Consider the following 1045627-nt stretch of genomic DNA (forward strand, 5'->3'; position numbering starts at 1 on the left):
AAGTACTCTGCAGTTACTAAGAGGAACTTGGAGGAATTCTTCTTGTCCTATAAAGTCTTAAGTAGTTGGAAGAGTGGGACATCTGTAAGTTTAAGACTGAGTTCTTTATGGACAAAACTTTTTTTTATCACAGTCTGGCTATAGGACAAGGATGTCAAATATCATTAAAGTATTGGATCAGCCTTTACCTGCTGGATCATTGTACCCATTGTTGTACTCAAACTTGAATGTACATTCGAATCCCCAGGGATCTTGTTAAAAAGCAGATTCTGATTCTGTGTGTCTCGGGGGAAGCCTCAGATTCTCAATTTCTAACAAGTTTTCCAGTGATGTGGATGCTGGTGGTCCACAAACACACCAAGAAACAATTTTCTAGACCGGTGGTTCTCAAATGAGAATCATTGGTTACATATGAGAATTATTTGGGGAGCTTTAAAAATTCTTGATGCTTCCGACCTTTTCTATGGGTGGGAAATTCCCCCACCACACCCCCCACATGAATTGGGGAGCTTTACCCCTCTTCAGCCTTCCTTACTTCAGTCAGTCAGGGTCAAGAGAGCCCCCACATGCTTACAGTAAGACTGCTCTTATCTGGGCTTGGGGGTTTTACATGTTGTCTATAAACATGATGAAAAGTAAAGAATATGAAAAACAAGAACCCATGTGTCATCAGCATACTCCAGCTACTATAAATGTGTTCCAGGTATCTCTCCAAATCACAATAGACTAAGGTTCTGTGGTGTTCCCTAAGTATTTCTGAAGTACAGCTTAAAAGAAATAGCATTTGTCTGAGTTTTCCATATAGGGCCATTATATCTATTTATAGTGGTTTCTTCCTGGTACATTGGTAGGTCTTAATTAATGTTAGAGATAAATAGCAATGTGGGAACATATGAAAATGAAGCATTTCAATGACTTGTATGTTAGCTACTAAGACACAAGTCTGTAATCACATTTCTTCTCTTAAATTTTTATTTTGAAAAATAATAATCCTTCAGAAAAGTTGAAAATTAGTATAATAGAAGCCATACACCCCTCATGTAGAGTCACCACTCTTATTTTGCTATATTTTACCCCCCTTTGTTACTGTTAAGCCACTTAAAAGTAGTAGAACTCATGGACTTCACCCCAAAATACTTTAGTATGTGTCATCTAAGAATAAAGACATTCTCCTAAATAACTATGATAACATTATCACAATAAAAATATACAAGCCATATTCAAATTTTCCCTATTGATACCAAAATATATTTTAAAATTCTCTTTTCTATAATGACAGATTTTTAAAGAGGCTCTTATTTAGTTGGAAGGACAGGTTTCTTTATTCAAACTAGTTAAATATCAATAGATCATGTAAAGTTGACAATTTTTAAAGTGTTGTATTTCTTCCATTTGCTCTGTGGAATTAAAATCTCTGTGCCTTTTCCCCAAATTTATCAAAACTAATACCACAGTTAAGATGTAGTAATACTGTCTAGGATCAAGTGGTATTTATTTAGGGATTCTTACCTTGGGCCAGTTTATCATACCCAGGGAAGACAAAAAATTACATATTTGGAAGAGAGAGTAGTTGATATACAGTGTTGTCTTTTCTAGTATTAATAGATTCTAACTTTACCTAAAGATGCTAAAATTATGTGAGGGTATAACTGATGAGGTCAGATAAGATTGATGTCTCTGTTGTGTTAAGTGGCATTTTCCTTATGAGTAATTGATTCCTTTATCTTCCTGATTAGATGTGGAATGTTTTAATGGTACTCTATCAAGACTTTTCAACAGCTTCTTTTAACCTGGTTAATGACCTTTCAATGATAGTAAAACTATATGTAAACATGTAATCTTTGGAAATTTTTTTCTTTTTTTACTCTCATTAGGAAATATTTTAAGGTGATAAAAAAATGTTGCTGCTTACCAGGACATTTCTTTGAGAATACTGTCATGAAACACTCTTTCACCAACTACTGCCCTCCCAAATCCTTCCACTGTGCCTTTGGAACGTGCAGACCATCATGTTTTGTTGAAAGATGGACTTATAATATCTACCTCATAGGACTTAATGAGATAATGCATGTAACATTGTTAGCACAGTGCTCGGAACATATCACTCAATGGATGGCAGCCATTACCTTAAAAATAACTTTTATTGTGGTTACCACTACTATTATTATTTTGGTTAAGTGTTCTAGGCAAAAATAATAGCATATACAGTGATAGGATGAGAAGGCCCAGCAGAATAGGTTTAGGAAAAGCGTACACAGAGTGGTTCTAGATTGGGTTCTCATCAGGATTCAAATCCTGGCTGTGCCACTTCCATGCTGTATGACCTGGAAAGTCTATTTCTCCATCTTCAAAATGTGAATAATAATAGTACCTACCTTATGGGGATATTGAAAGTAAATGAGAAAATAATGCAGAAATGCTTAGTCCAGTGCCTGACACAGTGAAGTGTTGTTTAAGTTTTAGCTAAGAAAATAATAGGTCAAGAAGCCTTTACAGGAGTTGAACTTACCTAGTGATAACTGCCATCTTCTGAACAAGATTTGGCTTCCTCATTTCATCTTAGAAACTTGGTCTAGTACTCATACAGGTAATGGTCTCTGGGTTGGACCCAGGGATATCCTACCCAGACACTGTGGAGTGCTCCTGCCTGATTTGTCTCAGTACCTTGGAGCAATTAGAGAGCCAGAATCTTGATTTTTAATATATTTGTTGCAAAGAAATAGTTCCCATGAATCCTTTCTATAGGTGAAGTTTATTTTTCAATAACTATACCTATGGTTTGTACTTACCAGATTTTAAGGTTTAAGGGAGTTTGTACATTTTTTTGTGGCTTGGTATAGCACACAAAACCGTATGTATTACCTGTTTTTAAGGATTAAATAGAACCTAATTATAAAACTATCTTGTCTTGATACATGCTTCTGTGGCATAACTTTTTTTTTTCTAATGGAGGTCTTTAATTATCTTTCCAATCTAGGATACAGTTATGGGTCTGTTCAGGAGGGTTTTTTTTTTCTAACTTTTCTTGGATCAGTTTTGTTACTTTATACTTTTACAGAAAAATCATATAGTTCTTTCAGGCTTCTTTTTTTTTTTTTTAATGTTTACTTATTTTTGAGAGAGAGAGACAGAGACAGAGTGTGAGCAGGGAAGGGGCAAAGAGAGAGGGAGACACAGAATCTGAAGCAAGCTCCAGGCTCTGAGCTGTCAGCACAGAGCCGGACCCAGGGCTCAAACCCATGAACCGTGAGATCATGACCTGAGCCAAAGTTGGATGCTTAACTGACTGACCCACCCAAGCACCCCTTTCAGTCTTTCAAACTGATTTGTCTTATAATCACATATAATATTCTATTCATTATCTATGATATCTTTCTCATTACTAGTCTCATCTGTTTTGTTTTCTCTTTCTTTTCCTTTTAATGAGACTTAGTGAGCCTTTTCAGTTTGTAACTCTTTTTGTTGGTTTTTATTTTATTATTTTAATCTTTTATCTTTATTAATTCATATCTCCTGCTTTGTGTTGATTTATTTTGGTATTATTTTCTAATATTTAATATCAGAAATATTACATTTAATATTAAAACATTTAATTTGAATATTCATATTTTAGTAATAGAAGTATCGAAGGAGCATTTTCATTTGAATTTAGCCTTAGCTATATTTCATATATTTTAATATGAAGTGGTATGTTATTACTTTCTAAATAGTTTGCTTTTACTTTGGTTTAGGGTTTATTTAGAGTGTTTCTTGGGGTGCCTGGGTGGCTCAGTTAGTTGAGTGTCCAATTCTTGATTTTGGCTGAGGTCATGATCCCAGGGTCATGGGATCGAGCCCTGTGTCTGGCTCTGTGCTGAGTGTGGAGCCTGCTTAAGGTTCTTTCTCTCTGTCTAAAAAAAAACAAAAACAAAAACAGGGTGTTTCTTTTTTTATTGTTGATTTCTAATTTTATTGGATTACAATCAGAAAATAAGTCCTGGAAAAATTTCTTTTTTCTATAATTTATTAAGGTTATTTATAGCCAAATATACAATCAAATATCATACTTGAAAGAATGTATATTCTTTGATGTAAATTACATATTGCTATGTGTATATCTATCATTCATTATGTGTTTCTAAAGTGTTTATTTTCAATATTATAATTGGATTCACTCTTGGTTTATGTGGCACTAATGTTGCTTGGCACAAAAATATTATATCCTCTTTGTGAAGGATACCTTTTGTCATTTCATAGTACAGTTTTTTATTCTTGAATTCTTGTTTAGTCTACTATTACTGTAGGTATGGGTTTTTTTGATATGTATTTTCCTGGTATATTATTAATAATCACTTATGTTTGCCTTTTCTTTGTCCTTTCCCTTTAGGTGTGTTTCTTATTAATAACATTTAGCAGTTAGGGAGCAGGTCTGGCTCTCCAGGGAAACTTGCAAGTGACCACTGGTACCTAGTATTTGCACTGAGCCATCACAGTCATAGTGATAGTCATAGTCTTAGGCTTTAAGCAAGGGCAAGCCTTCCCTATGGCCTGTTATTTTCTCACCTGAATCTATAGAGAATAAATGGAACCTCTTCAGTTCCTGGAGATGTCTGGGAAATGCAAAGTCTTACAACCACTCTCCAGGAAATGCCAGAAGGTTCTGGAGGTTTTCTTTGATGCATTGCTACAAGGACCAAAGTAGGGTCATGAAATATGAGTCGTCAGTGTCTTCTCCTAGATTTAATAAATATTCACATTCAGGTATACCTTCTTTTTAATAGTAGGTTCTTAAGTATATGATAAAAAATGTCTACCAGGATGCCCAGCTGGTTCAGTCGGTAGAGCATGCAACTCTTGATCTTGGGGTTGTGAGTTCAAGCCCCACACTGGGTATAGAGATTACTTAAAAATAAAATCTAAAAACAAAAATCTACCAAATTAAATAAAGGAGGTTTCATCTTGGAAAGTCGCATGATGTTTTGTAAGGAGCCAGGCTTTACTTAAATTGAGACTCTGCCACTAATTTAACTAGCTGTGTAACTTTGGTCAGGTTAATTAATGTCTCTCAGATTGAGATTCCTCATCTGCAAAAGAGATAATGGTACTTCACAAGGTTGCTGTGAGGTTTAGATAATACATATAATGGTGCCCAGAGTTTAATAGTCATCCACTGTTTTCTTTTCACTCTTCAGGAAAATTTGATTAAACAATGGTAGGAACCCTCTTTCTAGGGAAATAGGGTCTTCAGAAGTCTTCTAGATCAGGAAGCTAATCACAGAAATATAGTGTAAATTCATTCTAATACTGTATTAGAATACTGTATAATACCCTAATGTTTATACAAACTATCTAATGGCTTGAAAAGGAAGAAAACATGGCAAAGATTATTACTTTCAGAAGCCTATAGCCATCCAGCCAAAGGATGTTACTACTGGTGGTCAGAATGCCTGGCTTATGAGATTTCTTATTTCCTGAAGTCTTGTCAGTCTGGTATGGCTCTTGTCTTTCCTTTGAGCTGAATTCACTTTCACAAGCTCCTGAGTCCTGCGCATCTGACAATTACTTCAGACCTCAGACATGCTAGAAACCTGAATTATTTTATGAAAGTCATTTGAAGAAGCAGAGCAGCAATTGTTTTTTCTTGGGTTTCTTTGTATATCTGTTTCTAATTTATTCACTACTTTCCCTCTATCCGACTGGTGCTTAGATCCCACTATAGATTGTTTGGATATAAACACATAAAAGGCTTATATGTAGTTATTTGGTTAAAATGAGCATTTAAAAATATTGTAAAAGAAAATTTCTTTGTTCTCTCAGAATTTTAGTTCATAAAAATCATTCTCTAACAATTATTCTATTGAACGTCATTATTTAATTGTATCTAATCTTTTTATTTATTTTATTTTTAAAAAAATTTTTTACATTTATTTATTTTTGAGAAACAGAGTGAGACAGAGTGTGAGTGGGGGAGGGGCAGAGAGAGAAGGAGACACAGAATCTGAAGCAGGCTCAGGCTCTGAGCAAGCAGTCAGCACAGAGCCTGATGCGGGGCTCGAACCCACGAACTGTGAGATCATGACCTGAGCCTAAGTCGGATGCTTAACCGACTGAGCCACCCAGGTGCCCCGTAATCTTTTTATTTTTTATTAAGTTTTTTTTTTTTTCAACGTTTTTTAAATTTATTTTTGGGACACAGAGAGACAGAGCATGAACGGGAGAGGGGCAGAGAGAGAGGGAGACACAGAATCGGAAACAGGCTCCAGGCTCCGAGCCATCAGCCCAGAGCCTGACGCGGGGCTCGAACTCACGGACCGGACCACGAGATCGTGACCTGGCTGAAGTGGGACGCTTAACCGACTGCGCCACCCAGGCGCCCCTATTAAGTTTTTTTTTAATGTTTATTTTTGAGACAGAGGAAGACACACAGAGTATGAGCGGGAGAGGGGCAGAGAGAGAGGGAGACACAGAATCCAAAGCAGACTCCAACCTCTGAGCTATCAGCTCAGAGCCTGATCTGGGCTCCAACTCACGAACAGTGAAATCATGACCTCAGCCGAAGTCTGAAGCTTAAGCAACTGAGCTACCCAGGCGCCCCTAATGATATCTAATCTTAAAACAACAGAAAATTTTTGCTTAGGGATAACTGCATTTATACACGTGAGATAAAATAGGAATCTTCCCTAACCTGCAATCCCTTAAATAGAATACAATTTCTCTCTCCTTTCCTTTTTTCTTCCTTCCTTCCTTCCTTCCTTCCTTCCTTCCTTCGTCCCTCCCTCCCTCTCTCCCTCTTTCTTTCTTTCTTTCTTTCTTTCTTTCTTTCTTTCTTTCTTTCTTTCTTTCTTTCTTTCTTTCTTTCTTTCTTTTCTCTCTCTCTCTCTCATCTTTTGGTTAAAATGTTTAATGAGTTGTCATTGAGTTTTGTTTTATTTTATTTTTCTTTCATGGAATTATTAAGACCTTGCATCAAAGTTATCATTTCTAATAAATTTTTTGTTTTATTTTTAACTGAACCACATTGAAAGAACGAACGTGAATTAAGGCAGGTGGCATTATACTAAATTAAAAGTACACTAGATTACTGACTCTATTGGAACATTTTCTAAACTGCGTGATTTAGTCAAAATTATTAGCTCTCTTTTTTCAAAGTAAACAATCTCTACATATAAATTACACTCAGTATCGTATGTGATTATGAAGTATAAATAGAATTTTGATGGTATATACAGTGGCACTTACAAATACCCATATACAAATGTAGGGTGGTACTCAATGCCCTTTCATTTAACAGTTGGAAATTGAGACCTGGCAGGAGTGATAAATATTGGAATTAGGATCTTGATAGCAGACATGCAGAACATTTACTCTTCTATTTAGGATCTAAAATGCAATCAAACTGAGCCACGTTTCACTGTCCAAGTCGATGCTCACTCTCTGCTATTACATGTTGTGCCACCAAAGGGGAAGCAGCCTCATGGCTACCCTCAGGAGAAAGACAACATTTTATGGCAGTTTCAGGCTGGCAAGGGGCAATTCATCAAAGCTGTTGGCTTGGCCCTGGGAATTGCAGTCCTGGTGTGATGTCTCACATTCGTGGGCAACACCAAAAAGGAGCTGGGTTTCTGCATGAAAATACCTTCTATCAAAGTACCTTTTAAGAACAACATATTCTAATGAGTGTTTGGATTCTGATTTCAGCCTCTTTCATTCACTTCAAAGAATCTTTTTAAGTGTGTCTGGAGTTTGTACTTACGATAGTACCCAGAGGCAGACAAGCCACAAAGACCAGATCTACAAGACACAAGCCTGGTGCCAGGCTTGATTATTGATCACATAGAGGTGATCAATAATAGTAGCCATTAAATCATGGGAGAAAAAGTCAGCTGTAGAAATGTCCTCTAAACTGTGTGCCAAGCTAAGGTTTTCCACTTCATACTAGAATTAATTTTACTAACTGAATTCTCAAGGATAGAGGTAAAATTTGCAGTTGCCTGGATTCCATAATCAAGTCTATCAGAAGTAACAGCCATTCACCTTTCTGGGCTTCAGTCTCCCCAGCATTTATTAAAACTTCCCCCATAATGGTCCTCTCTGAATCTTTTTCTGTTTTCCACGGCTCTAGCATTCATTGTTTCCATTCCTCACCATTCAGTCTGGCCTCTGCTCCACTCCTTGACCTTGTGCTGTATCTAACTAGTTGTCAAATCCTTATCTTCCTTGATCTCTTTGCAGCAGTTTACACAGGGGATACTCCTCCAGCTTGAAACTCTTTCTGTCTTGGTTTCCATGACAGCACATGGCTCCTTCTCAAACTTCCCTAAAGGTTCCTCCTTCTCCTCTTGACCCTGAAATGTCTGTCGTCACCTCTCTCCCCATTCTGCACTCTCTCTCTCTTAGTCTCATCTATTTCCATGACTTCAGCTACCACACACATGCTGATAATTCACAAGTCTGTTTCTTTGGCAACTGGAGAACTCCAAATCTTTACATTCAGACTCGTACTCAATATCTCCATTTGACACCTCAAGTTTACATGTTCACTCTTCCACCCAGTTGCCCACACCCCATAGCACCTTGCATATAACTCTATTAAAACATTTCTTACAATTATATTGTAATTGTGGGTTTTTTTTTATCTGTCTTACTCATGTCTTTTATCATTGTTTCCCTAAGATTAAGCACAATGCTTATTACAGAAGAAATCATTAAATGACTTAAAAATACAGGAATACTGGAGAATGTTCCAAACTACCTGGGTTGTATTCAGTTTAAGTTGAAATACCGCAAATACTCACCTGAAATATAAGGTAATATTTAAGTTAATGATTGTAACTTTAAGGATTGAGTTATCTGATTTAGCTCTCCACATGGGTAATGGATTTCTTTGTATTTGGTGCCTCTTAAGTAATAAACATTGGCTATTTTTATTTCTTAAAAAATTCAACTTTGTTGGGGTGCCTGGGTGGCTTGGTCGGTTAAGCGTCCGACTTCGGCTCAGGTCATGATCTCATTCACGGTCGGTGAGTTCGAGCCCCACATCGGGCTTTGTGCTGACAGCTCAGAGCCTGGAGCCCGTTTCGGATTCTGTGTCTCCCTCTCTCTGCCCCTGCCCCGTTCATGCTCTGTCTCTCTCTGTCTCAAAAATAAATAAACGTTAAAAAAAAAAATTCAACTTTGTTGAAGTATAATTTAAATCCAATAAAATGTACCCATTTTGGGCACTTGGGTGGCTCAGTTGATCAGGCAGGCGTCTGACTTAGGCGCAGGTCATGATATAGCAGTTTGTGTGTTCAAGTCCCACATCAGGCTCTGAGCTGACAGTGCAGAGCCTGCTTTGGATCTTCTGTCTCCCTCTCTCTCTTCCCCTCTCACCAGCTTGCACTCTCTCTCTCTCAACAATTAATAAACATTAAAACATTTTTAAAAATGTACACATTTTATTTTATTGACTTTTTTGCCTTTGTTTTTTATTTTATTTTTTAATATGAAATTTATTGTCAAATTGGTTTCCATACAACATCCAGTGCTCATCCCAACAGGTGCCCTCCTCAATACCCATCACCCACCCACCCCACCCTCCCACCCCTCATAAACCCTCAGTTTGTTCTCAGTTTTTAGGACTCTCTTGTGTTTTGGCTCCCTCCCTCTCTAACCATTTTTTTTTCCTTCCCCTCCCCCATGGTCTTCTGTTAAGTTTCTCAGGATCCATATGGGAGTGAAAACGTATGGAATCAGTCCTCTGTATGACTTATTTCACTTAGCATCACACTCTCCAGTTCCATCCACATTGCTACAAAAGGCCATATTTCATTCTTTCTCATTGCCACATAGTATTCCATTGTGTATATAAACCACAATTTTTTTATCCATTCCTCAGTTGATGGACAAAAAATGTACCCATTTTAAGTGTGAAAATATGCATACCCATCACCCCTGTCAAGATATAGAATATTTTCATTGCTCCAAATAGTTCCTTCTCTGTAGTCCATTCTGCTCCCTCCCTCCCTTGCAGAGTTGACCTTGGGTAACTACTGGTCTGCTTTCTAGTCCTATAAATTAGTTTTGCCTAGTCTGGAATAGATAAATGGAGCTAGATAGTATATATTTATTGCTAATCTGACTTTTTTTGGCTCAACATAATTTTTCAACATTCAGCCATGTTGACACATGTATCAGCTGATTCATCCCTTTGTATCACTGAATAATACTCTTTTGTAGGGATACCAAAATCTATCCATTCACCTTTTGACAGACACGTGGATTGTTTCCAGTTTTGCACTGTTATGAATAAAGCTACCATGAACATTAATGTAAATTAATGTACAAATCTTTACATATATGGACATATGTTTTTTTCTTCTATTTAGTAATCTAATAGTGGAATTTTAGGGCTATGTGGTGAGTGCCTGTTTAACTTTATAAAAAGCTACCAAACTATTATCCAAAGTGGCTGAACCATGTACCTTCCCAGTAGCAATTGTGTGAGAATTCCAAGTGCTCCACATCTTCTCCAACATTTAGTATTATCAGTCTTTCTAATTTTATTATCTGTGTCTTCACTTTTAGAATATAAACTTCAGGAAAGTTAGTACCTACCCTGTCTGGCTCATTGCTATGTCTTTGTCAGTCAGTAAATTGTTGGTGCTGAGACCACAGATGTGTGTAGGTGTTCAATAAATATATGATGAACAAATAATAAATCAGTTAATGAAAAACAACAGGCACTGAGTTGCTGAGCTATGAAACGTCATAGGATATTTCAGGAACTGCAAGTTATTCCGTGTAAGGGTTGTGGGCTGAGAGCTATGGGCATTGGTAACAGCTTTCATTTAGCACTTCTTCTGTATCTGGCACTAAGACTTTTTACTTATCTCACTGAACCCCTATGACAACCTTGTGAGGTCAGTACTATTATTATCCTCATTGATGGGTGAGAAAGCTGAGACTCAGAAAGATTAAGGGCAAACACCAGTCAGTGACAGAACCCAGATAGATTCCCAGACCATCAAAGGCTCTTGGAAGGAGTTTGAACTGTATTCTGTGGTCAATGACAGAACATTGGAATTTGTTGGGCAGAGCTGATTTGTGTTTTGGGAGGATCATTGTGAGGCAGTATTGAAAATAGAATGGCAGAAGACAAAGGGGAAGTCAGGGAGCCCAGTGAAGAGGCTGTCAAATACTGCTAGCAAGAGCCAGGGAAGTAATTCCAAGGATGGCAAGCAGGGTCATATTTAAAGGATTTCCTAACAGGCAGATAGAATTCAGCATCCAATTGGTCATGGGTGTAAAGGAGGAAGGCACTCAGCATGACTCAGGGTGATTCAGATGTCTGTTATCTTGTATCTTTCATATACTCCCAAACACAATGTCTGTCATAGGGTTTCCAAAGCCGTGTCACTGATGCCTCGTTTCCTCTGTGAACTGGGAAGGCCTGAGAATCAGTGCACGAAGTGTTTGGGCTGTTGGTAGTTACCAAGATCATGGATAGGAAGCAGTAACATAGAAACAAATCAGGGACAAAGAGCTTCCTTCCGTTATAGTTCTACCTTGTAAACTTCCTTCCGTTATAGTTTTACCTTGTAAACATCATGTATTCACTGATGTTGCAGAAGTAGTATATCAAGTCTTATTCCTCTTCTATAAAACCTAAACCAAGGCAGAGGTTAGGTTTGGGGTGTGTTGTGCATCCGTGTTTGTGTGTGTGTCTTGTTTTATTTTCAGAGTTTTTTGGTACATTTTTTAAAAGCTGCACTAAATGTTCCACTAGTTCAGTGTTCCTTAGGGACTATTCTACACAGCCCGTATTTCATACAGTCAGCCCTCTGAGAAGGAACTGAGCCCTTCTAAGGGTCTGTGTTGTGGTAGGCTCAACAATGTGCTTCTGGCAGCTACATGATAGGAGTCAAAGCTCAACTCCTCACAGCTGTGGCCTCCCTTTCGCTCCACATAAAGCAGCCCTGCCTTGTTGCCCCCAAAGCATTCTTGAAAGATACATCTGAGTCTCTGCCCAACCCCAGAGATGTTCCCAGTTCTTAAGCACGAATCAAGGCAGTCTCCTACCAGCAAACCAAACTACCCTACAGCAGACAGCTCGCAATACAAATTCTGGGCAAGTAGACCTTGAAATTGAACTCTTTGCTCTTTAAGTTGTTTTTATTGTCTGTAGCCAGTTAGATAGTTGAAGGGAAATGCTACCCAACAAATAATGGTGTACAAAGGAAACCTCCCAGTTCAATGAAAGAGTGTGTCTGCCTTATTATGGGAGATGCCGTGTCATAAGTGGGTGTTTTGTACTCAGTTGAATAAAAAAAAAAATAGGTTGGTCTTAAAAACTGTTAATGATAGAACACATGGCATAAATTACACTGTAAACTCCAAACAACTCTGAAATTATAAACATTGCTTAGTCAAGGCTTTTCTTTTAACGATGCCCTGATGTCGCTGGCATAGCCTGGTGATTTCAGTCAGTGTTATTTTACTTGAAAGGAGAAATTTCTTTTCCAAAAAAAAAGTCTCTCTAAGAAAAGCTATCTTCCTGGCCAAGTTAATGAGACATCTGGTTCCAATGGCCTGTGTCATGTCTTCCCTGGGGCCAGGGCCAGGTAGTATGGGCTAGAGAAGGTTAGAGAAAAGAGTTGTGTGATGAGGAGAAACTGCAGGCTTGGTCCTGTCCTGTCCTGACATGGGCTGAATCAAGTCAGCAGGTGTTGTGACTAAATAGAGACTGTCAGGATTCTCAGCCCACATCCTTGAGACCTGGTGCAGAGTAAGCATTTGATTCAAAGGTCTTCCTTCATTTGCCTATCAGAACAGCTCTCTGTGGGTGGGGAAGCAGAAAGTGTCTTCAAAAGGGTAAGAATGATATTTTCATCATTTACAACTACCTTTTTAAAGCACTTTCTATAGGCCATGCACTTGGCCAAATCATTTAGGTACATTACCTTGTTTAAACTTAATCCTTGAGAAAGTTACTGTTATTATCTGTTCATTACAGATGGTAACTGGGGCTCAGAGAGGTTAAACTTTGCCCAAGGTCCTAACGAAAGCCAGGATTCTAACCAAGGTCAGTCTGACTGAAAAACCTATACAATAAACTGTTAACAGCTATGTGATAGTTCCTCCATGAGGATTAATAAAGAAAACATGTGCTTCATAGAAGCAGCAATGCTTTCTATAGAAGTGCTGGTGAAAGGCTCTAGAGTCAGAAGAGCAGCCCCATTCCATCTCTTCATGGCTCTGAGGGTAAGTTTTTTCAACTTGTGAGTTTGCTCACAACACTGGAGAAGCAAGTTGGAGACCAAAGATCAAAGACCAAACACCCGTTTGTCTTTGGTCATCATGGTGTGAGAGCCTTTTTGTTCAGTGCTAATCTGTAACAGGCGTTCCACTTTCCTTGACCCTGATTTAGCTACATCTCCCTTCAGCTTGTCTTTTCTTGCAAGCTGACCCCAGATTACACTTTGACTGCAGGCTTGTCAACCTGTACATATGTAGTTGGTTAGCAGGGGAAAGGTGAGAGAGTGTGAATGGTTTCATCTAGCACATCTCCACTGTTGGAACGGGGATATGTGCCTGCCCTCTAGTTTATGGAAAGGTAGCACCATATCCATAAACAGAGACTCTCTGTGTTTTTCTTCTTCATGAAAAAGAAAAGTTAAGATGAACAGGAGTATTATTTTTCTAACTCTACAACATTTCCTTCTGGCCAGAAATGGATCAGGCAATTGATATAGCCAATACACCTCTGCCATGGGGACGCTTTTGTGCAAATGTGCCATGAGTCTCTTTCATTCATATGGCAGACCTCCTTATGTCACACTCATTCATTCAATGAGTGTTTGTTAAGCCTGTCCTCTGTGCCAGGTGCTGTGCTTTTTAGATGACAAACAGTCCCAGCTTCAGAAAGGGTCGCAGCATAGTGGGGAATTGTAGTATAAACAAAAAAAAAATCATAATCTAACATGGAATATGCTATGAGAAAATGGTGAAAAAAGTGCTGTGCAGGAAAAGAAGCCTGTAACTGCCTCTAATTCAGGGACAACAGGGTATAATCAGGGTGGCTCCTCTCCCTATTGGCCCAACAGCAGGCCTCAGAGAAGTAAGAGGTAGACAACTTTGGTTCCTAATTTCGGATTCATTTCTCATTCTTAGCAGCAGGCTGGGTCATATTGAAAGACCAGAGAAATAGGTGTCCTTTTGCATTTTAGTGAATGGTAAGCTGGCAGAGAGCCCCTCCCAGGGGTGGTGGCACAAAGGGAAATGTCTGCATTTCACCTTAAAGGTGGTACCAAATGCAGCATTGAGCAAATTCAAAAGCTTTGTTTCCACATGGCACTGGGAGTTCACATAACTATTTAGAGGCTTTTTAGTTTCTTTTTTCTTTTTTTTTTTTTAATTTTTTTTTTTTTTTTAGCATTTATTTATTTTTGAAACAGAGAGAGACAAAGCATGAACAGGGGAGGGTCAGAGAGAGAGGGAGACACAGAATCTGAAACAGGCTCCAGGCTCTGAGCTGTCAGCACAGAGCCCGACGCGGGGCTCGAACTCACGGACCGCGAGATCATGACCTGGGCCCAAGTCGGTCGCTTAACCGACTGAGCCACCCAGGCGCCCCTCTTTTTTAAAAGAAAACACTTGTTTATTTTGAGAGAGAGAGAGCACAAGCAAGGGAGGGGCAGAGAGAAAGGGAGAGAGAGAATCTCAGGCTCTGTGCCGTCAGCATGGAGCCCCACGTGGGGCTCAAACTCACAAGTCGTGAGATCATGACCTGAGCTGAAATCAAGAGTCAGATGCTTGACTGGCCGAGCCACCCAGGCACCCTTAAAGTCTTTTTATTTTCTTTTTTTAGTAAACTTCTTTTAATGTTTATTATTCTGAGAGAGAGAGAGAGAGAGAGAGAGAGCACAAGTTGGGGAGGGGCAGAGAGACAGGGAGACACAGAATCCCAAGTAGGCTCCAGACTCCGAACTGTCAGCACAGAACCTGACATGGGGCTCGAACTCACAAACCATGAGATCAAGACCCGAGCCAAAGTCTGACATTTAACTGAGTGAGCCACTCAGGCGTGCCTATTTTCTAAAGAATTGTTTGTGAGGAGCATTGACATGTCCTGACTGTAGCTCATACTTCTGAGTCCGTTGCATCCCTCAACAGCTAGGTGAGAAGCTGAGCAAGGTTTTCAGTCCCTCCTCTCATGTGTAACAGAACGTAGAAGCCGCCTAAGAAGTTTAAATGTGTCAGAGGTAGGAAAGCATTTTTCAAACTGTAAACCTCACACAAGCAATAATATTTAATTTTCTTTTAGTTTGTTATCACTATGTTCCCAAGAGGCTTTTGTACACAAAAATCCCACTAAGGAGACTGATGGTGGACAAGATTGCTCTCTAGAAGGTATTTTGGAAAACTACAACATCAGATGTTCTGAAATGTGAACTTCTCTTTTGTCTGTATGACATTTTCAACAGTTTCCAGAATAGCAGTTCCTGATGACATTCCAGTAGTCAATCTGTGCTGTGTAGAACAACAATATTTGGTGGGGGGGGGGGGGGGGTGGAGATGCTGATGATCATCACCAGAAATAACTTCTAATAATTTGGACTTGTCACTTTTTTCTCTTTGTACTTGAAACTTAAAAAATCCTTTGTGGAGAAGATTTTTCTTCCCCATTTGAATATGAGAATCGTGGCCCAAAGTTCAATCCAAACCAAATTTCAATGTGGAATTGTAACCCCTACCTCTGAATGGAAACCATGGGGCCCCTTAGCCAGAATGGCAATTGGCAGTTGGTCTCCTAGGACACATGCCACAGGATACCAACCAAGAAAAAGAACAGGGAAGGAACATGAGGGGGAAATGCTAAAACCATCTGTCCAGAGTTGGGTTTTATATGCTGCTGGTACAACAGGGTCCTTCTTATTATCTTAACAAGTCTAGTCTTCCCCTCATGACTACATTGAAAAGAAGAAACAGTAAACCTGTCTTGCAGTGTTGATTTCAGAGAGTCAGTGTTTTTCACTGGAGGGAATGTCAGGATGGGGGTGGGAAGACAGGGGTCTAGCTTGGCTCTGTCATCAATGCACGAAACACTTTATAGTAGGCCCATTGCTCTCTCTCTAACTAGGGGCATCACCTGTAAATGTGGGTATTCACATTCGTACCCACCTAAGAGATCATGGGGAAGAAGGCACACTGCAGTGTATACAGTATTACTTTTGAGACTAGAAGGAGAGATCCAACACTAGCCCTTCTGTATCCTCAGACTCTGGGGTGCTGGTGAGGAGTGAACACACTTGTCTTGGAGTCCACATTATGACCTATCCTGTATTCCTCTTTCCCTGAGCCATGTCCAAGGTAAGGGAGAACTATCTTGCATTGTGGGCACTAACATAACTCTTCTCCTGGGATCCGTGCCCACCATCCTTGCCTTCAGATGGACTGACCAGACAATGCTAGTGAGACAAGCCTGTCACTGGCTCAGTCTTGTCCCTGCTAGTGCAGGAGCTGTGGTGCTGGGGGCATGGTCCTGTGCCTGCAGGCTGAATGCCCTTTGCCGCTGACAACCTGTGGTCTTAGTCATGGACCAACGCCTATTCCTCTGGCCCACAGTCTCAGTGGTTACTTTTATTTTCTAACAACAGTTGAGCTTGTTCCCTTTTAGCTTCCCATTCTCTGAAACAGGGAAACTGGTTTGAACCTGTAGACAAATACCTGGGTTCAAAAGTTGGCTATAATGAGCTTTAGGTAAAAACAGATAAATGGCAAAACGGATAAATGGAAAATCACCTGATAACTAAGGAATTCTCTGATAAAGCTAAATTTAAAAAATTAAATTAAAATTTAATAAATGAAAGATAATTGAAGCATGATTGAACAGGTACCTCTTCTGTCTGAATATAGAAGCTGGGTCTCTGGTTGCAATTGTGCTACAGCAACAGTGTGTTGATTTATTGGTTTATTGTTCCATTAAGTGGTCATAGATATGCTCTTTTATGGGGCATGGTTCACCACATGGTGGTCCTAGCTGACAGTATGCTTTAGCAACAACTGTGCAGTAAAATGGGTTATATTTTTTATACCATCCTCTGGTCATAGCTTCTTTCTTCTTACCTTTCTTCCAAAATACATTTATGCATAACATATGTGTGTAGCCTTCAACAGAGCCTAACTTATAACCAGCGTAGGCATAGGGACAAATAGAAACTGCTCTAGTATTTACTTGTGGATTATTTTCTACATTTTTTCCATTTCTAAATCCTCCCAATAGACCAATTTTCTTTGGTAACAGAGAATATATTTCTCTTTAAGTTTGTAAAAGGAGCTACATAAAATTCTCCAGACACATGTTTAAAATGTGTGGTCAAACTGGCATCTGTACTTGGAAATGGCCAGTGGTGGAGAATTTTTAAGTTTGTCTGATGATACCTCAAAGAGATTTTTTAAAAATGGAAAATTAGGCCCTCAATTATGAATTGTTCCCACATTTCAGATCTACCCAGTGGACCTTTCAGCTTTATGCTGTTTTTTGTTATTAATGAAAAAGTCCACTATCCATTTATGAAGCCTGGTTCTTCTGAGTGTTGTGACTTTAGACAAGGATTTAATTTAGAAAATTAACCTGTGGGATAAACTGTGTCTCATGTGAAACCATTTAGAGACAAGTGGGTTTTTATAATATGCACTATGTGATCAATTTATACTTCTCCAAAGAGTTGCCAGATTCAATGGACTCAAAAGGCCTACTGTTAATGCAAAATTTAAGCTATGGAAAACTTGCTTTTCCAAGCACTAAGAATTTCCCTTCATAGCCTGGAGTCCTCTGCTTTGTTGATCCAAGATGTCAAGCACTGCAGCAGTTACCTGATGCAAGTGAAGATTAAAACACAGTTGAAACACAGCTGAAGATTAAAAAAACACGGAAGCACAGTAATTGATGAGAAAGTGAATGACCCAGGTAGGAAGGAGGAAAATAAACTCACATGTCTGTCAAGATATTTAAGGAAGAAATTGTAGGAAACTAGGTAGTCTATTTCACATATCAGACAAAGCCAAAATTAATTTGCTAAGAAGTCTGCAGACAGATACTAAGGTGTAGTGAGTAATAGCCTGGGCCTTGCTACCAGAGAAATACAGGTTCAAATCCCTACTCTTTAACTGGGTGTTGTATGGAAACCAATTTGACAATAAATTTCATACACTGAAAAAAAAATTAAAAAAAAATTAAAAAAATTAAAAAAACAAATCCCTGCTCTTCAGATTACTAGCCAAATGGGCCTGATTTTTGTTTATTTTCTCTGTGGCCGTATCCACTTATGTATAATGGGAAAATAATTTTGACCTTAGAGAGTAATTATGATAATTAAATAAAAACAATCTTCATAAAACTCTTAACAATACCTGACACTTGTTTAGTGCTCAATAAATAGGATGAAGCTCAGAAAATTTCAGTTTTATTCAAATCGCTCTGAAGTATAGAACAATTTACCCTTTACTCTTTTTTTTAAACAGTGTTATTGAGACCTTATTTACATACCATAAAATTCACCTACTGTTGAAGTATATCACTGAGTGATTTTTTTGGTAAATTTATGGAGTTGCCAAACCATTACTGCAATCTGAATCGAGTTTTAGAACATTTTCATCACTCCCCCCAAAATTCCCTCCTATCTCTTTGAGGTTGATCTCTGCCTAGGCAACCACTGATCTGCTTCCTATCTCCGTATATTTATTTGCCTTTGCTGAACATGCTCTACAAATGCAGTCACAAAATGTCATCATTTGCATCTGGTTCTTTCATTTAGCATAATATTTTTGAGATTCATTCATGTTGTAGCATTTATCAGTTCCTCATTCCTTTTTGTTGCTGAAAAGGATTCTGTTCTATGGATATATCACATTTTGTGCATCCATTTACCAGTTGTTGGGTTGTTTTCAGTCACTTTGGATTGTTACTAGTTTTGGGCTGTTATGAATAATGCTTCTAAATACATTCACATACATGTGTTGACATACAGTATCATTTCTTATGGATAGATTCTTAGAAGTGGAATTTTGGGGTTGTATGATAAGTTTACATTTAACATTTTCACAAACTGCCAAACTGTTTTCCAGGTTTCTGTACCATTTTACATTCCCACCAACTATGTAAGAGGGTTCTAGTTTCTCTATATCCTCACCAATGCTTGGAATTGTTTTTTCTTTTTGATTATGTTCATTCTGGTAGGTGTGTAAAAGTATCTCATTGTGGTTTTACATTGCATTTCTCTAATGAATAATGTGTACAGCATCTTTTCATGTATTTCTTAGCAGTCTATATCTTTGTTGGTAAAATATCTTTTTAATTATTTTGCCCATTTCTTTGCCCATTTTATTGTTCATATTATTGAGTTGTAAGAATTCTTTATATATGCTGAATATACATCCTTTTAAAAAAAATTTTTTTTAAGTTTATTCATTTTTGAGAGAGAGAGACAGAGTATGAGCAGGGGAGGGGCAGAGAGAGAGAGGTAGACACAGAATCCAAAGCAGGCTCCAGGCTCCAAGCTGTAAGCACAGAGCCTGACGCAGGGCTCAAACTTACAAACCACGAGATCATGACCTGAGCTGAAGTTGGACACTCAACTAGCTGAGCCACCCAGGTGCCCCAGAATATACATTCTTTATCAGATGTGTGACTTGCAAATATTTTCTCCCAGTTTGTGACTTACCTTTTGCACTTAAAAAGAAGATGCCAGTAAGAAAATAAAAAGTTTTAAATTTTGAAATAAAAATTTAAACTTTTCATAATTTTATCACTTTTTAGTAGATAATGGATTATACTTTTGGTGTCATATCTAAGAACCCTGTCTAATCCAAGACCACAAAGATTTTCTTCTACTGTTTTTCCCAGAAATTTTTTAGAGTTAGCTCTTAAATTTATTCTGTGATCTATTTTGAGTTAATTTTTGCATCAGGTTTGAAGTGATGATCTAAGTTCATAGTTTTGTATGTCACCATCCAGTTTTTCCTATACTATTTGTTGAAAAGACTACCTTTCCCCCAATGAATTATCATGGCACCTTTGCCAAAAATCAAATGACCATACATGTGAGGTCATTTTCTTTAATTTCTCTTAACAATGTTTTGTAGTTTTCAGTGCACAAGTTCATCATTCATTTTGTTAAACTTAATTCTAAGTACTTTATTCTTTTTTATGCTATTGTGAATATAATTGTTCCTTTAGTTTCATTTTTAGATGATTGATAGTATAGATATAGAACTAATTTTTATATACTGATCTTGCATTATATGAGCTTGCTAACTAGTTTATGAATTCTAATAGGTTTTTGGTTGATTCCTTGGTATTTTCTACATATAGGGACATGTTTTCTGCAAATAATGACACTACTATATACTATATCTTCTTCTTCAACATAGAAACTTATTTTTTCCCCTTATTTCAGTCACTAGAACTTCCAACACAATGTTGAGAAGAAGTAGTGAAAGGAGAACCTTGTCTTGTTTCTGATCTTAGGGGGAAAGTGTTTTGTCTTTCAACATTAAGTATGATGTTAGCTGTGAATTTTTTTGTAGATGCCCTTTATCAAGTTGTGGATATGTCCTTATAGTCTTAGTTCGTTGAGAATTTTTATCATGATAGTGTATTGGATTTTTTCAAATGCTTTTTCTTTTTTACATTCTGCTAAGACTTTCATGTTTTGTTTTGTTTTTTCCTTTATTCTATCAATCAGACTCATTACATTGATATATTAAACCAATGTTGTATTTCTGGCTTTAATCCTGTGTGGTCATGGTGTATAATCCTTTTTATATGTTGCTGATTCCATTTGATAAATTGTTCATGTGGAACATTTGTCTGTAGTTTTAATTTCTTCACCTGTCTCTTTCTGGCTTTGGTATTAAAGTAATACTGGCCTCCTAGAATTAATTGGGAAGTATTCTTTCCATTTTCTGAGACATTATAAGTGATCGATATTATATTTTCTTTAAATATTTGATACAATTCACCAATGTAGCCAGAGGGACTAGGGATTTTATTTGTGAGGGGATTATTAATTGCTAATTAATTTATTTTCTTATTATAGGTCTATTCATATTTTCTGTTTTTCTTGAGTCAGTTTCGTAATGTGTGGCTTTCTGGGAATTTGTCCATTTCATCTAAATTGTCTAATTTGTTGGCACAAAGTGATTATTTTTAATTTCTGTAGAGTTAGTAGTGATGTACCCTCTTTCATCCCTAATTCTGTTAATTTCTTTCTTCTCTTTCTTTTACTAGGTCACATCAGCTAAAGGCTTGTCAATTTTGTTGATCTTTTCAAAGACCCAACTGCCAGCTTCATTGATTGTCTCTCTTAGTTTTGTGTTTTCTGTTTCATTCATTTATACTTAAATCCCTCAGAAACCAACATAATATTCCACAGTCTCACCTTTCCGTTTAGACTTATAAACTGCAACTCAGATCCATTCAGAAGATTTTTAAAAATTATTTTTAATATTTATTTATTTTTGAAGGAGAGAGAGACAGGGCGTGAGTAGGGGAGGGGCAGAGAGCGAGGGAGACACAGAATCCAAAGCAGGCTCCAGGCTCTGAGCTATCAGCAGAGAGCCCAATGCCGGGCTCGAACTCACGACCTGGGAGATCATGACCTGAGCTGAACTCGAACGCTTAACAGACTGAACCACCTAGGTTCCCCAGAAGATATTTTTAAACCAAATTAAACCAAAGAAAATCTTGGAATATGGTGTTGGTCTTTTAGGATATGAAAGTGCCTTCAGGCTTTCTCCAAAGGGCTTTTTAAGTCCCCGAACCTCCAAATCACTCTCCTGCCATATGCAAAACTTTCAAGTTATTTAACCTCTATATTCAATCCAGTTCCTCAGACAACCTCTCCAAAACCTATTTTTCATAAATAGCCCATTCATGTGTCCTCTTACAATTCTGTTTGGGGGGAAGTCCTTTCTTTAGCAAGACAGTATATAAAAAAAATAATAATTGGCAAAAGTAAACATGAGATATAATCTGTGAAAAAAAAATTTTTATCTTCAGCTTCTTTTTCTACCACCTCATAAGTACGCTCAAAACAGAAAAAGATTAGATGAAAGTCATTTTATCCGTCAGTTTACAGACTTCTGGAGAAAGCCAGTGTTTTGCTCTTTTACTGCTATTTTGAGGGTCTTTTGAGAGCTGCTAATGAAGTCAGTTTCCATCAAGGCTTCCGCTTAAGGTTGGAAAAGGTAGAGAGGAACTGGTACTTTTCAAAGCATAATAACTTGACAACTGGTACCAGAAATGTGGCAAGATAAATAGCGTGATTACATGTCTGCAGGTTATGAGCATAGTTTTTTCAGGAAGCTCTCCAAATGGTCAAGTTTTTCCAAGGAAAACACCAAAGAAAGGGAGCAAACCAAGATTACTTAGGAAAGTTTCAGCATAATAGACCTAGACTGCCCCCTGGAAAAATGGCTTCTTGTAAACTGAAACATTTTAGTCAAGCCAGTGAAATGCTGGATGACCACTTTGGCTACTTTCTCCATCCTTCTTTAGACTCAGGAAGAATTTCTTAATGATCTTGATGTATTTCGCAATTTTATCAACGATGCAGAAATAGTGATCAAACCCTGCCTGCCCCAATCCCATCCCATGTTGGTGATAAAAGACCTGCATGCTGTGAACCAAGCGTGGCAGGTCACAAGGAACAATTTTTGGACCTGAAGAAGGGTTCTAGAATTAGTGTATGAATCCACAGGTTCTTGGGAGCCTGCTGAGCTGTACTCCATCATCCACATGTTCCTGCGTTTCTACTCAGCTTCCTGCTTTACATTCCACATCTTACCTACCTCACTCCTTCCAGCCCCCCTCCCCTAGGAGTTGGCTTAAGCTTCTGGCTTCAAGCTGGACACACTGCTTCGTGCCAAGCCTCACATGAAGATGAGCCCCACCCCAGTGCAGAGAGCTCTGCGATATCATTACCAGACTGAATCAGATAGGTCAACCTCCTTATATGATCTGGACTGCAAGTGTCCCATTTCTGTCCCCTAACTATCAGTAGTTCCTCCCATCTTCCTAAGCAGCCCACAATTTAGTGTGGAACTCCTTGCTGAGGCCACACAGAATATGACTACATCCAGAGAGAGAGTTTTAAGAGGCTGTAGAGCAGGGGTGCCTGGATGGCTCAGTCAGTTAAGTGTCCAACTCTCGATTTTGGCTCAGGTTATGATCCCATGGTCCTCGCTGAGTGTGGAGCCTGCTTGAGATTGTCTCTCTTCCTCTCTCTCCCTCTGCCCCTCCCCCACTTACATGAGTGTGTGTTCTCTTTCTCCATCTCTTTCTCTCAAAAAACACCCCAAAAAACTGTAAAGCAGAGATCTTCTGACTCTGGAGGGGGGGCGGAGCAAGATTTGCTGGGTTTTGGGAACGTCAGTGGGTTCAGCAGTCCTTGTTTTTTTCCCTTCAGGTTTTAGGAGCAAGTCAGAGAAGCCCTTCAGGCTGTAATAGAATACACAAGATTTTAGTGGAGAGGCAGTTATCTTCTTTGCCTAGTCAGCCCATAGAAGAGAAAGCCAATTCAACATCCAGTATTCTGTTGTGCAGTATTAGGTTTCAATAGTAGCTACACATGTGTAACCAAGCTAGGCCCAGGCCCAGCAAATGAATCCCAGAATATAATCAGGGAAGCAGGATCTGCTTGGAGTAGAAGCTGGAAGGAATTAATGACAACTCATGGTGAAGGGGGTAATGCCAGGAAGATTGGAATATAGTGTAGGAACAGGGCATCAGGCGCCAGGATGCCTACCTCCCTGCTGCTCTTCAACCCTGCCCTGTCCAGTGCTTTACTGCAGAAGCCTGGCATGTGATAGAGTCTCTCAGTAGCTTTCAAAATGAGAGAGGCATGGCAGTCTGAACTGAAATGTCCATGACAGCAATCATAAAAGGCAAGCACTTAAGAAAAATTTGTGGTGAATTTTCCGAAGAGGAATTTGTGTGTCTGCCTGTCTCTTAATGAATCTGTCTGCTTCTTTCTTGAGTGCTAACCAAGTGAACATCTGCATGACAGAAGACTGAACAAGATGCTCAGTGGAGGCCCTCAAGGCAATGCTAATAGTTGAAAGTGTTTTTGCCCATTTAAAAAATGTGTGGGTTAACAAAGGGTTCATTTGATGGTAGTAAAAGACTCAGCTATATAGCCAACAGTTCTCTTCCATTAAAGATAATTTACTTTCTTGGTGTGGAATTCCAAAAGCCATTTTCTTCTAGTTTCTGTCCGGGTATCGCAAATACGCCGTGTCCTGCCTTTCACACAGGCTGTCCCTCTGCTCATTCTTCCATGAGCTATTGTGTATTTTGTTCTTATTTACATTCACATGCAGTTGTGTGAGACAGGTATGGTGCCTCTCAGAGTTTATTACTTTAAGCTACTAATGAAGGGCTCATTTGAAATTAAACAAGTGAATAGCAAATTCTACCCATTTCACAAGGCAAACACTAAGCAAATGCATGTTATAAATTTTCATCACACAGCAGACAGGAATGGACAGTTCTGTGTCATTGTAGAACCATACACCTTTAGAAACTGGAAGGGACCTTGTAGGCCATGTAATCCAGCCCTCACCATGGCAACCCATTCTGCCTGGGTAGACTACCTCCAGTTTAAGTTCATAAGGAAAATGTGCTTTGTAGGATTTGGGGTGTTTCAAATATGCTGTTTGCTTTAAGGAAGGAAAATGTAAGTTTCTCCTCTTCTTTTCCTTGGGAGATTACCAAACTTCAGGTTTCCATCCTAACAGTGAAAAGTGCTGTCTCTCTCTGTACTCTATGCCTGCTGTGTTCAGTGTATTTAATTCTTACCTGGAATTTCTTATATATGGTCTTGATGATAGGATTTTACATGTGGATATATGGTCCTCCTAATTAATTTGAAAATATAAGTACATTAACTCTGGCCACATTGGTGCCCCTCACCCCTTTCATTTGGTCAGCTGATCTGTGGAAAGTTCTTAAATCTAATTTTTTACTCCTTGAACAGATCATATTTTTTTCCAGATACTTCCAAAGGTGTAGGCCTTTAGGATACCTCGAAAAGAGTTACCCACCATCTAACTCTGACCTCAAATAAACCTGGTAAACAGTCTGGGTCTGAGTTTCTTTACCTGCAACATGATGACGCATTTAGATTCATTTAGTGCTTCTCAAACCTCTTCACTTTGGAACCGCTGATAACAGACGAAAATGAGTACCTACTCCCTTATCTCGAGACTAGCTGCTACAAGCCTGAATTTTCCTTTAAATCTCACATTTTGTTCTTTAAAATACAGCACTGTATTTTGCCACATATGTATTTGTATGGCAGAATAACTTTTGCACCCATCTTTAAGTCAAATTAAAACTCAAAAATGCTGTATGTTTATTGAATGGCTTTATGTACCCCTGGTGTTGACAGATGTTCTTCAGGTTGAGATGCATGAGTCATTACTCTATGATCTTACACTTTATATAGCCATTTCTTATAATCCAGCCAACAGAAAACCTACTATAAGCAAGGCATATATGGCCGGACTCTATCTTGAACTAAGGCATTAGATACCATCACTACCCTAAGGCTGACTTCTAGCCATGTTCATGAGACAACTGTCACATAGAGCAGTAGGGTGTCAATAACTGTTTGTTGATGACCTGGTTCCATGGGTCCCCATACCACATAGTAGTGATTTTCAAATCATGACTCTGGACCCTGAGAGACAAGTGGCATTGCCCTAGGCTCCACAGGAAAGGTGGGATGGGGATGGGGATTTGAACTTTCCCTAGTCAAAATAGCTTTGCTTTTGTCTGTTTTTATATAGCAGATTTTTACTAAAAACTTTTGGTTTATTTGTAGATGTCCTTTATCCAGTGAAAAAGTTCCTATATTCCTAGATTTCTGAGAGTTTGGGGCCAATAACTGATGTTGGATTTTGTAAAATGCTCTTTTTTTTTTTTTTGCAACTACTGAGATTATCACATAGTTTTTATTTTTTATTTTGTTAATCTGGTTATTTACATTGATTTTTAAAATATTAAACCAGTGTTGTATTCCTGGGACATATGTATTGTTCCCTGTACATATTATTGGATTCAGTTTGCTGAGTTTTGTTGTTGTTTATGTAGTTTTCTAATAATGTCTTTATCTCTCTTTTTTTTATTTTTTATTTTTTTAACGTTTATTTATTTTTGAGACAGAGAGAGACAGAGCATGAAGTGGGGAGGGTCAGAGAGAGAGGGAGACACAGAATCTGAGACAGGCTCCAGGCTCCGAGCTGTCAGCACAGAGCCTGACGCGGGGCTCGAACTCACGGACCGTGAGATCATGACCTGAGCCGAAGTCAGACGCTTAACCGACTGAGCCACCCAGGCGCCCCATCTCTCTCTTTTTTTTAATCAGAGTATGACTGACATCTTATAATGTGCTGGCATATATTCCTTCCTTTTCAATTTTCTGGAAGAGTTGGTACACAATTGGTATTATTTCTTACATAAACATTTACCAATGAAGCTCTCTGGGCTTGGTGTTTATTTTGCGGAATGGTTTTTAACTACAGAATCAACTTGAGTAAGCTTTGGTAGGTTGTATCTTTGAAGAAATGTATCCATTTCATCTAAATTGGCAGCTTTATTGGCATGAAGGTGTCATAACACTCTCTTATAGTTTTAACACTGAGAAATCTGTAATGATGTCATTTCTCTACTTCTTGCTGTTGGTAGTTGGTATTTTATGTCTTCTTTTCCTCATCAGCCTTGCTAGCAGCTTACCCATTTTATTGATCTCAAAGAACCAGTGCTTGGTTTAATTGATTTTTCGCCATTGTTTGCTGTTTTCTATTCTAATGACTTCTGTGTTTATTTGTATTATTTTCTTTCTCCTGAAATTACCCTAGGCTTCATTTGTCCTTCTTTTCTTAGTTTACTTATGTAGAAGCTAAGGTCATTGATTTGAGACTTTTCTTCTTTTCTAATATACTATAAATTTATTACTATAAATTTAATACTATAAATACTATACTATACTATAATTTAATACTATAAATTTAATACTATACTATAAATACTATAAATTTAATACTATGAATTTAATACTATAAATTTAATTAATACTATACTATACTATAATACTATAAATTTAATACTATAATACTATAAATTTAATACTATAAATTTCCCCTTTAGTATATTTATATATTTTCTCCCTTAGTATATATATATATATTTTTTCTAATATAAGCATTTAATGCTATAAATTTCTCCCTTAACAGCATCCTATAAATTTTGATATGTAGTATTTCTAGTTTTATTCAGTTCAAACTATGTTTTCATTTCTTTTTTGAGTTATTCTTTGACCCCTAGGTTATTTCAAAGTATGTTTTTTAGTTTTCAAATATTTGGGGATTTTCCAGTTATCTTCTTGTTATTGATATCTTTACACACAAGCACTGATCATTATTCAATTGAATACTCAAGGAGACCCCCCCATGCAGATTTCCAGAATTTTCTCTATGTAGCTGTCTCCTCTCTAATATTCTGCCCTATCAAATCACTGCCTTACTCTCCCCAGGCTTTTAGCTACATCTCCTTAATTCAGGATGTCCTTTGGGTGCCTCCTACTTTCCCCTTCCTGCACCACACCCAGGAAATTCTCTCAAAGTATAAATCTGGGATAATTATAGGGTTCATTTTCTTTTTTTCCATCTTTCAGAGACCACTATACTTCATTGCCTGATGCCTAGTGTCTTGAAAACTGTTATTTTATACATTCTGTCTGTTTTCTGGATGTTTTAGGTAGGAGGGAAGGTCTAGTTCCTGTGACTTCATCTTGTCTTGAAGTAGAAGTCTGGACTGTATATATTTTTTTCTTTTTTAACATTTATTTTCATCCCTTGCTGCATCTAGTACAGTTCCATTTACATGAAGAAATACTCCATGTGTACAGATGAAATATACAAGAGGCAGAGGCAGAAGGCCTGGGTTTTGGTCCCCTGTGTTTAGAATAACAGATTATGTGCCCTCGAGCAATCATTTACCATCTCTGAATGTGGTCATCTACCCTGCCCAGTCTAATAATAGTAAGAATTACCATTTAATGAGCAGATGCTATATGACAGGCACTATGCTAAGAGCTTTGCATAATTATCTCATGTAATACTCATAAGACAATTTAGGAGGTCATCTAATTTAATCTTCACAGATTCCTATGACTTAAATTTTATTAACCCACATTTCACAATGAGGAAACTGAGCCTTTGGCAAAGTTAGATATCTTGCCTCAGGTAACTCATCTGGTAAGTTCTGTAGCAGGGTTCAAACAGATCCGCGACCTATTTCATACTGCCACACTCTTGACAGGTTTGTGAAAATTATGAATGATAATGGATGGAAACACGACTTACTAAACGTAAAACTTAGTGAGAAATAGTAACTATTTGTTAATAATAATTCACTGTCAAGGAATTAATCATTGAATTAATCTCAATGAATTAATCTCATTTCTGACTATTTCTGCATATACCTCTAAAGCAAAGCAAACCAAAGCAAAGCAAAACAAAACACACCAGTATTCCCAGGTTTGAGAAGACAGCTTCAAGGACTTTGTGATAGTTTATTATTCAGCATGTTTATAACTGATGAGTTATAAGCAAGATGAATTTGAAGGCTGCTTCACAGATTTGCTAAAAAATGAAGAATATTTCCCCTTATTGCTTTGAATCAAGACTGCACAGATACAGGGCTCAGTCCATTGTGGCCTTTGATTTTCCCCACTGTGCTAGTTAGTAAAGGACTCAAATGAATATAATGTTTTATCTTGTCATCTGCTTATCAGACACAGCTGGAGCAACAAGTCCACTCTGTCTGCCAAGCAAACTTCAGGCCAAATGGGGGCCTCTGCTCCACGGGGGAAAGGATATGACTTGACATAATCCAGGCAACATACATTTGGACTGGCTTGCAGGCCATTTCACATTTTGTTGTAAACAGTTTAGGAATCCGCATCCTCATCTGAGGTTACATATGGAAAAGGTATGTTGTGTTGTTGTTGTTGCTGTTGTTGAATGAACTGTGCAAATAAGAGCAGGGGGTAGTTGGCTCACTCCTTTCTCTCTATGCAAGAATGCTGACTTTCCAGTTTCTAAAAAAGGGATCTCAGACTTCTCCTTCAGTGGCCCAAGACACAGCTGGGGTCACTAGAGGGAGAAAAGAAGACTTTATAGGGAGTAAACAAATAGAAAAGTCTTAGAGGATGGTTACTCTTTAAGGGCACGTTCTCTGGTCAAATTGCTGATGGCACAAATCAATGTTGTATGTCCAATGTTTTTATGTAGGAAGCTGCTGAAATTCTGAATTCTGCTCCTCTGAAAAAGACTGTAGTGACAAACTGGAATGTTATTTATTTTTTTACTTTGGAAATGAGAACCTGTTTGTTTTCAGGTTGATTTTCCCTTAAACTTCTAATCCTGTCTGGCAGAAGAGACTGTGCATAGAATGGATTCCTATCCACCACTTACTTCTGGTCCTACAAGCTGTCTCATGCTAAGAATTTGTCTCAGGACAAAAAAGTAAGGCAAGCTGAATTATATTTTTCAACCAGAAAATGCCAGCCTGCAGATTAAGAGGTCAGTGCTGCCACAGTTGGCCAACCAACTAAAACTGTTTCTGTTGAAATAATCTTCATTCATTCATTTCACTATTTTATAAATAATTTGGAGGGCACCTGGGTGACCCAGTTGATTAACCATTGAACTCTGGATTTCAGCTCAGGTCATGATCTCATGGTCATGAGATTGAGCCCCACATGGGGCTCTGTGCTGAGCATGGAGGCTGCTTGATAGTCTCTCTTGCCTTCTTTGCCCCTCCCCATGTGCTTGCATGTGAATGCACACTTGCTCTCTCTCAAAATAAATATTTTTAATTTTTTTTTCTTTTCTGCTGAAATGATACAATTCTTTAAGTAAGTAGCCACTAGAAATTATGGCCCAACCTCAGTCTTTTCTCAGTGAGAAATACTTTCAGATTTCTGATTTCTGTTTTGAAAGTTTTGGTAGGCACACTAAGTTCAGGGAGTGGATGGCTACAGCAATGTGTCTCTTGGGTCATCTGTGAATCAATAAAAGAGAGATATTTCATTCATCTTTGTATCCCAGGTATTCAGTTCAGTTCTTTGCATAGAGCAAGTACTCAGTAAAGTTTATTGTGTGAATAAATGATGAAAATGTTCCTTTTTCATCTTCGGTGGAAGATGACAAAAGAATTTGGGAAATTATTTGCATGCTTCTTGAGGGAAACAGATCTTTTGGGGATTCAGCAGTGATTCGGGTTGGATTTCTAAGGTCCTTCTCAGATTTGAATGATTCCATAATTCTTTTCAACATTGGGTGTTCAATATTTTGTTGGATGTAGGTTGGAACATTTCTACGCCTTTCCATTAAACTGCTTATGAGCTAGATCCAGAAAGTTACATAGAGGTCTTCTCACATGTTAGGCTCTCTTCAGCTCAACATTAGCAGAGGCCAACTGTCTGAAACCAAAAAAGAAATATAATGTAATACTATATAAAGACAATGTGAAATCATTATTCATCACCAGTACACCTAACTTTATCCTTGATGCTTTGTCTAGTGGGACTTCCATCTTGTCAGGTTTTATGAGCTTAATGGGAATGCTTTAAAAAGGTGCTGCTGTGAAAGATAGTATTAATTAATTAAGCCGCATATTTTTCTTTTGCATCTTTCCACAGTTCTTTAAAGAAACATCAAAGATGACGATTGACACAGAATATTGTAAAAGTCACATGAGTAGGATATTTATAGATAATAAGAACAGAGAAATAAAACCTGAGATCTCAGCCTAGCCTTGCAAATGGTTCCCAGCTACATCTGTTCTGTGGGCTGGCTGTGCTTCTTTCGTGCTCACCAATGTGCCCTTCTCTCTTCATTGCTACTCTGTTTCTGTCTTTTCGTTTTTATATGATTAGGTCAGTGGACTAGAAGCAACTGCCCCTGCCAGTTACAAACGTTTAAAAAAGCACAAAGCACAAGTGGGGGAGAGGCAGAGAGACACAGAATCCAAAGCAGGCTCCAGGCCCTAAGCTGTCAGCACAGAGCTCAACATGCGCTCAAACTCACACTGTGAGATCATGACCTGAGCCGAAGTCAGATGCTTAACTGACTGAGCCACCCAGGTGCCCTGCCTGTTACAAATGTTTTATACTAGTACTTCACAAACTTTATTGTGTCTATGTTGTTAAAGTGCAAATTCCAATTTAATAGCCCAGGGGTCACGGGGTGTGGTGAGATTCTACATTTCTAACATGCTCCAAACAATGCCAGTACTGAGGTCTGCACTGTGAGTGCTGGTCTTTAGACTAGAGCAGCTATGCTTAGTTGTATGTTCGAATCACCTGGAGTTTTAAAACTCCTGATGCCCAGACTGTACCCCAGACCAATTAAATCAGAATCTTTGAGGTTAGACCCAGGCAGTAGTGTACTGGTGAATGTTAGCAACAGGCTCTCCCAGGAAAAGACACCTTGATTTGTAGCATTTGCCAATTTCCGTGGTGTAAGTACTTACATAAATACAAGCAACAAACGTGATGCCATTGAAAATTGAGTTGGAAAGATTTGCTAGTGTTCAGCCTGCAAGTGAATATAAAGCTGGCTTAAGCATACCACTGGTCCCGGGCATCTGCCTTTTTAAACAGTTCTCCAAGAGAGTGAACTATAAATGTGATTCCAATCTGATGTCAAAATGGAGAACTGCTGTTCTAAAGTGAAAACTACTTCTGTTATTTAAAGATACAAATGCTTCTGTTTCTTTACTCAACCTTGGTGCCTGGACTACAGTATTTGGTGCCTGGACTGTAGTCTTTGCCTTCTAATATCCTACCTCATTAGCCAACTTTCACTCTCAAAACCATCTTAGAATCTGCCCAATGTCACACTACCTGTAGCACAATATTTAGCAAAGTACCTCTGAACTCCAATTTAACCTTACTTGTAGAACCTAATTCTCCTTCTACTCAGTCCCAGCCCACCAGCCTGAATGTCATTCCTCTCAACCCTATTTGCTGTTGCGTAAAACAGTAGAATGACAGCAGCCATGTTGTTTTGAAATCCAAATTGAAATTTTTTCCAGTTAGAGTCATGTCATCAGGGAGAGTGGCAGCAATGACCTGCCAAGTTGAACATTCAGCAGCTCCATTCAGTTCACTCAAGTAACCTGTAGATCAGAGAACGGATATCCTAAGGATTCAGATTCTGGCTCTGCTATTGATTGTTCAATGACCCTGGGCAAGTAACTTCTTTCTGAGTCTTGGTTTGTTCATTAGCGAAATACAGACTTATGTAGATTATTGTAAGAATTACATTAGGTATATAAAGACATAGCTACAGTTCCTGGCACAGAGTAAGCACCCAATAAGTGTTAATTATTACTACAACTGTTACTACTAGTATACTTCTATGGCTGATGATAACTTCATGTTCTAAGAACACAGAAAGCACAGGTATGCATCAGTAGAGACAGCCCGGGTCCAAAACTGCCTAAGAGTTCACCAGCTCAGAGCCTAACCAAGCCCTGGAAATACCAACACCCTCCACAGCACAGCACCACAGAGTTTTGTCTTATCTAACCCTTTTATCTAATCATAGCTTCAACTTTACCTTTTAAACTTCCTCACTCCCTTTTATAGATTGAAACAAAATAGAATCTGACTTGCTTCTGTTAGCCTTACCAATACAGAAGCATTTTATATGGTCCTTTGTGTGTGTGTGGCAGGGCGGGGGGTGGGGGGCTGGGGAAAAGTAGGGAGGTGAATGAGAACAAGGGAGTAAGAACCAATAATTTAATTCCTTTGTTAGGATCAGAAAGAAGTCTTGGTTTCAGTGTCCACTGGTGGCTCTCAGGGTTCCTCAGGATACTGTGAGGACTATTTATTTATTTATCTATTTTTTTCAACGTTTTTTAATTTATTTTTGGGACAGAGAGAGACAGAGCATGAACGGGGGAGGGGCAGAGAGAGAGGGAGACACAGAATCGGAAACAGGCTCCAGGCTCTGAGCCATCAGCCCAGAGCCTGACGCGGGGCTGGAACTCACAGACCGTGAGATCGTGACCTGGCTGAAGTCGGACGCTTAACCGACTGCGCCACCCAGGCGCCCCTGTGAGGACTATTTAAAGAACAGACAAATTCACTCAGGAAGAAGAAGTGAATAAATGAAGAACTGATGTTTTAGCAGGAAGGAAGTGTGGACAAATAGCAACCTCCCGCATGGAAACTTTCCCCCTAACTTCTCCCTCACTTTTAATGGGAAGCCACTTCCTTTGAATTATAGGCAGTCACTTTTCTTTTGAAATACATCCTTGCTTCATGATTTATGACTGTTATGCATGAGAAAAGGTTTGTTCCGCAGAAAAACACGGCATGTTTATCATAAGTGATATAATGCGTTGGTCATGTAAGTTCAGTGTTGTGAGGGGTTACATATTTCATTTTGCAAAGAAGCAAAATTCAACCTTTGGCAAATGGCACCTGTTTTATCACAGAAAAATATAAAAAATTTCTTAGGCATAGGGATTTTCTCTTTCAAGGCCAGCTTAAATTTCACCTTATCCAGACCAATTCCCTGACCCTTACCCTCCACCAAAACAACCAAAATGCAAAAATCCTCAAATATATTTTGGAAATCTGTTTTGTGCCAGTGATGATGCTGGATTCTCTCACATAAATCATCTCGAGTCAGAACTAATTGCTCTCCTTCATTCTCCTATTAAGTTTCCCCCTGTTTGGTGTGGTGATAACATAGGGAAAGGGAGATTGAAAAGAGACTCTGTCTCCATCCAGGTGAAATACTATCATCTGAGCTAAGACTATGGGAATGGAGAGAAGGGGTTTTAAGTTTGAGTGGATGTGGAGGGAAAAACGAGGGTGGAATCAAGGGTGAACTCTAGCTTTCAGCCTGGGTGATTCAAAATTGAGAAGGTAGAGCAGATTGAGGAGTCTATGAAACTATTGACTTCAGGTAAAAATAAAAGAAGCTGATTATTCACTAAAATTATAAAAATCACTACTTCAGAGAGGATTTGAAAACACTGATGTTTGGTTAATAATGCTCTTTAGTGCCTTCTAATTAAACCATCAACCATCTAATTGACTAAGGATGGAGAATTAGGTGTAGCCAAGTTTGTTCAGAAAGAACATACCTTTAATGCCTTAGCCTTAACCTGACAGGTTCATTCACTACATATTTCTTGAGCACTTACTATATGGCAAGGCCCTTTGCTAGGTGCTGAGTCCTCACAGATGAATAGGACTCACTGACTGTCCTGGCGAAGGTCCTCAATCTGGAGAGACAGAAGTACGAATGATTATGTAACCAAACTCTTGGGATCTTCTCTCCTGTCACCATCCTGGGATACTTTGCCCCTCACACTTATGATGGATTGTCTGTTTTCTGGATTCCATATCTCTTCTCTACTTGTTTTACTCCTTCTTTTTGTTGAAATATGTTCTCCAGTAGTGTTTTCTGAAAAGAGAAGAATGGCTTTTGTTTTTGAGACCTTGCATATCTGAAAATATATTTGTTCTGCTCTTACAATTGATTGATAGTTTTACCTTGTATAAGATTACAGGTCAGAAATATTTTCCCGAGATTTTAAAACATTATGCCATTATCTTCCAGCTTCCAGTGATGCTGTTATAGTCAAGTGTTATTCAGTAATTCCTAGGTGAGCTGTTTTTTGTTTGTGGTCATTGTATATTTTAAACACGTTCTTCTTAACTCTACTGTCTTGAAATTTCACAATTATATGTTTTGATGTAGGTCTAGTTTTGTTTATCGTGCTTGATTGTCAGTGGACCTTTCAAACTGGAAACTTATCTTTCTATTCCTAAATAGTTAAAATGATTTTATTTAAATAAATAATATGTTCTATAGCCACAAGTTCACAAGTCACTTTCAAATTTACTTTATTTCTTATTATAATTACTGTTTGATATCACTTTAGATAAAGAGGCTGGATTTAGGACAATAGGAAAGGCATTTCTCAATAAATATTGAGACACTGAATTTTCTGTGACAAGTTTCTTTAACCTGTTATAAAACAATGTCAACCAAGTATAATAGATAAAGAAACTAACATTCCCTGGTTTAGATTGTGTAATGAATAAGGTCTATCCCATTTTCTAACATAGATGCATACACAGGAAATCCCTTTTCAACCAAACAAAATGGAGGACATGCATGAATAGCTGAAATGTTTCCCAAATGAGAACAGTATGTCCAGCCACAGAGTATCATGGGATTTATTTCTCAGTTCCTTGGAACAGTATTCCATTTTAGCAATGAATAGGCATCATTCACTCTAAGATAGAGGAATGATTAGATTTGCATTTGGAATTGTGGTAAATGTAATTTGGCTGGGGTGTACATTAACATAACCCTTGGAAAAAATGTTGATATTTACTTTACAGATCACTAATGCCAGTTTTCATCATTGTTTCTGTGTGGAACTGTAAAAGAAAAAAGTCCTTCTAACAGTAAAAAAATGAGTTAAAGATTAGTATATCTAGTACATACTCACTGATTATGTTTATGAGGTCAGTGTTTCTATGGAAATACAACCTCATTTATGCACACACCCTTATTTTCATTTTACCTATTTTTAATTAAAATCTTCTTCAAAGATATTGTTTATGTGGCTAACTTAACCCAGGACCACACTTTTAATATATTCTGTTGAATGTTTATTTATTTCTTCCTTTAATGCTGAGCCAACAGGTATGATATAAATTGTTCTCAGTCAGTCAGGATCATCATTCCACATTACTGATTATATTAGTCTTTAAGACAGTTTTGCCCTCTGGCATTGTTAAGTTGTATATATAGTGCAGCTGTCCTTAAATTTAAGACTCTGAGGGGCGCCAGGGTGGCTCAGTCGGTTGAGTGTCCAACTTTGGCCCAGGTCATGATCTCATGGTTCGTGGGTTCAAGCCCCACGTCAGGCTCTACGCTGAATGCTCAGAGCCTGAAGCCTGCTTTGGATTCTGTGTCCCGCTCTTTCTCTGCCCCTCCCCCACTCATGCTCGCTCTGTCTCTGTCTCTCAAAAAGTGAATAAAGATTTTAAAAAAAAATTAAGACTTTGAGAAAATTATGCTTTTTGAAAAAAAAAAAAAAAAGCTTCTATGACCCAGTAAGAAAAAGCAAAACAATCCAGTAGGAAAACAAAACAAAACAAAACAAATGAACAGGCATTTCACAGAAAAGGAATCACAAATGGCTCATAAACATATGAAAAGATTCTCAATTTCTTGGTGATCAGAAAAATGCAGATTAAAACCACAATGAGTTACCACTATCCATCACCACTATAAGAAATCTTACAGAACCAAATGTTACTAAGGATACGGAGCTATAGAATAGAACTCTTATCCTGCTAGTGGACATATCAATTTGTGTAACCCTATAAAAAGACAATTTGTTATTATCCAATAAAGCTGAATATGTACAATTTTTACAACCCAGGAACTCCACTCCTTGGTACAAATCCTAGAGAAAATCTTACACTATGTAGAAGATGTATATGGAGTGTTCCTGACAGCATGGTTCATAATAAAAAACTGAAACAACCTAAATACGTACGTTGTAGAAAATATAGATGAATTCTAGTGTATTGTACACTGCAATACTATCCTGCAATGAAAATTAATATAACTATATACATTAATATGAATGTGTTATAAACAATGTTGAGGGGAAGAAAAGAAGTTTCAAAAGGATACATACAACAATTACTCAATTTATAAAGTTACAAAGCTGGCTAGACTAAACATATGTTTTATAGGGATATATATATAGGTTTGGTCCACTTATAAAGAAAAGCAAAGAAATGAATAAAAAATTATTCAAAGTGTATTTACATAAAAGGAGGGCAGGTAGGAGTGTGATTACAGAAGGACACATAGAGGGATTCGGAGGAATGGTAATGTTCTATTTCTTCAGTATCATTTCATTCAACCAGTATTTATTAAATGCCTACTATGTGCCAAGCACTGCTACAAGTACATGGGGTACAAGAGCCCCTCATGGAGAATATGTTCCATAAGGAGAGACAAAAAAGTAAACAGTGTATGTAATACATTATTAGATTATTATCACGTTAAAAGGTGATAAGTTCTATGGAAAAAATAAGAAAGTGTGGGGGTTAAGACAGATCAGAGTGGGTAAAGAAGGTTGAAAGTTAAGTGGAGTGGTAAGGGTACACTTCATTGAGAAGGTGATGATTCAGCCAAGATTTAAAACAGTTAAGAGAATAAGCCACATTAATATCTGGGGGAGTTGCGTATTAAGGAAAGGGAATCAACAGTGCAGTGGTCTTAATATGGCAATATGCCTGGTATCTTTGGGGAGAAGTGGTGAGTACATTGCAGCTGAAATAGAATAAACAATATAGTCAGAGAGGTAGAGCTGTCAGCAGTGCTGTGCAGAGTATTTTGTGCTAGGTCAGGAATCGGCAAACTTTCTATAAAGGGTCAAATAGTAAATATTTTAGGCTTTATCGACCATAGGGTCTCCATTGCAAATACTCAACTCTGCTCTTTTAACATGAAAGCAGTCATAGACAATATGTAGTGAACAGACATGGTTATATTCCAATAAAACTTTAAAGAAATTGATGGTGAGTAGATTTAACCTCCAGGCTCTGGTTTGCCAAACTCTATGCCAGGTGATATGGGGAGCCATTGTAGGTTTTAAGCAGAATAGCTAGCAGCAAGTTCTGACTTAGTCATATGCAAGGATCATTCTGGTCATTGTGTTTGAAAATAGATTGTAGGGGTGCTTGGGTGTCTCAGTCAGTTAAGCATCTGACTTTGGCTCAGGTCATGATTGCACAGTTTGTGGGTTCAAACCCCACCTTGGGTTCTGTGCTGACATCTCAGAGCCTGGAGCCTGCTTTGGATTCTGTGTCTCCTTCTCTCTCTGCCTTTTACCAGCTCATGCTCTGTCTCTATCTCTGTCTCTCTCTCTCAAAAATAAACATTTAAAAAATTAAAAAAAAATAGATTGTAAAGAATGCCAAGGGTGGAAGCAGGGATATCTTATCTCGCAGGCAAGAAATGATAGTGGCACATCTCAACTGATGGCACAGTTGAGGTAAGGAGAAGGTATCCATGTTTCTGCTTTTGAAAGTAGAAGTAACTATATTTGCTAATTGATTGGATATGTGTGTGAGTTAAAAGTCAAGGATGAGGGGCGCCTGGGTGGTGCAGTCGGTTAAGCGTCCGACTTCAGCCAGGTCACGATCTCGCGGTCCGTGAGTTCGAGCCCCGCGTCAGGCTCTGGGCTGATGGCTCGGAGCCTGGAGCCTGTTTCCGATTCTGTGTCTCCCTCTCTCTCTGCCCCTCCCCCGTTCATGCTCTGTCTCTCTCTGTCCCAAAAATAAATAAAAAACGTTGAAAAAAAAAATTAAAAAAAAAAAGTCAAGGATGAATGTAAAATTTTTGGCTTAAGCATCATTTAAGGAGAGAAATACCCTTTGTGGTAGCACATTATTTTTAAAATTGTATATTGTGTTTTATCTACTTTTGTGTCTGATATACTTAACAGTCTTTTTGCTTTTTTTTTTTTTTTTTTTTTTTTAAGAAAACATGTTCCATCAAAGGTCTGGTGTTTTATTAAGGAGACTGACTAACCAAATTTTACTTTCTTATCCTATTTTACTAAGCAGAAAATTCTGTTTTCCTTCTCTTCTGTGTACATTTTCCCCCAAGCATATGAACTGCCAGAAATAGCACAAAATGACTAGACTGACCTGGGAGAGGAAGAAGTAAAATGTCTAGAATAAATGGAAGCTTAAGAATCAAGAAAAGAGTCTTTCCTAAGCATTGTGATCTTTTTCACCCACCATTCTCTTGAAACCATTTGCATGTAAGGGGACATCAACAGCACTACAAAAAAGGAGGGAAGGGAAGGAAAGTGGCAGGAAGGTAAGTGTGGAGAGAGAAAGGGAAGGAGAGAAGGAAAGAAGGAAAATCCAAAGGACTCCTGGCCCTGTGGAGATGTCATGAAAACAATATCTATAGTTGATGAGAAGAAATTTTCTGTTAGATAAATTTCATTTCTCCCAACGTTACTTAAAGGACAAAAAAGAAGCTCAGGAAAGGGAAAAAAAAAAAACAAGATCCATTTCTGGGACCCTATAATGAAGTTCCTGCCGTGAATTCAGTAATGCTTTGATGACAGTGGTGAATCCATTTACAGTGAAATTATATCATAGAGAGAGGCAAAGAATTGGGGTTTTCAGTATCATTCAAAAGAAGCAGAACAATGTGCTTTATAGAAGTTCAAAAGATTTGTGTAGATTTTGGAATTTTGATGAAAGGAAATATGGTTAGAATTGAAAGTGATTCTTGCTCCCACAGGAATTTATCATTTAGAGGGAAAAGACTAATTCATACAAAAGCAAAGTGAAGGAGGTGGGTGGGAATACGGAACTACCCCAGCAGTTCATTCGCATTGGAGCACTGGTGCTCTGGTGTGGGTTGTTTCTAAATTCCGGCACCTCCTGAGGCTCCTGAGGCAGAGGGTAGAAAGAATGTTTACGAACTATTTCTGGTCTAGAGCAGGCCTTCCAGCCCCATCCCACATTTCATCTGATCAGTCAACACCATCCAATCTTAACATCCATAACATTCTGAGAATCAGGGTTCACCCTCCACTAAGATTCCAGTCCAGACCCAGGTTTGAGAGCAAATAAAGGTGTCTTTCCCTGACATATCTGAGACAAAGAGAGGTACCCCAGTGAAAGATTCAAACTAAGCCAGAAGGTGTGCTGGGGAACCAAGACAAGAAAGACTTCAGAGTTCAGCACTGGATTGATGAGAATGAGCACAGTTTAGGCCAGGATAAGAAGGGAGGTGAGAGTGGGAGCTGAGAGACTGTTGAACATCTGCTAGTGTTTGCAGCTGATTTTATGGTTTTGTGTGGGTGTGTTAGCCTGTTAGCCTGGCTTTAAAGTATCAGGGGTGGGGCAGCCACTTGGCACAGACTGGAACCACATGGACCTCCACTGTGGAGTGGAGAGACAAGGCTGGGAAAAGACTCGTGGGACCACTCACTTTTTGGGACTGTGCACCAGAAGCAGGTGAAGACATTTTAAAATAAGAAATGTGAGAGGGAAAAAAAAGGGAGAAAAGGAGTATTTGGTATAACTACATGAATATGGGCCTTGATGTTTCATTCCACCTTCTCCACTTACTAGATGTATGCCTTTGTACAAATAATGTAAAATTCCTGAGCCTAAATTGCCTCATCCTTAAGATTGAGAATACAATACCCAACTCACAGTTATTGACATGATTACTTATAATAATAATATTACATATAAATATATATGAATTATATATATGTAAATTGACTTGCATAATGCTTGCTATATAATTGGTGCTCAATTATTGGTAGTTCCCTTCTTCCTTTCTTTTCATTGTCATGTCTCTTGACAAATGATCACATTAGTTGGTAAGTGATTATTTGTTGAGAGATATTTGTATAAAAATGTAATATGAACTATGGACTTCAGTTAACGATAATATATTAATGTTAGTTTATCAGTTATAACAAATGCACCACTAATGCAAGATGTCAATAATCAGAGAAATTGTGTGTAAGGGGAAGAGGTATATGGGAACTCTTTGTACTTTCCACTCAATTTTTCTGTAAACCTAAATCTGCTGTAAAAAATAAAGCTTATTAATATTTTTTAATGTATGAGGCAGTATAAGTGAAGACACAGAAGTTAAAGACATGGTCTGTGTTCTCTAGAATTTTATAGTTTAGTTGAAAACACCTGTACAAAAAGGGGAAAGCTAGTTTGTGGGGCAAGGCTTACCTTTTTAAGAGGTTAAACAAAATTTTCTCAACAGCAGCTTTGTTGACATTTGGGCCAGAAAATGCCTTATATTCAGAGGTGTCAGTGCCTTTTAGGAGGTTTATCAACATGTCTCCAGATCTTGCCATATGTCCCCTAAAAAATTGCTCCTGGATGAGAATCACTTAGCTATACAAGAACCTCTCTTCTTTCATCCTCACCTCCCACTGATCTATCAGCACGTCCTAGATTATCTCACCCTTGCTTGTCTTGGATCTTATTTTGTACCACGAGATTTGCCATTGTAGGGTCAGCATCATCTCTTGTCTAGATCACCCCAATCAAGAGCTGGATCACCCTACCTGATCTCCCTGCTTCTACATTATCTCCTTCGATTTATTTTCCTTACTATTTTCCAATAGTCATTAAAAAACATAAGCCCAAAGCATATCACCACCCCTCCCCACCCCCCGTTTAAAACTCTCTTGGACAGAGATTCTTGACAGGCTGTGCACAGGATTCGTAAGGGAACCATACGAGCATTACTGATGCCTGGTTCCCATTCCTTAAAATTCTGATATAATTGGGCATCAGGATGTTCTTCTGAATTTTAATCTTGGTATTTTACACTGCCCTATCTTTCAGTTCATTAATTCTCTATTCATCCATGTCCAATCTCTGTTGAATCTATGTGTTGAAATTTTAATTTCAGTTACAGTATCTCAGTCCTAGAATTTCCATTTAATTCTTCACTATCTTTTTATGTATTGAACATACTAATCATAGATATTAGAGGTATTAGATGGGTACTTTAAAATAACTGAATTACCTATAGGTTTATTTTCTTTTGATTTTTATTAATTTGGTTTTTAAAACTAAGTGCAGGCAAACTGCATTAAAAGTTATAGTCTCTTAATGATGTCATTTCCTCTGAAGAGAGTTAATACGTCTTCTGGCCAATATATACAGAGTCAGAAGATCATAGTGATGCTGTTAAGGGCTGGTTTTGGACTTTGTTGGGGCTGGTCTATTTTAATTTTGCCCTCATCCCTGAGTGTGTCCCCTCTTCCTAAAGGGTAGCTCTTCTCTGGCTTATGAAACTGCAAGGTATTTATCTAGGACTCAGCACCTTGGTGGGGGATTCCAACCTGGATCTCCCTAGCACTGTGTGGACACTGAAGTCTGCTCAGCAATATAGCCTTCATTTGTTGCTTTTTGCTGAGTGTCTTGGAGCCTTGCCCTGTACATGCACAGCTTAGCAATGATCCAATACTTTAAGGGGGAATTGCACAACACTTTAAGGTTTTTTACAGTTCTTACCTCTCTGGGATTTCGCCTTTCAAGGAAAAATGCCAATGTGAATATGAAGCCATATTTCCCTTCTCTCAGGAATTAGTCCCTCAAGTCCTACCAGAGTTGGTTTCTTTCCAATGACTTCACACAGTTGTGTACTTTGTTTAGCTTTTAAAGTTATTTTCAGTAGAAAGATCACTTTAATTCAAGCTACTCTATCATGTCTGGTACCAGAAGTCCTGGCATTAAGATGTTTTAAAGCTTTCCAGGAGATTCTAAAGTATAGCCAAGATTGAAAACCACGGATGATGGTTTAACGTTGTGTTTAGATTTAACAATTTGCAACAGTTTGCCTTGGCCTATAAATTCCACAAACACCAGGGACTTCTCTGCCTTATTTACTGTTATATCTGTATCATCTAGAACACTATCTGGCACATAGTCAGTTGGGTTGGCTAATAAACAGTAGAAACATTAATATAACGCCTATTACAAAAATAATATACTGAACTATACATTTAAAAAATGGTTAAATATTTTATGTGTATTTTAACCAAGAAATAAAGGGAGAAGACTCTAAAACAAAGTTATCACAAAGAAATGCTCCATTTTAAGGACAAATGAGGAGTCTACACAAGGCAAAGTGTAATGGTTTGGAAAAACTGAACAGACTATGGCCTATTCATAAAAATATCTCCAAATAAAAAGTAACTTAATGTCTCATCTCTCTATACAAGTCTAAGTTTGGGGTATTTCTCTAACTGAACTGAGGTCAACAGAGTATGAAGGATGGCTTTTTAATGATGCCATAAAATGTGTAGGTCAGTGTTAAACATTTCACTTCTGTGGGCCAGTAATCTCAGAGAGACATTGCAAAAAAAATGGCTTTAGCTAATGTGAAATAATAGAAAATATATGTTGGTTTCTACTAGAAAGTATTTGGTTTCTACTAGAAGTTCCTGGTGCAGAGCTCCTAAAACCCTTGTAATTTCCTAAGTGATAAGAACACTAGGAGCATCTTTTGTTCTAATATTTGGCCTTTGACCCCAGTTCATGACACAGACCTTGTCTGACATCCTTGTCATTTCCTGGTTGATAAGAGTGTCTTTAGTTCTAATGAGGTGACTCTGGGTAGGCTCCTGAAATCAGGGCTTGTCACCAAAAGACCAGGCCATGATTTGAAGCTTGGAACTTTCAGATCTATCCTCCTTCTCTTGAAAAGGGGGAAGGGCTTAAAATGGAGTTAATGATGGCTTATGTGATAAAGCCTCCATAGAGGGTTTGGAGAGTTTCCAGGTGGATGAACACATCCATCGGGGAGAATAACACACCCTAGTCCATGGGGAGGGAAAATCCTGCACTTGAAATCCTCCCAGATCTAGCCCTATTCATCTCTTCACCCAACTGTCATTTCTGTCCTTTATCACATCCTGGAATAAACTGGTAGAAGGCATAAGTATTTCCATGAGTCCCATTAGCCCCTCTAGCAAATTAATCAATTCTGAGGAGGGGGTCATGGGAACCCCCAATTTGTAGCCAGGTCAGGTGGAAGTTGTGTGTAACCTGGGGACTGTCATCTGAGATGGGGTGGGTACAGTCTTGTGGGACTGGGCTCTTAATCTGTGGGATCTGGCACTGTCTCCACGTAGAGGGTTAGAATTGAGTTAAATTATAGGAATCCATCTGATGTCATGAAGAATGGCTCGGTGTGGGAAAAAACCTGCACACATTTGGTGACCAGAAGTGTCAGAAGTGAAGTGTCCTATGTGAAAGTAAAATTAGAGAAAGAAAGGAGGTAGCTGGACTGATTTTTTTTTTTTCTTTTAGAGCTAAGAAGAGTCAGCAAACTCCAAGAACATGGTTGGCAGTTAGAAAAATTGCAGATTAGAGGAACCAGCTGGTTTAGCATTTGAATTTGCTAAAGTGTGAACCCAAATCAAAGCCAGCTGAAATGGTCAAAACTAAACTAAACTAAACTAAATGTGCAGTCAGGATCTCAGAGCTTAACGAGATTAAGAGAAGGTGGGGCAGCATTCTGCTCTTAATGTAGGTCCTACAACTTGAATTGACATTGACGTAAGAAAAAGAGGGACAGCATATATATGCTACCTGAGGCCTGCTCTAGCCCCATGTACTTTTACATCTTGTGTTGGGCTCTTGCAATTTGTCAGCTGGAGGTTTTTTCAGGTTGCTTCAGAACCTCAGAGTGACTAGTAACAGGTGAGGTGCTGAAATGCCTTGGTGGCACTTACTATTCTAAGTTATTCTGTAGTATAAAATCCTCTTCCTTCTTCCTCCTTGAAATTTTTAGTCTGTTATGATCACAAACATACGCATGCAAAACAATCTTAAAAGTCAGGGTGGGGCTGCCTAGCCCTTTGTGGAGCTTGTTATCAATAGCTCAAAGGTTAAACATCACAAACAGGAGTAAAGACATCTGGTAGGTAGCCTAGAACTGATAGTTTTAAAATTTCAACTGTATATGTAGGGATTTAGTAAAATGAACAGTGGGATTAATTTATGTGGAAATGTGTTTTCTTGGGGTCCTTGGAGGGAGGTGAGGTTTGGGAAAGGAGGGAGGGGGTTTCTGGTTGAAGCCCAGGGATGACCAGCTCCGTATTACCCTCCTCTTTTTATGGTGCTGACACTTCAGGGCTTCCATCATGGCTGTAATCTATATTGGGCATATGTCATTAAAATGAGAGCTATAGCTTCGAGAAACCATGATACTGACAGGCTGAATCCATTGCCTCTGACTGAATCCAAAGACCTTTGTATTAGTTTCCTAGGGCTACCATAACAAAATACCATAAGACATCAGAAATGTATAGTCTATCAGTTCTGGAGGGTAGAATTCTTACATAAGTTGTAGGTAAGTCCATGTTTCTTCTGAAACCTGTGGGAGAATCCTTCCTTGCCTCCTCCTAGCTTCTGGTAGTTTGGCAGCACCTTTTGCATTTTTTGGCTTGTAGCTGCATAATTCCAGTATCTTGCTTTATCATCACATGACATTCTCCCTGTATTCCTGTGACCATCCTCTTAAAAGAACATCAATCATATTGGATTAGGGGCCTACCCGACTCAAAAGAATGACCTCATCTTAACTAATTGCATCTGCAGTGACCCTATTTCCAAATAGGGTCACATTCTGAAGTACTTCAAAGATATGTTAGGACTTCAACATATATTTTTTGGAGGGACACAATTCAACCCATGACGACCCTAATGTGGGCAACCAGAGATGAGAAGAAAGAAACTATTTCCTTAGTGATGGAACCTAGTTCTGTATTAATAACATTCCACTGGGATAGAGACATGTGTCTGCATGAAACATAGCTCATTTTCTCTGCAGGGCTCCCTCCTCCTTTCCCCATATTTGACCCCTCTCTGTTTAATGATGTGCAAAGGAGACATACTACCCAATGATGATAGTGCAAAGCTTTTCTTGACTGAAAGAAAGCCTGTATTGATATTTATAGGGAGTTATTGACCCAGACTTAATGTTTTCTACCACTTCCAAGGACTCAGGCTTCAGAATGAAAATCTACTATTCTGAGTGAGCCCAACGGTGGAAATGAGAAAGTAATCTTTTTTTATCTGCCTTTCCAATTTGTTTGCCAAGGTCACGTCTCCCTGTGATAGAAGCCATTCACACTTCACATACCAGCCAGTTGACTATGACTCTGAGGTTATTAGAAAGAGAGATGGGAGAGAAACTGCCAGATATATTATTTTTCTGACTGTCTGGAAGAAAAGACCACTAAGATCTTTCTTAGGAAAGAGGGTTTATTCCCAGAACTCTCTCACACACCTCCTTGTTGGTGAATATTTGAAATTTGATGAGTTGAAAAACAAACATCCAATTTACAGCACTGCTTTTAACCTGGATTTCTCCAAGGGCAATAAATAGCCAGCTGTGTATGAAATTGTTAGGGACAGCAGAGGAGGATATTTACATAACAGTAGAGCTTAATTTGCATATGTCTACTCCAATTATGTTGGCTGTTCTAAGGCAGCTTTCAAAGTTAAAACTGCCCTTATTTCTTCCCTGATTTCTTTCTTCCCTGAAGCTTGGCAAGCAACGCAATGCAATGGCAAGAGCATAGGTTCGGGAGTCAGAAAGACGTATGTTTGAATCCAGATCCCTTGAATTCTGGTTGTCAACTTGGGCAACTCCTAAGTCTCAATTTCCATATTTGTAAAATGTGTAAGTCAAGTTTCTCAGGCATCAAAGGCTGTGCTGTGGACTTGTCAGAAGAGTATGCTCATAAAGCCCACAGTTCCTAATTCAAATCCCCTAGTCATTTTCCTTAAGCTCACTGAGCCTCAGTTCCTTCATCTTTAAAATGAGGGAGGATAATAGGATCTATCTGTAGAGTGGAAGAGGTTGGTAAAGAAGGTAGTTTAGACCCTCTCTTAGTTATGAAGTAGAAAGCATCCTCTTGTTGATATTTGTGCATTAACTAAATGAATTTATTGAAATGATTTTGGGCTGAGTGATATCTATGGGTCTAAATATGAATATTGTTTCATTCATACATGTAGAGGCATGTGTGCTATTCTAAATAGAGAATTATCCCTCGGCTTGAAACGTGCTGTAGAATCATTACATTCCAGGGAGAGAATAGGTGTTTGTTTTCTCTCTGCCTCTCTGCTTTTTGTTTCCATTGTCCTGTGTCCCAGAGATTTTGAATACAGGGCATGTCCTTGGTGGAGAGAGCATAATGACATTTGGAGTCTGTTAAACTCTGTATCCTGGGTAGGATTTTCTGGACTCTAACCAAATGTCAAACATGGAATAAATGCTTTATCAGACATCAGCAGTCCTTCCACCTCTCCTTCGCTCACCCCAACTTCACTCCACTCCATGACTAACCCAAGCTCAGCGTGGAAGAACATGGGATGGATAAAGACTAATCTGGTACTAGGGGGACTGTTCCAGGATCACCTCACCTGAAGCACATCCTTGTCCATTCAGAGGGTACTTAGGGAATGGAATGAAGTTTTCAAACCCCAGAGTGCCTTCTGTGAGGTAGAGATGAACCCCTTCAGGAAACTGCGGACCAAGACAATCCCACCCTGAATCATGATAATAAACCATACGGCAGAGTCCTCTTAGCCTCTGGACTCTGCCTCCGTGTTGGCCTTCCAGGCTTCCTAACCTGCATCTTCCTGTACTGCCTGCCCTGTATTTTCAGCCCTTGTGCTTAGAGGCACAGATGCCTTTTGTATAGTAAGCTGTAAAAGGGCAGCTCGGATGTCACTTGTCATTATTTTCACAAGGAGAATTCTGGCTTTCATAGAAGCTGTGGGTTTGACAGTTTCCCAGCATTCCTGGCAGTAACTTTTTCTTTTTCTTCCACAGCTTAAAGCTACTCTGCTCTCTTTTCTGCCTCACTGTTACATTCATTAAGAACTATGTTGTCACAGTTGCTTTCTCTATTTTTGATATTCACTTAAGTTAAAACATCAGACTTGTTCTGGCATGGAGTTGTCCCAAATTAGAGAGAAAAGCAACAGAGTGGTCAGGAGTAAAATCCCAAATCTTCAAAACTCTGTTAATCTGCCAAATTTAACTATTCTATGGCAGTGAATGGGCAGGTTTTCCACTTGTGAATTTGGGAAGAAAGTTAATTTCCACCTCTGGATCTATGATCAGATTTCATTTGTCTGGTGTGTTTAATTTAACTAATGGTTACTGAGCACCTACTGTGTGCTAGGTCTAAGGATTTCAGTTGAATAAAGTATCAACCTTATTCTCAGGGCTTATTGCCTTTCAGACATTGAGTCGAGATATGCCAGTTCAACCATGCAAAGTCACAGTCCCCATGCTGTTTGATAAACTGAATCCTGAACATATGTAACTGAGAATATGATCCATGTTCAGTCCTCCAAAATGAACAGCTAAGCCTCGCGAGGCAGGAGCAAGACCTCCTGGGATTGCGGAGCATCTAGGATCATATGGGTAGTGGTAACTCCATTTGACAACTGTGTGGCACTTTAGAGTTTGTAAATATTCTAATAACTAACCTCTGTAATGTGATCAGGATAGATGCTATTGCCTTACCCATTTTATTGATAACAGAATTGAGGCTCAGATATGTCACAGGGCTCTCTCAAGGGCAGGCAGCAAGGAAAGAAGTGACAAAGCTAGGACTAGAGCTAAGGTTCTGACAATTTTCTCTCCTGTTTTTCTTGCTACAATTTATTTAAACCCAATAAGCTGATAGCAATAATCTAAAACAATATTCTCATAAATGTTTATGATAGAGAGGGGAAAATGCTACTTTAATAAATAACTTGCAACTGGACACTGAAAATAATATCTCTACATCAAACTCTCTTTTTAGAACAAGGCAAGAAATAAAATTAAAAGAAAAAAGAAAAAAAGGAAATGTGAGATGATATAAGTTGTGGTTAAGAATCCACTTTGGGCAAGTTGGTGAATTTAGTAAACTTCCATTTGTTCACCTATGAAATAAGAATGATATTAATACCTATTTCATACATAGTAAATATTCAACAAATAGTAGCTATAAGTATTGCTATCATCATTATAAGTGTAATTATACTAAAGAAAATAAAATCTTAAGCAACTCTGACTGAGCCTTCTGGAGGACACTAAAAGTCAACCCCGGAGTTTCTCAACCAGGACCTGTCCTTGGTCCTTTTTGCTTTGGAAAGACATTTGCCCAGAAAGGTACTGCTCATGAGGCATTTAGGAAAGGAGAGTGGAGGTAAGAAAATTAAAATTAGCCACAGTTTTGCTCGATGAGGCTAATTTTCTTTTAAAGTCGCAATCATCTCTAGTGATGTGTCAGCGCAATTACATGTTTGGGTATTTGGAAATTGAGTACCTTTCTACATAAGTGGATTCTGAGGTAGAGGCTGCCATCTGCCTCAACTGGGACCTGTGATTTGATAGTGTCAGGACTGAGGAAGGGAGTTCACCCTCCATCTGCTTCGGGATCTCTCTCCCAGGAGATGCACTGTGAGTGAGTGACTCACTACCTTAAACAGAGATGCTGAACAACAGCATCAGCAATGACAGTGAACACAGCTCGTGGACTTCCATGGAACCTGTAGCTTAACAAGTCACATGCATGCGGCTCCTGGGTGGCTCAGTCGGTTAAGCCTCCATTTCTTGGTTTTGGCTCAGGTCATCATCTCACGGTTTTGTGAGTTTGAGCACCAGGTCAAGCTCTGTGCTGGCAGGGCAGAGCCTGCTTGGGGTTCTCTCTCTCCCCCACTCTCCCTGCCTCAGTTGCGCTGTCTCTGTCTCTCTCGGAATAAATAAATACACTTAAAATAAAAAAGTCACATGTGTATACCCTAAAGGAAGATAAAGCTAAACGGAAGAGGATCTAAGTTAACTGTCCTCTGAAATTATTTTGAATTGTGTAACTGAAATGTCAAAAGGCCATAGGCCTTTTAAAAGGCAGTTGCTAATTGTTTATGATGGAGTCTGGATAAGTTATTTTGCATGGTTTTTCCTAATTAAGAGATCCAAACAAAGTGGAAAGATTTTGATTCTTCTGATAGCTATTTTTGACCTGCACTGCGCAGGAGGGGAAGGGATACTGTGGTTTTGAAAGGGCCTGGCCAGGAGCATTCGTTTACATGCCACAACTATGTGCTGGTTTGCTCCCGAAGCCCTTCCCCAAGGAGCCACCTACAGTATCAGAGGGTCAAAGTTTATTTTGGATTGAATAAAAATGAGGCATGTGAGCTAACACATATAACCATTTTTGTGTGTGCGGGAACCACAGTCTTTTCCATTTCCTCTTTAAAACTGAGGACTGGGAAATTCATCAAGGAGACAAATTCATTCATTTTAAACATGTTATATAACTCAGGATTGTGAGATCAGGAAATGAAATGGAAAAGCCATTTCTGCCATCAGGCTTGTAGCAATCTGTGGTGGGGTTTTACTATTTACTCTGTGTTGTTGGGAATCCTCGTGTGCCTTTACATTCACAAACTTTAATGTGATCACGTGAACTTGCTGTATTATATCTGGATATTTACAAGCTTACTTGACAATCATTTATAGAAATTCTAAGCCTTTATCAAATTATGAAAATGGCCTAATCACTGGCATACATTATTCGGTACTTACAAAGCTATATACTTTTAATTAAGCTAAAATATTTTCCAAAGGGATCAAACATATCTGTTTTCCTATTTCCTTTTCACACCCATTAGTTACAGAATGGAGAAAATTCCAGAAGTACTTTGATTCCCTACAGGAGATTATTTATGTGAAGAGGCATCTAGTCCAATTAGCTCTAATCCCATTAAATTAGACAGTTATTTCTCTGGTGCCTTGTTATACATACACTGTGGTGTAATGACAGATGCTTCATTGTGTAACTTGATGTATTCATTATTTTGGTTTCGATTACACTTTCCCAACTAAAGTCATGCTCTTTCCACTTTAGTTTCTCATGTTTCCTATTGACCTTTCTCCTCCAGCCCCCTTTGTAAGAGATGAAAGTCAAAATGCATACATGTAGAATATGACATTGTTTCAATTTGTTTGAATTCTTAAGTGAAAACATTCACTCTAGAATTCACCATAAAGTGAAGCAAAATCCCAAAATAAGCTTTGGCAATGTTGTCATCAGGAAATTCCTATGGAACAAAGTCTAATATCTGTGCCTATGAATGGGACACAGGCCTTTTCAGAGAGGCTAAAGCAGGATTCCTGGAATACAGTAAGTGGTCAATATATGGTTTTTTAATATTAAAAAAATATTTTTGTGGCAAGAACATTTAATATGAGGTCTACCCTCTTAAATGTTTAAGTGCATGATTTAATAATGTTAACCATAGGCACAATGTTGTAGAGTAGATCTCTAGAACTTATTCATCTTACATAACTGAAATTTGTGGAGCTAAACCCTAGCGTCACCTGGGAGATCTGCCTGACTACAACAAAAAAGCAAGTTTGGGGAAATGAAGTGCCTAAAAAAGAAATGTGGTACATGATAGCCTGAGGATGTTGGCATCATCCCATGAGTTCACTTTTTTTTTTTTTTTTAATTTTTTTTCAACGTTTTTTCTTTATTTTTGGGACAGAGAGAGACAGAGCATGAACGGGGGAGGGGCAGAGAGAGAGGGAGACACAGAATCGGAAACAGGCTCCAGGCTCCGAGCCATCAGCCCAGAGCCCGACGCGGGGCTCGAACTCACGGACCGCGAGATCGTGACCTGGCTGAAGTCGGACGCTTAACCGACTGCGCCACCCAGGCGCCCCCCATGAGTTCACTTTAAATAAAGGAAAACGACAATTGAAAGAGAGAATTTGAAGAAATTTTCTATTGGATTGTGAATGTGTGCAAATCATACTACAGAGATTTGGGTTTTAAGTATCTATCATCTTTCCTTTAAAATATTACATCCTTTCAGGAGTTAGCACTCACCACTCCACTCTGAAGAAGGTAAGTAAATACTATCTCAGCTCCAACAAGATGTGCTATTCCCCAGAGTCAAACAGGAACAACCAATATGATAAAAGCACAAGTTTTACTGCTACATTTCCCTTACCTTTCTCCAGGAAATTTGTATTTGCGTGGGTCAATTTTCTAATTTCTCTTGGTCACTATCTATTACGTTTTGCGTATGAAGAATTAGGCAGTGCTAATTAGGAAGAAAAGAACTATATCATCACATCAAAAAATATAAAAGTTAACATAGTAATGGTAGAAGCACTAATTGGTAATGGTATTAGCATTAATTAGCCAGATTCTTCCTGAGTCTTACTTGGTCCCTCCCCTGAAACCAACGAAGAAAACGTCTAGAAGCTAATACAGTATGTTCTAGTTTACATCTAGTGAAGTGAGCAAAATGTAAATGTAGACCTCAGGATGATCACAAAACAATCATGTAATTAACATTTCATTCAAGAAACAGTATCTCCAGCTTCCCATAAACTCATCTTGTGCTCATTCCCAACCACTGGCCCTTCTTTCTTCCTCTAAGGTAACCACTATCCCAAATACTTGCATGATAGTGTTTAAACTTTATGTAAGTGGAAACACGGTCTCTACTATTTTGTGACAAGATTTTTCATTCAGTTGAAGATATAAGATTCATCCATGCTGTTTTCTGTATTTGCATTTTGTTCATTTCCCTTCCTATGTCATACTCTACTGTGTGAATATAGCAAATTTATTTATTCTTTCTACTAATGATGGACACTTGGGTTGTTTCTTAGTTTTGGTTATTATGAAGAGTGTTGCTAATGAACACTTACAAACATGTTTCATGGTACACATGTGCATGCCTTTCGTTTGGTATACACCTAGAGTTGCAGGTGTATATAAGGTATGCATTCATTCAACTTCAGTAAAGAATGTTGTAAGTTTTTTAAGTGGTCGTACCAATTTTTACTTCCGCTAGTGGTGGTAAGTGTTCCCATTGTTCCACATTATGCCCAAACTTTGTAGTATCAATCTTTTACACTTTACTGATTCTTCTGGGTAGAGATATTTCATTATAGCTTTAATTTGCATTTTCCTGGTGAATAATGAAATTGAGTATTTTTTCATTTGTTTATCAACCATATGGATATCCTCTTTTGTAAAGCGCCTGTTCAAGTCTCTTGCCATTATTCTATTGAATATTTTGACTGTATTGTGTAAGGTCTTAAGTTTCGCTATTTTTCATATTAATATCAATAGACCCAACAAATGTTATTGATAAGATCATTGTTTAACCACTGCTCCATTCGTGCTGCTTCATCATAATCAAGTGCCCATATATGTGTGGGTCCGTTTGTCCTTTTTCTATCCTGTCCACTGGTAATTTCTCTATCCTTGAGCTATTACTATTACTACATTGTCTCAATTGCTATAGTTTTATAATAACTCTTTATATCAGGAAGAATAAGTTTTTTTCACACTTTGTGATGTTCCCAGAGTGTCTTAACCAATCTTAGTTATTTGCATCTCTATATACATGTTAGAATTAGCTTGTTTATTTCTACCATACATACACACACAGACAGGCACGCGCGCGCACACACACACACACACACACACACACAAAGTCCTAAGATTTTGTAAGAGATAGTATTGATTCCATTAGTTTCATATGGGAAAATGTCTTTAAATATCTTTAAAGTAGGTAATCTTCTAATTCATGAACATGGTAAATTCCTCTACTTATTTAGATCTTTTAAAAAAATTTTTCAGTTGTGTGTGTGTGTGTGTGTGTGTGTGTGTGTGTGGTCTGCACGTGCACGTGTGTATGTGTGTATATAGAGGTCACGCACAAGTTTTCTTAGATTTCTTCCCGGGTATTTGATTTTTTATGTTTGCTATTGTGCATAGAAATTTTAAAATTTCCATTTTCCATTTGTTGCTGAAATGTAAAAGTCAATTAATTTAAATATTTTTACTTTGTATCCAATGACATTGCTAAGCTTCATTATTTATAATAATTTATCTGAGGGTTTTTATTTATTTGTATTTTTTTAAGTTTACTTATTTATTTTGAGACAGAGAGTGTGAGCAGGGGAGGAGCAGAGAGAGAGAGAGAGGGAGAGAGAGAGAATTGCAAGCAGTCTCCACGCTGTCAGTGCAGAGCCTGATGGGGGGCTTAATCTCAGGAACCATGAGATCATGACCTGACCTGAAATCAAGAGTTGAATGCTTAACCAACGGAGGCATCCAGGTGCCCCTACTTTTATTTTTTTTTTAATTAATTTATTTATTTTGAGACAGAGAGAGAGCATGTGCATGTGCACAAGTGGGGGAAGAGCAGAGAAAGAGAGAGAGAGGATCCCAATGAGGCTCTATGCTGTCAATGAAGTTTTGCAGTTGCATAAATCTAGCTTGACCATGACGTATTATCCTTTTTATATACTGTTGGATCTGTTTACTAGCATTTTGCTTAGGATTTTTATTCCTAAGTTATGAGGGGGATTGGCCTGTAATTTTTTCTTGTAATACACTGTCAGGTTTTGGTGGTAATTTATATTAACCTCCTAGTGGACACATCTCGTGCTTTTTCTCACTTGAAAAAGTAAGTGATCCAATATCAAGGAATGACAGGAAGCCTCTAGGAATAATGTCACACTCAAGAAAATGAGGTGTAAAGAAATGAATTCTAACAAACTATAGGAGCTTGTGAGTGCATCTTTCCCCAGTCAAAAATCCAGGTGAAAACACAAGCCAGATGATACCTTGATTGTAGCCTTCTAAGGCTCTGAGGAGAGAACTCAGATAAAACGGTCCCCAGACATTTATCCCACAGAAACTATGAGATAATAAACATGTATTGTTTTAAGCTTCTAAGTCTGTGGTAATTTCTTATGTACCAATAGGAAACTAATACACTTTCTGTCTCTTTTGACATGTCCCTTCATTATTTGAACACTTCTTTATTTTATGACCTAACGAGATATTCCAGGCTTGGCTTATCCATTCTCTGAATAAACCAGGAATTAACCATTTTTCCAAGAAGTTCTAATTTCTTTTAGTAGCGAATGGAATTTACAAAACAAGACCTTCATGCTAGGGGTACTCAATATTATTGGGGTGTCTTGTTCTTAGGCCTTCCCATTGGACAGAACTAGGGAATGTGTGTGGATGTGGGTACATTCACATTTATATTTATATTCATTCCTAGTTCAATCTATACATATTGAATCACACAAATTCACACCAAAACCCCACTTCTAATCTAGTACCAAAGGATTTATTCTAGTTTTCCTTCCTTATTTGTAACTGCCTTCTCTGACAGGAGAAACCTGGTTCTGTTCTTCTTCAATATGTTTCCTTATTGGATAAACCTCTTATGTCTGTAACCAGTCTCCCATCATCTTTATCATCCTCCATTTCTTGGATGCCTTCATCACCATGCTCAGTCCCCATTACCCAATTGGTTGAACTAGTGCCCTATCACCCTCAAAACACCTATTTTACTAATGGATTATGAACTGAGTTATCTAAGAAGAAAGAGATCTAGTTATTTTTGATTGAGCACCAGACATTGTATATGAAAAATTCTAGAGAGAATGTGAAGCCCAGGGTGATTTTCTGTCCCCCAGAGAGTATTTACATGGTTGTAGGCAACTAGGGACCCCATAAATGCCCATTCACCTTAATAAAAACTTGTGATTGAGATGATTTGAAACTAGACTTTCATCGGTACCAGGACCTGTTTCAAGCTGACCCTTACTTCTACTATCTAATGCAAAGCCTCTCCCTTTGGAAGTCCTTGAACTCCAGTTTTTGTCCCCTAACTCCATGATGCTGATAAGAGGTCTACTTGGCTTCTCAGATTTTCAGCTATGTTTTCCAGAATTGGAAGAAATCCCAAGGGAGAAAAGGGCTCTAATACCATGCTATCTAAATCTATTTCTTCTAGATATTACCCCCATAATTCCTTACTAACTTGTTAGCTCTTTGGTGTATTAAAGCAATTTTTTAAAGTATGTTTTGTCTATTCTACTAGTTATTATCACTAGGAGATTGTCCCAAGTTACCTGGTATGCCATTTTTTGGTGGCTTCTTATTTTTAAGCTAACATATAGTCAATATTTACTATGTTCTTAGCACCACTTAAGTATGAAGTGCTTTAAGTATGAAGATATGCTTTATCTCATTTAATTTTACAACTACTTATGAGATAGATGCTATTATTATCCCATTTTACAATTGGGGATCCAGAGCTTGGTGGTATTCAGCGGCTGGCCCAAGGTCATACAGCAATATATAGAGGTCAACTCAGGTCTATCTGACTCCAAAGCCTAAAATTTAAAACACGGAGCTGAGCTATTTCCTACCATCAATCTTCATAACCCAGAAACAAAACACCCTATAGAGGGAGTATTAGATATTAGTCTATCAAGACAATTTTGAAAGGGAGGACAAGAACAGAGACATTTTCTTTATTGCTTAAATGACTCTGACAGGACCAAAAATAAGCTTTCAAGTTTGGACCCAAGGTACACATTTATTTTTTTTTATCCAAACAAGAACTGTGATGGATATAAAGTTAAATTAAAAGAGTTAACTGGGGGAAAATACCATCCTAACTACTTCTGTGGCATCAATTAACTTACAGTTCAGAAGCTTGAGTTCCCTTCTCCTCTGGTAGGAATCTGTCAGTTCACATAAAATTGTGCACTGTGACCGGATGTTAGGATGTTATAGAGGCAGACAAGCAAGATGTGTCTGACTGATGCATCTGGACAGGAAACCTTAAATATGGTTTTCTTTTCTTAAAAAAAGAAATCCCAGCCACATATGTTTTTATTTTTCTTCTCAGCCTTTGGTGTATGAAAGCATAGGGCATGTTATTGTAGGTAGTATTTCTCAGGAGAGCAGTAGCACTTTTTAAAGATTTGAGGGGCCCTAAAATTCTTTCAGACATTTACTCAGATATTTTGATCCCAGCTACTTTTCTAAAATATATTTATTTGTACTCCTTTGTGTACAAACTAGAACAAGTTGGCTAAATTTTCTTAAAAATTTTGGAAAGATATTCTTTCAGAAATAGTTCATATTTTCCTATCAGCAGAATTTTATTAGCGAGGCCATGAAGCTAGTCTCCCGGACTCCCAATCTTTCTGTGGACAGTTAGTTTTCACTGTACCACCTTGAAATTTTAAGTATAACATCTAGTCTTTCTTCAAAGAAGTCATAACTCTTTCTAAGATGATAACCATCCTTCTTTATGAGGTGTTTGTGAAGTTTGCAAAGGATAAAGGGCTGATGAATGTTGACTGATTCTTCCTCATGGAGTGAGGCATTAAATATTGACCCCAATTACTTAACCAAATGTGAAGTAATAAAAACTGTTGGTATTATAGGCTTTCTTTGCATTGCTGTTTTATCTATTTTGTCTGTTTTATTTCTGTTTTTGGTTTTTTTATTAGCTCTAACCAGCTGTTAATAACTTTCTAAAGTAACTTCCCATTTAGTTGATAATATTTGATCATACTCAAGTTATATTCTACCTAGATTTCAGCACTAGTAAATAAGTGGGTACAGAGGCACTTACCCACAGAGTTGGAATCTCTTTTCTTTTTGCTCCACTAGCTTCTTCTGGTAGAAGCAACACATTAAGTCATCAGTACTCATGTAGGGATGCTTTTATTGAATTGAGCATTGGTGTAATCAGGTCTGGACTGAGACAGATGGAAGCCCTAGACAAGACAGTAATGGGATACCTCATCAAACCAATATCTTTATTTAAAGTATTTTTTCAAGGGGTTCCAGGGGAGCATCAGTCAGTTAAGTGTCCGACTTCAGCTCAGGTCATGATCCCATGGTTCGTGAGTTTGAGCCCCACACTGGGCCCTGTGCTGACAGCTCAGAGCCTGGAGCCCACTTCGGATTCTGTGTCTCGTCCTCTCTCTTTGCCCCTCCCCTGCTCACACTCTGTCTCTCAAAAATAAATAAGCATTAAAAATAATAATAATAAAATAAATAAAATATTTTTTTCAATAGTTACTTAGTGGCGATGGTGAAAAAATGGTTTCTAATAATGGAAATAGAGTACAAATGCCTTCATGTTTAAAATAAGGAGCTAATTGGGGGTGCCTGAGTGGCTCAGTCGGTTAAGCATCTGACTCTTGATTTCAACTCAGGTCATGATCTCATGGTTGTGAGATCGAGCCCCAAGTCGGGCTCCACACTGGGTGGAGCTTAAGATTCTCTCTTTCTGTCTCCCTCTGCCCCTCCCCGACTCACACTCTCTCTCTCAAAAAAAAAAAAAATTAAGTAAAATAATGAATTTATGGGGGTGTCTGGGTGGCTTAGTTGGTTATGCATCTGACTCTTGATTTCAGCTCAGATCATGATCTTGTGGTAGTGAAATTGAGTCCCACGTCAGGCTCCACACATAGTGGAGCTTAAGATTCTCTCTCTATTTCTCTCTCTCTCTCTCTCTCCCTCTGCCCCTCCCCTGCTCATGCTCACTCTCTCTCTCTCTGTCTCAAAAATAATAAAATAAAATAAAATAAAATAAAATAAAATAAGGAGTTTATTACATGCAATTATTACTTGCAATATTCGGAATTAGACAACTTCTTGGGAGACATGTTAAATTATTTAAAATGTGAATAAATTATTCCTTCCCAGTAAATGCATCAAGCCCATGAATTATGCATATTCAGAATTTCAGCCTCAGGTGCCTGAGACATGGCTGATCTTAGCTGTAGTTGCACAAAAAAACTTACTCATAGGTACCACAAAAGACTAAATTGAGTTAGCGATGTGCCCATTTTGATCCAAGGACACAATTTTCTTCAGCAGAATCCCATGTGGTAAGTTCAATTTATGTTTTACCAGATACATATAAAGTCATGTGTGAAAATTTTAGTCAACTGGCCTTAGGTTTCCGATTTATCAAAGATAACATTTTAATGATTCTTGTGAACTAGCAACCCTGGGAAATGCCTAGCAGGCTGACCCCTTACTTCAGCTCTGAGTGTGATATTATCAGCCCTACTGAGGCCCGAATAAACTTATCTTTGTGAGGACATTTTTAAATAATGTTAGGCTGTGTCATCTTTATAGGGACGTAAGAGCAATTCTATTTTAGTCTTAATTCCAAGAATTAGTTCTTTGCAGTTGGTCTCTTTTTACCTTTTGGACACTATGAATTGGGCAACTAATTAGATTTCTTTTTTTGTGCTTGTTACTTAAACATTGAGCCAAATTATATTCGTAGAAAACTCATAGGCCTTTATGTTGTAGAAAGAAATCTTTTTAAAATTAACCTTATTCCTGGCTTCATATTATGTTCCTACCATTGTTTTTCTTTCCTACTTTTACTTAAGATATCTTGCTTTATTTTAAGTATCCTCATAAGCTGCCCTTAATCCTTTTTGGAATGAGAAGAGGTATATATAAATAAGTCACTGCAGTTGCTAACTTAGTAAAGACCTTGTTCATTAGATTTGCAGAGAGAGAAAATAGTTTTGAGGGAATGGAACCTTATTTTGTGAAAGTTTGAGAAAAGCTTCCAGCGGAAGGGGGACACAGTTTGGGCTTCTGCTCAGTAGGGAGAAAGGGGGCTAACTTAGCAGAGGGAGGGGGACTCTGAAATTGAAGCTGGAACAGAACAAATGACAAATTTGACCTGTTTCACAGTGATGCAGAGGGTGGGCCCTTAGAAACATACAGCCATCAGGTAAGTTATTGCTGGAAATGTTTGTGGAAAATTGTTGTATGCCTCTGTTCTGGTAACATCTATTCTTCATTTTCATTTCTACTGCTCTCCAAGACATACATCTGAGGTAATTAACCTCAGATAATTAACCTCAGGTAATTAACCTCAATGTAATTAACATTGAATCACCTCTAACCTCACTGGCTCATGAGCCTCCTTCTTGACATTTCCCTTCCCGCTGACATGAGTCATTATTACACGTTCTGTCTCCCAGTTAACAACAGACAATGTGGACCGCTGACCCAGATTCTCTATCTTTTGAGGGTGAAGATGGGACCCAGAGACGCTACTTGTGCTCTGTTCATTACTTGAACAGAAATATGTGAGCTGAAAGTCTGGTTCTGTTAGCTCTGCTTGTCCACAGAGCAGAGAGCTGATTTACAGGGAGTGACCAGAATAGAGCAGGGCACGCAGAGGAGTGGGCGAGGGTAGCAGTGGAATTACAGACCTGGGGCTTCCCAATTCTCGTGCCTCAGGAGGTCCAGCTGTGGCTCCTGACTCTTGTTTCTTATCACCATTCTCCTCTTTTTGTGGTTGAGGTAGCTCAGGTAGCTAGCCACCACTTAGAGGTGAATAATCCCTCACTGAGACTTTAGACCTGAAAAAAATGTATCCAGTGGGAACCAACAAGGGTGTGCTTAGAGATCTAGATACAACACTCATCCATTCAACGGGTGTTTATGGAGGGCTACTATGTTCATCCTCACTCAGAATAAGCCATTGAACCAGATTTATCGAGTTGCTTATTGTCTAGTAGAGGATAAATCCATAAAGTAGGTTAAATCGCAAGGTGGAAAAGTGTTTACTGATACAAAAATGTGTTTATAATAATTGTTAAGTGAATAAGAGTATTATAAGGCAGCATGTATTATACATTCGTAAAACCATATATATGTGTATATGTTCAAATATGTGTGTATGTATATGTACATATATGTAAATATATATTTTCTCTCTCAATCTGTACATGTATGTTTGATATACAGATCACACATATCACACATATATCACATATGTGTACAAACTGAGAGAGAAAATGAAAATAATGTGAAGTCTTGAAGGACACCAAAATGTTAAAAGTGGTTATCACTCTGGTGAGATGATCATTGATGGTTTTTATTGCCCCACTTTTTCCTATCTGCATGTATTATATATTTTTAATTTTATTTTTATTATTATTTGTTTAGTGTTTATTTTTTGAGAGAGAAACAGAGAGCACATGTGCATATGTGCGCGAGTCGGGAGGGACAGAGAAAGACAGGGCCGGAGGATCCAAAGCAGGCTCAGCACTGACAGCACAGAGCCTGGATCAGGGGCTCAAACTCACAAACCATGAGATCATGACCTGAGCCAAAGATGGACACTTAACTGACCCAGGCACCCCTGCATGTATTATTTTGAATCAGAATTATAGATAACCTAGAATATGTTTCAAGAAGTTTTTCAAAAATATAAAATAATATGTATTTTACAAACTCTGCTTGCATCTTTATAAATCACAGTCAAAAATAAAATCAATAATTGACATTGAAATATATATCTAATAAAAGGATGGGCATTGGGAAACTTTAGAGAAACAATAATATAAAAAAGCTTTTCAGTCTAATATTTTTCAAAGTAAATGACATCATTAACAAGTGTAGATGTTTTGTTTTGTTGTGTCACTCAACAAATATATATTGAGGTTTTTCTAAGGTACCAGGCCCTGTTGTAGTCTCTAGAGGTACATCAGTGAATAAATCTGACAAACTTCTCAGCTCTTGTGAAACGTACATTCTTTTAGTGACAATCTTTTTAGGAAAATAGAAACTATCCCCTGGAGTGGGGGGAGACCTCACCTTTAAGTGTCAGGTTTCCTGCTCCATCCTGTGTACATTTCTATGTATAAACCATGATGCTTAGCACATGGGACATAGGCCATCATGACAGCATTCTTGCATTCAAGGAGCTTTCTGTCCCAGGGAATATGCAAATAAATAAAGGGACAGGGGAATGGGAATGCATAAAAGACAGACTTATCGTGGTCTCTCTATTTTGGCCATAGGTGATAGCAGGGAAGACTTGCTGCCAGTTGGAGATACTATCTGAGCAGAGATCTGAAAGGTATGTGGGAGTTAACCAGGTGAGAAGGCTGGAAGAAGGGCATTTCAGCAAGGAGAAATGGGGGGAAAGAGAACATGTGTCAGGGAATGCAAGTGGCTCGGGATAGCTGGATCTTTTGCAGAGCTAGAAGTGGCAAGGAATGAGATAAAAAAGGTAAGCAGAGATCGTTTGTTGTTTAAGAGGCAATATTGTGTTGCAGGCAAGGGTATGGCCAATAAAATGGCCCATATAAAGTGCTTAGAATAATAAGAGTTCAACAAATGTTAACTATTGATTATGTTATGGGGCTTCGTTTGCCATGATAGGAAACTTAATGTTTCTGTGCCATCTACAGTTTCTCTTCAAATTGATAGCTAAACAGTAGTGTCCAAACAGAAGCAACTCTGGAGCTAGCAAAGCCCTAAGAGCCAATTCTATATATAAAATACTCCAACGCTGATTACTGTGGTTTTGTTCTGAGAGATGAAGTAAACTAAGGATTCTATTCATGACTGAAATCTGATTGGTGGAAATTACTCATGGTCCAGTGGATCTAGGAGTTAATCAGTAATGCCCTTTGATAAGAATACAAGTTGCAATCATTTGTTTTGCAATGAAGTAACGTGCATTTTAGATTTCATGTGGCCAAAATAACTTTTTTGTTATTGTTCTAAATAAATGTTTGACAATGGTCAATGTGTTTTGCTGAAATATCCTCCAAACATAAGTAACTCTTCTTTTAATAAAAGCTGAAAATGCCCTATTATATCATTTATACAAATAGCACATGTATGAATGATGCAGGAACATGTTCATATATAACAGTGGAGTCCTCCTCATCCATGGTCTAGTGAGGCTCCTGTATCTCTGAGGTTCTCACTGGTTGGCTAGTATCCTTCACCAGAGTGCCACCTCTCTGTTTGCAGAAGATACCAAGAGTTGACCTTCAATATCCACTTTCCCTTTGAGTTTTAGCTGGTCATGTGGTTTCCCAGTTAGGGACTAATCTCCTTTTCAGCTATATGACCATATGATTGAGTTCTGGTTCACAGGATGGGAAGGAAGGGTATATATGCAATTCCTAAGTCATGCCCTTAAAAAGACACTGCTTGTCCCCCACTTTCTCTGGTAGTGGATGTGGTTGTAAAACCCAGCTTTGACCAATAGATGAAGACTACAGCCTAGGGGATGTGGAAGCAATGAAATAAAGGCAACCTTGATCCCTAGACAACTCAAGTAGCAGAATTATGACCCCATCCCACTGCCAAACCACCTAATAGCTTAGACTTCCACATGAAAGGGGAAAAAAACCAAAGAAACAAAATTCTGTTTTGCTTAAGCTAGTGTTATTTTGATTTTGTTAAATCAGACAGAATGAATACTCCAAAATAATAGCATTCAAAATACCTTTTTTTTTTTTTTACTGAAATGTGAACATGAGGTAGATGTCACACCTGTCATGTTGAAAGCAGAATGTTGTCAGAGTAGAGTTATCAGAGAGCCTCCATCAGTGAGCAGTCACATGAAAGAAGATTCTAAAGCAAAGATCTGCGTCTGCCTTCTTATTGCAGCCTCATTATTAGGAGCAGTTCCAGGCACATCCTAGACCCTTATAAACGAACGACAGATCCAAACAAGCCAGGCAAGACATACCAAGAAGGGGTGGAAACTAAGTATCTAATATAAAACAAATATAGTGTGGAAACTTTAAGTAGTGTAAGCAAAAGAAAGAGCATGTGAATAATAATATTAGCATTAATGAGAATTAATGTCTGGCACTACACTAAAAGTTTTCTGTGAGCCTTACATTTAACGGCCACAAACCTCCACAAGGTAAATATTACTACTCTCATTTTACAAAAGAGGAAATTGAGACTCAGAGAGGTTGCAGCTACTATAGAGTTTAGCTCAGGTCACCAGATTATGCTGCATGTGAATGCACTAAAATGTATTCACTAGCCCATCATGGAACTGGTAGAGATAACCAGCAAAACACCTTCCTTAGAGCATTTAAGGATGAGGTGGTTTGTCTGGGGCAAAAGCGTGGCTATAACCTGTAAATATAGTTGAGAGGAAGAATAGTGCCCTTATAAATGTGGTGCTTTATAGAAAAATCATTTTTTATATAAACCTCTTAGCTTTGTTTTGTAAAAATATTGAGACAGCATTGTGTATAGATAGCCTAGAATGAGATTTAGGGCTTCGATGTGACCTTGAGTAATTTCTTAAGTTCTTTGACATTGGATTTCTTGTCTTTTCCCAAAAGGACTGGATTAGCTGTCAGCTCAGGTTGCAGGCAGTCCTAACTCCCTGTGGTGCCGTGATTCCCAATCGTTTTAGGAAGGAGGACATAATGGGAGTAGGCACACTCAGACTTTTAAAAGTCATATGCCCACTTCTCTGACTGGTGACCAGTTTAGAGGGCATAGGCATATGGTAAGCAAGGCCACAGCTAGAGAAAATCTGACAAGTCAAGCCAAGCTGGTCTAGGTATTTCTCAGTGTTCAGTTTTTATCTTTTCTAGTCTGGCCTTCTTCCTAGGCACCTCCAGACTCCTAATACCTTTCTCACACTTCTGTGCATTGCAGAATTTTCCCGTTAGAGTTTCTCAGAACACCTTTCTATGATGTCTTCTTTCCCAGAACTTTCAGGCATTTTCAAATCTATTCCCCAAGCATCATTCCCCCACTGCTGGCTAACTAGTCAGTTAAAGAAAATAATCAGGGCCGTGGGGATAATGGTTAGTAATAACCTAATCTTTTTCATATAATAGGGACTCTTCAGGGACTTCACCCCAAGAATCTGTTGGGGCCAGAGGTAAAGGAGCTTCTGGGGTTTGTGTAAGAATGTTATATTTAAGACCAGATCTGGATGAAGAACTTAATTTGACATATGTCAGAGTTTTCTTCAGTTCAAGCCAATGTAGTAAATATTAATTAAATGTGACTCCATGACAGAGGTTGAAGTTTTTTTCACTCTCCTATAAGTGCCAGTTCAGTTCTCAGGACAGTTCAAACAAATATAGGATTCATTACTGGGAAAGGTTTCTGCACTCAACTGCTGCTTCTTTTCCAAGTCTGGTAACCTGGGGAATATAATCTAAATAGAAACCCAAGGTCTGGGGCGCCTGGGTGGCTTGGTCGGTTAAGCGTCTGACTTCGGCTCAGGTCATGATCTCACGGTCCGTGGGTTCGAGCCCCGCATCGGGCTCTGTGCTGACGGCTCAGAGCCTGGAGCCTGTATCGGATTCTGTGTCTCCCTCTCTCTGCCCCTCCCCTGTTCATGCTCTGTCTCTCTCTGTCTCAAAAAATAAATAAACGTTAAAAAAATTAAAAAAAAAAAAAAGAAACCCAAGGTCTTCATTACTTCTCTCTGCCTTAAACCCACAGCAAATCCCCAGACATCAATCTCCTGCTTCTCATCCTCCAGACTCCACATGGCCCCTCTTAGAGCTCCAGATTCGCAAGTGCCTTCTAAAGGAAAGTGACCCTGATGTCAAACAAGAGAGAAAAGGAGAGAACACGGAGATGAGAAAGTAGTACAGTTACTCATATCAGTGTGTGTAATAAAGATTTGTTTGGAAGTAAGGAAATTATAACATCATCATAAATGCCATACTATGTTTACATATTAATTGCTACTGAGTACAAGGTTTGGAAGTTTTTCACAGAGGTGACTATTTTGAACTGGGCTATTGAAGGATGAATAGGAATTTGCCATTTGAAGCAGTAGGGAAATTCCATGCCCAGGAAAGTGTATGAGCAACAGTCTACAGGTGTGATCATGCATGGAGTGTTCAGAAAACAGCAAGGAGTAAGGTGGGGCTGGAAAATAGGGTATGTAGGAATAGGGTTGGGAGGTGAAGCAGAAATGTAGAATGACTAAGTGTAGAACCTGTGTACTTGGCCTGAAGAAATTGAATAAATGAGAATAAATGGGAGTGAGTCTTGACATCTTCTGGGACTTGGGAAGCACATAATACTATATGGGAGCTTGGTGGGAGTATCTTGGAGTAGTTGGGAAATACCAACTCTTCTATTTTTGTCTAAACCAAGATTATTTGGTGGCAGGTTCCTCATGAATGATGTAGCAACTGGACCAGGTGACTCGTTTCCTCTTTGCCTTACTCTTGTTTTAGGAATGTCAGATATAATGTAACACCAGCTATAATGGTGCCACCTACCCATGGCCCCAGGATGTGGTGAGTGGGACTGTTATTGGTATTAGTCTCTGCCTGAAGCACTTTTGTAGTAGTGACTTACTTTATTGTCTTTAACTCTCTAGGCAACATTGGCCAAGTCAGAGTCCTAGGCTTCTTTACTAGAAAGCACTGGCTGTTTTATTGAAGTATATGACCTCAATCCAAATGCTTTGAGGGAGGCATGAGTGTATATATGTGTGTATGGGTGTGTATAAAACTACCATTATGCTTTGGAGTCATTCAGAGATTTGAACTGAAAGTCCTGGGGACGTCTGGGTGGCTCAGTCAGTTAAGCATTGGACTTCGGCTCAGGTCATGATCTCAGTTTGTGGCCCCGAGCCCCGTGTCAGGCTCTGTGCTGACAGCTCAGAGCCTGAAGCCTTCTTTGGATTCTGTGTCTCCTTCTCTCTCTGCCCCTCCCCCTGCTCATGCTCTTTCTCCCTCTCTCAAAAATAAATAAACATTAAAAAAAAAAAAAAAGAAAATCCTTCTATAGTCTGGCAACAAGTGTGCAACCATATTGGGTAGGCAGTGTGGGAAAGAGGTGCAATTCGTGTTGCCATTATCAGACACAAGGCAACTAGAGCCCTAAGATGTTTATACAGACCATTCTCCTACCCTGTTAGAGCCTCATCTCTGGCTGGTAAGCAAATCCATCTGTGAATAGGAAACTTTGTAGAGAAGTCACTGCCCTGTAGGGAAACACTGTGGCAGTCAGGCTGACTTGGAAGAGAATCTCAGCTCTGTCCATATCAGCTGTGTGATTTGAGTAGACTGCTTAACTTTTGAGAGCCTCAGTTTCCTCATCCATAAGATGATTTTTCACTGGGTTACTACTAAGATAAAATGGCAGTCAAGTATGTGAAAATGCTTGGCTTGTTGCATAATGACTCAGTCAACTGTAGAATTATTTCTTCCTACTGAGTCGTAAGTAGCCCACGATACATCTTTTTCAGCTTCCCTTCTTTAGAATAAATTATCCCAGTTCTCTAAACCTTTTGACTGAGTCTTGTTTCCCAGCCTCTTATTATATCTGTGGTTGTTCACAGACCTTGCCTTTGGTTCTCCTTTGGTGACACTTGAGAAGATCCCAACTTTGGGGGAGCTGACAGCCACAGCTACATGCCAGGTTTTCTCATTTTCACCAGTGACACTCCTTCGGCTTCCAGTATGCTTCCTCCTCCTGGGATGTCGGCCAAGCTGAGACTCTTAGCCACCTCCCCCACCACTTCCCAAGTGGGAGTGATGATTAGTCCTCACAGCCGCTACCCCTGAGACAGGCTTTTGGCAAGGCTTCAGCCGCTACTAAGTTGCAAATCCTGCCCCTGCAGTTTCCTCATTTCTTACATAAAAAGAGAGGGAGGGGTCTCTCTGTTGCAGATTCATCTGTGGCATTGTAAATTCAGGAATGAATAGAGTGCCTCTGTATAAATGATTTGAAGGTCCAGAGTCAACAGTATTGCCAAACAATCCCCCATTACTGCGTAACTAATGCAAAACCAATGTATGACTGGGACTCCAATACTGGACAGTTACTTCAATTGGAACTGAACTGAAATATCAATTTTTGTGCTAAGTGCCACCAACAACTGCTGAATAATGAGGGAATCTGAGAAAGTTTTCTCCATTACATAAGAACAGTCACATGCTTCTTTAGTATTTTTTAGCAAACATTCAAGTGCTTATCATGTATCCATATGCTATCTTCAATATGTCAAGATGTTCTTCTTAGGGACTTAATTAATATATGTTATTCTAGTAAATGAAAATATTTTTTATATTTAAAATATAACTAAGTCTTTTTCATTATTTTTGTTTTTTCTCACGTAGTACTTATTTTCCACAATTGTAAAAACTGACGCAACATTATTTATGGCTTTGTCTGGAGGAGAATCCGATCCCATGACTGGAGACTTGACATAAGCCTATTCTTTATATGTAGCACCATAACCTTCATGATAACTGAATTTTAGGTTAGGGTAATGATCTAATGCCCCTACCAAAAACACTTTAGAATTCCCACCACCATCCAAATTTCATTAATTCTTACTTATTCTTTCAGCTTAAAAAAAAATGTTTGAGTGCTAAGGCAGTGATTGACAACTTATTTTCCTAGCCCCTTGTGCCTTTCCAGAATGTCTGTAACATTAACATTGTGGTGTTGTGGTGGTAATGTTAAGATGAGACTCAGAAATGGAACTTTCCACAATAGAAACAAGACAAATTCCTGGCTTTTGTGTAGATTCTGACTTTTATAATCATACACCACTAAAATTTGTCATAAAGACTAACAGGGGACCTACAAACTGGGTTAGTTGGCAAATTTCGATCTTGAAGAAAAAGGTCAAGTCAAATCTTACTTGAAAACTTAAAAAAAAAAACACCCTGAATTTGTATGGCGCTTTTTGAGACAGTGTTATTAATATCTTTAAATCCCACCCCCAAATTTTCAGTTCTCCATTGTTATATTATTATGGTGTTCTTGAGCTTACTTTGTGATTTCCCAATGGGGTTCAGTTGATAATTGGGCTACATTTCAGGTTATGCATTCTAAAATTATTTTAATGCCCATTCTAAGTGCAAGGAGCTGTTATGAAGCTAAAAATCCAAGTCATACAACATTAGACTCTTGAAGTTTTTTTAATCCACTTGTTTAATTTAGAACTGACATGTCTCTGCTCAAGACAATAGATCTTTTAAAACAATCCCTGTGCTTCTTTTCCTTATCTCTATCCTGAAAGTGAAGAGAAAAAAAAAGTCTCTAAAATATTTGTTTGACAAATGAACAAAGAAGAGAATCTTCTGAGCTCTTTTCAGGCACTGTGAGGTTAGCATGAGTCAAAGCATCATTTGCAGGGATCATTGGTTCTGCTAAATTTTTTCTTGAGTAAAGAGCACATACTTGGGGATGCTTCCTCAGTATAGATATGACATAACATCTCAGGATGGGGAGTTGTTATAAAAAGAGACTTCACTGCATTTGCAAAAATGTTAATAATCACTGAACTAATTCAGATAATCTCTGGAGGGAAATTTGATTCAAGAATGTCGCCTTCAGAAATCAAAGAAAGACATCTTATCAAGTACCCTGCTGGTAGCTGATCCCCACTACTGTCCATAATGATAATCAGGGTTCACCTTTATAATAAACAATTGTCACGGGAAAAATAAAATGAATGTCCCCTCCAGATCACTAGATACTTTGGACACTACAAATGGGTTCTCCTGCCTGCTGCAGATGCTAACTTGACCTTTTCGTTGTACTAGTTCTCAACACCAGAAATTAAATGAAATGTGCCAACAAGGTACTTCTCACTGCCTCCTTGCTCCCACAGCTTCTTTGTTTAAACAACAAAAAACCAGAGAAGTTATTAAGACAGTAGCCAAAAATGGAATTTAGTTCTTGACTTCTTTGCATCTATGTGTTGAACTAGTTAGTTTTTTCTTTTTCTATCCAAAGGAGTAATTAATTACTAATCTTTGCTAAAGCTGTCAGGCCGGTTAATTTACTGATAATCAAACTGGTTTTCTCCTGACATATTTTGTTTTTTGTCTTCTCTCATAGCCAAAAATTCCAACAAAGTATATTTCTAACTGCTAAAAAGTACAGTTCTTATCACAATGCCACATGACTTCATACATGGAATATGAAAAACATGATTTTTGGTTTTCATATCTTGTGATTTAGCTGAATGTAGGGAAATTGCAGAGTCTGAAACTCTGAGATAAACCCATCTGTGGTCTTGGCCATCAAGTATTTAAGTAGGCCAAGTGAAGGAATTTTACAGATGTATCAGGGTTCACAAAAGAAACAGAAGAAATAGGAGATAGATGTGCATGTGTGTATGTATGTATGATATTTATAATATATAAATATAAGTAAATAAAGATATATATGCATGTACATATATTTTTTTAAGGAATTGGCTCATGCAGTTATTGGGGCTCGCAAGCCTGAGATTTGTAGGGTAGGCCAGCAGGTTGGAAACTCAGGCATGAGTTAATGTTGTAATCTTGAGGAAGAATTTCTTTTTCTCCAGGAAACCTCAGTTTGTGCTCTTCAGGCCCTCAACTGATTGAAGAAGGCCCACCTATACAACCAAAGGTAATCCACTTAAAGTCAGCTAGTTGTATATGTTAACCACATGTGCAAAATACCTTCACAGAAACATGTTTTTTACCATATTGCAGGTATGGCAAAGAACAACATGAACTCAGATCATACTGCTTCATGTCTCCATGCTCTTGTACAAGCTGTAACCACCCTCTGCAATGCACCCTCTCATGTTGTCCACTTCTTCCTTGAATATATTTCCTATTCACTTAGATTATACCCTTTTAGTAAGGCATGGGTCATGGCACTGAAAGAAATTGGAAGATTCAAGAGCTATTCAGGAGGGAGATCAATGGGACTTTGTGACTGATGGCTTTTGAAAATGAGAAAGGGAAAGACAATGTGAAACAACAGCCAGGTGCCTACCTTGAACAAGGTGACTGGTGGAGTTATTCACAGATGAATGGGATCAATAGATTAATAGATCTGGCAGAGAAGCTGTTCATTTCTGTTTGGACGCACTGAGTTTGAGTTGTCTATGAGTCATGGTGAAAATATATACAGGAAAGATAGTGCTCAGGACAGAGATCTGAACAAAGTGTACAGATCTGGGATGCGTCCTATATAAACAACAGTTGAAGCCATGGGAATGGAAGGAGTCACATGGAATTACATGGAGAAGACCAGGGGCAGAATCCTGGAAAAACATCATAATTTGAAGAAAGAGGCAGAAAGAAGTTCCTCGGAAGGAGATGAGAATAAATTATCAAAGAAGTTAGAAGGAGAATCAGGAGAATGTTGTGTCACAAAATAAAAGCAACCAGTCAGTATTAGATGGAGCAGAGAAGTCAAAAAAGATGAGGTTCAAAATGCCATCCATTGACATTAACAATAAGATCATTGGTCATCCTGAAATGAATATTTTCAGTAAATGGGGTAGAAGCCAGAGCCTGGGTGGCTCAGTCAGTTAAGCATCCAACTTCAGCTCAGGTCATGATCTCACGGTTCGTGGGTTCAAGCCCCACGTCAGGTTCTGTGCTGACAGCTCAGAGCCTGGAGCCTGCTTCTGATTCTGTGTCTCCCTCTTTCTTTTCCCTTCCCCCCGTCTCAAAAATAAACAAACATTTAAAAAATTCAAAAAAAAAAAGAAGACTGGATAGGACTTCAAGTGGAAGCAGCAAGTGAAGATAAATCTTGCACTGACTGTTTTCATCTTTTCTGAGTAAGTAATGAGAGAGATTATTAGATTCTAACAGTCTGGATCCAGTCATAAGACTGAGACCACACGAGATTTAAACTGGGGAAGTTTAATACAAGGAATTATTAAACTATAATAAAAGAGTAACTTTAGGGTATAAGATTACTCTTTATGGAATCCTAGGACAGAAGGAGATGGACAAACTTGGAAGGCAGCCCTCTCCCCAAGGCCATGGTTCAAATCTCATTGGAGAAATATGTATTTGAACCTAGTGAATGGCAGAGAAGTTTGCTGATTTGCTGGCCAGAGCTGATCTGCAGTCACAGGAGAAACAGGAATGAACCCTCTGGCATGCAGTGATGGCTGGTGAGCCACAGCTGGTGGCCAGTGCATGGGTGTTCAGTAGCAGTGGGACACCAGGCCTCCTGAAGCCCAGGTAGAGGCCTGATGTCCCTGTGGGGGGGAATGTGAGGTTGGGAGGAGCACAGCATGGGGAGGACAATGGGCATCACACCTAAGGAGGGGGTTGAGTGCAAACAATCAGAGAGCCAATACCAACAAGAGCCTCCTGTATAGCCTGTACAGGATATCTGTATAGAGGGGGCAGTAGGAAGATGATCATTGGGCTGTGCTGGGGCTGCAATGTCCCTGAGGGCCAGTGCCTGCTGGGTGAGTGCCTAGGGCCAAATACCACCAGATGTCCTCACACCCACACTGCTCATCCACCGCTCTACAGCCAGAAACCTCAAGAGAGCCCCTTCCTCCTGCAGTGTCCCTCCAGCGTGCTCTACCGAGAAAGCTTAACATCATGCTCACTTAACAGAGAAATGCTTAAAGCAATTCCATCCATTATCACAGAGTATATATTTGAAGGGTGGATTTGGAACTACGAGACAATTGATAGTGGCACAGACTCCATGCACCTTGCTACTTTGTTGACCAAAGACCTTTCTTTCCATCTGTGACAAAGATGAATGAGATAGGATTGAGGAAGCACCGCTGAGAAATCACAAATTTGTAGCAGAGTTATTTGCTTTTCAGCAGTTTTTAGCCACTCCAGTATAAGAGTAGAGAATGCAGATATAGGATTAATCCAGACTTGCATTTTGTTTGTGGGGGTAAAGAGGGGGATGGTGAGCAACATGCCAAAGTCTTCAGTGAAAGACAGGAAGTAACCAAGAGACAGTAAACAACATTACCACAGAAGGATAGAAGTGGGACAATGGAATAACAGGAGCCTCAAGAAGGATAAGATTTTAGCAGAGTGGGGAGGATCAGTAGTTTTGGATGCAATTGAGAGAAACACGGAAGCCAAGTTTTTCTCTCCATCCAAGGGTTCACAGAGGTTGAAGACATAAGGAAGTGAGTCAGCAATGGAGTAAAGGATCTAGAAACCTGGTAAAAGGAAGGGATGATCAGTAGTAGATTGTAGCTGAGGTGAGACATTCTATAGCAGTAACAATGTGGCAAGGAAGGATGCCTGGCCTTTTCCTGGGGGAGCTGAGAAAACAGCATGAGCCTCAGTTGTCCTCACTTTGCCCCACATCTTTTAGTTTTTGGATGGCATTTCTGGTCTGAGAGTTGTGATGACGGCTGCCTTGAGTCTTGCACATGCACAGCAAGGGTCTTATTTGGGGCAAGCGGGTTCTCGTGTTAAGAGTGGTCAAGATCTTGGTTAGGGATCCAGGTTGCTTTTGAATTTATTATTTGTTTTTAGCTTAGATATTCTTTTAGTATAAGAATAACATTACCACATTATAGAAACTTTGGGAGGTGAGAAAAAAGGAAAAAAAATAATTCCCACCCTAATGTAACAATTTAGGAGTGTCTTGTAGGGCTTTTTTACTATGCACGTTTTAAAACATTGTTAAACTATTAATGATAGACAACTTTTTATCTTCTTACCCTAAGAAGACTTACCTGGTCTTCATAACTATAATTTTAAAGGTTTGCATAAAAGTTTGTTAGATGCATTCTTGTTTATTTCTCTGCCGTTGGACTGATTTTCTCTGAATTGTTAACAGGTTAATCAGTGAATTACAATTTGTGATCATGACTGTGTATACTGTTCATTAATTTTTGTACCAGAGACCATATTTTTTTAATTTCTGGTTTCAAAATGATACCTATTCATGAAGAGTTTCCGAGGCTACGTTTTGAATTCAGTATATCTTTGATGATATCATAGTGGAATGTCTTTTGTTTGGGGTGGGGGGGGGGGGTTACATAATTCTGATGTTTCTTTGACTCAGCAGCAAAGGCTTTTGTGAATTTTTGGTCTTTTACAAGTCAAAAGCGAAAGAAAATAAAGGAGCCTGGTGTCTTTAGAAATAACAGGCTATAGATCTGGAAGCTCATGCATTATGAGCATTTCTCACACCGCCTTGATGCCTCTTTTCCACAATTTATCTATGGCTGCTGCTCTCAGTGTTTCAGTTCTCACCTACACACCTAGATAAAATATTAAAGTACAGTAAAATAAACTCATGAATGTGTCTGGGGATGGATTTTAGTTACTGTCTATGGAAACCCAAGTCTTGAGGTGAGTGGGTTCTTTGGCAGCCCAGCCAGTCCCTGAGGAGACTGGATATCCTCACAGTAGAACCAAAGAACAAGGCAGGGAACAGGGGTGTGAGGAACCTGAAGAAGTCAGTGCTTAACAAATTACTGCCTTAGGGGGCCTTATGTTCCCTGAGTCTAGGGGTAGCATTAGTGTCAGAATCTGGAATGGTGCTATGCCCTCAGCTTGGGGGTTAAGTGATCTTACCTGTAAAGATTAGAGAAATGCAGGGCAAACAGAAGCAACTAAGTGATCCTTCCATTATCACTATCAAATAAGAACATTTCAGGGGATGTACTGGAACTGACTGGTACCAGATCTCAAGAGCTAACGGTTTAGTTATAAGTAATTTTGTAGCTTGTTGACTCATGTTGGTAGTTTGAAATCAACCATCATGGGAGTAATTACACCATAGAAATCAGCACTAGAATTACACCACAGAAATGCTATAAATCAGGACTTTTTTCTTTCCCACCCTTGAGATCTGGTTGTTAAGCATCTATCAGCACATCTCTGATGGTCCCTCTACCTTTATCAGTAGGCAACTTCGTATTTTTCTCTTTTTATTGAAGAGTCAACCTCACTAAGTCTCAGTTTTCTCATCTATGAAATGTGAAATCCATAATTTAGATCTGAAAGAGATTTTAGAACTTACCTAGTCCAAACTTTTTACTTCACTGATGCTAGTATGTCCGACTGGAAGGTGGTATATTGTTTCCTCAGACACAGAAGCCAAGAGGGCATCTGTCACTTAGAAGGATAATCAGCACGCCCACTCAGTCTGGAGCAGGATTCTTGGCACTTGAAGCCCGAGGTCTTGCAGAGTTTGTCAGGCAGCAAGACCCAGAGGGAAGAAATCAAGACCCTGAGGGAAGACCTAGACTGGGAGCCCAGGTAGGCCAATGGGGTCAGAGGAGGCTCGGTCATTCTGTGAAGAAATAGGTGGGCTCTCGTGGTTTGATGGGTTAGTTAGGGTGTTCTCTGATAGACTGAAGTGGGGAAAAAATAAAGTCCAAATCCAGGCCAAATCAGGACTTTTATTCCAACAGATGGGACAATCATCTGACATGGTCCAGGGGGTAGGATGGTAGAAAAAAAAAAAAAACATGTTTAGAAGTTGATGCTTACATTCAGAGAAAAGTATAATCATTGATAGCATTGGAGACTCCAAGGTCTGTTTCAAATTGCCCGTACACATACTACATGTACAATATCAGAGCTGGGCATTTGCCAATAAAACCTGGGGTGGAAAATCCATGCCCTTTGCTTTAAGAATATAGAGCCTTTGCAACCAGGAAATGGTCTTCATCCTTAGTCCAAGAAGATCCTTGAAACACATCTTAAGACAAATAAGTGGGGAGATGTACTTTCCCCCTAGGTTCTTCTGTTCTTTTTATGACACGTTAACCTCTACTTCCATGCTTTCTCTTCATTCCAGTTGATATTACAGGTAATTTTGATTGCAGAAACTTATCTCAGGATTGGCGTGCTGCCCCACGTTCAGACTGTAACTAAGTTCAGTAGCTTTTTTGTACATGCTAACAATCAGAGGAACAATAAAATCATGTTTGGACTGAGCAATTGAAAACAATAAACATTTTTAAGTACAGGTATGCAGGTGAGGGACTAGAACTCATTAGGCACCATGATCAGATTAGGACTGGCATCGAGACAGCAATCTGGTATGGTACTGATGGAGACCGTTCACATGAACTTGATCAGGAGATAGAGCCATTTAGGGGCCCAAACCAGAGCCCAATTAGTAGAACTAGAGTTTTTCATTCAGAGGAAGATTCTAAGATTACCTCGGTCAGCAGCAGTGTTACTCCAAGAAAACACAGTGAAAGTGAATCTTCAGGTGTTACAAATTTGGGGAAACACCATGCACATTATTACAGAGGAATTGGCTTAGATTTATCTCATTTTTCTAGTAACTGAGTAATGGAAGAAAGATATCATGTCCATAAGTATCACGAGTAATAGCTAATGAATATTATTCTCCCATTAAACAGCGGTCATTAGCCATAGTTGGGTCATTTTCTAAGTTCTCCAGTACTGAACTTTCCACCTTACAAGTCTGACACAAGGAGGCACACTTAAGTTTATTTGACATATAGCTTGCATATGGTTTCTGCAGTGTTGGAAGATTGCTTCATCTCAGTTGTTTCTCTTTGTACTTTAATATATGCTAATTTTGTCAGTGTCACCTTTATTCCTCCCTCCTTGCCAAATTCATAGATCATACATTTATTTGGAATTCCATTAATTTCTGTTGCAGGATGAAATTACCCAAACCATGCCATATTAACTGCTATTAGGAAAATGAATACCTAAAATAGTTTCTTTTTCTTAAGTTTAGTTTGTATTAAAGGGAATTTGGCTCACTGTAATTTAAATGGTATCTGATAAATATTTATTAGGTATTTTTACTATGTAAGCCATACACTAACTGCAGTGGGTTTTGTTGTTGTTGGTGGTGGTGGTGGTTTGTTTATAAAAAAACTGTTAAGAGTTTCTCACAATGTTTTACCTTTCTGCATTAGGAGATGCATTTTGCAAATTGATGCATTTTGCATGTTGATGAGATATAAAATGCATTTGAGAATATTGATATTGTGGATTTATATGGTCACATTTCTTCCCCCCTGTTCCCATGTATCCACTCACATATCTAAATGATGGAAGATGTTTTTCAGCTTGTTTGATAATGGAAACAAATTTTTGATGAGTGGGGATCCCAGAGTGAAGGGCATAGAAGAGAGAGGACTTGGGCCATTGGACGCAAATTTTATCCTCCCATCCACTAAACAATACTAAATCTGTATGACCAACGTGCTAATTATAAAAGATGCCATCTGTGATGGTCACTCACAGAAATGGATTTGGATAAACTAATAAAGTTGAGATGAGGACAGCACACAGCCTGAAAGTAGGCAGGGTATTATTAGTCATGGGTGCTAAGGGCAAAGGAAAATAATATATTCGTGGGGAAGAGGAAGAAAGTGCATGACTAGTGTAAAATGCTGCTGGTTTCAGAGTTGAAACCGTTTTGTCTTAAGAAAGCATATCTTATCTGGCCTTGTGGTTGTTGAAAAATTGGGGAATTGATTGATTGCACTTCAAATTGATGGACTATGTGGAATGTACCAAATGAGCATTGATGCAAAACAGCTGTTTGTGTGTTCTAACGCCAGCATCAAGAAGGCCAAATAAAATTAAGATGCTCAGGCATAAAACAAAGACATCATTGTAATCATCAGCATGCTTTTTACACATTGTCCTAAGACCGTTGTGTAATTGTCTGACCCTCTCGATAAATTCTCTGCCACAGAGCCAGTTCTTTGGAGAAATTAAACGTCCATAATTTAATCTTGAAAGACTGAATGAGTTTTACAAATTAATAGCTGTGCAAGGCAGGCACTGGTGGTGGAGGAAGGGGTACTTCTCTCTCTCTGTTCTGTTCAGTAGATTCTCAGCGCCCCCTTCTTTCATCCAGTGGTGTCACATAACCCATAACAGGGCCCCCTGACACCGTAGTTCGATTCCTGAGGATGTTAGATAAATTCTAAACTGTTTGTTATTGTCATTGTTTATGTTTCTAAAATGTTTCTATAACAGCTAATCAATAAATAACTAGCTTATTTATACTAAGCTATGATTATTGTTCACAGCCAATTGAATATAAGCCCTTTTTGGGAACAGAGATTCTGGAATAAATTAGGAATAATTGGATTTTAAAACGTTTGGGTCAGATCAACCTTGGTCAAACCAATCCAGTCAAATTTTCCTTGCTTTGAAGTTTGAATTCTTCATTAATTAGAATTAGGGTGGAAATTTAAACTGCACACCAGATGAATTTGTGTAAGTGCCATATTCTGTAGCAAATAAAATATATTTGAACCCTTTATCTTTAATTCAGTTCTCCACCTTTATGAGGTTCTGGTTGCTTAATGTTACAAGAAACTTCCATAGATGTTATTTACAAAAGTACACATACTAGTTCAAGACTAGTCAATGATAATTAAGTTCTTAATATTGTTATACCAATATGGCAACAGATGGTAACTAGACTTATGGGGATCATTTCATAATGTATAAAAATATCAAATCACTTTTATGTACACCTGAAACTAATATTGTTTGTCAATTATACTTTAATTAAAAAAAAAGACTTCTGCAGGTCGCCTTTCAATCATCTACCATAATAAATAGGAATGCTGAAACTCAAGTGATTCCTACTGCTCTCTGGATGTGTTTGAGATGGACAGATGAAGCCAACTTCTGTAACCAGGAACTAAGAAATAGAGAGTCACTGCTTGGAGAATAGGAAAAAAAGTTTATCGGGTTGAAAGCAGAGAAGTAGAGGGAAGTGAAGGTTGAACTGTGCAGCTTTATCTTCAAAGTTAAAGATTCAGAGTTGGGTTTTGATTCAAGAGAAAGCTGCATAGTTTTGTTCCCCAACTTTGGATTAATTGCAATGATGGGCAGGCCTATGGAGATTTCACCAGCAATTCCAAGGTTGTACCAGGAAATATGGAATTGGGGAAATATTGGTAAGATGGTCTGACTTACTTCCAGAGTAAAGAAGTGCCCTACAGATGTAGGGAAAAGCTCTCCACCTACTCATATTTTTAATCAAAATAATACCGTCTTTATGCTGTATAGTCTGACCTATGCAATACCATGGTTAGAGGACATTTCTTTTCAAACTCTTGTTTGTACCCTTACTAATTTAGCAGTCCAATTTCCTAAAATATATGTGTGTTCACCTTTTTTGCACCCATAACTGCCTCAGGCCATTTTCATTGCTTTCAACTCCATCTGTTTCAACTTGAACTTAGCTACTATTTTTTAACCCTAGTGTTCATTGTCTTATTAACACTACAAGGCTTCTTCCACAGCAATCCATTACTCCCTAGCAGCAGCTAGTTTATCCTGGCCTAAGTGATTCCTCTGGCCCCATTGTACTGTCCAGTGTTGTCTGAACCACCTTTTAAAAGGAAAGCCTGTATCTAGCCCAGCTGCTTTTAATTCGTTCACACATGGCTCTTCCCGCCTGAGTGAGGGCTACAGTTCAGCTTAAAGGACCGAGATTCTTAGGCAACCATTTTTAAAGGACTAAGTAAAGACAGATTACTTTACAAGGTCTTATTACAGAGTTCAAAAAATGGCGGGGGTAGGGGGTATAGCTCAGGGGAAGAGCATTTGACTGCAAAAAAAATGGCAAGGGTAATGGGGGTGGGAGACAAAATTGTAACATTTGCGGAGTCCTCACATGCATCAGGAGTTATGCAAAATATCTGTATGCTCTCAGATTTAATATTCGCAATACCCACATTAGTCAATTATCCCATTTTGGCAAAGAGGAAATAGAGACCCAGGCTTACGAGTTCTAAAAAAAAAAAAAAAAACGTACGAACCTAACAGAGATCTGCCCTACTCTAAGACTGTTGCCCTGTTAGGAGGTAAAAGACACTCGTGGCTAAGTAAGAGCCAGATGACAGTCAAGATGATGGAAAAGAGGGTGGAGCTGACTGATACTGTGTTCATGTCGCGAGTAAGCGTCTGTAGTTCATCATTTGTGTGCTCGGCGCTTCAAATTCAAAGATTATTAGAAGGCAAAGTTCTACAAACAAAACAGCCCTGTGATAGAACCCGAAGAGAACTTATTTTCCAAGACTTTTTTGGACAGCCTCAGACTCAGAACAAACAACTCAGGACAGAAAATTAAACTTGACCACAAAGATTCCTTCGGACGATATGCCGGACTGTTTTTTAATTTAAAGGACCTTTCATCTCCTTCCCATTTCAGAAAAGACTTTAAGGCTCCACATAGGAGTGCTGGAAAGAACAGATTTGTCTAAATCTGCCCTATTAATTTCGTCATTAGTTCTAATGAATCATCCCCATAAAAATGCAATTTTGTCTCTTTGCTTTTGATAATTATTAGAGATAACAATATTTGTGATAAAATATTTTAAACTAGAGTAAGTGGCTATATTGCTATTATAAACATACAATGAATACACTTTATGATTTCACGTACCAGTTAAAAAGCTTGAAGAACCTGGAAAGGGAAAATGTGGTTCTGAGAACAGAGTACTCTGAATGTGCTTTTCCCCTTAATAATAATAATAGTAATGCCTAACACTGATGGCTTTCTATATGTAAGGGAATTTTCTAAGTACTTCAAGTGTATAACTCCCTTTAGTCCTCATAATAACCCTATGTGATGAGTACTGTTAATATTACTATTTAACCTATAAGAAGTGAAATAACTTATTCAAAGTTTGGGTTCAAAACCAAGAAACATCTTAGCAGCTACACTGTGCAAGGATATAATTATATTTCCATGGATTCAGTTAAATAAGTCTTCAGGCTCACAGAGATTATGTTTTCCAATATTTGGGAAGATATCTAGGCCTCCTGACAGGAAATGCATTTTAAACAAATTGTCAGAGCCCTAAAACTCCTTAGGAAGAATACCACATGATAGCCTACAGCAGGTCTGCTAACTTTTCTGTAAAGGGCCAGATAATAAATATTTTAGGCTTTGTGGGCTATATAGTCTCCGTTGTAAGTGCTCAACTCTGCTGTTACAGGAGAAAAGCAGCTAGGGACAATATGTAAACCAGTGGGCATGTATGTGTTCCAATAAAACTTAATTTACAAAAGGAAGCAACGGGCCAAATTGAACCCAAGGGTTGTACTTTGCCAACTCCTGATGCAGAGCATTGTTTTTCAACACCTGATCAGGAGCATCACCTGGGCAGTCACTAGAAATGCAAAGTTTGGGGCTCCTACTCCTACTCCAGATGGACTGACTCAGAAATTCTGGAGGCTTTACCTCTTTTTTTTTTTTCACATCCTTCCGGGTGATGCTGATTCATGCTATATTTGAGAAATACTCCTCTGGTAAAAGGGAGCTACTGTTTATTGAGTATCTGCTTTGTGCCAGGTGCTTATAATACTTTTCTCATTGAATCCTTACAACAATCCTTTCAGTTATGTATTATTGGCTATTTTACAGTAGGGGCAGCTAAGGCTCCAAGAGGTTAAATGACTTGGCAAAAATTGAACAATTAAGTAGTTGAGCCAAGATTCAAACCAATGGCCATCTGAGTCCAAAATATACCTTAGCTAATATATCCCCCAAGTAATCTTGGAGATCAATCTATTCTGACCTGCTGAATTTACAGTTGTAGGAATTAGGGACTAAATAGATTAGAGATATGTACCCCAACCTATTTCTCATTGCTCCCAATTCAGTATATTCTTTTCCTTGTGCCATACTGGAATTGCGAAGTAAGCAGAAATCAGGCTCTGAGACAGAATGTGATTACACCTGAACGAGCAATTCCATGCATTGCCCGGTATGATGGAAAGCTTCTGCTCTTTCCAGGGGAAATCTAACAGGTTCCATGCTGCCAAGGCAGATGCTGGAATTTTCTAGTCATTGCACTATCACTTGGGTCTATGAAAATAGTGTTGGCATTTCATCCAGCCTCTCTTCAATTCCCGGATGTAAAGACAGTGAGGTCATCTCAAAGGTATGTTAAAGATTCAGTGGAGAAGAAGGAGAAAATATATTTGAGCTTCTTCTGTAAGTGCTAGAAATTATTGTATCCATTTTGTGTATATTAGTTCAGTTAATCCTTCAACAACCAATGGTGTATAAGAATTATTCCATTATAGGAGCGCCTGGGTGGCTCAGTGGGAATGAGCGTACTACTTCCTCTCAGGTCATGATCTTGCAGTTCATGAGTTCAAGCCCTGCAACAGGCTCTGTGCTGACTGCTCAGAGCCTGGAGCCTGCTTCAGATTCTTTGTCACCCTCTGTCTCTGCCCCTCCTCCATTCATGCTCTGTCTCTCTCTTTCTCAAAAATAAATAAACATTTAAAAAATTTTAAAAAAAGAATCATTCCATTATATAGGTGTGAAAACTAAAAGGTAAGATAACTGAAATGACCATTGTCCTACAACTATCTGGACTCTGTGTAACTTCAAAGCTCTTTCTTCTCACCCATGCTGCCCACTGCCCAAATCCTGGATACCCACTAGTACTTAATGACCTCAATTGTTTGTTGATAATTTAGATAGCTGTGGTGTGTTCTCTAATCTAACTAGAACTGTGATTTCTCAGAAAGTATTGTGTGGTTGGTTGAAAGGCTTTGTGTTTAAATTTTGATTTTACTTCCAAAGGAGATTTTTTTTTTTTAACACAAGTAAAATCAACTCCAGAAATGTGAACAAAAGCAATTGACTAAGGATGAATTTGAAAGATGCTTATTAACACTCCTCAGAATTTGGTATTTTGAAACATAATAAAGATCACTTTGTTATAACATCTTTCTCTTCCCCCAGTTTCAATGTTTTCTCATACATAACACTTAAAAATCCCAGCCGGAGACCCATAAAGCAATATTTTCCCCCAAAGTAATGGTTTCCTGCACATAGAGTTCAAAACCCCGTCTCCTGGAAAACATTATAAAGAACTTCCACATTATTAGAATGTAACTAACACTCCTTAAAGATCAGTAACATTACTTAAACATATCCCCATGTTTAAAATACCTCTTCCTGCGGTTGTCTTTCCATAGTTTATATCATTCCCCTCCAAAAAATTTAAAAAGGAAAATGAAGTGTGAAGTTCCTGCCTACAAACCATATATTTTAAACAAAATTCAACTAAAGATATTTTTAAAGCTTTGTTTCACAATGAAATCTAAAAATGGAGAAAAAAATTGCCCCCCGCCCCCGCTCTGCCGTAAGTTATTGTATTGATTTCCTAGGGCTGCCATAACAAAGTACCAACAACTTTGTGGCTTTAAACAACAGAAATTTATTCTCTCACAGTTCTGCAGCCTTAAAGTCCCCAATCAAGTTGTCAACAGGACCATGCTCTCTGTGAAGGACTAGGAAAGAATCCTTCAGTGCCCCTTCCTGGCTTCTAGTGGTTGCCGGTGTTCCTTGGCTCATGGCTTCATCACTCTGTTCCCTGCCGGCGTCTTCACATGACCTTCTTCCCTGTGTATCTGTGTCTCTGTTTCTGATAGCCCTCTCCTTCCTCATATACAGGCACCAGTCATTGGATGTAGGGCCCCCTCTAATATGCTTGGTTGTAACTCAATTATATCTGCAAAGACCCCCATTTCCAAAGAAGATCACATTCACAGGTTCTGGGAATTAGGGCTTCAACATAACTTTTGGAGGGACACAATTCAGACAACTATAGTTATTGAGTAAATAAATATACCTGTACATTACTTCAGGCATGAGAATAGGCTACAAGTATTTAATAATCTTTGCTTGTACAAGAACTAATTTATTATTTTCTACTTGGTCTGTAGTCATATTTTGGTTGATTACCAAAGTATGTGTATTTGTTACTTCTGGTTAGCATTTATGAACCTACTAGTTGGCATTTATTTATAGCATTCTTATTAATTTATCTCCTTAAAGGTATTTCATAACAACAATTATAATAATAACCATATATTAAGATCTTATTGTGACCAATATATGTACAATGCTATTTATTTTTTAATCTTTACAAGAATGCTATGAAGTCAGTACAATTATTACCTGCATCTTACAGATGAGAAAACTGAGGACCAGAGATGTTAAAGTAGCTTGTCTATTGCCACACAGCTAAGCAGTAATTAATGAGACTAGGATTCAGATGTCAAAGTTGATCAGCATCTATTTTTTTGTTTTGTTTTGTTTTTTGGTGAAAAACAATTTATTCCACTATGTCAGGAAAGCACCTGAGGGCAGTTTGGACTGAAGATGACGAAATACCAATATACTACCTTTCTGTAAAGTGTCCTATGCCAAAGTAACTGCAACAGGTGTCTTTTCCTGTCATTCATTCAAGAGCAAAGATTTGTCAAGCACACTTTCCATGGGTTAGGCACTGAGTTAGGCACCAAGAATTTAAACAAAGTAAATAAAATACAGCCTGTCCTCGAATGATCACCAATCTAGCTAATGGATACTAAATCATTACGGATTATTTTGACTTCTGCCATAACACTCAAAGCAAACTGTAACACTTTCTGTTTGTCTTCATGCAACCAAAATTAGTTCAAATTCATACACATCCATATACCACCAAGAGCAGAACCTGAGATAGTGAGAAACAGGCCATAGAGGGGAGGGGGAGGAGGGAGAAGGGGAGTAAAATTGATAAATTTGCAGCATCCAAATGTTCCCTGTGATGAGACCCAGCATTTATCATGTTTAGAAGGGAAGACAAAGGATACAAATCCCTGTGGACCTTTGGTTCGAGGTTGCAGTCCCCTTAGCTGTTGACCATGTATGAGGAAGGCCACAGACTGGATGCAAGTGGGAAGCTGACCTGCACAGTTATGCAAAAATGGATGTGGTATAAATTCTACTCAACAGTGGCTGCCCTTGAATGACTGCCAAGAGAATTTTACAGTCTAATCCCCAATCGCCCTTATTACTACAACTGGTAAAACTGAAATGTCTAGTGGAATAGTGATGGCTTAGAGTTGTATGAGAGTGTTTTTCACTTTCATTCCTGCCTTAGCCCACAGGAACACCCAAATATATTCATCACTATTGCTCATGTTCTTCCAGTTGTGTCAGCACCTTTGTTTCATATTTGTGGTTGGTACATTCAGAACACATGTGTGTGGCATCGAGTTATATCTAGTCTACAAGAGCTGAATGGTAATACTCATGCAACATGGAAGAAAAAGAGAGGCACAGTTTTATCAATAAGATTAAATAGATGCTCTTTCCACCTTAAAAAAAACCTTCAAGTTTTTAACAAGTTACTTTGAAAACAAGCCTTTTCTTTACTATGACGTTGGTTCTAGTTTAAAGTCACTCAAGGAAGAGTCCAAATCAATGTTATTTTTATTTCTTAAAGTTTAAAGAAGGTATTTAAAGGTAACATAATAGGAAAGAATAGTTTGTGTATGCATAAATGGTGATCAACTTTAAGTATAAGTATTAATGAATGAACTCTATCTCTACCAGCCTCTCTCACACTTCCTATGCAACGGAACAAAACCTAAGTCACCACCATTCATCCTAAACTTGCTCCTGATCCCAGATTTTCTATGGCATTTAATGGGGCCATCACCACCTAGTCATTCAAACAGGAAAGCAAAGTCATTTTATACCTGGGAAGGGCTTCTGCTACTGGCATGGAACTATCCTCCTGCCATAAATAATTATAAGCTAAGTAGAATGTACAAAGCAACTGTTTGCAGGCATTTGATCACAGGCAGCAGAAAAGTAATCCCTGAGAGGAGGAAAGCTCATGTGATGAGCCTCACCGTTGCCCTCTGTCTGGGGACAATTTCTTGACCCTGCTACAGAAAGCTGGAGTCCAGGCAGTGCAGGAAAACATTAGAACTCCAGCCCAGTCAGAATAGAGAGACTGAGTTAGTATCTCATCAACATCCCAGCCCTTCAGCTGAAATATTAGTAAGGTAATACTTTATGAGGAAGAACCACACTATAGAATAAAACCTACTTTAGATCCACTGTAACAAAATTCAAACTTCCAACCTCTTCCCCAACCCCCAGAGATAAACATAACCTAGTAAAAGGAATGGGGGAAACACATTGGAATTCCCACAGAACCAAGCTAGAAAAGTGTAAGACCACAGTTACCCAAGTTCAAGTTGATCAGCAGTTAAACTACTTCTAGAACAAAAATCAACCCTCTTCAAAATGAGGGCACAAAATCCAGTGTCTCTGCACGGAATCATCTACACAGTTTTATATACAAACAAAAATTATTAGCCATGCAAACAAATCTCATAGTCAAGAAAAAAGCAGTAAATATTAACCAATTTCAAGAGTTCCCACATATTAGTTTTAGCAATAAAGGCTTTAAAGTAACCATTATAAATATGTTTAAAAGAATCGAAGAAAAAAATGTGTTCAAGTAAGTAAAGGAATGTGTGATCTTGATGGGGAAACAGAGCATCTCAGCAGAGTACAAAAACTTAAAGAAGAAATGGAAATTCTACAGTGGAAAATTCTAACTAAAATAAAAAATTCACCAGATGAACTTAACAGCAAAGTGTAGATGGCAGAAGAATCAACGAATCAGGGATTTTCTAATCTGAAGAACAGAGAGAAACATTGAAAAATTAACAGTGCCTCAGGGCCCATGGAACAATATCAAATAGATTAACATACATGTAGCAGAGTCCCCAAAGTGAAGAGACTGAGTATAGAGAATAAAATATATTTGAAGACATAATGACTACAATTTCCTAAATTTGATTAAAAATATTGATTTATATCTGAGAAATAAGCAGTAATAAATAAAGGAAAAAAACATTAAATTGGTGAAAACCCAAGAGAGAGAAAATCTGGAAGGCAGAAGGGAAAGAGACATATTAATTGCAATATAGTAATGATACAATGAATAGCTAACTTATCAGAAGACAGTGGAATAATTTCCTTAAATTGCTGAAAGAAAAAAAAAACTATCAATTCAATTTTAGAAGAATTCCAGAAACAGTTTCCAAAAGTTCTTCTAATAAAGACTTGCATTATAAGAAATGGTAAAGGATATTCTTCAGGCCTAAGGGAAGTAATGCTTTATGGAACTCCAATCTATAGCAAGGAATGGAGAGTGCTGGAAATAAGTAAATAGGTAACTATAAAAGTCATTTATCATTTAAATGGAAAATAACAACATTGTAAAGTGAGGTTGACAGCTCTGAAGGAGTAACAGATATGACAACACAAAGGTAGGGCAGGTGAATGGGGTTATATTCTTGTAAATTATTGCATTTGTAACATGGGAGTAGCATATAGGAAGTGTGAAGAGTCTGGTATAAGGAGTAAGTGGTAAAATATTGGACTATAAATAGCCTTTGATCAATTCAATATGCATATCATTAGTGCTAGAGCAACCACTTAAAAATTAAAAACAAAAGTTACAGTAAAGAAGCCAATAGAGAAAATAAGATGAAAACTAAAAATATATTTGGTTAACCAAATAGAGGCAGGAAAGAAGAAACAGAGGAACAAAAACTCTGAAGAGACAAATGGAAAACAAATAGTATGATGATAGATTATCCATGGAAGTTTTTTTTTAAGTTTATTTATTTATTTTGAGAAAGAAAGCATAAGAGAGGGAAGAGGCAGAGAGAGAGAGGGAGAGAGAGAGAGAGAGAATCCCAAGCAGGCTCCATACTATCGGTGCAGAGCCTGATGTGGGGCTCAAGCAAACAAAATGTGAGATTATAACCTGAGCTTAACTTGGACGCCTAACCAACTGAACCACCTAGGTGCCCCCATAGCAGTTTTATTTAAAATGATCCCAAGCTGGAAACAACCCAAATGTCCACCGATAAGGGAATGGATAAATAAATTGTAGATTTATACGATGAGATATACTCTGCAGCAGAAAGGAAAACTAACACACATGACAACATAGATGAGTCTTGAAAACAACTGGACAGGAAAAGTCAGACAGGAGAATATATATAATATGGTTCCATTTACATGAAGTTCTAGAAAAGGTAAAACTAATTTATAGTGGTAGAAATAACATCAGTAGCTGTCTGGAGCAGGGATGGGGGAGGAGATTGATGGCATTTGAGAACTAGAGAACTTTCTAGGGTGAGGGAAACATGCCATGTCTTGTTTGGGCTGATGGTTTCACAAGTATATACATTTGTCACTCTCTTCTGCTTTGTAAGTGGCAAATCCAGGCATCTTGATCCCAGTCCAGATTCTTTCTAGAATATCATACGGATCTCATATAACCACTTGCTGCTGGTTTCCAGGTTTTTTTGTTTATTTTGTTTCTTAGTAGACATTGATTATTATCTCATCATCTTTCATCAAGAAGAAAACTTCTAGGAATTTCATAGTGGTACTTAGTACCAAAGAGTTACTAAAGTTTCCCTGTATTTCTGCATTTTCCCCAAGTAAAATTCCATGTGTTAGAATTATCTGACTTATTTCTTTGCAAGGAAAATACTGGAGTGATTGTTTTTAAAGTGAAGCTTCCTTCCTGGGAAAATAACTTATTCTTTAAATAAGGTAGGGAACTTGGGATATTTATACATTTTTAGAAATATGATTTCAAAGTGTTGTCTAGGTACCTTATATTTAATGCAATTGTTTTGGCTATTCTTAATTTTTTTTAATGTTTATTTATTTTTGAGAGAGAGAGACAAAGCACGAAGAGGAGAGAGAGACACAGAATCCGAAGCAGGCTCCAGTCTCTGAGCTGTCAGCACAAAGCCAGATGTGGGGCTCGAACTCACAAATTGTGAGATCATGACTTGAGCCAAAGTTGGTCACTCAACCAACTGAATCACCAACTGAATCACCAGGGCACCCCTGCTTTGGCTATTCTTTTTTTTTTTTAATTTTTTTAAACATTTTATTTATTTTTGAGACAGAGAGAGACAGAGCATCAATGGGGGAGGGAGCATCAATGGGGGAGGGGCAGAGAAAGAGGGAGTCACAGAATCTGAAGCAGGCTCCAGGCTCTGAGCCATCAGCCCAGAGCCCGATGCGGGGCTGGAACTCACGGACCGCGAGACCGTGATCTGAGCTGAAGTCGGACGTTTAACCGACTGAGCCACCCAGGCGCCCCTGCTTTGGCTATTCTTAAACAAACATTTGAAGATTCCTAGGAAATGGAACATACATATTTTTTTCCTAATCATTTTTCTCCTAATCATTTTGGGCTGATGATTTTGTATTTGATTTGAAAATTCCCCAGTTTATCCAAGTTTAGTTAATAATGCCCAGGCGTTTGATATTAATCTATTTTCTTATCATTCATTTGGTAGACTTTAATACTTATTTTAAAATTCACGCACACGAATTCACACTTGTATGGTTAAAAGACATTTAATAGTAACATTGTGACAATTTTGTTGTTTGGAAAACTTTTCACTTAAAAGTCACATATTGAGCTATATTTGGAAAATGTCAAAATTTAACATAAAAAATAAAACCTATTGTGAAATATGTCTTAAGAGGATGGATTAGGAAAAGGCTTTGTTGAGGAACAGCTAAAGTGGGATACTGAGAAGGGAATAGGTGAATAATCTCTAAAATGCATTTGAATATTTAAAAAAAATCCATGAGAGAGGATAATAGTAAGCATAGAGAAAATAAGACATATGGCAGAGAGAGGGAGGCTCTAAGGCCATCACATTTAAGTTCTTCCTTCTAAGTTCTGAAAAAGACTGTCATGGGAACACCCATCATACTGAGGGACGGAATCAGATTTGACATAAGGAAGAATCGCAATTCTGCTTTCTTGGGATAAATTTTGAGCACACAATGTTATTTCCTTCAAAGCCTAGTGTCATTTTCATCTCCCCCAGTGGCCCCATCCCTTGGCAAGCTCTCCGTCTTTTTAAACCCCTTGGTACTGTACTGTCTGCAGCACTCATATAACATGCAATGTGATGGTTTTTACTATATTTGTGATAAGCTTTACAGCCTTTGGAAGGTAATAGTTGTGCCGTTGTATATTTATATCCCTAAAGCCTTAGATAATGTTACCCAAAGTAAGTCCTACTCAATGATGATGAGTTGTTTTCAGGAGATTTTAACATGCCCTTCTAGTATCTTTCCACCCAACAAGCACTTAATATTTTACCATTAAAACATAGTACCCATCTACTTGGTATAAATCTCCTCTAGACTATACGATGCTTGAGGGAGACTGTTTACCTCCTTACTCTCAATATCTTGCACATCAGAATAATCTAAGAAATAGTTGTTGGATAAAAGTATGAATGAAGGAACTGAACCAGGAGGGGTGAATTTTAGTTCTTTACCACTAATTTGTTAAAAAATATTGAGCAAATGACTTAGCATTTCTGCCTCTCTCTCTCTCTCTCTCTCTCACACACACACACACACACGATTGGATCTGATAATAATAATCATAGGTCCCTTCCGGCTGTAAAGTTCTGTGATTTGGTGATAATGGTGATAGCTTAAAATAGAAAGGTACTTTAGTTCAAAAACTCAATCGATGAGCTAGATGATATCAGCTCTTAGCAATTGTTTTTTTCCTGCCTCCAAACCTCTTCTCACCTGGAACTCTAATGACCCTACACAGGTCAGAATGCTGAAGATTTGGAGGATGTCATTATACGAGAAATAACTTCTCATCAGGAAGAGATTGGAGACCCTAGACCCTGAAGAATAGGTGTGAAAAGGTGATTTAAACCAATAGCTCAGCGAGTGAAGCAATCTATATTGACTTTGAACCAAAGGTTAATTTTCTAACCATCCTTGGCCCTCTTCCCTTGCTCGTTCAGGAGGAACATCAGTTGATTTGATGAGTCCTCTAAATCGATGGGTACAGAAACCCTGCATATCCTGCATGAGTATTGAGTACTATGTATCCATGCTGTTATAAACTCTTTTTAACATTTTTGTTTTAATGTTTATTCATTTTTTTTAATTTTTAAAAATGTTTATTTATTTTTGAGAGAGAAGGAGAGACAGAGCATGAGCAGGGAAGGGGCAGAGAGGGAGACACAGAATCCAAAGCATGCTCCAGGCTCTGAGCTGTCTGCACAGAGTCCGATGCAGGGCTTGAACTCATGGACCATGAGATCATGACCTGAGCCAAAGTCGGATGCTTAATCGACTGAGCCACCCAGGCGCCCATAATGTTTATTCATTTTTGAGAGAGAGAGAGAGAGAGAGAGAGCACAAGTGGGGGAGTGTCAGAGAGAGAGGGAGACACGGAATCCGAAGTAGGCTCCAGGCTCTGAGCTGTCAGCACAGAGCCCGATGTGGTGCTCACACCTACAAACCATGAGTTCATGACATGAACCGAAGTTGGACACTTAACCAACTGAGCCACTCAGGCGCCCCCATAAGCTCTTAATGTGTTATAACTCATTTGACAGATAAGGAAACCAAGGCAAGAAAGCTGAGGTTACATAGCTAATAAATGATTGAGGCAGGGTTCAAATCATCACTGACACTGAAAGGATATTAGAATGGTGCAGTTTTTATAGAAATCTCACTTTCTTAGAGGTGGGAATGCCAGGGCTGACAAAAAAAATGAATAATTCAGGCTTTGACACAAAAAGGACTTATTGCCTTCATTTCCAAATAGCTTTGCCTATGTGTAGACTATAGAGATAATTCCCAGACTGTTCGTATTTGTTTGGAAAGTCAGTTACCATTCCTCGGAGACCAGTAATGAGTTTGCATTAACTGGTGATCTGAACTTCATCCAGGTCTGGTGGGTTCTGGGAGCAGGCCTTGCCTGACAGAATGCAGCTGTGCTGTCAGTCAGCATGTTGAGGCAGGTGGGCCTCGTTGTAAGTTACAGGATGAAATGAAGGACTCAGAAGCAAAGGTTGCTGCTCTTTCCTTCCAGCCAGAAGATGGAATATTTATCAAGTGGCTCTTTGGAGAGATTTTACTCTGTTGCTTTCCATTTCCCAGGGATTTTGTAAACTGCGTGATTTGGGACAGAGAACAAGCATAATTCTGGTTTATTTCTTATTCATATTTCCTTTATTTATTATGTTCCAATATTCATAATTAAAAACTGTAAATAAAACTGTAACACACACAGAGCCTTCTTTTGACACAGGGGGAGATGTCTTCCAAAGAGCTGGCAAGTTCTCTTACTGGAACCAAAGTGTTTTGGCCAGTATGTCTGAGTCTTTCAGCAAGCATTATTTATAAGAGAATCACAGTTATTATTTTGGCTTATATTCCAAAAATATTTGTAGCAGTTTCTGAGGGGGATATGCCTAGCTCTTGATTTGGAAGACTGAAAAAGCCTCATGTATTTCTTCTTTTTCAATCAGTCCTGGGAACTTCAAGTCTTAAACAAGTAAAGATCTCTCAGGGTTTTGTTAATTCATTGTTTTCTGATGAAAGAGTATGTTTTTCTAGTCATTAAAAAGTATATTCTTTTTTTTTTTTTAATTTTTTTTTCAACGTTTTTTATTTTTTATTTTTGGGACAGAGAGAGACAGAGCATGAACGGGGGAGGGGCAGAGAGAGAGGGAGACACAGAATCGGAAACAGGCTCCAGGCTCCGAGCCATCAGCCCAGAGCCTGACGCGGGGCTCGAACTCACGGACCGGACCACGAGATCGTGACCTGGCTGAAGTCGGACGCTTAACTGACTGCGCCACCCAGGCGCCCCTAAAAAGTATATTCTTAACGCGAAAACCAAATCCTCACCAGGGACTGAATCCTTCCTGTGACATCCCGGCAAGTGGTAGTCTTAGTAGTTGGGAACTCACTTTCACCAAAAGGATTTTCCCCCATTTTGGGGGCAACTCTAACTTTTTGAACATCCTTACACTGAGCTGAAGTTGTATCCATATAAATTTCACCTTCATGGATATTTATTTTTGCTCTTCTCTGTGGACTTCTCTTGCTCTGCCCAGCCCATAAATTTTGGTGTTTCTCAGAAATCAATATGCTTTTCTTACTTTACACACTGTCCTTGGACAATATATGGTTTCCGGGTTCACCTACACAGTGACAAGTCTATCTCAAGCCCAGATTGTGAACTGAGTTCCAATGAGGCATATCCATGTAGCTGCCTCACAGGTACCTCATATTCAATTTATCTGAAACTGACTTTACCTTTCCTTCGACTCCTGAGCTTGGTGAATGATGCTACCATCCACCTGATCTCCTAAGTAACAAACCGGGAAATCATTTTGGATTTCTCCCACTCATCAGTCATCCAGCCCTTTTGATATTGCCCTGTTAAAATCTCTTGTATATCTCTTCCTCCTCAACTCTACTACCAAAGGTCTTCACTATTGCTTGACTGATAATGAGAAGAGCTTCTGTATTGTCACCCTGCTGCAGGCTTTCCTCCCCTTTCATCATTCTTCAGACTAAACCGCCTAAATTTAAATCTCTTCATACTGTCTGTTCGAAATTCTTAAATAATTTCATCTTGTGAGAGGATATTCCTCAATGCATTTGATGGCATTAAAAGTCTGTGGACACACCCCATAGGATGGCTATTTATAACATATAAAGAATTAAAACTCAACAAACAACCCAATTTTTAAAATGGGCAAAGACTCGAATAGACATTTCTCCAAAGAAAATATACAAATAACAAATAAACACATGAAAAGATGACCAACATCATTAATTATTAAGGAAATGAAAAACCACAATAAGGTACCATTTCACATCCATTAAGATGGCTACTATATGAAAAAATAAAGAAACAGAAAGTATGTTTTTGGCAGGGATGTGGAGAAACTGGGGCTCTTGTGCACTCCTGATGGAAATGTAAAATAGTGTCACTGCTATGGAAAACAGTATGGAGGTTCCTCCAAAAATTAAAAATGGAATTATCATATGATCCAGCAATTCCACTTCTAGGCATGTACCCAAAATAATTGAAATAGAGACTCAAACATATTTGTATACCCATGTTTATAGTGGCATTTTTCACAAGTCAAAAGGTGGAAGCAACCCAAGTGTCCCTCAATGAATGAATGGGATGAATGGATAAACAAATATATATATATATACGCACACACATAAGTTAGCCTTAAGAAGGAACGAAATTCTGAACTTAAAGCCACTATGCACTTACACATGGTTAAAATGGTCAATTTTATGGAGGTACCTGGGTGGCTCAGTTGGTTAAGAGTCCAACTTTAGCTCAGGTCATGATCTTGCGGTTCGTGGGGTTCGAGCCCCACATCAGGCTCTGTGCTGACACTCAGAGCCTGGAGCCTGCTTCAGATGCTATGCCTTACCCTCTCCCTCTGCTCCTCCCTGCTTCCGTGCTCTCTCTCTCTCTCTCTCTGAAAAATAAATAAGCATTAAAAAATTTTTTTTAAGATTGTCAATTTTATGCCTATTTCCCCACAATTTAAAAAAATCCTATAGAAGCTTATTCTTAGTTATCTGTTCTTGTGTACCAGTATTTGCTTCCTGCTTCCAACCCTGAACCACTTATCGCTCCTCAAACATACTAGGGTTCTGTCATGAATCAGACAGAACTGGTCATTTGCTGCCTGGTCATTTGTAACTCATAGTCGCTGCTCAAATCTAGGGTGACTAACCATCACACTGGTTTGCCTGGGACTAAGGAGTTTCCTAGGATTTGGGACATTCAGTGCTCAAAGTAGGAAAGTCTGAGGCAAATTGGGAAAAGTTGGTCACCCCACTCAAATCCCAGTGATAAATGGTTTCCATATTTGATCAGTATCCTCAAATGTCCTCAATGTCCTTATTTAAGAACTGAAAACTTCAACTTGGGAAGAGCTTACATCAGAACTTTATGATATACTGGAAGATATTTATGCCAGTTCATATCTATTTATTAATTAGCATCCCTTGAGTAATTATATATTATTTGGCTTGTTATCATCTAAAACATATTTCTCTTTTTTTCTCCATAAGAGTATCATAAAAATCTAGTCAAATGTCTTGCCAAGATTCAGATACACTGTATTGATATGCATTCCTTTGATCCCTCAGTTTTGCCAATCTATCCAAAAAGGAAATTAGATTAGTCTGTCAGATCTTGTTGTTTGTGAATTCATACTGGCTTCACATGGTCACAGCTTGTGTGTGTGCAATGCACGTACACACATACGTCTGAGCAGTTTTTTCAGTTAACCCCTTTGGAACCTTACCTAGGATCAACATTGATTCACTTATAAGGAATTATACCCTGTACACACATGGCCACAGATTTCCTAGGTTTTCAGAGATATTGAAGCCAATAAGGGGAAAAAAGGATTTTCTTCTCCTGATTATACTAGATTCACTAGCCAGTATTAAGCTGTCTGTGTTAGTGAAACATATCTTTTGTGGCACTGACATGGGCTCTGGCCTGCTAATATCTGGTGAGCAAACTGGCTAAGAGTCTAAAGCAAACACTCTAGGCTTCATAGGGATGTTTATGTCACATGTAAACTAGCTGTGAATACACACTCTTTTATGGGATATAAATGTAGGTCTTGAGTGGTGGCGAATCATCAACATTAAAACCAGTAACCGCGGGGCGCCTGGTGGCTCAGTCAGCTGAGCGTCTGACTTAGGCTCAGGTCATGATCTCACAGCTCGTGAGTTCGGGCCCCGCGTTGGGCTCTGGGCTGACAGCTCAGAGCTTGGAGCCTGCTTGGGATTCTGTGTCTCCCTCTGTCTCTGCCCCTAACCCACTCACATTCTGTCTCTCTCTCAAAAATAAATAAACACTTAAAAAATTTAAAGAAAACAACAGTAATCGTTACCATTTGTAGAGGGTTGGAGGCAGATGCATCCCAGTTTGAACTGATAGCTAAAGTAATTTCAGCATTTGTTTTGTTTTGTTTCCAAGTGAAACAGGACTGTTTCTGGTTGTGCTGGGCTTGTACCATGCAGCTAGGAAAGACAACCTTATCCCTCTGTGAGAGGATACTTCTTGTCTATAAAGCTTTGTAGGAGTCGCAAATAAGAAGTAAAATGCCAATCAATCAACCAGCACGAAAGTCATTAACAATAGTAAAAATAATAATAATGTTACTACTGTTATTATCCTTATCATCAGAAAGTGTTTACCTCTGTTATTATCATTTTCATTATCATCAGAAAGACCTGTATTCCTAATGTGACTCTGCTACTCATTAGCTCTGTGACTTCAGCTTTGTCTTCAAGTCTGTTTTATGATTTGTAAAGTTGGGATAAACAATACCAGGACTGCAGACCTTAGAGGGTGGTTGGGAGGCCGTAACATTTATTGAGCATGTGCTATGTGTCAGAGATTGGCACCTTACATGGATTATTTCATTTAATTTTCACAGCACCCTCATGAACATGAATAGTATTACCCTTACTTTGCAAACAGGGAAACTGAAAAGGAGAGAAATTAAATAATCTACCTTAGATCCCATGGTTTTTAAGGGGCAAAGCTAGGATTTGATCCCATACTGGTTTACGTCTACTCTACCCTATCGCATACAAACGTACATGGACTTATTCCAGCTGTAGGCTACAGACCTGCCTATAGAAATGTACGTACATAAGAAGAGCATTGATTTTCTCATCCAGAGTGAGGGGAATTTTATACATTCCTGTGGATTTCCTTAAAAACCTATATGATTTCACTGATTTCTCAAGCCAAAAGTAACAGGGTCAGCAGAATCTTTTAGAGGTATCATGTAACAAAGGTGATGTTTATATAATATTAAAACCATCACCCATTATTTACATAAATGTGCTTAATGTTACAGCGCATTTAAAAGAAGGATTCTACACAAAGCAGATATTCATTCATGACATTCAAAAGCTACTTAACTTTCATATAATGGAAACAATCCTTTATGCAATCTGATCCATGAATTTAAAAATCCTTCCTTTCATATTCCTTCTTTTATAAAATGCTGATCCAGGGGAAAAAATTCATCTTAGCTAATGTAGTCCAACACTATTTCTCTTGCATTTTATTTAAACCAAAGATTTTTAGGAAGAACATCCATCTCTCCTAGAATTAGTCTGGTTACCCTTGAAGGCACATTCTAATTCTTTCCATTTCTTATATTTCCTAAATATTTTTTATCCACATTTAGTATTTCTTTAACCAAAGTAATGCCCCATACTTTTGGGCTGGCGCTAATGGAATTCTAAATAGTTTCCCCTTGAATATATATTCCAAAATACATTGTTCTTGTCCTAGGCTACAAATATTTTGTTAAAACACACTTTGGGGATAGTGGCTATATAGATGGGTAAATGAAAAAAAAAACTAAACTAAATGCTTCCTCTGAGAAGAAAATGATCAGTGATTATTGTGGGCAGATACTATCTTAAATCCCTAATTTTGAGACAGTCTAAACAGCAAAGTGGTTTTGCATTTCTTTAAGTTTTATTCAATATTAACAAAACTATTCATTTAAAGAACTGTTAGAACTGTTATAGAGTCTTTAAACATGACTAAAATTTCCTTTGAGGAGAGAAATGATTAATCTGTTATCCAAGTAAAACCTAGTCAATTTACTTCCTAAATTGAAATGTGGAAATATGAGCTAAATAGATAGACTTAAAGAGAAAGAAATTGGTTCTTGAGTCTTGTCTGTCTCTTTCTGTCTCTGTCTCTCTGTCTCTCTCTCAACATGTGCACAGGGAAAGAATTTTGATTTAACATTTGTGTACAAACACTAAACAAAATAGAAGGAAAATTATGTGATTAGTTCGTATGGTTAGTATAAGCTCTAGTGTTTGCTGGAACAAAATGGGAGGCATGTACTATATCATAGTAAATATTAAAGCCTAAGAATTTTGTCAGAAAAAATAATTTTAGAATGTGCAATTCAAAGGGCAAATTTAGAAAACTTCATGTTGGAATTCTTGCCAATCTGAAATCTTTGAGACCTTGGTATAAATAAAAGTGTGACTATATTGGAATTCTTATTTTACAGCACAAGAGGGTCCCAAGTAATCATTTGGATTCATTTTCTCCATTGGATGAGGGCCAACAGAATCAAGACTAGTTATATTGAGTCCTGGTATTAATCATACACTCTTCTTTTTTTCGGGGCTGCTGGGAAACAACTGTGGCATGCAGAGAGATTAGAAATGGGAGAGTTCTTTCCAGCCAAAGGTCTAGATGAGTCTCATAGATACAGCCATGGACACACTGGACAAATGTAGAAGTGTTTGAAGCTAAAAACCAAAGGATTTATTTTCGGTGGAGAAAGAAATATTATAACCCCGAGCATCATCTTTCACAAAGCCATTGAGTATAAATAGTAATTCTTCATATACTTGAAAACAAAATTGTTTCAACCTAAACCTTCTTATAAAATGTTTTCTAAAATGTTAGAAGATGTGACTGGGGTGACAGTGGGGGTAGAGGGAGGGGAGTGAAGAACAGAGAGGCGTAAAGGTACTAATATTGTGACATCTCCCATTTGGTATTGTGTTTTATTCTTCTCTAAATTTTCTATTCACATGTGATGTACCCTTTCAATGGCATTTTTCTTTTTCTTTTTTTAAGCAGGCTCTGTGTTCAACATGAGGCTTGAACTCACGACCCTGAGATAAGAGTCACATGCTCTACTGACTGAGCCAGCCAGGCACCTCCCATGATATATTTCTTGATAAAATTTTTTTTAATATTACGAGATGCTGTTTAGTATGCTATTATGATTCTGTGCACCACAATTACCTGTTAACATAGCTGCAAGCTATTATTTAAAAACTATTTTATTTGTGTACATCTCGAAAAATGTCATACTCTAATTATAAAAGATGTTAACATTAAACTTTTTTTCCACAAGTTTTAGACTAGAATTTTGTACTATGAAAACTGAGGGGAATTGCCAGAGGAGAGTCAGGAAAAGTAAATCTGAGTAGAAATTCCTCTCACTCCTGAAATACCTATTATTCCCATAAAATAGCTCCATTATAACAATTCTGCAAAGGAATTTGGGTGGAGATACACTAAAAAGTTTAGAAAAATATGTATCTCTATAGAGAATTCTCTTTCAATCGGTCTCTCCTGTCTCTACATTGCTACTGTATCTGGTATCAGGAGCACATTGTTTACAGCAAGTAATTTTTAATGGGAAGAGAGAGTCAGGGGAGAAATCTTTAAGGTTTCAAAGGCACACTCCAAAGTACTAGTTTTAACTTAACTTTAAATATACATTTGAAAATTCACAGGTTCTCTAGTAATACTGTAGCTTTTGGAATTCATTCGGAAGGGGTTTAAAACAGAAATGCTGGCATAGGGCACCTGGTGGCTCATTCCATTAAGCTTCCAACTCTTGATTTGGGCTCAGGTCATGATCTTGTGGTTTGTGAGTTCAAGCCCCACATCGGACTCTGTGCTGACATTGTGAACCTGCTTGGGGTTCTCTCTCTCCCTCTCTCTCTGTCCCTCCCCTGTTTGTACTCCCCCTTTCAAAATGAATAAACAAACATTCAGTATATATTAAAAAATGGAAATGCTAACAATCATGAACTTCAGTGGTATGAATGGTGTCACTGTAACACTTTGCTTCATTGGCATGATGCCCATTGTAACGAACATCCCTGAAGCTATATTTTAATTTTGTGCAAACTTTATATACCACACACACACACGTTTGAATGGCAGACCAAAATAAAATATCAGAGGGACAATCTACTGCACATATGTGTCCCTTTTTTTTCTTTATCTTGTCTGATATTTGGACTCAGACTATCCTAGTCCATTGGTTAAGGCCCTAAAACTGATTAAGTTTCCTTGCCAGAGAAAAGCGAGTTGCCTTCAAATAAATAGGTAGCTTCCATTTAGTTTACTGCACAAATGAATGATAAAGAATCTGTGCTAACTGGCTAGAACGGTGAGACTTTACACAGAAGGAATGAGAAACAGGCAGCTGGGATGTCAGAGATAAGTAATTAGTAGTCAATGGGTGTATCTTCGTTCTTGGTACTTCCGGGTTTTATTTGAACAGGTAAGCTAGGCTATAGTTTGTGTGAATTAAGGGAACTGATCCTGCTCAAAGGGAATGTAGTTGGGTCAGATTGGAATGGTGGACTCTGTATTATGCAAACTGTATCAAGACTGTCTGTGTTTCTGTCTGGTTTTCAGATCTAGTCTCAAGAAACATGCTGCACCTCCCAATAAAAGTCAGAATAAAACACACTTCCAGCACCACATAGCCCAAAGCGTCTCAAAGAACACGGGCACCTACATGGAAGAACACATTATGTAGTGCTCACCAGCTACTGGACCAGCAAACTAAAAAAGGAACATCATTTTAGATGTACATTTGAAATAATTCATGAGACTGAGAAGAAAGGAAAGAAGAAAGGAAGAAAGATCCCAGCATAAACAGACTTGGGAAGGAAATAGCGACAGCAAAGATAAAAAAAAAGTTTGAGTAATAAAAGATGAGAAATTCACATTGGTTCAGACCTAGAAAAATGTCCTCAACATCCAAGCTAAGAATTTTCATCAATTTCTCCAGTGAGGAGGTACTCAATATTTTATCATTTGTAATACATTGTATAGAAACATGCCTTCATTAGCTATTTGACAAATGTATTTGTTCTCTTCCCAAAGTGAATAAGTCCTTTATATGAACATTTTTGTCATCTTCTCAAAGCCTCCAGTTAAAGAATCCTTCCAACTATTGGCCTGGGGCCCCCACCTAATTATTGTAGCCAGAATAAGTATCCCTTATCACTTTGACAAATTCTGTTTCTCTAACTTAGGTGCATCATGTACTAAACACAAAATGAAATCTTAATTTCCAGGGCCCATATTTTAAAATGAGTAATGTTTAAACACATATGTCTCAGATGTCAATGAAGGCACTCCATGATCTTTCCATACTCATCTCTATATTATAGCCATTCCAATCACAGGTCACTAATAATGGTGCTAGGACCTTTAATACCTCCATGCTATTTCCTGTGCCATCACCTTCACCCAGACTGGCTTAAATTTTCTTGTCTACTTGGCAAACACCTACTCATTCTTCTTCTTCTTATTTTTAATGTTTATTTAGTTTTGAGAGAGTGCAAACAGGGGAGAGGCGGGTAGCGGAGGACAGAGGATCCAAAGTGGGCTCTGCACTGACAGGCTGACAGCAGCGAGCCCGATGTGGGGCTTGAACTCACAAACTGGGATCATGACCTGAGCTGAAATCAGACACTCAACCCACTGAGCCACCCAGGTGCCCCATAACACCTACTCATTTTTAAAAATTTTTTAATGTTTTTATTCATTTTTGAAGGAGAGAGAGAGACAGAGCACAAATGGGGCAGGGGCAGGGGCAGAGAGAGAGGGAGACACAGGGTTCGAAGCAGGCTCCAGGCTCAGACCTGTCAACACAGAGCCCGATGCGGGGCTCGAACCTACAAACTCTGAGATCATGACCTGAGCCGAAGCCAGCCGCTCAATCGACTGAGCCACCAAGGCGCCCCTTCACCTACTTATTTTTAAAGACCCAAGCTTCAAGTGCTTCCACTCACTCTTAATAGAATTGAGTATTATCTCCTTTGTGCCCCAACTGCCCTATATCACTAGTTGGTTTTTCTTATAATCATTTATACCAGTTGATTTTTCTTACTAGATTCTGTCTCTAGCAGGTTATAAGCTCCTTAAGAGTAGTAATTATGCCACATCTCTTCATAACCCCAAGTCTTATGACATTGCCTAATACATAGTAGGCATGACACTCTTTATTTAGTTATTCATTAATTCAGTAAATATTTAAGCATGGAATTTTTTTTTTTTTAATTTTTTTTTTTCAACGTTTTTTATTTATTTTTGGGACAGAGAGAGACAGAGCATGAACGGGGGAGGGGCAGAGAGAGAGGGAGACACAGAATCGGAAACAGGCTCCAGGCTCCGAGCCATCAGCCCAGAGCCTGACGCGGGGCTCGAACTCACGGACCGCGAGATCGTGACCTGGCTGAAGTCGGACGCTTAACCGACTGCGCCACCCAGGCGCCCCTTAAGCATGGAATTTTAATTAAGTCACAGTGATTCCTCCCAGGTACATATGAATGAGAGTACTTACTCATTAAGAGATTTCACAGGCAGTCAATAAGCATTGTGTTCAATAACTAAGTCAAGAATGGATTGACATGTTAACATATGATCACTAGTTAATCTGTATCACAATTACTTATAGTACTTTTAACAATTACTTGTTTAAAATGCGGATTCTTGAGTCCTACCTCAGACATGCTCAATCAGAATCTCTAAGCATAAGACTCAGGAATCCATAATTGTAGAAAGCAGCTCATGAGCAATATTCTTACAATAAATTAAGCTGGAGGAAAGAAAATGTTAAGAAAATCCTAAGAAGACAAAATACATTTATAGTATTTATTGAACAAAATCCATATATAAGAGGACCCACACTGTTCAAATCCATGTTCTTCAAGGGTCAATTATAGTTAATTTGCCTGATCAAAAAACTGGTGATCAAGATTTAAACCCACGCAGACTGACTCTTGATAAAGTTGATGCTGTCAATAATTCTCCCCTTCCTTCCATCTTCCCTCCCTCCCTTCCTCCCTTCCTTCCTTCCTTCCTTCCTTCCTTCCTTCCTTCCTTCCCTCGCTCCCTCCCTTCCTTCCTTCTTTCCTTCCTTTCCTTCCTCACACTAACCCCTTGAGTTGATCAAGATTCACCTGTAATCTTTTTCTGCCTTAATTTCCTCCTCTGTATAATGAGGATAATAAAAAGTGTCTACTTAATAGGATTCATTAAGACGATGAGTTAATATATTTTAAAAATATACTTAAAACAAGGGTGCCTGGTGGTTCAGTCAGTTAGGCGACTGACTTCAGCTTAGGTCATGATTTCATGGTTCATGGTTCAAGCCCCACGTCGGGCTCTGTGCTGACGGCTCAGAGCCTGGAGCCTGCTTCGGATTCTGTGTCTCCCTCTCTCTCTGCCCCTCCCCCACTCACTCTGTTTCTCTCTCTCAAAAATAAATAAATATTAAAAAGATTAAAAAGTACTTAAAATAATACTCATGCATAGTAAACATTATGTCATGCATAGTAAATATTATGAAGTATTTACTATATTATTATTTTTTGAACTCCTGTACTATTAGTTAATAATGTTGCATACTTTTGGTTCTGTGTCTTTTAATTCTGCATTGTTTCCCCCCACTTTCTGTAACCTAAGTTTATATCCTTGATTCTCTATTCTCCATTTTGATATTCACTTCTTTGAAAATAGACTCCACTGTTAAAATCTCAAATACCACTTGAAGATAATGAAGATATCTAAAATGGTAGCTTTGGCCTCTCTCCTGAACTCTAGCTTTCAACTCCAACAGACCTTTGGATGGTTCCAGTAGAATTTCCTACCAAGATGTCAAGCTAAATATGTCTCAAACTGAATTAGTTGTCTTCTCTGACCATTGGCCAATGGCATAATGTTTTGGTCATTCAGACTTGAAATTTCATCTCTATTTTCTCCCTTCCCCATGTAACCAGTTATCAGGCCTTCCTAATTTCTTTTAATAATGATTCTCTTATTTAGCTTTTCTATCATTTCTCCCACAGTTCAAGATACTAGCATATTTCAACACTTACATCTAACTTATCCTCCAACCTTCTCTCTTTTCAATCTTGACATCTGGTACTGATCAGTCTTCTTAAAATGGTAATTTGGAACATGATCTTTCATCAGTTTGAAGTTCTTTAATTAGTTTCCTATTGCTCATAGACCAAATATTAAATGGTAGAATATAAACTCCATGAAGGGAATAATTTTCACACATTTTTTTCACCAGTGTAACTCAGTGCCTAGAAGAGTTCCTGGCACATAGTAGGTATATTGAATGACTGAATGAACCCTTATTCTGGCATTCAGAGACTTCCATATTTTGCTCTCAATCTCCCTTCTGATGCACAAACTTCTTTTTTTTTTTAATTTTTTTAAATGTTTATTTATTTTTGAGAGAGAGAGAGAGACAGAGCATGAGCAGGAGAGTGACAGAGAGAGAGGGAGACACAGAATCTGAAGCAGGCTCCAGGCTCTGAGCCATCAGCCCAGAGCCGACGCGGGGCTCGAACCCACGAACTGCAAGATCATGACCTCAGCTGAAGTTGGACGCTTAACCCACTGAGCCACCCAGGCTCCCCGTGATGCACAAACTTCTAATCCAAACTGATGAATCTGTTTCTTTTCCTCTGAATATAATTAAGATATCCTCCTCTTGCCCATTTTTGTGAGTCCCCTGTTCTCCATTTCCAAACACATTATCTTTCTCTGTTCAAGCTATAAAAATCATCTTCACTTTTCAAGGCCCAGCTAAGTCCCAGGGTCTTTGGTTAATCTGTCTTGATAAATTTGATCTATATGAATCTCTACCATCCTAAAAAATCTATAGCATTTAAGCTTTACATTGTTTATTTTTTACTAGGCAAATGCCTCTGCTCCCACAAACAAATATACTCTATTTGAAGCTATGTGTATGGACCCTTTGGCATCTTGATAAGACCTCTAGCAACTGTTCTCTTCTTGTAGTCAAAGAACCTGAGATACATTTTAATAATACTCACACGGCATTCAAATATCCACACTCAACATTATGAACAGAAAAAAAGTTGAAACATTGAGGGAAAGAAAGATGAATTAAATTCTGTATTCCTGGACAAAAACAAACAAACAAACAAACAAACAAAAACTCCCCAAATTTTTCCTGGAAAGAAAATTCCTAAAATTGCAAGGGTTGCATCAATCATTTCCATTCATCAATATGCTCTCTTTAATTTTTATAATATGTGTGTAGTGTGGGATGGTTTTCAGCATGTGGAGGGATCATTAGCTGTGGATGGCACCCAGAATAGACCAGGAAAACTTGTTGGAGAAATGATATTCTATGGTATACAGCAGTCACTCATTAAACAGACATGCTAAGTAGTATTTTAAGTGCTGAAAATACAGTGATGAGTAAGATAATAGATCCCTGGCCTCCTGTAATTTCCAGTCTTATTAATAAAATGATAAAATCAGAAAGTTAATTTCCCCCCCAAAATTTGGAAGGTAGACTTCTCTCTCAGGCTGTGAAAGGGCTGTGAGGGGATCGAAGCTTATGTTAAAAAAAAAAAAATGTGTTACAAAAATTGGAGAAGGTATTCAAATTGGAAAGACTGTAGTCTCTTAGCCTGTTCTAGATGCATAAACACAAATCATTAATCCATGCTCATAAGCTGGAGGAGGGCAGAAAGCAGAAATTGTGGTACAGGGGGCAGACTGAAAGTCAAGAGTGAAGGGGAGGAAAGATAGAAAGGAGACCGTCACAGTCCGTTTATAATATGGCTTAGGCCACAAGCATCACTGCAAAAACACAAGAAAGTCGGAGGAGAATGAAGGGTCCCGCTAATTCCAGACAGTGTGTGTGAAGAGGACGGAGATGAAAAATTGGGGATGGGAGACATGCAAGCGGAAAACATCAAACTGGGGACTGCCGGAAAAAAAGGACGAAGGAAGGATACTAGTCACCTACAAGTTTCGGGGACGACGAGGGAGGGTGGCGTGGGAAGCTGGAGCGTCGGGGCGTGGCCGGGGCGGCTGCGGGCCCAGGGGCTTGCGGACCGGGCGCGGGAGCCGGGCTCGGGTCGGGGGGTAGGTTGCGGGGCGGAGGGGGAGGTGTGCACTGTGTTTGGTGATGTCATTGCAAGTCAGTGAGCGGTGAAATTTAACACCGGCCGGATTTGCTGCGCTCCTCTTCTTCCAGGGGAAGCAGCCGGCGGCAGTCAAAGCTGAGCGCCTGCAGTTGCCGCCAGCCCCCTCGCACCAACTAGATCTCCGAAGTGGGTGTGTGAGCTTGTCTGACAAATGTTCCGGCGCGGGTTGTTTCCAAGGACTTCCCCCATCCTTCACCCCCTTCATCTCCTTCCCTCCCCCAACCCTTCTCTCCTCCCAGGCCCAAAGCTGAGGGCTCCACTGGAGTCGCAGAGTCGCCTTTGAACCGCAAGTGAACTCGAGGGCTGCACTCGCGGCCGAGCTCCAGCTGCTGCCGGCGCCCCGCCGCCTGCCAGTGAGGTCTCGCCTCTCGCCCGCCCTCCCAGAGGAGCGCTCCCCCCCCCCCGGGCTTGTCCGTTACCGAGCTAGGGAACTAGAAAGCCTAGCTCGCGTAGATCTACCCTTTGCGTGCTATTTCTCCCCCCACCCCTTCCTATTTCCCTCCTCCCTGGTTGTTGTTGTTGTTGTTGAGGTTTTTGGAGCATCGTTTACATGTGAGTTTTTTGTTTTTATTTTTTTCCTTTTTCATGGCCAGTACCTGCACCCTTAGCAGTTCGGAGTTGCCTTCTGTTTTCCGTTAGTGCTTCGCTGCAGGGACAAATGCATACAAATGCATTTAGGGGCCCACAGGACAAGGCGTGGAAAGGTCTCCCACACGGCAAAAACGTAAGTAGCCCAATCGCCAGGATGCAAGGGCTAGACTCACCCCTCTCCCCAATCCCTGGACCCACTGGGCGGGTCGGAGATCTGCGCTCCCGCTCCTTGGCACTTTTTAAAGCTGGGAGCCGGCGAGCAGCCGTGGCATCCTCCCCTTGTCTCCTCAATTTGTAAAACGCCGTGTTTGAAAGGAAGCCTCCTGCCAGCGGATCTCTCAGTTTATGCTAAAGAGGTCCTGCGGCTGGTAAGGAAAAGCTCGCTGGCGCGCGTCCCGGTTCCGGCGGCAGAGGCTCCCGCGGCTCCCGCGACTCCCGCGACTCCCGAGCTGAGCTCGCAAGCCCGCCGGGGCTCCAGCTCCCGCCGCCCTCGCGCCCTCCTTCCTTCTTTCTCAGGGCCCTGGCTGAGGTTCTGCTTTCTCGCGGTGCTTGTTCCGGCGTTCAGCCTGGGAATTGATGGGGTGCTGGCGGTCCTCTGGGCTCTGTGGCCGCAGCCTGGACCGCGGGGAACAGACATGGGGCAGGGGGGCCGGAGCTGGGGAGAGGGTACCGGCAAAACCTCGGGCATCAGGGCGCGACTGCACTCAGAGGCAATCTCCTCTTGTTGTTAGGAGGCCAACACACGTGCTGCCCATCTGGGGCCGAGGCTGCGTCCTGCTCCACCGGCCTGTCACTGGGGAAGGGGCTGGACGCGGAGGCGGGGCTGCTCCTCCCGCGGAGGGTTAGCGCAGGCCCCGACTGGCACCCCATCTCCTCTTTGGGCGCTGGTACCTGCTCCTACTCCCTCACTGGGATCAGAGAGTGGAGGGGGGTGCGTGCCTGGGCTGGCTACCCTGCTTCCCCGGGAAGAGGTCAGTGGGTTATGCAACTTTGTTTCTGGCCCTGGGGCGGGCGGGACCAAAGTGGCTGTGGTCGTTCTCTCCCCCAAGCTGCCCCTTGGGAGAGTAGGTGGCAGGTGGGCAGGGGGCAGAACTGACCGTGCCCGCTGAGGGCAGGCGGAGGGAGGCGGGGCGCGGAGAAAGACCGCCTTGTGGCAGTGTTTGTGTGCACATGTGCTTCCCAGCCGCGTGCAGCCGTGCGTGGCTGGGGCTCGCCCTCTCTCTCCTCTGACCCCTTGGAGCCTGGGCGGCTGGGCTTCCGTGCTACCGAGGACGCACCTTCCCACGCTCCCGCAGTCGGACGAATCAGTGGGGAGGAAGGCTTGCAACGCTGGGCGTGGGCCCAGGTGCCCGCGACCAGGGAGGTCCCGGTCCCAGAAGAGGTCAGGCAATGCTGGTCACCTTCCCCAGGGCGGCTCACGTGGGTCGCACCAGCTTCCCAGGCAGGTTTCCCGCCACATTTCTGAAGAGCCCCTCAGCATGGACCCTCTTGGAAAGCCAGGCTCCAGGCGCCGCGGATCCTGCGGGACCACTCGCATCTTCCTGCTGATACGGGCGGGTGGAATGGTGGAATGAGCTTCAGGTCCCCGAGGGGAGGCTCCAACGGGAGAAGCTGGGTGAGGCCCTCCACCTCCTGTCCGGCCGACGCCTCCGCGTTCATCCCTGTGCCCTTCTTGCGCTCCCGGCCAGCTCCCAACCGGAGGGCTTTCCCTTGGACACTGAGTAAGACCTGCGTCGCTGCCCAGCCATCCGCGGGGTTGGTAGCTTTGCTCCATCTCGAAGATTAAAGCAGATCTTCTGCTCCTGGCCTCTGTCTTGTCTGGTTTACGCTTCCCTTCCAGACGCTCCCAGAAAAGGCCCTGCATAAATTTTTGGGCAGTTTGGGGTTTGTAAATTGGGTCCAGATGATTGGGGGGAGGGAGGCAGAGAAACGAAACAGAATGGATTACACCAAGGAACTGAGGAAAAATTAGACTACGTGGAATGGGAAAAGAACCCTGTCAGAGAGACGCTGGGTTGGTTGATAGAGGATTGTGGGAGAACACACGGGGCTAGAAGGCCTCTCTGCCAGGGGGTACCTTGCAGCTTCCTTGACATCCAGCTTATTCCACTACAGTTGTCAGTGAGGGTGGGCTGCAGACAATTAAGAAGTAATTCAAAGAGGGGCGCCTGGGTGGCTCAGTCGGTTGAGCATCCGACTCCGGCTCAGGTCATGATCTCACAGTTGCATGAGTTTGAGCCCCGCATCCGGCTCTGTGCTGACAGATTAGAGCCTGGAGCCTGCTTGAATTCTGTGTCTCCCTCTCTCTCTGTTCCTCCCCACTCATGCTCTGTCTCTATCTCTCCTTCAAAAATAAATAAAAACATTTAAAAAATTTTAAAAAAAAGAAGCAATTCAAAGTTACATCAGATTGCAGCCCCTTATACCTCCAACTATACACATGCCAAGTAGGGAAAAGGTAGTTACTGATTGATCTGAGAAAACTGTTTCTCAAAAAAAAAAAAAAAAATCCAACTTCCTTAAAGAATTATGCGTTCTTCAATTTGAAAAAACAAAAACTGCTACCAACCCTGTAGGGGAGGGGACTTGGCAGAAGCAGCTGATTAACTGATGATAATGTCAAGCCACTGAATTAAACCTTAGAGTTTCTAATGAAATCCTTGAGGTTTTAATTTTCCACCATCCTCTTGTGGTGAAGTTTTTGTAAGAGCAGGAGCAGTTTTTTAAAAATCACAATTCTGATTAGTCATCCAAAAACATTTACAGTTTTAAAACTGGATCCTTTGTTTCATGGGGCTGCTTTTTTTTTTTTTTAATGTTTATGTATTTTTGAGAGAGAGAGTGATCTCAGGCACAAGTGCATGAGTGGGGGATGGGTAGAGAGAGGGAGACACAGAATCTGAAGCAGGCTCCAGGCTCTGAGCTATCAGCACAGAGCCCCATGTGGGGCTCAAACCCACAAATTGTGAGATCATGACCTGAGCCCAAGTTGGACACTTAACCAACTGAGCCACCCAGCTGCCCCGCATGGTCCTGCTTTTAGGTGAGTTGCTTAATGTGAATTTGTGGAAGTAATAAAGGGAGATTAAAACCAAAAGTCAGGGTTAGATACTATTGTTGTAATCACAGGGTTTCCATAACCAAGGTGGGGGGCGGGGAGGAGTTTTGAATATAAACATCTATTTCCTAGTTGGCATGAAATTCTATTCTTTAAAGTTGCTTAGTTATCTTTGCTATGAAGTAGATGTTTAAAATAAAACTGATGTCTCAAGGACAGGTATTGTAAATTATGGAAAGTAATTTTGAGTGTTGCTTAGACATTCTGCTTGGTAATCTGTGAAGTGACAGGAGAAAAATAAATTTTATCCTGGGAGTTAAAATAGCTGTGCTACTTTCCTTGCCATGCTTTGCAACTGTGACTTATTTTAGAACTTGTAACTCTGAATGAGAAGTGAAGACCATTTCCTTTTCATTCTCGTAAAGGGCTAACATTATTCTGTCATTCATTCACTCAATCATGCACTCATATATTCAACAAATGTTTTCTGAGCACCAGCTATGTGCCCAGCATTGTTCTAAGCAGAAGGGATACAGTGGTGGAGCAAGACAGAAACACAAATGCTGTCCTCCCTACGTGCCCAATCTGGTATTGGAAAAAGAAAATGAACAACCAAGTATAACAAAATGAGATAAAGGTATAGGCAGGAGGACACCTAGCAGTCCTGGGAAGGTGGGGTGTATATGGAAGGGTAATCCTGGAAAGAAAGGCTCACCAAAGGAAATGAAATCCACACAGAGACCTAACTGGAAAAGGCATGGAACTTTCCAGACAGAACATTAAAAGGCTGAACGGTGAGACAGCACAGTTCATCTGAGGGCCTGGAAGAAATGAAGTTGGTTGAAGCACACATACTTGAGAAGGTATGACCAGAGCTGAATCTGGAGACCAGAGACCAGATTGTGACAGGCCTTTAAACCAGGTTACTTTCTTAGCTAAACATATGGAGGTTAGGATGACCTCACTCCTTGGTCTTGGAATCAGTGTGCATGTAGAAGACACTAGAGAAGTTGTATGTTTATTGAAACTCAAGACCACCTGATAGTCTTACTAACTGAAGATTGACTCATTCATTTAACAATCTTTATTTAACAGTGCTGTGTGTCAGGAACTTCGCTAAGGCTAGGTAGCAATCATTTTAACAATCTCTTTGATATTACAAGGACAGACTAGTTGAGGTATTTTTCTTCCCTGCTACTGATTGGACTCTAGACATTTTGATCCCTTGAAGTCCTTAGGCATTTATCTTCCCCGTACCTCATAAATTCCCTCTACGCTTGGAAATTAACCAAAAGTTCTAATGCTTCACACTGCATTAGTTATACAAGTACCTACTGAGTTGAACTGATTGAGAAAGTCATTGTATGTAAGCTAGTGACTACTCCCCGAATCACCCAGCTTTATCCCCACTGCTGGGATGAGAAATGATTTTCAGGTATTTGAAGAATAAAGGACAGAAATTTTACTATTTCTGGATCTTTGCAACAAGTAAAGTTGTCATAACAAAGTTTTTGACTTGTAAATGTAGTGTAATGGAAATTGTTGAAATTATCTATGTATATCACATGTGAGTGGTTTTCAGATTATTTTGCCTTTCCAACTGGTTTAAATTTAAATCACCAACTCACAAAACAAATTCCCTATTCCTGAGATTTCACAAGTCCTTCCTACTATTCTAACTTGAATCTATGTAGGAATGAGCTTTAGTAGCCTGAAGACATAATACCTGAGAGTCTCATGGGCAGCCTAAACAAAAAGATGCCTGGGATTCCCCTAAAGTAACTAAAACCCTTCAGAAAAGGAGAAAGTTGAATAGCTCTAAGAATTATTTAGGGAAGATGCCTGGGATGGATATTAGTTCCTTAAATATTCTGAGTATGGTCTTTGGATATCTATTTCCTGTCTGATCCCCTCCAGGCCTTCACCTCTCACATGTCTGGTTATGTTTTGATTGTGGCTTCTGTCACACTGAAAATGTGGCTAGCAGACCAGACACACAGAGTATTTCATATTTTGTTAGAAATCCTCAGATATTAAGATCATGGGTTATATTTTCTGAACTTTTATTGACTATTACCATATTGTTGACTTCTTTTAGATCCCGTCTGTTTTTGTGTAATGCCTGAGTATATGTTCTGGTTAGTTTATATTAGTGACTTATAGTCCAGACATACAGAAAAGTGAACAAAAACAGACATGCTTCAAATATTTGAAAAGTATTCATATTTAATATAACAACTAGAGTTTTTGTTGAAGTAAATATGTGAACAAATGAGCAAACTTAGTAGACTATTTTAGGTTACATAATTAAGAGAGTATTGCATGGAACTGTAGGAAGACGTTTCCAGACTTGTTAAATATCATGTCTATTATATATGGTGATTTATGGAATATCTTGCTAAATAATTTGATCTTTGTCATCTAATGCTAGTATACTAACAGGAGCCCACCACACACAGAGATTTTGAGGTTTTATATTTGGAATGTAAAATATGAAATTTATGTCATACCATCACATAATAGAGAAGTTGCCAAGACTCGGGAAATTGAAATGACCCACCCAAGGTCACAGCGTAAGTTACAAATAGAAGCAGGTTTAGTATTTTGACTCCAGTGTAGTTTTATTTTCTTATTAACCATGTGGTTTTCTCTCCAGCTTAATACGGGTTTAATTTTTAACTTATTCAAGGACTCCAGCAAGACTTAGCACTAAATGCATGCATAGTACAATGGGACAAGCACAAAGTACAGCTGATGCCCCTGAGAACTCTATTATCGGCTCATGTGGAAATGTGTATTTTTTCTTAATTAAGTGAATGTATAGTAAGTGTGATATCATGGGGGAGGAGGGCAAAACCAAAGAAATAAACAAGCCCAACCCAACCATTTTCCAGAAAGCTTGGATTTATTAGACATCCATTTCATACAGTGATGGAGTTTGGCTCTTTAACTGAGTGTGTCAATTAAGCTTGATGTCTTCTCTGTGTTCCCACTTCAAAGATGAGAAAAACAGTTAAAATGAAAAAAAGGAGAAGAGGAAGCCTTTCCACTTAACCTATCATAACAGATATTTTTAAGTTCTTTTTTCTCTTCTTTCTCTCTTTGGACAACCAACTAAAAGTACCCTTATTTTACTTTCCTTTTCTCAAGTGTTAAAAGAATTAGGTCCATAGGGAAGAATTGAATTCCTCATTCATTGGGAGATGTTACTGTTTCTCCTTTCCTTTTTAAAAATGTTTACTAATTGTCAATTTCATGTAAGAAATAGATAAAAGGTGAAAACTTGTTGCTTGTTCAGATATTTACTTACTAATTAATCCTAAAAGGTACAATATATATGGGATATAATAAATTTACAATTATAGCATTAAGAGTACAGAATCCAGCCCTCTTTAGGGATGATGGAAACTTCACGGAGCAGATGTTATTCAAATTAGGCTTTGATGATATTTAGGATTCTGACAGGTGAAGACTGAGAGGGCATTTCAGACACTTACAAGGTCTCTCCAGGGAATACAGTATAATGCGATATGGCTGGAGCTTCAGGGGAGTGTGGGGGGTGGTGGTTAGGCATAATGGAATCCATATTGCTATGGATATGGATATCCATATGTTCTTCCTTAGTTGGCTGTTAGTTTGGGGCATACTTAGAAAAAGAGAAAGAAAATCTCTATTTCAGTCATCAACCTCTACCTCTCTATTAGTCATCAGTTTTAATACATAGGTACACTTACATAATGTATGGCTCAACTGATTTGTCATAATCCCCTAAGATCACCTGGCTAAGGGATGTTTGATGTGTTCAGGTTTTCCTGCCTTACACCAGGAATGGACTTGTTAGCATGTCTAGAAAGAACTTTATTTTTCATTTTTCTCCCCTGAGGTCATTGGGGAAGTCTATGAGTTGGCTGAATTGCTAAATGAATAGTGCCGGTTGCTGTACTCTTCATTAGTTAGCTTGCTCTGAACGAAAAAGTGCCCGTTGGGTTGTTTCTAAACTCTAAGTGAGCCAGATTACCTTGGGAAGTACAGCTGATGCCCCTAAGTGTTTCCTTTCACGTTCCATTTTCTGCTAAGACAGCATAATGCTGATGTACTCTCCTTCGGTGATTATAATCCTTACTTTTTAGTCTCACTGATATATATCCTGTCAGTTATTTTGTTGAAATATAAATTTGAAAGGGAAAGAGCTTCTTTCTACTCAAAGTCTAGATCACACTGGGATCTATCCTGGAGAACCTAGAGATAGCATTTTTATCTCACACAGAGGTCCTCAACTTGTTTGCACAGTAGAACCAGGTGGGGAGTGTTTAAAAATCTCTGTACCACACACAAATTAAAATCAGAATCTGTGGGACAGGAGGTAGGGAGGGCAGGACCCGAGTATTAGCAGTTTTTAAAACTCCCCAGCTGATTCCACTGTGTGGTGAAGATAAAAAACAGATCCCAAACAGGCTTTTCATCATCTCTTGAGCATCATCTGTTCCAGAACAGTGGTCCTCAGAGTGTAAACCCCAGACATACAGCACCAGCATTGCCTAGGAACTCTTTATAAATGCAAATTCTCACCCCCCACCCCAGACCTAGTGAGTCAGAAGCTCTCTGGGTGGAGCCCAGCAATCTTTAACAAGCCCTTCAGGTGATTCTGATGCATAGCAAAGTTTGAAACCACTGATCTAGAGCAGGAGAAAAGGATAAAACAAAACACAAGGGTTGGATAACCTAATGTTGTGTCATAAAATTAGATATATGTGATTGTAACAAAATAATATTTGTGTTTTAAGTACAATGTAACTATAAATAGAAAATGTTCTAAATTCTTTTTTTCTCAGAGTTTGGTATACGCACAATCTATATTAGAATCTCCTACTTAAAAATGTATCCAAACTGAGGATTCACTCCAAATTTATGATTCATAATCTCTGAGACAAGCCCAGAATTTACATTTTTCACAAGTTCCTCAGGGGGTTCTTTTAGCAAACTAAGCATTGTTTTACATGGATGACACCATACATAAGAGTCTGTTATATGCTTCATTAAAATGTTATGGTTCAGCCATTTGCCCATATCAGTTGAGATTTCTGTAATTATTCAGTTAATTAGTTTATAGAGTTGGCGACAGTTTTAAGTATTCTATCAAAACTGTCTTATCAAAGCTGTGCTCTGTACTGAGCATGACCGTAGACTGTACATTTTTCACTTACTAAGATATGGTTAAGACCATTTTAATACAAATGATAGTTCCATTATACCAAAGAGAATAGTATAATTATATATTGTTGGCCCACTTTGTAAAAGATTATCTTTGTTATGTTAACATGCTCCTTATATGAGTTGATAAAGATAAAAACATTTATTATTGGTAATAAATAGGAAATGTACCAACTGCTCTTAGTATACCAGGAACTTTTAAGAAAAAGTGATTTTCAGATGGCTTTGTAATCACTCCTTACAGAACTACATTTTGCATAAATGTCATTTGAGGAGTCCCTGGTTTAGAATAGAAAACAGAATCGGGTAATAAAATACTGTTTTCAGCAAGCTTATCATTCCTTTTTGAATTTATCTCTGTGAATTTCACTTGGGTGGTGGATATAGCCAATTATGAAGACCCTTAACAAAATCTATCAAAAGTTTGGTTATACTAAAAAAAAAAAAATCACAAAATATTTTTTCTTAGCTATCAATATGAATGAACATTTTGATCTGCGGTGATTGAGTACAATGCTCAAAATTACTGCAAATCAGAATGTTTGATGTTGACATCTACAGGCCATTGCTGTTTTCAGAACTGAATGGAGTATCATGAATTTAGTGCAAGTGACATTCAAATGGCTTCAATATGATAACCAAAAGGATTTTACATATAAACATTTATTTAAACATATCACTGTTGGGGCACATGGGTGGCTCAGTGGATTGAGCATGCAGCTCTTGATTTCAGCTCTGGTCTTGATCTCATGGTCATGAGATCTATCCCTGCTTCCAGCTCTGCACTGGGTGTGGAGCCTACTTGAGTGAGATATCCTCTCTCTCTCTCTTTCTCTCTCTCTTTCTCTTTCTCTCTTCCTCTTTCCCTCTCTCCCCCCTTTCTCTTTCCCTCCCTCCCCCCTCTCTCTTTCCCTCCCTCTGCCCCACCTCTACTCATCCTCTGCTCTTTCTCTCATTCTCAAAAATAAATTACTGTTTCCATCAATTTGGAAACACTGTGGTTAAGTGACTATAAGTTATGTGGCTTTGTGTAAACATATTACTTTGTATAAAATTGCATGTATGATAATTTGACATAATATGTGATAATAATAATTAATAATATTATTTATACTTGTTCACATTTATGGAGTGCTTCCTGTGTGCCAGGTACTGTTTTGTGTGCTTTACATGAAAATTTTTAATTTACAAAAACCTTATGAGATAGATCTAACAGATGAAGAAACACCAAGGCAATAGAAAGTACTCCTGAGTCATACAGTAAGTGGCAAAGGTGGAATTAAATTTGGAGCCCTTGCTCTTAACCAATATGACTATTAAAATACTGTGTTAATTAAAATAATAGCTTACTTCTTAATCATGCACTACAGTTAATTTTGGATTTTATATGATTTATAGGTTGTAAATATCCTCTCAAATCCACCCCCTTTGTTTTTAGGAAACTGCTTCTTCATTTTATTGTGCTATGTGTGGCAGACAGTGCTGTTCATGCACAAGAACAAGGTAAGAAAGCTACCTTGCTACGTATTTGCTTATATAAAAATTCTGCTTCCAAACAGCAAAGTATATGACTGTAAAATCGTCGTAACCTTAAATTCAACATGCAACAATAAAAAATTCTACCCAGTACAATGAGAATGTAAGGGTGAAGAAACCAATTTTGGGGGGAAATATGACCTTTAAGAAATTACTCAGATCTTCCGTCTGTGAAATTGCTTACATTTTTAAGCAAACTCTCTATAAAAGGGAAGTTGTGTACAGTGAAAAGGCTTTGCTTGTGACTTCATTTTAAGTGGGAGTTCTTGGGGGTGGTAAGCTGTGACTGAATTACCTTTGCACTTCTTGAAACAACACAAGCATATACTAAATGTTCCATCTAGATTTACATCATTAAGAAACAAAATAAAATTTGCATACCAGTGGGTTTGGGATATGATTTAAATGGAGAGGTTTAGAAAATAATTCAATGTTTTCTTTTTGCTTGCTAGCTAGTTGTTCTGGTAGTATGGTGATAGAGTTTCAGGAATCTGTGTATACTCTATTTATTAAGCAACATTTTAAAAAGTATCTTGTATTTGACACATAATATCTTAATTGCCAGCGATTGAAATTTAAGTAAGATAGTGTCTCTGGCCTCAAAGTGTAAAAACAAGTGTCTTGTCAAAGGTTAAAAACTAAAACGCCAAAGTCAAAGAGAAAAACTATGAAACTATGCTGGATCTACAGACATACTACAGACATCACCATGTCCCCATTATTATTATTATTATTATTATTATTATTATTATTATTTTACTCTGTCTTACATTAGCAGGGCTGCCAAATTATTCATTCTTACAAAACCAACATTTCAATTCAGTGACCAATTCAACAAACCACTTGGCAATTTGTTCAATCAACTAAATATCAGTAAGAAAGAGACAAGAAAGGGAAATATGTATAGGTAGCAAGAGGTTGCACAAAGGAAGGGGCACTGCTGTATCTGATTGACCAAAGTGATAAGTAGGTAAGTATTCTCGGCCAAGTAGCATGTAGAGGAATTAAAATGTATCTTGGAAGGCATTTTCTAATTCTGTTTTATGGGGAAATGGTTAAAATAGGTCACATGTCACATATAACTTCATGAAATGCTATTCTTACCAAGTCATTTCTGTTACTTTATTTTGCTTTAATTAACCATGAAGAGGAGAGAAACTATATCTTCTGGTTCATTGTTATTACTTAAACCTTCTGAGAACTTATCATGTACCAATCCCATGCTTGTAGAATATATATTCGCCGCTATCCCATCACAGGGTTTTTTTGTAATTATGCCTGTGATAGAATTGCTGGAAATAAGGTTAAGAAGAATAAGTAACGACTCCAAGAGTTACAGGATAATAAATGGACTAAGATTTGAGCTCAAGTATTTTGATTGTGAAGTCTACAAATTCTTTACAAGTAAGCCTCCAGGACCACAGAGAAGATCAGAAAGAAAGAAAATTGCCATTATTAGTTACGTATATATTTTGCCGGCACTTATATACATTATTCTAATCTTCATAATGAACCTGCAGGATAGAGATTATAGATAAAGAAACTAAGGCTCAAAGAAGGGGCTTGCTCAGGCTCATGCAGTAGTACTTGAATCTAGGCTATCTCTGACAACAACAAAAAACTCTTTTTTCACTACACATCTTCTTGCTTCATAATTGCCATCTGCTGGAGTCATGAGTTTAATACTTTACAAAAGGTAGCATTATCAAGATATTAAAAACTGAGGCAAAGAAAGATATAAGGAAAACAATATTTTTGAATAGATTTTTTAAAAAAATTTGGAACCAATGAAAGAAATATCTTTCAACCTTAAGATTTCATTTATAGAATACAAAATAATGCTCCTTTATTTCAGGGTGTACTTCACAATTTTTAGTCTCTCTATAACCATAACATTTTATTGTGAGTTCTTAATAAAAAGAAAAATCTTGTTAAAACCTCTTTAACATCCAAAAATTGGATACTTCTGAGTTAAAGAAAAAACGAAATGAAATGAAAACAATAGTGTGTTATCAGAAACTTAGAAGTACTTTTTTCCTAAAGTAGATTTTTTGTTAAATTGGCATGACACAATAATGTAACATTTAATCAGGAGTTGTCACTATCACTAATTCTTCTCAGATACTCCAAAAGAATTTTAAACCTTCTTTGAAAAAGATTTTCCAAAAAAATACCAAATATTCCAACCATTTGATTTGGGTGGGGGATGATTCCTTCTAGGAGCTAAAATTCTCCTGTTCTTCTGTGGATTGGTAATTCTCTAAGCTTCCTGTAGAGTTAATGCCTCGCATCTGTGTTAAATCCAGTGTCCTAGAACTCGTGTTTCGTTTTCATCATCCATTTCCTTAGTTGAATGTAGTGTATCATCCAGTGGCCTCCTGAAAATGTGTACATTACATTTCCAAAAATGTGTTTATTTCACACATGAGCATGAGGGTAATCTGGGTGGGTACAGAATTTTGGGCTGTAAATAGTTTTCTCTGTTTTAAAGACATTGCCTTCTGCCTTGCAGTTCAAGAAATCTTTTATACTAATTCTTTATAGGTGACCGTTTTATTTTCTTTCTTAAATATTTCAGATCATCTGTTTATCTTTGCTGTTTTGAAATTTTGCAATAATGTGCCTTGGTACAGGTCTTTTTTCAACTTAATGTGCTGGGCATTCAGTAGGCTCTTTCAATGTAGAAACATCTTTCATTTTCTGGGAATTCTCTTGTGTTAGTGTTTTCTTTCTATTTATTTTATTAGAGAATTGAGTAGGATGTATTTGTCATTAATATATAACAAAACAACAACAAACCAAAATTATACTGAAAGCTTAAAAAGGAGGTAATTTAAAGAGTAAATTTAGCATGCAGGGATATACTTAGCAAGGATCTGAAAGAATGGGATTTAAAAAAACACACACATTCATCTTGATATGGCAAGAAACTTAAGAAAGGTTAAAAAAAAATTGAGATTGAAGAATGCCATGGAGTGAGCAGATATCATCGAAGGAAAAATATGTGAGGGGGCATTGCACCGACAGCAAGTTTAAGGGTCCTCAAGATGACTTTCAGTCTCAATAATGCTCTAGAAGACTCATAGAACCGAGTGAAATCTGTTATACTCACTGTTATGGTTTATTGCACCAGGGATATAGACTAAAATCAACCCAGGGAAGTGACACTTGAGTTAGGGTCTAGGAAAGTTCTGCATATGGAGCTTCCAGTTTGTCTTCTCTCAGTGGAGTCAGTGTCAACTTTCCCAGCAATGACATGTGACAATATGCCCAGGATATTGCCAACCAGTGAAACTCACCTGAGCCCTTATGTCCAGAGTCTTTATTGGGGCACCATCATGTAGACGTGGTGGACTGACCATGTAGCTGACCTCAGTCTCCAGGCCCTCTTGAGCCACATGACCAAATCTCTTACTATAAATCACATTATGGGACTATCTTATGTGGTCCAAAACCCTCAGATAAACAAAAATATTTTTATCAGGCAAGATATTCAAGAGCTTAAGAGAGTACCTCCCAGGAGCGAAGAACAAACATGCCTGTTCTTTGGGCAAGGTTAAATTTTTTACTGCACAAGTAGCCTATAGGCTTTGGGTGCCATAGTGGAAAGGGTGGGAGGACTTGAAAAAGTGAAATCAAGATGGGGGGTCCCAATGATTCACTTGTATAACTTGACAGTTTGCAATAAAACCACCATACCACTCACAGTTATGAGGATATTCTTAAATGTGCCAATTTACTCAGCCTCATCAACTGTGTCACAGACTCACCATTTCATATGAATACCAGTGAGAAACTTATTTTAAAATGAAGTCCTAAAACATTAACAAAAGAAGGGGTGTGCCTGGATGGCTCAGTCGGTTAAGCATCAGACTTTGGCTCAGGTCATGATCTCGCAGTTCATGAGTTCAAGCCCTGCATTGGGCTCTGAGCTTCCAGCTTAAAGCCTAGAGCCTGTTTCAGATTCTGTGTTTCCCTCTCTTTCTGCCCCTCCCCTGCTCTCTCAAAACTAAACAAACATTAGAAAAAATGAAGCCATAATCCTTTAATGAAAGATTGAGGAGATGGAGAATGGTAAAAAGGTTTTTTAAACAGGATATCCACAAGGCTGAAAGACCATGGATACTTCATTCCTTGTGTAATGATTCCCTTTTATTTCTAGTATACTAGCTTGCTGAGAGTGATCCTTTTTTCCTACATTCTAAACTTTCCTGTTTTGATCTTTTAGGTTTGATCACCTTTGACATGTAGCAGAAATTAAAAAAAAGAAAGCTTGTTAGGAAGGCATGAGATGTGAGACTAGAAATGCAGGCAGGGATTAGATCACTAAGAGTCTGAGGGTTGAAATAAGAAATTTGACTTTTGTACTAAAAGCTGTGAGAACCACTGAGGTGTTATAGGAAGCAGTGTCATGAACTAAATGTTCATTTTGTTCTGTATTTTAGAAAGGTTTTTCTGGCAGCAGTGTGGATGACAGATTGGATAAGGGTGTCTTACAAGAGGCAGAGAAATCTATTAGGAGCCTAATATGATAATCTAAGAGTAAAGAGAGCTTAACTAAGGCTTGTATTGGACTTGATGACTAAATAGCTATGGAGAATGGGTGGAAAGGAAGTATCAGTGGTGATTGCCAGGTTTCTGCGTTAGATGGTTGATTGATTCATTCATTCTTTCAAACAATACTTTGGACCCACTTTGTTTTAGTCATTATTCTATATGTTGGAATATAACAGTAAAACAAGATGAAGTACTACCCTCATGGACCATGTATACATATATAGTGTGGTATATAATGTATATGCATATGAAATGTGATATATATGATTTTATATATATATATATATATATATATATATATATATATATATATATATATAATATATTTATTAATTATGTCTCCCTAAATTTTTAGTGCTGTGAAGGAAAAATAAAGCATAGTAAGTAAGATGTTGGAGAATCACTGGGGCCAGATGGATGACTATTTTATCTTTTAGATATTATTGTCAGGGAAAACCTCTTTGAAAAGGTCACATCTGAGCCTAGATCTGAATGAACTAAAGGTTTGGAGCATTCTAAACAGAAAGAATAATAAGTGCAAATACCACGAATTCAAAATGAGGTTAGTGATTTTAAGGAATAAGAAAAGACCGGTGTGGCTGGTACTAAGTAAGGTGGGATGAAATGAAAAGAGAGGAGATCAAGAAAAGTAAGAAGGGAGCGGATGGCATAGGTTTCATAACACCATGGAAAGGGTTTGGATTGTATTTTTACTGCAACGGGAAGCCATTGGAGGATTTTGTTCAGGAGAGTGGCATGATATAATTCACACTATAAAAATATTACTCTGGCTAGTGGTTTGATAGTGGGGCTCTTCAGTGAGAGAGGCACTAAAGTAAGAGGAACAGATTTGGGGGAAAATATGTTGAGTTAGAAGTGCTTGCAGGACATCTAATCTCTATTGCATAAATTCAGTAGGCAATTGGATATGCAAGTCCAGAAGAGAAGTTTGTGAGTCAGCATGTGTGGTTATTGAAATCATGTTTTGGATGAAGTCATTAGGCTTGGTGTTTACAGTAAAAAGAGTAAAGTGTTGTCTTGGTGACACCATGATTTATTCTCTGTTTGAGAATCAGTTCTGCTGTTAGAGGACATATGCATTCCTTAAAGTTGCCATGCTGAGAATTTGGGTCCAGAGGACTGTCTGCTTTCAAATTCTGCCTCTATATCCTACTTGGGTGACCTTGGGAAAGTTATTTAAATTCTCTGTGACCTAGTTTTTATAACTGTCAGAGTTAACAATAGTACCTACCTCGTAGGGCTATTGTGAGAATTATGTGGCTTAATAAAGTTGTGAGACCAGTGCTTGGTATGTAGAATTAATAAATGCTGCTGTTATTTTTATTCCTTAAAAAAATGCAAAGCACAAGTGAAATAAGTCAGACTGAGAAAGACAAATACCATATGATTTCACTCATGTGGAATCTAAAAACAAAAAACAAATGAATAAACAAACTAAACTCAGAATCAGACTGATAAATATAGAGAACAAATTGATAGTTGCCAGAGGGAAGAGGGGTGGGGGGGATGGGTAAAACGGATGAAGGGGAGTGGCAGGTACAGGCTTCCCGTTATGGAAAAGAAGTCATGGGGATGAAAGGCACAGCATAAGGAATATAATGGTATTGTAACAGCACTGCATGGTGACAGATGGTACCTACACATATGGTGAGCAGAGCATAACATGCAGACTTGTTGAATCGTTATGCTGAACACTGGAGACTAATGGAACGTTGTGTGCCAACTGTACTCAAATAAAAAAAATAAATTAAAATTAAAAAAAATTCTTAATGAAAAAAATGCAAAGCACTTAATAAAGTGCCTGGTTGGTAATCAATATTCTTTAAAAAGTAACTGATTTCCTGTATGACTCAAACTGGATTGATTATGTGGTTAGGGCCACTCATGAAACAAGTAATTTATTATAGACAAGTACGTTTTTTGTTTATTTGTTTTGCTATATTCACTGGTACCAATTACCTAAATTTAACCTCCAAATTGCAATTTGGTGATATCAAGGGCCAGACCTAAATTAACAATGAAGAGTCTGTTCTCTGACAGAAGTCTTTCTCCTATTCTCCCCACCCCCTCTCATCTGTGCCTTTTATCCTTAAGAGTCCTCTGTTCTCCCATCAATATCTGCTCAAAGCATTTGTTAAACATATTCACACTAAGATTTGAAAGTGAAAAACTGGATTAGCATTTAGAAATGTACTCAGATACCAACTCTGGTGGCCACTTACAGAATATTCCCCACTGTGAGATTCTGTGGGAATAATGATTAATTCCTGAGGCTTGCCAAAGGAAATATGAGGTGATGTGGAGAACACATTGCCTGTAAGGCAGTGTGATGAGGCAAAGATTAGAGACTTTGAAGCTACACTGACTGGATTCATACCCATTTCTACTATTTATCAGCTGTGTGATGTTGACCAGGTTATTTAATCTTTCTGGGCCTCAGATTCTTCATCTGTGAAATAGGTATATACTTGAAGTGTATAAACTTGAAACCATGAGATATTATCTTCTTACTTCCATTTCTAGATATCATAAACAAATTAATGAAATAATAACCCTGAAAACTCCATTTTCAGCAAAACTAGGGGACTGATAATATTTGCAAACTCAAAATATGCTGACAAAAGCATCTAAGTGCCAGCATAACCACACTTCCTAAAGATGAGGAGCATACCCTGAAATATTTCACCTTTAGCCCTTGTACGAAACAAGTGCTACAGGAACTGGGGTGGACAGAAGCTGCCCGGGGTCAAGAAGCACACATAGTAGCTAAATGGCCAGTGGGGACAGATCCCAAAACATGCACAAATCTACTTCCTAAGGTGAAGGATTCATTCTGAAGCATATACCAATGAGAATGGATAGAGAGGAGGGAGAGTAAAGTGTTGCCAGCTAGGCTGGCTATAGAAGTTCTGCTAGAAGGTTCAGAGAAAAAGGCTAGGTATATCAAAAAGCCATTTGAGAAGGAAACTCTGGTAATGCTGAAAGAGCCCTTTGGGTTTTGAGATTTGGAAGGCATGGCCCTCTGTCTTCTCCCCAGCATCCTTCTATAAATTGTTGGGCTATGAAATAATAAGTAACTAAAAATAACTATAGCAGACTAAATAGAAGGGTACAATAAGGAAGATATAGGAGAAAGAAGCAAAATGAGAATGTACACATAAAAAAAATCACCTCTATGAAGGAAGATCATAAAACAGAAATATAAGAACTCAGGAGAAGGAAGAGATGGCAAGACATTAAAAGGATATGAATTGTGAGCTTGTAGAACTCAGAAAAAGATGTCGTAGGAAAACAATTTTATAAATCAAGATGAAATTGGAAGGAGCACAAAGAGAGATTAGACATTATAGGAAACATGGTAAAGACAGAAGTGAGAAAATCAAACAGAACTGAAGATAAAGAACATATTTTAAGAGATTACAAAGAATAACAGACACAGAAGACAGCAGTGGAGATTAAACATTATTATAATAGGAATTTTTGAAGAAGAAAACCAAAACTATAAAATAGAATATTCAAGGATGTAATTCATGAAAACTTTGCTGAAGCAAGCAACAACAACTAAACTTGAATCTAAACAACAAATGGGCATCTATATGCCTGGAAACATTTATCCAGAATGGTCAATATGAAGCCATATCCTAATAAAATCTGCACTTTACTTCAAAGATAAAGAACAGCTCTTTGGGGCATGTTGGTTAAAAAAAAAAATGAGTCATTTAGAGAGAGAAAATTAGCCGACTTCAGACTTTTCTTTCCTAACACTCCACACCAATAGACAGTGGAATCATATCTCTAAGATATTCAAAGAAAGTATCAGCAAAGAATTTTATATCCAGTGAAACTTGAGATACGAGGCTACCAACAAACAATTCTAAAAAGTCAAATATCCAGGAAATTTTCCATGAACGCTTCTTGAGGAGACTAATAGAGGATAAACTTCATCAAAAAGGAAATAACTGTGGGGCGCCTGGGTGGCGCAGTCGGTTAAGCGTCCGACTTCAGCCAGGTCACGATCTCGCGGTCTGTGAGTTCGAGCCCCGCGTCAGGCTCTGGGCTGATGGCTCGGAGCCTGGAGCCTGTTTCCGATTCTGTGTGTCCCTCTCTCTCTGCCCCTCCCCCGTTCATGCTCTGTCTCTCTCTGTCCCAAAAATAAATTAAAAAAAAAAAAAAAAAAAAAAACGTTGAAAAAAAAAAAAAAAAAGGAAATAACTGAGATAACGATTACAAAGACTGGCTGTATAAGAAGAAAATTTGGGAACAGAACTGAATATAAATGCCATACAAATGTAGGAATGGTCCAATCACTGATAAATGGGAAGGGAAGAGGGAAAAAAGACAGGAAGTGTATTAAGTTTGCTGATTGGCTCATATGTAGAAGCTGGCTGGGAATTAATATTATCCAAAGCTGATAAATCAAATAAAAAGTACTATAAAGATATTTAACAATAAAAAAGTCAATACTAGGAAGCTAATTCTGATAGTAAGAGAAAGGGAGGAAGGGAGAAAAAAGGAAAAGGAAACACTATCCATAGGAAAGAAATAATAGATATGTCTAAATAAAGAGGACTAGGGTAATTTTATATTTTTATCATTTTAAAGATAACAGAACAAAAATACAAATCTATCTAAAATATAATTCTTAAGCTATATCCCATAGATTTTGGTATGTAGTATTTTAATTTTTGTTATTTTTCTAAAAACTGTGTAATTTTTATTTGTATTTTCCCAATGACCCCAATAATTTAGGAGAAAATCTTTAAATTTTCCAGTTAAAGGTTTTGTTTTTTTTTTTTCTGATTTTGTTATTAAAATCTAACTTGTTAGCATTGTGATTAGAGAATGGTGTCTAATTTGTACTTTCTGTTTTTAAAACTTAGCCTAATAAATTCTACTTAAATTAGGTCACAGAAAATAATGAATCAATACTATAGTTGATAAAGGTAGTACAATATGAGAAAAAACAGACCAGTCTTAACTTGTAAATATTGATGTAATGATTCTACATACGTTGTTCTTCAAGAATCCAGCAAGGTATCAAAAGAGTAACATATAACCATCAAGTAGCTTTTATTTCAGGAATGGAAAGATGGTTTGATAACAAGAAACTTATGAATAGCAAATTCTCAAACACTTTTGACTTTTTAAAAATCTCAGCTATTTGTTATAAAAACTCTAAATTAGAATTGAAGGAAAATATATGAAATATTAAACACACACACATGTATATATAATACAGATTTCAAATAATATCCTTTCCAGTGATATTTCCTTTAATGGAATCAGAAATTTGAGGCAGTATATAGCAGGGGTTATTTCTTTGGGTAAGAAGCCCTTGATATCATGCCACATAAATATGGTACTTCCTTTGTGTAAGGATAGCCTATTTGGCATATTATAATGATAACTTTCACAAAATATATGATTATATACACTTTAAGTGTCGTGATTTTCAAAGGAGCAGTGTTTCTAACATAGATTACTTCTCAGATTGAGATATGCACCTTCTAAGAGGCAGAAACCATTGTGCAAGAATACTCAGAGTCACCGACTAAGCAGACAGTTGTTTCAGGAATATAAATTTTCAATGAAGATTGAGGATGGGGATAGTTAATTGATTTCACTGGTAATTCATGTTATATATTAAAACAAATATAGCCATATTATAGAGAAAAATTAAAGTTTTTCCTAAATTATAATTGTAAAACATGAGAAGTCAAAGATTTTTTGTTTTATTTTTATGGGGCCTCTTTAAAATATTCCTCCAAATTCCTGGAGACACATATAATTCTAAACTGATGTTAGGAATGTTTTGGTGGAAAAGTTTAAGAGACACTGTCATACTGTTTTAGATACAAACACTTATAACATTTGAAACTATTATAAAACTATGACTGCTTTATAAATAAAATGATGGTTGTTATAACCATAAAATAAAACACCTGAGTATTTTATAAAGCTCTCTGGTGAGAAAACATTTTAATTGTATTGCTAGATTATGCATGAGTGATATTTGCTATTATTTTTGCTATTTGCAATAAACATGAATTATCGAATATCTACTAATTTCCTATAAAGGAAAAACTAAGATAATTCACATTTTTTTTGGCTAATCTACAAAAGCTTTTTTCTTACTTATCACAGTTATGAATTCATATTCTTTGACATTTCTTGTTAGAAATGATTACATATATACAAAGTTACAGGTAGGAGATTTATAACACCCAAAATAATAATGATCCTGTGCCTGACTAAACTGTTCTATATCTCTAATACAGGATTCATCATTCTTCACAAATTGTATTTAATTTTATAAGACTATAGAAAGAAATGCGACATCTGATAAGATCCTGGTGGGGCAAATTCATTCATTTAGAAATTATAGAACTATTTGCAAGGCAAGAATAGTAGATATCCAATAATTAATTAGACACAGAATCTGTCTTCCAAGAGTTTATAATTGGATAGGGGAGATAAACAGTATACTCTTAGTAACATTGCAATAAAAACAAACCAGAAAAAAGCCATTATTATATAAAGTTTATATTATGTACAACCTATATATAAAGTTTATGTTATATACGACCTATATTTCATATTATATAATAAATATTGGAAAGGGTCTAAAAATTGCTTTGATAAAAATTACCTTGGAGGACTGAGAAAATAACAGAAGCAAGAGAAACTTGGAAGGGAAAGAAAAAGTATGGTAATCATCAACAATAGGAATTTAAGTTTGCTTGTCCAGGAGATATCAGGGTGACTGGATACTTTATGTGTAGCACACCCTTACAGTATCAGGCACAGGGAGAACTCTTGCGTAACTTGTAAATTTCCAGAAGGCTATCAGGGAAAAAAACCTGAAAAATTATAGTTTAAAAGATTATGTGAACTTAATTTGTACAGTGGTTTTCAAGTTATAAATTTCTTTTTGTAACTGTGTCCCCAGTTTCTCTTTAACTTAGAAGTCATAAAATTTTAAGTTCCAAATTAAAGAAGTAATATTCATTGGAGTAACAAATATGATTCCTCAATTGATTGAGAAAAATGAGAGAGCATTTACTAAATTTTAGGTTTAGGAATATAGGTTGTGTGTGTGTGTGTGTGTGTGTGTGTGTGTGTGTGTGTGTGCATGTATGCACGCATTAGTATGTGCTTACGTGTGACGTGTGTGTGTGTTCCAAATTACTGAGTATAACATTTTACTCTTCCTCCCCATGTTTCTCATGAACTGGAAATTGATAGAGCGTGCTTATTTTAGGGATTACTGTTGGTACAGACAAGGAATATTTTCTCATACTCAAACATTCATATGAACACCTGAATGCATGAGAGTAAGATTCTTTCTCTTTCTCTTTCTCTCTCTGTTTTTAATTTCCAGGCATAGATATTCTTCATCAACTAGGCCTTGGAGACAAAGATGTAAGACACTCATCATCAGTGACTGCTGTACCATCATCATCTACACCATTACCTCAGGGGGTCCATTTAACAGAATCAGGTGTCATTTTAACAAATGATGCTTATATTGAGTCACCTCTCCTGAAAATTTTACCATTCAACTTAGAACACCCATTTACAATATTAATTGGGTTACAGTCACATAGAGTAAACAATGCATTTCTCTTCAGCATTAGAAATAAAAATAGACTGCAATTAGGAGTGCAATTATTACCTAAAAAATTAGTAGTATACCTTGGAGGAAAGCAGTCTGTGTTTTTCAACTACAGTGTTCATGATGAGCGATGGCACTTCTTTGCCATTACTATTAGAAACCAAGTTGTTTCAATGTCTGTTGAGTGTGGAAAGAAATATTTTAGCAGAGAGACTCTTTTGGAAGTCCAGACTTTTGATTCTAACAGTGTGTTTACACTAGGAAGTATGAATAATAATTCTGTCCATTTTGAAGGAATAGTATGTCAGTTGGATATTATTCCTTCTGCAGAAGCATCTGCAAACTATTGTAGATATGTGAAACATCGTTGTCACCCTGAGACAAACCATCTTCATACAACCATCGTACCAGCTGAGATACTGGAAAACTCTCCCTTGCCCAAACAATTTGGTGAAAAAGTGCTGTCTGAGGACACATTTACCAAAGGCAAAAACATTCCAAATATCATAAATAATGATTCTGCAACAGTCCATAAGCAACAAGAACACCAAATATCAAAATCTCAATTCATTTCTCTTCATTCAAGGAATGTTTCTGCTGTGGATCTTGTAAACCATGGAATTCAAGACAAAGAAATGATCAATGAGGAACATACTCAGACAAATTTAAGTCTGTCAATGACCCATCATCTCAAAAAGGCGAAAACAAATAGCAAGGAGAAATTTAGTTCTTTTTCAAATGTATCCAACAATGTCACACAACATAATGATAAACTAACTGGTCTGTCACCATTTAAGAAGATATCATCTATTCTTCCACATATAAAACAAGAAACAATTACTAATCTCAAGAAGGCTATCACAGCAAATCTACACACTAATGAACTAACGGAACTGCAACAGATTTTAAACACAACCTTATACAGAGTGACAGATGAGCCATCTGTGGACAATCACCTTGACCTAAGGAAGGAAGGTGAAATTGATCCTGATGCTACCTATCCCATCGAAAATAGCTATGAGACTGACCTTTATGATTATTATTATTATTATGAGGATCTTAATACAATGCTCGAAATGGAGAATCTGAGAGGGCCAAAAGGGGACACTGGACCTCCCGTAAGTTGTTGTTGTTGTTGTTTAAATCTGTCTTAATGCATTAACTTATCAAAAATCACTAGACTGAAGAATACAGAATAGATCAGATCTGTTTCAGACATGTATCCTGGCTATAGTGATGAATTTACGGTTACTATAATGCATCCAGCCAGAATGCAGTGTTGGCTTAAATATTATATTTTTTGTTGTTTATATTGGCAGGCTGAAAGGTTACTTAATTCTGATAAAATGGTGAGTAAGCTATATGTTTTTCTTGTTCAGTTGAAGTTCAACCAAGAATTCAACTGCTAAATTTGGATTAGCATTCTTTATAGAAAAACCATAGACTTATACACAGTCATGTTAAGAGAAGGATATAAAAGTTATAGTACACTAAAGAAAAACATGTTAAATACATCAATTAAATTAACTGATAATCATTAAACCCTTCTTTCAGCAAAATAATATCAAATGAACTAAAATAATAAAATTTACTTTAGAGATAATTTTGTAGTGAATCACTGCCTGGTAAAAAGCAAAACCTTACATTATTGTTCTAAATGTAACATATTTCATTACATCTTTAATGGTATAGTTAATTTAGATTTACAGATTAATAAAAGCTCCATCTACCTAATACAAAAAGTAACTAAGAGGTCATTGGCCTATTCAATGAAAAAAACAAGCAAACAGCCAAATCACTTATTTGATAATGTATGAACAAAACTATATGATAATAGATTGATGTTTTTAGCTCTGAAATTCTTTCGTTGTGTAGGTGCAATTACAGATGAACATATGAAAAATTTATAAATCATTTAAAACCCATTTTAAGCTATTTAAAATTACATTGGGGGGAGCTGGGTGGCTCGGTTGGTTAAGTGTCTGACTTCAGCTCAAGTTATGATCTCATGGTCTGTGAGTTCGAGCCCTATGTCAGGCTCTGTGCTGACACCTTAGACCCTGGAGTCTGCTTGGGATTCTGTGTCTCCTTCTTTCTCTGCCCCTGCCCCACTCACACTCTGTTTCTCTCTGTGTCTCAAAAATGAATAAACGTTAAAAAAATCACATTAGAAACATTATGTTTTTGCCTTTTATATTTGTATATGTTAAGTAATCAACTTTTATGTGTTTAGAAAATAATATTTTTAATTACAAGCAGACTAAAATATATATTAAAGCATTTATTTATTTTATGAAAATAAAATTTGAGTCATTGTTTTAGTTCAGAAGCCATTGGATGGGAGAAGATGATGTCACTTGCTTAGCTTATGTTTCCTTTGTGGTTCTTGCTTGAAATGACTTGATAGGTATTGAACAACTCTTAGAGTGAATGTTTAAATGTCTTAAAGTATGAATAACATTATTATAGAGAAATTCTTTTCAGTGATAGCAACTAATTATCAACATATTAGTAATAAAATTGAGCCACTGGGCAGGTCATATTAAGCAAATAGTTACGGAAGCCATTTACTTTCTTCAGTATGATGAGATGAGCATAAATCTCTTCTATAAATCCCAAACTAGTCATTTCAATATTGGTGGATGAAGCAGTAATATTTAACAGATATTTACTTAGTTTCTGTTATGGGAAAAGCAGGAACACAAAGTATGGATGACACAGTCACTTCTCAGAAGGAGCTTACAAACTAAGTGCATAAGGTACAAATGTTCAAAAGCAAGAGAAGTGTTTTCTGAGGTGATCCCTATGAAAGATCGCTTAAGGCTGAGCTGTTCGGAATAGCTTGGAATAGTTCGGAATAATTTGGAATTGTCTTGTGGACAAACTAGTTATAATGTAGGCCCAAAGAATGGATATATTTTGATAGGTGAAAGGAACGAACCTATTTTTTTAATAGGAAAAGCAGCATAATAGCTATCATTTACTGAGTTTTTACTTTGCGACAGATGCTTGACCATGCCCTTTAAATTCATTATCTTAAAATAACTTGGTGAGGTTGGAATTATTATCCCCATTTTTTCAGGTGAAGAAACTGAAACCCAGAAAAGTCAGTTTACTTGCTCATAACCACATTGCTAATAAATGACAGAGCCAGGATTCATGTTTTTTGCCTCTAAAGCTTAAACTCTCTCATGATGTTAGACTGAATATTGTTGGACAAAGATAAGACCCAAGATAGATGTTGTCAGATTGTAGAGAGTCTTAATTGTCAAACTGATAGTTCTTACTTTATCTCATTCTCATGGGGAATTTTGTAGGTTTCTGAGCAGAGATATTAATGGAGAAGTCAGTCTGTTAGTAGTGCCCAGCACAGACAGGAAGTTCCCACTATCATCTGGATGTTACAAAACTAAGACATTAGGAAAGTGTGAAAATGCAAAGGAAAGGTAGAATTCAGGAGATATTTTGAAGAAATATATGGGAAATTAATTGGACCGAGGGACCAAACGAAAAGGAAGAGAAAGATGACTTTAAAGTTTCAAGTCTATGGATTGGGAGAATGGTAATACCATTACTAAAATTAGTAACTAAGAGAGGAAGTCGATTTTAGGAGAGGAAGTTAAGTTAAAACATTTCAGGTACTATTGAAAATTCAGTCAGCCTTTGGAAAAGTTGAAGAAGCTGAAATGAAAAAGAGAGATTATGATAAGAATGTAGATTCAGGAGTCTTCCTATCAATATTATAGTTGAAGGTGTAGGGTTGGATAATTTTCAAAGAAAGGAGTTTGGCATAGAGTCAAGAGTCAAATCATGGGGAATGTTTGCTTTGGGATTATGGAAGAAAAAAAAGCAGAAGTGTGAATGAACAGTCAGATGGGAGAGAAGTATATAGTGCACTGTCACAGAAGCCCAAGAAGAGAGTTTTGAGAAAAAATTGATCAGCAGTGCCAAAAGCTACATAGAAGTCAAAAAGGATGAGGACTGAGAAAAAGTGGAAGAAATGCATTAGCTCTTCTGATGCGAAAGTCAACTTTGTGAGTCCAACTTCAGGATAATGTAGAAGACTAAAGGTAGATTTTTTAGGAAGCTAATGAAAGTGTGAATGATGAAGAAATAATGAACTTTGTAGGGATTGTTGCACCATTTCTTGAAGTAGATGTTACCATGTGAAATCTCAGGCCAGCCTGATTTTTCCTACCTGTAGGTGACCATTTCTTCTTTCATATGCCCGTACAGTTCTTTCATCATCTCTGAAGTTTATTAAACCTATATTAGTCTGTATCAGTTTTTTTTTCTGGTATGCCTTTGATATGAAGGTCATTTTTATTTGATTATAGAAACATCTCCCCTTATATCCTCAAATATTTTTCTTTTCCATTTTTCCACATTCTTCTTCAGGATGTCCTTTGTGATGATAGACATTATCATTTTCTCTCCAAGCATGTATGTGTGATTGCTTTTTCTATTTTGTTTCATGTGAATTCAGTTATTCTGCACTCACATTCCTTCATTGATTTTTAAATTGTATCTAATCAGTTTTTATGGTATCAGACATGGCTTTCATCTATAATGGTTTCTTTTTTCTCTTTCATGTATTTCTTAAACTCTTCTGGTTCACATTTCATTACCTTCATTGTTATTTTTATTTCTTATAACTCTTCTTTGACCTCTCTTTTTATAGAAACATGGCATCTTGAAATCCTTTGCATCTATAGTGAACTATATGACTGGACTTTTTCTCTGTTGCATGAAGTAATTCCTCTTCTCGTAAACAATTTTCATCTACTTTTATGTTTCTGTCCTCATACTTTCCCCTCCCCTCAATAAGTATGTAAAGGCCCCTGGCTGGCTTCTTTCTGGTTATTAGCCATTTTTAAAATAAAGGCAGCTCTGGGGCACCTGAGTGACTCATTTAGTTAAACATCTGACTCTTGATTTCGGCTGGGGTTACGATTTCATGGTTCGTGAGTTTGAGCCCCACCTCTGGTTCCGTGCTGATAGCATGGAGCCTGCTCAGGATTCTTTGTTTCTCCTTCTTTCTCTGTCCCTCCCCTGCTCATGCTCTCTCTCTGAAAATAAACAAACTTAAAAAATAAATAAAATAAAGGCAACTCTAACTGGGGCACTACTTGTTTTAGAATAGCATAGGGAGAAGCAGAGGGAAATAAGGTGGAGTGGTACACAGTGTCAACTTTAGGTTGCTGCCTTTAAACACCATCTTATTATATTTATTTTGTCCTCTATCCAGAGACATATCTCCTCTTACTTTCATGTACAATTTGTTATGAAATCTTTTATTTCATAGGCCCTCTAAGAACTAATATGATGATTTATGCTCATGTCTTTCACCCCCTGTCCCCACCAGACATCTTCTGAGGTTAGAAGGTTTGGTTGTAGATCATAACAATGATGGGTTCCTCCTCTTCAGTTCCACCTTTCTTACTCTTGGCTGTTTGAAGCTGGGTCTTCACTGGATCATTAATCATATCTACTGTGGCTTTCTCATTCCCTTAAGACTCATCGTTGTGTAATCAAAGGATTTTTGAGATGAACATTCAAGACTGATAGTTTTAGATATCTGTAGCCTGTTCAAGATTTGAAATCTGAGGAGGTTTTTCTTTCTGGTCATCTCTCAACATCTTTCCTTACCGCAAAGTTTCTCAGTATTTGGAAAATAATCTTCATATTTTGTGGTTTGTGGTTGTGGTCCTTTCCTTGTTTCATTGGAGATGATTTTTTTTTTCTTTCAGTGTTTTTGTTGTTCTCAGTGGGTTTTGAGGGATGGAGGGTAGTTTTAAAAATGTTTTCATTCTGCCATGTTTTATGTAAATTCTCTAGTGATCTTTTTAAAAACACAAACCAGATCACCTCAGTTAGCTGCTTAAACTCTTCAGTGGCAGAAGAATAAAGCACTTAGAATAAATGAAAGACTTTTTATCATAACCTGCGCAGTGGTGTGTGATCTGGCCCCTGCTTACCTCTGCAGCCTCCTTTTGTGCCACTTTCTCTTACTCTCCCTGAGTTTTCTTTTTCTTCTTCAATAAGACTATGCTTTTTGTTTGTTTTCTTTTACTCATGCCCTCGTTCATTTTATTCCTATTTTCTGGAATTTTACTTTCTCCTCTTTTCTAACTCTTATTCATCTTTTCAGTCTGAGCACTTACTTCCTCAGAGAAGCCTCCTCTGATACCACAAATAAATTAGGTGCACTAGCTATGTTAATCTCTCTGTTGCTTGCTTGTTCTCTTCCTTCATATCACTAAGTAAAATGTTTACTTATGTGCTTATCTGTTAACGTGTGTCTTTTTTCTAGACTCAAAGCTGTCGGAGGGCTTGATGCTTACTAATGCTTATCGAATGAGTGAATGAATGAATGAGTGAATGAATTTTTAAAAGGAATTTTAGATGCAGGACTTCCAAGATTAATTGACCAGGCATTACTATCTTTTAGAAGTTTTGGTCTAGTGAATATATTTAAGGCAATTATATATTTGATAATATATAATAATTACCTTAGTAGCCTGGGTGGCTCAGTTGGTTGAGTACCTGACTCTTGATTTTGGCTCAGGTTGAGATCCCATAGTCATGGGATCAAGGCCCATGCTGAGCCCCACATCAGGTTCAGCTGGAGCCTGATTAAGATTTTTCTGCCCTCTACCCCACTCATGCGCACTCTATCTAAAACAAACAAAAAACCCCTAGTAATTATAATATTATAACTAACATTAATTGAGTGCTTACTGTGCACCATGTATACCTTTAAAAAAATCATTATTCTATAGTTTACTGGTTAACTACTATTTCTCAGCCGTAGTGGTAGTTATTCTATATACAGTATCTTTAATGATCACAATAACTGAAAGGTAGATCTTTATCATCAATATTTTAAAGATGAGGAAACTAAGGCTTAGAAAGAGTAACTGACTTGTCCAAGGTCATTCAGCTAGTAAATCACTGAGGCCTGATTTGAACCTAGATTAGACAATTGCAAAACCATTACTCTTTTCATGGAATTATGCTCCTTTTTTTTTTTTAACTTTTTTAAAAGTTTATTTATTCTTGAGAGTGGGCGTGTGTGAAAGGGGGAAGGGCAGAGAGAGAGGGAGAGAGAATCTGAAGAAGGGCTAGATCACATGAACCATGAGATCATAACCTAAGCCAAAATCAAGATGGTCAGCAACTGAGCCCAGGCATCCCTTTCTCTTAATAACCAATAACCGCAAAGTTAAAGTGCCATTTTTAGTACTTAACTTTATTTATAGAAAATCACTTATTTTCATCAAACAAGTCATGCCATATAAAATCAAATTTCTTCCCTGGTTTGTAGAAATCCCTATTAATCTATTCTCAGTGATTTGAAAATGCAAATTTGTGAAGAAGTTAAAATTGATTTTTATACAGTGCTTATTAAATAACTCAAATATTTCAATCATGACATAAAATAGACTTTCTTTCTTGCCCAGTATCTAATAATAATTACCTTTTCTATGTAATTGGAATACTGTTTTCTTTTGTTGTAATATAGTGTCATGGGGTAATAAACCAAACTAGACATTCTGTTTTAATTTTCCATTTAGTTTTTCATTTTTCTTATTTTTGGGGACTTCAAATAAATAGCTGTTAACTTCCGATTATAACAACAGAACCAGAATTGTGAAAAGGATTTCAGTTTTTAAAAAAAATAAGTGAAAGTCAATTTTTGATGGTTAGTGATATAATGTTATATATAATATATATATAAAGTTAGCGATATAATGATAGCTGTTAAAATATTTGAACAGTTCAGGAAGGAGGATGCCCTCAGTTTGAGGTTGAATGGAAATAGTACTTCTGTCTCAATGTTAGGAGATATATGAAAGGTTTTATTGGGGTGCCTGGGTGGCTCAGTCAGTTAAGCATCTGACTTCAGCTCAGGTATTGATCTCACAGCTTGTTGAGTTCAAGCCCCGCGTTGGGCTTTGCAATGACAGTGCAGAACCTACTTGGGATTCTCTCTCTGTCCTTCCATCTCTGCCCCTCTCCCACTTGCACTATCTTTCTCTCTATATATAAATAAATAAATAAATAAATAGTTTTTTTTTTTTTTTTAAATCAAGTTAGGGCATGGGAGAAGAAAAAATACAATCAAAGGAAAATGGTCAGCTTGAAAAATATAAAGAGGATTAGAAAACTTCAAAACAGCTGTAATATTAAAAAAAAAAGGAGAAAGTTTTGAAGAGTAGATAATATCAGAATGAGGAATGAGAAAAAAATGCTGCATAAAATCAAGGCTCTTAGGCCATGCTATCTGTTAATGCTAAGGCTAGCACTTTAACCTTGATATGCCGAATTTCAACATTCATGCTATTTTTAATGCAACTTTGAATGAATATTTGTAAAGTGGAATATGTGTATGCTCTAGAGACACCAAGAATAATTCCATATCAGCAGAGTGCTCTGCAACAATTAAGTGAATGCAACATGAATGAATGCATATGTTAACCATGTCTCAAATGAACATTTGTTCTGCCCCAGTTGATTGTTAAAGTAAAAAAAGACGACATAAGTCATCACGTGAGGAAGTAAAAAAGGAAACTACTTCTTCCTATTCAATATTACTTAACATATTTAATATTTATTTAATATTATTTAATATATTTAATATTATTTAATATATTTAATCAGAATGCTTTAAAAATTGATCAATGTTTGCTTTCCTACTTTGTTTTGCAAACCATTTAAGTCTCTGACTGAACTCCTGGTATGCTATACTTGGTGCAAGGCAGATTTATTACTGAATATACAAGAAGGATCTCATAACAGTTTAACACATTATACAGATCCTTGCTGTAAGCCTTTTAAGAGAACATAACATAGTCAGTGCTTTAATTTTTCCAGGCAAGTCTTTTGAAATGTGTCTGAAACGACCTGTAGTTGTTGGTCTCCCAACCCTAAATTGAATTCTGCCTTCAGTAGTAAAAGTAAATTTAGGTAAAAGTTACCCACAAAACTACTAGTTATGGTTCCTGTAAAAGCCAGATACAGTGGCGGTAACCATAAGTCACAGACTTCCTACGGCCATTTCTGGCCAGATTAAAGAGGACACTTGAGTTTCAACTCTCACCCCTGCTGATTAGGGTGAGGGGATTCATATTACTTTAAAATCATCATCAGCTGGGAACTGGGGACTGAAAACAAAGCCCTAAAGTGGGAATCTTAATAAGTCTTGTGAGAAAAGATGTGTCTATAATTGTGCCTAACATCTTGGCATTTGTTTTCCAAGGGTCCGCCTGGTCCAGCAGGCATCCCAGGCCCATCAGGAAGGAGAGGTCCACGGGTGAGTAAATGGGCTCTGTGTCCCACTGCTGTTAGAATTAGTAACACTGCAGTATGTTTTTTTTTCCCCAGCATCGTACAGTATGTACTTCCTTTGGAAACCTGCCTGGGTCTTCAAACTTAGTCTACCTTTGCCAATTCAAGAGAAACTCAGGAACACGTGCAGCTTGTTTATTTGACCGTAAACACCCAGCCAAGGCACTCTCTGTGAACCTGCCTGAGAAGGATTATCAAATTTATAAATTAGTGCTACTTGTAACATTATTCTTAGTTATAAAGCGATCTCATGGGTGGTTGATAGTTCGAGGTGGGGTTCATTTGCTTTGGGAAATGAAGAGGAGTGGGTTGCCTTAAAATAGTACATTCCTGGATTACATAGTGGAAAATGCTGGAGCTACTGACTAGAAAAATAATTAACCTGAGGAAAAAGCTGCCTTAAGGATCAGCAGTGGTTTCTCACATTACACATGTCCAACAAAAGATTTACTGCTGTGTTAAAATTTGTTTCTTTCAAACCTAAAAAATAAATGTGGACTTTTACTGACAGAAATTCTTCCAAGAGCCAGAAAAGGAACTGCAACCGTGTGTTATAAAGACAGATGCACATGCCGTGTATAATCCACTTTCTGTCCCGATTTTTGTCTATCTTACACACAATATAGTGAAAAAGCATCCTGAAATATTACTTTAAGTCGTCCATATTCACATTCAACTCCTGTCCTCATACTGACAAGAAGGCTCAGACGAACGCTCACTGGCTGTAGCCGCGGTTAAACATTTGTTTCACTTCTCTATACTTGACCTATCACATTCCTCCTACAGTCTCTCATCCACGCGCCCACTCTCCCATAGCCGGCAGACCGTTTCCATCCTTCTGGCTCTCTGTCTGGATCCCACCTTTCTGGGGACTGGATCTCTCTCTGTACCAATCCCATTCCCTATCCACTACTGAGGCTGTTCTCCTACAGCAAGACCTTCAGTCTGAGTCTCCATCTATTCTCTTAGTACACCAGTTTCCTTCCCTCATTTCTGTCTATTTTTTTCACTTATTTGTCTAATCCTTTCTTTAAGGAAGGAACAGTATTCCTCTTCTCCAGGCTAATTATTACATTTGTGTTCCTAATTTTATCTCCATTCCATTATTTAACTTAAAACTTGCAACTTCACATTTTTTTCTCTCCCTAGATTTTAGCTCATGTGGCAACAACCAAACCATTATCCCTTTTCAAAAAAAAACCCTCAAACTTTCACTGTTATTAATTTTTCCTAGTTATTGTCCTAGCTCACTGTTGTTGCACTATTGAACTTTATAAAATAATAGTTTATGCCGTGGCCCTACATCAATGCTTATGTGTAAAGGCCCATAAATTTTTCCATCTATTTTATTAAAATTTATTTTAATAATAATTTAATCTAATAATTTTTGAAGGTTGCAAATGACATATCATAAAATCGAATCTTTTTTCCTTAGTTTTAGTCTTGCTAGATATACTTCCAATATTGCCATTGCTGACACCCCTTTCCTTTCTGAAACACGATGCTCTATTACTTCAGAATTGAAAAGACAGAAAAATAAGTAATTACTAGCTATATATTATATGTTAAGAGAGAGGTATGGCTGAAGAGCTGAGACAAGGGTACCAAATCCAAATGATTGTAGGGGACCTGGAGACCTGGAAGGTTTTCTAGAGGTGGATCTTAGTTCCTCCACTTGATGGTTCCATAAGCTTAAGTTTCTTCACTTGTAAAGGGGAGTAAAAATAGCCACCTTGCAGGATTGTTATAAGGATTAGTAATAAGAAATGTAAAGCATTAACACAGTTATTTACATATAGTAGGCACTCAGTAAATAGAAGCAGTTATTAAATTCAAACCAACAAATATTTATTGAGTGTCTAATATGTTCCAAGCGCTATACTGGTAATACTAAAAACAGTCCGTTTTCAAAAAATTTTTAATCCTAGAACTAAATGGCACATGTCATAAAGTAGTTAAAAGGGCAATAAAATAGTTAAGTAACAGATTAGAACAGTCTAATAAATGTCCTAAAGCGATATACAGTTAAGTACAAATTAACTTTACATGTAGCAATTTCTATGAAAGCTAGTAAGAAAGAGAAATCACTTTATCATGGTGTATCTAGGATTTAAAAAAGAGGTGGGGGGGGCACCTGGGTGGCCCAGTTGGTTAAGTGTCAGACTCTTGGTCTCAGTTCAGGTCTCGATCTCAGGGTTGTGAGCTCAAGCCCCACATAATATTTATTTATCTAAAAGAATAAATTAAATAAAACTGAGGTGGGATCTAGCTGACACTTGAAGAATGATTTGGGCAGCTGTAGGGGGTAAAGTTAAATGAGTCTTTAAGAGATACATAATGGCATAAGTAAAAACTCAAGTACAAGAAAGGGTTAACACATGTTGACAGAAGAGTAAACATTTGCACTTCCTTATTTTTAGGCTTCTTACTCTGCACAGGTTCTAGAAGTAGCACTATGTGTATAGCTGGAGATAGGGGTGAAAAATAAAGGAGGTAAAACACCTCAAGACAGTGTTTTGAATCAAAAGACAGAAACTGCAGTACTGCTCTAGTGTAGCTCTCCTTTCCAAGACTGAACAATCCAACATCTCAGAAAAAATTAAAAAAAGCTTTGTGGAAAAAAAAAAAAGAGGTAACATTCATTTTAATTAAATTATGCTATGAAATATTTATACTGACTGTTATTTGTATCTAAAACTGTTCTAAGAACGATCTGACCTTTTTTACTATTTGCAGGGCATACCAGGGCCACATGGAAATCCTGGGTTACCTGGATTACCAGGTCCAAAGGTGAGTGATGACTAGTGAGTATCATGTTATTTTCCTGACATTACTAAAGAAGGTCTTTAACTCTTTTTAAAATTGAAACATAGTTGACATAAATATTATATTATCTTGAGTGTACAACATGATGAGTCGACACCTGTACACACAGCAAATGATCACCACAGTAAGTCCAGCCGCCATCTGTCACCATAAGTTACCAAAAGTATTTTTTCTTCTTATGATGAAAACTTTCATGATCTATTCTCCTGGCAACCTTCGAATATGCACTACAGTACCATTGACTGTGTCCCCATGCCACACATCACATCCCCATGACCTATTTATTTCACAGCTGGAAGTGTGTACCTCCCAACACCCTTTACTCATTTTGGACATTTGGCAACACCCCCTTCTACCCTGCCACCACCACTCTGTTCTCTGAATCCATAAATTTTGTTTTGTTTCTTCACCTGTTTTGTTTTTTGGATTCCACGTATAAGTGAGATCATATAATATTTGTATTTCTCTGTCTGACTTATTTCATTTAGCATAATGCCCTCAAGGTCCATCCATGTTAACACAAATGGTAGTATTCCATTTATTTTTATGGCTGAGTAGTATTCCATTTTGCGTGTGTGTGTGTGTGTGTGTGTGTGTGTGTTTATACCATATCTTCTTTATCCATTCATCCATTGTTAGACACTTAGGTTCTTTTCATATCTTGGCTATTATAAATAATGTTCCAATTAACATAGGGGTGCATTTATCTTTTTGAATTAGTGTTATTATTTTTTTTTCTGATGAAATGCTCAGAGGTAGAACTGTTGGATCATATGGTAGTTCTTTTTTTTAGGTTTTTTTTTTTTTTTAATTTTTTGGAATTTATTTAGAAAGAGAGAGAAGGGGAGAGGCAAAGAAAGAGGAGACAGAGAATCCATCCCAAACAGGCTCTGTGCTGTTAGCACAGAGCCTGATCTGGGGCTTGAACTCACAAACCATGAGATCATGACCTGAGCCGAAACCAAGAGCTGGACTCAACCAACTGAGCCACCCAGGTGCCCTGATCATATGGTAGTTCTATTTTTACTTTTACTTTATATTAGTACTATATTCCCTAAGCTGTATTTTTCACCTCCATAACTTATTTATTTTTAATTTCTTTATGAAACTCCATACTGTTTTCCATAATGCCTGCACCAGTTTACCTTCCTTCCAACAGTGCATGTGAGTTCCCATCTTCACATCTTCATGAACACTAGTTATTTCTTGTCTTTTTGATAATAGCCATTCCAACAGGTGTGAAGTGATAAGTCATTGTGGTCTTGATTTGTATTTCCCTGATGACTAGTGATGTTAAACACCTTTTCATGTGCCTGTTGGTCATCTGTATATCTTTATGGGGAAAAAAAGTGCCTATTTAGATCCTATGTCCATTTTTTTTTTAATTTTTTTTTTTAACGTTTATTTATTTTTGAGACAGAGCATGAACAGGGGAGGGGCAGAGAGAGAGAGGGAGACACAGAATCTGAAGCAGGCTCCAGGCTCTGAGCCATCAGCCCAGAGCCTGACGCGGGGCTCAAACTCACGGACCGTGAGATCGTGACCTGAGTTGAAGTCTGACGCTTAACCCACTGAGCCACCCAGGCGCCCCTCCTATGTCCATTTTTTAATTGACTGTTTTGTTTCACTGTTGAGTTGTATGGGTGTTTTTTTCCCACTTTCTACCCCTCTTATTTTTTTTAACTTAAATTTTAGTTAACGTGTAGTGCGATATTGTTTTCTGGAGTAGAATTCAGGGATTCATCTCTATATACAGCACCCAGTGCTTATCACAAGTGCCCTCCTTAATATCCATCACCCATCTAAACAATCTCCCACCCATCTCGCTTCATCAATCCCCAGTTTGTTCTCTATCATTAAGAGTCTCTTGTGGTTTGTTTCCCTCTCTCCTCTTTTCCCCCCTTCCCATATGTTCATCTGTTTTGTTTCTTAAATTCCATATATGACTGAAATCTTATGGCATTTGTCTTTTTCTGATTGACTTATCTCACTTAAAATAATGCATTCTAACTCCATCCATGTTGCAAATGGCAAGATTTCATTCATTTTGATCGCTAAGTAATATTCCATTATGTATGTATACCATATCTTTATTCATCAGTCGATGGGCAGTTGGACCCTCTCCATAGTTTGGCTATTGTTGATAATGCTGCTACAAACATTGGGGTGCATGTACCCCTTTGAATCTGTATTTTTGTATCCTTTGGGTAGGTATCTAATAGTGAAAATGCTGGGTCACAGGGTAATTCTAATTTTAGTTTTTTAAGGAACCTCTTCTCCAGAGTGGCTGTACCAGTTTGCATTCCCACCAACAGGGCAAGAGGGTTTCCCTTTCTCTACATCCTTGTGAGTTTTTAAAATATATTTTGGATATTAACCTCTTATAGGATATATAAATTGGAAATGTTTTCTCCAATTCAGTAACTTGTCTTTTAATTTTTATGATGATTTACTTTGCTGAAGGTTTTCAATTGGATGTATTTCCACTTGTTTATTTTTGCTTTTGTTGCCTTCACTTTTGGAGTCAGATCTAAAAAAAAATTTCCAAGAATAATGTCAAGGAACTTATTGCCTATATTTTCTACTAGGAGTTTTATGGTTTCAGGTCTTAAATCAAAATCTTTAATTCATTTTGAGTTTATTTTTGTGTATAGTATTAGAGAGTAGTCTAATGTCATTCTTTTGCATATGGCTGTCCACTTTTCCCAAGGCCATTTATTAAAGAGACTATCTTTTACCCATTGTGTACTCTTGCCTCTTTTGTTATAAGTTAATTAACCATATGTGCATGGGTTTATTTCTTGGCTATTTATTCCATTCCATTGATCTATGTGACTTTTTTTATGTCAATACCATATTGTTTTCATTATCATACTTTTTTAATATAGTTTGAAATCAGGGAGCATGATACCTTCAGCTTGGTTGTTCTTATCAAGATTGTTTTGGCTATTCGTGGTCTTTTGAGGTCCCATACAAATTTTAGGATTCATTCTATTTATGTGAATGTGTCATTGGAATTTTGATAGGGATTGCATTGAGTCTATAGATTGCTTTGGGTATGGACATTTTATTTATTTATTTATTTATTTATTTATTTATTTATTTATGTGTGCTTACTTATTTTGAAAGAGAAGGAGAGAAGGAGGGAAAGCAGGCAAGAAGTAGAGAGAGTAAGAGAAAGAGAATCCCAAGCAAGCTCCCCACTGTCAGCACAGAGTCCAACACAGGGCTCGATCTCACAAACTGTGAGATCATAACCTGAGCCAAAATCAAGAGTCAGGTGCATAACTGACTGAGCCACCCAGGTGCCCCTATGGGCATTTTAATATTAATGTTAATAATATTAATTCTTTCACTCCATTTGTACAGAATATATTACATTATTTGTTCTTCAATTTCTTTTGTTAATATCTTACACTTTTCAGCATACAGTTCTCTCACCTCCTTGGTTAAATTTATTCCTAGATATTTTATTCCTTTTGATGTAATTATACATGGGATTGCTTTTTAAATTTCTCTAATAGTTCTTTGTTAGTGTATAGAAATACAACAGATTTTGGTATATTGATTTTTACCCTGCATCTTTACTAATTTATTAGTTCTTACAGTTTTCCAGTTGAGTCTTTCAGGTTTTCTATATATAATATATTATCTTCAAATAGTGATAGTTTTACTTCTTACCTTTCTTCTTTTTTTCATGTTTATTTATTTATTTATTTATTTATTTATTTATTTATTTATTTATTTTGAGAGAGAGAGAGAGAGAGAGCATGAGTAGGGAAGGGGCAGCCAGAGAGAGAGAGAGAGAGAATCCTACGCAGGCTCTACACTGTCAGTGCAGAGCCCAGTGCAGGGCTCAAATCCACAAACTGTGAGATCATGACCTGAGCCAAAATCAAGAGTTTGGACACTCAACCCACTGAGCCAACCTGGCTCCCCATTCCCTTTCTGTTTGGATGCATTTTATTTCTATTTCTTGCTTAACTGCCATGGCTAGAACTTCTAATACTATGTTGAGCTAAACGTAGTAGTAGTGGGCATCCTTGTCTTGTTCCTGATCTTAGAGGAAAGACTTTCAGCCTTTCACCCTTTAATATGATGTTAGCTTAGGTTTGTTATATATGGCTTTATTATGTTGAGGTACATTACCTCTATACCCACTTTGTTGAAAGTTATTATCATAAATGGATGTTGAAATTTGTCAAATGTTTTTCCTGTATCTACTGAGATGATCTTTGATTTTTAGCCTTCATTTTGTTAATATGATATATCACATTGATTGATTGGCAGATGTTGAATCATCCTTGCATCCATGGAATAAATCCCACTTGATGATCCCTTTAATTTATTGTTGAATTTAGTTTGCTAGTATTTTGTTGAGGATTTTGCATCTATGTTCATCAGAGATATTTTTCTGTAGTTTTCTTTTTTTATAGTATCCTTGTAAAATGCGTTAGGAAGCATTGTCTCCTCTTTGTTTTGGAAGAATTTGACAAGCATTGGTATTAACTCTTCTTTACATATTTGGTAATATTCACCAATGAATCTGTCTTGTCTTAGACTCTTGTTTGTTGGGAGGGTTTTGATTACTGCTTTAATATTACTGGTAATCAACATATTCAAAAGTTTATTTCTTCATTATTCAGGCTTGGAAGATTGTATTTTTCTAGGAATTTATCCGTTTCTTTTTGGTTGGCCAATTTGCTTGTATATAATTGTTCATAGTAGTCTCTTATGATCCTTTGTATTTCTGTGGTATCAGTTGTAAATCTCCTTTTTAAAAAAATTTATTTGAGCCCTCTTTTTTCCTGAGTTAGTCTAGCTAAAGGTTTGCCAATTTTATTTATGTTTTCAAAGAGCCAGCTCTTAGTTCATTGATCTTTTTTTTTCTAGTTCCTTGAAATGTAAAGTTAGATAGTTGGAGATTTTTCTTGTTTCTTGAAGTAGGCCTGTATCACTATGCACTTTCCTCTTAGAACAGATTTTGCTGCATCCCATAGATTTTGGTAAGTTGTATTTGTATTTTAATGGCATTTTTAAATTTCCCCTTTGGTTTCTTCATTGACACGTTGGTTATTCAGTAGCATGTTGTTTAATCTTCATATATTTGTGACTTTTCCATTTTCTTCTTCTAATTGATTTTTAGTTTCATATCTTTGTGGTCAGAAAAGATGTTTCATATGATTTCAGTCTGAAACTTATTGAGACTTGATTAGTGACCTAATGTATGATTTATCCTCGAGAATGTTCCATGTGCACTGAGAAGGATATATATTCTGCTGCTTTTGGATAGAATGTTTTGTATATATCTATTTAGTCCATCTGATCTAATGTGTCATTAAAGGCCAGTGATTCCATATTGGTTTTTTATCTGGATAATTTATCCATTGATGTAAATGGGGTATTAAAGTCTATTGTATTAATGTGAACTCCTTCCTTTAAATCTATTAGAATTTGTTTTATATCTTTGGGTGCTCCTATGTTGGATGCATAAAAATTTACAAATGGTATATCCTCCTATTGGATTGACTCCTTTATCATTATGTAATATCTTTGTCTTTTACTATAGCCTTTGTTTTAGTCCATTTTGTCTGATGTAAGCATAGCTCCTCCAGCTTTCTTTTGGTTTCCATCTGCATGGAAATTTTTTTTCCGTCCCTTCACCTTCATTCTTTGTGTGTTTTTATATCTGAAGTGAGTCTCTTATAGGCAGCAAGCATATAGATGGTTCTTGTTTATATGTCCATTCAGCTACTTTATGTCTTTTAATTGGAGTATTTAATCCACTTACACTTAAAGTAACTATTGATAGGTATGTACTTGTTGCCTATTGTTTTTTGACTGTTTTGTAGTTTCTTTCTGTTTCTTCTTCTCTTGCTCTATTCTGTGTTTTTATGACTTTATTTAGTATTGTGCCTATATTTCTTTCTTATTGTTTTTTGTATGTCTACTATAGGATTTTGCTTTTTGGTTAACATGAGGCTCAAATATAACAAATATATATATACAAATATATATATACATATATACAAATATATATATACATATATACATATATTTGTTATGTATATATATGTTGTGTATATAACATATATACATATATATATTTGCTACATGTTGTATACAACATACGTATACATATATATATAACATACATACATACATATATGTATATGTATATATATATGTATATATAATGGCTTATTTTAAGTTGATTAGCAACTTAAATTTTGTCAAATTCTGAAAGTCTACATTTTTACTCCCTCCCAAATTTTATTTATTTATTTGAAGTCACATTTTACATTTCTTTATACTGTGTGTCCCTTAACTAAGTATTAAGGTTATTTTTACTACTTTTGTCTTTTAACATTCATAGCAGTTTTATAATAATCCTCTACCTTGCTGTAAACTTACTTACCTTTACCAATGAGATTTTTACTTTCATATGTTTTTGTGCTATTAATTAATGCTCTTTCTTTTCAACTTAAAGAAGTACTTTTAACATTTCTTGTGAGGCCACTTTGGTAGTGATGAACTCCTTTAGCTTTTGCTTGTCTGGAAAACTCTTTATCTCTCCTTCAGTTCTGAATGATAATCTTACCAGTAGAGTATTCTTGGTTGGTTTTTTGCCTTTCAGCAGTTTGGATATATTGTGCCTCTTCCTTTTGGCCTGCAAAGCTTCTGCTGATAGTCTTAGGGGAGTTTCCTTGTAGATAACAAGCTGTATAAAGTCATCTTGTTCCTTGCACAAGAAATAAGCTGTACATTCAAAAGGAAGTTACCTGAATTATGGCAAGGACAAGTTAAGGCAATCGCAAGTTCAGAAAGGTTTAACTGAAATAGGAAATTCAACACACAATGGAATCTCTATACAAGCATATTTGGATTGATGTGCTTCATAAAAAATCATTAGAACCTAGAGCTTCCTTATATAAGTTACATGTTTTGAAGCACACAAAGCATCTGGTAGAATACTTGTACAGGGCTGACATTTAAGAAATATTATTTGTCTTTTCTTGAAGGAGCTACTTATAAGGCAACTAAGCAAATTAGAAATGTGACTTACTGAAAATACCAGACTTCTTATTTGGTAAATTAAACAAAAAGAGGGGCACCTGGGTGGCTCAGTCTGTTAAGCATCTGACTCTTGATTTCAGTACAGGTCATGATTTCAAGGTCACTTAGCATGGAGCCTGCTTAAGATTGTCTCTCCCTCTTTCTCCCTCCACCCCTCTCCAACTCATGTAGTCGCATTCTCTCTCTCTCTCTCTCTCTCTCTCTCAAGTAAAATAAAAAAGAATAAGAAAATACCTTAAGACAGTATGTAAATATATTCTATTTATAAGGCTAGGTTAACATTTATAAAAATAAAGCTGGGGTGCCCAGGTGGCTCAGTCAGTTGAGCGTCGACTTCAGTTCAGGTCATGGTCTTGCAGTTCGTGAGTTTGAGCCCCGTGTCGGGCTCTGTGCTGACAGCTCAGAGCCTGGAGCCTGCTTCAGATTCTGTGTCTCCCTCTCTCTCTGCCCCATCCCCGTCTTGTACTCTGTCTCTCTCTCAAAAATAAAAAAACATTAAAAAAAATTATAAGAATAAAGCATATTTAGCTAAAATATTCTAGATTTATGCAAAAGTGAATCCAATTTATTTTCTGTTATGCTTTTACAATAAAATTAGTATTTATCATAAAGGACAAGAAATGTAAACTGATCTTGGTAGTTCTTATCTCTGTTCAGATGATATGAGTTCTCACGCATGTGCTGGTCTCTTCGTGATAGGCTCTTAGTTGTTTGAGGGCAGGGGCCAGAACTTACACATCTTTGCATTTGTGTCTATCCCAGTGCCCAGCATGTGTTGGGCACTCAATAAATGTTAAACTGAATCAAAAATCTGAGTTAACATTAGTACCAAGGCACTGGTATCATAAGGGAAAGAGCTTCTCATATCTGACAATTATTATGTGTGTGGCATGTCATTCAGTTTCATTTCAATTAATAGTACCATTCAGAGTAGGTTTTATTACCTTTTCCTTTGCCCAGAAGAAAACACACTTAGAGAGCTAAGTACTTAACCAAAGTAACACAATTTATAACTGGCAGAGTTGCATTCAGAACTGAATCTGTCTTACTCTCTTCCTAATACCAGGTTGTCCTTCAAAACAGGAGTTATAAAACACTACCTGAAGGAGGAAGGGTAGAGTGGGGTAACCTAATGGAATTTTAAGACTTTATGAATTCATTTAACAATAGTAATGAAACATGTCTATTCCAATAGTCTAGCTTATTCTGTGGATACTGATAATAACATATAAAGATAAACTGCACAAAGAGTGACACTGATCTCTGGTCCCTGAGACCTATGTTCTTAAATTGTTAAATAATAGCATAAGTACCATACAAAATTTTAGTGGTTATATAGAAACTTTTTTTCAGCATTAGTGAGACTAGTATTATTTAAAATAAAGACAACTGAGCTCATTAACTAAAATCATTAGCTGAAATCAGGGGACTAACATCAGAAATGATGTCATTCTAAAAAAATTATGAGAATGTAAATTCCATTTCCTATTTACTGGAGAGAATGGCTTTTTTTTTTCTTGTCAGCAAATGCCATCTGAGTTTACAGTTTACCATATTTATCTATTTAATGAACTTTATTTGCAGGGCGATGAATAGTTTTATTACTATTAATTAAACACATGATTAATTATACAATAGATCTTTAAACATAAGTAATGAATACAGAGTCTATATGTTCAGCCTACCATATACTTATAATTCTAGTCCAGGCAGTCTTTCTGTGGTCAAGATATTTCCTTTCCCAGAAACACTTCTTAAAGGAAACTTAAAATCTTCCCATAAACGTTCGCAGTTTATATTACTTTAATCAAGGTCAATAGTTCCTTCAAATTTAATCCAGTTATTGAGAAAGACAAATACCATATGATTTTACTCATATGTGGAATCTAAAAACAAAACAAAACAAAGCAATGAATAAACAAACAAAAAGAATCAGACAAATAAATACAGAGAAAAACTAATGGTTGCCAAAGGGAAGGGGAGAGAGATGGGTAAAATGGGTGAAGGGGATTGGGAGATACAGGCTTCCAGTTATGGAATGAATAAGTCACAGGAATAAAAGACACAGCATAGGGAATATAGTCAATGATATTATAATATTGTATAGCAATAGGTGGTAGTTACACTTGTGGTAAACATAGCATGATGTATAAAGATGTTGAATCACTGTGCTGTACATCCAAAGCTAATGTAACATTATGTGTCAACTATACTCAGTTAAAAATGTTTCAAAATTAAATTAAATTTAAAAAAATCTTTGCCAGTAAAAAAAACCCAAAAAAACTCAAGTTTAATCGAGTAAATGAAACATCTAACCTTAATAAGCTACAACAGTGTCCTATTAGTAGTATTAAATTAAATGTTATTAATAATACTTAATATTGAATCACAAAGAATAATCGTAGTGTTATCTCTATTCCTGGTTTCAACCCTCTGTCCCCATGTCTTCTAAACAAGAAGTCCTATTTTATTTATATGTGAATAAATAAATGCATTGAATATAGATGCGGACCCATTCTGAGAATTTTTGTTAAACCAAATTGCTATGAAAAATTTTCAGTCCTGCATTTTGAAAATATAAAGTATGTTAAGATGCTAAAGACTGAGGTGCTTCTGTTTTTCTGGTCAACATAGGGACCCTCTTAAAAGGACCAGACAAAATAGTACGGTCCTTTCCTTTGATTCCATGCTTGTTATTTCAGTTAAAATATGACTTAAATATATTAAAAATGCTTCCTTCTGGGTATCAAAGACTATTAGGGTCATGTCAAAAGGATTCTGGAGCCAATTTGTAAGACTTCTACCAGCCAAAGAATGATGTGATTTGAACATCATTAAGGATAATAACTGCAGTGGTTTGAATCACATCAAGTATCTCTAAATCCTTGAGTGATAATGATGCTAAATGCAAGCAAACCCTCACCCGTCACCTTTAGATGATGCTGAGGAATGACATCTCTGAAATTGTCACATCCTCTCATACAAACTAGATATTCAACTCTGAGTTAGTGTCAAACTCCACAGGTTTAAGGGCTCAGTCCCACAGGACTATCTATACTTGAGATGCCAGCCACAGAGGGCTTGTCCAGGCTATTCATGCTACTGTTTGGCTAACTACCAATTCAGTGGCTCCCACAATCCTGCACTCCCCCAGGTTTGATACTGGGTTAGAACAGCTCACAATTTCAGGAAAACAGGTTTCCCAGTTTATTATAAAGAATTCAACTCAGGAATAGCTAAATGGAAGAGATGCATATAGGGCAAGGTATGGAAGGTGGGGGACTCAGAACTTCCATGCCCTGTCTGGGTATGCCACCTTCCTGGCATATCACTGTGTTCATCAACTGGGAATCTCTTGGAATCTCTTTGTTCAAAAGTTTATGTAACTCAGACTCTGGCACCCCCTCCTCTCTCTTAAATTCCCACCCTCTAGCCACTTTTTTGCCCTTCTGGTGACTAGTCCCCATCCTGAAGCTATCTATGGGCACCACCCTGAGTCACCTCATTAGCATAAACTCAGATGTGGTTAAAGGGGATTGTTATGAATAACAAAAGACACTTGTATGACTCAGGAAATTCCAAGGTTTTTAGGAACTGTGTGCCAGAAGCCAGGAACAAAGACCAAATATATATTTTTATTATACCACAATATCATTATTTTGAAAAAAGACAAATAAAAGAAAAATAAGGGGAAAGAATAAAAGTTTTCTTTAAAAAGCATCTTGCTTTTTTATCTTTTTTTTTTTTTTATAGAATTTAACATCAGGATAACTAAATAGTTGATGAAAGAAGGATAGTTTCTCTTCATAGAAAAAGCTAGGCAATGAGGAAAGCATGTTAGAATTTTAAATTACCATTTTTGTAATCCTGGTGAGGAAAGGCTTGAAAAACAACAAAAATAACCCAGGAAGTCCAAAGGCCTTGAGGCAGGAGGCTGTTTTGCAGTCTTTGAGGATAAGCTGAATAAAATAAATCCTGGAAGATAGATCAGAGAGAAAGCCAGAGCTAGATTACGTAGGACTTTGTAGGTAAGGATTTTGGTTGGATTTTATTCTGTGTTGGATATTTATTGGAAAGTTCTAGCTAGGTAAGTCATATCATCCAATTTATTTGTAGGAGGATAGTTCTGGCTGTCATGTGGAGAATAGATTGCAGGAGGGAAAAGGTGGAAATAGGGACACCAGTTGGAGGACGGCTTCACTGGTCTACCCAAGTCCATGTCACTGGTGATGATGGCAGGGAGTAGAGTGTAACAGTGGAGATAATGTGAGGTGGTCAAAATGTAGGTATATTTTGCAGTACAGTCAACATGATTTGCCAATGGATTACATATGCGGCATGAGAGAGAAGAGTCAAAGATAATCTTTGTCTTAACCAGTTGAACGCTGGTATCGTGGGAGCTACCACCTATTGGAATGAGAAGGAACGTGATGTCAGATTTTTGTTTGGTTTCTTTTGTTTATGTCTGGAAAGAAATCAAGAATTCATTTCCATTAATATTTTCAAAGAAGTAACTTTTGGTTCCCCCCCCCATGGACTATTTAATATTTGTTTTTAGCTCTATTCTAATAGAAGCATTTAGAGTTAATAGATTTTTCTCTAAGGACTGATATAACTGTATCTCACAAAATTTGATATGTTGCATATTCATTATCATTCAAATTGAAATGTGTGCTTTCTTCTTTGACTCATGGGTCATTTAGAAGTATTTTGTTTTGGGGGTGCCTGGGTGGCTCAGTCAGTTACACATCCAACTCTTGATTTCAGCTCAGGTCATGATCTCGGTTCGTGAGATCAAGTCCCGCGTTGGGCTCTGCACTGACAGATGGAGCCTGCTTGGGATTCTCTCTGTTCCTCTTTCTCTGCCCCTCCTCCTCTCTTTCTCTCTCTCTCTCAAAAATTAAAAAAAAAAAGTAAACATTTAAAAAAAGAAGTATGTTGTTTTGTTTAATGTCTAGTTATCTTATTGCTGTTGGTTTCTAGTTTAGTTGCATTGTGGTCAGAGAGCTCACAATGGAAGAGTTCAATATTTTAAAATGTATTTAGGTATTTTAAGGCCAAACAAGTGATCTATCTTGATGAATATTTTACATGTACTTTAAAAGATTTGTGTATTTTGTTTGTCTGTTTATCAATCTTCTACTTTTAATTCCAGTATGGTTAACAGCGTTATGTTAGTTTTAGGTGTACCATATACTGATTCAACTCCCTGCTCATCATGAAAAGTGTACTCTTCAATCCCCATCACCTATTTCACCCATTCCCCCCACCCACCTCCCACTGGTAACCATCAGTTTGTTCTCTATAATTAATATTCTGATTATTGCTTTGTTTCTCTTTTTTTTTTGTTGCTCATTTGTTTTGATTCTTAAATTCCACATATGAGTGAGATCATATGGTATTTGTCTTTCTCTGACTTTCTCTGACTTATTTTGCTTAGCATTATACTGTAGCTTTATCCATGTTGTTGCAAATGGCAAGATTTCATTCTTTTCATAACTGAATAATATTCCATTACACATATTACATATGTTCAAACACATACACACACCACATCTTCTTTATCCATTCATCTATTGATGGACACTTGGGCTGCTGGCTGTTGTAAATAATGTTGTAATAAACATTGGGATGCATGTATCCCTTTGAATTAGTATTTCTGTATTTTGGGTCTAAATACCTTGTAGTGTGATTACTAGATTGTAGAGTAGTTCTATTTTTAACTTTCTGAGGAGGCACCATATTGTTTCCCAGAATAGCTGCACCAGTTTGCATTCCCAGCAACAGTGCAAGAGGGTTCCTTTCTCTCCACATCCTTGCCAACGCTTGTTTCTTGTGTTTTTAATTTTAGCCATTCTGACAGATGTGAGGTAATATTAGTAGTTTTGGTTTGCATTTCCCTGATTATGAGTGATGTTGTGCATCTTTTCGTGTATCTGCTGGCCATTTGTATGTCCCTTTGGTGACATGTCTGTTCATGTCTTCTGCCCATTTTCTAATTGGATTATTTGGTTTTGGGGTGTCGAGTTTTATAAGTTCTTTATATATTTTGGATACTAACCCTTTATCAGATCTGTCATTTGCAAATATCTTCTCCCATTCAGAAAGTTATTGTTTGGTTTTGTTGGTTGTTTCCTTCTTTGTGCAGAAGCTCTTTCTTTTGATGTAGTCTCAATAATGTATTTTTACTTTTGTTTCCCTTGCCTCAGGAAGCATATCTTGAAAAATATTGCTATGGCCAATGTCAGAGAAATTACTGTCTGTGCTATTTTCTAGGACTTTTATGGTTTCATGCCTCACATTCAATCCATTTTGAATTTATTCTTGTGTATAGTGTAAGAAGATGGTCCAGTTTCTTTCTTTATCATGGTCCTTTCCTGTTTTCCCAACACCATTTGATGAAGAGACTACTATCTTTTTCCTATTGGATATTCTTTCCTGATCTGTTGAAGATTAATTGACCATATAATTGTGCTTTCATTTCTGGATTTTCTATTCTGTTCCATTGATCCATGTGTCTATTTTTGTGCCAGTACCATACTGTTTTGATTACTATTCCTTTGTAATATAACTTGAAGTCTGGAATTGTGATGCCTCCAGTTTTGTTTTGTTTTGTTTTGTTTTTTACAAGATTGCTTTGGCTATTTGGGGTCTTTTGTGGTTCCATACAAATTTTAGGATTGTTTGTTTTAGTTCTGTGAAAAACGCAGTTCGTATTTTGATAGGGATTACATTAAATCTGTAGATTGCTTTGGATAGTATAGACATTTTAACAATATTTGTTCTGTCAATCCGTGAGCATGGGATGTCTTTCCATTTGTTTGTGTCGTCTTCAATTTCTTTCATGAATGTTTTAAAATATAAGTCTTTCATGTCTTTTGTTAACTTTATTCTTAGGCATCTTATTATTTTTGTTGCGATCATAAATGGGATTTATTTCTTTATTTATCTCTCTGCTGCTTCATTATTAGTGTATAGAAACACAACCAATTTCTGTATGTTAATTTTGTATTCTGCAACTTTACTAAATTACCAGTTCTGGTAGTTTTTTGGAGGGGTCTTTAGAGTTGTCTATGTATACTATCATGTCATCTGTAAATAGTGCAGGTTTTATGTCTTCGTTATCAGTTGATACCTTTTCATTCTTTTTGTTGTCTGATTGCTGTGGCTAAGACTTCCAATACTGTGTTGAGTAAAAGTGGTGAGGGTGGACATCCTTGTCTTATCTTGATCATAGAGAAAAGGTCTCAGTTTTTCCCCATTGAGTATGATGTTCACTGTGGGATTTTCATATAAGGCTGTTATTATGTTATGTTCCCTCTAAACCTAGTTTGTTGAGACTTTTTATCATGAATGGATGTCGTACTTTGTAATTCTTTTTCTGCATCTATTGAAATGATCAGATTCTTCTTTTCCTTTCTCTTGTTGATATGATGTATCATGTTGATTGATTTGCAGATATTGAACTACCCTTGTATCCCAGGAATAAATCCTACTTGATCGTGGTATTTTTTAAAAATATACTGTTGGATTCAGTTTGGTAATATTTTGTTGAGGATTTTTGCATCTATGTGCATCAGAGATATTGGCATGTAGTTCTCCCCTCCGTCCCATCTCTCTCTCTCTCTCTCTGTTTTGTTTTTTTGTTTTTTTTGTTTTTTGTGATGCCTTTATCTGGTTTTGGTATCAAAGTCATGCTGGCCTCATAGAATGAATTTGGAAGTTTTCCTTACCCCACCCCCTTTTTTTTTGAAATAGTTTGAGAAGAATAAGTATTAACCCTTTAAATGTTTGGTAGAATATGCCTGTGTAGCCACCTAGTTCTGGACTGTAATTGGTTGGGAGTTTTTTGATTACTTATTCAATTTCATTGCTGGTAATCAGTCTGTTCAAATTTTCTATTTCTTCCCACCTTGGGGAACTTTTGGTAAGTTATATATTTCTAGTAATTTATCCATTTCTTTTAGACTGTCCAATTTGTTGACCTATAATTTATCATAACGTAACATTCTCTTACAATTCTTTGTATTTCTGTGTGTCGCTGTTATCTCTGCTCTTTCATTCATTTGTGTCCTCTCTCTCTCTCTCTCTCTCCTTTTTTTTTTTTTTTTTTTTGAGTCTGGCAAGAGGTTTGTCAACTTTATTGATCTTATAAAGAATCAGCTCCTGGTTTCATTGATGTGTTCTACTGGTTTTTTTAGTTCCTATATCATTTATATCTGCTCTAATCTTTGTTTCCTTCCTTCTGCTCATTTTGCATTTTGTTTGTGTTCTTTTTCTAGCTCTATGAGATGTAAATTTAGGTCGTTTATTTGAGATTTTTCTTCTTTCTTGAGGTAGGTCTGTATTGTTATAAACTTCTGTCTTAAAACTTCTTTTGCTACATCCTCAATATTTTTGCACCTGTATGTTTTCAATTCCATTTGTTTCCTTGTAAGTTTTTATTTCTTCTTTGATTTCTTGGTTGACCTACTCATTTTTCAGTAGCATGTTATTTAGTTTCCATATATTTTGCTTTTTCCATATTTTTTCTTATGGTTGATTTATAGTTTCATAACATTGTGGTCAGAAAAGATGTATAGGTATGTCTTTCTCTTTTTTAATTTGTTGAGACTTGTTTTGTGATCTAATATGTGATCTATTCTGGAGAATGTGCCATGTGCACTTGAAAAGAATGTGTATGCTGATATTTTAGGGTGGAATGCTTTGAATATATCTGTTAAATCCATCTGATCCAGTGTGTTATTGAAAGTCACTCTTTCCTTATTGATTTTCTTTGGATGATTTGTCAGTTGATATAGGTGGGGTATTAGAATCCCCTACTGTTGTTGTATTACTATTGATTAGTTCCTTTATGTTTATTATTAACTGTTTTATGTATTGGATGCTTCCACGTTGGGTGCATACATATTTACAGTTGTTATATCTCCCTGTTGGATTGTTCCCTTTATGTTTATATAGGTCCTTCTTTGTCTCTTGTTACAGTCTTTGTTTTAAAATCTATTTTGTCTTACATACGTATTGCTAATTCAGATTTCTTATGACATGTATTTACGTGATAAATGTTTCTCCGTCCTCTCACTTTCAATCTGCTGGTGTCTAGGTCTGAAAGGAGTCTCCTGTAGGTAGTATATAGATGGGTCTTTTTTTTTATCCACTCTGTCACTCTGTGTCTTTTGATTGGAGCATTTAGTCCATTCCCATTTAAAGTAGTTATTGATAAGGACACCTGGGTGGTTCAGTTGGTTAAGCGACCCACTTCAGCTCAGGTCATAACCTCACAGCTTGTGAGTTTGAGCCCCGCATCGGGGGCTCTGTGCTGACAGCTCAGAGCCTAGAGCCTGCTTCAGATTCTGTGTGTCCTGCTCTCTTTGTCCCTCCCCCACTAGTACTGTCTCTCTCTCCTCTCTCTCTCTCTCTCTCTCATATACATTAAAAAATTAAAATAAAATAAAGCAGTTATTGTTAGATTCATATTTATTGCCATTTTGTTGCTTTTTTGGGGTTGTTTTTGTAGTTTTTGCTCTGATTCTTTTATCTGGCTCTCTTTCATGGTTTGCTCATTTTCTTTAGTGATGTACTTGCTTCCTTTCTATTTATTCTTTGCATATCTACTACTGGTTTTTGATTTGGGGTTACCATTAGGTTTGTATATAACATTTTATGCATATAACAGTCTCTATTAAGTTGATGGTTCAGTTTGAACCCATTCTTTACTCCTCTCCCCTTTTACATCCTTTAATTTTTGAATTCCTTTACTGATTTTTACAGATGTGCTTATTTTCATACTCTCATTTATGGTCTTTCCTTTCCATCCAAAGAGTCCCCTTTAACATTTTTTAGGGTTGATTTAGTGGTCATGAACTCCTTTAGTTTTTCTTTGTCTAAGAAACTCTTTATCCCTCCTTCTAGTCTGAATGACAGCCTTGCTGTATAGAATTTTCTTAGCTGCAGATTTTTTTCTTTCAGTGCTTTCAATATATCATGCCACTCCATTCTGAGCTGCAGTTTAAAAGATTGGGTATTTTGTATTTTTGGTTGTAGTGTTCAATAAATGCCAATTAGGTTAAGGTGGTTGAGGATGGTGATCAAGTTTTCTCTGTCCTTACTGGGTTTTATTTTTTTTTAATGTTTATTTTTTGAGAGAGAAAGAGAGACAGAGTATGACCAGGGAAAGGGTAGAGAGAGAGGAAGACATAATCTGAAGCAGGCTCCAGGCTCTGAGCTGTCAGCACAGACCTGTTGTGGGGCTTGAACTCATAAACCGTGAGATCATGACCTGAGCTAAAGTCGAATGCTTAACTGACTGAGCCACCCAGGCACCCCATCCTTACTGGGTTTTAATATAGTTGTTCCATTCATTACTGAGAGAGGTGTGTTAAAATATCCAGCTATGATTTTGGATTTGTCTAGTTCTCTGTTTAGTGTTTAGGAAGTATTTAGTCAGTGTTTGTTTCATTTATTTTGTAACTCTGTGTTCTGCCTACATGTTTAAGGATTGTTGTATCTTTTTAATGAACTGATACTTTTTATCATTGTCAAATATCTCTTCTTATCTCCAGTAACACTTCTTTTCTTGAAGTCTAGTTTGTCTGATAGTAACAGAGCCACATCAGCTTTTTTATGCTTATTGTTTGCCTGGTATATATTTTTCTTTTCCTTTGCCTATCTGTATTTAAAATTCATCTCTTATAGACAATACATATTATATCTTACTTGTTTATCCAGTCTGATAATTTCTGATATTTAACTGGAATGTTAAGTCCATTTATATTTCTGTAATTACTGGTATGATTGGGTCACAGCCCGCATTGTCATTTCTTTTCCATTTATCCCATATGTTCTTTGTTCCTTATTCCTCCTTTACTGCCTTCTTTTGGGTTAATCACATATTTTTTTAATATTCCGTATAGTTTCTCTGATTGATTGATTAATTTAGTGGTTGCTCTAGAGATTATAATATGAATCCTTAACTCATTCTAGTTTACTAGAATTAATATGGTAGCCATTTATGTAAAATATAAGACCCATATGACATCATGATTCAATTTACCCACTCTTCTTATCCTTTGTGTTTTGTTGTCATTTATTTTACATCTATATCATTATAAACCGCAAAGTACAATGTAGTAATTTTCATACTAAGTAATCAGTCTTTAAACAAATTAAGAAAGGAAACAAAAAAGGGAGTCATTTATATTTCCTTATTTGTTTTCATTTCCAGGGGTCTTCATTTCTTCCTGGAGATCTGAGTTTCTAGTTTGGTGTCACTTCCCTTTAGCTAGAAAAAGTTCCTTCACTATGTCTTGGAATGCAGTTCTGCTGGTGATGGATTCTCTTGGTTTTTATTTACTTGAAATTTATTTTATCTATGTTCTTTGGAAGATATTTTTATGGAGTATAAAAATCTGCTTTGACAGTGTTTTTCTTCCAGCACTTTAAAGATGCTTGTGGTTCTTGTCTTGTGATCTCTACTGTTTCTGATGAGCAGTTAGTTGTAATTCCCCTCAGTGTAATGTATTATTTTTCAATGGCTACTTTTGAGATATTTCTCTGTCTAGATTTTAGCAGTTTGACTATGATGTTCACAGGGGTGGTTTTCTGTTAGATATTTCTTGTTTGGAGCTCACTGAATGTCTTGAATCAGTAAGGTTTAAATTTTTTTGTAATGAATCTGGGTTATTTGGGGCCATTGTTTTTTTCTTTTTTAAAATTTTTTTCTATTTTGTTATTACCTAAAAACAATTTTTTAATGTTTATTTTTGAGAGAGAGAGACAGAGCATGAGTAGGGGAGGGGCAGAGAGAGAGGGAGACACAGAATCCGAAGCAGGCTCCATGCTCTGAGCTATTAGCACAGAGCCCGTCACAGGGCTGAAGCTGAGGAACCATGAGATCATGACCTGAGCTGAAGTCGGGTGCTTAACCGACTGAGCCACCCAGGTGCCCCTGGCCATTATGTTTTCAAATAATCTTTCTGTCCCATTCTTTCTCTCCTTCTGGAACTCCATTTACATGTATGTTAAACTACCTAATGTTGTCCCACAGGTCACTAGAGCTTTGCTCCTTTTTTTCATTTTTTACTCTTTACTTCAGATTAGTTAACTTCTATGGATCTCTCCTCAAATTCACTAAACTTAATTTCTGCCTTCTCTAATATACTGTTAATCTCATCCAGACAGTTTTTCATTTCAGATACTGTATAATCAGTTCTAGGGTTCTATTGTTCCTTTTTGCATAGTTTTCACTTGTCTGCTGATATTTCTGTGTTCGGTAATTATGATGATCATTTACTTTATGTCCTTGAACATATTTATAATAATTGAAAATCCTTAACTACAAATTTCAATATCTGGGTCCTTCTGAGGTCTGTTTGTATTGACCACTTTTTTTCTTTAACTCAGGTCAGATTTTACTTTTCTTTGTATGTCTAGAAAACTTTGATTATAACTGGATGTTACAGATGATATGTTGAAGAACTTTAGATTCTGTTGTCTTCCTTTGAAATCCTTTGATGACTGTGATTTTTTTGTTTGTTTGTTCGTTTGTTCTGTAGGGAGTTAAATAACTGGCTAATAAACTTATACAGATTTGGTAAATTTTTTAAGGGACAGATTTGTTTCAGTTTTGTTGACAGTGTTAATGTCAGTCTTTTTAATTCAAGGATATAGTATTTGCTTCTAAAGTATAGCCCTTCCTGAATTTCTTTTTTTTTTAATGTTTTTAATTATTATTTATTTTTGAGAGAGAGAGAGAGATGGAGTGTGAGTGGGGGAGGGGCAGAGAGAGAGGGAGACAAAGAATCTGAAGCAGGCTCCAGGCTCCGAGCTGTCAGCACAGAGCTGGACACGGGGCTCAAACCCATGAACTGTGAGATCATGATCTGAGCTAAAGTCGGATGCTTAACTGACTGAGCCACCCAGGTACCCTTCCTGAATTTCAATGGAAAGGTGATTACCAAGGCATTTACCATGTCCCTTTAAAGTGATGTGGCTCAAACCCCAAACTATTTCTCCTGTGGTGGCCAGCAGCTGAAATTTATATTCCATTATAAATATTGCTTGTTGCTTTTTGGTGAACTCTTTGGAATCGGTCTCATGCAACCATATTCGGTATCAGCCAAGAACTGAAGAGAGTCTTTATCCAGATCTGGGGGGAAGCTGTCTTCTTACTTTCTTCCTAGGATTTTTCTCCCTCAATTTAAAGTTATTCAGGTAGTCTCACATTCTGTCCTCTGACACCATTAGCTAAAATGTCTATGGTTTTATGCTTGACTTCTAGCCATTCCATGAAGACTGGGGAGGGTTTTTAGAAGAAAAGCTGTATAAATGTGTACTGTACCAATTGTGGTTCTTCTTTTTAGAGTTGAATCTCCTCCAGTGTGTCCTAGTTTTTGATTGCTCTTCTGTGCATTCAAATAGTTTTATACATATATGTTTACTTATATGTATAGATAAATATAGACAGAAGTGTCCAAGGACCAAGTCTTAGGGCACCCCAGAGTTTAGTATATTAGGAAGAAGAAGAGGGACTAGCAAAGGAGACTGGGAAAGAATGACCAATGTGGTAGGGTAGGGACAGCAGCCTGAATGGATTAAGTCCAGGAGAGAATGAAGTCTCCTCATTAACAGAGACAAGTTTCTAAGAGTTTTTCTCAAACAGCGAGTAGTGTAATGGAGCAGAAGGGAGATGCGGGTGCAAGGAAAGTTGTTTTTAAAATGGGAGAAATTACAGTGTGTTTACTTGGTGATGTCAATTGTCCTGGAAAAAAGTAAAAATTAAAATAATGCAGGGAGGAAAGTATCAATGATGTACTGATGAGAGAGAATGGTGGGTTTGGTTATGAAGGCAGAGTATTTTGGAACAGATTTAGGTGAGGTAGTGGATTTGTTTGTGACAGGTTGTGAATGTTGAAAGCAAGATCACCCACTCAGAGTGAAGAGAGAGGTTATGAAACAGAATTATCTATGAAAATGGGAAAAGTGAATTGACTAAGGTAATTTATTAGACACACCCAAAAAACAAAACAAATTAATGTAAAAAGTCATGAATTTAAAATAAAATTTGTCAGCATGATTGTTTCCTTTTAATCACATTCAACTGCTAGGGCATGGGACAGAGTAGATGGTGAGTTTAGATTTAAGAATTGCAAGCACCTAGGTGGCTCAGTCAGTTAGGCATTTGACTTCAGCTCTGGTCATGGTCTCAGGGTTGGAGAGTTCAGTTTGTGAATTCAAGCTCACAGCACAGAGTCTGCTTCTGATCCTCTATCTCCCTCTCTCTCTGCCCTTCCCCTCCCTCTCAAAAATAAACATTAATTAAAATATTTAAAATAAACGTTACAAAAAAGAATTTTCAGGTAAGCTTGTTGTCATTTATGTATGTCACACCTTGGTATTTAGGCTGCTTAAGGATTGAAAGTGAGGCCACATGGGGGATAAATTTTCACCACAGTGAAAATGTGGGACCACATATTAGCAGTTCCAGTAGGTCAAATAGTTGTTAAAGTTGTAGAGACTTAGAGAGTGAGCTAAAAAGATAGGAAGTGTTGGTTAGAGAATGCAATGCTTAAAATTCAGATTATGGATCTTGTATAGTTATTAGTAATGTTAAAGTGAAGAATATTCAAGTAATGTTACCCCAAGATGATTTTACTTAGTATTTCTTTTATGGGACTCTCTCAGTTTAGCTCATCCAGATTTGAATTTTTAATTCCAAATTCTTTTCATTTAAATTCTGCTGCTCCATCAATGATTCGTTCAAGAATTGTGTTCTCTGCTTTTTAAGTTAGCAATAATTCTAAAATTGATTTCAATTATTGTCTTTAATCTTGTTATTTTTAATACTTACATTTTTATACTCTATAGAGAATTTGACCCTATATGACCCTATATTTTATAAGCTAATCTAGGTAGGTTTTATTATTATTGCTACTCCCATTTTACAGTGGAGGAATCTCAAGTTCAGAGAGATTAAATGATTTGTTCAGTCTTTTCACTCCAAAGCCCAGTGCTCTTTCCATTATATTGAATGGACTAATACCGTAAATCTAATCTAACATTTTAATGGATCTAGTAATTGGGTAGTGTCCCTCCCTAGAAAGAGGTCCCTCTGGAGATCCAATAATAGTCTAAAAGAGCTGCTCTGCTAATGAGGATTTTAGACTACACAGCAGAACAGTGGAATAGGTGGGACTTTGAGAATTCTTTGAGTGATAAAGTAATAAAGGATAGGCAACTTCCTTTTCCTCTTACACTCAAAAGGACACAGAGCTCCTTTAACAAAAGTTATGTAAGAGTAAGTACAAGTCAATATTGAAAGTCGAAGTCAATTATGATTAATTTATAAACATTTTTAATAACAAAGGATTTGAAAAGCCATCAAGTATGACTAAAAGCATGTTGGGAGTCATGAAATTAATACAAAATGAGGGAGAAAGTAAGATATTTTGGAGTATTCTTCAATACAGAGAAATATACCCTACTTCTTTGACATTTTAGGTAAAGTTGGCATGTTCGATAATCTCTACTCATTCATTTTATACTAGGGAGGATCAACCCACAACTGGCCAGGTTAAGAGCATTTCCTTCATGTTGACTTAGAATTATGGTTGTAGAATAAGTTGATCAATTAACTCAAGCACATTTGTGGGAGAATAAAATAGATTTGGCATATATTTCTTTAAAGATATGTTGCCCAGATAATAAAGCTTATGAATAAGAGAAAGCTCTATCTTTAAATATGATTTTTATTGATCAGTTGATTACTTTTATCCCATTTCTTAGATATTTCTTTTTTAATGAGGATGAAATGTTAAATTAGTTGACAGTATTAAGAAAGCAGATAGATAATATTAAATTCAGATAGAACCTAAAAATAAGAATTTTTAATATGATATTTATAAGTAAAAACATTAGCCACAAAGAACTTTATTATATTTAAAATTCTCAAGGGCCATCATTTCTTAACTTCTTTTAAAATTCTTTGTAAATATTGCCTCAAATCCGTTGGCTAGGTTTTTTAATAAAAGACGACAATTTATTAAAACAAGATTTTTATTTACTAGATAATGTGATATGAGAAAAAAATATTGACCTGGTTTGCCAGTACTTTTCTAGCAATTTTAATCAATTCATTTAACCTTTCTGGAGGTTTCTTTTTCTATAAAATGTGTTTTAGTAGATAAGCTCTAATATCTCTTATAAATTCTAAGTATGTCACCTTTGTTGTTGTTGTTGTTGTCAGTGGATTGAGTTCTTAAATTTTGAGATATCATATTACTAATGCTGTGTCTTGCATCCCATAATTTTATAATCAGTGGTCTAACATTGTAGCCTTGGAGCACTTAGGTGGCTCAGTTGGTTAAGGGTCTGACTCTTGATTTCAGTTCAGGTCATGATCTTTCATTCGTGAGATCAAGCCCCACATTGGGCTCCATTCTGACAGCACAGAGCCTACTTGGCTCTCTGTCTCTCTCTCTGTCCCTCCCCTGCTCCTAAGCTCTCCCTCCTTCAAAATAAATACGTAAACTTAAAAATAAATAAATAATACATACATACATACATACATACATACATACATACATACATACATTGTAGCCTTAGTGATAGAAGTGGTGATAGCTATGAAAGGGAAGAGGTGAACCTGGAAAACCACCTTTCCTTAAAAATTTTCTTTGACTCTAGAACATAGACCTTTTTTCCAGTGAAGATTTATTTCTAAATTTGTAAAATGAAAAGACTTACTGGGGAACATGAAGGACTTTTCTTTTGGTCTTCCTTCTTCCATCAGTTTGAGTAGTATTTGAAAGGTATGTGAAAGAAATGTGATTATGTGAGAGAAAACATGACTATTTCTCATAGAGTGAAAACGGCATTGAGAACTCTTTAGGAATGGAAATAATTACTAGTTGAGAATGGCCATGAAATCAGAATTGGAATTATAAAGTCTCAATTGTGGCTCTTCATTTCATGAGATGGGTAGAAAAAGAGATACTTTGCCAGTATGCATAGTAAGAAAGGTTACTTTAATATTGTGCAAAAAAATTTGGCTGAGACCTACTGTCATATTTCTCTTGAAATGTAAAACATGATTCCCAGAGTATGAAAAGAATTTATTTTTATATCTATGTGGGGAATTAGAGCTATATTTTTGGGGTTTTTTCTTTATTACATAAGTAATGTATGTACACTGAAAAAATTTGGAAAGTGTTTAAACTTGGTATGATACCTTAAAATTATAAGAATTATAAGCAGATTTCTTTTACTAAAAGTAACCAGTTTTCCAATCCTAACATAGGAATTATAACTGAATGTGTCACAAAAGTGGATAAGTTAATAAAGCCTGTCTGTGGGTCCCTTAAAGAAAGATCTTTCAATGCTAGTATAACTTTATTAGCTTTTAAAAATCATCTATGTCTGACAATCTCAGCACTTAAAAATATACATTAAAAAAGTAAATAATCCATGCCCACCTCAATTTAAAATAATTTTATTTAATATCATATATATAACATCTAATGAAACATACAGCTGAAGAAGTGTGATATGCTATACATAATTTATGCTTCACCAAGTGTTTTATAATTGTTTTATCTAGGGCCCCAAAGGAGATCCAGGACTTTCCCCTGGTCAAGCTGTTCCTGGAAAAAAGGTAATTAGTTGCCCGTGGACTAAAATCATGGAGATATATTTCAGGCATTAAAAAAAATCATTTTTATCTTTCTTAAACATTTTTTAATGTTTATTTATTTATTTTGAGGGGTGGGGAGGACAGAGAGAGAAGGAGAGAGAATCCCCTTAACAGACCGAGCCATGCAGGCATTCCCAAAAATGTAGATTTTACTTGATATTAGACAGAGAAGAGAGAAAACTAGCAGATTTTAATGAAGGAAGAAATATTTAAAAAATAGATTATATCAGATTAATTTATCAGTTGAAATCCTAACATTAATTTTATTGAGTGTCTACTGTGATTACCATTTTGCTACCTTCCAGTTAGGGTAGGGTGGGGCGAAAAATTAGAGCAAGATATGGCCCTAATCTCAAAAACTTGCTGTTAAAAGGCATACACACAATAATACATAAATTACAATGCTATTTTGTACCTTTTTGAGAATAGTTCCATGTACTTTACCATTTTTAAGTACCACAGTAACTGCAAGAGAGGCAGTCATCATTATCTTGTTTACCAGAATACAGAATTCATGGAAAGCCTGAGTGGCTGTCAGTTAAGTGTCTAACTCTTGGTTTTGGCTCAGGTCATGTTCTCACGGTTCCTGAGTTCAAGCCTCACATCAGCCTCCGCAGTAACCAGCACAGTGCAGAGCCTGCTTGGGATTCTCTCTCTCTCCCTTTCACTGTGCCCTTCCCCTGCTCATTCCCTCTCTCTCTCTCTCTCTCTCTCTCTTTTCCGATAAGTAAATAAACTTAAAAAAAAAAAGGAAAACAGAATTCATTGAATTTAAATGAGTCATGAATAGTAAGTGGCGGAGTTAATGATATATTTGTCTGACTTTTAATCTAATATGCATTTCATTTTGTCATAATGCTGTCAAACACATATACATTGAAGTAAAAATAAACTAGTATTTTAAAGTAAAGATAGCAACAAAATCTTTATTAGGAGAAAGGTACTGTTTTCCAGTGAGGATGAATGCAAATAGAGCCTTAGGAATACATCTGGGAAGCTTTGTTTAGACAAGCACTTGATGAATGTGATACAATTATGGGATGTTTTTGTTTGTGTGGTATACATTCACAAACTTTTAAAATCCCTGAATAATTTTGATGGTTCCTGTGTTGAAATCTGATCTTTTAACTGGCTTACAGAAAACTTTGTAAACTTAAAAAAAAAACCCATACCATTTTAATGAACTTTGCAGATGTTATACTGACAAGTAAATCCTCAAAAAAAAAAAATTTAATCTAGAATTTTGAGAATTTTATTCCTGTGATGGAACTGAATTCTCTGAATATAAATATTTTAGAAAAAGAATTGAAATTTATTATTAGAAACATATTTTCATTGGTCCCTTACTTATTGCAAGGAAGAATATCCTGCAGTCTGAGAAACAAAATGCCATCTTTTAAAATATCTAAATATAGGACATTTGATTTCTTACTTAAAATTTAGAAATTAGAGTTCCATTCCGTTATGATGTCTGCTTTAAATAACCCTCCCCAAATTAAGCATTCCCATTTATATCAAATTCTTGGTTTTATCTTTACTCATGGCTTCCCTGTCCAAAATATAGGGTGGTTCAGTATGTATACAGTTTCTGTATGAAATATAGGATGGTTCAGCATTAGAATTGAGTCTTAGAAGTATGTCAGTCTTTTTTCACTTTTTGAATTACTCATTTACTAATTGTGGTTATTGCTAGATGGGAGAAATGTAGTAAGATACAGGATTTAATGATATGTTGCCATTGAGCTTTAAGTGAAATATACCTTTTAAAATTGAAAGATGTATTTCTAGAATGGCAAAATTTAAAAACATTTATTAAACATTATATTTATATTAAATTGGGTTCACATATACTGAGGAGGCAGGATATTAGTTATATACATATATTATGAATACATATATAAACATTAAAAGGTGAGAGTTGAGGGGGTGGATAACAATAGTGTTTTGGTTTTAATCACTTAGCCATTTTTATAATAAACATATGGTCAGCGACATAACAACAAAAGAAATGCAGGGGCTGGTCTTTCAGCATAGAACATTCACTAAAGAACATCTCTCATAGAGCATTTAATTGAAGTGTTTAAGCCCTTTTGGGACCTTAACTCTTAAGGAGTGGTAATTTTCCTTTTCCATAAGGCAAGTGAGATATTCTCATTTTTCAGATGGAGGAACTTTTATTTTTTTGTTAATGTTTTTTAATGTTTATTTATTTTTGAGAGATACAGAGACAGAATGCAAGTGGGTTAGGGGCAGAGAGAGAGGGAGACACAGAATCCAAAGCATGCTCCAGGCTCCAAGCTGTCTGCACAGAGCCCCATGAGGGGCTCGAACTCACAAGCTGTGAGATCATGACCTGAACTAAAGTTGGACGCTCAACTGACTGAGCCACCCAGGTGCCCCAGATGGAGGAACTTTTAAAAGAAGTAAAGTGATCCACCCACGATTAGAGCTAGTAGAAGGAGACAAGCCTCCAATAACCTGTTTCCTAGTGCAGCTTTCTTTTCCCTCTATTAATTGTAAAATATATATATATATATATATACATATATATATATGTATATATATACATATGTGTGTGTGTGTGTGTATATATATATATATATATTACCTGTATAAACTTTCACCCCATCACAAATGGAAGCCATCCTAATAAAATGTCAAGAAGAGGTATTAAAATGAAATTAGTACAAATGGAAAGGTATTCAATTGGTAATCATTAGAAACATTCTTTCCTCTTCTGATTGTTTAACTTGATGACACATTAAAGTACATAGTGCACTAAATATTAAACAGAACACAGTCACTTAGTTTACTTAGGATTATTGCTTAAGTACTCTTTTTTCTTTCACAACATTGTTTTTTCATGCATAATATATTTGTTGCAGCAGAAAGAAAGAGAGGAAGGAAAGTAAAACTGCATTTGGTGCAAAGTGTCTCAAGATTGTTACCATTCCTTTTTCTTTTCCTTTTCTTTTTTTTTTTAAGTTTATTTGTTTTGAAAGAGAGAGCACACACGCATGCATGAGCAGCGGAAGGGTAGAGAGGGAGAGACAGAGAATCCCCAGCAGTCTCCACACTCATACCTGCACCTGCCAGCACAGGGCTCAACTGGAGGGGAGAGAGGCTCAGTCCCACTACTGTGAGATCATGACCTGAGCGGAAATCAAGAGGTGGTCACTTAGCCAACTGAGCCACCCCGGTGCCCCTTTCTCATTCCTTTCTGACATGTTTTTTCCAACCCAATTCACACAGCTTCCTCTTTGTCTCTCACTGTCACTTCTGCCCACCAGATAGTCCTTCCCCCTCACATCAGTATACTTTCTCCCTCCCACCCCAAGATGGACTTGCAGGCCCTCATCAAAGTTGGGGGATCAGGAGAATGGACGGCCCTAATAGGTGAAGTCCCATCTGCGGGAGCCAAACACACATCCTCCCAATAAGTTTTCTCAGCAGTTACTTCCCAGTGGTACAGCAGGCAACACCAGCACAGCCCCGGAAGCAAAAGTGTCCCTTTCTCTGCTGTGCCATGTGAGCCCAGCCCTGCTCGCCACAGCCCTGCCTGGAGGCTCCTCGTGGAAATCCCACCAGATGCCAGCCTGAGCCCTCCACAGCTGCCACACAGCATGCTCATAGAACTATTTTTTCATGTTTATTCATTTTTGAGAGAGAGGGAGCAAAGGGAAAGAAGGGCAGAGAGGTGAACAGAGGATCTGAAGTAGGTGCCACACCAACAGCAGAAAGCCTGATGCGGGGCTCAAACTCACAAACCCTGAGATCATGACCTGAGCAGGTGTCTGTAGCTTAACCAACTGAGCCACTCAGGTGCCCCACTTATAGATTTTTTTTAGTAAACTTTAGATTTTTAAAACACAGTAAATCTTGGAATGACAGGAATTTAGGGAGTGAGGGCATTCCTAGAGAAAAGAATATCAGGAAAAAAGGGGGCAGAGGCATGGAGTAGGAAGTAAGGTGCAGGTATTCAGCATGGGAAGAGAGAAATGTGGGGAGCCTCAGAAAAAGTCTCAAAAAGGCCCTGAACTTAAGCCTACTTGCAAAGATCAGGAATGAATGCAATAAGATTTTGATGATGGAGATGAAATCCTGCAGCAAGGGAATTCTAATTTTCAATTCCCATTCATAACATTAAACCTCTCTTTGTGTTTTGTTCTTAGGGCAGTCAAGGCCTTTCTGGATTAATGGGCCCCCCTGGTATGCAAGGTGATAAGGTAAGATGTAGTTTTACTTTGACATAATCCTTGTCATCTGGGTCTGGGAGCTCTTCAAGTCTTAAAATCTCATTTTGAAGTGGAGCCCAAAGTCAATGTTTTAAATTCCTTTTCTCAGCAAAAAGAATTAGGATGCTCTCCTAATCCAGGAGAGTGTTGCCCACAAAAGGCAATGCCCTATGAAAACTAAAACCCTTCAGTTAATGAAGGGAACAAAATTCGCATGCAGGGATAAGTCAAAGTCACCGACAGAATGTTGAAGCTTTTCTTTTCTTCTTCTTTTTTATAAAAGGGCAATAACCTACTTCCGAAAGTTTGAAATCATTTTTTAACTTTTATTTGTTCAAAGTGAGGTATACTTGGTTATAGGTAATACTTTTGACTTTTTTTAAAGGGTTCTCATTGTATTAAGAAATATTAATCACTGCCATGATATATATATATATATATATATATATATATATATATATATGTATATATACACACACACACACACACACACACAAATATATACACACATGTGTGTGTATACACACACACACACACACATACATACATATGAGGCCTGAAGAGTAGGGCAGAAGTGAGGATTGGGAATAGCAGGTAAAAAACAATAGCGATATGTATTTGGCAACACATATTTTTCTGAGTTGAAAAGGAATCTAATACAGCTGCTCCTCTATACGTTCAGCTTATTTTTCTTTTTCACCCAAACACTGAGTTGTTGACTTTCTACAGGGAAAAGGAAGATACAAAATATCTAAGTATTAAAGGCCCCAAAATATTAAAGAGCAGTATTTGACTTGATATGGATATCTAAATACATATAATAATGAGCTGTGTCGATGTCTCTGTATGTCTTATAACCTTTCTCTTGGGACATTTTGGGTGGAAGTGGTTTTCGGGTTCTGGTTACTTGATTCAAATCCCATCTGCCATTTTCTAGGTCCCAGTGACTTTGGGTAGGGTATTTAACCTCTCTATGTTTCAGTTCCCTCATTTGTAAAAATGTGAGGATAATACTACCCACTTTATAGGTAGTCATTGGGAACAAGAAGTGAGAGAATCCATGCAATAGAGTGTCAGACAAATTGCAAGCCCTAACAAATATTAACCATCAGCTGTTTATCTGGTTTCGTAAATATAACCTTGTTTGCTTTCCCTTATAACTCCTGCTAAAGAGCTGAATTTTAAAATGATGAAAAAGATTTTGATCTCATGGAGTATTTTCCCTCCCATGCCCACACTACCATTATTTTTATGGCCTTCAAACTAATTTTCATCTGAAACAGTACTTAAAATCTGATCAGTACTTAATCTGATCAGTACTTAAAAATCAGTACTTAAAAATCTGATCAGTACTTAAAATCTTCTTTGATTATAGTTGCTCCCATGGAGACAGAGACTGGAGAGTGATCATTTCTAACATAATTGGTCTTGATATATAGTCACAAACCTGTTCAATTAATGCCACTCAGTGTACCTCTAACCACTAAATATACCTCTGAAGAAACTGTACTGACGAATAGCATCAAAGATCTCATAATATGGAAATTATTTTAATTATTTTATCTGATATTAAATATACAATATTTCACCCTAAAGAATGATACTACATATGACGAAAAACCGAATCATTACTTTCTGAAGTTAAATGATGCCTGTGGTTTGGGAAATTAATTAGCAGTCCAGGAAAGGGAACTCTAAGTAATATTGGAGTGGTTATTGTGTAGAGGACTATGCATAGAAATATCTATAGAGACAAATTTTAAAAAGTTGATTGTAACCATTATACCACATTATCATTTTAACTTTGGAATTGTGCTTACTTAAAGCAGAAGATACTGGCTTTCAAAGACCTGTGCATATATTATATATGTCTTGGCTTACCAGCATTTTAAAATCTTAAGATTAATATATTCTTTTTGATCTGTATAGGTCTAGTAAAGTGAAATACAGCATTATTTTAAACAAACTGGGCTACAGATTATCTTTCAGAGACTTCCTTTTCTCTTATATGATTTTTTAAACTTTTAAAATCTGCCTTTTTTTTGGTTAAAGCTGATCATATAGAAGCCAGTGGTCAGATAGCTGCGGTAGCTGAATTTTCTCTAGAGAAAGTTTTGTTGAAAATATTAGAAACAGTGGTGCTGGGTGGCTCAGTTAGTGAAGCATCTGAGTATGGCTCACGTCATGATCTCATGGGTTCGTGAGTTCGAACCCCACGTCAGGCTTTGTGCTGACAGGTGGGAGGCTGGAGCCAGCTTCCGATTCTGTGTCTCCATCTCTCTCTGCCCTCCCCTGCCCACCCTCTGTCTCTCTGTCTCTCTCTCTCTCAAAAATAAACAAACATTAAAAAAAATAAATTTATTTCTGAAAAATGAAATATTCATGGTTCACTATGATTTGACAGTAGTTTAGAAAAGTGTTAAAACAGGGGCGCCTGGGTGGCTCAGTCGGTTAGGCGTCTGACTTCAGCTCGGGTCACGATCTCGTGGTCCGTGAGTTCGAGCCCCGCACCGGGCTCTGTGCTGATGGCTCAGAGTCTGGAGCCTGCTTCCGATTCTGTGTCTTCCTCTCTCTCTGGCCCTCCCCCGTTCATGCTGTCTCTCTCTGTCCCAAAAATAAATAAACGTTAAAAAAAATTAAAAAATAAAAAAAAAGTGTTAAAACATTTGAGATGATTTTGTAGTTTTTCTGAGAATTTTTGAGTGTGGCTATTAATAGAAACTATATACAAATTAAAAAAAAAAAAAAGTATTGCTAGGGAAAGGACATAAGGATTCAATCTAAACCTAAATTGATTCTTCACATATCAGGCTTGGGACAAGTTTCTATCACACTATGTGCATGTCTTGTTTTAATATGAATATACAGTAGAAGTATATTCAAAATGAGCTTGATAGACTGTTCCTGTGGCCTGTATAGAAGGGAGAAGGGCAAGACCAATTAGTGGATAAAATGCTCAGTTAATTATGAGTTGCTTTTATGGAATTTACTAGTTTTGGTTCATGTTTTGAACCACCTAGGTCACTCTAGGTTACTTTCTTGCAAACTGGATCCATGCTAGGACAACCTAGAAAAGTAGCTCGTGTTAGCTCTAACCTGGGACTCCTGTTTCTTTCATCCTTGCAATTCCACCCGTGATGTTAGTGCTAGGTGAATTCTTAAGGTCCAGGTAAGAACTTAAATTATTCACTTTGTAAGTGAGAAATCTAAGGTAAGCCCAGAGAGGTTAAGGGAATTGTTCATGGTCACTCAGAATTATGGCCGGATGGAGAGATAAAACTTACTGCTACAGGATCAACTGTGCTTTTAAGTATTCTTTGCATATCATGAGAGATGAACGAAGTATTTGGGTTTTGTTTACTATAAAGTTTATTACATCCTTTTATCTTTAAACTATTTTATAAAGTATCATTATAACTGTAACTACTGATATATTATGTGCCATATCCCAGTCACTCTGCTGAGCCCTATTTCTTTTCATTTTAAAAACAACTCATTGAGGGGTGCCTGTGTGGCCAGTTGGTTAAGCATCTGACTCGTGATTTTGGCTCAGGTTATGATCTCATGGTCATGAGATGGAGCCCCACGTCAGTCTCTGCACTGAGCATGAAGCCTGCTTAAGATTCTCTCTATTTCTGGGGCGCCTGGGTGGCGCAGTCGGTTAAGCGTCCGACTTCAGCCAGGTCACGATCTCGCGGTCCGTGAGTTCGAGCCCCGCGTCAGGCTCTGGGCTGATGGCTCGGAGCCTGGAGCCTGTTTCCGATTCTGTGTCTCCCTCTCTCTCTGCCCCTCCCCCGTTCATGCTCTGTCTCTCTCTGTCCCAAAAATAAAAATAAAAAAAAAAATTTAAAAAAAAAAAAAAAAAAGATTCTCTCTATTTCTCCCTCTGCCCCTCTCCTGAGCTCTCACTCCAAAGTAAACAAACCAACAAACAAAAACAACTCATTAAGCCAGACAGTATGTTCACTATGTCATAAATAAGTTAATTGAAGTATAAAAGGGTTAAATCACTTACCCAAGACCACACTACGATTAATTGGCTGAGTTAGGACTCAAATCCAGGCCTGTTTGACACATGACTGCTCTTAATAGCTTCAAATACTGCTTCTCCATTAATTAATTAGTTTGTTAAATCAGTATTTGTAGGATGTGTATTTCAGTACTGCTGACTGTCCCTGGCATGTGTGCAAGAGGAAGTAAAATTTTGCTTTTCATGAAAGCCAAGGGAACAGATATAGTTTTGGATGACAGATAATAATGACTTCATTATTCCTTTTCTCTGAAAGTATCTGGAAATATTAAAATTCTTCTAATATAAGTCGTACTCAAGTAATTTTGAAAATGGCTGCAAGAAAGTTGTGTTGAGAACACTCAACAGCTCATGAAAACTGTTGAGATTAATAAACAGAAGGTTGCTGTTAAAAACATTCTGAACATAAGTAATATTGAGAGAAATAACAAAGTGAATAAATTAGCAGCATTGCTGTCTTTTTCCACCTTTCAGTAGATTTTTTAGTTTGCTTCTTTCTTTTTCTTTTTTTATCTCTCTCCTCCCAATTTTTTTTAACCAGTATCAACATCTTAACAAGCAATGTGTTTCCCCAAATTGACTGGTTACATTGCCTCAACTTAGCCACCTTCATGTAATTTTTATTTTCCTAGGAACTAAAGTATGTTTTTACTTCCCACTCAGTGTCTAAATTTGTGCCAAAAGGCAGATAAGTTGGATCCAGAGTGTATGCTGTGTTGGATGGAAGACAAGAGTCATAATTCTGAGCTTGGACTCCAGATGGATTTAAAATTGTTTTTTAATATAGCAATCAGTTGCTATATTAATATTGGAAGTCTGCTATTTAAAATTGTAAGAACATTGACAGTGATTTCAATTGGAACACTTTTTGTAGGATCGAGAGGATGAACCAGATGGGAGCAGTTAAGCACATCTTAGCATAAAGGCATATAGCTCACAGCAATGGTGAAATATGAACACACATTTTAATACAGATTTTTATGAACCGTGTTTGGCAGTATTTTTCTGAATATCAAAAATACTAATTATGGTTTTTTAGTGATAATTGTAAATCAGTGCAAATCCTTAATTGTGTTTTGATGGAATTATTTCAATTACTTAAAAAGTTTTCCATTACATATGAGGAATACAGTAAATATCTTTACAAAGTTGGAAAGGAAAAAAGAAGTGAAGCATCAAGTGGAATGCATTGTGATTTATTAGTCACTCAAAAACTAGACAGCTTTTCATAATCTATTTAAAGCAAGGACAGTACTAAGGAGCTACAATAATGCTGAATGTCCATGAGAATGACAATAAAAAATCAGGATTGGCATAAAAAATCTGTGCCTGGAGAGAGAAATAAGGAGAGTTCTGCTGCTCCACAGTTGACTCTATAGATTATTTTCTCCCTTGCCCACTATCCTTGTAAAAATCAGCAAAGCTACATTGTGCTTTGGGTTGGTTCCCAGTCCAAGTATTGTACTGGACGTTTAATACAAAGGCTGTGCATAAGGTCTGTGCTGTCTCCACTCTTGCCATCTCCTTTCTCTGCAATCCTCCGTTCCCACTAATGGTAGGGGACATTGGGACCAAAGCAGTGCAGTACTGAACTCCCCCACAGGCAAGCCAGTGGTTACCAGAGTGGTGTAATTTGCGGGACTTGGAAAGTTCCCTGTGTCCAAAGATATTTTCCTCAGTCTGGCTCTTGTGATTGACGTTTTAACATTAAGGATGAGTTCATTTGGCTAAAAGTATTTCGGTTTCCAGAAATTAAAAAAAAAAATCTGTGTTCTCAGAAAAAGCTGTTATCTGTCATATAACACCTTTCTGAAAATTAGTTTATCATATTCTTTTTCTCTGAGAACTAGTTGAGAAGGACTATTACTAGGGTGGATGGGGCCACAGTAGAAACCGGGTACTGATTAAAGGAGGTTTGTGGGTCAGTATTGTGAGGAGGTTGGGACAAAGGTTGGCACAAGTGTGTTGTGTGCGTGAGGGAGGTATGTTCCAAGAAGAAGGGGAAGCGGGTAGAATAGAGAGGTTTGTGTGGTGTTTAATCCTGTAATGTGAGTCCCCTCAAGCTCTCCAGTTATCTGGGATCCTCCTTCAATTTATTAGTTTTTTAAAAAAATTAAACTTCTTATTCTCTTCTTATTCTTATTTATTGCCTTGCCCCAAGAAGTGCTGCCATTCTCATAGCTATTGGTTTTCATCTTTTTTTATGGTCACATTATCACTGTTTCTCAATTTTGCCATGCTTTTCTCTGGTTATTTTGGCCAAAACATGAATATAGGCCTTTGTTTGTATCCCTCAAGGCATTGTCACTATGGTTCCTGTAGTGATTGACAAGTTTCATTAGAAACTTGCAACTAGCTAATCTGTAAACCAATGCTCTTACATTACAGAAAAATGAAATTTACTACTGCCTTCAAACAACACTGAAGTAGCAGTGGCTAAAGGGAAATACATGAGTGACTTAGGAGTGCTTATGTAGTATCTCAGCCTAGTGTCCAGCACATATTATTAGTGAGTGACTGAAGGTTGCTGCCCTTACATTTCATTGATTGTGCCCTTTCACCCAGTCCTAGTGGTCATCTTTCTTCTCTTCTCTGCTTCCCAAATCAGTGTCTCTTCCTGTCTTATTTTCCCTGAGGCCTCTTATCAGGATTTCATCCCATTTTAGGTAGGCTGAGTAGAACCAGTTAACCTGTTTACTGATCTCTCAGTGGTGTTGCCTTTCACACGATTATATACATGGTCATCCCACCTTCGCCTTAACTTCCCGAGACTAGACAGAAGCAAAAGATCCAGGGAGGTTGCTTCAAACAAAAGAGCAGCTTCCTTCCAGAGATAAAATCTGTCAGTAACTCTCTCAAATGCTACATTTGTTTTAGTCACATCCTTTTGCCCTGCAGTTCATTCAGAAAACCAGTATTATGTAAATAAGGTATAGTCCCTGTCTTCCAGTAGCTTATGGTCTAAAGAAAGGAAACACACTAAAGTAAATTACAAAAGTGTATTATGCCATGACAAGGGCAATAATGAAGATATGAAAAGGTTATTGTAGGATGTAGTTGAGGGCAGTGGGAGAGTGTTTAGGGAACAGAAAAGGAGGCAACATTTGACCTGCATCTTGAGGATGAGCAGCCGTTATGCTGAGGATATGGTAGTTAGTGGAGATGTATGCTAGCTACACAGAGGAGACGGCAGAAACAGAGGCTCTCAGGCAAAGAGCAGTTCCTTGTTCCTGGGTTATGAAGTGTGAGACAGGAGGTGTCAGGAGATAAGGCTTGAGGGCTATTCAGGGGCAAACTTATAAAGGAACTTACATCACGTATCACTCGCGTCTATTAATTTATCATGTAATAGGGAACTACCTGATGGGTTTTAAGAAGGGGAGTGCCAAAGGCAAATCATCTACTCTCCAGTTTCTTTGGCACTTCTGTGGGCTCTGGAGGGGAATGCTTCTACCTTTCTGAAACCTAAAGTCTATAGAAGGAGGCCCCAGATAGAAAGGTAAGGTGACAGTACAGAAGTGGTCTTATGCCATAGGAGAAAAGTCCTTATCTGAGTGAATATGTGTCTTTTCCATCTAGTGAGGGAAAAAGACTGTTAAAAGGAGAACACTAATAATATATAAAGTTGACAACATTGAGATTTTATCATAAGGTCATTGAGAATTTTTCTTAATATATATATACAGGCATTCCTCACTTTGGATGGTTCAAATATACACAAATTTCAGTTACTATGTTTAATGAAAATAACACCAGTCTCCCAACAACATGGTTCAAACTTCACTTACCACAGTTATTAACCACAATTATTAACTGCGATTAATTGCATAAAGTACAAACTCTGCTATAGTCTCTTCAGTCTACAAAACAACATAAACTACAAAAACTATGTAAATAACAGCTATGCATCAAGATCAATGACCAGTCACATCATTTCATCCAGTCAGTTGGTGATTGTTCACTGTGCATCTGTTATTCAGTTCATGCAGACAGCAAAGTATGTAGTATGTTGCTTCCTTGTCTCTCAGTGATAAACCTATGTGATATGTTATACAAATGGATAATCAAAAGAGGTAACTGACCAGTAAAGATGAAAGTACAACAAAATAAAGGAATCATGATAACACAGGACTTAAAATTAGAACTGAACATAAATGGAATTATAGAAAAAATAGCTGACCCTAGGACCCTGCTCCCAGTTGAGAGACCCTAGATAATGCAGCCAGAGGAACACAGGGAAGGTTAACTTTTGGACATAAATGAGGAAAGGGTTGTGATGAATAGGAGAGAGATGTCCCAGAAGAGTAACACCAGCAAAACACCCTTCACATTAGAAGAACTTTTGGAACTATTTCATGGCATTGAAAGTACTAAGGATAAAATGTTCAAAGTTGATCCAGAGTTAGAAAGGAGTGTGATAATTTGCCAAAGCACAGAAAATATGCTTGCTCAGTATGGTAATTTATACAAGAAGGCAAGCACTATTCAAACTACTCTTTATAAATTGTTTCAAAGAAATACTTTAGTTCTTAATGTTTTTAATCTTTTAAATTATGTTGCACCAAATATTAGTTGAACATTTTTTCATTTCCCTACACAATTTTAACTGTCAGAATTTTTAACATTTTGACAAATATTTTTAAAAGTCACAGAACATTTGTAATTTTTCCCATTATTAATATTGCTTTGCATGGTTTCAGCTTGGATGGTCAGTTTTATGGGCCTGTAGTACCATATGTCCAGTGAGGATGGCCTGTATATAAGTGGTACCACCAACTTTCTTATGGATAAACATTTTATATATGCATCCAAAATTTTAATTACTTGGGCAAAGTTCAGTATGTACTTGAAATTTCTTTCTTTCCCATCTCAATATTTATGGTTTTAATTCTTTAATTGTATCTCCCCCTTCCCCTATCTCTCTTTCTCTCTTTCTCCCTCCCTCCTTCCCTCTCTCTCTTTGGTCATGTGTGGTTACCTATTGACAACATATTTGTTAGGGGTCAAATTTTTGTTAAAGTAAGTATTAACATGAAAGTCTCTGTTAAAATTAGATCCTAAGTCCCATTTGTTATTGTAATTCTTGGTAAGGCAGCTTTCTATCACAACAAATATTTAGACAATTCTATGATTTATTATAATGGGTCTTTAATCTATTTTAAAACAGAGTTTGTAAATTTTCCTATTGGCATTCCTTAAGGACTGTGTTCACATTGTTGTTTTTTTTTTTTTTTCAATATATTCATCCAAGAAAAATTGTATGTTGTTATTTACTGGACTTTTTTGTTATTCTTCCTATGTGAGTTAGAAAACAGTGACTCAAATAATATTTTCAAAAGAGTATACTATAAGCTATTTTTTTAAATAAAATGTTAGGTCCCTAGATTGGAGCTATGTCAAAATTTGAATGTAGGCATTTTTTCCAGGAATTTATTCCCTTTGCTTTTTAAAACTTTACAGACTAGTGTTTAAGTAGAATATAAATAAGGAATATAGTCACCAATATAGGGAATAGAAGGAGGCCTTTCTACAATTTGTTTTAATATTAAGAGAATTGAGATGTCATATTAGATACTTAGAATCTAATTTGTACTCAGGTTACTCTCAAATCCATTCACGTCTTTCCATCAGTTCATTCATTCATCCATCCAAGTCCCTTCATTGAGTAATTAATGAGCACTTCCTATGAGCCAGGCACTATTCTAGGCACTGGGGATACCACACTGAATAGAATAGGTAAGGAACTTCAGTTTAAACTCTATAAGGAGCTCTACACTGTCTCTTATTCCTTCACTCAAATCTGATTTACAATTATCTTTTACTAGACTATAAAAGCCTCCGACCTGACCCATTCTTTTCCATTTACATATCTCAGAGTCCTCATCTTTGATTTAGATCTTATGCTTAAATCTGCTTTTTCTCTGATATATACATCAGTCTTACTTAAATTCTTCCTATGCCTGGATGGCCAAATTAAGTAATAAATATGCCTTTGTTTTTCATTCAATGAAGCTAAATTAAAAACAAAAAAAAAGCAGTGGCTTTCTTACAGATCCAAGTAATCATAGAATGCTAGCAATAAAAGGAAATTTCAAATAATTTTACTCACTGCCATCATTTTTACAAATATAGACTTCAAAGCTCATGATGTAGCTAGTTAGTGGCAAAACTGGAACTAGAACTCAGCCTACTTGGTCTGTTCTTTATTGTTAGCAGTGAAAAGACAACCAGAACATTTTGTTTAACTCGGGCTCTTCTGGTTGCAAAGAATGGAGAATTAGGCTATCTCAAGGAAGAGAAAATTCTTTCAGTCCTCTCTGTAGTATTAAGGGAAGCAGGGACCCACGGAATCTGAAAATAGGTGCTGTAATGTAACTTGGTCTTATGGAGACAAGCACTGATTCAAAGCAGCTCTGAGTGGTGTAGCTGCCTTAGTCTGTGGATCTTTTACTGTACTTTTCTAGTACTGCTACTCTCTGTTCTTCCCACATCTGCCCTTTTGTGTTATCTCTGAGAACAACTTTCTTAACATAGTTTCTGCTTATTCTAAATTCTGTGTTTATACTTTGGCTTTCTTGTAACATCTCAATTCCCCTTAACCTTTGTGAATCTTTCCCGCTTCAGCCCCCTACTGCTTAGTACCTGAATTTTTCTTTCTTTCTTTTTTAAAAAATAGTTTCAGTTAATTAAAAAAAGAATTTGACTGACCCAGCTTGTTCCTAGTTAGGCAAAACTCTTTATTCCGAGTGACTTCATTGCCTTCTGGCCAGACTTTGTATTGGCCTCCTTTAGATCAAGTGTTGTTTCCTGTGGCTGAGATGAGCAGGAGTGAGTTCATGAAGCAAAGATCATGACTGTTGCTGCCCCTTTATTAGAGTCTCTGGATGAGAAACAATCCCTTCAAAGGAAATTGTACATACAGAAGATACCATGTTTAACATGCCTAGTTCACTGTTATAAACTGCTTCAGGAAATGTAAATTAAAGAAGTTATACTTTTTTCATCATGGGCTAGGGGAGGGAGGAATCTCTGGTCAGAAAAACAGGTGGTAGCCAAAGAAAGGGAAGCATGTAGTTAGACTCAAGCATTCACAGAAATAAAAATAAATAGGTAAATAAATAAACACATACTTTTTCAAAAAAGGTAAAAGAGATAAGCCTATGGCAGAGGTTTCTCTACCTATGTGCCTCTTACCTTGGCTTCTCGTTCGTTACTCACCATCCTGACACTTTCTCAGGAGCTGCTTAGCTCCCACCTTCCTAGAGCTGCTGTCTCATCGTAGGGAGCCACCACCACCTTGTTACTGCTGAGGACATTTTTTATGTCCTATTATAAAAAGTGAAGAGGAGCACCTGGGTGGCTCAGTTAGTTGATCTTCTGACTCTTGAGTTCAGCTCAGGTCATGATCCCAGGGTTGTGGGATCAAGTCCTGTATTGGGCTCTGCGCTGAGCATGGAACCTACTTGGGATTCTCTCTCTCTCTTTCTCTCTCTCTCTCTCTCTCTTCATCTTCTGCCCCAACTTTCTCTCTCAAAAAAAAGTGACTTAGCTTTGACGATATTTTTATTTATGGAATCTCAGGTGACATTTGGACGACTGAGAACAATATATCTCATATTTTGTAATTAGGCTGGTCTTTAACTATCTTAAAAAAATGTAAACTCAGAGCAAACTTGAGCTAAAAGATTGGGTATATTAGATGCTGTAGGTAAATGAGTAACTTTAATAATGCCATGATTTATGAAATATTTAATTTCTTTGGTTGATCTATCTTGGTGATCTATAATTAAGGTTTGTGCATATCGATGAGAATGTTTCTTTCTTCCTGTCCCTTCTTTTAGCCTTATTTTGCTCACAGATCTTTCTAGAAGAAAAAGGATATTATCTATTTTATATCTTTGGGTATTAATAATGGAGATTAAATACTTGATTTTGGTTATAGTATATGGAAAATTTTTTTGTTACTGATTTTTTAGCTCAATAAAGTCCCTTTTGTCATAGGACCTGTGAGTGGCCTCTTTGATTTGTCTTAGCTCATTCATGGAGTGTGATTACAATGATTTGGATTAGAGAAACTGCCTGGATGTGGTCCAGTTTTTCAATAATTACAAATAGATTTTGTCTGAGAGCATTTTGCTTCAGCATTAATAAACTAAAACCAACTGTTAAAAAGCATCAGTAAGATTTAGCAGATCCATTGCTGGATACCAGCTTTATATAAAAGATGCTGTTCTGTATTCTTTTTTCAACACTATGCTACCATTTCAGTTGATAGTAACAAATAATTCAAATAACGCTCAAATTGAAGATTAGTAAGTAATAAATTAGTAAGAATTAACATTCATTTGTGAGAAAACCAAAAATTGGGGGGGGGGAACCAACTTGGCACCTTTGTTTAGTTTTTTTGCTTGTACGAATTTACTGTTCATAACATGTTTTCACCTTTACCATTGCAGGGTCTCAAAGGCCATCCGGGGCTCCCAGGTCTCCGAGGTGAACCAGTAAGTACTTCGTAAAACTTATATCTTCTACAGTAAAAAAGATACACATTAGGGACTCCTTGAGAGATTCTTTTTCCCCACTTTTTAAGATTTTCTTCTCAATTATTTTCAATTTTTAGTGCAGGACAGACTTTTTAAATTAATCACGTTATAGTTTTGTTTTTGTTTTTCCCAAACCCCTGATTGACTTTAACTATCTGCCTAACATATTCCAGCACAGCAGTTCTTAAACTTAAAAAAAAATTTTTTTTTAAGGGGCACCTGGGTGGCTCAGTCGGTTGAGCATCTGACTTCAGCTCAGGTCATGATCTCATGGTCCATGAGTTGGGGCCCCGCATCGGGCTCTGTGCTGACAGCTCAGAGCCTGGAGCCTGTTTCGGATTCTGTTTCCCTCTCTCCCTACCCCTCCCCCACTCGTGCTCTGTCTCTCTCTCTCTCTCTCTCTCTCTCTCTGCCTCTCAAAAATAAAGAAAACTAATAAAAAAATTTTTTAAATAAATGAATAAAAATTTTTTAAGTTTGTTTATTTTGAGAGAGAGAAAGCACAAGTGGAGAAGGGGCAGAGAGAGAGGGAGAGAGAGAGAATCCCAAGCAGGCTCTGCAGAGTGAACCCATGAACCATGAGGTCATGACCTGAGGCGAACTTGGATGCTTAGCCAACTGAGCAACTAGTTCTTAAACTTTTGAGGTTCAAAAGCCCCTCTGAGAATGTCATAAGTGCTATGAGCTCTTTCCCCAGAAAACACACATATTCATGCACATGCATGTACCTGCACATGTGCATACACACAACTGATTAATTTGTATTTTTTTGTTTTTATATATTTTCTTTCACACATTTGATTTTTTATACAATTTCAGGGGCTTGCCTATTTGCAAAAGCCTGTCCATAGCTGTTAGTTTCCTGACCCTTGCATGAGGGAATTTATTAAAATAAATTTTAATAAAAATCCAAATTAGAATAGCACATATGCTGTTGTCCATTACACACATATTTAAAAGCCAAAATAGTTTGGGAGCCTTGTAGTTTTTATCATATAATTCTTTGTCTTCCCCACCAGAAAACAATATATATCATAGGGAGAAAAATAAAGCCATTTCTTTTGTTTTCAACACAATGTGTACTAGGTCAGTATGAATAAAGCAATGAAAACTAACTAATTAGAAACTAACTAAGGTGAGGGACACCATTACTGGAGATTCAGCAGAGAGTGTCCCTTACAGTACACTCTGTTCAGTCCCTGAGGCACAATTTTTCAAAATTACTAATTACTGATTACTAAATATAACAGGTGATGCATGTACCTGTAATAGGTGTAATCTCAGTTTCTTGAATCAAACAAGGGCTGGAAAACATTTATGGGGAAAAAATCAGAAAGGCAAGAGGGATTAGTCCCCAGGGAGAAAAAAAAAATTCTAGAAAACTGCTTTGGCACAAATGTATGAATTCTAATGAAGAAAACCTAATGATTTCACAAGTAAGTGAAAAATTGACCCGTCAGTACTAACAGGTGTTCTCACAACTATATAACCTATATAACCTCATAGCCCTTTAACCTAGTTCTTAGTATATTTGTCATTCTGAGGGAAGTATGTGTTTTAGAAGTGTCTAAAATCAATTTTAAAAGTTGGCAAATGTATTTTGGAATCAGTTATTGCTTTTCATTCTATTTATTTCCAGAAAAAAGGGCAAAATTGGTGTTAACTGTGAAATACAATTAAAACTCTTGTGCATTTTAACTGTGAAAACACTGTAGAAACTAAGAGGATCATAACTAATTTGGTAGGAGATGTTTACTTCTGGAAAATTTATAAATATCTACAAATCGGTGGACAAACTTTTGGAAAATAATTGTATCATCTGTGCAAGCTCTAGTAATAGGAACTGCCATTTATTGAATCTTTATTAGCTACTAAACTGTACCTACTATTAACTACAACTTCTAGTACTATAATTATTTATTGAATATTTCCACATGTTAACTAATTTAATACACACCAACACTAAGAATTATTGCAGTTTACCCACTTTTAAATATATTTCTACACATTGTTCTGTCTTCTTACACAATAATCCTGTGATCCCGAAATTATTATTCTACTTTACTAATTCTACTTGGTAGCAGTGCTGGGATTCTCGATGAAGTCTGATAGTCTCAGAGTGTTTGCTTTTAATGCTTGAAGTTAGAAGTAGGATTGGGGCAGGTTTCCTATTCCTTATTTCTGCAGGGTCTAAAGATACAACTTTGCGTCTAAACTGCTCCATTCAATCTATAGATTTAAGTGGGCCACGTTTTGTTTTTAACACGTTTAAGTGCATAGTGAATTGAGTTGTAGTGTTTGTTTTGAATTTCTTTTGAGCTTCTGTGGTTGTCACAGTGATTTTAGGGTGTGGTTGGCTTAGACATGTTTATGCCATGTAGGATTATGCTGAAGGCTTACTTGTTTACTTTGTTTACTGCTATTCCAGGATAGCAGAATTTAGGCATCCAGCAGAATTCTTTTGTGTATTTCTCTTTGCAGCTGGAATGTCTTAAATCTCTACATGTTGCCTTAATACCCGCTATGAAAATCCATTCAAAGTCAGATTTCCTTTATGTCTTAAAACAGATTGCTTTTTAATAGAGAGCTCAATTTGCCTAATTTGGCTAGGAGAGGAATGAAAGGGATGATGGTTGGTCTTAGCCAGACAGTGACCTACAGAATAAAAGCAGTCTTTTAAATCTGTTTCACTTCTCTCTATTGGCATAACCAAATAGAAGGTTTTGTGAATGTCTGGATATAGGTCTGTGTATTTTAGAATTGGATGAGGGATAAAGGAAGCTGTTGTAAATAGACTGGAGCAAATCTCGTAATTAAAGATTTAATTTCCTAATTAAATTAGAATTTCCTTAGAGTAATATTGGAAGTTATGTGCACTTTAGCACTATACCAGGAAAGCAGCCTGGGATGGTGGTCTCTGGAATTAGACTTGCTGACTCAAATCTTGGCTTCCCACTTATTGTCTGAGTGACTTTCCACTGGTGACAAATGCTCTATGTTTCATTTTTTAATCTGTAAAATAAATAATGGTACCTACTTTCTAGGGTCTAGGCAGATTAACTAAGATATTGCATATAAAATACTTGAAATTGTGCCTGGCATAAGATAGGTGCTAAATGAATGTTATTATAGGAATATAATATTATATATATTGTAGGAAGGTAATATTTAGTATGTAAATATGGTTTTGGAAATTCATAGGCTAAATCTCTCCAAATGTAGATAAGAATTTTATTCTGCAGGGGCACCTGGGTGGCCTATCACCCAGGGTGATCACCTGGGTGGTTAAGTGTCAGACTTCAGCTCAGGTCATGATCTCACAGCTGGTGAGTTCGAGCCCCGCATCAGGCTCTGTGCTGATAGCTTAGAGCCTGGAGCCTGCTTCGGATTCTGTGTCTCCTCTCTCTCTGCTTCTCCCCCATTCATGCTCTGCTGCCTCTCTGTCTCTCTCAAAAATAAATAAGGATTCAAAAAAAAACAAACAAAAAAAAAAAGAGGGGCACCTGGGCGGCTCAGTCGGTTGAGCGTCTAACTTCGGCTCAGGTCATGATCTCATGGCTGGTGAGTTCGAGCCCCGCATCAGGCTCTGTGCTGACAGCTCAGAGCCTGGAGCCTGCTTCAGATTCTGTGTCTCCCTCTCTCTCTGCCCCTAACCCACTTGCATTCTGTCTCTGTCTCTCTCAAAAATAAACAAACACTAAAAAAAAAAAAAAAAGAATTTTATTCTGCAATTCTCAGAAATCCACTTGTTCACTCACTTTCTGTTAAATTGTCCATTGCCATGTGTGTGTATATATATATATGTATATACATATACATATGTATATGATGTGTGTATATATATGTATATATACATATACATATATACATATATACATATATACATATATACATATATATACATCCATATATCTATGGATGAATGTCTATATGTACATGTACATATATATGTGTATGTATGATATGTGTATGTATGTGTGTGTGCATGACACAACTTTTGTCACATTGTCTCAGTTCATATCCAGGCTCTGCTGCTTACTCACTGTGGCATCTTGGGCAATTTTCATAACTTCTCTGTATCTTATGCCAAATGGAGGATGGAGAAAATAGCATCTATCTCATAGATGTAGGATATATGTAAAGTGCTTGGCATAGTGATTGACACATAAAAAGTGCTCAATAAGTGGTAATTGTTGGAGGAAGAGGAAAGGAGGGAGAAAAATGAGAACAAAATTGAGAGAGATTCTGAAGAAAGGGGAGATAAAGACATATAAGAAGCCTTCATATCTAATAGAATGGGAGGGCCAAAACTTTACCTATGATCCTCCATTTGTCTTTTCCTTGCTCTTCTCTTTCTATAGATTTTCCAAATTTGGGAGCGTTTTATAGTATTTTTCTACTTAAACTCGAGGTAATACTCTTCTGTGTGCTTCGGAGCAGAGGGACAAAGGGCTAGTGTCTTTTATCTGTTTTACAAACAATAAGAAGGAAATGAATTTTACATAATAAATGAGTAATTCATGAAATTTACCTTTGCTGTCACCATTTGAGGTTAGGTAAAGGCAGTTCAACATGTATGCTTCTGGCATTTCCTTGGCTCAAGAATTATTTAACAGATCTAGACTCTGAATAAACTAATGAATGAATGAATAAATAGTGTATCAATGAAAGTAAAAACAAATGGAGATATTTCTTCTCTCTTGATGGTCTAGGCCTGTAGAAGCTTCCTTTCTTATGCCTTTGATTCTCTATATATCAGCCTGCCTTCAGCAAACCTTGTTTGAAAATAAAAAATACAAAGTTGTCAATGTAAAATGAATTTACTAGGTTTGTTTGTTAGTGTGTTATTTGGATAAAGATTGCATTAAATGTGTAGATTGCTTTGGGTAGTATTATGGTGTTATTTTGTTAGGGATTGCTGGTGTTATTTGGATAGGGATTGCATTGAATGTGTAGGTTGCTTTGGGTACTATAGACATTTTAATAATATTTGTTCTTTCAATCCATGAGAATAGAATGTTTTTCCATTTCTTTGCGTCGTCTTCAATTTCTTTCATAAGCTTTCTATAATTTTCAGCATACAGATCTTTTACCTCTGGTTTGGTTTATTCCTAGGTATCTTCCAATTTTTGGTGCAATTGTAAATGGGATCAAATCCTTGATTTATTTTTCTGCTGCTTCGGTATTGGTGTATAGAAATGCAACCGATTTCTGTACATTGATTTTATATCCTGCGACTTTGCTAAATTCGCATATCCGTTCTAGCGGTTTTTTGGTGGAGTGTTTCAGGTTTTCCACATAGAGTATCATGTCATCTGCAAAGAGTAAAAGTTTTATATCTTTTTGTTGTCTGATTGCTGAGGCTAGGACTTCCAGTACTATGCTGAACAACAGTGGTGAGAGTGGACATCCCTGTCATGTTCCTGACCTTAGGGGGAAAGTCTCAGTATTTTTCCCATTGAGGATGATATTAGCTGTGGGTCTTTCATATATGCCTTTTATGATGTTGAGGTATGTTCCTCCTATCCCTACTTTCTTTAGGGTTTTTATCAAGAAAGAATGCTTTATTTTGTCAAGTGCTTTTTCTGCATCTGTTGAAAGGATTATATGGTTCTTATCCTTTCTTTTATTAATGAGGTATATCACACTGATTGATTTGTAAATATTAAACTAGCCCTCCAGCCCAGGAATAAATCTCACTTGATCATGGTGAATAATTCTTTTCATGTACTGTTGAATTTGATTGTCTAGTATCTTGTTGAGAATTTTTGCATCCAGATTCATGTATGTGTGTGTGTGCGCGCATATATATATATATATATGCGCACACATGATAAAATATTACTCAGTGGTCAAAAAAGAGTGAAATCTTGCCATTTGCAACAACATAGATGGAACTGGAGTGTGTTATGCTAAGCAAGTGAAATAAGTCAGTCAGAGGAAGACAAACATCATATGATTTAACTCATATGTGGAATTTAAGAAACAAAACAAATGAATATAGGATAAAGGAAGGAAGAATAAGATAAAATCGGAGAGGGAGGCAAACCATAATGGGTGTTGGGCATTAAGGAGGGCATTTGTTGGGATGAGCACTGGGTGTTATATGTAAATGATGAATCACTGGGTTACACTCCTGAAACCAATGCCACATGGTATTTTAACTATCTTGAATTCAAATACATAATTTTTTAAAAAATAAATAAAAAATGAGTTTACTTGGGTGCCTGGGTGACTCAATCAGTTGAGCATCCGACTCTTGGTTTCAGCTTAGATCATGATATCAGGTTCATGGGATTGAGCCCTGTGTTGGCTCTGCACTGAGCATGGAGCCTGCTTAAGATTCTCTCTTTATCTCTCTCTCTCTGCCCCTTTCCCCTGTTTGCACATGCTGTCTCTCTCTCTCTAAAACAAAAAAGAAAAATTTAGATGAATTTACAATTCCAGTGTTACTGTTTGAATTTTTAGATAGAGATATATCATGATTGAGGTAATTACCACTCAATATCCATTTCTTAATCAGACTTGCTATAAAAAAAAGTTTATCTCAGGAAGGAAGAAGAGATTGGTTCTGAAGTTCACTGCCCCTTTTAGTCTTCTGGGGCTCATGCTCAGACATTAAGGACATCATGCTTAACATGCAAGATGTTGAGGTAAGAAAATGATTGAGACACGAGACAATATAAAAAGACACTGGTTATTAAGAAGTGTACCAACTCTTGGGGCATCTGGGTGGTTCAGTTGGTTGAGCATCTACTTTGGGTCAGGTCATGTTCTCACGATTCATGAATTCAAGCCCCACATCAGGCTTATTGTTGTAAGTGCAGAGCCTGCTTCAGTTCTCTGTCCCCCTCTCCTTACCCTCCCTTGCTTGTGCTCTCTCAAATAAATAAACATTTATTAAAAAAATAAAAGAAAGAAATTAATGTACCAACTCTTTCTAGAATAGGTGTCTTATTTATGTAGTGCTGGAATTTTCCATCCTGGATTTATCATTAATAATCAATGTCTCATTTAGAGCCCTAATCTAACAGTTTTATTTACATTTATTTAGTCATTTTGGCTCATTTTAATTTCAAGTAGGTGATTTCAGCCAGATAAACAATGTGTAGGATCCTTGGTCCTTCTGTGGCGAAAAAAATTCTTTCTGAACTTGAATATTATAATTGTGCCAAATTTGTTTCCTTGGGCTTCTTTTGGTTTTGTTGTATTGTTTTATTTATTTTGTTTTTTATTTCAGGGAATTCCAGGATTCACTGGTAATATTGGTTCACGTGGTTACCCTGGCAGGCAGGTGAGGTAACTATATTTATACTTTTCCTTTTATGTTCCTTTGTATTAATGCATTGCACTTTCTGATTTTCAGAGTTAGTGTTCAAATAATAATTGGTTTACTTTTATTAAATAATGAATTACTCATGGCAAAATAATTCAAAATCAAAATTATAAAAATCCTCCAGAATTTTACTGTAGAAAGTTATGTGTAAAATTGGAGTAGAGTTTTTAAACATGTATGATGTGATACAGTGGAACCTTCAAAATTAAAATGCCCAAGGGTCTAATAAGATTTTAAAACAATCCTGTGGCTGATTTTACAATACTGCCACTGACTAAAATGAAGTAATGGTAAGAGTTAAGATTGGATAACAAGTATTATTTTTTAATAGCAGAGTTATAAAAACTTGAGAGTTTGATAGTGCTGTATACACCACTACCAAACACTTTTATCTGAAATGAATTCAAGTCTTTGTATATGGTTTTGAAAATTCATTCTAATTATTTCATATTTATTTCCCTCTAATTTATAACTTTATTTCTTGTAGACTACTAACAGAATAAATTTTCTTTCATAGGTTTTCATGAAGGCTTACTCTTGAAATTGATTATTCATTTAGCATACTAAAAAAACTATAGTTATAATATCTTTTTTATTCTCAAGAATAAGGGAAATGGAAATGCCAAAAAGTAATCTATAGTTAACAAAATTCCACATTTTGGGCCTTTAAAAATACATGGAAGGTATTGTATATTACAGTCTTACCACCAAGTGATGATTTATGTTATCTGAAACACAAAATATAAATGCTCAAGCATATGGACATTGATCTGAAGTTAAAATGTATTTTTTTTAATTATGGGAATATATTTTAGATATTTTAACTAGAAGTGTTTTAAAAGAATACAATTTTCCAATGAGAAATAATTTAATTAAAATTTTTATATCTTATAATGTGTGTTAATCTACCTTGTTTGGCTGTCTAAAAACATATATATATATATATATATGTATATATATATAACTATATATATATATATATATATATATATATATATATATAGTTCCTCTTTTGGTTCTAAAATGCTAAAACTTCTTGAACATATATAGTCTTCATTAAGTATACCTAGTTCTGAATTTTATACTTGTGAAAAATGATACCTCTTTATGTACCCATTTCATTTTATTTATCAACAATGCTTTCAAAATACTGTAGTGTGATGATGATGTCTTTTGTTCACACTAGGGTGTAGCTGGACCAGAAGGTAATCCAGGTCCTAAAGGTATACGAGTAAGTAAGCATTTTCATCATTTTGTAAGCATGCTTGCATACAAGTAGGATGAAATATATAAAATAGTTAGCAGTTTCACACTTGTGTAGGAGCTTTGAATATAATGCCAGTTTAGCCTAAAAAGAAGTTCATTTGTTTAATAGATACATTCACTGTTAATGGCAACAGAAAGCACTCTTATAGTAGTTTTACATCATTCTTTTCTATATATACTTTCTGGCTCCTAGCATGTCTGGTGTGTTAGAATATACTCTATAGTATAATTTATATATGAAGTCTATAGACCTAAGAAATCATGATAAAAAATATGAAGAGGAAACAGAATTCATATTAATTTCAAGGCTGAGATAATATGATGCAAAAACTATCTGGAGTAAAAAATATATATATCTGAAAAGAAGAAAATAAGCTTATCATATCGAGAATATACCACTGTACTTCTGAACCATTAAGGAGTTTTGTTAGTCACTTTAAATCATTAAGGGAGTAAAAATAATTACCGTGATATCTTATATAGTGTCCTACACATTAAAATCAAAGGTAGTCTAAGAAAAATTAAAAAGTAAACTAAAATTTTTGTTTTTTAAAATTTTCTATTTTTAATGGCAAGTTATTTTCCAGAATCTACCTGCATGCCTTATATTATCTAAAATGCCTTTTTGAAATAAAGCATAATGTATTTACACAGTATGTGCTATAATGATGTCTTTAATTCCTAAATATTTTCAAATACTTTCATATGTATTTTCTTCTCTTATTTTGCTGTCAATCCTGTGAAGGAATTTTACAGATGAGAAAAGAGTAAGCTAAGGAATTTACATGACTTGGCAAAGTCATAGCTAGCTATAAGTAGACCCAAAGTCTTTTCACCTTTATTCTGTACTCTTACCTCTATTTCATACTGTTTCTACTCTTGCATTAAGTGAAAATATAGCGGGGACAAGTCATATATTTTTTTAATTAGAAACTGTACCAAAAGCACATATTGACTTGGATCCAGGAAGAAGATATTTTAGTGGTCAAGAACATAGCTTTGGAGTTAGAAGGACCTGCTTTTTTTTTTTTTTCCTTCATGTAAAAATCCTATTAGATAATGATAATAAAACTTGCAATTAAGGTAGTTATGATAACCACCTGACCATAACATTCTTTTTTTGTTTGTTTATTTATTTATTTATTTTGAGAGAGAAAGAGAGAGCACGAGCAGGGGATGGGCAGAGAGAGAGAGAATTCTAAGCAGACTCTGTGCTGTCAACCCAACGTGGGGCTTAATCTCACAAACTGTGAGACCATGACCGGAACTGAAATCAAGAGTCAGATGCTTAACCGACTGAGCCACTCAGGTGTCCCCTTGAGCTTAACATTCTTTTTTTTTTTTAAATATGAAATTTTTTGTCAAATTGGTTTCCATACAACACCCAGTGCTCATCCCAAAAGGGTGCCCTCCTCAGTGCCCATCACCCACCCTCCCCTTTCTCCCACTCATCAACCCTCAGTTTATTCTCAGTTGTTAAGAGTCTCTTATGGTTTGGCTCTCTCCCTCTCTAACTTTTTTTTTCTCCTTCCCCTCCCCCATGGTCTTCTTTTAAGTTTCTCAGGATCCACATAAGAGTGGAAATATATGGTATCTGTCTTTCTCTATATGACTTATTTCACTTAGCATCACACTCTCCAGTTCCATCCACGTTGCTACAAAGGGCCATATTTCATTCTTTCTCATTGCCACGTAGTTTTCCATTGTGTATATAAACCGCAATTTCTTTATCCATTCATCAGTTGATGGACATTTAGGCTCTTTCCATAATTTGGCTATTGTTGAGCTTAACATTCTTAAACCACAGTGCCCAGCATATAGCATGCATTTTCTTTGCAGACTCTTTCATTTTATTGGAATTTGAGAGTCTCTTCTGTGCATTAGCTAGTACCACCAAGACACGTTATTTGGCACCTTGCAGTTTTCTCTTACTGTATTTTCTCATCTTGCTTCAATGATTCCTCTATTTCGAAGTTCTTCTTTATGCCACTGTATGTTATACATCCTTTTGCATTATGTTAGACATCCTTTTGTTGTTTTTTTCTTTTTCATTTGTATGGAAACTATAGTCTGGGTCGTAACCCTTTTTAAGTTGTATTTTTAGGTTTTGACAGCAGCTTCATAAAAACATTATTTTAGGGGCAGCTGGGTGACTCAGTCGGTTAAGTGTCCAACAAGCTCCGGTCATGATCTCATGGTCTGTGAGTTCAAGCCCCGTGTCGGGCTCTGTGCTGTCAGTTCAGAGCCAGGAGCCTGCTTCAGATTCTGTGTCCCTCTCTCTCTGCTCCTCCCCCACTCACGCTCTGTCTCTATCAAAAAAAAAAAAAAAAAAAAAGAATAAACATTAAAAAACATTTTTCAAAATAACAAATATAATTTCTTTTCTGATTGATTTAATTGATTTGGTTCCTTAATTTTCCTTTGTGAATACAGGAAGAATCAAGAAGTCCATTTCTCTAGGCTTCCTATTCACAGAGGTTCTCAAATGTAGACTTTTAACATTAACTTCAAATCCACATTTGGTTAAAAAGACAAAAATCACAAAAACATGCTGACAGGATTATAAGAGGTTTTTTTATTTGGTTTGTATCTTGTTATTGCACTATACCACATACTATGTACTGTAAATCAATATTTTTATAAATCATGTGATAAATGATCTTTTGACTGGCAGCATTATTTAATTTCATTTTGTGGTGTTATGATAATTACTTTTACATTAAGTGCATATGTTTAAAATAGACCATCACTTTGTAATCCTCTTTTGGCAATGCTTTGTATAATAATATGCAAGGTGCCTCAAACAATAGAAGTATGTAGGGCCTCTCCTGACCTTTTAGTGGCACACTGGTGACACAAAATTGCCTCTAACTGGATATAAAACCTTCAATCTAAAACAAAAAAGCATATATATTATATTTTTTTAAATGTTCTTTGTTTCATTACACACTAAACTGTAGTTTAGGGACAGAGTCTTGAGAATGATCACAACCCCGTGTGACTTTTTTGGTGGGTGCTGCTGACATTTTATATTCTGTTAGAATCAGCATAATAATTCTCAGGAAACCTTTATGAAATACCTATGTAATTATTCATTAAAATCTTTAAAATGTTTTTGCACCTTATTCAGGCTATATCGAATAGAGGTCTAACTTTCTCTTGAGTTTTCAGTTGATTTCTTAGTTCAGTGATAAGTGTATACCAGTTAGGGTGCCTGTTCTTTTTATTTATAAGAGAAAATTCAGTTGTATGTATTAAAATAAAAGTTAAGTCTTTTTAAACTTGAGGCTATCTGTAGCTGGTGATTCTGAAAATAATGTTTTGGAATTATAATCCAAGCTCATAAGCCTTCAAATTTGGACCATTGAAAGAGCCTTCTAATAGATTTTCCTACATTCACTGTTTCTTGCCTCAGACATATTCTATATCCTGCCAACAGATTAATATTTTACAAGTACAACCTAACCTAAGGTCACTATCACAATCCTTTAAAGGCAGTAGCTTCCAGTTGTCTAAAATATAAAGTCTAAAACTCTTAGCTTGAAATTTAAGTCTTGCCTTAATGTACTCTCCAAACTATCATACACTTTACCTTTTAAATTGGTAAAGAGATTATTTACCTCTTTATTTACCTTTAGGTTATAACTAAAGTATGTTAGGATAAAGTACCTTGCATTGTTATATATAAATACCCCTTGGTTGTCTGACCAATTGGAATCTTCTTTAAGGTACAGTGGGTTTTTGCTCTTCTCCAAAGCATCTTACAAGTATAATGCTATCTGTTACCATTTACAGACACTCCATGAAATTCTCTGATTCTGCTGGCAGTGTTCTTTCTCCATCCTGTGCTTATCAGGATTTTAGCTACGCTGTAGTCCTATCTCAGGTGTCAGTATCTTTTGAAAACTTTTTTGACTTTACCTTCTGCCACATTGGAATGGATCTCTTCTTCCTTCATGCTACTTAATATCTTTTGATACTTCCATTCTGCCTTAAATTTTAATTAATTATATATTTTTCTGCCCACTATAAAATTCAACGAAAGGATTTGGTCTTGATTTTCATTGGCCGCTGTGTCTTAAGTTATGTTCCCTACTTTTTTTTTTTTTTTTAATGTAAAGATTGATCTGTAACTTCTGGCTATTAGGCTTTATTCTGTTAAGCCTAATAGTTTCACACTATTATGGAATAATTTTATTATCTCTATTTGAAATTCCTTACAGGGTAAGTATTCAAATGAAAAGATTATTTGCTTACTTTAAGGGTTTTATTGGCTCTCCTGGAGAAGTAGGACAACTGGGACCTGAAGGAGAAAGAGTAAGTCCATTTCCTTCAAATATTATTTCTAAAGTGATATGCTTATGATAGGACAACAGAGGTCATAAGAATTTATCAGATAGGTAATCTTATTGTGTGAAGCAAACCACCTTTTAAGAAAAACCACCTACCAGATATATAATTAGATTCTCTTGAATTTTACTGAATTTGTTTTAAGGAAATAAGGTGATACAAATATATATGGTTAGATTTATTTGTTTTTATCTATCTATTTGTAAGAGAACATGCACAAGTTGGGGGCAAGAGAGGGGTAGAGGTAGGGGCACCTGGGTGGCTCAGTCAGTCGCACATCCGACTTCGGCTCAGGTCATGATCTCACAGCTTGTGAGTTCGAGCCCCATGTCGGGCTCTGTGCTGACAGCTCAGAGCCTGGAGGCTGCTTCGGATTCTGTGTCTCCCTCTTTCTCTGCCCCTAACTCACTAGCATTCTGTCTCTGTCTCTCTCAAAAATAAATAAACATTAAAAAAGAGAGAGAGGGGTAGAGGGAGAGAGAATCTTAAGCAGGCTCCATGCCCACTGTGGAGCCCATCATGGGACTGGATCTCATGATTGTGAGATCATCACTTGAGCCAAAATCAAGAGTCGACACTTAACCATCTGAGCCACCTAGGCATCCATGGTTTGCTTTTTTAAATTTAATTTTTAAAAAATGCAAATTGAAATATTAAAATATCTACTTATGAAAATTGTATCTTGTAATTCATTAGTATTTAAGTACAAACTCTTGACAGGTCTTGTACTTTACAATACAATGTATAGTAAATAATTCAGCTTCAGAAGATATATTTTTGTTTAATTTAATAATGGAAGATAGCTGTTCATAAATATAGGCTCTTGTGAATAAAGATAGAATCTTTGCAAAATGGTTGTTACCTTGGAACAATTAAGTACAGCATTTTGGTATTCCAACTTCATCATGTCTACTTTTCAGTACTGTTCAGTGATTTCTGTTGCATTACTTCATTTGTACTGTCGGTATTCACAAAAGATAGAATTGCATAATATTAGTATATTATCATAAGGTTTGAAAATATATTCAGGATTTAGCATTTGACTCTATTATTTGTAGGCATGGTGGTTAGGCCAGAGTTTTCATTTCTGGAAACTGGTTTTTGCAAATGAAAGTAAACCAAATTATTCTTTGCTAGATGACTTTTTCAAACATACAGTCAGTTTGAGTGAATTATATTACATTTTCTTGTAATGACTTGTGAATTTCCTGACAGAGAAGAAATAATCAGAATTTAAATGTGCTGTTGTGGCAATCAAAGTGTTCATTCTTCTTTGGTGAGATGAGGTGAATATTTTCCCTTGATGAATATGCAAGTCATTTCTTTCACTTGCAGAAATATCTTCAGTGTAATCCCACAACTAAGCTACCTAATTGTCATGTGATACAGCAGACTTAGAGTTCATGTTTCCAATCTATCATGCAAAGAATTGAATGCTTCTCATTCACCCAAAGGAGTATATACAGTTTACATTTTTATTACTCTGTTGCACATGATGCAATCCTTTCTTGGCCTTTAGACATGAACTTATTTCTAGTTAATGATGTAATAAATAAAGCAAAATTATATGTCCTCGCAAAATGTTATTATCTTGAATCTGAGGATCCTATCACTGACCATCATTAGGCACACTGCCTGTAATCATACTCACTAGTTTTGACCAGTCTATATGAAAATATTAAGACCTGTCTCAAGTCATAAATGTAAGACCATTTTGTGATATTATGGCTATCATGGGTGCCATGTCCTAATATTATTTGGCTACTTCAAAATTTTCATTAAACTATGAATGATATAGCTAACTGGGTATTGTTATTGTGTTATAAAATGTGTACGTGTAGAGAAGAAGTGTAGAGAAGGGCAGGAAAAAAAAAAAAGAGTATAATGTTAATCCCTTCCAAAAACAAATAGAAAGAATTCCTTCCTGAAAGTCAGTAACGAGTGTATGTGTGTATATATATGACAAAGTGTTTATATAATTTTGTCTGTACAATCCTTAGGTTTCCTGCTGAGATTTAGTGGCCCTACTAAAGTTGTAAAAAATAATTACCTTATCTCTTAAAAAAAAAGGTTGGCTATATTATGTAAAGATGTATAAAGTCTTAATGAAATGAGTCCTATCACTCACCCGAGCTTTTTTTTTTTTAATTTTTTTTTTTAACGTTTATTTTATTTTTGAGACAGAGAGAGACAGAGCATGAACGGGGGAGGGGCAGAGAGAGAGGGAGACACAGAATCGGAAACAGGCTCCAGGCTCTGAGCCATCAGCCCAGAGCCCGATGTGGGGCTCGAACTCACAGACCGTGAGATCGTGACCTGAGCTGAAGTCGGATGCTTAACCGACTGAGCCACCCAGGCGCCCCTCACCCGTGCTTTTTGATAAGACATTAGATGAGTTTTATCAAACACTGTTGAACTGAAAGTCGATGGATTACTGCCACCAATGATATCCTCTAAGTTAACTCTATGTGCCCTATAAATCCCATGCTACATGCTTTTGGCAGATTTCTTAGTCTCTAAGGCTTATAGGTAAGTCTGAGTCTCAAGGTGATTATATAAGTGAGGGTATTTTAGAATGCAAGTTACAGAAAATCCCAACTCAAACTGGCTTAAAAATGAGGAAATTTTTAATAATGATGGTAACGATGATAGCAAATGATTTACTGGGTCGTTGTATATATGCAAGGCACAGGTAATAAGAGCAGAGCCAGGATTTGAACACAGATGTTCTGGCTCCAGTGCTTGAGCATTTAAGTATTATGCCCTACTACTTCTTACATAACCAGAAATCTATAGGTTAGGTGGGATGTAGGCACAATATAATCTTTAGCACAGTAATACCATCCTCTCCACTTTGCTTCACCTAATGTTGGCTTTATGCTAAGGCAGGTTTCCCACCCAGTTGCAGAATTGTCAGTGCAAGGGCTAAATGTGCTTTCATTTATGTCCAGTCGAAGAGGTAGGGAGACAGAGAGGAGGTTAATTGTCCCTTAGGTTTTGGAAAATAAGACCTTCCCGTTTATGTGGTTGTGTGCCTGCCTCTGGACAAAGAACTATCACCGGAGGAATGGTAGGATCCCATTTGGAAGTACAGATAGGATGCATTCCAGAATAAAATCAGGATTCTGTTATGAAGGAGAAAAAGAGCTGCTTCAATTAAATTAATATATTGAAGCTTTTCTGAATGTCATACCAGTTTAGAGAATAATTCAGTTTTCTCTTTGTGATACTTCATTAATTGATGTTTGAGAAAGAAAAGATCTGTAATATCTTATTCATTTATTCAACAAGTGTTTACTTTTGACATCTGTATATTCTAGGGTGTTCCTGGGATCCGGGGAAAGAAGGGACTTAAGGGAAGACAGGTAATTCAATTTTTATTTTTTGAGGTTCCGTTCAGAGTGATATAATCTAATTATATGCATATCTCTCACCTATATAAATATAAATGTAGTTGTTCTTGTTATCCACAATATATCTCATTCAATAGCATTTAATTTTTGCCACCTTAACAGTTTATCAAATACTATCTGAGATTATGAAGGAAAATTTAGATTAAAAAATAATGAAATATAACACTTCTCTAACCATTTAATAGACCAGTGGAAGGGACTTTTATCCCTATTACAAGAAACGAAATGTCACAGAAAATACATGAACAATTTAAAATATTAATGATATCACTATTAACCTTCATATTTTACAGGTTTTAAGAATGCCTGCTTCAGACATTAGTTTAGAAACTAGTTCCCTGCAGCTTCTTATATTTTCAGATTTTAAAAAATCAAGGAAAGTGAATTTTGCCAGATATAATAATTTCAGAGATGGGAGGAAATTTTGACATCATCCAACATCCCCATCATTTAACAAAGGAGAAGACTGTGGTTCAGGGAAGCATCCTTATGTTATCCTGGCTGAGTTAGTTTAGCTAACTAGCCACCTCCTTTTCACTTGTGTTGTTTTACTGCTATCCAGAGGTATTTATTAGGGTAACACTTTCTGTGCTACACTGTGTTCTCTAGTCTATTAGGAAGGAAATTGGGTTTTTCATAACAGCTTTTCTAAAATTTTGGTATGTATAAAAAAAAGGCTTGATAATAATTGTAAAAGAGAACAAATCTCACCAGAATATTCATATCCTTTTAAAGCATTTTATTCTTGAGTTTTGCAGTATTTCTTGACAGTAGATTAGAATCGGTATTAACGTCACCGTTATATAGGTGAGGAGAGTGAGGCTCAGTGATGTTCAAAGACTTGCTCAGCATCACGTAGATAATGGTGGTAAAACCAGGAATTTATCTCAGCTTCTCTGAATATAAACCCAGGATCCTTTTCCTTCCTCCTTAGGTATTTCTGCTGTCTGCTACTCACACTGCTTAGAAGAACATGATTAATTTTTTTCATGATATTTGGCCAAAATGTGATAAAATTGTTTTAAAGTTCCACTTTAAAGATTTCAATTTATTGGGGTCCCAGGTGGCTCAGTCGGTTGAACATCCAACTTCAGCTCAGGTCGTGACCTCAGTTCGTGGGTTCAAGCCCCACATCGGGCTGGGCTCTGTGCTGACAGCTCAGAGCCTGGAGCGTGCTTCACATTCTGTATCTCCCTCTCTCTCTGCCCCTCCCCTGCTCAGGCTCCATCTCTCAAAATGAATAAACTTAAAACAAAAATTCAATTTAATAAGAAAAGCTTACCAAACTGTCAAGAAATTAAAAATAAGCCAGCCATTTTGTTTTCTTACGTCTATATTCAACTTTAAAGCTAATCTTCCAGCATTTATTGTTACCATCACTATTTTTAGTTCTTAAGAACTCTGATAAATATTCTGTATACCATCTCATTTAATTACACTCCATTATACTGCAAAATGTTATTTCTTTTTGTTTAAGTCCTCGTATATACCCCAACAGAAATACCTCTCTAATTATCATGTGCAAATATCTATCTAACTGCAGATTTAGGCTCTCAAAATTGACAGTAGGTGAAATTTATCTTCCTTATTCTTGTCTTCTCCATTCTTCATCTTTATTTTTTTCCTTTTTTCTCCTATCAAAGTATGACATTAGTGAAAGAATGAATAAAGTTATTTATGGTTATTATGTAAATTACTTCTAATGCTTCCACTGTTACCTTACCCATTGGTAATTATATTCTAAGTGTAGTTTAAGACAAATTAAGTAATCTGCAATGGTGGAATTTTAGGCATTGTTGAGAAAATAGAGTATTTTCCCAAAGCCCTTGTAATATGCCACTTACATAGCTACCAACTTCATTTATTAATATGGCTGGATTTCTGTGGATATTAACTTTATCTTGAAAATGTATTGGTAATTTTTAGTTTCCTACTCTATCATGAACTATAAAATTATCCATGGAAATTTATAGATAGCTTCTGGTTTTTTACTCTCTAAAGAATTATAAAATTATCCCACAGATGCTATTGAATTCAAAAGAGAAGTTCAAGAAAACAGTGGAAAAATAATGAATGGAGTGATTGCTGGGTTGATCTCACTGTTCTTTACATTATAAAATTTGTAAAATTTTATTCCTTTAAAAACATATGCCCTTGTCACAGATTTAGATCCTTGGGAAAATTATATTTGAAAAGCATATGTATCCCATTTTTCCTAAACAGTGTTTATAGTAGAAAATCTGTCTGGTGCTGTAGTATGTCATGTATGCTATATGTACTTTTTCTTGGTTTTACCACTAAATTATTTGACCATGTTTCTGAGGAAATCACAGTACTTTAAGATACAGTTACAGCCGCAAGTCAAATTATGCCAATGCTGACCTCAGACACTGTGTAGAATAGTATCTTATGTATAAATGCTCCCCTATGTTCTGCTTATTACAAGTAAAATCATCTTCAAATAGCTTTGACATTAAATAAGGGCAAATGTATTAGCATGGGATATTATGCATCATGGGAAACTTGTATTTCAATTTAGATTATTAATGTTCCATGAGAAGAATGGTTACTTATTACTGTTTTAATAGCAGTGAAGGAAAATACCTTTTGATGATGTGTCCACTTTCTGGTGTGGAAAATATTAGGTGTGTGGAATATAAATATGGCCATTTTTTCTTGGTAATTGATTAAATTATGTATATTATTTGTTATTATTTATGAAGTTGATATTCAAACACAGCTGAAGAACTAAAGCATCCCAGGCCACCATAAAGATGATGACAGAAATCTTTATGTCTGGAAGAATATAATAGAAGTCGTAGAAATACTGAAATCTAAAAGTACCTGTATCTAAGAAACTTTTGGCTATGCATATGTCAAGGATTGTTAATTCAAAATTTCTGCTGACTTCAGAGCTATTTAGAAGTGTGGGTTCATGCTTTGCTAGGGTACTGCTATGTGGATCCCATGTCATTTCGTTTATGATCATTAGTATTAATATTAGAAGATGTACTTTATTATAATTATCACTCTCCTTTAATTAATCTGATTATTCTTTCTCTGTGTTAAATTTTCTCATTTCCTTAAATTTTAGGTAGATAGAAGTATGCAGTCTTACAAACATAGAACACGATTCAGTTTGAAGTAATTTTACAATGTAATTTGTAGAAAACTAGTAACCCTTTTTAGATAACTCCATAACGTTTATGGGATATTTTACACAGGTTTTTAAAGTCTCTGAAATTAAGGCCAGAAGCTGATCAAATGAATTACTTCACTTTCTGTACTATGTATGGTATGAAACACTTTGACAGTCAAAATAGGCATAGAAAACTTCAAAATCCAAGTTTAGGCCTTTGTAAATATTAACATGACCTTCTTTGCACAACTGAGTCAGTTTCTAACTTATATACCAAAGCTGTGTGTTTGATATAAATAGTTTAACAAAATATTAATATGTATATCTCTCTCTTATATAGAGAAATCATATGCTATATACATGTAGCACAGAAACATAGAGAAGTAGTAAAAATCCTGTCCAAAATATTTCAGTGATGTAGTAACATTACTGAACTTAGGCTCAGAAGACTTGCTATTCTGCTACTGTACCTTGTTCTGCTAGCCAAATCATCACTTCTTTTCCTGAGTAAACACTGACTATGGAATTAAGTTGTTATGAATCAGCTTCCTTAGTGACATCTGTATTTTTTTAATGAAATGATAGACTTACAAGTAAGAGATATCTTCTCCTAAATAGTATAAATATTATATTAGAGCTATTGAAAATGGACACATTTCAAAATAACATATTATTTTGGTTGTCCAAGAGTTATTTGGTATTTAGCTTCATACTGCTATTTTTAAATTTAGTGTTTGGGTTAAACGTTATCTCATTTTAAATCTTACTTCCCAGAAAATTTCTCCCCAAGTAAAACGTTGTCTTTATTCAGTATTTATAGATTGAGTTGAAATTTATAACTCAATGTGTTTTTGTTTTTTCAACCAGAAAATGTATGAAAACTGATTTTGCTGGAAATTGGGTATATTTTAGGACTAGAGTATATAAAAGTTGTTATATTAACACATTTCAAGATCCTAGTAAAAGGTACTTACTAATAATCATTACAATTATTTTTAAAGACCCCATGTAATCAGTTACATATTAGTCAATATTTGGGTACTCATACTTTTGGCTATTGAGATATTATAGCTCTTACCACTTTCCTTCCTCTTACAATCCCTACATATTACAAATCAAAAAAGTTAGATCAAAATCCTTATTGTCAGTTATGTTAGAGGACAGCTATGGGACTGTAAGTGCTATTCATCCATTCTTTTTGCTATCTGTGGGTATAACTTGAATTCATCTCAAGTTCTTTCGGAAGAGATCTCCACAGGTAGTACCACAATCTACAAGGTAGTAGATGATCTTTATTGGTCAAGACTCTTTTAAATACCATAGAACTACCATTCTATTTTATATGCTTTGCTATCTATTTGAAAAGCTTCTTAGAACATATCTGATGAGCCAGATTCTTTAAAAGCATCAGTTATTCACTGATTTATAATAGAAAAAAAGAACACTGTTAAAAAGGGAAGGCAGGGAGAGGTTTCATATATATTTGTCAACATCAAATTTTATATGTACTACCCAGTTGTAAGCAGCTTCCTTTTTAATTCAAAGTTTTCAGACTTCGTTCTGTAGTACCACAATCAGGAAATTCTATAGTTGCTTTTAAAAAAGCATTTTAGGGGCGCCTGGGTGGCGCAGTCGGTTAAGCGTCCGACTTCAGCCAGGTCACGATCTCGCGGTCTGTGAGTTCGAGCCCCGCGTCAGGCTCTGGGCTGATGGCTCGGAGCCTGGAGCCTGTTTCCGATTCTGTGTCTCCCTCTCTCTCTGCCCCTCCCCCGTTCATGCTCTGTCTCTCTCTGTCCCAAAAATAAATAAAAAACGTTGAAAAAAAAAAAAAAATTTAAAAAAGCATTTTACATGGCTCCCGGACCGATTTAATCAGTAGTTTCTTTGTTGTACTAAGTTGGTTATGCAAATTTACATTACTCCACAGAGCTAAAATATTTATGCTAGAACTGACTTGTCGGGATTGAAGATAAACATGAAATTGAAGCTGGAATTTACTCTCAACAACGCCTAGAAAATTGTTGTCAAAATATAGAGACTTTTCAAAGGAGTTTTGCAGGCCTGATTGGAATAGATTATAAATAATCAAATCATATTACATTAGAGTTTGACAAAGAAAAAGCGTACTTAGTTTTCTTCCTATGAAAATCAAAATATCATAGTCTTAGAATAGTAGACAAAATAACACCCGTAAGCTACCTGGACTTCAGAGATGTTTACTTTTCTAACTATAGAAAGAACTGCCTCCTCCTCTTTTCTCATACATCATCTTGTTAGAAGAGTCTATTTAAAGTAAACTGTATTTTGGCTTCTAACTCTAGTGTTAGAATTTCAGAATATAAAATCCTTCTGTTAGACATCTGTTATTAGTTTCTATCCTTAGCCCAGGATAGTCTTAAATACGTATTGCACAGTAGTGTCTCAGATACATACATTTTATCAAGAATTTGGAGACAGTATTTTGTCTGAGGAAAAGGTTGTAGTTAATTTGATCCTAGAGAAAGTATTACTGTTGCTAGAGCATTCTGAAAAATTGTTATTAATTTTTAAGTGATTCTGTCTCTTTTAAGAAAAATGTTTTTTTCTGATTTTTACCTACTGGTTGTAGTCTATAGTGACTATATTTGGCTAACTATAGCTTGACAAGATGTATGGAAGAGAGAGGACTTTGAATTAAACCCACCATTCAGGTTGGGATAGGTACAGAGAAGAGAGACACTCAAAGAACTATAGCTGGTAATTTGGGGGACGTCCAGGCAGAGCATGATTTCATAGAGATATAACACTAACAGGTGAAAATTCAGGCAGGCAGTTATTTTCAGTGCAGATAACATAAGGGAAAACTCAGTCTTGTAGGTTATCAAAGTCAGGAATGTGAGTGCAAATATGCCCACAGGGGTTGGCTTGGGTTCAGGGACTGTGTTCTTGGTGTTGGAAAATGGCAAGAATAAGGTGGGGTCCTTATGAACAAGGGATAGAACATAATGTATACCAAAAGTGCTTTGTGGACACAAGAATAAGGCAGATTGCAATTCCCACAACTGGAGTACAGATGATAACCAATCTTTAAGAACAACAAAACAGATGGGGCTCCTGGGTGGTCCAGTTGGTTGGTTAGGTATCTGACCACTGATTTTGGCTCAGGTCATGATCTCATGGTCATGGCATTGAGCCCTGCATTGGGCACCACGCTGACTGCAAGGGCCTGCTTGGAATTCTCTCTCCTTCTCTCTCTGCCCCTCCCCCACTCATGCTGGCATGAGTGCACTCTCTCTCTCTGTCTCAAAAATAAATAAACTTAAAAATTTTTTTCATGTTTTTAATTTTATTTTTGAGAGAGAGAGAGAGAGAGAGCAGGGGAGGGGCAGAGAGAGAGAAGGAGGCACAGAATCCAAAGCAGGCTCTAGGCTCTGAGCGGTCACCACAGAGCCTGACCTGGGGTTCAAACCCACTGACTGTGAGATCATGACCTGAGCCAAAGTTGGATGCTTAACTGACTGAGCCACCCAGGCACCCCTTAAAATAAATAAATAAACTTTAAAAAAAAAAGAACAACAAAACAGATGACAGAGGGAGAAGAGAAGAGAGGGAAAAAAACCACAAGAGACTCTTAATGATAGAGAAAAAAACAAGAGTTGACAGTGGGAGGTGGGTGGGAGAAGGACTGGATACGTGATGGGTGCTAAGGAGGACACTTGTGATAAGCACTGGGTATTGTATATAAGTGATGGATCACTGAATTCTACTCCTGAACCCAATATTGCACTGTATGTTAACTAAGTAAAATTTAAATTAAAAAAAAACAACGGGGAAAACAAAAGAACAAAGTAGGAACATGAATGAGAATTGAGGCCCAGATCATCACTAGGATAACCATAAGCCTGACTTGATGTTCAGTTTCTGAGAATTGGGCTAGAACTCCTTAAATTCCTACCAAAGTTTAAAATTAGTTTTAGCCAACAAGACATGGTCAACCCTTGAAATGTGGATCAAATTGTCCTACCTGTGATGAAAAGGAAGGTGAAAAGAAAGGGGAAAAGACTGTATCTTCACAGAGTACTTAACATTCTAGCCTTTTCCTATAGTAATTGTGCTTTATTTGTGAACGATTTAAAAATATCATGATTTCATGGTAATAATTATTCATGTGTAGACTGTGTAGAATTAACTACCAGGTTTTATTTTATTGTTTCTAATCCTAGACAAATGAGTTTGATCTTCTCTTTTCAATGCTTAGTCTTGGGAAAAGTTGAATTTCTGTTTTTGTTGGTAATGTCTATTTAGTGTATATGTCTTTATAATATTTCTTATTTATCTCTACTTTAGATTGAATATGTTGTTTCTGAACCATTGTTTTCTGAAAAGAACAAAGTATGTTCATAGTTAACTGTGGCCTTTAACAAAAAAATTTTGCATTGCTTATATTTTTTTTTAAATTCCATAAATATGGTCATTAGTATTTTATGGTTATTTTGGTTCCCATATTTTCCTAATTATTTTGTATGCAGTATTTTTCCAATTTCTTTGTAGAACTAGGGAAATAATCATTTTACTAGATTGTGTAAGCTGTAAGTTTCCCACTGTTTTAAGATATTTAGATATACTATCAAGTATAGTACCTACACTCTAAAATATTAACACCAAACATATATGCAAGCATACTAAGTCTAGAATAGTTCTTAGTGTTTGATCACTACCATGTTTGATAACAATACCATTGTTAGACCCAGGCAAGAGAGAAACTTGATCTGGGCTCTGCACTTTTGAGGACCCTGTACATCACAAAGAAAGTAAATGTATTAAAAACAAAACAAAACAAAACACATGAGTGGCTCTGTCACTCAGCACCCAGCAGTTAGCATTGGAGCAATATGACCGATCATCCTAGACCATCACTCTTGTTACTATGTATTATCTATTACTATATAACATGTTACTCCAAATTAGTGGTTTGAAATAACAATTATATATATATATATATATATATATATATATATATATATATATATATGTATATACATATATTTAAATATGTATTATTTTTCAGAGTTTCTGTAGACTGGGAATTTGGGAATGCTTTATTTGAGTGGGTCTAGCTTAGGGTTTCCCATGAGGTTACAGTCAAGATTTGGGACAAGACTACTGTCATCTGAAGGCTTGACTGGGGCTGGGGGATCTGCTTTTAAGGTGGCTTACTTGCTGGCCAGCCACATAGTGCTAGTTGCTGGAAGATCTCATTTCCTCTCCATAGGGACATCTCCACATGGCAACTTGAGTGTCCTCAGGACATGGTTGTTGGCTTGCACCAAAATAAAGTGGTCCATGAGAGCAAGGTGGAATGTGTAGTGCCTTTTATGACCTAACCTCAGAAGTCACACTGTACATCTATATTCTGTTGGCCATGTGGGCCAGCCATGATTCCAAATGGGAGGGGCCTACACAAAGGCATTAATATCAGGAAGTGAGAATCATGGTGGTCCATCTTTGAAGCTGTTTAGTGTCTTTAGGCCTCAGAGAAAATTCTTCTCCATTTCTGTGGCCTATAATCTCATGTGTGAATGCCATGAAATTAGTAGGTGGTCCACTGCCAAAATTAGAGACAGAAAATTCTCAAGATTGTGGAGAGGATTTGAGCCAGCCATTGAAGCACCTTGGTAAAAGGAAAGATGAGGGGTGCCTGGGTAGCTCAGTCAGTTAAGCGTCCGACTTCAGCTCAGGTCATGATCGCACTGTTCGTGAGTTTGAGCCCCATGTTGGGCTCTGTGCTGACAGCTCAGAGCCTGGAATCTGCTTTGGATTCTATGTCTCCCTCTCTCTGTGCCCCTCCTCTGCTTGTGCTCTGTCTCTCTCAAAAACAAATAAACATTAAAAAGAATTTTTTTAAAAAGGAAAGATGAATTAATTAGCTTAGCTAATTCCCCTTTCAGTATGAATGCAATAGAATCCTGTATAATGAAGTACTGTTTCCTGATAATGCAGACTTCTGTTTTCTTCTTTCTTTTTATGTTATGATTTATGGTTTCAGAGGTAATAACGTTGTGCAGTATTTGCAACAGCTACACTTAGAGACTGAAATATTTTAAATTATTAAGCAATTCATATTACTCTTAAATTTGCATTTCATAACTATAGACACAAATTTCATGAAACATAATAAAAATTCTTTACATTAGCAAGTAGATGAATATGAAATGCTAGAATGAAGTTTTTAAAATATAGATATTTAATTAGATTAAATTTTTAAAATGTTAAGTGAATATAAAATTTTAATTTAACTAATATTGATAGTAATTATAATTTGCAATAGAAAATAAAAAGCCATAGAAAGTCTTCAGAGATGTGATCTATTTAAGTTTTTAAAATCTAGAAACAATGCAAATAGTCTTATATTGAACAATACCATTTAGTAAAATTTGCAAATTGGACTTTATACATTCTCTATTTAAAGATTTAATTACCAATTTTATTAGCTTTCTATTGCTGCATAACAAATATCACAAGCTTGGTGGCTTAAAACAGCACCCATTTATTTCCTCACAGTTCTCTGGGGTAGGGAGTCCAGGTACTACTTAACCCAGTCTTCTGCTCAGGGTCTCAAGGCTGTAATCAAAGTGTCAGCTGGCTGCAAGATCATCTGGAGACTTGTCTTGGGGAGAGTTCACTTCCAGCCTCATTCAGGTTGTGAGAAGACTTCATTTCTTTAAGGATGTGGAATTGAATGCCCTGGATTTTTGCTGGCTCTTGGGTATAGGCCACCCTCAGGTCCTATGGAGTGTCCACGGTTCCTAGAGTTCACTCACAATTCCCTGCCATGTGGGCATCTCCAACACAGCTGCTTACTCTATCAAGCTCACAAGGGAAGTTTTTAGTTCCGGGCTGCTAAGATGGAGTCTTATATAGTAGAACATAATCACATCCGTGACATCCCACCAGCGGTGCTGCACTCTATTGGTTAGAGTAAGCAAATCATAGTCCGACCCACACTCAGAGAGTGGGTATCACATAAAGCATTGGAATCATTGGATGTCACCTTAAAGTCTGTCCACTATATTGACCAAACTGGAAATAAGCAAGAAAATTTTTCACAACTTGAAGAAATCAAATGAATTTCCTGGAATGTCATATTCTTTATAAAATAAAATTTTATAACTGATGAAAACAATGAAAATGGAAAAAATGGAAAAAAAAAGAGAATTATACACAACACAGAAGGAGCAGTGCAACTCTGGCTTGCCCATTAGTAGACAGTTATTACGTTGATGAAATTGGCAAATGGGACAAGAAAGGGAAAAACTCAAGCTTCCCTACGGACAATAATCCTGGAAAATGGTTATTAAATCCTTTGGCAGTGTGAATATATTTCTAGGGAAGCACAATTTGATTTAAATTAATGGTTATAATTTTCCACTAGGTAAATATGAAAGAAAATCTAGTATTGCATTTTATAACAAATTCTTTCCAGTGGAGAAAGAAACTGTAGAAACTATCTTTTGTATTTTAAGTTCAAAGACAAAGTGTTTTGTCACTATTGTTCCATGTTTCACTATGAGTCTTTTAAGATAGGTTTTTGACAATGAAGATTTGTGGCTGCAAACTTTTAGGTTCCTAATTTAAGGAATACAGAACCTCTCCTGGATTAAAAAAAAAAATCATGCATGTAATTGATAAATTCCATGCAAAATACAACTGATAAAAAGGAAACAATGGCATTTTTAACAACATAAAACATTGGCATGATGTTTTTTAAAATAAAATGTCCAGTACATAGCCAAATATAATTATGGTTTGTTTTTTTTTGTGGTATTAGCTGTGCTGTATTTCATTAAACAGGAAAGTGTGTCTAGATTTAATAGGAATTATTTCGGAAATTGATGACACAATGGTCAACATGTACAAAGGACTAAAAATAATAAAACAAATGATCTCTGTCTAGACTAGAGAATTAAGAATGAAGTGATACATTTAATGGGTAGTGAAGTGAGAGGAGAAATGGTACATAAAAATTTTAAAAGTAGATATTACGCAGTTTAATTAAATTGTTTCAGGGGCAAAGTCAAGTTGAACACCTAATATTTATTATATATTTTGTTGAACTACCAGGAGAATAGGTAGTTGAAATTAATAAGTAATTTATTATTTATTATGTTAGTGCAGGTTTTGTTCTAAGTGAAGAATTGATCTCCCTCCTTTCCCCTCCTGGGGCGTAAAAATCACTAGTTTTATGGAAACCTGAACTGGAGAGCAGCTCCTCCTACTGGATGAGGATGGGCCAATCAGTCCCAGAGAGCAATCCTGAGTGAGTCCCCAAGGATGGTTTCTCTCTGCTCCTTGTTCAGACTGATTGTGTCTTCATTTTTTGTGAAAAACTGTTGAGATCTAATTCACATGCCATAATATTCACCTTTTTTTAAAATGTACAATTCATGACCTCAGCCCTAGCAATCTCTTACTCGGCACATCCCCAAAGGCAAGGGAATTAAAAGCAAAAGTGAATTACTGGGACCTTATGAAAATAAAAAGCTTCTGCACAGCAAAGGAAACAACCAACAAAACTAAAAGGCAACCAACGGAATGGGAAAAGATATTTGCAAATGACACATCGGACAAAGGGCTAGTATCCAAAATCTATAAAGAGCTCATCAAACTCCACACCCGAAAAACAAATAACCCAGTGAAGAAATGGGCAGAAAACATGAATAGACACTTCTCTAAAGAAGACATCTGGATGGCCAACAGGCACATGAAAAGATGTTCAACGTCGCTCCTCATCAGGGAAATACAAATCAAAACCACACTCAGATACCACCTCACACCAGTCAGAGTGGCCAAAATGAAGAAATCAGGAGACTATAGATGCTGGAGAGGATGTGGAGAGACGGGAACCCTCTTGCACTGTTGGTGGGAATGCAAATTGGTGCAGCCGCTCTGGAAAGCAGTGTGGAGGTTCCTCAGAAAATTAAAAATAGACCTACCCTATGACCCAGCAATAGCACTGCTAGGAATTTATCCAAGGGATACAGGAGTACTGATGCATAGGGGCACTTGTACCCCAATGTTTATAGCAGCACTCTCAACAATCGCCAAATTATGGAAAGAGCCTAAATGTCCATCAACTGATGAATGGATAAAGAAATTGTGGTTTATATACACAATGGAATACTACGTGGCAATGAGAAAGAATGAAATATGGCCTTTTGTAGCAACGTGGATGGAACTGGAGAGTGTGATGCTAAGTGAAATAAGCCATACAGAGAAAGACAGATACCATATGGTTTCACTCTTATGTGGATCCTGAGAAACGTAACAGAAACCCATGGGGGAGGGGAAGGAAAAAAAAAAAAAAAAAAAGAGGTTAGAGTGGGAGAGAGCCAAAGCATAAGAGACTGTTAAAAACTGAGAACAAACTGAGGGTTGATGGGGGGTGGGAGGGAGGGCAGGGTGGGTGATGGGTATTGAGGAGGGCACCTTTTGGGATGAGCACTGGGTGTTGTATGGAAACCAATTTGACAGTAAATTTCATATATTAAAAAAAATAAATAAATAAATAAATAAAATAAAAATAAAAATAAAAATAAAATGTACAATTCAGTGCTTGTTGTTATATTGACAGAGTAATGTAGCTGTCAGACTAGTTTTAGAATCTTTTCTTCACCCAGAGAGAAACCCTGTACTTGCTAGGAGTCACTGCCCAATTCTCCCTGCACCACCAGCCTTAGGCAACCACTAATCTGTTTTCTATGTCTGTGGATTTGCCTGTTCTGGACGCTTCACATTCATGGAATCATGCAAAATGTGCCCCAGTCTTTATTATTTCACTGAGCTTTCTGAAAAACCTACTTATGATCTATCTAAAAAATCAATCATCTCTTCTGTTTCAGATTCATTACAGAATTTTTCCTCTACTTTTTCCATTACCTGTACATCATAAATACTTTGAAATGTCATTATTAGCTCATACCGAATAGTATGATGTATTGCCGATATGTGAGCTTGTTGACAACAGAATCTGACTTCCAAGGACAAGGAAAGCAAAATGCCTGCCTGAACTTCAACTGACTTTGAAGAGGTTATGGCTACACTATGTTTGACTGTGCAGATGGTTTTTGCATTATCCTCTGATTACAGAATAAGAAAAACTGCTTCTAGTATGAGTTAATTATGTTTTAGATATATCATACTTTTTTTTCCATTGCTAAACTGTCTTTTAAATTTTGTGCATTCATGTGTGTACTAGTGAACCAGTGATTTTGGCAATCTATTAAATAGATATTTAATAAGTGGCTTGCCTAATAAAGAGATTATAAGACTTTAATAATGTACTTCAATTTTTGTTAGGCTTATAACAAATTTAAAAATGAATGTTATTAAAATGTTGATTATAATAAATCCTACAAATCATTTTGCAAAGTAGTCTTCAAACAGAGAGCTTTAAAGTTGATGAGTATAGTGGCAAATCTTTACAGAAAAATTTTAGTATCAAAGTAAAAGTAACCGAGTGATTGAGTTATTTTACAAAAGACTATGTAATAAGAAAGTGTGTCACTTTACTATCCTTCATAGTTTTACAACGTAGAATCCTTCCTCAGCAGGCATTGAGGAAGTTTGATTTTCAGTGGCACCGCATTTTATGGTTGCAGTATGTATGTGCAGTATGGCTTTCCCCAATAATACAGTACTGAGATGGTATTTTTTTACCTGTTTATCATATCTTGAAATGATGAGCTAAAGTATTCAGTATAGAAGAAAAAACATGACTCTGCGTTCAGACTTTCTCCATTCAAATCTCAGTCCTGCTCATCACTAGCAAGTACAAGTGACTTAAGCTCTTTGTGCTCCAGTTTTCTCAAATGCAAAATGAGGATATTAATGTTCATTAATTTGATCTGTTATGAAGATAAAATGAAGTAGTGTGTGTATATTAAACTGTTTAAAGCCCTTAGCACATGGTAAATGTGCTATGTACATACTTAAATAACATTAGTCATTTTATTCTTTATGGTGTGCGTGTAGGACCAGCATGAAATAGTGGAGAGAACTAATGGATTGGTCAGGAAGAAATCTTTTTTTTTTTTTTTTTTAAATATGGAAGTTCTTGATGTTTTTATTTTTATTTATTTTTATTTATTTTTATTTTTTTTCAGGAAGAAATCTTTATGTTCCCTCTCATTCAGTGATTCTTTATATAATAATGAACAAATGTATATTTTCTCAAATTAGTTTTCTGTATATATTACATGACATCTAAAATAATTTTTGCAAATCATAGAAATAGTATACTTAACAAAATCAGTGAAGTATTATGCAAAACAAATGTAAGATTTTTGCACTACAATTTAAAAGTTAGGAAATAAATATTTCCTATTAGCAAATTTCTTAGCAGTAAACAGAACAAAAATGAATTCTTTATCTATGTTGGCTTTAATGGCATTTCTTCTTTTTTCCCTGGTCCAGGGTTTTCCAGGTGACTTTGGAGACAGAGGCCCTGCTGGCCCTGATGGCAGTCCTGTGAGTACACTGTGATGGTCCAGCCTTGCAATCTGACATCACTCAGATGCCCCAGCACCTACATTTGCCATCCTCACTATGACATTCACATAAGCAGCATTGGCCAGAAAGCTTTGATACCTCTGTGCACATTACAGTTTGTAATTTTTCATTGTGGGAAATAAAATAAAAATGTTCTGAGTAAGTTCTGTCTTGGGATATAATCATCAAAATTAATTATTGTGGCCATGTTAAATGTAACTGCTTAAGTAAAATATTAGAAATATATGAACATAAGACATATTTTGGGGGTGACGAGAAGTCTTTCATGTACATGAATGTACCAACAAGCCTCACGTAAAAATTGTGCTCTCAGTGATTGCTTTTTGACTCAAATCTGTCATTGATCTACCTGACTTTTATGTATCTATTTATAGAGAAATCTTCTCCTTTGGGATTTTTCAGCTATTATTTTCAGGTTAGGGGGTTACCATTCTATAATTAATTATATTGTCAAAGAATGGTGATGGGCCGTCGTTTTTTTGATGCTAGGTAGAAAAATCTAAACTTTTTTGCTCTCAAAGAGCATCTAGCAAATACCTCCCAATCTATTCCATGAACATACTCTTTTAATAAGATTTTAAGGTGAATAAGAGTCAACCACTAAGCCCGTTTAGCCTAAATTGAGAATAGTTCCTATATTTAGGTATTTATACTTAAAGTGTTAGAAAATATTTCTTTTTAATTTGCTTTTCTAAATTATGACTTTATTAGCTTATTCAGTTAATTTAGTCAAAGTTTTAGTTGTTGTGAGGCTTGGCAGGTAAGAGTAGAACTGATCTCCAAAGAAATTGCTAAAAACCTGAATGATATTTTAAGTAGAATGTTTACCATCTTTTTCTTGCCCTTGATTCTGGGGAACTTTTCATTTCAAGAGTAATAAAGTAAGCATTATTGGGGCACCTAGGTGGCTCAGTTATTTAAGCATTCGACTCTCTATTTCAGCTTAGGTCATGATCTCACGGTTTTGTGAGTTCAAGCCCCATGTCAGGCTCTGCTCTGACAGCACAGAGCCTGCTTGGGATTCTCTCTCTTTCTCTCTCTCTATCTCTCTGCCCCTCTCCCACTCACACTGTCTCTGTCTATAAATAAATAAATAAATAAATAAATAAATAAATAAATAAATAAATAAAATAGAAAATAAAGTAAGCATTATTTACTTTTCTCTTTAATACCATTTATGTACTTGCATAACTACTGTGAAGCCATCTTATTTAATTTTTTTGTCAGTCCATTCAGTATACATGAAGTTTGTTAGGGTTGGACTTCTACCATATATAAAATGTGTCTTTTTGAAATCTACTCTTTATTTAAATATAATGCTTCTTGAAGAGCATTTTCAGGCTTTAATATCTTTAACATAGGATTTTTTGTTTATTCGTTCATAATTCTTTATATTTTATACTGTGCCTTAATTTCAAAACAACTTACAAAGGCAGGTGCTGTTCTTGTACTTTGTATCATCATTACTTTGTAAATGATGTGACACTGACATGGAGTGGGTTAGGAATTACCATAAGGACTGTAATGACAAGTCCAAAAGACCATCACAAATCAACTGGAAAAATTAATATTGATTTAAAATCTCATTTGTTATATGCATAATTAATGGTATTGGTAACTTCTTATATTTGTGAGAAATTTTTCAAAACCTTTTATGCATTATGACAGTTTTCATTGTGATTTAAAACAGTGAGAGCAAATGTTATTTTCCTATTTTGTAAATGAGAAAACTGAAGTGTAGAGAATCTAAATATTGTACTTCAAGAGTAGAGAGTGTTTTAAACTATCTGAAAATGTTCTTCTAACTCTATATGCTGACCACCTATCCTTTTATACAATATACAGGCTGGTTATGTCTATAATGCTGACTATTTATGGGTTTTACTTCCTTTATTAGCGACATAAAAGACATCAAACAATCTATATCCTAGGCTAGGTCATAGTCCTGGCATCCAAAAGCATGGAGCCAAGGGCATTTTTGAAGAACGTAAACGTCCACCAGAGATTTGCACTTCTTAGAAGGATACAGAAGAGTAGGGAAGAATCAGAAGTTAGCTGTAGAAGAGGGTAAAATTTTATTTTTTTTCCTAAAAGTTTTTGTCTTTAGAAAACACTCGTCATAGTCTGGAATCATATTTAACCAACTTTGCACATTTCTTTTATATAGGGACTTGTAGGTAGCATTGGCCCTCCAGGATTTCCTGGGCTTAGAGTGAGTATCAACTATTATCATTCTTATAAAATATTGTGTTTATATTTGTTAGATGCATTTTAAAATCTTTAGAAAAATGAGATGCTTTGGTGTCATTGCTGGATATGAGACTTGCGCAAATGTGTTTTCCCACCTGATGTGCAAATTAGACCAGTAGTATGAATCAAAAAATTAAACATTATCATAACCTACAATAACAAATTTCTACAGATTTATGTGTACACATGTACATTAATAGGTAACTTAAGACTCAGTTTCTTCAAATGCATGACATAGAACAGCCACTTCTCTCCTTTGAAATAGTCTTTCATACCATCTGGTCTGGATAGATACAGATGGGTCTAAATACCATACCACACCACATCACAGCACATGGTAACTATAGACTTTATTTCTGGAATAAAATTGAATAAATGGTTAGGAAACGTCCTGAACAAAAGGTAGTAGTTGTACTTTATTAATGCTGCTAAACATATTAATGCCCAATTTATTTATTATACTAATAATATAAGTGACTATATTATTTGTCCATGTAATCAGTTTAATTCAGTGAATTTAACTCTGAGTTTCACTGGAGTTTCTGATGTAGGCAAAGTACAGTTTAGTAAAAGCAATTCTATGAAGGCCAAAGCAATGTACTCCAGATAGTTACCTGATAAAGTTTATTCACTGAAGCAAACAGACTGCTATTAGACTGCTATTTCTGCTGTGTCTTCATAAATATATTTCTGTCAGTCAAACTTATGGTTCATGACAGCGATATAAATTGCAGATATTTTATATAAATTTAGAACCATGTAGCTTAACATCCAGCTGAGCTAAAGGCATGTTTGACACACTTTTATGAACTGTAAGTAGCCTAATGAAAATAGAATCTTAAAAGTAAACTATGTATCCATATAAAAATAGGAAATAACCATGAGCAGAGGTAAGATTTTCCCTAAAAATCAACTTAGAGCTTGCTTTAACACGTGAAGTAGGTAATTAAGACTCCAGAGTTTTATGCCATAATTAACAGCCACATTATTTTTAGCTTGAACTTGAACACAGGTCTTCTGACTCTACATTTAAATTCCCACACACACCCCACCCCTGACCAACCTAACTACCCAAAGGCAGAAGGTGACAACTTGACCAAAGGAATAAATCAGGAATTCAGTTATTGGAACTATAGAAAAAATCAGCATAATAAGTTTTAACTTGCCATTTGGGGCTGGCAACAGTAGAGAATTAAGAGTCAGAGAACCTGAGTTAAGTCTATAACATTTAAACTTTTCTTTTACATGATACTATTAGTATAATAATAAAATCAGCAATAATATCTCACTTTTATTTAGTATTTTCCATGTGCTAGTCTTAATGTTAGGTCATTTAACTCTCAGAACAAGCCAAGACTACTCAGGTTCTGAGTGTTAGGCCTAGATTTGAAGCCAGGTGATCCAAATCCAGAGTCCAAAATCCTACCCATGTGCTACACCGCCTCCTTAAAACTTATATCACCTTAAAATGAATGCCATTTATCTTAAGAGTTTTCTTTAGGCTTCATGAGAAGCTCTATGTGAAGGTAAAATCCAAAGGACTAATTTTTATTCCTCAGAACTTAGAATAGGATCAAACCCCTAGGTGGTAGTCAGTGGCCTTCCCAATGGGGAGAGAAAGGAAGCTGGGGAAGGGAGTTGGATTCCAAAGATACTCTTTCTGCATTCTTCCTTTAACCTATCAGTTGGTTAGCTCACATGCTTCTGCTATTTTGCTGAAGTTTAAGACCAAAATTCTTAGCATGTCCAGACTATCTTGGTTCTCATCTGCACCCTGAGAACATACTTTGTACACTAGCAAAATTGTTTATTCTCAGATGCCATGCAGCCTTCCTATGATATGGCCTTTGCACTTGTTTGTCTGCCGGAAACACTTTCCTCTCCTTTTGCATCTAACACTGAACTCTTACTCATTTTTCAGTTCCAGGACTTAGCACAGTTCTAACACATAATAGTGCTTAGTAAAAATGACTGTGTTTTTTTGTTTTTGTTTTTGTTTTGTCCTTTCTCTTTCTCAATTTACCCTGTGGTAGATGGGAAGAGGTCCTAGAGAAGAGAAAATGGCTGATGATACTAACAGTCATCTTTGTAATCCTCATCTCTACATTGATATGGATAGTACTTTATACTTTTCACACACATATCTCATTTGTTCTTCCATGAGATGTAAAGTAGATAAAGCAGGTATTTCTACCTCCATTTTAAATTTATTAAATTTTTTAATCCACATAATGTGAGCATCTTCTATGTATCAAATGCTGAACTAGATTTTTGCTAGGCCTAAAACTACAAACAAGATTTCCATTTTTAGCAACATTATAATATAGTGGAATAGAAGGAAAAATAAGCAATGTCATATAATGTGATCACTGCCATCATGGACTAAAAACCAGTGAGAAAGGAGCAATTTATGTTATCTTGAGAGAGGAGTCTTCGCAAAAGAGATGTGTTTTAACCGTATCTTGAAATTTGTGCATGAGTGGAATGGAGTAGAAACAGGAAAAGGGCTCTTTAGGCAGAAGAATCCTTAAATGCACAAAAGAAGTGGAAAAAATGAAATGTTTGGGAAATGCAAAGAGGAGTTGGAGGATTGCAGCCTAAGAAGTATGGAGGGATAGGAGCAGAATGGAAGGAGCTGAGGTTTTGGAGATAATTGGGAAAGATGATACAGAACCTTTATATTTCAGAATAAACAGTTTGCTCACCCAGTTTATCTGCAAGCCTACATCTGCTTGTTTTCATACAGGAAGTATAGTTTCCGACAAGAGATAATATAGCTTTCTCTAAGTGATTTTTTCCATGCAACTTGTTGTCATTGTCATTTGCTTTCTTAACCTGTGAGTGTGGGTGGGTGTGGTTGCACAGTCTTCCCTACACTGTGCTCACTCATATGAGCTCTAATTGGCTAGAGGCTGCTGGTTTTATTCGAAGAGCCTATCCTTAAGCTCTCTTTCTTTGACTCACTTTGACTCGAAAGTTCTTTATTATTTCTGGCTCTGTGGGAGGCTCTTCTCCCTTTGGTGCTATATCCCAGACAGCTAAGCTGCCATACGTGGAAGTATTTCTCCTGTCTGCTCCATCTTCTCATGGAAAAGGAGTATGGTAGGGAGAGGGTGCTGAAGGCCTTCAGATTTTCCTTGTGGAACTGAAAACTGCTCTTAGCCTGTCATGGTTGCTTTCAGAAAGCCATCGTTTTTCAGGACTAGGATTTTCCACACAACTTGTAACATACCACAAAATGTTTGATGTCTCTTGGAGGTTTCTACATCCATACCATTTTACTTTTTAATTCTCTATTTTGCTAAATCTTCTATAACATGTATGTACTTTGATATTTTTCAACACTTACTATTTTGTGATTTCTCTTTTAGAGTCACTAAAAAGTAAAATAGTAGATTATGCATACAAAGTACATTCATCTGAAGATACTAGACTCCACACAGTGATATATTTACTGAAACAAAGTTAATAATATTATTGCCTATAAAAAAACCCAGCAGGATGAAAAAGAAGTATTTGTTTATTTGCTTATATTTTTCCATACCTGCATAGATTATTGCCACATAATTTCCAAACAGAAATGTTTATTGTATTTTTTGAAACTCTCATAATTTTTAAAGCTATGAACTTTGCATAAACTAGCCACTGTAATTATAAGAACAATTGTTCCTACTGACAGAATTTGTCAGGGATGTATTAATATTGCATATCTGTTTATTAAGTTGGAAAGTATTACTCCTTACTTCTCACAGTCTCATATATTTCAGGATTAAACATGTTGGAAATAATTTATCTTAGTTATATTTCACAGACTTTCGGAGTCACTTAGAAGTAAAGATGTCATATTTTCCATTCTGAAATTTGTATTCTATAAATGTAGACTATTAGAAATGCTCTTTGGTGTTGGGAGATAGAGCTCTAGAATCACTGTTTTAGTTTTTTTTTTTTACTCAAGTATAATTGACATAGAGTTTTATATTAGTTTCAAGCATACAATATAATGATTCAGCAATTCTATACATTATTCAGTGCTCATCATAAATGTACTCTTAATCCCTTTTATCTATTTCAGCCATCCCCCCACCCACCTCCCCTCTAGCAACCACCAGTTTGTTATCTGTATTTATGAGTCTGTTTTTTGTTTGTCTCTTTTTTTTCTGTGTTCATTTGTTTTGTTTTTTAAATCCCATGTATGAGTGAAATCATATGGCATTTGACTTTCTTTATTTTACTTAGGATTTTACCCTAGGGTAAAAGGTCCATCCATGGGTGTTACAAGTAGCAAGATCTCAGTCTTGAGACGGGGGGGAAGTATATAGTGCAGTATATTGCTAGTTCACTAGTGAAGTGCAGTAGAAGGCCATTTCAGTATTGGTCACTGTATCTTCAAAGGCTTGGAGCATGTGAAAAGAGAGAGCAGAGAGCATGTTCAGACAATGGAAAACAGTCCATTGTGGTTAGAATGTAGGATTTGGAGGAGGGAGACGTAAAGGAGGAGTAAGGACAAATGGAAATAGAGAAAACTAGGAGAGTTGGTGGAAACCTAATAGCGAGGGTCTGGGATGCTTTCCTGAGAAATTTGAATTATAACTAAAAGGAGCACCATTTTTTAGCACTGTGATACATATACCTTTAAGAGTTTCTTAGCATTTGGGAACCATAAAAGGGAGGTTTAAAGCAACTTGTTCTTTGAAGCCAGGCACAGGGAGGTAGTAAGAGAAAGAAGGAAAATGAAGGTGTCATTGACACAAAACTTATAAGTGATCCCCAAGCCATTTTTTTAAAATTTTACTTTCAAATACCCTTATTGTGGCTACTGTCCTTTGTCTTCTAAGATGAAGTATTTGAGGAGTTTTTCTAAGGCACTTACCTACAGGAGATGATAGTGGTAGTTATGTTTTTGAGAGATCTTGCATTGGAGCACTAAACTGAGAACCTTGGCATTGCTGACCATGTCTCTTTCATCTGTTTCCTCAACACTTCTACAGTGTCTGTGTACATGTTATGCCCAACAAATGTTAAATGGTGAATGAATGAGAGAAGCCCAGAAGAGTAGTCTCATTCAGTACTCAGCTTATCCCTGAGATTATGGTATTTTATCATTCTGCAAATTTCAGATCATGAAATAAAATCATTAGAATGCCTGGAACATAATAACTGCCCAAAAAGTATTTCCTGAATAAATGGGTGAAATAAAAATATAAGATGATCAAATGAAGTATTTATCAAATACATCCCGAGAACATGGCACTAAAATATTTCCCTTGTCTTCAAGATTTTAGCTAGTTGGAGAAATATTTCAAGATGAATGTTATGGACAGTTGAGCATTTTAGGGGCTAAAGGAAAGGGAGGATCCTTGTGGCCTTGACCAGTATGAATAGGCTTCCGGGAGTAGAATGACCTCACTGAGGTTTCAAAGATTGGTATGATTTATACATGTGGAGAGAAAAAGAAATTGTGGAAGAACAAGGCACATGTAGGAACTTAGTGAGACAAACTGTTCTGGGTTAATTAATCAAGTTTACATTATTCTCTTTCTAATCCTCGTGTATGCTTAATGATGCCTTTCTGTCTTACTGCATTTCAGGGCAGTGTTGGCCCTATTGGACCATTTGGACCTTCTGGAATTCCTGGCCCTGTGGTATGTCTGTGTCTACATAATGGATATCTCTCTTTAATTTCTCTACAATGTCACAAAACATCTCCTCTTTTTTTCAGGGTCTTTCCGGGAATAAGGGCCTACCTGGAATCAAAGGTGATAAGGTGATTTAAATATTTACATTATCATAGAGTTAATTTCTTATCACATTTATTTTTTTTCTTTTCAGTCAACACAACTTATAAAATATTTTGTTTTTATATATGGGATCCAATCTGTACTGTCAGTTATACAATTTTTCTCAGAAGTAGGAAAAATAAAGAAGCTGTTCTTCCATAAACATTTGTACTTTCGTATAATATTGCCATGTTTGTGTTGCTTAAATGTCTTTGTATAAAATTGTGCCCTCTAGGGTGAGCAAGGCATTGCAGGAGAGCCAGGAGAACCAGGGTATCCTGGAGACAAGGTAACTTTTTTTTACCATTAAGTTTATAGAAGTACAAAAAAAAGTCCGTGCAAAAGTATAAATTCTTTGAAAAGAAAGGAATAATCATTACTTTAACCATGTAGTTTATTAGGATATGGTATCAATATGGTTTTACATGTCTTGTTTCTCAGTTTTCTTGGATTAATTCCATGAATTTTTTAAGTAATTCGTACATAGAGGCACATCTGCCTTTTTTGGTGTAAGAGTTTCTATCTTTCCTCTAATATTCTCTTCTTTTAGGGTGCTGTTGGTGTTCCAGGACCACCAGGGATGAGAGGAAAGCCAGGACCTTCAGTAGGTTTGAACTTTTGCTTTGTTCTTTATGATTCACAAAGTGCACAGCATGGCAGGAGTCTTGACAATTGTTGGTATTAGTGGAATATAAGAAGATATAAGCCTACCAGGCTGGCATTGTTTTCTCTTCAGTTTTTAGGGTACAGCTAATCCTTGAAGTTTTCAGCTCACATTCCACAGAGTATTGGACCTCATCCTCCTGCCCCCTCCCCCCATCCCAGGCCAAGCCAAATTTCTGAGAACCCTAAAGATCTTGGTTGATCTATCATGGATAGTATTTCAAGTAAACATGGGATGTTTAAAACAGAAAATATAAAACACCTTAAATACTATTTTAATTTTTCCAAATATCTTTCATTCCAATGTATTTCATTAAAAAAAAAGTATTGTGAAGAAAAGATAGCATGTCACACTCTGTGAGCAAAAATATTCTAGTTCTTTGTCTTTTTTTTTAATCTTTGGGCATCAATTAGTTGAAAAGAAAGGATACCTTATACTGTAGTTAACACAAAACCCAACAAAGTATACAACTAAAATTACTGAGTAATTAAAATCACTTAAACAATGATTAAAACATGAGTTAAAAGTATGTCTCTATATATTAAAAATCATAAAAATTATTATATTTAAGATTTACTGAGTGTTTACAAAGTTCCAGTCACTTCGAAAGTCTATGCCTCTAATTTAATCTTTACATAAATCACATAAAGTTGGTACTATTATTATTCTTATTTTACAGATTAGGGGAACTGAGACATAAAGTTGAACAACTTGCCCAAGTTTTCGTAGTTAGTTGGTGGCCACCTGGGAAAACCCAGGTAATCACCTATGTCAGAGCTCATGCACTTAGCCACTGTGCCATACTGTCTGAGAATTTAACATTTTAAGATTGTTTTAGGATTTTAATATTGTTTACAACTCTATGAAGGTGAAGGTGATCGTAGATAGAAAAAGTTAGACGGAAAATTATAATTTATTAAAAAACATTAAAATGTACATTTTAAAAAAGATTATTGTTTTCCTGAGCAAATCATCGTGTTCCCTCTAACTCTACCCTCCTATGTCAGGCTTGTTTGTTTTTTTGTCAGATGCAAGCAGCTTTAAGTTACAGTACTTTATATACCCCATTCTGTCTGGCTTCTAACAGTGCAAGCATTTCATGTACATCTCTCAGGAATTATTTATTCCACAGAACCGTTTTCAGCATCTGTTTGTCTAATGACATCTGTTTGTCTAATGGTAAGCTTTGCTCTTCTTAGTTTTTTGCCTCAGACTCAGGGTATACCTGGTCAGTCATGTACCCAGACTTGTGCTCAGCAGTTGAATATTAGAAGTTACAAAGTGCATAAATAAGGGACATGAGAGTAGGTCATGAAGCTAGCAGAAAGCCTTTACTCAAGGATGATTCTAAACCACGTAACAGGAACTTACCGTATCTGCAATGGTTGGCAAAGTAAGACCCTAACTTCTTGTATTTTCATTGTTCATTGTGTGAGGGTTTTCTGACTTCTGATAATAATAAAAGGAGCTGGTACAAGACATTTTCTAAGGACAATACTAAGTAATAAATGATACCAATATTCTGTTATGCTTCACATACTTATACAAAGTAAACCTTTTTAATGTCTCCCCCTCCCCTTACTTTTTGACAGTTTGTATTGATAACATGTTTATTGCTGGGCAGGGAGGGATATACTGGTCTGAGAAACAGAGACTTAGATTTTAGTCCCAGCCCTGACTTGCTATCACCCAGGGCATTTAACCACTGTGATATCCAATTTCTTGTTTAAACTGAGAGACTATATCATATTTAAGGTTCCTTGCAAATCTGTGACTCTTTAGTTGCCTCTCTCAGGGATAGTGTTTGCCAGCATTTCTCTAGTCTCAGCTACAGAAAAGGCAGAGAACCTGTCTCATCTTTAACACATGGTCTTAAAAACCTTAATTTTTTTTTTCCTGGAATAAATCACCAGAACCAACTCTAATGTGTGTTTTAGGGCAGTGATTCAGGGAGCATAAGATGATAAGAATGAGGCTTTTTGCTTGTTCATTTTGTACCTTTCTATATTATTCTGGTAAAAAAAAAAACCACATTTTTTAATGTCGGCAGGGACTTTGGTAGGAGATACTTGACCATTTTTTTGTTTTATCAAATCTTTGAAAAAAATTATATATCAGACCAAAGATAGGATAAAAACTTAAGAATTAATATTTGTGAGAATCTTTAGTTTCTAACTTTATTTATTACTTGTTTATATCTTATGAGTAGACAAAACTTGTAGAGGTTTGACCTGGAAACTTTTCCCAGTTATGGAAGGAGACAGTTGTTGGATGAAAAATTGCTTGCACTCAATCTATTAAAAAGAAACTATACAAGTTAGTGCCTATCTAAATCATTTGTTTACTAGCATGAAAAGAATGCCATAGTCATAAGGATGTCTTTCTTATTTTATATCTCCTACTTTGGGTTTTCTATTATCTAAGATGATGACATTAGTGACTTTTTTTTCCCCAAATGAATCTAAGTTGTAACGTGAAAGAGTATTTACAAGCTAAAAGAAGGAATGTCCTGATTTGGAAGGCTTTTTATATTTGCAATAAGGAAGCTTTTGCTCTACAAGCATTTAAAAACTAGAGAAAACTACCAATCAGAAGTTAAGAAATATTCTTTCCTTAGAACAAAGACATTATTGGGGTAAGCTCTGTGCTGACAGCTCACAGCTTGGAGCCGCTTTGGATTCTGTGTCTCCCTCTCTCTCTCTGTTCCTCCCCCATTCATGCTCTGTCTCTCTCTGTCAAAAATAAATAAATGTTAAATTAAAAAAAAACAAAGACAATTATTATGTTCTTTCCATAGATTTGACTAGAAGTTGCTGTCAATTATACAGGTGTATGTAATCATCACTCCCTTGTCTAAAACTTACTTGAAAGCTCAGTTTTTATAAAAGAGACTTGACATTTAAGGAAACTTCCAGCTGAAGTTTTTCAAAGTGAAGATTTATTCTGAAGAATGAACGAAATTATTCCAAAATGTGTGTTTTTAAGTATCTGGTTGTCGATTAGTGTTTCTGAAAACAAAGACCTCGTAGGTATTTTTCCTTCACAGCTTGTAAATTTAGCTTCTGGTTTGCTTTTTGCCACCAGAGGTCTCCAGTGAGAGCTCTATCTTTATCTCTTTAAGAGAGGTACTTGCCATTTTAATAATGTAAGCCTCCTCTAGATATTGATTATGACAGATGATGATTTTGTTTACTTAGGAGAACTTAAATGAAGTTTTATGTAATACTATTAATTTTCTCTAAATTTGATTGCAGTAGTTTCATTGTGTACTGTTTTATGTCCTGAAACTCAGATATCTAAGCAATGTATGAGAATGAATTTAGTGCTTATGGAAAATGGTGCTTTACTTCTTAAGATGTGAATAAATGCATACTATATCTTGTATTTCTATGTAATCTGAGGCCTATTAAGTCAAATCTGAAACTTGAATAGAAATCTCATGTGACAGAAATAATGAATTCAACAGTTTCTCTTAAGAAAACAAGGGTATTAGACTACTGGTCCCCCCCTGTTCTATACTTCAATCTCTTGAGAACATTGCCAGCCCTTTCTAGTTTCAGGCTTTATGACCACTTGTCTCTCCTCTGAATCTTCTCTCTGGCCCTGATTTCACTTCGTTAATCCAAATGAAAGTCAGAAAATGAAGTCAGAAAATGAAGTCAGAAAATGGCTTCAGAGATATTGAAAAGAAATCCTCAGCATTTTAATATAATGATCAAACAATCTAGGAATTATAGGTATCATCCAGGAAAGGATAGAGGACATGAAGGGAATAATTAATGGTTATAGAATTGGTTAACATTTAGTGAGTACTTTCTATGTGCCAGGCACTGTGCTAAGAACCTTGCATGTATTGTCTCTAATCCTCACAATGACTCTGTAACAATGCTAATACTGTTAGCATTATTTTCCTATTTTATTAGTGAGGAAACTGAGGCTAATAGAGATTAAGCAACAAGGACTTAAATCCACATAATTCTTGATTGCTAAATCGGGCCCCTTGTAGTATCAACGGAAAGAGGAATTTTCAGGGATAGTCCCAGGACTCTGGTTATTTATAAAAGTAACTCCTCATCTAGAGTCCTCTACCTTGTTGAGTCAAACTTTATTATCTCTGGATAACACACACACACACACACACACACACACACACACACACACACACACTTTTCTTCTTGATTTGAGCGCTTAACTCAGTAATTTGTTTGTATCTCCAGCACTTAGGAGTAAATATATATTACACCCATACATGTTTTAAAAGTAAGTTTTCCACAGAGATGATGGTTACAAATTAAGTCTTTCTGAATGGTAGTTACAACCTTGTTTGACATAATATATTGAGTGCTGTTTGCTAAAAAGTCATTATAATTTTGTGTGGTATAATACATTGATTTGTTTGCTTACCATATGTCTGTCTCCATTTTAACTTGTATTTATTAGGTTAATGCTTATACACTGACTCTCACCCCCATTTTAGGGCCAAATGGGTGACCCAGGACCCCAAGGACCATGTGGCCCTCCAGGACCAGAGGTAAAATGTTGGTTGGAAGATAACAAATTTGAAATAAAAGTTGAAAAAAATTAAACTTGCTTGTAAAGCATGTTTTTACATAATAGGCTTAAGAAAGATTCTCTTTAAAGTTTATATCTTTGTAAATAGTTTGTATTAAATTTTTTCTCCTCTATCAGAAAGTATGCAACAGTGATCCCAAGGAACTAGAAGGGTATTAACCACATTATTGTCTTTATTAGATCACAGCTGATTTATTTATTCTGAACAATAACTATAATAACACATACTTGGGGTTTAAAATCAAATTTCAGGATAAGCTCCACTGAATTTTTAATGCAAAATGCTTCCAATTTTTGTTATATGCATATATCATTTGGATCTCATATTCTAGAATAAATACAATTAAGTCTGTAGTACATATATCAAATTTACTTGTTTATTCTTTGAAATTTTGACTTTGGCTGAATGCTTGATCTGGAGTGTCTTTTTTTTTTTTTCCTGCAAGTTCACATAGAACACAAGGTTCTTAGATGAAACATTTTAGTTTTTTAAAAATCATTTTATGAGTTGGGGTGCCTGGGTGGCTCAGTCGTTTAAGTGTCCGACTTCAGCTCAGGTCACGATCTCATGTTCTGTGAGTTTAAGCCCTACGTCAGGCTCTGTGCTGTCAGTTCAGAGCCTGGAACTTGCTTCGGATTCTGTGTCTCCCTCTCTCTCTGCCCTTCCCCCACTCTATCTCTGTCTCTCAAAAAATGAATAAACATTAAAAAAATTTTTTAAAATCATTTTATGAGTCAGAGATATATACCACATGGAGATAACTTCTGAAGTTCACTCTAATTCAGAAATATAAGCCAAAAATACATATATTCAGAAATATAAGCCAAAAATACATATATACACCTATACATACACATACACATCTAATTCAGAGTCATAGATGCAGCAATAAAGCTGAGAAAATGAATTTGGCTTCAGAATAAATAAATCAGAGCAATTAAATCCCCTCGGTGTCAGAGTAGTAGGCAGAATTTCTAGAAATAGCATTCTACTGATGCTTTCTCCCTCTCTTTGTAAACCATAAAATCTACTTCTTACCCTGCAGCTGTCTTTCAGCGTTGGTTGATTTCTTCAGTCAATGCCTATTACTACTTATTGTCTAATTTAAAAACACATTGCATATTGGTAGTTCAAAAATCTAAAAATCTACATTGTACCTAGTTTTATTAATAGGGATATAGTAGGAGATAAAATACAGTACTATATTGATGTCACCATTCTGGAAAGAAAGAAATTGTTTTGAGTAATTGAAGTAATTATTAACAGATAATTAAAATAGTAATTAACACATTAATATAACTTTATATATTTTATGAGCCTGTTTGCTTTTAATAATTTTTCATGAAAACCTGCCTGGAATGAATTCTATTTACCTGTCTTCTCATACTGAGGATACAGACCTAATTTATCTTTTACTAGCCTTAAAGATGATTTATTATGAACATGGGTTGTTCTTTTTAAAAAAAATTTTTTAATGTTCATTTTGAGAGAGACACACACAGAGTGCAAGCAGGGAGAGGCAGAGAGAGAGAGACGCACACACAGAATCTGAAGCAGGCTCCAGACTCTGAGCCATCAACACAGAGTTCGATGTGAGGCTTGAATTCACGAACCATGAGCTCATAATGGAGCTGAAGTTGGACACTTAACTTACCGAGCCACCCAGGTGCCTTTGAACGTGGGTTGTTCTATTGTAACAGTTACAGATAGGTTGCATGCTAAGAAGGACTGTGTCACTGCCTTATAATCAGTATGGTTTGGGATCATTTTCTTCTTTTTCCTAAAGCTAGGTTAAAGGATGGATGCATGGGCCATGTTTTTACTTATTACTTGGTCTTCCAAAGATGTTTCTTTTCTTTTTCTGTTGCCTTAGAGATTTAATGATTTGCAATCATCATTCAAAACATTGTCTCATTGTCTTGATTTTTGCACTACTAATACAAAGTCCTGAGCTCTAACCTTGTCAGACTGTACCCATTCCTCCTGCTCAGCTGCATTAAATGTTTTCATTGAGCCAAAGATGTAACCTGTATTCTCATAATTGGCCAAGGTTTTTTTGGGAAAGGGGCCTAATCTAAAGATCATACTTTTTTAAATGTAAGAATATAATGTATAGGCAGTTATATGAGGCAACACTTTTATCCAAATCCCTCTCAACATTAGGCTTTTGATAGAATTGCAGATCTAAGAGTTTACAATAGTATGTTTAATATTGTATCAAGACTCAAAAGTTTCTACCTGTATAGTACATGACTTTTCTCAGATAAGGGGTTTTATATGTAGTGCTAAATTTAGACTTTATACTATAGGCAATGATCAAAGATTTTTAAGCAAGGGGAATGAAATCATCAGACTTGTGTTTTCAACAGATGCATGGTAGCAGGAGCACAAAGGTAAAAAAGAAAGAAGGGAGAGGTGAGAAGACTAATTGGAGGCTATTTAGGAGGATAAGTAAGGCAAGACCAGGCTATAAATAATGAGAGCCTGTTAAAACAGAGAAGAGAGGATGGCTTCCAGAAATAATTAGGATATACAATTCACAGCACTTGAACCACTCAGTTCTGTTCATTTAGTTTGTGTAAGAGAGCAATAAGAGACAATTTTAATGTTTCTTGCTTGAAAAGTTGGGTAGAAAGTGGGATCACCATTCTAAAAAAAATTTTTTTTAATGTTTATTTATTTTTGAGAGAGGGACAGAGCACAAGTGGAGGAGGGGCAGAGAGAGAGGGAGACAGAGAATCCGAAGCACGCTCCAGGCTCTGGGCTGTCAGCACAGAGCCCAACACAGGGCTTGAACCCACGAACAGTGAGATCATGACCTAAGCCAAAGCCAGACGCTTAACCGACTAGGCCACCCAGGTGCCCCTGGGATTACCAGTCTAAAAATAGTAAAAAGGGAGAAGGAGGAAGATATTCAGAGGGGTAGAGATAATGCTTTGGTTTTGAGATTGTTAGGATTGCAGAGCCTGTTGGACATATAGGAAATTAGTCTCATAAGTGTACAGAAAACTATAGACCTGAAACTCAGAAGAGAATAGGACTAGAGATAATTATTTGTTGTCATCCACATAGTGGTATTAGATGAAGCAGCTGTTAACAGATGAAATCATTTAGGGAGAATATATGAAACAAGGTTTGAAAATACTACACCTGGACATTCACCCCGAAGGCTACATTCTCTGTCTACAGTGCAATCGGTTTTAAATTAACAATTTAAAGGCAATAAGATAAACTTTGGTACCTTAAAAGCACAGAGAAAAGAAAAAAAACCACTTTGGAAATTAAAAAATATTTAGTACTGGGTGAGAACCAATCACTATAAAACTTGAATGTTGCACCCAAATTCACATTTCTCTAAAAAGCAAGGAAGAACAAGAATAAATGTATTATGCCTAGCACAAGTGTAGGGATTTGGTTTAAAAGGAGAAAGACGTTGAAAGAGATCAAATAGGATAGATTCTGTTTTCTTTATAAATATGAGACAATCCCAAGACTAAGAGGACTGGGTGCATCCAGAAAGAGGGTGCTTGAGTAGATTTGTGAAGAGTAAGTGGGGAAGTAACTAGAGACTTATAAAATAATTCCTGAGCTGTATTAAGAACTCAGCTGAGGTTGAAAAAACCATCTTCCCAAAATATAGCCACAAAGTCCAATACTTTTTATTGGAACTGTATTGTAAATTTGAGTCTGAATGTCCTACTGGCCAAAACAGTGAAATATTCACTTATGTGAATCTCTTCTTCCTTAGATTAAAAATATGATTGTATATACTTAAAGTATATAATGTAATGATTTGATATGTAGAATACATTGTGAAATGATTACCAAGATGAATATAATCAGCATATACATCACCTTCCATAGTTCACTCTTTAATTTCTTTCTGGTGAAAATGCTTAAGATCTACTCTCAGCAACTTTCAAATATACCATATTTGTTTGCTTGTTTTTCAGTTTTTTTAATATGAAGTTTATTGTCAAATTGGTTTCCATACAACACCCAGTGCTCATCCTAACAGGTGCCCTCCTCAATGCCCATCACCCATTTCCCCTCCCTCCCATCCCCCATCAACCCTCAGTTTGTTCTCATTTTTTAAGAGTCTCTTATGGTTTGCCTCCTTCCCTCTCTGTAACTTTTTTTTTCCTCTCCCCTCCCCCATGGTCTTCTGTTAAGTTTCTCAGGATCCACATAAGAGTGAAAACATATGGTATCTGTCTTTCTCTGTATGACTTATTTCACTTAGCATAACACTCTCCAGTTCCATCCACATTGCTACAAAAGGCCATATTTCATTCTTTCTCATTGCCAAGCAGTATTCCATTGTGTATATAAACCACAACTTCTGTATCCATTCATCAGTTGATGGAAATTTAGGCTCTTTCCATAATTTGGCTATTGTTAAAAGTGCTGCTATAAACATTGGGGTACAAGTTCCCTAAGCATCAGCACTCCTGTATCCTTTGGGTAAATTCCTAGCAGTGTTATTTCTGGGTCATAGGGTAAATCTATTTTTAATTTTTCGAGGAACCTCCACACTGTTTTCCAGAGCGGCTGCACCAGTTTGCATTCCTACCAACAGTGCAAGAGGGTTCCCGTTTCTCCACATCTTCTCCAGCATCTATAGTCTCCTGATTTGTTTATTTTAGCCACTCTGACTGGCATGAGGTGATATCTCAGTGTGGTTTTGATTTATATTTCCCTGATGAGGAGTGATATTGAGCATCCTCTCATGTGCCTGTTGGCCATCTGGATGTCTTCTTTAGAAAAGTGTCTATTCATGTCTTCTGCCCATTTCTTCACTGGATTATTTGTTTTTCGGGTGTGGAGTTTGGTGAGTTCTGTGTAGATTTTGGATACTAGCCCTTTGTCTGATATGTCATTTGCAAATATCTTTTCCCATTCTGTCAGTTGCCTTTTAGTTTCGTTGATTGTTTCCTTTGCAGTGCAGAAGCTTTTTATCTTCATGAGGTCACAATAGTTCATTTTTGCTTTTAATTACCTTGCCTTTAGAGATGTGTCGAGTAAGAAATTGCTGCGGCTGAGGTCAGAGAGGTCTTTTCCTGCTTTCTCCTCTAGGGTTTTGATGGTTTCCTGCCTCACATTCAGGTCCTTCATCCATTTTGAGTTTATTTTTGTGAGTGGTGTGAGAAAGTGGTCTAGTTTCATTCTTCTGCATGTTGCTGTTCAGTTCTCCCAGCACCATTTGTTAAAGAGACTATTTTCCATTGGATATTCTTTCCTGCTTTGTCAAAGATTAGTTGACCATACTTTTGTGGGTCTAATTCTGGAGTCTCTATTCTATTCCATTGGTCTATGTGTCTGTTTTTGTGCCAATACCATGCTGTCTTGATGATGACAGCTTTGTAGTAGAGGCTAAAGTCTGGGATTGTGATGCCTCCCGCTTTGGTCTTCTTCAAAATTACTTTGGCTATTCGGGGTCGTTTGTGTTCCATATAAATTTTAGGATTGCTTGTTCTAGCTTCGAGAAGAATGCTGGTGTGATTTTGATTGGGATTGCATTGAATGTGTAGATTGCTTTGGGTAGTATTGACATTTTAGCAATATTTATTCTTCCAATCCATGAGCATGGAATGTTTTTCCATTCCTTTGTATCTTCTTCAATTTCCTTCATCAGCTTTCTATAGTTTTCAGCATACAGATCTTTTACATCTTTGGTTAGGTTTATTCCTAGGTATTTTATGCTTCTTGGTGCAATTGTGAATGGGATCAGTTTCTTTATTTGTCTTTCTCTTGCTTCACTATTAGTGTATAAGAATGCAACTGATTTCTGTACGTTAATTTTGTATCCTGTGACTTTGCTAACTTCATGTATCAGTTCTAGCAGACTTTTGGTGGAGTCTATTGGGTTTTCCATGTATAATATCATGTTATCTGCAAAAAGTGAAAGCTTGACTTCATCTTTGCCAATTTTGATGGCTTTAATTTCCTTTTGTTGTCTGATTGCTGATGCTAGAACTTCCAACGCTGTTTTTTGTTTTTAATTTTTTTGATGTTTGTTTATTTTTGACAGAGAGAGAGACAGAGCATGAGTGGGGGAGGGGCAGAGAGAGAGGGAGACACAGAATCCGAAGCAGCCTCCAGGCTCTGAGCTGTCAGCACAGAGCCTGATGCAGGGCTTGAACTCACAGACCTCAGGATCATGACCTGAGCCAAAGTCAGATGCTCAACCAACTGAGCCACCCAGGTGCCCCACAGAACTTCCAACACTATGTTAAACAACAGCGGTGAGAGTGACATCCCTGTCGTGTTCCTGATCTCAGGGGGAAAGCTCTCAGTTTTTCCTCATTGAAGATGATATTAGCTGTGGGCTTTTCATAAATGCCTTTGATAATGTTTAAGTATGTTCCTTCTCTCCTGACTTCCTCAAGGGTTTTTATTAAGAAAGGATGCTGAATTTTGTCAAATGCTTTTTCTGCATCGATTGACGGGATCATATGGTTCTTATCTTTTCTTTTATTAATGTGATGTATCACATTGATTGATTTGCGAATGTTGAACCAGCCCTGCAGCCCAGGAATGAATCCCACTTGATCATGGTGAATAATTCTTTTTATATGCTGTTGAATTCGATTTGCTAGTATCTTGTTGAGAATTTTTGCATCCACATGCATCAGAGATATTGGCCTGTAGTTCTCTTTTTTTGCTGGGTCTCTGTCTGGTTTGGGAATCAAAGTAATGCTGGCTTCATAGAATGAGTCTGGAAATTTTTCTTCCCTTTCTGTTGTTTGGAACAGCTAGAGAAGGATAGGTATTATCTCTGCTTAAACGGGTGGTAGAATTCCCCAGGGAAGCCATCTGGTCCTGGACTCTTATTTGTTGGGAGATTTTTGATAACTGATTCCATTTCTTCACTGGTTATGGGTCTGTTCAAGTTTTCTGTTTTTTTCTGTTTGAATTTTGGAAGTGTGTGGGTGCTTAGGAATTTGTCCATTTCTTCCAGGTTGTCCAGTTTGTTGGCATATAATTTTTCATAGTATTCCCTGATAATTGCTTGTATTTCTGAGGGATTGGTTGTAATAATTCCATTTTCATTCCTGATTTTATCTATTTGGGTCATCTCCCTTTTCTTTTTGAGAAGCGTGGCTAGAAGTTTATCAATTTTGTTTATTTTTTCAAAAAACCAACTCTTGGTTTCATTGATCTGCTCTACAGTTTTTTTTAGATTCTATATTGTTTATTTCTGCTCTGATCTTTATTATTTCTCTTCTTCTGCCGGGTTTGGGGTGTCTTTGCTGTTCTGCTTCTATTTCCCTTAGGTGTGCTATTAGATTTTGTATTTGGGATTTTTCTTGTTTCTTGAGATAGGCCTGGATTGCAATGTATTTTCCTCTCAGGACTGCCTTCACTGCATCCCAAAGCATTTGGATTGTTGTATTTTCATTTTCATTTGTTTCCATATATTTTTTAATTTCTTCCGTAATTGCCTGGTTGACCCATTGATTCTTTAATAGGGTGTTCTTTAACCTCCATGCTTTTGGAGGTTTTCCAGATTTTTCCTGTGGTTGATTTCAAGTTTCATAGCATTGTGGTCTGAAAGTGTGCATGGTATGATCTCAGTTCTTTTATACTTATTAAGGGATGTTTTGTGACCCAGTATGTGATCTGTATTGGAGAATGTTCCATGTGCACTCGAGAAGAAAGTATATTCTGTTGCTTTGGGATGCAGAGTTCTAAATATATCTGTCAAGTCCATCTGATTCAATGTATCATTCAGTGCCCTGTTTCTTTATTGATCCTGTGTCTAGATGATCTATCCATTGTTGTAAATGAGGTATTAAAGTCCCCTTCAGTTACCACATTGTTATCAACAAGGTTGCTTATGTTTTTGATTAATTGTTTTATATATTTGGGGGCTCCCGTATTCGGTGCATAGAGATTTGTAATTGTTAGCTCTTCCTGATGGATAGACCCTGTAATAATTATATAATTCCCTTCTTTATCTCTTGTTACAGCCCTTAATTTAAAGTCTAGTTTGTCTGATATAAGTATGGCTACTCCAGCTTTCTTTTGACTTCCAGTAGCATGATAGATAGTTCTCCATCCCTTCACTTTCAATCTGAAGGTGTCATCAGGTCTAAATGTGTCTCTTGTAGGCAGCAAATAGATGGGTCTTGGCTTTTTATCTATTTTGATACCCTGTGTCTTTTCATTAGAGCATTTAGTCCATTTACATTCAGTGTTAGTATAGAAAGATATGGGTTTAGAGTCATTGTGATGTCTGTAGGTTTCATGCTTGTAGTGATGTCTCTGGTACTTTGTGGTCCTTGCAACGTTTCACTCACAGAATCCCCCTTAGGATCTCTTGTAGGGCTGCTTTAGTGGTGATGAGTTCCTTCAGTTTTTGTTTGTTTGGGAAAACCTTTATCTCTCCTTCTATTCTAAATGACAGACTTGCTGGATAAAGGAATCTTGGCTGCATATTTTTTATGTTCATCACATTAAAGATTTCCTGTCGTTCCTTTCTGGCCTGCCAAGTTTCTGTAGATACGTCTGTTACTACCCTTATATGTCTACCTTTGTAAGTTAGGGCCTGCTTATCCCTAGCTGCTTTCAGAATTCTCTCTTTATCCTTGTATTTTGCAAATTTCACTATGATATGTCGTACAGAAGATCGATCCAAGTTACGTCTGAAAGGAGCTCTCTGTGCCTCTTGGATTTCAATACCTGTTTCCTTCCCCAGATAGGGAAGTTCTCAGCTATGATTTGTTCAAGTGTACCTTCAGCCCCTTTCTCTCTTCTTCTTCTTCTTCTTCTTCTTCTTCTTCTTCTTCTTCTTCTTCTTCTTCTTCTTCCTCCTCCTCCTCCTCCTCCTCCTCCTCCTCCTCCTCCTCCTCCTCCTCCTCTGGAATACCTATGATACAGATATTGTTCCATTTGATTGCATTACTTAGTTCTCCACTTCTCCCCTCATACTCCTGGATTTTTTTATCTCTCTTTTTCTCAGCTTCCTCTTTTTCCATAATTTTATCTTCTAATTCACCTATTCTCTCCTCTGCCTCTTTAATCCATGCTATGGCCGCCTCCATTTTATTTTGCACCTCATTTATAGTATTTTTTAATTCCTCGTGACTATTTTTTAGCCCTTGATCCCTGTAGCAATAGATTCTCTGCTGTCCTCTATGCTTTTTTCAAGCCCAGCAATTAATTTTATGACTATTATTCTAAATTCTTGTTGCATTATATTGCTTAAATCGGTTTTGATCAATTTGTTAGCTGGAGTTCTTTTGAGGAGAATTCTTCCGTCTTGTCATTTTGGGTAGTCCCTGAGGTAGCTCCAAACTGCAGGGCACTTCCCCTGTGCTGTCCAGAGAAACTTGTGTTGGTGGGTGGGGCCGCAGTCATACCCGATGTCTGCCCCCAGCCCACTGCTGGGGCCATAGTCAGACTGGTGTGTACCTTATCTTCCCCTCTCCCAGGGGCAGGACTCACTGTGAAGTGGTGTGGCCCCTGTCTGGGCTGCTTGCACACTGCCAGGCTTGTGGTGCTGCTTCCATGGGATCTGGCCAAGGATGTATTAGCAGGGGTGGATCAGCAAGGTGCACAGGGGCGGGAGGGGTAGGCTTAGCTCACTTTGACTTAGGTGGTCCCCTGTGGGAGGGGCCCTGCCGCACCTGGAGGGAGGCAGGCCTGTCGGAGGGATGGATCCACAGAAGCACAGCGTTGGGTGTTTGCGTGGTACAAGCAAGTTTGGTGATGGGAACTGGTTCCTTTGGAATTTCAGTTGGGAGATGGGAGAGGGAAATGTTGCTTGCCAGTGCCTTTGTTCCCCTGCAGAGCTGAGCTCTGTGTCCGGAGCTCAACAATTCTCCCTCCCAGCGTCCTTTCACCCTCCCTGCTCTCTGAGAACAGAGCTGTTGACTTCTAACATTCCAGATGTTAAGTCCCTCTGGCTGTCAGAACTCACACAGTCCAGCCCCTCCGCTTTTGCAAGCCAAACTTCGGGGGCTCTGCCTTGCCTGGCGGGCTGCCCCTCCACTGCCCTCAGCTCCCTTCTGCCAGTCCCTGTAGCACACACTGCCTCTCCTCCCTTCCTACCCTCTTCCGTGGGCCTCTTCTCTATGCTTGGCTCCAGAGAGTCCGTTCTGCTAGTCTTCTGGCAGTTTTCTAGGTTAGTTAGGCCAATGTGGGTGGAATCTAAGTGATCAGCAGGACGAGGTGAGCCCAGCATCCTCCTATGCTTCCACCTTCCCACAACCTAAATCTCAAATATACCATATTTTTAACTATAGTCACCATGCTGTACATTAGATTGTCAGAACTTATTCTTCTTCTAACTGTACATCTCTATTCATGTTATTGTATTCTTATAACTGAACCTATACACCCTGTTTTGCCTCCCCCCAGTCACTCTCAATCACCATTCTAATCTCTGTTCCTATGAAATCAGCTATTTTTTTAAGATTCTACATAGAAGTGATAAAGTACAGTATTTTTCTTTTTCTTCTGGCTTATTTCATGTAGCATAATGCACTCCAGGTTCATTTGTGTTGTCTCAAATGTCAAGATTTCATTCTTTCTTTTCTGGTTTAGTATATTCCTGTGTGTGTGTGTGTGTGTGTGTGTGTGTGTGTGTGCACGCATCACGTTAGGTTTTTTAAGTTTAATTTTAATTCCAGTTAGTTAACATACAAATATTATATTAGTTTCAGATATACAATATAGTGATTCAACAATTCAGTACATCACCTAGTGCTCATCATCACAAGTGCACTCCTCAATCCCCTCACCTTTTTAACCCTTCCCCCTAACCCCTTCCCCTCTGGTACCCATCAGTTTGTTCTCTACAATTAAGAGTCTGCTTCTTGATTTCTCTCTCTCTATGTTTTACACTTTGCTTGTCTGTTTTGTTTCTTAAATGCCACATATGAGTGAAATCATATGGTATTTGTCTTTCTCTGACTTATTTTGCTTGGCATTATATTCTCTAACTCTGTTGTTTGCAAATGTCAAGATTTCATTATTTTTTATGGCTGAATAGTATTTCATTGTGTACATATATACCACATCTTCTTTATCCATTCATCAATCAGTAGACACTTGGGCTGCTTCCATATCTTGGCTATTGTAGATAATGCTGCTATAAACATCAGGGTGCATGTATCTCTTTGAATTAGTGTTTTTTTTTTGTAATTTTTGGGGTAACTACCCAGTAGGGTGATTGCTGGATCAAAGTATATTTGTATTTTTAACTTTTTGAAGAAGCTCCATACTGTTTTTCATAGTGGCTGCACAGGTTTGCATTCCCACCAATGGTGCATGAAGTTTCCTTTTCCCCAGTATCCTTTCCAGCAACTGTTGTTTGTTGTCTTACTGACTTTAGCCATTCTGACAGATGTGAGGTGATACAATTAAACTCATTGTAGTTTTCATTTGCATTTCCCTGATGGTAAGTGATGATGAACATCTTTTCATGTGTCTATTGGCCATCTCAGTGTCTTTGGAGAAATGTGTGTTCATGTCTTCTGCCAGTTTTTAATTGGATTATTTGTTTTTTGGTGTTGAATTTTATGATTTCTTTGTATATTTTGGATACTAACCCTTTGTTAGATATGTCATTTGCAAATATCTTCTCTCATTCTGTAGATTGCCCTTTAGTTTTGTTGATTATTTCCTTCACTGTGCAGGAGCTTTTTATTTTGATGCAGTCCCAATAGTTTATTATTACTCTTATTTCCCTTGCCTCAGGAGACCTAGCTAGAAAAATATTGCTACAGTCCATGTCAGATAAGTTACTGCCTGTGTCTTCTTCTAGGAGTTTTATGGTTTTAGGTCTCACATTTAGGTCTTTAGTCCATTTTGACTTTATTTTTGTGTATGTTATAAGAAAATGGTCCAGTTTCATTCTTTTGCGTGTAGCTGTCCAGTTTTCCCAACACCATTTGTTGAAGAGACTCTCTTTTTCTCATTGGATAGTCTTTCCTGCTTTGTCAAAGATTAATTCACCATACAGTTGTGGGTTTATTTCTGGGTTTTCTGTTATGTTCTATTGATCTATGTGTCTGTTTTTATACTAATACCATACTGTTTTCATTGGTATAGCTCTGTAATAAAATTTGAAGTCCAGAGTTGTGGTGCCTCCAGCTTTGCCTTTCTTTATCAAGATTGCTTTGGCTCTTTGAGGTCTTTTGTGGTTCCTTATAAATTTTAGGATTGTTTATTCTAGCTCTGTGGAAAATGCTGTTAGTACTTTGATAGGGATTACATTAAATGTGTAGATTGCTTTGGATAGTATAGACATTTTACCAATATTTGTTCTTTTGATCCATGACCATGGAATATCTTTCCATTGCTTTGTGTCATCTGGAATTTCATCAGTGTTTTAAGTTTTCTGAGTACACGTCTTTCACCTCTTTGGTTAGGTTTCTTCCTAGGTACCTTGTTGTTTTAGGTGGAATTGTAGATGAGATTTATTCCTTAATTTCTCTTTCTGCTGTTTCATTATTGGTGTGTAGAAATGCAACCGATTTCTGTACATTGATTTTGTATTATGCAATTTTATTGAATACATTTTTCACTTCTAGCAATTTTTTGGTGGAGTCTTCAGGTTTTCTGTATAGAGTATCATGTCATCTGCAAATAGTGCAAATTACTTCTTCCCTGCCAATTGGGGCACTTTTCATCTCTTTTTATTGTCTGAATGCTGTGGCCAGGACTTCTAATACTATGTTAAATAACACTGGTCAGAGTGAACATCCCTGCCTTGTTTTTGACCACAGAGAAAAAGATCTCAGTTTTTCCCCATTGAAGATGATATTAACTGTGGGTTTTTCATATGTTGTCTTAATTGTGTTGAGGTATGTTCCCTCTAAACTACTTTGTTGAGGGTTTTTTTTCATGAATGGGTGTTGTACTTTGCCAAATGCTTTTTCTGCATCTATTGAAATGATCATGTAGTTTTTATCCTTTCCCTTATTGATGTGATGTATCATGTTGATTGCTTTGTGAATATTGAACTACCCTTGCAGCCCAGGAATAAATCTCACTTGATTGTGGTGAATAATTTTTTTAATGTATTGTTTGGTTTGATTTGATTTGCTAATATTTTAAGGATTTTTGCATCTATGTTCTTTAGAGATGCTGGCTTGTAGTTTTCTTTTTTTGTAGTGTCTTCATCTGATTTTCATATCAGAGTAATGCTGGTCTCACACAATGAATTTGAAAGTTTTCCTTCATTTTCTATTTTTTGAAATGGTTTGAGAAGAAGAGGTATTAACTCTTTTTTAAGTATTTGGTAGAATTTGCCCGTGAAGCCATCTGATCCTGGACTTTTGTTTGTTTGGAGTTTTTTTTTTTATTATTATTACTGATTCAATTTAATTGTTGTATTCAGTCTATTCAAATTTACTGTTTCTTCCTGCTTCACTTTTGGTAGGCTATATGTTTTTAGGAATTTATCCATTTCTGTTACGTTTGTCCAGTTTGTTGGTGTATAGTTTTTCATAATTTTCTCTTATAATTGCTTGTATTTCTGTTGTGCTGGTAGTTATTTCTCCTCCCTTATTTGAGATTTTATTTATTTGAGTCCTTTCTCTTTATTTCTTGATACGTCTGGCTAGAGGTTTAACAATTTTATTGATTGTTTTCAAAGAAACATCTCTGTTCTCATTGATCTATTGTGTTTTTAGTTTCTGTATCATCTATTTCTACTCTGATCTTTATTATTTCCTTCCTTCTGCTGATTTTAGGCTTTGTTTGTTTTTCTTTTTCTGGCTCCTTTACGTGTATGGTTAGGTTGCTTATTTGAGATTTTTCTTGCTTCTTGAGTTAGGCCTGTATTGGTATAAACTTCCCTTTTAGAGCTGTTTTTCCTGCATCCCAACAGGTTTTGATGATTCTGTTTTCATTTTTATTTGTTTCCATGTACTTTTTAATTTCTTCTTTTGTTTACTGATTGATCCATTCATTGTTTAGTAGCATATTATTTAACCTCCATGTATTTATGTTCTTTCTATATTTTTTCTTGTGGTTGACTTCTAGTTTCAAAACATTGTGGTCAAAAAGGTATATGGTATGGCTCTCATTTTCTTGAATTTGTTGAGACTTATTTTGTGGGCTAATATGTTATCTGTTCTAGAGAATGCTTAAAGTGTACTTGAAAAAAATGTGTATTCTGCTGTTTTAGGATGGAATGTTCTAAACATATCTGTTAAATTCATCTGTTCCAGTGTGTCATTTAAAGCCATTGTTCCCTTTTTGATTTTTCTGTTTAGATGATCTTTCCATTGTTGTAAGTAGGGTATTAAAGTCCCCTACTATTATTGTATTACTATTGATTAGTCCTTTATGTTTATTATTAACTGTTTTATATATTTGTGTCCTCCTATATTGGGTGCATAAGTATTTAAAATTATTATATCTTCTTGTTGGATTGTCCCCTTTACTATAATATAGTATCCTTCTTTGTCTATTGTAATAGTCTTTGTTTTAAAGTCTGTTTTCTCTGATATAAGTATTGCTACTCTGGTCTTTTTTTAAATCATCCATTTGCATGATAACATTTTCTCTGTCCCCTCACTTTCAGTCTGCTGGTGTCTTTAGGTCTAAAATGAGTCTCTTAAAGGCAGTATATAAACGAGGTTTGATTTTTTTTCCATTCTGTCACTCTATGCCTTTTGATTGGAATGTTTAGTACATTTACATTGAAAGTAATTATTGATAGGTATGTATTTATAGTCATCTTATTATTTGTTTTCTGGTTGTTTCTGAAGATTTTTCCTGATCCTTTCTTGTCTTTTTTTTCACAATTTGCTGATATTCTTAGTGATACATTTGGATTCTTTTCCCTTTATTCTTTGCATATTTATTTGTGGTTTTTGACATATGATTGCTATTAGGTTTGTATATGGCCTCTTTTGCATATAGCAGCCTATGTTGATAGTCATTTAAGTTTGAACCCATTCTTTACTCCTTTCCTCTCCACATTTTAGGTATATGTTGTTTATTTTACATCCTTTTATTTTGTGATTTCCTTGACTGGCTTTTTACAGACTAATTCATTTTTACTGTTGTTGTGTTTTCTACCTTTCTATTATCACCTTTGTTCTCTCCTGTTTACTCAAATTGTCCCCTTTAATATTTCTTACAGGGCTGCTTTAGTAGTCATGTACACTTTTGGCTTTTGTTTGGGAAACTCTTTATCTCTACTTCTATTCTGAATGATAGCCTTGCTGCATAGAGTATTCTTGACTTCAGATTTTGTGCATTCAACACTGAATATATTATGCCACTCCCTTCTGACTTGCCAAGTTTCTGTTGAGAAATCTTCCATCAGCCTCATGAATTTTCCCTTGTATGTTGCTATCTTCTTTTGTTTTTCTGCTTTAAAATTTTTTTTCTTTATCACTATATTTTGCCAACTTGATTACAATATAACCCGGTATGGATCTGCTTTTGTCAATTTTGATGAGGGTTCTCTGTGCCTCCTGGATCTGGTTATCTGTTTCCTTCCCCAGATTAGGAAAGTTTTCAACTATTCTTTCTTCAAATAAATTTTATGTCCCCTTTCCTTTCTCTTCATCTTCTGAGATTCCTGTAATATGAATGTTATTGTTTGATGGAGTTACTGATTTCCCTAAGCCTATTCTTATTTTGCATAATTCCTTTTTCTCTCTTTCGTTCAGCTTGATTATTTTCCATTATTTTGTCTTCTAGGTCATTAAGTCATTCCTCTGCTTCTTCCAGCTTGCTGTTCATTCCTTCATGTGTGTTTCTCCTTTGGTTTACTGAGCCCTTTCCTCTGCTATGTTATTCCTTATTTCTATGGTAAGGGTATCACTCCTGTCTTTGACTCTTTTCTCAAGTCTAGTGAATACCTTTATGATCATTACTCTAAATTCTCCATCAGACATATTACTTACATCTGCTTCACTTGATCTCTGGCTGTGGCTTTGTCCTGTTCTTTCATTTGGGATAAATGTCTCTGTCTTCTCATTTTTTTTCTAAGTCTCTGCGCCTATTTCTATGTTAGGAAAGTCAACTATATCTCCTGTTTTTGAGGGTAATGGACTTACAAAGAAGAGGTCCTTTGGTGCCCTGCTGTGTAGTGTTCCCTCATTCCCCAGGGTCTTATACTTCCAGGAGTGTCTCCAGCATGTGCTGTGTGTACTGTGCTGTCTTGCCCTGGGCGCTTTATCCATTAGGCCAGTCATCTACAGAGGTTCTCTTTGCCTGTTGTGGGCAGTGTTTGATCCCCAGCCTGAATGTGGCATATTTTAACTACGTGTACTCTGATCTGTTTGTGAAATGAGACCTGTTGCCACTTCTATTGGAACTGATGCTCAGCAAACCCCTTCATGAGAAGATGCAATGTGAGCAGGGATTTGGGCTGGTCTTGTGGGAGAGCAGGCCCACTGGGACTGAGGCAAGCATGGCTGGGTGGGGAGTGAGGAGGAGGGGAGTTATTCCACCAGAGCATGGGCGGAGGTGGGACTTGGCATAAGCAAGTTAGGTAGTGAATATTGGACTGTGTTTGTTCCTGCAGGTGGCCCTGTGCTTTTGGTGCGGTGCAGGGCAGGGAAATGGTGTCAGCCAGTTCTTTTGTTCCCAAGAGGTCTGTCTGTGAATGCTGTCTCTATGGGACAAGCTCCAAAATGAGCAAATAACCTCTCCACTGTGTACCCCAGGAGCTCTTCAAATCACTGTTTCCATGCTGTATGTCTGCAGGTTGTTTGCCTGCCTTCTCTCTAAGATAAAGCAATGCCTTCCAGGCTTTATCTCAGCCATGCCAGATGACCTTTAAAACTCCAGGCTTTAAGCCCTGCTGGTTTCAAGAACTCACAAAATAGGGCCCCTCTGGCTTTCCAAGCCAATTGCTATGGAGATTCATTTTCCACATGTACTCCCCTGTGTGCTAGCCTGTCTCTCACCCTTCTCTGCAACTCCCTCCCCACCAGAGCAGCCACATCCATTTCTTTCCCAAACTGCATCTCTCCACTTCTTACCTTCTTCAGTGTGTTCTCTTCTCTATCTTTAGTTGTGGAGTTTGTTCTGCCTTTCTGCAGGTCAATTTCTGGGGTATTTAGGATGATTTAATAGTTATCTAGTTGTATTTTCAGGACAAGGCGATCCTTGGGTCCTACTACTCCATTGCCATCTTCCCTCCTTCGCATCACATCATCTTTATCCATTTACCCATAAATGTATGTTTTTAGATTTTTTCCATATCTCACATATTGTGAATAATGCTGCAATGAACATAGGGGTGGATATATCTTTTTAAGTTAGTGTTTTCTGTTTCTTTAGATCAATACCCAGAAATAGAATTGCTTGATCATATGGAGTTTTATTTTTTATTTTTTTTGAGAATCTTCATACTGTTTTCCATAGTGGCTGCACCAATTTACATTCTTACAAAGAGTGCACAAGGATTCTATTCTCTACATCTTGCCAACACTTGTTATTTCTGATCTTTTTGATAATAGTAATTTTAACAGGTGTGAGGTGATATCTCATTATGGTTTTGATTTGCATTTCTCTGATGTTTAGCAATGTTGAGCCCCCTTTCAAGTACATATTGGCCATTGTATGTCTTATTTGGAAAAATGTCTATGCAGATCCTCTGCTCATTTTTAATTGGATTGTTTTTTAGTTATTGAATTACATGAGTTGCCTTTTCAGGTTTTTTTTTTTTTATTGTTTCCCACTTGTTTATTTTAGCTTTTGTTGCCTGTGCTTTTGGTGTCTTATCCAAGGAATCATTGCCAAGACCAATGTCAAGGAGGTTTATGCCTGTTTTCTTCTAGCAGTTTTATGGTTTCTGGTTTCATATTTAAGTCTTTGATCCATTTTTTTTTTTGATCCATTTAATTTTTTGTGAGTGGTGTAAGGTAGGTTCCAGTTTCATTCTGTTATTTGTGGATATTCAATTTTCCCAACACAATTTATTGAAAAGACTGTCTTTCACCTATTCCACATTCTTGCCACCCTTGTCAAAAATTAGTTGACCGTATATGCATGGGTTTATGTCTGGGCTATTCTGTTTACTAGTCTATAACCAAAGCAATCCTGAAAGAAGAAACAAAGACGAACAAAGCTGGAGACATCACATTTTCTGATTATAAGCTATATTACAAAGCTATACGTAATCAGAACAAATGAAGTCTTGGTACTTTAAAACTTACTCCTTATGGTACTATTACTTAATAGTAGTTTATAGTATGTTTTAATGCCTGAAAAGGCTATATAAGTTCTCTTCACTTTTCTTTATCAGTGTTTTCCTGCCTATACTTACATACTTGTATTTTGCATGTATACTTCAGCATCAACATGTCTAGCTTCACTAAAAAATATTATTTCTATTGATTTGCATTTAATAATAATTATTATTTTATTAGACATATTTATAGATTAATTTAGGGAGCAGTGACATTTTTATGATATTGGGTCATCCAGTCCAAGAATAATGAATATCTTTTATTTGTTCAAGTCTGCTTTTGTGTTTTTTAGGAAATGTTTTAAAGTTTTCCTCATAGAGGTTTGTACATATAGGTTTATTTTATTAAATTTTTTCCCTGGTATTTCATCTTTTTTGTTGCTATTGTAAATGGGATTTTCTCTACTATTCTAGTTTCTAACAGGTTTTGTATGGGTATGGAAATTACTGATTTCTGAATGCTAATTTCATATCCTGCTACCTTAATGGTTTCTTATCTTTGAGTTAGTTTTATCATTGATTTTCTAAAGTTTTCTAGGCATGCTCTCATGTAATTTGCAAATAGAGATCCTTTTAGTTCTTCTTTCTCAGTTCTCTTCAATTCATTTTTTTATGTGTAATGGCATTGTAATACCTCTGGTAAAATGTTGAAGAATTGGAAGTAGTATTCCTCCTTGCCTTGTTCCTGATCTTAATGGAAATACTATAGTGATTCCTCATGAAGTAAATTCTGAGTTAAAATTAAAATATGCATGTATTTTATCATGTTAAGAAATATTCACCAATTCCTATTTTTGAGTGATATTTTTTAGAGATGATTGTTATACTTTGTCAAATATTTGTTATATTTTCAAACTCTATGAAGATAATTATATACTTTTACTTTTGAGATCTATTTATATGGTATATTATAGTAATGGATTTTCTATTAACTATTTTCTATATAATGACTATTTCTATATAATTTCTATGAATTGACTATTTCTATATAATCACTAGTTTCTGTTGCATTTTTAAAAATAATTCTATTTGATCATGGTATATTTTCTTAATAGAATGCTAATTCTACTGATAGTTATTTGTACTTTTGCATCAATATTTATAAGTGATCTTTATCTATAATATTCAATCCTTTTTGTACTTCTCTATCAAGTTTAGGTATTAATGTTATACTTATTTCATCAAAATAATTAGGAAATCTTCAGTTTTAGTACTCTGGAGTAATATATGGAATATTGGGACTATCTTATCTATGAGGCTTTGGTGGAATTCCTCTGTGAAACCATCTGGAATCGATGCTTTTTAAGGGGTAGTTTCTGAATTTTCCTATTGCTTCTGCAGAAAGTAGCCTTTTTAAGCTCTCTAATGGGGTTAGCTTTGTTAAATTGTCCTTAGGAAATTATGTTTCATCTAGGTTTTCAAATTTACTTCCATATAAATCCACAAAATAGTCTCTTTATGATTTTTAATTTTTTTGTTTTAATGGTTATTTCCAATGTACCATTAAAATTTTTTTTAAATATTTATATATGTGCTTCTCCTTTTATTTCTTGGCTAGGTTTGATTGAGTTTGTCCAGTTATTTTTTTCTCAAAAACATTTTTGAAATTGTTTCTATTGTCTTCTGTTTTTCTTTTCTTTACATAATTAGTTTCCTCTTTTATCTTTATTATATATAATTTTGAGATACTTATGGTTTATGTTGTTTTTTTTTTAGTTGGGGATTTAATTTTATTTATTTTCATTATTTTATTTTCATTCCTGAAACTGTTAACGACTATGAATTTCTCTCTGATTACTGCTTCAAATGTATCTCAAAGATTCTGGTATGGAGTACTTTTATCACTATTATCTTTTAGATATTTTGTAATTTCAGTTATTTCCCTTTTCACCCAAGAGTTATTTAAAAAGGAGATTTAGAATTTCCAGGTGGGAGTGCCAATGGTTTTGATTTTGTTAATAATTCTTATTTTTGTTGCATTGTTATCAGAGGCTGCTGTTCTATTTTGTGGAGCTTATCAGTCTTTTTCTTGTTGTGATCATTTTTTGTGAATGTTCAATATATACTTGCCAAGGAGGTATGTTTTTATTATCAAATGTGAATTTGAGTATATAGTGACTTACTCTTCTTTATTATATTCTTTAGGTTTTACTATGTCTTCATTATTTTTGGTCTAATTCATCTATGTAAGTCAAATGTCATATGGCTGCTGATGGTCTAATTTCTCTTGGGGTCACAGCTGGTACTCATTGTTCCCTCCTTCACTCTCCATTTTAAATTCCTTTCACCCTCAGCTATCACCTCAGTAGGTCTTGGTGGCTTACCTGGTGGTATAACCTTAATATTCATTACTGAAGAATATGAACTCTTGATAACACTTCTAAGAGATGTCCAGTGTATCACCTGAGTTCCATGTGTATTCTTTTCTGCCCTTTTTGTGTAAAAGCAGTCTTGCCTCTTCGTTTTTCAGAGTCAATTAACCATGCCAATATGGTGACTCCTCTTTTTGTTTGCCCATACCTCATCATAAAAAGTCCAAAGTGCCCTGTGGGCAGCCATATGTTTAGCTTAGTGGGATGTTTGCTCTGTCTCCTGTCAAGAGAGAGCCCCTTTGGGTAACAAGACATCTAACCCTGAAAAGTCCAAGGTTGTGGGGAAAGAAAGTACAAAATCTAGATGTCACTGGGAGTGATGGTAAATAGGATGACATCCACTTCTATTCCTTGGTTTCCAAAGTCACGTATCCTTCCTATTGTGGACAAAAGCACCATATACAGGTCTCTGACTTAAAAAATACTCTATATCCCAAAGGGTGGTACTCCTTTTATATTGTTTCCTTTAAGTTAGCCCTTCAATTATAACTTTAGAAGGCAGTTCCAATGTTTTGTAAGACTAGCTACCTCTAGATGGTACAGATTAGGTGAAGGTCAATGAATCACTGATACACTATCAGTGTATCAAATCACTGTATCCTTTGATACAGAGAGGGTATCTTGTTCAGATACTATTCTCTGTGGGGTTCCATGCCTGTGGATTAGGCAATCCATAATTTTCTAGATACTGGGCTAGTTGAGGCTCTAAAGGAAGGAAAGTAAACTCTTATAAAATACTTATCTGTCTCTGTGAAGATGGACTGCTGAGAACTTCTAGATTGGAAGGGCCCCACTTGAATGCAGACTCTTTTTTTTAACTTTCTTTTGATTATGAAGGGAAAGAATGCATTTATCAAATCAGTGATTACATACCAAATACAGAAGGCATTAGTCATCTGTGTTAGTAATAATATTATGTCTGATACAGCAGCTGCAAGTGGGATTGTGGTAGTCTATAGTCATTCTCCACAATCCAACTGATTTTTGTAGGCACCAGTCTCGTGAATTAAACAATACTCTGACAGAGACCACCACATATACATATTTTATATTTTTAATGGTGGCAGTAATCTCTGACATTCTCTCCATACAATATGATTGGCAGTCATGTAGATGTGAATGACTGTCTGATCCTTAGAACCCAAAAGTCTACCTAACTATAGGAATATCTCTTCCTTTTAGGCTTTTCTTTAGACAGTCCAATTATAATTCTTCCTTTCCAACAGATCATCTCTCAATATGTTCACTAAAAAAATGCTGAGGTCAATTTTATTTGGTCTTGATTTAAAGGAATTTATATGCAAGAAATCAATATTCAATTCAAACTGTGTCAAAACTTCCACTGTCTCTATCTGTCTTTTTTCCTGGACATCAAGATTAATTTGGTTTGATAAAATGAAAAATTAAAAATCAATTATTTTCTTAAAATAATCAGAATAATAATAAAACAATCTAGAATCAGTTTAGTCCCCAGAGAAAATTATAAAATAGCCAAAAACTTAATTCCTATGACCTCTGGTTTCTCCTATGTTCTTTCCCTTGAGCATGAGTTCTTGTCCATCTCAAATAACCAGTGTCTCTTTTCCTTTCCATAATTTACCTTTCCCATCAAAGCTTGTTTATGGAAGAAAGACCTGATAAATATCATTTCAAGCAGTAAATGGTTAGCAGAACAGCTAACTTCAACATAATCTCCTTTCAAGGATATTTACATTTTAACACTAAACAGAAACCTGGAACCAATGTAATGAGTCTTGAATTGTAGAATTTGAGGTGTCATTTAGTGAGCAGAAAAAAATCTGTGGGTGATTAGAAACTTTGATACTCCTCAAATTAATCATACCATACAAGTTGTCATCTGTACTGCCAATACGACAGGACAAGACTGGCCAATATTTCTTTTTTTTTTTTTTTTTTTTTTTTTAAAAACGTTTTTTTATTTATTTTTGGGACAGAGAGAGACAAAGCATGAACCGGGGAGGGGCAGAGAGAAAGGGAGAGACAGAATCGGAAACAGGCTCCAGGCTCCGAGCCATCAGCCCAGAGCCTGACGCGGGGCTCGAACTCATGGACCGCGAGATCGTGACCTGGCTGAAGTCGGACGCTTAACCGACTGCGCCACCCAGGCGCCCCTGGCCAATATTTCTTGCTAGTACAATATTTCTTGCTAGTTCAGAAGCTCAGATCTTCATAAAAGTCAGTGAAAGCAAAGTGCTCTTAAGTTTTTGTTGTAAATGCCAAGTTATTTGCCATTGACATTGAAGAGACTGTTCATCATTAAAGATCATCTCAATAAATGTCACTTCAAACCTCTTCAAAGCTTTTTTCTCATTAATGTTGTGCTTATTCTAGGCAAATTGTTAAAGTGACAGAGAAGTAAATATATCTGCATTTACCTATTCACTGAATTGTAAATATTAGTGATGGCCCAAGATAAAATTTCATGTACTTTAAAACATAAGGTTAAATTTTTTTCTATGCTAGTTGTTTGCTTTTAACAAAACATATGGAAAGTGCTACACAGGAATCTTCACTCTTTCGGCATAGCAGCATCAGTTTTGAGCACTAATCCCATGTTTCCTCCCAGTTCTGGCAGCAAACCACCTTCAAATGTGGTAGCTTGGTAGTGAGAATGTTTGTTGATTCAGCTGTTAACCTCCATGGACTACTGAGATTGCCAAATAGTTGAATTTTGGACGATGTTCTTGGTAAGTGGAGCCAATTGTTTTACTAGAAAAATGAGCTGAGACCACTAATCACAGAGATATTAGAAGTGGCCAACCAGTGGGTCCTCTTTTTCCACTAGGGCGGTCTTCCCTAGAGTCAAATGCTGAAGTTTATTTGGAGAGTCTGCTCATATCAAGTAAAGTCATGCTTCTAAATGTACATTTTAGCACCTCAGTGGACTTAACTTGAATAAGCCAGCCTATGGCCAGTTGGGTCGATCTTAGTCCAAATGAATTCGCTTTAATTAAACTAGTTACTTCTTTGTTATCTTTTACCACTTGGGTTTAGTTGAGTAATTTTATGTTTTTAGTTGTTACTCAAAAACTTGTGCTGAAAGAAATATGTGATGAAATCAGTTGAATTAGTCAATAACAAATCATTTCTCATATTCCTACTGTGTACAAAGCTATGCATAGTAAACACTATAGGATGCACACAAAAATAATATATTGTTCATAATTTGTGTCAATTTACAGTCTACTTGGGATAAATAAGATATATACAAATACTTTTAGATAACAGTAAAGGCATCATGTAAGAATTAAATAAGTAGCATTATAGTACAGTGTTAGTAGAGAGAGATTAACATGAGATGGAAGGATCAGGGACAGGTTCATGGAAAAGATGGATCTTGAATTAGATTGTTGATGAGTAAATGGCAGGAAAAGAGGAGGGCATTCCAGGCAGGGTAAATCACATAAACAGATCCTAGGTAATATGCATTGTGGATTTACAGAATAATGAATGAAACTGGCTAGCTGATGCAGATTCCATGTGTTGGTATAGAGTAATAGATAAGGTTGTAAAACTGGGTTGGTGCCAAATTGCATAAGTCCTTCGATTCAAAGTGGTATCAAGGCAGAGACTTCTAGTAGCTAGATAGTCAAGTTTATTATCACAATTCTTGTATTGTATATGGAACCCGTCCCCTCATCTCTCAAGTGAGCCAGCCAAAGTTTTATTGATTTTCCTGGTTGCTTCCAGTAATGGTCACAAATTTCTGTCCTTTCAAATTCAGGTGGGAGTTTCCATAACTGCTGTCTGAAAGGGGACAGAATCTTCTGCCTACCCAGGTTGAATCTTAGTACTGTTAGTTGCTGTCACTAATAGTACTTACTACTGTAGTTACATTGAGGTGGGCCTGAGGCTGTTTACTAGGTTGATGAGGAAGTCTTTCCACTCCAAGGAGAATTAGCAACAACTAAGGCAACTGTCTGAAAATACTTCTGGTTCCCAGTACTTGGCCTACACCCATCTCCCCAAGTTGCTCCTTTTAGCAGGCAATAAAGTGGAGACCCATTTATTACCTGGTTCACTATAAAATTTGGTTAACATGCTCACTGCCTATTCTCAGGGACTTTCCTCAAATCCCATTAATCACCTGGTAAGGCCCTCACACTTCCTCTTCCAGAAAGCTGTGTCTCCATTTGTATCCCATTCTCATCATCAGAACTGTCAGAGACTGTGAAGAATCTGAAATTTTATCCTATATCCAAGCCAACAAATTAGCCTGAGAGTTTCACAGATTCTATTAGAAGACACGAAACTCATGGGACAGAGACAAAGGACTGTTTATTATTCTTAGCAATAGCAATGTCCAGAGTATCAGTATTTTTGCTCTGATTTTCTGAGCCTTCTCGCAGGGTGATGCAAAGAGGGCTAGATGACATTTGCATAAGCAGTGGTTATATTACATAAGAGGAACTTTGAACTTAGAGAAACTGAATATTTTATAATGGTCAGTTATTTAAAAAAATAAATGTATTCCAGAAAGATTATTATTATATGGAAGTTGATATTCCTGCCTTTTGCTACAGAGGGAGATTCTATAGCCATCTTTGCTATACAAAAATCCCTGAAAATATAGATTGGAACAATGAATAATTAACATCTCATTTGTATAATGTGCAAAAATACAAGAGACCATGGAGAATTGTCGCTAGCAACATGTTAAATTAAATATTAGAGATATAGAGATGAGTAAGATACATTTATTTTCCTCCATGAGCTCACATTTTATTGGAATAAAGAAACAACCCCTTAATTACAGTATAGTGTGATTACTATTAAATAGCCATATTAACAGAGCTGTAGGAATATAAAGGAACAAGCTACTGATTCTGGCTAAGGGAAACCATGAAAAGCTTCACAGATCATGTTATGTTTGAGTTGGCAACCAATTATATGATGAAGGAACCTGGGGCAGTGAGTTAAAGGAGACTTCCAAGAAGTATGGTTGCTTGAGCAAAGACTTGAAATAGTTCTGACTTATCAAATAGAAACAGAGGGCAAGGGTATTACAGCAGAGGTATAAAAGGAAGCTATGTGTATTTTAAAACTACAAATAATTCAGTTTTTTAGTCAATTCTACTCCCATTAAAAATGACAAAACATAATTCAAACAGTTTTTTTTAAGTTTATTTATTATTTGAGGGAAAAAGAGAGTGAGTGGGGAAGGGCAGAGAGAGGGCAAGAGAGAGAATCCCAAGCAAGCTCCACGCTGTCAGTGCAGAGCCTAATTTGGGTCTCTAACTCATGAACGATGTGATGATGACCTGAGTTGAAATCAGACATTTAACTAACTGAGCCACCCAGGTGCTCCCCTACCTCAAACAGTTTTAAGCAAAATTCAGGATTGGCTAATGTAATCAGGAAATCCAGCAGTATCTATGCCTAGATATTTGGCCAAACACAGGAATTTGATGAATATAATCAAGACACTCTCCATTTATTAGCTTTACTTATGTCTGTTAGCTTCATTCACAGGAACACATTGTGGAAAATATGGCCCTTGGCAACTCTAGGCTTATATTTCCCTCACAGGTAGCAATCTTAGCAAAAAGAAAGCATTCTTCTTTCTTTATAGCTCCAGCAAATATTCTAAGGTAGATTCCAGCCAATCTCACTTGGAGTACATGATCATCTTTAAATCAATCACAGTACTCATGGGGATGGAATACTGTAATTGGCAAGATTTGGGCTATTTACTTACCCCTGGAAACTGGGATGGGGACCAGAAGCACATGGACTGCAAATTGGGGAAGAGTATTTTCTTAAAGAGACGGTGAACAGATAAAAAAGAAGATGCCCTCTACATGTTACATCTTTGATGCCCGGTATCTACATGTACCATTGCACCCACTTATACAGTTTTCAAAATGCCTCTAGTAACATAGTACAGTCACCCACACAGTTGAAAATATACTCTCCATTCTCCAAAGGAAGATAAACTAATATATTGATCAAGTATTGCTTATAGCTCCAAGGCCAGGTTTTTGGAGTAAAGTGCATTCTTTAACCTGAGGCCTAAATATAGGTGTGAGTGTCAAATAATCAGATTAATTTTAGAAAGAAACAAAGTAGCCACAATATTCATTCCACTTGGAGACATGAAAGAACAGGAAACAAAATAGAGTGGCCCAGGACTATAGCTGTGCATTTGGAACAAAAGTAGGAAATTAATATATACCAGTTCCTTATAACAATATAAATCAGCTTTTAAATCACCTAACTTCCCACCCCTTGCCACAAACTTACACACACTGAAAAAGGGAGAATCTGAGATAAAGAGTCTCCAGAATATACATTCTATGATACCAAGGAATATTTTTGTTCTCTAGTATATGTTCAATGCCAAGAACAATGGCTGATACATAGTAACATGTTGAATGAATAAATTGATATTCTTTAATTAATAAAGACACTCATAATAATTCTACATGAATCAAATATATAGAAATGGAGTACCTAAAATGATACTTATCCAAAGGTAAGTCATGTTATTCATAGTCATAGTCATGTTATTACCTCCAAAACAATTTGAAATCTGAGCTTACCTGATTTTTATCTGGGGACAAGTTTTCTAAAGGTCTTCAAATAATTGCAGAGTGTTGTCTACCAAAGGGCAGTGATTATCTAAAAATACCCAGTATCAATTAACTTTTTGCTTTACAGTTTTATTGAGGTGTAATTGACATATAGCAAACTATATTTATTTAAATTGTACAATTTGATAATTTCTGACATATGTATAACTCATGAAACCATCACCGCAATCAAAATAGTGAACACATCCATCAAAACCCAAAATTTCTTTGTTCACCTTCGTGACTTCCTTTCTGTTTCTCATGATCCTCCCTTCCCTGACCTGCTTTTTGTCACCATAGGTTATCCAAACCTAAGGATCAAACAATGGTCGGAATTGTTTATCTTAAAATTGTAAGTTTGGTATGGTTTTGTGTGGATTTCAGTAAAATAAAAATGGACTTTGCAATTGACTTTGTAGGTTCTTTTAAGAGTGACTTCAAACATACTGCTAATATTTAAAGTCTTATTTAAAAAGTCATTCAGAGAGTATATAAGGAATTCCTTGTGTTATAAGGAATTTTCATTGTCTTTGTTTCTGGATTTTCTCTGCTGAGTTTTTAGAATGCTACATATATATGGAATTCAGCTGTGCTATATTTACTACTCAAAAATATAGAATGGCTAAAGCGAAAATATACGAATAGCAGTAATCATTTGCAAAGATTTTCAATGATATCATAATGAAAAAAGACTGTTTTTGACAGTATTTTAACTCTAAAACAGCAAAAGAGAGTGAAAGAAAGCCATATACCTAGATGAATTTCTTATTTTGCCTTTATTTTTCCAGAAGTGCATATTTTCTGTTTGTGGTTTTCCCAGAAGACAGAACAGTTCCTCAATCTGCAGTTACATGCTGCCCTGTGCTAAAGTTTAGTTTCTATAGTTTACTGGGAAAGTGAATTTATTACTTCTGCCCTGTCAAATATTTTTTTTGGCATTAACTTTTGCATGGATTATTCTCACTCAGCAAAGGCCATTTTAATCCTTTTTTTTTATTACTTTTTTACTTGGACTCACCATATTACTGACATGACATGTACATCCACAAATGTTAAAGAATAAAACCTTATGATTGTTTTTTGGATCCATGTCTCAAATGAAATGCTCCCCTACAGAACCTCTCTCCCTCTGGCTGCATTCTTTCTTGCTTGCATATGCAAAATTGCAATCCTATCCATAGAGGCTATGATAGTTGGGTTTTGGGGAGGGTAGTTTTTTGTTTGTTTTTAAACAAAAAATAACTTTGAAATTGCAAAATTAAAAATATAAGTATTCAAACAATTCATTGTTAATTTAGTCATTAATTTAAGCTATTGACTTTTTATTGAATATACAGTACGCTGACAGCAGACTAGGCTTTGAGTAACTTTGCCCTTTAGGAATCCATAACTTATGTGTTGCCCTATCTTTAATGATTTATTAATTGCATCTTGTTTTAATATGACTGTTTTTCTAAGAATGTGTTCATTTCTACTTTGTTCAGACTTATAAACTACTAAGAAGATAAATTTAAGTCAACTGTATTGTGTTATTGTATATTTAAAGCACAATGGGTATAAAAATCAATGAAAATTTGAAAATTTTATGAGAGTTAAGTGCCCTAAGTGATGCTATTGTCTATATCAAGAGTATTTTAAAGCTACTTTATAAAATATCAGGAAAGTATAAACTTCTCAAAACATATACTTTATTTTCAACCAGTTATTATAATTGAATATGCTATTACTTTCAAAACAATCCAAAATCTGAACTTCACTGATTTGATCTGGGGACAAGTTCAATGAATAAATTATATTTTCTCTCTAGAGTTCTTCAAATCATTACAGACTGTTTCCTGCCAAAACACAATTACCTTTTATGTTGTTGTTACAGCTTTATTGAGGTATATTTGACATAAGTAAGCTGCATATATTTAAATTGCATGATTTAATCACATTTTTTGTGTGTATGTATAACACAAAATCATCACCAAGATCAAGATAGCCAACATATCTGTCAAACTCAACAATTTCCTTATTTACATTTTGTAATCCCTCTCTCTGACCTTCCTGCCCCTACCCTTTCTAGGCTACCAGTGATCCGCTTTTTGTCACTATAGATAAATTTGCATTTTTCTAAAGTTTTTGTATAAATGAACTCATATAGTGTATACTTTCTTTTGGTCTGGCTTCTTTTACTTAGTATAACACATTGGAGTTACATCCAGGTTGCCACATCCAGGTTGTTTCATTTTCTGATATACCATAATTAACTTACCCTTTGGATTTATTTATTCGTGTATTGTTTATCCATTTACCATTTTTAACTGGGAAGACTATATATTTCAGTAGAAAACAGAGACTTCATAACTCTTATCAAATAAATACTGAAGTGCTCACTATATGCCATAGATCATGATGTACTTAACTATATTAGGACACTCTAGCTTCTAAACTTCTAACTACTGCCAAAATAAGAATGACCATATTTTACCCTTATGATTTCCCAGGATACTAATTGAATCTGCTAGTACTTTAGTTACCAGGTTTTGCTGTAAAAAATGCATGCGAATTTGTCTCCAGCCTTTAGTGGTTAGAGAGTAATAAAACATTGGTTTTACTGGAGAGAATGCTGAGTCACTCTTCTCAGTACAGTAAACAGATGTGAGAAGTCTGAAAATAGAGGACATGTTTTCACTTATTATTTTTAAAGCCAATTCAGTTTCTGCTTTTTGATAAAAATTGATTAGACTATTTCTATTAAGAAAGTATACAAAATTGATATACAAAAATTGGTGATGTTTCTGTACACTAATAATGAGCTATGAGAAAGAGAAAATTAAGAAAACAATCCCATTTATAGTTACATCAAACACAACCACAAGCCTTTCTCTCCTCCCAAAAGTTAGCAGTTCTTTTTTCTTTTATGGTTTATCACTCAAGTATGCATCTTTTAAAACTATAGTTTAAGCTTATTTTATGGCTATGTCTTTCAGCTTACAAGCTCTCTTTTCATTTCCCTTTTCCCCCTTACAATTTAGCTGTTGAAGATCCCCAGTCATGTGACCTGGGTAGTCACATAGAGAGGCCTGACCATATTCAGTTTTGCTTATTTATTTTTGGTGGGACTACAGGTGATACTGTGTTCTTTCATCAGAAAGTACATAATGTCTAGTTACCTCTTTGTTTTAATGATGTTAGTACCAGTTGATGACTCAAATGCCCAGATGTATTAAATCATTAGAAGATTGCAAAATACAGATATTTTTGCTGTATCATTTCTTTTTTATTTGTTGGCTGAATAGATCCCCTTGTCTACTGTTTGGTTAGTAGTGGCACAGTATACATGGGAAAAGTAGAGTAAATGCTTGATTCTTCACCTTTCTTTACCAGTTTTCAAAATAATGAGTTGGCTTCCTTTAATCCTCTAAAAGAGGGCAGTTCTTTAATTGTTGTATCATTATGAACTTATGAATAGCAAAAATATTTGATATGTTTCAATCCATTGCAATTCTTATCCTTATTGAAGTTCGTATTATCCCATATCTGCCCAGTGGGATCCTCTTCAAGCTCCCTCAGAGCTCTTCACATAACTCTAGATTTGATACCTTTTATAGTCTTTTTGCTTCCTGGAATGAGAAGATGTTTCAGACTCATCTGGAGGATGGACAGGAACTATGAATTATCCATAGGGATATTCTGAACCAGTGGTTGTAAGCCAGTGCCCAGGGGCCAGAAGTAGCCATCAGACATGTCTTTTTTTTTCCCCAAAAGAAGCAAATCAGTCACTCAACAATGACAACAACAACAAAATAACTTTTTTTAGCACTTACTATGTGGCAGGTTGTCAAGAATATAATAGTTGCTGAGAATATAATAGTTCTTAAGACATAAAACTGCTTCAAGGAAGTTTACAGTCTGATGAGGAAAATAATAGAAGTCAAAACACTACATTAAGTGACCTTGCAGGACTCCAAGATGGCGTGAGAGTTCTTAGAAGGGACGTAACACTTTGTCAGTTCTGTATTCCAGTGTTAAACAACTGTGCAATAATTAACCTTTAATATTAACTTTTTGAGCAGTATAAATTAACTGGGCATGAAAGAATGGCAAAGGAAATTTTCAAATGCTTACTAGAATTACAGTAATGGCGATTGAGTAAACTCTCTATATTTTTTATGTTCCCTAGGGTTTTCCAGGAGATATTGGGATTCCCGGACAAAATGGCCCTGAAGGATCTAAGGTAAAAAAAAAACAAACACAACAAATATATATATATATATATATATATATATATATATATATATATATGGAACGTAAGAAAAAACAAAACTAGATAAACATAAGGGAAGGGAAGGGAAGGAAAAATAAGATAGAAAGGGAATCAGAGAGCTTAGTATCTCTAGCTTTGTTCTTCTTTCTCAAGACGGTTTGGATATTCACCATCTTTTGTGGTTCCATACAAATTATGGGATTCTTCCTTCTAGTTCTGTGAAATATGCCATTGGTATTTTGATAGGGATTGCAGTGAATCTGTGGGTTGCTTTGGATAGCATGGAAATTTTAACAATATTAAATCTTCCAATCCATGAGCAGAAAAATCTTTTCTATTATATGGGTTGTCTTTAATTTCTTTCAACAATGTCTTATGCTTTTCAGAGGACAGGCCATTCACTTCTTGGTTAAGTATATTTCTAGGTATTTTATTCTTTTTGATGCAATTATAAATGGGAGTGTTTTCTTAATTTTTCTGATAGCTTGTCATTAGTTTATATAAATGCAATAGATTTCTGTACCTTAATTTTGTATCCTGCGACTTTATTGAATCCATTTATTAGTTCTAATAGATTTTTGGTAGCATCTGTAGGGTTTGCTGTATACAGTATCATGTCATATTCAAATAGTGACAGTTTTACTTCTTCCTTCCCATTGTGGATACTTTTATTTCTTTTTCTTACCTGACTCTTCTGACCAGAATTTCTAGTACTGTTTTGAATAAAAGTGGTATGAATGGGCATCCCTGCCTTATTCGTGATCTTAAAGGAAAATCTTGCAGCTTTTTACATGGAGTATGATGTTAGCTATGGGTTTGTCATAAATGGCCTTTGTTATATTGGCCATTATATATATATATATATATATATATATATATATATATATATTTTCCTTCTATACTCACTTTGTTGAGAGTTTTTATCATAAATAGATGCTGAATTTTGTTAAACGATTTTCTGCATCCATTGAGATGATCATATTATTTTTATTCTTTGTTTTGGTGACATAGTGTATTACATAATTGATTTATGGATGTTGACCATCCTTGCATTCCTTGAATAAATTCTACTGATCATGGTGTATGATTCTTTTAATGTATTGTTGAATTCAGTTTGCTAATACTTTGTTGAGGATTTTTGCAATGCTATTCATCAGGTTTATTGGCCTATAAGTTTCTCTTTTGTGTTGTTTCTGTCTAGTTTTGGTATCAGAGTACTGCAGGCCTTGTAAAATGGATTTGGAAGTATTCCTTCCTCTTTATTTTTTTGGAATAATTTGAGAAGGATAGGTACTAACTTTTATTTAAATGTTTGGTCAAATTCACCTATGTAACCACTTAGTCCTAGACTTTTGTTAGTTGGGGAGTTTTTAAATTACTGATTTAATTTTATCACTTTTAATTCAGTCTATTAACATTTTTTTATTTCTTGGAAGGTTGTGTGTTCCTAGGAATATCTATTTCTTCTAAGTTTTCCGATTTGTTGGTGTATAATTGTGGTAGTCTCTTATGATTCTTCGTATTTTTGTATTGTCAGTTGTAACTTCTCCTCTTTTATTCTGATTTCATTTGGGCCCTCCCTCTCTCTCTCTCTCTCTCTCTCTCTTTATGATTAGTCTTACTAGAGATTTATCAATTTTTTTTTACCTTTTCAAAGAACCAGCTTTTAGTTTCATTGATCTTTTTATTGTTTTCTCTACTTCATTTATTTCCACTCTGATCTTTAATGTTTCTTTCCTTCTGTTAGCTTTGGACTTTCATTGTTTATTTTCTAGTTCTGTCAGGTATAAATGTAGATTGTTTATTTGGGATTTTTCCTGTTTCTTGTGGTAATCCTGTATTGCTATGGACTTCCCTCTCAGAACTGCTCTTGCTGTGCTCCATAGATTTTGGAGAGTTATTTCAAAGATTTCTGTTTTCATTTGTCTCAAGGTATTATTTTATTTCCTCTTTGATTTATTTGTTGACCCATTGGTGGTCTAGTATCATGTTGTTTAGTCTCTATGTGTTTGTGTTTTTCTCATTTCCTTGTGATTGATTTCTAATTTCATGTTGTTATAGTCAGAAAAGAAGTTTGACATGATTTCAATCTTCTTGAATTTATGAAACCTATTTTATAGTCTAATTAGTGACCTGTCCTGGGGAATGTTCCGCATGCACTTGAAAAGAATATGTAGTTCACATTTTTTGGATGAAATGTTCTGTATACATCTATTAAGTCCCTGTGATCTAATGTGTTTTTTAAGGCCAATGTTTCCTTATTAATTTTCTGTCTGAATGATATATCCATTGATGTAAGTGGTATATTAAAGTTTCCTGCTATTATTGCATTACTATCAATTGCTCCCTTTTTGTCTGTTAATATTTGCTTTATAAATTCAGGTGCTTCTATATTAGGTGCATAAATATTTATGAATGTTATATACTCTTCTTGGATTGACCCTTTTATCACTACCTAATGCTATTCTTTTGTTACAGTCTTTGTTTTAATTTTTAAATTTTGTTAATGTTTATTTTTGAGAGAGAGAGAGAGAAAGCATGAGAGGGAGGAGGCCAGAAAGAGACAGAACTTCCAATACAGGTTCTGCACTGTGAGTGCAGAGCCCAATGCATAGCTCAAACTCATGAACCATGAGATCATGACCTGAGCTGAAATCAAGAGTTGGCCACTTAACCAACTGAGCCACCCAGGTACACCTACAGTCTTTGTTTTAAAGTCTGTTTTGTCTTATATAGGTATTACTATTCCAACTTTCTTTTCATTTGCATTTGCATTCCTTTTACTTTCAACCCATGTGCAACTTTAGACCTGAGGTGAATCTCTTATAGGCAGCACATAGATTGGTCTTGTTTATTTATCCATTCAACTGCTCTGTGTCTTTTGATTGGAATATTTAGTCCATTTACATTGAAAATAATTATTGATAGGTATGTATTTGTTGCCTATTGTTCATTGTTTTCTGGATGTTTTGTAGGTCTTCTCCCTTTCTCTTGCTCTCTTACCCTGTGTTTTTATAACTTTATTTAGTATTGTGCTTAGATTCCTTTCTTATTGTCTTTTGTATGTCTAGTATAGGATTTTGCTTTTTGGTTAACATAAGGCTCACATTTAACATCATATACGTATACACATAATGGTTTAAGTTGACAGCAACTTAAATTTGGTCAAATTCTAAAAGTCTACATTTTTACTACCTCCCACATTTTATTTTATTTTTCTGACATCACATTTTACATCTCTTTATATTGTGTGTCCCTTAACTATTATGGTTAGTTTTACTACTTTTGTCTTTTAACCTTCATAGTAGTTTTATAATAATCTACTACCTTGCTGTATATTGACCTTTACTAGTGAGATTTATACTTTCATATGTTTTTGTGCTATTAATTAATGCTCTTTCTTTTCAACTTAAAGAAGTACTTTTCACATTTCTTGTAAGGCTACTTTAGTAGTAATGAACTCCTTTAGCTTTTGCTTGTCTGGAAAACTCTTTATCTTTGCTTTGATTCTGAATGATAATCTTACTAGTAGAGTATTCTTGGTTGGTTTTTTGCCTTTCAGCAGTTTGGATATATTATGTCTCTGCCTTTTGGCTTGGAAAGTTTCTGCTGAAAAATCTGCTGATAGTCTTAGGCGAGTTTCCTTGTATATAACAAGCTGTTTCTCTCTTGCTGCTTTTGTAATTCTGTCAACTAGATGTGTAACAACGAGAGAAAAAGACCACTTCTAAAGAAATTAGGTTTGTTTTTAAATTTGTGATTTCCTAGCCTTCCAAGCTTTATTTGGAAACTTTAGGAATATTTAGACTAGTAAAAGGTTAAAGGAGCTAAAAGGGCCCAGCTTACATTTCTTCATAAGGCTGAAGTTCCAGGGAGCTTTCAGTCCTGCTAACAGCCTCATCTGTACAATATGAAAGAAGATAGAGAACATGGGAGGGGGATTTCCACTTGGCTTTATTCTCCTCCTCCTTTCCCTAACTTAGTCAGTAGTAATTCAGTACTCAAACAAATAACCAATATGGAAGAGGGATAAAGATAGAGATAGTGTAAAGCATTTGATTTAATTGACTTGTTAAAGTATACATGTATAGAGAGGAGAAATATTTGAGAAAATGAAAAACTTTGTATTAAATAGAAATTATCATTGTCTCAAGGTTAAAAACAGTGTATTTTTTAGTATTGACACATGAATATGTGTTTTGGTAAAATGATCTAGGATAGATAAGAAATTTGAATCTCAAGTTTTCTTATATTTGGTAGTGTGGATATAATTTTGACTATTCATAACTATTCACCAATAAAATATTTTATGTAGCCATATATGAGGGAATTTTAAAAAGCCCTACTTTAATTTGCAAGCAACTAATTAAGCCTCTTGAGGACTTAATATTATAAACTGGAATACTACTCTTTAATTCATATTTAATTTAATAATTTAATAACTATGTCCAAAATATCCCATACTGACCATGATCTGTTTTAACTGCACATATTTGTGGAGGACATTGTATTTGTGACAGGTGTTAAAAACTACCACTGAGGCTTAAATGCATTAAATAAGATTTGTTGGGTGTGGTTTTATTATAAAATTTCCTAGATATTTACCATGAATTTTAGATTAATCAAGATCAATAGAGCATTCAAACTTTATAATCCTCCTATAATTTTTTTAAGATAATGAAAAAAATGCAGAATGCATGGTCTTGACAATAAATTTTGACATGCAGTCATAGGATTTATTTTCCTTTAGGAATAAAGATTTCTTTTCAATTAAGACACTTTAAAGTATATAGACAAACCTAAATATTTTTCTTTTCTCAGTTATTATTTAGCAAGAATAACATAGGTAGAATTGTTGGCCTCTAAGAAAGTTATATAAAAAGTCATCTTGTTTCTTGCACAAGAAATGATCTGTCCATTTCAAAAGGATGTTAATAATAGCTGTATTTGTTAGTGTACTAGAGTGTCAAGTACTACAGTACTATGTATAGTAAATGTCTTACACATATCTCACTTTATCTTCACAATAGCATTATAAGCTAAGGATTATCTCCATTTTACAGATGGTTTGGTTATTGCTGTCACATAACTATCAAGTGACTTTGCCAGGATTCTAACCCAGTTCTTAACCACTTAGCTTTGGGACGAAATTGTGGAAAACATTCAACACCATGCTAAAGTGTTTCTACTTTATTCATGGGCATCATGAAGCAATCAAAGATATTTAAGTAGTAAAGTGTCCTAGGTGATTTATGTTTTAAAAATATATCAGTCAGCATGGAGGAGGGCTTAAATAGGAGGGAAACTGAAGGCAAGGAGATGAACTCGTTAAAGCTAGAAAAGAATTATAAAGATCTGAAATAGAGCATTCAATCAATCAGCCAATATTTATTGATTGCCTTTCATATGAGCCATTGTGCTAGACTGTCCGCAAAGATGAAAAGTATTGATCCTTACTTTCAAAAGACTTACAATCTAGAGAAAGATATGCAAGAAAACTTTTTTTTTCCTATCTCTTTTTGTAGCTAATTTGGGTATTTAATAATTTATATTAAAATGTCCATTTTAGCTGGCTTTCCAAGTAAAGGATTCTCTTTAATTTTAATTAATTTTTAGTGTATATTTTCCCTTTCTTTTTTTTTTTAATATATGAATTTTATTGTCAACTTGGTTTCCATACAACACCCAGTGCTCATCCCAAAAGGTGCCCTCCTCAATACCCATCACCCACCCTCCCCTCCCTCCCACCCCCCATCAACCCTCAGTTTGTTCTCAGTTTTTAAGAGTCTCTTATGCTTTGGCTCTCTCCCACTCTAACCTCTTTTTTTTTTTTCCTTCCCCTCCCCCATGGGTTTCTGTTACGTTTCTCAGGATCCACATAAGAGTGAAACCATATGGTATCTGTCTTTCTCTGTATGGCTTATTTCACTTAACATCACACTCTCCAGTTCCATCCACGTTGCTACAAAGGGCCATATTTCATTCTTTCTCATTGCCACGCAGTACTCCATTGTGTATATAAACCACAATTTCTTTATCCATTCATCAGTTGATGGACATTTAGGCTCTTTCCACAATTTGGCTATTGTTGAGAGTGCTGCTATAAACATTGGGGTACAAGTGCCCCTATGCATCAGTACTCCTGTATCCCTTGGGTAAATTCCTAGCAGTGCTACTGCTGGGTCATAGGGTAGGTCTATTTTTAATTTTCTGAGGAACCTCCACACTGCTTTCCAGAGCGGCTGCACCAGTTTGCATTCCCACCAACAGTGCAAGAGGGTTCCCGTTTCTCCACATCCTCTCCAGCATCTATAGTCTCCTGATTTGTTCATTTTGGCCACTCTGACTGGCGTGAGGTGATATCTGAGTGTGGTTTTGATTTGTATGCAAGAAAACTTTTATAATAACCATATGAATAATATTCAATTTGTAATACCAGCCTCCAGTCTGACAAGTAATGGAATAGGGAACTGTGCGGAGAAGGTAGCACTTGAGCTGACATGATGAATGAGTAGGATTTGCATCCAGACAAGGGAGATGTATGGCATTCAGGAAAAGGAAGCTTGTGAGAGGATGGAAGTGTAATATGTGGAACACTCTTACACTAAAAGCTATTCGTTGTTTGCATGAAATTCAAACTTAACTGGGCATCCTGTATTTTATCTGGCAACCCTATTGGCCACCTACAAAGTTTCCATATATACAGCAATGTTTCTCCCTTTTTTTCTGTCTCTATGGAAGAAATATTCCTCCTCTTTCTCCGTATTCAAGTCCCACACACGTTTTGCAGCAAAACCTCTCCTCAACTACTGAACAACCTCATGCCATCAGTTATCACCTACCTTTACACTGATCTCTCTCTTGAATCAAAATTTCCCCTTTGCACTTAAAACCATTTTCACTGCCAATGTTGTAGCTCAGGCCCTTTTTACTTTTCACCAGCATTAGTAATAATACTTCATTTGTTCTTCCAGCCTCCAGTCTGGCATTTCTTCAAATCTGCTTCTGAGTAGATGGAATTATTCCAAACATGGAATAATGTTTGTAAAGTATAGATCTTATCATGTCATCCTTGTGCTTATTACTTCAATGATCTCCACACTTCCAGGTTAAGGCTCACACTTCTTTACTTTTTATGCAAGGTTCTTTATAACCTACCCTGTCTCTCTAACTCTATTGTCTATAATCATACAGACATACGTAGTCATATAGTGATGGAATCATCACTCTTCCGAAAACCTTATTCCAGCTAAACTGTTTAGAAGACCAAACCGTACTATACTTGTTCAAATCTCAAGCTTCTTACCTTCATATATTACAACTGATGATTTATCTCTCTATTAGACTATAAGCTTTTGAGAGAAGAGCCTAACTGATTTTATGAACATCACAATAATCATAATAATGTCCATAACATGTAACAGGAATGCAATAGATATTGGCTGAATGCATGATTGATTGAATGACTGTGTTTAAAAACTATTTGGGAAATAGAAACAATACAACTTGGAATTTATTAAATGAAAGAATTCGAGGATAAAGCTGAGACTATTACTTGGGTTACTGTTGTCATTGATTTAAATAGGAAACTTAGGAGGAGCAGGTTTAGAGGATGGGAAATACAAGAAGTTTCATTCTGGGTATAGTTAGTTTGAAGTTCCTCTTTGACATCAAGGTAGAAACAATCAAGAAATCACAGTAAACCAAACTTAGAAATAGTAGCATGAGGGGATGTTGAGAGAGAAAGGTAGTATAGAGAATGGAATTGATAACTTCTATAATGTTTAACACTTCACCTGCTACAAAACTGAACTTGATGCATATATACACACATGCATTTATCCATTCACTCAGTATTTCATTTATTTAACATCTATTGAATTTCTTTTATGTGTTAGACCAAGGAGTAAATGTGAGATTATAAAGATGTCTTTTTGTTGTTGTTAATTTTTTTTAACATTTGTTTTTTTGTTTTTTTGTTTTTTTTTTTTTTTTTTTTGAGAGGCAGAGAGAGACAGAGCACAAGTAGGGGAATGGCAGAGAGAGAGGGAGACACAGAATCCGAAGCAGGCTCCAGGCTCCGAGCTGTCAGCACAGAGCCTGATGCGGGGCTTGAACCCATGAACCACGAGATCATAACCTGAGCCAAAGTTGGCCGCCCAACTGACTGAGCCACCCAGGTGCCCCTTATATAGATTATAAAGATTATAGATTTCTAAACCATGGTTCCGCCTCTGGATGAGGTAACAGTTTGGTGACAGATACCATAAAAATAGCACAAAATGTTGTAAGAAATGCTGTATTAAAGAGTTGGTGAAGTGCTATGAGAGCCTAGATAAATGAGAAACAGATTCTGCTCTAGGAAATTAAGAATTACTTTAAAAGGAAGTGATAATGGAACTTAATGTTTTCAAGTATGCATTTCATGTTAGGTGAAGAACCAGGTAGCTTTCTAAATTCAGTTTGGAAAATTTGTTTCTCTTGAAGTTTTGTAAAGAAAAATGTCATAGAACTGAAGAAAACCAACTGATAAAACTAACCAATATTACAATAGTGATATTTAAAATTTCCTTCTCATTACTTCTTTTAGTCTTAGAATTACATTGTTTAAAAGTGGGACAAAAAACCCTGAAAACCAGACATTTTAATGAATACAAATGGTTGAATTTTCAATGAGTAATAATTACTTTGTGGCTTACTTTATCTAAATGTATTCGATAAACAGGAACTTTAAGCTTCATCAGGAACATCACTAGACTAATAGGTTGTTTAAAATTACTGAATTTTAAAATAACATTTCAGAAGAGATGATTTTATCAAAAGGACCAGAAAATTTTAAAAGAAGAAGGACTTTGTTTTGTAGGTTAAGAAGCGTCTGCTTATGTTTTTCTTCTTGGTGCTTCATTATTTTTATTGAAGTCGTTTCTAGAAACAGAAGGGAAGAACAGAGTCAAACATGCTGACCCCATTAGCGTGATCTTTAGTTCTGTACACAATATCACGGAAGCATCTTAAAACTTCATTTATTTTAATATACATATCTTGTTTGGAAACTAGGGACAATATCAATTACTAAAGCCCTGTTGAGGCTATTCAAGGAGGTCATCAAGACAATTATGTGCACTCTATGTGAAATACATGGTTACCCTATTTGTAAGCCAGTTGGGTTCTTTCCAGAGCAATTTGGCACAGCTCTAAAGAAGCCTTTTATTTTCTCTTCATTTTCTGCCAGTTGACTAAAAACCTCAAACTAGGATTGGAAACTTATGTTGATTATGGTTCTATTCATTATGGGTATGTGGGTGTATATATATATGTGTGTATATAGATACAAAACATACTCACATGAGCCTTTTTAAGAACCACCCGATTTGGCCATCTGCTTTCAAGTATCTCATAACATTAGAAAAACCATCCTTTGCTGCTTACTTCAGAAAGTAAGTGCCCAATAAATATTCTCTGTTCTCCAGTAAATAGAATAATTTATTTATTCCTATAATGGTTTGTGTTGTTACTTTGGCTGTGGAATTAGGGGTGGTAAAATAGGCTGTCATTTTCTGTTGTATGACATCTCTGATAAGTTTTTGGAGAAAGCCTACTATTAGAAATAGAAAGCCTGTTTTAATTTGTAAAATTACGTTACAGAATATGTGGAAATAACCTTCACACTGAATTATGAAAATGTCATGTGATCATATGTATAGAGGTGAGCTAACTTGGTAAGAGAAAAATGCATACCTCTGAATAGTTTTCTAAGAGCACCTCAGCTCAGCCCTGAGCACATTTCATGTGCTAAATCAAGATTTCTTACACTAGCCATTTTATTCTCCAGACATCATTTAGTCAGCTGAAAAATACTTATGAGTTTGTACAATGCGTGAGGTATTGTGTTAAGAAGTTACTTGGAAATAAGATTAAAACATGGTCTTCTGTCTGCTAGGAACTTGTAATTTTCCAGAAGTGTGAGATTTCCACATGGGAAAAGCTAAAAAAGCATAACTAGGCAACATATAAATGAACAATAAGGAGCTCAGGGAATGACTATTATGGCCATTTTTCTGAAAAACTTTACAGTAGGATTTTGAGATGGATGGATTGGATTTGGCCAGGTAGAGTCAAGGAATGAAAGTCTTTATACAATAAATACAAAAATGAACTAGAGATGGAGGGCAAAAGTAAACCTATCAGTCTTAAAAAAAAAAAGTTAGGAGTCAGATTGTGACATATCTTAAATATAAAGCTGAAAAATTTAAATGCTAATAAGCCCAAAGATTTTTTGTTGTAATGATAAAAACATAACATAAAGTCTACTTTCTTAACAAATTTTTAAGTGTACAGTACAATAATGTTAACTATATCCATATGTTGTACAGCAAATCGCTAGACCATTTTTATCTTGCATGATGAAAGGCTATGCCTGTTGAGCAGCAACTTTGAATTTCTACCTCCAACCTGTAGCAGCCACCATTCTACTTTCTGCTTTTATGACTATCACTACTTTAGATACCTCATATATCTAGAATTATACGGTATTTGTTCTTCTGTGATGGGCTTATTTCACTTCACATAAGGTCTTCAAGTTTCATGCATGATGTAGCATATGTTAGAATTTACTTCCGTTTAAAGGCTGAATAACAGTCCATTGCCAATATCCACATTTTCTTTATCCATTCACCCACTGATGTGCATCTAAGTTGTTTCCACCTATAGACTATTGTGTAATGCTGCATTGAACATGGGAATGCACTTAACTCTTTGAGATTCTGTTTTCAATTCTTTTAGGTAAATACCCAGGAGTGGGGTGGCTGTATCATATGGTAGTTCTATTTTTTAATTTTTGGAGGCACTCCACACAGTTTTCCATAATGGCTGCACTTTTTTTTTTTTTTTACATTCCCACCAACAGTGCACACGGGTTTTAATTTCTCTACATCCTTGTCAACATTTATTTCCTTTTTTGTTTGTAATAGTCATTCTAACAGTTATGAGGTGATGTCTCTTTGTGGCTTTGATTTGCATTCCCCTAATGGTTAGTGATGTTGAACATTTTACATATACTCAATCATTTGTGTGTTTTACTTGGAGAAATTTCTGTTATAGTCCTTTGGCCATTATTTTAATTGGCTTATTTGGTTTTTGCTGTTGGGTTGTAGGAGTTCCTTATTATGTTATATATTAAACACTCATATTTATGGATTATGCATATTTTCTCTCATTCTATAAGTGGCTTGTTCCCTGTGTTGGTTGTTTTCTTTCTGTGCAGAAGTATTTACTAGTCTATTTTTGTTTTTGTTGCCTTTGTTTTTGTGTCAAATACAAAAAGTCATTATCAAGACCAATATAATGGAGGTTTCTCCTATGTTTTCTTCTAGGACTTTTATGGTTTCAAGTCTTATGTCTAAATGTTTAATCCATTTTGAGTTGATTTGTATGCACGGTGTAATTTAAGCATCCAATTTCTTTCCTTTGCATATCCAGTTTTCCTAACACTGTTTGTTAAAAAGACTATCTTTTCCCCATTGTAGTCATAGCACCCTTGTCAAAGACTATTTGACTATGTGTGTGTAGTTTTATTTCTGGGTACTCTATTCTGTTTCATTGATCTATATATCTGTCTTTATGCCAGTACCAAACTGTTTTGATTATTATAGCATTTTTTAAAAATTGTTTTAATGTTTATTTATTCTTGAGAGAGAGACAGACAGAGACAGAGTGTGAGTGGGGGAGGGTCAGAGAGAGAGGGAGTCAGAATCTGAAGCAGGCTCCAGGCTCTGAGCTGTCAGCACAGAGCCCAATGCGGGGCTCAAACTCAACAAACCGTGAGATCATGACCCGAGCCAATATATTTTGAAGTCAAGAAATTGAGACCTCTAGCTTTCTTCTTTCTCAAGATTGTTTTGACTATTGAGGGTTCTTTGTGGTTCCATATGAATGATAGAATTGTTTTTTCTATATCTGCAAAAAATGCCATTGAGTTCTCACCAGGGATTCCATTGAATCTGTAGATTACTTTTCATAGTGTAAATGTTTTAACAGTATTAAGTCTTCCAGCCCATGAACATGATGTATCTTTCACTGTGTCATCTTTATTTTTTTTCACTGTGTCATCTTTAATTTCTGTCAACAATGTTTTATAATTTTCAGTGTACAAATCTTTCACCTCCCTAGTTAAAATTATTCATAAATATTTTATGGTTTTTGATGCTGTGGTAAATGGGATTGTTTTCTTAATTTCCTTTCTGAATTGTTTGTTGTTAACGTATAGAAATGTAGCTTATTTTTGTGTATTGATTTTGTAATTCTGCAACTATGTTGAATTCATTTATTAATTCTAACAATATGTTGCTAACATCCTTAGCATTTTTTACATACATGCTCTCTCTTGTCATCTGTGAACAGAAATTTTACCTTTTCTTTCCTACTTCAATGCATTTTTTTCTTTCTTGACTAATTGCTCTATCTAGGACTTCTAGTACTATGTTGGATAGAAGCAATGAGAATGAGCATCCGTGCCTCATTCCTAATATTAGAGGAAAGCTTGCAGTTTTCCACTGTTGAGCACAATATTAACTGTGGACTTCTCATATATGACCTTTATAAGGTTGAGGTAATTTCCTTCTATTTTTAGTTGGTTGAGTGTTTTATCATGAAAGAATATTAAATTCTGTCGGATGCTTTTTCTGCCTCCATAGAGATAATCATGTTATTTTTATCTTTTGTTTTGTTAATGTGGTACATCATATGATTGATTTTCATATGTAAACAATTCTTATATCCCAGGAGTAAATCTCATTTGGTCATGATGTATGGTCCTTTAATGTCCTCTTGAATTCATTTTGCTAGTTTTTTTTTTTTTTGGAGGGTTTTTACACCTATATTCATTGGAGAATTTGGCCTGTAATTTTCTTTTCTTGTAGTGTCTTTGTCTGGCTTTGGTATCAGGGTAATGCTGTCCTCATAAAGTGAGTTTGGAAGTGTTCCCTCCTCTTGTCATCTGTGAACAGAAATTTTGCGTTACCCAACTTTTTGAAAGAGTTTGAAATGATTTGCATTAATTCTTTCTTAAATGTTTTATGGAATTCCCCAGTGAAGTCATTTGGTTCTATGCTTCTCCTGGATGGGATATATTTTATTACTGATTCAATCTCCTTACTACTCAGAGATCTATTGGATTTTGTATTTCTTCATGTTTAGTTTTAGTAGGATATATGTTTCTAGGAATTTTATGTGTGTCTTCTAGGTTATCCAAAATGTTGGTATATAATTGTTCATACTAGCATCTTATGATCCTCTTTCATTTTTTATTTTATTTGAGTATTATCTCTCTTTTTGTTAGTCTAGCTAAAGGTTTGTCAATTTTGTTTTCATTAACAAAAGTTTTATTAATTGTTACCAAGTTTTATTCATTTTTTCTATTGTTTTCCTATTTTCTATTCACTTATTTCTGCTCTAATCTTTATTATTTCTTTCTGTCTCTTAACTATGGGCTTAATTTGTTCTTTTTTCTTTTTTTTTTTTTCTAGTTTCTTGAGGTGTAAAGCTAGGTGGCTTATTTGAGATCTTTTTTAATGTAGGTGTGTACCATTTTAAAATTCTCTCCTAGGGGGCCTGTGGGTTGCAGGTTGCTCACTCAGTTAAGTGTCTGACTCTTGATTTCAGCTCAGGTCATTATCTCACAATGGTGAGATCTAGCCCTGAGTCTGGCTCTAAGCTAAGCACAGATTAGCTCTCTCTTGCCCTTTCTCTGCCTCTCCCCACTTGCACGTGTGCTCTTGCACTCTCTAAATCAATAAATAAATAAATACACTTTTTAAAATAAATAAATGAATAATAAATAAAATCCCCTCTTGGTACTGCTTTTAAACATCCCATAAACTTTAGTATATTGTGTTTTCATTTTTATTTGTCCCAAGATATTTTCTAATTTACCTTTTGATTTCTTCTTTGACCCATGGGTTCTTCAAGAGTGTGTTGTTTAATTTCTTCCTATTTGTGACTTTTTCAGCTTTCCTTCTGTTGATTTCTATTTTCATACCATTAAGGTTAGAAAGGATAGTTGGCATAATTTAAATTTTATTATATGTGTTAAGATTTGTTTTGTGACCTAATATGTGATCTATGTGATCTATGCCGGCGAATGTTCCATATATGCTTGAAAAGAAAATACATCCTGCTGCTTTGTGTGGAATGTTCTTTATCTATTGGGACCATTTAGATTTTAGTGTTATTCAAGTCCTCTGTTTCCCTTATTGAACTTCTGTCTGGTTGTTCTATTAAGTATTGAAAATAGGGCATTGGAATCTCTTGCACTGATTGTGTTGCTGTCTGTTTCTTCCTTCGGTTCTGTTAATGATTGCTTCGTGTATTTGGGTATCTGATATTGGGTGCTAATTTATTTATAATTGCATATCTTCCTGGTGAATTGACCCTTTTGTCATTAGTTAATATCCTTCTTTGTTTCTTATGACAGTTTTTGACTTAAAGTCTATTTTGTTTCATGTAAGTAGGGCCACACCTGTTCTCTTTAGACTATCATTTGCATGGGATATCTTTTTCCAAGTTTCACTTTCATTTTATATATGTTGTCTACAGTGTGTTTCTTGTAGATATCATATAATTGGATTTTTAAAAAATCCATTCAGGTACTCTAAGTCTTTTGATTGCAGACTTTAATCCATTTACATTTAAAGTAATTACTGGAGTGCCTGGGTAGCTCAGTTGGTTAAGCATCTGACTCTTGACTTCAGCTCAGGTCAGGATCTCATGGTTGTGAGTTTGAGCCCCACAGCCAGGCTCTGTGATAAGTGTGGAGCCTGCCTGGGATTCTCTCTCTCCCTCTCTCTCTGCTCCTCCCCCACTTGTACATGCTCTCTCTCAAAATAAATAAATAAACATTTAAAAAAAGTAATTACTAATAAAGAAAAACTTACCATTGCCATTTTGTTCATTGTAATTGTTTTGTGTCCTATAGCTTCTTTGTTCCTGTTTTCCTCTCTTGCTGTCTTCCATTATGTTTTGTTGAATTTTTGCTGTGACATGCTTCAAAACCTTTCTTGTTTTCTTTTGTGTATCTTTTACAGATACTTGGTGGTTCCCATGGGGTTTATATGAAACCTCTTATGTTATAGCAATCTATTTTAAGCTGATAACGACTTCAGTTGCATTTGAAACTCCACTCTTTTACTCTATGGAAGATTTTGAGAGTAAAATGATGAAAGAGTTGTTTTCAGAAGAAGAATAATAGCAAATTTAAATATGAATGTAGTGAATATATGGGGTAGATAAGTGCAATATCAGTTTAAAGACTTGTAAACACTAATCAACGTGCAATGTATAAGAAGAAAACTAATATTTATTGAGTCTCTGTTATATTCAAGGTACCCTTTTATTTATTGTAACAACCTCATGATGATGATGGTAACATTATTCTACAGATAAGGAAACTCAAGTTATAGCCCTAGTAAGCTTCAGAGCTGAAATCCATATCCAGACTTGACTTCAGATTCTATTTTAAATTAAAAAAAAAAAGAATTTGTTTGTTTAACATGATAAATATGAGACGTGCACAATTTAAACAATGACAATAACACAAACTGTATTAATGTTAAGAATTAGACCATTGTAAGTTTCTCAAGTATCCCTCACTTCCCTTCTTGCATTTATAGATAACAACTCCCTTGTGTTTGCCATACTTTTACCATACTTTGCCACACTTTACCAATGTGTTGTTTTGCTTGTTTTGGCAATTAATATAAATAGAACCATAGTACATTAAACCTTCAGTGATTTGCCCCTGCCACTCAGTTTTTTCTTTCCCATATATTCTAGGCTGATGCATGTAATTACAGCTTATTTATTTTTACTGCTATATAGTAACACACTATGTAGATGTACTACAATTTTGTGATTGATGCAACTGTTGATACACATTTATGGCCTTATTTCTTTCTTGAGATTACTTTTCACAAATCTTCCACGTGTGCTTGTAAGGACTTTGTAAACTCCAACTTGGGGATTTGGTGTTTTACATATGGCCATTAGATCAAGATTGGTCACTTTGCTCTATCAGTCTTCTCTATTCCTGATTTTTATCTGCCAAGATCTAGTAATTTCTGAGAAATGTGTTAAAATTTCCCTGTGTAACATTAGATTACTCAATTTATCTTTATTTATCTATCAATTTTTACTTCATGTATATAGAATTTATTAGTTGCATAAAAATTGAGAGCTTTTCATCTCCTCCTGGTGAACATAGCGTTTTATCATTATTTAGTGACCCTCTTAACTCTAATAATCTGTCTTACCTTGAAGTCTATCATATGTAACACTAATATGATTATTTCAGCTTTTTTGAGCTGGTGAATCTCTTGCATATCTTTTTCTACTTTTTTGAACTTTAAATCTCCCCGTATTTTTGTTTTAGTTGTGTTTCTAATAAACAGCATATAACTAGTATTTTTTTTAATTCTGCCTTTATAATTTTTTTAAGATTGTAAATTGGTCTTGGAAGAGAAAGGAAAAAAGACTCTGGATTTATCTGCTTCCCTGAGAGAGTTACTTTTTGTTTCTTGGTCAGTAATACCACCTATGCAGGGTAAAAAGCTGCAATGAGAGAATAAGGGAACTTAGTTTTCTTTTATTGCTCAGCCATCAGCTAGTTACACCCTGGATATGGAGCTGAGTCCATTTCTTACACATACACACTAATCTAAACTTGTATATTCATCAATGTCTTTTGAGCCCCAGGAGTTGGTAACAGATTCTTAGTGTCTGCTTTTTTTATGCCATAAAAAAAAAATGATCGGCTTTGTTAGCCTATCATAACTCGGCAAAAAATTATTTGCAAATATTACAAACTTTCTGACTCTCCCAGAGAAGATGTTTCTCTTTCATCTAAGTTCCCATTATACTTTACTTCTACTTCAATTACAATTCTTATGTACTATTTTTTATTTTAAAGTGCCATCATCAATAATAAATTAGGAATTCATTGAGAATAGGAGCTGTGTTTCATTTGTATTTGTATACTCAGGGTCTAATGTGCTATTTATTATACCTTACACATAGAAAATTAATAAATGTTGGATGAAAAATGAATGAAGAATTAATTAAATAGTTAAGCATTAGCTGTCCTGTGTTGGAACTTAAATATCATAGCATTGATTCCATACCTTCTGTCAGTCTAAATACTTAAAACCTATCACTTAGAGATCTTGAAGAATATTTTGGATACTAAAGAGTTAGACATCATTGTATCAGTCAGAATTCTTTCAGTTGTAAGTAATGAAAATGCAACTTAAACATGATTATATAAATATGAGCAAAGTTTAGGAATTCAAACAACTAAATCCAGGACCCCAAACAATATCATTAGAATCCAATTACTCCTGCTCTCTTCATGTGTTAATTTATGGATTTCATTCTCAGGCTCTCTCTCCTTCATGATTTCCCATCATCCTTAATGCTATTCCCAACTGTTCCAATGTAGTCCAGAATTTCCTTTAGTTAGGCTGAGGTGGGTTTCTGGCTCATTACTGAACCAATCACTGTTTCTGGGGGTGTAGAATATGCTGGCTGACTTAGGTACATGTCACATGTCCACCCTCAAATTTAGTCAGGGATGGACTCACCTCCCTTCAAATCGTGTGGGCTGAGTGGGGAGAAAGTGTTTCCCTAAGTAAAATTAGGATACTTTTGCCTGAAAAAAAAAAAAAAAAAAGCAAATGTATGTTGGACTTGCATACAACAACATACACCCATTTCAATAATCTAATCCATCTCTTCCAATGAAAAATAAGAGAGCTGCACAAAAATGTTAAGTTATTGCCTGAGGTCATGCAGTTTCTCCAATGGCGCCATGTACATAATAAGCCTGTGATAATATTTTGTAGACTTTTAAACTGACCGAGAGTTTTTCACCTTTTGATTGTGTTGCAATTTAGCAAAGATAGAGCAAGGCATAATGTGAAGACAAGATTTTAGTGCAGTTTGTCACTTTGCTGCATTCCAGAACAAATGATTAAAGCTACCTGGATAGATTTGCTATTTGGCATAGTTATTTACTACATTTAAAAATTAGATAAAATCTTTGAATGGTTATAGAATCACTAAAAGCAATAATGCAGAAGGTAGTTTTTAAAAGAGATTTACTTAAAACTTTGCTGACACATTGAATAGAGGAACAGAACTGAATAAGAAAAATGTCACCATGTTAAATAGATAGTATAGGATGTTTTCTGAAGTAGAAAGATTTTTTAAGTGATTTTGCTGAATTTTTATTCAGCGCATTTGATTTTTAATAGCATGCATTTTGAGTAACAACAGATTTCTTTTAATCGTGAAATTGCTAATCACATTCAGATTGTTACTTTCTTCTGCAAATTCCTCTTTTTGCCAGCTTGTATTAAGAAGGGAAATAAACTGAAGAACATTTAGTGCAAATAATGTGTTCTAGATTCTGCTAGTCTCTTAACGGATATTAAAACAGCATATATCTCTTCCATCTGTTTTTAGACATTGTGGATACTGTATTATGTATTTGTTGTACTATTATCAAATTAACAATTGGACCCATTGCTTTTTTTTTAATGTTTATTTTTTATTTTATTTTTGAGAGTGAGAGAGAGAGAGAGAGCAAGAACAGGGGAGGGGCAGAGAGAGGGAGACACAGAATCTAAAGCAGGCTCCAGACTCTGAGCTGTCAGCACAGAGCCTATCGCGGGGGCTCAAACCCGTGAACTGCGAGATCATGACCTGAGCTGAAGTCAGAAGCTCAACCGACTGGGCCACCCAGGTGCCCCAGGACCCATTGCTTTAAATTTAGAAGTACTTTTTCTGAGTGTCTGGTTGTGTCTGGTTGAAGAGAAACATACTGAGCAGATTATTTGAATGATAACATATTTTTAAAGAATAAGTTTACTACATTTCCCAATTTTTTAGATACTCTATACTTTTTGGTCACTTACCCTCTGACCCAATTTGATAACTTCATAATGGGAAAAGAATGGTACCAAATTGTATTGCCCATATCCAGATTAATGCTGATTGGAAAATATTAATTGAGCTGAAGTTTTTCTTGCTTGTGCCTATGTTTCTTTTATAGGGACTCCTTGGAAATAGGGGACCTCCAGGACCTCCTGGTCTCAAAGGACCACAGGTATGGAAAAAATAAATACCCCAGTCAGCAATTGTTTTAGTTCAAGTATTCCCGTTTTATTTTTCCTTGGACTTTATTTTTTGCTTAAAGGAAACATTGCTTTAGTGTGGACAATTTTTGCCGTACAGGATTTTTTAAGTTACCATTTCACACTGGCAGTTATGAAATGGGATTTGGAATCATTTTCAGTGTTGTGAATTCATTAAGTAATTTATGCCAGTGATCTCCATGGAATGTCTGAGGAATCTGAGCTAGAATCTCCCTCATATGTACTTGAATGTATATTTACTATTTGTGTCTATTTTATATTTGTGACCCAAGAAATTTTATTTTAATTGAATTGTGAATTGAGAAAAATGTTCATTGATCAAATAAATAAAGTAGATTGTATGAAGCTAGATAGGTCTGTGTATGCTATTCAGATATGGTAATATCAACTTTTTATTTAAAGGTGAAAAGTCAGTATATTTAGAAAATATGTCAATAAATATAATAAAAACATTTATTGCTTTTTAATTTTCTTTAAGAATAATGTATAAAAATTATTTTTTGATGTTACTCTATACATTTTTTGATCCTAGAAGAATACACAAGATTTTATATTTTATGACATTGTAACTGGTTTGATCCCAAGGACATTGGACTTATAAGTTAGTCTAAAGAAAGCTCTAGACATTAAGCTCCATTTGAGTAGGATCTGATATACCTTTATATCTCTATGCCTTAAAACAGAACTAAGAATCAAAACTATATTTATTAAATGAATGAAGTATTAAAATGTACCAAGAGCAAGCATTCTTTGCCAATAATATTTTAATATACCAATGGATATTAATTTCCATCTATTCAGAACTTAATTGAGTGGGAGAGATACTGAGCCCAAGAAGGTAAAGGTTATCCTTAATTTATGATCTCAGTGATTAATCTTCGCTGTGATTTTTATTTGCATTTTCCTCATGACCAGGGATGATGAGCATCTTTTCATATGTCTCCAGGCCATCTGTATGTCTTCTTTGGAAAAATGTCTATTCAGGTCCTCTGCCCATTTTTTAATTGGATTTTTTTGGCTTTTAGTATGGAGTCGTATAAGTTCCTTATATGTTTTGGATATTAGCCCCTTGTCAGATATCCTGATTTTGTGATGGATACCCTAATCACTTTTACTCTTATTCGTTCTCAATTTTCTATATGTTACTTTTATCATCTACCAATTTAAAAACAGTCAAATAGTACAGGTATCCCTTAGAGTAGATGTGGTGTTGTAACTGAAAAAATTAAAACGTTATGGGATGATACAGTTCTAAAATACAAACAAGCCACAGCTTTATTTTCGTCACATCTCAGAGTGAGTTTCAGGTTTCAGAATAAATAGAATAAGTGTTTACATTTTTAAGTACTTATTTCAGGCCATGAAATGTTCTGATTTTTATCTAAGGGAGAAGAAGGACCAGTTGGACTCTTTGGAGAACTGGGACCAAGAGTAAGTATCATATAAATACTCTTCACAAAGTGCTTCTCTTAAAACAACTGTTATGTGAATGTCTTTTAATAGCACCAAATTTTAAGTTGTAACAAAGGAAAAAAACATACTATAAGCATACAATCCCTCCAAATAATATAAGCCTATACCTGGAATTTTCCAGGGATATTTTAAATGATATTATGCGTACTGCATATTTACTTGTTCTGACAGTGGTTTTATGGTCTTAGTAATTTGAGCTAATTATTTATAAATTTTCTCAAAATGTAATAGACAGCTAAATGCCTTAGCCATTTTAATGATGTTCTGGAAATTTCTGTTGTCTAAGTGTGCCAGTAAAATTATGGAAAGCTAAATAAGATGCATTTTCTGTCAACTTTTTCTTCAGTTAATATTGTGTAGTAATATACGAATGGCCTGTTTTCAAGTTCTGAAAATAAGTTATTTAAGAATTTGGGCATTCATGGCCAAAACTTACATTATCATGAGATACTTAAGGTGTGTCTATCACATTTATTTTAAGAGGAATCATTAGACTCACATGAACTACATCTCTTTCTTATGAGAAACGTCATAACATACAGGTTCTTAAAACATTTTTATATTTAAGGAGACAGTAATTTTTTCTTTTGCACCTTTTAAAATGTACTCATTTAAAATTTACTTCTCTAGAACTCAGGAGAGCCATGATTGCATCTTATCTACTGAGTCTTAATATTTATTACTATTGTCGCTTCCATTGGTTTCAGATCAATTTAAGCCTAGTATTGCTCTAAGTATGTTACATGAATCATCTCTAATCTGGAAAACAACCCTGCAAGACATTGTCCACATTTTTTTTAAATATTAAAATAAGTCTTTAATTTACTATTACATGCTCAAGCATTACATGCTCAAGAGAAAGCTGATATGACAAAATTTAAATAGGACCCAAAGTGATGACTCCAGCCCTGATGCTCTGAATTTCTTGAATTCAAAGAGATTATAAATGGGCTGATACAGATTCCAGTGAGATTCCTTCTGTAATGTAGAGATGATGTATAACTACTTCTTAATTACTATAATGTCTGAGTATTACATTACTAAAGATGAAAGAAATATTCTTGCTAAGGCTTTTTCCAAAACAATGTGAATGAAGTGTATTACTCAAAATTCTTTCTGTAAATATCATAGACTAATCTAATAATTTAGACTCTTAATTACATTTCTTCTCCTATATCTGCAAATTGATTACAGAGCAATTGACACTTAAGAGTAATAAGATGTTTTTTATTCTTTACTTTGTGCTTGGTAGGAAAGCACTAGACAATTTCAAGCAAGGTAGAGGTAAAAATTAGAACAACTTTTTGCATAGAAGTCCTAAATATAATTTTAAAGTTACTAAAGTTTTTGTATGTAGTCAAAATACAATGAAAACTGGAGAATTGTTTGTTTTAAGAAAGAACAATAGGGAAGTATTTGTTAATGGATAGGAATAACAAAATGCAAATCTATAATCCCTGGCAAGTATTATAAATTAGTATTATATTTAACAATCTCCCCACACACTTTTCCATCAAATTTTGTATAATCAGATATCAGTTGTTAAGTACTAGAAACCACATACTGTAGATCGATCTACCCAATATCTAGGACTTGACATCCTCTCCTGCAGTGATCTTATTCTCTGTTCTCTTTAGGTACTAACTGCTGTGGTCATAACCTTTACCTTGTCATTACCAATAATACCAGCTTCTCCTTATTTTCAGTTTCAAACTTCTCACTCTCCAACCATAATCTTCTTTCTTTCTAGTACATTTTCTCTTATAACCAGTCCCACAGTCCCAATAAGAATTTTAACCCATCGATCCTATTGCCTTTCCATTATTCCTACTTCCCTCATAACCTCACATCCTTCCTCATCATGCCTAAAACACCACATTATCCCTTTGATTGCATTCTGAATTCTATTTCCATACTCTTTTTCTAGTTTCTAGTATTGCTTCTACCCACCTCTCTGTATCTATGCCATTGACTCTGCCTTCTCTCCTGTTATTGTGAATGAACAGCCATTTTTCTAGCTAAGGTCAAACTTATACTTGTTTGCTACATATCTTATTCTCTTGCCTACTTATTCCCACTTTCTCCTGCATCATAACTTTGTTCTCTCTAATGGATCAGTTCCATCAGAAAATAAAGATGTTATTATTTCTTCCAGCTTAAAAACAAAACGCAAAACTTATATTGATCCCAGGTTTTCTTCCAGGTGTTACCTTTTTCACCTTCCCTCTTCAGTAAAAATACTCAATTTTATTGTCGGGGCCCTGGGGTGGCTCGATCGGTTAAGCGTCTAACTCTTGGTTTTGGCTCAGGTCATTGTCTCATGGTTCATGGTTTTGAGCCCCACATTGGGCTCTGCACTGACAGCATGGAGCCTGCTTGAGATTTTCTGTCTTTCCCTTTCTCTCTACCTTTCCCCTGCACTCTCAGTCTCTCTCTCTTTCTCTCTCTTTCAAAATAAATAAACTTTAAAAAAATTATTGTTTATACATGCTCTTTCCATTTTTTTTCCTCACGCTGTCTGCTGAAACCATTCTGGTCCCCACTACTCCAAAACAAATCATCTCATTAAGGTCATCAGTGACTTCTATATTGTGGAATTCAATGGTCATTTTTTAGTCATCATGTTACTCAATAATCTTCAGAATTGGACAAGATCACACTCTCCTCCTGGAAGCACTTTCTTCACTTGCATGGTCTTCCTCCTAACTCTCTGGTAGGAAATTTGCATATTTTCCTCATTTCTTCAAATTCTAAAATTTTGGAGTGGTTTGATTTGTGGACTTATTCTCTTTTCTGTTTACACTGGACCAGACAAGCTGGTCAAGTCTTATGGCTTTAAATACCATCAAAATGCTGGTGAGTTCCAAAATCATATGTTTAGATCAGAATTTTTCTACCCTCTGAACCTCTGGGCATGTAAAACTATCAGACGATCTCTGCACTTAGGTATCTGACAAGACTATCAAATAGCAGTGTCCAATACTGAGCTCCCAATTTACCCTCCAAACCTTTCTTCTTACAGTCTTCTCCATTTCATTTAGTCCCTTACTCAGATTAACATCTTGAATTTATTCTTGACTCTTCTCTTTCTCCCACATTTTACACACGGTCTGTGAGCAAATCCTGTAATCCCTGCCTTCAAACTGTATACACAGTTTTACCACTTCTCACAACCTTCTCTCTTACTACCTATGCCACTGTCATCTTTTGCTCAGGTTATTTCAGCCCTCTTTGGACTGCCTGCTTCTGCTCTTGCATCCAAGTGATCTTGTTAAAGCATAGATAATGACACTTCTTTCCTCAAAGCTTTTCTAAGGCTTCATGCTTCATTCAGAGTAAAAGGCAAAGCCCTTACTATAACCTACCAGGCCCTACATGACCTGGCTTCCCATTCCCCATTCCTTTCTTTGACCTCATCTTCTACTGATCTTTTCCTCTTACTCTGTTCCAGCTTCATTGACTTTTCATGGTTTCATGGTTTCTTCAACACACCAGTCACATTCTTGCCTCAGGGCCTTTGCACATGCTCTTTTCCTCTGCTTGGAATACACTTTCTTCAGATAGCCAAATAACTTGTCCCTTTAAGTCTTTACTCAATTACCACCTTCTCAGAGAACTCCTATTAAAAATTTGAACAAAACCCCCACAGCAGTTGATATCTCCCTCCCTTGCTTTACTTTGTGTCCTTCACTTTACCACTACCTAAGATACTATATGTTTTACTTATTTTTTTTTAATATTATATCATCCTTATTAGAATGTAAGCTCTATGTAGGAGAGGTATGCTTCGTGCACTCTTCCAGCCCCCACCCCTAGAACTGTGCTGGGCATATCGTAAACTGTTAAACACTGTAGCCATACCCATGTCTAATGCGTATGATAAAATACACTTATCAAATAATTTTGAAGTATTTCATCTCATAGAATGGTCTGAATTACATAAATGTTTGGAAACTTCTAAAAATGAAAATGATTAAATGTTAACTCCTTTTTTTTTCTGTTCTCTTCTAGGGAAAACCAGGTCAAAAGGGGTATGCAGGTGAACCAGGACCAGAAGGCTTAAAGGTAAAGTGGCTGACTTATTACCAGTTGTAAAGTATAGTTTTCAAAAATTTTAAATGATGACTTTAATAAAAATATAATATGAACACCTGTCAAAGATTCTATTCAACTTATTAATGAGGAAACCAGTAACATGTTAAAACTGGCTCAAATAGCGTTTGAGAAGCCATATAGCTTTATATCAATATCTATATATCTATCTATAAATATTTATGACTGTGACTGTGTTTATATATGTATCTTTATTTGAATAGATATGCAATTGAAAAAAGAGATGTTAAAGTTTGTGGGTAGATACAGAAGAATAAACCACAATTTGGGGGCCCCAACTGTTCATTTCACTGGACAGAAATCTACAAGTTAATATAACTTCACTAAACATATATATGTGTGTGTGTGTGTGTGTGTGTGTGTGTGTGTGTGTGTGTGTGTGTTTATTCTGTTTACTTATTTTTGACAGAGAGAGAGAGAGAAAGCAGGGAAGAGGCAGAAGAGAGGGAGGCAGAGAATCTCAAGCAGGCTCCACACTGTCAGCACAGAGCTTGACTGAAGGGCTCAAACCCATGAACCATGAGGTCATGACCTGAGCCAAAATCAAGAGTCAGACCCTTAACCAACTGAGCCACCAGGAACCCTTACCTATATATTATATAGATGTATAATTTACATATATATATAATATATAATTTACATATACATAATATATAATTTACATTGCATAAAGTCTGGGTCCTTTAAGCAATTACAGTGATTCTAAGTACATTGCCTAGATAGTCACTGGGGTGGCCTTCACCACTTACTGTCACTGAAAGGATGGGTCACCTACTTTTTTGCCTTGTTTCCAAGTTTTGAATGACTTGAACACCAACAAATATAAAGCCATGCAGCAGGTTATATGTATAATACTAAGAACTAAAAGAAACTAGCTCATAAGAACTGGTGATTTATACAATTGTTTTCATGTTTATTTATTTATTTATTTTTGAGACACAGAGAGAGAGAGAGCGAGAGAGAGAGAGCATGTATGATCAGGGGAGGGGGAGAGAGAGAATCCCAAGTAGGCTCCATGCTCAGCATGGAGCTCGACACTGGGTTCAGTCCCACGACCGTGAGATCACTACCTGAGCTGATATCAAGAGTTGGACGCATAACTGACTGAGCAACCCAGGCACCCCAATTTATACAAATTTAAAACTTAAGGAAAAATTTGGGGCACCTGGGTGGCTCAGTTGGTTAAGCGTCCAACTTCAGCTCAGGTCATTATCTTGCGGTTCGTGAGTTAAAGCCTCGCATCGGGCTCTGTGCTGACAGCCTGGAACCTGCTTCAGATTCTGTGTCTCCCTCGCTCTGCCCCTCCCCCACTCGTTCTCTCTCTCTCTCTCTCTCTCTCTCTCTCTCAAAAATAAACATTAAAAAATTAAAACTTAAGGAAAAATTAAAAAACTTTACAGCACTATAGCTAAATTTCTTAAAGTTAGAATTCACCATTTATATGAAACTAGTTATTTTCGTGATACTAGAATCTAAGGAAAAGCCAAACAATATTTTTTTAGGTTACTTAATAAAGAAATATGAGCTAAAATATTTTCTAATGTACCAGCTATTGTAATATAGCTATTGACCAGAACCTGGCATTCCCTTGAGGGATGCTGACACTCCTGGAGGGAGCACTTGGGAGTTGGTTAAGGGTCATACCACCTTTTACAGAACCCTAGGATCTCTGTTCTCTCCCTAGGCCTGGGGAAATATTCCTCTCTCTCTTGTTGCCCTCAAAGACAACTCACCTCCTAACTTCCGGCTCTCTGAAAACTAAAGCAGGTATGCAGGTAATCTGCAACCGACTTCTGCTTTCTACCTGTTAACACAAACCTCCCCTAAGACTAAAGGGCATAAACTGTCCATCTCCCTTACAATTTGAGAGGGGTATTGGATAAGGAGGGGGAAATACAAGGAAATCAATAATCTATATATTATTCTGCCACAAATGTTTTATAAAAGCCATCTAGTGAATTGTCAGTCAAAACTAGGGTTTACAAACTACTACAGTGCTCCAGTGTTTACTGTTTAATGTATGCATATAGAAATGAAATGAAAATTTGCATAGTCTTTAAAAAATTATTTCAAATTGGTTACTCATGTGAATACTAGGTTTTAGTGCTTATCAAATAGAGTATATAAGATGAATCACACATGTGAGCCACAATATAAAAGTAAAAAGAGACAAGTGAGATTAATTTTAGTAATATATTTTAGTTAATCCAAGATATGAAAATATTATCATTTCAACATGGGATCAATATTAAAATTATTAACGAGATATATTATTTTTTGGTACAAAGTGCTTAATATCTAGGGTGTATTTTATATTTACATTACTTTTCAGTTCCCACCAGCCAATTTCAATGCTTAGTAGCTCTCTGTATGTCATTAGTGGCTACAATATTGTTTAGTGCAGTTTAACATTTTACTATTCCACACTGAATTGTAATTACCAATTTTTAAACAGAAACTGATGGTTTAATTTCCTATTTCTATAAATAAGATTACATTCCTGTCAGATTATATGTGGCACCCTGAATTTAATCTTCTGCCTTTCATACCAAAAATGGACCTTTCTTATCACTGGTGAAGTATCACCTGTTCTTCAGGGCCCAACTCAAACACAGTTTTATGATCTATTATCTGAAATCATTGCTATTTGAAATATCAAAAGATAACATGGTGCGTATACTATATTTTACTTAACGTTGCCAGCAGGGTATGGGAAGCACACCATAGTTAGAAACACTAATATTTCTGTGGTGAAACATAAGGATGTTCACATTAATTAAAATAAACAAGACTATGAGTAGCCGCACTCAGATCAGATCGAGCTTTGCTACAAAATAAATTCAGGTTAGGTCAAGTTTGCGACCAAACGATTGGTGAAAAGCTTAGAGTTTTCAGAGTGTTAGAGACTATAGACTCTAATTAAGGTTATGAATGAATGTACACTCCTTCCCCAGTGAAGCTAGTGCCAGCTTTCCCAGCCCACAGTGTGCAAGCCCCTATGAACTCTCTTACCACTTAATTGTTGCCTGTATTCTGCCTCGCATTGTGAGATCCTTTCCCCTGAAACAAATAGCACTTTCCTGTGGGCAAAGGCTTTATTTTTATTCTTCTTAATATCTTCTACAGCCCTTATCACTCTGCGCCTTACAGGGTACACCTTAACAAATATTTCATTTTAAAACTTATTTGCGGGGGCGCCTGGGTGGCTCAGTCGGTTAAGCGGCCAACTTCAGCTCAGGTCATGATCTCACGGTCTGTGAGTTAGAGCCCCACGTCGGGCTCTGTGCTGACAGCTCAGAGCCTGGAGCCTATTTCAGATTCTGTGTCTCCCTCTCTCTGACCCTCCCCTGTTCATGCTCTGTCTCTCTCTGTCTCAAAAATAAAATAAACGTTAAAAAAAAAATTTAAAACTTATTTGCGTGTTTTAAAAGTTATTAAAAGTCATAAATCGAAGCATGTAATTTAAGAAAATAGGTAAATACCATTTGAACAGAAGGAGTGGAAAGATGACATTCCCCAGGTATACCATCACAGAGTTTTGATGAACTAAGTTTTACCTTTTTTTTTTTTTTTACCTTTTGACTAATTACATTAAAAATGAAAATGGAAGCAATGTCATGAGTGATCTTGTTTGAAAAATAATTATTTTTACAGCTTTACATGATTTATCAACAGGGAGAAGTAGGAGATCAAGGAAACGTTGGAAAGATTGGTGAAACAGTAAGCTTATTTTGTGCTCTTTTATTTTTTTTTTTCGTCATCTGTAAGCATGTTTACGAGTCACATTAACCACCACCTATGGTTATAAAATTCAGATTATAAAATTCATAGTTCCTACAAATTTAAACTCACTTGTGATATGACAGACAAAATCTACTATACAAGAGAAATGAGGGGAAATGCAGTTACTGTTATTTCTGTCCAATATACTTATAATCTCAGAAGCATTCTTATTTCTAATTGATCTTTAATTTTAGTTCTGATCATTTCAATCTAAATTTGACCTTAACATTTTTCATTATTAAAAAGCTACAACTTCTCAAACCATAAAATAGTTAATAAAGTTACTAAATTTAAAAATATTTTTCTTGAGATTTGAAAGATTAAATTAAGAGGTAATATACTGGAAAGCGTATTATAATCTCTTTCCTCAAAAAAAGTTTGACTTGTTTAAATTTACATTTAAATTTGCAGGAGTAGGAGGCTTTGTGTTATATTTGAATCAGTTATGTTAGCAGTAATTTTATTATCTGCACTAGGAAAAGCCAGCTAAAACATTTTCTAACAAGTGAACCTGTGTAACATATATAAAATGGTAAATTGATACAAGCAAGTGAGTTTATTCACAAAGTGTGCTGGTTATCAAAAAGCAAGTGGTACCATTTAATAGGTTAAATGAGCAAATTCTATTCTCTCTAACCTATCTTACGACTTAGATAAAAATAAAATTTTCTTAAAAGTTATTTTGCAATCTTAAGTAACTAAACAATTATATTTTCTGGTCTTGTAGTAAAACAGCAATATGTTTCTCATATTCTTATCTATTGTTATTCTTCTTTTTAAATGTATTTATTTTGAGAGAGAGAGAAGGAGGAAGGGGGGAGAGAGAGAGAGAGAGAGAGAGAGAGAGAGAGAGAGAGAGAGAGATTGAGAGAGAATGAGAGAGAACGTGCAGGGGAGGGGCAGAGAGGGGAGACAGAGAATCCCAGGCAGGCTCCTGGCTGTCAGTACAGAACCTTACATGCAGCTCTAAGTTGTGAATGGTGAGATCATGACCTGAGCTGAAACCAAGGCTCAGACGACCAACTGAGCCACCCAGGCACCCTCCTTGTTATTTTTAGTCATTATTCTTAATAAAAATAAGAAAGCTCCGTTTAATCTTAAAAGATCATTGCCATACCAATTAATCCTGAATCACTAGAAGGAGAATTTCTTGTTTTTGTTTTTACTGAGAAGGAAAATTTCAATGGAGTATTTATTTATATCAATTAGATCATTCAAGGCTTCTCAAATATAATTGTAACTCATATTTTTCTAAGGTCACTCAAAGAAATTAAATTCTGCCACTTCAGAGTGATAAATCGCTTAAGAAATATATACAAACTAGAATTAATAGCCAAAGTTAAAATACCAATGAAGAGCATCTTTTCTTAATATAATATCTTATATTAAACTTCTAAGTGTAATTTACCTGGTAATGTTGGACTAGTTCCACATAGCATAAGAACCCGTTGCTAGTGTTACCCAAAGAGGAAATGGAGTGCTTTGGCAGAGAGTGGATTTCTGTTATTGGAGAGAAATTAACATTTATTGATCATTTTCTATATCCCAGGCATAACATTAGGTGATTTTTAATACTGTGGTATTTCATTCAGTTCTCAAACAATTTGACAAGACACATTTTGTTATTCTGGTTTTTGAAATGAGGAAACTGAAGCACAGTAAGAAACCTGTTCAGAGTTACATAGCTAATAAATTGCTGAGCTGAGATTAAAACCTAGAGCTCCAAACTCAAAATCTACATCTCAAAATCCAAAGTGTATTGAGGTAGAGTTGACAAAGTTATAAGATATTTAAAGTGTACTTGATGATTTGATATGCATATACTTTGTGGAAGGATCCCCCCATCATCAAGTCATTTACCATAGCTAGGGATGTTTCGTGTTGGTTTAACAGCCACTTGGTCTACAAGTTGTCTAAAGGTTTTAAGTGTCAAATATATTGTCAAACAAAAGGGCCTTTTCATATTTGAGGCTCCATCTTTCTCATTCAAGATAAGAGATGAAGACTTAAAAAAGAACTTTAGTGGCTCTATTGAGTTAAAAATATGTAATGCCTAAAGAATATTTTATTTTTGCCTCTTGGTAATCCCCAGCTTTTATTTTATCTTCTTAATTTCAAAATATTAGAAATATAGTTCATCTAATCCAGAGTTCTGTTAAAACAGAACTCACAAGAGTTATGGGAAGATATGGTCACACTTCCTGACATCAGTCTTGTAATTTTGAGACATCTGAGGTTAGTGGTAATTGAATAGCTAGTTTTTACTTTTCCCAATCTTTCTGTAAGTCTTTTAATTGTCTTTAATTGGACATCCTCCAGTTTTGTTTCTTTCTTGATCTATACACATCAGAACACAGTTTATGATAGCATGCCAACAGCAGCAGCCCCATCAATATCTCAGGTCTGTGTTCTTCTTACATTCATATAGTGTAGGCAAATAATGAATTGCTGTGAATGTGCCCTAAATATATCTGGAATTCCAAAAGATACCCTTTCGTCCTCTTCACTCTAGCATTCTATTTTTTATGAATAAATCTGAAATTATCCCACCTTAATTGCCAGTCTTCTCTGCCTTTAACTTTCTAGACTGAAAATATTTAAAGCGGTATAAAAGAGAAAAGAATCCAGTTTTTCAGTATGGGTCAAGAGACCAGAATTAGGATCAGTGAATAGACATTATAAGGGAACAGCTTTTTTTGTAGACAAAAATATTTTAATAGAATTTCTAACACTTAGACTCTCCCAAGGAGTGATTCAACACCATTCTTAGAATGTTTGGATGACTTTCTTCAATCATGTATTCAGCAGCTTTTTATATTTATATTCATTCACATTTATTGGACCTATGATCCTTGCCTTCATGAAACTTAAAGTCTGTTGGAGGTTTGACGATATTAAATAAATAACAACTATATAAAGAAATACATAATGACAAACTGTGATACATTCTATAGAGGAAAAGTTTAAGAGACTATGACACAGGTGCCAAATTTAGACCAGAAAATGACAGAAGACTGTTTTGAGGAAATGACACATGACTTGTGACCATAAAGCATGGTATGATCTAGCTAGGGAAGGGTAGAGAGAAAGAACCTTACTGGAATATGCAATATAGCATACTTTTCACCTTTGGACTTACCTTGCTTTAGAGAAATACCTTGATTTCTCTGAATATTGTTTTCTCAACAGTAAAAGGATGAAAAAACCACCTCATGGAGTTTCTTGTGAGGATTAAATATGATAATGCACTTAAAGCACTTCTCACAGAGCCAATCACATACTAAAAATTTGATAAATGTTAGCTGTAATGGTAGTGGTGGTGGTTATTGTTATATGGGATGGTCCTATGTGGGAAAGCATTTAGCTTTATAGGAACTGAAAGGAAGCCAATGTGGACAGACCTTGGTGAGCCAAGGAAAAAGCAAAGTTAAGGGCTGTTAGTAAAGGAGGCAGGAGCCAAATCATTCAGGACCATGTTTATTACTTTGGACTTGATCCTGAAGTAGATGGAAAATCATTGAAGTATTCTAAGTAAGCCAATGACATGATTTAATTTGCGTTTTACAATCACTCTGGTTGCAATGGATTGGGAAGTTGGAACATGGTTATGAGGAGCAGAGAAGAGGATAACCAGTTACAATGCTATTGTAGCAGCCGAAATGAGAAAGAAAGATGACTTAGGCCGGCATGATGGCAGTGGATATCAGAGAAGTGAATGCACTTGAGATATATTTGATGTGATCATTTGGACATAGGCTGCAAAAAAAAGGGAAGGATTCTAGTCAGTCCCCAGCATATCATAGGCCTCTGATAACTAAACTATTTATGATTCATCAGGAATATTCTGGAAGCATAAGGAATTGGTATATTTGATGTCTAAGAATAGTTCCAATTCTAAGAATCTAGGACTCTTTTTTTCTAAGAACTTAAATGCTTCTAGTCTTCCTCTTACCTGCCAATTTGGCTTCTTTTCTCTGGCTCTCCTCCAGTTTCATTATGTCTTTCTGTCACTGGAGCATACAGAACAGGGCTAAGTATTTTAGAGGCACCAGCTCCACAGCCTTCTTCATGAAGGGGATAATAACTTCTATTTCCTTTATCGCTGAGCTACTCAAAACCATGTAGGCTTTTTCCTGTAGGAGGAAATTGACATGTCAGTGGAAAATGGTTAGCACTAACCCCCAGGATTCTCTTCTGGTTCATTATTTTGAATATAAAAAAATTTTTTTTAACATTTATTCATCTTTGAGAGACAGAGAGAGACAGAGCATGAGCGGGGAAGGGGCAGAGAGAGGGAGACACAGAATCCGAAGCAGGCATCAGGCTCTGAACTGTCAGCACAGGGCACGACGTGGGGCTGAAACTCTCAAACTGCGAGATCATGATCTGAGCCGAAGTCAGACGCTCTACCAACTGAGCCACCAGGTGCCTCTGTTATTTTGAATATAAAATTTGGATTTTTTTTTTCCATGAAGTGACTACATAAAGTTTCAGTTGCTACTTTTCTGTCCACTTGAAGGAATTATTAGGATCGTCCTATAGTCTACTCATATTGATTTATCTCTTAAAATATAACTAAACTACTTGACTTGACATCATTTATTCCTTAATTTATCAACTTAGCAAGATTTCATAAGCAATCTACTGTGTCCTCTCTGGTCTCTGGTTTTCTGCCTGCCCTCTGGTATGCTAGTGTATAGTAAATGACTGATGAGGAGAAAGGAAGAGGAAGAGGCCATGGATAATCCTCAAAATCAGGTATTCCACTTCTCATTACAAAACTGTTAGAATCATAGAGCTTCTGATGGCTGATTCTAAATTGGATTCTAACCAATTCCTTCAAGAACAATAGAGGTGGAGTCAGAAGCAAAAATGAAAGGAAAGAATTGTATTTATTTAAAAATTTTTTTAATTTTTTTCTATTTGTAATGATTTTATTTTATTTATTTATTTTTATTTTTATTTTTTTTCAATATATGAAATTTATTGTCAAATTGGTTTCCATACAACACCCAGTGCTCATCCCAAAAGGTGCCCTCCTCAATATCCATCACCCACCCTCCCCTCCCTCCCACCCCCCATCAACCCTCAGTTTGTTCTCAGTTTTTAACAGTCTCTTATGCTTTGGCTCTCTCCCACTCTAACCTCTTTTTTTTTTTTCCTTCCCCTCCCCCATGGGTTTCTGTTAAGTTTCTCAGGATCCACATAAGAGTGAAACCATATGGTATCTGTCTTTCTCTGTATGGCTTATTTCACTTAACATCACACTCTCCAGTTCCATCCACGTTGCTACAAAAGGCCATATTTCATTCTTTCTCATTGCCACGTAGTATTCCATTGTGTATATAAACCACAATTTCTTTATCCATTCATCAGTTGATGGACATTTAGGCTCTTTCCATAATTTGGCGATTGTTGAGAGTGCTGCTATAAACATTGGGGTACAAGTGCCCCTATGCATCAGTACTCCTGTTTTAATTTTTTTTTAAAGTTTATTTATTTTTGAGACAGAGAGAGACAGAGCATGAACGGGGGAGGGGCAGACAGAGAGGGAGACACAGAATCGGAGCAGGCTCCAGGCTCTGAGCCATCAGCCCAGAGCCTGACTCAGGGCTTGAACTCACGGACCTCGAGATCATGACCTGAGCTGAAGTCGGACGCTTAACTGACTGAGCCACCCAGGCACCCCTTTAAAAATTTTTTTTAATGTTTACTTATTTTTTGAGAGAGACAGAGACAGAATGTGAGTGGGTTAGGGGCAGAGAGAGAGGGAGACACAGAATCCAAAGCAGCCTCCAGGCTCTGAGCTGTCAGCACAGAGCCCGACGCGGGGTTCGAACTCAGGAGCTGTGAGATCGTGACCTCAGCCAAAGTAGGGCTCAACTGACTGAGCCACGCAGGAGCCCCAAGAATTGTATTTATTGAAGAACTATTATCTCATTTAATCTCAAAGCAACCCTAGTAAGATAAATCTTATTGACACTCTGTAAGAGAGGAAATTGAAATTTATTGAAGTTATATGTGTTCCAATTCATATTAGTTAGTAAGCAGTAAGTCTGGCTTTCATATCTGTCTTTTCTACTTCCTGTTCCAAGCATTTTTATCTGCACCAAGCAACCATCAGTTATCCTGTCTTTAACTTTTATTTATTTTTATCAATTGGCCTGTTATCTTATTCTCTCTTTTATTTTTTATTTTATTTACAATTTTTTTAATGTTTATTTTTGAGAAAGAGAGAGAGACAGAGTGTGAGTGGGAGAAGGTCAGAGAGAGAGAGGGACACACAGAATCTGAAGCGGGCTCCAGGCTCTGAGCTGTTACCATAGAGCCCAATGTGGGGCTCTAACCCACAAACAGCGAGATCAGACCTAAACTGAAGTTGGGAGCTTAACTGACTGAGCTACCCAGGGGCCCCTTTTTTATTTTATTTTATTTTATTTTATTTTATTTTATTTTATTTTATTTATTTATTTATTAATTTTTTTTATTTTTCTAAGAGAGCGCGCAAACAGGGGAGGGGCAAAGGGAGAGGGAGAGAGAGGATCTTAAGCAGCTCCATGCCCAATGCAGAGCCCAATGTGGGGCTCAATCTCATGACACTGAGATCACGACCTGAGCCAAAATCAATAGTTGGGCCCTTAACCGACTGAGCCACCCAGGGTGCCCCATCTTATTCTGTCTTTTATTTATTTTTTATTTTAATTCCAGTGTAGTTAACATACAGTGGTATATTAGTTTCAGGTGTACAATATAGTGATTCAGCATTTCCATATATTACTGAATACTTATCAAGATAAGTGTACTCCTAATCCCTTCTGCTCATTTCACCCATTCCCCCACTGACCTCCCCTTCGGTAACCATCTGATTTTCTCTATAGTTAAGAGTCTGTTTCTTGGTTTGTCTCTTTTTTTTTCCCCCTTTAGTCATTTGTTTCTTCAGTTCCACATATGAGTGAAATCATATAGTATTTGTCTTTCTCTGACTGGCTTATTTCACTTGGCATTACACTCTCTAACTCCATCCATGTTGTTGCAAATGACAAGATGTCATTCTTTTTATGGCTTTATAAATTCCATTATGTATATATATATATATATCACCTCTTCTTTATCCATTCATCTATTGGTGGACATATGGGTGGCTTCCATAATTTCGTTATCGTAGAGAATGCTGCAATAAACATATGATGCATATATCCATTCAAATTAGTGTTTGTTTTTGTAGTTTTTGGATAAATAGTAGTGTGATTACTGGGTCATAGGGTAGTTCTATTTTTAATTTTTTTTTTTTTTTGAGGAACTTCCACACTATTTTACACAGTGGCTCTACCAGTTGCAATCTCACCAACAGTACACAAGGGTTCTTTTTCTCTACATTCTCTCCAACACTTGTTTCTTGTGTTTTTGATTTTAGCCATTCTCCCATGTGTGAGGTGATGTCTCATTGTAGTTTTCATTTGCATTTCCCTCATGATGAGTGATGCTGAGCATCTTTTCATGTCTCTTGACCATCAGTATGTATTCTTTGGAGAAATGTCTGTTCATGTCTTCTGCCCATTTTTTAATTGGATTATTTGTTTTTTTGGTGTTGAGTTGTATAAGTTCTTTTTATGTTTTTGGACCCTTTATCAGATATGTCATTTGCAAATCTTCTCTCATTCAGTAGCTTGTCATTTAGATTTGTTGGTTGTTTCTTTGCTGTGTAGAGGTTTTTATTTTGATGTAGTCCCAATAGTTTATTTTTGCTTTTGTTGCCCTTGCCTCAGAGACATATCTAGAAAAAAGTTGCTACAGCCAATATCAGAAATTATTGCCTATATTCTCCTCTAGGACTTTTATGACTTCAGGTCTCACATTTAGGTCTTTAATCCATTTTGAGTTTATTTTTGTATATGGTATAAGAAAGTGGTCCAGTTTTATTCTTTTGCAAGTAGCTGTCCTGTTTTCCAAACACCATTTGTCGAAGAGACTGTCTTTTTCATATTGCATATTCTTGCCTCCTTTGTCAAAGATTAATTGACCATATAATTGTGGGCTCATTTCTGGGTTTTCTATTCTGTTCTATTGATCTGTGTCTCTGTTTTGTGCTAGTATCATACTATTTTGATTACTACTGCTTTGTAATATAACTTGAAATCCAAAAGTGTGATACCTCCAGTTTTGTTTTTCTTTCTCAAGATTGCTTGGGTTCTTTGGGGTCTTTTGTGGATCCATACAAATTTTCAGTTGTTTGTTTTTGTTGTGTGAAAATGCTGTTGGTATTTTGAGAGTGTCTGCATTAAATCTGTAGATTGCTGTTGGTAGTATAGACATTTTAACAATGTTTATTCTTCCAATCCATGAACATGGAATGTCTTTCCATTTGTGTTGTCTTTAGTTTCTTTCATCACTGTTTTATACTTTTTAGAGTACAGATCTTTCACCTCTTTGGTTAAGTTTATTCCTAGTTATTTTATTATTTTGGGACTAATTGTAAATTGAATTGTTTTCTTAATTTTTCCTTCTGCTGATTCCTTATTAGTGTGTAGAAATGCAATGGATTTCTGTACATTGATTTTGTATCCTGCAGCCTCATTGAATTCATTTATTAGTTCTAGCAGTTTTTCTGTGAAGCCTTTCAGGTTTTCTATATATGTAGTATAATGTCATCTACAAATAGTGAAAGTTTTACTCATTCCTTACCAATTTGGATGCATTTTATTTCTTTTTGTTGTTTGTTTGCTGTAGCCAGGACTTCCAATTCTATGTTGAATAAAAATGATGAGATTAGACATCTTGTTCCTGATTTGAGGAAAAACACTCTGTTTTTCTTCACTATGATGTTCACTCTGTGTTTTTCATATAAGGCTTTTATTATGTTGAGGTATGTTCCCTCTAAATCTACTCTTTTGAGGCTTTATATCATGAATGGATGTACTTTGTCAACTGCTTTTTCTGCAGCTATTAAAATGATAATATGCTTCTTTTTTGTTTTGTTGATGTGATGTATCACATTGATTGATATGTAATTATTGAACCACACTTGCAGCCTAGGAATAAATCCCACCTGATTGTGGTAAATGATTTTTTAAATGTGTTGTTGGGTTTGGTTTGCTAATATTTTTTTGAAGACCTTTGCATCTATGTTTATCAGAGATATTGACCTGTATTCTCTTTTTTTCTAATGTCTTTTTGATATCAGGGTAATGCTGGCCTCATAGAATGAATTTGAAGTTTTTCTTCCTCTTATATTTTTTGGAAAAGTTTGAGAATAGGTATGAACTCTTCTTTTAATGTTTGATAGAATTTGCCTGTGAAGCCATCTGGTCCTGGACTTTTGTTTGTTGGGAGTTGTTTTGATTACCAGTTCAATTTCACTGCTCGTAATTAATTTTTCTCTTTAAATTTACTATTTCTTCCTGCTTCAGTTTTGGTAGGTTATACGTTTCTATGAATTTACCCATTTCTTCTAGGTTGTCCAATTTGTTGACATGTAATTTTTTATAATATTCTTTTACAATTTTCTGTATTTCTCTGGTGTTTATTGCTATTTCTCCTGTTTCATTTCTAATTTTGTTTGACTCCTCTTTCTTTCTTTTTCTCCTTTTCTCTTTTTTTTTTTTGAATCTGGCTAGAGGTTTATCAATTTCTTTCATCTTTTAAAAGAACCTATTCCCGGTTTCATTGATATGTTCTATTGTTTTTTGTGTTTTGGGTTTTTTTTTAGATTTTATATCTTTTATTTTTCCTCTAAACTTTATTATTTCATTCCTTCTATGGTTTTGCATTTTGTTTGTTCTCCTTTGTCTAGTTCCTTTAGGTGTAAGGGTGGGTTGTTTATTTGAGGTGTTTCTTGCTCCTTGAAGTAGGCTTAATTGCTATAAACTTCCTTCTTAGAACTGCTTTTTGTGGTATTCCAAAGATTTTGAACCACTGTGTTTTCATTTTCATTTCTCTCCATGTAAATTTTTATTTTGTCTTTGGTGTTTTGGTTGGCTCATTCATTTGAGCATCTTGTTTAACCTTCATGCTCTTTCCAGATTTTTTCTTATGGTTACTTCCTAGTGTCGGGGTCAGAAAAGATGCATAGTATGACTTAAGTCTTTTTGAATTTGTTGACTTGTTTTATGTGATCTATTCTGGAGAATATGTGATCTATTCTGGAAAATGTCCTCTGTGTGATCTTGAAATGAATGTGTATTCTGTTGTTTTAGGATAGAATGTTCTGAATACATCTGTTAAATCCATCTGGTCTAGTGTATAGTTATCTACCACACCTTCTGGGGCAGTAGTCACTTTGAAATGGTGCTGGCCCCTGAGGGAGCTCTTTGCACACTGCCAGGCTTACGGCACTACTTCGGGGACATGCTGCCTCTGCTGGGACTGTGCTCGTGTGAGGCACACAGTTTTAGCATAGTACACGCCAGTCTGCTTGCAAAATGAGACCTGCTATGGCTGCTGGGACTGGGGCTGGCCTGGGTGGATCCACTAAGTGCACTGCTTAGGAGACTCGGTGTCAGCAAGGTTTGCACTGGTCTTTAGGGGAGGGGAACTGCTGTGGGGGTACTTGGGCAGGTGTGAAAGGGGCAGATCTGCTGAAGCCCAGTGGAGCAGGGCTTAGTGTAAGCAAGTTAGGTGGTGTATTCTGGCTTTGCGCTGGGTTCTCACAGGTGGTTGTGTATTTATGCTGAGGGGCAAGGAAGGGAAATGGTGCCTGCCAGCTCATTTGTTCCTGGAGGGGTCTTCCTGTGATCCCTGTCCCTCCTGGACACTCACCCACCCATCTGTGCCAGGTGTTTTTCCAACTGCTGCTTCTAGGTATATCTGTGGGGGTGTTTGTCATGTTGTCTCTTTAAGTATGGGGACTCCACTTCCTCCTGACCTCTGGGCTCTCTCAGAGCTGAGCCCACTGAAATTTAAGATTCCAGGTTTTAAATCCTGCTGGTTGTAAGAACTCATGGAAATTTGGCCCTTTTCACGTTCCTTATATTTTAAAGTTTATGTATTTATTTTTGGAGAGAGAGAGAGGCAGTGCAAAAGCAAGTGGGGCAGGGGCAGAGTGAATGATGGAGACAGAATCCCAAGCAGTCTCCAGGCTGTCAGCACAGAGCCCGAGGCTACTCAATCAATCAATCAATCAATCAGTCTTGACCTGAGCCGAGATGGAAAGCTGGATGCTTAATCAACTGAGCTACCCAGGCACCAGGCCCCTTTCACTTTCAAAGCCAAATGTTATGGGAATTCATCTTCCCCATGAGGGCTTCCTGGTGTGATAGTCTGTTTCTCCCACTTCTCTGTGCCTTCAGCTCCCTCCCCCACTCTGTTAACTGCTGGTTTGTTTGTTCCCCACTGAATCTCTGTCCCTCCTACTCTCTTCACTGTGGCCTCTTCTCTACCTTTAGTTGTGAAGTCTGATCTGCCAGTCTTTGGGTCAGTTTCTGGGTTATTTAACTGATGTGAGTGTTCTCTAATTGTATCCATGGGAGGAGGTGAGCTTAGCCTCTGCCATCTTCCCAATCTACTTTAGTTGTCCTGTCTTTAAATGGAAACTGCCTTTAAATGGAAACTTAGATTTGGAAATGAGCAAAACATAATTTTACTTTGTAATCTCTTAGGTCATGCTGGCAATTAAATTCTAAAATATTGTCAAATGTTATTAATTTCTGAGAAGTATTGAAATATAATTCAATGTATATATACAATGGAATCAGGAAAGATTTTGAAAGGTCTGGAAGAAAATATTTTAGAATTGCTTATCACAAAACCTCATTTATTGCAGTGGTTAGTTTTGTTGCTCTCTGGTAGCATTACCATGAAATTATCAAACTTGATACAAACTGATTTTATTTAGGAAGTTGCTTTTCTCCTTTCATTAAAAGGAGGACGCTAGCTTTAGATGGACTTACCTAAATCATAAAAAAGTAACTCATAGTTTCTTGAGGAAAAGTCCCAGGAGCAGACAGCACCATTTAGCCAAACAATAAGAACAAAGTAAGACTCTATCAAATTGCCCTTATAAGGCCTCTGGAGTCACAGGGCCTTTATCTTGAAAAGGTCATCCCTCCCCTCCTGTTTCCAACCTCACATACCTGTAAGACAGCTACAAAGCTCTTGTATGTCTCCTATATGACAGGGAGAGGTAATTTTTTTCAGAATAGAAAGTTATACAAAATTTATATCCATCCTACATACAATCATGAGAAGAATGTTTACGGGAATATAATAAAATAGCTACTATTTATTGAAAATCTGTGATATGTCAGATACTTTGTGTATGTTATATCCTCACAAAGTATATTTAATCCTCACAAAGACTCTGGGAAATAAAAGTTACTTCTATTTTATACAGAAGAAAACATGTTTCAGAGAATCAAGTAATTTAGCACCCTGTTTCCTTTTAACCATGAGATGAAGATTTCCAATTGTCTTTCTAACGAATACATATTGTCTTGTTGTTATTGTATAAAGTTAGAGACTATGGCACCCCAAATACCACATTATGGTTTGAGGAAGCGTCTCAAAAACATAGATGTGCCAAATTATTATGTTTTAGGATCATGTATTTGACATTTATCGTCTTTGAAATGTGTAAGTCGCATACTTATTCAATTTAAGAAGCCAGGGTGAATTGATTTCACTATAGTATTAAGCCCATGGAGGTGTAGAAAATTAGAAGGAAGTATATATCAGTGAAATCAGAAGGGAATGCACACAGTGTGTGGACATATCAGTGGATATGAACAGAGAAAACATATGGCATTACAATTCAGGTAAATTGAAGAGAAGTGAATTAAAGATGGTTCTACCAAACCTACCATTCTCTGAAAACCAGGTGCAGGTAACTCCAAGGTGAACTATTCATAAATTAGATGCCAATAGTTTTTCAATGACAAACGCAAGAGATTTCTCAAGGGACAGGGAGTCAACAAATTTCTGGGAATAGTGGAAGGATTTCTGAGTCCTTTGGGCCATAAAATATACTATTTTTTTTAGACATTTATGACATCTCTCTGTAAACAGTGAAGTAAATTACTAAGAAAATAACAAATACTGTATCAAAGTGGCCCTAATTTTTTTTTACACCTATGAAAGTTAAAGTATATGGGAAAATGAAGATTACAGAAAATTGTTCATATCACAAAAGCAAATGTCAGAAGAGGTAGACCAAGATTAAATCACATATGAGTGGTTATTAAGGGGAAACCAACAAAAATGAAAACAAAATTCACATGATTATAAAAGACAAAATTTCTCCCTATGGGGAAAATGAATGATACACATGATACTGTGCTACAAGCTAAAAACACAGAAGTGATTGAAAGCCAAGCATATCTTAGAAATGTAAAGGCTTATAAACTTTGTTTTACATTAAGTATATATTTTTTATTTTACCCTTACCAAGTACACATTGAGTGACTATAAAAAAGTAAAATATTCTGGGGAAAGGAATAAGTTCCAACATTTGTGGCATAATACAGGGAACAAGGTATTTATCATACATATGATATTGTGGAGTAATAAGCAAGAGTACACTTCTTAGTCTAATAAATTCCAGATTGCCCAAATTAAAATAGCAATAAACTGCTTCAAAGTAATCAAATAAAAGAGAAATTAAAATGGAACTTGGTGCTTCCAAATATAAACAATAACATTAGTCTTTTTCAAATGTAAGCGTTTAGTGTGCTTACTGCCTAGGGTGCTAAGCCTATTAGCATTCTAAGGAAACACAAACTTGATCACTTTACTTATTTTAGAATTGATAGAAATAATTATTATTTTTTGTTCCCTTTGGTTTTTCAGGATTCACTTCTAAGGATTTTTTAAATTACATTTAATATAATTCTATATTTCAGCCTGGGACATTAAGATTCAGAATCTAAATGAGTTTAAATATTATCCTATGATTCGACACTAGAAAACTTATTTCTTTCACTTATTTATTCTATCATTCAAAAGATACTTATTGAACATTTACCATGTGCTAGATATACAACCAAATAAAGCTTGATCCTTAAGTGATTTGTCATCTAGAAAGTGAGTAAAGAATTATACACATAGTTTCATCAAAACATGAATCCTATTATAGAAGATAGTCTCTAAAAAAAAAGAAGCAAAAATTATTTTGATGCCTATCATAAGATTATATATGTTGATAGAGAACCCCCAGCTTTGACTAAAAACATGTTACTGGTTTCTTAACTAGAAATACTACAATGTGGTAATCATAGCTTTTGAGGGAATGGGGGTTCTAAATTTCTATATACAGGGGTCTGGGGTGGCACTTTGATTGGAAGGGAGTGCTAGGGGACTTCCCTTGAAGCTGTTTGCATAAAAGCTACACTATTTTCATTTATTAGTAATGCACTATTTTATTTAAATATTTGCACATCACTGAAAATGGCAGATTTCTAATGACGTTTTTATGCTCAGAATTTATAAGATGGAGACTACATTTCTTGTTCATATCAGAGAATGGGATGAACTGATGGAAGTACATGTAGGGATCAGGGTAAAGGGGTTGCCTTGGGCTACCTGTTGGCACGACTACTTTTGCAGAAGGCAAATGCAGTTTTGACTGAGAGTAAGGCTAGTGAAAAAATTCTTATGGTCCTGATGGTTTTAAAAAATACATAAGGTCTATGTAACCAATGTACTGGATTTGGAACCTAAGGAGCTATATTCATTCTAGAACATGGGTCAGCAAATTTTTCTGTAAAAGACCAGGTGTTATATATTCTAGACTTTCATGCCATATCATCTCTGTCATAACTACTCAACTCTGCTACTGTAGTACAAAAACAGTCCTAGACAATATGTAAATGAATGACTCTGGCTGTGTTCCCAGTAAAACTTTATTTATAAAAATAGTGGGGGAAAAAAAGAAATAGACAGCAGACAGGATTTGGCCTACAGGCTATAGTTTGCCTTTTCCTTTCATAAAAAGTTACACTTTATTTGGGATACACCAACCCTTACTAAATTAATCTGCCATATGCGCTTCTGCATCATTGCTCTTTTATTATTAACAAAGAAAGCACTAAGTGCGAATGTGATTTCTTCAAATAAAAAACCAGATTAAACTTGTAGACATATTGTGTTGCCACCATACATTGATTTTGTGTACTAAGCATTAACATAATGAGTTAATTTGCATTTATATGTAGGCCACATGTACATCCAAAGTACTCTACTGCAGTGTATCTTTTTTTTTTCCTTAACAAACACTTAAGAATATTACCAGGAGGTATTTTCCAAGAACAAAGAAATCTGCTCTATATGTACACAAGTTCACTAGAAACATTCTTCTGAACATTATACACTTTTTTTGAAGTTCTGTTCTAAGAGTCAAAGGATTTCCATATATTGAGTTTTAGTGAGTTATTCTTTCATTACTTTGGGGAAGGTTCTAAGGATGTCATTAGACTTTATTTCACATTAAGTTGAGATATTTTGCAATTGCATTCTATCTTATGTTTATGAAGTCTCTTTTTTTCATCAACTTGACAAAACAGCCTGAGGGGGAACATCACAACATTTTTGTTTAAAAAGATGCATGTTTCTCTTGACCACAGAAAAAATAATTATGTGAAATCAGGATTTTACTTTAACCATAAATACAGCCAGCTGTGTGTCTTATAGAAACTTTTTATAACTATGTAACCTTTTTATTTCTTCAGTGCCAGATGGAAATATTGTAGCTGCTGAGGTACAAGGATTATATGCTTGCTTTTTTGTGGATTTTCTTTCTGATTAAAGAGTTTTGGAAAAATTATCTGTCAAAATCTACGTTTCTCTATGTGTTGAGTATGCCATTAAAAGTAAAATCAATTTACTCACTAAAATCTGGAAAGACCTAGATGATACAAGTTCCTCCAAAAATGCTAGGTGGATAGGATATAGTAAGTGGAATAAATCTGTAGAGGCCTTAAGAATATAGATTATAAGAATTTTCAGCCTGACTTTTAAGGCTGCCTACAATACATCCCTCACCTATCTTTATACTTACTTGTTTTTCTCACACTTCCCCAATCCATTCAATGTTCCTTAAATGCAACCCACTTTTTATGCCTTTGTTTTGGATTGTTGCTACCACCTCCAAAGGTCTTCATTTCCCCACTCCTATTATCTGCCTAACATCAACTCTCAAGACCCCTCTCAAATCATCTGCTCTACCATGAAGTCCTTTCTGGTGTCTCTGCCCAAAATTAGATTCAGTCTCTTTTCTTGTTAAGCCTTTCATTACTTTATCTCCATTATCATGGTCCTTAGCTTATTTTGACTTATGTCACAGTTGCTTTTTTATTTGAATTATCTATACAGAAAACTGCCTCCCATAGCAATGAACATATGCCTAATATATTTAACATTGACAATAAATATATGTTCTATATGATGGAACTGAAATAAATTAAGAAATGGAAGGTAGTTTTTCTAATTTTTTTGCTACTGGCTGTATCTTAAGAGGACTTCAGTGTACTTGAACAGAGTCTGAAAATATGACATTCTCTCATGAGACAATCTGAATAAGGAAAGACATTTCAAAGGGAACAGCAGCATGAGAATAAAACATATGGAAACACAAAATATCTGGAGTGTTTGCAAAACTGTATTGTAAGCAGTTCAGAGTAGCTGGAGGGAGTTAAGTAAGGCACAAGTGGTCACACCTCACCTGGGTTTTATTACTTTTTATTTGGTAATGTCCTTCTCATCTTTTCTGGTTCACAAATACCTGTTGGTCTCCCACAGGTTGGCTCAAGCATCACTTCCTCTAAGCCTTGATTGTTTTATTCTCTATACCTTATACGTGCTTCTATCATCATTCATTGGTTGCCCTTACTTATTTACATGTCTTTTTTTTTAAGTTTACTTATTTATTTTGAGGGAGAGAGAGAGAATGTGCACGCATGGGAGGGTCCCAGAGAGAGGAAAAGAAAGAGGGAGAGAGAGAGAGAATCCCAAGCAGGCTCCACACTGTCAGCATAGAGCCTGATGTGGGGCTCGAACTCACGAACTGTGAGATCATGACCTGAGCCAAAATCGAGAGTCGGATACTTAACCAACTGAACCACCCAGGCACCTCTACATGTCTTTCCAGTACTAGATCAAGTCCTGTAAGGATCAGGGTTTGTGAAGCAAAACCTAAATGCGAAGTGTAACATATTTGAGAAATAAATGAAGTAAATAATAAATGAAGGTAAATCCAAAAGACTACTCTGATCCGTAGTTTTCTTTAAAGTTAAAAATTGTTCCTCAGACTCATTGGATTCACAATGCAGAGTACTAACCACTCTATGATCACAGCCTCATTGGATTCAAATCTGTACTCATCACCCCTTCTCCCAAACCCATTACATACAACTCCTCCTCTCAGCATTTTCTTTTTCTTTTTCTTGAGGTTTTCTACTTCTGTATATTATCAAAGATCATTTAAAATGTCCACTAATAAAATTTTCTATTTTATCAGTCCATTTTGTCAGCTTAACTGAGGTGTAATTGACAAATAACATCGTAAGATATTTAAAATGTAAAATGTTTAATATACGTACACATTGCAAAAGAATTCCCCCAAAGAGTTAACTAATATATCCATCACCCTACTATTTACCTTTATGTCTATGTGAAAACATATAAATTCTACTTTCTTAGAAATTTTCAATTATATGATACATTGTTATCAACTGTAATCACAGTGATATACATTAGGTCCTCAGACCTTATTCAGTCTTATAACTGTGAGATATATATATAGATATAGATATAGATGTAGATATAGATATAGATATATAGATATATATAGATATATATAGATATATAGATATATATATAGATATCTATATATATATCACATTTTCTTCATTCATACATCAACAGACATTTATGTGGTTTCTATACACTGGCTTTTGTAAATAATGCTGTTATGAACATGAGAGCACAGATATCTCTTCAAGGTAATAATTCATTTCCTCTGGATATATACCCAGAAGTAGAATTGCTAGGTCATATGGTAGTTCTATCTTCAATTTCTTGAAGAACCTCCATGCTGTTTCCCAGAGTGGCTGTGCAAGTTTATATTCCCACTAACAGTGTAAAAGAGTTCCCTTTTCTCTATATCCTTGCTAACATTTATTACCTCTTGTCTCTTTAATAGTAGCCATTCTAACGGGGGAGGTGGTATTTCATTGTGGTTGAGATTTGCATTTCCCTGATGACTAGTGCTGCTGAACATCTTTATGTACCAGAGGCTACTTGTAGATCTTCTTTGGCAAAATTATCTATTCAGATTCTTTGCCCATTTTAAAATTGGATTATTCCTTTTTACCATTGACTTGTATGAGTTCCTTGTATGTTTTGGATATTAATCCCTTATCAGATATGTGTTAGCAAATATTTTCTCCCATTCTGCTTTTCATTTTGTTGATGCTTTCCTTTGCTATGCAGAAGATTTTTAGTTTCATGTGGTCCTGTTTGTTTATTTTTGTTTTCCTGGCTTTGCTTTTGATGTGAAGTATAAAAAAATATTGCCAAGACCAATGTCAAGGAGCTATCCCCTCTCTATATTTTCTTCCAGGAGTTGCTCCTATGTCATTAATAGACTATATATGCATGAGTTTATTTCTAGACTCTCTATGCTGATCCATTGATCTGTGTGACTCTTTTTATTCCAATACATTGTTGTTGTTGTTATCATTATTATTATTTTTTTGTATCTCATCAGGTTTTTTTATAATTTAACTTTATTTTTTATTTCTTAAAATTTACATCCAAATTAGTTAGTATATAGTGAATCAATAATTTCAGGAGTAGATTCCTTAATGCCCCTTACCCATTTAGCCCATCCACCCTCCCACAACCCCTCCAGCAACCCTCAGTTTGTTCTCCATATTTATGAGTCTCTTTTGTTTTGTCCCACTCCATGTTTTTATATTCTTTTTGTTTCCCTTCCCTTATGTTCATCTGTTTTGTCTCTTAAAGTCCTCATATGAGTGAAGTTATATGATTTTTGTCTTTCTCTGACTAATTTCACTTAGCATAATACCCTCCAGTTCCATCCATATAGTTGCAAATGGCAAGATTTCATTATTTTTGGTTGCCGAGTGATACTCCATTGTATATATATACCACATCTTCTTTATCCATTCATCCATCGAGGGACATTTGGGCTCTTTCCATACCTTGGCTATTGTTGATAGTGCTGCTACAAACATGGGGGTGCATGTATCCCTTCAAAACAGCACACCTGTATCCCTTGGATAAATGCCTAGTAGTACAATTGCTGGGTCGTAGGGTAGTTCTATTTTTAGTTTTTTGAGAAACCTCCATACTGCTTTTCCAGAGTGGCTGCACCAGCTTGCATTGCCACCAACAATGCAAAAGAGATCCTCTTTCTCTGCATCCTCACCAACATCTGTTGTTGCCTGAGTTGTTCATGTTAGCCATTCTGACAGGTGTAAGGTGGTATCTCATTGTGGTTTTGATTTGTATTTCCCTGATGATGAGTGATGTTGAGCATTTTTTCATGTGTCTGTTGGCCATGTGGTGTCTTCTTTGGAGAAGTGTCTATTCATGTCTTTTGCCCATTTCTTCACTGGATTATTTGTTTTTTGGGTGTTGAGTTTGATAAGTTCTTTGTAGATTTTGGATACTAACCCTTTATCTGATATGTCATTTGCAAATATCTTCTCCCATTCTGTCGGTTGCCTTTTAGTTTTGCTGATTGTTTCCTTCGCTGTGCAGAAGCTTATTTTGATGAGGTCCCAGTAATTCATTTTTGCTTTTGTTTCCCTTGCCTCCAGAGACGTGCTGAGTAAGAAATTGCTGTGGGCAATATCAGAGGTTTTTGCCTGCTTTCTCCTCGAGGATTGTGATGGCTTCCTGTCTTACATTGAGGTCTTTCATCCACTTAGAGTTTATTTTTGTGTATGGTGTAAGAAAGTGGTCCAGGTTCATTCTTCTGCATGTCGCTGTCCAGTTTTCCTAGCACCACTTGCTGAAGAGACTGTCTTTATTCCATTGGATATTCTTTCCTGCTTTGTCAAAGATTAGTTGGCCATATGTTTGTGGGTCCATTTCTGGGTTTCTATTGTATTCCATTGATCTGAGTGTCTGTTCTTGTGCCAGTACCATACTGTCTTGATGATTACAGCTTTGTAGTATAGCTTGAAGTCTGGGATTATGATGCCTCCTGCTTTGGTTTTCTTTTTCAAGATTGCTTTGGCTCTTCGGGGTCTTTTCTGTTTCCATACAAATTTTAGCATTATTTGTTCTCGCTCTGTGAAGAATGCTGGTGTTACTTTGATAGGGATTGCATTGAATATGTAGGTTGCCTTGGGTAGTATCGACATTTTAACAATACGTGTTCTTCCTATCCAGGAGCATGAAATCTTTTTCCATTTCTTTGTGTCTTCTTCAATTTCTTTCATAAGCTTTCTATAGTTTTCAGTGTATAGATTTTTCACCTCTTTGGTTAGATTTATTCCTAGGTATTTTATGGTTTTAGGTGCAACTGTAAATGGGATTGATTTTTTGATTTCTCTTTCTGTCGCTTCATTGTTGGTGTATAGGAATGCAACCGATTTCTGTGCATTGATTTTATATCCTACAACTTTGCTGAATTCATGAGTCAGTCCTAGCAGTTTTTTGGTGGAATCTTTTGGGTTTTCCATATAGAGTATCATGTCATCTGGAAAGAGTGAAAGTTTGACCTCCTCCTGGCTGATTTGGATGTCTTTTATTTCTTTGTGTTGTCTGATTGCAGAGGCTAAGACTTCCAATACTATGTTGAATAACACTGGCGAGAGTGGACATCCCTGTCTTGTTCCTGACCTTAGGGGGAAAGCTCTCAGTTTTTCCCCATTGAGGATGATATTAGCATTGGGTCGCTCGTATATGGCTTTTATCATCTCAAGGTATGATCCTTCTATCCCTACTTTCTTGAGGGTTTTTATCAAGAAGGATGCTGTATTTTGTCAAATGCTTTCTCTGCATCTATTGAGAGGATCACATGGTTCTTGTCCTTTCTTTTATTGATGTGATGAATCACATTAATTATTTTGCAGATATTGAACCAGCCCTGCATCCCAGGTATAAATCCCACTTGGTCATGGTGAATAATTTTTTTAATGTATTGTTGGAGCCAGTTGGCTAATATCTTGTTGAGGATTTTTGCATCCATGTTCATCAGGGAAATTGGTCTACAGTTCTCCTTTTTAGTGGGGTCTCTGTGTGGTTTTGGAATCAGGGTAATGCTGGCTTCACAGAAAGAGTTTGGAAGTTTTCCTTCCTTTTCTATTTTTTGGAATAGTTTCAAGAGAATAGGTGTTAACTCTTCCTTAAATGTTTGGTAGAATTCCCCTGGAAAGCCATCTGGCCCTGGACTCTTGTTTTTTGGCAGATTTTTTATTACTAATTCAATTTCCTTACTGGTTATGGGTCTGTTCAAATTTTCTATTTCTTCCTGTTTCAGTTTTGGTAGTGTATATGTTTCTAGGAATTTGTCCATTTCTTCCACATTGCCCATTTTATTGGCATATAATTGCTCACAACATTTTCTTGTTTTTATTTCTGTTGCATTGGTTGTGATTTCTCCTCTTTCATTCTTGATTTTACTTATTTAGGTCCTTTCCTTTTTCTTCTTGATCAAACTGGCTAATGGTTTATCAATTTTGTTCATTCTTTCAAAGAACCAGCTTCTGGTTTCATTGATCTGTTCTACTTTTGTTTTGTTTTTTGGTTTTGATAGCATTAATTTCTGCTCTAATCTTTATTATTTCCTGTCTTCTGCTGGTTATGGGTTTTATTTGCTGTTCTTTCTCCAGCTCCTTAAGGCGTAAGGTTAGGTTGTGTATCTGAGATCGTTCTTCCTTCTTTAGGACGGCCTGGATTGCTATATAATTTCCTCTTATGACTGCCTTTGCTGCGTCCCAGAGGTTTTGGGTTGTGGTGCAATCATTTTCATTGACTTCCATATACTTTTTATTTTCTTCTTTAACTGCTTGGTTAGCCCATTCATTCTTTAGTAGGAGATTCTTTAGTCTCCAAGTATTTGTTACCTTTCCAAATTTTTTCTTGTGGTTGATTTTGAGTTTCATAGCATTGTGGTCTGAAAATATGCATGGTATGATCTCAATCTTTTTGTACTTACTTAGGGCTGATTTGTGTCCCAGTATATGGTCTATTCTGGAGAACGTTCCATGTGCACTGGAGAAGAATGTATATTCTGCTGCTTTAGGATGAAATGTTCTGAATGGATTTGTTAAGTCCATCTGGTCCAATGTGTCATTCAAAGCCATTGTTTCCTTATTGATTTTTTGATTAGATGATCTGTCCATTGCTCTGAGTGGGGTGTTGAAGTCTCCTACTATTATGGTATTGCTATAATTAGTATTATTACAACTTTTAATATAGTTTGAAATCTAGGAAGTGTGCTACCTCCAGCTTCATTCTTTCTCAAGATTTCTTTAGCTATTTAGGGTCTTCTGTGGGTCTATACAAATTTTAGGATTATTTTTTCTATTTCTGTGAAGAATGCTATTATAATTAAATAGGGATTGCATTGAATCTGTAGATTGTTTTAGGTAGTATGGACATTTTAACATTAGTAATTCTTCCAATCCATCAACATAGGATATTTTATTTATGTCTTCTTCAATTTCTTTCATCAATGTCTTTAGTTTTCAGTATACAGATCTTTTATCTTCAGTTTATTCCTAAGTATCTTATTATTTTTGATGCTATGGTATATGACATTGTTTCACATATTTGTGAATTTTCCAGTTTTCTTCTTGTTACTGATTTCTGTTGTAGAAAAGATATTTGATATGATTTCAATCTTATTAAACTTATTAAGACTTATTTTTTGTCTTAACACATGATCTATCCTGGAAAATGGTCCATGTGTATGATCTATTCTGGAGAATGACCCTTGTGTATGATGTATCCTAGAGAATGATCCACATGTGTGATGTGTCCTGGAGAATGGTCTATGTGTACTTGAGAAGATGTGTGTTCTATTGTTGTTGGATGGAATGTTCTGTATACATCTGTTAGGTCCATCTGGTCTAACATATAATTTAAATTCACTATTTCTTTATTGATATTCAGTCTGGATGGTTTATCCATTGTTGAGGGTGAGGTATTGAAGTCCTCTGCCATTATTATAGTTGTGCCTTCAGATCTGTTAATATATATTTAGGTACAGCTATATATTTAGGTACAGTTGAATGCATAAATATGTACAAATATTATATTCTCTTGATCAAATTCCTTTATCATTACACAATAACTTTCTTTGTCTCTTGTTTTAGTCTTTGGTTTAAAGTCTATTTTATGTGATATAAATGTAGCTACCTCTCTTTTCTGTTAGTTTCCATTTGCATGGAATATCTTTTTCCATGATTTCACTATGTGTGTCCTTAAAACTGAGATGAGTCTCTTATAGGCAGTGCCTAGTTGTATCTTCTTTTGTTATCCATTCAGCTATTCTGTGTCTTTTGTTTAGGAGATTTTAGTCCATTTACACTTAAAGTAATTATTGATGGTATGAACTTACTGTTGCCATTTTGTTAATTCTTTCTTGATTGTTTTTAATTCCTTTGTTCCTTTCTTCCTCTTTTGCTCTCTTCCTTTGTGATTTGGTGATTCTCTGTACTGGTATGATTTTATTTCTTTTTCTGTATCTTTTGGATATCTCTGATAGCCTTTTGCCTTGTGGTTGCCATGAAACTTACATAAAATGTATTATTTCAATCTAACTTTAGCTGATGGTAACTTAATTTTGAACACATACAATGGCCCCCCATTTTCTGTTTTTGATGTCATAATTTGTTTCCTTTTACATTGTGTAGCCATTAGCAAATTATTGTAGCCATAATTATATTTAATAATTTTTAAATTTTCATGCTAGAGTTATAAGTAATTTATTCACCACCAAAACCTTAAACTATTTTGAATTTAACTATATATTTACCTTAACGAGTGAGATTTATACTTTTTAAGATGTTTTCCAGTTACTAAACATCATCCTTTCATATCAGCTTGAAGAACTTCCTTTAATATTTTGTGTAAATTTAGTCTAGTTGTGAAGAACTTCTTTAGCTTTTACTTGTCTGGAAAACTTTATCTGTTCTTCAATTCTGAAGGAAAACTTTACCAGGTAGAGTATTCTTTGTTGGCAATTTCTTCTTTTACCACTTTGCATATATCACCCCACTCCCTTCTGGCCTACAAAGTTTTTGCTGAAAAAATCTTCTCATACTGTTATTGAGGTTCCCTTGTATGTACAAGTTGAATTTTTTCTTGCTACTTTTAAGATTCTCTCCTTGTCTTTAACTTTTGATAATTTAACTATAAATATCTTGCTGTGTTCTCTTTAGATTAATCATATTTGTAACTCTCTAGGCTTCCTGGATCTAGATGTCTGTTTATTTCTCCAGGTTAGGAAAATTTCCAGATATTATTTTTTTGAATAAGCTTTCTACCTCTTTCTTATCTTTCTGAGGCTCTCTTGGTTCCTTTGGTAATGTCCCATAAGTCTCTTAGTACATCTTCACCGTTTTTTATTCTTTTTCTTTTTGTTCCTCTGAATGGACCTTTGAGTTCACTTATTTTTTTCTTCCACATGATCTAGTCTGTTGTTGAGTCCCTCTAATGAATTTAATGAATTTTTAATTCAGTCATTGTATTCTCCAGTTCTATGATTTTTCTACTTGGTACTTTTTAATATTTTCTATCTTTGTTGAAATTGACTTTGTTCATACATTGTTCTGTCCTCATTGAACATCTTTATGGCCATTATTTTGAACTCTCTGTAAGGTAAATCATTTACTTCTATTTCATTAAGACCTTTCTGGAGATTTATCTTGTTCTTTTATTTGGAACACAATCCTCTGGGTTTTGTTTTGTTTTTTTGTTTTTTTTTTTTCATTTTATTTGACTCTCTGCATTGGTTTTTGTACATTAGATAAAACCACCACCTTTCCCAGTCTTGAGAGAATGATCTCCTCTAAGAGATGAGCCACACCTGATCTGAGCACCTAGATGTCTCTCAAATTTGTGAGTGTCCAAGCCTCTTTCTTTTTCCTTAGTGGCTCCCAATAGTTGAGGGTATGCTGATACCTGTCAGTGTTCCACAGGGAAAGATCATAGTCAGCACCTATATGCAGGCTGATTCAAAGCTGGACCTTGGGTAGAACTAAGTACATAGTTAAGCCCCTTCCAGGAAGAAACTGGGAGATGTCATTCTTGCCTGTTCCGTTGTGATGGCCTGGGTATACTGCCATAGGAGAATGCTCCTATACTTGCTAAGAACTATATCTTTGTTTACTCCAGTCCTGTGGAACTTGTAAATGCAAGCTCTGTTGACTGTTAAGGCAATCTGCAGACCTGTCCCTTGGGCAACAGCTTCAAAAGCTGGGGTGCCAGATGCCTTCCAGGGAGATACTGGCAATTTGGTTTTATTATTGTAGTGGGCAGGAGGGAGAATGTGGGAGAGGTATCTGTTGGCTTTCCCAGTCTCTGGGGAAGGATTGCAGCCAGCCCTTAAATGCCAGTTAAATTAGAAGCCTGACACTCAGGTGGCAGCTTTTGAAATATGCAAATAAATCCCTTCCAGGGAAAGAATGAAATATGGACATTGCTTTTGGCTGCTCCTAACAGGCTGAGCCTTGGATGGATAGCTGGTTAAGAACTGCATCTTTGCTTGCTGCAGTCCCATGGGACTTGTGAGTGTGAGCGGTATTGGCTATCCAAGCCATACAATCCAGCTAAGAGACCCATCCCTTGGGTAGCAGCTGTAGAAACTGGAGTATAGTACATATACAAACTAGTGACCTGGAGCATACTGGAGGGAGAAGGCAGGGGAGGTGTCCAGCAGCTTTCCTGATCTCTGAGGAAGACCACAGCCAGCCCTTAGGTTCCTGCTAGATAAGGAACTTGGCCCTCAGGTAGCAGCTTTAAAGTATGCAGTAAGTCTCATTCAGGCAAAGACTGAGAGATAGATGATATTACCTGCTCTTTCTACACTGAGATCTGGGGGAGTAGCCATAGCAAGTGTTCATTTATTCATTAAGAATTGCTTAATGAATTCTCATTTACTATAGTCTAATGGGTCTTGTGGAATAAGCCCTGTTGACTCCCAGAACTAGGTTTTGAGGAGCCCATCCCTCTGGTGGGAGTCTTAAAAACTGGGGTGCCAGATATGGGGTTTAAACCCTTTTCTCTTTAGGAAGAAGCTGGGAGATTGGGAGTACCCCGCTGTTTGTATAGTGCTATGCCAGGAGTGGAGTTTGTGGTAAGAGTATGTCTTAGCCTTTCCAACCTGTTTTGCTGTGGGCATTTTTTTCATTTGCCACATATGTAGAAGTCATTCAGCTAATTTCTGGATCTCTTGAGCAGGGAATTTCTCCATATGTATAGCTATACATTTGGTGTGTCTGTGGGGGGATGTGCATTCAGGAGCTTCCTATCTTGGTTGACTCTTACTTCTTTCAGCATTTTCCATAATCAGCACCACTACCCTTCAGTTACCCAGCATTCAAAGCTCAGCATTTTGTTTGTATGCCCTCTTTTCCTTCACACTTACCTTTGGTAAATGCCTAACCTTGTAAGTTCTACATTTACATTATATCTTGCATTCATCATTTATTCTACAACCTTACTCCACTGGCTTTTGAGGCTCTCACTATTTCACAAATATTAATTGTATACCAATTATTTATTAAATATTCCACCATATGCTACAGATAAAAGGTAAAAAAATGGTTCTTACTTTTGATTCATTAGTGGGGAATCATGTAGAAAACAGTTATAATACAATAATCATATATCTGCAAGAAAAGAGCACTATATTCTATATGGGGGAACCAGGAGAAGGCTCTGGAACGGAATCAGTGCTTGAGCAGGATATTGAATAATGTCAGAGTTTTCCTAGAAATAGAGCAGGCTCTCAGGCAGCACTCCAGGTAACAGGTCAGACCTGTACAAAGGTTGATAATCATGAGAGAATCTAGCATATACTGAATTGCTGTAAGTTTCATACTGTGAGAAGGGAAGAGAGTGAAGAAAGAGTCTCAACAGGTAAACAATGATTAATCAAATAATGAAAAGCCCTATAAATATGCCATCCATATTTTATCCTGTGCATGGTTCACATTTTATCCTGTAGGCAGTAAGGATGTGCTGAATTTATAGTAACATTATAAACAAATCAAATTAGCCAGTTGGAAATGTCATGCTAGCCGTAAGATTAATAAAAGTTGGGCAGCCAGAGTGGCTCAGTCAGTTAAGCGTCCAACTTCAGCTCAGGTCATGAACTTGCTATTCCTGAGTTCGAGCTCCATGTCAGGCTCTGTGCTGACAGCTCGGAGCCTGGAGCCTGCTTCGGATTCTATGCCTCCCTCTCTCTCTGTTCTTCCCCTGCTTGCACTCTAACTCTCTCTCTCTCTCTCTCACTCTCACTCTCGCTCTCTCTCAAACATAAAAAAAAATTTTTTTAATTTTAAACAAAAGGAAATAAAGGGACACCAGTAAAGAAGTAATTGCAGTAGTGTTAGGGAGAGGTGATAGTCAAGTACTTTAACTAGGACAGAGGCAAAAGGGCAAGTTATGAAAGATATTTAGGAGATAAAGTAAAAGCCCCCTGAACTCATGGACTATATCTCATATACAGTGCCTGCTAGATAATGTGTGTTAAATAAATACTTGTTCAAAGATTAATGATTGCAGGGTGCCTGGGTGGTTCAGTTGGTTAAGCAACCAACTCTATATCTGCTCAGGTCATGATCTCATGGTTCATGAGTTCAAGTCCTGAATTGCTGTTAGTGCAGAGCCTGCTTGGGATTCTGTCTCTCCTTCTCTCTGCCCTTACCTGCTTGTGCGCTCACTTTCTCTCTCTCTCTCTCTCTCTCTCTCTCTCTCTCTCTCTCAAAGTTAACAAATAAACTTAAAAAAGATTAATGATTGAGATGATTCTTAGTTCTATTTTGAAATGTCCTACCCTTCTATCTCTTTATATCCAAATCTTATCTGTTTTTTTTTTCTTTTTTTAATCTGTTCTTTAAAAGCCCAGCTCAAATGGTACATGTGGGAAATTTTTCCTAAATCCCTCAGTTGAAAACAAACTTCCATCCTGTTAAGTATTATAAAATATAGACTTTTATCACATTTAACACTTTAATTTTTGTGTCTTAGATATCAATATATATCCCTTGGCTCTCTTTTTGAGAGACAGAGCCAATCAATGGTTGATTATTAGCATCTTGGGGGATGTTTATATTCCTATTTAAATCCTTTATAGGGGCGCCTGGGTGGCGCAGTCAGTTAAGCGGCCGACTTCAGCCAGGTCACGATCTCGCGGCCCGTGAGTTCGAGCCCCGCGTCGGGCTCTGTGCTGACAGCTCGGAGCCTGGAGCCTGTTTCCGATTCTGTGTCTCCCTCTCTCTCTGCCCCTCCCCCGTTCATGCTCTGTCTCTCTCTGTCCCAAAAATAAATAAAAAACGTTGAAAAAATAAATAAATAAATAAATCCTTTATATTATCTAGCACAAGAATCTTTCACTTGCTATGTGTTTTGTAAATACTGGTTGAATGAAATAGTGAGGACCATATACAACTATGACTATGAAAACAAAATACTTTAGGTCAGTATAATAAAGTGGCAAAAGTAAAGACTCTGGAACCAGACTGCTTTTCCAGTCTAGTAGAAGATACTGATATTAAATAAAAACCCAAATAGAAATGAAGATTCTGAAAAGATAAAAAGTTGTCAGAAGTGTCAGCATAGAATGCCAAGCAAAAATTTCAGAAAACCCCATAAAGACTAAATAATTGTCAATCTTTGTATTTTTAATGTTGTATCTCTCATTAAATAAGGTATTTTGACCACTTAGTATTGTAGCATATTGTGGAAATACAGAAAGATATGATTACCAACCCCCTTAAGGATCATAGAATCCCATAAAGTAATAAATTTATAATAGAAGAAACAGGATAGTAGTGAATGGCTTATTATTAGCTACCAAAAATTTAATTTTTGAGGAACCTCTTATTTTCCATAGTGGCTGCACCAAATTATGTTCCCATCAGTAGTGCACTAGGATTACCTTTTCTCTACATCCTCACCAATACTTGTTATTTCTTGTCTTTTTGGTAATAGTCATTCTAACAGGTGTAAGGTGATATACCATGTGGTTCTGATTTGCATTCCCTGATGATGAGTGATGTTGAGTATCTTTTCATGTACCTGTTGGCCATCTGTATATCTTCCTTGCAAAAATGTCTATTCAGATCCTTTGTCTTTTTTAATCAGGCTATTTGAATCAGGTTTTTTTGCTGTTGAGTTATATTAGTTCTTTATATATTTTGGATATTAACTCCTTATCAGATAGATAATTTTCAAATATTTTTCCCATTCAGTAGGTTGTCTTTTAATTTTGGTGATGATTTCCTTTGTTGTGTGGAAGCTTTTAGTTTAATGTAGTCCCATTTGTTTATTTTTGCTTTTGTTGCCTTTGCTTTTGGAGTCTAATCCAAAAAAATAATCACCAAGACAGATGTCGAGCAATTGATATTTAACCCTACAAAAAGTGATGAGAAAGGAACAGACTATTTCGAAAACATCAATTTACATCAATGGCCTGAGGGAAACAAAGTGGAATAAGTTCTTATAGCATATTTTTTAAATTGCATGACTATGAATTTCATTTTGCCTAGAAATATCTTAGACAGGCATAGCATGCATGCCTGTCAAGTTCCAGGAAGCTTCTATGATGAAGAGTTTCCAAAAAAAACTTTATATAATGTACTATTGATATAAATGAAGTTCTCTTAAATAATTCTCTTTTTAAAAATATGAGATAAAACTTAGTGTTTGTTATCCTGGATTTGAATTTGTATATTTCAGGGGCATCTGGGTGGCTCAGTTGGTTAAGTGTTCGATTTCAACTCAGGTCATGATCTCATGTTTTGTGAGTTTGAGACTCGCATTCAACTCTGTGCTGACAACTCAGAGCCTAGACCCTGCTTCAGATTCTGTGTCTCCCTCTCTCTCTGCCCCTCCTCTGCTCATGCTCTCTCTCAAAAATAAACATTAAAAAAAATTTTTAATAGAGTTTTTATATTTCAGAAGGCATTATAGCTTAATGTCTTTTTAAGGAGCTATCCATCTGGCATGCCAACTGAAGTTCAATCAATTACATTTATTTTAAAACAAAGTAAGCTCTCTAAAACAATGATTTTGTTTCCTGTAGTAGAATTGCCAGAGGTTATTTATTGTTAAAGAATCAGTTGTGTTTTTTTTCCATTGGTGTCAGTAGACACACAAATATGGCATGCCCAGCATGAAAACCTGTCCAATGGTCATTTATTTTATTTTCATTAAGCTTCTAGTTAATATAACTTAGATAAAACTGAAAGACTGTGTATATTTTGAATAAGGCAATTTTGCTGGTAATTTTTCCTCTCTCCATGCCAACTATACTAACTTGCATTTATTCCTCTGTATTGGGGCTCTAGATTGTAAGCAGGGGGCTTCATCTTGGTTTCCTAATTATCTAGCACATGCCTGGTGTTTGGCAGAAATTCAGTAAATATGTTTTGGATTGAAATGCTTGCCAACCTAATGACAACTAGAGTCAGCTCAGTTCCACATGTATTTGCCAACTTCTGTGTGCTCATCTACTTATGGTAGGCAAATCTAAAACACTTCAGTGTCACATAGGAATAGGTACAAGGATGTTAAGGAATTGGTCCAAACACCAAAGCAGTTCCTCACCTATGAGGAAATAAGGACTAATAGTTATTAAAGCATTTGTTGATGCCAGGTACTAACTATTTTACATTTTTTAAAGGGGGATAACAATACTATCTCCCTCACAGTATTTGATTTTTTATTATTATTTTATTTATTTAGAGAGAGAGAGAGCAAGCATGAGCAGGGGAGGGCCAAAGAGAGAGAGGGAAAGAGAATCCCAAGCATGGAACCCAACACAGGGCTTGAGGCCACACATGGTGAGATCATAACCCGAGCTGAAGTCAGACACTTAACCAACTGAGTCATTCAGGCGCTCCACTATTTTACATTTAATATCTCATTTATTCCTAAGGTTTTAGAACCCAAGATTATCCCTTTTTCTCTGTGGGACAAGCATAAATACACACTAACTGGTTTTCTTTCTTTCTGTGGTCACTATTTTACTATTTTGGCCAGGCACTATGCATATAACATAGAGAAAAATAAGAATTTCAAATTTCAGTTTGAATATTGAAAAGCGAAGATAAACTACCATATAAAAATGTGGTTCTGTTAGTTAAATAATTGTTACATTTGAAGGAGAAGGAATGGATATGATGTCTTAGAAACAGCATGAGTTTTGAAGTAATATAGATTTAAATTCTAAACTGAATTTTGTCTTCCTCATTTGTAAAACTTATAGTGAAAATATCTTTTTACATGTTGATTTAAATGTTTACATTTATATGTGTATATATACACATTTATATATATTTATACATTTATTATATATATCTTTATTACATGTTTATTGTTGACATGTTTATCTTTTTATATATGTATTTATCTTTACATATTTATCAGAAAATAAGAACTGCTTCAGATACAGCCTGTGCACAGATGATGCTTAAAAAAGTCAGTGGTTGTATCTGTTGCTGCTGCTGCTGCTCTTGCATAAAGAAAAGAATAACAAGAAAATTCTGCTTCTCTTTTTTGTTCAAGTTTCTCATGGAAATAGTATTAACACAGGTACTCTAAGACATTGTGTTGGAAGGTCCCCAAGTCCACTCCCAGATACGATGATTTCTTAGAAGGACTCATCAAACTCAGCATATAATTATACTCTTGACTATGATTTATTACAGTGAAAGGATACAGAGCAAAGTCAGCAAAGGGAAAAAGTGCATGGAGTGAAGTCTAGGAGAATCCAATGCAGCTTCCCAGAATCTTCTCTCAGTAGACTCACACAGGACTAACTCATGAGTTGTGACAATGTATGTGAAATGTTCTCTACCAAGGAAGCTCATCAAAGACTCAATACCCAAGGTATTGCTCATACAGGTACCCTTGGCCTAGTGCATACCAAAATTCCAGACTCCCGGAAGAAAAGCACGTGCTCAACATAAACTAAATTATTTGCACAGTTTAGGCACTCTGAAAAGAAGCATTCTTATTGGTTCCAGAAATGGTGGGAACCATCCCCAAATCCAAGGTCCCAGATGCCAGTAAAGGGCCTCTGTAAGGATAGCAATCCTGATAAGCAGGCCATTGTAAGGATTGTAATCTCAGGCCTGCTATGTCAAGTCTTTTCTGCACAGATGTGCAGATACAGTGTTCACATGAGGCAGTATTGGAGGCATATACCATAATATCTTCCAAGTAACTGGTGATTTATCAACACAAATAAGTCATGAAAAAGCATTACTATTCCTCTAGAGAGCATTTTACAGTTGCAGATAGTCTTTCAAACTGTCTATAGGAAGTCTGAAGATGGGTTCATTCACCTCACTATTAAAATTCAGAACCACCTAAAATTGGAACTGCACTCTGCCCTCCCTCTATGCAAGATCTAGCTTAGTATGTAACAGGTTGCCACATAATTAGGCCAACCTGTGTAACATCTGTGCCATGGATAGCAGATCAGTTGGTGATGGTCTTGAGATTCCAGTCATTCATCCGGATGGCCAACAGGCACATGAAAAGATGTTCAACGTCGCTCCTTATCAGGGAAATACAAATCAAAACCACACTCAGATATCACCTCACGCCAGTCAGAGTGGCCAAAATGAACAAATCAGGAGACTATAGATGCTGGCGAGGATGTGGAGAAACGGGAACCCTCTTGCACTGTTGGTGGGAATGCAAACTGGTGCAGCCGCTCTGGAAAGCAGTGTGGAGGTTCCTCAGAAAATTAAAAATAGACCTACCCTATGACCCAGCAATAGCACTGCTAGGAATTTACCCAAGGGATACAGGAGTACTGATGCATAGGGGCACTTGTACCCCAATGTTTATAGCAGCACTCTCAACAATAGCCAAATTATGGAAAAAGCCTAAATGTCCATCAACTGATGAATGGATAAAGAAATTGTGGTTTATATACACAATGGAATACTACGTGGCAATGAGAAAGAATGAAATATGGCCTTTTGTAGCAACGTGGATGGAATTGGAGAGTGTGATGCTAAGTGAAATAAGCCATACAGAGAAAGACAGATACCATATGGTTTCACTCTTATGTGGATCCTGAGAAACTTAACAGAAACCCATGGGGGAGGGGAAGGAAAAAAAAAAAAAAAGAGGTTAGAGTGGGAGAGAGCCAAAGCACAAGAGACTGTTAAAAACTGAGAACAAACTGAGGGTTGATGGGGGGTGGGAGGGAGGGGAGGGTGGGTGATGGGTATTGAGGAGGGCACCTTTTGGGATGAGCACTGGGTGTTGTATGGAAACCAATTTGACAATAAATTTCATATATTAAAAAAAAGAGAGAGAGATTCCAGTCATTAAAGAATGAGAAAATTGCTTCTCGTTTTTTTTGCCCCCCTATGTATATTGCTGGGCTTCAAAGCAAAAGAAGGATCATACAAAATCATATGCAAGGTTTTTCTTTAGAAACTTCCAATGGGTTTGTATCTTGAATAATAACAAACGGTAAGCCTATTTGGCTAGATGTGGTACCCCAGGTAGCTAAGAGGTAGTTGAGTTGTAGTCTTGTCCTCTTATTGGATAATCTTCTAGAATTTAACTTTCTTTGGTGGAACTGTCCCATCATTGTTCACTTTTTAAGTAAGGAGTCTGAATATTTATATCCATATGAATTAAGGGTTTATATGTTGTCCTTGGCTATGTTGACATATAGTTTGATTGGCATTTGTACATTTTTAAGGACTCCAAAGGAGTGCCAGTGCTCTGGCATAAAAACTTCATGTTACTCAATGAGAAGAATCCATATATATATTTATACAGGCCTACCACATTTCTACATGCCCTGAGTTGAGTAATGGGGAAGATGATATGACCAGCATGGTGGTAGGCAAGGCCACCTTGCTAACATTTTTGGAGAAATTCAGTAGTATGAAGAACCTAAGAACTCACATGGGGATTTTGAGAAATTGCTTTACCTTCTCAAACAGGTATCATTAAGCTTCAGTATTTTCAGCACCGTATTATGCTATGCTATTACGTTTATCATCAGCACAGGAAATGTTCAAGGATCTGTTCTCTGCCTAGAGGGAGCTTTCTACCAGTAATGTACTCTTGAGATTACTGATTTACCCAATATATTCTACAATGTCACAAAACCAAACCAAGTTTGGTAAAAGTCAATTCTAGAGAATTAGTGAGCATACATCATACACGTTCATATACAAAATGAGCCAAGAATAAGCCAATCACTTAAAATGGTCAAAATGAAGTGGGGTAGATATTCAAAACTAGCAGGAATAACTTAGGCAAGAGGAGATCAAAGTGCAATAATTGAAGGACAAATGTGACCCAGTATGATATCATTCTGGCAAATGATACCTTCACCTTTCAGGAGAGATTTTCAGGTTTTTCTGCAGTGTATCTTAAGGATGTTCTCCTACACCTGAGCCCAGAAGTGTCACATGTATCAGTCAAGTGGGCTTGCAAAGAACCATCATCCAAACAGTTGGCATACAAGTTCAAAAATATTTGTCATTGCCAAAAGAGAGAAGGCCATATCTTGATGACATTTTCTTCCTCTCTGTTCTCCACTTTCCTTCCTTATTTTTAATAACTTAAACAGGGAAGTAAAGATCATCACATTTTTATATATAAGTAAACTGTGGGAACTTCCACAGTTTTAACATTTTAATTAAGAATACAGCATCCAAGATTTCTGGGGAAGACAGTGGAGTAGGAGTATCCTAAGTTCATGTTGCCCCATGGGTACAACTACACAACGCCCACATCATATAAATAACCCAGAAAATGACCTGAAGATAGGCAAAGCAGACTCTACACAGGTCTATATCATGCCACTCCGTCTGTCCTGCAAAATTTCTGCTGAAAAATCAGGTGATAGCCTTATAGGATTTCCCATGTATATAACTTTTTTTTTTTTTGCTGCTCCTAAAATTCTCTTTATCTCTACTTTTGGCCCTTTTAATTATGGTGTCTTGGTGTGGACCTCCTTGGGTTGATTTTGTTGGGGACTCTCTGTACCTTCTGGATCTGTATTGCTGTTTCCTAGATTCAGGAAGTTTTCAGCTATTATTTCTTCAAATAAATTTTCTCCTACCTTTTCTCTCTCTTCTCCTCATGGGATCACTATGATGCACATGTTATCATGCTTGATGGTATTTCTGAGTTTCCTAAGTCTATTTTCTTTTTTTATTATTATTATTTGTTTCTCCCTCACATTCAGCTTGATTGCTTTCCCTTACACTGTCCCATTCCTCTAGTCTATTATTTATTCCATCTAGTATATTTTTTTTTAATTTTTTTAATGTTCATTTATTTTTGAAGGAGGGAGAGACAGAGTGTGAGTGGGGGAGGGGCAGAGAGAGAGGGAGACACAGAATCTGAAGCAGGCTCCAGGATCTGAGCTGTCAGCACAGAGCCCGCCACGGGGCTCGAACTCACAAACCACTTGATCATGACCTGAGCCGAAGTCGTAGGCTTAACCGACTGAGCCACCCAGGCACCCCTCCATCTAGTATATTTTTAATTTCAGTTATTGAGTTAATGTCTGGTTGGTTCTTTTTTATATTTTCTATGTCTGTTGAGGATCTCACTGAGGTCCTCTACTCTTTTCTTAAGTCCAATGAATATCTTTATGACCATTACTTTAAATTCTCTATCAGGCCTATTACTTATTTTGTTTAGCTCTCTTGCTGTGATTTTCTCCTGTTCTTTCATTTGGGACATATTCCTCTGTCTTCCCATTTTGTCTAATTTTCTGTGTCTGTTTCTGTGTTAGGAAAGCCAGCTGTTTCCTGTTCTTGAAAGTAGTATCCTTATGAGGAAGAGATCCTGTAGTGCCCTGCAGTGCAATGTTCCTTGTTCACCAGAACCTACCTGGCACTTCAGAGGTGTCTCCTATGTATGCCTTACTGTTGTGGCTGAGCTGGATTGTCTTCAACTAATCAAGAGGAAATTTTAAAAAATATGTGGAGACAAATTAAAATGAGAATGGTCTAACATCTTTGAGATGCACCAGATGGTGTTCCAAAAGGGAAGTTTATAGCAATAGAGGCCTACATAAATAAGCAAGGCAAATCTGAAATGAACAACTAACCTTAAACCTAAAGTAGCTAGAAGAAAAAGAACAAACAAAATCCAAAAACAGTACAAAGAAGGAAATAATAAAGATTAAAGCAGAAATAAATTATATAGAAACTAAAAAAGCAATAGAATAGATCGATGAAAACAGGAGCTTGTTCTTTGAAAAGATCAACAAAATTGATAAACCTTTAGCTAGACTTATTTAAAAAAAAAAAGAAAATTGGAGTCAAATAAACAAAATCAGAAATTAAAGAGAAGAAATAACAACTGACACCACAGAAAAGCGTTATAACAGAATATTATGAAAATTATAAGCCAACAAAATTGGACAACCTACCAAAACTGAAGCATGAAGAAATAGTAAATTTGGACAGATGGATTACCAGCAATGAAATTGAATCAGTAATCAAAAACTCCAAACAAAAGTCCAGGACCAAATGGCCTGGCAGGCAGATTCTACCAAACATTTAAAGAAGAGTTAATGCCCGTTCTTCTCAAACTTTTCCAAAAAATAGAAACAGAAGGAAAGCTTCCAAATTCATTCTATGAGACCAGCATTACCCTGATACCAAAACCAGATAAAGACACTACAAAAAAAGAAAAAAGAGAGAGAATCACAAGCCAATATCTCTGATGAACATAGATGCAAAAATCCTCAACAAAATATTAGCAAATCAAATCCAAAAATTACCACATTAAATTAAAAATTACCACAATCATTTAAAAAATTACCACAATTGAGATGTCTGGGTGGCTCAGTTGGTTGAGTGTCTTACTTTTGGTTTTGGCTCAGGGTGTTATCTCACAGTTCGTGAATTCAAGCCCTGTGTTGGGTTCTGTGCTGACAGTGAGAAGCCTGCTTGGGATTCTGTCTCTCCCTCTCTCTGCCTCTCTCTCTCTCTCTCTCTCTCAAAATAAGTAAATGAACTTAAGAAAAAATCACCACAATCAAGTGGGATTTATTCCCGAGATGCAAGGTCGTTCAATATCTGCATATTAATTATTGCGATATATCATCTCAAGAGAAAGGATAGAAACCATATGATTATTTCAATAGATGCAGAAAAAAACATTTCACAAAGTACAACATCGATTCATGAAAAAAAAAAAACCTCAATGAAGTAGGTTTAAAGGGAACATACCTCAACATAATAAAGGTCATATATGAAAAACCCACAGCAAACCTCATACTCAGTGAGGAAAAACTGAGAACTTTTTTCTAAGGTCAGGAACAAGACAAGGATGTCCACTTTCACCACTTTTATTTGACATAGTTTTGGAAGTCCTAGCCACAGCAATCAGATAACAAAGAAATAAAAGGTATCCAAATCACTAAGGAAGAAGTCAAACTTTCACTATCTACAGATGATATAATGCTACATAGAGAAAACTCTAAAGACTCCACCAAAAACTACTAAAACTGACAAAGGAATTCAGTAAAGTTGCAGGACACAAACTTAATGTATAGAAATCTGTTGCACTTCTATGCACTAGTAATGATATAGAAGAAAGAGAAATTAAGAAAACAATCTCATTTATAATTGCACCAAAAATAATAAAATCCCTAGGAATACAGAAGTTTTTTTTTTAATTTTTTTTTTTACATTTATTCATTTTTGAAAGACAGAGAGAGACATAGCACAAGCAAGGGAGTGGCAGAGAGAGAGGAAGACACAGGATGAGAAGCAGGCTCCAGGCTCTGAGCTGTCAGCACAGAGCCCAACACGGGGCTTGAACTCCCGAGCTGTGACATCATGACCTGAGCCGAAGTCGGACGCCTAACCGACTGAGCCACCCAGGCGCCCCCAGAAGTTTTTAACCAATGAGTTGGAAGACTTGTACTGTCAAAATTATAAAACATTGATAAAAGTAATTGAAGGCAACACAAACAAGTGGAAAAATATTCCATGTTTATGGATTGGAAGGACAAATATTAAAATGTATGTATTACCCAAAGCAGCCTACAGATTTAATGCAATCCCTATCAAAATACCAACAGCATTTTTCACAGAACTAGAATGAATAAGACTAAAATTTGTATAGAACTACAAAAGACCTCAAATAGCCAAAGCAACCCTGAAAAGAAGAACAAAACTGGAGGTGTCATAATTCTAGACTTCTAGTATGCTACAAAGCTGTAGTAATCAAAGCAGTATGGTACTGGCACAAAAACAGACATATAGGTTAATGGAACAGAATTGAGTCCAGAAATAAACCCACCATTTTATGGTCAATTAAAAATTGGACAGCTACTTGCAGAAAATGAAACTGGACAACTTTTCTTGCACTATATATAAAAATAAATTTAAAATGGATTGATGACCTAAATGTGAGACCTGACCTGAAACCATAAAAATCCTGGAAGAAAGCATAGGCAGTAATTTCTCTGAAATTGGCCATAGCAATATCTTTCTAGATATGTCTCCTGAAGCAAGGGAAACAAAAGCAAAAATAAACTATTGACAGTACATCAAAATAAAAACCTTCTGCACGGCAAAAGAAATAATCAGCAAAATTAAAAGACAACCTACAGAATGGGAGAATATATTTGCAAATGACATATCTGGTAAAGTGTTAGTACAGAAAATAAAGGACTTATATAACCCAACACCAAAAAAACAAATAATCCAATTTAAAAATGGGCAGAAGACCTGAACAGATATTTCTCCAAAGAAAATACACATATGGTGGACAGACACATGAAAAAACGCTCAACATCATTCATAATCAAGGAAATTCAAATTAAAACCACAATAATATATCACCTCACACCTGTCAGAATAACTAAAGTTAAAAACACAAGAAAAAACAAGTGTTGGTGAGGATGTGGAGAAAAAGGAACCCTGTTTCACTGTTGGTAGTAATGCAATCTGATGCAGCCACTGGAGGTTCCTAAAAAAGTTAAAAATAGCATTACCATATGATCCAGTTATCACATGACTGGTTATTTATCTAAAGAATACTGGGGCGCCTGGGTGGCTCAGTCGGTTAAGCATCCGACTTTGGCTCAGGTCATGATCTCACGGTCCGTGAGTTCGAGCCCCGCGTCGGGCTCTGGGCTGATGGCTCAGAGCCTGGAGCCTGCTTCCGATTCTGTGTCTCCTTCTCTCTCTGCCCCTCCCCCCTTCATGCTCTGTCTCTCTCTGTCTCAAAAATAAATAAACGTTAAAAAAAAAAAAGAATACAAAAACACTAAATTGAAAGGATATATACACTTTATGTTTATTACAGCATTATTTATAATAACCAAATTATGGAAGCCTCCCACATGTCTATCAATAGACAAATGAATAAAGAAGAGGTGGTATATATATGTGTGTGTATCTACACACATAGTATATGTGTGTAGACATACAATGAAATATTATTCAGCCATAAAAAAGAATGAAATCTTGCCATTTGCAACATCGATGGTAAGTGAAATAGGTCAGAGAATGATAAATATCATATGATTTCACTCATATGTGGAATTTAAGAAACACACAAAGAACAAAAGGGAGAAACTAGAAAACAGACTTTTAACTATAGAGGGCAAATTGATGTTTACCAGAGGGGAGATGGGTGGGCAGATGGGTGAAATAGGTGAAGAGAATCAAGAGTACACTTGTCATGATGAGCGCTGAGTGATGTATAGAATTATTGAATCACCATATTGTACACATGAAACTAATATAACACTATATGTTAGCTATAATTGAATTTTAAAAAGTAATCAAATATCCAGTTTATGCCATGCATTCATTCTATAGATATTTACTGAGCAACTGCACTGTGCCAAGTAAGGTGCTAGGCAATGAGATTAGCTGAAATGCTCCTCAAGACGAACAGAACATAGTCTACTCTCAAAGAGCTTATACAAGTTTAGACATTTTTTTTAAAGTAATAATGAGTTTAAAGAAAACAATAAAGATCTATGAGAGTTCATAAAATCTGCCTTCTGTCGAATGTTGTCAGTAAGTAGTTTCTTTAGTGATGCTGAAAAATCCAGAATGCCAGATACACCTTTCTCCCTATGAAATAAAAGTACTCCAATTAAAAAAAAAAAAAAAAAAAAAAAAAAGATCTCGGGGCACCTGGGTGACTCAGTCGGTTGAGTCCGATTTCGATTCAGGTCATGGGTCTCACAGAGTTTAAGAGTTTGAGCCCTGAATCAGGCTCTGTGCTGACAGCTCAGAGCCTGGAGCCTGCTTTGGATTCTGTGTCTCCCTCTCTCTCTGCCCCTCCCTTGCTCTCTCTCTCTCTCTCTCTCTCTCTCACACACACACACACACACACACACACACACACACACACACACACATAAGTAAATATTTTTAAAAAATAGATCTCTTTATCACCTGCTCAAAAGATTTCAAATATCTTTAAGTGCCCGGGTGCTTTTCATCTTCCTTATAGAATCTTATTGATGGAAGCTTTGAGAGAGATTATGGAATTTTAGTACTGGAATGTATGAGAGGGATTATCTAGTCTATCCTCTGTTTTTTAGAATTGGGAAGATGAGACCCAAACTGGTTCCATGACTTGCTTCATGAATGAATAAACTAGAACTTAAATCTTTAGTAATCTATAAATACCATGCTGTTATTTTCCTCAGTTTTAGGTACAGAGATTTTGGTGCAAGAAGGGTTTGATGGGAGGCATCAAACAACAGATTTTCTGACTTTAATTTTGTTTTCATATAGAATCCATGCAAAAAACAAAAACAAAAAACTCAAGACATGAGATCTGCATGAAAGAATGCAGAACTAATTCAATGCCTTATATGTGGGGAAAAATGTGCTGTGATTATAAGCATATACTCTTTTCTGTGAATGATCTTGCTAGTTTATTAGAGTTTTAGGGAGAGCTTACAGTTCAAATGTTTTGCATCACAAGTGTCATAGCAGGAGAATTTCTCTCATTTCTCATCCAACTTATATCTTTAATTAATAATTTAAGAAGTTCAGCCAAGACTAGGTGTTAGCCCTATGTTGATACTTACTTTATCACCTTTGATTTATTGTCATGAGACTCATTCAAAAGAGTGAGATAATGTAAACAACAGATGCCAGGCAGTTTAGTGCAGAGAGGACAGTATCACTTGCCTTTCTATTCTCAAGCTTCTCATAACATAAGTGTGAGTAAAAGCATCTGTTGAGGAGACATTCCAGGCATGTTCTTTTAATTATTGCCAGACGATCCTGAGGCAGAACTTCATTCTGACCTTTTATTTCATGACTCCATGTATGATCCAAGGAAGTAAGAATCAGGTAGTTGTTAGGGAAATGTCAGAGACTGAAATCCCTTTTTGAATACTGAGAAGACCATTGAGTTATATATTTTAGAAAACCTGTATATCCAAATGCCAAGAGTCTGAAATGGAGGAACTGATGTCACAATAAACTATTGTCCAATCAGGAGCCTCTAAAACAATGAAATGTTTGTCTATATTCTAAATTTAACTGACTATATAAAATATTCCACATTATTTATTAATGTCAGGCATGTATTATATTCTCAAATAATGTTTGTTGACTATATGAATGAATGAATTTATTTTAGGGCATGTCTATACTTTTTAAAGTGTTAATGAATACAGGCTTTCTGTATAATTGGCTTTTCTTTAGTAAGTCACCAGTGTTTATAGATAGTTTATCTTCACTTTTCAGAAAATTTAAATTAATAAAGCTAATTAGGCACAGTCTTAGCTTCAAAGACAATAGATAACACAGATGAGTAATCATTTTTTTTATTTACTTGTACATCATTCCAAAAAAAATTGAGAGCTATCTATCTCCTGTATTCAGTAACAGGTATGATTTAGCATAAGTGCTGTGCTATATGGTTTATTCATTTGGTTTATTTGAATTCTTGGGCACTAGATATTGATGTAGTGATTATGTCTGCATGTGTTCCATATATATATATATATATATATATATATATATATATATATATGGTATAAGTGTACCTTACTTAAAAAAATATGCTTAAAGAATGTTTTGTAAAGCGAGTCAAATACTCTGGAAAACAAATTATAATAAGCTATAAATTTTTTGCTGGCAAAGTGTCCTCAGTTTTTGGTGAGCTTGAAAACTTTCATCCCCTATCTATCAAGACAAGATTTATCACTCAGCACAAAGGGAAAGGGATGAACATCTCACTCCAGTTACTGTCTCAGAGTGTCTCCCTCAGTTGCATATGGGATACATTCCAAATACTGTTTTCTTATTCTTTGGACTTGCAAGCCAATCCCCAGAAACCATATATATGTAAAGAACAATTTCCTCCCTTTTATTTAAACAACATTAAGCATTCAGTTTATCGTAAGGATGATAACAGTCATTACCCAAGCATTAAAAGTAGGCTCAACATCACTCATCACGCATCATCAGGGAAATACAAATCAAAACCATGATGAAATATCACCTCACACCTGTCAGAATGGCTAAAATTAACAGCACAAGAAACAACAGGTGTTGGCAAGAATGTAGAGAAAGGGGAAGCCCTCTTGCACAGTTGTGGAATGCAAACCGGTACAGCCACTCTGGAGAACAGTATGGAGTTTCCTCAAAAAACTTAAAATAAAAGTACCTAATGACTCAGCAGTTGCACTATTAGGTATTTACCCAAAGAATACAAAAATAGAGATTTGAAGGGGTACATGCACCTCAATGTTTATAGCAGCATTATCAACAATAGCCAAACTATGGTGAGAACCCAAATGTCCATTGACCGATGAATGAGTAAAGAAGATGTGGCATATATGTACAATGGAATATTACTTGACCATCAAAAAAGAATGAAATCTTCCCATTTGCAATGATGTGAATAGAGCTAAAGTGTATTATGCTAAGGGAAATAAGTCAGTCAGAAAAAGACAGACACCATAAAATTTCACTCATATGTGGGAGAGAAATGAGTGGAAGGAAGATGGGCTAGATGGGTGATGGTTATTAAGGAGGATGCTTGTTGTGATGAACACTGGGTATTGTATGTAAGTGACGAATCATTGAATTCTACTCTTGAAACCAGAATTGCACTGTATGTTAACTAACTAAAACTTAAAGTTAAAAAAATTATGAAACAATAAAAGTAGGCTTAAGGTGTGTACCTTATAGCTACACTACTAACACATATCTTGTCAAAGGAAAGATTTAAAAAGGAAATCTGCCTTTACTGATTCAGACATACTCTTAGTTATTTCTAATCTTTTCATGAATAAAGGTCAGTATTATAGACCAACAATAGTCATGTATTTAGCATACTTTCAGTGCCTATGTGTGGACTCACTGATACTTTGCAGTAATTCCATGGCCCTCAGTGGATTGAGACTTATATTTAGGGAAACCTGTGAGCACGAGTCGGATATTCCACAAGCAGACTGCTGCAATGACATTTTGCTGCAGGGTATTTATTAGTAACACTTGAGGAAAGAGGAAGAGGATGTAAGACTGAATAGATGGAGAAGTCAAATTGATGGGGTCCTACTTAAATTTCAGCCATCCCTACAGAAAACTCTGGATCTTTCATAACCTATCATGTTGGGCTGAATGGCTGGGCTTTTGTACTCTAACTCAAGTACTCTAACTCATAGTATAAGGGCCACCATGGGACGGGTGTGTGGTCAAGAAGGCCCTCTGAAGCTGATGACAGCTTGAGCAGTACCTTCTTCCTTGATGGAGTATCTGGGTGGCCCATATTGGTGTTCACCACAGTGCACTCCTTGTGTTACTTGGATTGATTTCATATCCTTTCAGGTAGATGCTCCTCTAGGATTCTGCTGAGTTATCTTCCTGAAGGAAAACTTAGAAAAGGAGTGAGAGGTACAAATTATAGCCCCTACTGCATCTAGTATTAGGACCACAAATGATATCAATCTTCCCCCTCTTTCTGATGATCAGGGTAAATTAACTATACCACAATGGTGACTTTTCCTTGCTTTCTGGTGCTCAGATACAGAGAACTTGAAGTGCTCAAGGGGCAGACAAACCTTGCAGTTCAATGGAGGTTTTACTGTATCATCTGATAAAAATATGTCCTCTTTGGGCACTAGGACCTCTATTCCAGCAGAGCTTACATTTTGTGGGATGGAAAGTACAGGCAGAGATGTTGGGCATGGTAGTAAGTAGGATTAATTCTGCTTTCACCCCTTGGTTCCAAGACCAATGAATATTTCCTGTTTGAGACCCAGTACCACATAACTGTCTTTGATTCAGTGTATATACTTTTTCATCCTTTGAGTGATGCTTTATCATTAAAAGGTGTCACCTCCTAGTTGGCACTTTAACTGCTCCTTTAGCAGGCTATTCCAATGCTCTGTCAGATTGGAAGCTTCTTGTAGTCATGTGATATAACTATTAAATCCCATGAACATAGGCCCACTGTCAGAACTTTTTTGCTGTAAAGTGGGTGTCGTGCTCTGACACAATTTTGGCGGGGGTCTTGTAAGACAGATATTTTGTAAGATATCAGATACCGCTGCTACTTGAGGCCTGAGGGTAGGAAAGCAACCTACTCCCAGAGTATGTCATTTCTGTTAGAATAAATCGTTGACCTTTCCCGAGTGAACTTGCCCCCAAAGTAGCTGATTGTTCTCCTCAAAGAATGGCATCATTTCATAGACACAGTGTTGTTCTTTGTTGTTTGCAGTGCGACTATTCAGTGGCAGCAGTAATTAATTTAGCCTTGTTAAATGGGAACCCATGATGTCAGGCTCATGCATACACTTTCCATCTCTCCCACCATGCCCATTTCATTCATATGCCCATTATCCAGCACTGTGATGACTAATGACCAAGACTTGCTGATGTCAACTTTCCAAATCATTCTGTATCCTTCCAGTAATTCTTCCATGTTTGACCTTCTCTAGTAGGCATTAACATTTGATACAAATATTTTGTCTAATGTGCCCATCTAAATACCTCATTCTCAAATCTTATTCCCAGTGTTAGTCTCCTTCCTTTCAAGTGCCTAACCCACCAGCTGGGTCACTCACAAATACCCACTAGTCTGTATATATTCTAACCTGAAGCCACTTCTCCTTCCCACAAGGTGGATGGTCTGGGGCACTCCCAGAAATTCTGCTCATTACAAATATTCCATTGTCATTGCCTTTTAAGACACTTTCAACTGAAGCTATAGTGCATCTTCTATCTGTTTTTGGTTCTCAACTACATAGTATCTTAGTTCAGACTGCTATAAGGAAATACCACAGTCTGGGTGGCTTAAACAACAAACGTGTTTCTCACACTTCTGGAGGTTGGGAAGTCCAACATCAAGGCACTGACCAGATCCAGTGATTGGTAAAGGCCCTCTTCCTGGTTTGCAGATGGCTGTCTTTTCAGTATGTCCACACATGGTATAGAGAAAAAGGGCTAGTTCTCTTCTTCTTATAAGGACTTTCATCCCATCCCAGTAGCTCCACTATCATCACCTAATTACCTCCCAAGAGCCCTACCTCCAAATACCATCCCAATGGAGCTTTAACATATGAATTTTGAGGGGACACAAGCATTAATTCCATAGCATTAAGATTACCCATCCATAAACCAAGTTTGGACTTTTTCCTTCTCAAGCAGCTGGACATAGGGGTTCTCCTAGATAGCCAAAGGTGTCTGCTGAAAAGGAGTTTGGGGATCTAGACCACTTCTTCATTCAGTTTGCCTGTACCTCTGTTGTGCTCATGTTCCATCCCACAATGCACTGGAACCATTTATCTTCTGTCTGATACGACAGCTTAAGACAGATCCAGATGCATGGTCATTTGGGCCCATGGTTAGGTGCTCAGTCTCTACCCCAGCCTAGTAGCACGCTAGAATTTGATTTTCAAAACACAAATAATTCTCTGTTGCAAATGGCATGGCCTTGCCTCAAAACCCAAGGAGCCTGTTATGTCCTTCCTATCACAGCTTGCTGTGAGCTCTACATGGCTTCCTTTCCCACCTCTAATGTTTCTAAAACCATAGGGTCTGCCCAGTCATATGGCCCAAGTGGCAAAGCTGCTTACCTCAAAGCTTAGACCCACTACAGGACTTTTTACAATCTCTTGAGGTACGTGCAAGGGTATTAAATCCTATATCGTTGAAGAGTGCTCTCAAACTAATAAAGTCTTTCATACCTATTTTTTGTTATATTTATGCTTTTTTGTATTATGTCATGGCTCCCTTGATTAAGTACCTCTAAAATTGGGTTCCCACATACTCTCCCAGCTCCTACCAGTATACATTGGCTGGATCTTTCATTTCTTTGGCGTATGGTCTGTTCCTCCTATATCAGACATGGCAAGCTCCAGATGGATTATACTGTGATTTACCCCTAGTTATTGGCATAATGGCCAAAAGAGGATGTATAGACAAAGCCTAATTGGGGTACACATTTTCCATAGGAGAGACCACTAGCATTAAGAAGTAGGCCACTTCTGTAAGCTCATAGAGTTCGAAGGAGTCTGGTGATTCAAAATCTTCAGGGACCTCTATACAGGTGTCCCTATGACAAGTGTCAGGATCCCATTTTTTTTCCCCAGCCAAGGCCCTGACCTTGTTCTAATAGGCTTGTCTTGGTTAGAGATTTTACTTTCCCTAGAGTTTGATCATCCTGTTAAATCCTAGGCTTTTACTCAGTTTCTCTGTCCTTCCACTGGAGGAAATAAGAGTCCAAACAACCCTTTAGGGAGCTCTGGGGCATATATGGCCCATCAGAGTAATCCCATATTAGGCAAAAATGGACATGCCTTCATACTCTCACTTTAGTCTTTGGATGTAGGCCTCTCTGCTGAGGACTAGACTTTGAAGAAGTTGATTACAGCAGCAAGATCTTCTTAAAGGGCTGTGTGGGCAGCTCATCTCTATTTGCATCACTACTGCTCTATCTAATTTGTTTAGTCATTCACTCAATACATATTTATTAATTATCTTCTATATTCCAAGGAGTGTGCTAGGTATAAGGGACACAGTATTAGATAAGGCATTATCCTTGCCTTGTAGAGCAATGCAGACTAATGAACGTATAGAGCACACAGACAAATGAACCTGAGGTTACAGACAGCTTCCTGAATGGTAAAGGATGAGGCAAATGAGCTAAAGTAGCTTACTCCAAGTCACAGTGTCAAATAACTATCTCCTTAGCTTATAGATTTCATTTGAAAATAGGGGTGAAGTGATCCAAAGGTTAGTTAGTTTTTTAGGAACAGTGATGTGTTTCCAAACAAACAGAAAAGGTTCATTCATGTTTCTCAGGTCATAAAATTACTCCTAAATGAAACGTCCTGAAGAAACATTATAGAGAAAAAAAATAGACAATATCCTCCTTTTGACCATATACTTTCATGTATAATCAACTCCATAAGTTTTCTGTTTTTCATCCTGTTTTCTAAATGTTATTGTTCTTGGCCTTTCCTTTTCTCAGTCCACGTACTCACTTTGGTGACTTATCTACTCTCCAGGTCTTTACTGTCTATTTGCTGATTATTCACAAATAATAATAATAAATAAATAAATAAATAAAAATAATAATGATCCTTAGCTCTAGACTTACATACTTCATTGTGCAGTGAATATTCCTATCAGAATGTCCAGTATATATCTCCTATTCATCGTATCTGAAAAGGAATTCCTCTTTCTTATCCAGATAGATTACACACACTTTATTTCCACTTTTCTATAAATTCCCCATATCTGTCCAGGCTGACGACAGTCTGTATTTTCATTGTTTTGGACAAATATGTGAAGGTATGAGAATTTAAAATGGAGAAATAAATATTAGATATAGAAGTACATTTTCCCATGTAGTGCTTAAAGTTGTCATTTTCATATCTGACCAGTCTTCAGTTTCTCCTACCCTGGAAATTTTGTACTAGAGTGCATCATGTAAGATTACCAATTTTTAAGGTAAAAATAAAATATCAGCAATTTCATATAGTACAACTGAGTACTACTTTTTTGTGGTACAATGACTTTTAAAATTTTTATTTTTAAACAGAGAGTACACACCAATGCAAACATTGAAGCTAATATGTTTCTAAGATGAAACAGAGCTATATCATAGAGAATTTGTCTTATATATAACATTTTCAAGTGAATTTAAAGAGCTTTGGGGCTGAGATTTTTTTTTTATCTTGCAAATGCAATCCTTTCCACATTGAAAATTTGAAACAATGAAGACAAGTTCTAAACCACTGTTAAGGCGCAATTATTAAGTCTAAGAACTTCGTACAAAATTTTTTTTAACATTTTAGTTTCAACTAGGAAATACTCTAATTTTATATGTCTTTAGTGAACAAGTAGGATGTGGTTACTTTAAAAAATGGCACTAGTGTATTTTAGAGTTTCTACTGACTTTTGGAAAAAAATAATAACTTATTTTCAGTTCGAACAAGTGATTTATTGCACACAAGGCTTTTTGGCCTTTTGAATTTCCGCTTTAGCTAACAAAATTTTTAAATAGACTATTATGTATCCTATTTTATAAGAAGTGAAATGTTTTCAGTTTGTATAGAGTTGTCCAGCTCTTGACACGCAGAGTGTTTTGGTTCTAGGCTTTGTCATTTTCTTTAATGTGTGTAAGATGTAGAATCAGTGTTTTGAAACTTTTTAATGAAAATTCTTGGCCAAAAAGGTATAAATTGCTGATAATTCTTATAAATGAAGGCTATGGCTTCAGTTACTTGTTTGTAGTTCCCTTAAATATCCAAGAGAAATTATTTGGGCTCTGTGGGCTATACAGTATCTGTCACAACTACTCTGCCTTCGCAGAGCAAATGTGGCCATAGAACATAGGTTAATAATGGACATTGCTGTGTTTCAGTAAAACTTATTTACAAAAAGAGGTAGCCAGTCTTTGGAGTCACTTTGCTGACTACTACTTTATCTGAAATTCTATATACTTTATCTTCTTGTAATATTTTTTACTATATACTTTGTATTTTAGTTATTAACCCTTTCTAAATTGACTAGTATAGTGTCTTATATTTGGTAGATAATAAATAACTAATGAAATAAGAATGAAATTTTATACATTTCATCTTTGGGAAAATGTACATCATTCCGACAACACTAATTTAGAATTTTTTTTCTCCAGAAGTGTATAGCTTGAAAATAGATACAAGAAACTAAAGAGGGAATCCTGGGTGGCTTAGTCAGTTAAGCATCCTATTCTTGATTTCGGCTCAGGCCGTGATCTCAGTGTTGTGAGATGGAGCCCCAAGTCAGGCTCCGTGTGGAGCATGGAGCCTGCTTAAGATTCTCTGTCTTTGTGTGGAGGTTCCTCAAAAAATTCAAAATAGCACTACCCTGTGACCCAGCAACAGCACTACTAGGAGTTTACCCAAGCAATACAGGAGTGCCGGTGCATAGGGACACGTGTACTCCAATGTTTATAGCAGTGCTTTCAACAATAGCCAAATTATGGAAAGAGCCTAAGCATCCATCAGCTGACGAATGGATAGAGAAGATGTGGCTTATATATAAGGGAATGCTACTTGCCAATGAGAAAGAATGAAATCATGCCATTTGCAGCAATGTGGATAGAACTGGAGGGTATTATGCTAAGTGAAATAAGTCTGTCAGAGAAAGATGTCATATGTTTTCACTCATATTTGGATCTTGAGAAATTTAACAGAAGACCATGGGGGAAGGGAAGGGGAAAAGAAGAGTTACAAACAGAGAGGGAGGGAGGCAAACCATAAGAGACTCTTAAATACAGAGAACAAACTGAGGGATGATGCGGGGTGGGGGAAAGGGAAAAATGGGTGATGGACATTGAGGAGGGCACTGTTGGGATGAACACTGGGTGTTGTATGTAAGACAATTTGACAATAAATTATATCAAAAAAATTCTCTCTCTCTTTCTCCCTCTGCCACTACCCTACTCATTCTCTCTCTCTGTCTCTCTCTCATACTCTCAAAATAAATAAACATTTATTTAAAAAAAAAAACTAAAGAAAACTAGTGGGAAGAATCAGAGTTTTTTTTTTAAATTTTTTAAAAGTTTATTTATTTATTTTGGAAGAGAGTGAGAGAGAAAGGTAACTGGGGAGGGGAAGAGAGAAAGGGAGAGAGAATCCCAAGCAGGCTCCACACTGTCAGCACAGAGCCTGACACAGCGCAGAGCCACGAAATGCGAGATCATGACCTGAGTTGAGATCAAGAGTTGGATGCTTAACTGAGTGAGCCACCCAGGCACGTCAAGACTCAAAGTCTTAATAAATTATTTATGTTCTCCTAATGTACGTTTCATTAAAGATTCCCTGTGGACAAGGATGTAAGTCTGTGAACTGCCTATTTTCCAGTGAGAACCTATCTCTTCCAAGTATGCCCTTTTGATGGACTGCAACTTCTAATACTTAAATCAGGAGTTACAAACTCAAATGCCCTACTGGGAGCAGACAGGTAGTATAAGTAAGTAAAATGCATCAGGTATAAGAGATAAGAGCAATTGGTATGGACTGTGGTGAACTAAAGAGAGCATCTAAGTAGCAACTGCTACTTAGATCTGTCTAGTATTTGCCTTTGAGAATGCTTGCCTACAAGCAAGCTAGGTCATCTGAAACTAGGAATCTTATAAATCTTTATATATAAAATCTTTTTTATAAAAAATCTCTGGATTTTTAAATCTTAGCACCTAATTCAGTTTCTGTTAATTAATAAGTAAGTGCTGTGAGCTAACCAGAATAGTTCTGTAGGTGATATCTTTCTGGTATACATAGTCAATATTGGGATATGTCAAATGGGCCTACTCCATTCACTCACCTGGGTTATATATATATGTGTGTTAGGAAAAGGTTTTTTTTTTCCCAGAATCAATACTAGTCTGTGTTCAGGTTCTGCTAGTTTGTTTACTCTCTCACTAATAGTTATATTTCACTGTTGTGCTCAGATGTGATTAACTGCCCATTGATCTCTGATTATCTCAGAGTGAAAGTGTCAATGCTCTTAAAATTAATAACCATAGAAATAAATTATTAGATCACTTCCAACTGGATATAACCGCTAATATTAGTGTAGTGTTTAAGAATGTAGATCTGTACTGTCCAATAGGTATATGCCAGTCACAAATGTCACTTAACATTTTTCAGTAGCCATATTTAAAAAGATAAAAAGAAGCAGATGAAATTGATTTTAGTAATATTTTATTTAAGCCGGTATCTCTGAAGCATTATCATTTCAATATGTAACCAACTTAAACAATGATTTGAATTTTTCTTTCTTTTTGTAGTAAATCTTCAAAATCTGATATCTTTACATTTACAGCACATGTCAGTTTTGACCAGCTACATTTCAAGTGCTCAGTAACCACTTAAACTCATCTTTACTATTTAAACTCATTGACCTCAGCAAGCTATTTAACTCATTGTCTTTTCTGTAGGGGCATCAGGATAATACTATCAAATATGATTGTTGTGAGGATTAAATCAGGCACATAAAAAGTGCTTAACATATGTTAGTATATCCTTGATCACCAGATACATTGACAGGTAGGTAGGTAGGTAGGTAGGTCGGTATACACAGGTAAGTGGATAGTTATGTAGGTAGAGAGAGAGAAGAGATTGATATGGATAATGATACAAATATATGTGGATAAAATTATGCCTCATGTATTAATTTCAGTTAGCTTCGACACATCAAATTGTTTTTTCATGATTTAGGTGCCTTCTATATACTAATGCATATTATTGTACAATAATCTATTTAAGCAGGGTCTTTGCTTGGTAGCTATTGAAAAAGAAAATGCTTCATACATCTTTAAATAATAGTAGAAAATAACTTCATAACTGAAAACAGGAGAAGGATTATGCTGTTGTTGTAAAACTTGTCCTGTTATTCTTTGTGTTTTCTATCCTGCTTGAAGTAGAATCCATAAAGACGAGGTGGATGAACACGGAGCCTTGTTCACTCTGAAACAGTATTATGATTGCTTTCTTTCATCTCTTTCAGCACACTAATTCATTCTTCACTCAAGCGGTTTACTCTGTCTTCTCTTGCCTACTGACCTCTTCTTATTCTTCAGCTTTCAGATTAGATGTCAAACTTGAGGTTTACCCTGACCATCTTTCCATAGGTCTTCTCTTTCACTCTCTGCCTGGGCATCATAGTTGTTTCCTTTATGAGCCAATATGATGATTTGTAATTATTCATTTTTTAATTTAATTGTTTTTGTCTCTGTATAAGACTCTTTTGCCTTATGAGGGCAGGGCCTAGGTCTGCTAATGAAATTTCAGCAAAGCAATGTAGTACCTGGCACAGAGCAGGCACAAAATATTTCTTGAGTGACAGTGAATTAATGAATGGGCATGTCGTGGTATTAGAAGCTTTCAAAGAAGTCACAGAAAGGATTTCTTCAGCTGATATACTCACATCAAGAAGCCTTGGAAAAACCGCGACTTTTTATAACATCCACTGGATTATAAACTCCACAAGGGCAGGAATTGTGTTTGGATTTGAAACAGTGCCTCCCAGCACAGGCCTGCCACCCCTTAGACATTCATATATATTTGTTGATTGAGTGAATAGATTAATTTTGGATGTGAAGTCATAGGTTGGACATCTATACTAGGAAGAATTTCATTCTAATATAAAATTTAGGATAAGTTAGAAGGAAACATATTGATTACAGGTGATTTAAAACCAAGATGCTGTAATAGCAATGCAATAAATGTGTATTTTCTGTTATATTTTTTTCCTAAAAGGGACCTGTCGGTTTACCTGGAGAAGTTGGGGTTACTGGAAGCATTGGTGAAAAGGTAATTTCATTCATTTTTTTTAAGTAGTAAGAATGCCAGGCTAAACTAAAAGGAGGTATTTGGTATTTTATGTTATTAATTAGAAATCACTCATAACTTAAAATACATCACCTGTCCTGAATATCTTAAGTATATTGAATATAGCTCATAGCATATATGTTTCTAATTTTTAAAGGGCAGAGTACTCTTTAGGTTGTGATACTGTGCTCCGAAGAGAAAAGATGAAACTGATGGTCTAGATTTATGATTAGACCATATTTAAATCTACTTTATCAGAGCAAGCCCCCTAAAGGAAGCCGTTTTGAAAGAGAATAAATAATTACTACCTGCTCCAAGTCTCAGTCACAATCTCTTGCTGTTCACTTGGAATGCAGTATGCATTTATTCATGGATATTCCTGGCTATTGGAATGGAAATTGTAATTTGCTTAAAGATTACCTAAAATCATTACTTGGGAGTGATTTTCCATGTTGAGTTTCAAATTTAGGGAACCTTTTTTTTTTTTTAAATAAAAAGTAATTCTTTACTTGAAACCTCCAAGGGCATTTAAAATTTCTTTTATGGAATCTTATAATGGACTAGTAGATAATAACCCAAAAACTTTTTGACTCTTTGACTAAAACCTAACTTGCTGAATATAATTTGTAAACGTGATGGTCTAGTGCAATTACTACATGAGGCTACTTTGTGAACAATTAAGTGGAACCAGGACTAGAAGTAAATTAAATAATATTCCAGTTATTTCCATCTGAATTTTTTTAGGTTCAACAAAGAGTATATTTTCACCCTATCCACTGAATATTTCTTATATATTAGCTTACAAGTAAGTAAGTAGTTTATCTGGCACAACATTTAAGGCAGACAGTATCATAGATACAGAAACAATAGCAGTTCCTTAGCTTTCCTTTCGTAGAAGTATTTGAAACCAGTGGCTACTCCTTCCTTTTTTTTTTTTTTTCTTTTCAAGTTTTTATTTCAATTCTAGTTAGTTAACATACAGTGCAGTATTGGTTTCAGGAATAGAATTCAGTGATTCATCACTCACATACAACACCTAATGCTCCTCACAAGTGCCCTCCTTAATAACCATTACCCATCTAGCTCATCTTCTACCCACCTCTGTCCATCAACCCTCAGTTTGTTCTCTATTGTTGAGTCTCTTATAGTTTGTTTCCCTCTCTCTTTTATTTTCCCTTCCCATATGTTCATCAGTTTTATTTCTTTAATTACACATGTAAGTGAAATCGTATGGCATTTTTCTTTCTCTGACTTACTTCACTTAGCAAAATACACTCTAGTTCCATCCACATTGCTGCAAATGGAAAGATTTCATTCTTTTTGATGTTCTTTATTCGTCAGTCATTGGGTGGATGGACATTTAGGCTTTTTCCATAGTTTGACTATTGTTGATAATGCTGCTGTAAACATCGATGTGCATGTATCCCTTCCAATCTGTATCTTTATATCCTTTGGGTAAATGCCTAATAATGCAATTGCTGAGTCCTCAGGTAGTTCTATTTTTAGTTTTTTAAGGAACCTCCATGCTGTTCTCCAGAGTGGCTGCACCAGTTTGCATTCCACCAGCTGTGCAAGAGGGTCCCCCTTTCTCTACATCCTCACCAACATCTCTTGTTTCTTGTTAATTTTATCCATTCGAGAGATGTGAGATGGTATCTCATTGTGGTTTTGATTTGCATTTCCCTGATGATAAGTGATTGTTGAGCATCTTTTCATATGTCTGTTAGCCATCTGGACATCTACTTTGGAAAAATATCTATTCTTATCTTCTGCCCATTTCTTAACTGGATTATTTGTTTTTTGGGCATTAAGTTTGATAAGTTCTTTATAGATTTTTGGAAACTAATCCTTTATCAGATATGTCAGTTGCAAATATCTTCTCCCATTCTGTAGGCTGCCTTTTAGTTTTGTTGATTGTTTCCCTTGCTGTACAGAAGCTTTTGTATATTGATGAAGTCCCAATAGTTCATGTTTGCTTTTGTTTCCCTTGCCTCCAGCAACACGTCTACTAAGAAGTCACTGTGGCTGAGGTCAAAGAGGTTTCTGTCTGTGTTCTTCTCTAGGATTTTGATTGTTTCCAGTCTCACATTTAGGTCTTTCATCCATTTTGAATTTATTTTTGCGTATGGTGTAAGAAAGTGGTCCAGTTTTATTCTTCTGCATGTTGCTGTTCAGTTTTCCCAACACCATTTGTTGAAGAGACTTTTTTCCATTGGATATTCATTCCTGCTTTGTTAAAGACTGGTTACTTATGTAGTTGTGGGTCCATTTCTGGCTTTTCTATTGTGTTCCATTGATCTATGTGTCTATTTTTGTGACAGTACCATACTGTCTTGATCACTACAGCTTTGTAATACAGCTCGAAGTCTGGAATGGTGATGCTTCCAGCTTTGCTTTTCTCTTTCAGGGTTGCTTTAGCAATTTGAGGTCTTTTGTGGTACCATACAAATTTTCAGATTGTTTGTTCTAGCTCTGTGAAAAATGCTATTAGTGTTTTGATTAGGATTGCATTAAATGTATAGATTGCTTTGGGTAGTGTAGACATTTTAACATTGTTTGTTCTTCCAGTCCATGAGCATGGAATGTCTTTCCATATCTTTGTGTCATCTTCATTTTTTTTCATAAGTGTTCTATAGTTTTCATAGTACTATCTTTTACCTCTTTGGTTAGGTTTATTCCTACGTATCTTATTGTTTTTTGGTGTAATTGTAAATGGGATCAATTCCTTGATTTCTTTTTCTGCTGCTTTATTAAGGTGTACAGAAATACAACAGATTTCTTTTTTAATTTTATTTTTATTTATTTTGAGAGAGAGAATACATGCATGCATGCAAGTTGGGGAGGGGCAGAGAGAGGGGGAGAAAGAGAATCCCAAGCAGGCTCTGTGTTGTCAGCACTGAGCCTGACATGGGGCTCGATCTCAACAACCATAAAATCAAAACCTGAGCCTAAATCAAGCAGACACTTAACTGAGTGAAACACCCAGACGCCCCAGGAAATGCAACAGATTTCTGTATGTTGATTTTATATCCTGTGACTTTGCTGAATTTATGTATTAGTTCTAGCGATTTTTTGGTGGAGTCTTTTGGGTTTTCTACAAGAGTATCATGTCTGAAAATAGGGAAAGTTTGACTTCTTCCTTGCAGATTTGGATGCCTTTTATTTCTTTTGTTGTCTGATTACTACGGCTAAGACTTCTGGTACTGAAATTTTTAAATTAAGTCACAGTCAACATATCTAAAATGTATCAATTTTCCCCCCACATTCAAATTGTCCTCTTCCCAATTATCTCATTTCTATTAGTGTGCCTTATACCTATCTCAATTCTTCCAGTCTTCTGGAATAAAAAGAGTGAAATCCATATTTACTTTCCCTTTTCCTTCATTCTCTATGCCTAATCTTTTAGCATGACTTAGAGTTTTTTCTATATAAGCTTTCTTTTTTTTATATATGTAAGCTTTCTTTTCTAACAGTCATTCCAAAGCTATCCCCTCAGACATACTCTTACCATTTTATCTTAAATTTACCTCCTGTCATATTTACCCTGCCCTTCCCTTTAAATCCTCTAATCCATCGCAGGTACTACAAGAGGACTAATTTTGATGGGCATGATGAAACATTTTTAAAAACCATCATTGGCCCCCTATTCCTGACCCTGTTTACTCCTCTACTTTACTGTCAAGGTACTACATAATCTTGGCTCAATCAGTTCATCCAACAAATTTTCTAATATTCTCCAATATAAAGCTTTCTCTCTCCCATCTCATATATTACATACCTGTTCCAATTCCTATTCTCACTATTTTGTTGCTTTAGAATATCCTCTCCTCTTCCCTCTATTTATTCAAAGCCAAACTATAGGACTGAAATTCTTATCTCCTCTATAAAGTCTTCCCAGATTCCTCTAATCCTTCCTGATTTCTTCTCTTCCTGGACTTAGAATAAGCACCACACAATTTACAATTTAATTGTCCTCTAATTGATCACCTTTGTTAATGTCACGTCTCCAAATACTTGAGAGTAGACTCTAAGTCAAATTTCTGTTAGATCTCTCCAACTCTTGTACATTGAAAGTGCTTAATATATATTTATTGATTTTTGACAATCAATAATAATATGACAAATACAAAATGAGCTAATTTCAAAAAATAAATATTTGTAATATTTTCATTCTGAGTTAGTTTCTTCTGTGCAAAGTCAAATCTTCTGCACTAAGATTATGCCAATCTTGGGAATTTTAATGTGAATCAGTTTAATTACTTTAATCTGCTATGGCATGTTTGATTATCCTGATCATACTTAATTGCTCAGGTAGGTTGACAGAACAGAAATAAAATTTTATTCAGTGGTTATAGAGATTAGTTAATTTTGACAATATTTTTGATACTTTTACTACTATTTTATATCTTAAAATGGTAAGCATTTCTCCTTACAAAGCAACAATACTTTTAGTATTTTATCCCTTGAAATATACCTTAGGGGGATTTTTATTGTATTAAAAGTCTAGCAACTTGAAGGTAAAGTGCAAAATTTGTAAATTAAAAAGTATTGGCAATTAAGGTAAGATATACATGTAAGGTATGATTCTGACAATTTCACTTAGCTCAATCATGACTGGTTAGCTTGCCTCAGTGTTTTTTTTTTTTTTCTTTGTTTTAAAAGGGAGAACGTGGAAGTCCAGGTCCACAAGGTCCCCAGGGGGAAAAGGGTGTCATGGTAAGAGCTTAGTGATTTGAAATATATATTTCCAAAGAACATAGTAATTCCAGAGGTGGGATTGCCTTGAATGGAATTTAAGTAAGTGAAAATTTCTATTTTATAGTATATTTCCATTAGAATTTTCTTTTCACTTAAACAGTTTACCTTTCAAATGCTGATTGGCACTAACAAGCATGCAAATCAGATGGCTTGGTCAAGTGAGTCTATCGCTTTAAGAGAAGAATTAAACTGCCATAAATTAGCTGAAATGGATGAAAAAGAAAATTCAATTAGGATTCTACTTTTCTTTCATTACTTATAGTTTATATGACACATATCATCACTGCCACTCGTCTATGAGTTTGTGGTCCTGAAGTAATTCTTTGATATATAAAAGATCAGAATCTGAATTCATCTTACTTTCTTGCACCTTTAAGGTAGTAATAGCTGACAGATGTTATATATAGATTGTTTTTTTTTTAGTTTATTAAATAGTTTCTAAACATGACAGGAACTAGAACAAAAAAAATTTATAAAAGAATCTTGCTTTCCCAAAATATATCATAATGGATCTGGTGGCACATAATACTGTTTACAAATTTATTTTACCCAAGCTACTCTTTTTAAAAAATATTTTTTTTAATGTTTATTTATTTCTGAGGCAATGCGAGAGACAGAGAGCAAGCAGCGGAGGGGCAGATAGACGGAGACACAGAATCTGAAGCTGGCTCCAGGCTCTGAGCTATCAGCCCAGAGCCAGAGAAGGCACTTGAACTCACAAACCGTGAGGTCATGACCTGAGCTGAAGTCGAAGTCGAACGCTTAACCAACAGAGCCACTCAGGCACCCCCCTAAGCTATTCTTTAGTTTTAAATTCTGTATTGTCAGCAAAATACTATAAGATTATTTTCTTACCTATGTCCAATTGCTGTCAAGCAAAATATTTAACATACCCATTAGGTTAATCAATTTCAGGGATTATTGCCTACTAAGAAATTCTCTGAATTAGTATTAATATCATAAAAGGTGTGGTACTTCTAAAATTTGACAGGCTACACTATTTCTACACATTCACATTCCTTAATTATAGAATTCCCTGACCTCTGACACTGAAATGGTTTCGTGGTCTATATAACATAACATATATCCATTCATAGCATAACAAAACCTACAGAATATAAGATGAATATTCTATTCTCAGTAAGTCATAATATATGATTCTGGTTTGAAAATTTCTTTCCTAGCCAAAGTGTTACTAATAAAAGGTCCACAGCTTCCCTGTAAACATTATTTATTTATTTATTTATTTATTTATTTATTTTTTAACGTTTATTTATTTTTGAGAGACAGAGAGAGACAGAACACAAGCAGGGGAGGGTCAGAGAGAGAAACACAGAATCCAAAGCAGGCTCCAGGCTCTGAGCTGTCAGCACAGAGCTTGATGCAGGTCTCGAACCCACAAACTGCAGGATCATGACCTGAGCCAAAGTTGGCCACTTAACCGACTGAGCCACCCAGGCGCCCAACATTATTTATTTCTATTATCTAACTGTGGAATATTTCCTATGGCCTTTTATATCTTTGATAGGAAAGAGATTTTATTACATTAACACCTTTTATTACTGTTTATAATTTACTGGTTTGTCTTCAATGAAAATGATCAGATAGAACAGTGACTTTATGTTTTTCATATTTTTACTCAAATTTTAGGGATATCCAGGTCCTCCTGGGGATCCAGGACCCATTGGTGCCCTGGGATTACCTGTAAGTACAGAAAAGACTTTATATTCCCTTCTAGGGCATCTATTTAAATTTAATTGTATGATTTTAGTTATACTATATTTTTTTGCTTTTATGCAAAATAAGTAATGTATAAATTGATGGAGGCTACTTCTCTCCCCAGTCAAGGCAAAACACCCCAGAATATGTCATGGTATCTCAAACTCCCTTGACTCTACTTGCTATATATTATTTATCGCTCAATTTTAATAATTAGGACAATTCTGTAGTCTAAAACAAAAAGAAATTTAAACTTTCTTTTGAATAGCCATGTATAAGAAGACAGCGTCAATTATCAAGCTTAGAAGTGAGCTTAAATAAACAAATCACAAACAAGTTCCAACATATTTTCCTTAGAAATCTGCAGATATTTTCAAATGACCAGATAAAAGTCGAAGAAAATATACCTTCATTGAACAAATATTGAGTTTTGAAAATACTCCATTTGTGATATAGAGAAAGGTAATAAAATCATATCTGTAAAGAAATAAAGTTTGGCTTATCAAAATTTGACCCTTATCATCAACTTAAATATGAAAAAGATAAGGCTTAATAATCACCTCAACGGAGCTATTATCAGAAACGATTTATGCTGTTTTGTGAAGCTCCTGTTTTAAAGAGAGGCCTGATTTTCCAGTACACTGAGAGACATGTTATTGACTTCTAAAATTAGGAAGATTGGTGTTGATCGGTACAGTTGCCAATCTTTTTACTCACATAAGATAATAAATAAACCTAAGATTCTATAAAAGATCACTGTTTTTACCTACCTAATTTTATATAGATAAATAAATTTTGTTTTCTAATTGAGTCTTTATTGAAGACTATAAAAAATTCATTGTAATTGACTTAGTAATAAGTAACAACTTAATCTTCATTACAGTCTATTTGTGGCATATTAATTTGGTGCATTTTGTGACTTTTCACGGTAACAGGAAAAATATATTTTTATGTGATAGATTATCATAAATGTCTAGAATCATGAGAAAAAAAATCCTGCAACAATAGCCATTGCTTTTTTGATGTACCAGCTGACTTCACTGGCTAAATGGGTGTCTCTTTCCACTGTCACTCTATATGTGTTCCTCCTGAAAACAACTTAGAATACTGGGAGAGTGGAGAATATTGGGGAGGAAAGTATGGCATTTATTTCAGGAATAAAGCATATTTTTAAGGAGACTAACCAATTTTATTTTAAGAATTCCCAAGGTCATAACTACTATTTTGATAACATTCCTATGAATTCTATAACTGATTTTTAAATGTTCAACATGTAGGGTCATGTGGGAGCAAGAGGACCACCTGGAAGTCAAGGTCCTAAAGGACAAAGAGTAAGTTATCTAATGCAGGAAGTACATTAACCTCAAAAAAATGGCTTCATAATTGTGATGTGTTCAGCAAAAATAGCTCCATGTCTTCTAGATTGTGCTTATTGTTTTTTTTCCTTATTTTTGTTAACTTAGATGAACTACCTACATTAATTTAAGTGTGACTCATAATCATTTGTACTGATAAAACCACACTTTTCCAGTTTATGTTTTACAAATTTTACTAATTTATATAGAATTCTTCTTTCTTATTCTCAATTTCCAGCTCCACTCTTTGGGAAAATTATAAATGTGAAGATGTTTAAATAAATTATTTTTCTTCTCACAAGAGACTTACATAGTAACATCCTGACAAAATAAGAATGATAGAAAATGGAATGAAGACACACACAGGATAACTAAGAGTTTGTTCATTGTAAATCAGAAGTGATATAATCGTCATTGTTTAGTAATTAGAAATCTTTCAATCTTTGAGTCTTTTAAACATTAAATCCTTTTTTTAAGAAATCAGAACCACAGTATATTGCATGCTTGTCACATGCCAGCCACCTTTACATATATTATTTTACTTAATACTTAAAACTACCCAGAGAAGACGTATAGTCTCAGATATTCTAGCCGAGGAAAACAGAGCTCAGAGACTTTTAAGTATATGGTCTATAGGCACACAGAGAGAAATGACAAAACCAGGATTCAAATCTTAGTGTGTTTACTCCCAAGCAAATGCTTATTAAGGAGTTTTTCTCCCTTGATAAATTTGAATATGTGGGCTTTAAGAATTCTCTTTCTCCCTTGGCTTTACCTTGAATTTTAGAGCTAGTGAAGAAAATATTTATAAATTCTAAAAACATGCTGTCCAACTAACAAATTTTGTTAAAAACAAAACAAAAATTGCATTTTCCAGTTGGCAAATGGGAGAAAAGTATTATGAATGCCCAGTTGGAACAGCTTTAGCTTCATGCCCTGTGTTTTAGGTGAAGATTGACGAAAGAGAGCAAATTTATCTTTATTATTATTTCTTTTCTGAAAAACTATTTTTCTTATTGGGTTATAGATTTACAATCTCTATATAATCTTGATGGCCACATCTACTTTAGTCTAAATGGTGTTTAAAATAATAGAATAAAAAATGACAGTAGATGATCTGTACCCACACTGTCATGTAGTGGTCTGCACCCTGCCACCATTCAATACTTGGTCGGGTCCAATGTGTTTATTCGGCTTTGTATTAGTCAGAGTGAGAAAGTTCAACCAGCTTTGTGAGAGTTGAAACGAAGCAGAATACTTTGCTGTGTTTTGCCCTTTGTTAATTAAGTAATTGAGGTCTTATTGATTGTCCAAGTAGAAGCCTGAGCAAGATCTCCTCTGAACCACTTGTGTTATCTGCTAATTCGTACGGAAAGTTCATTTGCTCTGTGGTTTTCTGACCTCCCCATGACCCTTGGGTAGATAGTTACCCTTTTCTAGTTTGCCACTTTGTCCTCAACTCTTACCTCCTCAATGGCCTATTTTCTTCTTATCCTCCACATACATTTACTGATTCTCTCCCAAAATGGCTTCTCACAATTATTTAAAGTTCATTCATTACTTACTAAACAAGGAAATCTTATTTAGAAATAAAGGCTTTGTTGAATAAACACACTTCCTTTGCAGGAGAATATTTCAGGCAATTCATGAACATTGAGAATACAAAAAAAAGAACTGAAGACCAGAATATTTGAAAAAGAATGTATTATTAGAAAGTTCCATTCTAGATGTCACCTAGTATCTTCCCGTTTCCACTCTTTTCTTCTTATCAAACTCTTCTCCACTATGGATGTGATCTCAATATTCTAGGTCCATCTTTCCCAATGTTTTCCATTAGCAAAAAAAAAAAAGTGTTATGCCCAGAATTCGTGATCCCCAAAGACCACCAAGGAGCCGAGTCCAATGCAAAAGCAAAAGAGCCTTTATTCGAGCTAGCTCGATTCAATCCCCTACCTGCACCGACGCAGCGGTGAGATACCGGGGAGAGAGAGAGAGTTTCAAAAGCACAAAGGTTTTATTGGGGTTTAGGGGCAGTTGGTGAGGTAATGGCTATGGCCTCAGCCGATTGGCTGGGAAAGGGTCGTGGCCTCGGCCGATTGGCTGGGGAAGGGTCGGAGTCCTGTTGGGTCGCCGGGGCGTGTTTTGATCGGGAAGTTTGAACGGGTGAGCGGGAGGTTACTCAAGGGGAGGAGGCGTGGTCAAGGTGGAGGACACAGAACAAGATGGAATTGGCAAGCGTAGGTCTGCCCTTTCAAAAGAAGAAGAAGGAAAAAAGAAAGGAAGGAAGGGAGGGAGGGAGGGAGGGAGGGAGGGAGGAAGGAAGGAAGGAAGGAAGGAAGGAAGGAAGGAAGGAAGGAAGGAAGGAAGGAAAAGAAAGAAAAAGAAAGAAAGAAAGGGAGAAAGAAAGAAAGAAAGAAAGAAAGAAAGAAAGAAAGAAAGAAAGAAAGAAAGAAAGAAAGAAAAAGAAAGAGAGAAAAGAAAGATGACGATATATGTCTAACCCACTGAGATAAATGAAAAAGGTATCTGGCTCAAAGTCCCTGTGCTCCAGCTCTTCTCTGCCATGCCAATGGCTGAGGGGGTTGATCTTCCCAGCACATTCGTAACCCCTTTGTGGCACACAACTGTGTCACAGTACACTGGAGAGGAAGCTGTGCCCAGGCACACTGACACTGAGATCACACAGAAAATTATCAAACTAGTGCTTATGTGCCCTTACTGTGTTGCCTGTGACTTACACTGTTATCACATGGCCATGTGAACATCATGAATGATAGGACACTCTCTTAATTAGGGGTCTGCCTGCCCATCTGTCTGTCATTGAACTATCTAACATTTACTGATTTCTTACAATTCGTCAAGCATTCTCTTCATACCATGGAGGATCCAGTGTTAACAACGTTTTAGATCTGGACCACATGGATTTTTCTATTTAATTAGTTACAGCCTACTTGGCATTTGAAATGTTGTACAATACTGTACAATTTCCAGAGGATAAGAAAAGCTCAACCAACAATGTCTGCCATCCCAGAAAACAACCTAAATAATTTAGAATAATGAAAATTTGTCTAACCTGCTTTGTGAAGGTTGTAAAATCCTGCTTCTTATATAGATGAAAAAAAAAGTAGGATTGGCTGAAAGTATCATTCTTATGATTTGAGATTCTTAGGTGGGAGATTTGCCACAAATGTAAAGTACTATTATTTATCCTACATACTCTATGCTTTTTTCCACCTGCGAAGTTTGGCTAAAGAATAGTTACTTAAGTGTAGTAAAATAACTTAACATGCCAAAGCTAATACATATAATATATACAATCATATCCCCCATATAGACGATGTAGGCTAGCGGATTCTCTACTATAGTACCGGAAAGATGGTAGGTTAGCCTTTTTGGGTCACTAAGAATCAGCACAACTTTAGTTGCTGTCCCTCATGCACACATGGAACTCACTGGGGCTAAGTAACTGATCTGGTGATATCTCCCCAATGTGTACTTCTGTGTCCTGTGTCCAGCTGCCCTGACAGAAGAGATGGCACACCTAGCGAAGTTATCCTCTCTTTTCTTGCCCATGGATTGGGTCTTTGATCATTAGGCAACTTTAGATTTTGTGCCCTTCCTCTAGAGGGGTGGTATAGAGGCATTCAATTAAATGATTTGTATTCTATGCTACTTAGGATTTAAATAGGGAGAAAAGATTGAAATGGCTGTATTAGAAATATGTTTTAGATTTTGTATGCAAGATATAGAATGTATAGGATTATAAAATTTTTGAATTGTGGCTTCTTCAAGGAAATGTATACCATATTGGCAAACCAGCCATCAGCATTTGTGATTAGGCTTGATGCTAGCACTACCTGGAGGACACCAAGTGATGAAGAGGAGCTTCTTGTGTGGTTTCTTCTCCTGGAAGAATTTATAACAAGACTAGGATGAAATGATCTTTCCACAAAAAGTCACAGATAATATTAGTTTTTGTTTAAGAGAACGTTTTGTCCCAGCTGTGTTAATCAAGAGCCAGAAAAGACTGCTAGGCATAATTAGTTAGGCATCTGAGTAATTTAAAATTAATAGAGGGATCTGGGGCTCCTGGGTGGCTCAGTCGGTTAAGCATCTGACTTCGGCTCAGGTCATGATCTCACTGCTCGTGGGTTCAAGCCCTGCGTCGGGCTCTGTGCTGACAGCTCAGAGCCTGGAGCCTGTTCTGGATTCTGTCTCCCTTTTTCTCTGCCCCTCTCCCACTCACAGTCTGTCTCTGTCTCTCTCAAAACTAAATAAACATCAAAAAAATTAATAAAAAATAAAAAAAATTAATAGAGGGTCAAGCAAAGACAGATGGATGTGGTTAAAAGGAAAAACATACTGAATCCAAATTAGAAAGACATTTGTTCTGTGAATAAGGGTTGTTTCTTTCATTCATAGATACTTTAGCTTATTAAAATTGATTACAAGTGTTATAGAGATGGTCTTGTAATTCTCATCAAAGCTTCCTACATAAACAAGTGTGCTGTTTATGTCAGTGTTTTAATCACAGTTTTTTTTTATTGTAGCATATATATGAAATAGCGGTTTTGTCTCCTATCCTGTGATACTTCTAGGACTATATTGATTATTCAGGAATTGTGTTAACCCTTTAAGATTATTGCCTACAATTCAAATACTTGCTATTTTATGAAACATGTTTAATTTATGGACTGAGCTATCAGACTTTATTCCAGTTTTGAGAACCTACTAACAGCCACTTATTGTAGCCAACTTTTTCTTAAAAAGGATAAAGATCAGATATTTTATTTAGCCAGCATACTTTCTCCAAGAGGTTTATAGATAATCAGAAATTTTAAAGCAGGTATTAAAAAAAATAACTTGGGGCACCTGGGTGGCTCAGTCAGTTAAGCATCCAACTTCAGCTCAGGTCATGATCTCACGGTTCGTGAGTTTGAGCCCCACGTCAGGCTCTGTGCTGACAGCTCAGAGCCTGAAGCCTGGTCCGGATTATGTCCCCTTCTCTCTCTGCCCCTCCCTGCTGATGCTCTGTCTCTCTCTCTCTCTCTCTCTCAAAAATAAATAAGCATTAAAAAAAATAACTTTATGCCCATTAAATGCCTATTACAATACTCTTCATCTCTCTTGGATCTTGTCCTAAAAGTTACTTTGCCTCAGGAGTCAAAGAAGGCACATTAACTAACCCAGGGTTAACTTTTACAACCGATATCAGAGTGAAACTTAGAGACACTGATAAAGCTAAGCTTTGAGTTAATTAATTTAGCCTTAACCGAAATATAGAAAGTATTGAGCTTTCCTAGTGTTCTTCCAGACTTACCTCTTAATTAGCAGCCTTAGGCTTTATACGCTTTAATTAATGCAATTGCTATACTTAGACCTTTAAAAGAAAAAACTAAATGTGGTTATCTTTGTCATCACTGTAGGAGCAGAAACTTCTCTTTCTTTGTTCCCCATATAGTCCTCATTTAGTAAATGAAATAATAATATGAAAGTATTTTTAAATACCCCCTCTCCACCCAAGCAAACCTACACTTCCAGTTTGTTTGCTATTAAGGCTGTCCTCGCTCTACTAGTTATTTATAACAAAATGTCCAAGAAAGATAGAGATTTCAAGTTGCAGAAGAGTTGAGTGCCTAAATAACAGTGGACACATTTTTTTAATTGAACTACAGTTGACACATGTTGTTACATTAGTTTCAGGGGTATTACATGTGATTTAACAACTGAGTTTATGCCCTGCTCACCACAAACGTAGCTACCATCTGTCACCAGACACACTCATTCCTTTTCGTACTCCCTCAACCACCTTCTGTTATGGCTCCAAAAATTTTTGTAAAGTGTTTTCTTACAGGTGAGAAAGAGGAGAAATGTGCTTAAAAGGAAACAGAGAAAGAGAATCAATACAGGCTGCTGAATTTTTAAGGTGAAGGTGATGATTAGAACCAGGTCCTGAGGAATCTTTGCACTTAAAACTTCAGTCATCCTTTAATAATTGCTTTTTTTAAATTTTAGTTACTTAACTATTAAACATTCCAAGCTTGTCCCCACCTCAGGACCTTTGTAGTTTCAATTTCTTCTGCCAGAATGATCTTCCCCAAGTTATTTGCAAAGCCTGCAATCCTACTTCCTTCAGGTGTCTACCCATATGTCATTTTAGAGAGACTTTTCAGACCACCCTTTCTAAAATAGGGCTCCCCATTTTGAATTCTCTCTAGTCCCTTGAGTTCTTTTTTTTTACTTCATTACACTTGACTACTTATTGTCATTTTATAGTTCAATTTTATATATTTATTTCATTGTTTATGTATTTAGGGATGTGTCTCTTCTCCCTACCGTATCTTCTGTGCCTGAAACAGCGCCTGGCTTGTAATAGGCACTCGGCAAATGTTTGCTAAATGAGTGACACACTTTGAAAGTCTCTTATCTATTCAGTTGAGTCCATATTCCTCAACTTGACATTCAAGGTTCTACACAATAAGACTGTAATTCAAGTTTACAGTCTTTTATGGAAAAATAGGGCAGAAACGGATGTTAGGGACAAATTGTGGAGTACTGTAAATACAGACTGAGATTATAGAGCTATGGCTTTAACTTTAGTCTGAGCAGTGGAGATCCTCATGGAGTGTGAGCCTTCTCTCTAATCCTATGAATGTGCCTAAGAGGATCAGGGAATGCAGTACCCTAAGAGTACCCAGGAAGAGAGTCCTATTATAGTAAGCAGTTTTTGAAGAACAGAAAGCTAAAGGAACCTCACCTAAGGTGTTCCTTCATATCAGCATGATGTATTGGGAAATGTGTACCACTATCCATTCAGTGCCTTCTCATTGCCTATTGACTTAAAAATAAACTCCAGTCTTTCACCTTTCAAGTTCCAGTCTTTCCAAAAATTTCTTAGTATAGAAAATACTTAATATAGAGATACTAAGAAATACTACATGTAATCAATAGACAATCTAAACAGACTACCTTTTTTCATTCTTGGGTATCTTCTTTCCTACGTCTGTACCCTTTTCTCATACTATCCTATCCCTCTGTCCAGAGTTCCTTCTAGAGCATGATCTCCAACTGTCAAAATGATATCTTTATTCCCTAAACAAAAAAGTGAAAACTCTCTCCCTCCTTTGAATCCTTTTCACCCTTAAATGCCTTTTCTCTCCCTATATTATAATCAGTTGTATAATTTACCTTACCATTCTATAAACTTCGTGAAGGAGAAATTTTCTTATAGTCGTGTATCCCTGTAACACTGAATGCAGTCCTTTTCCACAGTAGATGTGACAGTGTTGTCAGTGTTACAGAACTGAGTTATTTCCTTTGAAAGGGACTTTAAGATCTTCTAAGGAGAGTTATAGTTTAGGCATGGAGACATATACTACCATTTATTTAGAGAGTGACTTTTGCAACTAATGGTTCTTCACAGCTATTAAGAGAATATTGATAGCAACTTAGATTTAAATTTACATGAATATTCCTAGCTGTATTTTCTGTCCCTTTTCTGTGTCCCCAACCATCTTCCAGTAACTACTGACAAGCAGGTGCATAACAGGCACAATGCAGTCAGCCCTCATTTTCTAACAAAGAGAAAAATGCCATTCCCAAGATATAAAACTCAAGTAGACAGTTGGATAAACAAGCCAGCCACTTTTAAGTTAGTGTAGAGTTGTTCTTAGAATTTATTGTGGCTAGCTCCTGAGTGAACAAGATGAACGAAATAGTGAAATAACAAACCTGTACTGTAACCACCTCCGCAACTGAATCAGCTGTTGTCATGGTCTTATATTTTATTCTTTGGCCTTAAATCTTGAAAATACTGGCTTGATTGTCCCATACAAAGAGGTTCATCCATATACCTAGCTGTATTCTTTTCTGTGCTCATGGTACAGAAACAAATAGGAGTTTGTCAAGAAGAACACAGTGTGTTTATTTGTAAGGATGCAGAATGTTAAAAAAAAAAAAACATTTAAAATTAAGAAGAGGATTTTGTTTTTCCATCCCTAGGGACCAAGAGGACCAGATGGTCTCATAGGGGAACAAGGTATACAAGGTTCCAAGGTAAACACTGATTTTCTCATTTCATAAGCAGTTAAGTTTTTTTGAGCCTTCCTTACAAAAGTATGGTTCTGAATTTTCTCTTGGTATAAATATGAAACATACATAGAGTTTTTATTACACACAGAGAAATGTTTTCTTTTAAATATTGAACTACATACTTGATGCCTTATTTTCTTGTATGTAAGTGTAGGCTAGCATGTGTAAGACCATAATTCACATTTGTATTAATTCCTCTGATATTGATACTTTGTTAGGGTGAAAAAGGAGATCAAGGAAAAAGAGGGCCTTATGGTCTTACTGTAAGTAGTAAAACATTTAACATTAAAGATGAATGTGTAAAATCTTCCCCATTTTTCTCCATGTGTGATTAATAATTGGTGAGGGAGTTACTTGACCCAAGCATTTTCTTCCTTATATAGGGTAAGACTGGAAACCCTGGAGAGAGAGGAATTCAAGGGAAACCAGTAAGTAATAAAGAATAATTAAGCAATGAATACATTTTGTTCAGTTTATTCTCTGACACAACTCTTGTTACTATTCCACGTGCTAGACTAAGAGAATACCAGCTCTTTTCCTCCTTCAGTCGTTAGGGTGGTGTTTTACTTGAGCAAGTGGCATCCTCATTGTAGGGCTGAGGTTTACCCACCTATAAACTGTTGGTGATAACTGTTACTTTTACTCTACCCTAGGTATGATTAATTTTTCTGTAAAATCCATTTTAAAATAAAATGGCGCAATATTGTATAAATTAATGGAATATTGATAAAGCTAACATAACAAGAAACTTCTTTGAGGCTTCTTGCCTACTTTCATTTTAAGTCCAGTGCTCTTCAGACCCTTGGAATGTGGACGTATGTCTGTCATCATGCTTTGCCGTGGCACTGCTCTTAGAGTTTTTAATATTAGCGAATGCTACATATTTTCCTACTATCAAAAAGTCTTTTCAGAAGTATATAGTTTTTTCCCTGAGTGGCAACAAGTTCTCTTTTATGGTCATAGCATAGAAACAAGCAGGGGTTTGTCAACCAAAAGATCACAGGGTCTTCATTCACTAACTAAAGGGGAGAAATGTTAAAAACAAAAACAACAAATATACATTTAAATATATATGTATGTATTTATACATATATAAATATATATATATTTATATATGTGCGTATGTACACACATATATGTGATAGCACATATATAAAAATTTTGAGCACATAAGCTTAATTGTATGAGCTTTCATACATTTCATACATTTCTGGTTTTATTTAGAATCGGGATTTTTATGATAATTATAATTTTAATGATATTTTGCTTTGTCGTGTACATATACATACTCAATTTAAAATTCTAAAATTAGATAATAATTTAAATGGCTGGCAACTGAAGAGCCAGAAAGGGATAAGAGAAAAATGTTTTTTCCTGCTATAGCAATTGTCACTAATGTCATTGCATTTATGTGTTCCTCTTTGAAATCTGCTGCCCCCTGCCTGTTGTTTCCCATAATGGCATTATATTTGACAGTGGTCAAATCTAAAACATCAGAAACCTAAAAGAGAAAAATGTATTCAGGGAAAGAACTTGTGTGTGACAGTGTTATTAACTGAAGTCATCCCCAAAGAATATTCTTTTGAGTATTAATATTCATCATCTTGGTTTCTGTTATATCAATGCAAATGTTATTTCTGTAGATATTTTCCATTTTGCTACACTGTATACAAAGCTAGTATGTAGCAATGCATAGAGAAATTTGGAGCCCATTGAGTTCATTCTTTTCATTGTAAAGAAATGAGGTCTAGAGAAAAAAAATTACTTACCTATTTTATATATTGTTGATATGCCTTAGAATTTTATTTTTATTTGCAGCCTATCAGATATGCCTAGATAAATATGATATGTGATGTTTGACTTCCTCAATCAAATAAAAGACATTAGAACCATTTTGTAACCATAGCTTAAGTCAAGCAATGCATAGACTCCTGGAAGAGTAAAATTACTTTAGTGGATGACATGTATTGGACGTTAAATCATGAATTTATAGTAGTTATTGAGGTTTACATGGCTCTATACCTATATTGTCTTCTTTTTTTTAAAAAAAAAATTCTTTTTAACGTTTATTTATTTATTTATTTATTTATTTTTTTGAGACAGAGAGAGACAGAGCATGAACAGGGGAGGGTCAGAGAGAGGGAGACACAGAATCTGAAACAGGCTCCAGGCTCTGAGCTGTGAGCACAGAGCCCGACGCGGGGCTCGAACTCACGGACCGTGAGATCATGACCTGAGCCGAAGTCGGACGCTTAACCGACTGAGCCACCCAGGCGCCCCTATTGTCTTCTTGATTGAACACAAATAGGCTTTTGAGATCTTAGGGAAGCTAGGATCAATCAATCCAAGAAATCCAGATGTCCCCAAAGATTTATTTGATCCTACAGAGAGTAATCTCAATGTCTCTAGTCATTTATGCAACTGTCGACAAGCAGGCAGAGCTATATAATAGAAAGGTCAGATTGACTTTTGTTCCAGTACATCCTCCTAATAGCTATATAGTTTGATTAAATTGTCGTAATTCTAAAGCCATATATTAAATGAAAAATGGTAACACATATAGTATTGTTTGTCAAGATAGCCAGGAAAAGTACATTTGTTTATGGGCCAACACTATTTCCTATACTTGCCTTCCATCCATGTGTAGATCTGGCTCAAAGGAGAAATCAAGAGGAAGGGCAATGATCCATTGTGTTATTCAGGTGTTAAAACCTGAGTAACTGTTTTTTGATTTCTGAATCTTATAAAAATTATAACTATTGGGCCCCCTGGGGGGCTCAGTTGGTTGATTGTCCAACTTCGGCTCAGGTCATGATCTCACAGTTTGTGGGTTCAAGCCCTGCATTGGGCTCTGTGCTGATGGCTCAGAGCCTGGAGCCTGCTTCGGATTCTGTGTCTCCCTCTCTCTCTGTTCCTCCCCCACTTGTGCTCTGTCCTGTCTCTCTCTCAAAAATAAATATTTTAAAAAACGATAACTATTTTTAATATTTTTTTAGTCTAGATATTCTTTTAGTTGATGAGTTAGGGCTGTTAAATCTTCAACTATGATTTTGTAATTTTGTTTCTCTCTTTAATTTTGTCAAATTTTGCTTTATATATTTTGAAATGCTATTTTTAGAGTATTCACGTTTATGGTGATTATGTCTTCCTGATCAATTGATCCCCTTTTACCATTATGAAATATTCCTCTATATCTCTGGCAATAGTTTTATTCCTAATAATACTATTTAGTTTTGAAATCTGTTTTATTTGATTAAAAAGTCTGTTCAGACTTCTTTCACTTACAGTTTGCACAGCCTATCTTTTCCGTTCATTTACTTTCAACCAACCCATCTGTGTTTTGGTATTTTTAAAAAATATTTTTTTAACATTTATTTATTATTAAGAGACAGAGAGACACAGAGCCTGATGCAGGGCTCGAACCCACAAACTGCGAGATTGTGACCTAAGCCGAAGTCAGTTGCTCAACCAACTGAGCCACCCAGGCACCCCAAAGTGGTTTGGTATTTAAAGTAAGGGTCTTATAGTTGGGTCTTGCTTTTTCATTCATACTGAAAATCTCTACCTTTTAATTTGTGTTTGGTCCATTTCCATTTAATGTATTTATCAATTTGGTTGTACTTTGGTCAACCATTTTATGATTATTTTTCCTTGTAGTGGTGCTGTTGTTGTTCACTGCCTTCTTTTGGCAACGAGAACTCCATTTTAATTTAGATATTGGCTTTTTAGCTATACTTATTTGCTCTATTATTTTTTTAAGTTTATTTATTTATTTTGAGAGAGAAAGAGAAAGCACACAAGCAGGAGAGATAAAGAATCCCAAGCAGATTCCATGCTATCAGCACAGAGCTCTATGCACATCTTGATCTCATGAACCATGAGATCATGACCTGAGCAGAAATCAAGAGTTGGACTCTTAACCTAATGAGCCACCCAGGTGCCCCTGCACTATTATTTTATTAACCACTATTAAGTGGTTATTCTAGGTCAGGAGTCAGTAAACTTTTTCTGTAGAAACAAGTACTGTTCTAGATTTGACTCCCAGACTGCAGTTTGTCAGTACATATCCCAACTTTCTGTAGTCTTCTTAGAGTTAACAGTAATACTTAACACAATTGTAAGAAACTTGCAACCCTATAGACCCATTTACCACCAACTTCCTGTTGTTTATGCCATAATTGTTTTATGTATTATATCTGTATGTGCTATAAACCCCATATTGCAAAGTTAAAATTTTGCTTTAATATAAATGAAGTATTTTGGGTTTAACATAAGTGAAATATGTATTTTATGGTTTTGGTGGGGGGAAGTAGTGGGTTTTTTTATCTATGCATTTAGTTTTTCTGATGTTCTCCATTCCTTTTTATAGATACACATTTCCAAATAGTATCATTTCCCTGAAGCCTATGGAACTTCCTTTAGAAGTTCTTATAAGTCAAACTCTGCCAGTCATGAATTCTCTCAGTATTTTTTTTTTACAAAAAAAAAGTCTTTATTTCACTATCATTTTTTTCTTATACATGAATTTTTTTTTAAGTTTTTATTTTAATTCCAGTTAGTTAACATGCAGTGTTATATTAGTTTCAGGTATACAATATAATAATTTAGCATTTTCATACATCACCCTGTGCTTATCACAAATGCACTCCTTAATCCCTATCATCTGTTTTTCATCCATCTCAACCCACCTGCCCTCTGGTAACCCTCAGTTTGTACTCTATAGCTAAGAGTCTGTTTTTTCATTTGCCTCTCTCTCTTTTCCCTCCCTTTGCTCATTTTTTTTGTTTCTTAAATTCCACATATGAGTGAAATCATATTTTTCCACTGGATATAGAATTCTGGGTTGACAAGATTTTCTTTTATTTGTTTGCATTCAGCACTATGAAGATGACATGGCCATTTTCTTATTTCTGATGAGAAGTCCACATTTATCTTTATCATTGTTTCCCCCATATGTAATATATCATTTTTCTCTGGCTCCTTTCAAGATTCTCTCTTTATTTTTGGCTTTTGGTAGTTGAAGTATGATGTGCCTAGATGAATTTTCTTCACATTTATTCAGCTTGAGATTTGCCGAGATTCTTTTGTATGTAAGTTTCTATTTTCACTAAATTTGGAAAATTTTCCACTTTATTTCTTTCGATTTTTTTCTATTTTAACTTCTTTCTCCTTTCCTTTTTCAAAAATTCCAAGTAATTATATGTTAAACATTTTGATATCATCCCTTAGGTCTCTGGGGCTTTTATTCATTCCTATTTTAATCTTTTTCCTTTTTCCTTTTTTCAATAGAGTAATATGACTCTATCTTCACTCACATTTTAAGTCCATTCAGTGAAATTTTATTTATGGTATTGAATTTTTAAGTTTTATTTCAGGTGTTTAATTATCAGTTCTATAACTTCCATTTTTTATAGATGCTGTCCTGAGATTTCCTGTTTGTTTATTCACCATAAGTGTATTTTTATTTACATTACTGAGCATATTCTAAATAGCTAGCTACTTTAAAATCCTTATGGGATAATTCTATCTGGGTAATCTTGAGTGTGGTTGTGTTAATTGCCTTTTCTTGTTAATATGGGAAATTTTTCCTGTCCAGTAATTTTGAATTATATCTTGGACATCTTAAATGATTTGTTGTAGAAATTCCAAATTCTGTTATATTTCTTTAAAGAGTGCTCTTTGTTTCATTTTGGTTTTTAATTTGGCAAATTGTTTACTTGACTGCTTTTAAACTCCAGATATTCTCTCCTCTGTGGTAAATGGCTGCCGAAATATCTTTCCAGTTCTTTTAGGCTTTGCTGGGCTGCTCAGTTCTACCACATCAATACATACTTCAAATGCCAGCAAGAGAATTAGGCAGAGGTTATACTCAGAACTTCAGGCTCCTCCTCTCTGACTTTCTCTTCCATCACTTCCCTACAGCTATGGTCATTCCATATTCTACCCTCTGGGTCTCCATGCCAGTAAGACTGCAGGTTTTTATCCCCCTTTTTTCTTAACTATCCTACATAACTTACCTTCTTTGTGAAAAGCCATATTTTAAAAAAAAAAAAATCAGACAGTGAAATTCCTTTCCTCTACATGTAGACCTTTCCACTCTAAATTTTGCCTATTTTGGGTCTTCCTCCAATGTTTTTTAAAAATATTTTGTTTTGGGTTTATAGTTATACCTGTATAAGTTGGTTTGATAGGAGCTATTGGCCAATATTGGAAGTGGAAACTCTTAGAGGTTCTTTAAGTAGTTTTCTCTGGAGGAACTCAGAATAATTGAGAACGATTTATTTCTTAATCTTTACAAAAGAAAAAGTAATTCTTCCTCCCTTTTCAGATAATGATGCACATAGTTTTTATAATCCTACAATGAAATAACATTCCTATGCTTCCTTGCTTATTCTCATAAAAAGTCTTTGAGGATGATCTGTACATTTACTGAAAATGGAAAAGGCATTGAATGATTTCTTGTTGAAATCAGTAAAATGCAGTTCAGTATAGTAGATGAACATGGCATTGGAGTCAGACATTGGAAGCCAAATAGTGGTTCTGCCACTTAACTAACTGTTTTTGGCTTTATACAAATTATTTAACATCTCTGAGCCTCAGTTTTCCTATCTTTGAAATGAGATACTTTCTATAATTATATCAAATGATGTTCATTATGTACTTGGCATAGGCTCTCAATATATAGCAACCACATACTTGTTCTTCTGGTCATCATTATTGTAGTTGCTGGATTGAAGTAATGGAGCAAGAAGTTCTACTACAAAGAATATATTTTCAATAGTATCTGAAAAGCCTTAAAGGGAATTTTTATTTTGACCAGCTTATGCTTTCCTTTTCTGTCTCTAATAAAAATAAGTAGAATCCATAGATTATTTCATAACTTTGCCAAACAGCTTCTATGCACCAATGACATCATTAAAAGTATATATTAAGCTTGATATTGTATACAAACATACTTCACAAAGCAAATTGGGCAGACATTATTCAAGGTTCTGAACTTCTGCTCTATGTGTCAGTTGGTATACCAAGCACAAAGGGAACCCTTACACTGATTCTGTCTCTTCATTTTGGAGCCTTAATTTAGGCAGCGTATAATTTTCATGACTGAAATAGGGCCTTAGTCAGATGTGAGTCTGTGATTTTACATATCTTCCTTTCCTTAACCAGAGAACCATACACAACTAAATATAGCATTAATGGCTATCACTTGGAAAGCTTTATGTTGCTAGGAATTTTTAATATCTTTACTTCCGATTTAATGTCATATTTTTCTTAGCTTTTAGTTTTAATATAAAATGGTGATTGTGATCCACTGTATATTTGCCAACCTTCCCAAGGTCAATCAATAATGTAGAGCAGGCAAATTGCAAATAGACAAGGGCAGTATTTTCTACATCACCAACAGTCATCAGTGTCTGGCACATAGTACATGCTCCACAAATTTTTAAATGGAAGCATCAAAGAAGACATGGAATTCTGTTTAGTTTTACATACTATTTTAGAATATACCTCCACTTCTGAGACTCAATTTAATGGTACCATAGATGGCATGGTATAAAAATAGGGGAAAATAAAGGATATTAGCTCAATTTAGACATTTCTGGTCAACTAGGTTCTGAGACTCCTATGCCTCACCAGGTCTTAAGGGCATAAGTTATACTTACTATTACATCACAAGGTTATTATTTTTGGAGGAAAAATCATTTTTATATCAATATTAAAGGTACAAAATCTAAATTTGAAGTAATTCTGGATATTTGTCACTGTATATTAGTGGGGATTAAGTATAAGAATATAGATAGATATAAGGAATTCCTACAATTCAACAACAAAAAACAACTTGATGAAAACGTGAGCAAAAAGACTTGAATAGACATTGCTTCAAAAAAGATATGCAAATGGCCAATAAACATATGAAAAGATGTTCAATATCACTAGTCATTAGAGAACTGAAAATCAAAACCACAATGAGATACCACTTGCCACCCATTAAGATAACTACTATTAAAAAAAAAAAACCACATTTGCATAGAAGATAACTAGTGTTGACAAAGATGGAGAAAAATCAGAGCCATTGTGCATTGCTGGTGAGAATGTAAAGTGGTGGGGTTGCTATGGAAAACAGTTAGGTGGTTCCTCAAAAAGTTCAACATAGTATTACCATAGTATCCATCAATTTCACTTTAGATATATATCCCAAAGAATTGAAAGCAGGGACTCAGACACTTTTACACCAGTGTTAATAGGAACAGTATTCACAATAGCCAAAAGGTAGAAAAACCAACTATCCATTGCTGGATGAATAGATAGATATACAAAATATGGTATACATATAAAATGAAATATTATTGAACTTTATTAATGAAGGAAATTTTTTTAAGTTTTTCTTTAAAGTCCAGTTAAACATACAGAGTAAATAACAGTTTCAAGTGTACAATATAGTGATTCAGCATTTACATATATCACCAGGTGCTCATCACAAGTGCACTCCTTAATCCCCATTGGCTATATAACCCATCCCTCCACTTACTACCCTTTTAGTAACCAGTTTGTTCTCTATACTTATGAGTTCCTTGGTTTTCCTCTCTCTCTTTTTCCTTTTGCCTTATTTGTTTTGTTTCTTAGATTCCACATATGAATGAAATCATATGGTATTTGTCTTTCTCTGGCTGACTCATTTTGCTTAGCATAATATGCTCTAGTTTCATCCATGTCATCGCAAATGGCAAGATTTCATTCTTTTATTTTATTTTTTTTGGCTGAGTAATATTCCATTGTGTGTATACACGCATGTGTGTGTAGATGTATACCACATCTTCTTTATCCAGTCATCAGTCTGTGGACACTTGAGCTGATTTCATAATTTGCTGTTGTAGATAATGCTGCAATAAATATCAAAGTGCATGTATCCCTTTGATTTAGTGTTTTTGTACTCTTTGGGTAAATACCTAGTAGTGTGATTGCTGGATCAAAGGGTAGTTCTATTTTTAACTTTTTGAGAAACTCCATACTGTTTTCTAGAGTGGCTGCACCAGTTTGCTTTCCCACCAACAGTGCAAGAGGGTTCCCCTTTCTCCACATCCTTGCCAACACCTGTTGTTTCATGTGTTGTTGATTTTATCCATTCTAACAAGAGTGAGGTGATATCTCATTGTAATTTTGACTTGCATTTACTGATGGTGAGTGATGTTGAGCATCTATTCATGTGTCTGCTGGCCATCTGTATGTCTTCCTTGGAAAAATGTCTATTCATGTCTTCTGCCCATTTTTTAACTGGATTATTTGGTTTTAGGGTTTTGAGTTTTATAAGTTCTTCATATATTTTGGATATGAACCCTTTATCACATATGCCATTTGCAAATATCTTCTCCTATAGGATGCCTTTTAGTTTTATTGATTATTTCCCTTGCTGTGCAGAAGCTTTTTATTTTAATGAGGTTCCAATAGTTTATTTTTGCTTTTATTTCCCTTGCCTCCGAATACAGCTCTAGAAAGATGTAACTATGGCTGATGTCAAAGAAGTACTGCCTGTGTTCTTTTCTAGGTGTTTGATGGTTTCCTGTCCCACATTTAGGTCTTTCATCCATTTTGAATTTATTTTTATGTATGGTGTAAGAAAGTGGTTCAGTTTTATTCTTTTGCATGTTGCTGTCCAGTTTTCCCAATGCCATTTGTTGAAGATTCTGTCTTTTTCCCATTGGATGTTCTATCCTGTTTTCTTGAAGATCAGCTGCCCATATAGTTGTGGGTCTATTTCTGGGTTTTCCATTCTGTTCCATTGATCTATTTGCCTCTTTGTCTGTCAGTACCGTGCTGTCTTAATGACTACAGCTTTGTAATATAGCTTGAAGTGCAGAATTGTGATGTGTCCAGCTTTGCTTTTCTTTTTCAGGATTGCTTTGGTTATTTGGGGTCTTTTGTGGTTCCATATAAATTTTAGGATTATTTGTTCTAGCTCTGTGAAAAATGCTGAGAAGAATTGCATTATATGTGTAGATTGCTTTGGGTAGCATAGACATTTTAACAATATTTATTCTTCTGATTAATGAACATGGAATGTCTTTCCATTTCTTTGTGTCATCTTCAATTTTTGCATTGATATTTTATAGTTTTCAGAGTACAGGTCTTTCACCTCTTTGGTTATATTTATTCCTAGGTATCTTATATTCTTGGTGCAATTGTAAATGGGACTGATTCCTTAATTTCTCTTTCTGCTGCCTCATTATTGGTGGGTAAAAATGCAACAGATTTCTGTACTTTGATTTTGTATCCTGCAACTTCACTGAATTCATTTGTCAGTTCTAGCAGTTTTGGTGAAGTCTTTTTGAGTTTTCTATGTATAGCATTATATCATCCCAAATAGTGAAAGTTTTACTTCTTTCTTGCCAGTTTGATGCCTTTTATTTCATTTTGGTGTCTGACTGTTGTGGCTAGGACTTCCAGTACAATGTTGAATAGAATTGGTCATAGTGGACATCCCTGTCTTATTCCTGACCATAGGAAAAGCTCCCAGTTTCTCCCCATTTAAGATGGTATTAGCTGTGGGTTTTTCATATTATCACCTTTATTATGTTGAGGTGGGTTCCCTCTAAACCTACTTTGTTGAGGTTTTTTATGATGAATGAATGTTTTACTTTGTCAAAACCTTTTTTTTTTTTGCATCATTTGAAATGATTATCTGATTCTTAAACTTTCTGTAATTAATGTGATGTATCACATTGATTTGTTGGCAAGTATTGAACTACCCTTGCAACCCAGGAATAAATCCCACTTGATTGTGGTGAATGATTTTTTTAAATGTATTGTTGAATTTGATTTGCTAGTATTATTTGAGGGTTTTTGAATCTATGTTGATAAGAGATATTGGCCTATAATTCTCCTTTTTTTTTTTTAGTGTTTTTATCTAGTTTTGATATCAGGATAATGCTGGCCTCATAGAATAAATTTGGAAGTTTTCCTTCCTTATCTGTTTTTTTGGAATAGTTTGAGAAGAATAGATGTTAACTCTTCTTTAAATGTTTGGTAGAATTCGCCTGTGAAGACGTCTAGTCCTGAACTTCTGTTTGTTAGGAATGTTTTGATTACTGATTCAATTTCTTTGTTGGTTATTTGTTCAAGTTTCTATTTCTTCCTGTTTCAGTTTTGATAGTTTACATGTTTCTAGGAATTCTTCCATTTGTTTTATGTTGTCCAATTTGCTGGCATATAGTTTTTCATAATATTCTCTTGTAAATTTTTATATTTCTGTGGTGTTGGTTGTTACTTTTCCTCTCTCATTTGTGACTTTACTTATTTGGGTCCTTTCTCTTTTCATCTTGGTAAGTCTGGCTAAAGGTTTATCAGTTTTATTGATTTTTTTCAAAGAAGATCTGGTTTCATTGATCTGTTCTATTGTGGGTTTTTGTTTGTTTGTTTGTTTGTTTCTATATCATTTATTCTTGCTCTAATCTTTATTATTTCCTTCCTTTTGCTGGCCTTAGGTTTTGTTTGTAGTTCTTTTTCTAGCTCCTTTAGATGTAAGGTTAGGTTGTTTATTTGAGATGTTTCTTGAGTTGGCCTGTATTGTTATATAATCCCTCTTAGGACCACTTCTGCTGCATCCCAAGGGTTTTGAACCATTCTGTTCTCAAATTTTATTTGTTTCCATGTACTTATTTTCTTTTTTGGGTTGACCCAAAAAGCCATGAATGTGTTAACCCATTCATTGTTTGGTATCATATTATTTAACCCCCATGTATTTGTGTTCTTTCCAGATGATTTCTTCTGGTTGACTTCTAGTTTCATAGTGTGTGGTGCATGGTATGACTTCATTCTTCTTGTATTTGTTGAGGACTGTTTTGTGACCTAATATGTGATCTATTATGGAGAATTTTCCATGTGCACTTGAAAAGAATGTGTATTCTGCTGTTTGGGGATGGAATATTCTGAATATATCTGTTATTCCATCTGGTTCAACATGTCATTTAAAGCCATTGTTTCCTTGTTGATTTTCTGTTTAGATCATCTGTCCATTGATGTAAATGGTGTGTTAAAGTCCCCTACTATTAGTGTATTATTATCAATTAGTTCCTTTATGTTTGTTATTGTTTTAAGTATGTGGGTGCTTCACGTTAGGTACATAAATATTTACAATTGTTATATCTTCTTGTTGGATTGTCCCCTTTGTGATTATATAGGGTCCTTTTTTGTCTCTTGTTACAGTCTTTTTTTTTTAAGTCTAGTTTATTGGGATGCCTGGGTGGCTTAGTCGGTTAAAGGTCCAACTTCAGCTCAGGTCATGATCTCATGGTTTATGGGTTTGAGCCCCACATTGGGCTCTGTGCTAACAGCTCAGAGTCTGGAGTCTGCTTTGAATTCTGTGTCTCCCTCTCTCTCTGCCCCTCCTCTCTCTCTCTCTCTCTTTCTCTCTCAAAATTAAATAAACATTTTTCAAAAAGTAAAGTCAAGTTTATACAATATAAGTATTGTTACTCTGGCTTTCTTTTGACATCCATTTCATGATAAATACTTCTCCATTCCTATATGTAGGCAGCATATAGATGGGCCTGATTTTTTTTTTTTTTACCCATTCTGACATTCTGTGTCTTGATTGCAGTGTTTAGCCCATTTACAAAGTCATTATTGATAGATATGTATTTATTGCCATTTTATTATTTTTCTTGTGGTTGTTTCCCAAGATTTTCTCTGATCCTTTCTCACCTCTTTACTGGTTTTCTGATTTTCTTAGTGATATATTTGTATTTATTTCTTTTTATTCTTTGCATGTTTATTAGTGGTTTTTAATATATGGTTACCATTAGATTTGTCAATAACCTCCTCTGCATATTGCAGTCTATATTTAAAGTTGATGGTCATTTAACTTTGAAACCATTCTTTTCTCCTTTCCTGCACCATGTTTTACATATGTTATTATACTTTGTATCCTTTACTGATTTACTGATTTTGTGTTTTTCCTGCCTTTAGGTTGTCACTTTTTGTCTTTCCTTTCCACTCAAAGAATCTCTTCAAATATTTCTTAAAGGGCTATGTTAGTGGTCATGAATTCCTTCTGCTTTTGTTGGTCTAGGAAACTCTTTATCTCTCCTTTCATGCTGAATGATAGCTTTGATGGATAGAGTGTTCTTGGCATCAGATTTTTCCCATTCAGCACTTTGAATATATCATGCCACTCCCTTCTGGCTTGCCAAGTTTTTGTTGTGAAACCTCCTGCTAGCCTTATGGATTTTCTCTTTTAAGTTAAGGACTCTTTTTATCTTGCTGCTTTTAAGATATTTTCTTTATTACTAAATTTTGCAAATTTAATTACGATATGTCTGATGTGGTTCTACTTTTGTTGATTTTGATGGAAATTCTCTGTGCCTCCTAGATTGGGATGTCTATTTTCTTCCCCAGATTAGGGAAGTTTTCAGATATTATTTCTTCAAGCAAATTTTCTGCCCCTTTTTTTCTCTCTTCTTCTCCTGGGACTCCTATAAAACAAATGTTACTATGTTTGATGGAGCCACTGAGTTCCCTAAGCCTATTCTCATTTTGCATAATTCTTCTTTCTCTCTTTTGTTAAGCTTTATTGCTTTCCATTATTTTGTCTTCTAGGTCATTAATTCATTCCTCTGCTTCTTCCAACTTGATGTTCATTACATCAGGTGTGTTTCTAATCTTATTTATTGCACTCTTCACCTCTGACTGATTCTTTTTTTTAACTCTTTTATCTCTGTGATAAGGATCTCACTGATGTCCTCCATTCTTTTCTCAACTTTGGCGAGTATCCTTATCATGGTTTAAATTCTCCATCAGGCATGTTACTCATATATGTTTTGCTTAGATCTCTGGCCACAACTTTATCTTGTTCTTTCATTTGGGATAAATTCCTCTGCCTTCTCATTTTGTCTAAGTCTCTGCTTGCTTCTGTGTGTTAGAAAAGCCAGTTATGTCTCCTGTTCCTGAAAGTAATGACCTTATGAAGAAATAAGTTGGTATCCAGGACCTGACACTTCAGGGAGTGTCTCCAGTGTGTGCTGCATATGCCCTGCTATTTTGTTCCAGCTGCTCTACCCTTCAGGCTGTTCATCGGCAGAGGCTCCTCTTGCCTGCTGTGGGCAATTATTGGTACTTGGCCTGAATGTGGGGAGTTGTAACTAGGTGTTCTCTAGTCTGCTTGTGAAATGAGACCTGTCACCACCTCCACCAGAATTGAGGCCCTGCAAAACTCTCCAGTAGGGAGATGTGGTGTGGTCAGGGATTTGTGTTGGTCTTCTTGCAGAGGAGCCTGCCACACTGGGACTGAGGCAGGCATGACCGAGAAAGGCAGTTCCACCAGAGTGCAGGGTGGTGGGGCTTAGTGTAAGCATGGTAGGCAGACAGTGCCAGCACTATGCTTTTTCCTGCAGGTGGCTCTGTGTTTATGCTGAGGGATGGGGGAGAAAAATGGTGTTGGCAGCAACTTTGTTCCAGAGAAGTGGAGAGGCATCTCCTTGAAAGCTGCCTCTCAGAGACCTACTCCAAGAAGAGTGAATCATCTCCCCACTGTGCCTGAGGAGTTCTTCATATTACTGTTTCCACACTGTATGCCCCTAGGTTGTCTGCCTGCCTTCTGTCCAAGAGCAGTGCAGTGCTTTTCAGGCTCTATTTCTGCCAAACCTGTTAACCTTTAAAATTCTAGGCTTTAAGCCCCAGTGGGTGCAAAAACTCACAAAATTCAGCCCTTCTGATTTCCTAAGCCAATAGTATGGGAAACATTCTCATTTTGCATTCCCCTGTGTGCTCCTCTCTCTCTCTCTCTCTCTCGACCTTCTCTAAAACCATTACTCCCTCCCCTACACAGCAGCCAGGGGAGGGAGCCATTTCTCCCCTAAACCATGTCTCTATACTTCCTGCCTTCTTCAATGTGACCTCTTCTCTCCTTTTAGTTGTGGAGTTTGTTCTTTCAGTCTTCAGGTTGATTTCTGGGGTACCTAAGATGATTTTTATAGTTACCTTGTATTTGTGGGACTAGGTGAGCCTAGGGTTTTCATACTCCACTACCATCTCCTCCTTTCCAAAAATGAAGGAAGTTTTGATACATGTTACAATATTGGTGAAACTTGAAGACATTATGCCACATGAAATAAGTCAGAGACAAAAGAACAAATGTGGTGTAACTCTACTTATATAAGGCACTTTAAGTAATCAAATTAGAGGCGGAACACAAGAATTGTGGTTTCCAGGGGAACTGGGGAGGGAGAAAGGATGTTTTTTAATGGGGATAGAATTTCAGTCTGGGAAGATAAAAAGTTCTGAAAATAAATAGTGATTATAGTAGTGCAACAATGTGAAGGTACTTAATACCACAAAACTGCACACTTAAGAAGTATTAAAATGGAAAACTTTATGTTATGTATATTTTACCACAAAAAGAAAAGAGAGAATAGAGGTTGACAGAAAGGTTAGGTGGGAGGATTGTAAAGGAAAGCTGAGGTAAGGAAACTAAAACATTTTCAAGCATCACTTTTTCTTCAAATTTTGCCTTTGTTTATTCAGGGTTTACAAGGACCCCCTGGGAGTACAGGAGACAGAGGACTTGAAGGAGAACCAGTAAGTTTAACTTTATATTTTTCTAATTGTGTTTTCCTCATAATATACATTTACCTTCTTGTTATTGCCCTCCTGTACTGTGGTGGTACATTTTTGAAAGCAGCATTTATCATGGACACCTAATTCTATAGAAAATATTTTGCTGTGAATATAGTTTTTATTACCTTTCTGGTCTTATATTGTCAAATGTTCCTATCTCTCTGGAACTGCTAAAACTTCACATATTTCTATTTTCAACAAAGACAGCTCTGTTTTATTGACTCACAGAAATTTTCTTTGTGAATGGCTAGCTGTTCTTATAATGATTATTACACTGCCACACACACACAATCATATTTTTGTGGCCAACTCTGTAATGAAATACCATACAAAGAAGCCAAACTCTACATCTGATGGGCCCAAATGCACAAACATGACAGAAACGTTGGTACACCAGTAATGCAAAATCTTACATCACAATTTCATAAATGTGATTGGATTATAAAATTTCCATGGAAAATGATTGTTAAAAGGAAAGACTTTCTCACAACTTATTCTTTATTTCCTATGTAGTCATTCTTCTGGTTAATAGTATTAGGTGTAATACGCTATAACATGCTTGTAAGATTTATAATACAATACAGTCTTGGAAATTCTACTGGGTTGATCTTATCTATTAGTTGACCCAAAGGTTTACAGGTGGCCTTTGCATAATTCATTTAGCTAGTAGCAAGTGGAAAATTTAACAAAGAGCTGTTCTTACCAAATTGTGTTCATTTCCTCCTTTACATATTTAATCTCTGGTGTAAGCTCTCCAAGCAAGAAGTAAACATTTAACTTAAATATAAATCTCTCCAAATAAAGAATTTTAAAAATGATGTTTATCAAATGAACTCTTTTTTGTTCTTTCCCTGTTTTGTATCTTTTGTTGTATCCTAATCTTTATTTGACCAAAAATAATGCAACCGTCTTTAACATTATTTACTTAAATATCTCTTTCTTCTAAAAATTTTATATCTCTTTGAAGTTAGAGACCACTTTTCTCATGTTTATAATCCTGCCTGGTATAATACCTGGCATATTAGATCAATTTAGTGTATGTTTGTCAAACTGAATTAACAAAAGGTCTTATACCCAAAAAGCAAAATCAGTCAGCCAGTATAATTAGATGCAGTGAAATGCAATGGAAACTAACTTAATAAGGAACACATTTAAGTAAAGTATGTCAAAAGAGCTATGCCAACAGCAGAGACAATAGCTTAGGCTTTATACAAGAATATGTTTGTTACTCTAAGTATAAACAATTTAATAGTTTAATAGCACCTAAAACTTGACATTCAGGTCACTGGGTCAGTGGGTCTGGTAAATAAAATGCAAATAAGCTTATAATGGATGTTATGGGCTTTGCTTTATATATTTGAGCCGCCTAGTTAAATTATAGAAAAGAAAGGAAGTAAACTGGTAAAATGAGAGACACAGAAGATATGTGGAGATTTATATTTTAAGAATACTAAGAGAGACCACATCTTTTCTATAGTCAAGACCCCTGAGAGTTGTCTTTTTCCCAGACAAGATTCAAACTAATTTGCTCATTGCAATACAAATATTGGGGTTTGGATAGTTGACCATTCATTCATTCAGTCAACAAATATTCATTAAGTACCAGCACTGGGAGTATGGTGGTTAAGTATGGAGGTTTCAGTCTAATGATGTAAATATGTACTAATTAGATTATCACAGAGAACAATGGAAAATTGCAAACTGAGCTAAATGCTGTGAAGTACAGGCATTCAATTCTAAGAGAATGTATAACAGAGAAACTATCCTTAGGGAAGGCTTCAGGAGGAGGAGCATTTGAGCTGGGATCTGAAGAATGAATAGTAGTTACTTAGGCAAAGATGGGGAGAGGTCATTTTAGAGAGAACATGAGCTGAGAGGAAGCTCTGCATATTTATTTGAAGATCTTAAAGAAGACTAGCATGGTGGGGGCACAGAGTCAGGTAGGAAGTAAGTGTAAGAAAAGGATGGCAAAAGAGGCAGAGAACAAAACATGTAGCTTTATGAGCCCTATTACCAAGGATTTGTAGTTTTATCATACGAAGAAAATAATGTCATTGAAGAGATAGGGCTACTTTTATGATGATATTATTGTGTTGTAAAGATTATTCAAACAAATTGGAAGGACCTAGGAATGCACAAGAACTGCTTTCTGTTACAATAATCCAAGTAAGAGATGGTAGAACCCTTTTGATTAGCAGAAAAAAAGAAGTGTATGGATATAAAAGATTCAAAAGGAGATATAAAATCTATAGGAGATAGATTTCCATATGTAAAGTATGATTCCTAAGTGTCTGGCTGACCCAAATAAATATTTTTGCCATCTTTAAACATTGAAAATTGCCTTTAAAAAGGAAGATGAGGGGAATGCTATAGTTTAAAAAAAGGCAATTCTTGATAAGCTTGCTTTAGAATATACCCTCCAATTTAAAAAATATTATTTTCTATGTACACTTCCTTAGTTGAGTACCAGAAGTCACTTCCACTTACCTTAAAAGATAATTAACAGGATTCTCAGGTTAATTAAAAGTATTTGATGAAAACTAACATTAAATTACTCATGAAGATATTAAAAATGGCAAAAGTTCTAGAAACAAATGATGAAAGAAGATCCTATATCAGTGTCTCAGTAAAATTTTGACAATTCTAAAGCCATACAGAAAAAGAAAAAATGAAAGGCTAGAGATGAATTTCAATTAAACACCAAAAATATCAAGTAAAATCAACTATATAAAAAGAGTTAACTGAATGAAGTGAAAGATGAAGCAAAAGAGGAATTACAAAAGGAAAATTACTTAATATTAAGAAAGCCTTATTATAACATATAACAGATATACTGGGAAAATGCTAAAAACCAGTACTCATTAAAACTCAACAACTACTCTTGATTTATTAAAATTTATAATAAAATGATTTCTGGTCTGAATTGTAAGGAACTTAGAAGCTGCCATTCTCCTTCTTACAATAAGGCAAAGGCCTAGCAAACTGAAAATCAACAATTCTTTTTAGATCAATGAGGTCAAAGGACAAACTATTGCCTGAAAACTGGAGAGACAGACAGGAGGATAGAGAGAACCAGAGCTTACCAGAAGCAGAAGCCTGTAATTGGATGGTAGGAGCACTTTAAATTATAATTGACAAATTGCTGAAGACACAGTTTAGAGTATCTTAAGTGTTAAAAAACTAAGAGAGGCTCCTAAGAAGGCCCCACTTGTTACTGAGTTTTACCTCCAGGAGACCTGCTAGGTTCTCACTATAAAGTTCAGAGAAATGTCTATTTCTGCATCTAGCAGTGGGATGGGAAAAATAACCACTTTGAAATATACCCAGAGTTCTCTGTTCTCCTTAACAAGGCTTGCCCTCAAGGGAACCTGTTTTGTCAGAGCTAACTGTTTGGGGTTTCACCAAAGCCTACTGAACTGGGAAGAACAATTCCCAGCCCTAGCCATTTCTATATCATAAAGCTATAGAATGCTTCTTCCCACCCCCCCCCACCTTAACTCACCACCACATAAATAGGGCTCCTATGTAATAGCTGAGGATTACAGCTAAAAGAACTACAGACACAAAACCTTTTAAAGGTGTCTCTGGGAAAGCCTGAAGACAATGGACAAGACAAACACAATGACACTAGGAGGAAATTTGTCCTCTGATACCATAGTGCAGCAAACAGTAAACACAGCCTAATTCCCAGCCAGATAACATAAAACCTTACACTAAAGACCTATTTACCTTGGGTAGTTTTACATCTTACTTGGCTTTCAACAACAACAACAACAAAATACCAGGATAAAAGGGGGAAAAAACAGTCTGAAGAGACAAAGCAAGCATCATGAACAGACTCAGATATGTCAGAGACTTAGAAATTTTCAGACTGGGAATTCAAAATTGAAGCAGAAATATATTTTCTCAGACAAGCAAAAACTGTTGGAATTTGTCACTAGTAGACCAACCTTGTAAGAAATGTTAAAAGAAGTTCTTCATAGAGAAGGAAAATTATATAGATGAGACTCTAGAAACAGAAGAAAGGAAAAGCTTTAGAAGGAATATATAAAAGTAAGATCAAGTCATTTGTTTTTCTTATTCTTAATAGAACAGGTATTGGTGCAAAATGGTAATTGTAACAGTGTATTTAGTCTCACATTTTATGGATAAGTATAGTGATATAGTGTTACTTGAAAATAGACTTGAATTAATTATAAATGTGCATTGCAAACTCTAGAGAAACCACTGAAAATTTTTTTTTAATTTTTTTTTTTTTCAATGTTTTTTATTTATTTTTGGGACAGAGAGAGACAGAGCATGAACGGGGGCGGGGCAGAGAGAGAGGGAGACACAGAATCGGAAACAGGCTCCAGGCTCTGAGCCATCAGCCCAGAGCCCGACGCGGGGCTCGAACTCACGGACCGCGAGATCGTGACCTGGCTGAAGTCGGACGCTTAACCGACTGCGCCACCCAGGCGCCCCTGAAAAATTTTTTAAAGAAGTATACTTGATATGGTAAAATAAGAGAGAAAATGGAATAATTGAAATTCACAGCCGGCTAAAAAAAAGGGTGGAAGACAAAACAAACAAAGAACAAGAGGAACAAATAGAAAACAGTAACAAAGTAGGTATGAACTCAACCATGTGGAAAACCCCAACAATTGACACACATACACAAAAACCACTCCTGGAACCAATAAGCAGTTATAACAAGGTTGCAGGTGGGGCGCCTGGGTAGGTCAGTTGGTTAAGCATCCAACTCTTTTTTTTTTTTTTTTTAATTTTTTTTTCAACGTTTTTTATTTATTTTTGGGACAGAGAGAGACAGAGCATGAACGGGGGAGGGGCAGAGAGCGAGGGAGACACAGAATCGGAAACAGGCTCCAGGCTCCGAGCCATCAGCCCAGAGCCTGACGCGGGGCTCGAGCTCACGGACCGCGAGATCGTGACCTGGCTGAAGTGGACGCTCAACCGACTGCGCCACCCAGGTGCCCCAAGCATCCAACTCTTGATTTCGGCTCTGGTCATGATCTCACGGTTGGGACTCTGTGCTAACAGCACGGAGCCTGCTTGGGATTCTCTCTTTCTCCCTCTCTTTCTCTGTCCTTCCCCTGATCTCTCTCTATCTCTCTGATCCTCCCCTGCTGGTTCTCTCTCTCAAAATAAATAAATAAAACTTCTAAAAAAATAACAAGGTTTCAGAATACAACTTTCAAAAATACTTGAAAAAAAATTTAACTCAAAATGGATTATAGACCTAAGTTTAAAATTTATAAAACTTCTGTAAGTTAACATAAGAAGAAAATCTCACTGATCTTGGATTTAACAATGACTTTTTACATATAACACCAAAAGCATTATTTGTGAATGGAAAAATTGATAAGTTGGATTTCATTAAAATTAAAAACTTCTGCTCTGTGGAAGATATATTAAGAGAATGAAAGACATGCAACACACTGGGAGAAAACATTTGCAAAATGCAGATCTGATAAGGGACTTGTATACAAAATACAGAAAGAACTCTTAAAAGTTAACAATAAGAGGGGCATCTGGGTGGCTCAGTTGGTTAAGCATCCGACTTCAGCTCAGGTCCTGATCCCACAGTTTGTGAGTTTCAGCCCCACGTTGGGCTCTGTGCTGACAGCTCAGAGCCTGGATGCTGCTTCAGACTCTGTGTCTCCTCTCTCTCCACCCTTCGCTGTCTTGTGCTCTGTCTCTCTCTTTCAAAAATAAATAAACATTTACAATTTTTTAAGTTAATAATAAGAAAACAAACAATCCGTTTAAAAAGTAGGCAAAAGATATGAACAGTCACTACACCAAAGACATACAGATGGCAAAGAAACATATGAAAATATGCTTGTCATATGTCATTAAAGAAGTACACATTAAAACAGTGACATACTATTACATACCTATATGAATGGCTAAAATCTAAAACACTGACAATACCAAATGTTAACAAAGACGTGGAATAACCAAGTTTTCATTCATTGTTGATGGTAATACAGAATGGTACAGCAACTTTGGAACACAACTTGGCAGGTTTTTACAGAGCTAAACATATTCTTACCATTATGATCCAGCAATCATGCTCCTGAGTATTTATGAAAACAAGTGGAAAATGTAAAAAAAATTTTTTTAATGTTTTTATTTATTTTTGAGACAGAGAGAGAGCATGAGCAGGGGAGGGGCAGAGACAGAGGGAGACACAGAATCTGAAGCAGGCTCCAGGCTCTGAGCTGTCAGCACAGAGCCCAACACGGGGCTCGAACCCACAGACTGCCAGATCACGACCTGAGCCAAAGTTGGACGCTCAACTGACTGAGCCACCCAGGTGCCCCTACAAGTGGAAAATTTAATGTCCACACAAGAACCTGCACATGAATATTTATAGCAGCTTTATTTATAGTTGCCCAAGGTAGAAGCAACTGATACATCCTCAAAAGGTAAATGGATAAACAAACTGTGATACATCCATATAATGAAATATTATTCATCAATAAAAAGAAAAGAGCTACTAAGCCACAAAAAGACAGAGGGACCTTTCAAGTGCATCCTGATAAGTAAAAGAAGCCAGTCTGAAAAGTATAAATACTTTATGATTCCAACTATATGACATTCTGGAAAAGGTAAAACTACAGAGACACTAAAAAGACCAATGGTTGCCAGGTGTTGGGGGAAGAGGACCAGAGATGAATAGGGGGAAAACGGGACAATTTGGAGGCAGTGAAACTATTTTGTATCATACTGTCACAATGGAGACATGATGTACAGTTCTCAAAACTCCTATAACCGTACAACACATAGTGAACACAGATTGTAAACTGTGGACTTCAGTTAGTAACAGTGTGTCAATCTTGGTTAATCCACTGTAACAAATACAAGATATTAATAATAGGGAAAACTGGGCAGGGGTGGTATATGGGGACTCTCTGTACTTTCTGTTTAATTTTCCTATACATCTAAAATTTCTGTAAGAAATAAAGTTTATTAGTTAAAACAAAATATTCTAGTAACATAAGCATAGTTCTGTAATAAGGGAAAGTAGCTTATCTTGTATTCTCACCCAACCTGCTAAGAAACACTAAAACACTAGAAACATAGGCCACAAGATAAGATCGCAGTCACTATATTTTCTAACATTATTCAAAAAGTTTTAGCTAGTGTAGTGGTATATGACACAGAAATGATAATATAAGGAAAGGAAAGCATTATTACTTAGTGAAATTTTAAAATAAGCCCCCAAAACTTGTAAAACCTAAAAACTTAATTCTGTATTTTTAAATTACTGAGATAGAGTAATATAATGGCAAGACATAAATATTTTTAAAAATAAGTTTTTCTGTGTACAAGTAATAAAATATAATAGAAAAAATATCCTACTGTAGATAGAAACAAAACACAATACATAAGGATAAACTTAATGAGAGTTGGATGGGGCACATATGAAGAAAACTTCAAAAATTCATTAAGAGACCCAAAAACAGACTTAAGTAGAAAGTCAAATTATTACCTAACTAAAAGATTGACGATTTTTAAAATTAATGTATTAGGGATGCATAGGTAGCTCAGTCAGTTAAGCCTCTCTCTCTCAAAATAAATAAATAAACTTTAATTTTAAAAAGCTTAAAAGAAATAATATAGAATAATTAAATGGAAATAGATGTTTTCATCTTAATTGTGATGGAAAGAGTCTTAAAAGATTAACAGATTTAACAGTGATCACACTTAGTGGGAAAAAAGTTATCTTTAACAATATATTTTTTAAACTTATTTATTTATTTTGAGATAGAGTATGTGCACAAGAAGGGGAGGGGCCAAGAGAGAGGGAGAGAGAGAATCAGAGACCGACATGGGGTTTGAAGCCACAAACTGTGAGATCATGACCTGAGTCAAAATAAGAGTCAGATGCTTAACCAAATGAGCCACCCAGGCACCCTAATAATATATTTTAAAAATAAAATGATAAACTACATACTGGGCAGACGTTAACAATAAAATAGGATGCCTGAAAGTCTGTGTCCACAACACATAAAAAACTCATACAAATTTTATAAATGACTCCAAAAATACATAGGCAAAAGACATGATTAAGTAATACATAGATTATTACAGATAGCTGATAAACAAATAACAGAAACGATATTCAACCTTGCTAATAGTTAAATATATACACATTTTAAGATAAGAGGTTGTCCATCAAATTAAAGGAGAATTTAAAAATGAATATTCTGTGTTGGCATGAATTCAATGAAACAGATTTTACTTTTATGTATTTCTTGTGAAAAGTTACTTATTGCAACCTTTCCGGAAATGCACTTGACTTTGTGACTAAATAATGGTACATTTCAGACTCTCTTCTAAGGGAGAATATTCAGAATACACACAAAGACATCTGCACAGACATGTTTCTCTCAGCATCTTTATAACAGTGTAGAAATACATTCTGAGGAGAATTCATAAATTTTAAAATATTATACATAATATTTAATGAGCCATAAATGAAAAACATCATTGACCTCTTAATACCTTTATTGGCTTATGCAACCTTACAACCTTAGGCTTCAAATATTTATCTCAGCTATTTGACAATATCACCTGATGTTACGGGTCCTAACATTCACTGATAAATAGTCACATTTACATTTACATAATGTACACTGATAAATAGTCACATTTACATAATGTAAATTTACATTTAAATAATGTAAAAATTACATTATTTATAAGTATGCCCCCACAAAGAGCTAGAAGGAAATATGCAAGAATATTTACAGTGTAACCTCTGAATGGTAGATATACTTAATATATACTTAATCTGGTTTTTTTTTTGGCACTTGCCATACTTTTTAAATGTTAAAATTAACATTACTGACTGTAACAATTAAGAAAACAGTTGAAAACAACCAATGATAGCACATTTTTTCCTTCCCATTACTACACTTTTTTTTTAAAGTGAGGTGTTCACAAAATTGTTAAGGAGCACAATCTCATAGAAAATCTTAACTATCTTTTCTTAATCTAAGAAAACAGCTTCTTTGTGCTTTCTAAAAAGGTCAAAAACGGCAAGTAGCTTCTTTGGATGGCTGGAGAAATAGCATTATATTGTAGTTGCTAAATAAGTATTAATCTAAAATAATTCTAGCCAGTGAAATGGCTTCCACACATCTTTAAGTTCAGCAATCTGATGTTTATGCAGTAAACTATTCAATATTTGTTTACTTAAAATTATACTATTCAATATTACAGTGACCAAGATTCCCAAGAAGGCCCCAACATGCATTTATTGCACCTTAGTGATTATCTCATATGGGTAAACACTATTACATCTGTTCATGTGAAACAGAGATATTGTTGAACTGGACTCACTCAATACCATATAAACTACAACATATTTTTATTTCATTGGAGGTCATATATTTGCTTCTTTAAAAATGCTATTTTTTGTCACATATTTGTCAGGAATATTCAGTAGAAATATCATTGTCATATCCACTAAATAAGGTAACTTTTGAAAACCCTTAGCATGATATTTCATACTTATTAGGTGCTTGATAAATGTTTATTGAAGGGATGAGTGAATTAGGGAATGAAAGGTACTGTACTTTCTTTCTTTTTCTTTTGAATGCAAACATAGCCTAATACTATTCACATACACATAACATACACACACACACACACACACACACACACACACGCACACAAATGAATCAACTATAAAGTTATAATTTTTTATACAAAAGTAAAGTAATACATTGTTAAAGGAATTATGTATTCTATTACATATGATATATTATAAATTACATATTTAGATGCATATGTTAATTGAAATACAGAGTAACTTTGATTCTCAGATCTTAAATTTTATCTTAATATAGGGGCCACGAGGATTGCCAGGTGATGCTGGACCTCCTGGAGAAACGGGTGCTGAGGTAATTTTTTTGTGCCTCTTTCTTGTTATTTCACTAGTACTCAGTACTTTTTATAAGACTCCTCAAGGTAAAGTTGATACATTAAGTATATATTTGAAGAGTCATTCTGTAGTGTTGTGTTTCATATTCAGAAAACAAAGCCTAAAATTCCATTAAAAGTAGGGATGACCGTTGTGTGAACCTAATTTTATACACATAAAGTTCTCTCTCTTTTTTAAGTTTTTATTTAAATTCCAGGTAACATACAGTGTAATATTAGTTTCAAGTGAACAATATAGTGATTCAACACAGATAACACCTTGTGCTCATCCTAACAGGTGCACTTCTTAATCCACATCACCTGTTTAACCCATATCCCCACCCACCTCCCCTCTGGTAACCATCAGTTTTTTCTCTATAGTTAAGAGTCTGTTTCTTGGTTTTCCTCTCTCCTTTTTCCCCTGTGAACATCTGTTTTGTTTCTTAAATTCCTCATATGAGTCAAAGCATATGGTATTTGTCTTTCTCTGACTTATTTTGTTTGGCATAATACTCTCTACCTCCATCCATGTCATTTCAAATGACAAGATTTCATTCTTTTTTGATGGATGAGTAATATTCCATGGTATGTACACACACACACACACACACACACACACACACACATACACACACACACACCACATCTTCCTTATCCATTCATCAGTAGATGGACATTTGGTCTCTTTCTAAAATTTGGCTATTATTGATAATGCTGCTATAAACATCAGGGTACACATATCCCTTTGAATTAGTGTTTTTTGTACTCTTAGGGTAAATACCTAGTAGTGCAATTGCTGGATGATAGGGTACTTCTATTTTTAATTTTTTGAGGAAACCCCACCACAGTGACTGCAACAGTTTGTGTTCCCAACAACAGTGTAAGAGGGCTCCCCTTTCTCTGCATCCTCACCAACACCTGTTGTTTCTTGTTTTATTAATTTTAGCCATTCTGACTGGTGTAGGTGACATCTCATTGCAGTTTTGATTTGTATTTCCCCGATGATGAGTGATGTTGAGCATCATTTCATGTGTCTGTTGGCCAACTATTCATGTCTTCCACCATTTTTAATTGGATTATTGGTTTTTGGTATTGAGTTGTATAAGTTCTTTATAAATTTTGGATATTAACCCCTTATCAAATATACCATTTGTAAATATCTTCTCCAATTCATTAGGTTGCCTTTTTGTTTTGTTTTATCTTATGGGCTGTGTTAAATCATTGTAAGGTATAAGCAGGGCAGTGATAAAGTCAGATTTATATCTTTGGAAGATAATTCCAGCAGCTGCTTAGAGGATATATTTGAGAAGACAAGAGTGAAGCCATGTATACCTACTAAAGGGCCTTTGCATTCAACCAGGCAAGAAATGATGGACTTCTGAACTAAAGTAGTAAGTATAGAAAAGGAAAGAAGTGGATGGATTTGAGAAATTCTGCAGAACCTTCATATTTGTAGAATATGGGACGTAAAGGGAAAAGAGAAGTGAAAAATTATTCCCAGATTTCTAGGCTGTGCAACAGGATGGATGGCAATACCTTTCTTGAGATCAGAGAAGAAGATTATTAGGGAGATGGGGGTCATCATCTACTAATCCGCCCAAGGTTAAGAATTAGTAGAACCTGGCTTTGAATACACTTCTGACCGAAAAATTAATGCTGATAACCTATACTATGCCATATCCTCTGAGCCTAAAGAAAGCTGAGAAAAGTCATACCTAATAACTTGAAGTTTTTTTTAACAGAGTAGGAGACATAATTTCTGTTGTGATAAGAAGTAGGGGTTGAGTAGGTCAATTGAGGGAAATTTTCTGGTTTAGAATAATGGTTGAGGATAATGGGAGAGGGAAATGACTATAGGCAAGTGAAAGGGCAGATATACCTTACTAAAAGTCAAGCTTTTAGAAGGAAACTATGAATTTGCATTATATTAATGATAATTATAATAGCCCACAATTATGGAGCATTTTCTATGTGCCTAGTAGTACTTGTGTGCTTTGCTGTATTAATGGATTCTCATAACACCCTATGAGATAGATACTATGACATAAAAGATAGTTTAAGCTCTAATAGTTCTATGGAAGAGTATCACCCATGGATCAGAACTACTGAGGAATCACTGAAAGGTAGAAAGGAAACAGAAAGCTTTTGGTCAAGATAGTGTTGTGAGTGAATGTTTTAAACTACTTCTCTATTCCAAAAACATGGGAATTAAAAAATACATATGTATGTGTTTGTAATTATACATACACACATATACATACATACACGTGAAAGAGAGAGAAGAAGAAGGTAGAACAAGGAAGGGGAGTGGGGAGGGTATCTTTAATATGCTCAAAACAAGATAAACATCCCTGAAGCATCTCTGAAACAAAAAACAATACAATAGCAATTGTAGGAGCTCCAGGTCTAGAGATAGCCAGAGGTTGTAAGAAGTTTACGTTTTCAAGGTAAAAGGAGCCAAGTGCTTCCCAACTGGACCCACCCATGAAAGGAAAGTGGAAAAGATACCATAAACATCTTTCATAATGTGAATTAACTCATATCACCTTTGTGTGATTTTTTTTTATTCTTTATTTTTGAGAGAGAGATAGCTAGACAGAGTGCGACTGGGGGAGGAACAGAGAGAGAAGGAGACGCAGAATCCAAAGCAGGCTCCAGGCTCTCAACTGTCCACACAGAGCCCAACATGGGGTTTGAACTCATGAACCACAAGATCATGACCTGAGCCGAAGTCAGACACTTAACCGATTGAGCCACCCAAGCGCCCCTGTGTGATATTTTTTATAAAATGAATAAAGAAAACTGAAATTTTTAAAGGGAGTGTGCTCCAAAGGGCTCAACAGAAATGGATGGAAGAGTAAAAAGTGAAAAAACAGAGAATATTATGTAAGAATATGAGGGTAGAAAATTAGAAGAGGAAATGGGAAGTGATTTCTCTTTGACCAAGGATTAAAATATGAGGACCAAGGATTAAAATATGAGAGGAAGAATTTGAAGAAACTGGTCTTAAAAGTTCTAACTTAGGTGATGTCGTCTTACCACTTGAACTATTAAAAGGTCCCAGAATTATCTGGTCTTATGCGATGATGTTTATAAAGTAACAGCAAAATACTTTCCTGAACTTAGGTATCTCACCCTTGGGCTAAAAACTACTACCATCTTCTTATAAGGTTGTTATTGCCATTGCAACTGGTGAAGGAATATATCCAGGCAATGTGTCAAATCTTCTCTTCTAGGGCCCTTCAGGTATTGAGGGAGAAGCAGGTCTGCAAGGTGAACCAGGTGCAAAGGTAACCTTTCTAAATAGTAAAAGGAATGGTCTCTAAACTTTCAATACTGAATCCCCTATGTTTGCCACATTTTGGCAAATACCCATAATTCTCAAAGCAAGTGAAGGATAGCAGATAAAAATGGGAAGTGTTCTCAAGTAAGTCAGAAAAAATATTTGTCAGAAAAAATTATCTATCTATCTATCTATCTATCTATCTACCTATACTGTGTGTGTGTGTGTGTGTGTGTGTGTGTGTGTGTGTGTGTGTGTGTAAGAGAGAGAGAAGAAATAGAAATGATAAAGCTAGTGGGGCAAAATATTATCAAAAAATTAATCCAGGAAAAAGAAAAAACTGGAAAGTGTTTTAAAACTCCTATCCTCATGATATGCCTTCCATAATTATTAGACATGTTGTTTTAGTAGAAAAAAAGTTTTATCTTTCCCTTTGTTTCTTCAGGGAAATGCTGGACCTACAGGCAATGTTGGAGTTGCTGGAGAACCAGGGTTACGGGTAAATGTCTGCTGGGAACCATTTTAATGCACTGGCCTATGTAGTTCACAGACTCAAAACTTAGCATAAATAAATCTTTAAAATGCATAATAAACCTTTCTGGCGCATAAAAGAAAACATTTGTCCTTATTTCGTATTTCTATAGCTGCATGCAAAACCCTGTCCACATTGTATTAGTAGTGTTTGAAGTCCTAAACTCATACATCCTTTTCTCGGTATTGGGTATACTCTGCAGAATGCTTTACACATATTCAGAGTCACTGTGATTGTCACTACTGTTACCTTAAGAAGAAATTCACAGGGGCACCTGGGTGGCTCAGTCGGTTGAGCATCCAACTCTTGATCTCAGCTTAGATCATAATCTCATGGTTTGTGGGATCAAGCCCCTCATTGGGCTCTATGCTGAGCATGGAGCCTGTTTGGGGTTCTCTCTCTCCCTCTCTCTCTCTGCCTGTGTCTCAAAATAAGTAAATAAACATTTAAAATATAAACTTAAAAAAAAGAAGAAATTCACAAATAATAGTAATCAACTCTCAGGATATTCCCTGACGTAACAGGGCAAAAAATGATCACAATCTAATTTATGTTTAAAAAAATTCTAGAGTCACACAAAGTTATCAAGATTTGAGGAAAAAATTGTAAAGAAGTATAATTGGATAGCTTAGAGAAGTTATTCTACTATAGACAGCCTTTAAGCTGTGGTAAGTTTTTCCCAAGATAATTTTAAGAGACATTTGCATACTAAAAGACAAAGTAGGGAGATATATCTTACACCCGGTGTCTTTTTCATTTTCACTTTATTTGCAGAGGGTTGGGTAATGGAAGTGTCAGTGGTGGGAGCAATGGGGCAACTGTAAAGATGCACTAATTAACTTACTTTTAAATATTTCAGGTAACAAAAGAGCCAGTACTACTTTAATAGCTTCATAGAGTATGGCTATACTTCTCTGTGAAGTTCTCTATCTAAGAAGACAGCTTCTTGATGTACCAGGGCCTTTATTGTTGCATCTCCCCTGTAAAAGAGAAAATACAGACCATAAAAATCTGGTACACTGATTTTAACTAAATTAAGTCATATTAATCCATTTAATTCAGTACAGGAAGGTACTACAACTTTAAGAGCTGTAGTATTTACAGTCTTTGAATTCAGGAACACAGGTCTAGCTATATAAATTTTCAGAGATACAAACAAATACATATTTCTCTTAAATATCTAAAAAATAACATTCTGGAACCATCTTTTTTTGAATTTATAATACTGACTCTTTAAATCATCTTCAGAGCTATTCCAAGCAAATTATATCAAGCTTATTATACTGACAAATAACCCTTATAAATAAAGAAGTAGGAATAAATGTACAAAAACCTGCTACTTTCTATAGATATCAGGAGAAAAAAGAAGTTAAGGTGAATGATTTAGCAAAACAATAAATCTTACTGTTTTTGCTACACAATAGGGTGAACCAGGAGCACCTGGAGAAGAAGGTCTCCAAGGAAAAGATGGACTAAAGGTAAATTATACTTTCTCACTATGTATAAGTAGATTTTTTATGAAATCTTTAAAATATTACATAATTACATAATTACTTTTATGTTCTAAACAAAAATCTGCTTATTGTGTGATGTAATTATTGTGTTGCTCTCCCTTTCTTAAAATTTTCTACTGGGTTACAGGGAAACCCAGGAGGAAGGGGTCTTCCTGGAGAAGATGGAGAAAAAGGAGAGACAGGCTTACCAGGGGCTTCAGGACCCTTGGGTGGACCAGGTCTGATGGGTCCTCCGGTGAGTAGTGCTGGGTTCATTTTTGAGTACTCAGTAAATTCAGTCCCCTACATCTACACACACACACACACACACACACACACACACACACCGACACACACACACACAGACACAAACACAGATACATTCTGATTGCCTTATACGTCCATTGGGTAATTGAAAGTGTGGAACTGTGACTTGAAAGAGGGCCAAACCAGGGACTGATTATCAGCCTACTTAATATCCAAGGAAGAAAGACACTTTTTCCATGTGACACACAAGTCCTTGAAGTTTTTTTCTCCCACTTTGAGATATAATTGACAAGTAACATTGTGTACAATGTATTGTATGTATGTGTATGTATGTGTACAATGTGATGATTTGATACACATATATACATATACATATATATGCATATATATAAATGATTACCAAATAGAATTAGTTAATACATCCACCATTTCACATTTGCTCTCTTAACAACTTTCAAATATATAATATTGTGAAGTAGTCACCACATTGTATATTAGATCTCTATGGGTTATTTATTTTATAAGTGAAAGCTTGTACCCATTGACTATTTCCCCATCTGTCCACTACTGGCAACAATCATCAATGTACTCTGTTTCAATGATTTCAGTTTTTTGTAGATAATACATATATATTATACATACATATATAAGATCATATAGTATTTTTTTCCTCTGCACATAACAATGCCTTCCAGGTCCATTCACGTTGTTGCACATGTCAGAATTTCCTTCTTTTTGTGGTTGAACAATATTCCATTGTGTATATAAACCACAATACTATATATATATATACACACACACACCCCATATTTATATATATGTATATACATATATATGTATATACATATATATGTATATACATATATATGGTCAACTTACATTTGAAAAAAATGGTGTGTATATATATATATATATATATATATATGTATACACACCCACTATATATATATATATATATATATATGTCAACTTACATTTGAAAAAAGTGGTGTGTGTATATATATATATATATATATATATATATATATGTATACACACCCACTATATATATGTATATATGTATACACACCCTATATTCATTAGGGATATTGGGCTGTGCTTTTATATATATATATATAGTGGGTATGTATACATATATACATATATATAGTGGGTGTGTATATATATATATATATATATATATATATATATATATATATATATAGTGGGTGTGTGTATATATATATACATATACACCATTTTTTTCAAATGTAAGTTGACCATATATGCATGCATTTATTTCTGGGTTCTCTATTCTTTTTCATTAATCTATATGTCTGTTTTAATGGCAGTATCATACTGTTTTGATTAGTATATATAGTTTGAAATTAATAGGTGTGATACCTCCAGCTTTATTTTTCTTTCTCAATGTTGTTTTGGTTATTTGGGGTATTTTGTGGTTCCAGGCAAATTTTAGGATTTTTTCTGTTCCTGTAAAACATGCAGCTGTTATCTTGAAAGGAATTACACTGCATCTGTAGATGGTTTTGGGTAATATGGACATTTTAACAATATTAATTATTCCTACCTATGAACATGATATATCTCTCCATTTATGTGTCTTCAGTTTCTTTCATGAATGTCTTATAGTTTTCACTGCATAGATATTTCACTTCCTTGGTTATATTTATTCCTATGTATTTTATGATTTTTGATGCTATTATAAATAGGAATGTTTTATTTCTTTTTTAGATATATATTGTTAGTGTATAGAAACATGACTGGGTTTTATAGGTGATTTTGTATATTGTTGTCTTTCTGAAGTCATTTATTAATTTTAACAGTTCTTTTGTGGAGTCTTTAGGGTTTTCTCTATATGAAGATAATGTATATCTTCAGGGACAGTTTTATTCCTCTCAAATTTGAATGCTGTTTATTTCTTTTTCTTGCCTAAATTCTCTGGGTAGGATTTCTAGTACTATGTTGAATAGAAATGGTGAGAGTGGGCACCTTGGTCTCTTGTTGCTGATCTTAGAGGAAAAGTTTTTCATCTTTCACTGTTGAACATGATATTAGTAGTGGGTTTGTCATATATAACCTTTATTATGTTGAAGTTTGTTCCCCCCATTCCTGCTTTGTTGAAAGTTTTCATCATGAAAGGTTATTGAATTTTGCCAAGTACTCTTTCTGCATCTATTGAGATAATCGTATGGTTTTCTTTAATTCTCAGAGTAGGGTTTATCACATTGATTGATTTGTAGACAATCCTTGCATTCCTGGAATAAATCCCACTGGATCATGGTGTATGATCCTTTTAATGTGCTGAATTTAATTTGCTACTATTCTGTTGAGAATTTTTACATCTATATTCATTAGGGATATTGGGCTGTGCTTTTATTTTCTTATAATATCCTTATCTGGCTTTAGTATCAAAGTAATGTAGACATGAGCTTGGGTGTATTTTCTCCTCTTCAAAATTTTGAAAGAATTTGAGAAATATTATCATTAATTTGTCTTTAAATGTTTGGTGGAATTCATCAGCAAAATCTATTTTTCTTTGTTGAGAGGGTTTTCATTACTGATTCAGTCTCTTTATTCATTATTGGTCTATTCAAATTTTCTATTTCTTCATGATTCAGTCTTGGTAAGTACTATGTTTCTAGGAATTTATCCATTTCTTCTAAGTTGTCCAATTTGTTGACAAATAATTGTATCTGAGTAGTCTCTTAGTCTACTTAGTCTTTCTGTAGTATAATGTCTCACTTATAATGTCTTCTCTTTCATTTCTGTGCTTGAGGCCTTTCTGTGTTAGTGAGTCTAGCTAAAAGTTTGTCAATTTGGTTTATCATTTTAAGAAACCAACTACAGTAAAACCTTGGTTTGCAAGCATAGTTTGTTCTGGAAACATGCTTGTAATGCAAAACACTTGTATATTAAAGCAAATCTCCCCATAAGAAAAAATGGAAACTCAGATGATTTGTTTCACAATCCAAAATTATTCATATAAAAATGATTCTAATACTATAATATAATACAAAATATTAAAGAAAATACAAAATATTAAGAAAAATAAGCAAATTAGCCTGCACTGACCTTTGAAAACCTTCGTGGCTGGTGTGAGGGAGACAAGAGAGAGGAGGGTCATTGTGTAGGATGACTTTCACTATCACTAACAGAATCACTACTGTCTATTGGTTCAATTGAATCTTTTTCTTTCCATGAAACTTTAACAGGAACCTATCCAATGACCTAGAATGAAGCAAAGCATTCCTAAGCTTACTCTTGTGTGGAAAAGCAAAGGACTGTCAATAGGTCCTTTGAAGTGACAAAAAATATACTAGTACCATTTGTGCGTACCTTCCAATGTTTTGAAAAATCACTGATTTCTGCCAAACACCACACGGCCTGTGACTGAGCATCCAAGCATGGAAGATGGTCACCCACAATCTCTCAGTGATAGAGAGAAAGAACTATTGGCTCAGTTGTTATCATGTGATGTTCAGTGTCATGATAACTCATATTTCAAGGCATCGCTCATTTATCAAGTTAAAACTTATTAGACACGTGGGCTCATTTTGCAGAACACTCGCAGAACAAGTTACAATATACGAAGCAATCCAAGATTTTACAGTATTACTTTTGTTAATCTTTTCTATCACTTTTCTGTTTTCTATTTCATTTACTTTTTGCTCTAATCTTCATCATTTCTTCTGCTAACTTTGGCTTTAGTTTGCTCTTTTTTTCCTACTTCTTTGAGGTGTAAAGTTAAGTTACTTATTTGAGATCTTTCTCCTTTTTTTTTTTAATTTTTTTAATGTTTATTTATTTTTGAGACAGAGAGAGACAGAGCATGAACGGGGGAGGGTCAGAGAGAGAGGGAGACACAGAATCCGAAACAGGCTCCAGGCTCTGAGCTGTCAGCACAGAGCCCGACATGGGGCCTGAACTCACAGACCGGACCGTGAGACCATGACCTGAGCCGAAGTCAGATGCTTAACCGACTGAGCCACCCAGGCGCCCCTCTCCTTTTTTTAATGTAGGCTCTTATCACTGCAAACTCCCCACTTAGAACTGCTTTCACTGCATTCCATAAATTTTGCTATGTTGTGTGTTTATTTTTGTTTGTCTAACGATTTTTTTATTTCCCTTTTGCTTTCTTCTTTCATCCATTGTTTGTTGAGGAATATGCTTTTTAATTTCTACGTATTTGTGAATTTTCCAGCTCTCTTCCTATTGTTGATTTCTAGTTTGATACCATTGTGGTTAAAAAGATGCTTGATATAATTTCTATCTTCCTAAGTTTGTTGAGACTTACATCGTGACCTTATATATGATCTGTCCTTGAAAATATTTCATGTAGGCTTAAAAAGAATGTATATTCTGCTGCTGTTAGATGGAATATTCTATATATGTCTGTTAGGTATATTTGGTTTATAGTGTTATTCAAATCCATTGTTGTCTTATTGATTCTCTGCCTGGATGATATAACCATTTTAGAGAGTAGGATATTAAAGTCCCCCAACTATTATTATGTTGCTTTGTATTTCTTCTTTTATTTCTGTTAGTATTTGCTTTATGTATTTAAAAGCTCCAATGTTTGGTGCACAAATATTTATAATTATATATTATTGGTTATCATTATGTAATGACTTTCTTTTTCTCTTATGATTAGTTAGCTTACAGTCTACTTTGTCTAATGTTAGTGTAAGTATCCCTGCTTTCTCTTGGTTACCCTTGTTTCTTTTTCTTGAAGTATCTTTTTCCATTTCTTCACTCTGTCTTTGTGTGTCCTTAAAGTTTAAGTGTGACTTGCAGGCAGTATATAAGTCGCTCTTGTCTTTTTATCCATGCAGCTATTCTGTATTTTTTGATTAGTGGATTTAATACATTTACAATTAAAGTAATTTTTTATAAGGTCTTCCTATTGACATTTAATTAATTGCTGACTGTTTTATAGATCATTTCTTCCTTGTTTTCTCCCTTATTGTCTTACTTTGTGATTTTATGACTTTTTTGTAGCAGTGTGACTTAATCTTTTATTAAAATTTGTGTATCGACCACACTCTTCCTTTGTGGCTTACATAAAATATCTTATAGCATCCTATTTTAAGCAGGTAACAACTGCAATAGCATACAGAAACTTTATACTTTTACTCCTTCTCCCCTCTTCACATTTCAGGTCATTAATGTTACAATTGACATCTTTTTATATTATGTATACAGTAACAAATTATTTTAGTTATTTTAGTTTAATATGTTTGTTTTTGAACTTTTTAACTAGAGTTATAAGTGATTTATGCACCATCATTACAATATTAGAGAATCTGGCTTTGAATATGTATATATATTTATATCTGTTGGTGAGTTTTACACATTCATGTTTTTATGACATTAATTATATTTTTTTATTTGAGCTTGAAAAGTGCCCTTTAGTATTTCTTGTAAGACAGTCTTAGTGGTGATGAACTCATAAGCTTTTGTTTTGGAGGAACAGTCCTTACCACATCTTCATTTCTGAAAGACAGCTTTGCTGGGTATAGTATTCTTGGTTGACTTTTTTTTTCCTTTCAGTATTTTGAAGCAAATTTTTGACTTTTTACTACCTGCAGTTTCTGCTGAAAGATGTACTTATAGTCATATGGAGGCTCTCTTTTGTGACAAGTCAATTTTCTCTTGCTGCTCCCCAAATTCTCTTTGTCTTTGACGTTTTATAATTTAATTATGATGTGTCTCAAAGTAATTCTTTTTAGATGCAACTTATTTGGGATCCTTTAGGCCTCAAGAACCTGGATATCCATTTCTCTCCCCACGTTTGAGACATTTTCAGCCATTATATCTTCAAATAGACTTTCTGGTCCTTTTTCTTCTCCTTCTGGTCTCATCACAATGCACGCATGTATTATTTTACTTGATGCTATCTCATAAGTACCACAGACTTTCTTCACTTTACTTTGTTCTTTTGTTTGTTTTGCTTTTTTCATTTTACTCCTCTGGGTGACTTCAAACAACTTATTGAGTTCACTGCTACTGCTTGGTTCAGTCTACTGCTGAAGCTCTCTATTGAATTCTTTAGTTCAGTCATTGTATTGTTCATCTCTAGGATTTTTATTTTATTTATTTTTATGGTTTATATTTGTTGAATTTCTCATTTTGTTCATGCATTGTTTTTCTAATTTTACTTGTCTGTTTGTGTGTTCTTATAGTTCTTATAGTTCACTGTACTTCTTTAAGAGGATTACTCTGAATTATTTGTCAGAAAGTCCATGGAATTCCATTACTTTCATATCAGTTATTGAAGTTTTATTAGTTTCCTTTGGTGTTGTCATGTTTACTTGATTCTTTATGATCCTTGTATCCTGGCACTGGTATCGGCACATTTGAGTAAGTAGTCTCTCTTCCAGACATTAGAGGTTCATTTTGGCAGGGAAAGTCCTTCACCAGTCTGCTTTGCTTGGGATACTGGACTGGTTAACTGCTAGAATTTGCGGTAGGTACAGCTTGCCACTGGGGTCTCCAGTTGTGCAAGGTCCCTACCCACGTTCTGAAGTTGGGGGAGGGTTGTCACTGGCTGTTCTCTGCAGCTAAGTGAGCCCGCTGTCTTGAACTTCATGTTCAAGTGAGGCCAGTGAATAGGCACCCTAGTTGGGTAGGGATGCTGATAGGGTGAGATCTTAGGCTGTATTGCCTGGCAAGGCAATGCCTCTGATTGGACTCTGTATTTAGGCAAGGTCTCATCTTGTGCATCCTAACTGGATAGTGCTACTGGCTTCACTCCATTTTCATGAGACAACAAGCATGGTTTCACAGTGGGACAGACCCACAGGCTATGTCCCAATTTTGTGCAGAGTCGCAGACTGTGCTTCATGATTACCTAGGCCACTGGCTGTGCCTCTGTGTTGCTTAAGGTCACTTGCCTGGCTTTCTGGTCACGTGGGGCCTCCAGCTAAATCTCAGTGTTGGTTGAGGCTGGAGACTATATGCTTCATGGGTGGCATTACTCTTGAGCTCTTTTGTTGGGTGGGGCTGAAGTCTATGCTTTGTGATTGGGCAGGACCACTTGCTGGGCTTCTTGCCTATCCACGGTTGCAAGCTGTGCTTAGTAACTGGACAGGGCCATTAACTAGATTTTGCTGCTGGGTAGAAATGTTGGCTGGACTTTACAGCTGGGCAGTACTTTAAGCTGAGTTCCAAGACTGTCTGGGGCCACTGTTCAGATTCTCTGGTCATGCCCAACATTTTGACAGGGCTGCTGGTTTGGCTGCCTGTCTGAGTAGGGCTATAATATGGATTCCACAAATGCCCAAATTCTATGCCCAGGCAATCCTGGTTGAGTGAGATGGGAGTATATGCTTAACTGTTGGGCAAGGTTTCAGGTTTGCTTCCCTGACTACTCAGGGACATATAATGGGCTCCACAGCAAGTATGACCCTTTGGCTGGGGACCCAAATAATGCAGAACACTTCAGCCAAGATCTCTGACCAGACAGAGCCACCAACTCAGCTCTGCAGATGTGCAGAATCACTGACTGGGATCTCTGCTCAGGTGCTACTGCAATCAAGAATGCAGTCCACCAAGATCTGGTGCAGGATGCTGTAATCCTTGCCTCTCTTCTCTGTCTCTATCTGATCCTTAGTAGTCAAGTCTGCAGTCTTTCCCAATGATCCCCATGAGGTGAAACCTTATTGGGCTACCTTGGAAGCATTCTACAATACTGGGGGAGCTAAATGTGCATTTTGGATTTTTCTTTTCCTCAATGGAGAAACTATAAGCCAAGGGAGCCACTTGATGCAGTACTCTGCTGCTCTGAGGAAAAGACAATGCAATCAAAGTGAAATCTTTACTCTTACCTTTCTGCTTGGTCCTTCTGTATCCCTGTGATCTAGGAGAGTGCCTCAGCCTCACCCTCAGGTTCTGGGATTTTCACAATGGTGGGTCTTTTATATGGATACTAGCTACTTGGTCTTCTTCTGAGGATGGCTGAATTCAGGAATGACTTATGTGACTATCCTGATGATGTCACCTCAGCTATGGAAATTCTGTCATAAAGCATTTGAAGGGGAACATTTTGTGTTATCTCAAACTTAGTTTGATTGACTATTTCTGATTTTTATTCATCGAGCTGACATTATTCCGGTAGAGGAATGTCCCAACTCTAGAATGCCGTAAGAAGTCCTTTGCAGGCATAATTTAAACTATCAGGATCTGATATAAAATTGTAGTATTACTTCAAGGGAAATTCTAAATGTATTGGACAGATTCTCTCACCACAGAGCCAATAGAAGATGTAAATAAATAATGAGAACAGCTTTTTTCTTGCTTAAATCCTTAATTTATGATATTTGTTACATCTTCTAGATAAGGCCTCTCTGGACATTTTGTCTTTTTACTTTACTGTCCCCTCGTCTTTATCTCACATGTTTAAACATGTGTTCTCCTCCCAAGATTATTCTCTCTTTACTTTTCTAAGTATTCTTGCCTTTGAAGATATTCTCATATCTTGGGAGTCATTACTTATGACCCTACCATAAAATGATTTCTCTTTTTGCCATACCCTAGGGGTCTTATTTAGCCTTTTAAAGATATTTCCTGCCCCTAGTAATCTCAATTACATCTCCAAGAACTAAGAAGAAGCCCTATCTAGAAGAATACAACAAATACCATAAATTAAGCACAAACTGGCTACCTTGCCATTCATATCATTTACCCATAATTATAATTCCTTTAGTATCTATTAAAATAATGCTATCTCACCTCTTCTGCAAAATAATAGATAATTATACCAATGTATTTCAAAGTGACATTTGAAGTTTGAGGATGAATCAGAAATGTCTCCTGTTTTTTAGCAATTGGCAAGTTGAGTCTTTCTTCCCTCTGGTTTTACATAAGTGGTAAAGTGTCCATTTCTATTCCATCCTGCTCTCTCAGTCCTGGAAAACTATGATAGGTGCTTCACTGCAGCAAATATAAAGCACTGGGGAATCAGCCCCCAATATTATCTTCAAACTATTGGTCCAGGCACTGAACAATAGAATTTCACTTACATTTTCTCACAGAATCCTTCCAATAATCCAATAGTGCTTTATTTTCCCCACTTTACAACTGAAAAATATAGACTCAGAGAAAGATAAGTATAATTACAGATGGCAGAGCTGACTCTAGCTCCTTTATTATCTGACTTCTATGCCTCTAAGCCACACTACTCCATGAGGTGACCAGCCTTGGGCTTATGTTTTGCCTTTTTGGGGGGTTATTGACATTTTCATCTTTTGTAGAGGACTCATCAGGGCTGAACTCACAGAGAAGCCATGTAACAAATGCTGAAAAAGTGTAATTATCTTTCTGAGAATTCTTACCAAATTATTTTTATGTAAGAAAGTCATTAACAATTAATAATACTTTAGCACGGATTTTTTTAATCACCTAGCTTACTTCCCAAGCAGAATCCTAAGTGTTGGTGGGAAGAACACAGAACTAAATAAAAGGTCTAGCCATGCCATAGGATAACAGACAGGAACCCCAGATGGGGATGATGCAGCCTGACAGCTGGTGATGGGCAGAACAGAGATGAAAAAAGAGGCTCAAAACAAGACATAGAAAAATGATAAACACAGATTTCATCTGCTTCATAATTTTTCCCAGGAATAATCTTGCCTTGTACACATCTTTGGTGCCTTTTTTAGTAACAACACATGTGTGTTTCTTTTTTATTCTTTTTGTTGTTCTCTTTGGAATTTTAAATGTCTTTCAGCTCATAAACCCAATAAAAATACCATGGCACATTTTTTTCAAAAAAATTTTATGATCCAAGGAACTATTGCTTAATCAGACAGCCTGATGTTGGATTTATTTTTCACTTTAAAAACATTCTTCCTTAAGCAATGTCACAAAGATGCTACCTATTCTTTAAAAATAAACAAGACAGTGAGAAAAAAAGAAATACAATTTATTTTTCAAGAAAAGAAATGTTCTTCTCTCTAGAAGACTGGAAAATGAGAACTAGGTTGAAAAATAAGGCAGGGGAAGCATCAGTTACAAATTCCTAAATCTAAGATTTAGACTACTTTGAGCATAATTTTAAAATGTGTATTTTATGCTTGAATTCTATGCTAAAGTATTCAGTTGCCTAAATGCATAACTCTGTATGAGAGAAGAATTTGGAAGCATCTGAGAAGAAACATCTGCCTGAGTTATGGTCTGTCATCCATTTCCTTAAAAATCTATCACTGTACTATCTAACATCTAAACAGATGTGAAGCTATGGAAGTTAAAAGTTGAATATGTAAAAATGAAATTGTCTTATTTTATCTGTTAGGACAAAACTTGGTTGGATTTCTTGAAGTGTGATTTTTTTTCCCACCTGTATAGACAGAGTGGTATGATAATTAGGAATAGGGGAATATCTTGAGAAAAGATGAAGCAAAATAAAGCTAAGAAGCGTTTTTAATAGGATCTTACAAAGCAAAGTCAGAAAGATGAAAGGACTTATCATTAGTTAGAAAAGAATAATAAGGTATACATGAATCTTATTTCTGAGATAATTTCCTTGGAAACCCTAAAAAATAATAAGTTTGGAAATTTGAGGTCAGTGGCATTAAGGAGTAAAGGACTTATTTAAATCTTTATCTTCTGAATGATTTTTATGACTCTGGTCTTAGGCTTGTTTGTTCTGAACTGTTGTGTCATAAAGCAACACAGAAATAGAAAGACCTCTGCACTGACCATTATGCAAGAATTGCTCTACCACTGTCCCTACTCTACCACTAAAGAGCTGTACATTGTTGGGTGAGTCCTTCTTTGGTTTCTCAGTTTACACATTATACATGATAAAGGGGTTGGAGCTGGGCAGAGCATCCCAAGATGACTGTGTCAGGGAGGGATGCTGAATGGGCAAGAGTGTTTCTTCTATTACTATGTGAGTCAGAAAAAAATCTTTGTATGTATATCTAACATGAGATTCTGTATAGGCTTTCTTTGGAAGAAAAGGTTCTATAGCTTTAAAAAAAAAAAAAAAAGCATTAACTTAGATGCTCCAAAATTTTATTAGCTTCATAGACTGTGACTCTATAAAATGTATTTGTCCATTCATTAATTCAAGGAAAGTTTTGAGTACCTTCTATGAATCAAGAACTCTGCTAAGCAATGGAAATACCAAGGGGGAACAAGATTAGCAAGATTCCTGGTCTCAGATTTTATGATATTGTGAACACTGACAATAGACTAGATCATTGCAGATAGCAATAAATGCAATGATGGAAACAAATAGGGTGATGAAAAATAATAGCTGGTTAAGAGAATAGAAGCCTATTTCCAATAGGGCATTGAGGGAAGGATTCTCTGGACGGGAGGATTCAGTTGAGATCTGAAGAATGAAAAAGAACCAGTCATGCCAAGAACTTTGAGAGATCACTCAAGGCAGATGGAATAGTAAGGGCCAATATCTGGAAGTGGGAATGGTCTAGATGTATTTGGAAAACTAAAGGGAAGCTAATTATAGCTATAGCATAGAGAATAGTGAAAAGTTTTTTGAGATGAGCTTGAAGAAATAAATAGGAAGCAGATCATGAAGGATTATTTAAATCATGGTACAAAGTTTGGTTTTTTTATGCAAAGTGTAGTAAAAAGGCATTGAAAGGTTTCAGACAGAAGAGAAACATAACCTGTGATAGGAATCACTCTATAACTCCCAAACTTTGTTTACTATATTAACATTATTGGCTGTCTCAATGAATAAAATAAATCCCAGGGGACAAAAATAGAACAAGATAAATTTGAATTACAAGAACATGTTATGTGCTAAGAAAAGTCAAAGGGAAAAATAATGATCTTTCCAACAAATGGTGTTAAAACAAGTAGATACCTGCATGCAAAAGAATAAAGTTGGACCCTTATCCTACACACAAAAATTAACCCAAAATGGATCATAGACCAAAATTTAAAAGCTAAAACTATAAATGTCTTAGAAGAAAACATACCAGTAAATCTTCATGACCTTGATTTATGCAAAGTTTTCTTAGATAGCACCAAAAGTATAAGTGACAAAAGAAAAAATAAACTGGACTTAATTAAAATTAAAAGTTTTGTGCTGGCTGGCTCAGTTGGTTGAGCATTCAATTCTTGATCTCAGCTCAGTTCTTGATCTCAAGGTTGTAAGTTCAGGCCCCATGTTGGGCTCCACATACTGGATGTAAACCCTACCTACAAAAAAAAAAAGGAAAGAAAAAAGGAGGGATGGAGGAGAGGAAGGAAGGAAGGAAGGAAGGAAGGAAGGAAGGAAGGAAAGAAGGAAAGAAGGAAAGAAAGAAAGAAAGAAAGAAAGAAAGAAAGAAAGAAAGAAAGAAAGAAAGAAGAAAAGAGAGAAAGAAAATAATTTTGTGCTTCAAAAAACACCATTAGGGCAGTGAAAAGACACCCATGAAAAGGGAGAAAATATTTGCAAATCATATATGATAAAGGACTGTATCCAAAATATGCAAAGAACTCTTCCAACTCAGTAGTAAAAAGATAAGCCAATTGAAAAATTGAGTGAAACATTTAAACAGATGTTTCTCCAAAGAAGATATATAGTTAGCCAATAAGCAATTGAAAAGATGAGCAACATTATTAGCCATTAGGAAAATTCAAATAAAACCACAACGAGATGCCACTTCACTTGACTAGGATGGTTCTAATAAAAAAAAAAATTAAAAATAAAAAAAACCAGAAAATATCAAATGTTGCTGAAGATGTAAATATACATTGCTGATGGGATATAAAATGGTACAGCCACTTTGTAAATCAATTTGGCATTTTCTCAAAATGATAAACATGGAGTTCCTATATGATCCACCAATTCTATTCCTAGGTATATACCCAATAGAATTGAAAGCCGAGTTCAAACAAAATTTGAATTTTGTACCTGAATATTTATAGAAGCATTTTAATGATAGCCAAAATAACATAAATGATCATTCAACTGATGATTTGTAAAAGTATATTAATAAATGTAGTGTATCTATGCAATGGATTATTACTTGGCAATGAAAAGAAATGATGTACTCATACATGCTACAACACTGATGGACCTTGAAAACATTATGCTTAGGGGTGCCTGGGTAGCTCAGTCCGTTAGGTGTCAGACTTGATTTCAGCTGAGGTCACGATCTCACAGTTCACGAAATTAAGCCCTACATCGGGGTCCATGCTAACAGTATGGAGCCTGCTTGGGATTCTCTCTCTTCCTCTCTCTCTGCCCCTCCCCTGCTTATACTTGTCCTCTCTCAAAATAAATAAACATTTAAAGAGAAAAGAAAAGAGAACATTATGCTAAGTGAAAGCAGCCAGTCAAAAAAGACCACATGATATATGACATGTCCCAAATAAGGCATATCTAGACAGACAGAAAGTAGATTAGCGATTGCCTATGGCTACTAGGGATGTGGTTGGGAGGAAATGGGAAGTGACTGCTTATGGATACACGGTTTCTTTTGGGGGCAATGAAAATGTTCTAAAATTGATTGTGGTGATGGTTGCACAACTCATTGAATTGTATACTTTAAACAGGTTCATATATGGTATATGACTTGTATCTCAAAGTTGTTTAAAAAATAGGTGTGATGTGGGGTGCCTGGGTGGCTCAGTCGGTTAAGTGTCTGACTTTGGCTCAGATCCTGATCTCGTGGTTCGTGAGTTCAAGTCCCACCTATGGGCTGTGTGCTGACAGCTCAGAGCCTGGATCCTGCTTCAGATTCTGTGTCTCCTTCTCTCTCTGCCCCTCTTCCTGCTCATGCTCTGTCTCTCTCCTTCAAAACTAAATAAACATTAAAAAAAAATTTTAAATAGATGTGATGTGTTACTTTCAAGACAATACAGCTACTCTCACATATTTAAAGTAATAGGCTGGAATCTCAGCTCCTTCTACTTAATGAGTAGGCTCAGCATAAAGCCAACTATTCTCTGTCAGTATATAAAAGTATTCTTATGTTAGGAATTATTGAAGAAGTTTACTAAAACATGCTCATTTAGAAAATGTTGCTATTTTTCCAGTCTGCCTTGCAAGCCTCTAAGTACACAAATGAGTTGCGGTAGGGTTGCCTTTTAAAAGCAAATGTTTTGCAGCAAGATATTTCTTATGCATTTTTAGAACAAGCACGAAAATAAACCAGCCTAATATCAGTGGAAGTTCCAACCCCATCCCACATCCCCCCCCAATCCACGTCCACCCCTCCACCCCACAAAAAGAAGAAGCAACCTGTCTTTGAAGAGAAAAAAGATGTGGACAAAAGAACCAGGAGAAATCTTTCCGATTATAATGACAAAAGAAAATGCAATAGCAATCCCCTTTTTCACATATAATGTGTTCTTCAAATGTACAAAGGTTTACTGTGCAAAATGTTCCTAGTAGATCCATATGGTACATTTCTTAGAAACAAAAAGGTAGTATAAAAATGTCTCACTACTCTTCACCTTTTGTTCATAAACTTTGGCTTTACTACCAACTTTAGTACATGTTTTTTTTTTTATTTTTTTTTAACGTTTATTTATTTTTGAGACAGAGAGAGACAGAGCATGAACAGGGGAGGGGCAGAGAGAGAGGGAGACACAGAATCTGAAACAGGCTCCAGGCTCTGAGCTGTCAGCACAGAGCCCGACGCGGGGCTTGAACTCACGGACCGTGAGATCATGACCTGAGCTGACGTCGGACACTTAACCGACCAAGCCACCCAGGCGCCCCAGTACATATTTTTTAAGATGTTATTTCTTTACAAATTAATACCAAGTAGCCTAGGTTACTATCTGATTAAGGCTAAATATTTTCAATTTGGGGCATGCATTCTATCATTCATTTGTTTATTAAATATTTATTAATCATCAGTTATATGCCAGGCACAGTTCTGGGTACTAATGTTACAGCAATAAACAAAACAGACAAGGTCCCTGCTGTCCTGGAACTTAACACTGCGGTGTGGGAAGGAAACGTGAACAAGAATGGTAATTTCTGAGAGTGATAAGTGCTGTGAGGAAAAGAAAACATGGTAATGAGATAAAGAGTGACAAGGTAATAGACCACTTTAAATTGGGGTGGTCACAGAAGGACTACCTAGGGTTACATTGAACCAGATGTCTAAGGATAAGAGGCAGCCAGTCATGTAAATATCTAAGTAAAATCTTTCTAGGTAGAGGGGACATTTAAATGCAAATGCTCTAAGGCAGAAAGGGCATTTATTAGATGCACTATTAGAAAGGGGCCAGATGGGGTGGGCGTGGGGGGGGGGGAGGGAATGGCCAAGTAATTGGAATGTAGTGAGTAACTTGAAAACATAACATCAGAGAAATAAAAGGAGCCAGATCATATAGAGGATTATAGACCATAATAAGAGATTTGGAGATGATTCTGATTTCAATGTGCAGCCATTTGGAAGGTTTTAAACAGGTCAAGGGGTTTGAAATGTTAATTTCACTAAATGTTAATTTAGTGATCATTTGGGGAATTTTGAAGAAATAGACTATGAGGGTAAAAGTGGACTTAGAAGGCCGTGGCAGTAGTGTAGACGAAAAGTAGTATGGTTGGGGATGTAAGGGGCAATAGAGATAGGGGATAGTGATCCCATTTAAGACATATTTTGGAGATACAGCTGACTGTAATCATTCATTGTTTGGATGTTGAGAAAGAGGGAAAAAATAATGAAGAATAAATCCTGGTTTTTAGCTGGAGCAACTGAACTGGTGATCATATCATTAAATATATTACAGACCTACAAATTGGTATTTACATATGTGGATATATGCGATTTCATTATTTTTGGTTTATTTGGTTTCCTCACAAGCTCTAACTTACTGATTAGTGAGGAATGGTTGGAGGCTTGGGGGCAAAAGAAAATTTTAAACCCAACTCAGTTGAAAGCTTAAACAATTTGTTCCTATAAATTAGTAGTCTCTGTAGGTAATGCTCAGACTCTTAAAATGTTGCTTCTCAAATTTATCAGCTCTTGACCTCCCTCTTTTGCTCCTTTCCATTAGAGAGTCTGAGTGTCTGGTGATGGTAAGGATGTGGAGGCTTTGGATCTAGGTGCAGGTGTTTAAGATAGGGACCTAGTAATGTCCCTTGTCAGTTTGCTTACTGCCTACCCTGCTGGCCTCTGATGATGATGTCTGCAGCTAGTAATTTTCATTTCCTTTCTGGGAGAGGTTCCCTCTAATCAGCTTCCACTAATCTGCAGATCCCTCTCAAGTCTTCTGGATTCTCATTCAGTTCTAGCCCAGGAAGTCTGCTCATCAGCCGTTATGACAGAGCCATGTCTTTCTAGAGTAATGACCACATCCCCACCACACACATACACAAGCTCCCCAGGTATTTCTAAGTTGCCATCTACATCATATAGGAATCAAGGAGTAGGTTAGGAAAATTTAACAAATGTTCGTCATTTTGATTTTCCTGAGCATCCAAAGTGATATGGCCATAAACCAAGTGCTATCTAGAGAGAAGGTACCTTTCCTGCATCCTGAAGAGGTAGTGGGGAACAAGAGTCTCACTTTGCCAAAACTCAGAAAGAGGAAAATCTAAACATCTAGGTCTCTCCCTCCCTTTTTGCACTCCTGCATTCTCCTGGAGCCAAAAGAAAAACAACAACAACAACAACCTGGCTTTCTCTCTATTTCTCCTATGTCATATTCTCATCCTTTTATCACCTAGTAAAAAGCCTTAGAGTTCTATTGCAGTAGATGGAAAGTGTGTCTTCTCTATAATACAGGACAGCTCTGTATACTGGGTGCTCCAAGGTCAACTTGTGAATTATTCAAGTTGGAAACAAAGAAAACAGAAAAATTTTCTTAATACATATAACCCTTGGCCCCCTCAAGCTATGAATAGGGTAAAGTCCATACATTCAAAAGGCAAAATTGAAAAGCAATTTTGATAATTTTCAAAATACTGCCACATTATAGCAAGAGTTGGAGAAGACAAGGAAGAGACAAGATTTAGGGATTTGAGGGGATAATTCAAGGGTTCAGTTTGGGGCACATAAAGTTTGAAATCCCTATTAGAAATTCAAAAAGATGTCAGTAGGTAGGATAACCAGACGGTCAATGATACAGTCAGGACAAGTGACATAATTTTAGGAATCATTAGAATATAAGGAGGTGTTATATAAGGAAGCCGAAAATTCAGGAAGCATGCTGCCATATAAACAAAACCTTAAAATTTTTCAAGAATGAAAAAAGGTTGAAATAAAATGAGCCATTGGATTATTGGATTTAGCTATATGAAGGTTACATGGTGATCTGAAAGGGAAGCAATTTCAGAGCTGTGGTAAGAACAAAAGCCCAAATGAAGAGGGAATGAGAAGTAAGAAAATAGTGACAATGAGCATAAACAGATCTTTCAAAAAGTTCTGCTGTCATGGGGAAGTAAAGATTGAACTAGAAAAGTACATGAGACATTGAATGAGTGAATAGAAAGGAAGGGAGGGAGGGACACGAGGTCAAGGAAGGGTTTTGTTTTTGTTTTTTAATGAGTGCTATCTAGCTTATTTAATTGCTGTCGGAAATGATGTAGTCAAGAGGAAAAAATTGATAGTGCAATTGTTAAGAGAAGGCCATGAAGGGAATATGGGCTTTAGATACAAGTGAGGCACTGGCTTCAGACAAGCAACAGGGAAACTTCTTCCTTTGTAAGAGAAGGGAGGCAGAATATGTGTGTGCATAAGGAGGTATGTCGGTAGATCGGGTGTGGGAAAGAGGAGGTGGCTCTTGTTTGATTGCTACTCTGTCTCAGTGCAGTATAAGGCAAGGTCATTCACTTGACACTGAGGCGAAAATGGAAGTTTGAAGAATGTGTAAGTCCTCTTGCAGACTAATGACAAATTTCTCAATTATACACGTTTGTGAGAGGCTTATCACTTTTATTTTTACATTCTCCGCAAGTTTTTGTTGGTATTTAAATATATAAACACTTCCAGCGATGTCTAAACTGCATGGTGGTTGGCAGGTAACATTGCCATGCAGTAGTGTTGGCCGACACCTGAATAGTTGGATTCATTGCACCTCATTGTGAGGTGCTGATATAAGAGGTCAGTGAATTCCCTCTTGTACAAGTATTGCAACAAAGGCCTCAAATTTTTTAAAATTATACATTTAAGTCACATATTTACAAATTAAAGAATTAAAAATATCTCAATAAATGAAGCAAAAAGCATTTAGTAAAATATAATATCCACGTTGACTATCATACTTAATGGTGGAACTTCAAAGAATGAGCAAAGATCACCACTATTCACCATTTCTATTCAACATTTACTCAGAAACCCAGCCAGTACGGTACAAGAGAAATAATCTACAGACAAATTATTAGAATTAAGGAGATTTTAGCAAGATGCTAAATATAAGAATATACAAAAATAGATTCCATTCTTCTTCACCAGCCACAAGCAGTTTAGAAAACGTTAAATAATATTTACTGGGGGCGCCTGAGTGGCTCAGTAGGTTGAGCATCCGATTCTTAATTTCAGCTCATGTCATGATCTCACAGTTCATGGGATTGAGCCCTGTATTGGGCTCTGCACTGAAAGCACGGAGCCTGTTTGGGATTCTCTCTCCCTTTCTCTCTGCCCCTCCCCTGCTTGCTCTCTCCCTCTCTCTCAATAAATAAATAAACCAAAAAAAAAACCCTATTTATAATATAATCATCAACAAAATTAAACAACTAGAAATAAATCTAACAAAATATTTGCAGATTTTTGTCAAAAAAATTATGTTTATTAACAAAGACCTAAATAAATGGAGAGATATTTTATATTCATGGATAGGAGGACTCAATATCAAAAAAATTATCAATTGTCCCCTAAATTAGTCTATAAATTCAATACAATTTTAGTCAAAATCCCTATAAGACTTTTTTTATAGGACCTGATTAATGAAAAGTGATTTAAAATTCATATGAAAGAACAAAGGACCAATATCAAAACAATTTTCAAGAACAAATTACAAGGGTTGGGGCAGAGTGGTGTGTGGAAGGGAGAACTTGCCCTACCTGATACCGTAACTTATGATTGAAGCTAGAGTAATTTAATCAGTGTCATGTTCATTCACAGAAGACAAAGAGACCAATGGAAATAGAAGGTAACCTTGACTCAGAGCTTAGTATATTTTGAAACATGAAGTTTGATACATTGATCACAGATTGCAAATCATTAAGGAAAGGATGAAATATTCAATAAATGGTACTGGCCCAATTGGTTATCCAAATGGAAAACAAAATAAAATAAAACCACTCCTTCAAACCAGTGCACACACGCATGCAAAAGAATGAAATTCCAATTAAAGGCCTAATTGTGAAAATCAAAATGTTAAACATGAGAACATTTACAAGAACATTTTATGACCTCATGGAGGGAGGGGAAGCAATCAGGATCTCCTAAACACTGAAAAGAAGTAAGACAAGAAGAAAATACTGATGAATATGACCATGTTAAAATCACAAACTTATGTTAATCAGAAGTTATATTAAACAAAGTGAAAAAATATGCTGCAGGCTGAGAAGAGATCTGTGTTATATAGAATGAGCAAAATACAGGTATCAGGAATATATGTGAAAATTTTATGGATAACTCAGTAATTCCAGCTCAGGGGAATATTGAACAGAATCACATATAGATGTGAAATGACAGTGTGAATAGATAATCATTCCTCCTTAATAATCAGAAATATGCAAATTGAAAACACAAATAAAATATCATTTACCACAATGAAATGGACATATTTGAAGTCTGATAGTACCAAGCTTTACAGAAGATTTGAAGTAATTGGACTCTGAAACATTGCTATGGGAATGGAAATTGACAAAACTACTTTGGAGAATAATTTTACATTCTCTTGTATACCTAAAGATGTACATATTCTACAACCCAGCAGTTTAACTTCCGGGACTATTCCATCAAAACAAAAACAAAACAAAACAACCACCTTTAACATGGCACATAGATGAGTTCACAAGCATTATCTGTAACAGGACAAAAAAAAAAAAAAAAAAAAAAAAAACCAAAAATTCATCAGTAAGAAAGTGGTTAAATCAGCTGTGGTTTGATAAGAAAATAGAATCCCGTAGGATGAAAAACAGAAAGTGAGTAGATTAAAGACACTGATTAATTTCAAAAGCAAAATGTGTGTTAAAAAAGTTTCCAAAGAATGCATTAAGTATGCTTATTTAAAGTTTGAAAAGATGCAACATTACCACATACTGCTTGGAGATACATACAAATGGAGTAACGGTATAAAGAAATGCTTGGGAATGATAAATTGAGGAAAATGGTTGCACCGGAGTGAGGGGAGAGGGTAATGTGTTTGGAAAGGTATGTGTGCATATGGGACTTCAATTACATATGTATCTTCTCTTTCTTACAGTGGGTGGTGGGTGCATGGGTATTTATTGTACCTTCTAATATCTTTTTATATACATTCAAATGTTATATAATACACTTGAAAAAGGCAGCAGACGTTAGTGAGAACTAACACTGAGCTAAATTCTTCAGTTTAAAGTCCGGTTCGTTTTAGCTTTACATGCACTATCTCATTTAATCTTAATAACTCTTTGAAGAGGCATTGTTGTACCTCTTTTATAGAACAGGAAACTGAGGCCTTTAGAAGTTAAACAATCTACCTATGGTCATATTGCTGTGAGGTGACAGAGCCAGACTATGAAACTAGCAGTCTGGCTTTTAAAAGCTCACACCATTACCCTCTAATGAAAGTTAATCTGCCTCTTTTTAAAAGTCCATATTAACCGCAAAGAAATCTCAGGTTAGTGCAACTATCATTTTGACCTCTGGATGCAGCTAGAACTACAGCAATAGAACTTAACCATTTTGGCTTCTAAATTCAGTGACTTTCTGAGGCTAGAAGAGCATTTACTGAGGAGCATAGGGCATGAGTCACTTCCTTAGGTATCTGTTTATTCGTTCAACAAATATTTATCAAGAGCCTCCATAGCACAGTGGTAAACCACAATTTATTTCTTGTCTACATCATTTTTGCAGTTTGCCAAGCTTTGGGACACAAATTTGAGGTTTCCATTTTCATTTCCAAACTAATGCAAGGAGTGCTGTGATTAATTGTTGGCCGTTTCAGAACTTGCACCCTGGCTTACTGTGGATCTCGTTTAAGCCTAATTACTGTTGACCTGCAAATTCACATGACATCTAAAATATTTTAGCCAATTTTACACACAAAAAAAGTATGTATTGAAAACTTTCAGTCTACTTTGTCTGAATAAAATACAGATTAAAATGAAAATACTGTTTTAAAGTTGAATATGACTACTTCTTTTTTCTCCATCTATTTCCCTCTCTCCTTTTTTCCACAGACCAAAGAAAACCTCCTTAATCTACTACTCCAATAAGATCTTGAGATTCTTCTTCACCATGTTTTATATATATATTTTATAATCCTATACATTCAACAAGATGTTGGACCCACAGTAGTAGCTCATAGAACTGCTAAAATTAAAATGGATGCATTGGGTTTAGTTTAATTAACAGTCTCACTAATTAAAATGGTGATGAAACCAGATAATTTTCTTCCTATAATAAAGAACAGTTTAATTTTGTCTATCTTGACCAGTTTGTATATGTAAATTTTACTCATTAGTAACAGACCGCTAAATCATCATGACCTATTTTTAGATAATTATGCAAACACAATATTGTTGAAAAGTAACCCTCATTTTTACATAATGTTCAATTCAGTGATTATGTGATGTAAGTATTTAAATATGCCATCTAGTCCTTTAACAATTTATTTTCTTTTTTATATTGGACATTCAGGGATCTGAAGGAATTGTGGGAATTCCAGGGCAAAGAGGTCGCCCAGGCAAAAAGGTAATTTTTTTTTTACATCTTTTTAAGGCTTCCTTTCTTCTGATGTGCTCCGAACTCCATAGAATGCTGTGATATTTTTATTTGCATGAGATATATGGTAATAAAGAAATATAAATTTGGTTTTAAAAGGCACATTTATATAAATTAATATTTAACTCTACTTAGGAGTATTTATCGCCTTGATTATTTGAAGGCAACTGTCCCACTCTGTAGTTTCTGTGAAGATATTTGCCTTTTCTTCTCCTGTTTGCCAAAAATTCTTCAGTAGACTTTAGGCAGGAGAAGAGAGAAAAGGAAAATACTACACCATTTGTGTATTAGTAACAACTTTAGTAAAATGTTTAGGGGAAAAGATTATGATTGAGATTGTTTCTGGGTTTATTAGTACTATGTTTATATCTAAATTGAAAAGGTTAATTATTTTATCTTTCCCATATATTGACTTAGAAACACACATCCAGAATATGGTTTATATGTTTCTTTTATATCTTACTAAAATGAAAATGTATAAAATTCTGGAACATTATAATGAAAAATTCATCTCTGTATGGGGCCAATAATTTGTTCAAGTATGATTTTCTTATTCAAATACAACAGTTCTGAATATATGACTATAATTAGCTTCAAATCACACCATATCTAGTTCCCAAAGTCTAATTTTATCATTTTTACTAACATACACCCAGCCTATCTTTGTCATAATGTAGAGACAGGATTAGTTAGAATAAGAAGTAAGGAAAAATGAATGAGGTGAATTTTAGTAGCCATTCTTACCCATGAAAATAACCCCAATACTGAAGTCTCTTTTCATCATATTTGATGTTATATCTAAAATCAACATTAGAAGTGGGACAGTATAATTCTTTACAGTAGCCTGCATCCCTGGGAATTATTATGAATACCAAAAACTTCCTTCCTGACTATGATCACAGTCTAGTTTTTCTTTGTATCTACTTTATTGTCTACAGCAGAACAGATTGGTTCCCACTTTCAGAAAATGAATTATAGCACTTAAAGTTGTTTAAAAGCAGCCATATTTTGGTGGTAGAGAATGATCAGTCAGCTTGACGGAAAACAGAAGATAACTAGTTTTCAGAAGGATGTTAAATGATATAAATATGTTATGGATTTTTAAAGGCAGACTCCAAGCCACTGAATATACAGAAACATACACTGGAAACTGTATACATTAAATAGATCTTTGTGGGATTGAAATTGTGTATAGAAGCAGGTTTCATATACAGTCTATGTTTTCTCATGATAACAAGAAATACATGCCTGCATGCATACATACATACCTACCTAACAAATTCAAAATAAAAAAATTGGTTATTGGTAATTCAACATGAACACCAGATCTCTCCTGCTTGTTTGGCCAAAATTATTGTTTTAAATGTTCTTTCTCCTAAATTACTTTCAGTTATATCTTTCAGATAACCTAGGTGGTGATGGTATGTTATTATTGTCAGTGGCAGTCTCTACCACCAGCTAGGTAAACCCAAGTTACTATTTACGGAATTTTGCTTACAGACTATCCTCCGGTGTCATTCAGGTATATGATATAGTTAATTCATCTAGGTAAAAATTTGTTTTTTCCCACTTTTCTCTCTTACTAACGACATCCACAGGGTGAAAAAGGACAAATAGGGCCCACCGGAGAAATTGGAAAAAGAGGTGTTCCCGGACAAATTGGGGAAAGTGGTCCTAAGGGTGCCAGAGGAACGAGAGGTGCTGTGGTTAGTATTTGATTTATTTCCAGACCTGAGTTCACTGTGGATGGAAAAGAAATGTATCCATGTCCTTAAAGTTTCATCCCTTGATTAATTTTACAGAGAAAGCAATAGTTCCATTGAAAATAATCTACCTCCATGAGCTGTGGAGAATTGTAAGCATTCCACAGTACTTAAATGGCTTAGTGGTTTCTGGACATGAAAAAGGGAAAGGGGAAAAAACTCAAAATGGAAATAAAATGTGAAATGAAGTTTTAAAAACTCAGATTATAACTCTTAACCTAAGTGGGAAAGTTTATATGACTTGCACTTAAAATAAGAATTTAATATCTGTATGAAACTATGCTGTCAGGATTGGCATATTGCTTTTGAAAATTAGATTTACTTAAAAATGATTTTTCTTTATAAGCTTGGACTCTACATCCTCATGGAGATTTTTTTTTAAACCAGCTCTGATCAATATCTGTAACATCTAATAATATTTAATCTTTTGCATGAACTTTATATAATGTTGGAAACAAGGGTAGCATAAATACTTCTGAACCTATAATAGCAAAATTTTATTGCTAATATATTTGGACCTGTTTAGAAAGTCACAGCATGAGAGATGCAGAGTATTTGAATTATTAAACTTAGTGTTTTCACTATTTCATAAGCTTATCTACAAAATGCATGTGTATTTCCTAGTCTCCGTTAAATGTCACAAATGCTAGACTTTTCACCAAAGCCTTCTTGAGAGCATTGTATAATTCATCAGTTGTCTGAGGAAAGTTTATCTCAGGCTCATTTGACATACTCGTCTTACCACTTCAGGTCTTTCTTCCTTTGATTTAAATTACTAATATTTTTCTGATTTGGGCTTGTATGTTACAAAACTTTATTTAATATGATTAATTTTTAACAAGCATGGAAACTAATCCAGAGTATTGCCTTCAAAGTAGGTTCCTACTTTGGATTTTGTCTAAAGAGAATATTCACTTTAAAAATATTGACACATGTTCTCCAACTGCCTCCCCAAAAGGTTTCATCCAATATACACTCCCACCACCAATACTTCATGTTAACCCTTTTGATGTCTGACAATCTGATAAATGAGAACATGTGTCTCATTTTCTTTCTGTTTATATCTCCCCGATTACAATTAAGTGATTTTTTTTTCTGGAAATTGCCTTTACATATTCACTTTACATGATTTACATTAGGTTGCTGTCTTTTTCTTATTAAACTGTAATAACTCCTTATATATTTTAGATTATATATATATATATGTATATGTATATATGTATATGTATACATATGTATATGTATATGTATATATGTATACATATATGTATACATATGTATATATATGTGTGTATATATATATATATATATATATATGATGTTTATTTAGTTTTGAGAGACAGAGACAGAGAGAGACAGAGCATGATGGGGGAGGGGCAGAGAAAGAGGGAGACACAGAATCCAAAGCAGGCTCCAGGCTCCATGCTGTCAGCACAGAGCGCAATGCAGGGCTTGAACTCACAAGTCGTGAGATCATGACCTGAGCCCAAGTCAGACACTTAACTGACTGAGCCACCCAGGCATCCCTTAGATAATATATTTTTGTTAAATTTGTTACAAAATGTATTATAAATACAATTTCTCTTTCTGTCATTTAACATTTAGTGTTGTTTGTTTGATATCTTTTTGCTGGAGATTTTAATTATTATATACTCAAATTTGTCACTCCTTTACTTTACAGGTTTTATTTCTTCATTAGAAATGCCTTCCCTACCTAAAGTATATAAAAATACTCTTCCATATCCTTCTTCTAATTCTTTTATAGCTTTATTTTTATTCCTAACTCATATGAAGTTTATTATTTTGCTGTGAAATAAGTTGTAAAGAACTTGATTTTCTTTTTTCCAAGTAGATTTTCAGTTGTTTCAAAATCATTTAATAAATAGTCACTCTGTATCCCACTAAATTAAACTCTCAAATATTTATTGACCTGTTTTCATTCTCTCTGTTTTCTTCTGTCAATCTGTTAGCCTATTTTTGGGTTCAGTACCACACTATTTAATTGTTATATTATTATGGTACTTTTGAGAAGAGCAAGTATTCCATAATTCATTTTTCTGAAAAGTTCAGCTCTTACTTTAATTCTCTCTTCCATGTGAACTTTAAAATCAGCTCTTCATGTTCCTTTAACATTGAATCTTTCAGTAGAGAAGCAGTATATGTCTTTCTATTTACTTACATCATCTTATATGTCCTTTAATAAAGTTTTGTTATTTCCTTTATTCTGTTCTTACCTCTATCCTGTTAGATATATTGTTGGTTTCTTATGGACTTTATGATTTATGATGAAATCTTTTTTTCCATTATATCTTTTTATTGGTGCTATATAAGAAATCTACTTACTTTTATGTTTTAACTTTATATCCACTTAAATGATAGGTGGTTCTCATAGATTCTTTGGGTAAATAATCATATTTAGAGCTTCTGGTTAATCTGATATTTGGTTAGGCATGAACCTATTCTGTGCCTTAATTTTCTCCTCTCCTATTTAGTTTCAAACTTAAATAGGAGAATTGGTGTCGAAATTTTTGGTAGTATGAAAGGTAAGACATTTTTAGGATTATTATTTTTGCTCTTTTTAGTTGTCTGAGTCACATTTTCAGTACTTTAGAGGCATTTATGAATAACCCTTAAATTATATAGTATCCTCATCTGCAAAATATTGATAATAAGAGCAATAACAGAGTGATTATCACACATAAGTTGCCAACTATTTCTACTTTAACAACTTTGACCAGAGCTGAAACTTTTCTTCATCAAAGCATCTGAAACTATCAATGAGTATGGAGTTCTCCATGATCCCATCATGATAATATCAAAAACTTTCAGGCTATACTCTAATATTCAGTGAGGCACATCTACCATAAACTTGGACCAGATATAAGGGCACCTGGCTGGCTCATTTGGTTAAGCGTCTGACTTCAGCTTAGGTCATGATCTCATGGTTTGTGATTTCAGGCTCTGCACCGGGCTCTGTGCTGATAGCTCAGAGCCTGAAACCTGCTTCAGATTCTGTGTCTCCCTCTCTCTCTCTCTGCCCTTCCCCTGTCCTCTCTCTCTCAAAAATAAGTAAACATTAAAAATATATATATACTATAAACTTTGAGAGATACACATTACATTTCCAAGAACTTGCTGAAAACCTATAGGGTTCTGACAACTGAAAGTATTTTTCTTAATATGATTAAGAATATTTATACCAGAAGTAAACTGAAGAGACATTTTTTTTTTTTTGGTGGGACTTTTGTAGTTCAGAAGAACAATAAGAGAAGTTAGAATGTTATTTCTTGTTTTCCCATTTCAGACTAAGTAAAATATTCAGAAATTCTAAATTTTAAGTAATCAGAGTACAAGTGTAATGGTTCAAGCAGTTGGCTATTTTCTCTCTAATATTTACTTTGCCTTTTAGGGACATTTAGGATTGATGGGACCTGATGGAGAACCAGGAATTCCAGGATATAGGGTAATCATTTCTAATTGGAAATTAAAATGTGTGTATTTGCATGAAAATGGCTATATAAAGATGTCATTCCAATTATGCAGATTAAGATGAAATCTCACCAATAAACCTTGCTACTGCATTTAGGCTTCATCCCCCTAGAGAATGAATCTTGTTTTTCTTTCAGAATAGTGCAGTATCTAATGGCATGTCCTTGGTGGTATTAGGTAGAAACATGCACAAATGATACAGAGAATGTCTCCTTTCTTGTCCTTTTGTTAGGGCCACCAGGGCCAGCCAGGCCTTTCTGGGCTGCCAGGACCTAAAGGAGAAAAGGTATGTGTATATATTGACTTTGCAATCCTAAAGTTAAATATTTAATTTTTGTGTTCTTTCTGAAAGTGTGCATGGAAACATTTTCAAAGAATAAAAGAAAACACTTTTCAATTTGGGAAGTATTGCAAATTCTAGAAGGTAAATAACAAGAGATGAAAATTTAAGTCATTAAAATGTCTTCAATAGACTGTTTCAAGATATTCATGAAATAATATATGGTAAAGTACTTTGTAATCTATAAAGCTTTGTAAACTTAAAATTAATTACTTGTTGAAACAGATTGTGAGACTCTAGATTAAATGACCAGTATGTTTATAGTGAAATTTATAGTAAAATTTATAGTAAAATTGTTCTGGGTTAAGAATAACTATAATAATACTACTCTTAATTTGCAAGATCACTGGAAACCTGAAACTTTGAACAAATTCCTAAACTGCTCTGTATGTAATTAAAGCTGATAGACACTTCTGAGAACCATATAGGAATTACAACTGTATAAAATATCCTGTGCTAAGTTTTGTAGGTAAAGTTTTCCATTTAAAAAAGATAAAGCCAGATTGTAGGTGTCATAACATATTAGACAATGATAAGCTACATATTTCAAAGTTTATTTTATTAATTTGATTTTGTTTGTAAATAATTATCTTCATTATAGGGTTATCCAGGAGAAGATAGCACAGTGCTAGGACCACCTGGGCCTCGAGGTGAACCAGTAGGTCTTTTTCTAAAATTATTTTGATGTTTCAAGATAAAATGCAATGAATATAATAGATTCATATGACCAATCACATCTTTTCAGGGAGTCTTATTCTGTTAGTTTCATAACATGGTTTTGTAGGCACATACTATTTATAGTTGTATTATCTAAATGTAAAATCTATTTATATCCAAGTCAAGATCCTTAGCATAATATATAGTTTAATTACGGTGACTTTCCAAATCTAACTTTCAGCATGAAATGCACTATAACAACCTTTTGCAGAGATTATCAAAATACTATACTCTAGATATTTTAGGGCAGACATTTCTTCGATCATCAAATTCATGGGGCGCCTGGGTGGCTCAGTTGGTTAAGCATCTGACTTTGGCTCAGGTCTTGATCTCACAGTCCATGGATCTGAGTCCTGCATCAGGTTTTGTGCTAACAGCTTAGAGCCTGGAGCCTACTTTGGATTCTGTGTCTCCTTCTCTCTCTGCCTTTCCCCTGCTCACTCTCTGTCTCTCTCTCTCTCAAAAGTAAATAAATAGTAAAAAAATGTTTAAAAAATCATCAAATTCATATTTATTTCTGAGTATTAAAAAAAATCTGACCTGTATACTTTTTTATAGTAATTTACATATAGTTACCAAATGACTTTAAAACTTAATCAGTTATTATAACCAATACCCTTTGAAGATCACTGATCCGTAGTCTTCTAATTAAGTATCTGAAGGTTAACTATAAACTCTGTTTTGAAAAGTTATTATAGGGGAACTTGGGTGGTTCAGTTGGTTGAGCATCTGACTTCAGCTCAGCTCACGATCTCCAAGTTTGTGGGTTCAAGCCCCACGTCAGGCTCTGGGCTAACAGCTCCGAGCCTAGAGCCTGCTTCAGATTCTGTGTCTCCCTCTCTTTCTGCCCCTCCCCCACTCTCTCTCTCTCTCTCAAAAATAAACATTAAAAATATATGTTAAAAAAAAGAAAAGTAGCTATTGTAGCTTTGATTATCTGAATGACCATCTCTATATTCATATTTTATGAAAATAATCTTATAGGGCATATGTAAATTAAATAGGTAGAATAAAAGTGTTTAACTCATAGAAATAAATATAATTGGTTTGATTTTCAATTTTCTACATGATATCATATAAGATTTTAAAAATCCTAGGGGTGCCTAGGTGGCTCAGTCGGTTAAGCATCTGACTTTGCTAAGGTCATGATCTCATGGTTCATGGGTTCAAGCTCCGCTTTGGGCTCTGTGCTAACAGCTCAGAGTCTGGAGCTTGCTTTGGATTCTGTGTCTCCCTCTCTCCCTGCCCCTCCCTCGGCTCATGCTCTGTCTCTTTTTCTCTCTCCTAAAAATAAATAAACATTAAAAAATATGTTTAAATACTAAAGCAGAGGATCACATTACGCAGTTACTTCTGGTGCTTTGATCTGGCTCTTTGGAGATGAGTGAAAGTTATATTTTGTTTTAGAAATACAAAAGATTTTAGAATTATTCTGGTTAAATCAAGCCATCTCATATAGAGGCATACTTATCTATAAAATATATATAAGGTTTTTATCAAATATGTTCTAGTCTCTCTAAAGCCCTGACAGGGAAAAATATGGAAATAATGCAAAAAGTTAACAGCAAATGGAAACATATGGGCAAATAGTGTATAAAAGTGCTTGTTTTTTCCCCAGATTCAAGTATGCCAGAATCAAAGAATGTCACTAAAATATAATAAATATATTAAAAGTCTAGCATAACAATCATTATTTTGTCTAGTAGACATAAAACAGGTGTGAAACTTAAACCAAGAATATTCTAAATCATTAAAACAGAGTCAGAGATTATTGTCCTTACATTATGTCAAATATCTTTACTCACATAGGAATAAGTTAAAATTTGTCAATCAATTGTCCTCATCAATTTTATGGTTTTCACAAAGATTTCAATTTGACTTTCTTTTTAGACAGTAGGTCCTCGTATGCAAAAATTGCTTTTCCAAGTATATTTTACACTAGATAATTTGAATAGTTTATCATATCAAAGAATTTATATTAGGAATATTTGAAAAAAAGTTAAAAGTGTAGGTTTATTAACTACTACCATACAGATTAAAATAAATAGATGCAATTTTTATTAGGTTAATTTATATCTTAAAAATTAAAAAGAATAAACAACAGAGTTTCTGATCAAGAATGTTAAAGTAGGTAGCTATTAGATGCTTTTAAAAAGATCATTAAACAGTGTCTCCCAAAACAGCTCCCATCCTGCCACACCCTGCAGGTGGCCTTGCCCAGGACTGGTGTTCTCCAAAGTAACTCTTGTCCCAACACACCAAACGAGTAGTTTTGGCCTGGACTGGCGCCCTTCCAGAGTGGCTCCTGACAGGAACAAGGGGCAAGGCCCACCCATCAGTATGCCTACAACAGTCCTGGCCTGACCTCATAGCCAGGCACACCAGGGGCTATCCCACCCACCAGCACACCCACAGCCGCCACAGCCAGGCCTCTCAGACAGCCATGTCAGGAGCCAGTCCTGCCCACCAGTGTGCCCACAGCAGTTGTGGCCACTCATTGCAGCCAATGGGCCAGGAGCCAGCCCCACTCACAAGCATGCCAGCACTAAGAAGGCACAAAGAGACTACACAGGGCACTCCTAGAGCACCTGGTTCTGGTGACAAAGGAGGAGTGTGCTTCTAAGGCCCAACGGACACCTTCTATATGAGACCACTCCATCAAGACCATGAGGCATAGCTGATCTACCTAATACATAGAAACACACACAGTGAGTCAGGCCTAACAAGGAGACAGGAGGACGTTCCAAATAAAATAAGACAAAACCTCAGGAAGGAACCAAACGAAACAGAGATAAGCAATCTACCTGATAAAGAATTCAAAGTAATGATCATAAAGATGCTCATGGAACTCAGAAGAAGAGTAGTTGAACAATGAGAAATTCAACAAAGAGATAGAAAAATATAAAAAATAACTAATCATAACTTAAGAATTCAATAGCTGAAATGAAAAAATATATACACTAGGGAGAACAATGGCAGATTAAAGGATATAGACAGGTCAGCGATCTGGAAGACAAGGTAGTGGAAGTCATCCAAACTGAAGAGTAAAAAGAAAGAAGGTTAAGAAAAAGAGGATAGTTTAAGGAAACTCTTGGACAATAAATATCAACAGAAGTCTTATAAAATAGACTTTAAAGCAAAGAGTGTAACAAGACAAAAGGAAGAAATAATAAATGAAAACTTCCCTAACCTGGGGAAAGAAACAAACATCTAGCTGCAAATGCACAGAGAGCTCCAAACAAGATGAACCCAAAGAGGTTCACACCAACAGAGAGTAAGTCAATTGTCAAAAATTAAAGGTAAGGAGAGAATCTTAAAAACAGCAAGAGTAAAGCAACTGGTTACTTACAAGGTAACACCTATAAGATCATCAGCTGATTTTTCAGCAGAAATTTTGTAGGCCAGAAAGGAGAGGCCTGATATACTCAAAGTGCTGAAAGGAAAAACCTACAACCAGAATACACTTCCTGGAAAGATTGTCATTCAGAATTAAAGAGATAAAGAGTTTCCCAGACAAATGAAAGTTAAAGGAATTCATCACCACTAAACTGGACTTACAAGAGAGGTTAAAGGGACTTCTTAAAATGGAAAAGAAAACACCATAAATAGAGGTAAAAAAAAATTATGAAAGAAAAAGGCTCATTGGTAAAAGCAAACATACAGTAAAGAGAGTGGATCGACTACTTATAAAGCTGGTATGAAGGTTAAAGGACAAAAGTAGAAAAAACAACTATATCTACAATAATTACCTAAGGGATATACAAAATAAAAATATGTAAATTATGGCACCAAATACACAAAACATAGGGAGAGGGGAATAAAAAATGTAGGGCTTTTAGAATGTGTTTGAACTTAAGTGACCATCAACTTAAAATAGACTGCTATGTACATAGGGTGTTATATATGTAACTCATGGAAACCTCAAGCCAAAACCTACAATAGATTCACAAAAAAATAAAGAAAAAGGGATCCAAACATAACACTAAAGAAAATCATCAAATCACAAAGGAAGAGAGCAAGAGAGGAACAGAAAAGAACTACATATACAAACCAGAAAACAGTTAACAAAATGGCACTAAGTACATACCTATCAGTTGATACTTTAAATGTAAATGGATTAGATGTTCCAATCAAAAGACATAGGGTGACTGAATGGATAAGAAAAATAAGACCCATTTCAGGGCACCTGGGTGGCTCAGTCAGTTAAGTGACTTCAGCTCAGGTCATGATTTCAAGTCTGTGAGTTTGAGCCCCACATCAGGGTCTATGCTGAGAGCTCAGAGCCTGTAGCGTGCTTCAGATTCTGTGTGTGTGTGTGTGTGTGTGTGTGTGTGTGTGTGTGTCTCTATGCCCCTCCCCCACTCGAACGCTGTGTCTCCCTGTCTCTCTCTCAAAAATAAAGAAACATTTAAAAAATTTAAAAAAAAAGACCCATCTATATGCTGCCTACAAGTGACTCACTTCAGACCCAAAGACACACACAGACTGAAAGTGAAAGGATAGAAAAAAATACTCCATTCAAGTGGAAATGAAAAAAAAAAAAAATAAACCAGGGGTGTCATATCAGATAAAATAGACTTTAAAATTAACACTGTAACAAGACAAAAGGAAGGGCACTACATGATGATAAAGGGTTCAATTCAACAAGAGGATATAACAATTATAAATATCTATGCACCCAACTTAGAAACACTTAAATTTAAAAAGCAGATATTAACAAACATCAAGGGAGAAATTGATAGTAATACAATAGGAGTAGGACACTTTAATACTCCACTTACGTCTATAGATGGATCATCCAGACAGAAAGTCAATAAGTAAATAGTAACCTTAAACAACACATTAGACCAGAGGGACCTAATGGGTATATACAGAACAGTCCATTCAAAAACAGCAGAATATGCATTCTTCTCAAGTGCACACAGAACATTATCTAGGAAAAATCACATGTTAGACCACAAAAAACATCTTAATAAATTTAAGAATATTGAAATCATATCAAGCATCTTTTGTGATCACAATGATATGAAACTAGAAATAAATACCAAGAAAAAAATGGAGAAAATATACAAGTACATGGAAGCTAAACAACATTCTGCTAACTAAACATTAGTTTTGTTTGAAGACAAATGGAAATAAAAGCACAGCATCCCCAAATCTACTACAAACAGGTTTGCCAAGAAATTGGCCAACCTAGAAAAAAAAAAGATAAAATCCTAAACCCTTATAATCTTCCAAAACTGAATCAGGAAGAAATAGAAATCTGAACAGACTGATTACTGGTAATGAAAATGAATCATAACCAAAAAACTCCCAATAAACCAAACTCAGGGACCAGATGGCTTCACAGGTGAATTTTTCCAAACATTTAAGGACGTGTTTATACCTATCCTTCTCAAACTATTCAAGAAAAATTAGAGGAAGGAATGCTTTCACATTCATTCTATGAGGCTAGCATAGAAAAGACAGTACAAAACTCAACTCAACAAAACTCTCAAACTATTCAAGAAAAATTAGAGGAAGGAATGCTTTCACATTCATTCTATGAGGCTAGCATAGAAAAGACAGTACAAAAAAGGAAAGTATAGGCCATATCCCTGAAGAACATAGATACAAAAATTTTCAACAAAATATTAGCAAAAAAAAATTCAGCAATACATTAAAGGGATCATATTCCACAATCAAATAAGATTTATTCCAGGGATGCAAGGATGATTCAGTATTTGCAAATCAATTAACTTGATACACCACATTAACAAAATGAAGGCTAAAAATCATGATCTTCTCAATAGATGCAGAAAAAGCATTTGACAAAATTCAACATCCACTTATGATGAAAACTCTCAATAAATTCCTTAACATAAGAAATGCCATATATGGCAAACCCACAACTAGCATCATACTCAATGGTGGAAAGCTGAAGCTTTTCCTCCAAGATCAGGAATAATAGAAAGATGCCTACTCTCAACACTTTTATTCAACATAGTACTGGAAATGTCAGCGATAGCAATAAGAGAAGAAAAGAAAGGAAAGACATCCACATTGGTAAGACAGAAGCACAACTGTCAACATTTGTAGATCACATTATACTGTAAATACAAAATAAAGACCACCAAAAAACTATTACAACTACTAAATTAGGATACAAAATGAATATACAGAAATCTGTTGTATTTCTATACAATAAAAACAAATTATCAGAAAGAGAAATTAAGAAAATGATCTTATTTATAATTGAAGAAAAATAATAAAATATCTAGGAATAAATTTAGCCAGGGAGACAGAAGACCTATTTTCTGAAAACTATAAGACATTTATGCAAGAACTGAAGATGACAAAAATAAATGGAAAGATACATTGTTTGTGGATTGGAAGAATTAATATTGTTAAGATGTCTATGCTATCCAAAGCAAGCTCCATATTCAGTACAATTCCTATCAAAATTCCAATAGTATTTTTCATAGAACTAGAACAAATGATCTGAAATTTGTATGCAATGACGAAAGACCCTGAATAGCCAAAACAGTCTTGAGAAAGCTGCAGGTATCATGCTGCCTGATTTCAAACTGCACACAAAGCTGTGGTTATCAGAACAGTTTGGTACTGGCACAAAAAGAGACACATAGGTCAATGGAACAGAATAGAGAGCCCAGAAATAAACACACACTTATATGATCAATTAATATACAATGGGGAAAATATAATCTTTTCAATAATTGGTGTTGGGGAAACTGGACAGCTACATGCAAAAGAATGAAACTGGGCCACTTTTTTCCATTACATGCAAGAATAAACTCAAAGTGGATTAAAAACCTAAATGTAAGACCTGAAATCATAGAACTTCCAAAAGAGAACAGGCATAAACTCTGGCACATCAGTCTTAGCAGTATTTTTGTGGTATGTGTCTCCTCCGGCAAAGGCAATAAAAGCAAAAATAAACAATTGGGACTACATCAAACTAAAAAGTTTTTTACAGTAAAGGAAATCATCAACAAAACAAAAAGGCAAATGGGAGAAGATATTTGTAAATGATATATCCAGTAAGAGATTAATATCCAAAATATATAAAGAACTCCTACAACTCAACACAAATAAACCAATCTGATTTTTAAAATGGGCAGAGGACCTGAATAGGCATTTTTCCAAAGAAGACGTATAGAAGGCCAATAGACATATGAAAAAATGCTCAACATCACTAATCAGGGAAATGCATATCAAAACCGCAGTGAGATTTCACCTCATCGCTGTCAGAATGGCTAGTATCAAAAAAGAACAAGAAATAACAAATGTTGGTGAGAATGTGGAAAAAAAGAAACCGTCATGCACTGTTGGTAGAATATAAATTGGTGCAGCCACTACGTAAACCAGTATGGAGATTACTCAAAAATTAAAAATAGAAATACCACAGGATCCAGCTATTTGACATCTGGGTATTTATCTGAAAAAAAAATTGAAAAACATAATATGAAAAGATACATACACCTGTATCTTCATTGTATGTATGTTCATTGCAGCATTGTTTACAATAGCCATGATATGGAAACAACCTAAGTGTTCACTGATACACAAATGGATAAAGAAGATGTATATATATACACACACACAAAATGTAATATTACTTACCCATAAAAAGAGTGAATTCTTGCCATTCATGACAACAAAAATGAACCTAGAGGGCATTATGCTATGTGAAATAAGAGAGGAACAAATTGTGTATTATTTTACTTACATGTGGAGTCCAAAAAACAAAACAACACAAAACAGAAACAGATTCATAAGTACACAGAACAAACTGGTGATTGCCAGAGGGGAGGGTATAAGGAGGTGGGTGAAATAGGTGAAGGGGATTAAGAGTTATAGACTTTCAGTTATAAAATACATAAGTCATGGGGATGTGAAGTACAGCATAGCGAATATAGACAATAGTATTATAATAACTACATATAGTGACAGCTGGTGACCAGACTTATTCTGGTGATCATTTCATAATGTGTATAAATGTCAAACCATTATGTTGTATGTCTGAAACTATTATAATATTGTATGCCAACTGTACTTCAAAATATAAAAATAAATCAATAAAAAGATTATTAAATTGATCTTCTAATTAATGGAATTGATTACATGGCTGAATGATCCAGATTAAATCTTTTTCTATCATTTTAACATTAAGTAAAAATGCAAGCTAATTTGACATCATGTATAACATACTTCATCCATCTGAAAATTCATAATGTTTAAGTGGAGTTCATTTCTTCAATATTTTTCCTAGCAAGATCATTATGAGATTCTCTTCAAATAATTCAATGCTTATGATGTTCTTAATGTTATTGATATTCAGTCTTTTGAAATATATTAGTGGAACTAAACAAATAATTATACATTTGGTTTCACATTTTTGGGGAAAAAAATATGCCACACTAACTGTATTATCTGCATTCACAAATACTTGGATCCAGCTGTGGAACTGATTATTTTTGCATGTGGTCTCTGTAGGGTCCTGTGGGGGAACAAGGAGAGAGAGGAGAGCCTGGAGCAGAGGGCTATAAGGTAATTACAGCAAATTTCACACCTTGCTTCTAAATTGAATCAGTGTTCTCTGGTGGTTTTGCTCAGTTTCAAATGAAAATAAGCATCATTGAGTTATGAGTAATATCTTAAGGTTTTGATCCCAGAAGAAGCCTAGTTCTTTGTACTTTCTGTTCCTTTTTTTCTGGACTCATCTTCACCTCCTCCCATTGCTGCTTTTTTCTCATCAGATCTCAGCTGAAATGTTACTTCGGGAAAGGCCTTCTCTTTCTATTCTTCACATTGCATCATATTAGATTTACTTCATGATATTTAATGCCATCTATATTATCTAACCACTTTTTTTATATACATTTGGTTTTTTGTTTAGTGTCTTGTCTTTCCCTACCAAAAAGTAAGATCCATGAAAATGAGACTCTTGTCTGGCTTTTTCATCATTATATACCCAATTTCTAGAACATAATGTTCCTGATGTATAGTAGGAATTCAATAGGGTTGTCAAATAGGTGGATGAATGTCATTATATTCTCAAGCCTTCTGTCAGTTTTTGTCCTCTTCCACTCTTAGAAGGATTTTATGAGACCAACTTCATCAGCCAAAATTGTATTAGATTATGTATAGAGTTTATTCCATGTCATTTTTATTAGCATATTTATGTTTAGGATGTTCTCTATTCCTGTCTTATCTCTCTTCCCTTCCTGTTTATAGTGTCAGTTGCTAAACAAACTGGTCATCTGATAACTCTCTCCCTATAGTTTCTATGTCATTCATTTTCTCACAACATTCTGTGCATACTCACAATATTATCTAAACTTTATCTACATAAATCCTATCTTTCCTTCATAATCTAGTACAGACTCCCTTTTCCTAAGCTCACCCTAACAGTAATCTTTCCATATTCCTCAGTCCTATAATATTTATTATTTATAGAAGTTATTCAATAGAAATATTTTACCATCTTATGTTGCTAATATATTTGCTAATTATTTTTAATGTGCAGATATCTTAGCTCCCTAATTTGAATATGACCTCTCTCTTTCTTCTACAATGTTTTGTTCTGAGTTTTGTACATAATAGTATATAATATGTATATAAACATAATTCATTTTTAATAGTGAATTGATGGGTTGTTTGATCCAATATACCCCTCTCCCATGTAAAATATCAGTGGCCATATTTGAAATGAAGACTTAAATAGCCAGATTGAATGGACAAACTGGTAGGTAGGTAACTATCATCAATATATTAATTTCCTCAAGCCTGAAATCTGAAAAATCAACTTTCACTTCCTAAAATTCTCTTTGAAGTAAATGTTGAAGGTCACTCTAAATGTTTGTGAAATTGTTGTGGTGGCCATCTTGTACTTCTTCTATTATTTTTTGAATGTCACATAATTCTGTTTCCAATTTACATAACATTTGGATCTATAAGTGTTTCTTAATCCAAGGAATTCAGTGTATTTAGGTTCTTTTTGGGTTGAGAAGCCAACCCACTGCTTCCAGAAAAATTTGAAAAGCATCTTAAACTTCCTTAGCTTTTTTTTTTGCTTGAAAAACAACATGACTCTATTTTTTTTAGTTCATTTTCAGTTTTTTTTTCATTTTTTTCATTTTTTCATTTTTAAAAATTTACATCATTTAACAACTTTTAAAATTTAAAAGTTAGTTAACATATAGTATAATAATGATTTCAGGAATAGAATCCAGTGATTCATCATGTACTTATAAGACCCAATGTTCATCCCAACGAGTGTTCTCCTTATTGCCCCTTGCCCAATTAGCCCATCCTCCCACTCAAAACCCCTCCAGCAACCCTAAGTTTGTTCTCTATCTTTAAGCATCTCTTATGATTTGTCTCCCTCCCTGTTTTTATATTATTTTTGCTTCCATACCCTTATGTTCATCTGTTTCATATCTTAAATTCCACATATGGGTGAAGTCATATGATATTTGTCTTTCTCTGACTGAATAATTTCACTTAGCATGATACACTCTAGTTCCATTGCAACTGGCAAGATTTCATTCTTTTCCATCGCCGAGTAATATTCCATTGTATATATATACCACATCATCTTTATTCATTCATCAGTCAGTGGACATTTGGGCTCTTTCCATACTTTGGCTATTGTTGATAGCACTGCTATAAACATTGAGATGCATGTGCCCCTTCAAAACAGCACGCCTGTATCCTTTGGATAAATTCCTAGTAGTGCAGTTGCTGGGCCTTAGGGTAGTTCTATTTTTAATTCTTTAAGGAACTTCAACACTGTTCCAGACACCAGTTTGCATTCCCACCGAGGGTGCAAGAGGGTTCCCCTTTCTCCACATCCTCACCAGCATCTGTTGTTTCCTGAGTTGTTAATTTTAGCCACTCTGACTGGTGTGAGGTGGTATCTCAATGTGGTTTTGATTTGTATTTCCCTGATGATGAGTGATATTGAACATCTTTTCATGTGTCTGTTGGCCATCTGGATGTCTTCTTTGGAAAAGTGTCTATTCATGTCCTCTGCGCATTTCTTCACTGGATTATTTGGTTTTGGGGTGTTGAGTTTGGTAAGTTCTTTATAGATTTTGGACACTAACCCTTTATCTGATAGGTCATTTGCAAATATCTTTTCCCATTCTGTTGATTGCCTGTTAGTTTTGTTGATGGTTTCCTTTGCAATGCAGAAGTTTTTTTATCTTGATGAGGTCCCAGTAGTTCATTTTTGCTTTTGTTTCCTTCCCTGCGGAGACATGTCAAGTAAGATGTTGCTGCAGCCAAGGTCAAAGAGGTTTTTGCCATCTTTCTCCTCTAGGATTTTGATGGCTTCCTGTCTTACATTTAGGTCTTCCATCTAATTTGAGTTTAATTTTAAGTAAGAAAGTGGTCCAGGAGCATTCTTCTGCATGCCACTGTCCAGTTTTCCCAATACCATTTGCTGAAGAGACTGTTGTTTTTCCATTAGATAGTCTTTCCTGCTTTTTCATATATTAGTTGGCCATATGTTTGTGGGTCCATTTCTGGGTTATCTATTCTGTTGCATTGATCTATGTGTCTGTTTTTGTGCCAATATCATCCTTTCTTGATGATTACAGCTTTGTAATACAGCTTGAAGTCCAGAACTATGATGCCTCCAGCTTTGATTTTCTTTTTCAGGATTGGTTTGGCTATTGAGGGTCTTTTTTGTTCCATACAAATTTTAAGATTGTTTGTTCTAGCTCTCTGAAGAGTGCTGGTGTTATTTTGATAGGGATTGCACTGAATATGTAGATTGCCTTGGAAAGTATTGACATTTTAACAATACTTATTCTCCCAATCCATGAGCATGGAATGTTTTTCCATTTCTTTGTGTCTTCTTCAATTTCTTTCATAAATTTTCTATAGTTTTCAGTGTATAGATTTTTCACCTCTTTGGTTAGGTTTATTCCTAGGTATATTATGGTTTTTTGGTGCAATTGTAAATAGGACCAATTCCTTGATTTCTCTTTCTGCTGCTTCATTATTGATGTATAGAAATGCAGCCAATTTCTGTACATTGATTTTATATCCTGTGACTTTGCTGAATTCATGGATCAATTCTAGCAGTTTTTTGGTGGAATCTTTTGGGTTTTCCACATAGAGTATCTTGTCATCTGCAAAAAGTGACAATTTGATTTCCTCCTTGCCGATTTGGATGCCTTTTATTTCTTTGTGTTTTCTCATTGCTGAGGCTAGGACTTCCAACACTATATTGAAAAACAGTGGTAAGAGTGGACATACTTGTCATGTTCCTGACCTTAGAGGGAAAGCTCTCAATTTTTCCCCATTGAGGATGATATTAATGGTGGGTCTTTCATACATGGCTTTTATGATCTTGAGGTATGATCCTTCTATCCCTGCTTTCTTGAGGGCTTTTATCAAGAAAAGATGTTGTATTTTGTCAAATGATTTGTCTACATCTATTGAGAGGATCATGTGGTTCTTTTTTTTTAAATGTTTATTTTTGAGACAGAGAGAGACAGAGCATGAGCAGGGGAGGGGCAGAGAGAGAGGGAGACACAGAATCCGAAGCAGCTCCAGGCTCTGAGCTGTCAGCACAGATCCTGACGCGGGGCTCGAACTCACAGACCACGAGACCATGACCTGAGCCGAAGTCGGACGCTCAACCGACTGAGCCACCCAGGTGCCCCGAGGATCATGTGGTTCTTATTCTTTCTTTTATTAATGTGATGTATCACATTGATTGATTTGTGGATATTGAGCCATCCCTGCATCCCAGGAATAAATCCCACTTGATCATGGTGAATAATTTTTTTAATGTATTGTTTGATCCAGTTGGCTAGTATCTTTGTTGAGAATTTTTGCATCAGTGTTCATGAGGGAAATTGGTCTGTAGCTCTCCTTTCTAGTGGGGTCTTTGTCTGGCTTTGGAATCAGGGTAATGCTAGACTCATAGAATGAGTTTGGAAGTTTTCTTTCCATTTCTAGTTTTTGCAACAGTTTCAAAAGAATAGGCATTAGCTCTTCTTCTTTAAATGTTTCCAGGTAAAATTCCAGGCTTTCCCCTGGAAAGCCATTTAGCCCTGGACTCCTTTTTGGGAGGGTGGGGGGAGATTTTTGATTACTGATTCTATTTCTTTCCTGGTTATAAGTCTGTTCAAATTTTCTATTTCTTGATGTTTCAGTTTTGGTAGTTTATATGTTTCTAGGAATTTGTCCATTTCTTCCGTATTGTCCAATTTATTGGCATATAATTGCTCATAATATTCTCTTATTATTATTTGTATTTCTGCAATGTTGGTTGTGATCTCCCTTCTTTCATTCGTGATTTTATTTATTTGGGTCCTTTCCTTTTTCTTCTTGATCAAACTGGCTAGGAGTTCATCAATTTTGTTAATTCTTTCAAAAAATCAGCTCCTGGGAGCACCTGGGTGGCTCAGTCGGTTAAGTGGCTGACTTCGGTCATGATCTCACGGTCTGTGAGTTCAAGCCCCGCGTCGAGCTCTGTGCTGACAGCTCGGAGCCTGGACCCTATTTCAGATTCTGTGTCTCCCTCTCTCTGCTCCTCCCCTGTTCATGCTCTGTCTCTCCCTGTCTCAAAAATAAATAAAACGTTAAAAAAATTTTTTTAAAAAATCAGCTCCTGGTTTCATTGATATGTTCTACTTTTTTTTTTAATTTCTATATTATTGATTTCTGCTTTAATCTTTATTATTTCCCATCTTCTGCTGTTTTCAGGCTTTATTTGCTGTTCTTTTTCCAGCTCTTTAAGGTGTAAGGTTAGGTTGTTTATCTGAGATCTATCTTCCTTAGGAACACCTGGATTTCTATGTAGTTCCCTCTTATGACTGCCTTTTCTGCATCCCAGAGGTTTTGGGCTGTCATGTTATCATTTTCATTGACTTCCATGTACTTTTTATTCTCCTCTTTAATTTCATGGTTAACCCATTCATTCATTAGTAGAATGTTCTTTAATCTTCAAGTATTCGTGGTCTTTCCAATTTTTTTCTTGTGGTTGATTTTGAGTTTCATAGCATTGTGGTCTGAATATATGATCAGTCTGAATATATGATCACGGTATGATCTTGATTTTTTGTTCTTGTTGAAGGCTGAGTTGTGTCCCAGTATGTGATCTGATCTGGAGAATGTTCCATATGCACTCAAGAAGAATATGTATTCTGCTGCTTTAGGATGAAATGTTCTGAATATATCTGTTAAGTCTATCCAGTCCAGTGTGTCATTCAGAGCCATTGTCTCCTTGTTGATTTTCTGCTTAGATGATCTTTCCATTGTTGTAAGTGGGGTGTTGAAGTCCTCTACTATTATGGTATTATCATCAATGAGTTTCTTTATGTTTGTGATTAATTGATTTATATATTTGAGTGTTTTCACATTGGTAGCATAAGTGTTTACAACTGTTATATCTTCTTGATGTATAGACCCATTATGATATAATGCTTTTCTTCATCTCTTGTTAGTCTTTATTTTAAAATCTAGTTTGTCTGATATAAGTATGGGTACCACAGCTTTCTTTTGGTGACCATTAGCATGATAGATAGTTCTCCATCTCTTTACTTTCAATCTGAAGGTCTAAAACTCTTGTAAATGACATATAGATGGATCTTATTTTCTTATCCATTCTGATACCCTATGTCTTTTGATTGGAGCGTTTAGTCCATTGACATTTAGAGTGAATAGTGAAAGACATGAATTTAGTACCATTGTGTTGCCTGTAGAGTTGGAGTTTCTGGTGATGTTCTCTGGTCCTTTCTAATCTTTGTTGCTTTTGGCCTTTTTTGTTTTGTGTCATCTTTTCTCCCCTCAGAGAGTCCCCCTTAAATTTTCTTTCAGGGCTGGTTTAGTTTAGTTAACTCCTTTAGTTTTCGTTTGTCTGAGAAGCCCTTTATCCCTCCTTCTATTTTGAATAACAGCCTTGCTGGATAAAGAGTTCTTGGCTGCATATTTTGTCAACTTACCATGTTGAATACATCCTGCCACTCCTTTCTGGCCTGCCACGTTTCTGTGGATAGGTCTGCTGTGAACCTGATCTGTCTTCCCTTATAGGTGAAGGACTTTTTTTCCCTTGCTTTCATAATTCTTTTCTTGTTTGTGTATTTTGTGATTTTGATTATGATATGCCTTATTGATGGTCGGTTTTTATTGAATCTAATGGGAGTTCTCTATGCTTCATGGATTTTGATTTTTGTGTCTTTCCCCAGATTAGGAAAGTTTTCTGCTATAATATTCTCACATAAACCTTCTACCCCTTTTTCTCTCTCTTCATCTTCTTGGACTCCTATGATTTGGATGTTATTCCTTTTTAGTAAGTCACTGTGTTCTCTAATTCTTGTACCATGCTTTTTTGCATTAGCTTCCCTTTTTCTTTTTCCTTTTTTTTCTTTTTTTTTGCTTTATTATTCTCCATAATTTTCTCTTCTATATCGCTGATTCGCTGCTCTGCTTCATCCATCCTTGCTGTTGTGGCATCCATCTGAGATTCCATCTTGGTTATAAACTTTTTAATTTTGTCCTGACTAGATTTTACTTCTTTTATCTCCGCGGAAAGGGATTCTATGCTTTTTTCAACCCCAGCTAGTATTCTTATTATCATCGTTCTAAATTCTAGTTCAGACATCTTTCTTATATCTCTGTTCATTAAACCCTTGGCTGTCAATTCTTCCTGTTCTGTCTTTTGGGGTGAATTCCTTAGTTTTGTCATTTTGGAGGAAGAAAAAGAATTAATAAAGTAAAAAATAAAAATGAGAAAATGAGAAACAAAAAAATACATAAATAAAGGAAGCTAGATCCTAGGTGTGTTTTGGTGGTTGTTGAAAATTTTTGATATAATAGAGAAACAATAGGAAAGAAAATGAAAAAATAGTAAGAAAAGTTTAAAAACATAAAAAACGTGTATATAATAAAGTAGAATAAAATGAAATGAAGAAAGTGGAATAGAATAAAAAGATTTACAAAAAAATAAAAACATAGTAAAAAGACTTAAACATATTTTTTAAAAAGAAAATAAAAATAATTTTTTCTCTTTCTCTATCCAAGAAAAAGAAAAGAAAGGAGAAGGGGAAAAACAATTTAAACAACACAGAAGCAAAAAAAAAGAATAGATAAACCAGGAAACAGAATGAAACCTGAATGAAGTTACATCCAGTTTCTCCTAGAACTCAAACTATGAAGCACTCTATAGTCCATACACTAAGCACATGGAGTGACTTGTGCTGGTCTTCTAGGGGGCTGCACTTGGAGGTCACAGTTGGGTGGGACTTGTTGTAACAGCTCCATTCTTCGTTAGGTGGCACTGCTCAGCTTACTGGGGTGGATTGGTGTGGCGTGCATGCCCGTGTGCACGGGCAGGGGCAGTGGAAATGGCTTCACCTAACTTCCTAGTTTTTAGCACAGAAATTTTGTGCTCTCACCGACCCACAATCAAGAACCCCTCCTTTGTCTCAGGCTTCTGTCCATTCCCCACTTATACCCTGTCCATGTCCAAGTCATCAGCCTGTTAGGCAGCACCTCCCTTCTGAGTTTTATCTCAGATGGGGATGTGTTTCCAAACCCCTCATTTCAGAGAACCCTGCAGGTTGGACCCACTCTGACCCTCTGGGGGAATGTCTCACTGAGCAATGGCCAGCTTGCACCAGAATGTGTTCATGCAGTGGTGCAGCAGCGGAGGTTCAGAGATTATGGCAAATCACAACATACAGCCAGAGCCAGGTTTCACTGCACTCTGGTGTCTTTGTCCCAATATCAGCAAATGAGGCTTCTCTCCAGAGTCCACTGGGAACTTTGCCTGTGGGGAGGCCATATGGCCTCTACCAAATGCACTCAAAGCAGGGGAACCCCTTCTCCCCTTGTGGCCCACAGATCCCTTGAACCTCGCTGTCTGCTCCTGGGGATTTACTCAAAACCAGAGCACTGCCAGGTATTGAGCTCCAGAACTTCCAAATCTGTGCTCCACTGTTTATAGATTCCTAATGGTATTGTAACCCTCCCCTTTCTCCCCAGCAGTGGTTTTTAAGAACAGATTTCTTGTTCAGTCCCTTGTCAGTGTTTCCACTCTTTCCAGCTACTTTTGGGGGGAGTGCTTTTCCTGCATGATCCTAGTGTGCTGTACGCTCCCCCTTTTCCTTTCTCTGTTCTCTGTCCAGAAAAACACCTCCTTACCCTCTACAACTTTTTCTCCCCCAGTTCACCTCTTCGCACCGTGTACCTGCTGAGTTCTGTGGCTCAAGTTATGCAGACTGTTGTGTTAATCATCGGATCAATTTCCTAGGTGTTCAAAATGGTTTGGTGCTGATCTAGCTGCACTTCAGCGATGAGACAAGCTGAGAACTTCTATGCTGCTGCGCCATTTTGGAAAACCCCTTCCTTAGCCTTTTCTGTGCATAACTTCACACATTCTCAGGAAAATCAAGTTCTTGCAATATCTTCTTTTGGCCTCTACCAACTATGAAATATTTGGTTGCTAAACTAGCAAATTTACTGGCAAACAAACATAAATATTCTTTTGGAAGAAGAAAATAATCTCTTCATCTGGCTAGCAGAAGAGAAACCCGGCCTGTCTTATTCTGAATAGTCACACCTTATTCAGAAATCCTTCATCAGAGAACTTCTTCCTGGGCTCACTGTGGAACCAATTTCTCCTTCCTTATTCCACAAATATTCCTGATTATGTTTTCAGTTGTCAATATTTCATGAATTAGTTTGATCCACATCTTCCTTTATGTCTTATTCTATCCTATGTCCTTAGTCTTTAGAGGTCTTTTTGTAATTTGTTGGTGGTTTTATTCTAAACAAGCCATCATGAACCAGGCAGCCATAATAATTTTATTGCTTAAACATCTGAAAGCCATGAAATCTCCACACTTGTCCCCTGCCAGGTTTTCCAAGCACAGGTTTGATTCATACAGGGGAACTGTGCTTTATTTATAGTTAGATTATTCTGTTGTAGCCTCAGGTGAAATTTTCAAATGTTTGTTTTTCTATCATTTTAAAGTGTATATACTATCATTTCACTGTGGTAAACTAATGATTAACATTATCGTCAACCCTTCTTTTAATTGTACTAAAATATACATAATATAAAATTTACCATTTTAACAATTTTAAAGTGTACAATTCAAAGATATTAGTACATTCCCAATATTGTACAACCATCACACGCTACATAATTCCAGAACATTTACATTACCCTAGAAAGGAAGCCCCATACCCATTAAGCAGTCAGTCTGTATTTCTCCCAGGCTTTGGCAACCATTACTCTGCTTTCTGACTCTATTGACTTATCTCTTCTGGATATTTCATATAAATGGAATTGTATAATATATAGCTTTTTGTGTCTGGCTTCATTTCACTTAATATAATGTATTATATTGTAATCGATGTTGTAGAAAGTTTTAGTACTCCATGCCTTTCTATGACTGAATGATTATCACCAATCTTTTTAAAAACATTTTTATATTTACAAATGTTCTTACAATTGTAGTGAGCTCACAGTTATCTTTTGGGATTAAAAAAATTGAATGATAATGTAGATTTGCTTCCATTTTGCCATGAACAATTAGAAATTTTTTAAAATCTTGTTCACCATCCTTTGTTCTTTTTTCCTCTTGAAGAAACTGAGAATTACAAAAGTCATGTGTCTTGCTCATTATCATCAATAAATACTTATTAGTAAGTACTTAGTACTTATTAGGAATCATTATACATGACAGATCTTATGTGTCATGCATAATAAAATCTCTGTCCACTCATCATATATTTGAGTGTCTGCCATGGGCCAGGAACAGAGCTAGAAGACATAAGTATAATACTGGATACCCCAGATACAGTACTTGCCTCTGTGTACATCACATGTAGAAGACATATAATAAGAACATTTAATCAGCATAAAAACAGATATAGTAAATTATAGTTGTCATCCAGAAAACTATACATCCCAAAGGTCGAGATAAATTCATGTAAGGCTTGAGAAAGACAGAAAATATAGTGGGAATAAGCATATTATACTGTCAACATCTGCTTTTTAAAAATATGAGCAGAAATATACAGATACCCAAGATTAAATCAGACTAAATTTGTGTGAGATGAAGTCCTATAAATACATGGAATAAATTATGTTCTAGCTCAAACTACATTTCACTTTGGTTTGGTCAGTTTTATCATCCTCCCCAAACTTGATCATATTCTTTCTATGTCTTCAATTCAGTGAATGCTACCATCAGACATTAAGGTGTTCAAGCCAATAAATGAATAGTCCTTCTCTCTATCTTTCTGTCCATCTCTGTATCTCTCTGTCCCCCTCTGTCTATTGCTCTCTCTGTGTGTCTGTTGCTCTCTATTTCTCTCCTTTTGTTTCTTTCTGTCTCTTTATCTCTCTTGTTCTCACCCTCCTCTCCTTTCTCTCTCCTCTCATCTCTCAAATGTAATTGGCCATTTCTTTTGACCTTAGATAGCTCTGGAATCTAGCCATTTTGCCCTACTTTAGTTTAGGTTTCATCATTTTTGTCTGAATTATTGTAATAGCTGCCAAACGAGACTCCCTATCCCTAGTCATAGCCCTCTCAAATCCATTCTCCACTTAACATGTTCTGTCAGATAAATCTTCATTTATTCCCCCATGCTATCCACTCTGTCAGAATATCTTCTTTTTACTTTACTGCCTGGAACACCCATCCTTCAAGATTCAGCTTATCATCACATCAAAGTCAATCACTTCCCATAACCTTGCCTACATAACTTTATAATAATATTTACTACATCATATTTAATTTTTAACATTGCAGAAAATGGCCTTTCTCAATTTTTATTGAAGTAGACAGAACTAGAGGAATTACAGTGAAACTTCTAGAAAGCAAGTTTGTTTTTAGTGAGATTTGTATCCAGACTTCACAAAACCAGGAGAAGCTATTGGCTATTCTATGACCATTCTAAAAAGGTCTTTATAAAACACAGACAAAAATGGTGGCAAAGTCACAACTGGCCATCATGATCTTGAGTTTTATAGTTTGCTCACCTGTTCACTCTCACTACGTTGTGTAACTTCATCCTTTCACCAATCACTTCTCTCCTGAATTCTGCTTCATCAATGACTTATAATAGTCATATATACTTACACCACATTTCCTCTTGACTGACCTGATTCTGTTATTGTTGACTCTGCTCATGTTTTGCTAGTAAGGCCATGTGTGGTAATGGTATTCTCTTTAGTTATGCCCACGTTCTATAGAAAGCCTTCCAAACAGTCTTTGTCTCTTGGCAATGTTCACTCTGTTAAATAATTCTTTCTTTTTTTTTTATCAGGAGGTTGAATCTTAAAACCACAAACAGTTGCCTCAAAGAATGCAAACAAAGAGAGCTTAAACTGATCTTTCTGTGAGATAAATATCATTAGTCTATATAGGCAATCCTTATTTCTCCTAGTCCAGAAAAAGGAGATGTGCCTACTAACTGTTTTTTCTATGGCATTCTTTCTGTAATACACAGAGTAGAAGGAAAGAAATTCTAAAGTGAAAAGGATGGTAGGGAAGGGGAAGAATGAGACTGCATGCAGAATTCTTTATGCATAATCTGACATGCCCTTGGGTTGTTGCTAGTTTCTATTTACACACTTGAAAAGGGAAATGTGGTAGGTCAGCATTCCTTCCTAGGAGGACTAGGGTGATGACAGACTGCTGAATATCAAAGTCACTTGATGTGTCTTGGCATTATATACATTAATGACTCCCAATTTTCAATACTAAATTTATCCAAGTAGTATGAACTTAGTTTGTAAAAATGGAGACCATAGTACACTTCTACAATAGGAATAGGCTGAAAAAGGAAATTTGTTCTCAAACTTTTTATTTCTTTGGTTATTTACTGTCTTAGTTTCCTGACCAGAATTATTATAAACTGGGCAGTTTCAAACAACAGAAATTTATTCTCTCCCAGTTCTAAATACCAGAAATCTGAAACGATGGTGTTAACAGACCTTGCTCCCTCTGCAGTTTCTAGAAGAGAATTCTTCCTTTCCTCTTCTAGCTTCTGATGGCTGACAATGCTCCTTGTGGCTGCATAGCTCCAGTTTCTGCCTATGCCTTCACATGGCCCTCTTATTTGTTGTTTGTATCTATCTCTCTCTTCTAAGGGTACTTGTCATAGGCCATTCAGGATAATCTCTTTTTAAGATCATTAACTTAATGATATCTGCAAAGACCCTTTTTCCAAAAAAGATCATATTCACAGTCTGTGGGGTTTAGGGCATAGAGATCTTTAGGTGTACTACCATTCAACCTACTATGTTGACCTATGTACAAAACAAAACAAAACTTTACAGGCTTTCTCAATTGTTATAATATCCAGTGGCTATTATGTTCTGTAATATTTCTGAAAAAGAATCATAATTTTTGATATTTCAATTGAATTTTGTAACATTTTGCTACCATTTTAAGTGATACTACCCTATTCTCTGAGTTGCATGTCTCTATTTACTCTAATAATATAATCTTTTCTATTCCTAGGGCCACATGGGTATACCAGGACCAAGAGGTGCTACTGGACAACAAGGGCCCCCAGTATGTTTTGAGAACGTTCTTTGTGATTCTGGCATTGAAAAAAAATTAATGTTAATATATCTTATTTGGTGTCTGTTTTTTATGTGATTTCTCTTTGGTTTCTTATTAAAGGGTGAGCCAGGTGACCAGGGTGAACAAGGACTAAAAGGAGAGAGAGGATCTGAAGTAAGTTGAAATTATTTAAGATAATTTGAAACTTACTGTTGGTTTGAGAGAACAGGGACATAGGAGCTGCCGTTTATCATAACTTAAATGATCATTCACCCTTCCAGAGCAAGGATCACTGTAGGCCTCTAATCAGAGTATTTGTCAATAATTGTGCTAAAACAAGATTATTGATTAAGTTCATGTGTTTTGACTGCCATCCACATTTCCCTTTACCAGCAGCCTTCTGGTAAAAATTGCTTAAGGTTGTCCCAAACTACTCCTCTTTCCTTGGGATTTCAAGCAGAAGTACCAATAGGCCTTAAGACCAGCATTGCAAAGTGAAACCCTATCAGTCAAACCTACTTAGTTGTTGTAGTAGAGTAGGGGGAGAAATAGTTTGACTATGTGACACAGACTCACAATTGGTTTAAAACACTTTTTTTTTCCATAAGTCAGTTATCTGTTATCAAACAAACTAAAAATGTATTAGCTTATTGGATGTAGTCTCTTTCCCTGTGCACTGATAGATGTTGCCTCAACCTTACTGAAGGTTGTTGCCTTATAACTTGCTTTGTGATTTGTACCATCAGTTTACTGCTATCCTGCATTTCATGGCATTCTGATTTCACATGCTATTGATCTTAAATAGAATTCTTAAAAAATTTTAGTGTAATCTTAATAATAAATTAGGTGAGAATGGATAAAAAGTAATGAATTTGAAACCACATTTCCCCTAATTTGTTAAGCAATCTTCACCCATACTTGGTGCTTCCTACTTAAAGGAGTAATAAAATTGAGTTGAATCTGATTTTACATAGGTGTTCACTCACCTTAAAGCCATTTTTGAATGGTCTTGACATCTACCTAATAACTCTTTGTCAGGTTCCTTAATAAATAAAAACTAATAAATAAAAAATAAAAATATCCCATGGAAGGCAAGCCTTAACAAGAGAAAACACACAGAGAGAAGATAATTGTCTCATTCACTTAGAATTTTTTAAAAGTTTATGTATTTATTTTGAGAGAGAGAGAGCACATGTGTGCATGAATAGGGGAAGAGCAGAGAGAGGAGAGAGAATCCCAAGCAGGTTCTGAGCTATCAGCATGTAGCCAGAAGCAGGGCTTGAACTCACGAACCATGAGATTATGACCTGAGCTGAAACCAAGAGTTGGACGCTTAACCATCTGAGCCACCCAAGCACCCCTCCTCCCCCGCTTAGAATTTTTAACACCAAAATTGGAAAAAGGAGTGGAAACAGCTAGGAACCTAGAATATTGCTACTGCCTTCTTGTGACTTGCATTAAGTGCCTAAGGATGCAAATGCTCCCCCAAGGTTTGATCTTAGAATTAGTACTTTCATATTCTTAGTATTTTCTTTTTCTTTTTTGACATATCTCAGGAAGAAGAAATGTTTTGGTATTTATTAGTATCTGTTAAAATTATGCCAGTGAAAATCATATATTCTTACTAAACAACTACATATCCAGCCTATGTGGTCAACTTACCCTGGGTATCAGAGACAAAAGATTCTGAGAAGCCATGGTTTAAATTCTGTATAATTCAAGGGAATTAGTTCTTTCCTGCCTTGGCCAATGCTGACATACAGTTCAAGGTTACATTAAAAAGCCTCTTAGGTGCTCCTGCATGGCTGTCGGTTAAGCGTCTGACTTCAGCTCAGGTCATGATCTCAGGTTTGTGAGTTCAAGTTCATGATCTTGCAATAGGTGAGTTCAAGCCCTGCTTCGGGCTCTTTGCTGACAGCTGGGAGCCTGGAACCTGCTTCAGATTCTGTGTCTCCTTCTCTCTGTTCTGCCCCTGCTTGTGCTCTCTCTCTCTGTCAAAAATAAATAAACATTTTTTAAAAAGAATTTAAAATAGTAATAATTGCTACAAGAATTATCATTGACCATGTATTATTCACTAGGGACACCTTCAGTGGTCAGGTGGATCCTGTCCAATTACTGTCTTCTTGTTTTTGCAAAGCTTTAAATTTGTTTTTTAGGTTTAGAAATGGCCCTTTAAAATCATCTGGACCCCCCTCTCATTTTACAGATGAAGAAATTTAAGCCTCAAACAGATTGAGTTACCTAAGATCACAGAATTAGTTAACAGAACTAACAATAGAAACTTTATTTCTTGACTCCCAATATTATACAAAAGCCTGCTATTACTTTGAAATCTTTTATGATTAATTTTACTTAACCATCTAACTTATTCATTGGGCTCTCATTCATGACACAGTAGAGAGAAAGAACAAGTCAAATCCAATAGCAGAACCACTACATTTTCAAAAAGATTTTTGTAATTTAAATGTAGTGAACTGTCCTATAATGGCTTTCCAAGACTAAGACTCAAGCCAAAATCTTATTTTTCTTCCAAAACAAAATTCCAGATTTTAGTGAATTGAAATTTCTTGGTTAGAGAAAAAGAAGAGAGAGAAAGAGTATAATTATTGCCTAACTCTAAATCTGTGTTTGTATTGTAAATCTGTCCTAACAAAGTTAGAACTAGCTAAGTATTGAGGTAACTATCCTTCAACTTCATTTAAATAACAGGTTTTGGACTATGATGACACATTTTTAAAATGTCCACTATCAAATAGGAAAGGCAAACGATTTTTATTTGTAGTCTTTAGAGTGAGCATAAAATTGTGCTTTTTCTTTTGTCTGGCTTAGCTTTGAAAAACATGATGGCCTATTTGAAATCAGATCCATTTAAAACAGTAAAGTCTATGTATTGATTTATGAGGTACTTAATATTTAAGTAGAATAACATGAGTAAGTTAAGTTTGAAAGTAGCATTAGAATACTTCTAGCTTTACTATAGTTGAGTTCTGGGTATTAGTTGAAGAGTGACTTTCTTTTCCTTCTTATGATAACAACTCAGTCATGTACCAACACCTCATATAACAACATATTATCTTTGTCTTTGGCCCAAATCTATAATTTCCTACAAATAAGAGACTACCTCTCCGTAGGATTAATGTTTAGTAATACCTGGCTCTTAATTTAGTTATAAGCCAACAATTCCGTTTTGAGATTTTTTTTTAATGTACAGTTTTTTTAAAGTATCAGTGTTCTACACTTTATTGATCTTTATACATTTAAAATCTCCACTGTTAGACTATGGCTTTTCTAGCTGGCCTACTTCCTTTTAGTAGGATGACAATAATTGTAATAAGGAAATCTTTCCTGATTTGAACATCTCGAAACAGCAGACACTACAGTTTTGTTATTTGTTAAATACTTTTTGTCTTCAATAGGCAGGTTTTACCACAATTGTCCTATTACAAGTAGCAAAGTATACTTAAAAATAATTTTTATAGTCATACTTTTTCTTTTGTGTTATTCTATTGGAGGCTGCTTCCTGATGCCCATCCAGGTCTGATTAACATCCTAGTTTTCATGATAACAGACCCATACATGTAGATTTCAGTGCACAACATTTAGCTTTTCTGAAATAATCCCCAACATAATGGTCATCCCAAAATGTAATCAGTCTGTGATGATATGTGAATCTCTTTGTTTTTATTTTGTTATGTAAGCATTTGGAGTAAAGCCATTACTTACATGCATAGTATGTCTGAACCTTAAGTCACAAACTCAGGTATACTAAAAATATAATTTTGTTTATGTTCTTTATGATGGAACTTAACATCCATCCTGAGTGCCCATCCTGCCTGGTGGTAGAAACCTAATTGGTAGAACATTCTAGTCAATTAACTGTCTTTAACTCCATCCATACAAATATCCTGCGTTTGATTTAGAGTTTTCCTATTCATTCTCTTGTCAAGTCTGCAGTTACATTCTGGGTGGCAGTGGTGGGGAAGAGGAATGGAAGGTGAGTTTGGTCTTCAGTCATTTATTTACACCAGTATACACTGAAATGCACATCATCCATTTAGGTCCTTAGTAGCCATCATCCCACCATGTTGACATCTACCTTGGCCCTCCTTGCAGAAGTTCTTTAATCCATGCTGGCATGTATAGCTATTTTCTGTATACAGAAAAGGTACAAAGTCTCTTTTATATAGGCCTTTAAGAGCTATCTGCTTCTGTTCTTGGCCACGTGGAAATGTATTCTGCTAATCCCCATACCATGCTGGGTGCTCGTGGGACTCAGACTTTCTCAAGCCCACCAGCCTAGACATCCCAATGTAGAAATTTCTACTCTACTGCTGACACTCAGTGCAGTTCATGTGGACTTCTGAATGAGGACTTTAGTCTCCCTAGCCATAGTCTCTGTGCCCAAATTCCCATACTTATCTGAGGGTATTATTGCTTCCCCCACACCAGGACTTGAGGGCAGAGTGAGGTATAAAGGGCCCTTCTCAGAGATTTCTGTCAGTGTCAAACAATCTTGCTTCTCTTATGCTTTTGTTTTTACCTTTCACCAACTTGAAGATATTTATATCCCCTTAAGTAGAAAAATTTTTCTCTTATACTATTATAATTCTAAATCTGTTCTTTATGGCATAAATTGTATGACTGGACTCCTTTGTCACCTTGGTTTTTGATACTCAAATATAGAGTTTTCATATTTAAAAATCATTTTTTTTCGGTTGAACATCCAACTTTAGCTGGGGCCCTGATCTCACGGTTTGTGGGTTCCAGCCTCATGTCAGGCTTTGTGCTGACGGCACAGAGCCTGTTTCAGATTCTCTGTCTCCCTCTCTCTCTGCCCCTTCCCTTCTCATGCTCTCTCTCTCTCAAAAATAAATAAACATTGGGGGAAAAGTTATAAGATTTAATAAAAAATAAAAATTAGGCTTTCTTTTTAAAAATGTATTCTTCTCAAAATATTATATCCTTCTAAAATTATTACCTCACCATGAGTTTCAGAAGACTATGTTGAAATCCATAAGCTAAGGGAAAGTCTATTTTGAAAATCTAAAATCTAGAGCAGGTCTATCACTTTGCATAAAAAGAAATACTGTGAAGGAAAAAATACTCTGGCTAACATATTTGAATATTATCATAGTTCATATACTATTTAATTAGTGCTATTAGAGATAACTGAAATCACAAGTTTTTCAGTATTTAAAATCTTGTAGTTTTATTTTATTTCTTTATTGTGTCCTAAAAGGTATATTTTATTTTAGAGAACATATGTTCCAGAAATTTCTTCTCCTTCAACTTAACTCAGATCATCTACTGTTTCATTTTCTGGTTTCCTCACCCTTAGAAAGACTTTATATTAGTGACCTTTTAAGTCAAGTAAAGTAGTTCTCCAAGTTGGAGGTAGAACTCTTGTTCCATATAGCTTCCCATTATCAAATTCTAACAAAGTTAGATTTTTATCTCTTATACAAAATGCCCTTTTTTTCTATTACTGCATATACTATTTCTTCTTAAAATATTAAGTTCATTTTCAGAAGATGTAATATGTTATGAAATTATTTACTTTGTTGTTCTCAAATTGAATCTTTGGCACAATTTATCTGAAATTTGAATAACTTAACATCCCGTTTTGGTGGAATTATCCTGTTTGTGACTTCTGAGAAATGTGTCTGGTAATGACAATATGCTTCTTTTTCTTATTTGTGAACTAGGTCACTCTTTTCCACATTTTTCTTTTTAAAATAATTTTAGGATATCATCACAATAATGGCATGATTTGCAAGGGCAAAATTCCTAACTATCCTGGCAGACCAGTTACTGCTGAATCAATTATGATTTAAAACATCTCCCACATGGAAAAACAAAGAGTTCCGTGGGAAATAAATATCTTTTCTTTGATTCACAAGTATGTTCTTGTCTATGCTTCCAGATAAGCACATTTTAGGCTATTGGTTCATGTCCCTTACTACACTGTGAGTGCCTTGAGATCAGTAACTTTGACTTTGCATTCCCAACAGAGCACAGAGTACCTGATACATAAAACTTGGTAAATATTTACTGAATTAATAAATCACTTTGCCACTTTCAATAGGAAGACAAAGGCTCTGTCTGAAAAGGTGGACATTTATTAAATAATATTTAGTTCCCTTTTAGAGCCAGTATTTAAATTTTTATACCATAGAATTTGGAGCTAGATGGAAATTTATAGATTATCTGGTCAAACTCTCATTTTCAGATAAAGAAAATGACTCCCAGGGAGGTTAAATGACAATCTCAATGATATACAGCTAGTTAGTGGCATTACGTGCTGTGGCATCCAGGTCTCAGGGTTCTTTTCTATGCCTTCAGTTTAATTAAGTTTATTACAATTAATTACAGCTGTGCTTCACATTTTTAGGGTCCTAAAGGGAAAAAAGGCACTCCTGGCCCTGCTGGGAAACCTGGGATTCCTGTAAGTAATAGACCCTTTTCATCTTTCTTGTTTTTCTAAATAGAATTGGCAACTTCAGCAAGCAGAAAGGTTTGGGGCCAATTATGACAAGTGTTGGATAAATCAGCTTGTCTTCAAAAAATAATTTAAGCCCACGCTGGAACACAGAGGGAACAAAATATGACCATGAGTTCAAAACCAAGCTTGCTGTACAAATACAAGTCTCAGCAATTGAAGGATGCTATTTTCCGGTGTTATGGAGCTCTCTCTGTGGACTCATGCTACTCTCTGATCATGAACCACTGAAAACAGGGAACTGGAAATATAACTAAATGATTGGTGAGAAAGGTCAGAGATCTTCAAGCATGAATAAAAAGCCTAAGCTGGATTGTAATGGAAGGACTCAGCCTCTCAGTTCCCTGGCAAGTAGAACAGAAAGTCTTAGAAAAGAATGTTTTAAATCATTTCATCACAGAATAAAGATTGATTTTACCTTAGCCATCAGCTTCCTCTAGGCAGGCAAATATGTGTTGACTGGCTTATTAGCAGAGACTTACTTCCTGCTGGTCTTCCCCAGCCAAGGGCGAGATGTCTACTTTGGGTGGCCTGTGTTGGCTCAAAAAAGAAGAGAAAATGAACACAAAATATAAGCACATTCAGACCAGAGATTAATATAGGTAATATCCACTTACCTAAGAGTAGAAAAAAAATGTTCAGACCTTTATTCAGTCATATAATCATCTATTTCAAAATGATAACAAAAAGAACTGTAATTTGTTTCTTGAGAAAATAATATGGCATGAGGTTTTGCAGATAGTAAATGATAGCTGTTTCCTATGTTGACAGATGCATATAGCTGACTTTTCACCATAGCTGGGTAAAACATGGGCCAGTACAATGAAAAGTATCAGAGAATTACACTAAAGCTGAAAAGCTTACACAGCACATTTTAGTTAGCTTGGTGGCATTTCTGTTTAGGGAACTTTTAAAGAGTTACCTGATCTGTGGAATCCAAAAAGGAATTCAGGAAACAGGAAAATTTATCCTGGGGCAGGGTATTAAAAATGTAAACATCCCCCTCCCAAAGGTAATTGTCATTTAAACATTTGTACAGCATCTGTCTATAATCCATGTAATTTAATTACCAAGGGTCTTCCAGGCCTACCTGGGCCAAAAGGCATGCAAGGATACCATGGAGCCGATGGCATTTCAGGAAACTCTGGAAAAGTTGGGCTACCAGGAAAACAGGGACTTCCTGTGAGTAGAATGAATATCTCTTTACTTTTTGTTTCTTATTTATAAGTGTCTTTTTGCTAGACCATATATATTTTAGCTTTCTTAGTTTTGATACTGTCTCAGATTAGCCAATCACTGCTTTAATAGTTGTTTTGGAATTATGTTTATGATCTCCAGGGAATGTCAATGAGTACATTCTCTTGCATATTTTATATCTAATAACTCATATGTAATATATGCCATTTTTGCACATATAAAAGCTTATAAATAAGAACCATAAAGAAGCACAATTTTAGGGACTACACAACCCAACTGTGTTTTGAGTTCATCAAATATCTTAAGCCACCTTTGGAACATTGAAGGCAGCTTTGGTACTACAAAGCAGAGTTCAGTAGTTGCAACAAAGACCAATGGCCTCACAAAATCTAAAATATTTACTCTCTTGCCTTCTACAGAAAAAAATTGTTCTGGTCTGTTTGTATTGTCACACTGTTCTTATTCTATGGCTTTGCAATGTGTCCTCATATTTAATGGGGCAAGTTCCCCTTCTTTACACTTCTACCCCCATACATTTGAGATTAGATTTGCTGGGTTTCTCTAAAAACAAAACAAAAACTTGAATTGTCATTGGGTTTGTCTTGAATTTATAGCTTTATTGGGAGAAAATTCATAACTTACCATTTAGTTAATCAAATAGATGAAATATTTATTCTTATAATTTTCTATTGTCCTATAATGAAATATTTCCATAATAATAACAGCAAAAGTTCGTATAATGCTAACTATGTGCCAGGTACCATGATAAAGTGTTTGACTACATCAACTCACTTAATCTTTACAATCTTATAAGATATATACAATTACGATCCTCATTTTATGCATCTAGAAACTGAGGTCAATTATACCTCAGTTTAAAAAAAATACATACATACCTACATACATTCTGAGGCACTGAGATTATCACTTTCAAGTGTCTCATAGCTAAAAGACAGCCTAACTCCATATTCTTTGCTCTTATCAATATGGAGTATTGCTTCTTAATAAAGACTTTGTGTATTATTTTTTATTTTATTTTCTAGTTAGTTATTACTTGTTTAAAGAATGTCACTAATTCAGGTTATATTCTATACAACTGGATTTTTTTAATTTCTAATAATTTGCTTTTGTTTCTATTGGATTTTTAAGACAGATAATATCACCTTCAAATAATGGCAGATTGATCTCTTTCCTTACGTTCACTTCTTTTTCCTTCCACATAAGTTGGTAGGGACCTTCAATACTATGTTAAACAGTAGTAGCAATAGGGGACATTCTTCTACTGCACAGATCTTAGAGAACGCATCTAAAATTTCTCCGTTAAGAATATTTGCCATCTTAATTCTGTCTTTTCCTTGTCTTATATTGTCTTATTTCTTTTCTGTCTTCTTTTTTTTCTTTCCTGATTTCTATACACTAAATTTTCTTTTGCTGGTTTAAAAATTGCCCTTTCTTGGGGTGCCTGGGTGGCTCAGTTGGTTAAGCATCTGACTTCCGCTCAAGTCATGATCTCCCGGTCCATGGGTTCGAGCCCCAGGTCGGGCTCTGTGCTGACAGCTCAGAGCCTGGAGTCTGCTTGGGACTGTGTCTCCCTCTCTCTACCTACCCCCGACTTGTACTCTGTCTCTCTCTCAAAAATAAATAAACATTTTTCAAAAATAAAATAAAAGTTGCCCTTTCTTTTTTGATTGATGTTTTGTACCAGTTGCACTGAACTTAAGAACCAAATATGTATATATTGGTATGTATTAACTGTATTGATTTGTTAAATGCATCACTATCTGTATTTCTAACAAAACAACTATGTCCTCTCATTTCCTTTTGTCTCTATAAACTACTCTTTGCCTTCATCACTTTTTAGTATTGCCTTGATTTTTACTTTTAGTTTTTATGCATTTACTTTCTCTTTTTATTTCCATTGCTTCTTTTTTGAGTAATAATCAAGCTATTTGATCACTATTACTTTCAATATCCCTTATAGAATCTCTGAATTTGTTTCTATTATTTCAGTACTTCCTCCAAAAAGTATTTCCAGTGTAGGTATTTGTGAGACTAACCATTGAGGCCTCATATTCCTACAGATATCTCACATATGTATGACAAATTCAACACTGTACTGGAGGTTCTAATCAATTAAGTAAGGTTCTAGTGAGGGTAATAAAAACAAGTAAAATGGAAGAAATAAAACTCTCTTTATTCATAGACAACGTGATCATCTATGTAGAAAATCTTTAAGACTCTACAAGAAAAAAATAAGTAAATTTACCAGAGTTTCAGGTTGTTAGATCAGTATACAAATTTCAATTGTATTTCTATATACTAACAATGAACAATCAGAAAGTAACATTTAAAAACAGTAGTGACAATAGTGCCAAAATGGGATAACATGACCACAAAAATGTGCAAATCTATATGCTGAAAACTATAAAACATTTCTGACAAAAGTTAAAGTAGAGCTAAATAAGTGGCATATATACCATGTTCATTGATCAGATACCATTAAGACATCAATTACCTATACATTTGCAGTGTCTTAAAACATTAAACATACTTATCATATGACCCAGCCTTTCTACTCTTAGCCAAAAGAAATGAAAACATGTATCTACACAAAAACTTGTCCATGAATATTCATAGCACTTATCTTTGTAATAGCCCTAAACTGGAAATAACCCAAATGTTCTTCAAGAGGTCTCTGGCTAAACAAATTGTGGTATGTATGTACAATGAAATATTAGTTTGCAATAAAAAGAATGAGCTACTGACACATGCTATAGCATGAGTGAATCTCAAAATATATATGCTGAGTGAAGAAAAAGAGACAAAAAAGGGCACATACTGTATGATTCTACTTATGTAAAATCCTAAAAATTGCAAACTAATCTGTAGTGACAGAAAGCAAATCGGGGGTATCCTGTAGATGGGAGTGCTAGAGGTATGAGAAAAAGGGCTTACCAAAGGAACGCTTTTGGGGGAGGGGGCAGATATATTATCTTGATTGTGATGATGGTTTCACAAATGTGTGAAATCTTTTATGCTGACTTATCAAATTATGTACTTTGCAATTTACTTTATGTCAGTAAAGTGGCTTCATATGAGAGGGTAGGGAGAAAGAGAGAGATGACACTGAAGAATAAGTAGGAGTTAATCAATTAGGAATGATTACTGTGAGTGAGGAAAGCCTGAAAGAAACATTCTATGCAGAGATGACAACATATACAAAGCTAGGAAGAACATAGTGTGTTTGAAAAACTAGAACATTAGCAATTATGGCTAAAGTTTAGTGAACAAGATGTATGCTGATACAGTTTGATGCCATTGAAGTACACAAGAGCCACATCATGTGAATGTTGAAGGACACGTTAAGGATATTGAGCATTATCTGAAGATACTAGTACCCCATTGGGGTTAGGAGGGACATTATCCCAATTTTCCATTTTTAAAGGACTCGCTCTGGCTTCATTATGGGAAATGGATTGAAAGGGGCAAGCATAGATACAGGCAACTAATAAGAAGACTATTTATTGCAATATTTCAGGCTGCATATCTTCATGGTTTGGACTAGACTAGTGAAGTGGAAATGGAAAGAAGTGGGTGGATTTAGTGGTATTTTGGAGGTAGTTTTTACAGTACTTGATATTTGGTTAAGGGAGGTAAGGGAAGGAGAGGGATGTCAAGGATAACTTCCAAATTTCTAACTTGTGCAAGTTCCTAACTTGGTGCATTATACTGCCCGTCATGAAAAAAAGCAAACAGTGAAGGAAGCCCAAATTTTATAGGTAATGTTATGACATTTAGGCAATTAGATATTCTGGCCTAGAGCTCAGAGAGAATGTCAGATATAAATGTGAGAGTCATCAGCATATAGAAATGTACTTAATCAGGGGCGCCTGGGTGGCGCAGTCGGTTAAGCGTCCGACTTCAGCCAGGTCACGATCTCGCGGTCTGTGAGTTCGAGCCCCGCGTCAGGCTCTGGGCTGATGGCTCGGAGCCTGGAGCCTGTTTCCGATTCTGTGTCTCCCTCTCTCTCTGCCCCTCCCCCATTCATGCTCTGTCTCTCTGTCCCAAAAATAAAATAAAAAACGCTGAAAAAAAAATTAAAAAAAAAAAAATAATAAATAAAAAAATTAAAAAAAAAAAGAAATGTACTTAATCAGAGTCATGTTAGAAAGTAGATGAAATACTCTACTTTTGAATTTTGAAAAAAATATTTACAGAAATGAAGAAAGGGTTAAGACAGCCAGTAAGGGATGTTGGGAGAATCCAGAGACTATCAACAGTAGGATGTGGTTACTGTCCTTAGACCTGAAAGGTTAAAGGAAAGAAATAATGTCAAGTCGAGAGCCAAGCTGAGGGCTGGCGCTGTGGGAAAAGGGGCACCTTACAGGAGCTGTATTTGAACGTAACCTAGCCACTGACAGAATTCAAAGCCAGGAGGAAATGGAAGAAATAAATATAGTACTCCTTTCTCCTCTAATATCCTAGAGATATGTACCCCATTGGCCAACCCCAACTGAAAGTGAAGAGAGGACAAGGGAACCCAGATGATAACAGTCCATGAAGGTCAAATTCCCAGGACAAACAGCAAGATAGAGAAGCGACAGTGAATAGATTTGGGGAACAAATGAAGAAAAATACAAATATTAAATAAACGATGGAAAGAAGGTCTGGTACTGAGCTGTAAGGATTTCTATCATTTAGAAATCAGGTAAAGAAGGAAGAGGAGACTACAAAGGAGACTGAAATGGAGTGATCGTAATAGGTAGGAGAAAAAGAATGTAATGTCATAGAAACTCAGGAAAAAAAATATTTCAAGGAAAAAGTCATCAACTAGATCTAATAATCCTGAGAGATTTTGATGGACATGTGTTTTATCAATTTTATTTTTTTGGTTTTTTGGCTACTCAGCATTTTAACCCCATCTTATGTTTATAAATGTTTATGTTTACTCCCTTTTTGAGTCTTGGTGGAGGGAGGGCACCTTCTACAGAAGTCAGATTCTAGATTTTCACTTCCCATTTCCTCCTTGAAACAAGGACACGGGCCTATGACCTAGGCCTAACCAATCAGTCATGTCCAGCTAGCCCTTTGGCTGGGGAGTTAGTGATACGCAGAAGCAGAGAGATTCTACTCTAGTGGCAGTGGCAGTAACCCCAATAGCACTCAGGTTCCAGGGGTGACTGGAGTCCATGTCTGGCAAGCTGCGGTAATGCACTCTGCAGTGTCCAAATTCTGGCTACCTAAACTTCCTTCAATTCTATGCATTTTCCTAACCTGGCTTTCTGGATTTGTCTGTGAGCTACTCAGTACCTTTTCAGTAAATTTTCTGTTTAAATTATCCAGGATTAGTTTCTGGTATTTGCAAATACAGACACTGACTAGTACCAAAATCTAAAAAGATAAAATTATAACCACTATACGTTAGTATATGGAGATCATCGGTAACATCAGCATATAACCATTCGATCTGATGCAGGGGATGCAGAAATAGGATTGCAGTGCTTGAGGAGAGTGGACAGTGAGGAAATCAAGATATTCAGACAATTCAATGGAGAAATTTGGCCCTGAAAGAGAAAGGAGGTCAATAACTAGAGATGAAACTGAAATTACAGAAGTTATTTTTAAGTGAGAGAAGCTTAACCACATTTAAATGCTAGATAGACCTAGTAGATATGGAGACGCTGAAGACATAATGAGGAGCAAGGAGAATCTGAGTATGAATTAGGTAATAAAACATGCATATTCTAGCTCCACTTTGTAAGCTATTCCACTTCTAATTAGGAAGTCATTTTTAAAAACCAGATTCAGAGCCACATGTCCCTTTATACATGACTTGTATAAAAACCTCATGGAATCTTATGATGAAAGGAGTTGAAATGAATTACAGTAATGTTGTATACCTCCCAAATCCATGAAGCTGAATGGTATCTGCTATTGCTATTAGTAAGCAATTAGGTATCAGATCATAATTCATCATCTCCTACTTTTTAGCATTTGCAAAGAATAAGAAAAATTTCACATGCATACTTTGAATATCAGAATGTCATAAATATTGAAATGTTTTGTAGCCATCAAAATAAAAACAAAATTAGCTTTCCCTTGAGGAATCTCCTTTAAATGAAGCCCCAAGGTTTACACATGCCATTGGTATTTAAGAATACAGAAAATGTTTCTGTATTTCGGCTCCCTGTAGAATATATGATATGAAATCAGAATAATAGTTTTTATAAGGAACTGGTCTGTTCAATGACATTAGGTAACAATGGCCAAACTGGTCATTAGGTGAAATGATTTCTAAGTAATTATTTCTGAAACTTACTGTGGCAGTAGAAAAACTACTTAAGAGATAGTAACACAGTCTTTAAATACTAGCATATTCCCTGGAATATTTTCAACAACGGATAAGGACATCTTTCCATTGGTCTTTTTTTGTAATTTTTATGTTATTTTTTTTAAATCATGGCACCGTGGTGTTTCTTGGCTTACCTTTAAAGACTGCTGGATTTTTCCACTGAGAAAAATATTTATTCTGGGATTTCTAGCATTATGCAACTGCCTGATTTTCCTAAACAATGTTCTTTCTTTTTTTTTTTTTTTTTTTTTGATGTGGCCAAGGAGTTAAAGAATTCTTGGCATATTCACTCCGCAGTTTCGGTGTTTTTCCAAGGTCATGTGACTATAACTAAAGGATAGTATTGGGGAGACTCACAGTTGCCTGTGTGAATTTCCTTCTGTAGAAATGAGTGTTTTGAGACTCGTCAATTTAGCACATCTGTAGTAAATGAGTCTACCATGCTGTTTTCATTGCGTTGGACTTCAGTAGTGCCTCAATCATTTATGAAAAAGGAAAACAACTTTTCCCTGCAAAGATCATAAATCTATTTGTCATCAAAATGAAGGCTTACCGGTCTTTTTATTTTTTCATTGCTGCAACTTATAAAATTGGTTATTGGAAAAGAGGGAAAGAAACAAAAGTAACATCTTGACTTAAGACAAGTCAAGGCCTTTCAATCTTGACTTTGCACTTTGTCAGGTGAACATAGGCTTAAGTGTTGTATAAAATGAGATGCTTGTCCTAAAAGAACATCGAAAGTCTTAAGTTTTCCACTTGTGGATTGTGCCCAGTATAGGAAGGAAAAACACACTTCATCAGCCCACTCATAATCCAAGCACAGAGTAGGAAGACCACCATGGAAGCCTCTGTTAAAGAACACCAGCAGCCCTACCACCCATCTGGTGTGTTCTCTAGCCTGTGAGCTAGTCACACTAAAGAAACTTCTGTTTCTGAGAAGATACATTTCTTTCTTCACAGTATTTTGGAGAAAGAAACATACCATCAGCAGATCCTGTCAACTCTTGATTATTAAGAGGGTGATTTCCAATTATGGTCTATCCTGATTGCTACTTTCTCTCTATTCCCCCTGCTGCTTGTTTTGGCCCATTAACTGCTCATTAGGAACTCTTCCAGAGCAGACAAAACACAGTCTGTTTGGCTGCTTATTAGCAACAAAATGAAAGATTTGCTAAAGGATGTAATGTTCCTAGTTGAGTCTCCAATGACTCTCAATCCAATAAAGTTCATAGTCTTCTTGGAATGTTGATCCTTCATGATCTGGCCTCTGTTTACATTTCCAGTGTTATAGTCCACTTTTCTCCTCACGTTTGCTGTGCATTTCAGTCATAATGGCGGCTAACAATTATTAAACACTTAGCATGTGCGAGGCACTATTCAAGGTGCTGAATATGTATGAAGTTTTTTAATCCTCACAAAAAAACCATTAAGTAGGTAGAGCTATTATCTCCAGGTTACAGAATAGGAAGGTGAGACTCCAAGAGACTAAGTAACTTGCCTGAGGTCACACGGACAACAAATAATAGAGCCAGAATTCAAAATCAGGCAATGTAGATTCAGAGCCTACCTATGTCCTTAACCACTATACTGTGCCCCTTCAGATATGCTTAATTACTTAGGCATTCCTCCAAATTCTGCATATTTTCCTACTTTAATGCCTTTGTACGTGCAATTTTTGTCTTCTGCTTGCTTGGAAAGCTCTTCCATCTTTCTCTCTGACTTTAGGATGAATAATTTCTTGCTCTTTTAGGACTTAATTGAATGGTTGCCTCCTTCAGACACTCTTCTTTGGATTCTTCAGTCAGAGTTAAGCCTCCCTCCTCTGAACTTATGTATACTGTATACACTGCTTCCATCAGAGGATGGATCATATGGCTGCTGATTACATATCTTCACATCTTTCCGCCCCCAAAAGATTGCAAACTCCTGTAGAATGGGGATTGTGTTTTATTCATCTTTGCATCCCTAGCACTTAGCAGTGTCGGGCCTATAGAAGGAGCTCAGTAAATATTGGAAGAATGAATATTCTTTGCATAATAACCATGACTTCGGAGACCCGAATAAAGTTAGGGTGTGTCACCTACTTAATGTCTTAAGCATCATCTATACCAGCAATACAAAAATACTTGACTCATATGGTTTTTCTGAGTATCAAATGAGACATTCTATGTGAATGTCTATTATTGAGCTATTATCATCTTTCCATAGTAATAGATATTCGTGGTTAAGCAAACATTCATTCATTCAAAAATATTTGTTTAGTGCTTAATATGAGCCAGAAGTTAGAGAATAGAGCAGTGAACAAGATGGACAAAGAATTGCCTTCGTGAAACATACATGAAACAGCAAGAAACTTCTGACATTTGACCATTTTAGACCTAAAAACAATTCATAATGCAATATGGATCAGCCCAGTAATTGAGTAGTAGTCCATACATAAACAAATCAGGCAATTCTAAATTGTGCTAAGTTCTATGAAAGAAATAAATAGGGTTTTGAAATAGAACATGTGGGAAGTAGATTATAAATGGAGTAGACAGTGGAGGCCTCACTGAGGAAGTCATACTGGGGTATATTTATACTATATATCCCTTCAGAAAACTGAGCCAGGTATATACAGAATGAAGGAAGAACACACTATGTGAAGGAGTCAAAATGGAAAAACCTGCAGTCAGGAAAGAATCGCCATGTTCACAGGATTCTGAGGATCAAATAAAATAGTATGGGTATAGATTTGTTATTTTTGAAATAAAAGATGGACATTTATTTCTTCATAGTAGTGTGAGCCTAGACATGTCTAAGAGCCAAAGCATAAATGAAATAACTTCTTTCAGTCCTTGTTAGTCCTGTGATTATACGTTCTGAGCTGAGTAAAGGAGATTTCGTAAGATACATTAATTTTGCCCAATATTAGAATGACATTTGCACTGTCCATTTTACAAGACTGACAAACCACCAGTTGTTCTAATGGAAATGTGTGAATAATTTCTGTGAGGTAATACAATGTTGAAATGCCTACATTCATTAAGGCTGAACAAGAGTTAGTTTTGTATACTCTTGAGAATAGACCTAAGTCAAGCTAACCTGACTTGTCTCAACCCTGCTCCAAGTTCCATAAGCTTTAATATGTTTAGAGATTCAAAACTAAAGTTATCTCCCAACTGTAGTATACAGCTCATTCATAAATCTTATTTCCAGCCTTTGGCTCCATTACTTATGACTGGCACTGAAGGAAAATGTTATGAATGCTACATTATTTAGATATAATGTAGCCTTGCATATAATCACCTAATAATTCCTATCCCATATTTTTTAAACAGCCAATTCTTTCCTAGGAGGGATATATTTAGTAAACCAAATAAAATGAGAAATTCTTACTTAAACAGAAGTGTTTTTAGTTGCTTGGAGTAAAGGAAGCAAAGCATTACTTTTATTAACTCGTTGATTTGCTGGCTTAAACAAAAAATGCAGTACTTATGTTGCCTAATAATGCAAAAAAATTCAGGGCATCATACTTATTTTTTTGTTCTATAGAAAGCAAATTAATTTTAATTGCTATTTTCTCACACAATAAATAACTACATAAACATAATGCTAGGAACACAAAGAATGCTTGGCAGTAGGGAAAGAAAAAAACTTTTTAGTAATTTTCAAGGTGCTACTTTAAAGGAAAACATCAACTAATCTGAAGTTTAGTGTCACTTTAAATTTATTATTCTTTTGTTGAGAAATCAATAAAATTAACATTAAAAATATTTATCTTTTCATTCAACATAGTTTTAAAGATGGCACCCCTTTGTTAATCTACTTTAAAAGGTGGATTTCTATTGTTGCCTGTCTTTAGCAAATTTTATTTCTTTCTTACTTATTTCTTAATATAGTTGTTTCAATCCTAATGAGATTAATACAACTAAATTAAGAGACCTAGGGACATTCTCTGTGATGTTTCACTGTTATATACAAACCAGTCATCACTGTTCCAAAATCTTCCTCTCTCTCTGTCCTTCTAATGTGTGCAGATAACTCCATTTTCCTTTCCAGATCTTTCCATTCAATTCCAGGTTGAAGGCAAATTTATACGTAAACTACTCTTTCCTTTCCCCACAGGGAAGTCAAAGTAAAAGACACGGAATCCCTCTTCTTTTCTTAACTGACATTGATTAAATAAAACAATACAACCATATTACCATAACAGTTTCTGATACATAGAAGACAATAAGAAGTAACTCTTGTGGCTGTTATTGTTGTTGATTACTGACCCAAGTGCTTATTTCTTTAGAATATCAAGGATTAAGCAGTCATTGGTTTCAGTCCAATCAAAACTGACACTTCCTCCAGAGTTTATTGGTTTCATCATCTGTGAACAAATTAATTGTGGTTTTGTTTACATTTTAAAATTCACTCAGAATGACTTACTCTTTGCTTATTGGTGTTAAACAAATCATTTGGAAGACATTGGAAAGAATGCCTAGGCATAAGCATCTGTTTCTCTTGAAAGCAAAATTACTCATCCATCTTTGTGTTCATAATAAGAAATATTTGTTCTCTACTTGTATGAAACATTGTTTGGAACTTTGTACAGAACACTCTGCTACTATCCTCAAATTTCTCTCTAAGAAACCAACATGAACAGTAAATGACTTGGAACATAGTCATTGTGCTGTGCTAAATATGTGATAGCACTGCAAGTAAAGTTTCTAGTTTTCAGTTAACCCTGCAGACTAGTTCTAGGGTCCTTTTTATTCTCAGCTAAAAATACCTATTGACTTCAGGAGCGTTCAGCAGTGTCTGAATGTCCATTGTCCATGCATTACCCAAAAGATACATTTTTTTTTTACTGTTAGCAAATAAAGGTCTTAAAAATTGCCTAAAATTACAAGTAAAGTGCTAATATTTCAGAATTTTGGAACGTTGAGGTATCCTCAAATTGTCTAGGGTAATCTGTCATATGATATCCTCTCCCTGTGGCATCTATTACTTCTATAATACATCCAAGGATAGGCTATTCACAGCTTTGCAAGACAATCCACTTAAAAAAAAATCCTTACATTTCACCTAGTTTAACACTGGACCTAAGTCTATATATTAACCTAAGTCTGTATGATTTTTTTTCCTTGCTTACATACCCTTCCTTCCATCTTTTGTATGACCTTTTAGAATCTGCTTTCTCTGCAGGCCATTGGTTTCTTTACATTTTTCACCTTTTTTTGTTTTTCGTGGGGAGGGCACTATTCATCAAAATTTGTTTTTGAGACTTGCCTTTTCTATAAAGTCTTATTTCTATTAGACGCCTGGCCATTGGTATGACACCTACGTCTTCACTAAACATTTTGAAATTTTATCTCAAGGTCTCAGGTGACTGACTGGATTTGCTTTCATTTGCATTAATGAGTTCTAAAATGGCATCAAGTCCTGGGGCACCTGGGTGGCTCAGTTAGTTGAGCGTCCAACTTCGGCTCAGGTCATAATCTCACAGTTTGTGAGTTTGAGCCCCACATCAGGCTCTGTGCTGACAGCTCAGAGCCTGGGGCCTGCTTCAGATTCTGTGTCTCCCTGTCTTTGTTCTTCCCCTGCTCAGCTGTCTCTCTCTCAAAAATAAATAAAGATTTAAAAAAATTTTTTTTAAATGACACCAAATCCTGAATCCAGGATTTGTGTGGCAGGGGGAAAGAAATAGGATAGATTACATGCATCCAGGGTCCTCAAATTCATGTGACAAGGGGAAGGAAATAGAGATAAGTGCACTTAGGTTAAGGTGCAAGCAATATGTAAGAACCATACAACCACCTGAAACTTAAGTCCACAATGTGGATCTCTCTCTCTCTCTCTCTCTCTCTCTCTCTCTCTCTGTGTGTGTGTGTGTGTGTACATGTTCTCTCTGCCCCACCTTCCTCTCTCTCTCCATCTCTCTTTCTGTCTCTTTGTCTCTACCTCCCCTCTCTCCCTCTCTTTTCTCACTTACTCCCCTTCTCTCCTTCTCTCTCTCTTCCCCTATTTTGTCTTCATAATGGTTGCTTACATATATCAAGAACCACTAATGTAGAGAAATGATGAGAGAGAAAATGGCTAATGTAGATTGGGACAAAAAAAGTTTAAAGATCAACCTAGGAATATGAACCTATACTCTGTAGGCATCTCTGTATATGTGTCCAGCTAGTACATGGCACGTAGTGATATAGAATACATTTACATTCATTACTATAGTGAGTTTTGTGATCATGAAGAAAATCTACATAGAAAAGGTAATTCTTTAACCATGTTGAATTATTCACTGTAAGTAAGAAAATAAAAAGATATGTGATGATATAATTTGGAGGAAATAACTTGGAGAAAAAAGGAAAAATACTTTAGTATTATATTCAAAATTGGCTTTATCTTTAAATCCTATTCTCCCAACCAGGCCTTCTACAGGAATACTCTCTTTAGCAAATCATCTTTCCTATTACATTTGTAACTTTCAGGGCAATATCTTTATCTTATGATCCAGTTCTACTCTACTTTATCAGTAATTCCTGTTTTGATCAGCACCAAAAGTAATTTCCCCTATTCAGAACCTCTCTAGAATTTGCTTTCTATCTCTCTTCTCATTTGGCAATTTTTAAAATATTTCTGTATTTATTATAACTGTTTATATAATTACATTTTATCCTTTTCACTTAATGTTAAGCTCCTTGAAAACAAAAACATATTTATATTTGTATTCCCCATATGGCTTCCCATGGTACCTTCCTTTCACATAGATGATATTCTATATCATCATCAATTTTTTGCTGAATGCATGAAAGAATGATTGCACAACCCAATTTAGTATCCCAGGAATCAACTGAGAAAGTAGTGGTCATATAGAACAAAAGTCAACAAATGTTTTCTGTAAATATTGGTAACTATTTTAGGCTTTGCAAGGCAAGAGGCAAAATTAAGGGTTTTATTTAAGAACTTATGCAACAAAAGATAAAATAGATTTTCAGTAAGTTTTTCTTCATGCAATTCAAAATAAAATTTAGCACAACTTTTTGTTGGTAATACAATTCTAGTAATGAGAAAAAATGGAATTATTAGTGGGAGGGAGATAACATTTAGCTTATTACAGTTCCATATCATCAAAATTTTCTTTTTATTTGTTAATGCTGACCTATAATGAGATTTTGCATGTTTTACATACTTCATCTTTGAAAATTCTTTTCACACAGATAGGTACTACCAAAGTCACAAACATATGATTTTAACTGTGCCTATTCGTTGCTTGGAAGGAATTTATAAAATTCTGTTAGAATCTTCTCTTGATATTTGCCTTCTATTATGTCATTACATTGCATATTATTCATATCCAATTGGACTTTAGGTGAAAACTTCTCAGCTGCACAGTTAAATGGATTTTGAAGTCCACAAATTTCTTGCTTCTAGTGCTAAAAAATGCTACTGGCAGTAGTTGAGCTCAGAAAATCTACCCACTACAAATTTATATGGAAATGATGGTCTCACTTACTGTTTTAAATTTTGGCACCAATAGGAAATATATAAAAGTTGCTTCACATTACTTGTGATTTGAACATTAGTTGTCATCAAAATAACTTTACCACACGGGGTGGCTGGCTGACGCAGCTGGTGAGAACATGTGACTCTTGATCTTTGAATTGTGAGTTTGAGCCCCATGTTGGGCATAGACATTACTTAAAAAGAAATGACTTTACCACAGTACATGCTTCACAAATAGGCATTTCCTTGCCTTGTAATTTTAGGTTGAATTCATTGATAAACATTATAGGGTCTGTAGCAAAATCTAATATCTGAAGTCACTCATTATTCAATAATAGAGGTTGAGGGTGGTTCTTCTCATTCAAAACAATTTCAATCTTGGTCTCAAAATATCTCAGTAAAACTTTATCCCTGCCAAGCCATCAAATTGCTTTGTGATAGGGAAAATGAGGATATTCAGGTTCTATTTTCACACAAAAAAATCACAGAATGGATGAAGGTTGCAAGAGTCAATGGAATTCACTGTTGACACTACTTGTTCAACAATACATGCTAGATTCAAGTATTTTCCTCAGTGTAACTGATGGTGAATAATAAAATGAATATCCCTAGCTTTAAGTACTGTACATTTTCACAATTTTTGTAAATTTGTCCAGTAAATCTTCTTCCAATGCTTTGCTATCAGTTTTATCACATTTTAGCCGATTCCATTTGAGGTTGTACTGATTTAGTGCTTTAATTTCTTTGAAAATTTCCTCACCTATAGTCAATTACAGACTGGGTTTATATATACGTTAATTCTTTAGTCACTTTAACACAGCATTGACTCCCCAAATAAACAACTGAGTTGTAATGCTAACATCTGTCAGTTCATCAAGAGGTAAGGAAAACCATTCCAAAGCATTTACCTTGTTTTTTAATTGCTTATTGATGCTGTTCCAATGTCTTCAACATTTCAGGCCATTGTTCTTGCCAAAGGGCTAACTGAATCTTAAACAAGTTTACTTTGGGTACATGATTTAAGTCATGTCAGTAAGTGACTTTCCTTGCTGGGCTAACAAATGAACCACTCAGAAACTCTAAAAAAAAAGTTTTTAAACTTTTTAAATTTTAATTGCGATATGAGTGACATAGAGCTTATATTAGTTTTAGGTATACAACATAATGATTCAATATGTGTATATATTGAGAAAATGATCACCACAGTAAGTCTGGTTAATATCCATAGAATTTTTTTCTTAAGGAAACATTAATCAGTTATTAGAGTTGTCATGCACACCCAAATATAATACAGAAAGTTAGAATACAATGAACATACTTCACACCTAGGCTATTTAAGTCAGAAGGTACTGAGAGACTGTACTGCCTCAGTATTTTCATTTTAAATACCTCAGACCATTATATTAACTATAATTAGAGACTTTAGATAGGTAAAACATGACTTAAATATTTCACTTATTTGGGAAAGAAGCCCAGGATAACTCTCAAACCTGACCAGTGTGTGAACAGTAGCCTTTCAGAACACCAACGCCTCCTACAGTTACTGAGCCTCTGGATGGAGTTTTAGGAAATACCCCCAATTTTTATTTCTTACCTATGTTATTTAGGGCACCAGAGGCAGCCCAGGAAGAGCAGGACCAGCTGGGTCTCCCGGTCCTCGAGGAGCCAAGGGGCCATCAGGCCTTCCAGGAAGCCCAGGGGTTCCAGGCCCAAAGGTACTTTAACATTTTCTTCTGATGGATGAGGAGCACTACTAACATGCTTATTGTACCTGAGTTCATTGGCTGAATCACACAATGGTAAGATTATTTATGTTTTAAAAATTTGACCAATAATAACACATTAGGAAAAACAGTGTATGGCCTTGACATACCCATCTCCTGTGATAACCACAGTGCATGTAATTTGCCAGAACAACTCATTAACTCAGAACTGGCAATACTTTGGGGCACTTGGGCAGCTCAGTCTGTTCAGCGTCTGTTTTCAGCTCAGGTCATGATCTCAGAGTCTGCGAGTTCGAGCCCCATGTCAGGCTCTGTGCTGACAGCTCAGAGCCTGGAGCCTGCTTTGGATTCTGTGTCTCCCTCTCTGTCTGTGCTTCCCCTACTCATGCTCTGTCTCTCAAAAATATATAAACATTTTTAAAAAATGCCCTTTGACTCATTCTGTTTCTTCTTCCCCCTCTGTCATCTACCTTCTCCTCCAAAAAAAAAAGAGAAATCTTATTACTTCTGGATCCATACTTTCTAGATACACTTTCTATTCCTCTGAGTCTGAACCTAACCAACCAATTTATAAATCTGACAAGAGTAGAGCTTATTTCATAGAGTCAAAGTGATCGTAATTAAATCCTGCATTGAATGGAATGTTGTCACATGTCAATAGGCTTTCCAAACAAAACCTGTTTCAGAGCTATCTCAGTGCAGAACTGACCCAGACAACAAAGAGATTAGTCTAGTGTCTAAAGTGATTTCATAAAAGCCTAGGATTGAGATGTTGTCACCGTCATCATATTACCTCTTAACTTTTCATAGTTCCACTTCTAAAGAATGTACAGATATTCTGATCCATATGGGTAAACTGGAAATGACTCATCCCTTTCCACTAAAATTCAAAGTAGTTGAACAAATGCTAAAACTAGGAAAAGAAATAAGATTCCTCTCTTTAATGTGTGAATCTGCAATAAAAAGGATCCATATTTGTCAAGTCCCAAAGCTATATCTTTGTCTTCAGACAGTGAAAGATAATTTGCTAATCTTAAAGAATCTTTGATCAAAGTCTACCAAGCTTCATTTTTCATTAACTTATCTGCAAACTCTACCTGATTCTTATTTTAGACATGGTGTGAAAGATATTTCAACTTTCACTTGAAAAACAAAATAAAAGTAAATGTAGAAAAGACTTAACCTTTGCAAATAAAATAATGGTGATTAAGTATATCATTAAGTGGAATTTTAGAGGAGATAAAGGGAATTTATATCAAAGGAACCTTGAGAAACAGGTAATAGAAATTTCTTAATGACAGGATTGAAAAGACAACCATGACAAAAACCAGGGTTCACACTTCAGGAGAATCTGCTTTTTTTCTTGTATAAGCTGAATCATCTCTGTATGGTGAGAAGAACACAGCAAAATAACACCAACTCAAATACAGTGCACATTCCGTCATATGTAATATACAACCCACACACACACCACACATTCACCATTCTCTCGTTAGCCCCACTGCCTTCTTTCTAGCTTTTAGGTACCCCCTTCCCTCTTCTTTCCACACTTATGGCCATAATCCTTGGAATTTTCTTTCTCCACTGCTACACGTATTGTTCATTATAATCAAATATTACTTATGTGGAAAATATCAGTAGGAAGAATGACCATGCAGAATTTGATCTCCTGAGTGTCCTGTACTATACCTAAAGATTGACTTGTATTTGGGTTTCAATTATGTTGGTAGATTCTAAAGTCAAGATCACCTTTCTTTTTTTGTCCATAGGGCGAACAAGGACTACCCGGACAACCTGGAATTCAAGGTAAAAGAGGCCACGGAGGAGCACAAGGTGATCAAGGACCACGTGGAGAGCCTGGCCTTAAAGGGCAGCCTGTATGTGCCAACTCAGAAATTCACTAAGTATTATTTTTCTCCAGATCAGGCCACCGTTGCACAATAATGATGATCATATCTATTCATATTGCAGGGAGAACATGGTGTCCAAGGTTTGACAGGTTTCCAAGGATTCCCAGGCCCCAGGGTACGTTTACATGTTTTCTGCTATTCATCAGAAAGATGTTGAAATACCAGTGTTTAGTCTCTGACTTGAGTTTTTGTATATTTTAATCTGTAAAATTTCAGTTGGTACAGAGTTATATGTTTGAATTTTAAATATGTTAATTTAAAATTTATGTAGCTATAGATTTCCCTACCAATTTTATTGAATAATTTGCTTTTGTCTCCCTCACATTCCATTTTCCCAAACATTTTATTGTGAAAGTTTTCACACATACAGCAAAGTTGAAAGAATGGGTGAAAACCCGTATACCTATTACCTAGATTCTACCATAGCTTTTTACTCCACTTGCTTTATCATGTATCTATCTGTCCCTCTCTCCCTCTCTCAATTCAGTTTGGTGTACTTCAAAATAAATTGCACACTTTAGTACAGTTCCTCCAAAGCACTCAGCATGCACATCATTAACTATCCATTTACATACCATATTTTCAGAGCCAACTCTTAATAAATTGTTACAAGATTATTTCACTCGTAAAATGTCCATATAGAATTAAAGATTTTGACTTTTTATTTTTATTATATTTTTAGGGTCCTGAGGGAGATGCTGGCATCATTGGAATATCAGGTCCTAAAGGTCCTGTTGGACAGAGAGTAAGTATAAAGTCATTGTACTTGCCCAGAAATTGTGTTTCTTTGCTAATTGCAGGAATCAGCATTAAGAACTCTGATAATAATTGATATACTCCAAATTAATAACTTAATAAAATGATTTTTAAGATAGAAACCCATTAGATCACATGCAAGGGTTCTCAGCCTTTTTCAGTTCACATACTAATTTGAGCAAAAGATCCCATAGACCAACCATATTCCTAGCTCTTACTTACAGTACATATCAGAATTAATGTTGACACGGGATAATGTATTTATTAACTTACGCTCAGAACAAAAAATAAAGGGTTTCATGTTATCAGCATTAATATAACCAGAGACCAGAGACCACACCCATGCACCATGTGGAGGAGGCTTGCCTATGGCCAGAGCTCCTCACCCCACACTTTGAAACATATTTCCCAATACCAATGTTTCCCCAGCTCAGGGGTGGGTATCCCTAGAGAGTGATGAGGAACTGCTTAAAGAGTTGCGAAGATTGGGGTCTGAAGAATTCCAATTAGCTAGTCGGTGCCTGGAATTGCAAATTATAGCAAATATAAATAGGGATAGATAAGCCATCAGCAGTTTTTGTTGGTGTGTTTTTTGCTTTTTGGTTTTGTTTCTGTTTCTACTAACCAGTCTCCTAATTGATGAGATGATGTATAAAACTGAAAAGAAAACAAGCTATAAAACATCCAGCCGTGGTTTGCCTGCAGCAGTGGCACCCCCTAGGCTAACTGCAGCTGCTAGGGTGAGGGTGAAGAGAGCAGAGAGAGGCAGGAGAGTGGCCCAGAAGTAGGAGAAAGGAGTCATGAAAAACCTCACAGCTGAAAACCACTGTCTTACACAAAATATTAAATGAAAAGTCAAATTTTTGAAATCCTGCACCCTTTCCCCAACTCTTAGCATAAATTCTTTTTGGTAATACAAAGGTCAGTGTTGTCATGGGATGTGGTTATTTAAAGACCCTCCTCAGCATTTCTTCAGGTGCAAATTTATTAATTATTTTTATGATTTCTGAAGAACTGTGGAAAGTTAGGGCTTTTATATAAAGCCCTATTCTTGATTATCCACAGGTGAGTTATATGTGGACAGGCTTCTCTACAATAAATATTGCTTTGAAGTTCTTACATATGTTAAGTTCTCTACTAATTAAATCCATTCATTCTAGTTTTATTAAGTTCTCAATCAATTAATCCTTTCTTGCTACTCAAAGAGAAGTTGGCTTCCTGCCTAGCATCTGTTCTAAGCAGAATCTTACAAAGTGCTGGGTCTCTGTCGGCCAGGGTCTGAGCCTATACTGCTTTGCAGCTCCAGAAATTGTATCAGTTCACCAATGGTAAAGTTCTGATAACTGCTTACAAATACTAATGCATAAATGCAGCTATCTCTTATTAAGTCATTATAGATACAAGTGAAAGTCATGATAGGTTAATGTTTTGTAAGAAACTATTATGTACCAGTGCTCAGTGTGTTACCCTTATATCATTTAATCCTCATAAAAACACTGCAAGAGATGCTATTATCCCCATTTTTCAAGTGGGCAAACGAAGTCTCTGAAAGGTAATTTGCTCAAGGCCATGGGTGGCAAGTAGAAGAACCAAAATTTTAATCCACAGCTGAATGACCAAATAATATGTTACAAAGTTGCTTGCTAGTTGCATAATTAGAATATAGAATGGATATTAAGTGGCTAGTTCTTGCTCAATAATCAATAAATACTTGATGATTAAATAAATTAAATTAATTGAAGTAGGAAATCTGGAGTAATTGTCCTCCATTTCAAAGATTATTTATGTAGTTAACTGGCAACAACCATTAAAATCATAACACCTTATCTTTTGGACACATTTAAATAAACATAGACAATTTTTTTGCTGTCTTGATCTTTGTTTTCTAGAGTTCATGAATACCTCTCCATTCTTTTAACAAATCATTCTAAATAGTTCGATCACAGTCAAGTTCATTATGTTAAAGCTTTGTTGACTTTTTTTCAGTGATAAACCAGTCTAGGGCTTATATTTGATTAGGTTAGGAAATCAACTCTCTTTATTTGATTGTGGATCTTTGAGATTTAGGTACCATATTTACAAATTATCACTTAAAGTCAATCTTTGTGTTTAAAAGTGATTCTATTAGATTTACTTTTATAGCACCAGCTAATTTCTCTCATTCTAGGCTTATTCTAGTCCATCTATTGATAGACTCCATGACATAATGATCTCAACTGATAGTATTTTCTGCACCTTAGCAGGAGTTGGACAGAGAAATCCTATTAGATATCTACATTTAAGTGTTCAGGTTAAGTGTGAGCCAGAAAGACTGAAATTTGCTGCCAGTGGAACTGGGCATGGAGTTTGAGGGAAAATAACTAAAACAGGTGTTTTGTATTCATAAAGAAGCAGTAAGTCAGACAAAGAAAGGAAAATACAGTATGATCTTATTTATATATGGAATCTAAAAAGTAAAACAAACCAACAAAACAAAGCTGAAACAGACACGTAGACATATGGAAACAAACTGTTGGGTACCAGAGGACAGGAGCAGTTGGGAGGCAGGCAAAATAGGTGAGGGGAATTAAGAGTTACAGACTTCCAGTTATAAAATAAGTAAGTCATGGGGATGTAATGTACAGAATAGGAAATATAGTCAGTAATTACAGTAGCCTCTGTCTGGTAACAGGTGGTAACTAGACTTATTGTAGGGATCATTTTATAATGTATAAAAACATTGAATCACTGTGATGTACACCTGAAACTAATAGAACATTGGATGTGAGTTATACTTAAGTTGAAAAAAAAGATATGTTCCATATTTAGTTTGGGAGGAGTTCACCAGATTGGGCTTATTCAAGGTGATCTTCATAATCAATAACAGCTTACGGTTTCAAAATCATTTTTCTCATCTAATTCCAATAATGGCCCTATGAAGTATGCAATCTCATGTAACAGATGGAGAAACTGAGGTTGGTCACCTGTGATGCTCTGTGTTTCGTTCCCATACTTTCTCTCAGTTCCATGCTGCATGTCCCTTAGACATCTCCTTCAACATCTGTAAGAAAGTTATTCAAAATTTTTGTTTATCATTCTATATAGTCTTCTTTATGTAAAGTAATTGCATTTGTTATGAAATGACCCACATGTAAAATGGCATCATTGAAGTTATATCACTACATGAAAATTATAAGGCTGATTTATGTTTGTTAGAAATTATACAGATGTAATTCTCCCGATAGGAATCTATAATGTACAGAATTGTGTCACATGCTGCAAATCAAAAGTACTATGATTTCTCCTGATTTTATGATATTTTTTAAAAATTTTGAATGATGCAGATATGGACTGTTTTACCATTGCACAAGAAATTTTCTAGAATTTTTCTTCATCATACCGGCAGTGAGACTGACTGATGTTCTTTTACCCCAACAGGGAAACACTGGCCCCTTTGGCAAAGAAGGTATAATAGGCCCAACAGGTAGAACTGTAAGTTTGTTACAATATAGGTCTTCCTTTTCTTTTTCGTATTCTTATTTTTTCCTCTTTAATCCTATTTCTGGAGTAATTCAAAAAGGATCATGCTGAGTGTTTGAGAAGCCAAGGGCAAAAACAGATGTTATGTTTTCATCTGGAAGGTGATTACTGAGAACTTAGAGATTATATGTGTAATGAGGAAGGTGTATATAGTGAGGTAGACACTTAAAACTGTGGAGTAGAGGAAGGAAAATAGAACAAGGGAGGTGGGTTGAGCATTATTAGCATAGAGGTGATCACTAACGCACGAAAAAGAATCCATGTTCTGAGGGAGAAAGTATAGCAAAAGGCAGCCAAGATTTGAGTATTTGGAAGTGTCCACTACAAAGTAAAGAGATAGTTGGTGGGAAAAACAGGAAAAAAAAACAGGAAAAAGCAGGAAAAACAGAAAAGCACAAGGTTCAGATAGATGAGTTTCAAGAAGCAAGTAGTTAACAGTGATCTTTAAGAAAATAAATTACAGAAGATAAAGTACATACTTCAGTGAGGAAGGAACATTTAATAACTTTTGTCAAATTCTTAAAGAATTTAAACATTTAATAACTTTTCTCAAATTGTTACAGAAAACGTTTGAAGTAGGTATTATTTGCATTTAAGACATAGGGAAACAGATTAGGTTCATGGAGGTTCGCCTAATTATTCAAGTTGGTACAGCTAAGTGAATGACATAGGTGATGTTTCTTCCTTCAAGAACAGTGCTTTTCTCCTCCTTTCAAGGTGCATCTGGAGAGGACTGAGGTAATTAGTAGATACCAGTGCCTTTATAAATTTGACAAATAAAACAATGGTTGGTGAAGACATGGGAGAGTTTTACAATACCAACAGTAGTGTAAAAATACAAAAGAAAGAACCCAGTAGATAGGGGCAAATTGAGACTTGGGGAGGAAAGGTGTATTCCCTGCAGGGAACCAATATTTTGAACGATTTCAAAGTGTTATGTAGAGAGACATAGATTTTTAATATATAAAATGGAATGTTTCAGGTATTAAGTCCAACTATTCTCTTTGATAAATTAGGGAAGAATTTCCCACCAAAGTTGCTGAATTTTTGATTTTACAAATATGAAATGTATAAGTCAACACTTCTCTAGATTTTCAGCATTTACTACTCAGAGCTATATAGTCTACGTGGGAGATTTTAAGTGGGAGAATTCTCATATTTTGGTGGGTGGTTCTTCAATAAGCTAAGGAACACATACTGTTCTGATTACTCAATGATTGTTCTGTTCTGTCAAAAATGTGAAATATCAATTGGTCAAGGAAACCATGATAAAGAAATGGCTCAATTAAAATACCTCACTGTGTTTTGTTTACAGATAGTTCTTAAAAGCCCTTGTAATATTCAGCATGCGTGTCAAATTTTTTCCATATTCTATTTTTTCCATTCTAAGAAGAAACTTCTAAGAAAAGTTCACTATGAAAGAATAAGCACTTGAGAGTGGCCAAAACTTTGTGGAAAAAAAAAAATAGTGGTGGGGGATGGAAGACTTGCTTTTGCAAATAAGGAAACATTACTTCAAAATCATTGTAAATGAAACTATAGGGTATTACAAAGGAATAAACAAATAGATGAGTTTAACAGGCTAGAGCCCAAAACTAGATCTTGGAATATATAGGAATCTAATTATAACAGAAATGGTATATCAGGATGATTTGGGCTGTAAGTTAATAGGAACCCTGAATCAAACTGGCTCTAATAATAAGGAAATTTGTATCACATTAATGGGAAGCCCAGAGGTAGGAAGGGCTTCGGATTTGGCTTCCTTAGTGATTTTGTTATGTTGTCCAACACCAGGTTCTTTCCACGTCTCTGCTCTATCATCCTGAATGTGATCTTCATAATTGGGCTTATAGAAAGATGACTACAATTTCTCAGCAATTACATCCAGATATAATTATCCAAAGTGAAAACTGATCTATAGCCCTATCTTGGGAAAAATTAAGTTTTTTCCGGAAGCCTTCCACTGCATTTTTCCTCATGTCCATTGATCAGCTACGTGTCCATTCCTATACCGGTGACAGGAAAGGGAGATGGAATTACTTTAAGTCACAGCATTACTATAAGGAATTAGAACCCTATTTCACCCAAATTTTTTTTTATCTTTTTTAAAAAGACTTTAAAGTATAAAAAACAAATCTAGAAAGCTGAAGTATAGCTTAAGGGTTGAGGAGACCTTTATTTGTTTATTTATTTGTTTGTTTGTTTTTAATGTTTTTTAAATTTACTTTTGAGAGAGAGAGAGAGAGCATGAGCAGAGGAGAGGCAGAGAAAGAGGCAGGCAGAGGATCCAAAGCAGGCTCTGTACTGACAGCAGTGAGCCCTCTGTGGGGCTCAAACTCACATACTGTGGGACTGTGACCTAAGCCAAAGTTGTATGCTCAACCAACTGAGCCATCCAGGTGCCCCTGAGAAGACCCTTTGTATAAGAAAGGAAATCTGAAAACCACAAAAGAACAGAATATGTATTTGAATACTTGAAAATTTTAAATTTTGTATGGAAAAAGTTTCCGTAAACAAAATTAATATAAGTTGGGCAAAAATAATTGCAAAAGCATACAAGTTGATGTATAAAGAGCTCTTACAAATTAGTATGAGAAAGATAGAAACTCAATAAAAAATTGAAGAACAAATCCAAAGGGTCAATAATTATTTGGAAGGATGCTTTCCTAACTTACAGTCACATAAATGCAAATTAAAGTAATAATGAGATATTACATCTAACCTCTCAGAAGGGGATTAGGGAGAACAGTACTCATCATCAGTAGAAATGTGAATTATAGCCTTCATGGAAGGATATTTGTTAAAATATAAGTACATATACCCTCTAACCAATCAGTTCCACTTTGAGAAATTTGTGCCATAGAAATTAAGTACTCATAAATTATAGAAAGTTTTTTTCACAGTACTGGCTATATTAGGAAAAAAAGTTTGAAATCACATGAATGTTCATCTGTAGAGGAATGGTTGAGTAAATAGTGGTCTAGCCATTTCATAGAATATTATGCAACTATTGAAAACAACTAGTTATATCTAGTTCAGTGGACTTGTGGTTGTTCATGCTGTATTGTTAAGTGTGAAAAATCTGATTCACAGAAGAGTATACAATATGAGATCTGTTTTACAAAATATTACCAATCACCCCATACATACATTAATATATTTGTCAGTATTTCATCAAAAAAAAAAGGTATGGAAAGATATGTACCTACTTGTTAATACTGGGCTGGAGGTGAGGGAGGGTATTAAAAACAAGTTCTATAGAGATATCTTAAAAATTAGTTCTTGTGGGGGGTGTGCCTGGGTGGGTCAGTCAGTTGAGCATTTGACTTTAGCTCAGGTCATGATCTCATGGTTTATGAGTTTGAGCCCCGTATTGGGCTCTCTGCTGTCATCTCAGAGCCTGGAGTCTGCTTCAGATTCTGTGTCTCCCTCTCTCTCTGCCCCTCCCCTGCTAGCACTCTGTTGCTCCCTGTCTCTCAAAAATAAAATGTTAAAAAAATTAGTTTTGGGGGGCACCTGCGTGGGTTAGTCGATTAAGCGTCTGGCTTCGGTTCTGATCATGATCTCACAGGCTTGATGAATTCAAGCCCTGTATCAGGCTCTCTGCTGTCAGCACAGAGCCCACTTCTGATCCTCTGTCTCCCTCTCTCTCTGCCCCTCCCCCACTTGCACATGTGCTCGCTCGCTCTCAAAGGAACATTAAAAAAATTTTTTAAATTAGTGTTTGGAAGTTACTAATTTTGAAGAGTGAATAACAGGGGCACCTGGGTGCCTCAGTTGGTCGAGCACCCAACTTCAGTTCAGGTCATGATCTCAGAGTCTGTGAGTTCAAGCCCCGCATCAGGACCTGGAGGCTGCTTTGGATTCTTTGTCTCCCTTTCTCTCTGCCCCTCCTCTACTCATGCTCTGTCTCTCTCTGTCTCAAAAATAAATAAAAACATTAAAAAAAAATGAGTGAGTAACAAGATAGGAAACACACAAAAAAGTAATATAAATGGTGAAATAATGAGATAGTATTTTTAGCCTGCAAGATTAACAAAGAATTATAGTACATGGCATGTGTCGAGACATACAGACTCCCATATTTTGCAGGTGTGCGTGCAATTACAAACACTTTCTGGAGGACAACTTTTATGGAGTACAAGGATGTTTATCACAGGGTTATCATGACAAAAATTAGAAATAATCTAGTAGAAAGTTCAATAAAAATATTATCATTTGTTAAATACCAAGTAAGCATTTTAATTATCTAGAGAAATGTGGATTGATATGGAAAACATCATAACATATTGTGAAAGTGTAAATTCAGGTTTTTGAAAAGATGAAGAGTATTATCTTTTTCAAAATAAAAAAATACATAAATAATTTCCACAAGGATGAAAACAAAAATATTAACAGGAATTTCTAAAACAGTAGGTTCATCTAACAGCAGACTACACTTTCTTGTCAAGTGTACATGGAAAATCACCAAAATAGACTATAGTTTGAGTCATAAAAAATGTTGTACTAAACTTAAGAGAACTGAAGTCATACAAGATATGTTTTCTGGCCATAATGGAATTAAAGTAAATATCAGTAAATTGGAAAGATAATAAGAAAATCTACAAACACTTGAAAATTAAACCCCACACTTCTAAATAATCCATGGATCCAAGAGGATATCTCAAAGAGAGTTAGAAATATGCTGAACTGGATGAAAATGTATACAACATATCAAAATTTGTGGGATGTACAGAAGGAGGAATAGAAAGAGAAGATGAAAAAAAAAGCCACCATCCTAGAAACAAGGTTTTCAAAGGCTAGGGAAGACAAAGATTAGAAGAATTTAATCTGGTAACTTCCCTTCTACGTGGGTTGGTATTTGATTGTCAGATCAGCTGTTTTGATTTAAGTGCCTGTTATCCCTGTCTCACTCCGTGGATAGTATGATAAATCAATAAACTGTTTTTGTTTTTGATTTTGTTTTGCTTTGCTTTATTCAGAAAAAGGAAACTAGAATTTATATAAATTTACTCAATATGTCTTGCTGGATAGAAAAAACAAAAACATAAGTTATCATGTTTCTGTGTATAGCCTCAACTACATTTGATAAATAACAATCAATAGCACGAAACTAACATTTCCTGTTTTCTTGTAGGGACCCAGAGGTGAAAAAGGCTTTAGAGGTGAAACTGTAAGTTTAAATTTATGGTTATATTATCACTTGTCACTAGGCTATATAAGTTCCATGAAAGCAAGGACCTTGTTTTATTATATTATGATGATGATGATGATGATGATGATGTCTCTGATACTTGTGAAATAAAAATAAAATTACAGTTTTTCGGAAGTAGAACTAATCTAGATAGTATAGTACAGTGAAACCTGATAACCCCTAAATATATTTAAGAACCTGCTGATCAAATTCTTCCCAGATCACTGTGTGAAATGGCATATTTGCCTTGTCAGGCATCAGGCATTTGCCTTGTGAGCCTTCTTCACCAGTGCTGGAATAAGAGGACTGCCACATCGCCTCAAGGATATACCCACTGTGTTCACTCAGTGCTAAAGAGGTGCAAAGCAGAAGCATATCAATTGTTGTATATTTCAGCCAATTGGAAACAATTGTGAGAGGATGGGCAAAAGGTACACGTAGCACTTTCCAGCACTAAGTGGCTTACACTGGCACTATTTCCTACTTTTCTGGGATGCCAATGCTTCCAGGTTAAAGAAGGTATTTTGTCAAGAAGCCACTTTCCCAGCAGAGATCCTGCTGAACTTAACTAAAACAGCAGCCATAAACAGAGAGCAGGCACAGAGTAATATGAGGGGGATTAAAACCAAGTGCAGAAGGCAAATAAGAATAAATTTAAAGGTTGCAGAAAAGTCTTGGCTTAAAAGATAATGAAATTGCATTGACAGCTGACATTGCTTGTCACCATAAGGTGTGCTTGGGGGCTCAGAATAAGTAAGTTGCAGTTATATTAATTAGCTGAGAAAGGAAATGTATATGGTTTCAGAGAGGCTAAGAACCCACAGAGGGCTTCAAAATAGATGTTTTTCTTTTTCTTTTTTTTAAGATACTATCTTTAAGTAAACTCTACACCCGACGAGGGACTTGAACTCACAACCCCAAGATCAAGAGTTGCATGCTTTACCAACTAAGCCAGCCAGGTGCCCTAAAATAGATGTTTTTAATTTGCAGAAATGTGGCCTTCCTATCTTCTCAGCAGTCTTGCTACAGCCAAAAGCAAGGATATCTGTACACAGTGAAGTCATATTTCCCAGGAGGAGTGGAAAGGGGAAAGGAAAAGTAGAGAGGCTTGGAATTAGTTCATTTTCTAGACTTGTCTGTCTCCAACTGTCTTCCTGACCAGTTCTCTCCAAGTACTGTGGCTGGAACGTCAGCTTTTGTCAGAGTTAGGAAACCTCAAGTACTTCTGACAATTTCACAGGCATTTCACGTGAAAGAAAATTCAGTGGCTCTGATGGCTTGCAAATTCAGCAGATTATGCCTGAAATTTTAGGTTGCACTGATAGACATATGGCACCCAGAATAAAGCAGGTGGTAACACCAGTCAGGCCATTCCCAAAGGGGAACATGGACAAAATTAAAGCATATTCAGAGAAAGGCTGTCTCAGATCAGTGGTGTATCGAGGAGCCATGTCCTAGAAAAACCAGTTGAAATAGCTGGGATGTTTAACCCTTACCAGACTCTGCAACCTTATCATCCCTTTCCTTGTTCTCATTGCTCTCTCTTTGCTTCCTGGGTTTTGCACCTGCTTTTTCTTGCCCATGTTTCTTATCCCTGTAGTTCCTATTTATGAGGTTGTAATTAATTTAAGTTAATTTAAGTTAAGTGACATTTTATCCTCAACCCAACTGCCACCTGTGGATATAAGAACTAGTAGCCAGGACCTCGTACAATGCCTGGCAAGTGTTCTCCAGTCTTTTCTTAAATGTCCTCTTATCAAAGAGGCTTTTTCTGCCTAGCCTATGTAAAATAGCAATGTGCCCATCTGCCTCGATTCCCTGTCTTTTCTAAACCTGTTTCTTTACCTGTTTTTTTGCTTATTATATCTCTCCTCACTAGAATATAGGCTCCATGACACAGATATTTTACCTGTTGTTCGTTTTAAAGCTGTGTCTGCAACACCCAAGATAGTGCCTGTGTTGTATAGTTGGTGCTAAATAAATATTTAGTAAATTACTGGTGAATAAATTAGAAAATATTTGAGGTGTTGGAACATGATAGCTGTCTTTAAATATTTGAAAGGAAGAATACGTATAATATGAGTAACTCTAGAGAATAAATTTTAAATTATTTACTTATTGAATTGAATTTTCAATTTCTGTGCTTAGCTCCCTCACAGACAGTGAGCTCCGTGAGACCAGGAAGTATGTTTGACTTGCCCTAATTCCAAGCCCATCACAGGATTTAACACATAATTAATGCAGAATAGATACTGTTAACTAAATGGATGGAATGCTGAGGCTGATTCCAGCTCAATATAATAATGAGCTGCTAATATAATAAGGCACTGCTTTAAAACAAGATAGTTTTACATGATAATGAATGCTTGTCTCTAGAAGCCTAATGACTATCTTTCTGAGTTACTGGACTGGTAGTTTTGCACTGAGTAGGGAATTAGAATTTATACCCTCAAAGTCCCTTCCAGCTGTAAGAGTTTATGATTCTACATAAAAGAAAAATAAGCAGATCCCCCATAAAAGAACAAAGAAAGGCATAGAACATAAGGAAGAGTTCTTTAAAGCAGAGATTAGCTCCTGTCAAGTCTAATTCCTATTCTGAATTCACACACCTCTCCCACTCTTTATCACCAGCACTTTTGTCCAGATTGCCACGATGTCTCCTTGGATTCCTGACTTCCTAGTGTTCCTTCCACTTTTCTCCACTACAATCCGTTCTCTACACAGCAACTAGAGTGATACCATTAAAGCATAAGCCAGATTCTATCACTCTCCTCTTTAAAACCTTCCTATGACTCCTTCTTGCACTTAGAAAAAAATCCAAATTCCTTACCTTTCTACCATGCCCTACAAGAACTAGCCCTGGTTGGCCTCTCTAAACTGGTGATGTGCCCCTTTCCCCTTGCCACCAAGCTGATTTTGTCTCTATTATTTGGAACATGCCTTCCTTTTACCTAGAATATGCAATCTGTTCCTCACATGATTGGTTCTTATCTCATGATTTAGGTCTCGCCTCAAATACCATTTTAGAGAAGCCCTCCATGACTGTTCAGTCTCACATTCCTGGTCATTCTCTTTCACAACATCCTGTTTTATTTTCTTCATAGTAGTTAGCAGTATTTGAAATTATTTTTCTGTTTCCTCTGCTAGAATATAAACTCCAGGAGAGCAGGGAACTTTGTTTGATACATTGGTTATCAGTATCCAGAATAGAACCTGCTATGTAGTGGGTAATATTTGAGAAATGAATTAATAAATAAATAAATGCTGTTCCCTAAAATTAAAAGTTAACAAGTATTTTCAATTCTGGCTGGTAAAGTAGCATTATAATTGATATACTTACTAGTCTTTTGCTCTGTTGATTCCCATAGCTCTCTTCATAAATAAAGTACAGACTCCTAGTACAAGGAAGGGGACACAGCAGCATTTAGTATAGGTAATAACATTAACTGTTGAAAATGTGCCACATTAGCTGTGGCGCATTAGAATTTATTGGTTTATTCTGGTTTTTTGTTGTTGAATAACTGGTATTAAATATCTTTTTATCATCTTTTTCTTTTCATTCCACTATGGTTTAAGGAACTTTATAAAAGCAATTTTTTAATTCCTAGAGATCATCTGCAATTAACTTGCTCCATAAAATGTGCAATTAAACCATAATCTGGAAAAGCTTAGTAACATTACTTATACTCTCATTAGGATTTTTTTTTTCAGTATATTCTACAGGTTTGTTTTAAGGGAATGATTTCAATAATTGAATGCTTAAACACTTCTAGCTATTATATTTCCAAATATCCTCAAGGGGGTCAGCCTCAAATAATACCAGTACATGGGGCATTTTTGGAATGCATTTTTATTAGCGAAGATCTATTGTATTGAGACAAATATGACACTCCACTCCTTTGTACAAAGATCAGAAACACAAGAATCTATCAAGCGGGCTTTGTAAATCTTATTTTTAAATGTTCCGTGAAGCTGGCATAAGAATTTATAAAGTATGCCATTCTTACCAATTTATAAAGCTATGCCATTTTTTACCAAGACCAAATAATGATTCATGCCTTTAAAAAAAGGGCTACAGCTCATTAAACAATACATGAGAAGTATCCCTTTTAGAATACATACAAAATATGAGGAAGAAAATTGATAAAACATCTGAAAATCACAATTTTGAAGTGAACCTTAGAGATTGATCTTCACCAAATCTTGTTACAGTTGAGGTATCTGAGATCCAAACGTGCAACAACTCACTCAAGGAAATACAGTTAATTAGGTATAGAGACAAGACCAGAGCCCAGGTCTCCCGATTCCCACACCATTGTACGTTTCTATTAATCATCATACCTCTCAAAAATAAGTTTTAGGAGCAACTTGGGTAAGGAAGATGGTATATATAGACCCCTCACCTACATTTAGAATAGTGCAGCCATTTACATGGCAGATTCCACATGAGTCGACTCCTAATTTGTAGTTATCCTCAGTGCCTTACAATTCACTGATTCCATCCTAATCACATTACTTCTAATAATATTATTTAATATTACTAAATTCTCAGTTAAACCCTCTAAATCAGTTGTTCTCAACCAGGAGCCATCCCCCCACCACATATACACCACAGGAGACATTTGGCAATTTGTAGAGACATACTTGGTTGTCACAACTGGGAAAAAAGAAGAGTTTCTAGTTACATCTACTGAGTAGAGACCCAGGATGCTGCTAAGCAATGGAAGCTTCTCAATTTATAACTGAGAATAAAGAAGCTCTCTGTACCTAAGCCAGCCTAAAGATTATGAAATTAAATCAAGATTGCCTTCACAAAAAGTCAAAGTCTAACATACTCAGGTTCAAAGACATGCATTTATCAATATTTTTTAAAGTGTAAGAAAAAATATGTTACTTTTGAAGAATCAAATGTAAATTCTGGGATTAAATGGAAAGAAAGTCTATTTCCAATGGTTGGGTTTTGACTATGGCCAAATAACCATCATAACCATTCACATAAATTAGTTTCCCTTTAGGAAATTAACATAGACAATCATGGTTTTATTATAAACTGCTTTTATAATAAACTGCTTCATATACTTTTTTTTAATGTTTATTTTTGAGAGAGAGAGAGAGAGAGAGAGAGAGAGAGAGAGAGAGAGAAACAGAGCATGGAGCAGGGGAGGGGCAGAGAGAGAGGGAGACACAGAATCCAAAGCTCCAGGCTCTGAGCTGTCAGCACAGAGCCCTACATGGGGCTTGAACTCACAAGCTGTGAGATCATGACCTGAACTGAAGTCAGACACTCAACCGAATGAGCCACCCAGGTGTCCCTAGATACTTTTTTATATAGTAGCTAGAGAAAGTGAATCACTTTTTCTTAATGGTGGACTAAAGGAATAGAAAACTAATAAATGTTATATTGTTGAATAATATTTTGTTTTACTTGGCTAATTTCTTCTTTCTAGACAGTTGTTTTCTTAGGACTGTCTTGCCCTGTCTTGTTTGGTTTTAAGTATTTCTTTTGATGACATTTGTGATGACTTGACTTGTTTTGTGTAACAAGCTGAAAAGAAACCAATAAAATCTGCAGTAGAAATAGTTTCTTCTTTCTACGATAATTTCTTCTTTCAAAGTCACAGATAAGATACATGTTTTGTATTGAACCCCCAGTGAGATTTTGCAAATGTCAGAAATAAGCGGGGTTAAATGTCAATGGTTTACTTTTACAGTGTTGTTCCAGAATAGAGAAACTTACACAGCCAAATTCATTCTGAACCTCTATATATTTAAAAAGCTATCTCTAGGGACTCCTGGGTGGTTCAGTTGGTTAAGCATCTGACTTCAGCTCAGGTCATGATCTCATGGTTCATAAGTTTGAGCCCCTCATTGAGCTCGGTGCTGACAGCTCAGAGCCAGGAGCCTACTTGAGATTCTGTGTCTCACTCTCTCTGCCCCTCCTCTGCTCATGCACCGTCTCTCTCTCTCTCTCTCTCTCTCTCTCTCTCTCTCTCTCTCTCTCTCAAAAATAAATAAACATTAAAAACAATTTTAAAGGCCATCTTCAGCCTTTCTGTAATTTATCACGTAGCTTCTGAGGTACAAGTTTTGTACATTCTTTACTTGAAATCATAATCATAAGCCATGCAAACTAAGAAATGTCCAGCAAGCATGGTACTGGAGTACTCTATCCTTTTTAAGTTACTGTTGTTTGCTCTAGTTTTCACAGTATATTTAGAATCAACAGCTCTGGAAATAATTAATGTAAGTCAAGCATGACATCAACATTATTCAGATCTCAACTGAAGAGAGATCTTTTGTCATCTTTTAACCATAATCTGAATTTGGCTCAATATGGTTTTAACATTCAGTTGACCATCAAGTAAGTTAAATTTTGAGCATTCTTTTTTTTAATGTTTATTTTTTCTTTATTTTTGAGAGAGAGAGAGAGAGAGAGAGAGAGAGAACAAGCACATGTGCACAGGGGAGGGGCAGAGAGAGGGGGACAGAGGATCCGAAGTGGCCTGAGCAGACATTCTTAACAATGATTACTGTTGTTTCATTTTGAAAAATTTCAACATAACTTTTCACATTTTACTACATACATTTTAACTATTCTAATTTCTTTTTTTTTTTTTCAACGTTTATTTTATTTTTTGGGACAGAGAGAGACAGAGCATGAACGGGGGAGGGACAGAGAGAGAGGGAGACACAGAATCGGAAACAGGCTCCAGGCTCTGAGCCATCAGCCCAGAGCCTGACGCGGGGCTCGAACTCACAGACCGTGAGATCGTGACCTGGCTGAAGTCGGACGCTTAACCGACTGCGCCACCCAGGCGCCCCAACTATTCTAATTTCTAAATTAATATGAGGTAATTTTTTTACATTATTCATCCATTCAGTTGCAATTTTCAAACACCTACTATGAAGTAGACACTATTCTTGTTCCAGGAAACGAAAAGGTGACTAAGACATTCTTAAACATCCCTAGGGATTTTCCACTGTGTTATGTACTAGGAAATGGAGAAGTGGTTAGTTGAGCATGAGGGAGGTGGCTGGGGATGGGTGAGCAAGGTAAGTATAGAGTTTTAAAGACATACTGGAAGAGGAATGAGAGTTATACAGATAGAGAAGGTAAGGAGGAGCATTCCTGGTCAAGGAAATAGCACATGCAAGAGAATGCATGTGTGAAAGAATTTTGAAGATGCAGAGATCCACAAGTAGTTGGTTATAGATGGGGTGTAGGATGTGTTGGGGAGAGTAAGTAGAGGTGAGGCCCAGATCTTGAAGAGGAGGTAGGGGTGTACATTGATTAAGAACATATATTTTTGAGGTGCCTGGGTGGCTCAATCGGTTGAGCGTCTGACTTGATTTTGGCTCAGGTCATGATGCCAGGGTCATGGGATCTAGCCTTGCATCAGGCTCTGTGCTGAGTGTGGAGCCTGCTTGGGTTTCTCTCTCTCTCCCTTTGCCCCTCTCTCCCACTTGCACACTCTCTCTCTCTAAAATTAAAAAAAAAGAACATATACTTTTATATTCAATTGACTTCCATTTTAATCCTAGTTCAGTCCCTTATTTGCTGGTTGCCACTTTCTTCACTGTAAAATGGAAATGTAGCATATGAGTTGGCATACAGTTAGTCTCAGAAAGTGAGCACACAACTTGGCATGCAGTAAGTTCTCAATAAATGGCAGCTATCACTTTAAGGAAGTTTACATCATCTCTAGACAAATAAAGAGCTATTGAATCATTTTAACTAAATAATGACCTGATTAGATTTCCATTTTACAAGCACAGTGTAGTTAGCATAGTAGACAGAATAAAGTCAGAATGTCATATTAGGAGTCCAGGCAAAACATAATATCTTAGCTTGGGCTGCTATAACAAATTGCCATAAACTGGATGGCTTAAACAAGAAATATTATTTCTCATAGTTGTAGAGGCTCTGAAATCCAAGATCAAGGTGCTGGTAGGTTCAATGTCAAGTGAGGGTCCTCTTCTTGGTTTGCAGACAAGGGCCCTCTTGCTATATCCTCATATGGTAGAAAGAGAGATCATCTCTCTTGTGTCTCCTCTTAGAAGGACTCCACATAAGGGTTCTACATGATCTAATTACCTCCCCAAAACCCCACAGCCAAATGCCATCACACTAAAGATCAGGGCTTTAATATGTGAATTTGGGGGGAACACAAACATTCAGTCTACAATACATGATTAACACTAAACTAAGACTGTTACTATGAATATCGTGGTGAATTCAACAGTAGTAATCAAATTATAGGTGGATGTTGAAGGAAAAAGAGGTATCTAAGAACACTAAAATTTTCATCTTTGCTGATTAGGTGGATGGTATATAGAAATAACAGGAAAAAACATACTTAGGCAGTATTAACATTTTAAAATATTATATTTATAATAGATTTTTTAAATGAGCAAATTCATTGTCTAGTATCAATAAAACATGAAAGTAAATATATCCAGCTTGTTCATTATTGTGTGTGTGATATTTGAGTGCAAAGAGCATATAGCTTCAAAATATTAAAACAACTTTGAATCTTAAGAACCTGCCTCACATGAAAGGCGGTGATAGATGTTGAATCTTGGTTGTCTTGTTTATACCAAACCATATGCATAAGATACATATTATACTTTATCTTCATGTCTTCTAGGGTCCCCAAGGGCCAAGAGGTCAACCAGGGCCTCCAGTGAGTTTATTTACATTTATATCTGTTTACTGGTGATGCTTATATGCTTGCCTGGTTTGAGATTATCTACTGACAAATTCTTTTTAAAATTTGTCATGTTATAGGGTCCACCTGGAGCACCTGGCCCAAGAGTAAGTTTTCTTGGTTTTGTTTACTTTATCTTCATATATTACATTAAAGCTTTTTAAAGCTTATTCTAACTCCCTGTTTAAAAGGTGTTTCTCTTCCTTACCTCTGTTTCTTTTGCTAATCTGATATAGACCCTCCCCAGGTATAATAATGAAATCTAAGCCTCAGACTCAGACTTCTTGTCTTTAAAAAGGGGATGGTCTTACTTTCTTGGTAGATTTGAGTTTTAAATAAGAAGTAAAGGGATGTCCTGGTGGCTCAATCTGTTATAGCCATAACTATCCATAGACCTGATGGCTTAAACAAGACAGAGCAGAGCCTGCTTGAGATTCTCTCTCTCTCTCTCTCTCTCTCTCTCTCTCTCTCTCTGTCTCTCTCTCTCTCTCTCTATCCCTCCCTCTCCTTCCCTCCCTCCCTTCCTGTCCCCTGCTTGCTCTGTCTCTCCCAAAATAAAAAAAAAATAATTAAAAAGTAAATCACTCAGCATAATGCCTGACATAATAAGTACTCAAAAAATACTAACTCCCTCCATTTCTTCCTACTTCTAATTTCTGTCTCTCCTTTTTTTTAAATGTTTTTCTACCAACCAGTAATCCACTTCTTAGGCTTTCAAGAATCCATCTCAGTTGCTGATGGCTGTAGTAGCCTTCAGACTTCTATATTTGCTTGTTATCTATAACAACCTAGAGCTTGCTACCCTTATCTTTGAAGCAATGCTTCTGTTGCCTCATTACCAGCTGGTGTCTCCTGGCCTCTGATGTTCCAAGTTTGGTTTCCCATATGCTTTACATTCACTCTCATATCCAATAATCTATTGGTCTTCCTGCTTCCTGCAAGAATCTCCTTCCATCTCCAACCTCACCCATGCCCCTCTCCTACAGCAGGCTTGTCAAATACAATGGTCCTTGATCAGATTGTCTCCCTAAAGAAGATCCACCACTGGCTACATCATCCCAAACAACACCTAGTCCTATGCCTTCTAGCCTTACTTATTTCCACATGCTGCACTGGTGTCCGTTGGATTTCTGACAGTTCTAGTTGCTGGATCACTATGATCTATTCTCAACAGGCCAGAAACTATTCATACCTCTTAGCTTTTTATCATGGTGAAGAGTAACTTTCAAGAAAGATGCCACAGGAAGATTATCCCCTTGGAAATAGGAGATTCATTCTCCATGATTTTTAAAAATTACTCCCGCTTTCTGGCCATCTGAACAGGGTCAAAACCTTCCCTGGCATGCACTTTAATGGGAATGCCTATATTTAATCTTAAATTACTCTCTATCTCCATTCTTCCTTGGATCTCCACAAAGCCTGGGTTACAAATACCTTCATCAGTTGCCTTCCCACTCTATAATTATTTTGATATAGCTGCCTTCCTATGAAAGGACAAATCTTAAAAGATCATTGGCAAATTAGACGTGGTTAGTGAAAATTTTCACACTGAAATACCAAACTTTGTGGCACCATAGCCCTGTCTCACTTAGAAATGTTTGTATGTGTTCCTATACAGCCAAAATGAAGTAGTGTGAGAGATGTTTATTCTGAACAAAATGTGGATAAGAATATATACTTTGAGGAATTATTAGTAGGATTAAATAAGAAAATACATGTGTTTGTCATGTTGTATGTAGATACTTAATAAATATTAGTTTCTTTCTTTCCTTATTTTATTCCTTTCTTTTTGCCTTCCTTCTTCTTGGCCAATATGAAAGCTGGTTTCCTTATATTATCTTTCTGGGATTTTCACAGTCTATTTAAGGAAGTGACATTTTAACCCTGAGAAGAAGACTTCTAGAGCAGAAGTATAAATATCAATGGGAAAATACCTATATATTCTTTCTGAGGTCAATTTATGATCATATCTTCTTTGAAACTTCTTAATTCCTTCTCCTCATCACACTGCAAGGTAGAACCAATCACTTCCCCTTCTTATTTATACTCATTCGTTTTCATTCCAGTCTCTTTCTATTATTAGAGTGTGAACTCTCTGAAGGGTAGAAACTATTTTTTTTTTAATTTCTTTTCCATTCACGCCCTAATGATTATCTATGGAATGAATGAATAATTGAGTCCAAAAGCAAGTTGTACCTCTTAGAAAATTACAGTGGGAATCCTCTAAGACAGAATATTTCATTTGGAAGGCAATAATGTCTAGAATGGAATAGCATCATAGACTTAGAGACAGACGTTTTCTTAGTAATTTATGTAGCATTTATTTCAGACTGACTTATGACTCATTAGTTAGTGGTTCCTTAGATCAGTTTAGTGAGTCTTATTCAGAATCATTTCTAAATTAAATTAAATTAAATAGAATAGAAAAAATATGGTGAATGACTGCTTAATAGGTATGAGGTTTCTTTTAGAGGTAATAGAAATGTTTCAAAATTAAGTAGTGGTAATCATTAACACAACTTAGTGAATTACAAAAAGCAACTGAATTGTACACTTTAAAAATGGTTAAAATGGTGAATTTTATTTTATGTGAATTTTACTTCAATAAAAAAGAAAAAATCAGTCTATCAGCCCTAATAAGAATAAATATGGTTTTTTAAAACTTCAGTTAAATGTATGTATTTTTGTGTGGACCGTATCATGATGTAGAAATGTATTTCTTGCTATGGGTCAAGATAAGTTTGAAAACCTCTAATCCAGTTTAACTTCTTTTTTTTAAGACCTATGAAAGTAAAGTAACTTGCCCAAGTTTCTAAAGTAGAATAGCTAAAAGGAAATGTTTCAGGAAAAGGAATATATATTGATGGTACTTTTGAATTTGAGGATATTATCACAGTGATGGTCAGACCTTAGTGTACATGGGTAAGATATTTAGAAACTAGCAAATCTACAACGGGATGGCAAAGTTAACCAAAAATGATCAGTGGGGTAAAGGGAAGAACGAGATGAGTATGTGTGTTGGGACGGGGGTTGGAAATAGTAATCGTTAAAAGTAACTAGATGAGATAAGGAGTATTCAACTGATTTACAATTAGTGGGTCGACTGTGAAACCGGGTTTGGTGAATTTAGAGGCTGAAGCTGCTGGTGCAGTCTTTGATTCCCTAGAACAAGTGGTTACTTCCACTATGGGGAGGGTCAGGACATGAAACCAGTTCCTATCCCATCAATGTTTACACTATCCAGGGATCTTAAGACTTCAGACACCTTTAAAATAACACTTCTCGGGGTGCCTGTGTGGCTCAGTTAGTTAAGTGCCGGACTTCAGCTCAGGTCATGATCTCGCAGTTCATGGGTTTGAGCCCTGCATCAGGCTCTGTGCTGACAGCTCGGAGCCTGGAGCCTGCTTTGGATTCTGTGTCTCCCTCTCTGCCCCTCCCCTGCTCACACTCTGTCTCTGTCTCTCAAAAATGAATAAATGTTTAAAAATTTTTTTTTAATTTTTTTTTTTAACGTTTATTTATTTTTGAGACAGAGAGAGACAGAGCATGAATGGGGGAGGGTCAGAGAGAGGGAGACACAGAATTGAAACAGGCTCCGGGCTCTGAGCTGTCAGCACAGGCGCCCGATGCGGGGCTCGAATTCACGACCGCGATTTCATGACCTGAGCCGAAGTCGGCGCTCAACCGACTGAGCCTCGCAGGCGCCCCTAAAATTTTTTTTTAAATAACACTTCTCCTCAAAATACTAGAGTGCTCAGACTGGATCTACATTTTATTCAAATAAGTTGGGAAAGAATTGTGAAGATTTCATTCCCCCAGGGTATAATGAATCCTAGTTCTCCTCATTAGTGCCAACAATCTGATTACTTCCTATTGTCTGTCTTCTATTTTATGTGCATGTTTTTATAACTTTAAGTGATGTTCATGTGAGAATGTGTTCTCTCTAACAAGAGTACACGGAGGGAGCTACTGCTTTTGGATTCCTTCACTGCACCTAATGAGAGTTTTACACTCAGATGTGGGTACTTAGACATTGCTGAATGACTTTCCCAGCAGATCCTCATAATAGTCTCTCTGGGCCTGCCCTCACTAAAGACTATCCTTGGGAAAACATTCATAAATTCAACAAATTGAATGCCTACTATGTGCCAGGCATGAGCTAGGCTTTAGGAATACATTAGAAATTATACAAATATGTGTATTGTCAAGAAATTTCATGGGTGGCCAAGTTTTATGACATTTCTCTTCTCTTATGCCTGTTGGGTGGGGCGAAAGCCTTTTTCATTGAGTTCACATTTAATTTTTTTTAATCTATTTATTTAAATTCAAGTTAATTAACATACAAGTGTAGTATTGGTTTCAGGAGTAGAACCCAGTGATTCATCATAACGCCCAGTGGGCATCTCAACAAATGCCCTCCTTAATGCCCATCACCCATTTAGTCCATCCCCCCACCCATCTCCCCTCCAGTAACCCTCAGTTTGTTCTCTGTACTTAAGAATCTTAATGGTGTGCCTCCCTGTCTTATCTTAGTTTTTATCTTATTTTTCCTTCCCTTCCCCTATGAGTTGGCATTTAAAGTTGCTGGTACCTTAGTATGCATCAAATACCATACTTTACACTATTAATCTACTAAAAGTCACTGTATTTGTCACTGCCACACTCAGAGAAAATAAAAAATGGTCATCTCACTTAAGAATGTCCTGCAGTTTGGGGTGCCTGGGGGGCTCAGTCAGTTAAGTGTCCAACTTTGGTTCAGGTCATGATCTCATAGTGGGTTCGAGCCCTGTGTCAGTTTCTCTGCTGTCAGCACAGAGCCTCCTTTGGAGCCTCTGTCCCTCTGTCTCTCTGCCTTTCCCCCACTTGTACTCTCTCTCTCTCTCTCTCAAAAATAAATAAACTTTTCAAAACTAATTTTAAAAAAGAATACCCTTTAGTTTATTCATCTAATTTCTCTGTTGATGAGTGTTTATTTCCAGTCTTTTGCTAATACCACCAGTACAAATGTCCTGTCCATATGCATACCATTTTGCAGCATATCTATAGGACTAATTCCCAGCAGTAGGATGGTTAAGTGTAAGGGATAATGAGCATATTTATTTATTATTGTTAGTTTTGGTAAAATATACATAACATTTTGACCATTTTAAGTATACAGTTCAGTGGTATCCAGTACATTCACATTGGTTTTTGGGTTTTCTTTTTTTCCATTTTTAACATTTAAATTCAAGTCAGTCAACATATAGTGTAGTATTGGTTCCAGGAGTAGAACCCAGTGATTCATCACTTTACACACAATATCCAGTGCCCACCCCAACAAGTGCCCTCCTTAATGCCCATCCCACCACCCACCTCCCCTCCAGCAACCTCCAGTCTGTTCTCTGTATTTAAGAGTCTCTTATGGTTTTCCTCCCTCTGATTTTATCTTATTTTTGCTTCCCTCCCCCTATATTCATCTGTTGTGTTTCTTAAATTCCACATATGAGGAAATCATGTGATATTTGTCTTTCTCTACCTGACTTATTTCACTTAGCATAATTCACTCTAGTTCCATCCATGTTGTTGCAAATGGCAAGATTTCATTCTTTCTGATCACTGAGATTCTGATCACCAGAATATATATATATATATATATATATATATATATATATATGTATATGTGTATATATATATACATATATATATATACACACACACATATACATACACATACATATAATATATATACATATACATATAATACATATATGTATATATATGTATATATTCATCAGTTGATGGACATTTGGGCCTCACATTGTTGTACAACAATCTCCACCACCCATCCCCAGAACTTTTTGCTCTTTCAAAACTGAAGCTCAGTACCCATTAAACAATAATTCCCAATTCCTCCCTTCCCTAGCACCTGGAAACTACCATTCTGTCTGTATTAATTTGACCACTCCAGGAACATATAAGTACATATTTGTGACATATAAGTGACAGTGTTTGTCCTTTTATGACCAGCTTATTTCACTTAGCATAATGTCTACAGCGTTGCAGCATGTGTCTGACTTTCCTCTTTTAAGGCTGAATAATATTCCAGTATATGTATACATGCCCCATTTGGTTTATCCAGGGAGATATTTGAATTGCTTCTGCTTTTTAGTTATTGTGAATAATGCTGCTATGAACATAGGTGTACAGTATCTGCTTGAGTCTTTCCTTTCAATTCATTTTGGTATACACCCACAAATGACATTGCTGGATCATATACTAATACCATGTTTAATTTTTTGAGGTACTCTATGCTGTATTTTATAGCAGCTGCATCCTTTCACATTCCCATCATCACTGCACAGGGTTCCAAATTCTCTACATCCCCTCCAACACTTGTTATATTGTTTTATTTGTTGTTGTTGTTTTTATAACACCCATCCTAATGGGTGTGAAGTGGCACCTACTTGTGGTTTTTATTTGCATTGCCCCAATAATTATTGAAGATGAGCATCTTTTAATGTGCTTATTGGCTTATATATCTTCTTTGGGAAAATGTCTATTCAAGTCCTTCGCCCATTTTTGAATTGGATTGCTTATTTGTTGTTAGGTTGTAGGAATTCTTTATATATTCTGGATATTAATCCCTTATCCAATATATGATAGAAATATTTTCTCCTTTTGTTTGCCTTTTCACTCTGTTGATAGTGTTCTTTGTACAGAAGTTTTTAATTCTAGTGTAGTCCAATTTATCTATTTTTATTTTCTTGCCTTGCTTTTAGTGTCATATCCAAGAAGTCATTGCCAAATCCAATGTAATGAAGTTTTTCCCCTGTGCTTTCTAAGAGGTTTATTGGTTTAACTCTTATATTTAAGTCTTTGATTTATTTTGAGTTAATTTTTATATATGATGTAAGATAAGGGTCTAACTTCATTCTCTTATATGTGGATATCAATTTTCCCAGCACTGTTTGTTGACAACTGTTCTTTCCCAATTCAATGGTCTTGACATCTTGATCAAAAATCATTTGACCATATATGTAAAGATTTACCTCTGGACTCTATTCTAGTCTATTGGTCTGTCTTTATGACAGTACCATACTGTTTTGATTACTGTAGCTTTGTAGTAAGTTTTGAATTGAAGTATGAGGACTTCAACTCCGGTCTTTTTTGGGATTGTTTTGGCTGTATGGAATCTATACTCATTTATATTTACCTGTATGGTTATGTTTAGCAGTGCTTTTTATTTCTTTATTTGGATTCAAGTTTCTGCCTAGTAATCTTTAATTTCAGGCTGAAATTATTATTTTTCTAGGGAAGTTTTGTTAGTGATGAATTCTCTTAGTTTTTATTTATCTGGGAATTTCTTAATTTTTCCTTTATTTTGGAAAGATAGTTTTATTTGAAATAGCACTCTTGGTTGATGGTCATTTTCTTTCAGCACTCTGAATATGTTGTCCCACTGCCTTTTTACCTTTATGATTTTTTTATGAAAATTTAGCTGTTAATTTCATTGAGGATCTCTTGGGTATAATGAATCTTTTCTGTTTCTGCCTTCAAGATTCTCTCTGTCTTTATCTTTCAACAGTTTGATTATGATGTATCTGTGGAAGTTCATTGATCTTCTTGGATGTGTAGATTAATGTTTCTCATCAAATTTTCATCCATTCCCTTTTTTAAATTGAGGTATAATTGACATATAACATTATATTAGTTTTAGGTGGTTCAGGTTCTCTCCATTTCTTATCTATTGTAAATAATGCTGCAGTGAACATAGGAAAGCATATATGTTTTCAAATCAGCATTTTTGTATTCTTCCGATAAATACCCAGAATTGGACTAGCTGGATCATATGGTAATTCTATTTATTTGTGGGGGGGATCTCCATACTGTATTTTACAGTGGCTGTACCAATTTACATTCCCACCAACAGTTTACAAGAGCTTCCTTTTCTCCACATCCTCTCTAGCACTTGTTATTTGTTGTCTTTTGATAATAGCCATTCTAACAGGTATGAAATGATAGCTCATTGTGGTTTTGAGTTGCACTTCCCTTATGATTAATGATGTTGAACACCTTTTCATAAACCTGTTGGCCATTTCTATTTTTTCTTTGGAAAAATGTCAGTTCAGATCCTCTGCCCAATTTTTAATTGGATTGTTTTAGGGTTTTGTGATTGAGTTGTATATTTTGGATATTAACCACATATCCGATTATATGATTTGCAAATATTTTCTTCCATTCAGTAGGTTGCCTTTTCATTCTGCTGATTGTTTCTTTTGCTCTGCAGAAACTTCTTAGTTTGATGTGATCTCACTTGTTTACAATGCTTTTGTTGCCTTTGCTTTTGGTGTCAATCCAAAAAAAATTATCACCAAAACTGGTATCAAAGAACTTACCACCTGTGTTTTCTTCTAAGAGTTTTATGGTTTCAGGTCTTACATTCAAGTCTTTATCCATTTTGAGTTAATTTTTGTGTCTGGTAAGGTAGTGGTCCAGTTTCATCCTATTGCATGTTCCTGTCAAGTTTTCCCAATACCATTTATTGAAAAGACTGCCCCTACTTCATTGTATATTTTTGGCTCCTTTGTTGTAAATTAATTGGCCACATATCCATGGATTTATTTCTGGGTTCTCTATTCTGTTCCTTTGGTCTGTGTGTCAGTCTTAATACCAGTACCATACTGTTTTGATTACTATGGCTTTTACTACTAGCTTGAAATTAGGGAGCAAGATGCCTCCATCTTTGTTCTTCTTCTTAAGATGTCTTTGACTATTCAAGGTCTTCCTAAAAATTTTAGAATTGTTTGTTCTATTTCTGTGAAAAGTGCCATTGGAATTTTGATAAGGGATTTCATGACTCTGTAGATTACTTTGGGTAATATGGACGTTTTAACAAAAAACAAAACAAAATATTAATTCTTTTGATCCATAACCATGGAATATCTTTCCATTTGTTTCTTCTTGTTTAATTTCTCTCATCACTGTCTTACAGCCATTATTATTTCTTGAAATATTCTTTCTGCCCCATTTTCTCTTCCTCTTCTGAGACTCCCATTATGCACATGTTAGTCTTTTTGTTGGTGTTCCATAGGTTTCAGAGCCTCTGTTCATTTTCTTCACTGTTTTATCTGTATACTCTTCTGATTGGAAAATTTCAATAAACCTATCTTCAAGTTCACTGATTCTTCTGTCTACTGAAATCTACCATTGAGCCTTTCTAGTAAATTTTCATTTCATTTTTTGTACCTTTCAACTGCAGAATTTCTATTTGGTTCTTTTCTATAATTTCCTTTTTTTTTTATAATTGATATTCTTTATTTGTCTTTTTCATACTTTTGTTTAGTTATATAGACATTGTTTCCTTTAGTTTTTTTTTTTTAACATATCTACAATAGCTTTAAAAAGTCTTTGTCTACTAAGTACAACATCTAGTCTTCTTCAGGGACAGCTCCTATTGACTGATTACCCGTTTGCTTGCTTATGGGCCATACTTTAATGTTTCTTTGCATGTCTTGTAATTTTTTTGTCAAAGACTGTACATTGTAAATAAAATAATGAGGCATTTTTGGAAATAAAATTGTTCCCCTCAACCCTGGGTTTATTTTTGTTGCTATTTGTTGTTGTATGTTATTTTGTTTACTGACTTTTCTGAATTTTGTAAAGTCTCTATGCTTTGACATGTGTGACCACTTAAGTCTCTACTCAGCTTAGTGGTCAGCTAACAAGTGGAGAGAGATTTCCTTAAATGGCAGAACCAGTAAGTCTCCCAGTTTTTAACAAATGTCTCTGTGTATGTTGGAGCACCCCTTCATTGCTCTGCCAGGTGATTAAAAACTATGCCTTAGCTTTAACTTCCTGATTTCACAGAGACTGAAAGCCAGAGGAAAGAGCTTAGGGCCTTCTCAGATATTTTCTAAGCATATGCACAATGCTACAAATGCACATGGACAGAATCTAGATTTCCAGAAATATGTCAAAGCTTTTCAGATTTCCTGTGGGGACACATCATTCCCTACCTTTCTCTTGTAAGCTTTTTGTTAGCTTGTTGCTTGCCCCAACTGTTTTCCAGTGCTCCAGACAGCCACAAAGTTAAACAATTCCCTCTAAATGCTTTTGAAAAACACTCTTAGGGAAAATCTATTTTGCACTGGATGAGCTGCAAGTCAGATAAAATAAAGACAGCCTTGCAGATGGTGTCTTCTAGGTAACTACCAGGCAGGTCAAATAATAATAATTCACTGGAAATGATGCTTTAGAGCAACTCCAACCCCATTCTGCTCCCCCCATGACTTCCTGGCTTCTTGTTTTTACTGTAATTATGGGTTGGTATTTTTAGGGCTACCACAGAGCTGAAAAGAAAGACATGGGAATAGGGCAAATTAAAGTTCCATGAAGCTCACTGCCCTTACCAAGATTCAGATATTTTTCTTAAATAAATGCCCCCCAGATTGCTGCAAGCATTTTGTTAATTTCCATAGTCCTGAAAAACTTCATTCTGACATTTTTTACAGTTTTCTCATTGCTTTTATAGGGGAGAAAATTCTGGGAGGTCATTACTCCACTGTTTCTGCTGTCTCCTAAATCTCCAATCTTGAGTATACAACTTTTTAGTAATCTCTAGAACAAAATAGAAGAACATATAGAAGAACATATAGAATATATAGAAAAACACTTCTGCTGCATACTGAAGGGGATAGTATTTACCTCAAGGAAAAGCACTTGTGCAATTGTCTCAGTTACAAACTGAACTGGCTGCTCTTTTCATAGAACACCATATTTACTAGATAGACTAACAATATTATACACTCATGAGTATTCAGCAGATATTTTCTTTTTTTAATTATTTTTTTAATGTTTATTCATTTTTGAGCGAGAGAGACAGAGCGCAAGCATGGGTGGGGGCAGAGAGAAAGGGAGACACAGAATCCGAAGCAGGCTCCAGGCTCTGATCTGTCAGCACAGAGCCTGACGTGGGGCTAGAACTCACGAACCATGAGATGACCTGAGCCAAAGTCAGACGCTCAACGGACTGAGCCACCCAGGCGCCCCTCCGCAGATATTTTCTTAAACATGAATGAATCAAGCCTCTCATTTCAAGGAAACTATTGACAGAAGTCGATGCAATGATAAGTCTCAAACTTTCAAGCAAAAATAAAAATTGGGGAAAACTTCTACCTACCACTATGTGTTTGACAGCTTCCCCGTACTTCCACTTTTCTGAGATTGGTGATGGTGTTAATAAATATAACTGTGTGATATTAATAATGAAATGTGTCAGAATTTGGAAGATCTGCATAATTCCATGACCCATTATTTTCTTTTTTTCTTTTTTCTTTTTTTAATGTTTATTTTTGAGAGAGAGAGAGAGAGCACGCGCGCATGGGGGAGGGGTAGAGAGAGAGGGAGACGCAGAACCTGAAGCAGGCTCCATGTTGTGAGCTATCAGCACAGAGCCCGTGGAGGGGCCCAAACCCATGAACCCATGAGATCATGACCTGAGCTGAAGTCGGCGCCCAACCAGCTGAGCCACCCAGGCACCCTGATGAACCGTTATTTTCTAAATAATCAATGGGCAATGTTAACAGTATCATGGGGAGATAAGAGTCTTTCACAGTTCAAGTTAGACCAATAGATTTTAATATAAAAAAGCACAAAAAGTTCATAGACTTGATTTCAGATTCCAAATTTCAACTAACCCTTAAGAAATTATCATTTGTCAAGTTTGGTATAGTATCAAAGAATATCCACAATTATCCGAAAAGAGTACTAAAATAATCCTATTTCCAACTGCATGTCTCTACAGGGCCAGATTTTCTTCATATATTTCAACTAAAATAACATATAACAGATTGAATACTGAAGGAAATAAGACAATCTAGCTATCTTCTATCAATCCAGACATTAAAGATATGTACGAATATATAAAACAGCGCCATTCTTCTCAGATTTTTTTGTTTTGGAAAATACAATTATTTTACTTTAAAATATTTGTATTAACATATAATGGGTTGGGGTGTGGCTCAGTCGATTAAGCTCCCACTCTTGATCTCAGCTCAGGTCATGATCCCATGACTCTGCACTGACAGAGCAGAGCCTGCTTGGGATTCTCTCTCACTCTCTCTCTCTCTCTCTCTCTCTGTCCCTCCCCTGCCTGTGCTCACTTTCTCTCAAAATAAATAAATAAACTTAAAAAAACGTATAATGGGTTATTTTAAAGCAATAACACAAATTTGTGTTTTAATTTCTACTTTGGTAAATACCAAAAGTTATAACTCATGTAAATAAAAGTTTTTTAAGGCCCTTAATAATATTTAAAAGTGCAAAAAGTCCTAAACTGAAGAGTTTGAGAACTGCTTATGCTATGTTTTCTAAGATCAAAGCCCTAATAACAAACCACCTGGAAAATACAAGGATGGCTATTATTTAGTACTTAATTCAATCACCCATGTTTAGTGCAAATATTTTGGACATGCGACCCATGTCCAAAATCTGCTCATTCACACAGGCATGATGGTCGGAATTATTTAATCTGTATAGGACCTTTTAGGCTGACCCTTTCTGCTTTTTGAATAGGTCATGTTTCTCTCTCTCATAGCTTTTGTGCAAGGCTGTTACTCTGCCTGGAAAGCTCTCTCACCCCCTCTCCTAACAATTCTTATTTATCTTCAGATCTCAGATCAAATGTCACTATCTCAAGGAAATCTTCCCTCATCTACTCCTTCCAAAGTTCTCATCCTCCAGATTTCATTGAAACCCCCTAATTTCTTTCATGGGTCCAAGTACTTCTTTTCTTTCATAGCACATATCACAATTTGTAATTGTGTGGTTTTAAGATCTGATTAGTGCCTTTCTCTCCCTTAAACTTCAGCTTCACAAGGGAAGTTTTCTTTTTAGCTTACCGTTTATCCTCAATATGTATCACAGTGTTTGGCAGTATATATGCACAGAATGAGTCAATTATTTTCCAATATGAAAACCACATGTTGAGGCAAGGAAGAGTGCATTTTATTGATTGTCCCATCATTTTAAATAGTTTTTCAAATTACCAGCCTTGAGTTATGAGAGATCTGTTGAAAACAGTTTTTATTGTATGGCCCTCCAAGTAAAAAGATATCTTAGGAACACAATCATTCTGAGGGAAATCAGATTGCTTGATTTGTGTACACAGATGCCATTTCACAGAACTTTCTCCCAACTCAAGCTTCTTAGTCTCCAAGCTTTTTTTAAAAAATAAAATACAAAAAGACTTTTACTAATGGTTATGCTGAGCCTTTCTCTAAAAATATCTTTTATTAAATGCAGGAGGAGATTGGATTCATGCTGTATTATTTCTTTTGGGACTAATGGTGCATTTTCCAACTTCAGAAATTGTTTTTAAGACCGCAGAAGTATCAGATTAAACGAATGTGGTGACTACCCCAGGACAGTAGTATTTTATTATATTTTCCTTCCAAGAATGTAACTGTTATAAATTACTACAGTTATTTATTCTTCACTTTACAATTTATTAACTGAGGGGGTCATATTTCATTCTTCTTCCATTTGAGTAACTTGTGTGTGTGTGTTTATGCAGCAGTGACAAATAGTTTTTCATTTGAGGGCTCTAGACTTGGGTCCTGTTTTAATTAGGAGACTTTCGAGATTTGGATGAAGGCAGCATATTGTCCTTCCAGTTATCCAGGCAAAATTTGCAGCATCTGTCTAACCATAAGAGTTACAAACCCCCTTCCGATAATAAGTCTAGTATACTTTAATAGCACTGCTTTCAGAATTTACAGCCCTTACTTTAGAGTACTCAGTGTTGATGTTACTGCTAATCTCAAATGGTTTTGTTTTACACAGAAACAAATGGATATCAATGCTGCTATTCAAGCCTTGATTGAATCACATGCTGCCCTACAGATGGAGGTAATATATCTGGCTTTATTTACATTGGCACTCTCAATATACAAATTAAACTGAAAGTTTTTTCAGAGTCCAAAATGTGGCTTTATCTCAAAGATTGTCTTTAAAACAGATTGAACGTAATGAAACTACTTTCAAGGACAAAGTAAGCATTTTTAATAAGCAGAAATATATGCATGGGTTTTTTTAAGGAAAACATTTTTAAAAGGTGTAATATCATTTAAGGAATTTTTAAACAAAGAATTAGATACTGTAGAAGAAAATAGTTTAATGAAGTTAGCCATTTCTTAAAATGGGATCTATCACTGTTATTCATTTTTCTTGATTAAACTCTATTCAATGTATACTTTCTTAAAAAATAATATACTACAGTGGGCATAATAATTGTTAAGTTTTATGTTAGCTTGAAAACTAGGCTTTTGGAGTGAATTTAATCCCTTACTTAGGATCCAGTTTAATAAAATATACATAGATGGCTATATTTGAATATAAACTGATCTTTACACCCTACTCCCAAGTCACCGCACACAACAAAGATACATTTTTCTTCTGCCTTGGTCCATGTTGATGATGAGGGTTCAATAATGCTGCTGGCTACTCTGGTTTTTTGCTAATATGATTCCTGTGATGACTTGGCAGAACTACCAAAATACTGAAGTGACTCTAATTGACTACGGTGCAGAGATATCCAAAACCCTGAACTACCTTAGCAATTTACTGCACAGCATCAAGAATCCTCTTGGCACACGAGATAACCCAGCACGAATCTGCAGAGATTTGCTTAACTGTGAACACAAAGTATCAGATGGTAAGTTCTTGGTTTTCTCAAACTCTGATGTCTAATTCCATCATTTTAGTGTGTCTGAGATTGATACTATATTCATTTTGAATCTTAATCATTTTGATAAAACGCTTATAGGAAAGCATTTTAATGTTATCAAAAACCAAATACTCTTAGAGGGAGACATGATTCTGAAGTCAGAGTATCCCTTTCTGAGGGTTCACATTACAAATGTCTTCTATGCATCCTTATTGATCCCCAACTTTTCTTACTCCACCCTAATTATAGTACTTGCTTACACGCCGTGTTTGGAACATATCATATTCATGATAACAATTAAAATATGGAGGACTGACCTTTGGGTTAATAGGAGTACCTGTCGGGTCCGCCAAAGGTGATAACATGAAAAAATATACATGGGAGAGCCCCCATCAGCACACCTCCTAAAATTATGGCTTTTACACAAAATGGAATTTAAATGCATCACTATAGAGTCAGTGAGTAGGAAGATGGTTTGGTATTCTTGGAATTTTTTCATTCGTACACTGATAGCCCCAAATCCATTAACCAGAGGTACAAAAATGAATTTAGAATAGAACCATAAAGGAAAAGCTTTAAAGCAAGTAGAACAGTTCTATTTATCTAATGATAGATAAGGGAACCCTGTCTGCTGTAATATACCATTTAATTTTAATTTCTATTGGGTCTGTGGTCAGCTGTACGATCAATATTAGTAGTTATAATGTTTTGCTAAAAACTTACATGTAACAATGACACATATGCTGATTTGAAAAAAAAATGTTATGTTCTTATATGGTAACTAGTAGTCCATATTTTATTTAAATTATATGTACACACATATACATCACATAACACACACACCCTTGTCCAAAAACACAAGCTTCCATTCTATAAGTGCAATGAAAATATTCATTTTATTTATATTAATAAAATGCTTAACTTCTATAGATATTTCCTGCCTTAAATTACTATAAAAACTAAACTAATATAGACAGTTACAGCTGCCTACAGTAATTCTGTTTGATTCTTTCCCATATTTGATGGCATAAACATGAAATTCTATCGAATTGAAAGTAACAAAGACATTTTAAGACATACAAATGACTGAAATCTAATTCAAGGTCTGCCTTCTTTGTAAGAAAAATAACTAAGTGGTATGGATTGCAAGGTATCAGAAAGGTTTTAATGCCCAACAATATTTTCATCACTAGGAGACAGCAAATGCTATAGAGAAACACAAAACAGCAGGGAAGGGGGATATGATAGAAAATGGAGTGGGGGTGAAGTTTTCAAGTATAGTAGCTAGATAAGGCATCTCTGAGAACATGACATTTGAGCCATATCAGAAGAAGGTAAAGGTACAAGCTATAGGAAATCTAGAGAAAGAGCTTTCCAGGCAGAAAGAACAAACGCAAATGCAAAGGCCCTGGGACTGGAGTATATGTAGTATGTTCTAGGATTAACAAAAAGGCCAGTGACCAGAAGAGAGTGCGTAAGGGCAAGTGGTAGAAAATGAAGTCAGAAAGATATCCAAAAAACCAGATTATGTAAGATCTTACAGACTACCCAAAAGACTCCCGCTTTTATCCTGAATATGGTGGGAAGCCATTCAAAGTTTTGCAGCAAAGAAATGATAGGATTTGACTTAAATTTTTGAAATATTATTCTGGCTAATGTATTGCAAATATAATGAGGACAACAGTAAAAGAAACCATTGAGGAGGCCACTGAAAAAGATCCAGGTAAGAGATGACGGTAGGCTGGACTAGAATTAGTAGAATAAGGGATAAATGATCAAGTCTTTGGCTATGCCTTAAGGTACAGCCAGCAGTTCTTGATGATAATTCGGATGTGGGTTATGAGAGAAATAGAATGATAGAGGATGACTCTAAGCTTTTTGACTAATGGATGGAAGTGTGGAGTTGCTGTAAGAGAGATGCAGAAGCAAGTTTTGGAGGAAAAATCAGGAGTTTGGTTTTAGATATATCTCATTTGAGATGTCTGTTCAGCATAAAGTAAGAATGTCAAGGAGGTTGGTGGCTATTAGAGAAAGGTTCTGGCTAGGGGTAAAAATTAGGACGTCATTTGCATATCAATAGTATCTAATGCCCCTGGACTGCTTACAACTACCTAAAGATTAGGTGGAGAAAGAAAAGCTGAGGTAGCTGAGGTCTAAACCCTATGCCTTCACGCTCTTCAATGTTTAGAGATCAGGGAAATGAGGAGAAACTAGCAAAGAAAACTGAGAAGAAGCTATCCCTGATAGGAGGAAAACTAGATGAACAGTAGTGAAAAAATTTTGCCTGAGGAAGGGATCGACTGGGTTCCTGAGAAAGGCTACTGAATTTAGCAGCATGATGCTCTGTGTGAGCTTCACGAGAGCAGCTAAGAGGAGTAGTAGTGGTTAAAACTTCATCAGATTTTAAGAGAAAATTATAGAGCCAGAGAGTTCCCATTTCCAGTAATGAAGGAGGTAATTCAAATTGCCAGGCTGAATATCTTTTAAAATTTGTTTTCAAGTTAAAAGCATCAAATAGCCAACAAAATAGTGAGGAAATTTTAAGCCAACATTTTGAAGGAGACAGCAAAGAAATGAACACAGTTAGAACTGCTTTTGCCCTGGGTGTGTTCTAAATACAGCTTTTGGTAGCTTCGTGGGGCTCGGGTCAAAAATTGGTATCTGTGGCCCATCAAATGTGAGGATTTAGGTTTTCAAAGGGCTCCACTCTGAAAGTAAACATAAACTGGAAGAGACAAGACTATAGCCTAGCTTCATTCACATCATGAAGATAGCTCAGAGTCTTAAGCTTTGAACTTGGACTAAGATGATTCCAGACTGCTAGTACCCCCCCCCCCATCCCATGTCTAACAGAAACAAAAGTCTTCTATAAAATATACCATCATCCTAGGGCTCAAATTATTTCCACAAATCATTTCTCAAAGGTAGTGCCCAGCACACAGTCAATGATACTGAGGCATACCGGTTGATAAAACACCATGAATGAGAACCGGCAGAAACAGCAAGCAGAATTACACTCAAAAGAAAATTAAGAGAGGAAGAATTTGAAACTGAAGGTGTAATAGACAAGCCTTCCATAGGAACACAGTCGATTCACGATAATAAGAAGGAAGGCAGAATATATGTGTGCAAGCACAGATAGGTAAGGAGATGTGGTAGCTGGAGGTTCTGTAAGCTCCTTTCACATTGCCTCAGTTGCCTCAGTGACATTGAAAGGTTATCACTCAAGAATAAAGGTGAAGGGATGGGTATAACAAAGGCGAGAGAAGAAGAGAAGGTTTCAAACAGTTAACTAGGAGAGCAACAGAGGGAACTAATTAGGGAAACATGGTGTTGTTGTCTGGCAGTCTTACAAACATGTGAATTTAAAGTGAGTCCAGTCCACATAGTTGTATTTTTCTTCAGCCACATTTAGCTGTGCAGGTACAGGTGAAAATTGGACTTCTGTGAGGTTGGGATTTTATAAGGCAAGCACAATGAATTGTGGCAGGGCAGGGATGTTATGGAAGTCTCCAAGGAAGTAATTTTAGTAAAGATCTGTGGGTTTTACTTGGGTAGGGAGGGAATCGAACACATGATTATGAGAAATCATGAAAAAAATATTATCGATGGATTGTAGGTCCTGATAGGATGGAAGAATAATAGGAGTCAGGACAATAGAGAATGGGTTCAAAAGAGAAGAGGTGAAATAATGGCAGGATTCTAGTTTGTAGATAATGACAAAGGCTAGGGTACGGCTTGGGGAAGTTGAGGGTTAAAGTGAATGGGGCAGTAGGGGGAGCAGGGGAAGGGTACGAGAACATTGGCAGAAGAGTTCAAGGAACTGAGAGGCCAGGGTATTGGAAGTGTCACCCAAGTCATCCGTGTCACCAAGAATTAGGTCATAAGTATATTTTATGAAAGTAATAGCCATCCAATGATAAAATCTTCAAAGAAAGTGGCTGGCAAGAGGAAGGGGTAATGGATGATGTAATATAATGACAGTAGTTTTACCATGGAGTTGTTTTAGGAAAAATATAGGAAGAATGGTCCGGAGGTGGCAGTGAAGGGCAAGAAAGACACCTTCCCTACTCCAAACACAAAGATAATAGAGGCTGTGGCAGAACTTGAAAGAGCTGCAAGGAAGTGCTGTGCCCATGGGAGAGCCAGTTTTGGGTTAGAACGTTTGGGCCTACAAAAGACATATTATGGTATGGTGCTTCATTTATAGCTCAACGTATCCTGAAAAAATTATGAAGTCCCTACCAATTCACCGTTGTACAGCATAATACCTGAATTCAAAGCATTCTTCCCCATATAACAATGAGAGTTTGGTTGATGGAAAACTTTTTATAAGGAACTTATTAGCTCACATAGTAGAAGGAAAAGGTTTCTTGGAAGACAAGAGAGAGTAGTGAAGATTATGTGCTTACCTCATTAGATAAGACTAGAAGCCTACTCTAGAACCTGGTAAAAAATCCAGCACTAATTTCTACAACCTTTACAAAATGTCTGAAATTCTGAGGGAAAGATAAAAAAAAAGGGGGGGGGCAGAGGATAGGATTTCATTCACCCAATTCTTCCATATCTTAATAGATCAGTAGGTCTTCAAATGTCCCTGGACCAGAGTTAGATACTGTTGAAATGCAGGTTCTCAAGGCCTGCCTCAGACTTAATGAATCAGCAACTCTGGGGATGGGGTCCAGCTACCTGTGTTTTAACAGATGTTTCTAATGCCACTAAAATTTGAAAAACATTGCAACAGAGTCCCTACTTTTGGAGCCACCAATTCAGGAGGTATGCATTTTCAAAGATTAGTAGAGTTAGTAAAGAGTTGTTGAAGATGTTCTGGAAATCTAAAATAATGGACCAGAGGAAGCCCAGGTTGCGGTAGAGGAATCTTTGCAATAGGGTAAGAAAGACAAGGATTCCTCGCTACTGAAGAAATGACAAGTACTGTTTGATTGTCTTGCCTTTTTAATGCAAGAAAGCAGAGCTATCTCTCATTCAAAAATTCTTAGTCTTTGCTTTTAGAATAAGGTGCTCCTGCAATATTCTGAGCCCGTTACTCTGGAACTCAGATGCTAGATCAATCCTTCTTCAGCCTGAGAATTTCCTGTAGACTGACTTTCAAGACTCCTTTTGATTCTGCTGAGCGGTCAGTGAAGGCAAAGGTTGGCAGGTTTACACTCGCTACAGGGACTTCAGTTTTTCTCACTTGCAAATCTGATGAAGAAACCACAAAAAAGATAACCATTTAATTGTACCTTTTTTGTTTGAAAACAAAGAATGTTTTATTAATTTTATGCCAATATTCATAAAGGTAATATTTTACCTCAGGGAGATTGAAGTTGTTTCCATTTAACATACAGGTACATGTATATAGTATGTATTTCTTTAAACTCTGTAATCACATAGAACAGACATATACACATATACCACATTAACTGCAACTTTTCTGTTAACTATGTAACTTTAGACGATTCCTTTAAGCTGATGGTCTCATCTATAGAAAGCAGTAGGGGGGCCTGGATCACTCAGTTGGTTAAGTATCCGACTCTTGGTTGCAGCTCACGTCATGATCTCATGGTTCAGTTTGAGAATTTGAGCCCTGCATCAGGCTCAGCACTGACAGCACAGAGCCTGATCGGGATTCTCTCCCTCCCTCTCTCTGTTCCTCTCCTGCTTGTCTCTCTCTCCTTCTCTCTCTCAAGATAAATAAATAAACTTTAAAAAAAAAGAGGCAATAAATTCAGCCATTATACCATTTTTTGTTAAAATTATAAACTGCCCTTAAGTTGATAGGCATGTGAAAAATACAGTATTTTTGGTATCAATTTTATATAATGCTTGCAGCTTTCATTCATTGACTAAATGTAAATATCTTTATAATCTTCTAAGTTTTTTTACAGTTAAGACTATAAAAATGTATATTTAAAGTATGATAATTTGTAATGATGATTCAAATAGATTTTAGTATGGCATTTAAGTATTTTTGTGTTTTACAATAAATTAATAGGAAAATACTGGATTGATCCAAATCTTGGATGCCCTTCAGATGCCATTGAGGTTTTCTGCAATTTCAGTGCTGGTGGTCAGACATGTTTATCTCCCGTTTCTGTAACAAAGGTATGTATTGAATTGTAGAACACATGCGAGTACTTGCCCAGTTTCAGGGAACATAACTTTTAAAATTCTGTAACCTTAAATAATTGTGAATTTTATGAATGGAAGCAAGGTATCATTCTCTACCACATATAAGAAATTTTTTGTTTTTAAAAAGTAATTCTAGTGAATCTTGACATTTTGATGATATCTTTTATGATTGACATATCATGGCTTACTCTACTGATTATGCTTTTTGAATTTCCTTTTAAAAATGTGGAACATATGTTTTTTTTTTAATTTTTTTTTTTAATGTTTATTTTTGAGACAGAGAGAGACAGAGCATGAATGGGGGAGGGTCAGAGAGAGAGGGAGACACAGAATCCGAAGCAGGCTCCAGGCTCTGAGCTGTCAGCACAGAGCCTGACGCGGGGCTCGAACTCACGGACAGCGAGATCATGACCTGAGCCGAAGTCGGACGCTCAACCGACTGAGCCACCCAGGCGCCCCTGGAACATATGTTTTTATGCATACATACACATTAGAAAATCCCCAGTGTTTGTAATTAGTAATCAGTTACCTAAAGTTTTCTGAAAATGATATCATTAAAAGAGGAATGTTGCCACAAAGCTTACTATTTTTGGTGATTTAGCACAAAAGAACCTGCCTTAAATATCCATTGACTATTATTTAAAACTTCTTTTAAGTATAATAGAATGAATGAAAGTTAGTTTGGTATGATACTGGAGATTATAACAAGCACTTATAAAACCTAAAGCTTAGTTCTACACATAACAAATACTGAAGAAATCAAAACTGCATTTTTTTTCTTTTTCTGGTTAAACAAGTTTGGTATTATTACCAAGAACTTATTTCTCATTGACAAAGAATGGATACACATGCCTATTGTATGTTTGGTCCATTATAAAGAGGCGGCAAGTAAAATGTGCAGTCTGTTAATCTCTACACTGCTTGTTGTTAGACTACCCTTTCCTAAAATATCCCTCTTCATTAACCGGGGTGTTTCACCAGTTCATCTCAGTAGGTATTCACCATTATTACTAACCTCAAAGCAGAGGAAGGAAAGATTCTTCCATTCCTAGGGAATCCATGTTCCTCTGATGAAGATCAGCATGATAATCTTACTTGCAAAATATCTGCATGATCATACTCACTCCCCTGGATTTGGCCCAGAATGTTTATTTGGATTATCACAGAAGAAAGATGGGGACTGGGAAGGGTGTGCAAAGGAGACAGGAATAGTGAAGGAACTGCACTCCAATTCCTTCCTTGACTGAATCAGCTCTCCCATCTCTCCTATCTGTAAACTCAACCTGAGAAAGACTGGGCAGGTAGTGGAAAGAATGGTAAACTTGGAATCAGGGACCTGGGTTCTAGTTTCTATTCCTCTACTAACCTGGCAAATGGCACCAAAGAGCCTACTCTGTGCCAGCACTGTGCTAGGTAAGTGACATGTGGCTCCTTAAATCCTTATAACATCCCTGCCATGTCAGTGTTATACGCTACCTTACCAACAAAGAAACTAAGTCTTAGAAAGTTTAAATAGTTTACAAGCTTGTGACTCTCACCTGTAAAATAAAGGAAACTGAACTACTACTTAAACCCTAATGTTCCTTATGATGATCCTTCCATGTTTTCAGCCTCACTGACCTTCCTTTGCCTTTCTTCTCTGTTCCTTTTGCTTTTTTGATTGTTGTTTTATTTTTTTCTTTCTCTGTTACCTCATAACTGATATTTTTCTAATTTCATGTTTGGAAATTCATATAAATTCCTTGTAGACACCATTTTTGTTCACTTATGTTATGACCATACCTCTTCTTGAATATTGCTAAAATAATAATGTCAAAAACTATAGAAAAATCTCTTGGGGCACCTGGGTGGCTCAATCGGTTGAGCATCCGACTTCGGCTCAGGTCATGATCTCATAGTTTGTGAGTTCAAGCCCTGCATCGGGCTCTGTGCTGACAGCTCAGAGCCTGGAGCCTGCTTCAGAGTCTGTTCTCATTCTCTCTCTGCCCCTCCCCAACGTCTGCTCTGTCTCTCTCGTCTCTCAAAAAGAAATTTAAAAAAAAATTAAAAAAAGAAAAAAAGGAAAAATCTCTTTCCTTGCCCAAGCCTGGGAAATATGCGATCAGACCGCCTTGCTCTAATTTTGCTCTATATTGTTGACTTTATTATTAATACTTGTTATGCATTCAGTCATTTCAATAAACATTTACCGAAGATTTGCTGTATGACTGTAACTGCGTTAGGGGCCGGCAACACAAAGAAGATTCTATCCTGATCTTTAAAAGCTCTCATAATTAAAATTACTCAACAAGTTATTATTGCAACTTCTAACTTATCTATGGAAACTCCAAAAACAATCTGCAAGGAAAGTATACACAATTTCAGATTTTTGTGGAAAAAATTATTAGTCAACAACTAATTATTAATGCATTTTAGATAACATTATAAAAATTATAATTTTTTTTTGTCACATCTAGTAGTCTAATGGTATGCTGAAGCTGGCTCATACAGACTCATCCAGAAAGAGTTGTATCTCTTTCCAACTCCATGTCCAGTGACACCACCATGATATCCTGAAATCAGGCATGGTAGGAGTGTTTACACCATGGAAATCAGAAAATGCTATAAATCAGGGATTCCCTGCTCCCCACCCCTGCAAAAGCCAGTGGTTCAGTCACACGCTGTTGACTGGCATTTAAATGCCAAGGAAAGTAGTTTTCTCAAGGCTGCATTCCAAGGACTTTCCTCAAATTCCCCCAAATGATAAGTTTATCAATTGCCACATCTTATAACCTGTATATTGTTTCTATGACATTAGTTGGAGTTTGGAGTTGGAAAAGTCCAGATGAACTTCCTTCACTTACTGAGCTCAGAAGCCACCCATATCATCACTATTCACTGTCTAAACACACCAGTGTGGACAAGTGCTCAGTCAAGTGGCTCAGGATTACCTATTGGCTTCAAGGGATGGAATGGCCAGATTTTTGAAGAAAACACTCTACTTGAACCTAAGGTGCTTTCAGATGACTGCAAGGTAAGGGATGGCATTTTTAGAATTGTTCAGTATAACTAACATTAAATTGCAAGACCATAAAATTAAAATAATCAGAATAAGACCTTAATTGGAAACTGAAGATCCAGAAGGGTAGTAAGTTTTAATGTCCCCAATTTGTAATAAAATTACATTTTTCAGAATCAAGCATTTGCTTATATCTCGTCAACTTTTGTCACACACATTGGTCATCCATGGATTTTTATATGCAAAATAGGTGTTAATACATAGATTTAATTTTTGTTCCTCATCTTGAATAATTATATTACACCCAGATGGACAGAGCATATAAGTAGATTTATTCCATATATTTTCCCCACTATGATTCCACATCTCATTATTTCATGGAAGATAGGTTATAGAGGCAAGTCAGTTGTATTTCATTTTGTCAGTCGCTACACCCGATACCAAATGTGGGCAGACTTGCAGATTGGCCGGCCCTACCAAACAATATTTGAATCATAGCCCATTTTTCCTATTAAAGTTAAATAACAAATTTATGAAAAAAATCTATAATTTTAAAAGATGTGGTATACAGCAGGTAGCGGCAAACTATAGTCCACAGACCAACTCCAGCTCACCACTAGTTTTTGTAAATAAATGTTATTGGAACACAGCCACATTTGTTCATTTACTTATTTTTTAATCTTTTTTTAATGTTTTTCATTTTTGAGAGAGAGAGAGAGAGAGAGAGAGAGAGAGAGAGAATGTGAGTGGGGGAGGGGCAGAGAGAGAAGGAGACACAGAATCTGAAGCAGGCTCCCGGCTCTGAATTGTCAGCACAGAGCCTGATGCGGGGCTTGAACTCAGGACCACAAAATCATGACCTGAACAAGAGTTGGCTGTTCAACTGACTGAGCTACCCAGGCACCCCTGTTTATTTACTTATTATCTATGGCTGTTATCACACTATGATGGCAGAGTTAAATAAATGTGACAGATTGTATGGTGCACAAAACCTAAAACATTTATTACTAGCCCTTTACAGAAGAGTTTCCTGACCCTGTTACAGAGAATAACATCCACTTTAAAATTTTTTTCTTCAACGTTTTTTATTTATTTTTGGGACAGAGAGAGACAGAGCATGAACGGGGGAGGGGCAGAGAGAGAGGGAGACACAGAATCGGAAACAGGCTCCAGGCTCCGAGCCATCAGCCCAGAGCCTGACGCGGGGCTCGAACTCACGGACCGCGAGATCGTGACCTGGCTGAAGTCGGACGCTTAACCGACTGCGCCACCTAGGCGCCCCAACATCCACTTTATATACGTATCGTTAATGGCTTTAAGTAGCTCGGTTTCCTTTTCTTGTGTGCTAGTGATTTAACATCTCTTACCATTTCCAAGGGACTCTACTTTTTCACAACATTTTATTTTCAGACGAATAGGGCTTGAGTATTTGAAAAATGAGAGGCAAACATACAGCTCATCTCTATAAGCAGAGATCAACATTACCAACAATTTCATTTAACTTTTACAGTTTTTTTCCAGAAACTTTCAGTGACTCACTATCTCTGAAATACAATCCAAACTTATCAGGTCTTTGTTTAGCACTTAGGACAGTCGGGCCCCAACCTACATTTCTAGTGTGGGCTTTCATTGACTGTCAACCCAAAGCTAAGACCAAACTGACAGAAGAAGAAGAAGAAGAAGAAGAAGAAGAAGAAGAAGAAGAAGAAGAAGAAGAAGAAGAAGGAGGAGGAGGAGGAGGAGGAGGAGGAGGAGGAGGAGGAGGAGGAGGAGGAGGAGGAGGAGGAGGAGGAGGAGGAGGAGGAGAAATAATGACAACAACAACAATAATAATAACATCAATAATTCCTACTACTAGTTATCAGGGCTTTATTATATAGGCAAGTACCCTGTATTACATACATTATTTTATTTAATTATAACAGCTTTGTAAAGAAGTCTCACTTAATAATAAGAAAGTGAAAGCACGGAGAGGTTAAATAACTTGCTCCAGTCATCCAGCTAATTAGTGAAGACTAAGAAATAAACACCAAGTGTGTTTAACTCCAAAGCCCATGCCACACCATCCTGGTAGGTACTTTAACTGAAAACTCATTTAATCCTCACAACTGTGTGAGGTTTTTATTTTTCACATTTTGTATGTAAAGAGACTGGTTGTACCTGGATTTCTATCAAAGTCTGTTCCAGGCCAAAATCTGTGCACTAAAACACCACACTAGGCTTATTTTTGCAACCATCTTCTACTTTTCCAACTGTTTTTTTGTTTGTATGTTTGTTTTTATTCATGTCATTACCTTTCTCTGAAATGCCTTCTCTCCCTCTCTAACCAAGTGGCAACTTTAGGCATACGTTAAAGCCCATCTTAAGTTCTGAATTCTGAACTCATGAAGCTTCCCCTGAGTACTTCAGTGGGAAATGAGGAATTCCGCATTCGCTGTCTACATTATTTATATTATACTTCTGGCATAGTGTCTTGTGTTATGTCTATTTGTTTGTGTTTCCCCTCTCTCCAACTAGATGTATAAGCTGCTAGTATTCAAACACCAGAACTAATTTATTCATCCTCATATTTCCCAAGCACTGTAAGAAAGTAGAGGATTGAATCTTATTCAACTGCGTCAACTGTACTTAGTGCTCAATAAATATTGCTCGAAAGACTTAACGAGTTAATCTAATGGTGTCTTACACACCGAACTCTAGTTCTTTTTTTTTTTTTTTTTTTTTTTTTTTTTTGGGACAGAGAGAGACAGAGCATGAACAGGGGAGGGGCAGACAGAGAGGGAGACACAGAATCGGAAACAGGCTCCAGGCTCCGAGCCATCAGCCCAGAGCCCGACGCGGGGCTCGAACTCACGGACCGCGAGATCGTGACCTGGCTGAAGTCGGACGCTTAACCGACTGCGCCACCCAGGCGCCCCCACTGAACTCTAGTTCTAGTTATAACACCAAGCTAATGACTAGTACATGGAATTCATAGCTTAAATAATCTCTAAGGATCCTTCTAATTTTAAAATTTATGGGGCGCCTGGGTGGCGCAGTCGGTTAAGCGTCCGACTTCAGCCAGGTCACGATCTCGCGGTCCGTGAGTTCGAGCCCCGCGTCAGGCTCTGGGCTGACGGCTCAGAGCCTGGAGCCTGTTTCCGATTCTGTGTCTCCCTCTCTCTCTGCCCCTCCCCCGTTCATGCTCTGTCTCTCTCTGTCCCAAAAATAAAAAAAAAAAAAAAAAAATTTATATAGGGGCGCCTGGGTGGCTCAGTCGGTTACGCGTCCGACTTCAGCCCGGGTCATGATCTCGCGGTCTGTGAGTTCGAGCCCCGCGTCGGGCTCTGTGCTGACAGCTCAGAGCCTGGAGCCTGCTTCTGATTCTGTGTCTCCCTCTGTTTCTGCCCCTCCCCTCCTCATGCTCTGTCTCTCTCTGTCTCAGAAATAAATAAACATTAAAAAAATTTTTAAAAAATAAAATTTATATAATAATTCAGTAAATGAGTAAGTGAATAAACTTAATAAAAAGCTTCACAAAACTAGTCAATTGTGTTTATTTTATCTTGTTGAATCGTAATCATCAGGTGTTTTTGTTCCATAGTAAAATTTATCAGAAACAAAAGAGCATATAGTATATAAGAAAAACAGAAAGGCCTAGAAAGAGGAGAGGAAAGAAACTATATAAACAGTAACCACAGACTGGCAATAAAGAAAGCTAAAAGATGATTTACATAATTATAATTTGCTTCTGACTGAAGCAATTCTGGTTATTTCCTACCTAAAGTACATAAAGGTTGAGATAGCTCATTGCCTTTCATCCAAGAAGAATGCCCATCCTGAAGAATCAGTCCCAAGTAAAGGAACACAGAGCAGATGGGTGTTACTTATATTAGGAATATATTAGGAATATTAGGAACAGCCTTTGTACCCATCCACAGAGAGCAGAAGCAGAAGCCTTAGCCTCATAGATTGAAAAATCAGAACACATACTGCCATTTAGAGAAAAGAATAAACCATGTCTTCAATTAGTCATAGTGATTGTTAACCACTGAGCACTTAACTCTGTGCCAGCACTTACTTTCTAGGGACTTCCTATTCATTAGCTCTAACCCTTAAACTAAGCTGCACTGTTGACAGTGAAGGGCATTGTCTGCCGAGAATGATTGCTAATGACACAATTACCTATCAAAGCACTTTGTTCTTGTTTTACAGATTCAAGATGGCAGCTGGCATAAGGCAAAATTCCTTTTTCACACCCAGGACCCTAATCAGCTTCCAGTAATTGAAGTACAAAAACTTCCTCATCTCAAAACTGAAAGGAAGTACTACATTGAAAGCAGTTCTGTATGCTTTCTCTAAGGTTTCTGAATTAGTTCAGAATTCATGCTGTTGGCCAGGTAATTGCTGCAGAGGGAAAAATATAGACAGAAAGATACTATCATTGTGAAATGCATGGAATAAAGCATTGGCTAAATCTTAAAGAATCTCAGGAAGAAAAGATTTCCTCCTAAGAAGGAGAAAAGGCATTTTTAAAGGACTATAATTGATAAAGTATTTAATTCTTTTAAAAATTATATTGATCTGTGCTTTCTTAGAGAATTCCCTAGAACTGAAAATTTATAAACATGGAATTCTTCAGGGTATCCTATATTTTTTGACTGAGAGCAAAGTACCCATTAGACAGCTGGAGCTGCAGAGCACTATGGAAGCAATACTGGCTAATGCTCCCAAATGTGCAATGCTTCTGTCTAAAAATTACAAGCCACAGTCTAATATGTCTTATTTTCCCAAATACTAAGCTGTATTCAGGTCCCCGATGGGCATATACATCTTAGCCGGTGGTACACTACCTCTTACGTGTTGCCTTTTTGTGTTGCTTGGTGCTCTTTCTAAAACAAGGTGCTTGTGGCTTTCATAGACTATTTTATTTCTTTTTTCGTCTTTGTCATCCTTTAAGAGTGTATGTACTGGTTACATCAAGACATGTTTTGGTTGTTAGTACTTATTTTAATTTGTTTGGTTACATACTTAATAACAAGTGAAACATTATTTATGTGAAGTCCTTGTTCTATTTTAAAATTCTCTTTGTGGATATAGAAGCAAAGCCAGCGCACTGTAACCTGTGCTTATGCACAAGAGAATTGGGAGGTTTCTTTTGTTTTTATTTTTTAAATTGTTGTAAAAAATATTACAAGCCAGCTACATCCAGTAGTAGGTTTGGGTTAGAGTTTGGGGTTGTGATATACTATTTTTAAAAATCCATGATCATCTGGAATGATACTATGTATATATATATTTTGTAAAGTTTTAATTCAGCAAATCTTTTGAAATTGCTGCTGTTTTAAATTATAAAAACCATTATTTCTGCTTCGTAGGAATTACATGTCTTGTAGTATTCATTGACTTTATTTCATTATTCTTAAATTTAATGTGTTGGGATCTAAAAGAATTCAATTTACCAGTCTTTAAAGCAACATTCAGAAAAAAAAAAAAGTCTTTAGCCATTTAAAATAGGCTCAGCCCATTCAGACTTCCCTTTTTGTCAGAGAAATGTTAGGTCAGTATTAAAAGAGAAATATTATACCTTTTGGTATATAGAAAAGCTTATACATTCATTATAAACATATCTTTAGCCACAGCAAACCATACTTACTTATCTATAATAAAAAATATGCTTTAAATCTTTTTTGGTGGTATTTGTTTTTCTTCTTCTGTGATCACATCCTTTTTTATTTCAAGTTTATTTATTTATTTTGAGATGGTGGGGAAGGAACAAAGAGAAGGAGAGAGAGATAATCTTAAGCAGACTCCCAGGGGCTCGAACTCACAAACCATGAGATCGTGACCTGAGCCAAAACCAAGAGTCGGACACTTAACCAAATGAGCCACCCAGGCACCCCAACCATATCCTTTTATTACATATCATGGCTCTCTGGAATAGTCCTTCTGTACGTTTACATTATTGGAAAGCATCTGTTACATACCTATAAAAGGATTACAGGGCTTATTTCCTATTTGTACAAAATAAAGTCATGGCACAGAATAAATACTCCCATATATGGTCAACTGATTTTCAACGAAGGTGCCAAGACCATTCAATGGGAAAAAGATAGTTTTTTCAACAAATGGTGCTGGGAAAATTGGATATCCACCTGTAAAAGAATGAAGTTGGACCCTTATCTGGTATCATATACAAAACAACTCAAAATGGATCAAAGCCCTAAATGTAAGAGCTAAAACTATAAAACTCTTGGAAGAAAACATAGGGGAAAGTCTTCACAACATTGGATTTAGCAATTATTTCTTGGATATGACACTAAAAGCACATTCAAAATGAGTAAAAGACAAATTGGAGTACATCAATATTAAGAACTTCTGTACATCAAAGGACACTATCAAGAGAGTGAAAAGACATCCCACAGAATGGGAGAAAATATTTGCAAAACATCTATCTGAAAAAGGAATTAATACCCCAGAATATATTTTTTAAAACTCCTACAACTCAAAAAACAAGCAATCTAATTAAAAAGTGGGCAAAGGACTTAACAGACATTTCTCCAAAGAAGATATATAAATGGCCAACAAATGAAAAGATACTCAACATTACTAGTTATTAGGAAAATGCAAATCAAAACCATAGTCAAATACCACTTCACACTCATTACGATGGCTATTATCCAAAAGAAAAAAAAAAAAAGGAAAATAACAAGGGTTGGTGAAGATGTGAAGAAAGCAGAACCCTTATACACTGCTGGTAAGAATGTAAAATGGTGCAAACATTGTGGAAAATAGTTTGGCAGTTTCTCAAAAGTTAAACATAGAGTTACCATATGACCCAGTAATTCTACTTTGTGTATTTACCCAAAAGAATTGAAAGAAGGGACTCAAACAGATATTTGTACACATGTGTTCATAGAAGTATTATTCAGAATAGCCAAAAGATGGAAATAACCCAAATGTGCATCAACAGATGAACGGATAAACAAAATTTGGTGTGTACATACAATGGAACACACCAATGTGAATGTACTTAATGCAACTGAATTGTACGCTTAAACTTATCTAAAATGACCAATGTTATGTTGTACATTTTACCACAATTTTTTTATTTTTATTTTTTTTATTTATTTTTTATTTTTTTAATATAAGAAATTTACTGTCAAATTGGTTTCCATACAACACCCAGTGCTCATCCCAAAAGGTGCCCTCCTCAATAAACCACAATTTTTTTAAATGGGGCTATGGCAAAAATGTTTGATATCCTGCTTGAGGAACATGGAAATGTTTTTGTTTTGTTTTAAGTTTATTTTGAGAGAGAGAGAGAGAGAGAGAGAGAATGCCTGAGGGGTAGAGACAGGGGAAGAGAGAGAGAGAATCCTAAGTAGGTTCCACACCGGCAGCATAGAGCCCAACGCAGGGCTTGAATTCCTGAATCATGAGATCATGACCTGAGCTGAAATCAAGAGTCAGACACTTAACCAACTGAGCCACCCAGATGCCTCAGAAATGTGTTTTTTTTTTTTTTTAAGGTGTGGAGGTAGGTTGATTCTAAATGAAAGAAACCAGTTTGTTCTCTAATTTCAGTCTATGTGCTATACCTTTTGTTTCCCTCCCAAAAAACGTATTTCAGAGACATAAGTAGTTTTCCTAGATATCATTTAAGAAATATATATAGAAATACCTTAAAATAGAAATACCTTACTTTGTTTTTTTTTGTTTTTGAAATATTAAATTTAAAGCACATTTTAATTAACGTAATCATGGGCAGTATAGTATGTATAGTGATTAAGAGTACTCAGTGGATTAGTTGTATGACTTTGGGTATATTATATATTCTTCATTGTCTCAGTTTCTTCATTGCAAAATGAGGATAATAAAAGTAAAATTCTGTATGAATTAGGGTGCTTAGAGAAACAGAATCAATGGGAAATATAGATATAGAGATAGAGATTTTATATATAACATACATGTAATATTATAAATGTATAATATAAAAAATATTTTTATTTTATATTTTTATGGAAATTTACTACAAGGAATTGGCTTACACAATTATGGAAGCTGAGAATTCCCACAACCCACTATCTATAACTAGAGATCCAGGAAGGCCAGTGATGTAATTCGGTAAAGTCCAAAGGCCAGAGAACCAGGGGAGCCAATAGCTTAAAATACAGTGTGGGGGCCGCAGAAGATGAGAGGTCCCAACTCAAGCAAGCAGACAAAGCAAAAAGGAACAAATTCTCCCTTACTCTGCCTTTTGTTTGATTCAGGCCTTCAGTGGATTGCATGATGCTCACTCACACTGTGGTAGAGGGACAATTTACTTCTCTAAATCCACTGGTTCAAAGGCTAATCTCACCCAGAAATACCCTCACAGACACACCCAGAAATAATTTTTAATATGGGCACCGATAGCCAGTCAAATTGATACATAAAATTAACTATCACACTTTCTCACTGGGTGGTTGAGTGGATTCAAGAAATTGACACGGGAAAGTATAAAACTGCCTGGCATAAAGCTGCTATTGTCTTCATCAGCAACAGTGTCATCGTCATCAACATCATTAAAGATTTTAAGTGTTCCAATGATAAGCTCCATGATAGTTATCACCAAAGGACATTGTGGTGAATTCCTTAATAAAGTTATTCATCTATTTTGAAGCCAGGCCATCCCCATAATTTGTTTTGTGACAATACATTTTATATTTTAATAATAAATACAAAGCCTTTCTAAAAATAAGGTGCAACTGTAACAGTATACAATTACAAAATGTGCCTTCCTTTTCTCCCCATTTGTATATATTAATGTAGGAATTACAGTGGTCATTATAAATAAATATCATAAATGTTATTTGTAATATAAAACCAGAGCAGAAGGAATATTGGATTTAGATGCATAAAACATGAATTCAGTTCTAACCCTCTCACTTACTGGTTTTGAGTACTTGGTTAAGTCACTAATTCTGTTTCCTTATCTATATTGGGCAAATTTATTTTTGTCTGCTCTTGGTTATAGGAAGTAAGTGTGTTAAAATCTCCAACTGTGATTATGTATATGGCTGTTTCTCCTTTTACCTCCCACATTTTTGCTTTATACTTGTAATTAGTTGCGTTCAAATTTACCATAGCTTTATCCAGAGGTATGCTGGTAAATGTTTAATAACTAGCTCTCTAGGGTGAAAAGAGAAATAATCCTTACTTCATAGTGTTAGCCAGTTTTTATGGTGTAAATTCTTGGGACCATACCAATTCTTTATTGTTTTTAGTGTCTACATGGTATATCTTTCTTCATATTTTTATTTTTAACCTCTCTTCATCCTTTTGTTTAGGCATATCTGTTACACTCAGCATATGATTGGTTATATTTTTGTTTATTTTTAATCTATTTTGAGAATTTTGGACTTTTAATTAGAGTATTTAGTCTATTTAGTTAATGTAATTACTGTTATATTTGCATTGAAACCTGGTATTTTACTATTCTTTTGTATTTGTCTCATCTGTTTAATTTGTTTCTTTTCTCCTTCTTTCTTGCCCTCCTTTGGATTGGTAAATGAGGTTACATAAATTAGTACTTTTCTATTTTCCAGACAACTCACAGATATTATAAAACTTTAATTCCATCTATCTCTCAGACATTTTGGAGTGTTATTGTCAGTTATTTTAATTGTGCACATATTTAGAATCCTATAGGATATTTTTATTTTCTGATATTTTAAACTGACAATACTTACTTCGTTTTATTTACCAACTTATACTTTCTTGTACTTTTCTTCCTTTATTCCTTGAATTTTCCTTCTGGATAACTCCCTTAAGTATTTCTTTTTTTTAAATTTTTTTTAAGTTTATTTATTTTTTGAGAGACAGAGAGAGACAGAGCATGAGTAGGGGAGGGGCAGAGAAAGAGAGGGAGTCACATTCTGAAGCAAGCTCCAGGCTCTGAGCTGTCAGCACAGAGCCCAACGTGGGGCTCAAACTCACAAACTGTGAGATCATGACCTGAACCAAAGTCAGACGCTTAACCAACTGAGCCACCCAGGCGCCCCAAGTATTTCTTTAACAAGTTCTCTGTTTTCTGTTTGTCTAAAAACAATTTTGTCTGTAGGACAATTTCACTGGGTATAGAAGTCCAGATTGTCAGGCATTTTCTTTCTAAGGATGCCTCTACTGTCCTATAATGTCATCATTTTTGTTGAAAAATGCTACCAGTTTGGGGTTTGCTTATTTGAAGTTTTTTTTTTTTCTTTAAAGAGTGTTTTGTCTATCTAAAGATAAAATTCTTTGTTGCATTTTTTTCTGCAGTTTGGGATGTGTCAATCTAATGTCTCTGGCCTCTACTGTTTGTGTTGAGAAGTCATCATTCATATTTTTTTTCCCCATATGTAATATGTCATCTCCTGCCTCTTTCAAGGTCACCTAAAATATGCTTTTATAGAGGCAAAGTTACCATGAAGCTAATAAATTTAAGTTTTAGGGTCCCAAAGTGGCCTTCAAAATGTCTTCACATGGGCATTTATGTTTGTAAAGTTTACAGATAGTATAGTAATTTTTAGTTGTTTTCCGTAAAGAGGACCCTAAATTGTGTGAGCCTTAGGCTTCACAAAACCTAGATCTATCCCTGCTTTTTGCCTGGAATGAAACATATAAGTAGTTCTTTCTGTAGAAAATAAGTTTTTATTATTTGATGACTACAATAAACAAAGAGAAGGAATGTTGCTAGTGGCACAGAAATGGCCTGAGAAGTAGAAACATGGGGTTTGGCAGCAGGCACCTCAGCATAACTCATTTTCTGACTAAAATGTTAAGTTTGATCCTCCCATACAAGACTAGCAGTTTTTATAGCTTCAGAAATAAATGTAAGCTAAGCCTTCAATGTATTGTGCCCTGCCCTATTCAAGCATAACTTTTTCAACATGACCTACATAGTAATTGGCTCTGAAGGTATGATTAAGTCATTGTCACCTCAGCCTGGGTACACAATTATGCAATTTGGGGGTTTTGGATTCAGAGTCCTGGTATAATTCAAAGCTAAATTAGAAAAATGGCACCTCTAGAGAAGAGTGACCAGTGGGGAATCTGAGCTATTGTCTCAGCTGTACCCAGCAGTGGAATTTTAGGACTGCACATAAGTGCAAAGTGATCTCAGTAACAAGCCATTAAAAATAACTCGATTTTATTAGGTATCGAGTTTAGGACAAATTTAGAGTTGAAATTCAAAAAATTTCTAATTTCTTCAAGCAAACACTGGAAATCCAGTTTCATGAAAAAAAAACCATTCTTCATGAAGGGATAAAAATTTCTCTCAACTATTAGAATATAAAAACTTTATTTGTACTTTATTGATATTACATTCAATTTTTCTCACTGGAACAGTTCAATTTGTAAAAGAGGGTAAGCCATTAACTACCAAAACAAATGCCCAGACATGGTATAAAAGATTCAGTTAAAATAATTTTTAATTGTTCCCAAATATTTCCTACACAATTCAGTATACCGTAGAAAAATACTATAGTTTTTGTCTTCCTACAATGAAAAAAATAAAAAAAATGTGAACAAAACTTAATTACTAGATATCAAAATGTTTTTGGTTTCATAGTTGGAATTGAGAAATTAAAACAATCAGACTTTATTTAGTTTTGTTTTATAACCAAGTGTTGTTCTGGCTGGTAAAACTTGCTGCCTTCTGGGTTCAGGTGTTTAAAAGAAAATAAAATACATACATAAAATAAATAAATAATAAAATTTTTTTTACAATTTTTTTTTCTAAAATCTTTTTAGAAAGCTATTCCACATACTTCTCTGCTACAAATAGTTATGCCTTCTGTATTAGGTCCTGGATTCCTCTAATAGTAATGACCCAATTGTTGGATCCTTCTAAAGGCTCATCAATTATGATTGAGCCTCCTGAATCATGATTTATTTGTTTCATCCAAATAGTGCCTTTGCCAATAATAGATGCAGCCAATTCTTTGGAAACAAATCATCTGTGTTGTAATAATAGGCCCATACAAATCACAGTATGTCATGCTCCCCCACTATAGAATAATCATACCCAGAACCAACCTATGGTTTCTTCTCTGATCACCTACTTCTGTGTCCCAATCTTAGAACCCAAGCTGAGGAAATGAATCTGGCTCCTGATCACCTATGGAATAAAGAAATTCAAGGCCTTTTCTGAAGGCCTAGAAGGCCACAGTGACTGGGCCTTTTATTACCTGTCATCCTGTTCACCTTCTTTATTCATCAGAGTCAATACATTCCAGCCATACCTAACTTATCTAATGTTCCCTGAAGACACTACATGTTTTCATTCCTGTGCCTGGTAAGTTCTCCTTGTCCTCCTGGCCACCTCCTATTCTTTCTTCAAGTTAGTTTTCCTTGGAAAAACTTTCCTAACTTTCCCCATAAAGGAATGCATGCTGCTTCCCCTTTAGGTCATATTCTGTCTTCTACACTTGCTTCACTGGGGTTGTTATTGCTCTTCACATGCCTGTCTCCCTTCACTAGATGGTGACCTCCCTAAAGGCAGTGTATAGATGTTAATGCTTATAATCACCCAGAATGGCACAGCGTATGATGCAAATAGGTGTTCACATCCTTGATGTCTTCATGTTTTATTGCATAATGTGAACCAGAGACTATGCTCTGAGTTGGCAATTCAAACTGAGCAAAAAAGCAAGGTCCCTGTGCTTGATGAGCTTACCATCTAGCAGAGAAACTGATGCTAAGCAAATGAAAATATTCATGAGTATATTATTACAATGTGAAACAAGTGCTTTGAAAGAAACACACACACACACACACACACACACACACACACACACACAAACTGTGACTTAGGTCCAGCAGAGAGGAGAAGGAGCACCTAATGAATGCTTCCTTAGGAAAGCCGGGCCTACTTTTGCTGGCTGAAGGATAGGTAATTAGAGATGAGGTCGAAGAGAAGATATGGGTCAGATTATGAGGGATCTTTGTAAGGCCATAATAAAGCTTTAGTTCTTTATCCTAAGAGCAAGTTAAACATTAAAGCATTTTGAGGAGTTAGTATCAAACTTATGATTTGCAAAGATGCTCAGGCTTGCAGGTTGAACAAAGAGGAGACACATATTTATTAACTGAATTAACAAATGAACTACCACACTTAGCTAATTCTTGAATATTTACATTATCTAAATCTCACCTAATTGGAATTTGAATTCTAACAACCTCTTCTAGTACAGCACTGTCCCATAGAAATACATGAGCCACACATGTAATTTAAAATTTTCTAATAGCCACATTTAAAAAAGTAAAAAAAAAAAAAAGATAAAACAGGTAAAATTAATTTTAATAATATAATATGCATAATCAATATATCTAAAATATTTTTATTGCAACATGTAGTCAATATAAAAATGTTATTAATGAGATATTTTAACATTTTTGTAATGTACTGAATCTTTGAAATCCAGTGAACATTTTATACTTACGGGACATCTCAATTTGATTAACCACATTCCAAGTGCTTGTAGCCACTGTGGCTAGTGGCTATCATGTTGGCCAATGTAACTGTAATGCCTTCACCCACTGGTTCCCAAACATGACGACACATCGTAAGTATACACAGAGACAGTAGTTAAAAGACTTTCCAGCAGCTGTCTCCATTTTAAGTACCTCTACAGAAAGACCCAGAAATCTGTTTTTTATCAAGCACACCATATTTGATGCTGATACAACAGTCCATGGAAAAGTATGTGGGAATTGCTGCATTGCCTCAAAGTTGTGAATATAACGAAACCTTTGTGAATATAATGAAACATCTTACATCCTGGAAAAAACTGAGTAATATCATGGGAAGCCCATAAGAAGGGTGTTTGGGACACCTCTGAAGTCATTTCAGAAAGTTACTATCATCCCTATTTTTTAAAGTTCTATCTGAGAAATCCAGCTCCTGAAAAGATAGCAAATTAATAACACTATTATCTCCTAGAGTTCCCAAGGCTAATCCTGAAGATGTTATATAAGTGAGAGGGTGCTAATGAATCTTGGAGCCTCCTCAGAAAGTCTGAGAAACCTGCAGAAGAGGGAAGTGAGTTGGGGCCCATTGCAGTGGGGAAAGAAAGGCCTAGAGTCATAGATGGACACTAATGGAGATGGAACAGGGGTAGAATAGAGGAATAGTACCTCTGGGTGTGCTCTTGTCTACCCACATTACCCTAGGTGGATCACAGCCCACCCCAACTCGAGATGGGCATAACACAGCAGGGCCAGCTGAACACCTGCCAATGGAGGTGGCATAACATCGGGGAAGCTGATAACTATACGTACAGGTTGGGTTGCAACAGGTTCTCTTCCTTCTACCCCGGGTTCTGGGTAATACCACAGAACACAGTAGCTCTTGAGAGCGATGGCAAAAGCAGGCGTACTGGGAGATGGCCTGAGGGGCATATTCTCCTCATGGATGAACAGATTCTTTCTAATGGAACCCTGGCTATAACACCAGAAGCTTTCTACCCACTCTCCTCCTTACCCGCCACCTGGAAAAAAAATCAGGATCATAATCCAAGTCTCAGGATTTTGAGCCTCCCTTTCAAGTATGAATTACAGTTGAAGTTGCTGATATTCCCAAGTGAAAATGAGATCACAGGGGAAAATATTAATGTATCTGAGGAGTATAATCCAAAATTTCTTAGAAAACTGGACAATTTGTACTAGCAGAGCAGAATTAATGGATTTTTTTTAAGTAAGAAATTTGAATGAGTAATGTCCAAAGAGATAACGGAGAATATTAGCAATATGAAGCAATAATAAGCTGGATAAACTGCTGTATATATTTTATACATATTTGTGAAAAATATGGTGATTGAAATGAACTTAGTGGATGGACTAAGATTGGATACGATCAAATAACAAATCAGCAAGGTAGAAATTAGTTAGGGAACTCTCCCAGAAAGCATAAAGAACCCTGATAACAAAACCTGACAACATTACAAGAAGAGAGAGCTACAGACAAACATCTGTCATAAACATATATGAGATCTCCTAAATAAAATATCAGCTTGTCTTAAAAAAATTAAAAGACAATCTGACAATGACATTGTTAAGTGAAATTAAATGAATGAGTGACATTCCATTTTCATGGACTATAAGACATACTATTGTTAAAATGCTAATCGTCTCCAACTGATCTACATATTCCACCCAATCCCTGTCAAAATTCCAGCAAATTCTTATGCAGAAATTGATAAACTCACCCTGAAATTTATATGGACATGCAAAAGACCAAGAATAGCCGACACATTTAAAAAATATATATTTTGAGTATAGTTGGCACACAATGTTACATTAGTTTCAGGTGTACAACATGGCAATTTAACACCTCTATCTCTTATACAATCCTTACCAACACAATTTTGAAAAAGAACCAATGTAGGAGGACTTAATTACCCAGTTTTAAAACTAAACAAAAAATTGCAGTAGTCAAGGAAGTTTGTGGTATTGGTACAAAGATAGGCATATACATCAATGAAACAGAATAGAAAGTCCAGAAATAAATCCTTACGGTTGTGGTCACTTATTTTTGACAAAATATCAAGGCAATTCAAAGGGGAAGGATGGCCTTTCCAACAAATGGTGCTTGGATCAGAAGAGAATTGCGAAAAATAAATCAATTAATTTGCACTATAAAAAAACTCAAAATGGATTATAAATCTAAAGGTAAGAGCTGAAACTATAAAGCTTTTAAGAGATATAGGAGAAAATCTTTGGGGTGTTGGGCAAGCCAAAAATTTATTAGTATGACACAAAAAGCAGAATTCATTTAAAGAATTGATAGACTAGACTTCATTAAAATGTAAAACTTATGCTCTTTTAAAAGACAAAATTAGGAACATTAAAAACAAGCCATATACTGGCAGAATACGTTTGCAAACCATACAAGGACGCGGTATTATCTATTGCTGTGTAGCAACTGCCCCGAAACTTAGCAGTTTAATACATTAAATATTTATTATGTCACACAATTTTCTGAATGTGAGGAATCGGTGCAACTGTTGGCCAGAGCTACAGCCATGTCAAGACTCGACTAGAACTAGAGAATCTGCTTCTGAGCTCACTCACATGGCTGTTAGCAGGCCTCAGTTCCTTGCTGGTTGTTGCTGGGGCTGCTGTAAGAATATCAGACAAACTGTATGGCTTAAATAACAGAAAATTGCTTTTTTTTTTAATGTTTATTTTTGAGAGAGAGAGACAGAGACAGAGCACAAGAAGGGGAGGGGCAGAGACGGAGAGAGGGAGACACAGAATCTGAATTAAACTAGCTCCAGGCTTCGAGCTGTCAGCACAGAGCCTGACACTGAGCTCAAACTCAAAAACTGTGAGATCATGACCTGTGTTGAAGTTGGACACTTAACCAACTGAGCCACCCAGGTGCCCCCAGAAACTTATTTTCTAATAGTACTGCAGGCTGGCAGTCCAGGATCGAGTGTTGGCGGTTTGGTTTCTTCTGAGGCCTGTCTTTGTAGATGACCTCCTTCTTGCTGTGTCTTCACATAGTCTTTTCTCTGTGTGCATATATCCCTGATCTTTTTGTGTCCAAATTTCCCCTTCTAGATATACACCAGTCATACTGAATTAGGTTCCACCTGAATGGCCTCAGTTTAAGTCAATCACCTTTCTAATGGACTTATCTCCAAATATAGCCACACTTTGAGGTACTAGGAGTTAGGGTTTCAACATATGAACTTTGGAGGGACACTTCACTTCACTGTTACATGAGCCCTCCTGGTAGGGCAATTCAGAACATGATAGCTTGCTTCCCCCAGAGTGAAGTGGGAAAGAGAGAGAGCAATTGCCTGAAAGAGTAACCACAGCCATTTTTCAAACCTAGGCTCAGGAGCAACACAATATACTTCTGTATGCTGTCGGTAACACAGACCAATCCTGGATAATCTGGGAAAGTTTTATATCATTAAGGAATATCTTGGTAGCTATCTACCCAAGATTTTTATCCATAATATATGAAGAACTACTATAATTTGACAATAAAAAATAACTCAATTAAAAATAGGCAAAAGATTTAAATAAATATTTCACTAATCCAGACAGAGAAATGGCCAGTAAGCCCATGAAAAAAATGCTCAACATCATCAGTTATAAAAGAAATTCAAATTAAATTCATAGCGAGATATGACTATACAACTGTAATCAAAAAGACCGACAAGAAACACCAAGTGTCGGCAAGGATGGAGAGGAACTGGAACCCTCATACGTTGCCAGTAGGAATGTAAAATGGCATAGCTATTTTGGAAAACAGTTTGACCATTTCTTAAAAATTAAACATAAGGGAGCCTGGGTGGCTCAGTTGGTTAAGCATCCAACTCTTGATTTTGGCTCAGGCCATGATCTCAAGGTTCATGAGCTCAAGCCCCACATCAGGCTCTGCACTGACAGTGTGGAACCTGCTTGGGATTCTCTGTCTCCCTCTCTCTCTGCCTCTCGCTCTCAAAAATAAATAAATAAACTTAAAAAAATTAAACATAAACTTGCCATATGGCCTAGAAATTCCACTCCCAGGTATCTACGCAAGAGAAATGAGACTCTGTGTGTGTGTGTGTGTGTGTGTGTGTATACACACACACACACGTATGGGAATGTGGAAACAATTTTTTTCATTATACCAAACCTAGAAACAATCCAAATGCTCATCAATTGATGAATGAACAAAATGTGATATATCCATACAATGGAATATTATTCAGCAATAAAAAGGAATAAACTACTGGGGCACCTGAGTGGCTCAGTCAGTTGAGCGTCTGACTTTGGCTCAGGTCATGATCTCATGGATCGTGAGTTCAAGCCCCACATCAGGCTTGCTGCCATCAGGGCAGAGCCCACTTCAGATCCTCTGTCCCCCTCTCTCTCTCTGCCCTTCTCCACTTGTGCTCTCTCAAAAATCAGTAAAACATTTTTAAAAAAGGAATAAAATACTGATACATGCTACAACATGGATGGACCTCAAAAACTTTATGCAAAATCAAAGAGGCCAGGCTCAAAAGACCACATGTTGTATTATTTCATATGAAATTTCCAGGAAGGGCAAATCTATGGGGAGGGAAAGTACATCAATGGTTGCCTGGGGCTGGAGAAGGGAACAGGGATTCACTGCAAATGGGAAAAAGGAAATTTGGGGTTGAGGGTGGGTACATGGAAATGCTCTAAAACTGGATTTGGGTGATGGTTGCACAGCTATAAAATTTAAAATTAAAATTATTGAATTGTATGTTTATAATAGGTGTATTTTATTTCATGTGAATTATACTTCACAGAAGCTATTAAAAAGATGCATATGATAAAACAATACTATGTATTTCACAAAGACATGTGTATATATAGGGAGCCATATCAAATGTATAAGAGTGAGGGGCAGGGTAATGACAGTAGGGATGTACAAATAGTGACAATATTAAGGAGAGGGTTGTCACGCATGAGAAAAATAGGCCAAGAACCAGGGATTTGATTACCTCAACTTTGTCCTCCGTGATCTGAAAGAGAAAACAATTAAACAAAGCTATCATCAGCAGGACTTCCAAAATTAATAGTAGGATGAAGAAAGTAATACTCATATTTGTAGAATGCTTTACTGTTTACAAAGCTCTTGCACATACACTTTCTCATTTAATTCTCAAATTAGCTCTGTGAAATAAGTATAAATATCTCTACTTCATAAATATATTCACTGAGACTTGGAATGGTCACATAGCTACTGGCAAAGGAGATTTAAACCCAGTGCTTTCCCCTACCTTCCTTAATTGGCTGATCCAATCAGATTTTTTCCCCCCAGATATTTGTAATTAGACAAGAGTCTCCATGATTTTATGCACTGAGGATATACAAATCTTGGAGTTGCGGAGTGGCTGTATTTTTTAGCAAGTTACATGGAGAAGAGAGACAATGTGCCTTCAAAGAAAGAAGAGTGAAGCCAATTCAGTGACAAGAGGCCATGTGGCCACAGAGGCACACATTCACACCCTCATAGCCATGGAGATGTGCCACCCAGACAGAGTGCAGTCCAGCTGTCAGCTCTAGCTGCAGAGAGGCCTCTTGCCCACGATCCTGCCCTTTCTGGGGCGGACTGTATCAGATGACTGAGTGGGGCAAGATATAAAGTATGAGGCAGTTCTGCCTGAAGTGGGCTGCTCTAAAGAGAGATGCTTTCTCTGAGCTATGCATCAAGTTGACCAAGGCTTGTCAGACCTGTATCACAATTTGAATGCTTCCTCTGGCCAATTCTGCTTGCTGTCCTTTCTTTTCACCAGTATTGATTCCTAATAACTCCTATCAGCATTTGTTTCTGAAATGCCCAACCTGCAACACATCACAACACATAGCCATACAAAATAAAACTCAGGCTTCCAGTCTTTCTGGTTCCTGCCTCTTGGGTGGACATAGCTGAAATTCCACTTCCCGGCCTTTATCTTAGGCTCTGACCAGAATGTTAATTTTCTGTTTCAGTGATGCCACTAATAGCCACGTAATCTTGAGCAAATCATTTTATTTCTCTGACTCTTTGTTTTCTTACTTGTCCATTGAAGGGTCAGGAAAGGCCCTTCTAATCCTCCTTCTGCAGTCAGCCATACAGTTGACTACACAAAGTGTCTGCTGGGCCACTGAAATGATTTTAACCATCCTTAATATATACCTTTTCATGACACTTCAGTCACAGCTAAAAGGCTTTCCTAGAAAGCACTCCCAGGCTTCTGGCTGTTAAAATGAACTCAACTATGATTTTGGCAAAGGGCCAGTTCCCAAAGTGGTTAGGGGAGCTGCAAGGTGATGCCTGGCACAGAGGCAGGAAACAGAAGTGATAGTACAGCAAGAAGATATAATCCTAAAGTGAAGGAGCTGGGCTGGTCCCACTATTCCAGTGAGGTGGAAAAAGGAAGGAAAGGAGTTTGAGGAACTGGATAGGAATTCAGTGACAGTTCCATATAACTTCTGCCTCCCTTTCTCTGTCCCTGTCCTGTCTCCAGCCTTGCATACAATGCCATGCTCTATACTCCAACAACCCAAAGTTCTCGCCTTCAGGACCACCCAAGTGTCACTTTTCCTTCAAACTACCGTTCAACAATACCACCACAATCTCTGATATTTCCATTAAAACTACAGTCCCACAGCATTGATTGTTTAACTTAGGTAACTGATTAGCTGGGATGCTATTGAAGAGCCTTACTTGCGTAACAATTTTTCCTCCAGTGACTGTGAAAAAAACACACAGATCATAAGAAGAACAAATGTAGGAACAAAAGTTTTAAAATCTTACAAAGTCTTTATGCGTCTCGTGTCTAATCTGTAGTTCCAGAACTTTCTTTGTGTTCTTAAATGGAAATCCAGATGGTTTTATTTTCTTGAGGATCAACACTCCTTTTTGTTGCTCCCATCTCACAAATCTTATCTTTAGCAAAAACCACAGGGATTCTTCCTGTCATTTCCGCTTTCCCCAGTGTAAATATGTAATCTAGTCTGAAAATCCAGTCAGGCTTTCTTTGACTCCATGGGCATCTAGCACCTCTAAGTATCTCTGAAAGAGACTATCCATATGATTCCTCTGGAAACTTCTTTCTCACTACCCATCAAGAATATTTTACTAAACTTTCCCAATTTACTTCAGTGATCCTTCCAGCACTGCTTAATCCCTGGTGCCCCAACTAGGTTTCAAAATTATCTCCCTCCCTCCCTTCCTCTGCTCACCCAATCAAAATTCTCATTTCCTGACCAACTTGCCAATGAGTAATACAGCGAAATGCCCATCATTGAGGAGGTAATACAAAGCAGCCTACAGGTGAGAAGTCATTTCTTTGAAGTCTCCTTATGCAGCGAGAAAACTATATCTCCTATAAAGTCTCCTTATACAATGAGAAAAACACCTCGCAGACATGATGTGATGATTCCTAATATACATAATAGTGTATGTAATAATAATAATTTTGAAAAGTAACTGTGGGTTTTGTTTTAAGATTTTATTTTTAAAGAATCTCTACACCCAATGTGGGATTTGAATTTACCACCCTGAGATCAATGGTCCCATGCTCCACTGACTGTGCCAGCCAGGCACCCCTGTTTTGTATGTGTGTGTGTGTGTGTGTGTGTGTGTGTGTGTGTGTGTGTATTTTTTAGATCTGTTCTTGGGGATTGACCTTCCGGCCCAGTCTTTAAATAGGGAGATATCTAGATCTAGATAGGTCTAGATCTAGATAGTCTTAAAGAGAAAATCCTGTAGGATTCTGGGAATGGGAAACTGGCTGTGTTGTGCACTGTTACAGAATTGAAAGAATAAAAGTTAATTTCTTCTTTCCTATCTGAAACCTCTCAGGATACCCTGTAACACTAGCCACCATGTGTTGAGTTTATTTCAGTAACTATTAGCTTATTTCCACGTATGATTCCATTTAATCTTCACAATAATATTAAGATTTGTAATGCAGTCGTCTCCAGAGTACAGGTGAAGAATGAAGCTTGCAGACGCGTGGCATTAGCTATTTCTTCCATTTTCATACAAGATTCATCCTTAATGCAGATCAGGGTGGGTCTCACCATCCCAAAACTGTCAGGGTTTTACACTGGTCTTCTCCGCCTGGCACCTCTGCTCTGTACGGAAAAGTACGGCCTCGCCCAGATGAGGGGGGCGGGGAAAGAGGGCGGAGGCTGCCTCCCCCCAGGGGATGGGTTTGGCGAAGCCCCGCCTCAGAAGAGGGAGGCGTGGCCTCACGCGGATTCTCTCGGAGGCTCTTGGCCCGACTGCCGCAGAGCCGTAAAGGGCTCTAAGAGTCGTGAAGTGGAAAGGCACGGAAGCGTTGCTTTACGACGATTCGGACGGAAGCGCCAGGCCGGCGTTTGCTGCTTGCGGCTTTCGGGCTCACACGTGGGTGGTTTTCGGTGTTCCGGCTCTCAATTCATTCCTTTTGGCGTGGACAAGCCTCATTGAAGGACAGAGTGGTCGCAAAGGCCAAGGGTCGTGAGCTGATGAATATTGCTGTTGAAAATGAAGAGACGTTGGGAGGAGGTCTGCAGAGTGGAGCGGAGGGGTCGCGGCTACGGCTCAAGTCCGGTAGGGAGAGAGTCGGGGGCACAGCCGAGACGGAGGCCGGCCGTGTAGAGGCGGGGAACGGATTGACAGGAATGGGGAAGACAGAGGATAGAGAAGGAACTGGGCAAAGGGTAGAGGAAATGCGAGTGGACCTAACGGTTGTGAAGCAAGAAGTTACGGACTGGTCAGAAATGGAAGAAGGGATGCTGGATGGCCGATGGGTAAAGCAGGAGGTAGAGGATGGACCTAAGGTGAAAGAGGAGAAACCAGGCACTTTGGAAGTGAAGCAAGAGATGGATAGTAGTTTTGTGGTAAAAGAAGAGAAGGTGAACGAAACAGATGTAAAGGAAGAGAAAGTGAAGGTGAAGGAAGAGGTAATGGACTGGCTAGATGTGAAGGAAGAGAAGAAAGCTACCATGGAGATAAAAGAGGAGGTGTTTGTTGGTCAGAACATAAAAAAGGAGGAAATGGTGGATGAAATGTGTGTAAAAGAAGAGAAGTATTTTCCAAAAGAAGAAGTGATGGATGATACAAAGATGAAAGAAGAACCTCACGTAAATCCCCCAGTGGGCTTCAAGCGGAAAGTGGCCATGTCCAGGTAGGACAGGGAGAAATTCATTGGGGGAAATGCTGTAGAGTCCTCCGTTGTCTAGATTGAAGGAAATCTAGCAGCCAGATGTAGAATAATGAAAAATAAATGCAAATTTTGGTCCCTGAAGCCTGCCTGTTGGTGGTGGAGGGAAGGGGGAACTGGGAAGGCAGGGTTTTGTCAGATGACAACAAATACAGTGAAAATACTTCAGGCTGTTAGTGTCCAGTGGACAGTGTGGCCAAATTAGGAAGTGAAAATTCTGGGGACCAGAAAACCCTTGGGCCAGATTCTGGTTTATGCTCTTGACACACTATTATTCTTAAAGAGATGATAGAGATAAGGAAAAGTCCAATAAAACTAACAATGAAAAAGTGGAGAAGTTAAAATTAGATAAAAATGCACTTGAAGTCACTCAGTTGTCTAATTTATGGGTTCTATGAATATTTACTGCTTTTGATTTAATTTCCTTATAGTGTGTGATCATGTGACAGCATAGGAAATAAAATTGGGACTGTTAACTGTTAGAACACAGTGGGCCAAATAAAAATAACTGTAGTTTGGTTTTCAGTATCCCAAGATCCTAGAAGAGCAATTAAAGATAGATGATGGTTAATAGTATTTCTAGGCTATTTTAATCCTTATTCTAAGTTGGCTGTGGAGTTGAGAAGAAAAGATGCAGCTGACATTTTGTAAATTTGACTGGGGCTTATATTCTTTTTCTGGTGTGTGTGCCTTTAAGTATCTAAATTCATGGATTGGACTTCTCATTAATGCGTGCACATACAATTGTTAGCAGATTGCCAGGAATTACAAGTTAAAACGTTAGTGAATGATACCATTCTCTGATTGCAGTAGAAAAAAGAAGTCAAAAGTGAGATGATTTTTTTTTTAATTTAATACGTCTTCTTGAATTACGTAGTACTGACATTGTAAATGTTATTTGGAGACCGTTTCTTAGAGGAGAATTTTCTAAGGATGTTAGACAGCTGTCAAGTATTTTATCAGTTCCTGGCATATACTTTATTCACTGACTACATGTCTGTAAATTGGTTGTGATGAGTAACTCACCATTTAAAGTTTATGAATAAATAAGTAGAATTAATATTAAGTTTCTCGTGGGCTTTTGTAGGTGTGAAACTTGTGGTACAGAAGAAGCAAAGTACAAATGTCCACGTTGTATGCGATATTCCTGCAGGTATATATGTAATTTCCTACCTTACTACCTCTCTCTATACCCTTCTTACCTCAGAGTATAAAAGTACCTCCTCTTTGTCTCTTCAGTTTGCCCTGTGTAAAGAAACACAAAGCAGAACTGACATGTAATGGAGTTCGAGATAAAACTGCATATGTTTCCATACAACAGTTTACTGAAATGAATCTGCTTAGTGGTAAGTCATCTTATGCACAGCAGATTGGTGATTCCTGGCCATTGCGTATGTCATTTGTTTATTTTTCTATTTTGAAATTTTTAGATTATCGATTTTTGGAAGATGTGGCAAGAACAGCAGACCACATTTCTAGAGATGCTTTCTTAAAAAGACCAATAAGCAATAAACATGTAAGTATTTCTTTTCATCCCTTACAGTTACAATTCCTTTTACTCAGTTAGATTCATTTTTAAACCTAATAAATGTATTAAGTGACTACGGTGATCCAGAGCTATTGCAGTTACTAGTGATACATCTATGACCAGAATGAAGTTCTTCCCCTCATGGAGCTTGTAGTGTGGGGAGAGACAGATGAAAGGCACAACTATAATTTCAGATAGAGTTAAATACCTGTGGAAGATAAAGCACAGGAAATTAAAGAAAATGAAAATGGTGTTTGTTGGGAGGAGATTGTGAAAGTATTTTCAATATAGGAGTCAGGAGAAGCTTCTCAAGAGATGACATTTAAGCAGTGATCTGAATAATGAGAAAGAGGCAGCCACGTGAACCTTTGGAGGAAGACTATCCAGGTAGTGATAAAAGCATAAGTAAAGACTGGCTTAGGGGGGGAGGTTGGTACATTTGATGATTAAAATGGGGACAGGGTGACTGAAACATAGTTGAGTGAGGGAGAGAATATTGAATATGAGGTTAGAGAAACTGGTAAGGGCTCCTAATACAGTCTAAGTGAAAATAGAAGCCATGGCAGTGTTTTGAGCACGTTTGCTTTTTCAAAGAGCATTCATGCTGCTGTCTGAAAAATGAGCATTAGTGGGCAAAAGTGGAAGATTGAAAGCAGGGAGTCCAGTTACAAAGTTATCACTGTGGTTGAGATGAGAAATGATGGTGGCTTGCATAATACTGTTAAATTATGGAGAAGTGACTAGATTCTAATTTTGAAGGAAAAACTAACAGGACTTGTTGTTTTAATACAGTTAATTTTCATACCCTTTTATCCCTTTTTCATTCCTTCAGCAGTATGCAGAATTAAAGTTTACATGTTTGAAATATATTTCAACTGCCATTCTAGAAATTCTTTAATAGTGTTATTGAATCATGTCATGGAATTATGTTCCTTTTTCAAAGGCCATTTTGGCACTGGAGTTGCAGAATTTTATTGCTTTTAAAACACCTTATTTTATTGGTATTACTGTACTGATACAGACTTGACATTTCACGTACCTGAAAGGAAAATTGTCATTCATCAGCATTTTTTCTCAAGATTAATTAAGGATAATTAAAATTCTGCTTAGGAGCACCTGGGTGGCTTGGTCGGTTAAGTGTCTGACTTTTGGTTTCTGCTCAGGTCATGATCTCATGGTTGGTGAGTTTGAGCTCCATGTCGGGCTCCTAACAGGCAGTGTTGAGCCTGCTTGGGATTCTCTCCCTCTCTCTGGTCCATCCCTGCTTGTGTGCGCGTGTGCACACATTCTCTCAAAATAAGTGAACTTTAAAAAAAAGAACATAAAATTCTTCTTAAAAAATAAATTACTCTTTAAATTTTTTGTTTTTATCGTGAAATCTTGCATACATATAAAAAAAGGATAAAATAGGAATACACTGTTCAATGAATAATCATAAAGTGGACATCCATTAACTACCACCCAGGTCTAGAATTAGAACATTATCAACTTCAAAAATGCCCTGCCACTCCCTTGTGCCATTCCCTGATCCATTTTTTTCTTATGAATAGTTTTCTAGTTTATGACCATATTACAATTTATTTATCCATTCTATTGTTCATGGACTCTGGGTTTTCTGTAATAACAAAAAAAAAACCCTTAAAACTGAGAACACTTTTGTTAATGAATTTTGGGTTATGTGCACACCTGTTTTTTCTAGGGTTTACGCCTGGGAGTGAAATTGTTTTATTGTGGGGTGTGCATATCTTCAGTTTTACTGGATGTAACCAAAACATTTTCCAAAGTGGTTATACCAGTTTAGACTCCCAATGGTGTATGTACCTGTTGTCACATCCTCTCCAATACTTGATATGGTCAAGGTTTTAAAATTTTTGTAAATTTGATGGCTATGTAATTTTACTGGGGTTTTTCACTTGCAGTTCTCTGATTCCTTATGAGATTGAGCATCTTTCAAATATTTTATTGGCCATTCGGATTTCCTCATGTGGAATTCCTGTTCAAGTCTCTTGCTCATGGTCAACTTTGTTTTTCTTACTGGTTTGTAGAGATTCCTTGTATTTCTTGGATGCCTGTTGGTGGTTGTATATGTTATAAATACTTTCTTCCATTCCCAGGCTTATTTTTCACTCTCTATAGTGTCTTTGATGAATAGATGGTCTTAATTTTTTAATATAGTCAAATTTATTGTACATTTCCTTTATTGTTAGTAGTTTTATGTGTTTATAAAGAAACTCTTTTATACTTTGAATTTATGAATCTCTTCTTCCATAATTATTTTCTAAAAGCTTTATGTAAAGCATTGCATCTTGCATTTATGACTGTAAACTATCTGAAATTAATTTTTGTGTATCATGTGGAGATCCCATTTAATTTTCCATATGGATAATCCACTTTCTTAGCACCATTTATTGAAAAATTCATCCTTTCCCTACTGCTCTGTAGGACCTCCTTTGTCATATATCACACATCCATACATGCTTGCGGCAGTTTCTGACCTATCTATTCTATTCTGTTGGTCTACTTATCTATATACACCAATACTACACTCCTTTATTTGTAGGGTTTTGTTTTGTTTTTTTTAATGTTTATTTATTTTGAGAGAGAGAGAGAAAGATGGCAAGAGCAAGCAGGGGAAGGGCAGAGAGAAAGCAGGAGAGAGAACCCCATGCAGGCTCCTTGCTGTTAGCACAGGGCCCAACATGGGGCTCGATCTCACAAACCGTGAGATCGTGACCTGATCTGAAATCAGGAGTCGGAGGCTTAACCCACTGGGCCACCCAGGCACCCCTCTTAATTGTAGTTTTTTACTGCAACTAATTATCTCATAGAGTATTTCCTATGACTTTGTTCATTTTTTAGAGTATGGCTATACTTTAGTATGGGTATGGCTGTTAGTAATTCTATAAAAATGTGAAGAATCAGCCTGTTGACTCTACAGTCCCCTAAATTCTCCTGGGAATTTTGATAGGGTTTGCATTTATTTTATAGAGTAACTTGGGTAATTGGACTTCTTTACAGTATTAAATCTTGAAATCCTTCACTGTGTTGTATCTGCATTTACTTAATAGCTTTAGTATCTCTCTAATTTTCTCAGTGGAGATCTTACACATTTTTTGTTAGATTTATTCCTAGGCACTTTATTTTTTCATGCTTTTTTAAATAGCATTTTCTTTTTTTGTTTTTTTATCTCTTTGCTGGTATTTAAGAATGAGATTTTTGTTGTTATTTTTTTTGTGTTATTATAATCTATGTTTTATAGCACTAAAATTTATCCCAGTGCCTTATCAATAGACACCTTGAGATTTTTCAATTATGTACATTTGTGAAGTTAATACATTTATTAAACATTTCATCACAATTTCTTTTTATCTTTCTGTCCTTATTCTTCTCTTTCTCTTGTCTCACTGCCTTATGTTAGGACTTCCCATTCAGTGTCAAGTACTGATGTTGGTAGTAGATATTTATGTTTTAAGCCCCAAGTCCACACAGTATGCAGTTAATCCCTTTGTCAATGAGTTGTGATAACACATGTGAAGTAGTATCTACTAGGCAAGCTCATCAGAGATTCACTGCCCAAGGTTTTTATGGGGGCTGGTCACATAAGCACCCTCTGCCTAGCGAGTGCCAAATTCCAGACTCCCAGAAGAAAAGGAAATCAAACCATATTGTTTTACAGACAATTCAGGCACAGTGAACCATACTTACTATTTTAGGAAAAGTTTTATGTTAGTTTAGGGAACCATTTACTTCAAATTCCCACACACTAGCCTAAAGATAACCGTCTCAGGCCCGCTATGTTACCTCTTCTGTACATACTGTTTTGCAACTCCTGATCATAGAGGGGAAACTTTCACAATTGCACCATGACGTTTGCTCTTAAATTTTTTCTAGAAATAATTTGATGACTAGATTATGGAAATTCTAGTCCTAGTTTGTTATCAGATTTTATCATGAATGGTAGTTATATTTTATCAAATACTTTTTCTGTATTTGATTATTTCATTTGTGTTCTTTTAATCTATAATTTTCTAATAATAACAAATAATATTTTAATTGATTTTCTATTTTAAGCTAAACTTGCATGGTGTGTCATTATCATATCAAGCTTTTTATACTTTGCAGAATTCATTTGTATTATACATGTATATATACCTTATCCATGCATTCATTTTGTATTTCTGTGCATTAGTGAGATTGACCTCTCATTTTCCATTTTGGTATTCTCAAGTTTCTGTATCAGTATGATTCTAGTTTCAGAAAATTATTTGGGAATGTTCCCATTTTATTCTTGGATGCATTCACTAATATTGTAATTACTTCTTCCTTGGGAGTTTGGTAAAATTTATTAAGGAACCAGTATGGGCTTAGAGTTTGGGCCACTGAGGTATATTCTTTACTATTTGTGGGACCGTGTGTAGGTTTTCGTGTCTTCTCGAGTTAGTATTAATAGATTACATTTTTCTAAGAATTTGTTCATTTGACCTAAATTTTCAAATTTATTGGCATAAGGTTCTTCATAAACCTTCTCCTTTACATGTCTATAGGAGTTACAGTAATTTCTTTTGTAATATGGTTATTTATGTCTTTTTTTCCCTAGATCAGTTGCTATTACGTTTTTTTCTATTTTGTTAATGTGTCCTCTTAACTTTTGTTATATCTTTTTTATGTTAGCTTAATTGCATTATGATCAGAGAACATACTTTTTTAAGTTCATTCCTTTAAAATGCATCAGGACATGGGGCACCTGGGTGGCTCAATAGGTTGAGCATCCAACTTCAGCTCAGGTCATGATCTCATGGTTCGTGAGTTTGATTCCCACATCGGGCTCTGTTCTGACAGCTCAGAGCCTGGAGCCTGCTTCAGATTTTATGTCTCCCCCTCTCTCTCCCTGTTCCCTGCTTGCTCTCTGTCTCTCTCTCTCTCTCTCTCTGTCTCTCTCTCTCTCTCTCTCTCTCTCCCTCCCTCTCTCTCCCTCTCTCTCTCTCCCTCTCTCTCCCTCTCTCTCCCTCTCTCTCAAAAATAAATATAACATTTAGGAAATCAAATCAAATCAAATCCATCAGGACTTGTGTTTACGGCCCAGCATATGGTCAAAGTTTTAATGTTCTCTGCTTGAAAAAAATATATTCCGGGGCACCTGGATGGCTGAGTCAGTTGAGTATCCAGCTCCTGACTTAGGCTCAGGTCATGATACCCAGGTCGTGGAATCAAGCCCTGTGTTGGACTCCGTGCTGAGTATCGAGCCTGCTTGGGATTGTCTCTCCCTCTCCTTCCTTCCCCTTCTTGCATGCACGTATGCATGTGCACGCTCGCTCTCTCTCTCAAAATAAATAAACGTTAAAAAAAAATTCTGCAATTGCTGAATATAGTACTCTATATATACTTTTTAGGTCAGATTTATTAATTATGTTCAAATTGTTTATAATGTTACTTTTATTTTTCGGTCTGTTTCGTCTATAATTTTTAAAGAGAAGTATGTTAACATTTCTCAATAGATAAAATCAAACAGATCTGTGAGTTTCCCTTGTGATTCAGTTTGTTTTGTTTTGTGTGTTTTAAGGCTAAATTATTAAATGCATACCTCACGAAATACTTCTTGGTGTATTTAACCTTTGGCATTATGAGGTAACCCTCTCTGTCTCTAGCTTTTTTTGTACTTTGACTAACATTTACAAAGCTGTATCAGTTCTTTGGTTGGTTTTTGTGTGGGCTACTTTTTTCCTTACTTAAGGCCTTTCTGTGTCCTTATGTTCTGGACATAGTTGGTTTCCAGTTTTTCTCCCATCTGACAATCTGTAACTTTTAACTGAATCATTAACCTCATTTACATTTTAATAAAATTACCTGTATATTTGACTTTAAGTGTGTCACCTTAGTTTTGCTATTTGTCCCAGTTTTTTTTTTTCTTTTTCTTGTCTTTTGGGCTGATTTTTTTTTTTTTTAATCATTTGAATTTTTCTCTTTTATCAGTTTAGATATAAGTTTATCAGTTTAGATATGTTTATATATCAGTTTAGATATATACCCTTTTTCTATCCTTTCGTTGGCTAAGCTATACATTACAATATGCATGCTTAATTTGCCAATATCTGAAGTTAAGCAGTACCTGAACCAAATGCCTAGACAATGCAAAAGACCTTAAAACAGGAGTTGGCAAACTTTTTCTCTAAAGGGTCAAATAGTAAATATTTCTTCCAGGCCAATATGGTTTCTGTCACAACTACTCAGCTCTGCCATTGTGTAGCAAAAAAGCAGTCATAAACAATATTTAAACAAATGGGTGGGGGCTACATTCCAACAAAATGTATTTATAAAGATAAGTAGCAGGCAGATATAAGTTTATCAGCAGTTAACTTAAATTCCATTTAACCCTATACTGACTTTTCTTCCTGTTTTTAATTCTTTAAATTGACTTTTAAAAAAAAATCTCCATACAGTAGTTACTGTTTTATTCAGCCAGTGTTTATTTGGGTTTATCTTTATATTTCCCACTTTCTTTGCTCTTTATTCCTTCTGTCATCATCTTAGACCCTTTATTCCTTCTGTCATCACCTTAGACCCTTAGAGATCACTTTTTTTCTGCCTCAGGTACATCCTTTAGAATATCCTTTAGAGAGGGTTTGCTGGTTACCACCACTTGGGTTACTTTGTAGATTTTTTGAATTTTTATTTATTTCCCATTCTTCACTCTAAAATGATTTTTCTCTATAGAATTCTGGGTTTAGAATTATTGTTCCACTGTCTTAGGGCTTCCATTGTTATTGTTGCAAAGTCATCTGTTGTTTTTAATTGCCTTTGAAATCTTTTTTACTCTGGCTGCATTTTTTTATGTTTTCTGTTATTTGTACTATAATATGAACATGCATGTTTTCTTTTTCTTCATCTTACTTGAGAATTGTTAGATTTCTTGAATCTTTGTTTTATCTTTGATCAGTTCTGGGAAATTTTCAGCCCATTTCTTATTCCTTCTGTCTTTAAAACTATCATAAATGTAAGTTAAATCTTCTTCCTACCTATCCTTTAACTTAATTGATTTTTTATCTTTTTTTCTCTGTAGTGTATTCTGGATATGTTCTAGTTTTAGTTAGCTCTTATGAAAATTTGCTGAGTCAGTTTTTATAGTTTCTCTTCACTGCAAGTATTTTCAAGCTGTTCTTTTTTTTTTTTTTTTTTTTTTTTTTTTTTGCATAAATGTTCTACAATCTGTATGATTCTTTTAGTGTCTGAATACATGGAGAATTCTCAGCTACCTCTTTTTTTATCTTTTGGTCCCTGCTCGCTAACCTTTGTTTTCTTGTATTCCTTATGCTTGCTTATTTTTTATTGAGTGCTACTTTTTTTTCTTAAATGATTTGTGAGAACTTTTTTCAAGAGTAGGACACAGGCCTTTTATTCTGCCAGGTACCTGGGAATATTGCAAATCTGGGCCTATCCTAAATCAAGTTGAAAGTTTAAGATTCCCTTGACCACACAAGCAAAGCAAATCATTTCAGACCTGAGCAAGAACTGGCCCATGACCACAGCTTCTGATGAATTGTTTTTCCTCACCCCCTGCACCCTCCACTGTTCCAGTCATTCTGATATAAATTTCCTAGCATGCTCTGGGGGTAGGGTTTATTTCTGGTTCACCCTTACCTGAATATTAATTAGGCATATTCTGTGACTCAGCCTCATTTCATGAGGGGTTCCTAAAAGATTAGAGTCATAACTCCTACCCTCTTACTGAGAAAGCTGTTGAAAGGAAAAGCCTGTATTTGCCAGAATTTGCAAAATTTGCCAAAAAAAAAAAAAAAATCTGGAGAATTTTCAGCCCATTTCTTATTACTGCTTTGCTTACCTGTCCTGGTTTTCACTTCTCGTTAAATATTGGTGTGTATTTTCTTGTTTTCTTGTTAGCTCTCCAGTGTTTTTTAAGGTGATTTTGAAATGTATTTTATTACATATGTGTCTTTCCCCCATTCTCTGATATTCTTAGATGTTTTCAATGGGTGAATTGGTCCTTATAATTGTCACCATTACTGAAACCAAAGCCCTATAAGTTATAAAATTGCATGTAATTTCTTAAATTATTTCTCTTTTTAACAAGTGATAGCTGACTCTTCCTTTCCCTTGGCTTATGATTTAATTCTCTAACTCTTAGCATTGCAAAACCAAAAACTTGCACTTACACTTTGCCATTTGAGTGTTCAAGGAAGAAAACTTGATGATATTACTTCCTTCACTACTTTCTGGTATTGCCTAGTTCTGCTCAGCCAACCCAGACGGGTAGTGGAGTAAAACATGTCAGAGCCAGAATATTCACATGTCCCATTTTGTATAGCCTACAGTAGTAGCTACATTAAGTTAAGCCTTGTAAGTAGACAATGCCTTGGTTCCTCCCTTGAGTGAACTACCTGTATAGTTGTATACAGCCAAGTATGGTATAAAACCTCAGAAAGGGGTACATGGGTAACTCAGTTGGTTAAGCATCTGACTCTTGATACCGGCTCAGGTCGTGATCTTGCAATCGTGAGATCAAGCCCTGCAACAGGCTCTGTGTTGAGCTTGGAGCCTGCTTGGGATTCTTTCTCTCTCTCTGCCCCTCCCCCATTTGTGCAAGTGTGCATGCGCTCTTTTTCTAAAAATAAATAAACATCAAGAAAAAAGTTCAGTAAAAGAAAAGGAACTGTACAAGTAGCCCCTATGAATTACCAAATGTTTTTAAACATCTCATTAAATCCTTCTTTTGGCTTACAGAGCATATGATTAACAAGACAGCCTCCAGAATTAGCTATATCTGGGTTTTATTACAGGCTCTCACTCTCAGAAATAGGTGTATAATGTTGGCATCTCATTAACTTTCCTTCCTAAATTGAGGGTAGTAGTAGGTACCAGTCTCAAAGTATTGTGAGGATTAAATGAGATACTAATGTTCAGCACAGTTTGTGAAACATAAGTACTCAATAAATGTTAATTATTATATTTTGAACACTGTTTTATTCACTGTTGAAATTTAAGGCATTTTAAAATTAATTTTTCTATTTATTTATTTTTGGTTGTTAGATGTATTTTATGAAAAATCGTGCTAGAAAACAAGGTATTAATTTAAAGCTTCTACCCAACGGATTCACAAAGAGGAAAGAAAATTCAACATTTTTTGATAAGAAGTAAGTTTCTAACTTCATTCTTAGTATATTGGGTATTCTAATTTGATCAGGAACATCTTTGAAGGTTTGGTTTGATATAGAGCATTGCTGCCCAAAGTGTAGTCTGTGAGCTTTTTGTTACTGGTCTGTGGCAAGATGATCGCACAAATTGAAAATAAGCATTTAGAAATTTTAACTAATTTTATGTCATGTGAATAATAAAAATTTGAGCTTACAGTATGTGTGTATGTGTGTGTATGTGTGTATCTGAGACCTAAGATACCATGGAAGGTTTCAGGGGCAAAATGATGAATCAAAGCAGGACCCTGCACAATTTTGACCCAAGCAGTTTGGCATTTATAATCCTTTCTACTTAGGGAAATACGATTTCACTTGAAAGCCAATGCTGAGGAAGAGAGAGGCTTGGAAAACTTACTCTGTAGTAAATCTGAAGTATAGATGATACAATAGAGATTAACCTGCTGCTTTCTGAGAGTGTTAGGTCTGAAAGGTCCCATTAGTACAGAGGGGAACAGGATCCCAAAATATATCAAGTAGCCCACTAAATTATTAGATAATACTTTTCAAATGTCCACCTTCTGGATTTAGAGTAAAAAAATTCCTGAGTGAGTTCCTCCTTCCTTAGCCTCTTAGTAACTTAGTAACTGCAACTTAGTAACTTGCAGTTAAATTCTCTGGGCCACATCTGCATGATGTGGGGGTTGTACTAGGTAAACCCTAAGGTTCCCTTCCAGTTTTACCACTTCATAAATTGAAAAGGCAAAACCATCAGAATTATCATTACTCTCATAGAATTTCCACCTGTTCAGAAAAATATTATATTAGGAGATGGTGTTACCCATTTATTTTTTTATGTTTCAAGAAGAATATTTATAAAAAGTGATTTTGCTTTTTCCTGGGTAGCTTTCCAGAAATAAAGTAATGTTTTGCATTTATCAAATATGAGATGATTCCACTGTGCATTTTCAAGCTGACGTATTTAGAAATTGACATAATTTGTTTGTAATTTAAGGTAACTGGTTTATGTCTTCTCAAATATAAAATATATTCCTGTGTTATGAAGGAAACCATTCAGACTGATTGTTATGAGAGCTTAGTTCTCAGCACTAAAAAGCATGTACCCTCAAACGTAAAATTTGGGGGTCTCTATAGATACAAGAATGTATGTTAGAGGTTTTTTTTTTTTCCCCTTCCAAAAATAAACATTCAGTATGTCTCTTAGATTTAGAACCCAAATTTATACTCAGTTATTTTGTTACACCTCAGATCTGTGAAGTGGCAAATTGGACTCTTTCTACATTAATGCCTTTTGCTGGTGAATTTGCAATTGTCTGGGGTTGGTTTTCCTTAAATTTTTTAGTGTTTTCCCATGAGGACATTAGCAACATACTTCATAACAGGCTTTATTATTTTTTTAATATTATTAAAAATTTTTTTTAAATAATTTACTGTCAAGTTAGCTAACATACAGTGTGTACAGAATAGTCTTGGCTTCAGGAGTAGATTCTCGTGGTTCATCACTTACTACAACACCCAGTGCTTATCCCAACAAGTGCCCTCCTCAGTGCCCATCACCCATTTTCCCTGCCTCCTCAACCCCTCACACCCTATCAACCCTCAGTTTGTTCTCTGTATTTAAGAGTCTCTTATGGTTTGCCTCCCTCTCTCTTATTTTTTCCTTCCCTTCCTCTATGGTCTTCTGTTAAGTTTCTCAAATTCCACATATGAGTGACAACATATGATACCTGTCTTTTTCTGACTGATTTATTTCACTTAGCATAATACCCTCCAGTCCCATCTATGTTGTTGTAAATGACAAGATTTCATTCTTTTTTTTTTTTTTTTTTTTTTTTAACATTTTTTATTTATTTTGGGACAGAGAGAGACAGAGCATGAACGGGGGAGGGGCAGAGAGAGAGGGAGACACAGAATCGGAAACAGGCTCCAGGCTCCGAGCCATCAGCCCAGAGCCTGACGCGGGGCTCGAACTCACGGACTGCGAGATCGTGACCTGGCTGAAGTCGGACGCTTAACCGACTGCGCCACCCAGGCGCCCCAAGATTTCATTCTTTTTCATCACAGAGTAGTATTTCCTTGAGTGTGGAATCACACCACACCTTTATCCATTCATCAGTTGATAGACATTTGGGCTCTTTCCATAGTTTGGCTATTGTTGATAGCATTGCTGTAAACATTGGGGTACATGTGCCTCTACGAATCAGCACTCCTGTATCCTTTGGATAAATTCCTACTAGTGCTATTGCTAGGTGGTAGGGTAATTCTATTTTTAATTTTTTGAGGAACCCTCCCCCATGCTGTTTTCTAGAGTGACTGCACCAGTTTGCCTTCCCACTAACAGTACAAGAGGGTTCCCCTTTAGATTCAATTTCTTTGCTGTTTTCACACATGTAAAATGGAGCTGATGGTAGCTATTGTGTAAAGTTGTGACCTTTAGTGTATTAATTTACCTAGCCACTAACTGGAGTGTAGGAAGAAATGAGTGTATGTAGCAATTGTAAAACTAATACATCTTCATCATAAAAAAAAGTGTAATGGAAAAATAGCACCTATAAATTCTACTATGTGGATATGACCACTGATAACATTTCATGTTTCTTCTAATCATGTTTTCTTCTTTTTCCATTAGTAAAATACAACATTAAATACATAAGAGTATGCAAAGTTACATGGTTCTTTTCAAGTTCAAAATTATTAATATTTTTATGAATAAAAGGATACTTTTTTCTGCAGCTGCATTTGTTAATGCAAATCTGCCATATTTCTAAGTAGTGTATTCTAGTTATGACTACCATATTTATTTAATTATTACCATATTCATGAACATTTAGCTTATTTCTGGTTTTTAATTATTAGAAATGCCATAATAAACATTACATTAAACAATTCTTCCTTGAAGAAATGGCTTTGTGTGCTTACATGACTTTTTCTTTGCAATCAATCCCTAGAAGTAGAATTGCTGGATCAAAGACTGCATGCATTTAAAATTTTGAGGGGCGCCTGGGTGGCGCAGTCGGTTAAGCGTCCGACTTCAGCCAGGTCACGATCTCGCGGTCTGTGAGTTCGAGCCCCGCGTCAGGCTCTGGGCTGATGGCTCGGAGCCTGGAGCCTGTTTCCGATTCTGTGTCTCCCTCTCTCTCTGCCCCTCCCCCGTTCATGCTCTGTCTCTCTCTGTCCCAAAAATAAATAAAAAATGTTGAAAAAAAAAAAAAAAAAAATTTAAAATTTTGAGAGGGGTGCCTGGGGCTAGTTGGTAAGGGTCTGACATTGGCTCCAGTTATGATTTCATGGATTGTGAGTTCAAGCCCCACATTGGGCTCTGCTGTCAGCACAGAGCCCACATCGGATCCTCTGTTTCCCTCTCTTTCTATCCCTTTCCTACTTGCGTGTGCGCTCTTCTCTCAAAAATAAGCATTAAAAAATAAAATTTTTGAGAGAGACTTCAAATTACCCTCCCCAAAAAAGTACTGCTTTGTATCTTCATCAGAAAAGTATATGAGAATGTCTATTGTAGTTATACTTGCACTTTAACTGAATGTAAATTTTTCTTGCATATCTGATTATTGGAAAGACTGAGCTCTTGAATTTTCTCTTTTAAGATGTGCTTTTTTATAGCTCATCTTACTCTCATAGGGAATATTTTCACCAGTCTGTTTATCCTTTAATTTGGTCTTACAGTCATCTTGATTCGTTTTAAATAGTTGTAAAAAAATTCTGTATAGTATAGAGATAGGAAAATGGAGTGGTTAAGAGCACAAATTGGACCTGAGCTACCTAGGTTCCTATTTATGATTAGCCTTCTCCTAGCTATGTGATATTAAGCTAAACCACCTAACTTTTTTGTCTTAGTTTCTCATCTGAAAATGTGACTAGTAATAATACTAAACTGGGACTAAACCAGTTTTCAGTTCCATTTGTGATATATGAGAATACCTATTTAAACATCTTGCTATCACTGAGTTCTCTCTTAAAAAAATGTTGCTAATTTGATTCAAATGACATTTTTTAAAATTTCCTTTTATTTAAAAAAAAAATTTTTTTTTTAACATTTATTTTTGAGACAGAGAGAGACAGAGCATGAATGGGGGAGGGTCAGAGAGAGAGAGGGAGACACAGAATCTGAAACAGGCTCCAGGCTCTGAGCTGTCAGCACAGAGCCCAACGCGGGGCTTGAACTCACAAACCGCGAGATCATGACCTGAGCTGAAGACAGACGCTTAGCCAACTGAGCCACCCTGGCGCCCCAAAATTTCCTTTTATTTAATTGCTACTGAGATGAAACATTTGACTACACGTTTCAGAGTGATATCTGAGTTCAAGTGTAAAATTTGACTTGCTGGAAGGAGGGGATACTACATCTTTTCAAAGGATTTATTTTCACTTTCCATGCCCCAGTAGTCTGTTTTTAAGAGACTCATTTTCAGTACTCTTTTTCAGCTTTCAGAAGTGATTAATGCTTTGACTCCGAGAAACCTAAATTTGAACATTGCCGCTACCATTTAGTACACAGTACGTGACCTTGGGCAAGATTGAATTTACTGCATTGAATGGATTAAATGAAATGATAACTAAAGTAGTACCTAGCACTGCTTCTCTTACCTGAAACCCTTGGGGATATGGTAAATTTACTATATTCACTTCTAGGAGGTCTGGGGCAGTATTACATAAACAATACTATGTCTACAGTGAAACATGCAAATATTTACATTACAATGGGTAAATGATTGTGAACTGGCTCAGGCAGGTTTTGCTGGCTAAGGAGTTAAGGAAAAAAATCTTTAAATTTCAAATATTTGGGGACTTTGTTACTGGTCACATGAGATTTCAGTCCTGTATACTAAGAGGACTATTATAACTCCAAAAGTATTAAATATTAAATTGCCCATTTGCTTATTTAAGCAGCTTGAGTTACAGTTTAATAAAAAACTCAAATGGAACTTGTTTAAAATTAAACATTCCAATGTTAATTTCTGAACAGAGTGAAGAATTCTTTGTGGTGTTTTTGTAACTTTTCTGTGAAGTCTGAAATTATTTCAAAATACAAAGCTTAAAAAACCTAAATACCCTCATGTGAAGTGTGACTAATGCTCTATAATTGTGCCTGAGTTACCTCTGTAGAACTATCAGTAGGTTATATAGCAAGTGTAATAGGTACCTTAGAAGCATAGGTTCATTGCACACCCAAGTATCCTTTATGGTAGGAGTATTTGACCAGTATTCGACGAGTATGAATCTCCTAAGTCTCATATGCAAAATTGTGTGATGTGCAAATTTTTATAACAATAGGAAATGTAATTTTCATGTTATAGTCAAAGGTGGAATATAACACTAACCAATCTGTGAGGTCAAAAATGTATTTAATAGTGATGAATTTTAGAGGACTGGTGAATTTACAGGAATGTCATAATAGGTAGCTTCAATGAATAAAGAAAAGTTAAGGGATGCTTATGTTAAGAATAAGTTGAGGGGCACCTGAGTGGCTCAGTTGATTACGCTTCTGACTTGACTTCGGCTCAGGTCATGATCTCACAGTTAGTGAGATCAAGCCCTGTGTCAGGCTCTGCTGACAGCATGGAGTCTGCTTGGGATTCTCTCTCTCTCCCTCTATCTCTGCCCCTACCCCATGCACATGCACACACACTCCCTCTCTCTATCTCTCTCAAAATAATAAATAAACATTAATTTAAAAAAAAGGAATAAGTTAGGCTAAAGCAAGATTGACATTCTCTCTTAAAAAACAGAAGAGCTTAATAAGGAAATGTGTCCAGTAGAAGACTCACCTGCTTTCTCTGGAGCAGATCCCAGACCACTTCTTTAAAATAGTGACTCTTTCAGGGGCGTCTGGGTGGCTCAGTCGGTTAACCGTCCAACTTCAGCTCAGGTCATGATCTCATGGTTTATGAGTTTGAGCCCTGCGTCGGGCTCTGTGCTGACAGCTCAGAGACTGGAGCCTGCTTCAGATTCTGTGTCTCCCTCTCTCTTTGCCCCTCCCCCTCTTGCACTCAGTCTCTCTCTCTCTCTCTTTCAAAAATAAAAACTAAAAAATGAAATAAATAAATAAAATAGTGACTCTTTCAGAGCTAACTTGTTTACCTCCTCTCTTTGTGGGGCATTATAAACTTATGTTCACTTTCACTCATTGCTAATCAATTACTGTTGGAAGAAATATGAAAGATTTATATGAAGAAAACCTAAACTGTACTGAATGACTTAAAAGATTGGAACAAATGGAAAAAGGTACCTATTCTTAGGAGACTCGGTATTATATAAATAACATTTCTTAAATGAATGATTTTTATATCTGATGCGATCCTAATGAAAATACTAATTTTGTTTGGTTTTGATTTGTGATTTTTTTTTGAGAAGAAGGAAAGAGTTTATAATAATATGACTTATGTTCATTTTGAAAAATAAACATGGAAGAAGCACCAGGAAAAATATGAAAAAGAGTAATAAGGCTGGACTCATCGAACTTTATGAAGTTCTAGTAAAATTTTTTAATGTTGACATAGAAATCTATAGTTAGCTTAAATTATAGAAACTAGATATAAGGCTGTTTGGTACTCTAGCATCTGATGAAGGTAGCATTTCAAATTAATAAAGATAATTACTTAATAAATGGGGTTGAGTCAGTCAGCTTGCCATTTGTCAGAGGAAAGCCGGATTTTTAACTAGAATTTCAGGTGGATCAAAATCCTAAACTTGAAATAAAAAATACTAGTATATTTTCATAATCTTAAAGAGAGGAAATACTTAATCCAAAGCCATAAAGGAAAAAAAAAATAACTAAATTTGCATAAAAATTTTAAAAAATTGTTTGGTTAAAAAAGACCACAGTAAACTCAAAAGACCAACAGGACAAAAAAAAAACTTTAACATGTATGACAAAGAGTGTTTATGCATTAATAAAAAAAAAATTGGTACCTAATTAGGAAAAGGGGCAAAGGATAAGAATAGGTGGTCATGGAAAGGTACATATTTACATGTGTCATAGAAAGATATGTATATATATAATACATATATGCCGTAATAATATATGCTACATATATGCATATATATGCCATATATAATATGTGGCACATAAGTATTTATTGATAATATCTAATATAATGAAAGTATGGGTTAGCCAGACCAATTTGCTCTTCCACTGTTGCTGAGAATATACTTTAGTGGTCATTTTAGAAGGCAATTTGGTAGTATTTTTCAAAATGTTATATATGCCTACTCAAGGAAGTTAGCCTACAGATGTATCAGTACAGTTTATAGAGATACATGTATATCTGTTGCATCACTGTTTTTAATAGTGTAAAAACTGGCAACAACCTCAAGTGTTCATCAGTATGGATTGAGTCAAACTGATAGTCTCTTCACAAGATAGAATTCTAGGTAACCGTTAAACAAAAACAAATTAATTATAGAAATATTGTCATGGAATGATATCCATGATATGTTCAGTGAAAAAAAAAGTTTAAACAATTGTCTGAAAGATAGGAACCTCACTTGTCCTGTTTATATAAAGTTTGCATGCAGTGAAATGCACAGATCTTAAGAATACACGTGTTGTTTTGACAAATGCATAGATAGGCATACCTTTTTTTGTTGCATTTCATTCACTTTACTGTGCTCTGCAGATACTGTGTTATTTACAAATTGAAGGTCTGTGGCAACCCTACATCAAGCAAGTCTACTTGTGCCATTTTTCCAACAGCATTTGCTTGTTTCATATCGGTGTCACATTTTGGTAATTGTCACAGTATTTCAGACTTTTTCATTATTATGTTTGTCATGGTGACCTTTGTGATTAGTGATCTTTGATGTTTCTATTGTAGTTGGTTTTGGGGTGCCATAAACTGCACTCATGTGACAGTGAACTTAATTGATAAATGTTGTGTAGGTTCTGACTGGTCCACCAACTGGCCATCTCCCCATCTTTCTCCCACTCTTCAGGATTCCTATTCCCTGAGACACAACAATATTGAAATGAGGCCAACCAGTAACCCTACAGTAACCTCCTAAAGTGTTCAAGTGAAAGAAAGAGTCTCCTGTCTCTCACTTTAAGTCAAAAGCTAGAAATGATTAAGTTCAGTGAAGAAAGCATGTCAAAGCCAAGATGGACCTAAAGCTAGGCCTCTTGTGCCAAACAGCCAAGTTCTGAACTCAAAGGAAAAGTTCTTGAAGGAAATTAGAAATGCTGTTCCAGTGAACACATGAATGGTTAAGAAAGCAAAGTGACCTATTGCTGATATGGAGAAAGTGGTCTGGATAGAAGATGAACCAGCAACATTTCTGTAAGCCAAACCCTAATCCAGAGCAAGGCTCTAAATCTTTTCAATTTATAAAGGCTGAGAGAGGTGAGGATGCTGCAGAAGAAAATTTTGAAGCTAGCAGAGGTTGGTTTGTGAGATTTAAGGACAGAAGGTTTCCCTGTAACATAAAAGTGCAAGGTAAAGTAGCAAGTGCTGTTGTAGAAGCTGTAGTAAGTTATCCAGAAGATCTAGCTAATACAATTTAAAAAGGTGATTACACTAAACAGATTTTCAGTGTAGACAAATCAGCATTATATTGGAAGAAAATGCCATCTAGACTTCCATAGCTAGAGAGGAGACCAATGGCTGGCTTCAAAGCTTCAGGCACAGGCTATCTTATTAGGAACTAATGCAGCTGGAGAGTTTAAGTTGAAGCCAAGGCTTACTTACCATTCCCAAAATCCTAGCATTATGCTAAATCTACTCTGCTTATGCTCTGTAAGTGGAAGAACAAAGCCTGGATAACAGCATATCTGTTTACAATATGGTTTAAGGAGTATTTTAAACCCACTGTTGAGACCTGCTGTTCAGAAAAAAAGATTTTTTTCGAAATATTGCTGCTCATTGACAATGCAGCTGGTCACCCAAGAGCTCTGGTGGAGATGTACAATAAGATGAATGTTGTTTTTAGGCCTGCTAACACAACATCCATTCTGCAGCCCAAGGATCAGAGAGTCATGTCGATTTTCAAGTCTTACTATTTGAGAAATACATTTCATACGTCTATAGCTACCATATATAGTGATTCCTCTGATGGATCTGGACAGAGTTCATTGAAAACCTTCTGGAAAGGATTCACCATTCTAGATGCCATTAAAAAACATTTATGATTCATGGGGAAAAGTCAGAATATCAACATTCACAGGAGTTTGGAAGAAATTGATTCCGTCCCTCATGGATGACTTTAAGGGGTTCAGGATTTCAGTGGAGACAGTAACTGCGGATGTAGTAGAAATAGCAAGAGAACTAGAATTAGAAGTGGAGCCTGAAGTGAATTAGAAGTGGGGTGCCTGGGTGGCTTAGTCAGTTAAGTGTCTGACTTCAGCTAAGGTCATGATCTCACAGTTCATGAGTTCGAGCCCCGCATCAGGCTCTGTGCTGACAGCTCAGAGCCTGGAGCCTGCTTCGGATTCTGTGTCTCCCTCTCTCTCTGACCCTCCCCTGCTCACGTTCTGTCTCTCAAAAATAAATAAACATTAAAAAAAAAAAGTGGAGCCTGAAAATGCAACTGAACGGCTACAATCTCAATAAAACTGTGGATGAGGAGTTGGCTTGTTATGAATGAGGAAAGAAAGTGGTTTCTTGAGCTGGAATATGCTGTGAAGATTGAAATGACAGAGGATTTAGAATGTTATATAAACTTAGTTGATAAAGCAGTAGTAGGGTTTAAGAAGATTGACGTCAGTTTTGAAAGAAGTTCTGTGGGTAAAGTTCTATCAAACAGCATCACATGCTACAGAGAAATCATTGGTTGTTGTCTTTTTTTTTTTTAATGTTAATTTTTGAGAGAGAGAGATGTGAGTGAGAGGGGCAGAGAGGGAGACATAGAATTGGAAGCAGGCTCCAGGCTCCGAGCTGTCAGCACAGAGCCATGTGTGGGGCTCAAACCCACAAGCTGTGAGATCATGATCTGAGCCAAAGTCGGATGCTTAACCAACTGAGCCACCCAGGCACCCCAATTGCTGTCTTATTTTAAAAATTGCCACAGTGACCCCAATCTTCAGCAGTTGCCACCCTGATCAGTCAGCAGCCATCAGTACTGAGGCAAGACCCTCCCCCAGCATAAAGGTTATGACTCACTGAAGGCTCAGATGATGGGCAGCATTTTTTTTTTTTTAGCAATAAAATAGTTGTAAATTAAGGTATGTACGGGTTTTTTTTGACATAATGCTATTGCACATTTAATAGACTAACAGATTACCATATAGTGTAAAAATAACTTTTTATGCACTGGGAAACCAAAAAATTCATTTAACTGGCTTTGTTGCAATATTTACTTTTATTATGGTGGTCTTGAACCCATGATTATTTCTGAGGTATGCCTATATCTGTATAACACGGTTCCTATGGATATGTAGAATATTACCATCACTCCAGCAAGGTCTTCCCTTGTTAGCTCCTCTCCTCTCCATAGACAACCTGTTCTAACTTTTTCCCTTGAAGGTGAGTTTTGCCTGATTTAAAATTCCATATATGGAATCCTGTAGCTCACCCTGATAATAGTTTAGCTGAATATGAAATATCTTGACATTTTAGTACTTCCATTCAGTTATTCCACTGTCTTCTTTTTTTTGCCACTGTTGAGAACACTTTTTTATATAGTCTCCCCCCGCGCACCCCCCCCCCCCCCCGCCCCCGCCTTTCAGTTGACTTGCAGATCTTCGCTTTGGTCTTTGGAGTACTGCAAAATGGGTCTTCATGTGATTTTTTATTTTTTATATTTTTTAATGTATATTTGTTTTTTAATTTTATTTTGAGAGAGAAATTGCTGGGGATGGGCAGAGAGGGAGAGACAGAATCCCAAGCAGGCTTCACACTGTCAGTGCAGAGCCCAGTGTGGGATGTGATCCTATGACCCTGGGATCATGACCTGAGCCAAAATCAAGAGTCAGACACTTAACCAACTGAGCCACCCAGGTGCCCCTCATGGGATGTTTTTTAAGTTTATTTATCTTCTTTGAGATTTGTGCTTTCTGAATATGACAGTTCTGGAAATGCTAAGGTATTACTTTAATTTCTTATTTGTCTTTGCTACATTCGGGGTAGTTTATTCAGGTAGTTTATTCCAAGTCATTCTCCTCAGCTATGTCTAATCTTATTAGCTCATGCATTGAGTGTTTGTTTCAGTTTTATTTTTCATTTCTAGAAGTTCTGTTTCTTTTTGCAGTCTGTCTTGTCTTTTAGATAGAACTGTATTCCTTTCTCATGTTTAAGTTCCCCTTTGTTTAATAATTTAGAATATTTATTATCTGTGTAAATAATTCCAGTGTCAGAAGTTCTTGGAAGTCTGTTACTGCTGTCTGCTGTTTCTGCTGACTTTTGATTATGGTGATTGGTTTCCTTGTTGTTTATCTAAAATGTAGCCGTGAACTCAAGTTGAGACAGAAGGTGGTATGGGTTTACTTATGCCAAGATACTCCATGGCACCAATTCAGGACCCTCTTTAATTTCTTCATCTTAAGTTTCCCAGACTGTACTAGTGGGGATAATTTGAACCCCAACCAGTTTGAGGAAACAATAGTTTTGCATTTTCAATTGAGATCTTTCTATTCCCTCTGCCTTTCTCCCTAGAGCCCAAACTAAGGTCAATAAGTTTCCTAGTTGTCTTCCTTTGATAGGTATGCAGGATTTTTCTGGTTTACCCTTTTGCTGGTTTTATGCTCTGATTCCAGTTTAAGGTCTCTAGCTTATGTGGGCCCAAGATCTTGTCTTCTATCACCCCGTGGCTGTTGACAAACCTGTTACCAGGATTGGCAAAGGCTTTCAAAGCAGATCTAACTTCAGCATTCCACCATAGTCTTTAGTTCCTACTTCCTTTTGGTTCCTGAAGATATCTCTTACTTGCTGATGAACTCCGTCTGTGTTTTATTTCTCCGGGATTTCTTAACGTATGCTATTGAGGTTTTCAGATTATCTTTTCTAAAATGTCCTAATGGTTTAAAATAAGCACTGGCCCCAGTACAAAGGTAAGGTCAGTAGTGGAAAAGAGATGGATCAGGAAGACATAGCAATTCTACTTCTAGAAATTTATCTGTTAGATATAATCATAGAAATGGAAAATGAAATATGTACAAGGATATTCAATGCAGTGTTGGTTGTAATAGCAGAAGAGTAGTATGAATCTAAATAATTCATTAGTGGACTATTTACACAAATTATGGTATGTATTTATAATGGAAAAAGAATGAAGCAGGTCTGAATGTACAAATATGGCATGATTGTCAGAAATACAGAGTAATGTTACAAATTGGTAACAGTGGTTATCTTAAGGGAAGGAAATTGGGTAGAAGGGGACAGGGATGGAAATTTGCTGTTTTGTACCTTTTGAATTTTAGACCATTGGCATGCAATGCTTATTTTGAGAATAAATGAATTTTTTTAAATAGTAATTTTAAAAGGCATTGATAGATGTGGGCAGGACCATTATACATTTTGAGTTGTAAATAGAATCTCTGAAAAGTATTCTGGTACTATCATATAAAAAATACACATTTTTATCCACAGTTGCCACTCTTTTTCAGTAGCGTTTTAGTGTTTTGCTACAGGAAGCCCTGGATATCAAACCTAGAGATGTATTGGTTGTACCTGGATTAAGTAGCATGTCTCATTTGGTCACATGAGTCCCTCCTTGAAGGGAGGGACTCAATAGAAATTTTATTTCTATTTGGGTCTGTGGATTCAGCAGTGAGGTCAGGAATGCATTTTGACTTACCAACTGGAAAAAAGAATTGGACTGAGAAGCCCCTTCCCCAAGAGCATTTTTAGGTAAATTCCAGGCTTGGGCTCTTTTGTGTGGACTAACCACCCATTTCCCAGAAAGGGACCCAACTTTTGACCTTCCTTTCCCCCTCAGTTTGTCTACACATTGCCTCTAAGCAACTCAGTCCTATTTACCATTCCTTTACAACTGTCAGTTTACAACTGAATTTTTAAGTCCCTTTTGCCTCAGCGTTCTTTAGTTGTCTATCTGTGAGTATCTCTTGGACTTACAGTATGAAGATAGAATTGTGCCCATTATTTAACAACAGTGTGAATTAATAATTGAGCTCCAATCCTGTTTTAGAAGTCAGCCACTAGATGTCTCTCTTGTAAAGAAATAATCATGTACAGCTGACAAAACTTTTTTTCTTTGGATAACATTACAGCATTCTAATTATATTGCAATAATATACCCATCTACCTCTGTATTAATGTCAATAGCATTTTTTTTCCTTCAGCAATTATGTGCTGATCCACTTCATAAAGCACAGTATTTTGTTTGCATGATAACCTATAAGTAGTATATGATTATACTTTACGGCAAACTGACTTTAGAAAAGAGCAAAGGAAAATGAAGTGATGGGTTTAGCAGTTGTGGTCATGGGGGACAAGTGGATTTTGCAGTGATCTTTGAGGGATTACATAATAGGGACTCAATACAAACTTATTCACTAATTGAAAATGTTTAGCTCTGTGGTTTCTCTGCCATAGCAGCTTTGGATATAGTTTGGTTGGAAGAGTTTCAGAGCAACAGCAGGGACTTAGGAAACAACAGTGTGAAAGACTAGAAACTTAATGGTTCCCCAAACAGGCATATACTTACTGGGGCCATGTAGACAGTGGTAAGGAAGTTTCTGTGACATAACATCACAGAAGTTGTACTTTTCCATAAGGGCAGTTAGGCAGCATTCATGGAAATAGAAAACAGTCTTGATCACCTTGGGGTCCCCAGACTGGTTCAGTTAGGGAAGTCCTTCCCTAGTCACCAGGTCTGCTTCTTCATGATGTGCTTCTAACATGTATCCCTTTCTACTTCCTTCAGTACAGTATTTATCAACTATTCTCCCATGCAGGCCTACTTTATCTCACCCTGGACTATTAGGGAACTTTCCCCACCTCAGTGTCTCCTTACCTCAGTCATTTGATGCACTGATGCCCGAGACATCTTTATAAAATGTGTTTTTACTGTGATAGTCACTTGCTCAAAATCAAGGAGGAGTTAAGGATGTCTTGAGGTGAGAATATCAGATGCAAAAGGATGAAGTAGTAAATTTAAGACAGTGTATGTAGACACTAGGGTGATGTATGTCTAGAAACTAGGGTGAGAGGAGAGTTGGTAAGTGAGAGGATGGACTGGAGAGAGCCCCACTGGGACTGAGCTTTGCAAGACTTTATATGCCAGGTTGGGGAGTTCAGACAGAGTCAAACTTTGAGCAGAACATTTTCCTGTTCATATGAGTGATCCATACTAAATATGGATCAGCCTACTCTGTCCCCACCCTGATTTCCTAATGTATTCAATGGAGTGTACCCAGGCTGGTTACCATGCCTAATCCTAGAATGTTTTCCTCATCCATTATTTTCTAGCCATCTGTGAAAATACATGATAGCTCATCTTCTCCATAATTTCTTTTTTGCCGCAGTTCCTATAGTACATATTCTCTTCACAGCTAATACAAAACACATGGCCACATTTAGTGCTAGCGTTCGATTTTTAGTATGCATATATATCTACTCTCCTTTCTGCATTCTAGTGTTTCTTAGTAGGGGCTCTTGGCATTTTGAACAGGACAGTTTTTTTGTTGTGTGGGACTTTCCTATGCATTACAGGAAGGCTAGCATTTCTGTTCTCTGCCCACCTAAATGCCTAAAGTGCTTCCCAGTCTTGGAACAGTCAGAACTGCCCAGCCATTTTCAAATGTCCCCACCGCCCAGGTTGGTACCACTCCCAGTTGAGAACTGCTTTATTAAGTACTCAAATATTTATCAGTTATTTGAAGCAAAATGTGCTTTTTTATTTCACCTGCTATATCCATTTTCTTAATATACTGTCTACTAAAGCCAGTACCACATACTTAACCTGTTTCCTATTATTATTGTGTAGTGGTGAAACTAATTTTTAAAAGAGCAAAATGTAATATATAACTGGAACTTTTCAAAGTATTTTCATAATGATGTGAGACATATAAAATTATGGTTTTCATTCTCCCCAATTCCAGTAATTTTAATCCATGCTAAGTAACTACACAGATCCTTTGTATTCAGTCTTCCAAAAACACTTATTATGGTACCAATCCTAATAAAATAGATGGATTATTTTTATGAGCAATAGTTATATTTATTCTTGACTTTAAAATTGTTCTTGAAGTATATTTTAAAAGATTAAATGGCTGTGAGTGAAGGATTATGTAGATATTTTATACATTTGTTTTTTCCTTGAAGAGTTTCAAAATGTGGTAGATTTTCTTCCTGCTTTAAATTAAAATAAGGTTTTATAACTGACAGTGGAACAAAGTGTTTTTTTCCTGAAATTCCTTTAGGTATTATATGCTGCTTCCGAATTTCATAACAGTTGACAGTTTACAGATTAGTCTGTCTCCCTTTTCTACGGCTCAGAAATGAAAGATGAAACCTAGAAAGAAGAAGACTTTAATTATTTGTGTCATTTAGGATGCTTTATGTTGCTTGAAATAAAATACCCACTTCAAACTGTTTGAGCTATAAAAAGGTAAATTATTGGCTGTCATAACTCAATATCCATCCAGAGATAGGATGGATTTCAGAGTTCATAGATAAAATGACTCAATTACATCATTAACGGCCCATTTTTTTTGCTGATTTTCCATTGTATCTTCAGTGGTGTTAGCTGAATCCTCATGGTCATAGAATGCTCCTGGTAACAGTTTGAGTTGCAGTAAATATCCAGGAGTGCTTCTCTCCCAGCATTACGGAACTGGAAACCTGAAATTCACCACAATTGGGCCACCTAGGTCATCGGCCCAATCCTGAATCACTGTGTCAAGGAAGATATAAGATAGTGGTTTTCTTAAGCTGACTAGTAAGTGCATGCCTCTAGAGGTAAGGAATGGATTCTATTCGTCAAAGTATGGTTAGGGATTAGGAAGGAGGATGATGATAAGAGATTGCCAAGGAGGCAATTAAAATGTTCACTATAACTCCTAAAAATTATTTCAAAATATGAAGGCAAATATCTAAAATAAAACATAACATATATTTGAATTGATGTTACATAAAAATACATAGTTTGTTGTTGAACTTTCATTTCTGGTAAGATCATAAAAGAATAGTCGATTAGAGCATAGACTCTGGAGGTATTGTACTGTCTGGGTTCAAATCCCAGCTCTGCCATTTCCCAGCTGAATAATGATCTTGGAGGAGGGACTTTTCTTTTCTCTACCTTAGAGTTCTCATGAAATAATGGCGTTCATTCAGAGTTGCAAGAATTAAATGAGTTAATACATGTAAAACATCTAGAACAATGTCTGACATATTGAAAGCACTTAATAAAGCGTTACTGAAAGCATTACTGTTATTACTATTACTACTTGGCTAGTGCTATCTGGTAAAAGGATCTACTGATAGATTTCATAACCTGTGGACTTTACTAATTAGTGGTGTAGCATTCTGAAGATTAGACATGTGGAAATTCTAGCTTTCCTTACTCCCATGGAGGGACTTGTATTTAAAAATCAGAAGTAAAGGGGTGCCTTGAATAGGATTCAAGCACGGAGTCCACTTATCCTTTCCCCGTCCCACCTCTCATTCTTACAGTATATTGAGTATTCTCCCTCTGTATAGTATACATGAAGAACAAGGTGCTTTCATGTGAAAACTGTACTCTTCTCACAGTGATATGGAAGGAAAACACAGTGCCCAGGATTGGTGGTTGACCTACTGCCCTAAACAGAAGCCTGCCTTGGACTCATCCCAAATGCCTAGTGAGCCCTTAGGAGTGCTCTTTGAATAAATATTGGTTAGTCAGTAAGAGAGGGGGATGAAAATTGGTGACTTTTTTCAAGAACAAAAATAATCAGGCTCATTTAATTTCATATTAGAAATCTTAGTTCTTAGAATTCAGCCTTCTTGGGGCGCCTGGGTGGCGCAGTCGGTTAAGCGTCCGACTTCAGCCAGGTCACGATCTTGCGGTCCGTGAGTTCGAGCCCCGCGTCAGGCTCTGGGCTGATGGCTCGGAGCCTGGAGCCTGTTTCCGATTCTGTGTCTCCCTCTCTCTCTGCCCCTCCCCCGTTCATGCTCTGTCTCTCTCTGTCCCAAAAAAATAAATAAAAAACGTTGAAAAAAAAAATTAAAAAAAAAAAAAAAAGAATTCAGCCTTCTTATGTAACTCTTAGCTATAGCATATTTCTTGAGGAGGATAGGTTTGAAGCTGTCAAAATGATTAGGTAAGTAACCCTAGTTCTGGTTGGGTAATAATTTCTGAGATAAAAAAGAAACCTCTTAAAAGAACACTTCCAATAATGAAGATTTTTAGTTTTAAAAAGAATGTTAAAATTAGTCCTTTCTATGATTATTACCATCCTGCACTTTCCAGTGAAAACATTTTTGACTTTGCTGATTGTTAAAAATAGCCAATCATTATGTCAAAGATTTGTTTAATACAGACATATAAAGTAAGAATTAAGTCCTTTCATAATGGCAAGAAATAACTAACCATAGTTAAAAGTTTGGGGCATGTCCTTCATACTTGTAAATACATGTATGAATATATATTTTAAACATAAATGCCATCATTCAACACGTACATTTTTCTACTTCAGTGCATAGAGTTCTGCCTCATTTTTTCATTCATTATGTAGATTTAGTATAGTTTAATCAGTTTTTGATGATACCCATTTAGATTTTTTTCTTTCTATTATAAAGAGTGGCACAGTGGACATGAACATATGTCATTACCCATCCAGTTATTTCCTTGGACTAAATTCCTGGAAATAAAACTGTTGAGGCTAAAATATGTGTATTTTTTTCATTAAGAATATTTATTTTTTGTCTTTATGAACTTGAATTGCCAGAAGTTCACACCAGTTGATACTCCTATCACCAATGGAAAGTCTCCATTTCACCATGCTTCCCTAGTATTTCCCCAATATTTCTGATTTTAACAATGTCTTTGTAAATCTGATAAGTGAAAATATTTCACTTCTATTTGCACTTCTTTGGTTATAAATGAGCTTGAAAATCTTGTTTCAAGAGATCAGTGCCATTTAAAAGGATCGGATATCTGTCTTTGTTTTCTACTCTTCTTCCTTGGAATTATGGTAGCACTCCAAGATGAAAATTAACCATTTTAAGTCATGGAGTTAGAAAAATATGGGTATAGAACTTCCCTCCCCCTGTAAGTTTGTGTTATCATACACATATTACTTTCTTGAAATGGTGGGAGAGAATGACCCTTAATTTTAATAAGCATTAGCTGTTAAGTGCCCTGTATTAACTTGTTAAAACCGAGTATAAAATAACATTTATTTTCCTCTTTTAATACATGTGTTTCTCAACGTGTTTTTTTTTTTTTTATTGCCTCCCAAGGAGCCCTTTTAGACATTTTCCTTCTATTTGCTCCCCCATGATATTTTGATACCACAGATATACTGTGTATATGTTTATGTGTAGTGGCCCTTTGGAGGGCCACAAACCATTGTAATATTTAAGATTTTTTTTTTTTTTATTTAAGATTATTTTTAACCCTCCCCAAAACAAATTTTTATCCCTTTGGGGGTGATGCTGCTCCTATTAAGAATGCATGATTGAGGGGGTAGGAGAAAAAGCTTTGCTATGCATGAGTAGTTGCTTTTGTTTCATGGGACTCAGATCACTGTTATCTTACTTTGTCAGGTGGTCTATAGGGGAACATTAGGTTTAATAATTGCCATCATTACTTCACCAGTCTGTCATCAAACTCTAAATGTGTGCCATGAGGTGCTGAAGTTCCCTAGAATATTCAGGTACAGTATTTCCATTCTTGAGAACATTGATAATTTTGGCAAGGACACAGTGACATAATTGAAAGCATTTTGTTTAATTTAGGGAACAGTAGTCTTGATATAGTAAGAATAATAGTGTTTATTTTTTTTTTTTTTTTTTTAACGTTTATTTATTTTTGAGACAGAGAGAGACAGAGCATGAACGGGGGAGGGGCAGAGAGAGAGGGAGACACAGAATTGGATGCAGGCTCCAGGCTCTGAGCCATCAGCCCAGAGCCCGACGCGGGGCTCGAACTCACGGACCGCGAGATCGTGACCTGAGCTGAAGTCGGACGCTCATCCGACTGAGCCACCCAGGCGCCCAATATAATAGTCAGTGTTTAAACACTGGGTTTAAACCTCTATCCCAGTGGTTCTCATTCAGTGGTGATTTTTGCCTCCCAGAGGACATTTCCAATAATTGAAAACATCTTTGGATGTCACAACTGGAGGAGTGGGTGTTGCTGGGGTGGCATCTCCTTAGTCAAGGCCTAGAATGCTGTTAAACATCCTGCACAGGAAAGTGCCTCCTCTGCCCCCTTTTTACCCTACCCACCATAACAAAGAATTATCTGGTCCAAAATGTCAGTACTACCTAGGTTAAGAAACACTGTTTTATCCCATGATTCTACTCCTTATGCTGTGTTTTCATAAAATAGTCCAAACAATTATGGTGGAGGGTGGGGGTATGCATACATAAAGATACTCACTAAAGCATTACTTTTTCCCTTTATAAAATGTGTTCTTTTAGAAAACTTAATATAATACAAAAAAGCATATAAAATTATCCACAATCCCCCTCAAAAATAATGTTGAGATTTTGATGTATGTGTATTTTTATAAGTGGGACATGTATCACTATGTGTAATTATGAAAAGTGGGAAAGAGACTTAATCCTTTGAAGAATTTTGATGGTTACCAGAGGGGAGGTGGTTGGGGGGGAATTGAAATCGATGATAGCGCTTATTATGATGAGCACTGAGTCATGAATAGATTTAGTGAATCACTAAAATTGTACACCTGAAATTAATGGAATATGTTAACTATACTGGAATTAAAATTAAAAACTTAATTAAAAAACTTAATTCTTTGAGACTTAGGAAGTGATTTGATTGCCCAGTCAGGACTACATCAGTTTCAAGAACACTGAAGAATTGGCAACTACTTTAGAGATTAATTAACTCAACCCATTTCAGGAATTCTTATACAATACCCTTCAACCTCTCTTTGTCCATTTGTTCACTTAAATCTTCTATTCTGAATTACTGTTTGCAAATCCCTTTTAACCCTAGAGTTAAAAAGTACAGTTTTCCAATGAAGCTAACTTAATCCTTTGTACTAGTAGAGGTAAATGATAGACCCATCCCTAGGGATAGTCTTTTATTATTTTTTTTTTACCATAATTTAATATGGAAAAACAAATGGTAAAAAATTGGAAGCAGTCATCGTGTCTGTCAGTAGAGAATGAATAGATTTTGGCATTTTTCATAAAATGAACTAATCTGCATATATTATAAATAAACCTAAAGCATAATGTAAATGAAAAGCAAGGCATAGGATATTTAGAGTATGGTAAGTTTGAAGTAAATGTTAATATTACACAAAATACTATATTGTTTATAGGTATAATATGTGTGTGTGTGTGTGTGTGTGTGTGTGTGTGTGTGTGTGTGTATAGAATATAAAACCATGGACGGTAAGAATACACACCCAAACTCAGGATAGTACTTACCTCTGATAATGAATGGGAAGGGAAGGAGATCAAGAAACAGTAGCAAGGGGGCGCCTGGGTGGCTCAGTCGGTTAAGCGGCCGACTTCGGCTCAGGTCACGATCTCGCGGTCCGTGAGTTCGAGCCCCGCGTCGGGCTCTGTGCTGACAGCTCAGAGCCTGGAGCCTGTTTCAGATTCTGTGTCTCCCTCTCTCTGACCCTCCCCTGTTCATGCTCTGTCTCTCTCTGTCTCAAAAAAAAAAAAAAAAGTTAAAAAAAAATTTTTTTTAAAAAAAGAAACAGTAGCAAGTCGGATCATCAGCTATATCAATAGCCTTTTATTTCTTAAAAGAAAAAAGTATTTTGAATAAATATGGCAGTTTGCAAGTTGGTTAAATCTTGAGTATGGGTACATTGTTCTTTATACTCTCTTTTTCTTTGTTTTTGAAATATTTCAAGATCACATTTTTTAAAAGTAAATGTACTTTTCAAATTTGTTCATGTTTGAACTGAGGCCAAATATAGAAAGATTTTTATAGTAATTTAGGAATGTGTATGTAATAAAATAGTAGTGAATGACTTCCTTACAATCAAAACTAGTTAACTATAGCAAAATAATTTCCAAGGGCTTTTCTCCCTTTGTTTTTGGAATGTTAAGTACTTTCTGATGGTATTTAGGGTCTACTGAGTGTTAAGAAAGATAAATGGTTCTTGAAATTACTCAAGCAATGATTGGGGTAACTTAATATGATTTAGAATTCTGCAAGGTGACAAGTTCATAATCTTTTTTTCTCCTATAACTTAACATGGAAAAAACAAATATATTTAGAAAGAAACCATATTATACATCAGGATTAAAAAATCAATTTCTTTCTTACAAGGAAATGTGGAATCTCTGAGTCTCCCTTTTTTTTTAATGTTTATTTTGAAAGAGAGCGCACACAAGCAGGAGAGGGGCAGAGAGAGAGAGAGAGGGAGAGAGAGAGAATTCCAAGTAGGCTCTGCACTGTCAACGCAGAGCCCAGTGCAGGGGCTCAGTCTTACAAACAGTGAGATCCTGACCTGAGCTGAAATTAAGAGTCACTTGCTCATCTGACTGAGCCACCCAGGTATCGCCTCTGAGTTTCTTGATGGTGATATGATGCTCTGCCTCTTTCACAGATAACGAACATTGCAGGGGTGTTTTCTTTTAGAAGAATTGTTTATTTAAAACCATTAACTTACATTTGCATTCAGATTTTTTAAGGTTTCTTCCTCTGAGATTTTAGATATCTGGTCTTTAAATTAGTGAAGGGTGTTTATGCCTTTGTTCTATCAAAAAAACACATATTAACATGACTTTCTTATATGGTAAGTGGCACTCTCAATGTAAGCATAAGCAAGCATATTTTTTCTAGCTAATGCCAAAAACTGTCTTGTTACTAAAGAAAACTTCCATAAGCAGATCTGTGATAACTTACCCTAATAGAAGGATTTTTACTTGATTTTATGGTTATTGTCTTCTGACAGAAATTTGACTAAATCGTATGAATGTTTAGTGGGAGATATTTTACTAGACTGTATTAAAATAAAACTATTTGAGATTTTGGAGCCAGGCTGCTAAAGGATAGATTTATAAGTGAAGCTGGCCATTTTGCTTGACAGTGGGTTGTTAGAAATTTCTCCTAAATAAAGAAAACATGTAAAAGCCATCATACAGTGAAAACATTTAAATTTCTGTATTGGATTCAGTATTTCTAACATTAACTTTTTTTAAAGAAGGAATGGTATATAGTGTCACCAAACTTAGATATGTTAAATAGAACATGGTCATTCCAAAATTAGACATTTAGTGAATTATTACTGTTGATCATGTATCAAACCAAAGTTTCGACCTGGAAGCAAAGGGACTCTAGCTCAGAGTGCATTCTGCTTAGCAACCAACTTGTCTACTGTTTTGCTACTGAATGCACGTACTCATGGCTAAGAAGTATCTGCAGCCAGCTGGTCGCAACTGGACAACATTTCATTCACCTAATTTCCAGACTAGTCAGGCAAAGTCATCAGCTCATTATTTTTGGTCATGAGCAAATTTATTTGTAAACTTCCAAGTAGTAGCACACTGATCTCAAAAGCCCCTGAACTGTGACAAATTGCCATCTAATTCAGGAATATAAAGTCCTTGTAATTCAGAACTGCTGCACTTAATTTTGCTTTCCTTTTAAAAATCCTTGCAAGTATATTGTTTAGAAAACATAGTCTCTGAAATCCTAGAAAAAATAGAAAAGATACGTTAAATTCTAGGAATACTTTTCAAATTATTATCTGAAAATGAAAGTTCAGGAGGTTTGATTTGTGCGCACACTTTTATTATCTACCTTGATCCTCATGATTCTTTTTTTCATTTAGAAAACAGCAGTTTTGTTGGCATGTGAAGCTCCAATTTCCTCAGAGTCAAGCTGTGTACATAGAAAAAAGGTACAGTACTACCAATGTTTATTAAGAACTCCTTTGTTTTTATTGTGTTTTTGTATTTAAAATAAACTGTTAACTTAAATGTGATATCAATAAATGTATGTCAGTAGTAGAATGGATAACTCAGTTGTTGGTATCTTGATTCAATGAAATGCTCAATACTATTGAAAAATGAATCAACTACAGCTACATCAGCATGGTTGAATCTTAGAAATAATGTTGAATGAGAAGAGCAAATGAAGGAAGAATGCATAGAGTGTGATTCTACGTCTAAATATAAAACAGTGTAGTCTTTAGAACTATCTGCAGAGCTGGTAAAACTCTAAGGGAAATCATGATGGTGTTTCGTTCAGCAGGGGGAGCAGACATAAGGAGAAAACTGCAAGGAGACACAAGAGGGCTAAAAACTTTCAATTTCTTAAGTTGAGTGGTTGTAGAACAAATGAAAAATGACCCAGAATTCTATGCAAAGATTACTGCTATTAACATTGTGGTATAGCCCTCAAAATATGTATACTCAAAATCGGAATTAATTTGCATAAACAACTTTTTATCCTACTTTTTTCATATTTGCATATTTTTAAGTGTGATTTAAAAACTTTAATGACTGTGTACTATTTGATTCCTTCGGAAAATTTTCCAGTTGCTTTTTAAGTAATATACTGAGCATATATCCACATTTTGCATTAAGTGTCCTCTCTTTGTAACTGTGCTATGAATTTTAGTGAAGAACTTCCTTATTTGAAGTTGTATGCCAAACTAAAGTCAGGGAAAGGACTTCAATTTTTTAGATAGGGGTATGTAGCACATTGGTATATATGAAAATGTATAAATGAGGAAAACTACACATTCAGTGTCTTAATTTTGTTTCTGTAGCTTTATAGTTCAAAACAGTGTGCATACTTACAGGGAAGTTGAAAAATTTGAAATATGTTATTTCCAGGGAGGGTAGTATCAATTTTTACCCTGGTCTTATGATTTAGAATGAATAAACTTGAACATGCACTGAAATTAGCATCATCTGAAACCTTTTTTCAGATTTTTAATTTCTGTAGCTTTCAAATATATTTCATCCTGAATTCATTCTTCCCATCTTTGAGCACAGGTGTGTGTTAAAAGAGGCTTCATGTTGGGGCGCCTGGGTGGCTCAGTCGGTTAAGCGGCCGACTTCGGTTCAGATCATGATCTCACGGTCCGTGAGTTCGAGCCCCGCGTCAGGCTCTGTGCTGACAGCTCAGAGCCTAGAGCCTGTTTCAGATTCTGTGTCTCCCTCTCTCTGACCCTCCCCTGTTCATGCTCTGTCTCTCCCTGTCTCAAAAATAAATAAAATGTTAAAAAAAAAAAAAAAAGAAAGAAAGAAAGAAAGTTTAAAAAAAAAAAAAAAGAGGCGTCATGTTTTTATAATTGATTTATAGGGAGCTTCTCAAAATATTGCTTTTTAGGACTTTGTTAAGTGTGTCCAAGAAGCCTTTTTGAGCTTTTTTCCGAAGTAATTTTTGCTTAAAAGGATGTTATATTTTGCCAAGAGTAAAATAAAAGGTCTGTGTTCAGTTATTTAAACAAAAAAGCCACAAGATTTAGTAATTCTAAGTTAACACCTTTAGTAGAAACTTATAAATAATAAATTTTGTTTTTGTTTTTTTTGTTGTTGGGAAGAGTACCGGATGATAAAACTATTAATGAAATCCTAAAACCTTACATTGATCCTGAAAAGGCTGATCCTGTAATTCGTCAAAGGTATGTTTCAAAAATCTTGTAATTTTCTGAAATTACTAAAAATATTGAAGTATTGGTTATGTGAATATTATGTAAAGCCATGACACTATTAGACTGTGATATGCCAGTGCAGTTTACTTTCTGTGTCATTTCCTTGGTATTTATTCAAGGCTTTTTCAGTCACAGATGATGCTTTTGGATAGTAACAAAAACAGTTCTCAACACTTAGTATTCACTGTTTTCTAGATACTCGTTGAAGCAGATAATAAAAAATGTATGAATTAATTTAATCCTCACAATAACCCTTGAAGATAGATTACTGCTAATATGTCCATTTTACAGATGGGGAACCTTAAAGTGCTTAAGTGACTTCATACTGCAAATAAGCAGGGAAGCTGGGATTTAAACCCAGCCAGTGTGGAATCAGAGTCTGCACTCTTAACCCTTAAATCAAACTTCTTTAAAATTGAGTCAAAAACTCTGAAATTAGGAGTTTCCAAGTAACCCTTATAAAAGACAGGAAAATTCTGTTTCAGCCAGGTCTTCATAAAACTAATTAAGATACACTCTGCCTCATCTCCAGAAGTGTAGCGTGGACACAAATGGGCTAGAATAGCTAGCTCTGTCCCTTTTCAGCTGTGTGATCAGGAATAAGTTACCTAAGTTCCAGACCTTAATTTTCTCTACTAGATAAGGTTATTTGAAGCTTAAAAAAAAAAAAAAAAAAAAGGCAATGTATATAGTTACTAATACAGGGTCTAACACACAGTAGGCAGCACTCAAAATAGGAAACTCTTATTAGAATGTGGATTAGTTTTCCTGAGCAGGAACCCAGTTGACTTTCTTTTCTCTGGATGATACCTGCTTGTTTTGGTTCCAGAGTAACCTAGTGTTTAAATTTTAAACTGAGTGGATTCTAAAATGTCTGACCCAATTCTAATTAAATCTCATGTTCTAGTGCCAATGAAAGGTTGTACCCAGACTGAACCAGAATCATGTCCCATATCAGGCAGTGTCTTTGGAATATGTATAATAGTTGTATTTCTTTCCTTCTTATTATTGATAATCCAGTTGTCATCATTGGTCATACGTTTGGCAGTAAGACAAAGTACCTGTCACTAAATTGGGTACTTTTTAAAAAAATAAAATAGCAAGATTAACTTAATTTACTGAAATAGATATTTTTGAAATTAACATATTGTACAGAGAGAAGAAAGGTAATATTTTAAAATTCAGATCCTTGGCTAGAAAATATCTTTAACCCCTTTTCTGTGCTTGGCTAGTTGAATTTTAAGTATTGTTAGCTACTCATAAATGTTTAATCTGTAGATACTGTCTTGAAACATATTAAAAATCAGTTTTGCTTCCTTCAATATGACATTTTTATTTCAGGTTGAAAGCCTACATTCGCTCTCAGACTGGGGTCCAAATTTTAATGAAGGTTGAATATATGCAGCAAAATTTAGTAAGGTAAAATTATTTCCCTCCCCATTTCTTTAAATATTTTCAAATTCTAAAATATAATTAAGTAGCTTGATTAGCTCAAGTAGCTAGTTATTATACCAGTATGACTTTCAAATTAAAATTTAAAAATAATCAGACTTATAGGATAAATTCAATTGAAAGTTACTTTGGTTAGGGGTGCCTGGGTGACTCATTCAGTTAAGCGTCCACCTTTGGCTCAGGTCATGATCTCATGGTTCATGGGTTCGAGCCCTGCGTTGAACTCTGTCCTGACAGCTCAGAGCGTGGAGCCTATTTCGGATTTTGTGTCTGCCTCTCTCCCTGCCCCTCCCCGACTCAGGCCCTCTCTCTCTCTTTCTCCCTCAAAAATAAACATTAAAAACAATTATTTTGGTTAAAATATTTTAAAATAGCATTATGTACAATTAAGAGATTCTTAAATCCCATCTTAACTTATTTCAAGAAGTATTCTCTACAACAGTTCTAGTGTTCAAGTTTTTACCTTTGGGAATACAAACATTTATGTGATCAACTGAGCATTGCATATATGACAATGGAAAAAACACTGCAGAGAAATGTAAGGAGAGCTGGGTTCTAACAAACTGTATTATTTGAGGAAGTTTTTTTTGTTTTTGTTTTTTGGGTTTTTTGTTTTTTGGTTTTTGTTTTATTTTGGGTTTTTTTTTTAGAGTTTATTTTGAGAGGAAAAAAAAGAGAATGAGAGCAAACAGGGGAGGGGCAGAGAGAAAATCCCAAGCGGTCTCCACGCCAGCAGCATAGAGTCCTACATGGAGCTGGATCTCATGAAACTGTGAGATCGTGACCTGAGCCAAGAGTCGGTCAGCTGCTTAACTGACTGAGCTACCCAGGTGCCTCTTCCCTAGACTTGTTCATTTAGTATATTTACATGCAGTTCATGTTTTACTCCCTTCCTTCCCCCAAAAGATTTAAGGTCTCAGATGAGAGAAGGATGGAAAGTTTTGTGGGTTTTGCAGAGATAGCTATCTAGAGTTACAACATCCATGTTAACCAAAATCAGTATTTTTGAAATTGGTAATCAAATGCTTATGTAATTAGTGAGAAATACTGATGTAAAAGGTGCGTTCTTTCAGTTTTGCTTAGCAAAGTTTTAAAGTCAGTTTCATACAAATTCATGTTTAAACAAAACCATTTGCATTGTTCCCTTGGAATTTACCTCCAGTCAATCATTAAATATTTTTTCCTTCTTTTATCGTCTCTTACCTCATTCAGATTCAGTTCCTTTCTTAACATTTACCATATTTTACTTACTTAATTCATGTAAATGTTACTCCTATTTCATACCTTGGTGCATTCTTATTGAGTATACTATGGCTTCAGTCTCATAAGCCTGTTAAGAAAACACCTCTGAGGGTTTTTATGAAAAATGAAATCACTTTTTGGAGAGTTGTCTCATCTCATCTTCTCTAGGCTGTGGAACTAATATATACTCTCCCAACTCTCCTGACAACCTGGTGACGTGTCCAACATTCTAACACTTCTGCAGCACTCTGAGCATTTGCCACCTCCTTGTCATAGACTGCCAGTGTGGGGATAACATGTAAATGGCTCCAGAAGGATTGTAGAAGGGAGACAGTAGTAGTGCTATCCATCAAAATGATTGCCTCATCATTTTTTTTGTTGTACTTATCTGACCTTGAATAATTAGAAATAGTAGCCATTGGCTACTATTTTAATGGCTACATGAATGGAATTGCTTGTTTTCTTAGTTAATAAGCATGCATCAACTTGACCATGGTCACCTTATTTACCTAATCTGTTAGGCAAATAATTAAATTTCTTTACCAGAGCTAAGGAAAACAACCCAAATCATTTTGGTACAACTGCTAAGAACAAAAGGTTTGGGGTTCTCTTTTTCTTCTGTTAGTTTATTAATGGTTTTTGTTCTGTTTCTTTGTTATTTTCCTCCATTACCTGAAAGAGAAGGTTTGCTATATTTCCTTTTAAGTCAAGGCAAACTGGGGAGTGGCCGGTGAAGAAATGTGCCAGCTCACTAAGCCAGTCAAACTTGACTCTTGGGCATAGTATCTTCTTCCTCCAGAATTCAAGGAAGCCAAGATTGTATGTGTTAAAAGGTAGAATACTGAGCATTTTAAAGTTTATAATAAGGGCAGACTGCTTAGGCCTAGATAGCATTCATTTTTAACTTGAAAATGTGTAACTCTAAATGCTTGAAGAGGCAAGGAGGATGGAGATCTCCAGATGGAGATCTCAGCATATCCTAGTAGACCAGGGTCTTCCAGGAGAGTGGCAGAAATGCCTATAGCATGACATGATCCAGAGGGAAGCAGTTGGGGAAACCACTACATGCAGTTGTATTAGAAAGAAATCAGGATGGGGCGCCTGGGTGGCGCAGTCGGTTAAGCGTCCGACTTCAGCCAGGTCACGATCTCGCGGTCCGTGAGTTCGAGCCCCGCGTCAGGCTCTGGGCTGATGGCTCGGAGCCTGGAGCCTGTTTCCGATTCTGTGTCTCCCTCTCTCTCTGCCCCTCCCCCGTTCATGCTCTGTCTCTCTCTGTCCCAAAAATAAATAAAAAATGTTAAAAAAAAAAAAAAAAAAAAAAAAAAAAAGAAAGAAATCAGGATGCACAAGAGAACCAGAACACGGGGAAATGCCAGTCAGATTGCTAAGGTTTATTTTAACAAAGAGGGTAAACCTGAACCCAAAAAAACATCAAAGAAGTACACTGAATTGAAGGTCAGATGACCTAATTCTAGACACTCAATTTCTTTGTGCTTCATTTTCAAGGTCCTTTATTTTCTCTTATTTTATACCTTCTTTAGGAACCCAAGGAGGACCAAAGTTGGGCCTTGGGTTAACCTTAGTCCCCAAAGGGACTATCATTCCTTTGATAGCTTAATAAAGTAAAAGTTGAGTGTTAACTTCAAGGAATACCTAGAATTAGCTATTTTGATATTAAACCTGAGCTTATCTGAATAACATGATAAGTATTTTTACTTTATCTTATCTATATAGAAAACTTACCATTCAGATTTCCTCATTTGAGTTGTTTATTTGAACTCAGTGATCTATAAAAGCATCAAAGGATGGGAAGGTTATGGATTTAAAAATTGCCACTTTAGGGGTGCCTAGGTGGCTCAGTTGGTTAGGCGTCCGACTTCAGCTCTGGTCATGATCTCACAGTTCGTGAGTTCAAGCCCCACGTCAGGCTCTGTGCTGACAGCCTGGAGCCTGCTTTGGATTCTGTGTCTCCCTTTCTCTCTGCCCCTCCCCCACTCATGCTCTTTCTGTCTCAAAAATAAACATTTTTAAAAAATTTATAAAAAATAAAATAAAAATTGCTACTTTATTTCACTTTGAAAAGTGATGGCATTATTTTATGGCAATCATAATCTCAAACTCCAGTGAAGGAGTTTTTATCCTAAGTTGGGAAAAGGTACACCATATATTTCTGATTAAGTCAGCTTCATGATATAGTTATCCTAATTTCTTTTTTTTTTTTTTTTTTTTTTTTTTTTTTTTTAGTTATCCTAATTTCTATAAAACTTCCCAGTTTTCAAGTATTTTCTAATCATGAGTAATGAAATTAGATGCTATGAGGATACATTTAGAAATAGATTTTCATTTGATTTTTTAAAAAATTTACTTATTTATTTTGAGAGGGACAGAGACAGTGCAAGTGAGGGAGGGGCTGAGAGAGAGAGGGAGAGAGAATCCAAACCAGGCTCCACACTGAATGCAAAGCCTGACATGGGGCTCGAACTCACAAAACTGAGATTGTGACCTGAGCTAAAACCAAGAGTTGGATGCTTAACCAACTGAGCCACCCAGGCACCCCTCATTTGATTTTTTTTATATTACATATAATGTATTGTCAAATTGGTTTCCATACAACACCCAGTGTTCATCCCAACAGGCGCCCTCCTCAGTACCCATCACCCACTTTCCCCTCTCCCCCACTCCCCATCAACCCTCAGTTTGTCTTAGTATTTAAGAGTCTCTTATGGTTTGCCTCCCTCCCTCTCTGTAACTTTTTTTTTCCCCTTCCCCTCCCCCATGATCTGTTACGTTTCTCAGGATCCACCTATGAGTGAAAACATATGGTTTCTGTCTTTCTCTGCCTGACTTATTTCACTTAGCATAATACCCTCCAGTTCTATCCACGTTGCTGCAAATGGCCAGATTTCCTTCTTTCTCATTGCCAAATAGTATTCCATTGTATGTATAAACCACATCTTTATCCGTTCGTCAGTTGATGGACATTTAGTCATTTGATATTTTTAACTAAAGATATTTAGGGGTGCTTGGGTGGCTCAGTCGGTTGAGCATCCAACTCTTAATTTGGCTCAGGTTGTGATCTCAGGGTCATGGAATCAAGCCCCACATCAGGCTCAGCACTGAGCGTGAAGCCTGCTTCTCTCTTGGGGTGCCTGGGTGGCTCAGTTGGTTAAGCATCTGACTCTTGATATTGGCTCAGGTCCTGATCTCATGGTCGTGAGATTGAGCCCTGCATTGGGCTCTGCACATGGAGCCTGCTTGGGATTCTCTCTCTCCCTCTCTTTCTGCCCCTTCCCTACTCATGCTCTCTCTCTCTCTCTTTCTCAAAATAAATAAACATTTACAAAAAGATTTCTCTTTCCCTCTGCCCTTCTCCCCTGCTCCCTCACTCTGTCTCAAATTAAAAAAAAAAAAAAATGTAACCACAGTATTTTTCAGATAATGCAGTCATTGATAGGCTGTACACTTAGATGTATAATTATACTTCTATCATTAAAGGAAAGTACATTCAGAGAACATCTAAGTAAGATTATTATAGGTTTTTAAATGTTAGACTTCTGATATAAGATAAGCATGCTAAAATAGGAGGATTTTATTATTTCCTAAAAAGTACTTACAAGGCAGAAGCATGTAGTTTCCTTGTGGCTGTTGATTTTAAATGTATCCTACGATTTACAGCATTCCAGTGACTCCAGAGTAAAGTCTTTTTAACCAAATACTTGATGTTGCCAGTTTCCACTGGTTGTGTTTTACATTCTTGGAGGGTTTATAACAGTTGTCTCATGATATATATACCTGATGAGCTAGAGCAGTCTTAAATGTTTCCCAGTTTTTAGCATTGCCATACATGACTTTTATTTTTAGATTTAGGGGATTATAGAATGCAAGTCTAACCCTAAGGAATTTGCTGCTGATGTATTTGAGAGTTTTCTTTCCAGAATACACAAGGTTTGGATTTGTGTTTTCTTATAAAAGCTAACATGGCTTCTTAAGTAAATTCATGTATTCATTCTCTTGCAAACACTTTGTGATACTCACTGTGGTCCAGGTATCATTCTAGACATTGGGGTGATGGCAGTAAGGAGAACCATTCCTGTCCCTGGGAGCTTACATTCCCAGTGGAAGAGAATTCATGTAAGATGCTTGTGTTATTAGCAAGGCCTCTTTTTCTCCTCTTAACCAGCCCAGAAAGTAAATGAGTGGTTTTGAAATAGAAAAGCCTATGTTGGTAATGCCAGGTACTTTCAGGGGCAGCCATTGTATTGCTGCTCACTTATGCTATTATGGACTGAAGAATTTTGAATACTCCGAAGTGTGATACTGTTCATTCAGTTGTAATTTTCCAAATCTATTTTTTGTATTTTACTTATTAATCCAACCATTTATTTTCCATAAAGAAGTTCAGCTACACTTTCTTTATGTTTACTTTGCTGCTTTGATGTTTATATAAGGTTCTAGTTTTGATAAAGGTGTGGTTTAAGCTGTTATGGGATAATTCTTTCCAAATTTACTCAGAAACCATTAATTAAGCACATTTAATCTTCTAGGCATATAAATACAACTTGAGGTTGATACAAGAATGAATTGGGTACAGTTCTACAGTAGTAGGGGAACACAAACACGAAGCAAAGGTGACTGACTGAGGTTCCTGGCATGGATCTGTTTCTGGAGGGATGGAGGTATAGGGCCTGGAGAGGCTTAGGGCACATTGAGTTTTAAGTAGAAGTGGCATTGTTTTTTGGAACATTATTTGCAAAAAGAATGGTCGTTTTATACTGTTCATTTGTTCTTAGTATCTATTCATAGTAAGATTATACATATTCCAGTAAGAAATAGTAATACTATCCTTTCAGAATACATAATCTGTGGAGAAGTAGACCTGATTTTACTTTAAGACGTTCCAGACTAGACTGTAAACCAGAAGTCTCACCATTGCAAACACTTAAGTTTATTAGAACACTGCTTCTCAAACCTAGCCCAAATTAAGAGATGTTCCAAAATAACGTTTTTGTTTTTATCCAAAAACCTACATCAAAGTAGATATTCTGTAAAGTCGAAATAATGTTATAAATTTGGTACAAACCTGAAAGTGGGGATCAAGGCAGAAATGATATTGCATTGTTGTGAAGATTACTGTGAGATGTTAGCTGCTTAGCACAGCACCTGGCACATAGCCAGTCATTCTCAGTAAATACATATTATTCATGTATTAGGAGTTGCAGCATTCAGGTCAACATCTTTTAGAATTGACTCAATATAAGAGTTTTTATTATTGTTTTAATCCTAGAGATTACTTCCGTAGAAAAAGGAGGAAATCTGTTTAAAACAAAAAGTTCTATATAGCTAGCAGTTGACTATATGTTATACAGTACTTTTATTTTTAAAATAATGGCTTGTTTCAGCCATTTGGTATTTCTTATACTTGTGGGAAGTAGCCTAAGTTCAATATTAGCTATACTCCCAACAGGCCACTCACCATTAGCCACATGGGGGCAGATACGTAATCATGCTAGTTTATATTTCTTTTAACATAAATTGGATATTGAAAGAATATGAGGTTTGAGGAACTTGTGTACTTATGGTGTTATCAACTGTTATTTCTGTACAGTCACTCCCACATCTAGATACATTTTCAGCCTTTCTCCCAAACTCCAAATCCTGGTTTATATCTATCTTCACCTACATATCTCATTAAATCTTAAACTGTTTAGACCTCATCACACCACATCTGTTTTTTCTGTGTGTGTGTGTGTGTGTGTGTGTGTGTGTGTGTGTGTGTGTGAAATATGTATTAAATGGGTTGTGTTCCTGGCATCTGGTAAGCAGTCAGCAAATGTTGATACTTACTCTGTGTTACTGGCTCTGTCACTCTTGCAGTATATGAGACATAAGACCTTAGAGCCATCTTTTACTTCTTCCTTGCCACCCTGTGGCATTTAAAAACCTCCGTAATGAGTCTTCTCTATGTTCTCTCTTCTCCATTTTTCTGGGTTGACTGTATCCGTATCTGCAGCGGAGCCTATCCTTTCCCACCAACTAGATGTGATTTCCTTATCCTTTAAGCCTCAAAAAAATATGTTGTGCTTCTCATGGTTTCCTGCAATCATGTTTTATTTTTTTCCCAATACAGTTTATCCTATTCAATGATACATTCTTTTGAAGACAATGACTATATTAGGCATCTTCCTGTTCACATTTCCTGCAGTGCTGAGTCAGTGACTTTCCTATAGTATGAATTCAGTGTAAATTTTCTTAATAAGTAGTGTGTTAATTCACTTAAATATATGTGTGCTTCTATTTGTAGATGTTGCTACCACTTTAATACCCAAAAGGAGGACTGAGACAACTTTTTCTGAAATGGCCAAAGAGTAAATGTTTTTGGCATGGTGGGCCATACTGTCACAATTGTCAACTCTGCTATTATAGCCCATAAACAGCTATAGATAATACATAAATCAATGGTATGGCTTGTGTTCCAGTACGACTTTGTGCACAAAAAACAGACAGTGGACTGGATTTGACCTGCTGACCATAGTTTTCCAGTCTCTGCTCTAAAGGATTTTTATTGGTCATTTGTGACAATATCATTTAGTTAGCTGAGGGCTTCAATTCTCAATATGTAAAATGAGAGCAACAGAAAAAGAGATTATAATAACTCCCAGTGTAATTTAAAGTTCCTTCTGGGGCGCCTGGGTGGCGCAGTCGGTTAAGCGTCCGACTTCAGCCAGGTCACGATCTCGCGGTCCGTGGGTTCGAGCCCCGCGTCAGGCTCTGGGCTGATGGCTCGGAGCCTGGAGCCTGTTTCCGATTCTGTGTCTTCCTCTCTCTCTGCCCCTCCCCCGTTCATGCTCTGTCTCTCTCTGTCCCAAAAATAAATAAAAAATGTTGAAAAAAAAAAAAAAATAAAAAAAAAAAAAAATAAAAAAAAAAAAAATAAAGTTCCTTCTGAGAAGCAGTACCTGCTCAGAAGACAGGCTTTTTGATAAATGAACTTGACCTAAAGTATCCTCGAGTCCCTTCCATGTGCCGGCACAGTATGATACACAGGCCTCTAAAAGACTAGCCCTCAAGGAGCTCACAGTCTAGGAGAGAAAGTAGATATGTGGTAAATGCTACAGTAGATCTGCATTTAGTTCTATACTAAATGTACCAGGCATAACAGGTACCTGGAAAGGCCAGGGCATTTTACATAGACACTCCAGACTTGTCCTATTTTTATGGAAGCACACCCCAATTGCCATCACTCTGCTTCCAAAGATTGGCACATGAAGTCGAGACTTTAGATTTTAAACCCAAGCCAAACTAAAGTATTATTTAAGTTTTGACTTAATGAACATCACAGAAGATTGTTACTTTTCTTGGGGATACTACCCTATTGTACATGCACAGATTCTGTTGTTTCATAGTGTACTGGTTGTATTTAATAATTTTTGGAACACCTTTTTCTTTCTTTCTTTCTTTCTTTCTTTCTTTCTTTCTTTCTTTCTTTCTTTCTCTTTCTTTCTTTCTCTTTCTTTCTCTTTCTTTCTTTCTTTCTTTCTTTCTTTCTTTCTTTCTTTCTTTCTTTCTTTCTTTCTTTCTTTCTTTCTTTCTTCCTTTTTTTTTTTTGAAAAGCAACCAGCAAAAGTATGAGTTCTTTTTCTTGGATGATTTTATTTCCAGGCTGAGAGGATGTTTTTTAAATAAAAACTAAGATTACTTTCTTTGGATCTGTAACATGAAATGTTTTAAAAATCATTTACAGTGAAGTTAAAGAGGTAGGATACTTTTTTGTGTGTCACTTTAGAGAAATTGGTTTTGCCTGTGGGAAGGCCTCACATGAGACCCACCTGACCTCTTTTACTAACACGCAGTTCCCAGAAAGCAAAGACCTTTTCTACCTGAGAGCAGACCTGATGTCCAGTTCATGTAACTCACTCAGATTCTGACTTCTTAGATTCTCAACTCTGTCTGCAGGATACCACCTCTCAGCCTTAGTTGATTCTAAGAGCCTGGTCTCTTGCCCAAATCTCCTCATAGCCCTGCCACATCCCTCCTTGCTTTCCACCTGGCCCATATCCCTATTAGCCAGTATCCCTTCTTACCATAAACATTCCCCCAGCTGAGCATTTAACCTGTATTTCTTCTTTTCTCAGAACAGTGCTTCTCACATTTCAGTGTTCATCATAATCATTTGAGACAGTTGTTGGAAATATGAATTTCCAGCCTACCCTCATAGCCTCTGGTTTAGTCAGTCTCACATAGGACCCAGAAACCGGCCTTTTTTTTTTTTTTTTTTTTTTTTTTTTTTTTAACATCCTCTGCCTCTTAAGTTATGCCTGTGATCACACTTTGAGAAACACTGGCAAGGGTGTAAACTCCTTGAGGACGTTTTGGTTCCCATACAGTATCTAGCATATTTTCTGTATAATAAGTGTTTGGTAAGTGTTTATTCAGTTGGATATTTGAAGCTGTATAAAGAAATAAGTAATTTGATTTTAAGTTGGATTTATTGAAATCAGATTCTGACATCTTTAAAGATATTAATCTTTCTCCTTTGCTTAATTGAACCAGAAGTAGAAAATTAAATTATCTTATTTCAGGCTTACAGAAAATAATTGGGAAATGTACTTTGAAGATACTCTACATAAGAAATTTATAGTATGTGGTTAAAAGCTGGGATTTTTAAAAATGTCCTGCTGTTAGAAAACTGAAGATCTTGGAAGTTAACATTATTTTGAGAATAATGGCACAGAATTAAATACATTATCAGAGAACATTAAAGGGATTCCAGCATGTCTGAGAACAGCATCAGCTGCTTTCAGATGTCCTGTGAAAATTGCAGGCTCCATTGCTGCCTTTTAGTTAGATCCCTTGAAAGTAACTGTGATGTTAGTAAATAACAGCAGTGGGCTCTCTAGATGGGATCATTTAAGTTTTTTCCTTTTCCTTTTCAAATTCAATTCTATTAATGAGTACTGCAGAGACAAGTGGGGTAATTTACTTACTCTAAGAATCAGTAGTAAACAAATTTGCATGTAGTAGAAGACACCGTCGTCCATGCTTGCCCATCACATTAAGAGATGCATTTCCAGTAAAATTTTACTTCAATTGTTGTATGTTTGTGTTTTGACCAATTTTATACTAATTGTCAAAAATTACTCCATCCAGAAGAAATTGTAACATTTAAAGCATTAAAGTCACAGGTAATAAAATTAAATTTTTAGCTTACATACACATTTTTGATACAGAAAAGTATGAATGGGTAATCAATAAAAGATTTTTAAACACAAATGTATTATTCAGGATAAAATTCTTTGGAGAACTGGAGTGGAAATACAAGTTCAAGGAGAAGAAACCATATAAGATCTGACTGTTGAGGAAGAACTTGTTCCTTTATCTTTTAAATGGATGATACTGATATCACATTGCTATGATATTTCGATTCAAGTGAATTTACTTAGGAGTGATGTAACATTTTCATTTTAAATCATCAGTTTTTCCACCACACGATAAATTCTGTTCTTTTATTTAAACTTGTGAATAAAGATTTTAAATGAAATTTTAGATGTCTATTTAAAAATATAAAAAAGTATCCTTGTTTTCCAAAACTATTTTAGGTCATAATATAAGCAAAAAAGTGTGAAGATCCTGAATAAGTTTTCCCAAACACAAAAAAATGTTTGCTGCAAGGGTGAGTTAAAATCAAGGTTAAATCTAGAGGCAAAAAGACATCTTTAGGAAGCATAGTATTACTAACAACCTCTTAATGAGTGCCTCCTACTGTTTTTTAGTGCTTTGGTAAGCATTTTGTATACATTATATGTATACATTATGTTATTCATGCATTATTACACATATTATAATTTTACAGAGAGTGCTCCCTGCAGCTTTGTAACCACCAAATGGTGATACCTAAATCCAAACCTAGGCCTGCTTATCTCCAGTGCATTGGTATGTTCTCTGCAATATAGCACATGCCATAAATGGACATAATCCATGTTCTTAGATTATGTAAAACCACCCCAGTTCTTTGTTATACCTTTCTGGGATTGTTGATTATTTTTCATAGAGTCATGATCAAGATGAGTATGTGCTCAAAATGGTATTAACCTTTGGTCACAGTTTGGATATAGACTCGAGAACAAAGAAAGCAAGAGATCATTTGAAGACTAGAAAGTGTTAGAATCAACCTGAAGAATGTCCATACATAATAAAGGAAATACATAGAGCACTAAATATTTTTATCAGAGAAGATATGTCCAGTGGGCTTTGTGTGGCATTCTGCTTGAAGCAGTTTTATGGTAAGAACTGTAGTTAGCTGTAGGAAAGCTGATGCTTACCTAGTTGCCACAGCTGGGTTAGTGTTTACAGGACAGATGCAAGCACAGCTATCCAAGTTTCAGTAGCTCTGACCCTGAGAATTTTAATTTGAGAGGTCGTACTGAAGAGTAGATCCAAAGTGATATGATGGTCAGTTCTTAGCAGATTGTAAGTCTGCAGTTTCCATAGTGATGATCTCATTTCAAATATATACTGTATTGATTGTTGAAGAATTATGGGAATTATGTGAAACATAAAATGAGAATTTTCTCTAAAAGCTTTGTAAGTATATTTTAATTCTCAGTGTTAATCTAAATTTATACATTCTAGTTATATGGTAATTGGTAACCAACTTTATATACTCTTCAGAGGGAATAACTTGATTAGTTGAAATTTCTAGGTGATTTCAGATATTTCATATTAGCCAAAGAGCTTCAGCCTCCCCTCTAACCAAACCTCTCTCTCCTTTTTTAAAATTTTTAAAAATTTATTTTATTTTGAGAGAGAGAGAGTGAAAGCAAGCCAGGGAGAGGGGCAGCGGGAGAGAGGAATCTTAAGCAAGCTATATGTTCCGTGCAGAGCCCAATGCAGGGCTTGATCCCATGACCCTGGGATCAAGCCCAATGCAGGGCTTGATCCCATGACCCTGGGATCATGACCTAAGCCAAAATCAAGAGTTGGACGCTCAACTGACTGAGCCACCCAGGTACCTAATTTTTTTTATAAGTACCAAAACTATGAATTCTATATATATTCCCATATCTATTCTCCACTCAGTCCTGTGGACACCCAGCTTATTCCTGACTCTACCTTGTACATTACTTTCTTCCTGGGAAGCCTTCATCCTTCACCTCGAGTGAATACCTAATAGTTCACCACTATTTTCCCAGTGCCTTGAACAGTATCTGGTATATGGCAGACCCTCAGTAAATAGGTATTGAGTGACAAATAAATGAACAAGCAAACAGTAGAGTGAAGGAACTCAAGATCTGCTTTATGCATTTCCGTATGTGACCCTCTACAAGATACTTAATTTCTCAGGGCTTCATTGCCCTTAGCTGAAAGACCAAAGGAAAGGGAAAAAAAAAAAACAAAAAAACTGGAGTAAGTTCTTGCCAACTCTAAAGTAATATAATTCTGTGGTATAGTTAATTCATGAACTATTTAACCTTTAAGCAAAAGTTTCTCTGAAGAAGCTGGCCATCATATTTTGCAAAGTGTTACTTCCTAATAAAAATTGAAGATTAAGAGTCTGTACTACTCATACTCTTACATTCAACTTAGTACCAGATGAAATATGTCTTGTTAACAAGAGTAAGGCTAATTAAAATTCCCTGTGTTAATTAGGAAAAAAATCCCTGAAGGAGGAGGGATTTTAAGAACCAGATAAAAACGGGTAGCTAGGGTTAGCAAATGAAGTGCCTAGATATCAAAGGCACTGTGCAGCCTGTAAGAGCATCTTCAGGTGGATAAGGAACAAAGAATGTTTTTTTGAGTGTCTGCTTAGCTTTAGATTTCTATCATGACACTTGTCCCAATGAACTGTGATAATTGTTTCTTTGGTGCCCTCAACAAACTGGGTTTTATTTCTATGACCTTTTGTTATCTAGCAGACTACCTGTATGTGGTAAACAATAAATATTTGAGGAATTAATTGATGAATAAGTGCTTACAGCGCTTCCACATGTATTACTAATTGTAATAGTATGTATCCTATCTACAAGATAGTAAGCTTAATAAGCTCTGAGAAATTGACCTACATAAAGAAACCAGTTTATACTTACAAAGCCTGAATTTGGACTTGGGTCTGTTTGTCTCTACAAGTTCATACTTCTCCTACTAACTAGTCTTGTCATAGATCATGAACATAATTCCTAAGCTTGTCATATCCCTGCTAGAGGTGCTATATAAAATCTTTGTGGAGTATAAAAAGTTATTACTGATACTAGTTTGGGCAAGTTCCACTTTAGAAACATTTTCAGCTGTTAAATTCACTTACTTAATCTTTACAAGCTAGATAACTTTTCCATCATACTGATGAAGAAAGCTGAGCATCCTTAAGGAGTCACAGATCTTAAGGACCTTAAGAGCCTTAAGGATCTTAGGATTGGAGCCCAAGCCTCTGGATTTAAAAGTAATTGAGCTTCCAGTAAGGATCAGAAAAGACTGAACAAATAGCATCTAGAACAAGTAAGAGCCTTGTAAGACCCTCCTTAAGTTTTAAAATATGTAATTGGTCACTTTATTTTACCACATCCCATAGCTGTCATACCATGGATAGACTAGAGTCATTTACCACTGCAGTTCTGAACTATTGAGCTTTCTGAATGAGGAGGCATATGTCTACACTTGCAGAATTATAAAGCTGGGGTCATCTTGGTGATCACCTCATCCGGTGACTTTATTTTTTAGTGGAAAAAGGTCTGTCACTTAGGGACTACTAGGAGATTGTTAAATTTGGAGAGTATTCATGCTTAGTTTCAGTATTTTGTAGGAGGAAAAGGGGAGATGATGTAAGGTGTGTCAGTGATCAGATGGGAAATAAAATGGTTTAGAACTTTTTTAAAATTCTGTCTCCTTTTGAGTTATGAGAAATTGTTTTTCAATCCTAATTTGTAGATAAAGTGGAGGAAGAAGTTTGAGAACTTGGCCAGTTTCTTTGAAAGTTAGTAACAGAGCCAAGATTAAAAGCATACCCTTGAATATCAAGACAACTTTTATTTATATAATGTCAATCGCTGTAACACCTGTTTAGCCTACTGAGCCATGCTGGCCTTATAGTGCCCCTGTGAAGCTGCCTGTACAGGGTCAGCTACCAGCCCTGTGAGGGTAAGCAAGTGAAATAACAAGAGGAAATGTCTCAGAGAGTCCCTAAGGGTAAGAAAAAAAAAAGACAAATGTTGGTGTCTTAATCCTTCCAAACCTAAGTAGTTTGTCTTATGGTAGCAGAGCCGTTCTACTAATGGGAACTCCAGAGTTTGAGAAGATTTCAAAACGATAAAGCTGTCCCTTAGGATTCAATAGCTTAATGGCTTGCAAAAGAGCTAAAGACTGAATGTTATAGGCAGTGCCAAGCTGGACTCTACACCTTGCCTAAAGATAATAGAAATAGAAACATTCAAAGTACTTTTAGCCTCCTGGAAGTAAATGCGATCTAAAACAATGGTTTGAAAGTTGTAAGGCTATGTTTAAAATGTAAAATGCATTAGAAGGGAAATAGGCGTTTCTGTGCTTACAGAATAAGTGCCATTCTTTGTTACTCAGAAAAAACTGCTCTGAACTTTAGTTTCCATCAGAATGTGTTTTATTTTAGGTAAATATAAAGTTTTGTTTATGGCTTAAGTAAGTGAGCTAACAGTTTTCAAGTGTGGAAACTGGGGGTCAAAGAAGTAAAGTAACTTGTCCAGAATCACAGAGCAGTAAGTGATGGTGCCAGGACTGGAACTCAAGTGTTAGACCCAAACCCAAACAGCCACTAAAAGTTGCTGTTTCGTTTCATACAGATCACAAAATGTTCCCCCATATGTGTTTGATAGCTTTTCTTTATAAACAGTTCACATAATTTACTTTTTAATCACGGGCAAATAGTAGACTAAGAGTAACCACCAGTAGTAGAAAAATCACAGAAGTTCAGAATTTCAGCTAAAAAGATTATCTAGTGAAGTCCAACCTCTTTAACAGACTGGAAAGCTGAGGCCTCAAAGCTTACTGACACTCAATAGCAATATTGCTGTGATTAGAAGTTTGCAACATTTTAAGGTAAACACTAAGGAAAATTCGGTAATTCTAATCAGAACCATCAACATACCAGATTTTCACTGTATTTGAATAAAATATTTTAAAAATAATGTATTATAAGTTCTTAGAAATCTTTGTGCATGCTAAGTGCTTTGTAAAAGAAAGTAAAGTGCCTATTCCACACATAAAAGAGGGACCAAAATTTTTTTTAACTAAACAAGTAATCATTGTTGTTTTAAGATTGAAGTAGTGTATAACTTATTACATGGTGATTTTTAAGTATCTCTAGGTGTTCCTGTGCTGGGAATGTGTTTTATACTGTGTCAGCAAGATTATTAGGCTGTAGCTACCATGTGGCTTTTGAAGAAATTTTTTTTTTTTTTTAATCTTTGGAAATCTAGAAAAACCTAATGGGATTACACAAATTACCTAAAACGTTACGTATACAATGAAAATTATTTCTCAAAAACTGAAATAAATAGAAAACATTCCCGTATTTGTGAAATGTCTCTTAATAGAAGTCTTAGGATTCAGTTTAAAATACACAGAAGATAAGTCACTGCAAGCGTTTGTAGGCTACTACTTGAAAGTTTCCTATTTGAACATTCAAGTCATATTTTCTCCTTAGAAAATTTTGGTTATATCCATTTTATATTTTACTTTAAAAGTTAATCTTACACTTTGATATCTAATTCAATCTCATTTTTCTCTTATATATAATTACTGCTAACTTTTAAAAGAACACTGATTATTTCAAAGGGAAATAATGTTTAAAAGATGTGAAGCATTTAATCCTTGAATGCTGGAACCACTTTTAAAGTATCATAAGCACATCTGTGTTACATTACACAGGGAAAAGAATGTGTGCGTTCCGTGGCCTATGGGCACTAGGGTGGCTGGTTTAGGAAAACTGAGTAAGTTGGGTTTTTTTTTTCAACATAAAAAATTTTCTGTAATTCTAAAACAAAGAATTGAATTCCAGGGGTGGGGCATGTGGTCATGCAAACATAAGTAATGTTTTGGTTTTACAGTTGTTCTGTCACTTGTCACCTTCTTCTGAAAAAGAAATCAGAGCATTTTGATAATAAGCCCTTCCATTTTCCCTTATTTGAAAACTATTCCATGGGACAGACTTGCAGAGGAATCATGCACTGCATGTCTCTCTTAGTCAGCTGCGAGTTATGGTAATAATTTATTACTAACTAGGAAATACCAAAGTTTGTGAATGATTTACTCTTCACAGATTCAAATGTATTCCAGGGATCACTTCATTCTTGATCACTTGTACTCCATCCAATGTGTTTTCTTAAGTGGGACAGAAAAGGATGGACTTACAGCTGTCAGGCTGGGTATCGCCTAGGATGTGTGTTTTGCATGTGGAATATCATCTGGCATTGGTGGAGATGAAAGAAAAAAGGTTGCAGAACTTCTGCGCTACACTGGTGGACATGTTCTCAACTTTTTCCTCTTTAACATGACAGTATTCACATGCCAACACATTCCCATAGGCAACTCCTAGTGAGCTAGCTGAAATTCTACCTCTTCCCCTGCTACCCAAGAAAGCAAGCAAGGGGGAGAATGTTAGGGGAATGCATCTTTGATCAACTAAAAACAGTTTTTGTATAATGGCGTGAGAGTTGCACACCATAAATAATACTAGCATCTAATTAATTACCTGTGGCACATTTGACAGCTATGTCATGTTACCATGACTGATAAACTCCGTATTTCTTAAATTTTGTGCTTTAGGCTCATCCAGAAACTTAAACTTGGTTTTTTGTTTTGTTGTTGTTGTTTTTAATTTGAAGATAAAGGAAGGCCAAATTTAATTGTATGGTAATGTAAATTTCTGGAAACGATTTATAATTAGAATGAGCTTGTTACAAAAGTATTTGTAGTCAGTTATTTTAACACCACATATTACTGAAAATTATCATGGGATAGGTTTTTTGTTGTTTTTCCTTTAAAGGTCAAACTAAAGATATTTGAGGAATTTGAATTTTTAGCTAGTCATTCTTTTGTCCAAGAAGAATTCATGACACATTAAACATAGATATTACATAAAAGTTAGTTTTACTCTTTGTGATATGAAAATGACTTGTTCTAAAGCTTTCCTAATGTCATACTTGATATACTCTTGATTTTATTTTAGAACCTGTATAGTAATAGCTCTTTTACCTGGTTTTCTTAGAGATGTTATAAGGAAATAACTATTAAATTAATGTCATTAACATTTAAAAATTTTCTAATGGAAGGGACTCTATTTTATTTATGAGTAACTTTGAATATTAAGGGTGTTTTTTATTTTTGTTTTTGTTTTTGTTTTTTTGTAAGATACTACGAACTGGATCCTTATAAAAGTCTCCGTGACAATTTGAGGAACAAAGTGATCATTGAGTATCCAACATTACATGTGGTATTAAAAGAATCCAGTAATGACATGGAAGTTCTTCACCAAGGTAAGTGTGCATCTGTTTGTCCCTGTAACACTTAGAGTAACTCTAGGGAACCTGAGCCCTTACGTGACTGTCTTTATTTCTTCGTGTATGTGTTTTCCCACTGTATTTACACACTTAACTGAATTTGCTCTATAGCTACGGTTAATTCTGTAAAGAGCCAAATGAATGAGCTGCTGATTCTCTCGTGTTTGAGAGCACATAAGCTTGTCATAATCAATTTAAGATGAATATGTTTGAATGGCTGTAAAAGGACATTCTTTGCCTTCTTGGAGTTCTGTGTGTTTTTGTCTTTTTTTTGAGCTAATAGTCTAACAGTCTGTCCAAACAAATAAATTTATTCTCTAGTAAAAACTCTCTCTTTAGGGATTCCTAAAATGAGGGATTGTAAAACATTTTTAGTATCCTACATTATAGAAAGGGATATATTTGAAAGAACATCATGTTAAAATTTGGACTCTGTTTAAATAAGCTAGTGCTGTTGCCTTGACCTTTATCTCCTTTTTTAAGACCCCCTGGTTTTATTTTCTTTGATTTTGTTTCTTTGTCATTTTCATGATTCTTTAAAAGTAGATACTGATCTTCTTTGGTGGGTAGTGGAGTTGGGAGGAAGTATGAAAACTGGAAATAGTATATGTAAAAATTTAGTACATAAAATGACTTACCCATGTTTGCAACTGCTGATTAAAGTAAGCTGTTTGTGTTGCCGAATACACCTCCAGAAAAAGGATGACTAAAATTCAGAAATTACTTTTAAAAAGGGAGAGAGGTTACTCAGCTTAAACCATTAGATACCACTTTCAGCTAAGAATTACAGTTACAGGACAAGTTTCATTGTAACAGTCTCCAGAGGACCATTGAATCCTTGGATTGGATTGAAATCTATTTTTTAAATAAAATTATTTGAAATATATGGTTTAGATTTATTGTTCTGCCAGCATCATAGGCTGTACTAGGCAGTAACCTTTGTTTTAAGGTGTTCTCTTACATGTGTATAATAGGTTTTTTTTCTTGGCAAAAGATGAATAGGAGAGTTTTTATTTTTCAAAGTGGGCAAAACTTTGTCAGCGTCACAATTTGACTTAGATTTTTAGCTAGCAAACATGAAGTTTCTGATAATCACTTACGGGCCTCTAAATCCTTAGGTTAACTCTTGGCTTTTATGTCTTTCACAATTTGAATGAAAATATCCAATTTTATTTTCTCAAATTAAATTAGAAGTGTGTTGTAAATGGCCAGTTTCGCTTTTTTTTAAAGCTGTGTAAAATCTTACTTTTTCCTTAATATAATTCACATAGCTCTCTAAATGCTGGTTTCAGGGAAAGATGTTTGGTAATGTGGGTTACTAGCCAGGGCAAACATGTCTGTGTAAATAAACATAGCACACACAGCCCCTCTTTCACCTTGTTTAGGAATGCACACTGAGGAAGCCTTCCTGTAATGAAGCAAAAAGAAAAGCTACTTTTGTAGTATATTTGGAACCTGATTAAGTAAAATTTGCTATTTTTGGGGGGGGGGGTATGTGATATTTGACTTATTTACAGGAAAAAAAGTGGTGCTTTCAGGATAGAGGATCATTTAGAGCTGCTGTAGCAAAAAACTTAGTCTGACCGGATTTGAAGGACCATACCACTGTTGTCACATCAGAAATACACACACTTTAAAAATAATGCCAGGTCTTTCGTACGTACATTTCTTTGTGTGAGTACTTAACGTATCTGATTCTTTGTACATTCTCAGCAGCTTTGGATGTTCGGCAGGGTGGTCCCTTAATGCTGGAGGAGGGTTATATAAGAACAGGGCATTTTCTTTGGAGAGCCTTGAAATTCTTTCTCTCTCCGGAGGAAAAAATGTTGGATTTTGATCTTGAGTTCAGAGCACAAGGTGTCTCTCTTCTAGTTTGGGAAAAATGTGTTTCTGGGCTGGGATTCAGTGGTTTTCACACTTGATCATTGTTATAATGTTTGTTACGGTTGTAGATTGCCATAATTTCTTTTTCAAAAGTCTGCCAGTATTGATGGGCAAGAGGCAAATTTTGTTTGTTTGCTTTCTGCTTTTTAAGGAATGTAAAAGGTTGACTGTAAAAGGTTGAGCAGTTAAGGTAGCCCAGTAGATTGGAAATGTGGTGTGCTTGTTCACCCATCTTTATCAGTCCAGCGGGAAGTGCTCAGAATGGTGTTACTTACTTCACAGATCCCTATTTGCCAATGTAAGTTAGTAGAGTTAAATGACTTAATAAGAACATGCTGCATTTCAGTCTTAGGAAAAAGAATGGAGTGCTATTAAAAGAAGGAAACAGGCAACTTCAAGAAAGCAAAGAAAGAGTTTTCCCCGAATTGCAATGCCAAATACTACAAAGCTCCATTAATTTAAAAATATCAGCAAAACATATTTCTCTGTTGTTCTAAGATAACTCAAAATTAGAAAACGTCTCTGCCTTTAGGAAGGAATCCAAACCAAGATTGATGACTTGAATTAGTGAAAATACATAGCACAGCAGCTACTCATGCATCAGTCCCTTGTTGGGCCAATAAATCCTTTCATCCATTCTCCTCCCCTCATTCCTCCTTCCCCCACCCACCCACCCCCACTTTTTCTTCTTCTCTTTCACTGTGTGTATGATACAGTGGGGTAAGGAGATGAGAATGGATCTCAGGCCCACGAACAGACATGTAAACTTTACAGGGCAAGAGTTGCTATAATAAAATTTGTATAAATTGCAAAGAAAGCCAGAGAAGAAACAACTGACTTGTATTATCATGGAGACACTTGAAAGGACTCTGCTGGAGTTTGTAAATTTCCACAAGCATCAGGACCACATCTTGGATGGAACCTGTCTCAATGCTTTATTTATAAAAAGGATTCAGGAGACATCATCTTGGTTGCTGGGACAATCTGAAATCTAGGTAACATCAGCAAACCCCAAGGAACTCGGCAATTGAATATGAGGCAAGATCTAGGTTTATGATTCCAGCGTCACCTCCTATTAAGCTGGGGGCCCTTGAGCATTCACTTTACCTCTGAGCTTTATTTCCCTTATCTTTTTAATAGAAATAAATGGCTGTAAGCCTGAAGCAAAATAATCAGTATTTTAACCTTAACTTTCATAGTGTTTTAATATAGGATTTCCATTTAGCTTCACTGTGCAATGAAATAGAGCTGTTATTCTGGTTCCCATTTTGCAGATTGCAAAACAAAAAGAGTGACCTGCATTCATACTGATTCAGCAGACAGGCTATGCTGGGAGGTAAACATAAGGGGGAAAGATCTAGTTTCTGTCCATAAGGAACCTCAGTTTAGTAAGTGAATCATAGTCTTGCTGTAGTAAGGACAGCTCCTTTAAAGGAACTCCATTTCTGCTGTATGCTATCTTTCCTGTGAAAGGAAGGAGAAGGCGATTAGCTAGTCTTCTCGCAGCCTGCATTCACTCAGCATATACTGACCTTCAATTTTAAGTTAAAAAAAAATTATGGAAAAATTTATTCCAACCACACTTGGCCAGCCTATGTGATAATAGTGATCTTTTCAGTGGTACCAATATGGGATCATAACCACACTGTGAAGTGACCATTCCCAAGTCTTCCACAGAGTCAGGAAGCATGTTGCCTCACAAAATATAATTGCCACTCTCAGACATCGACTCTTTATTGTGGCCAGAACTGTATATCCCGGCTGCCTGGAACATGACATGGTTTGTCTGTCCCCATGAGCAGTGCTGTTGGTATGCATCAGAAGGAAGGAGAGAAGAAGGAAAAACAGTACAAGCTAAACAGAATCAGTATAAACACTTGACTATATGTTTACTTATTTTTTTCAGTGAAAAGTGAATCTACCAAGAACATTGGCAATGAAAATTGAGCACTTCTTCTGGAGGAAGAAGGCGAAAATTCCCAGACAATTGCAGAGGACTGTGCATTGACTAGCTGTCGGATGACTGGGATATTATCAGCGGGTGGTTGAAATTTTTTGTTTCTCTGAAAGTAATTAAACAATCCAAACTAAACTAAAAATCTAAACATTTTTTTTTTTTGAGAAAGATGTAGCCTCTTAGATTGACTTGTAAGGCCCTTATTCCTAAGAACTCTTTTCTGCACCTGATCAGCATAGTGCTTATTTTAGTTAGGCCCAGGGTTTTAACATGCTTAATTCTGTAGGCTGAAAACTTTTTTGTTTGTTAGTTTGATGCAAGACCATACCCAAGGATCACCTGTGTCTGCCGCAAAATTGGCATCCTTGTTAACGGAACCTCACTAAACATAAAGACCGTGTGACACACCCTGTATCCACAGGAGAACTGATCCGTCAGTTGCCCATTTTTGTCTTTGGGATTCTTTGTAACTTAGTCTCTTGACATGACTGAGTGGATCTTTTACTTGGTTAGCATCCAGTGGAGTGTCACATGTACAGGATGAAAAAATACGTTAACTACTATTTCTTCTATTCAGTTCAGAAAATCAGTGGCTCCTCATCGTTTGAACCATCGGTGCTTACGAATTTGGGTGTCCTTGTTTGCACAGTGAGCTGTGTCTTATTATGAATTCTGTGCCTTTCATCCTGTTCCCATTTCACTCTCTTCATTACCACACAGGGGTGTTATGATGAGCAGTTTTATGCTGTTTTGAAACATCTAGCAATAACTAAAGAAAAAAAAAAAAACCACTTGGAACTCTTCAAAGTGTTCTTGGAATGTATATGTGCATTTATGTATATACATGGCTTAATTTATACCTTATGGCAGCTCTGTATACATTATGATCTCACATATTGAAATTAAAGTTTCCTAGTTTTATTGGAATTTATACAGTTATGAAATTGCAATATGGCTATAAAAGAGTAAAAGATGATTACATCTGTGTTGCATCTGTGTATTTAATGGTTAAGAAAACAATGATAAAATTGGACATTGGTGAATTCATTTGTAGTTTATAATTGGAATAAGTTTTAGACCAAAAGGAAGCCAGAGACATTAATTAAAGAAGCTTGTGGAAAAAATAGAATAATGAGAGGATGAGCATAGGAGAACACAAATACATGTAACTTGAGATCAAAACTGGAGAAGAGAATCCAAATACAATGATGCCACAAGACCTTTAGCCATAAAAGTAATAGTGGAAATATGATTATTCCTAGAAAATAAGGCCTTGAAATTTGAGAAATAGGTATACTTCCTCAATCAACTTCAGGAATCTTCCTGTGCAGTGAAAGGTTTGTGTAGAATTATGTTTTTCACAGTATTTCTGGGGAGACAACTAAATGGGATTTCACAGGACTCCTATTTAATCTGTAAGTGAAATTTGTTTTCTCAAAAGAGGCAAGAAATAGGATGAACTGGGGGGCTCAGTCAGTTAAACATCTGACTCTTGGTTTTGGCTCAGGTCATGATCTCACAGTTCGTGGGATCGAGCCTCACGTGGGGCTCTGCGCTGATAGCATGGAGCCTGCTTGGGATTCTCTTACTCCTCTCTCTCTGTCCCTTCTCTTACACACACACACACACACACACACACACACACACACACACACTCTCTCTCTTTATCTCTCTCTCTCTCTGTCTGTCTCTCTCAAAATAAATAAACATTTAAAATACTAAAAAAAAGAAGAAGAAGAAGAAACAGGATGAATTCAATCAAATGCATCACAGAATTGTTCCTGGGAAAAGTAGGATAAAGTACACAACAGGAATGTGTGATCTGAATATCAGGATGGAGAGCAATTTCCTGACAGTGAAATCTGTGATGACATAGTCTCATTTCCAAGAAAAGTATTGAGTTCCATCTCTTCTAGAATTTAAATTGAAAACTGGACAACCGAAGGATTTATCCCCTGTCCAGGGTACTTTTCCCCCCTGCCCAGGAAGAAATTGAAAGGGGGGAAAAAATCTACATGATGTAAGTCATGCTTGCCATTTCTATAGTCTAGAATTCTGTTAGATTTTTCAATTATAGACTGTTCCTTAGGAAAGAATTTAGTGTAGTTCCCGTAAATATAAGTATCCATTCATTTGATTAATATACATATTTATTCCCACAGGATTTACAACAAACATGTGTTAGTGAATAACCACGGCAGCTGCTTAGAGGAGGTGAAGTTGGAATAATTCACTGAGAGCCCTAGAAGTTCATAGTATTAAGACTTAATTTCTTTTTTTAGAGGGCCTCTCCGTTTGGATTCTTGACAAATTCGGATGAATAAACAAACTCCCTGGCCCATGTTAAGTTCAACATCCTGCATTTTGTTCACAAATCACATTTTAAAAGTAGAAAAGCTTCACCTGGCCTTCTTTATTTTTTAAACAATGATTTCAAAGGCAAGGTAGGCCTTTCATAATTGCTAATTATTGTATATGGGATTAATAGCCATAAATTACAGTAAACAAAGCTTGCACCTGTTCATATTATAAATAGGAATTAAAGAAAGTTACTATGATAGATATTTAAGATTCCAAAGTGTAGTTGAGCCAATTTGTTTCCCTGTAGCAAGTAGTGCTATTCAGCTTTCACGGTGTATAATAAGATGTTAAAGGCGTAACTAATGCTAACAATTTCCTTTATACATTTGGTTTAATTTGGTTGACGTATACAGTGTGTTCTACCTGATTTCATATTAGTCATTAAATTTTAAGTAAAGATACCCAGTCTGCTTTTATTTAATCATACACTACTGTATTAAAATTTATTTTCAAGTGGATCTTGGACACTTTGATTTTTTAACCAGTCGTCTTTCAGTGGCAAGTAACAGAAACACAAGCTAGTGTAAGCATGAACGACAACTTAGTGGCTCATATACACAGAAGTCCAGGCATGACTTGGTCTAAACACCCTAAGAAGCCATCCTTCCGTCTCCCATACATACTTAGCTCTGATTTGTTTTTTCCTGGGTTGGTTTTCTCTTTCAGGCAGACTTTCTCTTTAGGGAGGGAGTAGAGAATGGTAGATAGCACCCATGGGCAGTTTTGGCTTACATCATCATAACCAAAGCATGGCAGTGAGTTATGTAAAATTTGGGAAAGAACTTTGATTTTGCCCACATTGGTTACATTCCGTCCCTTAGCTGATGAGGAGAGGAGTTACCCCAAAGGAAGGGCAAATTATCAGAAAAAGGAGAAAGGGAGCAGGAGAGGAAAGACAGTTCCTGAGAATCCAAAACTAACAGAGGTCCATTGTACCCTATTTGAGTTAAATAGCAAGAGGTTTCTGATTTGAAATAACATGAGTAAAATTCAAAACTAACCTGCAAACCCTCATTGGCTTTAACTAGAGGTTTTAATTCCTGCTTGATGCCATTGCTGCTTTCAGTTGCCATGTTAGGCGTTGAAAAAATACTTTCCATTTGTGTTTGATGTTATGTTGCTGCTGGTTTGATCACATGCACATAGCACCAGTCCGTTGCCATCACAGATTTGGCAACTTCCAGTGTTGTCAACATTTGAGAAATTTTGATATTGAAATTAGAGTTGAACGGGAGGAAAATACTTCAAAAAATGAATACTACTTAAAAAAAAAATAGGCCCTTAGGGCACCTGGGTGGCTCAGTTAGCTAAGCATCCGACTTGGCTCAGGTCATGAACTCATGGTTCATGGGTTCAAGCCTTGTGTTGGACTCTGTGCTGACAGTTCGGAGCCTGGAGTCTGTTTTGGCTTCTGTGTCTCCCTCTCTGCCACTCCCCCACTCGTGTTCTGTCTCTCAAAAATGAATAAACATTAAAAAAAATTTAAAAATAGGCCCTAAAATAAACTTTTGGGGATCTTACTTCACTACAAAGTATTTTCTTTCAACTTTGGTCAGTGAAAGCTATCTAAAGTATGTGTGCATATGTTCTTTAAATGAACTATAATGTAAACATTTCCCATATTGGAGTGTGGTGGACTGCACTCATTTTGAACTTCATAACCAAATGTATCCTTTGGTCTTTGCACACAAATCTCTTGCCAGTTTTCTTGCTGAATCAAGTACCAGAATCCTTACCCTTTATGACTTGGCCCCAACCTCCTGATTTTATAGCCTTCTCTGTCTCTGTCTCTCTTCCTTCCTTCCTTCCTTCTTTCCATCCTTTCTCCCCTTTCTTTTTCGCCCTTTGCCTCGGTCACACAAAACAACAAAAGATATCTGTATGGACATCCCAGGTTTCCCCCCGCCCCGATGTGCCTGCCTTTTTGCTCATTGTCTCTACAAGAATGTATTCTACCTATTCTTTGAGATCTAGCTTAAGCAGTCATAGCTGTGATCCCCCGCATGTGGAAGTCCTAGTTATGATCACACTGTATGTGTCTCTTTATTGGCTGATGCTAATGCCATACTGCTTATTAAATGTTTGGGGTGGGGTTTTTTTTGTTTTGTTTTGGGGGGGGTTGGTTTTTTTTGTTTTGTTTTGTTTTTTGAGAGAAAGAGCATGAATGGGTGAGGAGCAGACAGAGAAAATCTGAAGGTGGCTCCACACTGTGAGCACAGAGCCTGACACGGGGCTTGAACTCACGAACCATGAGATCATGACCTGAGCCACCCAATGCCCCAGTTATTAAATGTTTTTAATATCCTATTAATAATAAGAGTAATAGCCAACATGTATCAATAGCTTACAAAATACCAAGCATTATTCCAAGCATTTAAAGTGCTTGGATCAGCATTTAAGATTTCTCCCAACAGTCCAGTGAAGTAGATGTGACAGTAAAGCCTTGCACTAAGTGGGGGCACAAAAAATTCTGTAACATGACATGGGTTTGCATTATTGCAGGCTGAAAGAAATGACAGGTGAGCTAGTATACCTAGCTGTCCAGGAATTCCTACTGTCTAACTTTTTTTTTTTTTTAATGTTTATTTATTTTTGAGAGAGACAGAGACAGAATGCGAGTGGGTTAGGGGCAGAGAGAGAGGGAGACACAGAATCGGAAGCAGGCTCCAGGCTCTGAGCTGTCCGCACAGAGCCCGATGCGGGGCTCGAACTCATGAACTGTGAGATGATGACCTGAGCCGAAGTCAGACACTCAACCGACTGAGCCACCCAGGCGCCCACTACTGTCTAACTTTGGAGTCCCAAGTCCATTCTGTAGTTTGGCACCATGTGGTGGCAGATGTCCACTCAGGCTAAAATGTCAATGAGACCGTTCTGAGTCAGTCCTGTATCTGACTTGTCCTTCTAGGATAACAGAATGAGTCCAAAAATCTAGGTAGTCAGTGCCTGTTTCATCAACCTTATGTGAGATTAACCTGCCCTCTGCTTCCCCACTTCTGAAACAGCCCGAATTTCTTCCCCAGCTTCACCTTCCCTCTCCTATTCTTCACCAAGAGTTAAGAATTTGAGCCCACATGGCCACTTTTGAACAGGGGCTAGGTGGAGAATGGAAGTGGTCATGTTGATAGCATTGCTGATGGGATTTACTGTAAATCCATTTTACAGATGGAAAACCCAAGACTCAGAGGTTAAAGCTTATTCTTAGGTCAAATTGTTAAATGAGAAATGATAGAGCTTGGATATTTTCTTTCACTTGATTCCTCTCTGCACCTGGGATTATCTTTCTATTTAATTATTGCTGAAATTCTTCTAGTCTTAAAGGCCAAGTCTGTGGTTGATTATTGCATGAGAACATAAGCACAGTTTCTGTCATGAAGTAAGCCCTCAATAAAGACTGGGCATTGAGGGGCACCTGGGTGCTCAGTCAGTTAAGCTTGGGACTCTTCATTTCAGCTCAGGTCATGATCTCATAATTTGTGAGTTCGAGCCCCAATTGGGCTCTGTGCAGGCAGTGTGGAGGCTGCTTGGGATTCTCCCTCTCCCTCTCCCTCTCCCTCTCCCTCTCCCTCTCCCTCTCCCTCTCCCTCTCCCTCTCCCTCTCCCTCTCCCCCTGTCATGCTTGTGCTTTCTCTCTCTCTCTCTCTCTCTAAGTAAACATTTAAAAAAATACGTATTAAAAAAAAAAGATTGGGCATTGAGATGAGGTAGGAGGAATAGGAAAGCACTCTAGGTCGAAAATTTTACAAAAATTTTTAATTTTTATAGATTGATCTCTTTCAATCTACAGCAAAAACCCTGACTGATAGGATAATAAATATTAAGAGCTAAAAACCAAGAATTTAGCATGAGCAAGGCACTATTGTAAACATAACTGTTAACATTGAATCCTCACAGTCCTGAAATAGGTACTGCTGTATTTCTTTGAATCTAAAATGCATTAATGGTAAGATGTACATTTTATGTAACTTGAAGAAAGGAAAAAAAAATGCTGCCAATTAAATTAATGACCTAATGCTTTCTAAAGAACTCAATTTAGAATGTTTATACTTACATAAAGAGCTCTTTTAGGCATTTGATTTCAACAAATCTAAGACTCCATCAATTTGTAAGACACACTATTTTGTATACCACCAAGAACGAAAAACACAGCTTAATTAATTGTGTGACACATCCTGACTTGAGATGGTGAAATATGAAACGATAGTGTAGAATTGATGTAATGTGGTATTGAGATAAATTTTTATATCATTCTATGCTCCTATAAAAAGATAAACATAATTGAAATTAACTGGGTAAGGCATCCTAAAGCTTCACGACAGTCAGGACAATGATTTATGAACCAAAATATTGAAAGGCTGCAGTTGTCCATTTGTGCCACCAGAAACAGCCACCAAGTCCACATTTGCACAGGCAGTGACAACTGCATCGTGACTGTGGCCTGGCCAAAAGCTATTTTAAGACTAAAGAGTTCAGAGATGTTAAAGTGTGGGCTCTAGAGTCAATTAGGTGCGTTACCATCATCCCCCTTTCGTATGATACGAGCAAGAAACAGATCCAAACACATTAGTCACATGAAGAGGAAATAGGTAAACAAGGATTCATACTAGGGCCAGGTGGGCTTCAGAGGTCACATTCTTAACTTTTAGGCCACATAGCCTCCATGGGCTCCGTCTGGGTGATCAGACTACTTTTAACATTTTTTGGAAAAGACAGTTTCTTTACAATTTGTGAAACTGCTTTTCTTGGAGGTTTTTCTCCTCAATGATGGACAGCAGGCTAAGTTTCTCCCCGTGTGTTTAATTCCTCTTGGGTATTTCATCCATGTTACTCACATATTTTGCTGGTTTGGGCATAAAAACTTCAATCGTTTCAGTTTGTTTGAAATCAGCTGTTCATGCTAATGCTGGTTTCTTTCAGTGGATTCCAGGGTCTGGGTATCAAGTCTGTTCTACTGTCCATTATGAATTGTGAATTGTACGCTGCTCATCTGAGCGCTGCTCAAAGCAGTTGCAGCAGACCTCAGAGAACGTGGCTCCCCAGGACTACCTGGGTAAGGGGCCCACGGGGAAAGGATGTAAGGACGCAAAGGCAACTGTCAATGACTATCACATTGACTTTATGTCAGGTTGCAGGGGGAGCATGTGCTGGGCGTGCTGGTGACTCCCAGCTGAGAGCTGTTGAGGCTTGCCTCTGGACAGGATAGACTTGGGGAGTCAGGACAACCACAGAGGAAGTATAATTTCGGGACCTGTTGGGAATTGGCTTCAGAAGTGGAAATGGATGGTTGGAGGAAATCCGTGAACAGACCAGAGCAGGCAAATGAAAGGCCTTGTAAACAGGGAAATGTGCATTTTAATTATTTTGTTTTGTTTTGTTTTTTCGTGTTAACTCTTAATTCCATAGAACTAAAGCCACTTTCCATGCTCTCAACCATATAACCAAGGAGAGGGAAGTACATTAAACCATGTGATTTTTAAAAGGGAAATTTCTTACCTCCCGGAGGTAGATAATGCAGGGACTATCAAGTGGTGGTTTTGCTTTTTACTGCAGAAAAATGTCCCTTCTCCCAGGTTTCTGCTAAGCACTCTAAGTTATTTTTACTGTGAGAAGAGACTGTCACACCACCTCTTGGTATCATGACTTCTCTTGGCCCCTCAAACAGTCGATTCTAGGTTAAGCCCATATGGTATGAATCTGTGGTGAAGATGGTCTCCAAAGCCCAGTAACTTCTCATTTTTCCCAGAGCCCTGTGGTCCTGCTCCTGACTGCTGCTCTGTGTTCCTAAAGAAAAACAGTAGAGTCCAATCTCTGTTTTGAAGTTTCGGTGGTTGGTTGACCAGATGCTGTGATGCTGTGCTTCAGGGTCCCCGCCAACACAGAAGAGACAGCAACTTTTTCCATGTTCCTGACAGATTGGAAGGTGTTTTTTCACATTCTCTGCTTCAGATCTCTCCCTGGAAAGGTTGGTCGGTTGTTCAGCCAACATCTTTGGCCTCCGCAGCTACTGCAGCTTAGGAGCCTGTAAATAGTTCCTGCCACATTTGGACCCTCACAAACAAAACTTCTAAGCATTGGAAATGGAAAACTTGGGGTGGTGAGGAAAGCCAAGCGAGAGCGGGCATCCAGTCTTCCAGCTAATTAATTAATGGGACTCTGCAAGAAGGAAGCCACTGTTTGTGGCTGACCTGTGTATGGATAGTCGAAGGGAGAACAGGATCCAGATGTTCTTTTCCCACTTTCCTAAGTGGAAAGAGGAGCAGTTGTGAGGTTTGGTTTTTTTTTTTTTTTTTTCCCCTAAGCAATCAGATTCTCTTTTTCCTACCAAACTCAGGTGCCCCTTAGGAGTGAGAGGGCAAGCAAGTTCTTTCTTAGTTCCTTTCACAGATCAAAAAGTACTTGCTTTGAAATTCTATAATTGAGCCCACACAAAAGTACTTCATTATCATCTGTAATCTCCAGTAGTCCCATTTTGTCTTCCTCCAAAGAGCAGTAATGAATCTAGAAAGCTTAGGCCGAGTGATGGTACAAGTATGGATTATATTAAAAGGTATAGTGAAAATCTGTTGTTTGCTCCCCAACGTGCACCCCCCCCCTTCTTTCTGGTAACCATACCTTGAGTTCTTCTTGGAAACTACCAGCTCCCCTTTGTTCTCAGCCATCTGGTTTGGATGGGATTAAACCCAGCCCTAGCTCCTGGGTGGGTTTTCATCAGCCTGAAGAGATCAGAGTGCGATCGCATGTTTGGTTCCAACTGTGCAGGTGGCCTAAGCTGGTGCAGTCTGAGGGAGCTACAGAACAGGCCGGGCATGGACTCTCCCGAGCTGTAAAAATGTAAGGCTAAAAGTGGGTTAGCCTGTTCTGCTTCCGTAAGGAGAGCCAGCCTGAAGCCAAGCCATCTATCCCTGTGGAGTGGTCAGATGCATTAGCCAATACATTCCTTTTCTGTTTCCTTATTCAAGTATTTGTAAGTTGGGTTTTCTGTCAACTATATCAGAATTTGAAACTAGGAAATGAAGTGTGGCAAGTTATAGGCCCTTGATTATGGAATTGGCTGAATCAAGACAGGAGAGCCTCTATCCTAGGCTACAGTGTAAGGACTACATTGGTCCATAAAAGAAAAAAAATCTTAACTTTCCCTTTAAAGATATTTTATAGCTGTTGCACACAGCACTTCTGTGACATCCCATTTGTAGAAGTTGGCCATGTGGCCACACCTAGTTACAAGGAAATGGAAGAAAGTATTTACTCTGAGTGGCGATGTGACTAACTAAAAATTGTGGATCTTTTTACTAAGGAGGAGAATTAAATGGGTATTGAAGGACATTGGGTATTGAAGGGTATTGAAGTCTTTTCTGTAGTTGGCCATTGGCAACTCTTTGTGGGACTGTAATAGTTGTCTAATGTCTATCGGGACCCTCAGTCCATATGTCTTCCTGGGCTGTAGCATTAAGGGACTTGAACAAAAAGGTCAGGCCGTAGGATGCACTGACTCTAGGTTGAAGCTTTGTAAATCTTACAAGAAAGAGATTTACTTTGAAACAAATGCCTCTGAAAATCAAGAAAGAATGAAATTCTTTGCTATAAGAAATCCTTTCTGCTTGTGATGGGCAGACCAAGTATATGGAGCTCAGTAGTTTGGATTCTTGACTAAATGGAAAAGCCAGATTCCTTCCTACAGTTAAGTTAGTTTGAGCAAAACAAGGAGGAAAAGTGCGATAAAGAAAGATTAGGACCTGGAATAAGTGTGATCTCCCAAGCCTCTTCTAGAATCCTCTTGTTAAAGCCTTCCACCCTATCCAAAGGGATAGCTATGCCTTTTGAAAAGATGCAGCTGGTGTGTTGCCTTCTGACAAAGGAACGTAACTGTTCCTCCCCTCTCCAGATCATTGCTTTGTATTGCCCCCAAACAGAGGCCAGTGTGGAAGCAGAAACCAATAATTACAGTCATCCCACACCTGTGCTGTAAATGAAACGCTATTAATCAACTAGATCTCTACTTTTATTAGAAACAGAACCAAAAGGGTATATCTAGATATAGATAGATATAGATATAGATATAGATATAGATATAGATATATAGATATATAGATATATATAGAGAGAAGTAAATTTATTATAAGGAATTGGCTCTTGTGATTATGGAGTCTGGCAATTCCATATCTGCAAGGTGAGACAGCAAGCTAGAAACCCAGGAGAACTGATGTTTCTGTTCAAGTCTGAAGGAATGTTCCAGTTCAAAGGTGGTTAAGGAAGGGAAAATCTTAGAGGATTTTTGTTCCACTCTGGCCTTCATCTATTTGGCTGAGACCCATCCACATTGGGAGAGCTATCTGCTTTACTCAGTCTTCTAATTTAAATGTTAATATCATCCAAAAATAACCCTCACAGAAACATCTAGAATAATGTTTGCCCAAATATCTGGGCACTCATGGCCCAGTCAAGTTGACACATAAAATTAACCATCACAACCAAAACACACAGATGGGAGCCAACTAAACCCATGAAGATTTGTATCAGAGAAATCCCCAATGACAAAATCAATTGCCCAATCCCTAAATCAGTCCTCAGAACCCCATCCCCCACCACACACACACTCCAGTGTTACACCAGCCAGCAGTGGCTGCTAAAGCTGTGTGGTCCTCTAAAGAGGTTCTCTTACAGAAATAATGGACAAGGGAGATCTTCTTGGAGAATGAAATTAAGGCAACCCTGACCTTCACTTCACTGCAAGATATAGGGAGTCTTTGCCATTTCTGTCCCAAAAGATTATAATATGTTATGAGGACTGATGGCCACTGGATGTTTTACATTCTCTGCTTTGCAATTTGGAATTTTTATTGGAGTTCTGTTTTCTCTCTTCTATTATATATAGGGTGTGGTTAGGCTTATTATTTACCCACAGATCACTGAACCATGAAGAGGTACTTAACATGATTTGTACATTGACATAAATATTGGACTTGGATCTAGCTTTAGTAACTGGATGAGATTTTATATTATCTCCCTTCGGGAAGGGAATGTGGCCTGTAGGTGTGGAAGCTGTGGGATGATGTTAGGTGGCCAGAGGTTGGACTGTCCAAAACTGCTTAGTCCTTCTACCCAATACCCCACATTTCCTTCAAGAGCTTCTTTTCCTCACTCTCAGCTGTATGGTTTGGCTGGGATTGATACTCCTCCCCATTCCACCCTCTCAGCCAAAGTAATTGGCTCAGGAATGGGCATGTCAGTCCATCTCAAGATGAGTCCCTGGATTTGTACTAGGAATGCTAGAACTCAATCTCTCTTCCTCACTGGGCTAACTTATGGCATGTGAGCTTTAGAACGGCTGTACCCATGGTCCACAAGGGGAGCCAGCCTGAGAATCAAGCTAGAAGCAGAACTGAAGAATGATCCTACTAACATTTACCTGTCATTTCTGCAGTCCTTCTGGAGTACTTTCCTCTCATTTGCAACTGCCACAGTAACAAAAGTTTCCCAAGTGATAGAATGTGAGGAAGTTCAAATGTGCTTGACATCTTTTTGAAACAGCTTGACATCTTTTCCAAACCACTCTCCCCTGTAGTCACCTCCAATGTGTGATTGAAGTCTGCAGAACCACAGAATCTGGGGATCTGACACCCAAAAGGATTAGAGAGAGATCAATCCAAGGCCTTCCAAGATGCCTTAGGGGGTAAGCAAGGTGACTTTTAGTTGACTCATGAATATTTTTATTTTCATAAATATAATGATAATGTGAATCCTAGTAAAATATAAATAGCATTTTCACATCAAACTTGTGATTTCACAGGTTTTATGTAACGCTTTTACTGAAGGGGAAATTGAAGCTTTGAGAGATTAATGGCTTTTTTAGGGATTGCCCAGATGGTGAATGAAGGGTGAGAGATATTAAGTGTGGAATCTTATAATTGGGAGGGATCCTGGAGATCATGGAGTCGCTTACCCACCCTTGCCCACCTCCGATGTCTGAATTCCCTCCACACCATCTCTCACAAGTGGTCATTCAGCCTCTATTTGAATACCCCCATGGATGGGAAGCTTATCACCATTGGAGGCAGCACATTCCATTTTGGCAGTTCTGAGAAAATTTTCCCTTATACTGAACCACGATCAGCCCCTTGAAATTTCTTTCCATTTGGTTCCAATTCTTTCCCCTGAATCCACTCCTTATGTTCAAATGTTCAAGTCAGTTACTCTGCCCCCACTCCACTTCTCCCTCAACACACACACACACACACACACTACACACACACTTCATGGAATGTGGTTTTGAATCACTCAATTACTTTCTCATCATTTTTGTTTTGATTTAACACTCAAATGTCTTTGTTGTTATTAAACCTGTGTGTCTAGAACATGACTTACTATGTATGCAGTGTAGACTACATCAGAGTTATCCCACCTTTGTCCTGGACCTTATGTTTCTATTAAGGCAGCCTGAGATTACCACATCCCATGGTTGGCCATTGAGTGACAGCATCCATCTTTTTTTTTTTTTTAACCATCATTCTGTAGTCAACAGGCTGACTAACTGAACCTTACTTAGTTCATGACCTATAATTTATTCTTATACCTTTTCATTCCAGTCTATTGATGTTTTTATCTTGATTCTATCAGCAATTTATTAAAAAACAGAATACTAGAACATGAGGGCTTCCCTTGACACTTACCAAAAGTAGTTTCAGGATACATAAAAATGTAGCAAATGAATAAAATTATGAACTTATAAAACCTAATATCCAAGAGATTGATGTAGACTGTAAACATTAATGGATTTAACATAAATGAATGAATAACAAAGATTATTTAGATTATTCAACTTTTTAAATATAGTGGCCCAGCCTTGTCTACCTAATGTCCCTGCTGGTCAATATCAGAAGCAGGACATTGAGTTACACTAGTCAAAGGTCTCAACATGGAGTTTTTTCCTTGTTTCCTTTATTTCCCTGCTGCAGAAATAAACCTAGTTTTGGCCCTAGGAGCCAATCTAGTATACTGATTAAAGGAACTGGTTTGGGATTTCCAAAGAACTCATTTCAAACCCTGACTCTGTGTACTAGTTGTATATCCTCTCAGAAGCTATACAGCCTCATTGAGCCTCAATTAACAAGGAAACAATATGGTACCCATCTCAGGCTTATCAGAACTATACAAAATAACACATATATAGCATCTGGCACATGATAAACATTCAGTACTGTGGCTATGGTTGTTTCTAAATCTGTTGATACACACAAAATAAATAGAAGAAATTGAAAATAAAAATTATTTTCTCCATGAAGAAAGGAGCTGTCCATCATGACCACGAATGCTTTGGTTTGGTCAGTTTCTGTCCTGAGGTACTTCAATCAGGATACTCTATTAGTTTGGTAAAGAAAATTCCTAACCTTCTTAGGGCTTCCTGTTTTGGGAGCGTTGAGAGGTTTGGGGAGCAGCTTTGATGAAGGAGCCAGCAGAAACCAGCTGGAGCTGTTTGCTTCACGGCGGGCTAAACATAGTGCTATCTGGAAGGCACAGGAGTGTCTCCTCCATTAGGAGGCCACTCTGAGTGTCCTCTCTAGAAGTATCAAAGTCCTTCTAGAGTTGCCATTCTAAGGGCCTTTGAGAGACTAAAGGACTTAGGAATACAGAGACAGAATAGGAACAGTAGATGGATTGTGTCTCCCCTAATGTGGGGTTTTTTTTGTTTGTTTTTTTCAACCTCGATTTGCCATCCTACCTGAATGCAGTTTTGAATGTAAAGAAGTTGCTGGATGCATGTGTCTGGGCAGGCACAAGCTTCTAAGGATTGTGCTTTCAAACACTGATGGGGCTTACCAGAGTTGGGCGAGGGTGGCCTCATCTGATCTGAGGATTACTGTCAGGCAGGAGGGTTTTAAAAATTTAAATCCCAGTTTTTTAACATGCAGGAAAACACCTGGCTTCCTACCCTGTGAAATAGATGGCTTCAGTTGGCTTCCTTGTTTTGTTTTTTTTTTAAGAGTTTTTAGATGTAGTGGGTTATTTTCCTTCATCAACAACAAAAGAGCAGTCAGTGCCTGCTTTCCATCTATTGGCCCCACTGTTAAGACTGGCAAAGGCTCCCAGATTTATACCTTCTCGTGACCCCCTGATTTACGCCAACTCCCCCATTCGCTGCCATTCCTGTAGCATTCAGTGCTGCCTTCTTGAGACAAGGGTACTAACAGTTTTTTACTTGGAGGTTTTACAGTATTTAATTAGTCATTTATCTCTCGATATTCAAAGCTGGTGTGTGTGTGTGTGTGTGTGTGTGTGTGTGTGTGTGTGTTCACGCGCATGCACAGTTTTCCCTTTGCCACATTGTTGTGTTTCTTTTCCATTTGCACAAGGTCACATTCAGAGCTCTTCCTCCCCAAAGGGGAGGTTGGACATTCGTCACTTAATCTTCCTCTCATTTCCTTCTGTTAGGATCACATAGCCCTTCCTGAGGTATTACCATTTTTCCATTTCTTCTTTGCTCCCTCCTTTTAATAACTCTGGGAGACAGGGAGGTACCTTGTAAAGTTAATTTCCTCTGAAGCTTTCAAAGCAAAGGCATCTCTCAGCCCAGACACCACCACCCCTCTCCACCCCTCAGCGATGACACACTCCCCTCCTCAAAGCCTTAGTCACCCTGGGTTGTGCCCGCCGCTCAGGACTGTCCGTGCCCCGGCTTCGTCTCTGGGGCACAGTGAATTGCTCTGTGTAGTGGCTCTTTGGTCTGGGCGTGGGGACCCTAGTGGGAAGAATCTCCCCATTTATTCGCTCCGTTCCCTCCCCTTTTTTACCTCTTCACTGTGCCTCTCCTTCCCCTTCACTGCTTTCTGCTTTTCTCTGGTACTTTCAGGACTCAGGGGCTGGCTGCCTGCCTGTCCCAGGGATGGCATTTCCTCTTCAAAGGTCTGTGGCCTCAGCCACCCAGCTCTACCAAGCACACAAGCCTTTGGAATTGCTGTGGCTTTGCTGCCTGCCTACTTGGAAGGCAAGGGCAGTTTTTTAAACACCCCTTTCGTTTCTTGGGGTGAAGCTTTCCTCAATCCTATTTTATTTATGTGAACATGATCTGTGGCTTTTTAATGTTTGCTTTTGAATGTTTGTGTTAATGGACTCAACTGAAAGCGTTTCCTCTTACCGGAGAGAGGGCCGGCACACAGCTGGGGGCCAGGCCGCTCAACTCAGGCGAAACCGTCCCAAGAGGAACAAGTTACCAGCCAAGGAAGTCTGGAGGCTCCAAGAGGAATTCACTGAGGCCTTCATGGGCAACAGCGGTCAGAGCTGGGATCATAGGCTAGGCCAACAAGGTTCAAGCAATTCCTTGGATTAACGAGGGCTAGACTGGAGACCCCTATATTTTTGTAAATGCGTTTTTTAAATTGTGCATTTATTTACCACAACTGTGTGTGGTTTTCAAGATGATCTTTTGCCCATATTCCCAGCTTTCTGAGTCTCTTCTTGGTTGTATTAAGAACTCCAGGTTGATCCCTGAATCATCTGTCTATAGGTGACCTGTCATCTGAATGTGTAGCAGAATCCCAGCTCCGCCTAATGTGCTCCTGTGTATTTTTCTCTTCTTGTCTTGCTGGTACCTCAGACAGAAACAGAAACACAGACACAAAGGATCTGGTGGAATGCACAGTTTTTCCATATCCAGTGACCAGATAGCCCAGCCCTCACTGGAGTGAGGAAGGGAGGCAGGAGAGGGGTAACTGGGACCACACTGTGTGGAAGGAATTCAATCCTCAAATCTGCCCTGAGGACCAAAGAACAGAGTAACAGGGCGGGGCCTAGTCAAGGCTGGGCTGTCCTCAAGGGTGGACCCCACCATCCCACCACCACCAACCCATAGCATGTATAGCCTTGGGTCCGTTGGCCCTGGAAATCTGTAAGCCCTTGAACCAAAGGTGGGCTACTTACCTGGACAGTCCGTGTGAGGATATGGCATGATGAGGAACACTTCTCTCTCCAAACAAGCTGGAACTGAGCTGAGCCAAATGGCAGATCTACCAGGAGTGTTGCCTAAGTTATTAATCTCCTCAAATGAAGGAGGTGGCTGTTGTCACACAGTAGAATAAACTGCAACAGAAAAGAATTGATGTGGTCCTCCATAGGACGCAGAAGTGACAACTGAATCAGCATACTCCAGGGTTTCTTTATTTAAACTATGAGTTCAATGTTGGCGACCCTCTCTGTTTAATTTACCCTCTCTCCTTGGGCAGCGTCTTCTAACTCCCTGACTTAATGCCCACCAGTAACTCCATATTCTGAATCTACTGAGCTGCAAACCAGACAGCTAACTTGCCATGAGAATCACACATGTCCTCAGTGTGACCCACAGCTAATTTGTCCTTTTCTCCACCTGCCTCCAGCCACCTCCTCCTGGGTTATCCATTGTCATCATCAGTCATCCAGTTGCTCATACCAGAAATACAAGAGTTATCTTTGTCTCTTTCCTTTCTTAGAACCCTTCAATCACCTAATCCTGTTCATTCTACCTCCTAAATATCTCTTTACTTATTCTGTCCATATCTCTTTATCTCTTTGGCCACCAAACTAGTCCAGGCTATTGCTTTTTCTTATCTAGCTGCTTCCTTGGTCCTCTGTTGTCTTGACTTCTGGTCTTAACACTTGCAGCCCACTCTCTCTACATACCATTTAGAACGGTGTGTCTAAAATGTAATCTGATGTTTCTTGCCTGCCCAAAACCTTTGAGTAACTTTCTGTTGCTTTTCAGATAAAGCCCAGAGTCCACGTTCCAACCTTGCTTACTCTTTCCCTCATCGGTTACCAGGACAGAGACTGTGTCTTTCCATTTCATTACTGTTCCCTCAGCACGTAGAACAATGTCTAACAAAAGGTTGCTCTCTGTAAATAGTGATTGCTGGATGAATAAATGAGTAAACAGAATTTGTATATATTTAAGGATAACCCAGGGAGAAGGGAGAATGATAGATCAATATTAAAACCTCTCAGGATAATTGTTCTTATTCTAAGACTTAAATATTTTAATCGCAGGGCTGGAAAAAGGGAAAGTTCTTGAACAAGCATTGCACAAAGTATGAGGAATAGAATGGTCTCCTGTATTCTGCTCCAAGGGCTCCCCTTTTGGATGTGAGGAGCATACTGTCTGTCAGATTATCTGTAGTGACCGTGGGGACTGGGCAGATTTACAAGGTGAAGGGAAGAAACGGCAATTGTAAAGTTTAGTGTAGGGGATAGTTTTGTTTGGTTTTCAGCTGACTAGTATCCATTTCGCTTCCTTACAGTACTCCAGTTTCTTTTGAAGAAGGATCTCTTTCCTGTTAGATTCAGTCTGTTGGGACTATAATGAAGAGGCTTTCCTCCCTTGAGGCCCAAGTCAAGCCAATAAGATCCTTTCTCCCTAGAATTAGTCTCTTGAGCACAGAGATCAAGAAATTTGAAACATTGGCTGTATGGAGGTGACCTCCCAGCCATACCATGCTACCTACGAAACCACTATGATATTCCTGGGGCCCAGTCGTCCATTAATTAGCTCAGTGGTGGGCTCCCAGTAGTCGTCTAATAAATTTATTTTTCCATAACTTGAACAGAGTTGTTTCTGTTACATGTAACAGTGTGATAATGGTGGTACAAGGGAACATTATCAGAATACAGTTCTGACATTTTTTAATGCTTTTGGCCAAAGCCATTACATGAATCCCAGAATAAACATCTGATCCAATTTGACCTTGGGAGTTTAATTATGACCGACTTTCCTAACATGGAAACGTGGAACATTCATATGTGGATCTTTACAGGGATCAGTAGCTCAAAATATCACTGTTTTGATTGGTTATGTCTATCTAAAAAAAATAAACCAAAAACCACACCTTCAACTTTGTCTTTTATTATAGCCATAGTAAAAGGAAAGACTAAAAATGATGATCAGCCTCACTACTGACCAAACACAAATCAAAATAAGTATCAAGCTCTTGTTAATCAGTTCTGCCAAAATTTAAAAAACTGGCAATATCCATTGTTGATGAGAATGTGAACAAAGGGCACTCTTTCATAGTTGCTGGAAGCACAGATTGGTCTATCTTTCTGGAAGATAATTTGGCATTGCCTATCAAAATTTAACACGTACATATCCTTGACCCAGCAGTTCTCCTCTTAGAAAAAAAAAAAAAAAAGCAAAAGTATACAAGTATAAGAATGTTTACTATGACATTAATGTGTACTATCAAAATATTAGAAACAACCTAAATGTTCCTTAATTGGCTGAATATATGATGGTGTATTTTTACTAGGATTTCATGATGCATTCAGAAGCCATTATACAAAGAATGTGGTAGGTAGGTATGTAATAGAAGTAGAACCCAAATATTTTAGTGATTGCAAAAAACAAGTTAACAGAATAATGTGAATTTAAAAATGCTTTTAAAAAACATAAAGCTATACATAGACTTTATGAGTGTATGTATATATATATGTAAGTATGTCTGAATGTGCATAGAAAAGATCCAAAAGTGTCCATACTGAACAGTTACTGGCAGTTACGCTTGGTGAACTGGGGGAGAGAAGCAATGGAATAGGAGGGAAAGAAAGGGAAGTTTGATTTTATATTTTACATCTTTGGCGTTACTTGAATGTTCATTGCCTTTGCATTACTTTTATAACTTAAAAAAGTTGGATAACTTTGGCAATTTAAAAGAACAAAAAATGAATAAAAGCTACTAAAATGTAAAAAAAAAAATAATAATCAGAAACCAAGCAAAGTAACCTTTCCAGAGATTTTGACCCACTTGTCTAGACAAGAGTGTGGTTGATCCTAGTAGGTAGAAGCTGAGGGACCAACCATACCCAGGATACAGCCAAGTTTCTGTAAGAGAACCACCCAGGCAGGCCAGAGGAGCTCCTGGCCTTACCCTGGGCTGGGTGGAAATCAACCCCTACAGGAATTGGAATTGCGCATTTGATTGTTTTTATTGGCTGCCCTTCTTGCCTTGAATACCTCCTTCTTTTGTTCGTGAACGTTTAATTTGTCATCTTGTTTATGGCTGAAGCAAGATTCCTGTCTATCTAATGAACTTAATGATTCTGACGTGAGTGTTTAACAGACAGTAATTAGAACCTCTTTGGCTCACTGAGATGTCATAATACCACCAGGTGCCTGCTTTTCATGCTGCCTTGTTTGGGCAGAAAGGTTATTTATTTGTATTGTACTTTATTCCAAAACACATTGTATGTGAAATACACTATTTTTTTTAATCAGAAAATGGGGAATGAAAGAAAAATAAGGATATAGAATCAAGACTGAGCCAGGAGTGAGGCTGCCACACAAGCTACATGCTACCTAATGATTTAGGTACTTAATAAGTAAGGGTGGGGTGCAGATTTGGTTCTGAGTTTCCTAGTGGCCAATGCAAAGTGATCCTAATGGCCAGTGCACATGATCCAGTACAGAATTAAAGTAATAGTCTTGGTTTTCCTGAGCAATGAAAAAAGACAAATTTCTCAGTGAGTATAGATATATACATATACATACATAGTGAGGAGGTTGGCTGAGAAAAAAAGTATAGTCTATAGTCTCGTGAACTTCAAAGCTGCATCCTGACTAATGTCCATCAGCTTAAGTCCTCTTCCAAGGCTGCAGTAGTTTCCTTCTTTCAAGTGGAACCTTGAGTCACTTTGACCCCTTGAATTCTTGTCCCTCCTTTCCAGAGGGATGCTTGTCCCTTCCCCCAAAACCGTAAGCCTGGGGAAGAATACTACTTTGTTCAAGTTATTCTTGATTATTTTGGAACTTCCTAAAGCTCCTGTCATGTGGTTCCAAGTTGAACCATAGTCACTTTGGACATGGTTTTGTTTCCACAATGATGTGTGTCAGCAACCACAGAGTGAGCTTCTTGTATTTTTGTATCAATATGATACCCTTTGTTTATTTGTTCCTCAGAGGTTTCACTTTCGCTTATGTAATGGGCTATGGCATTTTTCAGTCATTACCTCATGCTGGGATCTCCTTTTTCTTTGTACCTCCTGATGCGTCATAGTCTTGACTCTACTCCCTTGGATCTCTTAGATACAATGCTCTGAGCTAGTGGGTGGGAGTGGGTGGGAGCCAGAATATATGATGACTTTTCCACCCTTCCCTCTCACAAGAGCTGCCTGGGTTTGTCACCGAGCCTTTTCTGTACTCAGTCTTTTGGCATCTTTCAGAAAGCATACTGGCTTAAAACTGTAGCCCCTACCAAAAGCAGTTGGTTTAGATGGGCCTGGAACACTCCAAGCTCTACTTCTGGGTTGGGCACTGGGCAGGCACATTCTCCTGAACTCTGGAGCTACAATGACTATTCCCACAGAGTCTGTAGCTGAAAGTGGTCAGTCTCCAGTGCGTACCCCTGTCCAAACCTATGTTACAGGAAGATCTTGAAGGAAATGTATGTCTCAAAATTCAACCAGTCCTTTGCTTGGGGCTCATTTTCCTGAACTCCTCCATATTCTCATACACAGCTGTCTACTTAGAGGTGTAATAGGTATCTCAAGCTTAATATGCCCCAAACAGAACTCCTGCTTCATGTTCCCACCTCACCCCCACCCAAGTGTTACTCTTCTACTCTTCTCCATCTTGGAAAATGGCACCACTCTTCACCTAGTTGCTCAATCCAAAAATAGGAATCCTGCCTGATTCTTCCTTTTCTTTCCTTCACCTTTAACATCACTTCAAATACAGTGTTTCTACTTCCAAAAAATAGCTAAATCCAACCACTTTTCTCCATACACACAGCCATCATCCTGGTCCAAGTTTCTGTCATCTTTTGCCTGGACAACTGAAATCACTAAGTAGGCTCCTTGCTTCCATTCTTGCCCCCACTACACTCCATTCCCACCCCACACAGTAGCCAAGGTGACAGACAACACTGCTGCTACACTTAAAACCTTCCAGTGTCTTCCTGCTGCTCTCAGGAAAAAAAAGGAAAAAATCCCATTCTCCTGCCCTCCTCTCAGATTACATCTCATACCATTCTCCATGTTACTCACTGATCCCGACACACTGGCTTCTTTCTCTTCCTTGAAAATGCCACATTATTCCTCACTCAGAGCCTTTGCACTTGCTATATACTTTGTTTAGGATGTGTTCTTTCACTTGACTTATCATTGAGGTCTCGCTTCTTTGATGAAATCCAATCTCAAAATATTTATTAAATAGATATATTTACTTCCTTCATCTCACTTCTTATAATCAAAAAGTATTTTAAGTATTAATTTGTTTACTTATTTATTTGTCTTCTTCATCCAGAATGCAAGGTCAATAAAGACAAGAATTTTGTCTATTTTGTTCACAACTGTATCTCTGGTGAATTTTTAAATAAAAATTGACATGTGTCTGTTCAACTTAATAAACATGTATTGGGCATGTACTAGATACCAGACACTTGCCAGATGCCTTAGATTCAATGATTAAACAAGCCTACTTCTTTTCTTTAATTCTGGAAATATTTTAGCTATTTTCTCTAAATACTGCCTTTCTCAGATTCTATTTTTTTTTTTATTCCTGACCTCTTTAACATCTCATTTCCCATTTCTTTGCCTTCTCTTTTTTTGCTGTAGCCTGAGTAATGTCTTTAGATTTATCTTCCAGTTCTCTAATTCTCTCTCTATCGGTGTCTATTCTACTTGTACTCATTTACTGTTTCTAATTTTAATAATTACATTTTATTTTCAGAAGTATCTAGTGTTTTTCGCAATTCTGCCTGGCTTTTTTGTTTTTATTTTTTTAATGTTTATTTATTTTGAGAGAGAGAGCACAAGCAGGGGAGGGGCAGAGAGAGGGGGAGAGAGAGAATCCCAAGCAGGCTCTGTGCTGTCAGTGCAGAACGCGACATGAGGCTCAATCCCATGAACCGTGAGAGCATGACCTGAGCCAAAATCAAGAGTCAGACACTTAACCGACTGAGTCATCCGGGTGCCCCTGGTCTTTAAAGAAAATTTTTTTTAATGTTTATTTTCTTTCTGAGGGAGAGAGAGACAGAGCACAAGCAGGGGAGGGGCAGAGAGAGGGAGATGCAGAATCCGAAACAGGCTCTAGGCCCTGAGCTGTCAGCACAGAGTCCGATGCGGGGCTCAAACTCACAAACCGTGAGATCATGACCTGAGCCGAAGTCAGACACCCAACTGAGCCACCCAGTCGCCCCACCCCTGGTCTTTTTAGATTGTGTTTATTCTTTTTTCGTTTCCCCTTTCTATTGCTTTAAACAGTTTAATCAATTTATATTTGGTATATGATAACTGTTATATAATGTCTAATTCTGTTCATTGTGATTTCTACTGGCTTTCACTCATGGTAGCCTGCGTCTTATTGTGGTTTCTCATTTTAATTGTAATGTCATGTTCAGTAGGGCTTTATCTGTTAGACTCCTGTGAAATCTTTGGAACTATCCCTCCACAGAAGATCTGCTTGTGCCAGTTACCCTGGTATGCTACAAACCTGGGGATAATTTAAACTAATTTTATAGCTGAAGTCTCCCAGACCATGGAGATAGTCTAAATTCATATCCTCCACTTGTGTGAAGGAAAGACTGTGTTTTAAAATCTTACAAGTTCAGGGCACCTGGGTGGCTCAGTCAGTTGAGCATCCAACTTCGGCTCAGGTCATGATCTCACTACTTGTGGGTTCAAGCCCCGCGTCGGGCTCTGTGCTGACAGCTCAAAGCCTGGAGCCTGCTTTGGATTCTGTGTCCCACTCTCTCTCTGCCCCTCCCTCGCTCATGCTCTGTCTCTCTCTCTCTCTGTCAAGAATAAATTAAACATTTTTTAAAATTTAAGGATTGTTTTAAAAAAATAAAATAGAATCTTACGAGTCCTAGGCCAAGACAGATGAAGTTTCTCATTTTTCATTGTAGATAGGCAGGCTTTTTTTCTCATCTATCCTTTTATTTCATATCTATCCCTTTGTGAGTCTCACTTGTATGCAGAATTCTCTATTCCAACACTCCCTCTTTTGAGAACACTAACTTTGGTCTCCTGGCTCCCATAAAGCCCCCAAAACCAAGCCTTAAAGTCACTTGGATAGATAGACTTTCCAAAGCAGCAAGGATCCAGTGGCAGTTGACCACTTTGAATCCCAGTCGTGTTGTGTGTGTGTGTGTGTGTGTGTGTGTGTGGTATGTTGTGAGGACCTCCCTAATTTGCATGAGAGTTTGTACATCTAAAAGTATATTTGTTATGTTTTATCTACGATATCCAGATGTTCTGTCTTATAGCTAGAAACACAATACTCTGCCTTCTATGAACTGTGATACAGTTCTGGGAGACAGAAACATCCATTCATCCAACCATCAACATTTTTATTGGTTTTTCTGTGCCAGACACTAATAACCAGGTACACATAAAAATATGCTGAGAGGCATGCCCACAGTGATATGAGGATATAGAGGTAAGAGAGACCAATTCTAATGGGGGTTCTGGAAAGTCTGCAGATAAAAACGTGTTGGAGCTGGATAATAATAATACCTAACTTTTATCACAGGCTTTCTCTGGACCAGGCACTGTGGCAAGTACTTAAATGTATGGTCACATTATCCTTACAAGAAATCATCAAATACGTGCTATTCTTAGCATCTCGATTTTACAACTGAAGCATAAAGATTTTGAGTCACGTCTTCAGTAATTGGCAGTGCCTGGATATGAATTCAAGCAATTTGAGTCCTGATCCAGGGCTTTTAGCTACTATGCTATATTGTGCTTGAACAGACAGGATTTGGGGGAGGACGTTCCATCCATACACTGAAGAAAATAGTGCCTATATCATAGACTATTGTGAGGATTATTTGAGATACTGTAAGGAAAACCACATGGTAAGCACTCTGAAAATGCCTACTTAGTTTTCTCTTTAACTTTGTACCATCAACTTGTCATAAATTCCTTTAGGGAAAGGGCAATACTATATACATGAAGATAGCTTCACCCCCACAGAACCTAGTATTGATTAGTGATTAATCCCTTTACTGATTTATTAATTGAACTAATGTATTACTTTGATAGTAGCTTCAGTACTTAGAATTGAATTGCCATACTGTTCTCAAAGCACTTTTATATCTATCAGCTCAATTTATCAGCACGTCAATTCTTGGAGTTAGGGCAGATATCTGGCTTAGGTGATAAATGTGAGCTTTTCTGAGATGGGAGTAGCTTACTCTTGGGAGAAGAGTAAGTATGAACTATGTGCAACTGGATGAGAAAGAACAAGAAAAGACTCTGACTGTGAGGCTCTAGGCAGCCTCAGGAAGGAGGTACTGGCAGAAGGCCAGGCTTCAAATGATCTCTCTAGTTCTAATCCTGTCATCAGCCATCTGTGAGAGCCCAGATGTGAGGTATGCCCTCTCTTGGAATCTTAGCTGCCTCACAATTCAGCCACTTGAATGCTTGAAGTGGTCTTGCCCATCACACGTTATCGTCGGTGTTCCTCTTTAGACTGAGCTCTGTAAGAGCAGAGAGTCCTCAATCACTGGTTATGAAATCCAGCATCTAGAACATATCTGACACAGAAGGTGATCAAATATCTAGTACATAAATGATGTATGAGTTATTTGGATAAAAAGGAAAGAAGAGAGGAGAAACGAGGTCAATGTCATAGATTCAGATCTAGGGAGTGGAGAGAGGAAGCAAGCAGGAAACAATGAGAAGGCTGAGCCAGAGAGATGGTCCTGCCAGAATGGGGCACTCAGTGAGCTAAGTACAGTCAAGTCTGATTATGAAGCACTTTAAGAGCAGGGGGCTTCCCCAGTGGCTTTAATCACAGCCTGTCTTTTCCTTTTGTTTAGCCCAACCTTATTGTAAAGGGAGCATAAACATAAAATGTAGCACTGGCCTTTCCCAAAGGAACACAAATTCCAGATAGCTGAGCAAGCTGAATTAGTGGAATGTCTACCAGTGAGATTTTATACTGGTGAGGAATTGTAGAGCACTTTGTGAACATGGCCCAAATCAGCTTTCATCTGCAAAATAAGCCTCCATTCCTCTGGGGTTGCCTTTCTGTCTCTCTTCAAAGTCCTAGGTCAACGTTCACCCTCTACACTGGCTTGAACATCTATATGCATTTCTAGCTTCACCTATAGGGGCAGTTTGCCCCTCCTCTTCACCCTGTTACTTCCCTTTCCTTCTCCTTTGCTCAGGGTCTACTTCAGCAAACCCTCCACATACCAGAAAAGCCACAGGCCACCAGGAAATAGTCTGTTCTTTTGTCTGGAATATTACAATACAGGGCTAGATTTGGCCCAAGGAATGGCGTGATTAGATCAGCAAGTCAACCCGAAAATTATAGAAACAGGATGTGCTTACCCCCCATTACAAAGGGATGCTGTGGTTCTTTCCACTTGGTCGGATGACCCACATTAAAGCTTTCAGATCCTGGGTGCAGGTAGAGTCTTTGGAACCGACAAGGATGGGGATCTGAGTGCACATCCCAGCGGGGAACCAGCTACCAGCTATAGTTCATCTCACGTCTGTAGTTCATCTCAGCGTCTCCTCACCCAGCTATGAAGATGACCTAATTGTGTACAGACAACAGCAATTGTACAGGGAAAATAATACAGTAATGCAAATATTCAAACCAAATTGGAAAAGCAAAGCAAGAAGGAGCCAGAAAACATTAGATCATTCAAATTGCAACCTGGCCAAGACAGCATCTGGGCGTGCACCCTCTGTCCAGCTTTTGTTCACATCCCATCCCTAATGCTTCTTTGCATTTATAGAATAATAGCTCGGTATTTGCACAAAACCCTTTGTGTGACTACATTCTAAAGAACAAAGTTCTCACAGTGTGCCTTCAGAAGGGTCAGAGTATTCCCCAGTGGAATGCTTTAATAGGCTTCCAGGTCAGAAAGGGCCTTTCTCTCTCTGGAAGGAGGGGTGGGGGAGTGATGTACCTTTGGCCAGCATATATGTTTTAATTGTGTGACCAGGGCAGCCTGTGCTCATTTTCCTTCCTCACTGGGTCATTTCCACCTTAGTTCTGAAAACAAAAAACAATTGATTAAAAAAAGAGCCTTCCTGACTGGAACCTTGGATCCTCTCTTTGGATTTGGACAAGAAGCAGGGATGTTCCCACTCGCCCCACACACTCCCACTCCCTCTCCTCTCAACCCTCATCCACCCCCCCTCCCACCCTTTTCCTATCGTAAACCTGGTTCAAGTTCTGCCTGAGAGTCTGAGGCATAACCTGGTCTCTCCTGGTGCACTTATTTGGGTATCTCTGGTGAGTGGTCCCCACCCCTTCTATGAGGAAGTCACTCCTGCACAGGCTCTGGAGTCTGAAGCCCTGGGCAGAACCTGGCTCTGCCACTGCAGGATCTTGGACAGGACAGACTACCTCTGAAAGCTTTGGATGTCTCATGGGTTAGAGCAGAATAATACTACCTGCCCCCTGGGTTTGTGAGGATGAAATATCATAAAGAGCTTCTCAGAGCACCCAGCACCTACCAAGTATTCCAGAAGTGACAGGTGTTCTTGTTATCCCCACTTGGCTGTCCCTCAACCTCCTACCCACCGCCTTAGTAGACCATCAGGTACCTCAGCACGAGTCCAGTGAGGAAGCAGCCAAGGAACATTTCTTCAGGTTTTAGCATCCGGTCATAACAAGCTTCTCTGGTTCCTGAATATGCAACCCGGAAAATGGCATTCCTTCCCCCTTCAGCTAGTGAGTGCTGGACCTCCTATAGGAACAGGAGCAAATCACGGCACAACCCCACCTGACTAGTTGCTTGAGATGTCTCCGTCTCTGTGGCGTCTGCATTTGTCAGGACCTAGAAAGCCTTAAAAAAAAAAAAAAAAGCCAGGGCTCTGGGGAGAAGAGAGAATCCGAAGGGAAAGCAGGGACGGCAGACAGACCGCCTTTACCTGAATCACTCCAGTGGATGCCTCCAAACCCAGCGGGTCCCCTGGAGGCGCAACCGGGGCGGAGTAACCACACAGGTCACCACAGGCACATGGGTTCCCCAGCACCCTGGCAGCCAGGCGCCACGCGAGGTAGAGTAAAAGGAAACACAAGTCCTGGGTTCAAATCCTTCCGCTCTCCTTTTCCAGCCAGTCACTTAGGGCAAGTTGCTGTCTTCTGGGAGGGTGGAGGCTTTCATTTGTAAAATGGGGCGAATTTCACCTGCCGAAGGCTCGGGCGGGCGGAGGATGGAATGGAACGCACCGCCCTGGGAGTGCGGAGGGAGCGCGCGGGGATGGCAGGGCTGGCCGCCCACCTCTCGTCCCCTGGCCCCGGAGGGCAGAAACCGCCCCCTCCCCACAGTCACACGCTGTCCTGCGGGGAGCGTCGCGGGGACACGACCTGGCCTGGTCGCCAGAGCCACTCTGGATTCCGCAAGGGTCCCCGCGTGGGTCAAGGGGCAGCAGCGGGAGATTCTGGTCGGGGACTGGCGCTCACGCATTGGGCAGTGGCCATTGTCCCGCAGGAGGCCCGCGCCCAGGGCCCAAGGATCACTGAATCGGGCCCCTTCTTAGTCACAAGTGTTGCAACTCAGTTTGTGTTCTAAGAGCATTACAAAGGAAAGAGAAGAAAAGATTTAAAGGAAGGAACCGTGTGTAGGTTTGTATTTGTTACCGTGGGATTCGGTTCAACTGTGTACTGGTGAAGGGGTTTTTTTTGTTTTGTTTTGGGGGTTATTTCGTTTTTTGCTTTTTTTTTTTTTTTTTTTAAATAACTTTTCAAGCTGTGTACTGCAGTGGATAAAGATTACACCATGTTTGTGTTGCAGTGTTGCTATGGAAGAGCATATGGTTTTATTTGGTGGAAATGTGCAGAGAAATTGAAGGAAGTCATACGCATGCACGGCAAATACTGGAATTAAGGAGGGCTCCTGAGGATAACTGGGATACTGGTCCACCTGCTTGGGTGGTAACCCGGGAAGCAAGGGAAAGAGTCAGGCAGCCAGAAGTTTAAACCGATCTGCCACTTGCTTGCCAGGTGACTTTGGGCAAGTTACTGGGCCCTGACTGACCTTTTTTTCTTCCCTGTCTCTGAAACAGAGAACATTACCCTTACTGTGCATTGCTCTTGCTGAGAGACAACAAGGTAACAGGTCATGAGCACCATAGTAACTGCTCAGTAAATGGTAGCCACCGTTAGGGAGTGGTAAGGCACTCACATTTATGCCCCAAGGATATGGGTTCAGTCATCAAGCTATCTTTTGGCCTTTGAAGTTTGGAGCGCTTTGGGGAAGCCAGGGGTGTTCCGTGCTGGCCAAACTTGGTTTTGTGTACATTTGTCATCAGACTGGACAATTGCTGAAAAGTGTATACCTCAGCTGTCAAGGGAATTAAAAGGTCACCCCCTGCAAGCAGTAAGGTCTTCCTGAGTCTCAGCAAGTTGACAACACTGTCACGTGGAACAGTGCAGCCTTCTCAACATGTGGTTTTGAACCCCACCCCCCACCTTTATGTTGTCAGCGCTGGTCAGCATAGGCCTCAGCACCTCTGAGAGAACAGAAGACTCGTCTCCCAAGTGCTCACACCTGCTGCCTACCCTGAATGAACCCTTTGGGAGGGAGGATGATTATAATTGTAATGTTTTAAAATCTTCCTTGAAATATTCAGGTTTAATTCATGTAGATCAAAATCTGCCAGGAAAATGCTCCACATACACTTTGCATATGCATTCTGGAAGATTCACAGACCTGTTGAAAGGCTGCCTGCCACACCATACCCCCAGCCCCTTTCTCGAGTACGCGCACTAGAGGTTGGCAGAAGACAGTGAGAACCTGCTCGAACCTTTATCAAGTTACTGGATCTAACTGGGCCTCTTGTTTTCTGATCTGGAAAATGAAGATACTGGATTAGGTGATTGCCAAAGTCCTTCTAGACTTAACTGGCTATGACAGTATATCATTCATGCGTCTTGAATAGAATACAAGAGGTTTCTTTCAGCATTCTGGACTGTTGATGTTCTAGGAAACGATGAGAAAAAAGTCTGTATCCTCCCTCAACCTGAGTGTTCTAGTTTCTCTCAGCTCCTCGAAGGGCCTTCAAAAAGAAGCATCTAAAATACAGTGACTCACCCATGCTTTTCATGGGCATGGGGCCTTGCCCCAAGCCGGGGACTCCACAGTTGGGCAAACTGTTCCTCACCCTGTTAGGACATGCGTAGGGCTGATTGAATGGACTTTTGTCTTTGCCTCTTTCTTAACACCTTCATTATGACTGAAGTCACTTTTTTAAAAACAAATAAATGGTGGAAAAGGGAAGGGGGACCTAACCAATTTTGTTTTTAAACTACACACCATAAAACTGTGTCATCATTCTGTGTATAATTCAATTGAAGTGTTTTTTTCTAACAAAATTAAGGGACATATGTTCACTCATTCAGTGTACATAATAGAATGGTCAAGGTGTGTATTTAGACAGGAAATGTGTGAATCTCGTTTTATATATGTATTATTGCTAGAATCCTAAACGTGAAAAAAGTGTCTGGCACAAATGGGTACTGTACCAATCACCTCATTAGTGCAATAAATATTGCCTCTCACATTAAAGACATTAGCAAGTTTAACTGGCTAATGATGTTCACTGTGTGTCTAATGGTAGGATTACTAATGGATCTCAAAGCTCATACCTTTTCCCCTTCTTTCTGACCCCCAACTATTTTGGTCTTGGGTTACACAACGGCTGAGGCAGGGGAATGAAAGTCAGTTCACCGTTCTGCTCCCAACTGTGCCATTAACCAGATGTGTAACTTTGGACCAGCCTTTTACCCCATCTGGACCTAGGTTTCCTCACGTGAAACGCAAAGAACTCAGTCTGGAGCCATCTCTAAGATCGCTTCTGGCACTGACAGTCCAGGACTGTGCCATCCTCCAGCCTGGAGAGGTTATCTGCTGCCAGCTACTGTTGACTCTTGGAACTTCTGTTCCCAAGAAGCTGATTCCAGACTCTACCAGCTCTAAAAATCCTTGGCCCTTGCATTCTATACTGTTCTTTCTAGAATCAAGAGTGCAGCTTTTGCTCAGACTTGGGTTCAAAACCACAGAGTCAGTAAGAACCTCCTCCCATTTCAAGATGAATTCAAGAACCAGAGTCCTTCCTAGGGTAGGTAGATCATATTTCTTGTGTGTTTGCTCTGTCACCTGCTGTTTGCTTATCTTCTGTTCAATCATTCGGGGTGAACATTCCATTTTTTGCCCTCTTCAGATTCCAGCCAGTTGAGCTTGTAGGCCCCTAAGAAAACTTTCCCTGTGGGCATTTCTCATCTCTATTCTCTTTTTTTAGAGAAGTTTCCAGGAAGGAATGTGGAATACAGCCAAACAGAGTGGTAGGTAGTTATTCGGGAGTGGCCTCCCCTGGCCCCTGGGTCAGAGAAGCAGCAGCCCCTGGTGATATAGACTAAAAGTTGACTCTGGCCCTGGCGGACCGTCCTTTGTCCTTAACTAGCTGAGGGAGTATGTGGTCCTCCTTTGTACCTTTCCCCTTTGTCTGCAGTGGGTATATAGCACCTTTCAATAAGTACCAGACTGAAAATTCACTGAGAACATGCCTTATACAGTACTCTTACTCAGCAAAGAAAATCTTTATGAAGAAATTAAATGGAATATTCTTTCTGGACTTGGATAAGGTTTGTTTTCAACTTCTCCCATAAGCTCTTTACTCTTCTTTTATATGCTTATTCTCTCTTTCTCTCCTTCCATGTTCTAAGTGAAAGCCAGGGGATGATTTCTGGATTATCTTGAGTTTTGAGTAAATTTTTGCTGCTAAAATGACTAAATGAGATCGGGATACCCTGCAGCCACTAATTGGTTACAGGTTGTCAGGTAGAGACGAGCTCTTCTGGGAGGCCCATGCAGTGAAGCCTTCCAGAAGAAGGCCTTTGTGGGGAGAAGGAACGCAGTGGGCCAAAGGGAGAAGCATGGTATTATTGTGGTAAAGCAGAGTCTGCCATGGGGCACATCCTTTCCTCCCCCTCTTCTGCTGGACCCACTGCAGGCAGCATGTGGTGCTTGGGAAAGGCCTTTCTGGAAAGGCGAACCACAAGAATGCAGTCCTGCATGTTGCCTCCTGAGCCACTCAGGGCAGTGATGATTAGCCCCACGCGAATGTGCCGATTGGTTCTGCTGCTTAACAGCTCATATCTGGAAATAGATACTCAGGTCATTGCCAAACTAAGGATGGGGGGAGGTGGGGGACTGATTTGACAGGGATTTCAAATTCGTAAGTGGGCAACCCAAGCTGAACAGTGCGTCCAACTTTGCCCCGTTGGTATGTTGTTCCTACCTTGTATGTGACATTTCCTTTCCCAAACTGGTATTTTGCCCTGAATCGTAGGGCATAAGAGCGCAAACAAACAGATGGTATACATTAGCTACATCTCTTTTCTTAGGCCCTTTGCTGATATTAGTTAAAGCTGCTTAGCTCTTTACTTGGAAGTAGTTTTGACTCCACTTTAGAAGTAACATTTGCAAAGGGAATGCAAACCAGTGCTTTGTCATGATTCCTCATGTTCGGGATATTCGAGATTTGAGTTCTTGGCTGAGTGAAGGAGGCCTCAAAAAGCATGCCTTACCGAGCTGTGGCTGCAGAGATGCTGATCAGAGGGCAGGGCTCCTGGGCCTTTCTCCCCTCCGCTCGTTCCGATGCAACTTTCTGAACAGACCTCGACACGAGGCTGCTGGTTTTCATCACTTCTTCAGCTGGAGGTGAATTTTGGCTAGCTGCGGACTCTTTAAGGCATTTACAAAGCCACCGAGAGGAATTCAAGGGTCGTAAGGGAGAGCTAGAGAGACTGTGCATACCACACACAAGACCTCCAAGCAGCGGGGACCATCTCTGCAGCAGCAGCAGGCCTTTAACTTATTCAAGGATATTGTTCCATATCAGCTGCAGTTCAGTGACATGGATGAGTCTCACCAGCATAAGGGGGCATGGAATGAGCCAGACACAAGAGTATGTGCAGTCTGATGCTTTTCATAAAACCTCCATAAACAGATGAACCTAGTCTGTTTAGAACCCAGAAAAGCAGATACCCTTGGTGAGGGGATGAGTAGTATCTGGAAAGGAGCCAGAGAAGGATTTCCAGGGAACTGGTAATGTTCCATTTCTTGATCAGGGTGCTAGTTATCCAGGTGTGCTCAGTTTGTAAAAATTTATCCAGCTGTAAGCTTACAGTATATACACTTTTGTGTATGTACATTATATTTCAATAAACAGAACTTAACTAAGAAGCAGGTCTATGTACAGTGACGTGAAACTATCTCTAAGGTATATAGTTAAGTGGGAAATACACAAAACAGCAATATGTAGAATATGCTATTCATGGTGTACAAAATGCATGTAGGCATAATTGTGTTTGGAAGGATACTGGGAAGAGCGGCTGCCCTGTGGTGCCTGGAGACAGACGTAGGAGGAGAATTTGCTTTTTACTCCATGTCTTTTTGTGCCTTTTTGTACACAATGAGTATGAGTATAACATTAAAATAGAGTTGAAAATTACTCATTAAAATATTAATTAAAGAAGCCATTATGCTAAGTGAAATAAGCCACAGAAGTTACACGTGCTGTATGATTTCACTGAAATGAGGAACTTTAGAGTAATCCAATTCATAGAGACAGAAAATAGAATGGTGGTTGCCAGGGGCTGGAAGGAGGAGGGGATGAAGAGTTTTTGTTTAATGGGTCCAGAGTTTCGGTTTGGGAAGATGAAAAAAAGTTCTGGAGATGGATGGTGGTGGCGGTTGCACAAGAAGGTGAATGTACTTAATGCAGCTGAACTGTATACTTAAAAATGACTGGGGGCACTTGGGTGGCTCAGTCGGTTAAGCATCTGAGTGTTGATTTTGGCTCAGGTCATGATCTTACGGTTCATGGGATCGAGCCCCGAGTCGGGCCCTGCGCTGTCAGCATGGAGCCTGCTTGGGATTCTCTGTCTCTCCCCCTCTCTGCCCCTCCCCCACTGGTGCTCTCTCTTACTTTCAAAATAAATAAATAGACCTTTTTAAAATGGCCAAAACGGTAAATTCTATGTTGTGTGTATTAAAATTGAAAAATATATTAATTAAGGCTAAACAGTCATTTTTAAATGAAGGTAAATTTATATGTGCTGACTCAGTCATTTGCAAGCTGTGTGACCTTAAGAAGTTACCTCCCTGTGGCTCCATCTCTTAGTTTCCTATTCTGAGATAGCATTAGTGCCTATCTTATGGGGTGGTTGTAAGAACCACGTGAAAGAATACATGTAAAAAGCTTAGAATAGTCCTTGCGACATAAGTGCTTAAGAAATGTTATTATTATCATCATCATCATTTGTGGCAGGATTCTCTGTGTTATGCCTACCATCCCATTTATATTTTGGGGAACAATCTGTACGTGCACACACAGGTGCCCCTAACATGTGCCTGCTTGCATCCATCACATATCTTTCAAATACCTTCATTGTGCTAAGGGTTGGGTAGACAGTGGTGAGCATAGACTGTTGGGGCAGGATGGTGGTGGTGACAGGATTCCTGTTTAACTAGAGAGGTCACAGGAAATCTCTCTGGGTAGGTGACAATTCTGAGCAGACATTAGCAGAATACTGAAGGAGCCAGCTTTCCAAAGACTAGAAGAGCTTAACTGACAAGGGGGAAGTAGACTATCACAAGATCCCAAGTTTGAAGGCCTCTTGTATAAGGTGGAAAGTAGTATGAGAAGAGATTGGAATGCACATAGAAAATTCTGGAAAAATGGGGATTAAACTGTTAAGAGTGGTTTCTGCTGAGGAGTGGGTCTCAGGAAGGTATGGGGGGGAGGGTGTGGAGTGGAGAAAAGGAATTGTACTCTTCACCTCATTTCCTTCTACACTGAATTATTTGCCATAAGCATGTATTTTATTATTTTTTTAAAGCTGGTTAATAAAAAATTAAGAAATTTTAATGATTAATAGTAAGGAATCTAATAACCTTTCTTCTTTCAAGAATCACCTCGTCTCAACTCTCCAGTTTCTTTTCATGAAATGAGAGAGTCATGTAATTTGTATCTGCTCATTGGTCTGAAAATAGGGCAGACGTGGCCTTCTCTTACCTATTCAGCCATCTTTTTCTTTGAACAGGGAATACTATTCTTTAGTGCCTTTCAGTGAAATCCTTGAATCATCTCTTCCATTGGGAGTATTTTTACTTAAAAAAAAAAAAAAGGCTTCCAAATTCATGGAGGATTCTTACCTTGTGGTCACAGCAGTGACAGACTCACACGGAGGCAGGTGCCTGCCTTTTCCAACTGAGTGGAAGAGGAGAGGCAAAGAGGAGGACTGACAGGCTGAAGTAGAAGGAAGAAATCAAGCACCGTGCTGGCCAGACATCCTCAAGGTCCCACAGGGCTGAGTGCTTTCCTTCCCTGTGGCTCACTCGGGGGCCCAGTGCCTTATTGAAGTTGGGCAGGAGTGAGAGTTCCCTGGGGTGCCTGGGTGGTTCAGTCAGTTATGCATGCGACTCTTGACTTCAGCTCAGGTCATGATCTCACAGTTCATGAGTTTGAACCTCGAGTCGGGCTCTGTGCTGATAGCACAGAGCATGCCTGGAATTCTGTCTCCCTCTCTCCCTGCCCCCCCCTTCGCTTTCTCTCTCTCTCTCCCTCTGAAAATAAATAAAAATAAACTTAAAAAAAAAAAAGTGAGAGTGAGCATTTCCCTGAAGAGTGTTCTGAAAGATAGAAAGAGGTTCACCTGGTGCAAACAGAATTCCAGCAATGGAAAGACTGCTTGGACTCAACTCTTTGAATCAAGGCAACTGGTGATGTGTTCCAGCTCCCAGGCAGTGTTGGTGGGAGTTTTTATCTGGAAGTCTCCTGACGTTTTCAGTCCTCTAGATGGAACTGGAATCAGAAAAGAGGAAAACAGAGCATCTGATCTGTGCTTGGCTTGCCTTGCTGATAAATTTCATTGCCTACATGGCAGCGGGAAAAATAAGGTGGACAACCAATTTGGAACTTGGCACAGGACTATTTGTATGCCCAAATGCTCATGCTCCAGATGTCTCTTCTCTGTCCGCTGTTTATTCTCAGCGCATTTTGATACCCGTTTCCATCCTGGAGAAGTACTGTAGTTGAAACTTTGTCTTTGGCATCTGGCCAGGTGCAACACTTGAGTTCCTTCTCTTCCAAGTCTTGGCACTGCCCTTCCACTGTATGTCTATCATGTCCCAAGTCCTCTTCATCCAGACAACTCTATACACTGGAGAAGACGCCTTCCTTTCAGGTTTAGCTCATACAGTCCTATTCCAGGAAGACTTCCTCTGTCCCCCATCACCTTGTTTAGAAAACTCACTCTTTGCCTACCATGAGCAATAGTAGCAATAATAAACTGGTATTTATCAAGTGCCTATTGTGTGTTGGCAGTGTTCTAAGTACTTTACGTGGATTAATTCATCTAGCCCTTCATCATGACTCTCTGAAGTAGGTGTGGTTATTGTCCCTGTTTACATATGAGGAAACCGAGGCACAGAGACAAAAGCACCCATGGCTTCCTTTCTGTTCAGGATCTTTACTTTCTGACAAAGCAGGCTATTCTCTGTGCATTTAGATGGCCCCTGCCAAAGGGGCTTGGCCCTTGATGAATGATCTTCCCTTGATCTCCTTTCACATCCTGGGCAAAAAATCTGTCCCCGTATTCTTCCTGCCAGCTCCATCTGTGAAGCATGTGGGCCGATGTTTGAATAAGAATGACTAAAGGGGAAAGCGATTTTATGAACTTCAGACTGTGAACTCAAGGAAGAGAGTGAGTCAGGCCTCCACATTCCTGAAATACTTTCAGGAGGCTCAGTGACCTCAGACAATAAGAACCTGAGGCAGAGCTCTCTGGACATCCTTGGGAGGCCCTCCCACATGGTAGAACGTGAGGGGAGACACTGTGCACCTGGTTCCTATCTGCACTGTGTGGGGCTGAAGATCATTAGCCAGAGCAGCCCAAGGCTGTCCAGAGCACCTCCTCGCTTTTGCCCAGGCTGTTCCCTCTGCCTGGCATGCCTTTCCCTAAGCTCTTGTCAGCTTGTCCTCAAAGGCTCAGCTAATGTGTTGCCTCCTCTGACTGCTCCAGGCAGAAGTAGAGGCTGTGCGGTCTGGCTCCACAGGGCTTTGTGTGTACCTCTCAGCCCCGAACTCCTGGTGCCTAGAGGAAATGGCTTTCAACATGTCTACCCTATACATAGTCACACATACTGAGCTTGGTGGCAGCTCCACGGTTGAGGAAAAAGTCCTGTCCTGGGAGGTGGGAGATGTGGGTTCTAGTCCCATCTCTGGCCTTGACCATGCAGTGTGACCTTTCACACCTCACATTCCTCATGAATTAAAACGATGTGTTTTGATCTACCTCTCCCACAGATGGTCACTTCCCAAAGTGCAGGGACCTTTAACCCCTGATTTTGTTCTCAGTGGGAAATATGCGCAATAATCATGGACAAATCTTTCTCTTCCATCCCTTTCCATACCAAGTTTAACCCCCTAGTTAGTATGGTGTACAAACTATCATCCACTAAATTAAAAAAAAAAGGTGATTTGGGGGTGTCTGGGTGGCTCAGTTGGTTAAGCTTCTGACTTTGACTCAGGTCATGATCTCGTGGTTTGTGGGTTCGAGCCCTGTGTCCAGCTGTCTGCTATCAGTACAAGCCTGCTTTGGATCCTCTGTGCCCCTCCCCCACTTGCACACTCTCTCTGTCCCTCTCAAAATGAATAAATAAACTTAAATAAACAAAATTTTAAAAAGACGGGTCATTTCTTCGTGTGCACGTTTCGGGGGAACAGAGCATCCAGAAGCTGCACAAGTGATACCACACAAGTGAGTCGTGGAGAATGACTCAAGATGAGCCTTCCAAGATCTTTTGAGCAGGAAAGGAGTAAAAAGGTTGTACCTGGAGCCCATCCTGTGAATGGAAAAGCTGAGAGAGTAGATCACAGGCACGAGAATTCCCTTAACAGCTGCACCCCTTTCCAAGAGGACCAGTCATTGAAGGATGGAATGAGAGCATCAAACTAAGTAGGCTGTGAGTCCTTGGCCTAAAGGCCAAGATTTAGATGCTCTAGTCCCTGATTCCTTGGGAGAAGTGCTTTCAACTGTTTCCCCACAACATTCATTAAACCTACGGAGATTGGCAACAGCACCAAAGCCAAGGGAAAAGCCCTGTCTTAGAAGTCTCACCTCAGCTGTGACATGAGGAGATTGGGCTGGTAAAGAGGTTAGCTGAGGTCCTATGATTCCCAGCCATTTCTGCTCTTCTGTGTCATCTACATAAACATTTCTCCAGTGACCAATCTGGCACTTGCCCCAGCCTCTATTTTTGCAGTTAACGAGGCTGTCACCTCATAGTTGCACTCTCCATGAGAGGAAGGAAAAAGTGTGGGCAAATGCAGGTACATATGGCACATTTTCAATCAAGCAAATGGGATCTTTATTACCTAATGAGTTTAAAATCCATTTGCAAGCTAGACAAGGGAGGTCCTCTTCCCCATCCCATTCTTACCTCCTTTCTTGCCCACTGGCCCATCCCCATCTCCTCCTGCCCCCATGGTGGTCTTTCCCTCATTCTGGCTGACCAGCGGAAGCTGCCTCAGGAAGCCCACCTCTGCATCCTCACTGGAGCTGCCCTGGTTCTCCTTGCTGCACCTGCCAGATGCCTTCCACAACCTCCCAGGTAGTTAATGATCTCCCCTTGGGCAGAAGAGCCCTTTAATAATTTACCAGAGTAGATAAAGAAAAAAGCATAGTTCTCTACTTGGAGGCCAGTTCAGACAGTATGGATGGGGTTAAGATTGACTTCAAGTTCAATCTCAGCTTTCTTGTGTAGGAACCCTGCCTTATAACCATGTATATAGAATCTTATCAAAACCTTCATTCAGATGTTTAAACATCCCAGCCTTACCGTATGATCGGCACTTTAGGGCTCCTTCAATTCTCAGGGGAATATGTGTGTGTGTGTGTGTGTGTGTGTGTGTGTGTGTGTGTGTAGACACCGAAATACTCTGGGACAAAATGAGATTTAAACATTTAAGGAACTCTAGAGAAAAAAAAAGTTATTTTGCATTTTCTGACTTCTTGGGTTCTTTATTAGAATTTGAAAATCATTTTTTGCAGGGAATTATATATTTCACTGAGTCAAAAGTGCAGACTTTGAGAAACAGCATCATACAGTGGTAAAAAAAAAAAAAAAACAGCAACAACAACAACAAAAGAAAACACATGCTTCGGAATTAGAAACCTACCTTGAAATTTTATCTTCAATTAAATGTGAAACCTTGAGGAAGTTATTGAGATTCTCTGAACCTCATTTTCCTTATCTCTAAAATGAAAATAATAATTCTGTCCTTGGGCTGTTTTTCGGGAATCATAAATTTGTAAAGAATAACCTGGCACACAATAGACAATAAATGATGTGTCCTCCTCTTCCTCCTCCTCCTCATTGCCTGTATCCAGAAAAAGTCCGAATTTGTAAAGCCATGAAAAAAAAAGAACTCCCTCTCAAAAGTGTAACAATGAAACTTAATAAGGATAAATATAATAGACTGTAAGACTACGGATTCACTGGTGGCCCCCAGTGAATCACCTCCTGGTACCCAAGGAGGTGCAGTTCTCTCCCACATTGACTCTGGGTTTGACCATGTGACTTGTTTTGGCCAGTGCGACATTAGTGAGTCTGAAGTACTAGTGGGCTTAATAGGTGCTTGCACATCAGGACCATCCTCTTGGAACATCTCCTCTTAGAAGCCAACTGTTTGACTGTAAGGAAGCTCAGTCTAAACAACTGAACAATGGGGAAGCCACAAGATGAGAGCCCATCTTGGACGTTTCAGCCCCCACCCAAGCTCCTGGCTCAGTGAGTCACTGCATGAATAACCACCCAGCTACACCTAGCCAACAAACAAAATTGTGACAAATAATAAGTCCTTGTTGTTTTAAGCCATCAAATTTTGGAAGGGTTATGCAAATGCCAAAGCCTAAATTTACATTAAGGAAAGGCAGTAACACAAGTAGAAGTGGTGGGTTTTCCTTACAGAAGGTCATCTGAAGAGACCTTAAGATGTCAGTTAAAAATTATTATATTAATAAGTGTTGACATACTGCCTAGAAATTAAATGCAAGCTTAGCCTGCTTTCATTAAACCAGTGAATCGGCTGATGGACCATACAGTTATTACACCCTGGTTACCAGGCTCTGCGCTGGTGTGTGGGGATACTAAGCAAGTGAAGACCCAATTCTCCTATTTCATGTTGTCTCTCGGATTCTGAAACTTGTCTGCACTTGTGCTGGGGGCTGGAAAGGCTAGGGAAGAAGTGCTCACTATTTAGTAGGGAAAGTGGATTTGTGAATAAAAGTGCACTTAGATTCCTGAAGGGAGCTGATAGGCTTCCTGGCCTTGGCACTCAGGAGAGATCTAGAGGGCTCTGTGAATCCACCAATATCCCCTTTTTAGAGGAATCTTGACAAACTCAAGTGTATCTGGAAGCAAGCAACTAGAGAATGAAGGCCCGAAGATTAGACCATGTGAGGAATAATGGTACCCACTGTAAATGTTTAAGGGAAAAACAAAAAACAAACAAAGGAACAAATAGAAGAAAAGAAAGGCTGGGAATGCAGGTAGGGATGGAGCACATAATTGAGAGGACCTAAATATGACGTGTAGAAGAGGACCACATTCACTCCGAGGACTGCCAGGAGGACAACCATTAACCGTTACTAAAAGTTATAGGGAGAAGGATTTCACATTAGTATTCAGAAGAACAGCTCACACTTCTGGAGCATGAACTACAGAAGGAGGCAGAGCGGATACCACCTCTGTGAGTGAGAAAAGCATGGGTCACTCCTTGCCAAGGATGTGGGGAAAGGGTTCTGGGGGTAGGTGGAGCCAGGAACCTCCAAGTCGCTCCCAAGTGTAGGGTCCCCCAGTTCACCTCTGGAGTTCTGTCATTTTTAGTCTGACTGAATAGTATTAAGTAAAACAGATGGTACATGCCCACCATTAAGGAGGGGGAGAATTGTCTGCCAGCGATGACAGGAGACTGTGCCCAGAGATTAGGAATGTGAGAATTCAAGCCTCAGAAACCCATAGCCGCTGCCTCTGATGTCTCTCACCACTTTGAAGGGATTATGAGAACTTGTGTTTTCCGGGGATTATTTATCACACCCTGGGGGGAGACTCAGAGGAGCAGGTCAGGCAAATATGAGCCTGCAGATTTCGCAAGCATGTGACAGTTTAGGATGTTCAAGTGAAGAGAACTAAGCAAGTATAAGGAAGCCATCTGGCATTTCTGATTGGGTAGTACAGCCTCGTTCCAGAACCACCATTGAAGAACCTAACTGGCTCTCTCCTGCTTCTCCCACCGTTTAGCCTACAAAACTATAGAGGAGAAGGTCTTTTCAAGAATGTGGGTCCGATTTCCCATCGGTGGGTCCTGTGGGTCCTGTGGCACCAACAGCACCAGGACTAGAGGTTCATAGGTCTGTGGGAAACAGGAGATGTGGGAAGTCAAGTTTAGGATTGCCTGGAGGCCTTGCGATTATGGATCCAGTCCAGGGATGTCTTTCACCTTAGTGTCACCGGCTTTGGATGGGAATAAAAGGAGATACTTGCAGAGTGCCCTCTGACCGACAGTTTCTTGGGTTCCCACGGTCTTGCACACCCGTGCCTTTGCACATGCTGTTCTCACTACTCAGCTTGCCCTTTCTCCCTTCCCCTTTTCTTTTTTGTTTTTTTGTTTTTTAATTTTTTTTTCCCTTCCCCTTTTCTACCAAGACCTGACTTCCAGATTGTACTCCACGTAAAACCTTCTCCAACTCTCTGAGGCTGAGGCAGCCTCACACCTGCATTGTTTTTCAGCACAGCTTACTGTAACTAGACCGTGAGGCCAGGGGCTGCGTCTTGTTCATCTCTTTGTTCCCCGAAAGAAGTAGCACAGAACCTGGAATGTCTCAGATGCTTAGTACACAGGGGTCGAAGGTATGAAGCCCATTCCTTTCCCTCCGCACACATGTGGCATGCTCACATGTGCTGTGTTCTGTGCAGGGTTCATGCCTGTGTTATCATTGTGACCCATGTCTCTAAAGTTGGAATGCAACTCTCTGGTCAGAACTAACTTCATTCTAAAGTAAACAAAACAAAGGAAAATGTGATTTCCATTTGCTCCATCCACTGCAGCGAAGCCCTGGCCTCTGGGGGAGGGGATTGGTCTAACTGGGACCGCCCGAGCAGACCAGGAACCCTCAAGGGAAAGAGGCCCGTTGTAGCAAAAAAGCTTCAAGCTACTGACCCAGCACAAAGACTCTACTGTGGGGAAACTCAATATAAGGGTGTGCCTTGCTCTACGGGAACGCGATACAGAAAAATACAAAGTCATAAAATAGATAAATCTGGGCTGGTTATTGACTTTACAAGAGAGAACTTGCCAGCAGGCTCCTCTAAATAGCCAGCTCCCATAGTCCACTTAAACTGTGATTTTATTTTCAGAAGTTTGATATTACACACCGGTTTTCAGGAGAAACATAAATAGGTCCCCAAGGAGCCTGGCGTCACAGCGTGTCTGGCCAGCAGCTCCTTGACCAGGGCTTAAGGTGATCGGATCTTGAGTAAGTGCTGTAAGTGCTAAAGGCTCCCCCTCCACGTCTGCTCGTTGAGTCTGACTGTTTCCAAAGTTGGGTGTAATAGGAAGAAGCAGACCCAACCTGGACCTTCTTACATCTGTTCAAGTGGGCTGACTGAATGCTGTAAGGGGGACATAGAATTTGTCTCAGCTGGTCAATTCATTCATTCATTCATTCATTCATTATCATCATTCATTTATTATCAAGTTTATTGTGCACTTTCTATGTGCATGACACTGTGCTAGACACAGCAAAGTAGAGAAGGACTATAAGATGTGTTCCTGTTGGGGCACGTGGGTGGCTCAGTCAGTTAAGCGTCTGACTCTGGCTCAGGTCATGATCTTGCAGTTCTTGAGTTTGAGCCCCGCGTCGTGCTGTCTGCTGTCAGCACAGAGCCTACTTCAGATCCTCTCTCCCCTTCTCTCTTTGACCTGCCCCCACTCTCCCTCTCTCTCTCTCAAATAAATAAACATTTAAACAAATCTTGAAGAAAGATGTGTTCCTGCCCACTGAGAACTCACACACTACACTAGAACTAAGGCTAGTTAGACAAGCCCTTGGATATCATCGATTCTAGAATGTACATATTTTTACCCTTTAACAGCTCTGTAATCAAGATACATTTTACTGCAACCATGCAACTGTGACATAGTTGGCCATAATTGGCTGGGTTTTTCTTAGAGGTATGTAAAATGATGTTGTGTCTTGCAGTCATCCATGTCTTAGATGATATAGGGTACGTGAAAGTGCTAAGTAATGGTTTAATACCACAGGACTCCAAGTGGAGTTTGATAGTTGAAGAATAAAATTGGGCCCCTGTGTGAGTATACCTCGTGGATTTCCCTTTGCAAAGAATGAATATCATAAGTTTAAAATAATGCCCCTTTTCCATGGTTCTCCAGGGAAGCTGGGCTGGAGTGGGCTTGCCCTCCCTCCATTCTGGGAATCAGGCGTGTGTAGCAGCCTAGCCCCGATTCCCTTGCATGCAGGTCGCAGGAAAACCAGAGGAGCAAAGTAGCAGAGACAGGTGTCAGTAGCAGCCCTTGAGGAATGAGGACACACTTCTTGATCCCGTGATTCGTAGATGCAAGTCCTTAGTGAACTGTACCCTCCGGGACCCACCACGACACCTGACCTATAACAAAACAGGAATTATAAACCACAAGGCTGTGTGTGTGTGTGTGTGTGTGTGCAACAGACAGATATAAGTGTGTGTGCAGATATAGGTCAATGAATGAATTTCTGTTACTGAGGCCAAAAATGCAATACAAAAACACTTCAGTGTGACTGCTAATCTTGATTTTTTGGCCCAAATTCAGAACAGTTTCTTACAGTCTATCTAATGTTACAGGGGATTTCTTCCCTTTCTTTTTTTGGCGTCACCATTCCTCACCCCAAAAAAAAAAAAAAAAAAAGCAGTGGCTCCTGTTGCTGGCCCTGTACACTTGCCATGTTCCATTTATTTCAATAGCTGTGTTCCCACAACATGCCAAGAGACCTAGTTTCTTCTGAGATTGTAGAGAATGTACAGCTTCTAGGGAGATGACAGGGAAGATGACTGCATGGGGGGTGGGGGGGGTTCAAGAAGTCCCTTGGTGCATATGCAAATACCCAGCATGCTTTAGACCAAACGCATCGACATAATAAAAAAAATCCAAATCCTCTAATTCATTGATGCAGCACAGAAAGACCATGAATTACTTACTCACACTTGCCTATACAGAATGTGAGGACTCCTGGCTGTTAATGCCTTTCCTCGACATTCACTTTGATTGTAAGTGCAATTATGACAGTTCTTTCGTGTCCGGAGGAGTAGATGAGGTTATGGAGCCAGCATGGAGCTGTCCCTGTGGCCTTTTGCTTGCATGTCACATTACCACAGCCTTTAAAATCCTGGACAAGAAGACTGTGCGCAGCTAGTGGTAAGGATGAGCATTATTCTAGGAGGAACCGGAAGCCATTAAGGGACTGGCCTCCTACCGGAATCTGACCTGTGGCACAAACACAAGAGCATCAGATGGCAGTAACCAAGTTTTCCAGGTCGCTTCTCTCTGGGCTTTTTGCCTTTGCCACCGGGTCCAAGTAGTCACTGGGGCTGCCTTGGGTGACCCACCGGTGGGTCAGGCCCAGGCTAGGTCCTGTCAGCCTGAGGTTATCCTGTCATATGGAGGCTGTTGTGTGGGGGAAGCAGACCGCTTTTGTCTCCTGGGGGTATGGTGCACTTCACCGTTTCCAGCTCATATCTGGTGATGTCAGTGCTACCTCACCCTGTGCAGGCTGGCAGCTCTTATTACTGTGCGGGTGGGGGATTTCCAAAGGTAACACCCATGGAAGGGACAGGTGTGTCCCCATCACCAGGACAGGTCTCCTGTAAGTCCCTACTGAGGGCTGTTTTTCCTGTTCTCAGCCACAAGTGCAAAAGTGAAGATGCAAAATGGCTTTTAGTGCTCAGGTCTTGTCTGAGGCTGTACATTTGCTGACTCTGATAGTATTCGTAGGCTTTGAATACTTCGGTATTTTTCAACTTGGGACGTAATTCCAAACAGCCTCCTATTCATCCTTCAAAACTCTGTTCAGATACTGTGTCCTCTGTGAAGCTTTTTCTGACTACCCTCTGAACTCTCATATTCCTAAGTTTCTGGCACAGTTACAGTGCACTAGAATTACTTGTATATATTACTATCTCTGCTACATGTGCTACCCTTGAGACCAGGGACCCTGTGTCATTATTTCCTTTTTGTTACCCATGTCTAGCTGACCCATAGCCAATCAAGTGCATGTTTTTGTTTTGTTTTTTTTTTTTTTTTTTAAACGTTTATTTATTTTTGAGACAGAGACAGAGCATGAACGGGGGAGGGTCAGAGAGAGAGGGAGACACAGAATTCGAAACAGGCTCCAGGCTCTGAGCTGTCAGCACAGAGCCTGACGCGGGGCTCGAACCTGCAGACCGCGAGATCATGACCTGAGCCAAAGTCGGTGGCTTAACCGACTGAGCCACCCAGGCGCCCCAGTGAATGTTAATAACTGAGTTATATTCCTGCCAAATATTTGTTTGTTGGTTTATTCATTCACATCTAAAAGTACTTTCTTCTCCTTTGGAAATGGTTATTGCTACATTATTTATAAAACTTACAGACATCAAAAAGGGCCAAGTATAAAATCATCAGTTAGGATGCTTTTAGCTGTAAGTAACATTTGGCTTAACAGAACCAGCTTAAACAGTAGAAGGTTTATCATCACACCAAGCAAGAGGTCTGCATTTCAGGTGAGCCCAGCACTGGGTGATTCAGCAGCTTAGTGATCTCTTTAGAGACTCAGGGGCTTTTCACCTTTCTGCTTTGTCATCTTCAGTGTGTCAGTAATGCCTCCTGCCTGGGCTGGAGACAAGTTATGCCCAGGAAAGACGAAAGGCATTTCCTCTCCCAGTCTCTTTTTATTATCAAAGGCCCTTTTCTCAGAACCTTTCCCTACCCCCACAGGATTTCTCCTTGAGGATCACCAATTAGGACCTATCACTGATAAGGAAATGAGACTCAAGTTGGCTGAAGCCAGTCCTGATGCAATCCCTCAGGTTAGAATGGCAACAGGGGATTTCCTTTCCTGGTCAAATGAGAGAGAGAAAACTTGAAAATGAATTATGGCACACCAGGGGCGCCTGAGTGGCTCAGTCGGTTAAGCATCTGACTCTTTTTTTTTTTTTTTTTTTTTTACATTTATTTATTTTTGAGAGACAACACCAGCAGGGGAGAGGCAGAGAGAGAGGGAGACACAGAATCCAAAGCAGGCTCCAGGCTCTGAGCTGTCAGCACAGAGCCAGACACGGGGCTTGAACCCACAAACCATGAGATCATGACCTGAGCCGAAGTCGGTTGTGCAACCTACAGAGACAACCAGGCGCCCCCTAGCATCTGACTCTTGATTTCCACTCAGGTAATGATCTCACGGCTCTTGGGATCCAGCCCTGTGTCCGGCTCCACACTGTCAGCGTGGAGCCTGCTTGGGATTTTCTCTCTCCCTTTCTCTGCCCCTCCCTGCTTATGCTCGCTCTCTCTCTCTTTCTCTCTCTCTCAAAGTAAATAAACTTAAATAAATAAATGAATAAATAGATTGTGGCATATCAATAATACAAGGAAAATCTATAAAGCAATTATAGCGACTTTGGGAGAACTGCATATATCAACATTAATTGACTTTCAAGGTATAGTAAATGTAAGGCTCTATATGTAGTCTAATCTTTTTTGTTCATAATAATAATATTAATAAATGCAAGTTAGTCACTCCCCCAAATCTGTGAATAATACACATTATGCACTTAAAAGTATGTGTGTATGCATGTGCGTGGGTGCATGTGCATGTGTGTAAAGGGGAATGTTTCCTAGGGACCTTCGTTTTTGACAGTCTGTATTTCTTACAATGTTCTTGCATAAGTATGCCTTCCTTTTGTTAAGAAAAAAACCCCAGACATTAAAGAGAACACTGTAAATAGCTAAGTATCATTCTGAATGCAAGAAGTCAATTAAAGACATAGGCTCCTTTCCAAGAACAAACTAATTTGGAATATAGGAAGGACCTCTCTCAAGTTTTGCTCATGAGTCCAGAATTTAAACTCTCTCCATGAATGAGCAACGTTTTGTTTTTTGTTTTTTGTTTTTGTTTTTTTTTTTTTTTAGCTAGCAAATCTCCTTAACAGAAGATCCAAATTTTTACATGCTGAATCATTCTCTGTTTGCCGGAGAAGGGCGTCATCCTTGCAGCGGGATGCTGACGATCCTGACTCGCCTATAGAAAATCCATTGGCCCAAGTCTTCCCAGGAGCCACGTTGACACCAAAGAACCAGCCCCAGCTTCCCTGTAACCCAAGTGCTTTCCTGTGTCCAAATGCCCCTGTCAGAGATAAGCCTGAAGAATAAATCCTCTGAGGTCCACCTTCCACTCTGCTACTGGCTAGCTAACTATAACTACTTAGACAAGTTCTCAGTCTCTCTGGAGTTTATTGAATGTCTCTGAAAAATGAGTATTATTTATGTGACAGCACTTGAAGGAAGGACTTTGAGTCATTAAAAAAAAAAAATTCTAGACCAAAATCCTGGCTATGGGTTGTGATTCCCCTTGGAAGGCTCTTTGGTCACTACAAAAATGGCTGGTTAAATTCAGCAGAGGTTCGGGATGCAGGCTATATCTCTGATCAACTCATCCGGTGTCGGTGGGAAATGTGACATGATATTTTACATGGAATGGGTATACTTCTACTCAAAAATACACAGACCGTTACCGTAGAAGGAAGCTGGGAAGTGACGGCATGTTTATAGCCCCATGGCCATTTGAAATGAGTGACGTGGCCTCTGTTTTTCCTGTGCTTATAACACGGTTCCCGTGCTAAACATTACTTTTCTAAGCACTTCCAAGTAGTGTTCTGGGTTGTGCCAGTAAAGAAAGAACCTGTGTTTTTTAAAGATCGTCTCTTCCCCGCCCTTCACCTCCCCCAACCGCACACGTACACATACGTGTCTCTTCTCCTCAGTCTGTGCTGGTGAACAGCAGAGCACACGCTCCGAGGAAGCTGTAACACTGCTCTCACCATGCAGAAGCTGCCATGTAGAGACTGTAGTCCACTGCTGCAGATCTACGAATTTTTCAAAAGAAGCCAGAAGTTTGGACTTCTTTAAAAAAACTTCTCAGCTTTCAAATATTGGCAACAAAGCTCAATTTTTATAAACCCTGTGCCAGTTGAACAAAACGTTGTCTATTGGCCCAATCCTGCCCAAGCCACCAGCTTGGGAATTCTGCCCTGGGGCGATTTAGAACAAACTTGCTTTCTCTTCTCCATGAAGATCTGGAGATGTTAGAACATAGTTCTCATACTCCTTCCAATTTATTCTTAGTTGGTACTCATTCATTGACCAAAACCCTTCAAGGAGCTTAAAATCTCATGGGAGCAGTTAAAGAACGAGTCACAATATAGTGGTGTCAGTGCTACAGTGAGGATTTGCACGAAGGGCCAGAAGAAGGAGTGCTCTTTGTCTCTCTCGGGGTGTGTGCAAGTGATGGATTGTGTCCTGCTGTATCCAGACAGATTTACAGAAAGCTTTTCTCTAGAGGTCTTATCAGGATCTTCTCTCCACTCCCCCACCCTGCAGCCATCTTGACTAAAGTAGATCCTGCCAGTTCCGGAAGGACCTTGCGGTCAGTGTACCAGGAGCGTTTCTGAGAAGCCCACAAATCTGATTGATGTCAAACAAATGCTGGATCCCTTCCCCACTCATGCATAAGCACAACGACAGGCCTGGGAACGTCTTGGGTATAACTAGCAAAGCTTTTACCTTTTCTGACTCTGCTCAGATTCATTCCATTTTATTTATTTTTTAATCTTTATTTATTTTTGAGAGAGAGACAGAGTGCAAATGGGGGAGGAACAGAGAGAGAGAGAGACACAGAATCTGAAGCAGGCTGCAGGCTCCGAACTGTCAGCACAGAGCCTGACGCGGGGCTCGAACTCACAAACTGTGAGATCATGACCTGAGCTGAAGTCGGCTGCTTAACCAACTGAGCCACCCAGGCGCCCCATTCATTCCATTTTAGAGTGGACATGAGCTTCTTGCCCCCAAAAGGGTCTACTACACAGGTACTATGATGGCTAATTTTCTGTGTCGTCTTGGCTAGGCTATGATGCCCATTTGTTTGGTCAAACACCAGTCTCAATGTTGCTGTAATGGTATTTTAAAGATGTGATTGACTTTGAATAAAGCAGATAACCCTTCATTATGTGGGTGGGCCTCATCTAATGAGTTGAAAGCCTTAAGACAAAACACTGAGGTTTCCCAAAGAGGAAGGAATCTGGCCTCAAGACTGCACAATAGAAACCCTGCCTTGTTTCCAGCCTGCCTGGCCTGACCTATGGATTTAACTTTTACCTGAGTTTCCAGCCTACTGGCTTCCCCTAAGGATTTTGGACTTGCCAGCCCCCATAATCGCATGAGCCAATTTCTTAAAATAAATCTCTCTTTTTCTTGATGCGTGTGTGTGTGTGCACACACATATACATATATCCTATTGGTTCTGTTTCTCTGGAGAACATTAATATGGATAACCTCTTCATGGTACTTCTGAACCCAAAGTAAGAATATAAGCTGTTTCAAACACTAATGATCTGTAAGACTCTGAACCCAGGTAGTGTGGGTGTCTTTGACTTCTCTTAATGGCTGAGATGAGAAAGGTATCACTGGTTATTTCAGAAATTTCCAACTCAAGCACCAAGGCCTTTGAATAGTTTCTGACCTATGTATCTTTGAAGAAACTACTGAGATGACCACTCCTCCAAGAAACCTCTCTCATCCCAGCTTCAGAGAGTTGGTAGCTTTCCCCTCAACCATCCTCTGTGCCCTATTCTATTTCTTATAATGTATTTTGTGCTATGTGGTATAGACTACCAGTTCTCCCCTCTGTAGTAATAGGATCTCTGATTTTTAGCTGGGGACGTGGCAACCCAGGATAGGAACTACACTTCCTAGCCTTCCTTGCAGCTAGGTGAGGTGAATTGGGGAATGGAGGCCACACATGGTGAACAAGATAGCAGAAGCTTTGGTCCCCGAAAACTTAGGGCATCACATCAGCCCTGTACAGCCTACCTGGATTTTTCACATGACAGAGGAATAAACCTTTGTGTTATTTAAGCCATTTTTTATTTAGCTTTTTATTTGCAGCTGAACCTAACCTTAACTCATCTTTGCTTACATGTATGTCCCCAAAGTGAAGAAACCAGGCTTCTTCATCAACTAGTCCATAGCACTGTACGTGGAATATAGTGGTGCCAGGCAGGTGTCTATTGACTGGATGTATGAATAGAAGGACGGATGAATGAGGAACAACCTAGGGGAAAGCCCAAGGGGAGGTAGGAAGAAGACATTGTGCTAAGGGAGGGGTGCCTTCTACATAATGCAGTTTTAAGACAGCATTAATCTAAATTAATGAACATCTGCTTTATGCCAGGCACAGTATCAAGTGATGCTTTTGTAGTGGTGAGAAAGCCAAAAATCTCTCATCTCATAGAGGCTATTCTGGAAGGGGGAGACATAGTAAATAAATAATATCTGGTGGGCCTCAGGGCCGTGGTGAAAATAAAACAGCTTGATGTAATGAACTACTTTAGACTGGGTGGCAAGGGAAGGTCACTGAGAAGGTAACATTTATGCTGAGACCTGCATGACAAAAAGAAGTGTAGATTAAGGAACATTGAGGCAAGAGGGGCATTTGACACAGAGGAACAGCTAGTGCAGAGGCCCTGAAGAGGCACTGATGTGGCTTAGTTCAAAGAGGAAAAGGCAAGTGGGATTGTGGCGAGGGTGAGTGGGAAGAAATAGGCAGGGTCTAGGGCCTGTGTACTTAGTAAGGAGGGAGTTGAGTGTTATTCCAAGAGTAATGGGCAGCCATAGAGCTTTTAAGCCAAGGGTTGACGTGTTCTGATTCACATTTTTGAAGAATCACTCTGGTTCCCATAAGGAAAATGAATCTTTGCAGGAAACCAATGATGTTTGGGTTATGTATGCTATCCAACAAACAACACCCAAAACTTAGGGCCTTAAAATAACCAGTTAGTCTGCTCACTATTTTATGGGTCAGGAAATCTGGGAAGGACTCAAACGGCTATTTTATCTCTGATTCATAAGACATCAGCAACTGGAGCTGGGCGATCTACTTCCAAGGTGGTTTCTTTGTGCACCTGTGATGCCCATGAAGATTCTCCCTGACCTTTCTCTTTCTCCTCATGTCTTCTTATCCTCTAGGGCCTGTCAGTGTGGTATGGGCTTCTCACAGCCTGCTGGTCTCAGGATCATTGTGCTTCTTACATGGAAGCTCATTTCTAAGAGAAATGAAGTAAGAGATTCTAGTCATCGCCACAGTTGGAACTAGCACCACAGTGCATTGCTTCCTGGATATTCATTGGTTAAAGCAAAGAGCCCAACCAGATTCAAGAGGGTAGAATAAACCCCATCTATGCAGTAAGGTCACATTGCAGAAGCGACAAAGATTAATTATGTGGGGTGGAAGATATTACTCCAGCCACCTTTAGGGAATACAGTATGTCACAAGTGAAGTCATTTAAGTAATTCAGGGAAGAGATGATGATGGCTTAGCTTTGGATGTTTGCACTGGGCATGTGAAAGGGGCGGATTCCAAATATGTGAGCAGAATATCTGAGCGTCGTAAAGCACTAACAAATGCATCTGGGTACTTGCTTAATTGAATTGCACTTTATAAGATTAGGTGGATAAGTGTTGCCCACCACCAATAAAGTTAAGTTACAAATGAATTCGTTCTATCCATAGGACACATACATCATTGTCATGCTTCACAATGCGCCTTGTTTTGAAGAATGAGTTATTTAGGGCAGGGATTTAATGAGGCCCAGATATCGGGCTATGCAGGAAGATGAAAGCATGGACCTATAGGCTGAGATCCAGGGATTGCCACATCCTATAACCATGAGTACTTCAGAGAGGAAGAAGGGTCAAATAACATTACGGTTTTCAAAGGCTTCCTGGAGATGAGTACATTGTGCATTTGCCTACAGAAAGACCCAAGTAGCTTTCACTTCATACATTCAGTTGCTTGGGGAGATGAAGTTTTTAAGGTACGGAAGTCAGTGCACCAAAGAGAGCATATGAAAAAGAATATTTATGGTGGAAAAAAAAGAGCTGGAAGCTATGGTTCCATTTTAAAACAGGAGAGATCCATCCAGACACTTGCCCAGAATCACCTAGTTAATTAATGGCAGAGCTGGTGCTAAGACTCCCAGTTCCAGTCTGGGATTCTTTCCCCTGCATCACCTGCCACCCTGCTCAGAACACAGCTTTGTTGTGTCCTGTGGTCCTACTGGACCCTTGCTGTGGCTCCACTGACTTACAAATAGGATCCAGAGGGCAGGAGAAAAGACGGTGTACGAAGCAAATCTAGTCTCTCTACTGGAAAAATCACTCTAAAATATACTTTGCTAATTTTGACTCTGTGGCATCTCTTTGTGGAGTGGATAACACATGTGTTTAAGTGAAAATCATCACAGTGAGACCACTTACGGTGCAAAATGTCCCATAGACTATTTCTTAAAATTCACTGAATTCCTAAGATTCTGAGGTCACCCTATGACTCTCAGTTCTTACATCTCTATTAAAAAAGAAAAAAAAAAAAAAAAAAAAAAACAGCTCAAGACCACCAGGGTCTTTTGGATTGGAAAGTAAGAAGAACACAAATCTTTACTGTATGTGGAGGGGCACATGTATATTATGATGCATGTTTATATATGTAACTTCTATTTCATATGTGCAAATGCCTGGTGTTGGATTTTGTTTTCTCAATACTTGAAGTAGGCAGAGCTCCACAATGCACCTAGATAAAGGTTCCATGTTCTAATTTGCATAATTTTATTCTCACCTACTTTGAATTTCTTTACTTTTTTTATAGCCAAATAAAATGGACATAATCTGTACCTATTTGTCTTCACTAATTGAGCACTAATTACCACTTTATGCATCACTCTTATTGTATTTACTACAATAAGGTTAACGACCCAGAGATCCAGTATTTTCCCATGTCTGGTTTTGTTTCGCATTTGAGCTTATTTGTATACCTATTACATCCCTACGCTCTTAAAGATCTATAAAATATTACTCCTTGATCTCTATGTAAGAAGCAATTTGCTGGGCTTTAGTGTTGGAGGAAAAGACCTCAGGATTGGTGCCTGGGAATGTGAAAATCTTTCCCGTGAATTTGGATGTCTGCTCAACAAGATTGCACCACAAAAACCTCACACTTTTATTGTTTCGCGTGTTACATTGCACTGTTAAGTTTAACTGCATCGGAGAAGGCACAGGTGGTGTTTAAGTTCCCAAATACCTTAAAATTTCAATGCCTCGGGCAAGAAACAGACAACTGGGTAGGCACAAGTTGTAATATTTCAGGCAAGACATTGCTAAAATCAGAAGAGCCTTTGCCCATACATTTTACCGTCACATTTCTATGAACCTTTATGCATTTCAGTAAGGCTTTTAAATAGATTCTTAGGCAGTGCTTTCCTGTAGGTCTTCATTAAGGCATTGATATTAAACTGTTTTGAAAAATCACTTTTTACAGGATCCCAAGAGCTGTCCCCCTTCTCTTTTAAAGCACTTTCTCGATACCTAAAAATTCAAGTACTTTCTTAACCAAGTGCAGACTGAAATATTTCACTATGGATTTGAACAGAAGCCAAGAGCGTCGATGAAAGAAAAACTTTTCTATAAAAGGTTTATTGTCAGTGCTTTCTAAAGAGGTAGATTCTTCTAAAACAGGCTACCAGCATTTTTCACAAACATTGACGCAGCCTTCTCAACCTCTCCTAGACCTAAGATTGAGGTCCTTTTCTTTTAGGAATGCTCTGCATCTAGCCTTTGACCTTCTGGATAGCCAACTCTATCTAACTGCTCCCTCCTCCAGCAGCATAACGTATATTATAAAAAGGAAAGGGGGGATGGGGTAGCTCGGTCCTCACGCTATTGGAAAAGTACTTGAAATTCCTTGCATTCCTTTGCATTTAACAGCATGTTTACCTAATCACTGGCTTATTAGGATTAACACAAGTCATTGCTTCAAGCTCATTCAGTGAAAACAAACTGACTCCTATAGACTCCAAGACTTTTTTTCTGCTCCCAGCTAAGGGTGGATCTTTCGGTAGTTCTCCTATGCTTTCAGAACAATATTGGGAAAATATAAAGTTATAAACAAGTGACCTTCTATAACACATTATCCAACCAGACTTAATCTTGCCCATGAATTTAGATATGGGCAGCCTGGGTTATGGACTGTTTCATTCAAGTTCCTCTCTTCTTCCAAGGTGACAAGCATAATAGCCTAGTAATTAAAATGATAAATGACCCTACTATACCCACCTTGCAATGATGGAGTGATGGAGACCCTTAGGCTTTGAATTCTTATGAAAATAAAGCATTATTTTTTTTTAATTTTTTTAATGTTTATTTATTTTTGAGAGAGAGAGACAGAGTATGAGCGGGAGAGGGACAGAGAGACAGAGAGGGATACACAGAATCAGAAGCAGGATCCAGGCTCTGAGCTGCCAGCACAGAGCCCAACGCGGGGCTCAAACCCAGGAACCATGAGATCATGACCTGAGCCCAAGTCGGATGCTTATCCAACTGAGCCACCCAGGCGCCCCATAAAGCATTACTATTTAAATCACAAATTTAGCTTCAGATTCCTTGTGCTTCCTAGGATGCCTAAGTGTTCAACATGTTTTAAAAACAGATTACTTTACATGCAGAGATTTTTCTCAACTGAAGATAAAAGCAGTCATTGTCTTCTTTTTGTAGGTTAGTTCCCTGCTCTTATCCCAAGCTCCTAAAACAGTTCCTGGCACAAAGTAGGCACCCAAGTAGTCCTGGTTGAATAATTGAAAGAATGCATAATACGCTAAGCTTTTGCCAATGACTTTGGATAGTCTCTGAAAATATCGAATACCACACACTCAGATATTAGGTAAATATTTCTTTATTAAATGATTAATTCCATAAATAAATTCTTTTCACTGAATATAAAATTAAAATCATTTACAAATTATTCCAGTATTACATTTCCCTTCCCTCCCCAAAAGCTACATTTCGATAAATAAAAACATTCAGTCTTAAAACACCTGATTTCTGTTTGCAGTTTAGAGTGCAGATAGCTGCCTCTCACGGTCACTCACAGAGTGTCCCCTTCAGGAAGGGATGGCACCCCCTCCCATTTACTTCTTTCAAAAGATGAAGGCTTTAACTGATCAACTAATCTTTTTTTTTTTTTTTAACAATTGTAGAACCAAAAGGAAAAAAAGCCTAGAGAAAAATATGCTTACCAAATAATTTACAAACAGAAAACAGAACGTCATCAACAGCACAAGCTCCAAAATGAAGCAGTAACGTGGGCTCCAATATTATGAAGCGAAGTATTCTCCCATCGTGGCTGCATTAGTGTCCGTCCATCTGCACCAGCACACCTGGCAGTTTCAAAATACCTTAATACTACTCAAGAATGAGCAATGCATCCCTTCTACAATGAGTCCCTCACCCCCACCGCCCCCACCCATATCTCTGTGATTCTGGCACTCTTCTCCCCCCTCGTTTGTTCACCCTCGCGCTGGAAACCCAGGTGGCATTTAGTCCCTAAATTTGTGAATGTCATTGAACAGCCTGTAGAAGGGAAACACCGCCTCGTTGGCATGCGGACAGTTGTAGTTGCACTTGCAGGACTGGATCATCATGACGTTCTTGGAAAACGTCTCCCCATCTTCGCAACGGAAGCGCATCTTCACAGTCCTGGTCTGCTGGGGCGTGCAGCAGCGGCCGTCCACGCATGAGCCGCAATACTTGGGCCGGTATTTCTTCACACTCGAACATCCAGCATAAGTAAACCTGACTGGTTCGGGGGATTTCTTGGTCTTGCTGCATTTCTTGCCCTTCTGTAAGAAAGAGGAAAGAAGGAGAGTTAGGAACAGTGTTTCTCTGTCTTGGAAGAGAGGTTCACATCTCGCCCAGCTGCCAGGCAACAGTCTCCAACAAGCACCACCGGAACTTACTTTCAGGCTGCTGTACATCTGCTGTCCACAAGGCCGCACTTCACAAATCCGGGTTTCCTTCACCAGGCGGCATTCAAGGTTGTCATTGGTAACTCGTGTGGAGATACCAGTTCCACAGGTCTTGGAGCACTGGGACCATGAAGTTGTTTGAACGATACATTTCTGGCCGTGTAAAGAAGGGTTGTATAGGATTCGAGGTTCCATTCCAAACGCTAGAGACAAACAAGAGGGAAAATTTCTCAGAGGCATAATGACACCAACAGACTCAAGGAGTCGCTTCTACAAAGCTTCAAACTAGGAATGAATGTATTTCAGTACAAGGTCTTTCAGGCTGAGTCTCAACTTACCTGGGAGCCGCTTCAGGGAGCCGCCTTTTCCAACCGCAATTAATTCATTGTTCCTGGTTAACTCCACCTCCGAGGCATCAAATGCCAGCCCCTTGCCCAGGAGGCCATCCCGGTCGTCCGCGGGGTCCTTGGCACCATCCTCATCACAGACCCACTCCTCACAGCACTGCCCGGTAACTTTGACTAGCCGGGGGTTGGGACAGCCCAAGTTGGGGAGAGAGAGTTCTTGGGGACACAGAGGAATGCAGCCCACAGCGCCGTCGATACATGTGCACTGATGTTTACAGTTGGGCTGGAAACTTTCCCCATTCTGGTAGATTCTGGAGTTATATTCACAGGGTCTGCCCTCTGATTGAGCTGCAAAGAGCACCGAAAGAGAAAGGGAAAAGAGGATAAAGTTAAGATTCCCAACCATGGCCTGAAACTCATACATATTTTCTGCTGTTAAATTCAATTTATGGTAAAGTTCCCTACAATTCCTCGGGGACTCCAGACCAGAACAATAAGTTAGTCAGGAATCACTTTTCCGTATGCGCTTTTCGTTGGGCCCAGACACACTGAATTGCATTCCAGACTGCTGAAATCATGTGCCTTTCTGCCAAGCTACCAACAACAAAGCATCACCATACATGGTCTCAAAATTACTAAACTTCTGGACTACGGGGACTATTATTTTTTTAAAGGGGCCAAACCACAAGCATCTTACCTCTGCAGATCCCCTTCGGAGCGGTGGAACTGGCGCCGAAATTGCATTCCAGCCCCTTGGTGTGGTCGCAGGGCTGCATTTTGCTGCAGTCCTCGTTGAGCTGCTTGGCGCAGACCTTACAGCAGCCGCAGCCGTCCCGGACCAGCCCGACTCCCGGGGCGCACTTGGGCGCCTCCTGGGGGCAGTGGCAGGCGGCAGGGCAGGTGGAGAGCGCCTGGAGGGGGGTGGGGGGACAAGGCACGCGTGAGACTCGGCGCGGTTAGCAGACGAGCCCAGAGAAGGGAGGGTTCCTCCGACCCTGTCCGCAGGGGGTCTCTGATCCCGTCCAACCCGGCCACCCTTGGCGGCTGCGGCTGCCAGCAGGCCCCCCGACGCGTCTCCAGGGGGGCTTGAAGAAAGAGCTAACCCGAAACGCCCCCGAACTTTTTAGTTTAGTTTTCTCTGCGGGGAGCAATCTGGGGAAAGGGGAAGGGCCTGGAAGAGCGGATGGGGAAGCGGAGGCAAAAGAACTCACCAGCCTGGCCAAGTGGAGAAGGGTGACGGCGAAGGCGAGCGTCCTGGCGGTGCGGGAGCTCATTGTGGCGCGCAGGAGTCCGGACGAGCGCGGAAGCAAAGACGCCGATACACGGGTGCGCAGCAGTCGAGGTCTGGTGCGTGGATCCGGGAGACGGGACAGGCTCCGGTCCGTGCGGCGGGGTGGCGGGCCCGGTGGCAGGAGGGCGAGGGCTGGGGCAGCGAGCGGGCTGCAAGCGTCCTTCTCTTGGGGTCCTTCCCGAGGAGGCGCGAAGGGCGCGGGTGCTGCTCGGGGGCGCTCTCGCTCGCGGTCTGCCCAAGCGTCCAGAGCCCGCCTTTTATACGGGCCGGCCGCGGCGCCGCGTGTTGCAGTGACGTCGGCTCTGTCTGCGCGTTCCAGAATTCTCAAACATCTCAGGAATGCTGGTTGGCGCGGGCTGCTGCCAAGCGCCTCCCCTGGCTCCGTTGCACCTTTTTTTTTTTTTTTTTTTTTTTTTTTTTTGTCCTGGACCCGTCTAGAAAACAATCTACCGTTTTTTCCACTTTAAATAATGACTTCGATTGGGAGGGCTCTTTCTGGCGTGATGGTGGTGATGGTGGTGGAAGGGGCAAGGGGGGGCGAGTTCAAAACTTTGCCTGGACTGGGAGGGTGGGAGGACCTGGGAGGGAGGAACAAAAGTGGTTTTGTTTGGTGATGCCGAGTTGACCGGGCAGCCTTGGAAGCCCTCACCCGGGAAGGCAGCGAGCTGTTTGCTTGTTTACAAAGAAGGTGAGAGTCAAGTTATCTATGGAGAGGCGAACGGGGAGGGGGAGTGTGTCTGTGAGCCAGGAGTCTATTTGTGGATTTCATAGAGGCATGCTCGAATCAAGTCCCAGCTTTGGTATGGTGTTTATTAGCCAAGTTAAGTGTATTGCAAATTAATACCCGCAGTGGCATTTATGAATGAGAGGGGGGAAAAATCAGCTTCCCCCACCGTCTGGCAGATTCCCAGGCAGAGGTCTTCCCCCTTCCGCCCCCCCTCCCTTTTTTGGTATGTCATACTTGTTTGTTTTTGGAGGTTCCCACTTTAGTTCCAGCCCACTGCCTGGGTTGGAAGTCCGAGAGGAAACAAACGCAGGGAGTTCTCCGGGAGGCTGACTTCTACTTCCTCACGGATGCGGGAGACAGGGTAAGCCCTTCCAGCCTCCCTCCCCGGTCGGGAGGCGTTGCTAACTAAGCCGCCAGCCAAAAGCAGAGGGGACCACCTTGCACTAATTTGTCCTGAGATCATCACCTGTATATACTGCAATGCCAAACCAGATTCCAGCACCATTGGGCCCAATGGGTCTAAAGCTAAAAGTTTTGTGGGGTTTTTAACACTTTTCCTTGGGACCACTTAGAAGCCTCCCATTTCAAATGGATTGCAATGCTTTTCTAGCCAAGTACCGAGGAATATGAGATTTTCGGATATACTGTTCTGTAATAAAACTGTTAGCAGAATTTAAGATCCTGTTTTACCTGCAACACATGCTGTAGAAGACCCCCACGCTGTTTGCTTTAACATTATCAGTATCATTAGTGTTACTGATAAATTCTCCCTCAAAGTTTCAAAAACTATATTCTTGTGCAATTTTAATAAAAACACAAAGTAATTATGCCAGTCTTTTATATGTGCTCTAGAACTTTTCGTCCTTTCTAATGTGTTAGGGCTGTTCTTCACAAGTTAGCAGTCTTGCTTAAGAAGTCCCTCAGTGCCAACTTTTCTGTGAATTACTCTGATAAGTACAATGAGAAGCTATTGCAATGAAAACATTATCCAATAAAGAGAACTGTGGCAGGAAAGAGTTAAGTTTCATTCATTCAAAAGTGCCCTTTCATAAGTCTAAGAGGCTTTGGCTTGTGGGAGTAGGATCTCTAAGGCTTTGTTGGAGGGTTTGGGGTGCATGGCTTACTTTTCAGGACTTGTCAGGTGTTATGCAAATAAAGAGGAAAATCTGGGCCCTACTTGGTACTCAAGACAGTCCATCCATTATTACTTAGAAAACGTTTTTTTCCTGCGTTAAAACTTCATTATCGTTTCCCTCTTAATGAAGTGACTGGGGATGGGGGTGAGTAGGCGCAGTACAGGGTGGGAGGACGTCGTGGGGAGAGAATGGAGAGGAGTGTTCCTGGCTTCTGTTGTGGAGTCTTTTCTATTTGACTTCATGGTTGTAAGTATTTCCAGATGGTGAATCAGACACCAGACGTAACAATATTTCCATATTTGGGTATAGCAGTAGCCTGCGTTTTTAACATTTTTCTGCCTCTGTTATCCAACCACAAAGCATTCTTGACAGCTTCAAATGTTGTTAAATATAGACTTAACTTCTGTTCCCAGAGCAGGAAATTCTTTGGAATTCCTTGTTTTTCACGCAATCTGTCTATCATGATTTAAAATAAAATTACAATGGATGATCCAACTGGCCAGTGTATATACCTTGCTTGCTCCTTTATTGAGGGGGACGGGAGATATGCAAAGAGATTCAGTCTGCCGCACAGCTTTGAAACACAGGCCATTCCAGAGATTCCTTTAAAAATCAGATTAAAGTTTTCTAACAAGGGTGTGTGGGTTTGTGTCTGGGCTGCTTCAGCTGGGGAATCTTGGAGGATGAGTTTGCCCTGGAGGAGAAACTTAGAGAACCTTACCATCAGCCACCCATTTAAAGCTGCGAGTATGTTGGGGTGGGGGGGTGGGGGTGGGGGGAGCTGGAGCAAACCGGGCCAGGAGGTGGGGGAGAGGGAGAGACTGGAGCAACCTATGTGCACAGCCTTTCCATATACTGCGTCCTGGTGCGCCTGCTAGTAAACGACGGCATCGGACCAGAGGAACAGCAGCTCCTCACGTCCGGCTTCAGGACGGTCCAGAAACCCCAGACGTCCCGTCGCCTTCTCGCCTTCTTCGCTCAGGGCTGCAGATCAGTTCACGTTGACAGATTAGAGGAAAATGTGCAAATGTTTATGGGTAAGTGTCTTCGGATGCTAATTCTGCATGTTTCTTTTGCTCTTTTTCCTCACTCCCTCCCTGCATGCGCGCCCCATGATGGAATAACGGGCCGCCTTGTTTCCTTGTGCTGCAAGGCACAGAGAAGGAGCTGCTTGTTGTCTTCAGCAGCTCCCAGGTTTGAGCTGAGTGATGGGGACATCTCTCACTCGCTGCTGCCAGGGAATTTTAGGTCACCAAAAGAAGGGCTCACTGCCTGGCGGCAACTGAGAATAAGAATCACCCTAAAACTGACGAGTCCAGTTTCCTAGCCCTAGACCAGTGGTTCTCAAACTTTGGCGTGTCTCAGAATCACCTGGTGGACTGATTAAAAAACTGATTGCTGGGCCCTACCCCAGAATTTCTTATTAGCTACATTTCTAACAAGTACGCAGGTGATGCTGCGGCTGGTGGTCCTGAGAACCACAGCCTTGGACGGTTAGGAGTGCTTCTAATAGCCGTGTGCATGTGCGTGCGTGTGCCCTCGTAGTCAGGTGCTCTCGCCCGCACACCCAGGCTCACAACTTACACCTGTTACAGCCACTTGAATGAACAGAACAATTTGTGGTGACGACGAAAGGCCGGCTTTAAGGTGGCGCCGCCGGGCCATCCCTTCCACCCCGCCGCGTTCCCCCACCCCCACCCTGGAGAGTGATGGCAGGGAGCGCCACAGGTAATCCGGCTGACCGCGGGAACTGGACGGCTGGCGCGCGGGGAGGGCCTCGGCTGCCCCGGGGGACCGCTGCGGAGACCGGGTGCAGGGTCCACGCGGCTGGGGGACCCGGGCTGGGGCGGTCCGCGCACCAGGCCGCTCGATGCCCACCGCCCCCTGCCGGCTGCCCGGCCCGCGCGCCCTGAGTCGCCGCGGAGGGCAGGACTCGAGGTTTCCGGCGCGCGCCGCCGCAGGACGTTTCCAGCCCCGGCCCATATTTGGTGAAAGTCTTTCAGGACTCCGTCATCCAGCTCCGGGGGGCGGCGGCGGCGGCACTGGGAGCGGGTCCGGCGACGGCGCGGCCGCCGCGCTGCTGCTGAGTGCCTGGGCCTCCGGCCGCCGGGCCTCAGGCGCGGCGGGCGCGGGATCGAGCGCGCGCGGGAGACCGACGCGGCCCAGGCCCAGCCCCAGCCCGCAACCCGGCGAGGGCCGAGGCCCAGCCCGCGCTGCGTGGGAGGCTGGCGCAGAGGGCGCCGCGGCCGGATTATGTCACTTTTCCCGTCCACCCCACTGTTGACTCTTCCTCCCAGCGGGGCAGCGAGTTGCTGCGTTGTGCCAGATTTAGAGGGTACGCCCAGGCGCGGGGGTGTGGGCGTGTGTGTCAGAGGGTGGCGTTTGCTCAGGCTTCGAGCCCACCCGAGAGCAGAGACGTGGAATCGACTCTGGAGAGAAGTCCCAAAGGCCTGGGTCCTATTATCTCTAGAAAGGAGAGTAGCTAGAGCTCGCCTCTCGGTTTCTTTGGGTCTTCCACAGCCCCTTCCTCTCTTCCTCGTCAGTAAATTCCTAGGCGGAGGGTTGGGGGTGGGGTGGGGGCGGATCCCTGGAGGGGAAGTCCTGGCTCTGCCGTCCACTAGCCTGCAGCCTTCGGTAAGCTGTCCATCCTTTGTAGACCTGTATACTGTAGATCAGTATAAACTGGGAAAGGAGACCAGTAGGTGGTAGAACGGGAGCAACCCCTTTCAGAGCTAAATCTCTTGCCATTCTCTCCTAATAATGACAGAAGCAAACAGTACCACTCTAAGGCACCGTTTTGAATGACTCCTGTATGTTGACTCATTTAATTCACCAGTGCCCCATTGAAGCAGATCTTCTTGTTAACACCATTTTCTCTCTAAAGAAATGGAGGCACAGAAGGTAAGTGACTCACCAAGACACTCACCTGGAAGGTAGCAGAATTGGACCCAGGCGTCTGGGTTCCAACAAGCCTTGTACTTAAACATTGTGCATACTGCCTGTTCCCCATCACTTCCTTCAGGCATTCAGGCCTGTCCCCTTTCCTAGAACTTTACCTTTATTTAACTCTATCACAACTTACCCAGATATTCCAGGATAAATGCATCGAATAGAAAAATAGTTGATAAATTAACTGAAGCTATGGTAACCTCTGAGGAGAAGAGGGGAAGGGGTGTTGCATTTTAACAGGAGAAGCTTACTGCACATACGTTCATGTAGTATGCTTTTAAGCACCTTGGCAGGCTAGGGAAAGACATCTAGGACCTTTGGGGTTCTTCTGATATCTCACAAGCCACATTGATCAAGGAATCTCAACGTCTGGAACAAGGCTTTAGCTAGTAGAAATTGCATTTGTCACAGACATAAAGTTTTCAAGGTCACTTACTTGATTGTTCATCAGTCTGAGTGTTCCTTATGGGCTGAATATGCTATGAACCTGTTTTTTGCATTATACATCATGAGTATATTTATCTATATATCTGAGGACAAATTGTTTATTCCCATTGAACCCTGGATTTATTCAGAGCTCATGATGTGTCATGGCACTGTGGTAGGAATTAGTGACATCAAAAAGAACACTTTAACATTGATGTTCCCCTGGAGGATTCTGCAGCCTGTTGCTGAAGTAGGTACAAAGTACTGTGTGGACACGTCTCTGGGTGGGGAGTGAGGGTGGAAATACTTGGAGTCTGAAAGGATGAGCAAGAATCTGTATATGTGCTGCCGAAGCGAGCACAAGATGAGAAAGAATCTGAAGGACATTTGAGACGGAACAGGGTCTTGACCACGCATGACGATGGTACACCTAGTGTGTCTGGACTACAGGATTCCTTTGGGGAACTGGCAGCAGGTCTGCTGGGACCTTCTACAAATGGCCTTACTTGTTATAACACTGGGACTCTGGCAGTCAGGAGCCATGTGAGGCTTTGCCTTGGTTTCATCATCTATAACATAATGGGGTTGCCCTAGCTCAGGGTGTGTGCACTAAAGGGCTCACAGGGATCAGCCAGGTAAAAAATGATGTTTCGGGGATTTGTGGTAGCTGATACTTGGCCTCAGCATCGAGGAACCATGGTGATAGTGGGGACCAACCATGGGGGTGCTGAGAAATTGATAGGTGAAAATGTAGGTCCAGTGTTTGCCCATTTTCTCATTTTTTAAAGGGTACCAGGGATCTGGATTTTTCTGTAAAGTCCTTTAATTTTTTACATGTTGGCAATTAATTAAAACAGTTAATCTAAGTTAAAACTCCATCTAAGTTAATCCTAGGCAAATCAAGGAAGGCAATGTCTGGGCCCTGCCAGTTGTGGTCTTTAGGATGAATGACCCTAGGGCCTTTCCTGCTCCAGCATTCTGTTACCCCCAGCCATTCAAAAAAAACATCAAATTGGGGCGCCTGGGTGGCGCAGTCGGTTAAGCGTCCGACTTCAGCCAGGTCAAGATCTCGCGGTCTGTGAGTTCGAGCCCCGCGTCAGGCTCTGGGCTGATGGCTCGGAGCCTGGAGCCTGTTTCCGATTCTGTGTCTCCCTCTCTCTATGCCCCTCCCCCGTTCATGCTCTGTCTCTCTCTGTCCCAAAAATAAATAAAAACCGTTGAAAAAAAAACAAAAAAAAAAAACAAAAAAAACATCAAATAATAGCACCCTGGGCTCCATTAATTGTTAGATTGACTGGACTTTCATTTACTTAAAAAATAAGGGCTGCCACTTAACTCAGTTGTAGGAGTTTACACTTTATCAACAAAATTGGAATGTGTCTTTTTCTTATTTTCTACTTTACTCCCAAACACTATTGGGTCTCCCTTTCTTCTCCCCCTGAATTTATGTTGTAAGCCGCTGGCATTGCCTTGGCAGCATAATAGGAAACACTTTTTTTTTTTTTTAGGGCATCTGTATCCAATGGGAACTATATCTGTTTATTTCTTCCACCTGGCGTCTGTCCACAGGAAGCCAGGCATTTCTAACCCCCTTACCTTACAGAACTTATTTTGTGGTAACACAGAAACATTTTGTTGGAACGGACTAGAAGGCACCTCTCCCACTCCACCCTGCAACCCATCTTCTAAACATGATTGAGCAATATGATATGTATTATAAATCACTATCAAATGGCTCCAGATTTAGGTGATTAAGAATTAACCTTCTCCTCTTGTGTTTTATTTCCAGAGATAACCTGTCTCCTAATTACCCACTTAAAACCACACATACCACATTCAGAATTTAGAAAAGGTTTGATTTGGGCACAGTACTTGAGCACACAGATAGATCCTACAGAGAAATTGAAGCAATTTATTCTTGCCAACTTTTTGCAGGTCCGAAGATTAAATGAAAAGGAGCATTCTGGCTGTGGGGCTGATTATGTGAAATAAGACGTAAGACATGTTTAATGCTCAGCAGGATGCTTGGCACATAGTAAGTGCCTAATAAATTCCAATTACTTTTACTGCTAAGCCCCATCATTACCTTCACTTTTACTACAATTAGCATAGAATGAGCTAGTCTTATTCTCTAGAGAATATTCTGCATTCTTTGAACTAGATGAACTCAAGCTGTAAAAACATTTGATAAGTGGTATATAGATGAAGTGATTTAAAAAAACCCATGCAGCCCAGTTTTCTGGCTTGCACTGGAGCCCCAGTGACCATTTAAGAAAGCGCCCAGGCTTTGCCTATCATGGAATTGCAAATTTGCCTACAGGCAATAGTGAGCTGAGGGGCTTTTTGCCTTGGTTTCCTCTCCTATAAAAAATAATGGGATTGCCCCAGCTCAGGAATCGTGCACTCAAGTGGTCCAGGGACCAGCCAGATACAAAACACCATGCCTGAGGAGTAATGCCAGCAGACACTTGGCCTCAGCATACAGAAGCCATGGGGATAGTTATACCTATGGGGTCTGGGTTTTACCTGCCAAAGACTAGGGAATTGATACATATAGCTGAGTTAGTGATTTTATCTAATGTTTATAACCTTGTTGGCTATAGTATTCCATCTTAGGTCCGTTTAAATGATGAGAAAACTGAGGCTTAGCTAGAGTCAGTAACTGGTGCAAGGGCACAGAGCTATCGAGGGAGAGCAGAGTGTCTGTTTCTAAAGGCTTTTCTTTTGAGGGAGAACATGGGGTTTGCCTTCTGTGAAACCCACCTAAAAGTGTAGAAACTTGCCCTCAACTTCTTGACTTCCCATTAACAACTGACTGTGGTTGTTACTTAAATGTATTTCTTTTCTTTTTTTTTTTTTTTAATGTTTATTTCTGAGACAGAGAGAGACAGAGCATGAGTGGGGGAGGGGCAGAGAGAGGGAGACAGAATCTGAAACAGGCTCCAGGCTCTGAGCTGTCAGCACAGAGCCCGACATGGGGCTCAAACTCACAAACTGTGAGATCATGACCTGAGCCGAAGTCAGTCGCTCAACCGACTGAGCCACCCAGGCGCCCCTTTAAATGTATTTCTAAGTGTGTCTTGGGTTTATTTGGTTTTCAGTAATTGTGGGCCCCAGTTTCTTCATGAGAGTCTGGTGATGAATGAGTTAAACAATAAAAGAGGGTTCCCTCCACACAGAGCCCCTTGCCTAAGCTTGCTCCTATTTCCTCTGAAGAAAAAGAGATGTGTCAGGACAAAGGAGGAACTCAGAGATTGAGAGAGATTTCTACTGTAACTTAGTCATCACCATCAGTTTTGTTACTGGAGGCAGACAGACCTGCTCCCGCTCACAACCATTGGTCACCCTCCAACAGTTACTAAGCACAGAGCCCTCCAGGCACCCACTGTGAACACCCTGTATCTCTGAGACTTGCACAAAGTGTCTCTCAGCCTTGGATGTGAGGGTGGGGCAGGGTGCCCAATATTATGACAATAAGTAAAAAGCAAAGAGCAATTTGAGGCTAGTCCTAGGCCTTTAACAAAAAATCTTGAACCCCCTTTCCTTTGAGTAGGCTTTAGCTCTCAAAAAACAAAAACAAGACAAAACAACAAAAAACCCCACTGTTTTTAAACAGTCTTTTTGGTAGTTTCTTTTTTTTTTCATTCTTTTAAAATTGAGATACAATTGACGTATGGCTTTATATTAGTTTCAAGTGTACAACATAAAGATTCAATATTTGTATATATTGGGAAATGATCACCACAACATATATGTATAGGTAACACCCACCAACACATGTAGTTACAGTTTTCTTTCTTGTGAGGTGAGCTTGTAAGATCTCTCTTAGCAACTTTGAAATATACAACACGGTAGTATTAACTATAGTTACCATGCTGTACATGATATATCCAGGATTTATTTATTTTATAACTGGGTGTTTGTACCTTTGATCACCTAAACAGTCAGTTCTTAATGGACAAAGATAATATGTGTTCAGTGCTTGAATTTCTGAGACTCTGGGAAAGGCCACTGGGGAATTAGAAGGGGTAGAATATATACCGAAACACTGCAGATCCAGAAGATTGATAGTTCAGGTCAATCCTATAAATACGGTATGCATGCCAGAGTTTGTGCTAGGTGGCGATACAAAGAAGAAGAATATCTAGACTTTGTCATCATGGCTCTCACAGCCTGGGAGAGATGTGGATGTTTATGCAAATAATACAATACATTGATTGGGGCCTCTGGATGGCTCAGTGGGTTAAACGTCTGACTTCAGCTCAGGTCATGATCTCACAGTCTGTGAGTTCGAGCCCTGCATCAGTCTGTGTGCTGACAGCTCAGAGCCTGGAACCTGCTTAAGATTCTGTCTCCCTCTCTCTCTGTGCCTTTCCCTTGCTCATTCTCTCTCTCTCTCTCTCTCTCTCTCTCTCTCTCAAAAATCATAAACATTAAAAAAAGTAGTACAATACAGTGATTGATGCTCTAGGTACAGTGCAACCAAACTCCTTTGGGGGTACAAACAAGGGATGTCTAATTTAGAGTCCCACCCTTTAAAGATGTGAGGACTTGTTCAGTCTGTAAATTTTGATGGCTGGGAGGGATCAGGCACAGTTATGCACAGGCACTAACATCCACATTCCCTGTCAAGCTGGCAATTGCAGAAAACATGCACATCTTCGTGAGACATTAGTGAACACCTAAAAGTGGGAACCTGAAGATGAGCCTCTTAAAATGCATTGATTACAAACAAGAGCAACCCTTTGGGTGCTGTTGGATATTCTTATCACTATGGATCTTTTTTTCTGAGAGGGGAGGGAAGGGAACTGACACCTGACAGGAGCCAAATGCCTTAAAGGTTATCTCATTTAAGGTTCAAGAAAATCCTCTAAGGTGAACATTTTAACATCGTTCTAAGCTTAGTAAGTGGGCGTTCAGAGAAGTTAAGTAACTTGCCCAAGATCAGTTAGAATGTGACCAAACAAGCATTCTGACCCAGTCCTGTGTGACTCCAAAACCTGTACTGTTTCTACATTTCTGCTGCACTGTCCTGACTCCCTGAATTTCCATTCCCTGTATGAGTGTTTGCTCCTTCTCTGTTTTCTTATATTATTACTACCTCCCCTTCATAGAGCCAGCCTTTCCCTTTCTCTTAGCACTTTCATGTTTATTGATGTTGAAGTCTTTGAGCCACTGGTGAGTCTAGCTTCTAAAAGGAGGTACAGACTAAAGTGAACGAGATCATTACCATCTTGTCGACATTAACACCACATCATTAAAATCAGAGAGCAAGCGTGGTGACATTAACCTTCCTTATATTTGCTTCCCTGCTTAGCACTGTGTAGAATGATTTAGAGGTATGTGATTTCTCCTATCTGGGGACAGATGACAAGTTCCAAAGGATGTGTGTGGAGTTTAATGAGAAATAATGACGGAAGTATGATTTAGGGATTCTGTCTTTGAGAGACAGAGGGAGGTCACCTGCATGGTTCAGTGGGTTAAGTGTCTGACTTCAGCTCAGGTCATGATCTTGTGGTTTGGGAGTTTGAGCCCCGCTAAAAGCTCTGTGCTGACAGCTCAGAGCCTGGAGCCTGCTTCGTGTTCTGTGTGTGTCTCTCTCTCTGCCCCTCGTGGGCTCATGCTCTGTCTTGCTCTCTTAAAAAGAAACATAAAAAAATTTTTTTAAAGACAGAAGGGAAGTGCCATGGCAAAGGCTGCAATACAGTGCAATACAGGCTCCATAAAGGCAAGATGGTAACAATAAAAGGTAACAGAAAGAACAAATACAAAGAGAGTGGAAACTCAGAAGGAAGCTAGATGACTATATGAAGAAGGTCCTGGGCCAATACACTGAGGCATATTTGCGCACACACATTCGCGTTCTCCTGTGTTGGGGAAGGTAAGGATGGGAGAGTTGAAATGAGAAAATCATAGTGAATTATGACATTCCCATGGATTCATTTTCTTTTCCTGTTACCACAATTAATCTGGATTTCATTCACCTTTCTTTCCTCTGGGCTTTCACCACCTTCTAGGTCATCTTTCTGCTATTTTGAATAGAGAAATGCTTTACTCTCAGTCCAGGAAAGGTGACCAGAAAGGACCTACTTTCACAGCTGGGCTGTTTGTTTGCAAGGGCTTCAACCCTGAAAGCGCGGGCCACAGAGGGAGGTAGGGATGAGGATGGGAATGGGGGCAAACTCAGGGAAGACTTCTGAAGTGGCATAAATGAGAATTGAGACAATTTCCACTTGAAGTCACCTCTCCACTTATGAGTCATTAACCATCTGGAACCAAGTGCAGTTAATTTAGCACCACGCTGGAAAGCTTATAACGTGAACTACATTCCAGGGCCCGGGCATCCAGGTTTTAATCCTTTGTAAACGCCTCTCTTTTGGAACACAATTTGGTGTCAGTACATAGGAACTAAGAATTGTGCCAACTGGTGAGTCATCGCTCTCTGCTTTCTTCCAGAGCACTGTGGGAAAAGGATGGGCAGACTGGGTCAGATAAAACCCAGTCCCACCCAAACTCTCACTGAAGGCTGGAAACAAATCCATTTTTTAAATGTTTTTAAAATCTAATTGGACTCAGAAAAGAGATAATAAGCCTCTGTTCTTTGGTTTCAACTTGGATCTGAAGCCTTGTTTTGTTTTCTAAGTCTCTAGGCTATCACACTGGGTTATAACTTTTTTGTTTGTGCTTGCCTTTTAAAGGACATTTATTGGGGCAGTTGGGTGGCTCAGTCGGTTGAGCCTCTGACTCTTGATTTCAGCTCGGATCATGATCCCAGGGTCGTGGAATCCAGCCCCAAGTCGGGCTCTGTGTTGAGCGTGGAGCCTGCTTGGATTCTCTCCCTCTCCCCTGCTTGTGCTCTAAATAAATAAATAAGCAAATAAATAAATAAATAAATGGACATTTATTAAATCATTAATGATTGATTGCACTGTGGTAGGTTTTGGGGATAGAAAAGCGTGGTTCTTGACTTTGAGGACAATACAGGCTAGAGCCGTGAGGGCATGCCTAAATAATGTGTGTGTAAATACTATGTAATAAGTCTTTTCTTGAAGGTACAATGGGCACAATCTCTTCTGGATCTCTGTATGAACATGGACCCATACTAGGGATGAGGTTTTCTTATTGCACTGGACGGTGTTGCTCTTGGAATTTCCAGTGCTTCCTCTGCAAACTTGGAAGAACAAACTATATTTTTCTCTGCTTGAACTTAATTGACTATGCTTATGATATAGTATCAGCATAAGCCTTGGGAGTCCTCTAACACTCTCTCCTTAACAAAGGGTTGGATATTTTTGTCTTGAATACCTTTCCGCTTTTGGTTGGTAAGCTGTCCAGGTGTTTATAGCCTTTTGCATAAACTTGTGTCTTCTGGTGTTCTAATGATAACAAGTGGATATGTAAATTAATTCTTGGCCTTGGCTGAAATGGTGCATGGTGAATCTAAAGATTTCTGTTACATAGTTTGAAACATAAGCCCAGTTCTTTGAAGCCTTTTTCCTAGGCAGTTGACCACAATGGGAGTGGACAAGAAGGGAGGGCATATTGGGTAAGAGGACTGTACTCCAGGATTCTATTACATTTGGTGACATTTTAGAAAACTGTTTAATTTGATTCCACTATTGTTTGTGACTTGCCATCTGGCATTATTTCCTTTCTTCTGTTTTCTTTGGCTTTAGTTTTCTCTTATTTGTCAAGTTTCTTAATGTGGAGGCTGAGGTCACTGATCTAAAGATTTTTTTTTTCTTTCTATTGTAAGCGTTTAGCACTCTAGATTTCTCTCTAATCCCGCTTCAGCTGCATCCCACAAATTTTGATATGTTGTGCTGTTATTTTCATTCAGTTCAAAGGACTTTCTAATTTCCTTTTTGATTTCTTTTTGACTTCTGGGTTATTTAAAAGTGTTACCCAACTATTTGGATATTTTTCAAGTAATATTCTGTTACTTATTTTGAGTTTAGTTTAATTGTAGTCAGAAAATAAACTATGTATGACTTGAATGTTCTTAAATATTTTGAGACTAGTTTTTGGCCCAGAATATAGTCTGTCTTGAAAAGAATACCTATGCTGCTGTGGACAGAGTGTTCCATAAATGTCAATTAGGTTATGTGGTGTGATAGTGATGTGCAAGTGTTCTATATTCACACTGATTTTTGTCTACCTACTCTTTGGGTAATTAAAAGAAGAGTATTGAAATCACCAACTGCAGTTATGGATTTTCTGTCAGTTTTTGTTTGATGTATTTTACACATCTGTTATTAGGTGCATAAACATTAAGGATTGCTAAATGCTCTTGATAAATTGACCCCTCTCTAATTATGAAATGACCTTCTGTGATAGTTAATTTTATGTATCAACTTGATTAAGCCATGGAGTTCCCAGATATTTGGTCAAACATTATTCTGGGTGTCTGTGAAGGTGTTTTTGGATATGAGTAACATTTGAATTGGTAGACTGAGTAAAGCAGATTGTTCTCCCCAGTGTGCGTGGGGTTCATCCAATCCCTTGAAGGTCTAAATAGGACCAAAGGCTGAGTAAGAAGAAATTCCTCCTACCTGAGTGCCTTTAAGCTGGGAATATCTTTTTTTTTTTTTTTCCTGTCTTTGGACTTGAACTGAAACATCTGTTCTCCCTGGCTCTTGAGCCTGCTGGCCTTAGGAGCAGAACTCCACCATCAGCTCTCCTGGGGCTCCAGCTTGCCAACTGCAGATCTTGGGACTTGTCAGCCTCCATACTCCTATGAGCCAATTTCTTATAATATACTTTATTATATATTTTATATACACTTCTTTTTTATACATATTTATGTAATGTATATTACAATTATTACATCTTCTATCTGTACCTATTTATATGTATATCTCCTCTTGGTTTGGTCTCTCTGGAGAACACTAATACATTCTCTTTATCCCTAATAATATTCTTTGCTCTGAAATCTACTCCCAACTCCAGCCTTCTTTTCATTAGTTGTTAGCATGCTATATTTTTTCATCTCTTACTTTAATCCATGTGTGTCTTTACATTTAAAGTGGGTTTCTTGTTTTGCTTGTTTATCCAATGTAGCAGGTATCTATCTCTTATTATTTTTTTTTAATGTTTATTTCATTTTTGAGAGAGAGAGAGAGAGCGAGAGCGCACTAGCAGGGGAGGGGCAGAGAGAGAGGGAGACACAGAATCTGAAGCAGGCTCCAGGCTCAGAGCTGTCAGCACAGAGCCCAACGCAGGGCTCCAACCCATGAACTATGAGATCATGACCTGAGCCGAAGTCAGACACTTAACTGACTGTGCCACCAGGTGCCCCTGAAGTCTCTGTCTTTTAATTGAGGTGTTTAGACCATTCACACTTAATGTGATTATTAATACAGTTGGGATTAATCTGTCATCTTGCTCTTCTCTACGTGTCCCATCTATTCTTTGTTTTTATTTTCAACTTTTTCTTCCTTTTTCAGACTAAATTTTTTAGATAATTCTACTTTACTCCTTTCATTGGCTTATGGGCTATAACTTTCTGTTTTATTTCAGTGGTTGCTTTTTGGATCACAGTATATGTTTTAAATTTATCACAGTCTACCTTCAAGTGATTTGATACTGTTTCGCATACAGCATAAGTACCTTATGACATTGCAGCAGTTCTCCCTGAAGCACTTCTTTTAATGTTTCTTGTGCAGGTGTGCTGGTGATCAAGTCTCTCAGCTTTTGTGTATCTAAAAAAGAAGTTGTTGAATTTTCATTTTCTTAGCTTTTTTATTTTGAAATAATGTCGACTCCAGGAAGTTGCAAAAATAGTACTAGAGTGAGTCCCATGAACTTTTTACTGAGCTTTCTCCAATGGTGGCAGCTGGAGTACAATAAAACCAGGAAATTGACATGAATACAGTACTGTTAACTAGACTACTGACCTTACTCAGTTTTTACCAGTTGTTTCATGTACTCATTTGTGTATTTTACCTTCATGTTTGAAAGTTATTTGTACTGGATATTGGACTTCTATGTTGGCAGTCTTTTCTTTCATTAAAAGATATCTCACTGCTGTGGCTTGTGTTGTTTCTGATGAGAAGTCTTCTGACATTCTTATCTTTATTCTTCTCTATGTAATGTATCATCGCTGTGGCTGCTTTTACGAATTTTCTGTTTATCACTAGTTTCAAGCAATTTGTAAGGTGCCTTGTGTAGTTTTCTTATGTTTCTTGTGCTTGGGTTTCTTGGATATGTGCATTTATAATTTTCATTAAATTTGGAAAAATTTTTCAGCCATTATTTCCTCAAATATTTTTTTGGTGTCACCACACTCCCCCTCTGCATTTAGGAGACTCCATATTACGTCACGTGAATTTTTTACCAACTCAGTGGAAGTCTATTTTATTTTAGTCTTTTATTCCTCTGTGTGTTTCATTCTAGATATTTTTAATGCTATATGTCAAGTTTATTAATGTTTCCTGAAAGACATATAATCTGCTGTTAATCACATTTTTGTATTATTTTTACATTTATTGTGTTTTTCATCTGAGACATTCTGTTTTCAATTCTAGAAGCTTGATTTGGGTCTTTTAAAATATCTTCCACGTAGCTACATGGCATAGTTAACCTTTTTGTGACCTGACCTTGTTGAATATATGGGATGTAGTTATAACTCTTTTAATGTTCTTCTCTATGAATTCTATCATTATGTGTCATTCCTGGGTCTGTTTCTACTGAATTATTTTTCTCTTCAACATAGATCCTATTTTCCTGCTTATTTGAAAGCCTGACAATTTTTGATTGGATGTTAGGCATTGTGAATTTTATCTTCTTGGATGCTAAATATATTTATATTCCTAAAAATATTCTTAGATTTTGTTCTAGACCATAGATTACTTGGAAACAATTGGATCCTTTCAAGTCTTATTTTTAAGCTTTGTTAGGGATGAGAGCTGCATTTAGGCTAGGCTGAATTTGTCTCCACCACTGAAGCTAACCCTTTCTGTGTACTTCAACTGATGTCCCCTGACAAGAAGTTTTTCACTCTAGCTGGTAAAAACAGAAAACTATTCCCAGTTCTATGTTTGTTCCAAGAATTGTTCCTTCCACTCCTTTTAGGCAGTTCTTTCCCCAGCCTTGGAATAGTTTCCTCACCTGAATGCACCTTTCAGTACTTGGTTGATGACACCAAGGCTGTGCTTTTCAGATCTCTGAGGCTTTCTCTGTGCAGCTCTTCCCTGTCCAGTGCTCTGCACTATATTCTCTAGACACTTTGGCTTCCCTACACACCTACCTCTGCCTGATCAACTCAGGGAGACTGCTGGACTCTGACTGGGTTCCCCTGCCAGTCTGGGTATTCTTTTTAGGCAGTTAGCTGGGTTGATTGTAGGTCTCATCTCTTATTTTCCCACTCTAAACAATCACTAGACTGTACTGGTTGATGTCCTATGTCTACAAAATGTTGTTTCATCATACATTTTGTCTAGTTTTATTATTTGTTGCAGGTAGTGAAGTAAATATGGCCATTGTTTCTCCATTTTAGCACAAAATGGAAGTTCTGCAACTGGAATTTTGCTGAAGAAACTTTATGGGTTCCCTAGGGCTGCTGTAACAGAGTATCATAAACTAGATGACTTAAAACAATATAAATTTATTCTCTCACAGTTCTGTAGGCTTGAAGTCCAAAACCAAGGGGTCAGCAGTGCCATGCTCCTTCCAAAGACTCTTCCTTGCCTCTTCTAGCTTTTGGTGGTTGGCTGCAATCCTCACTGTTCCTCAGCTTTAGATGCATAACCCCAACCTCTACTTTCATCTTCACATGGCTTCTCCCCAGTGTGTGGGAGAAGGTTTCTCCCCTATGTCTGTGTCCAAATTTCCTCTTCTTACAAAGGTACCAGTCATTGCATTAGGGTCCACCCTAATCCAGTATAATCTCATTTTAACTTGATTACATCTGTGTCTTAGTTCAGGGTGCTGTAACAGAATATCACAGACAGGGTAGCTTAAAAACAAACATTTATTGGGGCGCCTGGGTGGCGCAGTCGGTTAAGCGTCCGACTTCAGCCAGGTCACGATCTCGCGGTCCGGTCCGTGAGTTCGAGCCCCGCGTCAGGCTCTGGGCTGATGGCTCGGAGCCTGGAGCCTGTTTCCGATTCTGTGTCTCCCTCTCTCTCTGCCCCTCCCCCGTTCATGCTCTGTCTCTCTCTGTCCCAAAAATAAAAATAAAAAACGTTGAAAAAAAAAAAATTAAAAAAAAAAAAAACAACAAACATTTATTAATCACAGTTCTGGAGGCTAGGAGTTCCAAGATGAAGGTCCCAAGAGACCCAGTGTCTGGTGAGAGCACCATTCCTGGTTTGCAGATAACTGTCTTCACTGTATCCTCCCAGCAAAGAGAGCAGGAAGGTATTCATCTCTCATCTCTTCTTATAAGGGCACTGATCCCATTCATGAGGTCTCCACCTTTATGGCTTAGTTCCCTCCCATTGACCCCATTTCCCAATATCACCCACATTGGCAATCTAGGCTTCAACATGAATTTGTAGGGATGGGGGACATAAACATTCAAGAATTCAGTCCATAGCACTCTGTAATCACCCCACATCAAATAAGGTCACATTCACAGGTACCAGGAGCTAGCGTTTTAACATATCCTTTGCGGGGGGACACAATTCAATCCATAACAGAAACATTTCTTCTTCTTCATTTATATATATATATATACATATACATATATATATATGTGTATGTGTGTGTATAGACACATATATATGTATATATATTTTTTTAATGATATATACACATATATATGTATATATATACATACATATGTGTATATATCGTTAAATTATATATATTTATATTTCTATATATACATATATATATTTACATGTATATATACATATATATGTATATATATATGCATATATATTTTTTTTTTAATATTTGAGAGAGAGACAGACTGACAGAGCATAAGCATGAGCAGAGCGGGAGGAGGGGGTGCAGGGAAGAGAGGGAGACACAGAATCCGAAGCAGGTTCCAGGCTCTGAGCTGTCAGCACAGAGCCCATCATGGGGCTGGAAATAATGAACCATGAGGTCAGGACCTGAGCTGAAGTTGGATGCTTAACTGACTGATCCACCCAGGTGCCCCAATATCTTTTTTGTTTTTTTAAAGTAAGCTGTATGCCCAATGTGGGGCTTGAACTCACAACCCAAAGATCAAGACTCGCGTGCTGTACCAACTAAGCCAGCCAGGTGCCCCCTTCTTCATTTTTTAAAATGATATTTTAAATTTTATTAAGTTTTTTTTTAATTTTTTAACATTTATTTATTTTTGAGAGACAGAAAGAGACAGAGCACAAGTAGGGGAGGGGCAGAGAGAGAGAGGGAGACACAGAATTCCAAGCAGTCTCCAGGCTCTTAGCTGTCAGCACAGAGCCCAACACGGGGCTCGGCTGGAACTCACAAACCGTGAGATCATAACCTGAGGTGAAGTTGGATGCTTAACTGACTGAGCCACCCAGGCACCCCCCACCCTGTTCTTATTTTGATTAAAGCATATTTTAGATAAAACAAAGATGATTGATCTTTGTGGAAAACTGTTAAAATACTCTGCATTGTTAGTTTATTTTTGGATGTCCTCAAGTATTTATGATAGTTTCTAAATCAACTCCATATTTATCTTTTCTTAAATATGATTTAATACAATGAAATTATTGCTTTAAAACTTCTAATATTGGATTTTAAAAAAAAAAAGAAAGAAAGTCATTATATATTTTTTGGCCTTCTGTTTCACCCTGAATCAAAGTGATTATTAGAGATTAAAAGGGTTCAAACTAGAAATTGTAGGAAGTCGCTGCTGTGATGTTATCTTAAAAGTAGCTTCTTGCTTGAGGATTAAAATGTGTAGTCAATTAAGTTTTCATTATCTGGAGGGATTAGAAGAAATGCTGTCAAATAGGCTGACCCTTGATTCCATTTACAACTTCATTTTAAAGGAAATCCAGAAAGGAATCACTCACATACTCATCCAGTCTCTAATAAAGTTTAATTCCATGAGCTAATATCATCAATGACAGAACCATGATCAAAATTAGAACAGGACTTATAAAGGTCTACACTGTAAATGGACTTTCCTTAGGGTAATAATCAGTGTTTAATCCATGTGCCCATGGATCCATAGGTTTTCTGAAGTGGAAGGGAATTCTGAGATCTCCATCATCATGCTTAATATGTTATACTGTTTTAATTGTCTATGTGACTTTCTCCCCCATAAGAACCTTGAGAGAACAAATACCTTGGTACTTAACACAGTGTAATGTACTAGATTTTCAGTAAATATTTGTTCAAGACAACAGGAAATAAGAAAGGAAGGACCAAACAAGTGAATGAATAAGGCCCAAAGAAGTTTAGCATCATGTCTATGGCCACATACATAATGATAAGGTAGAACTAAAACTTGCTCTCCTGGTTCTCAAGTAGTTTTCTTTACAACATCTCCTGTATTTATTATATCTTTGAATATTCTTTATCTGCATTTTACAAATTTTCATGAATAATAATAGATAGCACTCTTACAATACTTAATATCTTCCTGGTATTTTTCTTTTTCTTATTTTCTTTTTTTTCTTTTTTTTTTTTTAAGAGAGAGAGGGAGAGAGAGTGCAGTTGCACTCATGCACCTGCATTTGCACATAAGCAAACGGGGGAGAGGCAGAGGGCGAGGGAGGGCAAGAATCTTAAGCCAGCTCCATGCCCAGTGAAGAGTCCTACATGGGCTCCATTTCAAGACAGATTCTGACCCGAGCCAAAATCAAGAGTCAGACACTTAACTGACTGAATCACCCACGTGGCCCACTCCTGGTATTTTTCTAAGGGCTTTCAATGTATTAAAGTCATTTGTTCTTTATAACAACTCTATAAGATAGGCATTATTTTCCCTACATTACAGGAAACTGAAATACAAAACACTTAGGTAATATGCTCACAGTCTCATGTCTAGTAATTGGTAAAGCTGAGATTAGAACCCAGGCAGTCAAGCACTAGAGTCTATGTATAAACCGAACCACTATGATATGGTCCTTGAAATAGAGTCCCATTTATCTTTTTGTTAAAGTTGTGTGAGGAGAAGTAAAATAATACCTAATACAGAATAGCATAATACAAATTTTATTGTACAAAGAACGTATTTTTTTAAATTTGTTTTTATATTCAAGATGCTCATTTTTTAAAAATTTCCACTGAAAGATACAAAAACAATAGAAAAAAGGTTTATAAACTAATACTGAGAAGCAAATTAAGTATTCCATGGATAGTAATTTGACAGAGTTTTTATAAACAATTTTCTAAAAGTCAGAATTGATTTTTTGTTTCTCCAAGGGAGTTAAGACTTACTCTTCTTAGGAGCACGTGGGTGGCTTAGTCAGTTAAGCGTCCTACTTTTGATTTCAGCTCAGGTCATGATCTCATGATCCAGTCCTCCAAGGGCTCTGCACTAGGCACAGAGCTGCTAAAGATTCTCTCTCTCCCTTTGTTCCTCTCCTCATGCATGTGCACGTGCGCTCTCTCTCTCTCTCTCTCTCAAAAAAAAATTTTTTTTTTAACAAAGACTTGGGGCACCCAGGTGGCTCAGTCGGTTGAGCATCCAACTCTTGATTTTGGCTCAGGTCATGGTTTCATGTCATGGGATCAATCCCCACATGGGGCTCTGCACTGAACATGGAATCTGCTTGGGATTCTCTCTCTCTCTTCCTCTGCCCCTCCTCTCCTCTCCCCACTTGTGCTCTCTCTCTCTTTAAAATAAAGAAAAAACAAATGGGTTTTTTAAAAAAGACATTCTTTTTAACCTTTTCTGTATAGTTCTAAAGTAAAAGTCATTCTAGTGCTATTCATTTTTTTTAATTGCTTCCTCTAGGGTTTGCAATATACATTGTTAAACTTATCACAGTCTTTCTTCAAATAATGTTACACAGCTTCATGCATAATGTAAAAACCTTACAACAGTATATTTCCATTTCCCTCTCTGATCTTTGTGCTATTGTATTATATGTTTTATGTCTATGTATGTTTTAAGCTCCACAATGCCTTGTAATTCTTTTTGCTTCAATCCACTATCTTTTAAAGAAATTTTAAAATTAGAATAAAAGTATTTCATATTTACTCATGTATTTATCATTTCCAACACTCATTATTCCTTTGTGTAGATCCAGATTTCCATTTGATATGATTTTCCTTTTGCTGGAGAAACTTCCTTAAACATAATTTTATAGCTCAGGTATGTTAATGATAATTTCTTTCTGCTCATGTTTATCTAAAACAGTTTTTATTTTGCCTTCATTTTTGAAAACTATTTTTGCCAGATTTGGAATTACAAATTAACAGGCTTCCCCCTCCCTCTTTAACGCTTTAAAGATCTTATTCCATTGGCTTTTGGCTTGCGTGTTTCTGAAAAGAAGTCAGCTGTAATTCTTATTTTTGTTGCTCCCTAGGTAATCAGTCTTTTTTTTTTTTTAGTGTTTATTTTTGAGAGAGAGAGAGAGAGAGAGAGAGAGAGAGAGACAGTGTGCACAAAAAGGGGAGAGCAGAGAGAAGGAGAGTCACAATCCCAAGACACAATCCTCTGCACTGATGGCGCAGAGCCTGATGTGGGGCTCAGTCTCACGAACCGCGAGATCATGACCTGAGCCAAAAGTAAGACTCAGATGCTCAACCAACTGGGCCACCCAGGCACCCTTCCCCCTAGGTCATCAGTCTTCCCCTCTGGCTGTTTTTCATATTTTCTCTTTATCATTGGTTTTCAACAGTTTGGTAATCATGTACCTTGGTGCTGTTTATTTTTTGTTGTTGTTTTTAGCCTGCTTGAGATTCATTAAATTTCTTGGGTCTATGGGTTTTTAGGTTTGGTCAAATTTGGGAAATTTCTCACTATCAGGACTTCACATGTTTTTCTTTTTTCCTACTCCTCTCCTGAGACTTCAGTTTTACAGCTAATAGACTGCTTGCTATTATTCCAAAAATCATGAAGGTTCTGTTCATTTTTTTTCTTTTTTTAGTCTTTTTTTCTTTCTGTGCTTAATTTTGAATATATTCTAAATTGCTAAACCTTCAAATTCACTAATTTTTTTCTTCTTCAGTGTCTTATTGTTAACCTCATCAGTGAAATTTTTATTTCAGGCACTATATTCTTTATTCCCAGAAGTTCTATTAATTATTTAAAAAATATCTTCACCTCTCATTATATTTATGTTTTCTTTTAAATAATTGTATATCGCTGTAGTAGTTGTTTTAAAATTTTTTAATGTTTATTTTTGATAGAGAGGGAGAGAGAGAGAGACAAAGTGTGAGTGGGGAAGGGTAGAGAGAGAGGGAGACACAGAATCCGAAGCAGCTCAGGCTGAGTTGACAACACAAAGCCTGACGTGGTGCTAAAACTCAGGGACTGCAAGATCATGACCTGAGCAGAAGTCGGACACTCAACTGACTGACCCATCTAGGTGCCCCTATAATTATTTTAATGTTATCTGCCTAGGATCATTATCTCTGTCATCTTTTTTTAGTTTATTTATTTATTTTTGAGAAAGAGAGAGAGAGAGAGAGAGAGAGAAAGAGTACGCACATGCATGTGGGAGAGGGGAGAGAGAGAGAGAGGGAGGAGAATCCCAAGCAGGCTCCATGCTGTCAGCATGGAACCCAGTGTGGGGCCCAATCTCATGAACTGTGAGATCATGACCTGAGCCAAAATCAAGAGTTGGATGCCCAACCATCTGAGTCACACAGCCACCCCTCTGTCCTTTTTAGAAAGTCTGTTTCTAATGATTATTTTTTCTCTTTATTCTGAATCACACTTTCCCCTTCTTGGTATGTCTGAGTGTTATAGATGTCATATTGTTCAGTTTCTGTATTTGTTGTCTTTCTTTGAATAGTGAGGCTTTGTTTTGGCAAGTAGTTAAGTTACATGCAGATAAGTTTGACCCATTTAAGACCTTATACTTTTCTTTTTTTAACGTCAGCTCTGTCAGCACAGAGCCCATTACGGGGCTTGAACTCACAGACCGCGAGACCATGACCTGAGCGGAAATCGGACGTTTAACCGACTGAGCCATCCAGGCTCCCCAAGACCTTATACTTTTCTAAAGCAGGTATAGAGTAGCCTTCTACTAAGATGTGACTCTACTAGTGTCTATACTGAATGATCTAGAATGTCACTGAGGTCTCTCTATTAATCAAAATCAAAAGTCAGAGAGGCAAATCAAAAGGAGTTGGTCAGGATGGCTTCACTGAGAAGGTAATGGTTTACACATAAATGCTTTTCTTTTACTTTTCTTTATTGGATCAATGGGTGTGAATTATTCTAATAATATTGATATATAATGTCAAACTGCTCTGCAGGTCATAACATTTTATACTTTCACCAGTAGTTTAGGAGAATGCCTGCCTCACAATATCATTGACAGCGTTGAGTATTAAGTTTAGTAAATTATAGTATAATCTCTTGGAAGTAATATCATGCAGTCATTAGAATCATGTTTTTTGAAAACTAATGACTTGGAGGAAGAGCTCTTAAAACAGTGTTAATTGAACAAAAGCAGGATAAAAAAATTTATATACACTGAGATCTCACTATTAAATAAAGATCATTTATGTTATTTGTTTATAGCATTTATCTGTGGATAATGGGATTATGAGAGATTTTTATATCCTCATTTTTTTAGTATTACCTTGATACTAAAAACTACTTTAAAACATGAGGTATCTGGTAAATGGGTTACTCCAAACATGGAAATACTTGACAGCAAGAAAGTCTATACACATAGAAACTATATACCCACCACAATCTATAACTGGAGTCACATTTTTCAGTCTCTGTATTCATCAGGAATCTTCTAAGAATGGAGCTGTCTGGGCCATCAAAAGGACTGTCCTAGGGTACATGGGTGGCTCAGCTAGTTAGGGGTCCAGCTTCAGCTCAGGTCATGTCTCATGGTTTGTGAGTTTGAGCCCTGCATGGGCTCTGTGCTAACAGCTCAGAGCCTGGAGCTTGCTTTGGATTCTGTTTCGCCCTCTCTCTCTGCCCTTCCCCTACTCACGCTGTGTCTTTCTCCCTCTCAAAAATAGATAAACGTTAAAAAAAAATTTTTTTTTTTTAAAAAGGACTGTCCTGACAGCATCTCCCACCTAATTGTGAATTTATAAAAGTTATGTAACTGGTCAACTCCCTGTTTTGGGTTGGTTTTGTTTGTTTTGACTAATGTGGACCAAATGCATTTTCCTTGTCTCCCATTTTACACTTTAACACTGAGTGTATTAGTTTCCTAGGACTGCCATAACAAAAGGTCACAGATTACTTGGTTTAAACTACAGAAATTTATTCTCTTACAATTCTGGAGGCTAAAGTCTAAGATCAATGTACTCCCAGGGTTTGTTTCTTCTGAGACATCTTCGCATGGATTGCAGATGGCCATCTTCTCCCTGAGTCTTCATATGGTCTTTCCTTTGTACGTGCCTCTGTCCAAGTTTCTTCTCATGAGGACCCCAGACATATTGGATTAGGGCTCACCCTAATGACCTCATATTAAATTAATTACCTCTTCAATTACCGCTTTATATTTCTAAATATTGTCATCTTATGCGTAGTGGTTAGGACATCAACATATGAATTTTGAGGGGGTACAATTCAGCCCATGATACTGAGTAAGTTTAGCTCTTCAAGCTCCTCATGGATGTAGCAGAGGCAAAAACCCATTTCTTTACTCTCCAGGCATAATTTCTAGACCCCAAAGTGCCTGGTGGTGAATTCTGGCCCTCTCACTTAAGAGCAGTTATTTGATGTGGGACAAGACATCTAGGCTCTTTATACTTTGGTATCTTCATCTCTCAACTGGGGACAATACAAGCACATACTCATAGGTTTATTGTAGCATTCAGTGATTTAATTTATGTATATCTTGAAGAACAGTGCTTGTCACAGAGCTGTACACTAAGTGCTCAAAAAAGATTAGCTCTCATTATATTATTATATCAAATTATCTTATTGATGTAGCCATTTAACACTATATTTGATATAGGAGGTATAGTGATGAACACAAAAACTACTGCCTTCACTGAGGAGGGATTTTTCTCCTGGATCTATGTGTTATTCTTATTTCTGGCGGGGCAACTTTTGTTCTTCTTTTAAAAATTCTGTGTAGAAATGTTTTTCTGAGGGATACCAAACAGGGAAAGCCTGCTTGATCTCTGCCCTTCCCTCACTGTGGGCACTGACTCTTATATACGATATACGGTTTGTAGATTAAGGGAGAAGTAAAGTCTGAAAAAGAAACCTGTGGAGATAAATCCTGTATTTGCTTTATGATTGTCTCCTTTTTCTCTACCGCTTAACCACACACACACACACACACACACACACACACACACACACACAACTTGTTAACTGTGCTGGATACATTTTCTAAATCCACGTGCTCAGGTTCTGCACCTAGATAATACTGTCTTATGAGGCTGTAGTATCTACTCCATTAAGCAGTCCTTCTAGAATGCTTTGATGACTAAAAATATGGATGATGTATCTGTCTTTTGTACACCAGCGCTTGCACCCTTCTGTGGGAACATGTGCTTTGGGTACTTTTTCAAGCAAGGACTTGTACTGATCTACCTCATACATTAATTCTAGCTGGAATAATACTTGGGGAAAGGAATATGATCCCAAAAATAACCACAAGGAGAAGTGTGTCATGAAAGGTCATGGCACTGGGGCAGAGGATATTGGACAGAAGAGTTCTAAAAATAGGAATCAAGAGATCAAAGAACCAGCAGCAGTGAGGAACTTTTTTTGGCCTTGATTCACAGAAGGAAGAGGCAACACCCCCCAGCCCGCTCGTGCCTTCTGCTCCACCTGCCACTCACACCTCACTTGTAGAACTGAGGGGGCGGGAGGATGAGGAGTGTATTTTTCTCTCCTGGGAGCTGACTGCCTTTAAATCATGATGGAAAGTGTATTTAAATAATACTTTAAAACGTGTCAAAATAACTAACATTTTGGAGAATTTTACATTACATATTCCTTATATTGCAAGGAAAGTCGAAGCATTCTGATCAAGACTTAATTTTAGCTCTCTCCTGGACCAGATCTTTGGGTTTTACAAGTTAACTTCAATTTTTTATCACCTCCCTACACTATACCTGATGATTAATTGTTTGCAAAGCCAAGCACCAGCTTTTATGTGCATGCACTACAAATTGGGTAAGTAGAGGGGCACCTGGGTGACCCAGTTGATCAAGCGTCTGACTTCAGCTCAGGTCATGATCTCACAGTTCGTGGGTTCAAGCCCCGTGTTGGGCTCTGTGCTAACAGCTCAGAGCCTGAAGCCTGGTTCAGATTCTGTGTCTCCCTCTGTCTTTGCCCCTCCCCCACTCTCACTCTGTTTCTCTCTCTCTCTCAAAAATAAATAAACATTAAAAAAATTGTAAAAAAAAAAAAGTTTGGATAAGTAGGTTCAACCACATCAGATTTCATCAGTCACTGTTTGTGTTCTGTGAGAATGAGGCATGGGCATATCTGGCTGCAAGTGAAGAAACTGAAATTTTAGATGTGCTGTCCGATGCCCTCCCCTTGTAAATAGAGCTTTGACAATAATGAGGTGGGTAGGTTAAGACAGGTTAAAGACATGGAGCTCTTTGAATGAACTTTGACAGGTGATTGTATTTGTGGCGGTAAGAATCAGAAAATTTGGGATAAGTCCCATAATCTTTCTAAAGGTCAATTTACTCAACAGTGAAATGAGCTTATTGGCACTTGGTTTAGAGACAGTATATGTGTGGAGGTGTTTGCAAACTACAAGTACAAATGTTCCTTTTAAACCTTTTAAATTCTTTGTCAAAGAATCAGTCTGTGCATTCAGGTGGAATCCACCCTTCCCTATTCAAAGAGGCTTCTTTTTATTCATTTCAAAACTATTTACTTCACTCTGGTGTGCAAGGCACTGTGGCACCAAGATGCATTCAGAGATGAATCATACCCAGAGGCTGCCCTCAAGGAATTCCGGGTACAAGGAGGCAGATAAACCACTGGAAAATGCACTGCTTGATTTTTAAAATTTAGCTTCAAATGACAGCATAATTGAGCATAATACCACATTTTATCATATAAAAAATTTCTTAGGTTTTTATTTATTTATTGAAAGAAAAGAGAGAGAGAGAGAGAGCACGACAGGGGAGGGACAGAGAAAGAGAAAGAGATAGAATCCCTGGCAGGCTCCACACAGCATGGAGCCTCTTGTGGGGCTCAAACCCACTGAAGTCTGACACTTAACCAAGTGAGCCACCCAGGTGCCCCATAATACCACATTTTAAAAGTGATTTAGGCATCCCTCTTAAATATTTAAATAGTAATTTACATGTTAATCAACATATATTTGTCTGTTAATAGACTAACATGTATGCCATTAGTCAAGAATATTGAAAAATGCATGTGAAAACAAAGTATCTTGACTCAAGACAGGCAGTTTGGGCTACTAACTGGCAATGCACTGGCCAGTTAGTGATTGATGATGAATGGCAATACACTAATCCCAGCCTTTGTTGAGAGATCAGTCTTCATTAGGCTCCCCAAACCAAAACTGACCCGAAAACAATCGATTCTGTCTGCTCCTAAAGCCAATATCTCCATTTTGTTTTGATTCAAGGCTTTTTTAGCCCAAATCCATGAGTGAAAGGCCCTTTTGTTTACCATTTTACTTGCAGTCAACAAATCTCTGACTTAATTCAAAAAAAAAGAGAGAGAGAGAAAGAGGAAAGTTGAGATTTCTCCAGGAGACTGGGATTCCTAATATTTGTGTGAGGGAAATATAGTTATGATCCTGAAAATTATGTCATTTGTTTGGATTTAATGAAAACATGATATTTGGCTAATACAATTTCCAGCTATTTGAAAACCATCACAAAATCTGACTTTTGTAAAAGCCTAGCTTAAAACACATTCTCAATCAGAATTATGACTTCAAAAATACCCTTTGAATAAGAGTATGATAGATCTTCTGAAAATACAGGACATGGTTCCGATCTCCTAATAGAAGAAGGCTGCTTCAGGGATCAGAAATCTCACTATTTCCCTTTCAGGGTAACTATGAGGGCCTGTACATTGGTCTGGAGTTGGCCTCTCCTTCAGGGATTTAATAGGTTTAAATCAGTGTGAGAGATCTTCAATATGGTCTTTAGGAAAAAGAAGCTATTGTAAGCTCAGAAAAGAGGAATGTTTCATTGAGTGCTCAGAATAATGGTTGAAAACTATTTTAAATAGGGGGATCTGTGGGTGTTAACACTTAGCTAATGAGTTCCACAGAATGGTGGGAAGAGAAATAGAAGTACTGTGTGGGCAACAAGTATAACCTTCAAGTGAAGATGCTTGTGGTATAGGCACAGAGGCCTGGGTTATATGACGAGGACAAGACGTACAAATCCCAGCCAGAATCTTCAGAAAGCCCCTTCACAGAGAGTCCAGCAGGCTGGGCCCGGCTCTCCAACCTGCAAGCCTCTGACTCAAATGTCTCAAAAAGAGAGCCCAGATCTATATCACATTTCCAATGATAGGCCATTATGGAGACCTGTGATGCTTCAATTGCCCATTGCCTCTCAGTAAACAGCCCCACCAGTAATGCTGCCAGTCCCGGGATTCAGTCAAATCATACAATATGTATTTATCAAGCATCTGGTTTCTATCATCTGCCAAGCAAAGAATCATCTCATGCCTCCACCTTCCACTTTGGGTTTTGATAAAGCGCAATGAGCTTCTGCAGACCTTGATGGAATACTTTCTACTGGTCAGATCAGCAATGCAGCCCTTAGCTGGTAGCCTCTGGGCCCCCAATGGCTTCTGGCCTCATGTTCACAGGTAGGACCCGAGTCACTCAGTGGTTCTCACCAAGCACCCTAAATGTTTCTGGGAATCCCTAGAAGCTTTCATCTTGAATTGGCCAGTGATTGTCACTCTTTCAGGAGACTTACCAGCTTTAGGAATAAAAAGCAGTGTGAAGATTCATTCCCTGGCTTTTCTGGTATTTATTACTATGTACCAAATGGCTCTAAAATTTAGTAAGTTAAAACATTTCCCATTACACCTGAAACTAATATTACACTGTATGTTAACTAACTGGAATTTAAATGAAAACATAAAACGAAAACAAATAAAAAAAACAAAAACCCATTCGATTATGTTTCAGATTCTGTGAGTCAGGAATTTGAACAGGGCTTAGCTGGGAGATTTTTATGCCCCTGATGAGACGGCTGAAGTTACTCATTGGTACTCAGCTGGCAGATGGGCTGGTTGAGAGGGTCTAGGAGGACTTTACTTATATGCCTGGCACCTTGGTGGGAATGGTTGGAAGTACAGGATCAGCTGGGACTGTCTACTGGAACATGTACATGGGGTGTTTCACTTCTCAGGGTGGTTGGAAATATTACATGCAGGTTGAGCCAGCATCCCAAAAGAATCAGGAGGAAGCTGCATGGCTTTTCCTGACCTAGCCTCAGAAGCATTACCTCTGCAGCATTCTCTTGGTTGCAAGTGAGTCATAAGGCCATCCCAGATTCGAGGAGAGGGAAATGGGCTCCCCCCTTTTTTTAAATATATTTTTTATAATTTTTAAAATGTTTATTTATTTTTGAGAGAGGGAGATCACAAGTGGGGAAGGGCAGAGAGAGAGGGAGAGAGAGGATCCCAAGCAGGCTCCACACTGTCAGCACAGAGCCCGACACGGGGCTCGATCTCATGAACCTTGAGATCATGACCTGAGCCAAAATCAAGAGTCACATGCTTAACCAACTGAGCCACCCAGGCGCTCCTGGGCTCCCTTTCTTGATGAGAGGCCACTTTGTAGGAGAGCTTAGAAATATTTTTGCAGCCCACCTTTGGAAAATGCAGTCTTCCACCTTAACCTCTGTGTCTCATTTATTGCTGAACTGCCTTTGAATACCTGATACTGGTCCAGGAGTCAGTTACTATATCTATCCAGATGCCAACCTTCTTTTGACCCTTCTTTTTCTTCTCTCTAGTCAAGATGCCCACTCCAAAGAAACTTCCCAAAGACCATCTAAAAGACAGGGCAGAGTAAACTGGTGCTTAGTTGGAACAGCAAGATGATATGGGTCAAAAAGGAAGGAAGAATCATGATGAGAAGAATTAAAAGAGGCTTCATTGAGGAGGTAGCCCTTATGCTGGACTTTGATAGAAAATAGCATTTTGACAGATTGAGAACAGAAGAGAAAGGCATGTCATTCCCACCTGAACAAAAGCACAGAAGTGTAGAAAGTTATGTTGTATGAGGAAAAGCTAAGACTGCTAAAGAATTTGAGTTTCAGATTCTATAGCTGTGTTTTAGGAAGCTGTGTTTTAAGCTGTGTTTTATGAATATGACTCTGGCAGCAGTGTGGAGGATGCACTGGAGAGGTGAGATTTGGTTGGTGAGGTGGAAAGAGGGCCAGTGTGTGTAGAGTAGTATTCTACCGTGTATAAATAGTATCCTTTCAAAAGGAAAGGAGATGGCTTTTTTTTCTCCTGATCTATGAGAGAAACAGTAACAGTGACTCTCCAGAAATGATGGCTTAAACTGGTACAGTTCATCACTATGCTTGGACTTTCTGTCTGCAAATGCTTGTCTAGATGTGTCTGGATTGGATACTTAGTAAGACTAGTCATCCCCTTGGGATTCATCCCACTCACCCTCCCCCATCCCAGTGAATTTATGCCTCAGCAGCCCTGCAAACCTGCCTTCAGTTCCCATGATCACTTCACACCCTTGCCCTAGCTAAGAAGAGCTAAACTTTTCTGCTGCTTCTTCCATCATCCCCTCAAACTCGAGGCTGCAACCACACAGAACTTACTCACTGGCATGCCATGGCCTATCTCAATGCCACATCTCTGTATATGATTTTCTCTCTGCCTAAAGAATTCTATCACCCTTTTTCCACCAGGCAAATTCCCTAGTCATCAGTTTATACCCAATTGAAACATCACCTCTGTGAAGCATGATGCACTAGGCTGCTACCTTCTGGTCTCCACAATGCTTATAACATCTGTCTGTTTATAGTGTCGTGTGCATTTCATGTATGTTTTGTAGATTAGATTGAGATCTTTGAAGAAACAGACCATGCCTTATCTTTGTATCACTAGCATCCCTCATAGGATTAGGTAGTCAATATATGTTACATGAAGGAAGGAATGAAAGTAGGAACTTCATCTGTCACTTGTTAATGTAAATGTTGTAAATGTTGGTCTGTGTTTCTGATCTAGAAATCCAAATCCCAACACTGAATGAGGAAGTAGTTGGTACCATTCTATGCAGAACAGTGGTATTTAAGTTTGTTCATAAGAAGCTAGGTTTCTGTTGACATAAGGTTACCGAGGTAATCTAGAAAATCAACCAGTGAAAACCAGCAGGTCCCAGAGTAGTAGAGCTCTATTCACAAACCTTGTTTATTTCTTACAAATAGTTTCCCAGAGGTATCATGAACAGCCCAATTGCGGTGCCTCTCACATCCCAGTAACTATTAAAACTGGCAATTTCTTGCCTGATTTCAGAGCTTTGGAGCAGCCTGGATTCATCAGTAACATTCTTTTCGCTGAAAGGCTGATATTCACAGGTACCGTAGGTCATTGTCAACTTCTGCGGTCTCCCTTAAAAACCTAAGGTCACACATTCATAAAATTCTTCCTGACATAGTGTGGATAATAGTGGGGAACTCAGCTTACACATATACTAAGCCCTAAAGAATGCTCTGTGGGCAGAGCTCAGCTTACTTGGGAGAACTTTGTTTGCACAGGGTTTCAGAGCCTGGGTAGTTTCCGAGCCAGGGTAGATGGATGTTTTCCCTTTCACCATTACCCTGCCATGAACTGCTTTTTTTTTTTTTTTTTTTTTTTTTTTTTTTTTAACGTTTTATTTATTTTTGAGACAGAGAGAGACACAGCATGAATGGGGGAGGGGCAGAGAGAGAGGGAGACACAGAATCGGAAGCAGGCTCCAGGCTCTGAGCCATCAGCCCAGAGCCCGACGCGGGGCTGGAACTCGTGGACCGCGAGATCGTGACCTGAGCTGAAGTCGGACGCTTAACCGACTGAGCCACCCAGGCGCCCCATGAACTGCTTTCTATAAGCACAGTAGTGCTCACAAGTTGTTGGTGCTGTCTTCACTCTGGCTAGTGCTGGGTGTGCCTTCTTAAGCCTCAGGTGAATGTAAAGGTACTCTTAGAGAACCTTTACATTATACCTTCTTTATTACACCCTTGGGTTGTTTGTTGGGCTTATTAAACAACAATCTGTAAACTGTAACATTTTTTATCCTTCTTAGTAAAACATTTTGATTTAATTTTATCCATTAGTTAGTGCCCTCCCTGCCTCTCTCCCTTAATTTGATGTTTTCAAATTGTGTTTTCACTTCTAAGGTGACTCATATGTGAAAATGATCATTTTAAGCCTTCTGGATTATGGGTAATTCATCCCAACACCAAATAATTCTCCCTTACAGTTGTCCTGTAAGGAAGGAGCTCCCCTATGCCATCGAAGGATCACTAGGGATTTGAAGCAGAGCAGTTGGTGAGGGGCACTGAAGGGAGAGGGGACTCTGGATTAGTCTCCTTGGCTTATGTCCTAATGCTGCCAGTTAACCATGTGACTGGACCCTTTCTGGGCCTTGACTTTTCTTGGAATCAGTTCCTCATCAGAGGTTTGATATAGATGAAATGAGGTAGCCCGTAGAAGATGTGCAGTAAAGATTGGTTTCTGTCCTTTCTTCCTTGACAGGTAGGTAGGGCTGGAGAGGGCAAACGAATCAGAAACCTCACACTGAAGAGTTAGAAAACAGTGTCAATTGGGCACATCTAAAATTAGAATCTATAAATATGTAAATAGGATCCAACTGACAATTATTTGACTTGCAATTTTCGAGGCACACATCTATTATACCAGGCAGTGCCAATTTTGTGATTCTGTAGCTATACTTATAATCACCATTATTTCAAAAGACCCCTTGACTCTAAAGCTTCATTAGCATCATAAAAATTTCTATTCTAGAAATTAAAGGTCTAGACATAAAGGTCTGCAGGTTCCAGTGAATGGATCCCGAGCCCAAGTGTCAGTGATGTAAAACTTACCTATATTTATAAAATACTTCTTAGTCACTCCTCCAAGGAGATGAGGAAGAGTTCACGCTACTGAAATTTAATCCATATAATTAAATAAGAAAATAAGATTTCACTCTTAAATATATTAGTATCTTCTATTAAAGCTTGATCAAAGATATTATTTTCCTAACTCCTTTCTTCCATCATTGATTCCCGAAGCTTTTGAAACTTGCGAGTGGAAAATGTGAAGTACAAAGAAAACACCATAAACATTTGGCTAAATACTCAGGAGTCAAACTTACAGAAACAAGAGAAAAGATGACAGCTCTTGATGATGGAAGCAGAAATCAAACATCTTTCATGTTCTACTTCAAGGTCTAAGTCTAATAGAAGAGGTTAGATGAGTGGTATAGTCCCCAGACCAGCAACATTGGCACCACCCGGGAACTTGTTAGTCCTGTAAATTCTTCAGCCTCATTCCAGATCTACTGAATGAGAAATTCTGAGGTAGACTCAGAAATCCTTGTTTTAACACTCTCCAGGTGATTCTGCTTATGGTAAAGTTTGAGAATCATTAGACTAGATTTTGAAGAATAAAAGAACATAATCTTCAGAATGTCATTATAAAAATTTTACTGCATGCTTGAAGAGAAAAAATTACAGGGCTATATGGTCCTTAGCTAAATATACCTTTAGACTAATAGCTTTCTGGAAGCCAACACCACTATAGAATGATAGTTTGGGGAGGATTCAAAGGTCACCTTTTATAGCCTACCTCATTAATACAGAAATGCTTTAGCTGCCAAAGTGAGGTTATAACCTATGAATAGTCTGTGAAACTAGTTCCATGACATAGTTATGTACAGAGGAGATTGATGCCCAAGTATTTTTAGGGTACTCTGGGTTACACAAAATGAAAAAGTTTTCCTTGTTAAGTGTTACAAGAAGTGAACATGTTTAATTTTGTTTAAGCCAGTGCTCTGCAGGACTTCTCAGAGCTTTTAATATGTGATGGTATAATTGTAGATTTCCAAAAGAAGATACCCTCTTTTGTCTCTGAATGGTTCTTTAGTTTATGGTGTTTCTCAAACTGGTGGACTGTGGAAAACTTTTTCTATAGAGCCTCCCTTGGGACCAGAGTTGTGCAGAATCTATTTTGGGAAATGCTGATCTGAATTATAGAATGATAGAATTTCTTGCTTGGAGCTGTCTCAACCACTTGGTATCAACCAATTGAATCCCTCAGTTCTAAACACCTGGCTTGCCTAGAGTCACAGGACTAATTATCCTGGAGCTACTTTTAACTTCCTTTTTGTGCTGTTACCAACCTTCACAGATATGGGAATCTTTTTGTAAACATCAAATTTCATGGATAAACACCCACCTCCTACATGGAAGAAAATAGGTATAATATTTTATACCCGTCAGTTAGATAGTGGCCTAACAATGGGTAAAACCACAAGCTTTGGAGTCCCAATTCCAGTTCCATTATTGACTATCAGTAAAACCAAAGGATGAGTTACTTAAACTCTACAAATCTGTTTCTTATGCATAAAATGGGGATAACTATTATACCTCCCTTCTGGGCGGTAATAAGAGGCAAACAACATAATTTTTATAACATGGTTAGCACTGTGCTTGCCACACTGTAAATGCTCAATAAATGTTAGCCACTGTTTCACTGGTTGATTGAAAATATATATAATGGACAGAAGTTACAACCAAATCCGCAAGGCCTTTATAGAATTTGTGTTTTATGAAATCAAAACGGACTGTACATGCCTTTGGGGGAAAATATTGTATAGAGGTACAAAGACATTATTTACTCTACAAAGTTTGATGTGCAAATCAATTTGCAGATTCTTTGGAGTAATTCTACAACATTTGAGGTTTACAGACTACACATTAGGAACCAATGGCCCGTGTCACCCTATTTTTATCTAAAAATAGACCGTCTATTTTTAAAATATTTACATGAGGAGAGAACCCTCGGCCTTCTTTGTTCTATTATCCTGTGTGTAAATTGCCTTGCAGTTAATTTTTTATGTGTCTCTTTGGTCATGTTCAAAACCCATTTCTTCTGGTCTAATCTTCTGCAGACCTGAACCGCTGGTCACATCTTCCTCACAGTGACATTTTACTCAGAGGAAAACCTCTTCCTAAAGAAACCACTCTAGGGGCGCCTGGGTGGCTCAGTCGGTTAAGTATCTGACTTCAGCTCAGGTCATGATCTTGCGGTCCGTGAGTTTGAGCCCCACAGCAGGCTTTGTGCTGACTGCTCAGAGCCTGGAGCCTGCTTCAGATTCTGTGTCTCCCTCTCTCTCTGACCCTCCCCCGTTCATGCTGTCTCTCCTTGTCTCAAAAATAAATAAACATTAAAAAAAATTAAAAAAGAAACCACTCTATCAGACAGTTAACAATATTATGTGCCCAGCACTTGAGCAGACACCTTTGGACAGATAGAAGACATTTGAAACCTCTTCTGTCACTTCAGGGAACTTATTATATAGCGGAGGGAACAAATTTATCATTTGAGAGTATCCATGTGTTATACTGGTAATAAAGGCTGAAAATGCAGTTGATGTTCAGAAAAGGGCAAAATCAATGTGGGAAAATATTTGCAAAGCTCTGTGGAAGTACAAGCTGTGTTTAGTGTGAAAATGCTAAATTGGGAATTGGGATTTAGGTTCTAATTACAGGCTTTGAAATGAAATGTGACCTAGAGCTAGATCTTAACATCTCTAGATTTATCCATAAAATGGACAACTGGATTAGGCTCTGCCTGCTGCCACTTAATGATGGGAGACCTTTATTCCCAATGCACATTTTCACACTGAATGCTCACACAGACTCTGCGATAGGTACTGTTAGGAGTCCCATTTTTCACTTAAGGACACTGAGGCTCAGTAAGGTTATGTAACCCACAACTGCGTAGCTATATCTGGTTCCAGTACTCCTACCCAAATTTGATGTACTCTGTCTGCTTTTTGCTTAATCACAGGGCCAACCTTCCCTTTTGAGGGGATGAGAAAGGGTTTAAGCTGGACCTTCTGAGAGGGGGGAGGGCAGAGATTGAGTTTCACTGTGGGTCTAACTCAATGCCCAGAGTACATGGTAATTTATAGTACAACTCCCTCCCTGACCCCAGAAAACCTATAATATGAGGTTATTTCTGTCTCCAAACAGCAGCATTATTATGAAGATCAGCTGAACATGAAGTGAGTTTGTTGCTTATTCATTAACCTTTTCTTTTGGAGGTATTTTTCTCTTTTTTCTTTTTTTAGTTCTTCATTTTGACATTGCGTTCTTAATTTCTTTTTTTCTTTTAGAGAGTGAGAGAGAGTGTGAGCAGGGGAGAGGGGCAGAGGGAGAGAAAGAGAGAAAGAGAGAGTCTTAAGCAGGCTCTGAGCTGAGCATGGACACAGGGTTCCATCCCATGACCCTGGGATCATGACCTGAGTCGAAATCAAGAGTCAGATACTCAACCCACTGAGCCACCCGGGCACGCCTCTAAGTTCTTAATTTCTTAAGTAAAGCTCTTCCTATCATCATGTATACAGACGGACCATTTTCTCCCCACCTCTTACATATCATTAGCCTGTAAATAATCACAAGCATAGTATCACATTTAGACTTTTAATAAAAGAATAACTACATTGATTTTCATTTGCTTCTGCCGCATTAGGAGTTCAGAATTCTGTGACTTTTTCAATCTCTATATTAGGGTTTTTTTGCCTTTTGTCTTTGCTTGAATCTGACCATTTAGCGGTGAAAGAGCCCTTGACAGTCATCCTGAATTTCTACTGAGTGCTCATGCTGTTTCAGCTGTGTATTGTATTTGATCTGCTGAAAACCCCCAAAAGTTAGGAACCACTAATTGTCCCATTTTACAAGTAAGGATATTGAGTTGAAAGTCATTTGTCCAAAGTTGCATATTCATTCAGCAGAGTCAAGATTCAAACTCAGAGTTTGGCACCAAAACCTAAGCCTTTAAACTTGAGATTACACTTTTGCCTCTTCCAAAGGAAAGAAGTGGGACATATGTAGGAGGATTGGTTACCTTTTCTCCTCCTCCTCCTCCTCCTCCTCCTCCTCCTCCTCCTCCTCCTCCTCCTTCTCCTCCTCCTTTAGCTTGAGCTGATTTAGGTGGAGCTTATTTGAGCAATATAGGAAGATTAATTATTTAGGCTAGGCAGCAAGGGAAGGAAATTAAAAGAGGGAACATTTTGGATATATACTTACGTCTCACACACACCTCTTTCCCGAAAGGAGAGTTGTTTCCTGACCAATTTTCCTAGTGAAAGAGGTCATTCACAGCTGGGAAAAGCAGGCCCCATGGCTGGCAGGATTCAACTGCCACTGTGATCACAGTTAGTAGTAAGTTGGAGGAATGAATAGCTTTCTGTCATTTTTAACGTATTTTCGTAATTGACAGGATGAAAATTAACCCTTATCTTTATAATCTTCAGGAAATTACTCCATTTTGTCACCTCCACTTTCTCTTCTTGTCATGCTAAAATCACTTGTCTGATATTTTCTTTTCCTTTGCTAATAGTAAGCCTTTAAATTATTAAAGAAAAAGAATGTTAAGCCTTCTGCTTTGCTGCTTCCTCTCTGCTGTGAGAGTTGGTTCACTTTTTGAGGTTCCCTCTCTCTTCCTTGGAAAGGTTCATTTTCTGTTGGGAGTCACTCCCAGCCCTGCTTTGTGCCTGTGAACTTGAAGGCAGAGTTTGGGCCACTGAATGAGCAGAGGAATGATTGGGTGGCAGGGGAAGGAGGCTGTTGACTTCACTTAAAATATTTTTTGAAAATATCTCATATAATGTTAGGTTTTGTAATGCCCCTAGCTCATCTCTGACACCCCCCCCCTTTTAAATAAACATGAAGAATTATAGCATGTACAGAGGAAGTTAGAAAATGAACCCCACTGTTCCTATCTCCACAGGCATCTGTGCGGGTGTGACAGCGTGAATGGGCCCTTTGGGAATTCTAAGGGGAATCCTCTAGAGCCAGATTCTTCAACAGGGCAAACTTCCATCAGCTGTGTAAATAGTGTGGCAATGTGTGGAAGCCACAGGCAGTTTCCTGATAGTCAGCTACTGTGCCCAGGTAGTTAAAAGGATTCGTGTTCCATCCTGAGGCTTGGAAGATGTGAGTTGAGTCTTGTAGTCCCTGATGAGTGGGTGGGTAGAAATTTCCTCTTCACTTCATCCAGTGCGAAGGAAGGCAGTCTGATTAAGGTAGGTAGGGCTGGCTGCTAAAACCACACCTAAAAGAAAGCTTCTGGGTGTCTGACTGGAAAAAACTATAACTGCAGACTGAGGACAAAATCGGGCACACACTGTCAGAGGGTGTTGTGCTCTGAGGACATTGTGCTCTGAGGTTGTATATTTAGCTGCTCTTTAGAATGTGAATTTAGCACGACTGAGTGACTCAGTCACTTAAGAGACTTGATCTCAGTTTAGGTCTCGATCTCAGTTTGGGTCTCAATCTCAGGGTCATGAGTTTAAGCCCTTCCTTGGGCTCCCCGCTGGGCCGGAAGCCTACTTAAAAAAAAAAAAAGTGAACTTAAATGCAATTCATGTATCTAGTTTCTTTTCCCCACAACATCTGAAAGCAAGCAGCAATCCTGACAGCCTTCTGTCCATCAAGCAGTGCCACCTGCCTGTGCCTGAGCCCCTGCTGGAGGCTGGTTTGCAGCTGCACTGACCTCGGCCCTTCCCCATGCAGAAGTTGGGATGTTTGCTCCAGCTCCTGAATCTGAAGTTGCTTGGGTTTTTGTGTACATGTTCTGCAGCCTTCACCACTCTAATGTCCAATTTTTGTTTGTTTTTTGTTTAGCTTAAACAAACGGGCATAGAGATAAAACAACTAGGTACAGGTAGTTTTCTATGGGCATCTGTACATAATGCATTCCTGCAAATAGGTATAAATCTGCAAGACTCAAATAATAGGTTTACCTATTGTAAACAGCATCTTGGGACCAAAAAACTAAAAGTGCTATAAAATCCCTGAATACATCTTGTATTTAGAAATAATCTTTAATTGTGTGTTTCTAGAATTTGGTTTGTGCTCTCTCATTTAATTCTTTCCCTTCACCACTGGATACCTGGAGTCCTGGCTAAAGTCCAACTATCATCCAACTGAGGCAAAGGTTTCTCTGCTTTTGACTTGGCCACTGTTTTCCCATTTTCATCTTAATTGTATTAATTTTTTGAGATTTATCCTTCTTATCATAGTATCAGTATGTATTTTTCCATTGTCAGCCCCACTTTTATGAATGTGTATGGATAAAACCCATAAAAATGCTCAAATAATTACTTAGACAAGTACTCTTATGCAAAGATGGAAGCACCATGCCCAAAGACCAACTATACTCTCTGTCATCCAGTTTCACTGTAAGCAATTGAACTGCTAAGTTTCTCCTTTCTTTAGTGTCCTCTCAACTTGCCTAAACCAATCTGGGAATTACTAGAAAACAAGATTGCATGTTGTTGTGGGTATGTTTTCTTGAAGTGATCAACTTTTTGGTCTTGGTGAGTGGTCTAGAACCACAGGAATTGATGAAAGACAGGTTTAGAGGTTTAGTGAGCATGATGAACAAGTTGGCCTTGTACCAGTCTAGGAGAAGTCTGTCACTCAGATCTCAGAGTATCCTTGATATATTGTTGTTTTCTTCAAAATAACAGAATGTTTGAATTGTTGTTTTGTCATTTTTAAGGTTCAGTGTTAGACATGTACATACAGTGTTGTGACTAAGAATTTAAGAGTAACTCCAGAGAGGAGGGAGGAAATGGAAACCAGTGTGTGAGGGAGTCTGGCTCATTCGTTGTCTTTTGTTACCACATTTATTGGATCCTTGTAAAGACAATCTGGTGAAGTATTATATTGAACTTCATCTCTATCTTAATATCACATAAAAAAATAGATCTGAGAAGGAGTGTAGTAGAATTATTAACAACACAGACTTGGAAGAAAGAGAGTTTGGATCCCAACTTCAACACTTTCTAGGTGTGTGATCGTGGGTGAATATTTAACCTTGCTGACCCTTAGCATCCTCATTCATAAAATGGGGATAGGTATGCCTATCTCTTTAGATCCTTATAAAGATTAAACATATTTCATACATTTTTGTTAAATTACCCAGCATTAGCCAATGAACATCAGTTTGTTTCAAAGATTGTCTTGGTGTCATCTGAAAACTTGTGTTTCCCCATTTCATTTTTAACAATTATTAGCCAAATAACAATCCTAATCTTGGTAAACAGAGAATGGAGGATGGCTGGAGGGCACGCAAGTATACTTTGGGGTTAGACAAGGTGGGCCTGAGTATTGGTGCCATCACTTTCTCCCTGGCTGTGGGTGGCTTTTCATAAATCAATATGTTGGTTGAGGGTATAGATAGAGAACTGTTTCCTTTGAAAGATTGGGAAAACATTGATCTAGGCCTTGGATTCTCACATCTTATCACCATTTACCTGGATTTGTGATGTTGAAAGATTTTCAGAAATTGAGCTATGAGGTTAACATAAATTGCCTATTTTCTTGTGACACAAATTCCAGCCAGATAGCTGGAAACAGGAGAACTTGAAGAGATTTTTTTGAAGTTTATTTATTTATTTTGACAGAGAGAGAAAGCAGGGGAGGACAGAAAGAGAGGGAGAGAGAGAATCCCAAGATGGCTCTGTGCAGACAGCACAGAGCCTGACGTGGGGCTCAAACTCACAAACAGTGAGATCATGACTTGAGCCGAAATTGAAGGTCTGACACTTAACTGACTGAGACACCCAGCACCCGGTAAAAGAGATTTGAGAGGATAGAGAATTCTGATTTCCTCAGAATCTGAGCAGTCATGGGCTGAGGTAACATTTTAAAGTCACACAGATTCCTGCATGCCCACACTTAGGCTTTTAGAATCATTCATTCTTGGTGTGTTTTCAAAGGTCAGGGCATACCAGCACTTTGTCAGACTCTTTCATAAATGGCCTCCTATTTAAAAACACCAGTTTCTCATCTGAGCTCCCTTGTACAATTAGGAATAATGTTCAAGGTCTGGAATAAGGAGATCTGTATTCAACCCTAACCTCTGCCATTATTATCTATATGACCTTGGGCGAAAGTATTCTTTAACAATGCTGAGCCTCAATTGATCCATTCCAACAATGTGTATATTAATACCTACATCAAGTTGTTTTGAGAACTAAATAAGAAAATGTGGTTAAAATTGTTTGCAAGCTCTACTACTGAAATGAAGAGTTTTAGGGGTAGATGGTCACAGGATTCTGCTATATCCTATAAAACATAAACACAGGTGCCTGGGTGGCTCAGTTGGTTGAGCATCCAACTCTTGGTTTTGGCTGAGGTCAGAGTCTCACAGTTTGTGGGTTCGAGCCCTGTATCTGGCTCGGTGCTGACAGCCAGGAGCCTGCTGGGGATTCTCTCTCCCTTTTTCTCTGCCCCTCTCCTGCACACGCACTCTCTCTTTCTCAAAATAAATAAACACAAATCTGTACAAAATCACTTACCAATTTTTGAGACGGTAACAATCAGGAATGCAAACAAATGCCTGTGAAATACTTTTTTTACCTGTAATACTTTCCTATGAAATGCCAAGGCAAGGGCCAAGAGCACAAAATATTTAGGTTTCCCACAACAACTTCCCCTCCAGGCAATGGCAAGAACAAAATGACAGTAAATTTCTACTTTAGCACACAAGCATTTCTTCTGGTGTTTTTTGTTTTTGTTTTGTTTTGTTGTGTGTGTGTGTGTGTGTGTGTGTGTGTGTTTACTTAGAAAGATTGTATATTTTTAAAAGGAAGGTTGGTTTAGCCTAAGTTCTGCAGAGCCTCCTTCAAAGAAGAGTTTTAATCTTAGAGAAATAAAAAGGCTATCGCTTAGAAAAAGTTCAGCTGGGTAGGCCTTTCAAGTTGTGACTTGATTATGGCAGGAGAATTAACTTTTCTTGAAGTACCAAACCTCCTAACTTGGCTGGGTAGTGGCAAAATGCTTGGGGACCATCAGTCTTCATTTGATCATAATGAATGATAAAGGGAAAATCACAAATGTGCTCTGATTAGTCATCCAGTCGATAAATATTTTCTAAGAGCCTATCATATGCAAGAAATTGCTGGTTTTTGTAGGGAGGACAGGAAGATGTCTTTGGGGGTAATCGTTTAAAGATACAGGAGTTACAGTCTGGATCTCAACGAAACTTACATTCTAGTGGAGAGATAAAAGTGTACATAGCCCAATCACAAGGTACCAAGAGTAGTTTCATAGGAGAGGATAAAATGTATGATAGTTCAGAAGAATAAGAGGATGTTCTCATTTAGGGAATCAGGAAAGAGTTAATGGAGGAGAGGTGGTGTGAACCGGGCTGCATGGACATATGGAATAAGGAGGAATGAAATTCCTGGTACAGGAGAAATGAAGGTCAAGGTGTAAGAGTGGGTAGACGGAAGGAACCTAAAGACAAAAGAGGGAAATAAGACTAAAAAGTCGAACCCAGGGACGCCTGGGTGGCGCAGTTGGTTAAGCGTCCGACTTCAGCCAGGTCACGATCTCGCGGTCTGTGAGTTCGAGCCCCGCATCAGGCTCTGGGCTGATGGCTCGGAGCCTGGAGCCTGTTTCCGATTCTGTGTCTCCCTCTCTCTCTGCCCCTCCCCCGTTCATGCTCTGTCTCTCTCTGTCCCAAAAATAAATTAAAAACGTTGAAAAAAAATTTAAAAAAAAAATAAAATAAAATAAAAAATAAAAAGTCGAACCCTAGGCTTAGAAAAAGGGGGCCAGGGGCGCCTGGGTGGCGCAGTCGGTTAAGCGTCCGACTTCAGCCAGGTCACGATCTCGCGGTCCGTGAGTTTGAGCCCCGCGTCAGGCTCTGGGCTGATGGCTCGGAGCCTGGAGCCTGTTTCCGATTCTGTGTCTCCCTCTCTCTGCACCTCCCCTGTTCATGCTCTGTCTCTCTCTGTCCCAAAAATAAATAATAAAAAACGTTGAAAAAAAAAATTAAAAAAAAAAAAAAAAAAAAAAAAAAGAAAAAGGGGGCCATAGTAAATTGGAAAGAGCATTGGCTTGGTATAAACTGGAATAGTGGTGTATTCCCTTTTTTTCAAAGGGTCACATTTTTTTCTTATTTTAATGTTTTTGAAATCAAGAAAAACCTAACAGTCAATATGTATATTTAGTGTAATACTTCTTTATCACCTAAAAGAGGTTATTGAATCAATGGTATATCCACAATTGGTGGAAATATTTTAATATTCCATGACTGTAATTCTCTATTTCATACACACTCTATAAGCTTTTTGGAGAAATAAGAAAATGACACATGCAAAGTACTTGTCATACAGTGTGCTCAGTAAACTATTTTTACAAAAACAGGGTTGAACTAAGTTTGACAGGCAAGGGAGAAGTCCAGAAGGATTTCAAAAAGGGAGAGACAGGAAGAATCAAACTTTGACATCAAAATCACCTTCCAATATTTTCAAGAACCAGTTAGGGATGGAACGAAACTTCTTGGGACCCTATTCCAATAGTCTAGGCAAGAGGTAATGAAGGGTTAATCAAGGAGTGAACCAGTGACAGTGAGTGTGACCTTTGCCTTGCCTGAGAGGTGTTATCACCAGGACTTGCCAAAGGATGGGGTACATCACAAGGAGAGGTAGTCGTGATTGAGAGGATTGTACTATTAGCAGAAATAGAAGACATGGGATATGATATTGTACTTTGTAAGGAAAAATATGTGTTTGGTCATTTAGATAACCAAATATCTATTTCTCCTATAGTTGGTCTTCACAGTTCCTGACTCATACCTCCCCAAACCTTTGGGATTTCCTGTGTTGAAAGAGACAAAGGTGTCTCTTGTTATGTTAATGAAATGACTTTTCTATTTCACCTAAGGAGTGAAAATACTGGTTGCCAGGAGAATCAACCTTGTGATTGGAAGCTTGGAACTTTCAATCCTACCCACCAATCTCTGGGGAGGGGGAAGCCTGGAGGTTGAAGCAGTAGCCAGCGGTCAGTGATTTAATCAATCATGGCTATGTAATGAAGCCTCCGTAAAATCCAAAGAGGAGAGGGTTCAGAGAGCTTCTGGCTTGGTGAACACTTGGGCGTCTGGAAGAGTGCACACCAGGAGAGGACGTGGAAGTTCCTCGCCCTGTACTCATACCTTGCCCTACCCATCTCTTCCGTCTGGCTGTTCCCGAATTATATCCTTTTATACTAAACCTGTAATCTAGTAAGTAAAATGTATCTTGAGTTCTGTGAGCCACTCTAGCAAATTAATGGAACCCGAGGAGGAGGTTGTGGGAACCTCTGATTTAATTTTTTTTTTTCAACGTTTTTTATTTATTTTTGGGACAGAGAGAGACAGAGCATGAACGGGGGGGGGGAGGGGCAGAGAGAGAGGGAGACACAGAATCGGAAACAGGCTCCAGGCTCCGAGCCATCAGCCCAGAGCCTGACGCGGGGCTCGAACTCACGGACCGCGAGATCGTGACCTGGCTGAAGTCGGACGCTTAACCGACTGCGCCACCCAGGCGCCCCAAGGGAACCTCTGATTTAGAGCCCATTGGTCGGAAGTGCAGATAACAATCTGGACTTGTGTTGCGCATCTGAAGTCCAAGGTGGGGGCCAAGGGAACTTCCAATCTATAGCTGGTTGGTCAGAAGCACAGGTAACCTGGGCTTGCAACTGACTTCTGAAGTGGTGGGGGATGGAGGGAGGGCAGTCTTGTAGGACTGAGCTCTTACCCTGTGGAATCTGATGCTATCTCTGGGTAGATAGTGTATGAATTGAGTCAAATTGTAGGACACCCAGCTGGTGTCCAAGAATTGCTTGACAGCATTGGGGGAAACCCTTCCACCCACACACATGCTGAAATTGGTGATCTAGAACATTTTATGGGAGAGGCAGCAAGTGCGGAAGCAAAGCTTATATGTTTGATTTGAGACCCCTTGAACCCAGCTCCAGATGGAGATGTCCAGGGAGCATTTAGAAATTCGTAATTTCATTTTGGAAAACAGAGACTAAAGATGTCATTTTAGAATCATATTCATTCAGGTGATGGTTGAATCCATGGAGGCAGATAAGATTTTTAAGGAAGGGAATATACAAGGAAAAGAGAAGAAAATTAAAGAATGGAGACTTTAAACAGGAACCAGAGAAAGAAGAATTTGAGCATTTGGAGAAGAACTGGAACAGGACCATGAACCTGAATCCAAAGAGAAACAGTGCTAAGCATGAGCACACATTCACAGACAAATTGGTATGAATAGATACTTTTTTTTCTCTTTCTTTTTCTTTTTGTAATTGAGATATAATTGACATATAACATATTGGTTCCAAGCATATGGGTGTGGTGTGGTGACTATATTAATACTATATTGTATATTTGAGTGTTGCTAAGCAAATAGATACTAAAAGCTTCCATCACAAGAGATGCCTCTTTGCACACCTGACTTGTCTTTGAGTATCTCTTGGCGTTTGGCTGTCATCTTTTTCCTGCTTTCACTTCTTTCCTTTTGCTTCGATTTCTGAGCCCTTTTCATTTTGACCTGCATTTCTGTGGTTGCTTTAGTAGCTTTGAGGGGTTTTATTTTATTTTTTTCCCCTCTTGCTCATGTGCTTGTGGGAAAATGCAGAGCACAGACTTTCCAAGGCAGACCCTTAGGGTAATCCAATACTGATGCTTAAGAATGTCAGAGAAAAATAAAACTAAGCCCACCTGGGCAAAATCATGGAGTCAAGCCTCCAGTGTTCCTCTTTTATGGCAATTCAACACTAATAATAATAATAATATGACCATCTGGTTTAGGATCCAAGCACAGACCTACCTAAATTCACTTTAAAATTTCCTGGAAAAGATACTCTTGCTTGTCACACAGAACCTTCCTACTCCTCTTCAGTTCGTCCCATTGTGTTGATAGTTCTACTTCCGTGTTGTTTTATACAGTAATTAGTTCTTTCTTTACCTTGCCATTCAGGGTCCTTTAAATAAGCACATATCCACAGAACCCATTTGAAATTTTGAGAAAGCTACCCCATAGCTTATGTTGAATACATTATAATATAGCCAAATGTACTTGCAGAAAGTGCTAGTCTATCTCTGCCATAAAGTTTTATACATCAATAGCCTGTTGGCAGAGCATTTAGTTCTAGTGTCGGAAACTTGTAGGCATGGAGTAGGTTTGGTTTTGATTTTCCGGCTAATGGGAATTGAGATGTGAGTGTTCAGTGCAGCACCAAATATGTGACTCTGTTAATGTGTCAGTTTTAACAGCAAAAACAGAATTGGCTTTACCAAAGGGAAAAAGAACACACATTTATTTTCTGTGTTTTTTGTTTTGTTTGTTTTTTCTAATTTTAACAATGGTTTTGATAGCTTTAAAAAATGCTCTTGTTGGGGCGCCTGGGTGGCTCAGTCGGTTGAGCGTCTGTCCGACTTCGGCTCAGGTCATGATCTCATGGTTCATGACTTCGAGCACTGCGTCAGGCTCTGTGCTGACGGCTCAGAGCCTGGAGGCTGCTTCAGATTCTGTGTCTCCCTCTCTCTCTGCCCCTTCCCCGCTCATGCTCTGTCCCTCAAAAATGAATAAACGTTAAAAAAAAATTTTTTTTTTTAATGCTCTAGTTGACTAAACCAAATTAAGACTTTTGAATGAGAGCAATTAAAAGATGTCAGGCCCTTAAGATTATAATTTACTGAGTCTGGGCCAAGATTGGGGCATCTTATTTCTAAGAAACTTCCCTAATTTTCTGATACACACCAAAGTTTGATGATCCTTGTTTTTCTGAAATAAGTTCTAAACTAAGGTACAAAAACCTGAATGCAAGTAGGGAACTATCCAGTAAAAATAATAATAATTATTATTATTATTATATATTTAAATTAGCTATATATACTAAAACCTCCAATTATTTGTAGCTTATATAGATATGCACTAAAATAATTGAGTAAATCCTGTAAAAGAAGGACATGTTTTTGTGAAAATTTGTGGAAGAATGGAGAACTTTCAGAAAACTGAAAGAGAGCCAATATCCTATCTAAATAGTTTTGAAGGAATAGACGAGATCCAGCCAACTGCAGGCTGTGTGTTTAATTTCCATTGCTGAAAAGAACGCACAGCACTGGGAATATTGTCATAATGTTGGTTTGGTAAGTGAGCAACTGTTCTTTAACCCGACTTAGGCAGAGCAGAAGGAAGTGGACTAAAACCAGAACGTGAGGGATTTAGGTTAGAAGGTAAGTTTTATGACTGGGAGGAATATTGGAACAACTTCCTAAGAAACATTGTGCAACCTCTTTCTCTAGAGGTCTTTAAAAATAGGACAGATTTTTGTGTCTGATTTAAATCTGGTGCTGCCCAAAGCTGAAGGAAAGCCAAAGAGCTTTATTTTATGCCTCATATATATTTTGAAGACCTTTTAAAATCTATTTCCTCATTTCAAATATTGGAAACTAAGGATTTGTGTTATAGTATGACATCATTGATTTTTAAAATATTCTTCCACCTTAAGTAAAGTTTGCTATACAAAGATATATATCTTTGTGTCACCTATCTATCTATCTATATGGATTTAGATTTATATCTCCTATATATATGGCTTCCATCTCATTTCCATGAGGAAAGAAAAAATTGCTAAGCACATCCACTCCCACCCCACCTCCTTTTTTTCTTTTGCTTTGGCACACTATGTTGTGTATACATGTGACCAAAAACAGAGTTCAAATGAGTAGTCACAGCAACCTTTTCTGGCAGGCTTTGGCAAATCAAATATATGCTGTATAATGTATAATAATTATACATGAAGAAAAGAGGCAGAGGGCCCAGAAGCTCTTGGCAGCTGTGCTGTCTGGTTAGAAAAGGAAGCAAGTTACAGAGTTTGGACATTCAGTTCTGAGACGTTATTCCTGAGTCAACAGGATTTTAATTATGTATGTGGCTTAGGAGAGACATTTACGCAAGAGGAACATATTGTTGTCGAATGTGTTTGTGATTTTGCTCCTGGTTCAGAATTGGAAGGAAGCAGAAAGTAATTTCTGAAGGTACATAACTGAATCGAAGGAACATAGAATAACGGATACCTCTCGTACTGGCAGGAAAACAGCCAATATCCTGGCTTTCCCTTCCTATTCCCTCACTCAACACCGTACCTTGTCTTTTATAGTTACCCTTTTGCAAAAAGCAACAACAATTAAAAAATACACATATTATCACAAGACACTTATATATTTCAGGTCATACTAGTTAGAAATAAAGGGTGTGTTAAATATAACCTCATCTTTGAACATCTTTTTCTTCTGTCATAATGTTGAGGTCACTGAAAGTGTTTATAAGTTCATTGTGTCCTCATGTTTATTTTAGTCTAGTTTTGGAAAAAGTTGAAAATGTACTGCACTGAAACTGAAATGCTGCGTGGGGAATAGGAAGAGTATTCTGAGTTATGTGGATAAGTTCTCTTATGGATAGAGTAGAGGGGAGCAAGGAGCCTGCAGAAGACAAAGATTTTAGCTTTTCAGAAAGTTAAGCGTTGCTTCCTGTGACTCTATTCACTGATTCATTCACTGATTGGTTGATTGATTGATTTGGTCATTCAGTATTTAGTGAGCACCTACAATACGTCAATTCTATCATTTAGGTTTATAGCAGTAGACCTATGATTATCCTTTTTTTTTTTTTAACTTACCTTCTCCACGCCCATTCATGTGTGCAGTAATGATAATGACATTTTCTGCTTTTAATAGCTAACAGTTCTTGAGCAATTACCAGACATTGTCCTACGGGCATTTTATAAATTACCTTACTTAATTTTCACAGCAAGCAATCTTATGAGATGGGTTTTGTTAACAACCTCATTTAAATAGGAAGGGCCGGGGCGCCTGGGTGGCGCAGTCGGTTAAGCGTCCGACTTCAGCCAGGTCACGATCTCGCGGTCCGTGAGTTCGAGCCCCGCGTCAGGCTCTGGGCTGATGGCTCGGAGCCTGGAGCCTGTTTCCGATTCTGTGTCTCCCTCTCTCTCTGCCCCTCCCCCGTTCATGCTCTGTCTCTCTCTGTCCCAAAAATAAATAAAAAACGTTGAAAAAAAAAATTAAAAAAAAAAAAAATAAATAAAAAATAAAAAAATAAATAAATAGGAAGGGCCTAAATACAGGGAGGATAGGTATCTTGCACAAGGTTATATACCTGATGAGTGAACCAGGGCTTTTGGACTCCGAGCCTTTTTTTTTAACCACCATCCTGTACTGCCTCCCAGTATTATTTATTCTATGATTTTTTTTTTTTTTGCCATAGAGATTTTCTTTAAGTACACATTCTCAAGGCTGCCTCTACGCCTCATTGAAGGACCATTTTTACCTTCTGTGCTCATCTCTTTTACATCATTGAAAATCCATCGGTAATTTTTTAAATTAAAACTTTTTTTTTAATTTTTTTTTAACGTTTATTTATTTTTGAGACAGAGCGATAGAGCATGAACGGGGGAGGGTCAGAGAGAGGGAGACACAGACTCTGAAACAGGCTCCAGGCCCTGAGCTGTCAGCACAGAGCCCAACGCGGGGCTCGAACTCACGGACGGCGAGATCATGACCTGAGCCAAAGTCGGCCGCTTAACCGACTGAGCCACCCAGGGGCCCCAAATTAAAACTTTTTTTAATGTTTATTTTTGAGAGAGACAGACAGAGTGTGAGTGGGGGAGGGGCAGAGACAGAGGGAGACACCGAATCCAAAGCAGGTTCCAGGCTCTGAGCTGTCAGCACAGAGTCCAACATGGGGCCTGAACCCACAACCTGTGAGATCATGACCTGAGCCGAAGTGGGATGCTTAACCAACTGAGCCACCCAGGTGCCCCCATTTGAGGATGTTTTAAAAAAAAAACAAAAAAACAAAAAACTGTGTGAGTTCCCAATTGTTTTAGATTTTTCAGCACTTAATGCAGTCTCGGTTCTCTCTTAAAACCTTACAAGGTAACCAAATCAATGTGGCATATTTGTAAAGGTTAATGTAAAGTAAATGACTTTAGAATAAAAAGTGACGTTTTGTCACTCAAATGTCCATATAGAAAAAAGCAATCCTTGCTTTGAGTGTGAGTAACTAAAAATCCTAAAATCTTGCGAGCTTCTTTGGGAAAGGGAAGAAAAGTGCAGAATGTATCTCTGTGTATACAGTATTGGTTTCCTCCAACTTAGTAAGAGATTATAAGATAGTCTTCAGCAAACCTAGAAATGACAACTATGATTTTATAAGCATGAGAACTCGAATCATGTTTCTTTAATACCATATTATTCAGTTATACCTTCCCCAAAAAACATCCTTTTAAGATGAGCCAGATATGCCAAAGCAACATATCATCTTAGAGCAATTGAAGGTTTTAGGGTTTCCCCCACTGGAATCCTATTTCCAGTTGACAGATTTTGAAGGTTCCCCCAGGGTTTTAGTAGATGTTATGTACCTTTTAATGTAGGGCTTGCAAACAGCAAATGATCACTTTGTTAGGACCTGGGGGGTTCATACTTGGCTCTGCTCTGTGCACCCCAGAGTGAACATGTAAAATGGCTGGGGAACATTTAAAAACCAGGTTCTCTATTTCATATCCTGGCTCCACCACCTGCTAGATGGTTGTGTGATACTGAGCATACTACTTAAACTCCTAGTGCCTTGGGTTTTGCTTCTCTAGGTTGAGAGTAACATCAGGATTTATCTCATAAAGTTGTTGCCAAATAAGATAATCTGTGGAAAGCACATGGCAGAGTGCCTGGCCCATAATAAATACCCAATAAATGTTCGATTTTATCCATCCCAGCAGTGGTGAGATTGAAGGCGATGTGTTGAACTCAGTTGTTTGTTTGTTTGTTTGTTTGTTTACAAGACCTTCATAGAATTATTTTATATTCACACTGTAATTCGTAGCTTCACGGCACTAGAAACCTCAAGGGTTTTTGGTATTTTTTAGTTGCTCAAAGAAGAAAAGATTGTCTTTCTCTATATGGACATTGGAAGTAAAAGTCACTTTATAATCTAAAATAATTTATTTTACGTTAACCTTTACAATGATGCTATCTTGATTTGGTCATATTACAAAGCTTTTAGAATCAAGAGTGCAAAGGGATAGTTTTGGACATCTTGCCTCTGCAGCCAGGAGATTTGGTTAGTGAGGTATGCAGATGGAGACTATGGGGTGTTTAAGCACAGCAGTGAATGGCATGGACTCTGGATTGGGAAAGGTTAGAGGGTCCTGGATCAAGTGGAAGGAGATAGACCTGTGATTTTTCCCAGATTGTTAACAGGTATGGCCTACAGATGATTCCCTAGTCAAACAAGTATGGAAAATCCCGGGTTAAATGTGGTTAAATGGCTTTCTTTATTGTAGAACCAATCAATAATCAGCCTTAATCTGGATTCCAGCCCCGTCTCTTGCGACCTGTGTGACTGAAGCGAGTTGGTTAACTTCTTCTGTGTGTTTCCCCAGTTGCAAAATGGGGACCGTAATAGCACCTTCATTGGTTTATTATGAGTTAAATGAGTTAAAACTTGGTGCCTGACTTATAGGAAGCTCTATGTAAGTGTCAAGTCTTATTAATGTGTGGAAGGAGCATAGGCACTGGTGTCATTAAATCCCAGCTGTGGACTTTGGGCCACAAAATTTAACATCTTCGAGGCACTAAAGAGTGCAAAATGAAGGAGCAAAAATACCTCCTTCCTCAGCTCATTGTGAGCAGGGTCATATACACAAGAGATATTGAATATATAAACTATATTACAGTGTGACATGGTAGGTATACCATAATTGGCAGGTCTCTATTAGTTTCATTGACTAAAATACATAAACACTAGGTTGATGGCACTGAAGATCTGCATAAATCAGTAGGAAGCAACTTGTGCATTAACATGTGGAGTATCCTGAGCTTCTGTCTTTTCCCCATTGTTCAGACACGTGAGAAGTTGAAATGGATCTCTGTCAGTGTTGACTATGTAGTGGCTTCGGGCCTTAGGAGTCAGGGTTGGGAGAGGCCAGAAGTGCCTGGATTGTGGGGCAGAAATAGCCCCTCTAACTGCAAACTGTTAACTGTAATATTCGGCATTACATTCAAATAAGATTTCACTGGTCAAATAAATCTGGAATGTCCTGGATTAAACATGGGTAAATAACTTTATCGTAGAACCATTCCAGTGCTTTGCTGTGCTAATCTGATTGTTGGATACAAATTTGGACATGTTAGAAAAGGAATGCTGTTTGCAGCATTTCCTAAATCAATCCTTTTCTTCTTTCCCCATAAAATGTCTTGTGAGACTGAAGAGCCTTAGAATGCGCTTGGGAAGAACTGACCTGGGCAGTCCTGGGGCCACTGTGTCCACTTCAGTCCCCAGAGGTGGCTAATGACCTGGAATGTCATTCAGGCTTTGTTGTTATCAGCAGGATTCAGCCTCAATTTGTTTCTAGTAATGAGGCAGCAGCACATTTAAACCTGTAATAGGTTGAACTATATGATGATGATATTTGCTTGTCTTTGACCTACTAAAATAACAGTTTCATATAATTCAAACTCATAGGATAGTGACTCCCCTTTATGTCCACCAGGTTCAGAACCTTTCCTAACCATACCGGAAAGAGAGTAGTTAGTGTCTAGGAACTGGATTCTCCTGCTTTGTACCTTCATTTAATAAATCTTCATGGAAAGCCTTTTACAGTTGACCTTGAACAACACAGGTTTGAAATGATTGGGTCCACTTACACACAGATTTTTTTTTTATAAATATAGTACAGTATTGTAAATGTATTTTCTCTTTCTTACAGTTTTTTCAAGTTTATGTTAAGTTTATTTATCATGCACGCGTGCACACGTTGGGGGTAGGGGCAGAGAGAGAGGAAGAGTGAGAATCCCAGCACAGAGCCTGATGGTGGGGGCGGGGGGAGCTGAACGGGGGGAGGGCTTCGTCTCAGGAACCATGAGATCAAGAGTTGGACACTTAACTGACTGAGCCACCTAGGCGCCCCACTTTCTTACAATTCTCTTAATAACATATTCTTTTCTCTAGCTTACTTTATTGTAAGAATACAGTATGTAATACTGTAACGTACAAAATGTGTTCATCTATGTTATCCGAGAGGCCATGGTCAACAGTAGGCTATTCGTAGTTAAGTTTTTGGGGTATCAAACATATGTGGATTTTTGACTGTGCAGAAGGTCTGCGCGCCTAACCTCCATGTTGGTAAGAGTCAGCTGTGTACGTTTCAGTGCTGTCCATAGCAACTTATCTATAAAATATTAGCTTCCTCCCTCTTATTTTAGTTGGAAGGGGCTAGAGGCCTCCTGGAAGGGAGCTGCCTGTTGGCTTTGGAGATAGTGAGCTGCCCTGAAGAGTGATTGGCACTTGCTTCACACTAGTCTGGCTATATAGAGAAGGCTGACTCTTGGAGGGGGCTGCAAGTTAAAGTGGGTGATTAATTTAAAATTCATTTAGTCATCTCTTCTTTACCTCATTCCTTTGTTATGAAGTACCCAATGTGCCTAGTTCACTGTGCCAGTTTGGAGATGCAACAGTGGACAGGAGAACACCCCTGCCTGCCTTTTGCACCAAGAGGCTAGAGGGAGGCAGAGGTCAACAGGCATTGGGTGTGGTGAGCAAATCAGGGGAGGCCCTGTGAAGAAAGCCAGGTGGGGACGGAGGATGGAAGGGCATGTTGAGAGCTCTGTAGTCATAATTCTCTGCTCTGGGTGGGGACGAAGTTTATAGTGTTTCCACCTCACCTGCCACTAATGAGGAGTCCCATTCAGTAAGGTAATTGTCAAAGGGTCACTCTTATCAAAAGAGTCTGTCCGTCTTGATGTCCAGGGAATCCGCCTTGTGGTATTTGGGTTTTAACATACGTCTCTCTCAACACCAATTTGTTGACTCTATAGGCAGCATCAAGAAAAAGCACCAGTAGGCTCCATTTTAATTCACATTACACAAAAATCTCAATTTACAAATCAGATAGGTTAAAGGGAAACATACAGTCTTTTCAGTGTTGTCAGCTTACTGGATTCTGACCAGTCCATCAATTTTATTGACAAGTACCGGACCTCCATATTAGGGAATCATCAAACACACTACAGACAGAATCTCCATATTCACACATAGAGAGTCACCACAAAATTTCTTTAATTATTATCTTTTTTGGGTAACTAATGTCTGATCTTGTCTTCAAAAGTCAAATTTATAGATGAATTCTAAAGAATCCTCAAGGGCTCAGAGCCATACTCTGCATTTATCCTCATGCTGAATATGGCCTTTTCATAATTCTAAATGAGCTAGTAGAAATCTGTTATAATAAAGGCTAGACTTACTCTTAATTTTTTATTCTATTAAATATCATTATCTTTTTTTTAAACATTTTTACTTATTTTTGAAAGATATAGTGAGAACGAGTACAAGTAGAGGAGGGGCAGACACACACACACACACACACACACACACACACACACACACACAGAATCTGAAGCAGGCCCCAGGCTCTGAGCTGTCAGCACAGAGCCAGACATGGGGCTCGAACCCACGAACCGTGAGATCATGAGCTGAGCCAAAGTCGATGCTCAACCGACTGAGACACCCAGGCGCCCCTATCTTTTCTTTTAAAAAAAATGGGGAGTAGGGAGGGGTCAGAAGCCTAAAGAAAAGAGGTAACTTAATTTTTAAGTTTGAAAGGTTGTAAAGAATCTTCTTCAAAAAGAAGAAAGGGATTGCATACTAGTCTCATTTTTAAAAAGGTAATGTGCTTCAAAATATAACATGATAATGATCATATTAACTTAAAGATACAGTCGTTTTATTAGCACTCACTTATTTCCTTAATTCATCTCAAATTGATACCTGTATTATTGCCTTACAACATTTTATTTTCTTTAATAGAATTATGAAATTATTTGAAGGGCCAAGTAAAATAGTATTTCTCAAACTCCAGGTTATGACCCATTAATGGGTAAGGAAATGAATAAAATGAGTCATAATTGATATTTTATACAAATTAAGAAATAGAAGAGAAAATACCAGAAATGCATTCACTTTGTAAGGGTAGGTTTTGTTTTGTGAAATTTTGTTGAGTGCATGTGTATGCATGTACACACACATATGTATGTGTGTATATATGTGTATGTATGTATATACACATACACATACATAGACATATATACATACACATACATAGACATATACACATACACATACATACATACATACATGTATATACATTTGCACATATATGTGTATATAAATACCATATAAACATATACATGTGAGTGTACTGAATGAAAATTTTACATGTATCTCTTATTGTGGAATGCAGACAAAAAGTTTCAGAGAAATCCTGTGGTGAAGAATATTCAAAATAAAAAGTAAAAAAAAAAAATGACCATGGTACCCTACCCACTAAATATGATTTTAAATGCTAAATATCTTTATTAAAGCAATGTCTTCAGCCTTAGCAAGTTTACAGTTCTAATAAAAAAAGGCATTCAGGCAAAATGTATTTTCATATATGGGTATGTGTATGCATGCATACGGGCACCTACCTATAAATAGAATTTCTAAAACCTTCAAATATATTTAAAACTTTTAAAACATATTTAGAAATAGGACTTCCTGATTCTATGAATAACTGTCGTTAATAACATAAAGTCAAAGGTGCAGTTATGCTGATATTTTAACAACATTCACACACTAAGCTAAAGGCCAGTATGAAAACAAATTGCAGGTAGTTGCTACTTTTTTCATTGAAAATTTACAGCCTATTTAGCACCTACCCTGTCACTTTAGCCTGGAACGATAGTAGGTGGTCTGTGTGATGCAGTTGGAATCCAGAGAGAAATTCTGAAACTGCATTTAATGGTTGAGAAGAGACAGTCTTATCCTTCCTCTTAATGATTTCCCCCCTGATCTGCCTCTGATCTGAACTGGTCTTCCTGAACGTTGTAATACTGCTCTGCCCATTCTTCATCATGGACCATATAGGCTTCCCGGGAACTCTCAGGACGAAAAACATTCCAGACATTCCTTAACACAACGTTCCTCAAAAGGTTGGTTTCTTAGGATCCTGTGGAAACGCTGCCCGCGTGGTTCACAGAGGCCGCCGCACAGGCCTCTTTCAGGAGCAGATGGGCCAGACAGCGGCAGCTGTCTCTGCTCTGAAAGACTTGCTTTGCTCAACTGGAGCCCATCAGACTCGCCTTTAGAGGGGTAAATGAGGACACTGGGATTCTCAGTAGACAAGAACCAGTCAGTGGGGCCGAGTTTCCAGCGGCACAAGGAAGCTACACATAGATTGTATATCTTGGTGTGATGTGTGTTTTCTTTGGAAAGAGGAATTTAAATGAAGTTTCCTATAGCAAAGTCTTGGCCCCCCAAATCCAAGAGTCTCAGAGTTACTTTTAATGAATTCAAGAACCGGTAATTCTACACTGGAACTCTTCTTAGCTGCCTTTCTTACACAAATAATTACAGGACACACCATTTCCTTCTTTTTCCCTATTAATAATTACAACTCTGCCTCTCTCTCCACCCTCCATCCCTCCCTCTCTCCTCCCTATGCCTCTCATACACTTCCTTTGAAGTTGTCTAAGTCTCCTTTTAGACCAGGGACAAATTGATATCAAATGTTCCAGGGTTGAAGGTTTCTAAGGATGAAAAGACAAACCCAAAAAACATCTTTTACCTATGACTGGGTCCCTTCACATTCTTTCCGCCTGACTGACTGTTCACGGCAACCCCTGGGGGGGTTGATTTGCCTACAACTCTCCTCACCCAACTCAGCCCCTCTTGGTTTCCACATTCCTTGATAATTACAGCCAAACCCAGCATCTTTCTCAGAAATACAAAACCCTAGTGCAACATCTTACACACAATTCTTCCATGAAATACGAGTTCGTGAGTGTTACAGGATGCGCTCACATACCTGGACCTGAGTGATCTGACCAGCGGAGTTTGTCCTGAGGCTCTATTCTTTCTCAGTGACCCATGAGATGCTGAACAAATTAGAGGTGTTCTATATTCAGCATATGATTGACTGCCGATGAAATATGACTCAGAGCCCAGAGGTGCAGTACAGAACGGGATGATTAAGAAGCTGAGGGATCATTTCACATTCCAAATGTATAGTATGATAGCTGGAGGAAATTGTATCAGCTTCAGTATAAGTATTTTTCTCTCCTCTTGTCTTCCCTCCATGCAGTTGTGGGCTGAGGCTCCCGGAACATGTTGCTACAATGAGAGTAAGGTGGGCAGTACTGTTTTCCTGTAGCACGTATAAGATAACACATTTCCATGTTCTTTGTTTCCATATTTGTCAATCACTTTCCTGGGTCATTTACCAGAAGGCCTCCTGACTTTGGAATCTGTGGCAGAATTTTCAGCTGCCAGCTCTAAAACAAAGAAACCCACCTAGACAAATCCTGTAAGATGTCATCATCTAAAAATACCCCTTAGTGGGTTATTGAGAGCAGGAAATGAAGCACAGATAGCAAGTTCACACTGACTTGTTGAAGTCACTATGGAGCGTTTACAAGGATCCCACAGATGACTAAAATTAGTTTATTCTGCACAGCATTATCCACTGCTGACTCAAGATGGTGATACAAGCAGTGTTAAGCTGTGAGCTCACCAGGAAGCTCATTCCCTAAAATTATTCTCTGGCTGGGAAAGACCCCTAGGTCACATCAGTGGTTGGAAGATGGGACATTAATAGCAACTTGTTCTGCCATCACTCAGAAACTGTGTTTTCCTGTTGTCTCCCGTTCTCTGTTTCTTGCAGATGTAGAAGCCTCCTGATCAGCCTGTTGTCTCTCCATGCTCAAGGGTATGGGATGTGCATGTGTGTGTGTTTGTATGTGTGAATATCATTCTTTTATTTGTGTAATACAATAATTAAAAAACACGGAGGCTAAGTGATCTGGGAAGGACCATCCAGCAACTCACCAACACTCAAAACTGAGTGTCCTATAATTTCAGTCCTGTAATTTTCAAAGACTTTTAGACATACTGAGCCTTTGCTGTTTCTCCTATAAAGCAAAATGCAGGCTCTAAGAGTTGCCTTAATGTAGGTGGTCAGCTGATTAGAAACATGTTCAGGTAGGTGTAGGCAGAAAATATACAGACACATGTGCTGTTGGGGTGGTTTTTCTGTTGTGAGAAAAGGTTTTCTGTTTAAGGGCAAACTTATTAAAATGAAGCTGCATCCTCGCTCTATTAAAAGTTACCATCTTTGTTGATTCACTCAAGAGGTCGGTTCAATTAAAGAAAAAAAAAAAAAGTCCTACAAATCAACTCTTTGAATTGGCTAATCAATCTTTTTTTTTTTTTTTTTTTAAGTAGCTCTGGCATTTCTATATCAGCCCATACCCTGTTATGTTCTCTCTTCATGGCTGATTTTATATTTCTTTTCATACGGATTTTTTATCGTGTTCATTTCAGGACCCAAATAGATATTCTTTAGTGTGTACCAGAGTCATTTTGGTTCTAAATCATTCTATTTCTCTGTAGGTGCCCATTCTCGGCCACTGATAACTTTGCCCCATCTGTTTAATCCATTTTCTGGTTTATTAAGTACTGGGATTATTTCTTTGGTGACAAAGCCCTCAAACTATGCATCACTGATTTTCTATTTTTGAAGCCCTGGAATTTTCCTTGTTGGGACATTGAGTGCTTCATTTCTAATTAGGCTTTCCTTCTTACTCATATTTGGCTTTGCTTTATCAATAAATTACACAACCAATAATTGGGAACAGGATTTCAGAGTGTGCTGCAAACACGAGTCCCAGTGATTTGTGGGAAAGAAGGAGCATTCAGGGAGAAATGGGATTGGATTGCATTGCAGGCAACAGGGCTATCACACTGGAGAATGTAATGGGAAGTTGTTAATTTTTTAAGCAACAGCTGGACTCAGGTTGGTAGTAGTTCTATTTTGTAGCCAGACAGAAGTTTTTAGTAGAAACTTTCCCATTTTGTTAGCTATTCCCTTTAAAATAACCTTTTGTATGAAAAAGCATCTTTAGAAAAAGCCATTGGGGGCGCCTGGGTGGCGCAGTCGGTTAAGCGTCCGACTTCAGCCAGGTCACGATCTTGCGGTCTGTGAGTTCGAGCCCCGCGTCGGGCTCTGGGCTGATGGCTCGGAGCCTGGAGCCTGTTTCCGATTCTGTGTCTCCCTCTCTCTCTGCCCCTCCCCCGTTCATGCTCTGTCTCTCTCTGTCCCAAAAATAAATAAAAAACGTTGAAAAAAAAAAATTAAAAAAAAAAAAAAAAAAAAAAAAAAAAGAAAAAGCCATTGGACCCGTTCAGTTGTAAAACCAGGGTTAAGCATAACACTCCAGAAGTGTTTTCCAAGATCCAGTCCTTTTTTGAGAGAGAGAGAGAGAGAGGGGGAGAGAGAATGAGTGAGAGGGTGGGGGGAGGGGCAGAGAGAGTCTCAATCAGGCTCCACATGCATGGAACCCAACATGGGTCTTGATCTCATGACTCTGAGATAATGATCTGAGCCAAAATCAAGAGTCAGACGCTTAACTGACTGAGCCACCCAGGCGCCCCCAAGATCCTGTTCTAATACTTCCACCTCCATGAAGTTTTTCCTGATCCCCCAGCTCAGAACCATGATTCCATCTTCCCAGCTCCCAGGCACTCGGAGATAATCCCAGTAAGACACTTAGCACAGAGCATGGTATAAAGAAAGCATTCAGCAGGTTTTCATTATTACCATCTCTGCTTCTTTGTAGCATGTATCACCTTCTGCTGGAAGGTCCAAATCATCATTTTATCCTCAATGTGATTTGCACTTTCTGGATACTTGCTAAGCATGTATTGAATGAATAATAGATTTTCAGACCTACTCAGGTATCTTTGTATGCCTGTGGAAAACACATTTCAGTAAGTGTGGTGATAATGAATGTTCAATGAATGGTTATAAACAGAAACTTCCATTGTAACTTTTGAAAGGCAGCCAAAGTTCAGTCTTTGTGTTCACAGGGTTAACTTTTCTAATGTCCTTTTAGTGCCAAAGACATTAAACAACAGCTTTACTTCTGGGCCCAGTCCTGTAAATAACGTGCTGGTTATTTAAATAACTGGCTTCATCAGCACTTCCCATGGGTAGAGTACAATAATTATGGCTAATACTTATTGGGCATTTGTTTTGTGCCAAGCTATGTCCTGAGTACTTTATATACAGTCACTCATTTCCTTCTGCAAATTGGTCTAAAGGTGAGGCACTGAGGCACAGTGAGGTGAAATCCCTTGCCCCAGGTCACGCTCTTGCCAAATACGGAATTACAGCCAGAGAGCTGGGCTGTAGTTGGAAAGTTATGGCTTTGATGGCACATATCACCCTGTTTCCTGCAAAATGCTAAAATCAGAGCAAATGCCAGAATCAGTCCAGCCAAGATGCTGCTGCACAGAAATTTAATGTCTCTTTCAAATATATTTGAACTTTCAGCTATCTTCTTTCTGGCAGGTGTCCCAAGGAGAGAGGGGAAGGAGGGCCACAGAAGCAGTTGCTTTTAGAGTCTCAGACCCCATATCTTTGCAGATATCTGCTCTACTCCATCAGTAAGCACCATCCTGCCTTATCTTCTCCCACATCCCCTTGTAATCTCATCTCTGCCAGCTCTTCCCTTGGCTGTGAATTTTCTACTTTTCTCCCCTCTTTCAACTGTTTGGGCCCTAGAAATCATTTGAGATGCAACTTGGATGGCAGTTCTTGCTAGAAGCCCTCCCTAACCATCCCAGACAGGTGTCAGAGCCACAGCAACTCTCTGAGTACCACCTGTCCTGGCTTCTTGTTCTGTATTATAAAATTGTTTTAATGTTTATTTTTGAGACAGAGAGAGAGACAGAGTGCTAATAGGGGAGGGTCAGAGAGAGAGGGAGACACAGAAGCTGAAGCAGGCTCCAGGTTCCGAGCTGTCAGCACAGAGCCCAACATGGGGCTCAAACTCCCCAACCGTGAGATCATGACCTGAGCCGAAATCGGACACTTACTGACTGAGCCACCCAGGTGCCCCTTGTTCTGTGTTATAATTGTTAGCTTAATAGTCTCTGCTACTAGACTGTGAACTCGTCAGGGTGGGGACCTGTCTTGTTCACTGGTATCCTGAGAACCCAGCACAATTCTGGGCGCATATGTGTTTGTTGAATGAACAAATAAATGAGTAAATAAAAGTGTTCCCTTGCATGTCCACTCCACTCTGAAGTATTCCATAAAACAACCCCAGGGACCATGAATTTCCACATTCAGATGCCCACGACTGGCTGGAAGGACACAGCCAAGAAGAACAAGTTAGAAATGTTATTTCTCTGTCCCTACGTATCAGAGAAAAAAATCTCTCACTGCCATCCAACCTAAGTCCATACGAGTAAATGATCTTTGATCGGGGGGCCGGGGGGGAGATGCCTGAAAAATTTGTGACTGGAAAAAAATGTTTCAAACAGCATTTTTATTAGTCTCCACTGTGGGCTTATTGTGTAAATTATGTGTGAGACAAATATATGATAGACTCAGTGGTAATTACTTGTACTCAAATGTTCAGTTAACCATGCCTCTTAATCCTACATACAGTAGCTTAGCACAGAATTAAATTCTGCCCTTTAGGCAGGATTAGCATTTGGAATTTCTTGTTTCTGTAGTTTAAATGTTTTTATGCCAATATTTGTACTTTTCCATTTAGAATAAATGCACTGAGTGTGTGTGGGGAAATATAAATAGCATGGAATTTTTATGATTCAACTCATCATCCTTATTGGTTTGCAGTTGATTTTTATGGATACTAATTTTTTTAAATTACTCATCTGTAATTAGTTACAGAAACAGAGAAAGAATTGCTAGACCACTCTCTTTCTAATGAATCTAGCATCATTTCTTTGCCAATAATCAAGATCTTTAATTTTATGAAGGAAAAAAAATGTCTTTCAGCCTTTGCTCTCAAAATGCAGAAACTTTATGGGACAGTGTTATATAACATAATTAGGGAGAAAGGTTTTTCCCTGCTGTCATCTATAGCAGGAATGGGAGAAAAAATGTTGACCTAGTTAACGGGAATCTCTACCCCATATCAGTGGTAGTACTAATCTATTTATTCAACATCCATTAATGTTCACTGTGTGCCTAGAATGTACTAGAAGTTGCTATTTACTAACCATGTAAAAAAACTAAGACATGGTCTCTATCTTCAAGGAGCTTAATAAACAATTGAATCAAACAGGACAAATCTTATGTGGAAGTCTACACAAAGCATAGCAAGGCTTTAGGAGAAGAGTGTGAACTCGCTGGGCAAGTCAAGACTGTGGATTCCCATCTGAGCTGAGACCTTCAGGAACAGGAGTCTGCCAGACATCAGAGTCAGTGACTGAGCGATGGGGGAAGGTATTCTAGACACAGAGCTAAGACAAATGCCTCACTGGAATCTTTGGGGCTTTATTATCAGTAATACATGGCCTATGACCCACCTCACAACTCACAGAGACATCAGTGTGAGGCAACCCCACTGTGAGTCCAACTTTAAGCATAGCAGGAATCTGTTCAGATTGTCAGAGCAAGAGAGAGGAGGAGGTCACTGTGGCCACAGTATGGTGGGGAGACTATGGGAAAGCTGCCACAGTATTTGGGCAAACTGGGATGAGGCCAGATCTGGAACAACAGTAGAGGGAATCAGGATGTGAGCGGTGATGAGGAGGCAGGGGCAGCCGGACCTGGGGATTGACCAGATGGGTCATGGGGCACCCTCTGTACTGTAAGCTACAAATCAGGACTGACTCAAATTTTCTGTTATGGTCATAGCCATATACATCCCCTCCAATAAAAATTAGGTTGAGCCTTTCATTCAAAGTAGGCAGAAAGCTGAATGTAACCCAACAGTAGAATATTTTATGGCATTAAGCAGAATATTTTCAAAATAGATTGTCCTTTTGGAGGGGAGGATATTTGTCCATGTTAATCTATTAAATAATTACATCTAACCCTAAAGAGATAACTCCACTTCCACTAACACTTCCAACAGAGAATGAAGGGAGGCTCACTGCTGGTCTCCATCAGCATTCCCTTTTTCTCTTTCAAAGCACTTCATAAATACTGGCTTCATACTTTACATTTTTACCAAGTCTCCATTGGAGCCAGCAAATATAGGGGAAAAGGTGATTATCACAGTCAGTGTAAATCTGTGATGTCAAATCTATTTTACTGGTAGCCTAAATTCTATTTAATTGTGTATTGACATTTTTCTGTGCATATGTTCATGTAAATATCTACATCTGTTTTCCTAGCTCTTCAGAATTTGGAGAAGGAACTTCTGCTCCAACCACCTTATTCTACCACTGTTCCCCACATTCTGCTGACAAGGCCTCTTCTGTGTGCCTCATCATATAGGCCATTTTCTTATTTGAATTGTTCCTTCTTAGACATTTATGAACCTCTCCTCCTTCAGAATCTGTCTCAAAATTAAATTTCTCTCTGAAATGTAATCACTTCTCTGATTACTTCTTTGTTTCTTGACAACATTTATGGACTGTATTAAATTTGCATACATGTTTCTGCTTAAGTCTTCTTAAACCTTTTCATACATATTTTAGGCATTTTATTATTTTTTTCTTTTTTAAGCTTATTTATTTTGAGGGAGAGAGAGAGCGTGTACACTAGTGGGAGAGGGGCAGAGAAAGAAGGAGAGGATCCCTCTGTCAGCACAGAGCCCCATGTGGGGCCTGAACTCATGAACTGCAAGATCATGACCTGAGCTGAAGTGGGTTGCTTAACCAACTGAGCCACCCAGGCACCCCTGGGCCTTTTCAAACAATATTATCCTTAGCCTATTATGAGTCTTCAATAGGTGCTAACTGATGGACAGAAAGTAGAAATACATTTTCATCTGTCTGCCCTAATTCTATGTTTACCTATAAAACCTTAGATTGTTTTTTCTAGAACACAAAATACATGTACCATCAGGACAGCATCCCTATTTCTGACTTCTCCATGAAGTTGTTTAAAAATGTTTTTAAACATTTTATATACACAGAGAAGTAAAGAATATAACAAACCAGAACTTTAAAAGGCACATATCCTGGAGTACCTGGCTGGCTCAGTCAGTGGAGTGTGCAACTCTTGATCTTGAGGTCATGAGTTCGAGCCCCACATTGGGAATAGAGATTACTTAAAAAAAAAAAAAAAAGAGGCAAACATCCTGTCATATATGTCTCAGACATTTATTTATACCAGAAAGAAAATATTACATATATAATTAGTATCCCTTTTACAACGCTCTTTTGGCATCCATCCATTTTCCCCCATGTAAGTACAAATAACAAGTATTTATCTTTTTACTTTTTTTCTCCTTTAAAAAAAATGGTTATACTGTACACACTTTTCTATAGCTGACTTTTCTCAAATACATCATTTGAGCATCTTTCTATGTCCGTAATATGGCTCTATCTCTTTTTCACTGGCTACATAGCAGTGGTGGTAATAGCTAACATTTGCTGAGTGATTACTATGTGCCAAGAGTCTGTCACATCTTTAGTTTACAAGAACCACATGTGGAAGAAGCTCCATTTTGGAGATGAGGAATCTGAGGCTTAGAGAGGTGTGACAGGTAAAATAATGGCCCCCCAAGATGTCTATATCTAAATCCCCGGAAACTGTAATGTATTACCTTACATGGCAAAATGGACTTTATAGATGGCATTAAGGTTGAGACCTTGAGATGGGGAGATTGGTCTGGACTGTCTGGGTGGGCCCAGTTAAATCACTTGGGTCTCTAAAAGTGGAAACTTTCTTGGTTGAGTTAGAGTGAGAGATGATGACAGAAGCAGGGTCAGATGACACCACAAGAGATTCCATGCTCTGTGGCTGTTTTTGAGATGTAGGGGTCTATGTGCAAGGACCAGCAAGAAGACTCTAGGAGCCAGGGGCAGGCCTCTGCCAACAGCAAGCAAGGAAACCAAGACCTCAGTCCTACAGCCATACGCATGGGTCTGAGCTCTGCCAATACCTGAATGAGCAAGGAAAGGGATTCCCTCTTAGACTCTATAAGAAGGACCCAACACTGTCAACACACCGCTTTTAGCCCAGTGAGACCCATATAGGAATTCTAACCTGTCAGACTGTAAGATAATAAGTTTGTGTTGCTTTACACCTCTAAATCTGTGGTAACTTATTATAGCAGCAATAGAAAATAAATATAAATGGCCACAACTAATAAGTTGTAGTAAAATGGGAACTCAGGTGATCTGACTCCAGGGTGTGTGTATATATAGCTGAATCAGTATTTATTTATTTAATCAGCTCATGTTAGTGGACATTTAGATTGCTTTCAACTTACAGTATTTCAGACAATGGGATAGTAGATTTCTTCATATCTAAGTAAGCTCTACTCACAACGTGGGGCTTGAACTCACGACCCCAAGATCAAGAGCTGCATGCTATACTGACCGAGCCAGCCAGGCACCTCAGAAGTTTTTTTTTTTTTTTAAGTAAGCTCTTGGCCCAGTGTTGGGCTTGAACTCATGACCCTGAGATCAAGAGTCATGTGCTCTACTGACTGAGCCAGCCAGGCACCCCAATTTCCTCATGTCTGTATTTTCAAACACTTTAATTAGAATTCCTATAGGAAAATTTCCTACAAGTGAAATTATTGGGTCAAAAGATAATCATATTAAATATTTTTCTAAATACTGCCAAATTGCCTTACAGAATGTTCCCAGTGCAGCTCTTAGACAAGAACTGAAATCAGCAGGAAAAGAGTGAACAAAAAATAGGAATGGATCTGGCTTATTGTAACCATTTCAGCAAAGAACTGATGAAGGGACCACGTAACTGAAAATGCCTTTCTCCTTCATTTTAAGCAGAGAACCTATCTGTTCCAGAAGAGTCCCTCTGGCTCTTTCTTTTTCATGTGTATTGTGGATAAATTCATTTTGTGCTTTTATTTCTGGGTCTTGCTTTGGCCTTTGAGGCAATAAAGATTGACAAAAATAAATAGCCTTTTTAGTAAGTATCTCTTGTGCTAGTGATCTATTTTAAAATGCTCTATTACTTCAGTTGAGGCTAGAGTTTCCCTTGTGCACAAATAGATACTTGAAAACAGAAATCGCATTTCATCAATTTTAAATGATAGGCTTTCCAGCAGGGTCCTGGAACCCAACTTTTAGAAAAAATTACTGGTTAAAGAAAATTAACATAGCAACCTGTTCAAGTGTGTGGGCTCTGTGATTAGCTGATATGTTATGGGAGTCACTGCAGCAGGGCCCCGTCAGGATTTAATGGTCAGTTCCTCGTGTGACTCTATGTGAGAAAAAACCTCTTCACATCGTTCACATTAAAGGATCCTGGACTCTGAAAAATAAGTCTTTTTTGCTGGAGATAACTTTTACTTTCTTCGGCATCTTAATTCCATTCTTTTATCTGGAAAGTGGTCTCTGTCACTCTTGGCTGGTACCAATGCTTTTGTTGAGTTTATAGGTGGCATAACACCCTTTCTTCCCGCCCCCCCCCCCTTCTTTTGTCTCAGAACTTTCTTTTCTCTTGGAGATTTTGGTTTTCTCCTTAGGCTGTGATTTTTTATCTTCAAAGTTGTGAAATAATTTGACTCAATTGTTATGTTTGTTTTTTGCCCTTGTGTTCAGCTGCTAGATCCTGGGGCATTGTAATAAACATCCTCTTGGCTGTGAAATGGAAAGATGTCTAACTAATGATGTTCATTTATTTACTCATTTATTTTTGATTCATTTTTGCCTAGGAAACCAGAAAGGAAAATCTGAATTCTGATACATGTTAGGGTATTGTAATGAACAATAACACCTTTTATTTGTTGAACACTTACCATGTGCCTAACACTACTCATTTTTTTGTAAATGTGTTAAAGTCCTTAGGGCCATTCTGTGAGGTAGGTGCTATTATTATCTGCATTCCATTGTTGAGGAAATTGAGGCTTTAAGCAGTTAGACAACCCGCTGAAGGCTATATAGTAGTGAATGATAAAGCTGAGACTCAAACACAGGTTTGTTTGACCAGTCTGGGTTCTTAACCACTATACCAGAATGTTCTTTGGCATTTCAAATCATTTGTAAGCAATGCTTCCAAGAATGTTTTAAAACCAAAAAACCATAGCAAAAGAGCTACTTTGTGGTGAAGTAGAAAGAGTATTGGGAAAGGAGTCAAAAGGTTGTGTCCTTACTAGCTGAGCAAGTCCCCAGGCAGGTCCTCAAGTCTTTCTCTAGCTCCTCCTTTGGCCTTTGTTTTCCCATCTGTAAAAGCACCAATCTTCTAGCATCCTAAAAAAAAAAAAAAAATCGACTTCCTCTTTAATTTCCCCTTTTCTAAGATAGATGAAACCTGCCGCTCCCATGTCATTTGTGACAGTTAAGGCTGGTATCGGATGAGTCATTTGGCACAGGGCTACTTGTCCTGAAAAAGAAGGAAAAAGCAATGATTAAATGCCCTCCCCTCCACCTCAGCAGAGAGCAAAGCTAAGCATAATGACTCAAATTCAAAGCCTAGAAAATCTTGGCGGAAACAGGGTGGATATGTTCTGTCTCCAATTTTCTCTGTATATCCATCGTTGACCATAGAAATGTGGGTGAATGTGTGGCTCATCATGTAATCATCAGCTCAAACTTGCTCAAGCTGTTGTCGAGTAATAATGTTACCAAGTTGTCTCTGTCCAGTCAGAAATGAGACCTAGCCATAGAGAAGACTTGCTAACTTTCTCAAACATGTATCATTATCACATAGCTTTTTTCTACCCTATGTGTTATGGGCTGAATTGTGTTCTCTTCAAATTCATATTTTGATGTCCGAATCCCAATTTGTTACTGCCTTTGGGAAACAGGGCCTTTAAAGAGGTAATTAAGGTAAAATGAAGTCCTATGGGCTCTACTTCAGTGTGACCAGTGTCCTTATAAGAAGAGATTGGGACACACAAATACAGATGAAGGCATGAATGACCATGTAAGGGCACAGGGAGAAAGTGGCCATCAGCAAGCCAAGGAGAGAGGACTCAGAAGAAAACAAACCTGTTAACACCTTACTCCTTGGACTACTAGCCTCCGGACTGTGAGACAATAACGTTCTGTTGCTGAAGCCACCCAATCTGTGGTATTTTGTTATGGCAGCACTAGCAAACTAATACAGGATTTTTTAAATCCAGGACTGTTTTTAAGGTTTCTCCTTTACTTCTCAGAATATTTTCATCTTTATGTTTTTCTTTCTTTCCTCCTTTGCTTGAGTTCAATTTTCTTACCCTTATAAGTCATACTTAGGTATCAAGCTTCATCCATGAACTGGGGTACAGACATTTCACAGATGTTAACAGTGTTTGAAGAATACTTGGTGTTAGGTTACTCTTGACTGGTACTCTGAATATAGCTTACGTTTCTACACCTATGTGAAATCCTTGACGCTGACTCACCTGTGTGTGTCACTTCTTAAGCAGATTATTTAATTTTACAACTAATATAATAAAACACTGAACTATGTACAATTGAGTTCTCATCCCTCACCCATAGCCCAGGAGTGTTTCTATTTTTTCTTACTTCCTATCTTGGTAAGATGGCAGCAGCAGTGCCATCCATCTAGACTCAGATTCTCAGTCTAAGAACTTAGGGAGTCCTTGTTCTTTCTTTTCCTTACCTCACACGTGCAACTCCTTATCCGCTTCTATTCATCCATCCTTTAAAATATCTAATGGGAAGGGGCGCCTGGGTGGCGCAGTCGGTTAAGCGTCCGACTTCAGCCAGGTCACGATCTCGCGGCCCGTGAGTTCGAGCCCCGCGTCAGGCTCTGGGCTGATGGCTCGGAGCCTGGAACCTGTTTCCGATTCTGTGTCTCCCTCTCTCTCTGCCCCTCCCCCGTTCATGCTCTGTCTCTCTCTGTCCCAAAAATAAATAAAAAAAAAACGTTGAAAAAAAAAAATTTTTTAAAAAAAAAAATTAAAAAAAAAATAAATAAAAAAAAAATAAAATATCTAATGGGAAAGTATTTGTCATATTAAATTATAATATTAAATTTTAATGAAAAATATCAGTATGGACTCACGAATTAAAAATATACATGCATACAGGCACCACTATCTGTCCATCCTGGTTTTGTCTACTAGAAGAATATAGAAGCAATGATACCCCTTGAACAATAAATACATCTAGATCCACATTTTGGTTTCCATCGTTACCTACTAAAAAGAACAATGATCTTTGGAGAAATCGCTGATTCTACTTGTTGAGCAGGGAATCTACAAGGTGAACTTAGGATATCTTGTTATCCTAGGAACTAAGGAAATGCTCAGTGATTTATGGGGGCATGTTAAAGGGACACAAGAGCTAGTTTTGAAGGGTTTCCACTAGACACATTTGGACAATTTGAAGATGACTGTAGTTAACTGCAAAATATTGAAAATATAAAAATCCATGAGTGTATAGTGATACCCAAAAAGTAATGGAAAGAAGAAGAAAAACATTTACATCATTAGAAGTAACAAATCCTTACTCTGCAATTGATAGTAAAAGGGAAAGAACTAAACATTTACTTTGTCTTTTTAGGAGAAATATGTATATCATCATCCTAGTTGATGAGGGAATCTTACCTTTAGAAAAGAATGCTGTAGAAGAAGTAATATTTGAAAGTCACTATTTTGCAACCCCCAATGGAATAATATTTCAGAACAGGATATTCACACAATGACAAAGTATCATCACACAGGTGACTTACCAATTGCAAAGGAGCAATCTGGTGGGTCACTAATTTGGCTATACCAATAATATGGGATAGCCTTGAATTGTATTCCTTTTGATGTGATCACTCACAGACTGATTCCATCTGTGATGCAGATGAAATTCACAAAATCATTTATGAACTATTCTTGCCAAAAGTGTTAAACTCAATCTAGTTAAGCCTTTAGACCTAACTTCAAATATATAGGAATTACAGGAAATCAAAGAGCAATGAAATTACAGGAAACCTACAGAGGAATCCGTAAAGTGAGATATTCTATAAGACAACTTTTTTGGATTCTTCCAAAAGTCATTATCATCAGGGGAGAGAGAGTAAGAAGACCTAACAACCAAATACAATATATGAACTTTGATTGACTCTTGGCTTGATAAAAACAGCTAAACATTTTGGGGACAATTGGAGAAAATTTCCATATGAGTTATATATTAAATGACATGATATGTGATATTAAAAAACTAATATTAGTTTTCTTAGATGTGATAATGATATTGTGGTGATATACAAAAAAACTCTTATTTTTAGGTGATGCATATTTGAGTTATTTAGGTGTGAAGTGTCATGATATCTATGACTTTCTTTCAAAATACATACACACACACATACACACACCTACACACACGCACACACACATATATATACATATATACATGTATATGTGCATACTGTTATCATTTTGCCATATTTGCTTTATTTTTACACACACATGTATGCGTGTATACATGTATATGTGTATATATATGTATATATGTGTGTGTGTACATATATATATGTATATGTATATATGTGTGTGTGTACATATATATATGTATATATATATGTGTGTGTGTGTGTAAAAATAAAGCAAATATGGCAAAATGATAACAGTTGTTAAGTTGATGTTGAATCTGAGTAGTGGTTGGTATTCATTGTACTATTCTTTCAATTTTTCTAGATGTTTAAACATTTTTATAAACAGTTTGGGAACATGTTTAAACCTCAGCTCCTTTTATGCCTCTGCCCCTTGCCTCCGTCTTCCTCACCACTCTTCCTACTGCAAGTCTTCATCATGTCTTTCCTGAACTATTGTGGTGGCCTCCTGAGTAGTGCCATAATTCAGTCTAAATGCCTCCAAGTTATCTGCCAAAGAGAGTCTCCTAAAAATCAGCTTTCACTAATTTCCTACCCTGTTTCACTCTCCCCCATCACCCACATGGTAAAGTCTGAAAACACTTGGCAAGCAAGATTCCAGACTTCTCATACCACATTCTCATTCAAGGCATTTTCCTGCCACCTCATAGCCTGTGCTCTGTCAGGGGTCACAACCACAAATGCCCATAGGGAGGGCTGGGAATAACACAATAGAGGGTGTGGGGTTTGGGGTGGGCTAGGGAGAAGAATCTCCCTCTAAAGGAGGTAGCTATTATTCAAGATCAGTTGAATGTGGGCCCAGTGTTGCTAAATCTTTGCGTTTCCAGTAAGTCAAAAATAAAGGTTTGTGCACAAATTCTCCCCATTTTAAACATGGACAAGTAGTTTTTTTTTAAAAACATTCTGCAGACTTAAAAAAAAAAAATTGTGGGCTGCCGGGCATGACTCCTGCATGACTGAATGCTCACTTTTTGGCATCGACCTCTGTGTTATTCTTCCTTCTCCTTTGTCTAGAATACATTCTCCATCCTTTGTCATCGAAATCCTGTGTATCTTCCAAAACCCAGCAAGCAAGGCCATTCACCTTCCCTCACTCCCCCAGGCAGAGCCACTGCTCCTTCTGTAGAGTGACCTTTTGTACAAACCACCATTCTAGGGCTTGTAATAGAATTACATATTTGATTGTCTGTCTTCTTCCACTGGGTTCTGAACCCTCATGATTAAGAGCCACGTTTTACTTATTGTCTCCCTAGTGCTGCTCCTGGAGTCCTATATATTTCAACATCTGATGAGCATCTTTTGGTTGAGTTGCCTCTTAAAAGTAATGCTGTAGAAGAATTTAGGACATAGCTTCTACGGCATCCAGTTGGAAATGTACTTAAGAATGTCTATGAATCAATAAAAGAAAAATTATTGTGATATCCCAAGTAAGGCTGTCTTCTGAGATCATTTGTCTATTGCAGGAAATCAGGTAAACACATTTAGTATTTTTTTTAAAAAAAATCTGAAAACAGGATTCTTTCTGACTTTTTAACCCAAGAGAATGATAATAGGGTTTTAAGGATTGCCTTTCAAAGGCAATCTGGGCTAAGATCAGGCCAATGAGTCTAGGCAGCTTTGGTAACCTATAAATGCTCCAAACCTGCTCGAATTCTTGTAAGAACTGAGTGGTGAGGTGTGTGCTGAATCAAGTCACCGCCTCTTCTTGGGGACATCAATTTTTATCAGTGCTCTACATACCCAATTCTCTCCTTCTTGTCTCTTTCATGGCTTTCTTTCCTGCAATGCTTGCTTACTTTTATTCAGCATTCCTTTCAAAATCCAGCTGAAAACTTACTTCTTCCAAGGAGTCTCTGATAAGTGCCCCCAGCCTTAATTGTTCCATTATGTTATATTCTCCATTTATTCTTTATGTTGGGTATGTCATATTCCACTGTAGACTATATAATTAGAATAATTATGTTAAGAATAATATAGTAAGAGTCATTTGAAGACCATTGTTAAAATAATAGCTTCCTAGACTCTTCCCTGGAGATTCTGATTTGGGGGACCAGGCATGGAGATAAGTACAGGTAATTTGTATTTTTAACAATGGCCACAGCTAATTCTTAACATCAGGCAACTTTGGGAAGCATTAATCTCTTCTTTATAAGGTTGGATTTGGAGTCAGACTGTTCAGGATTTCAGGCTGGGCTTTTAGCCTTGTAGCTCTGTGCAACATTAGACAAGTTACTGTGTCCAACAGCCATGTATTTTTAATCCACAAAATGGGAATGATAATCATTATTATAGTCCTGTTCTGGAAGAATCAAATGATTCATGTAGAACATTAGCACAGTGCCTGGGACATTCTAAGAGCTCAGTAAATATTGACAATTATGGTTATATTTGCTTTTAATTTGCCTGGTTATGTAAATAGGAGTCAAGGTTTGGATGATGGTTTCTTTGGTTCTTCTGTAACACTGTGGTGATTTAGGGCAGGGTGACCCAGAAGATTTTATACTAGCCAAAGACTGTTGTCAAGAGCCTGCCAATTTTTATTGCCCCAGCAAGGTATCACCCTTTGTTCTCCAATTTTACCTGTCATCTCCATTAAATTATAGAAAGGTCTTTGAGGCCATTGACCTTGTCGTCTACTTTTATCACATAGTAGATCCAGATCCTGCACGATGGGCTATCAACAGAGAGAATTATCTAATAGAACACACACTTATTTCCTGGAATTATAGAACCATCATTTCTTATGTTACAACAGCTCCTAGTATGTCTTGGGGTCTTCTACCCCTGCTCCTTTATGAATAGTCCCTACACAGCAGCCAAAGTGATCACTTAATAGTGTGATCACAGAATGTCATTCCCTTTTGAAATTTCCCAGTACTTCCCACTGTAGTTAGAATAAAATCCAAACTCCTTACTGTAGCTTTGAAAACACTACTCGACCTGGGCTGGATTTTCTGTCTGACCTCATTTCCTGTCATTCATTACCTGGGTTATTACGTCCCTATAAATTTGCTGTCCCCCTGCCTGGAATGTCTTTTTCCCTAGATCTCCATGTCACTCAGCTGAGATGTCACTTTCTCAGAGACCTTCCTGTACCTCCCTATCCAATATTTTTCCTCTCATTAGTTTCTGTCCCGTTATCCTGCTTTATTTTCTTCAGATCACTCACTACTATCTGATATTGTACTTACTAGTAACTGCTATTATTTGTTTATTGTAGCCTCTGTGAGATCAGGCATCTTGTCTATCTTATATTTTTAGCACTGGGGACAGAACCTGGTACATTTCATGTTCTCAGTATATATTTGGCAAATCAATTAGTGAGACCTAAAGAACATCTATAGAGTTCAGTAGACTTCAACTTTTTAAAGCAGAGGACTCGTACCAAAGCATAATATTTGGTTTTAAATTATTAATCTGTGTGTTTATTTAGTTCTTTCCTGACAAGCAATAGGATTCTATACACACAGCAAGTTCTAGCAAATACTTAGCAGTTTAATGAATCTTTGTTCAACAAGAGCTACCACCAGGGGGAAATCAATCCTCTGACCAGTAGCTGTAGATGGTGAGAAAATCTGGCTGGAGGAGAAACAGGCCCAACCTCAGGGGACAAGGGCAGGCAGGAGGCCCTGAGTGTTCTGGCAGCCCAGCTCCTCCAGGGCTTCCCCTCAGCTCTGCAGAGAGAAGCAGTAGGAAGCAGGAGAGGTAGGGCCATCATTTGGAGCATCCAGAGGAGAAGCAACAAGATAGGGCTCTTTAATGCCAACCTGGACTGCGGAGAAAAGCTGGAGCAGCCCTGGGCCAGTGGCAACAGCACTGAAGAAAATATGGCAGCAGTGGTGGTACCAAAAGGACAATATCTCAGAGAGGTACTGACCTGTGAGGCTGCCTCCCACCAGGATTAAGCCATAAAGGATTGGGAAGGAGGCAATGAATGCAAGTGGCAGTGAGGAAGGCACTTGACCCCTCACCCTTTCCCAGGTGACAGGAAAGGGTTCGGGTACTTGGCATTCCAATAGTTAAGTATGTGTGATCTCTGACAGAACTATTGGTTTTGTTGTTATTTGGGTTTTATTTATCTTTCAGTATCATCTTCAGGGATTAAACATATGCAGAGATGACAGAAATGTTAGGGTTAACAAGCAAGGACTTTAAAATAGTTTTATACATATGTTTAAGGATTTAAAAGAAAATAAAGACTCAACTGAACAGAGGAAAAGTCTCACTAGAGAAATGGAAACTATAAAAGAAAACTAACTAGAAATTCTAGAACTGAAAGTTATCTGAAATGAAAAAATATCACTAGATGAGCTTAACAGTAAATTGCATTCTAGAGACAGAAAAAAATTGTGAACTTAAAGACAGCAATATAAATTATCCAAACTGAAGCACATATAGAGAAAAAAGACTAGAAATAAATGAGCAGAGTCTCATTGACTTGTAGGGTAATATGAGGTGGCCTAACATCTATGAAACTGGAGTCTCAGAAGGAGAGGAGAGGGTGACTGGGATAAAACATAGATAGATAGATAGATAGATAGATAGATAGATAGATAGATAGGGATAGATATATCAAGAAAAAGCTGGAAAAAATCCAAATTTGATGAAAAATATTAACCCGTGAGTTTTATAAGCTCAATGAGCTATAAGGAGGATAGAAATAAAGAAAACCCCTTCTAGGTACATCATAGTTAAATATCTAAAACCAAGGACCAAAGAGAAACATCTTAATAGCAGCCAGAGCGGGGGAAAAACTCCTTCTGCACAAGAAAGGGAACAATATCTGACTTTTCCACAAGCCAGAAGACAATGCAATAACATCTTTAAAGTGCTGAAAGGAATAAAACCTGTTAACCTGGAATTAGAAACCTAGTGAAAAGATCCTTGAAAAATGAAGGGAATAATAACAGTGAGAGCAAGAGCAAGAAAAAAAAAGGAAGTAAAGGGAAAGAAGGAGGGAGGAAGAATGAATGAAAAAGAAAAACATTGCCAAATACAAGCTGAGGGAATTTGTCAACAGTAGGCATGTACTTTAAGAAATGTTAATGTCTTCAGGGTGAAGGAAGTGATACCAGATGGAAACTCAGATCAATGTGGAAAATGAAGAGTGTTGGAAATAGTAAATATGTGGATCAATAGAAGTTTCTTTTTTCCTTGCCTATTATTGAATGAGTGTCACTCTTAAGTATACAGCTAAGTTCTTAGTGGACATTGCAGTTGTCTGGGAATCAGGAAATCTAGGGCCTGGTTCATTTCTATGACCTTAAGTAAGTTGCTTAATCTCTTACCTTGCTTGGATCATGAATCAAGTGGAATTCTAATACTTGATATTTTTCTCTTTTTGGTAAGCATGCAATAAATAATTCCTTTTATCCCTGCGAAACACCTCCAAAGGGCTATCTACCCATTGCTTCTTAAATTTAGTGTGCATATGAATTACCTGGGAATCTTATTAAATTCAACTACAATTGATAAACTCATTGTGGTATTGGTAAAAGGACAGACAAATAGGTCAATGCTATAGAATAGAAATATATTCTTTTTTCCCCTTTTACTTCTAACCTGTTATTCTTTATACTTATACCTTATATTTAAAGCTTTTCTTTTACAAACTGTACATCTCTATATAAACAGAGATGTTTATATACATCTGTCTTATAAACTCATTTTTGTCTTTTTATTCACTTTTATAATCTCTGCCTTTTAATTGGAGTGGTTAGTCTAATTATATTTAATATCATTGTGGATGTTGAGCTTATATCTGCCATCTTGCTATTTGCTCCCTTCCATCTGTTTGTTTTGTCCCATCTGTTTTTATATCCCTTTGTTTCCTTCTTCCTCCTTTTGGATTTGCTGAGAATTTTTAAGTATTCTACTTTATCTCCTCTATTGGCCTAAAAGCTGTACGTCTTTGTTTTATTTTTTGGTGGCTGATCCTTAACAGAGTCTACTATGATTTCACATTATATCACTACACATGTAGTATAACAAAATGAAAGAATACTTCTTGTTCCCCAGCTTGTCCTTTGCACTATTGTTACATGTCATACTCCTTCATATGTGAAAGCCCCACAGTTGTTACTGTTTTTGATTTACATAGTCAATCATCTTTTAAAGAAATTAAATAATGTCAATATTAGAGCAGTGCTGGGAAACCTTCTAAGTTTACTCTCTGCTTGCTGTATTTTCCAAATGTGGTGTGTAAAGTCCTCTACAGCCCCTACCCGCTGGGTTCAGGTGAAGCAACCCTTCAGTGAAGTCACCTCTGCTGACTTCTGAGGGTCTGTTCCTCAGAATCTCTTCAAAATTCACAGTAGGAAAAGAGGACAGCAGGGTGCTTAAGAGGAGGGTGAATACTGACCAGGAGATGGGGAGAATAAAACCCCATTAAGTCTGTATCTTAAAATCTCATTAATCTTCACTTTTTATGAAGTATAATTTGAAGAGATATATTTCTTTTCAGAAAGCAAGTTGTGAGGCACTTGGGGGTTAGTTAGTTCACCCAGTGGGGGATGCTGAAAATCATACTTGAATTGTCAGTAATTCCAGAAAGCAAAATTCAGGTACTAAAGAGTGAGTCGGTAATTGAAGTCCCTGGGCAAAGAAAGATCTTTGCTTCTTCCCAAGGTCATCTGGTATGAGAGTAAGAGGGTTTGAAGAAAATGTGTCATTGATGATTTAATAATATTTGACGTGAGAGATTTCATTTCTCTAATTTCATTTTTTTTACATAGAAAACCCAGACTGCCTTAAACCTGCTAGTGATATATGTGGGTTAAAATTGCATTGAACAACATTGCATACACTTTCTAATCACCTCAACCTTTTTTGAGTACTGTGTATCTCCATTAAAATATATATTTACATTATGCTTTAGATTTATATTTCCTTTTGACACTCTCATGTTTTGTAAGAATAGAAATCTTGTCTAAGTCTTCTCTTTAATGGGAATAGAAACCTTGCTAACATCTGAATCATGCTGAGTATAAAAAAGAAAAGTGGGGCCATCTCCACACTCAGTCCCCTTTCCTGGCATAGAATGACAGAGTATTGATGTAAAAAGGACTGCTCTTTTTTTTTAATATTCAAAGTGTTACTAAGTGCCGTGGTCCTTCATCTTTGGAAATATTGTGGCTTTCAGGGTCACTGGCTGCGTGTCATATTCCAGCAGAGAGCACAATACATCAGCTGTCGATTTTCTTTGTATTCTCAGTGTTGTTCGTGGCTGTTTCTTTACATAATGGGCTGTATGACACCCTTCATTTTAAAAAAGCCCTTATGTGGGGCGCCTGGGTGGCTCAGTCGGTTAAGCGTCCGACTTCAGCTCAGGTCACGATCTCGCAGTCCATGAGTTCGAGCCCCGCGTCAGGCTCTGGGCTGATGGCTCAGAGCCTGGAGCCTGGAGCCTGCTTCCGATTCTGTGTCTTCCTCTCTCTCTGCCCCTCCCCCATTCATGCTCTGTCTCTCTCTGTCTCAAAGATAAATAAACGTTAAAAAAAAATAAAATAAAAATAAAAAAGCCCTTATGTTTATGATTACTGTGTCAAGTTATTGGGTCTGTGGCTGGCTTTGCACAGTCACCGGCTTGAGCTCACAGGAAAGTGGGCATAGTTGTCAGTGCCATGATGCTGTTCTGTTAGATTAAATAAAATGTAGAAACTGGTGGTATCCAAAAAACTTCTGGTAAAAGCATTATCTTGGCAGCAGGGAGCTCCTGGGTGGCTCAGTCAGTTGAGCATCCAGCTCTTGATTTCGGCTCAGGTCACGATCTCCTGGTTTGTGGGATCGAACCCTGCATCGGGCTGACAGCATGGAGCTGCCTTGGGATTCTCTCTCTCCTTCTTTCTCTGCCCCTCCCCCCTCTCAAAATACATAAACATTAAAACAAATTTTCTTATTTGAATTAATGAAGAAGGAAATATATGCTGTGAATAATGACTGTTAAATAGCCTTGGTTTTTCTGTAAGGAATGTCCTCAATGTTAGCACCTGCAGTAGGATAGCGTGTGTCATATTAGTTTTATAATATTAGTATTTGTACAGAATGATGGCAGGAAGACAAAGTGAGATTTATTCCTTACCGGTTATTATTGGCTGATGATACTCCTGTGAAGGCTTATGGTATTAGGTGAAATCATATGAAATCATTGTTTATGTAGGCAATTTTATATGGCTTTAGGAAATAAGAAGTATTTTAATTAGTTTTCTCCATATCATTGTGAGTCTGCCGCAAATATTTTAAACGAATACATATATTTAAACTTGAAGGCAAGATTTCTTTGTTCTCACTCTTGCTGTATTTTTACTCTTTGTCAGTGCCTTCTTGCTCTCCAGGAAATGGAGACTCTGTACACAGAAAATCTGACATTTGCCATTCTGTAGCCCTCTTGAGAGGTAAACAAGTAAAAATACGAATATTACTTACTCAGTTGTGGGTTAAAGCCATCTTTAGATCCTTCTAACAATAATTTAAACTTCTGGCAGTTCCTTTATGAATTCTTTTTTCTGTAGAAAAGACAATTTCGTCATAGGAATATATTACAAGAATTAAGATATCTTTCCCCTCCCCCCTGCTCCCATATTTCTCCATTTTCAGTTTTACCTGTACAAAACAGGAGCTCTGGTAGCCTCTGCTGAGACTTTTCGGTAGAAAATGCTTTGAAAAAGAAAAGAAAAGAAAAGAAAAGAAAAGAAAAGAAAAGAAAAGAAAAGAAAAGAAAAGAGAGGAGAGGAGAAGAGAAGAGAAGAGAAGAGAAGAGAAGAGAAGAGAAGAGAAGAGAAGAGAAGAGAAAAGAAAGAAAAGAGAGAAGCAGCTATTTTGAAGACTGACTTTCTAAAATTATACTTAGGTAAGCTAAATTTTCGATGTCATCCCTTATAGCTGAAAGTACACACATTTGATTTAATCATGTTAATCAAAATATATTTGCATTCAAGTGCTCTTATATATCAGTGCTTCTGGATGGATTTAAATTATATTGACAGAAAACACCCATTGCCTCACGTTTTCAAATACCAAGCAGGTTTCAGAACCTTGGTCTACAGCATGGTTGTTTTGGGGGAAAAAAATGTAATTCAGCCAAAGCTGATCTTGTTTTTCCTTTATTCTTTAAGCCAGAAGCAATTACTTTTCATTTCAGGATTAAGCGGCTGTAACATTGCCATTCGTCGCCGAGGCTCCTGGTTTCAGCACGTCTCCTTGGTTCCCAGCCAGTCCTGGGTGTTCAGGTAGCAGCTGTGGCTGGGAGTGCCTCTCCAGCCCGCATTCCTTGGCTATGAATTCTGCAGCCCTGTTTATCTGATGAAGACCTCCCCATAGCGAGTTGCTCATGACACTGTCACACAGACCTTAATGGATGATATGGAAAGATACTGAATTTTTTTCCTCCAGGAATGCCAGCCAGTCCTGAATGCCAACCAGTCCCTTCACTTTGGCTGATCACTGCAGAGGCCTGGTGCTGAGGTCTGATGAGACCTGTTCCACATAAACCAAATTCTAACAGGATGCCTGCAAGTCCTCTCTATGAGGCTGTCACGCAAGCCTGTTCAGAGAATTTTCGGCAATTACACTTGCTCAGACATTGATTCTCACTTCTCTGCACTAATTATTTACTTCAATTTCTACTTTCAATCTATAAATGTTAGCACTGTCAGCACTCACAGACCTGTCTTCTTTCTCTTGAAACCATGACTTTACTTGGGATAGCTTGGGATGCTTTAGAGCATGGCTTTCTCACTATGTCATGTGTCTTCATTTTGCTTTCCCAAACCAGACTGTAAACTCCCTGAGAGAGGAGACTGTGAAAAGTGGTAATATCTTATATAGACGGATACACAACAAATAACAAGAACAACATTTGGACAAAAACACCGTTGTTGCTCTTAGTAGTTGAGAAAATTTGCCTTAACATGTTCAGAAGACTCTCGATTGGCTGCTACAACATACGTCTCTTCTCCTTTCCCCTGCCTGCCCTCTGCTGGAACTGCTAATGAGCAATAAGAGGGCCAAAGCAGGACGTGGTGTGGGAAACATGGGAAAATAGGGGCTTGTCTGACTGAAAAGTAAGTTGAAAAACTGATTTGTCAATTCACAACCTAGATCTTTGAAGCTCCTCCTTACTTGCCTTTGGGCAGCTAGCAGTCTCATTACAAGACCCTTTATTGGTTCAGCTGTGCGTGGGAATGTGATTCTACCTAATGGCATGAGATGGACCAAATGACCTTGTATGTCTTCCACTCTTCTTTGCTTGTTTCACCTCTCTGTCTTGCAGTCATCCAATAGATGGCAGATAGCTGAGCCAGATAGTGCCCCGTCCCAAACATAAATGCCCTCCTGTTTGCCAAACCCTCAAAACCTTCACCACCTTCACATATAACAGGCTTTTACGAGGATCTGGCAAGACTGCCGCTTCGGTAATGCAATGCCGAAGGTAAGCTTGAAACTCTAGACTGGTTTCCTGTTTCGAAGGGCAGCAGGATGTGACAGCTGCGGAGGCAGCCCATTTGCCCTTGGAGAGAAGCAGGAGTGTCTGATCACTAGATGACCTCTCCCTCCTGCTGGCTCAGGAATGGTGTGAGCAGTCCCACTCTCCCTCCTGCCCTTGGTCAGATGGCGAGATGTTATGAAAAAAGGGAAGAAAACATGTTTTTTTGCTTTTGTTTTATTATTAAAAGAGGCACTCTCTGAAGAGGCAGAATCCATTAGCTGAATCCATTTCAGTGTCTATGGTTAATTAATTTAGGCAGTTTTTTTTTTTTTTTTCAACATTTTTTATTTATTTTTGGGACAGAGAGAGACAGAGCATGAACGGGGGAGGGGCAGAGAGAGAGGGAGACACAGAATCAGAAACAGGCTCCAGGCTCCGAGCCATCAGCCCAGAGCCTGACGCGGGGCTCGAACTCACGGACCGCGAGATCGTGACCTGGCTGAAGTCGGACGCCTAACCGACTGCGCCACCCAGACGCCCCTAATTTAGGCAGTTTTAATCCACTTTTATTATGTAGCCTTTAAGAGCAATTCTGGTAAATGTCCATCCCATAAATACTAGCACTACTTTATATGTATGATACCCTTTTTTGGAAGGGTGAATCTGAATTATCATCCAGATATTAATTTGCACACAACTCTGTCTAGACAATGCAAAAATGATTCCTCATAGTTTGAACATTGTTCAATACATTTTGAAGTGGGGAAAACGGCTCAGATATGAGACTTCGCATTTTAAGTCAGTGAATAAGTCAGTCTGTTTGCTTCCCGAAACATAACTCTGAAAATCAGTCTTATCATACTATGAACTGAATAATTGATTTCCGCATTTCATTCTGTAAATTAAACACTAGACTTTGAATTACTAGAAGAAATAGCACAGTTAGCCAATAAGGCTTTCTTATAAAATGACAACATTTTAATTTAGTGTATGCATTAGCATTTATTCATGGCTAAGATTTCATCAATCAATTTTCCGTTTAAAAAAGATGTCTTTGAAAACAACAGTAGAGAAATGCTGAGTCCCAAAAGCAATGTTGTGAAAGGCAGCAGCTCTAGCATTTTGGGCACGTGTTTAACTTAATTATAGTCAATAATTATGTAGCTCCAAGCATAAACCCACATTTTAAAAATTTATTTATTTTGAGGGGGGGCGGTGGTGGAAAGAGAGAATCCCAAGGAGGCTCTGCTCTCTCAGCACAGAGCCCAACGCAGGGCTCCCTCTCATGAACCGTGAGATCATGTCCTGAGCTGAAATCAAGAGTCAGACACTCAACCAACTGAACCACCCAGGCGCCCCTAAACCCACATATTTTTTTAAGTTTATTTATTTATTTTGAGAGAGAGAAGGAGAGTGCAAGCAGGGGAGGGACAGAGAGGGAGGGAGAGAGAGAATCCCAAGCAGGCTCTGTGCTGGAGCACAGAGCCTGACACAGGGCTTGATCTATAAACCCCAAGGTCATGACCTGAGCCAAAACCAAGAGTCACAGGCTTAACCGATTGAGCCACCCAGGTGCCCCTAAACCCCCATTTTTTAAGCATCTACCTTATGAACTTACTTTCTTGGAATGTCAGAGTTTATAAAAGAAAATAGTTAAAGTTTAATGAGAGGTGTTTTGTATTTGTTCAAAATTATAACAATGTCTGATATTATTTTAAAATATTTATTTTGCTACTTTCTATGCTACTTTCGGTTTTTAAATTTGTTTACAGTAGTACATCAATAGTTGGCTTCAGATTAAATGAATATTAGTACTTTTTGATAATTTTATTATTTGCTTTTTGAAAATATTTTAAACTGAAAGTGACTTCAACATAGAAACTTTAAGAATTCCTACCACCAGTTAAATACTAATTTTAAATCATTTATTCATTTCATTCATTCAACCAAATTGTATTTAACACATAACAGGACTGACTTATCCACATGCAAGATAGGCATAGCACCTGGAGCCCACAGGACTTTTAGGGGCCCATGCAAATGTTTTCACTTCCTTTAAAAATCAGAAGGAAAAAAAAAAAAAGAAATTTTAGGTCAAAGAAAATGTTTAAATATATAGAACTAATCTATTTATCTTTTTTTACCAATATGGTCATAAAATACAATTTTCAATATTTTTTATGGTGGAAGAAGTTCATGCAGGCTAACATTCCCAGGACCCACAGAAGTACTATTGCAACCTGTGCCAAATTCTACCTATACTAGATTCTAGAGATAAAAAGATGAGTAAGACACAATTTCTATGCCCAAAGCAGCATAGTCTAATGAAGAAAATGGGCATATAGCAGACAGTTCATAAAATGGTTTCCTTGAATTTGTTTCAAATAGTTGTTATAGCTTGAGGAACACAGTCATTTTTCTACAAAATGTCTTTTAACATGTAGCCCTGGTCTTAACCTTCTTTCAGTTAACTTATACAAAAATAGGATTTGCATACTTCAATGATACATAGACACCATGACTATATGTTTGTTTCTTTTAAACACTAGTGATATTACCATCTGGATCTGTAAGCGAAAATATTCATATTTTACTAGCAACTTCATTAACAGGGCCACGAAGGAAATGCCAGGTCCTCCATATTGATGGTTCAGTGAGGAAATTAGAAATGTCTCCCTAGCATAGCAAAGCTAACTTAGCTTATATCTTTTAGAGTTTTATTGAGGCTTCAAAAATGGAGCCGAATCTTGGCTATACTTTCTGTCTTCATAAAATGTCTCATTTATATAAGATTCAGCTTTTATTTTTTCAATTACTATTTCTAATGCCATAATTGGAGTAGTCAGAATGTTCTAAGCCTAAATCTTCCTTGCTAATATTTGGGCCCACTTCCACATTTTTTTGTTGCCAATTGGAGAACGATTTTTGATCACTTTTTATTTTTAGGGCAATTTTACCTGCATTATCTTATTATACACATGCAAATGCTTTTTGAATAAGTAGGGCATCATAGGACATTGGAAAGAGCACAGACTCTGACAGACCTGGCTATGGATCAGAATTCTGTCACTCAAGCTATATGACCTTGGTCAATTCATTTCACCTCATTGAATCTCAGCTTCCCCCCCGTCTGTAAAATGGGGATTGTTATGCATGTGTTACAAAGTTGCATTAGGAACTAGACTAATGTATGTTAAGCATTAGGCCAGTACTTGGAATATAGTGGATGCTAGATAAGTAGCTGCTATTATTATTTTCCATGTTTTACAGATTAGGAAGCTGAAACACAGACATATTAAATGGCCTTGGCCAGCTTTGGGGGGATAAGGTTCCCAGTTATTATCAGAAAATTGCAGCCTGACTTTTGATCAAGCCTCACTGAGAATGAGGTTGTAGGACACACAAAAAAGTTCAGAAGCAAAAAGTGTAGAAAAATCAGTAACACCAAAGCAAGCAAATACTCAACATGTATTTATTGAGCACCTTGTAAGCATATGGTATTCTGTGCACAAGTTGGGGTACTTTGGATTGCAAATGGCCAAATCCCAACTTGCACACACAAAAAGGAAAACTTATTGGCTGGTGTAACCCAAACACAGGTTGTAGGGAACTGATCATAGAGATGTCTGAATTCAATGTCAGGAACACTTTTAGGGCTTACACTCTCTATTTCTGACAAGAGTTTCTATTTCTATTTCTATTTCTATTTCTGACAAGGTTATCTTTGCAGATAGCTGTCTCTATGCCATGGGGAACATGGCTTCCAATAACTTTGGTCTCTCATCTTTTCCTAGAAGCTCTTCTACCAGCAAAGAAAGAGGATTTCTTCCCATTTGGCTCCAGCCTGGAAACAATCCCAAGAATGGCTTGTATTGGATCAATGGAGGTTGCATACTCCCTCCCAAACCGCACACCAAGCCAGGAAGATGGGGTAATATGATTGGTCCAATCAAGAGTTCATGTCGACCCTTATCATTAAGGTGTTGGTTTTATTTTTTCTCTTCATGGAAGGAAGTTTATTGGAGCAAGCAAAGATAGTAACCTTTATCTTATATGAGATGTAATAAAGAAATTAATATTTTAATGGTAGAGTTGGTTTAAAGAGCCAAAAGACTAGAATCTCAGGATGTCTAGCTAAGATACTACAGGGCCCAGGTGGACATGTCATGTGGATTTTTCAGCCAAAAAGGGAAACTTACCATATTTTTGCCTCCCAACGCATTAGCTCATAGAGTACAGACTTAAATTTATTTCATAACATGCATGTCTTTTAATGGAGAAAGTTACAGACACTTGGGTACTATCTTAGAAAAAGCAGAACTCTTAGGGGCATGTGGGTGGCTCAGTCATTTAAGTGACTGACTCTTAATTGATTCTGGCTCCTATTGATTTTGGCTTAGGTCATGATCTCACAGTTGTGAGACTGAGCCCTGATTTGGGCTCTGCAATGAGCATGGAGCCTGCTTGGGATATTCATTCTCTCTCTCTCTCTCTCTCTCTCTCTCTCCCCCTCCCTCCCTCTCCCTCCCTCCCTCCCTCCCTCTCAAATACATAAATAAACTAGAAAGAAAAGAAAAGAAAAAGCAGAACTCTAGAGGGTGGCTGGAGGCTGGACCACAGACTGACTTCCTGTCCTTTGAAAAAGTCCTGGGGGAAATGCATTATTCTAACAGCTTGCTTAATGCTTTTGCTTCCTGTGGAGAGGGGTTGGGGGTAGGAACTCAAAGCAGACTTATAAATTGAGTTCTATAGTGGAGGGACTTCTCCAAAACTCTCGGCTGGGTTTATTTAAGACACAGAACTGTTTGCTCTTGGCTCCAGTATTTCAGTGTCCACTCACTATTTGGTTCATAGGAGAACACGGTATTATATTAGAGATATGGGGAGATCATGACTGGGGGAGGAGACTGTTTTGACTTTTTATGCCAAAATCAACATTCCCCGCTCATGTCACAGGAGCCCCAGAGCCTCCTGTCATCTGGGCTCTCCATTCAAGGTTGCCTTGATTACTTTCAAGGCTTTAGTCATGAATCTTTCTTAACTATTTTTACCTCAAAATAGTGTCTTTAACAACTCACTGTTGCTTTTTTCTGTGTCAAAATTAGAAGTATCCCAACTGTTTTCCGGCACCAAATTCTTTCCTCTTTCACCTCCCTGGGAAACTAACTCCATCCATTATGCCAACTTCTGTTTACATCTTCGATTACCCCTTTGCTGCACCTTTCTCCACACATCTACCTACAGGACTGTCCCCTTGAGATATCATCAAAAGAGATAATGAATGTGGATGTACTCTATGACTGTAAAGTGTAATATAAATATGGAATAACATCATTATCCTATCTTTCTTAACAGTCATCTCAAAAAATTATCAATGTAATGTGTTTCTTGACTTTACTTTCTCACTATCAACTCATTACTTAATGTCTTAAAATCTGAGGTGTCATAATGTGTTGAGGATGGGAGGGCGGGGGCAGGTGTCCATATCTTTGAGTCTTCTTCCAGTATGTGGCACATTTGACTCTGCCCTCCTCTTTCAGTGTCTGTAACTCACTGCTTTCTGAGTACTCTTCTCTCTCCTTTAATGCCCATCTTTTTCCTTCTGCCTCTGAATGGGAGTTGTCTCTATCATTCTGTTCTTGCTCCTACTTACCCTGCCCCCTCTCTTTTGTTCTCATAAATACTTGTTAAAACAAATCTCATCTCTGTCTCTTCCATTCATCCTGTTAAATGCCCACTGTAATTTTAACCTACATATCTCACTAGCCTCAAACATGAGGTATATAAAATAAACTCTTACCCCATCCTAAATATCTTCCACCCTATCTCAGCCAACAGTGTTACTTTTTAGTCACCTAGGCTTGAAACCTTGGTTCCTGTTTTGATTCCTTGCTCTCTTATCCCTGAATCCATTTTAAGCTATATTTTAAGAACATATTATTCTGTTCACCTGTCTTCACTCTGTCTCTGCCTTCTGCCTTCTCTTTCTTCAGGCAGTGATAGTTCAAGCTGCTGGGATAGCACACCGTCTTATTTTGCTTTTGGTAAGGTTGTCCAGAAGTATTTTGTGGCCATACTTTTTTTCTCTTCCTCATTCTGGATTCTTTCCCTTTTATGAACTGAATAACCATTTGAACTTTATTCATAAAGATCACTAAATCTTTTTCTACACTAATACCTTTCTCAAAACCTAAATATATACTAACATGTTTAGAATGGCCTGTATAACATGTCTAGTTAAGAACAGGTGTAAGCTGACCATTGTTTATAAGCATTGACATGAAAAAAATACATTTCATAGCTATGTGTTTTATTAGTATAATTTGACATCTTCAAATATAGTCAGTAACTTCATATTAGGATATCATTTCAACCATATTTGATTTAGAAAGCTAAAGTTTGGAAGATCTAATGATGGGCTAGTAAATGTATATTAAACATATTGCTTAAGTTTTTATACATTTCTAGCAATCATCAGCATATAATTCCAGTTTATGTGTAAACTCATCAGAAATATCACTTCAATCTCTAGGACTCGTGTCCTCTTACTTTATTTCTGCATATCCTATTAATAAGGAATGACTAAGGACAGCTTTAGTTTTCTCAGTTTCAACCTTAAAGATGTATATGGTAACAATAGCATACTGTGTAACTGTTAAAAAAAAAATCGAGAAGCTCCTTATGTGTTTATATGGAAAGATCTCTGTTATAAACTGGGTGTGTCTCCCCATCCCCCCAATTCCTGTGTTGTTGAAGCCTTAAACCTGAATGTTATGGTGTTTGGGGAGTAATTGGGGTTAGATGAGGTCATAAAGATGGGATCGCATCAGGGTGGGATCACTGTTTTTATAATAACAGACACTGGAAGACATACTGTTTCTCTCTCCCTAGTGAGGACACAGTGAGAAGGTGGCCATCTGCAAGCCAGGGAGACAGTTCTCACCAGAACCCAACCATACTGCCACCCTGACCTCAGATTTCCAGTCTCCAGAACCGTGAGAAAATAAACCTTCTGTTGTTTAAGCCGCATAATCTATGGGGTTTTCTTATGGTCGCCCAAGTTTATTAATACAATCTCCAAGATTTATTTGTAGGTAGGGAAAAAAGGGTGCCAAAAGAGTGTACTGTTGGGATGAAAAAAAAGAAAAGAGTCTATACTTGTACTGGTTTGTATATCCGTTCTAAACGTCCTGGGAATAAATGAGAAACTAATAATGTTGTTTACTTTTTGGTGGGGCTGTAGGAACTTGACAGAGGACGGGGTGGAAAGGAACCTTTGCTGTATATCCTTCTCTATCTTTTGATGTTTGAACTATGTGTATGTGCCACCACTTCAGAAAACTAAATAAATAAAATTCATTTAAAAATAATAATAAAGCCACTTGGAAAAACAATATTATATTGAAATAAGGAAAATATGGATTATATTGAAAGAAAATTATTGATTAGCAGAATAATTACGGCAGAGGTTGACATTTGAAGATGAAGGAATATGAGCAGTTATATTAAATTGCTTTCTTGGGCCATTATTTAACAATTGCTGTGATCATGTAGACAGTTCTGTCTACTGCCCTTTCCTGGGATCTGCATTGCTGACAACAACAGAGCTTGAAGTACCCCATGTAACATGCGTTTGATTGAAAGATGTTGGCCATGGGTTCTCAAGTACTCTCTTGGTCATCTGTCTGGGAGTAAAGCCTTCTTCAGCTTCCCTCAATTGGTGGTCCAGTATTCAAGGACAACTCCTGAGAGAAGGACCAAGCCATTCATTTGAAAGAGGCCAGTGTCTCTTCTGTGGACAAAGATGTAACATCTCTCACAACTTACCTTGGCCAATTAAACATCCAGTTGTTCTGGAGACATTACATCATGCTACTCCCAAGTGTTGTCCTTAAATATAATAATGTAATTCTGGTCATTTCTTTGCTTTTAACTTCCATCAAAGATTTCTTCTCCATTGGTCATCTGGCCTATCTCTTTATCCCCATTGACTGTTTTTTAAGTAAACTCTATGCCCAACATGAAGCTTGAACTCATGACCATGAGATTGAGTCACATGCTTTACTTCCTGAGCCAGCCAGGCACCTCCCCCCGACATTGACTCATTTTGAGCTGTTCTGCCATGACCCCAAAGTACGTTTATTTCTGTCCCCACACCTTCATAAATGTCATTTCCATTGCCTGGACTACCCTTCTATTTGTTTCTGTTGATGAAGTTCCGTAAATGGAGTTGACTGTTTTTCTTGACATCACCCTAAATTTTTGAACGGCAGTAATATTCTCTATGTGCTTTTTACTTCTTGTCAGATTCAAGAAGTTTGGGGGCCATAGCATATTCATTTTGCATCCCCAGTGCTGGCATCCAGTAGGCATGTGATGGTTGAATGAATGAATAAATATACACTCTGGCCGAAATGTTAAAGACAAAAATGTCATAGTAGCCTATAATAAAATCCTAACCAATGCTTAGGGAAAATGCCTCACAGGAGGATTCTAACTCTCTGCACTGCGATTGTGTTATTCAGGTCCTGATTGACTTATAAGAGCTGAATTCTGTCAGGACCATTTTTCCATTAGCCTTTTGCAGGGGGTTGAGGGGCTTTCAATTTTGTGGATAGTTTGTGCATGTTTTGAAAACTCTGCTGGGCATCCCCCTACTAAGGCATCTCTTTGAGGATTTCCTCTGTTTAAGAGCATTTTATTTTTAACATTTTAAAGTATAGATGGCAGCTCTCATTCCAGTGGATTTTCATCCTTATCTCCAGAAAACCATATTTTGTATGCTTTGTGGCAAAGTAAGTTATGCATCTATAGAAGTCACCCCGTGGAAGTGAGCCTTTGGATAGAAGGCTCAGCTCCACATTTGCTTGCCAGAGAGTAAGAGTGACAGCAAGGTGATCTCTGTCACTTTGTAGTAGGTATCTTTCTCGTGTAACTTTCTCAAAGATGCTCTTTTAAAATATTGAGATATTTGCAGAAAACAAATCATGAATATTTTCTAGCTAAAAGAATTCACTTGCCACATTTTGGAGGGATTCAGCTGTGTCAATATGGCACTAGGGAGACAGATATTAGAATTAGGCCCACTGTCTTTTGTTAATTCAGTTTATCCTGGACAAAGTAAATTAAATGCTTGAACTCCAGCTATTGAGACATGCTTGTATAAACATGGCCTCATAATAATTTGCTCTCAAAGTTCATTGACTTTTAAGTGTCTTACTGATGCTGCTAAAATGTGTCCATTTATATATCTAATGTATTAGCATTTATTTTCTATATTATCTTGAAATCTCGTGTATAGCATGAATGTAGTTAACAAAACTTTATTGTATACTGGAAATTTGCTAAGAGAGTAGATTTCAGGTGTTCTTGCCACACACACACAAAAGAAAATGTGTTTGGGGTTGCCTGGGTGACTCAGTCAGTTGAGCATCTGACTTCGGCTCAGGTCATGATCTCAAGGTTCATGAGTTGGAGCCCAGCATCGGGCTCTGTGCTGACAGCTCAGAGCCTGGAGCCTGCTTCGAATTCTGTGTCTCCCTCTCTCTCTGCCCCTCCCCTGCTTGCTCTCTCTCTCTCAAAAATAAGTAAACATTTAAAAAATTTTATTAAAAGAAAATGTGTTTGGAGATGAACATGTTTTTTAGGTTAACTATAATTATCTCACTATGTATATTTATATCAAACATCACGTTGTACTCTTTAAATATATACAATCATTATTATTATTATTCTTTTTTTTAGAGAGAGAGAAAGAGAACATGAGCAGGATAGAGGAGCAGAGAGTGGGGGAGAGAGAGAGAATCTTATGCAGGCTCCATGCTCAGTGCAGAGTTCAACACAGGACTTGATCCCACAACCCTGGGATCATGACCTGAGCCAAAATCAAGAGACTGAAACTAAACCAATTGAGCCACCCACTCACCCCTATACAATCGTTATTTTTTAAAAAACAAGATTTGCAATAGATTGAATGCAGAAGATAGAGGAATCCAGCTGTCCTCCATTTTGCAAAAATGTAAAATAATGCCACTCAGTATATATTTTTTGTTTTGGAGATTATGGTTACTTTTTCATAAAAATACATTATTTGTGTTCACTTAAAAAAATCCAAAACATTTTCTATAGTAATGAGCACCATTGAAGTCTGAGTCCAATATACATTTGAGCACAATCCTTACACTTTTCTCCATATAAATAGCACATTTGTTCTTAGTGACATGTGGCTGAAGGCAAAACGTAAATCCAACAGAATTTGCTGGATCTTAGTTCTGATGCCATTTCTTGCAACCTTTGGATATAAAAATGACAAAAGTCTTGGAATATTTCTCCCACTCCAGAATTTTAGTTATTTTGCAGTCACAAATCTGCAAAATCTCCAGATTTTCCCTCCTCCAGGAAAGAGAGTCTTAATTAAATAATTAATTAAGCCTTTTAAAAAACAAGCAGTTCCCTGTGGATTGCTTTTATAATTGCCTCTACACTTCTCAACTAAAGGTCTACCTAAGCGAACTGCCTCATTTGTTCTCAATATAACATTTTACCAATTTAATTCATGCCATTGTTTACTATAAAGCTCATGTGTCTCTGTTGTCATCATCTGTTCAAAGCCATAAGGTCCCAGAAGAACCAAGTATCCTTAATTTATTTTCTATGGGGCCTAACCAGCATTATATGATATTAAACAGGTAATAATTATGTTTAATGTGATGGTGATAAAGACAGGAATCTATAGTAGGCTGATAAAATATGAATTTAACATGAAAACAGACACTTATTAAAGCTCTAGTGCTTTTTATAGCACCCAGTAGTCTATCAGTGGCTCGGAAGAATTTAGTATGATGTGAAAACATGGATGAAAATGTGCAAAATAGCCAACTTCCAATGACTCATAGGGTACATGTGTCCCTTAAGTTGCTCGCCTGCCTTTGCCCTATGGCCATGTTTCCATTTTTATGATTCCAGCCAGAGAAGGCATAGAGGAGGTCAAATCAGTGAATTCTCTAAATAGTGATAGTTCTGGTAATAATGTTACTCCAAGAGGGGCACCTGGGTGACACAGTTGGTTAAACATCCGACTTTGGCTCAGGTCATGATCTTGCAGTTCATGAGTTTGAGCCCCGTGTTAGGCTCTGTGCTGACAGCTCAGAGCCCGGAGCCTGCTTCAGATTCTGTGTCTGCCTCTCTCTCTGCCCATCCCCCACTCAAGCTCTGCCTCTCTTTCTCTCTCAAAAATAAATAAACATTAAAAAAATGTTACTTGAAGAGAAGGTGGTAATGACTGCTAAATCATTATTTTGAGGGATTATTGTAGAATTAGATCTTGATGGTCAACTGGCATTAATAAATCAACATTCATTGAATGAATAGTTGGTAGAAACATGGAGAAATTCCTTTTTCTGTCAGAGGCTCTGTATAGCAAGTCTGACTGTGGAAGATCTTGTATCCATGGGAGAAAGTCAAATGGTTGATCTTCATGAACTAGCTGAGCTTGGAGGAGCAAGCCTGAAAGACAAAGTAGTTTTCTAAAAATGAAGGATTTAACCTTTGTTCTAGTCCTTTCTGTCAGCAAGAAAACTGTCAAGGTTGATTTCAAATAAATCATCATCCTTGGCATTTTCCCCCCCAAAACTGCCTCTCTGTCACTTCATAGAAATTGCTACTTGTCCTCAGTTGTATGTAGTATTAGCTCAGACATTGCACACAATTCATTATACCACAGAAATTGAAAAAAAAAAACACATTATATATTATAACATTATAATATAATATAATATAATATAATATAATATAATATAATATATTTCCCCTGAACTGGCTATGTATCAATAAACTCAGGAGTATTAGAGTTAAGGTCTGAAACCACAGCCACTTTGTCACTTAGCGGTCAGTGTTCTTTCAAGAGAGATTAGGAAGTGTTTGGCTTAGAGACAAGCTTTGAAAATTACTGAGAAATGCATTTTTGCCAGGTCTATTAAGATTACTTCTACTTAGATCATCATATTTCTTCACATCTTTTAGATGTTTGTGAAGTGTGTTTATGATAACATTTCTTTCACCTTTAAAACAACCTCAGACCTCTTAAGTACATGTGTCTTCAAGACAGAATTAGAGCATTTTCACTCCTGGAGTGCATGTATCTATGATCAGATATGATCACATGCTCTAACAGTGAATTGAAATCAGTTTTATGACTCCTACCATCAGAGCAAGTGCTGGGCCTAATGAACTGGGGCAGAGAGGTAGATGACCAACACCACCCTGCATGGGGTGTGGTGCTGGGCTCCCACATTTCCCATCCGGGTCCACAGTCTGCAATTCAGAAATCCAAATGGCTCTGGAAAACAGGACTTTTTAGTAACAAATTTGGTGGCCTAGACTCATGAGAAGCCTTAGAGTTCTTATTCTAATAATCCCACCTCACTAAATGGGACTATCAATATGTTAGATTATGGAGTGCATATACCCAGGCCTATTAGGGGTGTTATGTAAGTGCATATACTCACATTACCTTTCTAACTGCGCCCCCCCCAAAAAAAAACACAAAAAAGTCTGAGTTTTGAAACACACCTGGCACCAAAGATTTGTATCAGGAATTGTGAGCTGTACCTTTCCTTACGGTGCTAAAGTCTTTAACACAAAATCATTATGGGCAGTCGCTGTTAAATCCTCCATCACCTGTGTATATGGGTGATTAGTTGCTCTTACAGAAAACTATAACACTTATCATAACATACTAATAGTTTGTTTTCAATCTAGTATCTTCTGGACTAGACCGACAACTCTTCCAGAGAGAAACTGCCTTTAAAAAATAACGTTTATTGTTTATTTTCTGATTATAACACAAATGTATGTTCCTTGGTGAAAATTTGGGAAGTACAGAAACATGTACAGAAAATAAAAATAATATATAATCCCATATATTAAGGACAAAGTTCCTATTATATTTCATTATGCTTTTTCCTATGCATATTTTTAAAAATAAAACTGGGACCATACTAAAGCATATTCTTTTTCCCCCCCAGTTTTATTGATATAATTGACATACAGCTCTGTGTAGGTTTAAGATGTATGGCATAACGACATGTGTGCAGATTGTGAAGTGATTATCTACAATAAGTTTAGTTAACGTCCATAACTGAATGGATGGAAGCATTATTTTCAAAATCTTTATTTCTAGTGGCTGCAAGGTATTCCATAGGTATGGAGAACCATGATTTACTTAACTACTGCCTTATTGGAGGACTTCCTACTCGTTCCCAATTTTTTAAATGAATAGAGAAACAGTTTATTTCTTTTTTTTAATTCTTTTTAACATTTATTATTTTTGAGAGTCAGAGATAGAGAGCAAGCAGGGGAGAGGCAGAGAAAGAGACACACACACACACATACACACACACACACACACACACACACACATACACACAGAATCTGAAGCAGGCTCTAGGCTCTGAGATGTCAGCACACAGCCCAACGTGGGGCTCAAACCCACAAACCATGACATCATGACCTGAGCTGAAGTTGGTTGCCTAACTGACTGAGCCACCTAGGCACCCCTAGAGAAGCTGTTTCTTAAACAGATTATTAGGCACAGTGCCTAGCACTTCCTCATTCAATAAAAAAGTATTGAATTGATTAAAGCTATTTTCATCTACTAAGATCCTAGCATAAATAGGCTTATTAGGTTTAATCAGACACTTAGGAGGAATCTGAAAGAATGAACTCCAGAGCGAATATATCTTGATTATGAAGGGAGCAGTTTAAGCCTGACTGAGAGAGGCAGTGCAGGGATAGGAGTTGCTAACAGTGTGTGGGGTGGGGAGAGGAAGTTTTGAAAAACTTCTAAGATGAATTTTGACTATGTCACAGTTTGACCCACTGAGGGACGTGTTGAACCGTCTGCAATGGTTTCATTCTCCCATGCTTCTCAACAAGTGGCTGTTTTGTCGCGTGTTTCTGTTTTCTCTTTTAATTGCTCATAGTCGTTCCTTTGAGGGCAGACATGTGCTCTTTGAATTTAATTGAATGTCTGCTTTAGAATAATGTGACAAGGGGAAATAGTATCTTCTTAGATTCCAGTATGTGTTAAGATGGGTATAGTCATTTCTGGAAACTCCCAAATCAGATCTATGTGATGTCTTCCAGGAAATGTAATTAGGCCAGCTCAACAGGACTCTCCCCCAAGCAAAGTCAAGCAGATGGAAGCCGGAAGCACCATTTTCACTCTAACATGATTGAGACAAGACCCAGCAAACTGGACTAGCAATATTTGATGGTCTGCTGGTGTTTTGATGATATTCGCATGGGCTCCTCCAGAATGCCTGTTCCCATACCATGTAGAACGAACACTGCCTTTTTTGATTTGGGGCCGAACCTACTCTACATTCAGATTATCTGAAAACTGTCAAAATACTCAATAAGCAATTAATGGTGCAAATACTGGAGCACCTGGGTTGTTTAGTTGGTTAAGCATCCAACTCTTGGTTTCTGCTCAGGTCATGATCTCACAGTTCATGAGTTTGAGCCCAACATGCTGACAATGTAGAGCCTGCTTGGGATTCTCTCTCTGTCTCTGACCCTTCCCCACTTGCGCTCTGTCTCTCTCAAAATAAATAAATAAATATACTTTTAAAAATGGTGCAAATACTAGTTATGGTAATGCTAGCATTCAGCAAATTTGTTTAATTTAATTAAGCATTTAATTTCCTTCTGGTGTTTTTTATAAAATAAAAGAGGGAGGAAAAATAATCTCAGTTATTAACTACTTAAAGCTTTTCAGTTACTACCTCTTGGGCTATAGCAAACCATGAATCTTTTAAAAGCAAGACACTAGGGTGCCAGGGTGGCTCCATTGGTTAAGCATCCTGCTGTTAGTTTTAGCTCAGGTAACGATCTTGAGGTTTGTGAGAGCGAGCCCCGAGCCCTGCGTAGGATTCTGCACTGGTTGCACTGAGCCTGCTTGAGAGTGTCTCTCTCTCTCTCCCTCCCTCTCTCTCTCTCTCTCTCTCTCCTTCTGTCTCTGACCCTCCCCTGCTCATGCTCTTGAACTCATGCACTCTCTTTCTCTCAAAATAAACTTGAAAAAAAAAGCAAAGCACAATTTAAATTAAAATAAAAATTGTTGAAACTTTCAAAAGGCAATGGAAATACAATTCCTTTGAAAGGGTATTTACTTTCATATTCCTTAGAATAAATATTATAAAGTAATATAAAGCTATATAGAATACAATATTACAGAGTGATATAAATCCTGAGGACTATTCCCCAAAATGTTAGCCCATTCATCATAAATTGACATTCATCACTCTTTCCTGACAATGCCCAGCCTCTTCCCTTGATCTCCTCCTTACCAGTCAGTGACCATTTCTGATGAGGATCAGAATATTACAGTGAGGCAGTCAGTATTGTAAAGCTCAGGAAATATTAAGTCAAAAGGAAGGATACAACTAAAGGATAATCCCTAACATTAATTAGGATGTCAGAAAGAGTTCTTGGCAAAAAGTAAATTAGAACTGAAGCATCTTTCTTTTCTTCTTAAAGATGCATAAAAATACAATTCTGATTTTTCTATATAATATGCTTATCCCCTTTCCCCCTAAAGTGATGTAGCTGTCACATGATGTATGCCTACCAGGGGCAGGGGGCAGGGAGGGAATGTTTTCCAAGGTAATCTTGCTTTTGTTTTTCTTTCTGTATTTTTGAAAAAAATCTTTGTTTAAAAGCCCAATTTTTTTCTACTTCTGAGTTGGCAGATGACATAGTTAATTAATTTTTTCTCAGTTATAAGTACATTAAAAGTAATTTAAGAACTGAACAGAGAATTGAAGCCCACATGTTAGGATATAGAAGCATAAAATATCCTAGACTATCAAATTATTGATGATCTGTGCAGCATTTTATACTGATGCATATATTGATTTGATGGAATGTTTAAATAAATTCTCAGGAAAATTGAATAAGTAGCTACATGTATGACCTGTATGAACACAAATTTCCATTTTTCTCTAGCTTTCACATAGAAATTGAAATTATACATATATAACGGGGATAGTGTGAATCATGAATCACATTTAGAGTTAGATAATCTTGGCATGACTTAGTCTTGATTTACATTTAAACTATACTTGTATCTGTGATATCACCAGGATGTATTATATTTTCTGCAGATGTTTTCTTAGGGTGGTTTTTCATGCTGTTTTCTCTGAATCTGGGTGATTCTCATGTGAGACATCATTAGGTTTGTAGGGAATGCTTTTCTAGTTGTAAAAGGCTGTAAAAGAAGCCTGAAGGCAGGTTGCAAACCATTGGCAAACTCCCCATTATTGAGGAAACACACTTAGTGGAGCCCTTAACCTTATATGAGCCACCCAGCTGGGCACTGACACTCAGTTTCCTCACTTTCAAAGTGAGTTAACACTATCACCCACATTCCAGCTGTAGTACGTGGATTTCTTTTCTGTTTCCTCAAACACATTAAGCTCCCTCTCACTTTTTGTCTTTGCTAATATGATCCCTTAGTTTGGAATATTCTCTCCAATCTTAGTTCATACTTACCCATCCTTCAAGTCTCATCTCAAAAGTCACCTCCTCAGGGGAATATTTCTTGATCCCCCAGATATTTCTGTCATTATATGTTCAGAGAAACCAGTCCTTCACCTGCATAGCACTTATTTTATAAATATTTAACTGTATGATTGATTAATAGTTATCTTCCCTGCTGGACAGTAGTAGTGTCCAGCACTAGTCAGTAAATAGTGCTACTTGCATAAGTAAATGTATATGTATGGACCCTGATTTTAATTCAGGAAGTGAAAAAAAACTTCAGGAAATTGAAGGCAAATTGTCTAAAAAAGTTATGTAAGTACTTTCCGGAATAACAGAACTTGGAGAATAAAAATGTGGCTGATTAATAATGGGCACTCCTTCCATCAAGAGGTAGTGTCTATTTCTTTTCTGTTTGATCTGGACAGGACTGTGACAGCTTTGACCAATACAGGATGACAGAAATGACGCCATGCTAGTCTCATGTGTGGCCCTTAAGTGGCGAGTCCCCCCCCCCCAACTTCTTACCTCTAGGAAGCCAACGATCAATTAAGAAGTGAGACTACTCTGAGACTACCATTCTGTGAGAAGCTCAAGCCACCTGGAGAGGCCCTGGAGGAAGAGACTCAGAGGAGAGAGAGGTCAGACAACACTGAGGCATTGGAGATGTGAGTGAAGAGGCCATCTTGAAAGTACATCCTCCAGCTCCAGCTGCCCCAACCAATTCCACATGGATAAGACATGAGCCACCTAGATTAGCCCTTCCCAAATTTGTGACTTACAAATCATTGGCAAAATAAAATGATTGTTTTAAGCCACTAAGTTCCAGGATAGTTTATTATGCAGCAATAGATAACTGGAACAAAGAATAAGAAAAGCAGTTCATGATGATGAGGAACTGAGGAAAGATGATTCAGAGGAGAAAATGTGTAAAGGGTAAAATAAGGAAATGTGTAACAAGCACCTCAGAGGTAAAAGTTCAGGTAATGGAGATGGTGAGGCTTTCTCCATAAAAACCATTGGAAGTTTGCAAGCTACTCATTTATACACAATGCAGGTCCCAATTTAAGAGACCTTCTACTATAATTTTATAATGGTGCTGGCAAGTAAAAAGTGTGGGGAAATAATCTGACACCATTTTTTACATGACTTTATAAGGATTGTCCCTGTATATCATCAAGCACATGGAATATAAACTAGTTCATTTAAAATGCAACAAATTTTCACCCAATATTCAACACAAGTTTCCCATTTGTCAGGGGAAGTTGGGCAACAATTTTGTTATAATGAGATTTGGCCCTAGAATGGGTATATAAAGCTTCACCCAACCATGAATGGAATGAGGAAAAGGAAAAGGAGTAACCTTCATCTAAAGCTAATTATTGTCAGGTTTGCATATTTTTTTTTCGTCTTCTTCTCCTTCCCCTTCTGGTTCTTCATCATCATCATCACAGAAGCTGATAATATTTGTTTATCAGTGCTTACTCTAACTATATTCTATAAAGCTTTATTTACATGGATCATCTCAATCTTTTAAAACCATAAGGTAGGTGTCTATATTCATTTTATAAATTAAAAACTCAAAGCTCTGTGTGTTAAGGTGATTTATCAGGATTGTACAGAAGCCAGGATTTCAACAAAGAACTATCTGAATCCTGACTAAACCAGTGAGAAGGACAGGGAGTACATGTGTCCTATTTGTTTAAGGTAGTTTTTTTTTTAATGTTTACTTATTTATTTTGAGAGAGGGGGGATGTGAGCAGGGAAGGGCAGAGAGGGAGAGGGAGAGAGAGAGAGAATCCCAAACATGTTCCATGCCACCAGCACAGAGCCTGATGTGGGGCTTGATCCCATGAGCCACGGGAACATGACCTGAGCTGAGATCAAGTCAGATGCTTAACCAACTGAATGACCCAGGCACCCCTAAGATAATTTTACTTAATCCTCTTAATACCCATCTAAGATGAGTATTACCATTCCTGTTTTGCATACAAGAGTCTGAGGGTCAGAAAGGTTAAGCAAACTGTGCAAGATCACACAGCTGTAACAGAGCCAGATTCAAACTCAGACCATGAACTCTACTGCACAGCAAGTAGCAGGCATCTGGAGCAAAAGAATCATAGATTCTTGAAGCTGGAACAGGGCCTGGTATAATTGTCTTATTTTCTAAGAGCTGAAAACCATTCTTATAAAGGTGGGCTGATGGAAATACGGAGAGGTGCATGCTATCCATTGCTTTAATTAAGCCATTCTCTAAACACCTGAATTGAGGACTCGGCAATAAAAAGATGTGTCTGTCTGCCAAGAGATCCTCAATTAGCAAGTAATACAGTATTGTGATGGGAGTGAAAATGGATATAGGTTTACCACATCTAGCCTAGGGGTTCGGGGTAGTCTTCTTACTGGGGGTGATGCCTCCACTGAGTCTTAAAGGAGGATTAGGAGCTACCAGAGCAGGGATGGGATCAAGCATATTCCAGGTGTTAGAACACCGTGTACAGAGGCCCACATAAGACAAAGGAGGGGTAAGTGACCAGAATGAGGTTGTGGAGGGGTGTTTTGCAGGCCATGATAAAACATTTGGACTGAATTCTGAGAGTAGGAGTGGCCACTGGAGGATTTAAGCAAGAGTGTCATGGTCAGATTTGCATTTTAGAAATACCACTCTGGATAGGACTGTTGCAATAGTCCAGGAGACCAATAATTATATTCTGGACTAGGTGGTGGCAGAGTAATTGGAGAGACATGGGTGGATTTTGAGCCATTTTATGAAGACTGATCTGTCAGAATAGGATGGTTGATTAAATGTGGAAGCAAAGGAGAAAGTTAAGCTAAGGATAATGTTCAGATTACTGGCTTGAGCAGCTCTCTCAGTGAATGAAAGGGGAGACAGATCCTGGGAGGAACATGATGAATTCGGGGGTGGGCATGTTGACTTTGGATTTCCTGTGGGACAGCCAAACATGGGTGTCTTCTAGGCAGTTCTGATGCTCAGTGGAGATTGCAGGACCAGAAATGAAGTGTCTGGGCATTGTTGGCATTGAGAAGATATTTGAGTCACGGGTGTAGATTAGCTCCCACAGGAGGGAGCATATAATGTTTGAGGAAAATAGAGTAAGGGTAGACAACTCTGGGAAACACTAACATTTAGAAGCAGTGGAACAGAAAAAAAAGGAGGAGGAAAGAAGGAGGAGAAGACAAGGATGAGGAGGAGAGGAGGAGAAGCAGCAGCAGCAGCTAGGAGAGAGCAGTACCACTGACGCAAAAGAGGAAGCAGGAAAGAAGACTCCTAGGACATGTGTGTTCTGATGTAATGCTAAAACAGGTGTGGATTGATACCACAAGAGCAAGCATGACCATTCCCTGGAATCACAGCTCTAGCAGTTCATTGTTCTTCATCAGGGAATGAAGCAACTTCATTTCATAAAGAAATGAAGAGGGCTTATCAAAGCCCTGGAGTGTGTGTGTGTGTGTGTGTGTATAACAATTTCAACTAGAGAAATGCTTTTCTTTTCTTGAACAGATTGCCTAAAGTTTGAAAAGGCTTTTCTCGCAATCTTTTTGTGCCCCCACAGACATACATTTAAGTGTGAAATAACCATACAAAGTAGTTCTGGAAAGACAGTGTTGCAAAAAGCTCTGAGAAACAGAAAATAAAAGGAATTATAAATGTTCAGGGCCACAGTAACCTTTGCAAATCATCATAATACATCACAACTTGTTCAGACTCAATACACTTACGTAGTATTCTGTACTGTTGAGGATACTTTGATTATCCCATTAGCTCCTAATGTGGTTGTAATGAAGTAGATGACTCTGGCATCAATGGGTTATTACGCTGCTAAGAGAAAATAATAAACAGCATAAGAGAGGAATAGAAAGGGTTACAGAGGTTTAGAAAGGGGAAATGTTCCTTGTATGGGAGGGGAGAGGGAGAAGAAAAAGTAGAGCTTTGAAGAACCAAGAGCACCTATTGACTGCTTACAGTGTCCCTGTTATCGAGGTAAGCACTTTATATGTTTTCTCATTTGAAGGACTTGGGTATTCGTCACAGTGCCTGGCACAAGAGCAGAAGAGCTATATTAGTAGTTATCATTAATTGAATACTTCCTGGTGCTGGTCACAATAAGACCCCTTGTACATGCTATCACATTTCAGCCTCAAAACAACCTACAGATTAAGGTATTATAACTCCCACTTTACATATAACTCCCATTTACATAGGAGTTTAAGTGAGTAACCCAACAAAGCTCCCTGGTAAAAAAAAAAAAAAAAAAAAAAAATGGCATACTCAACTAAGAATTTTGAAGAGAATGTTTAATAAAGAAAATGTTCTTAGAGGTATGGGCAGGTTAAAGACAACCAACAAGGGATGTTGAGTTATCCAAGGACTGGCAAAAATGGGAAGCCATTACCACCTCCAGATGTAGATCATTTAAGGAACACCATTAAGCGGTTCAGCTGACTTGCAGCAAATTAGCTGCTGCTTTCTAGAAAATGGGAGTTAGGAATTCTAACTTTGCTTCATTGACATCTTTACATTAAACACATATGTAATGGTTGTTATGTTGGATGGTTATGTTATGCTGGATCCCTTCTGCAGCTACTCTGATCAACATTCACAATTCCAGGAAACACTTTGAAAAACTGGAGAAAGTGGATGGCCCCAAACACAGCCTCCTTATACATTAAATATTGCCAAATGCTCTTTCTGAAAATGCTGAATTGACTTTTTTTTTTTTGCAACTTGTTTTAAAAAGTATTCAATGTCATGTACTTAAAAGTGGGTTTTGAAATGTGTGCTGTTTATTACTTCCATGTAAGTAGTTATCAGAATCCAGCCAGAACCTGGAATCACTCAGAAGTGGCCACCAGACAGAAGCTATGATTATAGAAGTGTGTGCATGGTACAGGACCATGAAAAAGTAGGAAGAGAGTGAGAGGAATCAATATGTTGACCTCTCTCTCCTCTTTCTGTCCAGTCTCCTATAAGTGCCTCCCATTGGCCAAAGCCAGCAATAACGGATCCCAGGTGGTGCAGTCCATGCAGGTCAGTCCTCCAGGACTTAGAGCAAGACAGAAAATGGTGGAGCATGATTCTAGGGCACACCAAGTTTACACAACTAGAATGCGGGAAGGCCAGGAGCCAAAGTCAGGTTTATCACGCCTTAGTCACTGCTTATATATATTCCTCTACCACACATTGCAGGTGCTTGGTAAATATTTGTTTAGTGAATGAGTTCCCATATGAAAGTTGAAGAAACTGAAGTTAGGAGGCTACTCATCTTGACTTTAGAAACCAGAGCCCTGACTACCCAGGAACCATCTCCCAGTCTATAACTTACTGCCTGCCCACTTGACCAAACATCATTTACTCCTTGGATGTCAAGGAAACTCTGTAACAATGGGTGCCTTCCACAGTAAACCTTTTCACATAAAATTTAATGATTGTTATGTGTAAACACTCAGGACTTATTCTCAGAATATAGACTTATGGATGGTACTTACTTGATCCAGTATTCCTCACACTGGAATGGACAAGGACACCCTTGAGCCCTCATTCTCTTTTAGAATTCCCAAACACCCATCCTTAATGAAAGTAAATCTTGAATCTTCTAAAAATAGAGTAAGAAAGGACTAAGGCAGGAATGTCTGTTTTAATCCTGAAATAATTGCTATCTAAAATTGACTTCAGGGGCGCCTGGGTGGCGCAGTCGGTTAAGCGTCCGACTTCAGCCAGGTCACGATCTCGCGGTCCGTGAGTTCGAGCCCCGCGTCAGGCTCTGGGCTGATGGCTCGGAGCCTGGAGCCTGTTTCCGATTCTGTGTCTCCCTCTCTCTCTGCCCCTCCCCCGTTCATACTCTGTCTCTCTCTGTCCCAACAATAAATAAAAAACGTTGAAAAAAAAATTAAAAAAAAATAATAATAAAATTGACTTCAAATGTAGGTACCAGCAATATTATCAATGGGAAAGAAAAGTTGCCTTTGTATCAATGTCCACCTGGAGAATAGAAACAGCTCTAGGTATTTCAAAGGAATTAAACCAATTTCAACTGGTTATAAAAATCTTAAAATGTGTGGAAGAGCAAAAAGAACAAATTGACTATAATAAATCCTACATTCTCATTTATGATTACATCTCCAGTGCCTAGCACTATACTTAGTATGTAGCAAGGGTTCAATAAATATGTACTGAATCTATGACTATACTTGTAGGTGAGACTTGGTCTGTCAACCTAGGAAAGCCATGGATTCAATTGGAAAGCATTAGGATACCTGTATGACTCTGGTAATTCAGTGAATATGGATATGTGGTTTGGCCTTTGGTAGGAAATCACATTCAAAGCCTTCTGTTCACAACCTGTCAATGGATAATATTTATTAAATTATTTAATTTAATAATTATAAATAATATTTATTAAATTAAATCTACTAGGTGCTAGATACTATTCTGGGCACTTTTCTAAGTACCTTGCATTATTAATTTACCTTCATAGTAGCCCTGTGATAATGAATTCATTGTTTCCCATTCTACAGATGAAGATGAAACTGAGACAAAGAGTGCTTTTTTTTAATGTTTATTTATTAATTTTGAGAGAGAAAGAAAAGAGAGAGAATGAGGGAGGGGCAGAGAGAGGGAGATAGAGCATCCCAAGCAGGCTCCATGCCAACACAGAGCTCAATGCAGGACTTGATCTCACAAACTGCAAGATCATGAACTGAGCGGAAATCAAGAGTCAGATGCTTACCCTACTGAGTCACTCAGGTACCCCAAAGAGGTTTTAAGTAACATGTCTAAGATCATACAATGAAATAGCAAAGCCATGCTTCCACCCACAAAGTTTGACTCTACAAGCTACACTCAATCTCCACGTCATTTGTCTCTTCATTGCTCAAGTGAGGAAAGTTTATTCTACCATTCTACCTTTATTTCCCATTTTTCCCATTGTGCTCTGAGGCAGAACCCAGCTAGGTGTTTCTGCAACCTGTTTCCTCTTCTTTCTGGGCCCACAGAAGATTTTACTTCCTAGTTTTTCCCTGTGATTACTGTAGCTGTGTGACTGAATTCCAGCCAGAGGAACATGAGCAGAGGTGATATGCAGCACTTCCTGGCCTGGCCCATTAACCCTCTCGCATATGATGCTGTATGTGCTTTCCCTTCCTTTCAGCTTAAGGAAGGTAAGCACGGTGAGCTTGGATGCCATATTTTGAAGTGTTGGAGCCACAAAATGGAAGAAGGCTGGATCCCTGCATGTTTGGGGGAAAGAGTCAGGAACCAACCAGGAACACCTGTGTTAGATTTAAGGGAACACAAGATAAACTTATATCAACTTTGTGCCACAATATTTGTTGGGGGTGTTTGTTGTAGCAGCTAGAGTTATCTTAACCAATATATATGTGTGAATTGAGCTGATCTGTTATCCCTGGAACATGTGTCTCGCTTCTGCACATACTTTTCCTTAAAATCTCATTCTCCCATTCCAGTTATTCGCATCCTAAAAATTATTCAAGGCCTAAACCAAGACCAATTGCCTCTAAGCAGCTCTCTTCCACACCCATCAGCCACAGTGATATCTCCTTCCCTCAATGCCTATATCACTTTGTTGTCTATGCCTTTCATGTGCCCTTGTCATAGCTTCAATTTTGGATGTCTTGTTTTCCCAATGCGGTTGCAAGCTCTTCAAGGTCAAGGATCATGTTTTTATGCTTCTTGTATGTCTCTGAAGTATGTAATACGGTGTTGAGCCTTGGGAATTTTCAATAAATATGTGTGGGGAAAATGAATTTATAGATGCATTAGGCTCAATAAAATCTGCTTCCCTAAAAACGACCCTTCATTACTTCAAGCAGGAAGGCATGTAAACTATAATTTACTGGAGTTGGTGTTTTTATTCTTTTCACTGACATATACATTCTAACACTTTTTGACAACTGCTTAGAGGAGACAGAAGGCATGCTCATCAAATTTCAGTTGACACAAAACTAAAGGTAATAAATAATGCACAAGATGACAGAATCAAAAGTAGGCAAGTGGGAATGAAGCAGATAGCATTTAATAAGGATAACTACAAGATTAAATTTTTAAAAACCAACAGCCCAGGGGCACCTGGGTGGCTCAGTTGGTTGAGTGTCCGACTTCAGCTCAGGTCACGATCTCACAGTTTGTGAGTTAGAGCCCTGCATCAGGCTCTGTGCTGACAGCTCAGAGCCTGGAGCCTGCTTCGGATTCTGGGTCCCCCTCTCTCCCTGTACCTCCCCCACTCACGCTCTGTCTCTCTCTCAAAAATAAACATAAAAAAAAAAAAAAAGGCCAGCAGCCCAATTTCAGTATGGAAAGACATGGCTAACAGAAAAAACTTTTTAAGTTTTAATTGGCTGCTGGGCTGACATGAGCCCAGGGTGGTATACAAGACCCCACACTAAGTTAGGCTCCAGGCACCGAGTGGCAAAGTATTCAGGTTTTAACAGGGCACTGGCATGAATTAATGTCACTAGGTGGAGGCCAATTAGAAGCGGATGTAGCATCGATGTTGGGTAAAGGAGGGAACGAAGGGCAACGTCAGCGCATGGGTTAGCTTTCAGCTGTAGCATTAGTGGGAATCTCCTGTCTAAGGCCGCCATTAAGTGATTTCTGACACTAAGCTACCTGGGGACCCTAAGAGTTTTGCCCCCAAGTAGGTCTTAAAGGTTTGTTATTTTACTTTTGGCCACACTCTCCTGTGTCAGGGTCAGAGCTGCCCTTCACTTAAGACACTTCACTTTTGAAGCTGAGAAGTATGTCATCTGGGTAAATTCAAGTCAGCTGTGAGACAGGTGAGAGAAAGCAAATCACATCTCCTCCAGGCTCAGTTGGGACAATCATTCCGGGATCCTCAGATCTGCTTCTAGAAACCCACATTTGCTAAAAACTTGCCAGAATTCTGGCAAGAAGCCTATGGCCTAAGCCTTAGCACTGGATCATTTAAAAAGTGAATACAATCTTAGGCAGTGCTAACAGAAGCCTAGCGTCTGGAACAAGGGTCCTGCTGTCGTCTGTGTTGGTCACAACACACAGGAAGAATTGTTTCTATTCCAGATACCATGATTTTTTTTTCTAAATAACATTTTATTTATTTTTATTTTTTTTAAATATGAAATTTATTGTCAACTTGGTTTCCATACAACACCCAGTGCTCATCCCAACAGGTGCCCTCCTCAATGCCCATCACCCACCCCCCATCAACCCTCAGTTTGTTCCCAGTTTTTTTAAGAGTCTCTTATGTTTTGGCTCCCTCCCTCTCTAACCTTTTTTTTTTCTTCCCCTCCTCCATGGTCTTCTGTTAAGTTTCTCAGGATCCACATAAGAGTGAAAACATATGGTATCTGTCTTTCTCTGCATGACTTATTTCACTTAGCATAACACTCTCCAGTTCCATCCACATTTATACAAAAGGCCATATTTCATATAGCAGCACTTTCAACAATAGCCAAATTATGGAAAGAGCCTAAATGTCCACCAGCTGATGAATGGATAAAGAAATTGTGGTTTATATACACAATGGAGTACTACGTGGCAATGAGAAAGAATGAAATCTGGCCAGATGCCATGATTTAAAGGGATACAGGTGAACTGGTGTGTGTCAAAAAGAAGATGACCAGAATGTTAGAAACCAAATCACTAGTTACTTTTTGGTGGTTCAGGCTCAAGGCCTAGAAGGGGTCAAGATGGTGGGTGGGAGGGTGGTGTCAGGCAATGTAGATATTAGAACTGTCTCCAAATAATGTGAATGCCTCAAATAATGTGAAAGAATCCTAGCCTATTAGGTAAGGCTAGAAGACAGAACAGGGACCAGGGGGTTTTAAGCCCAAAATGAAGATTTTAACCATTATAGCTCTTCAAAAGTAGAATGTGCTTTGTAAGTAAGAGAGGTTTAAAATGTTTTAAGATCTGGGGCACCTGGGTGGCTCAGTTAGTTGAGCATCTGACTTCAGGTCAGGTCACGATCTCACAGCTCGTGAGTTTGAGCCCCATGTCGTTGGGCTCAAAGCCCGGAGCCTGCTTCAAATTCTGTGAGTCCGACTCTCCGCAACCCCTCCCCACTTGCGTGCGCACTCGCTCTCTCGCTCTCTCTCAAAAATAAACATTAAAAATTTGTTTTAAATAAAATGTTTTAAGGTCTGATGATTTTCATAGATGTTCTAGCTGGAATTCAGGACCACTGGGTGGGAAGTTAGAGGATTTCTGATGTCTCATTCAAATCTATTGTTCTATGATCTAATCAATCTTTAAATTAGAAATGTGCTACAGAATATGAGGAAACAAGATTATTACCTGAGATTATTTTGGAGCTAGGGTCTGGGTTTTGAAGTGGATCTTCCCCTCAAAAGAAACAGAATTCATGGATGATTTAATCTACGATATGTAAGAGGAGAAAAATAGACATTAAGTGCCATTAAGAAGAGAAAGACACTTCCTAAGGTGTATGGAAAAAGAAACATTCAACAAATACCATGAGAAATTGCACGGAGCCCGTACAGGCGTGAGGGGAAGGCCAGGGAGAAGGCTGGAAACCTTTTCCAGGGATGAGAAGTTGTGATGCCATGTAGTCTGACGCTGCGCAAGGTGAGCGCTTCTCTGTAGTGGGGAAAGCGTGCTTGGTCTTTGCCTCCCCTAGTCTGCGGCCCCTGGAGACAAACACACCAGAATCACATTGTTCGTGACAACGGACTGTCCTTGAAATACTGTGAGTTTCTATATGTCTGTTTTTCTCTACGTGTGTTTTTGGACTCTTCCTCTTTCTCACAGACGGGAAGAAACGCACTCTTTTTATAATCGCGAGTCTCACCTGGGGTGAGGGGTCATTGGCGGACTTGGCTACGAAGAGAGAGAGAGATTCTCACGCCAGGAAGTGGGGGTGGTACCACGTGCTGGGCAACCTGGGACCAAGAGAGCAGGGAGAGAGGTCAAAGTATTTAACCACAGAGGGATCATCCTATCCCTTGCCTCTTGACCCCCGAGAAGCCCTCCAGTCACTCTGCCCAGAGCACTGCACGCTCTCCACGTGCGCCTTGGGGCTGATGTGAGGTGTGCACCTGCGGCGGAATACAGGTAACGTCAGGTCCGGGTCCACCGAGGTCCCCCACCTGCGCACGGCTCGCTCGCTCCCCGCTCCCTCCGCCGCCTCCACGAGCCCACTCCTCGTGCGGTGCTCGCCACTACAACCCCCACCTAGGCTGCCGCAAAACCCGAGAGCGCCGGGGTGGGCGCGCGGGCTGCGCGCGGGCCGGCGCCGGGAGCTCTGGGCATGCTCAGTCGCGCGGGCAGGGCTCCGGGCGCGAGCGGGGCTCTTTCTGCATCACATTCATCTGCTGCCAAGGGAAGCCGCCGGGCGCTCGCAGGCTCTGCGCGCTGCCCGCGGGAGGACCCGGCCGCCGCGCCCCCGCCGCCGCCCCGCAGCCTCCTGGAGCCATGGCAGCGCTCGGCCACCCCGCCGCCTTCGGCCGGGCCACCCATGCCGTGGTGCGGGCGCTGCCCGAGTCCCTCTGCCAGCACGCGCTGAGGCGCGCCAAGGGCGACGAGGTGGATTTCGCCCGTGCCGAGCGGCAGCATCAGCTCTACGTGGGCGTGCTGGGCAGTAAGCTGGGGCTGCAGGTGGTGAAGCTGCCAGCCGACGAGAGCCTCCCCGACTGCGTGTTCGTGGAAGACGTGGCCGTGGTGTGCGAGGAGACGGCCCTCATCACCCGACCCGGGGCGCCGAGCCGGAGGAAGGAGGTGAGTGTCCGCCCGGCCACGCGAGGGGCGCGGCCGGGGACGCGCACCGGTCCCTCCCCCGCCGCCCGCGCCCGCGCCCCAGTTGCAGGCGGAATCGCGGAATTGGCCCCCGGGCTAGTTTAAAACTTCTCATTTGGGGGAGAGGGTGTGTCTGAGAGAGAGAGTCAGAGAGAGAAAGAGAGAGAAGTTCATTGTTCACGCCTCCGGGCTGTCGGCACAGCTTGGGTGCCTCCAGGACGACCCGACTGAGTGTGGTTGTGCGGACTCCGGCAGGTGGGTGGGGTGGGAAATCCACCTCACAGACATTTTTATTTGGAAAGATTAAACAGTGGCAAAGACGATGCAACTCGGAGCGTCTCCGAGGGAGCAGGGGCAGGGAGGGTGGCTGTTCCAGGCGGGCGGGCGGATGCCGGGCGAGGACTCCGGGAGGGGGTGGGGGGCAGCGCCAGTGGGTGACACTGAAGCCCCCTAGCCTTGCCTAGGGTTTTCGGACCAGCGCGGGGCAGATGAACTAAGCGGGTGTCGGCGCCCACAGACCTAGGGCGTCCCGAGTTACTTTTGAGTGGTGAGGAGTGAGTCCAGCAGATTGTAAGGAGAATGGTTTGTTGGTGAGCTGTGAATAATGTGTTCGTGAATAGGCTAGGTGTGAAAAGCTGTACTCAGGGTAGGGTGCTGGGGGTGTGTGTCTGTGTTTAATTAGAAATGGTTGTTTCACAGATTCCATGATCTTTATTCTCTGTGTTTTTAAACTTCTAACAATTAGAGCTTTTTGTGTTCTCAAGGAAAAGGGACTCCTTTAAAATATTGCAGCTTGGGAAAATGGCTGTGATTGCTTTAAACCCGAGGTAGGTTGGTGGAGAGAGACAGAGTGAGAATGGATTTTAAAAAGCCATCTGGGCTGGGATTCCCCTTATTGCCCGGCTAAGAGCCCAGGCTCAAGACTCTCCGTTGCTATTGCATCGAGTGGCACTGCAAGAAGCTGGTGTTTTCTTTCATATCTGGGCGGTTCGGGATTTTTTTCTTCTATTTTGTCTTTATTCAATTCACGTTGGAAATGCCCCCATAGAGCTTATGGTTAAAATATGCTTGTTCTAAGGACGCCTGGGTGGCGCAGTGGGTTAAGCCTCCGACTTCGGCTCAGGTCATGATCTCAAGCCTCGCATCAGGCTCTGTGCTGACAGCTCAGAGCCTGGAGCCTGCTTCGGATTCTGTGGCTCCCCCTCTCTCTGCCCCTCCCTGGCTTGCTCGCTCTCTCTCTCTTTCTCTCTCAAAAATAAATAAACATTAAAACAATTTTTTTTAAATATGCTTATTCTACACATGCTTCGCTAGTTAGTTGATAGAACCATACATGGGCTGAAAGAATAAGCATATTCCACTTAATTCTTACTGAGACAATTTATCTTTTTTTCCACCCTGCCTTAGCAGAAAACAAAAAGAGTAATGGGTCTTTTTCACTTTACCTTTTTATTTTCTTTGCCACACCTTTGGGTTTGTGAGATGGCCCACTCTATCTTAAACTGATAAGCATGTAACGCCATTTGAATACTTTCTAGTATGTCCTAGGCCATATGACACAATTGTGGTTTGTTTTTAAAAGAGTAAAAGATTTCAGAAACCTTTTCAAAATGGTACTCATTTGATGAAAGTAATCCAATTTCCTGTCAACATACTGTCACATATTTAATCATCCATTTCATTTTATTCCTGTAATAAAACCTTCCCAAGTTTGGCCTTCCCAATGCTAAAGTGGGCAGTGATCTTTCTCTGTCAGTTTTTGAGGCATACATTTTGGAACGGCTTCAGTCTTATATCCGTCTGGTGGCCCCTTGCCAGAGGCCACATAGTGTAGTGGGTAGGATCATCAGACTGCATCCAGTTCTGTGGCCTTGGGTAGTGTCTCTTGCCTCATTTTTCTCACCTGAAAAGTGGACATAATAATACCTATTTCATAAAGTGGTTGTAATAAATTTATTAATCTATCTGAAATTTATAGGATAGGACATTTCATGAATGCTGGTTATTATTCACTTAATATTAGGTCATGGATTTGCTTCTTCTTGAGCAGTGAGAAGTCTACTATATAGTGATGTGACATTACAGTGACATTTCTCCTTCCCAGGGTGAAGGGGAGTCATCTGCATACCTTAGGATCCATCCTAATCTGCTTTGTAGCACTTCCTCCCAGCTTGAGTTTCCTGCAGGTACACGTCGTTTCCCAAAAACACCTTTGCCATTGCACATGATCTGAATCAGCAGAGTAGCAGACCTTCCAGCTGGAGAGAGAAATATGGGCAGTTGTATTAGATGGGGTGCTTCTGGAAAGCAGGGCTATTCAGGGTGACTAACACTCTATGAAACTGCTCACAATACCAGTTTACTGCCTTAGTTGTTGAGTGAATAAATGAATAAATGAAATCCTAACTAGCTGATATTAACAAGCTGATAATAATTACTTCAAGGCCTTCTTTGTACTGTTGTATATATTTTTCATGCGATACTTGACTCTCTAACTGAAATTCCACAACGCCTAAGGCATTATTTTAAGATTATTGCCACTGATATCCTTGCCTTCTGTCTCCTTATTCTCCATTCCGTTCTTCACACTGTAACTAAGCTGGTCTTTCTAAAACTCAAATCTGATCCTGTCCCTGCTACGATGAAACTTCTTGAGGGACCCCTATTAAGCTTTATGAACCCTTTGAACTCGACTCTCTTGCTTTTCCAGCTTCAGTTGCATCTCTGACCCTACCCCAGGTGCCTACCAACCCTTTGGCTCAAGCCAGCTTCTTTCACTAAAGCTCACCATGCTGTTGCTTTTCTAGGCATACATTTCTCCTTTTTCTGGGACATTCTGCCTCTTTCCTCTTCTCCATTTTACCTAGCTGTTCCTATTCATGCAGCACTTCTCAGCTTACTGGTACCATTAATATTACTAGCTATTCTCTCTCGGGTGCTTGCCATCTGCCAAACATTGTGTCAGATTTATGTCACAGGTTTCACTGAATGCTCACATCAACTCTTAGAGCTCAGTGCTATCATTATTCTTACTTTCAAGTTGATGGAATTGAGGCTTAGATGGATTAAATCATTGGCCAGGATCATAGAGTAGAACCAGTGAAACCAGGATTTGAACTCAGGTTTGTAGGACTCAAGCTCTAGTCACAACCACTGTGATACTAGACAACCAAGTCTAGGGTTGGCTCTCCTTTTATGAGCACCTATGACTCTCTGCACTCCCTTCTGTGGTATTTGTCATAATTTATGGTAATGGCCTGTTTTACCTTTCTGTATCCCTCCACTGTTATGAAAACTGTCAGGGCAGGGATCACATCTACATTCTTCAACATTTTATAACCAGGACCTTGCACACAAAAGTCATGCAGCAAATATCTTTTTGAACAAGTGTGTCCATGACTTTAGGTCAACCTTAGATTTCCCTCCTTATGACATATTTGGTGTTTTGCAAGCATTCTCAATTAACAGAGCCCCAAAAGTTTCATTATAAGTGCAGGTGACTTATAACTGTTTTACTCTTCCTCTCCTTTCCCCTGACTCTGTCTCTTATTATTTTGCTTGTTTTTATAAAAATCCTGAGAAATCCTTCTTTATCAAAGCATCATGTTATATTTAATGACTTTTCTTTCTTGGAAGAAAGGACTGAGAACCGAACTCAAGAAAATAACCCTCTGTGAAAGGAGTGTTTGCCACAGTGGGGCCTCCCAAGATTAATAAAACACAGACACTATCTGCAGGAAGCTTAAGTTTTAGTGAAGAAAACTGTGTACAGAGTCAGCAAATAATGTTAAGTGTCTCATAATTCTGTGTCTTCATGAATAGGAATATTTTAATGTTTAATACTTTAAAGACAAATAAATTAGCTTTTAGAACTAGCCTTTTTTTTTTTTTTTTAGTTTTTGAGAGAGTGTATGTGCATGCTCATGTATAAGTGGGGGAGGGGCAAAGGGAGAGGAAAAGAGAGACTCTTTTTCCATGCCCACTGTGGAGCCCGACCAACACAGGCTCCATCTCGTGACTGTGAGATCATGACCTCAGCTGAAATTAAGAGTTGGATGTTTAACCAACTGAGCCATCCAGGCACTCGGAGAACCAGTCATATTTTAAATGAATCCAGCTTAATTTCTGAAGGAAAAAAAGTCAGTTTACAAATGTCAATGTCCTATAAACAAATACCTAAGAGCTAATGTAAGACAAGTGACAGGGTGTGAGAATTGGGTTTTTAAAAAATTAAAAATTTTGGATAAATTATACACTTCTGCAGTACTAAAATGAAAAGGTGTAAGAGGATAAATATGCAGTGAAGTTGTCTCCCTGCTCTTGTACCTGACTACCTGGTTCCCTTTCTTAGAGGCAACTTTTAATACCATTTTCTTGATTTTTCCTTCTAGCAGGTTTTTAGTACCTAATAAATGATTAACTGACAAAGGCTACTCAAGCAAAATTGTAAAGTATATCCTGTGCCCTTTAACCCCTCTTTGAGAGTTATTTTATCCTTTACCAGGTATCAAGGATTGGTATGTGGAATATTTTGTCTAGGAGAGAAAAAAAACAGAAACTCATTCTCACAGTGTGAGAATGGCTTTAATTATCCTTTCCTGGACCATTTGCATTTTTAGGGACCTCTTTAGGAAGGCAATGCATAGCACAGTAATAAATCTCAAAAGTGGAATTAGACATTAAGGTAGGGCAGAGAGGTATAAATGGAAAGAGTGAGCAATACATATTTCGATAGAAATTCCCCTTTTATTAGAGCACTTAACTGTTTGGATCTACGTATTTTGGCCCTGGGTATATTCTTTGGTTAGGCTAAAAGCATAACCCTTTTGATCCCAGAGGCAAATTGAATATGAAACCAATGTCTAATGACTAGCTAACATGTGCCAAGTTATGTGTGTCTGTGAATTGCAAAACATGGTATTATTATTAGCTCTATTTAAAAGAAGGAAACTGAGGCTTAGGTAACCAGAGTTAAGTAAGTTGTCCAAAGACACACAACTAATAAGTGACAAAACTGAGATTTTCATGAAAATATGAAGGTCATTTTTGCTTGAAGTGCTTGTAGCCTGTTGTGGTTAATCATAACAGAACATTAAATCAATACAAAACAACTACCTGAATCCCATTTTATACAGCTAACAATACATGATCTCAGTTGGATATTAACGAAGTGAATGTTTTACTTCTGTCATCTCATAAATGAGAGTAGATTATTTTCATTTTAGTTAAAAAATAATTATCTGGTCATTTACATGAAACACCAGAATTATTTTATTTTATTTTTTTTATTATATGAAATTTATTGTCAAATTAGTTTCCATACAACACCCAGTGCTCCTCCCAAAAGATGCCCTCTTCAATGCCCATCACCTACCCTACCCTCCCTCCCACCCCCCATCAACCCTCAGTTTGTTCTGTTTTTAAGAGTCTCTTATGCTTTGGCTCTCTCTCCCACTCTAACCTCTTTTTTCTCTTTTGTTTTCCCTTCCCCTCCCCCATGGGTTTCTGTTAAGTTTCTCAGGATCCACATAAGAGTGAAAACATATGGTATCTGTCTTTCTCTGTATGGCTTATCTCACTTAGCATAACACTCTCCAGTTCCATCTACGTTGCTACAAAGGGCCATATTTCATTCTTTCTCATTGCCACGTAGTACTCCATTGTGTATATAAACCACAATTTCTTTATCCATTCATCAGTTGATGGACACGTAGGCTTTTTCCACAATTTGGCTATTGTTGAGAGTGCTGCTATAAACATTGGGGTACAAGTGCCCCTATGCATCAGTACTCCTGTATCCCTTGATGAAACCCCAGAATTGCCTAGGCACAATTTGTCCAGAATTGTGTTGTTTACCAGGAGGCTGGACGATTGCTTTTTTTAAATGCACACATTTCCTCAAACTTCTTTTTAACATCAGGTGAGAAAACTGCCCTAAGCCATAATTAGAAATTACTCTTACTCTCACCAAGATGGAAGGTGAATGTGCTGGAGGCTCTTTCCATGGCAGCGGATTAATAGTTCGTGATAAACTTCACCTCCAACTGGATAGAACAACTGCTCCTTTTCAGGATGTTTCTTTTTTGACTCTACTTGGCCTTGGCAATGAATGTTTGGAAATTGATATGTCTTGGAAACTGGAATACATCTATTATATAATGCATTCTATTCCCATGCAGTTGATCTTGAAAGCCTTGAAAATAAAGAACGTAATGATGAGTAGGGAGTGACTTCTATTAGATACTATTAGCTGAAAATGAGCTTTCTGCAGAGATTCCTAGAATCATTAGAGAATCGTTATAAAACTAAGAAGGCAGAGATGGATCCCTATAATTCAGATATGCTGGAAAATTGCTTTTGCATGTATTTAAATTCTTGTTGAGCTCATATTTCCTCAAAATTAGTTTTATTAGAGTAATGATGTGTATCTATCCATTACTATATGCCTCAACACAGAAAAATGTACTTAAGACTTTCGAACAAATAGATTTACCTTCCATTGATTTTGCCTCATAAATAAATTATTCATGGCCTCTTATGAATCTCACTATAAATTTGGAGATGCATGTTTAAAAACTGAGTGCTGGTTGTTACTTATTTTACTGGCATTTGCTGTTCAACTCTGTAACCACTTCAGAAAGCCTCATTTTCTAACTGGACATGTGGTAGAGTTCATTCTCCTGCTCAAGGGGTATCATAATTAAAGTTAAAATAACTGAAATTTTAATGAGAGAAAGAGAAGTTTCATTCCTATCTTGTATAGAACATGGTGTGTTGTTCATTCCAGATAGTCAATAAATATTTACCATAAATAAATCCCCAGTGTTCCATCACAATGCTCCCCTCACCTTTGAAGTTAGCTTTTATTGCTTTCCCTAAACTGATATGAGGTATTAAATCTGTTAGAGTCCTCAGGCCTGTTTCATAAGTAGGCACTTTTCATCCAAATGGACAAGCAGGAGTAGTCTCAAACAACAAATCCCATTTAAAATGCGTGCATATGATGCCACCCTAGTTCACTTCATCATTGTCAAACAGTTTAATAATGTACATTGTCTTCCTGAAGCTGAGTGCTGAAGGAGCAGTAGTATCACATGGAAAGAATAAATCATCAGACTTTAGACTCCTGTTTCTAAATGTTTAGGTCATCCAAGCAAGTATGACCAGAGGAAAAAACACAGCAGACTAAAAAGATGAAAGTATACATTATTACGGGGTCGGTTTAAATCACTGTGGGCAAACTTAACTTAGTTTATGTTAGCAAATTAAAGAGAATACAACCTCTAAGCTGCTTTTGCAAGTAGGTGCGCTCATAGGAGGAAATTGTCATTATAGTGAAGATGAATACATCAGTATGTTGCTTTATTTGAATATGTGTGATTAAATAAACCTTTGCCTTAATTAAAAATATTTATTTGATTTCTTTGTTCTTGTTTCAGAAATATTAGAGTTTTCTAATTTGCTTACAGGTCCTGTTCAGAGGGGACATGGAGGGTGAGAGAAGGATAAGAGATATGGAAAAATTGATGGGGCAATGTTGATAACTTACATTTGTGAGATGAGATGAGGGTTTGATGAATAAAAAATACTGGTTTTTATTCAACCTGAAACATTATACTTGTCCTACTTAATTAACCAATCATATAAACTCATGCCTCACTAATGATGATCCATTATGAGATGAAGCTGAATTATGAGTGCATGATTGCATTAAAAATGACTGTGCTTCTGAAGGTAAAGCAATAGTAGTTGCATGACTCCTGTATGTTTAGGCATTCAACAACTGTCTCCTACATGCCAGACCCAACGTTTGGTGCTAGGGAGATAGAGATGAATTAGATCTCACTGCTACCCTCAGGATCTCACAGTTCACCAGGGATGCAGACTGGTGGCAGATGCTTGGAGAACAAGGGGAGAGGTTTCACGACAGAGTTCTCTCTGGTGCTATGGAAACTCCGAGGAGGTATATCTGACCCACACCAGGACTTCTCAGAAGAGATTATTGAGCTAGAAGTAATGGGAGAAGTCAGAGAGGACAGCCTTCCAGAGATAGAGAGCACTATGAAGTAGAATGAGGGTGATACTCCAGTAAAAATTAATTTCATTAATGTTGAAAAGGATGCAGGATTGAAAAAAGCCCACCTATGCCCTCTCAGAACTTTGAGATTTTGGATCTGTAGCTCCAAGTTCACCAAGAGAACTATATCCTTAACTGTATTTCCTGTTTGGGGCCTAAAGGGATTTGGTTCCCTAGCACAACCTATTCCTAATTGTCCACTTATTTCTTGAGGTTGCTAGCATGCCATTTTGCAGACGCAGTAATTTTTCCTCTTTGGCCCCAAATTTGTCACATTAGGATGTATCAGGCAAATATGACATCCCATAGTATATAGATATATATAACATTATCCAGTCAAGATAAGAGAAAACTATTTCCTCTTTGCTGTCAAAATGTGGTTTTATTTACAAATCTCTCCATCTTGGCAGAGTTGAATTTTGTACATGCTGTGAAAGGCAACGTGGTAGGGATATAACGCCATCCTAGAGGTTAGGGGATGCCGGTTTTGACTTTTTGCCTTGATATGAATATCTAGTATTCTTTACAATTTGGAGATGCTCTGCTTTCTTTCTGGATCTCAGGTCATGTTGAGATGGGACATGGTGGGTGAGAGAAGGATAAGAGATGTGGAAAAATTGATGGGGCAATGTTGATAATTTACATTTGTGAGGTGAGATGAGGGTTTGATGAATAAAAAATACTGGTTTTTGTTCAACCTGAGACATTATATTTGTGCTACTTAACTAACCAATCATAAACTTATGTCTTGCTAGTGATACTCCATTATGAGATGAAGCTCAATTTACTCTGTTTCAAAAGCTCAGCTTCCTTAACCATTCATAACATACTTGAAAAGTTTTTTTGTATAGAAAGCTTTAGATAAAAGCCATTGGAAGAGTATAATATCCCTAGACCCACACAATTTCTATCATCCCATGACTTTCATCAGTGTCTGCCGGTTGATGTGTCTGTGGTAAACGTGGATCAATGGCCTGAAGAAATGAAGAGCAAGTGGATATGAAATATGTTCTGGAAACTGTGTTTTCTGCTAGACATGCCCATGGCAGTTCTTTCTTATAAACTCTTCTTACATATGTGTTGATTTCCACTCCTGGTGCTACATTTTGAGCTCTGTTTTCTAAATTTTGACTTTTGTCTTCCAAAACTGCATGTTATTTTTCTGAATAAAGAAAGAAAAAAGATAGCCATTTAAATGTAGCTTTTCTGTAGTTACCTATGTATAATTTTTAAAATATAATTTATTGTCAAATTGGTTTCCGTATAATACCCAGTGCTCATCCCAGCATGTGCCTTCCTCAATACCCATCACCCTCTTTCCCCTCTCCCCCACCCCCTATCAACCTTCAGTTTGTTCTCAGTATTTAAGAGTCTCAATGGTTTGCCTCCCTCCCTCTCTGTTTGTAACTATTTTTTCCCCATCCCCTCCCCCATGGTCTTATGTTAAGTTTCTCAAGATCACACATGAGTGAAAACATATGGTATCTGTCTTTCTCTAACTGACTGATTTCACTTAGCATAGTACCCTCCAGTTCCATCCACGTTGCTGCAAATGGCCAGATTTCATTCTTTCTCATTGCCAAGTAGCGTTCCATTGTATATGTAAACTACATCTTCTTTATCCATTCATCAGTTAATGGACATTTAGCCTCTTTCTATAGCTATGTATAATTTAATATTGTTAAAAGTAAGATATTGATGTAATTATTTTTAAAACTTGGAGGTATGCTTGTGGTAAACTTGGACATTCTTTGTCTGAAATCATTCAAAGAGCTAAAATTAATAATCTTGTTGCAGTTAAAAGATACTAATGGAAGAAAAACACATCCACTTTATTCTCTTAATTGTTACTATTTTTTTTTTTTTAGTCCTAGGGAACCATCATTTTACAAAGAAAGAACTATAGTTCAGCTTTGGGTCATATTTTAGGTCACTTGTGATATAAACATTTTCAAATTCAAGAGTTTTCTGTGGAGAAATTAAAATCTAGTGCTTTATTTTGAGGTACTGAAACCATTTTGCTCTTGCTTTTGGCATTCTTCTGACTTTTCTTATGCCATCTTAGTCCTCTAGCAGGGACCCAGGTTTTCCAGCTCCTCTTCCTGCAAAAAATACAGTGTTGAGAGAGAGAAGTACCCTAGTCACAAAGGGTACTGATTTCATTTTTACATTACGCTCAAACTAAGCATCTCTAAAGCTTTCAGCCTCCCCTAGTCTCCAAGCTTCCCCAGGCCACCCCATGTGAGTAGTTTAACAACGAATAGAGCACAGCTTCAAGACAAGGCTTCTTGTATAGTTGTGTGTGTGTTTTCAAAGTGCTGCTCTCCAGCCATCATAGAGGGGTCATGAAATCAATTCAGTGGGTCATGACCAGCCCTTTTATTTTTATTGTAACAGAATCAATAGAAAATGTCAGAGTGCACTGCAACATAGTAGGATAAATACAGTGTCGTGAAACTTTTTTCATTTTGATACATTTGTGTTTGTATGTATAGTAATTACGTATATAAAATACATTCCTTGCTGTAGATAATTGGCAAAAAAAAAAAAAAAAGTCAAACCCCCCTGTATCTCCTTTCAACCAGATTGCACCTTTTAGCCTCTTCATAGAAATTCTGGAGGACCATGCCTGTTGTCCAGTTGGGATCTGGGAATCATGGCAAAAATCCCAAATGTTTATGTATATCAAGTCACATTTTATTTCCATTTACCTAGGTTAGAAATGGAACCTTCTGGCTATTTGGACCCCTGTCCATTCAGGGGAGAAAAAAAAAAGTTTATTTGAGGAACATGAGGAGGAGAAAGACGGTCAACTCCACCATTTTCTAGACACTGATTCTGCCTCTCCTTTGGTAACATTCTAAGCCAGTTAAGGGAAGGTTACATTGATTAAAACGGGCAAGCATGGTTTCCATTTGAATGGGCACCTTTTTCATTTTTTTGAGAGTGGATTCTGTGGTGGCGCCACAGAACTGAACCACAGAGTTCCTTGCATCCAGAGGGGTGACTCCTGACATTTTCCTGCCAGCAGCCTCCAGGTGAAAGCTATCTGCATTGACCCCAGGAAGCCTCAGTGTCTAATGTCAGGATTTCCATTCCACTAGAGATGGAAACTCAGAACACTTTTCTGTTGTTGTTCAAAGAACCCCAGAATATGTCAAAACGCAGAATCTCCTAAAACATAATTTTAATGTTCACATCATTTTCAGAACACTGACTAAAGGCCTAGCAGGGACCTTGAAAATCACTGGTTTCACCATTTTTCTTTCACACTTGTGCAACACTGAATAGGTGTAAATCCAGCCTTTACAGAAGAACGCCCAAATGAAATTTAATTTTCTTCCTCAAGTAACCCATTTCAGCAATATTTGTGAGTGTTGGTGCTCATTAAGTATGAGTCATTTGGACTGACATACAGGTTTAGGTTCATTCTGACAAAGTGTATTTGGTTAGGAACAAGTTAGTCTGTGATTACAGGAAAACGGTACCCTATTTCCAATGGTAAACCCCACCCCCACCCCCTTCACAGCTGAGCAGCCTAGTCCTGAGAGTGGAGTGTACTCTCACACCTGCTCTTTTGTCCCCCTCAAAAGGAGTGCTGTCAAGATTTCGGTAAGGGAATGATAATAGAGGCAAACAGTGTATTGCTGTGATTGGAGAAATTGTGTGTTTGTAGAAAAAGGGCTTGGAATTGTGCATCTTGGAACTATGTTTACGTGAGAAAAAAATGGGTAGTGCAATTGTCATGTCTATGACAACATTTTTCTTTGTGAGCACTGAGCTGGATAACTGAAGCCTCGGAGTGGTTTGCAAGAGAACTGAGGACGAATATTGCTTCTAATCTGGTCCCCAGAGAGAAGCTTCTTGGTGAGGGGGAGAAGGAATGGGGATTTAGGCTGGAACACTTTTTTGAAAGTAAATGACGAAAAACATACAAGACGTTGCCCGCTGGCCTCAACGTGGCTGAGGGCTCAATTAGGATTCAATCCACGCTCCCTGAAAACACTTGCCTGCCCTGAGGTCAGCCTAATGACTGGAAACTCTGCAAATGTAACAGCTACTGTCCCTTGGACTGTTTTCAACACACAACATATGCACATACAGTTTATACACACTCAGTATCAAGTTTGGATAAAATCAGTTTTCTAACAATGTCTTCCTTGTGTATAATGCTTGGTAGTGATGCAGATCATCAAAACCGATTAGAGAGATTCTTGAGTTACATTATTTTGGTGGACCACTATCCAGGAGAAATATTTTTTTTTTAATGAATTCTGCTTTTTCACTGGGCTCTCTCAGCCCAGGATCACCTCTATATTATCATCCTTCCTTCCTCTTGATGTCACCCCTTTTTAGAGCTGTCAATGGAGGAGAAAGGGTGTATGCAGTTCCTGGAACTTTCTTACCCTTCCTTACCCTCCTCTTGTTGGGGAGTTCCTTTAACACCATGGATTTATCCTCATATTCTGGGTCTGGATAGTGATTTTCATATTGCAGGTTTCAACTCATAGGTGGATCATAAAGTCCACCTAGCAGGTCACTCTACTTTTTGTTTGCTTTCTTGCAAACGAACTAGAATTGAAAATACCGGAGCACATTCATTACCCATAAGACAGCCAGGTGTTTTTTCATTTACATACATACAAATATATACATGTTCACTAGTGTGTTGTGGGTTGTGATGTAAGATGTATTTGCCATTGAAATCTGCTTATCTAGGAGACCAAGATAAAACTTTAAAAAAGTACTAAAATTACCTTTTATTGACAGTCTTTGCTGTTTGCAGCAACAATAGAATTTTGGCATGTGTCAGAGGCACTGACTTTCATTGAGCAAATAGGCTGTTTGTCTCCTTTTATTACCTAGTAGGAAGGTAAAGCCACCTGTGTAAATGCAGCAAAATGCAGGAGATGGAAAGGAAGGGAAGAAAAGTAAACAGTGTAGATGGTAGGTTTTGAGTTCTTCTCAGTAAGTAGGCATTTCAAATATTAAGGACTCCTTCACATAAATGCTATAGAGTATTTCCGTACTCTTAGACATATCTTCATTTGTACACCAAATTATGACGATGTGTTATTACAGGCCAGGATGGCAGGTGTTTAGAAAGCACACCTGTTATTAAAAAAGCCACATTTGGGGCGCCTGGGTGGCTCAGTCGGTTAAGCGTCTGACTTTGGCTCAGGTCACGATCTCACAGACCGTGAGTTCGAGCCCCGCGTCGGGCTCTGGGCTGATGGCTCAGAGTCTGGAGCCTGCTTCCGGTTCTGTGTCTCCCTCTCTGTCTGCCCCTCCCCCGTTCATGCTCTGTCTCTCTCTGTCTCAAAAAAAAAAAAAAAAAAGTTAAAAAAAAAAAAAAGCCACATTAGGGACGCCTGGGTAGCCCAGTCAGCTAAGTGACAGACTCTGGATTTCGGCTTAGGTCATGATCACATGGTCTGTGATTTTGAGCCCCCGCGTTGGGCTCCACGCTGACAGTGAGGAGCCTGCTTCAGGATTCTCTGTCTCCCTCTCTCTCTCTCTCTCTCTGCCCCTCCCCACTCACAGTCTCCCTCCCTTCCCCCCCGCCCCAAGAACAAATAAACATTTTTAAAAAATAAATAAAAGGGCCACATTAGAACCCAGTACATTTTTATGTTTTGTTGACCCCAGCCTCACTTCTACCCATTCTACTGTCCCATGCCCCGCACTGATCTGCCCATCGGCATCTTCAGTGTGCCCCACTCCCTAAATCCATCGTCACTTGAGGTGCCAGATCATCTCAGGTGCCTCAGTCATTGTCATTCTCAACATGCATACCCATCACACAGAATCTGGTACCTAGAGACATGTCCTTTTAAACTGCCTCAGGAGGCAGACTGATTCCTGTGACATTCCTTGAGCTGTGCTTTTTCCTCCTTTCCATTGCCTTCAGGGGTGGAAGAGGACAGCTATGAATTTAAATTATGGTTCCACTGCTTATTAGCTGTGTAGCCTTGAGCAAGTTGAGCTTCAGTTTCATCCTCTGTAAAAATTGGGGGGGGGGGGGGGGTGACGATCTGTAACTTTGTTAGGATGCCTATATGCATTAACATGTTAAAGTGCCTAGCAGTACTGTGCACAGAGTAGCTCTTCTGTCAGTGATAGTCCCTCCTCTTTTGTTATCTGCTTTCTGTATTTCTAGAGAGCTGTCAGTCAGTTAAGCCCCTAAGGTGGAGACTGTGCTTTACTCTTGCTACTTCCCACCCTGAAACTAAAGATCTCCATCCCTTTGGCTTCAGCCTTGCTGCCCGTAACCCTTTAGACAATAAGACTCTGCCTAGCAATTGGGATTTGTGGCTCTTTTTGCACCCCTATGCTGGCTTAACCTGAAACATGTCAGAAGGTTGGGAATACCATTAGAACATATGCTTGAGCCTGCTTGGGCAGCTGGATCAATCCCCCAGCACCTATGTGGCTACTATACAGGCAGGTCTGATGAGGGCACTAGCTTTCTCTCCACTTCACTTTTGTAGGAGTAAGTCATCCTTAACTGAATCAAAAGATACTGCCCTTTCCATAATTCTTCTTCATACCCTGGTCTTCTAGGTAAAAGAATACTTAGAGAATCTCTTCCTTTCAATTTACCATTTGATCCTGAACTGTTCATTTATGGGTGTTTAGATTTGAATTCACATTTCTAGTATCTGTATATTTAATATGTTTTCCATTTTTAAGGACTTTAAATTTTTATTTTATTAAATTTTTTATTATTACCCTTTTTATTGAAGTATAGTTAACATATAATTTTATATTTTAGGTGATACAACATAGTGATTCAACAACGCTATATATTGCACAGTGCTCAAGAGGAGAGTAGCCACTATACAACATTATTACAATATTGTTATTATTTTTATTTTAGAATAGTTGACACGCAGTGTTACATTAGTTTCAGGTATACAACATAGTGATTCAACAAGTCTATATGTTATGCTATGCTCACCACAAGTGTAGCTACCATCTGTCACCATACAGTGTTCTTACGATACTATTGACTGTATTCCCTATACTGTACCTTCTTTCCCTGTGAATTATTCATTCCTTAAGTGGAAGCCTGTGTCTTCCACTCACTTTTACCCATTTTGCCCATCCCTGTACTCTCCTTTCTGGCAAACATCAGTTTGTTCACTGTATTTATGGGTCTTTTACTGCTTTGGGTTTGTTGTTGTTGTTGTTGTTGTTGTTGTTGTTGTTGTTGTTCATTTGTTTGGTTTTTTAGATTCCACATATAAATGAAATAATGTGGTATTTGTTTTTGTCTGACTTACTTCATTTATCATGAATGATACCCTCCAAGACCATCTGTGTTCTCACAAATGGCAAGATCTCATTCTTTTTTGTGACAGGATAATATTCCATTATATATACACACATACACACATATATATACATTATACACACACACACACACACACACACACACACACACATCTTCTTTATCCATTCATCTGTTGGTGGTGACTTGGGTTGCTTTTATATCTTGGCTGTTGTAAAGCTGCAATAAACATAGAAGTGTGTATATTTTTTTGAATTAGCATTTTCATTTTCTTTGGGTAAATAGCCAGTAGTGGAATTACTGGATTATATGGTAATTCTATTTTTAATTTTTTGAGGAATTCAACTGCTTTTCATAGTTGCTGCACCATTTTACATTCCTGTCAACTGTGAAGCAAGAATTCCTTTTTCTCCACATCCCTGTCAATACTTGGTATTTCTTGTCTTTTTTGATCTAGCCATTCTGATATCTTATATTGTGGTTTTGATTTGCATTTCCCTGATGATTAGTGATGTTGAGCATCTTTTCACATATGTGTTGGCCATCTGTATGTCTTCTTTGGAAAAATGTCTGTTTAGGTTCTCTGCCCATTTTTTTGATCAGAGTATTTGTGTTTTGGTGTTGAGTTATATAGGTGTATATCTTGGATATTAACCCCTTATCAGATATATAATTTGCAAATATCTTCACCCATTCAGTAAGTTGCCTTTTTGTTGTTGATGGTTTCCTTTGTTGTGCAAACCAAAATAAAAAGCTTGAGCACATTGAGCATGATGTTAGCTGTGGGTTTTTTATATGTGGCCTTAATTATGTTGAGGTATGTTTTCTCTAAACCCACCACTTTTTTGAGAGTTTTTATCATGAATGGATGTTGAATTTTGTCAGATGTTTTTTCGGCCTATATTAAGATGATCATGTGATTATTATCCTTGATTTTGTTAATGTGGTGTGCTACATGGATTGATTTGCAAATATTGAACCAACCTTGCCTCCCTGGAATAAAATCCACTTAATCATAGGGAATGATATTTTTAATGTGTTGTTGAGTGTGGTTTCTTAATATTTTGTTGAGGATTTTTACATCTATGTTCTTCAGGGATATTGCCCTGTAGTTTTTGTTTGTTTGGGTTTTTTTTTTTTTTTTTTGGTTTTGGGGAGGTTTTTGACAGTGTCTTTGGTTTTGGTATTGGGGTGATACTGACCTTATAGAATGTATTTAGAAGCTTTCCTTCCTCTTATGTTTTTTGGAATAGTTTGAGGAAAATTGGTATTGACTCTTCTTTAAATGTTTGGTAAAATTCACTTGTGAATCCATCTGATCCTAGACTTATGTTTTTTGGGAGTTTTTTAATTACTGATTTATATGTTCACATTTCGTATTTCTGATTCAGTTTTGGAAGATTGTATGTTTCTAGAAATTTTTGCATTTCTGCCAGGTTGTCTCATTTATTGGTGTATAATTTTTTGTGACAGTCTCTTATAATCCTTTGTATTTCTGTGGTGTTGATTGTTACTTCTGTCCTATTTCTGATTTATTTATTTATTTATTTATTTAGGTACTCTATTTTTTCCTTTAAGAACTTTAAAAATTCTTCTTTCATTGCAAGGTGAAATTACACCTAGAAATGAGTCTTGGTTTCACTTCTCAGTTATATCATCTTTGGCAATTCACAAGTTTTAGTTTCTACTGAAATATTTCTTCCTCCTTCCCAAGGATGTTGAAGACCAAAGTATACTGAATACTATGATGCCTTATACAAATGTGATTACACTGGTAACATTGTTATGGTAAATGATAGACTGTACATAATGATTACAGTAACTTTATTACTTATGGACTAGAGATGACTAGCTTATTCTTGAAGATGTCTCTGACTAGATCTGAGCAGTGTCACTTGCACTGTGACCACTAAGCCCTGATACCCTTTTAGGAGGAGCCCTGATAGAGGCACACTTAAAAAGCTTTAGTCAACTCTAAAGACCCAGATCTACTCTGGAAACTCTAAACTCAGGCAGATAAACTTTGGGTACAGTTTTGTCATTCTGTAAAAAAAGATAGCATGCCTCTTATTCATTTAATTGTTATTGAGTGCCTGCTATATGTAAAACTGATAAAGTAAACAAATACGATGCCCACCCCAGTGGAACCTTATCAGGGAGTCTAAGTGGGGAGATAACCATAAAATAAACAATCACAAATATACGCATATTTAAAAACAGTAAATACTGTAAAGGAAAAGGATGTTTTACTTCATAAGGTTGTAAAAATAAGAGACCTTTGCTGGAAAGGACTTGAGTATCAGTTTTTACATACACCTCTTATTAAATAGTAGGTAGTAAATGTTCATTGATCAAATGATAAATAACTGGTCTAATATAATGTTACCAGAGATACTCCCTCAGGCAGTAAAGAGGTAGATTGGCATTGAGGGGGCACCTGGACTAGGAAGTCTTAAAACGTCTCTACTTAAAAGCTGTGTAGCTAAGAGCTAGCAGATGATTGCTGTGGACTTTAGGATTCCCATCTGTTAACTGGGGATAATGCTGCTCTTTGTCATTCTCTATTGTCTTGAGCTTTAAACAGAGAAGTGGGGTGCCTAGATGGCTCAGTTGGTTAAGTGTCTGACTCTTGATTTAGGCTCAAGTCATGATCTCATGTTCATGGGATCAAGCCCCATGTTGGGCTCTGTGCTGACTGTGCAGAGCCTGCTCTGGGTTCTCTCTCTCCATCTCTCTCTGCCCCTCTCCCACTCATGCATACACCTGCGCAAATGTTCTCTCTCTCAATAAATAAATAAACTGTAAACTTAGCACCTGTAGGAACTGGGCCACAGCCTGCCCTGCCACAACATCACAACATCTGGAGATGGGTCCCTAGTCCCACAGTCCTCTCTGTAGAAATCTTAGAACCAGCTCTTGAGGGAGTCCCGTAGCTTGCCTGATGTGGGTCTCAGACCTTTGATAGCAGGATCTATAGCAATGGCACTGCGTATGGCTAGCTTTTGCCACGTGTTAAAGGATTACCTATTTTATGGAATTTCTAGGGAGAGCCCTCTGTTAGACCCAGGAGACTAATTGTGTGAGAATATGCACCCTATTAAAGAGTTTGGGAGCTAGATGGGTTTCAAGAACACATGTAACCACCACTTATTGTGTACTATGCTTGCTGCTTTGTCTACCCCACTTCATCTTACCCATACAGTTTCCCCCACTTGATGAATAGAGAAACTGAGGAGAGGCTATATGACTTGCTTAAGGTCACATAGTTACTAAGTAGTGAAACTGAGATGGACAGCCTGGTGTTTCTGACTCCAGGGCCTGAGCATTTGGCTACTATACTACAGAAAACACACAAGCAGCCATGCCAACCATTAGAGGATTTGGGTTAGCAAGACCCTCCCTGTTGATATAAAAACCAAAGTCACAGGTTTGATATCTCCAAAGGGCAATTGTCTAATCCACCAGTGAGGGCACCGAGAAGAATGAGAGAGACAAGGGATTCTGTGGCTGAAGACAACGTTTCAGCTCAGCAACTACCTATCCTTCTATCCCTCTATCCCCTAATCCATGAGGCTAGCCCAGAAACCTTGCCCACCTAGGAGAATCACAGAAGCTGGCCAGCATCTCCAGCCATGGACTTAGTCTGGGCTTGATATTTGTTGGCAGGGTTCCTCACCAAATAGTTAAGCAACCCATGGAGAACCTTGATCTTAACTTACAAACACAGAAAGGCATGCTGAGTAAGAGTCTGAATAGGAATCCTAAGATGGCCCCAGCTCAAGGAAGGAAACTCCCCTGGCTCTCTAGAGTAAAAAACAAGGGTTAATTCTATCCATACACCCACACTAACTCTTGCTCAGTCTTCCTGGAGACAAATCAAAGGAAAAATTATGTGAGTTATGCATGAAAGAGACAGATTATCACTTTTATTGACACAGATGTTCTTCTAACTCTGTGTGTGTCTCAGCTGACCCCAGGTCAACAATACAAACAATAATTAACACAAGCAGGCTGCAAACCTGTCTCATTCCTGTGCACCTGAGTTTTAGTTGAAGGAGCAGGGATACACATAGAAGCATGCCTGGATCTTACTGTCTTTGTATCTTAGAAGAGGGAGGGTAGGATGACATGCCTGGCTTTAGGTTCCAGCATCCCTCAACCCCATTAACTAAGACACTTGACTTCTGTGATGGCTTAGTTAAGCCATTGGCTCCTTACCCTTCCTCTCTCTCCAGTCTTGCTCTTGGGACTAGTATAACCCATATTTAATAAAATGAATACATTACCCACACTGTACAGCTCTGATTTTGTTCTTTTGAATATTCCTTCTCGCCTCTGTAGAGGACTTGAGTCCTGGCCTTGTACTCCAACCCCATGGGGACTTGCCTCTGGACTGCTCTGACTTCTGCACCCCGCAGTGTCCATCTCTCCACCACCATCACACATTTTTCCTCACCCTCGACCTCACCTCCCACTTGTTCCTGCCACCATGCTTTCTGGATATTCATTCTGTCCACCTGTGTAGATTTCTACCTACCAAATGTGTGTCTCTTCGTGCCTGGAACTAATTTTCAGGTTTATAGGTTCCTTCCAGTGCAACCTGCCTTCTCCTGGTTAATCCTTTCCCCCACAACAAACAACAGCATAATAGCATTTATCATGTGTTTATTGTGCATCAGCACTTTAAATCCATCCTTCTCATCAGCAGCCTTGGTCTTGTTCCTAACTCTTGGAGCAATCTGGCTATTAGCTGAGGAATTTAGAAGACTCCTTAGTCAATAGGTCAATAGTCAGTAGTGAGTCAACCTCATCATTTCTGCTGTTGGCCTTGTTCTGACATGACCCTTGCTTAAGTTGTGCCCCAGTTCCATTAACTGCATTTATATATTGATACCCTTTGCTGATTTCCTGCCTGGATCCCTGGTGAAAGACTTCAAGACGGACCTACAATCCTATATGGGAGGCCTCCTTAAGCTAACTGCCAAACCCTTTGGCTCCATGTTGTGCCAACCTTCTCATATATCTGCCTGGTAAATGTCAGGTCAGACACGAGCCTGCCTTATGCTGGGGTGAGCCCATCAGCATGCTCCCTTTTGCTGGAGTCTCTGATGCCACTGCCATTATGACTCTTCTTCCTTCTGCTCACAGTTAGAACCATCCCTGGTCACTGGTCTTGCCCTGGGGGACCATTCTGCTCTCTGGACCTCAGATGGAACACATGCTCTTATATTTTAAAGTATCTGTTAGGTCCAACCTATTGGGAAGTTTAGGGTAACATGACTTAACTAGGGCACACTCTTAATTTTCCTTCTCCCTTCCCACCTCCTATAGTAGTTAGCTATCAATAAATGCTACTTTTCTGACTCAATTTAACAAATCAGTCTGTTCTTGGAATTCTCACTAAACTGACTTTAGTATGATTTAGTAAAATGGCATTTGCTGGTAGGAAAGTAATCTCACAGTGTTTAATTAAGCAGATTAAAATGTGATTATCTCAATTGTCAAAACTGTTTTTGTAGATTTCCTGTGTTTTCTGTTGTTTTCTGTAAAAGAAAGATTATTCACATTATTGTAATTCCATACAGTGCAAAACTAGAACAAAGGAAGTGATGCAGATCCTTTAGCAGAAAGGTCATTTGAGTCATTGGAGTGTCCTGAACCATAGAGGGCACTTAGAGCCATTGTTGATGCACAGCACATTTCTTCAGATTATGACACCACTCATTTATGTAGAGGTTTTTCATCTGAATATTGGCACTTGAGACATACACTTGTAAACAAAGGCAGGTAGTGTGAGGAGGAAGTGAATCCTTTGTAGAACTCTAAAATAAGCCAGATCCTCAGAACATCTCACTCTTAATAATTCCTGACATTCTTTATCTTTTAGAACAGAGAGGATGGGGAGAATTAAAAAGTAGGATTAGCAATGCTAGAAACGTGAATTCTGATTGATGATCCAGGATAACAACTTCAAACTAACAGATCTTGATGTTCTCACAAGAAAGGATGATGAAGATTCTGGCTCCCAATCACAATTGGTCGATATTTGCTGCTGAACACAGCACTGCACAAGCTCTCTATGTCTTCCTTGGGTTAGAGAAAGTGATGAATTCAGGGGCACAGCTAGCTTGTTTTGATGACTGACGTGAGGAAAGAGGGTAATTTTGCAAAAGAGAAATCTTTCCAGAGTTTCCATTGAGGATTAGCCTGTTGAAATTCAGAGAACAAAGGCCGTGTAACTTTTGGTTAGCATTTTGCATAACTCAGAGTGACTAAATCTACAATTCCTGGTAACTCAATTTGAATCTTTGGCAAGCTTTGGAACTAGATAGGGAGCTATCAGATCTACCTCCAGGCTAAGATTAGCAATCATATTACTGGGTCAATGATTTTGCATTCTAGTCAGATTATTTAGATTGTTAAAAATCAGTCATGTCTGCTGAATGAAAAAGGAGGAAATTGTAAGAATATACCTAAACTGAAATCCCAAAATCATTTGGAACATGGAATCCCTCTTTTCCTCATGCTCTCTCTTTTCTCTGTGGGTCTGCTGTATCCTATCATGTTTTCTAATAACTTTAGCTTGCTTGTGGTCCAGAATTACCTTATATCCCCTTAACGTAGCTGCTGTATCAATGTAACTCAAATTTCTATTTCTCCATTTCCAACTCCCAAAGGGGGAGTCTCATGGCCCATATTAATTTTTTGAGCCAGGCAACCGAGTAGGTAGGTAGTTGGCCAGCCAGAGAATAGACTAGTTTTGTGTCAGGTGCCCATTATTGGTTCATTCAGCTGTGTTTTAGGGTCAAAGACCAGAGTAGGTTTGCTCAGAGCAGCAGAGTCTGTAGACAGGCAGATTCAGGCATATAAATAGGCAGTGGTTGGTGTCTCATATATGACTAGCTACCACCTGCTTTAAGTGAATCTGAACACTAAACTGTAGTGAAAGAAAAGTGCTCTGGATGAGGAGACCCCAGTCTGGTCTTTTTTCCTTTTGAATTTTTAAATTCAGTGAAGATGACCTCCTTTTCTCTCCTGGTGAAAGGTGGCCTGTCCTATATCCCTTCTCTCCTGCCTCCAAGTGAAAATTAAGACATAATATAAAAAACTATTGCTGCAAAGAGAGTGGCAACTGAGAAGGAGAAGAGCAAATGGAAAGAGAGAAGGAGAAAGAGAGTGGGGGAAGAACTGACTAGAGATGGGATCTTCACTTTGCACCCATAAACTTAATACATTTCCATGACGCTAAGCCATAAACTAGATGATTAGGGCTGACGTTGGGAGGTTTGAAGGAGATGGAGAGGGAGGGAGATGGAGTTTAAATAAGGGCGGAAGAATATGAAGGAGACAGTTTGGGATATGGGGCCTTTGTAGGTGGAAATTCCACCTTGGTGTCTTTGAAGTGCGATTGCCAAAGGATAGGATGAAAGGGGGACTAGAAACGAAGGTGAACCAGTGAGCAGGGCTGGCTTTCATCTTTCCCTCTTTCTGAAAGCACTCCAGGAGCCAAGTTCATGAGCAATCTCTAAGGCCCAGGGCTCAGCATGAGTGTCTCAATTTCTAACCAGCCCCAAAAAAGATGCACCAGACAACAAGCATCTGGGTATTCCAGACATCTTTACTGGGCTGTAATGTTTTGGTTTGCCATTGTAACAAATGGCCAGAGTTGCAGTTGACATTTAACTGTTGAGAAAGATGTATTTGACTTTAAAATGTAACCTGATCTTTTCAATTAGCATATCCCCTTTGGGAAGGAGAAAAGAACCTTTTTATTCTTTGGTGTATCTTCACTTGCTTTTTTTTAAATTTTTAATGTTTATTCAATTTTGAGAGACAGAGAGAGACAGAGCATGAGCAGGGGCGGGGACAGAGAGAGGGAGACGCAGAATCCCAAGCAGGCTCCAGGCTCTGAGCTGTCAGCACAGAGCCTGACCCGGGGCTCGAACCCACGGAACCTGAGCTGAAGTCAGACACTTAACTGACTGAGCCACCCAGGCACCCCTTCACTTGCTTCTAACATTAACCATCTCTACTAATTTGATATCCTATGGTCTGGCCTGCAAAACCACATATATCAAGCTTCCTAAATATTTGGTCTTGAATGCAGGGCTTACATTGCACATATCAGTAATCTTTTACCTTTCTTTCTTGGTGATTAAAAAACAGGGCCTACTGAGCTCCTGAACTCATTCTACTAACGTAGCTCAGATGCCTTATTCCTTGAAACTTTCACAGATTCTTAGAGTTATTGTGTCCCCTATACTTGGGTCAGCACATACACTCTTACCGTAGTTACCTATTTGCATGATGTTCTCCCTCAGTAATCCATGAACTCCTTTCCTGTATCACCACTTCTCATTTTTTTCACTTCTGAGCTTCCAGCCCTGAGCACAATAACTGGTACACAGTAGATGCTCAATGAATGTTCATTGAATTGAGTAGACTGTGTTCAATACAGTTTAGCATGCATAATATTCTTGGGAGCCATTCTGTAAGGCCATGCAATAGGTGACAACTTTGGTGTGGTTGGAAGAACAAAGGAGTTGGAATCAAGACACCTGTGTTCAAGCCCTCACCTTGTTCTTTATGGATATGTGGCTTTGGTCACAGTCTCCCTGAACTTTGCATGTAAAATACAGATAATGATTCCTGCTCCTCAAGGCTTTTGTGAAGAAGAAATTTTTAAAAATATGAAAAGTCTCTGTAATGTTAAAGTGCTATATATAAACATGATATCATCAAAAGATAACATCCTTCTGAAAATTCAGAAAATAATCCCCCTTAGATATGTGATTCAAGACAGACCTTTATTCTGTAGCAGACCAGCTACCTTTATTCTGTATACAGACCAGCTCTGTAGCAAACATGTCATAGAGTTAAAAGCTATACTGTTGTGAGAATAATAAATACGAAGCATCTAGTATAATGCCTAGCATATAGTAATCATTCAGTGAATGATAGCTATCATTACTGTTTTCACCCCTACTGTTATTAGGATAATGTAGCATTTCCTCAGCTGGCTGGCTCAGAGGAAAGCAGTTGGGCTATCAAAGAAGGGTAATGAATCTTCAGTCCTTGTACAGTTCTATAACCCTCTATTTCTGAACGAGCATCTGATTTCTTGTCTTCTTTAAACTCTAATTTTCACTTGTGTACTGTAGGATGGCTTCAAGCTCAGAGAAGAGGAGCTCTAAAAATTCAGGTGAGCATAGCTATCCTCTTGAGCATGCACTTTAATTCTCTCATTATCTGTTTGTCAGATAGCAGAACCTCTACTGAGAATGGCAAGGCTATAAAAATGTCTGCATTTATCTACAAAGCCAATATCCTACTTTATTTGGAAGTTGAGGTGGAGATGGAGACCTTTCAAGTACTTGATGCCATTGAGCCTTGTTAATTTGTGAAAGGGTTTTGTACTTGCCCTCTTTTTTTCTTTTTAACCATTCTTAATTTTCCAGTCCTACTTTCTTGTTGGCTTCAAATGTGCTCACGAGAGTCCTGCCAGCTTTAGTTGGAAGGAATATATTTCCGAGCTTAGTTGGACATCAGTTTTTTTTGGGCCCTGCCCAGACTTTTGACAGAGAAGGTAGTGTTAAGGGGGTTGATGGTGTCTAGACAGTAAAATCAGAAACTGTGTAATTTATGTTCTATTACAGACATCCACTTCCCGGATTGGAAAAAGGAAACTGGTTTTTATCTAGGGAAGTTACATTAAAAACCAAAGCCCCTGGGTATTTCTGACCTATGAAAAGTTGAAGCTTGAATAGTTTTATATAACATTCTTTAGTCCCTTCAAAGACAAGAGTTATTGAGAGTATTACTGTGTAGATGAGAAATAAAACTTCTAAGTTCCGGGAGACAGTTTGTAGAATTATATAGTGATCCTTTGCTGCTGCTTACCACAGGTTGAACCCCTATAAACTCACAGTGCAGTTTAGGTATTGCACATCAGTTTTAGAGGGATGTGGGAAAGTTAGAGAGGAGAAAGGCTAATAGCCAAAGATGATGGAGTTGTTCAGACCTGTAAAGAAGATTGCAGATCTGACTCAGGAATTTAAAAAAAAAAAAAAATCAAACTTTGCTTTAAAGAAAAAGCATGCTCTTGATTAGGAAAAAGTATAATAGAAATTTAAAATTTCTTAAATCTACAGTATTTTATATTTCTTTTTAGATTACTTAATGCTCAATGATAAACTAATAATGTTTATAAACTAATGATGTTTATCAGGTACTCAATATTCAGTAATGTCAAAAGTAATGGGATGACAAAAATCTTAATAAGCTGGGCAAAATCTATGTGGAATTAAAGGATTTTAAGGCCCATGATAGCTTTTGTTTTATTTAACCTGGATAATTATCCAGGTTTTTAATGAAATCTCTCCATTTTTTTTCAGAAAAGTATAAACTCCTCTATGTAGCACTATGAGACATTATATCAAATTCTGCTCTCTGAACTGTTCAGAACACATGCATTTAAAATGCTGTAGTCTTGGGACACCTGAGTGGCTCAGTCGGTTGGGCGTCCGACTTCGGCTCAGGTCATGATCTCACGGTTCATGGGTTCGAGCCCCACGTCAGGCTCTGGGCTGACAGCTCAGAGCCTGGAGCCCACTTCAGATTCTGTGTCTCCCTCTGTCTGCCCCTCCGCTGCTTGCACTCTGTCTCTCGCATTGTCTCAAAAGTAAATAAACATTAAGAAAAAAATTAAAAATAAATTTTAAAATAAAAAAATTAAAAAAATTAAATACTATAGTCTTATTATTATTTTTTTAATGTTTATTTATTTTTGAGAGATAGAGACAGAGCATGAGCAGGGAAGGGGCAGAGAGAGAGAGGGAGACACAGAATCTGAAGCAGGCTCTAGGCTCTGAGCTGTCTGCACAGAGCCTGACGCAGGGCCCAAACTCACAAAATGTACAATTGTGACCTGAGCTGAAGTTGGACACTCAAATCACCTCAGCCATCCAGGCACCCCTAAGTTGCTTCTAAATTTTACATAGAAAGAACTTTTTAGTATGTAGTAATTAGGTAATTAAAATTTGTTTTAAAGAGCAGATCATTTCAGAAATTATATATTAATATTAGATATTAAAATTAGATATCAGAAAACAGAGAAGAGTATCAAATGTATAATGTATTGATTGCTACATATTCATGATATGTGTAATATGCAGAAATCTCTGTAGCAGCCAGAGATTGTGATAAAAGCCTTATCCGCAGCACCATAGCCCTTTGGCAGGAAGACTCGGAGGGTCGTAACTGCATCAGATACTTGGGAAGCTCAAGTCAGTTGTTCAACATGCCACTCCAATCTGGGATGTTTAGCTTGTCAGCTTCCCAGGGTGAGAGTCTACACCTTCTGCGGTTTCCATGGTTCTGGCACAGTGGTGAGAATGTAGAGGACACAGTGGGAAATTCTCAATTAATTGGTGGAATTGTCTGTGTAGAATGTGTTGGTAACCAGCATACACTGGAACATTGTATCCCACCACTGCTAATTATGGTCAAATGCAATTATCGGAAAACTGCATTAATAATAATAATAATAATAATAGTGACCATTAATTAATGGTAATAACAGTTACCATTAATTAAACACTGTCAGCTCATTTAATCTTTCCAACAACTTTATGAATTTGATTTTATTTTCACAGTTTTCTAGATGGGCAAGTTGAAGTTAAGTAACTTGACTAAGATCACAAACTTAGTAAAAATTGGAGTTGTTTAGATTCAGATTTGTCTGTCTTGAGTCCAAAACCTATCCTTTTCATTATCATCCCATTCTAGAACTTTTTATTCATCTTTCCCACTGGCTTCTCATAAGTTATAATTTGGCCTACCCTAGGGTGCTCAACAGAACTTTCCAGATGTCCATGTTTCATACCTCACAGCTAAAGACCCTTTGAAAATCTTCCACCATCATCCTGATCCTTGTTCTGATTATTTCATGCTGTATAAAAACTTAGTGGCTTAAAGCAATAACAGAATTTAATTTGCTCATGAATCTGCCGTTTGGGCCGGACTTAGAGGGGATAGCTTGTCACTGCTTTGCTTGGTGTCAACTGGGCATGGCTCAAAAAGGAATAAATAATTATTTACGATTCTGGCAGTTGGTACTGGAAAGACTCAATAGCTTCTGGCTGCCACAGCTGAGGCTCCACAGGCTTCTCTCCCCATCCGTATATGGATTTGCTTGTGTCCTATATGGTGGTACCAGAATTGCTGGGGTTCCTATATGTCAGCTCAGGACACCTAAGAGACAGGGCGACAGAGAGAGAGAGAGAGAGAGAGAGAGAGAGAGAGAGAGAGAAAGCCAGATGGAAGCCATATTGCCTTTTTTAACCAAGTCTCAGAAATCATGCAATATCACAGTTTATTCGTTAGAAGTAAGCCACTGATGGGGCGCCTGGGTGGCGCAGTCGGTTAAGTGTCCGACTTCAGCCAGGTCACGATCTCGCGGTCCGTGAGTTCGAGCCCCGCGTCAGGCTCTGGGCTGATGGCTCGGAGCCTGGAGCCTGTTTCCGATTCTGTGTCTCCCTCTCTCTCTGCCCCTGCCCCGTTCATGCTTTGTCTCTCTCTGTCCTAAAAATAAATAAAAAACGTTGAAGAAAAAAAAAAAAAAAAAAAAAGAAGTAAGCCACTGAGGCTGGCCCATATTCAAGGGAAAAGAAATTAGATTTTACCTACTGCTAGAGGAATATCAAAGAATTGGTGAACTTGTTCATCATGGTACCATGTGCCTTTCCTAAGTAGGTTTACTCCTATCTCAATTCAAGGCAGTAGGGCTGGGACTGGGCTCAGGTGTGCAAGAAGCGCAAGTTGTCAACAACATTCATTGCTTTGCCTCTTTTAGAGCCTCTTTTCCCACCAGTAATAGCACTGTACAGCAGTAGAGCTCCTCTGCTCTCCCAAGCCCGGAACTTTCCAGCTCTCCCACTCCACACCCATCCTCATCTCCATCCTAATACTTATCTAGATGATCAGTTCACCCAGGATAGTGAAGCCCAGAGAGGTGCTCGGCACCATTACCAACACAGCCAACAGAACTTATGCAGTGTCAGCACCGCCTGGTGCCTGAGCCAGCTCTGACCAAGGTTCACAGTGTGCCTGTATTGCTATAGCACATATCTGCACATCACCAATCGTACATTATTGCTTCCTCATCATTTGTATTAATGATCTTTCCCAAGATGTTTCTGCCAAAACCTTCATTACCCACATTATACCACACTTTTGTGTTCTCTGAAATACTAAATCAACATGGATGGCATTAATAGAACACACTAGCTCTGGTGTAGCAAACACCTGTTTGATGGCATAGGAAAGAGTGGGTTCACATTCCTAGGAAGAGTACAGTGGTTGTAGAGACAGAGCAGTTTTCTTTGGCTGTCTTAGTGATTTTCATGTGCTAGAAAATAAAATATAGTATCAGTATTTTCATAAATCTTGCTGCATATTTTTCTCAGGTTTATGAAAATGCACTTCTAAAAAATAAAATTTAAATACTAAAAGCTTCTTACATCTTTGAGAGATAATAGGGAATATTATTTTATGTGCTAGTAAAATAAATTATTGTAGTTTTGTCTGGCTCTCCTCTGCCTTGTTTCCAGAATATCATATTTTCATTGTGTTCTTGAAGTTAAAATAATCTGCAGGATTTATAGTGTGAAGGCCAAGGACTCTGTACCTTGTTTCTAATTGTCTTATCAATTGCATAGCAGTCTATAAAGGCACCAGCAAAGTACATTTTTTGATTTTAAAATATGGTGCATCATTTGGGGAATGCAGATGTGGCCCTTAACTCCTAATTCTGAGATTACTTCATCATACATGAGCAGTGGGGTCTTATGCTGCTTAATCTTACTTCCATAAGTAGCTGTCTCCAATCTTTGGTCTCCAGGAGGATATAGTAACCTGTACCAGGGATCCTGGTACATTACTGCATGCCAGGTTATAGGGCTAAATTCAGACACTGTTGACTATGACAATCACCAATGGTCATTTAGGGAGTGTTTACTGTGTGCCAGTGACTTGAGAGTTCTTATCTCACTTAATCCTTGGAGACAGTTGTTAATATCTACATTTTATAAGCATCAAAACCAAGACTTCAAGAGATTAAGTAATTTGACCAAGATTGCACACTAATACATGCTGAAAACTTGATTCTAAACTGGGCCTTTTTTTAAAAAAAAAGTTTATTTATTGATTTATTTTGAGAGAGAGAGAGTGAATGAGCAAGTGGGGGAGGGGCAGAGAGAGAGAGAATCCCAAGAAGGCTTCACACCGCCATTAGTGCAGAGCCCGATGTGGGGCTCGAACTCACGAACTTAAAGATCATGACCTGAGCCAAAGTCAGACGTTTAACTGACTGAGCCACTCAGGCTCCTCTAAACTGGGTTTTTTGACTCCCCAGCTCTTGCTTTTAGCCTAATTACTACAACCATTGTTTGCCATTCTTTTTCCCCCCCTCCCATTACCTTATTGAAATTCAAAAAAGTCTCAGTTGCTAGAGGATGCTTTTTCTTTCCAGTGGTATTGCTGTGATATGAAATTCTTTTCTCTCATGCACTGTGAAGTACCATGTATAGTAAGAAGAGAATGCAGATAGACATCTGAGAGCTTGCAGAGTTTCTGTTCGCATGTGGGTCAAATGAGCCTTGTAGGACTCAGTGACATTGTGTTACCACATAATGAATATCTTTATATAATTGAATTGAACTCACAGGAAACATTGGAATTGATGACCCAGCCCTAAATTGAGACTGTGCAGCAAGGAGGAAGGACCCAGGCTGCCTCCCACTTTCCTGTGTTCATTGGTCTATTTTATGAGCAAGCTTGTGGAGGGCTTGTGTAGAGCTCAATGAAATGATATACTATGAGATACAGGAAGAGCAACCCTTATAAATGGAGTAACACTAAGCAAGAAATGCCTATAAAATTGCGAACCTAGAGGGTGAAGGGCACTGCTTGCATCTCACATGAAAGCTACTGAAGAAAGGAGAGAGGAGAGACTCCCAGATTGGTACCCCTGTAGAAACAGTGACAATCAAGATTCAGACTTTGTCCACTGACTCTAAAATCGGTGGCAATGAAATTAGTTTACTCCACAAGTTCATGGTAGTTGAGATTCTGATGACAGTTCCCTTTTGACTTTAGATTGTGTTGTTATCCAGCCAACTCTTAAAATAAAACTCCTACTTACATGAGGTCAATGTGCTAGACACTACACCATAGTCTACTGGGATTAAGGGTAGGAAAAAAATAAACAGACAAATGTAGCAGTGATAAGAATTATGACTGAGGGGCGCCTGGGTGGCGCAGTCGGTTAAGCGTCCGACTTCAGCCAGGTCACGATCTCGCGGTCCGTGAGTTCGAGCCCCGCGTCAGGCTCTGGGCTGATGGCTCGGAGCCTGGAGCCTGTTTCCGATTCTGTGTCTCCCTCTCTCTCTGCCCCTCCCCCGTTCATGCTCTGTCTCTCTCTGTCCCAAAAATAAATAAAAAACGTTGAAAAAAAAAATTTAAAAAAAAAAAAAAAAAAAAGAATTATGACTGAGAGAAACACTGAGCACAGTGGAATGGGGGCCCCTGTCTAAAATAGATAGGTCCAGGAAGACTTACCAGAAGTGGTGACATCTGAGACAAGATGAGCATTTATTTGCTTTTTAAGATAATTTTATTGCTTTTAGGGGTGTGTGTATGTGTTGTGTATGTTTGTATGCATTTATCCCAGATGAATGAAAAACCTAAAAAAAACTTATGTAGTGCTGTGTTAAATAAGAATGAGTGGTAACAGTGAATACCCTTGCTTTGTTCCTGATCTAAGAAAGAAAAGTATTGTTTAACATTGTTTTAGCTGTATCCCCCAAAATTTGATATTTTATATTTTCACTTTTGTTTATTTCAGTGAAGTCCTTTCACTTCTCCTGAGACTTCCTCTTTAACCCATTGGCTATTTAGAAGTGTGTCATTTGGTTTCTACATGTTTGAAGCTTTTCCTGTTATCTTTATGTTACTAATTTTTTGTTTGATTCCATTGTGGTCAGAGAACACACTGCATATTTTCAGTTCTTTTAAATTTGATGAGGTTCGTTTTATAGCCCAGGATATATTAAGTTTAACATATCTTAATATATGTTCTATGGGCACTTGAAAAGAATGGATATCCCACTGTAGTTAGGTGTTCTATAAATGTCAATTATATGCTGTTGGTTGATGGTGATGTATTCTTCTGTATCCTTGCTGTTTTATGTCTTATTGTTCTATCAGTTGCTGAGAGCAGGATGTTGAGTCTCCAACTATAATTGTTGATTTGTCAATTTCCCTTTCCAGTTCTATCAGTTTTTGCTTCACATACTTTGCCACTATGTGGTTTGGTGCACAGCCATTTAGGATTGCTGTGTCTTCTAGATGGATTGACCCTTCTAGCATATTGTAATGTCTCTCTCTGTCTGTGTTTCTTGTAGTTTTCTCTGCTTTGAAGTCTACTTTATTTGACATTAATATAGCTACTATTTTCTTTTGACTAAGGTTTGCATGATATATCTTTTTCTTCCCTTTTATTTTGAACCTACCTAATCATTATGTTTGAAGCGAGTTTTTAGTGGACAGCATATAGTTGTGTTACTTATTTTTTTAATTTATTTTTTTAAATTTACATCCAAGTTCTTTAGCATACAGTGCAACAATGATTTCAGGAGTAGATTCCTTAAAGCCCCTTACCCATTCAGCCCATTCCCCCTCCCACAATCCCTCCAGCAACCCTCTGTTTGTTTTCTATATTTAAGAGTCTCTTATGTTTTGTCCCCCTCCATGTTTTTATATTCTTTTTACTTCCTTTCCATTATGTTCATCTGTTTTGTATCTTAAAGTTGTCATATGAGTGAAGTCATATGATATTTGTCTTTCTCTGACTGACTAATTTCACTTAGCATAATACCCTCCAGTTCCATACACATAGTTGTAAATGGCAAGATTTCATTCTTTTTGATTGCCAAGTAATACCCCATTGTGTGTATGTGTGTGTGTGTATATATATATATATATATATATATACACACACACACACACATCTTCTTTATCCATTGATGGACATTTGGGCTCTTTCCCTACTTTGGCTATTGTTGATAGCACTGTTATAAACATTGGGATTCATGTGCCCCTTCGAAACAGCATACCTGTATCCCTTGGATAGATACCTAGCAGTGCAATTGTGGGAACATAGGGTAGTTCTATTTTTAATTTTTTGAGGAACCTCCATACTGTTTTCCAGAGTGGCTGCATAAGTTTGCAGTCCCACCAGCAATGCAAAACAGATCCTCTTTCTCCTTATCCTCACCAACATCTGTTGTTGCCTGAGTAGTTAATGTTAGCCATTCTGACAGGTGGTATGAGGTGTGAGGTCGTATATCTCACTGTGGTTTTGATTTGTATTTCCCTGATGATGAGTGATGTTGAGCATGTTTTCATGTGTCGGTTGGCCATCTGGATGTCTTCTTTGGAGAAGTGTCTATTCATGTCTTTTGCCCATTTCTTCACTGGATTATTTGTTTTTTGGGTGTTGAGTTTGATAAGTTCTTTACAGATTTTGGATAGTAACCCCTTAGCTGATATGTCATTTGCAAATATCTTTTCCCATTCCGTTGGTTGCCTTTTAGTTTTGCAGATTGTTTCCTTCACTGTGCAGAAGGTTTTTATTTTGGTGAGGTCACAATAGTTAGTTCATTTTTGCTTTTGTTCCTTGCCTCCGGAGCCGTGTTGAGTAGACAGTTGCTGTGGCCAAGGTCAGAGAGGTTTTGCCTGCTTTCTCCTGGAGGATTTTGATGGCTTCCTGTCTTACATTTAGGTCTTTCTTCCATTTTGAGTTTATTTTTGTGTATGGTGTAAGAAAGTGGTCCAAGTTCATTTTTCTGCATGTTGCGGTCCAGTGTTCCCAGCACCACTTGCTGAAGAGACTGTCTTTATTCCACTGAATATTCTTTCCTGCTTTGTCAAAGATTAGTTGACCATACGTTTGTGGGTCCATTTCTGGTTCTCTATTCTGTTCCATTGATCTGAGTGTCTGTTTTTGTGCCAGTACCATACTGTCTTGATGATTACAGCTTTGTAATACAGCTTGAAGTCTGGGATTGTGATGCCTCCAGCTTTGGTTTTCTTTTTCAAGATTGCTTTGGCTATTCGGGGTCTTTTCTGGTTCCATATAAATTTTAGGGTTGTTTGTTCTCACTCTGTGAAGAATGCTGGTGTTATTTTGATAGGGATTGCTAGTTCTTCTTTCCAAAGATTTCAAAATTCCTTCTTTTATTATTACCTTTTTACCTAGAGAATCTGGTTTAGCCATTTTTTAGGGTAGGCCTGCTGGTGACAAATAATCTTAGTTTTCATTTATTTGGGACTGTCTTGATTTTCCCTTTATTCCTGAAGGACATTTTCATGGATATGGGATTCTGGATTGACAGTTATTTTTTTCATCATTTGAAAAATGTGTCATTTCCTTCCAGCCTCCATAGTTTCTGATAAAAAATTCATTGTCATTTGAATTGTTTTCCCTCTATAGATAAGTTGTTGTTTCTCTGTAGCTGCTTCTAAGACTTTTTTTTTCCTTTAGTTTTCAGAAGTTTGTCTATGATGTATCGTGGTTTGGATTTTTTTTTTTTTAATTTATCTTGTTTGGAATTCATTCACCTGCTTGAATCTGTAGGTTTATGCTTTTGCCACCTTTAGGAAGTTTTCAGCCATTATTTCTTTGAGTGCTTCTTCAGCCTTGCCTTCTTCTCTCCATCTGGAATTCTAATGACAAGAATATTATAACTTTTCTTATAGTCAGTCTCACAGGCTCATTTGGTCCTTCTTTGTATCTTCTGTTTCTTTGATGCAACTTTCTATTTTCTCATTTGTTTCCAGCATGTTTGTAATTGCTCACTGAAGTATTTGGCGCTGGCTGCTTTAAAATCTTTGTCAGGGCACCTGAGTGGCACAGTCAGTTGAGAGTCCAACTTCTGCTCAGGTCATGGTCTCGCAGTTCATGAGTTTGAGCCCCACGTCGGGCTCTGTGCTGACAGCTCAGAGCCTGAAGCCTGCTTCAGATTCTGTGTCTCCATCTCTCTCTGCCCCTTCCCATTCATGCTCTGTCTCTCTCTGTCTCTCAAAAATGAATAAACGTTAAAAAAAATTTTTAAATCTTTGTCATATAATTCTAACATCTCTGCCATCTCACTGTTGGTATCTGTTGGTGGTTAGTATCTGTTTAATGTAATTAAAATTGTGGTTTTCCTTGTTCTTAGAGTGATGGGTGATTTTGAATTGAAACCTGAACCTTTTAGGTATTATATTATGAGACTCTGGATTTTATTAAACCTTCTATTTTAGCTGGTTTCCTCTGACATTCCTTTGGCAAGGGAAAGGTGAGGGCACTGCTTAATTATTGCCAGGTAGGAGGTTTTGTATCGGCTTATTTTGCTCAGCATAACCTTTTGAAATTACTTCATGCTGTTGCCAGTATTAGTAGGTTGTTCATTTTTATTTCTGAATAATATTATGTTATATGCATCGTATGCCTCAGTACCTTTGAAAATTTTTCACAATTTTTTTCTCATTTACTGTTTATACATTGTGTTTATTATATTGAATCTGTACATCAATTTTGGGAGAAATGTAATCTTAACAGTATTGAATCATACAAAGAAGACCCAAATGTATATTTAGGTCTTATTTAATGCCTCTCTGCAATATGTTGTAGTTTTATAGTCTCCTTAACTGGTTGATTTTTGGGGGTTCTATTATAAATGGCATTTTTAATTTATTTTCCAGTTATTTATTGCCAATACAATCGTCCCCCCCTTTTCTGTGGTTTTGCTTTGCATGGTTTCAGTTACCCAACAGTCAACCATGGTTCAGAAGTAGATGATCCCATTTCTGACATATTATCAGGTCATTAGTAAACTAGCACTATGTCATACTGCCTGCATCATTTACCTCACTTCATCTCATCACCTAGGCATTTTATCATCTCACATCATCACAAGAAGAAGAGTAAGCACAGTATAAGATATTTTGAGAGGGAGAGGGATATTTTGAGATTTTTGAGAGGCAGAGACCACATTCACATAACTTTTATTATGATATATTGCTATAATTCTGTTATTTATTACTTGTCCCTTACTGTGCCTAATTTATAAATTAAACTTTATTATAGGTATGTGTGTATAGGAAAAAAACATAACGTATATGGGGTTCGGTATATTCAAGGTTTCAGGCATCCACTAGGGATCTTGGAACATACCCCCATGGATAAGGGAGACTACTGTATATAGAAATACAGTTGATCAATTGCATCTGCAGTCTTGCATCTTTTATATGCAGCCTTGCCAAATTCACTTATTCTAGCACTTTTGTGTGTGTACTTTCCACATACATGATCATGTCATCTGAAAAAACAAGTTTTACTTTTCTTCCTCTCTGAATGATATGCTTCTTTCTTTCCTCCCTCCTCCTTTCTTCATTTCTTTCTTTCTTTTCTTTCTTGTTTTTATGAGAAAACATGGATGATTTTAATGATATTCTTATCAAAGAATGGTATAAAATATAGAAGAATGAGATTTTTTTTAATTTGCTGTTTTTTTCTCTAGCTTGAGAATTTGGCACAAGGTTTATGTATATTATTTATTTGCCTAGTTGTTGAATTGACAATACCTGTGAAACTCCTTATAATCCTGTATGTTAATTAGATTTGTGTAGAACATCCTAATTATGTTCTCAGTCTGTATACGAGATGTATATTATTGCAGTTATCCTTGTTGTTTAGCATTAAGGACAGGAATCTCTAGAAATATCAACCAAATAATGCATTTTTCTGAAGTCATTAAGGGGAGGTGGATTTCATATGCAGAGGTCAAGAAAAAAAACCCTCTCTTCGTCCCTTCAGCCAAGCCGAAACCCACACTTCTCCTCTGTCGGCCCAGGTCCCCTGCCAGGTCTTTTGTGTTTTATTTCCTAATTGTACCTCTTCTTGGTACCTTAGCCATTCCATGAAAATCCCTAAGTGGCACCTACAGGAACTTAAAAACAAAAACAAAATTGAATATTTTACACACACACACACACACACACACACACACACGTCTGGCATCCTGGCCCCAGACCAGTTTTGTTACATAGATTTGTATCACACAGTATAAATATCAGTGTCACAGAGTAGATCTCATAGTTTGGAGTCATCTTCTCTGAACCAATAAGTTTAAGCCAGAACTGAATGGGGAATTATAAGGTCCCCATTGTTTGTTTTACTGGTTTTGGTTTGTAGGAATCAGCCCAGGTCTTGATCATTTCAGGCCCCTAATTTGCTTTCACCACATTGTACCTTCAAGATGCTAAAATACCAGAATGAAAAGTGAAAAATTCTGTTGTTTTTATAGATGCCTTAAATACTGAACATTTGAATTAACTAATAGAAGATTGAATGGGTGAACCAAATCATCAAGTAAACTATAATTCATTTGTATTTGCTTCTGGAGTGTGTCATGTGATATTTTCCTGGGAAGATTCATATTCTTAATTATGTTTGGTTTACAATAATATTAAAATAACCACATTTCCTGAATACAATTCAATTGTGCCATTAAGGGATATGGTGTTCCTTTATCATTCCAGTTAGGGTAGAATTTACTGGAAATAAAAACTGGCCATGAATAATCCATACAAAAATAAAATAGATTTCACTATATCTAGAAGCCTCTATACCAACAGAATTTACATTATTTCTGTGTGCCAGTGTTTCTCAGAATCCTAGCTTTGGGAGGGATATGGGGTGCCTTCTCACTGGTTTAGCATAGGTTAGCCAAGGGTCTGCTTTATTTCATGCACTGTGTTAGCCCATGGGGAAAGGGAAATGGGAGCTGGAGGAGAGGTCATGCCCTCAAAGAGTTCTCTGTTTGGTGATGTTCAGTCTGGCTATCTTGAGCCTTTGCTTGATCATCCTGAATAAAGCACTGTTTTCTTTGCTGTCCAGGCAAGCAGGAGTAAACAGGCAAGCTGGTGGCTGTTTGTGTTGTCTGGGGTTACTTGTCTTGAGTGTGCTGCAGGAAGCTGGTGGGGAACAGACCATTCCCACTGCCTTCTCAGATATCCGTTCACAGACCTGGCAACAACCCTACCCTTCTTGAATAGTGTTTGTCTCTGAGAAAACATCTGCATAGGCAATAATATCCCTCTCCTGAGCCTTGATTCTAAGAAGTCTGGAAAGGCAGATGGATAACTTAACGTGTCTTGGGTGACACAAACTACTTGGGCTCTTAATATGGGTAGACAAGGTAGTGGCAGTTAGCTAGGACTCAGCTAGTTAAAATCTAACTGCCAAGTAGTTTATAACCTTCCCCAACCAGTAAGACTGGAATAGGGGTTGGTGCCAAGAATGCTGTAAGGGTTGGGCCTCAGTACCTCGGCTTATAGTTCTTTCATTCGTGTTCAGATCTCATTGTTGGGGGAGATATATGACAGCTGAAGGACAGCCTTTCCTACCCCCTCCCTCATCTAGGATATTTGGGAGGACAGTTCATTAGGAAATACTTAAATGTTTATGAGGTGGGAGGGGTACTAAAAAGAAAAAAAAAATATGCCCAAATATCAAGGACCCACCCCTGTTATGACCTTTTCTATCCCTTACACTTTTTCTCACTCTCACTTCCGTAACATCCTTAGAGAGAAACAAGGTATTCCACCATGTTTATTTGTTTGTTTTCCAAGAGCAGTTGACAACAGACAGTCATGTAAACACACCCAGTTTAACAATCATGTAAGGAAATAGATGACTATTCCTGTCTGTCCCTTTGAGCTGGCCCTGCATGGACTGGCAGGACACAAGCATTTTGCACATGCCATTTCTATATAGAGGTCTTACAGCTGTAAAATTCTTCTTTGAATCCAAGTTACCATATGAACTTGGAATAAATTAGAGTAAAACCCCCAAACAAAGTTCCGTAACTAGCTTGTTTGTTCTGAGCAGGCTTCTTGATGACTAGAAGTTTGGAGCTTCACATAAAAAATTTCAGAAAATCATTAGATTTTTCCAACATGCCATAATATAGAATGCCCTCTTTTCTAACTTGCTTTCCATTGTCTCTTGCATTTAAAGAAACAAAACTGAAAACAAAACCAGAATCACAAGAACAATAAGCTCTTTACACACTGCAGAACCAAGTAGGGTTTAAATAAGAATTGGAGACCTGTATTCTGTTTTATGTGTGAACGTAGCATGTACTTGTCTTTGGTTAAATGTGAAATGGAAACTAACTAGCTATGATCCTGAGAAATTTACCTAACTTCTCTGAGCCTTGTTTGCCTCAGCTGTAAGATAAGGAACTTGAACTAAGATCATTCATAAGGTGTAGTAAGAAGGTTTCAAAATTTTAGCCCAAGTGGGTGTGCAGAGAAAAATATGTTTTTCAACACTTTTAAGATATCAGGTAACTTACTGATAGCCAGTATTAAATTAGCAGAACTTGATGAAATGAATTAGATGAAACTGAGGCTCGGTGATGTCGCATATAATCCTAATTTCAATCTACTGTTCCTGGGTTCCAAGGATACAAGGGATGGAAAAATATAAAAGGCAAACTTTTTTGAAAAATAAATATCTGATGATGATGATGGCAGTTAACATTTAATGAGCTCTCACTGTGTGCCAGACATTGTTCTAAGTGTTATATATATATTAACTAATTTAATTCTCACAACAATCTTATGAAGGAGGTACTGAAATTATTCCTACTAGTGATAAATATAACGTGGAATTGAGTAGGGCAGGATTTCTTTTAATCTGTTTTGTTCACTGTTATAGCCCCAGCAGTTAGAATAGTGCCTAACACAAAATGGACACTCTGTAAATATTTTTTTAATGGTTATTTATTTTGACAGAGAGAAAGAGCACATGTGAGCGGGGGAGGGGCAGAGAGAGAGGGGGACAGAAGATCCGAAGTGGGCTGTGCAGTGACAGCACAGAGCCCAATGTGAGGCTCAGACTCACAAACCATGAGATCATGACCCGAGCCGCAATCAGATGCTTAACTGACTGAGCCACCCAGACACCCCCGTAAATATTTTTTGAAGGAATGAAAGTTTCTGAATGATTTGAATGAACGAGTCTCTGTTTTTCCAACAGAGAAACTGAGGCTTGGAATAACTGGGTAACTGTTCTTGACTAAGATCACTCAGCTGAAACAAGGTAGATGCAAGATTTGAATTTAGCTAATCCAGAATTCTTTAAGGCCACAAGCTATCCTTGTATTGAAACAACCCACCAACTATACTAACTGTATGTGCTTTGGGGGAACTTTTAAACTTCAAAAATCATAGTAACTTTACTTATCCTTGGATTTAGGTTCTTTGCAAAGAAACATTTAATTGATGTAAAATCCTAGATTTGATATAAAACCCTTATATAGTATTGATACTGATCAGGCTTGGAAGACAGTTGTTTAACTGAGTATTTTGATATTTCTGCTTAAGAATGCATTCTCTAATTAAATGTGTGATGTTTTGTTTGTGTTGCCTGAGGCACTCATTACAAACTGGGAAAGTCTAGCTCTGGTTTATCCATCATAGAAATATAAATGTCTGAGAAATGGTGTGACTAGCCACAGAAGCTTGAAATGGGAGGGTGTTAGTGGGTGGGGGATGGGTATGATTGCAAGTTCAGGTTAGTTAGAATAAAATACTTAGGAAAAATTGAATTACTAGAAGGCTGCCAGCTTGCAAAGATGAACCTGTGAAAATCTAGAAAGGAAAATAAGACACGAAGTGATACATTACCTTTGAAAAGTACAAATGTAAAACATACAATCCCAATGTGAGATTTTGGCTTCACAGTGAAAGAATTGCAGTGTGAAATGCAATGCCTAACTTCACCCAGTAGTTAATGTGACATGACAGCTCACCTGGAAATGAACTGTGAAGAAATGCTTAATTTAAGAATTATATTGTATGATTTCCATAATCGAAATGTTAAAAGCTTTTTAGCAGAGCATAAGTAAATGTTTCAGTAAAAAAAAGTGTACTCTTAAAGTATACTCTTTCCTTACAAATAGCATGCAACAATAGACTGAATGATAATTTTCATTATTGTTTGCATATAACTAATGTAATTCTTACCCATTTATTGTGTATTTACACTTGCTTCTTGTTTTACATTGATAAACTAGAAAGGAAGGCCAAAGATGGATTTCTCTTTATTTTGCAATGTTTTCTAATCATAACACTAATTAATACATATTCCTTGCAGAAAATTTGGAAAATATAGAAAAATTTAAAGTTTTTAATATCAGAGCTTAGAAATTTCCTTTAGAGGGATAGTGTATATGCCTATGTTCAGTCCTTTAAGAAATCAAAAAAATTGGTATTTTGTAATTATATACCCATGTGAACTAAAGAGGAGAGAGATAATGGTACTCATTTTATATTTGAAAAAATGGAGATTCTGGCCAAAGAAAGAAAGAAAAACAAGTGGAGTTTTAAAAAATTGTGCAAGAGGTGCCTCGTGGCTCCTTTGGTTAAGTTTCCAACTCTGAATCTCACCTCAGGTCATGATCCCACGGATCGTGGGTTCAAGCCCCACATTGAACTCTGAGCTGCCAGTGAGGAGCCTGCTTGGGATTCTGTCTCCCTCTCTTTCTGTCCCTCCCCCCCCTTTCTCTCTCTCTCTCAAAATAAATAAATGCACATTTTAAAAAAATGAGTTAAGTACAGTATTTAGCACATGTTCACTTTATATTTGTGAGTCATGATAAAAAAATAAATAAATAAAAATTATGTTCGCTAGATATCTGCATATATATAGAGCTTCTTTTCTGTACTTATAGCTATATTATGTGTTGACAGATATCACTTTAGTTCACATGTGCGGAGTAAGACATGGGTGTATCAGTTTGCATCATACATACTATACCCTAGTCTCATTAGTCTCATAGTCTCTTTTCCATCTTGATCCCAGTGTGATTATTATTTTTTTTTTTTTTTTATTTTATTATTATTTTTTTTTAATATATGAAATTTACTGTCAAATTGGTTTCCATACAACACCCAGTGCTCATCCCAAAAGGTGCCCTCCTCAATACCCATCACCCACCCTGCCCTCCCTCCCACCCCCCATCAACCCTCAGTTTGTTCTCAGTTTTTAACAGTCTCTTATGCTTTGGCTCTCTCCCACTCTAACCTCTTTTTTTTTTTTTTTTTTTTCCCTTCCCCTCCCCCATGGGTTTCTGTTACGTTTCTCAGGATCCACATAAGAGTGAAACCATATGGTATCTGTCTTTCTCTGTATGGCTTATTTCACTTAGCATCACACTCTCCAGTTCCATCCACGTTGCTACAAAAGGCCATATTTCATTTTTTCTCATTGCCACGTAGTATTCCATTGTGTATATAAACCACAATTTCTTTATCCATTCATCAGTTGATGGACATTTAGGCTCTTTCCATAATTTGGTGATTGTTGAGAGTGCTGCTATAAACATTGGGGTACAAGTGCCCCTATGCATCAGTACTCCTGTATCCCTTGGATAAATTCCTAGCAGTGCTATTGCTGGGTCATAGGGTAGGTCTATTTTTAATTTTTTGAGGAACCTCCACACTGCTTTCCAGAGCGGCTGCACCAATTTGCATTCCCACCAACAGTGCAAGAGGGTTCCCGTCTCTCCACATCCTCTCCAGCATCTATAGTCTCCTGATTTGTTCATTTTGGCCACTCTGACTGGCGTGAGGTGGTATCTGAGTGTGGTTTTGATTTGTATTTCCCTGATGAGGAGCGACGTTGAACATCTTTTCATGTGCCTGTTGGCCATCCGGATGTCTTCTTTAGAGAAGTGTCTATTCATGTTTTCTGCCCATTTCTTCACTGGGTTATTTGTTTTTCGGGTGTGGAGTTTGATGAGCTCTTTATAGATTTTGGATACTAGCCCTTTGTCCGATGTGTCATTTGCAAATATCTTTTCCCATTCCGTTGGTTGCCTTTTAGTTTTGTTGGTTGTTTCCTTTGCTGTGCAGAAGCTTTTTATCTTCATAAGGTCCCAGTAATTCACTTTTGCTTTTAATTCCCTTGCCTTTGGGGATGTGCCGAGTAAGAGATTGCTACGGCTGAGGTCAGAGAGGTCTTTTCCTGCTTTCTCCTCTAAGGTTTTGATCGTTTCCTGTCTCACATTCAGGTCCTTTATCCATTTTGAGTTTATTTTTGTGAATGGTGTGAGAAAGTGGTCTAGTTTCAACCTTCTGCATGTTGCTGTCCAGTTCTCCCAGCACCATTTGTTAAAGAGACTGTCTTTTTTCCATTGGATGTTCTTTCCTGCTTTGTCAAAAATGAGTTGGCCATACGTTTGTGGGTCTAGTTCTGGGGTTTCTATTCGATTCCATTGGTCTATGTGTCTGTTTTTATGCCAATACCATGCTGTCTTGATGATGACAGCTTTGTAGTAGAGGCTAAAGTCTGGGATTGTGATGCCTCCTGCTTTGGTCTTCTTCTTCAAAATTACTTTGGCTATTCGGGGCCTTTTGTGGTTCCATATGAATTTTAGGATTGCTTGTTCTAGTTTCGAGAAGAATGCTGGTGCAATTTTGATTGGGATTGCATTGAATGTGTAGATAGCTTTGGGTAGTATTGACATTTTGACAATATTTATTCTTCCAATCCATGAGCAGGGAATGTCTTTCCATTTCTTTATATCTTCTTCAATTACCTGCATAAGCTTTCTATAGTTTTCAGCATACAGATCTTTTACATCTTTGGTTAGATTTATTCCTAGGTATTTTATGCTTCTTGGTGCAATTGTGAATGGGATCAGTTTCTTTATTTGTCTTTCTGTTGCTTCATTGTTAGTGTATAAGAATGCAACTGATTTCTGTACATTGATTTTGTATCCGGCAACTTTGCTGAATTCATGTATCAGTTCTAGCAGACTTTTGGTGGAGTCTATCGGATTTTCCATGTATAATATCATGTCATCTGCAAAAAGCGAAAGCTTGACTTCATCTTTGCCAATTTGGATGCCTTTGATTTCCTTTTGTTGTCTGATTGCTGATGCTAGAACTTCCAGTACTATATTAAACAGCAGCGGTGAGAGTGGGCATCCCTGTCGTGTTCCTGATCTCAGGGAAAAAGCTCTCAGTTTTTCCCCATTGAGGATGATGTTAGCTGTGGGCTTTTCATAAATGGCTTTTATGATCTTTAAGTATGTTCCTTCTATCCCGACTTTCTCAAGGGTTTTTATTAAGAAAGGGTGCTGGATTTTGTCAAAGGCCTTTTCTGCATCGATTGACAGGATCATATGGTTCTTTTCTTTTTTTTTGTTAATGTGATGTATCACGTTGATCGATTTGCGAATGTTGAACCAGCCCTGCATCCCAGGAATGAATCCCACTTGATCATGGTGAATAATTCTTTTTATATGCTGTTGAATTCGATTTGCTAGTATCTTATTGAGAATTTTTGCATCCATATTCATCAGGGATATTGGCCTGTAGTTCTCTTTTTTTACTGGGTCTCTGTCTGGTTTAGGAATCAAAGTAATACTGGCTTCATAGAATGAGTCTGGAAGTTTTCCTTCCCTTTCTATTTCTTGGAATAGCTTGAGAAGGATAGGTATTATCTCTGCTTTAAACGTCTGGTAGAACTCCCCTGGGAAGCCATCTGGTCCTGGACTCTTATTTGTTGGGAGATTTTTGATAACCGATTCAATTTCTTCGCTGGTTATGGGTCTGTTCAAGCTTTCTATTTCCTCCTGATTGAGTTTTGGAAGAGTGTGGGTGTTTAGGAATTTGTCCATTTCTTCCAGGTTGTCCAATTTGTTGGCATATAATTTTTCATAGTATTCCCTGATAATTGTTTGTATCTCTGAGGGATTGGTTGTAATAATTCCATTTTCATTCATGATTTTATCTATTTGGGTCATCTCCCTTTTCTTTTTGAGAAGCCTGGCTAGAGGTTTGTCAATTTTGTTTATTTTTTCAAAAAACCAACTCTTGGTTTCGTTGATCTGCTCTACAGTTTTTTTAGATTCTATATTGTTTATTTCTGCTCTGATCTTTATGATTTCTCTTCTTCTGCTGGGTTTAGGCTGCCTTTGCTGTTCTGCCTCTATTTCCTTTAGGTGTGCTGTTAGATTTTGTATTTGGGATTTTTCTTGTTTCTTGAGATAGGCCTGGATTGCAATGTATTTTCCTCTCAGGACTGCCTTCGCTGCGTCCCAAAGCGTTTGGATTGTTGTATTTTCATTTTCGTTTGTTTCCATATATTTTTTAATTTCTTCTCTAATTGCCTGGTTGACCCACTCATTCGTTAGTAGGGTGTTCTTTAACCTCCATGCTTTTGGAGGTTTTCCAGACTTTTTCCTGTGGTTGATTTCAAGCTTCATAGCATTGTGGTCTGAAAGTATGCATGGTATAATTTCAATTCTTGTAAACTTATGAAGGGCTGTTTTGTGACCCAGTATATGATCTATCTTGGAGAATGTTCCATGTGCACTCGAGAAGAAAGTATATTCTGTTGCTTTGGGATGCAGAGTTCTAAATATATCTGTCAAGTCCATCTGATCCAATGTATCATTCAGGGCCCTTGTTTCTTTATTGACTGTGTGTCTAGATGATCTATCCATTTCTGTAAGTGGGGTGTTAAAGTCCCCTGCAATGACCACATTCTTATCAATAAGGTTGCTTATGTTTATGAGTAACTGTTTTATATATCTGGGGGCTCCGGTATTTGGCGCATAGACATTTATAATTGTTAGCTCTTCCTGATGGATAGACCCTGTAATTATTATATAATGCCCTTCTTCATCTCTTGTTACAGCCTTTAATTTAAAGTCTAGTTTGTCTGATATAAGTATGGCTACTCCAGCTTTCTTTTGGCTTCCAGTAGCATGATAAATAGTTCTCCATCCCCTCACTCTCAATCTAAAGGTGTCCTCAGACCTAAAATGAGTCTCTTGTAGACAGCAAATAGATGGGTCTTGTTTTTTTATCCATTCTGATACCCTATGTCTTTTGGTTGACGCATTTAATCCATTTACATTCAGTGTTATTATAGAAAGATACGGGTTTAGAGTCATTGTGATGTCTGTATGTTTTATGCTTGTAGTGATGTCTCTGGTACTTTGTCTCACAGGATCCCCCTTAGGATCTCTTGTAGGGCTGGTTTCGTGGTGACAAATTCCTTCAGTTTTTGTTTGTTTGGGAAGACCTTTATCTCTCCTTCTATTCTAAATGACAGACTTGCTGGATAAAGGATTCTCGGCTGCATATTTTTTCTGTTTAGCACACTGAAGATATCGTGCCAAGCCTTTCTGGCCTGCCAAGTTTCAAAGGAGAGATCAGTCACGAGTCTTATAGGTCTCCCTTTATATGTGAGGGCATGTTTATCCCTTGCTGCTTTCAGAATTTTCTCTTTATCCTTGTATTTTGCCAGTTTCACTATGATATGTCGTGCAGAAGATCGATTCAAGTTACGTCTGAAGGGAGTTCTCTGTGCCTCTTGGATTTCAATGCCTTTTTCCTTCCCCAGTTCAGGGAAGTTCTCAGCTATAATTTCTTCAAGTACCCCTTCAGCACCTTTCCCTCTCTCTTCCTCCTCTGGAATACCAATTATGCGTATATTATTTCTTTTTAGTGTATCACTTAGTTCTCTAATTTTCCCCTCATACTCCTGGATTTTTTTATCTCTCTTTCTTTCAGCTTCCTCTTTCTCCATAACTTTATCTTCTAGTTCACCTATTCTCTCCTCTGCCTCTTCAATCCGAGCCGTCGTGGTTTCCATTTTGTTTTGCATTTCATTTAAAGCGTTTTTCAGCTCCTCGTGACTGTTCCTTAGTCCCTTGATCTCTGTGGCAAGAGATTCTCTGCTGTCCTGTATACTGTTTTCAAGCCCAGCGATTAATTTTATGACTATTATTCTAAATTCACTTTCTGTTATATTATTTAAATCCTTTTTGATCAGTTCATTAGCTGTTGTTATTTCCTGGAGATTCTTCTGAGGGGAATTCTTCCGTTTGGTCATTTTGGACAGTCCCTGGAGTGGTGAGGACCCGCAGGGCACTTCCCCCGTGCTGTGGTGTATAACTGGAGTTGGTGGGCGGGGCCGCAGTCCGACCTGATGTCTGCCCCCAGCCCACCGCTGGGGCCACAGTCAGACTGGTGTGTGCCTTCTCTTCCCCTCTCCTAGGGGCGGGATTCACTGTGGGGTGGTGTGGCCCGTCTGGTCTACTTGCACACTGCCAGGCTTGTGGTGCTGGGGAGCTGGCGTATTAGCTGGAGTGGGTAGGCAAGGTGCACGGGGGCGGGAGGGGCAGGCTTAGCTCGCTTCTCCTTAGGTGATCCACTTCAGGAGGGGCCCTGTGGCAGCAGGAGGGAGTCAGATCCGCTGCCGGAGGTTTGGCTCCGCAGAAGCACAGAGTTGGGTGTTTGCGCGGAGCGAGCAAGTTCCCTGGCAGGAACTGGTTCTCTTTGGGATTTTGGCTGGGGGATGGGCGGGGGAGATGGCGCTGGTGAGCGCCTTTGTTCCCCGCCAAGCTGAGCTCTGCCGTCCGGGGGCTCAGCAGTTCTCCCTCCCTTTGTCCTCCAGCCTTCCCGCTTTCTGAGCAGAGCTGTTAACTTCTGACCTCCCAGACGCTAAGTCGCGCTTGCTGTCGGAACACAGTCCGTCCGGCCCCTCCGCTTTTGCCAGCCCGACTCGGGGGCTCTGCTTGGCCGGCGAGCCGCCCCTCCGCCCCGGCTCCCTCCCGCCAGTCCGTGGAGCGCGCACCGCCTCGCCGCCCTTCCTACCCTCTTCCGTGGGCCTCTCGTCTGTGCTTGGCTCCGGAGACTCCGTTCTGCTAATCCTCTGGCGGTTTTCTGGGTTCTTTAGGCAGGTGTAGGTGGAATCTAAGTGATCAGCAGGACGCGCGGTGAGCCCAGCGTCCTCCTACGCCGCCATCTTCCGGAACTCCAGTTATGTTTTAATACCTTTCTGCCTTTTACTTACTCTCTGTCCTTGCCTCTCGCCTTTCTATTAAAAAAGATGGCTCCCCAGTGTGATTATTAATCTTCAAAAACAAAATAAGGGATGCCTGGGTGGCTTAGTTGGTTGAGCATCAGTCTCTTGATTTCAGCTTAGGGCATGATCCCAAGATCATGGGATTAAGCCCCGCTTTGGGCTCTGTGCTGAATGTGGAGCCTGTTTGGGATTCTCTGTCTTTCTCTCTCTCTCTCTCTCTCTCTCTCTCTCTCTCTCTCTGCCCCTCCCTCTCTAAATAAATAAATAAGTAGACATTCAGAAAACAAAACAAAATAAAAGCACAGTACCAGCCCCAGTTAGTTTAATTGGTGAATTCTCTTCTACTCAACATTTAAGGAAAAAATGACACCAATTCTCCATAATCTCTTCTAGAAAATAGAAGCAGAAGAAACACTTTACAACTCATTTTATGAGGTCACCATTACCTTAATACCAAAACCAGGTAAAGTCATTACAAAAAGGGAACTCTATAGGCCAATATATCTCATGAACATAGATATAAAAATTCTCAACAAAATATTAGCAAATTGAATCCAACAATGTAGAAAAAGAATTATACAGCATGATCAAGTGGCATTTATTTCAGGTATGCAAGGATGATTCAGTATTTGAAAATCACTCGGTATATTCGGGCATCTGGGTGGCTCAGTTGGTTAAGCGTCCAGCTTTGGCTCAGGTCATGATCACACAGTTCATGGGTTCAAGCCCCACATTGGGCCCTGTGCTGATAGCTCAGAGCCTGGAGCCTGCTTCAGATTCTGTCTCCCTCTCTGCCCCTCCCCGGCTTACTCACTTGCTCTCTCTCTCTCTCTCTCTCTCTCACTCTCAAAAATAAATAAACATTAAAAAAAATCACTCAGTGTAATCTACCACATGAACAAGTTGAAGAAAGAAAATCATATGATCATATCAATACATGGAGAAAAAGCATTTGAAAAAATCCAACACTCATTCATGATAAAAGCTCTGAAAAACTAGGAATAGAAAGCAACTTCCTGAACTTAATAAAGAACATCTACAAAACAAAACAAACTTAATGGTAATAGCCTACATTTTTTTCCCCTAAGATCAAGAAAAAGGCAAAGATGTTCTTTCTCAGCTCTGCTATTCATCATTATACTGAAAGTTCTAGCTAGTGCAGTAAGACAAGGAGATAAAAGATATACAGATTGAGAAGAAAGAAATAACAGTGTTATGTTTGCAGATGATATAATTATTATTATCTAGGGAGGAAAATCCCAAAGAAACCAAAAAATAAAAACAAAACTCCTAGAACCAATAAAGTATAGCATAGTCTTGGGCACAATGTTAATGCACAAAAGTTAATTGCTTGCCTATATGCCAGCAATGAACAATTTGAATTTGAAGTAAAACAAAAAATTTACAATAGCAAAAAAAAAAAAGAAAGAAAAATGAAAGGAAGGAAGGAAGGAAGGAAGGAAGGAAGGAAGGAAGGAAGGAAGGAAGGAAAACCTTCATATAAATCTAACAAAATATCTATAGGATCTATATGTGGAAAACTACAAAATTCTGAATAAAAAAGTGAAAAAAGACCTAAGTGAATGATTCCATGTCCATGGATTGGAAGATTCAATATTCTTAAGATATTAATTATTCTCTAATCTACCTAAATATTTGATGCATTCCCAATCAAAATCCCAGCAAACTATTTTATAGATATCAACAAACTGATTCTAAAGAATGTATGGAAAGGCAAGAAACCTAGAATAACCAACACAATACTGAATAAGAAGAACAAAGTTGGAGGACTCACAATACCTGATTTCCAGACTTACTATAGATAATAGATAATAGAACCCAGTAGGAAGCCTAGAAATAGACCCACACAATTATAGTCAACTGATCTTTGACAAAAGAACAAAAGTTATTTGTCTTAGTGGGTCGCCATGACAAATACCATAGATTTGGTGGCTTAAACAACAGATGTCTATTTTCTCACAGTTCTAGAAGTGTAAGTCAGGGTGCCAGCATTGGTTCAGTTCTGGTGAACTGTGCTCACACAGCCTTTCCTCAGAATGTGTGTGGAGAGAGAGAGAGTGCAAGGTCTCTGGTATCTCTTCTTGTAAGAGCACTAATCCCATCATGACAACGTTATCCCCCAATAATCTCATTAAACCCGCATAAAGACCCCATCTCCAGATGCTACCACATTGAGAGTTAGAGCTTCAATGTATGAATTTTAGGGATATGCAATTCAGTACATAGCACTATTCAATAGAGAAAGGATAATTTTTCAATAAACAGGATGGGAACAGTTGGATGTCCACAAGCAAAAACTGAACCTAGACATAGACCTTACATTTTTCATAAATAATAACTCAAAATGTAGAATGTAAAACTATAAAACTTCTTGAAGAAAATATAGGAAAAAACATAAGTGACTTCAGTTTGGCAACAAATTTTTAAGTACAACACCACAAGCATGATTCATGAAAGAAAAATGGGATAAATACACTTTATTAAAATTAAAAACTTGTGCTTTGTGAAGGAAACTGTTAAGAGAATGAAGAATAAGCCACAGATGGGAGAAAATGTCCCAGTAAAGAAATTGTGTCCAAAACATACAAAGAACTCTTAAAACTCAACAATAAGAAAACTGACAACCCAGCTAAAAAGTGGGCAAAAGGTCTGAAAAGACTCCTTACCAAAGAAGATATACAGATGGCAAATAAACATATGAAAAGATGCTTAATATTATTTGTCATTAGGAAATACAAATTAAGACGAGATACCACTACCTACCTACTAAAATGGCTAAACTCCAAAACACTGACAGTGCCAATTACTGGCAAGGATATAGAACAACAGGAACATTTATTTGTTGCTAATAGGAGTGTAAAATAGCACAGCCATTTTGGCAGTTTCTTTCAAAGTTAAACATAATTTTACCATATAATCCAGCAGTAATGGCCTGGGTATTTACCCAACTGGCTTGAAAACTTATGTCCACACAAAAACCTGTATGTAAATGTTTATAGCAGCTTTATTCACAATAACTCCAAAGAAGATACCAAGATGTCCTTATTAGGGCCTTTTTATGATATATTCATATAAAGGAATGTTAGTCCTCAATATGGAGACCTGAACTATCAAGCCATAAAAAGCCTTGGATGAATCTTGAATACATACTGGTAAATGAAAGAAGCTGGTGTGAAAGGACTACCTGCTGTATTATTCCAATTATTTGACATTCTGGAAAAGGTAAAGCCATGACAGTGAAAAGATGTGGTTGCCAGAAATTCCAGGAGAGAGGAGGAGGGTTGAATACATGAAGCACAGGACAATTTTATGGGGCAGTGAAACCCTTCTGTATGACACTATAATTATGGACACATACACTATGCATTTGTCAAAACCCATAGAACGTTGCAACACAAAGAGTAAACCTGAATGTATGCAAACTTAAAAAAATCATTTAGGAGATTGGGAGTCCCAGGATGGAAAACAGTATGATTAAAACAAACAAACAAAAAATCTAACCATTATAAGTTATGAAACAACCTCACTGAAGGAGTTGGGGTTGGGGGGGGAGAGCTGCTGACCTATGTAATTTTGGAAATGTGTGGAATCTGTAAGATTAAAAGCAAAGCAGGGACGCCTGGGTGGCTCAGTCGGTTGAGCGTCTGACTTCGGTTCAGGTCATGATCTCACAGTCCTTGGGTTCAAGCTCTGCGTCAGGCTCTGTGCTGACAGCTCAGAGCCTGGAGCCTGTTTCAGATTCTATGTCTCCCTCTCTCTGACCCTCCCCTGTTCATGCTCTCTCTCTGTCTCAAAAATAAATAAACGTTAAAAAAAAAAAAAAAGACAAAGGAAACAGTACATAGACACTGAACCATAGTGGACAAAATTGTTTCCCTTGAAGATGCAGGTTAACAATTCTGATATTTCTATACTGGAACTGAGTAATTAAGTAAATGGATGGCAGTTGGTAGAAGCTGGGTTTCTCATTGTTGGAGTGAGAGTTTACTGGTAAACAAGAAAAGCTGGAATGATCTCTATGGTAATAGATCAGAGTTGGAGACATCAGTATGAATTCATGTTTAGCATAATATAAATACAGATGGTTACATATAGAAATATTTATAGATATGTGTATATACAAGAGCTAATATATGCAAATATATTTTTTGCTCCTCAGCTGAAAGGGTCTGGAAATAACAACACTCCAGCAGTAACAAGCATACTTAGCACCCAGATCTTGGTTTCTTATACTGTTCTCCTATAAAAGGAACCAGGACTCTTTGGAGAAATATCTGATTTTAGCACTAGATCAGGAAATATACAAGATGAATCTGGAGCATCTTATAGTGCCAGAAAGTAAGGAAGTACTTTTAAAAATGCACACATGGAGGGATGCTTGGGTGGCTCAGTTGGTTAAGCATCCAACTTCAGCTCAGGTCATGATCTCATGGTTCATGAGTTTGAGCCCGGAGTCAGGCTTTGTGCTGACAGCTCAGAGCCTGGAGCCTGCTTCAGATTCTGTGTTTCCCTCTCTCCCCTGTTAATGCTCTGTCTCTCTCTCCAAAATGAATAAACATCAAAAAAGTTTTTTTTTTTTAATAAATAAAAAATAAAAATGCACAGTGGGGACGCCTGGGTGGCTCAGTCCATAAAGCATCCCACTTCAGCCCAGATTATGATCTCCCAGTTCATGGGTTTGAGCCTGGGCCTGGCTGTCTGCTGTCAATGCAGAGCCCGCTTCAGATTCTCTGTCTCCTTCTCTCTCTGCCCCGCCCCTGCACGCGTATGCAAGTGTGTGTGTTACACATGGGCACACCCTCTCTCAAAAATAAACATTAAAAAAAATGCACACAATGATAGAGTGTGTCAAAAGGATACAGAAAGCAGTTGAAAGAGCTCTCAATGGCTAAAGATGGAGCAATTTGAGCAACAAAGTAAATAAAACACTATGGGATTATAACCCAAAGTATAAAATAAATATCTTTGAGTCTGCACTGATATAAATAAATGATTGAATAAATACTTGTGGGAGAAAAGACAAATCTCCCATGCAGAAGAATTCCAAATAATTTATGTAGATACTCTGCCTTCAAGGAGATAGAGCAAAACTCCCCATACCTTAAGTGTGACTGTACAAACTGACTGTCTTCCAAAGAAAGGGGAGAAAGTAACTTCACCAGGGAGAGGCCTGACAAACACTGAGCCAAATGATCAAGGTCAATACCAACAGTGATAAGTCATGCTGATAGTATGTACACTTGATAAAATGTAGCACTTTGCCTCAGCAGTCCTGCTCCCCCAGACCCATAAACCCAGTCTAATCATGATAAAAACATCAGACAAATCCAAGTTGAGGGACATTCTACAAAATACCTGACCGGCCCTCTTCAAAAACACAAAGGTCATCAAAAATAAGGAAAGTCTAAAAAATTGTCACGGCCAAGAGGAGCCTAGGAAGACAGGGTGACTAAATACAATGTGGTGTCCTGGTTGGGATCCTGAAACAGAAAAGTATGGATTTTAATAATTAAAACTCTGCCAGTATTGGTTCATTAACAGTGTACCAATATACGGTAACAAATGTGCCATGCTAATGTAAGATGGTCGCAGGGATATATGGGAAATGTCTGTATTAGCTTCACAGTTTTTTCTGTAAATCTAAAATTAAACTAAAAACAAAGTTTGTGGGGCTTTTTTTGTTTTTGTTTTTTTTAATGTTTCCAAGACTTTCTTGCTGTTGCGGCTGTCCTCAGGGTCACTACATTGCACAACTCCAAGAAACACCATTCATATAAAATTCAGTGTGAATGGTTTCCCCTAGAGTTGTGCTAGGCTGCAACTTCAACCGTTTTTTTCCTAAGAAAACTTATCATGTTTGCCATGTGTCAACTTATGTGTTCCCAGTGAAACTTTCCCTCCATTGATTATAGATCCTGTCCCACTGGTTTCCTCAGAAGGGGAAGGTTGGACTGGATCAGTGACCAACCTTTTTCACACGGAGGTAGGGAAGGCACTTTCCCTCTTGTTTAAGCAGGCATCAACCCAACTAAATGTGATCAGACAGGGAAGACGTAGCCAACTTGGGTAGATCTGGTTGGCTTCTCCTGTTCTGGCCTATGATCTATACTCCACACTTTGACCCACTTCTGACCTTGGTTATGGAGTAGGAAGCACAGCATGGCAGACATGACAATCCTGGTGCTTCAACCTCCTGAACCAGGAATCAACCCAAATGGGCCAGGAAAGCCCAGGGAATGTAGTAGGAATTGTGTTGAAAGTGGCAGCAGAAGCATTTTTGAATAGAGAAGGGCTTTTCCAACATCCAAAGAAATGCTACATTTTCTAGCCTGCTTCAGTGAGAACCTGAAATATAAAAATTGTTGTTGACTACTCTGAAACTCGGGCATTTAACTGAGATATGCAAATGAAATATTCAATCCCTATGAAATGTGAGGCCTTCCCCTGGCATTTAGTCCATAAGTTGTGTTCCACCAGATTTTATAGCATCAAGTTCCCCCATTCGAAACCAATGGTCTTTCATTTACTTTCTTGTAAATTATAAACCAAATTATGTAATGCAAACCATATAAAAAGAAATTTATTTTTTTAAAGAACTTCATACATTTCTTATTTTACTGAGGTTTATTGGTCCTGTTAATGGGACAGAAGAAAAATTGACCTTTCATGTTTTTACTTTTTTCCACACTGAAGGGAGACCTTGAACTGTTAGGGCAAAAAGGCAAAAATACTTGACTTGGGCCAACTTTTTTTAACAGAGTAGGTCCTGTTGCTGAGATAAGCCTCTTGCTAAATCAAATGTGTGTTTTTGTGTTCGGTCTTGGGTCTTATCTGCCTGCAGCAGCAGCAAGCTTAATAACAAATGAGGTTCAAAGAGGTGAAGCTGCTGTCTCAGCCTCTTACACCAGTGTTTTCAAAGAGTTCTGTAGATTTGGTCATTATGCTCATCCTAATCAAACTCTTTGAAAGCTTATCTTCTGCCACCGTTTCCTACAGTCTTTCCGCAAAGCAACCATTATTTGCCATCATTAGAATGGTATGTGGTGCATAAATGTACTTAACAGGTAAACGTCTAAGACATTGTTTAAGACCATCTTTTAAAGAATCTCAGTTTGGCATGATTTTTTTTTCTAGTTTTAGTTTTCAAATTGGAGTATTTTACAATTATTTTCCACGCATTGCAGTTGATTTCCTAAATTTGCTCTTCAGTTCATGAGGGATATGGTTTCTATCGCACAAATAAGTTAAGTAGCTGCCATTTGGTAATATAGGTAACAGAGATTGTTTTCTTCTTTTTGTGCTGGGTAATTCTATTTAAAAAAATTTTTTTTAACCTTTATTTATATTTGAGAGACAGAGAATGTGTGAGCAAGGGAGTAACAGAGAGGGAGACACAGAATTCAAAGCAGGCTCCAAGCTCCAAGCTGTCAGCACAGAGCCTGACGTGGGGCTCGAACTCATGAACCGTGAGATCATGACCTGAGCCGAAATCAGATGCTTAACCGACTGAGCCACCTGGGCACTGCTGGATAATTCTATTGATTACCGGAAGTGTTATGTAAATGAAGGTTGATAAAGAGGAACATTTTTAGGGCTGTAAGATCTCCCTAGAACAAGATAGGATTCACAGTCTAACCTTGGTTTTCTTCAAAGGTCCCTGTTGGCTGAAACTCTCAGAAAATATGATTGTGCTCCTCAGTCAATGAAATTGTAAAAGTGATCAGGAGCCCTGTCCTGAGGAGGAGGGACTGTCTACATTTGGAGTGTCTGAGGTGGTAATGTTGAGACTCAGACTGGCATGATGTAGGGATGAGGACCAAAATTCCTAGAACAAAAGCAGAGTGAGCCCACTTGCCTCTCTGTGAATGGGGCTCTTGACCACAGGCCTGGATCCCAGTCCCCTTCCTCTCCTCTCCTCCCCCTCACCCAGCAGAGGTCTGACCCATCCCTGCGAGAAGGCAGCTGTCCTTGGCTGGAGCCAGCTCTTGGCTGCATGCTGTGCTCCACACAGCCTTCCAGCCCAGCCAGCTTGGCTACAGATGCCTCAGATTTCATCTCCCAACTAAAGACAGTTCATACACTAAAATCAGATTTTCTCACCTGGTAATTTGATCATTTCTCAGTTGGTAGATTTCATCCATAAAAATTGTCTTCCTGACAATAAAATAAAATCCAATGTTATCTAGCATGGTGTTACATGTAGGAACACTACCCAGTGAAAGCTCTTGAAAAAATGAGAATTAAAAACAGCAGTTTAGGGGCACCAGCCTGGCTCTGTCAGTAGAGCATGCAACTCTTGATCTCAGGGTTATGAGTTTGAAGTTTATGTCGGGCATAGAGTTTACTTAAAAAACAAAACAAGTTGTGGTGCCTGGTGGCTCAGTCAGCTAAGTGTCTGACTCTTGATTTAAGCTTGGGTCATGATCTCACAGGTTTGTGAGATCGAGCCCCACATCAGGCTCTGCACGAACAGTGTGGAGCCTGCTTGGGATTCTCTCTTCCTCTCTCTCTACTCGCTACTTCCCTGCTCCCTCTCAAAATAAATAAATAAACATTAAAAAAAAAAAAGAAATCAAAACTTAAAAGGCCCCTGGATACCCCTCCTCAATCACAGTCCTCCCAACAGAGGTAACTCCTCATCTGAATTTTATGTTAGCCCATTCCCTTGTTTTTCTTTATAATTTAATCACCTGTGTATTTTCCTTCAAAACAATATAGTGTTTACTTTTGTCCTTTTTGAACTTTACACAAAGAGAATCACAACTCTGTATTTTTAGTGTGACTTCTTTTTGCTTAACACTACTGTGTGCTGTATTCCAGTATATGAATATATCAAATGTATCCATTTTACTGCTGATTTACATTTGAGCTGTTTCTAGTTTCTTGCTATTGTAATGAGCAATCCTGCAGTTAGTAGTCTTAAACATGCCTTCCAGGCCACATGTGCAAGAGATTCTCTCATATTGATACCTAGCTGTAGAGGTGGATTGTAAGGTATATATATTTCCAGCTATACTAAGTACTGCCAAAATGTTGCCCAAAGTAATCTTTCAAATCTACAAGCAATGGATGAAACCGCTTATTGCATTACATGTCCTCCAACATGTGATATTATTTGATTTTCATTTTTTCTAGTGTAATGAGTAAGAAATGGTATCCCACTGTGATTTTCATTTTTATTTCCCTGATCACCAGTGAGATTGGATATCTTTTCATATGATTATGGGCTATTTGTGTTTTCATTCATTCTGTTCGAGTACCTCTCATGTGCCGGGCACTGTTAGTGTCTCCTACTTCTTCGAAATTTCTGTACCTATTGATTGCCCATATTTTCATTTGTGTTGTTTTCTTTTTTCAAAAGAATTCTTCATATGCTGTGGAAACATCCTTTGTTGGATACATGTTTTGCAAATATTGCTTCCAAGTTTATGGCTTGCCTTTTTACTCTATGGTATTTTTTGATGAACAGAAGCTCTTAACTTTAATATAATCAGATACTTTTTCCTTATATTGTTTTTTAAAACTTTAGAGTTTTGCCTTTCAAATTTAAGACTTTCCTACTATTTGAGATGTATTCTTATACATTATATGAGGAAGGGATCCAGTTTCTTTCTATTTTTTTCCCCATATGGACAACTAACTCATTGTGACATTATTAATGAGTGGTCTCTCCTTTACCTACTAATCTACAATGTCCTCTTTGTTATGAGTCATGTCTTTATGTATATGTGTAGGTCACTGTTCTATTTGTCTTTCTCTGTGCCAGTTCCACTGTATCACTGTATGCATTACTTACCATTTAAAAAAAGATAATACAGTTGATCCTTGAACAACATGAGTTTGAACTGTATGTGTCCACTTATACACGGATTATTTACAGTATGGTACTGTAAATGTACTTTCCTTATGATTTTCTTAATAACATTTTTCTCTTGCTTACCTTATTGTAAGAATACAGTATATAATACATATAATGTACAAAATATGTGTTAATCAACTGTTTAGATCGTTGGTAAGGCTTCTGGTCAACAGTAAGCAATTAGTAGTTAAGTTTTAGGGGAGTCAAATGTTATGCACAGATTTTCAATTGCACAGTGGGTCAGTACCCCTAAGCCTCACATTATTCAAGGGTCTACTGTAACTATTTTGGAAGTTAAATGCACAGTACTTGACACATGTGAAGCACTCAGTAGATGTCATCTATTATTATATTAGTAGGGAACACATTTTGGGGGAGAATATATTTCAATATATATTTCAATATAGTTTTTAAACAACATCCAAAACTCTGTAGAAAATTAGTGAATGTTCAGTAGAAATTTTTTTTGCATTTGATCCAAGTTACCTGGCTGTCCAGAGACTTAAGAAATACACATGCTCTGGGGCGCCTGTGTGGCTCAGTCAGTTAAGCAATCAGACTCTTGATTTCGGCTCAGGTCATGATCTCACGGTTTGTGGGATTGAGTGCCATGTCGGGCTCTAGGCTGATAGCAAGGAGCCTCCTTGGGATTTTCTCCCTCTCTCTCTGTCCCTCCCCTGTGTGTGGGCACGCTCTTTCTCTCAAAATAAATAAACATTAAAAAAAAGAAAGAAATACACCATCAGTCATTGTCTTTGCCTTTTTCTGAAGCATGTAGGAAAAGGTGAAAGGTGAACTCTCTAGATTCTCTAGTTATCCTTACTCAGAGTCTCTTAGGAAGGCTAAATGAAGGAGGCTTTACTTTAGTAGTTTGTTTCTTTTTCAGAATTGAGTTTTGGAAGAGAAAATGATGTGAAAGAATATAGAAGCATATGCAGGGGAAACTTCCATTGATAAATATCTACAGCATCCAATTTTCTACACCTTGCTTCTATTCCATACTTTTCTTATTATAAACCACCTCAGAATCTTTATAAAATAAACCCATTTATTTGATGAAGAAGAAGGAAGTGCCACATTTTAACTGTTACTGAAAGAAATGTTCTTTGCTCTGTTGGTCTTGGACTTCCACAAAATACTTGATTCCAGATGTTAAATTGTTTTTTCAGAAGCCTTGTTAAAGTGCCAGAGCATTAGATTTTTGAAGGCATTTCCAAACCCCAGCTGATTATCACAACACACAGGAATCCAAACTTTCAAAGCTCAGCTTTGGCTCTGAAGTATATCAGCAGCTGCAAAAAATATGTGCAAAGGCACAGGTTCACAGGACTGAGGTTCAGTATCCGTATATGGTAAAATTATAAGTAAATTTCCTTTACTTCCTGGTTATCAGAGATTCAGCTCAGTTGTTTAAAAGGCTCTAAATTTCCTTGATCCTAAAAAAATAATTGTAGCTCAATAATGGTAATAGTCATGTAGCAAGGTGGTATGTGGATTCATTCCATTAGGTAATGTCATATGAGTTTCTCAAAACTTCTTTAATTTTATTTTCCCACCAAAGCATTCACAGTGATGAACTTATTTTACATCTTACTCCAGCTATATATTTCAGAATACATTAACAAAGTCACCTTTCCTCCAATTATTTTATACATATTCACTATTTGTGTTCTTCTTAAGAGGCTTGCTTCATCATTCCCTAGGGAACCAACCCAAGAATGGAGAAAAAGTCCTCTCCATTCATCTTATCTCCCTCCAGCCTAAGGCAGAGGGATCATCAATAGAGGCTGGAACCTGACGAAGGTGGGGAGGGGAGTTTAGGAGAGAACCAAACGGAGATGTTTGAGCTACATCTCTTAATTGTGTTCCAACAGCAGACTGATGATCTTTGCATTCAAATCATTTAACAAATAGCATTAGAGCATCTAGCATAGTATAGTAGACTCCACACTCAATAAATTGTTATCATCAGATAGAGTAGAATTATAAAGACAATCTATAATAAATGAGAGATTGTCCTGGGCCCTAAAACAAAATGTTTCAAATTAATTAAAAAAAAAAAAAAAATATATATATATATATATATGTGTGTGTGTGTGTGTGTGTCTGTGTGTGTCTGTGTGTGTCTGTGTATATATATATATGTATATATATATATATATATTCATTCTATTTCATACCACTGGCACTACACCTGGAATTTGGTACAAGTAGGAATTAAAAAATCAGTCCAATGCCTTTCTCTCCTAAATCCCACAAGTACATTCTACATTGGCTTGATCATTTAGGAGGAAGTCCTGATGCTATCAGTGTAGAACATTCCTCCAGGCCTGGGTGGGGTAGAAGTTCTGCTTTCATCCCTTTCTAATTCCTTTTCCAGCTATTGATTGGCTTCTGCAGGGCTAAGGGCAGAGGTGTCAGCTGATCTTTCTCTGATTTCTTAAGATTCCTCCCTTTCAGAGCAGAAGCCAGCAGGACCAGAATACTTCTAAGGAATCTTCGGCAGCAATCTCCATGGGGAGCCTCAAAATGAGAGTGAAACACAGCATTTACCCTCAAATGGCTCAGCAGTTGTCATCATGGCAGCTATCAGGAGCTACAGATGTCTCTTTCACAGTCTTTATATTTAGGGCCCAATAGAATTAATTGTCTGCTGTCTTGGCATCTGGATCTAGACAGATGTACACTGAGCAGCCATTTTGCTAAAGGCTGGGATGCTGAAATGAAAGACACAGTGATAGCATGATGTGATAATCAACACTGCATCAATCCCTGCCCTCCCCCACCCCCAATCAAGGTCCGCATTTACTTTGTCAGGCAAAGGAGCATTTTACTTAAGGCAGGTCCATTACCTTTCTAATGGCTCTTCCAGTGGTGTGAAGTCTTTTCTTTGTCTTATTTGACCTCAATACTTGTAGTTTGTTTTTAAAATCTTAATTCTAAGCTACTTATTGCAATTGTTCCAAATGTTTAATTCATAATTCTTTGTTCCAGCTCCTCTACCTTGTGAAGGTTAACTATTTATAAAACCATGCCAAAACAACAACAAAAACTCCAGCCTACCTTTCTTGAAGCAATAATTCTATTCTAAAAAAACCATGTGAAAATTTAATTCAGATAATTTATAACAGTTTACTGCTGTCTCTTAGACTCCTCCTCTCTGTCAAACTGCTATTGGTCTGTTTCATGGATAATGGTGTCTGAATATTTTCACATGCACTACAGTGGTTTTGTGATGTTGTAATAACTTGTGGGCTAGACCAAGACTGGCTGGTCGAGGTCCTGGCCAGACACACTTAGTCAGAGGACCTATGAAAAATATAGTTAGATAGAGTTGGATCTCACGACATCATTTCAGCCCCATAGGCGATATCTACAACAGCCTAACCCCACTTTGGTGGTGACTCCACACTGTTATAATATCTCCCTCACACATCAGAGTGTCTGCTCCTTGTTTTGGTCCATATTTCCAAAGGTTGTTATACCAGAAGCAAGAGGATATTTCTCATTGGCTTGCTTGCTTCAGTGTTCCATCAGAGAAGCAAAGACTTAATTATTTATGAGATTAAGTAAAATCGACAATCAGAATATCCTTGGGACTAAGCCATGCCTACCACTGCAAAATTATCTTTTAAAATGAATTCAACTTATGCATTCTAAACTGAATCATATTCACGTAAACCTAAAAATACTCATATAATCTCACTTTCCCTTTTCTGAAAAGGAGATTAACATTAATTTTGAGGAAATTTTTTCAGATCTATCTTTTCGTAATCTCTCCTGGTATACACATAAAGAGAATTGTTATGATTAAATAGGCATTGAAATGGCCTAGTTAACTTTTAGTACAACATTTTGAGTAGGGAGCGAAGACTAGTGAAGCTATGAGTTTTGACCAATAGCTTGGGTTTTGGTAAAAACTTTAGCATATGGCCCTCAAAATTGGTTTTAACCAATAAGTAGCATTTGCTATACACAAAGTTGAAAGCTCATCTATGTATTTCAGTAATGCTGTTACAGCATGAAATGCCATCATAGCGGTGAATGCAAACTGCTCTGGGAGCACAGAGCTAAATACCTGCTGTGGAGTTAAGTAGCCCTTCACAAAAGGTGCAGTGTTTGAGCTGGGTCTAGAATGAGGAGTTGGGAGTTCCAGATGGAGAAAGGTGAAAGATATTATAGGCAGTATGTGAAAAAGCATAGAGGTGTGACAGAGGATCTCTGCAGACCAGTAGGGAAGTTTGATGTGACTAGAAACTTAAGTGACAGGAGAAACACTGGGAGGTTACACTATGAATGCCAAGTTGAAATGGTTGTGTTTCATCCAGTATTATAGTTTAATGGGAAATAATGAAGAAGGTGTTTTATTAGGGCAGTGATGTATCAGATCTTGATGTTTGGGGATATCTCCGTGTAGATTAGAAGTTCAAAACACCAGACTCAGGGAAACCACTTAGGGCTCCTACAGTAGTTGATGCCAGACATGTTGTGATTCTGGACTCAACAGTGACCATGGGAATGTAGAACAGGAGATGAAGTTGGAAGGTATTTATTTATTTATTTTTTTTTTTTAACATTTTATTTATTTTTGAGACAGGGAGAGACAGAGCATGAACAGGGGAGGGTCAGAGAGAGGGAGACACAGAATCTGAAACAGGCTCCAGGCTCCGAGCTGTCAGCTCAGAGCCCGACGCGGGGCTCAAACTCACGGACCGCAAGATCATGACCTGAGCCGAAGTCGGCTACTTAACTGACTGAGCCACCCAGGCGCCCCAAAGTTGGAAGGTATTTAGAATTAGGTTATTAGCTCTGTGAGAGCAGGAATCATGTGTGTTTTATTGGATTTTGCCCCATAAAGCTCTCTGTACCTGTTGTGTGATCCCAGAGTAGACAAGACCCCTTTCTTCCAAGATCCCCACCCTTTCCACTTTACTACTCAGTTTTTACTAGTTGGTCCAAATTGTTCAGTGTAGTAACCCCACTCATTGTTTCTGCTGCTGTCAGATATATAGACTTATCATCAATGAATTGAGTAAAAAATTAAACTAAATATCCTCACTCATTTGTACTTTTTCATATATTTCTGTTTCATTCTGTTTGTCCATCTAGCCTATGCTGGAAGAACAGCTACATTTTTAGTGGATGTGTGTAATTAGCGCAATCAGAAAGGAAGGTACATATTATGAGATACTTTTTAGCCATTTTTAAAATGCAGTAGATGTACAAATATGGAAACATTTCTAAGAAGTGTTTTTTTAAAAAAGGAATTTATAGAATAATGTGATAATACATTAAACAGAGAAATCACAAATCAAAATTATAGATCTTATTTTATATGTATATATTATTACCCAGATAACGGTATGAAAAAGAATACTCCAAATTGATAACACTGGTTACCTCTCAGAGAAAGACCAGAAGTAGAGGGGAGAGGTGAATTTTTCGGTTAATCTTTACGTTTGAATATTCCCCTCCCTCCCCTAAAACGAATGCAAGAAAGAGGGAGAAGGAGAGGAAGAAGAGGAGGAAAAGGAGGAGGAGGATGGGGGCCCCTGGGTGGCTTAGTTAGTTAAGCATCCAACTCTTGATTTGGGCTCAGGTCATGATCTCAAGGTTCCTGAGATCAAGCCCTGTGTTGAGCTCTGCCTTGAAAGAGCAGAGCCTGCTTGGGATTCTCTCTCTCTCTCCCCCTCTCTGTGCTCCTCCCACACTCCTGGCTCTCTCTCTGTCTCTCTGTCAAAATATATAAACACTTAAAAAAAAAAAAAAAAAGAGGAAGATAAAGTAGCCAGAGCAAAACTCTTTCAAAGCAGAAAATTCCTTGTTCTGTACTTATGTTTGTCAAGAGCAAAAGAAACTGAGAAACATGACTTTTTCCAACACTGGGAGAAAAAAAGAATTTGATTTCATGAATTATTTTCATTACTGAGGCTGAAGTTGTGATTGGTGAAGTAGTGCAATGAATCTGATACCCAATTTTAAACTAGAAAAATCCATATTGTAAACCTGGACCTGCCTTTGCATAGCTATGAACTCAAGCAAGCAATTTAAATTCCATGTGCATTGTCTTCTAACTCTAAAGCAGGAGAAATAATACCTATTTCTAAAATGGATGTTGGAAGAGACAAATAACAAATGCAAGCAAAAGAATTTAACTCTTTTGAATTTTATGTAAGCATAAGATAGGATGTTCTGGTATAATCTCTACCTATATACATATACTGACAGACACTGGGTATCTGTTGCGTACTGTTTACCAATTTTAAATGTGCAAATTATTGTTTAAGATAATCTTGCATAATCCTTGGGTCAATATTACGGAAAAACTAACAATCAGTTCTTTCAGTTTTCTGATTTCAAAAAGCCTCCTTTCAGATTTAAATTGAATGGGCAACCATTATTTCTAGTGCTTAAAAACACAGTGGCATCCCCTTGGAAATCCCTAATTAGTAGTAGCTGTGGTCTAATTAGGTGAAAATGATAATCTAAGAAAGTCCATTGATTGTTTTAAAAGCAAGATATTGTAATTCAAGCATATTTCCAGATGCCAGTGAATTGCTGGAAAGCTGCAAGTTTAACTTTCCGCTCTGATAGAGTTTTAAAAGAGGTCAGAGTACGTTTTACCATAGTGTCTAGCAATGTGAGTTTGTGCAGACCTTTTGGCAGACATTCCTGCACACTCAAGCTAAATCAATGAATCATCCATTGTTGGCCGGCCCCGCTCTCAGTTGCTAAGAGATTTTTCAAGCATACTGAGGCTGCTTCATTCTACATGGTCTGTAAAAAGAACAAAATGTATTAAATTTGTAAATGTCTCCTCTTTCCTAATTAAAACTTTGCCCAGGACTTTAATATTTGGGGCAAAGAGAAAGTCAGTGTGTAGCTGGAGGGTTTCTACTGGGGAAAAAATAGGAGAAAACTTCCTGTTAATAGCTCTTCAGAACTATGTGTGTGGAGGAAATGGAAATATTTAAAAAGTGGACGCAGACACCAAAAACAAAAACTCAACTAGGAAGGTCTAAACTCTTTTAATGAAAAATTGTGTGTGCGTGTGTGTGTGTGTGTGTGTGTATTATTATGTTTCAAATGAATAAGGTTTTCTTCCGGTTTTATTAAATGTACTTTAATTTTCATTTCTCTCAATCATACAGACTTTCTTTCTAATTTAGCCTATAATTTTAAAGCTTTGATGTAATAGTTTTTAAATGTAGAAATTTAAAAATACCATAAAAATAAAATGTAGTTTTTTTCAACTTACTGTTTATGAATGTATAAAGTTTATTATGTTTTATATATATCCTTACTGGTATTTCAAATTTTAAAATATATAATAATTGTTTTCCTTATGTTCTTTTGGGACTCTGATAATTTCACATTATTGAGAATCCCATAATTTATCATAGAGGTTAGTGATTCATATGATGAGAGGAAAAGGATGTTTGGACTACAGATTTTAAAAGAGAAAGAGATAGAGCATAACAAATCTTAACTTAAAAACAAGCTATTTTTAAAGTTATTGGATTTGAGTCTGTTCTTTAGTTTCCCAGGATAAAATGCTATTCCATAAATCTCTCATAAAGATGAAGCTTTGGAGATAAGAATGTGGGCTTTGAAGTTGGACAGGCTTGAATTGTGATCCTGGCTGCTCCATGTTCTAGATGGTGTGACTTTGGGCAAGTTACCTTCTTTGGGCTTCCACTTCCACATCTGTAAAACAACATAACAAAGTACATCACAACAGGTTGTTATAGGATTCAAGTGAGGAAACGTCATAGCCTTGTCACATAGTGGGTACTCAGCTCTCAGCTTCTCTAGAACTGTTGGGGACTGGTTATTGATATGCTCTTAAATGCTCACAACCAAACCTTGTTTGTTTTAAGTTGGCAATATTACTATTTGTTTTACTTCTAATTTCAACAGAGATGTATTCAGATGAGTGGGTGAGAACATTGATCTCATGTTGCGGAGCTTGGGATAAGAGCACATGAAAAGTCTTACGCCTTGGCCTTCTTTCTTGCAGAGAAACAAAACATTTGTGATTCATGGCTTCCTGCCTCCCCTCTCTCTATGAGGTCCTCTTTTTGTGGACCCCACCTTCTTTCAAGACCTCTATTCCAACATGCCATCTCCAGTTTACTATTCACTGCTATAAAGCAGGACTTCATCGAGGGCACTTTCGTTTTAGCCAAAAACCAAGTATTTCCCCAGCCAAATGCAGAGTAAGGAATGAACTGTACCTTAGTACTACTACCAGCCCTGTTCTGTTGACCCAGAACATTACTTTTTAAGACTTCAAAGCAAGCTTACAGAAAAATAAAGACTGACCCTATTTATGTGTTTAAACTTCCTGACACCTGTGTTTGTGTAGAGGAAATAACTCAATGTCTGTACTAACAATTTGATGACATACACCCTTTATAGAACCAAGTACATTATTTTTACAGTAAGTTTTTTTAATGTCAGGGAAAAACAGTATCTTTTCCTCAGGTGTTTGAGTGTTTTCCCTCTGTAGTCTTAGATACAGTTTTAACCCTATTTCTTTTAGGTAATCTTTGTTATGCTTGATTGTAGATCAAATGGAAACGAACCCATTTGGCCTATCATTGAATTAAACTGAAGAGACTTGCTAGCATCTCTGCTGTCAGAATAATATGAAGTGGCAGCTGTATAGAACTGATAGAGAATCTGGTAGCCCCCACATAAAAAGAGAAGTCCTAATGTAGCTGAACAGTATCCACAAAAGAACGTGTCTGTCCCTGCCCAGAGAGGATAAAACAGAGGTAAATGACAGAGTGAGGATGTAATGCTTAGGCTGTCCTAGGGCAAATGGTAGAGCTGGACATTCCCTGGCAAAAATGAAGCAAAATAAAACCCAAAGGAAAGAACTTTAGGTTTAATGCATAAAGAGATTATGGTCCCCCAAAATAAAAATTTAAAAAACCAGCATAAACTGACTTAAATTGCAGGGGTGGCATTCAGTTAGCACTACAGGGTAAAACTCTTGTGGTTTCCTGTTGGAGTTTCACTTTGCAAATACTTTTCATACAATTCAACTTGAGAGAGAGAGAAGGAGGGAGAGGGAGAATTTCCCTCACTTTCTAAATCATGGCTCAGTAGTGTGTTATAAAACACTGAGAACGGAAAAGCCATTACGTGGAATATAAAGAAATACTTGAGTCTACAATATCATTGAACTCTTGGATTCAGTTTCAGCAGACATGTTCTGTATTCCCACAAGAGTCTGGAAAATTAACTTCTATTTTTTTCTGTCTGGAGTTGCAGTTAGTGTTATTATTTGCTCTATGGCTCAATCCGGGTCAGACTGTTCTGCAGTAACACAGGTGGATGTTAAAACAGGGAATCTGTTGAAAAGATTGTGGAGGAACTGCTTCCCTAAAGCAGTTTTGGATGGCAGTTTGGTGGCAGTCAGCTATGGTAAGGACAAATGAAGCCTAGCAGTACCTTCTAGAATGGGGTCTTGCAAGGTTTGTCACCTGCAATCTTTAGGGAGAAGTTTCATGTAAAATGGGTCTTTAGGACCATGTGGCATCCTCTAAGAAGTGGATCCTAGAAGTGGAGGTTGTTGAATTCTCTTAATATTTGTGAATTGTAATGTTGTTCTGCATGTCTCTAATTAGCCTTATTTGTGAAATACAATACGCATTTCTTAAAGGAAAATTCCATAAATCTTTTGTGTAGGATTTAAAATATTGTAGAAATTTACTGTTAAAAACTAGTTATAGAAAGATTTCTTATCCTATTGAAGGTAGCAGAAAGAATATAGTTATGATTTAAGGTATAGAAATTGTTTTGTATTATATAAAGTGTTTTATTGTCAGCAATTACATTGTTAAAATGTAACATGTAAATTTTGCCAAGGGTACATATATCTACTTGTAAGCGATCACACAAGGGAAACTATATTTTATGTGTTCAGCCCATTGAATTATTTTTCTAGTAAACAACCTAACATAAAATAGACTGAAACATCCATTTATTTTAGCAACTATGTTAAATTACAGATTAATGGTCCAAAATAAAATTTGAACTGATTTAATACATAATTCAGCATTGGGGGGGAAAATAGATCTTTTTCCAACTGAGAATAGACATTTTTTTTTCTTTTGTGACTAACTTATTTTCCCCTTAATAAGTTTAGGACATGCCTGAACCACAGCCAGCCTTAAGAATCCCTTTGTTCAGAAATGTTCAGTGTTATATTGACTAAGGAGCAACTTGGGGGTTGAAAAATAGATCAGTGTTTCAATTTCTGACTTTAGACTATTTTTAAAGTGCGGAGAGTTCCAACTGAAAAATTGCAAATGCTCCAGGACACTGTGCCTGGAAATAAGATTCCTGAATAGTAGAGCTTGGGGATGTTTAGGCGGCCCTTACAGAAATGAGCCTTCAAGTACATTTTAAGTACACTGTGTCTCACACGTTTTGAATGGTTCTTCTCAGATTTTTCTTGGATATAACGATTTCATTTTGTTTTGCTTCTTTTCTGTAATTCTATTTGTTAAACCCAGGAGTTTCCATGCCCAAGGGAAAATTTTCCTCAAACTTGCTATCATTCCTCTCCAGATCAAACCCCAGCAAGCCCTAGGGAGGGTCCCAGCTCACTGCCGACTCACAGATTCCCTTCTTATCACTTGGAACAGACACTCCTCTGTGGGCACATACACTGCTGTCTTAAGAGAGCAGATATCTGTTGAGGTTAAACTAATATTTTTTGGAGCAAAAACAAGAATCCTGAGATTTTTATTGGTTAATTGTGTTTTCTAGAAATGGAACTTTAGGTCAGCTGTATTTACCAGAAAATCCAGAAAAGCATTTGATATCTTGGTATTTGTAAGAAATTACAGATTTCAGAAGAAAATATCAAATTAATCTGAGTCTGAAACAGTGTGGGAAGTTCATATATACTATCTTTTCAAAATATTTTGTCAATAAAAAATTTGGATGGCAGTCTCATTTGTTATTAGGTGAAAAACGGGATTGAGGAGAAAAAAAAATTCACACTTAGACCCTAGCTGGAAAAGAGAAACAGGAGGTGAGTTTTTTTAAAAAATGACACTTTCAGGGAACATTAAAAAAGAACTAGGTGCAGAACAGTTTATGAAAACATTTTCTTTCAAATAAGGTAATAGTGTTTCTTTTTAAAAATTTATATGTAACAATATCTGATTCTATAGCTAAATGAAAGGAATTTTAAAATAGCTCAAAAGCTGCTTCTCTTAAAATTCAAAGTAAAATTATATTTCAGCCTCATTGCCACCTTTTTTCCTTAAGGTAGTTATGAACCATGCCCTTCTGTATATGCTTTAAAACTGTCGTTAGTATTTTGGATATATTTAGTAGTTCTTTTCTGCCCCGTGAAAAGTGAATAAATACAAATAAAAAGAACCTGTTGGGGCACCTGGGTGGCTCAGTAAGTTGGGTGAATGACTTCAGCTCAGGTCATGATCTCACAGTCTGTGAGTTCGAGCCCTGCGTTGGGCTCTGTGGTGACAGCTCAGAGCCTGGAACCTGCTTCGGACTCTGTGTCTCCTCTGTCTTTTCCTTCCCCCCACCCCTTTTGTGTTCTCTCTGTCTATTCAAAATAAATAAACATTAAAAAAAACATTTTTTTTAAAGAACATGTCAATAATGGAGGATTTCACTTTCAATGAATTTCAAGTTTTCACAGTAGTCTCTCTTCTCTCTTAGGGGCTCTAGGCCTGTGGAAAAAGGGAACATTGTCATTTTATTGTCAGATGGCATCAACACAGTTTATTATCATAGGTACTTTTAAATACCCAAAGGCAGTTTCTACACAGAAATTTACTGATGAAAGAGTAGCAAGTTAGTGTTCTGAGAAGTATTGACTTTTCAGCTCATTGTTCTAGAATTGTATAGATAAAGCTTTAGAAATCCCAGATATTTGCTTGCTGTGTCTTTGAAGAGTATAATCGCATTGTGGGTGTGGATGATGTCTCTGCTTACATTTTTATATGTTTTCCATTTTTGCATCCTCATGCTGCTGAAGGAATAGAAGACAGCTTAGTAGGATATATAAAATGCAAAGTAGAATCGATCAGAATACGGATAAAGGAAGAAAATAAGAATAATTGCCATCGGGAAGAGCCAGGAATGCAGTTTATGATACACATGATCTAGACACTGTTACAGATGGGCTACAAATTCCACTATAAGCTTCCTACTGCCAGCAGTAAGAGGTGGACCTTGTAGGTGCTTCAGTCTGAGGACACAAAGATGCAGGCAAATCAGTTAATGAGAACTGATAGTGTTCTTACTACTAAGCTCAGAATTTCCTCTTGGGGCCCCATGTGACCAGAGTGTGATGATGTAAATACCATCATCTATCACTTTTCTGTAGTAGGTGCAACTCACTGAGTTCAGTATTACAGTAGGTAAACTCTCTTGATTTGGGTGTACATTTTAGTATTTCTGGAAGAGTAGTAGACTGTGTGTTCTTCAGGCAGTCCTCCCTGATTGTTTTTAATAAATTGTGCCAATGAGCACATGATTTTATTATGAAAAAGTAGCAGAGATACAGCAAAACAAAGCCAAGATTTTCCTGAGCAAAAATTTTGGGTTTACTCAGGCACATGGACCAAAAAACAAGAACAAAAAACAAAAGTAGGCCTTCACAGCTCCCTAGTTCTGTTCCATTATTAACAGGGCTGACATAAATACCATCTCAAAAAACTGTGAGGTCCTATGGGGCGCCTGGGTGGCTTGGTCAGTTAAGCGTCTGACTTTGGCTCAGGTCATGATCTCATGGTCCGTGAGTTCGAGCCCCGCATCGGGCTATGTGCTGACAGCTCAGAGCCTGGAGCCTATTTCAGATTCTGTGTCTCCCTCTCTCTCTGCTCCTCCCCTGTTCGTGCTCTGTCTCTCTCTGTCTCAAAAATAAATAAACGTTAAAAAAAAATTTTTAAAAAAACAACTGTGAGGTCCTATATCTACACTCCTTATGACCAAAATAAAATCTCAACAAAACATGTATTAAACATGTCTTGAACTTGGGTGATACTGTTTCCTTGCATTGACTTCAAGATGAACTATTTGAAAAGTGCACCCCCAGGCAACTAACAGATTTAATTTCTCCCAAATTATTACTTGTAAGACATACAAACAATGGAATAACTTTGGTTTTAGGATATTTGATTTACAAATATTTGAGTCGGGTTTTTTTTGTTTTTTTATTTTTTTTTTTTCTGTTTTGGTAATTATAGGTTATAAGCTTGTCTTATCAGGCCATTCCTAGTGAGAGGTAAAATAAACCAAATCAGGAAGCTTGGCTTTCTGCTGTCTATAGCACAAGAACAAGAATCTATTTCATCTAAATAGCATCCTCTCTTTCCTAAGTAAAAAGTTGCACGTGGAGTACGAAATGCAGGAACTCTTTATTTCTTTTCCTCGTGTTTCCTGAAAGGAACCCATTGCACTGAACCATTCTGGTCCTCTGATCCTTGTCAGCAAGTTGCTAATCCTGTTGTTGGTCAGCCACATTTTTTAGTGGATTTGGAGGTCACTTTACTCAAAGTAGGAAGCAGATTCTACCTTTCTCTCTTTGCTCAGCAAAGCATGCCCCTGTGTTTCCTCTTTCCTTGTGGAATGTCTTGGGACAGGTGGGTGAGGTGAATATTGGTGCATTGGGTTTTAAAATGACATTGGCCCAGCTCATGGATCAGGTTGTTCACAGTTCTGATTGGAAAGCAGGAGACCTTGCCAGTTCTACAGTTAGATTCTTACCAGGGGACCCCGTATAAAGTTCATATCTGATCCCCATTTCCCTTTGTTTCTTCCTAATTAGCCATAGTGTGGAGAAGAGGATGGGGTAGTAATTGATACCCCTAACCACTTGCAAATAAGGCAAGGACACTGAGGTAGGATTAGGCTTGGCCAGACCTAGAAAAGTATGTGACAGTATATTCTTTTCTGTCCTTTGACTTCAGATGTAAAGTTGGCCAGAGTTTCTTTTCTCTATGGTAAGTAATAAAGATATTTCTTGGGGGTTTTGTTGTTGTTGTTGTTGTTGTTGTTGTTGTTGTTGTTGTTGTTGTTGGAAGTTAGAAGGTCTAGAAATGTCAAGTTCGGTTACACATTCTTTTGCCATTACTGCTGAATTATATTAGCATAACTGTAATAGAAATTTTAGGTATTTTACTCCTGGTGATCCTGCTACCTGAAATATCCTCCTTAGGCCCTCCCACTTTCATTTTCCTTTTGTTTTGTTTTTTTTTTTTAATTTTTTTTTAACATTTATTTATTTTTGAGACCGAGAGAGACAGAGCATGAACGGGGGAGGGTCAGAGAGAGAGGGAGACACAGAATCTGAAACAGGCTCCAGGCTCTGAGCAGTCAGCACAGAGCCCGACGCGGGGCTCGAACTCACATACCGTGAGATCGTGACCTGAGCCGAAGTCGGACGCTTAACCGACCAAGCCACCCAGGCGCCCCTTCATTTTCCTTTTGGAGGGCTAATTCCAACTTTAGCTAGAATGTGAGTTCTCTGAGGTCAAAGAGTTCATCTTAATCATTCTTGTATCCTGTCATTCGGTTCATTCATCCCTTATGTATATATTCATTTAAAACAAACAAACAAACAAAAAACAACTAACTTGTTGGCATCTCCAGTGTGGTAGGCTTGCACCAGGTCCCACAGTGATGTAGCCACCAACATGAGAGCAGAGATGCTGCCCTCACAGTTTCTGGTAAAGCCCCTCATGACAAAAGGATTTCAACTGAGTAACTAAAACATTGAGCACAGGGCCTCATGGCATCGGTCACTCAGCACACATCTGTTCAGTAGATGAATCCATCAGTAGTGATGGAAGTGGCACATAGTCAGTGTCCTGAGTTTTTTGTACGGATCTTATGGATTCCGAGACTAGAATTTAACACAGAGTGAGTAATTAATATTCAGTAAATAACATTTACTGTGGGTAGGGCACCATGCTAAGTGCTTTATATATACCATTTTCTTCGTCACAAAAACCCTGTCAGGTACAAACAACTTTTAATGTCCATTTTACAAATGAGGAAACTGAGGGTCAGAATATAAGTAACTTGCCCAGTCAACTAGCAACTATGAGAGCAAGGATTCGAATGGAGTTGTTCAATTCCAAAGCTAGTGAACCTAAGCATTTTGCTGTACAACTTCCCAGGGGTTATCTGTTTCTATTCCTTTTAGTGAAACTTGGACCAGTGGGACCTTAACAAAGAAGCCATCTATCAGTAAGGAGACCAAATATTCCACATTAAAAGCAGATAAAAATAGCTTCATCAGGAGCACAGTGAAGGTCATGCTTTTTTTCTTTTTTGTCATTTTTTCAGAGAGCCATTGATGGTCTTAGAGTGGTAGTATATACCAGGACTTTCCTGAATGCTACATCCAGTTAAGCTAAAGAGGAGTTGCCTATGGATTCTTATAATGAAATTTCTATGAATTTTAATATAAAATGTAATCTTATAGTTTACTAAGGGATCTAATGATTCTGGACAACACATTTAGAAATGGAATAAGGGAGGGGGGAAGTGAGACAAACTAAATATATCGTTCCCTCCCACTGTGCCTCCAACTTTACTTCTTAGGGGAAACAGTAAAGATAGGTTAAAATTATGTAATTACTTTTCATTCAAACCATGCAGATTATTTCCATAGTCTCATAGTTTATGACATTTACTGTCTATATAATTTGTATTTACAGAGCTAGTGTTCAAGAAGCAGTTTGGGGTTTTTTTTCTTAACAATAGTAGCCACAGTAACAATACCTAAAATTGTTTGCTGTGTGCCAGGCTTTGTGCTGAAGCTTTTACATGCATTATTTCACTTTATCATCCCTGCAACCCTAGGAGACAGTTATAATCTCCACTTTAAAAACAAGGACCCAAAAGTTGGACAGGTAGAGTAATAGCTCAAGGTCAAGGAACCAAGATTTGGAGAGGTTGAGGATTGTCTCAGGGTAACCGACCTAATAAGTGCCTGATTCCAGTGTCCATGGACTCAGTTACTCTACTGGCCCACCCTCTTGAGAGGTTAGCCTGACTGCTGGCTAAACTGCCATCAGGTAAAGCCTTGCAGTCCATACATAGGAGTTTCCCAGGGCAAAGTGATCTGGAGAAGAGAATGACACATTTTCCAACTTGATAATACTCTTGTAAAGTGGTTTTTAAAATGAGATAGTCCTCCTAAAAGCAAATTATTAAGAACACCCATCATTGAAATTATATTTAATACCTATTTACTACTTATTTTCTTCTAAGAGGATCCTGGTTTCCTTCTCCAGGCCTGAATTTTATGTTTTTTCCCAAGCCATTCTGAATTTTTGTTTGCTTCAGGTTAGAAAAGCTCCCTGGGTATAGCTGTGGTTCGATGTTTTCAGCTGCTTTGCTCTGGGCTGATGGTTTTGACTCCTTCAGTAAAGGTACGCTCGCCTACCATGGCTCTCTTATATAGGAGCTCAAATAGATATTGCAGAGGAGAAGAATCACAGCAGTTATGAATTGTGTTTCTGGGTCTCTGTAAATTTTAATATAATGGTTACATTTTCTTATTAATCATTTTGCTACAGGTTCATCTCCTAAACACACTCCAGAAACACACTGCTGCATAGTTTCAAATGGCCTTCTTAATTAGCTTCCAAGCTCTATTAGAGTTAATAGCTATATCAAAGCATAGCACTTAAAAATTTTTTTTTAAGTTTATTTATTCTGAGAGAGAGAGAGAGAGTGAGAGAGAAAGCACACACAAGCAGGGGAGGGGCAGAGGGAAGGAGAGACAGAATCCCAAGCAGGCTCCAGGCCATCAGTACAGAGCCCAAAGTAGGTCTCAAACTCATGAACCGTGAGTTCATGACCTGAGCTGAGATCAAGAGTTGGCCACTTAGCCAACTGTGCCATCCAGGTGCCTTCCAGAGCATAGCATTTTAAATAACATTTAAATAAATCCTAAAGGAGTTTTATCACACTTAGTAGTCTGTTCCCTTTCATGCCATTGTCACCAAAATCATCAAGAATCATTATACTTGTTCTTACAGAAGTATTTTCTAGACCATCCATTTATTTGTTAAAGGGGAGGATGTTGGTCCTCACTGTTTTAATGAGAAAACACAATCACTTGAGTTAGGAGAAATTACAGAATGTTGTCACATAGGTTGTCAGGTAAGTAAAGTTACAATGTTTTAGTGTCTGGGCTTGAGCCTTTTACTTCTAGCCAGTAAAGCCTCCAGGAATTTCTCTTTTGCTGTAAACAGTTAGAAAACTGGACCAATTATGTGAAACACTAGTTTTCAAACAATGTACAAGAAGAAGTATAGGACTGTGATCCTTAAAGGGATAGAAACAAATGAAGTGAGATCTCCAGTTGCCCCAGGTCACTGTCTGGAGTCAGTTTCCAGAGAGAGGGGGAACAGAACAGAGCCCAAGGATCTTGCTGAGTTCACAGGACAAAGATCAGAGTATGGGGAGATCAAGATGGTAGAATTTTCAGGACGAAGTACTGGGGGTGAGGGAGCTTCATGAAGAGAGCATTCTAGACATCTGCAGAATTGTTCCTTCAGTCTTGGGCTGCAAATTTATTAGTCTATGCATACTTAAGAGCAACTGCTAACACTGGCGAGAGAAACACTAGAAAATAGACCAAAAAATTCCTGGAACTCACAATACATGGGAATAGTTCATAGTCATATCAGCCAGCATAGAGAGATCTCAAAACATGTATATGAATGAGAGAGACAGACAGACAAAGGAGAGAGTCAGTAGTGCAAAGGGATCTTATGATCAGGATTGGAATAAATGGCCAGAGAAGTCAACATGGACAATGTAACCAGTGACCAGTGGGAATATGACCATTTCAGCTATGACAGTGCCAGTGATCAAGAATCTAGGACCATGGTGACATGATTGTATATCCTGGAATATTCCAGCACAAGACTCTCTATAAATGCTCAGTGTGAATGTTGCCTAGAAAGAAAGGTGGCACGGTGCCCTAGTGGCTCAGTCAGTTAAGCGTCCGACTCTTGATCTCGGCTCAGGTCATGATTTCATAGTTTGTAAGCTTGATCCCCACATCCGACTCTGTGCTGGCATTGCAGAGCCTTCTTGGGATATTCTCTCTCTCTCTCTCTCTCTCTCTCTCTCACTCACTCACTCCCCTTCTCTCTCTTCCCCTCCCATGCTCTTTTTCTCTCCCAAATAAATAAACTTTAAAAAAAGAAAAAAGAGGGGCGCCTGGGTGGCGCAGTCGGTTAAGCGTCCGACTTCAGCCAGGTCACGATCTCGCGGTCCGTGAGTTCGAGCCCCGCGTCAGGCTCTGGGCTGATGGCTCGGAGCCTGGAGCCTGTTTCCGATTCTGTGTCTCCCTCTCTCTCTGCCCCTCCCCCGTTCATGCTCTGTCTCTCTCTGTCCCAAAAATAAATAAAAAATGTTAAAAAAAAAAAAATTAAAAAAAAAAAAAAAAAAAAAAAAAAAAAAAAAAAAAAGAAAAAAGAAAAAGGTAGAGAAGAAAAGGAAAGACCTAAATTTAACTTAGTTTGAATTTTAAATGATTAAGAAGTTACTGGATTTGACTACATGTATCTGAATTGTTTTCTGTCTCTAGAAAATGTGTTCAATTATAGGAAAATAAAATCATTTATATATAACAATTTGTAGTTTTTAAAATTGTCTACTGGCATATTATTTAATGTCATGGGACCTGATTGATCATCTCTGAAATAGGGAAAATAATATAAACCTCATACAACTGAATAAGATTTCAAAGGATAATTTATGGTGGCGGGTGGGGGGGGACATTTATACATTTAGAAGAAAATTTCCAGTGTGAATGTTAGGTAAGCTTAGGTTTTCTTGGGTTATTTTGTGGGTTTTTAAAATTTTTTTTTAATGTTTATTTTTGAGAGAGAGAAAGAGAGGCAGACTACAAGGGGGAGGGGCAGAGAGAGAGAGGGAGAGACAGAATTAGAAGTAGACTCCAGGCTCTGAGCTGTCAGCACAGAGCCCAACTTGGGGCTCAAAGTCACAAACTGTGAGATCAGGACCTGAGCTGAAGACGAATGCTTAACCGACTGAGCCACCCAGGCGCCCCAGGTTATTTTGTTTTTTATGTGAGCTCTACACCCAGCACAGGGCCCAGATTCATGACCCCCAGATTAAGAAAGAGTCTCATGCTCCATGAACCAGCCAGGTGCCCCAGGCTTAGGTTTTTAAACCAATGTGATTTCTGTTATTTTAGGAGGCTTGCTCTGGCTACCATGAATATGATAACTTGAAGAAAGGAAGGCCATTAGGAGGAGACCAGTTAGGAGGCTTTGTTCAGACAACAGGGAATGAGGCCATAGTTAGGAAATTGCCGTGTTTTGGGTTCAAGAGCCTTTCCAATGGTACAAATGTGAAGAAGGGTAAGGAATTAGGGAGGAGTCAGAGATGACTCCAAGGTTACAGGCTTGATGACTAGGAGGACAAGGATGATATTAACTGCGTTCAAAAGTAAGGATGTCAGCAGGTTTGAGAAAAAGATGAGTTCAGTTTAAAGCACACTGAACACTGAGTACAAAGATGCCCTCCAGAAAAAGAAGTCAACAGTATTGTAATGGTTAAGAGTGAGGGTGTGGTGTGGCTCTGGAGGCAGACTCTTGGAAAAGTTACTTAAGCTTTCAGTGCCTCAGTTTCCTTTTGTGGAGAACAGTGGTGAAAATAGTGCATACTTCATGGATTTGTTAGAAAGCTTGAATATAAAGTCATCCAGGAGGAATACTTAGAAAGGCACCATCTTTGAATGTAGCTACTTTGGCCACTGTTGGTGGGAGGATGGTACAAAGGGCATGAAGAAAGGGCACTTCCCACTGCTGTGGATGACAAGAGATACAGCTCTGAACATTTAACTAGCTGGTGACTTTGAACAAGGGATTCAGCCAGACCTCAGTTCATGTGTGAAAATGAGGGATTAGGTAATTCTCTATAAGGCCTCTTAGAGCTCTTACCATTGTGTGATTGTGTTGAGGCTGAAAGTAAAATTTGTCACAGATAAACCATAATGGAAATAATTTATTCACAGATAATGGAGCAGTCAATGGTGTTCATCACATTTTTGAGTACCTGTGTGTCCGTAAGTCATATTTTTGCATTTAAAGCACATTAGAAATTTAAACATGGTAAAGGTAAAAGCTTTTTGAAATTTGCCTCTGGAGATTTTTTTTTTTTTTAATTTAGAATTTCAACTGTGCATTGTTCTAGTGGCTTTTCTATTTACCTGTCACTGTAAATTTTCTGCAGAGTTTCTGGTAAATGTATGGAGTCTTCTCCTGTTATGCTTGGCTTAGTGATGTCACAAAATAGCTGTCTGGACGCTTACTTCATCTGCAAGAATAGGGTTTTTCATTTGCCAGGATTTTCACTTGTTAAAAAGAGTCTCAGTCTCCATAGACAGGGTATTAGTTTGCTGTTTTTAGATAAGCCTTCTAGAACAGAATGCAATCCTCTTCCCATTAGGTTACTAGAAATTTTTATTAATAGAAACATGCTAAGCACATAAACAAAGTTAAGATTTGCATGTGGCATACACAGGGGAAAGTTTATGAAGGAGGAGCTATAAAGAAAAGATACCAAAGAACTCCCTCTTAATAGCTTATACCTCCCCTATCATTTTACCTTTTAACAGGGGAGGTTTTCTTCACCCTTATTTTCTTTAACCCTTTCTGGTTTTCAAAATCTGATACCCACCCATATGTATTGAACAAAATCATTTTTCACTTATGTCCTTTTTAAATTACAATATGCAGAATATGGCTGAAATAATAGGATGAAGTCCAGTTAAGTCACCTGTAAAAATCAGCCTAAATTACTTTATTATCTCATATTCATGCTGAAAACTTTCTTCATATGACACGTGTTTAGTATTCACTTTAGATACATTTTCAAAATGTTCAGCTATCAGAATAAGAAATCAAATACAAAAACTGTATCACAGTTTATACTACATATTTTCCAGTTTTTCATGTGAGTAGGCTTCAAATATTAATAAGAGGAAGAGAGGTTGTTAACTTATTTGGGAAGCCAAATATTCAATTCTCAGATTACTCAAAGGTCTTATTGTACATGGGTGTGTATGTATCATGTATGTATGTTGGCGAGGAGGAAGTTATGTTTTGCTTTGGGAAAGAACCGTTTAGGGAAAATCTGGCAGACACTGTAAATAGCTGTGATTTAAAATTTTTTCTTATCAGTTGAAAAATACCTGGGCCACTAACTGTGCATTGTTTGGAAACTTGTAAAAATGTGCCCACCTGGATAATGTCACAGAGGGCTATGGTCCCCACTCCTGTCTTCTGATGCCAAGCCACATGTATTCTGTAATCTTGGTTTTGTCAGATGACAGATGCTTCCTCCTTTCATGCCACAAAAAGTGAAATTCCAGCTAATATGAAAACTTTATAAATGAAATCTGGTAATTGTACTTGAGTCTAAGAAGACAATTTAAATTTATATGTATATATAATTAATTATATATTAATTATTTTCAAACTGTTTAAGTAGAAACTATTTTACATTAGTAGTCTTAACATTGACTTTTTGTCTTAAAAAATTTTTACTGAGTCAGGAATCTTGTTATAGTGTAAACATGGGCCTTGGGTCCTAAGTTCTGCTTTTGCCCCTATGACTGAGAAAAGTTAATTAAACCTAGTGGAACTTGGTCCCTTGATCTGTATGACTGCTAAGACCTCTTCTGATTTTAATAGTCCATGATTCTATAGGTTATATGATGTGCTAGTTTCTTTCTACTTAATTCTCCAGTTCAGAAATTTATCACACATATATCTGCATCTAGCTTTGACATCTATTAGGTGATCTATTAGGTGATCAATAAATATTTATTAAAGTAATGGTATGTGTATTTTGCTGTTTCCGATGGGTTGTGAAATTACTGTAATTTCATAGCTTTTTATATCGGGCTGTTACTCATCTTTATTTTTGCTGAATGATATTATTGCTGCTTTAACATTTACTTACTCTCTACCATAGTTTTGTGCATGATGTAGAGTTGTTTTTATGTGTTTCAGAGAGGAAGCTGGAGGAAAAACTCTTTCACTACACCTAATCTTAGTCACCCTAAAAAGATAGATACAAATGCTATCATAATCGTAAAATAATCCAGAAAGTAAAGTTTACCTTTATTCAGCTTGACTTTACTAGTGAGGAAAACAAAAAACAAAACAAAACAAAAACATTCTGTTACTGGCCAGTTGCCCTATGGAAAGAAATTGGAGATACCCATCCTTTCTTCTAAGGCTCTTAGATGGATATACTGAATAGAAAAAAAATACTACAGGATATAAATTGTTTCCTGTTTAATATAAGAATTTTTAAATTAAAACATTTGTTCCCTTAACTTTGATTTTTTTTTTTTCATCATGGACTTTCAATCAGTCTTTAAATGAGGGATAAACTATTTAACTCAGTCATCAGATAGTACACATAGTGTATTAGTTCTTTAAAAATGCCTAGTTCTATGGGATATATATTCAGCTTCATATATTTTCAGTATTTAACACTAACACCACAGTGGCTTAATATCCCATTTGTAATGCAGAGAGTTAATGAGTTATGCTAGTAAAAAGCAAACTTTAAAGCATTTAATACATTTCATATTATTATTTGTTCTGAGAGACTAATTCAAGATTTATAGGGTTCAATTTTGAACCTCAGAATAAATAAAGAGAAGGGAAGCCAAAACTTCCCTGGTGTTGAGGAAAAACCCTTGCTTTCTAACTTCCTATGAATGGCAGTATTGTTCCCTACAGTATAGGGGAGCCGGGACCTTGCCATTCCATACTAAGGCTTGTTTTTATTTTTAAGGAATGTCGGAAAATTGTGGAAATGAATGTTTTTTCTTTTTCTTCTTTCCTTAATACCTCATGGATCCTGACCTTTTCCTTTAAACTGGTTTAGTATGTGTTTCCTTTAAAACTGGTCACTGACCCAAAAATAAGTTTTTCTTTTTCCATGATCTTCTCTAAAGAATTCTGTTAATAGCACACTAAACTGGATTACAAACTTACTGAATAAGTGCTTTGAATTCTGGGCAACCTTGGAATAAAGGGCACAGAAAGAGTAATACTGCATAAAACAAAATTGAGCAAGTTAGTATAAAGGAAAGGAATGCAACTGTATGGTTGATGTGATCAACATCTTCTAGTAGGTTTATTAGCAATTTAATGGAATATAGTTATTCAAGCATAATAATAGCCTCAGTTGAAATGTCTGCTCTGCTCTTTTTCCCATACACTTTGGAATGAGTCGAATGTGACAGTTGAGCTTTCAACAAGCTTCATGAATTTTAAATCCTTTTGAGTCATAAAATAGGTTACATGGCATGTAGTCAGTGTGGACAAGGAGTTGGCAGCCTCGCTGGGTGTTATGGGATATCAGGTGTCTTCAACATACTGAGGACCTGGGTTCACTAGGTGCATTCAGAGGTCTGCTCTGCATATCCACAAAGAACAGAGGACCTCTTTCTGTCCAACATTTAATAATTAATTATTTTGCAATTGTAAGGTTACTTTCCCAGCAATTGGTTCAAGACTTAAACTTCATGTCATCACAGAAGAAAATCTTTACTACTGTCTCAGAACAAATTATTTTGGGGCAGCTAAATATTTCTATGTTTGTTTCCTTCTCCTGTCTGATTCATGTATATTTAAAGAAGAAAACCTCTGTGAATTGTGACATGGATTGGTACCCTCAAATTTTAACACATATCCTAATTGGTCCTAAAGTTATTCTCAATTTCTGTTACCAGTGTAAAAATCTGATTCTTTGCTTAGGGATAAAAGTATTGAAATAATCTGAAATTCAATACAGGGAGCTTTACTATTTGTATCTGGAGCTACCTTACAACAAAAGTCTGTTTTCCGAAGATAATTTTTCAGGAAGTCCATTTTAAAGCAATGTCAACTTGAGGTGTGAATTCATTTTTAAACTACCTTATAACAGTGCTCCATATTTTATTTAAATGTGGCATGTGGGTTCTTCTAGTGTAATTTTATAATAGCATGAGGAAAAAAACAATTTCCTTAACAATTTCCGATAGGAAATTTTGGAAGTTTATGTGACAGATTAGTAGTGGTATCTATACATGGTGTTGGGATTACAAGAATTTTTAATGGTTTTATTTTTACTGATCTGTAATTTCTAATTTTTTCTGCATAGAATGTGTGGGATGGGATGTACTACCTTTTTCATCTTGAGTCTAGGGAGAGTGGGTTTTACAGAGACCACTCAGAGTTGATAGATATTCCCTGCATTTGGGAAATGCCCTGGGCACTGGTCTAGGAGATCTGAAGAGCAAGAAACTCAGTGACTAACGGCTTAGATACGGAGCCAAGAAATTGCTGCTTTGTTGGGCACAGATACACTGCCAGAGTTTGTGGAAGTGTTTTCATGGACTAGAAATGTAGGAGCTAAAGCTAGGCTGGGGCTGTTTCAAGTCCAGTCCAAAGGTATAGATAGCTTGGTATACCAAGCAAGGTAGCCCCACAGTGAGAGCCTGAATGGAGCAAACCACCAGTGAACTAGGGGTTGGTAACTCAGGCAAAAAAGACTTCTGAAATGTGGCTACAAGTGGTCTGCTCTTCCTTACCCAGAGTCACATTAGTACTTGAATGTTTAGAATAGTAGAAAGCATGCATTGACAAGCCATGTCCTCTATGCATAGATCTGCCTTGGCATCTGCCTCGGGAGTGATTACTACAGTTGTAGATAGGTAGACAGAGTTTTAGGCATTCAGCTTTTCCACCAGTGACAACAATCATTATCCACTGACCAAGCAGGGCCCTAAATCATTTTTGCATATTTCCTTTTAGCCTTTGTTAACAATCATAAAAAAAAATGTTGCAATCTAGTTTTTTGCATAGTCTTCTAACTGCTAAATTTATCCATGTTCTTATTCTTAGAAATATCTCTTCGTTTCTCCCTGGGTATTTATAAGGATATGCTTCATTCAGTTCATTGCACAAATTCTAAATGACATTAGTCACTAAAGAGATAGTATGTGAAATTATGCTCTTAAGATCTGAAAGAGTTAATCTACTTTTCAGAGTTCCTGAGGTACTATCTGAGAGAAGCTGAAGCAACAAGAAAATCTGGCTAACTATATAATGTCAACAAGAAATACTTAAGGAGTATATTTGCATAAAGTAAAATACATTTAGCTTTGTGTTTAGCATAAACATTACTGTGTTCACTTGGTATTTACTTCAAGATCTGAGTGTCAACTTATGTGATACTAAATTTAGTTCAGATACATTCGAAAACTTTACAAACTATACCCACTATTAAACAAAGTGGTTTTTGCCAACAGATTGTGTGCTTTGTTAGACTATAAGCTTTGTACATTTTATAATAAGCACATTCCTGTTGTGAAATGGAATGCGTCTGATCCATAATAAATCTAGTTGAGAGACAATGGAACTTAGCCAGCTCAGCCCTGGTTCAAGGAAAAAGACAATAAATAGGGGTAATGACATTTATGAGAATCTAATTTCATCATGCACTGCCTCATAAGAAGAGAATCTAGATGGCATTAAGGTTATTGTACTTTGAGAATTACTCAAAACCAGATACAAAGTGCCTTCCACCTTATAGAAGGGACTAGTAGCTATTCCTCAGATAAATGTTTTATTTAAAAGTTAGTTAATACTCAGTGATAATTGGAAACATAAATAAACTTTTTCTTAAAAAAAAGAAAATCATAAGGATAAGAATTTTACCATATTTTTCCCTAAAACAATTTGGGAAAGGCAAAACTCACCAGCTAGACAATAATTAGTTTTCCTTGGTAAAACGTTGACTGGAATGTTTCTATTAGGAAAATATTATCAAACTGTTCCAGTCTCAGTCCAGCCAAGGATGCCCAGATTTGATAACAGAGAAGAAAAATTATTCACTATTTTTGTTACCACTATGTTAAAATTTGGACAGCTGTCAAAAACAAGAACAATTTCTTGAAACTAGCCATTTTGTACAACTATGGTTGGAAATAAGCCTTTACTTAATATTCATAAACATACAAATATTCAGCTGGTGGTTTTTCAGTAACACATTTTAAATAAGCTCTAGGAGAAGCAAATGTTTGAACATATGACAAAGGGTGAATATTTACAAAATCACTTGCCATGCTCCAGCCAGGAATCAGAAGGCAGCTTCTCAGAATGAATTACTATGTCCTCTACTAACAATGACTGGAGCCTGTCACAGCCATTGCTAATGAAGGCTTCAATCAAAACACATAAAATAGTCTAGGCTAGGAAGAAAAAAGAAAAGCAGTATTCCAAAAAAAATCATCCCAGCATTCCAAAAACCATCCTGAATATTGTGTTCACACACTGGGCAATGTGGTACAGTTAAAAAAGCACCAGCTTTGTACCAGTTGTGAAGAAAATTAGTTTCAATTGGTAAAAAATTAGTAAGTACAATACTTTTAAAAGATATTCAGCCTTATTCATTTTTAGCACATACAACAGTCATTTAGAATATACTAATGGTTTCTAAATTATATCAAACCAGATACAAATCACTTGAATAATTGAATAAGAGTATTTTAATTAGCACAGCAAGCATCCATTTAGTCCTATAGTTGCTTTGGTATGAATTATTTTGGACTAATTGATCTAAAATGTGTTTGAAAGTTGTTCTTCCTATAGCCTTGCTAACTCTATTTGCTTAATGAACTTCACCCTGTCGCCTGTTCAAAGTGATCACAATTCCAAAATTGATGGTTTCTGAAAGAATGAAATCTTATACCACTGTTGTTTTATAGCTTCCACAAAATTGAATCTAACAAAAAACATACCGATGTTTAACAAGTATAGCACTTGAAGCCTTAACATACATTACATCCAGAAAGTTCATTTCAATCCACATGTGTTCCAGACCCTTTATCCTGGTGGTATCTGTGCAGTCATAATGTATGTGCATTAAATAGTCTTTTCCTGCCAAGGGGGGATTATTCCTTCCATTGCTGCAAACAGCCACCATATTGTGCAACAGCAATGGCTCAAAAATATCTCCAAGAATCTGTTTCTTGGAATACAGTTGTTAAGAGGAATTGTCAAGGCCAGATTTCTCACATCACTTCCTGCAGAACATAGTTTGAGATAGTTCTAATTTCCTTTGGTTTAAATACTGTTTTTATGTCTTACTTCCAGTTTGACTACCCTCCCAGAAGTCTAGATTAATATAGTCAAATGTGTTGATCTCTCCATATCTAGAATATCTAGAAGATATTTCAGAATCAACTTAGCTAAAACAAAACTCATATTTACTCCCTAGATTTGTTCCTTTCCTCTGACTTTACTGTATCAGAAATTAGTACCGTCATCCACCCAATTGCTCAAGACAAAAATCTAAATAATTTTTTATTTTTTTTTGCTTCACTCCCATATCTAATCTATCAGCAAGTCCTGTCACCTCTCCTTCAAAACACATTCCATTTTGTCTCCACTATCATCACCTTGTCCAAGCCACCATTATATTTTGCTTAGACTACTACAAATGCCTCTCAGCTAAATTCTCTGCTTCCATTCTTGCCTTCCAATACATTTTCCACAAAGCAGCTAGCCAGAATTATCTTTGTAAATTAGATTATGCCACTCTCCTCCTTCAAATTTCCAGTGGCTTCTAATAACACTTAAAATTCTAACCCTTTATGCTAGTTTACTAAGTTCGGTATGGTCTGTTCCCTGCCTACATCCCCAGTGTTATCTACCACCTTGCTGTATTAGTTTTCTAGAGTTGCCATAACAAAGTACCACCTGGTGGCTTAAATAATAGAAATTTATTTTCTCACAATTCTGGAGCCTAGAAATCTGAGATCAAGGTATGGGCCAGGTTGTTTCTCCTGAGGCCTCTCTCTTTGAGTTGCAGATAGCTACCTTCTCCCTATGTTTTTACATAGTGTCACCTTTGTACCTGTATACTTCCTAATCTCTTTTGATAAGGATACCAGTCATTGGATTAGGACCCACACTAATGGCCTCATTTTAACTTAATTACCTCTTTCAAGACCTTAATACAATCACATTCTGAGATACTGGGGGTAAAGACTTTAACATATGAATGGCAGGGGGTGGAGGGGAGAGAGTTCATCTCATAACACTTGTCCTATCCATTTAGCTCCATACTGACTATCTTTCTGTTCCTTGAACAAATTAAGCTTATTCCTATCTTAAGACTTGCACTGGCTCTTGTTAGAACATTCTTCTCCCTGATGGCAACAGTGTTGGTCCTCTTGGTCTACACATACATGTCACATGTTCGGAAAGGCTATTCCTGAGCTCCCAATCTTGCCCATTCATTTTACAGGCATACTTCAGAGATGTGGCACATTCAGCTTCACATCACAATACAGTAAGCCAATTGAATTTTTTGGTTTCCCAGTGCATATAAAAGTTATGTTTATATTATACTGTAGTCTAATAAGTGTGTGATACCATTATGTGTAAAAAATATGCATACTGTAATTGAAAAATATATTATTGCTAAGAAAAAACTGCTAGCCATCATCTGTGCTTTCAGTGGGTCATAGTCTTTTTGCTGGAGGAGGATCTTGCCTCCGTGTTGATGGCTGCTGACTGATCAGGGTGATGGTTGCTGAAGGTTAGGATAGCTGTGGTAATTTCTCAAAATAAGACAGAAATGAAGTTTGCAGCATTGATTGTCTCTTCCTTTCACCAACAATTTCTCTGAGCATGTGATGCTGTTTGATAGCATTTTATGGACAGTAGAACTTTCAAAATTGGAATCTATCCTCTCAAACCCTGTGTCTGCTTTATCAACTAAGTGTATGTAATATTCTAAATCCTCTGCTGTCATTTCAACAGTCTTCACAGTATCTTCACCAGAAGTAGATTCCATCTCAAGAAACCACTTTCTTTGCTCATCCATAAGAAACAACTCCTCATCCGTACAGGTTTTGTCATGAGATTGCAGCCATTCAGTCACATCTTCAGGCTCCACTTCTAATTCTAGTTCTCTTGCTCTTTCCACCACATCCACCACCATTACTGAAATCTTTAGGCCCTCAAAGTTATCAATGAGAGTTGAAACCAGCATCTTCCAAATTCCTGTTAATATTGATATTTTTACACTTTTTCCACGAATCACAATGTTCTTAATGGCATTTAAAGTAGTTAATCCTTTCCAGAAGGTTTTCAATATATTTTGAAAACCTATTTTGAAAATATATTTTGATCCCATCAGAGGGATCACTATCTTTGGCAGCTGTAGCCTTACAAAATGTATTTTTTAAATAATAAGACTTGAAAGTCAAAGTTATTTGTGGATCCATGAACTGCAGAATGGATGTTGTGTTTCGCAAGCATGAAAACCATATTAACCAATTTGACAATAGGCTATATTAAAAAATAATAAAATTTTAAAAAATGTTTCTTCACTTTTGAAAAAGAAAAAAAAAGAAAACCATATTAATCTCATTGTCCATCTCCATCAGAGCTCCTGGGTGAACAGGTGCATTGTTAATAAGCACTAATTTTTTTAAAAGAGTCTTTTTTTCTGAGCAGTAGATCTTAGTAGTGGGTTTAAAATATTCAGTAAGTCATGTCTTAAACAGATGTGCCATCATCCAGGCTTTATTGTTCCATTTATAGAGCATGGGCAGAATATACTTAGCATAATTCTCACGAGCCCTAAAATCTTCAGAATGGTACATGTAACTGGCTTCAACTTCAAGTCATCAGCTGCATTGGCCCCTAACAAGACAGCCTCTCCTTTGAAGCTTTGAAGCCAGGCATTGACTTCTCTAGCAAAGAAAGTCCTAGCTGACATCTTTTTCCAGTAAGCTATTTCATCTGCACTGAAAATCTGTTGTTTGGTGTAGCCACCTTCATGAATTCTCTTAGCTGGATCTTCTGGATAACTTGCTGCAGCTTCTACGTCAGCACTTGCTGCTTCATCTTGCACTTTTATGTTATGGGAAAGCCTTCTTCCCATAAACCTCATGAACCCACCTCTGCTGGCTTCAGACTTTCCTCCTCCAGCTTTCTCACCTCTCCTAGCCTTCAGGGAATTGAAGAGAGTTGGGGCCTTGCTATGGATTAGGCTTTGGCTTAAGGGAATGTTGTGGCTGGTTTGATCTTCCATCCAAACCACTGAAACTCTCCATATCAACAATAAGGCTGTTTTGCTTTCCTTTCATTTGTGTTCACTGGAGTAGCACTTTTAATTTCCTTCAAGAACTTTTTCTTTGCATTCACAACTTGGCTAACTGGGTGGTACCACAGGCCTAGCTTTCTGCCTCTCTTGGCTTTAGACATGCCTTCCTCACTAAGCTTAATCATTTCTACCTTTCGATTTAAAGTGAGATGTGTGATTCTGCCTTTCACTTGAACACTTAGAGACCCTTGTAGAGTTATTGATTGGTCTGATTTCAGTATTGTTGTGTCTCAGGGGAATAGGGAGGCTGAGGAGAAGAAGAGAAATGGGGAAACAGCTGGTCAGTGGAACAGTCAGAACACACAGAACATTTATTAAGTTCACCATCATATATGGTGTGTTTCATGGCTTCCCAAAACAATTACAGTAGTGACATCAAAGATCACTGACGATAGATTACAGTAACAAATACAATAATTATGAAAAATTTTGAAGTATTATAGGAATTACAAAAATGTGACACAGACACAAAATGAACAAATGTTCTTGGTAAAACAGCACTGATAGACTTGCTCAATGCAGGGTTGCCACAAGCCTTCAATTTATAAAAAAATGGAATAGAAGTGAAGCAAAATAAACTACCATAAAAAGGGGTATGCCTGTATATCACATTCCCTGAATTCTCTGCCTAGTACCTACTACTACTTAATATTTTTTCTATTTATTATTTATGATCTATCTCTTCATATCCCCACCAGAATATACACAAACATCTTCTCTCTTCACTGATGTGTTTCTAGGACCTAGAATAGTGCCAGATGTGTTAAAAATGTTGAATCAATATTATTGAATGACCAGAAAAATGAATGAAATTATCAGAGAAGGTAAAGAGAAGAGTGACAGTTCAGTTAGTGATTATTGTGACAAATAGACCAAGGATGGTTTTCTCACTTCGGGGTCTTTAGAAATAAGATGAATCTGCTTACCCTTGAAATGTTGTAAGAGCTGTCTAGAAGAGGTCACCTCACCTTGCTACTATGCCTTAGCTAGACAAAGTGGATATTTTTAAAGGAAGCATAAGTTTATTATAACATTTCTAGAAATTATGTGTAACTTGCAGAGTTTTTCAGCTACTCATTCACTAAACATATGGAGAGTCTATTGTGGCCAGATCTTTTGTTAGTAGAGTGCCCTGGGAAACATGGCAGCACACAGAAGGCATATGTAACCCAGCCAGGGCCTGCAGTTGGCGTGGGCCCAAGGGTCTCTTGGAAGGCTTCTAAGGCAGCTTAATACCTACAAGGTATTAATTGTGTTCTGGACATACAAAATATTTGTCACGGTTTACCCCTGTTTGCCTTTATAAATGGCAGCTTGCAACTTCTCTGAATTTACAAAAAATTATGGGCCCTTCAAGCTCTATGTCTGGTGCTTACTTTGAATGGTGTGCACAGCAAATTTTTATGGTTCTTGACTTTTGGGAAAATTCCTTTAAAATTTTAGAACCTTGTCAGTTCCCTAGTTTTTAACATACTAGATTTTGCAAACCTTTTGGCAGCTGACACTTATTTTTATTTGGTATTTGGTGGTAAATCATATTTCTATTTGTTCCCTGCAGATAGAATGTCAGTGGCTCTTAGACATTCAGTACATTATCGTCAACAAGGAAATGGGCCACTTGAATTAGTGCATTATATGTCAGGAGAGTGACAAGACCAGCGGAGCTTCTGCCTTGTTTTTCATTTTAAAAGTTAAATGTTGCTTCCAGGCTTCTTCTGGGAAACTCTCATGTTGGCATCTTTATCAAGGGGCCTCTGTTTTGTGTGTGTGTGTGTGTGTGTGTGTGTGTGTGTGTGTTTTGAGTTTGGGTTTTTTTTTTTTCTTTTAGCATAGTTGACACCCATGTTATATTAGTTTCAGGTGTACAACTCAGTCATTTGACAAGTTTATACATTATGCTATGTCCACAAGTATAGTTACCATCTGTCCCATTACGTCCCTGTTAGTGTCATTGACTCTTCCTTTCATTCCCATGACGTACTCATTCTATAACTCAAGGTCTGTATCTCCCTCTTCCTTTCATCCATTTTGCCCCATCCTGCCACCTCCCTTACCTCTGGCAACCGTCGATTTTTTTCTCTGTACTTATAGTTCTGATTCTGCTTTTTGTTTATTCAATTTTTTAGGTTTCGTTTATGAGTGGAATCATACGGTATTCGTCATTTTCAGTCTGACCTATTTCACTTAGCATAATTCTAGGTCCACCCATGCTGTTTCGAATGGCGCAGTCTCATCCTTTTTTATGGCATGTTTGATTTTGTGTGTGTGCACACACACGTGCATACCACATTTTCCTTATCCATTCATCTATTGATGGATACTTAGGTGGCTTCTATGTCTAGGCTATTGTAAATAATGCTCCAATAAATGTAGATGTGCATATATCTTTTTGAGTTAGTGCTGTGATTTTCCCTGAGTAAATATCCATTAGTGGAATTATTGGATCATATGGTATTTCTCTTTTTAATTTTTTGAGGAACCTCTATACTGTTTTCCACAGTGGCTTTACCCTTTTACATTCCCACCAATAGTGCACAGGGTTCCTTTTTCCTCCACATCCTCACCAACACTTGTTTCTTGTCTTCTTGATTTTAGCCATTCTAACAGGTGTGAGGTGATATCTCATTGTGATTTTGACTTGCCTATCTCTGATGATCAGTGATGTTGAGCATTTTTTCATGTGTCTGTTGGCCATCTGTATGTCTTCTTTAGGAAAATACCTATTCAGGTCCTCTGCTCATTTTTAATTTTTTTTTAATTTAAGTTTTTATTTAAATTCCAGTTAGTTAACATACAGTGTAATGTTAGTGTCAAATGTACTATATAGTGATTCAACATTTCCATACATCCTCTGATGCTCCTCACAAGTGCACTCCTAAATCCCCTTCACCTATTTAAACCAACTCCTCTCTGGTAACCATCAGTTTGTTCTCTATAGTTAAGAGTCTGTTTCTTGGTTTGCTTCTCTCTCTCTCTCTCTCTCTTGCTCTCTTTTTCCCTTTGTTCATTTGTTTTGTTTCCTAAATTCCACGTACGATTGAAATCATATGGTTTTTGTCTTTCTCTGACTGACTTTGTTTAGCATAATATTCTCTAGCTTCATCCACGTTGCTACAAATGGCAAGATTTCCTTTTTTATGGCTAATATTCCATTGTATATATACCACATCTTCTTTATCCATTCATCAATCGATGGATACTTGAGCCCTCTCCATAGTTTGGCTATTGCTGTGTGTAGCCCTGTATCCCTTTGAGTTAGTATTTTTGTATTCTTTGGGTAAACACCTAGTAGCGCCATTGCTGGATCATAGGGTAGTTCTATTTTTAACTTTCTGAAGAACCTCCATATTGTTTTCCAGAGTGGCTGCAATGGTACCCATTTTTTAATAGAATTATTTGGTTCCTTGATGTTGAGTTGTATAAACTCTGTATATATTTTGGATATTGACCCCTTATCAGATATATCATTTGAAAATATCTTCTCCCATTCAGTAGGTTGTCTTTTTGTTTTGTTTGTGGTTTCCTTTGATGTGAAAAAGCTTTTTATTTTAGTGTAGTCCCAATAGTGTGTTTTTGCTTTTGTTTCCCTTGACTTAGAAGACCTATCTAGAAAAATATTGCTATGGCTTATGTCAAAGTTATTACTGTCTGTGTTCTCTTCTAGGATTTATATGGTTTCAGGTCTCATGTTTAGGCCCTTAATACATTTGATTTTATTTTTGTGTATGGTGTTAAAAGTAATCCAGTTTCATTCTTGTATGTGCAGGTTTCCAGTTTCTGGGAGGGGCCTTTGAATATCTATAACTTTCCAGATAATGAGAGCACTCGTTCCCAGTTTTCTTCAGAGATGTTTTGTTTTAAGATTTTGTACCCCCCTCCTTCTTTTATAAATGTTTTTATTTTTATTTTTGAGAGAGAGAGAGCATGCGGAGGGGCAGAGAGAGAGGGAGACACAGAATCTGAAGCAGGCTCCAGGCTCTGAGCTGTCAGCGCAGAGCCCAATGTGGGGTTCAAACTTGTGAGCCACGAGACCATGACCTGGATTGAAGTCAGACGCTCAATCAACTGAGCCACCCAGGAGCCCCATTGTTTTGTTTTGTTTTGTTTTGTTTTGTTTTGTTTTGTTTTGTTTTGTTTTAAGTAGGCTTCATGCCCAGTGTGGAGCCCAACACAGGGCTTGAACTCATGATCCTGAGATCACAAGTTGGATGCTTAACTAACTGAGCCACCTAGGCGCCCCTTCAGAGCTGTTTTTAATCTTTCCTGTGTACTCTGGCCCTATCAGTTTTCCTTCTGCATTTCTGCCAAACCTTTGCATTCACATGTCCTCCAGATCTGAGCACTGGTTCAGAGATGAGAGTGTCAGAACATCAATTTCCCGCTCTGACATATGGAGCTATAACAATTATGCTTAATCTAAAGAATTGAGGCAGCATAATAATTCTTTTTGGCTTTAAAAGTTGTTATTTACAATCTGCTTTCTTCTATAAACAGGATGGTCTTAGTGTCACTAATGGCATTTAGTCAAAATTCTTGTCAGCCACAATAGCAGTTATTATCAGTTAAGATAACACCTTACATAATTGTGTAATTTATTGAATGGCAAGTCAGGTGTATTTCTGGAGAAAGAAAAACCCTCCATTTAACAATTGTTTCTACATCAGAACTTAATGAATTTTAGTAATGTAGCCTATTGTTATGAACTCTTTGGATATTGCTTGTCAGGTTTGTTATATAAGTAAATGAATTGTTTTTAGCTGCAACTAACAGAAACTCAATTCAAATTGATTAAGGAAATGAAGAATCTCATATGCCAAGAATTTCTGTGCTCCAGAGTTGGTTGATTCATCAGCTCAATAATGTCATCAAGGACCAAGGTTCTTTCCATCTTTCTGTCCTGTCATCCTTGATGACAGTTGGGCTCTCAGACTAGCACCAGTTTCACGTACCATATCCAGACAGACAATGTCCAAAGGAAGAAGTGAGATTACGTTTCTTTCTGTACCTCCAGGAAACTGTCAACAGACTTCCTCTCAGTGGCCCAAATTAGGTCATGTGTACCAGTCCCTGGCAAGAGGGATGAAACTGCCTTGACTGATTCAGACTAGGAGGGATATGTTATTATTAATATGAGATAATCCATGTAAAATCAGTTAGCACAATGCTTAGCACTTAGAAAGAGCTTAATAAATTTTATATATTATTAATGATGATAAGTCTGTGGCATTAATATTGTAAAAGAGGGCCAGAGTTACGAGTGATTAAGAGGTAGATTCCTCAGCCCTGGGGGTTACTGATTCTATGTTGAGGAGATAGAGAGAGGTGACCAGTACCATCTATGTGTAGTAGGTACACCTGGAAAGGCCATCTACAGTGCAGGGTTGTAGTTTAAGGCTCAGATCTTTAGAGAGAGCACAGACAAGGTCCCTACTCATAGGAAGAGATTGGGATAAGTTACTGCCACAGGACTCCAGGGAAAAGAACCAAAGTCACACCTGGGTTTATAGTCGAATGTGGAACAAGGTATAAAGAATGACTTAATGCTGAGCCTCAGAGGATTGGCCTGGAGCTTGTTAGATCCTCCTTTTTTAGATGACAGTTGATCCTGGTAGGGATGAACCCAAAGTTGAAGTTTCCTATCCTCCAATTGGTTAGTATAAGAAAGTATGCAGAGGTTAGCAGCTAAGCAGGCCCTGATATGTGTTTTCTCATAAGAAAGGCATTATTGGCGCTCTACATAGTGTAATTATTATCGTTGTTGGCAGATAATTAGCAGCACCTTGGGTTACTAAGAAACAAAAAAACAAAAAAACATGAAGTATCATAAGTTAGTGTTGACACTCACACACCTTGTTTTTTAGATACAGCTTTTCCCACTGCAGCAGAATCCTGTTGGCCTCTGAGGGTTTGCATCCTCCTCAGATTTTTTCATCTACTTTTGGGTTTCCCATGTCTTCCCACCGAGCTCCTCCCCATCCATATACTCAGCTTCTTGCTTCTGATTGAATTTGATTAAAATCTAGAATACATTATTCATGAATAACCATCTGGAATGTTTTCAGTAAACTATCTTGGAGGGAAATAAAATTACAGTTAAAGTCACATTTATGAATGCCAAAAACTGTTTTGAGACTCCAACTTCGAAATGTAGAGCTGGAAATGACTTCATTTTTAAGCTGACCTGTACCCCCTCATCTTACAAGTATGGGAACCAAGATGCTAAATATTCTGGTTAATTTTTAGAACTTGTCACTAGAGATAAGCCAATAAGTTTAGAAGTCCATATCATAAGATAAACCAATAAGTTTAGAATTCCAAGAAATCAATGGTAAAAATGCAATGGATATTAATAGTCTTTGGGAAATGTTTCAAGAGATCTTATTCGTGTAACAGTTATCAAAGCTCAAAAAAAGGAAAATGAACTAGGTAGTTATAAAACTTTCACACATGTTGACCACGAATATCATGAGTTCCCAGAATAATCAAAGGATTAATGACATTTACTTGACTCTTCCTGATAACTTCTGAAGATTTTAATGCAGTAAATAATTTCCAGTTCTGTTGACCATATTCTTAGTATAGTAAGGCCTTAATTAATTTTTCATAAGTTAAAGTGAGCTGTTTGTGATCTGAGAATTATCCAGAAACCTGTTTGGTTTCTAAGGAAGAATTCCAGATGACCCACCAGCAGGAAAGATAACCATTATAAACATTTTTATTTCTTAGCTTAAACGTTACTTCCTCAAAGTGACCTTTCTTGACCCCTGAATCATGTACCCTTCTTATTTCTCAAAGCACACTATTGTTTTCCTCCATAACCCTTAATATAATGTGTAAACTATATGTTGATTTGGGTGAATCTTTAATTCTGTTACCCTAAGGGCACTATATAGCAGGAGTCATGTCTATTTTTTGATGACCACTCATTACTGTCTATTGTGGTATCTAGCTCAGAGCAGATACTCAATATTTACTGAATGAATGAAACTGAGAATAAGATTGGGATGGCTCAAGGCACATTTTTGTTCTGCATTACTACTTAGGGTATATACTTCTGTCATTTTCATTTCTATGAGCATGTATTAGATTTGTAACTTTAAAAAAAAAGTATTGCAACTTGATTTCTATATTTTAAAATCTAACTGTACAACATTTTAGTAAACATTGGATTAAGGAAGTTGGTGGATCTAAAACTTTAAACTCAGTTAAAACATTTTCTTTTTCTCGGGAATTTCTTAGGAACATCTTAAGAACTTTTGCATCTTATTCTGAATAAACAACTTAGACATAAGTTCAACATTTTGCTTGTGACAAAAGGCCTTTATAGATAAATTTTTAAAGTAAAATGTTTAAATTAGGAACTTTCTGTATTAGTTTTCCATTGCTGTGTGACAGCCTACCATAAATATAACACTTAAAAGAACACCCACTGGGGTGCCTGGGTGGTTCAGTTGGTTAATCATCTGACTCTAGATTTCGGCTCAGGTCATAATTTCATGGTTTGTGAGTTCGAGCCCCACATCAGGCTCTGTGCTGATGGCATGGGGCCTGCTTGAGATTCTCTGTCTCCCTCTCTCTCTCTCTGTCCCTCCCCCACTCTCACTCTCTCGAAATAAACAAACATTTAAAAAAAATAAAAGCATACCCACTTATTATCTCTCAGATTTTGCAGATTGGAAGTCTGGGTGTGGCATACGTGGTTGTGGTTGTTGGCTGGGCTCTGTTCTCACCTGGAGCTTAGGTCTTCTTCCAAGCTCATTCAGGTTGTAGTCAGAATTCATTTCCTGTGGTTGTAGGATCAAGGTCCCTGTTTTTTTGCTGGCTGTTGACTACGGGTTTCTCTTAACTCCTAGAGACAGCTCTGTGGGCATACCTCTAAAGGCAGTTCCCAACATGGCTGTTTGCTTTTTTTTCCAGACTAGTAGGACATCTCTCTGACTTCTTCCATCTCTGACCTCTAAACCCCCGTTTAAGGGCTCATCATATTAGGTCAGGGTTACCCAAGATAGTCTCCCTTTTAATGAACTCAAATCAACGGATTAGAGACACAGTTGCATCTGCAAAATAACTTCACCTGTGCTATAAAAATGTGCCTAATCATAGGAGTGATATCTCCTCACATTTATAGGTTCTTTTAACACCCAAAGGGAGAGATTTGCACATGGTATATACATCAGGCAGTGGCAGTCTTGGGTATTGTAGAATTCTTCCTCCATAGTTCCCAATGTGGTAAATTCTCAGAATCTTTCCCAGTTGATTGAATTGGTTTGAAATGTGTGTGGTGACTTGGTTTGGAGTGTATCTTCATGTCTCTGTGCTTTTGTAATCTCATTGTAATTAAAATGCTTTTGTTGACTGTCTGAAGATTTCTCTACAAATAACTCCTTCTCACGATCTGATCTAGGAATTGGAAAGATGAAGTAGTGGTTCTCAAAATTCATTAGTTTATATATATGCTTAGGAAAACAAAATTTAGGATAGGATCTTTAGAAACCAAACCTAAGTTCACATTGCTGCGATTTGTAGCCTGTCCCTCCTACCCCCGTTCCTCCAGCATGTCTGAGTTCCCATTTTTGTTCATACAAATAAAGTGAACATAATCTGGGTTTTTTTTTTAATGTTTAGTTATTTATTTTGAGAGAGAAAGAGAGCAGGAGAGAGGCAGAGAGAGAGAGAGACAGAGAGACAGAGAATCCCAAACAAGCTCCACAATGCGGGGCTCAAACCTGTGAACCGTGAGATCATGACCTGAGCTGAAACCAAGAGTTGGACGCTTAAAGGACTGAGCCACCCAGACACCCTGAACATAATCTGTTTTTAAGAGTATTATAAATGCTTACAATCTCTTCTAATATTTATTTTTGTCTGACTGCATAGTAGATATATAAATTATCTTGTTAGTGACAAGTTGTATAGGAGAGAAGAACACAAACTGCAGAGTAAAGTTCTCTAAGTTCATATCTCAGCTCTGCTGCTGTAAGACCTTGGTCAAGTCACCTACCGTGCTTCTGCTTCCTTGTCTCTAAAACAGATAATTCTTGTACGACTTTTATTGGGTTATGAGGGTTAGATTATTAAAGATGAATTCTTAAGACAGTGTCTGATACAGGAAGACTATACAAATGTTTGCTTTTATCATTGCTAAGTAAATTCCTCCTAAGAGTTTTGTCCTAAAATTATAGCAGAGGATTCCAATATGTTTTTATTTAGGAATTTTTCAGACTCAGTCATTTAGTATGTTATGCCTCTCTCTGATCTTTTTTTTTTTTTTTTTTTTTTTGGTAGTTCTGGTTAGTTTTAGTAATTTAATTAGCACACATGGGAAAGTTAAGGAATAAACCACTGAACAAACCTCAGGCATCCCAAAGTTGAAGGGTGGTAATTAATATGCAAGCTGTCATTGGTGAACATTCCTGATGTGGTTTATACATTCTGTTCATATTACTTAGTGTTTTAATTGTACTGCACCTTAGCATCCTAAGACCCTCGTATACAGAAATGTCACCCATCTCTGAAATGAAGAGGTCATGGAATCTGGATCCTCTTAAATAGGATCTTGTAATACCAAGTAGACTTGAGTGTACAAAGTTGGAAAACAGAAGGCATGAGCTTCATTTCTGATGTGGGCTGTGCTTTGTTTGGAGGCTTCAGGAAAATCATAATCACACAGTGCAGTGAATAGGAACACAAACAGGAGCATGGGCTCAGAAAGCTTGACTCAGCAAGTCAGTCAACTTCCTTTAGCCTTAGTTTACTCATATGTAAAATGGGTATACTGATGCCTGCCCTTACTTCCTTTTCAAGTTATTGTGAGCATCACAACAAATATTTCATTTTATTATCACTATATATTCATATGGTATATCTGCTCTGCTGGCTTGTTAACTTCCCAGGAACAGGGACTGTGGTTTGGTGTTTAAATATTTGTAGCAGGTTAAAAAAAAAAAAGTTGGCATCTACTAAAAGTTTGCTGAACTGAAATGTTGACTAACTGAGAAAAGATATATAAAAGTATGATAGAGACTTGAAGTATTGTTATAAAATCAGCCAAATGTACACTAGTCCAAGTGGCCACAGGATCAAAGATGTGCTGATTGACAAAGAACATTAAAGTGGCATAAACAAATGGAATGTGACCTTTTGAGTGTGACCAGGGACAACACAATGTAACTTTGATGTATCAACAAGTTTCAAGCCAGCTGTGCCTTGGCATGATAGAGGCATCACATCAGCTTCTTGAGTGGCTTCCTCAGCATTATCTATGACTACCAACAAAGCTATGTTGCTGCTATTCAGCTCTTAAGAGCTAGATAAGAGTGTGAATAGGATGACAGTGTAATTTTAAAGCTCTTATAATACGATGAGTACTTGGAACATTGAAATGGGCACTGAAAACCTAGTGGTGATAGCACAGCTCCTAGCACATGGCAGATCTGGGGGAACAGAGTTATGTTGGCCACAGACAAGCCAATGCCAGTGTCCTCATTCGTGGTTATAACATCTGGCACCCCACTGAGCAGAGCAGCTAAAGGAAAGCAGCTTGGCAGACAGGTCCATGCAGACTCTTAATGGGACTGCAGCACAAAACTGTTCATCAGGCCTTGTGAGCACATTCACCACATCCAAATGGAAGGTATGAAACATCAGAGTGGTCATTGTTGAAAATAGGCAGCAAAAGCAACTTTGGACAGGGCCAACTTGAAAATATTGGCATCTACGTAAAGAATACTGAACTAATGACAGTGCTCTTACAAGCTATTGGGAGTATAAATTCCCAATAAAATGTGTAAGGTTTTATAATTATTTTAGTATTTTGTATTTGGGGGAAATTTTGCAAGAAGAGTTGGGATCAAATGGTATATTTGTTTCTTTTATTTCTTTTTGAAAGGTAGCCAGAATCCAAACCAAGCACTGAGTTAATTTAGGGCAAAACAATAACATCAGCAGCTACTGGTTTTGACCACAGTGTGCCAGGCAGTATATATTAGCTTATTTGTTACATAATTCCTGTTAGAGTGGAAGCACTATCCAATTTGCAGATTAGAAAACTGAGGCTCAGGAAGTATAATTCGTCCCAAGTTGCATACCTAATAAGTGGTAGAGCCTGAGTTCAAATCCCCAGTTCTTTCCATTCACCATGAGAACCCAAAAGGAGTAAGATGAGAAGACAGGAAGATGATGTAAACATGAAGGACACATGAGGGAACAGAAATGAGGGCCATGAAAGAAGGTAAGAGAGTAGAACACAAAGGGTAAGAAAAGGGACCAGGCATTGAGAAAGAGTGGGAGTTCTTTCGATTGAGTCCTTTAGAGTGGTCATGTCTTCAGGAACTGTCATCATTCTGTATCATCTTGGCTGATGCCCCTTTGAGTCCTGTGGGACAGCTTAGCAGACAGGTCCACTTACCGCCTTATCTAGTACATCCAGCGGGGTGGTTTTAAAGCAGAGATTAGACAAGAAAGCTACCACATAGCCTGACAGCTTCCAGGAGCTGGAAAGAAATTAAACTGGAATGATTCAAATTTAAATGTGTTTTCAGTGTATGTGCCCTAACTTTACATTGGCTTTGCAGAAAACACGTGTCATTTTAATTCACTGGAAAGCAGGTGGAATCTGTCATGGGGTGAAACATAAGAAATCTGTCCAAATGTAAGAAAAAGCAACAGCTTCCTTTTGTGCGTCAGTTTCATAGTACAAGTATGTGTCACTCGGTCCACATAAGCTGATATTCACCAAAATAATAAAAGTCGCATCTAATAGTCATTGAGCAATTATAGTGTGCCCAGCGCGTTACATGTATTTAATCATCAGGAGGAGCCTAGGGGATTGGTACTATTATGACCAACCACCCATTTTAAAGATGAGAAAACTGAGGCTCAAAAATTAAACAAGTTATCACTGGCTAATAAGTAGCTGAGCTGGGATTTGAATTGCAGGCCCTTGATCATAACACTACACTATGAAGTGCCTGTGACTTGTGTCACCCCATGATGACATGAGTACTCCAAAAAGAGAGAGAGAGAAGGAAAGGGAGGCAGAGAGGGCACTAAGAAAAGGAGAAGATAATGACCTCAAAACTAGTACCAGCTTTGAGGAAGACATGTGGGTTGGATGGTTGGAAGTCGTAGAGGTGATCTGAACCTCTCTGTGGTCAGAGAAGGAATCTATAGCAAAGCAAAGGGTAGGAGGAGCCAAAAGGGGGCAAGAAGAAATGGGAGTACAAAGTAAAAGAATGAAACCAAGTACACGCAGAGTGTAAAGGGGAGGAAGAAAAGTTCGTGTAAATCTTTGGAGTATGAAAATAATGTAGTTAGATTTTAAATTAAAGTTGTTTCTCTGATTTACCCTTTTATTTCCAATTTCATGGGTGAAAATGACCTATTCAGCTCAACCTTTAGAATTAATACTGTTTGTCTGACAGTTTCTCTCCACCCTGAGTAACACTAAGTTCCACCCTGCAAGGTTAGCATCTCAGTAAAAGGTGGGTGTGCTGTTTAGTTGTTGGGTTTTTTTTTTTTTTTCCTCTTGAAAGTTAATTAAGTCAACATTAACCATGGCTATGTAACCACAGGATGGGCAGTTTCTTTGAAGGCTCATGGTTTGGATCTTTTCCTGCAAAACTTCCCACTTCTATAGCTATATTTAGTGTGCTAACTGCCTGAATGACTGGCTTGCTATGGGTCCCTGTGTCACGGCAATACTGGGCCTTGTTTGCCTCCAAGTTTGCTTTGTGGAACCATGATGCCAAGAGTTTGCAGTTCTCAGTCGACAGCCTCTGGGTTCAGCCTCTCTTGTTTCTTCTCCAGAAATTTCGCTGGAGTTAGCATTGCCGATTTGATGCTATGTGGTTCTATGATTCTCAGAACCATTTACTTAATATTTAATAAATTTTTAAACTTGTCCATACCCTTAACTCTGAAAGTAATATGGTATCATCAATGTTTGTATCCTGACGACTTTGTTTATATAGATGTGACTGAATATTTAAGGAGAAAAAAATAAAGTACTGGCCTTGCGCAAAAGCCAGTTTTCTCATGTTGGTGCAGCTGTTTTAACTTTTAAGAAACCACAAGCATTTTATCCTCTAAAACTTTAATTTGAAAGACACAGGACTTTTAAAGAAATACAGTGTTTCTGAAACTGGTGTATATTAGCCTCCCTACTTCTGTTCTCTTTAAACTCTTAAGAATTGAATAAAGTTCCTGCTGAGTTGATATTACATATACATTTTTCAGAAAAATACATGTAATTGCTGTATTCCTAGTAATCTTTGAAATGTTAAGTTATAGTAGAAGCAGTAGCATCATAAGAGAGACAAAATGTAACAATAGCTGCTTCATTCTCTTGACCTCTCTTCAAGCTCAGAGAATTTTCCATAGACCCAGAGACAGATGCCAAAAGGAAACAGTTGTGTGTTTTCTTGGGTTCACTGTAGCCCAGCAAGCCCTGGTAATTGTTATTCGGCTTCTTTTTTTATGCTACAGCAATGATTCTCCTTCCTGTTACATAGAAAAACCTATTCTCCTGTTAAAAGAGAACACTAGATGTGTTTATTACAACATTAAGACCGTTTGTCCATGGAAATAATTTTTTATTGTTCTGAGTCACTCTGGTTTGTGGAATTTTTACATGAGTTCCAGCACAGGGATGAGATGATATATTTATTTTAATTTGTATCCTCTTTTTTTCTTGACTGCATGAATGTCAGGCTTGTTGTCCGAATATCCCCATATTTTTATTACTTTAGAAGTTACACTGCTGTAGTTGTGTCTCCTAAATTCTTCATTGACAATTCACTCTGTGTCCTGGGCATGCTGAATTTTGGCAGGACTACCTGCTTCTCTCAGTGTCATGGGATCTCTTGTTTTTCCATTAGCCCCATTCATGTTGTCTCGACATATGTCTTTACCATGTCAAAGGTTATACAGACCTTCAGAAATACTTGAATTGTTTTGTTGAGGGGTGGCTGGGTGACTCAGCTGGTTAAGCATCCGACTCTTGATTTCAGCTCAAGTCATTATCTCACGGTTGATGGGTTCAAGCCCCAGGTCCGGCTCTGTGCTGACAGCAGGGAGCCTGCTTGGGATTCTCTGTCTCCCTCTCTCTCTGCCCCTCCCCCACTCATTCTCTCTCTCTCTCTCTCTCTCTCTCTCTCTCTCTCTCAAAGAAGTAAACATTTTCTAAAAATTGTTGAGCAGCTGGAAAGACTTGAATTAAACTGTGAACTTCAAAGGGCATTTGTTATGCCTTAATTTTTTTTTCTTGCATTAAAATAAACCTCACTTAGAAGTATTCCCTAACTCAGCTCAGAATATCTCTGCTTTAAACTATACCCTGGAATCATAGAAAGCCCCTAAAATTCATTTTCAACTATTCTTTGGTTTGATTGCAATTATTGTATGTGTTAATCACCTCTAGGAACATAGGTTAAATTTAACTAACAGTTCAGATTTACAGAGTAGTCTTAGATGTTCTGACATTTTAGAAAATATTTGAATAGAAAATAATGACTATCCTGTGGGCTGAGATTTCAAGTTACTGGTTATTGTCATTATTATTTCTTCCATATATTACTCTGTGTGTATGCAATTCTGACTGACTTACTAACTGACTAACTGACTGACTTAAGATTTAAAATTAAATCTTGTACTTTCTGGCAAGAATTTGAGGATTGGGTGTTGCCTTCTACCTTTTTTGACTCATATGTCCTAACTAGTCGGCCTCCAAAAGAAAAAGGGGCTATAATACTGACGTGAGCATAGACTAGACAGAGACAAATTGGACAATTTCTAATAGATAATTTCTTCTCTTACAATAATTTCTCTTACAATAGATAATTTCTTCTCTTTGGTCATGGCTGGTCCAAACTATACTACCTATATTCATATATTCGCAAGGGTTTATGTGTGTGTGTGTGCACACGGGAGCATGATTCAGCATTCATAAGTTTTAGGTGATTTGTTTTCTTGTCAGAAAATGGTAGAATATTAATCTGAATCACTTTATTTTCAACAGGTTGACATGATGAAAGAAGCATTAGAAAAACTTCAGCTCAATCTAGTAGAGATGAAAGATGAAAACGCGACCTTAGATGGTGGAGATGTCTTATTCACAGGTATCCTAGTCCTTACTTTCTCCTATCCAAAACTATTTCTGATACCTGGCTTGTATTCACTTGTTTAACTATAGGTTTTTTTTAATTACCAAAGTAAAAATGCCAAATGCAGAGAAGCTGGAAAATACAGGAAAGCACAAAAGAGAAAAAAAAACAAAAATGACCTTTCATCCAACATTTGGGTGTATGTCCTTTTAGGACCTTTATATGCATGTAGTATTTGCCTATTTTTTACAAAAATGTTATCAGGGTGTACCTATCATTTCATAGGTTGCATCTACTACATTCTACAGGGTGCATTGTTTTGCATTGTGATATAATATCTGGTTTGTATTTAAAAGATTCTTAATTCAAGATGTGTCATTTACACATAATTTTCTTCCTGGACAGCAAGATGAATTTAAGTAATTTTCAGTGTAAATTGATTTGGCTTCAGTGCCAGATGAATAATAGCAGAACTCAGCCAAGTATAAACAGCTAATACTATTATTGATCTAACTAGAATCAGTTTTTATAGTGGGTATAATATGGCTGCTAAAAAAAAAACCCCAGTAATTGTAGCATTTAATCTTCCTAACTCTTTTATGATCGTATTATTGTTTTGCAAAAGTCATGTGCTAAAATTTGGATCCCCAGATTGATTCTACTTAAACTGACAATTTGTAACTTATAGTGAGAGTTTACTTTCACTTGAATGTCAGAGAATAAATACCTGTTTCACGGATGGATCCCTACCAGCAAGGACTGGTTCCTTGGGAATGTAGCCCAGGTGCCCCACTGAAAGCATGAAGTTTCTCAGAAGTCTAAGGTTTTAGCTGATACGAATTTTATATTGAATCCCTTGTATATAGGCAAAATATAGCCATCTTCATTTTAATACAAAGATAATATTTTGTATTACATTTTGATACAATGAATTTTCTTGGAGAAGAGGTATTTATCCTGTGACATTTGAGGAGTTTTTGCTCAGTGTCACATACCTTTAGGTGGAGCCACTGTGTTGCTGGGCTCCAGGGGACACCTTTCTTATCACAAGTTTATGCATAGTACCCCCTGGAGTTGTGCACTGCACAACCTGTGCTACCACTGCCTCTGGGGCATTGTATGTACACCCATTGAGCCATAAGAATACAGAAAAGGGGGTCAAGGAGGCCTACGCCGCATTCTCAGCTCTGGCCATGTCTGAGCAGACTCAGGCATTCTTTCGAATCTGCCTAGTAAGTTCCCCTGAGAATATTCTTTGTATCTCCCATTGACGGCACTTTCATTCTTTTTGGCAGCACAGAACAACAGCCTGTTTCTCTTAGAAAATAGGCTTTTGTGAGCAGCTAGATGTGTAAATCACACTTCTTACAATAAAACTCTTCTTTACCAGAACACAGCCATATAATAAATAATGTGTAAGCAGGTACTGATAATATTTGAAGTATGCTTTAAAACAAGCTGTGCTCACAGCCACCTAGTTATCTCACCAGCTGAACTGAACAGATTCCCTGAAATTTTCTCAGTGTAATGGCACAGTTTATGCCAAGAACCTCTTCCTCTGGTCAGAGGTCTTTCCACAGCATTTCAACCTTAACGTTTTTGCCCCAACTTCTAATTAAGCACCTAAGCATCAAGGCTTGCCTCTATCACTATCTGTAAGCACTTTTTTGGTAACATTCAATCCTTAAGTTAATATCTTGAAAGTTATTTTATTCAAAACTGAGATCCTGTTGGGATTTTAGATCTTTATCTGCTTGGCACCTCATTTACACCTGATGTCTGGTCCTGCCTTCTATTTCCTACCTCTCAATTAGTTTTTCCTTTTTTAAAATTGTGGTAAAATATATATAACATGAAATTTGGCATTTTAAACATTTTTTTAAGTTTCTTTATTTATTTTGAGAGAGAGCATGAGCAAGAGAAGGGCAGAGAGAGGGACAGAGAATGAGAGAATCCCAAGCAGGTCCTGTGCTGCCAGCACAGAGCCCGACCTCACAAACCATGAGATCATGACTTGAGCTGAAACCAAGAGTCGGACATTTAACTGACTGAGCCACCCAGGTGCCCTTCAATTTTTGGATTCAGCAGAGTCAGGTAGCACTTTCCACATTTTCTGGGTCCTCTTCCTTCTGTAACTCAGAGCTTCATTAACAATTGATTGAAGGGTGCCTGGGTGACACTTGATTTCAGCTCAGGTCATGATCCCAGGGTTGCAGGATGGAGCCCTGTGTCAGTCTCCATGCTGGTGTGGAGCCTGCTTGGCATTCCCCCCACCCCTTCTCTCTCCCTCTCTCTCTCTTTCTCTCTTTCTCTCTCTCTCTCTCTCTCTCTCTCTGTCTCTCTGCCTCTCTTCCCTGCGCATGCTCTCGCTCTCTCTCTTTCAAATAAAAATTAAAGAAAAAAACAAGGAACTAAAAAACAAACAAACAAACAAAAAAAAAACACAACTGATCAAGAAATGGACAGAAGGAAAGCAGCTTTCCCACTCCAGTTCTGCTGAGAATCTTGTCAGTCAGGCGAGCAGCTACTGGAAGAAATTATTTCCATCCTATTTCTCTTAAATAATCATCAACTTACCTCTACTTTTATTTTTCTATTTTTATGGAATATGGAGCAACTAAAGAAGAGTTATAAATGTTTATGTACAACTTAAAGACTAATGATAAAATGAGCACCTGGTGCCTGCCACCTGGCTTAAGAAATTGCCAGGACCATAGGAGCCCCACTCCTCCTCTCTTTTTTTTTTTTTTTTTTCTCTTTGTTTTGCTTGTCTTACAGGTTTGTATGATTAGAGTCCTACTATAGGAACTATTCTGTGATTTGTGTGTTTTTGATTCAACTTGGTGTGTGTAGCTAGTGTCTTCACTGCTATATGGTATGCCATGGAAAAACTACACCACGATGAATTTATTCATTTTACTGCTGATGTATATTTGAGTGTTTTCCAGTTTTTGTCTGTTGTCTTCATGCTGCTACGTACATTCTTGTGTGTGTCTCCTGGGAATGTGTATAAGAGTTTCTCTCAAGTAAACAACTAGAAATGGAGTTTCAGGTGATAAACTTTTTACTCCAGTGAAATGTGTGTGATTTTTTTTCTTGCATCTACTGATGTGATTAATTGCACTAATTAATTTTCTGATATTGGTCAGTCTTGCATCCCTGGGGTGAAGTCAAACTCCATTGTGATATATTCTCTTTTTACTACAATGTTGGATTTAGTTTGTTAATTTTTTTTTTCAAGACTTTTGTTTCTGTGACCTGTAATTTTTCTTGCTTGCTATCTTTGTCTCGCTTTGGTAAAAGAGTTATCTTAACCTCACAACATGTATTGGGAATATTTCCTATGTTTCCATTCCCTAGATTCAGTACTATTTGAATTGTTCATTCCTTGAACTTTGGTAGAACTTACCTAGAAACAGGCCCTAGTTTTCTCTGTCAGGAGATTTTAAACTGATTTAGTTCCTCAAATGATTGCATGACTGTTGAGGGTTTTCTGAGTCAGTTTTCGAGAGTTCTGTTTTCTAATACTTTGTTTTTATCTAACTTTTCAAAATGTTGGGTATAAACTTATTCATATCTTCTTACTATCACTATCTGTTTTAAGCTGCATAGCACTATAGCTATGTCCCCTTTTCATTCATAATGTTTATTTGTGCCTTCTCTTTTTTCTTTTGTGTCTGAGATCTGTTGATTTCATTAATCTTTTCAAAGAACCAATTTGGGGTTTTGTTGAATCCTCTTTCTTGTATATTTCTTTTTCTCTTCCTGTTTCTGTCTTTAATTCCTTCCTTCAAATTTCTTTGTTTTTATTCTGTTCTTTCTTTCTTATATTTCAAGCTAGAATTTTGTCTCTTTAATTTTGAAACTTTTCTCATCTTTAATGCAAGTAGTTAAAGCTGTTGTAACTTTCAAGTACTGCTTTAGCAGAATCCTTCCTATTTTTATATATATTTGCTATCATTAAGTTTTAAATGTTTTCTGATTTCCATTACGATTTATTCTTTGACTCATTTGTGTTCTTTAAAAAACATATCGATCATTATTGCAAGTTGCAGGGACACCTAACTCATTACCCTGATAGTTCATAAGGGAAGGAAAGATTCAGGCATTTAGCTGTGTTTCCTTTATGCATTCTATTTCAAGTAAACCAAATACTTGGCTAAGAAAGTTTTTCTTTTTAGAATTCTAGCCCGTAAATGTAGATTCCTAATAAACTAATGGATCTGTGTAATGATGGTCACACGATGTTAAAACCTTTATATGAAAGCTTGATGGAGAACTTTATAATGTAGGAATCAGGCTGACATTTATTAAGCAGAGAATTTTTTGTTGGCCTTTCCAAAATACCACTGGAACACACAGATTATTCTAGTTATCACTGAAAACGTGGCAGTCAGTCATGTGCCTCATGATGTGCTGCAATAGTGCAGCCCCACCTCAGAAGTAGTCCTATCCAAAAAAAATCTTTTGAACAAGGATCTAATTAAGCATCTACATGAAACTATCAGTTTACTGGAAATACAAAGAATAAAGGAACAGTTTCATGTTAGATGATACACAAGGAAGCAGCCAGCCGCATCCAGGCTGTAGGATCATCAATAGGACAAATGACCTGGCTTCTTCTGTAAAAGAATAAGGTGAGAGGGTGAGTTGATACAGAAAAAAAGATGACATAAGAAACGTAACGACAACAACAAATTTTTTTTTTAATCTTGCAGTTCTAGAAGTTATTACTTACATCAAAAAGGCCATTTAGGGGATATAGTCTACCATACTGCTAGAAACAGAAGTCCAACTTACTTTTTAAAGAGACAAGTTTGCTTTTCTTTGTACTTTGCTACCTTAGTCTTTTCAAATAGAAATAGTATGCAAGCCCCATTATAAATTTGTTTAAATTTGCTTAATCCATTAGATGTTTTTCCTAAAAATTGTGTATAAATCTAATTTATAAATCTATTTTTGTCTTAAAAGAATTAAAGAAATTTGCTTTTTAAATTTCAGCTGACTTTTTTAGTAAAGTGAGTAATACTTTTGTCAAATAAAAGACCCTTTCCCTTAGTTAAGTTTTGATTTGTATGTAGTGAGTTTTCTCAAGGGACAACATAAACATACCATTACAAAAACGAACAAACAAACCAAAAAATACATGTCAGTATACCACCAAGGAATCTTCCCATCTTCCAACAGAATAAGCCATTAACTTGTCATAACATCATTTGACCTATGTCATTTACCTATTTTATAAGGACATCATGAGGATTAAAGTTGTAACATTATAAAGTCTATCAAGCAATTCTTTTTACATGGTTTCTCTTCTTATACTTTACCCTAATGTTCTGGATCAAACTATATACTGATTTCCATTTGAATATTTTTTCACATATTATGTATAATTCTTTTTCAAAGTATTCAGGGAGATTAAAAACCCCCACAATTATATATTGCCTAATGCAATCTACTATAATTGTTTGCTTGCCTCTAAGTTGGAGACCATTTTTATTTAGGGTTTTGCCTTCTGAGAAGAATATTTATGGAATTTCAGAAAAGCCAAATAAGTAGAACGTTCCATTCTCCTAAACTGTAGTACTTTGTAGATAGGCATTTTGATTTGAAACGAAAGATAAAAGTTGTAAGGACATCTCTTAGAAGTCAGACCTGAAGACCAGTCAGCCCTAAACTTGCTTTACCCAGATAGTTTCTTCAGCCTTTACATCATCATTATAAGACAGGGAATCCGACTTCATCACAAATGCCTAGAATTATTAATTGGGGGTGGGGGGAGGGGAAGGAAGCATTCCTCACATGCCATTGCTATTACTTAATTTTTTATTACACATTAATATGTTTAATTCTATTATTTCCTAAGTGAAAATTTTATTCTTTTGTTGTGGTAAAATATACATAATATAAAATTTGCCATTTAGCCATTTTTAAGTGGACAGCTCAGAGACATTAAGTACATCCACACTGTGTTGCAACCATCACCACCATCCATCTCCAGCACTTTTTCACCTTCCCAGACTGGAACTTCATACCCGTTAAACACTGACTTCCTAGTTCCTCCTCCCCTCAACTTCTGGCAGCCACTGTTCTACTTTCCACATCTGTGAATTTGAAAAAGGTTTTTCTAAGGACAATATGGGTTTGCAAGCATAATTCGTTCTGGAAACATGCTTATAATCCAAAGCACTTGTATATCAAAGGGAATTTTGAGAACCATTGGCTCGGTTGCGATCATGACATTCGGTGTCTTGTACTGTTCATATTGCAAGACATCACTAGTTTATCAAATTAAAATTTATTAGAAATGTTTGCTCATCTTACAGAACACTTGGCAGAACAAGCTTCTTGCAATCCAAGGTTTTACTGTGGTTTGAAATCAGTTTAGTGTAAAGAGAGCAGGGGTCAGAGTACAAGCAGAGCTGCCTTCTGTGATAGGAAAGAACTGTGTGGTGCTTTAAGGTCATTATTTACAGATAAAGAAATAGTGTGCCGTCACTGGTGCCACATACTCACTATGTTCCATGACATTTATTATAGGCAGAGAATTTTTTGTGGGCCTTTCCAAAAGGACAAATCAACGAGGTGCTGAAATCTTGGCTGATACTTTTAAGGTAGGTAAAGGATAATTTATGCCCAGCATACAGTAATTATTTAATAAATATTCATAGACACATTGAATCAGTATGTCATGAATAATGGTATCTATATGTCACCAGCTTTGCAAAAAAATGCCTAATATTTGTACATTTGCTAGAAGTTTTAAGAGTTATCAAATTCAAATTTCTCAGTAAATAAGCTGCATTGGGCTACCATAGCCACAAAAGACAAAGTTATCATGGACGTCTTCTGTTTTCTCTCAGTGTATAATCATGCAACCACCTGGCAGATTTCCTGGCACAATAAATGACTTCAAAAAAATTCTGGGGGGGCGCCTGGGTGGCGCAGTCGGTTAAGCGTCCGACTTCAGCCAGGTCACGATCTCGCGGTCCGTGAGTTCGAGCCCCGCGTCAGGCTCTGGGCTGATGGCTCGGAGCCTGGAGCCTGTTTCCGATTCTGTGTCTCCCTCTCTCTCTGACCCTCCCCCGTTCATGCTCTGTCTCTCTCTGTCCCAAAAAATAAATAAAAAAAAAAAAAAAAAAAAAAAAACGTTGAAAAAAAAAAAAAAAAATTCTGGGGACCCAGCTAACTCTAACATGAAGTGTAGATTTTTCGGATTGGAATCAAGGATCACTTGTACTCGGGTACCTATTATGTGCTGGAAGCTGTGCTAGATATTGCGCATACATCCTCTCATGGTCCCTTTACTCTATTGATTATTAATAGATTGACTCACCAGACGGCTTAGGAAGGGATATAACCCCAAGAAGCTCTTTCCATCTTGAGGGTGTGAAGTTCTAGTTTGCACAGGATTTTCAGACATATCCTTCCAGAGTAGCCCACTCCGTAGATCAAGCAGCAAAGCTAGGTGTTGACACAGTCACACATCTGAGAAAAGTCTCTGCACTTTCTTCTTAAAAGTAGTCTTTATTTAATTGGCAATACCAAAACCTACAGGTCCCAGTTCTTCTTCCAGATATTCAGGGCCCCTGGCACCCTCTTTAGAAATAGGCATATTTGGGGCAGGTTTAAATCGGTTTTAGAATTATTCTGCAATGCCAAACTGCTTGTTTCTATTATACGCATAGGACTATGCAGTCTCCACAGTCCCGGTGGCTGATGCTTTGCATTTGAAGAGTTTCTGCAGCATGGCTGGGCCTAACCTAATCGCAATTGGATCCAGTGAATCTGCACAGAAGGCCCTAAAGGTAGAAACAAAACTATGCTTCTTAATGCAACAGGCAATGCCTACCACATGTTTTTTTCTAATTCTGTCTACTGGGCGGGCAGCAAGCAGGATTGGGGGGAAGAGAATAGGCTGGTACTGGAACTTTCTCAGATATAATATCGTGACCTCAGATTCATTGAGAACCAGCAACACCTAAGTGTTGGAAGAACTCATCACTGGTGAAGCATTCTTACTCATCCACCAGGTTTCCTAGAAAGGCCGTGATTCAGACAGAATAAGAAATACCAAACTCAGGGCGTCTGGGTGGCTCAGTCGTTTAAGCATCCGACTTTGGCTCAGGTCATGATCTCACCGTCTGTGAGTTCGAGCCCTGTGTCAGGCTCTCCGCTGTCAGTGCAAAGCCTGGAGCCTGCTTTGGATTCTGTGTCTCCCTCTCTCTCTCTGCTCTTTCCCCACTCATGCTTTGTCTCTCTTCCTCTCTCAAAAATAAGTAAACATTAAAAACAATTAAAATAAAAAAAAATACCAAACTCATCACAGTTATTTCCTCCTGGAAAAAGGAAGGCATGCAGCCAGTAGCACTTTTCCTAAGTAAGATAGTTGGTACACAAGGGGTTGTTCTATTATTCTTACCCTTTTGTATGTCTGAAATATTTGATAATCTTTTAGAAAGGCACGATTGAGAAGTACATAAAAACCATAACTTCTTTGTTTGCATTTAGAACACTTAAATTTTAGGACAGGAATTTGTCTCATTTCACAGGTGAGAATAGGAAAGCACAGAAAAATTGTGATTTGCCCAAATCACACAGCTAGGTCAATAGTGGAAGTCATTGATAATGAAGAAAACCTTCCACTGCTACAGTGCTTTATAAATAGTCCAAAGACCCGTTCCTTCTCTGTAACTAACAGCCCTGTGAGATCATCTGGATGCTCTTTCAGGGCAAAGACTATGTCTGTTTTGCTCACTATTGTTCTCCTTCGTGCTTGGTCCATGGTGGGCCCTTAATAAAAATCAGGTTAATGGATGAATAAATAAGTGAGAGAGGCGATAGTATCTCCATTTTGCAGATGAAAACTAGATCAAATGACTCACCCCAGGCCCCGAGGCTAGCACTAAATGGTGGGCTGACATTACCACCCCCTCCTCATGATTTACTGAAGGACTAAAGAGAGAAGTTCTTCTCAGGCAAAGAGAGGAAGTCTGTGCCCCAAGGTGCACAATTAATTTTTTTGCCCTTTTAGGTCTTTACTTGTCTACCTGAGTGCTAGACTTGGCGCAGTTTGTCTCAGAAGAAATCATTGCCTGCCATTTACTGAATTTTCCCCCTGCATTTTCTGCAGCTTCTTCAGCCAGCTCTGCTGGCCTTTCCATCTTCCTTTTCTCATACCATATCTTTGATTGTATTTCTAGGACTTTAACAATTGTTGCTAAACAACCTGCCTCAGAACTTGAATTTGGTGGCTTTTTCTATGCCCCCTCTTTTGTTCTGCTTCATCTGGATGGCTATGTCAACTTTACACATAAAGAAGGTGGTGCCTTGAAAGAAAGTATTTGATGGATGGTATCACTCAAAGGATCTAGGAAGATTATTTTTCTCCTCAGGGTCTAACTGTGGTGTTTATCCATGGCAGCTGGGTTGGTCAGCACATGTCTGAAATTGAGTATAAGGGAGGGAGAGGGCTGAAACTGGTTTATACTGTGCTCTTGTGTTAATTAGCAGAAGGAACCTCTTCTGGGTAGACAAATTACAAAAAGTAGCCCCATCTGCCATTCTGGGTAGACTAGATCCCTAACTCAAGTAGCTCGGTCCCTAATTCAGATAGGTCACTTACTCAAATAGTCTGGAGAAGCAAACATCTAACAAATTAAGAAATAATACAATTATGGTTAACTAACAAAACATTCTATGAAGTAGTCCTGACTGCTTTCACAAGACAGGATGGAGCTCCTTGAAGCCTAGATATTGGGAGAAAACTTCACAGACAAAAATGGGCCTAGATGTGGGTCTTAAAGGATTTGGCAGGGCGGGATTCAGTGAGACAGTGTTCCAGGTGGGGACACAGTATAAGTAAAGACTGAGCCAGACACATACAAACTAGTCTAACCAATGAAGAGTTTTCCTGTGAGCTCTGGGAGATACAACTGGATGGAGCAGATGAAGTCTGAAGAAGTAGGGACTTAAAAGTGAGGAAGAAGATGAGTTTTTCTCCATGAAACATGGCTTTTGAACATGGGCTTCTGAAGAGAAGGGTTTGTATTGCTTTAGAGATGTTGAACCAGCATTCCTTTTGAAAAAAAAAAAAGATGAAGGGGAAAGACCTTGCAATCCGAAAAGAGGACCACTGATAACCTGGGAAAAGAAAGCCAAGCCCCAAGTCCCATTGTATGCCTTAGTAACTCACCACCTTTTGTTTCTCCCTTCATCTTTCCCTTCCCATTGTCAAGTCAAGTCCTCTAAGGTCACATCTTTTAAGGGCCTCCTATGTGGACTTTACAGTCCTCCTTCCTGTAGAGTCTATTTGAGTTAGTGTTAATAATGATGCTCACTCTATACTTGAAACCTTCTGTGTCAGAAGCTATAAATAATCCTCACTAGAAAGGCATTCACTCTTTGGAGATCATGTTTTCCATCAGCAAATGTGCTTCCTAAGCCACAGGCCTGTAGAGTTGGCTAATGCCTACCTGCCATGTTTCTAGCATCAAAAAGATTCTCTTATTTGTAGTGAAAGCAGATGGACAAAGTAAGAATAGTGAGATCTCCATGCAGGCATGTTCTCAGGTCGGAACTAGGTGGGTTGGTGAAATTCAGATTTAGTGAACTGAACTGTTTATTTATTTGAGAACAGTTTTGGCTTCTGTATTAGAAAAGTCAATAAAATTGATAGTGTGGCAAGTCCTACTACTAATTTGGAGATATCAATACTGATATAGATAGGCAGAAAGACAAATGGATAGAAACAAATAGATCAGGGGCGCCTGGGTGGCGCAGTCGGTTAAGCGTCCGACTTCAGCCAGGTCACGATCTCGCGGTCCGTGAGTTCGAGCCCCGCGTCAGGCTCTGGGCTGATGGCTCGGAGCCTGGAGCCTGTTTCCGATTCTGTGTCTCCCTCTCTCTCTGCCCCTCCCCCATTCATGCTCTGTCTCTCTCTGTCCCAAAAATAAATTAAAAAAACGTTGAAAAATAAATAAAAATAAATAAATAAATAAATAAATAAATAAAGAGAAAAAAAAAAGAAACAAATAGATCATTTGCACATAGTGAACACATATTTTTTTTCCATTTGACAGGTGAAAATACTGAGATCTGATGAAATAAAACATTTTGAATACGATCTCGGGGTTTGGAATCAGATTTCCTGGGCCTTAATTTTCTTCCCCCCAGTTGCCCACCTCACTCTATACCTGTTCTTTTTCAATTGGAAAACTTTTCCCAATTATTTTGCCATAAAATTATTCTGGCTAGGCTTCCTCTTTCTCCTTTCCTCTCTCCAACTACCCACTACCTCTTCCCATTTTTTTTGCTGCAGTGTCCAGGATCTGACCCATCAGGAAAGATGTGAGTTTGGTCCCAGATGTCTGTTTTTCCCTTGCAAATCTTGATGTCTCTGTAGAGAAGCCTGTGGCCATTTGGGCATCTCGTTGAAGGGCATAGCACTTAAACAGGTGAATCATGCCTTCCTGTGCCACACACTGAGAGCTTGAATACTTCCCACATCTGTCACTGCTTGTGGAATACTTGCCTCCTTCAGAGCCAGAAAACTATTTCTTACATATTCATGCAAAGCTAGAGCCCAAGGGTTTCTGGTTAGTCTTATTGCATTTGAAACACTTTGTAATGGGTTGCAATCAATTCTGGTTAATGAAGTGGGATCTTATGGAGATAGTCATCATATCTGTCTAGGTTGTAGTAGATTTAACAGTGTGTGCATTGTATATTTAAATGAAATCATCAGTCTAGGAAGACTTGAGCAACTCTCTGCTAAAAAGCCAGAACACATTTAATACAAGGCACATTTAATACACATTTAACACAGAGTATATTTAATGAAAGGAAGGAAAAAAGGATGTATTATTACTGCATTTTCCTGTTGATATGGCCAAGGTGCTGGAGGTTAGGTTGATTTGAACAAATACCTAAAGACATTTAACATCAAGTTTTACCCTTGAAATACTATTATCTAAGCAAAATTCATCTTTAGAGCAACCTGTCCATTTTACAGTTTTTTCCCCATACTTTCCATAATTCTGCTCATGCCTTTGGGCAATTATACCTTCATCCTGCCCTTCTAACTGCAAGAGAATTCAATCACCAAAACATACGTATTCTATTATTTCATTCATTTAAAGTTAAACAAAAGACAAAACTTTAAGAGGTAAGAGAGTTGTGGTCCAGTGGGCTATTTTGTATTTATAATTTTTTTTAAATTTTTTTTAACGTTTATTTATTTTTGAGACAGAGAGAGACAGAGCATGAACAGGGGAGGGTCAGAGAGAGAGGGAGACACAGAATCTGAAACAGGCTCCAGGCTCTGAGCTGTCAGCACAGAGTCCGACGCGGGGCTCGAACTCATGGACCGTGAGATCATGACCTGAGCTGAAGTCGGACGCTTAACCGACAAGCCACCCAGGCGCCCCTGTATTTATAATTTTTAAAGTTACAGAATTATGTATATAATGTATTATTGGAAGTGGGCTGAAATTAAGTTACATAAAGTAATTTTCCAAAATCTGGGTCTAACCCTTAAACCCTTACTTTACCTGCTACATGATTCCTGTCTTTCCTGCAGACAAGCTTGTTTTTTATTTTATTAATGAAGACAAAAAAAGACAAACTTCATACCCCTTGAGCAACATCTTCCCATTTTCCTTCCCCCCAGCCCTTATACACCTTAAATATATACAAGTTTTGTCAGTTATACCTCAATAAAGTTGGGGAGGCAAAGACATGACAACAAGTAGATTTGTGCCACATCTCATCCATTTTTTTTTCTAGATGCATTCCAAAATCGACTTGCTTTCCAGGAACCTGGATTAATTACATGCTCTCTGTCATAGGAGGACAGACTGTAATTCCTGCCCTCTGGAGGGACTCACTATATTGATTTTTAACTCAATCTCCTTGGTGGCATTCAGTCCTCCAGTCAATTAAGGGGGGGGGGGGGCGGGGGGAGGTGGAGAAAGGAAGGAAAGACAAAGGGAGGGAGGCAGAGTAAGAGGGAGGGTGACATTTAGCTGAAATTTTCCCAAAACTAGGGAGATGAGGAAGCTCAAACCGGGAAGCCCCGTGGAACTGACAAGCTGCGGGGGCTGTGCCATCTGCTGGCCAGGCAGCAAGTGGAGTGCTCTCACCTTCCTAACCCCTCAGGGAAACCAGTTATTTGCTCCTTTTGGCATCTACAATTTTGTTTATTGGCCTTTTTTAAAATTAAAATTCCATTCTTTTGTATCACAACGAATTATTATTTTTAAATGCTTTTGATAGAAGTACTAAAAGGATGTGGTAGGAAAAGAATTATGAGTTCACCACTCCTTTTTTTGGTCCTTGTCATGTAAATGGAGCTGAAATATAGTAAGTGGAAATCCAGTAGACTTGTAATTTTAAATTAAGATGCTCATAACGTATCTCGATGGAAATGTCTTTTGGTTTCTTATCTACTTCCTGAAATAACTAACTGCATTTGTAAGATTTCTTGAATGAGGACATGGGCTGCTTCGCAGAGAATTTAAATTCCATAGCACGAAGCATGTTTTTTCTTTTGAATGACTAACTATATAACAGAGGTCACTCAGACAGTATTTCCTCTCGTTTTGACTCAGCGTCAGCATTGATTTTTTGTCCAAAAATGTCCATGTTATTTTATAGATGGTCACATAAAGAAAGAAATGGAAAAGCCCTTAATGTGTTTGGATTTTGTATGTTTTTTTATTGCCTGGAATTTCCTTTGATGATAACTGGAACAACAAATAGCAAAAACCAAAAGACAGAATGAGACCTAACTAGTATCAACAGGGTGATTGAAATGGAAAAATAAAGACTTTGCATTTCTAGTTGTTGTCACAGGGAATTATGATGTGTAGCCACAAGATTTCCCACTTTGGGTCTCTTCTGTGAAATATATGCTGACAGTCCCATTGTAGGTTTAATTTAGTCTTCTTATTTGGTTGTCTGTTCTAGTTGTATTCATGAGACCCACAAAACAATGACTTAAAAAAAAAATCTGCCATGCCTGAATTAAGAAATTAACAGAAAACCAAATAGCCTCTGAGTTTGTAACAACTGTTTATGCTTTTTTCCTGGCAGCGGTTGCCTTATCTGACGATATTCCCAGAGCTGTATGCCAACAAGGCTGGGGTGGCCAAAATAAAATACTTTGGCATGATAGGGCCATAAATAATCTGAAGCTGTGAGACCAAAACAGCCATGCTGAATTTCAGCACTAGTTCCAAGGCAGGAAGAAGGCAAAATTAGCCAAGTAGGAGAAAGGGAATAATAATAGGGTTTTAGTCTCTTGAGGTTTCAAGAAAATGTCAGAGGAAGAAATTACATTTAAAGGACCATTTATTCTGTCCATTATATGATGGGACATCAAAAAATACTAAATAGACTTTATGGGATGTTATAGGGGGAAATCAAGCATCTGTTGTGTGACCGAACAAATGTCCTCTGAATGGGCCTTTGAATTCAAGACTCTTGCTTACAAAAGAAAAGGCCTAAGTGACTTTAAATGAGTGTTTTCTAATGAGAAGTGGGGTTTTAAACCACCTGCAGAACTTTCTGAAAACACACTGCCCTGGACCTATCCCAGAGAACCCTAACATTCTGGGTTTGGGTTCAAGCCCCAGCATCTGCATTTTTGAAAAGCTCCACAGATGATCTAGGAGCACAGATGAAGTTGAGAGCCACACTGCCCTTATGGATTTCTGCAACTTCCAAAAGCACCTAGCTTAGAATCCTGAATAACACACACCTGAAGAATCCAGCCACTATGCATTGTAGGTGCAAAAGTATGCATTCTGCCTAGCAGTAAAAGTAGAGAAAGTGTCATGATTAAAGCCATCAAAAGCTAGAAACTCCTTACCTTTTTGCTGCCTGGAGTTCAACATTGCATAACTTAAAATATAACACCTAACTGGGTAATAGCTTGAATGCCAATATTTAATCCATTTGGCATGCTAAAATTCCTTATTAAAATATTCCAAGTGACCAAAAAATCGCTGTTATCAATTTCTGAGGGCAGGATATTTGCATTTGACTCATGTTTCCATACCCCCTCCCCCAACACACACACACACACACACACACACACACACACACACACACACATCTAACAGGACCTGATCTCAAGGTGTGAAGTTTTGTGCCAAAGAGGCAAAAAGGTTAAACTTCACACACCATTACTGATATTAAAGAATGTACCTTTGAAAATAATAGCATGTTGGGACACCTGGGTGGCTCAGTCGGTTGAGCGTCCAACTTCAGCTCAGGGCATGATCTCTGGGTTCATGAATTCTAGCCCCACATTGGGCTCTCTGCTATCAGCCTGGAGCCTGCTTTGGATGCTCTGTCCTCCTGTCTCTCTGCCCCACCCCACTGATACTCTCTCTCTCAAAAAAAAAAAAAAGCATTAAAATAAATAAATAATCATATGTTGATTCTAGTAAAGAAGCATAGTTGTCCAAAGGTCCAAAATGGCTATGAGAACTAAGCAGATAACTTTGTTATTTTGGGTAATCCATGGGTTGTCATTCTTACTCTGCCACCAACTCCCCCATGGGTGACCCCTGTCTCCTGTACTCAATCTCATTCTAAACAAAGTTGAATCAGCCTCACTAAGAATGAGAGCTTCATTCTTTTCCATTGAAAATTTCAGGGTAAAGGACTGTGTCTTGAACATGTGGATGTGCAAACACCTGGCAAAAAGTAGTACCAGAACAGGGATAGTTCCAAAGTGGGTTGACTGTAGACCCTTTGATCACTGTGACATTGTTCTTTCGATGGCTGTGGGTGATTGAAGACTTGTGCTTAGCTGAATATCTTCATGCCTGTTTGAGGACAGAAAACCACAGCAGACTCCAACCTAATTCTATCTTTCTTTGAGGAGGCATCAATGGCATCCAACTATCAAATTGGATATCTAACAAACATCATTTTGTAATTTATACATAAAAATCTAATAGGAAAAAAAGGTGAAGCTCCCAAAAGCCCTTGTTACTGTCCCTTTTGCAGAAAGGCTTCTTTAAAGACAATTGAAAAAATAAAACCGGGGCAGTGGAAAAGAGTCACAGCTGAGCTTGAAGCTTGAGCTTCCTATAGCTGGATGAGCTCCCAGCAATTCTTTATTGAGCAGCAACTATATGAAAGATACTTCCCCATGCACAGGGGACACTGAGATGAGTGAGAAACAGTCTCTGCCCTCAAGGTCCCTCCAGTCTGATTGAAGAAATAGGACAGGACATGAAGATATAAATGCTGTCACAGTGTAACATAAGATAAATGAGTAATAAGTACAGGGTCCTCATAGAGAGGATGGGAGTACTAAGGGGGGAGTGATCACAGGAGGTAGGAGTCAAAGTCTGAGTAGACCAGAATGAACAGCAAGTCTGCCATAGAGAAGGAGTGGTTATTACGAACGGGACAACTAGGGAAATGTCTGTTTTATGATCCATAGACAATGGCTGAAGCAAGGGCTGGGTGCAGGGAAAGAAAGTTAAGTTTCCAGACATAAGTTGGGGCTGGTCCAGAAGTCAAAGAGTGAGGGATTTCTTACCTGCAGGCTGTGGGGAGGCACTCAGAGTTTTTCGCAGAGGTGTAAAAGCTGAAGGTGGTGTTTCAGATAAATCTATCTGGCAGTATGCCTGTGATGATTTAACAGGGATAAAGATTAGGAGGAATAAAATTAGTTCGGTGCCATCACACAGTCCAGAAATAAAGAAGAGGAGGTCTGGACGAGAGAAATAGCCATGAGAATAGAAAGGGCTGTACAGAAGCTGAGTTCCATTTAGAAAAGTAATAGAACACTGTGACTGAGGGATGTGAGGAGCATGGGAGAAAAAAGGAGCCGATCAGCACTTTGACAGATATTTATAGAACTCCTACTCTGTACCAGGCATTGTACTAGGTCCTAGGGGACAATGATGAACAAAATGACTTCAGAAATGACTACCAGATGGGTGACTTTGGTGGGATTTTGGGAAAAGAGTTCCAGTTCTCCTTATCTGGGAGGACCTATCATGAGGACCATGAACTCAGTCCTCCCCTTCCACGCAGGAACAAACTATAGAAGATCAGTGGGCAGAAGTATGTTGCTGGATTTCACTGACCTAGATTCACATTTTGGGAACTGAGCTATACTCAGACATATTCAACTGACAGTGGCTCGGGTAGACATCCGATGTCTAAGCTCGTAAGACACTAACGGGGTTGGCTCCCATTTCACTTTCCATTGGCAGCAGTCTGTGGCTCATCCAAATTTGGAGTCTCTGTCCTTTACTCTTTTCCATTTATTTATTTTTTTATCTTTATCTACTCACTCTCAAGGCACACCAAAAAAATCACTTCAATATTTACATGCCCTCCATCTCCAGCAGTGTCCTGTTGTTTTTTTGGCTGAAGTGAGTTGGCAAGAGACTGGCCCCCTCCTTTGAAAAAAAAAAAAAAAACCAGGATGATTTCTGTGTCACAGGCTGAAATGATGCATCACAGCACGGCCTGTGTGATACTCTGGGCCATGCCAACACCAGTACCCTTAATGTTGAAGGGATTAGGAAATGTATCAGTTGAGCTAGTAGGGAGGATGGTTGAGTTTTAGGTTACTGTTTCTCTGTGGAAATCACATGTATTACATGCCTGAGGTGTTAATGAGTATCCTATTGCTTGGCTGAAGGTTAATAAAGCATATGGTAAAATATAGACCCTAAATTAGAAGGGACATGTTAACCATGAATTATTCTCCAGCCTCTAAGGAAACCATCCATACCACCTCATACAATACCAGAATTAGGCCATCCTTTGAAATAACGACATGCAAGAGAAACAGATTAAATTTGCCACCACCTTCCTGCAAAACCATTCCACTAGTGTTTCTAGTGCTATTAAAAAATCACTATCTCTCCTTATTTTTATCTTTCGAAATGTCATATTAGTCCAGCAATCTGTAAGAATATTTCTAGATCTGGGGCACGTGGAGGGTTTAGTTGGTTGGGCATCTGGCTCTTGATTACGGTTCAGGTAATGATCTCATGGTCATGGGGTCCAGCCCCACATTGGGCTCTGTGCTAGGCATGGAGCCTGCTTGGGATTTTCTCTCTCCTTCTCCCTCTGTTTCTCCCCAACATGCATGTGTGTGCACATACACTCTCTCTCTCTGTCTCTCTCTCTCTGTCTCTCTCTCTCTCTCTCTCTGAAAGAAAAAGAATATTTCTAAATTTACTTTTCATTTATGATCACTGGATGCTGCAGTTGAGGCCCACTATTACTCAAACACTATCTGTCTGCAGATGTTAAAAAAGGAAGCTTTGGAAATATGTTACAACAGCCATTCCCTTTTAATCTCTTTCTGAAGTGGAATTAAGTTCAAAGCTGTGACCACAAATCCAGAGGTGACTCATCATACAGAGTTCAACCAAAAAATAAATAAATAAATAAAATAAAAACAAAGAAATGGCAATTGGAAGCTAAATGAAAGGTGTTGAATCTATTACATCTCGTGCACATTTTCTAGTCACTCATTTGTTTTTCCATCCGCACTCTGGCAAGTGATAAGAGCTCAAGATAGCTCACATGTAGTTGTAATATCAGTAGCAGTAATAATACCTTTTCGGTGTGAAAATCATGTTAATTTAATTTGAGAAGTCTAAGTTACTGGATTTTAAACTTTAGTATGCCCAAGGATCACCCAAAATGCACATTTGAATGCACGTCACATTCCTGAGGTTCACCAGGAGAAATTCTGATTCAGCAAGACTAGGAGGATGGAGCCCAGGAACCACTGCATGGTTTGGATGCAGGTAATCCACAGATCACACTGTGAAAAACACTGGCTCTGTCTGGAATCCACAGAGTGAACAGAAAATGCCACCTGCTATCATTCAGAATAATATCACATTGAGTAGAAATAACTGGCACTTCAGAGAAAAAGCTCTCGTGGGAAAGAAAACAATGCAGAATTCCACTAGATGATTGAAATACAAATGCTTATGAACAGCTAACTTTTCTCTAAAATGATGTATCTTTTTAGTGGGGGGGGGGATGCTTACAGAGTAAAAGATACATATCATGTGTTACATCTGGTGCCTTTCTCTCTGTTGATAACACTTGCCTATTAAAAACAATGTATCTGAAGCAAGTTCTAATTCTCATTAGGCATAAAGGCCATCAGACTTGAATAGAAAAGTCTACATTTCTTCTGAGCTCTACCATCCTCTGGCTTGAAAATAAACATGATACTAAATTCTTCAAGTAGGAATAGTGGAAAGAGGAAGGAAACCCAGATCTCTGTTTGGGTAAGAAGTTTGGTCCCATCCTTCAGCTTGTTAGGGAGAATTTGAGAAGGGCTTCTGGAGAGCAACCAAAGCTGATTAAAGTCAGAGATTCAGTAACCAGTGTTGATTGCACAGGATATGGCACAAGTGTTGATGGGCAACTCTTCATTGCCCTTCACTAAAGGTTGAGCTCTGAGTAAGTGTGTCTTATAGGAAATTGCCTCTGGAGACTTTAGGAGTATTTTAATAGTTACTGAAATGTTGAAATGCATTGCTAAAAGATTATTCATTCATTCAACATTTAACAAATGTGTATTAAGCATCTACCATCCGCCAAGCACTGCTGCAAAACACTGCACAAATGGCCAGTGGTGTAACTGTGCCTCTCTGGAAGCTTTTCAATAATCGTCTGTCCTTCCGGGATGACTTGGATACTTTGACTTAATCGAATTCAAGTAGTATGTCAATCGCCCAAGGGATCAAAATATATATAATGGAAAGGTAAAACTATGTATATTACTTTCTGAATCAATCAGAGACTATCAGCTAGTGGCCTTTTCCAGCTTCTTATCCCATCCTTCCTTTTAAATGAGCACATTGCCACTTGGAATAGTCATTTCTCAGCTTCCTTTGTACTAGTTATAACAATGAAACTAAGTATTACCAATGAGATAAAAGTAGAAGTGCTGGCTGTGAAATCCAGGATCTGTACTGAAAGGGAAGAGTTGTACCATTTTCCCTTTCCTGAATTTTACTGCTTGAAAAGGGGATGTGATGGTTGGAGCATCCAGCAGCTATTTTATACCACGAGGACAAGGGCTAGATCCTAGGTATGGCAGAGCAAAAAGCTAGAAGGACCCTGGACTCCTGATGACACTATAACCTCAAAACTCTCCTATCAGAGAGAAATAAACTCTTTAAAATCTCTTTGGAGAGCAGGTAGTTTCTATTATAGCCAAATTTAGTCCTGATTGATGAAGGCTGTTCGTGTTCATTAGGCATTAGGAGAAAAATTCAAGCTGTCAAAACAACGGAGATTTATTGGTCCCCATAGCTCTAAAGTAATGCGGACTTTACAGTAGGTTTGATTGATCTGCTCAATGATGCCATCAAAGAACCAGATTCTTTTGTCTCTCTTCTTCACCTTACACAGATGCACTTCACCATAAAGCTGGCTCCTATTCAGGGCAGCACAGTGACTGCCAGCAGCTTTCTGACTACATGCTTGCTCACCTGTATTCAGGAAGAGAGACATTAATCTTCTTAGAAAAGTAAGGACGCTTCCTTCGGATCTTGTCCATTCTTATTAGTCTGTATTGGGCGTCTGCCCATCCCTGAACCACTAACTATAAACAAGGGGTGAATTACACTGGAGCTACAATTCCCTGATTGCACAGAGGCCTGCTGAGACACTGCAGCAAACTCACGGGGGGGCCCCATGGCCTATTTTAAATTTTCAAAAATAGCACAGATGTACCTGTCAGACATCACACACAATTATACTGTTAGATTGCTTGGACCTAACTACTTAATAAACAAAAAGTGTCAGGGTATTCTCTGGACAGGAGTATTGTGTTTATTTTGGTTGTGATTAGCTTTTGTTGGCCTCGAGGCACCATGAAAATATTCCTGAGACACGACGCGTTCTGAACCAAGAAAGGAGTCCCTGGCCTAGAGTCAAGGGTAGAATTAATTTCCCCTTATTATGTGGGCTACACTGGGCTGTGTGGATATGCAAATGAAAAGTGGGGTAGTTAGGAAGATAGCAAAGAACAGATGTGGGGGAAGCAAATCCTGAATTGCTCTGAAGGAAGGAATTGTCTTTATTTAGGAACATACAACTCCTTTGAGGTGAAAGGTGGGATCCTTGAAGGCTTGGGGTCGCCAGACAATACAGCAAGAGAGAAAGCAAAAACAAATGTCCTTTGTTAGAAGCACTAGGAACGTGGAGACAGGGAGAGAGAATTAAAAAGGGAGTGAGGAGTGGCCTGAGGCACAAGGCAAGGTTGGCAAGTCTTTGAAGAACACCAGAGTTCTCTATTCTAAGTGTTCTTATTACTGCAGTACTCCAACCTGCCAAACTTGAGAAAAATCTATTACCCTATGTGAATAAGATTTTTTGAGGCAATCAAAGGAAGCCTGAGGTCCCTGTTTATGTTGCCATGGTTTAAAAGAAGGGTAGCACCTATAAAATAACTGTACCTCTGAATGGATCTAATTCACTGGAAGCTAGGACGAGAGATAACATGAGAATATAAGCTGCCTCCTTTCCCCTCTCACTCTTTATTTACCCCCAAGATTGGTAGAGATTATGGAGAGGGCACAGAATACTGGTTCTCAATCCTGTCTACATAGTAGAGATACCTGGGAGAAGTGTTTAAATAGAAATACTGTTGTGTTGTCTCCCTCCAGACCAACTAAATAAAAAATCTCTATGGTTGGGGTCCAGAAATCTGTACTTTTTAAAAAGCTCCCTGGATGATTTTAGTGTGTAACCAGGGTTGAGAACCACTGGTTCTCTATAATGTTACACAAATCAAGGAATAAGGTGCAAGACACTCTTATCTAGATCTTGTAGAGAAAAGAGACCCCCTTAAAGTGGATGTGGAGGAGGAGATAGGGGAGGAGTTGGTGTTGTTCCTTCTTGTCCCACTTAAATTCTCTCTACCAAACTAAGACCAGTAGAAAAGCCTGGACTGAGGCAGGAGAGCTAAGATCTAGTCCTCACTTTGCAGTTCACTAACTTTGTGTGCTTTTAGGTAAGTCAGTTTTTCATCTCTCTGAATTTCTGTAAGGGGCACCTGGGTGGCTCAGTCAGTTGAGCGTCTGACTCCAGCTCACATCACGATCTCCCAGTTCAGGAGTTCAAGCCACACGTAGGGCTCACTGCTGTCAGCGCACAGCCTGCTTCACATCGTCTGTCCCCCCATCTCTGCCCCTCCCCTGCTTGCATGCATGCCTCTCTTTCTCAAAAATAAATAAACATTAAAAAAAAGGAGAGAAATGGGCTTGATAATTTCCAAATTCATGCCTAGTTCTCAAATTTATGATTCTCAGTAGTCTATAAAATGACACCACTTCCCCAGCTGCTCAGATTATTTTATCAACATTCACTGTCTGACACTCGCGAAGGCCATATCCAGAAGGAAACAAGGTTTCTCCCCCACCCCATTTCAAAACATAAAACTTGAAACACAGAAAGCCAGGTAACTCCCCACACAAGAGTAGGAAAAATGAGGATGGCTGTTTTCTCCGTTAGCCATGGTTTGGTTGTAGTCATTTACAGGGTATTTTGGTTTCTGGGAAAAGATATATGGGGACAACAGCTGTTTTCTTAAACACTAATCTCTTTCTTTTCAGGGCTCTTGTTAATTCAGAGGAAGAATTGAAGAGTAAATAGTATACTTATTTGGAAATTTGATTTCTTTCTTTTTCTGGTTAATTTTCCTCCTCTTTCCCATAACCATCTGCTCTTTTCCTAAAATATAAATAAATTTGATGACTTTATTCTAAAAACACTGGTTTTCAACCAGAGGCAACTTTGCCCCCCAGGGGACATTTGGTAATATCTGGAGATATTTTTGTCACAGCATGGTGGGTGGGAGAGTGGATGCTGCAGGTGTGTAGTATAGTACGTAGAGGACAGGAATGCTACTAACCATCCTACAGTGCACAGGAAGCCCCCATAAACAAAGAATATCCAGAGTGCTGAGGTTGAGAAACCCAGTCCTAAAATATTAATGAGATTTGTCAACCCTATTTCACAGAAATTGTGATTTCTGAGCACATGATAGTTAAGGTGCTTATGCCTGATGAAGGACATGAGTGACTCCTGAACATCAAGTAGCCCGTGCTAGCAAGAGTGTTTTTCAGGAGCCAGGAATTAAGTAGCTATATACAGTACCAACGTTTATTATATTTTTGTGCAACATACTATTTTCAGGTATTGGAACCACTTCGGCAAAACCACATGGGCAAAAACGTAATAAATATGAGATGATTATAGAAACTGAGTAACAAGGCCACATGTAATTGCCTTCGTGGGTACAGAGCCTCTAGAGATTTTCCTTTTGTTATGTTTATCTACTTATTTTGAGAGAGAGAGAAAGAGAGTGCACGTGTGGACTCGCATGACTATGGCAGGCACACAGAGAGAGGGAGAGAGGGAATCCCAGGCAGGCTCCATACTGTCAGTGCAGAGCCTGATGTGGGGCTTGAACTCACTAACCATGAGATCATGACCTGAGCTGAAATCAAGAATTGGATGCCTGAGCTACCCAGGCGCCCACCCACCTCTAGAGATTTTCATTACCAGCCTTTGAAGGAAATGGAGTTAGAGCTTCTGGACCTGTGATGTTCAGACTCCTTTACTGACAAATTCAATGGAGGGTAAGCAGATTTTGTTTCAAGTATGTATGTTTAAAAAAAAAAAAAAAAAAAAAAAAAAAAAACAACCGAAGGGGACGCCAGGGTGGCTCAGTTGGTTAAGGAGCCAAGTTTGGCTCAGGTCATGATCTCACAATTCGTGAGTTCGAGCCCCGCGTCAGGCTGTGTGCTGATAGCTTGGAGCCTGCTTCTGATTCTGTGTCTCCCTCCCTCTCTCCCCCTTCCCCGCTCGTGCTCTTTTTCTATCAACAATAAATAAACATTAAATTTTTTTAATTAATTAAAAAGATCTGAACCCATGTCACTACCATATAGGAAAAAGGAGACAAGTAAGATGTGGCAGAGAGGGGAGAAAGAAGACTTCAGTCTTTTTTATTAGCTTTATTGAAATATAATTTCCATACAATAACACTTAATTTTTATACACTTCACACTTTAAATGTACAATTCAATGAGTTTTGACAAAAGTATATGGTTGTTTTAAGTTCACTAGAATCTTAACTTTTCATAGTTGATTCTTTTACAAAAAGCTTGTGTTTTATGATTTTCTTCATAATTTGTTTTTTTGTTCACAATTTAAAAATATGTTTCTAGGGGCGCCTGGGTGGCGCAGTCGGTTAAGCGTCCGACTTCAGCCAGGTCACGATCTCGCGGTCCGTGAGTTCGAGCCCCGCGTCAGGCTCTGGGCTGATGGCTCAGAGCCTGGAGCCTGTTTCCGATTCTGTGTCTCCCTCTCTCTCTGCCCCTCCCCCGTTCATGCTCTGTCTCTCTCTGTCCCAAAAATAAATAAAAAACGTTGGAAAAAAAAAAAATTAAAAAAAAAAAAAATGTTTCTAGAAGAACTGTCTGAAATTATATACTCCTACCTCACCTCATTTTGTAAAAGTGGCTTACAAAGATGCATGAAGAATAGCATAATAACCAGAAATAAAACAGAAGATTTAAAGGGAAAACAATGATTTAAATAGGTGCCAAGTTTAAGAATGCAGACCATGGATTCTCATTTCATTCTTGACATATAGGACAATCAGACTTTAGGCTTCCAGTTAGTATGAAAAGGGGAAAGCCTTTCCACGTTTTCTTGGCATGTTTGAGAGAATCAGTGAATTTAGGCTCCTCTTTAGCAAACCCAGTTGCCACCCTTCCAAGAGTTCTTGAGTTTCATAAGCCCACTGAAGGTTAATCCCCAATTGTTGTCTGCCATGAGGAAGCAAAAGTTATATGAGCCAAATTTTAAAGCTAAAGTTATCTGTGTCATTAACAAAGAGGCTGTAGGGCTACTTAAAGTAACTTTAATGAAAGCCAACTCATACTAACATCCAGGAACCAAGTCTTCTAAAACTGTGAAGTCTCCTGTGTAGGGCAGTGGTTCGCTGGAACCACCTCCTACCAGCTTATGAGAGCCAATTGTTAAATTTTCAGGAATTTTGCCAGCTGGTTGTTAAACACAGCCATTATTAAAAATTAAGTTATGTAGGGGTGCCTGAGTGGCTTAGTCGGTTGAGCATCCTACTCTTGATTTTTGGCTCAGGTCATGATCTCACAGTTTGTGGGTTCAGACCCTTGTTGGGCTCTGTGCTGACAGTGAGGAGCCTGCTTAGGATTCCCTGTCTCCCTCTCTGTCTCTTCCCCCCCCCCCCACCCTGCTTTCACTCTCTCTCTCAAAATAAATAAATAAACTTAAAAAATTAAATTATGTGAACTTAAAACTAAATAAATTATACTAAAAACAATACTAAAAACTTATCACTTCCTAATTCCTGTACTACATTTTACCATTCATTAGCTGTGCTCTTAAAGGTTATTTACATCTGTTGTGTACATGCATGATGGTAATATTCGATAATGGCATGCCATTGCATATCTCTTCCCAACTCTGTATTCAGTAATGTTATGTTGGTAACTGGGAATTGGCAACAGTGGGAATGTGTGCATCACAAAAAACCATTTTAGCTTTTTATTGATTTTCCAGACATAAGAAACTGATGGAAGAAATTTTAATCCCACAGATTAAACTTAAAAGGGTGTCACTTGTATAGCCATTACAGTGAGGGAGTATTCTTCCAGTATTCAAAAGCTATTATGTAATTCAGCAAAGAAGTCACCCATATCGTCAACAAACAAACGAAGTTCCAGTGTATGTTTTCATTGTTTCACTTGTCTCAGTAGGATAAACAAAAATATCAACCAATAGCCATGTTGGAACTACACTGGTTTGTCAATTGCAACAATAGGTTGGCGTCAGATGCACGAGCTCTGCAAAAAATCAACAGAAGCATTCTGTTGTGAGAATCAATTGGCAATACAAAATTTACAGTAAAGAATATTAACTGTTTTATTATTATTTATAAATTGTGTGCTACCTATCCTTTATACCAGTAAAATTTATAATAAACTTATGTGGGTATATTATGCATATATTTTCCCCTACATTTACCAACACACTACTTCCTGGAGCTAAAAATCTCAGAGTACCGAACATACATTAAAGATTTTTTTTTTTAACCACCTAGTCTAAGAGTATACATTCAGGTAGAGTGATGTAACTGGAGGTCCCAATGATGAATTTCTTCATCTTCTTCCAGAAGGGGGGCGGCGGGGGGGAGCTCTTTCATGAGGATAGATTCTTCTCTAACCCCTAGGCAACCCTTTCACAAATGGGTTTGTGCCCAGCAGACTGGGCAGAGGATTTTGAATGACTCAAAGCAAAGCAATCACAGTAATTGCAAAAGAAAATTTAAATGTATGCCCTGCTGATGAGATTACTAAGGAATATTTACTCACACAGAAAATAAGCATTAATCCACCAGTGCTAGGGTCAGAGTGAACAGGGCTGATTCTGGATGTCATTGCAAAGTGTGTGTGTTTGGCCATTTCTTATCTCTCACTTTGGAGCCTGCCCCTCTGCTGCTCTAGAAGCAATAATGCGTCTTTACCCACTGTTTTTTTTTTTTTTTTTCTATCCCCAAAGGCTCTACTCATCTTTCATCTACTTAAAGAACATAACAGCCAGCTTTAAAGAAACCAATCCATGGAGTTCAGTAGCGAACTCAGATGGCTTCAGGAGCCAGACCTTCTCCATCTAAAGTGCATTTAAATGCAAACTGTAAAAAATATATGCATGTTAAATAAGTTGTATCTACAGGAAAAATTAGCCCAAAGGCTGCCAGCTTGTGAGCTCAGAGTCTAGTCTTTTTTTTTTAATTTTTATTTATTTTGGGGCACCTGGGTGGCTCAGTCGGTTAAGCATCTGACTTCGGCTCAGGTCATGATCTCACGGTTTGTGGGTTTGAGCCCTGCATCAGGCTCTGTGCTAACAGCTCAGAGCCTGGAACCTGCTTCTGATTCTGTGTCTCCCTCTCTCTCTCTCTCTCTCTCTCTGCCTCTCTCTGCCTCTCTCTCTCTCTCTCTCTCTCTGCCTCTCTCTCTCTCTCCCTCAAAAAAAATTTTTTAAAAATACATACTTATTTTGAGAGAGAGGGAGCGTGCATGTGCATGCACCAGCAGGGGAGGGGCAGAGAAAGAGGGAAAGAGAGAGACTCCCAAGTCGGCTTCTCGCTGAGTACCTGACTCGAGGCTCGATCTCCTGACCGTGAGATCATGACCTGAGCCAAAATCAAGAGTCGAACACTTAACCAATTGAGCTACCCAGGTGCCCCTCAGAGTCTAGTCTTTCAAGGGATGTTGGAGAGGTGGTAGTTTGACAGGAAAAAGGTGGGAACTTGGAGGTTGAGGTACCTAGACTTGAATCCTGGATTTACTGTCTTAACATGTGACCTTGGACAAATCATTAAATTTCTAAGAACTTTGGTTTCCTCATGCATAAAAATGAATTGTTGTGAGAAATAAATGAAGAATAGATGAACCACCAATAAATAGAAGATAGCTCAATAAATGCTGCAGTTGTTTCCTGCTATCCAATGACACAGGGAACCTGAAAGATCACCAAGCCTCCAGTACCCAAGGGAGTTAATTTTCGAAGGTGAGATTAGGGTGCAGGTATCTGGGGAAGCATAGTCAGGGCATGACTTCAGTAGCCAAAGAGGCAACAAGATATATCTTGGATACAACATACAAGGACTAGACTGTGGGAGATCTGCTTCTGCGACAGAGCTAGTCTTAGAGAATGCACGGGCAGGGGTAAGAAAGGAGATAGGATCCCAGATTTTGCCTTTTGGAAGGGGTGCTTTGGTCTGAATTTCTTTCCTCTGCACCCCTGAAATTAGAAAGTGAGGACTGTAACTCACCCAGAGGCTCTCCCTTGTTCCTCCTGCGTATACGCTTCTCCCCAGCCCTTCACAGAGCTCAGAGCAGTCCTCCCAGTGTGGGAGTTTTTCCCAGCCTTCCACAGAAACCATTGTTTTTGAGGATCCCTTCGAGAAATGGTTCATACAGTTTATGGTTGTAGTTTGAATAACAGAAGTTTTTCATCCCCATATTCAAGTGGGCTTTATGATCTGAACAAAAGGAGCAGCTCCAAATAGGAGAGAGAGTTGTGGAGAAAATGGCAGCTAGCTTCGAAAGGAATATTTGGCATTGAAAGTTGGCCCAGCTTTAACTAAAAAGAACCATGTCACTTCAGTTTTAGGATATGTACAGCCCATCAATTCAGAGAGGATGTTTAAAAGACAGCCTCTCTCAGGTTCTGTTCATTTTGAGTTGATCCACTGTAAGACTATAAAAAAAAAATGAAAACATAATAGTTCTAGAATGTTATCCGTAGTTATATTGACCCAGCCTTAAAAGGACTGCCTGGGCTTAATGCCTGGTATATTGTCAGCTCTCAATAAAACCTTGATGGATGTATAAACAAATGAGGGATTTTAGGTATCCAGTAGCAACAAGTAGTGTGCTTGAACATCATATATCATACATCTCAATAGAATCTATAATCTGTCCCTTTTAATATTGACTGTTTTGATACATTGAGATGGGTACATATGTATATTTCATAAAAGATCAATTGTGAGTGAGCCAACCGTGCTCTGAATATTTCCTAAACATCTCTAAATACCTTCTATACACCTTTGCTTCAGTATTTGACCAATAAGTCCTAAACCGTTCTGTGAAACAACATAGCCCAAGAATTTTTTTAAGTAATTGATGTAATACAAAGAAACCATGAGTAACAAGTGGGAGAATGTAGCTGTCTTCCAGTCCTTTGAATGAGAAAATTCCCAGAAACGTTAGGACTGCCGGAAATGCCTCGTTGTTAATGCAACTAGCCATGCAAATTCTCTTGGGCTGAAAGCCAGACATTTCCCACTCTATTTTGTGACAGCTCTACTCTGGGGAGCAAGGCCGATTCCTCCAAACCCGCAGCTGTGTAACAGACCACAATGATGCAGCCAAGATGGTCCTCAGAACCATTTCCACTCTGCCGCGTGCCTTCTTCAGTAAGGGGGTGTCTGTAATAGAAGTGAAGTTGACTTTCTTTTTACTGCTGGCATCGCCTTCATGTGCTTGTCCTGCTTTAAATTATAGATTGTCATCTCCTAAAGGCAGAGTCTGCAACTGAATTATCCTTGGATGTCTTTCTCTTTGCCACCTCTCACTGCCATCGTGTCTAGCCCAAAGGGGGCCTCCGAAAAGGACTGTTGGATTGAACTAAACACCATTTGTGTCCAATCCCAATAATACTTACTATGTTTTGCACAAAATGGAATAATTATTTTGGGAAATGGCAAAAGTCAGAAATGGCACGTTAGAGCAGGGACTTGACTTCCCAGATCTTCCAAGCCATGTAGGACTCATAGATATTATCCAGAGTCTAGGGTCTCTCGGGAATTTAGAGTGTCTATAGAGGGTTTCGGTGCTTTCTCCTTTCCCTTCTGGCTTGGGGCACAGTGAGAAGCAGGAAGTACATCCCCTGGGGTTCAAAGAACACTTTACACAGCATTCTGCAGCAGTACACCACCTCCACCCTTTTAGGAAAAATGTTGGCACATAGAACTAAGCAGCCAACAGCCACATTCTCAAGATATTTGAAATGATGCTCATCTTTTAACAAAGGCTTCTGTGCACCCACAAAGAGGAAGCAAGATCTCCTCCCCTCACTGTGACTGCATCTTCCTCCTTGGGAGGCTGAGCTCTCTGAGGCGATGCCCTGCCAGGCAGGCCACATGAGCACATCCTCACAGTGCCAGTTCCAACAACAGAGGAAAGATGTTAGAGACATGTCTTCTGAATCTTTTTCTGTGTGTTCCCCTCCAAATGGGGAGCTGCGCACCCTGCCTTGTGTGTATATATGTATTTCCTGAACCCAGCTATAAATAAATGGCAAGCTTTCTTATTCAGACAATAGCAACATATATGAGAAAGGAAAACAATCACTCTCACAGGAAAAGAGAAACCTGTTCTTTGTTCCAAAACACAGAAACTCTTTGTGTTTAGAATCAGAACCTTTAGCTTTTTCAAGAAAAAAAAAAAACAATGTATTTTTTGCTTATTACTTACAGTTACCACTTCCTAAATCCTTTTTATTTAGAAAGACTACGCCTGGCATTGCTTTTGTTTTCTCCTTTCCACAGTTAAACAGAACCACTCACTGCTCCAAATGGGACCTGTTCTATTATTAAAAGTCATTTCTTTTGGCACATTTTTAACCTGTCTTAAAATGATAACCATGGGACCTTGATAAATTGATTGAAAAACTTTTCCTAAGGTGGCTTTGTTAAGACATTTATTTTAAGAATAACTCTCAGTAGAATTCATTGGTGAGTTACTTTATCTATTCCCAGTATTAAATTATTTCCCCACCAAGGGTGTTATTATTCCTTTCCTGACAGTAATGAAAAAAAAAAAAAATGAAACTATCCTCAAACAATGCTATGTTGGCTACTGGCTCCGATGTCAGTAATTTTGAGAATACTCCCACCAGAAGCTATAAATTATAAATATAAGGTCCGGAAAAGAGAGAAACACCAAAGAGTGAGGAAAAGCAGTGATTACAGTTTCAAATAAATGTCAACAAAGCAAACACATAGGCACCAAGGGGGCAGGATTGTTCACTCAAGGAAGTGAGAGTGGGGGATGGGAGAGAGGGTGGAAAGAGATGGAACCCAAGTAAATAAAGCACACCACGAAAGGAAATCTACAGTCTCCATTACTCGGAAGAAACTGGGCACTTTCTGAAGTAGGCACAACCTTGGAGATTTTAGTTTGTTCTCTCACTGATAAACAAGAAGTCAGCACTGATAACGATCCCTGATAACACTTCCTCTGGAATGTACAACATTCCATGTTTCTACTTCATTGTCACCACCGGACATGCATGAGTCAGACTGCGAGGTAGGAAAATTGGCCGGGCTGCTCATGGGACCATTGAAGGTATAGTCAGGCCTATCGGTGTGATTTTGCCATGCTTCTTTCTCTTTCAACTCATCTCAGGAGGGATAGGTGATTTCTTTACCTTTGGATAAAGAATGCAGCGAATCATCTGTAGAGCAGATGGGAAACCAACTGGCAGTTATCTAGTGCTTATGAATGGTGGGAGCAACTAGCCTAATGTGATAGACTAAAATGGGCTGCCCACAATTCTCCCAGTTGATTAGAAAATCGGGTCAATGGAAATATTCAGTTTTCTGGATTTTGTTTTCTTTGTGTCTGAGCTTGACCAGGTAACAATGGCTGTACATACCATGTTTTTTAAGGATCTTTGGGAAGTCCTTGAGTCACTGAAGTCCCACTTAGTAAACCTCTGGCCTAGGGAACTGTCTCCCGGTGGTCTGGAAGAAATCCTAAACTTCTCAGATAAACTGTATCTAATCCACATGAAGGATGACAGTCAGTTCTAACTGTAAATGAGCAGACTAACCATCTTGGCCCACCTCCAACAACACACAACAGAGATTCAGACATCATGCAGTCCTATTCCCTGTACCCAGAAAGAAACATGCTGGCCAGACTGACTAAGAGAAATTGGTGAGAAGTTTTATAAATCCTAGTTTTTGTCTTGCGTTTAGAGATAGCTCCACTTGTATCTTGAAGAAATCAATCTGCTTATTGAGCTTCTGGACTATTTCACTAAATCACAGGTCACAAACTGACAGAGACATGTATGTGTTCAGTTTGATATACATAAGGTTTTTTCTTTTCTTTCTCTGTTTTAATGCTTTCAGGTCTAGTTTGCCCCTGGTCCACCACTTCCTATTATCTTACATCCAAAGTCATTTGGGTTAGGACCACAGGGTATAGTGTCCTATTGTACAGCATAAGGAAAAAGACAAACATTGGCCTCACTGGTTTAGCCCGGTTCACATTAACAAATGAATTGTGTTTCTTTTTCTGAATGTAGACCGTACCTCATTTTTATACACGCAGTTGTTCACATACATAATTGTGAACATCTCAGTATACTCTTGAAGTTTGCTATATCCTTTGAAAGGGGTGAAGAAATGAATCAATTAGTTGCAAGCATATTTTGATCACCTGCTAGATGCCAAATGACTTGCAAGAAACAAAGAGGGAAAGGTGCACATTTATTACACATTGAATATGTACTAGGAACTTGTACTAAGCACTTTACAGACATAATCTCTTTTGCTTTGTCTTTTAAAATAACCTTCAGAATTACTCTATAGGAAATAGGCATGACATTGTCATCCCATTTTACAGTTGAGGAAAATGAGCCTTGGAGAGCTTAAGTGACTTGCTCAAGGTCACACAGTTAGTGTATAGCAGAGCATGGATTCAGACCTACCTTTCTGATTGCAGACTAGAAACTTGACCCCTACTTGGCTGGTCGTGCTGCCATAAAATACTATTAGCTTATTAAGGGCTTTATATTATACATTATATTATATATATACATTATATACATTATCTTTATGTACTTTCACAATAAGTGTATTGAAGGCTATTATTATCCCAGTTTTATAGTGAGGAAACCAAGAAGTCAAAAAACAACCAAAAAGCTTAAATTTACATTTAAAGCCTAGAGCTGAGACTCAAACCCAGGGGTCACTCCAGAGTTAATGGTTTAATGTGCCCCCTCCCATACAGTGAAAGCTACTATTAATGTGTTTTGAAAGCAGCCAAAAAGAAAGTCTGCATAAGGTGTGTTTACATAGAAATTCATAATAGAAGAGAGCTACTTGGATATGCATTGTTTTTCTCTTAAATAAGCCTCTCCATTTTATTTCTGGACATACCCACTTTATAAAGAGGGCTAAGTTGAATATGTTTTTAATTTGCTTAGAGTAGTTACACTTTAGGAGTGTCTTTAACTTCTCATTTTTATACACTTTTTCTTCATTTTTATTTTTTAATTTTTATTTCATTTTTGAGAGAGAGAGCATGAGCTGGAGAGGGGCAGAGAGAAAAGGAGACAGAGAATCCAAAGCAGGCTCCATGCTGTCAGCACAGAGCCCAGCATGGGGCTCAAACCCACAAGCCGCAAGATCACAACCTTAGCTGAGGTCTGACACTCAACTGACTGAGCCACCCAGGCGCCCCAGGAGTGTCTTTAACCTCTTAAATGTCCACATATCCAGGTAGATCTAAGATTTCTCAATCAGGGCTCTAAAGAAGAACCAACCCATCGGATGACACCCTCTCTGGATCCATCCCTTTAGGGAACAATTTAAATTAAAAAGTGCAAGAGAAATGTCCAGTCAAGTCCTATAACTATACCAAACTGTACCATGTCAGGATAGGATTACATATGAAAGAAGAGTTAGTGATACCACAGGACAATAAATAATTAGTACCAAATGAGTACAGAAAAGGAGATGTTATAGTAGTTTATAGGAAAGTGAGATGTGCTGCAGCTCTGGAGGTCAAGAAAGAGAGCAAAGTAAGATGATTAAGAAAGGTTTTGAGTTGCACAGATTTGGGTTTAAATCTACCTGTATGACTTTGAGCAAATTATTTGACTTCTCTATCAGTCCTGTTTGTTCATCTATAAAATGGGAATTTTGAGACTAGATAATAAATTTTCAATGTTTTCCATGGTGCCCTGCTTGTTCTTATTGTAGTATAATTGTTTGCCAGTCTCCTCCATTAGCCTGTAACCTCTGCAAACACTGGATCTGTGTCTTACTCATCTTTGTCTCTCAGCCTTTGATATAGTGCTTAAGCTCATCCCCATTGCTGATGTTTCCTTCTGTGCCAAGGATATTCCATTATCAGATTCTTCTTGCTCTTTCCCGGCTCTTGACATATTCCACACTAGGAGAAGTGAGCAGTTGACCTGATTGGTGGGTCAGTAGGAGCTTACTATATGCCACCCTTCACATGGTATTTGGAATGAATTTTCTGCAGGGAACGTGCTGTCTCTTGCACTCTTCCATACTGTGAATCTTGCTGTCCATTGCTGCCACGAGTGAGTGGTCAAGGCTTCCGAATTCTGAGGCCTAGTAATATGAAGCACATTTCCATACAAATATTAAGGGATAAAGGGAGACCTGGCTGGAAAGGTAAATCAAGCCAGATTATGGAAAAGATATTGGTATACCGTTATGGCATGACATTTCAGCAAATTCCTTATAATGTATGGATATTGATAAAGAATGGAAAGAGTCTGCATAGCGAAGCCCAAAATATATTTAAGTTGTTGTGGGGTTGTTTTTTGTTTTCGTTTTGTTTGTTTGGTGTTTGGATATTTTTGTAGTGAGGTTGTGGTTGTTTTTGGGTTTTTGTTTTCATTTTTTTTGAAAAGACGAGAATGAGATCAATTTTTAAATTTTGTGCAAAGTTCATTTTTGTGATTTTTTAAAACTATTTTTATAGTAAGGCATTAATAATCTCATCATTTGATGAATAGACCTGTTATATCAGGTTTTTTGTGTTTTTTTTAACCAGGTGTGGTCTAGGGACCATCTGCCTCAGAATTACCTGGAGAGGTTTAGAATGCAAATTTTCTGTGCCTCACTTCAAATCTGGCATACCAGAATCCCTGGGGATGAGACCTAGTGAGACCTAGGAATAGGAGTTTAACATTCTCAAGTGATTTTTATGTTTATTGTATTAAGGACATCACCTGTAACAGACAGGTTAATTCAATTTAAATGTATCTACCAGAGGAAAATGGGGGGGGGGGCGGTTATTACTAAATCAGATTATTGACCAGAATGATTACCACTAGGGACCCTTTTTCCTATAGAGCAGGGCAGCCCTTCTTACTCAGCCAAGAATATCATCAAAACCCCCACTGGGCCTTTGTATATGTGTCCATTTCATGTCTTAGTGATAGATCTTATGAACAAAAACAAAAAATTATGGACAGCTTTAAAACCTTTTTAAAATTACACACAAATGCACACTTTCATAAAACGAAACAAAACAAAAAGAACCCTTCCAGCTCTTCCAAAGAATCATAGCTTCATCGAGTTTTCCTCCTGGGATTCTCAATGACTAGAGGAAATAGGCAGGAACTTGGCAAGAACATTCTTAGGCATCCGTTGCAAGCTTATTCCCACACACTGCCTTCCTTCTGTTTGAAAGTGTGGGGAAATGCTCTGCTTAAACCTGCTTTGTTTCTCTTTATAGATCATGCAACAGATGAGTGACCACCGCTATGACAAACTCACTGTGCCTGATGACATGGCCGCGAACTGTATATACCTAAATATCCCCAACAAAGGCCACGTCTTGCTACACCGAACCCCAGAAGAGTATCCAGAAAGTGCAAAGGTAAAAAACCCTCCTTCCTGGCCACTGCAGCTGAATAGGCCTCCATGACAGTCTTCCTGCCTAGGGAATTTTTTCATGATGGAGTGACAAATAACAGGCACTTCCTTTTCCTCTATACACATCAAATCATTATGAAAGCAGAAAGGATAATATAGGTCACAAGGAAAGTTTGATTTAACTCACGCTTCTCATTCATGTCATTGGTCACTAATGCGTGCACAGTAGTTGAGGTGATTGTGTCTGGTATTGAGAACTTTTCAAATAAGTACTTAGATCTCCCAAGTCTGTGCTCCAGCTCTGATTACACATACCTCCCCACACTTAAATACCCATTAAGCATAGATAGCTACAATTAGATGGTCAACTCGAATTGTTTTCGGACAAATGTGAGCTGCCCTTCCTCAGAACATCATTAGCTTCTTAAAGCAGAGAAGTATGAATGACCCAGAGGTGGGCGCTCATTGTCAGGGCTACAAAAAGAAGGGCTTTGGGCTGCACATCCCAGGTAGCAAAGGATAAGAAAGAGCAAAAAGAAAATATACTTGCAGTCAGGCACCTACCTGTCCCTCTAAGAGCCTCTGCATTTATGTGCCAACAAGGGAATTGTCCCTAGATATGGAATTCTTTCTGGTCTTAGAAGATGTTCCTTTGTCTTTCAGGGCATTCTGCCAGTCTCATTTGTATACTTTAGCAACTGCAGTTTACTTTAACCACGGAGACACAACAGTGCTCATCCATAGACCCTCCACACGTCCATATCTGTTTTAGGCATTTCAGCATCTTCAGCTCTGCCTGAAGGAATAAGATATTCATACTGAGCATTACACAAGAGCCTTTGATAACCACTCATCTTTTTTTACATCTAACTTAAAATTTTACGTCTTTAAACATTTTAGAAAATGTTTTGGCTATCGTTTAAATATGTGATATTGTGTAATTACTAGGCTTATCTTAATTAGTCACCTTCTTGGCAGATTAAAAGAAAATGGTGGGGAGATACATAGATGATTTCTCTGTTTCCATGGCGGAAAGTGTGACGCTGAGGAAACTATAGGACCCCTTACCTCATACTGGGGCTTAACCAGCTCTCAGATGAATAGTGGGTCTCATATTTTATTGTGCCTCAGGTTTGTTAAAAAAGCATGTTCCTAGATCTAGAATCTGCACCCTAGAATCCTAGAATCTGCAATACCAACAAGTACCTAGGTCACCACACTCACTTGGAGAAACACAGCTCTGGATCGTTCCTGCTTCTCCAGCCACAGTGATCATCTGACAACCAGACGATGATTAACCTCTTCTGGATTCATTCCTGTGTCTATCAACAGTAACGATGATAGCATCCATGTTCACTGAGGCTTCCCCTGCTCCAGGCACTGGGCCAAGTGCGCTGCGTGCATTATCTTATTGATTCCTTACTGCGGCCCTGGGAGGGCGCTCTTGCTACTCTAATTTTACAGAGTAGTAACCCAAGGCTAAGAGGGGACATGGCATTTTGGTTGAAGTCACACTTGAGGTGGTGAGTTGACAGAACTGGGTTTGGAGCCCAGCTCTGGCTCCAGCACTCTTAATTAACCACTGTACTGAATTTTAAGGAGCAAAGTGCTTCTGAAGAAGCATGGTAGATTGCTTTTAGACAGTGTGTTTTCAAGGGATTTTGTTGTTGTTGTTGTTGTTTTAATGTGCTTTGTTTGATCATCAGAGAACAATCTGTGGACTGTTAATTTGAAGTTTTGACACATGCTTTCTATTAGTGTCAAAAGATACTATAAAATTCACACCTGAAATTTAAAAGCAGTTTGACCTGAAATACTTCATTTAAATTCTGTTTTGTCAGGTTTTTCCAGTGGTGTTGGTAAGGAAAGAAACATTAAAGTACAGTTAAGAGGGTTTTAAAGTGTGGAGAGGGAGAGTACTATTGATACTGAAAACACTGCCACCGGCTTTCACGTATCGCTCAATCTCCCAGTGACAACGGCAGAGCGAAGGCATCTCTAGTAACAACCACATTTTTGACACATCTTTGCCTTTGAGGTTAAAGCATAGAGCTAGTGGTTAACCAGTGCTGCTAGCTCCATCAGTATGGCTGTGGGCACATATGTGGTCTAGATTGCATGCACATCTTGGGGTTACATGGCTGAGATGCCTAAACTTGCAAGCCACATTAATTCTCTGCACTAGGCAAGGAGGTGGGGGTAGGGTAAGACAGAGGCAGAGGCACAATCCTTCTTTACCTTTCCTTGATTCCTGCTGCAGGTTTATGAGAAGCTGAAGGACCATATGCTGATCCCCGTGAGCCATTCTGAACTGGAAAAGGTGGATGGGCTGCTCACATGCTGCTCAATTTTAATTAACAAGAAGGTAGACTCCTGAGTTGAAGTCCCTCCCTTGTAGCCAGCAATACTGCACTCACAAGGCCGATAACTGTACCACTCCTATCGTGTTCATTGACAATCTACTGTGCCACTGTGCTACTAACTCTGGTTTACAAAAGTCTGATTCCAAGTTTGCTTCATTCTGCATCCCCCCCCCGCCCCGCCCCTTGCGGTGGTACCTAAGCCGTGGGTTTTGCTAAATGAATTAAGCAATCTAGAAAATATAGAGCTAATGAATTATTGAACTGTGATTAATAATAGTAAAGAAACACTCATTTTAGTGTTTGTATTATTGGTGTGAAATATATATATGCTGTTTAGTTGCCAGTATATGCTAAAGGGTATCTTCTTGATCAGTCAGATAGGCTGGGTTGTTTTGTGTTTTGTTTTTTGTTTTTCTCTGTATCATTAATCATCTTTGGTTCCTGAAGAATTCCCTCGTTCCTGGATCCTCTCCGTTTCCTTCTTTTTTTTTTTTTTTTTTTTTCATCTGAACTCTGGAAATTTTGTTTCCAGTTATTTTCTTTTGCCTTTCCCACTTCTATTACCTTAGGTAAAATCCACGGTCTTGCCTTCTGGATACCTTCCTGCAGGCCTCCCCCATCTGCCACATCCGTCTCCTCTAGCTCATGGCTACGTATTTGGCCACCACCTCCATTCTCCCCAGGAAAGGCAGACAGGTCCCTCAGCAGAATTGTGACCAAAATCAGAGAGACTATTTGGGGAAGAGTTAACTACAAAGAAGCATATCCTGATGGGGTTTGCCCCAGATAACTAAATTCCATAAGTAGGACACCACAGCTAGGAAGGTAAATTCAGCTCCATAGGGTTGCTAGGATCGTAGATCAAGACACTTGGAAACACCATATGGGTACAATGTCTTAGGAAGTCTTTTAAGTCACATTCCATGAATTTTTGCTTTATCACTAGCCATTTACAGACCTTGGGGAATACTCTTATTTATTCCATCGGCTCATTTCTATTCCCACCCCCCCCCCCCATCGTGACTCACCCTATTTCCAGCCTTCTACCCCCCTGCAATTATCCTGGTCTAACGACGTTATTTCTTTCAAAAGAGACATTGCATCTAAAAGTGATTATAGATGGTCTAGTGAGAGCCAGATGGAGCATGTACAGGAAGTGATCCGCTTGGTGCTTGAAACCGCAGACAATGGACAATTCTACTTTGAAATATCTATGATTATGTACTGTGGAATTCAATTAACACTTCTTTCCTCTCTAGCTTTTAAATTACACAACCTAAAACTGATGCCAGTCTCTTACAAAGAACAATGCCGCAGTGAAGGGAGAAATCATTGTCTTTTACTTAAACCTGAAAGAAACAGCCTCTTAGCAGGCCAAGGAAATGGTACTTTCCAAGGAATGGTGACTGATCCAGGCATGTTATCAAACTTCCTAGTCATCTCCACCTTTCCGGTATTGCCTGTAGCTTGTTGTTCAAGATTAACAATCAGGGAGATTAAGAAATATGACTGAAAGTCTTGCCCTGCTTACCTATGTATTTCTAACCAATCATTTCTTAGGTTTAGTGACCAAATGGAAGTGATAAGCCTCTGAGAAAACCAAGGCATCCATAACTACTATCTGTCTTTTTCATTTATTTGATGATCTAATGCCAGGATTTGAAGAATTCCTTTCCTCTCCTTTTTGCTTAACTTTAAATTCACTTCACATGCAGATATCTTATATAGCATCCCATGAATGAACCATATCTTAGTCACTGTCATATTTGGAATTGTCTCATCATAGGTGAATAGTATGTTTTTACCAGAGAGAAAATGAATGTTACCCACATGCTCAAGTTAATAAGGAAAAATTGTCTTCCACAATTATGGTTGCTCTTTTGGGTTAAATCTGGCTCTAAGCTGGCAAAATCAGAACTTCTCCCTGGAAGAGTTCAGCGTCTCAGAAACAATCTGGGGAAAATTAACCTAGTCAGCCACATGAAGCTTACTAGCAAGTGGCATATAATTTTTAATATCTTTACTTCTGTCATCCCCAACTGAAGAACTGTATTATAGTCGATTGCAGGTAGTTAGATTTTTCTTCTGAACAATCTGTTCTGCAGAAGGCTGTTTTCCACCTTTCCTTTCCTTTGCTTGCCCTCTTTGCTCCTCTGTCTCAAGAAGTCACTTAGAATCTGTGTGCCTCTTCTACAGAATCTCATTCTATGCTATGTCAACTGACTAGGCTGTCTTCTTTGGACTCCCTATGTGATGATGTGAAAACCCAAAATATCTGCAGCATAGTAGTAGTATTTTTTGATGTTCTCGTAAGCATAATGTTCTCTTTTCAGAGGAAAGATAACCTGTTATTACATAGGTTCCCCTCTGGCCCGTTGTGATTTATAAGGATAAATAAACTAACAGAAGCTGCTCTTTGACATTGTGAAGACAATAGGAATTATATTAAAGTAAGGAAAAGTTGAGTCAGAATTACTTGGTAAGATTCAATCTAATAGGGGCAATATAGAGAAAGTACATTATTTAGCATTATTTCTTCAACTCTAATGAATCGCTATAGAAATCAGCAGGCAGATCTCTAATGTGTATTGATTGCTCTTTAAGCTACTGTGAACAGATTATTAAGGCTATCTCTTCATCTCTAAGGGGGAAATAGTCTGTAGATGAATAATGTGACTTATATAGAGTTGCATGTTAGTCTTTGTAATTATTTAATCTTTAACATTCTACAGAACTCAGACATGATTTCAACATGGTGTTAGATGTGTGCATTTTGATTTGCTGACCATCACATTCCAGCCAATGTATGGTTATCCACTCTGTGTGCCAAAACCAGTAAATGCCTTTCACGGCTCTTTAGTCCAGAGAAGTTCTGCACTGATTTTGGTCTCTTGTTGTCCTGATCCTACAAGTATACAAATCACGATGGAATAAAGTGTGAATTGTACTGTGACCAACAGCATGTGTCTCTTTTTTGCAACAAAAACTGCTGTAGTAAATGAAGTCACCATTGCCTTGCTGTCAGAGATGGGAAGTTTTCTCTGTTGTCCCATAATTAGAAATACTGTGCCTGTAAATCCACTGCCATCAAAATCTTGGGTTGAAACAATATTTGAAGTGATACTTCATACTTCAGGCACTAAAAAGTGTGCATGATACCCAGGCGAGGTCAGGAGATCTTGATTTCACATGTGCTCCTCCTTAAGGCTTCCTTTGTTCCCTTTCACTCCTAAGTGTGGTCAGCACATTACATGGTTCAGTCATGGAAACCATGCAACAATTTTTTCCTGTGTTCATGCAAGAGTTTGGTTTTGGTTTTTGTTTGTTTGCAGTAAGCATCTTTTAGGAAATTTGAAGATTTTTTAATGAGTCTTTTTTATTTCCACCAATTTTTTTTCGAGCTGAAAGCAGCTTTATTGTTTTCCTTTTCTGATTGTAAAAATAACCACTCACTGTAAAAGTAAAATTCAAATAATACAAAAGAAACTATAAAAATAAAAGTAAAGAAAAAATACCCAAAATTTCGTAACCTAGAGATGCTCTTCTTAATATTTTGAAGAATATCCACACATCTATAAAGAGGTACAGATATAAATGTGGAATAATTTTACATAATTATACAGTTCAGTAGCCCACCTCCACAACAATAGATTGCAGGCATCTCCCCATGTCAATAAGTAGAGATCTACATCATCAATTTTAACAGCCCTGAATATTCTATGATACGGTTGTCGAAGCAGTTCTTTCTAATTTATATGGAGTGTTATATCACAGATGTTCAGTATGCCCATGTTGCTAGTAGCCCGGGGTCTTCAAGCCGTCAAAAATGTGCTGCTTATGAGGTTTCACACACACCCAGAGTCAGTTCAATCTGGTGTCTTCTCATGGTAACTAAATGGTACGTGCACTTGCTCATTAGAAGCACAGAGTAATTAAAATTCCTTGGAGACATCATTGTTGTACCATATCTTCTCAACTTGATTAGTTCTCCCTTATCTAGGCCAGCATTGAAATGGCATGGAAGCTAAAAAGAAAATGCCAACTACCACCCTGGCACATCTGCCCAGGGCCCCCGTAGGCAATGGAACCCTCCACCTAAGTGCCAGAGTACTTACTCCTCACAGAAGAGGAAGGAGAACTTTTTAAAGGAAGAGTTGGCAGGGCTTTCCTGACTGATCTTCTTCCCAGCCTTCCAGAAGAATGGCAGAAGGTAAGAATGATAAAAATCCCCTCTCGTGACAAGCTACAGATTCTGGAAATGGGACTTTTAGCTGAATGAATAATGCTGGCCAACAATATTTTTAGACAAGTGAGCACATATTTAACAAATGCGCACACTGCCAGGCTCTGGGGTGCAGCTCCTGTCTTTCCAGAGCTGGCAGTGTGGGAGGGCCAAGGAAGACAACACAAGATCACAAATGATTATGACACAAAAGAAGGTAGGGTAAGAACTAAAAAGAACAGCACCATGGTAGTTCCCAAGTAGGGGAGACCTGACGGAGGAACCAGGGTTTGATCTGGACTTGGAAGGACAGCCCTGGCTTCAGTAAGCCAAGATGGGAGGCCAGGTATTTGAGGCTGAGGAAACAGCATGAACAAAGGCATGGAGGTGGGAGAGCATAGTATGCACTTCAGAAGTGCTTCTCTGTTGGGTTAAGCATTGGACTCTCGATTTCAGCTCAGGTCATGATCTCAGGGTCATGAGATGGAGCCCTGTGTCAGCATGGAGCCTGCTTGGGATTCTCTCTCATTCTCTGTCTCTCTCCGTCTCTGTCTCTGTCTGTCTCTCTCTCTCTCTCTCCCTCTGTCTCTCCTTTCCTGCCCCCCTCTCAAAATAAGTTAATAAACATTAAAAAAAAATGTGCCTATCGTGTACCAGTTAACTATGCTAGACCCTGGGGGCACAATGGTGACAGGACCTGCTTTGCTGGAATTCGCATTCACAGAGGAAGACAGACATTAAACAAGGGATGGCAGGTGTGATGAAGATTGTAGAAGGAGAATGGGGTGTGCAGAGCAGATGGTAGGGGTAAGCAAGTAGATTTGTTGGGCTGAAACACAGGGAAATACAACAGTGAGACCATGCAGGTTGGGATGTCAAGAGTCTCGCCTGCTAAAAGGGGATATTAGACTGAATCAGCAGTCTGTGAGGATCTCCTGAAGACTTTGGGGTCAGGGAGTGATATTACTGCATATGGCAGCATCATACAGGATGATGGGGACTGAGACTGGCATTTTGCTGAATTTAATTTCCCCCGGTTTAATTTGTCATTTAAATATCTCTTCTCACCACCAAAATGGAGCCTGAAAGCCAGGCAATTATCTCTCTATATGTATTTTCTCTCCTGAAAAACAGATTAATAACACCTTTCCCTCCCAACTCCAAAGGGACATTTTCAACACAAATGAGATAAAAAGGACTGAAGAGTTCTTTGGAAGAAAGGTATAATGTAAATATCATTATCATCATCATTATCCTCATTAACTCCTATCACAGCAAGTCTGGATCCCATCAAAATGTCATCTTCTATTTGAAACATCAATCACCACTCCAGAAATAACAAGATTTTCATCATTGATGCCTGTAAGCTAGCCTGACAGCTTCCATGGTGAATTCACAGGTTTCCTTGGTAGCCGACATGGCTGTTCTGAAGACATAGTTGCATGAGGCAACTGTTGGCAAATCAGAATGTTCCCCATCTCCCTTCCCCCTCCAAACATTCATTTCTAATTCAGTGAAAGCTGGCCACTTATAGCACAAGATAACTGAGGTTATCAGCCTTTTAGGAGAATGTGTAAGAGCCAAATATGTTACTGTCACTATAAATAAGTACAAGATTCAAACCAGTATGCCAGCTAACCTCTTGGTAAAATATAGCTTGGGCTGGCTTGTGACATGAATGCCTAAAAGTAATGTTGGGTCTCTAGGTCTTAGGAAGACCCCTCTGTTTATAAATAGAAAGTTTAGTCATCTAGCTATGAATACAAAGAAAGAGTTTCAGTGAATTAACATAGACCTAAGAAAGTAGCTTGCTTTTTCCTATGCTTAAGTTTTAAAAGTAATTTTTTTAAGTTCCTGCTCATGGACAAAGAAACATATTGATTAGCTAGGACTTTGGGATAGAACTCATAGGATGACAGCTCAAAGTTAAATTAGGAAACCATGTGCTATGTGTTGAAATTTTCCACTATCTCTCAAGGGTGCAAAAGACTCTACATACTTCACATTGATGCAGGAAACGTTCAGGAACCAAACCACTTCTGATTCTAAACAACAGCCAAGCTATGTAGAAATGTTACCTCTTCTACTTCTGGAAAGAGCTTGTGGAATAAACACATTCGTGGATGCAACAGAGGCTTCAAATTCCAGGGCAGGACACGAACAAAATCATCTGTCTTGTTTACGTGGGACCCATGTGAGCATATGAGGTCCCCTAGAGTTAATTCTAGGACAGCAACATGGGGCTTGCTTCCTTTTTTAGGCTTGATAATAATTGGGGGAGACCAAAGGAACATTGTTATCATGGAAGGATGGTAACATGAAGTTTATCTGACAAGAAATAGAATTCACCCCTCCTTAGATCAGATAAAGAGATCTGAATAATGGTCTGTGTCAAAGGTATGGATGTTCAGGGTAAAAAGGGGTGGTGACACCCAGAAACCAGCTGTCAGCAGCACCCTTAAGCCCAGCAGAACAAGGACAGAAAATCATGCTACTGCATCTGAGACAGAGAGAGAAGGTCCACAGCTCCAGCCAGAGATCAGGTTCCAGAACAGGGAATCCAACTTCAGCTTCTCTTTCCACTCTCTGATCTGCTGGTGCCTCCAATGACTGAACAAAATGGCAAGATGGCCAGTGGGGGAGCCCAGGCAATGCCATCTTCAGAGGTGAGCCTCCTGGACCATAGAGCTGGCAGAGAAGGGCAGAGAAAGGATCTGGAAAGGGTAGAGGATATTCAGCACAATGCCACACTATGAAAATGAGCTCTTACCCCTTCAGAAAGGGCCATCACCAACTCTGTCTCTCAAGGTTGGCATTTAAATCATTTTTCTTGGCAAACTGCTCAGGCACATGCCAGTTCTATGGTCTGGTTCTCCCTCTCAACATCAGAAAATGGTTGGAGCAGAATCAACAGTAGGACAGGAGTCTGCATAGCCTGAGGGTGAGAGTACATCACATTCCAGACCCATGAGTCCTGGACCTCTTTAGTAAGCACTATGTTAATTCTAAAATTAGAGCAGTCCCTTGGGCACCTGGTGTTCAAAAACAGCTAGGTGCCTTTTTACAGCATGCTCATGACCTGCTGGTGACATAAAGTTGTTTAGGATTCTAAAGAACCTATTTTCTGTTTCCCCTTCTGTTTGTACACACAGCCAGTCCCGCTAGGCTCAAGCTGTGTTTGGCCATGGTTATGTTGTTCCTGGGGATAATATTCAGATATTCAGTCTAAACTAATAGCAGCTAGCTCCCCATTCCTGGAGGTGTTCAAGCAGAGACTAAAGGACCACATCCAAGAGTGGTTGTAGAGAGATTACTCAAGCAGGTAAAATCTAATATAGACAACATCTAACATCTTTTACCACCCTTCAATTCTATAATTAGGTTTTGTGCTGTTCTGATCCTTGGTGATTTTCCTTCCCACTCTGGGCCCTACCCCCCAGTCTCTTGAACATATGAACATTGTTCTCATCTATTAAATAACAATAATAAAAGTTCCACATCTACCATGATTGCATGAGATCCGTGGACTGACTCTCCAACAAAACTGAGGAACATTTTTTTTGATGGGTCATTTTTTCCAGGTTTATTCAGGTATAAATGACAAAATTGTAATGTATTTAAGTGGTACAGCATGGTAATTTGATATATGTATATATGACGAAATGATTCCCACAGTCAAGTTAACACATCCATTACCTTTACACAGATAATATTTTTTAGTGAAGTACTCAAGGCCAACTTACTTTTAGCAAATATCAAGTATATAATACAGCATTATTAACTACAGTCTCCAATCTGATCACTAAATTTTTTTTTTTGAAGAATAGTTGACACAGATTTTTTTTTTAAGAAACATTATCTGGAAATGGTTGTAAGTACATGAATCAAGTGAAGAAACAGTCAAGAAAATCTGCCCAACTTGGTAAGATCACTGAGAATCTATGGTATTTGCACATTTCTTCCTCTCTTCCCAGCTCAGTGAGAGAGACCTCCCACTCTAGACTGAGAGCTAAGAACACAGAGCCCTTTCTCCCCACAGGTGAGAGGAGAGACCTCTCCATTTCTCACCTGCCCCACGCCACCTGTTGCTGAGATTAAATTCTGGGCAAGTGTGGCTGCGAAGTTGGGCTCCCCTCTTCCTCCCAACCTCAACTGTATGGGACAGAGGCTCTATGTTGAGCACTGCACCAAGAAGAATATGAGACCTTGAACACCCTTCCCCCAGCTAATGGGATGAGGGTTCTAGCCAGAAGAGGCAAGCCAGAAGACCTGAGGCTACAGTCCCCCCCTCCACCAAATATTCGTCAACTAAAGCAAAGGCCTCAGAGAAGAACGCACAATTTTCCCTGCCCCCAGCTAGAGCCAAGCATCAGAGATTTTGCCCAGGGGGAGAAAGCAGGCTATAGAACAAAGAATTCCAAATTCCTCACCAAAGAACTGACTTCATTTGCAAGTTCAAGTCTAAAGGTGCTCTCAGCAGACAAGCCTCTCCTCTGCTATCCCGCCAGCTGCTCCCTTGAGGGGTAGTCAGGAAACTTCTATCTCCTTTAAAAAATAATAAAAAATAAAGGCACCCTCAAAAACAGTGGAGGTTGTTATGAAAAGCAGTTGGGAGGAGATTGGTAGATTACTTGGAGATCCATGCAAACTTTAGGCAGCTAGCTTGGAAAGGAAGAAGTACCCCTGTTCACAGATAACATGATCTTGTTTATATAAAAGCCTAAGGAGTCCACTAAAAAATGGTTAGACCTAGTAAAAAGAGTGTGGCAAGGTTTAAGGATACAAGACCAATATCAAAAATCAATTGCATTTCTATATACTTGCAATGAACCAGCTGAAAGTGAAATTAAGAAAAAATTATTCCATTTACAATAATATCAGAAAGAATAAAATACTTAGGAATTAATTTAATAGAAGAAGCACAAAACTTATACTCTGAAAATGATAAAATATTGTTAAAAGAAATTAAAGAAGAGTTAAATAAGTGGGAAAATCTCTCATGTTCATTGATTAGAAGACTTAATAGTGTTAAAATGGTGATACTTCCCAAATTGATTTACAGATTCAATGCAAAACCTGTTAGAATCCCAGCTGACTTCTTTGTGGAAATTGACAAACTGACTCTAAAATTCATATGGATTTACAAGGAGTCCCCTATAGACAAACAATAGTGGAAAAGAAAAACAAAGTTGGAGGATTCACACTTCCCAATTGCAAACTTCAAAAGCAACAGTAATTAAAACAGTGTGGTACTGGCATAAGCATAGACATATAGATCATTAGAATAGAACTGAGATTCCAGAAATAAATCCGTGTTTTTATAATCAATTAATTTTCATCAAGGGTGTGAAGACTAATGGGGGAAAGGATAGTTTCTTCAACAAATGCTGCTGGAACATCTTGGATACCCACATCAAAAGAATGAAGTCGGACTCTGCCCTCACACCATATATAAAAATTAACTCAAAATGGGCCAAATATCTAAGTGGGAAAATATAAAACTCTCAGAAGAAAACATAGGAGCAAATCTTCATGACCTTGAATTTGGCAATGGCCAAATACTTTAGTTATGACACTAAAAGCATAAGCAACAACAACAACAAAATAGATGAATTGGACTTCCTCAAAACTGAAAACTTTGTGCTTCAAAGGACACTATCAAGAAAGTTAAAAGATAACTCACCAAGTGGGAGAAAATATTTGCCAATAACATATCTGATAAGGTATTACATGTAGAATATATAAAGAACTCTTAAAATTGAATAACAATAAAAAAAAGATAACCCAATTTTTAACATGGGGAAAGGATCTGAAGAGGCATTTCTCCAGAGAAGATATACAAATAAGCAACAAACACATGAAACATCATCAGTCATCAGGTATGTGCAAATCAACATTACAAGGAGATACCATTTCATACCCATTAGAATGAGGAGAATCAGGGGTGCCGAGGTGGCTCAGTTGGTTAAGCATCTAACTTTGTATTTCAGCTCAGGTCTTGATCTCGGGTTTGTGAGTTCAAGCCCCACATTGGGCTCTGCGCTGGGCATGAAGCCAAGTTAAGAAGAAGAAGAAGAAGGAGAAGAAGAAGAAGACGAAGACGAAGAAGACGAAGACGAAGACGAAGAAGAAGAAGAATGAGGAAAATCAGAAAGTCAGATAATAAAACATTTGCAACAATGTGGAAAATCAGAACCCTCATACACTGCTGATGGAAATGTAAAACACAGCCACTTTGGAAAACAGTCTGGCATTTCCTTAACACTTAAACATTCAGTTTCCAAATGACCCAGCAGTTCCACTCCTAGGTATATACCCAAGAGAAATGAATACACATGTCCACACAAATATTGTGTACCTGAACACTTGTAGCAGCATTATTCAAAATAACCAAAGGGTTGAAGCAACCCAAATGTATACCAAATAAGTGGATAAACAAAATGTGTTAGCTCCACACAATGGAGTATTATTCAGCCATTAAAAAGAATGGAGTATTGATACATGCTACAACATCAATGAACCTTGAAAACATTAAGGGAAAAGAAGCCAGTCACCAAAGACTACATACTGTATGATTCCACTGATGTGAAATTCTAGCATAGGCAAATTTGTAGAGACAGACTGGTTGCTTACTGGTTGCTTAGGGCTAAGAGTGGAGGAGGAGGGGAAAGAGAGAATAGAGGAAGTGACAGCTGGGAATAGAGGGTTTCTTTTTGACAAAATGAAAATGTTCTAAAATTGATTGTGGTGATGGCCGCATGTAACTGAATATGCTTAAAACCCCTGAATTCACTTTAGGTGGGTGAATTGTTTGGTATATGAATTATATCTCAATAATACTATTTTTCTTAATAACAGTAATAATATTCTTCATATCTCAAAAGGTAGTTGGGAACATCAAATGAGAGAATTTATGTGAAAGTACTTGGGACCCTATGCAGTGCCATACAGATGTCTGTAGCCTTTTATATTCTTGAATGGGATCAATCAGCTTTTCACCAGCACCTGTCAGTACAAAACTCATAAGCTGCCATTCCTAAAACTACCTTAGCCCCCAATTAGGTTTCCTTTTCTTCAGTAGTTAAAATTCATGGACAAATTCATTCATTTCACCCTTGAAATCGCTCTGCATAATAATTGCCGTGGAATGCTTCTTACCATCACAGCCTTTTTAAAAGAGGAAATAACATTTCTTTTATATGTTTTCCTAAAATTCAGCTCAAGTGTGCATAATTACCACTCATCCCAAGTTCCTCGTTGTGTCAACCATGAAGTCTACATAGTGTATATAATAATTTGCTAACTGGTAATCATTCCTTTCCCCTCAAGTTCCCAAACCCCTCATTATATTTTGGCCATCACTATGCTTTTCTGAGCTGCGGTGAACAGCAGTCTGAATAAAGCAAAAGGAGATGAGATATTTGCTCGAAGTGGTGAGGCTGAGAATAATATTGAAAGAATCTGGTTCTTGGCCAGGTGAGCCTATGAATGCAGCATCACTGCACCATTTTTAGACAGGAGAAGGAGAGAGAAATCAAGTTACCCTTTCTGGCGGCATTTTCTTCGCTTGGCTGATCTGGCCAATCCTGCAGTCTAAATAACCCTAGCTTCCTCATGCAATTATACAGCCTTGGGGCCCAGTCATGTTTCATTTGGCATGCAAGCAGCTGATGCCCTCTTGATCTCTTTTTTTAAACTTTGCAAATAGTATTTAATGATAAGAGCTTTCTTAAAAAGCTCTATGTGCCTAGCCTGGTGCCAGGAAGTGTTATGTGCCTCCTCACAAGTGCCCTATGAAGCCGATGACAAAACTGAGGCCCAAAAGACTTAGTCATGGCACAATGTCACGCCACTAGTGAATGTGGCACTAAGGCTCAAACCCTGATTCTGTTTGAACAGTGTGGCCTGTGCTCCACAGCATTATTCTGTGCTGCATGCTGGAAAACCGGTACCCTAGTAAAATTTCAAAATTGTTACAGATCAAGGCATTTTCACAAGGCAAAACGTTTTCCTCTGATTTTCCATATTAATCTAGATCTGGGACTATGTATTGCCCCTCTCTCCCAGAGACATCCCTTGGTTGAGACTTAAAAACAAAGGAACCCTAGACATCTTTGGTTGCGGACAGCAGTCTTTGTAGAAAAAGTGTGGAGTAACAGCACCCTCAGGTGGTCATTTGCATTTTCTCATGTGGCCTTTAGGCAAGGAGACCTGGGAAGGAGGCTGCTGGGGCTGACCTGGTGGCCTTCCTGGTACACATGACCACCAAGGACCTGGCTGTGGGCCTGACCTGGGCAGAGTTCATGGCCTGGGCCCTCCCACTTTGACTGAAACCAGAAGTGCAAAGTCCCAACAGAGGTGTTTAAGATCCATGCAGACCTATATGAAGTCTGGAGGCTTTGTGGCCAGGAAACTGCCCCCCTGCCACCTACTCCTTGGCCCATACGTGCATTTCTTCCCACAAAACACCAGCTCCAGATGAAGCTTTGTTCCCTTGCTGGGGAAAAAAAAAAACAAAAAACCACCTACTCTGGGGTAGAGGTAAGACTTTAATTTTTTTTTTTAATTTTATTTTTTTAATTTACATCCAACTTAGTTAGCATATAGTGCAACAATGATTTCAGGAGTAGATTCCCTAATGCCCCCTACCCATTTAGCCCATCCACCCTCCCACACACTCTCCAGTAACCCTCTGTTTGTTCTCCATATTTAAGAGTCTCTTATGTTTTGTCCCCCTCCCTATTTTTATATTATTTTTGCTTTCCTTCACTTTAATTCTTTAATTAAACAATTAATCACTTTAATTCTTAGTAATTATTCACATCCTCCTGTGAAATATGTAGATCTGCCCCTTCCCTGATAACAAGTGTTTTAAGGAAAAGAGAAGAACCTAAAGATAATGAGAGCCAGGGATTGGTGAGAAAAGCAAGAAATAGAAACAGAAAGGGAAGGGGGGAAGGGCCCAAGAAGACAGGAGAGGTATATCCCAGAAGCCTCTGCAGTCTGCCTCAGTCCTCATTGCCCCAGGCTTCAGAAGCATGATAAACACTCAAAGGCAGTGTGTTCAATACACAAGACATTTCAATGGCTCCCCACTGGGCTCCCATCATTGCTTGGTGTGTAGTCTGGGCTCTCCAGAGAAACAGAATGAATAGGCCAGAGAGAAGTAGATAGATTTACTATAACAAATTGGCTTGCATGATTATGGGGCCTGAGAATTCGCATCCATAGCCAATGAGCTGGACACTCAGGAGACACAATGGTATCTGTGTTCCAGTCCAAGGCTGAGGGCCTGAGACCCAAGACAGTCGATGATGTAAGTTCCATTCTGAGTCCAGGTGTGAAGGTGGGAAAAGACCGATGTCCTAGATCAAAGACAAGCAGAGAGAGAGAGAATTCTTTCTTACTCAACTTTTTATTCAATTCAGGGCCTCAGTGGGCTGAGGCCCATTCATATGGAGAAGGGCGAGCTGCTTAACTCAGTCTACGGATTCTAATGTTAATCTTATCCAGAAACATCCTCACAGACACACCCCAAAGTAATATTCAACCAAATATTTGGGCATCCCATGGCCCAGGCAAGTTGACACATAAAATTAACCATCCCATTTGGCAACAGCCCCTGTCGGCACACCACTTTTTGGTTGTCTGTGCCCAGGCTGTTCTCACCTTAGACAGTAGAGGCTAAGAGCAGAAACAGCCTTTCCTAGCATCCTACCCCCAGTGTCTGACACATAGCAGGTGCTCCATAAATATTTGGTGACCCAGGAATCATTGAGTGATCCCCTTCTTAGAGAAGGGGCAAGCTTTGCTTTTCACTTGGAGCTGACCAAAACCACTCTCACTTCTTGTCTAAGTTTGAGAACAGGCTGTTACCAATTGGTATCTTTTACGTTCTCTCCAGGTTTCAGAAATCTTTGTTTGTAAAATCCCAGCCTTGCCTGTTGTCACCACAGCTACCCAGAAACTGTCAAAGTCCCACAGGACCCCTTAGGGAAAGCCAGGAATACTGTGCAATTAGTGTAATCCGTAAGCAGCCAGCAACAGCACCACGGGCCCTTCCAGGGGAGAATGAAAAGCCTGATTCAATGGAGACTGTCATAGCCCATGAGCCTGCTGAGCTACAGGAGAATTGTTCTAATGCTGTGAGACAGGTTTCTAGAACAATTTGGAAAAGGGTGAAGAGACCCATCTTCACTTCATCTTACTTGCTGCAAGTCTCTGCTATTCAGGAAATGCAAGAAAGAGAAATCTACCTTTTGGGTTTCTGTGTCTTAGTTTTGCTTGTGGAAAACAGTGATAGTGGACCCAAAGACTCACCAAAGTATGGGAGCCCGTCAATCCCCAACACCTCAGGCAGGATGCCGGGCTCAAGGAAAACCAAACCCCCAGCGAGTCACAACTACTGGCTGCTCACAGAAGTGGCACAGGGTAGTAGTAAAGACTTAACCCCTAAATCAGAACTGCCCTCTAATCAAGAGTCTATCATTTGCTGGTTTGGACCGTTACAGTGGTGACACCAAAAGGTAGCTTAGAGGGGCTTTAGCCACCCATGATCTCCATCAGATTTCAAGCTATTCCAAACAAAGGCAACAACCATCGTTGTAATGAACAGTTGAAATATACTTGATCTTATGTGACTATAACCATGTAAGAAAATGTAGGGGTTTTTTTTATACATAAGCCAAGTTAATGCAGTGTGCATTTTACACAAACACAGCTTCAAGACAAATCCCCTATCAGTCCCCCCGACACCCCAAACCAGGTCACTACCCTAAGCCAAATTCTGGAGCCAACACCAGCAAAGCATTTGCTTTCTGTAAGACTCAGTTTCTTCCTCTGTTAAAATAGTAAAAGTTGATATAGCTATTGAGTACTTTCTGTTTTCCAGGCTGAGCTAGGTATTTTTGTGAACTTTCTTATTTAATCCTTACAACAACAGTACAAAGTCAGGCCTTTCCTCTCTGTGCCTCAGTTTCTCAGGTTGTAAGATAGACATATAATGCCTACTTCTTGGGGGTAGAGTAAAAGGTAAAAAGTTACTTGTTCATCTCAGTTAATCTGCCTCATAAAATACTCCATTCCCATATTACTGTAATTTCATTCTGGGTTCTGTGCTAACTGGTCATCTCCCAGCAATGATGTCAAGAGTCAAAGTTTATTCCATTCTCCATATCTGGGTGGTGGCTACCTTTGGGCTCCCAATCTGGCACCCTTTGCTCCCTTCTCAGTGGCTTCTTCTCAGGAATACTTCCCTCCTGAGCAACTTTCTTCTCAGACAGACTCTTCCTCACTGAATTGCTACAAACTTAATCAATTATTGGGAAAAAATCGTATAATATTGTCCCTGATATCTCAAAGTAAATCATTATACTCCATGACTCTGTAGCTTTCTCTCTACCTATTTCATTCCTGTCTTCAGCAAGTACTCTCCTTTCCTTTTGCTAACTCCTTTCATTAATCCTTTTATTAAAGTTATTTTATTTTATTTTATTTTATTTTATTTTATTTTATTTATTTTATTTGAGAGAGACAGAGACAGTCCGAGTGGGAGAGGGGAAGAGTGAGAGGGAGAGAGAGAATATCAAGTAGCCTCCATGCCGCTAGCACAGAGCCAGATGCAGGGCTCAAACTCACAAAACTGTGAGATCATGACCTGAGCTGAAACCAAGAGTCAGACACTTAACCAACTAGGCCACCCAGGTGCCCTTCCTATCGTTAATCTTAATGTTTGCCCAGTTCCTCCTAGAGATTTCACATGTTATCTGATGCCAGAGTTGGATTGGAGAAGTCAGCCTCCCAAAGGCTCAAATGTTTTTGTTTTTTTTTTTTAGAAAATGGCATTACACCTACCTTGTAGGTCAGTAAGGGAATTTTAAAAGATATTACACATGTTCCTGTTCTGTGCATTTTTAATATATCAGAGGTGCTCAATAAATGGAACTTTTCTTCCACCCTTATCAGGCCTGTCCCAGAAAACCCCAAAAGGACATGTGTGGAAAAAATCTAGCTCTGGCGTGCCGGCCCTGATTTGAGAAGGCCCAGAGCCAGCACAACAAAGACTTTCAAGGCCCAGTACCTGAGTCCTGGCAGTGTGGCCTCACCCAGTAGTATAAGTGATTGTTGGAATCTGATGTAGTTAGAGACATAAAAGACAATCATCTCACATCTCTAGATCTTTCTACCTGGCAGATATCTCTGAGACCACCAAATATGACTATGCAGTACATAGCCAGGCACAGCTGCGCACTGGGGGCCTGGGCATCTCTCTCTGTGCCCTGCTCCCCCAGCCTGGTCTAACCCATCTCCTGTCTCCATCTCTCCAGCCCCTTCACTCTTCCCATTCTTCTTCCTCTTGCCATCCTTTCCTGTAAATGGAGATTGTATTAATACCATGAGGTTGCTAAGTACATCAAAGTACATGTGTCTAAAAATGCCTTGTTAACTGTAAAGTGCTATACAGAATTTATGTTTCCTTGTTTTACTTTTCAGTACAGGAACTAGCCTGTATGTTTCACATGCCATCAGTTAAAGTGCTGGTTTTAGTTGGGGCTGGGAGGTTGTTTGTTTAGTTTTAGGGTCTTTGGCTTTTTGTTTTCTTGTTTTTGGTTTCTGGTTTCTGTGCACATTCTGGTTCCTAAGGGAATTGGTGGTATTTTAAAAACCTAGCTGGCCTCCCAGTGTGGCTGAGATAGAGACATGATTCTCTGGAGAAATAATTCACACTGTGCAGCTTGCTACATAGATTTGCTCAGGTGAGAAGTGGTTCAACTACAAACTCACACCTGGCACTCGGAGTGTCTGTCCTTGTGACTTTTGATTTGGGGATTGGATCGGAAACCACAATATGATTCCTTTGTCCTAACATAAAGACTTGCCCCTCCAAATTGGCAAGTTCACAGACTTCTAACTGAATGTCAAATGCAGCGGCTCTAGAGGACCCTTTAAGGTGCCCCATGATGAGGGAGCACGAGGCAGGCTGAGGGGTAAAGCACAAGCTAGCACCCCCCCCCCACTCCAGGTGGGATCTGTGTGATATTTCTTGGACACTCCCAGCTACCCAAGAACAAAGGAGAGGGGTTTAAGTGCTTCCCATGGTAATGTGGGAAACTAAGGCAAATGAAAAATTAAATTCTCTTACTGCCTATAGCCCATTGACAAGTCATTGAAACCAGCAGAGTGACCTCCCTCTGAGGATCTCAGCTGCCTTGATGATGACACTTTGCTAGGGGCAAAAGAGAACCTTAGCTTAACATTATCCCAACCTCAAGGATCCTGTAAGTCAACTTCCTTTATCTCAGCTGCCCCAAGATATATGCTGGCGGTCATACTCCAAGCTCATGGCCCCATGATATACATCTAAAGAGTCTCATAACTGAGGTTTTATTAAATGGTAATAAATGGCATTTTCCTAGCAACATCTAGCCCCTCAAGGTCCTGGAAACCTTGCTTCCAAAATTCTTTACAGATTTACTCTATCACTGACCACCTCCCAACTTGAGGGTATATGATAAGTTACCCATCACGACCCCAGTGCGGCTCTTACTGCCCATGGGTCCTGTCCCCATGCTTTAATAAAATCACCTTTTTACACCAACGACGTCTTCAAGAATTCTTTCTTGGTCGTTGGCTCCAGACCACCCCACTATCATCCCAAAATTTCATCACCCCACAGGACCCTGCTGGGGACTCGGTAACAATGCTTTGCTTCCCAGCCTGAGTTCTGAACCTATTGAGAAATAATACAAAAGACCAAGTCGTTGGAGACCAAAATGTCTCATTTATTACTGATATAGCTTAGGTTGGAAGATCTGACTTGTATCTATTGGCAAATGGAACCTTAGCTCCAGGCTGGACCCTTTCAAGGCAGTGCTGGAGCAAAGGGAGCCTCTCCCAGCAGGGTGGGGGCAGAGCCTGCCGAGAGTTGCTGAGCAGAGCATGTGCTCACGGCAGAGGAGCCTGCTTCCTAGAGGAAAAAGTGAGGCACTGAGCCGAGCTCCCATTTTCTTCCCAAATTCACCAAGTAGAAGGAACCCTGCCATAGACTAATTCTAGTCAAGGACTACTCTTTTCTTTCAAAGTCGTCTTGAGGCAAATGCTTGTAGAATGACAATTTCCTTCAAGAGGTTACCTTGATCTATTCTATTCTGTTCTATTCTGCCACAGTATTTAACCCATCTCCATTCCATGCTCTTTCTGGTGTTTACCACAAACCCCCATTGTGTTCTGGCATTCACACCTCCCTCCACTGCAGTCACTTCTTCCGTTTACCTAACACCCAACACCCACTCACCACCAGCTGTAGTCTGAAGGCACGCATGACATAGTGGCTTGAGTTAGCATTTCCTCTTAAACCGTTTAAATGATACGACCTGTCTGTCTTTTGTCCTCACATAGGCAGGTTCTGTCGGTGGTTTCCATGTTTTTGGACTCCAATGTCAGTAGTGTTACATGAGCCCACAACAACAATAAATGGAAAACCTAATCATTGTGGTTTTTCGCCTAAGTTTGTTCCATTTAAATGAGTCATACCATTAAGTAAATACACAGTTTCTTTTAAACCCTTAATCAGTTACACAAGTACCAAAGAGTTCACTCTGACCCTGTGTTGTGTGAAGGCTTTTTTTCCTTGTTCTGTAAAACTTTCATTCTTGGATTACACATTTTCAGGGACGACTGCCAATTCCTTCCTTTCCCCTCTGTCCTTCTCTGATCATTGTATGTGTATATTTTCATGTCAGCATCCTGGTCCTGCAAATAAAAGCCACCTTTCCGGTTTTTTCAGCAAACTGAATCAATTCCAATTTTCTGCTGGGCTTCCCCATTAGTGTTTGGTGTGGGTGCTTTGCTGGATTGTTCCAATAAGCTTCCCACTCTGTTTCAAAGGCATCTAAGGTAAAGACCAATACGCTGGAGAGGAACTGAAATTTCTGAGTTTCAGAGGCTGGTCTCCTCCTGTAGGCCCCAGCAGCTGGGCAGGTGTCTAAAGGGACTTGGCAGGTAGTTGCACTCTCCCCTGTGTTCCCATTATCTTCCCAACAACACTTTATACTTCCTTCTGCTATGTACACACCATCTGTATTTTCGTGACTTACTCCACTTTCTCCTTACCTACTCAGGAAATCTGCCAAAGCAAAACTCTGTCCTATCCTTTGGGTCTGTTCCAGCTAGCTCCTGACTCCTAGCGGGAGCTCAGTTACTATTTGAGGAAAAGGGAAAGAAAAAGAAAGAAGTGAGGAGCTCAGGAGGGGACCCATGCATATGCTAGTACCCCTTTCCAAAAAGCTGTCTCCACACATTTTCTCCACATGTCTCCACACATGGCCAGCTCCTTCCTTTCTATCACTCCCATGTCCATTCAATCTCACCCCCTCAGACTGACCGCACCCTTCCTAAAGGAGCCACCAAATAGGCACACATGGACACATACACACAGTTACCTTCTGTCTTCCTTCCCTGATTTATCCACTTTTGGCTCTTCACTATCAGAAATTATTTTAGCTGTACGTTTAGTTGTTGTCTGTCTCCCTCCACTATGATGTGAGCTCCAGGAAGTACCTTAGCTACAGTATCTAAAATAATGCCTGGCATGTGGTAAGTGCCTAAAGGGTTCCAATTAAATGAATAAATAGAGAAAGGGAGGAAGGGAATGTCCCCTCCCCCTTGCCCGATTCAATCAACTTTTCAATATAGAGCAGTGGGAACCTCCACGGAGAAAAAGGAAACTGTTCTTCTGCCCTTTGCTTATCTTCCCCCTGGCTCTTCAATGTAGACTACAGGGTCCAGAAAACCTCTTTGGTGGGAGAACGGGTGAAGGAAGTGAGAAGCGTCTCCAGCCATTTATCCTTCAAGATGCAAAGAAGAATGCAGGAAGGAATGTGGCGTCCAGAGATGCAGAGCTGTCCTGGAGACATTCCAGCCATGTGCTGCCCGTGTGCAGTAAGGACCTGCTGAGCGTCAGAAAACGGGGAACACGGTTTGCACAGACAGCCACGGGCATTTTCGGTACGTCTTGGCACCCATGAACAGGTGGCACACTGCAGCCTCGGAAAGGCCAGGGGCCAGAGGCTGTGATGCTGTTGCTCGTCCCACTGCGTTGTCAATCTCTCCTTCACTCTGTGCATCTGCTTCCTTCTCTCACTGCAGACCTGTGCACAGGAGCCAAATGTGGCTGCTCAGGAGCCCCACAGACCCATTTCCCAATTCCGGGAGGAGAAGCTGACAGGGCCAGCTGGAGTCAAGTGTCCACATCCCTTCTCAGCAGCTGTGGGGCAGGCCCACGTTGTAGGGGTGTGGCAGCTGGAAGTGTTCAAAGACGGTGGCCTGTGGCTGAGGAATACCCCAAAGGATGCTACCAACTTTTTTTTTATGTTTATTCTTTTTTTGTTTGTTTGTTTGAGAGACAGAGTGTGAGCAGGGGAGGGGCAGAGAGAGAGAGAGAGAGAGAGAAACAGAATCCGAAGCAGGCTCCAGGCTCTGAGCTATCAGCACAGAGCCGAACGTGGGGCTCCAACTCATCAACCATGAGATTGTGACCCGAGCCAAAGTCCGAGGCTTAACTGATTGAGCCAACACCCAGGCGCCCCTCATCTTTACCTTAATCAACAGGTGGTATGCTCCAGACTGATAACATCTGAGAAGCAGTTTATTGTCGTTTCTTTTCAAATGTCCAGATATTTTCCATTTGTTTTCTCTGTCATTAACCCATCATCATCTAGCACTGGAAGCGTAAAATATAAAAGGTCACCCTATGAAATGTGTGCTGGGTCACTAGGGCATTAAGCACTTGTTTCCAGTGTTAGTGGATCTAAAGCAGCAATCATAAGTCAATGACAGAGAAATATTTACTGACCGAACATAGCCTAAAGAAGCCACATGTGACAGAAATCCTGTGGGCAACTTTCCACCTTCCTCTTTCATTGATTCTGGGGCCTGAGAAAACAACTCCTGGAATGTACCCACTGAGTGCAACTACCTCAACAGAGTAAGATAGTGTATCCTGAATGCATCCAAAACACATTTTTCCATGGGCAATTATGAGGCCAGCTCACAGAGCCTTATACCTCCTCTTTCACTATTTCTGACTCATTCAAATGGTTTTCTGGCTATTTAGCCCAGGGGTACATGATACAAGATGACCCTAGGTGAAATCATACCTTGGGTGTTTTGAATACTTGATATTGTGTGTGTGTGTGTGTGTGTGTGTGTTTTGTTTGTTTTGTTTTGTTTTTTGAGAGAGAGAGAGTGAGTGCAAGCAGGGGAGGGGCAGAAAGAGAGGGAGAGAGAGAGAGAGAGAGAGAGAGAGAGAGAGAGAGAGAGAGAGAGAGAGAGAGAGAGAGAGAGAATCCCAAGCAGTCTCCATGCTGTCAGCTCAGAGTCCAACTCAGGGCTCCATCCCATGAACTGTGAGATCATGACTTGAGCTGAAATCAAAGAGTCAGACACTTAACGGACTGAGACACCCAGGAGCTCCACTTGTTGTTAGTTTTCAATTGATTGACCTTTGAGCAAAGTTGTTCCTTTGTTGTGGAAAGTCTATTCAATAGACTGGGGTTGTGGGGAGGGTAAAACATGTTGGCTTCAAGGAGAGAAATTGCTGTGCACGTTAATGTAAGATTTGTCATAACTGGGCAGAAACATATCTCCAAAAATGATGATTCCTTTGGAGAATGTTCCTGCCCTAAGTGTAATGCAGTTATGTGTCCACCACTGTCCTGGCTTGTGGAGAGGTTCGGGGCCAGTTCTGTCTGGTTCCATGCTAGTATGCACCCAGGTACTGCTCCGTGAAGATCCCTCTAGGTGACCAAGACTTCGATCCTGGAGCTTTTACGTGTCCTGGGCTATTGGAAATGGGGCTTCCCACATAGTATGAGGGAACAGCTGAAGGAAATCCTGGGGCACAGGTGGTCACTTTCAGACCTAGCTAATCACAGTAATTCAAGCCAATGATCATTCCTCACCACAGGTGAACAGGACATCTAATCTAGGTGCTCAGGACAGGTGGAAGTCTCCAGGGGTGTGAGCTGATGAGCTGGGAACCATGTTCCAGTGGAGTACAGGTATCTCTCTGTCCTTGAGGTCCTTCCTCTCCCCCATCTCCCAGCCTATGGAATCTTTAGTATGGGGACAGAGCTCTATTTGCAATTATGCAGCTATGCATCCGGCTCTTTCTGTCTCACACTTGTACCAGGGACTTTTGAACTTAAACATTACTAATTCACCTCCTTTATTCTCTGCCTCAAGAGCAACATCCTTCCTCTAAAGCACTGGATGACTCATATCTAGTTTTCTGGGCTGGAAGGAAGATCCTCAGGGTGCAAGAGAAAATGAGAGAGGGCAGAGTTGGAAGGATTGTGAGGGTTGAGGGGTGGTGAGAACACGAAAATAATTCCTTAAAATGTTCCCCTCTTCCATATGGGTTAGGCGTTGTGCCCATACCATAATGCTTGTTACTATGGAGTTTTGTGTTCTTGTTCATATGGTTTCCTGCAGGGTTACAGGACAGATAAGTGGACCTGACCCTGAGGAGAAAACAGGGAAAGTGGCTGGATTTGGCTTGGGGCAGCACAACTGGGGCTGAACCGTGGCTGTCCTGCTGCAGAGTTGACTAAGGGGCCAGATCTTGGGGAATGTACTGATATTAGGCTTTATCTCCTTGTGCTTTTTGAGGACCATAATGCCAGGCCTCACCTCCAGCAGTGAAGGTATGTTTCTCCCCTGAAGGGATGTCATTTGAATTATTTCTTGGGTAAGCTGACCTAGAGCTGAGTGAAGGGGACAAAAATAAACAAATACCTTCTCCTTTTCCCGGGGGTGTATCAGGCCTAGATTCTGAGGATGAACACAGGTGAAAACCTCCTGTTTGGGGAGGTGGGGTTTGTTGGTTAGGATGGCCTTTGCTATGGGAGGTAGAAATGAGAAAGTGTACCCCCGAAATGCCTTGGCACCCACCGCACCTTACCGGCTCCCTACTTAAAAGCTTGGAAGCATACCCTGCCATGCACGTGGCAGCCGGAAGTACCAGGGAATTAACACCCCCAGGGGAGTGTCCGGCCAGTGGTGGTTTGGAGCAAGTGGATAAATATACCCAATTTCTTCAGTCCTCAGGACAATTCTGAGGCATGTTCTATACCAGCACTGTCCAGCAGAAATGTAATGTAAATCACATGTGTAATTTTACATTTTCTTGTAGCCACATTAAAAAAAAGTGAAATGAGAGGCACCTTGGTGGCTCAGTCAGCTAAGTGTCTGACTCTTGATTTCAGCTCAGATCATGAACACACGGTTCAAGGGATCTAGCCCCAAGTTGGGTTCTGCACTGACAGCACAGAGTCTGCTTGGGATTCCCTCTGTCTCTCTTTTTCTGTCTCCCTCTCTTCCTCTCCCTCTCTCCTCACCTCTCTCCCCCTCCCCTGCTCATGCTGTCTCTTTCTCTCAAAATAAATAAATAAACATGAAAAAAAAATTAAAACACGGAAAATGATATAGGTGAAATTAGTTTAATAGTGTATTTTGTTCAACCCATATATCTAAAATATTATCATGTCAATATATAATCAATATAAAATTATCAATGAGATATTTACATTTTTGGTAGGTTAAAAATCCAGTGTGTATTTTAGAGCACATCTCAGTTCTGATTAGGCATATTTTAAATGCCCAGCAGTCACACGTGGCTAGTGATTCTCATGTTGGCCAGGCCAGATCTATACTGTCTCCCAAAGGTTCCCAATGTAACTGAGCCCCAGTTGCCTACAGTGGTAATCTTCTTATGGATGCACCCTACTGAGACTTCCTTCCCTTGGCCCTTCCCTTCCCTGAATGACTTCTCCAGTCTCTTACAAATGCTGCCTGAGTTCATCTTCCAAATGAACCACTTGCGCTCATATCCATGTCTCTGAGTCCGCTTCTGGGAACCACAACCTAAGACGTGATGGATCTAAACCTACAGGCCTAAACGTTAGCTACATTCCATATTAGTTATTAAGTTGTCCTCAATTTTGAACTTTCCTTCTGTTATTTTTTTTTTAATTTTTTTAATGTTTATTTTTTGGAAGGAGATAGAGCCGAGCGGGGGAGGGGCAGAGAGGCCGAGACACAGAATCCAAAGCAGGATCCAGGCTCCGAACTGTCAGCACAGAGCCTGATGCGGGGCATGAATCCATGAACCACGAGATCATGACCTGCGGCGAGGTCGGACGTTTAACCGACGGAGCCACCCAGGTGCCCCTCCTTCTGTTATTTTTACATGCAATAAATACTTGCTAAAAGTTATAGCAAGGTGTGTTCTGTGCTGTGACAACCTGGGGGGAAGGGTCTGCTGTTCCTGAGCCTGAAGAGCAAAAGACAGAACAGTGTCCCCTCCCCTGAGGCCAAAGTGGTGGTAGCAGTGTCAGTACCCATGGGGATAGCTATGCCCAACAGAGGGGCAATTTCACGCAGGTCACCAGCAGCAATGTAGCCAAGTGACAAGGAGGCTGGCATGGAAGAATACAAGGGACTCATTTGCTATCACACAAGATGGTGCTGGGGACTCTCAGAGAGGCCAGAAGACAGTTTCTAGCCACCAAACCAAGGGAAGGGTGTCCCAGCTACCACAATTTTATATTTAAAAGGAAATTTACATTTTTATAGGCATGGGTGGTAAAGTCTGGACACCTGAGTGCCTTGTTAGTTAAGTCTCAATTTGCTGGCTCAATCAGGATGACTTCAGAGAATCCTCCATCCATGCCTCTGAAAGTAACGAAGAAAAACAGGTTGAGATGCAGACAGACTCCAGCACTGGTTATAAATTCTGCTAGAAGAGGTGCTTCCTTCTAGAAGAGGTGCATTCTTCTAGGAGTCGGAGCATGACTTATGATGTCAAATAATACTAGACACATAAAACAGCCCTATCAGGGTATGGAGCAAAGATGAGAGAGCAATTTTATGTCAGCAAGCACTGAAGTATCCCTAGAAGAAACCTGACCCCAAAATGTCCACATATATTAACAAAACCTATTGTTTTGTATTTACCTAATGAAAACAGAAAATTCCTTCCTGCTTATTTGTACTCCATCTCCGATTCTCTTAGGCAGAATGGAACTAGCTGGGCATATTTCCAGGCATATTTTTTTCTGAAGCCATCATCTTCACCAAATACAGGCCAATACATTTTAACTTTGGTGAGCCAGACATGAGAAATGACCAAAATATCTTACAGAAGACTAGTCTAAACTTGCAGCTTTATATCCTTACGTCCTAAAACCATGTGCTTTCACTATCTTTTCCAAAAAATGAATTCAAAATGACAATGGTAACATTTTTGTGGCTTCCACAATACACTCTATTCCATTACTCTCTCTAAGGTCACAAATGAGCTCCTGTTCCAATACCTAACCAGGGATTCTTGTTCTACTTGAATTTTTTCTGCAGCAACATATTGAACAACATTTTCTTTGTTTATTCCATTTCAACAGATATTTATTATCACTTACTATAAACCAAGCACTGTTATAAGCATCTTAGATATATCAGAAAGTAAGACGAAGACCTATGCCCTTCTGGAGCTCACACTGTAGTATGGGGAGACATCATTGAACCATAAGCCTCCGTTACTGATAGTTTTTAGAAGTTGGACACCAAAATACCCTTTCTGAACAAGCAAGGAGAGGTCGTAGGCTTTGGAGGCTGGAGAATATGAGTCAGAGGCTGGAAGATGACAGAAAGCTGTGGGGCAATGCGTGATTTTCACCTAAAGTATCCCCAGTTAGTAAATTCCTAAGCATCACGAGATGCCAAGTGTAACTGAATTTCTTATGGACAACAGAGCTGGGGTATTGCTTACATCTGGACCTGGCGGTTCCGCTGATTCCCTCAAATCCATACCCTCTCTCCCACCCCTGGTACCACTTTGTGAGTTTGGGGCCTCAACCTTCAAGCTGCTCTCCTCCCAAGCTCTAGTCTTACTCATCTCTATCCTGGCCCCCATAGTGCTTCCTGAGGGATCGTTCCCTAAAATACAAATCCTGTCACTGCCTTTCTCCTGAATCAGGCCTTCCAAAATTGATAATATGCTTGCCAAAGATCCTTTGGTAAAATATACACTGAGGGACACAGGTTTATTGGTCAATAGAATCGTACTTGCGAAAAGCACAATGGAGTAATTCTTTCTCCCAAAGCAAGAGTGAAATGCTCTTTCCGTTTAGAAAGGGTCGACACACTTTTCACTGCTGTAGGAATTATCTCAGAACAGCAATAATTCTGAGAAACTGTGGATGGTTGACAGAGCTAAGATAATCTTGACAGCAACCCAGATAATCACAAGTGGTTGTTTGGGGGTTTTGAGAGTTAGCACCAAGCAGTTTAAAGCATTTGAAGCTGGTTCACTGCCCATTCGCTGAGAAGCTGCAGGTTACTCCTCACATCCAACAGCTTGACGTGGCTGAGAGCTGAGTAGGTGTGCAATGCCCAATCAGAAACACAGGATCAAGTTTTGCGTCTGCTCTGAAGGTGGGTCCAGAGGGTATGGGTGCTGCCGAGAGAGAACCAGCACCTAGAAAGGCAGCCTGTGGGCTGAGTTTCCTCAAGGCAGCATAGTTGGGGGAGAAACCGTATTGTGGCTGAGGGGAATCAAGGTCATCATCAAGAAGATGCTGACAAGCATCAGATCTGAAGGATGACTTAATAATGACAGTATGTCTCAATAACAAAAGTTATCATTGCTAATATTTACTGCCCATTTGGTATACAGAAACTAAGCACTTGGGGCGCCTGGGTGGCTCAGTTGGTCTAGTGTCAGTCTCTTGATAGCGGCTCAGGTCATGATCTCATGATCCGTGGGTTCGAACCCCACATTGGGCTCTGCACTGACAGTGTGGAGCCTGTTTGGGATTCTCTCTTTCTCTCTCTCAAAATAAATAAATAGAGCTTAAAAAAAAGAAACTAAGCACTTTACATGCATTCAATCTATGAGATAAGATGTTGCTCTTTCTTATCCTTTATGTTAGTATTTCCCAACATTCCACCTCTATTCCTCCTCTCTTTACATATTTAAACTTTTCTACTGGGTGGATGAGAAACTTTGGGCCTGTAGAAGTTAGGAAACTTGCCTGAACTTGAACAGTAAGTGGTAAAGGGATGACTCAAGGCCAAGTGAAGTAAGGCTGAAAATCAGACAGTGAGGTGTGAGTCAGAGACCACAAGATGGAGGTCAGAATGGAGGACAGACAAAGGATGGGTTGAGGCAAGTAGGTTAGAGCTAAGGTCAGGAAGTTCCAGAACACAGAATTCTCCTTTAGCCGTGTCTTGGTGTGCCATCGAAATGAGAATGGCTGCTGAGGGGAACTCTGCAGGACTGGATGGGGATAATGGAAAAAGTTTGCCGACGTGGAGAAGAATGATTATTTTATTTTGCTTTCATTTATTCTGTGGTGGTAAGAACACAACATGGCATCAACCCTCCTAACAAAATTTTAGGTGTATGATACAGTATTGTTAACTATAGGCACAGGGTTGTAGAGCAGATCTCTAGAACATAATCATCTTGCATAACTGAAGTTTATATGATTGAAGAGCTGTTAGCCAGTCATTCAACATGTATTTATTGAACACCTCCTGTCTTAATCCACTCAGGCCGCTATAACAAATTACTACTGACTGGGTGGCCTATAAACAACAGAAATTTATTTCTCACAGTTCTACAAGGTGTGTGACCGAGATCAGGCTGCCAACACATCCGGTTCTGGCGAGAGCAGACTGCTGACTTCTCACTACATCTTTACTTGGCAGAAAGAGCAAGGGAGATCTCTGTGGGGTCTCTTTTACAAAGGCACTAATCCCATTCTTGGGGGCTCCACCCTCATGACCTAATCACCACCCACAGACCCCACCTCCTAGCACTCACATTGAGGGCTAGGATTTCAACACATGAGTTTTGGGGAGACATGTTCATTTTAATAACACCTACTATCTACCAGGCACTGTTATAGAAGCAGCATTGAAAAAGTAGATAAAATGCTGGCCTTATTGAAGCTACACTTTAGCTGAATAACAATAGATTAAATACTAATCAATAAAAATAGTAGATCTGATGTGGTGTGCTATCACAGACAGTCCTTTCTAAGGAAAAACCCCACTGGAACTGGATTTTCAAAATTAGGGGAGGGTGGCTTAGTCGGTTAAGCGACTAACTTCAGCTCAGGTCATGATCTCATAGTTCATGACCTTGAGCCCCGCATTGGGTTCCATACTGAAAGCATAGAGCCTGCTTCAGATCCTCTGTCTCCCTCTCTCTCTGCCCTCTCCCCCACTTGTTCTCTCTCTCTCAAAAATAAACATTAAAAAAAAATAAAATAAAAATTAGGGGAAAGATAAAGAAAAAAATAACTTCCTATCCTGCAGGCCAGCCCCCTACCTCTGTTTAGCAAAGATTCTCAAGGTTCAAGTGGCTCTGGCAGTAGGAACATGGTCTCCCAGAGGCTTAGAGTTGATAGCACTGTCAAAATCACTTAGGCAAACCACCTTGCCTTCCAGTTTGTGAATTCCCTCATAGAAAAAGTTGTCTGGGGTATGTATGCTTGAATACCTTCCCAGAAAGAAAACTTAGTATTTCTCAACTCAGTCCACTCCAGAGAAGTTCAGTTTGGATCTGGATCCCTGTTTTTCAAATGATGCTCTGGGAAACCCTGGGCATCATTCCACTCTGGGCACTCATATGCTATGCCTTCACTAACCCTTCCCAAATTATGCCTGCAATGGAGCCCCACCTGGAGTTTGCAAGTACCACCTTCTTTCTCCTTCTGTGACTTGTATTTAAGCCCCTTCAATGTTACCCATGGATCTTCGTGTCTCATGGATCTTCAGCAGGATCAGGCATTTTCATTTACAAGATTCCTTACATATACCCCAAGGTGCCATCTGACAGAACCACGAACCTCTGAACTCATGTGAAGCTGTTTTGTTATCATCTCTTCATTCACTAGAGGAGGGTCCATTTGTAGAAACTCACTGTAGACTAAGAAGTCTTCTTACTAGAATCCTGAGCTTCTGCTCAATAGTGTTGATGCCACCTTCTGGAGTCATGCTCCATCACTTACATCCCTAGGCCTTGAGCAGTGGACCCATTCCTTAGCCTCCTCACCTTGGCAGGATGTTCTTGTAAGGTAGCCGTTCAAGATCTATCAAAAGCTGGAGGACTCTTTTCCTGACAATCTCGGGATACTCTCTTTCACATGTAGGGAGTTGGACAATCCCACCATAAATTTCTTAGCTTTTCTTTTTCCTGCCTCAGGCACAGAGAACAACCTAAGTGCATTATATCTTTGGCCTTGCCCCAGGGAGTGTTCTAGTATCCTAGCTCCTCTGAATCACTGCATCCTAAAGCAGTTAGCTCAGTCTGCAGCTAGCAGTTAAGAGCACTGGCCTTGTGATCAGACATGTTGAGTTGGCATCCTGATTCTGCTACTTGGTAGAGGAGTGCCTTGGGCAAATAATATTTTCTAAGCCTCAGATTTCTCCTCTGTAAAGTGAGGGTAATAAAGCCTACCTGAAAAGATTAACAGGTATTAAATTGCAACAGCAGATGTAACGTGCTTGGTTCAGAGTGGGTGCGAAATAAATCGATAGCAAATATTTCTTCCTAGGTATTTGTATGCCTGGGAGATCTAACCGCTCCCTCAAGATCTCTCTGCTGGTACATAGGATATTGCCTCTCCTCAACTCTATTTAAGGTACTTTGTCCCATAAACATGTAAGCCTCTAATACCAAATTCCTGTTTTTCCTCCCCAAACAAATCCCCTCAGCACAAGGCAGAGGGACTAATCCCTTCCTTCAGGTTCCCTCATCAACCCCAACAATGTCCTAGTCTCAGGGTGTACTTATGAATGTCCTCCTAGTATTTGTTTAGGCCCATGCTTACCTGCACCCTCCTGGTCTTTATTTCCTAAACTGGGAGCCACTTCTGGGACAGACTGCTTGGAAAGTTCACAAAGTTCCTGAGCTAAACTGTCTGAATTCCACTACAGATCGTCTCGCCATTAAAACCCAGAAGTGTCTGGCTCAGAACTGGCCACTTTTTTCCTCCAACTATTTAGAGGAAATGTGTAATTCACAATCACTTGGAATAGAATTCATTGCTCAACCTGGCACCTGGTATTTGGCAGAAAGTTTTGGAATAAATCATTAAATAGCAGTTAAAGTGCCATCTATTAAAGTCCTCTTGTCCAATTTAAATATACCTCAGTCAAAAATGGTTTCCTCTTCCCCCCCTCTGCATCCCTATGATAGTTATGGGGATGTTAGTTAGTTAATGAATGCTTATTAATTGTTCTCAGGTCAGATAGCTGATAATTGACAAATTTAGAATCCAACTGTACTAAGTTGAATGATGTCTTCCCAAAATCCATGTCCATTGGAACTTTGGAATGTGACTTTATTTGAAAATAATGTCGGGGCGCCTGGGTGGCGCAGTCGGTTAAGCGTCCGACTTCAGCCAGGTCACGATCTCGCGGTCCGTGAGTTCGAGCCCCGCGTCAGGCTCTGGGCTGATGGCTCGGAGCCTGGAGCCTGTTTCCGATTCTGTGTCTCCCTCTCTCTCTGCCCCTCCCCCATTCATGCTCTGTCTCTCTCTGTCCCAAAAATAAATAAAAAAACGTTGAAAAAAAAAATTAAAAAAAAAAAAAAGAAAATAATGTCTTCACAGATGCATTCGAGTTAAGATAAGGTCATACTAGGTTAGAGTGGGCCTAAATCCAATTATTAGTGTCATTATAGGAAGAAGGAAATTTGGGGGTGCCTGAGTGGTTCAGTCAATTAAGCGTCTGACTTCAGCTCAGGTCATGATCTCAGAGTTTGTGAGTTCAAGCCCTGCATCAGCTCTCTGCTGTCAGTGCAGAACCTGTTTTGGATTCTCTGTCACCCTCCCTCTGTGCCTCTCTCCCATGCATGTGCAGTCTCTCTCTCTCTTTCTCACCCACTCAAAAAATAAATGAATATTAAAAATAAGATGAAGAAGGAAATTTGGAAACAAAGATACAGTAGGAAAACAGAGAAGGCCATGTAAACACGGAGGCAGAGATTAGAGTCATGTTGCCAAAGCCAGGGATTGCTGGCAACCACCAGGCACTCAGAAGAGGCGAGGAAACAGTCTTCCCTGGAGTCTTCAGGGGAAACATGGCCCTGCCAATTTTGAACTTTTAGCCTCCAGACCTGCGAGAGATGAAATTTCTGTTGTTTTGGTGGGTGGTTCAGTCGGTTAAGCATTTGACTTTCGGTTCAGGTCATGATCTCACCATTTGTGAGTTCAAGCCCCACTTCAGGTGAGCTTGAGCCCGGTTTCAGGGTCTGCGCTGACGGTGCAGAGACTGCATGGGATTCTCTCTCTGTCCCTCTCTCTCTGCCCCTTGCTCAGTTGTGCTCTCTCTCAAAAATAAATAAGCAAATAAATAATGTTTAATAAATGAATAAAGATAAATTTCTGTTGTTTTAAGTCACCCACTTTGTGGCAATCTGTGACAGCAGCCCTAGTCCTAGCCCTAGGACACTAATACACCAGCCTGAGTCTGTCAGTGGCTAACTCTTCATATTTAGCCACTATGACATGCTGTCCTGCGTCTGCAGCACCTAAACTGTATCCTTCATGGTACATTTCTCAGATGCCTCATATTTCGCAGTAGGAGATGGATGGTACACCCAGAACTCAAGGTGGGGATGGAGGGGGGTGGAGAAGAGGTAAAATGATTGCAAGGTAGAGAATGGGCAGGGCTATTTCTTGGAAAGGGGCCCAAACTTGATTACAGTCTGAACCTGTGGTTTAGCAGAAAAGGGGAAATGCATACGACTATGAAGGAAGTATCATGCACTAGAAAGAAAGCCAAGACTGGAGACTGCAAGGCCTGCCATGAACCAGCTCTGTGATCAGGCACATGACATTCAGATGTGGCTGCTTTGACACAGACTATTCTACTTGGGAACATTGAGGCATGGCCTCAAAAACAAAATATTAACCTTTCAGCTTTAAAAAATTCCCAAGCTCCTCATCCATTCCCACTCAGTCCCCAATCCTCTGTCCATAACTCCTGCTTCTGACATAGCAGACACTTAACTTTTGAAGAAAGAACTGCATATGGAGGATAGAAGGAGGTTAGAGGTGTCAGAAATGAAATAATGGTCAACAGCAAGAAAAGAGATATATAGCAAGGGTCATGAAAGAAGGCTCAAGAATCAGAGATGTCACTAACATTTGGTAATCAGTAGCCGTAACAGAAGCAAATGTGGCAAAATATCAGTATTTGTCAAATCTTGGTAGTGAACATAGGTGTTTGTAGTATTTTTCTTTAAATAGTGTAGTGTGTTTTAAATGTTTTCTTTTTACAAAGAACAACAATAGAAGAGCAACCACCTCCTAATGGCTGGACCAAAATGGATGTGTCAAAGCAGCATCAATTCAAATCCCTTTACTTTGATGAGTGCTGAATCCCCACCTTTGCGAGCAGAGCTTATATAGTTGTGGCAAAACAGTTCATTCCCACACACGGCTGGATCAATACGTCGAAAAGAAGCTGTGGAAATACAAATGAAAAGACATTTCCTTGGGTTCTGTGCTCCTGCTCCTGAGAATTTATGCAAGGGAGACGATCATTCAAAAGAAAAAAGGATAGGGTGCCTGGGGTGGCTCAGTCAGTTGAGCGTCCAACTCTTGATTTCATCTCATGTCATGATCCCAGGGTTGTGGGATCAAGGCCCACATTGGGCTCCATGCTGAGCATGGAGCCTGTGTGAGATTCTCTCTCTCTCTTTCCCTCTGCCCCTCTCCCCTGCTTGCACTACAATAAATAAATAAATAAAATAATAATAAATTTTTTTAATTTAAAAAATAAGAAAAAAGGATGGAGAATAGGTAGATGAAATCATTGGGGACAAAATTGTTAATAACAACGAAAAACTGGAAATAAAGTAACCCTGGGGGAGTGCTCAGCACTGTTCCCACTCTGGTCGTGCCACCTTTATCTTCCCCTAGATCACTGTGGTAGCCTCTAGCTGTCTCTGCTTCCACCCTTACACCTACAGTGTACTCTCAGCGGCCAGAGCAATCCTTTTAAAAGGAAATGAAATCGCATCCCCACTTATCTTCCAAAGGTTCCCAACTCCCTCGCTGCTACTAACCCTGTCCTGAGCCACCACCTCTGGGGCCTGGATTTCAGGGACAGTGCCCTCACTGCTCTCCCCTTTCCATATTCACTCCCTCCCCTCAAAGCAACAGTGAAAGTGTTCCTTTTTCAAATCATAAATCGGATCATGTCACTCCTCTGCTCAGAACCCTGCAGTGGCTTCCCGTTTGACTCAGAATACACCCATATGACTCAGAGTAAAGTCAGAGTACACGTTCAGAGTAGCACACAAGGAACTTATCTCCTGCCCTGCCCCACTGAATCCTTTTCATTGGCTGTTTCCTCTACTCATAATGTTCTTTCTCCATATGTCCACATGACTCGTTCCTTTGCTTCCTTCAGGTGATAACTCAAATCTCCCCTTCTCAGTGAGATCTTCGCTAACCACGGTATTTTAAATGTTACTACTCCAGTACTGAGTGCTGACTAATGTATAGAATTGTTGAATCATTATATTCTACACCTGAAACTAATATACCACTGTATGTTAATTTTACTTGAATAAAAAAAAATTAATATTACCATTCCAGACACCATCATCTGACTTTTCTGTTTTGTATTTTCTCTTAGCATTTATCATCTTCTAACATAATAAGATAACTTTACATATCATTTTTCAAGTGTCTATCTGGCCTGCCCCAAATACATGTATGCTAGAATTAAACTCCAGGAAAAAAAGAATTTTTATCTATTTTGTTCATAGCTATTTCCCCAGGACCTAGAACAGTATGTGGCATATAGTTGACATTCAATAAATGTTTGTGAAATGAAAGCACAAATGGTTAAGTAAATTGGGTTATACCAAGATGTGGGAAGATTAAGCAATCAGATAAAATTGTACCCTACTGTGTAACAATATAGAAAAGGACATATGATGTAACCTAACTGTTAAAAGCTTATGATGCAATATTATGTGATCAAAACTACATTGATATGGGTTTGGCAACATTGTTCTTTTCTGGTTCTTTTGTTTCCCTTCCCTTAGAGTTTTCAAGAGATGCCTGACTAGCTGTCTCAGTGGGTGGAGTATGGGACTCTCCATCTTGGTTTGTGCGTTTCAGCCTCATGCTGGGTGTAGAGTTTACTTAAAAAAGAAAAAAAAAAAAATGTTGGAGTTCCCAAGTTTGCCTTTGGTCCTCTTGTCATTTCTATCTACCCTCACCACTTCAAATACTATAGCTTATTTAGCATGTCGTCCAAACCACCGTCTCGGGCCCAGGCTGTCTTCAGCTTACCCACATTATTCATTACTCATGTTGTTTCGTATACACCTCTATTGGTAGTTAGATACCATTCTGGGAATAGCTATCAGTCTGTTGCATAAAAATAAGATAACTCTTCCAGGATAAGATGACCAGAACATGTTACTAAGAAATCAATAAATGAGTAATACAAGATAGTAATAAATTTTAGAGTTCATACTGTGTGCCAAGTACCTCTAAGAACTTCACATATATAGTATCATTTAATTCTCACAGCAGCCCTGTGAGAGGTGTAAGGTAGACATGTCTTTGTTATACAGATGAGTAAATAAGGAAATAGGATTATAGAAAACAGTAACCAAAAAGTATGCAGACGTTAAATTAAGTATTAAAGCGGGGGAGGCGGATTATGAGTGTTTTTTGTCTTTCAAAAAAGTTCTTTAACATTGTAGTTAAGCTGCGTCTGTGTGTATTGTGTACGCGTATGCGCGCGAATCTGTATGCGACCAAATAAATTAACTACTTTAGTGGGCAAACACAGCAACCGGATATTGTAGGGCAGGGTCTGGGAAAAAGGGAGGAACCCAGAGGTGCAAACAGGTCGAGCCCGCCTCCACCAGTGCGCAGCCTGCCGAGGCGGGGGCGGGCGGCAGGAGGAGCAACGGGCCCCACCCACGGAAACGAGTCCTTACCGGGAGGCCAACCAGCCTCTCCTTGCAAATAGAGTGCGGGGGCTGTGGGCGGAGCCACGCCTGAAAGGATCCAGGGGCACCGATTGGCTGACGCAGAGATGGGGCGGGCTCTAAGGCTGGCCCAGCCTCGCGGAGGGGAGGGACCTGCGCGCGAGTCTCCTGGAGAGGAAGGAACCCGGCGCTAAGCGCGCTTTGAAACGTAAAAGTCTACAGCACCCTGGGCCCTAGAGGCGGAGCCGGAAGCTCTACGGTTTCAGCTCCGAGCCCCTCTGTTTTCGAAGGGGTAGCCCTCTTCCTCTAGCCCGGGGCTGCCTCCCCTCCTCCCCCTTCACCCGGAGGCCGAAGCCCCCAGCCTGGCCTGGCGGTGCTGCGGCAGCTCCCGGACCCGGAAGAAGCATTAACTCGTCTCCGCCATGGAGCCCACCGCGCCGTCCCTCACCGAGGAGGACTTGACAGAAGTGAAGAAGGACGTGAGTAGCATAACCTGGTCCAGATGCCGCCGAGGGCCGGGGATCGAGGGGGGGCAGGGGCAGGCTGCGGCCCGGCGGGCAAGGAAAGCGGAAACCCGGAGTGGGAGTCCGAGTCGGAAAAGAGCCTGCGGGTCAGAGAAGCGGAAGGTCCAGACACCGCAGGACTGCTGGGAGCCCTATATCCGAGGGCCTTGGTGGAAGTGATCCCCCGTGACCTGTTAATCTACGTTTTAAATCGCTAAAAGCAGGGCTTGGGTTTCTGAAACCTTGTCCAGTGGAGCGTTTCTTCGCAGTCAGCTGTTTGCCCACTCTTCACTCTTCCTCTGGTGTTTTTTTTTTTTACCCCCGCTGTACTTTGGAGCTGCGTTGTTGGGAATCGACTGCCCAGGTTCATCCTTGAGTCAGACTCCTTAGGCCGTTGGCTCAACCTGGAGCAAAGTCAGTTAAAGGATCCCAAAGCAAATATGTGAAACTCTTTTATAAAGGGGGTTGAGGGAAGCTCAACAGCTGAAAGCACAACCTGGAATTCCCCTAGTAGGCAAACGCCCACATATTTAAATTGAGGGGGGGGCGGTGTAGTCGAAAATTAATATACAGGTAAATGCTGAAAATACTCAGTACCTAAATTAGTCTCTTTTGCTTGGATGTTGCAGAACTGCACACATCTTAATACTTATTTGCAAAGAATGACTTTAAGGTATTTCTTGTTCTCTTTTGCTTTTAATTGTTTTGCCATGTGAGACCTATAGGAGTACCACTAAAATACTTTACATAATTTCAAATTAAAAACAGAAACTCAAAAAAAAAAAAAAAAAAACCTGCCAAAACAGAAACTCAACAGAAAATGAGTTCTGGTTTAACACTGCAGTATGTATACAGAATCATCTTTGTGAACTGGACAAAACAGCAGCTTTTTAAACGTTAATCTACCTTAAATTCTTCCCCTTTCCCTCCCTTGAAAGGTTTATTACACTGAATTCGCAATTACAATTGGTATGATTCATCAGTAGAAGGAAACTGGCTATGACTGGGATTTGTGCCTTAAGTTCCTCATTCAGATATTTAATGGAGCACTTACTGTATGGATAAAGTACTGTTCTTGGGCCTGGAAAGAAAAGAAAAAAAAGGACAGTCAGGCCTCTGCTTTACATTCTATTTGAGATAAGACTGGGACATTGATAACTACTGTACAATACCTGAATGTTGTTTTATATAAAATTTGTGCCAGTAAAAACAGGAATGTCAAGAACTAAGCCTTCAGTGTTCCCAGGTTTTTTTGTCACACACTTTGCAGTGTTTCCATTTAATCTTTACAGCAGCCTCTGAGGGAAATAATTATCGTCCCCAATTTACAGCTGATTTAAAAAAAAAGGGGGGTTGTGAGAGATTAGGAGTGGGCATAAATATAAAACCTGTACACAATCACAGATATGAGGAGTGTCTCCCAGGTCTTTATTCATTTTTTTCCTATCAGTTCATTGATACTATCCATCTCCATGATTTCAACTTATAGCTATATCAGAAATTCATAACCTTGAGGAATCATGAATGGGTTTCGGGAAGTCTATTAAAAAAAAAGTATGTGCATATTTTTTTCTTAGAAATTTTTTTCATGCTATTTTCAAAACGGTTGATGACTTCAGAAGGTTTTAAAATTATCATACACAGGGGTGCCTGGATGGCTCAGTTGGTTAAACATCCGACTTTGGCTCAGGTCATGATCTCATAGTTTGTGAGTTCCAGCCCCACATCGGGATCCATGCTGACAGCTCAGAGCCTGGAGCCTGCTTCAGATTGTGCGTCTCTCTCTCTCTCTCTCTCTCTCTCTCTCTCTCTCTCTGTCTCGATAACAAACATTTAAAAACTTAAAAAAATAAAATTATCATACACATATTTGGACTTCCTTATCTGTCAGCTTTAGGTGCTTCTTTCCAAATATCTGCTGGAAATCCACTTCTTTTTTCTGCACACTCAAAAACTGAACTTTTATTATCCCTTCCCCAAAGGTGCTTGCTGTCCCTGCTGTATTCTCTGTCTTAATGGATAGTGTACCACCACCCATCCTCCTGGAAAATCCCACTTTTTCACTGTGCTCCTTCCATCCCCACCTCCTGCCCCCATCTAGTTCTTTACCTCATCTTTTTGGTTGAATTTAGTTCTGTTTCATAAATATGGATTACATGCTGCTGTGAAGCATGCGTGATTCTAACAATTCAAAAATTAAAAACTAAGACACAGCCCCAGTTTGAAAAGCTTGATTTCTTGGAAGGAGGGAGACAGACATAAAACGATAATCTCCAATTACAGGATAAGTTCAATGTATTTTACATTCATCTATAACACTACTTGACATTCTGATAAGTGCAAGATATACAGAGTTGAACAAAACATACCTGGTTTTTGCCTGCTTCAAACATACAGGTCGTTAGGGTTGAAAACTAATAAATATATGATTACAAATTAAGCTAAGTACTATGAAGGAGACAGGTGTTGAGACAATAGCAGGGGGGAATCTACTTGCAATAGGATGGTCAGGGAAGATTAGATTTAAATTGGCTGCTGAAGAATATGACAGAACTGGGGGAATAATTCTATTCTAGGCAGAATAGAATTTGCAAAAGACCTAAAGCAAGCAAGACCTTGATGACTTGGGGAAATTGGAAGAAGGCAGAAGGCAGCAGGTGCCCTGAGGTGAAGTTAGAAAGGTGGGCTAGAGCTAGATCATAAAGGGTCTTAGAGACGGTAATAAAGTGTTAGGATTTTTTCCCCAAGTATAGTAGGAACCTATTGAAGAATTATATTTTTAGTCTCCTTGCATATTGTATGAACTGAGGAGAGCAGAAGTGAGAAGAGGAAAACCAGTGCGGAGATTCTTAGAATTTATATAGTTGAGAGCTAATGGGTGATTTGGATCAGGGTGAAAGCAGGGGAAATGGATGGAAGAAGGGAATTCCAGATGGATTTTTGAAGTAGAAATGATATCACTTGGTGATAGATTTAGTTGAGAAAGAGAGTGGAATTAGATTGGTAAGTGAAAATGTCAAATCAGCTATTAGACCTACAAGTCTGAAGGTCAGAAAGGAGATCTGAGCTAGAACTATAAATGTGGGATTGAATGAGTTCACCTAGGAAGTTGAGAGCTGGAAGGGAAAAGGGAGATCATAGGGGAGTTTTACAAAGTGAAAGGTTACAGCCACAGAGACGAGAATGAAGCCAGGAGAGTGTGGTATTCCTCTAAAACAAGGAAAGAGTAGTTTAAGGAGGGAGTGGTCAACTGTGTCCACTCTATTGAGAAGTAAGATGAAGACTGGCAAGTATCAGATTTGACAGGAGGTTACTGTAGCTGAGAAGAGTAGTGAGACAGAGCGGAAATGAATTGTGGAGTCCTGCTATATAGAAAAGTGAAATATAGGGGTGCCTGGGTGGCTCAGTCAGTTAGGCGGCCGACTTCAGCTCAGGTCATGATCTCGCGGTCTGTGGGTTCGGGCCCCGCGTCGGGCTCTGTGCTGGCAGCTCAGAGCCTGGAACCTGCTTCCGATTCTGTGTCTCCCTTTCTCTGCCCCTCCCCTGCCTGCTCTCTGTCTCTTTCTCAAATAATACACATTAAAAAAAAATTAAAAAAAAAAAAGTGAAATATATGCACAGGATGCTACAAGGACAGAGGAGAGGGGTGCCTAACTCCGTCTAGGGAGTTTAAGCAAAGCTTCCCAAAGGAGATGCCCACTGTGCTCAATCTTAAAGGATAAATGCAGACTTTGGGTATGAGAGGAGAAAACAAGACAAAGGTAAAAACACAATGAACTGTAGAGTGATAAACAGCAATTTTAGGTAGAATATGATGTACCAGGACACATGGAGGTGGTGATAGATTAAGCTGGAGAGGTAGGCAGGATCCATACTATGAATTGCCCTGTCTGCCATTATCAAACAGCTATTACTTATTGAGTACTTACTGTGTATCGGGAACTGTGTCAAGCCTTCATATTCACTTAGTCCTTCTGAAGGTCCTGCAAGGGAAGTGTTTATCACTATTTTTTCAGTAAGGAACCCAAAGCTTAGAGGGGTTAAATAACTTACCCCCTTACAGGAGTATATGGCAGATTTAAGATCCGAACTGAAGTTGGCCTGATCCAGAGCCAAACTCGACCTCTCCACTGTTCTGCCATAGTTGAGGAACTTCATCTTTTAAGTTGGTGGAACACACTATTTTAAATTTTTACAAAATTCACTGACAGTATTTCAATATTAGTAAAATTCATATGGTACTTTTTTTCTTGAAAAACTGGAAGATCTAATAGATGTGTGAAGGAGACACTTGAGCGGGAGGAAAGAACTAGGAAGTACAGCTAGGTGTCTATTCTTAATAGTCCATGCAGCATATGATAAAGACCTGAACTAAGGCAATGCTTATAATAGAGATGAAGTGAAGGGGCAGACTCAATAAAAATAAGGAGTAAATTGGCAGGACTTGGTGGATGGGTGATCAGATATGGCAAGTGAGTGAAAGACAGGAAGTCAAGGATGAGTTGTAGGTTTATTGTATGATTGGATGGGTGGTGGTATTCCCAAATTAGTTAAGAATATCAGAGGAGGAGCACCTAGCTTGGTTCACTTGATTAAACATCAGACTCTTGATCTCAGCTCAGGTCTTGATCTCAGGGTTGTCAGTTCAAGCCCCGCTTTACAGTCCACACTGGGAGTGGAGCCTACTTAAAAAACAAAAAAAGAATATCAGAGAAAAGGGACAGGCAGAGGTAATAAATTTGGTTTGGGACATGTTGAATTTGAAGTACCTTTGGAGGGGCGCCTGGGTGGCTCAGTCAGTTAAGCGTCCGACTTCAGCTCAGGTCATGATCTCATGGGTGGTGGGTTCAAGCCCCGCGTCCGGCTCTGTGCTGACAGCTCAGAGCCTGGAGCCTGTTTCAGATTCTGTGTCTCCCTCTCTCTTTGCCTGTCCCCCACTCGCACTCTGTCTCCCTCCGTCTCAAAAATAAATAAACATTAAAAAAAATTTTTTTTTTAAAAATGAAGTACCTTTGGAATGTCCAAGTACCTTTGGAAAGTCTTGATTGCATATACAAATTTGGGAATGATCAGCATCTAAGTGGTAAAAATGACAGCAGATGGAGTTTTTCAAGTTCAGCTTTTTTTAAAAAAAATTTTTTAATGTTTTTATTTATTTTTGAGACAGAGAGAGGCAGAGCATGAGCAGGGAAGGGGCAGAGAGAGAGGGAGACACGGAATCCGAAGCAGGCTCCAGGCTCTGAGCTGTCCTCACAGAGCCCGATGCAGGGCTCGAACTCACAAACTGCGAGATCATGACCTGAGCTGAAGTCAGACGCTCAACCAACTGAGCCACCCAGGGGCTCCTTTAATTTATTTTTTTTAAGTTTGTTTGAGAGACGGTGTGGACACCAGTGGGGGAGGGGCAGAGAGAGAGGAAGAGAATCCCAAGCAGGCTCCACTCTGACAGCACAACTGTGATAGTGCAGCTTTATCTCATGGATCATGAGCTCAGACCTGAGCCGAAATCAAGAGTCGGTCACTTAACCAACTGAGCCACCCACGTGCCCCTCGAGGAGTTCAGCTTTTAAATCTATTGTCTCCATCCCCACAGCTTAAATTCATACACTCAACATAGCTTATGTAAAATATGGCAGCAATCTTCTTATGGGTCTCCCAATTTTTGCTCCCCCCAACCCCCAGTCCTCTGCAGAAGTTTTTTTATTGCTTCTGATTTATAAACCTTTGATGACTCTTTTGGCTACAGGGAGATGTATTTTCCTCAACATGTTATAACAGTTCTTCCCTAATCCATCCTGTTTTCCTTTCCAGCTTCATTTCTCACCACCCTCACATGCACCCCTCATCCCAACTACCCTAGTCTTGTTAGTGTTTCCCTCTGTGCACCTTCATGCTACAAGTATAGCCTCTGTAAACTTCCCAGGTCTAGAGGTACAGTTAGTTGCTTACTCTGTGCTTCCCCAGTACTTGTGTTTTTTTTGTTTTGTTTTTTTCTTTTTAATTCTGGGTCTTTTCACATTGTTTTGTAATTACTGGCTTGAGTTTGTTATGTATTCTCCCAACTAGACCATGTGCCCTTTGCATGCAGGATCCAAGCCTTGTTCATCTTTGTATGCTCAGCACATAGCATAGTAGGTATCTAGATATACGAAATGTTTGTTGTGTGAATACATAAATGAATGTGGGAATTCAGTGGCCTGAGAACTATAGGAACCCTTCATCTAGCTTGCTTTCCTGCCACCATGTACTAGGTAGGGTATTTCTAAGATCTTCCATTCCCTGTAGCTCATCATGATACCTGTGAGTCCATTTAGTCATCACTGTCTTCATCACTAACATTTATTGACCACTTACTATTTACCAGGTACCTTTCTAAGTATTTTACATATATTTATTTCTCATAATATTCTGATGAGGAAACTGAGGCACTGAGGAGTTAACTTACCCAAGATCACATATCTAGTAAATGAAGGAGCTAGAGTATAGTCAGCAGAATCAAATTATTAATGCTATTTATTGGGACCCACATCAGTTTTCTGCTAATTAAATTTCCTGGGGCACTTCTCAGATCTAGGTCTGTTTTCTGTGATTTCCTTTTCATTTCTTTAATTCCTTCCAACATTAACTATTTCTTTAGCGTTTGCCTCCCCACCCCCACCCCTTCTGCTTTCCTTCTCTCAACTGACTCACTGAGTTAGTCTTTCCAACTGACTCCAAAGATAGATACATTATGGGTCCTTTTAGTGCAGGGTTTCTGTTGTTATTATTATTATTGTTACTGTTATTTTGTTTTACTCTAGGAAAATGGAAAATTAACAAACACGAGAAAGTTATAAATTATGAGACCTCACTAAGCTCTCCTCTTTGGTCCTGACTAATCTTGGATTCCTTGTTAAATGGTAACTAAAATGTATGGAAGCCTCTGCTCTCATCTGTACCCCTGAAGGTGGAGGCGCGCAGCAGACCTCCCTATTTCCACGACCCAGGCCCTCTAGATTCACCCCCTCCTCATAATAGCCTGGTCTCAGGTGTAGGTGTGAAGATGAGATTAAAGCAGCATAGAAACTGAGCAATGTTTAGTCTAGGACCTACTTCTGTCCACTTGGCCGTTTGTCTTAATAACATAGATCTTAGTAGGCCTGAGCTTCTTGACTTCAGTACGTTTTCTCCCACCAGTTAAGATTCTAATAATAGTCACCTAATTATCAGTCACCTATGTGATTTCCTCTGGTGTTTAAAAAAAAAACAAAAACACTGAAGCATGGTTTGTATCTTTTAGGCTTTAGAAAATTTACGTGTATACCTGTGTGAGAAAATCATAGCTGAGAGACATTTTGATCATCTACGTGCAAAAAAAATACTCAGTAGAGAAGACACTGAAGAAATTTCTTGCCGAACATCAAGTAGAAAAAGGGCTGGAAAATTACTAGACTACTTACAAGAAAACCCCAAAGGACTAGATACGCTGGTTGAATCTATTCGGCGAGAAAAAACACAGAACTTCCTGATTCAGAAGATTACAGATGAAGTGTTGAAACTTAGAAATATAAAACTAGAACATCTGAAAGGTAAACTATTTTAAGTGGCCAAAAATCCATTTAAATGTGACAATGCTTTCATTTATTTTTCATGTTTATTGATTTTTAAAATTTTATTTATTTTTGCTATTTATTTACTTGAAAGAGAGAGAATGTGAGTGAGCGAGGGGCAGAGAGAGGGGGAGAAAGCGAGAATCCCATGAGGTGCAGTTAGAAAGAGGAAGAGAGAGCATAGGGCCCGGAGCAGGGCTTGAGCTCACCCGGTGCGGGGCTCGAACTCATAAACTGTAAGACCATGACCTGAGCTGAAGTCGGATGCTTAACCAACTGAGCTACCCAGGTGCCCCTGACAGTGCTTTTAAAAGTAAAATACAGAGGGGCGCCTGGGTGGCGCAGTCGGTTAAGCGTCCGACTTCAGCCAGGTCACGATCTCGCGGTCCGTGAGTTCGAGCCCCGCGTCAGGCTCTGGGCTGATGGCTCGGAGCCTGGAGCCTGTTTCCGATTCTGTGTCTCCCTCTCTCTCTGCCCCTCCCCCGTTCATGCTCTGTCTCTCTCTGTCCCAAAAATAAATAAAAAATGTTGAAAAAAAAATTTAAAAAAAAAAAAGTAAAATACAGAGGTTCCAGGCTGGCTCAGTCAGTAGAGCACGTGACTCTTAATTTCAGAGATGTGAGTTCAAGCCCCACATTGGGTGTGGAGCCTACTTAAAATTTAAAAAAAAAAAATTTTTTTTTGAAAAATACAAAACAAAAAACCCAGAAATGATCATTTTGTTTTTATTCAAAAAGTTTCAGCTTCAGAATTACATTTGATTTACATTGTTTTTACCTTTTATCATGTCATTTCACTGGAAAAGTGGACGACTATCACTCAGTGTTCTGAGTGTAATGAAATCTGAGTTCTAACTGTAATGAAATTCCGGTATACGCAGCAGTTGATTTCTGAAGTCAGCAGAATGTCAGTTCAATCTATTCAAAAATAACCGCTGAAAATGCACATCACACACGAAGAACAATATATAGACGAAGTATTTTTATAGTAAGTCCAACTCTGATAGTTCTTGTTCCACCTGCTAATCACAAAATGAAGTGGGCGGCATGTTTATAAGAATCATGTTATAGAAGTTATCCGTAACTTTAAATACTAGAGTCACAGTCTGGCAAGACGGGAGGGGTGTGGGAATGGAGGTTGATTAACGGCTTAGCAAATTTCACCGCCCTCGTCTCACCCTCACCCTGGAGTACACCCTGACCAATTGGAATACTTCATAGAATTGCCCGCACTGTTTAAATCCTCCTCTCCCCACAAACCCCATCTCTCTCTCTCTCCCTCCCCTTCTCTCTCTCTCTCTCTCTCTCTCTGTGCCTTTCTGCAGAGCACTTGAGATAAATGTGCATGTGATACAGCTCTACTCCAGCTGTTCTAGGCACTGGGGGTACAGAAATGAGTAATTTAGGACTCTGCTCTTAAAAAACTCACAGTCTGTTAAGTCCATACTGGGACACACTGGAAGTCTTCCCTCCTGAGCACATTTAAGAAGATCATTTAGGGGCACCTGGGTGGCTCAGGCAATTGAGTGTCTGACTTCTGCTCAGGTCATGATCTCATAGTCTGTGAGTTCGAGCCCTGCATTGGACTCACTGCTGTTGGCACAGAGCCTGCTTTGAATCCTCTGTCCCTCTCTCTCTCTGCCTCTCTCTGCCTCTCTCTCTGCCTCTCTCTGCCTCTCTCTCTCTCTCTCAAAAATAAATAAACATTAAAAAAGAGAAAGAAAGAAAAGAAAATTGTTTATATAGCATGGAACAGAAATGCTGAATGTATTGTGAAGCTGAAAAGCTAGTGGGGGAAAAAAATGACATATAAATGTACTTTATAGACTTTGCAGATTTTCCATAAAATTTGTCAACTCAGGATGTTCTGTGCCTATAGACAGGTTAAATATTTGCTAAGCCGAACAGATAAAATTTGTTTGTGTTCATTCTTTCACCCTGAGGCTAATTGATACCTATACCCATTGGATATGGTAAAATTCTTTGATCAGAAGAGCCACTATCGTTTAAACTCTAAGGTTGGGAACCAGAACATTATTTAATGTGAAGAGACCTGGGTTCTAGTTCTCACTTTCCCATGAAGTAGTTCTAGAATGCTGGGCATGACTTCACTCTTTGAGGCCTCTATTTTCTCGTCTCTGATAGTGAGAAGCTATCCCAGGGGACCTCTAAAATTCCTTCTACTTCTAACACCCTATGACTCAGGAATCTATAATTGGTATTAACTCATAGAATTTTAGCATATGCCCTGTTTACAGTTTGTTTCTTACTGCGTTTGTGCCAGAATGCTAAAGAATACTAGTTGTGAAAGCTATTTCTTACTTTATGAAAAATTTTAGGGGCTACATAATTTTTTCCAGGTCATTCAGTAGTTAAGTATATGAGTACACAAATTAAATGTGATTTACAGCATGTCATTTAGCTTCTTTGAGATGACTTCCTTATCTAGGAAATAAAAAATAATGGTGTACTTCATGGTTGTTGGGAAAAGCAAATGAAACATGAAACGGATTATGACAGAATTTATAAACTGCTATTTAAATTTTTGGTTGTGTGGTAACCAGCTTGTAATCTTTCAAAACTTACAAGATGGCTGTGGGGTGGAGTTTCTTTTGTATGTTTGTTTTGTTTTGTTTTAGTGACTTTCATTTACATCTGAATAATTTTATTGTAGGACTGAAATGTAGCAGCTGTGAGCCTTTTCCAGATGGCGCCACAAACAACTTCTATAGAACAAATTCAGATGAAAGTAATTTCTCTGAAAAACTGAGAGCATCCACTGTCATATACCATCCAGAAGGAGAATCCAGCACAGCCCCCTTTTTTTCTACGGAGTCTTCCTTGAATTTGCCTGTTCTAGAAGTGGGCAGAACTGACAATCCCACCTTCTCTTCAACTACGCTTCCCAGACCTGGGGACCCTGGGGCCCCCCCTTTGCCGCCGGAGCTGCAGTTAGAAGGAGGAGGAACTTGTGGAAACTCTAGTGAGATGTTTCTTCCCTTACGATCACGTGCTCTTTCGCGTCAGTGACTGAGATTACAGCCTTCTAATTTTTTTTTAATGACAAAAAATATTTGAAAGGATATGAATCTTTTTATAGAATTGCTATAATGACTTAACATTTGATATGCGTCTTTTAAAATGCAATGGAAGCATACTTTGTAAATAGAGTCTTTTAGAATAAAAGAAGCGTACTTTTAGATAGCTAAAGAAAATCATGTTGATCATGTAATTTTCAGTGTTTTCTGTTCTTTCCATTTTTGAGGTATCTTGAGTGTGTTCACATTTTTTATGTTTTAAGACTAACAGAGAACATTGCTCTATTTGAGAGTAGAGTCTCAGGCTGGGAATAATGTCTCAGTGCAGTTGTGCTAGAAATTTTCGAGGTCTAATAGTCCTTTCTAATTCTTCAGCAGTAAATTTTCAGATTAAGCTATTTCTGGATGGAATAAAGCCAATCACTGACAGGAAAACTGCCAAGTGTACTGAAAAGAATCTCTTTCCCACTCAGTTGGTCTTAGGGACACTTACAGAGTCCCCTTTTTTTTTTTTTAATTTTTTAATTTTATTTTTGAGAGGGAGAGACAGAGCACCAGCAGGAGAGGGGCAGAGAGAGAGGGAGACACAGAATCAGAAGCAGGCTCCAGGCTCCGAGCTGTCAGCAGAGAGCTCGACATTGGGCTCGAACTCACAAACCCGTGAGATCACAACCTGAGCCGAAGTCAGATGCTCAACTGACTGAGCCACCCAGGCACCCCACAGAGTCCCCTTCTAATGTGGGGTGACATCAGAGAGAAATGTTGAGGTTGGAGCCACCGAAGATCTCAATTTGCCAAAATACATTTCTTACTCACCTTACTAATAGTACCTTCTTAGGATTTTCACAGTCTTTGCTTATCATTTTAATTCCTACACAAAAATCTTGACAAAAGCCTGCTATTGCATATAATTTGATGAGATTTAAAAACATTTTTCTGTGCTTTTCATTCTTTTTTTTTTTTTTTTTTTTTTTTCCCAACATTTTTTATTTTTATTTTTGGGACAGAGAGAGACAGAGCATGAACGGGGGAGGGGCAGAGAGAGGGGGAGACACAGAATCGGAAACAGGCTCCAGGCTCCGAGCCATCAGCCCAGAGCCTGACGCGGGGCTCAAACTCACGGACCGCGAGATCGTGACCTGGCTGAAGTCGGACGCTTAACCGACTGCGCCACCCAGGCGCCCCGCTTTTCATTCTCTTTTAATGAAGACCACTGTACAAGTTGAAATAACTAGGATAAAGTGTGTGTGTGTGTGTGTGTGTGTGTGTGTGTGTGTGACAGTTCTGTCTTTAATATTGTTTGGAACAAGTGGCCATTAGCCTGATCTGTCTTTTTGTTACATAACAAAGTTTGACTAATTTTACACCTTTATAAATTTTATGCTGTCACTATTTTTATTTAAATTATAATTCTATTTTCCTGGTTATATGTCTCATATATTTCCATTACTTTCAAAAAGCAGAGATGGAATATGCTATTAACAATAAAAGGTTTTAATTTGTAGTGCTGTTGTTTTGGAAGTTTCAAGTATTTCATTAGGAAATAAATACCTAAAATACTTTTTTATGTATGCCAATTTTTATATACACATTACTTCAGGTTGTGAGATCAAGTTGCATTTCTGGATAGACCAATGAATTTATCAGTCATGAAGAAGATTGGCATATTGGCTTTAAAATTTTTTTCAAGCCTGGATGATTTTTGTAGTGTAACATTTTCTAAGGATTGTAGGGAAACATCTCACCTTCAGCAAGGCATAAGAAAATAGTAACATTACATTTGAAGAAATCTCTTTAAAAAGCAGAAGCAGACTTTTCGTTCATTAATGAAAATAAAAAGTTGATATGTGGTTACTTTTTAAAATTTGAATAGAATTTACTCAGATCGAAAAAATTTGGATACGCTGTATCACCTACATTTATGGTTTATAACCCTGAGTTTTCTTTCAGACTGTTAACTATACAGATAATAAAATTAATGTTTTAACAAACTTAGCCTTTTGGGCTTTCTGAATCCTGTGATGTCAATTTTCTTTCCTTCAGACACTGAAAACCACCTATTGCCAAAAATGCATAAATTAGAATGACAGATTGACAGGTTGATGAATGCAGCAATGACAAAGTTACTTTTTACAGATACCATATTATCACTTCATACAAAGACAACAATTCTGAGCTCACTTTTTAATTTTTTTTTAATTAGTAGCCTTTATTTTTTAGAGTGGTTTTAGATTTATAGAAAAATTGAGCAGAAAGCACATAATTCCCATATACCCTATCTTCCTCTGTTTTCCATTTTCACATCTTGCATTAGCGTGGTGTATTCATTAGAATTGATGAACTAGTTTTAAGACATTATTAATAGCTCACGTTAGGATTCACCCTGTGCTGTACAGTTCTATAGGCTTTGACAAACGCATAAAGTCCTGTATCCACCAGGATAATATCAGACTAGATAGTTTCACTGTCCTAAAAATTTCCTGTGTTCCACTTACTCATCTCTTCCTCTTCGCCCCCCCTTCCAACCCTGGCAACTACTGATGCTTTTATTGCGTCTCTGTTTTATTTTTTCCAGAATGTCACCTGGTGGGAATCACATAGCATGTAGCCTAAGTTTTCTCCATGTCTTTTCGTGGTGAGCACACTTTTGCATGAGGTAATTATGCATCTTTGGTCAACATGTTACTCTTGGTGCAAGGTCAGACACTGGCAGATTAGGAACAGGCTATGATAATGGCAATTTTTTTTTTTTTTAAGTTTTTCGGTTCTGTTTGGGAGTTTTGGATTTATTTTGATACATTTTTTTACTTTAAGTAATTTATCAATCTTTTGTGCTTAGTGATTTTTGTCTCCTGTTTTAGAAATCTTTGCTTATCTTGGTGTCATGATGATACCCCGTTTTTTTCTGGAAACTTAGTTGTTTTAGTGTCACCCTTGGCTATATAATTCATTAAAAAATGATTTCTGTGTATGGTATAAGGTGGAAGTTAAGTCTTACAGGTACTGTCTTATTCCCTAAGCAATATAAAAGGGACAGAAAGTTCCAGGCTCTGGCCTTACCTTGTATCAGTGGATAAACATACCCACTTTTGACTTTGAGGAAAAAAAGCAAACCAAGAAGCAAATTAGTCTGTAGTTGTTCAATGTAATCTCATGAAGGCTTTCTGAAAGCAGAGGTAAAGTAAACTCAGGATAAAGTAAATGAGTCAAAATCACACAGCTATTTAGGATTAAAATCCAGGACTGTTTGGCTCTACAGTCCATGGTCTTCCCACAATTCCACGCTCTTCGTGAAAGGCAAAAGAAAAAAGTGTTTCAAGAAGGAGGCCTACCGTGTTAAAAGGTCAAGTAAGAAGCAGCTCTTGGACTTGATCACATAAGAGCTGTTGGTGGCTCTGATAACAGGGACTCATGTTAAACTGGGTACCCCAACTCCAGAGGCACTCAACAGTGAGCTGGTTTTAAAAGCCACAGGATAAATGTGATAATCTTAGCGTCAGTTTTACTCGATAATAAGTAATTTTAAGTATTTTTTATATATTAAAATAAAAGCTGTATTAGGACTACTATATAAAATTTGCATACATTTTCAAGATATTATACTGTATTTCCCCCAAATTTTATGCTCATGGGGTTCTGGGCCACACTGTATCAGCTTTACCTACAGAGGAGCTGGAGACAGGTCAGCCACGTAAGCAATCAACTGTCTATGTAGACTGAACCCTAATTAAAACTCTGGACACCAAGGCTTGGATGAGCCTCCTGGGTGGCAATACGCCATGCATACCGTCACATATCTTTGCCGCAAGAAGTTAATACTGTCTACACCTCAATGGGGTGAAGACATTGGAAGCCCTGTGTGTGGAAGTCTCCTGGACTCCACCCTATGTACCTCTTTCCTTGGCTGATTTTAATTTGTATCCTTTTGGTGCAATAAACCACAACCAAGAGTAAAACAGCTTTCAGTGAGTTTTGTGAGTCCTAGCAAAAACTTGCAATTGGTATCAAAAGTGAGGATGCCTCAGGGAAATACAAATCAAAACCACACTGAGATAATACCACCTCACACTGGTCACAGTGACTAAAATTAACAACTCAGGAAACAACAGATGCTGGCGAGGATGTGGAGAAACGGGAACCCTCTTGCACTGTTGGTGGGAATGCAAACTGGTACAGCCACTCTGGAAAACAGTGTGGAGGTCTCTCAAAAAATTAAAAATAGAATTACCCTACAACCCAGCAATAGCACTACTAGGAATTTATCCAAAAGATACAGGAGTACTGATTTGTAGGGGCACATGTACCCCAATGTTTATAAGCAGCACTATCAACAATATCCAAATTATGCAAAGAGCCCAAATGTCCATAATGCATAAAGAAGATGTGGTATGTATATATATAATGGAATACTACTCGGTGATGAAAAAGAATTGAATCTTGCCATTTGCAACGACTTGGATGGAACTGGAGGGTATTTTCCTAAGTGAAATAAGTCCCTCAGGGAAAGATAGATAGCATATGTTTTCACTCATATGTGGAATTTGAGAAATTTAACAAAAGAAAAATAAGTTACAAACAGGGAGGCAAACCATAAGAAACTCTTAAGTACAGAAAACATACAGGGTTGATGGCGGGGTGCTGGGGGGTAGGCAGGAAAAATGGGTGATGGACATTGAGGAGGGCACATGTTGGGATGAGCACTGGATATTGTATGTGATGAATCATGGGAATCTGCTCCCAAAGCTAAAACTACACTGTATACACTGTATGTTGGCTAACTTGACAATAAATTTTCTTTAAAAAAGTGAGGTTGGTTTTGGGTACCCCCAAACTTTGCACTTTAGGGCCATCATTTTCCTTTGTCAACACAGGTACTTGGATGGAAAATTTTGAGAAAACCCATCCAAAACTACACACTCATAAATTACTATATATTCCACATTATTTACTGATCAATGAAAGGCACTGAGCTGGGTATCAGGAATACAAAAATGCACAAAACGCAGTCCAGCTCCTCCTCTGGGAAGGAGTGAACAAGACAGACATAGCTCTGCCCTCTGGAGCCTACCTCCAGCAGGAACAGCAAGTTATGAATGTGTGTATCGTCTGAATGAGCAGGCATCCTTCCCCGGGTACCGTACACGTTCACAACCAACTTTTTCACTTTCATTTAAGTATCATTCCCTCTTAGATCACCAGGAGAAATAAAAGATTTCTAGTTTCAGTGGTGACTAGGTTATATCATTTACTAAGAGAGGGAACACAGGCAGAAACAAGTCATATGGAAAGACAAGTTACTGATGCAGTAATTGAGTGTTTGAGGCTTCATCAGGAGGCTCCACATGGAAAGTTTAAGAGCCAGGTGGAGATCCGGTCCAGAGCTTGGAGTGAAAAATTGCGGCTGGAGACACAGATTTGGGAGTCACAAGCATAGGTAGCTAATGCCATGTAAAGAGATGGGCTGATTTGCAACTTTGTAACACCCTCTACAAAATTATATTGTATTGTTGAAAGATGGCATAATATGTTGGGACACACCAGCGCTTAAGGGCCATACAGGGCAAAGCAAGAATGGAAGGAAGCTGACAATGAGAAGCCAGAGAGTTTGAGACCCGCTGAATCGTGGATGCAATCAATCCGAGAGGAATTTCATTAAAGAGAGTTGTTCAGAGTCCACTGGAAATGAGGTCAAGCAGGAGAGGATTTAGTTTGTGACGTGTTAAGTCCACAACCCATAGAAGTGTTCCAGGACGACTGAGGGAGGCAAGCATACTGAGAGTAATCTTCATTTTGAAGAAGCGATGTAGTGGGATCAGAAGAAATCCTGGTGTCTCTGAGCAATGGCTAAGGTGAAGCGGCAGTGAAAAAAAAATTCTTATTTCTTGTCTGCCTTTAATAAATTCTTATTGAAAGCTGAGAGCTTTGTTGGGACCACTGGTTCAGGACCTGCCTCTTCTCAGGGTTCCTCGGGAAGGAGCATAAGCAGACCCTGCTCGGCAATGTGCGCGCCCCGCCTCCATCCTAAGACCCTGGCCGAGAAGCAGGAACGCGTCGTAGCCGCTGGGGGGCGCAGGCCCCGAACTCCTCTGCGAGACTTGGGGCGGAGCCAGCCGTGGGGCGGGCCCTTGGAGCAGCTTCCGGTTTCCGGCGGAGCCCACAGTCGTCGCTCGCAGCCGTCATGGCGGCCGAGGAGAAGGACCCTCTGAGCTATTTCGCGGCTTATGGGAGCAGCAGCTCAGGCTCCTCGGGTGAGGAGGATAACAGCGAGCCGGAAGAAACAAGTCGCAGGGCCCCAGATCCTGCGAAGTCGGCGGGAGGCTGTGGGAACAAGGAGGAGAAGAGGCTGCCGGGACCCGACGAACTATTCCGGAGCGTGACTCGCCCGGCCTTTCTCTACAATCCGCTCAACAAACAGATAGACTGGGAGAGGCACGTCGTTAAGGCGCCTGAGGAGGTGAGGTTCCCGACCCGATTTCCCGGTCGTAGTCCCGGCCTCCGCCCCCTTCCTCCTGAGCCCTCTCCTGGGGACCGGCAGTTTGTTCCCCCACACGCAGTCACCTCCTGCGGGTTGCCGCACCGCCCCCTCCCACCTCCAGCCCTGGGGAGCCCGGGTCCCCTTCCCCAGCCTGGTGGGTGTCGGACCGACCCGCAGCCCCCGCCCCCTTGTGAGGAGACCCAACCTCCGCGCTCGGTGCCCCGACCCCGCGCTGCGAGGACTAACGGTGGTGACTCCCCCGCCCCCCCCGCTGCAGCTTCTCCCCGAGACCCCTTCCCTTTGACGCCGAAGTGCCTGCGGTGCTGCCTCCAAGACAGTGTCTGCTGCAACCTCCTGAAGGGGTCAGCCTTGCCGTAGTATCTCTGAGACTGGATTCTTCTTTGGTAATTAAAAGTTATTAGCTTTATTCATATAGGGAACCCTTTGACTTTCACTTAACAGTATTGTGATTTTGATGGAAAAAAAAATGTGTCTTTAAACCTTAAGAAAAAAAAAAGTCAGCCTGAACAATAAGCGAACGGCAGGGAGGTGCATGTGCCCATACGGATTGTAGGAACCTCGGTTCGTCACGGTGCGTCTTAATGTGTTTGCTTAACAGCCTCCAAAGGAATTCAAAATATGGAAGTCAAACTATGTACCACCTCCGGAGACCTACACTACTGAGAAGAAACCTCCCCCTCCAGAGCTGGATATGGCAATAAAATGGTCTAACATATATGAGGACAATGGTGATGATGCCCCACAGAACGCTAAGAAAGCTAGGCTCCTGCCTGAAGGGGAGGAGACAGTGGAATCAGGTAAGGCGAGTCAGACTCCTGTGATAATACCTTTTGGTCCTTGTGATGAGTTTTAAAAGGAGACATTTAATGAGTGAAATTTAAGTGTAGCGGTTTAACAAATTAATTATGGTGTACGATTATAATTTTTTGCTGTATTTTTGAGAAAAATCCTATATATTCGGCTTGGAAGTGAAGTCTCTGAAAGCTCAACCAGTAGTATTTACTGTGTTTTAGAAAAAGATCATGTTATTCAGGCTTTGAAGCAAAATCCCTAATATCCCAACCAATAGTATATGTGATTTATGGTGTCTTATTACAACAGAGTCAGTTAATGCATGGATTCTTTCTTGTGATTGCAGCTTTGAAGCGCTGAAGGCTTCATTTTATATTAAAGCAGTCGTGATTTGAAGCCAAAATTAGTGTGACAAAGTGAGTTTAATTGAGTATCCCTGCGTGGTAATAGGAAGATAATGACTTAGTTGTTTATGGTATCATAATTTCATCTCTTACTTAGAGTGTAAGTAACCACAGTAATCTCTGCTTACAGACTTTTACCCAAACCACCTCTCAAATTCCATCCTTCACACTGCAGCTAGTGATCACTTTCTAAAAGTCCTATCTGATTATGTAACTCACCTGCTTAAAACCCTTCACCAATAAATAGCATAGAGTCAAAGCCTTCTGATGGCCCTGCCTTTCTCTCTATCTGTATTTCGAGTAGTGCTTTTTCTAGCACTTCAAGATCTTAAAATTGAAAACTGAATAGACCATGCTATCTTACGGTTCCATGCCTTTCAGTATATGTTGCACATTAGTCTGGAATGTTCTTCCCTCCCTCCTTACCTTTGGCTGGTAAACTCATTCATCCTTCAAAATCCAATTCAAAGAAAAAAATGTCAACACCTTCAAAGTATTTGTTCCTTTGTACCTTGTATGTGCTAATGTTGTTGATTGTACTTACCATTCTTTATGAGATGATTTGTTCATAAATCTGTCTCCTTTATGAATAGGAGTTCCTGTACAGTTTATAGTACATTTTAAATACTCAGTGGATGGGAGCCTGGGTGGCTCAGTCAGTTCAGCATTAGACTTCAGCTCAGGTCATGATCTCTTGGGTCTGTGAGTTCGAGCCACACATCACACATTGGGCTCTGTGCTGAGAGCTCAGAGCCTGGACCTGCTTCGGAATTCTGTGTCTCCCTCTCTTTCTGCCCCTCCCCTGCTCATGCTCAGAGGTCTCTCTGTCTCTCTGTCTCAAAAATAAATAAACATGAAAAAAAATTTTTTTTAATACTCAGTGGATAATTGTTGGATTATACTAAATTTTTATGAAAGGGCATGCCAGTTAAACAAATCTCTGATGGTTTCATGAATCAAGGGCTACTTAGCTCCTTTTACAACCAGGCAGAGTGTTTTAAGAGAAAGGATAACTGGGGGCGCCTGGGTGGCGCAGTCGGTTAAGCGTCCGACTTCAGCCAGGTCACGATCTCGTGGTCTGTGAGTTCGAGCCCCGCGTCAGGCTCTGGGCTGATGGCTTGGAGCCTGGAGCCTGTTTCCGATTCTGTGTCTCCCTCTCTCTCTGCCCCTCCCCCGTTCATGCTCTGTCTCTCTCTGTCCCAAAAATAAATAATAAAAAAAATGTTGAAAAAAAAAAAAAAAAAAAAAAGAGAAAGGATAACTGGTAGTTCTTCAGTTTTGATTCTACTTGGCTTTTCTGTTTCTTTTACTGATGTCACAATGTGGATTAGAAGTCACTAATGAAGGCATATCTTCAGTAAATGGCAACCTTTTAGAGATGCCAAAATGAAGTTGGCATTTAAAAAACTTCATAATAGGGTATTTTATGTAATTAATAAAAACACTTTTGCATAAATAATGTTTAATCCTTACAACACCTTGTGAAACCACATAGGGAAATATGGAAATGAGAACTTCATGTGACTTGTCCACAGTCACAAAATTAGAAAATGCCAAGCTGCAAATAGGTACTTTCACACAATTTTTAGAATTCATTGTCCTTAGCAGCCTAGTACAGAAATGGTACATGATTCATTGTTACTATTTTATAGACAAGGAAACAGTCTCAGATTAAAGAATTGGCCTAAGCAAATTCGCACAACTAGGAAGAGGCAGAAAAAGAAAAATTCAGGTCTTTAAATGGAAATGGTGCCTCATTAATTTGGGGTTTAGTCTCTTACTGTTTTGTAAGCTGTAGTGCTTGTAGCTGTTTTGTAGAAAGTAAGACCACTAAAGTTGATATTCAAGCAAGGTACTATAGGTTGGTGCTCTGTCTTTGTTCCTGTATGGAAAAAGTGAGGGTTATATAGCAGGACAAACAAAGAATTGTCTTTTTTCCAGCTTGCTTATTGAGTTCAGATAGGTAATTCAGAGTTCAGTTAGGTATTGAGTTCAGATAGGTGTGGGAATATTGTAATTCCCATAGATGATATCTGTTCTTTTGATTATATGATAGTCCTCCAACAGCAAGTGTATATGTATACAATATCAACAGAATCATAAGGTTAAAAGTTTAATCCTGGATCGTAAGGTTAAAAGATAATCCTGACATCTTTTTTTTTTTTTTTTAAGTTTATTTTGAGAGAGAGAGAGGGAGAGAATCCTAAGCAGGCTCCACACTATCAGCACAGAGCCTGTCAAGGGGCTTGATCTCACGAACTGTGAGATCATGACCTGAACCGAGATCAAGAGTCGGACACCTTACCGACTGAGATGCTTAGGTGCCCTGATCCTGAAATTTTTAATTTGGACTCTAATGTTGGTTAACCATTCAGAATCCCATACCATGTTCACAGAGTCACTATAAAATTAATCATTTTTTACCTGTATTTTTTTAACTTATAAAATATCTTGTTTAATAAATTCCATTCTCTGAAATTATTTAATTTTTAGGTTATTAAATTCTTTTTACTTTCCCTTCTCATTTTTTTAAATGTTTATATTTGAGAGCGAGAAAGTGGGGGGAGGGGTAGAGAGAGAGGGAGAGAGAATCCCAGGCCGGCTCTGTGCTGTCAGTGCAGAGCCCAGCACGATGCTGGATCCCACCAACTGGGAAATCAGAACCTGAGTGGAGATCAGGAGTTGGTCACTTAACCACTTAACCAACTGAGCCAGCCAGGTGCCCCCTCCTTCTCATTTTTTGGACTTTAGCCTTTTTTTGCCAGTTAACTTATTCCAGATTTTTTTCAAGTTTTTTTAAATATTTATTTTATTTGTATTTTTAAAATTTTTTAAAATATTTATATATTAGAGAAAGAGAGAGAGAGAGTGCTAAAGGGGAGGGGCAGAGAGAGAGATACAGAATCCAAAGCAGGCTGTAAGCACAGAGCCTGACGCGGGGCTCGAACACACAAACCTTGAGATCATGACCTGAGCCGAAGTTGGGCGCCAACCAGTTGAGCCACCCAGGTGTCCCAGTGTTTATTTTTTGAGAGAGAGACAGAGTGTGATTGGGGTAGGGGCAGAGAGAGGGAGACATAGAATCTGAAGCAAGCTCCAGGCTCCCAGCTGTCAGCACACAGCCCAGTGCAGGGCTCAAACCCAGGAACTGTGAGATAGGACCTGAGCTGAAGTCAGATGCTTCACTAACTGAGCCACCGAGATGCCCCCCCCCTTTTTTTTTTTTTTTTTTTTTTTTGAAAGATCTGGGAAAGATTCAAAACTCACCAAGTTTTGCTACTTGCCAGCACTTCTTGTTTGGTAATTGTGAAATGCAGATCACTAAGGCTTAGATATTAATTGTAGCTTTATTGACGTGTACTTAATCGTGAAATCCTAGCTAAAGTAGCTAATGCTTTCCTTTTTTTTTTTTTAAAGAATTTAGAAAGTTCATATTAATGTAAACTTATTTACCTCAGGTGGCATGAATTCCATATAGAAGAATTGTTTCCTTACTAGTGCATCATCTGTGGTATATGGCACAGACTAGAAACTCACTAATCTTGATAAATGAACATTTCAGGGTGGTTTTGTTTCTTTTGTTTTTCCTGTTCTGGTTTTTAAGGTAATGCCTTGTTTTGTCACTAGGTGGCATTAGCTCTTCAAATTACTGATAGGAAATCATTTTTCGAACTATCTCAGGATCATCTTTTTAATATGTCAACAGTGGATTTTATAGCAGAGTTAGAAAGTAATTTTGGTTTTTATACTATTGAAAATAATCTCAAGCAATGATGATGATTAAATAATTAAAAAAAAAACAAAGGCCTTGGAGTATTCGAGCTGTGTGCCACATCAGTTGGTTTGTACATTATTTTTGTGTATATATGATAAACAGTACTGATTAAAACCCTCGTTTGTAAATTCCTATGATGATTCAATTAATTTTATTTTATCTTACTGCTTATAATATAAATATATATATGTAAATCCATAAGTGCTTTATGAAATATAGGAATAACATCACCATACTGAGCTTGAAGATGAATGCAGATGAATCACCTGCAGTTGTTTCTAATTATTCTCCACATCAACAAAGGAGATATTCTGAGTATGGTACAGTTAGGAGAAGGGAACTGAAGACTTAAGGTTGTAAATGTATTTCCTCCATAAGGAGTTTAGGGTGTGATATCAGCAGCTTCCCCAATTTTTTATTTTTAAAAAATTTATTTATTATTATTATTATTATTATTATTTTATTAAGTAAGCTCTACTCCCAACATGGGGCTTGAACTCATGATCTCAAGATCAAGAGTTGTATGCTTTACTGACTGAGCCAGTCAGGTGTCCCTGCTTCCCCAGTTTTTTCATATAAAGGCCCCTTTCAACATCAAAATATTTTATAGACCACCATATGATAGTTGTTGAACTTTCGGTATCTGTTGATTGAGAAAGTAAAGCCAAAAATGCAGTGAGTTCAGTAATGTGCTTAAAATAAATGTATATTTTAAAATTAATTCCTTCTACATAGTATTCTATCTAAATGGAGTTCTTAAAATAAAGCCACACATTTGTTCAGAGAGAATACAGTTTCATTGAAACATCTACCTGTGAGTGCTTTTTAAATTTCAAAATAATAAGAATGGGGGTTGTAAATAGAGAAGGGAGTTGTTCTGTGAGGAGAGAAAGCAGATTTGAAAGGAAAGAACAGCTGATCACTGCTTAAACAGTGTCATGGTTGGATCGATACTCTTGGTAAAAAGAGCAGAATGTGTTCCATTGTTACAAGGTGTAGATTATTTAAATATATACAGTATATAAGCTGTAGAATATATATGGGATAGCTTTTTTTCAGAACAGATCTGGTTTTCTCATTTTAAAGTACCTGAATCCAACACTAACAGGTCACTTTGTGAATTTTGTATAACACTACAATTAATTTCTTATTTCTACCTGCACTTTAAAATCAGAGATCTAAGTTAATTTTTGGTTTTTATTAGGATACTGAAAGAAACATAAGTTGAAGATAATGATTTTGGTCTAAAGTCAATCAAATTTTAATACTTAACTTTTTTTTTTAATTACTGATTGAAACTTTTCCTTTCCTGTTTAAAGATGATGAAAAAGATGAGCATACTTCTAAAAAGCGCAAAGTAGAACCAGGAGAACCAACAAAGAAGAAAAAGTAGAAAATGACAAATCACAAGAATTTCTGGACTGCGAAACTTGTTGAAACGGTTTTTTGGGGCAGATTAAGTTGATATTTTAAATTATTATGAAACAACATCTCCATGAAAGTACATGTTAATTAATAAGTATTGCTATGGGAACTTTCCACTGTAGAATTCATTTTTTTATTTAAAACTTTATTTAAAACTCAAGTGGTGATTTGTGATTGTGAAATTGACAACACTTGGAAGCATTCTTGCTATCACAGAGTTGGTGACATACTTTGAAAGTTTTGTCACATGTCGACATGCCAATGTTCTATGAACCTTTTATAAAGGAATATATTTTTAAAGTAAATATATTGTAATGTACTGTGAACTTGTAGGGTGCTTTTCAACAGTGTTTGTACAGTGTAAATAGATCATGGAAATAAAATTACTTATTCAATATTGCTATTATTGCATAACATTAACATTTGAATATTTGTCTGTGACAAGTAACCTCTTTGCCACATGGTGTTTTAATAGTAGGTATTACCATTTAGGGAGTGCCTCTTGTGTTCCAGGTGCTTCGTGGGTGCTTTTTCTCTGCTCTTCAGACAGCCTGGTAAAGCAGAGATTAGTGGCTTCATTTTATAATAGAGATTAACTTACTCAAGTTTCCATAGCGAGTGGGCAATGATTTTGTGACTTAACTCAGGATACTTGACTTCCAAAATCATCAAATTAAGCCACCTACCCACCACTCAAAATTTAGTTGTCTTCTAAAGGAATTGCACTTGTCCTCTCTTCTAGGTACTCTCTGTGGTAAGTAGGGAGATCTTACTCTTCCCTGATTGTATTACTGCACCTTATCATGTAAGTCTTATGTGATGGTTTTTCCTTAATTTCCCTGTTAAATAGTTTGCTGAAGATAAGGATTCTGTATAAAGAATTGTCAGATGTAGCAAACAAAAATACAGGATACCCAGTTAAATTTGAATTTTATAGTAACAACATGTTTTTGTATGTGTAATATTTGGGACAACTTACACTAAAACTTTATCTGAAACTCAGATTTAACTGAGTATCTTGTGCATTATCTGGCAACACTACTTCTATTGCATCATCTTTACATGGTTCCTATTTTAATGCTTTGCATATAGTAATAAACAAGAAAGCAAGGGGTGGTCGAGAAATGAATAATCTTTGATTTTACTTCTACAGTCCAAAATGCAGTGCCCTTATTTGTAGCATTTTAAACTATAAAAAGGAGAGGTTCTACATTGTATCAGTCATTTCATGATTCGTAATGCCTTTAAGAGACAAGACTTAATTACAGGACCTGCACATTCAGTGTATGAGAAAAAGACTTTGGTCTTTGAGTTAAAAAAAAAAAAAATCCCCAGCCCAGTCCAGTTGTTTTTCTCAATACTGGAAACCAGTATTTGAAAAGCTATAAAATTCGTGTAGTTAGAACATGGATTAAGTAGACTAAGATTTGTAAAAGTCATTAAAAGATACGATGCTAGCCATGGTGTTTTGTGGAATGAGGAAGGAACATAACAGTATGATGGCTTCAGTAGATCTCATACTTAAAAAAACTAATTGTATAGCTGCTTATCCTTTAGGTTTATAGCTATATGATTCCCAAAATTGAAGTAATTTGTAAAGCAAGACATTTTTAGTTTAAAGCCTTTGTATGTGAATAATTTGGAGGGCTACGGTATCATATTAAGGAATGGCATCAAGTGATAAAGCATGACTCCAGTACGACACCAAACTAAACAAATAGAATTATAATTCTGAGGCTGTGATTCCCAGATCTGGAGAAGTCTGTAGTCTGGATACATGTGTTAGTAGAGCAGATACCTCAAGAAGCTATTGGAATACTACAAGATTTAAAAACTAGCATGAAGGTACACCTCATACAACAACAAAACAAAACCAGCAAGCCACTGTCTGGAAATCTAACCTCTTTATCACCCATTGGTTCAACTCCCAGCTCTCGTTGATTTGTTTATGACAACAAAAGCTCATTAGATCAGTCCCTAGTGGTGCTTTGAGCCCCCCTTCTAGAAGATAACCGAATTGGGGTGGCGGGGAGGAATAAATACCACTTTATTAGAAGAGGGATTGATACTTTAGACAGGACAGGTAGTGGCTACACTTGTGAGATCATTACGTAACCGGCTGGGAGATGTATACCGATGTGAGTACAGGTCAAGGTAGTTCTAATTTAGGAAGAAGGAGGCTAAATATTTTTGAGCAGTCTGAATCTGCCGTATGTGTTTCATTGGGTTTCTTTTCAGAATATGGCCAAAAACAAAAGGGGAAAGGGATCTCTATCCAAGTTGTTTCTTTTTTTAGTCACTTAATCATCAAGTGATGATTAATCAAGTCACTTAATATTCCTGATTGTTTCCTCATCTTTAAGGAAGTGAAGCCACATCAGGCATAAATGGCTTTCTTTTGTGCAAGGATAAAATTTGAGAAGAACTAAGCATTTGTGGGTCATATTTTAAAATTCAATGTGTGAATAGCATTATGGAGTTATGTGGAAAACATTCTAACTGGAATCGAAGAACATTACTGAGAAAAATTGACACTGCTTTTTAACCATTAAAATGCAAATATTACTGGAACTTATTTGCAAACTTGCAACTTCCTAGTTTAAACCGTTAATGCTGTGTAGTGCTTTTGAGTTCACAAAGTTGAATCATAGCATTTTATTTTCCAAAAACCTAATGAGGTAGGTTTTATCATTTCCAAATTACGGAAATTGAAAAAATAGACCCAGCCAGCTACAGCAATATACCCACAACTATGCTTAGTTAGCTTCAGAATCTGCAATCCTATTCCATGTAAGGTTTATGGAGTACCTCTTGGTGTAAAGCATTGTGTTAGGAACAAAGGGTCCATCTTTAAGCAAAGTCACGTTGGTAGCCATTAGGAGGAAGGACATGCAGGGACTGAGTCTGACCAGCTGCAGCAGTTCAGTAGAGCAGTAAGGATCTGCTTGAACTAAGGCGTCAGGAGAAGAGACAGGGATATGAGGAATAATACTGCTCAGCTGGATATAAAGGCAGAGTGAAATTTTCGTTTATTGCCAACTCTACATATATTTAATTAAAATACAAATGGGCTAATGCAGGTTTGAACATGACCTACATATAAAACATGTTGCCACACCAGATACAAAGCCCTACTAGAGATATTTTTAAAATATAGTTATTTTTACAGGTATCTGAATAAACTCAGCAACTTTGAATAAGTCAAATTTTTGACTAATTAAAACCATAGCTGGACTTTAAAATATGTCATTGGTGGTATTTTGGATGTTCGTGTTTTTGTGTCCATATTGAACTGCTCTATTTTACTACTCCATTATCACTTAGTACAGAAGTTCCAGGCATTCTTAGAAAAAAAAAAAGTGGTAAATTCCCAGCAAGTGTTTTGGACTTTTCATTAAATTCTAAAGCTTTCTCTTTTTTCTTTACACAGTTTTCCCATTATGAAACATGGCATTGCATTGTAATGGAAAAAAAAAGAAAAAAGATACCAAGAAGCATTTGTATGTATAGTCCACAGAAGAGGGACTCTGCCTGTTCTGTCATTGACTAGAACAATGCCTGGCACATAGAAGGCACTCGATATAGCTCCTAATTGGTGATGGTGAACTGAATTTTCCCCCTCTGGTTTAGGGGTGATCCTCCAGAGGCTGTGTTTCCAGTTATATAGGCCAATAAATCTTAACAACTTAAACCAGTTTGAGTTCAGTTTTGTCATTTTCCATCCAAAATATCCTAATTGGTGTGAAACTACTCCCTTGGTTTCTTGTAAGGTCCCATGTTATCCTGGTTCTCTTCTTTATTTCTTCTCTCTGGTCTCTCTGGCTCCTTCACTTCTGGTTGCCCTCGAATGCCAGTGTAGCCTATGTTGTTGCCTTCTCGTTGTCTATACTGGTTCTTGACAATTTCAGCCAAGTTCACGACTACCACAGTAACACTATGATGGTTCCCTACACTGTATGGTTTGTCAGAATGTTCTTGTAAAACCCTAGATTTGTGTATCCAATTGTACATCTCTGCTTGAGTCTCAAGGGCCACTCACATTATGTATGTCCAAAACCAAACACATGGTGTCAAAACCCATACCACCTCCTATATTTTGTTTCTGGCTAATAGAGTTACCATCAACCCAAAAATCTGCCCTCTGCCTCACATGGGTTTAGTTACTAAATTCTAAGGGTTTTCTCCCCTCGTTCTCACATACTTAATAATCCCCCTCTAATGAGTCATTTATAATTTCCCAGGTATGCTAGTTTCATAGTTCTGTGTGTTCAATTGTACCATTTGTTTACCCTGGCCTTTCTCATTCTACTTAGCGAACTCCCTCTTACTCTCTGAGATAAGAATCCAGGTACATATTCCCTCTCCTGTGCACCTTGCTCTTTATGTCTCCTTCTGCACCTGTCCATTGCTCTTTCCTGTGCTCAGTACTAAATAGCTGACATTAGCTGAGTACTTAATGAAACCAGTAACCAAAGGGTTAATGGGACTACTCACAGCTGCAGACTAATAAGTGCAGCTGCAACTTTTTACTCAGACTTTTTTCATACGCTTTTAAGTCTTTCTGACACTCCAAGAGGTGGATTTGAGGCTTGCCCTCCAGTCTCCTTGTTTGGCTGCCTCTCAAACGCCCTCCTTGCTACATACTCAATGATTGTCTTTCCTGCGAATTGGGCGGATGAACTTGGATTTGATTACATTACTATGTGCCAGGCATTGTTCTTGGTGTTTTACATGTATTAACTCATTTAATTTGATGAGGTAGGTGCTAGTCCTAGCCCTACATACCCCGGGCAAGAAAACTGAGGTACAGAGAGGTTAAGTGATTTGCTCCAGGTGGTAGAGCTGGGACAGCGGGCAGTCTGGCTCCAGACCCAGTGCACTCCTGCTGCTGCACTGGAGGGGAGGAAGGAGCGCCTGAATGAACCCATAGATTGACTTATTAATTTGTATGTGTTTCATTCAAAGGATGTCTTACCCCTAGAAGGCACTCAGAATACAAATATTTGGAGAATTAATGAATCCCAAACCAGTTGACTAACCAGAGGCATAGCATTTGTTTAATGCTATGGAAAGTCAATAAATACATGTTTTAGGAAGATTGATGCCTATTTCAATGACTTAGTAGCTTATTTGTCACATATTTGGAGTATTTTAATTGAAAACCTTAAAGTAATAGGGCTGAGGATATACCTCTCTCCCTCCAAAAATATTTTTTAGCTTTTCAGCTCTTTTTCAAAGTCTACAGTTTTTTACGCAAAGTGAAATAGCTGTAAATCATGAATTTTGCCTCAAGTATTTTTTCTACCCTTTCAAATGATAGCTTGAGTTTAGAATCATCGCACTAGGGTGTGGGAAGGCCTCCAGAGGCCCTCCGGTACAGCCTTGCCAGAATATAGGATTGTCTTCTCTGTGATCTTTGTCTCTCATTTCTAGGTTCACAGATGAGCCCACAAAATGACAGGTTTACAGGCTGGATTTGAAAAGTCATTTCCTGTGTGTCTGTAATATTTTGGTTCCCAGGGTCTGGAACTCCTGTTCCTTTCCCTGTGTTTACCATTTTCTGAAAAAGAAAAAAAACAGAGTGTTTGGTGCATATTATTGAAGTAAAAGTGCAGTTCCATTCCTGGCATAAGTACCTGTCTCTCTTTCTAGTGGGACCAAAATTCTAGCAACCTTCTCTAGTGCACGCTGGGGAACCTGCATTAACATTTTAAATTTAGAAACTGCAATGGAGTCACAAAAGTGACTTCCCGAGAAGGAGGTGATTTGCCTGCAAGCAGAGTTACAAGCAAGAGCCAACTTGGAATTAACTCCTCTGAGGCTCACATGCCAGGAGGAGCTTAAGACCCTTTTGCTAGTTTTTGCTGGTTTTCAGTCTGGACACACACACGCACACACACACACACACACACACACACACACACACACACAGGATTTAACAGTCAATAGAACCTTCTTTTCCTCTTTTTACCAAGTTCTGCTTCAGGCCTTCCCCTCCAACCCTCTCCTCAACTGCAAAAAGTGGCCTACTTAGTAGTAAAATTTCTTCCATAACATCTGGAATCCACATGTCCAAAATGTAAGGCATAAACTCTTCATTTTTTTTTTCTTTTAATTTAGGCTTAATTACTTGAGCTCCAAATCCTGCCTGTCCCTGCCTCCCTCCATACCAAACTAATTAGAACAATTATCTGAGCCATCCATGGCTACCGATCTGTTAAAGCCTGTTATTGAGGTTAACAAATGAGAGGGTTAATTTCTCTAGATTGCTCCATAGTTGGCGAAGAAAGATAACAAGGCTTTACATTAGTAGAGTGCTTCTGAGTTTTCAAGCTATTTTTTCTCAACACCAAACTGCCACCCAGGAGAAGAGCTTACTTTGGGGTTCCAGCCTGTCTGGAGGTAAGTGACTTAATTCAGAACTGAAGCACTTGGAATTCACGACTACTTGTGAAAGAGGGTCTCTCCCCGCCTGGCTGCTTCCACTGTGTAAAAAAGGTTTTGATGTTTTTTAAAGGAAATAGGATTGCCAGGTAGTAACCACTGGTGCCAACTTGGAGCTGTTGACTTAAAGCCTTAAACAGTAAGCTGCTTTTTATAGATAATTAGACCAAGGCCCTGTATATTTTTAACTTAAATTCATCCAGTCACTTTGGCTAATTATAAATTACCCAGGTTTTTCTATTCTTTTTCTACATTTGTTTCCCCTGTAACAGTAGCAAGGCTATCCTATGTCAGTCTTACTGGGTAGCTAAACTGGAGTTCTTTTTTATTTTTTTTTACGTTTATTCATTTTTGAGAGACAGAGACAGAGCACAAGTGGGGGAGGGGCAGAGAGAGAGGGAGACACAGAATCTGAAGCAGGCTCCAGGCTCCCACCTAGCAGCACAGACCCCAATGCGGGGCTCGAACTCACAAACCACGAGATCATGACCTGAGCCAAAGTCGGATACACAACTGACTGAGCCACCCAGGCACCCCTAAACTGGAGTTCTTAATGTAATCTTTTTGCCCTGGAGGGTTTTTTTTTAGATCACATAGCCTAGTGTTGAATTTTCTTTTCTTTCTTTTTTTTTTTTTTTAAAGCCCAAGAGAGTTCGTTGAAAAAAGGATTCGGTTTTCCTAGTATTACCACGATTTCAACTAATTTTTCCAACAGAGATTTGTGAAAATGTGATAAAAAGTGATGGGGAACAGGTTTTCAACTGCCTCACTTAAGTGCCAAAGGTAAGAAAAAAAATCCTTACGTCACAGAAGCACAGAAAACAAAAACTTACTACATGTTTTCTTCACTGCAAATATATTTTGTCTTTTTTCAAGGACAGGATCAATGGTTACACCAAAAATACAATAACAATTGAGTATATTCAAGACACATTGTTCCAATTAATTCTCATAACATTGATATATAAATTGTTTTAATAGTAATGTTCATTCAAAAGCATTTATTTTTTAAATTTATTAGTATTATTAAAATTTTTTAATGTTTATTTTTGAGAGAGAGAGAGAGAGAGAGAGAGCATGAGTGGGGGAGGAGCAGAGAGAGAGAGGGAGACACAGAATCCGAAGCAGGCTCCAGACTCTGAGCTGTCAGTACAGAGCCTGATGTGGGGCTCAAACTCACCAACCATGAAATCATGACCTGAGCTGAAGTCAGATGCTTAACTGACTGAGCCACCCCGATGCCTGTCTTCATTCAAAAAGAACACTTCTGATTATGAAAATGATACATGCTCATTGTGGAAGTTCTGGGAAAAAAATAAAATGAAATAAGAAAATAGAAATCACTTTTAGCAGAGACATTCACTGGTAACATTTTGATACAGAATATTTTCTTAGAGAGTTTTTTTTTTCTATGCATATATGCACATATTCTAAACAACATAGATATCCCATATTTTACTTCACATTAAACATTATCAATTCCCTTAAAAATTCTTCAAAAACCTATTTTTATTTTAATTTCTCTAATGGACATTAAAATTATTTCTGTATTTTTCACCACTATAAATAACGCTAAGATGAATATCTTATAATTAAGTATTTGGTTGTAGAATTTGATTATAGAACTACTTTTGTAAGAATTTGAGTCATATATAAAGATCTAGTTTCCTTGACTTAATGCTCTTAACCTCTTGAGACCACATTTTAACAAATATTTTAAAAGTTTTTGTACATCTCCCTGAACTCCTACACGTTAAGTCTCTTGCCAGAAACCAGCTCTTTATAACAGCAATTTGGCATTCCTAATATGTCCTCTTTTTAGCTGCTCTGAAATACCACGTTTCTTTTTAGACTGCTCCCAAAAGCTACTCAGATTCCAAAAAGCTACTCACCAGGGCTCAAATTGAGAACCTGGTTATTTTGCCTTCAGCAAAAGGAATTTGTGGCCACTCTGAACTAAAGACAGATTTAGAGGTGGAAAAGGACTGCGGGTGGGGGGCGGGGGGAATAATAAAGCAGACTGGGCTTTCCCCCCCCCACCCCATTCTACCTTATTGACCATATAATTGCAATTAACAGAGAAGGACCTTAGGTGGAGCCAAAGGCTACTGGAGAAATCCCCTCCGCACTCAGGCAAGCCGTGCCTCTCAGATTCCGCCAGGCAGCTGGCTTGCCTGGCTGCGGGAGACATCCAGAGCCAGCCAACCTAGGAGGGCGAGTGCCAGGAGGCACCTCCTCTCAAAGAAAGGAAAGAAAAAAAATGCCTTCTTATCATGGTTTGTGGAATTGGGGAAATTCCACAACAAGAGCTCCCAGTAAAGCTTTACCAGAGGCTTACAAACAAGGCAGACTCCCAAGAGAGGAGCTCCCTGGGAGAAGTAGCATTATCCTCACTCTCATCTTGTCACTTAATCACACTTATATTGTTACCTCACTGCTGGGCACATCTTTTCTTCCTCACTGGATTCGGAGCTGCTGGAGAGTCCGCAGGGCCTTACAGTTCTCGTGGAACAAACCCGCGGACCCAGCCCAAAGCAATACAGTTAGAAGTTGTTTAATAACTAATTGCATACATGAACCAACACTTAGCATCTTAGAGCAGTGCGTTATCAGGTCTTTTCCTGCCTATTTTTTAATACCTTTTTAAAAAAATGTTTATCTATTTTTGAGAGAAAGAGAGCGAGTGAGTAGGTGCAGAGACAGAGAATCCCAAGCAGGCTCTGCCCTGCCAGCAGAGAGCCTGATGCGGGGCTCGAACTCACACGCACTATGAGATCATAACCTGAGCCGAAGTCAGATGTTCAACCGACTGAGCCACCCAGGTGCCCCTTCCTGCCTATTTTTGATGGGGGATTGAGCAAAGTAACCTGGTCCTGGAAAGAGGACCAGGAAAGAACAGTTCACCAAGGTCTTTATTTCCCTGGGCTGGTTCTGAGAAAGTGAACCAAGCCCAATTCTGATTCCTGTACTTCAGTGAATCCAATGATTGATAATCTTCAATTAACTGAGATCCTCTCCCACTTCCTCAATTTTGAGGGAAAGAAATAAAAAATAGGGATTTTTATTTTTTCTTAAATAAATAAAACCATTTCTCAGTGTTGGCCATGGACTAGGTATAAATCCATCTCAGTCTCCTAAACCTTCCCCATCAATGTTTCCAGAAGTTTGTTCCAAGAAAACTGCTTGCAGATGCTCTGAGAAAAGGTTTCCACAAAGTCTAGGATTCTTCCCTTCTAGGTATCCATAATGAGCATGAGTGTTACAAAGGTTCTTAGGTGTCATTCAGTTAAGAAGCCTCTGTCTTCTCTACCCCAGAGTCTCCAACTTACCAGAACTATTCTGAATACAACCAGAATTATTTTGAAGAGCAGCTGGTAAAACTTTATGGAATGAACTTGGAGACATGCTGCTCTCCGCCAGGTGGAATGACAATACTCATTTGGGTTTACAGTGGGCGGAGGGGGGAATTGGTCATTGATTATTCAAGGAGTAACTTCAGTAGAGACTATTTGCTAAATTATTTTTCAAAATAGTTGTAGGCTCAAAGAGATTTTTATTTTTTTTATTTTTTTTTATTTTTTATTTTTATTTTTATTTTTCCCAATATATGAAATTTATTGTCAAATTGGTTTCCATACAACACCCAATGCCCATCCCAAAAGGTGCCCTCCTCAATACCCATCACTCACCCACCCCTCCCTCCCACCCCCCATCAACCCTGTTTGTTCTCAGTTTTTAAAAGTCTCTTATGCTTTGGTTCTCTCCCACTCTAACCTCTTTTTTTTTTTTTTTCTTCCCCTCCCCCATGGGATTCTGTTAAGTTTCTCAGGATCCACATAAGAGTGAAACCATATGGTATCTGTCTTTCTCTGTATGGCTTATTTCACTTAGCATCACACTCTCCAGTTCCATCCACGTTGCTACAAAAGGCCATATTTCATTCTTTCTCATTGCCACGTAGTATTCCATTGTGTATATAAACCACAATTTCTTTATCCATTCATCAGTTGATGGACATTTAGGCTCTTTCCATAATTCGGCTATTGTTGAGAGTGCTGCTATAAACATTGGGGTACAAGTGCCCCTATGCATCAGTACTCCTGTATCCCTTGGGTAAATTCCTAGCAGTGCTATTGCTGGGTCATAGGGTAGGTCTATTTTTAATTTTCTGAGGAACCTCCACACTGCTTTCCAGAGCAGCTGCGCCAATTTGCATTCCCACCAACAGTGCAAGAGGGTTCCCGTTTCTCCACATCCTCTCCAGCATCTATAGTCTCCTGATTTGTTCATTTTGGCCACTCTGACTGACGTGAGGTGGTATCTGAGTGTGGTTTTGATTTGTATTTCCCTGATAAGGATCGACGTTGAACATCTTTTCATGTGCCTGTTGGCCATCCGGATGTCTTCTTTAGAGAAGTGTGTATTCATGTTTTCTGCCCATTTCTTCACTGGGTTATTTGTTTTTCAGGTGTGGAGTTTGGTGAGCTCTTTATAGATTTTGGATACTAGCCTCAAAGATATTTTTAAAAGAAATGCAAGTTAATACTACTAAGGGATACTATTTCTCACTAAGTAGGTTAGAAAAGTTACACTTGACAATACACTCCGGTAAGGATGTGAGGACACAGCATTCTCATACAATGCAAGTAGGAGGGCAAAGTGATCTAAACCCTATGGTGAGCAATTTGCCAAAAGCTACAGAAATAACAAAAATATTTACCTGTTGACCCAGAAATCTCACTTCTGGGAATTTATCCTTTAGTTATGCCTGTATATGTACATTATGATAGATGTACAAGGTTATTTATTGAAACATTTCTTATAATAGCAAAATGTGGGAATGAATTCAAATGGCATGAGGGACTGGTTAAATAACTATGGTTTATCTACACAATGGCATAGTATTCAGTAGCAAAAATAAGGAAAAAATAAATTCTCTGGATGGATATGGAAAGAGATCCAGCATATACTATAAAATGCAGGATATAAATTTATTTTATATAAAATATATAAAAATGGAGGTATATAAACATGTATAAAATGTATTAAAAAGATATATATATATATATATATATATACACATATATATAATGCTACTGTTTATTTTTTGTGTAAGAAAGGGGATGATAAGAAAATATCTTCATCAAACAATGGAATGTTATTCAGCACTAAAAATAAAATAAATGCGCTATCAAGCCATGAAAACATGGAAAAAACTTAAGTGCATGAGGCAAGTCAATCTGAAAGGCTATATACTGTATGATTCCAACTGTATGACATTCTGGCAAAGGCAAAACTATGGAGACAGTAAAAAGATCAGTGGTTGCGAGAAGTTGGAGTGAGTGGGAGGGATGAATAAGTGGAACACAGGGAAATTTTAGGGCAGTGAAAATACTCGATATCTTATGATGTTGGATACATGTCATTACACATTTGCCCAGACCCATAATGTACAACACCAAGAGTGACCTGGAATGTAAACTATGGACTCTGGGTGATTATGTTGTGTCGATGTAGCTTCATCATTTGTAATAGATGTACTACTCTGGTGGGGGACGTCGATAAAGTGGAGGGTTATGGGTATAGGTGGGGCAGGGGGTATACGGGAAAAATCTGTACCTTTCCTTAATTTTGCTATGAACTTAAACCTACTCTTTAAAAAGTCCTTTAGAAATATATAGAATCACGTGTGCTCGTGTTTGTATGAGGTAATACTGTAATGACACAGAAGAAACCAAAATAAGTGCCCTGTAGAGGACAGGGAAAGTTTGGCATGACAACTAGTGACAATGTTGAACTTTACCTAAGCCCTGTGCTCCAGAAAACCGTGAAAGCTAAGAAATCCCCCAACCCTTTTGCATCCCAGGAAATAGCAAAGGACCCTCCTCCTGTCTGAAATAAGACCTACTTCATCCTTCCTCCCATAAGACTCCTGTGGATGACTCCCTTGTTGACCTGCTCCTTCCTTCTCTTTAAGACATCCCTCATTAATGAACACTCTCCCTATTGTAATAGCCGGAATAAAATTATCTCTTTAATTATCCAGTGCCTTTTCACAACAAGCATAGGGACAGAGGTCAAAGACTTCTTGGGGTAAACCTTTTTCTATCATTTTGATGTTCAAATGATGCGACTGCATGGGCCACTTGAAAAATTTCTAATTTAATTTAAAATACAAAACAGGCAAAAGATACTTTTGATAAACGAGTGGCTAACTTGAAAGCGCCATTAAAGAATACCTCGGTCTGGGGCGCCTGGGTGGCATCGTCCATTAAGCTTCTGACTGTGGCTGAAGTCATGATCTCATGGCTCCTAAGTTCGAGCCCCACATCGGGCTCTGTGCTGACAGCTTGGAGCCGGAAGCCTGCTTCAGATTCTGTGTCTCCCTCTCTCTGCTCTTCCCCCGCTCACGCTCTCTCTCTCTCTCTCTCAAAAATAAATCAACATTAAAAAAAAATTAAAAAAAAAAAAAAGAATACCTCGGTCTGGCATCCCCAGTTCACTATTTCAGGATAGAAGTATGTCCTACTCTTTAGCCTTCTCTATTGACCAATGAGGTGCTGGCTTGCTGACACTTTGCAGGCTTTTCTTCCCTTATAAGTACATTTGTAATGAAAGAACATGGAGAGAAAGGAAAAAGAGGGAAAAGGCAGGAAGCTGTTCTGGCCTCTCCTGTATAATTTTTGAACCTGTGGTTGATAAAATTCCTTAGTTTGAACCCACAGTCTTTCCTCCTACCACAGAAAAAACAAAAAAAGTCATTTTCTCTTTTTTTCCTCCACGTATTCCTGTCCTTTGGGTCTTCTTTTGCCTTCCGCCTTCAGTTTTAATTAATGTTGTGGAAACCTGAGCTACATGTCCCTCGTGCATGGTCACTTCCTCCCAGTTGCTGTGGCAACTTGCATGCGGTGGCCTTGCTTTGAAGACAAGTCATAGGAGGGGGTACTGCAGTTCCCTGGAAGGGAACCTGGATCAATGGGTGACCAGGAGGAGCAAACTGCCCTGGAGACCTGGACCGTTCATACTAAAACTGTTACATGAGAGAAAAAGAAACTTCTTTTATAAACCATTGTACGATTAACTTTATTCAAATGGACACAGTTTCTCCTCAAGGGAATTGAAAGGGTTGCATTAGATAATCTCCAAGAAGCTTCCCAGTGCTAATTTATGTGAATCAAAGGCTAATTTTGCCACCTTAAAGGGTCAGAGAGGCTTTGAACCATAGCTGTGTTTATAGAGCATATCATCATGCGCAGCTGAGATGCATTTGCTACTCTAGAGCCTAATGGATAAGACCTGAACTTTGGGTTCAGCCTCATAAATCCAGTTCCCGGCCTTGCTCCTTACCACCTGTGACCTTGGGCAAATTGCTGAGGCTGTTTGAGTCTCACTTCCTTATCTATAAAATTCAGATAAACTTAGGAACTGTTTCACTACCTGAGATAATCCAGGAGAAGTTCCTGACTAATAATAAACACTCAAATTGTAGTTGTTTTTATCATTGTTGTTAACGTTGTTGTTATCACGACCTTTGTTAAGAACGTACACCCCAACTGTAGCAATTTTGCATGGGCCAATCTTATCCAAATTCTGATTACCTGCTTTCTGTCATTATTTTAAAGAATTAATGGACAAAAAACATCGCAACAGATTGAAATCACTGTGAAGAGTGAGGTGAATGGTTGTGGTAGTGGTATCTACTCTTTGCCTGTGTGTGGTTCTCTCCTGTGTCCTGGGAGTATGGGAGGCTACTGCCCAGCCTTTTTGGCAGTTGGGCAAGACATCGTGACTAGTTCTCGTCAAGGAGCAGTGAGTCAAAGTGATGGATATAAATAACATCTGGTGCAAGGGATTTCAGAGCATATGGGAATTTTCCCTCATCTCTTTCCCTAAAGCCCCTGGTTGATCCAATAGCGTCATACAATGATGGAGCCCTCGTCAACCTGGGCCCTTGAATGACTGTATGGAGCAGGTCTATTTCTCACCCTCAACCTCTGACTAATGCACATTGGACATGTGGAATAAGAAATAAATTTGTTGTGCTGACACTGAATATGCTATCACATTACCTTCATTCCCCCCTAAAATAATAAGTAATGACCAAGTTGCCATAATATTCAGAATACTTAAGCTTTTGCACTGAAAGGTCAAAGGGCCCACATTTGCCAACTATGATGGCCCCTGCTGGAAATTTCCATGATTAAAATACCTAAAGCGATTTAAAACATAGAAAATGTTACTTCATTAATGGAAGTATGGCGATAGAAAGTTTCCAGGAGTGATTAATATAGAAGATCTATGTTTAGAGCCCCTAGTAGTAGAGAGAAAAGCTATTATTATTTCTTACTGAGCATATTGAGATGATTTTTTTTAATGTATATGAATTGCCTAGTGGTTAAGAATACCCTAACTCTGGGGCACCTGGGTGGCTCAGTCAGTTAAGCCTCAGACTCTTGATTTCCACTCAGGTCATGATCTCACAGTTTGTGAGATCTGCCTTGGGTTCTGCACTGAGAGCACCAAGCCTGCTTGGGATTCTCTCTCTCCCTCTCTCTCTGCCCTTCCCCCAAGTGCCCTTTCACACACTCTCCTCAAAATAAACAAACAAACTTTTTTTTTTTTTTAAAGTATACCCAAATTTTTTTTTTTTTAATGTTTATTTATTTTTGAGACAGAGAGAGACAGAGTATGAACGGGGGAGGGGCAGAGAGAGAGGGAGACACAGAATCTGAAGCAGGCTCCAGGCTCTGGGCCATCAGCCCAGAGCCGACGCGGGGCTCGAACTCACGGACCGCGAGATCGTGACCTGAGCTGAAGTCGGACGCTTAAGCGACTGAGCCACCCAGGCGCCCCAAGTATACCCTAATTCTTACTCTCAATTCAGACCGCCTAGATACAAATCTTGACTTCACTTCTTGTTTTGAGCAAGTTACTTAATTTCTCTGGCCCCCAGTTTCCTCGTTTATAAAGTGGTTTAATACACCTCACTTACACAGTTGTTATAAGGATTAAATGAATTAATATATATAAAGCTCTTAGAATGTACATGACACAGAGTGTCTTATATAAGTATTGGCTATTATATTGATGATTCTTTCTTTCTTTCTTTCTTTCTTTCTTTCTTTCTTTCTTTCTTTTTCTTTCTTTCTTTCTTTTTGAGAGAGAGGGCACAAGTGAGGGAGGGGTACAGAGAGAGGGAGGGAGAGAGAGAGAATCCCAGGAGGGGCAGAGAGGGAGAGAGAGAGAAGCAGGGCTTACCCAAAGCGGGGCTTGAGCTCAAGCTCACAAACCGTGAGATCATGACCTGAGCCAAAGTCCAATGCTTAACCAACTGAGCCACCCAGGTGCTCCCTGATGATTATTTCTAATAATTGTAATGATTTCTGAAATCAGAAATTATGCCATGGGGTGCCTGGGTGCCTCAGTCGGTGAAGCACCCAACTCGTGGTTTCAGCTCAGGTCATGATCTCACAGTTTTGTGAGTTTGAGCCCCATGTAGGGCTCTATGCTGGCCAGTAGGGAGCCTGGCTGGAATTCTCTGGGTCCCTCTCTCTCTGCCCCTCCCCCACTTGCACTTCTCTGTCTCTCTCAGGATAAATAAATAAACTTTAAAAAACAGGAAAAGAAAGAAATTACACCATATTACCCTGCCATAAGAATAGGCTGATAAGTCATTGACACAGACTAGAGAACCCAGAAATAGATTCAGGGCAGGGTGGCTATCCACTTGGTTTGTATGTTGTCCCTGCAGACAGTATCTGTTCCGGTCCATCCGTGTCCATCCTGTTTTTGCTGTTTATATTTTAAATATATCCCTGGTCTCAGGACATAGAAATTTAGTATATGGCAAAATGTGGTGCTTTGACTCAGTGGTTAAAGATGATTTATGTCACATATATTGCTGACAGACACCTTGCTATATGTTTGGTAAAATAAAGGGAGACTGTTACCTTATACTCTAGAGACCTAAATTTCAGATGGATTTGAGACTTGACTGTAAAAAACTGTAATAATGGAAATGTATCTCTACATGTTGGGAAGACTTTTAGCAGGAAACACAGATGCTATAAAATAAAGATATGTAACTACTCAAATTAAAAAAAAAAAAGAACCATAGTGTGAAAAAAATTTAATTAAAAAACATATAAAAATATTTAAAAAATAGAGTAGAAAAGATACCACAAATTCGATAGACAATGATAGATTAGGCAAACTATTTCCAAAACATGTGAAAATGAAGGGCTACTTGTTTTACTACATAAAAAGTTAAAAAAAAATAAAAAAAGAGTAGCCTAACAGAAAACGGACAAAGAATGTAAACAGGCAGTTCATGTAAGAGCAAGTCCAAGATTTGTGTTCGCCACTAAATACAGAAAAAGATGCCAAGGTGCCTGCCTCATGAGGAGTCAGGGAATTGCAAATTAAAGTAACAATAAGATATCTCTTTATAGAATTCAGATTGGCAAAAATAAAAAAAGAAAGATGACAGTTACTGTTTTCAGAAATATGTGGAAAGGGGCACTCTTATACATTGGTAATGAAATTGTGAATTACTACAGTATTTTGGAGAGCAAATTACAAATTTTTATATATATGTATATATATATATAATTTTATATATACAATTTTATATAATATATATATTTTATATATATATACTTTATATATATATATATGTATATATATATATATACTTTTCCTAGCAATCTTACTCCCAAGAGGAATTTTCCCATTTAAATAAGAGCACCAGTATGAAAGGTTAGATAAAGGGGCATCTGGGTGGGTCAGTTGGTTGAGCATCCGACTTCAGCTCAGGTCATGATCTCACAGTTCCTGGGTTCAATCCCTGGGTTGGGCTCTGTGCTGACAGCTCAGAGCCTGGAGCCTGCTTCGAATTCTGTGTCTCCCTCTCTCTCTGCCCCTTCCCTGCTTTTGCTCTGTTTTTCTCTGTCTCTCAAAAATAAATAAATAAATGTTAAAACGTTTTTAAGAAAAGAAAAAAAAAAGGAAACATGTACAAGGATGCATCTTTGCTTGTCATTGGAAAAAAACTTTTAAGTGCCACAATAAAGATAACACATATAATATCCCATTGACATAAGTTGGTATATAGATATATGAGATGCAAAAAAGGATGGGCACCAAAATGTTAACAGTGGTTATCTCAGGCAGGTAATGAGATTTCAGATCATTTTTTATTTTCTTCCTTATATGGTCATATATACATATATATTTAAGTTTATTTCTTTATTTTGAGAGAGAGAGAGAGAGAGAGAGAGCATGTGCGAGTGGGGGAGGGGGTGAGAGAGGGAGACAGAGAATCCCAGCAGATCTGCACTGCCAACGCAGAGCCCTATGTGGGGCTCCATCCTGTGAACTGTGAGATCATGACCTGAGTGGAAATCAAGAGCCAAAGGCTTAACTGTCTGAGCCACCCAGGCACCCTGTTCATACAATGTTTTTAGAATTTTCAAAATGTATTATTTATATAAACAGAAAAACATGAAACTATGTTCATTGTAGGAAAAATAAACGAATGAAGATCCTTAACAAACTTTGGGGTAAGTAGATATTAATTTAGGGAGGAACTTGAAATGCTGCCATAGACTTAGGTAATATTGAATAACTCATAACTTATTGAAATTTGATTTAAAACAATAAGAATATTTAAGTATCTTTTAAAGATTTTTTTTCCAGTTTTCTACCTGAGACAATAAAATATAGCAAAAACCTCAGTTCACTTAAACGGAGATTTTGTTATTGAGAGAGAAACTTTTCACTGTAATTCAAAAGAACAGTATTTGTTAAAAGATATATTTTCTTTGCATGCTTTTCATAAAATCTTTTATTTTTCTTTCTTCAATGGCCCACATCCTTATATCCTGATGTTTACATCATATTTGGAGACCAGCTAATTTAGTGGTTTTATTTCCCCACCCTGCTTCTTTAAATTTGAGTATGGTACTCTGTGGTAATCAAATGACTACAACAAATTTACTGTTAGACCACTTCGTTGTGACCTCAACACAAAGCATTTACGGTATTTTCAGTTGTCGTCTTGTGAGTCCATTCTTGTGTATGTGTAACTTCTTTTCAACAAGTAAAAAGCTGCTCATAAAAGTTAAATCACAACCCTGGAAGGAACACTACCTCTTACACAAAAAAAGAGGTATAATAGGGAAAGGACAGTTAGCAGTGAAAGTGCTGTCAGAACAAACCCATGAGTGATTAGACACAGTGAGATAGGGCACTGTTTCAAATAGCTAAACTAGACACATATACCACATTTTTCTCCTTTCTGGCTCCCTAGGGCTTCTACATTTCAGCCCGCTTACCATTGTCTACCCACTCAGTCTTTTCTTTCTTTGAAACATCTTCGTGGTTTTCTTGAGTATTATGTTCTAGCAACTTTTCTTTCACAAGGAGAGGCTTATTGGGATCTGGTTTTAACAAATGTATTCTCTCTTCACTGACCACTTTTTTTTTTTAATGTTTATTTATTTTAAGAGAGAGAGAGAGAGAACACACACACATGCATATTCAATTGAGCAGAGAAGGGGCAGAGAGAAGGAAGAGAGGGAATCCCAAGCAGGCTCCTAGCTGTCAGTACAGAGCCCAGTGTGGGACTTGAACTCACTAACCATGAGATGGTGACCTGAGCCGAAATCAAGAATTGGACGCACTGAGCCACCCAGGCGCCCTGACCACAGTTTTGAAAACCAAAAGGTATAGACCAAGCAGAATTTCTGGAGCACTCTCTATTCCTCGAGAGGAACATATTAGTATGGAACCCTAGTCAGGTCAGCGCTAGACAGCTTCATTCCTAGTCTGGCCAGAAGCCTCACTTTACTATGGCTGGTGTGTAGGGCACTCCCTTGCTCCCTGACCGAGACCCAATCTGCCTTTCTAGAGGCAAGAAAACTTATACTAAAGTTAAAAAAAAAAAACTGCAATACCTCTCCAATAGGGAAGTTGTGAAACTTAAACCATGTTTTTATAGCACTTTCCAACCCATTGCTGAAAGAGCTGCGGAAATCCAATGTTAGTCTTTTCTCTATGGCTATTGTGACTCATAAGATTCAGTGATGCAACAGATAAACAATAATCAAGATAAGTTTGAGATCTGATATGCCTTAAAGAAGGAAAGAATTGTCATCTATCTCTCCTTAACAAAAATCTTATTCAAGGGCTCTCTATAATGACGGGGTATCAACGCTTTCTCAAATCAGAGAGTCTGTTTTGATGTTTTGGAACATTCTAGCTGCTCTCTGCAGTTTCCTTATTGACGAGGGCTAGCAGGCTTTCCAAGAGGGTCTTATCTGCAAGCTGCAGCAGTGGCTCAGGGAGCTGCCGAACAGGTTCAGTGGGATCGCACAGCTGCCTGGGAGCGGGAAGCCAGACTGGGTGAACTCCCTGCTTTCTTCTTTCAAGGCCTGCAGGCTTTGACCTGTAAATAGGTGCCTAAACAGGGTCTAATCTATCACACAAATATGCCTTAGCAAGAGTGGTAATGCCCCTTATTACCTGGCTTAGCAACAATCCCAAGACATCTATTTAGAGAAGAGCTTGCATAAATTGCTATACTTGAAGCTATGCCTGGTATTTCTATAAAACCCTCTTAAGAAATGGTATAATGATTCAAATTTCGTTTCTAGCAGCCAATGGGAACAAGTCCCTTCCTATGACCCCAGCTCTCAAGAGCAGCCTTAAAATGGCAAACCAACACTGTGCACTTGATGGGTGTCCTTTAGGCTGAGCTTAAGTATTCAGTTCTTGGGGATTGTGTTTTTACTCATGTGAGATGATTTTTACCATCTCTACCCACCATGATATGATCTTAACGCTTCCATTAAAAAACATATTTTAATTTTTAGGGTTCAGAGAGTTTGGTTTTAATTTATGGGAAAAACTCTCTAAAATGATCGTGGACGTTCATGGTTGGAAAGTAAATTCCTAGCTAAGATTTGCTCTTTTATTGCTAAAATGGAGACAGATTGGGTAAAAAAACGAGAAGTGCTATGAATATGGAAATTATTATTATGAAAGCCATTGGTAGGTTATTCGGGAGGAGAGTAATTAGAAGGGAAGTTAGGACTTTCATTCAACAAATATTATAAATATTTTTAATATTTCCAGCGGTTAGCACTTTCTAATAACAAAAGCCCTTATCAGAATAGCATTTTTCCTTTGAAGTGGAGGGTAACAACTGGGTCATTCTGTTCTGTCATGTCAAGTCGCAGCTAATTACCTTGCATGATATAAACTATTAAAACATTATCTTCCTGAATGTGCATTTTATTGATTATGTTAATGTTAATATTCTATAAAGCAAAACAGAAGTTATATTTACAACTTATTTTATTTTATTATTTTTTAAATGTTTATTTATGAGAGAGAGACAGACAGACAGAATGTGAGTGGGGGAGGTGCAGAGAGAGGTGGGGACACAGAATCCCCAGCAGGCTCCAGGCTCTGAGCTGTCAGCCCAGAGCCTGACACAGGGCTCAAACTCATAAACCTCAAGATCATGACCTGAGCCAAAGTAGGACACTTAACTGACTGAGCCACCCAGGCACCCCTACAAGTTATTTTTAAAACATTTGGCATTTAATATGCAAAGCAAAATACCCTCTTCTTAAGAGATATATCTTAATAGAATTGGCTTCGTTGTGGTGGAAAATAGTTAATTATCCAATGTTAAACAATGACTTACTTACCCTTTTTTTGTAAAAAAAGACACTTTTGGAAGATGGTATTTAGGGGTTCTTTTTTTTTTTTTTTTTTTTTTTTTAGAATTTTTTTTTTTAACGTTTATTTATTTTTGAGACAGAGAGAGACAGAGCATGAACGGGGGAGGGGCAGAGAGAGAGGGAGACACAGAATCGGAAGCAGGCTCCAGGCTCTGAGCCATCAGCCCAGAGCCCGACTCGGGGCTCGAACTCACGGACCACGAGACATCGTGACCTGAGTTGAAGTCGGACACTTAACCGACTGAGCCACTCAGGCGCCTAGGGGTTCTTATGCAAGTTGGAAGAACTTTACATTTGCTCTCATCATTAGCTTTGTGATAGAGGGAGGTGGCAAATATTATCAACTTTTCATGTTTAAAATAACTTGGTACAATTTTATTTTGTACTTACTAATTTTATTAAGTAATCTCTATGCCCAATGTGGGGCTGAACTCATGACCCTGAGATCATGTAGATGCTCTACGTCTATGGACTGAGCCAGCCAGGGGCCTGAAAAAGTTAAAAATAAAAATTTTTATATTAAATGACCAACTTTGAAGCAGTTTATTTTGTAACAACCTGAACCAGTAGATGCCCTATTTATTTATCCTACTATAAATAACTACAAGGTTTATTAGTGATACCATATTATGGACACTATGGATTTCTTAGAATGTCGTCCCAATTTTAGAAATCCCTTTTTTCTCACAGTCTCAGTCTGACTTATGTTTCTATGTCAAGACCACTGCCTTTTGGCTCACTCCTTTTCCATTTTTCCTTTCGTTCATTCATGCATTCATCCCCAACTGTTGACCATGTGCCATGCTCTGATAGAAATATTTGAGGAGCACCTGGGTGCCTCATTCGGTTAAGTGTCTGACTCTTGATTTTGGCTCAGGTCATGTCTCACGGTTCCTGAGATGGAGCCCTGTGCTGACAGCACAGAGCCTGCTTGGGATTCTCTCTCTCCCTCTCTCTGCCCCTCCCCTGCTTGCTGCACGTGCATGGGCACTCTCTCAAGATAAATAAATAAACTTAAAAAACAGTAGTATTTGAGCTGAAACTTGAAGAATAATTTGGGTTTTGTCTAAGCTTGTTCCCTGCCCCCACGGATCCTGCCTCATAGTCAGGGGGATAGAAAGTAGACAAGTAAAATATATCCATAAAAGTGACAATTACAGTTTGTGATCCCTGTTCTGACCAGAGACTCCTTTGTTGCAGTGACATTTAAGCTGAGACCTGAAGGATGAGCATCAGCCAGGCATGTACTCTGTGCAAAGAGGAATCCTCGTGCAAAGTCTGATGGGGAAGTGCTTTGCAGGTGTGAGAAACAGAAAGGTGACCAGCATGGCTGGAGGGGGAGTGGCAGAGCAGTGTAAGAGGATGGAAAAGCAGGCCCAGCCCGCATCATTCAGGCCCTCATAGGCTGAAGAAAGAAGTTTGGGATGTACTCTATGAGGAATATGACCTTAAAAAGCTTAAGGAGGGGAGGGTCAGGTGAGTGTGGATGGGAGAAGTGTCATGTTCAGGGTCAACAGAGAGTCAGATGCAAAGATACAGAGTCATGAAAAAGTGTGGCACGATTGTGAAAATTCAGGAAAGAGGATCACCTTTAGAATCTTGTATGGAGATCAATATGATGACTAAAGCAGTTTTCTGCACCAAACGAAAACGAAAAGCCTCTTAGGCCTCTAGTCAAAAACAAAAGCCTCTTAAGTCCAAGCCTTGGAACATTGCACTGTGCCAGTGAAAACAAACCCCTATTTTTGAAATTTACTTATCATGCTCAGAGGACATATTAAGCGAACCAAGAGGGCAACTTTGATCCATTGCTTATCTTTCAAAAGACGGAACAGTATCATTCTCTTCCTTTTCTTTGGCCAAAGGGAATCAGGATCCGTTAGTGATCCTTCTACATTTTATAGACTCAGAAATGTCTGCCTCTCTAAAGTTTGCAGGAGATAATTTATGGTGCAAGTGTCCATTTCTATGTGTCAAAATTGCATTACCAAAATGGAATTTATATTTCTAGGATGTTTCAGTGTTCTGAGAGAAATGCATTACATTTTTCTAAATAACCTTTCATTTAATTATGAGTTCAATTTCAGCCTTTGTACTTGCTGTTATTCATCTTGCTGATGTTGGTGAACACCTGTTCCACATCTTTCCGAAGGGAGATTTCTAGTGGGCTCTTCACTGCTTGCCTTTTTAGTTATAGCTCCTCTTCCTAATTCCTCTTTGCCTTTCTGTCTTGGCCTGTAACTGACTTGTTCACTTCTTTTCTCGGAAGTTTTAGCATACCAACCTCCCTGTGTTTCACCAAGAGCTGTTTTGGAATGTTTACCCAGGGAATTAGTTTATAGTTTGGCTCATTCTTTTGTTAACATAATGCTATGGAATGAAATCTTTGCTTCCCTTCAGCCTTGACAGGTCTTGGCAATAACTGCTACTTATTTCATTGTGATTTCCATTTGGGAGAAAAGCACTCACTTCTCTTTTCATACATAGTCTTGCTTCAGACATTCCTCCCAACAGGATGTTACAACTCTTCTTCCTTTTATCCAGGAGCGAACCCTCTATTCTTCTCAAAGCAGACCTTTTGCTTGTTCCCAAGCACATTCTTTACTTTCCCAGCTCTGTGCCTTTCCTCATGCTGTTCCACTAGCAGGGATGCCTTTCTACTCATTTCTATGAGCCAACATTTGCTTCTTGCCTCCTTCACTAAGCCTTTTCAGAATGCTTTAATCAAAGGTCTTTGTTTGACTTCTCACTGGGCATTTTTCCCAAGCCCATGCAATGACCTGTTCAAATTTCCTGAGGACAACAGCTAGAAGCCACAAAATCATTCGGTAAATAGTTAAGTAGTGATTAGAGTGGGGAGAGCATGATGGAAGGGTCTAACATAGTCAATCTGCCATCAACCGCCAGACATTTTCCCCCCTTGGACAGTTGTCATACTGTCATAGTGTGGACTAGCTTGATGGAACGTTAGACTCTTAGCAGTTGGTAGCCAGGTCGGCCCTGCCGAGGGGAAAACATCCACCTCATTCTACCAGATAATCTCACTGAAGGAATGAAGGAAGAGCAACAAAATCAGTATATACCCAGGTAAATACAACAGACTATTCTTTTCCTCTTAAGTTTTTCAGAATGCACCTGATGGTTGAAAGTAACAATTACAACATTTTCTGATAGAATTTCAATGTGGATGTAAGAGATAAGATAATTATAATATAAAGAGAGGAAGAGGACCTGTATGTTGGTAGATTTCTACATTCTACTTGAAGTGGTAAAATATTGATTTTAAGTGGACTATGCAAAGGTAAGCATCCATACGATACCTCTAGAGAAACCACCAGCAACAAAAAAAGTTACACAACAGATAGAGTTAAAATCACCATACGTAAGTTGTAATGGAATACTAGCGGCGCCTGGGTGGCTCAGTTGGTTAAGCGTCTGACTTCGGCTCAGGTCATGAACTCTCAGTTCGTGAGTTCAAGCCCCACGTCAGGCTATGTGCTGACAGCTCAGAGCCTGGAGCCTGCTTTGGATTCTGTGTCCCCCTCTCTGTATGTTCCTCCCCGGCTTTCACTCTGTGTCTCTCTCTATCTCTCAAAAATAAATAAAGATTTAAAAAAAATGGAATACTAAAAAGTGCTCAGAACCCTGAAAGAAGGGGGAAAAGGGAAAACAGATTAAGAGAGGGAATACACGGAAACTAAGTAATAAGGAGCTCATTAGTGGTTCAGTCGACTGGGCATCCCACTCTTGGGTTTGGCTCAGGTTATGATCTCACAGTTCGCGGGTTTATTGGGCCCATGTCAGGCTCCACGCTGGCAGTGCAGAGCCTGCCTGGGATTCCCTCCCTTTCTCTCTCTGCCCCTCCTCTACTCGCACACTCTCTCCCTCTCAAAATAAATAACTAAAAAGCTTTAAAAAAGAAAAAGAAAAGAAGTAATAAAATGGTAGAACTAAATCCAAACATGTAGGTAATTTTCTTAGATGTAAATGGCATGAACACTCTACATTTCTTCCTGGAATTATTTTTCTTCTGCCTGAAGAACTTATTTAATTTTATTTTTTTAATTTACATCCAAATTAGTTAGCATATAGTACAACAATGATTTCAGGAGTAGATTCCTTAATGCCCCTTATCCATTTAGCCCATCCCCCCTCTTACACCCCCCTCCAGTAACCCTCTGTTTGTTCTCCGTATTTATGAGTCTCTTATGCTTTGTCTCCCTCCCTGTTGTTGTTTTTTTTTTTATTATTTTTGTTTCCCTTCCTTTATGTTCATCTGTTTTGTCTCTTAAAGTCCTCATATGAGTGAAGTCATATGATATTTGTCTTTCTCTGACTAATTTCACTTAGCATAATATCCTCCAGTTCCATCCACGTAGTTGCAAATGGCAAGATTTCATTCTTTTTGATTGCTGAGTAATACTCCATTGAATATATATACTACATCTTCTTTATCCATTCATCCATCAATGGACATTTGGGCTCTTTCCATACTTTGGCTATTGTTGATGGTGCTGCTATAAACATTGGGGTGCATGTTCCCCTTCGAAACAGCATACCTGTATCCCTTGGATAAATACCTACTAGTGCAATTGCTGGGTCGTAGGATAGTTCTATTTTTCGTTTTTTGAGGAACCTCCATACTATTTTCCAGAGCGGCTGTACCAGCTTGCATTCCCAAGCCTGAAGAACTTTCTTTAAAAATTATTTTAGAGCTGGTATACTGGCAATGGATTCTCTTAGTTTTCCTTCATCTGAAAATGTTTTTATTTCACCTTTATTCTTGAAGGATACCTAGATGGGTATATAATTCTGAGCTGACAGTCTTTCAACACTTGAAAAATGTGCCACTTCCTGATCTCCATGGCTCTGATGAAACATCTGCAGTCATTTGAATCATTGTTTGACTAAAGGTAGTGAATCATTTTAATCTGACTGCTTGTAAAGATTTCTTTCTTTGTAGTTTTCAGTAAGCTGATTATGATGTCTGGACATAGATTTCTTTGGCTTTATCCTGCTTGGAGTTAGCTAAATTTCTTAAAAGTCCATGTTTTATCAAGTTGGGGAAGTTTTCAGTCATTACATCTTCAAATATTTTTTCAGCACCACACTCCCCTCCTTCAGAGACTCTGGTGACATGAATGTTAGACCTTTTGTTATTAACCCACAGATCCCTGAAGCTCTGTTCATTTTTCTAAAAATATTTTTTCTCTGTTGTTCAGACTGGAAATTTTTTATTGATGTATCTTCATACCCATTGATTCTTTTTCTGTCATCTCTATTCTTTTGATCCTATCCAGTGATATCTTAATCTCACTGCTTTGAAAGATTTCTTGCTTTGTAGTTTTCAGTAAGCTGATTATGATGTCTGGACATAGACTTCTTTGGCTTTATCCTGCTTAGAATTTTTCCATTTGATTTCTTTGCTGAGACTTTCTATTTTTCCATTTAAGAGTGTTTGCAATTGTTTGTTGAAGCACTTGTATAATAGCTGTTTTAAAGTTTTCATCAGATAATCCCAACATCTGTGTCACCATGGTATTGATGCCTATCATTGTCTTTTCCCATGCAAATTAAGATTTTCCTCGTTCCTTGTATCCTGAGTCATTTTGGATTATATCCTGGACCTATTGAATATTATGCCAAATTCTAGGTCTAAATGGTTATTTAGACCCAATAAAGAATGTTGATTTTTGCTTCTTTTAACAGACAATTGATCCGGCTAGGTTAAGGCTGCAGGGTTCAACCCACCTTATGGGGGCTGTGGTGCCAATATCAGCTCAGCTTTTCCAGGCTTTGCAACAGAGTTCAGATCTGTCCCACCTCCAGGCTGTCTCACAGTCACTTTGGGATATGGGTGGTGGTGTATCCGTTAGTTTAGTTCTCAAAGTCTTCAGTATGCTGATTAAGATCAGATCCACACATGCATAGCTCAGTGGTGAGCCCAGGCATACATAGAAATTCTGTCTTTGTCTGCTCAGGCTGCTATAACAAGAATACCATAGACTGATCTACTGGGTGGCTTATACAACAAACATTTATTTTCACAGTTTATTTATCACAATTCTGGTGGCTGGGAAGTCCAAGAGCAAGGCACCAACAGATCTGGTGTCTCATAAGGAATCACTTCCTGGTTCACAGATGACCATCTTCTCACTGTGTGTCCTAATGTGGAAGGGGTGAAGGAGCTCTCTGGGGTCTCTTTTATAAGGGATCTATATCCCATAGATGCGTGACCCAGTCACTACTCAAAGGCTCCACCTCCTATTGGGGTTACATTTCAACATGTGAATTTTGGGGAGACACAAGCATCCAGTCTATGGCACAATCTCTCAGGCCCCTCTTATTTTCTGGGTGCTTCCCATTTTGGTCCTTGAGCCACCAACATGAGGTGAGGCTCTCGTTATCTCACTCCACTGCACACTACTATTACTGTGCTTGCATCCAGGGCCAACCATCAAGAAAAATGGAGAGAAAGAAAAAGGCAATGGAAGTTTGTCCCATTCTCTTTGAGGCCACAGCTCCACCATTCAGAGAGAAAGGTTTCCCTCCTTTAGGACTCTGCATCACCATCACAGGAGTGCTTGGGAGGCAGAGGGCAAGAGAATAGAGAGAAGACAAAACCCTAGGGATTTCTGTACTTTCTCTGGGCATTAGAAGTTCCCTTTCACCTCCATGAGAGAGTGGAAGGCCTCTCCTGAAACTCTCCCTTTGGGAGCCCCAGTGTCATTTCTAAGTGTGAAGCTCGATTGCATTCAGGTCAAGGAATACTAGAGAAATAAAAATAAAAGGTAAAGTCACCACCAGTTTGGTAGTCTTTTGAACCCTGGGCCTCCCAATCCAGCTACTATTTACTTTTCAGAGTCCTTAAATAGGTGCCGTATGGATTCTGTCCATGTTTTATAATGAACATTTCATCCACAACCCTAGTTGGACTTTTTGCTTGGCAGATGATATTTTATAGTACTTGTCATGACCGCATTCTAAGGGGAACTACCTAGACCTGTGGGAGTGTGTCAAGTTTTCATTAACACATTTTATCTGAGAAAGGAATCTCTTGTTTCTCCCTGTCTCTAGTATGTGGACCAAATATAACCGTGATTCATCTACTAAATATGCATTTATTTAATTTACTCCTGGGGTAAACAGAGACATAAAACTTCTTATACCTCCAGGCTGTCTTGACATATGCATTGAACTTTGCTAGGGAGCTTTGTTCCCTTTTTATTTGAACAATCTTTGGGTATGTAATTATGAGGTTGCCGACTGGTGTGCATAGTTTTAAAAAAAAGTTTTCAGATAAGTAAACTTCTCTTGCATTTAAAGGAAAACACTTCTTTTCCCCCAGTGTAATTTTACAGAGATCCTGGTAAAAATGACATTCCCTATTGGGTCATTTAAAATTTTTGGTGCAAAATAAGTTTTTATTTTTTCCTTCTTCAGACATGTTGGATCAAATACACTAGCAAGTACCATGTCAATGTTTATAATAAAACACCGTACTCTAAGATAATTGTTCTGTATTACTAGAATATTATTTTAATACTTCTAATGAGGTTGTTGAAATATTGAAAAACATGGTTTCCCAGCAGCAACTATCCCTCGCGTTGAAGTGTGGGGGCGGGGGTATGTTTTGGGATGGCTATGTTCTTTAAATCTTTTTTTTAGATGTTTATTTATTTTGAGAGAGAGAAAAAGAGAGCGAGCTGGGGAGGGACAGAAAGAGAGGGAGAGAGAATCCCAAGCAGGCTCCGCACTGTCAGCACAGAGCCCGACACAGGGTTCAGTCTCACCAATGGTGAGATTGTGAACTAAGCCTGAATCAATAGTGGGACACTTAACTGACTGAGCCACCCAGGCACCCTGAGTTTTTCTTTTTTTAAGTGGCTCCATGCCCAGCACAGAGCCCAATGCAGGGATTAAACTCACAACCCTGAGATCAAAACCTGAGCTGAGATCAAGAGTTAGATGCTTAACTGACGGAGCCACCCAGGCGCCCCTAAGTTATTTATGATCTTAAAGAAAGAATCACTTTCATTAGATTAAAAAATGTCTTTAAAAATAAAAGGATTTGGACACCTGGGTGGCTCAGTTGGTTGAGCGGCCAACTTCAGCTTAGGTCATGATCTCAAGGTTCAGGAGTTTGAGCCCCGCATTGGGCTCACTGCTGTCAGCACAGAGCCTGCTTCAGATCCTCTGTCCCTCCACCGACTCCTCCTCCAGTCCACTGCTCACGCTCTCTCTCTCTCTCTCTCTCTCTTTCAAAAGTAAAAATAAAACTTAAAAAAAATTTTTGTTAATGTTCATTTTTCAGAGACAGGGAGACAGAGCACAAGTGAGCGAGGGGCACAGAGAGAGGGAGACACAGAATCCCAAGCAGGCTCCAGGCTCTGAGCTGTTAGCACAGAGCCCAATGTGGGACTCGAACCCATGAACTGCAAGATCATGACCTGAGCTGAAGTCAGATGCTCAACAGACTGAGCCACCCAGGTGCCCCTAAAATAAAAATAAGACTTAAAAAAAATTAAGGGATTTGTATTAGAAGTTTGGAAAACTAGGCTTATATCCTTATAAGGTCTTAATAGCCATGATTGAATGGTTCCCAGCTACTTATCTGAATGTGGTTATAACCATGTCTGTTCTACCTACTCCCAAAGACTTTTGGTGAGAATCAGACTAGGAGATAAAGTTAAAGCACCTCACATTCATAAAACTCATGAGACTCATGCTGATACTGAGATTATAATGATGAAAAATAAGGCAAGAAAAGGACATTTCATTATCACCATAGACATTAGCCTATTGGGTCATAGGGCTAACAACACATTATTTAAAATTAAGATAGGGAACTTCCCTTTTATTTTTTTAAGTTTTCTTTTTTCTTTTTTTTGTGGGGGGGGTGGTGGGGTGCTGGGGAAGAAGGGCAGAGGAGAGAGAATCTTAAGCAAACTCTATGCTCGGCATGGAGACCTTCACAGGGCTTGATCTCACAACACTGGGATCATGATCTAAGCTGAAATCAAGAGTAGGACACTCAGAGGACTGAGTCACCCAGGTACCTCTGGAGCTTTCTTTTGGAAACAATGTGTAGTATTTCCTGAAGGTGAGAAGTTAAAAACAGGCAACTTGTCTATGTGTTTGGGTTGCCCACCCAGAGTTAGTCTCTATAGTATTTTTTTTTTTAATGTGAAACTCACTTCCCTGGCCAAAGGGTTAAAAAAGGAACAGGAGACAAGGATGAGGCAGTGGTTCTTTGTCATTCTTCATTCCTTGAGCTGGGAAAGCAGTTGTTTCCTTTTAATAGGCAGGCATGGTTCTCTGGTTGCTATACATGGATTGATCCACTCACTGAGAGGACCTATCAGATTCCAGTGGGCTCTACGTTTGGATGCTGTTGTAGATGTGTGGCTTTACGTTGTCTTTGCATGAAATTCTTCTTTAGTTTTTTTTTTTTTTTTCCCAGAGTAACTACTAAGTTTTTACAGGGTACTGGGCTTCCATTGACCATCACAGGATTGACAATGACTCTGTAGACTCTTATCTTAATTCAGAAGCCACTTATATTTGTTGAATACATAGACTTGAGGGCTCCATTGAAAAACTAGGATGTAATATGTGAAAGCATTTTTAATAGTGATTCCCCAATGAAACACCTTTCAAGTTATTCTTATTTGCATGTCTAGGTACACCCAGGAAAACTGCCACCCTGATTCATCTTAAATGAATCAATACAAAATGATGATTTTGGGGGCACCTGGGTGGCTCAGTCGGTTAAGCATCCGGCTTTTGGTTTCGGCTTGGGTCATGATCTCGAGGTTCGTGGGGTTGAGCTGCATATCAGGCTCCACGATGACAGTGCAGGACCCTGCTTGGAATTGTCTCTCTGCTCCTCCCCTGCTCATGCTCTCTCTCTTTCTCTCTCTCAAAAACATTTTTTTAAATTAAAAAAAAAGGATGATTTTGTTTACTCTGGTGATAAGATAGAAAAATCTTATTCTTAATCTTGAATGCATTATTAGTGAGAGAAAGAACTTTATTCACCCTTGGATAAATTGTTTAGTAAAAATGGTAAGAAGGTGTGTTTTGTGAACAGGAATGTGACTTGAGACCGGTGTCCAGACTTCAAAAGATGGGTAAAGATGTGAAGTGTTGGGCCCTGTGGGTTCAAAGAATAACACAGTCCCAGACTTCAAGGAAAGTATAATGCAGGAAAAAAATTTCTTTGGTGATTACTGTCGTATGATTAATAACTGGAGGCATAACTTTTTAGAGCAAAGAAATTGTTGCGACTTCATGGTGTGATTTATCAGTATTCTCATAAATATACATCAAGCTAAATATTTTAGAATTTTATTTAATTTAATAAATTAATTATTTAATTTAATTATTTAATTTATTTAATTATTTAATTAAATACATTTAATTTAATTTACTTATCTCTCTAACCCTTTGAAAACATGTTAAAAATTCTTTTATTCTAGAAGAACCTACTTGCCTTAATCTGCTTGGGCTGCTGTGACAAAATACAATAGACTGGGTGACTTAACCAGTAAAAATTAACTTTCTTAAAATTCTGGAGGCTTCAAGTCCGAGGTCAGGGTGCCAGTGCAGTCGGTTTCTGGTAGGGTTCTGTCCTTGGCTTGCAGAGGACTGCCTTCTCACTGTGTGCTCAGACTGGATGTTTATGTGCCCCCCAATTCATATGTTAAATCTTTTTTTTTTTAATGTTTACTTATTTTTGAGACAATGAGAGAGACAGAGTGCAAGCAGTGGAGGGGCAGACAGAATCTAAAGCGGGCTCCAGGCTCTGAGCTGTCAGCCCAGAGCCCGATGCAGGCTCGAACCCACGAACCAGTGAGCCAGAGTCAGATGCTTGACTGACTGAACCACTCAGGCGCCCCACATATGTTAAATCTTAATGCCCAACATGTTTGAATGCTATTTGGAGGTGATTAGATCCTGAAGGTGGAATGGAATTAGTGTTTTTGTGTGTGGTGTTTTTTTGTTGTTGTTTTGGTTTTTGCTTTTTTTTTTTTTTTTTTGAGAAAGAGAGAGAGAGCTCCAGCAGGGGAGGGGCAGAGACAGAGAGAGAGAATCCCAAGCTGGCTCCATGCTCAGCCCCCACCCCCCAACCCCCCCCCCACCCCCCCACCCCCCGCCCAATCCCATGACCTTGAGAATATGACCTGAGCCAAAATCAAGAGCCAGACACTCAACTGACGGAGTCCCCCATGTGCCCTTTTATAAAAGAGACTCCAGAAAGCTTCCTTACCCCTTCCTTCATGTGAGGATATGGAGAAAAGTCAGCCCTGTATGAACCAGGAAGTGGGCTCTCGCCAGAAACCAAATCTGTTGGTGCCTTGTCTTAGACTCCCCAGGCTCAAGAACTATGAGAAATAAATATCTGTTGTTTATAAGCCATGCAGTCTCTGATATTTCTGTTATTGCAGCCCAGAGGCACTAAGACAGCTCACGTGGACTTTCCTTGGTCTGCCAGAGAGGAATCTGCTGTCTGGTGTCTTTTCTTAGAAGAACACGAACCCCATCAGACCGGGGTCCCTCCCTCACGACGCAATTACCTCCCAAAGGCCCCACCTCCAGATACCATCACATTGAGGGGCCAACATATAAAATTTGGGAAGACACAACTACACATTCCATACAGCACATGAAATGCATTTCTTGGAATCTACCATTTCTACACTGAATGGACATTTCTATCCTTTTATATACTACGTTCCCTTTTCTTGTATGTGTCATAATTGATGCATTGCCACGGTTTAAATTAGAAACCGAAATACAATTTTGGTTTTTCTAAAGTAAAACCATGGGGGTATTAATAGTTACATGTGCTGTTATAAAAATGAGGTTGGGAGGAGAATAATATGATTATTTTGCATAATTTTGTATAATAAAAAGAGTCTAGCATACTTTCAGGATTACCTGAAATAGCTACAAAATAAGTACATATCTGAAGTTTCCTCTTTACATATAATTGAATAATCAGAAGATGATTTTTAATCTGGAGGGACATTATCAGGGAGTTTATGGTTTGTTTTTCCCCTAAATTGGTTCCCTGCTATTCCAAAATGTTAAGTAGTATGTAGCTCCTTACTCTGCGCCTGAGAGAAAACCCTCCAGTAAAAGAATACAAAAGGCTAAATATGTGTTTACTTACTTACCTTTTTCAGTTTAATTACGGTTTTCTCAGTAGTTTCTTGCTTGGAAGTAATGCTCTTTTGTTTTGTTTATATGAAAGAACTATGAGTTTCCAGTAGGAGATGAAAGGAGGTTATTTTTTTTTTTTTAACTCTTTATTTTGAGAGAGAGAGAGAAAGTACACACACAGGAGATAGTGCCAGCAGGAGCACAAGCAGGGGAGGGGGCAGAGAGTGAGAGGGAGAGAGAGAATCCCAAGCAGGCTCCACAGTGTCAGCCCAGAGCCCAATCTCAGTCTCACGATTGGCTGAATCTCAGGAACCAAACTGTGAGATCATGACCTGAGCTGGAATCAAGGGTTGAACACTTAACTGACTGAGCCACCCAGGGACCCTTAAAGGAAGTTATTTCTAAATGCTGAAAATGTTTTTGGTTTTTTTGGTGGAAGTGAGAGGTTGAGGTTGTTTATTTAATTTTGTAAGGGTAGATTTGAACCCGCTTATTAACTATTAAAAAAAGTAAACTTTTTTTTTTAATACCAAGCCACTTGTATTTATTTGTTGAATATGCAGAAAGTTCTATTGAAAGAGTGGGATTTGGTATAGAAAACATTTCTGACAGTGAATATCCAAGGAAACACATTTCAAGTTGTTTTTATTTGCATCTACAATCTTCTCTTAAAGGTTAAATTTTTTTTCTTTTTTTTTTTTAAGTTTATTTATTTTGAGAGAGAGAGAGAGAGAGAGAAAACATACGCAGGGGAGGAGCAGAGAGAGAGAGAGAATCTCAAGGAAACTTCATGTAGCCCTAAGTTCATGTGCAGCCCGAAGCAGGGTTCAGTCCCATGAACCATGAGACCATGACCTGAGCCAAAATCATGAGTGGGATGCTTAACTGACAGTCACCCAGGCTCCCCAAAACATTTTCTTTTTCATTGACATTTCCCATGATTATTAGCTGAGAGAATATTTAATAGAGCAGGAAAATAATGTTCTTTGGTTTAAAACATGGTGATATAATTTGCTTACCATAAAATTCACCATTTTAAATGTACAATTCAGTGGTTTCTAGTATATTTACAAGGCTGTGCAAACACCACCACAATCTAATTTGAGAACATTCTCATCATCCTAACAAGAAACCTCACACCCTTTAACCATAGCTCCTCATTCCCCCCTTGTCCCAGCCCCAGGAAACCACTAATCTTTCTCTATTGATTTGCTTATTCTGGACAGTTCATATAAATGAGATCGTACAATATGTGGCCTTTTGTGACTGATTTCTTTCACTTAGCAAAATGTGTTCAAGGTTCATTTGTGTTACCTCTTTTATTTCTCTTAACAATATCCCATGGAAAAATAGCAATCAATTTTACCAGGGAGGAAATGGAAACATATATATGTTAAGTTGCTCTTGGGCATGAAAATCACACATTCACTCAACAAATATGTATGGAACATCTATATATGCCAGAAATACTCTATAAAGTAGGGTTATGGCATTTGGGGGTGGTGGTCATGTCACATAAATAAATAGACATGTAATATAATATTAACTAGTAAGTACAATGAAGAAAAATAAAGCAAAATGAATGGATAGGAAGTATCAAGGGTATTATTTTAGGGAAAGTGATGAGGGAAGGGTTCTCTGAGGAGGTAACATTTGAGTTGAGACCTGAAGGGAGGGAGGGAAGAAGGCAAACAGAGGGAACAGCAAATGCAAAGGCTCAGAGGCAGGAGTGAGTTTGGTGTGTTGGAGGAACAAGGAAGCCGGTGTGACTGGAAGGCAATGAGAGCAGGAAGGAGAGGAGAAAGGTAGGCGGGCGGAGAGTCGACCTCGGGTAGGCACAGATGCAGCATCATCTGTCATAAGAAGGTGGCAGATGGAGTAGCAGAGTGCAAATAATGCCAGTTGGAAGATCTGGTGGTGGGAGGATGAGACAGTTTTCTCCTGAAAGTTTCTGTTATTTCAATGTAACAAAAACAAAAGTGATAACAGACTGTGAGGAGGAGGTGGTGGTGTCAAAGAGTTGAGAAAGAGATGAGAATGAATGGACTAAGGATATTTAGTGTTGTCTGGCAGCACTGAGGGACCACTTGAAGTCCGTAACATGTTTTTCTCCAGCCACGTAAGTCATCCAATATCAATGTGAAGTTCGTTGTAACCAGGGTTGAAGTTTCGCCAAGTAGGACAATGGGAGAGAGGGACAGGAGAGTTGAGGATGTGTGTATAAAAGGACCATGCAATCTAAACTGGGAGGAGAAAGGACAGAAGACGAGTGATTGGCTGGAGGGGTGGTGGGATCAAAATATTGTGGGAGGGGCGCCTGGGTGGCGCAGTCGGTTAAGCGTCCGACTTCAGCCAGGTCACGATCTCGCGGTCCGTGAGTTCGAGCCCCGCGTCAGGCTCTGGGCTGATGCCTCGGAGCCTGGAGCCTGTTTCCGATTCTGTGTCTCCCTCTCTCTCTGCCCCTCCCCCGTTCATGCTCTGTCTCTCTCTGTCCCAAAAATAAATAAAAAACGTTGAAAAAAAATTAAAAAAAAATATTGTGGGAGACTGAGTGCTGGCAGGAGTGAGCTAGAAAATAGGAAGTGGTGTTTAGAGAGTTTGCAGTTATTGGTTATGACAAACTCTAATGTATGACTCAGACTGCATGGCTGAGGTGGGTGGAGGATAAGATTATTAGAAAAGTTAAAAAAAAAAACAAACAAACCAGTAGGTCAGGGTATTGGATGGATCCATTTTGTAAATAACTAAATCACCAATAGTGATGTCAAGAAAAATGGCAGAGACTTAGTGAGGCAGATGCTAGAATGAAGGAAGGGGTAGTTGGCAAATGACTACAAAAAGCAGAGGCAGCAGGTGGTATAGTTTAATGTCATGTATTTCAAGTGAAAAGTGGATTTTCGGGAGGAAGGAGGAATAATGAGCTGGAATTGGCAAAGACGAATAAGAACTCGCCATGATCTGTGATTTTGGGGTGTATGACTGATTAGGATTAGGATGAATTAGGTCTATCTGATTTCATATAATTTCTATTATGCCACTTCAGATTTGGATTAGAATTACAGTTCTTAGACCTAGATTTCAATATTCTCTTGCTATCCCTTCAATGGAAATCATTTGGCTACCCTCAAAGTTGTGTTGCTTTAATTTTTTTTTTCAACGTTTTTTATTTATTTTTGGGACAGAGAGAGACAGAGCATGAATGGGGGAGGGGCAGAGAGAGAGGGAGACACAGAATCGGAAACAGGCTCCAGGCTCCGAGGCATCAGCCCAGAGCCTGACGCGGGGCTCGAACTCACGGACCGCGAGATCGTGACCTGGCTGAAGTCGGACGCTTAACCGACTGCGCCACCCAGGCGCCCCAAAGTTGTGTTGCTTTAAATAGTTGCCAAGATCTATTTTAAAAATTGGATTCCTGTTAAAACAAACAAAAAAACTCCATACATTGCAATTGGTTAATAGGTTGAAGAAACTGAATCTTCTGGCCTCTAGTTTCCCATAGTCTGGATTTTATAATTGCATCCCCATGGTATTATGTAACATGCTCCTCTGTTCTCTGCAATTCCTGAAAATTGGTAGTCAGATCTTGAGGCTGATCAAACCCAGGTTCATTTTTGGTAAGAATACTTCACTTGACCATAGGCCATGTAATGTCAGGCCAACTCTCTGTGATGTGAATAGCCATTGGTGATTTTTGTCTAGCTCCATAATTAGATCTAGTATTTCATCAGAATGAAAAATGTTGATATTCCATCAATTCTTTTAATTAGATGAACAGCTTTGAGAAAACGCTACTTCCTTTCATCAAATATGAGTAACTCTGAGATAAAAGTCATTTAGGAGGGAGGCTATACCATCATTGCACCTCTAAAAGCGGCTTATCTGAGAGCTCCTATGGTTTTAAGGATGTATATACTTTGCCTTTAATGTATTTAATTGTAGTTTGTCCTACTTTAAAAGTTAGACTACATTCACAGGATGCAGTTGCACATTGAGGCTTAATATTTGTAGTTATATGGGAATATATTATAGGATTTAGTTCTAACACCTTTGAAGAGGACTGCACAGAAAAGCACTGAAATCTTCAACAAGCATTTTTCCACTGTTCAGCTGCATTTCACAAAAGCTCATAAAATATTAAACTCTTCTGAAAGGTGACCAACTAAATAATTGATGAAAGCAAAGTTTCAAGTCAATGTAAGTACTATTACAGCAAATGTGTATTGTTTTTCTTTACAGGGAAACATTCTAGGGCTGTAGGCTATAGTGGTTTTAGAGTCAGATAATAGGGTTTGAATCTCTCTTCACTTATTATGGTGACCTTGAGGAAGTTACTCTACATATCCTAAATATATAAGAGAATCTGAAATAGTGTATATCCTAAAACATTAGAAAATACATATGTATTTGGCAAAACCCTCCTTTTTATTCCCTTGGCTAAAGGTAGGGGATAAGGGACATGACCAATTACCAAATATTGTTAATTACCAAAAAAAAAATTAACAGTAAGAAATGCTGTATTGAGAACATGCCATCTTTGATTCCCAGGGCAGTGGCAGTGTGGTCAGTGTTAGGGTAAAACACTTTTTAACTCAATATTGATGGAACTGCATGGCAGACCAAGCAGGTCTACACCAGGGGATCCCTAAAGGCAGTTTAGGGAGAGAGAACAGGGCAAATGCCAGAGTTAAACCTGTCTTTGGTTCCACTAAGAGTATAATGAAGACTGAACAGCAGTGAGACAGAAATATACTCTAAATTGCTTAGAAAATAACCATAACATACCTAGACATTTCTCTTGTATTACTGTTAAACTTAGTCCTCTGTCTCAACCTGCTCTGCTTCCCACCCCTTTTCCCAGACTGAGTCAGTACTACCCCATCCCTAGGTTGGCTTCCTGCCTCGCTGGAGCCCGATTATCCCACAGTTGTTTCATCTTTTGTGACTGTGCCGACATAGTTGTTAATTCACAGGATATCAAAATGATTTCCAAGTCAGTGAGAAACGAGCACAAACACTGGAAAATGTATTCTCACCATTTAATTTACATAGAAATATTGAAATTGAGATAACCAAGGGAATAGGGCAAAACTGTTAAAACACAGAGGATTTTACAAAGTATAACTTACGTTTGTATCTTGTCACTGTCTTAATTATAATATGTGTAATGTAAATTCTGTGGGTAATGCCTTCATAGAGTTACATTTTTATAAACTTTTTATTGAAGTGTAACACACATACAGTACAGTGGGATTTGCATTTTTAAGGTCATTAGTGTCATATAGCCATGACTGCCTTATTAAATTGTTGTGACCCTTTAGGGGCGCCTGGGTGGCGCAGTCGGTTAAGCGTCCGACTTCAGCCAGGTCACGATCTCGCGGTCCGTGAGTTCGAGCCCCGCGTCAGGCTCTGGGCTGATGGCTCGGAGCCTGGAGCCTGTTTCCGATTCTGTGTCTCCCTCTCTCTCTGCCCCTCCCCCGTTCATGCTCTGTCTCTCTCTGTCCCAAAAATAAATTAAAAAAAAAAAAAAAATTGTTGTGACCCTTTAAAAACACCTCTTAAAAACTGTGAATTTATGTGACAGAACATCCTCAGCTTCAAAGTGGCATTAAGTTCAGTTGTGCAATGCAGCATCAGACTTAGTTCTGAGTAATGTGTAGAACAATGTGTAGTATTTGATATTGGCCAATGTATTTATAATTCCTGAACTCAACAAATTGACAAGTTGAATTAAAGATGAAGTTCAACCTAGACCTTCAAGGTTATATTCCTGTATTCATTTTTACACATATATGCAATTTACAGTACTCTTAACAACTCTGTTAACTTACAAAGAATAAAAAGGTTTTGCAGCCAAGAGTTGGAATGGAAACAATTTCTGAGATAGAGATCAAATTGTGTTTATAGACACCATTATTGGCAGATTTACTGTCAGTCATTTCCTGTGGGAATATTTCACTGGGACATAATTTTATGCCTTGATTATTCATTAAACAGCCTTTACTCCACGGAACAGAAATACCTAGAATTACAAATAGTAATGCATGCAAATTACAGTTTAACATTTCACACTATTTTACTAGATGAGGATTAAGATTATTTAATAAACGATTTCTTATTTATCACTGAAATAATTTTAAAATGACACTAATACAATATGGACTAGTGGAGAGAGGCAACAGACTGGAAATGGAAGCCGTTTGTTTCCTCTAAACTAAAACTGACATTAATTTAAAAATATTTATCACATACATCTATAAGATGCTATACTTATACTCTGTGGAGAATACCAAAGCCCATTATAAATAGTCTCTGCCCTTAAGGAGCTTATAATTTTCTCGTACCAGAGTTAAGGCATGCTTTGTATAAAACAAAACCCAACAAATATACTATGAGTGGATATGACTAAAGTACTCTTGGAGTTGGGAAGGATGAGAGATCATGTCTCTCTGGAATATCAGAGATGACTTCAGAGAGAAAACAGTTGAGTGGAGTCTTAAAAAGATGGATAAGATTTCTGCAAATAGAGATGCAAGTACAATTATTCCAGGAGGCAGAGACTAGGTACTAAAGAAGGTGGTATATATATCAAACCACATTTCGAGACTGAAGACTTTGGTGGGGAAAGAAAAATTGCATAAACATAGTTGGAAATGGGGTTAGAACTATTTCTTCTTTTTTTTTAAAAGTAATCTCTATGCTCAACGAGGGGCGTGGGGCTCCAACCCACCACACTGGGAGTTCCATGCTCTATGGACTGAGCCAGCCAGGTGCCCCAGGACTAAATGCTATTATTTAGTTATGCAAGCATTCATTTATTCAACAAACATTTCTTGAGTTCTTATTATGTGCAGGTACTGTGCTGGGAGTTAGGAGTACACTCATGAGCTGCTCAGACAAAGGCCCTTTCTAATATGTAAACATTAAAAAATGTAACTGAAATCAGGGGTGATAGCAACCCTGATTCTTCCCGATCAGGGATAGGTCCATTCATCTGTGGCAACTCAAGGTACTCGGGAGTTACACAGAATACAGGATTTAATGTTTTTGAGAGAGAATTGGTATTTCCAAATAAAGTTGTTTCCCAATTTCAACCCAATCGTTTCTCAACCAAGTTTAATTAAAATGCAGCGTTAGCAGGGTGATGGGGGGGGCACTATTTTTGGTTGATAATCAGAATTGTGTTAGCATGCATTCATTAAAAAAAGAAAAAATAGGGACACACGTGTGGCGATATTTTGGACAAAAGGATTCTTCTTAACTGAATTTCGCTGCAAATTTCCTTTAAATAGCTAGCTCCCGGGGTCATTAAAATGATTTGGAACGTTTCTAGAACACATTACACTAAGTGAGATACACCTGTACTCACACCGGGTCCGTCAAACCCATCCTTGTTTTCTCTCAAGCTAGAACTTGCTGTAATAGACACGCCTCGTGCACTGGTGGCAATGGGGAGGGAGGGTGGTGAAGGCGACGGGGTGGCAGCTAGGAGAGCACTTTCCCTTTCTCCAAAACTTTGCAGGCTTCCAGCCCAGACTCACCTCCTGCTCGTTCTTTTTCTGCCTCACCTCTCACTGTTACCCCCCTTCCCCAACGCTCCGACCGTAGCAGGCTCCGTGCGCTTCCCCTAGCCTCCCCGCATCTACTTTAGCTCTCTTTCGCCGGCCTCCCTGCCCTGCCCTCCGCCCCGCCGCACGCCGAGCGCCGCGCGCCCACCCAGGGAACGCAGCGCAGCCGCCCGCAGACTGCGCGTCCCGTCGCGGCCCGAGGCTCCGGGGCATGCGCTCTGCGGCGCCGCCGCCCTCCCCCACCCCTTCCCGCGGCAGAGTTATGCCAAGTATGTGAGGAGCCCGCGAGGGCCAGCGCCGGTCATGGGGAGCCGCCGTCGTCGCCGCCGCCGCCTCCGCGAGCGCAGATTTTTCCCCAACAGGGCTCCGTCCTCCTCTCGCAGCGGGGGCGAGCCTGGCTGTTGAGGCGGAGGGGATGGCGGACCCTCTGAGGAGGACGCTGTCCAGGCTCCGTGGGAGGCGGAGTCCCCGCGCCGCCGGGGGGCTCGGGCTCCGGGCGGCGGCTGCAGCTACGGTGGCGGCCTCCGCGGTAGCCGAGGGAGCCCCGGACGCCTCCTCGTGCGAGCACGCCGGCGGAGCCCGGCCGAGCCTGGAGCGGCCCCCGCCGTCGCCTCAGGCGTGGGGCTCCGAGGCTCGGGTCCCGGGAGGGCGCCCGGAGCGGTGGGGAGCGCTCGGGCCTCGGCCGCGCGGCGGGAAGGAGGCCGTCTCTTCAGGTGGCGGGCTCACTCGCGCCTCTCTGCGCGCCCCGCCGGGCTCCGAAGGCAGCGGAGAGGACGACGACGAGCAGGAGGACGACGCCGACTACTATGAGAACGTGCCCGGCGGCTCCCAGTCGGCGCCCGAGCCCGAGGGGGCGGAGGCGGAGCGGTGGCCCCCGCCTCCCCCGGCGGCGGGCTCCTCCCCGGGGGCGGAGGGCGGCCGCCTGGAGACAGGCAGGCTGCAGACCCAGTTGCGAGAGGCCTATTATCTGCTGATCCAGGCCATGCACGACCTGCCCCCTGACTCGGGCGCGCGGCGGGACGACAGGGGTTGGGCGGATCGCGGCTGCCTTGTGGGAGCCCGGGCTCTGGGCCAGCCGCCTTCCCCCTGCGGCGCTGCGGACCGCCGAGCCTGCCCCCGAGACTGGCAGCGGGGAGGCGGTGGCCGCCCTTGGCAGCAGGTGTCTCCGCCCCGGTCTCCTCCGAGGGAGTCGGGGGGAGGCCGCCTGCGGACTCCTCGGATGCGGCTGTCCTGCAGCAGAAGCCTCGAGAGCCTCCGGGTGGGTGCCAAGCCTCCTTCTTTCCAGCGGTGGCCGAGCGACAGCTGGATCAGGTGCGGCGCGCGCGGGGACCTGGACGAGCCCCCGCCACGTGGAGGCGGGATGGACGGCTGGAGCGGAGGCAGCGCCCCGGCCGCGGCCCCCTCCGGCCTCCGGCCTCCCTGCTCCAAGGACCCCGGCCGCTCCACGGGAAGCCCCTTCAGGGATCCTGCGGGGTCAGCTGTGGCACGCAGCCGCAAAGGAGATGGCCAGGAGGGGCTTCCCTTCCTCAAGCCTCCTGCGGTGACAGTCAAGAAGCTGCAGAAGTGGATGTACAAAGGACGTCTGCTGTCCCTGGGAATGAAGGGTCGCTCCCGTGGGACATCCCCCAAAATCTCTGGAGCGCAGGCGAACCCTCCAAATCTGGGCGCCTTGAAAATGCGTGAAAGCCAAGTCCTCTCCGTGCCTCCAGACCAAAGAATTACGCTAACAGGTAGGATACTTTGCGATCAGAATGCTAACTCTTTGAGTCTTAGTGTTTACCAACTGGGCTTCTGTCTTAAGAGACAAGAATAAGGTATGCATTTGCAGACAGGTACGTGCCGGTGCCAAAGTAAGAGTGACACGTAAGTGGCAGTTGAATGCACCAGGTTACTTGGTATAACGCATTCGCTCGTTTTGTCTCCCCCCTGCCTTTAAAAGACAGTGGCATGAGGAACTTGGGGTTTTTGTTTTTTCTTCTATAGACCGGCGTGCATACTCCTGAATACTACACTGAGTAAAGGTTAAGTTCATCACACGCTTTTTGTATAGAGTTGGGCGGTGCTGCCTTCATTTTTATTCTTTGTGGCTCTAGGCAAATCCGTAGACTTTGTGGAGTTTGTGAATTTGAATTTGATTCAAGGGAGACTTTATGGGCTTCATAAACTGTCATTTTACTCATTACACGTTTTCTTTTTTCTTTTCCGTCTCTCTCCCAGGCCCGCGTGCACACAACAGACACACAACCAAACCCAAAAACAAACCAAACTACCAACCAAAATTTCTTTTTAGTCACTAGGATTTCACGTACTTCACCTCTCCACCTTTCCTCCCTTCTTCCTTCCACAACAACAAAAGAAAAAAAAAAAAAACCAACAAAGTGAGTAATCTTTTTATTGTGGAAAAATAAGGGCACCAGTATTTTAATCAAGAGAAAGATGTCTAGTACTTCTAAGAAAGTGCATTCATTTAAAGTCATGTGCGAACTTAAGTATATTTGGTAATTATGTTGTCAATAGTAAAAATTCGTTTCTGAAAGGACAGTACTTTCAAACTGAGTCCAAAACAACACGATCCTTTGAACTACAATTTTAAATACAAAGACTTTTAGTGAACAAAAAGACATATGTCATTAATTTTAAAAATATTAAATGATGATGTATAAAAGGATTCACAGTACTTAGCATTTTCTCTGGTAAGAATTACAAATCCTCCAGGACTGGGGTTTATACACATTAACTTTGTTTAACCAATAAATACAAAACTGGGGAGAAACAAAGTTCACAAAACTTGTAATCGCACAGTGAGGACAAATCAAATGATTCATTTAAAGCATATACAAACTTGAAAAGTTTTTTTTTTTTTGAGTCTATAAATCTCTAATCCATACCTGTCAAAATTTATCCCATTTCTTTATCCTATTTATCCTCAAATTTATTCCATTTCTTTTTTTTAAATATTTTTTTAATGTTCATTCATTTTTGAGAGAGGGAGAGGGGGCGAGGGAGAGAGAGAGAGAGAGAGAGAGAGAGAGAGAGAGAGAGAGAGAGAATGAGCGGGAGAGGGGCAGAGTGAGAGGGGGAGACATAGAATCCGAAGCAGGCTCCAGGCTCTGAGCTGTCAGCACAGAGCCGGAGGAGCGGCTCAAATTCACAAACTGTGAGATCATGACCTGAGCCAAAGTTGGATGCTTAACCAACTGAGCCACCCAAGTGCCTCAAACTTATTCCATTTCTTTTGAATAAAGGATAACAGAATGTACATTTTTTTTTTGTAAAGGGAGGTGTACTTGCTAAGTTCACATTAAAAAAATACGTATTTGCAGGAGTAAAGTATTTGTAATCTTTATATTTTGCTACTATATCTTTACTTCCCATGATCTTGGTTCAGTTAACTCTTTGTAAGATCGTTAAATTTCAGCCATAACAAAAATCTGCATAAAATTTTAGCCAATTTTTTGTACCCTTTTGTTGCAAAGGTTAAACATTTACCATCTGATGGCTTTAAGATCCTCAGTTATAGTGTAAATAAACATTCAAGGATTTTAAAAGTAATAATAAATGTAATAATGCTCAAGAATGAATTCATTGATTCTTTTCATTGAGAAACTAATTAAATTGAAGTAACTGTAAAATAAATTAAAATGAAACATTAGAATTACTATGTGATAGTATTTTAGATATTTTACAAGAAATCTAAGCAAATGCTTGAGTTATTTCTGGTTTAAATAACTTTCTCAGATGTTATTTCCTTTCAAATCATCTTTTAGGAAAGATATAAATAACTGTAATGTTTACATATCTGGTATAGATTTGGAGAGTTAATCTTGTTTTTTTTTTTTAACTATTTTTCATGAAGGTTAGTTGAACTTATTAAAACCATCTGGATACTTTATGTGGTTCTCATAATCCCCCTGCATATCCCCCCCCCCCATGACACCTGTCATTTAACAACAACAAAAGAAACAGGAGTCAAGAAGTTTACCCAGGGTGGCACAAACTAGTATTATATGGTTTGTATATATTAGTGTAGGGATTCAAACTATTATATGGATTCAGACTCAGGTCTCAATGACTCCAAAACCCCTATTTATATGAGGTTAAACACATGCTAAAGTTCCTTAGAGGCCTGATCCAATTAATTATATTAAGTTGCTTGAAATGAGGAGATGAATGGAATTTCAACAAGGTTTAGAGGGTAGGTAACTACCTCAAAATTGCAAAGAAGATGGGGGAATTCTCATAGGTTTTTTTTTTTTTTTTTTTTTAATGTTCATTTATTTATTTTGAGAGAGAGAGAGAGAGAGCTCTCGAGGTGGGAAGGGGCAGAGAAAGAAGGAGAAAGAGAATCCTAAGCAGCTTCTCACCTTCAGGGCAGAGCCCCACGATGGGTGGAGATACGGGTGGGGATGGGGGTCGGGGATGGGTGTTGGGCTCAACCTCAGGAAGGGTGAGATCACCACCTGAGCTGAAATCAAGAGTCCCAGGCTTAACCCTGAGAGCCACCCAGGTGGCCTATTAAGATAATTTTTAAATGAATATATCTATTTTAGGAGCGCCTGGGTGGCTCAGTCAGTTAAGTGTCTGACTCTTGATTTTGGCTTAGGTCATGATCTCACTGTTCATGGATCAAACCCCACCTTGGGCTCTGTACTGATAGCACAGAACCTGCTTGGGATTCATATTCTCTCTCTCTCTCTCTCTCTCTCTCTCTCTGTCTCTCTCTCGCACATGCGCCTCTCTCTCTCTACCCCTTTCTCCCTCGCTGCCCCTCCCCCACTCGCGCTTGCTCTCTCTGTCTTTCAAAATAAAAAAAAACTTAAAAAAAATCAGTATATCTATTTTAAACCTTCACCTTTAAATGTTTACTTTAGTTAAGATTGATGTTACCTGGATTCTACCCTTTTTTTTAGTAAAATCTTTTTTAGTGTTTATTTTTGAGAGAGGGAGAGAGAGAGAGAGTGTGAACCGGGAAAGGGCAGAGAGAGAGAGGGAGACACAGAATCTGAAGCGTGCTCCAGGCTCTGAGCTGTCAGACTCGGAGCTCAAACTCATGAACCATGAGATCATGACCTGAGCCAAAGTCAGACACTTAACTGAATGAACCACCCAAACACCCCTCTAGAGTTTACTTTTAAATTCTGTTTTCAGGGTGCCTGGGTGGCTCAGTCGGTTAAGCATCCGACTTCAGCTCAGGTCATGATCTCGAGGTCCATGAGTTCGAGCCCCACGTCGGGCTCTGGGCTGATGGCTCGGAACCTGGAGCCTGCTTCGGATTCTGTGTCTCCCTCTCTCTCTGCCCCTCCCCTGTTCATGCTCTGTCTCTCTCTGTCTCAAAAATAAAAATTAACATTAAAAAAAAAATTTAAAAGAAAAAAGAATCCTGTTTTCCTTTTTCTTTTAAAAAAAATTTTTAACGTTTATTTAGTTTTGAGACAGCACAAGCGGGAGAGGGGCAGAGAGAGAGGGAGACACAGAATCCGAAGCAGGCCCCAGGCTCTGAACTGTAAGCACAGAACCTGACTCGGGCTTGAACTCACAAACTGCAAGATCATGACCTGAGCCGAAGTCAGGTGCTTAACCAACTGAGCTACCAAGAGCCCCTAAATCATGTTTTCTAAAAAATTAATTGGGCATTCCAGATGAAGTAATTCATTCTAGATTGTATAAAGGTGTTAAATACACCAAAAGGTTTATATCACACTTTTCTATTCAGTATTATTTATGAGAATGTTTTCTTTCAAGATGAAGTTAAAGAATTTATAACACAGAATAACTAATGGGATGGAGATACCTAATCTATCTAATACTTAGGTATTTTGAAAATTTTTGAGACCACATAACAATCATTTTTAAATGATTTGGAATGATTTTAAATTTATTTTGGAAGCCAAAATGATGTTTTATTTTGATTTCTGTCTCCTACTGAGAACCTTTAAAACTTTAGATAGTATAATAATGCCAATGATTTGGTGTTTTGGGTGTGATGTTCACAGATTGGCCAATTTGTACTTAATTGAGATGATTATTTAAGAAATCTAAAGTCATTACACATGATAAATATTGTCAAGTTTCTGCAAGCCGTAGATTACAAAGGAATTTTAATCTATTTGCCAACTATACTTCATTATAAGTCTTTATAAATATATTTAATTAGCATATAGTACTCAGGAGTAAATTCAAAGGCACTAGGTTGAGCTATTTCAGCCTTTTATTGCCTTAAAAAATAATTAGCCTACCTTGACTCTACTTTTGCTGCTACACGATCTGTGAAAGAAAAAAATTAGGGCATGTAACTTGTTAATATTTTGTCTGAAAATTTTAGGTAATTCTTTTAAAATAGTATTAATTGGTGTGATTTCATGCATTATACTTTGTTAGGTTGAGATTTATAATGCAGATTCTCATCTATTTCTTCTATTTCCTGAAGTATTTGTAGCTCTAATTTCTTTATGATCTACATGATCTTTATGATTTTTTTCAACAAATTCTTTTATGCATTAGCCCTATTCATGATTAGTATCAATAGGCATATAATGTTTGGCTGTCTTCTAACTTTAAATCCCTCTCTGAGAAATTCTGCCATTATGGCCCTGGAAGCAAGTTCAGTTGTCTTTTTTTTTTTTTTTTTTTGGAAGAGTGCCACAGAACATTGAAGTTGCTGGTGGCAGGAAAACTCTGAGAATTACAAATTCAGCAGAAAATAGTGTGTTGATTTGAAAGTCCTACATTTGTAAGTGGAATTTATTTTTTGAGAATCACTAAGGTTATTTTTTAGACCTTTGCCACTCAAAGTGTGGTTATGGAGCAGTGCTTTTCAAACTCTGAAAATCTTGTTAAAATGTGGATTTATAGGTGTGGGGGGTGGGACCTGAGATTCTGCATTTTACAAACTTCCAGTGTAGATGAGGCTGTTTGGTATGTACTTTGAGTAGCAAGGTTCTAGAGTTCCCAGTGCCCCAATCACCTATCTTGATACATTTATTAAAGTTTTGAAGAAGCATTCTACTTTATTCTGATACTTGATACTTAAACTAAATTCTATTAGAACAAAGCAGTTGAGGTCTTTCAGCTTCAGTTTTATTATGTATATTTATACTTACTGCTTACATGTGACAAGTTTAAGCAGTTCCCTTCATATTGGTCTTATCTTGCACCAATAAATATGAGATTGTGGAATCTACTAGAGAGGAGGCTATGTAGTATGCTGGTTAACAGAATAGAGCCTCTAGTTGTCTGATCAGACCCCATCACTGACCAGGCTTGTGACCTGGAACAGGTCACTCAGCCCTCAGGTTGCTGTGAGGATGAAAAAAGATAATCTGTTTGGTACAGTGCTTGGTGCTTAGTTAGCTGTTACCAAGAGAAAGGTAATCAGGCTTTGTGAGAATACTACCTTGCCCAGATGGTTAGGATTCTGGATAGAGAGTGAAGTGATCAGAAGGTAAGGAGTACTGCCTTGAAGAACACTGGCAATCGAGCTAACACACACCTGTTTAGGGACACTTACTTATCCTGCCCTTCTTTCGTGTGTCTTTGTCTTGCTGTTCCCTCTTACTTTGTGGAACTGCAAACAGTCTCAAAGTTTTCTTCTCTACTGTCCCTAAAGCTAACTAGCACACAGCTTTTTTTTCTTAAGGGTCTTGTTGCTAGTCACAAGGGAGGAAACGTAAAACAGAAAAATAACTTACTTCCTTTTCATTGTACCCATCTCCCCACTTAGATATATCTGGAAAAGAGAAAGGCACATGTATATAAAAACTCATGTACAAACCTAAGGCTTGTATTTATTCTAGTCATTTCATCTGGGCTGCCAGGTTAGACTCTAAGCAGGATTGCTTGTATTTATTTAAATTCTAATACAATGTTGTAAGAATTCTTTTATTTAGGATTTTTTAAGGAGATGTAAGCAAAGCAACAAAGTTTGTTTCTGCAGTAGGGCTTTTTTAAATGATGAAAAGATGTCTGTATATACTGTACAATTTCAGTGAAGGTTGAAATCTATAATTTCTCAGTTTGCTGATGATTTTGAGGTGGGGCACTAGTTAAATGTTTAGTAATAGTAAGTCATTTAATTTATTCTGAAATAATAGTTGAGGACAAAAAATTGGCTTGAGTAGTTCACTACTATGTAGAATATTTTTTGAGTGAAAAACTTAATTGCCACTTCTGCATTCTCTTACGGATTTTCAAAGTAAAGTTATTTTAATTACTCATTTCATTAATTATACCACAACATGTATAATTATAAGAGAATAAAGACATTTTTGACTTGCAACTTTGCATACTTATTTTGATATCTTTTTTTACTTATATTTTCTTTTCATTGTGAGTGTGTGTGTGTGAGTGAACATAGCTGTAGGTAAAGCTAACAGGAGCTAAAGATAATTTAAATTTATGCCAGTAGGGTTTAACATTAATTTTAGCATAAAAGGGAGTAAATGGAAGATTGCAGATAGCTTTCTGTGTAATTTACATTCATATGCATCTGTTTAGTTACCGGAGATAAAAATGAAATGTTTAAAATTAGGGTCCTGAATGTGTTGCTTATATTCAGTTTTAATAAATGAATGAATTTGGCCTTTATCAGAAATCATAATGATGTACCTATTTATCTCTAAATTTTAACTTCAGTATCATGTAGTATATTGAATTATTCAGCAATAGCAGTCAGATTATTTGGTTTCAAGTTTTTGTGGTCTGTAGTTTCATGAAAAATAGTTGCATTGTATCTCATGGTATAATTATTCCTTTTAATATTACACATTTATTAAATACTTATATCAATAGATACATCAATTTGCTTAAATACGGGTTGCTAGTAGCTTTGTTTTTGTCATTACAGTTCCTTGGAGTGTAGTACAAGTAAAAGCATGTTTATTTCTTTAAATGTATGTCAGAAACTCAATAGGACTCAAAGTAATTTAACTATATAAAATTTTGGATCTGCTGAGAGACATCTGAGAAAATGATAAAATAATATGTGACTCCTAGCTATCATGAGTTGTATAATTTTATACTTTTGGCTTCAAATTTATAATTGTGTAAAAACTACAAACAATGTCCCTTGATCATCTGAAATGCTATTAAATAATAGGGACTTGGGCTTAAATGTGAAATAGATTTGGACTTTAGTACACTTGGCAAAAAGATGTGACCACTAACAACCTGGAAGCCCCAGTGATTCCTGAGTATGTGTTGATTTTCAGTTCTTAAATCAGTTCTTTAATTTTAAAGGAGACAGAACCAAAGAAAGACTTGAATCCTCACGTTTTTCATTAATTAAATTGAACTAAATTAATTGAAGTTATTTATCAAATGAATATTCGTTACATGTTTGCATGTTAAATCCTGGAGGGTAGAGGTGTGTATCTCTTTTCTAGTAGCCCAGGTGTATTGCTAAAAACTTTGGAGTCATAAGAGTTTATTTTGAGTACTGCTTCTTCCATTTATGAACCAGTTGATCTTGGGCAAATTACTTTTCTGAGTTATATAGTTTTCAAGATATTTCCACCATTACTCAATCCTTACGAGCAGTTAACTGGATTGATATTATCACCACATTCAGAAAGGGTTACCTGCTTTCCTACCTTTGGTGGGTAGCATGGTATAGGGGAGACAGGTTAAGAGCATGGATTTTAGTATTAGATTGACTTAAATTTGAATACTACAGCTAGCACCTTGACCATATTCCTCACTTTTTCTGCCTTATGGAAATAGTCATTTTCTTAACATTGTTGTGGAGGTTAAGGGCTTTCTTACTGCTTTATCTCTCATTCCTGGCACATAATAGGTACTCAATAAATATTTGTTGAGTAAGTAAATGTCTGGCATAGTAGACATTCACGGGAACTTTCTTCCCTTTTGATTCCTAGTTCATTCCTGCCTCTGAACTAGATGAACTTGAAACCCAGTTTGTGTTTGAGATATTTTTAAAAATTATTATTAGCTTTTTTAAAAAATCAATCTACTTGGTTGGGTAATATTTAGGATGAAAAAAGACAAGTTTACATTTTTTAAGGGATTTTTTTTTTCAGTAGAGGAAGGTTACTGAAAGCCTTGATTATGCATGAACCTAACGTTGTGGTTGTTTCTAAGCTCCTCATAGTTTAATGTGTTTTTATCACTCTGTTACTAGGCTTTCATATTTTATTTGCTAGAATACAAGATGAATCAACCATATATACACGTGAAGTAGCAGGACTATAATTCCATAATTTAGAAACCTTTAGCATGATCTTAAATTTTTAGAAATGTTCTGTTTTAACTTTCTATGCCTAGTGAATTAGTGTTATGGTATATATTTAGTTTATTGACTGTAATTGAAGCCTGCTTTATGCAGTTCTTTGGATGTGCAAAACATTTACCTCTCTATGTGGAATTGATGTTATGTGTACATTTTTCTCAAAAAAATCTTGTCACATTACATTAACACAAACACATATCAAGCATTTGATGACGCTCATTGCACTATGAATTCCTTAATTCATTTTTTTTTTTGAGAGGGTAAGAACACATGAGTGCGGGAGGGGCAGAGGGAAAGAAACAGACAAAGAGAGAATCTTAAGCAGGCTCCACATCCAGCACAGAGCCAGACTTGGGGCTCAATCATTTGAGCATGACTTTTGATTTTGGCTCAGGTCATGATCTCAGAATCATGGGATCTAGCCCGTACCAGGCTCTGCGCTGAGCACGGAACCTGCTTAAGGTTCTCTCTCTCTCTCTCTCTCTCTCTCTCTCTCTCTCTCTCTCTCCCCCACTTGTATTTTCTCTCTCTCTCTCAAATAAAATAAAAAAATTTTTAAAAAGAAAAATAAAATTATTCAAAATATGAATTAAAGTCATACTGTGTACAAAGCATTCTATATAAGCTTAAGTGTGTTTTGCGTGGGGTACGTCTTTGTTAGCCCAGATATGTTTATAAAGGCAATCTTAGAGTTTGTTTATTCATTTTCTTAGAATTCTTATGTCACTTTTACTAGTAGTCTAAATAATAAAAATTATTTTTAGTGAAAAAGCCAAAATGTTTCTTGTTTCATTTTAGTCTCCAAATGTGTAATACTACTTTTCCTTCTTTTTTTCCTTTTAAAAATATTAGTTTTTTCTTTTTTTTTTATTTAAATTTTAGTTAACATATAGTGCAATATTGGCTTAAGGAATAGAATTTAGTGATTCATCACTTACATACAATACCCAGTGCTCATCACAAGTGCCGGTATGGCCCATCTCCCACACACCTCCTACTATCAACCCATAGTTTGTTCTCCAGTCATTAAGAGTCTCTTGTGGTTTGTTTCCCTCTCTCCTCTTTTTTCCCCCTTCCCATATGTTCATCTGTTTTGTTTCTTAAATTCTATATATGAGTGAAGTCATGGTATTTGTCTTTCTCTGATTGAATTACTTTGCTTCGCATAATGCATTCTAGTTCCATCTATTTCATTGTAAATGGCAAAATTTCATTCTTTTTGGATAGCTGAGTAATATTCCATTGTTAAAAATAGTATTTTAATAACTGATCTCAAGTGACCGGTTTTTCCTGGTATCCTAGGCATTACGTTTTACTTTCTTCTTTTTCTTTGAAACAGATTTATTTGAAAATGTCTATGGGTCTTCAGTGAAGAGAAGAGAACTTGAAGATCTGAACGATAATATTGGAATCAGAGGTCATAAGCCACTTAACAGCATCACTGTGTCAAAGAAACGCAATTGGCTATATCAGAGTACTCTGAGATCTTTTAACCTGGAAGAAGAAAATAAGAAATGCCAAGACATAAGTCATTTATCCATCTCACCTAAACATCAGTTATCACGACCTTTCCTCAAATCATCTGAAGAATATTGTACATATGTGGTGTGTAATGCTACAAATTCTTCATTATCAAAAAATTGTTCTTTAGATTTTAATGAGGAAAATGATGCAGATGATGAAGGAGAAATATGGTACAACCCCATTCCTGAGGATGATGACTTTGGTATATCAAATGCTTTGAGTTTTGGTGAGGCAGACCCTGCTGTTCTGAAGTTTCCTGCTGTTAGTTTGAGAGTATTGTCTGGTCCAGACCTAATGAAAGCAGAACAGTACACTGAAGGCTTGCTGTACTCTTCAGAACACAGAGGCAAGGTTCATACATCACAGTCAAATGAAGTGAATCCTGTTGAGTCCATCCACTCCACAGAGCTCGTGCGGCAGTACAAGCAAGGGCTTGGACACAAGACACAAGAAAGAATAATGGTAGAGGAGAGTCTCATGTTGAAATCTCCTTTTGCAGGTAAAGATGGTCACATGTTTGCCTTCTTCTTCCATTCAATTCTTGGACAGTAGCTAAAACTAAATATAGATGTCTATTGTAGCTATGTACTTTTCCTTACAAAGTGTGTTTTCATAAAAATAAAGAAAACTTCAAAAACGTTTACAAATATTTGTATATAGATGGTGGTTTAGTTATTCCTGTCACAGACTTGATTTTGTAAGGGGTGAAGATGCTGGGGTAGTCCTACACCAACTGTTAGTGTGTCTGTCCTTAGTTTCTCTTAGTTGAAAGAGTGGGATCATGAGGTGCAGAAGAAAAAGATACATTTCCTTTTTGTTTTTAATTTTTTTTAATGTTTATTTTTGAGAGAGAGAGAGGCAGACTGCAAGTGGGGGAGGGGCAGAGAGAGAGGGAGACACAGAATCTGAAGCAGGCTCCAGGCTCTGAGCTATCAGCACAGACCCCGATGCGGGGCTTGAACTCACAAACCGTTAGATCATAACCTGAGCCAAAGTTGGATGCTTAACGGACTGAGCCACCCAGGCGCCCCAAGATATATTCTTTATGTAAATCTAATTTTGCTTCATTCATTCATTCATTCATTCATTTATACCTAGCCTGGCTATAGCTGAAAAGTTGTATAGTCCGTGTATCAGTAGTTATTACTTTACAGTTTCATGCCTACATTTCCTCATGAACAAAGGAAAGGAAGAAGAGAAAAAATAAATGAGAGGTAAAAGTAAAGACCTCGCAAGTAGGTGGGTGTTGCAATAGTTATGGAACCTAGAAAAGAAATAATTGAAGTTTGATGCATATTAGGTTGCACCATATTAAATTGACAGTTTTTGATCTGCAGAACACTATATGAAATAGTTCAATCTAATGGTTTCTTTCTTCCTTGATTGCCTTGAGTTTTTGATGTGCTTCTTTTAAAATTTGGTCCCAGACACACTAGGAAATAGCAGAGAGCATATTTAGTTGCAAATATCAAATGTTGGCTAGAAAGCAGTTCTGTTTTATATCAAGTTGTTTTAATTTATAAAATTTCAAATGATACAGAATATTCAAAGATGTGGCATATAACAGATGCTGTCAGTATCTTGCCCATATCCCTTGGGATTTATTATTTATTTAGATGGGACAAGCCTCCATCCAAACATCAGTATCTGCATCTCTGCTTGAGGATTCTGGCAGGAGTGTTAGAGAACTTCTCTGCAGGAAGCCTAGGAGTGCCCCTCAATGAGTGATTGTTGGAGTGCCCACCAACCAGAATTGGTGTGGAACCACCTCAGCTCTCTCATGCCCTGGGTGTCATAATTCTACATCATTTCCCAGAGTTTTCTCCTGATGTTGAACATGAGTTGCCCGTAGTAGTAACAGGCTTGATTGTTCTTGGATTTGCCCCTGAATTTTCTCACTTCTTGCTGATAATTATGTGCTTTACAAATAAATTACTTGGATTTGAATCCTTTTCTCAGGGATATGTGGAGGTGGAATAAATGTTATATGATAAGAGAAAAAGTGAGTTAAATAACAGTGTATACTATATTATGTCAGTTTGAAAGAAACACTGAAAAGTTATACTAGAAAAGTTAAGTATTCCCCCCCCTCCCCACTGCCATGTTAGGATTGAAGGTAATGAAAAATTTTGTGAGTGGGGCACCTGGGTGGATCAGTCGGTTAAGCATTGGACTCTTGATTTTGCCTCAGGTCATGGTCTCACGGTTGTAAGATCGAGCCCCTCGTCCGGCTTACACTGACAGTGCAGAGCCTGCTTTTTTACATTTTTAAAATAAAAAAAAAAAAAATTGTGTGTGTGCATTTCTAATCGTAGACTGATTTTTCAGAAGAATTTGTGGGGTTTTTTTTTGTAAGCTAGATGGAAAGAGGATGTAAGCTAGATGGAAAGAGGAATAAATGCTTTATGAAATAATAGTTTGGAATACAGGTTGTGATTGGAGTGGTAGGGAAGCTTGCAGGAGTATGGCAGAGAGTGATGGGTTTGTATGGTACAGGAAAGGCAAGAGGGCATAAGAATAACAGCAAAGTTAGAAAGCCAGTGTCTGTAAAGTTACACATATTTTGATTTAAGTTGCTGTCTTCAAATTTTATTATTTTATGTTTGTGGCAAATTGTGAACCTAGAAAGACTAACAGATATTATAAAAACAAAAACAAAAACTTGAAAGTAGGGTAGAGCTGTTATTTATGTTTCCTCTCTCTCTTATTCTTCTTTTTAGCATCTTATTAAAATATAATAAGCACAGTCCTAAGTTGACTAAAGGAAATATTTAGTTTATTTGTGTGTCATCATTTTGTTTTAGTTTGATCAGAAAGGTTACCTAAAGTGATCTGTTTTCTTTAGCAATATTAACAGAGCTGTTGAGGGGTGCCTGGGTGGCTCTGTCAGTTAAGCATTTGACTATTGGTTTTGGCTCAGGTAATGATCTCAGGGTTGTGAGATTGAGCCCCACGCTGAGGGTGGAGCCTGTTTGGGATTCTCTCTCTCCCTCCCTCTCTGCCCCTCCCCCTCTCGCTCTTGTGTGCATGCTCTCTCTCAAAATAAATAAACATCAAAAATGAGAACTGTTGAGAAATAGGCAAAGATAATGGTTGAATTTCAAAATAATTTTCTGATCAAGAAATAAAAAAGCTCGAGTATATTTAGTATCGTTGACAATTTTTTAATCATTCTAACACAATTATGACTTGTTATTTTGTTTATTAAGTCCCATATGTATATTTATGTTTTATCTAGTTGCGATCATAGCAGTCTGTTTTTGGTGTTTTTGTTTTGTTTTGTTCGAGAAAGGGAGAGCATGCCCCTTCCCCCACACCCCCATGTACAGGGGAGGGGCAGAGGGAGAGGGAGAGAGAGAATCTCAAGCAGGCTCCTTGCCCAGTTTGATGCCTGACTTGGGGCTCAATCACATGACTTGAGGTCATGACTTGAGCCGAAATCGAGTTGAATGCTTAACTGACTGAGCTCCCCAGGTGCCCCTGTTTTTGGTTTTTGATATTTCCACTTGATGTTTTCATCTTGTATTGTTACATGTAGATTAACATTATTGTTTACCAATTTTATAATATTTAATAGGGTTGGTGTGTCCTAATCTATTTGACTGGTTATGTTGGGTGTTAATAGATTATTTCCACTACTAGAGGAGTGATCATCATCATGATCTATTTCACTTTATTTGGATTAATTACTAGTATCATTACTGGGTTTTTATGGCTGGTAACTATTATAGTAATTCCTATATTATATTTCCTAAAAGGTTTACCACTTTACAGGCAACTGACAATTGGTTGGTTGATTAATTGATTTACTCTATAAACGCTCAATTTCTGCTGTGTGCCAGTTACTGTTCTAGGTGCTGAAGGAATTTGCCAGTTTCACTTGATTCTAGCCTGGTTTATGGATTTACAAAGATTTTCATTTTGTACTTTCCCTGTATAGCTAGTCTGTGATTTGATTAGTATAATTTTGGTTTAATTTTAAGCAATTATTGAATTTGGTAGTATTTCAGCTCTTGGGTTTTATAAAAACAAAGCATTTTTATTTTAATAAGTTTAGTCTTGTCTGAAGTAGAAATTGCTAACATACACAGTATTTCATTTTAATAGTTAAAGACTTCAGTAAGAATATTTAATGCATGATGTGTAAAAAAAGTCAAAATGTTAAATTAACTCCGTAATACTTTAATAGAACCTAGAGCAATTTAATATACTGGATAGCTTTTTAAGCCGTTGACAAAATAGATTGTAGACTACAGCAGGACTCTGATTACTATAGAATGTTTTAGGCCAGTAAACCAATAGAATTGTACTACAATTTACAGTACAAGGGAATGCTTTGTCTAGTTTATCAAATATTCCATTTCTTATTTGTTATTTACCAGAAAGGCCCCGCAGGCATACTTAAAATAGTCCTTTCTCTATAAAGAAACCACTTCTTTGTTTTTAGGACACATAAAGAGGGGTGGAGGGAGATTATATTAGCACTTTAAAAGAAAGGTCATTTAATCTATTGATTTTGAAATGAATTAATACTCTCTTTCGTTATTTTAATTGTGAAATGTAGTATTTCATAGAGTAACCTCTGATATTAGGGTCATTAGAGATCTTTATAAGGAATAGTTAGAGGAAGTGTGAAAAACTCATTTAAATTTTAAATAATTTAAATCATAGATTGTTTCATTTATTCTTTTTTTTTTTTTTCAGCGTTTTTTTTTTTTTTTTTTTTTTTATTTATTTTTGGGACAGAGAGAGACAGAGCATGAACGGGGGAGGGGCAGAGAGAGAGGGAGACACAGAATCGGAAACAGGCTCCAGGCTCCGAGCCATCAGCCCAGAGCCTGACGTGGGGCTCGAACTCACGGACCGCAAGATCGTGACCTGGCTGAAGTCGGACGCTTAACCGACTGCGCCACCCAGGCGCCCCTATTCTTTTTTTTTTTTTTTTTAATTTTTTTTTTTTTCAACGTTTTTTATTTATTTTTGGGACAGAGAGAGACAGAGCATGAACGGGGGAGGGGCAGAGAGAGAGGGAGACACAGAATCGGAAACAGGCTCCAGGCTCTGAGCCATCAGCCCAGAGCCCGACGCGGGGCTCGAACCCACGGACCGCGAGATCGTGACCTGGCTGAAGTCGGACGCTTAACCGACTGCGCCACCCAGGCGCCCCTTCTTTTTTTTTTTTAAGTAAGCTCGAAGCCCAGCCCCAAGATCTAGAGTCACATGCTGTCCTGAGTGAGCCAGCCAGGCACCCCTAAATTGTTTCTTTAAAGAAACAGCTTAAACTTATATAATAGATTTTAGAAGTTATTTTCATTTTGCTTTATTAAACACTTAAATAGGAACAGTTTCACATTTTAAAATAAAATTGATTAGTCAGTTTATACATTTTTTTTTTTTTTAACTGAGGCATTGAAAGTTTAAGGTTGAGGGGCCCCTTGGTGGCTCCTCAGTCAGTTAAGTGGGTTATGCGTCTGACTCTTGATTTTGGCTCAGGTCATGAGTTTGTGAGTTTGTGAGTTTGAGCCCTGCGTCCGGCTGACAGCCTGGAGCCTGGCTGGGATTCTGTCTTTCCCTCTCTTTCCCCCCTTCCCTCCCTCCTTCTCTCTAAATAAATAAGTAAATAAACAAACTTAAAAAAAAAAGAAAAAAGAAAGTTTAAGGTTAAATGGAATATTTTATTTAAAAACAAACATTTATTTATTTTTGAGAGAGGGAAGGGTTGGGGGAGGGGCAGAGAGAGAGGGAGACAGAGGATCTGAAGTGGGCTCTGGGCTGACAGCAGAGAGCCTAATGCACCCAAACTCATGAACCATGAGATCATGACCTGAGCTGAAGTTAGATGCTTAACCTACTGAGCCATCCAGGTGCCCCTTAACTTCTTAATAATGGTTAAGAAGCCACCATTAAAAATCAACTTACTGTATATGTATAGACAGAAAAATGTTTAGAAGGATGGAAGTACTCTAAAGTACAGTATTTAAGAATATAGGCTCTGAAGGCCTATGCTTAGGTTTGAATTGTACCTGTTTCTGCCACTTAGCTGCTTTGTGATCTTAAACAAATCAGCTCTGTGCATGAGGTCCTTGTCTGGAGGATGGGATGCTTGTGGTATCTTAACTCTTAGGGCTATTTCAAGAATTAAATCAGAATCTGTGCATACTAAGTGTTAAATTAATTTTTCATGCTTTGTCTAGCTCAATAAATGTTGGCTAGTGCTATAAATATTAACAATTTACTGTTAAACTACTTTGGATATTATTTTCACCTCACTATTTATAATGACTCATCTCTTAATAGCTCAGTTTAGGCTATTTGGGTTTCTTTGTATCTTTTAAAAACTTTTTATTGTAAACCTGGATAATTTTGACATTTAGGGGGGAAAAAAGCTATTTTTGTGTGGAGAAAAAAATCAAAAACATTTCAATGCTTTACTCTTCATGAAAACTGAGACGATAACAAAACTTATTTATGTCTCTGTACTGTTATTTAATATATTGAAATTGCAAGGAAAAGCCCTAATTTAGCTTTTGAAGTTCCAGGGAATTATTGTATATAAATAATAAAAGAAAGAAGATGTCTTTATAGTTTTTAAAATTATTCAGTTAGCTTTATGATATTCAATATTCAGTTATTTTTTTCTTTTTTTTTTTAAGTTTTATTTTTTTAATTTACATTCACATTAGTTAGCATATAGTACAACGATTTCAGGAGTGAATTCCTTAGTGCCCCTTACCCATTTAGCCCATCCCCCCTCCCACACCCCCTCCAGTAACCCCGTTTGTTCTCCATATTTATGAGTCTCTTGTGCTTTGTCCCCTCCCTGTTTTTATATTATTTTTGTTTCCCTTCCCTTACGTTCTTCTGTTTTGTCTCTTAAAGTCCTCATATGAGTAAAGTCCTATGATATTTGTCTTTCTCTGACTGACTAATCAATATTCAATTATTCTTGATTAACTGTGTTTCATTCTATGTATAATCTTTCGTGATATGTTCTGAGGGAACATCGAAGAAAGAAAGGGCTCTTTGTCAAAATTATAAACTTGTTCGGTTTTTGGGGTGCCTGGGTGGCTCAGTCATAAAGCATTTGACTTGATCTCAGCTCAGGTCTTAATCTCAGGGTGGTGAGTTCAAGCCCCGTGTTGGGCTCTGCATTGGGCATTAAGCCTACTTAAAAAAAAAAGTAAATAAATAATAATAATAAGCTTGTTTTGTTTTTAACTTTTTAAAAAAAAACCACTGCTATGTGATAAAATTTAGTTTTTAGAGAAGTATAAACAAATGTTCTTTTATTAGAGTAGGATTTCTTTTTTCTTTTTAAAATTGGAGTAGGATTTCTAAATAAACACTCAAATAGATAATATGCCAAAATAAACATATCAAAATAGGAAGCTTTCCTAGTTTCCTCTGATATCCACTGTTCATGGTTATAAAATAACATACTCCCTGAATTATATTGCAGTGGGAAAGATTTAAAAGGAATCTATATTACCCTTCCTCCAAACCTTTAAAGTAGAAAAGAAGATGGAGACCAAGATGCTTCTTTCCACCCTAAGCCATTTGGAAATCCCGACCCCCCCTTTCTTTAAGATTTTATTTTTATGTAATCTCTACATTCAGCATGAGGCTAAAACTCACAATCTCAAGATCAAGAGTCACTTGCTCTACCTACTGAGCCATCTAGGCACCCCTGGAAATCCTTGATATTGTGTTTGAAGGTGGTAATGGAGATTTACCTAAACTTGTAACTTACTAAATCTCCCCAGTGTGATAAAACAAGGGAGAAATTTCTGTCCATGGGAGAGTCTGTTTAGTTGATGATTTATAAAGTAGGAATCAAAACATATCACCTTATAATATCTTTTTTTTTTTTTTTTTTTTAAAAGGTCCTGGGATCCTAGGTGCTACAAATAAGACTGAACTGGGAGCTACCGAATTATCTTCTCCAAGCCCTAGCCCTGTGAAAAAAAGCAGTTCAATTAACTGGTCTTTCCCAGATAAAATAAAATCTCCACGAACTGTGAGGAAACTTTCCATGAAAATGAAAAGGTTGCCAGAACTTAGCCGAAAACTGAGTGTTAAAGGAACTTTGAATTACATGAACAATCCAGATAATACTCCTTCCTTGTCTAAATGTACCTGTCGAGAAATTCATCATGCCAGTATTCTACCTTCTGGGAACACAACCACAGCTGCTAAGAGGAATGTCATAAGTCGGTACCATCTGGATACCAGTGTATCTTCTCAGCACAGCTACCAGAAGAAAACATCTGTGAGTTCTAAGTATTCCTGCAAAGGTGGTTACCTCAGTGATGGAGATTCACCTGAACTTATAACTAAATCTAGCAAACATGGATCTGACAACAAATTTGGAAAGGGAAAAGAAATAATTCCAAGTAGTTGCAGCAAGAGTGAAATAGACATTGATGCTTTTAGACATTATAGTTTTTCTGATCAACCTAAGTGTTCTCAGTACATATCTGGGCTCATGAGTGTGCATTTCTATGGTGCTGAGGATTTAAAACCACCTCGGATAGATTCAAAAGATGTCTTTTGTGCAATTCAGGTAGATTCAGTAAACAAAGCAAGAACAGCTTTGCTCACATGTCGGACAACATTTTTAGACATGGATCATACTTTCAACATAGAAATTGAAAATGCACAGCATTTGAAATTAGTAGTATTCAGTTGGGAACCGACTCCAAGAAAAAATCGAGTGTGTTGTCACGGAACTGTTGTTCTCCCCACCTTATTCAGAGTGACAAAGACACATCAGTTGGCTGTCAAACTTGAGCCTAGAGGTCTTATTTATGTGAAAGTGACTCTTCTGGAACAGTGGGATAATTCTCTTCCTGGACTGGCTATAAATCGAGAACCAGTAATATTTGGTGTTGATATTCGAAAAGTTGTAGAGAAAGAAAATACAGGACTGAAGGTGCCACTTCTGATACAAAAATGTATTATGGAAATTGAAAAGAGAGGCTGTCAGGTATTATTTCAGTTTCTCTACTACCTCCCGATGTATTTATCTACCTTAATTAATTAAATTTATAGTAGGTCTTGGGGGAAGGGATTCAAGGTAAGGTTAAAAAAATCTAATTTAGACATTTTCTCATTCCTGTTTTTAAAATTTATCCCATTATTGTTTAGGGTATAATTCACATCTTCACCTACATTGTCAGTGAGCAATTGAGAGCATGCTAGATGGTTCCACAATTTATGTTGTGATGCAGAATTATGTGGGTTTTATACCTACTATCAGGATTGCTTTACAATGACATTCCTAAGAAAAGCCAGCGCTATGATAGGCAAAGACTAATTCATTTAAGGAATGTTTCTGCATGGTTTGACATTCCTGTGGTACAAAATTCCAACAGTGAATCTTAAAACCCTGCTATACTCCTAAAACTAACTCCCTGCCCTTGTTCCCAACTCTCCCTCATCCCACACTTCAGGAAGCATACATAAGCTTATTTGTCTCTGAACTTTGGGTTAGTTTGGAGGATAAGGAGAGGTCCTACTAATAACATGTCTCATTCTCTCTTCCTTTTAAGTGAGAAGGTAAAATAAAATTAAATTAAATTAAATTAAATTAAATTAAAAAATGTAAAAGCAGCCCATTAAAGGAAACAAAAACCCTGGTGTTATATATAATAAGATATGTAATGTTAACCAGTTGTAGACCTTATCTTTTTTTCATTAATACATGTGGACTGTGACAATGAGAAAAAACATATCATTCAGGATGTTATTCTGAGGTGCAAGTAATAGTTTAAATTCAAAAATTAAGCCTAAAATTAGATATTCTGAAGTATTTCTGCTTTAATACTATCAGAATTTATGACATTGATTAAAAACATCAGAGGTAAATATCAACGAATCAGAATTATGATTTCTTTATGTGTAGAAAAGAGTTTTAAAATAACTCACCCTGAACCTGATGTGGAAACTACAGAAACAGTGTAAGTAAGTTAGTGGGGTTTTGTATTAAGATGCAGGAAACTTGGGTACCGGTTTCTCCTCCATTATTAATTAGCTGTGTGATGTTGGGCAAGTCACTTAATCTCTGTGGGCCTTATTTGCTTATATCTATAAAAGTAGATGCAGTAGTTTCCTGAAGGTAAGAGGTACATCTGAGCTTTTGAAACCTCTTCTCTATTATTCAGATAGAGTTTATATTTTCTATATGAGAATGCGGCTTTTAGTTTCCAATCCACCTTTTGGTCCAGTTACTTTTTCTTAAGGTTCTCTGTTTTTCTCCCATTTTTTTTTTCAGGCAACATGTAGAAAGGTCAGAGATTAGGCCAATTTCAAATTATTAAACTTTTACAACTGAATTTTAAAATAAGTAACTCAAATAGCACTGTACTTTTACAATCTATTTTCTGAGATAGTTTATAAAGAATGGGTATATAAAACTTATAATTTTTTCATGAATTTTTATTTATTCAATTTACCATCAATTATAGTCATTATTCTTTGCAGCTTAAATTATCCCAAGTTTGGCTAGGGAGTGCCTCTTGCAACTAGCTACTGATTGCTTTGTTATATCCCCAGTAGCGTTTGAGCATTTCTTTTCTTTATGACTAAGACTGTTGTAATTTATTTTAAATACCAACAAAATATTTTTAGCAATGCTTTTTATTTCTATACTTAAAGTTTAGAAATAGTATTTTATTAATTATTTCCTATGAACTAAAAAATAAAATTTATAGTAGTCCATTTGGAACTGCAATTTTTAAACACCTTTTTTTGTTTGTTTGTTTGTTTGTTTCGTTTCTTTTGCTTTTTCTCTCTCTCCCCTGCCCTGCCAGAGAAAGAGGCTTATTGTGTCTGTATTTTACAGACTAGCACACTGCTTAAATTTTGGTTACCTTTTTAGTCAGTAATTATTCTTGTGTTTGTTATCAGGAGCATCAGGTTTTAACAGTCATACAAAAATAGTTTGTGGCATCTTCCAAATGCTTTGAAGGCTATTACCACCTATCCCCTGCTTTCAATGGGAAAAATTACGATGGAAATCATACTCCTGGTTTATCCAGTACAGATTCTATCCCTGATAGGGGCATCAAGCATGTACATGAAGTGTTTGATTTAAGAAGTCAGCCTCTGAAATTAGGGGTATATCCTAAAGTGTCTTTTCCTTGAAATCTCTGTATTAGATCTATCTTCTTTTATTAACCTTTAAAAATTACCTTTGGGGGCGCCTGGGTGGCGCAGTCGGTTAAGCGTCCGACTTCAGCCAGGTCACGATCTCGCGGTCCGTGAGTTCGAGCCCCACGTCAGGCTCTGGGCTGATGGCTCAGAGCCTGGAGCCTGTTTCCGATTCTGTGTCTCCCTCTCTCTCTGCCCCTCCCCCGTTCATGCTCTGTCTCTCTCTGTCCCAAAAATAAATAAAAAACGTTGAAAAAAAAATTAAAAAAAAAATAAAAATTACCTTTGTATTTTCAGCTTTTGGTAACATGGACAACATGTTACCATTAATTTATTACTTACTATTGAAGTATTGCTTTTTTTAACTTGTTCTAGGTTCACCTCCTTCTCAAGTTCAAGGGGATACATCTTTATTATGGGATTTTGTGACACTTAAGTGTGCCTACAGTGGAAGGGCTCCACTCAATCAAATTAGTTTCTTCTAATATGATAGCATTTTCTTTGATCCTGTTAAAATTTTAGTTTCATTTTCTGGATCATCTGTGGTTCTACCATGTCTTGTGGTGATGTGACCAACATAGGACATGCTATTCTCAATGCAAACGCACTATGAATTTGTATAAGAATAGGAAATTTCCGGGGCGCCTGGGTGGCTCAGTCGGTTAAGCGTCCGACTCCGGCTCAGGTCACGATCTCGCGGTATGTGAGTTCGAGCCCCGCGTCGGGCTCTGTGCTGACTGCTCAGAGCCTGGAGCCTGTTTCCGATTCTGTGTCTGCCTCTCTCTCTGCCCCTCCCCCGTTCATGCTCTGTCTCTCTCTGTCTCAAAAATAAATAAACGTTAAAAAAAAAATTAAAAAAAAAATAAATAAAAATAAAAAAAAAGAATAGGAAATTTCCTTCTAAGTACATTCCTTAGTTTCCCATATTACGTCCATCCTTTTGAATGTAGCAGCACCTTGCATTACCTTCTCTCAGAAATAGTTGTAGTTTCCTTAGTATCTTTCAATTAATACTTAATAGCTTATCATCTCAACTATTTTGGATAATATTTCTCTATGTCCATTAGTAACATTTTCCTATATCAAGACCCACCTTTTGTATTCTATCAGTTATGTAATGACTTGGAGAGGTTTGTATCATAAGTACACCTGGAAATTTCATTTGTGTACTCCTTTTCCTAGATTGTTTATATGATTTTAAAGTGATTCCTGGTTCAAATCTTTGGGGATCCTCACTGTTTGTTTTTACTTTTTTCTGTCTTGAAATAATTTCTTTATAACTTCCTTCAACTCAAGGTGATTCAGCTTCCTAAACAGTCTTTGATGTGGAAATATAATCAACAACCACGTATTTTTCTTAATTTTCTTGAAGGTTTTTTTTTTTAACTCTGATTGCTTAATCAGTCATGTTTTCTCTTTACAGATACAGTGCTGATTTCTTCTCAGTGACTTTATAGTGAACTTCCTAAGACTTAGTATTTTATCTCCTATATGAACTGTGTTTAAAAAATGAATCTTTTTAATGTAGGGTGGGTGGTATCTGTGTATCTTATATACATTTTGAACTAAAGGTTTAATTTTAATTTTAATATATTTTAATTGAATTTCCTCTGTCCCTTTATAATCAATTAACTTAGTAAGTTAAAAAATTCATTTCTTCCTGAGGATCTTTTTTTTCTTCTAAAAAGGTAACTTCACACAAATAGTATATTGGAATTTTATTTCAATGGTATTACTTTTTTATGGATCAATAAATTGAGTTTAAAGAGATTAAATAATTTGCCCAAATTCACTAAGCAAAGAGTTACAGAGTGAGACTATATGGAATCCCAAACCCTTGTTTAACCACTGTGCTGCATTTCTTCAGTTCAGGGAAAAGATGTGAAAAGGCATGACCTTGGGGCATGGAGATATTGGTTGAGCATATAAGACTAAAGGGAAGGGCTTGTATCTTAAGATAGCCAGCATTGTATATTGTCTGAATTTAAATGAAAGAATATAGAATGTTTTTATTAAACTGATGAATATAGTCTATGGTGAGATTTCAAAAGCTGTTTGAGGTATTTTTAATTAAATGTCATCAGAACATATTTGATTACCAAGTTCATGTGACTTAAATATTTTGTGCTGTTATATCTTCTCCTTATCAAATTTATCATAATGTGGCCATAATTTTATTTCTAGGTAGTAGGCCTGTACCGATTATGTGGTTCGGCAGCAGTCAAGAAAGAACTTCGAGAGGCTTTTGAGAGAGATAGCAAAGCTGTTGGTCTGTGTGAAAACCAGTACCCAGATATAAATGTAATAACAGGTAATAAATAGTTTTTATTCTCTGTACACATTCTGGAAAGACTACATCTGTAGGAAAAGGACTTAAAATACTATTTTGTAGCCTAAATTTAATTGGGTTTTATTCTGAAGTCTTATTTTCCTTCCTTCACAAACATTGTATTATTTTCTGTGGGGAGGTAGTACCAAGATATGGTCCTTGCCCTCAAACAACCAATAAATATTGGGGGGAAATACGACCTATGTTAAATTAGCTATTACTGGGTAGCAGAAAGAAAAAGGTACGTTTTCTTCATAGAAGGATAAATAAAACACCATCAGAGTTCAGTTTGATTGTCGCCAGGTCATGTAAAGGGCATTGACCATTTGGATAGAGAATTCAGATTTATTTACCATGCAGATTGGACCCATCAAAGATTTTTTTATTTATTTTTGAGAGACAGAGAGAGGCAGAGCATTAGCAGGGGAGGGGGAGAGAGAGAGAGAGATACAGAATCTGAAGCAGACTCCAGGCTCGGAGCTGTTTGTTAGCGTGGGGCCCGAACTCAAGAACTGCAAGACCATGACCTGAGCTGAAGTTGGACCCTCAACCGACTGAGCCACCCAGGCGCCCCCCCATCAAAGATTTTTCAGCACGGGAGTGAAATCTTTAGAGAGATAGTCTTCAGGAATATTAATCTGGCAACTCTATGTGACGGATTGTAATTAAAAGAAACCAGAGGACAGAAGACCAATTAGCTTTGCTGGTAGCAGTAGTACCAGCAAAGAGGTGATAAGAGCTGAAGGAGTCTTGTAGCAGTAACAGTAGGAAAGAATAGAACTGAAAGGATATGAAGAAAGAGAGGGCCCAGACAAGCATGACTTTGACGCCTTGTTGATTTGGTACCATTTGCAGAAACTAAGAAGCTGAGAGGAGAGCTACTGCTTTTGGTGGAGAAATGTGAAAAAAAAAAAAAAAAAAACACAAAAAACTATGAACTGGGTTTTGTTTCAAACTTATATACTGAATTTGAGGTACTAGTAGGTGATCTACATGGATATATCAGGCAAAGTAAAAAGTGCTCATCTACAGCTAAGGAGAGAATATAGTAAAATTTACCAAGTGGTGAGTATATTCCAATATATAGCATTGGAAATATACTTCTAGTAGTCCTGAGACGTGGAGGTGAGGGTCATTAGCATATAATTGTAATTAACACTTTGTGATTGTCGGTAAAGTTTGAAGAGACAAGATCTTTGAGGATCTCCAAACTTTGGAGGCACGAAGACAAAGAAGATCCAGCTGAAGAAATTGAGAGGATAGGAGTCAGAAAGTTTGAGAAACGAAAGACAATAGTTTAAGGAAAGGTATGAGGCAGTGTCATTTGATGGAGAGATCATATAAGATGGGAACAGAAATAAGGCCTTTGAATTTGGCCATTATGAGATTGTTTATCACTAATCGATATCTTCAGGGACTCTTGACTTATAATTCCGTGTTTGTTTTTGTTGTTGTATTTTATTAGCAAAGTTGTCAAGCATATATAAAAGTAGAGAGAATACTGTGACAAACCCTCTTTATCTATTACCTGGCTTCCATAATCAACACATGACCAAACCTGTCTCTTTTATACACCTCATTTGATTCTCCCCTAGACATGGATTATTTTGAAGTGTATCTTCAGTATCCTATCCTTTCACCTATATATGGTTTGGTATGTATCTTCAGATCTTCTTTGTATTTTGATAGTTCTTTGTCTTCCCTCTACTGTTAACTGCCATTTTTTTTCATGCTGTAATATTATTTATCTAATTTGATTTGTCATTTTACATGCAATTAATTGCTTCAGAGAGAATTTGAGGAAGGTTCAACCTGCACATATTAAAGAGGTTTTTGTTGGTTGGAATCCTTTAAAGCTTACTTTTAGGATTGAGGCTTTTCAAATAGTTGAGATTCCCAATCTCTGAATTCTGAATGACTATATTTTCATGTATTTAATATATACTCTTAGATAATCAAAACTTTGATGCTAACCATTTTAATTCTAACAGACAATAAATCAAGGAACTTTTTCTTTCTTCTGAATTTTAGCAAACCAGAGATAATGGTTACTTTTATTTTTGTAAAGGAAGAAAGCTTATTCTTTCTACAAAAAATGAATTATGTCTACAAAAAAGAAAGTAGAATTTTTCCCTTAATAATATGTAATTAACAAAATTAGTAAAGAATCCATTAAAGAGATTTTATAAATAGCAGTTCCCAGGAAATTACACTCTATAACTAAATGAAATATTTAATCTTGTTGAGGCATTATCTTAAAAAAAATTGTGCAAATATGTATGAATTAAAAAGATAACATGACGTGGCTTGATTTGATTATTTGCTATAAGACAAGGTCCTTAGTTAGAAATTTGCAGCATGTGGAGATGATATGAACAATAGGTCAATGAATGTTAGATTTGTATCATTCGTTTCTAAAATTGAGCGTCTCCATAGTTTATGAATTGGGTATTTTTTTGCTCTATTCTTTATACTCTTTCATTTCAGGAAAGCTGTTTTTCAAAAGAACCTAGACCTATTTTCTTTCTTGATAAAAAAAAACAAAACAAAACAATGAAATGATGTAAAAGTTGTCTGACAAATATCATTGAGATTACAATGAATTATATGCAAGGTCTCATCATGTCTCAGTATAAAGGATATTGTTGATTTGTAGAATTTGCTAGTAATAATGTTGCCTCATGTGTTTGTTCCATGTGAACTCAAATTTCTAAGTAAACTTGAAATATAATTAACAATTCAGTAGTTCTAAAAAAATGAGATATTAATGAAGAATGATAGAGTTTACTCACAGTTTAATGTTTATTTTATTTTTGAGACAGAGAGAGACATGAGTGGGGGAGGGGCAGAGAGAGAGACACACACAGAATCCGAAGCAGGATCCAGGCTCTGAGCTGTCAGCACACAGCCCGTACTTTACTCACAGTTTAATGTGTTCTTAGTAGTCGGTTTGTCTAAAACACATAATGAAGTGCTCTAGACAACTATATTTTTCATGGGGTACAAAATTTAAGGTATGAAATCTATTCATATTTGTTTATAGCTCTTATTTATCAAAGGAACAAGAAATTAGAAAAGTAAAAATATTTATTATTTAGTGATTATTAGAAAAGAATAATAATCTTTCCTTCCTCCTAAGAAGGAAAATCCAATTTGAATGTATCTGCCCTTTATAAAATAGACATCATATTGCAGGGCTACACAATCACTATCTAAGTTCAATACTTAGACATTGATTTGACCATGACTTTTCTAATTTTAATTCTTTTTAAATTCTTCTTTTATTTTGCCTCAAAAGAAAACTTTATCAGCAATAACCCCCAAATTATCTTTAATTCTTTTATTTTGCTCAGAAGAATACTTGATCAGTAATAACCCCAAAATTATCTTTAAACCATTAATAATTTTCTTCATTTATGTATATTAAATATGCATTTCCCCCACCATGCGTATTATATGTTCTCTCATCTCTGGCACATTAACTTTCAAATTATTTTTGTTTTTCTTTACCTGCATTGAACATAGACACCTAAATTGTATAAATACTAAGGAATGCAAAACACTGAGGAATAGTAATAGATTTAGCAATCAAAATATACTGAGGCAGTATAGAGAGTCCACTTAATCACTTATCCTTCCCTATCTAGAAGTTAATTGGTTTACTTACTAAATATTTATTGATGTCATTTACTATATGTCAGGCATTCTTCTAGGCACCAGGACAAGCGAACAAGATGAACAGTATCTCAGTCCTCATATATGTATTCTTGTAAAGGAAGAGAATCAGTAATCAATGAATAGTAAGATATAGTAATTTATGAATGATAAGTAGGGCAATGGGAATGATACTGATTGGAGGTAGTAGTCAACTTGGTGACTCCCATGGTTGGAGTGATCAGAGAAGAAAATTGATATGAGAAGTGCCTTTTGAGCTAAAGTCTATATAATACAGAGTTAACCATTGGAAGATCTGGGGCTAGAGCTCTAGGTAGAGGAACAGAGTGAATTTTGCAAATTGAGAATTAATAAAATATAGGTACTACAGACCAGTCTCTGAGAAATAGAAGCAGTTTTAGTTATCAGAATGCCTTTTTTTTTTTTTTTTTTTTTTTTAGTGTGATGATACCTATTTTATCATGGGGATGAGTAGAATTTTCCTGTGTTGGTCCTTGTGCCTGAATGAAGGTGAGAGGCATATGGTTTCATCGTATCTAACTATTACAGAGCAACTTAGATGTTAGCCAAGAACCCCTTCTTTATTTACCTATAATTGCCTGCATTTTCTTCAAGTACATGGTAAAAGATGTACTATGTTGCACTAAATAAATTTTTCCATGTAAATTTTCCCCAAGTCTCCCTTACATAGTTTCTGTAGCATTAAAGACTGTCACCACAAACTTGTTATCTTACGGTTTTTATGTCCCCAAAGTATTCGAAAATGTTAAGGTTGGGGGCGCCTGGCTGGCTCAGTTGGTTAAGTGTCTGACTCTTGACTTTAGCTCAAGTCATGATCTTGTTTGTGAGTTCGAGCCTCCCATCAGGTTCTGCACTGACAGCACGGAGCCTGCTTGGGATTCTCTGTTTCCTCTCTCTGCCCCTCCCCCACTCATGCTTGCTTGCTCTCCTACTCTCTCTCTCAAAAAAAAAAAAAAAGATGTTAACATGGCAGTATGGCTTAAGATACTCATATCACTAACTTTTTGGGATAAGGTCATATAGCTAACTTCTAGATTGATAGGTAGTTACATAGTATATGTCACCATATAGTAAAAATACCTCCTCTCTATATCATTTTATAAAATCTTTTTATTTTTCTAATGAACTTAATTATTCTATATATAGAATTTTCTAATGTCTACATACAGAAAAAGAGCGATAACTTTTACTTTGTTGAACATAATGTGCATTGAACAGACTTTAAGTGCTTAGTATTTGTTAGTAATAATTCTCCCTTATTTGCCCTCAAATTATAGTGAAGTAAGTAATCTTGAACTTGTGTTAATTTAAAATTTCATTTATATTAATGGTTGCTTAGTGTATTATACAAAGGATAATGGTATTTTAAATATGTGTTTTACTAAACTATAACATTATCTTTTCTGGAGATCTTTTAGGTTTTAATTTAATTTAATTGCATTATAGGGTGAGTCTCAAACTACCAGGGCATATTAAGTTTCGTTAGAACTAACAAGTCTTGCTTTTTGTCAAGGAACACACGTGGAATTTTTTTTATTTTTATTTTTTTAAATCATGCCCTAGAGGGTTAGTAGCTGTCTTTATTTGGCAGCTACAGAAAATTGGGTTTTCACTTTCTAACTGTAACTCAGTTGTCCTCTTTACACCACATGTTGCTATTCATTGTAGATAGGTTTTTTTTTTTTTTTTAATTTTTTTTTTCAACGTTTTTTATTTATTTTTGGGACAGAGAGAGACAGAGCATGAACGGGGGAGGGGCAGAGAGAGAGGGAGACACAGAATCGGAAACAGGCTCCAGGCTCTGAGCCATCAGCCCAGAGCCTGACGCCGGGCTCGAACTCACGGACCGCGAGATTGTGACCTGGCTGAAGTCGGACGCTTAACCGACTGCGCCACCCAGGCGCCCCTGTAGATAGGTTTAGATTGCAAAACTAATGATGGTAGTAAAAAAAAGTCACATGATATAAGTTAAGGAATGGGAATAAACAATTACTACATGTCTACGGTGTATAAAATGCTTTATTGTTATCATCACTGTACATCTAGCATGTATTGATTGTTAGGATATGTCAAGCTCTTTATACATATTCTGTTTCTTCTTATATGTCAGGAAGAAGTCTGGTCAATATACTCTTGGTTTCCCAGCACTATTTCCAGATTGTTATCTTTTCACTGTTGAACAGAAACTTATGCTCTTCTGAGAATAAAGCTCTCTAAAGTTTCATGGTGCATACCTACACTGCCTCTGTCTTTCCTATTTAAGATTATCTGCAGAACTCTTGGACATTCCCATTTATTCAGTGAATACTTTTTTAAAGTTTTTTTTTAATTTTAGAGAGAATGAGCAGGGGAGAGAGGGAGAGGGAAAGAGAGAGAAAAGGCGAGGGAAAGAGGAGAGAGAGAGAGGGAGGGAGAGGGAGAGAGAATCCCAAGCAGGCTCCACATTTAAGGCAGAGCCAGATGCAGGGCTCTAGACTATGGCTTTGGGATCATGACCCAAGCCAAAATCAAGAGTTAGATACTCAACTGACTGACTGAGCCACCCAGGCACTTCCAGTGAACAATTTGGATATCTTACCAATGGTTATATTTCAGACGAAAGTCCTGTCTTTGTCCTAAGTGATTTTAACATGCAAATGACCCATCCAAAAATCTATTAAAAGACTACTTTCTTTCCATTGGATTGTCTTTACACCTTATCAAGAATTTATTGACCATAAATATGAGGGTTTATTTCTGGACTCTCAGTTCTGTTTCATAGATCTGTATGTCTATCCTTATATCAGTACCACATTGTTTTGATTAATGAAATTTTATAGTAAAATTTGAAATTTGGAGGTGTTAGGCTACCGATGTTCTTTTTTTTTTTTAAGATTTTTTTGGGCTATTTTGGCTTTTTCATACTAATTTTAGGATCAGCTTGTAAATTTCTGTAAAAAAGCTGCATAGGATTTTGATAGGTTTTATGTTGAATCTATAGTCAGTTTGGAGAGTATTTTCATTTTAACAGTATTAGGTGTTGTGATCTATGAACATGGGATAGCTGTCCATTTATTTAAGTTTTTAAATTTTTTTCATAAATGATTTTTAGTTTTCAGAGCACAAGTTTTGTATTTCTTTTGTTAAATTTATTCCTAAGTATTTAATTATTTTGATGCTGTTGTAAATAGAATTATCCTTTTTTTTTTTTTTTTTTTTGGACTGTTCATTTTTAGTGCATAGAAATACAGTTGAGGGGCACCTGGGTGGCTCAGTTGGTTAAGCATCTGACTCTTGATTTCTGCTTAGGTCTTGATCTCACCATTGTGAGATCGAGCTCCCACGCTGGGCTTTGCACTGAGCATGGAGACTGCTTAAGATTTTCTCTCTTTCTCCCTCTGCCCTTCTCCCCATGTTCTCTCTCTAAAATAAAAATTAAAACACAATACAGTTGATTTTTGCATATTGATCTTGTACTTTGCTAAACTCAATTATTCTGTTTTTTTAGTGGATTCCTTAGGATTTTCTATATGCAAGATTATGTTACCTGCAAATAGAGATTTTTTTACTTCTCTCTTTCCAAGGTGGATCCTTCTTATTTCTTTTTCTTGCTTAATTAACCCTGGCTAGAACCTCCAATGTAATGTTGAACAGCAGTGGCAAGAGCTGAACATCCTTATCTTGTTCTTGATTTTAGGAGAAAAACATTCAGCTTTTGACCATTACTTACAATATTAACTGAGTTTTTCATAGATCCCCTTTAGCAAGTTGAGGAAGTTCCCTTCTATTCCAAGTTTTTTGGGTGTTTTTATCATGACAGTGTGTTGAATTTTGCTCAATGACTTTTATGACTCTGTTGAAATGATCGTGTGGTTTTGTCCTTTATTCTATTGATATAGTATATTACATGAATTGATTTTCAGATGTTAAGCCAACCTTTGCATTCCTGAGATAAATCCCACTTAGTCCTGATGTATATTCTTTTTTTTTTTTTTTTCCTTTTTAACATGTTGCTGGATTTAGTTGCTAGTATTTTGTTGAAGAGTTTTGTGTCCTACACGATATTGGTCTATAGTTTTCTTGTGATGTCTTTGTCTGGTTTTGGTGTCAGCATAATACTGGTCTTGTAGAATGAGTTGGGAAGTGTTTTCTATTTTTGGTAAGAGTTTGTGAAAAATTATTATTAGTTCTTCTTTCAGTATTTGGTAGTATTCAACTATCACTTAAACTATCTGGGGCCGGGCTTTCTTTTGTGCGAAGTTTCAAAAATTACTAATTCAGTGTCTTATTATAAATCTCCTCAGGGGCACCTGGGTGGCTTAGTTGGTTAAGTATTTGACTCTTGATTCAGGCTCAGATCATGATGGTCTCATGGTTCATGAGTTCCAGCCTTGCATTGGGCTCTGCACTGACAGCACAGAGCCTGCTTGAGATTCTCTGTCTCCCCGCTCTCTCTGCCCCCACCCTGCTCATGCTTTCTCTCTTTCTCTCTCTCTCTCTCAAAATAAATAAACTTAAGAAATTGTTTAACTATAAATATATTCAGATTTTCTATTTCTTCTTAAGTCACTTTCAATAGTTTACCTCTTTCTATGAGTTCTAGCTTTCATCTGAGTTACCTAATTTATTGCCATATAGTTATTCATAATATTCACTTATAATCCTTTTTTATTTCTATAAGGTTGGTAGTGATGCCCTCTTTCATTACTGATTTTAGTAATGTGAGTCTTCTTTTTTCCTTGGTCAGCTTAGTTGAAGGTTTGTCAATTTTGTTGATCTTTTCAAAGAAACAAATTTTGATTTTATTTTGTCTATTGCTTTCTATTATCTATTTCATTAATTTCTACTCTGATCTTTATATTTTCTTTTCTTCTGCTGACTTTGAGTATAACTTCCTCCCTTTTTTCTATTTTCTTAAGGGAAACTGAAATCATTTATTTGGGACCTTCCTTCTTTTCTAATGTAAACACTTAGTGCTATAGCTTTCTTTCTAAATTCTAAACCTCATCCCACAAATTCCGATGTGTTTTGTTTTCATTTTCACTCAGTTCAAATACTTTTTAATCAAAAAAAAATTTTTTTAATGTTTATTTTTTGAGAGAGAGAGAGACAGTGTGAGTGGGGAGGGGCAGAGAGAGAGAGGGAGACACAGAATCTGAGGCAGGCTTCAGGCTCTGAGCTGTCAGTGTCAGCACAGAGCCCGATGTAGGGCTTGAACTCACCAGCGGTGAGATCATACCTGAGCTGAAGTTGGATGCTCAACCAACTGAGCCACCCAGGCGCCCCTTTAAAAAATTTTTTTTTAATGTTTATTTATTTTTGAGAGAGAGAGGGAGAGGGAGAGCGAGGGATCGGGAGGGGCAGAGAGAGACGGAGACACAGAATCCTAAGTAGGCTCCCTGACACAGGGCTCAAACCCACGAACCGTGAGATCATGACCTGAACCGAAGTCAGACACCCAACCAACTGAGCCACCCAGGCATCCCTCATTTTCTGATTTTCCTTTTTCTTTCTTCTTTGATTCATGGATTATTTAGAAGTATGTTAGTTTGTGTCAAAATATTTACAGAATTTTCCAGATACTTTTTTATTATTAATTTCTCATTTAATTCCATTATAATCATAGTACATACTTCATGTGACTTGAATCTTTTTGTATTTATTTAAACTTATTTTAAGGTCAAGGATATGCTCTTTGTGGTAAATGTTTCATTTGAACCCTTGAGAAGAATGTGTGTTCTGGTGTTTGGAGATGTAATATGCTATAATTACCAATGCAGTCAAGTTGATTAATAATGTTGTCCCAGTCTTCCATGTCTTTATGTGTTTTCTTTCTTCTTGTTAAGAGAGGCATGTTGAAATCTTCAATTACGATTGTGGTTTTGACTCACCCATGTTCTACCTCCCGTTTTCCTTTAAAGACTTACACATGTATTAGGTCACTGGTATTTGTTTTACAGCTCACTGATATTCTATTCATTTTTCCAGTCTTTTTTTTTAATCTCTCTGTTTAATTTTAGTTATTTATATTGCTGTGTCTTCAAGTCATTAATCTTCTCTGCTAATATTAATTTAACTCATTGTATTTTTAATCTCTGATATTTTAATTTTCACTATTAGAAATTTGATCTTTTTTTCAAACATTCTGTCTCTCTACTTGGCATGTTCAGTCTTTCTTCTAGCTTCTTAAACATATGAAATACCATATAATAACTGTTGCAATGTCCTTGTCTACTAATTCTATCAGCTATGTCATTTCTGGGTTGGTTCACAATTGATTTTTCTTCTCATTATAGATCATATTTGCCTGCTTCTTTATACACATGGTCATTTTTTATTGGATGTCAGATGTGAATTTTACCTTCTTGGGTGCTAGATATATATATTTTTTAATTTTATAGACACTCTTGGGCTTTGTTCTAGTATACAATGAAGTTCCTTGGGAACCGTTAGATTTTTTTGTAGGTGTGCTTATAAGCAGAAAGAGAGCAGCTTTTAAATAAGTCTTCTCTTTTTATATTTCTTTGATTCACTACTGAAGCAAAACCCTTCTTTGCATTCATATTAGTTTCCTATGACTGCTAAGTGCCACAAACTAGGTGATTAAAACAACAGAAATGTATTGCCTCATGGTTCTGGAGGCTGGAAGTCCAAAATCAAGTTGTCAGCAGGATCTTGCTCCCTCTGAAATCTGTAGGGAAATTCTTCCTTGCTTCATCATAGCCTTTGTTTTTTTGCTGGCGATCTTTGGCATTCCTTCATTTATAGATGCATCACTCCAGTTCTCTGGCTTCACACAGTTCTCCCCTGCTTCTTCACATCCTCTTGCCTTTTTGTATGTCTGTCTCTGTGTCTAAATTCCCCTTTTATAAGAACACCAGTCAGAATGTATTAGGGCCTACCCTACTGACTTCATTTTAACTTGATTATCTCTGTAAAGATCCTGTTCCAAACACGGCCACATTCTGAAGTGCTGAGGGATAAGACTCAAATATATTTTTGTGGAAGACACAATTCAAGCTGTAACAGTACTATAGCCAAATATCGTTAAGTTACGAAGTTTTTCACTTTGGTTGCTCAGAACAGGAGCTATTTATTGCCTGCTAGTATAAGCTCCTGAAATTGTTCCCTTTAATCTTTTTCGGTGGTTCCTTTTCCACCCTTGGTTAGTTTCCTCACCTGCACATGCTGATCAGTACTCAGAGACTCAGGGGGATTCTTGGGAATCTCCAGAGGTGTTTTTTTGTTTGTTTGTTTTTTGTTTTCGTTTTTGTTTTTGTTTTTGTTTTTTTGAGCAGCTATCTACTCTCTAATACTCTGTCCTGCAAGCTCTAGCTGCTTTGACTTCCTTAGTCTTCTAGCTTCCTCTCCTCAACTTAGCTGGACCTACTAGCTACCTGTGTTTGCACCCCCTCACAGTGACTTGGAAAGGTTTTCGGGCAATAAGGCAGTTATGAGCACACCTCATTAGATTCCCATCCCTTAGGGATCACTATCCTTCTTTGATGTCTAATGTGTTGGACACAGTTTTTTAATTTTTTTTTTTCAGATATTTTATCTGGTGTTCCCAGTTGTTACAGGCAGGAAGTTAGATCTGGTCCACATTGCTCTTTGTTGGTTAGAATAGCTGTTTTTCTGTTTTTCTGGCCCCAGTGCAAGCTGCTTTGAAATACTGTGATGTGGCTATAAAACTGATTGAGGAAGCTTTCTGTATACTGAAAAGATCTCAAGGATATGATGTTAAATGAAACAGCAAGAAACAGAACAGGACATGATATGCTATCTATTATGTAACAAATGATAATAATAGTAATACATTATTTATATTTACATAAACAAACATGGAAGGATCCATAAGAAACTAATGAATCATATTAGTATCAAAATTGAAAAGATTATCAGATGGTGGTGGGGGCTCCAGGAGGTGGCATCTTGCACTGTAGTTCACGCTCAGTCATGTCAGAGCCCAGGTCATTGGATGCCAGCCCGGAGTCCCCGGCCATGCACAAGGCAGGGTGTTGAGGCATAGGTTGGAAAACTAGGATACTCAAACCAGACAACTGCAAGATGCTGTCACAAATGCGGAGAAACATTTCGGAGAGCTGTGCCAAATCTTTGCTGCTTTTGTGTGGAAAAATGCCAGACTGTGAGACAAAGCAGACCTACTGGTGAATGAAATCAACGTGTATGCCTCTACAGAGACCCCAGGTTTAGAGCAGGGCCTGAAAAAATAAAGGAGGGAGGGAGGGTGGGAGGGAGGGCAGGAAGGAAGGAAGGAAGGAAGGAAGGAAGGAAGGAAGGAAGGAAGGAAGGAAGGAAGGAAGGAGGGAGAGAGAGAGAGACAAAGAAAGAAAGGAAGAAAGCAGGGCCTAAAAAACGTTTCTGATTAGTTTGCCAAACTTCAGTATTATCAACAAGCAGAGGTTGAAAGACTTGAAACCAGAGTAGTTGAACCTTTGAAAGCTTATGGAACCATTGTGAAAATGAAATGAGAGGATCTCAGAGCAACATTAATAGCAATGACTTGGGAAGCCAATCAGTTAACTCAGAAGGAATACATATTATTGTATCCTTTGACTTCTGATCTTTTTTTGTTTGTTTTGTTTGTTTGCTTTTTAATGTTTATTTTTGAGAGAGTGCAAGTGGGGGAGGGGCAGAATGAGGGGGACAGATGATCAGAAGTGGGCTCTGCGCTCATAGCAGCGAGCCCGATATGGGGCTTGAACTCACAAACTGTGAGATCATGACCCGAGCCGAAGTTGGATGCTCAACTGACTGAGCATCTGACTTTTGATCTTTAAAAAAATGTTTTGTAAGGCAGAAACTTAATTGCAGAGAGCCACAATGGATGCTACCTGAACAACTCGTCATCTGGAGGAAACTATTGACAATTTTGAAAAGCAGAAAATAAAGGACATAAAGACTATATTTTTAGAATTTATCACTATTGAAATGTTACTTCATGGCAAAGTTTTAAAGGTCTGCACTGCTATCTACCAATTTATACAAAACATTGATGAAGATTTAGAGGTTTTTCAAAATTGTCCATATCAACCATATTATTCATCCTGTTTAGATTTTGTCAGAGCAGATCCAAAGTCAACTCTTCAAAGATCACTGTCAGCTAAGTGTGTATCTGCAATAGGACAGATAACTAATAAAGGATCAACAAGCAAAAGATGATGATGAAGAGGATGATGAGGACTTAGATGTTACAGAAGAAAATTAGTTTTCTTAAGTAATTTCACATTTCATTTTTCTTTTTTTTTTTTTTAATGTTTATTTTTGAGAGAGAGAGAGAGCAGGGAAGGGACAGAGAGAGAATCCCAAGCAGGCTCTGTGCTATCAGCCTGACACAATGCAGAGTCTGACACAGGGCTTGAACTCACCAACTGTGAGATCATGACCTGAGCCAAACAAAGTCAGGCGTTTAACCAACTGAACCACCCAGGCACCTCTCACATTTCATTTTTCATCTTAAATGACTTGGAATCCAGAATTACTACATTGTAAAACTTTATACTGGCTTCATAGACATTAAACCTCAAAATGAAGTCCTACTGGAAATGAAAATTAAAGGAAATGTATGCTGACCAAAAAAGAAGATTTTAAAAAATAATGCACACCAATCATTTCAATATCCTATCTAGCAGTATGTGATTTTTGAATAGGTTCCATTTTAAAAAAAGATGATATATTTCAAAAGTATTTTATATTAATGCACTATACCTAGTTGAGATTGCAATATAAATACTGTAGATGAAAAAACCAAGAGATCTAACACTTCCACTTGCTTCTTTTGCTTTCATCACCAAAAAAGGGTCTTTAGTCATTCTGATTAAATACAAATTCTGTTCCATAAAGTCTTATCAAAAAGATAGGTTTTTTTTTCTGTACTGTTTTTCCCTTTTACTACAACCTGAAGTTTCCTTATTTGATGCATAATTTACTTTTCAACAAGAATGTAATTACTTTTGATTAAAGGTAATGGGACACTAGGATATCAGTGTCTTAAAACTACATAAAGCATAAATTCTAGCTTCACATAAATGTGAAAACCATATTCAGCCTGATTCTGGTTTTAAAATGAAGATGCTATTACACTAAAGCATATAAAGCAGTACTACAGTTTCTTGAAATCTGCAATTTGGTGGAATGTGGCCTAAGAAAACATCATGGAAAACCATAAATCATTACAAGTCTGTAAACATTTTACTAAACCGCCATCTAATTAATGAAAGAGTATATATTTTTATTCTTGAAAATAATCAATTTGCTACAGCCTTTCAGTAAGTACAATACTTGTGTTTCTTTGGATGAGAATTGTACTTTTGTTATTTCATGGATACCAGTCAGGCATATAAAAATTACGAAATTCATAAAATCATTTGGGATAACCACAAAAAGCAGCCTAAGTTCTCAGTTTAGCTGAGAGCATGTTCTGAATCGATATTGTTTAGTTTTAGGTTTTTGGTGTCCGAAAATCTCCTGTTCTCCCTTGTGATCACATTGTAGATTTTAGCCAGTTTCTTACCTACCTTGTTTATATGTATCAACCATAAATCACAACCATAAATCACACTTTCCTGTTTCCTGTACCATAGGTGATCTTTCTTAGTTCATGACCACTGTGGTGTGTTTGGAATTGACTTCCCTCGCTCTTGTTATAGTGACAAGTGTGATGATTTCTCTTCTTGGCTTTTGGTTTTATTTATTTGATATTAAGAATGATTTTCCCCCTCATACAACGCTGTAGCATTTGAGATTATCCAACCACTCATAAATATGTTTAAGACACATAAGAGTATTAAAGGGGAAATATATTTATATAACTCATTTATTTGCAAGGCCTTTTGACCACTTTTTTTCCTATTGAAGTATAATTAATGTATAACATTATATTAGTTTCAGGTGTACAACATAGTGATTCAATATTTGTATGTATTATGAAATGATCAACACAAAAAGTCTACTTAACCATACATAGTTACAAATCCATTACCATGAATAGTTAGAATTTGTTTTTTTCTATGATGAGAACTTTTAAGATTTACCCTTGTATGTCAGTTATGCCTCATTTAGAAGAAGAAAATAGAAAACATTTAAAATTTATTCTTTCCCAAAATAAGTTACTCCAAATTTATCAAAATTCCCAACCCCACTCTTAAAAATCTGATGGCATAGCAGGAAGATGTGATTTCAGTTTATGCAAACAGGTATTTTGATCCAACCTTCTTTGGATACAACCCCAAAATCTACAAAATAATGTAAGGGAGAATCCTGTTTCTCATCAATAAATAAACAAAACAACTTGCAAATATACAACACACTATTATGAAACATGATGTTGTACATGGACAATTGGTATTCTTTACCAAATAAGAGTCTAGAAATTAAAAATCCATGTAATTGGAATAATTTACAATTATATTAGTATGCCTTGCTTTCTCAGCTTTTGTTTCACATGCATTTATAGAGGGCCAGAATCAATACAGTATATGTACTGCGAATTGCTTACTTTATGAGTAACAAACCTAATAATATGTATGATAATTGGAAATTATGTGTGTGCATTTTTAACATGGTTGCAAAACAAGAAGTCAATTACCAAGGCAATTTATAAGAATACAAAATGTTCACTAGCATAATAGTTTTTTGTTGTTGCTTTTGTTATTTTCAGAATATTAAAGGTTAACAATACTTCAGTTAAAAATAATTTACCACAGTTTATTTTATTTTGAAGACCAATTGCTATCTGTCTTTGTTTTCTAAAGGTGTTCTTAAGGACTATCTAAGAGAACTTCCTTCTCCTCTGATAACAAAGCAGCTTTATGAGGCTGTAATAGATGCAATGGCAAAAAATCCTTTGAAAATGTCATCAAGTGGATGTGAGAATGACCCAAGTGACTCTAAGTATACTGTTGACCTGCTTGATTGTCTGCCTGATGTTGAGAGGGTGAGCATCAGTGGTATACCTTTTTCCCTGAAAGCCAGCTAATGAATATATACTTAGCTACAGAGCTACAAATAGTTTTTCAGGTATTTCACATTTGTGGCACTTAGGAGTTTAAGCTCTGCCTTTACTAAAGGCTCCTTAAACAGCATAAATATAGATGACAATTTTATCTTTTCTGTATATAATTTTAGTCTAGGCACAGGTACTTCCTATATATTTTTAAAGAGTATGGCTACCTTATTATTAAAATAATATATGCTTATTATAGAAAAATTGAGAAGATATAGTAAAGAAAATGGAAAATTGCAATTATCAATAACCAAAGGCAACAATAATTAACGTGTTAGTTAATTAACTATATGTAGTTAATGTATTTCCTTTTAGTATTTGAAAAATATGGTAACTGTTTCAGTGTACGTGGCTTAGCCTTAAGACTTAGTTAATGTATTTCCTTTTAGTATTTGAAAAATATGGTAACTGTTTCAGTGTACGTGGCTTAGCCTTAAGACTTAAGTAACCCTCACCACCACCATCGCTTTCCTTCCTGCGTCTTCCCATTTACCTCCTCACAATCTAAATCTTGGGACTAGTATCCTCAGGACCAGAGGAGATAAGAGGGTAGCTGGGTCTGCAGAACCAGTCTCAACCTAACTTTAACTGTTGTTCCTTAGAACAAAAGAGAAAATGAGAGAGATGGCTGAGCTTGTCCAGATGAGGTCAACTTTGCCTATATTTCTTATTACGTGAGGGTAGAAAGGGCAAGAGTGAATGTGTGAAAATATTAAGCCCCAAAACTTCATTCACCTTTACTGTCCCCTTCCCTGTGCTCGGTCCAGTTAGATTAGTAAGTATACTCCTGTGGGTGAGAAGAAGGGAACAACTACAAAGAAGTAAGCAGAATTAGAAGGGTGGAATGAGGGGGTAGACATATTCCTTCTTCGTTGCCAGGTAAAATTTGATTGCCAGGTATCATTTGACTTACACGTGAGGAAATGAGTGGAAATTTGAATCACCTGCTCCAGTTATATAGCTTTTATGAGTGCTGTAGTCTGTCACCTGAATTTATAGGTCTTTCTGGTCCTAAAGCTCTTGCTATTATCATCCTTTCTAAAAAGGCTTCATAATATTCCATTGAGTGGATTTGACATAATTAATCACTATTCTCTTGTATAGTATTTAGGTTTTGAGTCTATTTGTATATATTTTTGTGCAGAGATTTCTTTTCAGTTAGAATTACTTATTTGGAGTAGAAATAATGGAATTGTTGATTTAAATGATGTGAACATTCAAAGGCTCTTTTTTTTTTTAATTTTTTAAATATTTATTTATTTTTGAGACAGAGAGAGACAGAGTGTGAACAGGGGAGGGTCAGAGAGAGAGGGAGACACAGAATCTGAAACAGGCCCCGGGCTCCGAGCTGTCAGCACAGAGCCCGACACGGGGCTCAAACTCACGGATCGCGAGATCATGACCTGAGCCGAAGTCGGACGCTCAACCGACTGAGCCACCCAGGTGCCCCTCAAAGGCTCTTAATATGTTTTCGTATTACTTTTCAAAAGGGACACAACAATTGCACTTTTTGGCTCATCTTTATTTAGTAGACAAAAAAATATTTTACTTTAAATTGTATTTCTTGGTTTGCTATTGAGATTAAATCTAAGATATTTAGCCAGGTGTGTGTGTGTGTGTGTGTGTGTGTGTGTGTGTGTGTGTGTGTGTTGGTCACAGCATGGTATGCTGAAAGTAGCCTTAAGATGTCAACATATGTAGAATCCCACTTGTGTTAGCAAATGTATAGTGAGTGGAGATGAAGAATGGATATTTATTATTGACATTGCTTTTATGATTCATATATTTGATTTGTTTTGATTTCAAAATATCAATTACAGTCTCCTCTAACTTTTCTTCTTTCTTTATTCCTTTCTTTCTCAGCCGAACATTAGAAGAATATTTATTTCGGCTGTCCTTATTTCTTCACCACCCTTGACTACTCAACACATTGTAATCTGGCTCCCTACCCTATCTTTCTGGACTTATTTTTGCCAAGGTTACTAATGAACTTCTGATCACTGAATCCATTTTTTACTTTTGGCTCTAAAAATAAGTCATTTTGATTTTTTCTTTTTTAATAATTTTTAAAATTACAGTTTTACTTGGCATTCATTTCTTTAATACAATTATGAAGAAGAAATTATACACTCATTTTATTTGTTAAATGATTGATCACATGCCAGTACTTCAAAAACATCATATTTCTTTCCATAATTGCTTAGACCTAAATAACCTTCCACCCCTTACTAGTTTCTTCAAGTTTTAAAAAATATTCTTTTTGGGGGCACCTGGCTGGCTCAGTTGGATCCTTGATCCTCAGGATCGTGAGTTCAAGCCCTATGTTGGGTGTGGAGATTACTTAAATAAATAAAAATACTTTAAAAAAAAGTATTCTTTTTCAACAAAAAAACTTTTTTTTTTCATCTCTAGCTATTCTATTCTTTTTTCCATGGTTTGTCTACTTAAAGTATTTGTTAGTTAAGCACATTGGCCTTTTTCCTATTCTGTATCATGATAGACCCTGGCCTCGTTTGAAATTGTTAGCTTCCTAAGTTTAAGGTTGGCAGTCCCCTGATTATGACTAGAGGATTTATCTGTTCTTAAAGATAAATACTCTTACCTAATCCCTTTTCCATCACAGCCTTTGCTATTGTCATTTTAGAGGAGGGAAGAGAAGAAAACGTTGATGTATATTTTCCTAGGGACGCCAGTTGAAATTTGGAATGCATTCATGAGCCTTTATAAAGACTATACATTTTAACCATCTAATCGATCAAATTATGTCATTGGAACCTAAGGGTCCAAGCTTTGAAACAATCTTTTGAAAAGTAACAGAATGTCTGTTTATATTTTCTGCTGTAAATTGTGTCCTTAAATTTGCTCCTGTGTATGACTTTACTAAGTGAAATGTAATTTAACTTAATTTAGGCAACCCTAAAGATGTTGCTGGATCATTTGAAATTGGTGGCTTCTTATCACGAAGTGAATAAGATGACGTGCCAGAACCTGGCTGTGTGCTTCGGACCGGTGTTACTAAGTCAGAAGCAAGACACTAACCATAACAACAGAGTCTTTACTGATTCAGAAGAACTTGCAAGTGCTTTGGATTTCAAAAAACATATTGAAGTTCTTCATTATTTACTTCAACTCTGGCCAGGTAAGTGATTCTCTGGAAATACTTTTCTCTTTCAAGGGCAGAGTGTTTGTATTAGCTAATCACTAAATATGCCCATATATGATTGCAGAAAATATTTCCTAGATTTTGCTTTTTCTGTTTAAATTTTTTGCTTTTGCTGATAATAGACCTATAGATTAATGTGCACATTTTGGATTTGGTCAGATCAGGATTTGTATCCTGGTTGTGTTACTTATTAGCAGTCTGGTCTTGGGCAGGTTCTTTAACATCTTAGAGCCTCAGTATCGTCTTTTGTCATATGGACTTTAATAATGTTTATGGAATTTATAGGAGGCTTAAATAAGGAGTTACGTATGTTAAGCTGCTCAGTGCAGTTCTTGTCGCATAATAGGTACTCTGTAAATATTAACTTCTTTAGTCCTTCAATCAGTTCTTCTTCCTGACATTTTTACTGTATTCATGGTCATTCTTCAAATTATCCAGGCTTGACTTGACAGTTATCTTTGATCTTTCCATCTTTCTTATCCATCCCTTGTTCCAGTCAAGAACAAAAAGCTGACAGTTATTTTCCTACTATATCTCTTATATAGTTTCAGAGCTAAAAGGAATACATGTTTAATTAGATGTTCTAATGCTGTATTTAGGTTCCAAATTTTTCTTATCCTATAGTAATGCCTGCTTCCCTTCCCTACCCTGCATAGTACCAAACATGAAAGTACTTAGGAGCTCTATGTAGCATACAGTGGTAAAAGTGGTTGGCTCCTGGAGTCAGGCTTGGATTCAGATCCATTGTGGCCCAGGCACATACTTTAATTCCCCTCAGTATGCTTCTCTATAAATAGTGCCTACCTCAGGGTTGTTGTGAAGATTCTGCAGATAAATCATCAAAGATAGTGACCAAAGTGTTTTGCATAAAGTTAGCTCTTTGTTACTCTTTTAATGATACATGTAAGGATGGACCAGAGTGCAACAAAATGCTTGATTTAGTCCTAAAATACATCTAACTAATTTTAAAAAGTGAATAAAAAACTTCAACTTTTAAATTTGGAAAGTTAAAATTTTTGCTTTCTTTCAAACACAAGCTTAAAAGTCATTTCTAATGTGTCTTTTAACTGAATTGGTATATATAATTAATTATTTAAAAATCCTGAATCAAGATTCTTTGGCTAATTGGTTTGATTTCTGCATTTGGTGCCCAACATAAGGGATCTCTGAGGTTAAAGTTTTAAACGTGTTTTCTATAGTTTTTCCTGCAACTGCTTTAATTGTAATAAACATCAGGAATTGGGAAAGGAGCCATCTTTGTTCTAATCGCAAATTAAAACTTGCTTACCTGGAGAGATAAACACAGTTTACTATCAGTACCTGATTTCTTTATCATTAATTCTGTATCAGAGGTTAATGTTATTTAAAAATAACTCCTCTAAGGACCTGAATACACATTTTTCCAAAGAAGACAAATGGATGGCCAACAGACACATGAAAAGATGCTGAACATCACTTGTCATTAGGGAAATGCAAATCAAAACCACAATTAGATATCATCTCACACCTGTCAGAATGGCTAGCATCAAAAAGACAAGAAATAACAAGTGTTGGTGAGGATATGGAAAAAAGGGAACCCTTGTGCAGTGTTGGTGGGAATGTAAATTGGTATAGCTGCTATGGAAAACAGTATGGAGGATCCTCAAAAAATTAAAAATAGAAATACCATACAATACAGTAATTCCACTATGGGGTATTTACCCAAAGAGAATGAAAACACTAATTCGAAAAGTTTATTGCAGCTTTACAATAGCCAAGATATGGAAGCAGCGTAAAGTGCCCATCAGTAGATGAATGGATAAAGAAGATGTGGTGTATATACTAATTATGGAATATTACTCCGCTATTTAAAAAAAAAAAAAGCAATCTTGCCACTCACGACAATATGAATGGACCAAGAGGGTATCATGTGAAGTGAAAGAAGTCAGACAAAGGCAAATACCATATAATTTCACATATATATGGAATCTAAAAACCAAAACAAATGAACAAACAAACGAAAAAACTGGAAACAGACTCATAAATACAGAGAACAAACTGGGGGTTGCCAGGGAGGAGATGGCATGGGGGAAGGAGTGATATAGGTAAAGGGGACTAAGAAATACAGACTTCCAGTCTACGGCCATACCACCCTGAACGTGCCCGATCTCGTCTGATCTTGGAAGCTAAGCAGGGTAGGGCCTGGTTAGTACTTGGATGGGAGAAATACAGACTTCTGGTTATAAAATAAATAAAGTCATGGGGATGAAAAGTATGGTATGGGGAGTATAGTCAACAATATTGTGATAATGTTGGTGACAGATGATAACTACACTTATTGTGGTGAGCACTGTGTAATGTATAGAGTTGATTCACCTGAAAGTGATATAGCATTACATGTCACCTATACTTCAATTAAAAAAAACATCTGCCTCCTTTTCTATAACCTGTACTTTTCTTTAGTTATAGTACCTCAGACAAAGGGCGGAAAGATGAGAGTAAATACCAGTTAGTTTTGCCCTCTAAATCATTTGTTTTTGGATTCAAGAAAAGGCAGACATCCAATAACAGTAGGGCAGTGACTGTGCGTGAGAAAGTTGATAGTGATACAGAGAATGAGCCATAGCGCATTAACTTGGTAAATGCCCATCTCTATGTGTTAGATAGAAGGTTTGACTCCTTGCTATGCATATCTTACATATTTTTGTTTTTGGGATTTCCCCTACTCTGGAGGTAAAAAAAAGAGTTGGTTCCACATTTCTCCCATCCACCTTCGTTTTTACTTTAACTTTTGTGTTATTTTTTGTTTTTTCGTTTGGGGCAATAGTGAAATTTGCTTTGAGCTTTCCATTTGAAAAATCTTATCTTCAAAGTGATCAGTTAAAATCCTAGCATATTGGCACCAAGAGGTAGAAATCATCCTGCCAGTGGTATTTCAGATTGTCTTCTGCCAAGCCCTAAGGTTCTTTGGAAGCAGCTTTGGAGCCAGATTGGCAACAGGTGAGGGAACAAAATGGAAACACACTTCCCTTTTGATCAAAACAGTTTTTGTTTCATCTTTTATATGTATTGGATTTTTATAAATTGTTGCTTTTTAAAAATGGTCTTGCTGTTGTAAGAAGAATATTGAAATTTACTGATAGGCCACTCTTTCTCTTTATAGAAGGGGAAATAGCTTTAGAGAGAGTGTAACTCCTAGACTAGCTGTTTGCTGTATCACATTTTCTATGATGAGTAAATTTTGGGCAGGTTTTTTTGGGAAAAAGCTATCAATTTTTTCCTATTCCTTTTTGTTTCACTTTTCTCACTAGACTAAGCTTTATGAGGTCAGGGACTATATTTTGCTTACCCTTATACACCCAAGTCCTAAGACAGTGCTTGGCACTAACGAGGCACTCAATATATTCTATTAAATAAGGCAATTATACTCTAGATAAAAAGCTAATAATATTAGGTGATGGTTGAAAATATAAATCCACCAGTAGAAAACAAGATAAGAAAATTAAGATTCTTAGTACATACAATTACATTTTGAAACATTTTCAGCAACTTTATAGATTGCATTTTTAATTTTATTCTGTTGAAGACGGACAGTCATAGTACTAGAAAAACCAGAACTTTTGGGGTCAAAATTAGCCAGTTTCTCTGCATTTTTAATAGGAAAGCATTCCACCATCAGTAGTTTAAAAAGTCAGTGAGGTTGATTTTTCAGAAATTGAATTCTTAGTCCAAAAGATAAAAATATTACTATAATTGGTTTCTTAAATCCTTTCCAAGAAAATACACAACGATAATGTTTGAATAGGGATTTGGTTTAAGTAACTGGCAACAAAACAAATCTGGGTTTTGAAGGTGAATGTCAGAAGATGGGAGCACGACAAGACAGGCTCAATCCAGAGTCAAAAATGCGTTACTTAGGGGCACCTGGCTGGCTCAGTTGATAGAGCATGCAACTCTTGATCTCGGGGTCATGAGTTCAGGCCCCACGTTGCCAAGGCATAGAGCTTACTTAAAAAAGAAAAAAAAAAGTTTTACTTTGGTTGGATCACAAACCAGATTACTTCAAGGTTAGCAAAGTACTGTAATGAAAACAACAGGCATGCCACTTAAGCACTAAGAACAGGAATAGCAAGAAGATGAGGGAGAAAAGCCAGGAGACTTAGTAGAGATTAGCAGCTAGAGGAGAAAAAGGAATATGAATAATTAAGCAGTGGAAAAAATCAGCTATTTATTCTGCAGTTGCTTCAGTTAATGGCATGGGGCATTCTATATTAATACTGTTATTAAAGATCAATTTAAAGTAAATATCAGGGGCACCTGGATGGCTCAGCTGGCTAAGTCTTGACTCAGGTCATGATCTCTCAGGCGTGGGATTGAGCTCTGCTTTGGGCTCTGTGCTGGCAGCACAGAGCCTGCTTGGGATCTCTCTCTCTCTCCCTCTCTCTTTGCTCCTCCCCCACTCACGTGCACACTCGCATGCACTCTCTCTCAAAAATAAAACATTTAAAAAATAAATATCAGGCCTTTGTTTTCCAGAAAATTTTAGCTCAAGAGATTTTAGCTATTCATAATTATATATAATAGCCATCATAAAAATATAGACAAATGGAAATGTTAGAAACATACCTATAGATAGTTATCAAGTATTTTAATAAAATCTAAGTACAAAAAATTATGTAATCTCTGAAAAATGTATTTTAAGTTTATTTTTGAGAGATAGAGACACAGTGTGAGCAGGGGAGGAGCAGAGAGTAAGGGAGATACAGAATTAGAAGCTGGCTTCAGGCTCGAAGCTGTCAGCACAGAGCCCGATGTGGCTCGAACTCATGAACTGTGAGATCATGACCTGAGCTGAAGTCAGAGGCTCAACCGGCTGAACCACCCAGGTGCCCCTGAAAAATGCTGTTAAGATCACTGTAAGTCTGCAAAACTAGCACTATATACAAGTTTGTATTACTTTGCAATTATCTTGTTTTGTACAGTAAGGAGCAAGCATTTGTTATATGTTGGAGTGTAAAGTGGGTGTGTTATTACTGATAATATATTCATACTGATAATAAGTATCTCAGTGAAAGAAAGTGTACATGAAGAGACATTTATTAGTGGAGAATAAATAAGCAAAAAGAGGAAACTATTACGGGTAGTTTTCAAAAGCTATGCCTCAACATTCAAGTCCATCTTATATACAGAAGAACCGTAGGCAAATGTTTTGTTCAATATGCACTAAAGGGTAAGCAGTGAAGCCTTGGTTTGTCATGAAGTTATGTGTATATCTGTGGTAATCTATATGGCCAGCACAATGCATACTCTTAGAAGAAATTAATATGAGGAATGTTATTTGAGATTGTCAGATATCTAACTAGAATGGGAAAATAAAATATCTGTACTATTTTCAGGCAATAAATGAAGACTATTAGTAGCTAATGCTGTATAATCAAACTCAGGTAACCAGTGGTCAAATTTAGTATTTGTGCATTTTATCAAAGTGAAATTTGGGCTGCTTAGTAAAATAAATTATGACACAGCTGCTAATAGAATTGCAAAAAAGCACAAAGGTTAGAGTGAGCACTTTAGATGTCTTTGCCTCATTTAGATGTTTGCAGAAGAAGGAACTTTGTGTTTTGTTTTTTTGTTTGTACACCAACATGCCTTGCCTGCTTTTTGCTCTAGCTTTTAATATACAAGAAGCTACCAGCTTAACTACTGTTTGAATTACAGCTAGATAATAATTAACTTGCACAGAAAGTTAATCAGCGTTGGAAATTTTGTTTGGGGATGTTATGATATGGCATGAATTAGCACCATTGACCACTCTACTAGCTTCTGCCCCTAATCTTGATTATGTCTGGTTAGAAAAAGGTAATTATGGAATGCTTTTTTAAAAATAGTGTGCATGTTTTGTTTTTAATGCATGTTTGTAGTTGATTATTAAATGGCTTATCTTTAGCTCTGTTTTTTAAAGACCAGTTGGATGGCTGTGACTAAGCAAATTTATTGTTTGTTTCTAGCGCAACGTTTAACTGTCAAAGAATCAACAGATAATTTGTTCCCAGAGCAGAAGTCTTCTTTAAGTTATTTGAGGAGGAAGAAAGAACGACCTTGCATGTTAAATTTGAGTGGTACTGATTCATCAAGAATACTTAGACCGAGGCAAACTAGATTAGACAGTCTAGTTAGCAATCGGTATGCAGGCGACTGGAGCAGTTGTGGAGAAAACTACTTTTTAAATACAAAAGAAAATTTAAATGACGTAGATTATGATGATGTCCCTTCAGAAGACAGAGAAAACGGAGAAAATTGTAGCAAAATGTATGGACCAGATATAATGATTGAACAGCCAGTACCCTTGTCCGAAGAGTACACATTTCAGACGTATTTGACAATGCAGACAATTGAATCTACAGTGGACCGAAAAGTCAATCTGAAAGATCTACAGGAAAGTATTGATACTTTGATTGGAAATCTGGAGCGTGAACTCAACAAAAACAAGCTTAATATGAGTGTTTGAGATTGAGAGGTTTTATTTGCTTTTTTGTAATGTTTTAAATTTTAAATCAATCTTTCTCATTTTCTTATACCTCTCACAATGGTTTTATTTTTTTACTTTTAAAAATTCCATTAATTTCTAATAAGTTTATGTGATTCCATTAAAAACGCTGTCATTAATACGATTTTTACTTATCTCAATAGAAAATTTTTCTTGGGGCAAAGATAACTTGGACTTGGGGATATCTTAACAAATATGGCCAATTCTGTGGAGATAACTTTTAAATGCACTTACAAGGTTCAGATAAGTTATTGGCCCCTCATGGTTTTTGTACTTTATAGGAACTGCTCTTTTGTAGCTGAAACAGGTGTTTCTTTCAGAGGAACGTGGTAGCTGCTCCGTCTGGTTTGCGGTGTGAGCCCATGTACACTGCAGCATCCTTTGATCATATTTCATTTGCAATGCAAATGCTGCTCTAAAAAAACTTTTTATAAATAAAAGTAAAATTATACAAATATTAATGTATTCTTATTAGCATTCAGTAATTATTTAAGCTTATGAAAACTAAATATTTTTATAAACCTGAAACGTGTATATTTATAAGTGCATATATGGATAGATGTTAGAATGAGAGGAGGCATGGGCTACAGAATCACATGTATCTTTAAAGTATATATGTCATGAGGCCAAAATTATTAGCTTCAAATGTCTTTTTCAGGGAAAGAATATTTAAGTTAAAGGAGGAGTTCTGTAGAAACACTTGAACCAAAACACTAGAGGCATCTGAATAGAAAGAATAGACTTTCTTTTTTTTATTCACAGAAAGTCACAGTGTCCCTAGTGAGAAGTCATCTTTTAAATTGAAATTCTCTAACTTCTTAAGGGATTAAGTGCCCAGATTTCTGCACTAGTGATTTACACTTCAAAAATCTTTACCTATTCTATGCATTTTTATGTTCTGCTTTTTTAAAACAGAGTAATTGTGCTTTAAATGTATTATTTATTTGTAGTAGTACATTGATAACATTGACTTTGTAATTGCCCTCATAGGTATCTAAAGAAATCTTGCCGGCATAGTCCATGTTATTGATTTTTTAAAATAACTTATTTTGGCTAAGTGTATCCACCAGATAGGCATTATAGCAGTCACAGCAGTGTTTGAAAAATGTAAATTTAGAAGACTTTTTATTAAATTGGAATGTATTTTTTTAAACTTTTATACCCACAGAACATGTAATTTTAAAATTATAAATAAAATTTGAATTACCAACTTAAAGATGTAGCAGCCAGTAGAAAACACTTCTTGATGTTTTTCTAAATATTAAAGTATTTAACTATTTCTGTGTTAAATATACACTGATAAACAGAACACCTTGTTATTTAATTTGAAAACTCAGTTGTTAAAAAGCCAGATAAATAATTATTTTTATATGAAAATTTCATTTTTTAAAGCTTTGTATAACAATTCAGAAGAATACCAAAAGAATTTGTGACAGGTATATATCTAGAGTAAACAGTCAAAAGAAATGTACTTTAAATGTTTTATAGGAAGACTTTGTTTGCTATATCATGTATATTGTATGAATTGAATAAGTTGTTCCAGAAATGTAAAAGTTTTATTAAAGAATTATAACCTTGGTGTCATGCTATTAATTATCATCATGATTTTAAGGATCACTTATTTTAATGTCATTGTTTTTAAACATGTTAAAGTATTGGACAATCAAATGTTATCCATAAATCCATGTAACAAATCCTTTTTGTGCAGAATTGAATTTTCCAGAATCTGAAATACCTTAAAGGCCAGATTTATTTTGTTATATAAATTTGGATGGGAATAGTTTCATCTCTGCTGTCTTAAATAGAAAATACTAAGCATTTATTTTGTCTGGATCACCGAGTCCTAACTGTAAATCTCTTTTGTTGACTTTGCTGTGTTTAGTAGTGCTCCGTAATTTATGCCTTTACTTTAAATGGCCCTTAACTTCAAATCTTTTTTGGGTTTTCATACCTGCTTTTTATAAACTCCTGGGATCTCTCTACACAGACTACCAGCTGTCATTCCCTTCTAAGTCTACTTGCCCCAATGTTTTTTAGGATTAAAAACAATCTTAATTTTAGTGCATGTACCTGAATAAAATTTCAAGCAATCTGTATGGATAGAAAATAAAAAGTAAAAGTGTGCCTCCCTGCCATTCACACCAATCCTACTTCTCAGAGGTAACAGCCACTTTTTATTCTTTAGGTAGCTACTATCTCTACCACTTGATCTAGGTTTACTGTGCCTGTTTCTCAATTTGTCATTTAAGTAGTATCTGTTGATTGTTCATTATGAATATGAAGGAATGTCCATTCCTCCTCCCCATTTTATATTCTTTTGGTTTCCTTTATAACTAGTAATCTTTATTTCTTGATCCATCTGTATTAAACAATGTCTCTTGGCTTGCTACCATTGTGGAAATGACCAACCCTATACTTTCCTTTCAGCTCATTACTGCCTTTTACCTCCTAACTTCTCTAAATTACACAATTAGTTTATTAATCAGCGTTAATAGATGTATATTATTTGGGGGAACTATATTTGACTTAGGTTTTTCCTTTATATGTTTCTAAAAACAACAAATCAATAACTAGCCATTATGTGCTGGATTATGCAAAAGCATTTACTAGTAAGTCAGGTGATTTTGTCTCCTACATATCCAATCTTATGTCCTCAGATCTATGCTGATATATGCAGAATATTCCAAGCTAAAGGTCAAATGAGTTATTTTATCTGCTAGCCATCAACTCCTCCAAATCATGCTGTGTATTATTTGCTTCAGAATTGGGTCATGCCTTGGGGCACCTGGGTGGCTCAGTTGGTTGAGCACCTGACTCCTGATTTTGGCTCAGATCATGATCTCATGGTTTCTTGAGTTCGAGCCTTGCGTAGGGCTCTGCGCTGGCAGTGTGAAGCCTGCTTGGGATTCTCTCTCCCTCCCTCCCTCTCTGCCCTTCCCCTACTTGTGCCATCTCTCTCAAAATAAATAAATAAATTTTAAAAAATAAGAATTAGGTAATGGATTTTGCAGATTTTTATTTTTTCCTGGAGTAATTGCTTTTTTTTTTTTTTGACCGAAGTAAAATGCTTTCTTTACTGTAACAATTATTTTATCATGGTATTGAATTACCAAATTTGTTCAGAATGCTTTTAGCTCTCATTGTGGGATTCTTAAAGTATATGCTTGCCTTTATTTATTTTTCTTTGACAGAAGAAAAATATCTTCACTCTAACCTGAGATCATCTTAAGTTTTTAAATCAACTTTATCAAATTTGGACAAAGTGGTTTTTAGCTATCATCCTAGGATATGTTTTCCTTGCATTCCTGTATTTGATTTTGTTTTACATCTTTTTTTTTAATTTAGTGTTTTTGCTTGCTGAAATATATAAGTACTTCCCCCCACATATACACCTCCTGCCACCCCTCATATCTCCCACACCCCCCCACCACACTCACCAACCCCGCACACAAGAAGGGTGCTTGAGAGAGAAAGCTTTGAGTCTTTGCATGTCTGACAAGGCCTTCATTTTCCCCTTACTTCATTTTGATTTGGATCTACAGTGCCAGGTTCTAACTCACTTTCCTCGAGAACGTTGAAGGCATTTCTCTATTACCTTCTTTTTTTAAATTTAATATTTATTTATTTATTTATTTTGTAAGTTTATCCTTGACAGAACGTGAGTGAAGGAGGTGCAGAGAGAGAGGGAGACAGAGGATCCAAAGTGGGCTATGCGCTGACCGCGAGCCCAATGGGCTCAAATCCATGAACTATGAGATCATGACCTGAACTGAAGTCAGATGCTCAAGCAACTGAGCCACCCAGGCACCCCATTTTTAAGTAATTTTTACACCTAACATGGGACTCAAACTCACGACCCCAGGATCAAGAGTCACATGCTCTACTGACTGAGCCGGCCAGGCACCCCCTTCTCTGTTACCTTCTTACATCCAGTTTTGCAGTAGTCCAGGCAAGAAAGATGGTAGTTTCAGATCAGGGAAGTCAAGCATTAGAGGTGGTGAGAACTGGTTGTATTCAGGATATGTTTTGTAAGTAGGAGCCCAAAGAATTTGCCAGTGGACTGTGAGAGAGTCTGTGAGTGAGTGAGTAAGGCCTGAGCAGCTGAAGGATGTAGTTACCATCAAATGAGATTGTGGTGACTCCACTGTATTTTTTAACGTTTATTTATTTTTGAGACAGGGAGAGACAGCATGAATGGGGGAGGGTCAGAAAGAGAGGGAGACACAGAATCTGAAACAGGCTCCAGGCTCTGAGCTGTCAGCACAGAGCCTGACGTGGGGCTCGAACTCACGGACCGCGAGATCATGACCTGAGCCGAAGTCAGATGCTTAACTGAGCCACCCAGGCGCCCCTACACTGTATTTTTTAAATGAGCTTCTTGTAGTGGAAGTTGCTATTATTAATGTAGTGTTTATAATGTCCTGTTTAACTGTAAGTACTAATGCTTTGGTACCTGGTAATGATGCTCATAGAGTCACTTTTAGGGACTTGGAAAGTGATAATGTAGTATTATGTTTAATAATAATAAGTTTTAATTTGAATCTTACAGACCTGAGGACTTTGGTATGAAGAGGAATGCTCTTTTGCTCTTTTCTCAGCCCAGTGCTCACTTACGTTTGATAAGTATTGAAGTACCAGAAATCAGAGTTCTTGGTTGCTTTCTGACTCAGCTAAAAACTGACTGGCTAATTCAGGCAGAAATGGGACTAATTTTAAAAAGTTTCAGAGGGAAGACTTTTAGGGTGCTAAAAATGTTTTATAATTGG

General features: G+C 37.8%; 8 protein-coding genes, 6 long non-coding RNA genes and 2 pseudogenes across 32 annotated transcripts; 11 read left to right on the forward strand and 5 right to left on the reverse strand.

Moving 5' to 3' along the window:
* The first annotated feature begins 63784 nt into the window (after positions 1-63784).
* On the forward strand, positions 63785-71762 carry LOC131504441 (uncharacterized). The gene is made up of 4 exons (XR_009257995.1): positions 63785-64540; positions 64780-64982; positions 69666-69730; positions 69817-71762. It is a non-coding gene; the product is annotated as an uncharacterized LOC131504441 (long non-coding RNA).
* A 32816-nt stretch (positions 71763-104578) lies between these two features.
* Positions 104579-507762, forward strand: COL24A1 (collagen type XXIV alpha 1 chain). Of its 5 annotated transcripts, none has more exons than XM_058716741.1 (61): positions 104582-104711; positions 105175-105305; positions 114880-114944; positions 126937-128288; positions 136433-136486; positions 139258-139311; positions 164021-164074; positions 168286-168339; positions 180835-180879; positions 188162-188215; positions 189444-189488; positions 193787-193840; positions 197194-197238; positions 211877-211930; positions 214140-214184; positions 219811-219864; positions 219942-219986; positions 220235-220288; positions 220550-220603; positions 225141-225194; positions 256542-256595; positions 275728-275781; positions 277217-277261; positions 281315-281368; positions 285092-285136; positions 338094-338147; positions 342828-342881; positions 344574-344627; positions 345920-345973; positions 353999-354052; positions 354307-354351; positions 354472-354516; positions 369605-369658; positions 379561-379614; positions 382870-382923; positions 383362-383415; positions 384873-384926; positions 385090-385197; positions 406979-407032; positions 408661-408768; positions 412235-412288; positions 412547-412600; positions 413256-413312; positions 421868-421921; positions 434875-434928; positions 435040-435093; positions 441314-441367; positions 442496-442603; positions 458054-458161; positions 459940-460047; positions 460142-460195; positions 460763-460825; positions 464254-464307; positions 469493-469528; positions 478198-478233; positions 478338-478364; positions 492079-492144; positions 492781-492949; positions 498960-499069; positions 501894-502109; positions 506289-507762. In XM_058716741.1, the coding sequence occupies exons 2-61, from the start codon at positions 105250-105252 to the stop codon at positions 506433-506435; spliced, it is 5127 nt and encodes a 1708-aa protein (XP_058572724.1). In that variant the 5' UTR covers positions 104582-104711; positions 105175-105249; the 3' UTR covers positions 506436-507762. The 5 variants fall into 5 exon arrangements, with proteins under 5 accessions (XP_058572727.1, XP_058572724.1, XP_058572725.1 ...); XM_058716742.1 differs by lacking the exon at positions 104582-104711 and adding an exon at positions 104772-104939; XM_058716743.1 differs by lacking the exon at positions 104582-104711 and adding an exon at positions 104772-104934.
* Positions 497877-523830, reverse strand: LOC131504447 (uncharacterized). The gene is made up of 3 exons (XR_009257997.1): positions 523644-523830; positions 520574-520594; positions 497877-498166 (listed from the first exon to the last, which is right to left on the reverse strand). It is a non-coding gene; the product is annotated as an uncharacterized LOC131504447 (long non-coding RNA).
* A 102-nt stretch (positions 523831-523932) lies between these two features.
* Positions 523933-631445, forward strand: ZNHIT6 (zinc finger HIT-type containing 6). 2 transcript variants are annotated; one of them, XM_058716747.1, is made up of 10 exons: positions 523933-524734; positions 525858-525923; positions 526010-526116; positions 526201-526286; positions 535341-535444; positions 558342-558410; positions 560064-560144; positions 561516-561593; positions 579240-579364; positions 629805-631445. In XM_058716747.1, exons 1-10 carry the CDS (start codon positions 524073-524075, stop codon positions 629819-629821), a joined length of 1395 nt encoding a protein of 464 aa, XP_058572730.1. In that variant the 5' UTR covers positions 523933-524072; the 3' UTR covers positions 629822-631445. The 2 variants fall into 2 exon arrangements, with proteins under 2 accessions (XP_058572730.1, XP_058572729.1); XM_058716746.1 differs by lacking the exon at positions 629805-631445 and adding an exon at positions 583179-584214 and having other exon boundaries at positions 523935-524734.
* Positions 589272-613098, forward strand: LOC131504448 (uncharacterized). Its single transcript, XR_009257998.1, has 2 exons — positions 589272-591552; positions 611309-613098. It is a non-coding gene; the product is annotated as an uncharacterized LOC131504448 (long non-coding RNA).
* LOC131504446 (uncharacterized) lies at positions 599497-609647 on the reverse strand. Its single transcript, XR_009257996.1, has 3 exons — positions 609473-609647; positions 608886-609093; positions 599497-599660 (listed from the first exon to the last, which is right to left on the reverse strand). It is a non-coding gene; the product is annotated as an uncharacterized LOC131504446 (long non-coding RNA).
* A 6207-nt stretch (positions 631446-637652) lies between the features above and the next one.
* On the reverse strand, positions 637653-640626 carry CCN1 (cellular communication network factor 1). The gene is made up of 5 exons (XM_058716748.1): positions 640299-640626; positions 639785-639998; positions 639079-639435; positions 638732-638943; positions 637653-638614 (listed from the first exon to the last, which is right to left on the reverse strand). Exons 1-5 carry the CDS (start codon positions 640359-640361, stop codon positions 638312-638314), a joined length of 1149 nt encoding a protein of 382 aa, XP_058572731.1. The 5' UTR covers positions 640362-640626; the 3' UTR covers positions 637653-638311.
* Positions 640627-641072: 446 nt separating this feature from the next.
* On the forward strand, positions 641073-719713 carry LOC131504451 (homeotic protein ultrabithorax-like). Of its 3 annotated transcripts, none has more exons than XM_058716759.1 (3): positions 641073-642988; positions 643120-643278; positions 643791-644784. In XM_058716759.1, the coding sequence occupies exons 1-3, from the start codon at positions 642724-642726 to the stop codon at positions 643865-643867; spliced, it is 501 nt and encodes a 166-aa protein (XP_058572742.1). In that variant the 5' UTR covers positions 641073-642723; the 3' UTR covers positions 643868-644784. The 3 variants fall into 2 exon arrangements, 2 of the variants coding, with proteins under 2 accessions (XP_058572742.1, XP_058572743.1); XR_009258000.1 differs by lacking the exon at positions 643791-644784 and adding an exon at positions 719636-719713.
* A 115-nt stretch (positions 719714-719828) lies between these two features.
* On the forward strand, positions 719829-892975 carry DDAH1 (dimethylarginine dimethylaminohydrolase 1). Of its 10 annotated transcripts, none has more exons than XM_058716754.1 (9): positions 719867-719888; positions 720180-720267; positions 725261-725397; positions 728358-728461; positions 852285-852384; positions 858910-858983; positions 860058-860177; positions 887520-887663; positions 889920-892975. In XM_058716754.1, the coding sequence occupies exons 5-9, from the start codon at positions 852291-852293 to the stop codon at positions 890034-890036; spliced, it is 549 nt and encodes a 182-aa protein (XP_058572737.1). In that variant the 5' UTR covers positions 719867-719888; positions 720180-720267; positions 725261-725397; positions 728358-728461; positions 852285-852290; the 3' UTR covers positions 890037-892975. The 10 variants fall into 10 exon arrangements, with proteins under 10 accessions (XP_058572736.1, XP_058572740.1, XP_058572737.1 ...); XM_058716756.1 differs by having other exon boundaries at positions 719870-719888; positions 725264-725397; XM_058716753.1 differs by lacking the exon at positions 720180-720267 and having other exon boundaries at positions 719829-719888.
* LOC131498326 (tigger transposable element-derived protein 1-like) lies at positions 835590-841658 on the reverse strand (annotated as a pseudogene).
* A 10430-nt stretch (positions 892976-903405) lies between the features above and the next one.
* Positions 903406-908924, reverse strand: LOC131504452 (uncharacterized). Its single transcript, XR_009258001.1, has 2 exons — positions 908538-908924; positions 903406-903609 (listed from the first exon to the last, which is right to left on the reverse strand). It is a non-coding gene; the product is annotated as an uncharacterized LOC131504452 (long non-coding RNA).
* A 16505-nt stretch (positions 908925-925429) lies between these two features.
* On the forward strand, positions 925430-937302 carry BCL10 (BCL10 immune signaling adaptor). Its single transcript, XM_058716761.1, has 3 exons — positions 925430-925756; positions 933060-933348; positions 936043-937302. Exons 1-3 carry the CDS (start codon positions 925700-925702, stop codon positions 936396-936398), a joined length of 702 nt encoding a protein of 233 aa, XP_058572744.1. The 5' UTR covers positions 925430-925699; the 3' UTR covers positions 936399-937302.
* A 295-nt stretch (positions 937303-937597) lies between these two features.
* LOC131504456 (uncharacterized) lies at positions 937598-941214 on the forward strand. Its single transcript, XR_009258003.1, has 2 exons — positions 937598-939374; positions 939407-941214. It is a non-coding gene; the product is annotated as an uncharacterized LOC131504456 (long non-coding RNA).
* Positions 941215-942539: 1325 nt separating this feature from the next.
* Positions 942540-952989, forward strand: C2H1orf52 (chromosome 2 C1orf52 homolog). Of its 2 annotated transcripts, XR_009258002.1 has the most exons (4): positions 942540-942860; positions 943501-943699; positions 949193-950103; positions 952729-952989. XR_009258002.1 is itself a non-coding variant. In XM_058716762.1 (3 exons), the coding sequence occupies exons 1-3, from the start codon at positions 942585-942587 to the stop codon at positions 949264-949266; spliced, it is 549 nt and encodes a 182-aa protein (XP_058572745.1). In that variant the 5' UTR covers positions 942540-942584; the 3' UTR covers positions 949267-952989. The 2 variants fall into 2 exon arrangements, 1 of the variants encoding a protein (XP_058572745.1); XM_058716762.1 differs by having other exon boundaries at positions 949193-952989.
* Positions 952990-990166: 37177 nt separating this feature from the next.
* SYDE2 (synapse defective Rho GTPase homolog 2) lies at positions 990167-1042440 on the forward strand. Of its 2 annotated transcripts, XM_058716764.1 has the most exons (8): positions 990167-991955; positions 1001808-1002491; positions 1009876-1010978; positions 1015328-1015454; positions 1030922-1031103; positions 1034083-1034311; positions 1039711-1039758; positions 1040323-1040435. In XM_058716764.1, exons 1-7 carry the CDS (start codon positions 990641-990643, stop codon positions 1039719-1039721), a joined length of 3651 nt encoding a protein of 1216 aa, XP_058572747.1. In that variant the 5' UTR covers positions 990167-990640; the 3' UTR covers positions 1039722-1039758; positions 1040323-1040435. The 2 variants fall into 2 exon arrangements, with proteins under 2 accessions (XP_058572747.1, XP_058572746.1); XM_058716763.1 differs by lacking the exon at positions 1039711-1039758 and having other exon boundaries at positions 1040323-1042440.
* On the forward strand, positions 1016466-1028376 carry LOC131498781 (CBY1-interacting BAR domain-containing protein 1-like; annotated as a pseudogene).
* Positions 1042441-1045627: the final 3187 nt, after the last annotated feature.

The sequence above is a fragment of the Neofelis nebulosa genome, chromosome 2, assembly GCF_028018385.1.
Source record: "Neofelis nebulosa isolate mNeoNeb1 chromosome 2, mNeoNeb1.pri, whole genome shotgun sequence".
Taxonomy (NCBI): Eukaryota; Metazoa; Chordata; class Mammalia; order Carnivora; family Felidae; genus Neofelis; species Neofelis nebulosa.

Coding starts and splice junctions, on each gene's coding strand:
- CCN1 (XM_058716748.1), bottom strand. CDS start 640,361: ATGAGCTCCCGCACCGCCAGGACGCTCGCCTTCGCCGTCACCCTTCTC. Junction 639,999..640,298: donor TTCTCCACTTGGCCAGGCTG/GTGAGTTCTTTT, acceptor ACCCCCCTCCAG/GCGCTCTCCACCTGCCCTGC. Junction 639,436..639,784: donor TCCGAAGGGGATCTGCAGAG/GTAAGATGCTTG, acceptor TGCTCTTTGCAG/CTCAATCAGAGGGCAGACCC.
- BCL10 (XM_058716761.1), top strand. CDS start 925,700: ATGGAGCCCACCGCGCCGTCCCTCACCGAGGAGGACTTGACAGAAGTG. Junction 925,757..933,059: donor TGACAGAAGTGAAGAAGGAC/GTGAGTAGCATA, acceptor TGTATCTTTTAG/GCTTTAGAAAATTTACGTGT. Junction 933,349..936,042: donor AAAACTAGAACATCTGAAAG/GTAAACTATTTT, acceptor ATTTTATTGTAG/GACTGAAATGTAGCAGCTGT.
- COL24A1 (XM_058716741.1), top strand. CDS start 105,250: ATGCATTTAGGGGCCCACAGGACAAGGCGTGGAAAGGTCTCCCACACG. Junction 342,882..344,573: donor AGGGGGAAAAGGGTGTCATG/GTAAGAGCTTAG, acceptor CTCAAATTTTAG/GGATATCCAGGTCCTCCTGG. Junction 442,604..458,053: donor CAGGAAAACAGGGACTTCCT/GTGAGTAGAATG, acceptor TATGTTATTTAG/GGCACCAGAGGCAGCCCAGG.
- C2H1orf52 (XM_058716762.1), top strand. CDS start 942,585: ATGGCGGCCGAGGAGAAGGACCCTCTGAGCTATTTCGCGGCTTATGGG. Junction 942,861..943,500: donor TCGTTAAGGCGCCTGAGGAG/GTGAGGTTCCCG, acceptor TTTGCTTAACAG/CCTCCAAAGGAATTCAAAAT. Junction 943,700..949,192: donor GGAGGAGACAGTGGAATCAG/GTAAGGCGAGTC, acceptor TCCTGTTTAAAG/ATGATGAAAAAGATGAGCAT.
- SYDE2 (XM_058716763.1), top strand. CDS start 990,641: ATGGCGGACCCTCTGAGGAGGACGCTGTCCAGGCTCCGTGGGAGGCGG. Junction 1,031,104..1,034,082: donor GTCTGCCTGATGTTGAGAGG/GTGAGCATCAGT, acceptor AACTTAATTTAG/GCAACCCTAAAGATGTTGCT. Junction 1,034,312..1,040,322: donor TTTACTTCAACTCTGGCCAG/GTAAGTGATTCT, acceptor GTTTGTTTCTAG/CGCAACGTTTAACTGTCAAA.
- DDAH1 (XM_058716749.1), top strand. CDS start 749,458: ATGGCAGCGCTCGGCCACCCCGCCGCCTTCGGCCGGGCCACCCATGCC. Junction 827,148..852,284: donor TTTTGAGTACCTGTGTGTCC/GTAAGTCATATT, acceptor TATTTTCAACAG/GTTGACATGATGAAAGAAGC. Junction 887,664..889,919: donor AGTATCCAGAAAGTGCAAAG/GTAAAAAACCCT, acceptor TTCCTGCTGCAG/GTTTATGAGAAGCTGAAGGA.
- ZNHIT6 (XM_058716746.1), top strand. CDS start 524,073: ATGAATATTGCTGTTGAAAATGAAGAGACGTTGGGAGGAGGTCTGCAG. Junction 526,117..526,200: donor TGAAATGAATCTGCTTAGTG/GTAAGTCATCTT, acceptor TGAAATTTTTAG/ATTATCGATTTTTGGAAGAT. Junction 561,594..579,239: donor ATGCAGCAAAATTTAGTAAG/GTAAAATTATTT, acceptor TTTTTTTGTAAG/ATACTACGAACTGGATCCTT.
- LOC131504451 (XM_058716759.1), top strand. CDS start 642,724: ATGGATGATCCAACTGGCCAGTGTATATACCTTGCTTGCTCCTTTATT. Junction 642,989..643,119: donor CCACCCATTTAAAGCTGCGA/GTATGTTGGGGT, acceptor TGCGCCTGCTAG/TAAACGACGGCATCGGACCA. Junction 643,279..643,790: donor AAATGTGCAAATGTTTATGG/GTAAGTGTCTTC, acceptor CCTCGTAGTCAG/GTGCTCTCGCCCGCACACCC.